The following is a 1,052,760-nucleotide window of genomic DNA, read 5'->3' as shown; positions in this document are numbered from 1 at the left end:
AGTTTCTAACCTCCAGCAACTCGACTTGTCCGGACTTGTCCGACCTGCCCAGCTCCTTTTCCACCTATCCACTCCACCCTCTCTTCCCTGACCTATCACCTTCATCTCCTCCCCCACTGACCTATTGTCCTCTATGCTACTCTCTCCCCACCCCCACCCTCCTCTAGCTTATCTCTCCATGCTTCAGGCTCTCTGCCTTTATTCCTGATGAAGGGCTTTTGCCCGAAACGTCGATTTTGCCTGTCCTCGGATGCTGCCTGAATTGCTGTGCTCTTCCAGCACCACTAATCCAGAAGGTGGTGAAGATGGCTTTCAGTGTGCTTGCTTACATCAGTCAGAGCAGTGAGTATAGGAATTGGGAAGTCTTGTTGTAGCTGGACAAGACGTTGGAAAGGCCACATCTGGACAACTGCTTGCAGTTCTAGTCACCCTACTATAGAAAGGATACAGGTACTATTAAATTAGAAAGAGTGCAGAAAAGATTTACTAGGATGCTACCTGAAATGGAAGGATTGAATTATAAGGAGAGATTGGATAGGCTAGGACTTTTTGCCTGGAGCATAGGAGTCTGACTGGTGACCTTAGAGAGACCTATTAGATCATGAGAGCCATAGAGAAGGTAGATAGCCAACAACTCTCATGGTAGGGGAGTCTAAAACTAGAGGGCATAGGCTTAAGGTAAGAAGGAAGAGATACAAAAGAGTCCAGAGAAGCAATGTTTTCATACAGAGAGTGGTGAATGTCTGGAACAGGCTGCCAGAAGTAGTGGTGAAGATGAGTGCAATTTTGTCATTTAAGAAACATTTGGACGGATACATGGATGGAATACGTATGGAGGAATATGGTCCTCATGCAGGCAAACGGGACAAGATTAAGTGTGAAAACTGGGTGGCATGGAAAAGTTGGGCCCATTCTGTGAACCTCTATGACTCTGTAACCTTGTTTGGCAGGTGAATGTAGGATGGACCTTCCGTTAAACTGCAATGCACCAGAAATAAAGTGGACATCCAACCACTTTCTCTGTGTTTTTTAAAGTAATGAATGCCTGATATTGAAACCATTACTAATGCAGTGAAATTAATATTTATTGATTTGTAAGATTTTAGACAGAAGTGAAAAACACAAATAATGTAATGTTACAATATTTACATTGCATATTCTTTAAACGGCAGAGGAACAGGTAGGTCATTACCCTAGCAGGGCCTTGCTGCTATGTGTGAAACACACAAACTTCCTTCAACATGTCTTCCTTTAAACATATCAACATATCTTTCTACTCATACAGTCATACGGTGCAAAAGGGCTCTTGCGGGGCAGCGGTATTGTTCCACCTTTGGGTTAGACAGCCTGGATTGTACAGGCAGTCATTACGTGTCTAAATTGGTTGATTTAAAATATCTACAGTCATCACAGCACTGAAGAAAATCAAAGACCCAGTTAGTCCACGTCAACTGTCTTCAGACCAATTGAGTCAGTTTCATTCCCCTGCCGTATCCTACAGCCTTGCAAATTTATATTTCAGTTTAATTTTTAAATACATTTCTTTCATCCTCAAAATCCAATTTGGCCAGTTACTGCCCCATCAGTCTACTTTTCATCATCAGTGAAGTGATGGGAGGTGTCATCAACAATGCTTTTGAGCAGCATCTCACTGATGCCCAGTTAGGGTTCCACAAGGGCTGCTCAGCTCCTGACCTCATTTACAGTCTTGATTCAAATAGAGCAAAAGAGTTGAATTCCAGAAATGAGGTGTGAATGACAGCCCTTGACATTGAGGCCACACTGGAGTCATACCAGGTACAGAGGAAGATGAATATGGTTGTTGGAGGTCAGTCATCTCAGCTCCAGGATATCTTTGCAGGAGTTCCTCAGGGTAGTGTCCTAGATCTCAATTAATGCTTTATCAATGACCTTCCCTAATGTCAGGGATGACTGCATAATATGCAGCACCATTTGTGCCTCCTCAGAAACTGAAGTAGTCCATGTCCAAATGCAGGAGACCTGAAGAATTTTCAGACTTGGGCTGATAAATGGCAACTAACATGTGCACCACACAAATGCCAGGTAATGACCATTTTCAATAAGAGAATCTAACAATCTAACCACCGCCCCTTGACATTCAATGGCATTACCATCACTGAATCCTCCACTGCCATCATCCAGAGGACTACCTTTGACCAGAAACTGAACTGGACTCATCATATAAACACAGGTCAGAGACTAGAAATGCTGCAGCAAATAACTCAGGGCTTCACTCTCCAGATCCTGCCTATCATCTACACGGCACAGGTCAGGAGTGTGATGGAATACTCCACACTTTCTTGGATGAATCCAGCTCCAACAAGACTCAAGAAGTTTGACACCATCCACAAAGCACTCACTTGATTGGCATCACATCCAAAAACATCCACTCCCTTCACATACAATACTCGGTAGCAGCAGTGTATCTCATCTACAAAATGCGTTGCAAGGTCCCCTCAAAGCCACTCACCATCCTAACTCAGAAATATATCACCATTCCTTCTCTGTTGCTGGGTCAATATCCTGGTTTTCCCTCCCTAACAGCATCATGGGTCTACCTACAGCATATGAACATCACTAGTTCAAGAAGGTAGCTCAATGCTACCTCCTCAAGAAGAATCTGGGACAGACAACAAATGCTGGCCCAATGTCCTATAAGTGAATAAAAAAATTAACAAGATTTCCTTTAACTGCATCTATGTCATTTTTCCTCAATAACTCTTGGTTGAAAGACCATAAGATATGGGAGCAGAAGTAGGCCATTCAGCCCATTGCGTATGCTCTGCCATTCAAAAAGATCATGGCTGATCCAATAATCATCAACTCCACTTTCCTGGTTTTTGCTCATAACCCTTGATTCCAGTACTGATGAAAATCTTTTTCTCTCTGAACCTTAAATACACTTGACCCAATCTCAACAGCCCTCTGTTAGAAGGAATTCCACAGATTCAGACCTCTTAGAAAAGAAATTCCACCTCATTTCTTCTTAAATGTGCTCTGTATATAATCTGATGCAATGTATTCTGAGATTAATTCCAAATAATCTCATATTCTGACTTGATGTCCTTTGCTACTGGACTGTTCTATAAGAGAAATAACCTTTCTGCATCTTTGCATATAATTTTGGATCCTCTACTTATTAATGTTACTGTCCATTACATAAACATAACTGACTGATTGAACACACTGTTCTTAATAAGCGTCACTGGACCCGAAACATTGATTGTGATTTCTCCCCGCAGATGCTGCCAGACCTCATAGAGTCATACAGCACGGAAGCAGACTCTTCGGTACTTGTCCGTGCCAACCCAGATATCCTAAGCTGATCTCGGACCCATTTGCCAGCACTTGGCCCATGTCCCTCTAAACCCTTTCTATTCATATACCCATTTAGATGCTTTTTAAATGTTGTACTTGACTCCACTACCTCCTCTGGCAGCTAGTTCCATACGCACACCACCCTCTGTGTGAAAAAGTTGCCCCTTAGGTCTGTTTTAAATCTTTCTGCCCTCACCTTAAACCTATGCCCTCTAGTTTTTAACTCCCCTACCCCAGGGAAAGGACCATGGTTATTCACCCTATGTGTGCCCCCTCATGATTTTATAAAACTTTATAAGGTTGCCCCTCAATCTCCGATGCTCCAGCAGAAAAAAACCAAGCTGCTCTTCCAATAGCTCACACCCTCCAATCTCAGTTACATCCTTTTTTATCTTTTCCAAACTCTTTCAAGTTTAACAACATCTTTCTGAAAGTGTTTTAAAAAATTCTCAAGGTCAGGTTCGTAGGAGAGTAGTCTGACACAGAACAAACGACCAAGAGGCGAGTCTGCTAGAATATGGGCATTTTATTCCCCGCAGCGTCGCCACAACCAGGTCTCATACAACGGGTCTGGCTTATACTCACTCTACATGTTACCGGAACTGGGAGCCGTCAGTTCTCGTAGAGCGGTTGCCAACAACCCACGCTCGGCGGTTAAACGTAACCCCGGAGCAGACTCACCGAACTGGAGACTTTTCCAGCTGATATACTCTTTTCCAGATATAAACATTCATGTGAACAGCAGAGCAAGGCTAAAAAACACATTCCATTCTGGTTACATACAGATAAGAAGATTCACACGGGGAGGTGTGTAATAAGATTCACACGGGACTAAGCAACACCTCCATTCCGGTTAGATTCACACATGTATTGGGACATAATTTTTAACCGTTTCACCACATTCCACTGCTTGGAATTTTACACCACAGAAAGCAAGCACCCAACTCCTGTACTCAGTGCACTGACCAATAAAGGCAAACTTGCCAAACACCTTCTTCATCACCTTGTCTATCTGTGACTCATTTTCAAGGAACTATGCACCTGCATCCCTCGATCTCTTTATTCGGTAACATTGCCCCAGGGTGCTACCATTAACTGTATAAATCCTGACCTGGTTTGCCTTAGCAAAATGCAACACCTCACATTTAGCTAAATTAAACTCCATCTGCCACTCCTTGGTCCATCTGGTCACGGTCCTGTTGTACTCTGAGATAACCTTCTTCACTGTCCACCACACCACCAATTTTGATGTAATCTGCAAAATTGCTAACCATTCCTCCTATATTCACATCCAATTCATTTATATGAATGATGAGAAACAGTGGACCCAGCACCAATCTATGCGGCACACCGCTTGTCACAGGTGTGCCGCACAGTTAAGTCCAGACCGGCTGAGTTTCTCCAGCAATTTCTATTTATGTGACTGAACACACTACACTGACTCCACTGAACATGAGGCAGGTGCCTTCATGCCGTTTTGTCATATTTCATGATGTCATGTAACCGACTTAAAGTTGCACCGCCTGTCTCAACTGAAATCTCAGACAAAGCACAACAAACCATTGTTGTGTGCTAAATGACTTTCCCCAAATCAAACAGTAATGGTTTCAATGGTCTCCTTTGTTTAGAACCAGCTGCAGTAAACAACTTGTCTGCAAACTCCTTGTGTTGGTTTGGCCGGAATATCTTTTTTAATTCATTTACTCATATAATGAAAGGAAGTTATTCCAGGAGGTGATGAGTTTACTTTTCAGTAATGACCATTTTATAATCTGGGATAAATCCTTTTTAGATTAGATTCCCTACAGTGTGGAAACAGGCCCTTCGGCCCAACTAGCCCACACTGACCCTCCAAAGAGTAACCCACCCAGACCCATTCCCCCTAACTAATGCACTTAACTCTATGGGCAATTTAGCATGGCCAATTCACCTAAACTGCACATCTTTTGGACTGTGGGAGGAAACTGCAGCACCCGGAGGAAACCCACGCTGAAACAGGGAGAACGTGCAAACTCCACACAGTCACCAGACGCTGGAATCATACCCGGGTCCCTGGCGTTGTGAGGCAGCAGTGCTAACCACTGAGCCACCGTCCCACCCCCTTGGAAAACAAAATGTTACAGAATTTGTATTTTTTAAATTGGAATCTTTCTCCTCCTTTATTCTGGACACCACACAGTATCGAGAATGTGAACCTAATGGTATTATCAAATAGGTAAAAACTTCACAATCATCATAGAGACAATTAAATGTTCTGATGGATAGAGCGCAGGAAAGTGAAGCTAAATGTGTCGGGTAGCTTGCTGCAGCTCCACTTACTTTTTGTTAGTGTTATAATTTCAAAATATGCAAATTGACTTTAGGAATTACCAAAATCATTGAAATGTACTAAAAATCTTGCCTTCCCTTATTCTTTTTATCAAAAAACAAAGATAAAGAAAATTACTGGATTCAAAGGAAGAGAAATAATATGAGATAACTGAATCATAATCATAGTCATATGGCTATTCTAAAATAAAAGCAAATTACTGCGGATGCTGGAATCTGAAACCAAAAGAGAAAATGCTGGAAAATCTCAGCAGGTCTGGCAGCATCTGTAAGGAGAGAAAAGAGGTGAGGTTTCGAGTCTAACTGACCCTTTGTCAAAGCTCTTTGTGGGCTTTGACAAAGGGTCAGTTAGACTCGAAACGCCAGCTCTTTTCTCTCCTTACAGATGCTGCCAGACCTGCTGAGATTTTCCAGCATTTTCTCTTTTGGCTATTCTAAAAGGCAAGGTGAAACCTTGCTCAGCTGTAATAATTCCGACATAAAATTCATGGATCATTATCTTACTCCTTCCCAGATCTTACGGAACAAAAGTCATTTAAAATATTGCAAATGTACATCAACTGTTGCCCACATTTTAAAATGCTATGCTCATTCACATTGTCAAATGTTCTTTATGTAATTTACATTGCTCAATGAACAAATACCCTGTTTATTGGTTAGCCAAAAATAGATTTCAATGGTTGAAAAAATATTTATAGCAAAAGAATTTGACTTTGCTTTGTTCCAGTCATGTGATTGCATACTTTAATGGTATTGTTGTCAGGGTTGCTGAGGTCAGACTTGTTTAATGTTAGATTCCAAAACCAATGACTGACCAAGATATTTTGCATCACAGTGATTATAATATATTTTCATTTTTGTTGAACATTTCCCTTAATATTTACTTTTATTTACATTTAACTATTATTCTCCCATGATTTTTCATTTCATTTCATATTTTTACCTTCTATTCCACGGCTAGATGATCATTTCATTTGTTTCTACCCTTCCCATTGGATGATTATACTATATTTTTGCAAGATCCACTGCTTGTGTTACCAGTCAGCAATGGTGTCAGGAGACTTGTAGAATTGCAGCTGCCCTTATTTAAACAGGGAGCAGGTGGTATGTGGCTGATATGTGGCAGAAATGGCAAAGAAACAAGCAATCATGGGATCTCTACAGTGTAGAAGCAGGCCACTTCGCCCATCAAGTCCACACTGACCCTCTGAAGAGCATCCGAACCAAATCCATCCCCTAGCCTATCCTTGTAACCCTGAATTTCCCTTATCGAATCCACCTAGCCCATCTGGACACAGTGGACAATTTAGTATGGCCAATCCACCAAATCTGCACATCTTTGGACTGTGGGAGGAAACCAGAGCAACCGGAGCAAACCCACACAACCATAGGGAGAATATGCAAACTCCACACACTCAGCCACTTGAGGTTGGAATTGAACCTGAGTGCCTGGCACTGTGAGGCAGCAATGCTAACCACTGAGTGACCATGTTGCTCCCTATGTGACGAAAATATCTACTGGATGTGAAGTATTTACTTCTGAGAGCTGAACATCAAAGGTCTCACTGACAAGCAGGTATGTAAGTAACTGGCTTACCTTCTGAGGCTTCATGAATATGATTCACATGGAGGATGTCAGGTTTACTGGAAAGGGCAAAATCTGAGTGGAGTAATGCTTAACAATGATTGGAATTTCTATACTAAGTGATCATTTAATATTATGGTGGGGGGGGGGTGGTGGGGTCAGGGAAGTAGGGAAAAATGTCAGATTTCTGTAATGACTTCTCAGTTTGACTACAATTTGAGGATACTATCTATTCAGAGGTGCATGTTTCTGCTATGGCTGAAAAGGTCAATTCTCAATTCAACTATCTTTTAACACACAGGACAGGATTCCCAAAATGCAATGAGATACAGGGTACAGAACTTGTTTCCTTTCCTTCTCTGCTGCTGCTCTGCCTCAACATTAAAATGTTTGATGAAGCTTAATGGATATGTTGTCACCATTTTGAATATTTGATAGCAAACTCTTCCCAGGTATTAATATTACAGCTGCTGGATTTCATGGAGAGTTTCAGACTGTCTTTGAAAACTTTTCATTGTCCTACCCTAGAACAATGGCCATTTCACAACTGAGAAAATGATCTGGCAGTAGAAACAACTTTTGGCCATGTGGACAGAATACAGTCTAGTGTACTTATTTTGCAGGAATTTTCTCTGAACGATGTGGAGCTTGCTCCTTCAAGGACACTAGCATTTGTTCAATAGTATTTTCAATGAATTTGCAGAATGTGTCTGAGGAAATGCTAATGAAATTTCGTTACATCTGTCACAATGCTGATCTGGAACAAGGTTACTTTGCCCTTGAGTTTTTTTCTCTGAGAGACGGTAATTGGCCAGGTCCCATTATGTCTGAAGTTTGATTGGCTCATTGAGGCATTGTTGTTTACCCTAACAGATAGTGCTTCAGGCCAAAAGCTTGAAAGGCCTTTTGAGAAACAGGTATAGTTAAGGGGGCGTGGCCAGCTCTCTCGCTGTGCAGTTCAATTCAGTTCGGGAGTGAGTTGAGTAAGAGTCACAGGGGAAACTGGAAGCCTTCTCTTTGTCCTTCTGCCCTTATGCCCTTATGATTTCGAACTATAAGTTGCCTGTGCCATTATTTACAGTTTGTGCGAAGGGATGTGTGTATTTTTGGAACAGCATCATTAAGTCGGGTTTGGATAGGATAAGTTATCCAGTATTCAGTTTTCTGTTCTTTGTGTTTCATTCTGTAATTTTGTCAATAAAATTTGTTTGTTTAAAACTTGACAGTCGACCCAATTTAATTTAATCTGAGACTATCCACTATACACTTAGCTAAACAAATAGCAAAATTACGTTCTGGGCTACCTGCTTAAAAATGTTTTGAGGGACCTGGCCTAGTCCAAAACACATCTCTTACGTGATATTGATGTACAGTCCAGCTAGGTCTCACGGTCATACGTGAGTGTGGTGATGGCAACTGCTTTGCACACAAGGTGGGCGGCACGGTGGCACAGTGGTTAGCACTGCTGCCTCACAGCGCCAGAGACCCGGGTTCAATTCCCGACTCAGGCGACTGACTGTGTGGAGTTTGCACGTTCTCCCCGTGTCTGCGTGGGTTTCCTCCGGGTGCTCCGGTTTCCTCCCACAGTCCAAAGATGTGCAGGGTCAGGTGAATTGGCCACGCTAAATTGCCCATAGTGTTAGGTTAAAGGGGTAAATGTAGGGGTATGGGTGGGTTGCACTTCGGCGGGTCAGTGTGGACTTATTGGGCCGAAGGGCCTGTTTCCACCCTGTAAGTAATGTAATCTAATCTAAATGTAAAGGTCTTTTGTTTGCAGAAGGCTGAGATGGCACAGCTGAACTGGTGTTGGATCCTCTTTCAGATGGTGGCTTTTTGAGAGACTTGGCTGCTAAGCAGCATTCAGTCTAACTTCCTTACTGATTGCATGGTCATCTAAGGCTCATGCTTGGCAGTGACATCCAGAACCAAAGTCAGCTCAGAGAGAATATTGCTGCCAAGGTATAATGGTCAACATTTTCCTGAACTTCTCCTATATAGTCATACAAAGCAGGATGAGGTGTCGATGGACTCTGGCTTCAAGCTCTGGGAGTGCAGAGCTTGAATCAGGTGTCCCTCCTTTTGGGTCTTCCAAATCTTCCCTCTTTGGATGTGCATGGGAATAAATTGTTTAATATTCTTTCATTCTGTGCAAGAAAGTACATTCTAATGAGCTGAGAGTTGGAGAATTCCCCGGGACTCTGGAGCTGGTGTAGGTTAGTCATGGAACAGCTTCCACCACCCCCCCCCCACCCACCCCGGACTTCCTTACATGTACAGTGCACCAGAAAATGGAATTGTTTTACAGAACATGACGGTCCTTTATGAATTATATTGATTCAGAACTTATCGGCTCTGCTCTTCAGGGCCTTTGTGTAGCCGTGAGAGTTGTGTCTGTCAGTCTGAGGGTCCCTGGGTGGGGTGGGGTGGGGGTGGGGGGGAATGAATCCTGAACAAATACTATTGCTCCCAGTGGTGAGGAGCTTCGGTGAGATTGCGCTGAGTGTAGTGTTTGATTGAATATAATTTTAGTTACCTTGCTAGAACTTGGTTTAATTTTATTTTGTTTGTTTATTTATTTTTCTTACTTTTCCTTGGTTATTTATTGAATTGTAGTTTTTGTAGGGGTTTTTTCTTTTTTTTTTACTTTTTTCATGTTTCAGTTGTTTGTGGAGTACAGTAGTAATTTGTTTCCTATTATTGTTATATTATAAAGTTGTCACACTATTTTGTACTGGTTTTGTAATTTTGTTAAAAACTTAAAATCTTTTTTTCAAGAAATATATTTATTTAAAAAATCATGTGTGGTAATGGTCTTTCCTATAATTTATAGAAGAAAAAATATGAGTTTTATTTATATTGATTTTTTGCAAGAGCACTGGGTACATAGAATATAGAACATAGACCATTACAGCGCAGTAAGGCCTTTCAGCCCTCAATGTTGCGTTGACCTGTGAAACCAATCTAAAGCCCATCTAACATACACTATTCCATTATCATTCATATGTTTATCCAATGACCATTTAAATGCCCTTAAAGTTAGCGAGTCTACTACTGTTGGAGGCAGGGCGTTCTATGCCTTTACTATTCTCTGAGTAAAGAACCTATCTCTGACATCTGACCTGTATCTATCATCCTTCAATTTAAAGCTATGTCCCCTCATGCTAACCTTCTTAACAAGTCTGTCAACCTGGGTGGCAACTTTCAGGGATCTATGTACACGGACACCGAGATCTCTCTGGTCGTCCACACTGCCAAGATTCTTATCATTAGCCCAGTACTCTGTATTCCTGTTCCTCCTTCCAAAGTGAATCACCTCACACTTTTCTGCATTAACTCTTTTTGCCATCTCTCAGCCCAGCCCTGCAGTTTATCTCTGTCCCTCTGTAACCTTCGGCAGTATCCACAACGCCACCGACTTTAATGTCATGCGCAAATTTACTAACTCACCTTCTATGCCCTCATTCAGGTCATTTATAAAAATGACAAAAAACAGTGGTACCCCACTAGAAACTGAATGTCAGGATGAACACCTTCTCAAAAAACTCAATAAGGTTTGTGAGGCACAACTTACCCTTCACAAAGCTGTGTTGACTATCCCTAATCAAATTGTTCCTTTCTAGATGATTATAAATCCTATTTCTTATAATCCTTTCCAACACTTTACCCACAACCATAGTAAGGTTCACTGGATTACCAGGGTTATCTCCAGTCCCTTCTTGAACAAGGGGACCAACATTCGCTATCCTCCAGTCTTCTGGCACAATTCCTGGACACAATGACGACATAATGATCAAAGCTAAAGTTTCTGCAATCACCTCCCTGGCTTCCCAGAGAATCCTAGGATAAATCCCATCCATCCCAGAAGACTTATTTATTTTCACCCTTTCCAGAACTGCTAACACCTCCTCCTTATGAACCTCAATCCTGTCTAGTCTAACAGCCTGTATCTCCGTATTCTCTTTGACAACATTGTATTTTTCCTGTGTGAATACTGAGAAAAGATATTCATTTATCGCCTCGCCTATCTCCTTGGACTCCACGCACAACATCTCACTACTGTCATTGACTGGCCCTAATCTTATTCTGGTTATTTTTTTATTCCTGACAACTCTCAAGTGCCCTAATTGAACCTTCAAGTCTCATGTTTACATAAGCTTCCATCTTCCTCTTGACAAGAGATTCAACTTCTTTTGTAAACTATAGTTCCCTCGCTCAACCACTTCCTCCCTGCCTGGCAGTTACATTTTTAGCAAGGTCACACAGTAGCTGTTCCTAACAGCTCCACATTTCTATTGTGCCCATCCCCTGCAGTTTCCTTCCCCATCCTATGCATCCTAAATCTTGCCTAATCGCATCATAATTGCCTTTCCCCCAGCTATAACTCTTGCCCTGCAGTATATACCTGTCACAAAGAGATTTACAATATTTTGAAATCATCACTTTTGTAATGTAGGCTTTGCAGCAACCAATTTGCACACAGCAAGCTCCTAAATCACAATGTAAAAATGACAAGATCATCTATTTCCTTTGTGATGTTGATTGAGGGATATAAATAACGATGAAGACACCAGTGGTAGAGTAAGGTTAAAAGACTAAATGGGAATATCTCTCTGGACATTAATGTAATATTAAAGAGTTAAACTGCATTATCTTTGGGTGGTGACGACAGTCAGGCAAGAATCACCCACACCCTAATCAGACAGTCAATTGCTACTATTCCCCTTGCTCTAGTCAAGTTAAACTATCGTTCAATATCTTCCATTCAGAAATGCTTTCTGGCCAGAAGTATGTTGCACCTACATTGTCTTGGGGAATCACTGCATCAGGAAATTGTCTGCATAACAATTCCTGAGGATTAGGGCTTTAGCATTTACATCCTCTCTGAGGATGATCTCATTCTGCCATGGAGTAACATGTGATGGTGAGTAACTGGCGCTTGTCTTGAGTGGCATGTGACTGTGGGGGAGTGGCCAGAGTATGTGTAAGCATGACCAAATGACCTGTATAAAGGGGATGAGTTTTCTTTGTTCAGTGCTTCTTTTGACTCGACCTCTCACACCTGCAAAGGGGGGGGGGGGTCAAAGGGAGTCACTGAGCTTGTACAAGCTTTAATAAACTTTAATTATTTGCAGAAGTTGGTGTGTGTAATTGCATCCCATGTGCAAACCCTCAGGAAAAAGAACCTAACAATAGCTTTTCTGCTCTTTTCACATACTGCTTTGAGATCTTTTGAATCCATTAGTGAAAACCAAACAGGGCTTCATTTGACAGGCCATCCTAAAGACAACACTTCCCAGTGCAACACTTGCTCAGCGCTGTATGGAAGTGTCAGCCTTGACATTTATGTTGAAGTCTTGGAGTGGCACTTGGACCCAGAGTTGTGTGACTCTAAGACAAGAGTGCAATCTGAGTCATGGCTGGTATCGATCCATAAAGTTTTCAATCAATTTGGCTTGACTAACATGTTTCTTCTTGTCATTGATATTGTTCAATATTGTATTATTTGTTATTTATTATTTGTTCATGGAATGTAGATTCTGACAGCCCAACCAATCCCTAATGGTGACGGTGAGCTGCCTTCATGAACTGATGAAGCCCTTGAAGTGCACAAAGACAGACAGGGCTTCCCTTAAAGGCTGGAGGCAATTCCAGGGTTTGACCCAGTGACAGCGAAGGAATGATGATATGGTTTGCAAGGTGAGATAGCATGACAACATGGTGTTCCCATGTATCTTGCCTTCATCGATGTAAGAGGTTGCAGGTTTAGAAAGGGGTTGTGGGTGAAATTATGGTGAGTTACTGCAGTGAACATTCTAAATAGTACACTTTGCTGCCACTGTGCAATGGCACCGAAGGAAGTCAATGTTGAAGATGGTTGATGGGCTCCCAATCAAGTGGGTATCAAACTTCAAGCATTGTTGGAGCTGATTCCAGCCAAGCGAGTGGAGAGTATCGAGCCTATTTCTAATTTGTGCCTTGTTGGTGGACTGACTTAGCGGAGCCAAGTAGTAAGTTATTAGCTGCAGGATTCCTAGCCTCTGATCTACTGCTGTGTGGCCACAGTATTTATGTAGCAGTTCCAGTTCAGTTACTGGTCAATGATAACCCCAAGAACGTTGATAATTGGGGATTTTTCAAGTGTAATACTATTCAATGTCAGGGAACAAGGGTTAAATTCTCACTTACTGGAGATGGTCCTTGCCTGGCACATGTGTAGCAAGGAGAAAGTGAGGACTGCAGATGCTGGAGATCAGAGCTGAAAATGTGTTGCTGGAAAAGCGCAGCAGGTCAGGCAGCATCCAAGGAGCAGGAGAATCGACGTTTCAGGCATGAGCCCTTCTTCAGGAATACTCAAACATTCTTCCTGAAGAAGGGGTCATGCCCGAAACGTCGATTCTCCTGCTCCTTGGATGCTGCCTGACCTGCTGCGCTTTTCCAGCAACACATTTTCAGCACATGTGTAGCAAGAATGATATTTGCTACTTCTCAGTCCAAGTCTTAAAGTTGTCTAGGTCTTACTGCATATGGTTAGAAATCACGCAACACCAGGTTATGGTGCAACAGGTTTATTTGGAAGCACTAGCTTTCGGAGTGCTCCGAAAGCTCGTGCTTCCAAATAAACCTGTTGGACTATAACATGGTGTTGTGTGATTTTTAACTTGACCACCCCCGTTCCTCCACATCATTACTGCATACGGACACAGGCTTTCTCTGGAGATGCACTAATTCTGACCATTGAACTAATTTCTTCACCATCAAAGTTGAACTATACTCACTAACAACAATAATTGTCCAAATTTATCGGTTAGGAGAAACGGTAGCTCTCTGAAGATGTCACCATCAAAAAGCACATTGAGATATTGGCCTTTACAGGGATTCACCAAAAAAACATGTTGCTTTCAAATTACTTTCCTAGATGACACGTACTACTCTCAGAACAATGTGGTGATCGAACAATCTATTCTAAAAACCTTTGAAAACAAATCACAAATCTTAAAATAAAATAGAAGAAACTGAAAACATCCTTGTAGGAAGTAGACAAATTGACTTTTTGGCTATGCCCTTTTAAGAGAAGTGGAACATTGAAACATCTTAGGATCAGAGCATAAAAGGAAAACACACACACAGACACCCTCAGGAGCACAAGAGAATAGAGGTGAATTGTTCCATGCTGTGCTTCAAAGAAAACAGGAGTTGGCAGGGTGTGGATTATATTAACAATATTTTATGCAGGGGGTGTTTGCATGTGAAATGAATTTCCTGAGGAAGTAGCCCTCAACGTTTGAAAGACATGAATCGGAAAGGTCTGGAAGGATATGTGCCAGGAGCAAGTAAGCAGGACGAGTTGAGTTTGGAATTATGTTTGGCAAAGTATGACAGAATGTCTGGATAACTCTATGAGGTTGAATATTTGACTGACTGTGTGCAGGTTGATGTATGAACTTTGGCTTGATAAGATTCAAGAGCAGATTTTGGTTTGTAGGAATGAAGAGAGAAAGCGTAGCTTGCAAAATTGGCATGAGGGTAATAAAACTGCAGTCATCTGAAAATTATAGACAAGAATGTTCCTAGTAGTCTGTTTAGTTTTGGTACAGAGGCAGCTGAGGTGAAAAAGGTTAAATTACAGTTAAGTCTGTAGAACAAGATAAAAATCAAATTTTGCAATTATGAGTTTGATGAAAGATGACATCAAATATTAGTCTTGAAACAAATTTATCTCAACAAGGGACAGAGAACAATCAGTAAGTTAGAGGCCACTAATCTGCTTGCCATATGGATGCCCATTGTAGCATTCTTCTATTAAACTGAAGTCCCACCTCTGTTCAAGTGGACACAAAAGATCCCATGGCACTGTTTGAAGAAGAGCAGTGGAGTTATCCCTGGTGGTCTGGCCAATATCTGTCCCTGAGTCAATACTGCAAAATAAAAATGTTTGAAAACAATAAATGCTGGCGATCACAGCGGGTCAGGCAGCATCCCCGGAGAGTGGGCAAGCTGACTTAGATTTGTAAATGTTGATGGAGTATGGATGAGAGTCAATGATTCTCACACAGCTAAAGCAAAGCAGATGCACCAAAAAGTCAGATCAGTGCCAATGATTTTCTGGGCTATTTTATCTCGAGTTTATTAATTGTTATGAGGTTCCAGCATTTACTCTTTTTTTTTATTTGAGCAATCCAACATTTGGATATTTCTTTTTATTTTCTATTTGCTATTTCTGCTGTGTAACCAGATGTCAAATAAAATTGTTAATTGATGACAAACTCCACAATTTGTCAAAGTTTTCATCTTGTACTCTTCAGCAGAATTCATAAGAATACCAATTCCAACTGTCCTGATGAGTGCAAGGCAAAAAGATTTCACAAAATGTGTCTTTCAGCAAAACTTACATCAGTCCTATCAAATACTAAACAAAAAAGCCAAAGAACTGCAGCTGCTACAAGTTGGAAAGAAAACAAATTGCTGGAAAAGACCTACTGGTCCCCAGTAGAAGCCATTTGTTCTCCCAGACTGACCTTTACCCAATCCTTTCCCAACTGTTTTCTCTATCTCTGGGCTCCATCTCCACCTATCATTTACTGCTCCATCCACCCCACGTTTAGCATTGAAACCAATCTTTTCCTTGTGACAATCAGTTCTGAGGAATGTTCACCTCACCTGAAATATTAACTCTGCTTTCTCTCCAGAGATGTTGCCGGACCTGCTGAGTTTTTACAGCAATTTCTATTTCTGATCTGTCAAATGACTGCTTTCTTGTGAATATAAGAATATTGCTTAGAATTTTCTTGTAACAATTCTGGATATAGGTTCTTCGACATTTTAGGGATATTATGTCGTCATCTAGTCACATGATGTACTGAGTTGTTGACATATGTGATACAAATACACAGCATAGCCTTAAGCTTGGGCAAGCTTAAACAAAGTTGCAGTCACAGACTGTAAAGGTTTCACAATTCATTCCAGATTGTCAGTGTGTAGAGACAGCAGTCACATCTGGGTATACACTGAGTGCTGGCACAGCAAGCTTGCAATTTCAGCTGCCATCCACACAAACGTATTTCAGTATTATAGTATTATATAAACTGTTGGAGGGAGAGCAACCACAGCTCCAAAAGCCACTCACCCATCCCCTTACACCCTTTCTCCCCCGTTTCTTTTTATCCACTCACTAAAACCCCTCAACCCTTCCTCATCCTTACTCTACTACTCTTCACCTTCTTCTCCTCTCTGCCCACCTCCTCTTCCCCAACCCCTCCCAACTCTCCCTGCCATTCAGTACCCTCCTCACTCACTCCTCCCTATCCTTCTCAGCACCTCTCCCTCTCTTGCCTCTCTCACATTCCCTACACCCCTCCATGCCTTCTCTAGCCTCCCTTCCCCCGCTACTGACCTTCCCCTCCCAGTCTCCCATCACTCCTGTTCTCTCTCTTCTCTCCCTTCCCTTCCCCATTCACTCGTCAGTCCCTTCCCATCTCCAACCACCTGTCGTATTTCACCGCGCTCCCTCAATCCATCCTTCCTCCCTCCTTGCCCTCTTCCCCATCATCCTGCTGAACTATCCTGCCCTCTCCCCATGCATTCCACACTCTGCCCCAATCCCTGTTGTCTTTTCCTCCCCATGCCTTCCTCTCCTCTTGATTAAACTTCCTTCCCATTCCCTATTCCCACAAATTCCTCACATCGCTCTGACTCCTTTCTTGTCCTCCCTGTTGCTGCTGTTTCCTCTTTATAAACCCTCCTCCTCTTTGCCTCTCTATCCCCTGTACCCCTCTCCCATTCACCTAAACGTACGTCCCCAATCTATCTCCACCCTCTTCCGTGCACCTCCCCACCTCTAATGATCTCCCCATTCTCTAACTCCCTGCCCATCCCCACTTTCTATAGTATCTCTAACAACTCCTTCCCTTCCCCATCCAATTCTCTATACCCACAACCTTCACATTTTTCTCTGTAGCCCAGTTCTCTATCGTTCCTTCCCTATCTCCCCTTCCTTGTCCACAATTTCTCTATCACCATTTTCCACTTTCTCTATTCCCATCTTACTCCATCGATTATTCACCCTCCCTTCTTTTTCCCCTCCCCCACCCCTTCGCTCTCACCCTTGCCCTACCTCCACTTCTGTCCCCATCTTTCCCCTTCTCTACAACCATTTAGCGCATCCCCCTTTTCTGTCTTCATCTATTCCTCTTCTCTATACCCCCTTATCCCATTTCCCCTTTCTCTGACCTTATCTTTTCCCCATTCTCTAGTCCCAATTTCCCTTGTTTCTCTATTCCCCCTTCCCAATTTCCTCCATTTCTCTATTCCCCCTTGTCCCCCCATATCTCTAATTTCCCTTCCCAATTACCCCCATATCTATATTCCCACTTCTCAGCTTTCCCCTTCCTAATTTCCCTGTTCTCAATTACTCCCTTTCCAATATCCCCCATTTCTCTATTCCGCCTTCCCAATTTCACCTTTCCCCCATCCCAATTTCCCCTATTTCTCTATTGTCACTTCCCAATGTCCTCCGTTTCTTGATTCCCCCTTCTCAATATCCCTCATTTATCTTCTCCCTTCCCAATTTCTCCTGATTCTCTTTTCCCCTTCCCAATTACCCATTTCTCTATTCCCTTTCCCAATTTTTCTGTTTCCCTAGTCAATTCTCCCTTCCCAATTTTTCCTGTTTCTCTACTCCCCCCTTTCCAATTTCATCTTTCCCATCCCAATTTATCTCATTCCAATTCCCCCATTTCTCTATACCCCCTTCCCAATTCCCCCATTTCTATTTCCGCTTTCCAATTTCCATTTCTCTACTCCTCCTTCCCAATTTCCCCTTTCGCACTTCCCAATTAACTACATTACTGTATTGAATTTCCCCATTTCTCTATTTCCCCTTCCCATTTCTCTGTTCCCCCTTCCCTATTTCCCCCTTTTCTCTACTCCCCTTCCCAATTTCCCATTTCTCTATTCCCCATCCCAATTTCCCCATTTCTCTATTCCCCCTTTTCATTTTCCCATTTCTCTACTCCCCCTTCCCAATGTCCCCTTTCCCACTTCCCAGTTAACCCCATTGCTCTATTGCCACTTCCCATTTCTTTATTCCCCTTCCCAATTTCCAGTTTCTGTTCTCCCTTCTCAATTTCCCTTGTTCTCTATTCCCGCTTCCCAATTTCTCCATTTCTTTTTGCCTCCTTCCTAATTTTCCCCATTTCTCTATTTCCCCATTCCAATTTCCCCCATTTCTCAATAAGACCATTTCTCTACTCCCCGTCCCAATTTCCCCATTTTTCAATTCCCCCATCCTAATTTCCCCAATTTCTCAATTTTCCCTCCCAAATTCCATTGTTTCTGTATTCCCCCTTTTGAATTTCCCATTTCTCTATTCCCTCATCCCAATACCCATTTCTCTATTCCCCCTCTCAAATTCCTTTGTTTCTGTTTTCCCCCTTCCAAATTTCCCCCATTTCTCGATTTCCATCCCCAATTTCCCCCTTTCTCTATACCCCAATTCCCCCTTCGCAATTTCCCTTATTTCTCTATTCCCCCTGCCTAATTTCCCTCATTTCTCTATTCCCCCTGCCTAATTTCCCTCATTTCTCTATTCCCCCTGCCCAATTTCCCCCATTTATCTATTCCCTGACCAAATTTCCCACTTTTCTCTATCCCCCCTGCCCAATTCCCCCCTTTTCTCTATCCCCCCTGCCCAATTCCCCCCTTTTCTCTATCCCCCCCAATGCTAACCTTTGGCCTTCTATAGCCCATCCCCTCTCCATCCTGCAATCCTTTCTCCGTATCACAGCCCACCCTGATGACACCCATCCCCTGTCCATGATACCAACACACCCCTCAGGGCATTTGAGGGGAAGATGAAGGGCATCAGAGGGGTTGGGAGCATCTGAGAGTAGGGGTAACATGCTGGATACAGAATCCTCACAGGTATGGGGCATCAGAGTGAAGGTGGATGGGGATCGGAGTGAAGGTGGATGAGGCATCAGATTCCTCCCTCCCCCCCAATGTGACGCCTACTTTATGACACAAACCACTTTGCAGATCCATATGACCACATTCCGTGACACTCTCTTCTCTCTGTGACTCCCTCCCCTCTCTTTGGTCATTCCCCTCTATGTGGCCCTCCTTGTCTATCTGATTCCCCTCTTCTTTGTGACCACCCCCACCCCCTCCCCATCTGTGTGGCTCTCCTTTCCTTTTGTGACTCTCCATCTCCTTGTGAGTCCTCTTTGAGCCTCCCCTCACCACGTGACTTCTGTATATCTCTCTCTCTCTCTCTCTCTCTCATCCCCCACGACCACTCCATCCATTTGAAAACCCCTCATATTACTGTTGTGTGAGCTTCATCCCCATCACGTTGCACTCTCTACCTGATCGTCCCTCTCTGTATAGCCCCCCGCTCAGGGAACTCTCTCCCTCCCATTTGAACTTCCCTCTGTGATCTTCCCCCCATCTATAACTCCCCCTTCTATGTCCCTCCCCATCTCTCTCTCTCTCCCTATATATATATATATGTGAACCCTCTCGATATATAACTCCATATTCTCTCTATCACCCCATCCCTCTTTCAGCGCGCGAGCGAGCTAGACCCCGCCCCATTGTGCTCCCTGTGGGCCCTCCTTTTGTGACGCACCTCTCCCTTTGTGGGTGTCCCGGCTGTTGACCTTAGTTCCCGGAAACGGTTTTGACGGAAATCGGTGATGTCACAGTGGTCGTTGCGGACCTGGTGACGACGTTAGTGGGGGGTGTGTGTGTGTGAAAAAAGTGCGAGATCGGGCCCGTCTGCCGGGCCTTGACGGCACAGAGAGCGAGAGCGAGGCCCCGGTAAGTGACCGACCGACCGAGTGAGTGAGTGAGTGAAGGCGGTCTGTACCCGGTGTTGATCGACAGCGGAGTTACCGCTCGACCCGATCCGCTCTCGGTTGGACCGGCCTCCGTCCTCTTTTTCCGGGGAGAGGACGGCCAAGGCCATGACCTGCTGGTTGATGGAGGGGGAGGGGATGGTTGGAAGGTGTTATTGAGACTGAGGAGCTCTCCTTGTAATTTCTCTCCTGTCTCTTCCCTCCCCCCCCCCCTCCCCCGTATTTGGGTAATCGGCGACTCGAGGTCAAAGGGGTCAAATATTTTCGATCTTTTGTGAAACGTCTGTTACGGATCTTCCTGAATGTGAAGTAAAATGTTATCGTTTTGCTGCTTACTTCCTCGAAGGAGAAGAGTGAATGTCAGATAACGAAGGTTTGTTGACAGTGACTTCCTGGTGTTGTAGATTGTGTCTGGAGAGCACTGTGTACACTTCCATGATCATAGGTTTGTCCACCAACACAAACAAAAAGAGGAATTGCTGGAAAAGCTCATCAGATCAGGTGGAGAAAAATCAGGGTTGACATTCGTTAATGTTCTGAGAAGTACAACATAAAACAAGAAGCAAGTATCGCGACTGGTGAAGAAAAACCAATTACGAAGGGTGTACGAATGCAAGGAAAGATTGAACAGTTTTTAAATCTTCCAGGTTAAATGAAATAAACTTCACATACCCTTGAGAAATTTAGTTTAGCTGTCCCCTTTATGTTTAAAAGAAAGGTAATGTGGAATTTTATTTCAAATACTTGAAGAGAAAATGAGGTCTGCAGACGCTGGAGATCAGAGATGGAAATGTGTTGCTGGAGAAGCGCAGCAGGTCAGGCAGCATCCAGGGAACAGGAGAATCGACGTTTCGGGCATTAGCCCTTCTTCAGGAATGAGGAAAGTTTGTCCAGCAGGCTAAGATAAAAGATAGGGAGGAGGGACTTGGGGGAGGGGCGTCGGAAATGTGATAGGTGGAAAAAGGTCAAGGTGAGGGTGATAGGACAGATTGGGGTGGGGGCGGAGAGGTCGGGAAGAAGATTGCAGGTTAGGGAGGCGGTGCTGAATTTGATTGATTTGACTGAGACAGGCTGGGGGGAGGGGAAATGAGGAGACTGGTGAAATCCGAGCTCATCCCTTGTGGTTGGAGGGTTCCTAGCCGGAAGATGAGGCGTTCTTCCTCCAACCGTCGTTTCGCTTTGGTCTGACGATGGAGGAGTCCAAAGACCTGCATATCCTTGGTGGAGTGGGAGGGGGAATTGAAATGTTGAGCTACAGGGTGGTTGGGTTGGTTGGTCCGGGTGTCCCAGAGGTGTTCTCTGAAACGCTCCGCAAGTAGGCGGCCTGTCTCCCCAATATAGAGGAGGCCACATCGGGTACAGAGGATGCACAGAGGATGTACCTCCACACATATCATCTATTGCATCCTCTGTACCCGATGTGGCCTCCTCTATATTGGGGAGACAGGCCGCCTACTTGCGGAGCGTTTCAGAGAACACCTCTGGGACACCCGGACCAACCAACCCAACCACCCTGTAGCTCAACATTTCAATTCCCCCTCCCACTCCACCAAGGATATGCAGGTCTTTGGACTCCTCCATCGTCAGATCACAGCGAAACGACGGTTGGAGGAAGAACGCCTCATCTTCCGGCTAGGAACCCTCCAACCACAAGGGATGAGCTCGGATTTCACCAGTCTCCTCATTTCCCCTCCCCCCAGCCTGTCTCAGTCAAATCCATCAAATTCAGCACCGCCTCCCTAACCTGCAATCTTCTTCCCGACCTCTCCGCCCCCACCCCAATCTGTCCTATCACCCTCACCTTGACCTTTTTCCACCTATCACATTTCCGACGCCCCTCCCCCAAGTCCCTCCTCCCTATCTTTTATCTTAGCCTGCTGGACAAACTTTCCTCATTCCTGAAGAAGGGCTAATGCCCGAAACGTCGATTCTCCTGTTCCCTAGATGCTGCCTGACCTGCTGCGCTTCTCCAGCAACACATTTCCATTTCAAATACTTGAGTAAGACAAAGTAGGAGGCATGTTGATTAATTAAAGAACAGGTATTTTGACATTTCCTCTCAAGTATGTTAGATTAGATTAGATTCCTTACAGTGTGGAAACAGGCCCTTTGGCCCAACAAGTCCACTCCGAAGAGTAACCCATCCAGACCCATTTCCCTCTGACTAATACCCCTAACACAATGGGCAATTTAGCATGGCCAATTCACCTAACCTGCACATCTTTGCACTGTGGGAGGAAACCGGACCACCCGGAGGAAACCCACGCAGACACTGGGAGAATGTGTAAACTCCACGCAGACAGTCACTGAGGCTGGAATCAAACCTGGAACCCTGGTGCTGTGAGGCAGCAGTGCTAACCACTGAGCCAATGAGCTGCCAGAGGAAGTGGTCAAAGCTGGTACAATTGCAACATCTAAAATACATTTGGACAAGTACATGGATAGGAAAGGTTTAGAGGGATATGAGCCAAACACAGGCAAATGGGACTAGTTCAGTTTAGGAAAAGTGATTGGCATGGACAAGGTGAACCGAAGGGCCTGTTTCAGTGCTGTATACCTCTCTGACTCTATAAAAGGACTCATTGTTCTGCTCCAGTTGCTTGTCTGTTGGGCAGTCACAAGTACTGGCTATGGTGTTTATTGTTGTGGTTGCAGAAGCAAGAACCCCTGTTTACAGTAGCTGCCAGTCGTGCTTATTGGTGGGTATTTTTAGTTCAAAAATTTTCTTATGGGGGCACACTAAAATAAGACTAAATTCACTTTGTAATGAATTAATTAGTACAAGTGTGAAACAAAATGACTAAAGATTTTTGGAGTAATGTGATTCAATTTATCTATTGGTTTGTCTTTCTTGGCATGATACAATGTGGATACAGCTTTTTCTGCATCAAAATAGATGCTTTTTCTTCACATTTCAAATATTTGCCGATCTAAGTTTTCAAGATAACTATAATAATAGCTTCCATCATCCTTTTAGCATCTAGCCCCTGTCAAAGTTTTACATATTTCAATGAGATCACCTTTTATTTTAACCTTGAGAGTATAGGCCCATTTTCAGCAGTCTCTCTTCCTAGAACAGCCCTCATCCAGGCAGCAATCCAGTGAACCTTTGTACGTTTGCTAGGTCAAGTATACCTATACATGGTGAGAATATGCAAGTGTTGTTGAATACATGTGTCTCTTACTTGCTACAAGACTTTTTAACACGTGTAATCCTTGCAGTATTGGCTCATGTAACCTCTACTTTCCTAATTGCTTGATTTACCTGTGTGTTAGTTTTTGTAGGTTGTTTAAATGTGTACAAGTATCCTGGGTGCCATCCTTTATTCATCTCTCACTGGTGATCTGGGAGATCTGGGAGTGCAGATCCATTGTACCCGGAAGGTTGCTGCACAGGTGGATAGAGTGGTCAAGAAGGCATATAGTATGCTTGCCTTCATTGGACGGGGTATTGAGTATAAGAGCTAGCAAGTCATGTTAAAATTGTACACGATATTGGTTCGGCTGCATTTAGAATACTGTGTACAATTCTGGTCGCCACATTACCAAAAGGGTGTGGACGCTTTGGAGAGAGTGCAGAGAAGTTTTATGAGGATGTTGCCTGGTATGGAAGGTACTGGCTATGAAGAAAGGTTGAGTAGGTTTGGTTTATTTTCATTCGGAAAAAGGAGATTGAGTGGGGTCCTGATTGAGGTTTACAAAATCATGAAGGGAATAGACAGGGTGGATACAAACTTTTTCCCAGGGTGAAGGATTCAATAACGAGAGGTCACGCTTTCAAGGTGAGAGATGGAAAGTTTAAGGGGGAATACACGCGGCAAGTACTTCACACAGAGGGTGGTGGGCATTTGTAACACGTTGCCAGCAGAGGTGGTAGAGGCAGGCATGGTAGTTTAATTTAAGATGCGTCTGGATAAATGCATGAGTAGGTGGGGAGTAGAGGGATACAGATGCTTAGGAATTGACTGACAGGTTTACATTTTGGAAGGCCGAAGGGCCTGTTCCTGGGCTGTAAAATTTCTTTGTTCTTCTTTGTTTAAATCTCCTTTTGTATCCTTTCAAAATGATTTGGCATCTTTTCTGAAGTGTGGTGCCTAGAATAAATTGGTGTGATCCTAACTACAGCATTACAAACATTTTAATATGGCTTTCAAAAGAGAATGTGCTGAAAAAACTCAGAATTACTTTTCGAGTTATGTGATTTCATTTGACCTGAAACAATAGCTTTGTTTTTCTCTCTCCAAAGATGCTAGTGGACCTGAGTTTTTCTAAATTTGTTTTTTGATTCAGATTTTCAGCATCTGCGATATTATGCTTTTGTTTGAAATAACGCTTTGCTTTTGTACTCTGCTTCAGTTTGTAGATCCAATTATGCCGTATGCTTTTCTCATAGCCTTTGTAGCTCGTCATGTTGTGTGCATGCACTTTCATGCCCCTTTGTTCCAGTGCCCCCTTAAAAATTGGATTATTTACTACTTATTCTTTCTACCAAAATACATCATCTTGTGCTTCTGTGTTCACCTGCTTGTGTCTGTCCAATGTACCAACTTAAGTCCTTTGTTGCCACGCTACTCGGTACTGGCTACGTTTGAGTTTTATGTTACCTGTAGTCACAGAAATTATAGTCTGTGGGTTCAGGCCAGGATGTAAATTTGTAACAAGAAGATTGGTCCCAGTACTAATTGATGGAGGATCATCCCTGAATACTTCCATCCTGTCTTAGAAACAACATTTTGTACTCTGTCTTCTAACCATTTTCATTATCCATGAAAACACTTTTCCTTAAATCCTATGGGCTTCAATTGTGCAATCAAATACTTTCTCAAATACCTTTTGAAAGTCCAAATAGGCACCAACCCATTCTATTATCTACAAAACAACACCACACAGCCTGAAGAAATATTGCCAATATCTGTCCTTGACTGATGGCTTTCTTTTATTCTCTTGTATTTTTCAAAGTGTCCATTAATTCTAATCAAGATTATTCTCTGTACAAGTGTGCCGGGTAATTTTAAGATGCTCTACCCAGAATTAATCTTCCTCCAGGTTTAATCCCCTTTTTTATTTGAATAGTTATAATCCTATGGTCTCACTTGATGAAAAGATATTTGGAAGATTGGACAAAATCTCCAGAATATGCACCATCAAACTTTCAGCAACCTAGGATACTTTCATCTCGACCAAATGACTTTTCTACTTTGAGCGTGGCCAATGTTTGGCATACCACTGTTACTAATTTTTATCCTATCCAGTTATGTAGTACCTCCCTTATTGTGATAACAGCAGGAGTCTTTTCCGTTGAGTCACATGCAAAGTTTACATTTGAAATTCAGACTTGTGGACTATGCTTATTATTTTCCAATTTCCCTTGCCTTTCCTTTGACTATTTTGTTTATTTGTTCATAAAATACTTTCAGGTTTTGTGTTGTGTTGTTTAGTCTCTCCTTTAAAAAAATTTAGAGCACTCTGACCAGAATATTATGAAAGAATTTGCCCAGGTGCCCCACAATGCCAAAACAGTCAAATCGATATAAATACAAGACGGTACCAATGCAAAACAGTTGCAACTTTATTAGGAACAAAGTTACAATAACCTTTAATGCTAGCATTATTATGTCGAATCCCATTTGGCCCCTTAAGATTACAGTACTTCCCAAGTCTCTTGCAGATTCACGCAGTCGCTCTATCTCTGTTTCTGGATCTGCAAAGTTGCTTTCCTCCTCTCTCCCTCTGGACAATCACCTGTCTCTGTCCCTTGCCATGCTGAACTCTTCAGAAGCCGTCAGATAATTCAAGCCCTATTCCAAGAGAGGTCAACAGGTCAACTCTGTTTTTATACCCTTATCTAGAATCTTGTATAGTTCTGGCCAAACAGGGCGATAGACGTAATAGTTTGAAACCAAATCAGTCATTTGGATGGCATTCTACTGATAGTTTCTTTGTGTAGCAGGACCTGCTGCCTTTCTGTCTGGGCCCTCCTTTGTTTAGTATACAGTAGTCTCCCTGTATCCACGAGGATACGTTCCAGGACCTACCGCGGAAGGCCAAACTCTGGATAGAAGCTCACCCATTCTTTTAAATGGGAAATGTACCTTCCAAAACAGTCTCCTGGTTCTGGAACATTCCCTTTATGTTCGGGCCACAGGAAACCGCGGGTAACTAACTGCAGAAAATGATTCAGCGGATACAGGGGACGCCCTGTGTAAGTTGTTGGGGGTATGTCTGTCCAGGATAACTGTTGCCTTTACATTATGCTAGTAACACTAGCACCTGGCTGCTGTGTTTGTACTGGTCTGGTGTATGAGTTTTGTGATTCCAGAATTTTACTTGGCCAATATACACAGCATCTCTTGCTGTTATGGCAAAGTTAGCAATCTGTGTTTAGATGACAATGTTGCGATTTGGTCTTGAGAGCATGGATGGCATTCTGTTGTGATTGGGTGATGTTTTGCTCCACCTTGTGGGTGTGGCTGAATCTGGCATTTACATATTACTTGACGGTTTGAGCATACATGTTAAGCCGAGCGCAGCAGCCCTCCCGTGGGTTCCAAGTCGACCCTTTTGGTCTCTCCTTTGTGGATCACTGTTCACACTTCAGGTGACTGTACTGCACAACTCTCGCTTTCTTGCTCTCTGTCTCTCACACACACATGCACTCTTACATACTCACACGCAGTTACAAATCACACAACACCAACAGGTTTAATTGGAAGCACTAGCTTTCAGAGCGCCGCTCCTTCATCAGGTGGTTTGCACTTTAGTAATAGAACCAGTCTGACTCAAGATTTGGACGCAGACTGACTTTAATGTCACACCTTTTAATACATTATCTGAGCTGAAATGGCACATTTTTTAAGAAAACGAGAATGTGACTTAAAAGGAGTTCTGGGATTTACACATTAACGAACCAAATCTAAAACCATTCTAAAAGATGAAAGACTTAATTGAAATTTGTTGAATATATTTCAGCCGTATTAGACTATAATCTTTTGCTATAAATTTTGTCTTATGGTCCTGCTCCACAACCATGTGATGAAGAAGCAGCGCGTCGAAACCTAATGCTTCCGAATAAATCTGTTGGGCTATAACCTGGTGTTGTGTGATTTTAAACTTTGTCCACCCCAGTCCAACACTGGCTCCTCCAAATCAAGAATCAGAAGAATCATCTCAGCAATCTTGTGAACAGGAACCACTGAATTGTCTTCCTAATTTTTTCCCTCCATTTTATTTCTTCTGTCTGTGAATGTACAGAGGACCCTCGATTTTCCGGTAATATTGCAAAGTCCTGATGCTTCAATAAACAATGTTGTCCGGCATTTGGTTAACTGACTGAAATGCCTCCCGTGCGTGTCTAGGTTCCTCTGTAATGGGGAGTTTATAAGGGGATGAGAATTTTAATTAGAATATTTCTATTTGACAGTTTGTAATTGTGTACTGGAGCTTGAGCTTACTTGGAATAAGTAGTCATTCTTGTTAGGCACAGAAACCAAGCCTCTGCTTTTTGACAACCTGGGTCTAAATTGGGCAATTCTGTGATTTCTCAAAAAATCTTTAACCTTTTGTTATGACTTCTGGAATAACAGGGCTTGATTTCCAATGCATTATCCTACTCAGGCGTGACATTTATGAAAAGATGGCTATTCCAATCCCTTTGACAGGTTGAGGAGAAAGTGAGGTCTGCAGATGCTGGAGATCAAAGTTGAAACTTTATTGCTGGAACAGCACAGCAGGTCAGGCAGCATCCAGGGAACAGGAGATTCGACGTTTCGGGCAAGGGCCTGTGCCCGAAACGTCGAATCTCCTGTTCCCTGGATGCTGCCTGACCTGCTGTGCTGTTCCAGCAATAAAGTTTCAACTTTGACAGGTTGACTCATGTGTATATCTGGATTGAATTTCAGGCCTTGTAAAACATTAACATTGCACGTGGAAATTGTGCATGTAATTTGGAATCCTGTAGTATGTATGCACTAGATCAACTTGGCAGGCCTCCAAAAATTAATTGTCTTCAATGGCCGTTGGTTTTGTGGTGGAATGGGCTCCCTCCTGTGCTGAAATTCACTTGTGAAATGGAACGATTTTCTGTTCATGTTTATAATTGTAGCTGTCTATGTCAATATGTTGTAATATCCCTCAAATGGAAATTCTATATGATTGTCTTTATCTTCCAATGACACATGTAATCTCCATGGCATAAAGGCTCTATTTTATGCACGCCCTTAAGTGGATATTCACATTTACTCCAATAAAAGTGCAGTAGGTTGTATGTTGGCCATAATGTGTTATTTTTGGCTTGTGATAAAACAATGTCACAGGAAACCAATGAATCATTGTGTGGGTGTTTCAAATATTGGGTCTGTTTTTGATATTTTCTTAGAGAAAGTGGTGCTGGTCACTTCCATGAACATCTCAAGTTTACTGCCCCGAATCGACTTATGTTAGTGTAAGAGCTGAAAATGTGTTGCTGGAAAAGCATAGCAGGTCAGGCAGCATCCAAGGAGAATCGACATTTCGGGCATAAGTCCTTCTTCAGGCTCATGCCCGAAACGTCGATTCTCTTGCTCCTTGGATGCTGCCTGACCTGCTGCGCTTTTCCAGCAACACATTTTCAGCTCTGATCTCCAGCATCTGCAGTCTTCACTTTGTCCTTATGTTAATGTAATACAAGGTATAATAATACCCAGTTGTGACCTGAATTGGATGTTGCATCTTATGCATTTGCTGTTTTGTTTTCACAGATGCACTGAGAGGTAACTTTGTGGGATTGACCTGATAGAAATAGTAAAAAGCTTTTTAAAATAAATAAGTAATAGATTAACAGTCCAAGTGAGAACAATGTTCTTCTTTCAAAATTAGTCCTCTGCAGAAAGGAATCTAAATAAAAAGCCAGATACCGGACTCTGATCAATTTATTGCCTTTTCTCAACATTGCAAAATCTGACAATTTGCATTTAGTTTTCATTTCCAGATAAAGGATGACAGATTTGTGTTCTTTCTCTACTTTTGTCTTTATCCCGTGTCAATAGGAGTCTCCTTGTTAATTGCTTCTCCACTCAGAGAATTCTTTCCAAAAAATATATTTTTAACAAAGACCTGCTGGACTCAATAAAATTATTCCACTTTGATGACCTATTGGCCCACATGACAAAAGAAATCAAAATTGTTTAGTGGTATCAAAAATAGCATCTTTGACTCATCAATACACAATGTACCCCCCCCCCCCCCCCCCCCCCCCCCCCCGCTTCAGCAGTTTATTTTTAAGTCTGTGCAAAAAACACATTGGAAATTAATTAACAACCAAATTCCTTATAAAAAGAAAATAAAACAATCATGAAGGATGACAGTCGATATATGTTGTTGGTGTTCGATTCTGATGACCATAGAAACTAAATAATTACAATATTAACCTGAATTGTGCTTCTAGTAATATGTTGCTGTGTATTATAGAAGTTCTACCGCAGTAATATTATGAGTGAAAAAAAAATGCTTGCACCTTGGATGAATGGAACATAGTATATGACTCTCAGGTAATGGTCAGGCTTGTGTTTAAAAGGTTGACCATCTGCTTTTTTTCCCAAAAATAATTCATTTCTCAAAAGCCTCATGTACAGATTGACCCTTGACTTTTTAGCTTAAAAAAAACTCTTCCTACTTAGTAACCACTTACTGTTGAATTCAAGCTCACCATGCTGTAAACCTGCTTGGTGGAATAATAGAAAAACAGTCCATTGAAGGCAGCTGTTTGTGTATGCGTTAATAGGTGATGTCATGGCTCTGGTGCACATTGTATAGCTACCAATTCCACTGTTTACTCTGGCAATGTGGTATCAAGAAAGAACAGCAGAGGCAGCTCAGTTTTGAATTGAAGAGCCTGAAGAGATCTCTGGTATCAGAGAAAAATTTTAGAGATTGGCAGAATTTCTATGCATAGCAAACAGTGGCTGTAGTTGGGGGACAAAATGGCTGTAAGTAATTACAATTTGAAGTCAGAGTTGTAAGTCACAAGAATGGACACACGTTTCTGAATTTCTCAGAAATTCACACGTTCTAGACGTTTTTGAATTTCTCAGAATCTTCACATTGCAACAAGCAATGTGAAGATTGCAGATTTCAGAGCCATCCAGGATAACGTACCAGGTTTGTGCAGAGAAACAATTCTGTATTGTGTCACAGACTCTCCGAGCACAACTTCTTGCATTTTAGCAGTTTATAATCAAATCTCAACGAAATAATGGCAACATATTACCCTATATTGAGAATGTAGGTGAGGATTTCATGAATTTTGATGTCAATCAAAGTGGCAAACTAAACCATGTTAAGTGAAGACAAATAGTCATTAAAAAGAGTAGAACGACTTGTGCTGTCCGGGGGGGGGGGGGGGGGGTGCAAAACTTAAGCTAATGGTGATATGGGTAAATCATATCAAAGGAGCAACTTTCAGTGATATTTTGGTATGGGTCTGGCAGAAACCATCTTTGAAATGACAGTTGTGATCTCGAGGCAATGGGAGAGGATGGATTTCAACATTTGCAAAAATGTTAATGGTGAATAAGTCAATTCCACTTTTTGACTAAATCTTTAGTCATAGAAACTGCTACTTTTAGATAAACATATGGTGTAATTACCTTACATAGGTCTTTTCAGTCATTCCATTACAGCATTTATGCTTCACTTGAATCTCCACCCACCTTGCCTAACTCCTATCAGCGCAACCCTCTTTTCCTTTTCCCTTGTGCTTATCTAGACTGTGCACTTCAACTACTCTTTATGGAAATGAATTCAATCAAGTTTTATTTCTTTGGGTCTACTTAATCTCTTCCCACATGCGGAAGAATTCTGTTTACTTCACCAAAACTTTGCACAGTTGACAGGCTCATCTTTAGTCACCACTCACCAATGCCCAGTCTCTTTTTCAAGAGCAAAGACCTAACAGGCTATTTCTATTCTGGGATCCTTGTAAAAATCCTTTCTGCACCCTCTCCAGTGCCTTGATTTTATATTGTGACCAAAATTATAATTGTACTCCATGTATGGTCGAACCTTGTTTAAGTTTAGCAATCATACTTTTAATTCTGTCCTTGTCCATAAGAACACTAGCCTTTTGTTTGCTTTAATATGGCTTGTTAATCTGTGTAGCTTTTCTTCATTAATTTGTACATTCAGTGTTTCATTAACATTCACTAGTTACCTGATGATGGAGCAGCGCTCTGAAAGCTAGTGCTTCCAAATAAACCTGTTGGACTATAACCTGGTGTTGTGATTTTTAACTTTGTTTTAGGAAGTGCAAAGTACTTGGTGTACTGCAAAGTTTTCTCTTTGAATTGTTCAGTTCCCTTGTGCTGGCAATCTGTCAAACATGGAACAGCACAAACAGTAAACAAAAATTGAATTGCACTATGTCACGCATCAACAGTTCAGTCGAGATGAGTTATTTACATCTGACTCAAAGCATTTTTTAATTAATTACAAGCAAATTGGAATCTAGTTCTATTTCCCATCTTCCCACCCCTGCCAATACATAGACAAGCATCTATATAGGTTTGCGCACTCTCATTTAACGTGGTCAGTTTCATAAGTACTGGATATTTTGAGTGTCTCACTTGAGTAACCATTATTAGTAAAGGTTCTTCATATGCAGAGCTTCTCATAACAAAGCCTCCTCTTATTATAAAGTAACATCGGCACATGCACCAGATGTCAAGATCAACATTTTCTCTGCCTAACCAGATTCTGATGGCCATGTGTGGTGCCTATTAGTTTACTCAGCACAGGCCAGGAGTTGAATGACACCACTTCCATATCATAGTCTAAAACAGCTGAGCAAACATTTAATGAAGAGTCAACATGTTACTGTCCATTGTGAAGTAATGTTGCAATTATTACCATTTATTTAAGTCACACTTCTATTTTATTAACAAAATTTTATTTGCAGGATCTAAAATTATTCTTGCATCTCAGCAGTGTTCATTTTACAGACTTATCACTTTGATCTCTCAGTTAGCCACCTAGTCATATTTTCATCTGAATTTCTGTTCAGTATCTGAACTCTTCCCTGCATATGTGAGGTACCTTGGATATATTGTGTTTGAAATTCTGTGTAACTGTATTACATGCTATTTAAACTAGTTACAGAGGGCAGTCAAGCAACTTGACAATCTCTTTAATTTTACAGAAATTGTGCTGAAGAATGGATGTAATTCAGACACCACTGCCAACAAGCAGCACGATGCAAACATCTAATTTTGCTCATGTCATTTTTCAAAACGTGGCAAAAAGTTATCTCCCTCATGCTCCACTTGAGTGTCATTACATATTGACTCCATACATTAAGCCGCACCAAAAGGACTGGGTTGGCATCTTTAAGGTAACTTTTTTGGAATGCATGTGACCTTTGTACTTTTTGAGATGTTACATTTATCATTTTAAAGTAAACATCGTGACTTATTATTTCTTAAAAAATTGTCAGAACTCTTGCTGAATTGGTTCATCTGTATATTTGTTAAATATAAGTAGTTGGTATCCTGTGACTCTATACACAGAGTCTAAACAAAGCATAAATTTAAGGGTGAGGATAATTAATGGGGATATTTTAAAGAGATGGAGTAGAAAATGAGAGTGATGGTGGGGACAGGAAAATGTAGATTCTGGATTGAGTAGATAGTTCCAAAAGGAAAGATGAAATTCCTTCCTCTCTTTCAGGGCAATAGACAATAGATGCAGGAGTAGACTATTTCGCCCTTCGAGCCAGCACTATCTGTGGCTGTCCTGTGCTCATCTCCCTCTCCTTCCTAACTCTGTGGCTTTCCTCCTCTTTCCTTCCTTTTCATTTGTGGCTGGGTGAAATTTAGTTCTGAAGTTTACTTAAGTTGGCGAGTGAGGGATACGGATATAAAAGAGAAGCTTATTGGGGAAGAAAGAATGAAAGGCCTTTTATCTTGGGGTAAGTGCGGCATTCTTCTCAATTTGCGAACAATAGTGGAGTATCTTTTGGACAGGAATTAGCAGAGTTTTGTCTAAATATCAGAGAGTTTTCCATTTAGCAGGAGATCGCCCCCAGTTGCTGCTTAAACCCAGTTCAAGGTTCCTCTTGGTTGGGTTGAGTTTGCTGGTCTGCAGAGCTGTACTCTCTGAAATAGGTTGCTTTAATTGAGTGGAAAGAATCCTCAACACAAACTTTATACACAGTTAAACAGATGTATTATACCAATGAAATGTAAACATGGATCTGTTTCTGTTTTACTTCTCAAAAATGACATGCAAGAAGCTGACTGATGCATCATATTTTTATATTTGCCCATCTTTGATCTAGTTTAATCATTGTTGTCGCATTTCCACTGTCCACATGTTCCCAGTTATTTGCATGTTGGATTGAGTGGGTGTGATTCTTGTCCATTTAGATCAAAATTTATATGTGGCAAAAGATGAATGATTTAGCGATGGAATGGTGCATGCAATTTAGAATTATCAAAAGTCATGGACTTGTTTTTAATGTCTGATTGGAGAGGACAACAACTTTTCATTTAATGGATGGCATTATCCCAACATAGTCACAAAATGTGGCACTCATATTTTCTCTTTCAGGACCTTTAGAATATTACAGCCATTAATTTCCTTAGAATATCTAATAATGCAACACACGTTAATGTAGTTTTTGAATTATTGTTGAAGGTATTAAAGGTTTGAAATGTAAATTAATATTTTTGGAGGAATAGGAGTGGTCTAATTGTTTTTGCCTTCATATTTGAGCACACTTTATTCCAGGTAAATCAACTATGTTTGAGTCAGGGGTTATTGTTTGCTTTATTGGAGAACATGACACAGCACTTTTGAACATGTTCTATTAGCTAGGACTCTATGTTGGTTAAAAATTGTGTATTTCATAACTTAGTATTTTTCAAATATTTTTAAAAACAGTACAGACATAAAGATTATAAAGTTTGGAACATTAACAGGAGAAACCAAATGTACAGAAGGAACTGTTTGACTCATTATGCGCACAGTTTTTAAAATGGGTCATAATAAATGGAACCAATTTCAATAACTGTGTAAACATGGTTAGAAAACAGAATGATGATGAATTAGATGCTAAGTTGGTAAATGGGATTGAACTTTTCAATCTGACTCTTTGGAACAGTGGCCTTCAGTGGAGAAATAATTAATGGTCAACACCAAGGGAGTAAACTTGGAGAGAATATTCTGGCTCCTCTTGTATTAATGTCAAATGGGGAAGACCAAAGGTGATTTTCGGTTTATCAAATATGCATTCGTGCAACTGCAGTGGAAGAAGTCATTTTGTACAGTTGTTGTTTTGGGGGAAAAGACTAATTTTTATCTCTCATCGAGATCTAGTAGTCTATATAATGAATTTAACAAATGATTGTTTGAGCTATATGTTTTGTTTGTCACTACAGCTATGTGATGCTTTAAATAGACCTAAAAGTTTGGCACTGGAAAAGCACATAAGGTCAGGCAGCATCCAAGCAGCAGGAGAGTCGACATTTCGGGCATAAACCCTTCATCAGGAATGTGGGGTGGGGCGGGGCAGGGGGAAGGGGATAGCTAGGAAGGCAATGGGTGGATATAGGTGGGAGGTGATAGTGACAAGGTGGAGAGGTTAGGTGGGAAGATGTTCAAGAGGATGGTGCTAATTTGGGGAGGTTGGATCTGGGATAAGGTGGAGGGAGGGGCGATAAGGAAACTGGTGAAATTGACATTGATGCTGTGTGATTAAAGGACCCCTTGGCAGAAGATGAGATGTTCTTCCTCAAGGCGTCCAAATCATAGCACCTCCAACCACGCAACATCAATGTCGATTTCACCAGTTTCCTCATCTCCCTTCCTCCACCTTATCCCAGATCCAATCCTCCAACTCGGCACCACCTCCTTGAACTTCACCAACCTGTCCATCTTCCTTCCAACCTATCCGTTCCATCCTCTGCTCAGAACTATCATCACCACCACAGCCCCACCTGCATCCACCTATCTCCCTCCTAGATACTTTTCCCCTCAGCCGCCTTGCCCCACCCCCTACATTCCTGATGAAGGGTTTATGTCCAAAACGTCGACTCTCCTGCTCCTCGGATGCTGGCTGACCTGCTGTGCTTTCCTGTGCCAGCATCTGCAGTCCTCACTTTCTGCACTTCATTTTATAGGTTAGTTCATGCCTACTAATTAATGTTTTGTTGTTTTGCAATCTGATTGATCTGTAAAATTGAAACGAACCAGTTGATCTTGAAGGAATGCCCTGTGCCAAATACCTATTTCTTTGTTCTTTCTCCAATTGTACTTAGAATGAGGAATTGAAGAGAGAACAATAATGTTGGTTAAGGAGGTCATAAGATAATATAGTAGATGCCACGTTCTTTTTCTTTTAGTTATGCTTCTTCCAGACAAGTTTTATTGTGTGATTTTATTTTCAATTAGAGCCTACGTTGCCAAAAAAGAATCTAAAATTCTGCAGCGAGTTCCTGGCCTTCAGCTCCACTTGCCATTTCTTAGCAAGGTCCTGACCTAATCATCTTTTACTTTCTTTGCTCTGTCTAATTATATCTTGATTTGCCCTCTTGGAATGAGATCTGGCCCTGAGCAGCTGAGTGCCGTGACTGTTTTCTCTGGAAAGTTTTTTTTAGAAAATAAAGCTTTGCATGTTCTCAGTCCTTTTTTCCTAATTTTCTTTTTTTAAAGATCCTTGCACATACTGAAATATATTTCCACCATTGCTAGTCAGGATTCTTGATTTGTGATACTTAGCAGTGATTGTTGGGAGTCATTTCAACTTGGGGAGGTGGATGTTAGTATAATGAAGCCATCATATTTCAGTACCTAAGGCCATTTCCCCTAACAGCAATGAAATGTAGGAATTCTGCCATGTTTTTGCGTTCTGATATACTTGTATTGCAGCAATGTAATGTAGAGATTGATAATAAGTTTAACTAATTGCCATTACAATGAATATTTGGTTCTGGATAATTTATATTTGTTGGCACACTGGATCAGAAAGATTTGTAGCCATTCTGAATACTTTTCTAGATTAACTCCCCAGTGTTGTAATGGAAGAGTACTGGTTTGCAGATTTTGTCATACTTAAGATGCTATTCATATACTTAGCTGCACATTAAGCTTAAAACACAAGTTGCAGGAAAGTAGGGTTAGCAATCTGGAATAATTAGACAAAGTAGTTCACCACCTTTGCAACTGATAGTTTCAGATTGGTGATCTACTACTTTATAAATGCATGTATGGAGGAAATTTGAACTCACTCAAAACAAATTAAAAATTGAGTCAAAGGATGACCATGAAACCATTCTTGTTGCTACAAAAACCCATCTGGTTCACTTCATGTCCTTTAGAGGAGATGACTATCTTCCTTGCCTGTTCTGACCTGTGTGTGACTCCAGACCCACAACAATGTTAGCTCTTAATTGCCCTCTTAGGCAGTTATGGATGGCAATAAGTGCTGACATGGCCAGTGATGCGCATTCTGTGAAAGAATAAAAAAAAAACAAATGGATATGTGAGGCTTAGGCTTCTTTCTTTCTTATTTGAATTGGTTTAGGTTGTATTGCCACATATACTGAGGTACAAGAGTACAATGAGAAGTGTACAATGTCACAATACACGATGCCATCTGAAGTACAAAATATTAGTTACAGAAATAAATAATTTTAAAAATTCAGCAACTTTAAGAAATTAATTTAAAATGTTAAACATGACGATCCTTTCTTGAGCCATGGACCTGCAGATGCTCCAAGCTGGGCTTCCTCAATGACTCTGTGGAAGTGGGTACTGCAGATGCCGGAGATTAGACTCAAGATTAGAGTGGTTCTGGAAAAGCACAGCAGGTCCGGCCTTCCTGATGAAGGGCTTTTGCCCGAAATGCCGATCTTCCTACTCCTCAGATGCTGCCTGACCTGCTGTACTTTTCCAGCACCACTCTAATCTTCCTCAATGACTTGTTCTCCCCTGTGCTGGGCATGCTTTCACCTGGGTTGGGTTAAGACCTGTCAGGCTTTACCACTGCTCGTAAGGCTTGAGTCCCAATACCATCTGAGTGCAAGAGGTCAGTAAGGAAAATAGAAGATAGCAGGAAAGAAAAGAAAAGCATTAGGAATGGGCATGCACAGGCTCAGGAGCTCTACTCTGTGGCATCTTGCTCTTGGTCCTGTAATTTTATAGGAAGTAGTGGGCAGTAGTTTCATTAACTCCTTGTTGTATTGAAGAATGGTGCAGGACGCATTAAAATGACCAACTAGAATATAGTATTTTACTATTTTATTGATTTGAAGTGTTGTTTCAAGGGTTTAATGGAGTCTGTTACGTTTATAGTTGGAGTGAGAAAGGAGGTTCCTTCTTGAAATCTAATCTTCTCCACTTATTAGATGGAATGACTCCTTCTAACAAGAAGTCAATGTTACACAAGTTGTGACATTTTAGATCTGTTATGAACCTGGGGAATATGAGCTTGTCCTTTTCAAGAAAGATCATACAGACTTGAATATGAGCGAATTGTTAAGCAAATAGAAGTTTAAGTTCTGAAAATTTCCTATTTTCAGGAACATGAAGAGGAAAACAGCAGTAAGAATAGAATTTTAGCAGATTTTGGTTTCAAAGAAATTTTTAAGACTTCAATTATGATCATGCAGACCACGCTTCACAAACAAGTTTTTGATTTATGAAACAAATTGACACAATTAAATGAACTTGGACTTGAGTTGAAATTAGTTCTCCATTTAATTAATAAATGTTTGAAGTTCAATATTTTGCAAAAAATGATTTCACTTACGAAAATCAGTCCAAAATGGTTTTATGTAGGGTGGAGGAGTTCAAAACGAGAGGGCATAGGTTTAAGGTGAGAGGGGAAAGATTTAAAAAGTGTCTGAGGGGTAACATTTTCACACAGACTGGTGACTGTGTGGAATGAGCTGCCAATGGAAATGGTGGAGGCAGGTACAATTACAACATTTTTAAAAGGCATCTGGGTGGGTATATAAATAGGAAGAGTTCAGAGACATATCGGCCAAATGTTGGCAAATGCGACTAGCTCAAGTCGGGATGCCTGGTCAGCATGGACACGTTGGACTGAAGGGTCTGTTTCCATGCTGTGACTCAGTGACTCAATGTTCCATTGTTTTTGCAAAATGCATAATTGTCTAGCTAAACATTAAGTTTATCCAAATTATTAATGAACTACAAATACAATGGTAAACTGTATCAAAAATATTTATCTTGTTTTACTATTCAAGTCTGTATTTGGTGTGAAGCTGATCAAACAGAGCCATTCATGTTCGACTATTGTCAGATAATAAACTGGAAAGATATGAGTAGTTCTTTGCAACTGAAATTCGAATGAAACATACAGGCCAATAACAAACATTGGACGTTCACTTCAAGTCCATTTGTTTGTCGCACAATCTTAGAAATAATTGATATGTGAAGGATAATTTTGTATGAATAATTCCTTGTATTTGGGCTGGCAATGTTGCCTCATGTCAGATGAGGAGATGGAAACATCAAGTTCTGTAAATTAATCGAGTAATCAACAGTATTATGAAGACTTCATTTAAAATAGTGCTTTCTGAATTTTCTTCTCCACACTGGAAATGTTTTACCAAAAAGCAAACCCCTTGAAAGAGAAATTTTTAATGAGGATAATTATTGCAAATAATATATTATTCTATTGCGTTGTACTTGGGAGGAAAACCTGTTCAGTCTCTTGGGAGGTCAAAAGACCCCATCTATTGATTTGCACCATCTTAAAATTTTTCAAAAACTTTTGAGATGAATCCTCAAAATGCAGCAACTTTTTTTGGAAGCAATAACTGACTCAGTTATTAGGTCATAGGGACTCTGTGGAATATACAAATGAATAGAGTACTTCAAAGCCTGATACGAAGCAGGAGTAGGAGTAGAAGACTGAAACAGTGATGTACTGAAAGCAAGCTGAGAAGCTGCGTTCTGTCTGAATGTGATGTGCTCAGTTCTGTAAATGTGCCTTCTCTCAGAGGAAACCATCTGCAACCAAGATCTTTTAAAATGTGGAAATTTGCTCTGTACAACTACATACAAGAGAACAGTAGAGTTAAGGTCTCAAAATGTTCAGACCAGTCAAGGAACAGCTAACTACTTAACTTGCATGGACTGTAAAATCTGTGTAAGCCTATTACTTTACTCTGTCAACTGACCTTGTTTGTGCATGGGCGCAGATGATGTGTGTGATCAAAGGAATGATGTCACAGCAAAAACACTTTCAGTAAAATTATCTTGTTTTGTGTTCAGCCTAATGAAACCTGTCTATGTAACATTTTCATAGCCTCAAAACATAAATAGTGACATGCTTACAGTCTTGGTAAAACACATTCCACTCTGAATTCTAAAGCATAAGCCTTTCAAGTTGAATGGGAGAATTGGCAAGTCAGTTGCTTCCTCTGCACTTGACAATGACATTTGGGAAAGTGATGTCAAGAGTTTGTGAACATGTACCGCAGAGAGAAATTAAGTATGCTGAGACTTGTAACAGTAGCTTTATTATGGGGAAATAATGGTTTGTAGACGTTGGCCAAAAGGACTGCGAATGTTCAATGGGATGAGTAATATCCTAGAAATGGAATGAGTAACATCCTGCAAAGACATATACATCCTTTACAAATTACACTTGCATCACGTGTTATATTATATTGGAAAATTGGTATCCTATCTAAATATGTCAGTGTTGCATCATCATGATTGTTTGAACTAAGTTATTTAATTTTTAAATGTTGCCTTTAATTTTTTCTCACAGTAACAGAAGTTTCTAATGCTGTACTGAAGAATATTAACAAAACTATTTGTTTTTTAATTTTATTTCTTTGTGCAGTTTTCACTTAATGCATTTCTTTTGCATGTTTTAATACCTTTATTTTGTTGAATTCTTTAACCTTTGGCTTCATGTTTTTGCCCAGTCCTGCTACTTTACTAGTGAAAGGTAGATTCTATAGTTTGAGCATAGGGAGTTGCACAGACAAATTAGGATGGATTTAAATGAATCAAGGTGTCTTTGGATGTAATCTATTTGTGTTTAAAATTTCCTGATTTTTTTTTTGCGCTGTTTCAGTCAAATCCGTCCACCTTTATACAGATATTATACCATTAATGAGTCTAAAACTCTGTCAGTATAAATTTGCTCATTTTACTGTGATCTAATTCAAACCTGTCTTTCCACCCTGGGAATATGCTCTATACTTGTGTATTTCTCATTACTAAAGCCATCATTGATGACTGTACCTGCATACTTAAGGCTTTGAGATTCTCCTCCTGAATCTTTAAGCCTCTTTGTTTCCCTTAAAACTCAGCTCCTGAACCAAGCTCTGGTCCTCTCTTCTAATTAGTTTCTAGTTTGTTTTGGCCTATGAAGTGCTTCAGAATGGCTTTTAGATTGTGCTGTGTGTGGGGGCAGGGACTGCTTTAATGTTTGAAGATACACAAAGGACATCGAACTGTGTAACCATCAACAAGCATTCCGACATAATTATGTGGGAATTAAGTGGGAATCTGCAATGTTAGAAAATTCCACAAAAAACAGTTAATACTGGTTTATGATCTAGCTTGGATAAAATAGTTGTCTGCATCAGGAATCAACTATTGTAAAGGTACTAGAAAACTGTTATAAATTTCAAGAATTTTGAGCAAATAAGATTTAAAACTTATTGTTACGTTTAATTCTTTTTTTCATCAGCATCACATTTGTGAGGAATAATGCAATGTCTTTGATTTACCAGAATGTATGTTTTGGTCAAAATCGGTTAAGAATGGTAGATTAGCAGTCACAAAGTTTGAACCCATGATTTGGGAAATGAGTCAAGGCTGTGGTCTGAGGTTTGAAAAAATGAGGAAACTCAGCAGATCTGGTCGTAGCCATAGAGAGAAAAACTGAGTTGATGTTTTTGAATCCAGTGACCAACTGCCAGATGTGCGGAGTTTACCCAGTATTGTTTTGACTTCAGATTTTCAGCATCTGCAATTATTTTCTTTATTTTTGTGGCTGATACTGACTGTTCCTACATTGTTTGACCAGCCACTTGTGGCTGTTGCTTCGTGAGATTTGGCAGTAGTTTCCAAGTTTAGTGCTGATTTATAGCATTATAATCTAGAAAAGAGTTGAAAGCTATAATAGTGATATGTTTTTCAATAATTAAATAGTGTCCTGCTTCTGAAGACGTGTGAAATCTGTAGCGCCATCTTGTGACAGTTTGTGTAGGTTATACGACTCAGGAATTGTTTCCCATATTAGTTTTAATTGTACTGGAGTGATTAGCATGAACGTAAAGATTGCTGTCCAAATGACCATTGCGCATGCACCCAGTGATACCAGTTACTGGCAAAAGATTTCCCCAAATCAAAGTTGATCAACAGATTTTGACCAAAACGTACAAACCAAAGGTATAGCATTATTCCTCACGAATGTGATGCTGATTAAAAAAAGGAATTAAATGTAACAGGAAGTTTTAAAATCTTTTTTGCTCAAAATTCTTGAAATCTGTAAGTCTTCTAGTAGCTTTAAAATTAATCTGTACATAAATGACTGTCACTGGGTTCGTGTGCAATAATTTTTCACAGTGCGTGCAAGGATTACTCTACTGAGGCCAAAGTTCCACGAGAGGGGACAAAGACTAGGAGAGATGGCGAAGGTTGAAGGGGCCGCAAGATCAGGATGTAGTGCTGGCCATTCAGCTGGGAGGCAGCTCATGGTGAACGACAGAGAGATAGCAGTTCTGGGCTGAATTTGGATTGGTAGGATGGGTGGACTTACAGTGCCTCTGATTTCCCCTTGCTTCTTTGAATGCCCAAGATCATCCTTGAGCACTGCCATCTAGAATTTCTGTTCCTGTGTGCTCCTTGAACCACCTACTGACTTTATATGTGGAAGTACACTACTGAATGAACTGTTTGTGGCTTAGAATCATTTGATATGCCACAGTTCTAAATGTTTGTAAAATTCGAAGATTAGGTTTGGCACAAGATGCAAATGACAAACTTGTGTTCCATCTTTTTGTTTCAGTGCAGCAGCAACTTTTAGACTGTGTTGTGTCCTATGGTTGTATGTCAGCAAATTGTCCTGCTAAATATATGAACGTTGTTAAATTAGGAGCTTGTTTGTGCCCAAGATTTCTACTTTCATCAAGCTCATAGAGTCAAACCACAAAGATACAGGCCCTTTTTGTCCCAACCAGTCCATGCTGGCCATAATTCTAAACTAAAATATTGCCTGTGTTTGGCCGATATCCCAACAAACATTTTTTCTTCATGTACTTGTTCAAATATATTTTAAATGATGTAACTTTACCCACTCCCACCACTTCTTTTTGGATGTTCATTCCATACACAAGCTACTCTGCATAAGAAAATCTGCCCCCATGTCTTGTTTTTTAATTTTTCTCCTTCTACCTTAAAAATTTGCCCCCAAATCTTGAAATCCTCCACCTTAAGGAAAAGGAATCTGCCATTCACCTAACCTATGCCCCTCATTATTTTATAAACTTCTATTAGGTGACCTCTCAACCTCCTCACTCCAGTGAAAAAAGGTCCCAACCTATCCAGTCTGTCTTTATAACTCAAATCCTCCATTCTTGGCAATATCCTGGTAAATCTCTTCTGAATCCTCTCCAGCTTAATAATATCTTTCCTATAACAGGGCGATTAGAACTGGACACAGTACTCCAAAAGAGTCCTACCAGCATTTTGTGCAACCTCAACATAACTTCCTAACTCCTGTACTCAGAGGTCTCAGCAATGAAAGCAAGCACGCTGAATTTTTGTTTTAAAGACCCTATCTATTTGTGATGTAAACTTTGAAGAATTATGTACCTGAACCCCTAAATATCTCTGTTCTACAACACTACCCAAGGGTTAGTTGCATAACTTCTGTCCTTGTTTGTTTTACCAAAACGCAACACCTCGCATTTATCCAAACAAAACTCCATCTGCCATTTTTCAACCCATTGACTTAACTGATCAAGATATCATTGTAATCGTGGATAATCTTCTTTACTGTTCATTGTACCACCAATATTGGTATCATCCATGAATTTATTAACCATGCCTCCTATAATATCATTGAAATCAGTGATATAAATGACAGACAAAAGTGGACCCAGCACAGATCCCTGTGGAACAGGCTGGTTATAAATCTCCAGTCCAAAAAAACAACCCTCTACCATCACTCTGTATACTGCGTTAAGCCAATTTTGTATCCAATTGGCAAGCTTATCCTGATTCCCATGTGATCTAACTTTACTAAATAGTTTACCACGTCGAATCTTGTCAAAGGCTTTACTAAGTCCAAGTAAATAATGTCTACCACTCTACCCTCATCAATCTTCTTGGTTAGTTCCTCAAAAAATTCAAATCAAGTTTGTGAGACAAAATCTCCCCCATACAAAACCACACTGATTATTCCAAATTATTCCTTCCCTCTCCAATGCATACAAATCCTCTCTTTCAGAATCACTTCCAGCAACTCACCTACCACTAAAGTCAGATTCAGGTCTATAGTTCTGTTTTCCTTAGTTCTGTTCTTAAGTAAAGACTCATCATTAGCCTTTCTGTCATCTGGCACTTCACCCATAGTTACAGATGATACAGATATTTCTGCAAGAGAAATAGCCTCCCTAACTTCTCACAACATCCTGGGATACAGTAGATCAGTATCCATCTTTGACCTCCAGCAGTTCCTCTTCTGTAATGTGAGCTGTTTTCAAAACATCAATATTTATTTCCTTGCATTGTCCAGCCTCCATTTTTTCCTCACAATAAAAATGGATGTGAAATATTCATTTAATATCTCTTCCACCTCCTGAGGTTCAACACAAAGATGACCTCTTTGATCTTTAAAGTGCCCTAGTCTCTCTAGTTGCGCTCTCATACTTGTAGAATCTCTTTGGATTATCCTTAAGTTTATTTACCAAGGCTATCTCATATCCTGTCTTTACCTTCCTAATCTCGTACTTATCAATGCCCCTACACACCTTTTATGCTGTTCATGAAATTTATTTGAATGCATTTGTCTGCTTGTATATCTAATAAATGATTCTTTTTATTGCTGACTAGAATCTCACTATCTTTCTTCATCCAAAGTTAAAAATCACACAACACCAAGTTAAAGTCCAACAAGTTTAATTGGAAGCACAGTAGCTTTCGGAGTGTCGCTCCTTCAGGTGATTGTGGAGGACAATCACCTGATGAAGGGGCGGTGCTCCGAAAACTAGTGTGCTTCCAATTAAACCTGTTGGACTATAACCTGGTGTTGTGTAATTTTTAACTTTGTACACCCCAGTCCAACACCGGCACCTCCAAATCATTTCTTCATCCATTGTTCTCTAATCCTACCAGCCTTACTTTTCACTCTAACAGGAAGATAATGACTCTGAACTCTTGTTATCACACTTTTGAAAGCCTCCCATTTATCACATGTCCCTTTATTTGTGAATAGTCCACAAATTTTGAAAGTTCTTGTCGAATGCTGTTAAAATTTGCCTTACTCTAATTAAAAACTTAAATTTTTATAGAAGGCTTGTCCTTTTCCATAACTATTTTAAAACAAATAGAATTATGATCACCAGACCATGATGACTATTGAACCTTTTACTATCTTCTGTTCTACTACTTTTTTCTGCCTCCTCTTAAGAAACATCTATGCAAAATGTTAATTGAGAATTTTAAAATATCTCAATCTCATATCACCTTCCTAATAGGACCAACTTGGCTGCAAACCCTGGTTACTAATTATATGTTGGTAGAAGATTTTTGTCTTCTGTTTTACATTAATTGTCATTCTATTAGCATATTCTCTTTGCCAGTCTTACTCTCCTCTTCTCTTTCCCTCTCAAATTACTATATTTGGGCTGATTCCGACTTGGAGAATTAAACGGATATGCGCAAAGTTCCGTTGTCATCATTTGAAGAGATCTGGGCTTCGATAGCCTTAGCTTTTGCCATTATTGGGATTTGTTCAAATAATGTTTTTACATTTTCAAAAGCTTAAATTGTGTTGCAGTGAAACATTTCCATTCTTTGAGGTGACCAGTGTAGTTTTGAAAATTAGGCCAAGTTCATGGTGTTTTGGCGTCCTTTTAATCGGTTGATCTATCAACCATTCCTTTACAATATAGGTAGTGCTCCTATATTGTGATGGTTGTGTTCTTGTGCAACCCTGCATTATAGAAAAATCACACTTTAGAAACATGCTTAAAGTGTTGTGGATGTAACCGTTTTACAGCCAACATATTTTAAGAGATCGTGCTTTAGAAACAGTGTCCCTAATTAGTCAATTGCGTTACAGCAACTTCGTGTTAACGAAACGCACATTATAGCAGAATGACCTGTAGTAATAATACCATGCAGCCATAGCACCTAATATTCATTTGCTCATTTAGTGCAGACTGGAAATCAATATTCTGGTCAGTTTCGCTACAATTAACAAATTAGTTGAGTAATGTGATGTTTATTTTATTTACTAGCATTCACTCAAATTATTTAGATTAAAGAATGGATGTTGCTTTTTTGGGAACCAGACTTTGAATTCAAATCATCAATGAATTTAAACGTGTTTCTATTTTTGAGCTGACTTTAAGTTTTTTAAGTGAAATGAATTTTAATCATTAAAACCTGAAGTTCCCACACATTAAAAGTGCATCAGTGTAACATAGAAGTTTGTGTTGTGGAGCTGGATGCTTTGTGGAATGTTAATGCAGAAATGAGAGAGAGAGCCTGAACTCCCTGATATCAACATTGTTGACTAAAATACACTTGCTTCAAGATGAAATCACCACATTAAGTGGGATTGTTGCTTTTCCAAAAAAATGAGCCATTTGAGTCTTTAATGAGAAACTTTCAGGACACATCTAAAACAAAGGTCATAAAGAATTCTGGATACCAGGGAAGTTAAATTTGTTGGGGAAAGGTTGGAAGGGAGGGTTAAGTGGATAGATGGGAAACACCTATAGATCAAACAACCCCATCGCCCTGTGGCTGAACACTTCAAATTCCCCTCCCACTCCGCCAAGGACGTGCAATGCCTGGGCCTCTTCCACTGCCAAATCCAAGCCACCCGACACCTGGAGGAAGAAAGCTTCATCTTCCACCTTGAGACCCTCCAACCACATGGCATTAACGTCCATTTTCACCAGTTTCCTCATCTCCCCAACTCTCACCTCATCCCAGATCGAACCCTCCAGCCCTGCACTGCCCTCTTGAACTGTCCTACCTGTCCATCTCCCTTCCTGTCTATCTACTCTACCCTCCCATCTGATCTACTACCATCACCTTCCACCTGTATCTACCTATTACCGCCCCAATCCCCAGCCCACCCGCATCCTCCTATTTATCTCTCAGCCCCCTTCCTCCTCTCACATTCCTGATGAAGGGCTTGTGTCCGAAACATCAACTCTCCTGCTTCTCAGATGCTGCCTGATCTGCTGTGCTTTTTGAGCACTACACTTTGACTCCCATAAACACACCCTTGACAAAGGCAAATAGAGTTGAGGCCACAATCACATCATCGCCATGATCGTATTAATGAAAAGCAGGAGAATTCAGTGTCCTGCTCCAAGTTTGTGTTCGTATGTAGATGTTTCATGTGGTGTCATCCACCATTCTTCTTTTCAGTAAATACTGAAAACTAGAAATAACGTGTAGGTTTAATGTAAAAAAAACTGCATAATTACTTAAAAATTAAACTGAAGTGACCTTTATCGTTTAATCTTAGAAATGAATTCTGGCACTTGTTTTAAAATAATATTATAAATCAATTCAAGTATTACAAATGTTTTGTTCTCAGTATTATACTTTTCAGTCGCAGTAAGCTATGTGAAAACCTTACTTTCTGTCATGCCTGTTAGAATTGCATTGCTTAAGTCAGTTTGTACGATAGCAATGGAGAAACGTCTCTTCAACTTTGTATGGAATCACATGGAATGTATAGCACAGAAATAGACCATTTGCCACAAAGATTAAATGATAGTTTTAGGCTTCCTTGGAGCTTCCTCATCCGACTCTTTAGTATAACTCTCTTTTCAGTCATGTAGATTTTTCTGGCTTCTTCTAAAATTAGTGCTTCTCAAACTGTTTCCCAATGTTGACCTAATTTTAACGCATCAAAATTAATGTGACTCTGAACTGCAACAAAAAACAGCAGCACTGAAGCAGTATAGTAATAATAACCAGTACATCATTATCAGATTTTGCATATTTGTTTGTTTAAATGTAGTAGACTTTCATTTCTATGACAACCTGTGATTTAAAGGAAAGCGTTGCCTTTTTTGGTACTCATCTGTCCATCGCTTTGCCCAGAAAATAGTGGATATTATTGACATTCATATTTTGGATTCAACATTATTGATCTGTAATAGCATCAGACCCAGATTCCCTGAAGACCATCTTGGCATTATTGATTTTAATGTAAGATGAGCCAAATACATTTCTAATTTTGTTGTGAGGATTTCAGTCTTTCATTCCCAAACCCTGTTTATCCCCTACATGTATGCTTATACGATAATCAGTACGTTTGCCTTACCTACCTCACATTAACAGGTCAGTGGCGACCAGCAGGGAGGCATGGAAGCTGTGTGGCCCAAGCCTATGTACAGCTGTGCAAGATATGTTTTTAAGTGATTGAAAGAAAGAAAAACAACATCTGGAAATGAGCAGAATAGATCTGGGATCAGGCATCAACTGGTACTCAGGGTTATGGGGGTTGAAAGCTTTAGTATGTTCCCAAATTTGTGTCTCTGACCCATTGGGATATCAGTTCTAAACTTTGTAAACAGCTGCCTGAGATGCATCTGTACTATTTGCTGCAATTTTGATTATGTAAGCAAGTTTCACATTCTCAAACTTTAGGTTAAAGAAGTTTCAACCCAATTTCCTATTTGATTTCTTGATAACTGCCATATATTGATGTGTAATTTTTGACCTTCCCAGATGGAACCTTTGCCGACCACATTTTGAAAATGTTTCTGTGGTTCGCTCAACCCCAGGCTGACAGTAAGCATAAAGATATTGCTTTTGGGCTTTTAAGACAGGAGGCCTGGATTCAAGTTCCAACTGCTCCGGAGATTAGAAAATACCTAAAGCATTGTGGCTCCCCATGAAGAATACCACATAAAACTCTTAAATACCTGTGGTGTTAGTCAAGTGTCATTCTAGTTTTTAACATCAGATGCATTTGTTTTCTTTTTCCTTGAGAGCAAGGACTCATAATTTGAAAATTAGATCTGTGGGACCAGCAATCGGAGACATTTGCAAAATACAGTTATCAAACTTACATATTTGTTTTGCAGTATGCAAATGAAATTATAACTTGCTGTGGTCAACGTTATTGACTGCATTTTAACAGCACTGTGTATCAGAGGTCAGAGTTTCCAAAAGTTGCAATTTGCCTTGTTATACCAAAAATAGAAATTAAGTCTGAGTACTGAAAAATATGAAGTCCAAGAATTAAGAAAAATTTAGGACAATATACAGTGAAGTATTTTAGTATTAATTTCAAGAATATTAACATTTGAATAAATTGTACAACAATATCCAAAACTATATACCCAACAGTTATTGAATTTTTTTTTCTGCAAAAGGAAATCTTAAAAATGGGAAAAAAAGCTACAAAGATAACTCTTAGGACATGTAAATGCATTGAGAAAATTTTGCATACAGATTTGTATGTGTACTACTGAGAGAAGTATGTGCATGAATTGTGCACATCAACAGTTTTAATTTCTGAAGTGCACATAGTCAAAATGTAACTACTTATAGATGCTGACAAGCTTGTTTTTGCATCATATTTGATTTCAGTTACAGTGGTCATTTTTTTCCCCCTCCATTTGATATATTTACAGTGAGATATCAATTGAAAGTGTGTAAATTAAATAGAAGCAATTCCTTCACTGCTATTTTTCTGCATAATCTTTTTAACAAGGAAGCGAGTGGAGGATTGGTTAGTGATTTGGTGCAGCAGTTAAAATTCCATCTGCAATTATGGGTTCAGTTCCTGGGAGAGTTTTAACAAGCAATCATTTTTGACAGGCTTGTCTCAGTACTTAAGGTCCAACAATGTTAACGTGACATCTGTCCTTTAATAGGAGTTCTATTTTTGTAATTCTCAAAGATGCTGGATTAGCAAGTTGTCATCACCTCATACTTCTCAAGTCCAGTATATATGTACATTGTTAATGTGCCAAGCTGGATGCAGCTGTGAGGTTCAGTGTAATTCGAATAGATTTTAAATGACCCTATAAAAGAAAGTGCCCATCACCTGGCAGCTGTAACTTTACAACCCACTCTGTCACCTACATCAAGAAATTACTGTCTGAGATCTGAGCTGTTACTTAAATCATTTTTAGTAGCAATTTTTGCAATAATTTTTCTTTCAAATTGAATGGGCAATGACAAAAGTTCAAAGTAAACAAGTTATTTATTATCACAAATGTATGTTTTTAAAGTGTTATGCAATTTTCCTTTGAGCAATTATCATTATTAGTTTATTATTGACCAACATATATATTTTGCAAAAAAATGTTCTTAAAGCAAATATACTGTTGGGTTGCTCACAGACCAGAACAATATATTTAAACAGATTCTAATTTTCTTCTACTTTTGTTTGAGCAACCACATAATGGCCTCTTGTTGATTCTGCTAATTATTCTGAGATAAAGAATTTCATTGTAATAAACCTGTGCACTAAATAACATTCATTGGTCAAATAAATCCTGTAATGTATGCAGTCATAGCCTTCAATAAAGTATCTTATAAGTTAAGCAGCAATAAAATAACTAAACCCCAGACCAGAAATACATAACTTGTTTTTGTTTACTTTGAATGCTAAAGTAGCATTAGCTTTTATTTTATTTTTGAGATTAGATTACATTCCCTACAGTATGGAAACAGGCCATTTGGCCCAACAAGTTCACACTGACCCTCCGAAGAGGAACCGCCCCAGACCCATTTCCCTCTGACGACTGCATCTAGCACTATGGGCAATTTAGCATGGCCAATTCACCGAACCTGCACATCTTTGGATGATGGGAGGAAATTGGAGCATCCGGAGGAAACCCATGCAGACACTCGGAAAATGTGCAAACTCCATACACAGTCGCCCGAGGTGGGAATTGAACCTCGGCCCCGGTGCTGTGAGGCTGCAGTGCTAACCACTGAGCCACCGTGCCGCCCCTGTCTTAAATTTCACTTTCTTTTATTTTCTTCTTTGAATTGTTTAGTAGCCTTTTGAGATGGAAATTTGTAGTCTTTTTGAAGCGTTCTTAGCCACGTGATAATATTCCAGAAGAAGGGCTTATGCCCGAAACGTCGATTCTCCTGTTCCCTGGATGCTGCCTGACCTGCTGCGCTGTTCCAGCAACACATTTTCAGCACATGATAATAACCATTCAATAACCAAAGATGTTAAAACTCACTGAGGAAAATGCATGCAAATTTTGCTGTATATTTCTATTTCATTAGTAAGCATGTTAAAAGGATAAAGTAGCTTACGTGTTGTGAATTACTTACAAGTCCAATCTGGCACTCTTTATAATAATTACCTGCATTTGGATTTCCAATAAGGCCCACAGGCTCTTCCTCACACTTTGGAAAATGTTGTTGATCCTACAAGGGGATGAGGAGACTCTTGTGGCACAGTGAGATGACCAGTTTCAAGTTCCACCTGCTCCAATGGTGTGCAGTAATATCTGTGAACAAAGTTAAAAATCACACAGGTTATAGTCCAACAGGTTTAATTGGAAGCACTAGCTTTCGGAGCGCTGCTCCTTCATCAGGTGGTTGTGGAGTACACAATTGTAAGACAGAATTTATTGCAAAAGTGTACAGTGTAATGTAACTGAAATTAAACATTGAAAAATACCTTGATTGTTTGTTAAGTCTCTCATCTGTCAGAATTACCATGTTAGTTTCACTTCTTTCATATGTAAATCACAAAACTTTTGTTTAAAAAGTTGCATTCTCAAGTGAACTTTAACAATTGGTGCCAGCCCAGATAATGTATTGGGTATTAGCACCTCTGTGTGCTGCTGTCTGTGCCATAATGTTTAGACTGATTGATTCTAATCTAAAAAATGAATTAACAGAATCTTACATGGATTCATGCAGTTTTTGAGCAAAGTACAATGTAACTTCGCAAGTACAAATTCACCCTACAAATGTATATGTGTGCATGTGGGTGTTAGTGGGGTTGCGAGTGTCTGTGAGAGAGAGTGTAAAGGGGTCTAAGTCTGTGTGTGTGTGTGTCTGCCTGCTGCCTGTCCTGAAGTCCACCTTGGAGGATGGTCATCCGAAGGTCCGAGGTCGAATGACCGGACTGCTGAAGTGTTCCCCAACTAGGAGGGAACACTCCTGTCTGTTGATTGTTGTGCAGTGCCCATTCATCCATTGCCGTAGCCTCTGCTCGGTTTCCCCAATGTACCATGCCTCAGGGCATCCTTGCCTGCAGCGTATGAGATAGACAACAGTGGCTGAGTTGCATGAGTACCTGCCATGTACATGGTGGAGGATGAAGGAGCGGCGCTCCGAAAGCTAGTGCTTCCAGTTAAACCTGTTGGACTATAACCTGGTGTTGTGTGATTTTTAACTTTGTACACCCCAGTCCAACACCGGCACCTCTGAACAGGTTGATTAGAAAATATACAGAAAGGGATGAGAAGATCCCCTAATTATGTTTGTGACATGAACATGCAGATATCTGTGATTCTAAATAGGACATTGGAGAATTAATTTCAGCACCTGAAGAAAATGGCTAAACAGGAACCTATTGTTCCTGTTTAGCCATTTTCTCAACTCCAAATGCAGTTTTATGGTTCAGATCCCAAATATGAATTTTGCTTTTCATTGCTATTAAAAGGGTATAAATTAGCATGGTCAGGTATAAAGTTCTGCTTTTCAGAACAAAAATATGCAATATAAATATTCTATTAACAATGCTGAAATAGCTAATTTGGTTGAAAGAGATTTTAAGTATCTTTATATCAGTTGCAAAGACAGCTTACCACCACTAATTAGCCAGATGTACCTTTGCAATGAAGTGCTGCTTGAAATGTATGGTGCTTAATTATGCACTACTTGTTGCTGATCATTGACGTCCTGGTATCCATTGAAGATTTGAGGGTTATACAGAGTAGAGTAATGAGGATGCTCATTCATATTAAAGGGAGTTAAGAAGGAAGAAAAAGCAGAAGTTTAGGATTTTCATCCAATGAAAGGTAGTGTTTGAGAAGGTGTATTAGCATTAGGCAACTCCCAGCAAGAATTAAAAACCTTATCCCTGGAAGAATGGGTTTTATAATCAATTTTTAAAAAAAAAATTGTTCTTTTACACTTTGAGAACGAATTTCATGAAATAATGAAACAAGGCATTGAGGTCAACCAGTCCATGCTTGTATTTATCCTTTATTTGAACATCCTTGCACTCATCCTCATCTTTCTTTATCCACACAATCCTCCGAACCATTCTCCCACATGGTTTTTCTGGCCTCCATAAAATGAGAGTATGTTATTGACCCCAACTACTCCTTATTCCAATTGTGAATCTAGATGATACAGCACTGGGTAGACTGGTGGATACACAGATCCTATGGTCTTATCTCAGTATAGCTTATGTGTGATAGGACTGCATCTCATGCCATAGCGCACATTTTGGAAATTTGGAATAAATAGCATATAATATTCATTTTGCCTTAATATGAACAATTCTTGATAATTACTGCTGCTTGTTCTGTTTGATCTCTTTTTACATTGAATTTATCATGAAGATTTTCTTAATATGTCTGATTTTGGATATATGTCACTAAGGTATTCTTTGGAATCAGTACTTAAGTTGGCAAAAGTACCTGAAGTTAAAATATATGAACATAGATATTGAGAATGGTTCATGTATTTTCTCCTGTTTAGGTTGGTTGGAGCACTGCTCGTGATTACTACACATTTCTGTGGTCTCAAGTCCCAGAAAACTATGCAGAAGGAATTTCATTTAATCGTGTCATTGTTTTCCAAGGTAAGCAAACTTGAACACATTTGGAAGAATTCACTGTTTTTTAAACATTTGCTTGTCTTGCATGCATTTTTACTGTGGCTGGAAAATACTGGAAATGCAGGACTCAGGTAGCAGCTATGGAGATGAATCTCCGTCATATAGGTTACCAGTGCAATCTTGGATATTTCTGTCATTAATGGTTGGTTTTTGTGTAAGTTAATTAATATGCATTGATTAGTTAAATTGTTTTGTGAACATCTGCAATGATTTTCTTTTGATTTGAACCTTAATAAAATTAACAACTAAGATGAAGATTTTATGAAATTGTGAATTGGAGCATAAGTTGAGAAATATTTATTTTTAAAAAATGTTTCTTGTAACAGGTTATTATCTTCCAAATGATGATGGTGAATTTTATCAGTTTTGCTATGTCACCAACAAGGGAGAAATCCGAGGAGCAAGTACACCTTTTCAGTTCCGTGTGCCATCTCCCACAGATGATTTGCTGACCATGGAAGATGACACAAACTCTGACATGCTAGTGGTAACAACAAAAACAAGTTTTCTTGAGGTAGGATTCCTTGAATGTTAGTTTAATTCAAATGTTCAAAATAGGTGCAGTAGTAACCTAGTGTACAGGATGCATCTAGATCTTGTTGTCCAACAGAGATTTTATCATATACAAATAATTTGTAACAATTATAATTTTTAAAAGTATTCATAGTGCACTTCTGGTCCAAGTTCAAATCTTTTGACTCTTTTGATTGGAAAGAATAATTCCAATACCAAGTGAAACAAATTAAAAAGACTTCACCAATTCTGTAATCCCATTTTTCTAATATAATTGTACATTTTGAACTCAGTTGTATTAACTCTGTCTTGATTGTTTACATAGTAAACCCATAAGCATTTGTAGCTTCCAAAATGGCCGCTTAATTTCAATTCAGTGCTTCATAATTTTACACCAGTTATAAAGCATATCTACTCATTAGCCAGGGGCTGCTCATTTGTTAAATTGTGCCTTCAGTGGCCTGTTTGCTAAAGTAAAATCTTGTATTCTGCAGAAATCTTTTGGCTCAATGTTAACTGTATTTCTCTCCTGATAGACACTGTCCAAAGTGTTGAGTTACTTCAGCACTTGTTTTTACTGTACTGTCTAATGATCTTTGATGGAAGGCAGTTAAATTGTTAGAGTCAAAAAGTGTGGCGCTCTAAAAGCACAACAGGTCAGGCAGCATCTGAGGAGTAGGAGAGTTGAGGTTTCGCGCCCGAAACATAAACTCTGCTGCTCCTCGGATGCTGCCTAACCTGCTGTTCTTTTCCAGTGCCACACTTTTTGACTCTGATCTCCAGCATCTGCAGTCCTTACTTTCTCCCAGTTAGATTGTTACAGTTGACGCCAACATTTCTGCGTTTAGGATTCCTTCTTCAGAATATCTATCCTTGCTGAAATGCATATGAATGGGTGACAAAAGGCATAAAAAATGAGCTGGAGTTGAACAACAACCTGATACCTGATCTCAGCTCCACCTTTCTCATACTATTCCCATATCACTTAGTATCAATCATGGTCTTCAATATGTTCTGCAAACGAATGTTCACAGCTTTGAGGTAGATCTGATTAATCTGAAACATTCCTGTGTCTGAAGCATGCAGGAAGAATGGATACTTGTGTCTCTGTAACAAAATTATAGAAAGTAAATTGGTCTTTATGAAAGGTGAAGCATTAGCTCTGTTTGTCTCTCCTTGACGAATAAAACATTTGCTGAGTGCCTTCTTCCTGGGGTAATGGTTGGTGAGGAAGTTTCTTCCACGTGCACTCAACCTTTCGGCCCATCGGTAGGGTTACATTCAAACTCCTGGTGTTATTACTGTAAAGTGAGCCCACAGTGGCTCAGCTTTATTTTCCCAATTGCTTTTAGTGAGTTCAACAGTGGCAGCTTTAGATGTCATGTAGTACAATGGTTTTTGCCCAGAGTGCCACAACAAGGTGAGATTTTTGCTGTGAGGATAGGAGCAGGTCCTGCTGTCTGATTGGTGAACAGTATTGTCACTCACTGGATGGGGGAATAGCACAATATGCAGTGTCTGATTGGTGAACAGCACTGTCACGCGCTGTGCAGGACTATCACCTTTGGCTTTTGCCCCCATATTGGGCTTAGCCAGTCAGATTATGCACCACTACCAAAGTAGAGCCAAGAATATGGTGAGTGCAGGAGCTGCAGAGCGCCCCACTAGCCTTTTGTCAGTATTGAGTCAGATTGAGGGAGTTTGACACACCACCTCACGAGTTCTGCAAGATGAAGGGTGGCTGTTGCCCCCCCCCCCAGTGACCGGGCATCCTCTTGGTGACTGGGCCTCATGGCACCCTTTACAGGATGGATGCATATTGTGAGACATGGCTAAATGGAGTAAGGAAGCTACACGTGGGACTCATTGATCACTCCATTCCTACTGTGGCACTGTTAGTGTGATGTTTACAAGCAATCAATTCAGCTGAAAAAAGTGTGCAGTATGGAATTGTTTGTCTCATTGAAGTGTGTTTTGATACTGAAAAGGTTGGGAACCGGTGATGTATGCAGGAGAGAAAAATCTTTTCTTAAGCCAGTTGACCCTGTGGGATCAATTTAGGCAGCATTTATTGCCTGTTCCTAATTTTACTTGAAACTGCAGTCCATGTGACGAAGGTATGTTCTCAGTGCTGTTAAGGAGGGACTTCCAGGACTATGAACCAGCAACAGTGAAATAATTTCAAGTCAGGATGGTGTGTGGCTTAGAGGGACACATTCAAGTTGCGGTCCCATAGGACTCCTACTACTGCCAGTCTTGGGTACTAGTTGTCAGTTTGAAAGGTGTTGTCTAAGGAGCCTTGGTGAGTAGTTACAGTACAGCTTGTTAATGACGCACACTGCTGCCATTGTGTGTGGATGGTGTAGGGAATGCATGTTGTAGATGGTGATCAAATGAAATGCTTTGTCTTGGGTATGTTCAAACTTCTTGAATATTGTTGCAGCTGCACTCATGCAGTCAGATGGACAGTGAGCATACTATCCTATATCTTACATGTGGTGAACAATTTTTGAGGAGTCATTTAGTGAATTACTCACAGGAGATTTCCCAGCCATTTGACCTGCACTTGCACTTACTTTATTTATATGACTTGTTCAGTTTCAGTTCAATGGTTAGATTAGATTACTTACAGTGTGGAAGTAGGCTCTTTGGCCCAACAAGTCCACGCGGACCCTCCGAAGAGCAACCCATTCCCATACATTTACCCCTTCACCTAACACTATGGGCAATTTAGCATGGCCAATTCACCTAACCTGCACATTTTTGGACTGTGGGAGGAAACCGGAGCACCCGGAGGAAACCCACTCAGACACGGGGAGAACGTGCAAACTCTACACATACAGTTGGCTGAGGCGGGAATTGAACCCGGGTCTGTGGCGCTGTGAGGCAGCAGTGCTAACCACTGTGCCACCCTAGGGTTATCCCCATGGTCGTGATGGTGGGGGATTCAGAAATGGTAATGGTATTGAATGTCCAGGAGCTGATTGTTGATTTTTTTTTTCTTGATGGAGATGGTTTTGCCTGCCATTTGTATGATGTGACTGTTAGTTTCGACTTGTTATCCCAAGCCTGCATGTTGTCCAGGTCTTGCTGCATTTGAACAGAGACTGCTTGAGTATCTGGTGACTTGCAAATGTGTTGAACTTTGCACAGTCATCAGCGAACATTCCTACCTCTGACCTAATGAAGTTAGATGGATGGAATTTCAGGGATGAAACTTTATTGCTGGAACAGCACAGCAGGTCAGGCAGCATTCAGGGAACAGGAGATTGGACGTTTCGGGCACAGGCCCTTCTTCATTCCTGAAGAAGGGCCTGTGCCCGAAACGTCGAATCTCCTGTTCCCTGGATGCTGCCTGACCTGCTGTGCTGTTCCAGCAATAAAGTTTCAACTTTGATCTCCAGCATCCGCAGACCTCACTTTCTCCTGGAATTTCAGGGAAGCAACTGAAAATGCTTATGCCCAAGACACTACCCTGAGGAACTCCTGTTATGATGTCCTGGAACTGAGATTATTTGACTTCCAATAAGCACAGCCATCTTCCTTGGTGCTGGGTGTAGTCAAATGCAAACTTTGTGTCAAGGGTTGTGTTAGTTGCATTTCCCCTCTTTTAGACCAAGGGTGTATGAGGTCAAGAGCTCAGTGGGCCTGGTTATTGAGTGTTACTGTGCAGGGTTTTGCTGAGTAACTGCCAGTTAGCACTGTTGACAACTCGATCCATCACAGGCTAGATTGGCTATAACTGATAGGGCAGTAATTGGCCAGTTTGGATTACTGTTGCTTTTTGTATATGGAGCATAGATGGGCAATTGTCCACATTGCTGGATGGATGCCAGTATTGTTATTGCTGTCCTGGAACAGCTTGTTGAGGGGCATAACAAGTCCTGCAGCAGGTCTTTAGTTATATTGCCAGAATGAACCCATATCAGGACCCTTAGCTGTTATAGCATCTCGTTCCTTCAGTCATTTTTTGTTGTCAGGTTGATTGAAATGGCTGCAGGCTGGCACCTAAGGTGCAATGCAGTCTCAGTAAGATGCTGAAATTGATCATCAACCCAGTGCTTGTTGCTGAAGATTCTTGCAAATGCTGCATTTTTGTGTCGTTGAGGCTGAGTATATCTTCTTTCAGTTATTTGTTTAGTTGTCCGCACCATTCAAGACTGGATTTCACAGGCCTGCAGATCTTGGATCTGATCACTTGTTTGTGGGGTTACTTGACTCTGTCAATCACATGCTGCTTCTGCTGTTCAGTATACTAATAAACCTATGATGTGGCTTTGGCTGGTGCAGCTCCTGCACTCTCATGAAACTAGGTTTGGCCCCTAATTTGATGGTATGGTGGAGTAGGAGATTGTCATGAAGTTACTGATTGGTTGATTGTAATTGAGTACAATTCTGCTGCTATGATTGGCTCATCATAACTCAGGAGTGTCTGGCTTTTACTTGTACTGGACCTGCTCAAAATCCATCCCATTCAGCACATTGTTTGTGTCAAACAAGACAGAAGAGTGTTTCCTCAGTGTGAAAACAAGACTTGGTTTCCACAAGAATTGTGTGGTGGTGTATCCCACCGATAAAATATTAGGTTTGGATCTACCTGTGGAAACGAGATTAGGAAAGATAAATTCAAGTCAACACCTGCCACAGATCCAGTCCTGAAACCGTATCCTTTAGACCTCAGCAAGCTTGGTCAACATGGTTGCTGCTGAGTAAATCTTGAAGATAGACATTAAAGTCTCTCACTCAGACTACGTTCTGTATCCTTGCATCTTCCAAATGCTGTTCGGTGTGGAGAATTACTGATTTATCAACTGGATATAAGTGCTAGGATTCATGGGAACTGGAACTAATGTTGAGTTATCTCAAGACAACGCATTCCCAAATATATAGGTGCACCTACCTCTCAGTAGTTTATCCGACCAGTCACTGGATCAGTGGTGCTGGAAGAGCACAGCAATTCAGGCAGCATCCGACGAGCAGCAAAATCGACGTTTTGGGCAAAAGCTCTTCATCAGGAATACATGCACATCCTGTCCCTCAGGATTCCCTCCAACAACTTGCCCACCACTGAGGTCAAGCTCACTGGTCTATAGTTCCCTGGCTTGTCTTTACTGCCCTTCTTCAACAATGGTACCACGTTTGCCAACCTTCAGTCTTCCGGCACCTCATCTGTGACTATCAATGATACAAATATCTCAGCAAGAGGCCCACCAATCACTTCTCTAGCTTCCCACAGAGTTCTCGGGTACACCTCATCAGGTCCCGGGGATTTATCCACCTTTAACCGTTTCAAGACATCCAGCACTTCCTCCTCTGTAATGTGGACATTTTGCAAGATGTCACCATCTATTTCCCTACAGTCTATATCTTCCACATCCTTTTCACATTAAATACTGATGCAAAATACTCGTTTCGTATGTCCCCCATTTTCTGTGGCTCCACACAAAGGCCGCCTTTCTAATCTTTGAGGGATTCTATTCTCTCCCTAGTTACTCTTTTGTCCTTAATATATTTGTAAAAACCCTTTGGATTCTCCTTAATTCTATTTGCCAAAGCTATCTCATTTCCCCTTTTTGTCCTCCTGATTTCCCTCTGAAGTATACTCCTACTTCCTTTATACTCTTCTAAGGATTCACACGACCTATCCTGTCTATACCTGACATATGCTTCCTTCTTTTTCTTAACCAAACCCTCAATTTCTTTAGTCATCCAGCAATCCCTATATCTACCAGCCTTCCCTTTCACCCTGACAGGAATATACTTTCTCTGGATTCTTGTTATCTCATTTCTGAAGGCATTATCATTTTCCAGCCATCCCTTTACCTGTGAACATCTGCCTCCAATCAGCTTTTGAAAGTTCTTGCCTAATACTGTCAAAATTGGCCTTTCTCCAATTTAGAGCTTCAACTTTTAGATCTGGTCTATCCTTTTCCATCATGATTTTAAAACGAATAGAATTATGGTCGCTGGCCCTGAAGTGCTCCCCCACTGACACCTCAGTCACCTGCCCTGCCTTATTTCCCAAGAGGAGGTCAAGATTTGCACCTTCTCTAGTAAGTACATCCACATTCTGAACCAGAACATTTTCTTGTATGCACTTAAGAAATTCCTCTCCATCTAAACCTTTAACACTTTGGCAGTCTCATTCGGTGTTTGGAAAGTTAAAATCCCCTACCATAACTACCCTATTATTCTGACAGATAGCTGAGATCTCCTTAAGTTTGTTTCTCAATTTCCCTCTGACTATTAGGAGGTCTTTAATACAATCCCAATAAGGTGATCATCCCTTTCTTATTTCTCAGTTCCACACAAATAACTTCCCTGAATGTATTTCTGGGAATATCCTCCCTCAGCACAGCTGTAATGCTATCCCTTATCAAAAGTGCTACTCCCCCTCCTCTCTTGCCTCCCTTTCTATCCTTCCTGCAGCATTTGTATCCTGGAATTCCTATAGCTCAAATCCTCCAACCCTGGCCACATCCTTGTAAATCTTTTCTGAATCCTTTCAAGTTTCACAACATCTTTCTGATAGGAAGGAGACCAGAATTGCACGCATTCTTCCAACAGTGGTCTAACCAATGTCCTGTACAGCCGCAACATGACCTCCCAACTCCTGTACTCAATACTCTGACCAATAAAGGAAAGCATACCAAATGCCTTCTTCACTATCCTATCGACCTGTGACTCCACTTTCAAGGAGCTATGAACTTGCACTCCAAGGTCTCTTTGTTCAGCAACACTCCCTAGGACCTTACCATGAAGTGTATAAGTCCTGCTAAGATTTGCTTTCCCAAAATGCAGCACCTCACATTTATCGGAATTAAACTCCATCTGCCACTTCTCAGCCCTTTGGCCCATCTGGTCCAGGTCCTGCTGTAACCTGAGGTAACCCTCTTCGCTGTCCACTACACCTCCAATTTTGGTGTCATCTGCAAACTTACTAACTGTACCTCTTATGCTCGCATCCAAATCATTTCTGTAAATGACAAAAAGTAGAGGACCCAGCACCGCGCCTTGTGGCACTCCACTGGTCACAGGCCTCCAGTGTGAAAAACAACCCTCCACCATCACCCTCTGTCTTCTAACTTTGAGCCAGTTCTGTATCCAAATGGCTAGTTCTCCCTGTATTCCATACTGAAAGATCTCTGCATCCTCCTCACAATTCATCCTCCCACCAACTTGGTATCACGTGCAAATTTTGAGATGTTACACTTTGTTCTCTCATTCCAATCATTAATATGTAATGTGAATAGCTGGGGTCCCAGCACCTATCCCTGAGGCACCCTGCCAATTTGAAAAGGACCCATTTATTCCTACGCTTTTTATATCATCTGAATACGCTTTCCATGTGCTTAAATCTCATCATGTGGCACTTTGTCAAACTTTGTCAAACTTTTCTGAAAATCCAAATGTACCACTCTACTAGTTATATCATCAGATAATTCCAACAGTTTTGTCAAGCATAAACAAGGCTGCAAAATGCTATTTTACTAAAGTGGTGTTGAGATGCAAACTATATAAATATTACTGGCAATTTTCATAACATAAGAGTAGAACAAAGAAGAGTAGGAGTATTGAGCCAGCTCATTCATTTAACATGCTCGTGGCTGGTCTTCAACTTCAATTCCACTTGTCTGCACACTTCTCACATCCTTAATCGATCAAGACATCAAAAATCTGCCAATCTAAATCTCAAGTATTTTCAATGATCCAACATCCACAACCCACTGAGGTTGACAATTCTGAAGATTTTGAGTTTTATAAAGTAATATTTCCTTCAGCAGATGCCTGTCACAATTCAGCTCTAACCCACTAAATCCAATTTTAAGCAAATTAATTTGGTCATAGAGTCATACAGCACTAAAACAGTCCATTCAGTCCAACTCGTTGACTGTTCTTTGGTTTCCCGTTAGCATAACTTAGTTTTAAAATTTTCATTTAATGTCCGGCCAGTGACATTTCATAAATGCTGTATAGTGTTTTTCGGTGTATGACTTTTTGAAGTATGAAACCTGATGCCAACTTGGCAAAGGGTCTCAAGCTACTGTTATATTCACTGCAAGGCTTTGCAGGCTAAAGAAAATCTGTGTTTTATTATTCCAAGTACACGGCTCAAGTTCAGTTTTGTCTGTTTTCCAACTATCCCAAAATGTTGTGGTCTGGGTCTGATAAATGTAGCTGTAGGTTAATTAACCTCCATGGTTTTAACTTTTCTCTTGGCCCTATAATACCTAATATGAATGAGGTATTTCTCCCTTAAAGCTGTAAAAGGGATACACTTTGAGAAGGTGTCACAGAAAAGTCAAATATTCTCTGCTCCCAAACCTGTTTTGGTAGTGTGCATAAAGATTATCCACAGATCTTGGTAAGATTTTGAACAGACATTACATGGGCCATTGGCTACATCTGGAGGTTGTTCTAATGTTTCATTACACAAAAACCTTTTAAGTCTGTGCTCAGTTTTTCACATGTCAGTTATTCTTAGAAGCAATGTGGCCAAATCTCTCAAATGAATTCTGTATGCCAAACTAACATAATTTACTTTTGGTCATCAGAGTTAATTTGAGAGGGACCCATTCAGAATACACAAATGGCAAAACCATGTTGGTACAGTATCTCTGGATAGCTTCTCTCTGTACATTTTTATCCAACTTAATTTTATGCCATGGTTTTTGGAACTAAAACATAAATTAGGTAGAATACATGTTAGTTTTTAAACTTGTAATTGACTAAGTAATGCTCTGTTTGGGCTTGTTTTAGAATCAGCCCAGTTAGATGAAAGCCAGAAATGATTACAGTAACAGTTGACAGCAGATTTGGAGGTTGATTGAATCTGCATGCGCCATATTATTATTATTATTCTGGGAAACTACATGTAGAGATAAAAATGTGGTAGCAAAATAGTTCACAAATAGTTCCTGAAGTTAACCAAGGAATGTTAAAGCTATAGCCATTTGACTTTTCGTCTTTGTTGTTAAGTTTGAATTTTTGTTTTAACTTTTTTTAGTATTGGAATTAGCTTGTGGATTCAGTATGATAAGTTGGATATCTAATTTACATTTTCAGCAAAAGATTGAACTGCTACTGAAGGAAAAGGATGAGTTGTTGAAAACTAAATCCGAACTTGAAGAGGAAGTACTCCAGTTAGGTGAGCGAGTGGAAAAGATTGAAAAAGAAATGCATCATGAGAAAGAAGTCTGTGACCAAATTAAAAAGGATTACAAGGTAAGCATTTCAAAGATTTTAGAGTTCTAATACAGGTTGTTCTACTAACGAGTGTTTCGTTAATGTGAATTCACTGTCATGTGACTGATGAATTGGGGATACTGTTTCTAAGGCATGATTTTTCCATAATGTGGGGTTGCGCAAGAACATAACGATTGCATTATAGAAGGACTGCCTGTAAATTTATTTCATGCACTTAGAAGATGAAGGAAAATTTGAGCTTAATTTTCTGTTTGGAGTACTATTTCTGTTTTGTTTAGGAAAAACACAGTAATTCTTGTGAATACTCATAAAAAGGTTTCTAATGCTTTTACTGCTTCTGATCTGAACAACTTTTGAAATGGAAACAAAAAATGCTGGTAATCACAGCAGGTTAGGCAGCATCCACAGAGAGAGATAGCTAATGTTTCGAGTGTGGGTGACTCTTCACCAGAGTGCGCTGAAGAGTAATCTAGAAAGTTAGATTGCTCTTTCTCGATGGATACTGCCTGACCCATAGATTTCCTGCATTTTTTTTGTTTTCGGTACAGATTCCTGCAATAATTTGCTCCAATTTTGGTCAAGTCCCTTATAGAGAATGTCTTAGCTGTTATTGAGTCTTTTACACTGGTGTAGAAGACAACATGGGTTTGTCCAATTCCAGAAAGTTATTCATATGCTGAGTTGAGAGTAAATTGCAGATTCCACTTTGTTTCTGGGCTGTTCAGAACTAGATTGACTGATGGATCAGTCTTGAATTTTAGTATCTCCTTTGCTGTGAGCAAAGTTGCTCTGAAATGTCATACAGTCATAGAATCAAACAGAACAGAAACAGACCCTTTGTCCAGTCTGCGCTGAACATAATCCCAAACTAACCGAGTCCCACCTACATGCTGATGGCCCATATCCCTCCAAACTTTTCCTATTCATGTATCCATCCAAATGTCTTGTAAAGGTTGTAATTGTACCATATCTACCACTTCCTCAAAAAAGTTCATTCCACATGAAAATGGCCCTCCGTGTAAAAAACAAATTTACCCCATGTCTTTTTTAAAATCTCTCTCCACGCACCTTTTCCCAAGTATGGTGAATTTCAAGACTCTGAGGCATATTTTTAAGGTAATTACCATTAACTCTATCCATACACTTCATTATAAATGTCTATCAGTCAACTTTCAACTTTGTATGCTCCAGTGAAAGAAGTCGCAGCCTCTACAGCCTTCTTTAAAACTTAAGCCTTCCATACCCGACCAAAGTACTCTCCTATATCTACCATGCCTTAGGCAAAGACATTAAGTGCTTTTGTAATTAATAAATCTTAACTGAGGCAGTATTTATCACTGCACCGCCATCACTAAAACAGATTATCTGGTCATCATCATATTAAACACTACAAGGTCCAACAAATAATAAAGTGACTCGTTCACTTCCTGCATTTACAATGGTGCTGAATTTCAGTAAAGTCCTTGATTAACTATAAAACTCATTGGGACATACTGGAAAAAAAGGTCAGTTTTTTTTGCTTTTCTTTTTAATCAAACGAATATGTGGAATAGATAGCACTTGGGCCAACTAAGACTTAATATTCTTGAGTTCTCAATAGATATTTTTCAGTTGATTTGCAAGATTTTTTGCAACACTTCTAAATTTAAGCCCCCAAAACTCATGGCTAACTTAATGGCTTTGTGAATAATACAAGTTGCTAGATAATTGGCTGGCTGCCTTTAAAACCAAATCAGACTTTTTAAAATTTGAAGCAATTTTGTAGGTAGTCTTTGACTTGAAGAGCATCTATTCTTTTTACAAGCTATTTAATTTAAAAATCACAGCAAAATTGTATTAGAAATTCATTGGAGTAGTTTTCTACTGGCTTTGATGTTTGAGTATTTGAACATTTCCAACAGTACAGACTTTAATAGTTAAAATATCTTTTCTAGCAGAAATAGTAGACATTATGTTGTGCAAAATGAGTTTTCATGAATAAAGTCTTAAGTATACCCTCTTATATCGCATTCAGATCACTAAATATAAAAGGAGCTATGAGCATATGAGCTTTTCCTTTTTTTTAATGGATAATTAGCCAAGTTATGGATTAGTGGTGCTGGAAGAGCACAGCAGGTCAGGCAGCATCCAAGGAGCAGTAAAATCGACGTTTCGGGCAAAAGTCCTTCATCAGGAATAAAGGCAGAGAGCCTGAAGGGTGGAGAGATAGGCTGGAGGAGGGTGGGGGTGGGGAGAAAGTAGCATAGAGTACAATAGGTGAGTGGGGAAGGGGAGGAAGGTGATAGGTCAAGGAGGAGGGTGGAGTGGATAGGTAGAAAAGAAGATAGGAAGGTAGGACAAGTCATGGGGACAGTGCTGAGCTGGAAGTTTTGAACTAGGGTGAGGTGGGGGAAGGGGAAATGAAGAAACTGGTGAAGTTCACATTGATGCCCTGGAGTTGAAGTGTTCTGAGGCCGAAGATGAGACATTCTTCCTCCAGGCGTCCGGTGGTGAGGGAGCGGCGAAGGAGGCCCAGGACCTCCATGTCCTCGGCAGAGTGGGAGGGCGAGTTGAAATGTTGGGCCACAGGGCGGTGTGGTTGATTGGTTGGGGGGTCCCGGAGGTGTTCCCTAAAGCGCTCTGCTAGGAACCCGCATCGGGAGAAACGGATACAATAAATGATATTAGGTAAAACTTTGGATGTGGAAGGCTTCTTTAGGGTCTTGGATGGTGGTGTGGGCACAGGTTTTGCAATTCCTGCGGTGGCAGGGGAAGGTGCCAGGATGGGAGGATGGGTTGTAGGGGGGCGTGGACCTAACCAGATAGTCACGGAGGGAACTGTCTTTGCGGAAAGCGGAAAAGGGTGGGGAGGGAAATATATCCCTGGTGGTGGGGTCTTTTTGGAGGTGACGGAAATGTCGGCAGATGATTTGGTTTATGCGGAGGTTTGTAGGGTGGAAGGTGAGCACCAGGGGCATTCTGTCCTCGTTACGGTTGGAGGGGTGGGGTCTGAGGGCGGAGGTGCGGGATGTGGACGAGATGCGCGGGATGTGGACGAGATGCGCTGGAGGGCATCTTTAACCACGTGAAAAGGGAAATTGCGATCTCTAAAGAAGGAGGCCATCTGGTGTGTTCTGTGGTGGAACTGGTCCTCCTGGGAGCAGATACGGCGGAGGCGGAGGAATTGGGAATACGGGATGGCATTTTTGCAAGAGGTAGGGTGGGAAGAGGTGTAATCCAGGGAGCTGTGGGAGTTGGTGGGTTTGTAAAAAATGTCAGTGTCAAGTCGGTCGTCACTGATGGAGATGGAGAGGTCCAGGAAGGGGAGGGAGGTGTCAGAGATGGTCCAGGCAAATTTAAGGTCAGGGTGGAATGTGTTGGTGAAGTTGATGAATTGCTCAACATCCTCGCGGGAGCATGAGGTGGCGCCAATGCAGTCATTAGTGTAGTGGAGGAAGAAGTGGGGAGTAGTGCCGGTGTAATTACTGAAGATCAACTGTTCTACGTAGCCAACAAAGAGACAGGCATAGCTGGGGCCCATACATGTGCCTATGGCTACCCCTTTGGTCTAGAGGAAGTGGGAGGATTCGAAGGAGAAATTGTTAAGGGTGAGGAACAGTTCGGCCAAACGAATGAGTGTGTCGGTGGAAGAGTACTGTTGGGAATGTCGGGAGAGGAAAAAACGGAGGGCTTGGAGGTCCTGGTCATGGCGAGTGGAGGTGTAGAGGGTTGAATATCCATGTTGAAGATGAGGCTTTGGGGGCCGAGGAAATGGAAGTCTTGGAGGAGGTGGATGGCGTGGGTGGTGTCTCGAACGTATGTGGGGAGTTCCGGGACTAAGGGGGGATAGGACAGTGTCGAGGTAGGTAGAAATGAGTTCAGTGGGGCAGGAGCATGCTGAGACAATGGGTCGGCCAGAGTGGTCAGGCTTGTGGATCTTGGGAAGGAGTGCAGGGTTCCCAGACTGAGGTTGGAAGGTGTGGGTGGGAGATCTCCTGAGGTGATGAGGTTCTGTATGGTCTGGGAGATGATGGTTTGGTGATGGGGGGTGGGGTCATGGTCGAGGGGGTGGTAGGAAGAGGTGTCCTCGAGTTGGCATTTGGCTTCAGCGACGTAGAGGTCAGTGTGCCAGACTACCATTGTGCCCCCTTTATCTGCTGGCTTGATGGTGAGGTCAGGATTAGAGTAGAGGGATTGGAGGGCTGCGCATTGTGAGGGTGAGAGGTTGGAGTGGGGGAGGGAGGTAGACAGGTTGAGGAGATTAATGTCCTGGCGGCAGTTGGAAATGAAGAGGTCGAGGGCAGGTAATAGGCCAGCGCGGGGTGTCCAGGTGGATGCAGTGTGTTGGAGGTGGGCAAAGGGGTCCTCGGAAGGTGGGCGGGAGTCCTAATTGTGAAAGTAAGCTCGGAGGCGGAGGCGGCGGAAGAAGTGTTCGATGTCATGGCGTGTATTAAATTCATTGATGCGTGGACAGAGGGGGATGTAGGTGAGTCCTTTGCTGAGGACTCAGTGAGGGGGAGGTCAGGAGGGATGGTGAAAACTTGGCAGGGCTGGGAGCTGGGATCTGGTGTGGGTGTGGAGCCGGTATGTCGTGTTCTGGTAATAGTAAAATTTGTGTTTAGCACAGCAGTCTATTCTTGACTTTCGATTGCAGTTTCAATGTACTTCAAATTAGGCAACACCAACTGTGATCTTAGTATGTTAAAAGTAAAGATGCGGCTCTGAGCATAACAGCAGTACTGTACTTTGGCAGTGATTTTTGATGGAGGTATGAAGTTGTATTTATTTTTATAATTCTTAAATCTACAGAACTCCATCTGTTGATAAGAAGAAGGGTAAAGATTAAAGGAGGAAGAGAGGGACAGTTGGCACTACATGTGGAAAGAATTATTTTTAAGGAAAGGTTATTGACTTCATACCTATCGAGTGTTTGATTTTGAGTCTTCTGCCTTGAAAGTTGTTCCAGAGGGCTTGTGTGGTGCGATGGTAGTATACTTATTGTTACGAAACTGGGTAAACCCCTCTGCTAATTTAAACCCGACACTGAGAGAAGCTGACCTCATGCCGTTATCTGTTAAATGTTGAGAGGTGAAGAACTATCCTAGATTTCACTATTTAAAATAAAAATTAACAGTTTTATTCTTTCAGTCCAACAGAGAACATTACAACTCCTTTCTCTTAAACCTATCTTCTACCTCCCTCTCTACAATGTAAATAAAATTAAGATTTATTACAAAAAAAATCATATTTCAATACCAGTCAGCTTTGTCAACTTTCCTTTGTAGATTTTCCTCTGGATTTCCTTAGTTGTCTCTTCTTCTGTCTTCTGCACAACTTTTCTTATGGACAGGTACCTTTCAGAGAGGTATTTGGCTAGCAGTCTATACTTGTTGGTGCTGGCAGTTTTCCCCCTAACTGTTCAAAAATGTCCGGTTTTATATCCCAAAACAGCGGATCATTTCATTGGTTTAATGTCATCAAAACACTAAATTCAAATTTGATTGGATTTTGGTATCTGGGGCATAATTTAAACTGGCTAAATTTGAATTTATTTTTGTTCCATGGCAATGCAACTCCAGGTATTTGTTCCAACTAAGTGTTACATTTTTACCTTGTTCAGCACACTCTGTACTTTCAGTCAGTCCTTCTTAGTCCACACCTGCACTTCATAACATTATCTGAGTCAGGAGGCCTGGGTTCAAGTCCCAGTTATTCCATTGGTGTGTACAGGTGGTCCCTGCAAATGTTCATACACATAAATGACCAGTTTCTAATTTTGGGGATTTTGTGGTACAGTGATAACGTTCCTACCTCTGAGCCATGAGTCCCATCTGTTCCAGAGGTATGTAATAAGATGTCTGAACAAGTTGATTTAAAAATACTAAAGAAAAGCTGAGTTTTAAATACCATTGGTGATGGGGAAAAAAAACATATTAAGTGTGTGTCAGAGCTGCGAGAAGAGGGGGTGGGGGAGAGGAAAAAAAGAAAGTTGGCCCTTTAAGGGCTTTCGTAGTGCAGTGGTAATTTTCCTTACGAATGAACCACGACATCCACGTTCAGGTCTCGCCTGCTTCAGATGTGTATAACAATATTTCTGAACAGGTTTATGAGAGAATGGCTACAAGTTGTTCCAAAAACCCTAGATATATCCCAAAATCAGAAACTTTCAACAGAATTTGCCCATTACATTTTTTAGTGTACTTTTCCCCAATCGGTCCTTCATATTGGTGATTTGTGCCTGTGCAGGTGCAGGTTTTGCTTGTCCACCCCTGTTGTGCCTCCTTATGTATGTCCTCAGTCTCATCACAAACTTCTCTTATCTGTTAATGATGCACCCAGTAGGTTTTTAAAGCAATTGCCTTAATGAAAGTTTTAAAGAACAAAGAGTGATTTACAAGTATTGAAGTGAAATGGAAAAGTGAAAAAGCGGAATGCAATATTTAAATGGGAAAAGAAAAGCAAAATGTTTTAAGAGTTATACAAACAGAATATCTCCAGTCTTTTGTTATTTTATCATTTGATAAGTTTAGGTGGTTAGCTTATACATAAGATTTCAAAATTGCAAGTCATAGAGTAATAGAAATGTACAGCATGGAAGCAGACTCTTTGTTCCAACTTGTCCACGCCGACCAGATCCTAAATTAATCTGGTCTCATTTGCCAGCACTTGGCCCATATCCATCTAAACCCTTCCTATTCATATACACATCCCAGATGCCTTTTAAATGCTGTAGTTGTAGCAGCATCCACCACTTCCTCTGGCAACTCATTTCATACACCTACCACCCTTTGCATATAATAAGCTGCCCCTTCGGTCCCTTTTAAATCTTTCCCCTCTCACCCTAAGCCTATGCCCTCTGGTTCTGGACTCCCAACTCCCACCCCAGGAAAAAGACCTTATCTATTTACTCTATCCAGGCCCCTCATGATTTTATAAATCTCTATATGGTCACCCCTCAGCCTCTGACACTCCTGGGAAAACAGCCCCAGCCTCTTCAGCCTCTTTCTCGAGCTCAAACCCTCCAAACCTGGCAACATCCTTGTAAATCTTTTCTGAAGCCTTTCAAGTTTCACAGCATCCTTCCTATAGGAGGGATACCAGAATTGCGCACAATACTCCCAAAGTGGCCTAACCAATGTCCGGTACAGTCGCAATATGACCTCCCAACTCAATGCTCTGACCAATAATGGAATGCATACCAAATGTCACCTTCACTATTCTATCTACTTGCAATTCCACCTTCAAGGTCTCTTTGTTTAGCAACACTCCCCAGGAACGGCACGGCACGGTGGGACAGTGGTTAGCACTGCTGCCTCGCAGCGTCAGAGGCCCCGGTTCAATTCCCACCTCAGGTGACTGACTGTGTGGAGTTTGCACGTTCTCCCTGTGCCTGCATGGGTTTCCTCCAGGTTCTCCGGTTTCCTCCCACAGTCCAAAATAATGTGCAGGTTAGGCGAGTTGGCCATGCTAATTTGTCCGTAGTGTTAGGTTAAAGGGTAAATGTAGGGGAATGGGTCTGGGTGGGTTGCGCTTCGGCGGGTCGGTGTGGACTTGTTGGGCCGAAGGGCCTGTTTCCACACTGTAAGTAATCTAAGAAATCTAATCTAAGGAATTTGCCATTAAATTTGAGTCCTGCTCTGATATGCCTTTCTAAAATGAAGTACCTCACATTTATCTAAATTTAAATCCGTCTGCCACTCCTCAGCCCATTGGCCCATCCGATCAAGATCTTGTTGTACTCTGAGGTAACCTCCTTTGCTTTCCACTACATCTCCAGTTTTGGTGTCATCTGCAAACTTAAAGTCCTTTGTTTGAGTATCTTCCCACATAAGAATTGTAGAAAATTCTCTCAAACAAGGGTCAGGTCACTGTCTGGAGCTTATTACGTTTTCTTCTGAATAATGGTAGAAAATCAAACTGAAATAATAAAAGGAGAGAGCTCTATGAATTTCCTTATCAATTATGAAGTAGTCCAGGTGAGTGCAGTAGCTAAGGCTGAAGTGTTTGCAGCCATCTTCAACCTGAAGTGGTGAATGTATAATTCTTTGCAGCTTTTTACTTTTTGTGCCAGAGTTGGTCTCCTGGTTTGATTGTAATGGAGTAAGGGATATTCTAGACATGGAGAATGTACATTTTGTTGAAATACCATTATGCTAATGCTGCTGCCCTTAGTGGTCTGTTAGACCTATCTGAATTCAGCACATTTGGTGTATGGTGTTAAGTGCCACACAATATCACACAGTGCCCTCACTGAAGGTAAAGAACCAATTCTACAGGACTGTGTGATGGTTATTTCTGCTAGCACTGTCATGAAACAATGTATAAATGATTGATTGGTGAGGATGGGGTCAAGTTTCTTTGCCCTTTTTGACTTGATGATGTAATACTTCATGGGGTCCAACGTTAATACAGAGGACACCTTGGGCAACTCCTAACCGTGTACTCTTGTGCTGTCATCCCCCAGTGGATCAGTCCTGCTGATTGAGCAGGGTGGTAATGTGAGCATACAATCAGAAGAACCATGAACAGGCATAGGTCATGCAGCCATCTAGCTTGTCCTACCTCTCAACAGGATCATTTGAGCATGGCCTCAAATCCCCATTCCTGCAACCCCCCTCTCCATATCTTGCCTATTTGGTAATCAAAGCTTCTTTTGCATACTAGTTTACTGCATACCCTCAGTTAGAATCATACCCATGGATCATCAATTTCCTCTTCCTTGACTAGCGAGTGGTGAAAGAGTCTGTGACATTGGCTGAAATAGGTGTGACTTGAGTCAGTACAGTTGATGCTTGATTTGTGAGATAGCTTTCCCAATTTTTGCACAAAGTGCAAAGTATTGCAACAGTTAAATTCAAGTAAGTATAAATATTTGCTGTGAAAAGTTCAAATCTGCTGCCTGTGGTGAAGTGGTGGTGTCCCTACCTGGGGCCAAGACATCCAGGTTCAAGTCCTACATGCTGTGCAAATGTTAGAATGTGTCCAAACAGGTTTATTACAAAAATTTAAGTTCAAATTCTAATTTGTTGCCTTGCTTAATCTCCTTGTTAATTGTTTTTTTTTGTTCACATTACATAACTAGGATCTCTTCCAGAATTCGGAAGCCTTAAAAATCGAGAAAGAAGACATTGAGAAAAGGTTTAAGGAAGCTGTCGCAAAAATTACGCAACTTGAAGAAGATATCGTAACTGCTAACCAGAAAGCCATTGTAAAGGAAACTGAATTAGACAGGTACGAAAACTTTTACGTGCTGTGGAGTTAGCTTCCTGTCTGAATTTGTAACTATAGGAAAATTTTATGATTTGTCATGGGTGTTTAGTGATTAGCCCTCCATAGAGAATGAACATGCCCCCATAAGTTAGTCATCAATATTATATCCTCTTCCTATACACCCCTGTCACCACCAAATTGATGTTATTTTTCCTTCTCCCTTTTTCTTAGCCCCAAGCTATTGTAAATGGATATTTTTTATACACAAGATATATTTTCCTGTAATTGCTGGAATAAGGTGAGGTGAGAGTGATCACCTTCGATATGAAGCTAGTGTTTGATGGAGTGTGGCATCAGAGTCTGAGCAAAATTCAATTCAGTAGGAGTTGCGGGGAAGCTGCTGTGCTGGCTGGTACCATAGCTAGGACAAGGCAAGATGGGTTCTGGTTAGGGTTAGAATCCAATCATCTAAAGCTCAAACGTTGTTGCAGGATATCTTCTGAGCAGGTCCACCCATTTTCTCTAGCTTCCTCAATGACCTTTGCTCCAGCGTAATGCTAGAATTTTGTTGTGAGTAACTTTCATTGTCATTCCATAAAGCCTAATTACCAAGTACACGTCAAGAGTGTAACACTGTTCACTTGCTGGCTGCAAGCTGTCCCATCTAGTCTCATAAAGCTCAATAGTACCTGTTTGTGGCTCAGAGATTGGTATGTGAAAAATAGTATTTCTTTATTTTTGGGGCCCTGGCACCAGCACTGTGAAAGCTATGAGCTATACTGTTGGATTGGTCTTGAACTGAACACTGCTGCAACAAGATTTTTTTTACCTGAAGCAGTAGAGAGCACTTCAAATTAAGTTGCAAGGATCAGGGTTCAGGTGAGAGTAGACAAGTTAAAGGAGAAAGTGAGGTCTGCAGATGCTGGAGATCAGAGCTGAAAATGTGTTGCTGGAAAAGCGCAGCAGGTCAGGCAGCATCCAGGGAACAGAAGAATCGACGTTTCGGATATTCCTGAAGAAGGGCTTATGCCCGAAACGTCGATTCTCCTGTTCCCTGGATGCTGCCTGACCTGCTGCGCTTTTCCAGCAACACATCGACAAGTTAAAGGGCAATCGCCCAAGAAGAGAGCAACGTAGTGAACAAGTTAGTGATGATCAGCATATTGCTGGGAGATGCAGAATGTGCAGACTTACAAATGTGCTCCTAGGTAACATGCTCAAGAGGCTGAAGGGCCAACTCTTGTTCCTATTTCTTCTGGTCTTATACGGCTAGAGATTTCAAGAAGTAACAAATAAAGGCTCTGAATGCAATATATAGCATTTGTAAGAAATGAGAGGAATAATGGCTCAGATCAAAATATGTACGATCCAATAGCAGTTACAGATACATGGTGCAAGATAACAAAGGCTGGGATGTGAATATTCAACCATATGTGGCACTTGTTTTGAAGATCAAAATCTTCATTCAATTTGGGTAGGAATAAAACAAATCGCTCTGTTTAAAAAGTGGGAGTGATTTATTGGCCTCTTAACTGTATCTACACTGTAGGACCGCCTTCTCCAGGGCAATTAAAATGGACAATATGTTGTTGTCTTAAAAGCATTGCCGGCCTCCCAAATTAATAAAAAAAATTCCATTAGCAACGCTAATTTCTTTGCTATTTTGGACACCGAATCTTACAGCAGAGGTGAGTTTAAACAGAAAGGAATCAAAATCTCTGTTGTGCTGGGATCAGGTGGGAGGGGAAATGGAAAATAAATAATGGACAAAGAAATAACAGAAGTCCCATGAAATATCAACAAAAAATGTTTGAAAGTTAATTCCAGTTCATTCCTTGAAAGGTCATTTGTTGAAACACAACACATGTATAGTCATAAGCACAGAAACAGACCCTTCGGTCTGACTAGTCCAAGCCATAATCTCAAACTAAACTAGTCCCATCTGCCTACTCATGGCCCACATCTCTCCAGGCATTTCTTATTCAAGTACTTACCTAAATATCATTTAATCATTGTAACTGTACCCACATCCACCACTTCCTCGGAAGCTCATTCCACACATGAACCATTCTGTGTTTGAAAGAAAAAGTGTCCCTCGTGTTTTTTTAATCTTCTCCTCTTTCTCCTGCTCTTGAGTCTTGAAATTCCCCCCCCCGCCCCCCCAGGAAAATACACCTGCCATTTAGCTTATCTATTCCTCTCAATATTTTATAAACCTCTGTAAGGTCACCTGTCAACCTCCTCTGCTCCAGTGAAAAAAGTTTCAGCTTATCCAACCTCTCCTTGTAACTTAAACTCTCCATTCCTGGCAAAACCCAAGTAAGCCTCTTCCAAATTCTCTCAAGCTTAATAATATCCTTTCTAGTACTTCAGAAGATGCCTCCCCAATATCTTGTACATCCTCAACATAACACCACAACTCTTCTACTCCAAGGTTTGAGTGTTGAAGGCAAGCATGCTGAATGCCTTCTAACCACCCTATCTATATGTGGTGCAAACTTAAAAGAATTAGTTACGTGAACCCGTACGTCTCTATGATCTACAACGCTACCCAAAGCTTTACTTTTAATTGTAGAAGTCCTGTCATTATTTGTTTTTACCAAAATGCAATACCTCTCATTTTCCAAATTCAATTCCATCTGCCATTCTTCAGCCCAATTGATCAAGATCTCTTTATAACCTTAGATAACTTTCTTCATTGTCCACTATACCACCAATCTTGGTGTCATCCGTGAACTTACTAACCATGTCTTCTATACTCCAATTGAAATCATTGATATAAATGCCTAGCAAAAGTGAACCCAGTACTGATCCCTGTGGAACAGACTGGTCACAGGCCTCCAGTCCAAAAAAACAACCCTGCACCATCACTCTTTATGTCCTGCTATAAAGCCAATTTTGTATCCAACTCGCAAGCTCACCCTGAATCCCATGTGATCTCACTTTACTAATTCGTCTACCATGTGGAACCTTGTCAAAGGCTTTACTAAAGTCTAAGTAAACAATGTCTACCACTCTGCCCTCATCAGTCTTCTTTGTTACTTCCTCAAAAATCCCAGTCAAGTTTCTGAGAGACATTGTTTCCTCTCTGAAAGCCGTGCTGACTGTTCCTATTGTCCTTCCCTCTCCAAATGCATATAAATCCCATCTTTAAGAATCCCTTATAATAAATTGTCCACCACCAAAGTTAGACTCTCAGGTCTATCGTTCCCAGGCTTCTTACATCACTCCTTAAACAAAGGCAGAAACCCAAATCTGTTCAAAGGTTAATTGTATTGAGTTGAAATCATTTAATGTGAGAGTTTCATGATTACATAAATATCTGAAGTGTGTTCATTCTTTTATTGAAATGCCAGTTGCAGAAACATTTTAAAGGGTTTTTATGATCAGCTCAGGTAAGGAACTTAATCATGATCAATTTGTCCGAAATATAAATTCTACAAAACAGCAGTCAGTTGACTCATTATAATTCAAGCCAATCTCATTGTTTGTTTGTATAATTTTGAGTAATTCGATACTTGCATTTTGATTTTTATTGAATTTTGAGATAAATAACAAACAGATGCTTTTGTTTCCTAATAAATGCTTAAATGGAAAGAGAAGTCTAGCCTAAGCTTCCATTCAGAGTTCAATTATTTTCATCTTAAAGAACTTCTCTAAAGTGTTAGTTAAGTTGTACTACATGGTATTGTTTGTAAAATCTATTTTAGACTAAGTAAAAGTTATACTTTTACCTCCATAGTTAAGAGATATGTTATCTTAGTGACTTACTGTCCTACAAAAATAGCCAAATAACTGACATATAGGCTATAATGTTGCAGTGGGCCTGGCAGCTTCTTGAACTGTAAAAGTATTTGGACAAAAATGGAGACAACTCATCATTTTACTACTTCAGCTCCTTATGCAGAAATTACCTTGATAACTATTTAAAAATGGAGGCTGAAATGATGATGTATAATGTATTGGAAGTTTCCAATAAAACATGCCAGACCTTTCTTGCATTTTGAAATCAAGTTCTCACTTCAATTTATTAAAAATTCTATCACAAGTTAATTTCTTAACAGACTTCCAGTTTTCAAACGTTCAGTTTTTTTTAATTTCAGGTTGAAATGTTATATTTTGCTCCAGCCTGAATTTGTTTTATGTGAGAATGTTGAAGATGTATATTGCAGCACTGCATGAGGACAAACTTTAATTTGTGGCATTAAAATAGTTTTATTAATAGTACTTCTTTTTGGTCATTGTTACATTCTGATGTCAGTTATACTTCCTTGAGATTTATGTTGTGACATAGCTAAAGATGTGTCATTGCTTCCCCAGCATAAAACACAAACTGAGGAGACTCATTGTTGACAAAGAACAACTTGAATTGCAGTTGAAGAACGAAAAGGATGAGAAAGAGCTTTACAAGGTAATAGGTTAAAAATCACACAACATCAGGTTAACAAGTTTATTTGGAATTACAAGCTTTTGGAGTGCTGCTCCTTCATCAAGTAATTAGTGAGGCAGGATCATAGGGCACATAATTTATACTAAAAGATCAACGTGTCATACAACTGATGCAAAGTATTGAATAAACCTAAACTGCTGATAAGTCTTGAAACCTACAACCCCATTCCAAGTGATTAGAGTGTTTTTTAACTTCGTCTGACACAGTCCAACACTGGCACCTCCATATCAAGGCAATAGGTGAAATAGCGTTTGGTTCCTTAGGTTAACTTTTGGTTTTAAAAAAAAAAGCCTACTCCTTGTTTACACTGTATAAAATCAAGAAACTTGTATCATGATCCCAGCCTTTTGGTCATCTGAACTCTAAACTCTTCATGTGGTCCAGCATCAGATCATCTCATTCAATTTTGAAATGCCATTTTATTCTTTCACTTCCAAATAATTACCAAACCATACAAATAATTAACATTTTAGTTGTTTCTTTTGTGCCCATAAGATAAATGTGCTGATCTTGTATTGCAGTAGCTTTTGAGCGGGTTATTTGTTCAAATTCCATGTAGATCTTGATCATTGTTTTTTTGAATCTGTTTAGGTTTGAAATAATCTTAGAAGCACTTTTGGTCTTGTGCATAATGCTCCTTTATATGTTTAAGTTAGATTTTACTAAAAAAAACATTCATCTACTAGGCATTTGATTTCTATTTGACATTGAACAAAATAATTAACTTGCATAAGTAATTTCATTTACTTGCAGGTCCATGCAAAGAATACAGAAATTGAAAACACAAAGCTAGTTATGGAGATGCAATCTGTTAAAAGTCTCGATGCCACTAAAGAAAACATGCTGGCACACTTCAAGGAAGAAGTGGCAAGACTACAGCAATGCTTGTCAGAAAAAGAGAAATTGCAAAAGGAGCTGTTGGTTAATGCTTCTAACATGGTAAGAATGCTGATTCAAGAAAAAAATCTTCTAAAATATCATGAGTTCCTCACAAAGCTACTTGAGTGGCTCAACCATCAAAAGATGAATACGTGTCTGTACACCCCGCTGACAAAGTGAAGAGGAGAGATGGAACAGATGATCAGAGTGCCCCCAGCAAAAGACAAATGAAGTGGAATATCAGTGCATAATAGATGTTGATTTCTGGTGTGAGTAATCAGCAATAGGTTTGCTTAGAGCAAACCATGTAAACAAAACATAGGGGTAGGGGAGGGGGGTTTAATAAAATGGGAAATAGTGATTGTGCCCTTAAGTTTTTAAATTTAATGTTGAGTCCTAAAGGCTGTTAAGTGCTAAAGTCGAAAATGAGATACCATCTTTTGAGCTTCTGTGAGCTTTGTTGGAGCACTGAAGTACACCTAAGGCAGAAATATTAACATGACATCAAGATGGTGTATTTGAAATGGCTAATATTTCTATAAAATATCTCTCATTATAATGACTCCACCAGCCTTTTGTTACCTGACCCTATTTTTGGAATTCCCTTCCTAACCCCTCCATCTCATTTTACCTCTTTCAGGATGCTCCTTAAAACCTAATTCTTTTGGCCATCTTCCCTATTATCTTATGTGATACATTGCCATAAAATGATTATGACTGGTGTTTTCTGACAAAAGTGCATAGTTTTAGTTCTGACTGCCCAGTGTGTGACAGTAGTGAGCAACTATTGCTGAATGTTAGTTCTACATGATGTTTGAAGTTTAGTATATTTGGTGTACTTAAAATCAGAACTATTTTTATCATAACAAAAGCAAAAGGTTGAAGATGGTGGAGATCCAAAAAAATAAAAATGTGCTGGAGAATCTCTGCAGGTGTTGCACCATCTGAACAAAGAAACAGAGTTAATGCTTTGAGTCAAATATGACTACTTTTTGGAACTATTTTTAACTTTCCTGATTATTAGTGACAGAAGAGACATACATATAACAAATATCAAACGAGCAACACTTTGGACTGTGTGAGATAAGGGATGCTTATTGGTCAGCAAGTAGATTCTGGTTAAAGTGTTGCCATGGTGAATGCATTTGGGCAGTAGTTTTCAATTTTTTAAAGCATTGGATTACTTTTTGAATTTAATTGCTAATCAGGATTGATCCCACAGAAATTCTCGAATAAACACTTCACTTTTTGTGTTATAGAAAGATAAAACTAAGTGTTTAATTTTTCATTTTGTCTTCTACTCACTAAGTCTCATTATGATGACTATGATTGCACATTATCTGCCAGTGCCCTGAAGTTTGTGTTGCAGTTTGTGTGTGCAGGTTGTGTAGAATCCATTCAATGGTTATCTGAGAAGTGGGTGCGATACTTGAACTTGATTAACTGTTGCTCTGTCCCGGTGGTATGTGGAGCGTATGAATTGACCCACACTATGAGCCTGCCTCATGATCTTACATCGGTTGTTGGTGCAACACTTACTAAATTGGAAATTGTTCAGCTTCACTAGTTAGTTGAGGACGTCTTATTGATATTATCCATCAAGTCTCAAGATCAATATTTTTTGCCAAGGACTGATCTTGAGGTATATGTTTGAATTTCAGGGATTACTCATTAGTTTCAGTGTTTTTATTTTCACTCTGAATAGATGATGCCATTACTTAGTAGCAGTAATATCTTCTGACATTCAGAAACAGAAGAACTTTGCTTTGCAGCCCCATTCTGTTTTGTAGAGCTTCATTCCCATGGGCAGGACCCCCTCACCCCAAGGTTGCTCACTATTCATTTTGAACTTACCAGCAACAAGCACAGGAGAGAAATAGACATTGAGTGGTAGAGCTGCTTTCATTTCCTCCTATTTTATTGATGAGGGTAACTTTCCTCTCTTCGCACCTGTGAGTGGATTTTTGAGGTTGATTTAACAATTTTGGAAATCAATGTGAGCTCTGATCATTTGCCTCTGAGATTTCCATTTCTACTGGTAGTGTGATGTGCAAAATGAGGGAAAAAAAACAATAGAATGATGGGATAAATTTACTTATTTAACCAAGAAACTGATTTTGAGAGCAAATAGATAGGAAGGGTGGAAACAGCTGGCAAATAAGGAACGTTTGCCTTGTCACCAGGTCTGATGGAGTATGCTGGAGGGCCAATGATGAATGACCGTATAACAAGGGAGACTTTTGAATGGAATAGGGAGGAATTGGTGCAGTTGTTGGAGTGAGAGTGGCTTTTAAAATTGGAATAGATAATACTAATGCAATGTCACAGGTGGTGTGTTTGGGGCTGGTGTGGAAGTGAAAAGCTCAAAGTGCACGTAAGATCTTTAACTGAAGGTAACCAGAAACGTACTGAACTCAAATGTAACAAGAAAGATATTGTAAGTTAAAATAGTGGGTTGACCTTTCTTGTTACCTTACTATTAACTTAGTTAACTGAAAATAAATGTCTTCCTTGTAGGTAGACTGTTTATTGGCTGTGTTGTACACCATTTTTAGAACCTCATGTTTAAAACTAATTTTGAATAGTAATTGTGATTTGCCTCTCTGTTTTTGCATCTGTATTTCTCAGATCATCCAACTTTTCAAAAGTCCTAAGGATCAAGTGTCTTGTAAACTCCTTCAGCATTATTGCATATGTGCGCTGCTGGCTGATCCTTTTCTTCTCACTTGCCGTGACGGTTTTAAATATTTGGTTTGTTCTGATGACAAAAATAGTAGCTATAAAATGTTCACTAATTGTTAATTTTTGTGATTTTCAGGATGAAGTGTCTGTTCTTCGTGAACATTTACGCAGAGCTGAGGAGCATGTACAAGCGAGCGATCAGAAAGTGGCGTTGATTGCTCAGGAGCTTGCTGATGCTTCCAATATACGTGACAAGACAATGGGTGATCTACACAATGCACGAATAAAAATTGATTTGCTTAAAGATGAGCTTGCTGATACTGAGAAGAAATATAAGGCAGAGATCCAAATGCTAAAAGCTGCATTATCAAAAAAAGAAAAGGTATGTTTTATGGCACTTACAACTTTCTTCTCTTCTGCTTTGGATATTAACGTTGTTGCATGCGTGAAATTTTCTCTTTTCCAACTACCCTGTTTATTAATTAAGCTCATTGTCTACCAAATTAAGTCTGATTTTGCTGTTGCCAGTGTTTTGCCACACTCAACAGCTCTGTGCTAGTTATCTTTCTTTCTGTGACAATTCAGTTGCTCGAGAGCAAGTATAAGACTTAATGATCCAAAGAGTGGGCTTTCAGCAGGAAAAGCTACACATGTGGTTTAAGCGATGCACCTGTGTTGGGCGTTGAGGAGCATAATGCCTTTGCCCTGATAAATTAAAAATTTAAGTGCATGTCTCTGAGAATGTTGGGTCCCAGATCAAGGAGGTGCAGCAGGTCCCAATAACCAAGGCTTGTGTTCAAGGGGTGCCATTGTGCTCGGATTGAGATTTCTGCCCAGGCAGTGGTGTGTGTAGAATTGGCTTCATAGCTCCCCTTCCTTTTCCAGATTTTCTGCCATTCTTTGATTCCAGTTTATCTTGGACAGATGCATTCACATTACAATGAAGTTCATTTTCCTCCATTCTATTCCTGTTAGTTTAGACTGCTCCTCGTTCTTGAATACTTCAAACCTATATGGGATGATACAATAATAACTTCTCACTACCAGTTCATCGAAAGATATCTGATCCACTTCATTCCTGAAAACCAGATCTAGCAATGCTGTTTTCTTCATTGGTCTGGAAATAGGTTGATCAAGCAGATTCTCTTGAAACCAGTTGAGGGGTTCATACCCTTTCTCTCCCCTTGACATTATTATTATCTAACTTTATAATACCAAGAAATCCAATTCAAAATAAATTCTTTGTGACTTACAAGTGGTATAAAAACATAGAACTTCTCACCACAGACTGGGGGTTGAAGTAAGTAGTATGTATGAATATATTTTAAGAGAAATTAGAGAAACAAATGAGAGTATAAGGAATAGATAGTTATGATAGTGAATCTTGATGGAAAAAGACTTGCATGAAGGCTGAAAAGAACCGAGCTGGTTTGTCTATTTCTGTTTCACATCTTTTGCAATATTAAGAAAGTTGAAGCCTTAATCATCACTACTGCAAAGCTTTTGCACGTTTCATCCAAATTTGCTCCAGTTCTTCTTAATGCACTCAATAGTGTAATGACACCTCTGTTGTTTATCTCTAATGAAATAGGGTTCAGTCTTTGCTTATGGTAGATGGTGGAATTTGAATTCAACAAAAATCTGGAAATAAGAATCTAATGATGACTCTTGTCTGGTCAACATGTGATTCCAGACCTGCAGCCATGTGGTTGACTCTTAATTGCACTTTGGGTAATTAGGCAATAAATGCTGGCCTGTAATGCCCACATGAGTACCTTGCATAGGCCGATAAGCAGCTGATTCATCCCAGCAATCTACTTTAGTCAACTGAGTTCTTATTATATTTATTTATTTGTTTAATTTAGATCAGTTTGATTTAAATTGGCTTTTTGTTTTGAAGGAATTGGTTCTCAGAATATATTTTATTGTTGGATATATCCTGAGTTGTATTTGCTGATATGCATCACATGCCTTATTTAATATTCTTTAGAACATGACTATCCCTCGTACCTTGTATTGGCGATCCCACAACTTCTACAATCAAAACTTTTTTTTATTGTTCCTGAACGTTTGAGTTGAAGACCTGTCTAAAAACTGTTCTATTCAACAGTTGCATTTCACCTCTTGTCTCATCTAACATTTTAATATAAAAATGTTTTCTTCAGCTGTGGTTGATCACAAAATTTGAAAATTAATGTCCTTTGAGTCTTTCGCTTCAATCTCATTGCTCCATCTAATCATATTCCATGTCATGTATTTACAATATCCTTTTATTTCCCCTGTCTGACTATGAATGATTGGTGCTCAGCAAAGGGAAATTTGGCCAATTGGATAGAAAACTGGCTAACTGGTCGAAGTCAGAGAGTGGTGGTAGGTGGTAAATATTCAGCCTGGAGCCCAGTTACAAGTGGAGTTCCGCATGGATCAGTTCTGGGTCCTCTGCTGTTTGTAATTTTTATTAATGACTTGGATGAGGGAGTCGAAGAGTGGGTCAGTAAATTTGTAGATGATACGAAGATTGGTGGAGTTGTGGATAGTGAGGAGGGCTGTTGTTGGCTGCAAAGGGACTTAGATATGATGCAGAGCTGGGCTGAGGAGTGGCAGATGGAGTTCAACCCTGCCAAGTGTGAGGTTGTCCATTTTGGAAAGACAAATAAGAATGCGGAATACAGGGTTAACGGTAGGGTTCTTAGTGAGGTGGAGGAACAGAGGGATCTTGGGGTCTATGTTCATAGATCATTGAAAGTTGCCACTCAGGTGGATAGAGCTTGTAAGAAGGCCTATGGTGTATTAGCAGAGGGATTGAATTCAAGAGTCGTGAAGTGATGTTGCAACTGTACAGGACTTTGGTTAGGCCACATTTGGAGTACTGTGTGCAGTTCTGGTCGCCTCACTTTAGGAAAGATGTGGAAGCTTTGGAGAGGGCGCAGAGAAGATTTACCAGGATGTTGCCTGGAATGGAGAATAGGTCGTACGAGGATAGGTTGAGAGTGCTAGGCCTTTGCTCGTTGGAATGGCGAAGGATGAGGGGTGACTTGATAGAGGTTTATAAGATGATCAGAGGAATAGATAGAGTAGACAGTCAGAAACTTTTTCCCCGGGTGCAACAGAGTGTTACAAGGGGACATAAATTTAAGGTGAAGGGTGGAAGGTATAGGGGAGATGTCAGGGGTGGGTTCTTTACCCAGAGAGTGGTGGGGGCATGGAATGCGCTGCCTGCGGGGAGTGGTAGAGTCAGAATCTTTGGTGACCTTTAAGCGGCAATTGGATAGGTACATGGATGGGTGCTTAAGCTAGGACAAATGTTCGGCACAACATCATGGGCCAAAGGGCCTGTTCTGTGCTGTATTGTTCTATGTTCTATGTCCCCTTGAGCTCCAAACTTGATTAATTTTGAGCTGGCACTGTGCTGAGCTCCTCATCTATCATCATCTCCTTTTGTGACCAGTTCTTTGCTTAGCAGTTCTTCCTTGCCCTTTAACCTGTTGCCAGTATGCCAGTCTCTACCTGGACCATGTGTCCTCCCTTCATGTTCCACTCTTACTTGGGTTCTGTCCTTCATCTATATTTCTAGTACATTGATGACTGCCATTCTCATCCTGAACTTGAACTTTTTTCCAATTCTTGTCCTTCTGGCACCTTCTCTGCACTTCCTTTCCTTTTACTGACTTCAGTCTCTATTCCAGGAGATAAACTATCAATGAATATTTGCTGTAATCCATGAACTTCATACTTACCTTAGCTTCATTTTCTCACATCACACTCTGTGTGAGAATTCCATTCTGTTATTCAACTTTCTCTGTTAGAATGATGCTAATGGTGTATGTATTCCTTTTTGCCAAAATAAGGTGCAATTCTCCCACGTAATTGTCAGGGTCGTGAAAACCATCCATTCCATTTCCCACACTTCAACTTTAACCTATCTGCTTCTTTACCATGTCCATAAGGCTCCCCTTCCACCTCACCAGTCTCTACTCAACAGATCATCCTCTGCCATTTTTGTCACTTCCAGTGTTAATGCTGCCACCGAGCACATCTTCCTTCTTCCTTTTCAGAATTCCAAAGTAAGCTTCCCGTTGCAATGATCAACTCATTGAATGTCCCTAGCACCTATTCTCCATCCTATAATTCAATTTTTCATTCAAATGGAAATGATGTAATCGTGTCTTTTTACCTGCGTTCTTCTCACTATTCAAAACCCTTCTACATGATGCAGTGGCTTGTGACTTTTCATATACTATATTTGCAAGTGATGTGTTGTCTCCTGTGCACCGAGGAGACCAGACATAAATTGGGTGATTGCTTTGCATTCTCCTGAGCTTCTGGTTGCCTGTCTTCTTTATTTCCCACACTCTCTTCATGTTCACTTTTACTTCTGAATTTCTTATCTTTGCTTTGGATAATAATAGATATATCTTATGTTTCTTTACTGATCTCATTACTACTCTATTCTGTCCTGGAGTGCCAACTTTTTTATATCATTTAATCACTCCCATCTTCACCCTATAACTGATCTTCCCTGTCATTCATTTTCCACTGTCTTCCTTGTTCCTTGCCTAAAACCCAATGTATTTTTAATTTTTTCCATATCTAAGGAGAAATTGCTTAACTAATCTTGTCCTTAATCTATAAGGCATAAGTAACGAGTGTTATGCAATATTGTTCACTTGACTGGCCAAGTACAGCTCCAGCAACATTCAATACAACTATCAAAGATAAATAGTCTACTTGATTGGCATCACATTCACCACCTTCAACATTCATTCGTTCTGCCACCAATGTAGCATGCCTTTAGTGTGCAGCTGTAACTCACCAAAGCACCATCAACAGCACTTTTCAAATCCATGAACTCCTCCACCTAGAACAGCAAGAGCAGCAGATGCATTGGAACACCAGTGACCGCAAGTTCCTTCCCAAGACACACACCATCCTGACTTGGAATTCTATATCGTTCCTTCTGTGTTGCTGGATCAAATTCTGGACTTCCCTTCCATGCTGTAGTATACTCACTCTCCATAACGGTTGTTGTTCAAGAAGGCATCTCACCAGCATCCTTTCCAAAGGCAGTTATAGAGAATACAGGCAATAATGGGAAGATGCGCAATAATGCTGGCCTATTCAGTGATGGTTACAGACAACAGTCATTGAGCTGAAGCATTCACACTTTTATTCACCATTGTTTTCTGATCCACTGAATATTTTCAACCTTTTTTTGTTTTTATTTCAGGTTTTCAGTAGCAATGGTAGGTTGTTTTTGTGTATGTTATTATAACTTCCCAGGAGTACCAATGAGAACTGGATGTAGTGATCCTTGCTTATAGTTCCAGGTGTTCATTTCCAATCTTCTGAAATAAAAGTAATTCAAAGTTAGAGACATAAATCTAGATGTAAATTAAGTTGTTTTACTTCTTCATAAAAAGTCAGTGTAGAGTATAATTGCCTGTTCAGAGTTTCTGAAAATGAATAGCAGATATCCTGTTGTCTCAAATGTGGCTAAAATTGGTGATCTCACACAAATCCCAATTTCCCACTGTCCTAGTAGCTCCAATGTGATTGTTACATCAGTCGATGACTTCCTTTGAAATAGTTTGAAACTAAACATAGCTTAATATAATATATGTATATATGTTGCCGTTCTTTCTATCGAAACGGGAAGCCAACTCCCAAATTAGAGCAATGCTGAATGCAAATTAATTGCAAAGTTAATTCAAACGTTGTGTTTAAATTCAAAGAGGTACCTTTATGAAGTTGTTGAAGACAAAAATAAAATGCAGATACACCTTAGCTGCAAAATAATATATGATAATGTCATACTGTAAACTTACCATTTGGCAAATTGATGCTAGGGTTCTTCAGTGGCTGACAATACAGTGGAACAAGAGCTGCATAAGGAAGTCGAAGATTTAAAGCTAAGGTTGCAAATGGCTGCAGAACATTATAAAGAAAAATACAAGGACTGCCAAAAACTGCAAAAGCAAGTTCTTAAACTGACAGAACAGTTGGTGAGTACAGTATTTATTTTAGACTACTGGGTAATGTAATAACTTGAAATGATTGAAATTTTTTTTGTTCTTTCATGAACGTTTTATCTAATTTTTTTGATTTCTTCGTTCTGTATCTGAAGTATTAATTAAATATTGGGAGGTTCAGGAATTGCAGTTTTGTTGTAGAAGTGTTAGATCAGTGTAATATAAAGTATCATTATGTTGTGACTAGTGTTTGAGGAGTATGCAGTCTTTATCTAGTCCCATATGTCCACTGTTCACAGCACAAATTTAAATGGTTTAGCAGTTACTGTAATGACCAGTTATGTACTTAATCTCTATTAGTTTCAAAATAAAAACAAACTGAAACTCTTGGCTGCTATGAATCCAGGCAAGTTAGCTAAGGCCATGTGACTTTCAATAAACTGGTGCAACAGACTAAATGTCTATTCCAGCTAAAGTTTTTAAAAAAACTGTCCAAAGTAATATTAGTGACTTCTTTAAAAGCAGACCATCTGTCTTCCAGTCTTCCAAGGGAATGCTGTTCCCACAATTCAAGTAGTGGTGTTCAGAATCGAACACTATCCTGATTCCTGTGAGAATTTCCCATGATAGGAAAAGAGTCATAGAGATGTACAGCATGGAAACAGTACCTTCAGTCCAACCCATCCATGCCGACCAGATATCCCAACCTAATCTAGTCCCACCTGCCAGCACCCGGCCCATATCCATCCAAACCCTTCCTATTCATATACCTATCCAAATGCCTCTTAAATGTTGTATTTGTACCAGCCTCCACCACTTCCTCTGGCAGCTCATTCCATACACGTACCACCCTCTGCGTGAAAAAGTTGCCCCTTAGGTCTCTTTTATATCTTTCCCTTCTCACCCTAAACCTATGCCCTCTAGTTCTGGACTCCCCGACCCCAGGGAAAAGACTTTGCCTATTTACCCTATCCATGCCACTCATAATTTTGCAAACCTCTATACGGTCACCTTCAGCCTCCGACGTTCCAGGGAAAACAGCCCCAGCCTGTTCAGCCACTCCCTGCAGCTCAAATCCTCCAACCCTGGCAACATCTTTGTAAATCTTTTCGGAACCCTTTCAAGTTTCACAACATCTTTCTGATAGGAAGGAGACCAGAATTGCACGCAGTGTTCCAACAGTGGCCTAACCAATGTCCTGTACAGCCGCAACATGACCTCCCAACTCCTGTACTCGATACTCTGACCAATAAAGGAAAACATACCAAACGCCGCCTTTACTATCCTATCTACCTGTGACTCCACTTTCAAGGAGCTATGAACCTGCACTTCAAGGTCTCTTTGTTCAGCAACACTCCCTAGGACCTTACCATTAAGTGTGTATAAGTCCTGCTAAGATTTGCTTTCCCAAAATGCCGCACTTCATTTTATTTGAATTAAACTCCATCTGCCACTTCTCAGCCCATTGGCCCATCTGGTCAAGCTCCTGTTGTAATCTGAGGTAACCCCCTTCGCTGTCCAATACACCTCCAATTTTGGTGTCATCTGCAAATGTACTAACTGTACCTCTTATGCTCACATCCAAATAATTTATGTAAATACCAAAAAGTAGAGGGCGCAGCACCGATCCTTGTGGCATTTCACTGGTCACAGGCCTCCAGTCTGAAAAACACCCTCCACCAGCACCTTTGAGCCAGTTCTGTATCCAAATGGCTAGTTCTCCCTGTATTCCGTGAGATCTAACGTTGCTAATCAGTCTCCCATGGGGAACCTTGTCGAGCGCCTTACTGAAGAGATGGACAACCTTTGAGAGCTCATGGAAAGCTCATGTTTTTCATGGAGCAACGAGTTATTGTGGAAGGTATAAGAGAGCCTTGCTCGTATGTGGCGATGCTCATGTTATTATTTAAAGTTGTCCAGCAGAATGAAACCAACAATAAAATCACACAGTTCCAGCAGCATGAGGAGAAATTAGATTTTTGCAAACGCTGAAGGCCTGCGATTATTGGGGAGATTGAAAACGTAATGGCGATAATAATCAGTTTTCACATGTTGCTGAAGTATGGAATTGTGTTGAACTCTGCCTTGTATTTTTTTGTACAGGGGCAGCACGGTGGCTCAGTGGTTAGCACTGCTGCCTCACAGCACCAGGGACCCAGGTTCGATTCTAGCCTCGGGCAACTGTCTGTATGGAGTTTGCACATTCTCCCTGTGTCTGCATGGGTTTCCTCCAGGTGCTACGGTTTCCTCCCACCGTCCAAAGATGTGCAGGTCACGTGATTTGACCATGCTAAATTGCCCATAGTGTTAGGTGCATTAGTCAGAGGGAAATGGGTCTGGGTGGGTTACTCTTCGAAGGGTTCGATGTGGACTTGGTGGGCCGAAGGGCCTGTTTCCACACTGTAGAGAATCTAATCTAATCCAATCATTAATTCTCAAGGAAGAATCAGGACACTTTGCAGGTTTTTGGAATTGTAAAGTGCTGTTACATCACATGGTTACTTAGCCTCTCTGCATTTAATCTTTGCTTTTGTAACACATTTAGATATTATTTTTTCCAAGGAAAGTTATAGAGAAACCTAATGATACATCATCACATTAATAGGAAGAGAAGAAAAATGAAACATTCCTGAAGAAGCAGAAACTAGCTGATAATGGGACAAACACTGAATCACCTCCAGTGTCAGCAGCTGACTTTATTCAAGATTCCTCTTCAGGTACTGGGCTTTGTTCAGACTCCAGCTTTATAGATAAGCCAGCACTGTATAATTTCTTAAAGTATTATTTTGTTTTATATTTTGTACACTTGTATGCTTTTCACAGCTTTTAGTCTGAATTGAAATATACATTGGTTTGCAGTGAATAAGTACACAGGCAGGCCAAGTAATGATTTAGTGATTGTTAAGCAAGTATTTCTCCAACTGCTTGTACTGCAGGTGTATCTTCATTTATTCATAAGTAGAAATTGCTCTTCTCAATTTTAATTTCATCTACTACTATGGAACACATTTTTGAAGTGTTTTTATACCCAAGGAAAATGATCTGTAAAACAACTCCATCATTAGCAACAGAGATTTACAAACCATTTTTGTGTTGAAACAATTCTAATACTCATTATTTCCCAGCTGATACTTGATGTTATTCCAGGTCCTACCAGTTTGTCATTGATAATGTATTGCTGACAGTCGTGAGATTAATGTGATAGACACACAACAGTCATGTAATTTCACCTGGCAAGTGAAATTGTTCCTATACGGTAACATCTTATTTTGTGAAGTAGATAAGCATTGGAAGGGAGTATAATTGCAGGGCTTCGGAAAATTGGTGAAAGAATGCAAATCCATTAGTAGATGTAGGTACAGCTAAAATACATACCTCTAACATTTCCATTCACAAAATACACATTTTCAGGAAAAAAAGTATATTTCACGAGAAAATACTTTTTTTTTGGCTGTTGAATTAACTGCATGTTTTACCTACCAGCTTGGAGCCCAAATTTGAGCATGTCCAATTGTTCCAGTATCGACTGTCATCAAATCAACAAAATGGCTCTTAAAAGATTAAATTGCTTGTCTGGGAAAATAAAAAGTTAAAACTTGATTAATTTTTATTTATGGGTCTTTTAATTACTAGTGATAAAGTCTACTTCTTGCTCCTGTCTCTCCAGCCATGCCAACTCCATTCGACCATACATTTGATCTCCTGGTGCAGACGCAAATAAGTAAAATGAATAAAGAAATAATGGAAAAAAATGAGAAGTACAAAAAGTGCAAGCAGATGTTGGCCGTAAGTAAACCAATCACTGAGACTTGTAATACCTTATCACATCCAGGTTGAATGGAATGAAAAGATTGCTGAGTCATAAATGATATTCTAAAGAATATGGTTGGAACTCAGTGAGAAAAATATCTTGTTTGCTGTGTTTTCTAGATTATGTATTATATTCATGGTACTTTGTTTGATAAGGACGCGTGGTCACAATCTAATTGTTAAATATTAAACAATCTCTGGTAATTCAGAGTTTGTTTGGTCAGGACATTTTCTTCACTTGGAATATGTTAATTAGTTTAAGGTTCTAATTTAGCATGCAGTATTTTTAGATTGCTTCGCATCTATAAAAGCCTGAAGGATGTCAACACAGATGCTCCATTTTTAATACATTGCTAACATGTTATCCATAGTTCATGCTAAGACAGAAAATGTTTCCTTCATTAAAACAGAAATATGATAAAAATATAGTTTCTCATTCTCACTGTGACAGTATTGGCATTTACTGTCCATTCCTAGTTGCTCTTGTTTTGATCCTTTTTTTGCTGCTATAGTGCTGAAAGTGAAAATGTTTCAATATCTCTTTGATCTAAGGTTTTCCAGAATTTTGTCATCCGAATAAGGAATAGCAATACATATCTAGGTCAAAAGAAAGATCTATGTTTTCACATTAAACACCGCAAATGAGAGCCAAACCATTTTCTGATGTTTGAAATCCTAGCCTCTCACCTTTATCCATGTCGCCAAATTTAAAGTGTCTGGAAACGTGAATAGGCTGAATTCAGGTTTCTTGATTCCCAAGGTCAGGTTGGAATGTGTTGGTGAAGTTGATGAATTGCTCAACCTCCTTGCGAGAGCACGAGGTGGCGCCAATGCAGTCATCAGTGTAGCGGAGGAAGAGGTGGGGAGTGGTGCCGGTGTAATTACGGAAGATCGACTGTTCTCCGTAGCCAACGAAGAGACAGGGATAGCTGGGGCCCATATGTGTGCCCATGGCTATCCCTTTGATCTGGAGGAAGTGGGAGGGTTCGAAGGAGAAATTGTTAAGGGTGAGGACCAATTTGGCCAAACGAATGAGTGAGTCGGTGGAAGGGTACTGTTTGGGGACATTGGGAGAGGAAAAAAAGGAGGGCTTGGAGGCCCTGGTCATGGCGGATGGAGTTGTAGAGGGATTGGATATCCATGGTGAAGATGAGGCGTTGGGGGCCGAGGACAAGGAAGTCTTGGAGGAGGTGGAGGGCATGGGTGGTGTCTCGAATGTATGTGGGGAGTTTCTGGACTAGGGTGGATAGGAAAGTGTCGAGCTAGGTAGAAATGATTTCAGTGGGGCAGGAGCATGCTGAGACAATGGGTCGGTCAGGGTGGTCAGACTTGTGGATCTTGGGAAGGAGGTAGAACTGGGCAGTGCGGGGTATCCTGGACTATGAGGTTGGAAGCTGTGGGTGGGAGATCTCCTGAGGTGATAAGGTTCTGTATGGTCTGGGAGATGATGGTTTGGTGATGGGGAGTGGGGTCATGGTCGAGGGGGCGGTAGGAAGAGGTGTCCTCGAGTTGGTGTTTGGCTTCAGCGGTGTAGAGGTCAGTGCGCCAGACTACCACTGCGCCCCCTTTATCTGCTGGCTTGATGGTGAGGTCAGGATTGCAGCAGAGGGATTGGAGGGCTGCGTGTTGTGAGGGTGAGAGGTTGGAGTGAGGGAGGGAGGTAGACAGGTTGAGGCAGTTAATGTCCCAGCGGCAGTTGGAAATGAAGAGGTCGAGGGCAGGTAATAGGCCAGCGCGGGGTGTCCAGGTGGATGCAGTGTGTTGGTGGTGGGCGAAGGGGTCCTCGGAAAGTGGCCGGGAGTCCTGATTGAGAAAGTAAGCTCGGAGGCGGACGCGGTGGAAGAAGTGTTCGACATCACGGCGTGTATTAAATTCATTGATGCGTGGATGGAGGGGGATGAAGGTGAGTCCTTTACTGAGGACTGATCGTTCGTCCTCAGTGAGGGGGAGGTCTGGAGGGATGGCGAAAACTCGGCAGGGCTGGGGGCTGGAAGCTGGGATCTGGTGTGGGTGTGGAGCTGGAAGTGGGGCGGAGCTGGTAACTGGAGTGGGTGTGTTGGTGGGGGGGAATGGGGGTGGAGTCATGAACAGGGGTGGTGTTCCCCTCGGGGTTTTGGGGGCCGGGAATGGTGACAGTGGGATCTGTGGGGGTGTGTGTCAGCAGAATGCAGATGAGTGACGTTGGTGGAGGCGGAAGTGGTGGCAGATACGGCAGTAGGGGTGGCAGAGTCAGTGAGCATGTGACATCAGGGAAGATGCGAGGTGCGGAAGTGATGGCACGTGTGATGCATGAGGAATTGTGAGGGGTGCAAGTGGCTGTGGGAGTGGCCATGATGGGGGCGGAAGTGACATCGTCAATCAACGTTGGGGTGGCAGCTGCATGGCTAATGGCGTCCAAGCAGTTCCAGAGGCCGTGGAACTGTTCTGGAATGTTTGAGGAGCGCTGGTTATGGAGGTGGGTAGATAAAAGTTTATTGTACTTACAGTTTTTGAAGTTTGAGATGGAGTTGAAATACTGTTTGTTGAGAGTATGAATTCTCCTGAGGATGTAGTACAGAGTGGGTCCTTTGCAATTCTGAGAGAGTGTGGCCCTCAGCTGAGGCAGGGATGACTGTAGAGACGTTAGGTCCCGGCGCATTGCTGCGAGCGTGGATCTTGAAGGAGAACCGTTACTGGTGTTTTTGAATCTGTAGTCTGTACTGTTTGTCCTGTTCGGGTCCGAACGCTGCCGGTTTAAAGGTGGTCCGGAATCCGTGTGGGATGAGTTGGTTACGGAGGCAGGCACTGAGGAAGCAAATGTGGCTGTGGTAGTCAGTTTGTTTCAGGACATGGTTGAAGAGCTTCATGGCAGAGGAAATGACCTGGGAGTTGCAGTGGGAGAGGGACTCCCTGAGATTCTTGTCGAGAGAGGAGGAAAACTTTTTCAAGGCAGGCATCCTTGCAAGAGGATTCGCAGTAGGGTTAAAATCAACTAGGTAAAAACAATGACTGCAGATGCTGGAAACCAAATTCTGGATCAATGGTGCTGGAAGAGCACAGCAGTTCAGGCAGCATCCAAGGAGCAGTAAAATCGACGTTTCGGGCAAAAGCCCTTCATCAGGAATAAAGGCAGAGAGCCTGAAGGGTGAAGAGATGAGCTAGAGGAGGGTGGGAGTGGGGAGAAAGTAGCATAGAGTACAATAGGTGAGTGGGGGAGGGGAGGAAGGTGATAGGTCAGGGAGGAGGGTGGAGTGGATAGGTGGAAAAGAAGATAGGCAGGTAGCATGGGGACAGTGCTGAGCTGGAAGTTTTGAACTAGGGTGAGGTGGGGGAAAGGGAAATGAGGAAACTGTTGAAGTCCACATTGATGCCCTGGAGTTGAAGTGTTCCGAGGCGGAAGATGAGGCGTTCTTCCTCCAGGTGTCTGGTGCCAAACGCCAACTCGAGGGCACCTCTTCCTACCACCCCCACCCCCCATCACCAAACCATCATCTCCCAGACCATACAGAACCTCATCACCTCAGGAGACGTCCCACCCACAGCTTCCAACCTCATAGTCTGGGAACCCCGCACTGCCCGGTTCTACCTCCTTCGAAGATCCACAAGCATGACCACCCTGGCCGACCCATTGTCTCAGCATGCTCCTGCCCCACTGAACTCATTTCTACCTAGCTCCTATTCCCCCTAGTCCAGGAACTCCCCACATACGTTCGAGACACCACCCATGCCATCCACCTCCTCCAAGACTTCTGTTTCCCCACCCCCAACGCCTCATCTTCACCATGGATATCCAATCCCTCTACAACTCCATCCGCCATGACCAGGGCATCCAAGCCATCCGTTTTTTTCCTCTCCCAAAGTCCCCAACAGTACCCTTCCACCGACACTCTCATTCGTTTGACCGAACTGGTCCTCACCCTTAACAATTTCTCCTTCGAATCCTCCCACTTCCTCCAGACCAAAGGGGTAGCCATGGGCACAAATATGGGCCCCAGCTATGCCTGTCTCTTTGGCTACGGAGAACAGTTGTTCTTCCGTAATTACACCGGCACCACTCCCCACCTCTTCCTCCGCTACATTGATGACTGCATTGGCACCACCTCGTGCTCCCACGAGGAGGTTGAGTAATTCATCAACTTCACCAACACATTCCACCCTGACCTTAAATTTGCCTGGACCATCTCTGACACCTCCCTCCCCTTCCTGGACCTCTCCATCTCCATTAATGATGACCGACTTGACACTGACATTTTTTACAAACCCACCGACTCCCACAGCTACCTGGATTACACCTCTTCCCACCCTACCTCGTTCAAAAATGCCATCCCGTATTCCCAATTCCTCCGCCTCCGCCGTATCTGCTCCCGGGAGGACCAGTTCCACCACAGAACACACCAGATGGCTGCCGCCTTTAGAGATAGCAATTTCCTTTCCCACGTGGTTAAAGATGCCCTCCAACGCATCTCGTCCACATCCCGCACCTCTGCCCTCAGACCCCACCCCTCCAACCGTAACAAGGACAGAACGCCCCTGGTGCTCACCTTCCACCTTACCAACCTTCACATTAACCAAATCATCCGCCGACATTTCTGCCACCTCCAAACAGACCCCACCACCAGGGATGTATTTACTTCCCCACCCTTTTCCGCCTTCCGCAAAGACCGTTCCCTCCGTGACTACCTGGTCAGGTCCACGCCCCCGTACAATCCACCCTCCCATCCTGGCACCTTCCCCTGCCACCGCAGGAATTGCAAAACCTGTGCCCACACCTCCTCCCTCACCTCTATCCAAGGCCCTAAAGGAGCCTTCCACATCCATTAAAGTTTTACCTGCACATCCACCAATATCATTTATTGTATCCGTTGCTCCCGATGCGGTCTCCTTCACATTGGGGAGACTGGACGCCTCCTAGCAGAGCGCTTTGGGGAACATCTCCGGGACCCCCCCACCAATCAACCACACCGCCCCGTGGCTCAACATTTCAACTCCCCCTCACACTCTGCCGAGGACATGGAGGTCCTGGGCCTCCTTCACCGCCACTCCCTCACCACCAGACGCCTGGAGGAAGAAGGCCTCATCTTCCACCTCGGAACACCTCAACCCCAGGGCATCAATGTGGACTTTAACAGTTTCCTCATTTCCCCTTCCCCCACCTCACCCTAGTTCCAAACTTCCAGCTCAGCACTGTCCCCATGACTTGTCCTACCTGCCTATCTTCTTTTCCACCTATCCACTCCACCCTTCTCCCTGACCTATCACCTTCATCCCCTCCCCCACTGACCTATTGTACTCTATGCTATTTTCTCCCCACCCCCACCCTCCTCTAGCTTATCTCTCCACCCTTCAGGCTCTCTGCCTTTATTCCTGACGAAGGGCTTTTGCCCGAAACGTCGATTTTACTGCTCCTTGGATGCTGCCTGAACTGCTGTGCTCTTCCAGCACACTAATCCAGAATCTGGTTTCCAGCATCTGCAGCCATTGTTTTTACCTCCACATTATTGTTCACTTTGAGGCATAGGGCCAACCTAATTGTTACAATCCCTAACCTTATTCAAAGTGCTGTGTAATCTTTTGCCTGTGATGACTTCAGAAAGCAATCTTCGTGGGACATTGCAACATTGTGATCTTCTAGTAGCAATCAAATTAACAACAATTAATAAATCAGTAATAAGCGATCTTTTAGGACACAAAACTCTTAATGGTAGTCTCAAAGTCAGTTTGAGGGAAAGCGTCTCTGGTTGGACACCATTGTCCTTGACTTATCAAGGAAGGGTTGTCTAAAGTGGACTGGAAAAATTGACCAAGGGGAAATTTAGTGAATGAGTAGTGGCAGATATTAAAACGGATATTTGATTGTGTGCAGAAGAAAAAGATTCCCGTCAGTGAGTTGGATGAACCACCTTTTGTCAGTAGCCTGTCAAGAAAGAAGATAGGTTCAAACAATGGACAAAATTTGGGAAATGAAGTTTAATGTTGGAAGGTCTGGAGTCATGTGCTTTGGAAAGAATCAAAAAGCAGACTATGATTTATTGGGAGAGTGACTCAAAAAATGAAGCATGGAGGGGTCTGGGTATTCTTGTACATGAAATACTAAAAGTGAACTTACACATGTAGCAAGTAGTTATGGCAAATTGAAGTTTTGCCTTTAGTGCTTGAGGTTTGGAGTCTAAAAATAGAGAGGTCTTATTTCACCCAAGAGGTGTGAGTAGGGTACTATGTACAGTTTGGTATTCCTATTTAAGAAAGGATAAACTGGCATTGAAGGCAGTTCAAAAGAGATTCAGGCTGACTTCTAGGGTGAAGGGCTTGGCTTTATCAAAAACAATGAAACAGGTGAGGCTATTATTCATTCCAGTTTAGAAGAATGAAGGGTGATCTGATTGAAGTGTACTAGATTCAGATGGGCTTGTCAGGGTAGATATTGAGAAGATTTTTCCACTAGTGGGGTATTTTTAATAAGGGCTGAAAGTTTTGGAATGAAGGGATACTCATTTAAAACTGAAATGTGAAGGAAATTCTTTACCCCAAAGAGTTGTGGAGCTTGGTAGATTATTAAAATTTTGGAGCTGAGGGCTGTGAAGGGCTGACATAAAAGAGGAGTTCATACCTAGGGCAGATCAGCCATGATATTTCAAATGGACAGGCGGCTTAAGGAGTGGATTCATCTTTCTTATTGCCTGTGTTTTCATTTAAATTTTTTATGGCCTATCATTGATTTTGCGCATTGAAGACTTTTTGTCCATTGGGCAGTACTACGATCTACCATCTACCATGCCTACAAAAAACACCTGCATTTGGTTAGGTTAAAATCTTCAAAAACAAAGGTGTCCCATTGGTTTTCCCAAACCATGCCTGATTCCTAGCTCTCCAATTGATGTTTGGTGCCCAAGTCTGACCCATCTGTCACTTAGTTACCACCTTGCAATCACTATCCCTTTTTAAATGTAGGAATTAACCTTACATTAACCTTACTTATTAACCTTTTAACCTTAAAATATTATTTTAAGGTTAATAAGTAAGCAACAGTTCTATGAACGGTAACAACTGAGACAATGTAGAGTTCAGGGTGGGGTCTCCTTTATTAAGAAACAATTGCAGATTCCACTTTGTTCAACTGAAATGTTGCTAGCAAATTAAACTTTCAAAGCACAATACCTTTAGGTAACTGGAATTGATATTGCAGTGAGTTAGGATGCCATAGTTTCATTTTTTTTCTGTGGCTCATCCATTCTACTGTCTGAATGGGTATTTCACAAAACTAATTTAGACAGTCTCAAGCCCTGTTTCTAATGATCTCAGCTTAAAATTGCACATTGAACAGGCATTCCCAATTTCATTCCGAGATGTTTTAGGAATAACTGCTGTGGAGGAGGATGGCAGCAGAGATTATTGCAAGGGCAAGTTCCATGTCAAAGATCGCCTCTGATAGACTGAAAAGCTTAGCTCTAACATTGGATATTCTTTGAGTAACGGTTCAGATTTTTCGTAGAATGCAGAATAATCTTGTATCAACTTTGAGACAGCCTTCTCTTATCATTTCATAGGGCTAATATTTAGGAACAACTCCAATCAATTGCAAAATACCGACAGAAAAGAGTACTGTAACAAGTTGTACAGCCTATTGTGGGTGATTTTTAAATTACAGTATTTTCAAAAGTATGCATTTTCAGTCATGGTAGTCAACACTGTTGTGGTCTATGGTTTGTGTATGGCTCTTTGAAATAGTTATGCTTCTGATTTTAATTGAAATTGCAGCAAATTGGCATAAGTTTTGCCTTTTTTTTCATATATTGGCAAGTGTTAACAAACTTGAACTTGGGCAAGTGGAGTTTTGGATGGAGGGAACATTAATTTCTCACTTTATTTCCTAAATTTCTCCTGGTTTCTTTCCATTTCTGAAGATGTGTGCTTTTACTTGCTATGATTCAATGTGACTCATCATTTTTTCTCAATCCTCTTCCAAATAATTACCGTGAATCAGGTTACTAAGTGTCAAATTGCTGTTAAGTATTGACCAAATATTAAAAGGCCCATTTCTGTATTAAGCTAATAATTATTGATCGCTTGTAGCAGGGATCATTATATAACAGTCGAACGTTACAAGTCTGCTTAACTATCAATCCCTCCCCTGTCCCACATTTCTAAAATTCCCTCTGTGCTGTTGTGCTGTAACCACCTGGAGGTACATATAGATCAGGGACAATAAGATGAATTCGATGCACTTATCCTTAAGTCTTCTGTTATGAAAAATGTCCAGAAGGTTATGTCCCAGTAAATACTGTTTATAATGTGGTAGATACTGTTGTGCAATTTCAGCAAAGGGTTTAGATGATTAACTGGTATAACTTTTTGCAAAAACTTGCAAAGCTCTCAAAGCTTAACTTCAAGGACTTCCCTGATCTTCAACCAAAATTTACAATGGATGATTGAGAGAATCCTCAAGGGTAGAAATCAGTGGGTTTTTTTAATTCTCCACATTCATATCTAGAAATGTTTTGGTTCAGATAACTGATCTGTAAGACTTCCAGATCTTTGATTTTAATTGTCAAATCTAAAGAGGTGTATCAGTGTGGTTGATGTAAATTGCTAAATGAGATATGATTGCCAGTGGTAATCTTGTAAATACTTATTCCATTATGGTCATGATATGTAATTTTGGGATTTGGATGACATAGCAAATCTTTGAATGAAAACTTGGTGTTGAAGCAATAGAGCTTTATGTATGGATTGAAAGACATGGGCAGGGACATGACAAAGAGTATTCTTACTATATTCTCTATGCCTTATGTGATTGTATCCATTAAAAGTGAATGTTGATGCAGTCAGCTTAAATTTAATGTTGGAGAAAGTGAGGACTGCAGATGTTGGAGATTAGTATTGAGTGTGTGATGCTGGAAAAGCACAGCAGGTCAGGCAGCATCAGAGGAGCGGGAATATCGATGTTTCGGCAAAAGCCCTTCATCAGGAACATCAATTCTCCTGCTCCTCGGATGCTGCCTTACTTGCTGTGCTTTTCCAGCACCACACTATCGACTTAGGTTTAATGTTAACTGGTTGAATGGGATCCCGAGTTCTCTGATTGGATGGCTGTGGAGAGGCACCTGGCCGAAGTTGTTAATGTTTTTAGATGAGAAAAATAACTACCTTTTTAGGGGTCAAGCAGTATTATAGGATGTTTTGTTGTTAGCAGTTAAAGCAACTGCTCAGTTACATAGATTTTAGAGATCGATTCTCTGTTAAGGGCATTTCTGTCCTTTTCCCTGAGATGAGAGAAAATCTTCTGTGTTGGAATAATAGAATTGTGTAAATGTATTATAAATTGTTTATGACAGTTCGTGCATCCTGAAATAACTTTTTTTAACCAAAGCTACAAATGGGAAATGGAAAGAACTTTGTCTGATGTACTTCCTTTTGACAATATTTTTTGCCTGTTGTCTTTTATCAGGAAGAGAATGAAAGAAGTCAGGCTTTTGCTGAAGAACTGGCTTACATCCAGCAAAAATTAAAGCAGCAGTTAAAAATAAACAGTGACCTAAAACAAGAAGCTGCAGAGGACATTCAGTATAAGGTAAAAACCATTCAACAGCATTCAAAACAGAAAAAATAATGGGTCAGTATTGAAGATCTAAATTGTGCACAATTTGAGTTGATTGTGACAAGATTTTGCTTTGAAGGCGGAAAAGAGAAAAGTAACATTTATTAATATTAGTCACCACTTGATTTTGAAACTCAACAGCAGCATATAATTTACACACATCTATATTTGGAATTCTAAATCACTCTATTCTATGGTGTTTTGGTGTAACTTTTATTGAAACCTCCTATTGAGGTGATCAAGAACATTTCTTCTTAAATTCTTTTGTATCTGTCATACTAGCACCCAGCATAACACTGATGTAGAACAAAGTGATTACTCTTTGTTCATACAATAAATAGTTCTAAGTTAGCTGAATACATTTATTGCTTTCTTTTGCATAGGTTTGCTGGTTTTCCTTCTGTTTTCTATCTAAGTTTACATTATAAAACTATTAAATTGAATTATTTATGATATGATGCCTATAAGATTGATATATGAATATTCCTAATATGTATTGTAAAGTCATGTCCCTTTGAACTTCAAATAATACTCTGTAGTTCATACTAAGATTTTGACTTTTTTAAAATTGGTTTGTGTTTAGAGAGAAAATTTAATGCTCTACAACTGATGTGAAGTACAGTTGGTTACAGATTTGTGACTGCAGTTTAGAGATATTCTAATAATGAAATCTTCACTGATGTCAATATATACATCTGAAGTATATTAGCTTAAATGTAGATTTTTCAAAGTGTTTCGATACCAATGCATTAAGTAATCCAAATATCCTGGTGGAGTGCAACCTGTTTGATACATTTGAATGAAAATTAAGTTAAATCAGGATGGAAAATGGATTTTATGAAAAAGGAAAGACACTTTATATGTTTAGTGTGAAGTACAAGTTATAGTACAGTAGTGATTTTAAATTTTGAAATGACAACCCAATAATTGTCATACTTTTTAAAGAATTATCAGTTTCTATTCCTTTCAGTATTGAGCAACTAATCTGCAAGTTAAGTTCAATGCCCTTCAATTCTCACTGACCCAACACTTCCTGGCAACATAATACAAATTGGCACATGCTGTTATTGGTTGTCTTCAACCCAGAATCTTGTAGCAAGAGATAATCTTGAGTCTGAGTCATTGCAAATTGCTGAATAACTCGTGATGCTACATTATTTCCCTAGGGTGAGCGATTTCAAGACTTGGGGGCATATATTTAAGCTGAGAGAAGAAAGATTTTAAAAAAGATATGAGGTGGAAATTTTTTTAGCAGAGTTGTTCGAGTGTGGAATGAACTTCCAGAGGAAGTGGTGCAAATGGGTACAGTTACAGTGTTTAAAAGGCATTTAGAAAGTACATGAATGAGAAATGTTTGAAGGAGTATGGGCCAGGCACAGACAGGTTGGGACTCGTTTAGTTTGGGATCATGATCAACATGGACTATCGGACTGAAGAGAAATCAAAGTTTCTGTGCTGTATGACTTTGACTCCATTTTAGCCACGTCATGGATTTAAGGAATAGCTAGATTTGCCCCATCATTACAAATGAATTCAATAAAAGTCTGGAATTAAGAGTCTAATGATAACCATGAATCCATTACCAGTTGTTAGGAAAACCCACCTGGGTCACTTACGTCCTTTAGGGAAGGATGCCGCTGTCCTTACCTAATATGGCCAACATGTGACTCTAGAAGCATAGCAATGGAGTTGACTCTAAACAGGCCTCTGAGCAATTAGGGGTGGGCAATAATGGCTGGTGATTCCCTTATCTTGTGAATGAGCAATTTAAAAAAAATTGTCAAGAGCATGATGAGACTGCCATTTTAACATAAGTTAAATGAGTGGGCAAACATGTGGTGGCTGGAATATATAAGGTGAAAATTGAGTCATCCATTTTATCAAGAAGATTGCCAAAGCAGTACATTATTCAAGTGTAGAGATATTGCCAGACTCTGTGGTACAGAGGGATTAGATTGTATGGGTACGCAAATGAGGAAAACTAACCACATAGGAACATCTAATGGCTATTGTGGAAAATGGTATGTTGGTTTTTAATGCAAGAGGATTAAGAGTGTAAGAAATAGAAGTGTTGCAACAGCAGTATACAGACTTAGTGAGACCGCATCTGGAGTACTATGTACAGTTTTGGCTTCCTGTATCAAAGAAGGTGAATCATTTAATTATAATCAGTTCAGAGAAGATTCACTTGACTGGTTCTTGGGCTGAAGGATTTAGTGAGGAAAGGTTGAGCACTTTGGGTCTGTGTCCAAGAGAGTTTGGAAGAATGAGAGGGGCTCTTAATGAATTATACAAAATCTTGAGGGGGCTTGCCAGAATGGATTCTGAGAAACTTTTCCCCTTTGTGGGATAAGGAGTGGAGAAAAAGAGACCTGAGCTTAAAACTGGTCATCCATTTAACACTGAGATGAGAAACTTGCTTGAGAAGCCAAATGGCCCACTTTTTTTCTATCAAGGGATATCGTGTAAATTACCACAAGCTACCTTTAATTCAGTTACTTATCAAGCAATCTCACATTTCAATCAAATACTGAAACAATTATTTAAATTTTATTGCATGTAGCAACCAAAACAAGATCCCTCAAGTAAGCAAGTTAAGCCTCAACTTAGCTAGTACCTGACTAATGGCAGAATGTTTTTCACAATTGCGTAGAAGGAATTTGACTTTAAGGGCCGTTTCATTTCTATGGTTGGGATAGAAATCTCATGTGAGAGATTAAAACAAAGAATTAGGAAAAAGCTGGGCAGAGATTTGGGAGATGGCAGCACATTCACAATGAAGAGGGAAGAGATGCAAGTGATAAGACAGCAATTTCCAAGGGGTAAGGGGGTCAGTTTATACATTTGAGTGAGAGTGGGGACACCTCCTGATGAAGAGAAACTATTATATGGGGCCAGGAGTGGAACTTGGATGGTTAACAGTTTAAATGGGAATAAGTGTCGAGAGTAAACAGGTGATCAGTCTCATGGGCAAAATGAATTGGGAAAACATGGCAGGAGTGGAGAGAAAAATCTAGAGAAAGAAGTGAGTCCAGGCTACTACGATGGAGAACTTTATAGGAAGCTTGGTTGAAATGAAAGGAGACGTTCCCAAAGGAGGTGAGGGAGGGCTTTTAGGGGGGAGAGGTAGGTATTTTTGGCAGTTGCCTATGTGGTACGTAACATTTAGAAATGTTACAATTAAATTATTTTTGTAAGTGTGCTGCTGCTTTCATTTTTTAAAAATTTAAACCTAAACTGATTGAATCTGAAATAACTCCTTGTACAGCACATGACAAATTCTGAATAATTTTAACTCTCCATTCACTTTCTGTATTCACTTAAATGAAGGAATTATGGTAGACTATAAATATAATTTCTACTCATTTTTTGGCAAACTAAGATATTATCAGGCTGATGTAACAATTCACCTGATTTCAGGGTGTGGGGAAAATGTTTGAAAGTATTTAAAATTTCCTTAATTGAATATTATGTAATGTGGACATAATTGAGAGATGTTTTACTTGCTTTAATTCCATTAAAATTCAATAAAACATATAGCAGGATGCATTGACTCTTTCCATTAACTATGAGCATACGCAGTGTGCAGACTAGTTTTAAAAATGAGGAAATAGTTGTACTAAACCAAAAGTTTATAGCTGGTTGTTTCCTCTTCTAGAGGGTAATTAGTTTAACATATTACATTGGATTAGGGATGAAAAGAATAAAACATTGAAAAAGGTTAGTTATTTGAAAAAAGTACATTCAAAGATGAATATCGACGAATTTGTGAACCTCTGTTAGTGGTTTGGCAATTAGACAGTTATCTTCAAGAAAATGCACAGAGTTCAAGGAGGAATGGAAGAATGTGATGCATTGTACTAAAATTGCGGCTGGAGATAAATGTGTTTCATGGTACGTGCTTGAAAATTTATATATCAACAAAATTGAATATCTAGTTCATAGCAAACAATTCACAATTAAAATCACACTATTATCTGCTTTTGTATGCAGAAATATATTTCAGTTTGGTTTTAAAAGGACTTAGATTACTTGGAAAGCATAATGTCATCTGCAGAGGGCCCTTTTCTTTAATGTGTAACAGGAAATGAAGTGGAGCTCAGAATCAGACAGGAATGTATCCCTGAGCAATCTTCCTCCATCAAATTTGCCACGCAGTCTGTAATATACATTCTCTATTTTCCTTCAGCAAACTCCGTGGAATGAGGTTATTATGGCAGGTTGAGGGGCAGCTTGTCTCTGAAAAATTGCAAATTTTAAAAGCTTCATATCACTGCCCAGTTCTTGAAACCTTCCAAAGTCCTTCACAGATGAAGTGGTATCACTGTTCTCAAAGATACTTTTGCAAAGCAAGTTCACCCAGTTAGATTTGGAAAATGTTAGAGGTACTAAGTATTTCTGGCATATCTGTGGAATTAGTTAACTTTTTAAGTTCATGATCTTTGCAATCAAACAATTGACAAATCAAAGTGTTTTCTCTCTCTACAGATGCTGCCTGATCTGTTCAGTACTTTTGGCTTTTTCTGTCTGTATCTTAAATCTTTGGTATCATGTTGTCTTTTCTAAATGATCATCTGATCTGTTCTGGTGATGGTTGAAGAATGAATTTTGGTCAGGGAGAACCCTTGACCTAAATTGTTGTTGGATTAGCAATGACTTACAGATGGTTAGTTAATGGTAGTTGAATGTCAGACCTACATAAAGCATTGCTGCATTGGGAATGTGATGTAGCGAATAGGATATGTACTGCCTAATAAAAACAATTCAAGAACTTACAAATATTAAGCCTCACCATAGACGTGTGGACCAAAGGAAGGAAAGTTGCATAGAAGGCGAAAGACTGGGGAACAGAATTCCGGATGGAATACAAAAGAGGAGATTTGAGAAGTAGAATGAATTAAATGGAGTTGTTTGTAAGTCAGAACAAGGAATTTGAAGTTAATATGTTGAAGGAATGAGAGCCTGCTTGATAACTGCAACATTTGCTTATATAATGTCTCTTTCATAATAAAACTCCCAGTGTCCCTCACAGGAGCATTAAGAACAAAATATGGCACCAGGCATCAAAGGGAATATTAAATCAGATAACCAGAGCTTGGTTAAGGAGATCAGTTTTAAGGAATGTCCTAAAGAAGGAAATTGATGTTTAGTGTCACTATGGATTTTGTCTTGAGCGGTAGTTTTTTAAAGTTTATGGTGAGTAGGTGATGTGAGACCAGGAAGGAAAACATGCAGAGTAGTTAATGCAAACATGCCTTAAAGATTTTATCAGTGGAGAAGCTGTTTGTGGATAATGTTATAGTGCTGATGGACAGGGCATAAAATTTGAGGCTGAACTCTGGGTTCAACAGAATATTTAAAACTATAAAGGACCTGGATTTACTCTGAGCTTTGAACAAATGGCTCCAACCATTAATGGACTTGCATTTGCTTGTAGACTTTCTCTGGGATTTTTCATGGTAAGTTCTGTCAGCCAACCATCCAAAAGGGGTTTGATGTGATTTTGGACTAGGTAACAGTTTTGGACACACGAGTAGTCAGATCTAGATGCAACCAAAGCATGAATGAGGATTTCAATAACAGAAGAACTGAAACAGAGGCAAATTTGAGCTATGCTACGATGACGGAAATAAACAATCTTTTAGTTTTGTTTTGTTTTATGATCTGATATGATATCAAAATTGCTAACAGCCTGATTCAGTCTCAGACAGTTGCCAGGTAGGGATATGGAAGAAATAGCAAGGTGGATAATCCGAAGTATAGTTTACGGAATATTTCTGTTCATTTGATAGTGGATGTCAGCTGAGCAGAATGATCATTAGGCATCTTTCTGCCACATTACGTAATCCCAGTTCAGGCCACAAGTTTGAAATGATAGACAAGTAGTGTCAAGTAGATTCCACAAAACTCGGATCTTTTACTAACTTTAAAAGTAAAAGTTCTAAACCAGATTCTGCTGTTAACCTAAATTATAGCTTGAGGAAAACCTACTGGAGACATCTGATGTGCACCAAATTTCCAAGCTTGTACTCATTCTCTGTCATATGCGTGTCTCATCACCTCCAGTTTGTGCTTCACTTGTGGTAAAATCAGCTGCACTACAATACCTGCCAGTAAGATTATCATATAAAATATTACTGAGATGAATTAGCTTCATGTTCTTTGATTTGCTTCAGTTCTTTATTTAAGAATGGAAATTTAAGTGTACATTTCTCCAGTTTTAGCTTTCTTAATGTTTTATTTGGTACTAAAATATTGTCTACCTTAGGATGTTCATGTTTATATTAACTCCAGTACATTAAAGTGTCTGGTGTAGTCTGTTGCAAAACTGGTCCCACTGACCACTCCTGCAGCTTTTGGGAGAGCTGAGCATTTTAGAAAGCAGTTTCCACATTTAATTGTGCGTGTGTGGTCCCTCGAAGTTTCTGTAAGATTTGCACTTAGTCTCATTCTTATTTTTGTAGTAAAATCTGATGTGATATATTTTGGTTGTGTCTGTGATATTGCATGGAAATAGAATCAAGTCATGAAAGAGTGCACAATGTCCTGACTCCAGCGAAAGCACTCCCATTGTCTATGCTCCCTGTAAAATTTTCTCCAATTGTTATTTTAAGTACTTAACACAATCGCTTTACAGTACTTTTAAAGGAGTATTGAGGTGGAACACAAATTCCATCAGTTTTGTTTTGCACTTTTTTTGGCAGGTTCTCCTTTTGGAAAAGGAGCAGGAAGTAAAGGAACTTAAAGCAAAATTGGCAATTGTTGACAAGGAGAAGGAAATCCTGGAAGAGCTGAATAAGGCAAGTGACTCAAATAGTTTTCTTGTATGATTTCTGAGAAATGAGTCCTTTAGTAAAATTGTATTGGGCAATTCTCAAAATCAGGACATATTTTTACTTTCCTATATTCCCTTTGTCTCCACCCTCCCCATCCCACCCTACACTGAAAAATTTGGGTCATCTTGGAAAAATGTTGGTGTATTTATTAGTATACATATCATCTGAACTGCTGAAGAATCTTTTATGATTTTATCATGCGTATTGTGGAACCATGTTGTATGTAATGATGTAAATTATAAATATATTTTGTAAAAGTGAACATTTTGCTTGCACGTGAGTTCAGATATTGAATTTTAGTCATGTAATAAATCTAAACAGGAAGTAAGTGGATAGCCTCGTTTTGAATTGATATTTCTCATAGGGTTTGTCTAAATGGTTTTGAAGTTTGTAGCTTCGTATTACAAATTACTCTTTAGTTTAACTCGAGACATAAAAATTATCCTATAGCTAACTGCTTTCCCTCTCTTAGGAATTTTCAAGGGAGGTATGTAAGCATGAAGAAGAAGAGCAAAGTTCACCAAGTTCAAAGCCTCCGGATACACCAATATTACAATATCCAAATCCATATTCTTCAGATCCTTCTGTTGTACCTGTGAAACAACCTGGATTGAAGTTTGGAAACCCTTATGCAGAGTCTGGTAGAGGTTGGTGCTAGTTGGGAGCAGCCCCTCGACATATTACTTTAGTTTAATAGTAATCTAGAATGAATTTATTTTTAAAATTGTACTTGGTACTTTTTCCTACTAAACTAACATTTGCTGTAATTGTCAGCAAATTAGTTCTCTTTGTCTTGATGTATTTGATTTCAGATGGGACAGATGGAGCACTTTATCCTGATGATATCCGTAGAGTGCCTATTGGGGTTCCTGCTTGGGGATTGGACAGTACAGTGGTCTGCAGTCAACCTTCTCGCAACTTTGGTAGACCAGATGGACTTGAAGATCCCAATGAGCTTATTAATGCAAGTGTTAATTGATTTTCATTTGATCTTAATAGAGATTTTGATCAGTTTGCTGTAACAGAAATTGTTTTGGCGTATCATTAATTTTGGACCTGGTGCAGCAACAAAATTACCTAATGCCAGTCATGAGGATTTGCTTTGTTGATTGATCTTTACATATAAGAATATAAATAAATGTAGTAGTGAAGTGTCATTAATACCACTCATACATCATGCATCTCATAACTCACCATAATTAATTTGTCTCATTCATGCTCAGTGTCATGGTGTTACATTGGCTAAAAACAAAGTTTTGTCTTGTTAATTATTTAGTTAAAAATGGTTGAGGCAGTGTCATGGGTTAACTTTTCCGCAGAAATACTTAATTCTTTATTATGCTGTAAAAAACTAAGAAACAAATTCATCAAAGATAATTTGCATTTATATATGGTATATACACTGGAGTATTCCACACTTAGAATTTCCGCCATTACCTTAAAATTCAAGGTGCTTAATTTGATAGTCCCAGAAAATAAACAAAGGTAGCAAATAGGAGGAGAAAGTGAGGACTGCAGATGCTGGAGATCAGAGCTGAAAATGTGTTGCTGGAAAAGCGCAGCAGGTCAGGCAGCATCCAAGGAGCAGGAGAATCGACGTTTCGGGCATGAGCCCTTCTTCAGGAATGAGGAAAGTGTGTCCAGCAGGCTAAGATAAAAGGTAGGGAGGAGGGACTTGGGGAGGGGCGTTGGAAATGCGATAGGTGGAAGATCGTCAAGGTGAGGGTGATAGGCCGGGGTGGGGGTGGGGGCGGAGAGGTCAGGAAGAAGATTGCAGGTTAGGAAGGCAGTGCTGAGTTCGAGGGATTTGACTGAGACAAGGTGGGGGGAGGGGAAATGAGGAAACTGGAGAAATCTGAGTTCATCCTTGTGGTTGGAGGGTTCCTAGGCGGAAAATGAGGCGTTCTTCCTACAACCATCGTGTTGCTATGGTCTGGCGATGGAGGAGTCCAAGGACCTGCATGTCCTTGGTGGAGTGGGAGGGGGAGTTGAAGTGTTGAGCCACGGTGTGGTTGGGTTGGTTGGTGCGGGTGTCCCAGAAGTGTTCTCTGAAACGTTTCGCAAGTAGGTGGCCTGTCTCCCCAATATAGAGGAGGCCACATCGGGTGCAGCGGATGCAATAAATGATGTGTGTGGAGGTGCAGGTGAATTTGTGGCGGATATGGAAGGATCCCTTGGGGCCTTGGAGGGAAGTAAGGGGGGAGGTGTGGGCGCAAGTTTTGCATTTCTTGCGGTTGCAGGGGAAGGTGCCGGGAGTAGAGGTTGGGATGTGGACCTGGCGACTGAGTCACTGAGGGAGTGGTCTTTTCGGAACGCTAATAGGAGAGGGGAGGGAAATATATCCCTGGTGGTGGGGTCCGTTTGGAGGTGGCGGAACTGACGGATGATACGCTGTATATGGAAGTTAGTGGGGTGGTAGGTGAGGGTTCTGTCCTGGTGGCGGTTGGAGGGGCGGGGTTCAAGGATGGAGGAGCAGGAAGTGGAGGAGATGCGGTGGAGGGCATCGTCGATCACATCTGGGGGGAAATTGCGGTCTTTGAAGAAGGAGGCCATCTGGGTTGTACGGTATTGGAATTGGTCCTCCTGGGAGCAAATGCGGTGGAGACGAAGGAATTGGGAATATGGGATGGCGTTTTTACAGGGGGCAGGGTGGGAGGAGGTGTAGTCTAGGTAGCTGTGGGAGTCGGTCGGTTTATAGTAAATGTCCATGTTGATTCGGTCACTTGAGATAGAAATGGAAAGGTCTAGGAAGGGGAGGGAGGAGTCTGAGACGATCCAGGTAAATTTGAGGTCGGGGTGGAAGGTGTTGGTAAAGTGGATGAACTGTTCAACCTCCTCGTGGGAGATAGTAAATGTCCATGTTGATTCGGTCAGCAAGGTATCAATGGGAGGGAAGGTTTTGTAACAATCTGTATCACAAGTGACAAAGTGTTTGACAAAGTAATAGAATGAAAGGTTGAAGGGCTTATGCCCGAAACATCGATTCTCCTCCTTGTAGGATGCACCTGACCCGTGCTTTTCCAGCACCACAGTCTCTACTCTGTTCTCCAGCATATGCAGTCCTCACTTTCTCCTGCTACAAGTCATGTGTTTGGATTTACAAGAAGGCATTTAGTAAAGTGCCACATTTTAAAAATAAGGATGTTGCACAAGATGAGATCTGTAGTGATTGTAATGAAGTCTAGCATTTGGGCATTATAGTATGAGTTCAATGATTGGGGCTGTTAACTTGGTCCAGTCAGAGTGCCCTGGCTGACAAATAAATAGGAGTGTCAAAGATTTTGTTCACTCAGAGCTGACTCTGAGGAAGCTGGACGAGTGTCACATACTGTGCACATATAAATAAAGGGTGATTTGGTGACGGGAAACTGGCCACTCTCCTGGTAGGAGAAAGTGAGGACTGCAGATGCTGGGGATCAGAGCTTAAAAATGTGTTGCTGGAAAAGCGCAGCAGGTCAGGCAGCATCAAAGGAGAAGGAGAATTGACGTTTCGGGCATAAGCCCTTCTTCAGGAATGAGGAGGGTGTGCCAAGCAGGCTAAGATTAAAGGTAGTGAGGAGGGACTTGGGGGAGGGGTGTTGGGAATGCGATAGGTGGAAGGAGGTTAAGGTGAGGGTGATAGGCCGGAGAGAGGGTGGGGGTGGAGAGGTTGAGAAGAAGATTGCAGGTCAAGAAGGCGGTGCTGAGTCTGAGGGATGGGACTGAGGAAAGGTGGGGGGAAGGGGAATGAGGAAGCTGGAGAAATCTGCATTCACCCCTTGTGGTTGAAGGGTTCCTAAGCGGAAGATGAGTAGCTCTTCCTCCAGACGTCGTGTTGCCATGGTCTGGCGATGGAGGAGGCCAAGGACCTGCACGTCCTTGGCGGAGTGGGAGGGGGAGTTAAAGTGTTCAGCCACGGGGCGGTTGGATTGGTTGGTGCGGGTGTCCCAGAGGTGTTCACTGTACTGGTATCCAATATAATTGTCATCAGTTCTATCATTTTTGAACATGGTTCTCCTATTAGTAACTAGAACTTCGTTTCCTCCAAAAAAAACATCAATGCAAGTATTTTGCAATGGCAACTTAAGTTAGTGCCCTGGACAAATTCAAATGATTTGCAGAGTTCTATTGTTTGGAATTCTGCTATTCTGTTCACAGTGAGTACAGTGGTATCACGACCTGTTTCTCATTTAGTCTAGTTTGCTGCATTTAATTGCTATTAACCTTTGTAGGAGTTGAGCAGTGTTCAGACAGGCATGATTTCAAACCTAGGGTTCAGCATCTTAGGAAAGGAAAATGATTTTCACCTACCTGACTTTTAACCTCTCCTGTCTATTACTGCGTATAATTAGAGAAACTGTCACAACTTTCACACCACATTGAAAGATTAGAAATGTGCACTTTGTGATGTTACCTACCTTGGTGTTCATTCTGCATTTCTAATATGGCCATCCCTGGTGCATGTATTGCACATGACAAGCTCTTTTAGTCATCTGCTGCAGTTTAATTAGCACCATATTCATGCTGATCTGAGTATCTTTGATCCTCTTTGCCCTTCTGCAAACCCATGAGAAAGAGTTCTTGTGTCTTGTGCTCATTTGCTGACATAACTCAGCTTTTGTAATGAGACAGAGGGACTCTAATGTGTTCCAATAAGCAGATTGTCTGTGGGTCACCAGTAAAGATAATGGGATGTACGTCATGGACTTTACAGAATTTCAAGGGCTATGGAAAGCATGAAGCCACTTAGTGATTAAGGAATAATAATAAAAAAATTGTTTTCTTTGCTTTAAAAGATAATTTCGATGTAATTTAATCAGACTGTGCACCTAAAAATCAATCATCCTAATTATTTAATTTGTATTGGATTCAATAGATCAGACAACCAGCAGAATAATTTGTATTAGTTATGCATGCATCAACTGGATTCCCCTCATCTTAGAAGTGCATTTTTGCCAGATTGAAATTGTAACTCCAGTCCATAAAATGTTTTAATTTGCTTTACATGTCTTTGTTAAATTCTATATTCTCAGATATGATGGTTTATTGATTGCCAGTTTCTCTTTTATGTAATGTAGTTCGAAAAAGAGAGGCTGCTTTTTATTGTAACTAATTTCCACAGTAAGAACCATAAATGTGGCATATTTTCCTAATTTGAGAGACTGTTTTTTTGCTTAAGGTGCATTTGTATGGGATGACAAATAACCCCTAACCCTTTGAAGTTTAAAATGCGGAACTCCATATTGTGTATTATTTTCCGTAAAGATTTAAGAGTATAGTTTTGCAGATGAGAAGCATCAATTACATGGATAGGTTGGTGAAACTAGAATCTTATATTTAGAGAAGAGAAGTTTGGAAATAAATTTGCTAAAGGTGCCCAAAATCTGGGGCATCTAGCCAGTCAATGAGAAACATTTTCCTATGGTAGAATCAGAGGGTTCGGTTTTAAGGTGATTAACAAAAGAACAAGAATTAACATTTTTCGCATTGAGTGTTTAACATCTGGAATACACGGCTGAGATTGAGGTGTGGTAGTTAATTGGTGCTTTCAAAAAGAAATGGGATAATTACCTGATGAGGAGAAGAAAAGTCAAGGCTGTGTGTAACAGCGGGGGAATTGGGCTTGCTGGGTCCTGCATGAAGAGTAGGCATGGTCACAGAGGGCCAAACAGCCTCTTCCTGTGCTGTAGCTACTTCTGTCACTCTGCAACTGCGGGTGAGGTTTTAGAAAATAAGTCATGACTTTTAGCAGGGTCAGAAAATAAAATGTATATAAGCAGCTAATATTCAATTTACCTAAAAAGCACATACTAAGTACTATGAGTAAGGAAAAAACTCCCCTCTTCAAGTTTGCTTTTACTTGAAGGACTTTGCCCTTGGTGTGTACATGACAACTCTGATTTGGTAGCTGTGATGTTTTTTACATTGTCATTTTTTTCCCTATTATTCCATTAATGTTCCCATCAAAGCTACTTATGTGACATTCCTGAAGAAGGGCCTGTGCCCGAAACGTCGAATCTCCTGTTCCCTGGATGCTGCCTGACCTGCTGTGCTGTTCCAGCAATAAAGTTTCAACTTTGATCTCCAGCATCTGCAGACCTCACTTTCTCCCTGACCTTGTTCATGACCAAGTTTCAAAGGGTTATTGTATCCTAAATACAATATCTAGTATCTAGTAGACATCAGGTTTATTTAATAGTGATAAATGCATAGAAAGATAGAAATTCTGATTGTATGTATGGCTTTTTGTGGGAGACAGATCCACACTTCTATCAACTTTTTTTGTTTCCTACCTTCTTTTCTGAATGGTGTGGCTCAGATATTTAAGGGTATATTTGCTCGTCCTGGATATCTCGCTCGCGCTCTCTTGCTCTCTCTCTCTCTCAATATCCAGACAGCCACTCCACAGCAACATGTATTCCTTCAGGGCATGTAAGTTTCCATGGCACTATTTCAAAGAAGGGAAGAGAAATCTGCTGTACTGGTGATACTGTTCCAAAAAGAATCTGATTATGTCCCCTGTAATTAACTCTGAGATCTTAATTACTTTTTCCGCATTGGACTGACTATACTTTGCCTTGTTGGCTGAGGTCGTGAAAGTAACTATAAATGCAAACCTTTCTTGTATAAAATGGATGAGTGAGCATTCAGACACCATCTGAATGGTGAAATGCAAGAATCTTGAGCTGCAGACATCATTGTGATTAAGTAAAAAATAAAAATCACATTGGAATTTATTAAAATGAGTGAGAATTTAACATTAAGAACATATAATTTTACAAATTAAAACTGATGAATTTACATTCGTGTTATCTGAAAATGTGTGCTCCTCCAAAATGTTTTTCACTGAAATGCTGTAAACATTTCTAATCAAATATCCCAAGCCAAATATTTATTCATACCGATTTTTTTAAACGGTGGGTGGATTGTTAGTAATTTGATGGGACGTATGAACTTAATGTAATTAACTCCTGATTATTAGTAATTTGTGATGATAATTATTAAATATATAGGCTTTCTACAAGAAGAGGAAATGCCAAGCTTTTCATTGGCTTTTGTTTTTGTAACAGTTGGGCCCCAGAGAACAGCCCATTAGCCCAATCAGCAAGATAAGACATGAGGATTTAAAAGGGTTTCACAACCATTAGAAATTATTATTTCCACAGCAGGTGCGATCATCTCGGAGCCCACAGCTCCCAAACCTTGTGTCACATCTCACACTTTGGGAAGTCCTAGTTAGCTATTTCCATATATCGAACTAGTTTTATTTTTAGATTAGATTAGATTACATTACAGTGTGGAAACAGGCCCTTCAGCCCAACAAGTCCACACCGACCCGCCGAAGCGCAACCCACCCACACCCCTACATTTACCCCTTACCTAACACTACGGGCAATTTAGCATGGCCAATTCACCTGACCTGCACATCTTTGGACTGTGGGAGGAAACCGGAACACCCGGAGGAAACCCACGCAGACACAGGGAGAACGTGCAAACTCCACACTGTCAGTTGCCTGAGGCGGGAATTGAACCCGGGTCTCCGGCGCTGTGAGGCAGCAGTGCTAACCACTGTGCCACCGTGCCATTCCCATTTTATTAATTTTTTTTTCCAGCATGCTAAATAAATGAGGACAAGCTGTGAATTGCTTTAGGTACAGTTGTGGAAGACTCATGAGTGAGTGGTGACATTTAACGTTTAGTTTTTTTATATACTGCAAGTCTGGGTCTCAGGATTCTATCTTGCTCATACTCATTCCATATTGCTGGTTTGGCATTCCAGTTCTCCTATTCAGGATAAAAATTGTGCATGTGCAGTGTTCAACACCCAGATACTAAAATGTAAAGTGTGTGGATGACAGCAGAATCATTCTTCATTAACATTTACATTAAAGTTTTAAAAATATGCAGGTGAAACCCTAACTCTTTTTAATCCGGTAACTCAAAATTATTTTACAGCAACACTGAAGTTGCAGTGGGAATTTACTCCTGAGGGTTGAGATGGAGATTTTCTTGTTGCATTGTATTTTTTGCTCTTTGCAATACTTGTCTGTTTAAGGGCTGCATATGATCCATATATATGAGTTTCTCAGATGATGCTTTTTCAAATTGCAAGCAGATTTGGACACATCCTCCAGTGAGGCAGAATCGCCCTGACTGTTGATGGGAGCTGTGAGGCTGACTCTGCTGTCCATCAGCATTGTGATCCTCATCAGTGCCTGCTGCAGCTATTTATGTGCTGTTAGTGTTCATGAAATGAGAGCACTACTGACAGAACTGATGAGAGGAGCAGCCCAACTGGGCAATTTAGCTGATATGTCTGACTGCGCTGTGACATGTGTGACACGCTTGACTAGCATTACTGGGATATACAGATCACTCCGAGCTGACCGCTGGCAAGTGTAGTGCAGGGCTGAACAGTTTTTTTTCTTGTGAAGATCATGATTGACAGACTTTTCAGAATTGAAATTGACAGCTTTTCTGTTTTCTAGGTCTTTTTTATCCCATTTGAAATGTTGTTTTATTCTTATTCAGTTGTTTTGTTATGGGTTTTGGGCTCTAGTCATGTGCTGTGTGTTTCATAGACATTAATTTTTTTGTGGAGCATTGAAGCCATTGATCTGGATTAAATAGCCATTGAATCTTTTGGCTGTCAGTTTATTCATTTGAATTTTTGTTTCTTTAAATAAAATTCTCCAGTGATAAACATGAGCTTAAGGTGATTAAGGATTTGTGTGTCTGAATTCTAACCAAGATAATTATGTATTTGTACACTGCTGATTTTGGTGCATGTGCTTTATGGTAGCTTTGGGCCAATTCGGTAATCTGCTGCTGAGTACGTAGTGAATGATGGCAAAAGCAAGTTTCTCCTGTAACCTCCACATGAGGGTCAAAATGTACAAAAATAATGACTAAATTACATTCCATATCAACCCGTCAAAATCACTTGTGTCAGAAAAAAGATTTGTTTCTTGCTTTTTTCCTTTTTGATTAGTACTACTTTTTATAAAATGTCCTAAATTCCAGTTCTTAATTTAGATATCGCTATCACAGAAACATATATGTGGCTGCAGTACAGAGAATTGCTTCATAATTTTCTAAATGTGAGAAGTGGTAGAGAAATTAAGTAATTTTCTACTTCTACATTCCCAATCATGTAGTTAGCCACATTAAGTTTGGTAAAATATACTGATGCCATTAAATGTCTCAAACTTAACATAGAAGTAAAACAGTCTTAAAGGAAATTGTATTTCTGTAGTGTTTTTCACAGCCATTGGCTGTCCTAAACTGTCATAGTGAATTAAGTATTTTGTAGGTATAGTCGCTGTTATAAAGCAGGAAACCAGGCAGCCAGCTTTGAATTCTGAAGAAGGGTCACTTGAGCAAAACATTAACTCTGATTTCTCTCCACACATGCTGCCAGACCTGCTGAGCTTTTTGAGGAATTTCTGTTTTTGTTTCTGATTTATAGCATCCTCAGTTCTTTCAGTTTTTATTTAACCAGCTTTGTACACAAGGTTCAACAAATGGCAATGCAGGTACAGCCAGGCAGATGACTGATGACAAAGTGATGGATAAATGTTGGCATAAACTTCATGGACATCTCCCCATTTGTTTTTCTCGCTATGTTTAGATTAGATTAGATTACATTACAGTGTGGAAACAGGCCCTTCGGCCCAACAAGTCCACACTGATCCGCCGAAGCGCAACCCACCCATACCCCTACACTTACCCCTTACCTAACACTACGGGCAATTTAGCACGGCCAATTCACCTGACCTGCACATCTTTGGACTGTGGGAGGAAACTGGAGCACCCGGAGGAAACCCACGCAAACACGGGGAGAACGTGCAAACTCCACACAGACAGTCGCCTAAGGCGGGAAATGAACCTGGGTCTCTGGCGCTGTGAGGCAGTAGTGCTAGCCACTGTGCCACCGTGCCGCCCATGTCGCTGTCATGGGATCTTTTATGACAGCGAGATGGTACCTCATCCAGAAGACTTCCAGTAGTACAACATTGTCTCAGTATTCAACTTGAATTATGGGTTAAGTTTCTGGAGTGAAATGTGAACTTGCAAACTTCTAACATCATTACCACTGAACCAGCGCTGACAACTTTAATGCTATCTAATATACTAAAGCAAACAGAAATAATTTTAGTTTTAAAACAATGATGCTTGAGATTGGTGTATAATCACTGGACGCTTTAGCCAGGAATTTTCTGAATTCTTTAGGATTCTGATGTCTCAACTCAATGGATGCCCTGAGTGCTCTATGCCAGGACCCAAGTTGGCAGAGCTATTTTCCTGGAAAGAGGCTCCTATTTGGCTATGTCTGCATTCAGTGCCCAGTTATGAATTTACATAATAACAGTAGGCTCTGAAGTCTGGAAGGCCAATCAGAGGCCAAATAGTATTGAAAGATTTTCAGCTCCACTATCAGCATTTGAATTATATGAGGAGCCACATGACCATGGGCCACAAATAGTGGGCATGAAGGCTAAAAGGGCAGGTGACAGTCGACAGGAGGTACCTTTCATAGTAATGACCAGTCTGCCTATAACAGTTCATTATCTACTTTGTGGCAATCATATATTTCATTTCTCCATCTAGTAGCCGTTGCTAATTATGTTCAGGCAGCCTTAACTTGTGCAGGTGTCACAAAATAGGGTGGAAATGTGAATCGCAAGGAAGAGGTAAAGAGGATTCAAGAGGATTTGAGCAGGTTGAGTGAATAAGCGCATAGTTAATGGAATGTAATGTAAAATTAAGTGCAGTTATCTATTTTGGAAAGAAGAGTCAAGATGCAGCGTATTTCTTGCCTGGTGTTAAATTGAGAAATGTTGATGCCCAAATGGACTTTGCTTGGCAGTCCTGTGTGTCATCTCTCAGTAATTTGCATACAGGGACACCAGTTAAAAAGGCAGATAGTATGTCAACCTTTATCAAAAGAAATTTGTGTAGAATCTTGGCGTGACTGCACACGTGCAGCTGCAAAGCTGAGGGAATGATGCAAGGCCTCATGGAGTAGTGTAGTTTTTATAACAATGTGATAGTTTTGTGATGATTATTAATGAGACTAGCCTTTTAACTTCAATTATTTAATAAATCTGAAATAAAACTCCCCAGGTTGCTATCATGGTCTTGAACTAGTAATCCCTTGACATTTGTCTGAACGTCTGGACTACGAATTTGAATTCTTGTTCCAGGAATGTCAAGCTAAATGCCATGCCTGTTGGACTGTTACACAACTGGACTTAGTGTGATGCAGCCCAGGTTTTTAAAATAAGTGTTTACAGAAGTTACGGATGTGCTAGTTGTAATCTTGCAAAACTCCTTTGTTCCAAAAAAGTGCCAGATGATTGGAAAATGCCCTTATTTAGCAAAAGGAAGGAGACGAGAAAAATGTCACTGCAGGCCAGCCAGCTGAACATCAGTTATTGGGAAAATGTTAGAATCTATTATGAAGGATGTAATAGGGCATTTGAATTATGTAAAATAATCAAGCAGAGTTAGCATGGCTTCAAAAAGGGGGTGTTGTGCCTGAGGTAGTTATTAGAATGTTTTGAGGAGATAACAAGCAGTTTAGATAAAAGAGAGGCAGTGCATGTAATATATTTGTATTTCCAGAAGTAATTTGAAGAGTTACCACACATTAGTAGACTACCGAAGGTAAGAATCCATGTGTTTGGAGTTAGTATAGTGGTATGTAAAGATGATCGCCAAACAGTTATGATAAGGGGGGCATTTTCAGGATGGCAACCAGTAATTTTTGGAGTGCCACAGGGATCAGTGCTGGGGCACAATATTTACAAAGATATATGAATGCTTGAATGATGAGAGCATTGCCAAGTTTGTGGATGACAAAAAAAAAGTGAGGAGGCAAGTAGTCAGGATAACACACAAAATCTGCAGAGGGATATAGGTGGTTTAAATGAGTGTCAAAACACTTCACAGATAGATTTTGACATGGGAAATTGTGAAGTTATGCACTTTGCCAGGAAGAATAGAGGATCTAAATATTAACAATGGAGAAAGACTGCAAACATCTACAGCATAATGATTTTGGAGTCCGTGTGCATAAATCTCAAAAGCTAGCATTCAGGTTCAGCAGCTAATAAGAAAGGCAAATGTTATTTTGGCCTACAAACAATGGAATATGAAAGTAGGGGCATATTGTAAAACTATACAAGGTACTATCACATCTGGAATAGTGTGAACAGTTTTGGTCCCAATAGCTCAGAAAAAATACGTTGTCATTGTGAGTCTTCTCTGGATTGCCTCCAATGTTGATTCCTAATGTGGAGGGATTTTCTAATAGGAAGAGGTTGAGCACTTTAGGCTTTTATTCCTTGAGAGGTGACCTTACTGAAACATAAAAGATGTTTAGGAGGCTTGACAAGGTAAATGCTGAGAGATTGTTTCCACTTGGGGGAGAATCTAGGACGAGAGGGTATATAATCTCAGAATAAGTAGTCACCAGTTAGGGCAGTACAGATTTAAAAATCACAACATCAGGTTATAGTACAACCAGTTTATTTGGAAGCACTAGCTTTCGGAGTGCTGCTCCTTCATAACAAAAGTTATAACAAAAGTTTACAGTGTGATGTAACTGAAATTATATATGGAAAAAGACTTGGATTGTTTGCTAAGTCTCTCATCTTTTAGAATGACCATATTGGTTTTGGTTCTTTCATATGTAAACCCCAGAACTATTTTTTTAAAGTTACATTCTCAAGTGAACTTTAACAATAGATGTCATGTCTGCTCAGATAATGCATTGAAGGTGTGAGGTGCCCTGTGTGAGGCTGTCTGTGCCACAGTGTTCAGACTGATTCTAATCTAAAAAAAGGGATTTACAGAATCTTACATAGATTCATACAGTTTTTGAGCAAAATAAAATGTAATTCTGCAGGTACAAATTCACCCCACAAAGTTGTGGGTACATGTGTAGGGTTGTGGTATGAGTATCTGTGAGTGTGTATATGAAGGTATATAAGTCCTTGAGAGGTGTGTGTGTGGGTGTGTGTTTATGAGAGAGGGTCTGTATGTATGTATGGGTCTGTAGGAGTGTGTGTGAGAGTGTATAGTGCAGTGGGGTCACATGTAGTGACATGAACCCAAGGTCCCAGTTGAGGCTATCCCCATGGGTACTGAACATGGCAGTCAACCTCTGCTCAGCCACTTTGCGTTGTTGCCTATCTCGAAATCCACCTTGGATGATGGTCACCCGAAGGTACAAGGTTGAATGTCCCAGACCGTTGAAGTGTTCTCAGATTGGGAGGGAACACTCCTGTCTGTCTGTCTGTTGTTCAGTGTCCATTCATCTGTTGCTGTAGCTTCTGCTCGGTCTTGCCAACGTACCATGCCTCAGGATATCCTTGCCTGCAATGTATGAGACAGACAATGTTGGCCGAGTCGCATGAGTATCTGCCGCGTACACTGTGAGGGCAGTGATGTGGAGGAATTACTTCTCTGATGTTAGTGAATTTGCAGAGTTTTTTTAACCACAGAGGGTAGGTCAATAGCTGTATTCAAGGCTGAGAAATTAGTGTGGTAATAGACGGTTATGTGGATAAGGCAGTAAAATAGAATTGAATATTATCGAATCAGTCATAATATTCAATGATCAATGATAATTGAATGGCAGATCAGACTTGATGGACTGAATGATCTCCTTCTGTTCCTACTTTTTATGGTTATTTAACATCCACACTGACAGTGATTTCAAACTTGGAAGAATGTGTGTAAGGACTGTTGGTGTGCTGTTTATCTCCTAATAAATATTTAATTGTTATGCGGGTTATTAAATTTTGAGTCATGTTACATTTGTAAGAGTAACTAACTAAGCATCAACTCTAATTTTTGAGTAACTTGTAGAATTCTTTGCCAACACCGAATGTTGTGTAAAAATTGTGAAATGGGCCTCAAGTAATAAACTACTTGTAAAATTCATTTACTTTGGAAATGTTATACGAACCCTGTAGATATTTGCAGGTTTTAACAAAACAAGTATATTACAAACATGGGCAGATCATGATGCTTTATTCAGGTTTAATGGCTTCAGTTGTTACTAAAGACTTTTGAGATTCTTGTATTGCTGTTAATGCTTACTTCTCTGAATATACCTGTTACAGTATCAACAGGCTTTAGTGACATCAACAGGCTACTCATGTTTTTTCTCATGGGTTGTTTCTTCACTCTCACTTGAGGCAAAATAAAGAGCATCTCATGTTAGCCAGTTTGAACAAAATATTTTCGATTAATCCTTCATTTTATAAACTTGTTGATATTGGAAAAAACATCCCTTCAACAACCTTTTTCCCTTCAACAAATTTAACTGCTCTTGTGACATTGCTGTTTTGTTTAAAAAAAAGGTTATGCTATCCAGTTTCTGCCCTTCTGAGATCATAGGACTTCACAACACCATTAGCGTGAGGTATATGTGGTAGTTCCTCCAAACAAGAATGACTCTTGCCCATGGCAAGAACTCAGGCATGGACTCTTTTCATATGTGGAGGCAATTGCACTGCAGCCGAAGGCTAAAGCATAGTTTTGACTGATTTTGGAAATTCTCCAGCTCCTACAGCTTGCCACAGTTGTATTGGAGGGATTTAGAGACGAATATCAGCCTGTTCTGTCATGTTCTGACTCCCTTTCCATGACTGTCAAGTCCTGTTGTGGGACCTGAACCTGGTGTTACTGGTCCAGAGGGAGGGATGTAACAAACCGCAAGACCAGAGTAAGATGTAATTCTTCATGGGAAATAATTTCAAATTAACATTTTAAAAATCTCTATCTAGATTTTTTAAAAATCCTTGCTCCAAAATTTAACCCTTGCTCAAAAAATGTTTGCATTGGAAGAGATTATTTTCAAACACCTTCAGAAATATGATCTAAAATCCTTCAGAAATATGATCTAAATGTGACATCCTGGAGTTCCAATTCTGTTTAATTGCAGTTAGGTATAATTAGGAGTTTACTGTGCCACATTATTTCAGTTCTAGAATGTGGGTTTACACAATTAATGTAACAGTGTGGAAAGGAAACTCACTCTGAAAGCAGTGTAAGATATTTCTGATAGAGACAAACCTGTTTTGAAACAGATAATTTGTAATTGATACTTATGCAGACCAAGGCAAAGCATTAGGAATTAAAGTTTTGATATATTAGTGTGACACTTGAGACTTTGTTTGGCAGTACTTCTATGTTAGATCTGGAGTGTGTCACTGCAATGTAGGGGTGCTGTTTTTGACTGGCCTTTTTTATAATTGCTATGTGATCACTTGCAAATAAAGTTCTTGAAATTATTGTCATTTCCTTGTTTAAGTGCTTAACATCTTCTTATTGACAGGATGAAGGAGAAGGTGGCTCACTGACAGGTATTTCTGATCCTCCAGGATTCCGGCTACAAGAACGAGGTGCTCACTTCTGCTTTAATTCAAGGCAAGTTGATTTCTTAGATTCTCAAGAATGTATTTTTCATGTAACTTTTTCCGTGTTTTTAAAAAAAAAATCATTAACATGCTTTGTTTTAAATTTTGTAGCCTTGACCTCCACAAGAAGTGCCCACTGTGTGATGTGGTATTTCCACCTAACTATGATCAGAGCAAATTTGAAGAGCATGTTGAAAGTCATTGGAAGGTGTGTCCCATGTGCAATGAACAATTTCCCCCAGACTGTGACCAGCGTGTATTTGAAAAACATGTCATGACACATTTTTCTGAAAACGTTCAGAGCTTTGATTAAATTACAAAGCCTATTGAAGTTCCTTGATCTGTAACTAAAATTAGTTGCATTGAATTTTAAAAATTTAGTTAGTACACTAGATATTGCTATTACTGAATGGCACCTTTAATACTGGCTGAACAAGTAGTTTTGCTTTATTCAAAACCATCTTTAATCTCATGCATACACCGCAGTGCATAAAAGTTATGTAAAAGCATGACTAATAGTGCAAGTACTGAAATGAATAGTTGCGGTAGAAAACAACCAAGTATATCTAATTTGAACACTATTTGCAAAGTTATCACTCTGCCATGGATGATTATCTTAAAATTGATTGTAGTTTTACTTTAGAACATTAGGCAAAAGCACATTTCGGACATATAATCTATTATGGATCCTAAACTGTATAATGCTTCAGCCTTCAAACTGTGACTATATACAAATATTTGAATTTGTTTTAACAAGTTTGAGTACATATGATATCCTGACTTTTGAGTTTCATTCTGATGCTGTTAAAAAAAAGTGTGCGCTTCTGGACAACAGTACCTGAATATATATCCTGTAAAATGTTCCACTTCCATTAAGCTGTTAGAAAATATCCTTCATTGTGAATTTGATATTTAATGTCCCTTTTCTGGTATACATTTTCTGAATAATTTCGCTATTATGTTAGATCTGAACGTTTATTTAAGTTTTGTTTGTCACTGGTGATTGTGTATCCAGCTTTATAAAGCAGTGGGACCTCTGTTTATAATAAAGATGAGTTCAGCTGTTGACAAATGTCTAATGTTAGTTTTTAGTAATCCTAAATATTAGAATGAAATTATTATTGTGGTTAAAATATGTTTGTCCCAACTCTGGCATGCAGGCTAATTCCTTTATAGCAGTTAACAACAGGTTACTGTTTCGCTAGTATTGCGATCTGATGTATTATGACGAGATGGAGTTTCTGACAGATGTATTTCTACATCTCTCTCCAAGGCAACTTTCTGAGGCTAAAGCAGATTGTCCATAGTCTCGGTGTTGTATCTGACCCTAATATTCATGCCACTGTTAAGACAACCTATTTCTATCTCTGTAACATTGTTCAATTCTACCCACCTGAGCTTACCTACTGAAATCTTCATCAATGACTTAGCTTTATGCTTGACACTCTTCAAGTTGGCCTCTCTCGGTGCCACCTCATGCTCCCACGAGGAGGTTAAACAGTTCATCAACTTCATAAAAACCTTCCACCCTGACCTTAAGTTCACCTGGACCATCTCAGACACCTCCCTTCCTGGACCTGTCTGTCTCCATTTCCAGTGACCAACTCAACATGGACATCAACTGACATCAACCTCAAACCTACCGACTCTCACAGCTACACAGACTACACCTCCTCCCAACCCCATCTTCCCCCCAGTAAAAATGCTATCCCTCACTCCCAATTCCTTGGCCTCTGCTGTATATGCTCCCAGGTGAATCAGTTCCACTCCAGGACATCCCAGGTGGCCTCCTATTTCAAAGGCTGCAATTTCCTCTCTCACATGACCAACAATGCCTTCCTGGGCATCTCTTCCACTTCCCGCATCTCCACCCTCGAACCCACCCCTCCAACCATAATAAGGATAGAATCCCTGGTCCTCAATTACACCCCACTAATCTCCAGCTACAGCACATTATCCTGCACCATTTCCACGACCTACAATCAGACCCCACCATCAGAGATATATTTCCCTCCCACCCCTATAGCATTCCGCAGAGACCTTTACCTCCACGATTCCCTTGTTAGGTCTACCTCCACCCCGCTCCCTCCATTTCCCCCATCACCTACCCTCGCCGCTGCAAGAGGTGTAAAACCTGTGCCCACACCCCCTCACTTCCATCCAAGGTCCCAAAGGATCCTTTTGCCACCCGGCAGGGATTTTCCTGCTCATCCAAACACCTCATCTGCTGTGTCCATTGCTCTTGGTGTGATCTTTTCTACATTGGGGAGACAGGGCGCCAACTCGCGGAACGTTTCAGAGAACACCTCTGGGGGACACACACCAACCAACCCCACCACCCAGTGGCTGCGAACTCCAACTCCCTCTCCCACTCCGCCAAGGACATGCAAGAGCTGGGCCTTCTCCACTGCCAAATCCAAGCCATCTGACGTTTGGAGGAAGAACGCCTCATCACCCTCCAACCACATGGCATCAACATCGATGTCACCAGCTCCCCACTCCGCGTCTTCCCCTTCCAATTCGGCCCCACCCTCTTGCCCTATTGAACTGTCCTACCTATCCATCTTCCTTCCTGCCTATCCATTCCACTCTGACCTATCACCATCACCCCTGGCAGCACCTACCTACTGCCTTCCCAGCTACCTTCCCCTCCAGCCCCACCCTCCTATTTATCTCTCAGCCCACTACCTCCACGCCCGCATTCCTGATGAAGGGCTTATTCCCGAAACATCGATTCTCCTGCTGCTTGGATGCTGCCTGGCCAGCTCTGATCTACAGCACCTCACTTTCTCCTCCACCCATGTAGTACCCCCTCTGTAAATTTGAGGTCATCCGAAACTCTGCTGACTTACCTGCAGTGGTTCCTAGTTAAGCAGCATCTTTGTTTTCAGATTCTCATCCTTGTTTGCCATTCCATCTCTGTCCTTATTCCCTTTCTCTGCTCCCCAACCGTTCAATTTCTCATCTCGTGGGCATATCCTCTATTTTAATTGGCCCACCAGTGGTGACTGTGTAATCAGCTGCCTGCCTAAGCTCCAGTGTTCCTCACAAACATCTCCAAATTGATATGACTGTTTAAACTGTACCTCCCTTTGAGCATAATTTTGGCCATCTGTCCTCGTATCTCCTTATGTGGCTCTGTCGTATTTTAAATATGTCAGCAGTTTATCAAAGCTCCTCTGAAATCCTTGCGATATTTCATGATATTGTTTAAAATGAAATGTTGCGGTGGTATTTAAAAATCTGAATTTAACTTGCCCCCATTACTGGGGCTGTTGCGTGAAAAGTCCCAAGACATTGAAAATGTAGATATCTGACTGTTAAGTCACTCAAAAGCAAACCATTTTTCCTCCTGATAATCCCTTAGAATTTAATGAACACCACAATCCACTTGGAAACAATTGCTTTTATTCTACATTATACTGATTCATTTATAAACTTATACACTCCTCAACAATATTTAAATGCAATAGGAAACTGTTAATGCCATTTTGATCTCATGTTGATAAATATCCTTGAGTGATTTTAAAAATACGGCTCTAGTAGAGGGTTATTGAAATCTACGGCATCTTGCAACCAGCCACAAGTTAGCATTTGGCATCAGGTGGTAGAAGAAATTAATTCATGGAAGTCAGTAGTGAATATGAAGCCTACTTTAATTGATATAAATTAAATAAACCAATAACACAAAAGTATAAATTTTAGTACACTGTGAAATTGGACTATAAAACACTTGGCAATAAACAAGATATGGAGTGGATCGGCTGATGTAAATTTGATGCATAAAAGTAGCAGGTTACGCACTGAAACTAAAAGCTGGAATATACACAGTACTACATTTGTCAATGAACGGAGAAAACCAAAAATTCAATTTTCTTTGAAATTGCCAGCATAGATAATGATAATCCTTTTTATTTTAAGCAATCTGGAAAAAGTGCAAGCCAGGCGAAAACAGAGTAAGAGGGTGCTGCCACACCAACCCAATCCCTCGACTAGCTTCTTCCCCAAGTGTTACAGAGCCTGCAGTAGCTGCATCAGTTTGTACAGCTACCTGTGGACTCGCCCTGAGAATAGAAGAGAGTCACCCTCATTTGTGAGGGACTGCCAATGAAAATTTTAAGCATTAAAATAGTAACTTCTGAAAATATTTGTACAGGGCACAATTCAAAACTCGTTTCTAGTTTTGAATGAGACATCAAGGCCATGCTGAGTAGAGAGCATTTATTTAACGTGAATCTAAAAATAAAAATCTCTGATTTAGGAGAGACTTGAGATCCCGGGAATGCAACTAATTAAAAGTCACAACTCAAATCCCCTTTGATAAAAGTTGCTGTTTCATACAGAGGTGTTGATTTACTGCATGTCTTGAAAAGACAGCTACACAGTTCCTAGGAAGGACAGATATCAATGGGTACATAAGGTAGGTGGAATATTAAATACTCTAGTTTCAGACTCCAGGCCTTCCTTTGATTGCCTGAAGTTGCTGGAGGGGAATTTTCTAAATTTTTCCCTACGTCGTCCATCCACCTTTTCCTTTCCCATAGGGAAGATACTGTTTAATGGTTATGGGATGGGATGGGGAAGACCAAGAGTGCACATTGCTTACATATGTGGCTAGTGGCCATAACCTTTGATTCCTTTACTGATTTTTAAAAAAAATCCAGTCTATTTAAGCCTGGAATATACTTAATGACCCACACTCAACAGCTCTCTTTGACGATTATCTCTTCAAGCCTCACATTGTCAGTAATTTGTTTTCTTTTTAAACCAATAGAATACAGGTGCACATTCTGAAGTTTTGAAATCAAAAGGCTATCATCTGTTAAACCTAATTTGTGTTTTAAAAATAAAGACGTGGAAAGTGTCCTGGGGGCAGGGGCAAGGTTCTGTATCTGCTTTGCTCCTGAGATACAGATGTGGTAGCATTGATTGAAGTATTGTGGCATCTGTCTGTAACAGGAATGAGAATGTTTACATGTGTAAATGAGGCCCCAGCACTTGCTTCACCTCTTGGGAATTAATAGCACATAATGGAGTACATGTGTGAAGGCCAATTTCATCGAAGTGATGTGGCGCACACAGAAGCTATATACTCTCTGTACAACTTTTAAAATCCAGTTATGATGAAAGACAGTTTGCAACTCTCTTGCTTAATGTATGTTCTTGAGTTAATAGAATATACACAATAGGAAATTAAAAGCAGCCCAGTCTCTTTCTCTCTCATATATATGTGGAAAAATCTAGGTGACCTCTTATTCAAAAGATAACTTGGACAAAAACTGATATTTCAAAAAAAATGTAATATGTTTGTTATAGATGAAAAGACGAGGCTTCTGAATCTCGCTTTAATACTGATGAGTCCTGGGAAAAATATACGTCTAAATTTTGACTAAAGATTCTGCAGTTTACACTGTCATTCCCCCGATATTATGACTGCAAATAAGACTGCTCAATTTGTTACAATTTGGGTAGAAAACTGTTTTGTTCAGCATAGCCGAAGACTGAGACCACAGATGTTTAAAGGAATAAAGCTACTACATATGTATACGTGCACAATATATGCTCCAACATTCAGGATTAACGAGCTAACCATTAAACTGCAGTCTAAAGACTGTATTTTAAATGGTTGATTAAAACTCTATGTTCTTTTGCATAGAACTTTAATTTTTCACTTTCCTTGTGGGGGGGAAAAGCATCCTTAGGAACACCAACAAAACCTCTCACTGACGCATACAGACTGAGGCTGGAAGCACTGGAAGAGGAGTGCTCACCAATTCAAATCGGAACTGTACAACGGGGAAGAAAATGGCTTTGAGTGCACGTGGGTGGAGTAAGTCATTCAACCTGCTGCAACCACTGATCGTAGCACTTCTAGGGGTAAAATGTAATGACAGAAATGGGAGAAATGCATAACACCAGCTATTCCTGGAGCATGTGGGAGAAAAGTGGTAAGGTTTTGATGGGTTTCAGAGCGAATGAATGGAAGACAATTTTGCATGCAATACTCTTAGTGGCAGAGCATTAGCATTGTGAGGAGATGAGTGCATTGTCGGAGATAATGTGAGAAATCAGAGGTTATTGCCTTTCCTGCGGCAGTGCTGGCTATTCCTCTGTAGGCTTGAGACAGCATTAACCGGTGACCTCCAACTAGGATAACAAGGCATGCCGTCTTCTGCTCTGGCCCAGATTGGAGAAACACAGTGCCTTCTTCCCCATCTCCAGCATGTTCCTTGACTGAACGTGGCAGCTTTGAAATGCCAGTCTTTGGGTGCACAGTGACCTGTCAACAGATGCCAATCTCTTGGCAGATATCTGCTGAGTGGTGAGTTGCTGTGGGAACACAGTGAGCCATAGAGTTATACAGCGTGGAAACAGACCATTCAGTCCAACTTGTCCAAGCTGACTGGATATCCCAAACTTATTTAGTCCCATTTAACTAAACTCTATCTGTCACTCCCTAACCTGTCTGATCAAGGTACTATTGTACTCAGAGATAACCTTCTTCACTGTCCAAAACATCACTAATTTACTACACTAATCTGCAAATTTACTGACCACACCTCCCATGTCCATATCCAAATCATTTATATAAATGATAAAAAACAGTGGACCTAGCACTAATCACAATGGCTCAGTGGTTAGCACTGCTGCCTGACAGTGCCAACGACCTGGGTTTGATTCCAGCCTCTGGCAACTGTCTGTTTGGAGTTTCCTTCCACAATCCAAAGACGTGCACGTAAAGTGAATTGGCTATGCTAAATTGCCCATAGTGTTCAGGGATGTTTAGGTTAGGTGCATTAGTCAGGGGTAAATGTAGAGTAATAGAGTAGGGGAATGGGTCTGAATAGGTTACTCTTTAGTGTGTCGGTGTAGTTCTTGGGCCAAATGGCTTGTTTCCACACTGTAGGGACTCTATGATAATCCTTGTGGTACACAACTGGTCACAAGCCTCCAGTCTGAAAAGTAACCTTCACTGTCCTTTTATATCTTCAAGTCAATTTTGTATCCAATTGGCTAAATCCCATGGATATTACGTAACCTAACCCTGCTAACCAGTCTACCATATGAAACCTTGTCAAATGCCTTGCTGACGTGCATTTGGACAATGTCTACCACTTTTGCTTTCAATCTTGGTCAATTCTTCAAACAACCTCAATCAAGATAGTGAGACATGATTTCCCCCACACGAAACTATTGGTTATATGTATCTTGTAGCATATCGCTCTGCAAGCTTGGGATAGGGTGAGAACACAGGCCTCCACAGCCTAATCAGTCCTTGCCTTTCCAAATGCATGCAAATCCTGTCCCTCATAATCCACTCCAACAACTTAACCATCACTGGCAACAGGCTCATCAGTCTACCTTTTCCTTACCACCTTTCTTAAATAGTAGCATTACATTAGCCAAGCTTCTGGCACCTCACCTGTGGCTATCAATGATAAAATATCTCAGCAAGTGGTCTGCAATCACTTCCCTAGCTTCCTACAAAGTTCTGGGATACACCTGATCAGGTCCTGGGGATTTATCCAGACAGCCACATCATAAAAAAAGCCATAAGGGTGCGGGAAGTAATTAATGTGAATTTGGAAAGTCATAGCTGACGTGGTGAGAAAAATCTACAAGGCCTCATAGTGGAAAACCTTCCAAATGACGCGCAATTCAGACCTACCCAAAAAATGTATTTCAGCCCTAAGTTCAAACTTTAGACATAATGATTAATGTTGGTTCATTAGCTCAATTGATGTCCAGAGTGTGATACAGAATAATACCAACAGGATGTCTTTATCCTTTTAATGGCTGTGGAGACCTGTGATCTCACCCTTCCCCCGGCTTACAGAGCAATGTGCTTTAAGATACATGTACCTAATTACCCCGTCTCTCTCTATAATGGAGAGAGATGCTTGTGCTCCTTTGTGGACAGTGGCTAAATACAATCATTAAGAGAATGTAGATATCAAATTCCAAGATCATCACAGAATTGTTACAGTATAACTAGATGCCATTTAGCCATATGCTTGAACCAGTTTTATTACCTCGTGCCCATCTCCTGCTTTTCTACCATACAAATAATCACCGATATCATCTTGTATGCTTCAATTTAATTGCATTTCCAGGCACAGCAATATATATATATTCTAACAACATGCTGTGAGAATTTTTTCTCACACATCATCCTTCTTTCATTTACACATCATTAAATCTATGCATTTTCATTCTTTTTTGTACGGGGCACATAAGTAATTATAAACAAATTTGTGTCCACCAAGCTTCTCATGATCGACTATTCATTCACTTGTTCTGGATCTAATTATATATATTTATAAATAAAAAAAAATCCAGAATAAGACAACAGCAAAACAATATTCTGTACAAAAGAAAAACCACAATTTTTCATCGTACTCATTCCATTAGACATGGTAGGAAATAAATAAGCAGTTCTAAACAAAACATGGTATTTGCTGGGGAAAATCAATGTTTCTATCTTTCAATGTGGATGTTGCTAACTTTTGCTCCACAATTCCTCTGTTTAGAAATTGGAAATCATTGTCTTTATTTTGTGAACAAAAAAGCACTGGTGCAAAAAGTGCCTGGCAGCCACTCCCAACAGTCATTGGGTCCTTTAGATATTTAAGTGAGGAACCCAAGACGTGTTTAAGTTTCCACCAACACAATTTTGATTGTGATGAATAAGCAGCCTTGGAACATCCTTGCTCTGGATTCATAAGCTGCCTGTGCTAAGTAGCAACCACCAGCTAAAGGTAGTTTTACTAAATGTTTTCACCTTTCTCTTTGAGCCAGAGGCTTAGGAATGCACTCCTGGTTGCACACTCTGCAGGATCAGCTGTCAGCACCTCCAGGATTTGCTTCACAACATACAAGCTACCGGGTACAAAATATTGGTTCATTAAATGAAAGCCTAAGGATCAGTTGTGAGCGAGTCTTGTGTCTCCTGCTTTGAGCACAATGTCTCTGCAGAGCCAAGACCCTGCGGGGACACCCTCCATTCCTTCTAATTTCCACCAGGGCTCTGATCTCCAGTCTCTCTCTATTTCCTTCTTGTAGCCTGATGCCAAGGGTGACCAATTCTTATGAAATAATATAGGAAGCACACTGACCAGCTTTTGGGGATGGGAGTGTTCAGAATGCATAATTCACCATTAGTTAGCAGGTATGTTCCCAAAAAATGGCATATGGAGATTCCTAGGTTCAACCTTGCAATTATGCAAGATATATAACAGTCAAAATAAGGGACTATACCTGAAAATGTAAGACAGTTGGTCACCATGCTGTCGACCTGTTCAACAGCCTGTGACCTAGAAAATGTTAGCTGTGTTCTGACTTAAAATTCAGCTGGAAATAAACTAAATCTGTTTCTGTAAGTTTCCTGGCTTCACAAAGGGTCTCTCCTTTCCCTTAAGTTTAAATCCAGCCCTCTTCTTGATAATTGGCCAAGATAAATTTATTTCCCATTTAATTTGTCATCCTGGCTTTATTTTCATACACAAAGCTTGCATCTGTTTCTGGCCAATGCTTCTAAATTCTGAGGTATCGTATGTTTGCTTTATTACCTTTGGTCTCTAACTCTACATTATATCATTTTTGAGATTTAATATTTTGCTATTGGGTTGATAACCACTGGTGCACATTCAGTACAGCAATTTTGTGACTTGGGGTCAAAACATTTCGAGAATGCCTTAAGGCATTTCATGGCATTAAAAGGTGCCATATAAATACAAATCATTGTTCTTGTCTACTTTAATCCAAACTACACTTATATCATTACATTTTCCCTTGTTACCTATTGATTTTTAAATCTATATGTTTAAAACATTATTTCTCAGCTTCCTACTCTTTTTGTGATGGTGTTTATTGAATTTTTGTACTTCTTCAAATTGTAAATATTATTTGGATTTTCCTACCAGAATGCCACACCTAAATCCAGAAAGTACAACAATGATCCAGACATAGAACAGTTATTACATTGAAGAAACTATTTTCCCATTGTGTTGAGACATAAACTACAGGAAAAATAAGGAATAAACATTCTGATCTGGCATAGTATTCAACTCTAATGAGTGTCTAAGGCCATCTTGAGATTCACACTGATCAATATTTCTGGAACTCCTATCAAGGAAGCTTAAAAACAATCCTAAGAAACTTTTAAACATTTGATGGGATGGCATGGTGGACTCAGTGGTTAACACTGTTGCCTCTCAGCACCAGGGACCTAGGTGATTCCAGCCTCGGGTGACTGTGGAGTTTGCACATTCTCCCAGTGTCTGCGTGGGTTTCTTCCGGATGCTCCAGTTTCCTTCCACAGTCCAAAGATGTGCAGGTGAATTGGCCATGCTAAATCGCCCATAGTGTTCAGGATGTGTAGGTTAGGTGCATTAGTCATGGGAAATGTAGGGGAATGGGCCTGGGTGGGATACTCTTTGGAGGGGTGGTATGGGCCCGTTGAGTCTAATGGCCTGTTTCCACACTGTCGGGATTAAAAAGTGTTAAAAGTTCACTGTTAAAAAGTGAACTCACCTTTTAATTCTAGTGAGGTTCTGTATACATGGCTAGCATAAATTCATGTTTCCATTTTACTTGATCAGATTCAGAATTGTCAATATCATTCCATCTTAAAGCACATAATAGTGTCAAACTTGTAGCATGATAATACTCTTTTCACTTCATTGGTATCACTTTAATGTAGATTTGCTAGTCTATTCTGCTTAAGGTCATGTGCAAATCCATTACAATTTGTCCCTTTCATTTTCATGATTCACCTACCCATTCTGTTGTTCTTCATTGAGGCTATGAATATTAAAGTTTCCCGGTTTACAACATTTCATACTCCATGTATTTCCAAATCATTATTAATTTTTTTACTTGCAGGAGTTTATGATTTTCTTCTGCTCAGATCCTATACACTGTTTGTAGTAACATGTCATTGCCATTCTGTGAAGTTTTACAGTCAATGTATCTCATTTTAAACAGCTCTAGTACCTTTCTGATTTGAATGTTGGTTTATCTATTGAGAGAACTAATCAAGACATTTGATTACAATAATCGAAAAATACTGCAATTTTAAAATGAAAGCTGAAAGGTGAACTTGCTTTGAGTTTCAAAATAGGAAAACTACACCCATTATTAAAGTAAGGGAGATTATTTGAATGAGATAAGAGTGTGTATTGGTTAATACTTGTTTGTAGGATTATTTACTTTACCTGTAATTCCTTTTCTATACATTTTATAAGGAAATTTGCTTGTTTTTAACTGAAAGTCTGTACCGTGAAAGAGCAACATTGGACCTACATTGTAGGAGATAAATGGTATGATTGTCCAAATTCATTTTGATGAAAGTTTGAGGGGAAGATTTGTTCTGAACGGTAACAAAAACCTGCAATAATAAATTGACAGCTTGTTTTACATTCTGATCCTTAATTTCAATGGAAAACAAAAGGAGATGGAGTATAAAATAGATTGCCAATTCACCATCATCTTATTCAAGTTAATGCTCTACATCTGTAATGATATGGGTTTATTTTGCCAAAACTAGTCATTTGCTTCAGTTTCGGTTCTATTTGGTATAAAATTAATCAAAACCACAGAATTGGAACCGGGTATGAAATGTGAATCTAAATTCAAAACAATGCAGATTAGGACAATTTGAATTTAGATGACACAGAATACTCAAGGTGTTTTAAACAGAATACTCCTACACTTACGAAAACTGTTGAAAAAATGTGAAGGTTTGGCTTGGAGATTTGAAACCAGTTCTAAATTCAAAGTCCAATGCCCTGACTGCCCAATTCAGGACTTTAAGGAGGTTCTTAAGAAACTGATATAAGCAAAGCTTTTGTTCACTTCAACAATTTAAGTTCAATTCAATACAAGCTAATAGGATCAAAACAAGTCTCTCATGGGTCCTGGATAAGAGTCTTAATCATTTTTCTGGGGAGTTGGGCTGACTGTATAAAACAGGTCATAACTGGCATTCTCACACAAGTTGGGCTAAAGTGATTGAGAAATGAAGTAAATGCTGTACTGTGCTCCTGACTGAGAATAAAAGACATTACTGGGCAGAGTAGAGGTAGCTTCACATTGCATCTGGCTATAAAATAGCTGATGTGCAACCTGTTGCAATGGTAAACATTCAGTGTTCTGAAGGGTCACTTAACTTGAAACATGAACTCTGATTTCCCTCCACAGATGCTACCTGACCTGCTGAGCTGTTCCTGTAATTTGTTTTTTTTGTGAAATAATTCCAAATGTCTTTTCCAATATTACTCATAATGAATTGCTAGGTTTGTTGAGGTTCAATAGCTGTGCCCAGATAGCTTGGCTGAGAGCTGGTTCTTAAAAAGCGATACATTTCTTCCACATTTTGAGTCCACTTGCAGAGCGGAAAGGAGCCTTCTCAAAATATCTGCATACTTTCTTTTCCTTGGCAGAATTAGCAAACTGTAAGTGCAGGTGCTAACAATATATTCTGGCAAACTGGAACTATAACCCTTAGTTACACATCTCTGAAAGTAGAAGATAGCCATCGAGTCGGAGGTGTTTTTATTTATTTATTTATTTGTTACTTCTTACATTTGAAAGCAGCTTTCTGTGTGATTTATCAGGGTACCTTCCGATTTCACCCCTCAACATTACTTCTAATAAAGTAACATTTCCTCCCCCACCCCCCCATCCCGCATAGAACATATGAAAAATATAATTTAGAGCGCACTTTACAAAGACTTGACGATACAATTTGATATACACAACAAAGTAACCCCATCCATATATGTTTTGTAATACTGCCACAAGGTAGAAGCAAATACTTGTAAAATGTAATTATAGTAGTTATTTATCAAGAATTTACATGCATTGATGACAAGTTTTTGAGTGTTTTGACTTATCCAAAATGCTGTTTCCATTCTCATTAAATGGAGCAGTACCAAGAAGGGCAAACTATTATGATCTCCTGCCAATCGGCCATCAAGACTGGAAATGGCCAAATTTATGCTTACTCAACAAGTAAAGTATTTTACCATCTGTATGGCAAACATTGTTCACATGCAGCACAGTGTTACCACTTAATTACAAATGGAATGCAGTGAGTTTCAGTAACAAGGCATTGACGAGCTTATTAATACAAGAGAAATTCACAAAAATACATTAACCATGAGTAGGAGGTTTAACATAAAAGAAAATTCCATAACCACCTCCTTAAGATGCTTTGTCCTTGCAACCATAGGCACATGCAAGTACAGTGGTTGCAGGTATTGGCAACACACAAACATTTAAATCTACTTGCAACAGGTAACTACAAAGTGCTCAGAAACTTCATCAATTATGATGAAGAAGTTCAGTTCCACATAACAGAACATATTCAAAGTGGTATATATCAAGAAAATTATTCATTTTAATATCATAACAAATTACCAAGAAAGCAAATATCTTCCTGAAAGGGAAAATTAAAAAAAAAGTTATATAAAATTCTATTAAAAAAGTAATGTGCAAATCACCTGCACATTTCCCTCTGGTATAATAACAATTTTAATAACGTTTTGTAAATTTGTAGCTTTACATGCTGCAGATACATCAACATATTTAACATACTGCTGTATCTTTGCTGTACGAAACACTTACAAATTTAGACCATGCTGACATTTGCAATGTTTGTTCATATGAAGTAAAAGTTACCATTGGCGTCTGTACCACATTCTCAGTGAGTTACAGAAACAGGAGGTTAATTTTAACTCTTGCCTGTGTTGTGAAACTGATGACAGTAGCTCAGTGGCATGTCCCTTCGATTTTCATTTCCTTTGCGGTCAATGGTAAAAATACCTTGAGATGAACCAAGAGCAGAAAACAGACATCACCAGTTCACACTCACAGCAGAAGTTAACATTACCTCCAGTGCATCTTCCATATAATCAGAAGAATTTTACATTTCACATAGTCCCCTTTGGTCAGCCAGCTTTTGGATTATAAAACTAGTCAATAAAATTATAAGTTAAAAAAAAGTTGAAGATACAACAGCTTTAAAATAAGTCAATGTATTCACCACACATAAACATACTGAAATGTGAACATTGGCAGTATGCAAATTTGAGGAAATATTTTCAAATATCTATACTTTTAGCACCTTATGTAATAACAATGGATTATAGGTATTATGAGCAGTTGTACACATGTACAAAGGCATGTACACTACAGTCCAGAGATACATTATTCTAAGAGACAGAATTTTAAGCACACACTTAAAAAAGGCAGAAATTACTAGTGTTGAATAGGTTGCTGAAGTTATCCTACATGCAGGATTTTTCAGTTAGCAATTGCTGGTGATGCTTGGGATTGTTGGTATAGTCCAACCAGCACATATACTTACATATTCATATAGACACATGTACAGGTATTTTATTTCCTTTACTGTTGCATTTTTCTGATGATCTCAGCAGACACTGGTGGGTGGAAATTGATGGTATGATGCCTCAGACCCTGTGCAGTCTTGTAGCTCTTCCCACAACGACATTTAAATGGTTTGCGGACACGTATCTGAGTCCGATGACCATTTTTTGCATGGTATTTTATGCCATTCACATTCTGTTGAGGAAACAAAAAGCAGAATTAAGTTGCAATGTAATTTGAAAATGCTCAAGTACAATTAAGGTTGAGTAAACAAATAGTTTAAATTTTGGTTCACCCATGGACAAGATATTCCTGTATTATCTTAAATTAAAATGCTTTTGTTGACCTATTTAATGGCTGTACATTTGAGCCTGCCATCGTTGAAACAATGCTTTTACCCCCAAGATTCTCCATTGGCCCCTCTTATCCTATTGTCATATTACACTCATCCCTCAGTCACCCTGCTAGCAAGCAGTCTGTGTGGATTTAACACCCACCATTGGCTGTCCAAAGTCTGCTTGTAGAGAGCCATTAATACAGGATACCAGAAATACCCGGAGAAACAGAACAGGGAATTCAGAATATATGTCTTTACGCAAAGAGCAGTGAGGATATAGAATGCAAGAAGAGTTACAGGTAGCGGTCAAGACAGATAGTACAGATATTATACACAGAAATCTACACTTCTTTAAAGGAAGTGGAATCAGGATTATGCTAACTGAGGTAGATAGAAAAGGATGGGAGATTGACAATGAAGTACAAACACTGGCATTAACTGGGGGGACCAAATGGCCTATTTCTGTCCAGTACGCCCTACCAAAATACCTAATTTTTCAAACAAGCAAAAATTATTCTAGTAATTTTGAACTTGGGACATTTATGGATCTATGAAAACAAGCTGTATGGCAAACAAATTGTATTTATGGGGTTGAGCACTCAAATTGGTCCTTATCCACAAGGACTATTAAAATACATCCATCCTCCAAGACCTTATGGACAAAAGAACTTCCTTGGAATTTTACTGCTGGTAGCCTGAGATCATGCAGGCCAATATTGGGCCTGAGCTTTCCCTATATCCTTTCATGAGATCTGAGCATCACCGATAAACAAACAAACCCCTCCTTAATTTCCATTGAATTGAGTGTCTTGCTCAGCAGAGGGCAGTCAAGAGCCAACGACATCACTGTGGATCTGAAGTCACCTGTAAACTGGGTAAGAATGGCAGGGTTTCTTTTCTAAAGGACATTAGTGAACCAGATGGCCTTTACAACAATTGATGATAATTTTATGGTCACCATTACTGACACTAGCGTTCAATTCCAATGAACATAGAATTCCACCATTTTCCACTTGTCCAGCGAAATTTCATTATGTCATTACCTTCCTTACATAAATTACAGCCTGCCTGTATCTTAAATCAGGTTAGAGACAAAAATAAAACTGCAGATGCTGGAATCCAAAGTAGACAGACAGGACGCTGGAGGAACAGGCAAGCATCAGGAGGTGGAGAAGTCGACGTTTCAGGTGTAACCCCCTCTTCGGGGCCAAGCAAATATAAAATGGAAGGGCACATAGACCCTCACCATTTTAGTCGTTATTCCAGCTGGATTAAAGCTGGGTGAGCTGAAGAGGTTAGAAGATTGGCAATGGGAATGGCTAAATATTGGACTTTAAGTGTGAAGCTGCAATTTCTTTCAATGACTACTGATGAATTGTCTTGTTTTTCTATTTCTTTATAGAAGATTGAAGAGTGATGTGATCGAGATGTGCTAAGAGCTTTGATATGGTAAATGCAGATAAACTATCTTCTCTGGTGATGGAGATCACGAATAAGGGGACACAGTATTGTAATTGAATCTGGATGAAATCAAGAAATATTTTTATACACAAACTGTGTTAGAAATCTGGACTCATCTTCCCAAAACATCATGGATACTGGGACAATTCAAGCTTTCAAGACTGAGATGGATAGGGTTATTGTTAGGTGATAATATCATTGAAAATGGAGCAAAAACAGATAAATGGAATTCAAGGACAGATCAGTCATGGTCTAATTAAATGGTGGAACAGACTCAAGAAGTTCAATGGCATAGCATTGTTTTTATATTTCCTTTTGCTCTTCTGAAACCTTGTCACACTGGTTTTCTCAATTTAAGATAGCCAACATTAGACCAGAATGTACTAAACAGCAGCAGTTATATGTTCGCATATTCATGATTTTGAACTTCTCATGTCGACAGTACTTATGGTAACTTGTGACACAAGAAGCTGATAGCCTGCACATAAACTGAGTGAGCAGAGTCAGCAATTGTGTGTCTTTCTTTGTGAACCTACAGTGCATGGATGAGGAAGGAACTGTAAACTGCAGGGTGTGAATTTGATGGCAAATCAGAAGGTGGAGAAAGAAATAAAATGTGGGAAAGAAAGATTATTAAGAGTGAGAGAAAAAAGAAACATGAAAAATAAACAAAACCTTACATTTCCAGAACATCCAATGGCTAAACCAGATAGGGTGAGACTCTATACAGTTAATATTCAGTACTATGGAGATTGCCTGGTAATCACTAACATTTGTTCTTCTGTTAACTGACTTAAATGAATAAGATTTGCTGATTGGCTCAGTTTAGTTTGGGAAGTGGCTATTTGCGCACAAAGTATGAATAGTTCAGAAAGTTATTTACATGTAACACTGTAGTGAATAAAATACTTCAAATTAAATTTATATTCAACGTTGAAACATTGTTTACTTACAGGTGCTTCAATATCCAACTGTGCTATAAAAATCAAAATCAAATACTTTATCCAAGTACAGCATATGTGACATCCCTTTAAAATGTGCATTCTTAAAAAGATTTTGAGGCGATCTGAACCATCACTATTTTACCATGGCTACTTAACACTTTCTTTCTATAAGTAAATGATGAAATGGCTGTTTCCTATACAAGGGACTTCCGCCATAAATACTAGATATCAACATAAAATATTAAAAATAAAATATATGTTGTTGCTGAAACAAAATTAGGAGGAGCATTAGTCACTCTAATGCTAGAAGAAATGAATAATCTCACAAAGATTGTCAAAAGTCAGTGAAAACATTTTAACGTAACACCTCCAATTTACCAGACATTGACCAGTTTGATGTGCAGTCCACCGTCACTCACTTACCAGCAATCAATGCCAGCCAGGACTCTCACCTGACACAGAGGTGACCTTCATCACCCACCTTCTAATGATGCTGGACTCAAAGCCATCTCCCACTGCTTCCACATACTCCAGCTATTCAGCTTTGTCAGCCACATCACCCAAACACAATGCACTGAATTACACATCCTACTTTCCCATTTTCAGGGCAAAGATATTTGCAGAAGAAGGGAGCAAAGCTGAAACAGTTACAAATGCTCCATATCATGGAACCAGCCATGATAGAGCCTAGAACATTCTATGTCACTGAGAGATTCAGGATGATGTTATATCATTGCTTTATGCCATTTCTCAAAATCTACATAGTTCAAAGAAATGTACAGTATGGAAAGAGACCCTTCGGTCTAATTCATCTATGCCAAACAGATATCCCAACCCAATCTAGTCCCACGTACCAGCACCCGGCCCATATCCCTCCAAACCCTTCCTGTTCATATATCTATCCAAATGCCTTTTAAATGTTGTATTTGTACCAGCCTCCACCACATCCTCTGGCAGCTTATTCCATACACGTACCACCCTCTGAGTGAAAAAGTTGCCCCTTAGGTCTCTTTTATATCTTTATATCTTTCCCCGCTCACCCTAAACCTATGCCCTCAAGTTCTGGACACCCCCACCCCAGGGAAAAGACTTTGTCTACTTATCCTATCCATGCTCCTCATAATTTTATAAACCCTCAGCCTCCGACACTCCAAGGAAAACAGCCCCAGCCTGTTCAATCTCTCCCTATAGCTCAAATCTTCCAACCCTAGCAACATCCTTGTAAATCTTTTCTGAACCCTTTCAAGTTTCACAACAACTTTCCGATAGGAGACCAGAATTGCACGCAATATTCCAACAGTGGCCTAACCAATGTCCTGTACAGCTGCAACATGACCTCCCAACTCCTCTCCCTAGAGCTCAAACCCTCCAACCCTGGCAACATCATCCACATTCTGTTATTTGATATCAGATATAAAATGTGGGTGGTATGACACTTAACTCCCCTTCTTCACCCCATTCTTTCCTTGTGATGATATATTCCTTTCAGATACCCAAGAAGTTGGAATGTCATGTTGCGGCTGTACAGGACATTGGTGAGGCCACTTTTAGAATATTGAGTACAATTCTGGTTTGTCCTTCTATAGGTAGGATGTTGTTATATTTGAGAGAATGCAAAAAACATTAACAAGGGTGTTGCTGGGACTGGAGGATTTGAGCTATAGGGAGAGGCTGAATAGACTGGAGCCTTTTTTCCTGGAGCGTTGGAAGCTGAGAGGTGACCTTATAGAAGTTTACAAAATCAAGAGGGGCATGGGTAGGGTGTATATTCAAGGTCTACAGGGATGGTGCAGGAGGGAGGGATTCCGGTTTTTGGATAACTGGGGTTCTTTCTGGGGACGGTGGGACCTCTATAAACAGGATGGTCTACACCTGAACCTGAGGGGCACAAGTATCCTTGGGGGGAGGTTTGCTAGTGCTCTTGGGGGGGGTTTAAACTAACTCTGCAGGGGCATGGGAACCCAGATCGTAGCTTCAGGGTGCAGGGCCTGGAGTGTAGGGAGGTTAGGAACATGGCATCAATTTCCAAGGAGGGTGTCTGTAAACAGGAAAGTGGCTTGAAGTGTATATACTTCAATGCAAGAAGTATACGAAATAAGGTAGGTGAACTTGCAGCGTGGGTTGGTACCTGGGACTTCGATGTTGTGGCTATTACGGAGACATGGCTAGAACAGGGACAGGATTGGCTGTTGCAGGTTCCAGGATTTAAATGTTTTAGTAGGGCCAGAGGTGGGGGTAAAAGAGGGGGAGGTGTGGCATTGCTTGTCAAAGATAGTATTACAGTGGTGGAAAGGACGATGGATGAGGACTTGCCATCTGAGGTAGTTTGGGCTGAGGTTAGGAATAGGAAAGGTGAGGTCACCCTGTTAGGAGTCTTTTACAGGCCTCCTAATAGTCCTAGAATCATTGAAGAAAGGATAGGGAAGGTGATTCAGGAGATGAGTGACAGTAATAGGGTGGTTGTTATGGGGGACTTTAACTTTCCTGATATTGATTGGGAAAGCTATAGCTCAAGTTCGTTAGATGGGTCAGTGTTTGTTCAATGTGTGCAGGAGAGTTTCCTGACACAATATGTAGACAGGCCAACAAGAGGTGAGGCCATACTGGATTTGGTTCTGGGTAACGAACCAGGCCAGGTGTTAGAATTAGAGGTAGGTGAGCACTTTGGGGATAGTGACCATAATTCGGTGATTTTTACTCTCGTGATGGAGAGGGATAAGTGTGTACTACAGGGCAAGAGTTATAGCTGGGGTCAGGGAAATTATGATGCGGTGAGGCATGACTTAGGATGTGTGGCTTGGAAAAGTAGACTCCAAGGCAAGAGTGTACATGATATGTGGAGCTTGTTCAAGGAGCAACTATTGAGTGTCCTTGATAATTATGTACCTGTCAGGCAGGGAGGAAAGGGTCGTGCGAGGGAGCCGTGGTTTAATAAGGAATTGGAACCCCTTGTTAAATGGAAGAGGGCGGCCTATCTCAAGATGAGGCGTGAAGGTTCAATTGGGGCGATTGAGAGTTATAGGGTAGCCAGGAAGGACCTGAAGAGAGAGCTAAGAGCAGCAAGGAGGGGACATGAAAGGTCCTTAGTCGGTAGGATTAGGGAAAACCCTAAGGCTTTCTATAGGTATGTTAGGAATAAAAGAATGACTAGGGTAGGAATAGGTCCAGTCAAGGATAGTAGTGGGAAGTTGCGTGTGGAGGCGGAAGAGATTGGGGAGACACTGAATGAATACTTTTCTTCAGTATTTACTCAGGAACAGGGCATTGTCGTCAATGTGAATACTGAGTCACAAATAAGTAGAATGGATGGCTTTGAGGTATGTAGAGAAGAGGTGTTGGAAATCCTGGAAAAGGTGAAAATAGATAAGTCCCCTGGGCCTGATGGCATTTATCCTAGGATTCTCTGGGAAGCAAGGGAGGAGATTGCAGAGCCATTGGCCTTGATTTTTATGTCCTCTTTGTCTACTGGAGTAGTGCCAGAAGACTGGAGGATAGCAAATGTGGTTCCCTTGTTCAAAAAGGGGAGTAGGGATAACCCTAGTAACTATAGGCTGGTGAGTCTCACTTCTGTTGTGGGCAAAGTCTTAGAGAGAATTGTAAGGGATAGGATTTATGCACATCTGGATAGGAATAATGTGATCAAGGATAGTCAGCATGGTTTTGTGAAGGGCAGGTCGTGCCTCACAAACCTTATTGAATTCTTTGAAAAGGTGACGAAGGAGGTTGATGAGGGGAAAGCGGTAGATGTGGTATATATGGATTTTAGTAAGGCGTTTGATAAGGTTCCCCATGGTAGGCTACAGCAGAAAATACGGAGATATGGCATTGAGGGTGAGTTGGAGGTTTGGATTAGGAATTGGCTGGATGGAAGAAGACAGAGGGTAGTAGTTGATGGCAAAGTTTCTTCATGGAGTGCCGTCACTAGCGGTGTTCCGCAAGGATCTGTTTTGGGACCATTGCTGTTTGTCATTTTTATAAATGACCTGGAAGAGGGGTTAGAAGGTTGGGTGAGCAAGTTTGCGGATGATACGAAAGTCGGAGGAGTTGTTGACAGTGAGGAAGGATGTGGCAGGTTACAGCAGGATATAGAGAAGCTGCAGAGCTGGGCAGAAAGGTGGCAAATGGAATTCAATGTAGCTAAGTGTGAGGTGATTCACTTTGGGAAGAATAACAAAAAGATGGGGTACTGGGCTAATGGTCGGATACTTGGTAGTGTGGATGAGCAGAGGGATCTTGGTGTCCATGTACACAGATCTCTGAAAGTTGCCACCCAGGTAAATAGTGCGGTGAGGAAGGCATATGGCGTACTGGCTTTTATTGGTAGAGGAATTGAGTTCCGGAGTCCTGAGGTCATGATGCAGTTGTATAAGACTCTGGTGCGGCCGCATCTGGAATATTGTGTGCAGTTTTGGTCGCCATACTATAGGAAGGATGTGGAGGCACTGGAACGGGTGCAGAGAAGGTTTACCAGGATGTTGCCTGGTATGGAAGGAAGATCGTATGAGGAAAGACTGAGACACTTGGGGCTGTTTTCATTAGAGAAAAGAAGGTTTAGGGGTGACTTGATTGAGGTGTACAAGATGATTAGGGGGTTAGATAGGGTTGACAGTGTGGACCTTTTCCCGCGTATGGAGTCGGGTATTACAAGGGGGCATAGCTTTAAATTAAGGGGGGGTAGATATAGGACTGAAGTTAGGGGTAGGTTCTTCACTCAGCGAGTTGTAAGTTCATGGAATGCCCTGCCAGTAGCAGTGGTGGACTCTCCCTCTTTATGGGCATTTAAGCGGGCATTGGATAGGTATATGGAGGATAGTGGGTTAGTATAGGTTAAGTGGGCTTGGATCGGCGCAACATCGAGGGCCAAAGGGCCTGTACTGCGCTGTATTCTTCTATGTTCTATGTTCTATGTCTTTCGCCCAGGGTGGGAATTCCAAAACTAGAGGGCATTGGTTTAAGGGGAGCGGGGAAGTATTTAAAAGGGACCTGCAGGCTAAACTTTTCACATAGAGGGTGGTGCATGTAAGGAACAAGCTGCCAGAGAAAGTGGTGGAGATGGGTACAATTGCAACATTTAAAAGGCATTGGATAGCTATATGGATAGGAAGGGTTTAGAGGGATATGGGCCAAAAGCTGACAAATGGGTCTAGGTCAGATTGGGCTGTCTGGTCAGCATGGACGAGATGAACTGAAAGGTCTGTTTCCATGCTGTATCACTCTATAGCTGTCACTTGATTAAACATGGCAGCCCCAGAAAGAAGAGAGAGGAGCATCAGAGCTCCGACATTCTCAGCTACCAGCCAAATAATGGCAGTGTGTGTGCTTTATAGATGAGCATATCGTCAGGATCGATATATTGCAAGGACTGTGTCTTATTATTTTGTGCTTTCTGTAAAAACTGTGGACTGAAATGAGAAAGAGTTATTTTCAAACCAGTTTTTGAAAGGGTGGTTGTATGTGTTGAAAGCAAGTAACCTAACATCGATTGCAGGCATATTGTATTCCATTATTTAAACAAGCAGTAATTGAAGATTGAGTTACGGATGATTTGGAGCGGAGGGTGTGCATACTTTTTATAAATGAACCAGCTACTTTGGGTCTCTTACCAACCAGTGCAAGTAGCCAGAGAAAAACTAGGATGCTACGTGCTGGTCAGCAGAACAGTCAGGAGGACCATTTCTGCAATACAAGTGGGGATCAAAAATAACTGAACTATCTTTCCTGTTTTTCCCCTGTGCTCAATAATTGTGCGCATATGGGCGTGCGTGTGATGGGGAGATTTTAAGGAGATGAGAGTAACTGGTAGCATTATATGCTGACAGCTTATAAGTGCCCACTTGTAGCTATAGGCTAAATACTTGCAATAAATAGTAATTCTTGTTCAGTAAAAAAACCTGATCTGCACTTTTTATCAATCTGTGTCTGAAGGTCAGATAAATTGTTAAATTTGCGCACTTTGTAAGATTTTTAACTTTTGTGATAACTCTGGGAGTAGCAGGGTTCATTTGCAGCTTGGAGAGAACTTGCAAGTGGTGGTGTTCCCATGTATCTATTACTGTTGTCCTTCAAGATGCAAAAGTGGTCCTGTGTTTGGAAGGTGCTGTTTGAGCAGCCTTGATGTTCTAGATGGTGCACACTGCTGCTTATAAGCATTGGGAGTGGATGCTTGTGCATATGGTGCCAATCATGCATACTACTTTGCCATGGATGGTGTCAAGCTTCTTGAGTGCTGTTGGAGCTACACTCATTAAGGCAAATGGGGAATATTTCATTACAATCCTGACAATGTGCCATGTAGATGGTAGACAGACTCTGGGGAGTCAGAAGGAGAGTTACTCACCGCAGAATTCCTGCCTTCTGATCTTTTCTTGTAGCCATTTATTTATATGGCCAGTCCAGTTCAGTTTCTGGTCAATGGTGACCTCGAGGATGTTAATAGTGGGGATTCAATAATGTAATGTCACTGAATGACAGGGGTGATTGTTAGAATCTCTCGTGTTAGAGATGGACATTGCCTGGTATTTGTGTGACATGAATGTTATTTGCCCCTTTTCAGCTCAAGCCTGAATATTGTCCAGGTCTCGCTGCGCTTGGACATGGACTCTGTCAGCATCTGAGGAACTGCGAATGGTGCTGAACATTATACAATCATCAGTGAACATTTCCACTTCTGACAGCAGCTGAAAATGGTTGGGCACTGGACGTAACCTGAGGAACTCATGGGGCTCTTGTGGCATGGTGGTAGTGTCCCTACCTCTGCACCAGGAGGTCCGGGTTCAAATCCCACCCAGTCCTGAGACATGCAATAACATCTCTGAACAGGTTGATTAGAAAATATCTACCCTGAGGAACTCCTGCACTGAAGTCTTGGAGCTGACTTCCAATAACCATAACCATATTCCTTTGTGCCAGGAATGACTCCAACCAACAGACTCTTCCCTGATTCCCAGTAAGGGCATAACATGGATGAGAGATATAAAAATTTTTACCCAAAGGGAAGTCAGCTCCTCTTTCTTAAAAATCAGCAGCAAAGCCAATTATTATTCTAAGGGTGCAGAGATTACTCAAACTCTTTTGAGGAACGATTTAATTTTCCCTCCAGTGAGTTCACTGAAAGCCAAAGTGTTGGTGAATGGGATTGATATCTCCCAGTTCAATTATATAAGGTTTAATTGGAGTGTGACATTTATTGGAAACCATGGAAGTCGGGAGGGTTACAAAATTACTTGTAGGTGGAGTTTATTTAGAAAGTCATTTATTGGAAACCATGGAAGTCCGGAGGGTTACAAAATTATTTGTAGGTGGAGTTTATTTAAAGTCATAGCTTTGTCTACAATCACTGAAAATCCAATTGAAACTAAAGAGACAGAACAGTCGCAGTCTGGATATATTCCATTTGTTTAGCCATTTCTGTGGACGCTACATACAAAGTCCATCACAAGAGGTGACAGTAATAACGCAAGCAGATTTTACTGTGGCTGATACTCATTTTGAGAGTAAGAACAGCTCAAAAGAGATATTTGGCATGTCTTCATTATACTTGAGGATCAGGAAGGTGATCCAGAGTAAAGTAAATTAGCACAGACAGCTCCCAATGAAGTTTAGTCTGAAGGAGTTCCAGAGTGTTGGAACCTTCCAACATCTTATGGAGATATTGCAAGCAGAATGTGAAGTTCCTATGGTAGGGCATACAGGACTTCGGAAAACAAAGACAACAATTTTACATAGCCAAAATTTCATAAAGATGTAGTGTAGTTGTGAAGAAATGTCATACATGTCAAGGTGGTAAGAAAATCTCAGCACATAATCAGAGCACCTTTGATACTCATAATTGGAAAGCCAAACTATATCCTCATAATTGTGGACATGGCAATCTACTTCCGAGAAACTATTTCCTGAAGGGCATTCACAGCTAGGGTAGTGGTGGAAAAGTTAATTTGTATTTTACTTTTTATGAACTACCAATGGAAATGCAGGATTTTAACTTTATATCTAAATGCAAACTGTAATGTTTAACTTTTATTTCTTTATTTTCTATTTGTACCTAAGGTTTTATACCTAGGTACCTTTGTACTTAAGATGGTGCTGGGAATGGTGACATGGTACACTTTCCACTGTACTTAAGTACTTCTGAACGTGAGAACGTGTAACAATAAAATCTAATGCTAAAGTTTTCCAAGAAATCAAGAAATCTAGATCTTTTACATAGTGCTGCTGGGGTGCCTTGTGTTGCAGCTGAGGGTGAATAAGACAAGTGGACATAATAAATCAAGGCTGTGAAATGTACATCAGGTCAGTCAGAATGGCTAATTAATGCTATAATCAGAATTCACTTTATGGATTTGGCGCATGCACAGCATTTCCAGACCTGTGTCATTCTGCCAGGCAAGGACTTGTGTTCATTGGTCAGTGCCAGAGCACTGGCACCATTCTTTCCATTTAGTTTTGTAATATTTTGTAAATGCACAAATAATCCCTGAACAAAAAAACTATAGTCTTCACTTTTTAAGAGAATATTTGTAAACTGAAATTTAAATGTACGTTTTAAACCTTTCCACTATGTTTCCAAACACTGTTAAAGACTCTTCTTTATTCTGTTCAGCAGTTTGCAATCCAACAATCAGTTTAATTCTTTTTTGCTAATCTAATGACAGAGGTGGAGAATGCTTATTCTTTGTCTGTATCATTATCCTTATCCCCAACATCAAGTCTACAAGTCATTCATCTCAGACTGCTCACATATAAATAGTGTGCCAGACATCAGTAAGACAGTCCTCCTGAATTTCAGATGAGGACAAAGATTCCAGAAGCAGACCATGTATTATTTAGTTCTAAAACAAGCTGTCAAACAAAGCAAACAAGATAGAATTTAGCAAATTGCAGAATTTTTACTTGTTACAGACACCACTGTACTGAATGCTTCAATTGCCTCCAGGGAAATTATCGTTGTGTGTTTTTAGCTATGGATTGTTTGCTTCCTGCAGAATTATTTAAAATATTTGCATTTTTCAGTGTGTTTTCAGCCACAACCCACACTGTACAATCAGACCAGGATATAATGACCATCACCTGGGTTTCTCAAAAGCTGCAAGAACTAAAAAGTACTTAGATTAAAGAAAGCTTTGTTTCAGTTGTTAAATTTGAGAATTATTCTATCCAAGTGATTACAGTACTATATAATTATGTACCATAGAAAACAATTCACTTGATACTTTTGTGTTTTACACAATGATGTTTCTGTATTCACATTTACCATCCTGGCCAAGGGAGAGAGCGGGGGGGGGGGGGGGGGGGGGGGGGAGGAGAGATACAGAGACAGAGAAAGAAAGAGAATACTGAATTAGCATTTTTAGAGGAATAAAATATTGAATTTCAATCTGTGTTTTTGCTGCCTTGGCTTGACTGTTTTACTACAATGTAGTAAGCTAACATAATGGGCTGTGTGAATTCTTAGAACGCAGAGGGAGGGGAGTGAATCCTCAAGAGGTCAAAACCAGGAAAAGACCGTTGAGGCAGCAAGGAAGGTTCACAGCGCTGGAGGAATTGCAGAGATGGAGAGGTATGGCAATGAAGAGAGTGTAAGATGAGCATGAGAATTTTAAAATTCAGGCACTTCAACTAATGTTAAATCAGTAAGGACACGAGGAGATAGGCAACTGGAAATTGTGTAGAATAGAAGGGAGTTCTATTGCAGAGTTTTGAATAAGTTGAAGTTCATACTTGGGGCCTGTCAGAGGAATGTGAGAATTGTTCAGTTTCAACTTAACACAGCCACCAATAAGAGTTTCAGTGGCAGCTAAGCTGTAATGGGGTCAGAGGTAGACAAGTTAGGAATTAGACAGTTTGTGCAACATGCCAGATTTAAGTTTGGAAGTTCATAACAAAATAGAGCGTGTAGATTGTGAAAACAATTTGGTATAGTTCCCAAAAAAACAAATTTATTAAATTAAAGTTACAAAGTGGGATAAATTCCTCAAGGGGGTCTCCTGATTAGCTACCTCATGTGCACATACGGATTTTCAGGGGATCTCTGTGAAAAAGAACATTTGAAATGCTGGACTCTGTCTAACTGCATCGGTTCTGCAGTTAACTCTATGGCCGCAGACAAAGTCACTGGCAAAAAGTGGTGAAACTGAATTCTTCATGTCTCTAAATTGGGCTTCACTATGGTTTATTTCCAACGTTATTGGAAGTTTACATCTTCAGATGACAATGTAACAGACAGCCAGTCTTGCCTGCTGGCAGTGTAAGTTGGAAATACTGGAGATTTTCTTTGTGGCTATAATTTCCAAGTAGTTTATAGTGCCATGCCATGGCTAATGGTGTGCAGTTTCAGATGAGGATTAGATGTGTGGGTTTTGAGGGGATCCAAGATGGCAACGTCCTGTTAGGATCGTGTTTGCTGGGCTCTGCGCTGCAACACTGACCCGACAGAGCCAGAACCCATCCTAAACACTTTACTGAGAGTAAAAACACAGTAAAGGAGCTAGAAACCTGAAAAAAAATCTATTTAGCTTTGCTCTTGCAGCTGGAGAATGCCAAAGAAAGGAGGAAGCTCGCCTGGGGTCAGGGCCATGGTCCAGCCCTCGGAAGAAGCGGGCTTGCTTACTCACTAGACTCTGATTGAGGAGCTGGCCAGATCTCACGAGGTCCGGGGGAAGGAGATCCAGGAAATAATTGAGGAGAAGCTGGCTCTTGCTATGCTGCAAGACTTGGGAAAAAGGACCTATGAGCTCGAGCACTGGGCTGTTAGGGTAGAGGCAGATACTGACTCCTCCAAGAGCTGGATTGAAGCCCTGGAGAAACAGATCCATGGTAGACTATCTCAAAAACAGGGGCAGAAGAATGAACTATTAAATACACTGGGAAATAATCAGAAATAGTGATATTGCCAAATGTACATGACACCACCGTGTACAGGTGTGCTGCGGGGGTCAGGAAAAGATCAATCCTGGTATGGCATTTATCTGGGTTTGAAAAGAGCGTGATGTCCCTGCCAGTAGGGTGAAGGGGTATATAAACATCTACAAACCCCAATTTAGCACATGAATCCCTTAATTGTTTAGATCGCAAAGAAGATCGCAAAGATTGCCTTTAGGCAATCTGTCTATTGTAGGGTCTGTGAGACAATTGAAATCCCCTCCTACTATGATATATTGAGATTAGATTTGATTAGATTCCTCACAGTGTGGACACAGGCCCTTTGGCCCAACAAGTCCACACCGACCCGCCGAAAAGCAACCCACCCAGACCCATTCTCCTACATTTACCCCTTCACCTAACACTACGGGCAATTTAGCATGGCCAATTCACCTAACCTGCACATTTTTGGACTGTGGGAGGAAACCGGAGCACCCGGAGGAAACCCACGCAGACACGGGGAGAATGTGCAAACTCCACACAGACAGTTGCCCGAGGCGGGAATTGAACCCGGGTCTCTGGTGCTGTGAGACAGCAGTGAATTAGATTACTTACATTGTGGAAACAGGCCCTTCGGCCCAACAAGTCCACACCGACCCGCCAAAGTGCAACCCACCCAGACCCATTAACAAGATTAACCAGTCTAGAAAGTGCGTCTGACAAGAATTTAAGGGGGTGGGCTGGGGGACAGGAAACACGTAAGATCCCATATTCTTCCCCATGTATCAAAGCTTTTTTAGATATTAATTCCGGCTTGGCCAGTAGCTGATCCATTCTTTGGGAAACAGCTAATGCCATTGCTAGGTGGTTGGTTATTTCCTATTCAGCCAGTAAGAAGTGACGGATGGGTGAGCAACAATCCATGTTCGAGACGCGTCTGAAAGTAGCTGAAAAGACATACTTTGACAGGCCCTGCTGGTTAAACTGCAGAGGATCACGGTGCTTCAGTCTACGCTGAACTCCATGCTGACACGGACAGCCAAGGGGGAGCTTACATTTGCAGGTTAAAGGCTGTTTGAGCATGGGGACAAGCCGGGCAAGTACCTAGCATATCTTGCTAGGAAAGGAGTACCCCCCCCCCCCAAGTCTTTACCTCGGTCAGAGAGGACACTGGAAATTTGACCTATGATTCTAAAAGCATTAATGCAGCATTCTAGAAATTTTACTCTGAATTATACCAATCTGAAAGCTGAGAGAGTGGGCGGGTTAGGATGGAGTCTTTTTTTTAAGAATTTGGACCTTCTGGGAATGACCCCTGATCGAGAGTCTCTCCTCAATGTCCCAATGTCAGAGGAAGAGGTGCAGGAGGCTGAGAGGTCGCTCCAGAATGGGAAGGTGCCTGGTCCTGACGGTCTCCCCAGTGAGTTCTATAAGGAATTTATAAGTATATTGTCAGGGCCGATGCTTAGTATGTTTAATGACTCACATAGATGTGGCCTCCTCCCACCATTTCTAAGTGAGGCGAACATCTCTCTCATTCTTAAACAAGGGAAGGTCCCACAGGACTGTGCTTTCTCTAGGCCCATTTCACTCCTGAATGTTGACTTCAAAATTCTATCCAAGACTCTGGCATTAAGAATACAAACTGTACTGCCCTCCATCATTAAGGTTACCAGACAGGTTGCAGGTCAACGGATAATGTCAGGAGATTACTTAACATGATTCAAGTATGTTCACAGCAATTGGTACAGGTATTGGTGATCTCCTTCGATGCGGAAAGGCATTTAACAGAGTCGAGTGGCCGTATCTTTTTCATACTTTGAAGTGGTTTGGTCTGGGAGAGACCTTCATCAGGTGGGTGGAGGTTTTGTACAGTGATCCTCTTGCCACAGTCCTCAACAATGGTATATGGTCAAACAATTTTAGTATTTGTTGGGACAGTCGACAGGGCTGTCCCTTGTCACCATTGCTTTTCACGTTGGTGATCAACTGCTGGTGGAGGCAATACACAGGGATCCCAATATAAATGGTCCAGAAGTGGGGATGAAATTACATAAGATCGTACTGTATACGGATGACGTTTTTGTTAACTTATCAAACCCAACAGTCTCAGTGCCACACCTGATACAATGCATCAATTTATTTGGTGGCTTCTCGGGATAAAAGATCAATTTTACGAATTCCCATGGATGGTCTCCCTAGAGTGCCTGATCTTGAGGGCGAATCTCGGTTCTCTTTTAGATAGTCACAAGAGGGCTTTCTCTACTTGGGTATATTTATTACTCCTGTTTTTGATTGGCTATTTAAAGCCAATTTTGGTCATTTATTCGACAGAATCAAACAGGACCTTCATAGATGGGAGGCGCTTCCAATCTCTTGGTGAGGTCGGATAGCCCTCATTGAAATGAACATTCTGCCCAGCTTGTTGTATCCTATGCAAATTCTTCCTCTGCTTTTTACAAAGCAAATATTTAGAAGACTGAACGACTGGTTCAGTTCTTTTATCTGGTATTGCAAGCGGCCCCTAATTAAATTGACTAATTGCAGTTACTTTACAGATTGGGAGGAGTGGGCCTCCCAAATATCAAAAACTATCAGTTAAGCTCGTTGCTATCTTACTTGAATGAATGGCCGCGGGGGGACCCTCACTCACTTTGGCTGGACATCGAAGCATCTCAGGCAAGATGCCCCCTTATTGGCCTGCTGTTCTTAGACAAAATGAAAACAATATTGTCAAGGCGTGGAGGGCAATGCGTCAGGGTGAGGACAATATTTTCAAAACGTCATTTTTGACACCTGTAGTTGGTATGTTCAGCTTTCAGCCAGGGATGGTGGACTCTAGGTTTAAACTGTGGGAAGCTAGGGGCATGTCTTGCCTGGGCAATTTATTCGAAATGGACATACTGATGTCTCTTGACCTGTTGGCTCGGAAATATGATTTGCCCAGTAGGGGCCACTTTCATTTCTTTCAAATTAGAAACTTCACACAAAAAAAGAGACTACGCTTCTAACTCATCCTTATAGGCCCGACATGGAGAAGAGGGTGTTGACTGCTGAGGGTACATTATCTGCTAGCAACACTTGTCATCTACTGGGAGGGGGTCCCTTGGAGGAGACTGCATGGCTCTGTAAGGTACGGGAGAGGGAGTTGGACTTTGCGATCTCTTCTGAAATATGGGAGGATATCTGGGAAATGCAAGAATGATCTCAATTTGAAACAGGATCCACGCCTTGCAATTGAAGATTCTCCACAGGTCCACATTTAAAGTGGGAGCATCTCCAATGTGTCCTAAATGTAAAGTGAGCATGGGCATGCTCACTCATTGCCTTTTGTCTTGTCACATGGACTGCGGGTATACCAGAGAACTATGGTAGGTGAAATAGAGGCAGCCTAGGGGACAGAGGGAGAGATAGATCTGGCATCTCTTCTTCTTGGCTTTGTTAATTCACGTTCATTAGATGCACACAAAAAAAGGCTTTTCAGTATCCTCACTTTTTGTGCCAGAAAGAACATTCTATTAGGGTGAGTCAAGATTAGAGAGGTGCTGGAAAAGTACAGCAGGTCAAGTAGCATTCAGAGGAGCAGGAAAATCGACTTTTTAGGCAAAAGTCCTTCATCAGGAATCATAAGGTGGCTGTCAGAAAATCCCCTGGGGCTGGCGGGCTGGTGTAAGCTAGTCATGGAGCACATCCCCTTGGACTTTCTTATGAGTATGGTGCACCATGAAACTGAGATTTGCTATAAGACATGGCGGCCCTTTTTAGACTAACTATGTAAAGATTTGCCTGCCATACTAATAAGAGCCTTTATGTAGCCATGGCAATTCCATGTAATGAGTCTCGTATCCAGAGGGAAGGAACTATGAACATACAAATATGTATAAACTTATGCACTCGATGATCGAGGGCTATTGCTTTGTTTTGCTGAGCTGTGTATTGGTTATTATCATTATTAGGATTTTCCTTTTTTAGCTTAGTTATTAATTATTATTTATGTAATTAGTGGGTTTATTTTTAATATTGGTTTGAATTGTTTGGTTTTGTACTTGTAATATTCAAAAGATTTTCTTAAAACTATTAATAAAAAGATGTGTGGGTTTATTGTGAATATGCAAATATTGCTGAGTTCAGCAGCTTTGCTATTTGTTTCACACAAATAGCCCTCTGCTTTCCTGTGATTTTCTTTTAAAGAACATTTTTTGGTTACCCATTAAACTCGTCGCAGAATGTTAACATTTGTCAATACAAGTATAAATATTCTCTGCAACATCATGATAAATATTACTGACCACCAAATGAATTATAGAGTCAGAGATGTACAGCATGGAAACAGACCCTTCGGTCCAACCCATCCATGCCGACCAGATATCCCAACCCAATCTAGTTCCAGCTGCCAGCACCCGGCCCATATCCCTCCAAACCCTTCTTATTCATATACCCATCCAAATGCTTCTTAGATGTTGCAAATGTACCAGCCTCCACCACTTCCTCTGGCAGCTCATTCCATACACATACCACCCTCTGCGTGAAAAGGCTGCCCCGTAGGTCTCTTTTATATCTTTCCCCACTCACCCTAAACCTATGCCCTCTAGTTCTGGACTCCCCGACCCCAGGGAAAAGACTTTGTTTATTTATCCTATCCATGCCCCTCATAATTTTGTAAACCTTTATAAGGTCACCCCTCAGCCTCCGATGCTCCAGGGAAAACAGCCCCAGCCTGTTCAGCCTCTCCCTGTAGCTCAGATCCTCCAACCCTGGCAACATCCTTGTAAGTCTTTTCTGAACCCTTTCAAGTTTCACAAAATCTTTCCAATAGGAAGGAGACCAGAATTGCACACAATATTCCAACAGTGGCCTAACCAATGTCCTGTACAGCTGCAACATGACCTCCCAACTCCTGTACTCAATACTCTAACCAATAAAGGAAAGCATACCAAACGCCTTCTTCACTATCCTATCTACCTGCGACTCCACTTTCAAGGAGCTATGAACCTGCACTCCAAGGTCTCTTTGCTCAGCAACACTTTCTAGGACCTTACCATTAAGTGTATAAGTCCTGCTAAGATTTGCTTTCCCAAAACGTAGCACCTCGCATTTATCTGAATTAAACTCCATCTGCCACTTCTCAGCCCAATGGCCCATCTGGTCCAGATCCTGTTGTAATCTGAGGTAATCCTCTTCGCTGTCCACTACACCTCCAATTTTGGTGTCATCTGCTAACTTACTAACTGTACCTCTTATGCTCGCATCCAAATCATTTATGTAAATGACAAAAAGTAGAGGGCGCAGCACCGATCCTTGTGGCATTCCACTGGTCACTGGCCTCCAGTCTGAAAAACAACCCTCTACCATCACCCTCTGTCTTCTACCTTTGAGCCAGTTCTGTATCCAAATGGCTAGTTCTCCCTGTATTCCATGAGATCTAACCTTGCTAATCAGTCTCCCATGGGGAACCTTGTCGAACGCCTTACTGAAGTCCATATAGAGATGTTATGTGAAGCCCTGCTTACAGCAATATTTGGCCCAATATTAAAATCAAGCATGGTACAAAGGAATTTTAATTTTGTTTCCTGCTGATTCGGGGAGAGGGAGCTGATACGTTGACATATCATTGCATGACCAGTGGATTGACAGAAGATTCCCTATCTAAAAGTGGAAGAGAAGAGATAAGATTTTGGTGTCAAAGAAGAGCAGGCTTTATTAATAGGATGTGCTCAGATATTCTTCGGTGGTATTGCTATTTGTAAGAGTAAATTTTGGGCAGTACAGAGAAATTCTTGAATATAACTGTAGCATATGGGACAAGGTGAGAAGTCACACGACACCAGGACTATAACCTGGAGTCACGTGACGAAGGAGCAGCACTCTGAAAGCCGATGATTTCAAATAAACCTATTGGACTATAACCTGGTCTCGTGTGACTTCTCACCTTGTCCATGCCAGTCCAACACCGACACCTCCACATCGTAGCATATGGGAGACAATGGTGACAGGAACCCAAGAGGACATCTACCGCAGATGGTGAAGTTGTTACAGAGCTAGGTAGAAAATTATACAAATGGCGTGACACACTTCTGATGAGCTCTGCACTCATTGTTAGCCTTTTGAGAACAAAGTGTGCAACTGTTCTGGAAAACTGAGGCCGCATCCAATGCCTGAAGTGGTGAGTCTAATTACTTATTTTGAGAAATGCGCTCTATGATACATTATGTACTTTATTTTTTACAACAACCCAAAGGCACCATGAAATGCAAATTCAGGTTAAAAATGCAAGATATTTAACCTTAATGTTGTTGTAGTAATTTATCCTGGTTAAGTAGACCTCTAATGGCCTAAAAATTATAGAACCTAAAACATTTACTTGTGACATGATACTTTACTATTATATTACTGAAAATCAATGCTCATTTAACAGACTATCTCTATTTATAATCATTCAACCTACCTTATATCTCTTTTTACATCCAGGAACAGGACAGGCAAAAGGTTTCTCTTCTCCTCCATTCATGCACATCGAGCTCAGAATAGCTTCTGAACTAATTGCACTTTCTGTGGTCCAAGACTCATCACTGTCTGATTCTTCGTAGTCTACTTCTTCTTCATCATATTCACTACCTGACAGGAGAAAGAGACAGGGAGACATATTTAAAAACAAAGAAGAAAACCAGACATTTCATTTTTAAAAAATTTGATTTCACCAGATCATGAAACATATCGATCTCAAAAATCTGTAGTCTTTCAAATGATTTGAGTTTGTCAGCAGTCAGTTAGAATAGGAATCAGTTACATTAGTTCCTGATATTGTACTGAAGACTCCAGACAGATTTAGTGAGATAAAACAATGATGTAAGGAGAACAAGGGAAGCAAACTTTGCATGTTGGAATTTTTATATGTCAGGCCTCTTTGCTGTAACAGCCAACCCAAAACCATATATTAGACTTGGAACGGAGATATCTTTAGGGACAAAGAAACTTGAAAAACAATAGGTCTGGAAAAGACTCTACCGTCCATTCAAAAATAGGTGCTCCTCAATCAAATAGCTATATAATTCTCTTGTAAATTTACTCAGCCTCTCATCACACAATTCTGTCATCAGAACAGATTTGGTCAACTTTGAAAATCTTTTATTGAAGTGCGGACTAAAACTGAAGAAGCCAAATGGCTCTTGGCTTCTAATGTGTATAAGGTTGTTGAATTGCTCACTGAGCTGGGAAGTTTGCTTCGTCACTATACTAGGTAACATCATCAGTGCGCCTCCGGTGAGGCGTTGGTGTTCTGTCCTGCTTGTTAATTATGTGTCCTGGTTTGCTGAGGTGAGTGGCATCATTTCCGGTTTTATTTCTTAGTGGTTGGTCTACAGGCTCTAATTCTACATGATCTGGGTTGAGTGCTAGGCCTCCAAGAATCCCTGTGCATGTCTCTCTTTGGCTTGTCCTAAGATGGATACATGGTCACAGTCGAATTGGTATCCTCCTTTGTTCGTGTGTATGTACACAAGTGATAGTTGATCATGTCTCTAGGTGGCTAGTTCACGCTCGTACACCTGATGGCTAGTTTTCTTCTGGGGTTTGCCCTATACAATGTTTCTGCAGTCTTTACATTTGTTTTGTTAGTTGTGGGTATGGGATCCTTTATACTCTTCAGTATCTGTCGTAGTGTGGTTGCTGGTTTGTAGGCTACCATGATACCTAAGGATCAGAGCAGTCTGGTGGTCATTTCCAATATGCCCTTGATGTATGGCAGGGTGACCAGCGTATCTGGATGCGTTGTCTTCCTGTTGTGTAGGTACCAGCAGACTATGCTTTTTGGGTAACCACCTTTCATCCCACCTCAGCAAATCAAGAGACATAAATACCAAGCGGGACAGAACACCAGCGCTTCACCGGAGGCACACTGATGATGTTACCTTGCATGATGACGAAATGTCTGCAAACAAATTTACCAGCTCAGCGAGCATATCAACAACCTCATCCACAACCTGAGCTACAAATTTTCGTAAGAACTCCTGATGTGTGTGCTCTTGTATTAAGTGCTGCCCTTGTTATTCTATAAAATGAAGGTTGGGGACTTAGAGGCTGTTGTTGAAGAAATTTTTACAAGTTCTTCGTGTGTATTTAGCATGCTACTGTGCATCAGTGGTAGAGTGAACGTTTAATGTGGTGGAGGGGTATTAATCAAGCAGCTTGCTTTGTCCTGGATGCGCTACCATTCGATCATGGCTTACTTATTTTGCAACCCCACTCACTGCCTTCTCCCCATAACCCTTATCCCCTAACTTATCAAGAAACTATCTATTTCTGTCTTAAATACACTCGATGAGGTAGCCTCCATAGCCCTCTGCACCAATGGGTTTCATAGGTTACCTCTGTGGATTCTTTCTGGCTGAAGAAATCTCTCCTCATCTCAATTCTAAAGAGTCGTCACTTCACTCTGAGGCTGTGCCCTCCGGTAATAGTCTCTCTTAATAGTGGAGATATCTTCTCCACGTCTACTCTATCCAGGCCTCTCACTTTTTTGTAAGTTTCAATCAGATCCCTCATCATCCCCTAAACGCCATTGAGTACAGACCAATAGTCCTCAACCACTCCTCCTACGACAAGGCTTTCATCCCCAGGATCATTCTTGTAAACCTCCACTGGACCCCCTCCATTACCAGCACATCCTTCCTTAGATAACAAGGTGCAAAACTGCTCCCAATATTATAAATACCATAGCCTTATACGTCTGCAGTACATTTCTGCTCTTGCATTGTAGCCATCTTGAAGTGAATGTTAACTTGACTTCCAAACTACCAACTGAACTTGACGTTAACCTGAAGAGAATCCTGAACTAGGGCACCAAGTCCTTTGTGCTTCAGATTTCCAAAGCCTTTCCCTGTTTAGAAAATAGTCTATGCCTTTAATGTTTGCACCAAAGTGCATAACTTCATGTTTTCCCATGTCTGCCACTTTTTTTGCCCACTCTCCTAGCCTGTCCAAATCCTTCTGCAGCCTCCCCGCTTCCTCAATGCTATCTGTCCCTCCACCTATCTTTGTGGCATCCACAAACTTAGCAACAATGCCAAGCTCCTTCAGCCAGATCTTTAATGTAAACATGAATAGTTGTGGCCTGAACACTGATCCATGCGGAACTCCACTTGTCACCAGCTTTCATCCTAAACAAGACTTATTTATCACTACTGTCTGTCTTCTGCCAGTCAACCAATCTTCTATTCTGGCTAGTACCTTGCCCCTAACACCATGGGCTCTTATTTAGTAACCTCCTGTATGCTGCCTTGTCAATGGCCTTCTGGAAATCAAACTGATCATGACCATTGGCTTTCTTTGTCTAACTTGCTTGTTACCTCCTCAAAGACTTCTAACAGATTTTCAGGCATGACCTTCCTTTGATGATGCTATGCTGACTCTCCCTATTTTACTATGCACTTCCAAGTATTCCATTACCTCATCCTTAATAATGGACTCTAAATTCTTACCAACAACCATTGGCTGTTAGGTGGAGTGGCCATGCTAAATTGCCCATAGTGTTCAGGGATGTGCAGACTAGGTGAATTAGCCATGGAAAATGTAGAGTTACACGGATAGGATAGGATGGTGAGTCTTTGGAGGGTCGGTGTGGTCTCAATGGTCTGAATAGCCTGCCTCCACACTGTAGGGATTCTGGGATTCTAACTGAGGCCAGGCTAACCAGCCTATAGTTTCCTGTCTTCTGCCTCTCTGCTTTCTTAAACAGGTGTGTTACATTAGCCAATTTCCAGTCCTCTGGTACCCTCCCTGACTGCAGTGATTCCTGAAAGATCGCCACCAATATCTCTACAATTTCCTCATCTGTTTCCCTTAGAATTCTGGGGTGTAGTCCATCTGGTCCAGGGGATTTATTCACCTTCAGTCCTTTCAACTTCCCCAACACTTTTCTCCTTCGTGATGACCACTATATTCATTTTTGCCCCTGACAGTAAGTTCTGGTATATTGCAGCTATCTACCACCACGAAAACTAATGCAAAGAACCTATGCTTCACATTTCTTTGTTCCTGCTTCTCCGGCTTCATTTTCCAGCATTCCAATGTCCACTCGCCTCTCTCCTACCTTATAGATATCTGAAAAAAATCTTGCAATCTTCTTTTATATTGCTAGCTAGCTTACTGTCATATTTCATCTTCTCCACTCTTACTGCTTTTTTAGTTATCCCCTGCTGGTTTTTAAAGGCTTCCCAATCCTCCAACTTCCCACTCATTTTCATCACATAGTCTGCTCTCTTCTTTGTTTTTTTTTTGCTATTCCTGACTTCCCTCGTCAGTTATGATTGCCTCATCTGCCCCTTTTGTGTGTTCCTCCTTTCTTGGAATGAATTTCTGCTGTGCCTCCCGAATTACCCCCAGAATCTCCTGCCATTGTTGCCCCACCATCTTTTCTGCTGGGCTCCCCTTCCAATCAACTTTGGCCAGCTCCTCCGTCATGTATTTGGAGTTTAATTTAATTGCAATACCAGTGCATCTGATTCAATCTTCTCCCTCTTAAATTGCAGGGTGAATTCTATCATATTATAGTCATTACCCTCCAGGCGTTCCATCACCTTAAGCTCTCTAATCAAGTCTGCCTCATTGCACATCACCAAATCCAGAATTGCCTGTTCCCAAGTGGGCTCTGGAATAAGCTGCTCAAAAAACCATCTTGTAGACATTTCACAAATATGTTTTCTTGAGATCCGCTGCCAACCTTATTTTCCCAGTCCACCTGTCCCCACGATTATTGTAATAGTGCCTTTATTGTATGTCTTTTCTATCTAGTAATTATTTTTCTTCCCCATGACCTGACTACTACTAGGAGGCCCTAACACACCTCCTATCTAGCTCATTTGTCTTTTGCAGTTCCTGCTGGAATTTATACTCTTCCCAGACTTCTTCATTTAAGCCCATCAACATAGTGGGCGGTACGGTGGCACAGTGGTTAGCACTGCTGCCTACATTTACCCCTTACCTAACACTACGGACAATTTAGCATAGCCAATTCACCTAACCTGCACATCTTTGGACTGTGGGAGGAAACCCCGGGAGCACCCGGAGGAAACCCACGCAGACACAGGGAGAATGCGCAAACTCCACACAGTCAGTCGCCTGAGGCGGGAATTGAACCCAGGTCTCTGGCGCTGTGAGGCAGCAGTGCTAACCACTGTGCCACCGTGCCGCCCACAAACTAACATTTTTTTTAAAAAACTGTTTTTCAGTGGCTCTGAAAAAGCAGTAAAGCTTAGTTAGGTACTGCAAGGCATTGGTGCCCTTTGCTCTTCCTGCTACTAGCTGCACGAAATTCAGAAAATCACTCTCCGCGAATACGGTTTATTTTTATTCCATTAAAAGTATACTGTTGGTCAGTGAATGGATATTAAATGACTTGCAAGTAAAGTTATAACATGTTCACCTTTGTAAAAAAAAATTATTCATGGGATGTGGACATCACTCACTGGCTGGCCAGCATTCAATGCCCATCCCTCGCTGGCCTTGACCTGAATGGCTTGCTAAGCCACTTCAGAGCCCAATTGAGAGTCAACCACATGGCTCTGGATCTGGAGTCACATGTAGGCCAGACCAGGTAAGGATGGCAGATTTCCTTCCCCGAAGTGATTAGTGAACCAGATAGGTTTTCCCAATAATTGGCAACGGTTTCATGGTCATCAGTGGCTGGTTAGTTTCAGATTTTTAAAACTGAATTCAAATTCCACATCTGCTGTGGTGGGATTCGCATCCCAGTCCCCAGAACATTAATGGAGTTTCTGGATTAATAGTATATCACTAGGCCAAAGACTCCCCCACTTTACATATAATTTCCTGTAGTGTTTTTTTTAAATTTGCATTTTTAAAATATTTAATATAGACTCGGACTAAATATGGACAAATAGTCCATATAATAAGCTACAAGTAGTTTAGGCAATTTTAAATTTGCTATTTTAATTTTCCTATTTAATGATTTATTAAACTATAAACTCTTTCAGTGCTCAAATATAGTTTAGTCCAAATATTAAAAATCATGCTCCAAGAATGATTCCAGCTCTAAAAAGTTGTGGTAAGAGCTATATTATTTCAATTCACTTGATCACTTGTTAGAGTTACAAGCTCATATGCATGAGCTGTTTGGTTTGGCAAACCAGAGAAGGATAAAGCTATATTATTCAGTATTTTGACTAACAAGCTATTACTGTTCAACAGTTGCATAATGTGGGCATTATAAATGACAGTTAGCTGGACTATTGGGAGAAGTGAGTCTTATTACTATGATTTGCATGTCCTGTTCCAGCCATATGAGACATCTGTCAAAAACAAACTTCTTGATGAGCACCAGAGTTGTTCCAAAGCTGCCCAGGCGCTCTACGGTAACAACATGCTGCCAAAGATCAACAACAATATTTTTTCAATGCTACTGTTACAATAATGTTCAAAACCAACTATCAGCTCTACAGGTCCACTCATATCTTATAAAGCTGTAATTTTCAGACCTTGTCTACTAGCTTACTAAGTGTGTTGTCTGACATGGTGCTTGAGGCACCTACACTAGCTGAGATCCCATTTTCACTCTACACTGAATTGGCTAACTAAATATTTATTTCAACTGTCCCCAATATTGCCTCAAGAAAGGATGCAAATTTCTGATTAATAGTTCCTACTGAACTGTATACAAGCTTAATGTTGACTGTGAGTGTACACTTAGGTTAAAAATAGCAGAACAGGTCTCACTGGCAGTACCTCGTGTTACGGTTGCACAGGTCACAAACAATGCCATGTAATGAAGAGTTCCATTCATAAGATTCACTGCTGGACACATGCAGCAGTAAATAGGAGAAAGAATATCTGTACAGATAGCATTAGTTCAGCTGAGTTCTATCCTTGCTAGACATTTATGTTTGTGCACTCCTATCAGACATTATTGGCAAAGAAGCAAGCTTAGGAATTGTAGACAGCTTTCTCTTCTGAACCTATTGTGCTTAAAACATCACCTAGCCAAGCCAGAAAATTTCTGACGCAGCAATCGGATGATATTCTTTAGGAAAATTTGGTCGTTGTTAGAAAAATTAGAAGTACCAATATCATTCAACAATAAATCACAGTCATATACACTCACCGGTGTATTAAATTTCACAAAATGAGCATTGCATTAGTTAAAATAAATATAAAAAAATCATATAAGTCAATATTGCGGGTCTCAATTTCAAAGTAGGTTTGGCAATCTGACAGCCAGATGAATTCTGATTTCTGACCTTAAACCATGTTATTCCACAATTCTACTTGTAAATGTAAATGGGCTGATTGGGCAGGAGCTGACCTTGGTATGCAACTAAAGGCACTGACTGCCCACCTGGCACCAAACATAAAGGCAGAGGCAACCATATTGGGGATCATTATTATCTTGGTGAGGAGAGAAGGCAGCTTGTTAAAGGACCAGTTAGATCAAGACATACAGAGTGGTCACAGATGCCAAGTATGCTGATATTTCTTTTTTTTAAAAAAAAGTCAAAGTTTCGAGCTATGAACTGTGAGCTGAGATCAGAAGGTGACTTTTGGACTTTGAGCAGCAGCTTGTTTAAAACAGTAAGGAGAGAACAAACATTCATTTGCTGAGTCCAGGCCTGGAACTTAATTGCAAATAGTTTCTTGATGAAAGTGCTCTACAGGCACTTCAACTCTTGAGAAGTTTTATGTTCAAACTAATGGCAGAAGTTGACAGTTAACTGGGATCTCATAGGAAGATAATCGGTCTAATGAAGAGAGGCCAGAGTTTGAACTGGTGTTTGAACATTTTTTTTAAAGTCAGAATAATTGTACCTGCAAGAGTTACAGGATGGAGCTCTGATTGCTCCCTGGCTGTCCTCTCATTATCAACCTAAAGTTCAGAGAACAGATCTCAGTTATAAGAATTAAATGGAAATTACTCAGGGCCTACTAGACATTATCTGCACATATTACTGTTGTCTGAAACCAAGCAAGATGTAATCCAATTTTATGGATTGTGGAGTCTACATAAGTGAATTGGCCAGTTATATCTCATTTGTTTTCCCTTTTGACTTATCCCATAACTGTGATTGTTTATCTGTGTATCTTTGAGAGAGTGTGGGGGGCTAAAATTGAACAGGACTAGGTTTAAACCACAGACATTAGTTAGATTACTTTGTTGTTTAACTTGTTGTTTAATGGGCGGCACGGTGGCACAGTGGTTAGCACTGCTGCCTCACAGCGCCAGAGACCCGGGTTCAATTCCCGACTCAGGCGACTGACTGTCTGGAGTTTGCACGTTCTCCCCGTGTCTGCGTGGGTTTCCTCCGGGTGCTCCGGTTTCCTCCCACAGTCACAAAGATGTGCGGGTTAGGTGAATTGGCCATGCTAAAATTGCCCGTAGTGTTACGTTAAAAGGGGTAAATGTATGGGCGCTTCGGCGGGTCGGTGTGGACTTGTTGGGCCGAAGGGCCTGTTTCCACACTGTAATGTAATCTAATCTAATGTAATCTAATCTAAACTTTGCTCTGCTAAAGACACTGCATTGTTCATAAATTGTTGAACCTTTTGTTTAAGCTACAAACCTGGTGTCCAGTATTGATCATTCACAAAATCTGCAACTAGTTATTCAATAAATCTGGTCAAGAACCATTGGGGTCAATTTTGAGGATTATTAAGTATTTGAATTTTACTGTATTCTGACACAGGGATAGAAAGGCTGATTGATTTGGCTGTCTATACCTACGTAATAACAGTACAAAAAAAAACAGTTTGGATGCTTTTGTGCCAATCCCAAGACTTGTGCATTTTTGTGCAGCGCTGTGTTCAGCTTTGTCCACAAAATGACCCACAAAATCCCAGTTTACTCAAGGTAGGCCCCTCAACAAAGTTCCTCAAGCAACTCAAGGGCTTGTTAATTGTTGGAGACCATACCTTCTCACTGCCAATCCTTTGAAAATCTCCAACTCTCCTTCCCTTTGCCAGATCCAGCATCACCCTCCAGGAACACAAATTGTGCCCAAACCCATTTGTCATTTATATAAATGATTTGGGTGTGTACATAGAAAGTATAGTTAGTAAGTTTGCAGATGACACTAAAATTGGAGGTGTAGTGGACAGCGACGGTTACCTCAGACCATAACAAGATCTTGATCAAATGGGCCAGTGGGCCAAAGAGGGGCAAATGGAGTTTAATTTAAATAAGTGTGAAATGCTGCATTTTGGAAAGGCAAATCAAGGCAGGACTTATACACTTAATGGTAAGGTCTTGAGGGGTGTTGCTGAACAGAGATCTTGGAATGCAGATTCATACTTCCTTGAAAGTGAAGTTGCAGGTAGAAGGGTCAGTGAAGGTGGTGTTTGGTATGCTTGCCTTTATTGGTCAGTGCTTTTAGTATAGGAGGTGGGCAGTCATGATACGGCTGTACAGAACATTGGTTTGGCCACTTTTGGAGTATTATGTGCAATCCTGGTCTCTCTCCTATTAAAAGGAAACATGTTATGAAAAACTTGAGGGTTCAGAAAAGATTTACAAGGATGTTGCCAGGGTTAGAGGGTTTGAGCTAGAGGGAGAGCCTGGAGAGGCTGGGGCTTTTTTCCCTAGAATGTCGGAGGCTGGGGTTGGGGGGCTTACAGATGTCATTCAGCATTAGTTGGTATATCCAAGACTACGAAGGTAGAAAAAAAATGGAAGGAATAAAAAATTGAACACACAAGTCACACACAAATATTTCCCTCTTCTTTCATCACAAATGAAGGAAGTGTTTCAGTAAACACATACATTATCTAATTATAATGTAAAAATATTATCTTCCATTTTTCAAAATACTTCATGATTATTTCATTATTATTTTGTCCCCTTCATCACCTTCTCTTCATCTTTGGTTCAAGTAAATATTTGTGCCTATTGGTATCAATACTGGGAATATTTAATGATTTTGCTTCCAGTATTAGCACTTGCATGCTCAGGTAAAATACAGCAAAAAACTTCTAAATCTGTTCAAGAATATGCCCAGCACTAGAAAAGCCCTTTCCAGTGTTTCCAATTTTCAACAAAATACCTGTCAAGCCACTAATAGAGAGGGTTAAAGTGCAAAGAGACTTTTCTTCTATCTGTATTTCAACGATGAGTAGAAGTCACAGCTTCATCTCTCAACATTAGAGTAAGTCCATTCAGATTGAGCACAAACAGTTTTTCTGCATTAGATATAAGTAAGAGCCTATTCAAGGCAGTTCCTACAAAACAGATCAGGGTTGAATCTCATACCATCTGTCTGGGCCGGTTTTATATTCATTTCCCATTCGCGACACCAAAAATACTTGGAGATATAAGATTCTTTTGGGAAAAAGATGATTCAAATCTGTTCTATGTTGAAGCTACAATACATTGAAAGTTCAATGTTGGTAAACAAAGATGTTCCCCATCTGCTTAAACTGTGTCATGTAAGATGGACTGTTCATCACAGGTGGCAATTTATAACGAAGACATCAATCCCATGACAGTTATATAGAACAAGTCATTACAAGAGTCATTATCATTAACGGTTGCATACATCCAATGCAAACACATGGGAAGCACATTTGCAATTTAAAATCATTTTGTTAATTTTAAAAATGAACAGTTAAAAACCATTTTTCAGACAGCTTATGAACTGAGGATGTTGGGATATAGAAGAGGGAAAAGCAAAAGGAGTAAATATATCCCATAACATCAATCAATAGCATTTATCTTTCCTGTCTCCCTCATGAATTTAAAAGAAAGTTGTCCTTGGAACAGCAAGATAGCATTATTACTCACTCCTACTTTCTCAGAGGGTATTCAGCATTAACCACAATCAAGACTAGGGTTACATGAGACTGAACTGGCTCAGATGAAGTCATACTGGTTTCAAAACATTAACTCTGCTTCCCTCTCCACACATGCTGCCAGACCTGCTGAGTTGATGGGAAGGGTGAGGGCAGTAACAAATTAAAAATACTATACATGAATGCACGAAGCATTAGAAATAAGATGGATGAGCTTGAGGCTCTTTTGGAAATTGGCAGATACGATATTGTGGGGATAACTGAGATGTGGCTTCAAGTGGACAGGGCCTGGGAAATGAATATTCAAGGACAGACTGACGGGCAGAAGGGGTGGGGTGGCCATGTTGGTAAGGGATGATATTCAGTCCCTTGCGCAGGGGGACCTAGAATCAGGGGATGTAGAATCAGTGTGGATAGAGCTGAGAAATTCTAAGGGTAAAAAGATCCGCTTGGGAGTTATCTACAGCCCCCAAACAGTAGTCTGGATGTTGGATGTAAGTTGAATCAGGAGCTGAAATTGGCCTGTCGCAAAGATGCTACTACAGTTGTTATGGGAGATTTCAATATGTAGGTAGACTAGGAGAATCAGGATGGAATTGGACCTCAAGAAAGAGACATTGTGGAGTGCCTCTGAGATGGATTCTTAGAACAACTGGTGCTGGGAGCCTACCAGGGAGAAGGCAATTCTGGATCTGGTATTGTGCAATGAACTAGAATTGATCAGCGACCTCGAAGTGAAGGAGCCATTGGGAGGTAGTGACCATAATACAATAAGCTTCAATCTGCAATTTGAGAGGGAGAGAGTACAATCAGAAGTGACAATATTTCTGTTGAATAAAGGGAACTATGAGGGAGGAGCTGGCCAAAGTACAATGGCGCAATACCTTAGCAGGGATGACAGTGGAGGAACAGTAGCAGATATTTCTGTGTATAATGCAGAAGATGCAGGATCAGTTCATTCCAAAAAGGAAGAAAGATCCTAGGAGGAGGCATGGGTGGCCGTAGCTGACGAGGGAAGTTAAGAAACATATAAAGTTAAAAGAGAAAAAGTATAATATAGCAAAGATAAGTGGGAAAACGGAGGACTGGGAGGCTTTTAAAGAACACTCTAAGAGTATTGTGGGTCTACCTGCAGCACATGGACTGCAGTGGTTCGAGAAGGTAGCTCACCACCATCTTTGCAAGGGAACAAACGATGTGCAATAAATGCTGGCCAACCAGTGATGCCATGTCCCTCGAGTGAAAAAAAATCCTAACTCTGAAAGCAGATTTTGAAATCATAGGTCAAGATCAAGGTGTTTAAGTCCGAACCAACTTTTATAATAGACTTATCTCCAAAAATGGAGACAGTGAGGACTGCAGATGCTGGAGATCAGAGTCAAGAGTGTAGTGCTGGAAAAGTATAGAAGGTCAGGCAGCATCTGAGGAGCAGGAGAATTAACGTTTCGGGCATAAGCCCTTCATCAGGTATTTAAGTTAAGAGACAGATAGGTTCTTTATTACTAAGTGGATCAAATATTACAGGGAAAAGGCAGAAGCAGGAATTGAGAAATATATCAGCCATATAGGAATGGCAGTGTAGACCCCCTATATAATCTTACAGCCTTTCTGTGTCAATTTCCTAGTTTTCCTTTCTTCCAGGCTTTTGCCAAAGGGCCAGGAAAATTCAAGCCAGGGCCTCTGTTTAAAACATTTACTCTGGCTGTAAATCCCAATTTCATAACTCCCTGTGTAAAGGTTTTCCTGCTTTTATTTTACTTTAAACTTTATTTCATGCTCTCATCCTATCAATCTAATATTTGTCAATTGCAGAATTAAACAAAAAATAAGTTATTTGAATATTTTCTGATGTGGCAACAAACAGAAAGAATTAAAGGCATGTCTGCAAGGTGTATAAAAATGACCATGGTAATTGTTCACACACACAGCAATGGTACTTGAACTGGATTTGTTTTCTGTAAGATGGCAGCATGTCCTATTTATGTTGATACTGAACAATACATGGGAACACGATTAAATACTGTTTTTTTTTATTCCTTGCTATCTGTGCAGCATTAAGAAGCATGTGCATTCCATTGGGCAAGAGGGGATTTGAAGCTCAGAAACTAAGCGTTCAAGAAGTTAAATCATTCACAGCTTTGAAATCGAACATTCACAAAAAGAAAGTGCAGTTTACCAGGCTTTTGGTGAGATTTATAGATATCGAACAATATAAACATATGTATGAGATTCAGCCCCAGGCATGAGTGCAGCAAAAATATTAGAAGGACTAGTTTAAAGCATTTACTTAAATAATAGTCAGTTGGCGATGTCACTAGGTACTACCTCCCACTGATATTTCTTGCTTTGGGGCAACAAGGAAACATCATCAAATATTTAACATATGAGCTGACAACCACAGCAGGTTTTCAGCTAGCTCCTTATGATTGAAATCAAAAGGTGTAAAAATGGCTTTCATTAATGGATCATAAGCACCCTTAACTGATTTTAGATGAAAAGCATTCTAGTGTGATGCCAAAGCCACTACAAAAGCTGCTCAATTCACTTTTAACATGGATGGGAGCTGTTTCTTTCAGTTAATCAGAATGTTTTCTCTCTTTGTTTCTGTATGCTCCAAACTTCTAGCTTCAGGTTCCATCTGTACCAATATTTGGGGTGTAAAGCAATCCGCCTACGTATTTTACCTGTAAAGTGGTGCAAGGTGAGTTTGGTTGTTTAAAATCGGAGATACCTAACAACAGCTTGTGTTACATCTCAATTTTATTCACTGACATTAAGGAAAATAAGCAGACAGAGGCAAGGAAGGTTTCTGATTTGCTATCAGCTTTGCTTCCAAGACATGCTCCTCACTATTACACAAGAACAATAGTGCAGAAGTGAGGTCACTTTGCAGGGAAAATTATAAGTGGACTTAAGGGGAGATACTAAATGAATATTTTGCATCAGTATTTACTGTGGAAAAGGATATGGAAGATGTAGACTGTAGGGAAATAGATGGTGACATCTTGCAAAATGTCCAGATTACAGAGGAGGAAGGAAGTGCTGGATGTCTTGAAACGGTTAAAGGTGGATAAATCCCCAGGATCTGATCAGGTGTACCCTGAGATATTTGTATCATCGATAATCACAGATGAAGTGCTGGAAGACTGGAGGTTGGCAAACGTGGTGCCACTGTTTAAGAAGGGTGGTAAGGACAAGCCAGGGAACTATAGACCAGTGAGCCTGACCTCGGTGGTGGGCAAGTTGTTGGAGGGAATCCTGAGGGATAGGATGTACATGTATTTGGAAAGGCAAGGACTGATTCGGGATAGTCAACATAGCTTTGTGCGTGGGAAATCATGTCTCACAAACTTGACTTGAGTTTTTTGATGAAGTAACAAAGAAGATTGATGAGGGCAGAGCAGAAGATGTGATCTATATGGACTTCAGTAAGGTGTTCGACAAGGTTCACCATGGGAGACTGATTAGCAAGGTTAGATCTCATGGAATACAGGGAGAACCAGTTAGTTGGATACAGAACTGGCTCAAAGGTAGAAGACAGAGGATGGTGGTGGAGGGTTGTTTTTCAGACTGGAGGCCTGTGACCAGTGGAGTGCCACAAGGATTGGTGCTGGGCCCTCTACTTTTTGTCATTTACATAAATGATTTGGATGCAAGCATAAGAGGTACAGTTAGTAAGTTAGCAGATGACACCAAAATTGGAGGTGTATTGAACAGCGAAGAGGGTTACCTCAGATTACAACAGGATCTGAACCAGATGGGCCAATGAGCTGAGAAGTGGCAGATGGAGTTTAATTCAGATAAATGCAAGGTGCTGCATTTTGGGAAAGCAAATCTTAGCAGGACTTATACACTTAATGGTAAGATCCTAGGGAGTGTTGCTGAACAAAAGGATCTTGGAGTGCAGGTTCATAGTTCCTTGAAAGTGGAGTCGCAGGTAGATAGGATAGTGAAGGCGGCGTTTGGTATGCTTTCCTTTACTGGTCAGAGTATTGAATGCAGGAGTTGGGAGGTCATGTTGCGGCTGTACAGGACATTGGTTAGGCCACTGTTGGAATATTGTGTGCAATTCTGGTCTCCTTCCTATCGGAAAGATGTTGTGAAACTTGAAAGGGTTCAGAAAAGATTTACAAGGATGTTGACTGGGTTGGAGGATCTGAGCTACAGGGAGAGGCTGAATAGGCTGGGGATGTTTACCCTGGAGCATCGGAGGCTGAGGGGTGATCTTATAGAGGTTTACAAAAGTATGAGGGGCATGGATAGGATAAATAGGCAAAGTCTTTTCCCTGGGGTCGGGGAGTCCAGAACTAGAGGGCATATGTTTAGGGTGAGAGGGAAAAGATATAAAAGAGACCTAAGGGGCAACATTTTCATGCAGAGGGTGGTATGTGTATGGAATGAGCTGCCAGAGAAAGTAGTGGAGACTGGTACAATTGCGACATTTAAGAGGCATTTGGATGGGTATATGAATGGGAAGGGTTTGGAGGGATATGGGCCGGGTGCTGGCAGGTGGGACTAGATTGGGTTGGGATATCTGGTCGGCATGGACGGGTTGGACCGAAGGGTCTGTTTCCATGCTGTACATCTCTATGACTCTAACTTGCTTCAAGGCAATGCAACTATTACCATCAGGGTACATTTATTTCAATTCTCCTTCCAGCTTCAAATGAACACTGAATTAAAAATCTGTTTAACAAAATGAAGAGGTTTTCCATTTCCTCCATTGTTGCCTCATCAAATTGAAATGGACAAATTAAAACGCATGGTGCAGAGTAAGGCTGGCTCAGCTTGAAACTTTGATTCATTATATGCCAGAGGAAGAGAGAACACATTTGTGGAGTCAGCAGAAAACCCAGTGTTCGAGCTGAAACAATGGTGTTGGAGGTGGGGAGGGGGCAACAAAAAAAAAAAGAGACAGAAAAAAAATAAAAGGAGAGGAGGAGGAAGCAATAGGTAACCCTGAATTTGATAGGTAGCAGGACCAGGGAATGCATTTTGTCTTTCGCAGCCAATTAACTGATTGGTACTGGGCTGCCATCCTGATTAAGAATGGTATTCCACCCCCTCATGAAATGCTGGCCCTCCCAGAGCACCACTGCTAGCAGTGGCCATTCCTGTTTCTATGATTGGCTTTGCAACTAAATAATGTCTGGGTTGCTGAGGCAAGAAAGACAGGCCTAACAGAGGTCAGGGTTACTGAACACAGTTTGTATTGTTGACATAGTGGTAGCCACTGCCACATGGAGACCCCTCTGTGGACAAACAGAGCCCAAAACATAAACTAACGGGGAAGGGGAAAGGTGCTGGGGATGGGGCGAAGGAAGGGACGATGGAAGCGCTAGGGAAGGGGCAAGGGAGAAGGCCATTCAGCCATCAAGTCCATACCGACCCTCCAAAGAATATGCCATCCAGACCCACCCTCGCCCTGTAACCCTACATTTCCCATGGCTAACCCACCTAAGCCTATACATCCATGAACTGTACGGGCAATTTAGCACGGCCAATTCACCTATCCTGCACATCTTTGGACTGTGGGAGGAAACTTGAGCACCTGGAGGAAACCCATGCCGACACAAGGAGAACGTGCAAACTCCATATAAACAGTCACCCCAAGCTGAAATTGAACCTAGGTCCTGGTGCTTTGAGGCAGCAATGCTAACTATAAAGCCACAGTGCTGCCCTTTCTGTGTTTTACTGGACCGTCTCTCCAGACAGTGGCAGGTCCTCCAAATGTGGGCAAAATGCTCATCAAGGTGGGAAGAGGCTCTTACTTGACATCTAAAGTGGCTCAACTGGGCTCCAAGTAAGCAGTCTTGACTTCTCCCCTTCCTAAGCAGAGGGCTAGTACGGATAGATTGGGCAGACTACCTAACACCTTTCGAATTTGTGATTTTGCCAGCCTCCCCATATTAGCTGATCACCAAAAGGATAACAAAAATTATGTTCACTGCTCTAGATATACACAGTTGTGAAAAATACCAGTTATTACATTTTGTTGGTTTGAATGACTGAGATCTAAAAAGGTGAAATCAAAGTAAATAAGTGCTCATGGGCTCATCAGAGCTTTCTAAAATTTAAACTGTACAAACCTCAAGTGTTCTTCAGCATCCAAAAGTCTAGCACATCACAAGACAGGTTCAAGAGCCTTATTACTTTTGCTGATATGCAGTTAGATACACATTGCAAAAACTTTACAACAAAATCAGCATGGTGACAAATCCTGATTTTCAAGTCCTTGTTAAACAGAACTTTAAAAAAAGCATCCAAAAGTGATTTTATTCTCAGAAAATAACATAGCCAAGAATGGAACTTAGAATAGAAAAGAAAACAGAACTAACCTGTGACAGCTTATGTTCTTAGCAATTTACAAGATTCAGTTAAAGACAATACTCATGAATCAGCACACCAATTTTTAATCATCAAAGTTTTACCAATTACTTTGCACAGTAAAGGGTGGGTGATTTTTAACGTGGGTCTGAAACAAGTGTAAAATTGGTGCCTGCCAAAGACCACAGTTGGGAAAAACAAATTTATTAGATTAGATTAGATTAGATTAGATTAGATTAGATTACAGTGCGGAAACAGGCCCTTTGGCCCAACAAGTCCACACCGACCCGCCGAAGCGAAACCCACCCATACCCCTACATTTACCCCTTACCTAACACTACAGGCAATTTAGCGTGGCCAATTCACCTGACCCTGCACATCTTTGGATGATGGGAGGAAACCGGAGCACCCGGAGGAAACCCATGCAGACACGGGGAGAACGTGCAAACTCCACACAGACAGTCACCTGAGGCGGGAATTGAACCCGGGTCTCTGACGCCATTGACAAATGTAGGCCTTTTTTTCGAGTTTGCCAGTGAGCTGAGGCCACAGTTTTCCAGCTGTGAAAATTTGCCAGCTTCCAAACTCTATCAGATCTTAGATGACAACAGGAGGCTCCATGGGACCACAACCACAGCTAAACATACTTCAGCAAAGCAGTTTCCTCTCCAGCCCTATGAACTGACCCACCTAGATTTTACTGAGATCCACACTGCTACAAAGTACAATGAGGCCACCTCCTGGAATACTGCCAAGCTAGTCCAACCATTGTGAACTAGTCCAAATGTGTTTTCAGAACCCTCATTTGCCCTTTTTTTGAACCAGTTGGCATTATCACCTCCAGATATTCTCATGTGCCTATTTGCATCTGCAACTCACCATTATTTGCCACTCATTATTTGTATGAATTTACAAACATGCACTGTAAACCTCAATTAGACATTCCTTATTTGCCCCTTTTTAATGTCACATTCTGGTTCCCAACTTCTCCTGCTCAATTAGTCAAAAACCACTGCCAAAGCACTATACTGCCCCACAAGTACATTGGTTCTGACTCTTGCACAGGAATTGTTAACATGTACCAATACCTAAGCTTAAGCCTTTCCTCACAACAGGAACTCTATCTCAACTGTACTTTGCTGGCTGAAAATTGCTTAGACGTGCCCTGAGACTATGCAAGGTACTACATTAATGTACAATTTCTCTTTACAAGGGATTTTAGAACTCTGATTTTTACATATTTAAATAGTCTGTTTAGGGCAGAGATTGTTCAAGGAATGTGGGTATTTATGGCTAGGTCAACATTTATTGCCCATCCCTAATAAACGTCAGAAGGTGGTAGTGAGTTCCTTTCTTGAACCACTTTAGTCCATGTGGTTTAAGTGTATGCACAGTGCAGTTAGGGAATTCCAGGATTTTTGATCCAGTGAGAGAAGGAATGTTGATACAGTTCCAGGTCAGAATGGTGTGTGGCTTGGAGGGGAACTTGCAGATAGTAGTATTCCTAGGTAGTGGACAGCATGGGTTTGGAAGGTATGCCAGAAAACTTGATAGGTGTCCAAGGTTCCATCAAATTTTCCTTTATCCTTTTTACAGGTTTCCCTCTTTTCCCCCTAAAACTCTTGTTTTAAGCACCCTACTTTTTGTATCTTCTTGAAAGTAGTAACCTGTTGTAACCCAATTTCATGTATGTAGACTATTTTATGTTTTTAGCACCATTCAATGTGTTTCCATTGAATACCATCAGCCAATTATATGCCATGTTGACCTCTAAACTCCTTCCAGAGTTTCATCTAAGCAATAATCAAAGCACTCAATTTTGCATCACTCACAAAAGTAGAATCTTGCTCATAAATATCTCTAATTAAATTAATGAACATCAGAAATGCAAGGTTGTCTGTCACTGAAACCACATTAAGTCTCCACTGTCTACCCATTAAGCGTAAAGCATATTATGAAAGTGCATATGTGGGACTACCATCTCCCAGGTAATATAGTCATGAATAAGTTTTGATTAGTCATACTGTAATGGTAATACTATACATTATTTAATCAAAGAATATCATTAAATTTAGATTTTGATTACTATTGGTTACATATTTATGACCTGTAGTGAGTATAAATAAGTGAACGACTGGATAATTTAGATGTGGAGCTTGCTTAGCCTCATAAAAGTATGTTTTGTCACAGAACAGCTGCAAAAACACTGCATAAAATTATAAACATCCACATAAAACCAAAGACAGAATAAACCACAAACTCCGGAAATGTGAAATAACATTGAAAATGTAGGAATCACGATATTCGTTAATCACTATCTGAAATAAAGGTTAATACTTTGGACATAATTCTTCATCAGAACATAAATTTGAACTTGACTCGCTCATTCAGCTACTGATCAATATTCCCTCCCTGCCCCGCCCTATCTGTATTTTCTATTATGTTTCATAAAAATACTTACACAGGAAAATAGAAACACAATACATATTTACTACTAACGACAACATCATTAACAAACAGTTTTTTTGGTTTACTATTATGCACAAGTACTTTGCTTTGTTATAGGAAAAATGTAAAATGACATATAACCACAGTTCAAAAAGGAATCAATTGTGTTAAATGTTTTAAGGAATTTCAAAATGAAAAGGTGCATTACAAATGTAAGAACTATTTGTATTTTTATTATAAGTATTCTAACTGAAAGTGTCACACACAGCATGGTGTATAATTATCTCTGGAAGCAAACATGATCACAATTTACTCATGACAGTTACATGCTAATTATCTAGCCATATTAACAACCAAAACATACTGCATAACTATACCTAATCAACTATACCTAACTCCAGTTTCTCTTCAAAATCAACAAGGATCAACTTGTGCAGTTTTCCTAAAATTCACTGGCACCAGTATTTGTAAAACAAAATGAATGTCAGCACAGGAGAAAAAGACAAAACAAACACAACACTCTCTAGGAAAAACAGGTAGCTGTGCCATCAAAAAATGAATCACAAAATCAATGTTTCAGGTATTATATTAAGGTTAAATCTTTTCCAAACACTTCAACACAACACAAACATGTGTCAAGGCAAAAGCTTTTCATGATATCATTACCTGGGGAGCTATCAGAAGTCTGGATCACTACAAAAAGGAATGATTTTCGCCCTACATATTGTATTTCAACGTGAAGTTTGAGAATGTAATTTTAATTGGGCTGAGACCCTGTGCCTTTAGATATCCAAATATCCCCAAAGAGTATTTGAGGCATGGTAGATTTTATGCCCTTAATAGGACAAAATGAGGATGTAGAGAGGTATGAACGTTGTAAACTATATAACAACACACTTTAAGTAATCCACATGTGTCTCGTATTAACTCTTTATTCTCTATTCTCCATTTTAATCTCCCTCACTGGAGTTTACACATTTGAAATCTATTTCTGTGAATGATTTCTTCTTGAAAAGAAAGATTTTGTTCAGTGTCAGTCGGGATTAGGAAAAATAGATCGGATGTTGGGGGGGATGTAAACAAGGTGAGCAGGCCTAGGCAATATACTACAGCTTTCTGTTACAGTTGATGTGATCTCAACTATGCTATCAGGAAGGCTATTATTAGGGAGGCTATTAGAGAAAATTAAAATTAATTCTACTAATGAGATCTCTTAACATCAAGAAAATGACAGGTTTTAGACCTGATACACCTATGACAAAATTCACAGTGAATAAGTTAATTGTTTTTAAGAGGCAGCAAAAATGTTTGTTGAATAGAATTTATTTGAAGGATTACACTTATTCTGTTTCTGTGGGAAGATGTGGTACCATTGTATACCAAGACTCCACCACAATTCTAAATTAGGCCTAGCAATCCAAACTTGAGGTGTTTTGGGCACAATCTGCCACAATCTGCTATCATGTACTTGGCACATTCCTGTCGCTAGGAGAAAGTGAGGACTGTAGATGTTGGAGATCAGAGTCAAGAGTGTGGCGCTGGAAAATCACAGCATCTGAGGAGCAGGAGAGTCAACATTTCAAGCATAAGCTCTTCCTGTTGCTGCCTCAATTGATTTGGTGGAGAATAAATGGTGTACAGTTCTGGACATACCTCAGAATAACCACAAAGTGATGAGGCTGTCATTACATCCCAGATAGAGACTATTTGTTCCATTAAGTCAATGCTGGTTCTCTCCAGAGAAATCAAGTTAGCGTCATTCCCCAACTCTATCTCCACGGCCATAAAGGTGTATTTGTCTCAAATACCTTACAATTTTCCTTTGAAATCATTGGTCACCTTTGCTTCCACCATCCTCATAGGCACAGAGGGTCCAGGTCATTACAACTCACTGTTCCAATCCTTCTTCCACACATCCCCAGTATCCCCTGCTCAAAATCTTAAATCAGCATCCGCTATTCCTTAAAGCATTAGTTATGCCTTGTCTACCTTATTTAATGCTGTCATAAACTTTCATGCATCCAGCAAATCTCCCATCAACCTCCTCTGCTTCAAGGAGAACAATCCCAGGTTCTCTAAACTCACCTGGTAGCTAAATTACTTCATTCCTGTTAAATCTCATTTGCACCCATACAAATACCTTCAAAATCCTTCATAAAATCTGATGACCAACACTGGATGAAATACATGAGTTGTGACCTAACCAGAACGGTATCAATGTACAGTTTCACTTCCCTGTTTTAGCACATTCGAAGCTGAACTTCCCACATGCTTTGCTGAATGCTCTCAATATGTCCTCCTACCTTAAAAGATTTATGCACATGCATTTCCCAGGCTAAATTTGTCTCTGTTCAATTTTCACAACTGTGCCATTCAGTTATCTTGTCTCTCCTATTCCTTCTGTCCAACTGCATCATCCCAGATGTCTTGGTGTTGAATTCAGTCTGCTATCTCTGCACATTCAGCTCACCTATGCTCTACTATAGTCAATTGACATCCTTACTATTTGCCACATACAATGTTGATCTAAGTGGCAAATTATGATATTTCACTTTGTAGTCAATTTTCCAAATATTAAAAAGTAATTTAGCACAGACTCTTGAGGAACACCACTGTTTCCTAACATCCTTCAGTCTGAAACATGTCTATTTACAACAACTTGCTGTTTTTTGTCATGCCAATTATTTTTCAAGCTGACAGTATCCACCCCACCCACTAATCTCAAATTTGTTAACTAGTCCTTTATGTGGTAATGCCTTTTAAATTCTGATAATACTTATTCAGCACTAGTCCATAAAGAAAGCATCACTCCCCATTACAGAGATACGACTGATGATGGTGACCTTTATAGAGGTTTACAAAATCATGAGGGGCATGGATAGGATAAATAGACAAAGTCTTTTCCCTGAGGTTGGGGAGTCCAGAACTTGAGGGCATAGGTTTAGGATGAGGGGGGAAAGATATAAAAGAGACCTAAGGGGCAATTTTTTCACGCAGCGGATGGTACGTGTATGGAATGAGCTGCCAGTGGAAGTGGTGGAGAATAGGACAAGTGCAACATTTAAAAGGCATTTGGATGGGTATATGAATAGGAAGGGTTTGGATATGGGCCAGGTGCTGGCAGGCAGGACTAGACTGGGTTGGAATATCTGGTCGGCGTGGATGGGTTGGACCGAAGCACCTGTTTCCGTGCTTACATCTCTATGACTCTATATACAGCCTGAGGAGCGCCAGTTTACAAGCATGGGGCAAGGAAAGGTCGCAGGTCTCCACGAACACCACAACGGTTACCCAGATTAAGCCCATACCATTGGCATCATTCTGCATCATGCTCTAACCAACTGAGCTAAACAATCTAGACATTCACTGCATTCCTTTCATCAAACTTTTCTGGTAATTGTCAAAAACCTCAATTGGATTAGTCAAACATAAATTGCCCTTTAGAAATTGATGCTGGGTCTCCTTACTTCCTGTAACTCAAACCTCTCCACGTGCCTGTTATTTTTATTCTCTCTGATATTTGTTTATAAAATCCTACCCACCACTGACATGCCTGTCTCTGGGCCATAAGATCTGGAATCAAGTCTAATCGGCCCCAGATATGAGTTATAACATGTCTGACAAGGTTGATTAAACATAATTGTAATTACTAGGATGTAAAAGCATTCCTTTCTCAAAAGAAAAGCGTTGCCACATTTGCCATTTCACAATATTTCTATTACATGTCCTATAACTGGGGAGAGTTTGAAGATTATGGCAAGCTCATCTGCTTTCTCTCTCCCTGGCTTCCCCTAGTAACCTGGGATGCAAGATATCTGGATCAGGTGAAATAACATTTCTCTTCCCAGTATAGCCTGCCTATTAATTTTCACTCAACCCAGTACCTCTGCCAACTCCAAATTTTCAGTTGTTGTGTCAGCATCCTTTTCCTAAGTAAATATCAATACAAGGTATTCATTAAGTGCTCTAAGTATCCTAGCTTTGCCCTGAACCTTAAAACACATTTCATCTTCTTTGTTGCAGTTGTTTACTATTTACAGGGTCAGTTTAAATATTTTTGGGTTCCCTTTTATGTTAACTGCCACTCTGTTCTCAAATTTTCTCATTACCAGTCTTCTTTCACTTCCCTTCTCAACTTATTATATTTGGTCTGGCTCTTTTTTGAAGAACTCGCCTGATATGCATTATAATCTTTTTTTCATTTCATCATATTCTCTACCTCCTTCATTAGCAGTGCCACAACTAGCAGATAACAGAAATGCTCAGAAAATTTACAAAATTCAATCTGACCAATTACCATCCCATTAGTCTATCCTCAGTCACCAACAAGTGATAGAAGGTGCTGTAGACAGTGCTATTAAGTGGCAGTAAAATAACCTGTTAAATAATGCTCATCAGTTTGGACTCCATGAGGCCATTTGGTTATAGATTTTAATACAGCCTTAATCCTAACATGAACAGAAATGCTGAATTTCAGAGATAAGAGTGATTACTTCCCTTGGCATCAAGGCAACACTTGAGTATTAAGGTGACCATTTAAAATTGAAATTGCAGAGAATCAGGAACAAAACTTTCAACCGTTGGAGTCTTACTCAACACCAAGCTTTATGTTTGTCAAAGCCTCAATTCAGAATACCACTCAAATGGCATGGAGCGCCAAGGTGGTTCTGTGGTTAGCACTGCTGCCTCACAGCGTCAGGGTTCCAGGATTTATTCCGGCCTCGGGCGACTGTCTGTGTGGAGTTTGCACATTCTGCTGCGTCTGGGTGGGTTTCCTCCGGGTACTATGGTTTCCTCCCACAGTCCAAAGATGTGCAGGTTAGGTGAATTGGCCATGCTAAATTGCTCATAGTGTCCAGGGATGTGCAGGTTAGGTGCATTAGTCAGGACTAAATATATAGGGTAGGGGAATGGGTCTGGGTGGGTTACTCTTCGGAGGGTCAATGTAGACTTATTGGGCCGAAGGGCCTGTTTCCAAACTGTAGGGATTCTAATTCCTCAGATCAATGTCTGAGGGACAACTACCTTCACTTGTTTCATCAATAGCCCCTCCTCTATCATACAATCAGAAGTACATGGTTGATTGCAGTGTTCAGTACTATTCACTAATTCTTAGATAATGAAGCTGTCTGACCTTAAATTCAGCAAGACTGGACAACATTCAGTTTGGGCTGACAAGTGGGAACCATCAATTGTGCCTCTCCTGAATAAGAGATATGGGGATATGATGGGAATATGGTATTGAAGGAGATGATCAGCTATGATATAAAATGGCAGGGGCTGATTGGCCTACTTTTATGCATTGGGTCAAAAATCTAGAACTCCATTTTTAATAACATTCAGGTGTAACTGTACAGGATGGAGCACTGCAATCCAAGAAAGTGGCTCACTGTTTTATCCATCCCACAGAACAATAAAAACAGAGGGACATAGATATTAAATATCAATTCTGCCCAGATGCTTGATCTATTGTGAAACAAAATATTAAAGCAGTGCTTCAAGGCACCATATGCAAGGCTGATTCAACTAAACATTTTATTTTGATTAGTTTCTAGCTGGGGCAAATATTTTAGCTCTCACTCAATTCATGTGTTCTTACCTCCTCTATTGGTCACAACTGACTCCAAACAAAGATGTATGCTCCTTTTTCTTAAAACTTCAAGAAGTGATATTGTATCAGAGCTCCCTAATAAATGGCTCCTGCTCAAATAAATCAACTTTATCACACCCATAACTGGTCTGCGTAATCACTAAAAATGCCCAATTTATCTTCTGTGTCTAAAGCAAGCTGATTTCCACAACTATTTGAATACAATCTCCATTTTCTGATCTACCAACCAATAAATTTACATCTCAAATGGTTAAATTATCTCTATGCAGCAAAATGTAAAGTCACCATAGTCCTACCAGGCCGTAGGGGCTCTCTCTCATTAGAGACTACTGGTGATGGTTTGATCTGAGGGTCACTACACCTCAGTCAAGGAGAGAGGTTGAAAAGAGGAGGCCTTCACAGTAACTTCAGTCAGTGTGGGAACTGAACCCATGCTGTTGCTCTCAGTCTGCATTGCAAACCAGCTGTCCAGTTAACTGAGCTAACTAACCCATTTTAACATACCCTATACCATTGCGTTGCAGAGTGAAGCATCCTAACATTTGACATATTTAGTCTTTCTGAATCTATGGTGATGACTACTTACAGGATTATTATCTAGATAGGCTTCAGATTTACTTCCAACAACCAATTCTATTAATTTGTATGGGATCAAAGAATTTGTAATTACCTGCATCTGTTCTGATGTCTTTTTATGAAAACAGGGACCATGGCCACCTGTTACTATCCTACTAAGGGACGAGGACATAATTTTGACTTGTGTAACAATGTAATCTTGCTAATACTGAACCATTATCAACCACAACAATAATCAGGAGTAATGTAAAATCAAAAAGTCATGTTTACCCCAGGCTGTCATGTTTAGTTTTTAACTCATTCACAAGACGTGGTCATCACTGAATAGACCAGCATTTACTGCCCATCCCTAATCAGCCAGAGTGTGATTCAGAGTGAATCACACTGCTGTAGGTCTGGTGTCACATGGATGCCAGACCAGATGAGTGAGGATAGTAGATTTCCTTCACTGAAGGACATTAACGAGCCAGATGGGTTTTTTTCCTTCCTGATAATCAACAATGATTTCTTAATTCCAGATATTCTGCACTGAATTCAAACTTCTCTATATGTTTGATGAGTTTCTGGATTAATATTCTAGTGATAATATGAGTAGACCTAAGCCTCCCCATTAGATTTATCAGATTTTTTTTCTTTATTTTAACACATTTTGGCTGTCTGAGGTGGAAAATAATGCACAGTTAATATAATTCATACCTTGCAATTTCTCAAGGTGTTTTACTTTTGAGAACCTGAAATTGGGATAATCACAGGTTGGTTATGGTGATTGAGTTTATAGACATAAATGTACATGGTATTTTTAGAACGTGACAGTACAACTTATATGAAATGTTTGCAGCCATTAAATAATAACAATCCTTTTAAGTGTAATTCATAGAAGATGTTCACAGTTGTTGATGAGCATGTGTTGCTCATTCTGTGGCTGTGAATGCGGCAGTGTATGATTGAGGATTGGGAACTCTCCCATCAGTGCAGCTAGTGCTCCTGCTGATATTTATTCAGCTATGTACAAAAAAATAATAAAATTGCAAAGGTTGGAGAAACTCCACTAACTCTTTCGCTCCATTATATATTTCACAGGAACATACTGGTTATGTTAAAAGGCAGGAAAAGAGGTAGTATGTTTTTGAGCCTCTCTCTAACTCAGGCAGAAGAAAAGGTGATAGTAATACACATTTACCATTATCTGGGTTGATTCAGCAAGCAGACTTTAAACAAAGCTGCCTGTTGGCAAAAATCTCAGAAACCTAGTCCTAATGGATATGACGCAGAATGGAATTAAGACAGAAAACACTTGAAATACTCAGCAAGTCAGGCAGCACCTATGGATAGAGAAACAGAGTTAAAATTTCAACTCAACTTTTCAATAAAAACTAGAAAAATTCAAAAATACAGTAGCTGATAAGGTGGTGAAATTGGAAATGGTGGTGAAATGTGAAAGGGTGAGAAATAAAACAAAAATGCAGAAAAGTTAGGGTAAAAGATGGGAGGCATTAAATGATTTGGGCATGAAAGACACGTGCAAGGTACTCAGTTCTGACCTCTTGATCACATGCATAAATCCATTTTTAGGTCCTTCACTGGTTTCTTTGCAACCATTTTACTATTTATCTGCCTATTGAAGACTTTTGAATTCTGTTTTATGTTAACTGTCAGTCCCCTCTCAATCATTCTCTTTGTTCCTTTTGTTTGTTTTTCCACTTATCTTCGAAACATAGAGTCAAGAGATATACAGCACGGAACAGACCCTTCGGTCCAACTTGTCCATGCCGACCAGATATCCTAACCCAATCTAGTCCCATTTGCCAGCACTTGGTCCATATCTTTCTCAACCCTTCCTATTCATATACCCTTCCAGATGCCTTTTAAACACTGTAATTGTACCAACCTCCACCACTTCCTCTGGCAGCTCATTCCATACACATACCACCCTCTGTGTGAAAAAGTTGCCCCTGAGGTCCCATTTGAATCTTTCTCCTCTCACCCTAAACCTATGCCCTCTAGTTCTGGACTCCCATACTAGAGGGAGTATAGATTTATCCTATCCATGCCCCTCATAATTTTATAAACTTCAATAAGGTCACTCCTTAGCCTCTGATGCTCCAGGGAAAACTGCCCCAATCTTTTCAGCCTCCCCTCGACAGCTCAAACCCTCCAACCTTGTAAATCCTCGACAACATCCTTGTAAATCTTTTCTGAACCCTTTCAAGTTTCACAACATTCTTCCAATAGGAAGGAGACCAGAACTGCATGCAATATTCAAAAAGTCGCTTAACCAATGTCCTGTACAGCCGCAACATGTCCTCCCAACTCCTGTACTCAATACTCTGACCAATAGAGGAAAGCATAACAATCACCTTCTTTACTATCCTTTCTATCTGCGACTCTACTTGCAAGGAACTATGAACCTGCACTCCAAAGTCTTTGTTTAGCAACACGCTCTAGGACCTTACCATTAAGTGTATAAGTCCTGCTCTGATTTGCCCTTCCAAAATGGACCATCTCGTATTTATCTAAATTAAACTCCATCAGGCATACCTCAGCCCACTGTCCCATCTGGTCAAGATACTGTTGTAATCTGAGGTAACTTTCTTCGCTGTCCATTACACCTCCAATTTTGGTGTCATCTGCAAACTTACCAACTATACCTCCTATGGTCACATCCAAATCATTTATATAAATGACGAAAAGTAGTGGACCTAGCATCGATCCTTGTGGCACTCCATTGGTCACAGGTCTCCAGTCTGAAAAGCGACCTTCTACGACCACCCTCCATCTTCTACCTTCGAGCTGGTTCTGTATCCAAATAGCTAGTCTCCCTATACTCTATGAGATCTAACCTTGCTAACCAGTCTCCCATGAGGAACCTTGTCGAACACCTTATTGAAGTCCATATAGATCATGTCTACCCTCATCAAACATCTATGTTAATTCTTCAAAAAACTTAATCAAGTTCATGAGACATGATTTCCCATGCACACATCCATGCTGACTATCTCTAATCAGTCCTTGCCTTTACAAAGACATGTACATCCTGCCCCTTGGGATTCCCTCCAACAACATGTCCATCACTGATATCAGGCTCACTGGTCTTATAGTTCTCTGGCTTTTCCTTACCACCTTTCTTAAATAGTGGCACCATGTTAGCCAACCTCTCGTCTTCCGGCACCTCACCTGTGACTAGCATGATACAAATTGCAAGGGGCCCAGGAATCACTTCCCTAGCTTCCCATAGAGTTCTAGGGTACACCTGATCAGGTCTTGGGGATTTATCCACTTTTATGCATTTCAAGACATCCAGCACCTCCTCCTCTGTAATATGGACATTTTTCAAGATGTCACCATCTATTTCCCCATATTCTACATCTTCCATGTCTTTCTCCACAGTAAACGCTGATGCAAAGTACTCATTTAGAATCTCCCCTATCTCCTGCGGTCCCACACATAGGCTGCCTTGCTGATCTATGAGGGGTCCTATTGTCTCCCCAGGGACCCTTTTGTCCAGAATGTATTTATAAAATCCCTTTGGATTCTCCTTAACTCTATTTGCCAAAACTATTTCCATGTCCTCTTTTTGCCCTCCTAATTTTCCTAAGTATACTCCTACTGCCTTTTTACTCTTCTAAGGATTCACTTGATCTCTCCTGCCTATACCTGTCAAATGCTTCCTTCTTTTTCTTAACCAAACCCTCAATTTCTCTAGTCATCCAGCATTCCCTATACCTACCAACCTTTCCTTTCACCTGAACAGGAATATACTGCCATTGGACTCTCACTATCTCATTTCTGAAGGTTTCCCATTTTCCAGCTGTTCCTTTACCTGCGAACATCTGCCTCCAATCAGCTTTTGAAAGTTCTTGCATAATACCATCAAAATTGGCCTTTCTCCAATTTAGAACTTCAGCGTTTAGATCTGGTCTATCTTTTTCCATCATTATTTTAAAACTAATGGTCGCTCCCCCACTGACACCTCAGTCACCTGCCCTGCCTTATTTCTCAAGAGTAGGTAAAGTTTTGCACCTTCCCTAGTCAGTACATCCACATATAGAATCAGAAAACTTTCTTGTACACACTTAACAAATTCCTCTCCATCGAAACCCTTAACACTTATGGCAACCCCGTTTGGAAAATTAAGATCCATGACCAGATTCTTACAGATAACTGAGATCTCCTTACAAATTTGTTTCTCAATTTCCCTCTGACTATTAGGGAGTTTATAATACAATCCCAATAAGGTGATAATTCCTTTCTTATTTCGCTATGCTATCCCAGTCCCATGCTCCTCACCATGCCCTGAGTTCATCTGCTCTCCCTGTTAGGCCCCTTGCATTGAAATAAATGCAGTTTAATTTACCAGTCCTATTTTGTTCTCTGCTTTGTTCCTTCCTGCTCTGACTGCTTGACTCTCTCTCTTTCTCAACTGTACCAGTCTCCGATTGATCTCTTTCATCACTATCTCCCCGGATCCCACCTTACCAGTTTAAATCCTCCTGAGCAGATCTAGCAAATCTCACTGCCAGTATATCAGTCCCCTTCCAATTCCAGTGCAATTCATCTTTCTTGTACAGGTCACTTCTACCCCAGAAGAAATTCCAATGATCCAAAAATGTGAATCCTTCCCCCATACACCAGCTCCTCAGCCATGCATTCATCTGCCCTACACTCACTAGCTCGTAGCACCGGGAGTAATCCAGATATTACTACCTTCAAGGACCTCCTTTTTAAATTCCTGCCTAACTTTCTATATTCTCCCTTCAGAATCTCATCCTTTTCCCTTCCTATGTCGTTGGTTCTAATGTGTACAATGACCTCCTGCCGGTCCCTTTCCCCTTTGAGAACATTCTGCACCCTCTCTGAGAGGTACTTAATTTTGGCACCAGGAAGGCAACACACCATTCTGAGGTTTTGCTGCTAGCTGCAGAAACGTCTGTCTGTTTCTCGGATTAGACAGTCCCCTAAAATAATGAATCACTTGGAACCCGACGTACCCCTCACTGCATTAGAGCCTGTCTCGATACCAGAAACTTGGCTGTTCGTGTTACCTTCCCCCGAGAGTCCATCACCCCCTATATTTTCCATAACAGCATACTTGTTTGAAATGGGGATAACCACAGATGACTCCTGCACAGCCTGCCTACACCTCTTACCTTTCCTGACTGTATCTGCGACTTTTCTCCCTTCTGATAACTGCCATCTATCACACACCCCAGCTCATGTAAATCCCTTATTGTCTCCAACTGTTGCTTCAAATGATCCATGCAATCCTCTAGGATTCACAACCAAACACACTTAACGCAGACATAATCATCAGTAACATGGAAACGCTCCCTAGCTTCCTATATCCAAGGAAGAGGATATCATTTTACTAAAGGCCATCTTTGCTCCTTCACAGTCTAAAGACTCAGAAAATAGCGCCATCTTTTTGCCCTATAAAACAGTGTTCCAAGTTAACTTAATATTTATGGTTTATATTTTTAAAATTTAATCGAAACAGATTTCAATAAAACATATAATGAAGAAAGAGCCCATTCTATTCAGTATTGCAGACCTACAGCAAGGCTATACGTTCAAAACCAAGCACTTATGTTCCTGCACTGAGAGCTCTCCCACACAGGTTCCTCCAAGGCCAGCTGTGAATGAATCCTGTATTGGACTTTGGTTCTCAACAGTGTGTTATCCACCTGACATCTGTCAAATACACCCTCTTTTCTGTTTTACCTTACATGCTTTTTGTTGTTGTCCATGGAGCTCTGGATTTGTTTGTCTGTCCAGCTCATGGGAATATATTTTGGCTGTTTTGTAAAGCAGCTCAGTTTGCACGACCAATCTTTGATTCCAATTTCTCTAGGCTAAATCTGCCCTTACCCCAATGATGATGACCCTTCCCAGACACAAATAATTTTATTCTGAATCACTCCTTGCCCTTTTCTATCGCTAACTTAAACTTCAGGATTCTATGATCATTGTACTCCAAAATATTCAGTACTGACAAAATAACCTTGATCCACCTCAACCCCAGAGCCTGGTCCAGCAATACTTCCTGCCTCATTGGACTGGAAACATAACTTGGGTGGAAAATCTTCTTGAACACACTATAAAAATTTTTTCCCCTTTCTGCTCTTCATATTATAGATATCACAGTTAACAATAGGACAATCAATGACCCAATTAAAATTATTCCATTATTCTGTGCTCTTCTGTAACGTCCTTAAAAATTTATTTCTTCACATATTTCCTACTAGTTGATGGTCTGTAGCAAAGGTGCACCTTGTAAAACTATTAATCCCTAATAGATTTGCTGCATGTCTAGTTTCTTACACTGTTGGAGGAATTTTGATGACGATAAATACTCATAAATGTAATGGTACCTCTCAGATTCCTAGTTATTATTAATTCCTATTATTTCTTGATGCAATTTCAAAATATAAATAAAAAATGTATCTTCCCATTTTTCTAAAGTCCAATTAGTTACCAAATTTTATTGAGGAGGGTGGGAACCCATTATTGCCTCATACAGTACAAATAAATGCATTTCACTGGTTAAGCAATAACCTTTGTGAAGTCACAACGTACTGTAAGTGTCAATTTGTACTACAGCCAAATATGGAGATGACACAAAAATAGTTAGGAAGGCAAATAGTTTAGATGACACAAGTCCTCGAAAAGAGGGATATATACTATCAGATTAAATTAGTGGGCAAAAACTTGGTAGTTGACATAATGTTAGAAAATGTGAGGTGGTATTTTAACAAGAAGAACAGAAGAGCTAAATATTATTCAAATGAAGAGAGACTGCAGAAGGATACAGAACAAAGGGATTTGGGAGACCTAGACCATGAATTACAAAGAGCGAGTATTCAAGTTCATTGGGTAACAGGGAAGGCAAATGGAATGTTCGTCTTTATTTCAAAGGGAATGGAATATAAAAGTAATGAGGTTTTCCTAAACCAAATAAAGCACTAATCAGACCACAACTGGAATACTGTGTACAGTTTTGGGTCCCTTATCTTATGAAGGATGTACTGACATTTATAGTCAGTCCAGAGAAGGTTCACTGGGCTGAAACCAGGTTTGGAGATACTGACTTATGAGGAGAGGTTGAATATTTGAAAGCATACTCACTAGAATAAAGAAGACAACCTTATTGAACTGTACAAGACTCTTAGAGGTCTTGACTGGGTAGATGTGTAATGGTTGTTTCCTTTTGGGGAGAGTCAAGGACCAGAAAGCTTAATTTCAGAATAAGGAGTTGTATACTTAAGACAGAGGTGAGAAAGAATTTTTTCTTCCACAGGATTGAGAATCTGTGGAATTCTTTACCACAGAGGGCTGTTGACACTGGGTCATTAAGTACATTCAAGGTCGAGACAGACGTATTTTTAATCAGTAAGGGGAATCAGGGGTTATGGGAAAAAGGCAGGAAAATGGAAAGTTGAGGATTATCAGATTAACCATGTTCACATTGAATGGCACAGCAGAACTCAATGGGTTGAATGGCCTACTTCTGCTTTTAAGTCTTATAGTCTTGTTATTTATTCTTAGTAAGAAAAATTACAGCTTTCAATTGAGGATACTTTCTGTAGTGATTGTAGCAAGGTCAGCCAGGAGGACCTCACAGAATATGAGTTCCCTGATTGATGGGATACTGGCCTCTGTGGAGTTATTTCACTTTTATCATGCTCAATAAGAGTCTTATTAAAAAAAATTTTAGTTTCCTGACATGATGCTGGCATGTCTGCTGCAAAGCCTTGGTTCAAAGACTTTGGCAAATAACTTGCAGAAGGCTTCTAACAGGATTCCTAAAATAAAAGTCCTTCCTGTTTTAATCTGAGTGTAAAATTTTCATGGCTAATGGGGTGAAGTACTGCCAAGATTTATGAATTAAACTTGTGTCATATTCTGAGTACATGTCAGACTTGTAACAGTGCAATTGCTTTGTATACCACAGCATTATCAGTCATGTACAAGAAAAACAGGAGGGGAAAACAGTAGCTCTAATGTAACATAATTCTGCAGTTTGAGCTTTTTTTTCAGAATATCAAAAAGTCACTGTAATTATGAAATGATTAACCATCTTTCGGATCAACTATCCCCTCCGCTTGAATGTTTATTTAACCCTCTTTATATTAGTATTATTAAAGTAAATGTTTCTCTGTGGCACAGTGGAGAAAGGTCGCTTGCTGCTGCTCAGAATCACATCAACACCATTTTTCCTGCTACATTTGTCATGTATCATTAGCAGTAGCTTAAAGCCTCATGTTAAGTTGTGATATTACTAAATTCTGAAGTGCAGACGTCATTAACCAATCCGGGACAGAAGGTGGCAAAAAAAAATTTACTGGTTCTACTTTCAGTTAGACCTGTACCTGAATACTTAGTGTGTGCTTTGTCGGCACCAAATAAACGCTGCTTTTCAAACAGGATGGGACAGTACCTTTTGGAACTAGTTAATCAAAAGATTATTACAGATGGCAATGACCAATGAGATGTATCCATTTTAATGCCCATCTATCATGATATCCAATTGCTTTAAGATGTTTGCAGATTTTTCCTTTAGTTTGGACATCTGCAGTGGATCACTCATTTTTTTTGATATCAGCCCTTGTCTTCCTTTTAATGTTTATAGGGGAGGTGACGGCCTACTGGTCTTATTATTGGGCTATTAATCCAGAAATCTAGGTAACATTCTGAGCATCTGAGTTTGAATCCTGCCTTGGAAAACTAAATCTGGAATTAAGAGTGACCATAAATCCATTGTTAATTGTCAAAAATACCATCTAGCTCACTAATATTCTTTATGGAAGGAAACTGCCATCCTTACCTAGCCTACGTGTGACTCCAGACCCATAAGCAATGTGACTGACTCTTAACTGCCCGCTGGGTAATTAGGGATGGGCAATAAATGCTGGCCTAGCCAGTGATGCCCTCAACCAGTGAATGAATAAAACAACTATTTTCAAAATGTACCTTTCTAATTGCAGTTAATCTAAAATAATGTTTTCTTTATCCTTGATACTCTAAAATATGCCTCTGTCTCGTTAAACCAGTCTTCCTTCATAACTCAGACCTCTAATATTAGAAATCTAGTTTCTCTGTCCTGTTACCAGTACTTGAACACCTTAGTGTTTCTTAGTTTCCTGAACCCCTAGTGAGTGTTCAAGATACAATTTGTTCTTGCTTTGACTTGCATTCTAATATTTAGGCTTTAGAATTCAACACTTTTTAACTTTGCTGATTGATGCGTTGGACTGACTGGATATACTTCGTGTCAAGACTTCAGGTTCATCCTTAGTTAGTTCAACACCATGCAGTCTATTTTTGCTTCCTATGTAGAGCATTTCATACTTTGTTTGAAATTCCATGTTCTACTTCCTTGGGTATTTTGTCCAAGTTGTTCTGTGATAGTTAAGCTGCTTCCTCGGATTCTACTGGTCCTCCTAGCTTATAAATCATGTACAAATTTTACTAATTTGCATTGTAATCAGCCAGTTTGTTATTCATTCATAACTGACTCTAAATCCCCACTACCTTAAGGTTAATAAATAGGCTTTCACGTAGTATTTTATTAGATATCATTTTGGAAGTCAAGATACACCAACGTACTCACAGGGCTTGCAGGAGTCAAAAAGTCAAGAGGGCTAGTCAAGTAGGGCCTTCTCCTTTTGAATCCATGCTGAATAATTTTAATTGAAATTTTAATACAAATTTACTTCTGATGATTATTGCACATTGTATTCATTAAGACAGATGGGTGGTGCGTTGGCTCAGTGGTTAGCACTGCTGCCTCACAGTGCCAAAGGCCAGGCTTGAATTCAGCCTCGGGTGACAGTCTGTACAGAGTTTGCTCGTTCTCCCCATGTCTGCTTGGGTTTGTGATGAATGCTCTGGCTTCTTTCCACAATCCAAGGATGTGCAAGTTAGGTGGATTGGCCATGCTAGACTGCCCCGCAGTGTCCAGGGATATGTAGACTAGGTGGATTAGCTGTGGCAAATGTGGGGTTACGGGAATAGGGTAGGGAGCTGGGTCTGGGTAGGATGCTGTTCAGGGGAAACAGTTTGCACCCAAATGGACTGAATGTCTCTTTCTACACTGTAGGAATTGTGTGTGCAATAATCTGAATTGTTTTATCACTCTTTTGGCCACTGGCTTATTTCCAAATTACCGATTACCATTCAAAATTCTATAACTCTCTGAACAAAACTTAGTCCCATGCAAGTTTCTTCCTCAATCAAGCATTTTGCTTGATTCCTTTGCTTTTGCAAGCTATTCCATCCTCAACTCCTCTTAACCCTCTAACGTTCTTGAAGGTGTTGTCACTTTCCAAAGCAGAGCCCATCTTTCTTAGAATTCTCTTCAAGCAGACTTTCACTTCTGCCACAGTACAGCAATGCCTTTTATCAATGTTACAAATAACATCCTGTGGAATTGTGACAATAGTTAAATACTCCTCCTCCTCCTCACCATCTCGAACAATTTGCTGCCTTTCAACATGGTTGACTTCTCTTCCATTGGCTTGGGTGGGACCACCCTTGCCTGTTTTTTATTTATCCAGTAATTATCAAAGAATCAGCGCAATGGTTTTAGTTACAGTTCATGAACAATTACCACTAGACACGACCCACCACCACCCTCCCACCATCATCTGAAAACATTCAGTTTTTGCATGTACACTGATGCCCAGTAACTTTGCATCACCTCCTCTCTCTCGACCCCTCCACTGTCTATAAATTGTCGGTTAGCATGTCCAATGTTCAGTATTAGGTGTGCAAAACTTTCCTCCAACTAAATATTGGGAAGACTGATGTCAATGGTTTTGGTCTGTCCCCTGGACACAGACATCATTCCTCCCTTTGAAGCTGAAACAGGCTGTTTACAATCTGGATTCCAACATGAGCTTCTGATAATGCAACCCATGTCAGGATTACTACTGTTGCATGCGCTGTCTAACCTTTCAGGCTCTCCACCTTGCTTTCCTCTTAGAAAATGTTCTTAACATCAATCTCCTTGACCAAGCTTTTGGCTTCATGCTGTAATAGTGCCTTACACAGTTATTGCCTTCTTTTGCACTATGCTTCGGAGACAAACCTTGGGACATTTTGTGGTTTTAAGTATGCCATGCACATGCAAATTCTTGTTGTTCAGTGGTTACTGTACATCACAGATGCTATAACTTCAATTTCTTCAGTCGTTAATAATACTAAGCAATGCTTCTTGAGGCTTTCTTCAAATGCTGGGTCAAGAAGTAATTGTGCAGTAAACTGATCAACAGAGTTTTCTAATTTTTATTACACTGAATGAAATTTTCCATTAAATACTTTTATCAGGCACCTTTACAGGGTAAATATTCTTAATCAAGTGTTAAGCATGAAATAAACTTTTCAATTTTGATCCCAGAAACAATTATTTCATTAAAGATCTATACCATCACCTTCTCAAGGACAATTGAGAATGGGTAATAAATGCCAGCCTAGCTAGTTATGCCAACATCCCACGAATGGATATTTTAAAACAAAACTTTGAATTTCAGCATCCCTCTAGCGTTAGTCTGAATCTTTTAGCTTTAGAGATACTGTATCTAATCAGAGCAGTTTATATCAAAGGGTTCTATCTGTCACAGGATCAACCTCATACCCCTTCATTTGCCCCCTCTCATGCTCTCCAGGGTCAAGTCGACTAATTATTCAAGGAAATCTAAAGGCAGCAATCATTGCTGTTTTCCATTTGACAACAAAATTGTGCAACAGAATTTCCAGGTCCCTAAAGGTGTGACTTTTCTTCTGTACACTGCATTCTTAATTCATAACTTTCTTTAAAATGCATTATCAGTAGACTCATTTTGCAACTTTTCTCTCTTTATACTTAGCTCCCTCATTCGTAAAACTTCTACAGCGAACATACTTCAAATTCCATTTTAGCTACACTTAATTTTGCTGTATTCCTTTCTCTTAGTATTTGTCCAGTCGTCCCTTGTCAATTTTAATGTTTTAAATCCCATGTGTTTTCTTTAGAGTTTGGTTCTATTTTGTTCACCCTTCTAAAATTTAATTCGGCTCAGATAATTTACTGAGTCAAGTTAAATTTAATTTCCTTTGTCACCTACCTGCTCTAAGCAATGTTTCATTTTAGCTCCTTTTCACCACACTCCCTTATCTTAATGATTTAAGTGCTTACTCTTTAAATGAAATGTAGTTAACCTTAAATTTGAAAAAATCTGTCTTCTCCTCGCCCAAACATTGAGCCAGAGAATTCAGTTATAATTCCATGTTTACTGGGAATGCTCTGATACTTTGCACAAATAATTAATTGAAAATTACAAGGCTCTCCAACTGTGAAACACCATCATTCACATATGTGTACATCTAGCAGGGGATCGTGAAGTAGCAATCGCAAGTGGGACTTGACCTGATTATCCTTCCTCCTCAGTTCAGAAGTAGCTGGTCAATTGTAGATAGATTAACACAAGACTGAGAAAAGCTACATTTGCAGATTTACACAAAGACTTCCTTATAGCCTTTACTTAAAGGTTTATTTTTCTTTGGTACCTGTGGGAGTAATGCTCCGGAATGATGACGATGGAGTAACAGGTGGGGTGACCGGTGGTGTAAGGCTGCCGCTGTTGTGACGTTGTGGTGTAGAAATACTTCCCCGAGGAATGGTACTCGCAATTGATAAAGATAGTTTCGGCTGAATCTTTTTCTTGAGGGATTCTTGTTCCCGGCGAGCAGCATCAGTCATAAATCTGCAAAAAAAAAAAATACAGGTAATCTGTGGCTTCATACCAGAGCATAACAATTTGGTAGAATACCTGCCATGTACGGAATGTTTTTAGGGCTCAGTAAGGAATATAATAAAGGAGAGGTATCCAAAATGCAAATCTTATACTAATGTAGTAGCATTTAATGGTTTTCAAAAGTAAATGATCAGCAAGAGGGATAGTACATAACTCTAATGCAATATACTGTGAGAAAAACAAAGACTGCAGATGCTGGAAACCAGATTCTGGATTAGAGTGGTGCTGGAAAAGCACAGCAGTTCAGGCAGCATCCGAAGAGCAGGAAAATCGATGTTTCGGGCAAAAGCCCTTCATCAGGAATATAGGCAGAGTGACTGAAGGGTGCAGAGATAAATGAGAGTAGGGTGGGGGTGGGGAGAAAGTAGCATAGAGTACAATATGTGAATGGGGATGGGGATGAAGATGATAGGTCGGGGAGTAGGGTAGCAAAGTGTACAATGGGTGGATGGGGGTGGGATGAAGGTGATAGGTCAGAGAGGAGGGTGGAGTGGATAGATGGAAAGGAAGATAGGCAGGTAGGACAAGTCATGGGGACAGTGCTGAGCTGGAAGTTTGGAACTAAGTCCACATTGATGCCCTGGGGTTGAAGTGTTCCGAGGTGGAAGATGAGGCGTTCTTCCTCCAGGTGTCGGGTGGTGAGGGAGCGGCGGAGAAGGAGGCCCAGGACCTCCATGTCCTCGGCTGAGTGGGAGGGGGAGTTGAAATGTTGGGTCACAGGGCGGTGTGGTTGATTGGTGCGGGTGTCCCAGAGATGTTCCCTAAAGCACTCTGCTAGGATGCGTCCAGTCTCCCCAGTGTAGAGGAGACCACATCGGGAGCAACGGATACAATAAGTGATATTGGTGGATGTGCAGGTAAAACTTTGATGAATGTGGAAGGCTCCTTTAGGGCCTTGGATGGAGGTGAGGGAGGTGGTTTGGGCGCAGGTTTTACAGTTCCTGCGGTGGCAGGGGAAGGTGCCAGGACGGGAGGGTGGGTTGTTGGGGGGGGCGTGGACCTGACCAGGTAGTCACGGAGGGAATGGTCTTTGTGGAAGGCGGAAAGGGGTGGGGAGGAAAATATATCCCTGGTGGTGGGGTCCGTTTGGTGGTGGCGGAAATGTCGGAGGATGATTTGGTTTATGAGAAGGTTGATAGGGTGGACGGTGAGCACCAGCGGAGTTCTGTCCTGTTGTTACAGTTGGAGGGATGGGGTCTGAGGACGGAAGTGCGGGATGTGGATGAGATGCGTTGGAGGGCATCTTTAACCACATGGAAAGGGAAATTGCGGTCTCTAAAGAAGGAGGCCATCTGATGTGTTCTGTGGTGGAACTGGTCCTCCCTGGAGCAGGTCCGGCGGAGGCGGAGGAATTGGGAATACGGGATAGCATTTTTGCAGGAGGTAGGGTGGGAAGAGGTATAATCCAGGTAGCTGTGGGAGTCGGTGGGTTTGTAAAAAATGCCGGTGTCAAGTCGGTCATCATTAATGGAGATGGAGAGGTCAGAGGTGGTCCAGGTAAATTTAAGGTCAGGGTGGAACGTGTTGGTGAAGTTGATGAATTGCTCAACCTCCTCGCCGGAACACGAGGTGGCGCCAATGCAGTCACCCCCATTCACTCTATGCTACTTTCTCCTTACCCCCACCCTCCTCTCATTTATCTCTCCATCCTTCACGCACTCTGCCTGTACTCCTGATGAAGAGCTTTTGCCCGAAACGTCGATTTTCCTGCTCCTTGGCTGCTGCCTGAACTGCTGTGCTTTTCCAGCACCATTCTAATCCAGAATATACTGTGGGATTTAAGCTACTGAATAAACCGCATCTGTAAGTGCTATATTTACTTCCAGCTTGAATAATGTAGCATTCACATCTTTTGAGTCAGAAGGATCTTGTTCCAATCTTACTCCAGAAGTCGAGCACATGATTCTGATTAGCACAGTGCACTACAGTTAGGGATATGTTGGCAGAGGATCACCTTTTGGATGAGAGAATATACGAAGTGTTTATCAGCCTACATATGCGGCATTAATAAATGGCATGGTATTTTTTGTAGAAAAGAAACTTGCTGCTACACTTGTCTACAAAACAATACCTAAAAGTAATTAGTTTGCTGTGAAGTACTATGGGACATCTTGAGTACATGAGAGAGCTGCTGTACAACAGGAACTTCTTACTATAATGATTTGTTCCAGACTAAATGCCAGGTTAGTTATGTTAATTTTTGCCTTTTGCTGAAAAGGCCCAATTTTCCTCAAGCATATTATATATCTCATTATTTGGTCCTAAATTTAAAAGTAAAACAAATTATCCATCAACTATTGAAGTATAATTACATATACTTTTAGAACTTGTTTGCTAAACCACTTTTCAGGGACCGACTCAGGATCATTGGTCAAGCACCAAAACAAGTTGTCTCAATAGATAAACTTGCACAAGAAGTTCTACTCTTTGAATAGAAAGCAGTAATTTCTCAGGTCAGCCCTGTGCCAGATAATTGAGATGGAAATAAATTCAATTTAATATTTTACTTCCTAAGAGGGGGAACTGTTTGTGGCTAGAGAACAAATAGTTATTACACAGTAAGTTTGCAATCTTAACCAGGAAGGCTGCCATTCCACACTGGAAATGCCCAAGTTCACATCCAATATTGGAACTTGGAATAATGGAATTCATGTTAAGTGCTGGCAGGCCTGTCAAACATCTATAAAATAAATTTACATTTTACACTGGCAAACATACAGAAACATTACCACCTCTTGCCATCTGGCAGCTTATTAGTCAGCAATATCCTATTAATTATCCTTCCAACCTCTCTAAATAGTAGATGCCTACATTTAGTACCAATGCTTATTGTCACTGTGTAAGTCAAATTTAGTTTGCAGTACTCAGATTTTTTATTGGCATTTTGGGAAACACATTCCATCGTGCTTTTTATTTCTTCCATGATAAGGAAAAGCCAGTGGTTTACTCTTGTTGACTGGCAATGCATTGTGTCATATTGCAAGTGCAGACTATGATTGGCTAGTTTGCTTTGTCAATTTTAGAAAGTAACAACAGTGGGTTGTTCAATCACCTACGCAGAGATTTGGCCCACAACATTATTCGGATGCAGGATAAAACACATAAAACAGTGAAAATTGTCAATTAACTATGAAAAATAAAAAAAATTTAAAGGGTGGGTTTAATGGGTAGAATAGTAACCCAGCCCATTGAAACCACTAGAATAGATAATATTGCTGTCTTAAATAATTTTAAATTCTGAATGTTAGCAAATATGTATCCAGCGAAATTCTACAGACAGTTTTCAGGAATCAGCAAGATAGCACCTATCTATAAATTCAGGTCCTAATAATATAATCTGATCTCCCTAATTTTTGTTCTTTCCAAACCAGATTTCCAGATGGAGCACCAGAAAATATAAACGCTTTAGTGGGGTAATACGTGGACTTCCTTCTTACAGTCTGTACTTAATTCTTACTTTTATTTACTGGCAACTGCCATAATGGAGCATTCAATACTTTTGCTGAATGCGCACAATTGCAAGCCATCAAAGATACAGAGATGAGGCTGGAAGGCAGTCTGAAATTGAGGATGAGACGCTAAGTTCATTTGCTGGGACAGAGCAAGATGCTGGCATTTAAAGAGTACACAATGAAGCAGGTATCAGAGTTCTCCAAGTTCATACCTATGTCTTTCAATACTAATGATTAAATCAGTAATTCTTTGTGGCTTAGTAACCAGAACTACACATAGTACCTAGGTATAGCCTGACCAGGACACTACACATTTTCAGCATGACTTCCTCTAATTTGTATTCTCCTCTTCTAAAGAGGATGAAAAGGAACAGGGTTAAAAAAAAACTGAAATTACATCACACTCATTTAATTAGAGCGAATTTATTCCTGTCTCAACCCAGTATACAAATGACAGTTGAGGCCACTTGTGGCACCACAGTAGTGTCCCTATCTCTGGCCCAGGAGGCCAAGGTTCAAGTCTCAACTGCTCCAGAAAGCACTCTAGTGGCTCAAAAGCAGTGCCCTTATCTCGGAGTTTGAAAGCCTGGATTCAACTGCAACCATCTCCAAAGGTGAGACATTACAGATTGATTAAAAATACCTACAAATGCCAGCTGCAGAGGTATGCTACCTAGTGAAGAGCTATTGTGAAGCAAAAGTTCTAAAATAAGGCCCTTCAACAAAATACTCTTTTAAAAAAAATTAACTCAGTGTTGCAAATATGCTTATTTGCATGATCACCATTAATTTTATTGAAACCCAATTACATAATTTCTTGTAATAAAACTACATAGCAACTACTTGCATAAATTTCAAAGCTTCTTTTGAATGAATAATCAAAAAGTTTGAAATTGAAACAATTGACATTTGAGTCACAAAAGGGCTTCAATTACTAACTACTTGATGGTGAACTAGCAAAATGCTAGGATTTTGAGCAGTTTTGCTATGTTATCTTTATGAACAGCTAAAGTCTTCCTTGTAAACCCAAACATTAGGAAAGTGGCATGGTATGACAAAGCAAAATACATATTAAGTTAAATTTTGATGGTGCAGAGATCCAGCTAAAGTGGCATAATTTGCTGGTCTAGTAGAAATGAAGTTGAAACCCTGCTAGGATGGAAATGGTTTAGCATCTGACTGCATAAGAATGCAAAAGCCTCTAAGGCAACGCGCAGCAGGAGTTTCCTTCCTCTGTGTTTGATCATTTCATAAGCACAGTTATTGCAAAATAATAGGGTTTTCATTAAGTAGAAAAAAAGTTGTTAATAAAGGATAGTCACAACTGAGGTAGCAATACAAACATGAAAATAAATAAATGTTAATAAACAGTATTCTTACTTAATAACTAAAGAGGGCAAATGATGAAAAGTATAGTGCATTCTGGGAAAATGTTCCTTCAGCAAATAGTATATAACAAAAGTAATGCAATTCAGTTAAAAGAAAGTCAAGTTAAGAAAGCTATTTTGAAAAATCTGAACTTCAAAACACAGAATTTGCTTTGTGTAATTACTTAATTTTGTCAGCAGCATGGTAACACTAACTGACATTTTAAAAACACTGTTAAAAATTCCATTTTAATTAGATATGCCACCATTTTCAGGTAAGATGCTAAAACGGCCAAAAAAAACTGATAATTGTTATTCTCTTGAAAAGAACGTGAATTAAATGTCCTTTATTCAACAAGTAAGACCCTGACAGAAAAGCATATTTTCTTACCCTGTAAATTGTGGACTCTTGCTGCTAAGTAAGCTTGCTGTAAACTATTAAAATAATGAATCCAGACTGGAAAGCCCCCAAAGAATGGCCGCCCACATTTCAATCTGTTTGCCAGATTTGAGAGAGGGAAAGCTTATGTAAACTTGATTCCCCCACCCCCAAGTTCATCCAGGGACTGGACTTGCAGCATATTGAAAAACATGGTACAAGGGAGCCTCCCAGAGGCCAATAGCTAGAGCTGCGCACAACCCCATGTATGGGAACAAAATCAGACATTGAGATCACTCATATAAACGTTGATCCTTTTTCTATTGTGATGTAAAGGGAAAAATATTTAAATATTTATCTATTGTAAACCAAACATTTATATTAGTTGTCTTTATCAACTTTACAAGAAAACACTGAAGAAAAAAAATCATTATGGTGAAATACTTTGATTCCATGACCTGAATAGCAAACAATGCTTTGAGGGAAACTCACAAGAGCTCAAAGTCCAGGCTGAGATTACAGAATTATCCCTTACAATACTCAATCAATTCTACTGGGTGGCCAACAACTATCATTATTACTTCATTGTTTACATTGATCGGTATCTCAGTGGACTACAAACTGACCCTTTTAACCAATTAGCAATATGTTGATACAAGACTTCAGTGCAAGGTTTGATTGTTATTGCAATTTGCATGTTACCTCTGAAACCACTGTCTTTTTGACTGTTCGTTTCTACTTTCCAAATGCACAAAGAATAAAGCATTTGTACATTGACATTAATTGCTTTTAACATAAGGTTTTGCATTGTGTAACCTGAGTTTATAGAGATATTCAAGCAGAGAATATCATGGCAATTAGTCAGGAATTGAAATTGAATTGCTGAGAATCCTGAGACATTTCATATATACTACACAATTAACTACTGCCAGATGCTGCTCTCACCATACTATGGAGTCAACCCAAGACATTAATTTCAGCAAGAGCAATTTGTTTTTTGTTGAATGATTATAAGAATTTGATGTCTCATAATATTTTAGTACAGCGCATAGTTAAGCACTGTAAAGAAAACAAATTCTATGTAAAAGAAAGAACCTCCAGCTTTCCAATTTTTTTAAACAAAAAAAAAGGCCAAATTGTTCCTCAGCCTCCAAGATGATCAAGACAGTCACTAGAAACAGCAATGTTTAAAGTAATGGCAGGAAGATGGAAATAGAGCAGGAGAATTAGATTATTGTAGGTAGCTCTTGAAGACATAAGTCGACTGATTTTACAGGGCAAATTTTCTGTTTCTGTACTAGAACACACAATGATTGAATGAGCAGAAGGATCATTTTAATGTTGGTGACAATTCTTCCCCTAATATTTCTGTTGCTTTCTTCTTCCCACTGCAACGTTTTGTTGAGATTGGACAAGGAGTGTGCAGCAGAGGCTATAGAAGGGAAAAACATAGTGCTTTAACTTTATACTGATGAATTTCTTTCTGTATCATCCTCTTTAATAAATGGCAGAATCTATGCCTTCTGCCACCAGGGGTGGGTAGAGTGCTGTCTTCCTGCCTTCACACCAATTTAGTCCCACATGTAAAGTGGGAAGAGGAGGGTCATGGGCACCCACACCTCTACCCTTTCTGCTGACTCCCCTACATCATGAATGTAGCTGAAACAATACAAACCTGAGCGTTTGGTAAGTAAGGAGTTCGCTTTAGACAGGAAAGAAATGCTCCATTCTTTTCCTAACTTTGTCAGCCTACAGCCTAGGGTACTCAACATTGAGTTTTCCAATTTAGAATAACCTTCCCACCCATTCCCTGACTCCCTTTCCAGCCCCACTGCCTCTCTTCCATTCCTCCAACCGATCCTCCTTCCAGCTATCAACTGGATTCATTCCTCCTATTGACCCACCAGGTTGTACATACCACCTGTATTCACCTATCACTACCTCATCATTCTGCCCCTCTCCGGACCCATAACCCTTCCCCAGCTTGTCTTTATCTGCAGCTCCCTCAACACACACCTCCAATCCGGAGAAGGGTTGTACCTGACATGTTGACTTCTCCACCTCCTGATGCTGCCCTGGCTTGCTGTGCTTGTCTCCTTTGGATTCCAGCATCTACAGCTTTTTTTTGTCTCTAGCCAGGATAGACGTACCTGAAAAATTACACTTTTGAAAGCTAGTGCTTCCAAATAGACTTGTTGGACTATAAGCTGGTGTTGTATGATTTTTAACTTTTGCAGAATGGTGAATAGCAAGACGTTGTGGTCCATATTAGTATCAACAGTGAGTTCCTGAGGAGTTAGGAAGGAAATAAAAAAAACCTCAAGAGCACTAATCCCGGGAAAGCAAAGCACCAAATAATTTTAGAATATGAAGTAATGTAAAAAAGACAAAGTTAAGGGCACTCTGCAGGAAGACACAACATTCACAATGAGGTGGTTGATGTAAAGCAAAATAAAGGTGGAGGGATTGACCTGATATTTTTTTCTTCACTTGTAAGACATGTGCATTGCTGGCTGGCCAGCATTTATTGCCCAGTTCTAGTTGCCCTTGAGAAGGTGCAAGTGAGCTGCCTGGTAACAGCCTTGTTTAAGAAGGGAGGGAGGGAGATAGAAGACAGAAAATTAAAGGCTGGTTAGCCTGACCTCAGTCGTTGGCAAGATTCATTATTAGGTATGAGACTGCGGAGTAATTTGAAGTGCATGGTGAAATAGCCTTAATCAGCATGGCAATGTCAAGGGGTGGTTGTGCCTGACAAATCTGTTAGAATTATTTGAGGAGGTAATGAGCAAGTTAGACAAAGGAGAGTCAGTGGACATAATCTATTTGAATTTCCAGAAGGCCTTTGACAAAGTGACATACAGGAGGTTGCTAAGTAAGAGCCCGTGGTGTTAGGAGCACAGGAACTCACATGAGTACAGGACTGGCTGACTGGCGGATGGCAGAGATTAGGGATAGAGAGGTCTTTTTCAGGCTGGCAGCCAGTGACTAGTGGAGTTCCACAGAGGTTAGTTTTGCAATCATAAGTTTTTTTTTGTGTATTAATGATCTGGACAAAGGAACTAAATGCACTGTAGCTCTGTTTGCAGAGGATACAAAGATAGATGGAGGGGACATGTTCTGTTATGGAGGCAGGGAAGCTGCAGAAGAACTTGGATAGGCTAGGTAAGTGGGCAAAGATGTGGCAGATGAAATATAATTCGGGGAGGTTTGAGGTTATGCATTTTGGTTAGAAGAATAAAGGCATAGACTATTTTCTAAATGGGGAAAAGCTTCGGAAATCTAAAGCACAAAAGGACTTAGAAATCCTAGTTCAGAATTCTCTTAACATTAACATGCAGGTTCAATTTGTACTTAGGAATATGAATGCAATGTTGGCATTCATTTCAAGAGATGTATGGTTCAAGCTATAGAACACCCTGGTCAGACTGTATTTGAATATTAGCAGCAGTTTTGGGTCTCTTATCTAAGGATATATGTGAACTTGGAGGGAGTCAAGAATGGGTTTACAAAAATTATCCCAGAAATGAAGGGCCCTCATTTGAAAAATGGTGGCGGACTCTGGTTCTGTATTCAATGGAGTTTAGAAAGAAGAGGAGGATCTCACTGAAATTTACAGAATTGTGAGAGACCTGGATAAAGTGGACTTGGAGAAAATGTTTCCACTAGTAGGAGAGACTAAGACCCGACGGCACAGCCTCAAGGATGGCCCTTTAGAACTTAGATGGGGAGCAATTCCTTCAGCCAGACAGTGGTTAATCTGTGGAAGTCATTGCTGCAGAAGTCTGTGGATGCCAAATCATTGAGTGCATTTAAGACAGAGATAGATAGGTTCTTGATTGGTAAAGGGATCAAGGGTTAGGGGGAGAAGGCAGGAGAATGGGGTTGGGAAACATATCAGCCAATGATCGAATGGCAAAGCAGACTCAATGGGCTGATTCGGTCTATTTCTGCCCAGATACCTTATAGTTCTATTCTTGAACCACTGTAGTCCATGTGCTGCAGTTAGACCCACAGTTCCCTTAGGGAGGGAATTCTAGGATTTTCTAGGTTAGGCCACATTTGGAGTACTGTGTGCAGTTCTGGTCGCCTCACTTTAGAAAAGATGTGGAAGCTTTGGAGAGGGTGCAGAGAAAATTTACCAGGATGTTGCCTGGAATGGAGAATAGGTCGTACGAGGACAGGTTGAGTGCTAGGCCTTTTCTCATTGGAACGGCGAAGGATGAGGGGTGACTTGATAGAGGTTTATAAGATGATCAGAGGAATAGATAGTCAGAAACTTTCTCCCCGGGTATAAGAGAGTGTTACAAGGGGACATAAATTTAAGGTGAAGGGTGAAAGGTATAGGGGGGATGTCAGGGGTAGGTTCTTTACCCAGAGAGTGGTGGGGGCATGGAATGCGCTGCCTGTGGGAGTGGCAGTGTCAGAATCATTGGCGACCTTTAAGCGGCAATTGGATAGGTACATGGATGGGTGCTTAAGCTAGGACAAATGTTCGGCACAACATCGTGGGCCGAAGGGCCTGTTCTGTGCTGTATTGTTCTATGTTCTATGTTCATCCGACAACAGAGAAGGAATAGCGATATATTCCCAAGACAGGATAGTGAGCAGCTTGGAAAGGACCTTGCAGTTGATGGCATTCCCATATATCTGCTACCCTTGTCCTTCTAGATGGAAGTGATCGTGAGCATGGAAGGTGCTGCTTAAGGATCTGCACTGAATTTCTGCAGTGCATCTTGCAGACAGTACGTACTGCTGCTGAGTGTTAGTGACGGAGGGAGTGGATGCTTCTGGATGTGCGGGTAAACAAGTAGATTGCTTTGTCCTAGATGGTATCAAGCTTCTTGAGTATTGTTGGAACTGTATTCATCCAGGCAAGTGGGGTGCATCCCATCACACTCCTGACTTGTACCTTGTAGTCACAGGCTTTGGGGAGTCAGAAAATGAATTACTTGCTGCAATTAGCCTAGCCCCATACCTGCTAACGTAACGATTGTATTTATGTAAAAGGTCCAGTTGAGTTTTTGGTCAATGCGAATGACCAGGATAGTGAGGACTCAGTGATGGTAATACTACTGAATTTCAAGTGGGCGGGGAGTGGTTAGATACTCGCTTATTGGAGATGGTCATTGCCTGGCATTTGTGTGGTGCAAATGTTACTTGTCAGCCCAGCCCAAGCCTGGATATTGTCCAGAGCTTGTTGCATTTGATCATGGACTGCTTCGGTATCTGAGAAGACATCAATGATACTAAACATTGTGCAATCATCAGTGACCATCCCTACTTTTCATCTTATGGAGGGAAGGTCATTGATGAAGCAGCATGATCTTCCCTCCAGCATAAGGGAACTGTCATTACATGAACATTGTGCCTGATGACCAAGAATGAGAATTGAATAATCCCAAATATTCAACATTTAGAAAGGGCAGGCAAAAGGAAGAGGAGATGCTGTTAAGCTGACATTAGGGGATGTGATCAGAACATTAGTAAAAGGAGGATCTCAAATCAGAAGAACAAAATGTGCAAACATTTTGGATGAAACAAAGAAACAGCAAACATAAGGAGGAACTTATTATTGACTACCAAACTTTCGTGGTAGTGCAGGGAATGAGATTAATCAGGACTAAGGAAGCATGTGGCATATATAGTACAGTAAGTATAGGTGAGATAAAATTAGTGTATAGACTGGGTGAACCTAAGGAACACGTGCTGTGGAAGATGAGTTTCTGAAATGCAAACAGCATGGTTTTCTGTTACAATATGTTGAAGAACAAGAACTGGCTATTCTAGATCTAATATTATCTAGTATTACACAATGAAAAAGGGCTAGTTAATAATCTTGTTTTAGAAGTACCTTTAGGAATGAGTGACATGTAGAATTTTACATTATGCCTGAAAATGAGGTAGATTAATTTGAAATCAAGTTGTTAAATTTGAAATTATGAAGCAATGAGGGACAAATGGCTAAAGTAGATTGGAAAATCGTGAATGGATGATCTTGATAGAATCATGCATTCATCAAGGCATAAAAAATCCAAAAAGGTCAGTCAACTACATGGTGGAGTGTTAAAAGTGAAAGCTTTGGGGATGGCGTTTGCATTTGTGGTCACCTTCCAAAAGTCTGCAGGTTCTGGAATGGTCCCTGCAGATTGGAATGCAGAAAATGCCATCCCACTATTTAAGGGAGGGAGAAACTACAAACCTGTTAGGTTGTAGCACTTTGGTGTAAAGCTGTTATACATGACAAATCCACACTCGCAAAAGACTGATTTAATTGGGACAATCACCACAAACTTGTGAATGGGAAATCATGTTTGACAAACTTTTTTTTTGGAGGATGCTTCTAACAGAATTAATAAAGAGAAATCAGTGGACCAAATATATATTTGGATTTTCAGACGATTTTTGGTAAAGTCGCCCACAGGAGGTTAGTTAGCAAAATGAATAAAGTATATGAGACTAGAGATAATTTACTGTCATGGCTTAAGTATCGGCTAACAGGCAGGAAACAGAGTCTGAATAAACAAGTCATTCTTGCATTGGCAGGTGTAACTAATGTGATATCACATGTATCAGTACTTATGCCCCAGCTCTCACAATATACATCAATAGATTGGACATGAGGACCACATTTGAAAATGATACAAAGCTAGCTGAGAACGTACTGTGAAGAACATGCAAAGCAAGTGCAAGAGGATTTGGACTGGCTTTGTGAATGGGCAACAACATGGCAAAATGAATATATTTTGAAAAAAAAGAGATTTTCCACTTTGGTTGAAAGGACAGGTGTGCAGAGTATTTCTTCAATGGTGAGAGATTAAAAGTGCAGAGGTTTAAAGTGACCTGGATGTCCTCATCAATAAATGACTTGACGGCTAACACCCAGGTGCAGCGAGCAATTAGGAAGATTAGTTTTTAGTACAAAAGAAATTGAGTATAGTAGTAGCAAAATCTTGCTCCAATTGTACAGGACCATGGCTACACTGCACATGGAGTACTGTAAGATTAGATAACCAAAACTGCTTAAGTATATTATCACCCATAGTGCAGTGGAACAAAGGTTTGCCTGCTTTGTTCTTGGGATACCTGAAGATAGATATGGGAAACTGGGCTTATGTTTTCTAGTGTTTTAAAGAATTAGAGGCAATCTTATTGAAATAGACAGGATATATACAGGGTAGATGCTTCCTCTGGGATTCTAGAACCAGGAGACGTACTTTCAAAATAAAAGGAAAGGCACTTAGGACTAAGATGAGTAAAACTTTTGTTTTACTTAAGAGTTATGAATCTTTGGAAAATCTCTACCATTGGGCTATGGAAGCTCAGTCACTAAGCACGTTTAAAGTAGAGGTTGACGGAATTGTGAATACCAATAACAAAATGGAATATGGGGATAATGTGGGAAAAAGGCATTGAAGTGAATGCTTAAAATGATTATACTGAATGGGTGTGATGGTCTGAACAGCCCCTACACCTGTTCTGACATTCTTTCCTCCCCTTCACTTTACCCACACTCTACAAAACCTTCCTGCCATCATTTACTTGTGGCCTGAGTCCTGGGCGTCAACTGGTTGACATTCTGACAAGCAGCAGCAGCTCCCTGGTGGCACAACTGTTCAAAAGAGCTACTGACCTCTGATGAGCAAATAACTTCAACCCCACAGCCTTGGTACTGGGGAAATGCATGTCATCAGGTGGTTGTGATGAAGGAGCAGCACTCCGAAAGCTAGTGCTTCCAAATAAACCTGTTGGACTAGAACTTGCTGTTGTGTGATTTTTAACTTCGTACATACATGAACAGGGGTCCCATCAGTTCTGAAGCTGGCAGGCAAGACCAACATCACGGGAACAAGGCCTTGCCCCAAGTGAAAGCAGGTAATTCCCTTGGATCCTCCAGACCTTTTCTCTTAAAATGGTTAATAGCACTACTAGTACAAACGTTCATAACTCATATGTTCATAAATTGGGGACCACCAGCATCTACTAGTGATTGGAATGACTCAGTTAATTGCATTTCCATTCCTGTGGGAACAATGTAGCTCTCAAATCAAATGATAGAACAGCTCTAATCGAAGACTCATCACACAGAAGACTGCAGCCACGAACTTACATCCTAACATTTGACGATATTAACAAATTACATCACCTTAGGTGATTTTACTCATTAGGAGTTCCAGCAGAATGAAGATGTTGGGTGAGAGAAGAGGGGAATGGAGTACAGAGTTATGGAACTGGAATAACTAGAAGAAAGGTACTGATTACAGAAAATGGGCTCAAAAGGCCAAATTAAGTTCCCGTGGAACCAATGTGGGCCAAGAGAAACAGACATGAGCCACAAGGTATCCTTCATCAACCTCCTCCCCTCAACCCCATTCCTTATCTTGGTTCTCCCTTGTATGCAAACGTTTTCAAAATCTCTGTCCAAGACTAATTCTATGCAGCAGACTCTCTCTTGGATTCACAATCTGATTTTGCTCCCAAATCATGATAACATCACTCAATCTTGGCCATATTTTGACAAGACTGATGGATAATTAACCTGAAGTGTGGGAGGTAAAATCACTCATCCTAAACTTCCCAGACTGTGGGCATGTTCTGGCTTGGCAGGAGGGAAACCAGACAAATTGTTCCTATAAAAAAATTGTCCATTATAGTAACATCTGCATCTGCCATCAAAAGGCCAACCTCAAGCATTAGGACTCTCTTAAACTGTTAGTTAGTTTTCAAACTCTTGCAGGTTACACTGCACTAAAATGTGCTTTCTGACTCCATGTTAACACTGATGACCCATCAGTTTTGGTGTGCCAGTTGTAACCCTTGATGAAGAGCTTGTGCTCGAAACATCAATTCTTCTGCTCCTCAGGTGCTGCCTGACCTGCTGTGCTTTTCCAGCGCTGTACTCTTTGACTCTGATCTCCAGTATTGGCAGTCCTCACTTTCTCTCTGCACCCAAAATCAGCTGAGGAGATTTGAGAAATTATTCAATAATTAACTTTGAGGCTGATGGGAAGAGTTCAGATGCTGAGGAAAACATGGCAAGTCACTCTGTTTAGGATTCAGATGTAAAGATGAAGGCGCCTCCTTCAAAAAGGTCATCTGGTACCCCACACCTTCCACCTCCACTGCCCCAGAAGGTCTGCCCTCCACACAACCGCTACATTTCATCAAGAGTCCCAGCTCAGTGTCTTCAGACTTCATCTTTCTTTCCTGCTCCGAGTCCTGACCACTGCTGCCATTACTAGGATAACCGAGCTACTGACTAATCAAATTGGTTGGCAACTCTCAAAGGGAAGTCTTCCACTCAACTGATGAGCAAAGTCCTGCCTCCAGCGAAGTTACACCCCTCCATGTGTTACATTACTGCAGGCTGACATGATTGATGCGGATAGGCTTCACACCAACATTTTGGGCATTTGGCAGGAAACCCTTCCATCAGAAATATCTTGCTCAAGGTTTAGATCAGATGAATGGTGAAACACCACTCTTCTGGTCAATTAAAAGGGACAATCATTTAAACCGTGTAAATAACAGAGTGAAAAGGACAGATTAGAATTTTTTGCTGTGCCACAGGTTACTTTAGCATGAAATAAATTGCCAGAGCAAATGGTTGAGGCAGAGATCATTGCATCTTTTATGGGAAAGTGAACTGATATTGGAAGCAAAGGAACGATTTTTAGTTTTATTTAACCTTCAAATGAAGTACAAGCATCTAACCCCAGTAAATTCAATGTCGCTGCTCTATCACAGTACCTCAACTTAAGATGCTGAAGTTTCATTTTAACATAAGTTTTATAACATGCCACACTTTTCTTTTTAAATGTAATTTGCTGAAAAGAAGAAACCGCTAGTGTATCATACTGCCAACAGAAATGACCTGAATATACAGACGGTTATAAACTTCAATAGATAGTATACAGCTGAAACTTATATTTATGGCAGATCATTAGTAATTTACGTGCAACATTGCAATCATTAAGTTGTAATGTTCAAGGCAATCGCATGAAATAATCATTATTTGTAAAAAAAAAGTCTCACAAAACAAACATTATTTAGGCAAAAATTAAATGAAGAACCATTCCTGGGGGCAATCTTAAGTTAATTTAATTTCCATGGTTCCCTACTGTAATATAAAATTATTTCATGTTCCACTTTGCAAATTGTTAAGCTATTTTCCACTTGGGAACTATAGTTACGTATATAAAACACACCATGTAAACACACCAAAGCAACCAAGACAGTCAACTGATGAATTGCTGTCCGGACTTTGTCAATTTAAGTGAATACTCATGATTCTACAAGCCATTTTTCATGCTGCACTGTGTGGAAATTCTTTAATCTCTGCTCTGTAATTTTTTTCTAATAGCACAACTGAGGACAATAACTCAATTTTTAAATACATTCCCTAAAACAGCTTATTTGGACACTTGCCATGTATTCAACATCTCAAAAACAGACAATAACTGAAGATTTCATTGACAATGATTTTGCTCTATTTTGATAACATGTATGATTCAGAGGAAAGAACAAGAGTAAAGCAAACTCTTCTGCCCTAGCAAATCATGCACATTAAAACAAAAGTTCAGAATCATAAATTGTTAAACAAATCATTATCACAACTTAGCTAAGTTGTATATCCCTAATAATTATCAAGAGAAAGTTACATCAAAAAGGAGGCTGCATACATTTCCACAGTCACAGATTTTCTTGACTAATTAAAAGTAATCCTTCAACTCTTAAATACAGATAAATGTATTAAATCATTGCAAAGTTATCGGAGAGTGCCAATCTTTGCAACATTACCCAGCATTAGCATTCCACCCTTTAAGAATTCCTCGTGCATCACATCCTTACTCCTGTCCTCTTTAGACTGCTGGGCTATTAGCTGTACTAAGTCAAAGGGCGGCATGGTGGCTCAGTGTTTAGCACTGCTGCCTCACAGCGCCAGGGACCCAGGTTTGACTGCAGCCTCGGGCGACTGCCTGTGTGGAGTTTGCACATTTACCCAGTGGTGCATGGGTTTCCTCCCACAGTCCAAAGATGTGCAGACCGTGCTAAATTGCCCATAGTGTTAGCTGCATTAGTCAAAGGGAAATGGGTCTGGGTGAGTACTCTTCGGGGGGTCGGTGTGGACTTGTTGGGCCGGTTTCCACATTATAGGGAATCTAAGCTAATCTAAATAGTCTATAAAGTTTCCTGCATTAAAACCCACCACTCTGACCAATCCTCCCAATATCTCCTTTGTTTTGGCTTTATGTCAAGACCAACTTTTCGCATTAAAAGGTGTGTGAAACACAATATTCTTGTTGCAGAATCTTGTTTGTTAATACTGTACATAACCTGTGCATGAGTGCTGCTAACAGAAGAGGGCTTGAAATCTCACTTTAATAAGCACAAAGACTTTTTACTGTATTTGGACAAAAATGCATCTTATCTTGATATCAGCATTCTCTCCTTCCTCAGCTCCTTTCAGCAATGCAATTTCATAATTCCCACTGTTCTATGAAGTCCATGCAGTCATATCTCACACGTGCACAGAGACATCTTCAGGCCTAACACACCCAGAACTAGTACTGATGCCACCACCAACATTTGATGGTGGTTATCAGAGATAGTAGACCCAGTCAAGTGTTATCTCTGGCTTGGGGGAAACTTGCAGTCAATTAGCCACACGACTGGCTGAGCTCAAGTGACTCAGTATAGGAGAAAGCAAAGGTATTTCTACATCTAATGAGCTACAGGTTCTTGCAATCACAGCAAGGACAATTTGCCTTTTTGTGATGTCTTTAATGTAGCAGATTATCACAAGGTGCTCTCTGCAGGAGAGTTAACAAACAAAATGTGACACCAAGCTACATAATATTTGGACAGATAAGCCAAATTTCAGGTAAGAGATATGTAGGATAATTTTAAAGTAGGACAAGGGGAGAGAGAATCAGAGAGATTTTGTGAGAAGTTTCCAGAACTCAGAGCCAAAACATCTAAAGGCATATGCACCAATAGTTTTTTTTAACTTGTTCATGGGATATGGGTGTTGCTGGCTAGGCCACCGTTTGTTGCCCATCTAGTTTTGCTCTGTAGAAGATAGTGGTGAGCTGCCCTTTTTGAACTGCTGAAGGCTACTTGGTTCAGGAAAATCCAAAGTGTTATTAGGAAAGGAGATCCCGGATTTTGACCTGGTGACAATTAATGAATAGTGGTGTAGTTGCAAATCTAGATAGTGCATGTTTGAAAGGGAATTTGCAGGTGATGGAGTTCCCATGTATGCTGCCTTTGGCCTTTTCGGTGTAGAGGTCACGTGTCTACAAGCTGCTGTAGAAGGAGTCTTGTGAATTGTTGCATGTATCTTGTAGATGGTACACATTTACCAGTGTGGGGCCAAGGAAGTTGGAAATATGTGAGGCATGAATTAAAGGTGACAGGAGAGCACAGGAGGACCTCTGTTCTTGTAAAGCAATCTCCCACAACTGTAGAATTTGATGCATTTTGGCCTTAGCCACTTTCTGTGGCAGAGAATTCCACAGGCTCACCACTCTCTGGGGGGAAAAGAAATTCTCACCTCAGTTCTAAATGGCTTGCCTGTATTTTAAGACTGTTACTTTTGATTATGGGCACCTTGGTGGTCAGGAATATCCTTCCCATATTTTACCTTGTCTAGTCTCATTAGAATTTTATTAGAATTCCCCCTCAGTCTTCTAAATTTCAGTGAAAATCTCATATTGATCTAGTTTCACCATCCCAGGAATTAGGAGAAAGTGACAACTGTAGATGCTGGATATCGCAGTTGAAAAGTGAGGTGCTGGAAAAGCACATCAGGTCAGGCACCATCTGAGCAGGAGGATCCACGTTTCGGGCATAAGCTGTTCATCAGGAATGTGTGATGGGGTCTGAGAGATAAATAGTAAGGTGGGGGTGGGGGAAAGGTAGCTGGGAAGGCTATAGGTAGGGCGTGATAGTGATTTATCAGAGGTGAGGGTGGAGTGGATAGGTGGGAAGGAAGGTGGACAGGTAGGACAGTGCTGAGGTGGATCTGGAATGAGATATCAGGTTGGGGAGATAAGGAAACTGGTGAAGTAAACATTGATGTCGTGTGATTGAATTAGTCTGGTAAACTTTGTTGCGCTCCCTCCATAGCCAGAACATCTTTCCTCAGATAAGGAGATCAAAATTGCACACTGTACTCCAGGTGTGGTCTCACCAAGACCCTGGACAATTACAGCAAGGCATCTCTGCTCCTGTACTCGAATCCTCTCATTATGAAGGCCCATATGCCATTTGCCTTCCTAACCATCCGCTGAACCTGCAATGCTTACAGTCAGCAACAATGACACCCAGGTTTCTTTGCATCTCCCTCTTCTCCAATTTATCACCATTATTCTTGCATTATACACCATGTTTAAGTGGACTCACTCAATTTATCAAAATTACACTAAAGCATCTCTGCATCTTTCTCACAGTTCATCTTCCCAGTTTTGTGTTGTTTGCAAACTTGGAGAAATTATATTAACAATTTAGATGAGGCAACTAAATGTATGTTAGGGTCTAAACATTAATGCCTGCTGTAACCCAGTGGTCAATGGCTGTCAATCAGAAAATAACCCATTTATTCCTACTGTTTCCCTTTTTCAGCCCATTCTTGATCCATGTCAGTACACTACCACAAATGAATGCACTTTAACTTTACATACGAAGACATTATCAAATACCTTCTGAAAGTCCAAGTAAACTACAATCATTGGTTCTCCTTTAGGAATACTACCAGATTAATCTTTGAAAGCTTTGAATGACTTCCCTTTTGTCAACCTGTGCTGACTCTGTCCACTCCTGTCCCTGATAGCCAATGCTCTGCTATTAATAATTTAATATTGGACTCTAACATTTGCACTACTACTGATGGCAGGCTAACTGATCTATAATTCCTCATTTTCATCCTATCACCTTTCTTAAATAGCGGGGTTACACGAGCTACCCTTCAATCCATAAGAACTGTTCCAGAGTCTGCAGAATCTTGAAGGATGACCATCAATGCATCCGCTATTTCTGGGGCAACTCCCTAAAGTACACTGAGATGTAGATTATTAGGCCCTGGGGATTTGTTAGCATTTAATCCATCAATTTCACAAACACCATTTCGCCAACACCATTTCCCTACGAATACTGACTTTCTTCACTTCTTCCCTCTCAATATACGTGTTCCCAACATATATTAGGCATCATATCTGCTCCCCTTTGTAAAGACAGAACCAAAATATATATTTAATTGGTTTGCCATCTCTTCATTCCCCTTTATGATTGTACTGGTTTCTGATTGTAAAGAGGAGAAAGTGAGGACTGCAGATGCTGGAGATCAGAGCTGAAAATGTGTTGCTGGAAAAGCGCAGCAGGTCAGGCAGCATCCAAGGAGCAGGAGAATCGACGTTTCGGGCATGAGCCCTTCTTCAGGAATGAGGAAAGTGTGTCCAGCAGGCTAAGATAAAAGGTAGGGAGGAGGGACTTGGGGGAGGGGCGTTGGAAATGCAATAGGTGGAAGGAGGTTAAGGTGAGGGTGATAGGCCCAAGTGGGATGGGGGGCTGAGAGGTCAGGAAGAAGATTGCAGGTTAGGAAGGTGGTGCTGAGTTCGAGGGTTGGGACTAAGACAAGGTGGGGGGAGGGGAAATGAGGAAACTGGAGAAATCTGAGTTCATCCCTTGTGGTTGGAGGGTTCCTAGGCAGAAGATGAGGCGCTCTTCCTCCAGCCGTCGTGTCGCTATGGTCTGGCGATGGAGGAGTCCAAGGACCTGCATGTCCTTGGTGGAGTGGGAGGGGAAGTTGAAGTGTTGAGCCACAGGGTGGTTGGGTTGGTTGGTGCGGGTGTCCCAGAGGTGTTCTTTGAAACGTTCCGCAAGTAGGCCACCTGTCACCCCAATATAGAGGAGGCCACATCGGGTGCAGCGGATGCAGTAACCACACACATCATTTACTGCATCCGCTGCTTCCTGACCTCTCAGCCCCCACCCCCACTCCGGCCTATCACCCTCACCTTAACCTCCTTCCATCTATCACATTTTCAACGCCCCTCCCCCAAGTCCCTCCTCCCTACCTTTTATCTTAGCCTGCTGGACACACTTTCCTCATTCCTGAAGAAGGGCTCATGCCCGAAACGCGATTCTCCTGCTCCTTGGATGCTGCCTGACCTGCTGCGCTTTTCCAGCAACACATTTTCAACTCTGATTGTAAAGAATCAATATTAATCTTCATTCATCTTTTTCTCTTCATACACCTACAGAAATTTTTAGTTTGTTTGTTCCCTGCAAGCCTACTCTTATTCTTGACTATTCCCCTCTTAATCAACCCCTTTGTCCTTCTTTGTTGAATTCTAAACTGCTCCCAATCCTCAGGTTTGCTGCTTTATTGGGCCAATTTGTGTGCCCCTTCCTTGGATCTAATACTATTCCTAACTTCCCTTAACCATGGTCAGACCACCTCTCTCATTTTATTTTTATGCTAGACAGAAATGAACAATTGTCATACTATTTAGATGTCTGCCATTGCCAATCCAATGTCATCCCTATAAGTAATACTCTCCAATTTATCAAAAGAAACTCATGCCTCGTACAATCATGGTGTTCTGTATTTAGATTCACGATCCTAGTCTCAGAATCAACTGTAGACCTCTACTTTCGACCATCCAACAAACTCCTTACTGACATCCAACATCCTTTCTTTATACATTTTATGTTGTACACATTTCTCTACTGGTGCCATTACTCTCACCAAGTCTCATTCGGCCAAGGTGCCTATGCTAAATGACTTACACTGGCTTTTGGTCTAAGATCAACGATTTTAAAATTCTCATTCGTTTTCAACACGCTGCATGGCTGCGCCTCCTCCCTGTCATCTTCATTGTCCCGCCACCCTCTAAGATATCTGTGCTCATCCAATTCTGGCCTTTTGAGCATCCTCAATTTTAACTGCTCCACTATTGGTTGTTATACCATCAGCTGCCTTGGCTGTAGCTCTGGAATCCCCATTCCAAAACCTCTGCTCCCTTTAGGATGTTTCTTGAAATCCAACTCTTTGAAAAATGGCCATTTTTGCTGATAGTGCCTGATGTGTTCAACCTCTAATTTTGCTTAGTAAGGTTCCTGTGACATGCCTTTGAGACACTGGATTACATTAAAAGAGCTGCATAAATATAACCTGATGTTGCTGTGTAACAATTGCTTTTTAATCTTTGATTTTTATCTATGTTGACTCTACCTGTATCTCTTTTTGAAAAAAATAAATCAATACAGTTTACAGATGGAATCCCTCCTTCTCCAATTTTGCTGTCCCTCCTAAGAACCTTATAACCTGGTAGGTTTATTTTCCACCCTTGTTCTGTTTGCTCAGTCAAAACGTGTGGTACTGGAAAAGCACAGCCAGTCAGGCAACATCCGCAGAGTAGGAGTGTGGATGTGCGAGCACAAGTTCTTCATCAGGAATGAGAGATAAATGGGAGGGGATGGGGCTGGGGCGAAGGTAGATAGGAATGAAGGTGGATGAAGGTGGGGGATGATGGTGACAGATCACAGCGGACGGTGGAGTGGATAAGTGGGAAGGAAGATGGACAGGAAGGACAGTTCAAGGGGGCTGTGCCAAGTTGGAGGGTTGGATCTTGGGTAAGGTGGGGGGAGGGGAGAGGAGGAAACTAGTGAAAGCAACACTGATTCCTGACAAGTTTCTGTTATGGCAATTTAACATTTGAATCTCATGACAAATCTTCATCTAATTTCTTCAGTTCAATACCCCTCACCGAATATTGCAAACCATATTATTTGCTTTCCTTATACTTAAAGCTAGTCCTTTGATTTTTTTTTCAAGCAAATAATTAGTTCCTTTATTTCAGATTTCGTCCTGTTGAAAACTAGTTGATTTAGCTTTTCTCCAGTATACCTGATATTCCTTTACATTTTTTATGCTAAATTTTGCTGGATTACCATTTCCTCCATCTACTTCTCTCTCCTCCACTTGGTTTTTTTTTTATTCTTGGCTTTCTTCCTTATTAGTTTAAATGACTGCTCAATTCCATAATTACCAGACTGCCAACTTTTTAGCTCATTTCTCATTCAGCTGTAGCCTATTTCCTAAACGCTTTTTTAGGATTTCAGACGTCTCCATTCCTATACTGTTATTCCCACTTGGACCATGATGACTGGATACTCTCTCGCTTCTTCCATAATTGTTTCCAGTCTTTCCAAGCGATGCTTGCTCTCGCCTCAGGAACGCAACAAAACATCTGGGGCACACAGTCTGTACTGCAAATGTTAGTGTCTACGTCTCTAAACATTGAGTCTTTTATTCCTACAGGGGTCCTAACTAAAATGCCAGTTTCCTCCACCTTGACATGAGTCATCTCTTGATTTTGCCATCCATGTAATTTATTTGTTGGCTTTGCCTAGAAACCTCATCTTCCACGTTACAAAGAGTGTAGCCAAACTTATTGGAGAGGGCAGGTTATTCTCGGTCTTTCGAATCCGGTCTGTTCAACCTCACTTACCTAGATGTCTGAATGGACATCTTGCCTTACTTGTCAATTGCCATCTTCTACGTCCTTATGGAGTGAAAACCTCAAACTGGTTTCCTTCCAAATAATTCAAATCATTATCAAATCTACCTGATGTTCTAAGATCTTAAAGTCATAATTCATTTTAGTTCAAAACACTAACCTTAAGCTGTTAAACTGAAGGCAGAAAAATTTGTCAGCTCACAAGACTATATGGGAACTTGTTGGAAAAGGGGCCCAACTAACTCTGCCACTATCTGAAATAACTAGCCCATATTTTTCGAATTGGGTGGTTTTAGCATCAACCCAGTGTTAAACGTAAAGCCTTACCTAATTTATATTTTAAAAAAACTAATAATTTCTCTTTTCTCTCTGCTTCAGATACCCACTTTTGCCAAATTCCCATGTTAGAATGATTATTTTCACTCCATTATTCCACTATCCATGATTAATGATTAAACTTTGCAATAAATAAATGCCAGAATAGGGTTGGAACTAAAAGGACCTCAAAACTTTGAAATGTTCAAACATGTTTCTGACTTGGAGTGTTATTGGTGTCTCACTGCTTCTTGGTTCTTAAATATCCTTGGTGCCTCAATTTCTGCCTTTTATGACAATGTTAAATTTGAATTCGAGTGAAGATTAGTGACTCTCACTGTGGCTGGACACCTCGTAGCAAACACCAAAATGATAACTGAATGAGTCTTAAAATAAATGTGCTAATCTATTCCCAAATTTAAATGAACACACTGTCATCTATTCTCAACGTGACTAAAATCCATTTTTTTAAAACAAAATTTGCCCCCCAATAGTAGTAGTAACTTAGCTTTACTTTACCAGGTGTAAAGAGTTTAAACTTTGTGCAAATATAAAACAGTGCCCAAAAGGTCCACAAACATGGACTTTGATCACACTACAGCAAAGCAACACAGCATGGTTTTTCAAGTCCTCGAAGATAATCCAAGTTCTTACATTTTTCTACAGTAGCTGTTTTACAGCCAATGTCTTTCCACATCGGGGGAGCTGTCACATACAGACACATACATATACCACAGCTGTCCTGCTGTGTTTGGCAAGCTTGGCAGACTGTGGTACACAATAGAGCAGGGTTTGAAGTGGGGAAAAAAGTCTCCAATGGACATTCTTGTAACAGCAGAAGGAAACTGAAAGCTGATCCAAAAAACCTCACACTGTGAGTTGGCACATGGAAGATATAATTTCAAAGTCTCAGATATGCAAAAAAAAACGGTTATATGACCAGCTTTTGTATTGTGAGCTGATGTTACATAACTTATGTAGTTCATGTGTAGTTAATGGACTGTTGACATTTAAGCTTTCTGTCATTACAGAACCTTAATATCCAGGTTAAAACCACAGAAATGATCAATTATTCACATTTTGCCCACTGCCTTTAAAAATACAGGTAAAATATGAGACATTATGCAAAATAACTTAAAAATATGAAAATAAAAATGGACTAATGATAATTCAAAAACATGTTTTTTCATTCCTTTCTAAACCTACACATTTCTGCCAAATAGAAGTGTTTCCACATTAAAGTAGTTTGATTATAATGCAAACCAAATGCGTATCTTTAACTGGGTCAGAGACAAATTGGTTAGATTAAATTAAATGTGCTGTAGTTTACTAATGCTAACAAATTAGGCCTCACTCAATATGCAAAATTTCTATTCATAAACGTAAGGTCGGCTAATTACTCTGAAGGACCTGGATCTGTCAGCAGTGTTGTGCTAATTCAGCGCCTCAAAAAACAGAATACATTTCTTCTAATCAATTAGGAGCCAGGGAAAAATTATTTTGCCAATGTTTGGAACACAAATTGCAGTAAGCTTTCCTGTAATACATTTGTATTTTTCAGCTTTGGACTTGATGTTTGCCAAAATAATACAAAATTAGCATTGTAAATATCAAAAATCAGACCTCTGATAACTATTCCTTGGCCTAATTTCTATTCAGTCTGTGTTTAATCTCTATTCATTATTAACAAGCATTTATAATGTGACCCTGACAGCTTGCTACTGCTGTGATAAATTATCTGACTCAAGTCCGATTAAAAAATGCAACCTTGAGTGCTAATTATCTCAACAGACCTTCTTAATGACAGGATTCCTTGTCAATTATCGCATCACAGCATGGGTGTCATTTGTAAAGAATATGCAAACCTACCACAGAGACAAGATTCCCATGATAAGATTCACATAATACCCTCTTACCCACCATATGTAAAGCTGAGGGTTACAATATCTTCTGCAATGTTTTATTAGTGAGCTGGCAAAATTATAAAGCTAACCACAGCAAAATCACCAAAGTACAGTTATGCAGAACACTTTCAGTCACTTTGATATCAACACAACAGTTATCAAAATAGAGTAAATATAAAACTACAAATGTAAAATTAAAGCTCGTGCGATTGAAGGTTGTGTACTGAAATGGATTGAAAACTGGTTGGCAGACAGAAATCAAAGAATGGGAATAAATATGTCTTTTTCCAAGTGGGTACCTCAGGGATCAGTACTTGGACCCCAAACATTCACAATCTATATTCAGGATTTAGGTGAGGAGATTATATATTGTATATTAAAGTTTGCTGAAGGCAGGTTAAGCTTCAGGAAGCTTAAGGATGCAGAGAAGCTTCAGTGTGATTTGGACAACTTAAATAAGTAGGTAAATGCATGGCAGGTGCTGGATAATATGGTTAAATATGAGGTTATTCATTGCGGTAGCAAAGACAGGAAGGCAGATTATCATCTGAATGGCAATAGCTTGGAAAAGGTGCAATGAGACCTGGATGTCCTTGTACACCAGTCAATGAGTTCAAGCATGCAGTGAAGACAACAAATAGTATGCTGGCTTTCATAGCAAGGAAGCAGGGTTGCCTTGCTGCAACCATGCAGGGCTTTAGTAATACCGCACCCAACGTACTGTGTGCAGTTTTGGTTTCCTTATCTGAGAAGGACGTTCTGGGAATGCAAAGAAGGTCTACCAGGCTGGTTCCTGGGATAGTGGAATTGATGTAGCAGGAGGGACTAGATCAGTTATGATGGTGGGGTGGGGGGAGAGGATGCGAGGACAAAGAGAAGACCTCACAAAACCTATAACATTCTGACAGGTTCACATATACATGCTGAAGGATGTACTCAATGAGAAGGGGGTCCAGAACCAGGGATCATCCAGAGTAAGCTAAGCATCTGGAATTTCTGCCAAAGGAAAGGGAGGCCAAAATGTTTCAGATTTTCAAGAAAGATATAGATATACTTCTTATGACTAAAGGGATCAAAGTATCAGTAGGAAGTTAGAACAGATTACTGAAGTGAATGATCAGCCATGGCCTACACTGCTTCTATACTCAATGTATCTATCAGTGTTTCATTTTTACCTGATAAACTACAGTAAGATTCTAAATATGTCACCCTTTCAAATTATGAAGAGCATCTTTTTTGATCTACTCACACTGAGGGGTTAATTGGCAACATCACACTCTAATAAGGAAGATAATCACAGTTTTCAGTTTTATTTCTAGGCACACTGAGTCACTCATAAAAGCTGGGTAGGCAAAAGTGAAAAACGGTAGCAGGAGGCTATAGCCAATTGCCTAAATAAATTAAAGCTTTACATGAAAGGAAATAAATTGATCCTAATGTTATTTGAGTGAGGGGACGACTTAGGTAAGGGGACGAATGCTTGGCAAAGCAGTGTCAGGTGACATCTGTAGGTGTGAACATGGTGAACAAAGCCAGGCCCACAGTTTGTGCAATCAAAACAGATCAAGCAGTTTCTCAATAATCAGATGAAGCTTCACTAGCCAGAAAGCAATGGAATCAAACCTAATGTTCTGGCAAAGTTGCCCATTTGCAATGCTGTGATCAATCATGTGAGATTGTGACAAAATACCAATGATGAATTCCAATTTTGAAGAAAGGTCATAGAGTCATACAGCATAGCAACAGGCCCTTCCGCCCACCATATCTATTCATCATGATTTGAAATTACATGAAGAATTTACTTCACTTTGTTTTAGTGACCTTCTTCTGCTTTATCTTTCCAAATGCATGTTCATTCAAAAGTTATTCTTATCCCTTTGGAATTATCTCTCCAGTTTCCTTTATCATGTCACTTCCCTCCACTTTTTCCAAAACCTCTTCAAACTCTCTTCTTTGATCATACTTTTGGGTTCTCACCCTGGACTCTGCTCTGTCTCCTTTCCCATACTGGGTGTCCACATTCATATGCTAGAGTACTTTACTTAAGCACCTAAATAAAAACTGAAAGGAAAGTTCAGCATTGAATTTGAAGGGGTCTAACCTTTTAACTATTCTGGCATTCATAAACTGCTACAGTTCTGCTCTTGTAACTTGTCACATTGTGTGTTAAACGGGGACATGAGATAGCTTCGGCAAATAGAATTAAGGAAAATCCAAAGGGTTTTTACAAATATATTAAGGACAAAAGGGTAACTAGGGAGAGAATAAGGCCCCTCAAAGATCAGCAAGGCAGCCTCTGTGTGGAGCCACAGAAAATGGGGGAGATACTAAATGAATATTTTGCATCAGTACTTACTGTGGAAAAGGATATGGAAGATATAGACTGTAGGGAAATAGATGGCAAAATCTTGCAAAATGTCCAGATTACAGAGGAGGAAGTGCTGGATGTCTTCAAACGGTTAAAAGTGGATAAATCCCCAGGACCTGATGAGGTGTACCCAAGAACTCTGTGGGAAGCTAGAGAAGTGATTGCTGGACCTCTTGCTGAGATATTTGTATCATCAATAGTCACAGGTGAGGTGCCGGAAGACTGGAGGTTGGCAAACGTGGTGCCACTGTTTAAGAAGGGCAGTAAAGACAAGCCAGGAACTATAGACCAGTGAGCCTGACCTCGGTGGTGGGCAAGTTGTTGGAGGGAATCCTGAGGGTCAGGATGTACATGTATTTGGAAAGGCAAGGACTGATGCGGGATAGTCAACATGGCTTTGTGCGTGGGAAATCAAATCTCACAAACTTGATTGAGTTTTTGACGGTAACAAAGAAGATTGATGAGGGCAGAGCAGTAGATGTGATCTATATCAGTAAGACATTCGACAAGGTTCCCCATGGGAGACTGATTAGTAAGGTTAGATCTCATGGAATACAGGGAGAACTAGCCATTTGGATACAGAACTGGCTCGAAGGTAGAAGACAGAGGGTTGTTTTTCAGACTGGAGGCCTGTAACCAGTGGAGTGCCACACGGATCGGTGCTGGGCCCTCTACTTTTGTCATTTACATAAATGATTTGGATGCGAGCATAAGAGGTACAGTTAGTAAGTTTGCAGATGACACCAAAATTGGAGGTGTAGTGGACAGTGAAGAAGGTTACCTCAGATTACAGTAGGATCTGGACCAGATGGGCCAATGAGCTGAGAAGTGGCAGATGGAGTTTAATTCAGATAAATGTGAGGTGCTGCATTTTGGGAAAGCAAATCTTAGCAGGACTTATACACTTAATGGTAAAGTTCTAGGGAGTGTTGCTGAACAAAGAGACCTTGGAGTGCAGGTTCATAGCTCTTTGAAAGTGGAGTTGCAGGTAGATAGGATAGTGAAGAAGGCGTTTGGTATGCTTTCCCTTATTGGTCAGAGTATTGAGTACAGGAGTTGGGAGGTCATGTTGCGGCTATACAGGACATTGGTTAGGCCACTGTTGGAATATTGCGTGCAATTCTGGTCTCCTGCCTACCGGAAAGATGTTGTGAAACTTGAAAGGGTTCAGAAAAGATTTACAAGGATGTTGCCAGGGTTGGAGTATCTGAGCTACAGGGAGAGGCTGAACAGGCTGGGGCTGTTTTCCCTAGAGCGTCGGAGGCTGCGGGGAGACCTTATAGAGGTTTGCAAAATTGAGGGGCATGGATAGGATAAATAGACAAAGTCTTTTCCTGGGGTCAGGAAGTCCATAACTAGAGGGCATAGGTTTAGGGTGAGAGGGGAAAGATATAAAAGAGACCCAAGGGGCAACGTTTTCATGCAGAGGGTGGTACGTGTATGGAATGAGCTGCCAGAGGATGTGGTGGAGGCAGGTACAATTGCAATATTTAAGAGGCATTTGGATGGGTATATGAATAGGAAGGGTTTGGAGGGATATGGGCTGGGTGCTGGCAGGTGGGACTAGATTAGGCTGTGATATCTGGTCGGCATGGACGGGTTGGACCGAAGGGTCTGTTTCCATGCTATACATCTCTATGACTCTACAACAGCGGTTGGCATGGAGCCAAAAAAAGGAGAAAATCTTACTTGGACCAACTTTCTTGACTGCTTTCAAGAAATGTCAAACCGAAGTGATCGCTATGATATGAAGTACCTTGATAAAATGCAAATAAATGGCTGTTAATTAAATTCAAAGCTGTGGGGCTTCATAATAAAACCTAGTTAAGAAACTATTTGAAGGGTAAGAAACAAGTGCTTGTTAAGAAGTCAGGTCAGAATAAAGTTGGGGGTTGGGATAGGGACGAAGAGGTTGGGTGGATGTGCTTACTGAGCTGCCTGAGGACTTGGCTTGCTAATCTTTATCATTTACATAACTATAAATGAGAAAGTCAATGCAAAGTGAACGTGTTTAAATATTAAACTAGTATAGTGATGCAATTGCAAGAGGGAGGACAGAGACTACAGAATAGGACAAAATATTTAAGTGGTCAGAACATTAACATTTAAAATGAGCAAATACAAAATACAACACAGACACAAAAATACATAGGTAGATAGTGATGAATGAATGGAGTTGGAATAGTAAGAATGAAGGTTACAGTGATCTAGATCGTAAACTCAATAATAAACATTTCTAACCCATGACAAAAAATAATCAACACAGTGAACAGAATGTGATGCCTAAAGCCAAGGCAATAACCTGTAAACCAGAGAATGAGATGGTTAAGTTGTACTGTCCTTTGGTCAGATTTCAGTTTAAATGCTGCATCAGTTCTTGTCATTAAGTGACAAAAGCAATAAAGGAAGTACACCGAAGAGTAACAAAGCCATTTCTTAATGTGAAAGCCTGAATCACGAATAGAAAATAGAAATGTGGACCATTTACCTTAGAGCAAAGGTGCCTGAGAAATGATTTGTAGATTTATATCAGTTTTTTTTCCATGTATTTATTGAAAAACAATTTTTACATAAAGAAAAAATTTTATAAAAGTACAAAAATACAGAAAAATAGAAATAATACCACATTATTATATTACAGTAATGTTATCAATAAAGTACCTACTACTCTGCAGGATACAATCATCTTATATTTACTTAGCTGAACCCAAATTAAAATAAACTCGAATTAAATCCATCCAGGGAAGTTATTTGGGTAGAACTGAGAAATAAGAAGGGATGATCACCTTATTGGGATCATATTATAGACCCCTAACAGTCAGCGGGAAAGTGAGAAACAAATTAGATTAGATTAGATTAGATTAGATTACTTACAGTGTGGAAACAGGCCCTTCGGCCCAACAAGTCCACACCGCCCCGCCGAAGCGCAACCCACTCATACCCCAACCCCTACATTTACCCCTAACCTAACACTACGGGCAATTTAGCATAGCCAATTCACCTGACCTGCACATCTTTTGGATTGTGGGAGGAAACCGGAGCACCCGGAGGAAACCCACGCAGACACGGGGAGAACGTGCAAAATTTGGAAGGAGCTTTCAGTCATCTGTAAGAATAATAGGGTGGTTATAATAGGGGATTTTAATTTTCCAAACATAGACTGGGACTGCTATAGTGTGAAGGGTTTAGATGGAGAGGAATTTGTGAAATGTGTACAAGAACATTTTCTGATTCAGTATGTGGATGTACCTACTAGAGAAAGTACAAAGCTTGACCTATTTTTGGGAAATAAGGCAGGGCAGGTGACTGAGGTGTCAGTGGGGGAGCACTCTCGGGCCAGCGACCATAATTATATTCTTTTTAAAATAGTGATGGAAAAGGATTGATCAGGCTGAAGTTCTAAATTGGAGAAAAGCCAATTTTGACGGTATTAGGCAAGAACTTTCAAAAGCTGATTGGGGACAGATGTTTGCAGGTAATGGGGTGGCTGGAAAATGGGAAGCCTTCAGAAATGAGATAACAAGAGTCCAGAGACAGTATATTCCTGTCAGGGTAAAATGAAAGGTTCGCTAACTAAAGAAATTGAGTGTTTGGTTAAGAAAAAGGAGGAAGCATATGTTAGGTATAGACAGGATAGATCGAGTGAATCCTTAGAAGAGTATAAAGGCAGTAGGAGTATACTTAAGAGGGAAATCAAGAGGACAAAAAGGGGACATGAGATAGCTTTGGCAAGGAGAGTTAAGGAGAATCCAAAGGGTTTTTACAAATACATTAAGTACAAAAGGGTAACCAGGGAGAGAATATGGCCTCTCAAGGATCAGCAAGGCAGCCTTTGTATGGAGCCGCAGGAAATGGGGGAGATACTAAACGAGTATTTTGCATCAGTATTTACTGTGGAAAAGGACATGGAAGATACAGAACGTAGGGAAATAGATGGTGACATTTTGAAAAATGTCCATATCACAGAGGAGGAAGTGCTGAATGTCTTGAAATGCACAGAAGTGGATAAATCCCCAGGACCTGATCAGGTGTATCCTAGAACTCTGTGGGGAGCTAGGGAAATGATTGTTAGGCCTCTTACTGAGATATTTGTATCATCGATAGTCACAGGTGAGGTGCCGGAAGACTGGAGGTTGGCTAATGTGGTGCCAATGTTTAAGAAAGGTGGTAAGGCCAAGCCAGGGAACTATAGACCAGTGAGCCTGATGTCAGTGGTGGGCAGGTTGTTGGAGGGAATCCTGAGGGTCAGGATTTACATGTATTTGGAAAGGCAAGGACCGATTAGGAATAGTGAACACGACTTTGTGCATGAGAAATCATGTCTCACAAACTTGATCGAGTTTTCTGAAGTAGCAAAGAGGATTGAGGAGGTTAGAGTGGTAGATGTGATTTATATGGACTTCAGCAAGGCATTTGACAAGGTTCCCCATGGGATATTGGTTAGCAAAGTTAGGTCTCATGGAATACAGAGAGAACTCACCATTTGGCTCAAAAGGTAGAAGACAGAGGGTGGTGGTGGAGGGTTGTTTTTCAGATTGGACGCCTGTGACCAGTGGAATGACACAAAAATCACTGCTGGGTCCATTACATTTTATCATTTATATAAATGATTTGGATGTGAGCATAAGAGGTATAGTTAGTAAGTTTGCAGAAGACATCAAAATTGGATGTGTAGTGGACAGTGAAGAAGGTTACCTTGGATTATAACCGGATCTTGATCAGTTGAGCCAATGGGCTGAGGAATGGCAGATGGAGTTAAATTTAGATAAACCCGAGGTGCTGCATTATGGGAAAGCAAATCTTAGCAGGACTTATACACTTAATGGTAAGGTCCAAGGGAGTGTGGCTGAACAAACAGACCCTGGAGTGCAGGTTCATAGCTCTTTGAAAGTAGAGTGGCAGGTAAATAGGGTAGTGAAGGCGGCATTGGGCATGCTTTCCTTTATTGGTCAGAGTATTGAGTATAGGAGTTGGGAGGTCATGTTGCAGATGCACAGGACATTGGTTCGGCCACTTTTGAAATATTGCAAACAATTCTGGTCTCCTTCCTGTTGTGAAACTTGAAAGGGTTCAGAAAGGATTTAAAAGGATATTGCCAGGGTTGGAGGATTTGAGCTACAAAGAGAGGTTGAATAGGCTAGGGCTGTTTTCTCTGGAGCATTGGAGGCTGAGGGGTGACCTTATACAAGTTTATAAAACCATGAGGGCATGGATAGGATAAATAGACAAGGTCTTTTCCCTGGGGTGGGGGCAGTCCAGAATTAGAGGGCATAGGTTTAGGGTGAGAGGGGAAAGATATAAAAGAGACCTAAGGGGCAGCTTTTTCACGCAGAGGATGGTACATGTGTGCAATGAGCTGTCAGAGGATGTGGTCGAGGCTTGTACAATTGCAACATTTAAAAGGCCTCTGGATGGGTATATGAATAGGAAGGGCTTGGAAGGATATGGGCTGGGTGCTGGAAGGTAGGACTCCATTGGTTTGGGATATCTGGTTGGCATGGATGAGTTGGACCGAAGGGTCTGTTTCCGTGCTGTACATCTCTATGACTCTAAATGACAGAACTAAATTAAATTACATTACATTGCACTACACTACTCCACCCCCCGCACCTCCACTGAAGCTCCCATCCACAGGAGCAACAGTTATTATACCCTTATTTACTAGGCCTCCTCCTCCCGGGGTCTCTGGACCACCATATACAGCCCTCACAGCTATATAAAGGCTCTAATCAGTACCACCAATAGGTCCATGCTTATGTAATTTACAAGGGGCTGCCATGTCTTATAAAATTGCTCTGTTCCATGGTGCACCATACTCGTCAGATAATCTTGGGGGATGCGCTCCAGCCCAAGTCTGCGCCACCCTGCAAGACCCAGAGGTTTTCTGATATCCAGTTCATTAGCATGTTCTTCCTCGCATAGTGTGTAAGAATGTTAAATAAGCTCTTCCCATGCTCAACCAGAGGGGGCAGATTCGGCAGTCCCAAAAGAAGGGATACTGGATCCATCTTAACTTCAATTCCCAGGATCTTCTCCAGCTCATTCACTATGGCAGCCCAATATCTGCAAATCTTGCAGCAGGACCAAAAGAAATGTGTAAGGGTGCCGATGCTAGTTTTACATTTGAGACATCCTGGAAACGACCCTTTCTTAAACTTTGCTAGCCTCTCTGGTGCCATATAGGCCATGTGAAGGATCTTCAATTGCATAGCTTGTGCTTTATTGCACACTGAGAGTTTCTTTACATTCTCCCATATATTCTCCCATGTTTCCGATGAAATTTCTTCCCCAAGTCTTCATTCCAGATTCCATGGAGTCTCTCCACATCCCCCAAAGCGCTCCTTCTCTACAAATGGTATGTGGTACTAAGCAAGAGTGCTCCCCCACATCGAAACACTCTTCTCTCTATACCCGACTTGTAGAACTGAGCCAAGAGCATGGTTTTCTTCTGTATATAATCCCTAACCTGAAAGTATTGTAAAAGATCCCTAATAGGAAGCCCCTATTTCTGACTTAATTGATTGAAAGACATTAAGACCTCTCCCTCGAATAAATCTCCCAAACAGGAGATTCACTTACCCTCTCATGCTCTAAAGCCAGAGTCCATTGACCCCGGCCTAAATCCTGGGGGTCCCACTACTGGGGTGAATGGCAAAGTATTAAGTAAATTGCTCTCACCCTGCCACATTATCCTCCATGCTTTCACTGTATTTAAGATAATGGGGCTCTCAGTGCTCAGCCACGGATCGCATCTTGTCCGTGAACAGTAAAGGGGACACCCTCACCTGTGAGGCCTCAACATCAATCCATATCGACCTCCAGTCCTTATGCACCCAGTCACTCACATGTGACAGCATGGTGCCTGCTGGGTATCTCTTCAGATCTAGGAGATCCAACCTCCCCATATCCTGCGGAAACTGCAGCTTGGTGAATTTAATTAGGGGGCACTTACGGCGCCAAATAAAGGATCGAAGCCAACCAATTAACCTCTGCAGCATCTGTCAGGGTAACAACGACGGAAGCATCCTCATCGGATATAATAGCCGAAGGAGAACATTTTAATCAGGGCTATATGGCCTAGCCACGATGTTGGTAGCTCCTCCCACCGCTGTAAGTCCTTCTTTATCCTTTCAAACAATTGTACAAAGTTAGCTCGGTAGAGCTGACAGAAGGTTGGGGTAATAGAAACTCCCAGATAGAGAAAACCTTTCTGCAACCACTGAAAAGGAAACTGCATTCTATCCTCCAGCCCCCAATCCTTCCACGGGCATGACTTCCGACTTTGTAAAATTTATCCTGTTTCCTGAGAAACTGTCATATAACTTAACTTTTAACATTAGCCATGGTACAGGCTTTTTCTGGATTAGCCAGAAACAGAAGGACATTACCTGCATAAAGAGTAATTTTGTACACCCCAATTCCCACCTTTGGTGCCACTATTTCAGGGTCGTTCCGGATGGTCTGACCGACAGCTCAATTACCAAGGTAAATGGCAGCAGCGAGAGAGGATATCCCTCTCGGCTGCCTCTCCCCATGTTAAAATTGGCTGATTTGACACCATTCGTGATAACTGCCACCTTGGTGTCTCTATATAACACCACCACCCACCTAGCGAAGGCGCCCCCCAGACCAAAGTGATTTATAACAAAGAGATATGACCATTCCACCCGTTCAAGCATCTTTTCTGCATCCAGGGAAACCACCAAGCCCAGAATCAATCTCTGCTGACACACTTGCACTACGTTCAATATCCTCCTGATACTGTTGGAGGAGCTGCGTCCTTGTTAAAATCCATCTGGTCCTCTTTTATAATAATGGGCAGTACCTTCTCTGACCTCAGACCTTTGATAAAATTTTGAAATCTACATTCAACAACAAGTTATGTCTATACGACGCTCAACCCTCGGGGTCTTTCTTTAAAATAAGGGAGATATTGGCCTCCCGAAGGAAGGGCAGAAGGCAATCTTGGCTATACGACGGATTATACAGCTCCAGAAGTGGTTCAGCTAACGTGTATAAACTCCTTGTAAAACTCACTTGGGAACCCCTCTTGACTGGGTGCCCTGCCACCTTGGAGCTGCCTTGCCAACTCTTGCATGAACAAATTTTAGACCAAACCAATATCATGCCTATAAGGCCAGAAACCAAGAAAGGGAAAAGCACAAAGAAAAAGAAGATAAAAAAAATTATGCCATTGTCCACAACATCTTTTCCTCTTTCATCCTTGGTCCAAGTCAAAGTTTTCAGAAAGAAGACAAATTCTTTTGCTTTTTCCACTGAGTTGAAGTTATAAACAGATCCCCCATTATTAGAATATAGTACTGCCAGGTACCACAGAGAATATTGAATATTTAAGTCTTTTAATTTTTTTCTTATCAAAAGCCTTTTTCTTCTTAATAATAGTCCCAGAAAAGTCTTGAAAAACATTACTCTCAAACTTTATATATCAAAGCCTGTGGATCTCTTCCCAGTCTTCTGGATGCTTCTATTATAAACTGCTTTCTTTACAGTGCTGGAGTTGCACTAGGAATGGACGGGGCAGTGATCCGACCCGGAATTGCGCATCGTGATCCGGTGGGCCCGCTCCATGCTCACCCTGCCCAACTCTATCTCCAGCCCCAGCAGCTCCAGGAGCCACTTCTCCAGGAACTCAGCCAGATCCTCGCTTTCCTCACGCTCCGGAAAACCCACTACACACGCAATTTTTTCTCTAACCTTAATTTTCGAGGACATCAACCTGATCCAGCAAAGCCCGAACCTGGCCTTCCAAAGTTCAGATCCGCCCCTCTGAGTCCTCCACCACGGTCTCTGACGCCGCAGTCCTTTGCTCGACTGCTTCCGCGTGTCGATCCAATGACTGAATCCCCTGCTCATGCTTTTCCAGCATGGCAAAATCGGTTCCAGCGCTTTTCGATTTTTTTCCCAGAATTTTGCCAACTCTGATCATAGATGCTGCTGCTCCATTGAGCTCAGAAGCACCAACATGGGAGTCAAAGCAGCGGCTGTGGGTGTGCCTGACACAGTAGGGGAGTGCCCTGCTTGCTGCGCTCCTCTTGCTCCTTTTCTCTCATTTGTCTGCATCTCGACTCCAGAACCTTCAAATCTAAATTTAAACGGTTCTAGGTATTCTTCCTGCTTTACACCAACAATTATTCTTCGGGGTAGCAGCCCAACATGACTGGGGTATGGCACAGAGTCCAATACAGCAGACTTTTCAGACTGCCGCCATCTTGAATCTCCTTTACCAGATTCTTAAAAGGTACAGAAAATATTCACCCAGAAGATTATTTTAAAACAAATTGCTGAAGCAGCACTAGAGAACTCAAGTTTCAATTACTAAACAGTAAATGTCAGACTGATACCAGACTTCTTCCACACAGAATGATCAAAATGAGAATAGGCTTCTAAAGTATTGGATGCAAAAGTCTGTAATATATTAAGAAACTATTGGATGTATATAAAAATACAAGAAATACAGTCACTGTGGCTCATGAAACCGCTCAGCCATTCAATATGATCACAGGTGATCTTTAGCTTCAACATCACTTTCTCATTCATTACCCATTTCCCTTAACTCCCTGAAATAACAAGAATCTGTAAATCTCAGCCTCAAATATATTCAATGATGGAACATTCACAATTCTCTGGATAGAGAATTCCAAAGATTCACATGCCGTTGTTATCTTTTTACCCTTAATGTACTTGTAAAATAACGTCGGAATTTCAAAGGAAGGAGTAGCTCCCATTAAGGACCACAGTGCGTGGAGCCAGACAACATAGTAAGGGTCCTAAATGAATACTTTGTATCAATTTTCACTAGTACAAAGCACCATGTGGGTATAGAAATCATGGAGAAACTGGTATACTTCAACAAATCAGCATGGAAAGTGAGGAGGTCCTGTGTGGTATGGGAGCCTGAAAAATATATCAACATCCAAAGCCAGGTAAATTGTATCCCAGGTTGCTCAGTGAGTCAAAACAGGAAATAGCAGGGCTGTTTTCATTTCTCTCTGGCCACAGGAGAGGTGTCACAAGACTAGAAGACAGCCAATGAATGCTGTACCATTATTCAAGTTGGGAGAAAGGGATAAACCAGGAAACTACAGCCCAGGCAGTCTAACCTCAGTGGAGGGGAGACTATTGGAAGCAATTCTGAGGGACAAAATTAATCTGCAGTTGGAGAGACAGGGATTAATCTAGAACAGCCAGCATGGTTTTGTTAAGGGAGACCATGGCTGATCAACTTGATGATACACTTAGGTTACTAGATGTGTGAATAAGGGCAATGTATTCAAAATAGTCTACCTGGACTTCAGCAGACTTTTGATAAGGTCCCACATGGGAGACTAATAGCAAAGATAAGAGCCCATTGGATTCAAAATCGGTTTGAACGGGCTTCACTCAGCTAAGGTCCCTCCGAACTCCGTGCTCTCAGATCCAACCCTATCTTTGTAATCAAGCCTGCCAACAAAGGTGGTGCTTTTGATACCTGCTGTACTGACCTCCACACTGTGGAGGCTGAGCATAGCTCTCATATGCCCCCTCCTATCTCCCCGGACCATCACGCCACCATCAGATGTCAGGCTACCATGTCCACAATGGTCATAATCTCATTGTATGTGGAGATCTCATCCATGCCCAGCAACATCTCCAAGCCCATAGTCCCCAACACCGTCCAGCCTGCTTCTACCTTCTTCCCAAAATCCATAAACAAGACAGTCCGAGTTTACCCCTGCCCCATGGAAATCACCTCTTCCTACCTAGACTCTATTTTTTTCTCCCCTTATCCAGCCCAATTTCATATATATCCACAATTCTTCTAACACAATATGCCATTTTCAAAACTTCCAGTTGGCTGGCATCAGCCACCTCATCATCATCATCATCATGGATATGTAATCCCTTTACACATTCATCTCCCATCAGGATAGTCTTAGGGTTGTCCGCTTCTTCCTGAACTGCCCTCATCCACCACCAGCCTCCTCTGCCTAGCTGAGCTCACTCTCACTTTGAAAACTTCTCCTTTAATCCCTCTCACTTGCTTCAGATGAATGTGAGTGTATGTGTGTGTGTGTGAGAGAGAGAGTGTGAGTGAAAGACGTAGGAGGTAGCCCTAACTTGTCCATTCAAAAGGCTCAATAGGTCCAAGAGTGGGTATGCCACCTACTGCCTCCTCAACTACTGGAAAATCCAGCAGAGGTGGGCAGGCAGAGGTCTGTAAAATTCTACCAATGATGGAAAAAAGCAAGTAATATGACTGAAGTACAAAAAGAACACCAAAACTGATCAAAAACTGAACCACTTCCAAAACGTTGATAGAAGCTGCAAAATATTGACAATTTTATACAACTGACTGTACTAAAGGTTTTCACCAGGGTTTAGACTAGTAGCTTAAGATGCAAACATATCCAATATTTGTTTTGTTTTATCAAACAGGATATTAAATGATGCATGCAAAACTTTAAAAGGGCAAAATGCAGATGATGAGGGACAAAAAGTCACTGCACTATTCTAGGAAATTGTAGGCACCCATCCTTTGGGAATTTTGAAATTTAAAGTTTTAAAAAACATGTTGCGTTCTGGTTAATCATAAGCACCTCTATACTTTCTAAATTAAGTGGAAAAAAGGTTCATTTGGATTTTCAATGGTATCAAAACTCATCTCAACAGTCACTTTGAAACATTTAATCAAAAACTCAACTTCAATTCAGAAATACTGACTGAGTTTCATTCCTGAGTCAATCACAAAATCTTGCAGCTTGCCACATCTGCATCGGGGTGATGCGGGATGAACTCGGGGTCCATTGATCCTGCAGATGCAGATTAAGGGTGGCCAAAGAGGCTGCTACGTCTGGGACTTTCTCTTTTTATTATTGTCGAGCATATATTATATACCATTGAAGCATATAAAAATTCAAACATGTTCTTATATTAAATATTCCACATATTACATCTAGCTTTCACCTCTTCCACAAAGTCCCCATGTCCCAATGCCAATTCATGCTTCTTATCCACTCCCAATGTAATAGCATCCATACCAACCCATGCCTTCAGTCAAACTAAGTCCCCTTTTAGACCTCATGGCAATTTAATGCCCTCATATGCATACTTTGTCCTTACAGCCACCATGGGAAGACCTCATTACTTCATCTAACCATGACCAAATGTCTAACTTTTTATTACAGTTAAGAAAAAAATGCCATTTATTAAAGCCACTGAAATGCATAATTCCTCTTAAAAGCAGACTTCTAGTCATAACCCCAAGTTAGCTAATCCTTTAATAAATTCTTTGAGCTGTCAATCAAACTTTGAATTTAGGAGTATACTGCTCAGATAATTTTAGGTTGTACAAAACAGCTAAGAATTAATTATGAAATAATATTAAATCTTAAAATAGTGTCATCAAACATCTTGTAATTACTATAACAGACTTATTTTTTCAACACCCATTGGCACAATAAGTTGACTTGTTAAAGTTTAACAGGCTGCAGATCTGTAGTACAATTTGCATTTCTTTAAAGCTCTCATTTTTTTTTAAATTTTAAGGAAAACTGGATTTAAATAACTTCAGTTTGACTAGTTCCACAAAAATTATCCTACTTTACTCTAAAAATCCATTGCCCTCTTGAATCCTGAATTAAGGATGCAAACACAAGTGTGTAACACCATACTGTGGTGGCAAGTTGGAAACCAAGCTTCGCTGTTCCTGGCGTTGATACAAGAGTTAGAGATTTTACAGAATTGCAAAATAGCCCAATTTACCTATACTTTAAACCAGGGTTGACAGAAAACATGGACCACATTTCTGTACTTCTGTTACGAATAAATAGATTCCAGGTACAGCTAATCAATTATGAACTGCCAATGTATTACTCTACTGGTTGTACCTCTAATCCCTTCATAAAACTCTCCCTACACACATACAGACACAAATGAAAAATCATTGTTATGGGCAGAGAGAAGCACTGGGAAGGCAGTTCAATGGTCCCTGTCCACACAGTTTGTTGAGATGATCCTTTTGGCTTGTCAGGACCTGCTGATCCCCAATCCTTCTCCATGTATACTCACTGGCTTTCATGAGGCACAGAGCTACAGGTTAACACTTACAAAGTATTTCAAGTGCAAAATCTTGCACTTCGGAAAAAATACAGGGATGGACTACTTTCTAAACGGTGAGAAAATTCATAAAGCCAAAGTACAAAGGGATCTGCGAGTGCCAGTCCAGGATTCTCTAAAAGTTAACTTGCAGATTGAGTAATGTTGTTATTTATCTCAAGAGGGTTGGAATGTAAAAGCAGCGATGTGTTGCTGAGACTTTATAAATCTCTGGTTAGGCCCCATTTAGAATACAGAATCCAGCTTTAGGCCCCACACCTCAGGAAGAACATACTGGCACTGGTGCGTGTCCAGCCAAGATTCACACGGATGATCCCTGGAATGGTAGGCCTAACATACGATGAATGGCTGAGGATCCTGGGATTGTATTCATTAGAGTTTAGAAGATTGAGGGGAGATCTAATAGAAACTTACAAGATAATGCATGGCTTAGAAAAAGTGGACGCTGGGAATTTGTCTCTGTCAGGCAGGGATACTAGGACCTGCGGGCACAGCCTTAGAATTAGAGGGGGTCAATTTAAAATGGAAATGAGGAGACATTTGTTCAGCCAGAGTGTGGTGGGCCTGCGGAATTCATTGCCATGTAGCACAGTGGAGGCCGGGAAGTCTTAATCTCGCAAGGAATGAAGGGATATGGGGAGAATGCGTTGAAATGCCCATCAGTCATGATTAAATAGTGGAATGGACTCGATGGGCTGAATGGTCTTACTTCCACTCCTATGTCTTATGGTCTTAACTTTGTCTAACCACTTTGTTGCTTCCTCAAAACGTTCAATCAGGTTAGTGAAACTGATGTGCCTTAATAATCATTTACCTATTCTTGATTAATCTGATTAGTCTGTACCTTTCTAAATAGCAATTATTTGAATCTAAATGCCCATCTCCTAGGTTAGACTGACTGACTTATAACCAGAAAGAGGTGGATCGAGAATTGGCTGATATTTAGGAAATAATAATGTGACAAAGCTGCTCCTTTAACAAGGTTATGCAGTCCTTGGCACTTTTTTTCCAAAGAGAGGTCGTACATGACACAGACTCTGAAAAGTCTGGGGTCAAAGGATTTTCGGGACAATTTGATAAAAACTAACAGATACTGCCTCAGGCAGAAGCTTTCAAGTTTTTAAAAAAACACTTGTAGAATGAAAGGGTATTGGCGAGTTCTCCCAGCTCAGCTTTACCCTGGTTTGTTTTTTTTTAAAGCAGTAGTGTGATTAAAAAAAAAGCTGCTGGACCCAAAGAAGCAAGTCCAGGGGTGTTACCTTTTGTGTCAAGGGATATTGAGAGATTGCTGCAAGTATTTGGAACAGCATCATTACGTTGAGATGATCTGTTAGGTTTTTAGGGAGGTCACGTTATTCGGTATTCTGTTTTCTGTTGTTTATGTTTCATTCAGTAATCTTGTAAATAAACTCTGTTTTGTTTAAAACTAAGTGGTTTGACCAGCTGATTCTCTCCTGGAATATCTACTTTACACCTGCTTAAAAAACTAGCAAAGTTAGGTCTGGGTTACCTTCTTGAAATGTTTTGAGGGGTTTGGCCTGGTCCATAACAGTAACTAGAATACAGCATTCTTTTTCAGGGTAGCAATCTGTAACTAGCGGGTTTCAGAGAGATCAGTGCTGGGACCTCAGCTGTTTACAATTTATATTGATGACTTGGTTCAAGGAAACATATGTACAGTAGCCAAATTTACAGAAGATAAAGATTTATGGAAAGACAAGTTGCGAAGGGAATACAGACAATTTGCAGAGCTACTGATAGGTTAAATAAGTGGACAAAAAGTTGGCAAATGGACTGTGATGTGGGAAACTGGGACGTTCTTCGTTTTGGAACGGAGAACAAAATATTATCTAAATGGAGAAAACTGTAGGAAGCTGATACTTGTCCACAAAACACAGAAAGCTAGCACAAAGATGCAGCAACTAATCACGAAGGCTAATGGAATGTTGGATATTGTTTGAAGGAGATTGGAATATAAAAGTAGGGAAGTCTTATCGCAACTGTACAAGTGGTGTTGAGACCAAATTTGAAGTACTGTGAGCAGTTTTAGCCCCCTTAAAGAAAGGCATTGCTTCATTCAAGGTAGTTCAGAGAGGATTCCCTCAGATGATCCCCAGTATGGAGGTACTGTCTTAGAATCAAAGATTAAATGGGTTGGCACTCCACTCACTAGAGTTTAGAAGAACGAGAGGTGATCTCACTGAAAGATGTGGATTCTTAAAGGGCTTGGCAGGATAAATGCTGAAATTATGTTTGATCACTAGGGGAATCAAGAGTTATGGGAAAATGGCAGGAAATTAGATATGAGGAATGTTGGATCAGCCGCAATCCTATTGAATGGTATGGAAGGTTCGAGGGGCTGAATGGCCCACCCCTGTTCCTATTCCTTACAGTCTTATGGCCTACATGGAAAGTGATAGTCAGAGCCTTCACTTTTCCTCTTTAGCTTCTCTTAACAGTCTAGGATACATTTTATTATGGTCTAAGATAATTATACTTAAAGCTGTGGAACTCTTTCTTATTTGTCTATCACTGTGTTTAAGGAGAAAGTGAGGTCTGCAGATGCTGGAGATCAAAGTTGAAACTTTATTGCTGGAACAGCACAGCAGGTCAGGCAGCATCCAGGGAACAGGAGATTCGACGTTTCGGGCACAGGCCCTTCTTCAGGAAGCTCCTATCACTGTGTTTATCCCATCCTGTATTTCAAGCTCCTATGTCTTAATGACAATATTGGCAATTTCCACTCTTTAATGAAGACCTCAATGTAAATTATTAATCAAAAACATTTTCATTCCTTTTTACCGCACCACCCTCCCCCTCCCCCTCCCCCCAACCAAAAAACTTGAGGTGATTTAGAAGTCTACAGCTTGTGTCTTTCCTTGGATCAAATCTGATTCATGTATTATCCATGATGACCAAGATTGAAACAACATTTCAGTTTCAAAATTTTCATTCGTGTTTTCAAATTCTTACAAGGCTTCTTTCTCCCTCCTCTATAACCTCCTCCAGCCCCATTATACCCATGCACCTCTAATTCTGACCTCCTCTAACTGTCTACTCTGGAAATCCTTCCCTCAATGTCTCCAACTCTCTTTCCTCTTTTAAACAGCTCTTTAAAACTTACTACTTTGATCAGGTTTTTGGTAGTATCTCCCCCTGGGCTCAGTATCACATTTTGCTATATAACAGTCTTCTGAAATGCCTTGGGGTATCAGATTATGGTCAAGACTCTATATAAATAGAAGTTGCATTTGTTGCCACTGCCGCTACAGTAGGAACCATTCTCCAAATGTGTAACAGATGCATCATGCAAAGCAAACATTCCCAAACTGTGGGTTGTGACCCCTAGTGGGGTCATGGAACAAGCAATTGGGATCATGAGCTCTGAGGTAGCCATGATGACAATGGAGTGAAGACTCAGGTTTGACTGTCCTGGGATTGGCAGCAAGGCCCCTTTAAACTGAAACGTTTTTTTCAGTAGATGTAGCCTAATCTAATGCATTCTGGGCCATTTGAGCCTTCAAAATGATTGACATTGTAGTTTTGTGCCTTCAACCCTGTTCTTTGAACCTCTAACTAACCAACTCAACAACTCCTATTCTGTGGTTACACCGAATGTTAAACATTACCTGTTTTGGCCTCATCTTTAATGTACTGCTATAGTGTTAGAGCCCCCTGGGTCACCAAAAATGTCTATTATGAGTGAAGAACAACCTACAAAGATGAATTACATTTGCACATCACCCTAAGTGTTTAGGCGACTCTAAATTGTTACACAACAAATTATTTGTTACAATATAGGCAAATTAAACTTGGTAAAAACCTATGATTTACAAGCAATACTTATGAAATGACATTCTGGAAAGGCATGAAGTTACTCATATTGAGTGGTCAGCCATTAGACATCCCACTCCATTTTTCATTCCATTCAGCATGTTTGTGTGCAGTGGGCTTTTGTTTAGTTTATAAAAAAAGAGGAGAAAGTGAGGACTGCAGATGCTGGAGATCAGAGCTGAAAATGTGTTGCTGGAAAAGTGCAGCAGGTCAGGCAGCATCCAAGGAGCAGGAGAATCGACGTTTCGGGCATGAGCCCTTCTTCGGGAAGCCCTTCTTCCTGAAGAAGGGCTCATGCCCGAAACATCGATTCTCCTGCTCCTTGGATGCTGCCTGACCTGCTGCGCTTTTCCAGCAACACATTTTCAGTTTATAAAAGAAGAGGCAATTGTTATTTATAGCTTATAAAAGAAATCCATACTATAAGAGGAATGGAAAATGCATTTTTACTTGCGCACTCAGTGATGAACTTAATGTGAAGAGAAACAAGATGAGGTTGTCACAAGCAGTTGATTCACCACTGTCAGTTTTGCACTGCTGCCAAAATTTGATTTTCACCATCAATGGCTTTAACATTTGAAACTAGACAGTGTAGTGCTTAAAAACCTGCAGATGTTTTCTGCATTCATCCAGATATTTAAAGATGATTTTTTAAAAAATGTAAATAACTTTTATTCAGTTCATACTAACATTTGTAATATTTCCAACTAAATAAAGCTTTCTATCAAATATTAAAAATAAACAAACTTTCTGAGAAGCAGCCAGATGATGTGGCAAGAGGCAATACACAGCCTAAACCTACCCTACAACATTTTTATAAAAGGAGCACAGGTACATAAACCACCCAAGCAGACAGGTTCATCATTGCATTTTAACATTGCAGCTGTATTATGAACTGTTTCAGCCTGGTTTATAAACGTATTTTCACCAACACGAATAACAGTGAGCTTTCAGAAGCGTATAAGTGGCATCTAGTGGTAGAAATGCAGTACTGCATAAAAATGCCAACCTCTCTATCACAAGTATATTTTATTTACTTATTGTTACTTCCGCTTCTTAAAAACATGGTTCCACATATTCATGAGGATTAAGTAAGTAATCTGATGCAGAGAATGAAAAGTAGCTAGATAAAAATTAAATCAAAGAAATATATAATAATAGGTTATTCCACTGCAAGCCTTGAAAAATATTAAAATTCAATATCGACGGTGTCAATACAACATATTATTTCTAAAATAGACTTCTTTTTGAATTACACAAACTACAACGAGTGTTGGCTCTGTTTTCTGAGATTCTATCACTTTATAACTGCAATTGCTTATTTCTTTCAGTTATTTTGTTATAATATAGCAACGAATACCATTGTTGTGCGCGTCAACCCCACAAAGTACACCTTTGTATTAAAATGCATCCAGAGATTTCTGTGAACAATTACATTCATGAAGGCTAAGATCCAATAATGCCCTCCCAATCCTTCTCCCAAAAATCTTCAATTAATCACAAGAACTCTGACAATATAAATTGGAAGAATTTACTTCAACTCAGAAGAGGATCAACACTCCAAGAATAAGGTTTGAAGGCAATGTCAAAAGAACCAGAGGGAAGATGAGTTTTTTTTTAAAAAACAGTTTTTAATGATCTGAAATACTTGAATTGAGGTGGGAGTAGACTAAATATGCATTTAATAAGAAAAGATTTGCAGGTTATGGGAGGAAAGAAGATAGTGGAGGAGTTAATAAGCTGTTCATGATGGATGAAATAGATTCCTTCTCTGTTACTGTAGTCTTTGGGCTGAATCTGAATTCTCTAAAGCAGTGATGGGGTTATGTCCAAGGTTAAAGTACAGAATTCCAGAACTACAACAACACTTACCTAAAACCACCCAACATCTAGCTTTAATGAAAATGGGACATGGTGCCACCAACCGACTCAAATGCAGGTAACTGGTTCGTCATTAAACATTATAATGAGGCAGTGACTTCATTTTAATAATCATTCTATTTTTAAATAATGGGTTTTTCCCACCCTCGAGAAGCTCAGCAACTGAAAGGAGGCAAGAGGAATTTAATCCATTAGAAAACATAGCATGTGGATTAGCAGAACCAAGCCCAATATATTACCCAAAAAATGGTAGCAGGGCCCCTATAATACCTGCAATCTCTTCACTACTCCTCTAACCACCCTCCTCCCCATCCAATGTAATTGGAAACATAACTTGCATTTTGCATCCTGCGTCTGGACCCCAACTCAAATACAGATGCTCCATCCCCCATGATGCAACACCCCTACAATAACATCTGGACTCGTAATCCACGATCTAACTTCCCAATTTCTGCGCCTCATACATGTGCCTGCTCTCATACATGTGCCTGCACTCAGCCATTTGAAACAGGTCTCCTACATGAGAAACCTCCAATCTGTCAAATCAGGTTTCCAGAGTGAGAGAATCCCAATTAAAGAAGCCCTGCAGTTAAAATCAGTTGTAACACATTCAGGAAGCCTGCTCTTCAGGGTTTCCTGATCTCGTAGCAACTGCTCCTCAAACTCCTGACACACAACTTACCTCTAGGCTAACATCTGCGTCCATGATTCCAACTTGTGAAATTGCTGTGTTGTGTAAAATACATACTTTTGGATTGTGTATCGTAAGTTTTTAGGTGAGTCATGAAATGAATCACACAGCAGTGTATTTTTTAATTTAACCAATGCCGAACATTAATCAATAACATTTGCACCCCATCTCCAAGTTCAGAAATAGCACGAAGCCATCTTCAACTAACCGCCATCAATAAAAATCCAGTTTTCTGGAGCTTGATGTGGAGACAGTTCACAGTAGATTGCCAAACATGCAAGACTTTGCTGTTTGCATAACTACTTGCTTGAATGTCTAATGTAAATTTTTTACATATCCATTCTTTCTTACCTTATACTTTTCCTAACTATTCACATGGCAATACACAGCAATACCCAATACCCAACTGTGTCAACAGAACACATGCTGATTCTTTCAAGTCAAAACAGCTAGGAGGCAAACAACCACAGTGTGTCAAATCAATTTCAAACGATTGCACAAGGACAACAAAATTTGGATCACTCCAGTTATCTTGATTCTTTCATCTGGGTATAGCCTTCTTCCAGATGGTCCAGCTGAAATTGTAAACTCTATATGGTTGGAGGAATGTCAGGGTCACTACAGCATTGTTAATGCAATCTGCAAGTGTACTGTCCTGCTTTCATCCTTTATGTCTCTGATTATTCTAGCAGAAAATGCATGACTGAACCAATCAAATTTGGTCACAGGGTATGGGCATGTGAATATGGCCAGACCAGCATTTATTGTCTAATCATAAACACCCTGGAGAAGGTAGGTATGAGATATCTTTGTGAATCGCTGCAGTTTGTCTGATGAAAATAATTACTCAGTCCTGTTAGTGAAGGAATTACAGGATTTTGGCCAGGCGATGATGAAGGGACTGACCAAGCCAAGGGTGTGTGTGCTTTGAGGAGAAACCATTTAGTGGTCCAATCTGTCTGCTGCCCTTGTCCTTCTAGTGATAGAGGTTGAGAGTTTGGAAAGTCCTATTCATTAAGCCTTGTCAAGTTATTGCAGTGAGTTCTGTTGATAGCAGTACACACTTAAGGAACTGGTGATGGCGGGAGTGAATGTTTAAGGTGATAGATGGGGTGTCAATCAGGTGACAAGCTTTTTGAATGTTAATGAACCTGTACTCACCTAGACATGTACATAACACTCCATCACACTCCTAATGTGCGCCTTCTGATCTTGGAAAGGATTTGTGAAATAAGGAAATGAGTTGCTCACTACTTCTGATTCAAAGTTACAATATGTGACTGGTCCATGTAAGTTTCTGATCAATGGTTGACCTCAGGATGTTGGTGACATGATATTCAGTGATGATGATGACATCGAATGCCCATACTCTCTCTCGCTGGAGTGAACATTTGTATTGTGAGTGTTCCTTGCCAGTTATCAGACCAAGCCAGACTATTGTCCAGACTCTGTAGCAAGCAGACATAGAGTGCTTCATTGTTTGAGGAGTTTCAAATAGAACTGAATTCAGTGTCAACTGAACTGAATGTCACAATCAACTGACCTTAAGATGGAGGCAAGGTCATTGATGAAGCAGTCTAAAATAGTTGGGCCTAGAAATCCTATTGTGATGTCTTAGGAATGAGATGATCCAATAAACAGAATAATCTTCCTTTCGTGTTAGGTATGACTCCAGTCAATGAAGATTTTCCCTAGAATTATCATCAACTTCAATTTTACTTGGATTCCTTGAAACCACACTTCATAATTTGTAGCTTTAAATATTTATAACAGTCACGCTCACTTCTCCTAGGAAATTCAGCTCTTTGATCCATGTTAAAACAAAGGCTATAATGAGCTCTCGAGCTGAGTGGTACCAGCTGAAGTCAAACTGAGTATCAGTGAGATTACTGGTGAATAAGAGGCACTTGATGTTGACAGTCATTTTGATAATTAATGATATCAAGTTAGAGATAAATGTGTATACTGGCAGAACTTTCTTTTCCCTCTTCAAAACTGAAAAGGGTTTTCTTTATGTTCGCTCAATAGGAAATCAAAGCTCATTTTAACATTTTATTTGATAGATAATACTCCAAGCAACACAATAATCTTTTAGCACCATTAGTGTACATGCTTAAATCCTAACAATGAAGCTCAAATCCTGTATATTCTGATTCACCACAGAAGCAAATATGAAATGTCAATTGGGGGATCCCAAAGTCCAATTTTAAGCTTTGTAATATTCATTACATATCAATAATTTACCAGTCATTCTCTGAAAATGTTCCTATATGTTAAGAAGACTTCTACTATTTACATATTGACTTTAGCCTTGTCTTTTGAAAGTACCTGAGCAATTGAGCTGATAGATGAAAATTGCAGGAATGCAAGCATTCCCATAAAGAAGTGTATGAAATTCAAAACTTTTTTGCAAATACTGGAACTATGAATATTTCAATTGTTGATTCTTGAATTCTTCAAAAGGCAAATACTCAGGAATAATTTGAATACTATCCCAAAATAAATCCATGTTGAACTTTGTAAATAAATTAGCAATAATGTTTATTTCCTGAAAATAAGAAGAATTTCTTGAGGAATTTTCCAGCTTCTGGTGTTCCTTGTGAGAGATTTGAGGCATGTTTGTCCACTTGTAGCAAACTAGTGGGATGCAGTTGAGTTTGAGTGACTAGGGCAGTACACTGACTCTAAACTGCATTATCCGGCAGCCTGGCCAGCCTTTGGGACACACTGCTAACTGAGAATTGCAGGATATTGACTTTTATTAAATTATTGATTCATAGTATGTGGACAACAAGGTTGTTATGGGACAGAGGAGCAATGACCCAGGTTAATATCCCAAAAGGCTTAACAGAGCACACTTGTTACTCTCTGCCCCATGCCACCATCCGACCTAAGCCAGAGAAACCACAAGCTAATTCTGCACAGTCAGTCCAAAATTAATGTCATAGCACCAGATTTACATTTTCAATCAGCTAAACAACTTCTTCAGGCAACCATGATAGCAGGAACAGGTGGTAGGTTCTCTTATTCTATTTTCAGCCTCTGCACTACATTGCTCTATGACATTCACACCACACAAATGTTAGGCAATGATTATCTCTAATAAGAAACAATCTTACTCTGTAGTAATTTTATAATTTTGTAAAAAAATTCAAAATCTTTTTCTCAATAAAAATATTTACAAAAAATAAAGACCATCTAACCAGCACCCCATGACACTCAATGGTGTTATCATCACTGAATCCCCTACATCAACATCCAAGGGGTTACCATTGAATACAAACTTGCCATATAAATACAGAGTGGCTACAAGAGCAGGTCAAAGGCTAGGAATTTGAAGCAAGTAACTCACCTCCTGACACCCCAAAGCCTATCCACCATTGACAGGGCAAAAATCAGAATTGTGATGGAATACTCCCCACTTGTCTGGATGAGTGCAGCTTCATCAACCCTCAAGAAGCTTGACACCATCCAGGACAAAGCAACTTGCTTGACAAGCATCAGATACACAAGCATCAATTTCCTCCACCACTAACACTCAGTAGTAGCAGTGCGTACTATCTACAAAATGCACTCCAGAAATTCACCAAAGATCCTCAGCACCTTCTAACCCATGACCACTTCCATCTAAAAACGCAGCAGATACCTGAGAACACCACCACCCACAAGTTCCCCTCCAAACCACTCACCATCCCGACTTAGAAATATATCTCTGTTCTTTCACGGTTGCTGGTCAAAATCCTGGAATTCCCTCCCTAAGGGCATTGTGGTTCTGCTACAGTACATGGACTGCAGTAGTTCAAGGAGGCAGCCAACCACCTCAAGGACAACTAGGGATGGACACTAAGTGCTGGCCAGTCAGTGGTGTCCACATCCCATGAGTGAATAAAGAGAAACTCATACCCACACCTCTTAAGAAATTTGCTAAGTGGATTTTCATTGACTATCTATTCAATTCTTCCTCCTTCTGCATCTTCTCCTCCACCCAACCGTCAAACTGCAAATCCATTATTTAGTCAGAAAACCATCATTGTGCAGTTTTAACTCTGATGAAAGAGTGCTATCTGAGTGCGAGTTAAGTTCTGGAAACTTGCAAGTGCATTAGACAGCAGACACTAAAACAGTGCTTCCATGTTTAACTTTACTGCATTAGGCTGCACGCGTGCAACTAAGAGGGTTGCCAATTTCATGAGGTTTTAATGGTCTGCATGACTTCTGTGATATGGCACCTACAATAGGTACACCTCGCACTAATGATGTCTTATCCTCTTGTAAAACATCCTGCAAGGCACTTGAAACCCTTGTGGGAGATTAATAGCATGGATTAGAATTGTCACGTAGGAATATTTTAGGTGATCACCATACACATGATCATATTTCACTGGAAATCACAGCAGTTCAGGCAGCATCCATGAAGAGAAAGCAAGCTAACGTTTTGAGTCTAGGTGACTCTTCCTCACCAGTACAGATTCCAGCCTCTGTAGTAATTTGTTTCTACATCATATTTCACTCGTTGCTCTGACAAAGAGTGTTGAACGCCACGTAGCTTTTTCATATTCAATTCTGTCACCAGGAAGCTCAGAGGTCTCTATCTCCCTATATCCCTCAACCAGTCATGGTAATACTCCGCTGACTGTCAGTATCTCCTCCACTGCAGCTTTCAGTTTCAATACAGTTGAAGGATCACCTGTAGTTCTGATCTTCTATGCTGTCTTCTGCAAGAGTGGAAAAGAAATCTAAAAGTGAGAATAATGAAGAGTTGAACAGATGTACAGAGAAAGTTTGTTGACGGCTTCTGAGGAAGGGGTTGACAGTTCATAAGAATGAGGGTAAGTGTCAGTGGTGGATGGACAGATGGGGATGTGAATGAGTACTCAATCAAAAGTTGCTTTGTTTGTTTATAGGATGTGGGTGTTGGTGGCTAAACCAGTATTTATGCTCACCTCTAATTATATGTAGAGCACTTAAGTGTCAACTACATTGTTGTGGGTCACATGCAGGGCGAACCAGGTAAGTGTGGAAGATATCCTTCACTAAAGGACATTAGTGAGCCAGATGGATTTTTATGACAATTTATGGTCTACATTAGCTAACATTTTACTCCATATTTTTACTGAATTCAAAATTCACCATGTACAATGGAAAGGATTAAAGCCCATGTCCCCAGAACATTAGCTTGAGGTTCTGGATCACTCGGCCAGTAACATTACAACTATTTCATTATCTCCCACTAATCTAAGGTAAACTAGATGATACAAAAGGCTTTAGAAGGCCAATAATGGTCAAATACATTTGGCGTGATATGCACATCATGAAAACTTGATTATGCTACTATACTCACCTTACTTACTGGTCAGGCAGCATCCAAGGAACAGGAGCCTCAAGGTTTTGAGCATAAGCTCTTCATCAGAAGCTCATTCTTCTCGACTCTCTTGCTCCTCGGATGCTGCCTGACCAGCTGCGCTTTTCCAGCACCACACTTTTTGGATCTCCAACATCTGCAGTGCTCACTTTATCCTACCAAATGCCTAGTGCTGACTTACAACTATGTCTTCTCTGTTTCACCTGAAGTCTTAGTACTTCTGTCAGCAGTGAAACATATCATTTCATGCCCCTTACACGACATTAAAACCAAGTGCAGCCTTTTCATATTTAGTCAATTTCTTCACTTGTGCTCACTTGTAGCTTCTTTTTAAGAATGACAAAATTGCCCCATGGAGGTTGATGTCATGAACCCTCACTCCAATTCGCTATACAACAAGGAAGTGATCTGTAATGCAGTCGCTTAAAACGTCACTGTCAGATATGCAGCACTTATTTACTACCACTGTTTTTCTAAGGTGTCGCAGTTCCACCGCCACCACCACCCCCACCCTCACACTAACAACCCTCAGAAACTGTGCGGTTAAATCTGCAGATTTGTTTTCTTCAAACAAGAGCACCTTGTCCAGATCTTTCAACTATTTCTTGTAATGCTTTCAAGAAACTTGTCACTCAATATTTTTAATATTCAACTATTATAACTTTCCAGTACAGTTTACATCAGCGCAACATTTTAGATTAGATCAGTTACAGTGTGGAAACAGGCCTTTCGGCCCAACAAGTCCACACCGACCCGTCGAAGCGCAACCCACCCAGACCCATTCCCCAACATTTACCCCTTCGCCTAACACTACGGGTAATTTAGCATGGCCAATTCACCTAACCTGCACATTTTTGGACTGTGGGAGGAAACCGGAGCACGCGGAGGAAACCCACGCAGACACGGAGAATGTGCAAACTCCACACAATCGCCTGAGGCGGGAATTTAACCCGGATCTCTGGCGCTGTGAGGCAGCAGTGCTAACCATTTAACAACACAATAAATAGTTTTCGATTTTTCTCAATCATTACAGAGTAATTGACTATCAAACATGAAATTATCTTCTTTCAATAGTTTAAAACGGGAGTGGTTTAATTATTTCCAGAGAGTAATTTTTTAAATTACACTATACTCTTCTTATCTGAATTACCATTTCTTGTGGAATTGACTTTGGTTTGAAATATTTGTGGTTTATGTTTTGATATTAAGCTATATGTTCTTGCTTGCAGTTTCATTCTCTTATTGTACTTTGATTTATGTTGCATTTCTGTAGCACTATTGTGTTTAGGATACATATTTTACATATGGTCTTTTCAACACAGTCTCGATGGAAAACAGCTTCAGTAGCTAATTGGTTTTATTTTGCTTAACATTTGTTTTCACATATATCAAATATATCTTCATAAAACTCTAATTTACAGTCAAAATTTGCGGTGATGGCTTACTTTTTAACCAAAGGAAGTCTATTCAATTGGAATCAAAGTAACATACTCCACAAATATTTATTTGAAATGGTGTCTTCATAGCAGTAAAATAATTAATTTTTGTACTGATTTTTTTTATGAACAGAAAGTTCAGATTAGGTTATTTTGAACCTCAGCAGCAGGGTTTAGTTGCAGCTATAAAACAATCTCCAAGGAACGCTATAAAATACTGTACAGAAGGCTTGTAAAAACACAGCGCACTGGCAGATCATATTAGAAAATTCATGAAAAAGCTGTAGTCCAATTTTAATGTTGCAGCAAAAAGTATATATTTATATAGCACCTTTAACATAATGAAACACTACAAGATGTTTTACATCAACATTCTAAAACAATGTTACGAAGCCACAAAACTGAAATTGAAACTGAAATTTCAATTGAAACCAAAAGCTTAGCCGCAGAGGTAGATTTCAATAGGTGCCGAAAAGCAGCAAAGCAAGGTAGAGAGGCAAGTTAGAGATGCAAGAAGGGAATTTCAGAGTTTGTGACTTAGACAACTGAAGACCTGGTCATCAACAGTATACCCGTTAAGATTGGGACGGCTCAAGAGACCAGAAGTACAGCAGCACAGATACCTCGGAAAGTATGGAGCTGAAGAAGGTAACAGAGATAAGGAGAAGCAATGCCATGGAAGGATTTGAACAAAAATCATTTTAAAATCAAGATGCTGATTTATCACCAAGCTGAGAGATGATGGGGAAATGGACTTGATTTGAGTAATGACAAGCACAGCAGGGATTTGGTTGCCCTCTAGTTCACAGGGGACAGAATCTGAGTGACTGGCTGTAATAATCAAAAGGTAATGAAGGCATGAATGAAGGTTTCAGTAACAGGACAACTGAGATAGGGATGAAGGACAGCAGTGTTATGGAGTTGGAGATAGAAGGAGTTCACACAAATATAAGGTTAGAAACTTACCTCAGGAACAAATGTGAAACAAATGTTGTGAACAAACTAATCTCAACTGTTACCAGGACAAGGTGATGGAGTTGGTAGCAAGACTAAACCAGAGTTTGGAAACTGGATTGAAAACAATGCTGGATAAGCAGTCTGATGATTTAATTACTGTGGAGGAATCAAAAACTAAAATCTTAATCATTAACATGCTTTGGATGATGCAGTAATGGGTCAGCATTTAGATGACAAATAGGAGGTTCACAATGTGGAGCAGAAAGATATCCATTGCCAGTTACTCTCTGGCCATGAACTGAATGAACCCAGCTGATTAGGATATGACTTATCCAATATTACAGAGTGAAACCTGGCTTGATAATTTTCCTTTTCTTTTTATTTACTGTCAAGGTCAGTCACTGAACATATTCACAAGAGACCGCCAATATACTTTTAAATGTGGGACATAAATATTTATTACACAAGAGAAAAAAAAACTATATTACACCATAAGAATTAACGAAGTAATCGCATAGAAATAAAAGATTCATCATTTATATCTCAACAATACCCCTATAGGCACTCAAAGTTGAGTGAAATGTTACCCCTACTTCCATTCTAAAGTTTCTTGCTCAGCTGACATGGCTGTAATCCATCTCCTTTTAACAAATTTCTATGTATTCACTTCATGCTATTTTCTTCAGTTAATATCCTTACCGGAGACTTTTAAAATGAGCTATTAACGCAGCTCACCAGGAGGGTTTAAGATGGGATTCCCTAAACTCATGCTTTCAACAGTCTGGTAGGAGGTCTACCTCTCTGACATTTTCACAGTCTTCTACTTCTGGAGCTTTCTTCTAAGCAGTTCAGGACGTCTCCCCAGCTCTGACTGCTATGGAGACTCCTAATAACAGATTCTCTGTAGAAAAGGGTATTGAAAGACAACAGAAAATAGGCAGGAAGACTCTCAAACATGGCTTTTCCTGATCTCTTTATCGCAGCAATGTGAAAATCATGAACCTTGCAAGAAGGTTGAAATGCTGATTAGGTATTCTTAACCCCAAACCTCTTTCATCTTAGAAGTAAATGGGCAGTTTATAGTGCAATTATTTACAGCCCAATATTTACAACAGCATTCTGAGACTTTTGGAGACTCAAGAGGCATTGTCTCCAACCATGAACACAAGCTGGGCCTCCCTTTGACCTTGAACTGCCCTTGGTCTGTAGTCAAGTATATTTCAGAACAAATCAAATGACTCTCTTCATTTTGCCTTAAATTGTAAAGAGAGACCTGAAACAATCTTATAAACTTTATAATTGTAACAATCTCTGGTCTTAAAGGGGCACACAGACTTTCATCACTATAGTATAGCAATCACTCCTCCAACAGCCTAATAAGATTACTAAGGGTCAGCCTCAAGAAAATGTCCGTACTGCAATAGATCGTAAGTCTGTCGTTTGTCAGGATGACAGCATTCGTGCTTCCACCAACGTAATTCTGTCAGGTTCCGCATGCTCTCAGCAAATTAAAATTAAGTTACCATCCTTGCTGTAATGGTGTAATCCAAAATTAGGCCCTCATGGCCCAAAGATGCTCAAAGTCATCTTTGACAGTAAATTCAGTAGCCGTCCACCAGCCATTGTGCAATCACTAGATGGAAAAATGGACAGGCAAAAACATCCAAAATCAAGATTGTAAGGGATGCAGAAACATGAATAGTTCAGTTTTGTATTAGGTATGTTTTTGAATGAAGTTGTTATGAAAAAGACTTTCCGATGGTAGCTTTAATTGAAGGATTTGGCCAAGCGGACGTTGTGATTGGATGTAGTAGATGGTTTAAAAGGAGGAATATTGTGGAGCAACGGTGGGAATGGGATTATGTCCTCAGGGAGCCAGAGTCCCAGAAGATGCTCACTAACATCTTATCTAGAGCAAGGAGGGTCTGGATGTCTCATCTTTATGTTCCTCAGGTGGTTTCCATTTGACTAATGACAAAGGCTACAAGGCTGTGGAGGGCACAACAGACCACCAAGAATTTGGAGGCATGCTCCAAATGAACATTGTTGGGTTCCCCTGCCCACAGCAAACTTGGCAATGGTATTATTGCTTCACAATGTAGATGTCCTACTCCACGATATTCCTTGTGCAACATGGCTCTCATTATTTACAGATTGTCCTTGCATTGGTGGCTGGTGAAGAGAATCAGAGGCCTTGCATCCAGCCTCTAGCTCTTTGTGATTGCACAAAGATGGTGGAAACAGCAGATTGCCTCAGGATGAAAGTGTGTGACCAAGGCATTTAATGACATAACGTTCTGGCCAAGATTCCAGACCAATTACATACTAACGTACTGGAACCTTGTGTGGCTCTCCAAAGAGCCACATGCATGCAGTCAACAGCATCCTGCACAGTTGGGATTCCTGCCACTTATAAAAAGCCACATACCTCCTGCTTTTGTCTGGTTAGAGACAATTTGATGAAGGTCCCTTCCCTGAATGTGAGGTGGCATCAGTCACCTCACATTCATGGCAACAGATGACAAATTTGGAAATCCTGGCAACGCTGGCTTTTCCTGCAGAAGCTCATAGTGATGATTACTTTGCTAGCGAATGTCAGCAACCTTCTCACCTCGCTGTAAGATTCTGGGGGCTCCGTTGAAGCAGATAGCACAGTTCTGTGACTACCAAATTGCTGAATTACATGCACTACAGGCATTGCTCCTGGCTAACGTGCAGCAGAGAATATCACCCTCCTCCAACTCCCGCTACGCACAGCTTTGTCTCTCTGCAACCTCGACTTCACTTCTCTGTCATCTTGCAGACTTACGAGGAACAGCAACCACAGGTCATGAAACTGTTGAGTTCTCTTTCAGAATATAGTGACACTTCCAAAACCAGAAGCCATCAAAGCTCCTTCAAGAATACACCATAATACCTGCACAAGCTTGCAACAGAAGTAGACCTGCAACAAAATATCATGAAAACATCAAATAGTTCACATCTCACAAACGCCCTTACTTTAGAGCAAGGAATGCCAGAAGCTAACGTGATTAATTCAGACTTTTGGAATTCTGTTTGATTGCCTTTTGGGATTAATGTGTACTTATATACAATAAAAGAAATTGGCTGGGATGGAAGTCATGATAACAAAAAAATAACAAGAAATATATTTGCAGAAAAAGTCTATTGCAGCCTCGTCTTTAAGACTATTTTTTTAATTTATGGAATATTATACTAATATAAAAATGAGATTTTGAGTCCTGCTACTTGAAACAAGCAGAGAATCTTAACCATCAGTTATTTGATTTTATGGACAAGTTAAATATATCAGTTCTATAGGTAATCATACATGCCAAAGTTTATACTACTGACATTCAAAATTCCTATTTGGGTGTAACACCATAAAAAGATGCCATAAAAAGTTTATTTATTTGGATGTTAAGAAATCAAATCCATATTCACATATGGTGACTGACTAAAGTAGACACATTAATCAAGTTCTGCTCTGGTAGAAAGCTTAAATGGAAAAGATCAGCTTTACTATGTTTTAGAAGTCATTGATCTTTTGTTGTTTGCAAGCAACTATGTCCAGAAACATTTTGGTACTTTTAAAATTATTTCAACTATGCAAATACTTCTTCAGAATTACCTTAAGAGATGCCACATGCTAACATTATGCTGAATCACGCAATTTAATCGTTAAGGATTCCAAGTGAATGGTAGTCTCAGACCTCCCCTTTTTCTGCAGGAGAGGTCTGTTTCGACAGAGGCCCATAAGACAAAGGTTTTTCACATGCAATATGGAGCAATGTGGACTAACCCAATCAGTAAGAATGCACATTTGACAGAAAAGGCAAGGCATAAAACCATAGAAGCATAATATTCAAGGCATTATTTGCCGCAGGCAGGGTAATTCAGTCGCAAGATTATCCTGTGTAATATGAGCATATGACAATCATTATCTAAAATTTAGCTTTAAAAATATGGTTTTCAATTGCTCACAGGTTCCAGTTTTCAAAGTACGCTTAGAGAGAGCTTCTGAATTGTAACTCTACAAGTGATAAAACTCAGTTACAACCCTCCTTTGTCAAGTTTGTAAAGAAAAGTTCATGGCATCATTCAAACTGATTTATTTTTTCCTTTTAACTGGCTCTCCCATAAATAATCTGAAAAATAAAGCTTCAAAATAATTTTCTTTTAATTATTGAAAAAGATAGATCTATTATTTCAAAAAAGTCTAAGTGTATTATTTTACTTTACAATGATACTACTTATACAGAAATTAATAAACGTTAAGTTCATCTGAACAGACAGATTAAAGGGTAGTCAGTATAAAACAATAACCATGTAAAAAGGATAACTGCCTGATTTAAGTGTTCCAGCTTTGTGCACACATGATGGAAACATATTAGCTTTGATTCCATTTGATTGTAGGTGTTTTTAGGGTGACACCTAATGTGTGTGTAGAAGTGTGCGTCAATTATTTTGAAATAAACTTTGTTCCTAATTTGTGCCTGTTGTCTTGTGCCATTTTAAATACTGTGGTATTTTGGAAATGAATGTTTCCCTTGTGCGCTGTGGCTTTAAGTTTAATTGGAGAGGTAATGATGCATCACCACATCCGTCCCCTGGCTAAAATCTTTTGCTAGTGTTCTGACCAAACTATCTGTGATAGTTTCCCACAGTTTACAGCTATCCTCCTCACACTTCACTATCCTCATCAGTTTATTTTTAAATCTTTGTTGCTGACTGGTCTTCTTATGCACCATTCCTATTTCTCCAAAACCTATCTTCTTTATCCCTTTGTAATGAGTATCAACTATGGTTTCAGGTTTCACCTTAGTTCCCCATCAGCTCTACCTATGGAATCCTTCATGCATATTCGCAGTGATCTTGATCTTTCCATCTTCTGTGGCTGACCGACTCCCAAAGTCTTCACAATACCATCTACAACTCTCATATCCTTCACCATCCATATCTCCTTATCCTCTTTCAATTCCATTTCCTTCAGTGTTTAACTATGAGAATAACTCACGTACACTACATTGTCCAACTTGCATTTTCCTACCTTATGTCTTCAATTGTTTTGTTCAACTATTCATTTTCACTTCTACTTTTCATGCTTATATCTTTTCTATCGTCTTTAGTTGCCCAGTACAATCCCATCCATTTTTCAAAACAGTAGCATGCAATTCCCTTTACTAAGACAAAGGTGTTTTGCGTCTTAAGGATGACAATGACATTGTCAATTCTGCAAAGAATATGTTCACCTACTCTTCAACCATAAATTCACAGCAGAAACTTAGAGTTTCTGGTCCATCAGTATTCCATGGGAGAAACCATTGGTGAACTTTCAGTGTTAAGATCCCAGTTGTTATTGTGACAACTGGACAAGTCAGATTGCAGACTGAAATCTGGCTTGATCATATTTTGTTTTTTTTAAAGAACGTACCTTATGTTTCAGCGGTCTTTCACTGAAACAAAAGTGCGTAATGCTGCAGGTTTGATGTCAACAATAAAACACAAGTTTATTATACATAAGAAATTAAGATAAAATAGAACAAGGCAAGCTATTTACGTAAGACAACTAGAAAGATTCAGAATACATGGCAGAACAAATCCCATCTATCGAAACGCTATTAAGTTACAGTTTTTAAATTAATACCACAAAGAGTACCTTTCTCTATCACATCTATAGGTTTGGCTTTGCTGTTTCTTTCAATTTCCAGTCTTGAGACACTGGAAATAAGGCAAAGGCAGGTTTACTTGAGGGATGAAAGAGGGCATTGGATGATTTTGTATACAAATAGTATGCAAGTATACATAGTCAAAAATCTGCAGCCTGGCACTAGGAAATGATGCTTGTTTGATGAGCCAGTGCAGTATGATGGGCCACATAGCTACCTCCTGTGCCTTAACAATCCTTTGTTTCTGAGAGCTTGATAGCCTCTTTTTGATGATTCACACAATTGAGCTTAGACAATCTTAGCTTCAAATAACCCCTTTAGAGTTCCAACCAAAAGCTTCTGGTCTGGAATTTTTCAAATGAAAACCCTTAACACTAAAAGTAACCTATTTTGCAATTGTTCTCAACTAACTCCTTTCTCATGGGTAAACTAACCCTACATATGCACCCAGCCAAGACTTCTGCAAAATGACACCAGAGCTTTCCCAATCTATCGATTTCTCCTAACAAGAAAAAAAAAATCTTGGTTCTTCTAAACCAGAGTCAGAGATTTAGGCCTTCAAGAATAGCCTGTAATACCGCAGTCAAACACGAGCAATACAGGTAACACCAGAAACTCTTCAATCTATTCATCAAACTGACCAAAACATTTGACTCACTAAATTGCAGCGTTCTGTGGTCCAAAGATTTGAATGTCAAACAGACTCCAACATTGTTCTACTACTGCTTCACATTATATGATCCCAAACAGCTACAGTAAGAAATCAGAAACAGTCTTTCAAAATCTGACTGGTGCAAACCAAGACTGTGTGGCATCTACCGGACAGTGGGCTGTTCACATCAGCTTGATCAACATCTTTCTGGGGTGAGTGTTAAATACTGCAAAATAGCCTTGTAACCTTGGTAGTGGCTATAACAAAATTAAAGTGTCCATTACAACTGCATGTGCATTCCAGCTTGCAAATTACTGCAGTGCTGCTGTACACTCAGTATCTGATGTAGAAACCAATCTCAACCTCCTCAAATCTTCACGCGAGAACTTGGCCTAGCTTTGAATATTGCCAAAGCAAAATTCATATCAACCAGTTTCCAGCCAGTCAAACATTTACCAGTGAGACCTGGATTGTACATCATCAACACATAAGACAGGTTGAGAAATTTATTCAGGAATGCCTCTGCTACATTCTCCACATTCAATATGAAGATTGTTGAACTAGTGCTAGGATGCTTCATGTAATGAGCTCCACAAGTCTTCAGGCAAAAACTTTGCAAAATCAACTTCAATGGATGAAACTGTGTATAGGTGGTCAAAGAGCATCTATTCCAAAAGATTTTGTTTCTTGAAATCTCTAACAGTCAGCATTCCAGAAGAAAAAGTTCAAAGATACTCTTGAAGCTCCTCTTAAGCAAGGTAGTGTTGACATTAATGACCGAAAAGAACTTGCTGTCAACCATTCAAAATGATCACTGCTTTATTATGGTGAGGCAGAGTGGTGACAGAGAAAGAAAAAAAAAAAGGCAACTAAATCTTGTATTCAGGCTTCTACTACTTGGTCAGACATGCTGTCTCGTGGGCTCAAGGGTCTATGAATCAAGAATGTCATTTGATGACCCATGGAAATAACTCTAATGACTCATGATCCTGAGTAGATGCCACCCTCAATCAGTTCTTAACAAGAATCATTTTGGACTCAGAACATTATGGAGGAGGAAGTGAGGACTGCAGATGCTGGAGTACCAGAGTTGAAAAATGTGGTGCTGGCAAAACACAGCAGACCAGGCAGCATCCGAGGAGCAGGAGAATCGACATTTCAGGCATAAGCCCTTCCTGAAGAAGGGCTTATGCCTGAAACGTCGATTCTCCTGCTCCTCGCATGCTGCCTGGCCTGCTGTGTTTTTCCAGCACCACATTTTTCATTTCAGAACATTATCTCTATCTATCTCTCTCCACCCATGCAGCCAGGCCTGCTGAGTTTCTCCAGAATTTACTGTTTATTCCAGATTTTCAGCACAGCAGTATTTTGCTTTTATCCTTGAATCAATGGATAACCACCGCCATCATTGACCTTCTGCCATCAAAATCATTCACTCTTGTGCATTACTTGATGGGAAAGATAATATCGGAATCCTTTTCTCTATTACCATTTCATTAATTCCCCTTTCATTAGGTTTATATTAAATGTCTTTGACAAGATCAATATCATTCATTCCGCTACCCCCTGCCCTTTTTCCCCAAGTTTCCCCAGTCTTTATATTCCAACTAAGTGCTCAGCTCTCCCTAGTTGCTACCATGTCAACCTCAACCCTGTCCATAACCATCATGTTGATGACAACCAAGTTCCTCAAACCTACTTCCACTGAAGCGCTGACTATTTAACCTCTTTGCCTGGTCCCCCTGCTCATGAACATTGGAAATTACCTCCCTCTTATCTGGTACTGCTTCCTTTCCTTTCAAATCTATTGCCATCCCTACAATTCTGCTGTCCTTAGTACTACAGTCCCGGCTTCAATTATTCTCTGCAATCCAATGAAATCAAACTTTTAGGTATTTTTAACCTCTGTGCTTCTCTCAAGCAACATATTTTAATCTTCAAAGCCAGATCCTAACACCTCCCTTCAGTACTGCAGTGGTCCAAACGAATGTTGAGAATGATGTGCTCTTTGACTGCAGTTATGACATGGTATTTCTTCTTGACCTCTCTACACCTTTCAATGATTAAGTAAATTATTTTCTTACCGTCCTTTAACTGCTCATCCCAGTGAATTGGTCCTCACTTGGGTCAATTCTTACCTAACCAATCATCACTGAAAAATCTCTAACAATAAATTCTCTCCCAATCCTCACAATGTAGTCTCTGGACTTGGTTCCAAGATCTAATCTTGGTTGTTCCTATCTTCCTTCACGTGTTTCCCTCAGGTGACAGTCTGGGCTAAATACAGCCCTGTATTCCTTTCTCTGGCAATCACCTGAGGCTGAACCAGACTGCTTGGTGTCATGCCCAATACAGAGATGAGAATCGACCAGCTACCCAATCCATTAACAAGATAACTATTTTCATTTCCATTATACTGCGCAAAACTGCACCTGCCTCGGCTCATCCGTTCCTGAAATAGTCATTTATGCCTTTGTTTTTTTCTAGACCTCAATATTTTAACGCTCCCTGGCTATTCTCCAACCCTCCAAAACTTGGAGGTTGTCCAGTACTGTGGCCTGACTTGCTGAAGCCCCATTCATCCAGCTGCAATGTTTAAATCCTCTTATTTTCAAATTCCTTCATCGCCTTACTGTAACATTAAACCTAGCTCTATAATCTCCCGTAGCTCTATAACCTCTAAGATATCTACGTTCCTCCAATGTTGGTCTTCTGAGAATCCATGATTTTAATCTCTCCAACATCTGTGACCTTGTCTTCAACTGCTAAAGTTGTTTGCTTCATATTCCCTCTACACCTTTTTCCTCCTTCAAGACGATCCTTAAAAATTATTTCTTTGGTAAAGCAATTGGTCATCTACTCCAATATATAATAGTGTCAAATTTTATTTGATAACTCTTCTGTAAAGCTGCTTGAAATGCCTCATAATGCTAATGGAGCTACATAAACATATGTTGTTGTTGTACTTCATCCTAGAATTGTGTTGCGTTTCCAGCTTCAAAAAACTTCTCCACACCAAAGACCATCAATGGGAAGACAGAACGTACAAACTTCTGATTGAAAAAACAAAACTGAAATTTTTATCTGCAAGATTACTGGAGGCATTAACATTTATAATTCTGAGGGCTCTTTAAATGAATTAACGACTGCATTTAAATTGAATGGATTAATGTGTAAAGAGTATTCATGTTTTTAAACTGAACAGTGCAGCTCATTAAACGGAAATATTGCTAAGAAGAATTTTATCCCACAAGTGGAGTAAATTCCAAGATATGACAGATTATTTATGAGTGGCTGAATGAGAGAATGGATGAGATTAGACCCCTTTAGAATTCCACAATGTATGCTATTCATGTTTTTGAATTAAGGAATATTATAGGATATGCATGAATTATCATGTGTTACATAGTAAATACAGTGCATCATGTTATTTGGCCCAGAGCAACGAACAGTCAGATTTTTCGACCTATTACTAGCTTTATTATTCAGTACTTGTCTAGGTTGCCTGATCATTTCCAACATGGGGCAAATAAATTGACTATTTAATCTCACTGCTGCTCCTGTATGAAGACTGTTGAACAATGCTAGGGATTTTCATGGAGTAAGCTCCACAAGTATTCAGGTGAAAGAGAAAATTCAGATATATAGGGAAAGAGAAAAGGCAAACAGACACACACAGGGAAATAAGAGCATAAGTTCTGAGAAAGAGAGATACAGATTTTCAGGCAGACAAGGGCAGAGAGATTCAGGAACTAAGAGAAAGAAGGCTCATTAATAAACACAACCCCTTGTGCTCTTGCCTGTGTGCATACGAGCTGCGAACAAGACTTCATGCATCACCTGCAAAATTCAAATCTCTCCTAAAATTGGCTGCTAATTGGCTAGGTCGGTAACTGTAATTTCCCTGAAGACCCCTCTGGAAAAAAATTGCAAAGAAGAGGAAAAACATCAAATAACCATCATGATGTTTATTTCTCAAAATTTCATAAAATCATAGAGATGTACAGCACAGAAACAGACCCTTCGTCCAACTCATCCATGCCAACCAGATATGCTAACCTAATCTAGTCCCATTTTCCAGCACCTGGCCCAAATCCCTCTTAAACCCTTCCTATTCATTTACCCATCCAGATGCCTTTTAAATGCTGTAATTTACCAGCCTCCACCACTTCCTCTGGCAGCTCATTCCATACACACACCACCCTGTGTGTGAAAACATTGCCACTTATATCCCTTTTATATCTTCCCCCTCTCACCCTAAACCTATGCCCTCCAGTTCTAGACTCCCCAACCTCAGGGAAAAGACTTTGTCTATTTATCCTATCCAGACCCCTCATGATTTTATAGAACCCTATAAGGTCACCCCTCAGACTCAGACTCTCCAGGAAAACAGCCCCAGCATATATTCAGCTCAAATCCTCCAACCCTGGTAACATCCTTGTAAATCTTTTCTGAACCCTTTCAAGTTTCACAACATCTTTCCGATAGGAAGGAGACTAGAACTGCATGCAATATTCCAAAAGTGGCTTAACTAATGTCCTGTACAGCCGCAACATGACCTCCCAACTCCTGTACTCAATACTCTGACCAATAAAGGAAAGCATACCAAACGCCTTCTTCACTATCGTATCTACCTGCAACTCTACTTTCAAGGAACTATGAACCTGAACTCCAAGGTCTCTTTGTTCAGCAACACTCCACAGGACCTTATCATTAAGTGTGTAAGTCCTGCTCTGATTTGCTTTTCCAAAATGCAGCACCTCACATTTATCTAAATTAAACTCCATTGCCACTCCTCAGCCCATTGGCCCATCTGATCATATGGAAATTGTAGTCTTCGGAGGTACAAATATCACTAAGTCTCAACTGGTGCAACTAAAGAGGGGTCCACAAGGTAACACATTACTCTCCTATCATCCTACATCAACATTTTTACATTCATATGACTTCTCACTAGGTCATTTTCTGCCTGCAGCCATATTTGAATGACGCTTGACACTCATTGGATCATCCATCATCTGCCCTCAGGATTAACAATCCTGCACAACAATATAAACCTGTCATTATTCTACCTCTCTTCAGTTCTGAAAAACAATCACATTGGACTCAAAAACATTAACCATTCCTGTCTCCATAGATGCTGCCCAGCCTCTTGAGTTTCTACAACACTTTTCATTTTTAAAAAATTTCTGGCATCCCTTGTATTTAGATATTATTTTCCCGCCAACAGAACTATTGGCTGTCTGCCTGGCATGCTTCAAATGCCAGTCAGCAATAAAGTCATCCCTTTACATCTCGTCTCTCCAATCACTGCATTTTTGATACAAAGTATTTGTCATATAACCTAACTCTCTAGTATTGAGAATGTGTACAGGGTATAAACTGGTAGGGATAGAGTTAAGTTCTGAGTTTTGTGAAACAAGAGGTTCAGCTGAGCATGACTCAAATCAGATAAGAACTTACAGTTAACAATGGGGTGCTGGAGGCAAGGGTAATGGGTTAACAAGGTGTAAAAGCATACATTATGTAGAGCCATTCAACAAGATGAGGTAGCATTCAGTTTGAGAGGTCAGTTTAACGAGGTGAAAAGTATTCATAATGTGAAGTCAGTTATTCATTAAGTAACTGCAGATGGTTTAATCTTTACTATTGACACTCGCTGATTGTAACGGTCACCCGATTAATATGTATGTCGCTTTATCTGGATGCTCCTCCTTACAAAATGACTATATAGTTCATTGAGAAACTGCTATTCCAGAGAAGACCGTGAACTTATGTCTCTGTGCACATGTGTGATCGTTCTCTCTCCCACCAGGGCCTGGAATAAAGATGAAGGAGGTGAAAGTACACTATGTCTCTGAGCGTCTTGCTTCATCTGGGGCAGGGGGCAGCGACAGTATAAACTGATTAAAAAAACCAGAGTAACTTCAGGAATTGAATGTTCGTGTCACCGTTAATTTGGACTCTTAGTTTATATCTGCAACAGTAAAAGATTAAAAGGGTCCCGATGCTGAATTTACAACTGTATGGATTCTCAACTGGATAGGTCATTGCCCTTCTTTGAGAGGGCATTACAATTTGGTACCAACCATATTCAACATCAAAATTAAACATGCTACCTATTCATCATAACTAACAACTCTGTCATAAAGATCACAACTACCCTTTGAAACTCTTCACAAAGAAATCAAAGAGCAATCTTTTAAATTAACTGCATGGTGTAAGATTTTTAAACAAGCAAACCACAGCCATTTCACAATTATATACCTTAAGTGCGCATCTTCCAAGCATAAAAGACTTCATGCTGTCACAAACCGTGCTTCCAGCAGCGATAAAGACCTTGTCTCGCATAATCAAAGACAACATATGTAGCATACAAAAATGCTGCACATATTTGCTGATTCAACAGACTCAACAGTATTAGACATGTGCGCTAGCACTTTTGGTTTTCATTAGTCTTTCTTCTATTCATTTAAACAACAATCTCAAACATAAACTGACATTCTGGCCCAACTATACAATTGCAATTAATACGAAATTCCTGAAACCTTCCAACCTGGTGAGTTGTTGTTTACTGAGGTATCGAACTTAAAAAATCTAATTTCTCAATACTAGTGAACAAGGCCAGAGGAAAGGAGAAAAGAAAACTCATTGGTACATTTTCAGCACGTTTATTAACGTAACAGCAAGTTACATTTTTGGGAGTGTGTTTAGATTACACCAGCTAACCTCGAACATGGTTTCTTCCACCTCTGCCCCAGATGTAATTGAAAAAAAGAGCACAAGTGTTCTTTTTCATAAACTGATGACAGGCTTTACCGAGAAAAGATGAACATCTTATGCTGGCCATAATATAACTTTAAAAATCTGTACGTTATTCCATTGCTGGAAGTAATGTATTTTTATTTATATCCATGTTAATTTTTTTTGCAGTAATACAAGTGGCAGAAAGTTTGAGGAACATGAGAAACCTGATCCAAAAAGCATTAATCTGTACTTGGAGAAATTTAACATCAGAGAATCTCAATATTAAATTGTATCTATCAATTACTTATTTTTAATGTAAAATCAACCACTGTGCTAGATTATATAGAAGCTTCACATAAAGTTAAATAGTGATGACTACTAGCCAAAGAGAAATTAAGCTGTATTTCATGAAGATAGCAGCAAAGATCCTAGTCACTATTTAATCATCACAGTCCTAAGTACTAATATACAATTTAAAACATATCATTGTTGCTGTGTGACTAAAATGTATAAGCAGCGCCAACTGGTTATGATAATATAAATTGATCAAATTACAAGGAATGTGGGAAGAGGACGATCTAGAGGCTCACGTACACAATATAAAGTTAAAAATCACACAACACCAAGCTACAGGCCAATAGGTTTAATTGGAAGCACTAGCTTTCGGAGCGCCGTTCCTTCATCAGGTTGACAACCACCTGATAACCTGGTGTTGCGTGATTTTTAAACTTTGTACACCCGAATCCAACACCGGCATCTCCAAATCATTCACACAATACAGTGAAGGTAGCAGGACAACCTGATCACGTTATTAAAAGGTTTAAGACTATTTTCCAATACGATACCATTTTAACACTTGAAAATTAATATGACCCCAGTCATCAATGAAAACAACAATAAAGCAGCATTATGACATCTAGTATATTATTAAAGTCTGTACATTACAGAATAACATGGCACAGTATGCATACTGCTAAAATGCAGGTTTTGGCTCACTGTTTACTGATGCTTCATTTTGAATCCTTGCTCTTGATAGTTTTGCTGCTGGGTGTGCCATAATTCAACATATATATATATGCTAAAAACTCCTCTTTTCCAAATAACTGAACATAGTGACTTGTTCTACAATCCACTTTGACCAAACATCCCACGAGCAGCACATCATCAACCAAAAGGAGATACCTTTAAAAGATGTAATCTAAAAGGTCTCCAGAACCTCCATACAATTCTCCAAACAACTCAAAAGCAATCAATTTCCCATTCAATAATTCAATTTATCCAAATTAGCTTCCTAATCCTGTCAGCTGAAACATATCCCTTTATAGCTAACACTGAATAAACTATATGAAATCAACACTTAACAGTGCTACTAATTAATCTAAGATCAGAGATACAGTTTATAATTCATAGATCAGAAATCAGACTGGCACCCTTTAATTAAAACTCTGCGTTATTACTGGGCAGCAGGGATCACTACTTGCATGAGATTGCTTAAGAAACTAACTGGTTCAATGGCTCTTCAAAGAGCTGCAGTTTCATTTAGTACTGAAGTTGGGTTTTAGGCACCTTCCCCCCTACCATACAATAGGCCAGCTGGATGTCTTTGGGGATGATTCATTTAGTGCTGTATGGATGTTGCATAGGTCGGTGTCCTCCAAGAACATAATCAGGCTTTTTGGAAGCACAGATCTGTTCTGAAAGCCTGAAATAGCTCTTGCATCAGGTATTGGAAGAGCAGTTTGCACACGAGCTAATCAATTGGTTCTGGTAGTGGAGATCCTCCTCATCGTCACTGCCCCAAAACTTTAATTATAAAGCTTACTTCTTCCATCCACGCCTGGTATGCCCTTACAAGCCACTCTCTCAGGGACCATGCTGAGCAGTAATTAGATGAAGCCAGGCAAGTTTAAACTGAGCTCTGACAATGAAACAAAATATTTGGAATAGCTTTCTGGAACTGGTCGATTTTTAAGTCTTGGTCAATTTCAAAATGCCAATTTCAATGCTGAATAAAAATAGTTAAAACAAAATAAATTTCTCTTTTATTCTGCATATTAGCATGATCAATTATTAGAAATATTTGTGGCTTCATTTGATGTCACTGCAACCCCAATCAAGGTTGTAATATAGTTTGGGAACTGTTGCTGCATGGTATCGTGGGCTTTATAAATAGAGACAGTATACAAAAACAAGAAGTTATAGTAATGTCACCAGTTATGCTTCAGCTGGAGTATTTTATCAACTTCTAGCCACAACACCTCAGGAAGGATGAGGTGAAGATAATTCAGAAAGAATAGAGAAAATGCAGAAGAGATTCATCCATACGGTACCAAAGATGAAGGTTTTCAGTTTTATGGAGCGGCTAGTGAAGCTGGGATTTCTCTCCTTACAGCAGAAATGGTTAAAGGGAAATTTAACAGCTATTAAAAAGTATCAAGTGTCCCCACAGAGGAGAACTGTTTCCATTGGGAAGATCACCAATAATGGAAATGTGTTGCTGGAAAAGCGCAGCAGGTCAGGCAGCATCTAGGGAACAGGAGAATCGACGTTTCGGGCATTAGTCCTTCTTCAGGAAGAAGGGCTAATGCCCGAAATGTCGATTCTCCTGTTCCCTAGATGCTGCCTGACCTGCTGCGCTTTTCCAGCAACACATTTCCATCTCTGATCTCCAGCATCTGCAGACCTCACTTTCTCCTCAAAGATCACCAATAACTCAAGGGTAGAGTTTGATGATAATCAGCAAAAGTCATGATGATGTGTAAAGAATTAAATACTTATTTGAAAAGAAAATTCCAGGCCACAGGGTAAAGAGCAAGACAAATTGGATAGCTCTTTCAAAGTCCCCCATGTAGGCATAATGGGTCCATTAGCTTATTTTGTGCTGCATGATTCTATAAAAATGTTCATCCAAGTACAATACGATATACTTGAACTTGGTTAAAAGACTGGCTTAGAGGCTTTCACTAAAGCTGACCTTAACTTGTCCCTCAGAGGTACAAAATTACACCACTAGTGTAATTGGCATGGTTAACTATCATATGGGCAATGATGGGCCAAAGCTCATATTAAAGCACTGCAACAACTCACAAAGTCTTAGAAACACTAATGCACATTTTTTGTAGCATGAAAATGTGGCTGGGCAGAGAAGGAAATACTACCAAATGAAGACATTCATTCTTTTGAATCCCAATATCAACATTTACACTTAAATATCAAGATACAAGTATCAATCAGAATACAACGTTATGGTCAATTCTCAGTGTCTATATTCTCAACTACAAATTCATCTGACTGAAGGGCAGATTTAGTTTCTGTAGCTTTTCCTCCTTTTTGTTTAAATCAACCTGAGACGTTATTACACACCTCTGGAGCAGGTAAGAGTAGAACCCAGGTCTCTTAGTCCAGGGGTAGGGACATTACCACTGCGCCATAAGATGGCCTCCATATCAATTTGTATAAACAATGGTTTTGGAATGAAATGTCCTGAAAATACTCAGCAAGTGTAGCAGCATCAGAGGAGAATGAGAGTTACTGTTAACAGTTAAATATGAATCACTTTGCTATTTTGATACCTAAACAAACTGTGCATATAGAAATAGAAAACATTATAACATTTAGTACATTTAGACTTACTGGAGTTCAGTGAATCCTTAACATGAATGCGAGTTGTAGGACAAAAAGGGAGTGCATTACAGAAATTTCACCAGACCATGTAAGTAATGCAACAGCTGTAATTCTTTTAAGCTTTGTACATCTGTTACACACTATAAAGCAGATTTTGTAGCACAGGAACCTACTGGTACACCACAGGTGTCAGGGACAATACTAGCACTTGTGTTCTACTGAAAGCAAGTTATAAATGCATAGTTAATGTAACAAAAACCAAAAGGTTGAGAGTAAATGCTCAAATTGGATAAAATTTGGCAGCAGTATACTTTAGCTATGTTAATTTCACTTTCATTCTTAGTGTACACAGTTGATTTGTTGCAGAGAACACAATTTCAATGTATGTTGGCAACACAAAAATACATTTCAAAAAAGTAAGGTGAACTGTAAAAGCCACAGAAAGACTTAGCTTAGTGGAATGGGCAGCAAGGGGGTAGGTGCAATTTAATAAGTTTGGGGCATATCCTTATGATAGAAAACATTGAACAATGAAACTGCTGCGACAGTGCATCACAGTGAGCACTATATTAGGCAAAAGATACAACACAGGCAAATGATGATTTGCACAAGGGTACCATTTAGTCTTCGAATTGTTTGTTCATAACTGAATACTGAATGTTTTCAAAACAAATTCTTGGTATGCACCATTTACTTGGATTGATACTTGTTTGGCCATGCCTGGTGAAGTGATAGCAAAACCAATGCCACGTTTCAAATTAACTTGAAGATGTAAGCTCCGTGTCTGACAGTAGAAAGGGTTACTGCACAAGGGTGGGACGAGTGACCAAAATGTTCCTTAATGGTTTCTTATTGCAAAGCTCTGGCAGTGGGCACAATTGATAACTCTCAACATTTTCTTGACATTCTGCTTGTCTTCTTCTTTATGTGCTTCCACTGATTCCTCCCCAATTGGTTTTCTGGGTTGCGTATTCAATGAGTGTGCCGTCAAAGTCAACTCAGCTACAGATTCAGGGCCTCATCTCAGGCAACTCGGAAACTATACTGGCAGTGGAACCTCTGTTTCAAAATGGCAATTATTTTCTCAGAGCTCAGTTACAGGCATTACTTTTAGTGTACCATTCCTCAACACCTGTGGTCTGGAATCAACAGATTTTATGAGCTATGCACTGAGTGGTAACATTATGGCTTAGTAAACAGCTTGGCCTAGGTGGTACAGCACGGGGATTCAGCACTGCAAGCTAAAAGCAATTATGAAAACGGTCAGAACATCATATACAAATTTATATGATACAAAAATTGGCATAGGAAAAATTAGAGAAATGTCTAAACATATTGCCTGTCATCACACACCAGCTGAATATTCAGTGAGCAAAAATCCTTCCTTTGAGCGCACTTTCTATGGTCTTTGTTAATGCATTGCTTTGTGGGTGCAGTCAACTGTGCCTTTAAGTGACAGTTGTAAAGAATCATTTTTGGATTTGTCAGTGGATCTCAGAAGAAATAAAATGACAGACTTAAATTGCAATTTGACAGAATGATTACCAACCAGGTGCTAGAAACTAACACAAGTATTTTAGGGCTCTCCTAATTTCTGCTGGGTGCGAGTTAACTGAACTCCCCTCCGTCAACATGTCATCAAATGTAATTCTGGCATGCTTTGAGCCCATCACCCTGTAATGAAAAGTTTGGAAGCCAAATGCCAAATTTGCGACAGAAGAATGGGTGCTCCACACTATATTTGTTCCATACGAGTAACAGTCAAAAATTCATGGAATCATAATGCCTTGGAGCAGACTCTGGGGGCAGACCTTACATTTAATACTTGCCAGGACCAAACATTTAAGATTAGTAACTGGATTTGCCATCCAGTTGGGAGCTAGCAGGCTGATGTCTCAAACTGCACTGAAAGTTCTCCACTCAGAGGCATCCTAGCAACAGTGGCATAATTGTACAATTCACTCAGCAAAATGCAGAAGAGTAGGAAAACAGATCAAAAACATGAGCAAGCTGCTCCCCCAGCCCACGGAGAGATCATTGGAGGTAATACTGGAAACAGTCAGGGCATGCAAAGTTCTCCTTTCTGAGGACAGCAAGAGGAAGTTAGCCAACCTCAGTAAACAGAAATCAATTGAGGTATCAGAAAAAGCAAACAGTTGGAGTGCAGTGCAGAGAACATAGATCCAATGCCATCAATGATCTCCAAAAGGTCTGGTCAGGTGAGTGCCCTGCAACTCTTTGCTGACAGACATCATTCTCTCAACTCCTTGGAAATTTTTCTGCACAGTTGTCATAGAGTCATAGAGATGTACAGCACGGAAACAGACCCTTCGGTCCAACCCGTCCATGCCGACCAGATATCCCAACCCAATCTAGTCCCACCTGCCAGCACCCGACCCATATCCCTCCAAACCCTTCCTATTCATATACACATCCAAATGCCTCTTAAATGTTGCAATTGTATCAGTCTCCACCACATCCTCTGGCAGCTCATTCCAGACACGTACCACCCTCTGCGTGAAAAAGTTGCCCCTTAGGTCTCTTTTATATCTTTCCCCTCTCACCCTAAACCTATGCCCTCTAGTTCTGGACTCCCCAACCATTAATGTCACAGTCATTTCTGCTCAGGCTCTTTCTCATGTATCCACAACAATAGTGAGCTGTAATTGAATATATATGTTCTCTCCATCCCCTTTCAAATATTTTACCCCATCCTTAGAAATATCCTACACCCTCATAGTCCGAACCTTCTGTTATTTCTCATTGCGAGGAAAGAGTTCACAACTGCAGGAAAAGACAGGAGAGTGGGGCCAGCCCTGCATTCATAACTATCTTGACCATGATTGGAGAAGAACCCTTGGAGATTAATTTGGCAGCAGTGGAAGCTGCTGTCAATGGAGAGATGTTAAACTGGAACCTCAATTCAACTTTGTGCGATACTAATGTCTGTCTTTCATCTTCTGCCAGTGATACTGCAGGGCATAACAGAGTCTTCAGATGAGGAATGTAACTCAAAGAATGATTCATGCACACTATACATTAGCACATAAACAGACATCTAGGTGGGATCAGCATCACAGATGGTACATGTTGAAAAGCACTTCATGTAGGAATAGGCATCAGAAGCAGAGACAGCTGAGTAGACTTCCTGGATAGCTAAGCAGGCTTTAAATTTTGTGTAGCTGGACAGAGATGCTGAATAATCTATGACCCACCTAATTTTAAAAAAGGTGCATTTCAATTAGATGCATAGCTCGCTCATTGATACTTCTGACCAGATCAAATGTTTAAAAAAAACTTGGATTTAAATAGCACCTTAGCACAATTTTCAGAAATGTCTCCAAGTGCTTCATATCCTTTGCAATTAATATGATATTTAAGTATTATTTGGTTGGAAATCGCAGTCAATTGAAAAAGAAATCAGGCACTGTGCAAGAAGTTTCTTGCCTCACTACTGTTCATTTTGCACCATCACCAAACGCTATTTTGATCTCCTACTTGTCTTGAAAAATATCAATGTACTTGTTGCATTATGAGGAAATGGATGAAAGATTCACTTTTTCCAACATCCACTCAGAAATAGCATTTCATTTTTTAGCATTCACTCATGGGATGTGGGTGCCACTGGCTACACCAACATTTGTTGATCATTCTTAATTGCACTGGACAAGGTGGGGGTGAGCTGCCTTCTTGAACTGATGCAGTCTTTGGGATGTAGAGATACTCACAGCACTGTTAGGAATTCCAGGATTTTGACCTAGTAACAATGAAATAACGATGGCAGGGTTCATATCAACTTATAAGTTCCTACATTAGATTCAGTGGAGAATAAACAGTCCTTATAACTGTCACATTTCTCCATCAAGCATTTTCTATTACACTTGACTAAAACTTGCCATTTCTGAGGTTGATATATTTATTTTTAATTGGCTCAATTATCCAACATAACTGATGCCAACTTAAAGCAGTTCTCCCAACTTCCAAACTGCATCTATAAAGTAGGGAGCCACTGAAAATAGGGCTTGCTACCAAACACAAACGCTCCCATTCTCCAATCGCTATCATGTCTTCTTGTAATTGTGACTTACCTCCTTGCTTCCTTCCACTATAGCTCCCAACTGTCCAACCAGATGATAGTGGTCTTTGCACTTTTGTGCTCTCCACCTCTCACTTGACCTCACTTGCTACTTCCTTTTATCATCTCTCCTCCCATTCCATGAATTGGTGTGTAATTATGATTTTGTATTTGAATTTAAAACACTTATCAACATAGTAAAAACACAATAAGCACTTGCAAAAACATGTTGCTAGGCACAGTATATTCTTTGTTGTAGGTTGCGTCTGTCTGTAATTAAGGTCTCCTAAGCATTGCTCATAAAAATACAATAGATTGTCTAGATTTTTCTTTGGCAGTAGACCAGTGTCTCAGTAGCAAAGGAAATGTGCTTTCAGTTTTAGTCAGCTGAAGTCTGGGGAAGTACAATTTTAAAAAAGGTCATTATTATAATATCTTGCATGGAAATTTAAACAGAAGAGGGATTGCTTTTGGATATCGACGTAAAATTTCTTGCAACAATTTTCTTTTCTTTTGGTCCTATTTCCAAGTATATTCAAAGTCTAAAGTGTAAAAACACTCACTTATAAGTAAAACCATCTGTTACTGGCTATTTTATGTGCAAGAAGAATAGGATTTATCTAATCAGGCGAAATGGTCTAAATACTTCATTTTCATCAATTACCTGGACCCTTGATAGAAATGCTTAGAATAACCAGCTCCTAAAACTAAAGTGAAATATTTTCAGTTTATAGTGAAGCTCTTCTGTTATTAACTATTACATTACAAAATTACAGATATGCAAAAATAAATATTAACACAAAATTGCTTTCTAATACAATTGTAAACTATAACTTTAAGACTAGAATTAAAACTAAAACTGAATATTCCATAAAATATGTTTTGTTCCATACACATTTCAGAATTATGGTGAGTCAGATAAGCAGAAAATCAGAAAGTGCCTCTGTTCCACTGAGCCAATTTCAGTCAGACTGCGTTGATTTACACTCTCCAATGCAGTGGAAGAGTGCTCCCTCATGTGGCTTTCTTCAGTTGTTGAAACCACTGGATAAAAAACACCATGTTGGAAAATTCAGCACAGGCTGCATGTTCAATTTGCTTTACATTTCAAAAAAAATTGCTAATAAACTTTTCACAACATAAAACTGGTAACTGTGGATAAACTTTGAGAGCAATGAAAGTGAATTACCTTAAACATGAAGTGGAGGTGCTGGTGTTCGAATGGGTGGGCAAAAGTAAAAATCTCACAACACCAGGTTATAGTCCAATGGGTTTATTTGGAATTACTAGCTTTCAGAGCACTGCTCTTTCATCAGGTAACTACTGGGGCAGGATCATAAGGCACAGAATTTATAGCAAAAGATCAGTGTCGTGCAATTAAAACAATATATTGAATAAACCCATGAACCAAAACCTGCAACCCACTCTAAAAGATGAAAGACTTAACAACAATTCTGTGTCTCATGATCCTGCCCCACTAGTTACCAGATGAAGGAGCAGCACTCTGAAAGCTAGTACTCCTAAATAAACCTATTGGACTATAACCCGGTGTTGTGTGATTGTCAACTTAAGCATAAAGAGGAACCGAAACGGTTTTTTGTACGGAAGCTGAAAATTCTAGTGATGTATGGAATTTATTTAAAAGGTAAAATTTAATGCAAATGGGCAGAATTTTGTCAGGTATGCACTCTTCCTGACAATTAAACAAAAGAGTGCCACTCCCGGTCTGCTGATTTTTCTGCATTTCCCAAGTGATTACAATTAAATTCAAAGTGCCCACAGTGTGTAAGGATTCTGCAGCAAGGAATACCTTGGGAAGTCAAAGCATTGTAGGGTTCCAACCTCTGAACTAGGAGGCCTTGGTTCAATTCTCACCTGCTCCAGATGTGTGTAATAATATTGCTGAGCAGATTAATTAGGAAACTATCTACAGTGAGTGATGAAATCCAGTCAGCTGACAATACAGCAGGTACAGGTGGACACACAACAGAGGGGCTCTGCATCACGTCCAAAAATTCTTGCCCAACACCAAGCCATTAACACAAGGCTTCTTGAGAGCACAAAGTTGGCACAACTGTTTGTTCAAGTTTATAATTCATATTACGTTGTGCACCATCTGCACTTCATTATTTGTTGAGACTAGCTCTGTCACAGAGCAAATCATACCCATGCTGGCACGCATTGGCATTTACAGGGTAGTTAGGTATGTTTCTTTATTGTGGAAGAAACAATGATCTGGTTTTGTATCCATTTTTCATTGAATATTTAAGTTAGAATCCAGTCATGGTTGAAGTTTCAGGCTTAGCTGGCCCTCCTCTTGTAAAAACGTGATTGTTCAAGATCACTGCCAGGAGGTGGCAATTGAACTTACGTTAAAAGCACTATAAGGACTTTTCCAGCTAATCTTTTAGGAAATGGAAAATGTTCAGCCTGGAGTCCGGTTACTAGTGGTGTACCACAAGGATCTGTTTTGGGTCCACTGCTGTTTGTCATTTTTATAAATGACTTAGACGCAGGCATAGGTGGATGGATTAGTAAATTTGCAGATGACACTAAAGTCAGTGGAGTAGTGGACAGTTTGGAAGAGTGTTACAGGTTTCAGAGGGACTTGGATAAACTGCAGAATTGGGCTGAGGGGTAGCAAATGGAGTTCAATGCAACTAAATGTGAGGTGATGCACTTTGGGAAGAATAACAGGAAGGCAGAGTACTGGGTCAATGGAAAGATTCTTGGTAGTGTGGATGTGCAGAGGGATCTTGGAGTCCATGTACATCGATCCCTGAAAGTTGCCACCCAGGTTGATAGCGCTGTTAAGGCAGCATATGGTGTGTTAGGTTTCATTGGTAAAGAGACTGAGTTCCGGAGGCGCAATATCTCGCTGCAACTATATAAAACACCAGTGCGGCCACACTTAGAATATTGTGTACAGTTCTGGTCACCATATTTTGGGAAGGATGTGGAAGCATTGGAAAAGGTGCAAAGGAGATTTACCAGAGTGTTGCCTGGTCTGCAGGGAAGCTCTTATGAGGAAAGGCTGAGAGACTTGGGTCTGTTCTAATTGGAAAGAAGGCGGTTAAGAGGGGATTTGATAGAGACATACAAGATGATCAGAGGGTAGACAGTGATGTTTCCTAGGATGACGATGTCAGCTTGTACGAGGGGGCATAACTACAAATTGTGGGGTGATAGATTTAAGACAGATGTCAGAGACAGGTTCTTTACTCAGAGAGTGGTAAGGGTGTGGAATGCCCTACCTGCCAATGTAGTTAACTCAGCCACATTAGGGAGATTTAAACAATCCTTGGATAAGCACATGGATAATGGTGGGATAGTGTAGGGGGACAAGCTGAGAATAGTTCACAGGTTGGCGCAACATCGAGGGCCGAAGGGCCTGTTATGCGCAGTACTGTTCTATGTTCTATGATTAACTCATATTTGGATAGTACTGACCACCTTTTACACCCATTTTTGATTTACCTTGACTGACTGCCCTCACCCACCTTCACATGATGCCAGGGCCTTTGCACTTTTCCCTGTGCTTGACCTCACTCCATACCCTTCCAAACACTGATTCACACTTGCCAGCCCCAAGACTCCATACAAGCCGCTATTGCCCTTATTCACCTGCTCCCCTCTTTTGTGTCCTGATTTTAAAAAGGTTTTATGTCAATGAGTATTCATGGCATCAACATGCATTGCAAGTACCACCTGATACAGGGTGCTGAGAGGCCCAACTGACTTTACCTCTAGCATCTCAACGTGTCCACAGGAAATCTATATTTCACATCTCACCAAATTCAGTTAACTCGCATGCCATATTTACTACTTTTATAAGCATCTTTATACTCCCCACATCCAACCTCTCACAATACATTAATTCTTTAGCATTGTGGTAAATCTATCCAATTCAAGTTTGGGGACATATATATCATTCCACTACTTGGAGATGATTTTCATCTGTAGAATAGGGCGGAAAAAGGTTCTGTACCAGTTTTGGTCTTAGGACATGTTGGATATAAAGTGTCAGTATACCAATGCTACATTACAGAGGCCAAGAACCTTCAGGTGGGATGGCATTTTAAAAAATCATGCACTTCAAAGCCAAATGCACTAATCTTTTTAAAAATCCTTGTTGTATTTTTTTTTTTTGGTTTTCAACTGGCACTTTGCACCAGATGGGATGTTATTAGGATTGTTTAAAGTTAATATGCTCCATGGGAAAGTATACCAGAGATGAAGGCTGAATAGATTAGGCCAGCCTGAAAGCTGATCTGGACTTGCCTGCCAACCCTTTGTCCTCACTTGAATCCGAACATTTATAGAGGGAAGTAATAACAAGAGATAACTTACTTAGGTCAATATTAGTAGAAGCATCTCGATCTAATGATAGCTTTATCATAACAATTTGTAGTGATACCACAGAGAGATATGAATATCTATCTAATTATTACGCTAGCTTCTCGGAGGTCTTCCAAAGACAACCTGTTGTGCTTTATAAAGGTATTGTATGAAAGAAGCCAGACCAGAATTATCAGGCATCAGAGATGGCCATTTGGTTGTACCTATCAAGATGCTATCGGCCAGTAGCTTGGCCTCTGGAGAAAATCCATCTGGGAGCCACTTTGATAACAACCTTTGTGTCGATCAGCTCTTTCCTACGCTACACAGTTACTGGTGTTTACATTGCTGCCAGAGCTTGCAATGTGGCCAGGATAATGGAAAACTTTGGCCTGAAAGTTAACAGTGCCTTCTTGCATGCATGCTGCAGTTCTTGCACATCAATGAAAGTGGAAAACCATGCTCATAAGCTTCTGATGCAGCACCATTTTTCCTTGAGTAACCCATAAAAAAATTGAATGGTGGGCTTATTGTCATTTGTCTGAAGCTACCTGCATCCAGGGATTCTTTCTAACTCCATCCTAGTTTGCCATTTCTTAAGCCAATGAGTTGAGATTCCTTTTTACGCCTTCAATAAACTCTTAACATTTTGGCCTTTCAATTCCCTTGAACATTTTTTCAGAGTTCTACTCCATAAAAAGATGACTTATAAATAAATGGTAATTCCTAACAATGTAGTACGACATTTGAGGTGATTCTATTTAATCAATCATTTCAGCTGCAAAATAAAATCTTGGAGCTGGACACTCTTCAAAAACCATCAATACTGTTAACGTCAACTTTAACATCGGCATGCATGGCTCAGATTCAGTGGTCTATCTTCAGCGAAAAAGTGCAAGCCACTATAGTCCCACAGGCTGCTCTCTCATTTGAGAGACACAAATGGTGATGAGTTTAACCTGAGAATCATGACATCTCAGATAAGGGGAAAGGTGGAGCATTCATGGTGACCTAGCCAGAACAGCAACTGAACATGCATTCATGACATTTGCTGTATGTAATAGCCAACTGAGCTAAGTGATGTTCAATTTCCTTTCATTGAATAGTGCGAGGCAAAGCCTAAGGTAGTCATAAACTGCCAAAGGGCAGGTCGTGTCCATTTCTCCATGCCTCATAACCATGCCTCCATGCCTTCTTCTTCCAGTATTCACGGGAGCCTCCTATTTTGAATTTCAAATGATCTAAGCAATCATCATTCTCTTCTCCTTCTTAGTCTACATCCCTGCTTCAATCACTTCATGAAGCAACGTCTCATTCCTTAAATATTACCAATCCAACTTTATTTTTCCTGAAGATGTTTGCTAAAAATCGTCTCTCCTGTCATCTTAAGAACCTCTCCTCTACTGTCCAGCTAACCCGATCCATCAACCTCCACAACCAGATTTCACAAATTTGTGATCTTTGAAGGTACACATTTTGTCTCAGTACAATAGGACACTGAAAATCCCAGTCTTTTTCATTATTCCCTTAGGATTTTTACTTATTCTTATGTCATACAATGTTTTATGTTTAGGAATGCATGCTTTGCCTTGTTATTCTAGCTCTTATTTCTTCATCATAATAAAAGTCATCTCAGCAAAGTCACCATAGTCTTACCAGGCTGCTCTCTCATGAGTGACAGACAGACAAATACTGGCAGTTTAACCTGAGGGTCACCTTGCCTCAGGTGAGGGGAGGGGTTGGGAATGAGAATCCTTCATGGTAAACTCTGCCAGTGTTGGAATTGAACAGAGTGATGGCATCACTTTGCACCATAAATCAGCCATCTGGCCAACTGAGCTAACCAGTTCCAACATACTCAATTTGTGATACCTGTTCTTGCTGTTAACCACTTACCATTACCTCGACATTATTTGCCTATTTTCATGTCTTTTGCTTTTTCACATTCATTTTTCTTCCCCCAAAGCTTTCACCACTTCATTGGTTATATCTATTCATTTATGTTGATCATCTGTGCTAACTATTAGGGTCCAGTGGTCTGTAAATCACAATACTTTAACCAATTGCCCTCTGACTTTGACATTCTTCATTAAAGAAGACAAGGCCCATTATTTTGTAAATCAGTATTTGTCCAGGCAATATAATAGATTCAAGTGTAAATCATCAATTTCTGCTCCATCGAAAACCTGTAAGAGGAAAGCTTCAGGCAAGATTTTCTTCAGTTGTCATTCATTTTTAGGTGCAAGACTGAGGAAAATACTCCTAGTCTCTTGTCAGCACTAGTGTGCACAATGAAAATGGTGTGGATTGTGGCACAATGCATTTTTCACCCAATGCCAAAATTAGTGTCTAAAGTAACAAAGCCACAATAAAATGTACTTAATGATCATTTAGAAAAGCTAGATGATTTGAAAAGGCAGCACAGGCCTATTAAAAATGTATTCATTCAGCAAACAATATACTTCTGATTTTCTGATGGACAAAGATGATTTTATCTGAGAAATTCTTGCCGAAATGTTCTCAGGCTGAAATTATTAATCACCCATCAACATATCTTACTGTGCTATGAACCAAGCCAAGGGAAAGTTTTCCCCTGATTTCCATCAATTTCAGTTTTACAAGGATTCTTTGATGCCTCAGCCAAATGTAACTTGATCTCAAGAGTAGTCATACTCATCTCACCTTAACTTTAGAATTGAGATCTTTTAGATTAAGGTTGTAATGAGGTCTGAAGACTTGAGGCCTTGCCCAAACTCAGCTCAGTGTTGTTGAACGCATATGGAATCATTCCTAGCACCAAGCAAGATGGTTGTGGCTGTTGGAGATCGTTCATCACTGCAGAAATTCCTCAGAGTAGTGCCCTAGCCCTAACCATCTTCAGTTGCTTCAACAATGCCTTTCCTTGCACTGTAAAGCCAGAAGTGGTGATGTCTATTGATGACATGTTCAGCACATTCACAACTCCTCAGACAATAGCTAGTTTGTAAAATAACTTTTTAAAAAAAGTTGCATTCATCAGTATTACCGGGAAAAGAGCTCAATTTTCTATTAGTGGGTCAATATTACACCACAGATTTATGATTACCAATTTTCTACTCGTGTAAATAAACTTATAACAGACAAAAACATTTTAACAAAAGTGAAGCTGGCAAAACAATTTGTTGAATTTACGATGTTAAAAACTAGCCAAGTATACTGCGCTCCAAAAGTTGGTTTCACAATGCTCTGTACCACCCCGCTACCCCCACCTCCACACTTTCTTTTAGGGATTTTCTACAATAGCCAACAAGACCTCTCATTTATGTATTCATATGAAAAAACCTTCTTACCTGTTAACATAACTAAGAGCTACATATGTTGGCTGTTGCAGTTCCTGTTTCTCTAGCACTCGTGGGTCAGTATCTGCAGGGGAGAAAGTTTAGAACGATTAATATTTGTACATTTTACAGTTTTACACTAACTCAACAACAGACTTTCAAGCACAGAAAAAGCAAATTAGTTCATATGTTGAGATCAGATAAACAATGTCCAGTATTTAAAGAATGCAATTTTACTTCAATTGACACCAACTTACCAGGAAATTGAAATAATAAAAATTTTAAGATGCAATTTTGACAATAGTAAAAGAATTGATCAGTAGAAATATTGGTATTGGGTGTTCCAACAGCATTGTAAACCCACAACTGAGGAACAGACTAAGTTCAAAGATCTAATGCTTAAGGTTTTGGCTTAAATGACAGAAACCAAAGACACACATTGTGTTCAACTCAAACTCACAACAGATGCCATGCTGTACTTAATTTAAAAAGACTGTATTAATGGCAATATCACAGTGTTACTGAGGATCTGGTGCAAGCGCAGCACAGCCTGAGATGACCTCAAGTCCATGGAAAATGGAAGACTCACCCAGAAGTACAATGGAATAATTAAGTCTCAAGTTGCGGTTTTCAATAGGACTGCTGCAGCACAAAAAGCGTGCCACAAAATTTTCAGAAAGCATTGCTGCTTTACTTGAGCACCAGGGCTGCATCTGTGCTTTCAATTCCCTCTGGAGTCTTGGTGTCTATTAGTGAAGGCAGTATCTGCTGACTCTTGGTTCCCCTATCAACTGTGCATGTGGCAAACCTCCAAAGTTAGACATGCATAGATTTCTCATACTGTGCAGGTGTGGACGTATGTCATAAAGTGGACGTTTGGAAGAGATATCTTTGGCTGAATATCTGATGATCTCTGACCATGCTGTGGCTGTATTCTTGCCGCTTGGAACAATATACTTCTGAAAGCTAGCATTTTCAATACCGGTGTACATGGTAAGTAACAGCTGGGATTGTTTGTTGGTGGAGCCGAGATTTGGCGGTGGCCCTCTAATCAATCCCTCCCCAGATCAAAAGGCGCTATGCACAATGGCATGCCCAGTTTCTAACTGAGCAAGTCAACTGCAATTTACTCTACATTGTGCTTTACTCTAATCCTTTGCTCATGAAGAGTTAGGTATAGTTGAGTTGAGCAGATTTTGAAAACGTGTTGAAGATGGTATATTTTTTGTTAGTGGTTTTGAAACATTAATACTTTAATCATTCTTTAGCTTGTTATGTACAGCATGTTGCAAACCTCTCCAATAAGATCACAGTAAATGGAAAGAAATGTAACATTAGCAAGCAATCAATTCAGCTGAAAAAAGTGCTATGGAATTGCTTGTCACACTGATATTGAAAAGTTTGGGAACCACTGGTCTAAAGATAACACAGGGATGAGCTGAGATAGGAATGAAGTCAGACAATACTAGCCATAGAAACAGAGTTACTAATGGCATGGAACATGGGCTGAAAGGCATCTGAGGTCAAATACAATACAAAATTGGAAGCAGCTTTGTTCAAAGCAGTTGAGAGGACTAGGGTTGAATAGGTAACTAAAGAACAGAGTTTGTGGCAAGTAATGAAGCCATAACTTTGGTCTTTCCAAACAAACTGCTGCTCCTCAATAACAGATATTAAACAAGCAGTCTGATAATATAGACACAGTGGAGGGATTGAAAGAACACCAGGTTAAGCCTGGTGTTGTCTTTGTGCATGGAATGTAACATCCTTTTTTATTGAATAATGCCACTCTGGGAAGTATGTAGATGAGAAACTGAATGGGCTCCACATTAGATCCTTGGAGGATACCAATAAAAGCAGTGCAAGAGCAAGAAATGCCATGAGAGGGAGGGAGGGGGTAGGTAGATAAAAGTAGACCAGCTAAGTGCACTTCCACTCAGTTGGATTTTGGAGAGGTATTGAATGAGGATGGAATGCTCAACTGTGTCAAAGACAGCAGATGGATTGAAAAGGATAAGAATTGAGACTTTACCTTTGTCAGTCACAAAACATGTTAATTGTGACACCAATAAGCACTGTTTCAGTATTATGCCCGGGTGGAAACTTTAATGAGTGGGATTCAAACACGGGAAATATGGGTAGGTAACAGCATGTACATGGAATTTGGAAAAGCACGGAACTTGGGGAAGATAGGCAGTAGTTTGCAATGACAGCAGGGTCAAGGACTATTCTTTTAACACGAACAATGATGGAAAACCTGGTGAAGGACAGGGAGACAGTATAGGGTTAGAAAATCTGTAACAATATAAGTTAACATGGGAGCCAAGAAGAGAAGGTGTGTGGAGGAGCAGGGTTAAGGGTTTGATGAACAAGATGGACAAAATTGACTTAATGGCAGGTAACAGAGAATGATGATGGAAGGTTGTTTTTTGGACTGGAGACCCTGTGACCAGCAATGTTCCACAGACATCGGTGCTGGGTCCACTTTTGTGTGTCATTTACATAAATGATTTGGTGAGAAAATAGAAAGCATGGTTAGTAAGCTTGCAGATGACACCAAGATTGACAGGTATTGTGGACATTGAAGGTTATCTAAGATTACAAAGAGATTTTGATCAATTGGATCAAAGGGTTGATGAGTAGCAAGAGGAGTTTAATTTGAATAAATGCAAAGTATTGCATTTTGGTAAAACAAACAAAGACAAGACATCTAGGGGTTCAAGTTTATAATTCTTTGAAGTTTGCATCACACATAGATAAGGTGGTTAAGGCAGCATCTAACATGCTTGCCTTCATTGCTCAGTCCTTTGAGTATAGGACTTGGGACATTATGATAAGATTGTATAGGACATTGGGATGGCCTCTTCTGATGGGTCCAGTTCTGGTCTCCCTATTATGGGAAGGATATTATTAAGCTGGAGAGGATTCAGAAGAGATTTAGAAGGATATTGCTGTGAATGGAGGGTCTAAGTTATAAGGAGAGACTAGATAGGCTGGGACTTTTATCATTAGAGCTTATGAGATTGAGAGGTGACCTTACAGAGGTTTATAAAGTCATGAGGGGCACAGATAAGGTGAATGGCAAGTATCTTTTCCCGAGGGTGAAGGAGTTTAAGACTAGGGGCCATATTTTTAAGGTGAAGGGAGAAAGATAAAAAAAAAGACTTGAGGGTTAATTAGTCCAGATATTGAATTTATCAGAATTTTCCAACATAAATGATCTTTTTAACCCCAGTTTCCTTGCTCTTCCTCCTCACCTCCAATACCAAGTGAAAGGGCTCATGAACTTCTTTGTTATTAAGAAAGAAGCTGTCTATTCATCTACCTCTTCAGCTTCCTTCCCTTAAAGCCCATAAAGTAATATTGCCTTCAAATTTCCTTCTTGCCCAAGCTCTGAAGGTGCATTCTTTTTTCTGGTTTTGTTCTATCTCCCCTCATTCCGTGTGAGTTAAGAGTTAGAGTCACACAGCACAGAAACATACCCTTCTGTCCAACCAATCCATGCTGATCATAATCCCAAACTAAACTAGTTCCACCTGCTGTGCTCGGCCCATACCCCTCCAAACATTTCTTATTCATGTACTTACTAAATGCCTTTTAAATGCTGTAATTGTACCCGCATCAACCACTTCCTCTGGAAGTTCATTCCCCACACAAACTACTGTGCTAAAAAAAATGCCCTCTCATCTGCACTCTCCCACTCCAGGGACCAAGCCTTGTCTATTTATCCTATTCATGTCCCTCATGATTTTATAAACCTCTATAAGGTCACCCCTCAGCCTCCGACATTCCAGAGAAAAACAGCCCTAGCTTATTTAGCCTCTTTTTCGCTCAAATTCTCCAACCCTGGCAACATCCTTGTAAATCTTTTCTGAACACTTTCAGGTTTCACAACATCATTCTGATAGGAAGGAGACAAGAATTGCATGTAATATCCCCAAAGTGGCCTAACCAATGTCCTATACAGCCGCAACATGACATCCTAACTCCTATATTAAGTGCTCTGACCAGTAAAGGAAAGCATACCAAACGCCTTCTTCACTATCCTATCCACCCGTAACTCTACTTTCAATGAACTATGAACCTGCACTCCAAGCTATTTTTGTTCAGCAACAATCCCCAGGACCTTACCATTAAGTGTATAAGTCTTGCACTGATTTGCCTTTCCAAAATGCAGAACCTTATATTTATCTAAATTAAACTCCATCTGCCACTCCTCAGCCCATTGGCCCATCTGATCAAGATCCCGTTGTACTCTAAGGTAACCTTCTTCGCTGTCTACTACACCTCAAATTTTGGTGTCATCTGCAAACCTACTAACTATACCTCATAGGTTCACATCCAAATCATTTATATAAGTGACAAAAAGCAGTGAACCCAGTACCCCTCCTTGTGGCTCACCACACAGTCTGAAATGCAACCCTCCACCACCACTCTCTGTCTTCTGCCTTTGAGCCAGTTCAGTATCCAAATGGCTGATGTGTAATGAGGCAGACATGATTAACAAGCTGAAGGAGGCAATGACCATAATATGATAAAATTTACCCTGCAGTTTGTGAGGGAGAAGCTAGAATCAGATATAATGGTATTAGAAATGAATAAAGGTAACTACAAAGACAAAAGGAAAAGGTTGGCCAGAATTCACTGGAAGGGGAGCCTAGCAGGGAAGATGGTGGAGTAGCAATGGCAGGAGTTTCTGGGGGTAATTCAGGAAATGCATCTGAAGGAAGAAGGCAATTGTTAAGGGGAGGAAGAGGCAAGCATGGCTGACAAGGAAAGTCAGTGACAGCATAAAAGCAAAAGAAAAAGCATTCAAAGTGGTGACGATTAGTGGGAAGTTTCAGGTTGGGATGCCTTTAAAAACCAGCAGAGGATAAGAAAGAAAGCAATAATTGGGAAGATGATGAAATAGGAGGGTAAGCTAGTTAGTAATTATAACAGAAGATTGCAAGAGTTGTTTTAGACATTTGGAAGGTAAGAGAGAGGCAAGAGCGAGCACTGCACTGTTGGAAAATGAGGCTGATGTAATAGTAATGGGGAACAAGAAATGGCGGGGGTAGTGAAGAGGCATTTTGCATCACTCCTTATGCTGGAAGACACCAGAAGCATATCAAAACTTCAAGAAATCAGTGAACAAAAGTGAGTGTAGTATCTATCACTAAGGAGAAGTTGCTAGAAAAGCTGAAAGGTCTTAAGGTGGATAAATCACACAGACCAGATGGACAACACCCTATAGTTCTGAAGGAGAAAGCTAAGGAGATTGTAGAGGTAGGAGCATCTTTTAAGAATGATAGAGTCAGGGAGGGTTCCAGAAGACTCTAAAATGGCTTGTGTAACACCCCTATTTCAGAAGGGAGGGAGGCAGAAGACATGCAATTAAAGGCCGGTTATTGGTAATATTTTAGAATCCATTATTGAGAATGAGATTGCAGAGTACTTGGAAGCGCACAGTAAAACACGGCAGAATTAGCATCCCGGGAGGTCATGCCTGACAAATCTGTTAGAATTCTTTGGGGAGATAATGAGCAAGTTGCACAAAGAAAAGCCAGTGGACAAGATCTGTTTGGATTTCCAGAAGGCCTCTGACAAGGTGTCACACATGAGGCTGCTCAATAAGATTATAGCCCATGATGCTAGAGGCAAAGGAATTCAAACAGGTACAGGATTGACTGGCTGGCAGAAGGCAGAGAGCAGAGGCACAGGGGTAGTTTTCAGGATGACAGCCAGTGCAGTTTCGCAGATGTCAGTGTTGGAACAAGTATTCATGTTATACATTAACAATCTGGATAAAGGAATGGAGGGCATTGTTGCTAACTTTGCAATTATGTTAGGTGGAGGGACAGGTAGTGTTGAGGGCGTGGGGAGGCTGCAGAAGGACTTGGAAGGGCTCGGAGAGCGAGCAAAGAAGTGGCAGATGAAATTCAATCTGGGAAAGTGTGAGGTTATGAAGATAGAGATAGGTTCTTGACTTTTAAGGGGACCAAGGTTTATAGGGAGAAAACTGAATAGGGTTGAGAAACACTATTGAATAGTGGATCAGAATCCATGGGCCAAATTTCATAATTCTACACTTATATCATATGATAAAATTAAAAATAATGGCATCAGAGAACTACTCTGCCTACCCATTTAAGCTCAAATTAATTTAACTTCAGTCCCTCGAAGCGGTCCCCTACATTAGATTTAAATGCAGAATGTATATAAAATGGCTTAGAAAAGTAGATGTGCTCACTTTGGTTTGGAATATGGAGAGTCAAAGTTACCACCGTACATGGCTTTGTACCATCCAAAAGGTTACTGCACGGAACCATACTGCATTATCCATAACACATAAATGCAAAAGAAATTTTAAAACTCCCGCGTGCAACATCGAAACTTTAAAGGAACATTTGTGGGGGTGCAAAGGCGAATGGTGAGTTCTGAGATGCCCCAATATTGAATCTAAAAGCTCATTTTAAAACAGCCAGTTGGATATGCCGGCAAATCTTAACTGAAGATTTCGCTAGTGTTGACATCACAGGGCATGCAATCAAACTTCAGGCATTGGGATGGCAAGGTGCTGGGAAAAGCAAGAGAAAAATGGTCAGGAAAGAACAATCTGGTATGGGGGAGGGGGGTGGAAGGAGCACCCAGATTGTGGGTATTGATGGCCATGAGAGGTGCAGGCAGTGGTACATGTTAATTTAGCAAAGGTAAAACATTGAAGAGGCTGGAAGCCTGAAAAATGAACAGAAACTTCTGGAAACACATGGTGAGGGAAACATTCGAACGTTGAAAACAAAGATGCGAGCCTGTAACAAGTACCACAGATGAATTTAAACATGAATCTGACCATTATAAGTTCTCAACATGCACTCCTTATATCAATGAAACCACATTAACTAATACAGGGAAAATGTGCATGCAGTACCTGCAAAGTATTATGGATGAATCTCAATGCAGTTGATAGTTACCACTAAGGAAATGTAATAAAATTATTATATGTTACCCAATAATACAATGAATAAATGGATGTAGGTTTGCTCGCTGAGCTATAAGGTTCATTTTCAGACGTATCACCACCATACTAGGTAACATCATCAGTAAGCCTCTGGATGGAGCATAAATTTTTCCCTGCCTCAATGTCCAGATGTGAAGAGGGACCAACACCACAGGTAAGAGTGTGTGTGATAGGAATGCAAGGGGACCAACCATTGGTCAGGTTGACGGTGGCGGGTTGAAAGGTGCTGTCAAAGAGCCTTTCTGCTTCTAATTTAACCAGACGAGGCCCCTACACTGTAACACCGTGTTCATTTAAATGCAACTCTCTGGTGATAGGGGGGTCATTGAGAGAAAGGTCGGGTTAACATAACAATTCTCAGAAATTCCACATCAGCATGAACATAATTACTTTTATGATTTCCAGAGCAGAACCAGAGCAATCAATGAGAACATAAAGATTGCTCAAAAAAAGACGTGTTGATAAAAAGAGACTTTTACCTTACAGTCAATAGCACATTTGTTAGAACACCAATGGAAAAGAGGAACGATATTTTACATTGTATTAGAAGAGAGTACTGATTGATTGATAAAAGTTGCATAATTCTCCAATTAGCTTAATGGCTGATCTTGGAGAGTATGTCGATGCTTTTTCCATTTTGAATGGCACAATTTCACATTGATAAAATCCATCCAAGCTTATGAAAAATAATATTTCATTAGGTACATTGGTCAATGGAACTTGCTAATATCCCTTTCAGTTAATATTTGTCATGAGCTTTGCTTGTCCAATCTTCACAATGCCGTCTCCAGTCATGTAAATCACTGCAGTAACAAAGGCCATTCACATTGATTGTGTAATAATCTATGTATAATTGGTGTGATCTATCAGGTTTCGATACATCTAAAATCAGTAAGCATCCAGCCACAGTGACTCAGTTCAATACGCCATTCTCTATAAAGAATTTGATCTCTTCCTTCACTTGAATTAATTTCTTAATGAAAGGTCTGTTACTCACAAATGAAAACAATTCAATTCTTCTAACAAATGTTCCAGTGGGTTGTTGACGAAATGGATTTAATTTTCTAATCCTGCCTTGATGCTCCCCTGTCCCATTGGATGGGAAGATATTCTCCTCTGTCCCATTAGATGGCAGCACAGTGGCTCAGTGGTTAGCACTGCTACCTCACAGCAGCAGGGAGCCAGGCTCACTGAGTCACTGTGGCTGGATGCTTACTGATTTTAGATGTATCGAAACCTGATAGATCACACCAATTATACAATGTAAAATATCGTTCCACCCTCAAGCAACCGAGTTTGAACATTCTCATGTTTGCGTGGGCTTCCTTTGGGTGCTCTGGTTTCATCCCACAGTCCAATGAAATGTAAATTAGGTGAATTACCCATTTGAAACGCAGGGTTACAGGAATAAGGTGGGGACGTCTGGGTGGAATGCTCTTCGGAGGGTCAGTGTGGACTTGCTGGGCTGAATGGCCTGCTTCTAAATGAAGGGATTCTTCTGTGAAGGTAGCTAATGAAAATCGGGTTCATTTTAAAACTGAGCACTTGTAATATTCCAAATTTAGTATTTGCTGTGTAGCATGAGACCTCATTTAAGTTTGATATAACAACAACTAACCTTCCACAAACACAAACAAAAAGAAAATATCGAGCACCCACAGTACCCCATTATCAGTGCAATATTTTGTTCTTAGAACACATGAAAACTAACCTTCAAAAAGGAGGGAGGCAAAGGGACAATGGTCAACCAAAAGCATAAGCAGCTGTCCCATTGATCAGCCAACTGACTGACACAGAGTAAGCTTCCTAGCCCTGCAGATAGGGAATATCAACAATTGCTCAGTGGCAAAGGGCAGTCCTCATCAAGCAGTCCTTGTAGACAGTAGTTCACATTAAGTAGTCCTCACTGTGTGCTCCTCAGACAGTTGTCCTCCTCGGCTACAAGATAGACAAAAAGAAGAGGAGGAAGACCAGGGAGGAGTTCCCTAACAACTTGACAAGAGAGCAGGATGCTGCCTTCACAACTTTAACAAGACAAACATTCCAGCACAATAACCTGTGTTCCTCCTCTCGTATCAGCGAACCATCCCCAACTGTCATAGTTGTATATTTTGCTTTGTCTATTTAATTAATGCATTTCTAATTTACATGCTTAACTATCACAACAAACAATCAGAAAATTGCTACAAATCATCGACTGCCTATATCAGTGTTTTAAAAAAATTCTCAAGGTCAGGTTCGTAGGAGAGTAGTCTGACACAGAACAAACGACCAAGAGGCGAGTCTGCTAGAATATGGGCATTTTATTCCCCGCAGCGTCGCCACAACGGGTCTGGCTTATACTCACTCTACATGTTACCGGAACTGGGAGCCGTCAGTTCTCGTAGAGCGGTTGCCAACAACCCACGCTCGGCGGTTAAACGTAACCCCGGAGCAGACTCACCGAACTGGAGAATTTTCCAGCTGATATACTCTTTTCCAGATATAAACATTCATGTGAACAGCAGAGCAAGGCTAAAAAACACATTCCATTCTGGTTACATACAGATAAGAAGATTCACACGGGGAGGTGTGTAATAAGATTCACACGGGACTAAGCAACACCTCCATTCCGGTTAGATTCACACATGTATTGGGACATAATTTTTAACCGTTTCACCACATTCCACTGCTTGGCCCAATACATGTGTTACATTATGATTCACACATGTATTGGGACATAATTTTACACCACATTCCACTGCTTGGCCCAATACATGTGTTACATTATGCTTAATTCAGTTCAATTCGTTTCAGTTCATTTCAGTTCAGTCAATTCAGTGTAGTTCAATTCAGTTCCGTCCATTTCAATTCAATTTAGCTCAGTTCCATTTTGTTCCGTTCAATTTGATTCACTTCAGTTCCACTCAGTTCAGTTCAGTTCAATCCCATTCAATTCTGTTAACTCCGCTTCAGCTTTTTGGACATGCCCACATCCTCCGCTGTACCCCAGGCAAGGGGTTCTTCGGCAGGACTGGGATCCTCTCTCAAACAAACTGCCACGTACATGCCCACATCCATGCCATCCCGGGACGGTCGGGACCTCCACAGTTTGTTCTTCTGGTTTCTTAGTCTTTTTCCAAAACATTGTTCTGTATCAAAATCTCTCCTCAATTGCGATTGACCCTGCTCGACTACGCCAAATGTTTTAAAAAAATTCTCAAGGTCCGGTTCGTAGGAGAGTAGTCTGACACAGAACAAACGACCAAGAGGCGAGTCTGCTAGAATATGGGCATTTTATTCCCCGCAGCGTCGCCACAACGGGTCTGGCTTATACTCACTCTACATGTTACCGGAACTGGGAGCCGTCAGTTCTCGTAGAGCGGTTGCCAACAACCCACGCTCGGCGGTTAAACGTAACCCCGGAGCAGACTCACCGAACTGGAGAATTTTCCAGCTGATATACTCTTTTCCAGATATAAACATTCATGTGAACAGCAGAGCAAGGCTAAAAAACACATTCCATTCTGGTTACATACAGATAAGAAGATTCACATGGGGAGGTGTGTAATAAGATTCACACGGGACTAAGCAACACCTCCATTCCGGTTAGATTCACACATGTATTGGGACATAATTTTTAACCGTTTCACCACAATCAGGTAACTGAACATGAACACCCCTGGAATCAACACACCATCTGCAACTTCTTTATTCAAAAACACAGGGAAACAAAGCAGGAAACTGCAGGCCAGTTAGCTTAACATCTGCAAATAGGTAAAACATCAGAATCTATTAACAAAAAGTTGTAGGAAGACACTTAGATATGTTCAAGGTCATCAGATGATTTTGCGAAAGGAAAATCTTGCTTAACCAATTTATTTGTTCCTTTAAGAATAACGTGCCTTGGATAAGAGAATCAGTAGATATGTTGTACTTAGATTACCAGATGGTAACAAAGGTTACTGTGGAAAATAAATGCTCAGGGAATAGCTCGGGGAAATGCTCAGAGGATTGACTGCTTAACAGGAAGCAGAGAATAGGCATAAACGGGTCTTTTCAGGTTGATAAGATGTAACGCCATATGAATCGGTGCTGGATCTCAACTGTTTATAATTTATATAAATTACTTGGATGAATGGATGGAATGAGTGGTTGCTAAATTTGCCAATGACACAAATACAGGTCGGAAATTAAGCTGTGAAGAGGACAAAAATAGGCTACAGTCGATAGGGTTATAGGCAAAGACGGCGCAAAGGCAAGAGTGGTGCTGGAAAAGCGCAGCAGGTCAGGTAGCATCAGGGAAGCATGAAAAATCAAAGTTTCAGGCAAAAGCCCTTCATCAGCCCTGACTCTGATCTCCAGCATCTGCAGTACTCACTTTCACAAAGATGGGGCAAATCTAAGTAATATATGAGAAAATGTGAAATTGCCCATTTTGGCACAAAGAATAAAAAGTAATATTGTTTGAGATACAGAGGGATTTAGGTATCCTCATGAATGAATTGTGAGAAGGTAAATATGCAAATATAGTAAGAAATTAGGAAAACTAATGCTGGGTCATCATTTGTGAGGAGAATTGAATAGAAGAGTAAGGAGCTCACACTTCAGTTATAAGGAGAATTCATGAAATCATACCTGAAATACTGTACACAGTGATAATTACCTTATTGAAGGAATTATGTAAATACATTTGAGGCAGCTCAGAGAAGCTTTACTAGAATAGCATTTGGAATGGGAATGTTTTATGAGGAAAGGCTGGATCGTCCAAGCTTATAAAAGGTTATAAAAGTAAGGGGTGACTTGATTGAAACATATAGGATACTGAGGGGTCGTGGCAGGGTAGATGTGGAGAAGGTGTTTCCTCTTGTGTATTCCTCTTAGAATCTAGAATAGGTCAAAATCAGGGTCATCTCTTTACAACAAAAGACTAAGCAAAAGAATCTCAAGAGGGTTGAGAATCTTTGGAACTTGCTTCCTGGAAAGGTGATGAAAGCAGAACCTTGAATTTTGTTTTAAAGCAAAAGTAGATTTCCATGTACATCTGTATGCATTCCCTATAACAGCAGAAGGTATGCTAGTTGTTTGTACATTAAACCTGGGATTAGGTGATTAATTTGATAAATGGCGTTTTGCTGCAGGATGAGAGTTCACAAGCAGCATTCCAATTTAATACACGTTCACAATGCTCCGCCTAGTGGTGGCACTGGTCACAAGGAGCAGCAGAATGGCTTCATTATTTCACAGTTAACTTTACCTCCAGTTCCATTTCACACAATTAAACATACGAATGTTTGTTGTCAGTATCTCTGTACAATTCAAGATTTTGATTCTGGTCTTCACTGCCCGGTGGGCAATGCTTCCAGGCATCACCCCCATATGTAGTCACTTCCTTTTAAGTAAGCAAACAGCGCTTACATTTACATAGTAAAACGTCTTAAGGGTCTTCAGAGGAGTGTTACAAAACAAAATGTGATACCATGCGACATATTATAACTAAAACTCAGATACATTTTAAGAAGTGTGCAAACAGAGAAGGAGGACAGAAGGTGGAAGAGAAGTTCCTAAAAGGAATTCCACAGTTTATAAATCCAGACACAAAACCTTTTCATTTTCAACTATTAACCAGTTGCACTGAGGCAAAATCAAACTCTGCTGGAAACATTTGCTAATTTAACATCTGTACAATGAACAATAATGGCTACATTTCAAGTGTATTGCCTTTTCAGAACTCATCTGCTCTCTATAGACGTTAATTAATCTCCTTTGTATGGTCAACATTTCCAACATCTGCAGCACTACTTCTTTATTCAAAATGAACATAGTCAATTCCACATACCGATGATCAGCCTGGTACTTGGATCCAAACAACTTTTGCTAGAATTTAGAATTGTGGATATAAAGTATGAAATGGAGACATGGCTAACTTTTTTTAAAAACCAAGTTACCCTGTGCACACGTTATTTTAATCCATTACATTGCTTTTATGCAGTGGCCACCAAGATAGTTCCCGATTCTCCACAAATATTCATTTCCTGTCCTATGACCTTTTGCTTTATAATGAAATGTATTTATTAAAAGAGAGGAAACATCATGGGAGATCTATTTGTTGATACTGATATATGCCAAAATACAAATGGACACTCTGCTCTGGGCAACCAATCTGTCAAGAAAGAGTAAAGTTTTTTTAACATTAGAGCTGTTTAACTGTATGCAAGGAACAATGATTCACGCAGAGGATGGAATTCTTCTGGCTCCTGCAAAGTAATATTATGCCTGTACTTGTATGCATTAATTCAAACCGCACGGGTTTAGTCCAGTGTTTACATCTGCTTTCCCTCATCTTTATAAAGACAAATGCATCATATTTCAAATGACTCACACATTGTAAATATTCAGTCTGGGTCACTGGAATGCTGGACAAACCACACTGTATTTAATACCACTGACTACACCAGAAAGAGGAAATGATTGAAGGGCCATTGTTTAAAGCTACAAAATTATGGGAAAATGACAGTCACTCACCTAAAGTTACAGCCTGCATCCATGGTACTACTTGAAATATATTATGATACTGTAAATCTAGGGCCTCCCACTTAGTTTAAAAACAAATATTGCTGCAGAGAGGGACGTTGTTGAAGCAAACATGTATTTCAAAAAGGACTTCTAGCAAATCTGCTTGTCATACATCGTTTGAGATACTGCTCTTTGTTATTTGAAAAGTTATGATTTATGTAAGAGGGTGGCTAATTAAGAACTTACTGCCTGGCACAATCAACAACAATATTGGAATGGTTTATTAAGGTTGGCAGAATCCAGCGATTCAATACTATTTTAGGTTCCCTTGCCAGTTAGGATTCCTCATTATTATAAAACCTTATGAAACCTATTGTTATCACAAATTTAAACCCATTTCAGGTAGTTGGAGTGATACAGAGAAGAAATCAAGACACCAATGAGAATAACAGCAGAAGTTGTAAAATGGTGCATAAACAATACTCTTCAAGTTATATTTTCATTTCTTAAGATCTATAAATAATACAATACAGCTTCTGTATGTTGACACATTTCTGATTGTCAGTGGGTTGACTTAGTAGGCAGAGTGCAGCACAAGTAGGGAAACATAGGAGATATTTTCTAATCAAACCGTTTGGTAATTTTATGACACATCTCAACACCAGGTGGAACCTGGCTCCTGGCTCAGAGCTAGGGAGACTAACACATCACTGCAAGAGCCCTAGAGGGTCACAGGACAGAGGATCTTGCACCTCACTCTATCTTTAAATAAAAAACTGCATTTTAATCAGACGTTTTCATTTCAATACTTATAAAAAAGCTTTTAAATCATGTTAGTGCATTCTGAATGTGTACAGTTCACAAAATGTTCTTGCATACTACCTAACAGATAAAGGATAGAAGTTAATGCTGCCTATTCCTCGAAATTGGAAATGTGTTGCTGGAGAAGCGCAGCAGGTCAGGCAGCATCTAGGGAACAGGAGAATCGACGTTTCGGGCATTAGCCCTTCTTCAGGAATTTCCAAGTTTGCTTATTTTTAGAGAAAAAAACTTGAATGAAACAAGGGAATGAATTCTTAAAGCTTTTCTTTAAGTCAAATATGAGATTTAAGTAATAATTGTGTTTTTGTCTCCTTACACACTGATAAACACTGGGATTCAGCTCCTTTAAGTGCTTTCCTGTGGATCACTATAAAAGGACAAGGTCAAAAAATCAAATGACATCAGGTTATAGTCCAACAAATTGCAAGCTTTCAGAGCTTAGCTCCTTCCTCAGGCGTGGTATGATAGGCCAGTAAAAGACAGTATTTATAAGCAAAAAGTCAACTTTAAAACTAGGGGTGCTTGAATCCCTTTATCAGTTAGGAGATAGACTACTGAATAAAATGCAAAATCCAGATTCCTCTCATGTCTTTGTCCCTAGATAATTAAAAGTTTTATCAATGTACAAGAGATGAAATCTCCGGTTAGACAATGCACTTTAGGTGTGAGGTCCCACTTTGAATCTATATTTTAAGTTGAGGTCAGGTATTTTTTGGACAGAAAAGAATCTTGAATGAAAGGAAGTAGGGATGGTTTATCAAAGATAACCCTGAGGACACAAAAATGACTGCTGACTGGTGAGGGCAGGAGACTACGGGAGACATGTTAGAGGTTTTTGAAGTCTGATGGTTTAAAGAAGAACAAGAGCATAGACATAGACATAGAAGAATACAGCGCAGTACAGGCCCTTCGGCCCTCGATGTTGCGCCGATCCAAGTCCACCTAACCTACACTAGCCCACTATCCTCCATATGCCTATCCAATGCCCGCTTAAATGCCCATAATGAGGGAGAGTCCACCACTGCTACTGGCAGGGCATTCCACGAACTCACGACTCGCTGAGTAAAGAACCTACTCCTAACATCTGTCCTATACCTACCCCCCCCCCCTTAATTTAAAGCTATGCCCCCTTGTAATAGCTGACTCCATACGTGGAAAAAGATTCTCACTGTCGACCCTATCTAAACCCCTAATCATCTTGTATACCTCTATCAAGTCACCCCTAAACCTTCTTTTCTCCAATGAAAACAACCCCAAGTGCCTCAGCCTTTCCTCATACGATCTTTCTACCATACCAGGCAACATCCTGGTAAACCGCCTCTGCACCCGTTCCAGTGCCTCCACATCCTTCCTATAAATTTTTAAAATTCTCCCTCCCCATATAGCTGTCAGACATTGATCTTATCAATACCAGCAGACCTAGACATCCCATTCTATTATTGCAATGCCTTAGATCTCCTTTTCAGTGCTACAAAAGCTGGTCTCAACACTGATGAGTCAGGAAACAATATCCTTTGTAAAATTTCTGACATCATGTGCAATGACATGGAGGATTTACTAATAAATGAAAAATAACAAAGGTCTTTATAGGAGCAAGCAGCTTTCAAGGACGGGGAGAAGGTTAGTTGGAAGCTAAATGTCCATATATTATTTCAGGTACCGCCTAAGAAAATAGAATAAAGAGAAAGACTTTTAAGAAGATGCAGTAATAAAAGTATTGAGTTGGCCAAATGTATATAGTATCTTTGCTCCGGTTTCCTCCCACAGTCCAAAGATGTGCAGGTCAGGTGAATTGGCCATGCTAAATTGCCTGTAGTGTTAGGTGCAGGGGTAAATGTAGGGGAATGGGTCTGGGTGGGTTGCGCTTCGGCGGGTCGGTGTGGACTTGTTGGGCCGAAGGGCCTGTTTCCACACTGTAAGTAATCTAATCTCTAAGTAATCTAATCTAATATCTTCCAGTTAAAATACAACCAAAATATGGCATAAGAACTATGCATGATAAAAAGAAAGGCCAAGTTCCTTCATTAATTTTAAAACTGAGTGGAACTGCTGTGATTTTGCACAGTAAATCTCTCTCACCCATGTCTTTTCAGTCTGGCACATTTCCCCTCTCGATCTCCTCTCTTTTCTAATCAGCCTTTTGCTTCAGCCTCTATCCTCCTCTGCTTCCTTCTCTACCGTTTATTTATTTCTATTTTGGTTACAGATTGTTAGAGATGATGATGAATGGAAGTGGTTTGATGTTACTCACCATATTTTCCAGTGTAAAAGGCTGCTGGCAGCACTCCACTGATTTCTTTCCGTTTTGATAACTCAATTTCTTCTACTTTTCCAACATATGGGAGTTCATAGCAACACTGAATTCTCCTGCTTTCAACTATGACACCATCACTATTCCTAAATTCCTGCTGTGTGTTGAACTACATGTTCAACTGTTATATTCCCTTACCCGTCGGTCTGTTCTTCCATCCCACCTACCTAACCTTCCCATCCATTCCAATTCATCATGATTCCTCAGTTGTGAGGTTATTGATATGTCAACAGATCTCCCACAACATTGCTCATGGCTCGAAGAGTCACACAGTTTTATTCCAAAATGACATAATATTAAAAATATAATCCAATGCAGATATGGTCACTGAATCAACTGTGACTGATATGAAAATTTCTGGTTTTTCTTATACGGTATCTCTTTGTTGCTATCAGACTACTAGTTCGATTCTACAGACTTTTGAACAGTTTCTACGGATTGGAGGGTAGCTAATGTCAAAAAAAGGAAGAGAGAATACAGAGTTATAGACCAGTCAGCCTGATATCGGTTGTGGGGAAAACGATAGATAGCAGTACAAAAGGATTTGAAAGCAGAGCACTTGGGAAACAATGGCACTATCTGAGAGAGTCAGCATGGATTAATGAAAAGAAAATCATGTTTGACAAACCTACTAGAATTTTCCAGGCATGTAACACAGAGTTGATAAGTGGTAGCCAGTGGATGTGGTTTACTTGGACTTGCAAAAGACTTTTGATAAGATCCCCTATAACAGATTAACACACAAAATTAAAACATTTGGGATGGGGGTAGTGTACTGTCATGGACAAAGAACTGGTTGGTAGATAGGAAACAAAGAGGAGGAATAAACAGGTCACCTTTGAAGTGGCAGGCAGTGACTGATCAGCTACCAGGTTTCCCGGTTGCTTGGACCCCAGCAACTCCTAAAATATATTACTGATTCAGATGAGGGAACAAATGTAACACCCCTGACTTTGCCAACAATACAAAGTTAGGTGAACTGTAAGAAGAATGCAGACATGCTTCAAAATGATTTAGGCAAATGAAATGAGTGAGGCAATGCATGGAAAATAAGTATAACATATATAAATGTGAAGTCATCCATTTAGTAACAAAAACAGGAAGGCAGAATATTTGAATAGTGACAGGTTGAGAAAAGGGTAGGTCCAATGAGACCTGGTTGCCCTTGCACATCAGTCACTGAATGAAAGCATGCAGATGCAGCAGGCAATGAGAAGAATGCAAACAGTACGAAGGCCATCATAGCGAGAGGGTACGAATACAGGAGTAGGGATGTCTTGCTGCAATAGTGCAGGGCTTTGGTGAGACCATACCTGGAGCTTCGCGTGCAATTTTGGTTTTCTTATTTGAGGAAAGATGTTCTGGCAATGGTGGGAATGCAATGAAGATTTATCAGACTGATTGCTGGAACGGCAGGAGTGATGTATGAAAAGAGACTGGATGGGTCATTCACTCGAGTTTAGAAGATTGAGGAGGAATCAAACAGAAACCCATAAAATTCTAACAAGACGAGATAAGGTAAATGCAGGAAAGATATCCCCGATGACAGGACAGTCCAGCACAGTTTAAAACATATGAACGAGGGACGTTGAGTCCCTAAGCTACTCTACCAGTTAGTATTATTATAGCTAATCTCATCTCAGCCTCAACTCTACTCTCCTGCCTATTTTCCTTTAACGCATTACTAATTAAAAATCTGTCCATCTCCTCCAAATTTATTGTGTCCTAGAATCCACAGGTAATGGATTCCACAGATTCACGATCCTTTGAGAGAGTTAATTCCCCATCTCTACCTTAAACCTGCCACCCTTTGCCTAAAACTATGACCTTTTGTCCCTGATTGCCACATAAAGGAAACATTCCCTCAATCTCATTTAGCATTTTATATACCTCAATCAAATCTTCCCTCAATCTTCTAAACTCTTGTGATTTTTGGCCTAAACCAGTCAATCTCTGCTCTTAAGACAAACTTTTCATCTTTCAAATTAATCTAGTGAACCTTCTCTGAACTGTCTCCAATGCAATTACATCCTTCCAAAAGTAAAGGCACCAAAACTGTAAGCATGTATTCCAGATGTAGTCTGATCAATGCTTTGTACAGTTGCAACAATACTTCCCTACATTTATATTTCATTCCTTTAACAATAAATGCCAAAATTCCATTTGCCCTCCTTATTACCTACTGTACCTGCATATAGCTTTATGATCCATGCACAAGGACATCCAGACCCCTCTGCACCAAAGCATTTTTAAGGTTCTTTCCATTTACTTAGTAACTCCAGAACTAAAAGTTTAGGGTGAGAAGGGAAAGATATAAAAAAAACCTTAGGGACAACTTTTTCACGCACAGAGTGGTGCATGTGTGGAACAGGCTGCCAGAGGAAGTGGTGGAGGCTGGTACAATTGCAACATTTAAAAGGCACTTGGATGGGTATATGAATAGGAAGGGTTTGGAGGGATATGCGCCAGGTAATGGCAGGTGGGACTAGATTGGGTTGGGATATCTGGTTGGCATGGACGGGTTGTTTCTGTGCTGTACATCTCTATGACTCCAAAACTCTAAAGTTGCCTTTTTACTCTTCTGACCAAAATTGATAACCTCTCACATATCCACATTAAACTCCACCTGCCAACTCCATCAAAGTCAGAAGTCACATAACACCAGATTATTGTCTAACAGGTTTATTTCAAATCACAAGCTTTCGGAGTGCAGCCCTTTTGTCAGGTGAAGTGAGAGAGAGGAGCACACAGACAGAATTTACAGGCAGAGAGATCAACGGATCATACAACTGGTGTGAGTGGACTGTCGAATAATAAGTTAAGCAAGTGACCAAGAGTGTTAGACAGTGTGAGTAACGTAGGTAAAAACAATAACTGCAGATGCTGGAAACCAGATTCTGGAGTAGAGTGGTGCTGGAAAAGCACAGCAGTTCAGGCAGCATCCGAGGAGCAGGAAAATCGACGTTTCGGGCAAAAGCCCTTCGTCAGGAATAGAGGCAGAGCGCCTGCAGGGTGAAGAGATTTTAAAAAAGTGTCAACAGCTGAATAATATATGAAGGGATGACCTTTAATCCAATTAAATGAGACAAAGAGACAATTACAAAAGATTAAAAATATGGCGGCACTGGAGACAAACTAAATGACTGGAATAACATGATAGGTAAAAGTCACATGCCAAAGGCTTAATCAAAGTAATAAGTAACCAAAAACTATACAAACTAATTAAGGTAGAGAGATCATAACAATTTATCAAGGTGATGGTGTCAAAACAGGACAGTAAAGAAAAATTTACAGATACAGAACAGTATGGCGGGGTCACATATCACACGACATGAACCCAAGATCACAGTTGAGACTGTCTTCATTGGTATGGAACTTGGTTATCAGTTTCTGCTCGGTGAGTCTGTGTTGTCTTGTATGTTGAAGTCTGCCTTGGAGGATGCTTACCAGACAATCAGAGGTTGAATGTTCTTGACCGCTGAAGTGCTCCCCAACTGGGAGGGAACATTCCTGTCTGGCAATTGTTGCACGGTGTCCATTCATCCATTGCCATAGCGTCTTGCACGGTCTCGCCAAATACATGGCTTGGGCACCCTTGCCTGTAGTATATGAGATAGACAACATTGGCCGAGTCACATGAGTATCTGTCATGTGGGTGGTGTTCCCACGTGTGATGGTAGTATCCATGTCGATGATCTGACATGTTTTGCAGAGGTTGTGAGTGTTGTTGCCCTGAAGTCTGTGCAGTTCGCTGCGAACAATGGTCTGTTTCAGGTTTGGTGATTGTTTGAAGGGGAGAAATTGAGGTGTAGAGAATGAGCTTGGTGAGATGCTCATTGTCTACAGATAACCTCATGAAGCTGCACTTCTCTAGCTTCCACCCTAAACATGTTAAAGAAGCTATGCCTTACGGACAAGCCCTACGCATAAACAGGATTTGCTCAGATAAGAGGAATGTGATGGACACCTAAAGATTTTGAAGGATACCCTCATAAGAACGGGTTAAAATACTAAACTTATCGATTGCTAGTTCTGATGTGTCACAGTGAAAAACCGCAACAACCTCCTCAGAAGGCAGACATAGGATACAACCAATACACTTCATCATCCAGTACTTCCCCAGAGCAGAGAAACTACATCATGTTCTTCACACATTTCAACATGTCACTGATGATAATGAGCATCTCACCAAGCTCATTCCCTACGCCTCTTCTCACCTTCAAAAAACCGCCAAACCTTAAAACAGACCATCATTTGCAGCCAACCATCCAGAACAACATCGACCACCACACCACACAACCCTGCCATGGCAACCTTTGTACAACGTGTCAGATCATCGACATGGATATTACCATCACACATGGAAACACCACCCACCACGTACGTGGCAGATACTCATGTGACTTGGCCAATGTTGTCTATCTCATAGGCTCGAGGATGCCTCGAGACATGATATATTGGTGAGAACATGCAGACGTTACAATGGATGAATGGACACTGTGCAACAATTGCCAAACAGGAATATTCCCTCCCAGTCAGACAGCCTCCTGAATATCCTTGGGTAAGTCTCCTCCAAGGCAGACTTCAAGATACACAACATCGCAGAATCGCCAAGCAAAAACTGATTGCCAAGTTCATACTCATGACAACGCCTCAACCGTGATCTTGGGTTCATGTCACGCTACATGTAACCCCACCATACTGTTCTGTATCTGTAAAATCTTCTTTTGATACCATCACCTTGATAAATTATTATGATCTCTGTACCTTAATTAGTTTGTACAGTTTTGGATTATTATTTTGGTTAGAATCTCGGCATGTGACTGTTATACCTATCATACATTATTCCAGTCATTTCGTTTGTCTCCAGCCCTACCTTATTTTTTAATTTTTTGTAATTGTCTCTCTGCCTCATTTTTTTCAGATTACAGGCTATGTTATTCAGGTGTTGACACTTTACCACACTGTCCAACACTCCTGGCCACCTGCAGAGACTTATTATTCGACACTCCACTCACACCAGTTGTACGATCTTTTGATCTCTCTGCCGATAACTTCTATGTCTGTGTTCTCCTCTCTCTCACTTCACCGTACGACAGGGCTGCACTCCAAAAGCTTGTGATTTCAAATAAACCTTTTGGACTATAATCTGGTGTCCTGTGACTTCTGACTTTGTCCACCCCAGTCCAACTCCAGTATTTCCACATTATAACCTTTGGCTCATTCACCTAATCTATCCATATTCACTTGTAAATTTCTTATTTCTTTGTTGCAACCTACTTTTGCTAGTATTTCAGTGGGAATGGTTAATGACATGAGAGAAAAGATAGAGTGGACTCCACAGGTCAACCTAAAGATATTAGGTTGACAATATCAATATCTTCATTAGAAGTATTAGCTTTTCCACCAGCTAAAAAATGCATTTGAATAAAGACCAGAATACAAAACAGAAATGCAAATGGAATAAACCAATAAATAACTTAATGAAATAAAATAAATGGGATAAACCAAGTGCAAATTGAGACTAATTCAAGGCTAAACATACGTACAAGGGAAAACAGTGTCTGGTAATGTTACTGGACTGATAATCCAGTCGATGCTCCATAGGCATGTGTTCAAGTCCTATCCCTATCATGGCAGCTAGTAGAATACAATTTAATGAATGAAAACATCTGGAATTGAAAGCAATATCAGAAATGGTGACCATGAAACTACCATAGAGTACAGAAGAACACAGCACAGGAGCAAGTTCTTTGGTCCACCATGTCTGCGTCTACAATGATGCCATTCTAAACTAATCCTATCTGCTAGTACGTGGCCTGTATCCTTCTATTCCTGCCTGTATATGTGTGTTTCTAATTGCCTCTTAAGTGTAGCTGTGGTATCTGCTTCTACCACCTCCTCTCTCAGGACATTGCAGGCACCTAGCACCTTGTTCGTAAAAAAAACAGCCTTGCGCATCTCCTTTGAACCTTCTCCATATCATCTTAAACCTAAGCTCCCCAGCAGCTGACATTGCCACCCAGGGAAAAAGATTCAGACTATCTGACCTATCATGTCTCTCATAATTTCACATACTTCTATCAGGTTGCCCTTAGGCCTCCAATGCTCCAGTGAAAACAATCCAAATTTGTCCAACCTCTCCAATACACTCCGATCCAGGCAACATCCTGGTAAACTTATTTTGCACCGTCTCCAAAGCCTCCACATCCTTCCTCTAGAGTCATACAGCATGGAAACAGACCCCGTTCAGTGCAACCAGTCCACGCCAAACATAATCTCAAACTAAGCAAGTCCTACCTGCCTGCTCCTGGCCCATGCCTCTCCAAACCTTTCCGATTCATGTATCTATAGTGTGGCAACCAAACTCCACATAATACTCCAAATGGGGCCTAACTAAAGTTTTATACAGCTACAGCATGACTTGCCAATATTTATGTGTGATGTCATGGCCAATGAAGGCAAACATGTTATATGGTTTCATTACTATCTTTTCTCCAATGGTGTTGCCACTTTCAGGGAGCTATGAACTTGCATCCCGAGAACCCTCCGTATATAAATGCAAGAGGAAAGCTTACAGTAAATGGCAGAATCCTCAGGAGCATTGAACTTCTCAAGATGCATCACCTCACAATGTCCAGATTAAATTTCATCTGCTGTTTCGCCGTCCAACTTTCCAACTGATCTATATCCTGTTATATCCCTTAACAGCCTTCCTCACTATTCACAACTCCACCAATTTTTGTGTCATTTGCAAACCTACTAACCAGACCCACCTACATTTTCATTCAAATCATTTATGTATATTACAAACAACAGAGCCCCTAGCACTGAGCCTCATGCTACGTCACAGAGCTCCAGTCAGAAAGACATCACTCCATAATTACCCTCTATCTTCTACAACCAAGTGATTCTTGTATCCAACTTATGGATTCACCATGGATCCAATATAACTTAATCTTCTGGACCACCTCACCATGAGGGTCTTTGTCAAAAGCCTCAGTAATATCTAAACAGCCAAAGTTCACTGTCATACCTTCGACCATGTTTGTCAAAAATACAACTAAATTTGTTAAGACAAGAACCTCCCTGCACAAAATTGTGCTGAATATCCCTGAAAAGTCCCTCTTCCAAATGCAAGTAAAGCCTGTCTCTAAGGATCTTCTCCAATCATTTCCCTAGCTCTGATTTCCTTAACACTAGTTCACCGGCATATAATTTCCTGGATAAGACATGCGCCCTTCTTAAATAAAGGAACAACAATGGCTATTCTCCCATCAACTAGAATCTCATTTCAGGCTAAAGAAGATACAAGAATCTCCATCAAGGTGCCCCCGGCAGCAACATCCTCCATTGCCTCCCTCATGCCCTGGGGACTTATATACCTAACGTTTTTCTCCTCCTCCTTAATATCGACATGCCTTAGATTAGAAAATTAACTCTTGGAAAAAAATCCATCCAATTCACTAATAGGCAAGGAAATCTGCCATCCGTATCTGATTGGATCTGGAGTCGCAATCAAGACTCATAGTAAAGTAGTTGATTTTAACTGCCCTTTGAATTGGCCTTTCATGCCATAAAGTTCAAGAGCAATCAAAGATGGACAACAAATGCTGATCCTGTCAGCATTGCTAATATCCCATGAGGAAATAAATAGTAGTGGAAGATCAAATCTTGGTCCACAGAATTTTACAGTACAGAAGGGGGCCATTTGATCCAATGTGTCTGTAATGGTTCACGAAAGAGCTACCCAGCACTATCTCTGTAGTCCTTTAGCTTCATCACTTTTAAATATGTATCCAACTGTATATATCGCAATGATTGTATATTCTTAAATAAGTCCTTGAGGTTTAATACAAAAACACACTCATCTGTTGGAGTCAGTGTGAATTTTGCAAATTTTAGCCTAGGCTGATTTCATCAACTTTTAAGTGAAACATTTTTAGAATTACATCAATACCTATCGGGAAGTCTCTTGACTGACTAATTCTATTCTATTAGAAACTGGTACGTCTTGATGCAAAATCTGACAATTTGAAATTACATTTTCAAGACTGAAGGAGCAAAAACACCCTTTTGCATCTGTAGATTTCGACAAAATAGTTGACCCTAAAAAGTCACCAAAAGCTGTTCTACAGATCCCCAAATACCAGTTAATTAGGACCCGTTTGCATCACTAAACAGCAGGTCTAGCATGCAAGCATCTGGCATCTGTGCTATGCAATCTCCTGAGTTTGCTGGCAGGGCCTCACTGCACACATCAAATATAAATTACCAAGAATTTTCTTTAGTTGAAAAAGATGCTTTAATTTTGTATTAAATTATTCCTTACTGAGCTGTTTGGAACAAACTTCATAGATGGCAGAGGGAGGAATCCAAACTGAAACGCCAATAATGGATAATACTAACATCATGCCATTAAAATCATACATTGATCTCTGAAGAAAATTAAAGCTTAATGCAAAGGAACATTTCTTTGAGAAGAAGGATTAACTAGGTAGATGTTAGCAAGTTTTGAGAAGGTAGATGTATAATTAAAGTCTGAAGTGCCAACAAAGGTAGGTCGAAAACTATACAGAGCAATTTGCTTTTAACGAGAAAGGAAAAGATCAAGGCAAAACTGCTTCAGATGTTGAAATTGTTTCAGAACTCCTTACATGCTGTTAGATAACATATAGCATTATAGTTCTTACTTTAAAAAGGGACAAGTTACCCTCGGCAACAGAACGATAGGTGAATCAAGTTGATTAAGAGTTTCAAGTACAATTATATGATTCAGTCAGTCAATTTCTGCAGTAAAGGAGGCCATTCAGTGATAAGGAGATATAGTTAAAACTTGTCAACTTGCAATTGCGGCTCAAACCCAAGAATGGAAAATTTAATTGGTTGACCATATTCAACAAATCCATGCTTGCAAAACAACAGCACAATCTCAGAAGTCTGACAACAGAAAGAGGCCATTCAGTCCATCATGTCTGCACCAGTTTTTCAAATGAGCGTCATTGCCTCGTACCAATCTCTTGTGCATTGATTTTAACGAAATAATTACCCAAAGCCCTCATGAATGCTTCAGTTGAAAGTGCTTCCACCATCTTCCCAGGCAGTGAATTCTATGCTCTAGCTATTTGATGAGTAAAATGTTTTTTCCTTCACAATTTTTACTGTTTTTAATCCATGCCCTCTCATTATTGTTCCTTTTATGAGCAGAACCAGTTTCTCCATATGCACTCTATCCAGCCTGCTGAAGGCTGCAGAAATCTCTATCAAATCTCCTTTTAGCCTTCTGGTCTCCAAGGGGAAGAAGTCCTAACTTCCATCGTCATAACTGAAGTTTCTCATCAATGCAAATATCCTTGTAAATCATTTCTGCACTCTCCCCAATGCATTCACATCCTTCCTAACACGTGGCACCCAAAACATACACAATCCTGCAGCTGAGGCCTAACAACAAAAAAGTATATTATCTAACATTACATGAGATTGGATATTTTTAGCAAGTGCTGTTAATGTGTGCCAACTTGCAATATGGCTCACGTACATTTGTTAGAAGGAGCATATATTCATAACAGAGGGACCAACAGACAGAAAAATGGGCCATGTCCTGAACATTGCACCTTTTTTAAATTAAATAAAAGTACGATGGAGGGCTGCAATCGTTCCTTGGCGCATGCTTCACGGCAACAGCTCTATTTATCAGAGTCGACATAACAAACAATCAGCACCCTTTACTCATCCAGTATGTGTTTTTGCCAAGTTTGGAATTTGGCATCCTTTCTTCGTCCTAGCGAGTAGAAGACAAGAAACTTGGAGTGTGGGCCTTTCATTTCAGCAATAACAGCTATCATGGGAACTAATGCCAAAGGGAGTGGTAATGGTTGCAGTAAAGAAAACAAAAATTGGCCCGGTGTTAGTGCTAATTGTACAATTATGAACAGCTCTGGCTTAATGCAAAAACATGAAAATAAATTGCAGATTAGCCAAAACACTATCAAAATGAATCATAATCTAAAGTAGAGTCAAGATGGTTGTAAAGTGCCTACCTGAAGGTGAGGTGGTATTCCACCACCACTGCTCTCCCGCACACCCCTTACCACTTTCACTTGCTTAAAACCTATCCCAACTGTGACTTTTCTCAGATATGACAAAAATTACCACAATGTTATTGCAATTATTACTATCACTAGAACTGGTAGTTCATTTAGATACTGTCAAAATGTTATCTGAATAGTTAATAAAACACAGATCTAATATTTACTGTTACTGTTTCTCCTCCGTATAGAAGACATACACAAATAAAACTGCATGTTAAACTAAAATAAAGGCATTTCGATTGAGACTGGAGGTTGGGCGTGCTCACGTTTCATAAACTCAGCAGGTGGATGAGCATCCAACTTGCTCCAAAATTACTGATCAATTCAAGCTTATTTCCTTCTTTAACTCTGGTCAGACTGCCATTCCTGTATGTTGGGTAATCTGGCAGCTTTAATGAATTAAGGATTTGGTAGATTCAGGAGTTAAGTGTCTTTGTATATACCTCCTGGATCCGGTGCCGGCCCCACAATTGAGGGCCTAGGTCCTGCCAAATGACCATCTATTCACCGCCTCTGGTCTCCCTTCTACTACCATCAGGAATACCACAACCTCTTCTGCCATTTACCCCACTCCTGGCCACACCTCTTAACCCTAGAACCACGAGACATGTGACTTTCCAACTCATCAAGGTCTCTAACTCTCCAGGATCAACTGTCTAAATAATTTCCAAGTTCCTCCCGTTCAATCCTCTCTCTCCTCAGAGGAATGGAGGCAGAGGAATTTATAACATGAATAAAGGTGACCGGGCTTTATATCAGAGACTGAATTACATCGTCCATCCACATTGCAATAATTCTCTAACCTTCCTTCAACTGAAGATTACACTTCATCTCAACTTTCCATTTGTCTGGTTGCTCTCAAAGTATTCAAGGTCGGTAGGAGAAATTTCTGTAGCGGGAATTAATAAACTAAATGGCAGAAAATGTTATGTTCAACACTGCAGTGTTCACGTGTCAGTGTGCAGACCAATTTTTAAAATTCAGATCTTGGAATTAATTTGAGCTTTGCACGAAGGGTGATAAATCTGGGTGTTTAAAAGCAGCAAATTACAAAGTTATCTGTTCTGGGGTCTGACTACTCTTAAGATTCTACAAGAAGGATGGGTTATCTTACCTGCACCAAAAATAATAAGTTCACAAAGCCTATTCTCACCAAAATTAAAAGTAACTGAATCTATCCCATTCACTCCACTATTAGCAGATTAATACCAAATCTAACATTTAAAAAATTGTTCTCAGTCCAAGAAATGTCAAGAAATATTGTTCCTGTTCATTTTATTCAGCATAAATTTGTAAATAACCATGTATTATCACCAAGAATTTTCTCAGAGGCTATCCTAACTGCCTGCCAAAACATTGGCTGAAAAATGGAAGAAATGAGACAGAGATGCTCAAAGTTTCCATCAATATTCTGTCAAATATATAGTGGCAAACCTGCGTAAACTCCTAGCATACAATAGTGTCAATGCATGCGACTGGGAAAAAAAAAGTTAAGACGCTTAATTTAACAAAAATGTATTCTGAGGTTATTTGGTTTGATTTACCCTATCAAGATGCCAATAACATTTAAAATATATCATTGCTCAATTAGCACAGACTTGAACGTAAGAGGGTTGATCAGTAAGTTGGTGAGATAATAAACAGTAAGGAGGATAGCGTTAGATTGATGGTCAGATGGGCTGATCAGTGGCAAGTGAAATTCAATCCAGGTAAGTGTGAGGTGATGCACTTGGGGAAGGGCTTATGCCCGAAACATCGATTCTCCTTCTCCTTTGATGCTGCCTGACCTGCTGCGCTTTTCCAGCAACACATTTTTAAGCTCGGATCCCCAGCATCTGCAGTCCTCACTTTCTCCTGGACAAACAAGGCAAGGGAATACATGATGAATGGGTAGGACCCTGAGAAGCACCAAGAATTAAAGGGGACCTTGGTGGCCATGTCCGCTGGTCCTTTAAAGTAGGGTGACAGGTAGATAAAGTGACTAAAAAGGGATATGGATTACTTATTCTTATTAGCCAAGACACAGAGTTTAAGACCAGGGAGGTTTATGCTGGAACTCTGGTTAAACATTGTACTCTAGCTGTGGTCTAACCAGAGTGCAGATCTGGAATTCATATTACAGGAGGGATGTAACAGCACCGGAGAGGGTGCAGAGGGGATTTACCAGGATGGTGCCTGGACTGGAGAGTTTTAGTTTTGAAGAGATTGAATAGACTGGGGTTGTTTTCCTTGGAGTAGAGGAGACTGAAGAGGGTGGGGTGGAGACATGGTTGCGATGAATAAAATTATGAAGGGCATAGGTAGGGAAAAGAGGAACAAACTTTTGTCTTTGATGGAGAATTAATGTCCAAGCTGCATAGTTTTAAGGGAAGGAGCAGTAGGTTTAGAGGGGACATGAGGAACACTTTTTTCACCCAGAGTTTGTTGGGAATCTGGAACTCGCTGTTCATAAGGGTGATAGAGGCAGAAACTCTCATAACATATAAATGGGAATTAGATGTGCACTTGCAATGCCAAGGCTACATACAAGATGATGGGGAGACAACAGCCTACTGGTATCATTGCTAGACTATTAATCCAGAGACCCAAGTGATGTTCTGGTGACCTGGGCTCGAATCCTGTCATGACAAATTGTGGAATTTGAATTCAATAAAATAAACCTAGAAATCTGGAATTAAGCGTCTAATGGAGACCATAAAATCATTGTTGTAGGGAAAAGAGGAACAAACTTTTGTCTTTGATGGAGAATTAATGACCAAGCTGCATAGGTTTAAGGGAAGGAGCATTGTTGTTTGTCAGGAAAAACCCAGCAGATTCACAAATGTCCTTCAGGGTATGAAATCTGCCATGCCTTACCTGGTCTAGCCTACATGTGACTCCAGACCCGCAGCAACATGGTTTAATTTAACAATTAGGGATGTACAATAAATGCTGACCTAACCAGCTCACATCCCATGAATGAATTGTTAAAAAAAGGGCCAAGTGCTGGAAAACTGGATTTGAATAGGGTGGATGTTTTTGACCAGCACAGACTCAATGGGCTGAAGGGCCTTTTTCTGTGCTGTAGACCTCTCGGACTCTAAAGACTCTAACTCAGTGTAGCAGAGCTGACAGCAAATTAATAACATACTGTTTTACTGCCACAAGATGGTTTTCATGCTTTGAACATTTATAGACTGCACAATACCTGACATGTAGATAGTGTGACTCATTTTACATGTAATTTTGCTTCAGTATAAAAGACTACCTTTTAGAGTGGACCCCTCTGAAGATCATTTCACATTTGGTACATGCAAGTTAAAACACAGATTTAATCTGTTAACAATTTGTACCCAGCTCCAACCAATGACATTCTGCAACTATCAAGTACGGTGCACATGAACATGATAAACTCATTCTTTCTTCACATTTACAGGCTACTGTCCAATTGTTCAGATAAATGCCTAGTTTCCATTCTACCTTTACTAGACTACTGGTTTTGATCAGGAATTCGTCATGTGAGAGGAGGCCAAGTACTGGTAAATGAACTAGTGCAGGTTTAGAGTAACTTTCTTTCTGGGGCAGATTTGATTGGCTAATGGGCTTCTTCTGTACTGTACAACTCTATGATTTCATGAGTAAGTTTCAAATGTCAAGAGGAAGAAGCATTAGCCATAGATCAGTTGGTAACCCACTCACCTCACGAGAGAAGGTTGTAAAGTCAATCCCCATTCAAGCAATTAAGTATGAACACTCGAGTGCAGCGCAGGAGGGCTGTGCTGTTCAAAGTGCCACCTTTTGGCTGAAATTTTAAATGACTGGCCCATGCGCCTCTCCGATAGATGTTTCAAAGAGGAGCAGGAGAGTTATTTCCAATTTCCTCGACAATATTCTTCGATCAACATCACAAGTTTATTTAATTATATGGTCATTAACACACTGATGTTTGTGGTAGTTTGCTGTGCACGAATTGGCTGCCACATTTCTTACATTACAACAGTGACTGCTTTTGGCTCAAAGACCTTTGAGACATCTGGTGGTTGTGAAAGGTACTATGTGAATGAAAGGTTCTTTTTCTTTCAATACAAAAATCTATATTCCTAAACAATTATTAGGAATATTTTTTCTCAGTTGAAATAGTTGCTTCAACTGAAATAGCAAATGTGAAAATTTCTAGAGCACATTATTTATCTTAACTGTTAATGCATAATTTTATTTATTTTGGTTCAGCAACCGATTGAGTTTTTTTTAGACAAATAGGTAAACGCTGATCTAGTTTTGCTCATCTAACATCCACAAAACAAAAACATACAGCCTATGTTTCAGAAAACATTCTTAGTAAAAAAAAAAATGCCTGAATGAAATGAATGTTTCATTGATGAATACAGTCCCACGGCACTTTTAAAATTGCTCTAATTGCATTCTTCAAGCCATTTGAAAAATGACGGTTTCCGTTTTCAAGCTCATTATCAAAACACATCAGAGAGTTCTATTATGAGAGGAACACCTGGTCTGAATTTATTTCAACAGCCCAAAGCAAAAAGGGTAGGTGCTTAATGTAGAATTTGATTGGTGACATTTTTATGAAATACCAGCATGCTCTAGTGAAAATGATTCAGCAATCACTAACACAATACCAAAGGAAAAGAATGGACTATCATATTTTAAAACTGCAACATCAATAATAACTTATTTTAAAAATAAATTATTTGGTCACAGTTTGATTCAATATTATGGAATTATTAAACTTTCTTGAACTTTTATGGTACTTATTTGCATTGAACTAGTTATGACAATTTTAAGAAAGAACCCTTTACATTCATGCATTCATACATAACCAAGCACTACATTTCAATGTCTTGTGAGGAAACTTGTAGTAGTTATTTCTTGAGGGACATCACTTATGCCAACTATTTTACTGTTGGTAATAATGATTCTGTTAACAATTAATATTTGCATGCAGCTACTAAATTTAACATTTGAAATCCGTTGACCTAGTTTAAAGGCTGCCAAGCAAGACATTCCAGAGCCAAGAGAGAACTGGAATAAGTAAAATTGGCTGCAGACTGCAGCCACTGCAGTATTATGGTAAGAAATAGCAAACTTTATTGGGCGCTATTCTTGCCTCAAGGGCAAATGTACAAATGGAAAGTCTAGCTTGCCCAAGCTCTCTTTTGAGATATAAAAAATAAACCAACAATCCCTAGCATTGAACAGATGCCTCCCTTTGATAATTTTATAGTACTTAGCAGAAAGCTTTCTTATCAGATAAACACTGAAAATGCCATAGGAGGTCCTGCAACACCAACTTACATTTTATTGAAGTTCCCGTCTTTAGCAAAGAATGGTCAGCTAAATTAACCACAACAACAAATAGCAAAGCTATCAGGCAAAGATGTACCATTTCAAATTGGCATAAACTAAATTATGTAGCCAAAATGGTTTCTGGCCTTGAAATTATAACAATGATAACTTTTCAAACAATCCAAAATGTCATCACCTCAGATTTAACAATATCACACAATTCCCATAATTTTGTTTTACAAGTTAATACCCAATATACATTCATACGTATTGATGGTGATTATTTACCCTCCTAGTTTTGAATGATGGTCGAAATAAATGCAATTAGGAGCACCAGGTGCAGTTGAACTAAGTGGTGGGCACGTCTAAATGTTTTTAAATTTTATTATTTCCGTTCTGATTGAGGAAAACATACCAATTGTTCCAAATTAGTGAGGAAATCGTTTCCACATTTACAGCCACACAGTCAACCAATATAAACATGTCTTCAATGTTAAAAACATTGCGATATCACTTACCTGTGAGGTCTTAACAACAGAAAGCTACCTAAGTTTCACAGAACTTTGAAGTATTTTTTTCTTCTGTTTATGTAATACATGTTGTTCAACAGCTGTTCAGAATCTCAAAGCCAATATTTTCATACACTAGATCACAAGGAAAGATGCAGACTATTTCTCAAATCTACTTCTACAGTACATTTCTAGTAAACACAGGAGGCACTTTATTTGACACAAGTCAAAGTCAAATATTGTCGTATAAGCACAATGTACATTTACTCTTGAGAAATTGTGCCTTTAAACCCTGAAGGGCCAGAATATTTTACGACAGAAAGAATAAAGTGATTGCTTCACAAACAGTTGAGAAAAACTTCACCTTAAGGATGAAGAGCAGAACTTCACATCCACTTTGATTTATTTTCCACAAAATACTCCTATTACGTGTCAACTTTTATTTGTGTACTTAATATAGTTTTCATTGTGATTGGTTTAAATCTACAGCAACAATATGGAATTTTTACGCACAATGTAAACAAGTCTATAAAGTATACTTTGGGTGGTGTTTTAAATGTCCTCATATTGTTTTTCATTATTTTTAAATAATCAATTTTGATTATCGTATCTGTTGAGTGGTAAACTATTTTTAAACAGGAAAACGATCACTTTATCTTTTAACTAATGTTTAAAGCCTTTTCATTACATGACAAAAATTATACTGCAATTAGAAAGGAGCTTTGGAACTGAAACACATATCTCATCTCCCATTTCTGAAATAATAAATTACCAAACTTACCAATTTTGAAAAGTCCAACAGTTCATTTACAGACATAGCATTTACTTTGCTAAATTTAAAATGGATCATATTGCGGAACAAAACACAATCATTTAATTTATAATCACAAGATATTGTTTTGCAATCTGCTGTCTAGTCACTTCGCTGGGATGCTTGTTAATTTCTCTGTGATATTTGTCAGGAAGAAAGCAAGTTAAACGTTACTTTTATCATCACTTTCTTCAATTCATTAATGTACTCAACAAAAACAATCAACTTTACATAGCAAAATCCTATGCAATTAAAAAAGATTTACTGCATTGACATTATAAATTATAATAGGCTTATCAATGCCATAAGCTGCTTTCAAAAGGTTTAAATTCAGTCTTGTTTTGTCACGGTTTTCTTTCATTTTCAGTTTACCAAACGTGCAATGATGTCATAAACAACCTGATTTGGGGTATTTTTTAGAAAATCTAAAATTACACTTCAGACCATACCCATAAGGTAAAGTAATTTAACATAAAATTGAGCAACAATCAGGCAAATATTCTTAAATGCTTCGGTGAGTTGAGAAGAACACCAACTATTATTCCTATTTTAGTAAAGGAAAACGGTGAAGCCTGAAAGTTTTAGAAATTGCTTATTTGAACTTTCAAAAACACCCAGTAGGACAATAATATCCTTTATCATTGCAAATATGGGTTTTGCCTGAAGAGCATTCTGAGCTACATAAATCACCATGATCCCTATTGTGCCTGGATTGTGGCCTGTGGATTGTCTGGGACAAGTTTAACATATGGGTGGCTGCAGGTGTGTCACCGGCGTTAGAAATAATGGGATAATGAATCAAGACTGACATTAAAAAGTTAGTTGGTTTTAACTTATTTCATTTAGCACCTTCAGCTACTAGGATGCTAAAACAAGTCTGATGATATTGCTGCAAAGCATATTTTATAGCAGATGGAACCTTTTGAGAAACGTTTCAAGACTCTTCACAAAGAATAAGCAACTAAAAACTTATGAATTCATGTAGCGGGGAAAACTGATCACATGGTCAAAGAGGCAAAATTTAGAGGAAAAAGATGTTTAGGGAGGCAATGCCAAGTTCAAGGCCTGGAAACCTGAGGTATGGCTGCCGATGGCAAGGCAACAACAACTTTGACTTATATAGCATCCTTAGCATAATAAAATGTCCCAACCTATTACAGAGAAGTATTATAAAACAAAACACGACACCTAACCACAGAAAAAGATACTGCAACAGATGACGAAAAGCTTGATCAATGAGGTAATTTTAAATATACTTTAAAGGAAAAAAATAGAGACGTGAGGGAGTGAACTCCAGAGCTTGAGGCCAATGCAGCTGAATTTACAGAGGGGAAAATAACAAGTGGCGAAATTTAAGACACGGACTGTACAAGAGATCAGTATTAGAGGAGCACAGCTGTTTTGAAAGGCTATGGGAATGGAGGAGATTACAGAGAGAACTAAAACAGGGCCATGGAGGGATTTTGAAACAAGGCTGAGAATTTTAAAATCAAGACATCGGCTCCTGGTCAAACAATGTAAATCAGTGAGAACACTGTGAAAGAGGAATAGGACTTCCTACTAGTTACGACACAATTAAGACAAGACACAGGCAACAAGGTTTGATGCCTCAAATTTACAGAGTGTAATGTGGAAGACCAACACATTGAAATAGTTGAGTTTAGATGTTATGAATGCATAGAAAGGGTTTCAGCAAAGGATGGGCTGGGACAGGAACAAAGTCAAATGGTGCTATGGAAATTAAAACAGGATGTCTTAGAGTTGGTACACATAAGGCTGAATACTTATCTTCGGACCAACTTTACCCAAGGCTGCAAACAGACTGGTTTAGTTGCAGACTTTCGGCAGGGAGAGGATTGAAGATGCTGGTTAGGGAACAGACTTTGGAATAGGGACCAAAAGCAATCGCGTCAGCATTCCCAAAACTTAACTGCACAAAATTTCTATTCGTCCTTTTCCAGGTGTTACCTGGCCTATAACATCAGCAGTGCAGTCTTTCATTCTCAAAATCAGTTAAGGTAGAAGAAGTTATGAGTTGTTAGAAATTAATAAGAAAAGAACTCCAAAAACAGACAGCTTTAAGGCTTCAGAGAGGAAGATATCCTACAAGGCTGTTAAATGCATGTCGTTAAAAGAACACATGCTCAGGAATAAGTGAGTTGAGTTAGCAGTTTGTTTAGGAATCTCAAGAAGAGACATTATCTCAAGGAGATAGTAGTGAGCACATGCAGAGGTTTTCCAGAAATAAACCAGTACAACAAGGAAACAGTGGAAACAGGGTGAACCTTCACTGATGATTAAGTATCTAGATAAAGGTGAAATGCCATTGTCCCAGATGCCTATATATGCATCTATATTAGAGAGAGGCAACTGGTGGTGAGTTGAGGATCACCATGCCTCAAGGTTGAGAAGGCAAAACCTTCACAGCGACCTCAAGCCAGTACAGAAATTGAACCCACACTGTTGGCATCACTCTGCATTGCAAACCAGCCCATGTAGCTAATCTTACAAAGGTTCCAGACAAAAAATTAGGGATGCAAAAAGATAGAATGAATTGTTGATATAAAGGGTTTTGAGCATGCATGTGCCATTTTTCAAATGAGTCAGCAAGCCCACCGAGCTTATGAGGTAAAGAGAGCAGCCAATGGTTCATACTATAGAATAGTGGAAAACTGACAGCAGCAATATGGACAATAGAAGATGAAGTATTGACCAGAAGAATACTGAAACTGTCAAATCTAAAGTGGAAAAGAAATGGAAAAGTAGATTGACTGAGGGAGAGGTGGAAATAGGTAATGTTCCACAGTGGAAGAAGGGAATTGCTGTGACAGAGAGAACTTGATTAGAAGCTTCACTTGGGCCAAGTAGATTGTTGAAGTTACAAACAAACAAACAAACAATTCTGCCATGAGTCAGCGCCTGGAAATAGTACTGGAATTGGTCATGACGATATAGAGCTTCAAACAGAAACCAAAGTTGATAGCAGTTTTCAGAAAGTTGCATTTTATCTCGGATTAGAAGTCAGATCTTCAGGCTGTCAATGAAGAAGTAGGAAAAGATGAGAGAATGTGGTGAGGTTGAGCCAAAGTTTGTCAACATACAATGGAACTTGATTCCACATCTTTGAGTCAGATCACTGAGAGGTAATATACAGTTCAGCAAGAGGAGGGAATTAAGGATAGTACTTAGAGGTTTTTTAGAGTAATGGTGCAAGCTAGAAATGAAGCTTGTACCGGATGTGCTCTGGCTATGTGGATAAATGTGAATGTAACCAAAGAAGAGCTATCTCACTCAGCTAACTGAACAATGTGGAAAAGGGGCTGCGAGGGATTGACATTGCTGTCCAACATGAGCACATAAAGAAGTTGAGAAGAATGGGAAGCAGTGTGCTACAATCACAGGGAATACCATTTGTGGCATTTATCAGGACTGTTTTAATGCTAAATCAGCAAAGGCAATTGTATTAGAGAAATTGAACTTGTGGGAATATTTACAAAGATTTTGGAGATGACAAATTTTCAAGGGTAATAGAATGGAAAGAAAGTTTGAGTTTGGGGTGTCAGTTTACAAGGACAGAGAGCACATAGATGAGTTTTTTTAAAAGGAAAACTTTGATGGCATATTTGAAAGGGAACTTGAATAGCACCTCTGAACTAGCAACTGCATTTGGCATAAGAAAACACATGCTTCAGATATGTCCATGGATACATTAGACACATTCCAAGTCTGAACCCTTTGAATTTAAGCAAGCTAAAATGGAGGCCGTATAGGTTGGAAAAGAGTGCAGGCAAGTTGGGTTCGAGCAGAATGACAGCTTAAAAATATGGTGTTTGAAGGGTCAAAGGTTACCCAGTTATGAAATTGACTTGGAGTGTTTCCTGTAGGGAGGCACAGAACAAAAGAAGGGTTTGAGGAAGTAGCAGGAAATCAGTGACATGGGATATAAGGGAATGATCAGACAAAGTCTCATCTACAGTCACTAAGCTAAGAGTATGGCAGCAGAGAGACCACATAAGATGACATGGTCAATAGGACAGTAATGAATATAGTATGGATAGCGTAGACATTACAGGTCAAGAAGGCAGTGGAAAACCCGAAAAGGGGCAAGATGAGTTGAGGTGCAGAAATAAACCTTTAAAACAGCAAAGACAGTGGGTTAAGAGTGTGTATTAATATTTCATTCAAGGACAATAATGACAGTTTTGAAAGGGAGGGGTACAGCAAAATGAACTAGTTACAGTGTCAGTTAACGTGCAAAGGAAAGTTGAATAGTCATTAGTTTACTAGGAAAGAGCTGATAGGTTAACTTTTGATGGCATTATCCGAATGCTGTAGTTTCTGTTAACTTCCTGTCCACTGACTTCAATAAGACTGAAAATTGGGTATAGCATATAGCAAACCAAACATGGTAAAACTGAAAATTATTATAAATCACAATCTGCAATCATATATTATGTCCTCTATAACTTAGTATACTCTTAATATTGTGCACAGGGCAGAAGCCAGATTGATTGCCATCTCTAATCCCCATACCATTCTGAAATAAACCTCTCATTTTGAAGTAAGTCTTACTAGACACAAATATTAAATATGATCTACTTGAGCTAAGAAGTGATTTATGCTAATTAAATTGCCCAAATATATTTATCAGCGGAGAAAATGGAAAGAACTTGAAATATTTATTCTAGTAAGAGGACTACTCCTTTATAATGATAAATGCCCTTAAGGGTACACACGAATATGTTGTTAAATCAACTGCAGCCCTGAAGCAAATGCCAGCACAATAATTCAAAAAGCTTAATAGGGAGAACTCTTTTTTAAAGAAAATAAAATTTGTATTTTGGTATTTACCTATGCAAACTAACATTGCTTGCAAAATCAATAATAACTAAAAGAAAACAAATTCCCTTCTCAATATTCAGTTTTTGGATATGAAATACTCTTTCATTGAACTATGTCGCCATCTACAGACAAGTTGGAGGGAAATTCACTCAGTAAATCATATGCAATTAACCAAGACAAGGCTGCTGGAAATATAAGATTTCAGCAAATGATTTAAAATACAAAGTGAGAAACTGTGCTGAGTAATGACATTGTTTGGGTGCTATGAATGCCCATGGCATTTCAAAATTGTGTCCAGTCACCCATGTGACGTGAAGTGTATTAGATGCTGTCTTGGCAAAGTAGTTAGCGCAGAGTTACTCTTTGTGACAATTATGCAGAGCAGGCAAATCATAACCACAATTAGTGTACCCTGGCTTTAGCAGAGATTGGCAGCAGTTTAGAACCATAGAACTGACTAAGAAATAGAAAACATATGAATATGAATATAGTGATTCTTATATATGATTCTTTAACTCTGTAAAAAAGAAAAGATTGGCTAGGACAAATGTGGGCCATTACAGTTGTTCGTGTGGGTATTTAAGCAAAGTGCAAGGGAGTGGGGAAATATACTAGTATGAACTCAGAATCCATTAATTGACAGAAGGCAAGGAGTAAGAATGAATGTATTTCCAGGATGGCAGGCTAGTACTCCTGAGATAGCACAAGGATTGTACTAGGTTTACAGATGTTCACAATCTCTACATATAATGTAGATGCAGGACCAATTGTAATATTTACAAATTTGCTCCTGACACAAAGGTGGAGGATGATACAAGGAGGTTTTAGGAGAATTTGACAGGCAACATGATTGGGCTCGAGCATGGCAGCTAGAATATAATGTGAATAAGTTTTTCACCTTGGTGGAAAAAAAAGGCAGAAATATTCTTAAATGGTGTGAGGTGGTGAAGTGCAGATCTTCAAAGTGATCTAAAAGTCCTTGTTTGAGAGTCATTTAACAAGTTAGCATACAGGTGCAGCAAGCAATTAGGGGGACAAATGGTATGTAGGCCTTAACAACAAGGAAAGTTGAGTCCAGGAGTATAAACATCTTGCTGCAGTTGTATAGAGTCTTGGTGAGACAGCACCTGTAGTATTCTGCATAGCTTTAGTCTCTTTATCCAACGAGGCATATAATTGCCATAAAGGGACATAACGGATTCCCAAAGATGAGATTGTTTTTGAGAAGAAACTGAGGTTTGATCTATATTGCCATGTATTCAAAAAAAAGACAGTGACTCCATTGAAACGTATATAAACCATTGAGGGTGCGACAGGGTGGATGCTTCCCCTGGCTAGTCGGTATAAAACCAGGGACATCAATGGTTTACTTCTTATCCAGAGATAAAGACTAAGATAAGGAGGAATTTCATCAAGCAAAGTAGTGGAATCCTGTACCGCAAAGTTCCATCACTGAGCATATTCAAGATATAAACTGATAAGTTTCTGGAGATTAATTACATCAAGGGATGTAGAAATAGGAAAGTGCAGGAATGTGAAAATCAGCCATGATCTAACTGAATGATGGAGAAGGTGATCTACTGTTGCATAATAACCTTAATAACCAAGTTTTTCCTCATCTTACTTCCACATTGTAATAGGTCAGAAGTCAGCTCTATTTAAATGAAATGTGTCAATTCAGATTCAAATCAGTGAAACAGAAAAATTGTCTTTGGACATGATTTGGAGGTGCCACTCTTGAACTGGGATGGACAAAAGTTAAAAATCACACAACACCAGGTTACAGTCCAACAGGTTTATTTAGTGCTTCCAAATAAACCTGTTGGACTATAACCTGGTGTTGTGTGATTTTTAACTTTATTTTTGAATAGTTAATCAACTATTCAGTCTTACAGCTCATTCCACATATCAGTCACACCACTTCCCACTTAATATCTACTCAGTGAATTAATTAATCAATCCCAATCACTACTTGCCATTTACTACAGTGTAATAACCTACTCTGTTCTGATATAACGCAATAGTTCTGTTCCCATGTTGTAAGAAAGTTACATAGTAGTGGGACCATTTGAACCAATGGGACTGGAATTGCAATATAGCCGATACACGTAAGAAAGGTTTGCATTCTACAAATAATGGTCTAAATTCTTCAATTGCATGAGAGCCAATGTGCATTGAAGAAATGCTCGATGTAGCAGAACCGACTATACAGCGACAATCACCTGCAAAAAAAAAGCCATATTGCAAGTTACAAAGTACTACCCAGGCTCAAGTTCCATCTGGTGCAGAGATGCAGAATAAAATTCCTGAACAGGTTGATTAGGAAATACCCGTAATAAGGTGTTTTAGTGGTTATCCACATAACATCTAGAAAGGGCCATTAATAGTTGTTAATTTGTCTCAATAATAACTGCTTTTGCCCCTCCAGAAGACTTGGCTCCCACATAACTGTAAAAAAGCAGCTAACAACCTCTAATGATGCTCTCTACAAATAAAATATTCTCATCAAAACAGTAAAGCATCAGTTACATTTCAGAAAAAAATCTATTTAAAATCTTTTGAAAAGACTCTTCAAGATAAGAAACAGCAAACACATTTTATATTTGTATATTCAGAATATACTTTTATATTTAGTGTACAAACATACTAAAGCATATATACTTAATTTACAGAAAAATAATTCAAGAAAAGCTTAAATACTTGGGTTTAAAAGCTTAGCTTGGAGTGTTTGGTTACAAATCCGCACATTATTCAAAGATAAAGTTTAAGCACTTAGTTTTGAGAATATTCATGAATGATTAAGACGACTTCACAGTTCACAGGACATATCTGGGAAAAATACAGATTTATACAGAAGGAGAAGTTTCTGGATTCACTTGTAGAAAGTGATGTTGGTGAATGATTGAGACATTGTTGTGTTTTAAAATTTTGATAATGTTTTGCTTTGTTTTTTTAAAATTGTTCCCTTTTTGTATAAGTGCAAATGTTTTATCATTCAAGAAAATCTGCAGCCGTGCCTATATTTCAGTGAATGACCACTATTTTAAATAAAAAGGAAATGATCTTTCAAGCCAGATTACATTCTGGGATCTGGCTTGCCCAAGAGTAACATCAACTGAGATCATAACAATGCAGTATATAATCACGATTTTAAAGGAGAGGCAAGGAGGTTGAATTAGATAAGGTGCCCAATGAAGAGAAAGTACTATGATAATGACAGGTCAGAATTGCTAGAAATTTTATGTCCTGTTGCTTCAGATTGTTAATTTCTGTGTATTGGATATGTTCTCTGCAGATCAAGCTACGAGTTTGTAATGAAAGATCAAATTTCTAAATGATAAGGATTGGTTTCCTGTAAGTCAATTATTTTTTAAATATGCTTGATTTTTTATAAATAATTTATAATTAGCATTTCATTACATCATATCAAGTCCATAAGATTGTATGATACAGAATATAAAAGCCACAGATTGCCTGCTGGAATATAAATAATGTGAAATGATCTCGGTTTTTGGAGACTATATTCAACTTCCAGCTTTCCTGTTTCCTCTCAAGCTCCTGGAGTAGCCTACCAGTTTCTTGGTTTATTCACTGCTCCTTCCTCTACACACTGGGACTTCTGTTTGGAAAATGGAACTAGAGCAGTAGCAACCAGTTAAAGCCACATATAGAATGTCCATTGATGATATAACTGTGTAGAGCAAACTTTCAATTGCCTTTGTTGAGGAAGGTAGGAGCAAAGGTCAACTGTGTAACAGGTTGGTTGTTTTGAAACCCAGTCTGAGTAAGCAAAAAAAACTTACTTGAGTTTTCAACAGGGCTATTAAGCACTTAGGTGGTTGCTTTTCTGATCATTTACAAACAGGTGTGTTGTAGTGTTTTTCCACAGTGTATTGCTGGTGTCTGTAGTTGCGAGGTACCAGTTTAGCATGCACGGAAATAGAATCATAGGGGTTTACCACATGGAAATAGACCCATCGCCCCAACTTGTCCATGCCACTCAGTTTTCACAAATAATTTAGTCCCAATTGCCTGCCTTTGGCCCATATCCCTCCAAATCTACCCCATCAATGTACCTGCCCAAATGTTTCTTAAATGACAAAATTGTACTCATCTCCACCACTACCTCTAGCAGCCCATTCCAGACAATCACCACCCACTGTATGAAAACCTGTTGCTCTGGACCCTTTTGTATCTCTCCCCTCTCATCTTAATCTTATGTCCTCTAGTTTTAGAGTTGACAAGAGTTCAATTGCCCCAGTAAACCCATTGCTTCCTAAAAACAATGTCATATCTTGTTGTCAATAACCATTTTCTGTACAGCAGAGCACAGGGAAATGGTATTGTAAATATTTAAAAGGTTGTGTAGAAATGACATGGTGGTACTGAACACTCAGCGTAAGTTTTATTCAGAAGAAATCTTTCTTTCACAGAACTGGTACATCTCAATTTCAGCTCTAACAGGATAGTATCTATTAATGAAGCCCTGGGAAACTGGAACATTGGGGTGGAGAATTGGTTAGCAACATGAAACTGAGAGTAGCCATCGGCAGAGAGGTGGTCATTGCTGGGTTGAAAAGATGTGATGAGTGGGATACTGCAGGGAGAGGTACTGGGGCCTCACTAATCACAATTTATACAATGATTTGGAGGAAGGGACCAAATTGTATGATTGTGTCATCAAACAATTTTGCAAAGAGTGGGCAAGAATTTGGCAGATGGACAATAATGTAAGAAAATATGAATTTGCACATAATGGCAATGTTACTGCTTTGTTGATCTATTTACCCCCAATCAGGTCTCCTTTAAAAAGCTATCAATCTCTGCATTTTCCAAACTAAAAATGAATCATTGATTATTATAAACTAGCAGCAAACTAGTGTCTTCAACATTTACAGTTCTGTTAAACCCCACAATATTACACACATTCTTCCACTAATGTGCCAGGGAGCTTGCTCTCACCTACTCTCTCTTTCACATACTGGATTGGCTCAAGATTTCAGAAACAACTCTGAACTTTTTTTTTAAAAGCCCTTCACAAAACTTACAGAAATGGGAGATGGCACAGGGCAGGATGACACTAGACAGACGAACATACAAGATGGCCGCTAAACCATAAGTTGGCCACTTGACACACAAGATGGCCGCCGGACCACAATACGGAGAGAAACACGCAGACAAACACAGATACTGCCTGGGACCATCAGAATGCCAGCACATGGCATTCACAACCTAGTTGATTGGTTTAAGGGGGATGGGGGACAGAATACACATGAGTAGCGCATACTGCCCGCCAAAATGTCTGGGTCCAGTCAACATCTTTGATGGAAATGCTGACTGTTTGATACAGACTCAATACAAACTGCTAATAGCCCGGGCTGCAGTAATCGTCGTCTCAGGAAGAGCGATTAGCACCCATTACTACAGTAATGGACCTCTGTGCAGACGCTGAAATTGACAATGCCTGTGCTGAAATTGATAAAGACCACACTGAAATTAACAAAGGATGCGCTGGAACTGATAATAACTGCATCAAAATTATCAACTATTCTGCAATGTTTATAACAAACAAACTATGTTACAGAAACAATAACTTCATCACTGACCTATTATATCACAATATGTATAAAAGTATTTTGACATGTGCTCCAGGTGGAGAGAAGAATCGCAGTTGACCACCAAGCTGTTGGTGCCTTTCTCTTCCCGGAGCTCCAATATTTCCTTGTACAATAAACTCTGTGGGAGATTTCAAGACCAGGGACACAGTTTTAAGGTAAGAGGAGTGAGATTTAAAAATGACAGGAGGCAATTTGTTTACACAGAGGGTAGCTTGCATGTGGATTGAACTTCCTGAGGAAGTGGTGGATGTCGGTACAATTTCAACATTTAAAAGACATTTGGAAAGATAGATGAATTGGAAAGGTTTGGGGGTATATGGAGCAGGCAGGTGGGACTAGTTTAGTTTGGGATTATGTTCGATGTGGACTGAAATTGAGGAAGACAGGGCAGGAACGGAGATAAGTTATAAATTACAAGTTTTGGTAAATCCAGAGGTGTTAAAAATATCAGTTTATATAAGTTACAACTGCCCAAGGTCAGTGCCCCATACTTGTTTCTGCTGTGAACTGTGCTTAGTCATTTTTCTTTTTAAAGGCAAACCATAGCTTGTTTCTAGTTCAGCAACTTCAAGACAGAAGCCTGGGGTCCTGGCTTCTTCTGGAGGTCAAACAATAACTGACGTAGAACTCTAGAATTATGTATTTGAGCAATTCATCAGTTCAAATTTGTTACAAAGGGATCTGGGAGTGCTAGTCGAGGATTCTCTAAAGGTAAACATGCAGGTTGAATCCGTGATTAAGAAAGCGAATGCAATGTTGTCATTTATCTCAAGAGAGTTGGAATATAAAAGCAGCGATGTGCTACTGAGCCTTTGTAAAGCTCTGGTTAGAACCCATTTGGAGTACTGTGTCCAGTTTTGGGCCCCACACCTCAGGAGGGACATACTGGCACTGGAGTGTGTCCAGCGGAGATTCACACGGATGATCCCTGGAATGGCAGGTCTAACATACGAGGAACGGCTGAGGATCCTGGGATTGTACTCATTGGAGTTTAGAAGGTTAAGGGGAGATCTAGTAGAAACTTACAAGATAATACATGGCTTGGAAAGGGTGGATGCTAAGAAATTGTTTCCGTTAGGCAAGGAGACTCGGACCCATGGGCACAGCCTTAGAATTAGAGGGGGTAAATTCAGAACAGAAATGCGGAGACATTTCTTCAACCAGAGAGTGGTGGGCCTGTGGAATTCATTGCCGCGGAGTGCAGTGGAGGCCGGGACGCTAAATGTCTTCAAGGCCGAGATTGATAAATTCTTGATGTCACAAGGAATTAAGGGCTATGGGGAGAATGCTGGTAAGTGGAGTTGAAATGCCTCCACACACCCCACCAACCCAACCTCCACTCCCGGCACCTTCCCCTGCAACCGCAAGAAATGCAAAACTTGCGCCCACACCTCCCCCCTTACTACCCTCCAAGGCCCCAAGGGATCCTTCCATATCTGCCACAAATTCACCTGCACCTCCACACACATCATTTACTCCATCCGCTGCACCTGATGTGGCCTCCTCTATATTGGGGAGACAGGCCGCCTACTTGCGGAACGTTTCAGAGAACACCTCTGGGACACCCCGACCAACCAACCCAACCACCCCGTGGCTCAACACTTCAACTCCCCCTCCCACTCCACCAAGGACATGCAGGTCCTTGGACTCCTCCATCGCCAGACCATAGCAACACGACGGCTGGAGGAAGAGCGCCTCATCTTCTGCCTAGGAACCCTCCAATCACAAGGGATGAACGCAGATTTCTCCAGTTTCCTCATTTCCCCTCCCCCCACCTTGTCTCAGTCCCAATCCTCGAACTCAGCACCACCTTCCTAACCTGCAATCTTCTTCATGACCTCTCAGCCCCCACCCCCACTCCGGCCTATCACCCTCACCTTAACCTCCTTCCACCTATCGCAGTTCCAATGCCCCTCCCCCAAGTCCCTCCTCCCTACCTTTTATCTTAGCCTGCTTGGCACACTCTCCTCATTCCTGAAGAAGGGGTCATGCCCGAAACATTGATTCTCTTGCTCCTTGGATGCTGCCTGACCTGCTGCGCTTTTCCAGCAACACATTTTCAGGTTTGATCTCCAGCATCTGCAGTCCTCACTTTCTCCTTCTATCTTACTAGTCCAGTGGTATTACTACTATGCCACCGGCTTCCCCTTTAAAATAAGATCAGGAGACTAGCCTCAGTCGTTTTAAGTCAAGCAAGGTTGTTAATTTTAAAAGAAACAATGTAAACCTGAAAATAAGGAAGAAAATGAGGTTTTCTTTGGGATTTCTCTTCATGTCCTCCACTCATGGCAGGTCTTAAACACAAGAATGAAAGGATGAGAGGTAAGTTGGGTAAGGTAGCTTGGGAAATTACATTTAAAATGTTTATAGCAGATTATCAATGGCAAATATTAAAGAATTAATTCATAATTTGTAAAGTACCTTAAAGGAATAAAAGGCTGTAGAAGAAAAGAAGCCTAGCTGTGGCTAACAAGTTAAAGATAGCTTACAAAGCTGTCAAAAACAGTAGTAAGCCTCAGGAGTGGAAGAATTTTTGATTTTAAACAAGGGATAATCCAAGAAATGCCAAGGAAAGAAAAACGTTATATTCATAGAATCCCTACAGTGTGGAAGCAGGCCATTTGACCCATCGAGTCCACACCAACCCTCCAAAAGAGTATCCCACCCAGACCCGACCCATCCCATCCCTGTAACCCTGCATTCCCCATGCTAACACACCTGGCCCATATATCCCTGTACACTACACAATTTAGCATGGCCAATCCACCTAACCCTTGGACAGTGGGAGGAAACTGGAGCACCCAGAGAAAACCCACGCATACACAGGAAGAAGGTGCAAACTCCACACAGCTCGAGGATGGAATCGAATCCTGATCCCAGGAGTTGAGAGACAGCAGTGGTAACCATCGGGAGTAAACTAGCAAGAGAGTTAAAAAGGATTGTAAAAATTCCCTTACTATTGCAAAAAAAAATATGATTGGAAGTAAATGCAACCTGTAAAGACAGAAACAGGAGAAATAATGAGTACTAAGGAACTGGCAGAGGTATCAAAAAATATTTTGTGTCTTCTGTTGTGAAGACACATGTAATTGACATTTTGGAAATATTAGGCAACAAAGAGATGAATGAGAATCAAACTTAAGTTACTTAGTGTCAGGACAGAAAATAGTATTAATGAAACGAATGGAATTGAAAGTTGACAATTCCTTCAAACTGCTGCCCTTCATTATAAAGTTTTCAAAGACAATTACAGAGATAATGGATGCATCAGTTTTGAGTTTCCAATGTTCTTTAGATTTTAAAATGATGTCTGTGGATTGGAAGGCAGAATTTGTAACATTGCCAATTAAGGAAGCAAAGGGAGATGAAAAGGGAAATTAAAGATCAGTTAGTCTGACAACAATTATCAATCTTTTATAAAATGCATGGAAACTTACATTCACAACACATTTTACAAAAGGAAAATAAGTGACAAATCTGCTCAAGATTTCTGAGGTTGCAACTAGCAAGGTATGGAAGGGGAACACAATGGATGCAGTGCATTTGGACTTTCAAAAAGCATGCAATATGGTGTCAAATGAGGTTGTCACACCAAGTTAGAAATCAAGGTTTGGTGCAATGCCAAGAACAGGTAGGCCACACCAGGTGAGTAAGGCAGACTGCCTTCTCTAAAGGACATTAGTGAACCAGACTTTCTTTTTAACAACAATTGACAATGGTTTTATGGTTACCATTAAACTAGCTTTAATAATTAGCTTATTGAGAATGCAAAATTCAGTGGGAAAGTAATTTACAAGGAGGAAATATCAAGGCTGAGAAAGGATTCAGGCAAGCTAAATGAGTGAGGGGAAAATTGCAGACAGAATATAATGCAAATTTGTCAATTTTGGTAATAGAAAAGTAGAATGCTACCAGAATGTAGAACGTGTGGAAAATGTTGGTATGTCAGCGAGTCATACGAAGTTAACATGTAGGAGCATCAAGCAATCAATCTCATTATAACAAAAAGATCAGAGAAATTTTCTGCAATGATATTGGGTCTTCATGAGATCACATTCTGAGGTACAGTTTTGTTCACCTTACCCAAGGAAAAATGAAAGGATCTGTGGGATGAAAGGATCCTCCTGCAAGGAAAGACTGGAGGAGACTAGGCCTAAGTGTGGGACCTAAAACTCAGAAAAATAGGAGGCAACCTTATTAAAACATGTTTACCCTGCTGGAGAACTTTAAATATGGTCATAAATCATAATAAGTGATCAGCCATTTGGAATGAGATAGGGAAAAATTTGCTGCAGCAGAGAGCAACTGTTGCTCAGTCATGGAGTATATTAGACAGACAGCAATAGATTTTTACATATTAAGATAATTTTGAAATATCAAGATATTGCAGAAATGAGAAATTGAGGTAATGACCAACCAAGTTCCCCGTGAAAGGCACTGCAAGCTCAAAGAATTGAATATTTCTACTCTATGGCTTTACTCCTTTCCCATTTCTTATACAACCTCAATTTCAAACTTCCACCTTTAATATTTAGGTAGCATTCACAAGATACTTTTGCAGTTGCTCATTTTCTAAATTGCTACCTTACATTCACCTTTGATGCACCTATCGCAAGGAAAATTGCTCTCTACAAACCAGTTGTTTCCCTGGCATGATATCTGACTTTGCTTCCTCAATAACATTTAGGCTTGAGTATATAAATAGCACTTAACAAGTACGACGATACAGTACAAAGTGAGGTGAATCACAAAGGATGAATGGATGATGTTCTCAGTTTGTATGCAAGGCAAATCAGTCTTGGATGATTTTCAATCTACAGTTCCTTCCATGTGAATATCTGAAGGACCAAAGCCATCTTCATTGACCACTACCACAAATTTGAACTTATGCCACAGAATTTAAAAACATGGTGTGGTCGCGGAAGGGTTACCGTTAGGCTCCGCCTGCTCCTCACATCCCACCCTACCATTATACGCATCCAAAGGATCACAAGGCACCATTTCCAGCATCTCCAGCAGATGCCACTACTGGACATATATTCCCCATCCTTCCACTCCCTTGTCGGTATTTCATAGGGACTATTCCCTCAGGGACACTCTGGTCTACTCCCAATCCCTTCCCATATTTCCATGGCACTTTCCTATGCATTTGTAGAAGGTGCAACGTCCCTCCTTATTATCAAAGGCCCCAAACACACCTTCCAGGTGAAACAGTATTTCACTCAATCTAGTTTTCTGTAATTGCTACTCGCAATGTCATCTCTTCTATATTAGGAAGGCAAAACGGAGACTGGGTGACCATTTTGCAGAATACCTACATCTGTTAGCAAATTTACCCTGACCTTCTTGTTTTCTGCCACTTCATGTTGCCATGCCAATATTTTTGTGTCATGCCTGCTGCAGTGCTCGAGCAAAGCTCAATGCAAGCTGGAGGAACAATATCTCATTTTCCGGGCAGCCTTCACGCGCTATAGTTCAGTAATTTTAGGTCCTGAGCACTTTCTTCCATGCCCTTTAACGATCTCCACATCCCAGATTCTGTCATAAAATGAATTGGTTTCAGCACAGCCAAACAATATTCATCCACTCTCTATTATAACCTACATATCTTTTCTGCCACAACTTACTATGTACAAGCCCTTTGTCTGCCTGACATTTTTTCTTGCTCCCTTTCACCTTTATCTCCACCAACCTGCTCACTTCTTCCCCACCACCTTTCTAGCTGCTATCAGATTCGAAGAAGAGGGTCACTCAATATGTTAACTCTGCTTCACTCCACAGATGCTGCCAGACCTGCTTAGTTTCTGCAGCAATTTCTGTTTTCATTTGCCTTGATGCTGGGGATGTTGATCTGAGAGAGGATAAAAATATCAGAACACCTACCCTGCCGGTAGATTTGCATGATGTTATGGAGGCATTGCTAGTAAGATTTCTCAAGGGATTTGAGGTGTCTTCTGTACAATGGCCATGTCTCCAACTCATTACATAAAGATTGAAAACACTGCTACCCTGACCATGAGTTTGGTCTCCAGGTTGAGGTCTACACTGAAATGAGGTTCACAAGGTATGAGAACTGATCCACACTGTCCTGTGGCTGGCCATCATTCTCAATAGTCAGGGAGCGGCTGGTAGAGCACCGCTGTCTTCTGCACATTTGACCCAGTGCTTATTCTTTTGAAATGGTCTGTGAACACATGGAAATGCCTGGAGCTTGGCTTCAGACGATATGCAAATGTGAGAGTTAGTTTCATAACACAGCTGGAACTGGTGGCATTTAGATTTTGTGTCTGAGACTTCCAACTACTTTGTTGCATTGGTATAAAGTCAGAGAAAGATAGTTTTGAAGGCTGTTAGGAATATGTTTACATTTAGAGAATTTGCAACTGCTCAGATAGTAACTTTTGGCATTTGTTTTGGACTCGGAAAAACAGCCAGCTTGGAACACAGCTAGTCTCAGTTTGGGGCAGTTCTGCAGTGTTCTTAGCTGAACCAGAAGTATAAAATAGCTACCCCTTAGAAATGGAGAAGATAGCTTAAGAGTTGTTTAATATTAGTTACTTTATTGCAAGGCATTTAGTAAAGGTTTCAGACCAGACATAAAGGATTTTTTGAAGCTGAGCATGTTTAAGCTCAGATAAATGACAAACCAAGGAAGAGGCTATCAAATTCTCATAGTGTCATAGAGATGTACAGCATGGAAACAGACCCTTCGGTCCAACCCGTCCATGCCGACCAGATGTCACAATCCAATCTAGTCCCACCTGCCAGCACCTGGCCCATATCCCTCCAAACCCTTCCTATTCATATACCCATCCAAATGCCTTTTAAATGTTGCAATTGTACCAGCCTCCACCACTTCCTCTGGCAGCTCATTCCATACACGTACCAACCTCTGTGTGAAAAAGTTGCCCCTTAGGTCTCTTTAATATCTTTCCTCTCTCACCCTAAACCTATGCCCTCTAGTTCTGGACTCCCCCAACCCAGGGAAAAGACCTTATCTATTTATCCTTTCTATGCCCCTCATAATTTTGTAAACCTCTACAAGGTCACCTCTCAGCCTCTGATGCGCCAGGGAAAAAAAGCCCCAGCCTGTTCAGCCTCTCCCTATAGCTCAAATCCTCCAACCCTGGCAACATCCTTGTAAATCTTTTCTGAACCCTTTCAAGTTTCACAACATCTTTCCGATAGGAAGGAGACCAGAATTGCACGCAATATTCCAACTGTGGCCTAACCAATGTCCTGTACAACCGCAACATGACCTCCCAACTCCTGTACTCAATACTCTGACCAGTAAAGGAAAGCATACCAAACACCTTCTTCACTATCCTATCTACCTACAACTCCACTTTCAAGGAGCTATGAACCTGCACTCCAAGGTCTCTTTATTCAGCAACACTCCCTAGGACCTTACCATTAAGTGTATAAGTCCTGCTAAGATTTGCTTTCCCAAAAATGCAGCACCTCGCATTTATCTGAATTAAACTCCATCTGCCACTTCTCAACCCATTGGCCCATCTGGTCAAGATCCTGTTGTAATCTGAGGTAACCCTCTTCACTATCCACTACACCTCCAATTTTGATGTCATCTGCAAACTTACTAACTGTACCTCTTATGCTCACATCCAAATCATTTATGTAAATGACTAAAAAATAGAGGACCCAGCACCGATCCTTGTGGCACTCCACTGGTCACAGGCCTCCAGTCTGAAATACAACCCTCCACTACCCTCTGTTTTCTACCTTTAAGCCAGTTCTGTATCCAAATGGCTAGTTCTCCCTGTATGCCGTGAGATCTAACCTTGCTAACCAGTCTCCCATGGGGAACCTTGTCAAACGCCTTACTGAAGTCCATATAGATCACAACTACCACTCTGCCCTCATCAATCCTCTTTGTTACTTTCTCAAAAAATTCAATCAAGTTTGTGAGACATGATTTCCCACGCACAAAACCATGTTGACTATCCCTAATCAGTCCTTGCCTTTCCAAATACATGTACATCCTGTCCCTCAGGATTCCCTCCAACAACTTGCCCACCACTGACGTCAGACTTACTGGTCTATAGTTCCCTGGCTTGTCCTTACCACGTTAGCCAACCTCCAGTCTTCCAGCACCTCACCTGTGACAATCGATGATACAAATATCTCAGCAAGAGGCCCAGCAATCACTTCTCTAGCTTCCCACAGAGTTCTAGGGTACACCTGATCAGGTCCTGGGGATTTATCCACCTTTATGTGTTTCAAGACGTCCAGCACTTCCTCCACTGTAATATGGACATTTTGCAAGGTGTCACCATCTATTTCCCTACATTCTATATCTTCCATATCCTTTTCCACACTAAATACTGATACAAAATACTCGTTTAGTATCTCCCCCATTTTCGACGGCTCCACAGAAAGGCCGCCTTGCTGATCTTTGAAGGGCCCTATTCTCTCCCTACTTACCCTTTTGTCCTTAATGTATCTGTAAAAACCTTTTGGATTCTCCTTAATTCTATTTGCCAAAGCAGGACTTGAAGCCACAACTAAATCAAACACTATGTGGTAAGAGAAAGTCACTTTTTCTGGAGTTTATACTGTAATGAGATGCTGTTGGAGATTTAATGGAATTGTATCTTTACTACAAGTTTTGACACATTTAAATATGTGTTATAGGTAAATTGTTTAATTTAATATTTTGCTTTTGAGTAATAAACTTGTTTTATTATTACAAACAAATCTGCAAAATTGCACACTTACGTCTCAGTGAGAGATCATCTTGCTAAAAGTTAATAATACAAAATATTATCTATTAGTGAAATTTCAGTCTAAGACCTTACTTGCTCAGTAATAACATCAGTTGGGATCATAACTTGAACTAAAGGGGGCCCCATTTTCGCTACTACAAAAGGATCTAACATCATGACTCCAACACTGCAGGTTATGAAATAACCCAACATAAAAACTCACATTAAGGTCTGTACAAATGCCATGATAATAGGTTATTCAAATTCATAAAAAGCAAAAGTCAATGGGAAGTTTTAAAAAAACTGTTCATGCTATTTCAAATCTGTTTGTTGACATTCCTCCAAAGGTCTTTTCAGAATGCTTGGCTGATTTCCAATCATCTCAGATACAATCATCTCAGCACAGGTTTCAAAATTCACAGTTGATTTGACTGAATAAAGAGGCTTATTAAAAGATTAGAAAACTTCAATGTGAGGTATGAATAAATTTTAAGTGTAAAAGATTCAGCATTTGAAGTTTTAAAAATAAGCATTACCTGGATCATCTTGAATGGGATTCTTTACCCTAAGTATGGAAAGTGAAATCTGTATTAGATTTAAAGAAACATTATTTTAAATCATCTCCACATAGATCTTGCCTTGGCCTGGATAATAAAGAAGTTGGTTTGGGACTAAAGAAAGGTGTTTTGAGATATGCATTGGTCTGAGTGTTATAAAGGTGGTGGGTGGGCTGGTAAAGACTAAATAGACTAAAGTTATGAAATAACCGACACAAAGTCCCAGGAAGCTGAGGCTTTCTAAAAACAGTCAGCCTCACCGCACATGGAGTCAGAATCCTACAGCGCGGAAACAGACTCTCAGAAACAAACAATTTGCCCATGCTGACCAACTTTACCCAACTAAACGAGTCCCACTTGCCTACATTTGGCCAATCTCCCTCTAAACCTTTCCTATTCATGCGGCTGTCCAAATAACTTTTAAATGTTGTAACCATACTTGCATCTATCTCTTCCTCTGGCAGTTCATTCCACACACGGACCACTCATTGTGTAAAAAGGTTGCCCTTTTTAATCTTTCTCCTCCCATCTTAAAAGTATGCCCCCTAGTTTTGAAATCCCCCAGCCAAGGGACAAGACCAACTCTTCTACTTCTGTGGGTGGCAGTCCTGAGAATACACTGAATTCTCTATGAGAAAATATAATACAATGTGACTGGGATTCAACAGTCAACAATGGAACAGTAGTTACAAAAAAAAGAAATGACATAGGAGCTGTGAATGAAAACCGAGAAGCTTGGTCCTCATAATAGCAATAATTTGATGCAAAAGGCATGACCAAGAAACAGAATAAAAGTAAGAAAAGTTTGTGGACAGGAAATAACCAGACACAATAATTCCACTAAGATAGTTATTAATCTTTCATGTTACTGCATACATAAGACACACAGTGCTCATATTGCCTGCCTCTGCTGACCGCATGCTTCTTCTTTGCTTTCTATCTCCTTCTAATCTTTTCCTTTCAAAGAAGGAAGAAAACTACAGCACATGAACAGGCCCTTTGGCTCTCCAAGCCTGCACCGATCCAGACCCTCTATCTAAACCTACCACCTCTTTTCTAAGGATCTGTATCCCTCTGCTCCCTGCCCATTCATATATCTGTCTAGATACATCTTAAATGACACTATCGTACCCGCCTCTACCACCTCCATTGGCAACGCGTTCCAGGTACCCACCACCCTCTGCGTAAAGAACTTTCCACACACATTTCCCTTGAACTCTTCTCCTTTCACCTTGAACCCATGACCCCGAGCAATCGAGTCCCCCACTATTGGAAAAAGCTTCTTGCTATCCACCCTATCTATGCCTCTCATGATTTTGTAGACCTCAATCAGGTCCCACCTCAACCTCCGTCTTTCTAATGAAAATAATCCTCATCTCTCTTCATAGCTAACACCCTCTATACCAGGTAACATCTTGGTGAACCCCCTCTGCACCCTCTCCAAAGCATCCACATCCTTTTGCTAACGTAGCGACCAGAAGTGGACGCAGTATTCCAAATGTAGCCAAAGCAAAGTTCTATACAACTGCAACATGACGTGCCAACTCTTGTACTCAATACCCCATCCAATGAAGGAAAGTATGCTGTATGCTTTCTTGACCACTCTATTGACCTGCGTTGCCACCTTCGAGATGCAATGGGCCCGAAAACCCAGATCTCTCTGTACATCAATTTTCCCCTAGGCTTTTCCATTTACTGTATAGTTCGCTCTAGAATTGGATCTTCCAAAATGCATCACCTCGCATTTGCCCGGATTGAACTCCATCTGCCATTTCTCCACCCAACTCTCCAATCTATCTATCTATCATCTGCTGCATTTTCCAACAGTCTGCATCGTTATCTGCTACTCCATCAATCTTAGTGTAATCTGCAAACGTGCTAATCAGACGACCTATACCTTTCTCCAGATCATTTTATGTATATCACAAGCAACAGTGGTCCCAGCACGGATCCCCATAGTTCACCACTGGTCACAGTTCTCCATTTTGAGAAACTCCCTTCCACTACTACTACTCTGTCTCCTGTTGCCCAGCCAGTTCTCTATCCATCTAGCTAGTACACCCTGGGCCCTATGTGACTTTACTTTCTCCATCAACCTACCATGGGGAACCTTGTCAAACTCCTTACCTGTAAATGACATCTACAGACCTTCCGTCATCAATCAACTTTGTCACTTCCTCAAAGATTTCTATTAAGTAGGTAAAACATGACCTTCCATGCACAAAACCATGCTGCCTGTCATTGATAGGAGCATTTTCTTCCAAATGTAAATAGATCTTATCCCTCAGTATTTTCTCTACCACTGACAACAAGCTCACCAGTTTATAATTACCTGGATTATCCTTGCAACCCTCCTTAAACAATGGGACAACATTAGCAATTCTCCAGTTCTCCGGGACCTCACCGGTGTTCAAGAAAGCTGCAAAGATATTCTGTTAGGCCCCAGCTATTTCCTCGCTTGCTTTGCTCATTAACCTGGGGACTTGTCCACCTTAATGCTTTTTAGAAGACCCAACACTTCCTCCCTTCCTTTGCCGACTTGACCTAGAGTAATCAAACATCTATCCCTAACCTCAATATCCGTCATTTCCCTTTTCTCGGTGAATACTGAAGCAAAGTGATCATTAAGAATCTCACCTATTTTTCTGACTCCATACATAACCTTCCCCTTTTGTCCTTGAGTGGAATTACCCTCTAATTACCTTTCTCTAATTACCCTCTTGCGCATTATATGTGAATAAAAGGCTGTGGGATTTTCCTTAAACCTGTTTGCTAAAGACCCCTCTTAGCCTTCTTAATTCCTCGTTTCAGATTGGTCCTACTTTCCCGATATTCTTCCAAAGCTTCATCTGTCTTCAGTCGCCTAGACCAGAGGTGGGGAACCTTTCCATGTTGGAAGGCCGCATTATATTAGTTGTAATCTAGTAAGGCCGCATCCAAGAAACTTCAGTTATATAATCTTCAAAATTCACACTTTTTTCAATTGTGGCAGTCAGTCTGTGAGGATTATTTTGTTGAATTTTCTTGTATTCTCTGGTATTTTAAATACATTCATTTTCAGATTAAAATAAAAATAATAAAATGACAAAAAATATTAATAAAAAATAAAAGATTTGTTCTGCAAAATTTGGATTCATTCAAAAGGCCCCCACAATGGCCTAGAAGGCCGCAGGTTCCCCACCCCTGGCCTAGACCTTATGTATGCTTCCTTTTTCCTCTAAGCTAGTCTCACAATTTCACCTGTCATCCATGGTTCCCTAATCTTGCCATTTCTATTCCTCATTTTCACAGGGACATACCTGTCCTGCACTCTAACCAACTTCTCTTTAAAAGCCTCCTGCATATCAAATGTGGATTTACCCTCCACCACCTGCTCCAAATCCATGTTTCCCAGCTCTTGCTGAATTTTGCTTTCCTCCAATTTAGTACTCTTCCTTAAGGATTGCTCTCGTCTTTGTCCATGATTATTCTAGATCTTACAGAATTGTGATCACTATTCCAAAAGTAATCCCCTATTGAAACTTCAACCTCCTGGCTGGGCTCATTCCCCAACACCAGGTCCAGTATGGCCCCTTCCTATACTGCTCTAAAAGACCCTCCTGGATGGTCCTTACAAATTCTGCTCCCAGTCAATTCCTTTTTCTTCAGCTTTGTTGCCTTTAAAATTATTGTCTCTCTCTCTCTCTCTCCAGGTGGAAGGTAGTGATGCAGTATAATGTAATATTTTGCCAGCATTTGGGGTTTGGATGAGAGAGAATATGGTCTTCGGCGACTTTAACCCTATGCAATCCTCTGCCCACTGCACCCCACCCCCACGCTCACTAGTGCTTACACCCTTACCCTTCCTTGATCCCATCATGTCTCACTTCTCTTTCTAGAAAGATCTTCATTCCCATCCTCTACTTTTGAACTATCCAATCAACCCCCACAACCCTCTTGCTCTACTGTTAAACGCTCAGCCTTAATAGTATGAACTATTCCATTCTCACTCACTCCTCCAAAGACCACATGACCCACAGTCTCTTCATTCTTAAATAATGGACATAACTTACATGTTAGTGATGTGGGTTGTGACAGCGGACCTCAAAGAAGGTAGGCAGACACTTCAGGCAATTTTTTTTTAATGAATCCAAATTTCACCAATTACCTGGGTAGAATCCGAATCCATGTTCCCAGGACGTTAACTTGGGATTCTGGATTACTTGTCCATTACTGTTGACACTACCACTATGCCATCATTTCTTTTAATGAACAATGAGCTGACTCGAAGTGCTGGAAGATGTCCTCTCACAACAATGCACTCAAACTGCTGTCTGACATCTTGGTCTTCACTCAGACATAGTCTTCAAAACTGTAGCGATGTTTACAATCAAACAGTTCAAACATGTTCTGACACACCTCTGGAACTGGTAGGATTGTAACGCAGGCCTTCTATCTTAGGAGAAAAGGACATTACCACTGCACAAGAGTCCTATCCACTTGGGGCAGCCTGATGTGATCACATATGGCCAGCCAACTAATGAGATAGGATGGGTGCACACCTTAATCAAATGATAGGGCAGGCAAACAAATGGAAATTGCAATTTTGATCAATGGCAGCACCAATGCTGCTGCTGTTTTTGACAGTATGCTGGCCTCCCTGTATAAGTTTCAAGATTTTTCATATTATTTTTGTGCCTACAGCGGAGAGGACACACACTATTGATCAGATGCTCAGCTTTTAATTCCTGCAAGAAAGAAGTGAACAGGCAAGTCAGGGAAAACAGAGGCCACAAAAGCATCCTACATCTCTAGTGACTGGTGCCTTGAACAAAGAAAGTGTTGCAAGCAGAAGACAGCAGGGGAATGGATATCTTCCTGCAGATTTTTCTTGTGCTGATCTGGGAACAGCAGTCGACAGTTTTGATCCCAAGGATTGGGAATGGGAATTGGAGACGTCTTCTCCCCCCAACCAATTGAATCAAGGTAGTCTGGATGGAGGTAGCTTTGGAGGTCTTACAACAGGATACTAGATCAGGCGAGGTCAATTACCTCCTCAACAACACCAGAGCCAGTCTGTCAACATGCAACGGGTCTCAATGTTGAGAGAAATAAGCCACATGGTGAAAGAATAGCAGCAACTTCATGAAGAACAGCTGCATTAGTGATTGGCATCTGTTTCTTACTGCCAGTATCACCATATTCGATGAGAGTTGAGATATTAAGAGCAGTTGTGGGATGGTAGGTGGTGAGGGGGCCAGTTGGTAACTTTTTGTGATCTCACTTTCCCCTTCCATTTGTGTGAGAGAAAGGCGATCAATACCATGGAAAGAGGCCTGACCTGAGCACCCTAACAGCCTCTGAAGTGGAGGCATCAGGCCAGATTATCTGGGTGGCTGGGCCATCATTGATGCAGAGAGTCATATTACAGCAAGGCAAAGTAGAGGGTAATATTCACATTTGTAAATATGTAAGCATGCAGTTCAAATTAACTTAGGGGGGGAAATAGGAAGCAAAGCCTGATACCCAATTGTTTGTGTTGTCCCATGCAAACTGACAGATTACTGCCTCAGTTTGGGGTCACAACCTCAAAGATATACAGCAGCAGTAACCATCAGAGATTGTGATATCCAACAGTCAGAGATCCTGGAGGGCACATCTATGCTGTGGCCTAGGTTGAGGCACCTCTGGGATAATGCGACACTGAATCAGAAGATGAATAGAATGGTGCCATGATGTAAACAAGAAATGGTTTATTTCAGAGACACTGTCTGGCAACCATCATGGAGAGCCAGATCTAGCAGGACACTCAGTGGCTGCCAAGTATGGCTGCAGATATGTACAATATCACTTTGGCATGATGGGTAGAAAAGAGGGGTACAGGGTCAATTCTCTCTCCTTGGAGAAAGTGAGGACTGCAGACGCTGGAGAGTCAAAAAGTGTGGTGCTGGAAAAGCACAGCTGGTCAGGCAGCATCCAAGGAGCAGGAGAATCGATGTTTTGAGCATAAGCTTTTCATCAGGAATGTATTGTCCATGCAAGTATCTGATTCCTGATGAAGAGCTTATGCTCGAAACGTCGATTCTCCTGCTCCTCTGCTGTTGCCAGACTGGTTGCGCTTTTCGAGCACCACATCTTTTGACCCACTACTCCCTTCTGAGGACAAAAAGTGCTGCCAGTGTACAACATGAGGGAGGAGGAATCTCAGCCTGCTGCATCTGGAGGCTCCTGTCAAAGCCTTGGGATACACAGACACTCCATTTTCCGCTCACCCTGTGATCTGAATATTTCCAGTGGCAACAGCCGTAGAACACAAAGTGGTGCAAAGGTCCTCGGGTTCCCAGGCATCCACAAGACAATTGCCAAACTGATTGCAGTGTATGGGGTATGGACATCAGGAGCCAGTTTCTATTTCATGGTCACACTTAGTTAAAACACTTGAAAGTGCCACCAGGCTGGTATGTGCATTCAGTTAATGGTTCCTTAATTTTCATTAATTTTCTTTGTGCATTCATTCTTGCACTATTTAATCAGTAATTGATCACACTACAGTTTGCCAGAATTGCTAGTGCAACTTAGCTACTACGTTTCCAACATTCGGTCTTTCCTTCTTTTTTACTATTAGAATCTGAAAGGTTACAGAGGTCAGAACTAATTTACCTATTTGTAAGGTAAAAACAGCACCTGGCCATCTGTGTTTGGGGTACTCAGTGGAGGGCAACTAGTCACTGGACAATGGTACATAATATCTAGGCTGTGGAGGACTCGCTTGATGGTGTATAGTCAACTCAATGACCTGAGCTTTGTTGGACTTGGCTGTGAATTAAATTGCCACGAGCCTCCCTACCACGTATGAGACACGCTGGCTTCTGTTGCAGGCAGCTATTGTTGTTGGTCCTTCTCCATTTTCACCAAGTCAGAATAGAAGTGAGTCTCCCCAGATCTTCTGGCTGCAAGGTCTCAGCTTTCTGTTACACTAAGTTATGAAAAGTGCAGTAGACAACAATTATTCCAATAAACTCTCACTAGATCATGCTTCAGAGCTCTTCCAAAATAGCTCAGGCAACTGAATCCAATCAGTCTACTGCCTGTTTGACCATAGCAGGCACTTTAATGTTCCCTTAGCTTCAGTGGTGAAGCATCCTCCCCTGCATCATTAGCCAGATGGTATGCCCCTCCATCTCCATCTGTCACCAAGAATCCAAGTGAGCTCAAACAATTGTGAAAGCTGGCAGTGCGAGAGCACATATCCATCGTGAGTCCTCTTCAGAAAATGGATGTACACCTGCAGGACATACATCTGGTGACATACCACACAGATAGTTAGGGAGTAGAACCACTTGCTTTACCAAAGTTTTGCAGTGATCTGATGGCTCTTTGATGGTCATGTGTATAATCTCTTACAGGTTGCACACGTAGGAAGCCTGAATTGGCTCAATGCTAAATGACTTTTCAGCCTGACTATCGGGATCAGTTTGGATTTGCATAAACTTTCCACTCCTCTTTTACAGGCATTGCACTTATTTTGCAGGATGCAGCTGTCTGGGATAACCCTTACAGAGCCATGGTGGTTAATTGGAAAAAAGCTTGAAGCATAAAGATTCAGGGCTGTGGTGATTTTCAGAGCATCGAGCACCAGACCATTCCACGCATCACGCAGAGATCAGTGATGGACTCCCTCGAGAGGTATAGTCTTGTCTAATACTTTGGCCCTCAACCCAAACCATCTTCGGGATATTTCCTGTTGCTGTTCCTGATGGTACCCTCATGCAGCTGCTTAGCTGCAGGCTGCACCACTTGCTCGTCCTGTTGTCCTGGTAATGGTGGCTCTGGGACTCCCTTTCTCACACCATTTGAGCATCCAGGGGCATCTATCTTTGGATAACACGCCCTTCACGGATTGCTGCTCTTGGGAACACAGTGTCCCCATCTGTTCTCCATCAGCCTTTCAGAACTAACCTCCCTTTCATGTGTGCAGTTGTCTTCTCCCTCCATTTGAACAATGTCTGCACACTCAAATAAGCAGCTGCAAAATGGATGACCGCTCCTCTACTGTCGTAACATCTTTTAATGGCGAGGAATTTGAAAGCTCATAATCCCTGATCGTCGTTCATTATATTTGGGAAGCAACATTTAAATCCATGATCTCAATTACCTGCCCACAAGAAGAGTATGGCAGCACCACCTCACGGTCTCCCTGCTTCCCATGTAACTGGGCCTCTGATACACAAGAGTTTTGCCCTCAGCATTGTTCCCACCCCAGCAGTCTGAATTAAATTCCACCCAGTATCTCAGAAAAGGTCATATCAATGCCTTACATTGAATTATCTAAAAAAATGTAAAATAATTTGATGGATTCAAAGTGCTTCAAACTGTTGGTTGGGTCATAGAAACCATAGGAGAAAGTGAGGACTACAGAGGACATTTTCAGCTCATAGAAACCACACCCAGTTAAATGATTTGGAGATGCCGGTGTTGAACGGGGATGTACAAAGTTAAAAATCACACAACACCAGGTTATAGCCCAACAGTGCCGCTCCTTCAGGTAGTTGTGGAGGACACTATTATAAGACATAGAATTTATAGCAAAAGTTTACAGTGTGATGTAACTGAAATTATACATTGAAAAATACCTTGATTGTTTGTTGAGTCTCTCATCTATTGGAAAGATCATGATAGTTTCACTTCTTTCATTTGTAAATCACAAAACTTTTTTTAAAGTTACATTCTCAGGTTAACTGTAACAATTGATGTCAGCCAGATAATATGTTGAAGGTGTTAGCCCCCTGTGTTTCCTGTCTGTGCCATAATGTTTAGCCTGATTCTAATCTAAAAAGTGAGTTAACAGAGTCTTACATGGATTCATGCAGTTTTTGAGCAAGTACAATATAACTCTGCAAGTTTAAATTCATCCCACAAACGTATGTGTGTGTCTGTGTGTCTGTCTGGGTTGGGGGGGTTGAGAGTGTGAGAAAGAGAATGTATATATGTGCGTGTAAGTGTGATGGGCAGCACGGTGGCACAGTGGTTAGCACTGATGCCTCACAGTGCCAGAGACCCGGGTTCAATTCACGCCTGTGTGGAGTTTGCACATTCTCCCAGTGTCTGCGTGATGCTCCGGTTTCCTCCCACAGTCCAAAAATGTGCAGGTTAGGTGAATTGGCCATGCTAATTGTTAGGCGTAGTGTTAGGTGAAGGGGCAAATGGGCGGATCGGTGTGGACTTCTTGGGCCGAAGAGCCTGTTTCCAAACTGTAAGTAATCTAATCTAAAAAAAGTGTCTAAGTCTGTGAGAGGATGCATGCGAGTGTGTGTGTTTGTAGGAGTGCATGTGTGTCTGGGGTGGGGGGTTTGTGAGTGTCTGCGAGAGGTGTGTATGTGTGTGAGTGTGTGAGAGAGAGAGAGAGAGAGAGAGAGTGAGTGAGTGTGTGTAAGGTGGTCTAAGTCTGAGAGAGGATACAAGCACGTGTGTGTGTGTGTATATATAATGCAATGGTGGTCACTTGTAGTGTGACATGAACCCAAGGTCTCGGTTGAGGCCCTCCCTATGGGTACGGAACTTAGCTGTCAGCCTCTGCTCAGTCATGTTTCACTGCTGCCTGTCCCGAAGTCCGCCTTGGAAGATGGTCACCCGAAGGTCCGAAGTCGAATGGTGGTGTCCACGGCTGCCAAACCTCAAACAGATCATTGTTCGTAGCAAGCTGCCCAGCCCTCAGGACAACTCCATACAACCCTGTCATGGTAGGCGCTGCAAGACGTGTCGGAGTGCGGACATGGACACCACCATTACGCTTGGGGACACCTCCCATCATGTACGTGGCAGGTACACATGCGACTCAGCCAACGTTGTCTATCATATACGCTGCAGGCAAGGATGCCCTGAGGCATGGTATGTCGGTGAAACCGAGCAGAGGCTACGGCAACGGATGAATGGGCACCACACAAGAATCAACAGACAGGAGGGTTCCCTCCCAGTTGGGGAACACTTCAGCAGTCCGGGACATTCGACCTAGGACCTTTGGGTGACCATCCTCCAAGGCGGACTTCGGGACAGGCAGCAGCGAAAAGTGGCCGAGCAGAGGCTGATAGCTAAGTTCCGTATCCATAGGAAGGGCCTCAACCGGGACCTTGGGTTCATGTCACACTACAGGTGACCACCATTGCACTACACACATACAGACACACACACACACACTCCCGCACATGTATCCTCTCACAGACTTAGATCACTTTACACACACATATACACTCTCTCTCTTAGACACTCACAACCCCCCACCCCAAACAGACAGATAGAGAGAGAGACACACACACAAAAAAACCCCACATGCACACATAGGTTTGTGGGGTGAATTTAAACTTGCAGAGTGACATTGTACTTTGCTCAAAAACTGCATGAATCCATTTAAGACTCTGTTAACTCACTTTTAGAATCAGTCTAACCATTATGGCACAGACAGGGCACACAGGGGGTTAACACCTTCAACATATTATCTGGCTGACACCAATTGTTACAGTTAACCTGAGAATGTAACTTTTAAAAAAAGATTTGTGATTTACAAATGAAAAAAGTGAAACTATCATGATCATTCCAATAGATGAGAGACTCAACAAACAATCAATGTATTTTTAATGTATAATTTCAGTTACATCACACTGTAAACTTTTGCTATAAATTCTATGTCTTATAATAGTGTCCTCCACAACTACCTGAAGGAGCAGCGCTCCGAAAGCTAGTGCTTCCAATTAAATCTGTTGGACTATAACATGGTGCTGTGTGATTTTTAACTTTGTATCCAGTTAAAGGGGGACAGAAAATAGAGGATTGACATCAGGTACAAGGAGTTTTTCTGTGAAGTCAGACTAGAAAAACTAGAGCTCTTTCCATCAGAAGTTTCAAAGATATTCAAAAAGAAACATCGCACAGATCTGTGATTTGGTACCTGAATAAATATATCATTGAATAAACAAGAGGAAATGATATGAGATAGGTTTTCTCACATCAATGTGGCAACATTCTGCAGGGGAATAGACGAAGCAGAATCCACAGCAACCTATAAAAGGTAAGTGGATAAATATTTGCAAAACTTAAGTTCAAAAATATAGAGAGAAAAAGAACTTGCGGAAAAGTTGGCAGTGTTGCAATGTACCAAAATACCCTTTAATATTGTCAAATTCGCCAATTCTACTTTACTACACAATTGCTATACAAATGTTTATTGAGAACTAAAACATAAGAATACCTAGAGCCTTACAAAAATATTTCATTCATGCCAAGACAGAAAGGACAAATGTTTCCAGCCAAACTGATTAAGACATGACACGTTATCATTGCTATTCTACCAGCAGGTGTCACCATTCTCCAAATAACCAAAAATGAGAACCTGAAATCATAAGATCAGATACTTACTGGGTCATTTCTTGAATTACAAAGATGCATTTAAAAGATCAACTGCAATTGTGACAATGGCTTCAGTAGTGTTCACAAATACATAAGGAAAACAATTTATTTAGATCTTTGTTCAAAAAATTAGGGGCAACAGCTATTATTTCCAACAACTACTAGCTTGCAAAAAGTAGCTTTTTATAGAAGATCAAAGAGCATGCTGGGCATAGTCTTTTATTATTTGCAGTTTCTCTTCTGTACGCTCTATAGTGCTCTACGTTCAAGTAGAACCAAGGATTCAATTTATTTGAAATATAGGGCTTTTACTCATACTTTGTATGAAACTTCGGATCATAGAAACAATTACTATTGAGTCCTCAGAGTATGCAGAAACAAAAAAATAGCAATTATCAAGAAATCAGAATATATTCACAGTTGATTTGAATAATAGCACAATCAATGATGCTTGAATATTTCAGATTCAACCTCCAGGACTGGACTGACAGTCTATACAATGAGGGAATATTGCAATTTTGCAAGTACTACCTTTTAGATGGGGTGGTGAAAGCTGTTGAAGTGGACAATAAAAATCACATATGGCTTTTCACACAATAAAAGGGAGGTTCTAAGTGTCAGGGCTAACATGCTTCCTCAATGAAGGAAAACCAAGTTTATCTATTCCTTTACCTTATGTGCTATATTTGGGATCTTACTATGCAAAGTTTGACTGCCATACAATATTTAAATGAAACAATGGCTGCAAGTAGGTCAGCAAACACAGGAATGACTTACTTTGAAATGTGAACCTAGGCAACAATAGACAATAGGTGCAGGAGTAGGCCATTCAGCCCTTCGAGCCTGCACTGCCATTCAATATAATCATGACTGATCATTCCCAATCAGTATCCTGTTCCTGCCTTATCTCCATAATCCTTGATTCCACTATCTTTGAGAGCTCTATCCAACTCGTTCTTAAATGAATCCAAGAGAGTGGGCCTCCACTGCCCTCTGGGGCAGAGCATTCCACACAGCCACCACTCTCTGGGTGAAGAGGTTTCTCCTGAGCTCTGTCCTAAATGGTCTACCCCGTATTTTTAAGCTGTGTCCTCTGGTTTGGCACTCACCCATCAGTGGAAATATGTTTCTTACTGCCAGAGTGTCCAATCCTTTCATAATCTTATACGTCTCAATCAGATCCCCTCTCAATCTTCGAAATTCAAGGGTATACAAGCCCAGTCGCTTCAGTCTTTCAGTGTAAGGTAATCCTGCCATTCCAGGAATTGACCTCGTGAACCTACGCTGCACTCCCTCAATAGCCAGAATGTCTTTTCTCAAATTTGGAGACCAGAACTGCACACAGTACTCCAGGTGTGGTCTCACCAGGGCCCTGTACAGCTGCAGAAGCACCTCTTTGCTTCTATACTCAATCCCTCTTGTTATGAAGGCCAGCATGCTATTAGCCTTCTTCACTACCTGCTGTACCTGCATTCTTACCTTCATTGACTGGTGTACAAGAACACCCAGGTCTCTCTGTACTGCCCCTTTACCTAAATTGATTCCATTGAGGTAGTAGTCTGCCTTCCTGTTCTTGCTACCAAAGTGGATAACCATACATTTATCCACATTAAACTGCATCTGCCCACTCACCTAACTTGTCCAGGTCACCCTGTAATCTCCTAACATCATCATCACTTTTCACCCTGCCACCCAGCTTTGTATCATCAGCAAATTTACTAATGTTATTGCTGATACCATCTTCTATATCATTAACATATATTGTAAAAAGCTGTGGTCCCAGCACGGATCCCTGCGGTACCCCACTGGTCACTGCCTGCCATTCCGAAATGGAGCCGTTTATCACTACCCTTTGTTTCCTATTAGCCAACCAATTTTCAATCCAATCTAGTACTTTGCCCCCAATACCATGCACCCTAATTTTACTCACTAACCTCCCGTGTGGGACTTTATCAAAAGCTTTCTGAAAGTCCAGGTACACTACATCTACTGGATTTCCCTCGTCCAACTTCATAGTTACATCCTCAAAAAATTCAAGCAGATTAGTCAAGCATGATTTCCCCTTCATAAATCCATGCTGACTCTGTCCTATCCTGTTACTACTATCCAGATGTGCAGTAATTTCATCCTTTATAATAGACTCCAGCATCTTTCCCACCACTGAGGTCAGACTAACTGGTCTATAATTACCTGCTTTCTCTCGCCCACCTTTCTTAAAAAGTGGTATAACATTTGCCACCCTCCAATCCTCAGGAACCGACCCCGAATCTATTGAACTCTGGAAAATAATCATCAACGCATCCACGATTTCCATAGCCACCTCCTTCAGTACCCTGGGATGCAGACCATCAGGCCCCGGAGACTTATCAACCTTCAGACCTAACAGCTTCTCCAACACCAAATCCTGGCAAATATAAATTCCCTTAAGTTCAGGTCCTTCAGCCACTGTTACCTCAGGGAGATTGCTTGTGTCTTCCCAAGTGAACACAGATCTGAAGTACCCATTTAATTCCTCTGCCATTTCTTTGTTCCCAGCAATATATTCCCCTCTTTCTGTCTTCAAGGGCCCAATTTTTGTCCTAACCATTTTTTTGCCTTGCACATACCTAAAAAAGCTTTTACTATCCTCCTTAATATTTTTGGCCAGTTTACCTTCGTACCTCATTTTTCCTCTGCGTATTTCCTTCTTAGTAATCCTCTGTTGCTCTTTAAAAGCTTCCCAGTCCTCAGTTTTCCCACTTATCTTAGCTATGTTATACTTTTTCTCTTTTAACTTTATATGTTTCTTTACTTCCCTCGTCAGCCACGGCCGCCCATGCCTCCTCCTGGGATCTTTCTTCCTTTTAGGAATGAACTGATCCTGCAACTTCTGCATTATACACAGAAATATCCGCCATTGTTCCTCCACGGTCATCCCTGCTAAGGTATTGCACCATTGAACTTTGGCCAGCTCCTCCCTCATAGCTCCATAATTCCCTTTATTCAACAGAAGTACTGTCACTTCCGACTGTACCCTCTCCCTCTCAAATTGCAGATTGAAGCTTATTGTATTATGGTCACTACTTCCCAATGGCTCCTTCACTTCGAGGTCTCTGACCAATTCTGGTTCGTTACACAATACCAGATCCAGAATTGCCTTCTCCCTGGTCGGCTCCAGCACCAGCTGCTCTAAGAATCCATCTCTGAGGCACTCCACAAAGTCTCTTTCTTGTGGCCCAATACCATCCTGATTCTCCCAGTCGACCTGCATGTTAAAATCCCCCATAACAACTGTAGTGACATCTTTGCGACAGGCCAATTTCAGCTCCTGATTTAACTTACATCCGACATCCAGACTACTGTTTGGGGGCCTGTAGATGACTCCCAAGAGGGTCTTTTTACCCTTGGTATTTCGAAGCTCTATCCACACTGACTCTATATCTCCTGACTCTAGGTCGCCCGCGCAAGGGACTGAATATCATCCCTTACTAACAAGGCCACCCCACCCCCTCTGCCCGTCAGTCTGTCCTTACGATAACACGTGTATCCTTGAATATTCATTTCCCAGGCCCTGTCCACTTGAAGCCACGTCTCAGTTATCCTCACAATATCGTATCTGCCAATTTCCAAAAGAGCCTCAAGCTCATCCATCTTATGTCTAATGCTTCGTGCATTCATGTATAGTATTTTTAATTTGTTACTGCTCTCACCCTTCCCATCAACCCTTATTTCACTCAACCTTACAGCATGATGCCTTTCCGAGTTTTCTGCCTCATTAATACAGTTGTCTTTCTTGACTTCTCTTGTTCTAACTTTCCCTTCAATTTCCTTTTTAAACATCCAGCTTGTCCCCTCCCCCCCGCTACTTAGTTTAAATCTAGCGGTGTTGCAGTAGAAAACCTGCCTGCCAGAACATTTTGCAGGAAAATTTGGAAGGCTCATGCTTTAGTTTTTTTTAATCTTTGGTACAAAAACACAGATTTCAGCAACTATCAGTTTTACTCTCTCAATATCTTTACGATGTAGAAGAGCATTTCAAAGCCTAGCAGTTTGTGAACCTGAAGCTGAATGTTCACAATGACATCATCTCCTGGAAGTTATATATTCAGGTGCAAATCAGTAGCTGCAATCTGGACTCTTCCCAAGTCTGGACATTTGCATGGCCTATCCCTTCAGGCTTTTCAAATAGAACATGGCCTCTGATGAAATATTTCAAATGCTAATATGTAAATAAGTTTCCCATGATTAAGAATTATGATAACGCCAACAAGAGAGAGTCTAACCATTTCCCCTCGACATTCAATGAGATGAGCCTTACTGAATCTGGTGGAAACTGGAACTAGATCAGCCATGTAAATATGTTCATGATGAGAGCAGGTCAGATGCTGGGAATTATGTCGTGGGAAATCCTTCGAAACAGTATACCACATCAAACTAACTGCAACAGTTCAAAAAGGTAGCTCATTACACTTTTCATGGGCACTTACGAGCCAACAGCAAAAACTTGCCTTGCCAATGACACCTGCATCCCGTGAAAGAATTAAAAAAAGTTAACTAAGTGAGATTTTTAAAATTCTGTTGATTATACCTGTTTGGTTTCTTGGCAGTTTCTGACTGGATTTCAGTCCAACATGCAAATTCTGAATTCTAATCAAACACCCTCGTGGAGCTTGGTGTTGTAAACTGACAATTTGTAGCCTGTTCTGACAACGCCCTCACTTTAGGGAAGTCTTGGGAGGTAAAACTCTTGCTTAGTTCTCCTAACCTATAAAACATTTTTTTTTAACAACTTTAGGCTGTTTCCTAGAGCAACTTCCAGTGTTGTTTACTTAGAACTGATTGTGGCATAAAGACTTGGTCCATGTGCAACATATTACAGAATCTTGGCTGAGAGGTGACTGGCAGCTCAACATTCCTGTTTTTAGATGCAATGGAAAGGGTAGAAAAGGAGGCAAGAAAGGGGGTGAGGGTGTGGTTTCTTGATTAAGGAATACATTATTGCTGTAACTAGGGAAGATATTTCTGAAAAATCTTCCAGTGAAAATATATGGGCAGCAATTACAAATAAGAAAGGAAAGATCACTTTGATGGAATTGCACTATTGCATCCCCCCTGTAGTAAGAGAGTAAGAGAAACAAATATGCAGGGAAATCTAAAATACATACAAGCATAATAAGGTTGTAATAATGATGGCATTTAATTTTCGAACATTGACTGAGACTACCATAGTGTCAAAGGCTTGAACGGTGAAGAATTTGTCAAACGTGTTCAAGAAAATGTTATCAACATGTGGATGCTCCCACAAGAGAAGCAGCAAAATTAGACTTTTGTTTGGGCAATAAGGCAGGGGAGGTGACTGAAGTAAAGGTGGGGGAACACTTTGGGTCTAGTGATCACAATTATATTAGTTTCGAAATGGTTACGGAAAAGGCAAGTCTCCATAAAAGTTAAGGCTTTTACTTGGAGTAAGCAAAATTTTAATATGAGACTAGAACTTTCAAAAGTTGATTGGAGTAGACTGTTCACAGATAAATGGATGTCGCAGTAGTGGGAGGCATTCAAGAGTGTGATAATGAGAGTTCAGAAACATTTTGTTCCTGTTAAAGTGAAGGGTAAGGCTGGTAAGATTAAGGAATGATGGATGAATAAAGATATTGAGGTTCTAGTCAAGAGTAAAAGAGAATCTTATTTTAGATATAGACAACTTGATTCAATCGAATCTCTTAATCTACAGAAGGACTTTAGTGGCATTCTTAAGACAGAAATCAGGAAGGCAAAGAGGGGATATAAAATAGCATTGGCAGATAAAGGTTAAGTATAATCCGAAGAGATTCTACGAATACAATAAGAGCAAGAGGGTAACTAGAGAGGGGGCAGTGTCTCTTAAAGATCAAGGAGATAGCCTTTGCGTTGAACCCCAGAAGATGGAAGAGATACTAAAGGAATATTTTGCGTCAGTTTTTATTGTGGGGAAAGAAATAGCGTCTAGAGAATGCAGAGAAATAACTCAGCGGTTTTAAAAACACTTCACATTACAGAAGAGGAAGTTCAGGAGGTCTTAGAGAATATAAAGGCAGATAAATTGCCATTATCTGATCTGATCTAATGCATCCTAGAATGTTGTGGGAAGTAAGAGGGAAATTATGATACCCCTTGCAGAAATATTTGCATCATCGATGGATGAGGTGCCTGATGGCTGGAGGGTGGCTAATATTGTACATTTGTTGAAGAAAGGTTGTAAGGAGAAGCAGGGGAACCAAAGACCTGAGAGTCTGACTTTGGTTGTGGGTATATTGTTGGGGGCAATTATAAAAGATAGGATTTAGGAACATTTAGAGAAACAAAAATTGATTCGGGATAGTCAGCATTGTTTTGTGCAAGGAAAATCGTGTCTCACAAACTTCACTTGAGTTTTTTGAGGAAGTTACCAAAAAGGCTGATGATAGCAGAGCAGTAGACTTTGTTGATTTGGATTTTAGTAAAGCCATTGACAAGGTTCCACATGGTAGACTAATAGTAAAGTTAGGTCACATGGGATTCAGGGTGAGCTTGTCAATTGAATATATAACTGGCTTAACGGCAGGAGACAGAGAATAATGGTGGAGGAGGGCTTTTTGGAATGGAGGTCTATGACTAGCGGGGTTCCATAGAAATCTGTTCTGGGTCTTCTTTCATTTCTCATCCAAATCATTTATGTAAATGACAATGTTAAAGGCATGTTAGTATGTTTGCAGACAACACCAAAACTGTAAAATAGTGATGGAAAAGGATCGACTGGATCTAACATCTGAAGCTCTAACTTGGAGGAAGGCCAATTTTGACAATATTAGGCAAAAACTTTCAAAAGTTGATTGGGGGCAGAGGTTCGCAAGTAAAGGGACAGTTGGAAAATGGGAAGCCTGCACAAATGAGATGATGAGAGCCCAGCGACAGAAAATGCCTGTTAGGGTGAAAGGCAAGACTGGTAGGTGTAGGGAATGCTGGAAGATTAGAAAAATTGAAGTTTTGGTTAAAAAAAAGGAAGCATATGTCAGGTATAGACAGCAGACATCAAGTGAATCCTTAGAAGATTATAAAGGCAATAGGAGTACACTTAAGAGGGAAATCAGAAGGGAAAAAAGGGACATGAGATAGCTTTGGCAAATAGGGTTATGGAGAATCCAAAGGGATTTTATAAATAGATGAAGGGGAAAGGGAGAGCTGGGGCTGTTTTCCCTGGAGCATCAAAAGTTGAGGGGTGACTTTCTAGAGATTTATAAAATCATGAAGGGCATGGATAGGGTAATCAGACAAGGTCTTTTCCCTGGCCTAGGAAGTCCAGAATGAGAGGGTATAGGTTTAGGTTGAGTGGGGAAAAATTTAAAAGGGACCTAAGGGGCAACCTTTTCACGCAGAGGGTGGTGCGTGTGTGGAATGAGATGCCAAAGTGGTGGAGGATAGTATAACTGCAACATTTAAAAGGCATCTGGATGGGGGGATCCAAGATGGCAGCGACCCAGCAAGTCTGAGTCTCTCGTGTTCCGCCCAAGACTTGGGCAAAGTGGGCCACCCACCCCCACCACACTCACCAAATCATTTAAAATTGCTGTTTAATTTAATTAGTTGCTTAGTATTAAATTTAAACAATCTAATCTTTAGTAAAAATGACCAAAGAGAAGGGAGCCCGCAGCTCTCAGCAAGCAGGGACCCCTCCCTCACCCTCTCCAGCTGCAGCAGAGGCGTCTGCAACCGCCCCAGGGGATTTACCTACGGTGGTGAGCCTCGTGGAAATCATCTCTAAACTGGATGCGAAGATCGACGCTTTTATTGAAGAATTCCGAAGCCGATGGGACTCACTCTCGGCCGCGCTACAAAAGCATGACCGAGACATTAAAGAAATCGAGCGCCGAGTCGGAGGGGCGGAGCTAAAGGCCACGACCTCCGAAACTACAGCACAATGGGCAGTGGATCGAGTCCAGACCTTAGAGAATCACATTGACGACCTCGATAATTGAGGTCATTGAAAAAATATTCGTTTGCTGGGCCTTCTGGAACGGGAAGAAGGAGGCCAGCTTACAGCGTTCCTCGAGCAGTGGCTGCCACAGCTTTTAAATCTGGAGGCTGGATCAGGCCAGGTAAGGGTGGAATGGGCCTACCGGGTCGCAATACGTGGGCCCGGCTCGAACCAGCGCCCCCGCCCGGTCCTGTTCCGGCTGCAGAGCTATAAGAAGAGGCAGATACTCCTAGAAGCCTCTAGAAATCTTGGAAAAGATTCCCAAGCCATGATCTATAAAGGATCCAAGATCATGTTATTTCAGGACTTTTCCCCAGGTCTGGTCCAAAAAAGGAAGGCATTCGATGAGGCAAAGAAGTATTTAAGGGACTTAAATATTCAGTAGTCCTTACGCTACCCAGCGACGCTACGCTTTAACCATGAAGGATCCGTGTAACTTCGGATCGCCGGAAAAGGCTAAGGAATTTTTGGACTCTCTTAGATAAATTGTAAGAGATAATGGATGTTGGTTTGCCTCCCCCCCCCCCCCACTCCGGTTTATATTCCCCCCCCTTTTTTCTTTTTCCTTACCTTACTGTTTAATATTATCTTGGGGGGGTGGGGAGAGGGATTTATTTATTTGTTCTCTATGTAACAACTTTCTCCCCCCCTTGGGGTTTTTTTATTATTCTATGTATGTATGTGTGTGTTGTAATTTTATAGTTATATATGTTTATACATGGTATTAACATTACCAAATATATCCAGGTGTTGGTGCTCACTGTTAACTCTAGCTTTGTATTATATCTGAATTCTCCTCATCCTATTGAGGAGCACCTGGGTCAAGGGTGGGGCATTGGTTGGGAGAGGATACGATGGACCTTTGGAAAGGAAGTGACACCCCCTGGGAACAAGGGGGAAAATCTCATTTAAATACTTTTTTTTATTATTTAGAAATAGTTTTTTTAATATACTGTTATTATACTCAGTATAATACTGAGTGTATTAGAGAGCCTTTATTTTTGTGAATTTTATATGCTCTATGCTCGGGATGTTCTGGATAGGGTTTCCCCTCCCGAGGGGTCTCAGACTTGCCCGGACGATTATGGTTGATCAGTCAGTTAAGTGCTGCACCTGGAATGTCAAGGGGAGTAATTCGCCAGTCAAAAGGAAGAAAATATTATCAAATCTCAATAAAGAAAGAGTTGATATTGCTCTCCTACAGGAGACACACCTGTTAGATAAAGAACACTTGAAATTACGACAGGGTGGATTTGATCAGGCCTTTTTTTCTTCTTTTAGCTCAAAAAGCAGGGGAGTTGTTATTCTTATTCGGAAGAATTTCCCTTTCAAAATCCTAAATCAGATAAAAGACGAATCTGGACGATATATTCTGATTAAAGCCCTTATAAATGGAGAGGAATATGGGATTTTAAATTTGTACTGCCCCCCGGCACACCCCTTTAAATTTATAACGGAAGCCTTCTCAAAATTGATGGCTCTTGGTGCCCATCGTACAATTATAGGGGGAGACTAATTGTATTATGGATCCAGAAATAGATAGGATTCCCAAAAGCATCTCCTAGATCTGGACAATTGGTGGATCTGAACAAAGAATTAGGATTAGTAGATGTATGGAGATGTCTTCATCCACAGGGCAGAGATTTTTCTTTTTACTCCAATCCACATAAATGTCATACCAGAATTGATATGTTTTTCGCCCCCTCGATTTTTTAAAATTCCATATCATCCTGTAAAATAGGTAGTATAGCAATTTCCGACCACGCTGCTGTATTATGGAAATCAAGGCTAGGAACAACGGGACATCCCCTCGGCATTGGCGTATGGACCCCTTCCTAATGAAAGATAGTAAATTTGCAAAGTACTTCTCTCAAGAATATAAAACTTTTTTAGAAATTAATTTAGGTACGGCTAGCAACCCATCAATGATGTGGGAGACCATCAAAGCTTACACGCGAGGTTTGATCATCTCCTACTCAGCGACCCAGAAAAAAATAAAGGGAGAACAACAGCGTCCGCTTGAAGCTCGCTTAAAAGCAGCTGAAACAGCATACGCTGATAGAGCTTCTATCATCAAATTGCAAAGGATTACGGCCCTTAGGACAGCTCTAAACACTACGCTTACCCAAACGGCTAAGAGGGAAATATTATTCGCAAAACAAAGGTTATATGAATTTGGCGATAAACCAGGTAGATTCTTAGCATTTCTTGCAAAGAAAAAAAAAGCCCCTCAAACTATCATGTCTATCAAGGAAAGTATGGGTATTTTGACTCATGATCATAAAAAGGATTAATGCAATCTTTAGAAAATTTTATTCTGATTTATATAAATTGCAGGATTGTGAAGATAGGACTAGGAGGATGCAATCATTTTTAAAAAATTTGACTTTCCGGGCCTAACTCCGGAACAGGTATCGGTCCTAAATGCTCCCCTAACAGTCCAAGAAATACTTGATGCAATCAGGCAACTTCAGAGCGGTAAGGCACCGGGCCCAGATGGTTTTCAAGCTGAATTCTATAAAGAATTTACAGAAATATTGACTGGTCCACTTTTGGAAATGTATAACTATGCATATAGTCAGGGCTGTCTCCCGCCTTCGCTGAAAGAGGCAAATATCTCTCTTATCCTTAAAAAAGGAAAGCATCCAGAAGATTGTGCATCATACAGACCAATATCCTTGCTAAATGTAGATTTTAAAATCCTTTCTAAAACGTTAGCATTGAGACTAGAAAGGATATTGCCACATATCATAAAGGAGGATCAGACGGGGTTTATTAAGGTCCATAGATCATCCAATAATATTAGAAGGGTTTTGAATATGATTCAAGCCTGCCATCAGGGAAAGATATCAGGAGTAGTAGTTTCATTAGACACGGAAAAGGCATTCGATAGGGTTGAATGGTCATATTTGTTTTACACATTGGAAAGGTTTGGCATTGGAAAGGTGTTTACCAAATGGGTCTCAACATTGTATAGTGATCCCAAAGCAGTTGTGGTTACCAATGGATTAGATTCGGATAGCTTTAGTGTGGGTAGGGGCTGCCGTCAGGGATGTCCTCTCTCGCCATTGTTATTTACGTTAATAATTGAACCACTAGCAGAAGCTATATGAGCTGATCCTAATATAACGGCCCCGAGGATTGGTACAGGTAAACATAAAGTTACCCTTTATGCAGATGATGTTCTTCTATTCCTCAGTGATCCTCTGATGTCCGTACCTCGCTTAATCCAAGTTATTAATACATTTAGCGCATTCTCAGACTATAAAATTAATTTCTCAAAATCGGAGGCTATGCCAATGGCCTTGCTATGATACCCCACTTAGTGGACGGATCCCATTTTCCCTTTTGCTGGTCCCTGGAGGGTTTCTTATATTTAGGCATTTTTATTACTCCAGTATTTGGTCAGTTATACATGCTAACTTTGTGCTTTTACTGGAGAGGATAAGGCAGGACCTCCAGCGATGGGGAGACCTTCCAATTTCCTTGCTGAGTAGAATAGCACTAATTAAAATGAATGTCCTGCCCCGTCTCCTATACCCTATGAGAATGCTTCCGGTGATGCTGCCGAGGCTGGCACTACGTAAGTTATATGGCTGGTTGGGTTCCTTTATTTGGAATCATAGACAGCCCCTCATTAAGCTGAAGAAGCTACAGCTGCCACAAGCAAGGGGAGGATTGGACTTCCCAGATTTTAGGAAATATCAGTTAAGTTCCCTATTAAGTTACATAGCTGATTGGGTCTTGTCTGATCCACAATCAATCTGGCTGGACATCGAGGCTTCTCAAGTAAAATGCCCACTTATTAACCTTTTATTTTCAGACAAGAGGAAAATCATTACAGATCACTGTAAAAACCCTATAATGCTAAACACAATTAAAGCTTGGAATATAATGCGGCAAAATGAGGGCAACTGACATAAAACATCCCCTTATGCACCGATAGTGGGAGCATGGGGATTCCAACCGGGGTTTACAGATGCCACTTTTAAACTCTGGAGATCCAGGGGTATCTCATGTCTAGGGGACCTATTTAAAGATGGGGTCTGATGTCTTTTGAACAGCTACATCAGAAATTCGGATTACCTAATGGAGACCTCTATCGATACTTCCAAATTCGAGATTATATACAGAAGACGACTACGTTATTAGATAGTCTTTATAAATCAGATAAAGAATGTAGAGTCCTACGACCAATGGGGGTATTCTCCATCAGTACTAGTTATCATTTACTACATGATGAAGTATCGGGAGATATGGACAATCTGCTTAAAACATGGGATCAGGAATTGGGACTAGAAATCACTATAGAAACGTGGAATGACATTTGGGAAAACGCCAGAAGAATCACCATCTGTAACAGAACTCAGGCTATCCAGCTGAAGATACTTCATAGGGCCCATATAGCACCGGATCGATTGGCAAAATTTAAGACAGGAACATCTCCAATGTGTCCCAAATGTAAAATAGAGGTGGGCACTCTTGTACATTGTCTATGGGCCTGTCATAAGATCTGTAGATACTGGACTAAAGTAGCAAGTACCCTGACAGAAAGTTTCGGAACGGAAATTAAAGTGGACCCTGTATCTCTCCTTTTGGGCTTTTCGAACTTTCCCTCCCTAGATATGCACGGGAAGAGACTATTTTCTATTCTCTCTTTCTGTGCAAGGAAAAATATTTTGGTAAACTGGATGGCTGAGGGGCCCCCCTGGACTTTCAAATTGGCACAGATTAATTATGGAATGTATTCCCCTTGACTTCCTTACAAATATGGTGCACCGAAAGATCGAATTATTTTATAAAATATGGCAGCCCTTCTTGAATTATATGAATACAGATATTTCGGCTATCCTAACAAGGGCTTTTATTTAATTGAGATTACGAACCTGGCTGGTCTGGGGCCCCTTGGGAGAGGAATCCCGCACGAATATGGGTTTTGTTACATTTGATGTTAACACATTCCAACCATGTATCTCACTACCCAATTTCTATGTTATCCATTGTTTTTTGTTCTCTTCCTCTTATTTTAATAATGTAAGAGACTTAAATATACACTCTGGTTAGTTGAGTTTTGTTTTTTTTTTCCTTTCTTGGTATTTTTCTTTTGTTAAATTTTGGTTATTATATACTTAAGATTTAATTGTATATCAATGTTTGTACTTGAGAGTTTTGTTTATTTTTGTAAACTTGTAAAAATGTTAAATTTCTAATAAAAATATCTATTTAAAAAAAAGGCATCTGGATGAGTGCATGAAAGGAAGCGTTTAAAGGAATATGGGCCAAGTGCTGGCAAATGGGATGAGATTAGGTGAGGATATCTGGTCAGTGTGGACAAGTTAGACTGAAGGGTCTGTTTCAGTGCTGTACATCTCTGTAACTCTATGGTGGCACTGTAGACAGTGAAGAAGGTTTTCTTATATTACAAAGAAATCTTGATCAAATGGGTCAAAGGGCTGAAAAATGGCAGATGGGGCTTAATCTGGATAAATGTGAGGTAGTGCCTTTTGGTACAAAAAACAAGATAGGGCTTATACAATTAAACATAAAGCCTTGGATAGTGTTGTCAAACTGAAGGTCCTAGGGGTATAGGTACGTAGATTATAGATTTATAGATACCCTCCATTGTGGAAACTGGTCATTTGGCCCAACAAACCCAGACCGACCCCTCCAAACAGTAACCCACCCAGACCCATTCCCTTACCCAATTACTTTACATTTACCCCTGACTAATGCACTTAAGCTACACATCCCTGAACACTAGGGGCAATTTAGCTTGGACAATTCACTCAACCTGCATGCTCATCTCTGTATTATGGGAGGAAACCCACTCGGGGAGAACGTGCAAACTCCACACAGAAAGTCGCCCCAGGCTGGAAATGAACCCAGGTCCCTGGTGCTGTGAGGCCACTCTAACCATCGATTCTTTAAAGTTTGCATCACATATAGACAGAGTCGAGAGTCTGTTGCGGGGAAAGCACAGCAGGTCAGGCAGCATCCGAGGAGCAAGACAATCGACATTTCAGGCATAAGCCCTTCATCAGGGAGGGCATTTCTGATGAAAGGCCTATACCCGAAACATTGATTCTCCTGCTCCTCAGATGCTGCCTGACCTGCTGTGCTTTCCCAGCAACACACTCTCGATTCTGATCTCCAGCATCTGCAGTCCTCACTTTGTCCATCACATATAGACAAGATGGTTAAAAAGGCATTTGGCACACTTGCCTTTATATCTTAGTCCTTTGAATAAAGGATTTGGGATGTTATGTTGAGGTTGCACAGGACATTAAACCCTGCTGGGTTAATGCGTCCAGTTCTGGTCGCCCAGTCATAGCAAGGATATTATCAACCTGGAGATGGTTCAGAAGAGGTTTACCAGTATGGAACGTTTAAGTGATAAAGAAAGGCTAGATAGGCTGGGACTTTTCTCACTGAAGCAGAGGGGAGAGATTTTAAAAAGACATAAGATGCAAATTGTTTTACACAGATGGGGGCTCAAGTGTAGAATAAACTTCCTGAGGAAGTGGTGGATGCAAGTACACTTACAATGTTTACAAGACAGTTGGATGGATGCATGAAAAGGAAAGGTTTGGAGGGATATGGGCCCAGGAGCAAGTAGGTGAGACTAGTTTAGTTTGAGATTATGTTCGGCATATACTGGTTGAACTGAAGGGTCAGTTTCCATGATGTATAACTCTATCACTATTTGTACTAAAACCTTACATCAGATGTCCAGTTTGAATGCAGAAGATGCCCACTGCATTTATCAGGCTGGAATCTTGAATATCTGAAAGGCATTTAAAATTGAATCTTGAATGTCTAAAAATTACCGAAGACCCATCAACAGCACCTTCCAAATGCATGACCATTTCCATCCAGAAGGACAAGGACAAAAGATACATGGGAACATTGCCACTTACAAATTACTCACCATCCTGGCTTGGGAATATGTTGCTGTTCCTTCACTGTTGCAGGGTCAAAATCTTGAAATTCCTTCCCTAAAGGCACTGTGGGTCTACCTACTACACAAAGATTGCAGCAATTCAAGGTGGCATCTCACCACTACCTAGTCAGGTGCAACTTGGGCCTGGTAATAAATGCTGAGCAAGCAAGCCATGCCTACATTCCATGAGGGAAGAAAAAAATAAGTCTAAAAAGTATTTAGTATGGTAAGGTAAGTAACAATCATACAAAAGTCAGGGATAAATATCTTGATATTAAAAATTACATAATAGGGCACCACAGTGGCTCAGAGTTTAGCACTGCTGCCTCACAGTGCCAGGTAACTGGGTTTGATTCCATCTTCGGGTGACTGGTGTGGATTTTGCACCTTCTTCCAGTGTCTGCGTGGGTTACCTCTCGGTGCGCCAGTTTTCTCCCACAGTCTAAAGATGCGCAGCTTAGGTGGGTTGCCCATGCTAATTTGCCAGTAGTCTCCAGGAATGTGCAGAGATGTGATATTAAATAGTTAACTTGATCTGCTGACCTGCAGGAAATTGCATGTCCTGAGGCTAGGGTGGGATGTCTCTTGACTTACAGATAGATTCTAAGAATATATGTTATTGTCTCCCATTATTCAGAACCATTTACATTCTCATCTCCTACTATTTACATTTTCATCCCCTATTCAGAAATCAATAAGAACACTACAATTGGAATTTGACTACTCCCTATAGTTACAAAGAAAACTGATTTGCAACAGATTTGCCCATTAGGGGATGATTTGCATTACACTGTTTCTGGAGGTGACGCACTCACTGCATTGTCTTGAGTGGCATGTAACTGTGAGGGAGTGACTGGGCATTCTCTTCTGGGCATTACTGACTATCATGTAAAGATTTTGTATAAAGGAAGGACTGTTTCCTTATTTCAGAGAGCTTCCCTGGACATGCTTTGCTACCATGGCGAAGAGTGTATTGTGCTATATTTGCTTAATATTTGGCTGCTTGTTCACAGAAGTTAGCGTGTTACAGTTGCATCAAGTGTGTAAGGATCTCAGGAAAGAAAGAACTTAACATTTGGTGGCAGCGGTGGATTCCAACATACACGGAGTTTCCACGTAGACTAAATAAGTAATCATCTCAGTGCTGGTTGCGTGAGACAGATGGGGCCACGAGGTAAGATCTACCTTGATCTCTCTCTTTAACCTACCATTCAGTCAACCCTTCATCCCCTATGATTCTGTGGTGATATAATCTCTGATGTAACTAACGCACTTGCACGCCGACGAGCTTGCTTTCAGAATCGTAAGTTACTGGGAATCCGGAGTTTAAAATCCCCCAGAAAAGGAAGTTAAAATCCCCTAGGTAAAAGGGGGTTAAAAGTGAGGTTTGAGGCTCCAGAACATAAGAGTGCAAGATAAGGCTCTGGAACATGGAGTGTAAGATAAGCCTGTCTCTATTACCCTGCCTTAGACCAGTTGTTAAGAAGGGAGATCCCCCAGGCGAACGTCAGGACCCCGAAGTGGGTGTGGAGACTACAGACACAAGATTTGAGATGCTGGATCATTAAAAAAGTTAGAAATCAGGAACTTCAAAGAAAAATATCAAAACAAAATTTTGTACTTCTTAAAGTTATCACCTTTATCCCCCACACCTCCCCTTAGAAGTACTTTTAGGATACCATGGCATCACTGGGAAAAGGGGGAGAAAGTGGAGCCGGTCTGCTCGATCCCGACAGTGAAGTGCAAGGGCTGCCGGGGAAGCTTTGTCTGAGTTTTTGTTGTGGCAATCAGAGTTTCTGGTCTGTGGACTCAACTCTACAAGTCCTTCATCTGGGGGAACGGAGGTGGCATGGACTGCAGCACCATGTGGTCCACTGCAAGGGATTTCTCTTTCTATCAGGGTAATTTCATTGAAGGGATGCAAAAAAGAGAAATGCTGAAATTAAGATTGTACTACTACTTGGGTCAAAAAAAAGTTTCAATATAAATTATGCCATACTGAAAGTGTTTTCATATTTAGATATTTTGGTTTGTTAAAATACTGGTTCAGAAAATATCAAAGTAACAGTTTTGCCTTATTTGAATCAGGATCTCAATTCAATGTGTTTTGTGGGCTATGTAATAGGGTAGATTTTGTCTTTACATTAAAATTATACAACATTAGGTCCTTTGTAAAATTATCAAACATATAACCTTAAAACAAATTGACTGAGGACCTTGAGCCCCTGATTTGTGTGAAATTCTACAATGCCTGTTTCAAAAACAATTGTGTCAGTGGTCATGCTTTCGTTAGATGAGAAAGTATTAAAATATCTTTGCTGTTTTTTGTTGATGCAGAGTTCACAAAAAGAGCACATTTTAATTTTGATGCTTTATTAATCTTTTAGAGAATATTAGAACTGGAGGCTGAGCTTTTTCAGTTCTGTTAATTATTGTTAAGACTTCATTGGCCCACTTCATATGGCAAATTCAAAGAATATTGATCTCTAGCAAAGGTGTGCAGTTCCTGGTCTGTAATCACTGTAATTCCAACTGTTTTATTTGGGAAGTTTCATTTGGAGAACATATTTTATATTATTCTGCATTTGCTTCCCACGAATACTTGAGATTTAAATCTGAACTGAAACTGCCTCTTCAATGGCTTAAGTATAGGAAACATTTTGTTGTTTTCCTGCAGTTACAGATTTTTGAAATACTTTTCCTGACAGCTTTCACATTAAATTAATACTTGGCTAAAGGAAAATAATTTTTAAATAATCTGAATGGGATCCCCCCGAGGGTTTGATTTTAGGTCCATTGATTGTTCTTTGTAAATGACTGAATTGTTTAGATTAGATTAGATTACTTACAGTGTGGAAACAGGCCCTTCGGCCCAACAAGTCCACACCAACCCGCCGAAGCGCAACCCACCCATACCCCTACATTTACCCCTTTAACCTAACACTATGGGCAATTTAGCATGGCCAATTCACCTGACCCTTTAGGCAGGCAGACACAATTTAGTGTAGTTAAATGTGTGACTGTCTTCATACTGATAGCCACCTTGGCAAGGAGGGAATGAGAGAGGAAATGCAAAGATACTTTCAGCAGCTAACATCATCTCTAGAGTTTCTCTATTCGCAGGTAAAGCATGCCGTCAGACCACCACCCACCCCTCCCCAACCTGATCCAACAGATTCAATCAACTCCTCAGTCATGAGCACGAAAACTGAAGAAGCCAACAACGACGAAGAGGAGGTCTGTGTGCTTTTCGTCAGTGGCCTTCCTATGGACATTAAACCATGTGAGCTTTACCTTCTCTTTCGATCATTTAAAATATGAAGGTTCACTGATCAAGTTGGCTTTGTTACATTTGATAGCAGAGCAGGAGCAGAAGCAGCAAAGAATGCTGTGTTTACTAACCCGGCTGCTGCAGCTGCTGCACTTCCCATTCAGATGCACTGGTATCCTCCATCTGAAGCATCTCTGCAAGGATGGAAGTCTCATCAGTTTTGTTAAGTATTTAACTGCCCTTATCCAAGATTTCAGATTTGTCTGTGGAGTGGTGTACAAGGACAGACTGGATTTTGTTTTCAGGCTGGACTTTACTGAAGGAGATTTTGAATAACTGGCTCATTTCCACTCAACTTGGAGTGGTCACTAAGGACTGTGGATTTAGAACTTTACTGGTGAACACTTTTTTTCCCCCCCACGTGGGAGGATCCTGAAGATCCTATCTACTGCATGGACTAGTAATTTTTGTCGTTATAATCATTGTATGCTGTGTCTCAATAACTTGTTTAAATACTGGCTGTCAGAGTCCTATGAAAGTTGATAGTGCCACCTAGGTGGTTATCATGGAATGATAAAAGGAAGGAATATGATATTAAAGAGTTAACTTGCTCTGCTGACCTGCAGGAAATTACATGTCCCGAGGCTAGGGTGGAATGCCTCTGACTTACAGATTCTAAGAAATTAGATTATCGTCCCCTAATATTCAGAGCCATTTACACTGTCATCTCCTACTATTTACATTTTCATCCCCTATTCAGAAATCAATAAGAACACTACAGGTGGAATTTGACTACTCCCCCTTAGTTACAAAAGAAAAAGATTTGCAACAGATTTGGCCATTAACGGATGATTTGCATTACTTTGTTTCTGAAAATGACACACTCACTGCATTGTGCCATGAGTGACATGTAACTGAGGGAGTGACTGGGTGTTGCCTTGTGAGCATTACCGACTGTGATATAAAGACTTTGTATACAGGAAGGACTGTCTCTTTAGTTCAGAGCGCTTCCCTGGACATGCTTCGCAATCGTGGAGAAGAGCGTTCAGGGTTTTTCCAAAACTTGTATTGTGCTGTATTTGCTTAATAAAATTTGGTTGCGTGTCCACATAAGTTGGCATGTTGCAGTTGCATCAAGTGTGTAAGGATCTCAGGAAAAAAAATAACTTAACAGATGGATTAGCCATGAGAAATGCAGAGTTCAGGGGATAGGGTAAGGCGGTTGGGTCTGGATGGGATGCTCTTTGGAAGGTCAATATGGATTCACTGGACTGAATGGCCTGCTTCCACTCTGTAGAGATTTTATAATTTCCATCATGAATGTGTGATTTAGATTAGTTTGCTAGGATTTTGCCAGCTAATACTCTGTCAGCAAGAGGTGTTAGTTCTTCTATGGATCTTTTGATTCTATGTTAATTTGGAGACAGCAAGTCTATTCTTCAGTTGTTACTATTCTGGAAGGAAGCGATGTTTATAGCCATACAGGATTGTGTTATCTTCTACATTAAACACAGTGATTCCAGTGAAAATAGATCATGTCTGGTACCATCTTGCCATCAACTAACATAACAGAAATAATTTGCATTTACATCACATCTTCCACAACTTCAGGGCATCCCAAAACACCTTACAAGCAATTAAATACTTTTGAAGGCAGTCAATTACAGTGTAGAAGTACGGCATCCAATTTTCACACAGTGAGGTCAAACAAACAAAATGATAATGAACGGATAACATTTTTTAAGTGAGCTGCTTGAAGGATAAATATTGTCAAAGACACCAATGATTATTTCTAAGAAAAGTATTGAACTTGTGTCCTAAGATATTTTACATTCACCCAAGAAAACAAATCTCGCTTGTTTAAGATTTCAGCTGGAAGTGCACCAGGTCTTTAAAAAAGAAGTCTGGATTTTGTGCTCTAGCTTCAGAATGGGGATTGAATGCACAATGTTCCGACTCAGGAAAGGGCACTACCAACTGAACAAAGGATGACAGTGATGCCACATGACATTTTCACAATTGATAAATTTAGAGTTAGTCATCTGACATTGCCCATTAAAAGGAATATAAATAGGCTCCCTGTCTGTAACTCTTGATGAGAATTTTCTCATTCCTGATGAAGGGCTTATGCTCAAAACTTCAATTCTCCTGCTCTTCGGATGCTGCCTGACTGGCTGTGCTTTTCCAGCACCACATTTCGACTGTATTTCTTTGGTGTTCTGGAACTCAGAGATCCAAGGAGCAGGAGAATCGACGTTTCGGGCATAAGCCCTTCTTCAGGAACCCTGAAGAAGGGCTTATGCCCAAAACGTCGATTCTCCTGCTCCTTGGATGCCACCTGACCTGCTGCGCTTTTCCAGCAACACATTTTTCAGCTCTGATCTCCAGCATCTGCAGTCCTCACTTTCTCCTAACTCATCTAGATCGGTTAGTAGCTCACTAACAGGAGTGGATATCCTTCCACAGCATTGAAACCCATATGATTTGGAATCATTTATTTAGTTATTTAGAAGATCACCATCTGAAATTTCCAAATAAGTGGATTCATGCCAAAAAAGTCGAAGTTTATTCAGTCAAATAAACAATAGTTGAGATCAAAGTATAACTATGTTAGACTGAAAGCCAAAATGATAGCTCTACATTTACAACACACCAGAAATTTAACTGGAAGCAGCACATAACTATGGCAACAAAAGCAGTTCAGAGGCCAGGAATTTGTGACAGATAACCCACCCTTTGATGCTGAAAGTTTGTTCAGTACCTACATAGCACAAGTCGAGAGAGGGAGTGCTGCTTCAACAAGAGTCAAGAAACTTAACAGCATACAGGACAAAGTGACATGATTGATAAGCACCCTTTCCACTACCATAATCGTTCACTTGCCGTGACTGCTTCAACTGTAGCTTCCAAGCCTCCTCAATCAAGTTATTTAAATTTGCAGCCTGGAAACTGTACTCCAATTATTTAAACATACAAAGTTTCTTTTGCTTACAGTCTGTTCAGAAGAGCAGAGTTAAAACTTAAGACAGTGGAAAGTACTGGCGAGTAAATGACCCAGGCGATTTTAGTTGTCTATTTGCTCGACAGGTTTGGCTAAAGGCACCCTTTGAGGTGACCAAGAGTTGGGACCAACTTTCACAAATAAAGCCTCAAAATCTTAATTTTGACGGGAGGATGCCACTGAAGAAACATTTTCTAGGCATTATACGCAAACCAACAATTCTAAGCAAAATAAGCCTTTACAAAATAACTTCTGAATTTATGCCGTACATAAACTCCAACTTTTCAGAATTCACAAGCAATTTTGTTAAAAGACTTTAATACTGTGGAAATAATTCTTTATGATTTTTAGCATTAACAAAAGGAAGAAAGAGTACTGGAATTACATTAGAATTAGTAAGTATCTGATGGTTCAAATTAAAATTCATTTTGAACAGTTAATTCATCAAAGAGATGCATAAATATTTTTCTAGACTTTTTTCTAGATCACCTCAGTTGTTCAAATTACTGTACTAATCACATCACTGTTAAAATCCAGTTACACCTGTCTACACAAGGAATAATGTTTCACAGCAACGTGAATTGGAAAAATCAATGTTCTTAACTCATTTCAGTGACTGCCAGTTCTAAGAGGGTCCAGAGCCTGTACCAGAGTCCCCAGTGACAAATTGCAATTTCAGAATTACTGTGTTAATCTGCTTGAGCCTAACATCTAAAAGGGTTGAAAGTCTGTTACAAGCCTTTATAATTTATTGTCACATCCCTCCCTATTCCACAAAATCCAGATCAAGACAATCAAATAAAATTATGACCATAACAATAATGGTTAGAATATGATTACTGTATGAATATGCGATATATAAGTGTCACAAGTCACTAGTCGTGTAGCATTCTGCATGATTAAAAACAATTATAATACTGCACGCAAAAACAAAATGTAATCTACCATATAGCTTTGACTCCCCAGTCGAATGTTAAGCCCCTAGAAGGCCACAAAGACTATTATCTGGTAAATAAACCCATCCTCATGTGAATCAATCTCTTTTGGTTGTTTATTGAAGGAACTAAGAAGGTTGCAAAATAGTTAGTTTTGTGTCACATTTCTGAAAAGCAGAAACTAAATTAGTTTCAATTATTTTGCTTTCATGACCAATTATGATGTCTGCACCACTGTGGGAAAAAACATGTGCATAGTTTCTCCATATACAGTGGTAATCTCACATGGTATTGGTCACAGCGATCAGGGTTAAAATGGAGGACTGAGAGAGTGAGAAGGACACCTATAGGCATACAGGTATATTGTTAAGAAAACCATTGTAACAGGCCTCTCTAAAAAGATCGTAAATTGCACAGATAAATAACCAGATAAATAAAAATCCAGTGAAAAGCGTAAAAGTAAGTCCACAAGTAGTGAAATTAGAATTTATATTTGACAGCTATGCACATTAGTATTTATAAGTTTTGTCACTGGGTTACAATGTACTCTGCATGCAACTAGCAGACACACGATTAAACTTTTTTTATAGCGAATAATTGTTTCTGCATGGAGTGAAAATAATACACGCATAGAAAGCTTATTCTGTTGTTCTGTTGTGTTCTTGCTATCTCTGTAAACTACTGTCTCAATGAAATATAAAAACAATCAAGTTATTTTTAACAGAACAGAAAATTAAGAAATTTCAATACATTATGTGGAAATATGAATTTCTGAATTTGTAATATTAACAAAGTACATGTGCTGGAATTACATTCAGTAATAAGTAGCTGATGATACAAATCCTAATAAAAAAACTTGCTTAATTTTGTAAAATCCTTGATGATAAATTTTGAACAGTAACATGCTGAGCTTTCAGCAACCTGTGAATCATAAACAGATGTGTACCTGGTCCCGAAGCAGAGACGGTGGCAGCCTGCCAAAGGATTTACAGTTGAAGGATATAAAGGGCCCAGATTAGAGAATGAGTGCCCAACATTTGACTCCTCATCCCATGCAAGGTAAGAATTCTAAATCTCCAAGCCAATGGGCTCCACAACCGAACAAGATCCTTCCATCCCAGCTGTGGAAGCAGAGACTAGAATCATAGAAGCCCTACAGTGTGGAAACAGGCCATTCGGTCCTACAAGTCCACACCGACCCTCCGAAGATTAAACCACCCAGACCCATTCCCCATCCCTATTACTCTACATTTACCCCTAACTAAGGCACTTAACCTACACATCCCTGAAAACAGTGGGGAATTTTAGCATGGCCCATTCACCTAACCTTTCCAAAACATAGTGGGAAGGAGAGGAAGAAGAAAATATATTGTGGGTACTTTGCTAGCACTGGTGACAATCTGAAAAGCTTCAGCTGCTACTAAACAGTCAGGGCCTTATTTTACGTCGCGAGCATGAACATCTTTAAAATACCTCAGCTGGAGCTTTTGCCTGTAAAGCATAAAATACAGCAGCTCTGGTGTAAAACCTCCTGCAATTCATTAGTATTAAAATTAAGAAAATCAGTAAGGCAGACAAAGCAATAAGCAAACTTAAGAGCTAATTTATTAAACATTTTTGAGGTAATATTTATAGAGAAGGCTCAGGACTCATTAAAGGACTGGACTGGGTACTAAATATTCTTAGATAAAAGGAAACAAAAAAAGAGTAAAGATGACAGTATTGATTTAAGGAGCATAAAGCAGTACTGGAGAAAGGATACCCTAGAGGGGTCAAGGTCAGAATCGAGGAAACAGTGGAGGTACCAATATACTACTGTGGGTATTCTGTAGGCCACAAACTAGTTGGAAAGAAATGGAGGAACAAATTAGCAGGTCAACTCCAGACTCGCAAGAACTAAAGAATAATGATAATGGGGGGACTTTAATTATTCCAAAGAGACTGAGATCTTAATAATGTAGTGGATGAGTGTTTCTGCGCTGAAAATGTGTTGCTGGAAAAGCTCAGCAGGTCAGGCAGCATCTAAGGAGCAGGATAATCGACGTTTTGGGCATGAGCCCTTCTTCAGGAATGCAAAATCCTGAAGAAGAGCTCATGCCCGAAACGTCGATTCTCCTGCTCCTTGGATGCTGCCTGACTTGCTGCGCTTTTCCAGCAACACATTTTCAGCTCTCACCTCCAGCATCTGCAGTCCTCACTTTCTCCTCCGATGAGTGTTTCTGGCCCAGTGACCAAGGAGGTATTTTTGAAACTGGTTCTAAGGAATGCAGTGGGAAAGTGTCAGCGGGGGAGCATCTGGGAGACAGTGCTCACAATTTCATACTTTAGGTTGGCTATGGAAAAGGACAAGGAACAATCTGGGTAGAAATCATGAATTGCAAAAGAAGTAATTTTATGTGGTTAAGTATAGACGTGGCTCACATAATTTGAACCAGTTTAGTGAGGAAGGGGAAACTGACAAGAAGTATGACGGTAAATAGAAAGGAAAGCAGGTTTGCATGTGTGCAGCAGTGCTTAACTACATGGCAGACTATGAAAGTAATTAAAAAGGAAGGATAACTCAGGAGATATTATTAATGAAGATGTTAGAATTCATAAAGCGTGCATTTAAAGTAGCATAAAGGCACTTTACCTGAATGTTCATTGCATTCGAAATAAAGTAGATGAGTTAAGCATAAATCATCATGAATGAGTATGATTTAGTAGCCATTACGGAGACTTGGCTGCAGGATGGTCATGACTGGGAGTTAAATATTCAGGGGTATCAGACTATTTGGAAGGATAGACAGGAAGATAAGGGGGGTGGTGTAGCTTTGACGTTTAACAAAGACGTCAGGGTGGTGGTGAGAGATGATATAGGTTCTATGGAGAATAAGTTTAATTCATTTGGGTGGAAATTAGAAATTCTAAGAAGAAAAAGTCACTGATAGGTGTAGTCTATAGGCCACCAAATAATACTATCACATTGGGGTGGGCAATAAGCAAGAAGTAACTAAGGCTGTAAAAATGGTACAGCAATTATCATGGGGAATTTTAATCCAAATGTCAATTGGTCAAACCAGGTTGGTCAAGGTAGCCTTGAAGAGGAATTCATTGAGTGTATCCGCAATAGTTTTCTTGAACAGTATGTAATGGAACCGACGAGGGAGGAAGCTATCCTAGATCTGGTCCTGTGTGATGAGACAGAAATAATTAGTGAGATCATAGTTAGGGATCCTCTTGGAAGGAGCGATCGCAGTATGGTTGAATTTAGAATACAGATGGAAAGTGCAAATAATATCCAATACCAGGGTCCTGTGCTTAAACAAAGGTGACTACAATAGGAGGGAGGAGTTGGCTAAAGTAGACTGGAAGCAAAGACTTTATAGTGGGACAGTTGACAAACAGTGGAGGACATTCAAAGCAATTTTTCAAAGTGTTCAGCACAAGTATATACCAGTGAAAAGGAAGGACTGTAGAAAAGGGGTAATCTGCCATGGGTATCTAAGGAAGTAAGGGAGGCTATCAAGTTAAAAGAGGAGGCATACAAAGTGGCAAAGACCAGCGGGAAACCAGAAGATTGGGAAAACTTCAAAAGGTCAACAGAAAGTCACAAAAAAAATCTATAAAAAGTAAAATAGATTATGAGAGCAAATTAGCTCAGAATATAAAGACAGACAGCAAAGGTTTCTACAAATCTATAAAACAAAAATGTGTGGCTAAAGGATACATTGGTCCTTTGGAGGATGAGAAGCGGGATTTAGTAATGGGAAAAGAGGAACTGGCCAAGGTATTGAACAGGTATTTTGCGTCAGTCTTCATGGTGGAGGACACTAATAACATGCTAGTAATTGACAAGGAGACTACGGTATGCGAAGACTTTGAAACAATCATTATCACGAAAGCAGTTGTGTTGGTCAAGCTAATGGAGCTAAAGGTAGACAAGTCTCCTGACCCTGATGGAATGAATTCCAGGGTTCTAAAATAGATGTGGAGAGAAATAGCAAATGCACCTGAGGCAATTTTCCAAAATTCACTGGACTCTGGGGCAGTTCCAGCAGACTGGAAAACAGCAAATGTGACACCACTGTTTTAAAAATGAGGTAGACAAAAGATAGGGAAATGCAGACCGGTTAGCTTAACTTCTGTAGTGGGAAGTGCTTGAATCTATTATTAATGAAAAAATAGCAAGACACTTCGATAGAAATTGTCCCGTTGGGTAGGTGTAGCATGGATTCATGAAAGGCAGGTCATGCTTAACTAATCTATTGGAATTCTAGGAACACATAACGAGCACAGTGGACAACAAGGACCCGAGGATAACAAGCTGTGGTGTATCTAGATTTCCAAAACCATTCAACAAGGTGCTGACAAAAGGCTGCTGCATAAGAGAGAGATGTTTGGCATTATGGGTAATGTATGAGCATGGATTGACGATTGATTAACTAACAGGAAGCAAAGAGTGAAGGTTAATGAGTCCTTTTCTGGTTGGCGATCAGTGATTAGTAGTGTGCCTCAGGGATCAGTGTTGGGACCACAATTTACATCGATAATTTAGAGTTGAGGACCATGTGTAGTATGTCAAAGTTTGCAGATGACACTAAGATGAGTGGTAGAGCAAAGTTTGCAGAGGACTGTGAGACTTTGCAAAGAGGCATAGACAGTTAAGTGAGTGGGCAAAAGTCTGGCAGATGGAATACAATGTTAATAAATGTGAAGTAATCCCATTTTGGTAGGAATAAAGGTAAAAAGAACTACTATTTGAATGGTAAAAATTGTAGCTGGTGAGGCCATACCTGGAGTACTGCATGCAGTTTTAGTCTCCTTACTTGAGAAAGGATGTACTGGCACTGGAGGGGGTGCAGAGGAGGTTCACTAGGTTGATTCCGGAGTTGAGGGGGTTGGCTTATGAGGAGAGACTGAGTCAACTAGGATTATATTCACTGGAATTTTGAAGAATGTGGGGGGGGGGGGGGGCGGAGGGAGTAGGAGACTTAGAAAAACATATAAAATTATGAAGGGAATAGGTAAGGTAGAAGTAGAGAGGATGTTTCCACTGGCAGGTGAAACTAGGACAAGAGAGTATAGCCTCAAAGTTAGGAGGAACAGATTTAGGACTACATTGAGAAGGAACTTCTTCACCCAAAGGATTGTGAATCTGTGGGATTCCATGCCCAGCAAAGTAGTTGACACTATTTCAGTAAATGTTTTTAAAGCGAAGAAAATTTTTTTGAACAATGAAAGAATTAAGGGTTATGGTGAGAGGACAGGTAAGTATGGAGCTGAGGCCATGAAAAAATCAGCCATGATCTTACTGAATGGCGAAATGGGCTCCAAGGACCAGATGGCCCACTCCAACTCCTAGTTCTTATGTTTAAAGAAGAGATGGTTCAGATACAGTCAAGGTTATTAAGGTGGGCCAACAAAGCCAGGACATTCTGGATGAAGAAAGAGTATAAGTTGAAGCAAAGAATTTGTATAACAGATAATCAGATTGGTAACACAACAAACAACAAAGCTGAATTATAGAAAGGTGAGAGAGGAATGGAGAAAGGAAATACTGGGGGTGTCAAAGGGGGAGAGCATGAGACGTATGAAAGAGAATCCAAAATCCTTCCATAGATTTATAAATAATAAAAAGTTGAGGGGGGTTGACTAGTGATCAAAAGTGTGATGGAAGTAGAGGGCATTACTGAAGTATTAAATTAATAATTTACATCTGTCTTTGCCAAAGAAGAAGATGCTTCTAAAGTCGTAGTGAATGAGGATTTGTTGAAACATTGTATGGGCTAAAATTTGATAAGAAGAGGGTTTAGAAAAGCTGCCTGTACTTAAAGTTGTTCAGTCACCAGCACTAGATGCAAGGGAGGCAAAAATGGAAATACCACAAGTAAATGACTTGGGGTGGTGCAATTGCAAATGGCTCACTCTTTTCAGTAAAGGATGCAAGGTTAAACGTAGCAACTGCAGACCAGCCAGTTTAACCTGGATAGAGGAAAATATTTCAGGAATGATGATCATGACAAAATTAAGTCACTTGGACAAGTGTAGATTAATTAAGGAAATGCACATATTTGATGAAGGCACTTCATGTTTAACGAACTTGATTTTTTTATAAGCTAATAGTGGACTGATTGATAATTTTGTTTACATGGTGAACATAGACTTGTAAAAAGTGTTTAATAAACTGTTGCACAGCAGGCTTGTCATAAAAGTCAAATGTCCACAGATTAACAAGGATGGCAGAAGTATTGATAAAAGTAGAATAAGACAGTTGTTTTTTGGGCATGAGGAAAATATGCAGAGTTCTCCAACAGACTGTACTATGGCCATTGCTGTTATAACTAATGACCTTGCTGAGTTGCTCTTGTAGACAGTTGACATGTACAAATAAAACTAAAAACCACCTCCTGTGCTGTAACCTATGATCTTGCATCTATATTATTGACAGAATCTACATTTCAGCTGAGATTACAGCTAACATTTTTTCTGAATTACGTAATTTAATGCAGCCATTAAATTCACTAATTATTTGATGTATTGATAATTTGTTAACAATTATTTTTCTTAATGGAAAATGCAAAGCTATGAAATAACATTCATGCAATAATAAAAAGGTTATAGCACAAAAGGAGAGAGTTTGGCACATTCTGCCAGTGATGTTTCTTTAGAAGAGTTATCCAGTTAATCTCTAACAGCCTGCTCATTCTGTATAACCCTGAAAACCTTTTGTCTTCAAGTATTTACCCAGTTCCACTTTGAATATTGGCACTGAGTCTACTTCTTCCAGCCAGGCAATTTGTGCATTCCAGATCATCATAACTTGATGCATATATTTGGTGCCTCCACCAACAGTGCCTCCCTAGTCTTAAACAATCAGTGTCAAAATGTTTCCCCTTGTGTTACTTTTGCTTCTTTTGCCAATTATTTTAAATTTGTGCCCTTTTATTCTTTATCTTTCCCTCAATGGAAACAGTTCTTCCCTTTCGGGAGTTGATGGATTAGTGGTATAATTGCTAGAATATTGATCTAGAAACTCTGCTTCCGATGACCGGGGTTTGAATCCCATCACAGTAAATGGTTGAATTTGCATTCAGTAAATATCAGGAATTAAGAATCTAATGATGAAACCATCCCTGATCGTCAGAAAAACCCATCTGGTTTACTAATGTACATCAGGGAAGGATTTTGCCATCCTTCTGTTTTGGCCTGCATGTGACTCCAGATCCACAGCAATGTGGTTGACTCTGGACTACCCACTGAAATGGCCAAGCAAGTCACTCAGTTGTATCAATTGCTATGAAGTCTCAACAAAGAAATGAAATAGAACAGACCAGCTGGCCTTAACCAAGGCAATAAGAATGACTGGCAAGAAGAGTTCGGTTAATGCTGCGAAGTCCTCCTTACTAACACACCTGGGGGCTAGTGCCTGATCTAGTTATACTGACTGAATCATACCTTACAGACAGTGGCTACAAGAGGCTAGGAATCCTGCAGTGACTGACTCCCCATAGCCATTTCATTCACGACAAGTCACAAGTAGAAGTGTGATGGAATACTCCCCATTTGCCAGGATGAGCGTAGCTCCAACACCACAAGAAGCTTGTCACCATTCAGGACAAAGCTCACTTGAGTGCCACCAAATCCACAAACATCCACTCCCTTCACCAGTGATACACAGTGGCAGCAGTGTTTACTGTCTAAAAGATGCATTGCAGAAATTCACCAAAGTCCTTAGGAAGCATCTTCCAAACCCATACCTACATTGATCTAGAGTGACAAAGACAGAAAATACATGGGAATACCAATATCTGCAAGTTCCTCTCCTTGACACTCAACATCCTGATGAGAAATATTTTGCCACTCCTTCACTGAATCTGTGTAAACCCCGGAATTCCTACCTTAAAGGTATTGTGGGCCTACCTACAGCTCGTGGACTACAGTGGTTCAAGAAGGCAGCTCACCACCACTTTCTCAAGGATAACTAGGGATGGGTAATAAATGTGGCCCAGCCAGTAATGTCCCCACATCCCATAAGTGAATAAAACAAAATACTCTGTTGAGACACTTCATGACTTTAAATAACTCCACCAAACCTTCTCCAAGTCTTCTCTTTTCCAAGAAGAAAACAGGTCCAACTTCTCCAATCCATCTACATAATGGAATTTCTTCATTCACAGGACCATCCTTTGAATTTTTGTCTGCACTCTACTGCCTTTGCACCTTTCGTAAAGTATGACACCCGAGTTGGACAGGTTTTCTCAGTTGCGGCCAATACAGTGTTATAGAACATAGAACAGTACAGCACAGTACAGGCCCTTCGGCCCTGAATGTTGTGCCAGCCTTTTATCTTGATCTAAGATCATACTAAGCTACATAGCCTTCATTGTACTATCTTCCATGTGCCTATCCAAGAGTCACTTACATGCCCCTAATGTATCTGACTCTACTACCACTGCTGGCACACACCTACCACACTAAAAATCTACCTCTGATATCTCCCTTAAACCTTCCTCCAATTATCTTAAAATTATGCCTCCCCATGATAAATATTTTCGCTTTGGGAAAAAGTCTCTGGCGATCCACTCTATCTATGCCTCTCATCAGTGTTGTGTATAAGTTTAACATAATATTCTTGAGTTTATATTTTATGCCCCTATTAAAAACTCCTAGGCCACTTTATGCTCTATTAACTTCTCTCTCAACCTGATATGGCATATTCAATGATATCTGCACATTTACACCCAACATCCCTCTGCTGTTTCACCACCTTCGGAATTGTACCAAATGAATCACTTCACAATGCTCTGCATTAAATTTTAACTGTCAATCCACCAACTTTTTTTTGGAGTTGTGCTATTCTCTCCACAGATCACAATGTTTCCAAATTTTGTGTCACCTGCAAAATGTAGTTGTGTTCTGTGCACCAAGAGCCAAGTCATGAATGTAGATCAGGAAGAACAAGGATCCCAAGACTGACCTTGAAAACATAACTTTGCACCTTTCTGTGCTTTGAAAAACATTAACCACTACTTTCTAATTCCTGCTATTTAGTCAATTTTGTAACTGTGTTGCTTCTATCCACTATTCCATGAATTGTAATTTCGCTCATTAGTCTGTTAAGTGGTGCTTTATCGAATGCTTTCTCAAAGCCCAAAGTCACAGCTAAAGTATCCCATCATCAATCTTTTCTGTTCTTCAAAATATTCCTGTATGTTAATAAACGATGATTTCCCCTGCCATTATGAAAGTAAGAACAGAACAAGAAAAATCTACTAATAAAATAAAGGGGAAAATAAACCAATAAAATTGCCCACAAACTTAATATTGAAAACATTTGTCCTGTCCTCAGTTCCTTTAAGCCTGATTTAAGCATTGATTAAATTTGGAAAATAAGGATTATTACAATATGTGGAATCTTATAAGAAATTGAGTGACATATGCTATGACAAGATTTGTGGCTGTCTTCCGTGCAGAGTCCTTATTGAGATTTATAGTATCATCAGGGGCATGGATAGCGTAAATAGACAAGGTCTTTTCCCTGGGGTTGGGGGGAGTCTGGAGCTAGAGGGCATAGGTTTAGGGTGAGAGGGGCAAGGTTTAAAAGGGACCTAAGGGGCGACGTTTTCCACACAAATGAAACAAGCTGCCAGAGGAAGTGGTGGAGGCTGGTACAATTACAACATTTAAAAGGCATTTGGATGGGTTTATGAATAGGAAGGGTTTGGAGGGATATGGGCCAAGTGCTGGCAAATGGGACTAGATTAATTTAGGACATCTGGTCGGCATGGACGAGTTGGACCAAAGAGTCTGTTCCGTGCTGTACACCTCTATGACTCTAGTTGGACAAGTTGTCCAGCAAGGTCAATGATGTCTGGTGCATTTCACTACATCTTTTAGATTTTTTTTAAACACAGGTTTGTTATGCCACATCTTTGGACTTGGAACTCTGGCCTTCTGGTTCAGAGGGAAGAGCTCCACCACTGTGACCCAAGAGCCTTACACCACATCTCATGCTTTTGCTGAATAGTAAAGCTGGTTTCCCATTGACAACTTGCTGCTGCCCAATCAAGGGAGGCTATTGCTTGTTAAAGGCATTATTAACGACCTAACTTGCTGAATTAATATTCAGCTTCCTATTTTACCGAACATGCCAAACAAGCTAGAAGTTTCAATATGGAAATACTAGCGAGAGTATTTGATGACTTTAGCTCGCCACTGGCTGTGAGGTACTTCCATGTTGCTGAACAGCAAACATTATTTCAAGGCTAGTCCATAACCACCAGCTGCATACAACCCTATCCACAAACACTGGCATCTGGCATTTGCCAATCCCTTCCAAACATTATGGCAGCTTGCAGCCTACTTAGTAAACACAGACCTGCATTGAAGATTGCACTAGCAATGAGCATTAAAAGACTAATGCAAGGATACTTTGTGCATTTGGACAGATGCCGCTTAAGGATTGAACCAGGCTGCATCCTTGCTTTCTTAGCACTGAGTCACTTTGCGTCTAACTGCATGCTTATGCTACACTTCCCTTGCCTTTGTGTATCAGTTAACATTGTCACACAACTAGGTAGCTTGATTCACTGGCCCCTGGTGTCCTCAGTCAATACATTTTGCTGTATGGCACTTTGCTATGTCAATCTCAAACCTGCACTGTGCCAGCAGCTTACACCGTGCAAACATTGCATGTGCAGCAAGCAAGCAGCCATGGGTCAAAGCCTTACGAGAGTAGTCCTTACCAAAGTCCAGGGAGACAGATGTCAAAAAGTGTGACACTGGAAAAGCACAGCAGGTCAGGCACCATCGAAGGAGCAAGAGAGGCAAACATCGTACCCAAAACGTCAATTCTCTTGCTCCTCGGATGATCCCTGATCTGCTGTGCCTTTTCAGTGCCGCACTTTTCAACTCTGACTCTCCAGCATCTGCAGTCATCACTTTCTCCATGGAGTCCTCTGTCAGACAGCCAGGAGTCGCAACACAGAAAATCAAGGGCAGCTTTGGATACTAATCCAGTCGGGGTAAGCAGGTATCCATATATTTGCAGTCAAGGATCTAGGTCAGGTCTGTGACTCCATAGCAACCAGGGAGGTAAAGCTAATGTGGTGGGGTAGATGTGCAGCCATCAGCTAGGAGTCTGGGCACTGCTCATCCAGAACTGTCTGAAAATCTGCTCAAGGCTGTGGGCCACGATCAGTCCTTTGGGTCTGTCCACAGAAGCTAAAAGAAATACATTGCAGGGCAGAGTGATAACAGGAAGGAAGGTTCAGCAAAACATTTTTTCAGATCTGGCTGGGAGAAGAGCAGATAAGAGTTAGGAAGTTGGGCAACATTACATGAAAAAAAGGGACATGGTAAATCATAGATAGGAAAAGGGTCAAATAAGGGCAGGGTTCATCTGCGGTGAGGTGTACCCTGGCTTCATGGTGCAGATTCAATTCAACTCTTTTCTCTACAACGTGGAAACAGGTCCCTCGGCCCAACAAGTCCACACCAACCCTCCGAAGAGTAACCCACCCAGACCCGTGACTAATGCACCTAACACTATGGGCAATTTAGAATGGCCAATTCACCTGACCTGCACATCTTTGGACTGTGAGAGGAAACCGGAGCACCTGGAGGAAGCCCACGCAGACACGGGGAGAATGTGCAAACTCCACACAGACGGTCACCCAAGGCTGGAATTGAACCTAGGTCCCTGGTTCTGTGAGGCAGCAGTGCTAACCACTGAGCCATCTATGCAATGTATGGGATACAAATCTATGGGATACAAATCTATGGGTTCTTTAATCTCTGGTGATCTTAATGCATCGGCACCTTGTATTCCCTCCACCTCCCATACTTCACTGACCACCTAATTGACAATAACTTTTGGACACAGAGGCCATCGAAAGAATAGAGATGTTGTCGGGTGTCAGCAAGATCCATGGTCCTCTACACACTTTATCTGTCTTTCTTCAACATCCTCAAGCAGGCTTGCAATGCAGATATTGATCCATGGTACAGTGTATAGACATGATGTTCGGCATCATACTGGTAGAGTTACATTTGGGACTACACAGAGACACAGACAAACAATCAGCTGTAATGTCAGACCAGTGAACTTTATAGAAAAGTTCCATTTGTCACATGGCCCTTTGCAGCCTTGAAACGTAAGAGAGGCACGTTTGTAATTAGAATACATTTCTACCATAGTACCATTTAATTGGCAAAGACTTGTTTGGGTCTGTATCCGATTTCGTCAGTAAGTTTCTGTAAATCCTCTGGATAGGCCTGCCATCCTCATGATCTCCTAATTCTGCCTCTCTTTGCAAGTTCACATAATGCAACAAAAACTGCTTCCTGAAATTACCAAACTGCTGGCTGCAAGTGTTCTTTTGCTTGTGGCTATCTCATCATTACCAGTCTTCTCAAAATTGTACAGATCCATAGCTTTGGCTTGAATCGATGGGAGATTGATAGCAGCATTTTTCTGATTCATATCCTCTAGCCACAAGCTTATATACTCTTTCCATTTCACCATAGCTTTGTCTCTTGGCATATTAGATTAGATTAGATTAGATTAGATTAGATTAGATTAGATTACTTAGTGTGGAAACAGGCCCTTCGGCCCAACAAGTCCACACCGACCCGCCGAAGCGCAACCCACCCATACCCCTACATTTATCCCTTTAACCTAACACTACGGGCAATTTAGCATGGCCAATTCACCTGACCCGCACATTTTTGGATTGTGGGAGGAAACCGGAGCACCCGGAGGAAACCCACGCCGACACTATATGTGCTACTGCTACACTTTTTGAACCACCAAGGGCTACACTTACACAAATTTCTGTCAAGTTAGATTCGATTGAATGAATAGTTGACTTGTTCATCCCTTCGAGACTTTGGAAGCCAACCTTTTGACCTATCAAATTATATACACATTTTCGCTCTGTGAAGAAATTCCTACTCTTTCAGGTTGACCAAGTGTCTTTTTGAATGGACTGTATGCAGTTACGTGCTCCAGCTCTTTGGGGCCAAACTTGCAACATAACGAGAGGACCTCACGAGTGCATGGATCTATGGATAGGAAATCAGATAACAAGGAAAAGGTGTACTTTAAGGGAAGGTAAATTTCAAAATGTGGAGATTATTCAAACTGTGTATCATTTTGTTTCAATAATGGTCAGCCTTGGATTTTGAACACGTGTTTCCCACTAAATGCTTCAGCAAAATATTTTTCTCTAGAATTTAGAAGGATGAGGGGTAACCTGATCGAAATCTTCAAGATATTAACAAGGAAAAAAAAGTGTAGAAAGAAGAGAAACTACTTTTACTGATTAGGGATTCTATAACTAGGGGACATAGCCTAAAAATTAGAGCCAGACTGTTCAGGAGAGATCATAGATCGTCAAAGGAGCCCTACAGCGTGGAAGCAGGCAATTCAGCCTATAAAGTCCACACCAACCTCTGAAGAGCATCCCATCCTATCCCTGTAACCCTGTATTTCCCATGACTAATCCACTTAGTCTGCACATCCTGGACACTAAGGGCAATTTAACATGGCCAATCCACCTAACCTGTACATCTTTGGACTGTGGGAGGAAACTGCAGCACACAGAGGAAACCTAGGTAGACATGGGGAGAACGTGTAAAGTCCACACACAGTCGCCCGAGATTGGAATCGAACCCAGGTCCCTGGTGCTGTGAGGGCAACCAAAAATAACTACCAAGCCACCGCGCTGCCCTGATGTTAAGAAATACTGCACAAAAAATGTAGTAGAGGTTTAGAACTCTTTCGCAAGCAGAAGCTGATGATAGATGTCTCAGGTTACATTTTTGTTAAGCAAAGATACTAAGGGATATGGGCCAAAGGCGGGTCTGTACAGTTAGGCTACAAGTCAGCCATGGTCTTATGGAATGGTGGAACAGGCTCAAAGGGCTGTATGGCCTACGTCTGTTCCAATGTTAATATCCACAAGCTAGAAAAATGTATCTTCCAGCATTGTGAAGTATCTATTCAACTATTTAAAATGAAAATGCTGCCAAGTAAAAAGATAGTGGCTCAGTGAAGCAACTCTGGTGCAATAATCCAATATATAGAAATTGAGTTTCATTAAACTAAGATTGCTGCAATATATGTCCCAAAAAAATGAACGTTGCCCCATTGCTTGGCATAAGATTGGAAGTTTGCTGTAGCTTACAACTGCTTTTAGAATTAATCTTGCTAATCTTTATATCATAATAAAATAGACAATAAGTTATTTAAAAATCCTAATTTCATTTTGCTGTAATCTACAAATCATTGACACTACTTGCACTTAGTATCAATCATTTCACATTAAATTTTCTTTATATACGAAGATCAATGTAAGATTTTATATAAAGGGGCAGCAACCCAGTTCAGAGTTTAAATTACACCACACTGCAAACTTAAAACTCTTCGGATATTAATTACTGTATTTAGTATATAGAGAAACTCATTTCCGAATAATTAACTGGGCGATCAGCATTCAATTAATTCAAATGTTATCGTGAAAGTAGTTTATTATATAGTCACTCTCACCAGAGACTTACAACTTAATACACAATATCTTTTCACCTTATTTTCTAAGGTAGTAGTTACATATTCATCATGGCCCTTAGAATGTGAAGCTTTAAGCACACTTCAAAAAGCGTTAATATTTTTAAATGCACTTCGTTTTAAATAACCTGTTCAGATGTGTTTTGATACACCTTTGGAACAGGTAGAACTTGAACTTGGGGCGTTTGGCTCAAAAAGTAGGGATACTACCTTTATGCCATACAAGGTAGTATATACAAGAAAATAACTCTGATTTGTTACATTATGTCTTCATTATTGCCTTAACCAACCTAATTTCAGGACATGCTTAGAGGAAGACAAAAGTTTGTCGGTGACATTAGCTTGACTTTAAGATGTTTTCTTTTCGATTTTTTTTAGAATCCCTATTATGTGGAAACGGCCACTTGGCCCAACAAGTCCACAGCAACCCTCTGAAGACTAGCCCACCCAGACCAATTTCCCTAGCCTATTATTCTGCATTTATCCCTGACTAATGCACCTAACCTACACATCCCTAAACACTATGGGCATTTCACATGCTCATTTCACCTGGCCTGCACATCTTTGGATTGTGAGAGGATACAGAGTACCTGGAGAAAACCCACGCAGTCATGGGGAGAACATGCAAACTCCACACAAACAGTTGCCAAAGACTAGAATCAAACCTTGGTTCCTGGTGCTGTGAGGCAGCAGTGCTAACCACTGAGCTACCATGTGAGGGGTATTCTGTCACAAGGGACATCATTGTTATTGGTTTCTGTTGTACTGTATCTTTAACGTGCAAAGCATCTTGCAGTAAACTAGTTTTGGAGAACAATGAGGCTTACATCTTATTCCCATTAAGGATGTTTCATGATAAGTTAATTAATTAAGGTAGGGGGTCAATAACTGGGATTTTGAACAAACTGAATAATGGTACTTCTACAACTGAGTATGCTGGAATGGAACAAAATTCTAATTTCCTTGCTAACTGCTGGAAGAATTATATTAGCTATTTATTTAATTTCATAAAACACAGAGATCAAAGAGACATGTGGTTTTATAAACTAAAGGCCTTTACTGCCCACAACAGACAACTGAGTTAAGTGATTCAGATGTAGTGCTCATCGATGAAAATGAACAAGCCAACATTTTGAACTGCTTCAATTTTGCCATGTCAGTATTCAGCATGATACTCATTTCTAGGGAATTAAAACTAGGAGTACAATCTTTTAGTCCGTAGGTTTCTCCTCAACAGTGGCACTCCAGGGGATGCTGTATCAGCAGCAGCCACAGCCTCTCCCATGGTGTTGCCAAAACCTAGTCCTCTTGGCAAGTGGAACTTCTCAAACAGGCTCCTAATCTTGGTCGAAAGCCTGTTGGTGATCAATTAAATGCCTAATTGCCATAAGATCTGTGAATTTACAAACTTGATCCAAAAACTGGAAGGATTCCCCCCCTCCCAAATCTTTGACACAAGTTGGCTTTAGAAAAGGTTCTCATTCATTCAATTTATTCAAAATATTAGATCAACAGATTCTGTACAAGCTAATTTTTTCTATTGTTTAACCAAAGTAGAGCTAAGATTAAAATGCATTTAGAACAGTTAACTTTCAATGAAATTTCAGGATGATGTTCACTCCAATTACTATTACCAACACCATTTATTAGAATTACCTCATTCTAATGTTGTCTGCCATTTAACTAGTAATAAACTCTGCATTTCTTAATACTTTTTAACTCTGCAGTGTTTTAATAGGCCGGTTACCAAAGTGATTGAAAAACTGACAAGCCTGTATACAAAGTTTGCAAGTCACATTTTGGAGAAAATATAATCACTGCAGCACAGATTATGTAAAATTATTGCATTCAGGTCATTGGATATGGGATGTACTAACAAGGCTTGCACCCAACAGAAGCAAATATTAAAAATTCAAACTGCCCACTCACTTAGCCTGTCTATATTCCTTTGCAGAAACCTACTTCTTGACAAACCACTTCCCTATCTGAGAGTAATTGGTAAATTCAGCTACTATTCGTTTGATCTCCTCATCCAAATCACTGATATTAAGTGTTAATAGTTGAGGCCTTAGCACTCTTCCATGTGACACTCCACTAGTTACAGCCTGACAAGCAGAAAGAAATCACATTTATCTCTACTCTCTTCTTCCGGCTATCTAACTTATCCATGCTAATATATTACTTCCTATCCCATATGAAATTAAGACAAGTCTTAAAAAGACAAATCAACTTCAATTGCAAAATCTGGGCAAACCTTTTCATTCTGAAAATAAAGTACACACTAATTTAATACTGTAACGATTAAATGTTCATTTTTCAGTGCTGGAACATTCTTGAATTAAGCAGGCAACATTAGCATGATGTTTCTCCCTGCTCCCACCCTCCCAAAAAAAACATGTTTTTATTCAATTTGTACTGTTGCTGGTTAGGTCATCTGTCGCTTGCTGAAAAGGCAGCCCACAGCTGTTTACCTTCTTAAATGGCATTCTGTGCTTGGTTTTGAGCAGCTGCATATAAGCAGCACAGAGTGACTCATTCTCCAAAACACACTTCCTCTCTCTGCTCAGGGCCTCAACAGCACCAAAAAGCATCATGTATTACCATATCAACACTTATTTCGCCCACTGGCATTAATGTTTGTTTTGCATGAGGCATGAAAAGTTGTGTCACTAAGAAGAAGCAGTATCCTTATGCTTAGTCTGTAGCAGGAGAGTGTTTTATTCCTCCATCAATTGTGATGTTAAGAAAGTGCAGAAAGAAACCTAGAGTGTATGCACACAAGTTTTTGACAGGGACACCACAAGGTGAGAAGATGGTTTAAAAGTTATTTAAGATTCACAGCTTTATAAAGAGAGGCATGGAGGGCAAAATTAGATTGCAATCCCTTTCAGGTGCAATGTTTGATTGGCATTGTTCAAAGTGATACAGGTAGCATGGGAATGTTTTGTTGCCAGCAAAGGGCAGAGATGCATGAGACACCGGCACAATATAAAAGCTAGCGTTCAACTGTTAAAGGCAAGATGAAGTTTTGCTGTAGCAGAGGTTGAAAAGAGAAGAGCTGGAGGAAGCAACATATCTGATTCAGACACGCTCAATGATGTTTAGGCACTTCAGTGGTGGCCTTGGTCAGAGCAAAGAGGTTCTCTTCCATAAGGTGGCAAAAAGGTTCCCAGGAAAGTGCCGAGGAGGCAATGAGATCAGGTGGTTACACTGGTCAATGTCATCAGCCTCAAGGAACTGAATGCCGTGCTGCATAAAGTTTAATGGTCCCACTTGAGCTGTTAAGACACCCTTCCATGGCTTTTCTACCAACTGCACCACTGATTATATCCTTCATTTGCCTTTTTGCTATCCACATCAATCATGACTCAACTTCCACTGTTTCATTTACATTGAAACATGTGGCACTGCTGAAAGTTGCATTCGCTTATCTCACAACTCTAAAACTCTGAGCTATTCAACTACAGCAGGCACATTATCACAACAGCATATCACAACATAAAGTGATCTGTTGCCATTTCTTTTGCAAGACCAGACCCCCATTTAAAAGATAACAGCATCACCCAAACAATAGCTACATGTGTTAAACTGAAGGAGGCAGTGCTGGGAACAACTGAAACGGACATTTCTGAAGCCATGACCAATGGCACCACTGCAGCTATTGGATCATTGTATAGCCCTGTGAAATATCCCTTTCCAAATAACACTTCACCCTCCTCCCTCAATTGATTTTTTTTAAAAATGCACCATAGGTTTAAACTAATTAGAAGCAGGGAAGGTTTGGGAGAGGCAGTTACAAAGTCAGCTTACAAAGCAACAAGATAAGGCAGCATTACAGGGCAGCCATCTGGATCATAATATCCAGAGTGGGTCAGGAAAGGACAGAGTGTACAAATAGAAAAGCAGTAAATGGGGTCAGTGACTGAAAAAATGGTCAAAAGGCAAAATTAAAGGGCTCTTTACTTCAATGCACGCAATATTTGTAACAAAATAAATGAATTATCAGGAGAAATACAGATCATAAGGAGATCAAAGTGAGAAACTAAATACTCATGGATATGTTACTTTTCAAAATTACAGAAAAAAAGGGTGGTGGGGTAGCTTGTTTATATGGAATAGAATAAGTACGACACAGAACAAGTACAACAGATAAGATCAGAAGGTACAGAATCCTTTTGGGTGGAGGCAAAAAATAAAGAGGGGAAGACAACATGAGGTAGGTACCGCAAGTGTCTTAACAGTCGCGACACAGTAGGACAGACTGTAGATCAGGAGATAATGGAAGTATATAAAAAGGACAGTACATTAATCATTGGTGACCTTAGATAACAGATAGTTTTTAAAGAACTATGACATGACTTACAACTACTAGCAAAAATTGAGTCAATGGACACCAGGGTTTATTAAAAAAAATTGCTGCTGGTTGGAGCCATACCTAACACAAAGGAAGAAAGTTATGGTTGCTGAAGGTCAAGTCATCTCAGCTTCAGGACATCTCTGCAAAAGCTCCTTATGGTAGAGTCCTGGGCCCAAAACTCAGCAGCTGCTCCTATGATCTTCCCTCCATCGTAAGTTCAGAAGTAGGGATGTTCATGGATCACTACACAATGGTCGGCACCATTTGTGACTCCTCAGATACTGAAGCAATTCAAGTCAAAATGCCGCAAAACCCAGACAATTTCCTGAATTTTTTCATACAGCGAAGTCAAGAATTCTTGAGGGCAAATAAAGTTTAATTTGTCACGTATATCAAGTGTTCTTGTATATTAGGTAAGTAACACTGAATAGTGTGGACTCTGTTTACTTGAAAAGCAGAAACAAATTCATTAACTGCTGAGACCCATTTGCAGTTACAGATAACTCTATGCAATCTCCTGCTAGCTTGTTTCTAGTCACGTGGTCACATCTTGATCTTTGCCTTATTAGTATGGCAAACCCTTAAAGCAACACAGTTCTTATAACACTAATACAAAAAATCCTTTTGCAACTCCCCCATCCCATCAGAGATAAAATTACATACACTAAGAGTGAAGTACAATAAGATAGCTGGAAAACTACAGAGGAAACTCGATTATCCAAATACCAATTATCCGAAAATCGGATTATCCGAAGGAGATCTTGAGGTCCTGATATAAACATTATATCAAAGACGTGTTTCCAGCAGTGATGCATCTTTTGTTGACAGTGATTCAATAGGCACCGTCTCCAAATGACTGCCCTCCCGCCCTCCCTCTCCCCACACTTTCCCTGGAGGAAAGGCATTTATCGATTTTCCGAATAATCAATTATCCGAACGAAATAGTGCCCACCCATCACGTTCAGATAATCGAGTTTCCACTGTATTTGTCAAGGAACCACACAGATATAACAGATGATCTGGGTGAAAGCGAGTACTCCAGATGCTGGAGGTAAAAGTCGAAAGTGTGGTGCTGAAAAAGCACAGTAGGTCAGGCAGCATCAGAGGAGCAGGAAAATCAACATTTCAGGCAAAAGCCCTTCATCAGGAATGGCAGATGATCTGACAATCCTTCCAGATGTTGTAACAGCAAACCTTCCAGAGAATTAGATGTTACATTTGAATGCCCTCAACTTGTGGATGGTTGGAATCTTACATGGTTATACAGTGTTGATTTTTGTCCAGATGGCTTCCATGTCTTCATTGTCCATTATTTTGTACCTTTTGTGCAAAATTGGAGTACTGCACAGTTCCCAAAGTTGACTTCTGTTTCTTTTCAATACTGCTCTATTCAGGTGTTGTGACTTCATAAGAGTTAGGCTCACTGCACACTTTCAATGCCTCTATCGGTAGGCATGTTCCCTGTGAAGCATATATGTCTCTGCCCTAGTGTCTTATCTGCAGATTAGTATTTCTGCTGGCTTTGTCTTGGGAGTTGGCATGTGTTGCATATCTTGAAAATTTGCTTGGTCGTGATGGATTCCATAACTTGAATTGACAGAGGCAAAAAGGTAACTCTAACTTATATTCATCTAGCACTTCTTGATGTTGAAGACAACCCCTTCATGACGAGTTGCTGCCATTAATGAATGTAAATTTCAGTTGTGCTCTTATTTGATATCACGCATCACCACAACATCATCGGGCAGCATCAGGGTTCCAGGTTCGATTCCAGCCTTGGCCGACTGTCTGTGTGGAGTTTGCAAATTCTCCCCGTGTCTGTGTGAGTTTCCTCCCACAGTCACAAAAACGTGCAGGTCAGGTGAATTGGCTATGCTACATTGCCCATAATGATAGGTGCATTAGTCAGAGGGAAGTGGGTCTCTTCGGAAGGTCAATGTGGACTGGTTGGGCCAAAGGGCCTGTTTCCACACTGTATCTCATCTTATCATCAGCAATACATAATATATCGAAGAGTATTTTCCATAATCCTTATGTTATGCTCTTGTAACAAATGCTGACTGACAAGATTGCCCAAAAGTAGTCTCTGGAAGCAAGATATTCCAAACTTGTGTTCTGAAAGTTGTTACTTTCCACCATTCATTTGCTAAACGGACCAAGCAATAGCCATAACAAAAACAGAATTTGCTGGAGAAACCCAGAAGGTCTGACAGCATTTGTGGAGAGAAAATGGAATTAAATTCAGAACCACTTCTGAAGTTGGGTCATTGAACTCGTAATGGTAATTCTGCTTTCTTTCCACAGATGCCATCAGATCTGCTGAGTTTTTCCAGCAATTTCCAGTTTTGTTTCAGATTTCTAGCATCTACAGTTTTGTTTTATTTGAGCAATATCCACGTTTGCCATCTAGCTTAGAGAAACATTTATCTCGTGATTCCTAAAATTAAATTCTTCTCATGTTGAAATTCTGTGCTGGCATTTCTTGAAAGTAAACATTTGTGTCCCATGGGTCCAAACATAACCCAATTGTGCCACCTTTCTCTAGCACACACAGAACTGCACCAGTCCAAGTGCCGATGTATATGATAGATCATATCATTATGTTCCATATGATAAATCTCCGTGTGTGTGAACACTGAACTTTTCAGGGAGGGGTGATTAAATTGCATCTTTGTTGAAGTACAATATCTTTGAACTCTCATACGATACCAAAACCATTTGGATTAAATCTGTATCTGTCTGGATACAAGTCGTGGAATGACTGCATAAAATTATTCTTGGTCTCTTCATGTGCAATTAGAAGTTGATCATGTGAATGGTCACAATGTTCAGCTCCATAAACTAAAACAATCTGCTACATTTGGTCCACTGGTGTCTAACAGGTAATTTTGCATTAGCTGCATTTAATTGATAAAAGGCGGTCTCAGTTAATTTTGGCATTGTATGTTGGATCACTGACTTGTAATCATGTCCTCCACATATATTTCCTTCAATATTCTAACAGGTAATGTGTTTGCACTAGCTCCCGTGTCAACTTTGACCTCAAGTGCAAGATTGCAATTTTCTTCTGACTAATGTCAAGCATGACAAGAGCTTAGAACTATTTAACTTCATCCAAGCAATTGTCACATTTACAATGCAGAAAACCTATTCCCCTTCTGATTGAATGTTTTTCCACTATGAATCTTTGCCCCTGTCAGGCACAGTACTAACCTAATTTACATACTCATGTGTATGTAGGTCTCTGGTATACTCCCAGTTGTTGCAGCCAGCATGCTGCTCATGGCTTTCGTTTGGTTATATTTGGAGCTTGACTTCTTGCAGAGGCGAGCCTGGTGTTCTTTTGTATTGACATCATTTGCAAGGATCTTAGAACATAGAACAACTTAGTCTGGGTGCAGCAGGCCATGTAACTTGTTTGCTTTGTGCATCCTGGCTACTGTGTCAATACTGGTAACTGCATCTAATACTAGCAGACATTGTTGTTTGCACAACGGCTTCATATTCTCCACCACCTCTAAAGCAAGTTGTAAATGTCATGACTTCTCGTCCATCTCCCCCACCCCCCAAGATGTTTTGTTGGAAAATTTCAACAGGGATTGAATACGCAGTTCGTTCGTCGTTTTGACTAATACGGATGTGATGGGCCGGAGGGCCTTTTTCTGTGTAGATCTGTGACTCTATATAACTAGCGTCATTATTTTCTTGACAACTCAACCTCTCCAAAAGAAGTTATTCCCTTGTACCTGCACCTTTTTTTTATTCAGTCATGAGATGTGGGCATCACTGGCAAGGCCATCATTTATTGCCCAACCCTAATTGCCCAGAGACCAGTTATGAGTCAACTACATTGCTGTAAGTCTAGAATCACACATAAGCCAGAGCAGGCAAGGCAGTTTCTCTCACTAAAGGGCATTAGATTAATTACTTTCTTCAGGCTTATAATGTTAATCCTGACAACAGTTTAGAATTGTTTAACTTTACCCACGTAACTGTCCCATTCACAATGCAGAAAGGCCATTCGCCTTCTGATTGAATGCTTTCTACTGTGAATCTTCACTCTGGTCAATCTTGCTGCTAACCTCAATTCTGCACAGAAACCAGAATTATTGTGGCTGTTTGCCTGTAAGACATCAGCTCTAGATGGTGAATTCTAAAGTTTACTTCTACACAAAGATGATTTTCCTGTATTTTAATTAATGTAGTAGGATCTCTGGTCCTCTTGAAATATGCCAAGGTGTACATTTTGTGCAACCCCTCATTTTCATTAGCTGTCTTTACTCTCACTGCTGGCTTATGTGGTTCAGCACATTTTAACTCATCACACATGTGCCATCAACAGACAGGTGTCAACTAATCCAATAACATCTTCAAAACATCCAGAGGGGACATGGAAAAAGCTAGCAATAAAGTTATTCCACTTCAGACAGGAAACTATTACTGGAGATGGATCAATGTTTCAAGAGTCAGTGATTAGAGCACTCAAACAAATTTTTGTCATGCAATTTCCCAGAAGAAATAGTTTCAGATAGCAGACCTCAATTTGTGATGAGGAATTTAGGAAGTTCACTATAGTGGCAGCAAGAGGCAAGTTCTCCATTTCAGGCTCAGTCTAACAGAAATATTGCAGCCGGTCAAGACTTGAAGTCACTAATGTTCAAATATGCAAGCTGTGAATTAGCATCACTCAGCTACAGATTAGCAATATTAAACAAGGGGCATTTAGCATAAGTATTCATAAGATGACAATTAAAAACAGAAATTCATTATTAAGGTGCGAGCTCAGGCCAAACAACTCAGGATCATAAGAAGAGCAAGGAGATTAAAATAAACACAAGAAAGCAACAAAAGTGGTATATCTAGAGTCACGGGGCAGCAAGGTGGCTCAGTAGTTAGCACTGCTGCCTCTCAGTTTCCTCCCACAATCCAAAGATGTGCGGATCAGGTGAATTGGCCATGCTAAATTGCCCGTAGTTTTAGGTGCATTAGTCAGAGGGGAGTGGGTCTGGGTGGGTTACTCTTCAGAGGGTAGGTGTGGACTGGTTGGGCCAAAGGGCCTGTTTCTACACTGTAGGGAATCTAATCTAAAAGGTTCAAAAACTTTGCTCCAGTTCACCAAGTCTGGATAAGGGGCAGACAAACAGAGGGAACAACTAAGTCTACATTTAGTCCAGATGGCTGAAGGAACATTCAGGAGAAAAGCAAGACATTAGCTTAGTCAACCCGAGAAACAAATACACCATGGGATGTGGGACAGATACACAATACTGTGCAGGATCTCTAGAAACAGTTCAGAACAATCACCCTAACATGGAGATCAAGTAAACAAGATCAGGATGACCAGTAAGATTTCCAAATCTCGATCACAGAATGACCAACACTTTTTAAAAAAAGGACTTTTTAAAATTTTGTTTCAAATGCTCTTTCCTCCTCAAAGGTGTCCCCCTTTGAGGATCTCCCTAATGATCCAGAGCAAGTGACTTTTTTTTGTGAAACAGTCTGACAAGCACCGACAGTGTCACCCACTTTATGCTGGAAACATCTCTGCTTTCTAACATTGCCTCAACCTTTTCTCAGCAACTAAATTGTTCAAATTTATATTATCCCAAAGAGAATTAGACACACAATATTCTAAGGGAAAACTATTTTCAGATTGAGCATTATATAAGATTTCCTTCAGAATATTAAGAGTAAAGCATACCCCTACATCAATGGCTTCTACTAGTGCGAATGTTTCAACTGTTAAAGTATTTTTAACCAACCTTTCTATTTTCTTTGCATCCCAGGCCAACAGGCAACATTTCTTTCTTCTCTTCCACCAAGAGTGAGAGGAAAGAAGTAAAGTATGTAAATGAAACATATTCGTTTATGAATTACAGTGAAGGTATGGTCTTTCTCAGGTACATCTTGCTGAAAGTAGATTGCATGTGGCTTAAAGCAGACCCCGCAATTTTCCGCGGGCACCAAAAAGGGAAAGTAGCCGCTATCTTAATGATACACATCGATGATTCGGTGTAAGGTGATTCTATTGAATTTGAATGATGTATGACAGTTAAAATGAAAAGGAAATTAAATATTGGAAGTCAGACTTCAAAAGTGTTTAAACATATCAGGTTAGATATTAAGCAGAATAAGGCGAAAGTGAGGACTCCAGATGCTGGAGATTACAGTCAAGATTAGAGTGGTGCTAGAAATGCACAGCAGGTCAGGCAGCATCAGAGGAGCAGGAAAATTGACGTTTCGGCCAGATCTTCACAGAAAGACTATTTTGCATCCAGGGAAAATACAGACAAGTTAATAAATTTGATTTAACAGTTAAATTAATTTTGCACTCAGACTAGATTCAATGCCAGTTCTGATATTTTGAAATCAAACACCATGAAACATGATACAGTTGAGGAAACCTTGACAATAAATGTTATAATAAATTCAGAAAAATGCACAAATTTCTGACCTTGGGTAACACACAAGATAAGAAGCTCATTCATCTTACTGATGCTACACATACTACTCTTTTGATTTGCTATTCAAGTATGGCAGGGTTTATCATATTAGTGTTGGGAAAGAAAAATAAATGCTACCCATTACCTGGGATGCCAAGAAAATGAAAGAGTTGGTTAAAGGGATTTTGGCTGCTGAAACATTGGCACTGGTAGAAGTTACTGATACAAGAGTGTACTTTGCCTAATCTTGTGAGCAAAATCCTTTACAAGGCTTGACTTGAAAATAATTTTCCCATTGAATGTTGTATGGAGAACCATTCTGTTTAAGACAGAAAATTCAGAAAAGTGTTGCTGAGAAAAGATTAAAAGCAAAGAGATTTCCAAAACAGAACGGGTTTACACAGCCACCAGGTGCCAGGCTGTTCCACAAAAAAAAAGGCATATGCTCTAAAAATTAATGGAGATGCTCAAAGGGGTACATGTTGTGGTTTGTGGAGTTCCAAGGACAAGAAGAAAAACTTTAAAATTCATTTTTGTTTTGATTGCTTTGTGATTTTTTCTTAACTTTCTCCTAAGTTTACAGAAAGAAGTATAATATAGAAGGTTGACTGTTTGGAACATGAAAAATAATTTTATTTCTGATCAGCTGTATTATTAGGCAAGATATAGAACATAAAATAAATACTTTGTTTAATTCTATTTAGGTTTGTTCAAGGATTGTACGTCTCAAAGTTTTTTTATTTGAGAAGCAAATCTGTTAAATTAGCAAATAGTGATCGGAGTTAATGGTTATTTAATTCACTGCATAGATATTAAAAGAGGAATATAGGGTTCTTGTGGTACAGTGGTCATGTCCCTATCCCTGAGTCAGGAGCTCTGGGTTCAAGACCCAGTTGCTCCAGAGCAGATTGCTGTGTGGAAGGAAGTGTAACACTGAGGATTTAATAAGCATTATCCATTAACAAAGGTATCTCGGTTTCTATCTCACTAATCTATTCATGTCTAAATTGACAAAACTAATGGGACCAAAGACTGACAAGTTACTAGATTTCATAGTCTTCACCTATGGTATTAAAGAGGTGTCTGCAGTGATAGTGAATGTATTGCTTGTAATTGAAAATTCTTCATTCTGGGCAAGTCTTAACCAATTGGTAAACCACCAGTGCAACATCTCTATTCATATACTTTTGGAAAAACAAAAATCTAGCGGAAAAACAAAAATCTAGCGGCATCAACATTGTTTTACGAAATCAAAATTGTGCTGACATATTTTGGCTATTTGAGAATGTAACAAGCATGTTTAGATTAATTAGATTCCCTACAGTATGGAAACAAGCCCTTTGGCCCAACCAGTCCACACCGACCCTCCAAAGAGTAGCCCACCGAGACCCATTCCCCTACCCCTGACTAATGCACCTAACACTATGGGCAATTTAGCATGGCCAATTCACCTGATCCACACATCTTTGGATTATGGGAGGAAACCAGAGCACCTAAAGGAAACCCACGCCAACACGGGGAGAATGTGCAAACTCCACACAGACAGTTGCCAGAGGCGGGAATCGACCATAGGTTCCTGGCGCTGTGAGGCAGCAGTGCTAACCACTGAGCCACCATGCCACCCTAAAGGAGAACCAGTAGATAATGCATATTTGTTGTAACCTTTTAAATGCTTATGGCATTAGGGTAATTTATTAACCTGGAAAAAGGTTCGATTAACCAATGAAAAAAAATTAGAGATTAATGGGTAATTTTCAACTTGGCAAATGGTACCTAGTGGAGTGCCACAGGGATCATTGCTAAGCCTACAACTATTTACAATCTGTTAGTAAGCTTTGAGAAGATTTGTAGTGCAGGTTGAGGTTGTGGATGCAGTTTCCTTGCTGAGCTGGAAGTTTCATTTTCAGACGTTTTGTCACCATACTAGGTAACATCTTCAGTGAGCCTCCGGACGAAGCACTGCTGGTGTTTCCTGCTTTATATTTGCATGTTTGGGTTTCCTTGGGTAACACAAAGAAACCCAAACATATAAAAAGAAAGCAGGAAACACCAGCAGTGCTTTATCCGGAGGCTCACTGAAGATTTACCTAGTATGGTGATGAAACATCTGAAAATGAACCTTGCAGCTCATTTACAATCTATATTAGTGACTGGAATGAGAGATTGCATCAACAGAAAATGTGGATACTATAAAGTCAAACATGAACAGCAAAATAAGTTGCAAGGATGGCAGAATGAGTCTATAAAAGGGACATAGAAAGGTTGACCGAGTGAGCAAATATTTGACAGATGAAGTGCGTTACGGGAAAATGGGAAGTTGTTCACTTTTTCAGAAAAAAATGAATACAATAGTTTTATTTAAATTAGTGCATCCCAAAGCACAGATTACAGCCCCACTGACAGGATATTTCCCCTTATGGGAGAGCCTAGGATAGTTTAAAAACAAAGGATGCCATATTCAAAATGGAGAAGAGGAATTTTTTCTCACCAAAGGTCCTGAGTCTTTGCAATGCTCTTCCCAAGAGAAGCATGAAGGCAGGATCATTAGGTACTTTTAAGGCAGAGGTAAATTGTTTCCTGTGTTAGTCAAGAATCCAAGGGCATCACGCATAGGCAGGGAAATGAAATTGAGGCCATAATCATGTCAGCCATCATCTTGAATAGATAAGCAGGTTTGAGGGTTTGATTAGCTTAATTCTGATGCTACATTATATGTTTCTTTCATAGAGCTCTTACTCCAAAGATGTTACGGAAAATATCCTAAAACTGAGAATATAATGTGTGCAACTCATCACAATCTTCAGAAGGGACTAACATTTGACCAAACTTATTTAATTTTTTTTCAAAGTAAATGAAAAAGGTAAAGCAGTAAATATAATACATATGCATTTTCACAAGACCTTTGGAGGAATTTACTGTATTATAGATTCAAAAATAACATTAGACTATGAGGAATTAGGGCACAAATCTCAGAATACATAGCAGCCATCTCCAAAATAGTGCAGGTCAAAGGTAGTTAGATGGCAAATGGTGGGAAGTGGTGTTCACATGGATCAGCACTGTGACCACTGTCTGCCATATACATAACCACTTTTGGCATGGGAATCATTAATACTAGTTCAAAATTTGCCAACAACACAAATTGTAGAGTATAGTTAATATAGAGGACAAGTCCAGAAAATTTAATAAAGCATTAACATACAGAATCTTAGCAAGTTTTGAGAAGATTTGTAGCTCAGGTTGAGGTTTTGGATTTAGGTTTGCTCGCTGAGCTGGAAGGTACATTTCCAGACATTTCATCGCCCTAACTAGGTAACATCTTCAGTGAGCCTCAGGTGAAGCACTGCTGATAATTCCTGCTTTCTATTTATATGTTTGGGTTTCTTCGGGATGGTATTGTCATTTCCTGTGGTGAAGTCATTTCCTGTTCCTTTTCTCAGGGGGTGGTAGATGGGGTCTAACGCGATGTATTTGTTGATAAGCGTTCTGGTTGAAATGCCATGCTTAAGAATTCTCGTGTGTGTCTTTGTTTGGCTACAGGAAAACAACACATACGGACCAAATATTGAACTACAGAAGCAATCACCCCAACATCCACAAACGAAACTGCATCAGAACATTATTTCAACAAGCCACTAAACACTGCAGCACAGAAGAACTAAGAATGGGTACCCAATGAACACAGTCCACCGATTTCTCAGCAACAAATCCAAACAGACAAAACACGTCCACAAACCCTACCCAATCTCCCCTACAAAGACATCTCGGAAATGACTGCCAGACTACTCAGACCCCTTTGCACCATGGTAGCCCAAAATCCCACCAACATACTGAAACAGCAGCCAATGAACTTGAAAGACCCTAGACAGACAACAAGCAAAACTAATGTAATTTACAAAATACCATGCAAGAACTGTAACAAACACTATATTGGACAAACAGGCAGAAAACTAGCCACCAGAATATATGAACACCAACTTGCCACAAAAGGACATGACCCTCTCTCACTAGTACCCTTACGTATGGATGAGGAAGGACACCACTTCTAACTAGGACAACACCTCCATCCTAGGACAAGCCAAACAAAGATACGCACTAGAATTCCTGGAAGCATGGCATTCCAACCAGAACTCTATCAACAAACACATCGAGTTAGACTCCATCCAGCATCCCCTGAGAAAAGGAGCCGGAAGTGACTTCAACACAGGAAATGACATCACCAACCCAAAGAAATCCAAACGTTTACATAGAAAGCAGGAATTATCAGCAGAGCTTTGCCTGAGGCCCACTGAGGATGTTACCAAGTAGGATGATGAAACATCTGAAAGTGAACCTTCCAGCTCAGCGAGCAAACCTACATCCAAAACATACAAAATGAAAATGTGATTGACACAGTGACTTCAATATAGATAAACGGGACATTTTGATAGGACACATGAAGTCATATAAGTTATACTTAGAATGAAATGCCTAAATGGGATGAGAGAGTAATGAGAGTTGGAGGCTGAGGGGTGACTTTATAGAGGTTTACAAAATTATGAAGGGCATGGATGGGGTAAATAGGCAAAGCCTTTTCCCTGAGGTCAGGGAGTCCAGAACTAGAGGACATAGGTTTAGGGTGAGAGGGGAAAGATATAAAAGAGACCTAAGGGGCAACTTTTTCCACACAGAGAGTGGTACGTGTATGGAATGAGCTGCCAGAGAAAGTGGTGGAGGCTGGTACAATTGCAACATTTTAGAGGCATGTGGATAGGTAAATGAATAGGAAGGGTTTGGAGGGATATGGACCGGGTGCTGGCAGGTGGGACTAGATTGGGTCGGGATATCTGGTCAGCATGGATGAGTTGGACCCAAGGGTTGTTTCCATGCTGTACATCTCTACAACTCTGTGACAGAAACAAAAACCATGAAAAGTAACAATACTGGTTGAAGAAGCCATAAAACATAACACTTGAACTTATTTCCAGAGAAACAGAAATGAAAAATAGAGAAGATATGTTAATCTTTTTCTCAAACTATGATCAGGTCACAGTGGGGCATCCTGTGAATAATTCTGGTCTGCCTATTATAAGAAATATACTGACATACTGGAGAAGTACAAAAAAATTTACTAGAATGATGTCTGAGCTAACAGGTATACCCACCAGGAAAAATTAAATAGTCTAGAGCTCTTTTCTTTTGCAAAACAAAGATTGAGATATGACCAGGTAGAAGTTATTAGAATCATGGAAGGTTTGACAGGGCAGATATAGAAAGAACAGTCCACTTCCTTGGAAGCAGAACTGGGACCAATCTGTGTAAGTCAGTTACTAACAAATCAACTAGAATTTTAAGAGAAAGCTTGAAAAATGCTGGAGAAACTCTAATGTGAAACTTTAACACTTCAAGTTGGATATAATTCTTCTTCAGAATTGAAAGGAGGTGGATAAAGTGTTTTTTAAACTTTTGACAGAGGTTGAGGAGGAGTGAGATAAATACGTGCTGTGGAGGCTAAATGCAAAAGTTATTGCTAATTGTGGTAAAAGAGGAACAGGAATGTAAAATAATTCTAAATTCAAGCAGGAGAGGGAGACAATGGCTCCTCTCTACTGAGAGCAAAGCAAACAAGACCAGGCCTTTGGGGGTGGGCAGAAAGAGTATAAGAAAACATTATGCAGTCAGGCCCTAAAGTTGAGGAACTCTACATAGACTCTTAGGGTACCTACACAGATGCTTGTTCCTCAAGCATCATCAACAGGTGCGAGTGAACATGACCCAGGTGAGAAGGTTTCTTTTCCCCCCCCATAAGTAATCCTCATGGTCAGAAACTCCAAACTTTGCCTGGCTAAATTTTCAAGCCACCTTAGTCCATTCACATTTTATTGTGAATATGGACAACTCCTCTTTTTGGGGGTTGTTGTTTAGAGAAGTTTATATCTTGACTATCAACATTAGCTTAAGCTCCACCCTGCTGGATATATACAACAGCACAAAGATGAAATTATTCTTTTCATGTCAACTTCACTAACACTTTTTTCACTCCAGTTTTGCTAATAGTTTGACCGGCTGGCATGTCAAAATTCATTGAAGTATCAATCATGTTACCAATACAGAGTATCCTGTACCCATTCTTTTCGTGATGCTGGATTGTATACTGCTGAAATACAATAAACCTGCCATCAGATTTTGCTGGGAGTTGCTGTGAAATCTTGGTCTTCTGTCACAGGACAAAATTGTTCATCTTCAATAAACATGGTTTATTGTTGTGGTTCTGTTCACCGAGCTGGGAATGTGTTGCAGACATTTCGTCCCGTCTAGGTGACATCCTCAGTGCTTGGGAGCCTCCTGTGAAGCGCTTCTGTGATGTTTCCTCCGGCATTTATAGTGGTTTGTCTCTGCCGCTTCCGGGTGTCAGTACCAGTTGTCCGCTGCAGTGGCCGGTATATTGGGTCCAGGTCGATGTGTTTGTTGATGGAATTCCCTGGCTAAACAGGAATTCCCTGTTCTCTGTTTGGCCTGTCCTTTAATAGTGTTGTCCCAGTCAAACTCATGTTGCCTGTCATCTGTGTGTGTGGCTACTAAGAATAGCTGGTTGTGTCGTTTCGTGGCTAGTTGGTGTTCATGGATACGGATCGTTAGCTGTCTTCCTGTTTGTCCTATGTAGTGTTTTGTGCAGTCCTTGCATGGGATTTTGTACACTACGATGGTTTTGCTCATGCTGGGTATCGGGTCCTTTGTCCTGGTGAGTTGTTGTCTGAGAGTGGCTGTTGGTTTGTGTGCTATTATGAGTCCTAGTAGTCGTAGTAGTCTAGCTGTCAGTTCAGAAATATTCTTGATGTATGGTAACGTGGCTAGTCCTTTGGGTTGTGGCATGTCCTCATTCTGTTGTCTTTCCCTTAGGCACGGTTGATGAAATTGCGGGGGTATCAGTTTTTGGCGAATACATTGTGGGGGTGTTCTTCTTTCTCTTTTTGCAGTTCTGGTGTGCTGCAGTGTGTTGTGGCCATTTTGAACAGTGTCTTGATGCAACTTCTTTTGTGTGTGTTGGGGTGGTTGCTTTCGTAGTTCAGGACTTGGTCTGTGTGTGGCTTTCCTGTATACCTTTGTGGTGAATTCTCCTTTCGGTGTTCTCTGTACCATCATGTCTAGGAATGGGAGTTGGTTGTCCTTTTCTTCCTCTCTAGTGAATATAATTCCTGTGAGTGTGGCGTTGATGATCCAGTGTGTGTTTTCTATTTCTGTGTTTTTAATGATTACAAAGGTGTCATCCACATATCTGACCTGGAGTGGCAGGACTACCTTACGCTGAAAGATTGGAGCGACTGGGCTTGTACACCCTTGAATCTAGAAGACTGAGAGGGAATCTGATTGAGATGTCTCATAAAACATAGAACATAGAACAATACAGCACAGAACAGGTCCTTCGGCCCACGATGTTGTGCCGAACATTTGTCCTAGCTTAAGCACCCATCCATGTACCTATCCAACTGCCGCTTAAAGGTCACCAAAGATTCTGACTCTACCACTCCCCGCAGGCAGCGCATTCCATGCCCCCACCACTCTCTGGGTAAAGAACCCACCCCTGACATCTCCCCTATACCTTCCACCCTTCACCTTAAATTTATGTCCCCTTGTAACACTCTGTTGTACCCAGGGAAAAAGTTTCTGACTGTCTACTCTATCTATTCCTCTGATCATCTTATAAACCTCTATCAAGTCACCCCTCATCCTTCGCCGTTCCAATGAGAAAAGGCCTAGCACTCTCAACCTATCCTCGTACGACCTATTCTCCATTCCAGGCAACATCCTGGTAAATCTTCTCTGCACCCTCTCCAAAGCTTCCACATCTTTCCTAAAGTGAGGCGACCAGAACTGCACACAGTACTCCAAATGTGGCCTAACCAAAGTCCTGTACAGTTGCAACATCACTTCACGACTCTTGAATTCAATCCCTCTGCTAATGAACGCTAATACACCATAGGCCTTCTTACAAGCTCTATCCACCTGAGTGGCAACTTTCAAAGACCCATGAACATAGACCCCAAGATCCCTCTGTTCCTCCACCTCACTAAGAACCCTACCGTTAACCCTGTATTCCGCATTCTTATTTGTCTTTCCAAAATGGACAACCTCACACTTGGCAGGGTTGAACTCCATCTGCCACTCCTCAGCCCAGCTCTGCATCATATCCAAGTCCCTTTGCAGTCGACAAGAGCCCTCCTCACTATCCACAACTCCACCAATCTTCGTATCATCTGCAAATTTACTGACCCACCCTTCGACTCCCTTATCCAAGTCATTAATAAAAATTACGAACAGCAGAGGACCCAGAACTGATCCCTGCGGAACTCCACTTGTAACTGGGCTCCAGGCTGAATATTTACCATCTACCACCACTCTCTGACTTCGACCGGTTAGCCAGTTTTCTATCCAATTGGCCAAATTTCCCTCTATCCCATGCCTCCTGACTTTCCGCATAAGCCTACCATGGGGAACCTTATCAAATGCCTTACTAAAATCCATGTATACTACATCCACTGCTCTACCCTCATCCACATGCTTGGTCACCTCCTCAAAGAATTCAATCAGACTTGTAAGGCAAGACCTACCCTTCACAAATCCGTGCTGGCTGTCTCTAATCAAGCAGTGCCTTTCCAGATACTCATAAATCCTATCCCTCAGTACCCTTTCCATTACTTTACCTACCACCGAAGTAAGACTAACTGGCCTGTAATTCCCGGGGTTATCCCTATTCCCTTTTTTGAACAGGGGCACAACATTCGCCACTCTCCAGTCCCCTGGTACCACCCCCATTGACAGTGAAGGTGAAAAGATCATTGCCAACGGTACTGCAATTTCCTCTCTTGCTTCCCACATAATCCTAGGATATATCCCATCAGGCCCGGGGGACTTGTCTATCCTCAAGTTGTTCAAAATGTCCAAGACATCTTCCTTCCTAACATGTATCTCCTCTAGCTTACCAGTCCGTTTCACACTCTCCTCTTCAACAATACGGTTCCTCTCATTCATAAATACTGAAGAAAAGTACTCATTCAAGACCTCTCCTATCTCTTCCGACTCAATACACAGTCTCCCACTACTGTCCTTGATTGGACCTAACCTCGTTCTCGTCATTCTCATGTTTCTCATATACGCATAAAATGCCTTTGGGTTATCCTTGATCCTATCCGCCAGAGATTTTTCATGCCCTCTCTTGGCTCTCCTAATCCCTTTCTTCAGGTCCATTCTGGCTATCCTGTATCCCTCCACTGCTCTGTCTGAACCCTGTTTCCTCAACCTTATGTAAGCCTCCTTCTTCCTCTTTACAAGACATTCAACCTCCCTCGTCAACCAAGGTCCCTCACACGACCATTTCTTTCCTGCCTGACCGGTACATACATATCAAGGACACGTCGTATCTGTTCCTTGAAAAAGTTCCACATTTCCACGACATCCTTCCCCGACAGCCTATGCTCCCAGTCTCAGATTATTAAAGGATTGGACACTCTGGAGGCAGGAAACATGTTTCTGCTGATGGATGAGTCCCGAACCAGAGGACACAGCTTAAAAATAAGAGGTAGGCCATTTAGGACAGAGATGAGGAGAAACGTCTTCACACAGAGAGTGGTGTGTGTGTGGAATGCTCTGTCCCAGAAGGCAGTGGAGGCCCATTCTCTGGATTCATTTAAGAAAGAGTTGGATAGAGCTCGCAAGGATAGTGGAATCAAGGGTTATGGAGATATGGCAGGAACAGGATACTGATTGAGGATGTTCAGCCATGATCATAATGAATGGTGGTGCAGGCTCGAAGGGCAGAATGGCCTACTCCTGCACCTATTGTCTATTGACCCAGAGTTTGGGTTGAATTTGCGGTAAGACTGTTTGTTCTAATCTTTGCATTACAGCTTCTGCTATGAGTCCAGAGATGGAGTCCACTATAATGGCTGGAGGGAACAACACAGAAGCGCTTCACAGGAGGCTCCCAAGCACTGAGGATGTCACCTAGACAGGGGACGAAATGTCAGCAACACAAATTCCCAGCTCGGCGAACAGAACCACAACAACAAGCACCCGAGCTACAAATCTTCTCACAAACTTTGAAAAACATGGTTTAGACAATAGGTGCAGCAGTAGGCCATTCTGCGTTTTGAGCCTGCACCACCATTCAATATGATCATGGCTGATCATCCTTAAACAGTATCCTGCTCCTGCCTTATCTCCATAACCCTTGACTCCACTATCCTTGAGAGCTCTATCCAACTCTTTCTTAAATGAATCCAGAGACTGAGCCTCCACTGCCCTCTGGGGCAGAGCATTCCACACAGCCACCACTCTCTGAGTGAAGAAGTTTCTCCTCATCTCTGTGCTAAATGGTCTACCCCATATTTTTAAGCTGTGTCCTCTGGTTCGGCACTCACCCATCAGCGGAAACATGTTTCCTGCCTCCAGAGTGTCCAATCCTTTAATAATCTGAGACATCTCAATCAGATCCCCTCTCAGTCTTCTAAACTCAAGGGTATACAAGACCAGTTGCTCCAGTCTTTCAGCGAAAGGTAGTCCCGCCATCCAGGAATTGACCTCGTGAACCTACACTGCACTCCCTCAATAGCCAGAATGTCTTTCCTCAAATTTGGAGACCAGAACTGCACACAATACTCCAGGTGTGGTCTCACCAGGGCCCTGTACAGCTGCAGAAGAACCTCTTTGCTTCTATACTCAATCCCTCTTGTTATGAAGGCCAGCATGCTATTAGCCTTCTTCACTACCTGCTGTACCTGCATGCTTACCTTCACTGACTGGTGTACAAGAACACCCAGATCTCTTTGTACTGCCCCTTTACCTAAATTGATTCCATGTAGGTAGTAATCTGCCTTCCTGTTCTTGCCACCAAAGTGGATAACCATACATTTATCCACATTAAACTGCATCTGACCACTCGCCTAACCTGTCCAAGTCACCCTGTAATCTCCTAACATCCTCCTGACATTTCACCCTGCCACCCAGCTTAGTATCATCAGCAAATTTGCTAATGTTATTACTAATACCATCTTCTATATCATTAAAAATATTGTAAAAAGCTGCGGTCCCAGCACTGATCCCTGCGGTACCCCACTGGTCACTGTCTGCCATTCCGAAACGGAGCCGTTTATCACTACTCTTTGTTTCCTATCAGCCAACCAACTTTCAATCCAAGTTAGTACTTTGCCCCCAATACCATGTGCCCTAATTTTGCTCACTAACCTCCTATGTGGGACTTTATCAAAAGCTTTCTGAAAGTCCAGGTACACTACGTCTACTGGATCTCCCTTGTCCATCTTCAGAGTTACATCCTCAAAAAATTCTAGAAGATTAGTCAAGCATGATTTCCCCTTCATAAATCCATGCTGACTCTGACCTATCCTGTTACTACTATCCAGATGTGTCGTAATTTCATCCTTTATAATAGACTCCAGCATCTTTCCCACCACTGAGGTCAGACTAACTGGTCTATAATTTCCTGCTTTCTCTATCCCACCTTTCTTTAAAAGAGGTACAACATTAGCCACCCTCCAATCCGCAGGAACTGATCCCGAATCTATCAAACTCTGGAAAATAATCACCACGTGAGCAGGGGTTGTCTTTGAAATTTATAATGCCTAAATTTTCTTGCTTACTTCAGAGTAACGATTGGGACAGATCTTCAAGAAACTGAGTACATTCCAGTGATTTACATTGAGGTGTTTTGCAACTTCAAAAGAAAGATGATAGGCTTGCCTGTTTACACATTTATTCCTAGACATTTGGCTATGATCTAAACAATACTCCCTCCAATCTCTAACATTCTTCTCTCATACCTTGAATTTTCTAATTGCTATACAATTGTTGAGGTTGCAGAGCAGACAAATAAGCTTGAATTGGGCTACGTATCTCCTGCTCCTCGTTTCCAGTTTAGATTGCAGGATTAGCGGGAATGAAGAATATGCCACTGAGGTAGGAACCTTGACATAAAATGCTGAAATAAGTTTTCAGCTCCTGCTGTCTGCTACTTTCAAAGGGATGCCATTCTATGATACTATCAAATAGGTTTGCACAAAGGAAAGTTTGAATTCAGTGGAAAATGAGTGGTAAACGGAAAGAGCTTGGATTGTTTTGGTTAAAAGTCAGGTATCAATTTGTACAAGGCCTGTCAAAAATGACTTGTTTTGGTCAAAGATCAATGGTCAACCATTACACAAGACTGACAATTAATCAAGTATATAGAGTAACAGAGGCAATTAGCAGATGTACATTTAAGGAAACCCTTAATAAACACGAGAGAAAGGAACACAAAGATATGTTAATGATGTCAATGTTACGCAAATTGCAATCATATGGGTAAGAAACCAAGTATCATTGCCCATGTAGCACAGTGGTAAGTCCCTATCTCTGAGCCAGGAGACTGAGGTTCAAGTCCTATCAAGTATGGAAGTGTGTAATAACACCAGGGAACAGGTTGATTAGAAAATATCTTAAAATACATTGGAAAGAGCTATTGTGGCACAATGATGTCAGTGGTCCCAACTCAGGGTCAGAAGTTCAGGGTTCAAGTCCCATTCCCCAGACATAACCTCATCAGTCACATTTGAGGCATGATTAAAAATATCTAAAGAGAGACCGAACCTTCTCATGGGTCTGCTCCCTGGGCCTGGCCAAGGTGGCTAGGAACAGGCACATTTTCTGCTCAGTCCTTGAAGAGGGAGAATGCAACATTTCAGGCCTTCTGTGACTGGTGGGCAATGCAAAAACAGAAGTGCATCAGAGAATCACAGATGTATAGCACGGAAACAGGCCCTTCAGTCCAACTCGTCCATGCTGATCAGATATCCTAACCTAATCTAGTCTCATTCACCAGCACCCAGCCCATATCTCTCTCTCAACCCTTCCTATTCATATACCCATCCAGATGCCTTTTAAATGCTGTAATTGTACCAGTCTCCACCATTTTCTTTGGCAGCTCATTCCATACACGCACCACATAAAAATGTAGCCCCTTAGATCCCTTTTATATCTTTCCCCTCTCACCCTAAACCTATGCCCTCTAGTTCTGGACTCCCTCACCCAAGGGAAAAGACTTTGTCTATTTACCCTATGCATGCCCCTCATATTTTATAAACCTCTAGAAGGTCACCCATCAGCCTCCGACAGTTAAGGGAAAACACCCCAAGCATATTCAGCCTCCACCACAAACCCTCCAACCCTGGCAACATCCTTGTAAATCTTCTCTGAACCCTTCCAAGTTTCACTACATCCTTCTGATAGAAAGGAGACCAGAACTGCATGCAATATTCCAAAAGTGGCCTAACCAATGTCCTGTACAGCCACAACATGACTCCCAACTCCTGTACTCGATACTCTGACCAATAAAGGAAGGCATACCAAACGCCTTCCTCACTATCCTACCTACCTGCGACTCCACTTTCAAGGAGCTATGAACCTGCACTCCAAGGTCTCTGTTCAGCAACACTCTCGAGGACCTTACCATTAAGTGTATAAGTCCTGCTATGATTTGCTTTCCCAAAATGCAGCACCTCACATTTATCTAAAATTAAACTCCATCTGCCACTTCTCAGTCCATTGGCCTATCTGATCAAGATCCTGTTGTAATCTGAGATAACCTTCTTTGTTGCCCACTACACCTCCAATTTTGGTGACATCAGCAAACTTTCTAAATATACCTCTTATGTTCACATCCAAATCATTTATAGAAATGATGAAAAGTAGTGGACCCAGCTCCAATCCTTGTGGCACTCCACTGGTCACCAGTCTGAAAAACATTTGTTAACAGATGGGGAGAATAAAGACAGCCTGGACCTGTTGGGCCAAATGGCTTGTTTCCATATTTGTCATATTATGGCATTTTTGACATGCAATGCAACAAGTAGGGGAATGTAGGGGAATGGGTCTTGGTGCGTTGCGGGTAATAAATGTAGGGGTCTGGGTCTGGGTGGGTTGCTCTTCGGAGGGTCGGTGTGGACTTGTTGGGCCGAAGGGCCTGTTTCCACACTGTAAGTAATCTAAATCTAAAGTCACAAAAAGTGGCAATGTCTAAAATTCAGAAACAGGCCAACTCTTATTTTTATTTAACTGGCAGCAAATATTCAAATCTCATGCTCAGCACTTTGTGTCTTAGCTTTTAAAACATTCTTAAAATCAGTAAGAAAAAGAATTAACATTTAATATCATTTTTCAAAGCACTTTTAAAGTACAACTTGCTTTTAGTAGTTTTTGCATGGCAACTAGTTTTCATTGAACAAAATTCCACAAATAATAATGAGATCAATATCCAGTAAATTTGTTTTGGTGATGTTGGGTTAAGGGAATAAAGTTGGCCAGGATACCAAGAGAACTTGTTACTCCTCTTCAAATGATGCCACAGAAGGGATAATTGGTACTTTCATTGACTGGATGGTGATGTGGTGGAATGATTGCCAGCCTGATACAAAACACACCAATTTTCATCCCACTGAGCTCAGATTCTACATCAAGCAGCTGATCTGCTCTGACAGATAATCTTCCTCAGGGAGATGAAGTCAAATACAACACACACATGAACAGGCAAAGAAAAACTTGGATTAGCATTTAATTTGAAAGGCACTTCCTATCAAAACAGTGTCAGCTCAGACAAATGCTTAAAATTCTAGAGGAGGCTTGAATTTACAGCATTTGATTTCTAGGCAGAAGTGCTAACAGAACCAAGCAAACAATAAATCAATATGCAACAAAATATGCATATAAAATACTTTTATAATAAATAAAAACATTAAGATAATTCAGCAGATCAAGTCCAAATGATACACATTTAAAACGGTTGAGCAACATGACTCAAATTAAAAGTTCTACGATAATGAAAGGTGCAAGAGCCACTTACTTACCTTCCAACCCATCCCAAAGTCAATAGTTGAAACAGTAGTCACAAATGGTCATGGCCTTACGTACATTATTTCCTGACTGCTGATTTCAGTTAGAGAAAAAAAAATGCAGATGCTGGAATCCAACGTAGACAAGCTGCTGCCTGGCTTGCTGTGTTCTTCCAGTTTCCTGCTTGCCTGGTTGGGATTTCAGTGTCAGCAAACTCTCAAAATTAGCACAGTGCACATTGAATTCCTCACATTGGCCCAGTGTTACAATGATGACAATGCTGAATCATACTTTATAGTGGTTGCTCCTATTTCCCTCCGACTCTCCAGAGACACAGTTCTATGCGCTCTGGCAAACTTTCAATATCTCATGTAAGTATACTGAGTCTTCATGTGTGCCCAGGAAAAAATTCATGTTTCAGAATATTTAACTACACAAAACCTAACTACTCAGCCTAATTCTGTCTTCATACAACACCTCCATTTGCATTTTCAAGCAGGAAGAATCACGCAGCAGAACAATGAAACAGGTGATAACATTTCAGGTGAATAGCAGTCGTATTAATACTTACTTCATATTACAGTATATGGAATTATTACTTTGTAATTATCAGTAACAATTTATCTCTTACACCGACTTTACTGTAGTGTCAATTATTGAAAAACAACACAATGGCATCGTTTGTGGGTGAGCCTTTTATAATCTTCTTCAAGCAGAGAAAACTCCTACAGATTTTTGCTTCATTCAGCCACTTGTTCATAAGTATATAAATATATTTACTTCAGTTAAACTATTTAAAATCAAAAACAATAAGTTAACAATGTCAAAAACAACTGCTTCCTGTTCATAATTTGATACTCATGTTCATGTCAAAAACAGGTCAAAATACATACCAAATATACAACAGTGCAACCAAATAACTTTGCAGATTATGACCCAGTCAAGTGCCCTCTGTTATGTACATCCATAGTACAAGTTCAGCTTGACACTGCCTTGTCAAGTAGACAAGTTATGAAACATTTCTGGACATGGAGGAATTTATTTAAAATGACACAGCGAGGTACCTGAAGGCGGAGCAGGGATCTGAAAGTTTGTACTTCTGAATAAACCTGATGGACTATAACCTGGTGTTTTGTGACTTTGTCCACGCCAGTCCAACACTGGCATCTCCACATCATAACCATTACTCAGTCCACTTGAACATTTGATTTTGTAAAGAAGGAATCACATCTCAACCCCAACTGCTCAGTAAGCCAGATACCACTTTCTGCCTTAATCAGTCCCTCTTCCGACTGCCAGTGTTACAGACCAGTATGCACCTGCCCACATACACCCACAACCCAAAATCTACTGAACCCCAGCCACAATGTTCATCAACCACACATGCACACACCACCATCTAACATTCCTCTGCCATGCACCCTCGACCAAACCAACCCACCCTCCTCACTCCCCAAACTCTCCCACTTCCACATACCTCTACTCTCTCATTACTCAAACACACTCTCACCTGGCACACATTTTTTCCCCACTCCCACCTGGCTTACACTGCCACCGCCCCAGCACCACCCCCACCCCCACCGGCCTACACTCTCCATCGCACCATCCCACCCGGCCAACACTCACCCCCCTCCATCGCACCATCCCACCCGGCCAACACTCACCCCCCTCCACCCCCCCCACACCCCGGCCTACACTCTCCCCGCTCCACCCCCACCCCGGCCTACACTCACCCCCCTCCACCCCGCTCCCCCCCACCCCCCGGCCTACACTCTCCCCGCTCCACCCCCCCCCGGCCTACACTCCCCCCACTCCACCCCCCCCCGGCCTACACTCCCCCCACTCCACCCCCCCCCCGGCCTACACTCCCCCCACTCCACCCCCCCCCCGGCCTACACTCCCCCCACTCCACCCCCCCCCCGGCCTACACTCCCCCCACTCCACCCCCCCCCGGCCTACACTCCCCCCACTCCACCCCCCCCGGCCTACACTCCCCCCACTCCACCCCCCCCCGGCCTACACTCCCCCCACTCCACCCCCCCCCGGCCTACACTCCCCCCACTCCACCCCCCCCCCGGCCTACACTCCCCCCACTCCACCCCCCCCCCGGCCTACACTCCCCCACTCCACCCCCCCCGGCCTACACTCCCCCCACTCCACCCCCCCCCGCCTACACTCCCCCCACTCCATCCCCCCCCGCCTACACTCCCCCCACTCCACCCCCCCGCCTACACTCCCCCCACTCCACCCCCCCGCCTACACTCTCCCCACTCCACCCCCCCCGCCTACACTCCCCCCACTCCATCCCCCCCGCCTACACTCCCCCCACTCCATCCCCCCCGCCTACACTCCCCCCACTCCACCCCCCCCGCCTACACTCCCCCCACTCCACCCCCCCCGCCTACACTCCCCCCACTCCACCCCCCCGCCTACACTCCCCCCACTCCACCCCCCCCACTCCACCCTCCCCCGCCTACACTCCCCCCACGCCACCCTCCCCCGCCTACACTCCCCCCACTCCACCCTCCCCCGCCTACATCCCCCCGCCTACACTCTTCTCCCCCCCCCCCCCCCCCCCCCACGGCCTACACTCCCCCACCGCCAGCCTACACTCTCCCCCCCTCCACCCCCCACTCCCTGGCCTACACTCTCCCCCCCCTCCCCGGCCTTCAATCTCCCCCAACCTCCACACCCCTCCCCGGCCTACACTCTGCCCCCCCCTCCCCGGCCTACACTCTGCCCCGCCTCCAACCCCCCTCCCCGGCCCACACTCTGCCCCCCCTCCCCGGCCTACACTCTTCCAACCCACCCTCCACCACCCCTCCCCGGCCTACACTCTTCCAACCCACCCTCCACCACCCCTCCCCGGCCTACACTCTTCCAACCCACCCTCCACCACCCCTCCCCGGCCTACACTCTTCCAACCCACCCTCCACCACCCCTCCCCGGCCTACACTCTTCCAACCCACCCTCCACCACCCCTCCCCGGCCTACACTCCCACCCCCCCCTCACCACCCCTCCCCGGCCTACACTCTCTCCCCCCCCCCCCCCTTCCACCCCCTCTCCCCGGCCTACACTCTCTCCCCCCCGCCCCCTTCCACCCCCTCTCCCCGGCCTACTCTACCCTCCCTGGGCTACTCTCCCCCCCTCCAATCCCCCCCCTCCCCGGCCTACACTCTTCCTCCACCCCCCCTCCCCGGCCTACACTCTTCCCCCCCTCTCCCCGGCCTACACTCTTCCCCCCTCCCCTCCACCCCCCTCTCCCCGGCCTACACTCTTCCCTCCCCCCCCCGCGGCCTACACTCTTCCCCCCCCCCCCCCCCTCCAAACCCCCCTCCCCGGCCTGCACTCTTCCCCCACCACACCCCCCTCCCCGGCCTACACTTCCCTCCCCCCCCCGCAGCCTACACTCTTCCCCCCCCTCCCCCTCCAAAGCCCCCTCCCCGGCCTACACTCTTCCCCCACCCCCACCCACCACACCCCCCTCCCCGGCCTACACTCTGGCCCCCCCCCCCACCACACCCCCCTCCCCGGCCTACACTCTGCCCCCGCCCCCCCCCCACCCCCCCACCACACCCCCCTCCCCGGACTACACTCTGCCGCCCCCCACCCCCCTCCACGGACTACACCCTGCCGCCCCCCCACCCCCCTCCCCGGCCTACACCCCCCCCCCCCCCTCCCCGGCCTACACTCCCCCCCCCCCCCCCCACCCCCCGGCCTACACTCCCCCCCCCCCCCCCCCCCACACCTCCCCCTCCCCGGCCTACACTCACCACCCCCATCCCTCCAGCCTACAATCCCTCCCCCCGCCCCACACTCTCCCACTCTACCCGGCCTACACTTCCCCCCCCTCCCCTCCCCGGCCTATACTCTCCCCCGCCCCACACTCTCCGCCCCCCCCATCCCCACCCGGCCTACACTCTTCCCCCCCCCCCCCTCCAACACTCTTCCCCCCCCCCCCTCCACCCCGCCTACACTCTTCCCCCCCCCCCCCTCCACCCGGCCTACACTCTCTCCCCCCCCCCTCCACCCAGCCTACACTCACCACCCCCCACCCGGCCCACACTCTCCCTCCCCCCCCCACCCGGGCTACACTCTCTTCCCACCCCCACCCGGCCTACACTCTTTCCCCTCCCCCACTTCCCCCCCACCCGGCCTACACTCTTCCCCCCCCACTTCCCCCCCACCCGGCCTACACTCTTCCCCCTCCCCCCACCCGGCCTACACTCTTCCCCCCCACTTCCCCCCCACCCGGCCTACACTCTTCCCCCCCCCCCCACTTCCCCCCCCACCCGGCCTACACTCTTCCCCCCCCCCCCACTTCCCCCCCACCCGGCCTACACTCTTTCCTCCCCCCCCCCCCCGGCCTACACTCTTTCCCCCCCTCCCCCCCCCCCACTTCCCCCCCACCCGGCCTACACTCTTTCCCCCCCCCACCCGGCCTACATTCTTTCTCCCCCCCACCACCCGGCCTACACTCTTCCCCCCCACCCGGCCTACACTCTTTCCCCCCCCACCCGGCCTACACTCTTTCCCCCCCCACCCGGCCTACACTCTTCCCCCCCACCCGGCCTACACTCTTCCTTCCCCCCCCCCCCCCACTTCCCCCCCACCCGGCCTACACTCTTCCTTCCCCCCCCCCCCCCCAACTTCCCCCCCACCCGGCCTACACTCTTCCCCCCCCCCCCCCCCCACCTGGCCTACACTCTCCCCCCTTCTCCCCCCCCCCCCCCCCCGGCCTACACTCTTCCCCCCCCACCCGGCCTACACTCTTCCCCCCCCCCCACTTCCCCCCCCCCCCCCCACTCCCCCACTCCCCCCCACTCCCCCCCACTCCCCCCCCCCCCCCCCCCCCACTCCCCCCCCCCCCCCCCACTCCCCCCCACTCCCCCCCACTCCCCCCCCCCCCCCCCCCACTCCCCCCCCCCCCCCCCCACTTCCCCCCCACCCGGCCTACACTCTTCCCCCCCCCACCCGGCCTACACTCTTCCCCGCCCCCCCCCCCACTTCCCCCCCCATCCGGCCTACACTCTTCACCCCCACCCGGCCTACACTCTTTCCCCCCCCCCCCCCCCCTTCCCCCCCACCCGGCCTACACTCTTCTCCCCCCCCCCCCCCCCCCCCGGCCTACACTCTTTCCCCCCCCACTTCCCCCCCCACCTGGCCTACACTCTCCCCCCTTCCCCCCCCCCCCCCGGCCTACACTCTTCCCCCCCACCCGGCCTACACTCTCCCCCCTCCCCCCACCCGGCCTACACTCTTCTCCCCCCCCCCCCCCCCCGGCCTACACTCTTTCCCCCCCCACTTCCCCCCCCACCTGGCCTACACTCTCCCCCCTTCCCCCCCCCCCCCCCGGCCTACACTCTTCCCCCCCACCCGGCCTACACTCTCCCCCCTCCCCCCACCGGCCTACACTCTTCTCCCCCCCCCCACCCGGCCTACACTCTTCCCCCCCCCCCCCCCCACCCGGCCTACACTCTCCCCCCCACCCCCCCCCCCCGGGCCTACACTCTCCCCCCCGGCCTACACTCTTCCCCCCCCCCCGGCCTACACTCTTTCCCCCCCCCCCCCCCGGCCTACACTCTTCCCCCCCCCCACTTCCCCCCCCACCCGGCCTACACTCTTTCCCCCCCCCCCACCCCCACTTCCCCCCCCCCGGCCTACACTCTTCCCCCCCCCCCCACTTCCCCCCCACCCCACTTCCCCCCCCCTTCCCCCCAACCCACTTCCCCCCCCACCCCCCCTTCCCCCCCACCCCACTCCCCCCCCCACCCCACTCCCCCCCCCACCCCCCCTTCCCCCCCACCCCACTCCCCCCCCCACCCCCCCTTCCCCCCCACCCCACTCCCCCCCCCACCCCCCCTTCCCCCCCACCCCACTCCCCCCCCCACCCCCCCTTCCCCCCCACCCCCCCACCCCACTCCCCCCCCCACCCCCCCTTCCCCCCCCACCCCCCCTTCCCCCCCACCCCACTCCCCCCCCCACCCCCCCTTCCCCCCCACCCCCCCACCCCACTCCCCCCCCCACCCCCCCTTCCCCCCCCACCCCCCCTTCCCCCCCACCCCCCCACCCCACTCCCCCCCCCACCCCCCCTTCCCCCCCACCCCACTCCCCCCCCCACCCCCCCTTCCCCCCCACCCCACTCCCCCCCCCACCCCCCCTTCCCCCCCACCCCCCCACCCCACTCCCCCCCCCACCCCCCCTTCCCCCCCACCCCACTCCCCCCCCACCCCCCCCCCACCCCCCCTTCCCCCCCACCCCACTCCCCCCCCACCCCCCCCCACATCCCCCCCACCCCACTCCCCCCCCACCCCCCCCCACATCCCCCCCACCCGGCCTTCACTCTCCCCCCCCCCACCCGGCCTACACTCTCCCCCCCACTCCCCCCCGGCCTACACTCTCCCCGCTCCACCCCCCACCCGGCCTACACTCTCCCCGCTCCACACCGCCCCCCAACCCGGCCTACGCTCTCCCCGCTCCACACCCCCCCCCCACCCGGCCTACACTCTCCCCCCCACTCCCCCCTCCCCCCCCGCCACCTGGCCTACACTCTCCCCGCTCCACCCCCCACCCGGCCTACACTCTCCCCGGCCTACACTCTCCCCGCTCCACACCCCCCCCCAACCCGGCCTACACTCTCCCCGCTCCACCCCCCAACCCGGCCTACACTCTCCCCGCTCCACCCCCCACCCGGCCTACACTCTCCCCGCTCCACCCCCCACCCGGCCTACACTCTCCCCGCTCCACCCCCCACCCGGCCTACACTCTCCCCGCTCCACCCCCCACCCGGCCTACACTCTCCCCGCTCCACCCCCCACCCGGCCTACACTCTCCCCGCTCCACCCCCCACCCGGCCTACACTCTCCCCGCTCCACCCCCCACCCGGCCTACACTCTCCCCACCCCAACCGGCCTACACTCTCCACAGGATCAGTGGTGCTGGAAGAGCACAGCAATTCAGGCAGCATCCGAGGTCAGGCAAAATCGACGTTTCGGGCAAAAGCTGCCCGAAACGTCGATTTTGCCTGTCCTCGGATGCTGCCTGAATTGCTGTGCTCTTCCAGCACCACTGATCCAGAAGAAGGCTTCCAGCATCTGCTGTCATTGTTTTTACCTACACTCTCCACACCCCACCTTCCCCCCCACCAACCCGGCCGACACACTCCACCCCCCACCCGGCCTACACATTCCCACCCCCCCCCCGGCCTACACATTCCACCATCGACCCCACCCGGCCGACAAACTCCACCCCCCCCCACCCGACACACTCCACACCCCCCCTGCGGCTGACACACTCCACCCCCCCCGGCCGACACACTCCACACCCCCCCCCCCCCCCCCCCCCCCGGCCGACACACTCCACACCCCCCCCCCCGGCCGACACACTCCACACCCCCCCCCCCCCCCTCTCCCCCCACACTCCACACCCCTCCACCCCCACCCGGCCTACACTAATCACATCCCTCCCCAACCCCACCCGGCCTACACTCTCCACCCCCTCCACCCCCACCCGGCCTACACTAACCACATCCCCGCCCCCGCCATCCGGCCTACACTCTCGGCCACCCCACCCCCTGCCACCCAGCCTACACTCTCCACCCCCCCACTCGGCCTACACCCACCCCAACCCAGCCTACAACCTCCCCTGCCCCACCCCAACACCCTTCCATTCGGCCTACACTCTCCACCCCCACCGGGCCTACACACTCCGCCGCCCCACCCCCTGCCACCCGGCCTACACTCTCCGCCGCCCCACCCCCACACCCTCCCCACACACTCCCACCTGGCCTACATTCTCCACCAGCACCCACCTTGCCAACGTTCTCCAACTGCCCTCCACACACTCTCGCTTGCCCTACATTCTCCGTGTCCCACCACCCTGCACACTCCCACCTGACCTACATTTTCAATCCTCCCCTCTCTCCCCACACCCCCCCCATCCCCACCGCACATTCCCACCTAGCCTACATTCTCCACCAGCCCCACCCTGCACACACCCACTTGGACTACATTCTCCATCCTCCCCTCTCTGCGCTGTCCCACTTGACCTACTTCCACTCTCCCACTTCCACACACTCCCACCTGCTCCCCCTCCACCCCCACAACCCCGCACACTCCCACCTGGCCGACATTCTCCATTCCCCCCGCCAACCCTGCACACTCCCACATTCAACCCTTCCCCCCACATACCCACTGGCCCATATTCTCACTCCCCGATTGTCACCTATTCCATACTGACTCCATCTCTCACTGCCCCACATTGACCCCTTCCTCCCAGTCAAAATCCTTGAACTCCTCCCCATTGGGCACTGTGGGTCTACCTACAACATATGAACTGAAATAGCTCACCATCATTTTCTCAAGGGCCAGTAGAGACAGGCAAAAAATGCTGGCCCAGCCTGTGATGTGCACATCCCACAAGTGAATATAAAAAAGTTATCTTATGCATTACCCTCACAATTCGCCGCCATGCCCACCTGTACTCTAGTTTCCCACATCACCTACCCAAACCCTTTTCTCCTGAACCATGCCTTCAACCCCACTTATAGAGTTATAGAGATGTTCAGCATGGAAACAGACCCTTCGGTCCAACCCGTCCACGCCAACCAGATATCCCGACCCAATCTAGTCCCATTTGCCAGCACCCGGCCCATATCCCTCCAAACCCTTCCTATTCATAAACCCATCCAAATGCCTCTTAAATGTTGCAATTGTACCAGCCTCCACCACTTCCTCTAGCAGCTCATTCCATTCACATACCACCCTCTGTGAAAAAGTCGCCCCTTAGGTCTCTTTTATATCTTTTCCCTCTCACCCTAAACCTATGCCCTCTAGTTGTGGACTCGCTGACCCAGGGAAAAGACTTTGCCTATTTACCCTATCCATGCCCCTCATAATTTTGTAAACCTCTATAAGGTCACCCCTCAGCCTCTGATGCTCCAGGACCCAGAAGCTGCTCCCTTCATTCAAATCCACATCCCAAAACCAATTCTGCTGACACCTATGTGTGTTCCTTCTCCTTAAATTCCATTTCTCCAACCCTCCTCATCCATACCATACATTTTGGAAGATCTTTCATACCCTCATCACCCTCTGTCACACTCCACCCCTTTCCACTCTCCTGCTCCTCCTCCTATAACTGTTCTCACACTTCACCCACTTACCCTCACAACCCTGCCCCCATGCCATTCCCCCCAATTCACTCACATCCCTCCCTTACACCCACCCTCCCCCATTCTTACACAAATTAGACGACCCCACTCTCACCCCCTGTCCCCAAACCCTCCCCGTTTGTACAGTCCCCCTGGCCCACCCCCTCCTCTCATCCTCCTGCCCCAAACCTTCCCTATTCATACAATTCCCCTGCCCCATCCAAACCCCTCGTCTGTCACCCCCCACCTCCTCCCAATTCATACAGTCCCCCCCACCCCAACTCCATTCGTAAAGGCTCCCCTGCCCCCTCGTCTCTCACCCCCTGCCCCACCCCATCCCCATTCATACAGGTCCCCTGCCCTATCCCACTCCCCATTTTGTACAGGCCCCCTGCCCCTTCCTCTCTCCCCCATATTAATTCAGTCCCAGTGCCCCACCCACTCTGCTCGCTCACCCCTTCCCATTAGCCCTATGCCCACACCCTCACCCGCCCCGGGGTGTAGCGGCCGCTCGCCACAGGGCCCGGATCCTGCAGCCCGTTGCCATGACAGCAGCGCGGTGACCTCGCCTCGGCCGCAGGCCTCCCGAGTGACACGGCCCGGGGCCCTCGCCCCTCCCCCCCTCCTCCTCCTCTATCTGCGGCCCGAGAGCCGCGGGGCGGGGCTGGGTAGTGGGAGTGGGGGAGGCGAGGGGTCGCGAGCGGCCTGTGGGCGGGGAGCGCTGCATCCGCACCCCCCCCCCGGGGATCCTCGTCAGATAGCCATGCTCCCGGTCGGTTGATTGGGGGGTGGGAGATACATCCCCCTTCCCTCAGGACCCCTGACATGGGGGCCGCCCGGGGGGGGGGGGCTGGACGCCGCAGTGTCCTCCTCCTGCTGCCGCCGCTCCACGCGAGCCGCTGCTGCCAGCGGGACGCTCCCCCCCCCTCCCCATCCGCCTGCCCGCTCAACCCCTGCACCCCTCCCTCCCTCCTCCTCACGGCCTACCGATGTGGTTGTCTTCGATGTGCTCGATGAGCTCCCCCAGGCTGGGGAACTGCAGCCCGCATCCCCCGAAGCGGCAGGTATTGGAGAAGAAGGAGGCGGCGGCGATCCCTGTCATGGTGCTACATGGGTCCAGGCGGCGGGAGGGAGGGAGGGAGGAAGCGGGGCGGGGGCGGGCACACGGAGTGAGGGAGGGGAGGGGAGGAGAGACACACACACACCCACCTCCAGCACCCTGCACAAACCAGACCGCTCACTCCACTTGCGTGCAGCCCTGCACCGGGGTTATCTTGTTACAAAACAAAACATTCTTTTCACCCGCCCCGAATCATTAATTTTACACAGAAGCCATGTGCTAATCTCGTTCGCCGCCTACAAAAGAGAAATTAAAGTTGGCCGAGTCCTCCGGAATTTCCACTTCACCTGAGACTTTTCGGTTTGTTGGCAAAACCCTTCACCACTCTCTGCTCCTCCGTCCCATTTTAAGCAGCGTTTTTTTTTCCCTTTACAGAATTCGCGTGGCAAAGAGATTTGCAACCGTGTTCTATTACATATTCTGTCTCCGAGATGAGCGCGGTCTTGATGAAAAGCAAGGACAAATCCTGCAGTTTCTGTAAGTATGAAGGCTCCATCCCTGAAATGTTGCTGATGCTTTTTTAAACGATCCAGAGGAGAACCAACGAAGGAACTAAAAATGCACCTTTCCACAAAACAAAGTACTAGTTTGTAGGATAAAAATTGGTGTTTCTGATCATTTTGATTTATCCAGTGGATTAATGTCATCAGTTGAAATCATTGAACAACATTGCCCTTTTTAAAAGATATAATTTATCAGGCTTCCTTCAAGTGGTATGATAAGCTGTACCCATGTAGCAATGAAGGCACTGTCACAGCAGCAACATGTTTCTAGATGGAAGGAAATTCCACCAACTTCAACATGCACTTAGTAATCCATTGCAAAGGAATCTTGCACGCATGCACAGTTCCCAGGTAGCTGGCAAGTTGTCGTAAGATGAGCCGTAATGGACTCAAAACATTAACTTTGTTTCTTGCTTCACAGATGCTGCCAAACCTGCTGAGTTTGGCACTTTTTTTTAAAAGGTACAATCGTAGTTAGGCAATTACAGGTATCTTGACAACTGGTCAGTCTTTCGAGATACTCCTGGGTGACAATGAGGTATCCATTGAAAACATGGCTGAGAATGTCAGTGTGGAACCACATCACAGGATCACAACAGATACAATCACAGCCATTTGACATCCAGTACGACTATTGAATAGGCCATTGGCTTGCTTAAAATGTAGTTCTGGTGCCTTGATTGTCTGGGGAAAACTTTTAATACAGCTCTTCAAGCATCTTGGATATAATTATGGTGCAGTGCATTCTAACCAACTACAGAAAAGAGTGGAACTCACAACAGGAAAAGGAGACTAGTAGTAAGTAACATTTGCAGTACAGAAATGCCAGGCAATGATCACCTCCAATAACAGATAATCAAACAACCATTCCTTGACATTCACAGATGTTATCATCATTGGATCTCCCACTATAAACATCTAAGCATTGCCATTGACCAGACATCCAACTGGACTCACCATATAAATATAGTGGCTACAAAAGCAGGTCAGAGGCTAGGAATATTGCAACTAGTAACTGACCCCCTGACTCTCCAAAGCTTGTCCAACATCTCCAAGGCACAAATCAGAAGTGTGTTGGAATACTGCCCACTTGCCTGGATGAGTGTAGATCCAACAGGTTGCCACCATCCAGGGCAAAATTGTCTGCTTGATTGATACCATATCCACACCCTCCATTGCTAACACTCAGTAGCTGCAATGTGTGTTAATCTTCAAGTGGCACTGCGGAAATCCACCAAATATCCTTAGCCAGCGCCTTCCAAACCCACAACTACTTCTATCTAGAAGGATAAGGACATGAAATACATGGGAACACCGCCGCCTGCAAAGTTCCACTCCAAACCACTCACCATCCTTCCAGAATTTCCTCCTGAATAACATTGTGGATCTATCTGCAGCATATGACTGCAGTGGTTCAAGGAGGCAGCTCATCACCACCTTCTGAAGGGCAACCAGGGGCTGGCAATAAATGCTGCCCAATCAAAAATGCCCATGTCTCATCCATGAATAAATGAAAAAAAGACAACTCCTCAGCTTCCCCAGAGGATGTGGATGATTCAAAAGTCCCACTGATTCTCAGTTCATTAACCTGCATGCCAGGGAAATCTGTAACATCTTTTACACTGAAAACGAACCACTTAAGTTCAGGGCTTCTTATATTGAATTCCTGATACTAGAGTCCATGCTCCATCAATTATGTCAGCAATTACAAGCCTACCACAACAGACAGATACCCTTGCTTGAAGAAATCTTAACTCTCTACCCTTTTCAGTTTAAAACTGTGACCTATGATTCAGACTGCTCCACATAATCAATATGTACAATAATGGCGTAATAAGTAGTACTTTTCAGTTAACTAACACAAATGGTTTAATTGCAAAAAAAGTCAACATGACACTTGCACAAAAGAATGGACCCAGATGAAACCCACTGTGGATGCTACACAACATTAAAACTTGCTCTATAGAAAAAGCACGTCAATCCAACCCAGCCAACTGCTACCTTATCAGTCTACTCTGTATCATCAGGAAAATGATGGAAGTTGTCAGCATAGTGCTATCAAGTACACCTGCTCAGCAATAACTTGCTCAGTGACAGTTTGGATCCTGCCAGGACTACTCAGCTCTTGACCTCATTATAGGCCAGTTCAAACATGAACAAAAGAGGTCAATTCCATAGATGTGGTGAGACTGACAACCCTTCACATCAAGGCTGCATTTGACCGACTATGGCCCAGTGGTATTATCACTGTTTTGCCTAAGTTTGGACTGTTAATCCAGAACCCAGACAATGTTCTGGGGATACAGGTTTGAATCCTGCCATGGCAGATGTTGGAATTTGAATTGAATTTTTAAAAATCTGGAATTAAGAATCTACTGATGACCATGAAATCTATCTAGTTCACTAATGCCCTTCAGGGAAGGAAATCTGCCATCCTCACCTGGTCTGGCCTACATGTGACTCCAGACCCACAGCAATGTGGTTGACTCTCAATTGCTCTCTGAAATAGCCTAGCAAGCCACCCAGTTGTACCAATCGCTACAAACGCTCAGAGAAATGGAACCAGATGGATCACCAGGCATCAACCAAGGTACCAGATATGCCAATGGCAGAAACAGCCCTGTCAACCCTGCAAAGTCCACCTCAATAATACATGGGAGCTAGTGCAAAAACTGAGAGAGCTGTCTCACGGACTAGTCATATTCATGCAATCACACCTTACAGAACCACCGTCACCATTGTTGTATATGTCCTGTCGTTGACTCTGGACCCCATGAATTCTCATGGCTTCAGGTTAAACCACGTGCCGTCCTCCCTCAGTTGATGAATGGGTACTTCTCCATGTTGAACAACACTTGGAGGAAACACTGAGGATGGCAAGGGCACAAAATATACTCTGAGTAGGGGATTTCAATGTCCACCAGCAAGACTGGCTCGGCAGCAGTACTACAGATCAAGTTAGTCAGGTCCTAAAGGACATTGATGCTCGACTAGGTCTGTGGCAATGGAGGTAGTGAGGGAACTAACAGTGGGAAAAACTGACTTGACCTCATCCTGCCAGCTGCAGACGCATCTGTCCATGACAGTATCGATAAGAGCAACCACGACACAGTCCTTGAGATGAAGACCTGGATTCACATTGAGAATAACCTTCATTGTCTTGCATGGCACTATCACTGAGCTAAATGGGACAGACTTTGAACAGATCTAGCAACTCAAGACTTGGCATCATGAGATACTATGGGTCATCAACAGCAGCTGAATTGTACTCCAGCAAAATCTGTAACCTCATGGTCCAGCCTATCCCCCACTCAACTATTACCATCAAGCCAGGAATCAACCCTGATGCAAGGAGAGAGTGCAGGCGGGCATGCTAGGAGCAGCACCAGGCATATCTGAAAATGACGTGTCAACCTTGTGAAGCTACCAAACTGCACTACTTGCATGCCAAACCTCTCCAGTGGTGAATGCCCATCTTGACTCCTTCTACATTATTGTGGGCTGTTTCCTCATGTAATGAGAGTGAGGCACATATTATGGAAGATGAAAGTGGGTGACACAGCTGTTACTGTCACTGCAGGTGGAGAGGGAGTCTGAACAATTGAGATAGCAGGGCAGATGGCATGCATGGTTAGTGGTACAATGGGCTGGGGTGAGTAAAAGCAATTGAGGGAAGATGTTACAGACAACACTGAGAGTTGTGCAGCATGAACTTTAGGGGATACAGTAGCAATGATAGAGTGCATGTGAGATATCAGAGAGAAGATGGTGACACAGTGAAGAAGGACATTGATCTTCTTTGTACAGTGCTGGGCATTCCTTCAGATGGCTGATCCTGCTTTCACTTGGGTGGTAACCTTGCAACAGGCTGACATAGTCTGGTTTTGTGTCCTCAACTGGACTTGGGGTGAGAGGGAATTCCTGTGTTGGCACCAAGTCATTCACCAGGGCTGCCATAATCTTGCCTCCCATACAGAGGCAAATGTCAACAAAAGTAGGGCAGGTCCAGAGACAGTGCATGCACAAGGGAACCCAGTAAATTCCAGGATATCTGCTTTTTGGTGAGCATCACGTGATCAGATGGGATGGGAATCAGACATAGGAGATGGCATAGGGACATGGTTAGAGGTGAGTTTTATAAGATATAGCAAGAGAACTCACTAAGCCTTACAATGAGATATGCTACAAAAAAAATTGAACACAACTCAGACTTAGGCAAAAAATATTTAAGATTCAGCCCAGAGTATTTCAAAGTTTAATTTTACAGATATGAGTATACAACTAGCCATGGTTTTGTTTCTAAAAATATTGTCATACACAAGCAAAGATACTCAGGCATCAGAGAGCAATACATCAACCAAAATTATCAACCTTACTCCCAAGATTAGTCTGTAGATTTAGTGGCAATTCTTACTTTCACCAGAGAGTAAAAAGATCAAGGTAAAAAGGCACAGTCAGCATATCATCATCAAGTGGCCAGAGGTTCTCACAAATGTTTCTTCCACTACCTAATCACAGCATTCAAAAACTTTACCTCATATCTATCATTCAACAAAATAACAGTTTTCAATAATTTAAAAATCACACAACACCAGGTTATAGTCCAACAGGTTTAATTGGAAGTACACTAGCTTTCGGAGCGACGCTCCTTCATCAGGTGATTGTACACCCCAGTCCAACACCGGCATCTCCAATTCAATAATTTAAGGTGAATAATGACACCTGAACTCTTATAAGACTATTTTTTTCTACCTCCAGAAATTTATCAGGTCAGCAATAGGAATTTGGCAAGGGAAAATAACTATCGGTGCTGTGCATATTTACCCTACCTCCTCTTTGTCGATAAAATCTTGCATGTTGATCTGGAGCAGATGTTTGAGAGGGGTTTATATTATTTGGGATTGACATGAATTCTCATGTCTGCTACCACGTACAGGAGCATTGCAGGAAGTTGTTTATCAAGTTAGTGCTTTCTCCCATGTTCATAAGTTATTAAATATTCCTTTGGTCCGAGAAGAACTCTAAAGTGAGACTGGCAGCAGTTTGGTTGCTGAAATAAATTCAAATCATATTACAGAATCAGTAAAGGTGACTGAAAGCACTGACACAATCATTGAAAGTCATTCAGCTGCAGATATACGGACAGCTAGCCTCTTCCTCCCAGAGGTTAACATGAGGGCAAGTATTATTTCCCAGTTTAACTTCAGCCATTATTTATTTTTCAAATTTTGGAGGAAATGAGCACTAAGGAGACCAAAAATATACACAATGTTCAATTAAAAGAAGGAACTTGTATTTCTAAAGCATTTTACAGCCTATGAATTACTTTTGAATTGTGGCTATTGTTATGCAAGTAAACACATTTATTTGTACAGTGCAAAGGCAAACAGCAGGGAGATAAATAATTAATTCACCTTTTCTGCTGACGTGGATTGAGGGTAAGGGATTTGAAGAACTGCCCCACTTTTCACGTCCAATTGAGCAGGAAGACAGTTCAGAGTGTCTGTTTAATGGTTTACATAACAGTTTCAATAACGCTGCAAGAAAGCATTAGTCTGGATTATGTCTTCAAATATCACTGTGGGGCTTTCCAACTCTGAGCCACCCTGACACATCTCTCGATGAACTATAGCCAAAAATAAATGAAATTCAAAACAAAGCAATGGAAATTGGGGGATCACTGGTGCTGTTGGGAGAAGATTAACATGAATCTTTGTTATCAAATTAAATGAGATGTTTGTTAGAAGAACAAAGAATTATGTGAAATAATTTCACAGAGGCCAGTATTACCAAGTAACCCTTTATTCACAAGTGAAAACTCATAAACACTGATCCAGCTCTCAGAGCAAACAGGATGTCTAACACTCCTGTTCTTATCTGTCAGCCAGTGCTTCCTGAGGGGATGAGATTAGCAGCCTTAATCAGGGAACTCATGTTCTATGATGTCCACCGAGCTGACCTCATTACAATCACTACATCTCTCTCCCACTGAGTCTTGGAACATAAGCAGGATCTTTTACTTGCAGCCCCTCCTGAGGCATTTTAGACACTGCTGAAAATATGTTGCTGCAAAAGCGCAGCAGGTCAGGCAGCATCCAGGGAACAGGAGAATTTGGATGCTGCCTGACCTGCTGCGCTTTTCCAGCAACACATTTTCAGCTCTGATCTCCAGCATCTGCAGACCTCACTTTCTCCATTGCATCAGGTTCCTCCAACTTTGCATCTGAGATGGGCGGCATGTAACATACAGTAGCTCAGAGCATATTGTGCCCAGAGCATATTTGGAAAAAATTCATTCTCCTCTTCAGGCAGCAAAGGCATTAAGACAGTGACACCCATTATGTCCATTTGAGACTCCAATGTAACTTCAATGCTTGATGGACATGGAGAACCCACGGGTTCTGGAACAGTCAGAAACTGTCGAGGAGCCAGGCACATTTTGATCCTGTATTGTTTGTGAACTTTCAGTTTTTATGTGGTCCATGTGCTGGTTCAGGACCACTGCACCTATCTGAATTTTAAACATCAATGGACCTGACCTCATATCAACCATGGTAAAAACAATGACTGCAGATGCTGGAAACCAGATTCTGGATCAGTGGTGCTGGGAGAGCACAGCAATTCAGGCAGCATCTGACGAGCAGCAAAATCGACGTTTCGGGCAAAAGCCCTTCATCAGGAATAAAGGCAGAGAGCCTGAAGCGTGGAGAGATAAGCTAGAGGAGGGTCGGGGTGGGGAGAAAGTAGCATAGAGTACAATAGGTGAGTGGGGGAGGAGATGAAGGTGATAGGTCAGTGAGGAGAGGGTGGAGTGGATAGGTGGAAAAGGAGCTAGGCAGGTCGGACAAGTCCGGACAGGTCAAGGGGACAGTGCGGGCTGGAAGTTTGAAACTAGAATGAGGTGGGGGAAGGGGAAATGAGGAAGCTGTTGAAATCCACATTGATGCCCTGGGGTTGAAGTGTTCCGAGGCGGAAGATGAGGCGTTCTTCCTCCAGGCGTCTGGTGGTGAAGGAGCGGCGGTGAAGGAGGCCCAGGACCTCCATGTCCTTGGCAGAGTGGGAGGGGGAGTTGAAATGTTGGGCCACGGGGCGGTTTGATTGATTGGTGCGCTCTGCTAGGAGGCGCCCAGTCTCCCCAATGTAGAGGAGACTGCATCGGGAGCAACGGATACAATAAATGATATTAGTGGATGTGCAGGTAAAACTTTGATGGATGTGGAAGGCTCCTTTAGGGCCTTGGATAGAGGTGAGGGAGGAGGTGTGGGCACAGGTTTTACAGTTCCTGCGGTGGCAGGGGAAAGTGCCAGGATGGGAGGGTGGGACGTAGGGGGGCGTGGACCTGACCAGATAGTCACAAAGGGAACGGTCTTTGCGGAAGGCGGAAAGGGGTGGGGTGGGAAATATATCCCTGGTGGTGGGGTCTTTTTGGAGGTGGCAGAAATGTCGGCGGATGACTTGGTTTATGCGGAGGTTTGTAGGGTGGAAGGTGAGCACCGGGGCGTTCTGTCCTTGTTACGGTTGGAGGGGTGGGGTCTGAGGGCGGAGGTGCGGGATGTGGACGAGATGCGTTGGAGGGCATCTTTAACCACGTAGGAAGGGAAATTGCGGTCTCTAAAGAAGGAGGCCATCTGGTGTGTTCTATGGTGGAACTGTCCTCCTGGGAGCAGATATGGCGGAGGCGGAGGAATTGGGAATACGGGATGGTATTTTTGCAAGAGATAGGGTGGGAAGAGGTGTAATCCAGGTAGCTGTGGGAGTCGGTGGGTTTGTAAAAAATGTCAGTGTCAAGTCGGTCGTCACTAATGGAGATGGAGAGGTCCAGGAAGGGGAGGGAGGTGTCAGAGATGGTCCAGGTAAATTTAAGGTCAGGGTGGAATGTGTTGGTGAAGTTGATGAATTGCTCAACCTCCTCGCGGGAGCACGAGGTGGCGCCAATGCAGTCATCAATGTAGCGGAGGAAGAGGTGGGGAGTGGTGCCGGTGTAATTACGGAAGATCAACTGTTCTACGTAGCCAACAAAGAGACAGGCATAGATGGGGCCCATACGTGTGCCCATGGCTACCCCTTTGGTCTGGAGGAAGTGGGAGGATTCAAAGGAGAAATTGTTAAGGGTGAGGACCAGTTCGGCCAAACGAATGAGAGTGTCGGTGGAAGGATACTGTTGGGGACGTCTGGAGAGGAAAAAATGGAGGGCTTGGAGGCCCTGGTCATGGCGGATGGAGGTGTAGAGGGATTGGATATCCATGGTGAAGATGAGGCATTGCGGACCGGGGAAACGGAAGTCTTGGAAGAGGTGGAGGGCGTGGGTGGTGTCTCGAACGTATGTGGGGAGTTCCTGGACTAGGGGGGATAGGACAGTGTCGAGGTAGGTAGAGATGAGTTCAGTGGGGAAGGAGCATGCTGAGACAATGGGTCGGCCAGGGTGGTCAGGCTTGTGGATCTTGGGAAGGAGGTAGAACCGGGCAGTGCGGGGTTCCCGGACTATGAGGTTGGAAGCTGTGGGTGGGAGATCTCCTGAGGTGATGAGGTTCTGTATGGTCTGGGAGATGATGGTTTGGTGATGGTGGGTGGGGTCATGGTCAAGGGGGCAGTAGGAAGAGGTGTCCTCGAGTTGGCGTTTGGCTTCAGCGGTGTAGAGATCAGTGCGCCAGACTCCACTGCGCCCCCTTTATCCACTGGCTTAATGGTGAGGTTGGGATTAGAGCAGAGGGATTGGATGGCTGCGCGTTGTGAGGGTGAGAGGTTGGAGTGGGGGAGGAGGGTCGACAGGTTGAGGCGGTTAATGTCCCGGCGGCAGTTGGAAATGAAGAGGTCGAGGGCAGGTAATAGGCCAGGGCGGGGTATCCAGGTGGATGCAGTGTGTTGGAGGTGGGCGAAGGGGTCCTCGGAAGGTGGGCGGGAGTCCTGATTGTGAAAGTAAGCTCGGAGGCGGAGGTGACGGAAGAAGTGTTCGATGTCATGGCGTGTATTAAATTCATTGATGCGTGGACGGAGGGGGATGAAGGTGAGTCCTTTGCTGAGGACTGATCGTTCGTCCTCAGTGAGTGGGAGGTCTGGAGGGATGGTGAAAACTCGGCAGGGCTGGGAGCTGGGATCTGGTGTGGGTGTGGAGCTGGGAGTGGGGTCAGAGCCAGTACCTGGAGTGGGTGTGATGGTGGGGGGAATGGGGGTGGAGGCATGAGCAGGGGTAGTGTTCCCCTCGGGGTTATGGGGGGTGGGGATAGTGACAGTGGGGGGCGTGTCAGCAGAATGCAGGTGAGTGGCGCTGGTGGGGTTGGAAGTGGTGGCAGACACGGCAGTAGGGGTGGCGGAAGTCACTGAGCGTGTGGCATCGGCGATGATGTGAGGGCCGGAAGTGGCTGTGGGAGTGGCCATGATGGGGGTGGAAGTGACATCATCAATCAGCATGGGGGTGGTAGCTGCATCAGCCACGTGGCTAATGGCGTTTCCGAGGCCAGGGGAATCTTCTGGAATGTTTGAGGAGCACTGGTTATGGAAGTGGGTGGATAAAAGTTTGTTGTACTTACAGTTTTTGATGTTTGAGATGGAATTGAAATACTGTTTGTTGAGAGTATGAATTCTCCTGAGGATGTAGTACAGAGTGGGTCCTTTGCAATTCTGAGAGAGTATCGCCCTCAGCTGAGGCAGGGCAGATTGTAGAGAGGTTAGGTGCTGGTGCATTGCTGCAAGCGTGGAGCGGAGGATCTTGAAGGAGAACTATTGCTGGTGTTTTTGAATCTGTAGTCTGTACTGTTTGTCCTGTTCATGCCTTTTACCCATGCAGGACCATTCCCATAATTCTGAAGAGGGAGATGGCATGGGGCAGGGTGACACTAGGCACAAGGACACACAAGATGGCCGCTGAGCCATCAGTTGGCCAACTCGATACACAGGATGGCTGCCGGATCACACAATATGGAGAGAAACAGCAGAGCAGATACAGATACTGCCTGGGGCCACCAGAACGCCAGCATACTGCACTCACAACTAGTTGATTAGTTTAAGGCGGATGGGAGAGAGAATACACATGAGTAATGAACACTGCCTGCCAAAGTGTCTGGTTCCAGACAACACCTCTTATAGAAATGCTAACAGCTTGATACAGACTCAAAATGGAGTACTAATAGCCAGGGCTGCAGTAATCATCCTTCTCAGGAAGAGCAATTAGCGCCCATTACTACGGCAATGGATTTCTGTGCAGACATTGAAACTGACAATATCTACACTGAAATTGACAATGACAATGCGAAAATTAACAAAGACTGCACTGGAATTGACAAAGACTATCGAAACTATCAACGATTCTGTGATGATCACCATAAACAAACCATGTTACAAAGACAGTAATCTCATCACTGACCTATTGTATCACAAGATGTATAAAAGTATCTTGACATGTGCTGCGGGTTGAGAGAAGACTCGCAGCTGACCGCTGTGCCGTTGGTGTCTTTCTCTCCTCGGAGCTCCGGTATTTCCTTGTGCAATAAACTCTGTCATTAAACCCCGAATCTGACTCTGAGACTGGTGTTTTTCCTCACAACAATTCCTACACCAAACTTCGTCTCCTGAAGTAAACTGTCTTTGTTGCTGAGCAGAGTCTCATGTTTAGCATTGCCATTCCTGACACCATTTTGCCCTCCCCCCAGGTTTGGCAAAATCAGATTTAACCTGGTGCGTAGTCTTCTCTCTATTAGCAATTCTGCTAAAGCTATCTCTAGAGTTGCATGAGGGGTGGTCCTATAACTAAATAGGAGTCGGGACAGTTTACTATCTAATGAAGCTCCAGGCTGTTTCTTTAAGCCTGCCTTCAAAGGTTCAAAAGCCTGCTCTTTCTCTGCCAGATCATTGGGTGATGGATAGTATGGAATGGTCTTTGCATGTCGAATACCATTCGATTTTAGTAAGTACTCAAATTCCCTGCTGCTAAATGATGGCCTGTTATCAGTAATCAAAACTTCCGGGAGTCAGTGTATTGCAAAAATTGCATGCAGTTTTTCTATCATCATTCCCATGTTCGAGGAATGAACTCTCTGCACATCCAACCACTTTGACTGGACATCCATAATGATGAAGAACTTGAGCCCTTGATGCCTCCCCTGCATGTTCGATGTGTAACCAAGTCCAGGGTTTACCTAGCCATTCCCACAAAGGTGGAGGAGCTGCTGATGGTAATTTTTGTTCTTGTTGGTACTCTGCTCACTGGCCGACTGATGCATCTGATCCTGGCACCAGACATAACTTCTCTTCATTTTGGAAACCTCTGGTAGAGTTCAGTCAGTTTCTGGCGGGACAATCACTCTTGCTCCCCATAATACTATGCTGTCCTCAAATGTGATCTGGTCTGTCCAGGTCCAAAAAGGTCTCAATTCTGGTTTTGAAGGACCTTTGGTTTTCCCCATCACCACCGGCTGTTTCAGTTTTGCCAGGACCATATCTTGCTGCATGCAAAGTTTAATATTGTCAGCTGCGTCCGGAAGTGTGTCCAGAAAATTTAAAGCCATTGTAGACTTGTCCAGTGGCAGCACCACAGGTGGTGTATCTGCCAGTGGGAGGTGGCTCAATGCATCTGCACTTATTGCTTGGCCTCTTGGGCAGTAAAAACAATGACTGCAGATGCTGGAAACCCTGACCTATCACCTTCATCTCCTCCCCCACTCACCCATTGCACTCTATGCTACTCTCTCCCCACCCCCACCCTCCCCTAGCTTATCTCTCCACGCTTCAACCTCACTGCCTTTATTCCTGATGAAGGGCTTTTGCCCGAAACGTCGATTTCGCTGCTCGTTGGATGCTGCCTGAACTGCTGTGCTCTTCCAGCACTCTTGGGCAGTGTTCCAACTTGCAATTATACGCACTTACGGTTAGAATAGAATTAGAATCCCTACAGTATGGAAACAGGCCCTTTGGCCCAACAAGACCACACCGACCCTCCGAAGAGTAACCCACCCAGACCCATTCCTCTACCCTATGTTATCCCTGACTAATGCACCTAACACTATGGGCAGTTTGGCACGGCCAGTTCACCCTAACCTGCACATCTTTGGATTGTGGGAGGAAACTGAAGCACCCGGAGGAAACCCAAGCAGACACAGAGAAAATGTGCAAACTCCACACAGATAATCGCCTGAGGTGGGAATCGAACCCGGGTCCCTGGCGCAATGAGGCAGCAGTGCTAACCACTGAGCAACCATGCCGCCCCATTACAATTAGAACGCACCACTGAATTGGGCTGGAAGCAATGGGGAGCACTGCCCTGTCCTCTTCAAGTAGACAGCAGGAGTTTGTGGCCCTTTAGTATGGAGTCATTGAGATGTACTGCAGGGAAACAGACCCTTCGGTCCAACTCGTCCATGCTGACCAGATATTCGAAATTAATCTGGTCCCATTTGCCAGCACTCGGACCATATCTCTCTATACCCTTCTATTCATATATACATCCAGATGCCTTTTAAATGTTGCAATGTATCAACCTCCACCACTTCCTCTGGCAGCTCATCCCATACACGCACCACCCCCTGCATGAAAAGGTTGCCCCATAGTTCCCTTTTAAATCATTCTCCTCTCACCATAAATCTATGTCCTCTAGTTCTGGACTCCCTCACCAAAGGGAAAAGACCTTGTCTATTTTTGGAACTTCCTGATTCCAAATAGTGATGTCTTCTATAGTGCAATGGTCGCGTTCCTGTGCAACCCATGCTATAAAAGAACCGCTCAATATTAATAATACTTAAAGCGTTGGCGATGTAATTGTATTATAACCAACACATTTTCGTGCTTTAGAAATAGTGTCCCCTATTTCTCAGTCACGTTACAGCGAATTCGCATTAAGGAAACACGCGTTATAGCAGAACAACCTGTATGACCGTATATTTCCTTCTCGATCTTACCTGGAGAGCAGGCCAAACATTTTGCAAAAAACATGGTTGAACCTGGAGCAGCAAATCGGAGGCAACTGAAACCAGGAACTTCTCCACTGGGTCCTAAGCAAACTCCCTCCAGGAAAAAAGATCACCCAGTAAATTAACTGTGCCACAGGGTCCTAAGCAGACCCTCTGCCAGGTACATTAAACTGCAACCTACCTGCTCCACAGGGTCCTAGGAAGGATCACTTAACTGGAAGCAGTCACAATCCACTCCACCAGACCACCGGACCACTCAAATGTAAGAAACCTGCAAGTAATCTGGGTAAGCGTGCCGGCCTGCTAGTAAGACTGAGACTATGCAGTTTCAAGACCCTCCTTTGTAGCTTACTCCGAGCAAATGTACGATCTCTCGAGAACAAGATGGATGAACTAAGATCACGGCTCAGCTTCCAGCGTGAACTGTGGGACTGCTGTGTACTCTGCTTCACAGAAACCTGGCTCAACCCATCCATTCCCAACTGCGCACTTCAGGCTGATGGTTTTTCTATCCATTGTATGGACCAAATCGCATCGTCGGGTAAGACAAAGGGTGGAGGGATTTGCTTTTTAATCAACAACTTGTGGTGCACAGACATTGCAACCCTGGGCAGCCACTGCTCCCCAAACCTTGAATTCCCCACCATCAAATGCCACCCTTTCTACCTACCATGGGAATTTACAGCTGCTATACTAACTGCTGTGTACGTACCACCACAAGCAAAGGTTGAGGAAGCTCTGGATGTACTGTACTCCAGCACTAACACCTGGAGACAGAACACCCCGAGGCCCTGTTTATTGTAACTGGCAACTTCAATCAAGCCAATCTAAGGAAGGTGTTGCTCAAGTACCACCAGAACATTAGCTTCCCCACCAGGGGCCCGAACATTTTAGACCACTGCTACACCACTGTGAAAGATGCCTACCACTCCATCCCCAACCCTCATTTCGGGAACTCCGACCACAATGCCATGTTTCTTCTCCCAGCTTACAGGCAAAAGCTCAAGTAGGAGACCTCCTTCTGGATACAGGTCCAATGCTGGTCAGAGGGGGCAGAGGATCAACTCCGGTGCTGTCTGGAATCAGCTGATTGGTCCATGTTCAAACAGTCCACAGGTACCTTGGACGAATACGCCACCACCGACACAGACCTTATCAGCAAGTGTGTGGAGGTCTGAATACAGAGGAAATCAATCCGGGTGTTCCTCAACAGGAAAACCTGGATGTATCAGGACAGAGAATCTGCTAAAAAACAGGCATGAGGCCTTCAGACTAGGAGGCTCACTCAAATATAAGGAATCCAAGTCTGACCTTCATAGAGCCATTAAGACAGCCAAGGACCAATACTGATCCAAACGAGACCCAGACAGACACCTGGCAACTATGGCAGAGACGGTTACATAGAGTGGTGAGTCAGCCCGGACAATCACAAAGGCCAACTTCCCATCTACAGAATCGATCTCCCAGGTCCACTGTCAAAGAAAGCCTGTCAGCATTCTCAAAGATCCATCCCACCCTGGGAATGTTTTTCTACAATCTCTACTATCAGGGAGAAGGTACAGAGCCTGAACACACCCACAGCTGGTTTTGAAACAGTTTCTCCCTACTGTTGTTAGAATACTGAATGGACCCACAAAATCTTAACATTCGCCAGTACCTCTGTTTTTGATTTTGCCGCTGTTTACCTATTATTTACTTATCTATGCTACTTAACTCTGTAATCTGCCTGTATTGCTTGCAAGACAAAGCTTTTCACTGTGCCTCAGTACATGTGATAATAAATATAATTCAATTCACTTCAATTCAATTCTATCTGGGTGCATTTATGCTCTGTATTAGACAAAATCCTGAATGCATTTGCTAATGGGTGTTCTTCTCCATTGGGCCACTTATAAACTAATACATGTACTACCCCAATGCCATACGGAGAGCCATCGCATGTCAACACCAGGTCTCGCTTAGGATCATAGTGTGCCAACACCTTAGAGGATGATAGCTGTTTCTTCACTTCCCTGAAAGCTATGGCTTAAATACACAACCATTTCAAGGCTGACCCTTTAAGAGCTGTTGCAAAGGTGATGGGATGGAGGCCAGATTATATGTGAATTTTCTGCAATACTTCACCAGCCCAAGAAAGACCTAAGCTCCAGTACAAACTTGGGAGGCGGGGCACCTTTGATTGCTCTCACTCAACCCGGTGTAATTTAGTCTTGTCGACATTGTAGCCCAACTAGGTTACTTGGGCTGCCTGGAATACACACTGTTCCCCTCTAAGGATGGTTTGGAGATGCTGTTGTTGGACTGGGGTGTACAAAGTTAAAAATTACACAACACCAGGTTATAGTCCAACAGGAGAAAGTGAGGGCTGCAGATGCTGGAGATCAGAGCTGAAAATGTGCACCACCTTCCTAACCTGCAATCTTGAACTCAGCACTGCCTTCCTAACCTGCAATCATCTTCCTGACCTCTCCGCCCCCACCCCACTCCGGCCTATCACCCTCACCTTGACCTCCCTCCACCTATCGCATTTTCAAAGCCCCTCCCCCAAGTCCCTCCTCCCTACCTTTTATCTTAGCCTGCTGGACACACTTTCCTCATTCTTGAAGAAGGGCTTATGCCCGAAACGTCGATTCTCCTGTTCCTTGGATGCTGCCTGACCTGCTGCGCTTTTCCAGCAACACATTTTCAGCTATAGTCCAACAGATTTAATTGGAAGCACTAGAGTCATAGAGATGTACAGCATGGAAACAAACCCTTCTGTCCAACCCGTCCATGCCGACCAGATATCCCAGTCCAATCTAGTCCCACCTGCCAGCACCCGGCCCATATCCCTCCAAACCCTTCCTATTCATATACCCATCCAACTGCCTCTTAAATGTTGCAATTGCACCAGCCTCCACCACTTCCTCTGGCAGCTCATTCCATACAGAAACCACCCTCTGTGTGGAAACGTTGCCCCTTAAGTCTCTTTTATATCTTTCCCCTCTCACCCTAAACCTATGCCCTCCAGTGCTGGACTCCCCGACCCCAGGGAAAAGACTTTGTCTATTTATCCTATGCATGCCCCTCATAATTTTGTAAACCTCTATAAGGTCACCCCTCAGCCTCCGATGCTCCAGGGAAAACAGCCCCAGCCTGTTCAGCCTCTCCTTATAGCTCAAATCCTCAAACCCTGGCAACATTCTTGTAAATCTTTTCTGAACCCTTTAAAGTTTCACAACGTCTTTCCAATAGGAAGGAGACCAGAATTGCACACAATATTCCAACAGTGGCCTAACCAATGTCCTGTACAGCTGCAACATGACCTCCCAACACCTGTACGGAGCGCCGCTCCTTCATCAGGTGGTTGTGGAGTACTCAATTGTAAGACACAGAATTTATTGCAAAAGTTTACAGTGATGAAACTGAAATTATACATTGAAAAAATACCTTGATTGTTTGTTGAGTCTCTCATCTGTTAGGTGATAGTCACCTGATGAAGGACCGTCGCTCCGAAAGCTAGTGTGCTTCCAATTAAACCTTTGGACTATAACCTGGTGGTGTGTGATTTTTAAATCTGTTAGAATGACCATGTTAGTTTCACTTCTTTCATTTGTAAATCACAAAACTTTTTTTAAAAGTTACATTCTCAGGTTAACTGGAATAATTGGTGTCAGCCCAGATAAGATGTTAAGTTGTTGAAGGTGTTAGCCCCCTGTGTTCCCTGTCTGTGCCATAATGCTTAGACTGAATCTAATCTAAAAAGTGAGCTAACAGAGTCTTACATGGATTCATGCAGTTTTTGAGCAAAGTACAGTGTAACTCTGCAAGTACAAATTCACCCCACAAACATATATGTGTGTGTGCATGTGAGTTTTTTGTGTGTGTATGTGTGGGTGTCTGGGGTGGGGGGGTTGTGAGTATCTGTGAGAGAGAGTGTATTTGTGTGTGTGTGTGTGAGTGTAAAGTGTCTTAAGTCTATGAGAGGATGCATGTGTGAGTGTGGGAGCGTGTGAGAGTGTCTATTAGTATTGGATGACCATTTAACCAGACGTTTATTCTGATTGGTTCTGATTTGAATGTTGCTAAGCAATTTCACTGTTCCAGACCAGATGTAGGTGAGCATTCCTGGGTGTGCAATCCCCTGGATAGTGGCCTATGAGTTCTCTTACTCAATTTAGGTCTTGTGGGACTCCTCTGCTACCTCGAGTCCACATACCAGCAGCAACTACAATGGCTTGCCAACCTGGATCCTGAAGAAAATTTTAATCATTTGGCCAAGGCTTGGCTTTGTTTTGGGGTTTTGCTGTGGGTTGACTAAAGGTCCCTTTGTTCATGATATGGACTGAGTAAGGACATGCAGTTGCTTTCACTCAAGTAGTATTCCCCCAACCTCAGTCAAACTGGCAACGGTGTCCACTTCCATTGGAATACCCTGCAACTCATATGCTACACTTGTCACATTTTCCATTCATAAAGCCAGTTGTAGTGACTGTTTGAAGTCCAGTTGGGCTTTAGATAGTAGGCACTTTTGCATGATTACACCATTAACCCCACATTTCAAAGTGGTCTCTCAGCATCTCATTAAGGGTTAAACCAAAGTAACATGCCTCTGCCAGTTGTCCTAACCTTGTCAGAAATCTTGATAAGGATTCCCCTGGTTTTTGAATTGCCGAGTAAAACCAATAGCATCTCAGAAGTTGAGGATCGTAATATTCCTTAACTAAATCCATCAGGTCCTGACGCCTCAGGGAAAGTTAGAACCGTAAAAACTGAAAAAAGCTGCAGGTCCATGAGCTGTTGGGAGAATTACTCATTGCTTTTCATCTGCCTTGATGTCATTTGCCCTTAAAAAATAATGCATTCTTTCCACATACTGAACCCAGTCTTCGATGGGAGTCAAGCTTACCAAATAATGGCATGATGCCAAGAATGCTCACGAGCATTTGACTGTTGCGAGCAAATTTGAATCATGAATCCTAGAATTCCTACAATGTGAAAACAGGCCATTTGGCCCAACAAGTCCCCATCGACCCTCCGAAGAGTATCCCACCCAGACCCATTCCCCTATGACTCTACATTTCCCATGACTAATGAACCTAGCCTACACATCCCTGAACACTATGGACAATGTAGCATGTCCAATTGACCTAATCAGCACATCTTTGGACTGTGCAAGTAAAACGAAGCACCCACAGGAAACCCACGCAGACACGGGGAGAATATGCAAACTCACATAGACAGTTGCCCGAGGCTAGAATCAAACCTGGGGCAGCAGTGATCCCCGAGAGAAAGGGGGAGGACTCCCACGTAGAGAGCCCTCCATTGGGGTTCCCCATCACCTGGTGGCAACTGGGCACACCAAGACTGTCTGGGCGGTGGCTGAGGGAAAGGAGGTGGACAGTGTGCAGCAGCAGTTGATACAGGGCCCGCTGTTTTATGTCCCTAAAAGGGGTGAAACGAAATCTCCGGGGGCAGCTCAGGTTGAGGGGATCAGGCTCCCGCGGGAAGTACAGGACCTTGGGGCCAACGTGAAATTGCATCTGAGCACACACTCCTGTTCTTTTTTTTAAAATAGAATGCCTGACTTGCCTGTTTATTTTTTTCTTTTTTCCTTTTCCCCAGCACCCATGTTGTGTGTGTGCAGGTGAGGGACACAGTGAAAAACAACAAGTGTGTAAATCTTTACTTATATTCCACCATCAGGAAGGAAGGAAACACCCTTCTCAAAGGGCAATGCTGTATGATCAAACAGTCAAGGGAAGGGCAAGGAATAAATCAAAAGAGTTGCAGGGGGAGATAATATACTCCACCACACTCCTGTTCTTCCTTTTTTTTTATTACCCCCGCACTACTGCCTAACTGTGGTAGTGCTTATATTTTCCCCAACACCCATGTAATGTGTGTGCAGGTGTTGGACATAGTGACAAACAACGTGTGTAAATCTTTATTCAATTTCCACCACCAGGAAAAAGGAAACACCCAAGTGGCCAGTGACAAGCAATGCTGCGTGATCAAACACTGAAGGGGAGGGCAGGGATTAAATCAAATAGAGTTGGAAGGGGAAATAATACACTCCACCATACTCCTTTTTTTATTACCCCCACACTACCGCCTAACTGCAGTAGTGCTTATATTTTCCCCAGCACCCATGTTGTGTGTGTGTGCAGGTGTAAGACACAGTGAAGGACATGAGGTGTACAGATCTTTATTCAATTTCTACCACCAGGAAGAAACACCCAAGTGGCCAGTGACAAGCAATGCTCTTCACATCAAAGGGCAATGCTGTGTGATCAAACAGTGAAGGGGAGGGCAGGGATTAAATCAAAATAGAGTTGGACAGGGAAATAATACACTCCAACACACTCCTGGACGTTTTTTTTAGCTCTCAGAGTGAACACAATCTCTGACCCTCCTGTTTATTTTCTTTTTTTGTGTGTATGCAGGTGTGAGACACAGTGAAAGACACAAAGTATACAAATTTTTATTCAAGGCGGATTTCGAGACAAGCAACAACGCAAAGTGGTCGAGTAGAGGCTGATAGCCAAGTTCGGTATCCGTGGGGATGGCCTCAAGCAGGACCTTGGGTTCATGTCAAACTACAGGTGACCCCACTGCACTATACACTCTCTCACATAAACACACACACACTCCTACATACTCACACACTCACGCAGGCCTTCTCCCATACTCAGGCTCTCTCTCATACGCATACACACACATCCCCCACACTCACACCCACACACGCACCTTCTCACAGGCTTATACCCCATCACACTGACACACATATTTCACCAAGCTTACACACACACATACACACACTCTTTCACATGCACTCACAGCCAGACACACACACATACACTTACATGCATACACTCACTGTCTCTCTTGCACACACACACACACACACACGTAAGTTTATTGGGTGAATTGGTATTTGCAGACCTACATTTTATTTTGCACAAAGACTGCATAAATCCATGTAAGATTCTGTAAGTCCCACTTTAGAGAAATAGACCTAGTTTGACTCAACATTGGGACACAGACAGACTTTAACCGCACATCTTTAATGTATTGTCTGAGCTGAGATGGCACCTATTGTTAGAAATGCTGAAGCTATCTTGAGAATGTAACTTAAAAGGAGTTCTGGGATTTACATATTAAAGAATTGAAACTAGCATATCCTATTCTAAAAGATGAAAGACTTAAACTAAATTTGTTTAATGTATCGTTACAGTTCCATGACCCTATAGTGCTTTTGCTATAAATTCTGTGTCCTGTTCCACAACTACCTGATAAAGAGACTGTGCCTTGAAAGCTAGTGCTTCCAAATAAACCTGTTGGATTATAACCTGATGTTGTGTAATTTTTAACTTTATCCACCCCAATCCAACACCAGCACCTCCAAATCATGTACATTCCTGGATATTATGGGCAATTTAACATGGCCAATCCACCCAACCTGCACATTAGGGGCAGTACAGTGGCTCAGTTTTTAGCACTATTGCCTCACAGCACCAGGGACCCCGGTTCAGTCCCTGGCTCGGGCGACTGTCTGTGTGGAGTTTGCACATTCTCGCCGTGTCTGTGTGGGTTTCCTCTGGGTGCTCCAGTTTCCTCCCATCAATCCAAAGATGTATAGATTAGGTAAATTGTCCATGCTAAATTGTCCATAGTGTTCAGGGAGGTGTAGGTTAGATGTATTAGTCTGGGGTAAATATAGGCGAATGTGTCTGGGTGGGTTGCTCTTCGGAGGTTTGGTGTGACCATGTTGGGCTGAAGGGCCTGTTTCCACGCTGTAGGGATTCTATATCTATGTCTTTTATCTATATCTTTGGACTGTGGGAGGAAACCGGAGCACCTGGAGGAAACCCACACAGACAAGGTGAGAATGTGCAAACTCCACACAGTAACTTGTGTTCCTGGTGCTGTGAGGCAGGATTCCTAATGATTGAGCCACCATGCAATACGTAAAAGAGTCTATGAAAAGATGCCGACAAATAACAATTTGTATTTATATTTTGTTTTTTTTATAATCAGGCACCTCAGAGCATTTTACTGTCAATGAAGTACTGTAGGAAACTCAGCAGCTAATTTGCACACAACGAGCTGTAACACGGAACAATGTGATAATGATCAGATAATCTGTTTACGCGATGTTGATTGAGGGATGGATGTTGGCCAAGGTAGGAAGGATCATTCCCCATTTGTTCTGTGAAATAGAGAAATGGAATCTCTTACTTCAATCTGCACGTAGACAGGGCCTCTGTTTAATGTCTCATCCAAAGGCTATTAAGCATCCCCTTAGTTCTGCACTGAAGAGTCATGAACCAGATGACAATTAGGAAGGTGGTAGCCTAAAATTGAAAATGAGAGCAAATTCGTTTAAGGAAGATGTTTCAGGTAAATGCTTATGAAGTGCAGTTGGAGGTCTAGTGTTATACTGAATGATCCAGATCTGACTGGAGAACCACAGTCTTTGTGGAAATCCGGGAGGGAATCCAGTTTCTGATTGAAATAAAGGTCTGAAGAAGAGTTCTCTCAGACCTGGAACATGTTTCAGACTTGATTTCTCTCTCCACAACCGCTGGCAAACCTGCTCAATTTCTTCTGTATTTTCTGTGCGAGTTTAAAATTTCCAGCATCCGCCATATTTTGCTTGTTTTTAAAAAATAAGTTCCCATTGAAATAGTAGAATTCTAGGAATCATCAATAGGTTATTCAGCACAAGTCAGTGCTTCAAAACTTCTTTGTATTCTTTGCTGCTTTTACAACTTTGAAGTGATGTATACCTTGCTTACATTCATTTCTTAGAACAACATAAATAAAAATAAAATCTTATTAAAAACATTAATAGATATATAACAGAAGGCAAGTATCTTAATGTTATTTGATCATTAGCACAACAAACAACAATGATAATGGAATTCACTGCCACAGAATGCTGTGGAGGTGAGGTCATTCATTATATTTAAGACAGATAGATAGGTTCTTGAGAATCAAGAGGCTCAAGGCTTATGGGGAGAAAGCGAGAGAATGAAGGTTGAGAATTTTATCAGCCATGATTGAATGGCGGAGCAGGCTCAATGGGCTGAATAGCCTGATTTCTGCTCCTTTATCATATGGTCTAACAATGATGATCTCAAGAACAGTGATTGAAATTAGATTACTTATGAACATACATACAATCATATGAAATAGGGCCATTTCACATTATCAATCCTCTCAAGGATCCTTCTTTCTTTCATTGTTATTATAATAACAAAGACCTTCATAAAGACTAACTTTAACCATAAAAAGGTTGGGTAATGTACTGTAAAAGTAAAAAAAACACAGAAGTCTATTAATGTCTATCAACGAATGTAAATTACACCAATTCGGCCTAGTCCCATGCAGGTTTGAAACAATTTGTGAAGAGAAAGTTCTCCACAATACATGATTTTTTTTTGTATTTGAATAACATTGCTAAATATTTCACATTTAGAACAGAACTGTAGTGAAAGTGGATGAATATACTTCCCGCTTCAAAGGAAAACAAATATAGAAGAAAAAATACTTAAATTATTTACTGCATTTATACAATGCACAGTTACTTAACAGGAACTCAGATTGAATACAGTTTGAACAAATATGTTCTAAAGCAAAACATTCTCTGAATGGAACAATTGCATACATATATTTGTACTAAATCTCACAGCTGCCAGTTGCAATTTGATACTTTTGTTACACTGTTTATTGCATGTTAGTTTGTTCCTTTTCTTTTTTATATTCGCTTACTGATAGGGAGTTATTCTCAGCCATCAATCAATGCAACTTTGTAACTAAACATTAGAAAATGTAGCATAGTCCATCAGTTTTTAAAATGTCTTTTTAATCAACCTGTTTCAAGTTACCATCACAAACCTCTAGAGCAAATGGGACTTGAACCCAGTGCTCCTGGTCCGGGGGTAGGGACAATGCCACTGCACCACAAGAGTTTCTTCCACCCAACCTCTTCTTCTATTTGACTATCACTAAGATGGGGGATCCAGACCTTCTAACTGTCATTCATTAGTCCCAGAAATTGTTTGTTATTGTTTATTTAAATGTAACCAATCTTGTTGCAAAATAGAAGCAAACTTCTATGCATGTTAAACATCTGAAATGAAAAGAGGAACTGTTGGAAATAGCAAGACCAGCAGCAATTTGCAGAGCCAAAAACAGACTTAATCTTTCAAGTCGAACACTGTTTCTTCTGATTAGTGCCTGCAGACATTGCCATGTGCCTTTGTAAGGAGGAGACTCCTGGACTGCAACAAGGACACAACCCCCTGGTCCTCACCTTCCACCCCACTAATCACCGCGTACATCGCATCATCCTCTGCCACCTACAAACGGACCCCACCACCAGATATATTTTTCCCTCCCCACCCCTATCAGCGTTCTGGAGAGACCATTCCCTCTGCGACTCCCTTGTCAGATGCACACACCCACCAGGGCACACCCCACTCCTGGCATCTTCCCCTGCCACCACAGGAAGTGCAAAACCTGCGCCCACACCACACCCCTCACCTCTGTCCAAGGCCCCAAAGGGTCCTTCCACATCCAGCAGAAATTTACCTGTACCTTTACCAATGTCACCTACTGTATCCGTTGCACACGATGTGGTTCCCTCTACATCCAGGAGATTGGATGTCTACTTGTTGATTGTTTCAGAGAACATCTCTGGGACACCCACACTAACTAACCCCACTGAACCGTGGACAAACACTTCAATCCCCCCTCCCACTCATAATTGGAGATGTAGTGGACAATGAAGAAGGTTACCTCAGATTACAATAGGATCTTGGTCAGGTGGGCCAATGGGCTGAGAAGTGGCAGATGGAGTTTAATTCAGATAAATGTGAGGTGCTGCATTTTGGGAAAGCAAATCTTAGCAGGACTTAAAACACTTAATGGTAAGGTCCTAGGGAGTGCTGCTGAACAAAGAGACCTTGGAGTGCAGTTCATTGCTCCTTGAAAGTGGAGTTGCAGGTAGATAGGATAGTGAAGAAGGTGTTTGGTATGCTTTTCTTTATTGGTCAGAGTATTGAGTACAGGAGTTGGGAGGTCATGTTGTGGCTGTACAGGACATTGGTTAGGCCACTGTTGGAATATTGTGTGCAATTCTGGTCTCCTTCCTATCGGAAAGATGTTGTGAAACTTGAAAGGGTTCAGAAAAGATTTACAAGGATGTTTCCAGGGTTGGAGGATTTGAGTTATAGGGAGAGGCTGAATAGGCTGGGGCTGTTTTGCCTTGAGCGTCGGAGGCTGAGGGATGACCTTATAGAGGTTTACAAAATTATGAGGGGCATGGATAGGATAAATAGACAAAGTCTTTTCCCTAGGATTGGGGAATCCAGAATTAGAGGGTATAGGTTTAGGATGAGAGAGGAAACATGTAGAGATCTAAGGGGCAACTTTTTCACACAGAGGGTGGTATGTCTATGGAATGAGCTGCCAGAGGAAGTAGTGGAGGCTGGTATAATTGCAACATTTAAAAGGCATTTGGCTGGGTATATGAATAGGAAGGATTTGGAGGGATATGGCTGGGTGCTGGCAGGTGGGACTAGATTGGGTTGTGATATCTGGTCGGCATGGACGGGTTGGACCGAAGGGTCTGTTTCCATGCTGTACATCTCTATGACTCTATGACATGCAGGTCCTGGGCTTCCTCAATCGCCAAACCCTTACCACCCAACACCTAGAGGAAGAACGCCTCATATTCCTCCTTGGGACTGTGCAATCGCCTTGGGATCAATGCGGATTTCACCAGTTTCCTAATTTCCCCTCCGCCTACATTATCCCAGTCCCAAGCCTCCAACTTGGCACTGTCGTCCTGACCTGTCCATCATCTTTCCCATCCATCTGCTCCACCCTCCTCTCTGACCTATCACCTTCTCCATCACCTTCATCTACCTATCACATTCTCAGCTACCATACCCCAAGCCCCACCCCCCTCCCATTTATCTCTCAGCACCCCCTGGCCCACAAGCCGCATTCCTGATGAAGGACTTATTACCAAAACGTCGATTCTCCTGCTCCTCAGATGCTGCCTAACCTGCTGTGCTTTTCCAGCACCACACTCTCTAAATAAAAAAAAGGATTGAAAAGGGTGATCAGATGGGTTTATGAAACTGAAATCATATTTAACTAATTTTCTGAAGTTTTTTGAAGAGATAACAGAATGTTCCCATCCTGATCTATGGCCATGCCCTTTTGGTTATTTATACAAACAACATTAGCTAATTGTCCCATCCTACCAACGTAATTGGCTTTTCTTATGTTTAAAACGTGTTTGTAATTGGGTTATGTTGCTTTGAAACTTAACATAGAATTTAATAGTATTTTGATCACTATTTCTGAGCAGATCTTTTACTATGAGATTACTAATTAAACCTGCCTCATCATTCTATACAAAAAATCCATTCTATACTAAAATAGCTTCTTCCCTAGTTGGTTCTACAACCAATTGCTCCAGAAACCTGCCACAAAACTTTCTGCAAGCTCACCTTCGAGACCATCCTTGCCAATTTGATAGTTTTCCATTTTCATTAGATCTAGGTGTCAGATGCCTGGAAAATTCCAAACGGTACACCCTGTTATTTTGAAAAGATGTAAAGATAAACCCAGCAGCTGCACGCCAGACTTTTATACTAAGGTGATGGGGAACTACTTAGACTAGAAATTCAGAAGAATATTAATAAACACATGGACAAATGCAGATCAATTAAGGAAAGCCATCTTAGATTTCTTAAGATAAAATTCAACTAACTAGCTGGAGATCTTCTGAAGGGGCAAGAGACAGGATTGATGAGGAGAATGCTGTTAATGTTGTAAACACCATGTATATTCATTTTTGTGCTTTTTAAAATTGTGGACTGAAATAGGAAAGAACTGTTTGAAAACCAATGTTTCAATGATTGTTACATATTTTAAAAAGCAAGTAACCTGAAATTTTTGGCCAACTCTTTGAACCAGTAGTAATTGAAGTGAATACAGATGAATTGGAGCCACGACATAGTATCCAGATGAAGCTAGATGGCAATATGAAGTTGATTGGTCCATGGACTAGTGATCAGTTCTTGGTGATAAAAGAGTTAAGGCTGCCAAAAACTGTGTGATTAATTCTCAGGCAACTGAATTGCTTAGGACAAGGAAGAAAATCGGAAGAAATGTTTTGATCTCCATCAGCACGGAAGTTGTCTCTTGGTTCTCTGCAGGCATTGTTGCTAAGTTAGCAGATGACACAAAGATAGGCAGAGGGACAGGTAGTGTTGAGGAAGTGGGGAGGCTGCAGAAGGACTTAGACAGGCTAGGAGAGTGAGCGAAGAAGTTACAGATAGAGTACAATGTGGGAACTTTGGTAGGAAGAATAGAGTCAGACTATTTTCTAAATGGAGAAAGGCTTTGGAAAACTGAAATATAAATGGACTTGAGAGTCCTAGTTCAGGATTCTCTTAAAGTTAACATGCAATTCAGTTAGCAGTTAAGAAGGCAAATGCAATGTCACCATTCCTTTCAAGAGGGCTAGATCATAAGAGCACAGCTTTTCTGCTAAGGCTGTATAAGGCTCTGGTCAGACTGGTCTGGAATATAGTGAGCAATTTTAGGCCCTGTATCTAAGAAAGGATGTGTTGGCATGGAGTGGGTCCAGACGAGGTTGACAAGAATGATCCCAGGGATGAAGGGCTTGTCATATGAGGAGTGGTTGAGGATTCTGGGTTGTATTCAGAGTTTAGAAGGATGGGGGAATCTGATTGAAATGTACAGAATACTGAGAGGCCAGGATAGAATGGATGTTGAGAAGATGTTTCCACTGGTAAGAGAAAAGAGTATCCAAAGCACAGCCTCAGATTGAAAGGACAGCCATTTAGAACTGAAATGAGGAGGAATTTCTTCAGCCAAAGAGTGGTTAATCAGTGGAATCCATTGCCGCAGAGGACTGTGGAGGCCAAGTCATTGATGGAATTTAAGAGAGAGAGATAGGTTCTTAATGAGTAAGGTGATCAAGGGTTATGGGAGAAGGCAGGAGAAGGGAGTGAGAAACATATCAGCCATGAACGAATAGCAGGGCAGACTTGATGGCCACATGGCCTAATTCTGCTCCTATATCTTATGATCTTTGTCAAAACTCACTTTAAACCTAAAGAAAACTAGTTCACTTTTCCTTAGGCAGTTGTAGTCTGTGACTGTTAACTGATAAGTCAGAGATCTTTTATACATGAACCATTCTTGCAAACTGATAGAAGCATCCAAAGAAAGCTGACTGAAAAGCAATATTCTGTCCAGCATAAGAGTCAAAACAGCCTCCCGTTTTCATCTGCCTATTTCATCAGCCTATTTTCATAACCTATTTTTCCCTGACTTTTTGTTTGGTGGTGTGAGTCTGTAAATGGGAGTTTGTAATAGAAATAAAGTTTTAATTAGTGATATTAAATGCAAGCAGTTTATAACTGTTTACCCGAAGCTACAGTCTAAATACTTACAGTAAATAATAAATAATTCTTGCTAAATACAGAAAGCAAGGTCCGTGCTTTCTGTTAACCTGGGTCTGAGAATCAGGTAAATTGGGAATTTTGTGTTCTTATTTTAAAATCTTTAATCTTCGTGATGACTCTGGGAATAGTGAAGCTTGATTTCTGATACACTACCCAGAGAATCATAACAATGCAGTGTGCACAGAATTCCAAAAGACATTTGCTAAAGTGATGCACAACAGATTTGTGAGTATGATTGTAACTCATGGAGCAAAAGGGACAATAGCAACATGAATAAGAAATTGACAGAGTTACGGGAAACAGAGAGGAGTTGTTAATGAATGTTATGAACTGGGGGTGTTTCAGATTGTAGTGGAGTTCCCAGGGTCAATACTAGCTCTTCCTGGTATATGTTATTGGTCTAGGCCATGTGACCTAGGTGACATGAAGTACGGAAGCATTGTGAACAATGGAGGGTCATGTAAAACTGCATACATAAAGACTTAAACTTATTGGAGAAATGTGTAAATACATTATGTTCAATATGGAAAAAATGTGAAGTGATTCATTATGAGAGAACAAAAATGGAGAGAAAATATAAAATAAAGGTAAAGTTCTAAAGGAGCAAAGGGACTGGGTATACATGCAAATGTGAAAATAAGTGTCAGAACAGGCTGAGAAATTAGTTAATTATCATACATTATTCTAGACTTTATTATAAGGGGCACAGAGTACAAGAACAGGGAGGTTATGTTTGAATTTGTTTGGCCTCAGCTAGAAGAATGTGACCTGTTCTGGGCACTGCAATTTCGGATGAATATGAAGGCATCAAATAGTGTGCCCTGAATATCTAATGCTAGGTAGAATGATGGGCCATTTTTCACAAGTGGTATGTCAGTAATTTAGGCTGTCACTGCATATTAAACAGAACTAACTAACCAATTAACATCACCATCATCATCATCATCATCAGTAGTCCCTTGCGGACCAGGTTGACTCTCTTCCACGCTCAGGATGAGTCCATAGGTGGCTCTACAGATCGATACGGTTACCACAGGCTCTTTTACCTTTGGGGGCAGGTGGTGGTCACGGGAAAGGGTAGGTGAGATGTTTGTGTGGTAGCACGGTCCTTTTACTATGTTTGCCTGGTTTCCATTTTTTCCCGATAGCAAGTCTCAAGGTGCTCGAAGCCCTCCCGGATGTTCTTCCTTTACTTTGGATGGTCTTGGGCCAATGATTCCCAGGTGTATGTGGGAATGCCAGACTTCATCAATTAGCACAGCCTTGATCAATCCCATGCAGACCTGAAATACTCCAACACCCCAAATATCATGAATCAATATTGCTTCAGTCATAGAACACTAACTGTTTTTCATATTTCTAGCATTATGTAGGTTTGCTTAATTTAGAAACACAAATATAGCATATTTTATCCAGTGTTTTTCATTATTTATTCGCCTCGTAGTCATGAACACTGCAACCAAGCATTTTTGTCCATATACAGGGACTTTGAGAAATGTAACTTGTACAAAGAAAGTGGTCAGGGTTGAATTAAGCAAATTTTAACATTTAATATTGTGGCATTATTATGGTTTCTAGTTCATAAACAAGGAGCTACTTAGGAAAGTTTGTGTTGTAGGTTATTTATACCTTAGGAACCTAAATGTATTGTTAGAATCTGTTGGAGAGAATGTAATTAAGTGTCTTGTTTTGTCATTCCATATATACGGACGATAAAATGTTGGACCAAATCTCGGGACCATTATATGACAGATGTGCCCCGGAACTCTGTGTAGGCCCTGACATGTGGATCTACCAGGGAATAGTCTGAGAAGATTACATTTCCAATGGACAATTTTCCTACTGCCTGGGATCCTGATAAATACCTCTGACTCTGAGCTTGAGATAGAGACTTGAAGCAGATGTATGAGACTGGCTTGCATTGTTTCCCAGGAATGGTCTAACACCTGAATAAGTCCACAACTAAATCCACACTGACAACATCCTGACCACTTGTCCCTACCTAACTTTTCTCCTTTTATACAGAAAACCGATAAACACTGAACAAATACTTAACTACACCAGCAACCATCCCAACACACACAAAAAAAGCTGTATCAGAACACTATTCCAACAAGCCACCACACACTGCAGCAGACGAACTTCGGAAAACAGAGGAGAACCACCTAAACATCGTATTCAAGAAGAACGGATACTCAAAAAATACAGTCCGCAGATTCCTCAGGAACAAACCACGACAAGCAGACCTAACACAGCCAGAAACCCTAACCACTTTACCATACATCAAAGAAGTCTCAGAAATGATAGCCAGACAACTAAGACCCCTCGGAATCCTAGTAGCACACAAACCCACCAACACTCTCAAATAAAAATTAACAAACTTAAAAGACCCCGTACAACCCATGGACAAACCAACGTCATCTACAAAATTCCATGCAAGAACTGCCACAAACACTACATAGGACAAACAGGAAGAAAGTTAGCCACCAGGATACATGAACACCAGCTAGCCACAAAAAGACACGAGCCTCTCTCCCTCGTAGCCCTACACATGGATGAAAAAAACCCACCATTTTGACTGGAACAACACATTTATCCTGGGAGAAAGTGAGGTCTGCAGATGCTGGAGATCAGAGCTGGAAATGTGTTGCTGGAAAAGCGCAGCAGGTCAGGCAGCATCCAGGGAACAGGAGAATCGACGTTTCGGGCATTCCTGAAGAAGGGCTTATGCCCGAAACGTCGATTCTCCTGTTCCCTGGATGCTGCCTGACCTGCTGCGCTTTTCCAGCAACACATTTCCAACATTTATCCTGGGACAGGCTAAGCAAAGACATGCCAGAGAATTCCTAGAGGCCTTGCACTCCAACCACAACGCCATAAACAAACACATAGATCTAGATACCATCTATCAACCCCTCAGAAAACGAACAGGAAATGACATCACCACAAACCTCAGGAACCCCATCCAGGAGAAAGATATAAATAGAAAGCAGGAGATAACAGCTTCGCTTCACTTAGAGGTCGCCACTGATGATGTTACCTAGCCAGATAATGAAACGTCTGGATATCAAACCTACACCCTAAATATTACTTTCTGCACTGACATTGAACTTTTTCAGAGTTTTCTTTAGCTGGACAATATAGCAGAAATACCAAAGACTATATATGTACATACTTTATTAATTCTTTTAATTTGAAATCCATAAGTGAGATTTTTTAAAAAATTTATTACAAATCTCCCATACTCCATTTCCAAAATTGGATCACGGATCCTGTCTAAAACTAATACTGAATTCTACCACATATTTAATCTGTTAAGATTCTTAAATAAAGTTAAATAAAGACAGTTCTCTATAATCCAATGTTGATCTCAACAATGCATTGCAGAATATCTAGACACCTCGACTGTACATTGACTGCTTTTTGTCTCTATCACCTGAACAGCTAACTTTGTTTAACTTTTTGTGGGCTATTTGGGGCTTACAAGAATGAGTCAAAAAGTGTGGCGCTGGAAAAGCTCAGCAGGTCAGGTAGCATCTGAGGAGCAGAAGAATCGATGTTTTGGGCATAAGCCCTTCATCAGGAATGTCAAGAATGAGTTCACTGACTGACTCTATGTGTTTGAACATTGCATATTGGTTTTAATATCTACATTAAGAAGGCATTGTTAAAATTCCAAGTTCCAAAATTATGCTTGTATTTGCACAGTTCTTCGTCAATAACATCTATCTTGATCACAGTTCACCTTGTCTACAACTTTTTGAGTTGGCATTCAACTAATTTTCAACAGCCATGACTCATTGTGTTTTTATAAATGTATTTTACCATTGTTATTATTTTCGGATAGTTTACATCAGTCATGTGTGCACATAACTGCTGTAATCTTCAAAAGAGAAAGTCACTCCATACAGTTTTTATCATTTCACAAGCATATCTCACATGATTTGTCTTTAAAAGGATGTGGTTATTATGAGTTTTAGTAAATTATTTCATTTATTTCTTTCTGGATGTGTTTACTTCATTATAAAATTTAACCTTAAACTTTCATGTCCTTTGTTCGAATCTGATTTTAACCCTAATAAGTGTAATCAAAACATTATAGCTGCAGTGCCCCACAAATATTTTATGTTTTTGAAGTTTAGCTTTTAAGTGTATTACTTGATATATGATCCATTCAGGAGACTACTTACACTGCTGCAGAATATTCTGAGTTTCTAAGTGCTGTGCTTATTGGCAAATAGACTATTATTCTTAGTTCTTGACTCTATGGTTAACAAAATTAGTATTAGACAGGAAGACTGAATTTCTTTTGAAATCATTTTTTGGGTCAGTTTCCATCACACTCGTAGTCAGTGAGATTCAAATTATTACCATCTTCTCTGTATCTCTTGCCAAAATCCTAAATCTATGTCTCCAAGTCTTTGTACAATCAGCTAATGCTACAGCTTTTGTCTTCTTATCTAAACCTGGTATAATCTTGTACACCTCACACTCATGCACATTCTTTCTCAAGTATACACACTCTTGCATACACTCTAACACATGTTCTCACAGATGTATTCCCTCAGACACTCCCTCTTAAGCGCGCACGCTCTCCCTCTTTATATCTCTCTCAAGAGCACGTGCACATCCACAGCAGACAAGGATGTTCCCTCCCAGTGGGGAAACATTTAGCGGTTAAAGACGTTCAGCCTTGGATCTTTGGGTAGACTCCAAGTCACGCAACAACACAGAATTGCCGCACAGAGGCTGATACCCACGTTCGGTACCCATGAGGATGGCCTCCACTAGGATCTTGGGTTCATGTCACACTACAGGTGACTCGACCACACTATACCCTCTCATATACACACACACATACACAAACTCTCTCACACAGACCCTCTCTCATACATACACACTCTCTCAATGTATTTACTCCCTCACACTCATACTCTCTCACACCCAGGACCATCTCTCATACGGGGTAAAAACAATGACTGCAGATGCTGGAAACCAGAGTCTAAATTAGAGTGGTGCTGGAAAAGCACAGCAGTTCAGGCAGCATCCGAGGAGCAGGAAAATCGATGTTTCGGGTAAAAGCCCTTCATCAGGAATACAGGCAGAGAGCCTGAAGGGTGGAGAGATAAATGAGAGGAGGGTGGGGGTGGGGAGAAAGTAGCATAGAGTAGAATAGGTGAGTGGGGGAGGGGATGAAGGTGATAGGTCAGGGGGAGGGGGAATGGATAGGTGGAAAAGAAGATAGGCAGGTAGGACAAGTCATGGGGACAGTGCTGAGCTGGAAGTTTAGAAATGGGGTGAGGTGGGGGAAGGGGAAATGAGGAAACTGTTGAAGTCCACATTGATGCCCTGGGATTGAAGTGTTCCAAGGCGGAAGATGAGGCGTTCTTCCTCCAGGCGTCTGGTGGTGAGGGAGCGGCAGTGAAGGAGGCCCAGGACCTCCATGTCCTTGGCAGAATGGGAGGGGGAGTTGAAATGTTGGGCCACAGGGCGGTGTAGTTGATTGGTGCGGGTGTTCCAGAGATGTTCCCTAAAGCGCTCTGCTTGGAGGCGTCCAGTCTTCCCAATGTAGAGGAGACCGCATTGGGAGCAACTGATACAATAAATGATATTGCTGGATGTGCAGGTAAAACTTTGATGGATGTGGAAGGCTCCTTTAGAGCCTTGGATGGAGGTGAGGGAGGAGGTGTGGGCACAGGTTTTGCAATTCCTGCGGTGGCAGGGGAGGGAACCAGGAAGGGAGGATGGGTTGTAGGGGGGTGTGGACCTGACCAGGTAGTCACGGAGGGAACGGTCTTTGCGGAAGGCGGAAAGGGATGGGGAGGGAAATATATCCCTGGTGGTGGGGTCCGTTTGGAGGTGGCGGAAATGTCGGCGGATGATTTGGTTTATCTCTCATATACACACACTCACATTCATACTCTCTCACAGGCAGATATTCCTTCACACTCATGCACACTCTCTCAAACACACACACACACTCTCACACACTCCCTCTCAAGCATGCTCACATACACCCCCACACTCTCGCCCTCACATATGCATACTCTGTCCCTCTCCCTCACAGAGAGACACACACATATAAATCTTTGAGATAAATTTGCATTTGCAGATTTGAATTTGCAGATACATTCTATTTTGTTCAAAAAGCACACAACCTGTAGACAGTCAATCAATGTGGCATTTTATAAATTCCTACTAAAACCAGTCTGGCTCTAGGATGAGATACAAACAATCTTGAAACATTTCCTCACATCTAAAATGCATTGTCTGACCTAAGGTGTGACCTTTATTCTGATAAAACCTGAAGTTATCCTGGGGCAGGGATTTACACATTAATCAATTGAAACCTGTATCTCCATTTTAAGTGATTAAAGGCATTCCTGAAGAAGGGCCTGTGCCCGAAACGTCGAATCTCCTGTTCCCTGGATGCTGCCTGACCTGCTGTGCTGTTCCAGCAATAAAGTTTCAACCTTAATAGCCATCTAGGTTTGTTCAATACATTCACATAAGTTGCATGACCTTTTGATCTTTTACTACAAACTCTGTGTCCGATGTAGTCTCTCACTAGCTGTATGAGGAAGGAGCGGGGAAAGTCTCCCATCTTTGGAACTATTCTGGTAAATCTCCTCTGCATCCTTTGAAGAATCCTCACATGCTTGTTAAAGTATGGTGAACAGAGTTGGATGCAATATGCTAATTGTGGCTTAACTATGCAGAGCTTTATGAAGGTTTAGCATAATTTCCCCAATCTGTACTCAATGCTTTTATTTCAGAAGCCCACAATTCTATAGCATTTGTTAATTACTCTCTCAAAATGACCTGTCGCTTTTAAAGATATATGCATGCAAATTTCAACTGGAACAGTCAAACATTTGCAATTAGTAGCTTTCAACCTAATAAATGTAAATTTTTGGAATAGTGCCATTAAGTCTGCTACCTTTCTTTTTCCCTTCTGCTAAATTGCAACACCACAAACTTTCCTGTATTAAATTAATTTGTTACTTGTCTTCTCATTTCTACTTGCCAATCTATACTTGTTGCAGTTGATTGATATTTTTCACTATTTACAAGATCTCCAAGTTTGATGTCATTGACAATGCAAGAGATCGATGAAGTCATTTAAAGTACAGCTCTATCAACTACTTCCTGATCTATTTACATAGCATTACATGCTGCAGGCTCAGGTTCTGGTAGTCCTCCATTGCCATCATCCAACTTTTCCTTGTCTGATTATGCCATTTCACATTTCTATTCCTCTTCTACTTCTGGTACTCGTTATGTTGCAGCAAACAACAATGCACCCCACAATGTCTGGGTCATATTGTAGGGGGCTCCACAGTTTTCGAGGCATTTGAATCTTTGACTCAAACTACCTGAACCATTTGCTTTTACTCTAACAAAGGTAGTATTAGAGAAGAAGACACCAGCATTCACAGAATTAAAAAAAACAATATGTTTTTGCTGGCCTTAGAGATCTCACTATATCTGTGTTGCTTAAACAGATGGAATCAGTAGCTAGCAGTGTTCCCCACAATTAGCCTCTCCCAGCTTCCACAATCAGCTTGCCTGGATCTCAAGAGCCCTTGCAGCTGTAAAGAAAATTAGAGGGAATACTGATAGCTAGGGAAAAGAATCTGAAGTTTGATCAAAGAAAATAGCTTGTCTTTCTAACATTTAATTGGAAGAAATTTCTTGTCATATGAAACGAGTGATCTGATATTGTAGTAACTGTACAGCGAAATGCGCAAGTTCACATTTACCCATTTTATATTCCATCCATCAAATTTTTACCTATTTACCTAAACTGTCCATTTCTGTTTGCAGACTCTCTACCTCTTTCTGACAACTAACTTTCCCAACTACCTTCATCAGTAAGTTTAGCTTATGTCCTTTTGATCCCCTCATCCAAACCATTAATGTAGATTGTAAACTTCCTAGTGAACTTCCTCTGCATTCTCTGTAGTGGTAGTACACCTTTTTCAAGGAATGAGGCCAAAAATGCGTTCACTACTCCAGGCGTGGCCTCACTATACAGTTATACAACTATAAAATAATCTCCCTGCTTTTAAATTAATCCCTTTAACAAGGAAGAACAAAATTCCATTTGCCTTCTTAATTACCTGTTGTACCTGCAGATCAACCTTCTTGATTCATGCATAAGGACACCCAGGTTCCTCTGTGCATCCGCATGCTGCAATTTTCTTACCATTCAAATAATAGTCCCTTTTACTGTTATTCCTACCAAAATGGATTACTTCATATTTATTAATATTATACTCCAAACTGCCAGACCTTTTCCCGGTCACTTAAACTATCTATGTTTCTCTGCAAAGTTTCACAGTCCTCTGCACACTTTGCTCTGCCACTCATCTTAGTGTCATCTGCAAACTTTGACACACTACATGTGGTCCCCAACTCCAAATCATTGATGTAAATTGTGAATAATTGTGGTCCCAACACTGATCCTTGAGGCACACCACTAGTCATGGTTTGAAGAAATGGGACACTTTATTATAACATTGAATTCAGTATAACAATTGTTGGCCAGATTTCCCAGATCTTGGCAGCTGAACGGAGACAGGAACAACTGGCTACACGGGGGTGTTTTCTGAGCACACCCTGTGGGTCAGAGGAACAGGACTGCTCCCCCAGTACCTTAAGTAATTTTTCTGCTGAATGTAGTCTCTCTTTGTTGCCACAAACTGCTGATCCCCAATAGTACTGGCCATCCTGTCAAACACTTAACCCCACTCCCAATTCTATTAAACTATGTTCTGCCAATCTACCCCAACTAACCCCCCAGTCCTATATCCCACAAGTTTCCAGCAGCCCCTTCAATTCCCCCAAAACCTTCCTCCTGATTGGTAGACTCTTCTTCCAACCCCCCTCCTTTAACTGCTAAAAGCCAGGGAACTGCCGGCTTTCCTTCTTTGAAGCTAGTGAAACTTTCAATTTTGCTGACTACCAAATGGAATAAAGATTAAATGAAGAAATGGGAATGAAAACGGTCTTATTAATATTAACATTAGGTGGGGTATGGCAACATTGTGATAATGTAAAGGACTAAGTAATTCAGAGATGTGGGTTCATGCTCCAGTGACATGAGTTCAAATTTCACCATTACAACTGGGAAATTTAAATTCAATTGATCAATAAAACAGAAATAAAGTGCTTGTCTCATTAACAGTCTCATGATTTTAATAAAAGTCAATCTGGTTCACTGACACATTTTCAAAGAGAAAATAGAGTATCCTTCCGCTGAGACTCCAGACCCTTTGGAATGTGGATGATATGTAATTGCCCTCTGAAATGGCCTGGCAATATACTCATGTGTCACACCTCCACAGCATAATCATATGCACCAAAATGACATCATTGAGGCTCCTCCCATCCCTCTCCTCATCCCAGACGCCTCCAATTTTTGAGTATGTCCAGTCAAACCGACAGGACAAACTCACCAGAGCAGAGTGGTAAACAGTTAGGAACTACCGGCCCGAGGAATCCACAACATTGACTTCAGACCCCATGAAGTCTCCTATGGCTTCAGGTCAACCATGGACAAGCAAACGTGCTGCAGATTACCACCAACCACTTTTCTGCTCTCAATTGATGAATCTGTTCTTCTCCTGATAGAACACCCTGGAAGAAGCACTGAGGGTAGGAGAGCACAAAACACAATCTGGGTATGGAAGTTCAATCTCCATTACCAAGGGAGGCTCAGTAACATCATTACTAATTGAGTTGGCCAAGTTCTTAAGGCCACACTTACTACATTGAGTCTATGGCAAGTGCCTTGGAGTCACACAGTCATTCAGCATAGAAACAGACCCATCGGCCTAACTTGTTCATTCCAAACAGACATCGCAATCTAACCTAGTCCCATTTGTCAGCATTTGGCCCTTATCCCCCTAAACTCTTCCAATTCATTTACCCATCCAGATGCCTTTTAAGTGTTACAATAGTACACACACCCACCACTTCCTCTGGCAGCTCGTTCCAATGCACAACCCTCTGCATGAAAAAGTTATCCCTCAGGTCCTTTTTAAATTTTTCCCTTTTCACTTTAAACCCACGTCCTTTAGTTTTGGACTCCCCCACCCTAGGAAAAAGACCTTGGTTATTCACTCTATTCATAATAGAGTGATTTTATAAACCTCTATAAGGTGACACCTCAGCCTCCAACACTCCAGGGAAAAAAGCCCAGCCTATTCGGCCTCTCCCTATAACTTAAACTTTCCAGTCCCTGTAACATCTTGATAAACCTTTTTGGCACCGTCTCAAGTTTAACAACATCTTCCCATAGAAGGGTAGTCAGAATTGCACGCAGTATTCTAATTTCTTGTACAACTGCAACATTACATCCCAACTCCTACACTCAATATTCTGACCAATGAAGGCAAGTGTGCCAAATGCATTCTTCACTACCCTGTCTATCTGCGAAAGCACTTTCTGCAGTTATGCACCTACACACCCCCTACAAAACCCAGGTGTCTTTGTTTGGCACCATTTCTCAGGGCCCTACCATTGACTGTATACGTCCTGCCCTGGGTTGCCTTATCAAAATGCAACACCTCACATTTATCTAAATTAAACGCCATCTGCCGCTCCTTAGCCCATTCGCCCATTTGATCAACTGGCGTGGCACCAACAAAAGAGAAAAAGCTACTTGACCTCCCTTTCACTTGTTTTTATTGCAAAAATATACTTTATTCATAGAAATAAATCTTTGGTGCCTGTACAGGTATTGGGGCTGTTCATATCTATACTCTTTTTATTTACAAAGAACAAATTAAGTCTTTGATGTTTACCATTCTCTATTTGCAGTCAACCTCTTGGCATTTAGTTGAGGCGTCAACAGGGCCCAATTACTGCGGTTTGATGGAGGAGGTACGGGAAGTGGATGAGATGCATCATTGACCACAGTGGAAAGGGAAAATCTGGTGTGTTCTGTGGTGGAACTGGTCCTCCTGGGAGCAGATGCCACGAGGCGGAGGAATTGGGAATAAGGGATAGTGTTTTTACAGGAGGCAGGGTGGGAGGAGGCATAGTCCAGGTAGCTGAGGGAATCAGCGGGTTTGTGGAAGATGGCCGTGTTGAGTTGAATTGACCCACGCTGTTAGCATCATTGCATGGCAAATTAGTGGTGCAGACAACTGAGCTAACCAAACCCCTAATGACATCAGACCATTTGAAACTCAAACCTGGGTCTGGAGGGTACCTCAAAGATGTTCTCACTTACCATCTCTTGTGTACAATTATGTACAATAAATGATTAACATTAATGTTTACTGACAAGAACGCAGACCTAATCTTACTAATGACACAGCAAGGGTTATGGAGCCCTGACAACAATTCAGCTGTAGTACCAAAGATGTGTGCTGTAGAACAAGCCAGTACCAATACACAAGAACCACGTGTATTTTATCTGACAATGTGTAAATCTACCTACATCTTTCTATCCACAAGAAGTAGTCTGAATTCAATCTGGCCAGTTACAGCCACACCAGTCTACTTTCAATCATCTGTAAAATAATGGAAATAATGCTAATATCATCAACACTGTTATCAAGTGGTACCTACATAGCATGTAATGCTCGTATCCAGGATGAATCCCCAATTAAGTATGGCAAACCCCTGGCGATGTTTCCCATTTTTTGTACAGCTGTAGAAGGGATACTCCCAATCATTTTCTTGTAGATACTGTTTTCCCAGACCCAAATTAACTGATGTTTTAAAAGGAGTTGATTTAACCAGGCTTAAGATAATAAAGTGAGTTTAACTAATCTCAAAATGCAAGAAGAAGTAATAATGCAACTTACACATACTCACACAGATTAATAATATGAGGTCACCCAGCAAGTAAAAGTTAAAACAAAAATCATTCTCTGAATTGTTTGTGAAGAGTGGACAGTTGAATGTTGCAGTGAGGTTAGCAATAGGATTGACATTGATAGTTGAGCAGTTGATTTCAACATGCTCAGTTTCACAGGTTGGTTGAGATTCTGTTCTGATTTCTTTCAAACATGAACGGATTCAGCATTTAGGGTGCATGAGAGACATTTTTGTTCTATTTGGCTGCACTCAGTGAGAAAAGTTCCCTCTAACCACAACATAAGATAACTAGAGTGTTTTTGACTGTGATCTTCACAGAATGTCCGAATCCAGGCCAGTACATACAAGAGAACCCGAGTCCCACTGCCCCCCCCGCCCCGCCCCAAACAGGGGTTGTTAGCCCCTCGTTATCTTTGTAGTCTTAAGAGATCACAGTCCAGTCTGTTTTGTCTCACTTCTTCTCCTTCTGAAGAGTTTTTCTTGGTTCCCTTCATATCATTAGGTATGACGATTCATTGGTCAGTTTCTCCAAACTTTCACTTAATCAACAGCTGCAAAGATGTTTGGCTGTAACACTCGTTTTTAAAAAAATAATTTTTGAAATTGCAAGTTTAAAATGTTCACAGTTCTGACCTATGGTCATGACAAGCAATAACTTGCTCATTATTGCTTATTTGGGGTTCTATCAAGAAGGCTATTCAGTTCAGGGCTTATAACCTACTTTCCTGATTCTTCAAAACTTGTCCATCAACTACAAGGCACAAGTCAGGACTTGTGATTGAATGCCTCAATGAGTTTAACTTCAATAACATTCAAAAAGTTTGGCACAGTCCAAGACAAAGCATCTCATTAAATTGGTACCCAACCACTCCCTTAAATATTCGCTCTCTCTTTGATTGGCACACTGTGGTGGCAGTGTTTACCTTCTACAACTTGCCGTGCAGCAACTCACCAAACCTCTTTCAACATCTATATCTTTGGACACCACCACCTAAAACAATGGATTACCATCATCCATAGGTTCCCCTCCAGGTCACTTGCCATCCTGATTTGAGTCAACATTGCTGTTATTTTATTGTTGTTAGGTCAAAGTCCTGGATTTCCCACAATACAGCATTGTGATGTGTCCTTACAGCATAGAGACTGCAGATATCAAAGACATACATCACCACCACCTTCTCTTAGAAATTAAAGATATAGGTCTTGACTTTAACACTTGGGTAGCACTGGAACATGTGGATAGTGACCTGACTGGAATTGCTCTAGAAATAACAGCCTGACTATGTTAACTCCCAGAACTAATTTAAATCCTGTCTGCTGACTATGTACCTGGAATGAGTGATGCCAAAGGGCAATTGAAACAATTTATGCTGCTTGGAAGTACATGTTACATGGCAGGATCAACCTCTGGGGCCATCTTGTAAGTACCTCTCATTTGGGAAAGGTGGAAGAGTCCAGGGCCTTAACTATCCTTAACATCAGTGAAAATAAAACATATCTCTTTGGACTATTTCATGCTCTAATTATCTTTTGTTGCATCAACGGTTTTGTCACTCAGGTTACTACAAGACAAGTTCTAATGACTTAATCATGATCATCCAATATATGTAAACAAGCATAGTTTGGGCACACGTCCTGAATACCTGCTCAGCACAACATGTTGAAATCACAAAATGTGACTTTTCATCAGCTAAGTAATTTCAGAAACATTAACCAACCACCATTTTCTGTTAGGTGAGTAGAATTAAAATTACTACCAAAGCAACAGCAACTTTTTGGATGGCCAGCAAATAAGAGTAGTGAGTCTTTAACTATGTTGGGATATTCAAGGCCTATTAAAACAATCTATGTCAACATGTGTAAAAAACCATATTTGTGTAGAATCATGTAATTATACATCACAAAAGGTGGCCATTCAGCCCATCATGCTTCTGCCAGCTTTTTAAATGATTTACCTGAACATTCCAAATAATTTGCCATTTTCCCACAGCGCTGTAATTCTTTTACACTCACACATTTCTTTCAATTCCTCTTTTGTTATCTAATTGGGTTCTACCACTATTTCAATCATAACAACTATTGCGTAAAATAGATTTTCCCCATTTTGCCTTTGATTCTTTTGGTAATTACCTTAAAAATCTGTGGCCTCTGGTTAACGACTTCCCTTTTTAACCTCCTTCAGCTTCTCTATACAACCAGGCCTTTTACTCCTTCTAGTAACTCCTTGCATCTAATATAATTCCTGAAGTGCAGTGCATAAATTGGACACAATACCCCAAATAGGGCTAAACTAGTTATTCATAAATGTTTAAAATAACCAATTCCTTTTGTACTCTATGTCTACTTATAAAGTCAAGGTTTTTTTAAAATTACCTTCTCAATCTGTCTTAACACCTTCATGATTATGCAGATATTCCCTACAGGCTCTCTTTAGTCCTCTGTACCCTGTAAAATCACAGTATTTAGTTTATATTATTTCTCTTAATTCTTCCTATGAATATGAATTGTTTCATACATATTTATATGAAAATGTCTATTTACTTTTTAAGTCTATAGTTTTAAGGTTGATTCTATTGTCATGGCTGTTAAGTTCTATTTGGGTTTTGTGATATCCATGAATTTGAAAATAGTTCTGTATTCCCAAATTCAGTCATACTATATTGTGACAAATGGCATCAGTACTGTGTACTTCTATCCAGTTTCACGAACTTCAGCATAACTTCTCTTTACTCTGTCTCAGCCAATTTTTGCATCCCTACATAGGGCCAATTAAACTCTAAAACTAAAAAAAAAGTACTATTTTAAATTGTAGCTATAACTTGCTGTAATTCTTCTATACATGAGTAATCTGCTCCCTACTCTCTGTAGACAACATGCTTAGAAGCCTAAACCCCATCCTTCCAAACATCTTGCCCTCTATGTTACGTAAGGTCACCCCTTTACGTATAACGTCATGACGCATGGTACGTTGAGCGTGCTGACGCTGGAGCCCTCGGACTGCAATGATTTAGAAGTTCAGGAATCCCACGTGACGTCACCAGAGGGTGATGTAATGCTTCTCTAAATAGAATGTATTGTAATCTTCTCTCAGTCCAACGTGGTTCCTCACAGACCCGCTTCTTCTATTAGAGTTTCGGTAAGTTATTGAAAAATTACAAAAGGGCACAGGACGACAACCACACTTTGAGCCCTTTTGTGCACTTTCCCAAGTGAGTTGTTTCTATAAAACATTGTAAATTTGCATCTGTTTGCATTTTTCCTCCTTTTTTGCTGATGTTAAATAGTAAACAGTAACTGTATTGGTACGGATACTGGGGGTGTGTTGTGGTTTCTAAACTGTTGATGGTTACTGTTCGCAAGTTAAAAACTAAGAAGAACTGTAAGGTAAGATCAGCCTTTTCATGGAAAAAAAGTGTTTAAATGAAACTTCCTTTTGAGAAATGTTGTAAGGAAAGTCATTAGTATTCTTGCGCTGTTTTTGTCTGGCATCCTGGCTTGTGATATCGTCTCCTTCACAGAACAGGGACGACGATTGTGAATTTTCAGAAATGGTGTGAAAACAAAACTAACTTGTGTGAAAACAGGATGGTAGAAATGAAAACTTTAGTTTTAAATTACTGCTGATCTTCAGTTTGCAATAGTTCGCTGTTAGTTTTTGCTGTCAAGTCACGACAGATAATGGACCTGTTATACAAGGTATCAATGATAGTACTCTTGCTTAGATGTTTCTTAATTGAGTTTGAATACAAACAGTGGACATTTATAAAATATACATGGAGTTTGTAAACGTGTGAAGATTAGCAAAAGACTTTTCCTGACATCCTAAGTTACTTAAGTTTTCCTACATCTATATTACATCATGTAAAACATCTGATTGACTGTGTTCTTTGTTGCTGAAATTCATAGAGCGCTATATATTTAGGTTTGCTCATTTCAAATTGTTACCACTAAGTGTATTTTGTTAATTTATATCAGAACCGGGTTATAGTTGGCCATTACGTCATTCTGGAGCCTATTAAGTATGTTTGATTAACAGTCTGCAATATTGAGGGTTCAGGGGGCCAGATCTGCTGACAAAGCGTTCTGCTTTTAAAGCCCATCTATAAAAACAAAACTAAAGATAAAACGTTGTAATAAACCCAGCATGTGCACCTTTCCAAAGTTATTCTCAGTTTAAACCTTTTTATGTCCGGCATCCTTCAATAGATGCTGTACTTGTTTGTAAAACAATACAGTCAGGCTTGAAACATACTATCTATTATTGGTGAACTGGTTCGTTTAGGGTCATTAATCGAGAGTTTGCAGTACCCATCACCGCCAGAGTTACATTTTTAAGCAACTTTCTGAGGCAAGAAATGGGAAAGTGTGAAATGGTGCCATGCACAAATGAATGGAATAAAACTTCGATTTATGTCGTAATTTTGCTTTATTTTTAATAAAATATGTAATTATTCATTCGTTGTAATGTGAAAAATAAACTAGGATTAAACAAGTCAATTGGGTTTCCAATGGTTTTCCAGGAATTATTGCATTCCTGCCGAGCTGTTCGAGATCACACCTAATAGCAGATCCCTCACTAAACTTGTGAGACAGTGCCTGCGGGTTGCACTTGCAGTGTTAATTATTCGCACCAGTTTCTGAATGCCAAATTGCCGAGGAGTTCCTCAAGAGTGCAGGCATTACTGAGTTCAGGTTGGCCACCTGGCCAAGCTCAGTTTGTTTGGAGAATTTCGCGTGGCGCCTTCGGGGGAAGCTGCCGCCCGACAGTCAGTCAGTCCGTCCGTCCGTCCCTGTGGAAAAAGTGGCAGAAAAAGTTCAACTATTCCCCCAGCCCCGTGCGGCTGGGCCACTTAACTACATGCGGGCGGGACTTACTTCTCCCCTGCCCTGTAAAAGTTGCAAATGAAAGGTTAGGCTGCGTTAGCGAGTCGAAATGTTGCACTGAAAGTGATTGCGGTTCCCCCACCAGGAGAATCATCGCTAGGGACCGCGCGCGCACTGCTGCAGAAAGTCTGAGTGACCGACAAACCCTTCCCCTTCACTAGCCTGTTCTCAAAGCGGCACATAGACCGGGAAGAGTTAACTTTACAATCATTCAGGGTGAACTGACTAAAAATGTTGCACCTTCACTGAGGCGATTTTAAGGCTAAATGATCATTCAAGATCTATGCCCGACGTTGCACACGACTGTCTTCAGAAACGCCGTGCAAACTTTTTGAACAGTGAGTTCAGCAACAAATTGCACCGGCCGCCTCGTATTAATTGAAAAGAAAAACCTTTTCGCAGATTCAGCCTGGCGTGCTAAGAGTTCCAGACAGATGGATAAATACCTAAATCGAAGTTTATAGCGTCTGCACTTACTGAACTGTCGATGAAGTCAGCGCGATCGAGAGAACTGGATGGCGCAGTGTTTACTATACACACACAGGCTACTACTGTATTCAAGTTGGTGTTCTGCCGTACAGACCCCAAGAGAAACAAATTGTTGAGGTCATGGATCAAAAAGTACTGTGAATCTCTCATTGAACAGTGAGCGTAGAATACTAGACGAGTTGGAAAAATAAATGGCAGTAAGGCTACATCTCTCTAACGTTTCGAGGTACAATTCAAGGAAAATAGATGGTTATTTGCAATATGACTCATCCTGAGGTTGTGTGATAAATACATTGCAATATAAGTTCAAATAAATATTCAGTGTTAGAGACACACGATTGATTTACTGTACATACAAACATTAACCTTGAAACTCAGGTTGACTACATTAAATTCTAAGATAGGCAACTAATTTTCTTCCTATAAGTAAAATAAGCGAGTCCTGACATATAAACCTATGTTCGGGGATTCATGGTCACTTGTGGTTTATTATAGCCCTTGAAAGTGAGTGTTCATAAGCGCAGTATGGAGGGATCACAGGAAGCCCTCCTACAGATACAGAAATGAGTTACTGTTCAACTGGATGTTAAAATCTCATAGCTCGACTTGATGTCTTGCCCAATAACAGGTTAACTGGTTTTCGTCTCATCATTGCTGCTTCTGGGTTCAGTGTGTAAATCGTTGCAATTTGCGACACAACACATCAAAAGTAATTCATTGGCTGTGAAACACTTGGCTTGAGATAGTGTGAAGTGCTATATATAAATGTAATCATACTGTTAACTTATGTTGAAAACTTCAATAACTTAGCTAGTGGGGAGATTTGTTGCATATTATTTCTGGTTGAGTACACTAAATAACAATGATTTTTGTATAACATGAACAATTGGATACAATCAAACACATAAGAAGTAATTCCAGCAAAAGTGGATTCAAATAAATTATAGTGTAATCTCTAATAGGTGAAGACCCATATATGAGTGAGTCTGTATTTTTTATGGTGCCTGGCTAATTTGGTAGTTTATAAATTAGAATATTAATCAAAATCTACGATTTAACAATATTCCCTAAGTGGTAGTGTTTGTAGGATTAAATCCTCTAAGAGGAACCTGGTGTGATTTGGTGGTTGATGAGTTAACTTTTTGAACCATAAAGCTCGGATGATGTCCTTTATGTAAGGTGCTCAGGGATGAAGGGAGAATATATTTACAAATTTATTTGAGGGATATTTGTCTCTTCGTTTTTGTTTTCATAGCATAATTTATTTGTAAATTGCAATGGCTTTGAAACTGACAAAACACCTCTGTTAGAATATAAATTCCTGATAGCACTTGTATTTTTAATACCAGTGAAACAGGAACTCCTTTGTTCCCCCTCAAGAAGGTTTCCATACTCCCTCTGCTCTTTGCTCTGTCCCGTCACTGCTCTCAACAGTTTCTGTTTACCTATGCCCCATGCCATGAGAAAAATAAGATCTATCCCTAGGTAGGGCCTATCACCCCTTTCACCTCAACAAGACTTCTTCTGTTTGTTCTCCCATCTCAATCCACTTGGTCATATAAAAATGGATGAAGTTCTCATCTAGCTTACTTACAATAAAGATACAGACCTATTTTAGCCACGTCTGGTCCAAGATTAGAACTCACCTATTCACACAGGCCCAGCTAGGTTTGCAGAGAATAGAAACACAGAGACACAGTCAGGTCATCATTTGAATATGAAATGGAATGAGAAGAAGAGCTTGGAATTGCTGTGAATCAAAAAGTACCAAGTAGATTGGTGGGTGACTTGGAGACGGGTGAAGTGCCAGTCTCATGGATGAATAGGAGTCTAATAGAACTTGCATGTCAGAATTACTGGTCCTGGCTGTGCTTTTTTTGGGGGGAGAGGGAGAAAAGCAAGCAGGACAGTCAGAGCTCACAGTTTGTGATCTGGATTAAGTGTTATTTTAAAACAGACAATTTTGTAGAAATTCAGTGTGTATGGAATGAGCTGCCACAGGAGGTGATGGAGGCAGGTATAATTACAATGTTTAGAACATTGCGGCACAGTACAGGCCCTTTGGCCCTTGATGTTGTGCTGACCTGTGGAATCAATCTGAAGCCTAGCTACCTTACACTATTCCATTTTCATCCATATATTTATCCAATGACCATTCAACTGCCCTTAAAGTTGGTGAGACTACTACAGTTTTTAGATTAGAGTGGTGCTGGAAAAGCACAGCAGGTCAGGTAGCATCCGAGGAGCAGTAAAATTGATGTTTTGGGCAAATGCCCTTCATCCACCCCTACTACTCTGAGTAAAGGAACTACCTCTGACATCTGTCCTATATCTATCACCCCTCAATTTAAAGCTTTGTCCCCTCGTGCTAACCATTACCATCCGAGGAAAAAGGCTCTCACTGTCCACCCTATCTAACCCTCTGATTAAAAGGCATTCTGTATGGGTACATGAATAGGAAGGGTTTGGAGGGATATGGGCCAAATGTTGGCAAATGGAACTAGATTGATTTTGGATATCTGGTTAGCATGGATGAGTTGGACCTTCACCCAAGAACTAAAATTTTCAATTTATTATAATTCTTAGAATGATTTACTGCTATATTGTGTTGTTTCTCCCACCTTGTTCACTAAAAACATGGTATTCTTGAGGATACCAATGTAAAGGGGAAACAACAGTTAATATTTTGTGAGAAGAATGTGCTGATTGTTTGGAAATAGACTCTGTAGGTAGAGATGTTACTGTGAAGAATACATCATACTTGTATTCTTGGGAATATCATCATGAATGCAAGATGAATTCCTTTGACTATATATACAAATTCGGCAATATTCAAGATTTATATTACAAAATTACTATTTGTATAACTGAGATAGTTAACAAAGACCAAATTTGAAACATTAACCACAGAGATTGGTAAGTTAAGAACTGGTAAATCCTCAATTGAGTTTCTCCAAGAGTGTGCTAAACTCAAGGTTGTGCCAGTTTTCACTGCCAATTAAATAGATAATTCTAAAGTGAGTGACAATCATTCAATTGAACAAATGTTCGTGCAAAATGAAATTGAAGAAATTAGTAATAGGGTTACTAGTTTATGCCATGCCTTATACCATACTTGGTCAGAAATGCAAAATTCCTTTCAATTTTATTCCTACAGTTCCAAGCAATGCAAAATCAGCTTTATCTTCTAAGTAGGCTCATTGTACATTGATGATGAAATAGGACACATCAAAGTCATCCTGCAAGTCACTGGTTACCCTGATCAGATCATTCTCACTATTTATCATACAAACTCATGAATGGATAGTAGGTCACCACCTCGGTTCTGAAAAGTGCCTAGACTACCGCTGATTTACCTAGAAGTGTAAATTATCTTAAAAACTTGATCAACAAGTGAAACTAGCTATTGCATGCTATGAATATGCAGTGGCAACACTAGCGGTGCTTGCCACCAACAGCACACTTCAGTCAAACCAAAGAAAATCCTGCTTATCATACAAATGACTAAATGGTATATAAATTTTAGTGCTGATGTGATAATTGGTATGTAGACCATATATCCCAAAGACTGTCGGATCATATCAAACAGCATGACTCTTCTGATGTTTGTAACAGGCACGGAAATGACCCTGCCCAACCAGCTCATGCTTGCAAAACTCAAATCAACATTAGATGAGATTCAGTGATGAGGCAACATTTGCCAGATAATTCTGAAAGGACTTAGAATTAGAGTCATAGAGGTCTGTAACATAGGAAAAAATCCGCTTTGCCTATTGAGTCTGCACTGGTTCGAAACAACCACTTAACCATTCTAAAGTAGACAAACAGGAGGCTGGACAAACCTGGCAAGCCAGGCAGCGTCAATAAAGTGGAGAAGTCAATGTTTTGGGTCGAAACCCTTCAGCAGGACTGGGGAGGGTGAAAAGAGCTCAGAAATAAATGGAGGGAGAGGGGTGGGGGCTGGGCAAAAGGTAGGTGGGATAGCGATAGATGGATGTGGGTAGGGGGTTATTTTGATAGGTCAATGGGAAGAGTGGAGTGGATAGGTGGGAAGGAAGATGGACACCTGAGGTCAGGTCAAAGAGGTGGGGAAAAGAGTAAGGGCTGGACATGGGATGAGGTTAGGTTTGAGGAGATAGTGAAGAAAGAGAGGCCTTGAGCTGGGGAAGGGTTGAGGAGAGGTTGCAGAAACCGACATTTCGGGTTGAGACTTCTCCACCTCCCGTGCTGCCTGACTTGCTGTGTTCTTACAGCCTCCTGATTGTCTACTTTGGATTTCATCATTTGTAGTTTTTTTTAATCACTAACTTAACTATTCTAATCCCATTTTTTGGCTCTTGGCCTATTGCCTATATGCCTTGGCATAGCAAGTGCACATCTAAATTATGCTGAGAACAAACTTAAGATTGGCGTTTGGGCTCACAGTGCGCCACACATGCTCATATTGAAAGGGCCTATACAGAGTCCTGTTCTTGGCATACAGAAAGAATAGGTATACATTTTGTGTCTATTTCAACTGAACAAAATAGACAACAGCGAGTCTCTGGTTCATTCTTTACGGCAGTGGTTTGACCAATCAGAGTCAACCTCCCTGGTTTAAGTTTGAACCAGCTGGGCAAGTAACTGTCAGTCATCATTTAATTGGTGCATTTTCCATAGCAACTCCTTTACCAATGAGACTAGTCAGACTGTCTTCTCATGTAGTATAAAATGTTGTTTTCCCTTTACATTGGTGTTCTTGTAAATGTTCTGATAAGTGTAGAAAGAAAAGCTTTGAAAACATTTGTCTCTTTTCAGGAACTTAAGTCCTGGATTGCCAAATGACTACAGCAAAAATAATATTGTCACTCCTCAAATTTAGTTAGATGAAATTTCAATCAAGAACGATAATAAACTATTTCAATTTCCTTTCCTAGAGACTGTAGTTGAGTAATTGCTCTCTGATAAGACCCATGACAGTGTAGCATAGTAAAAATGAAAATAAATAATACCAGTACACTGAAAAGTGGTGAATACTGTACACAGACAGATTTAGATAAAGAGAAGAATGTTATGGCAAATTTTGTTTGGTTTTGATTCCATTAGAATTAAAAGGTTGCTGCATTAGCTTTTTTTTAAAAAAAATGATAGTATTTTTCTTTAGAAAGGTTCTGTATGCTGCAATTTTCTAACTCAGCATGGGCTTCTACTGAGGATTACGTGTTTGGTATCTTCAAAAGTATTGAATTTTTACATGGCAGTTTTCCTTAACATCTTGTTTTTACCCACTTTGGCCACATTTCTTGGCTGCATTCCTAACTACATTCCAAATCATTTGGTCCCTGGAAAGTTGGAGATTGGACATCCTGTGAAAGATGTGCATTGCCTCAGGAGTACCAGTACACTGACTATTTAGGAATTGCCTGGGAAGTTTGAACTTGTCGTAGGCAATCAGCCTGAATTGTTGTGCAGGAGAAATCAGAAAATTAAAACCAAATCCAACTCATGGTAAATATAAAACTGTCCTCCCAACCCCTCAGCCAACTCCACATTGTATCCCGTGCATTCACACTGACTCCTGGATTACATACTGACCTCGCCCCCACAAATGCTGTAAAAAAAAGGGTGCAAGCTTTCTCTGAAGATGCATTGTGATGCCACCTGTATGATTTCTGAATTGCATTGTTGGAATGAACCCTTCATTGTAAGTCAGGATTCTGACCCAGATCAGAGAATATGGGTGAATGTTTTTCTCTTTAGGAGTTCAATTTTCCCAATACTACAATTAAAAGTATCTGAGTGCAATCTGTTTTCTTCCTCCTAAATGTTTCTGGTTTATTAAATAAATGTTCCCCAGAACATTAAAAAAAAACAGAGCAGGAAAAGGCCATTTGGCCCCTCAAGCCTGTTCCACTATTCAGTGTGCTCATGGCTAATCTGATAGTGCACCTCTGTCCTCTTTCCTGCCTATTCCCTCAACTTGACCATAAAATATTTCAGAAGAATGCTTTAGGTATTTTATATGACAGAGAAAATTGTGAAAACATTTTAAGACTGATGGTTTTAAATTGATGCCTTAAATTTAAAGGTTGTTTATTGTAAAGTAGTAGATCATAACAGTTGACTTTGTGCTCTTTTATATGTGTGTTGAATAGTTCTATGATTTTGGACTATTTTATAAGGCTAATGTTATCTATCAATAAAAGTTTTATACTTTAATAGGTGCAAAATTGCACATTGTCATATTTTTAATTGTTTATCAGTTTACTAAAAAGATTTACGTAAGACTTTTTTTGTAAGTGGGATTTCTCTAGTAGAAGCTTGATACTTGTAAGAAATGCTGAGATGGTCTAAAACTAATAAAATAAAATCCTAATGTAGTTAAATAGTGTAAACAAATCAAATCAATAGAATGGATATTTAGCTGTGTGTAAAACATATATTTGATAAGTTTTCTTATTTTTAAAGAATTTTAGAAAAACTCCAAATTAAAATTTACACACAAAAAATCAAATTTCTAAACCAGCCAGTGGTCGTATCGTCTCTTTATCTTCGTCGGTAGATTGGCTCTCTAGGTCAGTGTTGAGGTTTTCCTCTGTGCAAACTTCTTCTCTGGACAGGTACCTCTCAGAGAGTTCTGACTTGCAGTCTACAGCTGTTGGTCTGGTGGCAGTTCTTCTCCCAACTCAGTGGTGGGCAAGTTGTTGGAGGGAATCCTGTGGGACAGGATGTACATGTATTTGGAAAGGCAAGGCAAGGACTGATTAGGGATGGTCAACATGGCTTTGTGCGTGGAAAATCATGTCTCACAAACTTGATTGAGTTTTTTGAAGAAATAACAAAGAAGATTGATGAGGGCAGAGTAGTAGATGTGTTCTATATGGACTTCAATAAGGCATTCGACAAGGTTCCCCATGGGAGACTGATTAGCAAGGTTAGATCTCATGGAATAAAGGGAGAACTAGCCATTTGGATACAGAACTGGCTCAAAGGTAGAAGACAGAGGGTGGTGGTGGTGGGTTGTTTTTCAGACTGGAGGCCTGTGACCAGTGGAGTGCCACAAGGATCGACGTTGGGTCCTCTATTTTTTGTCATTTACAAATATCATTTGGATGCGAGCAAAAAAAGTACAGTTAGTAAGTTTGCAGATGACACCAAAATTGGAGGTGTAGTGGACAGCGAAGAGGGTTACCTCAGATTACAACAGGATCTGGACCAGATGGGCCAATGGGCTGAGAAGTGGCAGATGGAGTTTAATTTAGATAAATGCGAGGTGCTGCATTTTGGGAAAGCAAATCTTAGTAGGACTTCTACACTTAATGGTAAGGTCCTAGGGAGTGTTGCTGAACAAAGAGACCTTGGAGTGCAGGTTCATAGCTCCTTGAAAGTGGAGTCACAGGTAGATAGGATAGTGAAGAAGGCGTTTGGTATGCTTTCCTTTATTGGTCAGAGTATTGAGTTCAGGAGTTGGGAGGTCATGTTGCGGCTGTACAGGACATTGGTTTGGCCACTGTTGGAATATTGTGTGCAATTCTGGTCTCCTTCCTATCGGAAAGATGTTGTGAAACTTGAAAGGGTTCAGAAAAGATTTACAAGGATGTTGCCAAGGTTGGAGGATTTGAGCTATAGGATGAGGCTGAACAGGCTGGGGCTGTTTTCCCTGGAGCGTCGGAGGCTGAGGGGTGACCGTATAGAGGTTTACAAAATTATGAGGGGCATGCATAGGATAAATAGACAAAGTCTTTTCCCTGGGATCGGGGAGTCCAGAACTAGAGGGCGGGCAACTTTTTCACGCAGAGGGTGATACGTGTATAGAATGAGCTGTCAGAGGATGTTGTGGAGGCTGGTACAATTGCAGCATTTAAGAGGCATCTGGATGGGTATATGAATGAGGGGTTTGGAGGGATATGGGCCGGGTGCTGGCATGTGGGACTAGATTTGGTTGGGATATCTGGTTGGTGTTGACAGGTTGGATCGAAGGGTCTGTTTCCATGCTGTACATCTCTATGACTCTATAGCTGTTGAATTTTCCCCGGTCCTATACCCCCAAAGCATCGGATTGTGTCGTTGACTTTTAAGATTGTCAATTATACTCAATTCAAAGTTGATTGGAATTTGTATTTTTCTGGGTATAATTTAAACTGATTGGTCTAATTTGGATCTGTTTTCTCGTTTCCAGGCAACCAGCTACCCCAGTAGCTGGAATATATGTTACATTGTGTCTTATTGAGAACACTTGGTGCTGTCACTGCTAGCATTTGCTCTCTTAAAGGTACAGTACACCCACATCTTCATAGCATGGCCATGGCAACCATTGTCGATTGTCGGAAAAACCCATCTGCTTCAGTAGTGTCCTTTAGAGAAGAAAACTGCTGTCCTTACCGTGTCTGGCCTACATGTGACTGCAAACCCACAGCAATGTAGATTAGATGCTTAGATTACAGGCACTTCAGCCCAACAAGTCCACACTGATCCGCCGAAGCGCAACCCACCCAGACCCATTCCCCTACACCTACACCTAACACTACGGGCAATTCAGCATGGCCAATTCACCTAACCTGCACATTTTTGGATTGTGGGAGCAAACCGGAGCACCCGGAGGAAACCCGCGCAGACACGGAGAGAATGTGCAAACTCCACACAGAGAGTCACCTGAGGTGGGAATTGAACCTGGGTCTCTGGCGCTGTGAGGCAGCAGTGCTAACCACTGTGCCTCTGGGTAATTAAGAATGGTAATAAATGCTGACCTGGCCAGTGATGCTCACATCCTGTGACTGATTTAAAAAAAAGAATTGGAAGGAAAAATTTGAATGTGTCAGTGTCAATCAGATTCCATTAAAGGAGGAATTACTTTGTGTAGCACTATGTTTAGTCGCATTACAGAGATCTGTGTCAATTCCCCAACGACAAAGCAATATCACGCACCACCAGGTGACTTGCTTCATTAAGCTCATTGAATGATGCTATACTAGCCAACCAGTGAGCCCAGAATGTTGCCCATCTTGGCAAATTGAGGCAAGTCTGCCATGCTATTTCAATGAATTTTTCCCCCATTATGTCTTTAGTGGTTGATTGAACACAAATTTGAGACAGAAACGTTCCAACATCCAAATAAAAGCAAAGATTTCAGATACTGGAAATCTGAAATAAAAATAGGAAATGCTGGAGAAACTAAGCAGGTCTGGCAGTATCTGTGGAGAGAGAAGAATGGGACTCAGAATTGTTAAGTTTCTCTTTCCACGATGTTTCCAGACCTCTGAATTTCTCCCAACACTTTCTGTTTTTATGTTTTATCATCACAGTTTCTTGAGTTAGTTATAGATGTTTTACTTAATGTTGTCTTGACTTGTTTTTTTTATTTATGTTTGGTAGCATAAATACTTAGGATCTGCAAATTCCATTCAACGTCTACTTGTGATGGCTCTCTTCTACTGCACATTGTTTAGTCCTACCTTTGACATTATAAAGTATTGAGCAGCTACAAATCCTCTGATTCTGAGAAATTCTAAGAATGTCTAGGATTTCAATAAAACTTAACCACTGCCCAAAATTCAGCATTCTTCTGGTTAAAATTTGATGGCCTGAAACATGTTTCTCTGTCCTCAGGTGAAGACGTAGCAGTTTCTTTAATGTTTTTAAGATTTCCAGCATCTGCAGTAATACATCACCAGAATTGCAGTATTTTTGTTTCCATTAAATGTTATGTGATTTTTTTTACTTCAGGGAGTGTTGCTGAACAAAGAGACCTTGGAGTGCAGGTTCATAGCTCCTTGAAAGTGGAGTTGCAGGTAGATAGGTTAGTGAAGAAGCGTTTGGTATGCTTTCCTTTATTGGTCAGAGTTTTGAGTACAGGAGTTAGGAGGTCATGTTGCGGCTGTACAGGACATTGGTTAGGCCACTGTTGGAATATTGCGTGCAATTCTGGTCTCCTTCCTATTGGAAAAATGTTGTGAAACTTGAAAGAGTTCAGAAAAGATTTACAAGGATATTGCCAGGGTTGGAGGATTTGAGCTATAAGGAGAGGCTGAATAGGCTGGGGCTGTTTTCCCTGGAGGGTCGGAGGCTGAGGGGTGACCTTATGGAGGTGTACAAAATTATGAGGGGCAGGGACAGGGTAAATCGACAGTCTTTTCCCTGGTGTCGGGGAGTCCAGAACTAGAGGGCGTAAGTTTAGGGTGAGAGGAGAAAGATATAAAAGAGACCTAAGGGCCAACTTTTTCACACAGAGGGTGGTACGTTTATGGAATGAGCTGCCAGAGGAAGTGGTGGAGGCTGGTACAATTGCAATATGGGCTGGGTGCTGGCAGGTGGGACTAGATTGGGTTGGGATATATGGACGTGTTGGACCGAAGGGTGTTTCCATGCTGTACATCTCTATGACTTTAAGTGCCAGTCACAGATATCAAGTTGAGGGAGAAAGAAAGGACTGACGTTTCTTCTCAATATCTTGTAACAGGTTATCACTAATTATAGATTTTCATAATGACTGTGCTATGCATTTTCAAGCAGAACAGTTAACAAACAGATTAAAACATGAAAGTGCTTGACTCTGGAAAAGTAGGGTTAAATGTTCTAATTTTCTTTTATACTGAATTCTGGCTGGAAATCTGACTTACCACAGGAGAAGATGAGCATTGCTATGCATTTTACATTGAACATAGAACATTACAGCGCAGCACAGGCCCTTCAGCCCTCGATATTGCGCCAACTTGGGGAACTATTCTGAAGTCATCTATTCTACGCTATTCCATTTTCATTTATATGTTTATCCAATGTCCATTTAATTGCCCTTAAAATTGGCGAGTCTGCTACTGTTGTAAAGTTAAAAATCTCACAACACCAGGTTATAGTCCAACAGGTTTATTTGGAAGCACTAGCCTTCGGAGCACTGCTCCTTCATCAGGTGACTGTGGAGAATAAGATTGTAAGACGCAGAATTTATAGCAAAAGTTTATAGTGTGATACAGAGGGCCATGATGGTTTCGTAGGAAATGCTTGGTCTCAATTGCTGGTCGTGGGAAAGCTTGAGGGCGAGGGCTTGAGGCTTGAGGGCACGTTAATCCAAAATCAGGAAGAGAATAAACAATGAAGAAGGCAGTAAAAACCAGAATAGATTGCAAGGGAATATTGGAAGTGAAGCAGAGTACAATTATTGAGAAAAAGAACATCAGACTTAAAACATTTCAAAGGAATAGTCATAAGGCACTTCTGTTTCAACAGGAAGGCCATCATTTGCCGATAACATCTGTAACACTGAGAAGTAGATCCCTACTCCAAGCGTACACTGCCCTGCCTTTTACAGTGAAGCTTAAGTAACTTAAATGTTTATACCTCTGGCTCATTTCCAGTAGATTAAAGAAACATTTCAGTCACAGTCAGTTAGTTAACAAAACCCCGGTTCACGTGGAAGCCCATAGTAGCATATTTACCATGTGCCTATGCATGTTACTAAGGAACCTGCAGTTTCAGATTATCATTAACTGCACACAGTCACATACCATTTCCCATTGCCTGTGCATGGTGCAGGAACTGATAACTTCACACCTTGGCCCATCAAACATTGTGTTGCACTAAGGATGGCTGGGCTCTGCAACTTCAGTTTTGCAGATGCAGCTAGAATGATGTTAGCCCAGAAATCTGATGATGAGAAGTGAACATATATTTACAAATTTGAGAACATATTTGGAGGAATATGTCACTGTGCTATATTCCCTCAGAAAATCTTGTTCTCCTATTCCCTTCCATTAACTCAATGCAGTCCCAGGCTCCACTACAGGAATGGAGGGAGTCTGCCCTATAGTGGATCTGTTGGCCTTGAGTTTTGGTCAGGCAGTCCTGGAGATTTATGCATCCAGAGGGCTCAGACATACTGCCCAGAAGGAGAAGCACCCTTCTTGGCTTGAGCTCCCACAGAGCTGAGGATGGCAGGCGGTGTGGAGGTGGATACCTTTGGATAACTCTCGAGTTTCCTGAGAGGAGACTTCATGTGGACTTCAACTGGCACCTCTCTGTCTATTTTATGAGAAAGAACCACATGTTATAAGGTGAAGATACCCTAGCACCATTGGCTAGAACAGTCAAATACAGGTCTGTGCACATATCCAGCAGACTTTGAGACTCCTGGACCTTGTTCTCCAAGACAATCACTAGCCTGTCCATACATTAATCAACAGAGTTCTGTTGCAGGCCTGTGTCCTTTGTGTCAGTTTGCTCAGTATCTTCACAAACCTGCCTGCTGCACCTGTGTCTGCTTGCACACATCAATGTAGTCACAAATTTCCCACACCACTCTCCTGACTGGGCTGAGCAGGTGCTTGGTCTCCAGCAAGCTGATTTGTGGGAAACTTAAGAACGAGCTGCCCAGTTGCTCTCTCTCATTTCAGAAAAGAAAACTCTGTTGTTGAGCTCAGGGTGAAACTTATTTTTTCTTTGAAAAAAATTATTAAAGAGCATCTCAAGATTGTATGTCATGAGCAGGCTACATATGCAAGACTTTGGAGATAACAGATCTTGATTTCTGGTGTGTTCATCCATGCCAGAACATCAGCAGTATCCTAAACTTTATTCTTTTGCCTTCAAGAATAGTTCAATGGCCAAAGTGTTCTTTTTATGGAAAGTGAATCTCCGCAGAGAAATCTATTCTCTCCCTCCCACCCAAAGTGTGTTTTAAGGATATTTAGAGGGATATACATTTACATTTGTACATTTATACTTGTACATTTCTATATTTATAACTGTGTGTTAATCAATTCTTGCATCCTTACTGAATAAGTTTTTGGTTTGATATTAAACCAATAATTTTTTTTAAGAAACCTACTTGATAGATCTTGTTGCTTAAAATCTAATATCGTTGGGTATTTGATTAGTCTTCTCGGTAACTAGAAAACGTATTTTTATTTTATGCTGTGGAGTATTGGGACTAGAGTGATTTTGCTCTCCTCCAGCCTCTTTGGTAATACAGTGAATTAGAAACTAGTTACCTGTAAGGCCTGGGTTCAATTCTTTTCCAGATATAGAAGCAGCTATTTACAAAGTCATTCTTAAATTAGAGGCTTGTTTTATTTGTTGCTGAGTGTGGGCAATGTTGATAAGCAAGCATTTATTATTATGTAGCGCATATCAGGAATTGATGAATTCTGCCTCTGTTTTGACATTGAAATGGTCATTGCCCTAAAGGGAGTCTATAAGCTAGATAAGTGCTTAGATGACAGTATGCAAGATGGTGTGGACAAACCTCTGACTTTGAATGAACTGACAAAAGCATCAGCTCTTTTAAGATGAGTATATCTCATGGAAGTGATGATTTATTGGACAAGTTGTATTTGGACTGGCTCAACATAGATTTGCTGGAGGAGTACAAAAATATGCTGCTGAAACCAGCTAAACCAAGAGAAGGCCTTTGAAATAGACATGCTACCCCACATCAAGTTTTGGAAGGGTATCTGCAATTGCCTTCACCTACTCAACAGAATGCAGTTTCAGTCAATGTGCATATAAGAGTGAAACCTCATCTCCATTGCAGATAAGATTCTGGTTATCTAGTGTTTCCAGTGTTGATGTGTGTGGCAGAGGTGTGGCCAATACCTCACTCCATGCTGTGGCAATAGCCTGAGCCATTTTCAGCTTTGTCTGGGAATTGAAAAATTAACCAAGGATTGAAAAGAGACACAATGTAGAAGAGAATGTACCCAATGCTGCCCTCCTTCTGGTGACTACCTTCATGTTTAGCTGCATCAAGCAGGGGTAATTGTGATATGGTGGTAATATCACTGGGGTGGGATCCAATATCCAACACCAGTGTTCTGTCTGAAGGGTTCGAAACCAGACAACTTATGGAATTTAATTTCAATGAGTAAATCTAGAATTTAAAATTAGTCACAGCAATGGTGACAATGAAACAATTCTTAATTATTGTATCAAAAAAATACATCTGGGATTTTCACTCTTTAAGGACGAAAATCTGTGAGTCCAGACTCTTAAATCGTCTAACAAGTCATTTTGTTCAAGGATAATAAGAGGCAACAAATGGCTTTTATGAAAGCATAAGAACAACAAAAGATGTTATCGACACTTAGCATGCAAACTCCATGCTTAGTTTTTGCATGTCCCTGCAATAGCAAAAAATGAGTCAGGCCATGGTACCACGGAATGTTTTATTTAGGTGGACTTTGTTAAATTATCTATTCCTTGTGGAGAAGTTTATGCAGAAAAAATACCTTTAACCGTATGTTCATTTGACACTAGTCTCTTTTTTTTTCTGCCCTTGAAGTGGCTATGGTGAGGAAGAGATCAACAAAGTGTCTCTACAAAGCAGGTCTGGAAAAGTATAATGGTTTTTGTTAAGGTACATCCTAAGCACGCCTACGACCCATGAATGTTTTCCAGAATATTTCCAGGGACACAGCCTCATAAGCATCATTTGCAGTTAGACTATTCTTTGTTCTGCCAAAATCAGTTTGTCTTCTGGTACAAAATGTTGTCCACAAGTAAATGTTGCAAGCTGGCATAATCCAAGATCCATGACTGCAGTCTGAGAGCTATACTGAAGCTTAAAACAAGAACAAAATTGAGAAGGTCCACTGTAAGGCCTTTCGCCTATGGTTCACCAAGAGACTCAAAATTGTGAAAATTTAGTGGTTGCTATTGTAATGAACATTGTGTTATTTGAATAATTTAATATTAACAGTTTTATTTCCTAAGAAATATTTGCGTTTATGTATTATCATATCTCATTTCACATATTGTAATTTACTTGACTGAGATAGTTTTAGAAATAAACATGAAACCATTTTGTCAAACTAAGATCCCAAACAGTAATGAATGGCTTCCATTTTTATACTTCTTTTTATAACCCATCCTTTGGACATCCCAAAGTGCCTTACTTTCACTGAAATGCTTTGTAAGTCACTGTTGTAAAAATCTATGTGCATATGCAAAGAAAACACATTACCAGCAACCTCACCAGCTGTGGAAAGTGTATTTAGGATGATGATTATTTGTGTGCAGATGTGTCTCAGTTATTTTGAAAAAAGAAATCTGTTGCTAACCTATGCCTATTTTGTGTAATTTAACTGTTATGGTGTCCAGAAAAGTAATGCTTTCCTTGTGTGTTGTGACTATGATCATTGAGGATAATGATTTTTTTTCTAAATCTGCTTTTGCATATGTCCAAAAAATTCTGTACATCAACACATTAAGATAATGTGTAACTACATGATTGCATCAGCTAACAAAGGAGTTAGTGAAAATGAGAAAAAGCTTCAGAAAATCAACAAAAACAGCCCTGAAAATAAAAACATAACCTTTGAGATAAACTCAAGAGGACCCATTGAAGTAAAAATATTTTGAACTTGGAAGCAAACCCACGAGAAAGCCTGCAATGAAATTCAAGGAGCATGGAGGGGTTTGACAAAACTTGGTTCAGAACCTTTTCCAAAGTTTGGAGAACATCCGTTCTATCATGCAAGTCATAATGATTCGCCTTAGCACTCTTTCTGACTCAGTCAGTATGGTTAATGCATCAGTTTCCATTACAGCACAAGCAGAAACCACTAAAAAGTCTGGGTGCTGCAGTGACAGCTCAGACAGGAATCATGCAAAAAGTGCTCAGACCACTGCCATCAAAGCAGGGGACACTAATATTCAAAGGGCCTCGTGGGATGTCTTGGTAGTCCACATAAATAGGATTGCTGAGTAGTTTACCCAATGAAATGGCAAAAGCACCATGGAGCACAAATCTACTGTGCACCGTCAGGTTGATAACAATTCTCTTCCACCATTGGCATTCTGCTGGTAGGAGAAAGTGAGGACTGCAGATGCTGGAGATCAGAGCCGAAAATGTGTTGCTGGAAAAGCGCAGCAGGTCAAGCAGCATCCAAGGAGCAGGAGAATCGATGTTTCGGGCCTAAGCCCTTCTGAGGAAGGGCTGGTATCCTTGTTTTTGCCTGTCAGCCAGTCCAGACTACTGCTCCTGTGCCAAGATGATCCAGTTTGATACCAGGCCTTCTAGGGCTAGAGCTTTGGGAAACTGAGCTGCAAGACCATTCACAATTTCTTCCTCCATTTAGATGGTGTATGACCTGGTTTATTGTATAAATTTGGCTGGGAATGTTAATTCAGTTTTGACTTTAATTTTTTTCATTGTGACCAACTGGATAATGGTCAGTAACCAGTGGGTAGGTATAGTGTGGAATTGTTGGTGCCATTACAATTGGATGAGTTATTCTGACACAATCAGCTAGTGTGGAGACTGTGATCATTGCTTTGCCTTTCAATTCATTATAGCTTTTAGAAAAGACTGTGTCCTCAGATGGTGAGGTTGTGCACCACACAGCAGAAATCCAATCTTGACATTCACTGTGCTTAGTACTGCAGGGCTTGTCCAGAACAGGCCTAACAGTGGAGGATTGTTTAAGTACTCCCAGAGACTGCTCTGCTAGATCTCATGTGCTTTTACGTTATGTGTATGTATTGCATACAGATGCCATTCGTCATATCTGCAGATATTCCTTGATGCTCAGTCAGCATTCTTTGGCTTGTCCTGGTTGTTCATATGCAGATGGCACAGCGAAGTGCATCAGGCTGAAGGCACCATGACTACCTCCAATATCTGGACATTAAATTGCATGATACACTGCATGTTGTAGCATGATCATAATCATGTTGAGAGAGATGAATCCCCTATGGTTCTGATACTTTTCAGCATCACTTGGCTCCTGCAAAGTGATTTATCTGTAGCCGATGCAGCTCTGCATCAAAGGAACATCTTCAAGATTTGGCAAGCCATGTTCTCAGTCCAACTTCTCTCTGGTATGAGAGAATGAAATATATCCTGCTGTTGTTGCATAAGGAATGTAAGCGATCTCCCTTAGGCAACAGTGGAGAGCAAATGGGGAGGTGTTCCAAATGTTGCTTGCTTCAGATAGGAAAGAACCAGATACATAATAATTAATAAATTATTTATAGCTACTGGCAATGTTGTCCTCACCCTTTTGTGAAGCTGCAGTAATGGCTGAAACTAGGTGTATGTCAATGGGATATTTTTAGTTCCAGCACACTGTTATTCCCTGAGGCTCAGGAAGGAGAATAGCTTCTTGAATATCCACGGTGAATGTGGCCTCCTTTCCTTCAACTTCCTCCTCTTCCACCAGCCATCCCACTTTGTCACATCTGATCATCATCCCTGTCACACTATATGCCAAGAAGGAAAATTCTGGAATCCACTTTCTAGGATGGTTGTGATTGCACTGAAGAGGGTGTAGATGAGACTCATCAGGATGCTGCCTGGGCTAGAGAGTTTTAGTTCTGAAGAGAGATTGGACAGACTGAGGTTGTTTCCATTGAATCAGAAGAGACGAAGAGGGGATATTATTGAGATGTGTAAAATTATGAGTTGCGTAGACAGGAAGAAACTTTTCCCATGGTAGGGGAGATCAATAGCCAGGGGACATATATTTAAGGTAAGTGCAGGAGGTTTAGAGAGGATATGAGGAATTTCTTTTCCACCCAGAATGTGTTTGGAATCTGGAACTCACTGCTTGTAAGGATGATAGATGCAGAAACCCTCATAACAGATGTATTTAAATGTGTGCTTACAATATCAAGGTGTACAAGGCTTTGGGCCAAGTGCTGGAAATTGGTGTTAGAATAGTTGGTGGTTGTTTTTGACTGGTGCAGACTCAGTGAGCCTTTTTCTGTGTTTAGATCTCTGATTCTAAACTACTGCACCCATGGGAGCAAGGATTCGCAGGGAATCATTGAAGTCAAACAAAATCAGATGTAACGCCATTTCGTCTTGATCTTGGGGATTTTCAATAACTCTGCAAATCAGAAAATGCTTCTACAATCGCAGTGACAGCTAATAGCAGTCAATCAGGAAATTACCTGAAAGTAATTGATGAATAGTACTAAGTAAGAGGTTCCTGAAAGGGTTCTTGTGGTGCAGTGGTAGTGTCTCCACCTGCTCCAGAGGTGTATGTAGCAACTCTGAACAGATTGATTAAAAAAAAAAGACATTTCTTTGTGGACTTGGAGTACTGAGCTCCATTTATTTCATTCACTTATGGGATGTGGACAACAATGGCATTTATTGCCTTTGAGAAGGTGGTGGTGAACAGCGTTGGAATCCAATCAATGTTGCATATTCCTTTCCAGCACAGATCTCCCTACTTAACAGATGCCCATTGCATGTGAGCTTGTATCTTCTTAAAAATGTCTTCTGACATGGCCTGCACCAGAAATGTACATAAGCACCCTGGATTGTCAGTTTGGACATAAACGTAATCTACATTGTGCTGCAGAAATGAACATTATGCAGCCAAGTTCGGCCATCATATGTGTTTCATTTGGTCCCCCTGTCCCATGATTCATTTGGCACAATTATGCTTGATGATTAATAAGGTTAATTTTTATCTTTCTTTTGGATTAGGAAACATAGCCCAAACCACATGCCTCCCTCCACCACAGTGCAATATTCGAGAGTTTGTGGAGAGTGTTGTAGCAACTATACTTCCTCTGCAGGTGGCGTGATGAAATAGAAATAAAAGAATCAGGTTACCTCACTAATGAAATATATTTTGACATATTAAGCAAAACATAGATGTTGATGTTTAATTGAAAGTTTGTTATTTAATGTAATTAAAATACTTAGAGACACATTGATCCTTGAATTAAAAGTATTCTCCACAAAAGCACGGTAACGGTAAGCTCTGAATTTGTTGTAAGACTACTGACCTTTGTTATTCAACTAACATTCATGTTCTAGGCATCAAATTACCCTGCACTTTGATTTTATTGGAATGAATGTTTCCAAATTTATTTAATTGTTCCTTATGATTTGCACCTTCTAATGCTGAGATGTCTGATTGTCAGTTGATCACAGATGTCTGTTCGGTAAGTTTTATTGAGTGAAATGGATCAATGGTGGGTAAATGGAATTGATTTTCAGATTGATCCTTATCTAATTGAATGGCTGAGTGGGCCTGAGGGGCTGGATGGCCTATTTCTCTTCCTGTATTTGTTCTATACAGGATCAACAGTGACTAAAATTTGTTATAAGCCATGCACACCTGGAGGGATTTGAATGGTATTTCAACTTGCAGGAATTAAGCTCAAACAGACAAAATATTGCTGGCACCACCACTTTCTAAATGTGGGTATTTGTTTTAAAAATGTTGAAAAGTTCTGTTTGAAGAATAATGTTATGAATAATGATACAGAAATAATCCAAATTTTGTGTTCAGCAGGAAAGGAAGTGGACTTGTCTTTCATTGTGCTTACAGCTACTTCCACAATTTTTGTGAACTTTTGAATGGTAAATTACAATAGCAAGCAACATTACTTCCCTTGAAGAATCCTCACCAGGAAGTATAAATTAGACTTCAATTTCAAATGATGTAGGTGTGTTGCAATGGAAAATGAGAACTCCTCAGTGTGCGTGAGTCAAAGAAACAAAGATTATATTCAAGAATTTTCAAGTGAGAAGGTCATAATAATACAAAAACTACAGCACATATTTAATAATTGTTAATTTCATTCTTAACTTTGTCTCAGCCTTCAGACTTGGGTCTGCTCAGTTCCATGATGATTCAACTTTCCTTTCTGGCCTTCAGTTTCTCTTGTCTTGTTGCTCTGTGCAGCAATGAATAATTTGGTTATACAGACTGATATTATTGTAGCTGCTGAATTAATATACCCCCAAAATTTCTTGGTCATTAACATCATCATGTCAGAAAGAAATCAAGTATAACGATATCATTTATGTCAAGATTATTATGCATTTTAATTTTAATTCTACAAATATATATCTCCTCATCAAGAAGGCAAAATTATGAGGAGGAAAAAGATATCATTAAGAGTGAGACATAAACAAAGAGAAAATGGAAACAGGTTGCATGGAGCTGTCCATGTTACCAACGATTTGTGCAAAAGCTTGACAGAAGGGAACGGACCAAAGTTTGTTCTTTCAAAGATGCTCGATTCCCCACAAATCAACCAAATGTAAAATACTGCAGATGTTGGAAATCTGAAATAAATTCAGAGAATGGTGGGAATACTCATTGGGTATGGTCGCATCTCAGGAGAGCAAAACAGAATGAAGGGGAGGTCATTTTATCCCCTCCCCTAAATACTAAAAATTTGAAACCTGAAAGCAAGCCGCCTCAAAGCTACATTTGTTTTCTGTTTAAGCAGAGGTGAGAGTTGAAGTGACCAGTTGGTTCTGGGATTGCATATAGCTCATTTAAAGGAGGCTTCATAACCCAATTTTGTCAAGGTGTTAATTCTTAATTCCCATCAGCTGTGTTTCCCAGGCTTCGTGACATCCAGCAGCTTAGAAGAGAGAAAGAAGGGCTGGATAAGTAATCTAACTGTTTTAACTAATTGTTTTTGAGCTTTGACAATCAGGCTGAACAAGCAACCTTTATAAACTACATCCCAATTCCGTGATATTCACTTCAATCACTGAACATCCGATTCCTCCCCAAATGGGAGTCAGCAGCCACTCCCAGACAATTTGCATCCTCAGTAGTGCTGCTGAGCCCAAGAGCTTCTGTTCTCTGATTGATCATCAGCTCTTGGGAGGAAAAGCTTCATTCCCAGGTCTTGATTCCAGCTGAAGATCAACCGTTTGGCTTGTGATTCAGTGAGCTTTCCCGAGAAAAGGCAGTACAGGTCCCTCCATGTTGCCAGCCAGCAGGTGAAACTCCCAATGCCAAAGCAAGATTCCACTCATGTCATTGCTCTTTGTAACTCGATGATATCTCCCCATATCCATCTCCACAATATTTGCTATAACCCCACTCTTTTCTCCCTCTTTGGTGATCAATAACAAACAATATTCTTAAAGAGATTTTAAAAAGATGTGAGGTGAATTTTTTACTCAGAGGGTGGTTCATGAGAGGAATGAACTTGCTGAGAAAGTGGTTGATGCGGTACAATTACAACCTTTAAAAGACATTTAGGTAGATACATGTGTAAGAAAGATACATGCATTTGGAGGGATATGGGCCAGGACCAGGCAGGTATGAAAAGTTTACTTTGGGATTATATTCAGCTGGACTAGTTGGACCAAAGGGTCTGTTTCCATACTGTATGACTCTATGACAACGCGAGAAGCTGTTTAAAAACTGGACAAATCAATTTTCAACGGAAGTCCAATGCTTGCGCATGTAGGCACCTCACTTTCAGAATTCCAAATACAGTTTGTTCTGATATAATGTGATGGTTCCATTCTTGTGTCATCTCGCATTATCAGCAGTAGCCATGCCATTTAACTAATGGGGCCAGAATTGCGTTATAGCCAATACAGGTAAAGAAAGTTCACGTTCTACAAATAATGGTCTAAATTCTTCAGTCACGTTAAAGCCAGTTTGTGTTGAAGAAACACTCGTTATAAGAACCGATTGTATTACCACCCAATCCAAGACCTATGTACTCATCACTGGGAACCACGTGACCTTATAGCTTCAAAGAACTACTGAACCAAAGAAGGATGTGCTTGTGACTTTCACATGCAACCAGTGGCATTTAGTTCAGCCATACTCTGTGAAATTTGGGCCTGATTTAATAAAGAGTGGCAATCATATGTTGCTCCTCTGCTTCAACTCCTTATGGTTAGAAAGAGCTTTGCATTTCTGATAGGAGATTCTGATCAATGATCCAGCAGAAATATAGAACCTACCTTAAATGCAATTCATAAACATTTACAGCACAGAAAGAGGCTGTGCCTGTCAACAAAGATCTCATTGCACTAATCCCATTTTCCATATTTGGCCCATAGCCCTGGAGGTTATGGCAACGCAAATGAATGTATGAATACTTGAATTTCTGACTCATCCACCCTTTCAGGCAGTGAGTTCCAAACTCCAAACACCCTTTGGGTGAAAATGTTCTTCCTCAACTCTCCTCTGAGTCTTCTCCCTCTATCCTTAAATGTATGCCCCTGGTTATTGAGCCCATCTGCCCACCAGACCACGCCACTGACATCCTTCAGTTTACAGCTATCCTACTTCCTATTTATGACTATTCCAATTTTTGTCTCATCTACAAACTGCTTGATCATACACTTTACATTTAAAAGAAACCAAGAACAGAACAGGTTAGGAACAGGCCGCTTGGCCTACCAAGCCCACACTGACTAATTATGCTTTTCTGAAGTAAAAACCTTTTGCCTCTACGTGATCTGTATCCCCCTATTCCCTGCCTATTCATGTCTCTGTCAAGATGCCTCTTAAACATTGCTATTGTATCTGCTTTTACCAACTCCTCTAACCAGTGTATTCCAGCCTCTGTGTAAAAACACTTGCCTCTAACTTCTTCTTTAAACTTTCCTCCTTTTACCTTAACCTATGTCCCCACTAATTAAAATTACTACCCTAGGAAAGATACTCCAACTATCCATTCTATCTGTCTCATAATTTTACAAACCTTTATCGGATTGCCCCTCAGCCAATGATGTTCAACTGAAAACAAAGTTTTTTCCAATTTCTCCTCCAAACTGGCAACAATTTGGAAAATCATTTCCGAACTCTCTCCAAAACCTCTACATAATAGTGTGGCAACCAGAACTGTACGCAATATTCCAAATGTGGTCTCACGAAAGGTCTGTACAGCTGCAACATGACTGGTCAATTTTTATACTCTGTGCCCCAGCTGATGAAGGCAAACATATCATACACCTCTTGGCCATCTTGACCTCTTGACCATCTTATCAATTTGCATGGTCAGTTCAGGGAACTGTCAACCTGTATGCCTAAATCCCTCTGTATGTTAATGCTACTAAGGGTTCTGCCATTTACTGTATATGTCCCTCCTGCACGAGACCTTCCAATATACATCACCTTACCATTCCAATCTTCCATTTCTCCACCCAAGTCTCTAGCCTATCTGTAACCTCTGGCAATCCTCTTCACTAATCAACTTGCCTTCTAGTTAACATGAATAAATGGCCTAATTATTGTTGTTTAGCATAGATAAAATCAAATAGACTGATCCGAGCTCATTATAGATTCAAACCTCTTCAGCCTTTTCAGTTTTTGCAACCCTTTTTCTGTTCTTCAAAATACAGTGCTTCCATTGGCTAAATTATGGGGAAAAAAAAGTGACTGCTGTACTGAAAACTGTATTACATAACAAATTCTGCAACGAAAATGGAAAACTTCTCAGATTGATAACCATGGAACTGTTAGCAATTATTATAACCCATTGGGCTTTACCTAGTCTGGCGTACATATAACTCCAGACCCACAACTATGTGGTTAACTCTTAACTGTCCTCTGAAATGGCCAAGCAAGCAATTCAGTTGTAGCAGTTAGGATTTGATTTGATTTACTGTAGTTACATGAACCTAAGTACAGTGAAAAGCTTTGTTTTGCGAGCAGTACAGGCTAATGATAGCAAGCAAGGACGTATGGATCATGGGTGCTTAGACAGGGGATGTGCAAAACAAGATCAACATTAACAAGAGCAACAATATTTGAAGTTGGGCAGTCCATTCAGCAGTCTAATAACAACAGGGAAGAAGCTGTTCTTGAATCTGTTGTGTGTGTTCAAGCTCCTGTATCTCCTGCCTGATGGAAGTTGTTGCAAGACAGCATTACTGGGAGTGAGGGGTCTTTGATGATGTTGGTAATCTTGCCGTGGAAACGATAAGTGTAAATGGAGTCCATCAATGGGAGGTTGGCTTTTTTGATGGTCTTGGTTGTGCACACAACTGTCTGTAATTGTGCAACAAATGCTGAGCTTGAAAGATTTTTTAAAAAACTTTGCATTCTGTAATAGGGCTTTGTTTTGCGCTTCAGCTTTTAGGGTATTTCAGGTAGTCAATTCAAATAACTTCGATTTTGTGAATATTTGAACTTCAGCAAACTTTCTCCTCACAGTTCTTGGCCTTTTTGAACCTCAATGTCAAAAAACACTTAACAATTAGGTGCTTTTAATGAAGTATTTATTAAAACACAGTCGCTTATGTAATGCTAGAATGTGTAACTTACATGGAGACAACAGCAAGGAAACAGGCCCTATGGCCAACTTGTCTGTGCCAATCAGGTTCCCTAAACTGAACTAGCCACATTTGCCTGTGTTTGGCCCAAATCCCTCTAAACCTTTCCTATCCATGTACCTTCCAAATGTCTTTCATATGTTATAACTGTACCTGCACTTGCCACTTCCTCTGGCAGTTCACTCCATACATTAACTGCCCTCTGTGTGAAACATTTGCCCTCAGGATCCTTTTAAATCTTTCTCCTCTCACCTTTAAATTATGCCCTCTAATTTTGACCTCTCCAACCCCAGGGAAAAAGACCTTTGCTTTTCACCTTATTTATGCTCCTCACGATTTTATAAACCTCTGTGTGGTCACCTCTTAACCTCCTATGCTTCAGTGAAAAAGAATCCCAGCTAATTCAGTCTCTCCTTATAGATTAAACATAGCACAGTACAGACCCTTCAACCCTTGATGTTGTGCAGACCTTTGACCTTATTCTAAGATCAAATTACATACATTATCCAAGAATCACTTAAATGTTCCTAACATATCTGACTCTACTACCACCACTGGCAGTGCATTCCACGCACTCACCACTCTCAATGTAAAGAACCAACCTCTGACATCTCTCCTAAACTTTCCTCTAACCATCTTAAAATTATGCCCATGTGTGATAGCCATTTTTGCCCTGGGAAGAAGTCTATGACTGTTCACTCTATCTATGCCTCAATAAGTTGAACTTATTTCTTTATTTTTCAACTTTGTACCTCGGTATCTTTTTGGCACCAAGAATAGCAACATTGTACATTTTTCACTGTACTCCTGCATCCCTCCACTTGAGAACATGATTCGGAGATGCCGGTGTTGGACTGGGGTGTACAAAGTTAAAAATCACACAGCACCAGGTTGGAATATAACCTGGTGTTGTGTGATTTTTACTTGAGAACACATCTCAATAAATCCTAATTCCAATTCTAATTCTATCCCCAGCTCCCCCAAACTTTGTATCATCTGCAAACTTACTTACCAGACCAGCTACATTATCTTTCAAATCATTTATATATATTACAGACAACAGGGCTACCAGCAGTGATCCCTGCGGAACATTGCTGGTCACAGTTCTCCAGTCAGTAAAACATCTTCCACCATTGCTCTCTATCTTCTGTGACCAAGCCAGTTCTGTATCTAACTTAACAGCTCACTGTGCATGCCAAACTTCACCTTCTATATCAGCCTACCATGAGGGACCTTGTCAAAGGCCTTGCTAAAAGCCTAAATAATACTCTGTCCTCATAAATATCTTTGTCACTTCCTCAGTTAACGCAATTGCGTTTGTGAGACATGACCTCCCATGCACAAAACCTTCCTGCCAGTTGCTAATAAGTCCATATTTTCCCAAATGTAAATAAATACTGTTTCTAAGAATTATCTCCAATAATTTCTCTACCACTGACATAAGGCTCACTGGCCTGAAATTCCTGGAATTTTTCCTGTTGCCCTTCTTAAGGAACAACATTAGCTTTCATCCAGTCATCTGGGACCTCACCTGTGATTGAAAAGATTATAAGGATTTCCTCCCTTGCCTCCCTCAATGTCATGGGATAGATTCCATCCGGTCCTGGGGACTATCTAATACCTTTCAAAAAACTCAACACCTCTTTTTTTATATATTGACTTGCCCTAGAATATCAACATACCCACCTCTAGACTCACTATCCACCAGGTTCTTCTTTTTTGAATACGATGCAATATATTCACTAAGAACGTCATCCACATCCTCTGGCTCCACACACAAATTTTCTTCGATCCTTGAATGGACCAGCACAGTGGCTCAGCGATTAGCACTGTTGCCTCTTGGGAACAGGAACCCGTGTTCGATTCCAGCCTTGAACTACTGTCCATGTGGAGTTTGCACTTTCTCCCCATGTCTGGGTGCTCTGGTTTCCTCCCACAGTTCAGTGATGTGCAGGATAGGTGGATTGGCCATGCTAAATTGCCCATAATGTCTGGGGATGTGCAAGCTAGATAGATTAGCCATGAGAAATACAGGATTGCAGGGATGAGGTGGATCTGGGTGGAATGCTCTTTGGAGGAGTGGTGTGACTTGAAGGGCAGAATGGCCTACTTCCACACTGTAGGGATTCTATGATGGCACCCTTTCCCTAGCTGCCCTCTTGCTCCTTATATATGTCCAAAATGCCTAGGGATTTTCCTTTTTCTTATTTTTCAAAGTTATTTCATGGTCCCTTTTAACAGTCCCAACTCCTTGTTTAAGTTCTTTCCTGCTTTCGGTATATTCCTCAAAGGGTCTGTCTATCTTTAGTTTCCTAAACTTGGCGTATGCTTCCTTTTTCTTTCTGGCTAAGCTCACAATTGTCATCCAAAGTTCCTGAATCTTTCCATCCTTGTCCTTCACTTTCACAGAAATATCCTCATCCTGAACTTTAATCAATTGGGCTTTAAAAGATTCCCACACAATGTAGATTTATCCCCAGACAGCCACCCCCAATCTACATTCCCTGGTTCTGCTTAATGTTGTGGTAATTAGCCTTCGCCAAGTTTAGTATTTTCACCCAAGGACTGTACTTATCCTTATGTATAAGTAACTTAAAACTTATGGAATTATGATCACTGTTCACAAAATGCTCCCCACTGAAACTTTGATGACCTGACTGGGCTCATTCTTCAATACCAGGTCTAATAAGGCCCCTTCCCTAGTTGGACTATTTGTGTAGTGCTTCAAGAAACCCTCATGGATGCACCTAACAAATATCCAACTATTCAAGCTCACTAAGGGAATCCCAGTCAATAAATAGCACATTAAAATCTCCTACCACAACAACTTTGTTGTTCTCAGACTTAAGTTCAAATCATTAATGTACACACAAACAGCAATGGCCCCAGCAAAAAGTGCTACAGAACTCCCCCGAAAACAGACTTCCAGTCACAGAAATATCCCTTAATCATCACTCTCTGATTCCTGCCTCTTTGCCAATTTTAGCTAAAACATGCCTTTTTTTGATCCCTGTGAATTCGTACTTTCTTGGTCAGTCTGAGGGACCTTATCAATAGACTGGCTAAACTCTTTATAGATCACATGAACACTCCTGGTTAGCTCCTCAGATAAATTCCATTTAATTTGTCAAATGCAAGCTTTTGTTAATAAATCCACGCTGACTATCCCTGATAAAGTTATGTCTCTAGAAGTGTAGATGTATTCAATCCCTCAGAATTCCTTCCAATCACCTCCCCAAAAGCGGGGTGAGACTGGGAAGGGTTGTCACTTGAGACTGGGAGTGAGGAAGTGATGCGTGGAGGTGTGACTGTCAGTTTCAATGACAGGAGAGGGTGGGAGATGTAGTTAGGGGTGTGCATGGTAAGTGAAGTAGTCAATTTGATAGTTTCCCAGGAGTTAGACTTTTTAATTGGGTTAATTTAATTAAGTTTTAGTTGTCTAACTTTTCCTGGACGGCAACTTAATTGCAGCAGAATATTCCAAATTGTCTGACTGAAATGGATGCATTTTGGAATGTTCCAGTTGCAAAGGAATTGCCAATCAGAAACTTGGAGTCTGTGGAGATTTCACAGGGTTCCGACATGCAACTTCTATCTACATTGCAGAATTGACTACTTGATCATTGGAAGATCCAGGTTTTTGTGTCCACTTTGGTGATAGTTGAAGATCGCTCCCTTATGCCATATGGCTGGAAGGTAGGTTGTTTTATAAAGTAAGAATAGCAATTTGATGAGATTGCTGAATTTGCACTTCCATTATAGGACCTTATCTGCTGGGGGTGTACATTGGAAATCAGACAAGACTTTTTATTTATATATGGTAGGGTAAAAGCTAGGAATATACACTTCCAATTCTTCTGTCTACTTCTTTTATACTTAACTTTTCAACTTTGTTCAGAGAAGCCAGTCAGCTAGCATTCTGCACAGGTTAATATCATACCTGATAACCACCACTCAAAACAAATAACACTTATTAAATAAATCATAGAACATTGTTTTATTACTTTTCCTTTAATCTTGAAATTAATGATTAATACCTGAATTTATTAAAATTGATTTGTTCGTCAAAGTGTAAATCAAGAATTGGAAAGTATGCTGTAATTACTTGCATCTTAGATAAATAGCCAATGTCAGTCAATACTTTGCTATCTCTGCAAATCCTGCAGCATTATTTTTCAGTTATATTTGGGATATCTGGTCAGGATGGACAAGTTGGACCAAAGAGTCTGTTTCCACGCTGTACATCTCTATGACTCTATATTTACGTATTTGAAATCATATGAACATTCTCTTGTTGGAATTTATAAAGTTTGTGGGTACTTGAGGACTGTTACCATTACCATTCCTTTGTTTTAAACTGAGACCGCAAGAACTCCAGCAGGTTATGAAAATTATACACTGCAACAGAGCAAAGTAAGAATAAAAATGAAAGAAAAATCTTGTAACACGTTTCTTTATTTTCCAACAGTTGGCAAATAGAATTTTCCATTTCTGGTTGAACAGATGTTGCAAGTACAGTACTGTACATTATATTTAATACTTCAATAGTGTTACATCATGTAATTAATTGTTACAACTTGACACATTCTCTGACTTGTGGACTTGTTCTAAGATTTCACAGATTGTTTTGTCTCTGTAAACTACATGCCATTGAAATGCTGTCACGTGACTGTCAGATCAAATTAGGAGTGTAACAGAGCACTGAGATTTGCTGGCTTTTCCTGATTTCAAAGTTGAAACTTTAGTGTTGATATCCCATGTTTAGAGACCATTTCTCTTTAGACCTTTTGCTAGATCTCTTCAGTCCAATCTAACTCTGTGCTGGCCCAATGAAAAGTTTGACTTAAAACTATCATTTTTATTTAAGCTTTGAATTTTCACCACCTCACAGCAACAGAGTCTAATAAATGCATCTATTAAAACTATGTGTCTGTCTATCTGATATGTACATCTTGCATCTGGCATGAATTCGTAGGAAAGAAATGTTTCCTCCTATGGAAAAACTTGCAAAGATCAAAAGGTGCAGTCTAGCTCAGATATTCCATTGACGAAAGTGTTGGTAGGACAGGCTGAGTGGCTGAAGGATTGCATTGGCTAAATAAAATCTGCAGTTAAAAACAAGAAATTTTCAAGAATATTAATTCAGTAAAAATCCATGAAAAGCTACCAGTAAAAAGCAGCTCTTAGTACACTAGTGACACATTTAATGAAACATTAGTTTCACATTTATCCCACTAAATGACTATGAAGTAAAACTGATAAGAAAGAAGTTATATAACTTTTGCCTCACCCACCTACCCAGCCACTCAATCATCCACTTGCCATTCATTCTGTTACAACCAAGTGAGAATGGGTGAATTGGCTATCTTCTTTTCAAGCTGTCTGGTTGGTTGCAACAAAGATTTAATTACGTTTTTTGCACTTGGCTGTGCCTCACTCACATTAAAATGTAGTTAACTAGTTAACCAAAAACAATATCAGGTGCCAATTACAAGGTTGTCTTTTGTGAAAGATGAACAATTTTATTACTTGTTAACCTTAAGAAAAATGATAAAGGTGCAACATCAAACATACACATAAACACAAGTTAAAAAAGATTCCTGTGTGGTTCAAGAATGTACATAACACAATATGCATTTTAAAGTACTTGTGATATCCCTGAGGCACTCAATTTTAACTTGAAACTGTGATTAGTTAGTAGTGTTCTTGATCAGCAATCACCCTGAAAGTTGCAGATATTATTGAGTTTTCAGTATTTGGATGTTTCTTTAATTTGTGATGGCTTTGTCCTTCCTGAACAAGAGCAGAGAGAAACAGTTTATTTCAATTTTCCTGTTATAAATCCATCTCCTCTGCTATGCTAAAGGAATTGCTTGAAATAAAGCTCATTCATGTCTTCCTGCATCTGAAGTATGTGTTTCCAAGCTGGATTATCACAGACGAGTGTTTCACCTCCAACGTGTGAAACTCCTCGAGATATATACTTAACATTGGAGATGTAAGTTTCTTCATGCTGGCTGATTTCAGTCTCATCTGATAAAAGTGTCAATTTAAGTTCACAAAATTATCTTCATTCCAGATTAGTTTCTTGGATCTTGGCTGAACTTGTGGTCAGGTGATTGCTACAGTCATTTCTAAGATCCTGTCTTTCTTTTTAAAAGCTATTTCAATTCCTAAAAGTTCTAGGTATTAAAATCAGATGGTGGAAATTGAAAATGGGAACAATTGTGACAACGCATTCACCTTACTCATTCATTCACTCATCTATTCACTAACCTACATTGTTTATTTAAAGACTTAAGAACCTCCAAAATTTACCTGAATGTAACAAAAACTGGGCATGTTCTCTCCTTTTTCCAACCCGACTGTGATTGCTGGAGTGCCTATCCTGCTCATTTGAGCTTCAGCTAAGATCGGACACATTGCTGAAAATTGGGAGTTTTGCTGGCTTAGAGAAATCTTTGCAGGCAACAATAATGTTGTCCCTGACTAAGTAGCTTCTTTCATAACAGTCCTACCCTTCCTTCAGAATCTGTTGTGCATCTGGAAGATCAGAGCTTGAGTTGAGAACTAAACAGATATGTGGTGATGCTATTTGGAAGCAAAACATGCTAGAAACTTTGTGTTATGAGTTGGAAGGCATCACATGGGTAAAAGGCAACAATTCAGTAAGTTTATGGGAGTAAAAGCAAGTAATTGTGAGAGATCACGGTAAAAAGCAGTATTGAAAGATCACTGGGATAAAAAAGAACAATTAAGAATTGTGAGAGGTCAGTGTAAATTGTGGTCACGATTGTAAGGGCAATATGTGAGTCAGGAATTCAGAACCTTGTTAAAGACATATTCGTGGAAGCAAAGAAAAGACTAAATGAAACCAGGATATAAACCAAGACTGACAAGGAGAATGAACAGCTGATGAAAATTGAAACATTGTTACGATGAAAAATATATATGAGAGGAAAGAACAGATTGGAAGACAAACATAAAGACAGTATGACAAAATAATTAGGACAAGAAATTCATTTGCCTTAGTTTTTTGCATGTGAGGACCACAATTTGTGAGCTGAACATACCTATTAGAAACAAGATGAAATCTTATGCAACTTGCATTGACTCCATCATACTGCAGACATCTTCTGTTCTCAACAATGGGCTGTGAAGCATTGCAAAGAAACCATTAGCTCTAGATAGCCTTTTTGTAAAAGAGATGTTACAGCATTACAATGAAGGCTGCTGGATAATCATACTTTGGAATGGCATACCAGGTGAAGAAAGGTCAGGTGCAATGCCAATGTTAGGGCAAGGAGGGAGAGGTGCAGTGGCAGCAATTACCAAGGCCGGGTATAAGTGGTAACTTAGTAGTGTTATAATGGGACTAGAAACCCAAAGATCAAGCTAATGTTCAAATGGTGGCTTCAAATCCCACCGAGACAAATGGCAAAATTCAAATTAAGTTAATGAATATAGAATTAATGAAACTGGTTCAAGGGTGATCATATCATCTCTGTTAATTCTTAAAACCCATCTTGTTCATGAATGTCCTTTAGGGAAAGAAATCCATTATCCTTACCTGTTTGAGCACACATGTGGTTCCAGACAACAATATGGCTGACTCTTTTGCATCTGCATAACTTTGCCATAATGAGAACGTAAACCTTTGACACCAGATATATGACAAACAACTGAGGAAAGTGAGAAGTAATGTAAGTGAATGAAGGGAAAAGGGAACCAGTGCATCTATTTTCAGTTTGGCTGTCTGACTCATCTCAGTGTGGCAATAGTGAACAAAACTTTTATTCCTCATGCAGTATCAGTCCTATACCTTACCTTCTCTTTGATATTGACCATCACAGTATCCTCCACAATGCCATAAAAATGCCAATAGAAACAAACAATTTAATCTAACTTGATGTATTCAACAGCACTCCAGTATTCAACAGCATTGTATATCTCTATAGCATTGTTTTAATTTAACAAAATGGCCCAAGGCACTTTACGGGAATATTACAAACCAAACTTTTACATCACTCCACAGGCCATATGAGGCAGTAGGTTAGTTAGTAAATGTGAAGAGAAGGTTAATTCTCCTACCCTGTACAGGTGCTGTCTGACCACTGGAGTTCTTATTCACAGCACTGGCTCTTACATTGCTTTTGAGATATTAGGGCGGTTGGCCAAAAGCTTAATCAAAGGTGTAGTTTTTAACAACCGTTTTAACGGAGGAAAAAACAGAATTGTGGTGAAGAAAGTCCAATGTTTAGGACAAAGGCAACTAAGGGCTTGGCCATCAATTATAGAGCACTGAAAATTAGGAAAGCACAACAGACCAGAATTAGATGTCTGCAGATAGCATTGTGAATTGAGGATGGATGAAAATACTGAAGTAATAAGAGTGTATAAAGATTCCAAAAACAAAGATCTGAACTTTAAAATTGAAATGTTCCTTGCATAGGAGCTAATAATGTAGGAAAACAAGCCATCCATCTCTCTTGCCTATGAGTCGGGCTTTGCTCCCTCCAATTTTGTACCATCTTCCTCTGCAAGAGACAGAGAAGAGTTTGTGATTTTCTTTCGTGAATTGGCTGTCATGGTTGAACAACTGGCAGCATATAAAAGCTGTGAGATGTGGATGTAAACTTTGTTGCTTAGTATGTGAAGGTCAAGTGAAGTTATGAATGTTAGGTATGAGTCATGAATGATTGAGATTTTTGGTAGATTAGTAATCATAGGGTGGTGGGGTTTGGTAATGTAATGAGCAATGTTTCTGTCTAATGGTTCGTGGGTAAGGCTGTGGACTTTGAAAGTTCATTTACTGATTTTTTTTGCCTTTTTGAATTCACTGACTTTCTTGTGGCACTGCATCTGTTAGGCTACATGTCCAGCTTTAATCATGCTGGACATCTGGTCTCATTTACGTCTGAAGATTTGTTTAGAGAATCTCCTAGACGCCTGTCAGTGGTAGACACTTCTTCTAGCTATCTCCTACACTGAGGCCTTGAGAATTGTTTCCATGAAGTTAGAAGCATCTCTCGGTTCCTTATTCAGTCAGGCAATGTTGGCATGGCTGACTAGGCTAGCATTTATTACTCTTCCATAATTGCCCAGAGGTCAGTTAAGAGTCAACTGCTTTGATGTGGATCTTGAGTCAAATGTAGGTCCAAACAGATAGGGATGGCAGATTTCCTTCATTGAAGGACATTAGTGAACAAGGTGGGTTTTTGTAACAATCATTATATGCTTGCTATTAAACATGCTTGCTATTTGTGGCGGCACGGTGGCACAGTGGTTAGCACTGCTGCCTCACAGCGCCAGAGACCCAGGTTCAGTTCCCGCCTCAGGCGACTCTCTGTGTGGAGTTTGCATATTCTCCCCATGTCTGCGTGGGTTTCCTCCGGGTGCTCCGGTTTCCTCCCACAGTCCAAAAATGTGCAGGTTAGGTGAATTGACCATGCTAAATTGCCTGTAGTGTTAGGTGAAGGGGTAAATGTAGGGGAATGGGTCTGGGTGGGTTATGCTTCGGCGGGTCGGTGTGGACTTGTTGGGCCGAAGAGCCTGTTTCCACGCTGTAAGTAATCTAATCTAAACTACCTTTTTTATTGAACTTAAGTTTCCCATCTGCCATTGGGGTATTTGAACTCATATTCCTGGAATTCAGCCTAGAGTTATGAGTTTCTTTTCCAGTGACATTACCATTACTCCACCACTTTCCTTCCATCAGTCAGTTTTGCAGTCTTTTTTCTCTTCCCTAACCATTTCAAGAACTTGTGATTGGATCATTGGCTCCTTAAACTTGCAACCATTCAGTATGATCATGGCCGATCTTCAAATCCTTTTCCATGTGTTCATCATATCCTATGATTCCCCAAGAGGCCAAAGATCTGTCTATCTCAACATCAAAGCAATCACATCACATCTTGAGTAGGGAGTTACAAGGACTTGTAACTGTTTAAGAAATTTTGTTTATCTTATTGCTACATGATTCGCCCTTGTCCTGAGACTGTGCTCTAGATTCCTCACCCTGGGGTACAACCTCTCAGTGCTGCCTTATCAAACCCCTTCAGAAATAAGTATGTTTCATTGAGATCTCATTTTTCTAAACTCCACAGATTAAGTTATGTTTACTTAGATTACTTACAGTGTGGAAACAGGCCCTTCGGCCCAACAAGTCCATACCGACACGTTGAAGCGCAACCCACCCAGACCCATTCCCCTACATTTACCCCTTCACCCAACACTACAGGCAATTTAGCATGGCCAATTCACCTAACTTGCACATTTTTGGATTGTGGGAGGAAACCGGAGCACCCGGAGGAAACCCACGCAGACACTGGGAGAACGTGCAAACTCCACACAGAGAGTCGCGTGAGGCGGGAATTGAACCCAGGTCTCTGGCGCTGTGAGGCAGCAGTGCTAACCACTCTGCCACTTAGCTTCTCATTCCTTGAACCAACTTCAATGTACTGTCTTCATTGCAAGTGTATTGTTATGAAGAGATGCGAGCCAAATATTAGTTTTTTTTTTAAAAGGCTTTTATGGACCCATGTGAATATGCCTTGAATGTTAAAACAAAGGACACTTTGCTAAGGAAAAGGCACTGGATTCAACAATAATGTTGTACCTACAAGGAACAGGGAGCTTGGAAGGAGTCATACATTTTAGAAAAAGGTCACATGGCTCAGTGTATGGCTAAATAAGACTATTGGAACTTTGAGTTCAATCAGAGAGAGAATTTGACTGTTTGAAGAGCCCATTACCTCCTCTCTCTCCTTCTGTGCAACTCCTCTCAGCAAAGTGTATGACCTGAAAATCTAACACTACCTCACTATCTGAAGCAAAGGAAATTCAGCCAACAGTCACAATTCTAGGAAGGGACCTCAGTGGCAGCAGCTTGCAGGTGCAGAATAGTTTTAGAATCAGAATACCATTTGGGACGTCTGGCAACTGATCCTTTTATTAATGGACTTAATTATTACTAACTAAAGTAATTTAATGTTAACATTTTGCAGAGTTTTCATTCTTTTCTTTCTTCTCTGACATGCATGTGTTTATGAATTTTTTTTTAAAGGAATAAACATACGTGTATTTGCATGACCGAAACTGTTCATCAATACGCTAAGCATCTTATTTGAGTAAGTTTGTTTTTGGATCTAACCCAGTTCTTTGTTGTTGACTAAAGAAACCTGGCTGACTCATTCTTACATCTAACTCTGACACAGTCTGAAACCAATATTATGGGCCAGAGCACCATCCTGATTAAATTTAAAACTTGTGACCAGTGAAGGAGTGGCACTAGTAAAGAAAACAGTGCAATGCTCAAACTCGGTCATAGCAATTTTATCTCGCCTTCTGTTACCTACATGCTAACTTACTATGTTCATTGTATATGTACAGATAGATTCCTTTAACACCAACAATTCCAAGATTCACACTTATAAAATATTTTCCAATTCCAGAAACGCATCTATTGCTAGACATAACTTTTTGAGTTTTGCAAGCATGGGTTGTTTGGATATGGTCAGTAATTTGCTTGTTGTGAACAGACAGAAGGATATACTGCTAAGATCTGCTAATCTTTGGGCTGGATGGCCCACATAGCTCGTATCACAATGGCACAGTATTTAAAACAAAATAGGCAAAATTGCATGATAGACAAGAAGTCTTAGTGTAGATTAGAGTGGTGCTGGAAAAGCACAGCAGGTCAGGCAGCATCCGAGGAGCAGGAAAATCGACATTTCGGGCAAAAGCCCTTCATCGTCGATTTTCCTGCTCCTTAGATGCTGCCTGACCTGCTGTGCTTTTCCAGCACCACACTAATCGAGACTCTGGTTTCCAGCATCTGCAGTCCTTGTTTTTACCAAGAAGTCTTGGTGGCTTTGCAGCAGCATCTTGTTTGTAATGAATACCTCTTGCTTTGCTACTATGTAGTAGCAGTTTGCATGATGAAGAAATGATTTGTTTAGTTTCCAAGGTTGCTGATTAAAGCCAATTTTATAGCTCATGGAAGTGTAACAATCCTAACGTGTATATTGAACAGTGAAGGCAGATTTGAGGTAGACACTAGTGGAGAACCTCTTGGCAATTTCTCATTTAAAACATCAAGGAAAGGAAGCTTAATTGACTGGTTCATTTTAAAGGTGAAATTGAGCGCAGCGTGGAACTCATTAAGACATGTAAGAGAATTGTTGCGTGCAGTCGCAGATTCAATTCTTGCAAATAAGTTAACTGTACATCAGAATTATACATGTAGGAGGTCATCTGTCATTCCACTGAAGACACATTTCTCATAGAATCCAACAAAGATGTTTGCGAGAGCTGGGCCAAGCGAGGATCCCATGTCAACCCCATTTGATTTGGCATATGTTATGTTGTTAAAACTAAACTCAACTGTGCAAGTTGCTGAGTCCATAAGTTCAATGATTAATGTTGTCACTATCAGCCCAAGCCAAATCTTGGCTAGGTCTTGCTGCATGTGCATGGAGACTGATTCATTGTCTGAGGAGTCCTGAGTAGCACACTGCAAGATGGTTTAAATTGTGGTCCTATTTCCTTCAAGCCCTTGTTTTCTTTATATTTTTCTGTTTTTCATTTCTATCTTTGTTTCCCTCATTCTTGATTCCTTACTAAGCTTCCCACACCCTGCCATTCTTGTTTAAATGCTCCCAACAGCACTAGAAAATCCCTTTTGAGGGTATTGGTCTCAACCTTGGTGGGATGCAAATTATCCAGTTTGTACTGATCCCATTTTCTCTAGAATCTGTCCCAATGCCTTAAGAATATAAATCCCCCTCCAACACAATACCGTCAGTCGTGCAGTCAACCAATCTATTCTTTTATTCCTTATCTCATTAGCTCTTGGCATCAGGGGTGACCCTGAGATGACTCAGCTATTCATATACTGTCTATAATTTATTTCCTAGCTCCCTATATTCTGCTTGAAAGATCACATCCCTTTTTTTACCATGTCATTGCTACCAACATGGACTGTCACCTCAGGCTGTTCTCCTACCCCTTTCAGAATGTTTTGCAGCTGCTCAGTGACATCCTTGATTGCAGCACCGGAAAGACAAAATACTGTGCTGATATCTCAGCTGCAGTAACTTCTATCTGTTCAACAGAATCCACCATCGCTATTGCCCTTGCACTTTGTTTTCCTAGTGTCTCAGACTTGGCACCCTGTATTCCCTGAGAAAGAGTATCAAAATAGCAGTATCCAAAATGGAAAGTCTGTCAGAGAGAGAGAGATGACTCAGGAAATTCCTGAACTACTTGCCTGTTACTTATATTATATCTATTGGTCACCCGTTCTCTTTTTCCTGTGCATTGTTTACTTGCAGTGTGACCACTGTATGTGCTTTCCACAAAGATTCAGCCATATGGATACTCCAGCCCCTGATCCAGATCCAAAATGTGGATTTTCCCTTGTTGCATCTTGAGGCATTTCTGCACATGTGGTCATCCTGGAAGCTGGAAGTATTCCTGACTTCTGACATCATACAAGAGGAGCATTTCACCTGGTTGAGCTGCCCAGCCTTGTCTTAGAGATAGAATATATATGTGGTGTGATACTGGACTAAAACCAGACTAGGAGATTAGAATAGTGCAGGTTCCAGCTTGCTAGGTGGCAAGGTCACACATAAATTCTGCTGCGGAGGACTCAGGCAAGGCCTATGATGGGCCAGTCCACAATAGAGGTTGATCAGTGAAATGCTTTATGTATCACAAATCCTACCAGAAATACTGTGTTCAATATCCAGGAGCATACAGAAGTCTGACACTATCCGATGGAGGGCTTTGTCCATCCCTTAGACATACATCTTGTCCAATCCAAAAAAGTGGTCAAATGATTTTGGACACTGGTGGCCCAAACCATGATGATGTATTCAATGGCTGATGTCTCAGCTTTTATTGCAACTTCGGCATATTCAACCACTGAGGCAATGGGACCAATTCTAGGATGAGTAATGAAGTGGATGAGACTTCTGTTATGTAATCTCAATGTATTCATACAAGCCAAGACTGCTGTCATCATGCAGGGCTTCACAGTAATCTGTTCTCGAATAGATTGCTAGGATTGCTGAGACATCTATCAATGTTTCAGCAATGTGAGCAGCAATATTTCGGTAGGGTGGAAGTTTGCAGTTTTCTTTCAGGTTGATATGATTTGTTCTTTAACTCCTGCCAGCCAGGACTGTATCAAACATGCCAGCTTGGTGCAGTCCAAAACATGGATGTCTGGGTCCAGAGGTGCTTGACATCACCATCCAAAACCTTCTGCATTCCTCCGCTGAATCTCAGCAGCCTTTCATCAGCTGTGTTGCATTGGGCTACCAATACTTCAGAGCACTAGGCTAGGCAAAAGCACTGCATAAAAGGCATTGAAGGATGTGTAACGGTGATTAGTTTACTTTTATATGCAATATAATATGATTTCATTTATGTTGGTTTCAAATTATTTTCTCTTCACATCGATTCTGCACCTCCTCGGATGCTGCCTGACCTGCTGTGCTTTTCTAGCACCAGACTCGCTACACTGATCTCCAGCATCTGCAGTCCTCACTTTCTTCAAATTATTTTCTGTTTGATTCACTAACAGCATTCTACTTTAGGATCTTTCCAATCTGAAGATGAAGAAAGATTAAAACTTGATGTTCAGATTGCATCCAGTATCCATGCCTTACAAAGCAACTCCCTGAGTGGAGTGAATCACTGAGTCACTGAGCATAAGTGAGGAAGAATAAATTGTGGTTACATTTGAAGATACCAATATTGCATAGTCAACTTGAAAACACCTATTGTTGCTGAGCTCTAGGACTTGACCCTCGCAGAGTCTGCAAGCAAATGATACTTGGCTTTTCAGCATCAATATTTCATAGAGTTATTTAACACTGCCAAACAGACTGGGAAGTCTGTATGTGTCTACAGAACAGTCTACAAATTGCATTTATGCAGTGGTTCATGATTATTTAACCACACCATTGACAATTATTGAGAGTATGGCCATCCTTTTTGAACAAAATCCTCAGCTTAGACTGAGCTTTCGTAATGAACACTCTTTTGGATGTCATAGAGATTGATCTTAAGGGGGCAGGTTGCAAAGGGTGCATCTGTGCAGTTGAGTGTTAGATTTTAGAAATCCTGATCTCCACACTGCTGTGGAGTTTTAACTCCATATCCTTTGTTTTCTTCCCCTGGGATTATCCTACTCTCCCAGCAAGCAACAAGCTGATGTAAGGCTTTACTACAGCAAATCTGAGTAGATTCCAGGGTGTGCCACAGCCCCATGTAGAGCCAGGATCTCCCACTGGAAACATTGGAGAGATTGATCTTTGACTTCCACGTGGATGTGTGTGAAATCACAGCCCCACGCATCCCTAAACCATAGGCTGCCTTTAGAGGTGTGATTGGGGTGAGGGGTTGTTCTTTATTGGGATCTATACAATCCAATAGAATTTCTTTGGGCTCCTGGTGGAAAGCTCTTGTTCTTCTTGAGCCACAGACAATGCTGTAAAGGCCCTTTTCCCTGAAGCAGTTTCTAAGTTCCCTGAGGCCTGAGAACCTGGCTGGCCATGGATAATTTTTAAAAAAAGCTAAATCTAAACCTTCCAGCCTCATTATAATATGTGATGATCACTCTACCATCTTGGAGTAATTTGACTGCACCTGCCTCTGTTAAACCTGGAAATGGGTGGGTTGAAGGTAGGTTCAGATTGGGTTTGGGTTAGTTTTTACACCTTACCAAATACCAGTATATGCATTTTTGGGTCAAACATCCCAATGTATCAACATCATGATCTTTTGAACATGTCCATACAATTGCCTCAGCCTACATAAATGGATTAGTACACACTCAACGGGCTGAAGAGTCTTCTGTACTGTGTAATTCTATGAGATTCTCTGGAAGAGGCATAAAACACCTGAATCGTTGGAAGAAAATGTGAAAAATGTGCCTTTTAGTTTTCCTCTTTTGACAGTGCAGGGTTTGGAAAAAGAAAACATTGAGCCATGTAGCCAATGTGATACTCATAGGTGCTAAGGGACCACAGCCACTTGAAAGTCCTTGGCAAAAACAGTTAGGGAATGCATGGGATAAGGAAAGCAGCTTGCCTCTGTGACAAAGTTAAAAAAAATCATAGACATTTAAATCTCTGGGCAGTAACATTTAACAACTACTAGTCAGACTGACTTCTCTGCCAAAAGGACCTAACATGGATGAATGAATTTACTTGTGGGTGCCCATTTTATATGAACTCTGATGAGCATCAGATACCTTGATTGCATCTTCGGTCCAGCAGTTAAATATTTTTGGGGAGCTTCAAAAGCCTGAGGGAAGCCAAGACACAGTCACTTTCCAGCCTCATGATAGACGCACCAAACCAGAGTAGGTCTTATGCTGTTGTTGCCCACATCTGATCCACCAATGTCAACTACGAGCAAGAAGTCAGTGCCACAGAGTAACAGTGGACAAAGAAGAATAACTAGTAGTGACTAGTGTTATTGTGTTTCAAACTTTTGCTGGTGTTATAGACTATTGTATGCTCGAAACACAGTGGAAATGCCCTGTACTCCCTGTCATTTTCAGACAAAATACACAAAATACCCTTGTGTTGGGCAAAATTCTAATCTGAACTGTATAACTGTCAGCCTCTTGCTATTGTTACAAAAAGTCACTGCTATATATGCCTGGAGCAACTTGGAAGCAATGTCTTAAAAATAATTGTAACCCATCAGCTAACAGTTCAAGTGAAAGAAAGTTTCATAATCTACAATAAATCAGTTTTCCACAGTTGTCTAATAAAATGATTCCAATTCTGGAGTAAATCTTGTAAATGTGTTTCTTCGTCAACCATTTTGCTTGCACCCCATTCTTTGGAGTGGAGTCGTACTTGTTTCTTTGTTAATTCTGACGATTAAGAAAGAGGCTGCCCAACATTTTTAGAGAGGTCAAAATTAATTTTCAACTTAATTTTTCAGTGGTAATGTCACAGTTGAAACCCATGCAAAAAGGATAAAGGGGAATAAAGATGCTTCTGTGTCAGGGTTAAAATAAATTGTGTTTATCACTTCAATATTTAGCTGTTGCATAGTAGTACCTAAGAAAGGGTATGTAAATTTGGAGACAAGATGCTAGTTAACTATGGGATTTATACATAGGCAATGGAGCCTCAAAACATTTTAGAGCACACTGTGTTGTAGCAGTAATTGTTAGGGTGAGATTCTTTTCTTCCAGTGGAGATACAAATCAAACTGTAAATAATTTAACTTTTTTTCGCTGGACAAAGTGATTGCTTCAATATTCCCGATCTCACATCATTTTAATTTGGCTTTTTTGAGGGTTGGAAGGTCTTGGTTCAGAATTCACATGCTCTTTCTAGAAATCATAGAATCCCTACAGTGTGGAAGCAGGCCATTTGGCCCAGTGAGTCCACACTGACCCTCTGAAGAACATTCTACCCAGACACATCCCCTACTCTATCCCTGTAACCCTGCATTTCCCATGGCTAATCCACATATCCTGCATATCCCTGGATACTTTGGGCAATTTAGTCAATCCAGCTTACCTGCACGTCCTTGGACTGAGGGAGGAAACTGGAGCACCCAGAGGAAGCCCACACAGAGGGGGAGAATGTGCAAACTCTACACAGACAGTCACCTGAGGGTGAAATTGAACCTGGTGCTATGAAGCAACAGTGCTAACCACTGAGCCATCGTGCTGCCCCAAAGGGCAAGGTCAGATCCCCGTTGTAAGCCGTAAAGCAAAATTGCACCGCTTCTTGCACACATTTTTTGTGGTCTGGTCTGGGTTTGTACAAGTCCTAAAAAAAACTCGTGACCACTGGGGAAATCTTGCTGAGGAAATCAGAATATTCTGAAAGGTAAGTGGAAAATGTTCTGGTGCTTTCATATTTCACAATTGGATGCTGTCTTGTAATATAGATGTGTTTCAAATGTGGTCATTCATCATAGGGATCTGTCCTACTTAGGTGCTTCCATTAGCCACCAATGTGAAAGTAGCATCATGTATTACAATAGTTTTCCATTGGAGGCAATGCCATAATTCATTTAAAACAGAAGCCTTGTCAGCTTATGCTGTCATGTTTTGCGCTGTGATTTTAATTGACAGACCAATCTGTTTTGGTTTAAAAAACTGCTTTTGAAAATTGAAAAGATAGATCCTTTTGCCTGTTGCTCTCCATTGATTGACTAATACCCTACTTTGAAATGGAAATTGAACACAATTGTGTTCTACCAGTTTCAGGGAATGTAGCTGCAAAGTTTTGTGAAGAAGGCTGTGACCACTATGAATGCTTGGCTGGATTTCTAAAGCTAGTAATGGCTTGAGCCCATCAGATGGTCTATTGATCTGAGAATGGCTGACATTTTTAAAAAGCTGTAATATTATGGTTTAATGTGGTTCTTAATTGTTTACAAATGTAATAGGCACTTCAAATATTGCACTTTTTTTCACACAGGAGAACGTTTTGTCTCTGGTGTCAATGATGTTTGGATGAATTCAGGGTTTTACTAGATTGTTAGAAGTTTAGTTTTTTTCCCCAATGATTTTAAAATAATTCACTTCTCCTTTTTCATAATTTCTGAGGACAGTGTACAGTGAATTACGGGTGAGTGACTATGGGGGGGTACAGGGGTTGGTAACATTTAGGTGTCATGAACAATCTGAGGGGCTGGTATATGGGTTGGGTGTGAAGAGACATAGGTAGCATGGGTGATCTGAGAAGGCGTGAGGCTGAGTGGAGGTGAACTGAGAGGCTAAATAAGTAAACGTTAGGGGGTCTGTGGGAGTTGGGCTGCCTTGTTGGAGAAACAGGGTCAGCCTTCACACCCAGAATACTCACAAAGTCAATGGCTGTTTGAAGAATATATTGCAAGTCCAACGTTTGTGTGGAAAGGCAAAAATCCGAAATTATGTCATACATGGGCACAATGTGCATTTCGAATGGCTTTAAAGGTCAGGGTTTGGGCTTTCCCATGGTCTGAAAATGAAGAGTATTTGTTCAGACTATGAAAATTAAAAATGCAACCATGAAACAGTGATCATCGTTACTTGTATTGAAATTATTGCTTTTTCTTAAAATACTTTCTTTGCCTTCAGCATAATCAAATTAGATTTAATTAGGGATTAAATTGAATGTTGAGCTTGATTGTGAGAAAAAAAAGCATAACTGCATTTATTTATTAAATACAGGTTAGCTTATTCAAATGTTAATGCAGATGCCATTCATTTATTTGCTGTTGTGTATTTGGTTGTCAGATTAATTCAAAGCCAGTTATGAATTTGGAGCAAGACCGGCCATTCGTTTGCAATGCTCCAGGTTGTGCACAGGTGAGTATTGCTGACTGATTAGCTAAGTATTCTTGAAATCATTGTTTTGTTACAACTATCTGGTAAGCAGTAAGTTTCTGCTTAAAATAAGATTGTGATTTTCTCTATTATCTAAGTTTCAGATTAGAAGCATAGAAGTTATAACACAGCAACCATGTAGTTTACTTAAGTCAGTTGTGTCATTACTTGTACAAGTGAAGCTTTCACCTGTAAGTCTATGTTCTAGATTTCTCCAGCTCTGTATGTAGAGTATCTTTTGTTGCTATATAGTACAAAAACAAAATGTTATGAACGCTGGAAATTTGAAATAAAAACAAAGAGCTGGACAATTTCAGCAGGTCTGACAGCACCTGTGGAGAAAATAAAACTTAGACATGATGTCCACTCTGTTCCTCTCTCTACAGATGCTATTAGACTTGTTGACCTTCTCCAGGACTTTATGTTTTTCACTTTTGTTCTTAAATCTGTAACTCTTGCCTTTCCTCAGAACTGCTCCTCTTTGCCACTGCAATTTGGCAGATGTGAAGTGGAAAGCGCGTTCATGTACACAAGTGGAAGTCCTATTTAATACCATTCATGTTATAGTGGCACAACAGAACAAACTCTTTAAGCTTTAAGACTCTGTTCACTCTCTGTTTCTGTAAGTCTCCCCTTGTCTGCTTCTCCTTGTTTAACTTCTTATTTTCTGTTTCTCGTACATTGTCTTTCTGTCTTTATATTGGACAGTCATTCTGTTTGTTAGCATGCAATGCACTTCTAAGCGCACGTAATTGAGGACTGAAGGTGTTCAAATCACAGATAAGTTTAGAAAGTAATATTTATAATTAGAGTTGTAGAGTCTTACAGATGTACAGCATGGAAACAGAAACTTCGGTCCAATTCGACCATGCCGACCAGATATCCTAACCTAATCTAGTCCCATTTGTCAGCACTTGGCCCGTATCCCTCTAAACCCCTCCTATTCACATACCCATCCAGATGCCTTTTAAATGCTGTAATTGTACCAGCCTCCACCACTTCCTCTGGGAACTCATTCTATACACGCTTGACCCTCTGTGTGAAAACGTTGTTTCTTAGGTCCCTTTTATATCTTTCTCCTCTCACCCTAAACCAGACTAGATTTTATAAATCTCTATAAGGTCACCCCCCAGCCTCCGATGTTCCAGCCTCTCCCTATAGCTCAAATCCTTCAACCCTGGCAACATCCTTGTAAATCTTTTCTGAACCCTTTCAAGTTTCAAAATATCCTGGGAAAGAAGGTATTTCTTTTGTGCCAAGAAATTGAATTGTGCATGAATAAGGAAGTGAAACATGATTTGAGTTTGTAGGTTAATTGCAGGCCAATGTCTCAGGCTGTTACTGTGGGAGTAGGCACATTTAAATTGGTGTAGGAGGGCAGCCAGCAGGTGATGTCTACTTGTTAGACTGATCAACTGAAGTATTTGGCTTAGTTTCTGGTAGTATGTGAGGAATATTGCAGTAGTCACCATGGACTTTGCAAATATCAGTCAGAATTACACGCTTCAATAAATACTTATTGATAAAAGCTATGGTAGCTAATTAGTTATATTAATTTCAAATAGACAAATAGAGTCAGAGAGATGTACAGCATGGAAACAGACCCTTTGGTCCAACTCGTCCATGCCGATCAGATATCCCAACCCAATCTAGTCCCACCTGCCAGCACTCGGCTCATATCCTTCCAAACCCTTCCTATTCATATACCCATCCAAATGCCTTTTAAATGTTGCAATTGTACCAGCCTCCACCACATCCCCTGGCAGCTCATTCCATACACGTACCACCCTCTGCGTGAAAAAGTTGCCTCTTAGGTCTCTTTTATATCTTTCTCCTCTCACCCTAACCCTATGCCCTCTAGTTCTGGACTCCCCGACCCCAGGGAAAAGACTTTGCCTATTTACCCTATCCATGCCCCTCATAATGTTGTAAACCTCTACAAGGTCACCCCTCAGCCTCTGACACTCCAGGGAAAAAAGCTCTAGCCTGTTCAGTCTCTCCCTGTAGCTCAGATCCTCCAACGCTGGCAACATCCTTGTAAATCTTTTCTGAACCCTTTCAAGTTTCACAACACCTTTCCGATAGGAAGGAGACCAGAATTGCACGCAGTATTCCACAGTGGCCTAAGCAATGTCCTGTACAGCCGCAACATGACCTCCTAACTCCTGTACTCAATATTCTGACTACCAAAGGAAAGCATACCAAGTGCCTTCTTCACTATCCTATCTACCTGCGACTCCACTTTCAAGGAGCTATGAACCTGCACTCCAAGGTCTCTTTGTTCAGCAATACTCCCGAGGACTTACCATTAAGTGTATAAGTCCTGCTAAGATTTGCTTTCCCAAAATACAGCACCTCGCATTTATCTGAATTAAACTCCATCTGCCATTTCTCAGCCCATTGGCCCATCTGGTCCAGATCCTGTTGTAATCTGAGGTAACCTTCTTCACTGTCCACTACACCTCCAATTTTGGTGTCATCTGCAAACTTACTAACTATATCTCTTATGCTCGCATCCAAATCATTTATGTAAATGACAAAAAGTAGAGGACCCAGCACTGATCTTTGTGGCACTCTACTGGTCACAGGCCTCCAGTCTGAAAACCAATCCTCCACCACCACCCTCTGTCTTCTACCTTTGAGCCAGTTCAGTATCCAAATGGCTAGATTTCCCTGTATTCCATGAGACCTAACCTTGCTAATCAGTCTCCCATGGGAAACCTAGTCGAACGCCTTACTGAAGTCCATATAGGTCACATCTACTGCTCTGCCCTCATCAATCCTCTTTTTTACTTCTTCAAAAAACTCAATCAAGTTTGTGAGACATGATTACCGACACACAAAGCCATGTTGACTCTCCCTAATAAGTCCTTGCCTTTCCAAATACATGTACATCCTATCCCTCAGTATTCCCTCCAACAACTTGCCCACCACTAACTTCAGGCTCACTGGTCTATAGTTCCCTGGCTTGTCCTTACCACCCTTCTTAAACAGTGGCACCACATTAGCCAACCTCTAGTATTCTGGCACTTCACCTGTGACTATCGATGACACAAATATCTCAGCAAGAGGCCCAGCAATCACTACTCTAACTTTCCACAGTGTTTTAGGGTACACCTGATCAGGTACTGGGGATTTATCCATCTTTATGCATTTCAATATCTCCTGCACTTCCTCCTATGTAGTATGGACATTTTGCAAGATGTCACCATCTATTTCCCTACATTCTATATCTTCCATATCCTTTTCCACAGTAAATACTGATGCAACATACTCATTTAATATCTCTCCCATTTTCTGCGGCTCCACACAAAGGCCACCTAGTTGAAATTTGAGGGACCCTATTCTCTCTCTTGTTACCCTTCTTTCCTTTATGTATTTGTAAAAAACTCTTTGGATTCCCCTTAATTTTATTTGCCAAAGCTATTTCATGTCCCCTTTTTGCCCTCCGAATTTCCCTCTTAAGTATACTCCTACTGCCTTTATACTCTTCTAAGGATTCACTCAATCTATCCTATTTATACTTTACAAATGCTTCTTTCTTTTTCTTAACCAACCCCTCAATGTCTTTAGTCATCCAGCATTCCCGATACCTACCAGCCTTTCCTTTCATCCTTACAGGACTACACTTTTCTGGATTCTCGTTATCTCATTTCTGAAGGCTTCCAACTTTCCAGCCGTCCCTTTACCTATGAACATCTGCCCCCAATCAGCTTTCGAAAGTTCTTGCCTAATACCGTCAAATGATTCCAATATTGAAATTATTTTAGAATGAATTATAAAATCAATAAGCATTACGAAAACCCATAAAGGGTATCTCAGGACATGGAAGGTCATGTTGTGGAAATAAGATTAAAGGATAAATATTCCCCAGTGGAGGCCAAAAGCAATGAGTTTTTTCAATTCATGTAAATAAGTGGTCTTTTATGACAGTGGAAGCTTGTAAAATTTTAGTCTAGATCTGAGAGGGGAAACCATTGCAACAGAAAAAGATCTCCGGCTGGTTTGAATAGAGAAGTTCTTCTGTTGTATATAAAATCTCTATGTGGATTCAGGATCTCCAGGTAAAAAAATAAAATTTTGCTTTACATTAGTCCTTGCTGAAAAGTTGTTTTTTCCCATTTAAAGTTGAGTCTATGGGTATAAATGACTGAGATTAAGCAAGTGAATGAATTACCCACTTCACTTACTGATGTCACACAGCTCCCCTTCCACTGCCCATTAAGAATTCCCTCCAGTTTACTATCTTATCCTGTGTGCCCCGATCCATTTATCTTCTGCCTTGTATTTTGTATTCATTTGAACATGATACATCTTACCCCCATGTACATTTACAAATATGTGCTTGTTAAATTATTCAAAAAGAACAACCCATTTAGTTCCACTTCTCATTTAAAAACTTAGTTTTCAAATATTTATTTACCCTTTAAATAAACTCTGACCCATGCCGTAACAACCTTGCAGAACAAGTCTATTCTAATCTCGGTCTTTGTGCTTTTAATGATGTTATTAAAGTCATGCATTCTAAATTCTGATTTACTGACATATGGAAATAGCTAGTAATGAAAGGGAAATTTTGAGTTTGTGTTGAGTCATTTGATGACTAATACATTATTTTTCACACGACTATCAGAAACTAAACCTAGTACTGCAGTAAGTAAGCAGATTTTTAATTGGAATAGGAGGGCAGCTGAAGGGTAAAGTCTAGTTCTTAAAATGATGATTTTTATTATTTATTCATGGGATGTGGGCATGATTCATTGTCCATCTCAAGTTTCCCATGTGTCGGTGGCTGTGTGCTATCTTCTATTTGGTCTATGTAGATTCAGCTGATGATCTCAACCTTGGTCCGATCTTTGACAAAAGAAATGAATTAAAGAGGTGGAGTGAGTGTGACTGCTTTTGACATCAAGGCTGCAATTGACTGAGGATGGCATCAAGGAGCCCTAGCAAAATTATAGTCAACAGGAATTCAGGCAAAACTCTTACTGGTCGGAGTCATACCTGGCACAGGTAGATGGGGAGGAAGATGATTGTAATTGTTGGAGGTCAGTTATCTCAGTTCCAGAACATCTCTGAGGGAATTCCTAAGGGTGGAGTCCTAAACCCATCAGCTGCTTCATTAATGACCTTCCCTCCATCATAAGATTGGCGCAACATCGAGGGGCAAAGGGCCTGTACTGCGTTGTATTCTTCTATGTTCTATGTTCTATAAGGTCAGAAGTGGGGATGTTCACTGATGATTTCACAATATCCAACACAATTCTCCACTCCTCAACTATTGAAACAGTCCATACCTAAATATAGCAAGACTTGGACAATATTCAGGTTTTGACAGACAAGAGGCAAATAGCATTCATGCCACACAATGGCCATCTCCAACAAGAGATAATATAGCCATTACCCTTTGACTTTCAATGGCATTATCACTGATGAATTCCTACTAACAACATCCTGAGGATTACCAGAGACCAGAAATTGAACTAGACTAGCCATGTAAATAATATGACTACAAAAGAAGGTCAGAGGACAGGAATTTTGCAGTGAATAACCCATCTCCTGACCTGTCTACCAAGCTTGTCTACCATCTGAGGCACAAGTAAGTTGTGAGATCGAATACTTATCATTTGTCTGGATGATAGCAGCACTTAAGAGGCTTGACATAATCCAGGACAAAGCAGCCTGTTTGACTGGCACCAGATTCACAAATGTTCACTTCCTCCACCACCAGCTGCTGCTGCTGCTGCTACTATCTACAAGATGCACTATAGAAATTCTCACCAGGGCTCCTCAGACACAGCTTCCTTGACCATTTCCATCTGTAAGGACAAAGGCAGCAGATACATGAGAGCACTGCCACCTACAAGTTCCCATTCAAGGCTGCCACCATCCAGACTTAGAAATGTATAGCCATTCCTTCAGTGTCTTGAACTCACTCCCTATTTATTGTTTTTACCTGTCACGAGCAATATATCTGGCCCAGCAATGCCTTCATCCCATAGATGAATAAAACAAAACCCTAAAGTCTAAACCTCACCCTTTAGCTGCCCTCCTATACCAATTCAAATCTGCCTATTCCTTCAGTAAGAGCCTGAGATATCAGCTTGCAATTATCTTATGAACCTTCCCCATGTTTCAGTTCCCTGTTCACTCATAATTCAATCCATTGCCATAGGCAGAAAAGAAACTCACTCCTTTCCCAGAAATTGAAAACAATAATTTGAGTAGTTATTTGAGATTTGGAACACCTTCAGCTCTCCATTTGGGGGTCATTTCAGAACAGAAATGCGGAGACATTTCTTCAGCCAGAGAGTGGTGGGCCTGTGGAATTCATTGCCACGGAGTGCAGTGGAAGCCGGGACGCTAAATGTCTTCAAGGCCGAGATTGATAGATTCTTGTTGTCTAGAGGAATTAAGGGCTACGGGGAAAACGCTGGTAAGTGGAGCTGAAATGCGCATCAGCCATGATTGAATGGCGGAGTGGACTCGATGGGCCGAATGGCCTTACTTCCACTCCTATGTCTTATGGTCTTATGGTCTTATTTGAGGGGAGAGGAGAAGCGTAATATAATCTTGTTGTTGCACAGGTTGGCTTTCAGCATGGTAGACTGGGCTGTGAAGTAGGAGAATGTACAGATGAGATTTTAATTCATTCAAAGCTATCTACTGAAATAGAGGTAAAATTGATCCTCTTATATCCAAGGCTGAAGATGTCCATGAAGCTGATGGAGTGAGTTGGGAGAAAAGTTATTGGAAGTGGTTGGAAATAGGGATGGGTAAATTGTATGGACACCAAAACTTTGCAGTAGATATATCCTGGAATAAGTGGTGTGATATGTGTCACCTTCAATCATTGCAAACTTGAAGATATTTGATACCCCCCCCACCTGCCCAATACGAGGCAATGGCAGGTAGATGCGTGACTTATGGTACATCTGGGGCATCTACCTTCTAAAGATTCTAGTGCAGCTTACTGGTTTTGTAACAGCAAAGCAAAGGGGTGGTATAGTGTCAGCTACTTCCAAAAATGAACTTTAGCCCAGACTTTTCCTTCAGGATTTAGTTCAGTTGCTGGTACACCTTGTTTCACCAAGTATACAAGTGCCTTTTGTCCTTCTAAGAGAATTAAGAGTCCCTGTTCCTGTTTCCTCTGATCCTGGTGGTCTCATAAGGGGGTTGAAAGTAAACTTTTCCACTTAAAGGCCTGCAGATTCACTGATCTAAAATCAGGACCTGGTACTAAAGTGGGAGGGTGCTAAAATGCAAATGTTTGGGCCAATTCTATTTTGCTGGAAAGTTTTTTTTAATCAGTGCAAGCAAGATAAAGGGTTTATCACAATAATACATTGAAGTAGATAACTAGAGAACCAGGCGATAACATGGGCGCTTTAACCTTAGCCTTCAACTGCTTTGAATGATAATATGGTTATAAATGCATAATGATTGAAATCAATGCAGTCATTGGCAACACATTGTCTACAGAGAAATAGTTTCAGGTTGGGTAGCACCACTCAAGTCAATTAGTTTACCTCACAGCACCAAAGTCCTAGGTTTGATTCCAGCCTCGGGGGACTGTCTGTGTGGAGTTTACACATTCTCCCTGTGTCTGCATGGGTTTCCTCCCATAGTTCAAAGATGCAAAGGTCAGGTGAATTGGCCATGTTAATTGCCCACAATCTTAGGTGCATTAGTCAGAGGGGCATGTGTCTGGGTGGGTTACTCTTTGGAGGTTCGGTGTGGACTTGTTGGGCCAAAGGGCCTGTTTCCACACTGTAGGGAATCTCATCTCATCATGTAGTCAAAGGTGGCACATTGTGAGTTAGAAACTTCAGTTAATGCTATCTGGTAACTTCACACAGTTGAATACGTGTTCATTAGCATGAAAGAACCCCTTCAAAAGCACTATTTACAGGGACCATCAACCATTTGCATGTGATTTCCTGCATAATTCTGTTAGCTGTTGCTATAATTGTAGAAATATTTTTTGATGTAGAGAATTCTTTAAAGGTGCTGAAGTCCACAAGGACAGATATTCCATGGACTGGAGGACTGTCTCCTTATCTCAAGGATTCTGCAAAAATCATTTATTCCCTGATATGGTTGTAGTATGCATTCACTGGGTGCATTAAGCATGATGAGGGGAATGATTGGTGGTGACAATAGCACAGAACATGCTGCCAGAGAGTGAGAAGGAAGAAAGAGAGAAGGGTTCAGATCAGTTGGCCGTCATATGAGCCTTAGGATTTCAGCATATAAATCTCCAATCTGAACCTTAGTGAGGAACAGTGATCGGATGACTGTACTTCAGTAAGGATGCCCTCACTGAAAACTCCCACCTGCTGCAGCCTGAGGGGACAACAGGGAGCAGCATTGCCAGAGGCTGTGAAGGTGATTGTGGCCATCAAATATATGTGTCTGAGCTGAATACGTTTAATTCGTTCCAGAGAGAGGCAGATGGAATGAACATTGCACGTGGCTTTACAAGAATGCAGGCCTCTCCATAGTGTAGAGTGTCACTTTGCCTGTATTACAATGTCGGAGCTGGAAATGTGTTGCTGGAAAAGCGCAGCAGGTCAGGCAGCATCCAGGGAACAGGAGAATCGACTTTTCGGGCATAAGCCCTTCTTCAGGAATCACAATGTCAGCTGTCAGATACATTGGAAACAAAATGGATTCCACTCCCTCAACGTCACATAGGAAAGGAATCAGGCAGATAATCATCAGCTAAGCTGGCAGCAGTCATGATACTTTCATTCTGTGTCTGTCCATTGTGCCATCTGCATTTGAGTCATCTCAATAGACCATAGGGTATCTTATTGTGTAAGTAGGCTATTTGTTGCCAACATGGTTCATAATTCTGGTGCAAAATCAATACATAGATGTGTGACATCTGTACAGTAAAAATCATATTGCCTCAAAGAATGTGCTACAACAGACAATTGCGTGATACAATAGTGTTCTCAATTACATTTTGAAGTGGGCTTCCTATATCCCAGTATAAATTTCAGAAGCAGGCCATCTTTGTTAGGGCATTTATTTGCAACATTTTAACTTTGTAGGTGATAATGTTTAAATTAGTATGAGGCAGGATTTCTGTCCATTTCCAGCAGGAAGGTCTACTTCATAGGATTGACCTGCATCTTTATATCAGACTAAGGTCGGTGGTCATTGCTTATATTGCAGGAGACCTTGGAGTAAAAGGAACGATGGATGACTTCAACTGAGGTAAGTCTGGGAACTCTCCAGCGCTGCTTTGGTAGGCCTCGGTTAAGGTCTGTGTGAAGGGGGCAAGTTAGAAAAGGCTCAGGAGTGATTGAGATAGGCAGAAAAAAACTGTAACAGGGGCCTTCAAGTGGCCAGGAGGACAAGGAAGAAGGCACCCCTCCCCCCACTTTAACTAAACAGCAGTGTGCAGTGTTCAACTTGCCAGATTTGTATGGAGCACAGCTCTGCTGCTTGTTAAGTTGGTGTAGCAGTGAGATGAAACACTTATTTTATATTGATTGCCCTCTTACAGATCTCAATTAGACACCTACCTAATGCCTTTTCCTGTGCTGACAAAATAATGTCAGAGGTGGTTGGGTTTCCACCTGTCTGCTTTCAGCCGATTGTTTCCACTCTGCAGGAATCCTGCAAAACTCGGAAGAGTGGGTTTCAAGTTTCTTGCCGGACACCCACATGTTGAACAGTCTTGAGGGCAGAGCCATTGCCACCAGTTTTAACAATGATAAGCATAGTAGTGGGAGGAAGAAGAGAAAGAAGATTACTCACCTCCGACTGGGTTGTTGATTCTGTCTGGGATTATCACATCTAACTGCAGTATCTGTAAAACAACCCCGACTCTCTATTTACCAGTGGTCCCACTACTTACTATTCTTCTGTTACTGCTGTGAATTTAGTCATAATGCAGTGCATTTTGAGAGAGAACAACAGACTTATGCTCCACTTGGCTGTGATATTGCTTCAGCAATCTTAGTGACCTGTTAGAGGACAGATTGGGCAACAGCCTGCAAGTCCCTTTGAACAATTGATTATATAACCATGATGGCAGCAGTCTGAGCTCGCATGGCAGCCACTTGATCATATATGTTTTCAAATTAAAATTGTGCTATAACTCCAAAACATTGGTGGTTTCTGCTTCTGTTGCTGTGGACTCTGAGATATCTCTTGAGATGCTGCTCCATGGCTATGTCCATAAGACCATAAGAATATAAGAAGTAGGAGTAGAAGCAGACCATCCAACCTAACAAACCTATTCCATTATTCAACAAGTTCAAGGCTGATCTGATTGTGACTTTAACTCCACTTTCATGCCAACTCCATACCCTTGACTCCTGTGGTCACGTGGTCTCACATGGTCCTAAGTATTTTCAATTGATTTCGATTTTCACTGCTCACAGTGGAGCAACTGAACCCTGAAGATCAGCCCAAACCGCTGCCTCCTTGACATAATTTACCTTTGTCTTGGCTGTTCTACGATCCTGGCACGCCAGGGATGTCTTTCCACTAGCAACACAGCTGTGTGCTACTGCTGAGCTCAAGACCTGTGAGCCTTGGGGTCCATGGGGTCTTAATTCCAAAGGAAGCTGATCTCACACCTGGCCTGATTGGCATCTGATTTAACAGGCTTTTGCCAGAAAAGGCAACGTTGCTCTCCCTCCGGCTCTCCAATTTACTGTTGAGACCTCAATGCTGCAAGACCCTACCCATCTTGTCAGCATCTCAATATCAATCTCCCTTAGAAACATATATGTTTCAATAAAACCATTTCTTTTTTCTTCTCTGCTCCAGTGAGTACAATTCCAACCTGCTCAACCTATTTTCCTTTTCCAATTTAACCAACTCTATCTTAATATTCCTGCAATTTCCTTAACTTAGTTTAAAACTTTAATTTCAGACCCATATTTCTCATCTTCAAACTGAATATGAAACTCTAGCATGCTATGATCACTCTTACCAAAAGGATCCTTTACTATAAATCACTAATTAATCCTGTCTCATTAAACGTTAGCACATCTAAAATGACCTGATTGTTGGTTGGTTCCAGAACCAATTGTTCTAAGAGGCTTCCTAAACAAACTCTATTAACATGATTCATCTAATCCACATGAAGATTACTATCTCCCATAATTATTGTAGTATCTTAGTTATTCGTGCTTCAGATGCTGGTTGTGGCTACACCTATGCTGAGATTTAAATGCTGTCCTGCAGTGTAGCTAATGTCAGAGGACCTATAGTCATTTCTCACTGCTGACGTTTTCCTTTTGCTATTTCTTACTTCTACTCAAATCGATTCTATATTTTGATTCTCTGAACCAAGGTAATTGCGCAGTACTTTAACTGTAGTGACTCATCCTTTGTTAGCAAAGTAACCTGCCTCATTTTTCTTTCCTCCTGTTCTTCTGAAATATCAAAATACTCTTGAATATTTAGAGGATAGCCATGGTCATATTTCAATCATGTCTCTTTTAACAGTTATTATAGAATACTCACTGATGTCTAATGGTGCTATCAATTCAACCATTTTTTAAATGGAAGCTACATGCATATGCACAATTCATATAAGAAACTTAAGATCAGTCTTTTTATCATACTTCCCTACTCTAACATTTGTTTGCTGGTGGATTCTTATGTTAATATGCTTTGCTTCTGCCTGAAATACTCTGGTTATCATTACCTGCATTTTGTGCTGATTTTCCTCTTCAACATGCCAAATCTTCCCTCACCTGAATGCTCAACCCTCCCTCATTTTTAAAAGAAAAACAACACAATTCTGAAGACTGGGAACATTTTATAAAACAACAAAGGATTACTAAAAATACATGACAAATTTGAATGTGAAATAAAATAGACAAACAATATAAACCACCAAACATTAAAAGCATTTACAAATATCTAAATATGAATAGGACAGCTCAAATGAGTATTGAGGAATATTGAATGAAAAATTTAAAATCTTTTCTTCAGCCCTAGTTGCACAATTTGCAAGGCCCCAAGTCTGTTAATGGAGTTTGTTATATGTGTATCTTTATCTTCAAGAGACTTTACATTTAAGGAATCCAGGTACAGTAATAAGGCTGCTACTCCAATTATCCTGGCTGGGTGTATAGGCAGAATACATACTCAACTCAGTCACTCTGCTGTAGTGTATTATTTTGTAATTTGTAATGTGTTTAAAATAAACTAAGCTATACAGTTAATCAGTCCCTGAGAAGTGATTGATTCTTAGACCAATATCATTAAAAAGGCATAGTGGCAGCAGTGGACAGTTGTGGCTTTTAACCAACCAACAAGTATCCACAAAAAGACTGAGGAGAAATAGCAAAAACATATATAGCATGTTGTGGTTCTGTTCTCCGAGCTGGGAATTTGTGTTGCAGACATTTCGTCCCCTGTCTAGGTGACATCGTCAGTGCTTGGGAGCCTCCTGTGAAGCGCTTCTGTGATGTTTCCTCTGGTATTTATAGTGGTTTGTCTCTGCCGCTTCCGGTTGTCAGTTCCAGCTGTCCACTGCAGTGGCCGGTATATTGGGTCCAGGTCGATGTGTTTGTTGATAGAATCTGTGGATGAGTGCCATGCCTCTAGGAATTCCCTGGCTGTCTCTGTTTGGCTTGTCCTATAATAGTAGTGTTGTCCCAATCGAACTCATGTTGCTTGTCATCTGCGTGTGTGGCTACTAAGGATAGCTGGTTGTGTCGTTTCATTGGCTAGTTGGTGTTCATGGATACGGATCGTTAGCTGTCTTCCTGTTTGTCCTATGTAGTGTTTTGTGCAGTCCTTGCATGGGACTTTGTATACTATGTTGGTTTTGCTCATGCTGGATATCGGGTCCTTTGTCCTGGTGAGTTGTTGTCTGAGAATGGCTGTTGGTTTGTGTGCTGTTATGAGTCCTAGTGGTCGTAGTAGTCTGGCTGTCAGTTCAGAAATGTTCTTGATGTATGGTAACGTGGCTAATCCTTTGGGTTGTGGCATGTCCTCATTCCGTTGTCTTTCCCTTCGGCATCTGTTGATGAAATTGCGGGGGTATCCGTTTTTGGCGAATACATTGTATCGGTGTTCTTCTTCCTCTTTTTGCAGTTCTGGTGTGCTGCAGTGTGTTGTGGCCCTTTTGAACAGTGTCTTGATGCAACTTCTTTTGTGTGTGTTGGGGTGGTTGCTTTCATAGTTCAGGACTTGGTCTGTGTGTGTGGTTTGCCTGTATACTTTTGTGGTGAATTCTCCGTTTGGTGTTCTCTGTACCATCATGTCTAGGAATGGGAGTCTAGAAAGGACAACCAACAGGAAGACAGCTAACAATCCATATCCATGAACACCAACTAGCCACGAAACGACACGACCAGCTATCCTTAGTAGCCACACACGCAGATGACAAGCAACATGAGTTCAACTGGGACAACACTACTATTATAGGACAAGCCAAATAGAGAACAGCCAGGGAATTCCTAGAGGCATGGCAGTCATTCACAGATTCTATCAACAAACACATTGACCTGGACCCAATATACCGACCACTGCAGTGGACAGCTGGAACTGACAACCGGAAGTGGCAGAGACAAACCCCCACTATAAATGCCGGAGGAAACATCACAGAAGCGCTTCACAGGAGGCTCCCAAGCACTGAGGATGTCACCTAGACAGGGGACGAAACATCTGCAACACAAATTCCCAGCTTGGCGAACAGAACCACAACAACAAGCACCCGAGCTACAAATCTTCTCAAAAACTTTGAATTCATGAAATATCTGCAAAAAGATATGCAGCAGGGCAGCACTATAGAGCAGCGAGTACAACCTCTATGAAATATGCCTTGAAGAAATCAACAAGCTCACAGCTCCACAATGAAATTGAATTCTGGAAGCAGAATTACAGCAATTTTTTTTTCAAGAAGAAAACATTTAAAAGGCAAGACTAGGCATTGTCTGTGTGTTGGTTCACTAGCCAGGAAGGGAATGTCAAGTAACCTTGTCAGAATATCCACAAAATTCCCTTGTTTAAATTGGAACATCAGATACCTCCTAACAGAATTTCGAAAGTTCAGAGCTATGGTTTCTAGACTCTGATGTGTTTAGTGCAGAAAGTCAAGCCATCACATTTGTTTAGCAACTGGGGAAGAAAGTCTATATGGACTTAAATGCATCAAGATAAACAGTTGAAGTGATACAAGGTAGTCGAAAGCTATGGACCAATTCAGAAACAGATTAAATTAGCATAAACATCAACTTATATTCATGTCACTGAGACAGAATCCTTCACATTCCTAAGATCACTTTGTAAGCAGCTACAAAGAAAATGATTTGTGACTTTTCAGATGGGGATCTTGAAAATAGAAATGTTGAGTTGGTGACCACATTCAACTGGCATGATAGCTCAGTGGTTAACACTGCTGCCTCACAGCACCAGGGACCCAGGTTTGATTCCAGCCTTGGGCGACTGTCTGTGTGGAGTTTGCGCATTCTCCCCATGTTTGCGTCAGTTTCCTCCGGGTGCTCAAGTTTCCTTCCACAGTCCAAAGATGTGCAGATTAGGTGAATTGGCCATGCTAAATTGCCCATGGTGTTCAGGGATGTGCATTAGTCAGGGGTAAATGTAGAGTAACAGGGAAATGAGTATGGGTTGGTAGGGATTCTGATTCTGATTCTAATTCTAATACATGGAAGTTTTACAGAAAGGTTTGAGACAAACTGAAGACTTGTCATGTCATACATCTACTGAAGAATAGAAGCAAATATGAAATGATCTGCTTTGGTCAACAAAGCTTTCAGGTTCAAAGTACAAACTCAATGGTTGACACAGTTACTAGAACATCCAAATATAGCAATTCATGTTGTAGGTATAATCTTTTATATTCATCAAGGTAATCCCCTGCTTTCAATTAACTTGTTTTAAGGCATGTGGTATAATTGGCCATTTGTTGAGGCAGTCTGCTAGAATGTAGGTTGATGCAGCGACAAAGAGCTATAGATTGAGCCAAACCAATTATTCACAAGGAGCACCCTTTAAGCATCAAGGCAGACAACCTGCCATCTCACCAGAGGCATATACAGAAAGTAATTGAACCAGAATCTGATGAGATACATGACAAGACCAATGAGTGTTGAACACATCTTTCACACTGTTAACCTATTGAAGTGATTTATTTGTACACCATTATCATTAATCTGATATTTGACCACAATTTACATGGACTGACTCCAAACTCTAGGGAGAGTTAATACCATACTCCAACATGTTGCTTGACCTTGCATGTGGGTTTTCTAGTAGGCCTGTCAGTGCACCAAGCTTTCATGATGCATAGCTATCAGCCTTCTGCTGTAACTTGCCCTTTCTTAGTGCTCACATGAATGTTTTGCATTAGAGCTCATGTCCTGTTGATGCAGGGTGCTTATACCTAGTGTCTCAGCATATGCAGATCTTGCCATTGTAATTCACTAAATTGCAGTGTCAGTGGCCAAGCTTTTGGTTGTGATTCTGAAATTAAGTGATATTTTTCATGCTGATTTTCTTGCTTTTCCACGTGTTGCCTGGCCAAGTGGCATTCCTTGCATACCTGAAGGAAGAATAGTGGAAAGATATACTTGTGATCTGGGAGAATGTAAAAGATGCATTCAGGTGCATCTGTATTGTATAAAACAGTATATATTGTGAGATTAGAGAGAAGTAAAAATAGGGTACCATCATATTCTGATTTCTGTCCCTGTCATTGCCCACAGTTTTATAAATGGGCATTCTCATGTACTTCCTTCTCTATGGTAAGGACATATTGTTACACCTGACCCTTGTTATTCCTGTTGTCTCTATGTGCACCACCTTGTCTTGTAGGAGAGAGGAAGTTGGTGACTGTGGTGGTTGTCATGATTGAATATCTGGGAGTGTGTAAGCTGAGAGATATGAGTGTGAGGCATACAGCAGTGCAAGTTTGGGAAGGTGAGGTGAAGCTATGAAAGTTAAGAGAGATCCATAATTGACAGACATTATTGATGGGTGAATATTTGGATGACATGGATGAAATGTCTGTGAAGCTATTAGTGCAGTTAGTGAAATATGACATTTGAAGAAATATAGCTAACTTGACTACTTGTCTGAGATCACTGGATCACCATTTCCATTAGGCATCCAAGGCAGCATTAGGGAACCTCAGGCTATAGTGTCTCCACTTTGTGACATAATTCACCTTTTTTCAAACTCACGCTTACAACTACAAGTATTTCTAATACCTAAAGAATAAATCTCTCGGGTTGACATTTGCTAATGCAGGTAAATTTTGTGTTGTTGTCTTCTTGCAAACTTGGGCCCCTGTTGAGGCATGGAACTACTCAACTACATGTTTAGTATTTGCTGCAGGTAGCAAACATACAAATTAGTAGGAACTGAATTTGACATGTTGTCAGCATTGAAACAGTGAGAAATGGTTAATTCCTGTATTATGATTCCCCCGGCCCTTTTTTAATGTCTATAAAATGTTGAGGAGAAAGTGAGGTCTGCAGATGCTGGAGATCAGAGATGGAAATGTGTTGCTGGAAAAGCGCAGCAGGTCAGGTAGCATCTAGGGAACAGGAGAATCGACGTTTCAGGCATTAGCCCTTCTTCAGGAATGTTGAGCCCAATGTGCCTCAGTGAGAAATTTTCAATCTGAGTGTTTGAAAGTCACTATTTAATTTCCTGGTCATGGATATCAAGAATCCCCTATGGAGGGAACTGTACTTGATCAGAAGGCTAATAACTGCAAGTATCTGTCAAAAGACTATAAGCTTCAGGCAGCTTTTAGTGCAGTGAGTGACAAGTGTTATTTCATTGTGACTGACTGAAAAATCTCGGTTTTAGTTGCTGACATTCATTTATTCATTTTCACCATAGCCTTAATGGGGTTGTTGACAATGTCTTTCTTTTACTCTGATTTTCTACAATCCTTCTTGGATTGTAGATGACTCAGTTATCCACCCATTCAATATCTTTTCTTCCTCTCGTTTTTGCTATCAATTAGTTGTAACCATGGTCAGACTTTTGGGTTCTTGTTTCCATTGTCTGTACTTGGCTTTTGCATCTTTCTATATCTAACTGCTTAGCAACCCTATTCATTCCTGAGCTTCTATTCTTGATCTAACCCACTCATTAGTCTTACTGTCCATTTGAGGTTGACAACATTACATAGTGCATAGTCTACCTTCTAGACTTGAGAGCAGGTATGGTAGTGGATATTAATTAATTAAGCAGAAAAGAATCCCAAGAGCTATTAGTTGTTACCTTACCAATAATCTTCACAAATTCATATGGGACAATTTGGAATCAATCAATCAAATTGTACACATGTAGAGTTTCCATTATTATTTAAATTACTTCACTCATTGTCTCCCACTCTGGCAGTTCTGAAACTAATACGAACATGGCAGAATAAATTAAGTAGATGGAATTAGTATGCACTCTGCCCATTTTTTTGGCTGTAAATTAATGGCCAGTTCAGCACAGGGATGGTCTGCATTCAATCTACATAAGTGTACAGGTCACTGATAAAGCTATTGGGTTCAAGTTTGAGGCATTCCTAGCAGCCACGTAAATGAATATTAAGAGCCCCACAAAAGAAAATAAAGGATGTAACTGAGGTCCCTTTCTCCTGAAAATTGTTTGGCGATGAGCGAAGAAGGGCTGCTCTGTTTGGGATTTTTCAGTGGTCCCTGGAGTCACCAATGATATACATTTATTTGAAAATAAATCCACATTCGTTGCTATAGAGATATGAGGAGCCAGGCACTCCATGGATTCCATAGCAATTAGAATTGTGCTTCCCCTTCATTGACTGTCTGCATCCCCAATCCCCAGAACTTCCTTTAGGCTCCAACCAGTGAGGCAAGCAGTGTGACACTCCTCTTTACAAAAGGAGCAAGGTGTCCATGGAGCCTTTTGAAGGAGGTTCATCCAAATATTTGTAATGAGGCCTGAGGGCCAATTTTGGGCTGTCACTAAGCCTCCTATCTGGGATGCATACTGTTGACCACTGTTCAGCACTGAAAGCAGGCTATTATCTTTTATCGTCAGCTGTCAAAAAGAGGCAGTAGATTGGAGCCTGCTAGGTTGCTGTTCCAGCTGAAGAGAGTACTTATGGAGTTGTTTGGAAATGACTTTGGAAAAGATAAATTGTGTTGTGGTATGTACAATTCAATTTTACAATAAATTTGACACATTAATACTTACTGAAGACACTGTGTTATATACTGTACTTAGAAAACTTCATTAATCACTGGTAAGTGTCAAGTTGCACATGTTTAAATTATTGAGGTAGCCAAATGTCCACAACATGATTTTTCTTTTCAAATGTATCAGTTTTTGTGTTCAACGCAAATTCATAGTAAGTGGAAACACATTTATAACTGATTGAATTAAAATGAACCACTTTTTTTTTTACAATTAATGTCTGTTAATGTAAACTTTGTTTACCTGACAGAGATTTCCAACAGAGGATCACCTGATGATTCACAGGCATAAGCATGAGATGACTTTGAAGTTTCCAGCAATAAAAACAGATAATATTTTATCAGGTAAGAGCACAATAATCAATAATAACATTTACACAATGGTAAAGCTTTTACAAAATACATCATGTTGTAAAATGCACTTTACTTAATGATACTTTGTGTGGAAAAATATAATAGTAAAAGCCCTTTATATAATTCCAGAAAGTAATTTAGACTGATGTTCAATGGCTACAGGATCATAAATAGGTGCAAATTGGCTGAGACTAACAATGCATGGAATGCATATAAAAGCAGGGGTCTTAATGATTGGCCAAAATTGAGATTAGGGTCTTGTTGAAACAATATGGGTAAACTACCATCCAGAATCTGAAATTTCACACTGATCATTTAAAGCAGGAGTGTCAAATCAAAATTGTGTTCGCATTTACATATAAAGCTGATCCCGACAGGTACCTGGATGACTGCCTGTATCAACAGTTTCTGTATTGTTGGCATTTATTGGAGTAGGCATTAGTCTTTGAAATTGGCTCTTGTTGCATGAATAAAGTAGGTGAAATAAAGCCTAACTGCTACAATAAAATGTTCATGTAAGAATATTTTGTAATATAGATAGTTCTTTTGAGACAAAAATGTTTTTAATAGTTCCAGCTTATCAGAAGAAAGAGTGAGTGGGTTGTTTAAATTCCTTAGATGAGTTTTCAGATAATATCTTACTGTGCTTTAGCCTGCCCTTCTGTGCAGTGAATGAAGCATATGCCCAAACCTATAGAATGATTGAACTCAATTACGTAATACAGAAATGATAAGAAAAGGAGCATAGAAATTGTAGGCTAACAGAATTTGAAAAATAAATTATCTTTTCACATGCAAGTCCAAACACAGTATCTTTTTATTTATCTATATTTTTGATTGTGGACTGAAATTGAAAAAGATTTTTTAATGAAAACAAAGATTGTGGAAAAGATTGCTGCACTTATTAAAAATCAGTTACCTGACATTCAGTCTAAGTGCTGCTTACAATGCTGTTTGTTCAAATTGTTGGGGAGGTTACTACAGATGAGCTGGCGCAAGGTGATGTGTATGAAGGGAGATTTGGCTGCCAATATGTAACTGACTGATCTATGGAATAGTGACTAGTTGTCAATGACAAAGTCTTCTGTTTGCCAACAACTATATGATTGGCTCCCAGGTAGCTGAACAGCTTGCGAGTGTGAATTTTGGTCAGAAACCATCAGACCTCAGAAACAGAAAGAGCTCTCATTTTTGTTGCAGTAAAAGAACACAACCCAAGCCTGAAGAAAGTCAACTTGCTTCCCCTTGCAATTACAGTTCTGTCATTTATATACAGTTAAAACCTTGGTCGTTGTCAGATGTGCTCACTGCTAGAAATGCAGTCTCAAGATAGGACCCTCAAATCCACCAATCTCTAATCCACTTATATTCCATATCTGAGAATTTTGAGCATCTTTTATTTCACTCAGATTTATGTAATTGTCAATAATGTACGGATTTTTATTATTACATATTCCTCAATTTTTTTCCACAAATTTAGTATTGTTTCAATGCAAAATAATGCATTTGCTGTCGTTTCCCTTGAACGTATACCATATCAAACCTCACAATCTTAAATTCATTCAGTCTTTGAACCTTGATGGTATTGTTGCAAGCTCTTTTGAATTCAAAAGAATGTGACAAAAGGTTTGTGGTTTATTTTAATTGCTATGTGAGGAGTTAAGACATAGTTATTCTGTTTCTCTCATGCTCATGTAGCAGCTAATGCTTCCTTTTCAATTACTGCTGTATTTTCTCTATTTCTGATAATGATTATGTAAGTATCAATTACACATATTAGATTGTCTGCATTTTTCAATTCATACCTGTAACAGTGCTGCCCCTAATCCTGTAAAGCATGTGTTTGCCACTATTAGAGTCATTGAGTCATAGGGATGTACAGCACGGAAACAGACCCTTTGGTCCATGCTGACCAGATATCTCAACCCAATCTAGTCCCACCTACCAGCACCCGGCCCATATCCCTCCAAATCCTTCCTATTCATATAGCCATCCCTGTTTGTGTGGGTTTCCTCCGGGTGCTCCGGTTTCCTCCCACAGTCCAAAGATGTGCAGGTCAGGTGTATTGGCCATGCTAAATTGCCCATAGTGTTAGATGCATTAGTCAGAGGGAAATGGGTCTGGGTGGGTTACTTTTTGGAGGGTCAGTGTGGACTTGTTGGGCCAAAGGGCCTGTTTCCAAACTGTAGAAATAGTTGAGTTTTAATCAAATGCCTTTTAAATGTTGCAATTGTACTAGTCTCCACCACTTCCTCTGGCAGCTCATTCCATACACGTACCACCCTCTGTGTGAAATAATTGCCCCTTAGGTCTCTTTTATATCTTTCCCCTCTCACCCTAAATCTATGCCCTCTCGTTCTGGACTCCCCGACCCCAGGGAAAAGACTTTGTCGATTTACCCTATCCATGCCCCTCATAATTTTGTAAACCTCTATAAGGTCACCCCTCAGCCTCTGACGCTCCAGGCAAAACAGCCCCAGCCTGTTCAGCCTCTCCCTACAGCTCAAATCCTCCAACCCTGGCAACATCTTTGTAAATTCTTTCTGAACCCTTTCAAGTTTCACAACATCTTTCCAATAGGACGAGACCAGAATTGCACGCAATATTCCAACAGTGGCCTAACCAATATCCTTTACAGCCGCAACATGACCTCCCAACTCCTGTACTCAATACTCTGCCCAATAAACGAAAGCATACCAAATGCCTTCTTCACTACCCTATCCACTTGCAATTCCACTTTCAAGGAGCTATGAATCTGCATTCCAAAGTCTCTTTGTTCAGCCATACTCCCTAGGACTTACCATTAAGTGTATAAATCCTGCTAAGATTTGCTTTCCCAAAATGCAGCACCTTGCATTTATCCGAATTAAACACCATCCACCACTTCTTAGCCCATTGGCCCATCTCATCAAGATCCCATTGTAATCTGAGATAACCTTCTTCGCTGTCCACTACACCTGCAATTTTGGTGTCATCTGCAAACTTACTAACTGTACATATTATGCTCACATCCAAATCATTTATGTAAATGACAAAAGAATAGAGGACCCAGCACCGATCCTTGTGGCACTCCACTGGTCACAGGCCTCCAGTCTGAAAAACAACTCTCCACCATCACCCTCTGTCTTCTACCTTTGAGCCAGTTCTGTATCCAAATGGCTAGTTCTCCCTGTATTCCGGGAGATCTAACCTTGCTAATCAGTCTCCCATGGGGAACCTTGTCAAACGCCTTATTGAAGTCCATATAGGTCACATCTGCCGCTCTGCCCTCATCAATCCTCTTTGCTACTTCTTCAAAAAAACTCAATCAAGTTTGTGAGACATTATTTCCCACGCACAAAAACCATGTTGGCTATCCCTAATCAGTCCTTGCCTTTCCAAATACATGTACATCCCGTCCCTCAGGATTCCCTCCAACAACTTGCCCACCACCGACGACAAGCTCACCGGTCTATAGTTCCCTGGCTTGTCTTTACCGTCCTTCTTAAACAGTGGCACCACGTTTGCCAACCTCCAGTCTTCCCGCACCTCACCTGTGACTATCGATGATACAAATATCTCAGCAAGAGGCCCAGCAATCACTTCTCTAGCTTCCCGCAGAGTTCTCGGGCACACCTGATCAGGTCCTGGGGATTTATCTACCTTTAACCGTTTCAAGACACCCAGCACTTCCTCCTCTGTAATATGGACATTTTTCAAGGTGTCACCATCTATTTCCTTACATTCTATATCTTCCATATCCTTTTTCACAGTAAATACTGATGCAAAATACTCATTTAGTATCTCCCCCATTTTCTGCGGCTCCACACAAAGACTGCCTTGCTGATCTTTGAGGGGCCTTATTCTCTGCCTAGTTATCCTTTTGTTCTTAATGTATTTGTAAAACCCCTTTGGATTCTCCTTAATTCTATTTGCCAAAGCTATCTCGTGTCCCCTTCTGCCCTCCTGATTTCCCTCTTAAGTATACTCCTACTGCCTTTATACTCCTCTAAGGATTCACTCAATCTATCCTGTCTATGCCAGACATATGCTTCCTTCTTTTTCTTAACAAAACCCTCAATTTCTTTAATCATCCAGCATTTCATATACCTACCAGCCTTTCCTTTCATCCTAACAGGAATATACTTCTCTGGATTCTTGTTATCTCATTTCTGAAGGCTTCCCATTTTCCAAACATTTGCCCCCAATCAACTTATGAAAGTTCTTGCCTAATACTTTCAAAATTGGCTTTTATCCAATTTAGAACTTCAACTTTTAGATCTGGTCTATCCTTTTCCATCATTATTTTAAAAGGAATAGAATTATGATTGCTGGCCCCAAAGTGGTCCACCACTGACACCTGCCCTGCCTTATTTCCCAAGAGTAGGTCAAGTTTTGCACCTTCTCTAGTAGGTACATCCTGAGCAATTCAACAACGTAACATGCAAATATTTCTGATGAGATCAATCATTCTCTCTCTCCCTAATTTTTTCAAATTATTTCTGATGCACTTGTTCCCAACACTTTCTCAGAAATCTGACAATGTTGTTTGAACGATACCTGCTGGTGTTATTCCAAAGTTAATTAGTTAAAAACAACATCATCCAGGTAGTGTTAAGAAAGTTGTGAGAAGCTGGGATTCCTCCTCCTTTACTAGTGGTATTTTTCAAAATTCAGGATTAGTGTCTAATTTAGAGAATGTTGACCTTTTCCCTAATTTTGTTGAGCTCTCATCTTCTGAATCCATTGGATGGAATTCTCTTTTTGCAGCTTTGAATTGATATGAAACCATTTGGCTTTGGAACCAGTATCATACCTTAGCAGAAACTGATTTGATCTTTTACTGATAAACTTTATAACTCTTCCTCTGATATCTAAAGTATATACTGTGACCTTCTACAGGGATCTCTGAACTCTAGTAATTTCCTTCCACGGAGAAATAAAAAATGGTATCTCAATATTTTCTGAGTTTTCTAGTTCATGGTCTTTCTTTTTTCTGTGAAACCTCTTCAAAAAAAAAATTAAGTTTCCTGCTTGTTTCCTCTACTGTGTCATATGACCTGAAAATTCCCTGTCCTTTGGCATCAGCAGCATTACATGAGCTCGACAGGATAATTCCCACACTCATGCCTTCTGCAGAAAGCGGTTGATGCCAAAATAATGAACGTTTTCAAGAAGGAGTTAGATATAGTTCTTGGACCTAAAGGATTCAAAAAGTATGGGAAGAAAATAGGAACAGGCTACTGAAGTGGATGATCAGCCATGATCATATTGAATGGCAGAGCAGGCTCAAGGGGCTGAATGGCCTATTCCTACTATTTCCGATATTTAATTTCTGCCCATCAACAGTTAATCTGGACTCAAATCTTCTGTTACTTTGGTCACACTTCAGCCTGATTTAAGACCTGAAACTCTCTAGAAACCCTCTGGTCGAGGCAGAAATTTTTCTATCACAAACTTTTTGTTGCTTGTTACCATGTATTATTCTACTGTTGTGTTGGCATTGTTTCAATAAGTCTCAAAACCCTCTAGCTATTAAACAGCTTTATTGTAACACATTTATAGTTTTAAGAACATTTGCTGCACACTTTTTTCCATGCCACTTTCTGTTAGACTCTCCAATCACATGAGTGTATATCCCTTTCTCTAAGATGACATTGCAAACTATTACAATTAACTTCTTATGGAATGTAGTTTAACATAGTCCATAAGGAACATCACCAACTCTTATAGAGGCACTATAGAAAACTTATTCTCTGGATGCATCACAGCTTGGTACAACAACTGCTGTGCCCAGGACCATAAGAAACTACAGAGAGAACACAGCCCAATCAATCATGAAAGCTATCCTTCCATCCATTGACTCCATCTACACTTTTTGCTGCCTCAGAAAGGCAGTCAGCATCATCAAAGACCCCTTCCACCCGATAAGCTGAAGATACAAAAGCTTAAACACAAGTTCAAGGACAGATTCTTCCCCACTATTATTAGACTTCTGAATGGACCTCTCAAATTTCAAAACTAATGTTTATCTTAATTTTTTGTGCACCTTCTTTGGAGCTGTAACTTCGTATTCCTTGCTCTGTTCAATCACCCTATGATCTTCGTACGTTATGATCTACATGTACTGCATGCAAAACAAAACTCTTCACTGTACCGAGGTACGTGTGACAATAATAAATCAAATCAAATCAAATTATATTCCATTATAGCACAGCACTTGGGATCATTGGGATACTTTGTGTGATTTGGGGAACCTCATGGACAGGAACTGTTCCAAGCCACTTCAGCTGAAAATGAAGTGAAGTCAGATTCCCAAGTCTGACAGATAGTTGGAGTCACGACGGAGCATCAGGGAAGAAAAGAGCTTCCTAGAGTATATGTTCTGAGAGACTGCCACCACATAGGCCATAAGTGTTCAGGATAACAGTTGGGAAGCCATCCAAAAGGGTAGGATATAAAGGAGTCTTTGAGGTGTGTGCCACCCTCAAACAGGTACTCAGTACTGGAGACTATTAAAGGACTGCAGTCAGTCCATGGTATCAATGAGCATGAAACTGCACAGAAGGGAACAACAAAGCATATAAATGTAATGTTACAGGTGATTTTATAGTTTGGTGTGGACAGGCATTTCTTTAAACATCATGTGTCCTGCATGGTTTTTTCCTTCCATGGTGTCCAGATGAAGAACAGCACCGAGAGGGTGTAGAATATTTTGCAAGGGGAACGGAGTCAGCTCAAAGTTGTGCTACTAATTGGTACTAGTGAGAGAGAAGGCTCATATCGGGATCATAGTTAGATTTCCAGGCGCTAGATAGGAAGCTAATAAGTAGGACCTCAAAGGTAGAGTCACCATAGTCTTACCAGACCACAGGGCTGCCTTCCCATTAGAGAGAGATAACTTGTGGTGTTGAGGGTCACCATGCCTCAGGTGAGGGGACAGATTGAGAAGGTGAGGCCTTCATTGTAACCTCAGCCAATGCGGGAACTGAACCTATGCTGTTTGCATTACTCTATATTACACCCTATCTATCCAACTGAGCTAACCAACACACCTAAAAGTAGTAATCTCTGGATTACTGATAGTGCCACACATAAGAGGATGTTGACCCCCTCCACATGTTTTATGACATGGTGCAGGAGGGAGAACTTGAGACTGTTTGGGCATTGTGACCAGTTCTGTAGCAGATGACATCTATTCAAATGGAACAGGTTGCACATCAATAGATATAGGGACCATTGCCCTTGTAGTGAGGTTTATGAGTGTGGTTGACAAGACTTAAACTAAACCAATAGGAAGTTGGTCACTCGCGTATAGAATTAGAAAAGAAGAATACAATATACTAAGTGAAAGGCAGTACTAGAGATGGTAGCAGTTCCATATTAGATAGGGGCAAATGATGGAGGACTGTGGTGAGTGTAAATACAATTCCAATGCACAAAGTGTTGTGAATAAGACTGGTGAGTAACAAGCTCAGAAAGCTATGTGGAAACATGATGTAACGGCATTAACTAAAACATGGCTACTTCTGAGACATCAAGGTTCAAGTCCTACCTGCTCCAGATGTGAGCCACCATATATCTGAACAGGTTCTTTAAACATATCTGTGAAATGAGAAAGAAGGTGGGGTGGCAGTACTGATTTGAGAACATATTGTGTTATTGGGAAGAGGGGATGGCACTGAGAAGGCAAGGATATAATTCGCTTACTTAGAATTGAGAAGCTGAAAATGTGTTGCTGGAAAAGCGCAGCAGGTCAGGCAGCATCCAAGGAGCAGGAGAATCGACGTTTTGGGCATGAGCCCTTCTTCAGGAATCAGGACCAGTTCAGTCAGTCAAAGGAGGGTGTCAGTGGAAGGGTGCTGGTTGGTACGGCGGGAAAGGAAGAAGCGGAGGGCTTTGAGTCCTTCGTGATGGGAGATGGAGGTGTACAGGGACTGGATGTCCATGGTGAAGATAAGGCGTTGGGGACCGGGGAAGCGAAAATCATGGAGGAGGTGGAGGGCGTGGGTGGTGTCCCGAACGTAGGTGGGGAGTTCTTGGACTAAGGGGGACAGGACCGTGTCGAGGTATGCAGAGATGAGTTCGGTGGGACCAGTTAAGTCAGTCGAAGGAGGGTGTCAGTGGAAGGGTACTGGTTGGTACGGCGGGAAACGGCTCATGCCTGAAATGTCGATTCTCCTGCTCCTTGGATGCTGCCTGACCTGCACTTTTCCAGCAACACATTTTCAGCTCTGATCTCCAGCATCTGCAGTCCTCACTTTCTCCTAGAATTAAGAAGCAACAAGGATATAATTTTCTTACTGGCTATATTCTGTATGTTTCCCAATATGAGGGAGAGAGAGATATCTGCAAATCCTCAGGGAGATCACAGATGTGCAAAATTTGTTAACTGTGATATTGGGGGACTTTAATTATCTAAGTACTGATTAGAATAATGTTAGAATAAACGATAAGAATGGAGATAAATTTTTGAAATGTGTTTTGGACAACCTCCTTAACCAGTATGTTCATGGTCCAGTGGAAATGAGGTATTACTTGATCTGGTGCTGAGAAATAAGGTGGCCATGTGAATGAAATCGTGATTAAGAGTGATCAAATGGGTAAGATCAGTAATTGAGAAAAACAGGGAGCGATATCAAGTTAAAACTTAGATGGGAAAGGGATCATTTCAATGTGACAACTAAGGGGTTTAACCAAGATAAAATAGAACCAAAAAGTAAAGGAAAGAAGTGTAAAGGAGCAATTGGTGGTCTTTTAAGGAAGGATTGTTTCAGGCATAAAGCATGTACATTCCATTGGAGGTGAAAGGTAGGGCAACCAAAAACAGGGCTCCTCAAGTTACAAGGAAGATAAAGATGATATGAAATGGAAAAAGGTGTGCAGTGCATGCCAGATAATTCTTTGAATGACAACCAGGTCAAATACTTAAGGTTGGGACAAGAGATGAAGAGTAAAACAAGACTTGGAAGGAGAAAAATGTGAATAAAATCACAGTTAATGTGAAAGGTAACCTAAAAACTTCTATCAGCATATAAACAGGAAATAGATAAGTAAGACATGCAGTGGGCACTGTTGGGGACAAACAATATCACATGTATATAACTTAAAAGTGCAGGGTAAGGATAGAGTTTTTAATTAATCCTTTGTATAAGTGTTTTACAAAGAGGAGGAATCTGGCAAAATATCTATAAAAACAGAAAGTGTAGAATTAATGGAGAGGGTACAAATTGAGATGGGGAAGGTATTTGAAAGGCTGCTTACTCTTTGGTAAGTCACTTGATTTGAATGGTGGTTTGTAAAAATCGAATCATGCTTGATTAATTCAATTACACTTTTTTTTTGAAGATATAGGGCAAGTTTTTAATTATTCATGGGATGTAGGCTTTGTTGATTGGGCCGGCATTTATTGTCTATCCCTAGTTGTCTTTGAGAAGGTGGTGGTGAACTGCTGCCTTGAACTCTCTCAGTCCATTCAGTTTAGATTCAAAATGGTGTTGGGCATGAAGTTCCAGCATCTTGATCTGGCAACTGTGAAGGAATGGTGATATATTTCCATGTTGGGATGCTGAGTTGTTTAGAGTGGAACTTGTAGGTGGTAGATGTTCCTGTGTATTTGCTGCCTTGCAGTTGTAGATGCAGTGGCCATGGGATGGAAGGTGCTGCCTAAGGAGCCTTGATCAATTCCTGCCATACATCCTGAACTCGGATTTCACCAGTTTCCTCATTTCCCCTCCCCCCACCCTGTCTCAGTCAAATCCATCAAATTCAGCACCGCCTTCCTAACCTGCAATCTTCTTCCCGACCTCTCCGCCCCCACCCCAGTCTGATCTATCACCCTCACCTTGACCTCTTTCCACCTATCACATTTCCGACGCCCCTCCCCCAAGTCCCTCCTCCCTACCTTTTATCTTAGCCTGCTGGACAAAATTTCCTCATTCCTGAAGAAGGGCTTATGCCCGAAACGTTGATTCTCCTGTTCCCTGGATGCTGCCTGACCTGCTGCACCTTTCCAGCAACACATTTCCAATCCTGTAGATAGTACAAATTGCTGCTACTGAACATCGGTGGTGGAGAAATTGAATGTTTGTGGATGTGGTCCCAATCAAATGAGCTGCTTTATCCTGGATGTCAAGCCTTGGGTGTTGTTGGAGGAATTCTATCACACCCCTGACTTGTGCCTTGTAAATGATGGACTGGCACTGAGGAGTCAGGAGATGGGTTATATGCTGCTGGACATCTAGCCTCTGATCTGATGTTATAGCCTTCATATTTCCATGGCTGGTCCAGTTAAATTGCTCTTTAGCATTGATGCCCCAGGATGTTGATAGCAATGCCAATGAATGTCAAGGGGTGTCGTATCCTTTGTTGATTCCTGTCACGGTGAAAGGGAAGACTGGTAGGTATAGGGAATGCTGGATGACTAAAGAAATTAAGGGTTTGGTTAAGAAAAAGAAGGAAGCATATGTCAGGTACAGACAGGATAGATCGAGTGAATCCTTAGAAGAGTATAAAGAAAGTAGGAGTATACTTAAGAGGGAAATCAGGAGGGCAAAATGGGGACATGAGATAGCTTTGGCAAATAGAATTAAGGAGAATTCAAAGGGGTTTTACAAATATATTAAGGACAAAAGGGTAACTAGGGAGAGAATAGGGCCCCTCAAAGATCAGCAAGGCGGCCTTTGTGTGGAGCCACAGAAAATGGGGGAGATACTAAGTGAATATTTTGCGTCAGTATTTACTGTGGAAAAGGATATGGAAGATATAGACTGTAGGGAAATAGATGGTGATATCTTGCAAAATGTCCATATTACAGAGGAGGAAGTGCTAGATGTCTTGAAGCGGTTAAAGGTGGATAAATCCCCAGGACCTGATCAGGTGTACCCGAGAACTCTGCGGGAAGCTAGAGAAGTGATTGCTGGGCCTCTTGCTGAGATATTTGTATCGTCGATAGTCACAGGTGAGGTGCGGGAAGACTGGAGGTTGGCAAACGTGGTGCCACTGTTTATGAAGGGCGGTAAAGACAAGCCAAGGAACTATAGACCGGTGAGCCTGATGTCGGTGGTGGACAAGTTGTTGGAGGGAATCCTGAGGGACAGGATGTACATGTATTTGGAAAAGCAAGGACTGATTAGGGATAGTGAACATGGTTTTTGTGTGTGGGAAATCATGTCTCACAAACTTGATTGAGTTTTTTGAAGAAGTAACAAAGATGATTGATGAGGGCAGAGCAGTAGATGTGATCTATATGGACTTCAGGAAGGCGTTTGACAAGGTTCGAGGAGAAAGTGAGGTCTGCAGATGCTGGAGATCAAAGTTGAAACTTTATTGCTGGAACAGCACAGCAGGTCAGGCAGCATCCAGGGAACAGGAGATTCGACGTTTCGGGCACAGGCCCTTCTTCAGGAATGAGCAGAGAGTGTTTGACAAGGTTCCCCATGGGAGACTGATTAGCAAGGTTAGATCTCCCGGAATACGGGGAGAACTAGCCATTTGGATACAGAACTGGCTCAAAGGTAGAAAACAGAGGGTGGTAGTGGAGGGTTGTTTTTCAGACTGGGGGCCTGTGACCAGTGGAATGTCACAAGGACCGGTGCTGGGCCCTCTAATTTTTGTCATTTACATAAATGATTTGGATGCGAGCATAAGAGATACAGTTAGTAAGTTTGCAGATGACACCAAAATTGGAGGTGTAGTGGACAGTGAAGAGGGTTACCTCAAATTACAACAGGATCTGGACCAGATGGGCCAATGGGCTGAGAAGTGGCAGATGGAGTTTAATTCAGATAAATGCAAGGTGCTATATTTTGGGAAAGCAAATCTTAGCAGGACTTATACATTTAATGGTAAGGTCCTAGGGAGTGTTGCTGAACAAAGAGATCTTGGAGTGCAGGTTCATAGCTCCTTGAAAGTGGAGTCACAGGTAGATAGGATAGTGAAGGCGACGTTTGGTATGCTTTCCTTTACTGGTCAGAGTATTGAGTGCAGGAATTGGGAGGTCATGTTGCGGCTGTACAGGACATTGGTTAGGCCACTGTTGGAATATTGTGTGCAATTCTGGTCTCCTTCCTATCGGAAAGATGTTGTGAAACTTGAAAGGGTTCAGAAAATATTTACAAGGATGTTGCTGGGGTTGGAGGATCTGAGCTACAGGGAAAGGCTGAACAGGCTGGGACTGTTTTCCCTGGAGCGTTGGAGGCTGAGGGATGACCTTATAGAGGTTTACAAAATTATGAGGGGCATGGATAGGATAAATGGACAAAGTCTTTTCCCTGGGGTCGGGGAGTCCAGAACTAGAGGGCATAGGTTTAGGGTGAGAGGGGAAAGATATAAAAGAGACCTAAGGGGCAACGTTTTCACGCAGAGGATGGGAGTTGGTACAATTGCAACATTTAAAAGGCATTTGGATGGGTATATGAATAGGAAGGGTTTGGAGGGATATGGGCCAGGCGCTGGCAAGTGGGACTAGATTGGGTTGGGATATCTGGTCGGCATGGACGGGTTGGACCGAAGGGTCTGTTTCCATGCTGTACATCTCTATGACTCTATGATGGTCATTGCCTCCCAGATGTGGTACAGATGTTGCTTGCTACGTATTTGCCCAAATATGGATATTGTTGAAGTCTTGCTGCATTTGAAGAAGATTGCTTCAGTATCCAAGAGACACGGATGGTGCTGAACATTGCACAATCAGCGACCATCCGCTCTCTGATCTTATGATAAAGGGAAGCTAATTGGTGAAGCAGCTAAAGATACTTGTGCCTATCCTGAGGAACTCCTACAGTAATGTGATGACTGATCTCTAACAACAATAACAGTTTAGTGCCGGGTATTGACTTTGACAAGTGGAGACTTTCCTCTTGATTATCCTTGTTAAAAATCACACAACACCTGGTTTATAGTCCAACAGGTTTATTTGGAAGCACTAGCTTTCGCAGCGCTGATCCTTCATCAAATTAGGTAGCCTAATCCCAGAGTGTGACAATATTACCTTAATGTGACATTAGAAGATATATGATACTGCTTCCTGAACAGAGGCAAGCAAATGCTGAGCTGGGCAGGTTCTGTCCTTAGCATAGTTAACCATACTCGTCACTTGCTTAAACTGTCACCCTCATGTCTCCTTTATGAACACCCTTCCAGTATCGATGAGGTACAGGATAATTATCCCTATTGTAACTCAAGGAAGTCTTTGAAATCTCATAAATATTAATCAAACAACCATTGATGTCTGACTGTTTTGACAATTTAGATATCCATTCAGCCAGCTTCAAAGTTTTCAATGTATTCACCTTAGAACCTTATTTGACATGGCTGTGCAATGGAATCCTAAAATGCATTCTTGAATGAGCTCCCAACTCTCAACAAAACACAGCTTAGCAATAAGTCTTTATGCAGCTTTGAAAGGGGATTCTATCTTCACTTGATGGACAGCTTTATGAGCTTGTAATAATACGATCTTTCTTTGAAGCCTGTTTATTTGTTTTGAGAAAATTAAGAGTTTAAAAAAATTAAAATTTCCTTCAATAGGAATATAAATGGCTGTACTTTCTTGAAATATTAATGAAATTTCCAAAGACTTGTTAGTCTTGTAATAAGGCTTACTGATTCACTGCCCAGTAAAGTTTGAGAATATGTTTCTGACATACCATGAACTGCATAGAGTCATAGAATCACACAGCGTAAAAACAGACCCTTCAGTCCAAATCGTCCACATGACCAGACATCCAAATCTGACTGAGTCCCACTTGTCAACATTTGGCCCATATCCTTCTAAACTCTTCCTATTCATATACACATCCAGATGCCTTTCAAATGTTAAAATTGTACTTGTCTCCACCACTTCCTTTGGCAGCTCGTTCCAGAAATGCACCACCCTTTGCATGATAAAGTTATCCCTCGAGTCCTTTTTTAAATCTTCCACCGTAAACCTATGTCCTCTAATTTTGAGCTGCCCTATCCCACAAAAAAGATCTTGGCTTTTCACCCTTTCCATGTCCCTCATGATTTTATATACCTCGATAAGCTCACCCCTGAGTATCCGATGCTCCAGGGAAAAACACTTCAGCCTCTCCCTCTAAGTTAAACCCTCCGGTCATGGCAACATCCTTGTATATATTTTCTACACCCTCTCATGTTTAATAACAATCTTCCTGTACAAGGATGACCAGAATTGAACACATTATTCTAAAAGTGACCTCACCAATGTCCTGTATAGCCACTTGACATCCCAATTCCTATACTCAATGTTCCGACCAATGAAGGCAAGCATCCCAAACACCTTTTTCACCATTCTATCTATGACTCCACTTTCAAGGAACTATGCGCCTCGGTCTCTTTGTTCAGCAACACTCCCCAGGGCCCCATCATTAACTATGTAAGTCCTGCCCTAGGTTGCCTTATCAAAATGCAACACCTCACGTTTAGCTGAATTAAACTCCATCTGCTACTCCTCAGCCCATTGGCCATCTGATCAAATTTCTGTTATACTCTGAGGTAATCTTCTTTACTGTCCACCACACTACCTATTTGGCTGTCATCTGCAAACCTATTAGCAATACCTCCTATATTCACATTCAAATCATTTGTCTGAATGACAAAAAGCAGTGGATGCAGCACACATCTCCAACATCCCTTGACAACCACCCTCTGTCTCATACCTTCAAGCAAATTTTGTATTCAAATTAGCTGGCTTCCCCTGGATCCCATGTAATCTAACCTTCATAACCAGTCTACTATGTGGAATCTTGATGAGCGCTTTAAGTCCATATAAACAACATCTGCCTTCATCAATCCTTTTTTGTCATCTTTTCAAAAATTCAAATTAGTGAGACATGATTTCCTCCACACAAAGCCATGTTGACTATCCCTAATTAGTCCTTGCCTTTCCAAATGCATGTAAATCCTGTGCCTCCGAATCCCTTCAACAACTTACCACCGCTGAGGTTAAGACTGTATAGTTCGCTGTCTTTTTATTACAGCTTTTCTTAAATACTGGCACCGGTTGGGCAACGTCCAGTCTTCTAGCTCCTCACCCATGCCTATTGATGGTACAAATATCTCAGCAAGGGGCCCAGCCATCTCTTTCCTAGTTTCCCACAAAGTTCTGGGAAACAGCTGATCAGCCCCCAGGGATTTATCGACTTTTATGAATTTTATGACTTTCAGCAACATCTCTTGTATAATATGGACACTTGCCAAGATGTCACTATTTATTTCTGCAAGTTCTCTAACTTCCATATTCTGCTCTACAGTAAATACTAATGTAAAATATTCATTTTGTATTTTACCCATCCCCTATGGTTCCCAAAGATGGCCTTATTGATCTTTAAGGGACACTCAAAGTTTGGGTGAAGATTTGTAGCTCGGGTGCTCGTTGTTGTGGTTCTGTTCGCCGAGCTGGAAATTTTTGTTGCAAACGTTTTGTCCCCTGTCTAGGTGACATCCTCAGTGCTTGGGAGCCTCCTGTGAAGGATAACCAAATCCCATTCCTAGACGTGATGGTACAGAGAACACCGAACGGAGAATTCACCACAAGGGTTTACAGGAAAGCCACACACACAGACCAAGTCCTGAACTATGAAAGCAACCACCCCAACACACACAAACGAAGTTGCATCAGGACACTATTCAAAAGGGCCACAACACACTGCAGCACACCAGAACTGCAAAAAGAGGAAGAGGAACACCTGTACAAGGTATTCGCCAAAAACGGGTATCCACGCAATTTCATCAACAGATGCCTAAGGGAGAGACAACAGAATGAGGACATGCTGCAACCCAAAGGACTAGCCACACTACCATACATCAGGAGCATTTCAGAACTGACAGCCAGACTACTGCGACCACTAGGACTTATAACAGCACAGAAACCAACAGCCACCCTCAGACAACAACTCACCAGAACGAAGGACCCGATACCCAGCATGAGCAAAACTAATGTAGTGTACAAAATCCCATGCAAGGACTGCACAAAACACTATATAGGACAAACAGGAAGACAGCTAACGATCCGCATCCATGAACATCAACTCGCCACGAAACGCCACGACCAGCTATCCTTAGTAGCCACACACGCAGACGACAAGCAACATGAATTCGACTGGGACAACACTACCATTATAGGGCAAGCCAAACAAAGAACAGCCAGGGAATTCCTAGAAGCATGGCACTCATCCACAAACTCCGTCAACAAACACATCGACCTGGACCCAATATACCGGGCACTACAGCGGACAGCTGAAACTGACAACCGGAAGCGGCAGGGACAGGCCACTATAAATGCCGGAGGAAACACCACAGAAGCGCTTCACAGGAGGCTCCCAAGCACTGAGGATGTCACCTAGACAGGGGATGAAACGTTTGCAACAAAAATTTCCAGCTTGGCGAACAGAACCACAACATTAAGGGACACTATTCTCTCTCTCTCTCTCTCTCTCGTTATTCTTTTGTCCATCATGTATTTATAGAATATGTTTGGATTCTCCTTAACTGACTGCCTTAATCCATTGAATTAGTAGGGGCTATAAAGAGTTCACTGCTGCAACGGAGATGACAAGAGCAAGATTGCTGACTGTGGGCTCACTGTCAACCCACTTATCTCATGGTCATAAATATCCCAAAATCGGAATGGGGCTAGAAATGCCAGAACCCGCTCACCTCACTTCTAATACAGACTGAGGAGGAACAGTAACCTGTGCGGATTGAAGCAGAGGTAACAGAGTGACTGTGAGAAACAAAATTGTGCACATCCAATCTTCCATATCAAATTGCAAGATCAATATTTTAGATTTCTGAATGATTCATCAGAATATTTTCAATTCAAAGAGAATGTGTGCAGTGGAAGAGAGAAGAATTTAGGTGTCTATGCATGGTCATTAAAATGCAATACACGTGCAAAAGGTCAATTAAAAGAAACTGGTGGAATACTGGCTACATATGGAATAGAACATTGTAGAAGTTTTGCCTCTGCTGTACAGTGTTGTTACAATAGAGCTAAAAGTAGTCTGCTTATTTCCCCATTCTGACAGCTGAGAACATCTGCAAAGAAGCTCTTCTGGGTTCTGAACATGGGAAGGCTCTGTAGGTACAGATTCAGTCAGCAGGGCTGAATGCAGCATGTGAAGCTTTAATTGAACGAGGGGTGTTGTGGGGGAATGGATTAGAAGTGAGAGCATCTTGAGAAGACTCCCCACTTCCATCTGTTCTTTCTCTAATCTCCCTTTCATGGGACTTGTATTTCTTGCGAGCCAAGAGCTGGGGATGAATTGTTGCACTTTAGCATGTCATTAAATGATCAAGGCAGCGCTCTTTCCAGCCTGCCTGCAAGACAGACAAAAAGTGTGCAGAACATCAGGTGAGCACCAGCACAAATGCTTGAGACACCGTGGCATGCATGGCTCCTCCAAATTCTCTCTGAAGGTGTGCATGGCCTCTGAACATGTTCACAGAACCACACACTGGTGGTTGCAGCTTAATGGATAACCTCCAGGCCTCAGGATGTTTGTGAAACTGAGCAACATTTGGAGTACCCTGCACCCTTTATTGAAAGCTCACTGCTGCTGCATTTATCTTCAGCTTTTACTCCTGTGATATGCACCTCCACCATATGACAACTTAGATATGTGTTTTGGAAGTGGTTGTTGGTGGACGTGACATTGATAGTGTTTCCTCAAAATGCCCACCTTCTGGGGACTTCACTGTCTCTTTCCACTTCTGTTCCTGCATTATATTTGAATGATCAATGTGAAATGAAAGAATTGTATTAGAACTAGCAAGGAGAAAGGATTCACTGTATGCCGACTTTGTTTAGATCTTGGCATTTCAGTTAGTGGTGATGGAAACTCAACCTGGCTGATTGTTATGAGTCAAGTAGTCATGTGATATCTAATTCTGAAACCAGGTAGGTGAGATTCCTTAACTTTCTCATTACCTGCAACTCTGTGCAGCTCAACCCTGCTGTTATTCAACTTTTTTCCTCTGCTGCAGTAATCAGGTTGGCTATGATTGCAGGATTAACCTTGGCAGAAAACTCGAAACAGGATTGCTCCACCCACCCCATTCACCAGATCATCACAGCTTTCCTAGAAAGATGCTGGATGAGTGAGAGTCCAAAGACATGTGGGGTTTCCCATGGATAGGAGGACATTTCCACAAGAGTGGGAGAAAGCAGAGGGTGAGAATTTGTGTGGAGAAGATTAACTAACTGACAGCAGTTGTGAAGGTTAACTGAGAGATGGTTGTGAGATGACAGTAAGATTAGGGTGAGTGTAGCATGCATAAATGAGAAAGTGCTTCAAGTGAAATGAATAAATGATGAGTGTTTGACTCTGGGTATGTTGTACAAATTATTGCTGGGGAATTGACAAATGGGATGCTACTGCTTTTCCAGAATTTGAGGAAAGTGAACCTTTTGTGGTCCTGAGTGGGGAATTTAATGATGGGGGAAGGCGATGCCTTGTTTTTGTTTGCTTTTTGGTTTTCAACTTTCTTACCCACAGGAATTGATCTTGCTCAATTACAAGGAAAGCTGAATTACTCTTAAGTGGTTCAAACCTATTTTAATCTTAAGTTTTAAAATAGCTAACAGATTGGTGGCAATTAATTAAAACTCATTAAGGATAGCAGGACAGTGATATGCCAAGAGTGTAGCATGTGGGAGCTCCTGGATACCTTAGTGACCCAGGGCAAAGGCATCTGCAATAGGTGTTTAACGCTCAAGCAGCTCCAGCTTAGTTTATGAGCTGTAAGGACACACTGCAGCACATCAGGGAGGGGGTATGGAATGTTACATGTATTCTTTGTTCAAGGAGGCTGTCCCACCACTTGAGAAAGGGTCCATTTGATTTGGTCAGTGGTCAGCGACAGGTATGTGTGACTGTGAGTGAGGTAGGTAAGGGGACCCAGAAGGCAGAAGTATCAGCCTCAGTAACTGTCCTAAAGGTTTGCAGGGAGGAAGGGTAAACTGACCAAGGTTCACCAGACTTCTTCCTGGTGTGGTGGGATACACAAAAAAGAGAGATAAGGCCTGTATTCTCTAGAGTTTCAAAGAATGAGAGGAAATCTCATTGCAGCTACAAACTATTTAAAGGGATAGAGAGGATTGATGCAGGTAAAATGCTTACCCTCGATGAAGAGTCTAGAACCAGGGGACACAATTTAAAAATAAAGGGGATGCCATTTAGAACCAAGATGAGGAGAATTCCTTTACTCAGAGGTTTGTGAATCTTTAGAATTCGCCAACCAAGAAGGCTGTGGAAAGTCAACCCTTGAGTATATTTAAAGTATAATTCTGAGATTTCTGATTACCAATGATAAACAGGGCATGCTGTGGGTAAGAGGCATTGAAATATTCAATGAACCATGATTATTGGATTAAATAGAGGAGCAGGATGGATGAGCTGAAAGGGCCTACTCCTAGTTATAAATTGTTTCCTCTTATGGGACATCCTCTCCATCTTTGTCATGTCAGGACCCCTCATATATTTCAATCAAGTCATCCCTTGTATTTCTAAATTCCTGTGAATACAAGCCTAGCCTATTCAGCTTTTCCTCCTAAGACAACCAATCCATTCCAGGTATTAGTCTGACAATCGTTCTCTGAATTGTTTCCAGTGCATTTACATCCTTTTTTTAATGGGTGACTAATAATGTAGGCAGTATTCCAGATGTCATCTCAGCAGCGCCCAGTATAACTGGACCATAACCTTGTTATTTTTGTATTCATTTCCCCCTGTGATAATGGATAGCATTCTATTAGTTTTCCTAATTACTTACTGTATCTTGTATGGTTTATACATGAGGATGCACAGAGTCCTCTGCATCCCAGAGCTCCATTACCATTTAGATAGTATCTCTTTTTTCATTCTTCCTGGCAAAATGGACAATTTCACACTCCCCCAATATAATCCATTTTCCACATTTTTACACACTGACTTAAACAATCTATATCTTTGTAGCCTCCTTTATATCTTCTTCACGATGTACTTTTCTTTGTGTTGTCTGCAATTTTGGCAACAATACCTTCTGTTCATCCATTTAAATTATTTATATACATTGTGAACATTTGAGATAGCAGCACAATCCCTGTGGCGCACCACATGTTTACTCTTGCGAACCTGATAAAGAACCTTTATTTCTCAGTAGAACACCTCCATTCCATCTAGAGGAATGACCCTGACCTCCCAGTTGCGTCCCACTTCAATAAAACATCTTGCTGTCATGCTGACATTCTATCCTGGGGCTGCTGCAGTGTTGCAATGAAGCACAGTGCCAGCTCAAGGAACAACACCTTACTTTCTGCTTGAACACTTTAGTTGTTGTGGTTCTGTTCGCCGAGCTGGAAGTTTTTGTTGCAAATGTTTCGTCCCCTGGCTAGGCGACATCATCAGTGCTTGGGAGCCTCCTGCGAAGCGCTTCTTTGATGTTTCCTCCGGTGTTTATAGTGGTCTGTCCCTGCCGCTTTCAGTTTCAGCTGTCCGCTGTAGTGGTTGGTATATTGGGTCCAGGTCGACGTGTTTGTTGATGGAGTTTGTGGATGAATGCCATGCCTCTAGGAATTCCCTGGCTGTTCTCTGTCTGGCTTGCCCTATGATAGTAGTGTTGTCCCAGTCGAATTCATGTTGCTTGTTGTCTGCGTGTGTGGCTACTAAGGTGTTCCTCTTCTTCTTTTTGCAGTTCTGGTGTACTGCAGTGTGTTGTGGCCCTTTTGAATAGTGTCCTGATGCAGCTTCGTTTGTGTGTGTTGGGGTGGTTACTTTCATAGTTTAGGACTTGGTCTGTGTGTGTTGCTTTCCTGTATACCCTTGTAGTGAATTCTCCGTTCGGTGTTCTCTGTACCATCACGTCTAGGAATGGGAGTTGGCTATCCTTTTCTTCCTCTCTAGTGAATCTGAATCCTGTGAGTGTGGCGTTGATGATCCGGTGTGTTTTTTCTATTTCCGTGTTTTTAATGAAGAAGAGGAACACCTATACAAGGTATTCGCCAAAAACGGATACCCGCGCAACTTCATCAACAGATGCCTAAGAGAAAGACCACGGAACGAGGACATACCACAACCAAAAGGACAAGCCACACTACCATATATCAGGAGCATCTCGGAACTGACAGCCAGACTACTGCGACCCCTAGGACTCAGAACGGCACACAAACCAACAGCCACGCTCAGACAACAACTCACCAGAACGAAGGACCCGATACCCAACATGAGCAAAACTAATGTAGTGTACAAAATCCCATGCAAGGACTGCATAAAACACCATATAGGACAAACAGGAAGACAGCTAACAATCTGCATACATGAACATCAACTAGCCACGAAACGACACGACCAGCTATCCTTAGTAGCCACACACGCAGACAACAAGCAACATGAATTCGACTGGGACAACACTACTATCATAGGGCAAGCCAGACAGAGAACAGCCAGGGAATTCCTAGAGGCATGGCATTCATCCACAAACTCCATCAACAAACACGTCGACCTGGACCCAATATACCAACCACTACAGCGGACAGCTGAAACTGACACCCGGAAGCGGCAGGGACAGACCACTATAAACACTGGAGGAAACATCAAAGAAGCGCTTCGCAGGAGGCTCCCAAGCACTGATGATGTCGCCTAGCTAGGGGACGAAACGTTTGCAACAAAAACTTCCAGCTCGGCGAACAGAACCACAACAACGAGCACCCGAGCTACAAATCTTCGCACAAACTTTGAACACTTTAGTGTTAAGCTCTCAATACTGAATTCAATAGCTTTAGAAATTGACTGCAACATGTCTCTTCTCCATCTTTCTCACATTCTCTCCCTCCCTCCTACTGTCCTGCTTTGTTTTGTATCTTATTAACTTTGCACTTAGAAGAGAGGACCAATTCTCTGCCTTTCACATCTTAATTTAAACCCATTTTACATTTTTAACCTCTACCATTAACAATCCTTTTACAGAGTCATAGAAATGTGTAGCATGGAAACAGACCCTTTGGTCCAACTCATCCATGCCAACCAGATATCCTAACCTAATCTATCCCATTTGCCAGCACTTGGCCCATATTCCTCTAAGCCCTTCCTATTCACGTACCCATCCAGATGCCTTTGAAATGTTGTAATTGTACCAGCCTCCACCATTTCCTGTGGCAGCTCATTCCATACACACACCACCCTCTGCATGGAAAAATTTGGCCTTTAGTTGCCTTTTTAAAATATTCCCCTCTCACCTTAAACCTAAAGTATAGTTAACCTAAGAGGTATAGTTAGTAAGTTTTCAGACGACACCAAAATTGGAGGTGTAGTGGAGAGTGAAGAAGGTTACCTCAGAGTACAATGGGATCTTGATCAGATGGGCCAGTGGGTTGAGGAGTGGCAGATGGAATTTAATTTAAGTAAATGTGAGGTGCTCCATTTTGGAACGGCAAATCAGAGCAGGACTTATAAACTTAATGGTAAGGTCCTGGGGAGTGTTGCTGAACAAAGGGACCTTGGAGTGCAGGTTCATAATTCCTTGAAAGTAAAATTGCAGGTGAATAGGATAGTGAAGAAGGTGTTTGGTATGCTTTCCTTTATTTGTCAGAGTATTGAGTACAGGAGTTGGGAGGTCATGTTGTAGCTGCACAGGATATTGGTTCGGCCACTTTTGGAATATTGCATGCAATTCTGGTCTCCTTCCTATCGGAAAGATGTTGTGAAACTTGAAAGGGTTCAAAAAAGATTTACAAGAATGTTGGTAGGGTTGGAGGATTTGAGTTGTAGGGAGAGGCTGAACAGGCTGGGGTTGTTATCACTGGAGTGCCAGAGGACAAGTGGTGGCCTTACGGAGGTTTATAAAATCATGAGATGCATGGATAGAGTAAATAGACAAGGCCTTTTCCTTGGTGTGGGGGAGTCCATAATTAAAGAGCATCGGTTTAGGGTGAGAGGGGAAAGATATAAAAGGGACCTAAGGGGCAGCATTTTCACGCAGAGGTTGGTACCTGTATGGAATGAGCTGGCTGAGGAAGTGGTGGAGGCTGGTATAATTGCACCACTTAAGAGGCATCTGGATGGGTATATGAATAGGAAGGATTTAGAGGGGTATGGGCCGAGTGCTGGCAAATGGGACGAGATTTGGTTAGGACATCTGGTCGGCATGGATAAGTTGGACTGAAGGGTCTGTTTTGGTGCAGTATATCTCTATGACTTTATAACTATTTGACAGGACCAATATGTGTTGTTGGTAAATAGGAGCCCACAGATGCACTATTGTGATTAAATTTCCAGAAGGTATTGACAAGTCGCCACATTAATTTTTTTATTGTAGATAACAAATGCTCATGGTGTAGGGGTAACATATTTGCATAGTTAGATTTGGCTGGCAGAAATGTGAATACATGTAAATGGGTCCTTGTATGATTGGCAGGATGCAAGAGTGGAGTCCCACAGAGGTCTGTGCCAGGGCTTCAACTTTTTACAATTGAGATCAGTTACTTCGATGAGTAGACCGAAGGTGCAGAGTTAAATCTGTAGACACCATGGAGATAGGTAGGAAAGTAAGTTGTGAAGAAGACATAAGAAGGTTGAAGATGGATTATAGATGATTGACTGAGTTTGCAAAATCTGGCAGATGAAATTTATACATTGTAGGAAGAATGAAAAAAAAATTATTTAAATGGAGAACGGCTGTGGAATTCTAATGTGCAAAGGAATCTAGTGCATGAGTCTCAAAAGGTTATAGTTGGATTTTACGCATTATCAAGACAATGAATGGGATGTTATCCTTTTATTATGTGAGAACTTGTACATAAAAGTTATGCTTTAGTTATACAGTGCATTGGTGAAACAAACTTGACTACCGTGTGCAGTCTTGGTCTTATTTTTAAGAAGGGTGTTGGGACAGTTCAGAGGATGTTGACTAAACTGAAACCTGAAATGAGTGGGTTGTCTTTTAAAGATAGCTTGGACAGGCAGGGCATGTTTCCACTGAAGTTCAGAACAGTGAGGAGTGACTTGATTGAAGTTTCTATGATTCTGAATTGACTTTACTAGGTCGAAAAGGAAGGGATATCACCCCTTGTGATTTCAGTCTAGAACTCATGGAGGAGCTGTTTAAAAATTAGCCCACAAACGTGTGTGTGTGTTTGTGGGGTGGGGTTTGTGAGTATCTGTGAGAGAGAGTGTATATGTGTAAAGTGGTCTAAGCCTGTGAGAGGGTGCATGTGGGAGTGTGTGTGTGTCTGTGTGACAGGGAATTGGATAACATGGCTGTGCTTGGCTGTGATGCTCTCCACTACTGAACCATTGATTAACCATGCTTCTAGACTCATTTATGAACAATGGGATTGAAATGAGCTGATTTGAGGTGTTAGTCATGTCAATTTCTTCACAGTATGAGCTACCACCTGTAAACAAGTAAAGGTGAAAAAAAGAGATACTTATAAAAAGAAAAAATAAATTTGATCTTTTTACACATGTTGGTACCTTCCATTTTTTAGCAATTAGGTTGCAAAGTACCAGTTGTTTGTTAGTAATTTTGTAGGTTTACAGACATTCGTCAAAATAATTTATGTTGCGCACAGAATAAGGTGGTTTTGGTAATTGTTAGGATATTAGAAATACATTTATTTTTGCAAAACAAATCTGTTGATTCAAGTGTCTACCCATTTAAAATTGTATAAATCACAGTAGCTGTGCAGGGCAACAAAGGACACAATGACAACAGTGACAAAATAAAAGCCAAAAGAATTGCAGATGCTGTAAATCAGAAATACAAACAGAAGTTGCTGGAAAAGCTCAGCAGGTCTGGCAGCATCTGTGAAAAGAAATCAGAATTAATATTTTGGGTCCCGTGGCCCTTCCACACCTTGGTTCAAAGATGGTATTACGGCACTTGGCTTTCAAGCAGTGCTTTAAAGTCCCTCTCTTTGTATGTATTAAGTAAGATTTTATCACTAGCTTTTTAGATGTTAAATAACTTTTAGTTTTGATTACAAGTCATTCTTTGAACCAAAGTGCCCACAACTACCAAGTCTGCTTTGCAAAAATAGGACAAGCAATGTTTATTTTTTGTAACAGACAACAGCCTGGATTTTATGGTTATATTGATGGAAAAACTGTCAAGCTTCACCACTGTTAGAACTCTGAAACTGTATTTGCCTTTATAGATGCTTTGTTCATCCACAGAATGTGCTGTCGAAGTCCCTAAAGATAAAAAATTTTAGAACTCATTTGTGTTGATGATGAACTTTCACTTTTGTGCTATTTGTCTATCTGTAAAGACCGTTGAAAATTGGAAGCTTGTCGAATGATGTGTATTTTGTTTTTTAAAGGCGTACTAGGTTCACCATTACTCATGAAAAAATGCTCTGGCACCGAAAAACTAAGTTTATGTTCATGACGTGTTAACTTTCTCCATAATAGCTATCAAATTGAAAATTTGTATAAGCTTGTATGTAGCCCAATTTTGATTATCAAGTATTCCAGTTTAAAAACATTAACAAGTACAGCTTTATGCAGCAGAAGCATCAGAGTCTTCACATCTTTTGAGGGTTCAATGGACAGTACTGTAATCCTTAAATTATTTTGTGACCTTCGGCGAATGACTCTTAAGATAGCACTGTCTGGTTGCAGTTGAATTCACAAGTAACTTGACTTTCAAGGGCTATTTTTGTAAGATTCCTGTGTCCACTTTACATTGTAACTTTCTTTACAAGCCATGTAATATTATAACCACATTTGTGAACAATGATTTTAAAATTCTTTGCATTGTAATTTTTACACATTTCTGCTTCCACTTTAATCCAATGTGTGCATCACAATCTCTATTCTGCTGTTTGCAAACTAATTGAGAAGTGAAGGATAATCTTTGCTTTTCATTTCTTGTTTGTTGTCTGTGAGAAATGTCTGGGTTTAACTGCTTACCCTTCTTGAAGACCTCATTGCTGCTGATGCTGGAGATCAAACTAGGTTCGAAAGGTGAAATTCATACCATAGAAATTTGTTAGATCTTTCTAGCCAGTTTCCTTTTGAGATCAGTGATGAGTGCTGTTACTTCGCTGCAGAGCATTGTTCCTTCTAAGCTGTGCAGGCCACATACAAATTGGCTGCTTTTAAAGGGCTGAAAATGTGTTGCTGGAAAAGCGCAGCAGGTCAGGCAGCATCCAAGGAGCAGGAGAATCGACGTTTCGGGCATGAGCCCTTCTTCAGGAAGGGCCCATGTATGTAAACAAACCACCCAGTCTCAATAAATAAATATTGGAGTCAGATGTTGACCACAGAATACCATTGTAGTTTTAGTGTGCAGTAGTTTTGGCGGCACGGTGGCACAGTGGTTAGCACTGCTGCCTCACAGCGCCAGAGATCCGGGTTCAATTCCCGCCTCCGGCGACTGACTGTGTGGAGTTTGCACGTTCTCCCCGTGTCTGCGTGGGTTTCCTCCGGGTGCTCCGGTTTCCTCCCACAGTCCAAAGATGTGGAGGTCAGGTGAATTGGCCATGCTAAATTGCCCGTAGTGTTAGGTAAGGGGTAAATGTAGGGGTATGGGTGGGTTGCGCTTCGGCGGGTCGGTGTGGACTTGTTGGGCCGAAGGGCCTGTTTCCACACTGTAAGTAATCTAATCTAATCTAATCTAATCTAGATACTGGACTCTTCAGTAAGTGCTTTGCGATCGAGCATTGATAATGAATTGTCATCAGGTGAGCCAATTGCCTAGGATGTAGGTGGCCATGTTGATAATATTCGGAATTTGAACTGTGTTTTCAGCCATTATGTTATGTGAAAATAAGATCTGTTGTGAACCTCTGTGCTGCTTGCGACCTGAATCCTGGCTGGTAATGAATATTTCAGTTGTTCTGGAGTGTATGACTCAATGCAAAGTACTAGAAAGGGCTCAAATCCTTCTTTCTTTTTTGGTCGTAACCGATGAACCTGTAGATTGTGGCACTTCAAGTACTTTTTAAACGCAGTCTTGATTTCTGCCACTATCATTTTTTTTCAGGCAATGAGTTGCACACTCTCTTTCTGGGCGAAAGAAAACTCTCCTCAACTTCCCTCCAATAGTCTTACTCCTTAGATCTCTGTCACCTGCTATTGGCCTCATACTGAGGGCAATAAATACTTGCTATTTACTTTATCTCAGCCACTCATAATCGGCCCTCACATCCTCTGTTTGAAAATAAACAATGAATGAACAAACTTGCATTCACGTTGCACCTTTCATGATCTCAGAGCTTCCCTAAGAGCTTTACAAATAATTGGTTTCTTTTAATGTGTAGTCTCTGTTTGGATGTAACAAATATCTATTTAACACTTCCAGCAGCACCTTCCCTTTAGTATTTCATAATTTCACAAGTGGGTCGATAGCTTAACTAGTAGCTATCATCGGATCTGCAGCAAAACACAAGACAAATGAAAAAGAAAATGCATGACAGGAACAGATGACAACATCACTGGATTTCCACCCTGGTAGGCAAACGTCTAGCCATGCCCATTATTAAGAGTTTGAATAAAAGAAACAGGTCTGTCATTGATTCTTTTTATTCCATAGAATTCTCTCTCTCACACACAGATGCACAGATATCTAAGAGAAACAACATGAGGCCATTTTTAAAAGAATAGCAAGTAATTCACTGGAGTTTCTTTCTAGAGGGATAGAATTGAAAAGCAGGGACTTTGTCAAACATGAATGTACTTGGAATACAGAAAACAAATATGGTCTTCACATTATGAAATGGATGTAGTGACACTGGATAAGGTACAAAAACGAGCTATTCTAATGAAATTAGAACGGGGAGATCCAATTTATCAGGAATATTGATCAGGCTTGGCTCCTTCGTCCAGAAAAGAGAAGACTGAGGGATGAGCTGTCAGAGATTATAAAAGGATTTAATAAGAAAAATAGAGAAATAATGGACTAAAAGTGCATGCAAATTTTATGAAGTGATTGTGGCATGCAGCTTAGTGTGACCTGTGCAGTAGGCTGCCTGTACACTGATCAAGAATTCTAAAAGTGTGTGCTGCTGGCGTGTGTTCCAGCAAACCCAAACTCTCAAAGAAGACTGTCCCACTTAAAACAAAGCCACATTAATTGACTGAGGGCTGCAAAAGATGATGGTTCAAATAAAGTGCAGGTAAGTGGAAGACAAGGCCAAGAGAAGGACTCCAAGACTTTGAGAAATTGCATATGTGGCAATAGTATCGGAGGTGAACTTGAAATGAAAACGTCCTACTGTACTGGGGTGGTCAGGAGGCCCTCACATCAGAATCCCCAAAGAGTATGGGAACAGGTGGTAAGAAAGGCAAATACCTGAAGAATGGCCCTAAGGATCTGAACGTAATTCTGGCAAAATGATTTCTCAAATTGGAAAGATCAATGAATACAACCTAGTTACATCTTTTGATGCAACACTTTTATATTGTGTAATTTACCACATACCCATCACTCAATCTGCAACGTTCAGGAGTCATGCCGAATGCTTAATATTCATAGAACACAGAACATAGAGCAATACAGTGCAGAGCAGGCCCTTTGACCCTCGTTGTTGCGCCAACCTGTGAACTAATCTAAGCCCATCACCCTGCCCTATCCCATCATCATCCATATGCTTATCCAAGGACTGGTTAAATGCCCCTAATGTGGCTGAGTTAACTACATTGGCAGGCAGGGCATTCCACACCCTTACCATTCTGAGTAAAGAACCTGCCTCTGACATCAGTCTTAAATCTATCACCCCTCAACTTGCAGCTATGCCTCCTCGAACAAGTGGATGTCATCATTCCTAGGAAAAAGACACTCACTGTCCACCCTATCTAATCCTCTGGTCATCTTGTATGTCTCTATTAAATCCCTTCTTAGCCTTCTTCTCTCCAATGAGAACAGATCCAAGTCCCTCAGCCTTTCCACATAAGACCTTCACTCCAGACCAGGCAACATCTTGATAAATCTCCTCTGCACCTTTTCCAATGCTTCCACATTCTTCCTGTAATGGGGCAACCAGAACTGCACACAATACTACATGCGAGGCCGCACTAGCGTTTTGTACAGTTGCAGCATGACATCACGGCTCCGGAACTCAATCCCTCTACCAATAAAACCTAACACCCCGTCTGCCTTCTTAACAGCACTATCAACCTGGGTGGCAACTTTCAGGGATCTATGTACATGGACACCAAGATCCCTCTGCACATCCACACTGCCAAGAATCTTTCCATTGACCCCGTATTCTGTCTTCCTGTTATTCTTCCCAAAGTGTATCACCTCATATTTATCTGCATTGTACTCCATTTGCCATCTCTCAGCCAATTCTGCAGTTTATCCAAGCCTCCCTGCAAGATTCTTTCACACTGTCCACTACTCCACAGAGTTTAGTATCATCTGCAAACTTACTAACCCATCCACCATGCCACCATGATAAACAGCAATGGTCCCAAAACAGATCCCAAAACACCTCTAATAACTGGACTCCAGGCTGAATATTTTCCATCAACCACCACTCGTTGTCTTCTTACAGAAAACCAGTTTCTAAACCAAACTGCTAAATTGCCTTCAATCCCGTGCCTCCACATTTTCTCTAATAGCCTACTATGTGAAACCTTATTAAAGGCTTTGCTGAAGTCCATGTACACCACGTCAACTGCCCTACCCTCATCCACATGCTTGGTCACCTTCTCAAAAAACTCAGAAGTTTGTGAGACACGACCTGTCCTTGACGAATCCATGTTGACTATTTCCAATCAAATTGATTATTATAAATCCTATCTCTTACAATCCTTTCCAAAACTTTTACTACAACAGATGTAAGGCTCACTGATCTATAATTACCTGGATTATCTCTACTGCCCTTCTTGAACAAGAGCACAACATTTGTAATCCTCCAGTCCTCTGGCACTAAACCTGTAGACAATGACAACTCAAATATCAAGGCCAAAGGCTCGGCCATCTCCTCCCTAGCTTCCCAGAGAATTATCGGAAAAATCCCATCAGGCCCAAGGGACCTTCTAGAATTGATAACACCTCCTCCTTACTAACCATAATCCTGTCAAGTCTAATAGCTTGTATCTCAGTCTTTTCCTGTCCAATATTCCTGAGTGAAAACTGATGAGAAATATTTGTTTAGCACCTCTCTGATCTGCACAGGGTCCACACACAACTTCCCACTTCTGTCTTTGACTGGCCCTATTCCTACCTTCGTCATCCTTTTATTCCTCACATACCTATAGAAAGCTTTTGGATTCTCCTTTATTCTACCTGCTAAAGACTGCTCATGTCTCCTCCTTGCTCTTCTTAACTCTCTCTTTAAATCCTTCCTAGTTACTCTGTAACTCTCCATCACCCATCTGAACCATCTCGCCTCAACGTCACATAAGCGTCCCTCTTCCACTTAACAAGAGATCACAATTTCTTTAGTAAACCACGGTTCTGTTACCTTATCACTCCTTCCCTACCTGACAGGGACATACCTATCAAAGTCACGCAATATCTGTTTCTTAAACCAGCTCCACATTTCGATTGTCCACATCCCCTGCAGTTTGCTGCCCCATTCTATGCCTCCTAAGTCTTGGCTAATCACATTATAATTGCCCTTCCCCCATCGATAACGCTTGCCCTGTGGCATGTACCTATCTGTTTCCATTGTTAAACTAAATGTAACAGAATTATGGTCACTCTCTCAAATGCTCACCTATCACTAAATCAAACACCTGGCCTGGTTCATTACCAAGTACCATATCCAGTGTGGCCTCCCCTCTTGTCGGCCCTTCGACATACTGTGTCAGGAAACCCTCCTTCGCATATTGGACAAAAACTGGTCCATCCGACGTGCTAGAGTTATATGTTGGAGGAAGTTAAAGTCCCCCATAATGACCACCCTGTTCCTTTCATTCCTGCCCAGAATCGATTTGCTAATCCTGTCTTCCACATCCCTGGAACTTTGAGGAGACCTATAAAAAAATTCCCAGCATTGTGACCACTCCTCTCCTGTTTCTCACCTCAGCCCATACCACCTCAGTAGACAAGTCCTCGTCAAAAGTTCTTTCAGTCACCGTTATACTGTCATTGACTAACAAAGCCACATCTCCCCCTTTTTTACCACCTTCCCTGATCTTAATGAAAGATCTAAACCCTGGAACCAGCAACATCCATTCCTGACCTTGCTCTATCCATGTCTCAGAAATGACCACAACATCGAAGTCCCAGGTACCTATCCCTGCTGCAAGCTTACCTACCATATTCCGGATACTCCTGGCGTTGAAGTAGCCACACTTCAAACCAGCTTGCTCTCTGTCAGCACACTCCTGTGACTGTGAAATCCTGTCCATGTCCTCCTTACTCTCATCCTCCTGTGCACTGGAACTGCGCCACAGGTTCCCATCCCCCTGCCGAGGTAGTTTAAACCCACCGAATAGCACCAACAAATTTCCCACCCAGGATATTAGTACCCCACTGGTTCAGGTGAAGACCATCCTATTTGTAGAGGTCCCACCTTCCCCAGAATGAGCCCCAATTATCCATAAAGCTGAAACCGTCCCTCTCTGCAGCCGAGTGTTCAGCTGATATCTCTCCCTGTTCTCCGCCTTGCTATCACGTGTACCAATCCAGCAATAACAACTGTTTGTTCACGCTCTGAGCTTCCACCCCAGCTCCCTGAAATCCTGTTTTACATCCCTGTCCCTCTTTCTACCTATGTCATTGGTACCTGTGTGGACCACGACTTGGGACTTCCCATCATCCAATTCTAACAAGCACACACATTCTACTGTGATGTCAGATTTGCACCTACCTCCACATATCTCCAGCTATGACAGGCTCATTGCCCATGCTGAGTGCCACATAGACACTGACATTCTTAACATCATTCTTGAAGCTCTAGGTCACCCATAACATGAGGAGAACCAGAGAGCTATTTGGGGGGAGGATGAGAGAGAAGAACTACTAAGTTTGAGGGTGTCACCACAAATACTTAGAAAACATTTCCTTTTGGGGTGGGGCCCTCCCAAAAGTAAAGTCAGGTACAAGCCCGTACTTTTTTTCTTGGCTGGCATGACCTGCAGTTGTTGGTCTGTTAATTGTCTTTAGATGAGACATCTGTTCTCACTGGGGAAAAATCCCATCTCTCAGAGCTGCCAGTCAATCACATGGGTGGCAGTTCTCTGGACCCTGGAGCTTCACTGTGAGTGGTAGACTTGCTGGGACTACAGCAAGTCCCAGACGGAAGTGAGCAGCAGCGGAGCTGGACTTGGAGCAAGACAGAATGACCAGACAAGGGGAGCAAGTTTATGGGTGGTGGCGTTGGCAGGACAGGGGCTGGATACCTTGAGGATGGTGTCTGATTAGCACAGGGGCCCTAAAATCAGGCAGCCCTTGCCTTATCTGGTCCGTAATCTTCCATCAGAACCCCAGTTTCCAATTAACTCGTCTGGAGTCTTTTTTTCCGATTGAGCTCCAACTGATTGCAATACCCTATTGCCCATGTGGGTAAATGATGCTAAATTACTGCCTTTCAAAATGTTGCCAACTATTTACAGTATGAAAACAGGGTACACAGCACAAGGTGTTCTTCTACAGAAATACAGCAATCTTCACTGGACGGACTTGGTGCTACATTCCAAAATGTCTTGATGCAAAGTGTTTAGAATATGGGAATCACTCGTGCAAGGACTAGTTGAGACAATTAACGCAGATACATGCAAGGGTGAAAGAAATAGAAGGATTTGTTTTTAAAATTAGCTGAAGAAGCATAGGAGCAAATTCATGGCTGTGTTTATTCTGTATAAGAACCTCTTGTGCTGTGCACCCAGTCTGGATTATTGGCAACACTTTGTGGATTTCTTTTCCCTAATCAACCTGTTCAGTGATATTATTATACACTTTTGGAGTAGGTGGATCTTTGAACCCATACCTCCTGGTTCAGAAGTAGAGACACTACCACCATGCCACAAGAACCCTTACAAAACACTTTATAATAAATGATTTTGAAAGACAATTTTATTGCATAATCTAACCACCCAGGTAATAGGTTTCAACCAGTTTGAAATCTGAATCAATCTGAAAAAATATCAGAATCGAGAGTATGGTGCTGGAAAATCACAGCAGGTCAGGCAGCATCCGAGGAGCAGGAAAATCGACATTTTGGGAATTCTGATAAAGGCCTTATGCCTGAAACGTTGATTCTCCTGCTCAGATGCTGTCTGACCTGCTGTGCTTTTCCAGCACCACACACTCGACTCTGATCTCCAGCATCTGCAGTCCTCACTTTCTCCTCCCTGAAAAAAATCAGAGTCCAGACAAACCAATCAAACTAGGGTTTTGATGAAAGATCACTGGCCTGAAATATTAGGCTGGATTTTCATTCAGGTTTTATGACTGAAAGTTTGGTTCGAATAGAGGTCCTGTGTTCTCGCTTACTGGCAGCGAGACAATTTCTGAAATCTTCTGGGAGGCCACTTCCGAATTAGTTACCTCTGCATTTACTATCATGGGGTCTGTGTGCCACTGGCCCAGTTCAAGTCCAGCAGCTCTGGACACCTGACTGTTCCTAAGGAAAAGGTGGATGCTGCTGAGGCGGATCAGAGAACGTGAGACCGCATTGCACAGCCGTGAAGAAATAAACAAAATCTAGACCATGATGGAAGGAAAACCCTTCCCTTTGATTGGGACTGATCATGATTAAAGCCTGTTTCTCCACTCATGGGTACTGCCTGGTCTGCTCAGTGATCTCATAATTTTGCTTTTATTTTCTAAGTCAAGGTGATAACTTGGCGCCTTATAGAAAACTAGGTCAAGAAATTAACATTTTAGTTTTCTTAATATTATGACATAATTTGTACATTTTAGAAATATATGTATTCCATTATTTAGATGGATTTATACTTTTAATTGACTTTCCTTACATTCCATACTCCCAATCAAAAGGGAAAACATGCAAAGCTGAGATAAACATTGTTTGAGTTTGCCCTACTCTGAAGTTGGGGTTGTGCCTGCAGCAGGTACCATTTCAGTGATGTTCTTTGAAGTGAAGATATTTCACACATTATTCCTCTGTGTGGTTAAATTAGAGAACTATTCCCTAAACCCTCTCTACTGAGAACCCTTCTTCTTCTCCTTATTCTTCTCCTTAAGTTGCCTTGCTCTGTGTTGCCTTTTTGCATTCTCCCAATAATCTTTTTCCAGGGAATTGTCTACTGGTCCATTCATGTCCAGGAGTAACTACTTCGCAAACAAGGTTTTGAAGTCAGCAATAAAGCCCCTGACTAGCATACTATTCTTTAGTGACTTCAAACAATTGTAAAATGCAAGCAATGTTTGTACAGCAATAATCAGAAGTAATCAACTAACAATGTAAATGTGGTTGCTGAACCTTTTTAAATAGAGCTGGTTGGGTATCTTTTCTGCAGTTGAACAACAATTTGTTATGATGTTGCATTTGTCAGCTGGAGTATTGAGTTCGAAATGGCAGGTTACAAACTGGATGACATCATAACCTGTCTGTTATGTATACTCATGTTTGATGTTCACTGAGCTTATTATTTTGGGTATTGAATATTTTATCAAATTATTCTGAAGATACTCATAAAACCTGAAAGATATGTACTAACAAGTCAAATTTACCATTGTACAACTCTGGCTATGTATATTGGGGCTTGATCGCTAGATGTTACAGAATAAGGAAGTTAGTATCTTTATTTTGGTTAATAGGATTTAGTGCAAATAATTCTAACATGTTATTTTTGTAGACCAGACTCCCACTCCTACTCGATTTCTGAAGAACTGTGAAGAAGTTGGACTCTTTAATGAGCTGGCATGTTCCTTAGAGCAGGAGTTTCGGAAAGCACAGGAGGAGGAAGATAATAAAAGGGTACGTGAGTATATTGTCTTGGTTTCCTACTCTAGAGCAATGGTTTGGAAAGTCTGATTAACTGCACTTTAACTTATGTGTGTGCCAATTAACAATAGCTTGCTTTGGTGTAAAAATGTATTCCTTTTTTTCAGCTGCTCTTTTGTGCTGTGCTAACAGAAGCTGCCATACTAGGAAAACACTAGATAAATGACTATTTGCAAGTCTCGATAAAAGATCCAACTTTAATGTCTAACTCTGTGTTTTCCCTGTGGTACAATTTATTCCAAGCAGATGGATTGAAGGTTTTTCCCTCACTGTATCTGAAAGAATTTGAATAAGAGAAATTTCATAAATTTTGCGCAGAATTCCTGATAACACACAACAGACACAAAGGTACTTCAGTTACACTAATCTGTGTTCAATTCCACAAGTAGCTTCCAATAACATGCGCCTCACCTCACCATTTCAGTGAATCTTGCTGTTTCCTTTTCTCTCTCACACATCTAGTTCTAAGGACTATGCCTTTTCATTTAAACTGTGGATTGAAATGAGAAAAAGCCTTTTTTAAAATCAGTGTTTGGAAGAGTAACTTGATGCCTATTGCAGGTGTTGTGTAAACAGCTGATTGAGCAAGCAGCAATTGAAATTTGAGGTTCAGATGATTTGGAAATGTAAAGGTGTACAGACGTAGCTGAAGTGGACAATAAGAAGTCATTTGTTCTATGTACTAGTGACCAGTTATTGATGACAGACAGACATTTTGTCTTCCAAAGACTCAGTGATTAGTTCTCAGATAATTGAACAGCTTAGAGCTGGGAGCAAGTTACAGAGAGAGAAATGTTCAGTTCCTCCCCAATTTGGGAACAGCCTTTCTGTTCAGTTAAACCTAAAATTAAACCTGAAGAAAACTATTTTATCTGTCCTGAAATAGTTGTTGTAAGCTGGCGCCTTTAAGGTGACAAATCAGAGACCTTTTACAAATGAATAGGACATCTTGTGTCTCCTATCAACCAGTGGAAGCTCCTGACCTAGCCATTAGGAAAGTCCTAAAGGTCAACTCACCAACAGAACTTGGAACAAAAAGCAATGAACTGTCTTTTCAGTTTTTTTTCCCTCTGCTGTAGCCTATTTTTACCTGTTTGTTTGAGGGGATTGGACTTTTAATTAGTGATGTTATATGCTGATGTAATTTTCTACCTGTAATAAGTCTAAATACCTGTAATAAATTATGATTCTTGTTCAGTGCAGAAACCTGGTTTGTGCTTTCTATTGGCATGGGTCTGAAAGGTAATTTGGGGAGCTTTATATATTTTCTAAAGCTTCTGCAACAACTCTCTGAATACTGGGGCTCGATTTTCCAGGGCACTACCTCAGTGAAGTGTAACATAGCTTGCTTATGAAAGCATTTTTATTTGCCTTGTTGCAGCAAGTTTTGCATTCAACCATTCGTGACTAAGGAAATACCTCCTTACTTTGTTACTGGATTTATTGGTGATTATATTGCCACCGTGGGCGGCACGGTGGCACAGTGGTTAGCACTGCTGCCTCACATCGCCAGAGACCTGGGTTCAATTCCCACCTCAGGCGACTGACTGTGTGGAGTTTGCACATTCTCCCCGTGTCTGCGTGGGTTTCCTCCGGGTGCTCTGGTTTCCTCCCACAGTCCAAAGATGTGCAGGTCAGGTGAATTGGCCATGCTAAATTGCCCGTAGTGTTAGGTAAGGGGTAAATGTAGGGGTATGGGTGGGTTGCGCTTCGGTGGGTCGGTGTGGACTTGTTGGGCCGAAGGGCCTGTTTCCATACTGTAATCTAATCTAATCTATACTTTGTACATACGTCTTAGTTTTTGAAACAATCTCCCTGAGTCTACCTTTAAAGAACCCATCAAGTCACCTCCAAGTTTTCTCCCTTTTGAATTGTTCAACCATTCTTGCTGTGCTGTCAGTTATATTACTTTTCTTGTAAATATTTTTTACACTTTAAAAGAACATGGATTCATGAGATAAAAGTGTAGAGACCAGAACAATTCACAATATTCTCAGGACGTCTTAACCATTGTCCAAAATGAGTTTGAATTCAATACTTTTGAACTCAATACCGCCAGAAATAAATCCTCACGGTTTCTCAACAGTTTCAATTGTTTTGCTGATTGTGATGATTCAAGACTGCTAAGCACCACTTAAAGGACAATTAGGGATGGGTCATCAATGCTAACCTAGCCGGTGGTGCCCATATCCTATGAATAAATGAAACACTTTTTATAATTTGTACCCCCACATCCCTAGATTCCTTTGCTGTTCCATGCCATTTAGTTCTTTACACTGTAAGGTATTGCTGATGCCTTTGTTTCCCCTATATTATAACCTTCAATTTATTTACTGATTGATTTGAAACTTTACTGAAAAATCTAAGTGTTTAAATATCATTTTGTATTATGGTGCATTTTTTTCTCTCAAAGATTAGCAATGCAATTTGATATCATTGACAAATTTTGATTTTGGATTACCTGTTTCTAAGTCCAAATAATTATTGCAAATTGTGAATAACAGTAATCCCACTACTGAAATTAATTGCTCTTTATCTGAATGTGTGCAGCATCTAGATGGTGTGGATGTGTGAATGGGCTGAAACAAAGTGGTTTAGATTAGAGATATATTTTCATGATAAATAAATTCAGGAAATAAATATTTCAGACTATACAGTATTTTGAAAAGACAAACAGAATGGCAAAGGAGGTAGTCCTATTAGTAGGTAAGAGATAAGGACTTCAGGGAGGAAAATCATAACGTAGGATCAATATGATGAATTTCATGAATAGCAAGAGTCAGAAAATACTGTGGGGAGAAGTTTATAGCTAACACTGTTCTCCTGGGTGGAGCCTTTATTGAAGTATTCAACCATGTAATAGTTGTGCGAGACTTTAATCTTCATAGAATGGACCAATTAAATTGGCAACAGGGTACACAGGATAAGTGTGGAATGTTTTTATGATTGTTTCTAGGAGTAGTATGTTGTGGAACCAGCTCGGGATAAATCATGTTTAGATCTAGTGTTGTGTAATAAATCAGGGTTAATTACTGTACTCTTAGTAAAACGTCTGCTGGGAACTAGTGATCATAATACAGTTGAATACCATGTTATGTTTCAAAGCCATATACTTCAATCTCAGCCAAGAATCTTAAACTTATGCTTAAATTTTAAAGAATGCCAATTATTTATAGATTTGAGAAGAGAACTAGCTTAGGTTAATTGGGTAAATCGACTAAAATATATGACCATTATTAACCTTTAAGGAAACAATTGAAAATATCAAAAACCCAGTACAAAATTCCATTCCATCTTATAAAGAGGTGAAGGATAGTTTTACCTGAAGGAAGGGGCATATTATTGTTCTGTGCAAAATTATAAGTACTGGGACTGGTTTAGAAAACAGCAAATGGCCACCAAAACTTAAATGGAAAGGGGAAAAAATAGGATGAGAACTAGTCAAGAATATAAAACCATAGTGTCAGAGCCTTTTCCTATTAAATGGAAGTAGCTAAGGTAAATCTTGATCCCTGAGAGCAAGAGGCATGAGGAAATTATGGGAAATGGAGATTTAGCAGATATATTGAACAAACATTTTGCATCTACTTTAACAAAGAAAATATAAGTTGCATACCAGGAAAAAAAGGCAACTTAATGTAGTTTACATATAGTAATATCATTTTTGGAATTTGGATTTCAAAAGAGCTAAATGCATGTTGGTTACTTCTGAGAAGTGTCCTTAAATAAAAAAAATAACGATAGCAGATCCTATTTTTGGAACAATGACATTAATCCAACATTTATCAGAAAGTAGGTGAATGCATTCGCCTGTGGCGTTAATGGAAAGATGTTTTTACGTTGAGTTTATGACAGTAGAGTAAATACTTAAGGTGATTTACTTTGTGTTTAGTTCAGAAAATATCAAGGATTGAGCAAGTTTGTTTAAATTCTGTTCCAAAGATATCATAATTGAGTTCAGGAGCAAGTTTAATTCTCTCCCAGAAAGATTGGTTACCTCAGCAGATGGGTTTAATTTTTAAATTTGCCAATGCAGCAAAGTTTGTGTAGAAATCTTCAGGTTATTAGAAGTGACAAAACTTAGACTGTCAAATTTGTGAAATATTCATGTTAGCAGACGTGGGAAAGAAATCATTGAACTGTCTCCATAGTCTACAGCAACGAAACTGTAATGAGTCAGAGAAGCAGAAACCTAGGATTTGAGATCAGGGTGTAATTTTTTTGGATTTTGAATCTCAAGAACAGTTTTGGGAATTAGGCTGAAACTTTTATTTTCTTGTTTTTCAAGTCTTTCTGACTGTCTTCTGTATTTAGATAGCTTATCTTTTTAAATTTCTTCTTTTGATTAACAAACTTCTGATCTGTTTTTAAAGAAATTCTGCAACCTTGTGTGAGTATATCTGCGATTAACCACCATGTTAAGTAATGAACCAAAGGGGAAAAAAGGTCCATCAAACCAAATTTATGTCTGGGATCTGACATATCCAGTATTAGCATTAACTTGGATCATAAAACTAGGTGCTAAAAGTAAATTAAGGTAATATCAACAGAGGAAAAGTATTAGAGAAATATAAAGGATAAAAATCCAACAAACCCTCAGGACCTAATGGCCTACATGTTAATGTTTTAAAAGAGAGAGCTGCAGAGATAATGAATGCACTGGTGATGATCTTCAAAATTCCTTCGTTTCTGGGAATGGTCACTACCTAACGAATGATGAAGTTCCTCCTCATTTGTGTTGTAATTATGCTGTCCCTGTTATTCTTAGACTGATTTCCTAATTTAGCCAGACTTACAACCAAATCCGAGCTATGGAAAACATTCTTTCTACATCCACCCTTTAAGTGCTTTCAATGAGATCAGTTTTCATTCTCCTACACTTCAGAGAATACCAGCTCTGTTTCCTCAATCTCTCTTCCTAGAACAGTCCTGTTGTTGAAGGAATTAGTTCAGTGAGTCTCTGCAGTATTCCTTCTATGGCAAGTATATACTTCCTTGGGTGAGGGGACCAAACCAGCACACAATACCTCAGGTGTGATCTCATCTAAGTCCTCTATAGTTGAAGCAAAATATCCTTAAATCCACGGAAAGCGACTGGCCCAGATGGAGTGCCCGGCTGTGCACTCAGATACTTGTGGACCAGCTGGTGAGAGTATTCATGAACATCTTTAACCCCTCTTTGCTCCAATCCAAAGTCTTCACCTTTTTCAAGAAGACCACCATCATCCTGATGCCAAAAAAAGTTTATGCAGCATGCCTTGATGACTACCGCCTGGTGGCTCTGACCTCCATAATTATGAAAAGCTTCAAGAAGTTCGTCATGGCTCACATCACCTCCAGCTGACCACATTGTCTTGGTCCTTTGCAATTTGCCTACAGGTACAACAGGTCCATGGCAGATGGCACCTCCCTGGCCCTACACTCATCCCTGGAAGATCTGAATACTTATTGACTGCAGCTCCACTTATAACACTATAATGCCAAGCAAACTCATCTCTAAATTCCGAGACTTAGGTCTTGGCTCTCTCTTCTGTAACTGGATCCTCAACTTCATGACCCATAGACCACAATCAGTAAGAATAGGTGACAACACCTCTTCCATCATGATCCTCAACACTGGTGCCCTGCAAAGCTGCGTACTTAGCCCCCTTGTGTACTCCTTATATACTCATGATTGTGTGGCCAAATTCTGCCCCAATGCCATTTACAAGTTAATTGACGACACCACCGTTGTATGTCGGATCTCAAACAGTAAGAAGATAGAATACAGGAAATTGATTGAGTGTTTAGTGGCATGGTGTAAAGACAAAAATTGTTCCATCAACATCAGCAAAATGAAGCAGCTGGGTATGGACTTCAGGAAGCAGAGTGGAGGGCATGCCCCTGTCTGCAACGGTGATGCTGAGGTGGAGATGTTCAAGAGGGTCAAGTTCCTGGGAGTGATGATCACCAACAGTCTGTTCTGGTCCACCCATTTCAATGCGATAGTCAAGAAAGCACAACACCTCTACTTCCTCAGGAGGCTAAGGAAAGTCAGCATGTCCACAAAGATTCTCACCAATTTTTATAGATGCACCATAGAAAGCATCCTGGATGGATGCATCACAGCGTGGTCTTGCAGCCTTTTTTCCCAGGGCCACAATAAAACACAGAGAGTCATGAACACAGCTCAGTCATAGAGATGTACAGTAACAGACCCTTCGGTCCAACTTGTCCATGCCGACTGGATATCCTAAATTAATCTAGGCTCATTTTCCAGCACTTGGCCCATATTCCTCTAAACCCTTCCTATTCATAAACCCACCCAGTTGCCTTTTAAATGTTGTAATTGTACCAGCCTCCTCCACTTTCTCTGGCAGCTCACTCCATACATACATGAAAAAGATGCCCCTTAGGTCCCTTTCCCCTCTCACCTTTAAACCTATGTCCTCCAGTTCTGGACTCCTACAACCCAGAGAAAAGACACTGTCTATTTACCTTCTCCATGCCCCTCATGATTTTATAAACCTCTGTTTAGTCATCCCTCAGCCTCTGATGCTCCACAGAAAACAGCCCCAGTTGATTGAGCCTCTCCCTATAACTCAAATTCTCTAACCTTGGCAACATCCTTGTAAATCATTTCTGAGCCCTTTCAAGTTTCACAATATGCTTCCTATAGGAGGGAGAGCAGAATTGCATATAATATTCCAAAAGTGGCCTAACCAATGTCCTGTACAGCCACAACACGACCTCCCAACTCCTATACTCAATGCTGTGACCAATAAAGGAAAGCATACTGAACACCTTCTTCACTTTCCTATCTACCTGAGTCCATCATGGAAACAATGCATTGTCTCCATCTATACTTCCCACTGCCTTGGGAAAGCAACCAACATAGCCAAAGACCCCTCCCACCCTGGTTATACTCTCCCTTCCACCCTCTTCCGTCGAGCAGGTGATATAAAAGTTTGCATACATGTACGAACAGATTCAAGAATATCTTCTTCCCTGCTTCTCTCAGACTATTGAATGGACTTCTCCTATGTTAATTTTAATCTCTTTGTCTACACCTTCTCTGCAGCTAAAACACTGCATTCTGCATTCTATTCTGCTATCCTGATGTACTTCGTATGGTATGATCTGCCTATATAGCATACAAAACAATACTTTTCATTGTATCTCAGTACATGTACTGTAGTGATTGTAATGAGGTCAGCCAGGTGGAACTCATAGAATATAAATTCCTTGGTTAGAGCTGTTAATCTGGTCCAATCAGGGATCCCTGGCTGACAGAACAGGAGGGTGAAGGGCACTCCTTGTCACTGGCCACTAGGGTGTTTCCTTTCTTCCTGGTGGTGGAAACCGAATAAAGATTCGTGCACCTTGTGTCTCTCACTGTGTCTCACACCTGGACACACACACTATGGGGGCTGGGGAGAAATTAAGTCCAAAGCACACAGAGACAGAGACCCAATATTCTTTAAAAAAAAAAGAAGGAAAAAAGAGAAAAAAGAAAAAGAACAGGAGGGTCAGATATCCTGTTCACTCTGAGAGAGCTGGCTCTAAGGGAGCTGTATCAGTGTCAAGGACTATGCATGTGCAAATAAAGGGTGACTTGATGATGGGATATCACCCTCTGTGGAGTTATTTCAGTAGCAATGAGAGTGGGATTAATGATGTAACTATACAAAAGCACCCATTAGCTGAAGTCCATCTGGACTTCAAACAAGCACTACAACTGGTATTATCATTGGAAAATGCATCAAGTGGAGCACGAGGTATATTGGGTATTCTGATGGATGCTGACAGTCCGACTGAGCTTGGGCAACGTGAGTAAAGGCAATTGCATAGCTTCACTCAGGACATATCCTGAATAGAGGGATTCTAGGTCAGCCCACAGCAAAACCCCAAAAAAACAACCAAGCCTCAGCCTAATGGTCAAAACGTTCTTCAGGATCTGGGCTGACAAACCGTTGTCATTGCTGCCATTGTGCGGATTCAGGACAGCAAAAGAGTCCCACAAGACTTAATTGGAGTAAGGGAATTTTTAGTCCAGTATCTAGGAGAGTGCACACCCAGGAAGTTCCACCTATATCTGGTTTGGAACAGTGAAATTGCTTAGCAACATGCAAATCAAAACCCATCAAAATAAACGTCTGGTTAAATGGCCACCTGGTTCTAGTGGAGGTCAATACAAGCGTGGCTGTTTCAGTGATTGCAGAACAAGTCTTTAACAAAATTCGCACTAGATTCCAACCTTTAAGTACCTGCAAGACCTCAGCTAGACTGAGAACATATACTAGGGAACCTTTACAGATTAGGAGTACAACTTTGGTTCTGGTCTCTTATGAGAAGCAGCTTGTTCAGTTACCACTGATATAGTACTAAAGGCTTAGGCCCAAGCTTGATGGGATGAAATTGGTTGAGAAAGATTCACCTAGATTGGCTCAACATTTTTCAATTAGAAGATGGCTGCTGGAGTGATGCCCTGATTAAATTCATAGAAGCTTTTGAAGGTCTAGGGACTACCAAAGGGGCCAAGGACACCTTGCATGTTGACCAGGAAGCAATCTCATGATTCTGCAAGATTCGCCCAGTGCCATTTGCCTTACGGGCAAAATTATCGGCAGAAATCAGAAGGCTGGAAAGTGAAGGAATTATCAAACCAGTCAAGTTTGCAGAATGAGCAGCAATGGTCATACCGATTGTGAAGCCCAATGTTTCGGTTTGCCTTTGTGGAGATTTTAAACAAAACATAAACTGTTTGTCACACCTGGATAAATATCCAAACACTCGCATAGAGTATTTATACACAAAACTGGCAGGGGGTGGGGGTGTGTCCTTCATAAAACTGGTCATGCATACTTGCAGTTGTGGTTAGATGAGGATTCTTAGAAGTGTGCTACAATTAATACCCATAAGGTTTGTACCAATACATGAGACTACTATTGAGGTATTATCAGCCTGTGCAATTTTCAGCAGATGATGGAGAACATCTTACAGGGTCTACCTCAGGTCACCATTTATCTATATGATGTACTAATAATAGGGAAGGCCGTTAAGAAGTACCTAGAGAACTTGGACATAGTCCTTAGATGTTTCTCCCAGGTAGGTGTATACCTTAGAAAGTAAAAAAAGTGTGTTCCAGGCACTCCAAATGACCTACAAGGGCTACAGCATTCATAAGACTGGATTAAACCTGTTGGAAGATAAAACGAGTGCAATTAAAGGTATCCTGCCTCCCATGTCTGTACCAGAGCTTAGGCCTTTCCTTGGGGCGGTGAACTATTATGAAAATTCACACATGTAACCTGACCTCCATCCTGGCACTTTTGCATAAACTCCTAAAAAAGGGTCAGCCTTGGAAATGGTTGCGTAGCCAAGCCATAGCTTTCAGGGAAGTGAAGAGACAGCTATCATCCTCCAATGTGTTGACACACTATAATTCCAAGTGAGATCTGATATTGACAGTGATGCGTCTCCATACAGCATTGGGGTAGTATTAACTCATAGGTGATCCAATAGAGAAAAACGCGTGTGCATTCAGGATGTTGGCTAATATAGACAGTAAATATGCCCAGATGGGGAAGGAAGGTTTGGCGGTCATATTTGGAGTCAGGAAGTTCTGCCAATACCTTTACGGATGTAAATTTGTGCTAATAACGGATCACAAACCCCTGCTAGGTCAACCCATAGCCCTAGGCCGAATTCAGCAATGGGTTCTAATATGAAGTGCGTATTAGTACAAGTTGGAATACAATCCAAGATGGCAAGTAGCAAAGTTATATGCATTGAGCCACCTTCCATTGGCAGATACACCATTGGTGGTACTGCCACCAATGTTGAAGAATCCACAATGGTTTTAAATTTTCTGGATCATATTTCTGGTCACAGTTGACAACGTCAGACTGTGGATGCAGAAAAATCTGGTGTTAGCAAAACTGGAACAGCTGGTGGTGATGGGGAAAACCAAAGAGCCTACTATGTGATATCTGCTCGAAGGCCTTTGAAAGTCTAAGTACATTATTACTCTTGTATACTATTTTCATTTCCTCTTAAAAGAATCCATGCTGCCTGTTTTTCAAAGTTCCATGTTCTGTTTCTAGATGCTCTTAATTATTTTTTTAAAGCATAAAATACAGAAACTTTCCTGTTTCTCATGATAAACAGACTGGTCTATAGTGCTTAGGCTGTGGGCGGCACGGTGGCACAGTGGTTAGCACTGCTGCCTCACAGCGCCAGAGACCCGGGTTCAATTCCCGCCTCAGGCGACTGACTGTGTGGAGTTTGCACGTTCTCCCCGTGTCTGCGTGGGTTTCCTCCGGGTGCTCCGGTTTCCTCCCACAGTCCAAAGATGTGCAGGTCAGGTGAATTGGCCATGCTAAATTGCCTGTAGTGTTAGGTAAGGGGTATGGGTGGGTTGCGCTTCGGCGGGGCGGTGTGGACTTGTTGGGCCAAAGGGCCTGTTTCCACACTGTAAGTAATCTAATCTAATCTAATCCTTTTTGCAGATAGGAAAACCATTAATTGCTAGCCCATTCACTCTTCTATAATGCTTCTTTATATCTATATGGGGCTTTTGCCCGAACCGTTGATTCTCCTGCTCCTCTGATGCTGCCTGGCCTGCTGTGCTTTACCAGCACCACTCTAATCTAGACTCTCATTTCCAGCATCTGCAGTCCTCACTTTCTCCTTCTTTATATCTATCCCTAGTATATTTGAGAATGCGTGGCTACATGCTATCCAAACCTAAGCTTTAATCTTATTTATGTTTTGCTAATGTGTTAATTTCTTTTCCTTTCTCTGTTGCAACTGTATTAATACTAGGTTAATTGCAAATGTGGTCACTCTTGGTAGAAAGCAAGGCAGTTAGATGCCATTTTTCTTGTAGAAGTCCTCAGCTATCAAAGTCATAGAGTCATACAGCATGGAAACAGACCCTTTGGTCTAACTGGTTACCTGTTTGTTAGTTTTGGTCAAAAAACATGAAGGTTAAGCGGGGATATCATGGCCAAATTCAAAATCACCAGAGAGAACAAGTACTGATAATTAAGATCCTTTTCTCCTATAATTAATACTTGAGTGAAGTGAGTAAACAGTGTTTGAGCAGATTAGATGCTAGGAATCCTACTGTGAGTAACTCACCTCCTGGCTCGCAAAGCCTCTCCACAATCTACAAAATACAGTTCAGGACTGCGATGGAATACACCACAAGGTATCAGTAGTTGTTAATTATATAGAGTACATAATAAGTAAGTGTTGATCATCATTCAATTAATTTAATTGTTATTTCTCAGAAAACAGTTCATAATAAAGTCACTGTCTCACTAGAGACTTACAAACTTTAAGTTTGACAAATGGAAATGCCAACATTTCAACGTTTATCATAACATCCACAGTTTTTTTAGATTAATTCTTCAATGGACAATATTTTGCTTTAAGCAACTTAATTTCAGGAGGCTTTTACAACAACAAAAAATTTTGTTGATATTAATATCTTAGCTACAAAGTATTTCATTAGAAGCAATTCTGTTATTACGGATACCATTACTAATAGTATCCAAAGCAGTTCAAAATCATTAACTTGGTAATGTGGAATCACGTAATCAATATGAATACTCTTGCTACTGGCACACACATACTGCCAGCAAAAAATTAAAAACAGTATAATACATTGTGTACAAGTAAAAATGTTGAAATTTTGTCTAGGGCTCAAATGAAATTTCACAATTACCAGCATTTTAATTTATTTTGTCTGAATTTTCTATTTCTTTCCTTTTTGCAATACTTTAAAAAAGATTGTGACTAGAAGTGAAAAAAATCATCTTGTGTTGACACCATCTATTTTCTGTAGTGTTAAAACCTAAAACATCTGTGGTAACCCTGTCTGCTAGAATAATAATCAGACATCTTGAGCTGATTAAGGACTTTGATATTTGTTAGTTTCAGTGTGGCTCCAATTCAATATAGTGACAGCACAAAAACTGTTCCAAGTGTAATACTGGTTTTGAAATCTAACTCTCAAATATGAAAGAAAAAAAATATAAAAGCGTTGCAGAAGGAAATACATTTGTGAGAATACTCTGGATTGTTTGCTGCATCCTTTACTGGGAAGCTTCCATTAGATCTGAATCACAAACAACCTTTGAATTTTAACTGCCCTTCACTAGTTTGTGCCATGTTGACCCGGAATATAAGAACTGGTGAACATAGATTTAAAAAAAATATTTTTTCCCAATGTTTCTCTCAGCAGGCTAACTGTAACACAGTATTGCTGCATAACTCAACTGCCTTGTAAGCCAGATAGGGATTGATGCAAGTTTGTTTATTTGCTTATGGGATGTGGGTGTCGCTGGTTGACCAGCATTTATTGCCCATCCCTAGATGCCCTGAACAAAATGGTGGTGAACTGCTGCCTCGAACTGCTTGTTGCAAGTAGATCCACAATTCCAAGGGAGGGAATGTTTCCAAGTCAGGATGGTGAGTGGTTTGGAGGGGAACTTGCAGGAGGTGGTTTTCCCTTGCTCTTCTAGATGGAAGTGGTTGTGAGTTTGCAATGTACCGTCTCAGGGTCCTACAGGGTGCCTTGTCAATAATACACACTTCTGCTACTGAATGACTTCGGATGAATGGAAATAGAGAGGGAAGTTATAGCAAGGAAAAGGCAATCATGCTGTTTTGGAGTATGTTAATGGATAACAATGTCACCAACACATGGTGCCATCTTAGGTACAATCCTTAGTTACAGAATGGAGAGATGAAGAAATAAAAGCATTTTTGACCATAGGTCAGAAAAACAAGAAGCAAACTTTAAAAAGACAAACATCACAGACTCTGTCTCTGCAGCCAACCAGTGCAGGGGGTCTCCAAGTGGTCAGACTGCTGGCTGCCATCACCCTCTGCACTGGGCTGCTGTCATACTCTAGACTGGGCCACAGCTGTCACAAATGAATGCATTGTTTAATTTTTAGGGTTTAATCCCCCTCCTTTGATTTCTTCCTATTTATTGTGGAGGAACGGGGCTAATAATCAAACCATTTGCAACTGTACTGTTTTGGCAGTATTCTAATTTATTTCATTGGCGCACCTAGGTAACTTAGCTCTTGACAAAAAGCATGCTTGCATACTAGGAAATAATGCCATATCAATCTTTTGGTTTTCTAACCTTTTATATAAATGAAAAAACATCACCGGCACAATTTTGTTTGTGAGAGTGACTTTATAGCGTGAATAGAATTATGGAAAATATATCTTTGTTTCCAACAAGATGACATTTACAGTTACTGGCAATACCAAAAAACACTGTTGATAAAAGATAACTTTAAAAGAAACAGAATATTCTGTGCGTACTCAGGAGGATAGTCAGCATCCATGGAAAGAGAACATTTCAGCTTTGAATCTTTCATGGAAGAAATGTTTCAAATGTGGTTTCAAATGTGCTTTTAAATCAACGTACTGAATAGGAAAACTAACAACGGTGTAACTTATGAAGTAACAATTAAGATGTGGTGGTTTCCTGCTAGTGCCACTGTGTTGGTTAATATCTCTACTACATCTTGAAATAGTGGCTACAATCACAAATTTAAAGCACTCCACATTGACAAATGTGTCTGAAGTTTGTGGTACTTTCTCTTGCCAAGGTTTGACAATTGAGTTGCCACTTCAGACATCGTAAGTCTCAACCATTCAGTGTTCTGAAAACTCTGAACAGAGGAGGAGTGACACGGGGTGGGAGGTGGAATTGGAACCAGAGGCACTAATCTCAGGAAGGCATCAATAAGCCACCTTGACCTTTGGTTGGATAAGACACTTAGGAGAGTCAAGAGGGAAGCCATTGATGGCTAATCAGATGAAGGTACTTGCTGCGTGCTGGATTCGCCCTGGATTAATTTCTCATGTCAGAGGGCCAATGCCAGCAAAGATTGCAGATGGATCAGAAGGCCTTCATAGATCTGTGTTCTATGCTGCAGCATTACCTCCAGTTTGTGGAACTCTTATATAATTCAATGCCCATGCCTCACTGCAGCCTCAAACATCTGCACAACTTTGTTCCAGGGTTCCACTGGGGACACGAGCAGCATTTTTCAGGCAGCCATTCATCGTGTTGGAAAGTTTGTCATTGGACTGACAGAGATCCAGGTAGAAAGATTTGTGGGCCAGTGCAGGTTTCCCACAAGTACAGTTCATGATTGCTTGTATCCATGTGGCAATTGGGGCTTCTTGGGACCGTCTTGTGTCATTTACCCCAGACTAATGCACCTAACCTACACACCTGAACACTATGGGCAATTTAGCTTGGCCAATTCACCTTCTACACTCAAATTTCAGGAACTCTCAGAATAATTATTTATCAATGCCCTTTGATAAGCTGCTCCATATTTGCAGCCCCACTGTGGAAATGATAATGTTCCACCTTAACTCATACTCTCTTGCAAATTATTTTGTGGGCATTCACACAGTTAACTGGGAGACATTAACACCAAACACTCTTTATTCACACACGCGATCATATAAAGTGTGATTCCCTATGCCATCCTCATGTAGCCTCATGCTCTTTCTCAAGTGTTTGTAATTGCTAGAAATCTCTGTTCAGGATTCCTTAGTCCTGAGGTGATCTTCCCCATTGATGGTTTCTGGAGATCCTCCTGCCCTTCCTGGGAAATCTGAGGAGAATCTGCAGGGATGCACTGCAAGTCGATGTAATTGCCCTTTGGCTGGTCGGAGCTGTTTGCCAACTCCCTGCTTTATGATCAGAAAAATATATAAAGATCTGGATACGTACCCTGGAGATCTGCTGAATGAGACTCAAGGTTCTGTAGAAGTAGAGCAAATTAAGGTTTGAACTCCATTCAGCACAAGGATTCCTTACTGCCTCTGCAAAACTGATTCTGCTGGTTTATAATCTCTGCAGACAGGTCCAGATGGCACCTGAACCTCTGACCTCATGACTTTATGCTGGTTTCTGCACCCAACATGTAACAGGATTCCTTTCGCATCTTTAACAAGTTAATTAGCCATTACTGTGTAATCAGGTAAGATCACTGTTCCCTCCACTGCTGATTGCTGGAGTTCCCAGCTCTTGATTGGTCAACGGATGGAATTTTCTCATCTGAGTCCTAATACCAGCAGAAAACCCACTGGTAACCAATTAGTCACCTGACTGTGGAAAATTTGTCTGGCTTTCTTGTCTTCATTCACTATCCCTCTTCTAAACCCTCTCTCTTCAGGATTTGGCTTAGAAATGGGAGCATCCTGCCCAACATGTTTTTGCAATGGAGATTATAGACCCAGAGTAATATATCTAGTTCTCAGGAGAGCAGTGCTTAAATAGGTTACACATCTCTTTTAAAAGGAAAGCTTTTAATTTTATCATCTTATGAAACAAGATCTGAAACGAATACTTTTAGGTGAGTAGAATTGGTTGCTGTCCAGGTCACTGCTACCCTAAATGTCTTTTCCTCCAGCTCCTTCCAGGTTGCTGTATGAATTTGCAATCTGTCCTCCCATTAAGCAGGTAATTGATGTATTTATTGCAGAAAACCCTTTTACTTTGGACATCTATAAGAAGCAGGGTAATGCTACAGGATTCACGTAGATTGTATGTTTCTTTGAAAGTCAAAATATCATTGATGACATCCATGCAGCCTTGCGGGTTTCTATCCTTTGACACCACTGGCTCAATAAATTGTCCTTATTACGTCCAAGGTCTATGATCACCAGAAGCAAATGGCCAGATTGGGGGTGGGGGGTGGGAGGGTGGGGGTGGTGGGAGGTGGTGGTGTGGTGGCAGGACGTTTAGTCCCCTATGATCATGGAGGCTTGCATACAATGCTTGCTGCTGGTTGGTGTGCTAATTTGATGCCTCCCCTCCCACTTGGACCACTTGCCCGGTCAGTTTTTAGATCCTTAGAGGTGTCTGCAGTGGGAAGACCGCCTGGAGGAGGACTTCCAGCAGCAGGCCTTCCCTGATTGACTGGCTTCAGCTGGAAATGCAGAATGTCATGTGGAGGGATTCACACTGAACAATGGCGGCCTGACTGAGGAGTCTATTTTTATTTTATAAATTGGAGAGCGGGCAGTTCCACATTCTCACCTGAAAAGGCAATCTGCTGTTGTGATGATGTTGCATTGTAAAAATTCGTTATCCTTCAAATTTTGTCCTTTCTTGATAAAAGAAAGGCAGACTTATTGGGAGCCATTACTATCTTCTCCACAATTACATCATAAATTCTCTAAGGACTCTATGCTAGCGCAAATATGATAAGGCCAAATGTGATAGCTTGACAATAACACTCCAGTATTCCTGACTCTCTGGCGCATGCCACTTTTTTAGGGCCCTACCACTGCGTGACTAGGTACTTATCTGTGCCAGATAATGTGCTGCTTATTCAGTTCAGTTAGTGTGACGCTTGGCAATTTAGAACAGAAACTGTTGGAGTGCACTCTCCAAGTAAGTTCAGTGTGGATGCAACTAAAAAGGCTTCAATGGTAACTTGCAAACAATTTTTGTAGGGCCAGCAGCATTATAGAATGTCCTATCGAAATAATATGGATTTCTATTGTCCTGGGCACTGGTTTGATTTGTCTTCACTTACTCAACCCTTAGTTGATCAATCCATATTAAGATGATAACTCCATAAGAGATATGAGCAGGATTAGGCCATTCAGCACATCGAGTCTGTTCTGCCATTCGATCATGGCTGATATATTTTTCAACCCCATTCTCCTATCTTCTCCCCATACCCTTTGATTCCCCTCACTAATCAAGAACCTATCTATCTCTGGCTTAAATACACTCAATAACCTGGCTTTCACGGTTTTCTATGGCACTGAATTCCAAAGATTCACCACTCTCTGGCTGAAGATTTTTGTTCTTAACTCAGTTGTGAAGGGCCTTGCCTTCTCTCTTAGCCTGTGCCTGTGGGTCCAAGTCTCTTCTACTAGTGGGAACATCATCTTCATATCCACTGTATCGAAGACAGTCAGTATTCTGTAAGTTTCAAAGAGATCCCTCCTCATCCTTCTATGCTTTATCAAGTGCAGATACAGTGGCCTCAACTGCTTCCTATATACAAGCATTTCATTCTTGGAATTATTCTTATAAACCACCTTGGACCCCTCCAGTGCCAACTCACCCTTTTTTAAATATGGGACCCAAAACTGTTCACAAAATTCTCAATGCGGTCTGACTGGAATCTTATCCAAAGATGTGCAGGTCAGGTGAATTGGCCCTGCTAAATTTCCCAAAGTGTTAGGTGCATTAGTCAAGGGTTATTATAGGGTAGGGAAATGGATCCGGGTGGGTTACTCTTCGGAGGGTCGGTGTGGACTTGTTGGGCCGAAGGTCCTGTTTCCATACTGTAGGGAATCTAATCTAACCTTGTACAGCTTCAGAAATACACCCTTATTCTAGTGCTGTCAACATTAATGCTAGCATTGCATTTGCCTTCTCTTTTTTATAGGTATTTTTATTGAAAGAAAAGGAAATTTTTAAACATTTTTTACAAAATTATGAAGTATTACAAGCAAGTATAAACACCAATATAAAATTAAATAGATAAGAAAAAAAAGAAATAAATAATAACCAAAACACATAAAAAGGGAACAACCCAACTAACTACTAATCTATTCAACAAACAACCAAAACATAAAATAGAATATCATACATTACGAGCAAAACATAACTGAATAATTAAATAACTAAGTACATGCTCAAAATGGATTTACATCAAGTCATAATAAAACCCGTATTTATACGGGATTCCTCCTCCCGGGGGCCCCCACACCAGCCAGAACCACTGCCACAGCCCGACAAAAGCCCTGGACAGTATGGCCGAAATATCTGTGTCGATATAGTTCAAAAAGGGCTGCCATATTTTATAGAATAATTCAGTTTTTTGGTGCACTATATTTATGAGGAAGTCAAGGGGAATATATTCCATGATTAACCTGTGCCAATTCGAAAGTCCTGGAGGACCCTCAGCTGCCCAATTCACTAAGATATTTTTCCATGCACAAAAGGAGAGAATGGAAAATAGTTTCCTCCCGTGCATGTCCAGGGAGGGCAAGTCTGAAAAGCCCAGGAGAAGAGATACTGATCCAATCTAATCTCCGTACCTAAGATCTCTGTCAGGGCATGTGCTACTCTGTCCCAGTACCTACAGATCTTGTAACATGTCCATAAACAATCTGTGAGCGTGCCCGCTTCAACTTTGCATTTAGGACACATTGGGGATGGTCCTACCTTAAATTTTGCGAGATGATCAGGTGCTATATGAGCCCTATGGAGTATCTTTAATTAAATAGCTGGAGTTCTATTGCAAATAGAGATGTTTCTGGCATTTTCCCAGATGTCCTTCCATATTTCTAAAGAGATTTCTAACCCCAATTCTTGGTTCCATGTTTTAAACAATCATTCCATGTCTTTCGATACCTCATTATATAATGAGTGATAAAGAGTACTGACCGAGGGTGGACCCATTGGCCATAGCACTCTTCTTTCCCTATCCGATTTGTAGGGACTGTCTAATAATGTGGTATAATCTTGTATTTGGAGATACCGAAAAAGGTCTCCATTAGGCAGTCCAAACTCCTGGTGCAACTGCTCAAAAGACATCATAACTTCCCCATCGAACAGGTCCCCCAAGCAAGAGATACCTCTGGACCTCCAGGTTTTAAATGTAGCATCTGTCAGCCCTGGCTGAAAACCCGATGCTCCCTCTGTAGAATTATAAGGCGAGGTTTTCTGTAGGTTACCCTCATCTTGCTGCATTATCCTCCAGTCTTTAATTGTATTTAATACAATAGGGTGTTTGCAATAATAGCTCTCATCTTATCTAAAAATAAAAGATTGACGAGGGGACATTTTGCTTGGGAGGTCTCAATGTCTAAACAAATTGATTCTGGGTCACAAGAGACCCAATCACCTACATAAGATAAAAAAGAGCTCAACTGATACCTCCTAAAGTCTGGAAAATCCAGTCCTCCCCTTGCCTGTGGAAGCTGCAGCTTTTCTAATTTGATAAGGGGTCATCCATGATTCCAAATAAAGGAACCAAGCCAGCCGTGTAGCTTACGCAATGCCAGTCTCGGCAACGTCAGAGGGAATATTCTCATAGGATATAGGAGACAAGGCAGAATATTCATTTTAACTAGAGCTACTCTGCCTAGCCAGGATATTGGGAGATCTCCCAAGCGTTGTAGGTCCTGCCTTATTTTCTCTAGTAGGTGCACAAAATTGGCTTTATATGGCTGACCAAATACTGGGGTGATAAAAATACCTAAGTACAGAAAACCCTCCAGTGACCACCGAAAGGGAAAGCAAGGTCTGTCCAATAAATTGGATAAACTAGCGAGACCACCCAATGGCATGGCCTCCGGTTTCATAAAATTGATTTTATAGCCTGAGAACCTATTAAATAGATTGATCACTTGAATTAGGCGGGGCACGGATATCCAAGGATTACTTAAGAAAAAGAGGACATCATCTGCATAGAGAGTGATTTTATGTTTATCCGAACCAACCCTCGGAGCCGCTGTGTTAGTGTCAGTACATGTAGCTTCCGCTAGTGGTTCGATTACTAGCGTGAATAATAACAGTGAGAGAGGACATCCCTGACGACAGCCCCAACCAACACTGAAGCTATCTAAGCCTAAACCATTGGTGATCACAGCTGCTTTGGGGTCATTGTATAGTATTGAAACCCATTTAGAAAATACCTCTCCGACACCGAACCTTTCCAGTGTATAAAAAAGATAGGACCATTCTACCCGATCGAATACCTTCTCTGCATCCAAGGAGACAACTATCCCCTTGTTGATAGGCTTGTATCATATTTAAGACCCTTCTAATATTGTTAGTTGATCTACGGCCCTTGATAAATCCCGTCTGGTCCTCTTTTCTGATATATGGTAAGACCCTCTCCAGTCTTAATGTTAACATTTTAGAAAGGATTTTTAAATCCACATTTAGCAAGGATATTGGTCTATATAATGAACAATCTTCTGGGGCCTTTCCTTTTTTAAGAATGAGAGAGATATTTGCTTCTCTCAACGAAGGTGGGAGGCAGCCCTGATTATGTGAGTAATTATACATGTCTATAAGTGGACCAGTCAGTTCCCCTATGAATTCTTTATAAACTTCAACCTGGAATCCGTCTGGTCCAGATGCTTTGCCACTCTGAAGCTGTCTAATTGCATATAGTACTTCCTGGGTTGTCAGGGGAGCATTCAGGATTGACACCTGCTCCGTGGTTAAGTCTGGAAAGGCCAAGTTTTTAAAGAAGGACTCCATCTTCTCAGTTCTATCCTCACAGTCCTGAGATTTATACAGTTCAAAGTAGAACTTCCTAAAGGCTGTATTGATCCTTTTACAATCACAAATCAAAGTACTAGCACTTTCTCTAATGGACATAATAACTTGAGGGGCCTTTTTTTTCCCTAGCAAGATACACTAGGTATCTGCCTGGCTTGTCGCCATGTTCACATAATCTTTGCTTTGCAAATAATATTTCCCTCTTTGCTGTTTGGGTAAGTGCGGTATTCAAGGCTGCCCTAAGGGCTGTGATCTTTCGTAGCTTAGTAATAGAGGGCCTATCAATATACGCTGTCTCAGCTGCTTTCAAGCGACCCTCGAGCAGGTGCAGTTGTTCTCCCTTTTGTCTTTTCTGGGTCACAGAATATGAGATGATCAAACCTCGCGCATAAGCCTTAATGGTCTGCCACATCATCAACGCGTTACTGGCCATACCTGAATTAGTTTCCAAAAAGGTTTTGAATTCCTGAGAAAAATATTTTATAAATTTGCTATCCTTCATTAAAAAGGAATCCATACACCAATGTTGGGGGCCTGTCCCATCGTTCCTAGTCTTTACTTCCATATATACTGCAGCATGATCAGAAATTGCTATATTACTTATTTTGCAGGATAATATGGAATACACAAGGGTCAAGGGAGCAAAGAATATATCAATTCTAGTATGGCAATTGTGTGGGTTAGAGTAGAAAGTAATGTCTTTGCCCTGGGGGTGAAGGCACCTCCACACATTTACTAGTCCTAGCTCCTTATTAAGATCCACCAATTGTCTAGATCTAAGAACTATACCCATAGTATGCTTAGGTATCCTATTTGTCTCTGAGTCCATAATACAATTAAAATCTCCTCCTATAATTGTATGGCGGGGCTCCAAATGCCATCAGCTTAGAGAATGCTTTCATTACAAATCTGAAGGGGTGCGCTGGGGGGGGGGAATAAAGATTCAAAACCCCATACTCCTCTCCATATGTTAGGGCTTTGATCAGTATATACCGCCCAGACTCAGCTTTTATCTGGCTTAAGATTTGGAAAGGAAGATTCTTCCGAATGAGAATGACTACTCCCCTACTTTTGGAACTGAAAGATGAGAAAGAAGCCTGATAGAACCCACCCTGTTGCAACTTTAAGTGCTCTTTGTCAAGTAAATGTGTCTCCTGTAAAAGAGATATGTCAACCCTTTCTTTTTTTGAGATTTGACAATATCTTCTTCCTTTTGATTGGTGAATTACTCCCCTTGACATTCCAGGTGCACCATCTAAGCAAATAGCTAGCCATGATCGCCCAGGCCAGCCTGAGACCCCCCAGGAGGAAGAACCCCACCCAAAACACCTTGAATAAAGACTATAGAAAATTCACAAAAGCAAAAATTCTTTAAGACATTTACACCAACACATTAAAAACTATTCCTGAGTAAAAAAAACAATGCAAAACACATTTAAAAGGAGACTTTCCCCCTTGCTCCCAGGGGGCGTAACTACCTATCAATAACCCCACCATAACCTCTCCTAACTAGTGCCCTACCCTTGGGCCAGGCATTATAGAATGGGATAGACAAATTCGAATGTTCTATGAAACCAAAGTTAAAAGTGAGTGACCCCCCCCCCACCCAACACCAACCCATAGGTGCGTTTAGCAAGCATAATAGAAAATATTAATATATAAAACTACAGAGTTACAATTCTAGCAAGTATCAGATAACTAAGTAAAATGTCAGGAGAAGAAAGCCCCGTTCTAAAAAAAAGGTAGAACAAAACCCCCTTCTCATACAAATCAAATAAGTCACACGGCAGGAAAAAATAACAAATAGAGAGGACCATGGCTGGAGAAAAATCCTGGAATAACAGTATCCTGACACCTTTATGCATCATGGCCTGGGGATCCTTCCCCAGGACTCTGGAGGCTTCCAGGAGCATCTACCTCTCTCTATAAAATTAGAGCTGGAACAGAACCGGGTGGGGGTGCTGGTCCGACCCGGGCCTGCGTACGGCAACCCGGTGGGCCCACTCCACCCGCACCTGGCCTGGTCCCGACTCCAACTTTAACATTTGTGGGAGCCATTGCTCCAGAAAGTCTACAAACTGGCCTCCCTCTTCCCATTCAGGAAGGCCCAGCAACCGAATATTTTTTCGACGACCCTGATTATTGAGGTCGTCAATGTGCTCCTGCAAGGTCCGGACTCGCTGCTCGAGAGCTCGGACCCGGCCCATGGCTGACTCGGCAGCAGTCTCCGAGGTCGCGTCCTTTAGCTCCGCCCCTCCGACACGCTGTTCAAACATCTTGATTTCTCGGTCGTGCTTCTGCAGGTAAGTCCCCCGAAGCGACTGCAGACGTCTCTGCTACAGCGGAAAGGGGTGGGGGAGGGATCCCTGTCTGTTGCAAACTGCAGCAATTTTTGCCCTTAGTCATTTTAATAACAAGACCAAACTGTCCAAGTTTGATGTAAAATGACTATCTCAGCTGGGCAAAAACTATTTTAAATGATTTAAGAGGTGTGGTAAAGGCGGGTGCCCCACTTTGCCCGAGTCTTAGGCAGAGCACAATAGACTCAGACTTGCTGGGTCGCCGCCATCTTAAATCTCCTCTGCATTTGCCTTCTTAACCGCCAACTGAACCTGCGTGTTAACCTTATGAGAATTCTGACCTAGGACACCGCAGTCGATTTATGCTTCAGATTTCTGAATTCTTTCCCCATTTAGAAAATGTACACCTCTTCTTCCTCTCAAAGTACATAATCTCACACCTTCTCACATTGTATTCGATCTGCCACTTCTTTGCCCATTCTTCTAGCCTAGCCAGTCCTTCTGCAGCCTCCCCACTTCCTCAACAGTATCTGTTCCTCTTAGCTGTTTTTGTGTCACCTGAAAACTTAGTATCAATGCCTTCAGTTCCTTCATCCAGATTGTTATAGGTTAAGCTCCTATGAGGTTTGGGACTTGGGTAAGGACAGCATGATGGCTCAGTGGTTAGCATTACTACCTCACAGGACCAGGTACCCAAGTTCGGTTCCAACCTCGGGCAACTGTCTGTGTGGAGTTTATATGTTTTCCCCATGTCTGCATGGTTTCCTCCGCCAGTCTAAAGATGTGCCGGTTAGATGGATTGGCCACGCTAAATTGCCCATAATGTCCAGTGATGTGCAGGCTATGTGTATTAGCCATGGGAAAAACAGGGTTACAGGGCTAGATTGGGGGGGTGATGGTTAGTCTGGGTGGGATGTTCTTCAGAGGGTCGGTGTGGACTTGATGGGCCCAATGTAGGGATTCTATGATTCCTAGGTCCTGCACTGCTGCAAAACTACTTTCTACTTCCTACTGTCTCTATTCATAGTGAGCATCATCAAGGTCTTTGCCTAGCAAGTGACTATTGTCTGACCCTTAGAAGTTTCAGCAAGCTGTATTTGCTCTACTAATCTCACTAATACAGTACAGTTTATTCCATTCTGTCTTTGCAGAGTCTTGATAACATGTCACTGTTGATTTCAGTGTTTTATCATTATGTCACTAACATACTTATTCTCATTATGAGAGACACCTCTTACTACACAATAATGGCAAAAGTTCTCACGCAGTATGGTTTCTTCCCTTCTCCAGTTCCCCCTCCCATGCCAGCACATCCATTCTATATTCTTTACTGCCAGGGCCTCATAGCCTCTGAGTACTCAATATTGCACCAGCTTAATTCTCTCAAATTGTACCAGGGTGCCATATGGGATGGGCTGCTCGTCAGTTTTATGTAAATGAGAACTAAGCGTCAAAACGACTGCAGCATTTTTCTGTCAGAACTGGCACTGGCCTTGTGGAAGTGAAGCCTCGGCCTGCCCAAAATTGAGGGGCAGGATGTTTTGTCCCTGAAGATTATGGAGGCTTGCATATATCACAATGCTTGTGGCTGGTGGGTATGTGAATTGGCACCTTACTTTCCCCTTGTGCCACTTGGAGGTGTCTGGTGTGGGCAAATTGCCTGGAGGGTGCCTTCCAGCACTAGGCCTTACCTGTTTGCCTGGCTTCAGCTGGAGAAGCTGGCGGGATTCACACATTGGTCAGAGTGTAGAATCTATTCTTATTTTGTAAATTGGAGAATGGGCAACTTCACATTCTCACCTGAAAAGGCAATCTGCTGTTTCTTCTGGGGTGGAAAGCCTCCTACTGATCCTGCAGCCTCAAGAGCCTATCCTCCATCTTTGAGGTAGAAAACCCATCCTCTAGCCAATAATAGGCTGTTCAGAGAAAGCCCCAGCAGAGGGAATAATCCCCAGAGAGTGCACGGCTGTCACCTCCATTTGACAATGAATATTAGCTTCCAGACTCAAAAAGCACAATCCTGTCCCTGCACCCGATTGACTCGAATATCATATCCACGAGAAAGTGAATTACTTTGTTTGTTGTTTAAATCTCTTATATCTGTAGGATATTTGTTTATTTTAAACTTATTAGAACATCTGTAAAATTCTCAAGCTTCAAAATCAGGTGTAGTCATTGAAACTACGTTTTTATTAATTTATAATTTCTGAACTATTTTGCCTTTTCTAGGCATCAGTGGGTTTGAGCATTTCCAATCTCAGTGAGATACAGAGCAAAGAGACATCAATTACTGACAGTTCAACACAAGCATCAACTTTATCCCGGACAGTGTCTGCAACCCGATCTGAAAAGGTAAACATGCTGTGGATCAGGTTATCTATTGAAGTATCAAACAGCGAGTTTTAAGTTAATGCTGAACTGAGCATTAAATATCCTGAAGGTTACTGCTGTACTGATTCAGGTGTATCGTATTATTCTCCTCTGAACGTCACTTCAAAGGATCTGTTTCAGTTATTTTAGAAATGTAAAATGAGCTAAAATAGGAACTTGAATAAAGCTTTTAGTTAGCCAACAAATAATTAAAACTCACCTTTACTTTGAAATGATCAAGGTGAGCATAAAATGCTAGAAATCCAGTGCAGGTCGCTTTATGTCTGCTATGACAAAAGCAAGCTATGGTGTGCCTGGTACATGTTACACCAGTTTTCAGAAATGAAGATTGAAAGAGATACTTTTGTGAGGTCAAAAATTGAGCGGAAAAGGGGGGAGAGGAGAGGAAACGAAGGTGGAGGAGAGGATCATGGATTCAGTAGTGCGCTTGAGCTTTTTTCTCATCTTTTTATTTATCAAAAATTTCTAAAGCTTCTATCTTATTCCCTCCTGTTTACTTTCACCTCTGCTTTATTCCTTAATTTTAGTTGTCTTTTTATATCTTTGCATTAGGTCAATGGCAGTGATAAATTATAACACTGAGTGTAGTGTACAACAGGGATTCAAAGTCAACTTTTCCACCCTCACCACAGAACCTCGGCAGTGTTTCTTATTATTCACTCAAGGGATGTGGGCATCTCTGGCTGGTCAGCATTATTGCCCATCTCTAATTGCCTAGGCATAAGTAAAGAGTCAGTCACATTGCTGTGATTGTGAAGTCACATGTAGGCAAAACCAGATGAGGATGGCAGTCTCCTTCCCTGAAGGATGTTAGTGAACCAGATGGGTTTTATTTCCTGACAGTCAACAATGACTCTATGGTCATCATTAATTCCAGCTTCTTTACTGAATTCAAATTCCACTATCTGCCATGCTGTGATTTGAACCCAGATTCATGAGCTGAGTTTCTGGATTAATAGTCTAATGATGATACGATTAAAGCCATTGTCTCTCCGCAAAGTTTAAGAAAAGGTTGATCAAGATATTGTGAAGTATGTGGAATTCCTTAGGTCCTGGACTACTTTGATTACCATGAAGGCCTGTTAAGAACCCTTGAACTACTCAACAGGTGGTAAAGCAGCCTCAATGACAGAACAGCTGGAAGAAGATGTGCCTTTTGGAGTATCTCAAAGGCTGTTCTGTCAGATGAAGGCTGCAACAGAACCAAACACCCCAATTGCTAGTTTCCTTTCCATCAATCAAGGATTTGTTCTGTCAAGATACATGCAGAAGCTGGTGTGCAATGGTTTCTCAATGCTAAAAGATGTCAATCACAGGCATCTTTCTTTTTAAACTAATCCTCCGAGTCACTGGTGACTGGCAAGTGGAGATGGAAGGAGGATTACATTGCCTGAAAGCTCCTATTAATGTTGTGCTACAGAAGCAGCAGTTTAAAAATGGTGGGCTGACACTTAGACAGAACAGTGGTGCCTTTCAGCAGCTGTAACTGTGACTAAGTAGCTCTCTTTGGATCACCTCTGCTCATCTCTATTTTAAAAATCACAAGAGGAGGTTATAGTCCAACAGGTTTATTTGGAAGCACTAGTTTTCGGAGCACTGCTCCTTCATCAGCTACCTGAAGGAGTAGTGCTCTGAAAGCTAGTGCTTCCAAATAAACCTGTTGGACTATAACCCGGTGTTGAGTGATTTTTAACTTCGTCCACCTGAATCCAACACCGGCTCCTCCACATCATCTCTATTTTGAGAAGGGGACCAGAATAGGTGCTCCAAACATAATGTTTCACCACTATCGACTGGATAGTCATGTCCAGAGGGATCACTTTAAGATCATAACAAATAGGAACAGGAATAGACTATTTGGCCCTTTGAGCATGCTCCACCATTCAATAGGATCATGGCTGATCCAACATTCTTCATGTCCATTTTTCTGAATTTCTCAATAACCCTTGATTCCCCTACTTATTAAGAACCTATCTCAGCCTGAAAGATATACAAGGATTCTGCCCTCACAGGTCTCTGTGGCAAAGAGTTCCAAACGACTCTAAGGTCCACTCTGAGATAACAATTTCCTCCTTATCTCAGTCATAAATTAGCACCCCTTTATTCTGAGACTATGCCCTCTGGTCATAGACTCTCATGAGGGAAAAGTTCCTTCAGCATTATTCTGTCAAGCCCTTAAGAATCCTGTATGTTTCAACAAGATCACCTCTGTTTCTTCTAAACTCTAGTGAGTAGTGTTCCAACCTGTTTTAGCCTTTGCTCATAACTCAATTGCTCCATAACAGGGATTATCCAAGTGAACTTTCTCTGAACTGCTTCCACTGGAATGATATCTTTCCTCAAGTAAGGGGAACAAAGCTGTTCAAAGTCCTCTAGGAGTAGTCCTACCAGCATCTTTTACAGTAGCAGTCAGACTTCCCTACACTCATACTCCAAGCCCCTTGCAATAAAGGCCAATATTCCATTTGCCTTCCTAATTACCTCCTGCACCTGTGGTGGAAATGTCCAATTGGAACAAGTAGCGATGTTTTGGACCTAGACCATTAGGACACTCATGGACACATTTGCAAATGGACACACAGAACATCACACTGCACTTGTTGCCAAGGAAATCTGGCAATGTGACTCCAATATCATTGCACTGACAGTGGAGAAGATCCTGTGCTTTTCCAGCACCACACTCTCAACTCTAATCTCTAGCATCTGCAGTCCTCACTTTCAGCTAGTGAAGAAGAGCAACTCAAGGAACACCTCGGTTGGTGTTCTTCCTTCTGGGAAGGAAAATCAGAAGAACTCAGAGCTCATAGAGTTGGATCTGCCATTAAGAATGAACTTGTCAAACAGCTTCATGAGTTATCTCTTAGAAACAATGAGCACCTCATGATTCTTCTCAAACTGACCTGAAACAAGTATGTGTTGGGTACACATACTCCAATCCTAGCCACCAGTGACCAAACCAAGGAAGGTTCTTTGCCAAAGTTGCATCTTTGAGCCTCTTAGGGAAGGTGAGGTTTATTCTTATTGAAGATGTCAATGCTACAGCAGGAAGAGATTCCAATCTCTGGAATAGAACCATAAGCAAGAAAAGAAATGCCAGTGTATTCTTCTGCTTATCAGATGTACAGAACATCAGCACATTGTCATCAAGACCTTTCAGAGTTTTGTCAGAAGAGCAGGTACAAAATGTTATGGCAACACCTATGGTCCAAATACCAAGAGCTGATTGATTACATCATCATCAGAGCTCATAATTACAAAGACACATGCACTACCAGAGCAATGACAGGAGCTCACGCCAATTCGTAAACTTGATTTATTAATTCAATCACTTCCATCAAGCTGTCTCCCAGACAATAGAGACAACACAGATCTATGAAAATTCAATATCAAATCTCTGAAGAAACTACTCAAAAGAGACCAGTAACAGAAATATCTTGGAGCAAAGCTTTCAAACACCAGTCAAGAACAGAAGAGTGCACATAGCTTGGGATGTCTTTAATTCCAAAATCTTTAATGCCCACAAAGAGACACTTGATTTTTTTTGTCAGGAAACATCATGACTAGCTTGATGAAAGTGATTAGAGTATCAATGAACTGCTTTGATTATAAGTACAAGACTTTATTTCTTGGCTTTGTGGAATGGCAAAAACTCAAAAGAAAACAAACTGGCTTACCAACAAACAAAGGCGAGGTACAAAGGAGCACCAAGGCATAAATACCAAGAGGGTGGAAAACACAGCAAAGGACATTCAACATCTTAATATCATAAATGAAATCCAAGTACTTGAGGACCAGCTTAATTGATGCCTAAGGATAAGAGAAGGGAAGTTGTCAAAATCCTTTGGAGGGAGCTCAACTCCATCTCACAACACGCATTTAGAGACAAGCTCGGACCTTGGCCAGCATCTAAGGAGGTGATGAAAATTATCATGAGATGAAGAGTAACAAAGGAGTAGGAGTTAATGGAATGTTTAGTGAAATCTTTAAGCACTAAGAAGAGTGACTAACATCACTGTAACACACAGGCTCCTTACCAGTTTGAGATTAAGTGTCATGAGGTGCTTCAAGAACTCATCCTACTGTTCTAAATTGAAGAGGAAATTCCACCTGGTCCCAAGGATGTGAGTGTCTTCATCACAGGGAACAAATCCAACTGTCAGGATTACAGAGATGTTTCCCTGCTTTCCAGTGCAAGAACAATAATTGTAAGAATCCTTCTGAATCAACTCAACACATTTCTGAAGAATTACCCTCCAATTTTCAAAGTGGGATTAGGCTGACAAGGGCACGGTCAGCATTATTTCCAAAGCTTGCCAAGTATAAGAAAAATGTTACTTTGTTGCTTTGACTCGACAAAGTCTTTCAATCCTGTAAGTCACGTTGCAGTTTGAAAATTTTGTTGAAGTATGGATGTTCCCCAAAATTTGTCACAATCCTTTGCCTACTTCATGGTGATATGCAATAAGTTATCTTGAAAATATTTTTAATAATTATCTTTAACAATGGATCCATCACATACCCCTTTGAGATTAGGACAGGAGTCAAACAAAGTTATATCATTGCCTTACATTTTTATTTGATCTTTGTAGCTTGTCACTCTCAATTTGAATACAGACAAGCTTTCTGCTGGAGTGCATTTTATTTATTGAATGGACAGTAAACCGTTTAACCTCAGACGACTCCAATCAAAAACTAAGACCAAACCATTGAACTCTAACAAGATGCTGTTGCTATAATTGTTGTGTTAGAAATGGATTGTTAGATAGTTATTCATGTATTTACTGAGGTATATGAGAAGAAGGGACTTGCACACAACATTGAGAAAACCATAGTCCTCCATCAGCAAACTGCAAATACACATGCCTCAGCCCAATTAGTTAGAATTCCAGATGGAATACATGGAACATTTGGAATACTTCAAATATCTGGGAAATCCTCTTTAACAGAACATTGCCATTGTCAAAGAAACCCAGCATTGCCTAAGACCACTTCTGCAACTACATTGGCACCATCCCTCACCTCTTTCTATGCTATATTGATGATTGCATCATCAAGGAGCTTGAGCAGTTCATCTACTGTGCCAACACCCCACCGTCAAATTCACCTGGACCATGTCTGACATCTCCCACTCCTTCCTGGACCTGTCCCTCCCCATCTCCGGAAACTGACTCACCACTGACATCCATTTCAAACCCACTGACTCCTGCAACTACCTCACCTACCCGCCTGCAAAAATGCTATCCCATACTCTCAATTTCTCCACCTCCGCCACATCTGCTCCCAGGATGAGGAATTCTACTCCAGGAAATCCCAGATGTCCTCCCACTTTAAGGACCATAGTTTCCTCTCCTCAGTAATTACAGATGCCTTCAACCGCATCTCCTCCATTTCCCACACTTCTGCCCTCAAACCCCCTTCCCCCAACAACAGTAATGAGAGAGTCCCCTTAGTCCTCATGACCCACCCCATCAACCTTTGCATGCATGACTTTTCTGCCAGCTACAATCAGATTCCACCACCAAAGATATTTATTTCCCAACCCCTGTCCACTTTCCGCAGGGACCATTCATTCCTCAACTCTCTTATCAACTCTACACTCCCCACCAACTTCACCACACCCAGTAACTTTTCCTGCAACCGCAAAAGGTGCAACATATGCCCCTACACCTCCCCTCTTGCCTCCGACCAAGGCTCTAAACAATTCTTCCAGATTCAGCAGCGATTCACCTGCATTTCATCCAACCTGATCTATTGTATCTGCTGCTCCCAATGTGGTCTCTTCTATATCGGGGAGACCAAATGTGGACACGGGGACACATTCGTGGAGCATCTGCACTCTGCACGCATCAACCAACCTGACCTTCCAGTTGTTATCCATTTTAATTCCCCGTCCCCTAATGACTTGGCCCCCTCCATGGAGGAACAGCTCCTGATATTTCACTTGGGGAGTTTACAGCCCAATGGCCTCAATATTGACTTCATCAGCTTCAAAATCCCTCTACCCCCAGCCTTATCTCAAGTCCGGCCCTTCCCCTCCTCCTTCCTGACCTGACCTAACCTGTCTATCTTCCTACTCGCCCATTCGCTCCACTCTTCCCACTGACCAATCACAATAATCCCCTACTTGCATCCACTTATCACCACCCACCTCCCCTTCACCAGCCCCATCCCCTTCTCTCTATTTACATCTGGGATCTCCTCCCTCTACCCAGTCCTGACGAAGGGTTCTGCCCCGAAACATTGACTTTCCTGCTCCTCGGATGCTGTTTGACCTGCTGTGTTTTTCCATCTGTACATCTATTGACTTTGGCTTCCAGCATGTGTATTCCTTACTATCTCCATTTCCTAAAACCTGCTGGTGAAGCCATTGGTTACCCGAGGATGTGAATGTTTGAAGATTCCAACATAAAACTGAAACCAAGCTCTTGGTTTACCGTATGATGGTAATATCCACCTTACTGTATGTGGCTGAAGTATGAACATTGGATTGGCCATTCAGTTGAATGTCAGACACCATGTTCTCAAAACAATTTGTCTTCTTCACAGTAAGTCCGGGCAAATGCATCACAGCAAGACAGAAAAACAAAATCAAGGATATGCCAACAGGAAGAAATGCAATATCACCCTGGACTGAACCAGTTGGAGGCAGATTCTGTTGGAAGATTTCCAGCATTTTGAAACTGAAAAATGATACTTTTGAGAGGAAAAGTGCAAGAGTCAAAATGGATAAGACATGACATGAGCTAATAATATGCAATCAGTCAGCCCAAACAAATGCCCAACATGCCATAAACTTTGCAAATTGTGAATCAATCTCATGAGTCACCTTTGAACTTGTGAAATACAATCATTTGTGTGTGTGAATTAGGAACAGGAGTAGGCCACTCAGCCCTTGAGCCTGCTGTAATATTCAATAAGATCATGACTGATCTGATCATGCCACGTTCCCAACAACCATAATAATCCTTCATCCCTTTGCTTATCAAGTCTCTATGAGCCTCTTTCTTTAAAAATATTCAAAGATTTGCTTCCACCACCTTTTGAAGAAGAGGTTCGTGACCCTCTGTGAAGAAAATTCTCTCCATCTTAATCTTAAATGGATGATTCTTTGGTTTTAAGTAGCGACCCCCCAATTCTAGATTGTCCCACAGGAGGAAACATCCTTATTTGATCCAATCAGGTCTTATATGTTTCTATTAAGTCACCCCTTCCTTTTCTAAACTCCAACTGATACAATTCTACCCTGTCCAACCTTTCCTCATAAGAAAACCATCTGATCCAGATATTAGTCCAATAAACTTTCTCTGAACTACTTCCAACACATTTACATCCTTCCTTAAGTAAGGAATAGACCAAAAGAATGCCAATAAACAGTACAACTGAAGCATAACCTCCTGACTTTAGTATTCTATTCCCTTTACCACAATTGATGACATTCCATTCCCTAGATGTAAGTTTGTTCACTGAGCTAGAAGCTTCATTTTCAGACATTTCGTCACCATACTAGGTAACATCATCCGTGAGCCTCCAGTGAAGAACTGGTGTTATGATCCACTTTCTATTTATGTGTTTAGGTTTCCTTCGGTTGGTATTTCGTAATTGTTTGTTGTATCTGCATACTGATCTTGTGCAATTCACACATTACAACACTTGGATCCCTCGGAATCTCTGCTCTTGGCAATCTCTCATTATTTAGATAATATGCATTTTTTATTCCCACTGACAAAATTGACTATTTACCACTTTTCCACATTATACACTTACCTATCTATATCTCTTTATCATATCCTTATGTCATCCTTGCGATTTAGTTTTCTATCTGTCTTTGTGCTATCAGCAAATATAGTAACCATATTTTTGGTCCATGCATCAAAGCACTGATCTTTAGGTATTGTTTTATCTAGGCAATGAGAAAATGGTTACTCTGTTACCTATTAGCTAGCCAATCCATGACAGTAAGTTACCCCCAATACCTTGAGCTTTTATCTTCTCTAATAACCATTTATGTGGTATCTTATCAAATGCTTTCTGAAAAACTAAATACTGTACACCCACCAGTTTCCTTTTATTTACAGCAGAACTTGCCGCCTCAAGGAATTTGATCAAAATACTTAAATACAATTTCCAATTCACAAACCCTAGCTCCCTGATTTAATAATAGCCTCTAACGTCTTCCCTAAGACAGATGCTAAACTAACTATCTTGTGGTTTTCTGATTTCTGTCACTCTCCCTTTTTGAATAAAGGAGTTACATTCATTATTTTCTAATCTAAAGGAACATTCTGTGACTCCAGGAGAATTTAGAAAACGTAAGCCAATGCATTAACTGTCGTACTAGTTATAAAACAAATGCAGAAATTGCTGGAGAAGCTTAGTAGGTTTGGCTGCATCTGTGGAATGAAAGTAGAGTTAACGTTTTGGGTCCATTGACACTTTTATAATTTTTGTTTTGGTTTTGGATTCCCAGCATCCACAGTTCTTTGCATTTTAAAAAAAATTGTAATAGTCACTTCTTTTAAATCCTTGGATGGGTTCCACAGGACCCATCAGCCCTCAGCATTATAAAATTCCCACAGTGCAGAAAGAAGCCATTCAGCCCATCGAGTCTGCACCAAACAGCATTCCACCCAGACACAACTCCTTACACAATCCCCATAACACCTTACCATCCCTGGATACTACAGATTATTTAGCATGGCAAATCCACCTAACTTGCACATCTTTGAACTGAGGGAGGAAACTGGAGAACCTAGAGAAAACCCATGCAGACAGGGAAGAATGTGCAAACTCTGCACAAACAGTCAACCAAGGCTGGAAATGAACCCAAGCCGCTGGTGCTGTGAGGCAGCAGTGCTAACCATAGAGCCACCATGCCCCTTCCCTAGTGATTTTAATTTTCCTAAGTACGTCCTTGCATTTTATTTATTTCCATTGCAATCTAGCCCAAAATGGCTATTAATCTTGTAGGACAAAGCATATGTCAACTCTTGATAAGCCTATTGGTGTGAAGAGGAGTGGTGCTAAATACTCTTGGAAGTTCCTGCTTTTCTTGCCTTCAGAGGGATGTGTCATAGAGATGGCAAAAGACAAATATAACCAACCAGTCAAAAGTAAGGGTTAAGGGACTCAAAACTTTGACTCCACTTTCTCTCTACAGGTGCTGCCAGATCTGCTGAGTTTCTCCAGCTATTTCTGTTTTTGAATCAAAAACAAAAGTATGGCTAATCTGAAGGTCTGATCAGGACAGAACATTAAACACCTGAAGATTAATATTTGAGAAGAAAATATTGCTTTCATCACCCTTCCAATAGGTCCTGCTCATGACTCCTCTTCTGTTTTGAATGCTCTAGATATGGGGCATTGTGGGAAGGCATTCTTACGCTGACCCCTAACCCCTTCTGTTGGGTAGTATTTGATCTATATTGTGGTATCAGACTTTTGTCATTGTCATGCTAATTGATGATCACTTCTCTCCTTTACTGCATGAATTTTGATAGTCAGTCAAGGAAATCCATACATGTTTCAGCACTTACGTTACAACATAGAACAGTACAACACGTTACAAGCCCTTCGGCCCTCTATGTTGTGTTGACCTTTTATACTACTCTAAGATTAAACTAATCTATATGCCCTTCATTTTACTATCATTCATGTGCCGATGCAAGAGTTGCTTAAATGTTCCTAATGTACCTGACTCTACTACCATGACTGGCAGTGCATTTCATGCACCCACCACTCTCTGCAAAGAACCTACCTCTGACATCTCATCTAAACCTTCCTCGAATCACCTTAAAATTATGCCCCCTTGTGATAGCAATTTCTTCGAGGGAAGAAGTCTCTGGCTATCCACTCTATTCATGCCTCCTTATCTTCTACATCTCTATCAAGTCACCTATTATCCTTTGCTGTAATGAGAAAAGCCTAGCACCCTCAACCTTTCTTCATGAGACATGCCCTCCAGTCCCGGCAGCATTCTGGTAAATCTCCTCTGCATCCTTTCTAAAACTTCCACATCCTTCCTATAATGAGGCTGCCAGAACTGAACACAATATTCCAATCGTGGTCTAATCAGGGCTTTATAGAGCTGCAGCATTACCTCGTGGCTCTTAAATCCAATCTCCCTGCTAATGAAAGCCAACACACCTTATGCCTTCTTAACAACCCCATCAAGTTGGGTGGCAACTTTGAGAGATCTATGGACATGGACCCCAAGATCCCTCTGTTCCTCCACACTGCCAATAACCCTGCATTCTGCATTCAAATTCAACCTTCCAAAGTGAATCACTTTACACTTTTTTCCAAGTTGAACTCCATCTGCCACTTCGCAGCCCAGCTCTGCATCCTGTCAATGTCCTGTTGCAATCTATAACAGCCCTCCACACTATCCACAACACCACCAACCTTCGTGTCATTGGCAAACTTACTAAGTCACCCTTCCACTTCCTCATCCAAGTCATTTATAAAAATCAAAAAGAACAGAGGTCCCAGAATAAATCACTGGTCACCGAGCTCCAGGCTGAATACATTACATCTACTACCACCCTCTGTCTTCTATTGGCCAGCCAATTCTATATCCAGATAGCCAAACTTCCCTGGATCCCGGGCTACCTCATTTCTGAATGAGCCTACCATGGGGAACCTTATACAACGCCTTGTTAAGATTCATTTATACACATCCACTGCACTACTTTCATTTATGTATTTTGTCACACCCTCAAAGACTTCAATAAGGCTTGTGAAGCATGACCTGTCCCTCACAAAACCACACTGACTATCTCTAATCAAACGGTGCTATTCTAAATAATCATAAATCCTGTCTGTCAGAATCCTCTCCAATAATTTGCCCCCCACCAGCATAAGACTGACAGGTTTGTAATTCCTAGGGTTATTCCTATTCCCTTTCTTGAACAAGGGAATAACATTTGCCACCGTCCAATCATCTGGTATTACTCCGGGGACAGTGAGGATGCAAAGATCATCATTAAAGGCCAGCGATCTTTTCCCTCGCTTCCTGTAGGGTATATCCCATTTGACCCAGGGGACTTATCTATCCTTTTTTCAAAATTTCCAGGACTTCCTCCTTCATGTCAACCTGTTAAGCATATCTTGTTTCACGCTGTCCTCACAAACAAAAAGGTCCCTCTCAGTAGTGTATACTGAAGCAAAGTATTCATTATGGAACTCCCTTACCTTCTCCGACTCCAGGCAAAAGTTCCCTCCACTATCCCTGATAAGCCCTACCCTCACTCTGGTCATCCTCTTGTTCCTCATCTAAATGTAGAAAGCCTTGGGGTTTTCCTTAATCCTTCACTCCAAGACTCTTGCCCCCTTCTAGCTCTCCTAATGCCATTCTTCAGTTTCTTCCTGGCTACCTTGTAACCCTGTAGCCCTAACTGATCCTTGCTTCCTCAACCTTAAGTAAGCTTCCTCCTTCCTCTTGACTAGATGTTCCACAATCTCTTTAATCCAAGGTTCCTTCACCTTAGCATCCCTTCCTTGCCTCAGTGGGACAAACCTATCCAGCACTCGCAGCAAGTGCTCCCTAAACAACCTCGACATTTCTGTTGTTCATTTCCCTGAGAACATCTATTTCCAGTTTATGCTCCACAGTTCCTGCCTAATAACATTGTAATTCCCCCTCCCCCAATTAAATACTTTCCCATACTGTCTGCTCCTATCCCTCACCATGACTATAGTAAACATCAGGGAGTTCTGATCACTATCAACAAAATACTCACCCACCAACAGATCTGACACCTGGCCTGTTCGTTGCCGAGACCAAAATCCAATATGGCCTTTCCTCTAGTCGGCCTATCTACTTATTAAGTTAGGAATCCTTCCTGTACACACCTGACCAAATCTGTTCAATCCAAACTCGGAGGTGGTTTGATCCTGCAACACCAGCAGCTTTCCCACCACATCATATGGCATGTGAATACTGAATTTCTGTAGGATTTCCCTAATTATTCCTTGTAACAGCAGCAGGAGGCCGGCAGGAACCTTTGGGAAAAAAGCAACACTTGCTGCCATAGCACATCACTGATTGATAGTTCAAAGAAATTTATCTGTGAACAGTTAAATGTCAATTCATATGGCTCATATTAAATGTTCTCAGTCATCGTATCAATCGGAAAATGTAAAGGATGGATACAAGCCTACAGAAATGTGATGAAAACTGAAAACCTTGCCACCTTTGGTAGCTATGTTTTTGGTTTTGCCATTCAATTACGCAACGTTATTAATCAAGATCAGGAGCCAGTTACCTGCTTTCTAATACCTTTACTGCTTCTCAGTACCTGTGAAAAATAGAAGAACCAAAAAAAAAATTTAAAATGCTTTCCTTTAAAGGCTATTAATTTTCTAATGGTTTGGAATTTTGGAAAAATATATATTATGTTAATCTTATTTGTAATTTAAATTTCTATATTAAAGTTTACGTTATCTATTTTATTCTATTTATAAAAGACCTTATCAGTGCATGGGTCAGTGCAAGGGCCTATGTCAGGATCAGCATCTCATCTGCTTGCCACCACTAGGATGCCAAACCATGACAGTGGAGTAGTAATCCAGCAAGCCTTGCCTTCGCCAACATCCAGCTCAGTCATCACACAAGCACCTTCTACCAACAGGCAAATAGGGTAAGTGATTAGTTCAGATATTGCTATCCAACTTACCACTTTCATTCATAAATAAAAGAGAATATGACACTGATATAATGGGAAATAAATTCAATGTTACTCTCTCAATGTCTGTTTGGCATTGCCTCTATACAAATAAAAGTGGTCAATCTTCTTCTGACCTTCAGTGTTACAGTATTGCCAGCAGTGTACATTTGTGTTATTTCTTGTGGTGGTTTTGGGGCTTCATTAACACAGAAGTGTGCTATTCATAGAATTTACAAAGGACAAGGATCAGTGATAGTTCAAATATGAAATTCGACTTCTAATAAAAATGACATGGGTACCTGTAGGACTACAGTTTTTGCTAGGAAGCTAAACTAAGTCGATCTGAAATCGTTAAAACGTACATCCATGACACATTCAACTGTCAGTGAGGCACACGTATTACTGGGAAGCAACTTTCAGAATCTTAGAAGTGAATCCATAATTTTACATTAAACCTGTTCAGCTCAGATCATTTCTGATGCATTGGGAGCAATTAGATGGGCAGAGTACATTGCAATTGTGCCACTGGACTAATTGTTCCAGCGATTGGAGAATTCCTCAGTGGAAGTGAACTGGAAGAATATGTAAAGGAAGAGGGCAAGCATGCAGTGGTAAGTGGGGTAGATGGTATTGGGCAGCAGATAGTGGACATGATAGTAGTTCTGAGTTAAAACAAAGATTTCTATATCGTATCCCAAAAAATGTAATTAAACTCTTCACCCACCAATTCTTGGAAATTTTAGCTGGTCTTATAAATAGAAGAGGATACCAATTTAATAATTTTAATAGAACTTATATGCACCCCCTCCACCTCCAATTGTAGGGGACATTAACTCTAAAACCTGAACTGTAATATCCACCATTGTTTTTGCACAATTCCGTTTACATTTAATCAAGTCTAATAAGCAATGTAAAGATTAAAATATCAATGTCTTATTCATTCTTCTCTGAAAGGACCATTTTTATTCCTATTACCCTTCTTCTATCTCTTCCATGTATTAGTTTTTAAAACTTTTCTCCAGAATTATATAAACTTATTGTGAGGTTTCTATGACTATCTTTGATGTACATTAAGTAGATTCATTAGCAGAGGTCATTCATTCATGGAACTTACAAGGGCAGATTATGTTCAGCTGACTGTCTTGGGCAGGAGCAGAAACTTCCCTTTCCTGGTGGCACATTAAAGTGTAGAGTTGAAATCAGTGACGTGTTTGTGTCATGTTGGGCCTCGTGTCATCCTGCGATGAGTTCCCATTCTGTATTATGTTTGCATGCCATGAACATGCATTAGTGAAGAAGTTTTTTTCCTTACGTCCCACCTTCAAGCTATGTCAGCGACACATAAGAATCACATAGTATCAAGATTACATTCAGTGAAGGTCAGTGCAGTATTTGGCTTTGTGCAGTGTGTCTAAGGTCAGCCTTTTCCTTGTTGGTCTCTGAAGCTCAAGGCAGGAGAATGTCAGCATGCATGAAGGATCAGGACCAAGGGTAAACCAGGGAAGGGTGTGGAGTGGGCTTGGGGTATGTAGGAGCAGAAGAGTGATTGAAAGGAGCAAAAAAGGCTAAATCCAGTGCTTGGAGGAGTGCATTATGGTATCCTGGATTTGGTGAGGGTAGGTGGGAACAGTTATCAAGGTAAGGAACTGAGGTGTCTAAAGGCATGGTTTTTATATTGTCCAATTGTGGACCCATCATAGGTAGTTGTCTGGCAAAGTCCTTTAATGACTTTGAATTTACCTACATTTTGATTACCCTTGCTGAGCGTGATCTTTGACCTTGCCCTTTTATAATGCACAGAAGCTGAGCTTGCAAGTTAAGCCATGTTGTACACATTAGCAAATGCAACACTGGAGAATAGCATGAACAGTCAATTTTGAATTAGCATAAAAATAGATCATTATTTTTTCCGCAATAAAGAAATGTCCCTAACTCCCCTGTAACCACATGCCAACCAGAAGGCATGACTGTATGTTTAACTCTCTGACTAAGATAGTCTCAACAAATAATGATGCTGCACACATGTATAAACTGGTATAATGTGAAATAGTTTTTTTAGATTCCCGACAGTGTGAAAACAGGCACTTCAGTCCAACCAGTCCACACCGACCCACCAAAGACCCATTTCCCTCTGACTAATGCACCTAACACTATGGGAAATTTAACATGGCCAATTCACCTGACCTGCACATCTTTGGACTGTGGGAGGAAACAGGAGCACCCGGAGGAAACCCACTTAGACTCGGGGAGAATGTGCAAACTCCACACAGCAATCGCCCAAGGCTGGAATTGAGGCCCTAGTTACCAGTGAAATTTAAATGTGAATAACATCCATGCCTGTTGTGTTCTGAATAATTCTTATGTTAATGGTAATGTAGTTGGGCAGGAAAATTGTATCTGTGGAGCAGAGACTTCCTATTGGTCCATGAACCATTTTTTTATATATAACATAGTCAGAGTGTACTTGCTACATTGTCAGCTGATTTCATGTTTCACTACTGAAAATCTTCCCAAAATGTGTGATCACTGATGCTGCTTGCGCATGGTGCTAGCACTTTAACTTCTAATTATGTGGAAACCAGTAAAAAGCAATAGGGTAGAAACAGCATCTAATTCCCTCATTATCAGAAATAGTGTACCATGGTTAAAATTCCACCCATATCCTCTGTGCCAGTCACTAAGTGAAGACACATGAAGCAGATACAATCTTATAAAAACTTGACCAAGTAATTAAATTGAAACTGATCACAACATCAAAGAAAGAGTACACTTTACAATACTATTATGTACCGAGAACATTTGGAGGGGGGGGGGGGGGTTGGGTGGTGGTTACAAGCAGCGTCTAACAGGTCAGAGTCAGGTCAAATGGGTTTGTTTGCCGAGTCTGCAAGCAACTATTCACTACAATCAGATTTCTTTCCACTGAAGTTCTCAACAGTAGTTCAAGAGACTCATTACCTAATTTTACTGCCACTCTTATTTAGTCTGTAATGAAAACTTTAACAATACTTTTTCCAAGTCAATAGAAAATAAAAACTGTGACTGTGAAAAATTGTAAACTGATTTGCTTGAACAACTTTCACCCCTTGAATTAGAATGGATTTTGGCAGTGAAATGATTATTAGTTTTGTTGTATTTTTACAATATAAACTCTGCACAGGGTTATATTTATTTTTGATATGAGAGCCAGACGCCTTGTTAGCATTTCTCTATCTGTAGCATATATCTATTTGTATAATACTCAAACAAAGTCATGCAGGCCCATTTCAAGTTAGTGAACTCTGGCTTTCTAGTCTCGAACCCTGATGATTCACTTTTTATTTGCATTCACATTTTTTTTGTTTAGCTGTTTGAAATTCTCCATCCTGGTATCTCTTTGTCTTCCTTGCCACTGCTACAGTTTATAGATTTTTAAAAATCACACATTTCTGGAGCAGGTGGGACTCAAACCTGGGCCTCTGGGTTCAAAGGTAGGGACACTATCACAATAACATGAGAGTTGATTTTTTTTGGATTATTCATATTTATAATCAATCTGTTCAAGATGTGTTATGGCACAACTTTGCAGCATATGGGACTTGAAGCCGGTTCATTTAAGACTAAAATTGGGCCCTTGAAGACAGAAACAGGGGAATATATTATGGGGAACAAAGAAATGGCAGAAGAATTGAATTGGTACTTCAGATCTGTGTTCACTGGGGAAGACACAAGCAATCTCCCTGAGGTAACAGTGGCTGAAGGACCTGAACTGAAGGGAATTTATATTTGTCAGGAATTGGTGTTGGAGAGACTGTTAGGTCTGAAGGTTGATAAGTCCCCGGGGCCTGATGGTCTACATCCCAGGGTACTGAAGGAGGTGGCTTGAGAAATCGTGGATGCATTGGTAATTATTTTCCAGAGTACGATAGATTCTGGATCAGTTCCTGCGGATTGGAGGGTGGCTAATGTTGTACCACTTTTTAAGAATGGTGAGAGAGAAAGCAGGAAATTATAGACCAGTTAGTCTGACCTCAGTGGTGGGAAAGATGCTGGACTCTATTATAAAGGATGAAATTATGGCACATCTGGATAGTAGTAACAGGATAGGTCAGAGTCAGCATGGATTTATGAAGGGAAAATCATGCTTGACTAATCTTCTGGAATTTTTTGAGGATGTAACTCTGAAGATGGATGAGGGCGATCCAGTAGATGTAGTGTACCTGGACTTTCAGAAAGCTTTTGATAAAGTCCCACATAGGAGGTTAGTGAGCAAATTTAGGGCGCATGGTATTGGGGGGTAAAGTGCTAACTTGGATTGAAAGTTGGTTGGCTGATAGGAAACAAAGAGTAGTGATAAACGGCTCCATTTTGGAATGGCAGGCAGTGACCAGTTGGGTACTGCAAATATCAGTACTGGGACCGCAGCTTTTTACAATATATGTTAATGATATAGAAGATGGTATTAGTAATAACATTAGCAAATTTGCTGATGATACAAAGCTGGGTGGCAGGGTGAAATGTGATGAAGATGTTAGGAGATTGCAGGGTGACCTGGACAAGTCAGGTGAGTGGTCAGATGCAAGGCAGATGCAGTTTAATGTGGATAAATGTATGGTTATCCACTTTGGTGGCAAGAACAGGAAGGCAGATTACTACCTAAATGGAATCAATTTAGGTAAAGGGGCACTATAGAGAGATCTGGGTGTTCTTGTACACCAGTCAATGAAGGTAAGCATGCAGGTACAGCAGGTAGTGAAGAAGGCTAATAGCATCCTGGCCTTCATAACAAGAGGGATTGAGTATAGAAGCAAAGAGATTCTTCTGCAGCTGTACAGGGCCCTGGTGAGACCACACCTGGAGTACTGTGTGCAGTTCTGATCTCCAAATTTGAGGCAAGATATTCTGGCTATTGAGGGAGTGCAGTGTAGGTTCACGAGGTCAATTCCTGGAATGGCGGGATTACCTTACACTGAAAGACTGGAGCGACTGGGCTTGTATACCCTTGAGTTTAGAAGACTGAGAGGGAATCTGATTGAGACATATAAGATTATTAAAAGATTGGACACTCTGGAGGCAGGAAACATGTTTCCGCTGATGGGTGAGTGCCAAACCAGAGAACACAGCTTAAAAATACGGAGTAGACCATTTACGACAGAGATGAGGAGAAACTTCTTCACCTAGAGAGTGGTGGCTGTGTGGAATGCTCTGCCCCAGAGGGCAATGGAGGCCCAGTCTCTGGATTCATTTAAGAAAGAGTTGGATAGAGCTCTCAAGGATTGTGGAATCAAGGGTTATGGAGATAAGGCAGGAACAGGATATTGATTAAGGATGATCAGCCATGATCATATTGAATGGTGGTGCAGATTCGAAGGGCAGAATGGCCTACTCCTGCACCTATTGTCTATTGTCTATTCATCTGGCAGTGTGGATGGCACAAAGATATTTTCTAACCAATTAATTCTGAAATCTTATTATTTACTCCAGAGGAGGCAGGACTTGAACCTGGTCTTCTGGCTCAAAGTAGGGATACTAACAGTATAGCAAAAAGAGCCCCTGTTGGTGTCTGCTGTGGCTAATTTAGGAGGCCAATGTCTTCTGAATTGCATGTTTTCAGATTCATAGCATCTCTCCAGATCTTGAGCAAAACAAATTGGTGCTGATGTTCTAGTGCAGTTCTGAGAGAGTTTTACACTATGAGGCATTAAACATGATGTCACCTACCTGCCTGGATGGAAATAAAGTATCTCAGGGCAGTATTTCAAAAGAGAGCCAGGAGAGTCATCCCTGGTTAATATTTATCATTGACCAATATCAAAAAGAACAGATTATATGGTCATTTTCATATTGCTGTTTGTGGAAGTTTGTTATGCACAAAACAGCTACCGTGCTTTCTACGTTGCAATAGCGTTTACACTTTGAACAGTACTTTATTGACTAAAGTACTTTGTAAAACACTAAATTGTATAAAAGCAAGTATATTTTTATATCCTAAGTCCATCAGTCAAGGAGCACACTGGAAAAAGATGACTGTACCAGAAGGAAGGATTTATATTTGTATCGTGCCTTTAAAGTATAAAACATTCTAAGGCTCTTGTAAATGTCATTTCTGTTATAATGCATTAGTTCTGTTCTTGTGCGTAAGGTTGCGTAATAGCTGCACCGTTTAAACTAATGCGGCCGGAATCACACTAAAACCAATACATGCTTTAAAAGTTTGCGCTTTAGAACCAGTGTTCCCATTCATCAGTTGTGTTATAGAGAATTTGCATTAACAAAACATGCGTTACAGAAGAACGACCTGTGTATTCACGTTGCTATGACCTCAAAATTCTAACAGATGAACTGAAAGACATACACAATAAGACAACTTGGAAATGGAGATCTAATATGTAATTCCTCGGACAAAAGCTTCAGAAATGACATTGAAAGAATTGGCAGGAAATGTTATAAGAATTTAAATCTGCTAACTGACTTTACAGTAAAATGAGTAATTCATAACACCATTTCAAACAAATACACAATACTGGCATGTTTGTTCAAAAACTGGAAGTATAACAAATAGTGGGAAAAATTATTTGTATGTCCTTTTTTAATTTCAGAAATATACTTTATTCGTAAATAAACTTAGTCACAAATGCAGTTTGGTTCTTTACAGTAGCATGTCAAGGAAGCAAACATTGGAGTTTGACTTCATCCAACAAACCAAAGACCTCTCTTACACATATAAGACTGTATTTACTTACATTTGAGGTACCAGCAGGGGTCTGATAACCGAACAATTAACTTCAACATGATAACCTCAGAAAATGGTCTTTCCCCACTGCACCTTCGCTGCAGCTGCCCCAAGCTTTAGTGCATCCCTTAGCATGTAGTCCTGGACCTTGGAATGTCTGCAACACTCAGTTGAGGTCAACTCTTGGTTCTGGAAGACCAACAATTTCCAGCAGACCAAATAGTGTCTTTCGCCAAGTTGGTGGTCAAGAAAGATAAACCCATCAAATACACTTCCTGCCTGCTTTACTAACCAAATAAACTTTAATGTGTCTGCTACCTTAGGCAGCCAAACCAGGCAAGGCTTCCAAAAAAGTTTGCATTCTGAACTATAGGCATATAAGAGTTTCATGATTGTAGGTCAACTCAAAAATTTTAACTTTGTATTGTCATGTAGCCACATATGTCCTTGGCCATCATGTCTGGGCATTGTTTCCTCCAATGCAAACTGCCATCCACTTTGACACCAAATCCTTGGAAATTATTTTAATGTTAAAATCATACATCGTCACAGGAACAATACTCCTGTGGTCCACAAGGCATCTCTCAATGAGGGGTAATGATTCTGAGGAAATGGGCTGCTTTGTGGTTCCTGTAACCTTTTAAAAAGGGAGGAGAATGTTTGCACTTTAAGGGTAGAAAGGAAATTCTTTGGAAGGAGAGAAGTGTAGAGGAAAAGTTGTTGCTACCATAGTTACATCATAGTTATTATATCGATGGGACGGCACGGTGGCTTAGTGGTTAGCACTGCTGCCTCAAAGTGCCAGGCATGCCTCCTGCCTCAGGCGACTGTGTGTGGAGTTTGCATATTCTCCCCGTGTCTGTGTGTGTTTCCTCTGGGTGCTCCGGTTTCCTCCCATAATTCAAAGATGGGCAGGCTAGCTGAATTGGCCATGCTAATTTTCCCGTCGTGTTCAGGGACATATAGGGTAGGTGCACTACTCAGGTAAAATGTAGAGTAATAGGGTAGGGGAATTGGTTTGGGTGAGAAACTCTTCGGAGTGTCAGTGTGGACTTGTCGGGCTGAAGGGCCTGGTTCCACATTGTGAGAATTCTATGATTCTTACTGATATTGAACAAAATGCATTTAACTATGAATAATGTGTTTGGATATTGGTTAAAGACACTGCTGATGTTTGCAAGACTGAAAGGCATCTAAGAAACCTAAATTTTATGGTAAAGCATCAGTAGAAATTATGGTGTCCATGGGTAGAATCTTACTATCTCCTACCATGGTAGGGGAGACAGCTATCAGGTTCCCCAAGTAGTGGTGAGGGCTTGCGCTCCAGACCTAATTGCAATCTGTTCCAGTATAGCTATGGCACTGGCATCTACTTATCAATATGGAAAATTGCCTATATTTGTTCTGTCCACAAAAGGTGGGAGACATCTAACCCAGCCAATTGCTGCCATGTCAGTCAGCTCTCAGAGTGATGGAAGGAGCCAACAACAACGTTATCAAATTGAACACTTACAACAATAACCTCATTTGCATTTAGTTTGGGTTCTGCCAGTGCTACTCAGCTCCTATCCTGATTATACCCTTGGTCCAAACATGGGCAAGTGAACTGAACTCAAGGGATGAAGTGGGATTGGACAGCCTTTGACATCAAGGCAGCATTTAACTGAATGAGATGTCAAGGAGTCTTAGGAAAACTAGAGTCAATGGGAATCAATGGGATAACTCTCATAACGCACAAAGGAAGATGGCTATGGTTATTGGAAGTCAGTCATCTCAGCATTAGAACATCACTGCAAGTGTTCCTCAGTGTAGTGTCCTAGGCTTAAGTATATTCAGCTGCACTATTAATGACCTTCCCTTGATAATGAGGACAGAAAGTGGAAGGTTCACAGTTCAGTACCATTATCAACTTGTCAGAAACTGAAGCAGTTTATTTCACATACTGCAAGACCTGGACAACACTCAGCCATAGGCTGAAAAGTGACACAGAACATTCATTCCATATGTGTCAGGCAGCAACTGTCACAAACAGAAGATAGTCTAAGCATCTCCCCTTGACATTCAATAATGTTACCATCCCTGAATCTCCTACTGTCAACATTCTGGAGTTTACCATTGACCAGAAAATGTTCTGCAGTTGCCAAATAAATAGTGGCTAAAAGAATAAATTAGAAACGAGGAATTCTGCTGTGAGTAACTGACATCTTGATTCACCAATACTTGACCACCAGCAAGACACAAGGTAGGCGTGTGATGGAATACTCCACATTTGCCTCAATGAGTGTAGCTCCAGTAACACTTAAGAAACAGGATGAAACAGCCTGTTTGATTAAGCACCCCTCTCCCAACTTCAAAATTCAATCTTTCAACCACTGATGTTCAGTAGCAGTAATGTGTACCATTTGCAAGACACACTATGACAACTCACCAGAGCTTCTTCAACAACACCTTCCAAATCTGTGACCTCTACCATCGAGAAGATAAGGGCAATAATGAATAGGAAAACCATCAATTGCAGGTTCCCATCACATTCCAATCTGATTTGGAACTATAATACCATCAGTGTCATTAGGTTAGAGTCTTGGAAATCTCTCCCTAACAGTATTGTAGATGTACTTACAACACATGGACGAGAGCAATTCAAAAAGGCAGCTCACCATCACCTTCTGAAGGGCAGTTAAGGATGGGACACACATGCTGCCTAGCCAGCAACATCACACCATGCAAAAATTAAAGAAAATATATCTAATTGAATCTAGCCCAAAACAACCTTAAAATATTTAACAATATTAAACCAAATTCAAAGGACATTCTTATTAATATGCATTAATATGCTATTTAAAATGAAATTAATAAAAAGCCACTATTCTTTTACAAAAGAAATAGCATTTTTTATTTGCTCATCAAATGTGAGTGTCGCTGGCTGGATAGCTGTCATTGCTATCCCATTTGTACAGTCGGCAGTTAACAGCCAAGCACATCACCGTGTGTCGACAGTCATATAGAACAGACTTGATAATGTTGACAGATTTCTTTCTCTAAAGGACATGAATGAATCAGATGGGCTTTTACAATAATCAATAGTGGTTATATGGTCACCATAGATTAGCTTTCCAGTCTAGGCTTTTTCATTGAATTCTAGTTTCACCATTTGCTGTGGTGGGATTCCAACTGCTGTCCCCAAAACATTAGCTTGGATTTTCAATTACTCTGCTTGCAACATTAACATTATACGATCACTCCCTCAATGAGTGGATTCGTTTATGAAAATATATCTGATTTATACCAAAAATAAACAATTTATGCAAAAGGAATAACTCATCATTAATGTAGAAATATTCCCAAAACATGGCAAAAAAAGTCAGTCTAAGTTTTAAAATTCTTCTAATAATTGAAAGCTCCATGTTCTTTTCTATTTCTTAGATTTTATACTTGCACTATAAATGCACGTTGTTAGAATTGGTCAGTTTTGCAATGTGCAAATGCTTAAAAAGCTTGCACCAAATTCTTCACCCTAATATGTTAAGGGACAAAATGAGACATTTAGGATAAGTTAATATTTACATAAGAATAGGAGGGAGAAAAAGTGATGTCAATGCTTAAAGCTTGTACGCATGAATTTATGGAAAGCAGGGTTACAGTTATGGCCACTCAAAGAGACAGTGGGGACCATATTCCCACCAATCAGAGAAGCTTCACAGCCATTTAACATTCTGCGGAGTATTAAGTGGTAGGAGACCGGACTTCACTCCTAATGATGGTAGATAGCCTGCCTCAGAAAGTCAACCTCTAGTTGGCATATCTGTGGTAGTAGTAGCTAAAACTATAAGCAGACGTCAGATTCTTTATGTCTCAGAGTCTGGGAACAGTTAGAGCTAGAGGTCTCACAGCAGGAAGGAGAGATGAGCCGAAGTCCGTAGGAGTGGAGTGGGAGAGATTGGTATCTTGATGATTACTCTAGGATTGAGGGGCTATCTGCAAAGCTCAGGTCTCAGGTTCAGTGACTGCTGTGGAACCTTGAGGCAGCTCCACCCCTCTTTCCTGCCAAGGCATGAACAGGGAAAGCTGCATTTCATCCTTTGCCCATAAAGTCTTTCAATAGCTTCATACCTGAAGCCAAGTCCATGTAGTCTACTCCACCATTCAATTACTATGTTTAAGGAAGGGTCAACAGACCCGAAACGTTAACTCTGATTTATCTTCACAGATTCTGCCAGACATGCTGAGCTTTTCCAGCAGATTCTGATTTTGATTCAATTACAATGATTGGTCGGATAATCTTCAACTCTACTTTCCTGTCTTAACCTACAATCCTTGAACTCCCCCATTCCATTGATTGAAAAAGCCGTCTATCTCAGTCTTGAATGCATTTAACAACTAACCTTGACAACCTTCTGCAGTAAAGAGTTCCATGGATTGCTATACGGAGAGGTTGAATAGACTAGGGCTGTTTTCCCTGGAGCGTCGGAGGCTGAGGGGTGACCTTATAGAGGTTTACAAAATTATGAGGGGCATGGATAGGATAAAGAGACAAAGTCTTTTCCCTGGAGTCGGGGAGTCCAGAAACATGCAATTTGATACTCCCCTTAATGTCCTTGGTTAGACAGTCTACATTACATTAATGAAGCCTTGGCCTAGTGGTATTATTGCTGGACTGTTAATCCTGACACCTAGGGACTCTGGTTCAAAACCTGCTGTGGCAAATGTGGAATTTGAATTCAGTTAAAAAAAAATTTTGGAATTAAGAGTCTAATGATGACCATGAAACAGTTGCAATTGTCAGGAAAACACCATCTGCCTCTCTATTGTCCTTTAGGGAAGGCAATCTGCCATTCTTATTTCATCTGGCCTATAGGTGACTCCAGACCCACAGCAATGTGATTGACTCTTAATTGCCCTCTGGGAACTAAATGCTGACCTAGCCAGTGATGCTCTCATCCTGTAAATAATTTTTTAAAAAACCTGCTATGCTACTTTGTGGCCAGTTAAAATGCAGTATATCCCCTCCAACTCTGCTGGCTTTTTGCAATATTCATCGTATCATAGAATCCCTACAGTGTGGAAACAGACCATTTGACCCCAAAGGTCCACACAGACCCTCCAAAGAGTATCCCACCCAAGATCCATTCCCCTACCCCAATTACTCTGCATTTATCCCTGACTAATGCAGCTAGCCTACACATCTCTGAACACTCTGGGCAATTTACCTTGGCCTATTCACCAAACATGCACATCTTTGGATTGTGGGAGGAAACCGGAGCACCCGGAGGAAACCCACACAGACACAGGGAGAATATGCAAACTCCACACAGACAGTCGCTTGAGGCTGGAATTGAACCTGGGTTCCTGGTGCTATGAGGCAGTAGTGATATTGCTATTAACCTGCACTTTGAGCCAACATTTGACGTTCTATTGTAATATGTTGATCAGCTCCAGTAACCTCATCAGAGCTTGACTGCAAAACCATGTCAAACCTGTGATTAGACGAAGGCCACAAAGGCAAAATTCTTTTAATTGTTGTAGAGGCTCCTCCAGCACCCACAAAGGAACCTCAGGTCTCTCTTTCCACAGGCATTCCACCCCCTCAGACTGTTTAGCATCTCCTCTCAAGCAGGTATCTTGGTCCTGAGCTATTTCCTTTGGGTCTGTGACTATATCTTTTTGATCCCCAAATCTTGCTCCCACCATCACTTGATAGTGGTTCCCTGCAGGTTTGGCGTCTGACAGCAAATGTACAGATGAAGGTACCAGGCAACATCCTTGTGCCCTCCATTATAATCACCTACTGTGTGAAGTGCTTTGACATATTTTTACACGTATCTGATGAAATATAAGTATCTGATAGGGTAAATATAATGATTATCATTATTAAGGCTGCATGCTTAATGTACTTTAGACAAACAAAGAATCTATTGTGAATTAAATTGATAATTGGCCAACTGGATCCTACTATGGCCAATTATTGAACTTTGTTTCATATTTATTGTTTTATATTAACATTGGCTTCAGTTTTCATTCTGGTATGCCAGAAAATACATTACTTAATAAAAGCTAACATTTATTGAAAGTAAATTTATTTTCTAGAACATGATGCATGGTTAGAATGTTCAAAGTAACTTACTAAACAAAGAAGGATTAATTGGTTCGTAACAAATCTCCTGTTGTAGCCGACAATTAGATAAAATGTTAACTTTGGAATGAAATTAGACGAAAAAACATGAGAATGTTGTGTGGCACTATTAACGTACTTGAATGGGATAGCTTTTGAACAGAATTAGCAACTCAACATTGGATATTCATGAGGCACTGTAGCAATGGTGTTGTATTGAACAATAAAATATAACCTCCCAGCCTGACATGCCAACTGTCACCACCATGGGATCAATCTTGGTTTAATGAAGAGTGCGGGAGGGCATGCTAGGAGCAGAATCAAGCAAACCTTAAAAAAAAATGTCTCAGCTCGGTGAAACAACAACAGAGGACAACTTGCATACCAAGCAAAGTAAGAAGCATGTGCTAGTGTTGAGTGATCCCTTAACCAACGACACAGATCTAATTTCTGCAGGCCTGCCAAATTCAGTTGTGAATGGTGGTGCGCAATTAAACAACTCACTGGAGGAGTTGGCTCCATAAGTACCCACATCCTCAATGGAGCCCAGAACATCAGTACAAAGGATAAGGTTGAAGCACTTATAACAATATTCAACCTGTTGTTGATCCTTACAATTTCCTCCTGAAGTCTGCAGCACAGACACTAGTCCTCAACCAATTCAATTAATTCCAAGTGATATTAGGAAATGGCTGGTGGCATTTGATGCTGCAAAGGCTATGGGTCCTGACAACAGTTCATAATGGAACTGAAGATGTGCTTCAGAACTTGTCATAACCCTAACCAAGCTGTTCCATTATAGCTAGAATACTGGCATCTACATGGGTATGTGGAAAGTTGCCCAGTTTGTCATAACCACAAAAAGCAAGATCCTGGGGATTACCATTGACCAGAAATAAAACTGAGCCAGCGATATAAATACTGTGACTACAAGATCTGGTTAGGCCCTGACTCCCCAAATACTGTTCAGCATTTACAAGGCAACCAGGTGGTGTGCGATAAAATAGTCCTCACTTGCCTGGGTGAGTGCAGGTCCAGCGACATTCAAGAAGCCTCATACCGTCAAGCAGCTGACTTGTTTGGCATCTCACACCTTTAATATTCACTCCTTTCACTTTTTACACATATTGTACCAAGTATAAGATAGTTTGTGACAACTCACCAAGGCCCATTTGAGAGCACCATCCAAACCCATGACTTCCACCACCTCGAAATACAAGGGCAGCTGATGCACAGGAACTCACCGTCCTGCTAGTTCTCTTCCAAACCACTCATAATCCTGACTTGGAACTATATTGCTCTGTCTTCAATGTTAGTGAGTCAAAATCCTGGAGCCTGGAACTCTCTCCCTTCATGGACCACTGAGGTTCAAGAAGCTCACCACCACCTTGCTGGGGCAAATAGGAGTGGGCAATGAATGCTGGTCCAGCCAGTGACACTCACATCCCATGAATGAATAAACTGTTTAATTGCAGGTTCTAAAAGTTATGTATGGCCTGAAATTATACTTATTCCTCTCTCTCTGTTCACAATTGACTTCTGTCTCCTGTGACTAGCCCAAAGCTTGTTGTATGACCATAAGTCCAAAACACGAATTAATAAGCTGTAAGATGAGAGAATGTTATTTACTCCATCTCACTTCTTCAATGGAGTAACATCTCAACATGCTCCTCCTGAAGTGTTAAATTCCTTATTTGATTAATCCACTACTACTCTACTCAGGACTCCTTGATGAATCAATCACTCTGTATAAAGATGACTGTGAAAACTGATCCTACTATGCAATTAATTGAGAAGACATGTTGTTGCTTGTCCTGTTCAGGTAGATCACAGATCTCCTGTTGAGGGTGAAACGCTGAGAAGATCTTTAAATACTGAAAATTGTTGCTAAAAAGTCCAAGAAAGATCTCTGGGCATCTGTAAGCATAATGGAGTACCAGTGAATGTAAATCTGTGTCGTTAAATTTCTACCCTTTATCCAAGTATCTCGTATGTGTATTTTACATAATGCTTAGATCATCTGGCATCCTTTCTTCTTAGGTCTCGCTTTGGTAATTTTTTTTCACACATTGTTGCATTTTCTTTCTTTCTGCAATATTTATAGGAATAGGGATTCCTCTTTATAGGACCATAGTTTGTTATGGAAGGCAATGGTATCTACTAAAAATTAGACTTGCTCTTACACTTTTAGTTTTTTTATTCTTTTGCATTGCATGTTGTTGAATGTGTGAGTTGATAATGTCACAGTGAAAAAAGCTGTGTTTCTGGAAACAGAGTGAACTTGGCAAGTAACGGTGTATATCTTTAGCCAATCAGATTGGAAGTTTGTAACATTAATTATGAAAGAACTTGGACAAAAGTTTTCATTTGAATCAGTGAATTCAATGGCAAATGAAATATGATAAGACACATGAAGATAGGGGAAAAAGTGACTGGATGAAGAGAGTGCAAAAGAGACAAGAGATGAAAGATTGTAAGACAATATTTAGAGATCATGTTGAACTAAATAATTTTGATTTGTGGATTTGCCTTCATATACAGGAGGCTATCTCTGCTTTAATTGATTTTAAAAGGAGACCAAGGGAGAAAAATGCTCCAATAAAGAGGAAAAGTTAATAAATAACACAACTATTGTAATGCAAGACAAAGAGAGAAAAAAAGAGTCCATAAACTAAGCTCAATAAATCCTGACAACAGAACTTTCGAAAGACAAACAACAGTTCTTCAGGTAGTTGTGCAACTTTAAATACACACAACGATGATCCTGCGGCAGCAACATGTCACTTTGAAATTAACAGAGCCGTATGGGTGCATCTGCAACTACATACATTAGGCAGTATATATTCTAGAACCTAATGTTTCTTGTTTCTCCAGCACAGGCCTTCGAAAGTTTTTGATTGTGCATTTAAAACACATACTGGAAACGAGAAAACTACTCTTGATTTTCTCCCCATTTGTGACTGGTGCAAAGATTAGAATTCTAGCCTCTTCGTAGGTGAACAGATTCGTCATCAACAAACTTGCGTAATATTATCAAAATGCAATTTAAAACCTTTGAAGAAAATGCATCTACTAGACCACAATTACAGCAAGACAGAATCAAATGAATTCAGCTTTGTACATCAAGCAATATACTATGCCTCTGGCTTTTGTTTCTGATGAAGGACTGCTTCATGATTAACATTTAATGGAATAGAGAGCTCATAAATGACATTGCCAGCCCTTATAAAAGCTGCACTAGTAAATTGTTTGTGATAACATTTGTCTTTTCAGATCAATGAAGTATTATGTTACTCTAATCTTTGGGTCAGACTACTTTGTGTTCCTCCTGCTTAAAACTAAAATAAACTGGAGTACAATAATAATGTTAGAAGTAACAATAAAGAAATAAAGGACAGAGAAGGGTTCTAGTTTGAATATAAAATTCTTTATTCAGATTATAGTAGATAATGACTATGTTCAGTAAAACAAGATCATTCCCAGTGACCACTTATGATTTGAGAAAAAGAGTACTGTGCAAATTTATATCCTGAATTGTATTGAAAATTGTAAGAATATCCTGTAAAAATCCATTTTGCATCTGAAATAAACACATTGGACTTGAAATTGCACTGTTCTACCTCTATCTCCTCCTGCTGTAAGTTTAGCAGGACAATGGCGGAAGCCATGAAAAAACAATGCCAACAGCCAATCGTGACATTTCGCTAAGATTTCTTCCAGTTTCACCAAAATTAGAATGGCAAATGTGTGGTAGCTCTCGCACCAATTCAGTTTGAGGGACAGTATCTAATGTGAGAATTTGTGATATTGTTATCTCTCTTGTTTTCCGTCCAGATTGGTCTGCATTCTTCTTACTGTGTGGGTACCAGTTTGGGTAAGAAATTCAAAGGATTAGCTGCACAGATAACTTTTCAATAATCATAACCATAAAGAACTTCATCCTTAAATTGGTCAAGTAAGGTAATTTTTCAAAATATAGGAAGATTCTGACAGTCCGTTCAGTGTGAGAAACTATTAAAAGTATTTACTTGGAGGGTTTAGGATTTTAAATCTCACTGACACAGCAAAGATTAGGATGCCCATGGCAATGTGAAACAGTAGTGGCCAGTCAGCAGGAGGTTTAATGTTCCAATAGCAGGGAACAGTCTCTGGCAATCATGAAAGTTAAGACAGGCTATCTACGAGGCCTTACAATTAAAGGAGGTATAAACAAGTTGAGAGTGAGAAACTTTTTGTGGTTTTCGAATTACTAATAAGAAAATAAAATTTAGGATTAGTACTAAATTTGTATTTAAATGTTTATGATTCTACACTCTTGAATATGTAAAACCTAGGGCATTCCACTTTTCTAGAAACATAGGTTATAGGAATAGGCCATTCAACCCTTTGAACTTGCTCTGCCATTCAATTTGATTATACCTGATCATCCAACTCGATACCCTGTTCCCATTTTCTCCCTTTATCTTTTGATCCCTTTAACACTAAAAATGTACCTATCTCCTCCTTGTTTTGGTCCGAGCTGTTTTCTGTGGCAGAGAATTCCACAGGCTCACTCCTCTCTGGGTGAAGAAATTTCTCCTTATCTTTGTCCTAAATGAGCTACCTCTCATCTTTAAACTGTGACCCTTGTTTGTTGCAAATGCTCAATATACAGACCATTTTTCCTCAGATAAGGATTCCAAAACTACACACAATATTCCAGGTGTGATCATACCAATGCCCTGAACAGTTGCAGGAAGACGTCTCTGCTCCTGTATTCAAATCCTCTCACCATGAAGGCCAACAAACCATTTGCCTTCTTCACTGTCTCCTGAACCTGCGTGTTTACTTTTAGTTACAGATATACAAGAACATCCAGGTCTTGTTATATCTTCCCCCTTTCCCGATCTGTTGCCATTCAGAAAATATCATGCTTGCCTGTTTTTGCTAACAAAGTGGATAACCTCACATTTATCCACATTATACTGCATCTCCCAACTTATCCAAATCACACTGAAGTTTCTCTGCATCCTTCTCACAGCATACCCCCTCCCACTCAGCTTTATGTCTGAAAACTTGGAGATATGACATGTAGTTTCCTAGTTGAAGGTATTATATATATTGTGAATAGCTGGGGTCCTAACAGTTATCCCTGCTGTATCCCACTAGTCACTGCCTGCCACTCAGAACCCACCCACCCTCCCCATTTATTCCTACTCCTTTTTTCCTATCTGCCAACCAGTTCTCAATCTATTTCAGCACGTAGCCTTCAAACCCATGGTTTAAATTTGCATGCGAATTTCTTATGTGGGACCTTATCTGAATGCCTTCTGAATATCCAACTAAACCACGTTATTGCCCCCTCCTTAACTGTTCTATTAGTTAAATCTTCAAAAAAACTCAGCAGTTTTGTCAATCATGACTTCCCCTTCATAAGTATATGCTGACTCTGTCCTATCTTGTGACTATCTTCTAAATGCTCAGCTGTTACATCTTTTATCAGTATTTTTCCCACTACTAATATCAAGAAACCTAGTTTTCATCATATTGCCAAATTTGCAGTGGGTTTGCAACCTTTGCAAAGGAGAGAAGTCATCATTAAAGGGGAGAGGCATTTTTTTGTACAAAAGTTATATTTTTCGGAGCACAGAGTCACAATCAATCAGCCTACAGTGACCTACAGTGGTGAGCACTAAGCAAATCAACAGCAAGTAGAGGCAACAAAAAACAAAGTTGCTCTAAAAGCTCAACCGGCCTGGCAGCATCTGTGGAGAGGAATTAGCGTTAACATTTCAGCTCCAGTGTCCCCTCCTCAGAATGTCTGATTTCTCTCTTGGGTTGGGATATCTGGTCGGCGTGGACAGGTTGGACAGAACGGTCTGTTTCCATGCTGTACATCTCTATGACTCCATGACTGTGACTCTCCACAGATGCTGCCAGACTTGAGCTTTTCCAACAATTTCTGTTTTTCTTTTTGATTTACAGCATCTGCAGTTCTTTCAGTTTTATTTTACCAAGTAGGGGCATCCTCTATTTCACCAGTGCACCTTCTCTGTCTGTGCTCGACTTGTGCTCTTTCCTTGCTATGCTGTCCCTATTCTACAGTCCCTGTGCTCCTGCTTTCTTTATGCCTTGCTAAATTTGCTCCTGCAAGCCAATACTCCATATTGAGAACGAAAGACACCAATGCCGCTAAATAAATATGTGATTTCCTAAAAGCTTGATTAAAGTTCTTGTCACATGCAGCACTTCCATATTATGAGTAATGTAAAACATTAAGTATTAGTTGTGCAGTCATGCTGGAGCTCCCAACATGGCTTTGACAGTAACGATGGTAAATATGATGTATAACATCAGTCCATTATCATGATCTACTTTGAGGTTGCATTCCCCTGTTTTGGGCAAATATATATTGTGCGCACCATAATTCTTGATGGAAAAGTCAGAAAGCAACATGATACAAGGACACTTCCTTTAATTTCCCAACTGGCTTGCTTCACTTCTGTCTACATGCACTGTCCACAACAAGTGAAACCATGTGGGCTGCTTTTAGCCTACTCAAGATGTCCTTAGTTTCTTCAGCACCTGATCGAGGGACATGATATCGGGAACTGGGATCACACTTCAAGTCAAGCCCTAACCCTGCCTTGTGCATTAGTGTGCAAACATCCTGCACAAAGATTTGAATAAAAAGGAACACTATGATAACTATATGACAATGAGTTTTATTTTAAAAAGTGACTGAACCAAGAATTTCAGTTCTCTGGAGCCATGTAATTGAAGCTCACAGTAGAGTCCTACACCTGCAGGTTTATCAAATTGATAGGTATAACAGCTGAGCAATTGCGATTCATTCCACCGAAGATATAGCCTTCTGTAACCACATCAAGCAATGATAGAATGACAGAATTCCCGATGAAGGGCTTTTGCCCGAAATGTTGATTCTCCTACTCCTTGGATGCTGCCTGACCTGCTGTGCTTTTCCAGCACCACACTCTCGACTCTAATCTCCAGCATTTGCAGTCTTTCGCCAAGGAAGGTGAAGGGGTTTAGGCATGCCAGCACCTACCCAGTTTAAATGACCTTTCCACCAGAGTTCAAAATAATCTGTTTTCAGTAGTTCTTTTCAAGATTTTCTGAGGGATTTTTGATTCCGGGAGCTACTTTTTAATTTAGTAACTCTTTCATTAGTTGAGTTACACACCTACAATACAATAAATCCTTTATGTTGACATATGGGGTATTTGGTTACTCACAGAAGATGAATTCAGCAATATTCTCAATAAATATCAATTCTCCCCTAAATTCATGGCAAGAATAGCTTTTAATTTCCTATAATCCACAGTATATGGTGGCAGGAGCTGGGAATGTAGATTGGGGGCAACTGTTTGAAGGGAAATCCACATTCGATATGTGGGAGGCTTTTAAAGAGAGGTTGAATAGAGTTCAGGAGAGATGTGTTCTTGTAAAAATGTGGGATAGAAGGGGCAAGATTAGGGAACCATGGATGACAGGTGAAATTGTGAGACTAGCTAAGAGGAAAATGGATGCATACATAAGGTCTAGGTGACTGAAGACAGGTGAAGCTTTGGAAGAATATCAGGAATGTAGCACCAATCTGAAACAAGGAATTAAGAGGGCTAAAAGAGTTCATGAGCTTTCCTTAGAGAGCAGGGTTAAGGAAAACCCCAAAGCTATTTATTTATATATAAGGAGTGAGAGGGTTGGCCCACTCAAGGACAAAGGAGGAAAGACACGTGTGGAGTCAGAGAAAATGGGTGAGATTCTTAATGAATACTTTGCATCAGTATTCACCGAAGAGGGAAACGTGGCAAATGTTGAGGTTAGGGATAGATTCTTTGATGACTCTAGATCAAGTCAGCATAAGGAGAGAGGAAGTTTTGAGTATTCTAAAAGGCATTAAGGTGGACAAGTCCCCAGAACCAGATGGGATCTATCCCAGGTTACTGAGGGAAGCCGAGAGAGGAAATAGCTAGGGCTTTAATAGCTATCTTTGCAGCATCCTTGAAAACAAGGTAAGTCCCAGGGCACTGGACAATTGCTAATGTTGGCCCCCTGTTTAAGAATGGTACCTGGGATAATCCATGTAATTACAGACCTGTGAGCCTGACAAAAGTGGCAGGGAAGCTACTGGAGAAGGTACTAAGGGCTAGGATATATACCCATTTGGAAGAAAATGGTGATAGGCATCATGGTTTTGTGTAGGGAAGGTCATGTCTTACAAACCTAATAGAATTCTTTGAAGAGGTGACAAAGTTAATTGATTTCTCAGAGTGGAGGACTCAATTACTAGGGGGCACGAGTTCAAAGTGAGAGGGGAAAAGTTTAGGGGAGATACATGTGGAAAGTTCTTCACGCAGAGCCTGGAATGTGTAATTTAAGATGTGTCCAGACAGATACATGAATGGGCAGGGAGCAAGGGGATACAGATCCTTAGAAAATAGGCAGCAGGTTTAGATGGAGGATCTGGATTAGCGCACGCTTGGAGGGCTGAAGGGCCTGTTCCTATGCTGTAATGTTCTTTGTTCTTTGTATATAAATTGACACAAGACAACAGGCATAGATGATACCTGATGAAGAGCTCATGCTCGAAATGTTGGCTTCCCTGCTCCTCGGATGCTGCCTGACCTGCTGTGCTTTTCCAGCACCACACGTTTTGACTCTGATCTCCTGCAGCTGCAGTCCTCATTTTCTCCTAACAAGCATAGATGAGCAATAAAGGATTTCTTTTTCAAAATAATAGGCTCATACTACATTAAAAAGCTCATTATGTTGCAGGGAATTCATTCACTCGAGAACTTTTAATGCTGTAAGAATATCTAATTGTGGTAACACGTGATTATTTATAGTTATGTTTCTAAGTGGCAATCAGTGTAATTTGTTTTTTATTTTGTAAGTTTGTGTTCTGAGAGCTTTGTGTACCAGGAAAGAGAAACAGTGGATACTAATATAGGATTTTAAACTCATTCATTTTAACCTTTGTAAATTTGTAGCATTTGTACTCTACAGATGAGTATCTGATTAGCTATCATACTCAATCTCAAACAAATTTCAATTTTTGTCTTCTTTGAAGTTAACATTGTTAACATGATCTTAGCTTACATATTGTGTGGCAGTGCTTCACACCATTATTTGGCAGATATGCCTTTAGCTGTGGACAATTGTGATTAAGGGTAACAAACTAAAAACTAATGAGTAATATCTTACAGAGAAAGTCAGAAGAAAGCACTTGACCTCATACTTTCAGACAGTCCTCATGTTCGTCAGTCGTAGAGATTTGTTTTTATAATCCCATACCTTACTGTTCTGTTTGCATTTGTTTTAAGCATATAATCCTTTATATAATTAATTTAAATTGTTTCAAATATTTTATAACACAGATATTCAAGAGATTTTAAAACAGGAAGTTCTTTATGCTAGCAGCGGTATTAGTCAAGTCATAGACAGACACTGAGCCAAGCACCTGCCTTTAGACAGAACCTGTAAAATTCATGGAGATGAGTAATAATGTTGTGAATAAGGTCAGTTATATCCTATACATGAATTATTTTGCCAAATTAATTCATCAATAGTTGGAAAATATAATGTTTAGAGTTGATGACTACTACAAACGCTATTCCCTGGCTTCATTATAACAACTGAGTTAATATAAATCGATAAATCAAGTAAAGCTAGAGCTACATATTTTCAGCAGTTTTATGTCATGATTTATTATTTTCCTTATTGTTGATGTTACCATTTGCATATGTGGGGAACTAATGAGTTTTTTGAGTGATGCTGCAGAGACATGTTGATTGCCAGTGGATAGACAGCACCACATGCCACTATCTACATGACTTCCATTGTGTTCCTCGAAGATGTAATGACGCAAGCTGTTACTACTCTCAGCAAATTGTTTTAAATTTACTTAGTCCACTAGAAGTGGCAAAACACTAATGAATTTCTCCCCAATAATGTTTTGAATCTCACATAATTTCTGCCTATCTTTCACAAAACTGTGCGCGATCAATCAATAATGTAATTTAACTCGTGGAACCTTGACAATCACTCATGCTAAAGTACCCATAAATATGTTTCATTTCTAAGCAAAATGTGTAACTCATGAACGTTTTGGGGTTGGTTATCAATCAGCAAGGTGAGAAATTGTCATTCTTAAAGCTTCGATCAATGACAACAAATGTGATGACGATATATCCACAAATGATCATATGTAATTTACTAGGCTAGTGAAGATAAGTGCTCAAACATTTCTTTCTAGGCAGAGATATACCGTATACTGTACACTCGAGGCGTTCTCCCCGTGTCTGCGTGGGTTTCCTCCGGGTGCTCCGGTTTCCTCCCACAGTCCAAAGGTGTGCAGGGTCAGGTGAATTGGCGAAGCTAAATTGCCCGTATTGTTCGGTAAGGGGTAAATGTAGGGGTATGGGTGGGTTTCGCTTCGGCGGGTCGGTGTGGACTTGTTGGACCGAAGGGCCTGTTTCCACACTGTAATGTAATCTAATCTAATCTAATCTAAGTCAATCTCATGTAAAGGTCTACCCCCTATTTTTGGCCAAATAACCTGAAATTTTCCATACATCTTGTGTAAAAGTCGACCCTAGTTCTTCACTGATAACAGATCAACATTTATGAGTCAGTGCGCCAGCCGTCATGTCCCTCTCTAGCTCTCCAGTCTGTCAGTTGTTCTGCTCTTCTCCCTGTCTTCCAGTCCGCTGGCTGTTGTGTTCTGCTTCAGGTTTTCAGAATTACCATAATTTGTTCTTTTTTTTATTCATTGAGAGATCAGTTGGGCTTCTGCTAATGATATGATATGAATTTTGATGGGCATGAATTTCAGCCCCTCAAAAGTAGTATCCATGTAATAGTCGGCCCTGCAAATTTAATCTTAAAAACTACTAAAATCAATTTGACTATTACTTGAGTATATACGGTTGTGACCCTTCTTCTACATATACTTTCTCCTGTTTTTGTGTCAAATTTGAAAGATACTTTCTCACTGCATTGTGTCCCTTTTAACAAATTTGATTTAGCTGACATATTTGTATGAACTTGAATTGCTCTGCAATTTTTAATCCAAGTACAATGTATGGTTATTACAATTTCTGTTCACTTTTAACTATATTTTCTTTGGCTGTGGAGCACAACCTCATTTTCACTCTTTCTCCTGGCTACTCAGCTTGTGGACCCATGTTAATTCTCTCACAAGCAGAAAGGTTGGGTTAAGTTCCTGACACCTTGTGGAACAGCCCATGGAATAAGTCTGCCATGACACACTGCTTCAGATTGTTCATTCATCAAGAAATGAATTCCTTGCCTTTTGCTATGGTCCCTGTTGTTGCTAATACTGGACTCATCAAATCGCAGAGTGAAACATATGAACCAGGAGCAGGAGTTGGCCATTCTGCATTTCGAGCCCGCTTTATGATTTTATACGATCACAGCTGCTCTGATTGTCTCAACATTTCCTTCTACCTCTGATAACCTTACACCCCCCCACCCATGCTTACTAAGAATCTATCCACCGCTGCCTTGAAAACATTCAAAACTCTGCTTCTATTGACTTCTCTGGACGAAAGTTCCAATATCTCTTGACCCACTTTGAGAAACGTTTTGCCTCATCTCTATTTTAAAAGGGTGACCCATAATTTTTAAACAGCAACCCGTAGTTCTAGATTCTCCCATAAGAGGAAACATTCTTTCCACATTTGCCCTGTCAAGGCCCCTCAAGATCTCACATGTTTCAATCAAGTCACCTAAACTACAGCAGATAAAAGCCTAGTCTGTTCAACCTGTCCTTATAAGATATTAGTTGGGTACACTTTCTCTGAACAGCGTCCACAACATTTATATCCTTCCTTAAGCAGTGAACAATACAGTACACAGTACTCCAAGTGTGATCTCACCAGTCCCCTGTATACTGAAACATAACCTACCTAATTTTGTATTTAATTCCCCTCATGATAAATTATAATATTTTATGAGCTTTTACCAAACCTGCTTGATACACCATAAATTTTGTGTTTGCACACAAAAGAAAAACTTAACTATTTAATACTAAAAAGTAATTTGAATCTATCTTATTACAAATATCAGAAATAAAATTTCTACTCATTTGCCAACAAACTTATAGATAAGGTCATTCTAAAAGATCAGAGACTTAACAAACAATCCAAAACTTTTTCAATATAAAATTTCAGTTACATCACACTGTAAACGTTTGCTATAAATTCTGTGTCTTACAATAGTATACTCCACAACCACCTGATGAAGGAGCAGTGCTCGAAAGCTAGTGCTTCCAAATAAACCTGTTGGATAATAACCTGGTGTTGTGTGATTTTTAACTTCAACGAAGGGTCATTCTGTTTCCACTTTAAAGTTCCTTGTTCAGTGTGCATGGCTATAAAATGTTTCTTTTTAGCAAACTTCTGCATTCACTCAATGCTGTTTCTTTAGTTCATGTCTCTTCCTGAGACCCTTAAACAAACTATTAACACAACTCAATTATTTCTTAACATGGATTCTTTTGACTCTTCTTCCATCGCCTTCTGTTTCTGGAGCGCTCTACTTACTGATGTTATACCACTCAGCATTTTCTTTTTTCTGCCCTGATTCTTCAGGAGATTGTCAATCTTCACTACTAATATTCCAGGACTTTTTCACTCTGAACATTTCTCTATCTAAAAGAAACCTTCATGTTGCTTGACCTTCTGAACTATATGCCTTTCTAGAGGAGCAGATTTCTATGTTTGCCTCCCTGTGTCATAGGACGTTTGGTTACAAGGTGACTGATTTTTTTCCTCTATTCCACCTTGAGAGTCATAGAGAGGTACAGCATGGAACCAGAGTCTTCGGTCCAACCCGTCCATGCCAGATATCCCAACTCAATCTAGTCCCACTTGCCAGCACCCGGCCCATATCCCTCCAAACCCTTCCTATTTATATATCCATCCAAATGCCTTTTAAATGTTGCAGTTGTACCAGCCTCCACCACTTCCTCTGGCAGTTCATTCCATACACGTACCACCCTCTGTGTGAAAACGTTGCCCCTTAGGTCGCTTTTATATCTTTCCCCTCTCACCCTAAACCTATGCCCTCTAGTTCTGGACTCCCCCACCCCAGGGAAAAGACTTTGTCTATTTATCCTATCCATGAACTTCATAATTTTATAAACCTCTATAAGATCACCCCTCAGCCTCCAACGCTCCAGGGAAAACAGGCCTAGCCTGTTCAGCCTCTCCCTCTAGCTCAAATCCTCCAACCCTGGCAACATCCTTGTAAATCTTTTCTGAACCCTTTCAAGTTTTACAACATCTTTCTGATAGGAGGGAGACCAGAATTGCACACAATATTCCAACATTGGCCTCACCAATGTCCTGTACAGCTGCAACATGACATTCCCAACTCCTGTACTTAATACTCTGACCAATAAAAGAAAGCATACCAAACGCCTTCTTCATTATCCTATCTACCTGCGACTCTATTTTCAAGGAACTATGAACATGCACTCCAAGGTCTCTTTGTTCAGCAACACTCCCCAGGACCTTACCATTAAGTGTATAAATCCTGCTAAGATTTGTTTTCCCAAAATGCAGCACCTCACATTTATCTGAATTAAACTCCATCTGCCACTTCTCGGCCCATTGGCTCATCTGATCAAGATCCTGTTGTAATCTGAGGTAACCTTCTTTGCTGTCCACTACACCTCCAATTTTGGTGTCATCTGCAAACTTACTAGCTATACCTCTTATGCTCGCATCCAAAACATTTATATAAATGACGAAAGGTAGAGGACCCAGCACCGATCCTTGTGGCACTCCACTAGTCACAGGCCTCCAGTCTGAAAAACAACCCTCCACCACCAACCTGTGTCTTCTACCTTTGAGCCAGTTCTGTATCCAAATGGCTAGTTCTCCCTGTATTTCGTGAGATCTAACCTTGCTAACCAGTCTCCCATGGGGAACCCTGTCGAACGCCTTACTGAAGTCCATATAGAACATCTACTGCTCTGCCCTCATCAATCTTCTTTGTTACTTCTTCAAAAAACTCAATCATGCTTGTGAGACATGACTTCCCACGCACAAAGCCATGTTGACTATCCCTAATCAGTCCTTACCTTTCCAAATACATGTTCATCCTGTCCCTCAGGATTCCCTCCAACAACCTGCCCACTACCGACGTCACGCTCACTGGTCTATAGTTCCCTGGCTTGTCCCTACTACCCTGCTTAAACAGTGGCACCACGTTTGCCAACCTCCAGTCTTCCGGCACCTCACCTGTGACTATTGATGATACAAATATCTGAGGAAGAGGCCCAGCAATCACTTCTCTAACTTCTCACAGAGTTCTGGGTACACCTAATCAGGTCCCTGGGGATTTATCCACCTTTATGCATTTCAAGACATCCAGCACTTCCTCCTCTGTAATATGCACATTTTGCAAGATGTCACCATCTATTTCCCTACATTCTGTATTTTCCATATCCTTTTCCCCAATAAATACTGATGCAAAATACTCATTTAGTATTCCCCTATTTTGTGCGGCTCCACACAAAAGCCGCCTTGCTGATCTTTGAGGGACCCTATTCTTTCCCTGTTACCCTTTTGTCCTTAATGTATTTGTAAAAACCCTTTGGATTCTCCTTAATTCTATTTGCCAAAGCTATTTCATGTCCCCTTTTTGTCCTCCTGATTTCCCTCTTAAGTATACTCCCACTGCCTTTATACTCTTCTAAGGATTCACTCGATCTATCCAGTCTATACCTTACATATGCTTCCTTTTTCTTAACCAAACCCTTAATTTCTTTAGTCATCCAGCATTCGCTACACCTACCAGCCTTTCCTTTCATCCTAACAGGAATATACTTTCTCTGAATTCTTGTTATCTCATTTCTGAAGGCTTCCCATTTTCCAGCTGTCCCTTTACCTGCGAACATCTGCCCCCAATCAGCTTTTGAAAGTTCTTGCCTCATACTGTCAAAATTGGCCTTTCTCCAATTTAGAACTTCAACTTTTAGATCTGGTCTATCCTTTTCCATCACTATTTTAAATCTAATAGAATTATGGTCGCTGGCCCCTCAGACACCTCGGTCACCTGCCCTGCCTTATTTCCCAAGAGTAGGTCAGGTTTTGCACTTTCTCTAGTAGGTGCATCCACATACTGAATCAGAAAGTTTTCTTGTACTCACTTAACAAGTTCCTCTCCATCTAAACCCTTAACATTATGGCAGTCCCAGTCTATGTTTGGAAAGTTAAAATCCCCTACGATAACCACTCTATTATTCTTATAGATAGCGGAGATCTCCTTACAAGTTTGTTTCTCAATTTCCCTCTGACTATTTGGGGGTCTATAATACAATCCCAATAAGGTGATCATCCCTTTCTTATTTCTCAGTTCCACCCAAATAACTTCCCTGGATATATTTCCAGGAATATCCTCCCTCAGCACAGTTGTAATGTTATCCCTTATCAAAAACACCACTCCCCCTCCTCTCTTGCCTCCCTTTCTATCATTCCTGTAGCATTTGTATCCTGGAACATTAAGCTGCCAGTCCTGCCCATCCCTGAGCCATGTATCTGTAATTGCTATGATATCCCAGTCCCATGTTCCGAACCATGCCATGAGTTCATCTGCCTTCCCTGTTAAACTCCTTGCATTGAAATAAATGCAGTTTAATTTATCAGTCCTACCTTGTCCCTGCCTGCCCTGACTGACTGTCTTCTGTTCTCAATGTACCAGTCTCAGATTGATCTCTTTCCTCACTATCTCCCTGGGTCCCATCCCTGCACCTTACTAGTTTAAATCTCCCTGCCCGTACATTAGTCTCTTTCCAATTTAGGTGCAATCCGTCCTTCTAGTACAGGTCACTTCTACCCCAAAAGAGATTCCAATGATCCAAAAATGTGAATCCTTCTCCCATACACCAGCTCCTCAGCCATGCATTCATCTGCTCTATCCTCCTATTCCTCCCTTCACTAGCTCATAGCACTGGGAGTAATCCAGATATTACTACTCTCGAGAACCTCCTTTTTAAATTCCTGCCTAACTCTCTCTAATCTCCGTTCAGAATCTCAACCTCTTCCCTTCCCATGTCGTTGGTTCCAATGTGGACAATGACCTCTTGCTGGCCCCTCTCCCCCTTCAGAACATTCTGCATCCTCTCTGAGACATCCTTGATCCTGGCAGCAGGGAAGCAACACACCATTCTGATTTTTTGCTATCTGGCTGTACCTCGGACTAGAGAGTCCCCTAACACAATCGATTGTTTGGAACCCGATGTACCTCTCATTACATTAGAGCCAATCTCAATACCAGAAACTTGGCTGTTCATGCTACATTCCCCTGAGAATCCATCACCCCCTACATTTTCCAAAACAGCGTACTTGTTTGAAATGGGGATAGCCACAGAAGACTCCTGCACTAGCTGCCTACCTCTCTTACCTTTCCTGGAGCTAACCCATCTTTGTGACTGTATCTGAGACTTTACCCCCCTCGTATAACTGCCATCCATCACATACTGTTGCTGTTGCAAATTCCTCATTACTTTTAACTGTCTCTCCAACCGATCCATTCGATCTGATAAGATTAGCAACCAACAGCATTTATTACAAATATAATCCACAGTAACCCTTAAACTCTCTTTAAACTCCCACATCTGACAAGAAGCGCCTATCACTGTACTAAAGGCCATTTTTGTTTCCAAATGCTGAGCTGTTCACCTCTTGAATTTATTAAAAACTCATTTAAATACACAAACTATTTTCCAGTCAATCCATGACTAATCACAGAGCTCAAACATGAACGTAAAACTGTCTCCCCTTCTTAACACATACTGTTGAAATAAAAGTCAATCTTTAACCTATAAATGGCTCTATCCATTATAGAACCAAATTTCTGAATTATAATTATTGTGTATCATGAACCCTCATCATAAAGTAAACATAAAAATTATTTTTATAATGCTAGATGGAGCAAGCATTCTACGTCTGGATTCACTATATAAATTTCTCCAATCTCCCTGTATGCACTTTCTGAATTCATGGTAATCCTGAGACCCACTTCCAATTTTCTCAATCCCATTGACATTAAACTGCTGAGCACCCATCTTCCCCTCCTGGTATTTATATTTGCTGATATTGTTCATGGTTCCCTGATATCAGGTGTTGTCTCTCTCACCCTGTCCTTTCAATCTGCTCTCATCTCTTCTCGCCTCAAAAACCAAACTGTGACCTCACAGTCCTTGAAACATTGGTCTCTTTCCTTTCCAAAGTCCTTGAATATGTTGTTGCCTCACCAATTCATTCTCATCCTTCCTGGAACTCCATTTTTGAATGCGGCAAATCTGTTTCCCATGTCTGCTACAGAACCAAAGCAATTTTTTTTTCAAAGTCACAAAAACATCCTTTGTGACTGTGGCAAAGATGAACTTTCCCTCCTGTCCTTCTCATTCTGTCTGCAGCCTTTGGCATGGTTACCACACTCTCCTTCTCCTACATCTCTCCACTTTCGTCTAGCTGGGTAACACTTTACCCACCTGGTTTCATTCTTATCCTTCGAATCATAACCAGAGAATCATTTGCAATTGTCTCTCTTCTTGCCCCTGCACTTTTACTTGTGGTATTTCCCAGGGACTTATCCTTGGCTTCCTCCTATTTTGCATCACATGTTGCCCCTCAGTGACATCATCCAAAGGCGCATTTAAAGCTTTACATGTACACTGATGACACCCAGCTCTACCTCACCACCATCTCTCTCAATTTCCCCGCTGTTGCTAAGACATCAGACTCATATCCAACATCTAGCAATGGATGAGCGAAAATTTCCTCCAAGTAATTACTGGGAAAACTAATGTCACTGTTTCTTATCCTCACACCAGCTCCATTCACTTTCGACCAACTCCATCCCTCTTCCTGTCAACTTTTGGAGATACACCAGACTGTTCAGAAACTTAATACAAAAGCAAGTTACTATTGATGCTGGAAATCTTAAATAAAAGCAAAAAACTGCTGGAAGGATTTTAGATATAAAGTCATAGCATTGTACAGCACGGAAACAGACCCTTTGGACCAACTCATCCATGCCGACCAGATATTCTAAATTAACCTGGACCCATTTGCCAGCATTTGGCTCATATCCCTCTAAACCCTCCCTATTCATGTACCTGAACAGATGCCATTTAAATGTTGTAATGGTACCAACCTCCACCACTTCCTCTCACAGCTCATTCCATACATGCACCACCCTCTACATGAAAGAGTTTTCCTTTAGGTAACTTTTATATCTTTCCCCTCTCACCTTAAACCTATGCCCTCCAGTTTTGAACTCCCTCACCCTGGGAAAAAAAAGACCTTGGCTATTCGCTCTATCCATGCCCCTCATGATTTTATAAACTTCTCTAAGGTTACCACTCAGCCTCGGATGCTCAAGGGAAAATGCCCCATACAGCTCTTTATAGCTCAAATCCTTTAATCTTTGCAACATCCTTCTAAACATTGTGTCCAGCCTTTCAAGTTTAGCAACATCTTTCCTATAACAGGGAGACTAGAATTGAACACAGTCTTCCAAAAGTGGCCTGTGTTAATTTTTATTCACTACAGGGACATGGGCACCACTGGCTGGCCAGCATTTATTGCCTGTCCCTAATTGCCCTTTAGTAGATGGCAATGAGCTGTCTTCTTGAATCTCTGCAGTCCATGTGGTGCAAGTAATCCCACAATGCTGTCAGGGACAGAATTGCAAAATTTTGACCCAGCAACATAGTGATGTATTTCCAAGTCAGGACGGTGATTGGCTTGGAGGGGAACTTGCAGGTTGTGGTATTCCGATGCATCCACTGCCTTTACCCTTCTGAGTGGAATTGGTCATAGGTTTGGAAGCTGTGAAGGATCTTTGGTGGATTTCTGCAGTGCATCCTGCAGCTAGTACTCACCACTGCTACTGAGCATCAGTGGGGGGAGTGGATGGTTGTAGTTGTGGTGCCAATCAAGTGGGCTGCTTTGTCCTGGATGGTGTCACATTTCTGAAAAGGAATCATGTTCAACTCAAAACAAAATAACTCTTTCTCATCAAAGGCACTGCACCAGCCACTGAGTAGTTTTGAGTACTTTTGTCTCTGTTCACAACCTTTGTCTTATCTGATCTGGAGATGAGTTTATAATCTGATATTCTTGCCATCATTAAGACATCTTACTTTCACCTCTATATTACTCAACATCCCCCCTGTCATTTCATGCCTTTGCTACCTTTAGATTTGGCTATTCCAGTGCATTTTGGTTGATGTCCCTCTGTAAATTTTAGATCATCTAAAACATGTATTATGCTAAAATAAAGTCTGAGTAGGCTTGAGCTGTCAATTTTTTCTTAACTCTCAACAAATCCCAATTCCCTCTTGCTTGCTGATCTACACTGGCATTTGGTCTAGTAACATCTTGATCTTAATATTCTATTCCTTGATTTCAACTTCTTCCATGATCTCACCCCTCTCTATTTCTGTCATCTCTTCCAGCTCCACAGACCTCTGGGAGACCTGTGCTGCTCTTCTCCTCATTGAAACTTACAGAATACTGAGAGGCCTGGATAGAATAGCTGTGAAGAAGATGTTTGTAGGCAGTCAATCAAAAAGTTCCAAAGACTCAACGTAATATTATGTTGAGGGGTGGCACGGTGGCTCAGTGGTTAGCACTGCTGCCTCACAGCATCAGGGTCCCAGGTTCAATTCCAGCCTTGGGTGATTGTGTGGCGTTTGCAATTCTGCCTGTGTCTGTGTGGGTTTCCTCCGGGTGCTCTGGTTTCCTTCACAGTCCAAAGACCTGCAGGTTAGGTAAATTAGCCATGCTAAATTGCCCATAGTATTAGGTGCATTAGTCAGAGGGAAATGGGTCTGGGTGGGTTACTCTTAGGAGGGTTGGTGTGGACTGGTTGGGCCGAAGGGCCTGTTGCCACACTGTAGGGAATCTAATCTAATTATGATGTTTAAAAATCACACAACACCAGATTAAAGTCCAACAGGTTTATTTGGAAGCACTAGCTTTTGGAGCGCTGCTGTTTTATCAGGTGATTGTGGAGAAAAGATTGTAAGACACAGAATTTATAGCAAAAGTTTACAGTGTGATGTAACTGAAATTATATATCGAAAAAGACCTGGATTGTTTGTTAAATCTCTCATCTTTTAGAATGACTATGTTGGTTTCAGTTCTTTAGTGTGTAAATCTCAAAACCTTTTTTAAAAGTTACATTCTCAAGTGCACGTTAGCAATTGGTGTCATGTCGGCCCAGATAAGGTGTTGAAGATTTTAACTCCCTGTGAGACTGTCTGTACCACAATGGTCAGACTGATTCTAATCTAAAAAAATGGATTTACAGAATCTTACATGGATTCATGCAGTAAAATGTAATTGGCGAGACCAAAAGAGGCTGCAGCAAGGGATGAATGGACAATCAACAGACAGGAGTGTTCCCTGCCAGTCAGAGAACACTTTAGCGGTCCGGGACATTTGACCTCAGACCTTTGGGTGTCCGTCCTCCAGGGTGGACTTTAGGACAGGCAACAACGAAAAGTGGCCAAGCAGTGTTGATAGCCAAGTTCGGTACCCATGGGGATGGCCTCAACCGGGACCTTGGGTTCATGTTACACTGCAGGTGACCCCATTGCATTATACACACACACACACACACACAAACAGAAGGACACACATACAGACAGACACACATACACTCCCACACACACACTCACAGATTTAAACCCCTTTACACTCACACCACCTTCTCACAGACACTCATAATGCCCCCCCCACACACACCCACATGCACAAATACACATCTAAGTTTGTGGGGTGGATTTGTACTTGCAGAATTACATTTTACTTTGCTCAAAAACTGCATGAATCCATGTAAGATTCTGTATATTTGTTTTTTAGATTAGAATCAGTCTGACTATTGTGGCACAGACAGCCTCACAGGAGTTAACACCATGACACCAATTGTTAAAGTGCACTTGAGAATGTAACTTTTAAAAAAATATGAAAGAACATAAATCATATGAAAGAACTGAAACCAACATGATCATTCTAAAAGATGAGAGACATAACAAACAATCAATATATATTTTCATTTACATCACACTGTAAACTTTTGCTATAAATTCTGAATCTTACAAACTTTTCTCCACAATCACCTGATAAAACAGCAGCGCTCCAAAAGCTAGTGCTTCCAAATAAATCTGTTGGACTATGATCTGGTGTTGTGTGATTTTTAACTTTGTACACACCAGTCCAGCACTGGCATCTCCGAATCATAATATTATGAAGTCATATCTGCATAAAGAGCAAACCAATCAGGCGACATGTTTAAAGACGCTGAAGGGTTCAAGCTAAAGGAGCCTACTTGTGTAAGAGCCATTGCTGCAGTGCTATGATCTGTAGGCTGACTTCTAGAATTAAGAAATGAAATAGTGTCTACTTGGGGTTCTGCTGGTGTACACTTGTTCGTACATTTAAAGAGAGACTTTGAAGACTGTATGTGGGACTCTGGCAGGCAAGACTGGAAAGGGCTAAGTGGTCTATATTATCAGGATTGTTTCCATATAAACCGCTGTGGTTGCAGGAAGGATGTACAGGCCGGACATGTTTAAAATGAAAAACCTGGATCATCTGTACTTCCTGTTGTATGACCCTGGAATTTTCTGTGGGACTGTGAGACAAAAGCACAGCAGTATCAGTATATTCATGAAGGGCTGGTGCTGGTCAAACAGAGGATGGCTGATTTCATTTAGTCTCTGTTTTGTGCTGAAAAAGCAGGACTAGTTCTATGAGCAGGTCCTCTATCAAATCATTATCAATAGTGGTACTTCATTCTGCCCACTCTGTCATCAAAGAACAAGTGGAATTCTAAGATTACATCTGCATTTGGTCACTTTCATGTCTGTCTCTCCTGTAGCTGTCCCAAATAAGGAATGTAAGTTAAACCTACCTGCTGTCGTTGGAATGGAACATTCTCAAAAAAGGTTAGGTCACATTCATCTTTTGGTGCTGAATAAAGACATTTCAGGGCAAGACAAGCTTCTCCATTCATTGGAGAATACTGCTGATTAAAAATGACATACAGGATTTCCCAAAACTCACATCCATTACAATGAGTGTGGTATGCAGCTGCCCTTTGGCATCCATTGAAATATATCCTATGATTCTTGTCAGACTTCAGAGGATTGAAGGAAGTCTGAATGGAAGGAATGGGCACACTGACACATATCTAATTTAACTGAGTTCCTTGCCGTGAATGAAAATATCTGAGTACCAGAATCATCTTGAAGTTCTGCAAAAGTTTCCCCAAAACAAATGACCTTCATCAACATCTACATTCTGAACAGGAAGGGGTTTATATGATTCATTCTTGCTGTTTGTCCCATTGTTGGGACTTTTCAGCTGTTCCTGCAGATAATTGTGAAATTACCCTTTTGACTGCAGGTATGAACCCTCCTTTTTGTTCCAGTGTCACATAATGCATTAATAGCTGGGCAACTTTTCTCCAATGTGATATTTCCTTCTCCATTATGGCAACTGTGTCTTCCTCCTGATGACTTAGTTAACAAACTGGACAGATTCACTGTTTTACTGTTTCTTCCTCTATTCTGGGTCAGACAGGAATTGCATCATCAATGTTATGGATGGCTTATCAAAGCATGTTAAACTTGGCCTTGATCAGGTTGCATGAAACATCAACACCATCTTATCATTAGGGAGCCTCATGGTCTATAGGTTTGAGTAGAGGTAGAGAATGATCCATCTCTAATGGTGTATATGTGTTCTGCAATTGAGCAAACTTGGAAGTTAATCTGTTTGTGTCTGACTACCCTGTTTCCACCAACCTTTGTTTGCTGTCTTCTGGACCTGGACCTGGACCTGGACCTGGACTGGGAGGCTTCTAGTTGCTATTGCACTGCAGACCTTGAGCTGTGCCCTGACTGATCAATTGGATGACTTGCAGGTTTCACCAAACAAAGAGTCCCACCACTGCTGTTGCCATGCTATGAGATCATTTTGACATTGTACAGCAAGAGGTCAGTTGCTCCTTATACTGATGAGCAGAAACCTTTTTTTATTAATGATATACACCTAGTTAAGCAGGAGTAAGCATTCCTAAAACCATGTGGCTTGGTCCTAGTTCCAAGTGTGTCAAGACATCACCAGGTGTTTTTGATTACATAGGCTAATCATTAGCATAACTGGACTTAACCATTTACTCTACACCTCCGAACACACAGGCTTCACAGTCTCTGACTATGCCATCGTTTCTTTTTGAGAATTTCCTGTAAGGTGATATTTAACAAATCACCCACGTTGATTTCCTTCTGCCATGTTCTTGTCCAATCACCAAACCTGTCTATACTCACTTTGCAACTCCTCACTGCTTATTTTCCCAGCCAGCTTTGTTTTGATAGCAATGTGGGTAGGTTACACTCAGTCACATCATCAGTTGTTCATATAAAGTGTATGTCGTTTTTCTTAAATGCTGATTTTTGTGGCACCCCATTAGATGCAGACTGTCAACCCAAAGATGCCCCTTTTATTCCTACTGTCTGTTTTCTGGCCATTACCCAATCATCAATCCATGCTGCTGTTATTACAATGAAAACAATTAATCCTCATTTAAAAAAAAAAATTGTGTGGAACCATATTGAATATTTTGAAAGTTGAAGAGTGTGGCACTAGAAAAGCACAGCCAGTCAGGCAGCATCTGAGGGGCCGGAGTGTCAACGTTTCGAGCAAAGGCTCTTGATTTCTGATGAAGAGCTTATGCTTAAAACATCGACTCTTCTGCTTCTTGGATCCTGCCTGACTGGTTGTGCTTTTCTAGCACCACACTCTTCAACTCTGATCTCCAGCATCTGCAGTCCTCACTTACTCCTACCTGAATATTTTGAAATTCAAATATTATGTATCCGCTGGTTCCCCATTATCAATGAGTCAAGATTAGTGTGGTGCTGGAAAGGCACAGCAGGTCAGGCAGTATCACAGGAGAAGGAAAATCAACGTTTTGGGCAGGAGCCCTTCATCAGGAATTTCCTGCTCCTCGGATGCTGCCTGACCTGCTGTGCATTTCCAGCACCACTCTAATCTCCTGCATTTGCAGCCCTCACTTTCACCCTATTATCTATCCTACTTGTTATATCCTCAAAACACTCTTAATAGGTTTGTTTGTTTCATAAATCCAGGTTGACTCTGGGTAATGAGAACATTTTTGAAGTTATCACACAGTAGATTTGAGCATTTGCCAACTAATTAGTTCATTGCTTGATCTTCTTTTTGAAGAAATGAAAGCCTGATCTGTGTAACCTATCTCATGATCTTATTCCTTTAGCACCAATATCATTCTGGTGAACTGGAGTATACTGCAGCCACTTCAAGGCCTATTTGTCCTTCCTGATGTGTGCTACTAATTACTACTTGCAGGATTCCAGATGGGTTCTAACCAGATTTCTGCACTGCTGAAGTATGATTTCCACCTCTTTGTATTCTATCCACTAAAGATAGAGGCCAACATTCCATTAAGCTTTTTCATTTTTTTGGACGTGTCTACTAGTTTTTGAGATTTCTGTGCTTGGACTGCCAATTTGCTCTGTTCATCCACATTTACTAGCTTTAAAGCATTTGAAGAATAGTGTGATCTATCATTTCCATGTTCAAAGTAGATGATTTCACATTTTCATACTATAAACAATATCTCCCACAGTTTTTCTCACTCACTTCACATAGGATCTCTACAGGGACCCCTACAGTGTGGAAATGGGCCATTCGGCCCTACAAGTCCACAACGACCCTTCGAAGAGTAACCCACCCAGACCCATTCCCCTACCCTATTGCTCTACATTTTACCCCCTAACTAATGCACCTAACCTACACATCCCTGAACACTATGGGCAATTTTAGCATGGCCAATTCACCTAACCTGCACACCTTTGGATTGCATCCGAGAAGAAGGAAATAAATGTAAAAATGGTCGATGGCAGAAATAATGTAATGAAATAAATCTATAAAATTTGTCATTCTGACCCTTGTAAAATGGGCTTTGAGGTGAAGTTGCTGGATATTTATTTGAAAGTGGAAGTAGAGGCAGAGCAAATGGATGAACTGGCTGATGTAGATACAAATGTTGATGTTGTAGCAGTAGATCGAAAAAAATTTGATTTCCTCATCTTTTTGCTTTTAAATCTTGTAAGTGCTTTGTAAGGAGCTCTTACAAAATCACTCTGCAAATGACAATACATTTTTCCTTAGTAGTATCATAGCCTGGTGCCTTTTATTCCCCATTTCTTCAGCTGATCTTATGAAATCTGTCAATGTCTTGGGTATAAATTTAGCCTACTTATCTCTCCCTTCTCCTCTTTTACATTCATGTGATTTACATCAGTACAACATTAGTAAAGAGTTCGCTGATGAGACAAAAGTGACTTCGCTTCCTCAGCTATGGCCGGGTCTTAAATTCCTTCCTCTCCAACGGATTTTGCAAACTTTGCTACTTCACCGGGAACCCTGAGAAATCATTCAGGCCTTGGGCTGATTTTTATTTTGTCAACCAGCATTTATTCTTAATTCTCTAAACTCATCTCAAGAGTCCTTAATTATTTTCATGATGGAAGGATGTTGATTTCCTTATGGCAATTATGGACAGTGGTTGAAGGATTTGTCTTCATGTGGTTGCAAATGTGGCTGAAGCATCTATGGCTGTAGTCTGCTTTGAAGGTCACAAAAGCCTCTTGGTCTTTTTGCTTGTTAAGTGAAGTTGTATTGGGCTAAGAACAAAGTTTCAACATCTGGATGATCAGCTGCCCAGAGAGGATGCATTATCAAAAGTAAATAGGACCTTGACAGACAAATTCTCTTTCTGCTCAAGTAACTTGTGACCTCGTACAGAAAGTAATTTTCAAACCAGTAAACAAATGCTGCAGCTGCTGTAACACAAGCTAGAAATAGCACTGCCTTTTTCCTTTATTTTCCCAATCGGTACAATCAAATGACCTTACCTCTAATTAGGCAATTATCTGTCATCTTCTCGGTAGTGTTGTCAGGAGGACCTGGCTATTTTGGACTCTCCTGCTCCTTGGTTGCTGCCTGACCAGCACCACACTCTCGATTCTGATCTCCAGCATCAGCAGTCCTCACTTTCTCAACATTAAATAACTTCTGTTTCTTTCAAGCGTAGATCTTTCCTATGCACAAAATTTAATCTGGTGTATAACGAACATAAATATTAATGTTACCTTTTTTATTTTATCTTCATATTTAGCCTAATATGCTTAATTATAGATTTATGAGCACTGTATTTCCTGGCCAAAATGACAGTAATTGCCCTGTCTTGCAGTCTATCTAATATTTACCTACCCTTTTCAGCAAGCACTTTTTTTATGGTCGTTTACTACTTGGTTCAAATGCACTCATTTTTAGAAATATGATGATGATGCCTTACTGATATCCATGCTAATCCATGATACCAATCAACAAACATACAGTAACGTAAGTCTTTACAACAATGTGGGCCCACATGCAACATGGCAGGTGGCACATGCAGAGTGCACATTTTCTACGCTCTGAAATACAGATTCTGTATGTCATCATTATATCTGTATTTTATCTTCTTTCCAGATGATTTTTCATATTTTGACATTTACCTGCAAGCTTTCAACTTTATTTTGTTCCTGTAGATCATGGATACTGTACATTAATATTGGACCTGCTGTGGATGAAATGGTCAACAGAATGCTTGAATAAGCAAATTTGTAAATAGTGTGGACTTTACTGTATGTGGCTGTCTATTCTTTTAAATAAATCATCCATAAAGAGAGTAAAAAGTTGATACCCAAGCTTATATTCCTGGGAATATAAGAGCATGAGTTATATCTTGCAAATTTAAGTATTTTCTCATTGTCACTACGTTTTTCCCTCTAATCTCCTTGGCAAACCTTTTCCAAGCCAATATTTCAAAAGATTTTGTAAGAGGAGAGGTTGATATCAGTTTTTAAAAAAGAGCAATTTGGAAAGGGAGTTGGAGACATCATCAGTCTTTTTTTTGGAGATTCCTGAAGACTAAAACACAGAGGTGTTTGGAATGTTTTCAAGGCACGATGATATAATGGTCAATATAAAATAAAAATAGATGATGCTGGTCTGGTGACATTTTGGAGAGAAATGCAGAATTATCTTTTCAAGTTTGTCACCTTTCATCTATTTCCTGCATTATTTTTAACTTCAGATTTCCAGCATCCAAAGTATTTTGCTTTTGTGTGTTGAACCTAATAGATTGTCATCTGATGATGGAGCAGAAGAATTGGAGGATAAACAACAGTTTTGAGTCTGGGGACTAGAGGGTCTGTCTTGACTGATTATATGCGAGATGACTTGTGCCAAAGAATTGTGGATTAACTCTAGGTTCTGCAGGGTGGATTTCACATGAAGCTAACATCAGTCCTTAGATTGGAAAATCAGTAAGAAAACAGGATGTGTGGTAAGTGCTCACCAATCATATGCAGAGGTAAAAGTTCAGAGGTTGGTTTTGTTTTTGAGGTTTTTAAAATGCTTAATTTGGATCCTGAATCATACTGCTCAAACGAGCTCAATTAAAAGAAAATGTTACTTCGGAACAGTTACCAACTGAGACTAAGAGTCGTCATTTTTATGTAACTAAGGAAAATACAATTGTGAGTACAATGAACTTGAATAGAACAATTCCTTCATGGAGTTGCATGCTCCCAGTCTAAACTAAATTAAGCAGAATAAAGAATGACCGAAGTTTTCCCTTATACAGCTAAAATGTGTTCTCAACATTGTCAAGTCGTTTTAGTCAGTATAGTAAAACAGCTGTGAGCAATAGTGAGTTTTGAGAAGATCTGTAGCTCAGGTTGAGGTTTTGGATGTAGGTTTGCTCGCTGAGCTTGAAGATTCACTTCCAGACATTTCGTCACTTTACTAGGTAACATCTTCAGTGGTCCTCAGGCAAAACACTGCTGAAAATTCCTGTTTTCTATTTATATGTTTGGGTTTCTTTGGATTTGTGATGTCATTTCCTGTGGTGATGTCACTTCCTGTTCCTTTTCTCAGGAGGTGGTAGATGGGGTATAACTCGATGTGTTTGTTGATAGAGTTCCGGTTGGAATGCCATGCTTCTCGGAATTCTCGTGTGTGTCTTTGTTTGGCTTGTCCTAGGATGGATGTGTTGTCCCAGTCTTAATTTTATAAGTTTTTATGAGCTCCCCCCTCCAGTGAATATATACCTAACTGACCCAGTTGCTTTTCATGTTTAGTCCTGCCATCCTAGAAATCCTAGTGATGGTGGAGGGTTGTTTTTCAGACTGGTGGCCAGTTACCAGCGGTATTCTCAGGGATTGGTCCTGGGTCCACTTTTGTTTATCGTTTATATAAACAAATTAGATGAGAACATAGAAGGCATGATGAGTAGGTTAGTTGGTGACACCAAGATTGGTGGTACCGTCGACAGTGAAGAAGGTTATCTAAGATTACAAAGAGATCTTGATCGATTGGGTCAATGGACGTTGGTGAGGCCTCTTCTGAATACTGTGTTCAATTGCTATCTCCTTGTTTATAAGAAGCATATTATCAAGCTGGAGAGAGTTCAGAAGAGATTTACGAGGATGTTGTCAGGAATGGAGAGTTTAAATTATAAGTTCAGGCTGGATAGGCTAGGAATTATTTCACTGGAGTGTAAGATGTTGAGAGGTGACCTTATAGAAGTTTACAAACTAACGAGATGAATGGCAGGTGTATTTTCCTTAAGATGGGAGATTTCAAGACTAGGGATCATATTTTTAATGTGAGCAGGGAAAGATTTAAAAAAGACATGAGAGGCAATATTTTGTACACAGAGAATTGTTTGTGTGTGGAATGAACTTTCAGGGGAAGTGGTAATGTGGGTACAGTCACAATGTTTAAAAGACACTGAGATAAGAGTACATGAATAAGAAATGTTTAGAGGGTATGGGAGTCAAGCGCAGACAGATTGGACTAGTTTAGTTTTGATTATGGTCAGTATGGACTGGTTGGACCAAAGGGTCGGTTTCCGTGCTATATGAGTCTATGAAGCTATGACTCTAAATCAGTCTCGTAAACCTTCATTGCACTCCCTTCACAGCTAAAACATCCTTCCTCAGATAAAGAGACCAGAACTGCACACACTTCTGCAGATGTGGGCTTACCAAAGCCCTGTACAATTGCAACAAGACATCCCTGGTTCACATCCTCTTGCTATGAAGGTCAGCATTCCAATTGCATTCTTCACTATCCATTGCATCTGCATGCTTACTTTCAGAGACTGTTATACAATGACACCCAGGTCTCATGGCCCCTATCCCTTTCCCAGTCTGTCGCCATTCAGATAATTCCCTCCTGCTTTTGCTACCCAAATGGACAATCTCAAATTCATCCATATTATATTCCATTTGCCCTGCATTGGCCCAATCACTCAACGTGCCTAAATCACACTGAAGCATCTCTGCATCCTTCTCACAGCTCACCTTCCCAACCAGCTTTGTGTTATCTGCAAATGTGGAGATATTACATTTTATCCCCTCATCTAAATCATTAAAATATATTGTGAATAGTTGGGGTCCAAGCACTGAACCTTTTGGTACTCCAATAGTCGCTGTTTGCCACTGAGAAAAAGACCCATTTATTCTCACTCTGTTTCCTGTCTTCCAATCAGTTCTCTATCCATGTTAGTACACTACTCTCAATCCCCTGCGCTTTAATTTTACATGCTAATCTTTTAAGTGGGACCTTATCATAATCCTTCTTAATGTCCGAATAAATCACCACTGGCTCTCTTATCAACTCTACTAGTATTTCCCTTCCATAAGTCCATGCTGACTGTGACAGAATTCCTGACAGTGTCTGATTCTATCACTGTTTTCCAAGTGCTCTGCTATTAAAGCTTTTAACATTTTCCCCACTACCAATGTCAAACAAGTGGAATTACATGAGCTCCAATCCACAGGAACTGTTCCAGTGTCTACAGAGTCTTGAAAGATCAATGCATCCAGTGTTTCTAGGGCCACTTCCTTAACTGCGCTAGGAAGATGATGATCCAGCTCTGGGGATTTATCACCCTTTAATCCCGATAATTTCCCCAATATCATTTCTGTACCAGTGCTGATTGTCTTCGGCTTCTCCCTCATACTAGACCCTCTGTTCCCCAACATTTTCAGGGTGTTGTTTGTGTCCTCTGTTGTGAGAACAAAACCAAAATATGTATTTCATTGGTTAGCCATATTCTCCATTGTAATTTGCCCCATTTTGATTGTAGGAGACCTACATTTATCTTCATTAATCATTTGCTCTTCATGTACAATGAAAGCTTTTAAAATCAGTTCGTATATACTCCACCAGCTTACTGTTATATTTTATTTTCCTCCTTTTAATTAATTTCTTGGTCTTCCTTTGCTAAATTCTAAGCTATTCTGAATCCTCAAGATTGCTGCTCTTTCTGGACAATTTGCATGCCCCGTCCTTGGATCTAATTCTATCTTGAATTTCCTTTTGGTCGGACTACCCAATCTTCCTTTTTTGTTTTTGTGGCCAGGAATGAAAAATTGTTGCAGTTCATTCATGCTTTTTTAAAAACGTTTGCCATTGCCTATCAGGTGTCATTCCTTTTAGCAATTCTCAATTTATCACAGCCAATGCATGCCTCGCACTATCATAGTTTCCTGTGCTTAGATTCAGGACCTCAGTCTTTGAATCATCTACTTCACTCTCCATCTTAAATGAAGAATTCTACCGTATTACCTTAGAGAACATCTGGCATAAAAACTTCGTCCACTTTGGTTTCATTGCTAGTCACTGATAACATAAGCATACACAGTTCTTCTGTCCACATTGATGATTTTAAAATAGTCATTTTATAATGCTCATTGAGTCAGACAGAAGATAGGGTGGAATCTTACTGGAGTCTCTGCAATGTAACTATGGCGAGGTGTGGGGCAGAATGAGGTGACAACTAAAGTCCATCTCAATGTTGAGATCATCTCACTGCATCGCTTATGCTTACCACTTATGGGATGGTGAGATTCATACCGTGCAATGACAAAATGACAATTCAAGTTGATTAACCTTTGTTAAACATTTTGTTAACCCCCCAACTTGTCTCATTATTCAGCCTCCCACCTTGCCTAACTTACCAAACAAGCAAGACGTTGGAAAAACTCAACAACGAAATCTGATTCAGCTTGTCACTAGGTCCTAATGATCGCCATGTTGAAAACTGAGCACCAATATATCAGAGCTGACGACAGGGGCACCAACCACAGCCACTCCATGTCCACGGACATAGGCATCTAACATGTGCCACCTTCCAACAACCTCTTGGCCCATCTCTGATCCACTTGTAGAATGCTTCTGCACTTCAGTGCTGCACCAGCAACAATCATTGTTTCAAAATGTACTCTGGGTGAAGTTTTTAATGTTCACCACCAAGAGTGGCTTGACAGCAACACCACTGATTGAACTGGGCAGGTCCTAAAGAGCATCACTGCTAGACTGGGTCTGCAGCAGGTGCTGAGGGAACTAACAAGAGGGAAAAACATACTTGACCTCATCCTTACAAATCTGCTGATTGCAGATGTATCTTTCCATGACAGTTGGTAAGAGTGACCACCACACAGTCCTTGTTGAGACAAAGTCCTGCCTTCACATTGAGAATAACCTCCACATAGATCTAGCAACTCAAGTCTGGGCATCCTTGAGGTGCTATGGGCCGAAAGCACCAGCAGAATTGTACTCCAGCACAATCTGCAACCTCATTACCTGGCATATTCTTCACTCAACCATTACCATCACCAAAGGGATCAACCCTGGTTCAGTGGAGACTGCAGGAGGGCATGCAAGAGCAGCACAGGCATGCCTGAAAATGAGGTGTTAATGAGAACTACTTGCATGTCAAACAGCATAAGAGGCAAGTGATAGACAGAGCTAAGTGATCCCACAATCAACTGGTCAGATCTGCAATCCTGCTACCTCCAGTTGTGAATGTTAGTGGACAATTAAACAGCTCACTGAAGGAGGAGGCTCCACAAATATCCCCATTCTCAATGATGGAAGAGTCCAACACGTCAGAGCAAAGATAAGGCTGAAGCATTTGCAACTAGACAGTGTCTTTTCCCAGGGTGGGGAGTCCAGAACTAGAGGGCATAGGTTTAGGGAGAGAGGGGAAAGGTTTAAAAGGACCTAAGAGGCAACCTTTTCATGCAGACAGTGGTGCGTGTATGGAATGAGCTGCCAGAGGATGTGATGGAAGCTGGTACAATTAAAACATTTAAAAAGGCATCTGGATGGGTATATGAATAGGAAAGTTTTAGAGGGATATGGTCCAAGTACTGGCAAATGGGACTAGTTAATTTCAGATATCTGCTCGGCTTGGACAGGTTGGATTGAAGGGTATGTTTCTGTGCTGTATATATCTATGACTCCATGATGCTATGAGGACAACATTCAAAATGTTTTGCCTGGGAGTAAATGCTCAGTAAAGTATGGAAGTGACAGTTAGATCCTTAGTTTCTTCTCTGTTTCATGATATTTTTCTCAGCCAGTTTCCTCCTTTTACCTTTGAAGGTCTTGTTCCTGAGCTGAGTGTGTGTGTCATGGACACAGAACCCTCTTGAATTTCACCCAGTTGGTCAAGCATGTGAACATGCTCATAAATGCTGAAGCATTAGCTTCTTGGAAAGAGGCACCAAGTTATCTTCCTGTCCTCACAAGACATCAACATGCATCAGCTGAGAATTGGTATGTTAATACAACTAACAGAATTTACATGGCTCATTAAAGCTCACTTAGCTACTGGGTGAGATTGCTGCTGAGTTTTTGCCTGAATAGTTCTCTAACAGCTGAGCCAAACCCTTATTGATGAATTCAATTAAAATGACTGCTTAAAAATAGAATGCAATGCAGTTTTGAAAATAGAAATAGTTTGTGAATAATTTAATATGTTGCAGATGGACTGGTGTTACTGAATACAATCCAAACATCATTTTATAAAAAAAAGATTTCAAATGTGCTGAGTTGAAAGGAGTTAAAATGAATAGGAAGATTGGCAGAAATGTCTCTTTCATTGATTGAATTATTGAAGAGAAAACACAGTTACTAACTAAATACTGGGATTATTCTACTATTAATTAATAGCATCTCCAGTGGTTACAAATGCTGCGAATTAGTTAAATCAAGGAAGGTTGAAGCAAACAGATTGTTTCAATTAAAAAAAAATACAAACTGAGAAATCAGCTAAAACCAACAGAAACTTGATGAGAACATCAGAAATGTAATTATTTGTATCACAAGATTTTTGTTCTGAATAAAAATTGAAACTGTTAAGAAACGTCTGTTTGTAATTAAGTAATATCACTCATTTTCATTTATTTCAAACGTGAATTCAAAAATATCCATGACAATCAATTTGACTTCTTTATCAAAACATTTTTAAACAATTTGTACCTGCTAGAGTAGAGTTCTTTTCAGTTTCAAACAAAAACCTAAACAAAGATGTGAAAGTGCTTAAATAAGGTGTATGTTGTAAGAATTTTAACCTATGTATAGGAGGCAAATTACATTTAGCAAACACATAAAAAGAAATCTGCCTGCAGTAAACAATATTTTAGTGCCAATGTTACCATTTTAGGCTTGGTTGGTTTGAAGGAGGTAGGATTATAACATATACCTATGCACAGAAGCACCTGCTGAATTTTTCTTTTATTCATTCATGGAATAAAGGCTTTACTGTCTATAACCTTAATATAAAATCTAATACCTGCCTATATACAATGTATTATATAATATGTACAGAATTAGAATCTACAGTATCTGTGATTCTGGGGTCAGCAAATGCTGTTAAAGTTCTAAGAAGCCTATGTCACATGCTCTCTCACTTCTGGTACAAGTCATGCTGGGTGTTGTATTGATGAGGACAATAAGTGTTCACCAGAAGTATGCAGAGTGGGCAGATCAGGATATCAATCAACATGCAATACAGATTCAATGTCAGAAGTGACATTTTGGAACACAGTGTTCCAGTTAATATCCTCACTTAATCACACAGTTGAACAAGCATTTGGCAGCAGTAAGGACCTCACAACAACACTATTTATAAGGATCATCAACTACTTTCAGGTCAGTTGTTTAATGACTTCTACTAACTGTTGCTACTGTTGTGCACGTGTTTAATGCCTTCTATAGTTCTTCAAATTGTTAAAGTGCATAAGGAGTGGTGTGGGATATTTTGAAGGATTTTATTCGACATGTGTGCAGTAGTAAATGTTTCTCTTAGAATGCAGCATGATTGGAAAAATGTTTAGAGGTGACAGAACAGGGCCAACTGAGGGGTAGGAGAAGAAGCCCTTGACGGTGTTCAGTAATTCAGAACTGGAGTGAAGAATAGTATGTCACAACCGCAAAGTCAGAGTGGGACTGGAGTAGCACTGCTACGGATTTTGAAGGCGAACTTGACCATGAATCTTTATGGTTTGGATTACTGTTAGATTGTAGCTAGAAATGCCTGCAACATGTCATAGTTTGCTGTCCCCTGTCATATAAAGGAAGTCACTGAAGATTTCTACTCTAATAATCTGAGTATCTTCATTCTCTCTTTTTAGAAAGCAGTGAGTAGAATTTCAGGGGGATTTCATTGGTCAACAATATTATTATATGCATCATCGTTCATATCAACTCAAGCCTAAACTGGAACTGAATGGGATTCCACTCCTTCAGTGTCCAGCAGGCATATGATCCCAGACAGCTAATGATGCAGCTTTATGCTTGATATCCTGGCACCAATAATGTTGCCTTCTTTCTATGGGAGTCCATTGTGCCACTAGTATTTGAGTCACCATTTCTTTAGGTTGGCTTATGGGTAACAAAGTCTCTCTGCTGGCAGCATAACTTATGATTCTATTGTAAAACTGAGAATCTTGGTAGCATGAGTACAATAAAAATCAAAATGCTATATGAAATCTGATAGCAGGCCAATGGTCTGCTCTGCGATACTGTTTCTGCTGCCTAACCCACTTCGTAAGAGTTCTGCATTACTCAGCAAAACAGGTGTCAAAATCCATAGTGGTCTGCTACACAGTTTCACCTTCATGAGGGCAGAGTCTTTGGCACCAGCAATATGATAAGCAGCTGAGGAATCAGAGAGGGAGGAGGGAAAGAAATAGAAAAGACAACATTGACTGCTCTTTAATGGCCAATGTGTCCATCAAATCTGTTCCGACTCACCAACACTCCCATTCTTTATCTTCCCTCTGTTACTCACCATAATATGGTTATCTTGATCACAATGCAAAAATAAAAACCATCACAAAAATAAACATTTCAAACAACATTTTTAAATTAAAGCATGCCGAATTGAATAAAAATGTGAATGCATTCTCTTCATCTCCTTCTTTTCAATGCCTTTGCCAGTCCTAATGTTCCCATGTTCTGAACAAGCATCACTGGATTCAATGTTAACACTGTTTTCTCTGCACAGATGCTACCAGACCTCCTATGTTTCTCCAGCAATTTCTGTTGTTTGTTTAGTTCATCTACTGAGATGGTTTTGATGCTTCTGGTCAAAATCATTATATACTGTGCAAGATAACTGTGGTTGCCATTAACACAATCTTAGGCATAATGAGTTTCAGTAACCCAACCCTTTGTTCAGAATGTTATTTTGCCACACGTCCTATTTATATGCCTATAGAAGACTTCAAATTCCTTTCTATGTTAGCTGCAAACTTTTCTCATAATCCCTCTTTGTGTATTTGTTCCTTTTTTAGCTTCACCTTGGAAGTTTTGCTGTTTTGTTTGTTTCCCATTTGTATTGTTATTTGTCATGACATTTTTTCTGCCCCTTCTTATTCTTTTGACATGCATGGGGCACTTAATTTATTTGACTTACCTTTTACTCCTTGTGTCCCTGCCAATAATTAAGCTAAACCTTATGGCATTATGATCAGTGTCTTAAATGTTCCAGCACTGACACTTGATCCACTTTTCCCACCTCATTTCCTGGAATTAGACCAAGAAATACATTGTTTCTAATTGACCTGGAGCCAATCTGATGCAGAAAACTCTCCCGATTACGTATAGAAACTCAACCTCACGCTGCTTTACATGCCAAGCTTTATTAGGGTAATTAAATTCTTATAAATACTCTATAGTTTTTTTGGACCTTTCTCTAATCTCTTCAGAAATATGTTCCTCTCTATCTTTCCCACTAGGTGTCCTGCAGATTACACCCAGACGTACACTCAGCTATTGTTTCTTAGCTGTAATTAAATAGATTCTGCCCTTGACCCTTCCATGACATTCTCTCTCTCCAGCAGTGCAATAATCTCCTTGATCAATACTGATAGCATTCCTCCTTTATGTCCTATCTTGTCTCACCTTGCTTTGTATCCAGGTGTATTTAATATCCAGTCCAATATTTCTTTTGAGCTAGGTCTTCGTTATTACCACAATGTTACATTCGCACTTGGTGCTGCAGTTCACCGATGTTATTGACCACATTCTGTGCATTTAAATATATATGCACATTAAACCTAATTTAGGCCTTAATGCGTTCTATCTTACTCAGAACCCTGACAATACATTATTATTTCTTACAATTATATTATGTGTCTCCTGATTTTTTTTTGTACACCTTGTCGATAGATGATAGAACTCTGGTGGATTGAAGCATTGCTGAGGCTGACGCAGAGTTGATGGGATGTGACTTAAGAGAATACATTCACTGACATTGTGAGGTAATTGAACTACAGAGCAGTTGACTGTCTGATTGGCTGGCAGCTGTTGAAAATGGGACTTTCCTCTTCAGATGAGGGCAAATTATTTTGCCCTTAGTCAGTTAATGCCCCAGCAAACACAAAGTGGCTGAAGGGCAACTGGTACCAGTGGGGATGCATTCCCTGCTGACCCTTCAGGTTGGGTGGGAGGGGTGTGGGGGAAGGGTGTGACCTCTAAACCGGATTCATTATTTCAGCTTTCTCTACATCTGAATGGCTCTCATAACGATTTTCACTGCTTGTTCCAGCCTCAGTGCACCTCCTCCTTTAGGTATTGTAGACTGGTTTATGTGACGCTAACCTCTCACGGTTTCAGATCCTCCAGCTGAGGCACGCAGCCACTTTACAGCAGAATTAGCACTGGCTGCTGCACACTGCAGTCATGTTACTTTTAAGAAAGCATGAAGGCACATGCTGTCTGCATTGGAAACAACTGACTCAGATTAATCCTGCATCGTGATTCCCTGCATCTGTGTTCTCAAATTTGGCCACCAATCTGTTGTTTGGCATGATCAGATCAGTATGCCAGGAGCTCATGTGATTTTTATATTTGTGTTAACTTCTCTTTAACATTGGGAGTTATTTTTAGTGCAGGTTTAGGTGAGAGTATAGGTTAAACAGCATGGGTCACTCCTTTTATCACCATGCCCACCAATGTCCAGAGTTTGGAGCGACAGAGAAAGGAGTACTCACGACCAAACATTGGGGGAACCTACTCGAATACGCAAATCCTGAACACTACAGTCTCCTTATTGACAACAAAAAAAGTGTGTCACTGATTTTGTGCAGCTGAGAAAAGCATGAATGTTCCTTCAGCACAAAAATCAATTATCTCTTAATGTTTGCTTAGTCTTCCTACTTCCCCTTAAGGCCATACTTAGGCTAAGAACTGTGGAGAAGCTGCAGAGTTTAATTTGCACCCTTACTCCAGGCGAAGGGGAAACTGCACGTCAGCACTCGTTGGTTGATGGATGCCCACCTGAAGTAACTTATTGTCAGGAGGTCTGAGCCATGAAAATTGGAAATCTCACTGACAGCAGACAACGGGCCACCCACTGAGATCATTCCACTTACTGACAACCTGACGTGCAAAGAAATCAGAAAATGTATACAACAGAATTTGTTTCATTTTAAGCATTTCCTCAAATAAGTGAATTTGACCAAGTTGGAATAAAATTCCAAAGCAACAAGCAATAAACTTCAAATGTTTAAATTGTCAAAGTCATGACGTTGCAGACCTATTAATATTTTAAATACATCATCATTACAGTAATAGCAACACAGTTGTGAAGCTGTGATTATGGGTTGATTTTTACATGTCTCCTACCGGCAGGAATGAATCCATGACCCTCCCAAATCTCTCGTGAAGAGGATTTCCCTCTGTCCTATTGAGCTTACTACCCTCCACCCCTAAATTTTGGCTTACAGCAATCTGCCTGAGGGAACCACCATTCAGAAGTGTCCTGTGGTCTCTGACTTGCCTCAGCTGCGGCACCATTCCTGTGGTTAAGTAGCCAAGCCAGTTGCACTATTGGCAAGATTGGATTTATGGCCTGATCTGAGGTCCTACAGCCCACAGTATATTCAGTCCTATGTTATAGGATATTTTGCCACATACATTTGTGAATCAGTTATATGATGAATCTGATTTCTCCATGCCAACAATTTAAAGTATTACGTGGTGCTTTTCAGAGCTACATTTGTAAATTTAAGTACATTCCTTCATGCAAGTGTGCCGAATTAAAAATGTTTCCAAAATAATCCAGCTCAAATTAAAAGTGATGAAGAATTGAATGCAAGTTGCTCGCTTTCCGTCTCAACCAGGTTTAATAGGGGAGAAATTAAAAATGGTGGCTGTGCTCAATTTAATTTCAAGGCAACAATAGCATTTCTGTACAGAAGTAAACAACTGATAACAAGATTGCAACAGCCTGTTTACATGGTGAACAATGATCTAATTTGAAAGAGTTTGATTACTACTTAGAAAAACTGCTAGTATAACCTATCTGATGAAACTGATGATTTAGATAGGTTAGAAAATAATAAGTAAGTGCATTTAATTATCTGACATGCCTATTCAAAGACCAAACCAGCCCACTTTTGTGCAATGTCAGCAAATTATTCTTCACATGTGGCCAAAAATCTAATTTTAAATTTCAGGTTATTTGGTAGTGAGTTAGAACTAAGTTAACCATTGCTGTTCAGCTAAGTAGATTTTCTACATCATAATATGAAATACAGTAAACATTTTTAAAGTGGTTTATTAAGCTTGTTTGGCACTAAACACTGACTTTTAAATAGTAATTTAAGGTAGCATTCTGGAAACTAATCTGCAGTATAGCAATTTCTCTGCAATTTTGAAATATAGTTACTTCTTGTGTTGCAGCAGGCAGATTCAATCTTTGTTAGTCATCCTCCACTCAATATAAGTTAAAACAACAATAAATCCAGGCTTGTTTCAAAGGAAATGTTTGCAATTGACAAATAGTCAAGGACACGTGTTTTTTCAAAGGCAATTTTGGTCGTGTCAGCCTGTTCAGGTGGAATGGTTTAGGATTTCAGATGACTTACACTTAATGAGATAATTGAAATGCAACTAGAGGTTTCTGAACATTATTCTTTCAAATCAAATCTCCTAAGTTTATGCTAGAAAAGTAATGGGATAAGAAACAGGATTCAGACTCTCAGACACTCACCCAGTCTTGCTCAGAAATAGCATCGGGGCTGTGTTAGAATATCATATGTTGATTTGCATTGGAATTTTCCTTTTACTCCGTTTCCCAGAGTAAGGGCTCATGTTTAAAACACTTAAGGAACATCAGGAATCACTGAAAATTTTGAGGGAGTGCTTGTAAAATTATAAGTACACTTGTTAACTTTTAAATGGGAAGCAGGGAATCACACCAGCCTGTGGAATGGGTATAAAAAGCTATCTGTCTAGCTGTCACACCATGAAAACTAGTCAACCTGGAGCTGACAGCTAGCATTTAGATAAGTTATGGAGCAGGTGTGCTCTGAAGGCTTCTCAAATGACTCCCAGTATGGTTGAAGCCCAGATTTGTTTTGATGCCCAGAGAAGCATTCCTTCCTGTTCATGCCAACTCCACAAAGATAAATTGTGTGTTGACCTTTCAGGATCTGTGCTTCTGATCCAAGATGTTTTCTTGATCAGAATATCTATGGCTGATCTATCAGCTAATAGCCTGTTAAAAGTTTCTTGGCCCCCTACCTGAGTGAGTGAGGTTCTGCATGCATTGACACAGAAGTATGCCTCAAATATCTTGGAGTTAAAAAACTGAGAAGCATTTTTGCTGCTTATACCCCCACACCATGACTGTTTGATGATTGAGACTGAATAATAACATTTGTAACACAAAAATCATGTGAATAACTGCATTTATTTTTGTGACTGAAATAGTTTGGACTGTTCATACTTGTAATAAATAAAGTATCATCCCAACATTAGTTACCATTAAAAAATACCTGAAAATGTCTACAAGATTGAAATCAAATTTTTGGGGATGGCTATTATATCTCTAAGAAATGTCATAATGTGTTTACAATTAGTCTGGAATTAAGATTTTTTTTTAAGCCTATATAAAAAGGGGAAATTTTAGCTGTACACTCACTGGTAGTGAAAAGTCTTGCAAACTACCATGACATATCAGAAAACTATGGGACATACTACTGGCAATTTTCCTGTGTTAGCAGCAGGCAAGGTTCTTCATGCCAGAGAATAATACGAAAATTACCTTCTATAAGTTAGGTATTCACAGTTTCACAATGGAATGTGATGATTAATTACTCTTTGCAAACAAACAACTTAGACCTGATTAAATCACTGTTGTTGCTGATATGGTGCTTTTCTGTGAAAATTGAGCTTTGCAGTAATCACAAAATCAAGTGTTTTTCTTGTTGCATCTGACATAATCCATTCTGTTGCTTGCCTGTAGTACAAGGTTCTTCCCAGTAGTGGCACTGGAGTGCTTGATGTTCCAATCACCTACATTATAGCAGAACATGATTTACGTTATACAATGATCTTCATTAATGTTTATTCCCTGTAGAGACTCAATTGTACGCGAGCTGTTAAGTACCTAGGGATGAGCTGTATTAGTCTCATTTTAAATACCTTTAGGCAGCTCTTGAATGTTGTGTTATAAATTGTGTGTACTCTGGCATAGCCCCATAATAATTATGAATATTGGCTTAGAGTTAGAATTAGCTTGGTCTGACATCAGCCCCCAACCCAGGTTGCAGATTTGCCAAATCCAGGCAGAGTTTGTTATACTCCAGGAATCTCTAAGAGACAGACAATATTTATTAGAAAGGCTAAAAGTTATCATTGTCCAAAATTTATTTGGAAAACCTCCAAACATTCTTCAGTTGGAGCTTTAAATGTTTTTTTCCCCCCCTTCTTTGTTAACTTTAAAAATGCTACAGCTCAGCCTGTTAATTACTGTTTCACAAAGCTTTCTGCTAAATTAACTTAATGGGGCAGCACGGTAGCTCAGTAGTTAGCATTGCACCTGCCTCACAGCACCAGGGACTCGGGTTCGATTCCAGTCTCAGGCGACTGTGTGGAGTTTGCATATTTTCCCCGTGTCTGCGTGGGTTTCCTCCCATAATACAAAGATGTGCAGGTTAGATGAATTGGCCATACTAAATTGCCCATTGAGCTCAGGGACGTGTAGGTTCAGTGTATTAGTCAGGGGTAAATATAGGATAATGAGGTAGGGAAATGGGTCTGGGTGGGTTACTCCGAGGGTTGTTGTGGACTTGTTGGGCCGAAGGGCCAGTTTCAACACACTATTTTATAGACTGTGCATAATGTCTCTCAGTTCCCTCTGCATGAGATTTAGTATTAATTGTAAAATACTACCTTTTGTATAAATTCATTGTTATTGCCATATGACTTCTTTGCTAATGATTGGTTTGGCAAAATAAAACAACTGGCTAACATGCACAAATGTTATTTGATCTCCAATTAGTTTGAAAAGTCTGTGTGGCAAGGTGGTGGCATAATGTTATTCAAATCTGAGGTACCTACACACCTCTTTGGTACATAAACAGTAATCAAAATCTAAAATGATGTAACCAAATATGTTTTTTATTGAACTCAGCAATAAGTGCTTATCTGTTTTTGAATATTTAACATTTTAAACAGCCCAATTCTGCTTTACTCCTAAATTCAATCATTTCTTTGTTTTAATAATAGATAAATGCATTAAATTAGTTACTCCATTCTACTAGGTTGAGAAAATCCAAAGTTTTACTAGGAATTCCAAATGGCTACTGTAGGGAGACATAGAATGTATAAAAGGATAACCAAACAAGTGGGTTGTATGTTAATCTGCCAAGGTTTAATTTGGAGTCTGTATTTGGATCATTAGTGAGGTTTGGCTGAATGTTAGAGTAGTAACCAGAACTTCTATGTCATTGATTTTGATTTGAAAGGTATTGCCGATATTAGCTAGACGTGGAATATCTGCTTATAGAGGAATATTCAAAGTCAAGGATCAATTTGGTGAAATACTAAAGGGACATGGGTGCACTCCATTGTAGACCAAGGCTTTTAGAAGGAAGTAGGATAAATTTGGGACATGTGGGAAGTGAATATTTCATCTCCATATGCTAATCATTTTCCTGTTCCTTTGAGCATATATTAGATGCGAGGAGATTAAGAGTTAAAATCATTACACCATTGTAATTTAGCTGTTCCTTCTCCAGTAGCTTGAACCCAGCCATACATTTAAATGCTTCATGTAATCTATTTGTATTTTGTGATAACAGTTTTATGCCTTAATTCAGACAATTTATGTTAAGAAGAGGACTGTAAGGGTACCATTAGCTTAAGACTTCACATGATATATTACTGTTAGCACTAAAAACCACAGAAATCAATCTGTATTGAAGTTACAGTAAGGAATACCCAGGGGCTACATAAAAATCCTAGTCAAAAAAGGGTTGGGATCTGCAGTTTTTTTTATTGTCAGCAATGTTGGTTATAAACTTGACATATAATAAACAGCAACTTTCCTTAAGTGCTGAAAATAATAATTTTGATTCATTGTTGGAAGCCTGTTATATCTTTGCAAACATTCCTTTTGTAACATTGAAATATATAAATATATGTGCACAAACTGTCAAATATCATTACATATAAATGACTATGTGCAAATTTGTCGTACTTAGCTTTTAACCTTCTGAAACATTGAAAATACACAGCAATATAGAATTTACATTGTGTACAAGCTAAATAATTACAGAATCATTATTAAACATTAGTAACAATAGATTTAGAATTAAAAGACTAGTAAGCAGTGTTTTAATTACAAGGACAAAAATACATTTTAATACAATCAGGAATAGGAGGGTTCCGTGTTGGATCTCATTCTGAGTGACAAAGTAGGACAAATAAACCATTGAGAGATATGGGAACTTAAAATTGTGGAATTTTCACAGAGCATCATGTGACTGATATAAGGGATGAAAGTTTTTACTTATGGAGTAGGGGAACAGAGTTGAGGAACTAGGGCTTTTTTTTATTGCAACATGGATGTTAAAGGTGATCCAGTACAGGGCTTCAGTATTAAGAAAGGGTTTTGAGAGCACAGATATTGAAAAACTTTCCACATTTACCAGATAAATAACAAGCAAACAAATACTCTGGAATATCATTAGAAGGAAAAAGAAGTAAACTTGGATCTTTTTCACCTGCACATTGATTATTTTTAAATGTAAAGGATTAGTTTGCTTTACCCGAAGGAGTCGAGCAAGAATTCCAGCTGACAATGATGCCGATCTAATTTCCTTTCACATGGCTGATTAAGTTTGTCAGACTAATGCTGAGTAGGATTCCCCCCTCTGAAAGGCCAGAAGGAAAATGTTTAAAGCAAATAGTGACTTCCCAAAATTAGAAGTATTTCTGATTGTACGTTCCAGATATTCATATTGTTAATGAAGGGAAAGTTGACCATATTAGGTTCTGACCCTCCAATTAATGAAACTGTGGGTCTTCTCCAAATAGGGGTTATTGTTACTTTCTTCTAGCAGTAACCGAGGTTGACAGGAACAACAATGGAAGCAAGGAAGATCTAATGTATTCTCAGACTTTCAGAAGTTGATTGGGGACAGATGTTCGCAGGTAAAGAGCAGGCTGGAAAATGGGAAGCCTTCAGACATGAGATAACAAGAGTCCAGAGACAGTATATTCCTGTTAAGGTGAAAGGCAAGGCTTCTGTTTGGTGCAGGGAAAGCTGGACGGTGAGAGAAATTGAGGTTTTGGTTAAAAAACAAAAAAGCATATGTCAGGTATAAACAGCAGAAATCGAGTGAGTCCTTAGAATACAAAAGCAGTAGGAGTATACTTAAGAGGGAAATCAGGAAGGCAAAAAGGGGACATGAGATAGCATTGGCAAATAGGGTTGAGGAAAATCCAAAGGGATTCTTTAAAGGACAAAAGGGTAATTAAGGAGAGAATAGGACCCATCAAAGATCAGCAAGGCAGCCTATAAGTGGAACCGTAGCAGATGGAGGAGATACTAAACGAGTATTTTGCAAAGTGTTTACAGTGGAGAAGGACATGGAAGATATAAAATGTGGGGAAATAGAAGGTAACATCTTGAAAAATATCCATAGGTGATGCGGTCTTAAAATGCATAAAGTTAGATAAAACTCCAGGACCTAATCAGGTGTACCCTAGAACTCTGTGGGAAGCTTGGAAAGTGATTCCTGGGCCCCTTGCTGAGATATTTGATCATCTGTAGCCACAGATGAGGTGTCGGAAGACGTGGTGCCACTTTTAAGAAAAGTGGCAAGGAATAGCCAGGGAACTGTAAGCTGACATTGGTGATGGGCAAGTTGTTGGAGGGAATCCTGAGGAACAGGATTTACATGTATTTCGAAAGGTAAGGACTGATTAGGGATAGTCAACATGGCTTTGTGGGTGGGAAATCATGTCTCTCAAACTTGATTGAGTTTTTTGAAGTAGTAACAAAGAGGATTGATGTGGGCAGAGTGTGGACGTAATCTAGATGGACTTTAGTAAGGCGTTTGACAAGGTTTGTTGTGGTAGACTGGTTAGCAAGGTTAGATCTCGGAGTACAGGGAGACCTAGGTATTTGGATACAGAACTGACTTGAAGGTGGAAGACAAGGTGGTGGTGGAGGGTTGCCTTCCAGACTTGAGGCCTATGACCAGTGGTGTGCCACAAGGATCGGTGCTGGATCCACTGCTTTTCATCATTTATATAAAAATGTGAATTTAAGAGGTACCGTTAGTAAGTTTGCAGATGACACCAAAATTGGACGTGTAGTGGACAGCGAAGAGGGTTACCACAGATTACAACAGGATCATGATCAGATGGGCCATTGGGCTAAAGAGTGGCAGATAGAATTTAATTTAGGTAAATATGAGGTGCTACATTTTGGAAAGCCAAATAAGAGCATGACTTATACACTTATTGGTAAGGTCCTGGGGAGTGTTGCTGAACAAAGAGACCTTCGAGTGCAGGTTCATAGCTCCTTGAAAGTAGAATTGCAGATAAATAGGATAGTGAAGGCGGCATTTGGTATGCTTTCCTTTATTGGTCAGAGCATGGAGTATAGGAATTAGGAGGTCATGTTGTGGCTGTACAGGATATTGGTTAGGCCACTTCTGGAATATTGTGTGCAGTTCTGGTCTCCCTCTTTTCAGAATGATGTCGTGAAACTTGAAATGGTTGAGTAAAGATTTACAAGGATGTTGCAAGGGTTGGAAGATTTGAGCTACAGGAAGAGGCTGAATAGGCTGGGGCTGTTTTCCCTGGAGTGTCAGAGGCTGAAGGTGACCTTATAGATGTTTATAAAATCATGAGGGGCACGGATAGAGTAAATATTTTCCCTGGGATGGGCGAGTCCAGAACTAGAGGCATAGGTTTAGGGTGAGAGGGGAAAGATTTAAAGATTTAAAAGGGACCTATGGGGCAACTTTGTCATGCAGATGGAGGTACATGTATGGAATGAGTTGCCAGAGGAAGTGATGGAAGCTGGTACAATTACAACATTTAAAAGACCTGTGTTGGTTTATGAAAATGAAGGGTTTAGAGGGATATGGGCCAAGAGCTGGCAAAGGGACTAGATTAGGATATCTGGTTGAAATGAATGAGTTGAACCAAAAGGTCTGTTTCTGTGCTGTACATCTCTATATGTCTTCACCTTATTACTAACATTATGTGATGATGTGCTCTGGATTCAACTTGCCTATTTCCCTGCAACACGATACTCTGGGTTCTTGAACAGCTCTGTTGGAGGTAAATTGACCAGTTACTAAACAGTGGTAGGACTCATGAAATATTCACCAAGCTGTTCAATATTTGAGGAAAAGAAAGATCACAAAAGAAGAGAGACATGAGCAACCAGCTGTGGTTCCCCGAATATCTGAATTACCCAATTCATCTGGAGGAAGTGACCGTGCAGATGACGGGTCTACAAACCAGAAAATCAATTGAAAAGAGTCGTAAAGGTGGCCACCCTGCATCTTTGAACTACTATCTATTGTTGCTACTTAGTTCTCCCTCTGCAAACGTGTCTTATTCTGAGACATTTGTTTGAACATTTAACAGGCAAACAATGTCAAACCCTAGCATTGAACGTGGAACTATATTGCATAGAAGGAGACCATTCAGTGTTTGCACTTGTGCTTTAGTAAAAATATCCAAATCATCCCATTCTCTTGCTCTATCTTCCCAGTCTGTTAAATTATTTTTCCTTCAAGTATTATCCAATTCCCTTTTGGAAGTTACCAGTACTTATTTCCATCAGACTTCAAGATAGCATATTCCTGACCATAACAGTTTGTGTCCATCTTTCTCTGATTTAGCTTCTGCCAGATGCCTCAAATCTATGGTTACTGATACTTATATGTTGCTTATTCCTATTATATTAGGAGAAAATGAGGACTGCAAATGCTGGAGATCAGAGCTGAAAATGTGTTGCTGGAAAAGCACAGCAGGTCAGGCAGCATCCAAGGAGCAGGAGAATCGACGTTTTGGGCATGAGCCCTTCTTCAGGAACGTCGATTCTCCTGCTCCTTGGATGCTGCCTGACCTGCTGTGCTTTTCCAGCAACACATTTTCAGCTTATTCCTATTATATTGTCTTGTACCTATTGTGTTACTGTGAGTATTGCATTGCTTTCTTAATCCCTGGTTTGGACGGACACACGCACGCACACACACAAACTCTGCAAGGTGCTTCCATGTAATTTTCCCAATTGGTATTTTTTCTTGTGTGGAGTGCTATATCAGTGCAATTTGTTATTAGTGGAGAGAAGACAATAGTAAGATGTGTCAATATGAATGTAAGATATTAAGGGATAGGATGGTAAAAGCAGTATAGAATGCAAAAATTATAGTACCAATATGAAAAATAAAATGAGGTGGGGTGGGGGAGTGGAACAGTGGGGAAGTGATGAAAAGGACACAGGATTCTCAGAATCACCTGATTAAAGTTTGTTTTTTTTCATCTGATGTAGTGAAAGGGAGGCTTACACTTGGATGCCTCTCCCAGCATCCAATGTGTCACACTACAGATTTTCTGTCAGTAGTACTGGCAAATACCTTCATAGGTGCCTTGTCCATGTCAGTGAGAAGTCTACAGGAACTTGATTTTTCGCTCATTGAGAATATGTTGTATGACTTGATCATATAGCCTCCACCAGTTATTAAAAGCCTGAAGAAAGCAGCAAAGCTGACAGAGAGCAGCAGTCATTAGATAATTCCCAAGAGGGTCACAGAGTGGATTTAACTTGAAGATAATTAAAAGCACAGGTATCTGAAATGCTGCAGTTGTTGAAATTGATTTTCTTGAGGCACAAAAGTACTTGATGTTTCAATCCATAATGACGAAATCAGGCAAAACAATTATTTTAATGGGTAACAGTAGTAATTCTGACTTTGATTCCAACATTTAGCTCAAAAAGCTGTTTCAAAATGCAAATCTAAATTGATAGTCTTTAGGTGTGAATCTATGGACGTTTGCTGCAAAGCAATAAATGGAGATTGGCATGGTTAGCTAACCATAGCATCTGAAAAAAAAAGGGGAGTAAATATAGATACCCATTGTAGTATGCAATTATGTCTGCTTGTCACAGCATTGTTCAAGGGATATGGGAAGGTGATCAGCAAGCAGTGTTGTGTCAGTGAACCCTTGGTTTCCGACTCCACAGGAGTTTGGAATGCTGGTGATACGGTTTTCATCAAAATGTAAGAAAAAGAAAAGGAGATACGAATACAGAAATCCTCACGAATGTCCAAACACCTCACAAGCAATGAGCAGCCACTGGAAAATCCCGTTCTCCAAGCCCCAGGTATTTTAATACATTGGAAGATCTGAAGTACCCACTTATGTATGGAGGACTTGGAAATTCTACCTTGCAATTCTCTGCTAAAATGATGTAACTTGTGGTGATTGAAAGATAAGTTACATTGACGAGAGAAAAGCTGACTAATTTCTTTAGTGATATTTTGGACGTAGGCTTTTTTTGCTGAAGGTTTGGATGTTCTACTACAGGATGTGTCAAAGGGGGATGCCACTGTTTGAGGCAGAAGCTAACTGACTAATAAAAGTTGATGCTGCATGCAACTGAATAAATGCAACTGCCTAGGCTCCTTGTACCTGGCTGTAACAATTGTAGAAATTGTTGTTTGAAGAGGGAAAAGGTGATATTTCCTCAGTTTTAAGTACTTCTTGAGAAGTCTACCTCAAAAGTCAACATACACCTGCTCTCTCATTACAGAGAGGCGACTGGTGATGGGTTTAACTTGAGGGTCATCATATCTGGGGTGAGGTTGAGAAAATAAGCATTCACGGATGCAGAACCCGATCATGCATTGACCTGGAAAGTTCTGATGACGATGGGAATGGAATCAACAAAGACTCAGCTTCCCTCCGATTGAAAGCTTTGTTCTGTTGATGTTCTCATTGTATTAGGAATGTTTTCCAGCATTTGTTACAATCGACAAGAGTCTGACCTATGGATATTTGTGTGTTAATTCCAATGTCTCCAAAAACAGCCAGCTTATCTCTAGCAATGTCTTCTCTTTCTGCACTCTCATCGTTGAGAGAGTTTAAGACATCTCACCTTTTTCCTTCTCTCCACTGACTGCAATTGGTCACCCGTTAGTATGTTGCTGACATCTGATTCTACCTTTCCCACATGTATCAACATCATATCAACTTCTTACTATCTGCTTTTCTGACATTAAATTACCAATGAGTTGTAATTTACTCCAGTTGCTCATTCCTGAAGGTTGAAACTATTATTGAAACTACTGATACAAACTCTAGCTACTGCCTTGAGTACTCTCCAACCACTCACTCATGCTGAATTAGATCATATAATGCTAGTTTTCTTCAATCCAGCTCTGAACGTCCAACACTGCATCTATAAATCACCAAAACTTGTTATTTCCACTCTGAAGCTTATCCTATCTCTGTTCCTATTTCAGCCCTTTTGGCACTGAAACCATCAGCTACATTTCTGTCACTGATAGAAACAACTTCTCTTATACCTCCTTGCTTGACTCCCATATTGTCTAGATTAGATTCGATTACTTACAGTGTGGAAACAGGCCCTTTGACCCAACAAGTCCACACCGACCTGCCGAAGCGCACCCACCCAGACCCATTCCCCTACATTTACCCCCCTACCTAACACTACAGGCAATTTAACATGGCCAATTCACCTAACCTGCACATTTTCGGACTGTGGGAGGAAACCGGAGCACCCGGAGGAAATCCACGCAGACACAGGGAGAGTGTGCAAACTCCACACAGTCAGTCGCCTAAGGGGGGAATTGAACCCGGGTCTCTGGCGCTGTGAGGCAGCAGTGCTAACCACTGTGCCACCGTGCCATCTACTTGCCAATCGTTTCCATAGTACTTGTCTAAAGTGCCTCCCAATACTTTAGTGGGTTAAATTTGAATCCTAGGCTTCATTTCAAATATCTGTACAACCATGTTTCTTCGTTTTCGTGAACTCTTTTGACCTTACAGTATTTTGGCGCCAGACTTCTCATCACTCAGATGTTGGCCAGGTAGCTACGTCTTCATCTGCAGGAATCCTATTCTCTGATCATTTACCGTCAAACAGCTCTAAATTTCCTCTTTGTTCAGCCTATAGAAATCTGCTAAGAAAACATGTTTAGACTAAGTCTTGCATATGCATCCAATGCTTATTTCAAACAAACAATCTGGGACGGCCAGATTGCCAGTTTAAACATTTTCAAACAATATTGGACACCACTAAGGGGAGGCAAAGTTTGACCCCAACACTGACTTTTCATCCAAAAAAAGGTAGAACTTATTTCAATTCCTCCACCACAGCATGCAACAATGACATTACAGGATTATGATAAATACATTGCAAAAATAACACCATCTTCATTATGCAATCAACTTTTTTAAAATAATGAACTAATAAATCCTTCAAGCTACAATGCCAAAGGATGCCATCTCATTCAATTCCACTGCAATTTGTTCCTTGTTACAGCAATATTTTGTCAGGAAGTAACCATGTTTTACTACATGGAAACCCAAACGTGCTTTCAAGCTATTTTCTTCTGTGGTTATACTCGGCAACTCATCCCTTGCACTGGGAAGGAAGTGTAAAACGGAACTGTTTGATGCATTTTTCTGATACTGATTTCAGTGAGCAAATGTAGTCATCCTGGTAAATATAGCTTTCAAGCTGAATTCATTTTGATAGAAATGTGACAAGCTGATTTGCTCAAGTATGGTGCCTCATTCTATCCTTCATTTTTCTAGTACTAATAATAAATTAGGACTATATTTCCACTGATTCACTATCAGTAATTGTCTTGGATTAATCTCCTAAAGTTTCTTTTATACAGAATCCTTTGTCTTTCTCATGATAGCACTCAAGCATGAACTATAAAGCTGCAATACTTTATAGGTTTTATGGGGCACTGCTTGCAAGAGAAACTGTTTGCCAAATCTTTTGTTTTGATGTAGGAGCACAATAACTTACATGAAATCACTGAATGGAAAATTTTGGACAATGCAGCCATGATTACCTGAAACACAATGATGTGGGTGGGATATCTTGTGCCAATGTGTACTTGGAAAATATTCAATTTGATAACATTAATTATGCAGATTTAGATCATGATATCAGTTTCTCATGGTAATTGTGGTGAAAGTGACCCTGCTCTGGTTTGGCCTAGCTCTGAAATTTGACAATGGAAAGAGATGTTTTGAAAAGCATTTGTTGATGTTTTTCAATGGTGCATAATACTTTGAAGCACCCCACAATTAGTATATTTCACTGAAGTCTAATTTTCAATAACTACAGTCATGTAATATTTGTTTCTGAGTTTGATACAAAAGATTACCTTACCTTGAATGCCCAGATTTACATTTTAAAAATATTGCTGTAATGGAAGAACACAAAATATCTTTAAAATCATACACAATATATGCATTTTAATAACCAAACAGTAAAAACCTAAGATTAGCACTTTAAATAGGCTTTCAGCAAAATTAAAACTCAAATTATATATTTAAACCATCTTTTCATTTCACTTCAAATAAAAAGCAAAAGGCAAGTGTGCATGTTCTCATATTTTAGTATCTTGGTATTTATGCCTATAAATGGTCAGCCATTTATAGGCATAACATTTGGGTTAAAAAAAACTGCTTAATAAAAAGGGAAACATCATAATATTGAAAGAAGAACTCAGTTTTCTCCAGCCTGATTGATCTCAGTGCATTTAATGTGATCAGCTCGAATGACACATTGCCCTTAGAAAATAAGAGCAACCTTTAGGAAAAGGTGTAGCAGCTGGGCATCTGGAAATGTGGTTTTCCCAGAAATGCTGCTGGACTTAAATAAGGACTTTGATTAAGTTGTTGACTCTATTTTGTGGTGATAATGGGTTAAAGTTGGGTGCAGGGGGGTTGGTGGTGATAGAGATGGCAGGGGGGTGGAAGATGTGTGTTGGACATTCAGTGTAACCAGCACAGGGAGAGAGTAGCAAGGGGATTGCAGTAAATAGATCGGCAGTCTATGGTCACAGGGAGAGGGATGAGAAATTGGGAGCATTAGGTGGATTGTGGGGGAGGGAAATGGGGTTGCAGGGAGTAAGAATTCCTGACCATCCTAGCTCACGTGTATGGTGGAAAGGCATTAGGCTGGTCAGTCTTACCTTTTCACTGCCAAGTTCCCTGAGTGCTGGGAAATCTGGCTCACAGGTGTTAAATTTGAAGCCTCATTAGGATATTTAATTGAAGGGTGAGCATCTGGAAAGCAGGTTAATTGGCCACTTCTCAACCCATTTCTATTAAAACCAGAAGCTGGTTTGTAAGGGACAGGATACAAATCAGCTTCTGATTAATGTATTTTAGACCCAACACAAGGCTAAAAATTCCCCCAATCTGGATGAAATGGCTTCAGTGTCATACATTCTTCCAAGTTAAATAGAAATGTTTCCCAGAATATAATTTGAACTGCATTTGTATTTGCTAAGCCATCAATTTTAAACCTGCCTTTCTATCCCACTTAACTTCATTAACGCAGACTTGTTACGACTGAACTGGGAATAACACACTGTTATTCATGCCACAGGGTTCCACAAACCATCACAAAATGTATATAATCTGTAAAATCCCAATGAGACTATCAAGACAACCAATTTTTCTGACTGATTCCTATTCAGGACAAAAACAATTCACATCAAGGTTTGTCAATTATTGAAAATAACTATTTATTGTAACACTTTTAAGAAGTCAGAGAAAATAAGAAATTTGTATTCTACTATTATATATCTTAAACTATACCTCTTCAAAAATCCCAAATGCTTACAATTAAGACAGCCAAAAGACAGATGGTTCAACACAGATAACATGAAAATGATTATAGACAAAGTAAACAAAATTCTAAAGTCCAAATTTCAAGGGAGAATTAAATTGTCTGATACAGTTCCTCATGTCTTTTAGCACTGATGACATTCTTCTGTCTCTAAAGTGATGATCATTCTTTACTTTGATTGTTGATCTGTCGGACCTTGATATTTTCTTATTGGAATTTTTACTTTGAAGCTTTTATGGTTTTTCAACCTTTTTTCCTTCCATGGAGGGAATGATAGATGCTTTCAGATTGCAGGCTCTGGAAGTTTCTTCTGCCCTTGGTCCTATAGCTTTATAACAACTGTTGCTCAGCCAATCAGAGGGCAGTTGTCATGCAGAATGTCCCAAACTCAAAGACTCTTGATGCCACCTACCCTCAAACTATCTCCTTCAACTGCTGTGAAAAGCAATATTTTCTGGCACAGTTAAACATATGTCGCACTTGATTTTTCTAAGTTTCAAAACTCTCCTCGTATCTCAGCCGTACAGCAACCCAACTTCCATTTCAGTTTATAGTCTCTTCAAAATATGTGGTCTCTCACAAACCTTAAAAACCTATTTCGTTGACCAAGAATTTTCTCACCAGACTTGATACCACCTATGTGGCCCTGTGTCATACTGCATTTTGTACTGAAGCTGTGAAGTGCCCTGAAACATTTTATGTTACAGTTATATAAATATAACTTGTTGTAATAACATTCCTATTCTGGTCTTATCTAATTTCTGATTGGCACTGCTGCCTCACAGTGCTAGAGACTTAAGTTCAACCCAGCCATGGGCAACTGTCTGTGTGGAGTTTTTATGTTCTCACCGTGTCTGTGCAGACTTCCCGTGGGTCCTCTGGTTTCCTGCCACAGTCCAGAGATGTTCCTGTTGGGAGGATTGGCCATGCTGGGAGTGTCCAGAGATGTGCAGGCTAGATGGACTAGCCATTAGAAATGCAGGGTTACAGGGACAGGATAATGGATGGGTCTGAATGGGATGCTCTTTGGAGGGTCAGCGTTAACTCGATGGGCCAAGTGGCTTGCTTCCACACTGTAGGAATTCTATAATTCTATGATTCTATGTTGCCACTTGATTTTAATGGCACCTAACCATCCCTGATGAGATCACAGTTTGGACACTCTCATGCACAAGCTTCAGGACTGCTGCAGTTCAAGAATTAAGCTTAGAAACACCTCCTCAAGGGGAACTAGAGATAGAGTCAAAGAGATGTAAAGCATGGAAACAGACCCTTCGGTCTAACTTGATCAGATATCCTAACCTAATCTAGTTTCATTTGCCAGCACTTGGCCCATATCCCACTAAATCCTTCCTATTCATATCCCCATCCAGATGCCTTTTAAATGTTGCTATCGTACCAGCCTCCACCAATTCCTCCGGTTGCTCATTCCTTAGACACACTACCTTCTGCGTGAAAAAGTTGCCCCTTAGTTCCTCTTATATCTTTCACCAATCCTTTCCATGCCCCTCATGGTTTTATAAACCTATATAAGGTCACCCCTCAGCCTCTGACGCTCCAGGGAAAACAGCCCAGGCTTATTCACCCTCTCCCTATAGCTCAAACCCTCCAACCCTGGCAACATTCTTGTAAATATTTCCTGAACCCTTTCAAGTTTAACAACATCCTTCCAATATGAATGGATAGTCAATATATGCTGGCTTTACCCCACATCCCAAGAATGTTTCTTTTCTTTCCTGCCACTCATGTGTTTAGCCCCTGTTCTTCTTGCAAGTCTACCCTTTCCCTCTGCTTCCTTGAGCAAATCTCGTAATTTTCCTTCATTTTGGTCTTCAAAGTATCAGCTCTCGAAATGAAATGTATTTATTTCCCGCTGCATCAATGCACAAGCACCATGTTTGTATCCTGAAGCCACAAGAAAAAATCCTGAAAGTAATTCAGGCTGCCCACTAACTCCTTCAAGAAGGTGGATATACCCAGAGCCCACATCCCACCTTCTCCCAGCTGATTCCACTGAAATTTCCATTAATTTTAGTAGAATATTAGTGTACAAGAAAAATGAAAAAGCTATTTTCTCAGAAATATTTCTTTAAAATGTTGTCAATTAAATCTGTGAGGATTTTATCATGTAATTCCATCGTACACAAAATGCATTGAAATGGCTATAAAACTACGGCTTTAAACTAGGGTTTCAAAACCATATCTCATATTTCACAGTGTTTCAACTTAAGAATTAGAAAGTGGACATCAATCTATCCCTTGATACAGAAAGGCCATAGAAGTAATTTTTATGTTAGTTTCGTTTCACGTTAATTGGTGTCACATGACTTCAAGAGCCTCTGATTTAGGGCCAGTAGTTAACATCAAATTTTTCTTTGGCAGACAGAATCGATCAAATCATGACTACATTGTGTTACTCTGATGAAAGATATAAGATACAAAACACAAAGAACATTTTGATACTGTGTTAATAAACCAGAATTTGGAATTGATGAGGGGGCATAAGGGGCACACAGCGATAGTCTTTCTTCCTGGGACCGACAAGGAATTAAAGAAAAATTCCCCTTTATTAGGTTTCTGCCCCTCTGGCTCAAAGGAAAATTCTACTGACAATATTGGTGAAGGAGACCAGCAGGAGGTGACTGGGGGAGGAGGCAGACATTTATTCCAGCTGCTGATGTCAGCTTTGAAGGCAGGATTATTGGGATCCTGTCAGAAATTCTACTAGTAACTCAATTTCTTAAAACAGCAATTTTCTAGTTGAATACCATGTCTGTCACTGGGGGAGCATTAGATGGGAGTTTGGACTACCTTAACTCTTGGCCGCATTGGCCTTACTCTCCACCTTAATGGAGTGGTAAAATGCAGTTCTGCAATCCTGCTCCAAGGCAGGGGAGGAGATAGCTCTGTAGCATGCTAATGAATTTTAGTAGAACATTAGTGTACAAGAAAAATGAAAAAGCTATTTTTTGATAAATATTTCTTTAAAAAATTGTCAATTAAATCTGTGAGGATTTTATCATGTAATTCCATACAATAGGATATATATAATATATAGAATCTCCTTAAATTTTAAGGAGATCCTATTGTATGGAATTATCCTAAAATTTAAATGAACTAATGGCAAGATCACATGGGCAAGCCAAATAGTTGTGCAGAAATCACTGCATTTTCACCAATGCAGAGTGTCATAGTCTGCATTTTTAGCATTACCTACTCTATTAATGGAAAGTATATCAGGACTTCTAAGAATAGCCAATGAACAAAACATGGTACTTCGTATTGAGAAAGGTTTTCCTCCATTATCATGCAGTAGGGAATTTTCACAGGAACTTCACAAATGCAATCAAAGATCACATTCTGCTATTCACAAAAAAAAATAATCAGCCGATGAGATATCCATTGAACTCAACTTTAACCACATGCTATTGAGAGTGTGTTGCTGGAAAAGCACAGCAGGTCAGGCAGCATCCGAGGATCAGGAAAATCGATGTTTTGGGCCGGAGCCTTTCATCAGGAATGGGGCCTCATTCTTGAGGAAGGGCTCTGGCCCAAAATGTCAATTTTTCTGCTCCTCCAATGCTACCTGACCTGCTGTGCTTTTCCAGCAACACACTCTCAATTTGATCTCCAGCATCTGCAGACCTCACTGTCTCCTAGTTGATTTTAACCACATGCTGCCCATTACTATACTGGTTCTGAATAATTGGAGCAGTTCCAGACTAGACAATGAATCTCTACAACAGCTCACCTCAAGCAGGCAGCATTACCATGATATCTACATGTTGTATTTCAGTGATGGTATTGGCACTGCAAAATGATTTTAATTCTATAAAATTGGATATCTCACAAACTTGAAACATACAAGTAATAATTGAACATTAGTGGGTCACAGGTTCAGCAATGCTACATAAAAGAAGCACAGAGCTTCATTACATAGGATTATTGGATCTTCAGTCTAATCTACTTAGGTGTTGGGTTTTGCTGGTGGTTTTCAAAATCACGACACACTTGGCCTTTTCGCCAATGGCTCTCTCGTTTCTGGCTGAAAGGATATCATCAGCATCACTCAGTCTGCAATACACAGCTGTTCTGAGCAGGTCGCCAGTTCCCTGTTTGCCTTTAAAGTCAGCTGGAGAGAGAGCTTGGTGATTTGCAACAATGACTAACCGCACCCTTGTGCAGAGTATTATTGATTGCACACATGTTGCCTTCAGAGCAACAGATCAGCAGCTAACAGCATTCATCAATAGAAAAGCTTAGTTCTCCAGCAATGTCCAGCTAGTGCCTGATCATAGAAACATAATCATACAGGTCTTGTTCATGTGCAGACACATAATGTTGAGTAACAAAGATATCACTGTCAGGATTATAATTAGCCTCTCCAACTCCATGCCTTCCTCTACTCTGACTATTAAACTCCAGTCTCAGGACTCCTTGTCTTATTTGCCACTCTTTTTTTTCTCCTCAAACTTCAACTTTGGCTTCCCTCCTGATTGCCAAGGACCACCTCAAAGATTCTCTAACCTCTGACCACCTCTAACTGGATTTTCAATTCAGCTTCTGGCAGTGATGATCAATGAAAGAGATAATAAAGTTCTAATCTTAATTATAACAGGATCTTTGTGCTTCCAGTCTTGATGTATTGTTTACCCATACAGTGCTCCCTTCCAACTTCCCTGTCTCCTCAGGAATATCAAAACAAATCTTCTTTGGTCTTGATCTAATTGAAACTGTTTAAGATTCTGGTTGAAGGTTTGCTGATTTTTAGCCCCAATGCATCTGTTCTGCCTCACAGTCTTGGAATATTTAATTCTGACTATCCATGGCCCATTTCTCATTTTTCGGATTCATTTCTTCTCGAAGTTCAGGTAGCAGGTGTCAATGACTGAACTGTGAATCCAAAAAAATTAGAGAATCTCAACTGATTGTAACTGCTGAATGACTTTTAAAATACAGGTCGTTCTGTTATAATGTGCATTTCATCAACGCGAATTCATTGTACCGCGACTGACGAGTTGGAGATGCTGTTTGTACAGTGCGAACTTAGTGCGATTACAGCCAACACTTTAAGCGCTGTTTCTAAAGCATGATTTTTCGATAATGTGGGATTGCACAAGAATGCAACCATCATGTTATAGAAGAACTACTGTACTTTTTGAAGACTAGAAATTGTCACTACACTTTATTACTTGCTCACTATAGTTTGCATTTAAACCAGCTCCATCTTTGAATGTATGGAAAAGTTGCTCAATGTGAAATGGTAATCAATATATTTCGATGTACGTGATTTTTGGCTGGTGTGTGGAAAGAATCTGTGTGGGTAACCTAATACCTATGTGCTTTGAAGCCATATCACACATTTGTAACTTTCTTATCCTTTGAGGTTATGCACTTCATTATTCCCAAAAAACTCAACGACAGAAATGCCAGTTTAGAATGACATAGATTTTAGGTCAGAGAACTGGGGCGTTGAAAGTACAGCTGCAATGTATAATAATAAACACTTAAATCATGTGAATAGTTTTTTTTTAAGGCTTGTAGATTCATATCAGAATTTTTCAATGCCAAAATTGTACCTTATTATCTATACTTCATTTGATTTTGTTGTTTAATGAAATGGCTTCATTTGATGCAATTAAAGGAAATCTCAACATTATGATAGTGATAATATTTAAATGATTACATTAATTTCCAACTTTGAAGGTAAACTGAGCTCAATTTCACTTCATAATGAATCTGTTGAAGCTGGCAAGCCTTGTACTGGGTTTGTATGTGAAACCACTGCAATAGTTTTTGGTATAAATTTACCATTGTCAGTTAGAAAATAGAACTAAAAGATTGATGGTGGTACTTGTGCCCTTCAGGTCAGAAAAATATTACCCAGATAAGTGCTATAATAGTAACGAGACCAGAAAACAAAAGAAAATCACTTTCCTGATGCAGAGGATAGGCTAATGAGCTACTCATATTCAAAGTAATTAAGCATGAATAGAGTTTTATTTTATCCGCGAGAATACTATGCTAAAAGGAACTAGGTGCAAGAAAATCAATATCACAGAGATAGATTTTCATCCTCATCACCTGGGTCCTAATCTGATAAAATGAATTTCCCGAGCCATCTGGTTTTCATTTTGGCCTGACAGTACGTGTTACTTTTTGAAAAAAATAGCCTTCTTCAGACTTTTCTGACACCATTTCATCTCACCACTGTCCTGGCTTATCAAAAAATGCAATGTGATGCCTTGTTCAGTTCACTAAGTTAAGATTGAAGTTAAGTCCCAGTTACATCATTGGGATCCAATATGTATCTGTAAAGTCAAATGCTATACCTTTGAGTAAGTATGCGTGATTCAGATCGGGGTATCTCAAGGTAATCTGAATTATTGTAATGGCTCCTTTGACCAGTTTCCAGGAAAGGGGAGGTAAAACTGACTCCCAAGGTTAAATGTTTTCTTTTGATTAAAGGTCTATCATGATCAAGCTGAAAGTCATTCTACTCAGCAGCCAAAGATATATTTCAGGTGGGGATTATTGGTTAATATTCTGTCTAACTTTTCAAAAAAAAGTTCTCTTTATTAGTATATGAAGCTTACAGTATAGAAAAATGTGTCATACTGTGAACTCAACAGAAGATCCCAAATTAGTTGTCAATGTAATTCTGGGCACACTCAGGATTATCCAGCAAATGTTGCCTTATTGCAGAATCGCATCTAACCCAGTCACTGCACACTGAGGTCAATGAGCCACAACCCTCACATACATCATATCCACTCCAGGGCTCCCAATTTCCACATCTACTACTAACCCTTCCTACTCTCTGCTCTTCCTTCTTATTTACTGGGGGCACCTCACCATCTCTGCTGTTTACTAAATTCTCTTGTATCCACTTCCATCACACTCGGTCTCTCCCTTTGTCTCATTGCAGGAAAGAATAGCCCATAACCTGGTGGTAGATATCAAAATCCACAGTCCTTATAGAGAGAAGGTAATGGAGCTGCTGGAGGAAGACTGGGACTGTGACTGGGGGAAGTAGACAGCAATGGGCAATCAACCTACTAAGCTCAATTGTGCTATTCTTCTATCCAACTTCAACCAGAGCTAACTCATTTGTATTTCGAATAAGCTTTTACACATCTTCCTCAACTAATTCTTTCCCTTTTCCAATTAATTCCCTGTCCTCTTATATAGGGAGTAGCTGGATATGTGCAAGGCAGGAGGGGACATGGGATCTCACTCCAAGTGCCATTTTTTTAATGAGACAGGATGATGCCAGAAAGCACCCACGGCAGGAGGAGTGAGATATAGGTGTCCCAGTAGCTTCTTCTCAGATGCCCTGCCTCTCTACCTTCCTTCACCAAAGGCTGCAGCAGTTCAAATGGAGGAGGGTAATGGATGTAAGTTTGCTCGCTGAGCTGGAAGGTTCATTTTCAGATGTTTCGTCACCATGCTAGGTAACATTATCAGTGAGCTCCGGTGTCCTGCTTTCTATTTATGTGTCTTCATTTCTTAGGGTGGGTGATATTATTTCTGGTTCTTTTTTTCAGAGGATGGTAGATGGGGTCCAAATTGAAGTCTTCATTGATTTGGGGGGGGGGGGGGGGGGGTTAAGCGTGTATTTGGGCAGGAGACTCATAGCAGTCCTAGACCCAGTGGCATAAGGGGATGAATGCCCAAGCCTTCCAAGATAACAGGGCCAAACACAGCAATAGAAACAGAAGCTGCGGGAAAAACTCAGCAGGTCTGGCAGCATCTGTAGAAAGAAAACAGAGTTGAAGCTTCAGGGCCAGTGACCCTTCTTCAGAACTGATTGGGGCTCAAAAGAGTTTGGTACCTGTGCTAAAGAAGGGGTGGGGGGTTGGGAAAAGAGTAAACAATAGGTGGAGATGGAGCCGTTTGTGGTAGCAGCCCATGTGATGACAAGGCCTGGTGTGTGGGTTTGGGGACATGGGAGAAGGTCCACAAGCCCTGAAGTTATTGAACTCAATATTGAGTCCAGAAGGCTTCAGGATTCCCAAACAGAAAATTAAGTGTTGTTCTTCCAGCTTGCACTAAGCTTAGCTGGAGCAAAGTAGCAGACCTGAGACAGAGGCTTTGGCCAGGGGACACGATGGTGTATTGAAATGGCAGGCAACCAGAAGCTGCAGACATTGGGCCTGCACCTAGATTTATTGTGAGACAAAGGAAGAAGAAGACTTTACTGGGGTTACATAGGAAGTACAGAGGCTACATTGTTGTAAAGCTGCCATCTCTTCTATCAATATATTTTTTCTTGCACTGTAGTATCTTTCACTATATTATTTTCCTATAGGACCTGGTTAAATCACACCCATGTGAGTGATAAGGAACCTCTTTTGTACCAAGGGTGTAAGAAGTTATAATCCCATACATTGTTCATCTCTCAAAAACAACCTATTGTTCAAAGTTTGTGAGAAGATTTGTAGCTGGGGTGCTCGTTGTTGTGGTTCTGTTCGCCGAGCTGGGAACTCAGCTCGGCGAACGGAACCACAACAACAACCTATTGTTTGACAGCAGATATTTTAGTCTTGAATCACAACTTCAAGGGCTGCAATCAAGGCGTTGCTCATTAACATGGACAATGCAGAGTGTAGAGGCAATATCTGTAAAATGTGTTAAGACCTGGCAGCTCCCACCATTCAATACCTACATCCACCTTGTGAGTGAGAATACAGAATGAATGACGAGTCCATACCTCTCTATGAAAGGCTAATTCCATGTATCAGCATTTCAGGGGAGGCACTGCCTGTCAAGCGATGTACAATGGGCAGCTCATGTCTACTGACCCTCATAAAGCACAAGTTTATTGAGCAAAGCTACACAAAGCACTGCCTCCGACAGATTAAATACTGTCATCAAGGATGCTCAAGCATATCAATAATGTGGAGGAGCTGGTGTTGGACTGGGGTGGACAAAGTTAAAAATTACACAACACCAGGTTATAGTCCAACAGGTTTAATTGGAAGCAGTAGGTTTTGGAGGACTGCTCCTTCGTCAGGTAGTTGTAGAGCATAAGACCATAAGACAGAGAATTTGTAGAAAATTTTAAATGCTTTGCTCTGAAAGCTAGTGCTTCCAAATAAACCTGTTGGACTATAACCTGGTGATGTGTGACTTTTAACTTCAAGCATATCAAGGCATTTACAAATTACCTTGCAAGAACTATAAAAAACACTACATTGGACAAACAGGCAGAAAATTAGCCACCAGGATACATGAGCATCAATTAGCCACAAAACGACATGACCCTCTCTCACTAGTATCCTTACATGCAGATAAGGAAGGGCACCACTTTGACTGGAACAACACCTCCATCCTAGGACAAGCCAAACAGAGGACATGCACAAGAATTCCTAGAAGCATGGCATTCCAATTGGAACTCTATCAACAAACACATTGACTTGGACCCCATTTACCATCCCCTGAGAAAAAGAACAGAACATGACCTCACCACAGGAAAGGACCTCACCACAGGAAATGACATCACAGATCCAAAGAAACCCAAACATATAAATAGGAAGCAAGAAACATCAGTAGTGCTTCGTCCGTAGGCTCATTGAAGATGTTACCTAGTATAGTGATGAAACATCTGAAAATGAATCTTCCAGCTCAGTGAACAAACCTACATCCAGAACGTTAACTCTGTTTCTCTCTCCACAGATGCTGTCAGACCTGCTTAGTTTCTCCAGTGTTCTCCATGTATGTGCCTGTTCCAACTCAAAAAAAATGTGACAGACATTTTCTGGTAAATATCAGAGTCAACTTAACTTGTTTAAAATTTAAAAAAATCCTGGCTCTTAACAAGGTAAGCCTTGCAGCATCACACAAGGCCATCAGAGAAAATATCATCGGGGGCATTGTATGTTGCAAAAGAGAAGAACAGTCCATACTAGATTATAGATAGTGATGGTAAAGCAGTAATTTTACAATGCAGCAGTCAGACTGTTAGGATGCATTCCTCGAGGTTGATTGGCACTGACTTTCTATTCACAGAATTGGAACAAGTAATAGAAAGTGATGAGGCACAATGTACTTCACATACACATATGTTGGATAATTGTGAAGAGCAAATTATGGCAGATGAAGAGATGAGTGAGAATGGAAAAATTGATACCGATGCATAAGACAAGTCTGATTATCCCCATGAACAACTATCACAAGTCAGGACTAAAATAACATAGATACCAGAAGGGGCCAGTGAATGGAGGAACGCCATAATTATTCGAGTAGCAGGGAAAGCCACCATTAAATACAAACAATGGCTGAATATGTAAGATCAGAAAACACAATACAGGTCATTGTTTGACAAAAACATTATCATCATTTTTTGCAGTCCCTTGCAGACGAAGATGACTCTCTTCCACTCACGAGGTGAGTCCATGGCTGCAGAGATCGATATGTCTTCTGTGGGCTCTGTTACACTTGGGCAGAAGGTGTTTGCGGGAAGGGGTGGGTGGGGTGTTGGTGTGGCAGCACGCTCCTTACACTGTTTTTGCTTGGCTTCTGCTTTTTCCCAAATGCAAGTTTGGAGGCTTGACATTTTCCCAATGTACCGCCTCCACTTTGGATGGTCTTCGGCCAGTGATTTCCTGGTGTCTGTAGGAATGCTGCACTTCGCAGGTGAGGCCTTGAGGGTATCACTGAAATACTTCCTCTGTCCAGCTGGGGGAAAATCAAGGCCAGTGGAACAAGCTAAGAATACCTTGAGAAGTACAAGACCATATGATTGAGAAGTATTGATAGCTACAAATAAATTAGCAGATTAATTGAAAAAGCGTGTCAAGCCAAAAAAAAAGTTGGAAAGCCGGAAAGAGCATGGTCCGTAATGAGGTGCTAGGTAGGGGACAGCCAGCCTCATCAATCAGGTTGATAAGCACAGAAACCGTGCTTCCTGATCATAATCAGAAGGTCGAAGCCAGAAATAATAGCTCGAGGTTTTGAACAGAAACTGGTGATCACAATATTAGAGTTGATTCTCATGCAGCAGGAATATTAAGCCTGAAGACTTTCCTACCTCTTTTAGCAATACATTCCTGGAAATGTAAATCAATATATATTTCTAAAGAGAGAAATTCCAAAGGAAGTCTTTTTGAAACCACCTAAAGAAGTTGGCAAACAGATGGGAAACTGAAAATTGGACAAGTTTGTAGAAGGGATTGAATAATGCGTCACAAATGTGGTATCTCAGTTAAATATATCCTATTGCAAGTGAATTTTTTTTATTATAGGTAGACTTATTTTTGTATTCAGTCATAAGATCTGGCCATTGCTGGCTGGGCCATCATTTATTGCCCATCCTTAGTTGCCCTTGTTAAGGTGCCGGTGAGCTGCTCTCTTGAACTGCTGCAGTCCATTTGATGTAAGTAGACCCAAAATGCCATTTCCAAGTGAGGATATTGAGTTTTTTGAAGAAGTAACAAAGAGAATTGATGAGGGCAGAGCGGTAGATGTGGACTTCAGTAAGGCGTTCAACAAGGTTCCCCATGCTTGTCTCTTTGTTGGCTACGTAGAACAGTCCATCTTCCGTAATTACACCGGCACCACTCCCCACCTCTTCCTCCGCTACATTGATGACTGCATTGGCGCCACCTCGTGCTCCCGCAAGGAGGTTGAGCAATTCATCAACTTCACCAACACATTTCACCCTGACCTTAAATTTACCTGGACCATCTCTGACACCTCCCTCCCCTTCCTGGACCTCTCCATCTCCATTAATGACGACCGACTTGACACCGACATTTTTACAAACCCACTGACTCCCACAGCTACCTGGATTACACCTCTTCCCACCCTACCTCCTGCAAAAATACCATCCCGTATTCCCAATTCCTCCGCCTCTGCCATATCTGCTCCCAGGAGGACCAGTTCCACCACAGAACACACCAGATAGCCTCCTTCTTTAGAGACCGCAATTTCCCTTCCCACGTGGTTAAAGATGCCCTCCAATGCATCTCGTCCACATCCCACACCCCCCGTCCTCAGACCCCACCTCTCCAACCGTAACAAGGACAGAACACCCCTGGTGCTCACCTTGCACCCTACCAACCTTCACATAAACCGAATCATCCGCCGACATTTCCGCCACCTCCAAACAGACCCCACCACCAGGGATAGATTTCCCTCCCCACCCCTTTCCGCCTTCCGCAAAGACTGTTCCCTCCGTGACTACCTGGTCAGGTCCACGCCCCCCTACAACCCAGGTGTGGGCGCAGGTGTTGCAGGAATTGCAACACCTGCGCCCACACCTCCTCCTTCACCTCCATCCAAGGCCCTAAAGGAGCCTTCCATATCCATGAAAGTTTTACCTACACATCCACCAATATCATTTATTGTATCCGTTGCTCTCGATGCGGTCTCCTCTACATTGGGGAGACTGGACGTCTCCTAGCAGAGCGCTTTAGCGAACATCTCTGGGACACCCGCACCAATCAACCACACCACCCAGTGGCCCAACATTTCAACTCCCCCTCCCACTCTGCCGAGGACATGGAGGTCCTGGGCCTCCTTCACCGCTGCTGCCTCACCACCCGACGCCTGGAGGAAGAACGCCTCATCCTCCGCCTCGGAACACTTCAACCCCAGGGCGTCAATGTGGACTTCAACAATTTCCTCATTTCCCCTTCCCCCACCTCACCCCAGTTCCAAACTTCCAGCTCAGCACTGTCCCCATGACTTGTTCTATCTGCCTATCTTCTTTTCCACCTATCCACTCCACCCTCCTCCCTGACCTATCATCTTCATCCCCTCCCTCACTCACCTATTGTACTCTATGCTACTTTCTCCCCACCCCCACCCTCCTCTCATTTATCTCTCCACCCTTCAGGCTCTCTGCCCGTATTCCTGATGAAGGGCTTTTGCCCGAAACGTCGATTTTACTGCTCCTCGGATGCTGCCTGAACTGCTGTGCTTTTCCTGCACCACTAATCCAGAATCTGGTTTCCAGCATCTGCAGTCATTGTTTTTACCCTGTCTCTGGATGTGATGACAATCAATGAATTGCTTTGTCCTGGATTGTGTCAAACTTCTTGAGCATTGTCAGGGCTGCATTTATCCATGCAAGTGAGGAGCATTCCTTCAAATTTCTGATTTGTGCTTAGAGATGGTGGATAAGCTTTGGGGAGTCAGGAGGTGAGTTAATCGCTGCAGTATTTCTAGATTCTGACCTGCTCTGGTAAGTATATGAGGGTATATGGTATATGGCAAGTCCAGTTCAGTTTCTGGGGTCACTAGAAACTGTCAGGTTGTTGATAGTAAGGGATTCCATGATGATGATATCCATAAGACCATAAAATATAGAAGCAGAATTAGGCAATTTGGTCCATCAAGTCTGCTCCACTATTTGATCATGGCTGATATGTTTCTTAACTGTATTCTTCAGCCTTTTTTCTGTCATTGAATGTCAAAGAGCAGTGGTTAGATTCTATCTTATTGGAGGTGATGGATTGCTGAGCCTTTATGTTAGGTGAATGTTACTTGCCACTTTTCTGCTTGACCTAGGTGTAGTCTGTGCCTTGCTGCAATTTGGACATAGACAGTGTATAAGGAGTTGTAAATGATGCGGAATGTTATGCAATCATTGGTGAACTTCCCCACTTCTGACCTAATGATGGAGGGAAGGTCATTGATGAAGCAGCTGAGGGGCAGTGGCTCAGAGGTTAACCCTGCTGCCTCACAGTGCCAGAGACGTGGGTTCGATTCCAGCCTCGGGTGACTGTGTGAAGTAAGTATGTTTTCCCCATGTCTGCTTGAGTTTCTGCCAAGTGCTCCGGTTTCCTCCCATACGTCAGAGGTGTGCAGGTTAAGTGGATTAGCCGTGGTGAACGTGGATTTAAGGGTATAGGGTGGGATCTGGGTGGGATGCTTTTCAGAGGTTTGGTGCAAATAAGATATGCTAAATGGCCTCTTTCTGCACTGAACCATTGAATCCGTACAGGGTGGAAGCAGGCCATTTGACCCATTGAGTCCACCTGGAACCTGTGAAGAACATCCCACTGAGACCCACACTATTCTTGTAACCCTGCATTCCCCTCAGCTAATCTACTTAGCCAGCACATTCCTGGACACCATGGGCAACTGCGTATGACCAATCCACCTGACCTGAACATCTTTGGACTGTGGGAGGAAACTAGAGCACCCGAAGGAAACCCACGCAGACACGCGAAGAATGTGCAAATTCCACACAGACACTTATTAACAGTGCTAACAACCAGCAAAGTAAAGGCAAAGTCACTGTAATTCTAGAGGGCCACAGGGCTGCTTTCTCATTGGAGAGAGATCGCTGGTGGTGAGTTTAACATGAGTCATAGAGTCATAGAGATGTACAGCAAGGAAACAGACCCTTAGGTCCAACTCATCCATGCCAACCAGATATTCCAACCCAATCTAGTCCCACCTGCCAACACCCGGCCCATATTCCTCCAAACCCTTCCTATTCATATACCCATCCAAATGCCTTTTAAATGTTGCAATTGTACCAGCATCCACCACTTCCTCTGGCAGCTTATTCCATACACGTACCACTCTCTGCGTGAAAAAGTTACCCCTTAGGTCTCTTTTATATCTTTCCCCTCTCACCCTAAACCTATGCCCTCTAGTTCTGGACTCCCCGACCCCAGGGAAAAGACTTTGTCTATTTATCCTGTCCCTGCCCCTCATGATTTTGTAAACCTCTATAAAGTCACCGCTCAACCTCCGACGCTCCAGGGAAAAAAGCACCAACCTGTTCAGCCTCTCCCTGTAGCTCAAATCCTCCAACCTTGGCAATATCCTTGTAAGTCTTTTCTGAACCCTTTCAAGTTTCACAACATCTTTCCGATAGGAAGGAGACCAGAATTGCACACAATATTCCAACAGTGGCCCAACCAATATCCTGTACAACTGCAACATGACCTCCCAACTCCTGTACTCAATATACTGACCAATAAAAGAAAGCATACCAAATGCCTTCTTCACTATCCTATCTACCTGTGACTCCACTTTCAAGGAGCTATGAACCTGCACTCCAAGATCTCTTTGTTCAGCAACACTCCTTAGGACCTTACCATTATGTGTATAAGTCCTGCTGACATTTGCTTTCCCAAAATGTAGCATCTCGCATTTATCTGAATTAAACTCCATCTGCCACTTCTGGTCAAGATCCTGTTGTAATCTGAGGTAACCCTCTTCACTGTCCACTACACCTCCAATTTTGGTGTCATCTGCAAACTTACTAACTGTACCTCTTATGCTCACATCCAAATCATTTATGTAAATGACAAAAAGTAGAGGACCCAGCTCCAATCCTTGTGGCATTCTACTGGTCACATGCTTCCAATCTGAAAAACAACCCTCCACCATCACCCTCTGTCTTCTACCTTTGAGCCAGTTCTGTATCCAAGTGGCTAGTTCTCCTTGTATTCCATGAGATCGAACCTTGCTAACCAGTCTCCCATGGGGAACCTTGTCGAACACCTTACTGAAGTCCATATAGGTCACATCTACCGCTCTGCCCTCATCAATCCTCTTTGTTACTTCTTCAAAAAACTCAATCAAGTTTGTGAGACATGATTTCCCATGCACAAAGCCATGTTGACTTTCCCTAATCAGATGAGCGTCACACCATTTCAGGCAAGGTTGAAAAGGTGGTGCCTTCATGCTGTTAATCACAGCACAGATGGTTGGGCCTACCTTGAAGAACTCAAGCAAGCATGAGATCTGAGCTGACTGACTTCCTGCATGCCAGGTATGACTCGAATCAGCAGAAAGTTGTTCAATGACTCAAGATTTATTAGACTCCTTGATGCCACATTCAGTCAAGTGTGTCCTTGATGTCAAGAGCAGTCACTCTCAGCTCACCTCTAGAATTCAGCCCTTTCCTCCATGTTTCAACAGAGGCAGTAATGAGGTCAGGAGCTGAGTGGAACCCAAATTGGGCATCACTGAGCAGCTTATTGCTGAGCAGAACGGCTTGATTTGGGATGCAGAGTAAAGCCAACTGCACATGTTCATACCATGAATATTTTCATGTACAGGACATACTTGGGCAATATTCCACATTGTTGTGTTGATGTCAGTGTTGTAACTGTATTGGAACAGCTTGGCTAGGGGAGCAGCAAGTTCTGGAACACAAGTCTTCAGTACTATTGTCGGAATGTTTTCAGGGCCAATAACCTTTTCAGTACCTTGTGCCTCTAACCTTTTCTTGAATCATGTGCTGTGAGTTGAATTGACTGAAGACTGGCATCTGTGATTCTGGGATCTCTGAAGGTGACAGAGATAGATCATCAACCTTGTACCTCTGACTGAAGATAATTGGAAATGCTTCAGTCTTATCATTTGCATTGATGTGCCGGGCTCCCCCATCATTGAGGATGGGCAACTTTGAAGGGCTTTTGCCCGAAACGTCGATTTTGCCTGTCCTCGGATGCTGCCTGAATTGCTGTGCTCTTCCAGCACCACTGATCTAGAATCTGGTTTCCAGCATCTGCAGTCATTGTTTTTACAACTTTGGAAACTCAGTCTATTGTGAGTTGTTTAATTGTTCTCAATCATTCATAACTCAATGTGGCAGGATTGCAGTGATTAGAGTTTTCCATTGGTTGTGAATTATCTTAGCCCTGTCCATCTCCTTCTGCTTATGCCATTTGGCACATTATTCTGTAGGTTCACTGGGTGAATACCTCATTTTTTTAGGTATGATTGGGCTGCTCTGGGCTGCCCTCCTGCATTCTCCAGGGTTAATCCCCTTAATTGTTTATAATGGTCAAGTGAGGGATATGCTCAGCCATGAGGTTGCAGATTTTGTTGGAGTAAGTGTGGCTGCTACAGATGGCCCACTGCAGCCTATTGATGCCAGATTTTGAGTTGCTAGATCTGTTCAAAGCCTATCTGATTTAGCATAGCAGTAGGATCACACAATATGATTGAAGTTATTCTTAATGTAAAGGTAGCACTTCATCTCCAGTGGTCATTCTTACTGATACTGTCATGGACAGATACATGTGTGATAGGCAGCTTGGTGAGAATAAGGTCTAGTATATTTTTCCCTTGGTTCCCTAACTATCTGCCACAGTCTCAGTTTCGCAGCTATGTCCTTTAGGACGTGACCACTTCAGGCACTAGTAGTGCTGCCGAGCCACTCATGGTGGTGGACGTTGAAATCCTCACCTCAAGTACATTCGGCATTTTTGCCACCCTCGGTGCTTCCTCCAAGTGATGTTGTCATGGAGAAGCACTGATTCATCAGCTGAGAGAACCTGGTGCATGGTAATCAGCAGGAGATTTCCTTGCCCATATTTGACCTGATACAATGAAATTTCATATTGTCTGGAGTCAATGTTGAGGATGACCAGAACAGTTCCCTCCCAACTGTATACCAACTCTGCTGGACGACAGGATATATCCAGGGATGGTGATGTCTGGGCCATTGTCTGTATGTTTTGAGCCATATTTAGCAGTATCACCAGTAGAAATGAGCAATATCCACTGGAATATGTAAGTAATAGTCCATAGTTATAATAGTCCAACGTTTCCCAGCTCAACAAGACTGCTGTAGATTGGTTCTACTGCTGCTTGTTCTTTGGAATAAGAGCATTCTGCAGCAATGTCTTCTCTTTGGATTACTTCTGAAGCCCCCCAAGGATCTATCATCAGCCTCCTCCTTCCTTTGCTAAATTCTGTTAGTTGACAGCATCATTCAGATGTATTGGTCTGTTTTGATATTTTGCTGATGATACACCTCTCCCCCCACTTGTTTCAGCACGTGTATGTTAGCAGGATGTCCTTCATGAGCTGCGTTTGCTTTCTGCTAAACGTTAGGAACTGCAGAACCGGAGTAGGCATTTCATTCTTTCAGATTGTTCTGCCGGGTTAACAGGTTACCACCAATCTTCACCTCAACTCCATTTATCTCCCACTGTTCTACATTCATTGATATCCTTACCTAACAAATACCACCTTTTCCACAATTCCTGATTTACAGCACCTTGTGTGTCAAAAGGTACGACTCCTCAACAGGCTAGCTCTAACTTTCTGATTTGCTTCCTGGTTTTTAGATCTCCCCCACCACAGAAAACAGCCTTTCTGCAGCTACCTTATTGAATCCATTTATCATTTTATATTTCTTAATTAGTTCACTCCTGAATTTCTAAATTAAGGGAACAAAAGCTAAGTTATTTGGCGTTTCATCATAATTTAACCCTTTAAACACCAGTATAGTTCTAGTGAAAGTGCTATATAGTCTCTATCACAAAGACTGCCTACTACTATCTCTGTAATATTGTCTGCTATTACCTTGCCTCAGTCCATCCACTGCAACAGTCACTTTCAGCTCCAGTCTGAGTTCTGCCTGACCTGTTATTTTCCATCCTCACACTTACATCTCACAGTTCAAATCCTCATCAATCTCTTCAAATCCCTTTTTGGCCTCATTTCTTCATAAACCCTGAGTCCCACAACTTTGCATTCCTTACTGTGGCCTCTTCAGGACTCGACATTCATTTTTCCCACAACTGACAGTTTTGCTTTCCATAGTCTGGGCTTTCCACTCTCGAATTGTCTCCCTAAATGCTTCCTTCTGTCACTGCTCTTTCTTTAAACTTCTCCTTGAAAGTCATCAATATGATCAAACTTTTAGTCACTCATCTTAATGTCTTACTTTGGCTTAATGTTGATTTTTATTTTATGCTTTTGAGTGTTAAGATGCTTTTTCTACGTTTACCAGTATTATGTAGGTGAAAATTGAAATTGTTGATCTTTATACTTTGATTCCTTGTGTTTTCTTAAAATAATGTTTAGTCCAATGGACATTTTGGACCTACTCTGAGCCTCTGAGATCTAATTCTTTTCACTTTTTTCCTTCCAGGGATCAAGGAACTTAAATGTATTAATCAAGAAAACTCCAGTTTTCTTACATTTTTAGTTCTGTTTCCTAATTAACAAGCTGCATTTGTTATGTAGAGCTGAAAACTGTGCTTTAATTGAGAGAGGGCAATTCTATATGATAATTTTCTTTGACAGTTAGATGGCACCTGGAAACTATTGCGCTGCATGTGTCAACATTAGAGCTTATCCTTTGGGATGGAGGTTAAACATCTTTAGTGCCTAGACCTGACATTGTAATTAGCCTGCCAAAACTGTCAGAAAATTCAATGGAGTTTATTAACATGGGGGAATAGCTAAATAAATGAGTCATATTTCAGTTTCTTTTGTAAATTTGAGGGGCGTACAGATCACATTTAATTTGGAATAATACTAAAGGGACAAAAACGTCACTGAGCCCAAAAACAACACGGCAACATTAAAGTTTAACTTTTGAGAGCTTCCATGATCCTTTCGGTTGAGGAGAGGGTGGAAAATGATGACAAATTTCAGTTCAGGAAATCTTTTAAGTATCAAAAAATGTGCTGCAGATGAGTTGGGAAATCAGGTGGAAAACCCATGTTGGCACTTAGGGAGGTGTAACATCGGTGGGTGATGGTCTCACTGAAAAAAGAGACCAGAAATTTATTTACCTTGGGACTATGCTGTACATTGTGTAGTGGGATGAATCAGTTGTTGCATGGAGCATTATTCTGCACTGACAGGAAGTCAGTATTTAAAGAGATACTGGTGATTTTCCATAACTGAATACTGAAACTACTACTTTGTATGATATTTTTAGCACTGATCATTGTGTCAGCTTTTTTTTGCATGTCTATTTTTGAACAAATTGTCCAACCCTTTAGGTTGAGATTTTTTCCATTGCTCCAATTAAAATCTACAATTTTGACATTCCAATAAATTCTCATTTTTCGCTGCAGAAGGAGAAATCATGAGTGGTTATGTCACTTTCTCCACAAGACAACCTGCAACAAGAAGAGTGGGTTCTGCATTCATTTCTGCACCAAGTACTTTATTGGAATCCACGTCATCATTGATGGTGTATATCTAGCCCAACACCCATTCTCTCACTGTGAAGCTTGTGGCATTAGCACGCATGTTTATGATTACTCCTAGAAAAGTTGTAAAGCCCCAATTATAATCAGGTCCACAATAACATGTTTATTTTAGCTTCAAAATAAGAGCATAGGAGTAGGACATTGACCTGTTGTGCCTGCTCTGCCACTCAAAACAGATTGTAGCTGATCATCTACCTCAACACCATTTCTCCATGCAATCCCCAGGTCCTTAGTGTTCAAAGGTTGATTAATTTTTATTTTGAACATGGTCCATGATTGAGATTCCACAGATTCATCACCCTCTGAGTGACAAAATTCTTCCTCAACTCCATCTCAAATGGTGTTCCCCTTAGTCTGAGTGTGAAACCTTGTTCTAAGTTCACCAGTCAGGGGGAACGTCTTATTGGCATCTGCCCTGCCAAGTGCCATTAGAATTTTGTAAGTTTCTTTGAGATAACCTGTTATTCTTGGAAATTCCAGTCTCATCAAACTCTCCTCAAAACAATCCCACTATCCCAGGGATTAGTCTGTTGAATTTCTATTGCACTCTCTCTGTGGTATCTTTCTTTAGATAAGGAGAGCAAAACTCTGCACAACATTTGATTTAAGTTTTAAAGTATAGAAAGGTTATAAGAAATGTTAGAATTAGATTTGCTGCAGGGAGCTTGCAAAGAGTCACATGGTTTCGGCTCTATCTTGGAATACTCCAGGCCTCATCTCACCAATATTCTATATAGTTGCAGTAAGACATCGTTACTCATGTACTTAAATTTGGTTGCAATGGAGGCAAATGTACAATTTTCCTGCCTAATTGCTTGCTGCATCTGTGTGCTAACTTTAGTGGGTCTGTGGACGATCATTGCAGGCTCGATGGGCCAAATGACCTCTTTCAGCCAGTGCAGAAATTCGATGATTGCACATCAGCACAGAGGTGTTTGGTCCCAGGGTTGTAACTGGTAAGCATGAGAGGCATCTTGAAGCAGCAGGCCAGATGCTTTACAGTTAATAGAGTACTTTGGAAGTGTAATGTGAGAATTAATCTTCCTTGCAAATTGGTATTTGCATATAGAATTATAGATCCCACAATGACTGTTACTTTTCCCATGAAGCTTTATGTAAGGCGGTAGAAAAGTTATAAAGTGGAGGCAGCTATGGTAGAAGAAACACCAGGCCACAGTTCACAGAATTTTATTTTGTATTCCAGGTTGACAATCTTCTGAATTAGAAATTAACCTCTGAAATACTTAACCAGCCTGGCAGCATTTGTGGAGTTGAACAAAGTTAACATTTCAGGCTGGTGACCTTTCCTTAGAACTGAAGAAAGACAGAAATGTAAGATGTTTTAATGTTCGACAAGGTTCCCCATGGGAGACTGATTAGCAAGGTTAGATCTCATGGAATACAGGGAGAACTAGCCATTTGGATACAGAACTGGCTCAAAGGTAGAAGACAGAGGGTGGTGGTGGAGAGTTGTTTTTCAGATTGGAGGCCTGTGACTAGTGGAGTGCCACAAGGATTGGTGCTGGGCCCTCTACTTTTTGTCATTTACATAAGTGATTTGGATGTGAGCATAAGAGGTACGGTTAGTAAGTTTGCAGATGACACCAAAATTGGAGGTGTAGTGGACAGCGAAGAGGGTTACCTCAGATTACAACAGGATCTGAACCAGATGGGCCAATGGGCTGAGAAGTGGCAGATGGAGTTTAATTCATATAAATGCGAGGTGCTGCATTTTGGGAAAGCAAATCTTAGCAGGACTTATACACTTAATGGTAAGGTCCTAGGGAGTGTTGCTGAACAAAGAGACCTTGGAGTGCAGATTCATAGCTCCTTGAAAGTGGAGTCGTAGGTAGATAGGATAGTGAAGAAGGCGTTTAGTATGCTTTCTTTTATTGGTCAGAGTATTGAGTACAGGAGTTGGGAGCTCATGTTGCGTCTGTACAGGACATTGGTTAGGCCACTGTTGGAATATTGTGTGCAATTCTGGTCTCCTTCCTATCGGAAAGATGTTGTGAAACTTGAAAGGGTTCAGAAAAGACTTACAAGGATATTGCCAAGGTTGGAGGATTTGAGCTATAGGGAGAGGTTGAACAGGCTGGGGCTTTTTTCCCTGGAGCGTTGGAGGCTGAGGGGTGACCATATAGAGGTTTACAAAATTATGAGGGGCATGGATAGGATAAATAGACAAAGTCTTTTCCCTGGGGTCGGGGAGTCCAGAACTAGGGGGAATAGGTTTAGGGTGAGATGGGAAAGATATAAAAGAGACCTAAGGGGCAAAATTTTCACACAGAGGGTGGTACGTATATGGAATGAGCTGCCAGAGGATGTGGTGGAGGCTGGTACAATTGCAACATTTAAGAGGCATTTGGATGGGTATATGAATAGGAAGGGCTTGGAGGGATATGGGCCGGGTGCTGGCAGGTGGGACTAGATTGGGTTGGGATATCTGGTCGGCCTGGACACGTTGGACCGAAGGGTCTGTTTTCATGCTATACATCTCTGTGACTCTGTGACTCTATGACAGTAGAATGGGTAAAAGCAAGAAGGGGGCTTTGTTCCAGTGTGCTTGTGAGAGTCATGCCATCTATTGGGGATGCAGCCATCATGGTTGAATAGCAAGCAGTATGTGTAGCCTGTGAAATGTGGCGGTGAATCTTGCTGTAGTGCTTAAAGTTTCTGACGTTCTGAGGAATGATCCAAATGTTAATTCTGGTTCCTATTTACAGAGATCATTGATAGGTGAGTAATGATTGATGTTAGTAATGTGCCGGTAGTATATTGAATTTGAAGCTATACAAGTGGTTCTCTCATTTTCCCTCATTTTGCCCCATTGATGTGTTCCTGAGTTCAGAATCACTTTTAGAATGACTGACTTCCAGCACATGCTGCCATCACAATGCATTCCAGGTGAAAAAGTACAGGCTGCCTTTAAGAGGTCCAAGCTAACTTTAACTCGTGCTGTTATCTCATGATGTTGTACCTGCAGCAAGTCAGCAGCACACTTTGTTCATTTTGCATGCTATAATCACTTAAATTACTGGGCACCATGAAGTTTGCATAGAATTAATTAGAAACAATGGGAATGGGGTAATCCCCAACATGATTCCTGGGCTCATTTTTGGACCCTGTCCATTTCTACTGCTATGATATTCAGTTCAGATTGCAAGGGTATCCTATTGCCTTGCCCTTGGGATATGCTATTATAGAAATAAATTCAAAGTGTTACAAGCATGTTCCTGAATACAAAGTGCTTTGGACAGCTTTTTGTAGTGAAGATTCTGCTTTACATGAGGGAATATCAGAGGTCTCCTACTTTCACTTCAATTGCTGGGTGAAATCCCCAATACAAAACAAGTTTGAAGTCTACATCCCATGGAGGCAGGGTGGTTAAGATGGCATATAGCACATGCCTCCATTGCTCAGACATTTGAGTATAGGATTTGGGACTTTATGTTCACGGATGTTGATCAGGCCTCTTCTGGAATACTGTGTCCAGTTCTGGTCCAGTTCTGGATATTATTAAGCTGGGGAGGGTTCAAAAAAGATTTACCAGGATGTTGTTTAGAATGGAGGGTTTGAGTTATAAGGACAGGCTGGACAGGCTGGGTCTTCTTTCATTGGAACGTAGGAGGTTAAGGGGTGACCTTATAGTGATTTATAAAGTCATAAGGGGTATGGATAAGGTGAATGGCAGGTGTCTTTCCCTAGGGTTGGGGATTTCAAGACTAGGGGGCATATTTTTAAGATGAAAGGAGAAAGATTTAAAAAAGACATGAGGGGCAACCTTTTTTTTACTCAGCATGGTTCGTGTGTGGAATGAACTTCCACAGGAAGTGGTAGATTTGGGTACATTTAGTGTTTAAAAGATAATTTAATAAGTACATGAATAAGAAACATTTGGAGGGATAGGGGCCAAACACAGGCAGGTGGGACTAGTTTAGTCCTGGCTATATGGTTGGACCCAAGGGTCTGTTTCTATGCTGTATGACTCTATGACGATGACTCTATAACTCTCAAACTCCAGTTCACCATCTCATTTATATCTTGTACAATGTATTGTAATTTATTATACCTTTCCCTATCTCTCCTATTTTAAAAAATATCTCTCCTTTACAACCTTCATGCCTTAAAGTTAGCTTTTAGCAATCCATCATTTGCTTCTACTCCTACAAAATAATATTGCAATCACTGGCATTAATTAGTTAATCAGACTTTAAATTTTCATCAGGCTCATAATTAAAATACTACATTATTATTTACTCACTATTAGTTTGTTCCTCTTGTGGTAAACTAGTGTTCAGTGGCTGAGAAATTCAAGCATCATAACTTATGGGTATGGGGCTGCGGTTTGTGACATGTTTACACCTGTTCAGATCAGGATGAGTAAGTCACAAAATTTGTCTTCCTACCTCATCTGAATGATTTCTGTGCAGGAATCTGGGTCCCAAATGCTAGATTTCTCTTTGCAACACTGCCAATGACTGGAAATTTTAATTGTCAATTGTAAGGAAAACTGTGCTTGTTTCATGTCGTCTCTTAAAGGGCTAAATGTGGGAAAAAGGTTCCTGCAGTGGAAATGCTTGAAAAATGAGCACTTAGACATGCAGAAGGATCCAGACTAATGGAAGCAGAGTTGGAGATATTAGTGCTATAAGTTGGCAGAAGGAGAGATGATTTGGTTTAGCAGGAAGCCATATGATTTGCATGAACCACACTCAGGAAGCAATGGGAGCAGGTTGGTGTGAAGATCAATTCCTGCAGATTGCACCCAGGGAAGAAAAAAGGATCTAATGATCTCTCGCAGATGGTCAACATCAGTGAACATCTTCAGATATCGTCTCCTTCCTATCACTATACCAGCCTCTAACATGCTCAATGCATCAAACCCACCAAACTCACAACTTCGGACTTACACTCTGGACTCACACCAAACATTCAGGTGACCCCTACGCAATTGCCAATGCTCCCTGCCTCTTTCCCACCCCTCTAAAACACTGATCAGAAATACATACAGCAGTACAATGTGGCAGACTCATCTCTCAAAAACAACACTACGCAATCACAGACTTTCTGCCCTATCTCTTGAAAGGCAACGCAAAGGATCAGAGTGGAACTGGAAAGGAACAAAGATATCTGTATCTCAAGAAGAGACAACTCTCAGCCTCATGGTGTTGACCGCTATAGGGCACATGGTATCCAGGGTTATTAAGAATGTTAATGTGAATGACTCATTCCTTCCTCTGACCCCCTTGAATTCTCAATCCACTGTTACCCTGCTGCCTATCATGATAAGCAAGTTGATAATATGAATGTGCACCTTTTACTTTTGAACACAACATGCCTACCCTTACTTCAATCTTTCTTTTCCCACTTCCTTTTAGACACTCAAGAACTGTGTTCTGTCCAGATGTTAGTCCAAAGAGGATGAGGCAGAGAAAGAGAAAACTACAGTGCTGCACTGACAAATAGGCCCTGTTCCTTGATCAGACATTTGCAGTTACCTGCTCATGTAATGCAGCTGCACATTAGTTTGGAGATTAGTTTGGAACTGGGCGCAGGCTTTGCTGAGTTACCCAGACACATGAAACCTGCAGCCAGGCTAAGGGGTTAGATACAGAGTCAAAATGCTGCAGAAACTGCAAATCTGAAATAAAAAAACAGAAAATACTCAGCATTTCTGACAGTGCCTGCAGACAGCTAAACAGATCTAGAATCCCTTCAGTGTGAAAGCAGGCTATTTGGCTATCAAGTCCACACTGACATGCCAAAGAGCATCCCACTCAGACCCACCCCCTAGCCTATCCCTGCAATGCTGCATTTCCTATGGCTAACCCATCTAGCCTGCACATTATGGACAATTTAACATGGCCAATCCATCTAGCCTGCACATTATGGACAATTTAACATGGCCAATCCATCTAGCCTGCACATTATGGACAATTTAACATGGCCAATCCATCTAGCCTGCACATTATGGACAATTTAACATGGCCAATCCATCTAGCTTGCACACCTTTGGGCTAAGGGAGGAAACTGAAGCAAACCCACGCATACATGGGGAGAATGTGCAAACTCCATACAGACAGTGCTCCAAGGGTGGAATTGAACCTGGGTACTTGGCATTGTGAGGCAGCAGTGCTAACCACTGAGCCGCCATAACATCCACACTATTGGTTAGGATTTTATGTGAAGGTTGTAGTCTTGTGCAGCTCAGAGGGTACTCCTGGGTATTCTCGGACACTTTTGATTGGAACGGTTCAACGGACTTTACTTATCCTCAGCCAGGGTTTCTGGCCCTTTACGTAACGTAACTGTAGGGGGGCCATCTTATTCTCTGATGTGTTTTTCTGAGAATGGACAACGCAACCATTTTTCTATTTTGGTATCCTGGCTCCACTTTCATGCAACTGTGCTGTCCAGTGCTGTCATCAGGTGTTTAGGTGCATAACAGGAGACACAGCTATATGTGCCACATCCCAATGATGGATGATGTAGATTGCACAGGCAGCAGCTTGTGACACTACCTGCTCCTGACAAAAGAGGCAAGAAATAGTGCAACATGATTGAATTTCTTGCTTTAACCTGTTTCTGTGACTTCACCTTCTGCTGCAGTATACACTCTTTTGACAGTGACTGTTTTAAGAAATAATTGGACTCTGCTGTCTTGCAGATAGGACTTCACAAAAGTCCTTTATCCTCTAAGATTCAGCTGCTACGTTTTCTGCTCAAAACGATCTATCTGTGGTGTAAATGTATTGTGACCTGAGTTCAAATAGAGTTCTACAGTATGAAGACAGGCCCTTCGGCCCAAGCTGGTCTATGCCGACCAAAATGTCCATCCACGCCAACCCCATTTCTCTGCACTTTGCCCATATCTTTCTAATCCTTTCCTATCCTTGTATATGTCCAAATGCGTTTCAAATGTTGATAATGTACCTGCCTCAACTATTTCTGCTGGCAGCTCACTCCATATGCATACCACTCCCTGTGTAAAAATGTTGCCCCTCAGGTTCCATTTATTCTTTCCCCTCTAATCTAAAATTAATGTCCTCAATACCCCAACCCTGGGAAAAAGATTGAGTGCATTCATCCTATCTATGCTTCTCATGATCTTATACACCTCTATAAGTTCCCCCCGCCCCCCCCCAGTCTCCTACGCTCTAAAGAAAAAAGTCCTAGCTTGTCCAACCTCTCTCTATAACTCGGACCATTGAGTCCAGGCAACATCCTTGTAAATTTCTTCTGCACGCTTTCCAGTATAATAACATTCTTCCTATAACAAGGGGACCAAAACTGAACACAATACTCCACATGCAGTCTCACCAACGTACTGTACAACTGCAACATAACTTTCCAACTTCTGTACTCAGTGCCCTGATTAATGAAGATCACTGTGCCAAAAGCCTTCATCATTGCCCTTTCTACCTGTGACTCCACTTTCAGAGAACTGTGAACCTGAACTCCAATGTCCCTCTGTTCCACTGCACTCCTTCAGGCCCTACCATTCACCATGAAACTCTGACCTTAATTTGACATTCCAAAATGCAAGACCTCACACCTATCTACAGAGTATATTAAACTCCACTTGCCATTTCTCAGCCCATTTCCCCAGCTGATCAAGGCCCTGCTGCAGTTACTGATAATCTTCCTCATTGTCCATGATATTGCCTATTTTAGTGTCATCAGCAAACTTACTAATCATGTCTTGTACATTCTCATCGAAATCATTGATATCGATAACAAACCGTAATGAGCCCAGCACAGACTCCTGAGGCACTTCACTAGTTACAGGCCTCCAGTCTAACACGCATCCTTCCACTATTACCCTCTCCTTCCTACCATCAAGCCAATTTTGTATCCAGGCAAAAGTGAGGACTGCAGCTGCTGGAAACCAGAGTTTAGATAAGAGTGGTGCTGGAAAAGCACAGCAGGTCAGGCAGCATCCGAGGAGCAGGAAAATCGACGTTTCGGGCAAAAGCCCTTCATCAAGAATGGAGGCAGGGAGACTCCAGGGTGGAGAGATAGATGGGGGGGGGGGGGGGGGGGGTGACACCTAGACATGCAGAAGGATCCAGACTAATGGAAGCAGAGTTGGAGATATTAGTGCTGTAAGTTGGCAGACAGAGAGATGATTTGATTTAGCAGGAAGCCAGATGATTTTCAAGAACCACACTCAGGAATGCAGCAACCAATTTATCGACAACAAACTCCCACAAACAGAAGTGTGGCCAGATAAACTTTTGCTTATAAAATCGATCAAGTGATAAACATTAACCAGGTCATCATGGTCACTTCCCTACTCTTCTTCAAAATGGTGCTATAGATGTTTAATTTCCACCAGAGAGGGGAGACTTGACCGCAGTGTAATGTCTCATTCAAAAGGCTGCACTCCCTCAGAACTACACTGGAGTGTCAGCTTGGTTTACATGCTCCAGTTTCACAGTGAGACTTGAACCACAACATTCTAACACAGATGAGAATGCCGGCAAGTGAAGCTTTGCCAATAAATTGGTTTTACACTCCTTTGGACTGTCGCCAACATCCTATTCCACTGAAGTTCGTCAAATAAAAACTGGGTGCAATTTTTTTATATTCTATTCAAAAGCCCTGGGTAGAACCTCCTTTTATTGCACTCTCCTGTCTTCTTAACTTCTCACTTCACTGCCAGATGTCTTTTACAGATCTTGCTGTTCACTTTTTTAAAAGTATGACTGTCAGGTTTAGTCAAAACCGACAGCCTCCCACCAAGAACACAATCCATCAATGCAACCCAGTAATGATCCTGCTGAGGTTGACTGAATAGAAGTGTTGTAGTAGCAATTAGGAGGAATGAATGATTGATAGAATATCAAATTATCTATCAGTGTCTCCAGCAAATTTGTTTGATCACCACAGGCTAGATTCTCCAAGGGGAGGAAAATACCAGGTCATGAGGTTATAGTTTACAATTCTGCTGCAGCTGATGGCTTCATGAATATCCAGTTTTGAGCTGACAGAACACTCAGTAAGAGACCATGAGAGGTGGGTTAGAGGTGACATTTTCAGCTTTTTGTTTTAGTCTGTGCTCTTCATTTTTAAATCAAACATTCTGGTTTGATTGCTTCTGATCTATGCTCCTCAATATGCCTTTCCATTAATAAACTTATAAACCACCTGACATATTGATTTGGAAATTCACTAAACAATAGAGTTAGGGGCTACCAATTAACTTTGGCTTACCATGAATGATTATCTGATCCCAGATCCCTGAAATGTCTACCCATTCCTTACAATTGCCATATTTAATGAATTTCTGTGACTGTTCATTATATAGTTTTGAAGTCACCATTTTATCTGATGCCAGGTTTAATCCTTGGTTGCTCTGAGTTAATGCAACCTCAACGATGAGAAATCTACATGTTCAAAAACAACGTACTGCAGATGTAGGCAAATCAAACTTGAAATTATTCATCTCTCCACTGATGCCACTGAATTTGCTGAGTATTTCCAACATTTTAAATTTTAGTTATTTTACTTTGTTTCACTGTCCCTAAACAAGAAAGGACAAATTAGGCCAGTCATTATTTGTTGACTCTGCCCCCTCCACCAACCCCATTGGAAACTGTGGTCAAGAAATTTAACATTGATGTTGAGGCATAACACAAGTGCTGAAGTGTTCAAAATGGCAGCTGTCCTGTGTGCTTTTCTCAACATTAGAGAGTATGCATGCCTCTTATATTAATAAAACTCCAACTGACATTCACTCCTTGAAACAAACATTAGAGTATTTGCATATACAAATAGGAGGCACACAACCTATTAGATGATCTGTTTGCAGAACTTGTTTGACTCCTGATACTGTACATAGACAAATCTTTGTAGCTTTGGTTCGGTCTTATATTTTAGTATCCTGTAATGTATGTTCTTATATTTACAAGTTAGAGATTTTCCACGAACTTTCTATTTGCTGTTTATTTTTATTTGTTCCTATGTTTAAAAAACTATAAAATGATGTGTTCAAAATTAATTTTTGTTGTTAAAATGGGGAAAATAATTTTAAAAAGTTCAAACAAAGCTAGCAGTAAAAAATAAATTGATCAAATTAATGAATTAATAGTACAGGAATTATTGTGGTGTGTTATGGTCATGATTTAAGTTTTCAACTATTTGGCAATTACTAGAGAATATTCAGAAATAGAAACATAGGCTAGAGATAAGGAAAGGGAAAAAGAACCAATTGGTTCAGAATATATAACCCTTTTGATCTAGTGGAAAAATTTAAAAGTCATAATCAAGATTTCAAAAAGAAAATGGTACAGACTAAAATGATTCTCTAAAGAGAGAAGATAAGCCTTAAGCTGGTACTGTATATGACAAGACCTATGTTCTTAAGTCCTTAAAAAGGTACATTTCAAATATTTTTCATTTACTGTATTGTAAAGTAGATGTGGATTTAATATCCATCACGATGTCAGAATCATCAAACCAATGAGGGTCTACCTATCTTGTAGGCGAAAGTGAGGACTGCAGATGCTGGAGATTAGAGTCGAGAGTGTGGTGCTGGAAAAGCACAGTAGGTCAGGCAGCATCCAAGGAGCAGGAGAGTCGATGTTTCATGCAAAAGCCCTTCATCAGGATTGGGGCTCTGTCTTGTGACCTTTTTTAATTTCTCATGCTTTCTCTAAATCTCCACATAACTAATCAAAAACAGTACATACAGTACAAACAGACTGCATTAAACTTTTATCTGCTGTTTAAAAATGACTTTTAACTCTTTATGCTTCCATTGTATGGTTTAGTTTATTAAAATAATTGGAATCCAGTTCCAATTACTTTGTTATTAACTGGCAGGTTGTATATAGTTATAGTTCTTCCTGTTTCTCTTGTGCCAACTCTTCCTTCAAAGGTTTTTACAGTTCCATTTCTTTTACTGTTTGTAATTGTGACTCAAAAGGCTTATCTTCCCTCTGTAGAGAATCATTTTGGTCTGTGCAATTTCCTTTTAGAAACCTTGATTGTGATTTTAAATTTCTCCACTAGTGCAAAGAGGGTGATATATTCTGAACCATTTGTTTTTTTTTTCATTTCCTTGTCTCCAATCTTTATTTCTATTTCCGAATATTCTCTGATAATTGCCAATTAATTTAACATTTCGTGCAATAGCAGACCATAATAATTCCTGTAATATTAACTCATTAATTTGGTAAATTTATTTCCCAATTGTTAGCTTTGTTTGACATTTTACTTTATTCTAATACATCATTTTCTCTGTTTTAGCTGCAAAATTTAATTTTAACCATGCTATTTTACATTTTATAAAAAATAGGAATAAAGAAAAAACAGAAAAAAATTGCAAATATAAAGTATATAGAAAACCTTTAATTTGTAACATATAAGAACTTATATTGCAGGAAACTAAAGCATAAAATTGAACCAAAGCTACAAAGATGTGGCTATTTCCAGGAGTCAAATGTAGAGTGTTGCATTCCAACTTTGCTCTTTTATGTATCCTCATAATTTATCTATCTTTTCCCCTGGCTTGTACTGTGGTTAGCACTGCTGCCTCGCAGCGCCAGAGACCCGGGTTCAATTCCCGCCTCAGGCGACTGACTGTGTGGAGTTTGCACATTCTCCCCGTGTCTGCGTGGGTTTCCTCCGGGTGCTCCGGTTTCCTCCCACAGTCCAAAGATGTGCAGGTCAGGTGAATTGGCCATGCTAAATTGCCCGTAGTGTTAGGTAAGGGGTAAATGTAGAGGTACGGGTGGGTTGCGCTTCGGCGGGGCGGTGTGGACTTGTTGGGCCGAAGGGCCTGTTTCCACACTGTAAGTAATCTAATCTAATCTAATCTAATCTAATCTAATCTTGTACAAGTCTTTATCAAAGAAACATAGAAAATGGGAACAGCGCGATGCCATTTGGGCCTTCTCCAGAACTCAATATTTTTGTGGCTGATAATCCAACTGTATAACCTGTTCCTGCCTTTCCCCTACACACTTTGATCCCTATAGTCCCAAATGCTATAGCCAATTCCGCCTTGAATTCATTCAATATTTTAGCATCAGTTACTTTCTGTGGTAGTAAATTCCGCAAGCTCACCATTATCTGGGTGCTGAAATTTCTCGTTATTTTAGGTACAAAGTGCTTTATCCCATATTCTTAGACTGGCTCTGGATTCCTTCACAATTGGGACATTCTTCCTGCGTCTACCCTGTTCGAATTTTATAGATTTCTTTGTGATCCCCCCCCCTTCTGAATTCCAGTGAATATAATCCTAATCAAGTTTTATATAAACTTTGTATTTGTAATTTATTTTTGCCTTTCTTTATCCCTATTTTTAAATGTAACATGGCATGTTTTAAATTAAATTTTGTAATTAAAACCGACAAAAAAATTTATTAGAATAAAGAAAATTTTCAAGCAAAGCTAGCCATACAATTTTAATCAAGAAGATCCAGATTCCCTACACATCTGCTATCACAGGCAAAAGCAGAATTTGTTGATAAAGCAAAGCATGGAATTTACCTTGCATGAGTCTGTTATAATTGAGTTATCCATCAATGCAATAAGTTATGAGAAGTTTCAAGTATGAATAAATTCAATAGGCTGTTTACCATCAAAGTCTGCCTGTGACCTCTGTGAAGACCACCACTAATTCTCAATGTTTCAAGTTTTCAATCTTATAGACTTAATATAAGTGCCATTTCTTACTTGCTGTCCATCTAATAATGGATCTATCCACATTTCTGGCTTTAGTAATTGCTGCCTCAGAGGAGGGGCTGACACTGGAGAAAGGGCATATGGTCTATGTGAATTTTTGTCCTATAAATTAAATTCTGATGCATGCAATGCAGTCTGTTGTCAGTGTTCCTGTTAGAAACACACCTCTCTGGTGCATTTATTACAATAATTGTACAACTGGATTGGTGGCACATTTTCAAATTTGTGAATCTTGCTAGCAATTTCTCCGCTAGTCTATAGTGACATATATTTGTGAACAAGCAGTTTAGCAATTAGTGCTGTAAAACATTGGTTTGTGCTTGGTTTTGACCATATAAGGTCCTGACCTGGAAGTCTCAGAGAAGAAAAACTTGCAGGCAAGATGGTTCATATTTGATGAAGAACGTTAAAGAGCAGGTTAAGTTGGCAGATTGTTACACTAAATTATCAAGGAATTATATGTATCATTAGGCCAGTGAGGAACCAGACACATCAGTAATACAGGAATAGCAAGATAATTGCTTTTCTGCTGTTAAGTTACGAAAAAGTTAGCTGTTAGATCACTGCAAATAATAGACTGAAGAAGCAAGCACATTAGAAAAAATTTGGAAGATGTATTTTTAATGGATGCTGGCTAAAGTTGTGTGCAACCATTTGGCAAAATGACACTGCTGAGATGCAAATGACATTAATGGAAAAACTACATTTGGAATTATACCTATCGCAATCATCGGTTTTGGACTGAAATTCTGATTGTTTATTGATGTAGTCATTACAATTTCAGCTCTTTCTTACATTATACCAAATTCTATTCAGCATTAATTCTTATTATTAATAATTCAAACTTGGTAGGGTACTCTCTTCAAAGGAGAAACTCAAATGCAATTTAACACTATTGAAAAATATGTTAACTGGTTATTATATATTTGGATCGGAACTTTTTATTCCACTTGTTTTCTCGATTATGTATCTTGCCTATTTTGTGGAAAGGCAAGCAATAGTTCCCTCAAGAATCTCAGATTTTGGCCAGGTTTCCTAGTTAATGGCACATTGTATACACCAACTGTATTGTCTCTTTCATTTACTGTCCTTTGTCATCAAAGATCATAGAATTATGATGAAGTTTTGTTTCATAGTTAATTTATTTTAGCAGTTTCTCATTTATAAATTTTAATAATGAAATTTACTTGGAACGTGTCAATCTTTTATTGGACACTAGCTCTCAGTAGAAAATTGTACTGAACTCTAAAATGTGGTCTTAATATTGACAAGTCTATTTTAACCTTTTCAATGAAAGCTAATTGCTGAATTTCTAAATTTCATTTCAGATCACTTAGAGTTTCATAACTGCTCAATTAAGTCAATGGGGATATAATGCAGGTTTGAATTTAAAATTTGATCATTATGGCTAAGTGAAACAATATGTTTCCTTTTTCAACAAATGATTCAAATCTAACGATAATAACTTTACTCATCTGAGATTTATCTTTTTAAAAGTATCTTTAACTACTGATAATGAGATTTGCCTAATGTTGAATTTAACATTCCATAGTCGGTATATTATAGACAAATCAAACAAACAAAATGAAGGCTTGTTGATTTTCACTGTGCAGAATGTGTGCACTGTTGGTGCATATGACCTGTAACAATGTGACCTTACAAAAGTACACTGAACCTTGCAAGGTTCAATGGAGCATGTAATAAGTAACACCCGCGACATATTTTTCCTGCAGCACCCACTCAGAACTTTGAATTTGTATTAAAACCTTAGACATATTAGATGGGTGCACTCAGTTCTCCCACTCAGCCGAAATGTGAAAAAGTGTTGAATATCTTTTAATGAAAAGCTTTAATTAGTAAATTTTGAGCTTTGTAGATATCATCTAAACAAATTCAAATTGAAAGGCCTAATCTTGCTCAATATAAATGCAATTACATTGATAACTATGCAAAATAACATTGAATTAACAATTGATTACAAATATAAATAAGGCAATATAGATAATGATTTAAAATGGTTGCAAAATATCATACAGTCAGCTAGAAATTTCACTTGAAGACTCAAAGATTTGTTTTTCTTTTGGAAATTGAAATAATGAATATTGATATTTATTGGAATAGTTAATCTAACATCCCTGCCAACCATATTTAACCTTCTGGCTAAGGAATACTGGAATTCTTGATTGATGCATTTGAGTGATTTAAACTAACAAATTTCTGCATGAGACATGACTATTTAAGTCATTCATTTTTTTCGTAAGAATATGCAGCAATTTAAGATTAGAATATCTATGTGATTAAGGAAAAGAGAATAAAAATGACAAGTAAACAAGGTGGGCAATGCAAGTATGATTATTGGCTGATATAGAAAGTAAATATAGACACAGACTGTTGAATCAAATAGGCTTTTCACATGACATAACGTTTACCTGTTTCTGTGCATTGTAGTATTTTAAAGTTGGAGTACTGAACCAATTAAATATTCATTGTAAGAAGAAATTAATTTTGGAACACATTTATACCAATTTTATATAACTTTGTCTTATCCTTACTATGAATCATGGGTACTTAAATTGTAAATCCTTAGAAAATAACTTCAATTTGTGAGTTGATTTCCACTGCCTGTTACAGTTAAAGAAATTGGATAGGCTTGGGTTGTATGACCTTTGGAGCAGAGGGGACGCCTGATTGAGGTGTATAGGATTATGAGGGGTCAGACAGGATGGATAAAAAGCAACTGCTCCCCTTAGTTGAAGGGTCAATCACGAGGGGCAGAAGTTTAAGGTGAAGGGCAGGATGTTTAGAGGGGATTTGAGGAAAGGATTTTTCACTCACAGAGTGGTGGAAGGGTATTGCTTGGGAGGGCAGTATAGGAGGGAAACCTCACTCCGTTTTAAAAAAAAGTATTGAATAACCCCTTGAAATGTCATAGCATTCAAGGCTATGGAGTAAGTGTAAATAGGTTGGGAGACTCCATGGATTGAAGGGCCTCTTCTGTACTCTATGACTCTATGGAAAGTCTTAGTCAAAGGACTGGCTGCATTGTTCTTGCAGTGTGATCATATTTCTCAAAAATCACCATCTAAGCCTTTCTGTAACTTTTGTTTGCTATAGGCAGAATAGCAACACCTCAAAGCATTTATGTCATTGATACAGTATGTCGTGTGAAAAATGAAGCGGTAGCATAAAAGTAACAAACGTATGATGATACAATATAAGTCATCTAAAAATGAACCTGTATTCTTCCGAAAAATGCTTCAATCTTGGATTAATCTTAATACTTGTGGTTGAAAGGCAACTTGTTTGGGTGTTAATGAGCAATTCCATTCTTAATAATTGATTTAGTTTTGGCTAAAATGTTTGGCAGGTGTTAACAGATCTGCTGCTGTACAAACATAACAACAGGGCTTAGGAGCAGGAATAGGTCCTTAGAACTTTCTCACCCATTCAATAAGATCATGGCTGACCTGTTTGTAGTCTCACCTCCACATTCCTGTCTGATTCCCATAACCCTCAACTCCCTTGTCTATCAAAATCTACCGAACTCAGCTTTGAATAAATTCCCTTTACCCAGCCTCCACTGCCTTCTGGGGAAGAGAATTTCACAGACAAATGACCTACGGCAGGAGAAAAAAATCTCTTTGTCTCAAGCTTAAGACATCTTATTCCTGGACTATGTCCCCTTTTCCAGTCGGCCTCAGAAGAGGAAGCATCTTTGGATGTAAGTTTGCTCGCTGAGCTGGAAGGATCGTTTTCAGACTTTTCATCACCATACTAAGTAACATAATCAGTGAACCTCCGGTGAAGCACTCGTGTTATGACCCACTAGGAATCATCTTTCTAGTATTCACCCTATCACGTTCCCTCAGGATTTAAAATGTTTTATATGTTGAAGGAACATTTCAATGAATCATACACAAAATAATGGCTTGAAGATAAATCAGCAAGTTCTCTATGGTCCTGTCAGATCTACCATTTTATGAGGCAAATTTCACCAGTTCACTTTCCACTTGTGAAGCCTGACAAACACATCAATCATAGAGTCATAGAGATGTACAGCACAGAAACAGACCCTTCGGTCCAACCCGTCCATGCTGACCAGATATACCAACCCAATCTAGTCCCATCTGTCAGCACTTGGCCAGCACTTGGCCCAAACCCTTCCTATTCTTAAACCATCCAAATGCCTTTCAAACGTTGCAATTGTACTAGCCTCCACCACTTCCTCTGGCAGCTCATTCCATACATGTACCACCCTCTGCGTGAGAAAGTTGTCCCTTAGGTCTCCTTTATATCTTTCCCCTCTCACCCTAAACCTATGCCCTCTAGTTCTGGATTCCCCAACCCCAGGGAAAAGACTTTGTCTATTTATCCTAACCATGCCCCTCATAATTTTGTAAACCTCTATAAGGTCACCCCTCAGCCTCCGACGCTCCAGGGAAAAAAGCCCTCTCCCTATAGCTCAAATCCTCCAACCCTGGCAACATCCTTGTAAATCTTTTCTGAACTCTTTCAAATTTCACAACATCTTTCTGATAGGAAGGAGACCAGAATTGCACGCAGTGTTCCAACGGTTGCCTAACCAATGTCCTGTACAGCTGCAACGATGAACAAAAGTAGACCATTCAGCCCCTCAAGCCCATTCTGTCATTCAGTATGATCACGACTGATCTGTTTGCATTTCAATTCTACATTCCCATCCATGCCCAACAAAATTTAATTACCCAGCCAAACACCTCTAAGTCAAAAATATTCCATTAAACATGGAGGTTGTTTGGTTTCTGCCTTGCGTTTGCAGCTGTTCCTGGGCTTGCTGATGCAATTGTTCCTCCTCAATTTCCATGCACCTTTGCTGTGCAGTAGCCACACTGCTGATAAGCCCTACTATGGCTGGATCCATTGATTATGGTTCCAGTGGACCTATGTGGGGAATGTCAGGAACAAAACAGCTCCTCAGTGATGTGAGCAGTCAGCATTCACATCATGCACAAATTACAATTCACAGTGGTTCTCAATACAGTGGGGCATGGAGGACTCTGACAAGAGAGCCTTGCAATGCCTCTAAATGGACACGGACACAGTCGACCTTATTCCAATGATTGCAACAAAAGCCATGTCATGCAAACGTAATAGGAGATTGTAAGTGCAGTCAGATTGCTGAAACCCTGCCACCGCACTTGCTCATGACCCAAGGAAAGCAGCAGTGAAATAAGAGCATGTTGTCAAACACTTATAGTTCAAAGTGAGAGAAATGCAGCTGAGCACCTTGTGCAGTTGATAAGGCCTTGGAATATCCTTGTGAGTTGTGGTCAAAGGTGCCACTTTAAAGTTGGCTGATGAATTTGTAATGACCACTGAGACGGTCAAGATTCCTTTAGGCCTAGATTTGTATTCAATTGGTTACTGCCTGTATTTCACATGTAGAATTCTAAGATTACAAATGTCTTTAATCTGTACTGATTAATGTGCCTGATTAATGCAGTTGCCCCCTGAAAGGCCTCACATAATTCCCAATTAAAGTCTGCTCCCTTAGACAGAAAAAAAATACTTATTGTCCCCACTCTGGTCTGGTGACAACCATTTTTCATTTACATAGTGATTGTGCAATTTCAATGAGGATGGTAGGCAATGTAGGTAGCACTTCACAAAATGAGTAACAGTCAACCTAGGTGAACTCCTCAAACCTCCATGTTTCTTTCTGTCTTGCATTCCCTGTTGGCCCCATCAGTTTTGAGCATTGCCACCCAACTTTCGTATTTGGCTCTTCGTTCCCCACTTTATCCCCTGAGCTCCAGACCTATATCTTAGTTATACCAATTATCACTATGCACGCACTCCCCCCCCACCCCCCCCCATCCAGGTGACCATTGATGATTCCTGAAGAAGGGCTTATGCCCGAAACGTCGATTCTCCTGCTCCTTGGATGCTGCCTGACCTGCTGCGCTTTTCCACCAACACATTTTTCAGACCATTGATGATGCACTCATCTGCAGTAACCCATAAATTCCAATGCTGTCTCATCCCCCATGCATGTTGGATTGTTCCTCACTATAATTGTCCCCTTTAAGTCCCAGCATACAATTCCAATCCCCACAATTGATTTCCCCAATTTGCCCAAAACAGCAGAGGCTCTTGATAACCCCCCCTCTTCCCTTTCAGTGAACAGATGCCCACAAGTACTTGTGGCCCCACCCACTGACTGACATGGTAGGACAGTCTCAACTGATGAATAACCAGATTCCTGACTGATCACTGTATATCGCCCAAACTGACTTGTCACTAATCCTTGAGTGCTTTCACTGGACCTACAGGACTGACCATGACCTTACCCGTGGAGTGAAATAATATAGAATCCATGACATGACAGCTAAGTCATGGCTATTTGGTTGAAACACGTTCAGCGTGTTAGCTTCATAAGCTTCTGAGACATGTTGTAGCTGTGACATTGATGTAGCACAATGCTGTACAATACATCTACCCCCTTGACTGATCACTGCTGGCAAGTGTGTCATGTCGCATGGTATTGGGTCTCAGCTAAAAGGCAAGGCAAGATAGAAGTATAATGAGCCTGTAAGTTCTAAATTAGGTGGCAAGGCAACACAAATATGCTGCAGGATCCAAGTAGGCACCAAATGAGTGAGAATCAAGAGTGCAAGCCAAGAGCCCAGAGCAGCTTATTCCAGTGCAAGAGATGCGTGTCTGTCCACGGATATCAAGTGGACTGGCACCAGCATCGTAGGGGCTGATGAGCTTCAAAGTGCAACATTGAAGCAGCGAATTTTAAAGTAAGTGAGTCCAGGATGTGTCGTGGTGATGTATTGAGGTTGATGCATGTCTAATGCCAATCTCCAACCTTAGGAAAGGTAAGTGGCGGACAGTTGCTGTCCATGGAGCATGCCATGAGATTTTGAGGGCTACTGTCCAAGATAATTAATAAAAGCAAATTACTGCGGATGATGGAATCTGAAACCAAAGCTCAGCTTTGACAAAGAGTCAGCTAGACTTGAAACGTCAGCTCTTTTCTCTCCTTATAGATGCTGCCAGACCTGCTGAGATTTTCCAGCATTTTCTCTTTTGGTGTCCAAGATAATTGTTTGGACAGGCTGTCAGCAAGCTGAAGCTACCAGGAAACCACTCAGACTTTGCTGTTGGTAATTGTACCATCAAGTTTCTCTCCACAACCTCAGAAAATAGCACTCACATATAACTAAGGTGAGAGTAGTAACTATGCATCCAAATAGGCATTGCGATCAATATTGAGCTTCTCATTTAGCCGATAAAAGTTTTGGTGGAAAATTGGGTTTTGTTCCCTTAATGTTAAGAATTTCATTTCCCCACTCTCACCTAACTCTCCCAACTCTCTTGCCATTGCCCAGTTCATTTGGGGCTCAGAAAGTTCCACCCGATATGTAATGACTTTTAGATTAGATTAGATTACTTACAGTGTGGAAACAGGCCCTTTGGCCCAACAAGTCCACACCGCCCCGCCGAAGCGCAACCCACCCATATCCCTATATTTACCCCTTACCTAATACTACGGGCAATTTAGCATGGCCAATTCACCTGACCTGCACATCTTTGGACTGTGGGAGGAAACCGGAGCACCCGGAGGAAACCCACGCAGACACAGGGAGAATGTGCAAACTCCACACAGTCAGTCGCCTGAGGCGGGAATTGAACCCGGGTCTCTGGCGCTGTGAAGCAGCAGTGCTAACCACTGTGCCACCGTGCTGACCAAACTTGATGTTTGATATCTTGACTGTCAGTCCTAGCATAGTATTTAAAGGATCTAAGGTACTACACAGCAACAATTACAGCTGGCATAACTTTATTGAAAGACAATTATAGATAAAGATATGACAGAAAATCACAATCACGTGTATACCTGCATTCCGCATCTTTAATACACATACATTTTCAAAACAACTTAAAAGGTTCTCATAAGTTATTCGAAATTGCCAAGCTTTTGTATAAAACATTACCTTTAGGCCCAAAAAATGTTTCAAAAGGAAAAGAATATCAAATTAAATTTATAATCCAAACAAAAGGATAGCATCCAATGGGGCAAAGATGTAAAATTCAAATTAATATGCCAGGGTGGATTTAAGAACCTGACTTCCCCTTCAACCTTTCTACTAAGTAGAACAGACAATCTAAGTTAGCATTTGAATTGTCAGTAAAGAAACCATAGGAACTTAATCACAAATATACCTTAGCAGTGAATGACAGCAGGTCTCAATATTATAAAAGTAAAACTTACCTGATATAAAGCATTGAGAATTCAATCCCTAATTTCTCGCTAAAGTATTAATAGATTCTTCTGACTGGTCATTCAGAATTGATTGCTTTCATAAATCCACATTAGTTTCTATTAGTAACAAACATTTAATCTCGATTTCGATTTGTGTGTTCACTGAAGTTGAGATTAGCTGTGGTTTTACTTTGACCAAATCACCAATGTTGTAATAGAAAATCAATCAGTGATACAATACAAATATTGACATTTGAAGCTTTACTCAAAGACCAATAAATAAGAAATAAGATTTTTGTGCACTTACAGTGCATGTTAGATCCTTTTGACTAAACTAGGAAACTCACAAATCCACATGGAAATGAAAGATTCTTTACTTCAACTTAGACACTTTTTGACACATCTTGTTAAAGTCTTTGAAATTCATAAGTTCAGACATGGTTGGCACTTCGCCAAAATTCTTCATTCAAAACTTTTGAGACAGGCTGAGACATTTAAGAAAAGCCTTTAAAAAAGGTGTTAATACAGGGTGTCAAAATTTCATGACTAAATTTAATCAAGACAGTTATTAAATGTAGGATTATTTTGTTTTGTTCAAAATTCTATTTTTGGACATTAGCCATTTCAATTTCCAAAAAAAAAACTTCATTCAAATGCTTTTATTGATTCAATAATTCACAATTCCACTTTTTATGTATCAGTAGATTATTCTGACTGGTCATTCAGATTCGATTGCTTTCATAAATCTTCATTAATTTCTATTCATAGTAAACATTTAATCTCGTTCCTGATTTGTATGCCCACTGAAATTGTGATTTGTTATGGTTTTACTTTGAGCAAATCAACAATGTCACAATAGAAAATCAATCCATTGTAAGTGTTGATACTATATAAATATTGACATTTGAAGCTTTACGCAAATACTCGTAAGAAATAAAATTTGTGTGTGCTCACAGCGGATGTTAGATTCAGCATTTAATACAGGTATTATTCAGTCAAGATTAAATGTTGCCTAAAGAAGCAATGATATTTAGACTTGTTCATGTTAATTTATTTAAGTGTTGTTTTAAAGTGGTGAATTATATAGTAAAAAGTGAGGACTGCAGATGCTGGAGATCAGACTCGAGACTGTGGTGCTGGAAAAGCACAGCAGGTCAGGCAGCATCTGAGGAACAGGAGCATCGACATTTCAGGCACAAGCCCTTCATCAGGGCATTCCTGATGAAGGGCTTATGCCCGAAACATCGATTCTCCTGCTCCTCGGATGCTGCTTGACCTGCTGTACTTTTCCAGCACCACACTCTTGACTCTGAATTCTATTATATGTCTATAATACTCTTTTAAAATTAAATTGCAGAACTTAGGGCAATTTGGAAAGTAGAATTAGATTTGGCTATATTTCTGAAGTTACTCTACAGTAGGAGCAAAGGATAGAGAGATGTATGATGCATGATCACAAAAGAGACCTTGGAGTGCAGGTTCATAGCTCCTTGAAAGTGGAGTCGCAGGTAGATAGGATAGTGAAGAAGGTGTTTAGTATGCTTTCCTTTACTGATCAGAGTATTGAGTACAGGAGTTGGGTGGTCATGTTGCGTCTGTACAGGACATTGGTTGGGCCACTGTTGGAATATTGCGTGCAGTTCTGGTCTCCTTCCTATTGGAAAGATGTTGTGAAACTTGAAAGGGTTCCGAAAAGATTTACAAGTATGTTGCCAGGGTTGGAGGATTTGAGCTATAGGGAGAGGCTGAACAGGCTGGTGCTTTTGTCCCTGGAGCGTCGGAGGCTGAGGGGTGACCTTATAGAGGTTTACAAAATTATGAGGGGCATGGATAGGATAAATAGACAAAGTCTTTTCCCTGGGGTCGGGAGTCCAAACTAGAGGGCATAGGTTTAGGGTGAGAGGGGAAAGATATAAAAGAGACCTAAGGGGCAACTTTTTCATGCAGAGGGTGGTACGTGTATGGAATGAGCTGCCAGAGGATGTGGTGGAAACTGGTACAATTGCAACATTTAAGAGGCATTTGGATGGGTATATGAATAGGAAGGGTTTGGAGGGATATGGGCCGGGTGCTGGCAGGTGGCACTAGATTGGGTTGGGATATCTGGTTGGCATGGACGAGTTGGACCGAAGGGTCTGTTTCCATGCGGTACATCTCTATGACTCTATAACTGGCAGGAGACTTTACATGGCCAGCTTCCATAGTGTGACTTAAGAATTTACAGAATAGCAAAATTGTGACGTAAGGAACTGAAGATTAGTGGCTGCCCACCAATTCTGTATTTGCACTAAGTATCAGGAACCCCCCAAAAAATCTCAGTGAACTGACCAACCCATTATCATGTGGATTTAACTATTGAGCTACAGCAGGCACAAACAAGAACTGAAATTGACTTCATTTTTTAATTTGCCATAATTTTTTTCTTTTGAGCCATGACTATGTCCCCAGTTTTGAAACTCAGAATATGTTGCTATGGATTCATCCACTGGAGGAAATTATGATAAACATGAATTGGCCATATACAGTATTTGCTCTTGTGGTGCAGTAGTAATGTCCCTGCCCCTGGACTAGGAGGCTTGTGTTCAAGTCCCACCAGCTCTAGTGATGTATACTTACATCTCTGAACAAGTTGATTAGTCCATAAAAACAAGAAGAAATTAAATTTTAACATTTATAGTGTAAATTTTTTTTAAAGAATATATGATGCCTCATATAAATTCAAAAAATTCTTCAGGTCAAAGAAAAGGGATTTGGGAGTATAAAAACATAAATCAATAATAAGTTGTGACATAGTCCAATGAGGATCTAATACAAGGAAACCTGGTATAGAATTCAAAAGGAGGGGAACTATGCTAAAGTTGTATTGAAGGTAAACAAGCAGGAGGCTGGAAGAACACAACAAGCCAGGCAGCATCACAAAGTGGAGAAGTGAACCCTTCTTCAGGTCTGGGGATGGGGGTGAGGGGAGCGTTTTGGATTGGGAGAGGGGTGAAGCGGTGAGGTAGTGTTAGGTGAACATAAGTAGAGGGTACAGCCTGGTTGGTCAATGGGAAGAATGAATCCAGTTGTTGGCTGGAAGGAAGGGTCAGTAAATGGAATAGAAAGGGAGGAGGAGGGGCTGGAAAGAGTGTCAGGGGATGGGAAGAGAGATTACTTGAAATTGGAGAACACAATGTTGAGTCCTCTGGGCTGTAGGCTGCCCAGGCGGAAGATGAAGTGTTGTTCCTTCAATTTGCAGTCTGATTCACTAGGGTAATGGAGGAAGCCAAGGATGGTCATGTCGGACTGGGAATGGGAATGGGAAGGGGAATTGAAATGGGTAGTGACTGGGAGGTCAGGGTGGCTCTTGCAGGCCCAGCTGAGATGCTCAGCGAAACGTACCCTTAGTTTATGTTTGGTCACCTCAATGTAGAGAAAATTACATCGCGTGCACCAGTTACAGTAAACTAGTTTGGAGGAGAGGCAGGTAAACATCTGTCTCACCTGGAAAGACTGTTTGGGGCCCCTGGCTGGAGGTCAGCGGGGTGGTGTGCCGGCAGACTTTGCATCTTTTATGGTTGTAGAGGAAGGCACCCAGGAATTCAGGAGTGATGAAGAAAGTAGTCCTTGAGGAAGGCAGAGAGGGGTTGGGAGGGAAAGATGTTTTTTGTGGTGGGGTCTATTGGAGTTGGCGGAGGTGTTTAAGGATGATGCGTTGGATGCAGAGACTGGTGGGGTGGAAGGTGAGGAAAACGGGGACCCTGTCATTATTATGTTTGGAGTGGAGGTTTTAGAGCAGTGGAATGGGGAGTGGTGGAGGGCTGTCTGGATGACGGGGGGAGGGGGAAGCATATTGTTCAATATAGGTTGATATCTAGGATGCATGGGAGTGGAATGTCTCCTCGTCTGGACAGATGTGACAGAGATGGAGGAATTGGGAAAACAGAATGGAGTTTTTGCAAGACCCTGAGTGGGAGGAGGTGTAGTCCAGGTGGTTATGGGAGTCTGTGGATTTATAAGAAATGTCCATCTGTAGACTGTTGCTGGAGATGGAAACAAAGAGGTCAAGAAAGGGGAGGGAGGTGTCTGAGATAGACCATGTGAATTTAAGGGCGGGGTGGAAGTTGTTGGCAAAGTTGATGAACTGTTCCAGTTCAGCCTGGGTGCAGGATGCAGCACCGACACAGTCATCAATCTGTGTTGAGCAACAGTGCCTGTGTAGGTACTAAAAAGGAACTGTTCAATGTAACCGACAAATAGGCAGGCATAGCTCTGGCCCATGCTAGTGCCCATGGCTACCCCCTGGATTTGGAGGAAATGGGAAGAGTTGAAGGAAAAGTTATTGAGGGTGAGGACTAGTTCACGAGGTGGAGGAGAGTATTGGTGGAAGGGGACTGAATGGTCTGTTGGAGAGGAAGAAGCAGAGGGCCTGAAGGCTGTCCTGAATGTCCTGAGTTCAAGTAGTTGTTAGAAAAGCAGTGAGGAGGGAGAAGGGAACAGAGGATTGTGCTGACAGAAGAGGAAGGATAGGACCCTAGGGCCAAGTGGAATATAAATACCAGCATGGACTAATTGGTCCAAATGGCCTGTTACTGCACACTAAGTCCCATATATTATAACCTTTAAGGGTGTTACTTGTTTATATTTCTGGTCTCTGTGTTCCTTCAAGTCATTCAGCACTTTCTCTTTATGAGCAGCAAATTCTTGTTTTTGTGGATGTGTCATGGATCTAAGTTATGTGATTCCTTCCTCAAACTTTCCACCTCTCCTCTTAAAAATTCCCTTTAAAACCTGGTCTTTGACGAAGTTATCTAAATGGGCAGAATTGTCTGCTGTCACTGGTGACGACCTTGGAGATGGAAAGGGCATTTAATTAGGTCTAATTCTGTCAACACTGCTGACCTCACCAGAATTATGTTCTTTTTGGGAACGCCAAGGTAAGTCTTCCTGCCCCACTGCCAGTTGTTTCAAGTCACGTCAAACTGTGTGGATTACATATTGCCTTTATTTGAGGTGGGGTTATCCCACCACTGCCCTTGCTTCTGATTCCTATACCCCCCATCCACTGTGTCCAACAGTTCATATGCACCCCCCCCCCCCCCCCAACCACCACCACCACATTACTTACTTGTGGCCTGGTTTCTCCAAAACTCGACGAACTCTAGAGAGATGTTCTTCATCAGTCGTGGTCTCCTCCATGGTGCTGCCAAGTTGCCGGCCTCTGATGTGGCAGCTCTTGCTGGGTGGGCCTCACAAACCCAGGGTGTCCATTCCTCAGGAAGGCCTGCTGGTGGCCTCACCACTGCCTGATTGGTGTGTGTTTTGTCAGTCTTTCCTGAAAAGAGGCCTCTTGCTGGCTCTCCAGCCTGTAGGCGAGACACCCAACACCACAACAAGAATCTGCCCATGGTTTCCTTCTTTCACTTTCATGCCAATTTATGTCTGATTGCATGACTGTGAAGTGCCTTGGAACATTTTACTACATTGCAGGCACTATATAAATCAAGTCATTGCTTTCCTTCACAAAATACATTACCTCACGTTATTCTATATTAAATTGCAACTGCCAATTTCACTCACCAGATTATCCTCCTGTGATCCTTTACAGTCATCAGAGTTTTGTATAACTTCCATCGTTATGTCTTTGACAAATTTACTGTAATGTTCACTACATCCCACCTACCTCACTTGCGTTTCAGATATAGGTTTTCTTGCTATCCAGGATCTAGTGGTCAATCAATTCTGGTGATGAATGACAAGGCTGGTCTTATTCCAGATGCACTCAAATGTATATTATCAGATTTAAGGATGTCAAGGTGGAAACTTTGCTGGATAAGTGGTAGGAATGAGAGGGTTGAATGATTGGGAAATCTGGGGTCTGAATATCAAATAAGCCTTGAAAGAAAGAGAGTTGGATTAGGGTAAGATTGAGAAAGGCCTGAAAGTTTACTGAGATTCAGGATACCATTTATAGATGGCTGACAAAGAAGTTGATGAAATAGCCAAAGATAGTTTATGTGTGATCACAATTGTGGAAACTGTTTTGTTCTTCCATAGGATGTTGGTGTTTCTTGCTCACAGGCGATCCCATATTACCTAATTGTAGTCAAGAAGGTGATGATGATCTGCCTTCCTTAACCACTGTAGCTCATCTGGAGCAGGTATACCCACAACACTGTTCCAAGGAAGTTCCCAGATTTTTATACATTGACTGTGAAGGAATGATGATATTGTTCCCAGTCAGGATGGTTTGGAGGGAAACTCCCATATGTTTGCTGTCCTTGTCCCACTAGATAGTAGAGGTTGTGGATTTGGAAGATGCTGTCGTAGTAGTATTGGTGAATTGTCGTAGTGCATGTTGTAGATGGTACACACTGCTGTCACTGTGATTGGTAGTGGATGGAGTGGATAAAGTGGGCTGCTGTGTCCTTGATGGCATCAAATATCTTGAATGCATTTTGAGATGCTGTCCAATTTCCTGGAGGGATGAATTTTCATCACATTACTGACTTGAGCTTTATGGATAGTGACCAGGATTTGGAGAGTCAGGAGATGAATTATTCACTGCAGAATTACTGATGTATGACCAGTTCTTGTAGCCACAGTATTTATTTGACTAATTGAGTTGATTTCTGGTCAATGGATACAGTATGGACACAAACTGTTTCAATATCTGACAGGTTGTGAATGTGATAAACATTGTTCCATCATCATGAAACATTCCCACTTCTGAAAGTATGATGGAGGGAAGATTACTGATGAAACAGCAAAATGTTTGGGCTAAGTCACTACGCTGAGTAATTTCCTGGGGCTGAGATGATTGGCTTTCAACAACCATAACCATCTTCCTTCTGACTAGATATGACTCCACCCAGTGGAAGATTTCACCCTAATTTCTATTGACTTCATTTTGCCAGTGGAGAAGTTGCATGGGATAGAGAGTTTGTAAGAGTGGCTGTGGATGTGAGTAGGTATTATTATTGAAAGGTAAGATTATTGATGTGAGGAAGCTATAGACATCAGAGAGGAAAAGGATTGGAGAATTTAGATTTAGGTTCAAATTGCCAAGGAAGCATTGTTCAGTATAGATTTTTTTGGGAAGAATGAAGGAAGGAGATGTTTGCCAAACACTCTAAGGTTTGTGAGGGAAGCATTTGATTTTTGACTGATATAGGATGATTTAACAGGGTGAATTATTTATTACATGATAGGGTGAAAGTGCCTGAAAGGTTAGAGAAGAAACCGAAATAGAATTAGACAATAAAAATGTAATTTGGCTGCAGCAGATAAAGCAGCCTCCAGTTAGGCTTTGAAGATGGCAATATGTAAACTGGGCCCTCATTTTGCCCAAATGTTAATAGACTTCACCATGAAATATTGAATAATGTAAGATACTTATTTGCTAGTAGGATAATACAATTTTTCACAACTTTTTAAAATCATTTTTAAAGAATTAGATGTAAAGAGTAGAAAATGGAAAGTTGTATTGCTGATCTGAAGCTTCCCTAGGTTTGAGACTGGGTGGAGAGGCAGCGTTGTGAAATGGTATGGTCATCTCCTTTCTAAGCATTTATTGTGCCTATCAAGGTGTCGAATTAGCAGTATTGTTGTGCAATTTTTCCCTAAAATTCTCCTATTTAACAAAAACTAATTTATGGATATATTTACATTTACAACGAGAAGATGTATAAGGCTTGTAAGAAAACTTAGGAGTGTAATGTTTACATTCGATGTCAATGTTAAAGCATTTGTATGAAACCTCTCTGACCATTTACTTTAACAGAGATAATAACCCATTTATTTTAAACAGTATGACATCTTAGAGGGATGACATACGAATATATTAAGCATTTAATTGTTAATATTGATAATCTGATAACAATACGTTTCAGAAAATTATTTTATAATATTCATTGCACAGGTAATTATTTTTTAAAAGGGTAAACCACTTTTGAAAAAGCTGTATGTTTGACAGTAGGTGAAAACAAATTGCCTACTTAGTTTTAAAAACTGAAAATTGTTGGATCATATTTGTTAGGAAACACCACTACAATTGCTGCTTTCTTTTCATTGATGGTGATGAAGTAATCTTTTTTGCAATAATCCTTTTCAATAATTATGTTATGAATTCTATGGCATAACATCTAGCTTTGATTCATAACAAACTCGATACAACTAAACTTGCTATATTCTACTTAACCTCAAACTGGCTGTAAAAGCTTGTCATGATTTATTTTATCGGAATTTTCTTGGAGTGAAATAGACGTACTGTGCACATTACATTTCTTTTCACTCTATCTTGATTCTGATTAAAACCAATAAATCACTTACACTACTCAAAGTGTTTATTCTGAACTTTAAACAGCTGCTGCTTCTTTGAGGCAGCACTGTTTCTCTGTCTGTTTATCCCGTTTCCAATGGTAATAGCACCACCAAGTCTCTGTATGTCTGGAACTTGGCCTGGGGTTGTTTTGGTTACATTAAGTTTACTTTGGGCTTGCCAGATATAGTGGTGACTTCATAGTGCTGAGCTGGGGAGAGTGGCCAGTGCATTACATCATTGTCTGGCATGGAATCAGATGGGAAGGATATGACTCACACGGGCTAGTTAAGCCTTGGCTCTTATCCTTCATGTACACTGTGCTCTCATGTTCTGTACATCAGCAGGGAATTCAAGCTCAGTGATGTCCATGAGGTTTGTTATCAATTTTCAACTTTAATTTACTAGTTATTGAGCAGCTTTTTAAATCTTTACACGTATTATCTTTTGAATCGTTTCATTTGGTGTAAGAAGTTTGCCTTGGCTCTCTCAGTGTATCCAGTTGATTGTTTTGTTTTGCTGTATTATTCTACTAAGTTCGTACTAGAGATATGCCTGCATGTGGATTGATACGAGTTCGGTGAGCAATCCTATATACAATGATGTAATGCATAAGCGCCTAGTTAGCTCAGCAAGCTGAGAGTAAAGGGCAAGGGAAATATTCACCTGGTCTCTAGAGGATTAGCCTGACACTTGTCTGTGGCTAACAGACTTGTCTGTGACTACTGACTTACCTTAGAGAGTCAGACTTTGAAGGTCTTTAACCATAAGGTGTTAATGTACTTATTGAGGTGTTAGGCAACCTTGTTTGTAACAAAAGACCTTGCAAAATGTACTGTATGAAAAAAATGTAAACTGACCATCTGTTTTGTCATACAGAGTCTTAAAATACTTCAAGTTTTTGTCTCACATGTGGGACTAATTCGGTTCAAGTACACACAGAAATTGAAAGGCTTGTTCTGAAGCAGATCTACCCAAAAAAAAGATATAGTTATAAAAAGTCTAGCTGTACAGTTTTTGCAACTTAGTGCTGACATAAATACACCTAACACAGACGCAATGGAAGTGAAGCTTACTGTCGGAAAAACTTGTTGATTCCAGGTGACTGGGAGCAATTCTGCACTAATTTAATTTGAAAACCGCCAAGATAAAGATCTGAGCCACCTCACTTAAGAACATTCATAGCCCAACAAGAACCATAATTGTATTTAAGCTATGCTCAGGCGTTATAAAACAAAGAAGCTTTTCAGGGCAGCTTTCCATAGCAAAGCACTTTTAACTCCTTTCTTTATTTTTGTTATTTTTTTCTGACACTGGTTTCAGTTTTGCTTTGCTGATTGTTTTTAATATTGTTAGAAAACAGTCACTATAAAAAATGCCATAAAGTTGATTTGCTATCATTTTCATTTTTAAAACGCTATTGGAACTATGCAGAAGATATTCCTTTTACAGACATATCCAATGCTTACCACTGGATTAGATACAATGTACAAAATGTGTAAAGTCATCGATAAAATCACAAGAAGGAAATTAAAACTTAATTCCAAATTAAAAAGGAAAGGATATTTAATAAAACAGCTTAAAGTGTTCTGTTGCAGCTTTCAAGTAAAACACAAATAAACAGTTATTTTGCAAGATTTCCAACTTTCAGTATTTTTTGTGATTAATTTTTGAGATAAATTTTGAAATTGTATCAGTTCTATTCTAAAGTTAAGAAACAGACAGAAGATTTGTTGGTTCACCTGTACTGATGACACGCTCTTAGTGAGCCCAAGTAAGCGGGATGACACTAACATTTCTCCCCCATACCATCCCCACACCCCTGTTTCCATCAACAATACAAATTTTCTCTGTGGGAAGAAATACACGTCCTCCAAAGGAACTTATTCAGATGTATGGTATAAATTGCCTTGCAATGAATCTTAAGAAGTGAACCTGTCCCCTTTTACGATCTGGTGCAGAACTTTAGTGCGCTAACCCAGTTTATTACCACCTTTCTCACTTTATTTTAACATCCCAGACGATAGCTCAAATGGTGTATGTGGCTTCCAGAATTCATGTCATTTACAATTTATTTAAAATGTAGTAGTTGAAAGAATAAAACATTTGATCACTAATAAAATCTAGCCTTGTGTGTTTTAATAGGGAGTAAATGCAAATGATGGATAGGAATACTTAAAAATACTGTTTTTATTTTGACAAGGGCAGAGGTGACATTTCAGTATTTAAGGTACTCGAGGTTTTACAAGTTATCGATTGTCAGCCAGTGATATATCTGGACTGGATCTGTAGCATGCTTTAATTGAATCATTATTATGTGTACTGTTCGGCTGTTATTTACTTGCTATGTTTTAACATAGACCACACTTAACAGGATTTACCCTATAAAGCTACAAAATAACATTTGTTAAGGACAATGAAAGGAAAATGCAGATGAACATCAGGAATTCGAGCAACATCAGGACCACAACTAGTCTCCCGCAATTTTACAATAAAACTGATATTACATACTGCAATATTGCAATGATTCTTTATCCCCCTTTATCGTAATCAAAGATACAGAATCAAAAGCATAACAACAGCCCATTTATTTTAACTCTTCTATGCAAATATTTATACTTCAGATGAGCTACCTCCCATTCTAATTTCATCTTCCAAACCTACTACAGATTCTTCTATTCTTTTCTTCATTATGTGTCCATCAAGCCTTCCTTTATTTAAAACAATGCTACCTGCTTGTATTTTTTGAGGTGGACAGAAGTGTATTTCTTTCTTCTGTCCTGAAATTTTTGACTTCTAGCTGGTTTGACCTCACCCAAATAGCCATTTCTCTCAGGTAAAATTACAAATGAGGGGGTGATGGGGGGCATCATTGAAGATTCAAATTCTGCCTTCACCAGAGGTCCTCAGATGTGCACTCACAATAAGGGTCATGCAGGAATGTTGACTCTGCCAATCCGATCTTCTCTAACTCAGCCTTTTTGCAGCAAATTTGAATTTTTTAACTTGCATTCCTCCTGCTTTGATTAGATAATTTAGGAGGTAGAAAGAATCAAACTTGAAACCTACCTGCTTGGTGCAGTCAATTGCAAAACAAACAAATGATGAAAGCATTGAGGGAACATCTTTCCTAGTTCTGTTGGTTATTTGCCCTAAGAATAGGGGTGATTGACAAGGATGTGGCTAAACTAAATCAAAACTGATTGTTTCACCCCACCCCCCCAGTGGTACAGGCAATAGTATATTCACTGTATATTCACTTCTGGGTGGCTGAAATCAAATTGATTAGAATTCAGAAATTATAAAGGAGGGCATGTTACCTTTGTGGCTCTCGTGCTTGGGTGGCACGGTAACTCAGTGGTTAGCACCTCACAGCGCCAGGGACCTGGGTTCAATTCCCACCTTGGGGTCTGTGTGGAGTTTGCACATTCTTCCCATGTCTGCATGGGCTTCCTCTCACAATCCAAAGATGTGCTGGGCAGGTGAATTGGCCATGCTAAATTGACCATAGTGTTAAGTACATTAGTCAGGGGTAAATGTAAGGGAATGGGTCTGGGTGGGTTGCTCTTCAGAGGGTCGGTGTGGAGTTGTTGGGCTAAGGGGCCTGCTTCCATACTGTAGGGAATCTTATGCCTATCATAGCAGTAGATTAGTGCATAGACCATGGTCACAATTGGGCAAAAGGAAACTGCTAATTATGTGAGATAAAATACATCAGAAAAATCTTCTTCAATCCAAGAATAAAATTTTAACTTTGGTTTATTCAATACTGTATCTTTTTAGGTATTTAGCATCAACCTAATATTAGGAGGTTTCGTGCAAATCAAACAATTGAGAACAACTTAAAGTTGGGTTGGCAGAGAATACATTATCTATTTAATTGCATTTTTCATTTAATCATCTACCAAACTTTAACTAAATTCATTAGCCAATTAAATCCAGCTGTTTTACAACTGATTGACTGACTGAATTTAATTTGTCTGAGCTTCAGGGCCCAAAAAAAATCTGAATCAATTGGAACTGGAATTACTTGGCTATGTAGTTTCCACATATAACTAGATCAAATTTGTTAAACCTTTGACATTGCTCAAATTGTGTGGAACCAATACAGACTTTCTTTTGAATTGTCAAATGTATTTTAGTATTGCTGCAATATTGTAAAACAAAGATTCTTCACATTACCTTACACACACCTAAACTGACTGAGTTGCTCTAATCACCTGGAATAAGAAATTTGCCTGAGGGGAGATTGTTGTTTCTGTAAAAGAAGTTCAGTCTTCCTTTTCTCATGAATCACTTGATTGCACTGCATGTCTGCACACGACAGACACTGTTGGTTCTTTGTTTTAAGGCTCGTTGTGAGGTAGAACCATTTTATGGGCGTCTCAAGAAAAAAAGATTTGCTTTTGAGTTAAGAGATACCACCTCACTATTTCTGTAAAAAAATACAGGTAGGGAAACCCAGTTAAGATGAAAAACTATCTTAAGTTGTGAGACCATGGTTACACTTAATAAATAGATACATGTACATATATAATTGTAAGGCTATAGTTGGTAACAAAATTACTGTACATAATTAAAAATAATACATAGTTTTTTATTTATTTGGAGAATTGCAACAACTTGAATTGGTTTAACAGAAAAGGCAGGGAGGAGATTGCCGAGCCTTTGGCTTTGATCTTTATGTCGTCATTGTCTACAGGAATAGTACCAGAAGACTGGAGGATAGCAAATGTTGTCCCCTTTTTCAAGAAGGGGAGTAGAGACAACCCTGGTAATTATAGTCCAGTGAGCCTTACTTCGGTTGTGGTTAAAGTGTTGGAACAGGTTATATAAGAGATAGAATTTATAATCATCTCGATAAGATTAAGTTGATTGGGGATAGTCAGCACGGTTTTGTGAAGGACAGGTAGTCCCTTACAAATTTTATTGAGTTCTTTGAGAAGATGACCAAACAGGTGGATGAGGGTAAAACCGTTGATGTGGTGTATATGGATTTCAGTAGACGTTTGATAAGGTTGCCCATGGTAGGCTACTGCACAAAATACAGAGGCATGGGATTGAGGGTAACTTAGGTGTTTCAATCAGAAATTGGCTAGCTGAAAGAAAACAGAGGGTGGTGGTTGATGAGAAATGTTCCTCCTGGAGTTCAGTTACTCGTGGTGTACTGCAAGGATCTGTTTTGGGTCCACTGTTGTTTGTCATTTTTATAAATGACCTGGATGAGGGTGTAGAAGGATGGGTTAGTAAATTTGCGGACAACACTAAGATTGCTACAGTTGTGGATAGCGCCAAAGGATGTTGTAGGTTACAGAAGGACATAGATAAGCTGCATAGCTGGGCTAAGAGGTGGCAACTGGAGTTTAATGCAGAGACATGTGAGGTGATTCACTTTGGAAGGAGTAACAGGAATGTAGAGTACTGGACGAATGCTAAGATTCTTGGTAGTGTAGATGAGCAGGAAGATCTCGGTGTTCATGTACATAGATCCCTCGAAGTTGCCACCCAGGTTGATAGGGCTGTTAAGAAGGCATACAGTGTGTTATCTTTTATTAGTAGAGGGATCAAGTTTCGGAACCATGAGTTCATGCTGCAGCTGTACAAAACTCTGGTGTGGCCACAGTTGGAATATTACGTACAGTTCTGGTCACTGCATTATAGGAAGGATGTTGAAGCTTTGGAAAGGGTTCAGAGGAGATTTACTAGAATGTTGCCTGGTATGGAGGGAAGGTCTTATGAGGAAAGGTTGAGGGACTTGAGGCTGTTTTCGGTCAAGCGAAGAAGGTTGAGAGGTGATTTAATTCAGACATCTAATATAATCAGAGGGTTAGATTGGGTGGACCTTTTTCCTCGGATGGTGATGGCTCACACTAGGGGACATAGCTTCAAATTGAGGGGTGATAGATATAGGACAGGTGGCAGAGGTAGTTTCTTTATTCAGAGAGTAGTACAGGCATGGAATGCACTGCCTGTAACAGTTGTAGACTCACCAACTTTAAGGGCATTTTCGTCATCATTTGATAGGCATATGGACAAGAATGGAATATTGTAGGTTAGATGGGCTTCAGATTGGTTTCACAGGTTGGCGCAACATCAAGGGCCGAAGGGCCTGAACTGCACTATAATTTAGATTAGATTAGATTACTTACAGTGTGGAAACAGGCCATTTGGCCCAACAAGTCCACACCGACCCTCCAAAGAGTAGCCCACCCAGACCCATTACCCAACCCTATCTTTATCCCTGACTACTACACCTAACACTATGGGCAATTTAGCATGACCAACTCACCTGGCCTGTGGACTGTGGGAGGAAACCGGAGCACCCGGAGGAAACTCGCGCAGACATGGGGAGAATGTGCAAACTCCACACAGACAGTCACCCAAGGAGGGAATCGAACCCGGGTCCCTGGCACTGTGAGGCAGCAGTGCTAACCACTGAGCCACTGTGCCACCCCTATGTTCTATGTTAGATAACCTGCAGAAGGGACTATGCCTATTATTTCTTAGAATGAGGCTAAATGGTGTAAATTACCAGACTAGTTTGACATTCAGTACTGGATAAGCAGAAATTACATTCAATCAAGTATTGGGAAGACTGAATCAGTCATCTTCAATCCTTACTCAAAATTCCATTGCTGAAATCATCTTCTTGGCAACTGTTGAGGTTAAGCCAGCCCAGTCACAACCCAACTCTAAGATAAGCTTCCAAGCTCATATTTGCATGATTATTAAGACCACCTGTGTAGCATCACCCAAAATCACCTCTGACTCAACTCACCCTTTTCCATGCTTTTTTGACTTTGAGACTTGTTCCAAAGTATTGTTGGCTAGTTTCCCACATTATACCCTCTGTTTATCTTTATTAAATACAGTTGCTGTGAGGATTTAAATTGAAAATGAATGTATCACAATGCAAGTAGTAATGGGTGAAAGATGGGTTTGTGGGTCAGGCAGATAGTCATTGTTTTACATTCTCACCTGAGCCTCACTGAAATCAGAATTATATCCTGACAAGACGCTCAGGCAGGGAGCCTGGTCAGAGATCTGGAATCCATTGACCTTGTCTGGGGTTTTGCATTGGCCGTTTAACCAAATACCATTTTAGCTTCTTGCTATAATAAAACAAAGAACTGTGGCTGCTGGAAACCTGAAACAAAAACAGCCATTGCAGGAGAAACTCAGCAGGTCTGGTAGCTTCTGTGGAGAGCTCACACTTAGCTAACAGCTAACTGAGTACGAAAGCTTGAGAGATTGGATGAGGAAAACCACAGCCTGATAGTAGTCATGAGGGACTTCAACTTTCCAAATATTGACTGGGAACACTATAGTACGAGTACTATAGATGGGTCCGTTTTTGTCCAGTGTGTGCAGGAGGGTTTCCTGACACAGTATGTAGACAGGCCAACAAGGGGCGAAGCCACATTAGATTTGGTACTGGGTAATGAGCCCGGCCAGGTGTTAGACTTGGAAGTAGGTGAGCACTTTGATGATAGCGATCACAATTCTGTTATGTTTACTTTAGTGATAGAAAGGGATAGGTGTATACCACTGGGCAAGAGTTACAGCTGGGGGAAAGGCAACTATGATGCGATTAGGCAAGATTTAGGAAGCATAGGATGGAGAAGGAAACTGCAGGGGATAGGCACATTAAAAATGTGGAGCTTATTCAAGGAAAAGCTACTGTGTGTCCCAGATAAGTATGTACCTGTCAGGCAGGGAGGAAGGTGTAGAGCGTGGGAGCCGTGGTTTACGAAGGAAGTGGAATCTCTGGTCAAGAGGAAGAAGAAGGCTTATGTTAGGATGAGATGTGAAGGCTCAGTTAGGGTGCTTGAGGGTTACAAGGTAGCCAGAAAAGACCTAAAGAGAGAGCTCAGAAGAGCCAGGAGGAGACATGAGAAGTTGTTGGCGGAAAGGATCAGGGTAAACCCTAAGGCTTTCTATAGGTATTTAAGGAATAAAAGAATGACGAGAGTAAGATTAGGGCCAATCAAGGATAGTAGTGGGAAGTTGTGTGTGGAGTCAGAGGAGATAGGGGAAGCACTAAGTGAATACTTTTCAACAGTATTCACCCTAGAAAACGACAATGTTGTCGAAGAGATTACTGAGATAGAGGCTACTAGACTAGGTGTGATTGAGGTTCACAAGGAGGAAGTATTAGAAATCCTGCAGAGTGTGAAAATAGAGAAGTCCTCTGGGCCGGATGGGATTTATCCTAGGATCCTCTGGGAAGCCAGGGAGGAGATTGCCGAGCCTTTGGCATTAATCTTTAAATCATCATTGTCTACAGGAATAGTGCCAGAAGACTGGAGGATAGCAAATGTGGTTCCCATGTTCAAGAAGGGGAGTAGAGACAACCCTGGTAATTATAGACCTGTGAGCCTTACTTCAGTTGTTGGTAAAGTGTTGGAAAAGGTTATAGCAGATAGGATTTATAATAATCTAGAAAAGAATAATTTGATTAGGGATAGTCAGCACGGTTTTGTGAAGGGTAGGTCATGCCTCACAAACCTTATTGAGTTCTTTGAGAAGGTGACCAAACAGGTAGATGAGAGTAAACTGGTTGATGTGGTGTATATGGATTTCAGCAAGGCATTCGATAAGGTTCCCCACAGTAGGCTGTTGTACAAAATGCAGAGGAATGGGATTGTGGGAGATATAGCAGTTTGGATCAGTAGTTAGCTTGCTGAAAGAAGACAGAGGTAGGTGGTTAATGGGAAATGTTCATCCTGGAGTCCAGCTACCAGTGGTGTACCGCAAGGGTCAGTGTTGGGTCCTACTGCTGTCATCATTTTTATAAACGACCTGGATAAGGGTGTAGAAGGGTGAGTTAGTAAATTTGCAGACGACACTAAGGTCGGTGGAGTTGTGGATAGTGACGAAGGATGTAGTAGGTTACAGAGAGACATAGATAAGCTGCAGAGCTGGGCTGAGAGGTGGCAAATGGAGTTTAATGCGACAAGTGTGAGGTGATTCACTTTGGTCGGAGTAACCAGAATGCAAAGTACTGGGCTAATGGTAAGATTCTTGGTAGTGTAGATGAGCAGAGAGATCTCGGTGTCCAGGTACACAGGTCCTTGAAAGTTGCCACCCAGGTTGACAGGGTTGTTAGGAAGGCATACAGTGTTTTAGCTTTTATTAATAGAGGGATCGAGTTCCAGAGCCATGAGGTTATGCTACAGCTGTACAAAACTCTAGTGCAGCTGCACTTGGAGTATTGTGTACAGTTCTGGTCACCGCATTATAAGAAGGATGTGGAAGCTTTGGAAAGGGTGCAGAGGAGATTTACTAGGATGTTGCCTGGTATGGAGGGAAGGTCTTATGAGGAAAGTCTGAGGGACTTTAAGCTGTTTTTGTTAGAGAGAAGAAGGTTGAGAGGTGACTTAATAGAGACATATAAGATAATGAGAGGGTTAGATAGGGTGGACAGGGGAGAGCCTTTTTCCAAGTATGGTGACGGCGAGCACGAGGGGGCATAGCTTTAAATTGAGGGATGATAGATATAGGACAGATGTCAGAGGTAGTTTCTTTACTCAGGGAGTAGTAAGGGCATGGAATTCACCAACTTGAAGTACATTTAAGTCATAATTGGACAAGCATATGGACGTACATGGAATGATGTAGGTTAGATGGGCTTCAGATTGGTATGACAGGTCGGCGCAACATCGAGGCAGGCAGTTGTGTACTGTAATGTTCTATGTTAAGACGAGAAAGCCGATTGCACCTTCCAGCAACTGATTGGTTTATGAAGGGCTTTCTGTCAATATTGGGACTGAGGACCGTGAAGTCTTGGTTTCCAAGAGCTGTCAGCCAGTCAAAGGTCTGCAGAGCCAAGCAACGCAGTGGATGGGGTGTGATTGCTGCTCGCGCAATGCCACCCCCCCCTTACCCATCCTGCAGCTGGACTCCCAGGATGGAGGATTGCTCATTGGACAGGTAGCAATTGTTTTGGGCAGGGTGTTCTCTGAGGTTGGAAATTCCAGTGGGAAGGAGGTAAGGAGATCAAAGGACAGAGCATTCACACTCAGTATCCTTTTCCCACCCTGTCATATATCCATTACTATGACCTGCATTAACCTGCTCAGGATTGAGGGAGCTCCCCACCAACTGCCTGCCTGCACTCATCAACCAGAATCTTTATTATCCTGCCTCGAGCTGAAATAAGTGCAATCCTAGGTAGGAATTGTCCCTGAAGTGGTCATGCGTTCACTGTTAAAGGCTTCAATAGGAAGCAGGGGTGTGGGTAAAGTGGATCTTAGCACTTGTCTGCCAGAAAGTTAAAAATTACACAACACCAGGTTATAGTCCAACAGGTTTATTTGAAAGTACAAGCTTTTGAAGGCTTGTACTTTTAAGTAAACCTGTCGGACTATCATCTGGTGTTGTGTGATTTTAAACTTGAGATCCATTCTCTTGCACCGTCCTACCTGTCCATCTTCCTTTCCGTCTATCCATTCCACCCTCCCCTCCGACCTATCACCATCACCCTCAACCTGCATCTACCTATTGCCTTCCCAGCTACCTTCCCACACGCCCAGCCCCACCCTCCTATTTATCTTACACCCCCACCCCGTTCACATTCCTGATGAAGGGTCTATGTCCGAAACGTCAACTCTCCTGCTCCTCGCATGCTGCCTGACCTGCTGTGCTTTTCCAGTGCCACACTTTTCAATGGAAATTAATTCAGCCAAAGGCAAGAAGTTGCCAGGATTTTAACCCACCAGCAGTACTGTGGTCCAGAGATGCCCTGCAAGGTTCCCGACATTTTCCCCGGATGTTGCAGATACGGGAAATTGTCACCCTGCTTTGTGGACAGGGACTTGGAGAGATTTTTGGACAAGGTGGTGCAGAGACAGGACGTTTTCTTCCCCTGGGTCAAACAGCGGTTCATCACTATTCCAGCCAATTAAGTTCCCTTTCTGCCATTGAGGCATATTTCCTCTGGGACCGCAAGATCCCACCCTGTGGGGCTTTCACTATACAGGATGGTGGTGTGACCAATCCTGGAACAGTACATATTGGCCAAGACTTCTTATTTAAGGCAGGATATATTTTCAATTTTAGGAACTGAAAGAGCTCACTCGGTTGATCTGTGGGCTGAAGGAGTTGTCTTGGGAAGGGTTGTGCAGGATGGGCCTATAATTTGTGGCGTTTAGATGAATAAGAGGTGACCTTATTGAAATATGCAAAATTCTGAGAGAGTTTGAAGGAGTAGGTACTGAGAAGATATTGTCTCTCATCAGGGAATCTAGAAGAAGGAGGCATAGCTTCACAAGAAGGGGTCTTCAGTCTAAGATGGAACTACAGAGGAATTTTTTTTCTCTTAGAAGTTGTTAGTCTTTGGAAATCTCTACCCCAGAGAGTAATGGCGACTAACTCATTGAGCATATTCAAGATATTGATTTACAAGGAAGGTCATGGAGTCAGGGAGGAAAATGGAGTTAAGGCCCTCAACTGGTCAAGGGTCCAATCAGCTTCCTCATGCTCCCATTTCTTACCTTACCATGTGCTTATGTTCTTACCTTGTTGAGCTCTGGCAAGTTCCAGACAGCTCGAGAAAGCCAGAGAATGCTGTTAAGGCCAGAATGCTGGGTTAAATCTCTCTTCATTTAACTAAGGAGGTAAATGTTGAAATATTGAAATAATTTACCTGCCAGCTCCAAGTCAGTTTCCCTTTAAAGGTTTGATCCCAGAAGGAGGTGAAGTCATGTCCGGTTTCTAATGCAATGTCACCTTTTTTTGGGCTTTAAAGATTTCCTTTCCTGCATCCAAGGATGTGCCACCGCGCAGCACATTACCTTCCCACCATCCCCCCCCCATCCGACTCCCCCGCTGCCACACCCAATCCCCCTTGATGTCACTTAAAATTTGGCATTAGTGTTTGTAAATTTGCCTTTTCACAGGGGTTAATCCAGTTCATCCTGACAATTTTCTGCCACAATATATTGATGTTCAATGAGCCAGGGTACTGAACTCGTCCGAAAAAGATAGCACATGTGTATGCTTGGTAGGTGCCGCTGTCATTAAAGGTCAAGTTCTCTGACTGGAAACCCTCACATCACAGGGTGGAAATTTATGATGGGTAAGAACACATCCGGAGCAGCAAGGTTATAAATAAACTTGCTGTCTTCCTTGTACTTCATTCAACTCAGATCAAGTACCATGCGCGGATCACCATTTTACCCGATGTATTACATTGGCTACTAGCCCAGCAACATCGTATTTCAAAGGCAGGAATGATTATAAATTGATTCCAATAGGAATGCAAGTCAATGATTAGAGAGGTACCAGATGAAAGGAAATTGGGGCAGGGCCAGATAAGTGTCACAGAGTTTTAGGTAGGAATTTTATGAAATCATGGAGACTTTAGAAATGATGGGGCAGTATCCCGGTCCAGAATCCTGTTGCCATTTCTGAGACATTTTATTTCTGCCTGTACCAGAAAGGGAGCAAGGTGTGAATCACAAACAGGCAAAACCCAAATGCTGCAAGGATATGTTAGATTAGGGCTGAGTTCAGACAGACCCAATTTTGGCTTTAGAACAGAGCCTTAACCCACAATTTGGAGTTATGCAGTTTAGATTCGTCATAAGTACTCTTGAAGGTCTGTGGAATCATCAAATTACTTAAAATGTGATCATTTAAAAATGAAAAGGCCTAATTGTGTCATTGAAGGTATAAAAATCCAAGATGTGAAGCTAGTTAAATTCCCAGCTGCTCAAAAAAAATCAGAAAACCTACCTGTGTCAGTGAAAGTTGGACAACATCTGCCCTAGCAATTACATTAGCTGTTTGTTGACATTATGCTAACCACTATCATCACGCCATTGTTAATGATCGGCTGTTCTCCACAAGCTAGAATCATCAGAGTAGAGTGGTGTTTCCAAGTAAACAGTTTGGCTGACAGTTCAAAAACATTGCACTGACTCTTTTTTTTGCTAAGTCTGAATTGTGTCAAATGATTTGGAGGAATTTTCACCAAAGACCTAGTCCATTTTCTTGCTGTATCTTATCAACCATATCTAGTGATCTGTAACCTGCCCTTATGATGTCCTGCAGGTCCAATTCTAGCCTCATCTTATTGTCCACAGTTCCCAGAACAACTCACTCCTCGGCAGATATTCTGCAAAGATTAGAGTGGTGCTGGAAAAGCACAGCAGGTGAAGCAGCATCTGAGGAGCAGGAAAATCAACGTTTCGGGCAAAAGGCCATCATCCTGATGAAGGGCTTTTGCCCGTAACGTTGATTTTCCTGCTCCTCAGATCCTGCCTGACCTGCTGTGCTTTTCCAGCACCACTCTAATCTTGACTCTAATCTTCAGCATCTGCAGTACCCACTCCTGCCTGGATATTCTGCAAATCATCAGCATCCCTTGTGCCTGCACCATCTTTAAAAGCCTGTCTGGAGCGGCACAGCACAGTTACTGACATTTTCCCGTTGCATAGCTGCTAGAGGAAATCATTGCATTTATTTGTGGCTAGGGACCTGTAGATATGTTTGGACAAGGTGGTGCAGGGGCAGGACCAGCAGTGAAGGCCTCGATTCTGGACCATGTCAGCATGGTCTGATCTTGCCACTCAGGCGAAAGCAGTCTCAGCCATCTGGAGAAATGCCCACCACTTTGGGAAGAAGGTCAATGACCACTTCCATTCTGCCAGTAAATGCCACCATCTTCTCACGAATGCCTCACACTTAACTCTTTCTCTGATCTTGTACTCACCTCCTACCAGGGCTCATGCCCTATTGCTGCAGCATCTTCCCTTACTCACTCTCACACAGCCCTGACAACACTAACCCTGCATGTCCTTTGTTTTGCTTATCCACTTATAGAGTCATAGAGATGTACAAAACGGAAACAGACCCTTCGGTCCAACTCGTCCATGCCAACCAGATATCCCAAACCAATCTAGTCCCATTTGCCGGCACTTGGCCCATATCGCTCTAAACCCTTCCGATTCATATACCCATCCAGATGCCTTTTAAATGTTGCAATCGTACCAGCCTCCCCCACTTCCTCTGGCAGCTCATTCCATGCACGCACCACTCTCTGCGTGAAAAAGTTGCCCCTTACGTACCTTTTATATCTTTCCCCTCTCACCCTAAACCTCTAGTTCTGGAGTCCCCAACCCACGGAAAAGACTTTGTCTATTTATCCTATCCATGGACCTTATGATTTTATAAACCTCTATAAGGTCACCCCTCAGCCTCTGGCGCTGCAGGGAAAACAGCGCTAGCCTATTTAACCTCTCCTTGCAGCTCAAATCCTCCAACCCTGGCAACATGTTGATAAATCTTCTCTGAACCCTTTCAAGTCTCAGTGCATCCTTCCGGTAGGAAGGAGACCCGAATTGCATGCAATATTCTAAAAGTGGCCTAACCAATTTCCTACACATCTGCAACGTGACCTCCCAACTCCGATACTCAATGCTTTGACATAAAGGAAAGCATGCCAAATGCCTTCTTCACTACTCTATCCATCTGTGACTCTACTTTCAAGGAGCTATGAACCTGCACTCCTAGGTCTCTTTGTTTAGCAACACTCCCTAGGACCTTACCATTAAGTGTATAAGTCCTGCTAACATTTGCTTTCCCAAAATGCATCACCTCACCTTTATCTAAATTAAATTTCATCTGCCACTCCTCAGCCCATTGGCCCATCTGATCGAGATCCCATTGTAATCTGAGGTAACCTTCTTCACTGTCCACAACACCTGCAATTTTGGTGTCATCTGCAAACTTACTAACTGTACCTCTTATGCTCCCATCCAAATCATTTATATAAATGACAAAACTAGTGGACCCAGACCGATCCTTGTGGCACTCTACTGGTCACAGGTCTCCAGTATGAAAAACAACTCTCCACCACCACCCTCTGTCTTCTACCTTTTAGCCAGTTCAGTATCCAAATGGCTAGTTCTCCATGTATTCCATGAGATCTAACCTTGCTACCCAGTCTCTCATGGGAAACCTTGTCGAAAGCCTTACTGAAGTCCATACAGATCATGTCTACCCCTCTGTCCTTATCGATCCTCTTTGTTACTTCTTCAAAAAACTCAGTCAAGTTCGTCAGACATGATTTCCCACGTACAAAGCCATGTTGACTATCCCTAATCAGTCCTTGCTAAATATGTGTAAATCCTGTCCCTCAGGATTTCCTCCAACAACTTATTCACCACTGATCTATAGTTCCATGGCTTGTCCTTACCACCCTTCTTAAACAGTGGCACCACGTTAACCAACCTCCAGCCTTCTGGCACCTCACTGTGGCTATCAATGATACAAATATCTCAGCATGAGGCCCAGCAATCACTTCCCTAGCTTCCCACAGAGTTCTAGGGAATACCTGATCAGGTCCTGGGGATTTATTCACTTTTATGCATTTCAAGACATCCAGCACCACCTCCTCTGTACTATGGACATTTTTCAAGATGTCACCATCTAGCTTCCTGCATCTATATCTTCCATGTCCTTTTCTACAGTAAATACTGATGCAAAATACTCGTTTAGTATCTCCCCCATCTCCTGCAGCTCCACACGAAGAACTCACTCAGAACATCTTTCTACATGCACAAAACGTAATAGCCGTGCTACACACAAGAGTGAAGAAAGACTGCATGACTTTCAGCTTCTCAACCTTTATATTGAGGGCATCAACCTGAACACACCAATGTAGCTAACTGACATTAGAGACTGCCCTTGTCTTATTGTGCTGGGATCCTCTGGACAAAGGCTACCCCCTTAACTTAACTGAGGCCTGTTTACAACCATGACAAGCTTCCTGTTTTAGTGTCTGCATTAAACATCAAGTCAAGACAGCAGTAGTGTATCTCTGGCTGAGGGAACAAATGCAAACAAGCAAAGCATGGCATTGCTGTGAATATCCAGTAGGCACAAAATGAGTGAGTGTTACAACAGCAAGTGAAGAACCCAGAAATACAGCCTGGTCCAGTCTATAAGTTGGGTGCATGTCCCTCAGTGCACAGTGTCCTTGCTGCAGCATTACAGTTACTGGTGTAGCTCAAGGTGTTAAAGGGCGTAAACAAATCAGGGATGTGCCGAGAGTGTTCTTAGAGGCTGGGATATGTCAAATGACAATTTCTGTAAATGTGCTATATATGTGGCTGATACCCATTAGACATTGGTGGCCAATATGGAAACCCTTCAGAGCAAGTGGTGAGCTGGTATTCGTGAACTACCCACTCTGATTTTCACATTGTGTTTTAACTATGTCTATCTTGTTTGGCATACATACAATAGTGCGAGATACTTCTGACAGTGAGTTCATCCTCACTGGAATTCTTTTCCAATTCTGTCACAAATCTCTCTATTGCTCGTGTTGCTCAGACCCCAATAAGATTTCACCTATGATTATAGGATTAGCTGTCTTTGTCGAGCTCGAGATCAAACTTTAATTACCTATCCATCTGAGTAGGTTAAGCCTGTAACCTATCATCTGTGATATGAAATATTGGTATTAGCTTTTGTTATTATCATTTCACTACTTTCAATCAATCTGCTCAGCTATGTTTCTTTAACTATTAATAATCATTTGATATATGCTGTGATGAGTTTCTGTAATAAGCACAGATTGATACTTTTCAGGTTTCAAATGGACATTCACAATTGGGAGATTGTTTAACTTGTAAAGCTTGTAATAGATATTTCAGTTCTTTTTTTAAATTTAATCTCAAGAAGGCCCTTGAAATCTGCCTAAAGTGTATTTTGGGTGGGTTGACATGTAAATTCAAAGGATTATAGGTGAGGATGTATGGATTGGCTTGAGTTAGCATGGGGTCAAAGAAATGGAGCTGAAAATATGTTGCTGAAAAAGCGCAGCAGGTCAGGCAGCATCCAAGGAACAGGAGAATCGATGTTTCGGGCATAAACCCTTCTTCAGGAATGAGGAAAGTGTGTCCAGCAGGCTAAGATAAAAGGTAGGGAGGAGGGACTTGGGGGAGGGGTGTTGGAAATGCGATAGGTGGAAGGAGGTCAAGGTGAGGGTGATAGGCCGGAGTGGGGTGGGGGCGGAGAGGTCAGGAAGAAGATTGCAGGTTAGGAAGGTGGTGCTGAGTTCGAGGGATTTGACTGAGACAAGGTGGGGGGAGGGGAAATGAGGAAACTGGAGAAATCTGAGTTCATCCCTTGTGGTTGGAGGGTTCCTAGGAGGAAGATGAGGCGCTCTTCCTCCAACCGTCTGTTGCTATGGTCTGGCGATGGAGGAGTCCAAGGACCTGCATGTCCTTGGTGGAGTGGGAGGGGGAGTTGAAGTGTTGAGCCACGGTGTGGTTGGGTTGGTTGGTCGGGGTGTCCCAGAGGTGTTCTCTGAAACGTTCTGCAAGTAGGCGGTCAATATAGAGGAGGCCACATCGGGTGCAGCGGATGCAATAGATGATGTGTGTGGAGGTGCAGGGAATTTGTGGCAGATATGGAAGTATCCCTTGGGGCCTTGGAGGGAAGTAAGGGGGGAGGTGTGGGTGCAAGTTTTGCATTTCTTGCGGTTGCAGGGGAAGGTGCCGGGAGTGAAGGTTGGGTTGGTGGGGGGTGTGGACCTGACGAGGGAGTCACGGAGGGAGTGGTCTTTTCGGAACGCTGATAGGGGAAGGGAGGGAAATATATCCCTGGTGGTGGGGTCCGTTTGGAGGTGGCGGAAATGATGGCGGATGATACGCTGTACATGGAGGTTGGTGGGGTGGTAGGTGAGGACCAGTGAGGTTCTGTCCTGGTGGCGGTTGGAGGGGCGGGGCTCAAGGGCGGAGGAGCGGGAAGTGGAAGAGATGCGGTGGAGGGCATCGTCGACCACGTCTGGGGGGAGTTTGCGGTCCTTGAAGAAGGAGGCCATCTGGGTTGTACGGTTTTGGAACTGGTCCTCCTGGGAGCAGATGCGGCGGAGACGAAGGAATTGGGAATATGGGATGGCGTTTTTACAGGGGGCAGGGTGAGAGGAGGTGTAGTCTAGGTAGCTGTGGGAGTCGGTCGGTTTATAGTAAATGGCTGTGGGTGTCGGTCGGTTTATTCTGTGCAGAGGAGATGACCTGGGGTCAAAGAAATGGAGGCATGAGTTGGGATGGATGGAACTTGAGAAGTGGATAGCGGGGTGGTTGATGAGGTGGGGGGGGGGTTGAGAGGTGAGGGCTGCTGTGCCTGAATCAGGACTCTAAAGCAGCCTATCTTGGCATTCAGCAGCCGTGTGGCTGTCTCCTATTTACATTTGTGGATGGCAGGACTGACTCCATCTCATGCCTGCTCCTTTGGAGTTGAAATCATGCCATTCAGAGCACTTCTTCATCGGTGGGTGCTCGGAACCAGATTTCCCAGCTCTCATGATCTATTTGGGAGTAGAAATCTGGGCCATGAACAAGTTAGGTTTACAGAATGAAAACCAAAATCGCTGAAGAAACTCAGCAGGAGTAGCAACATCTGTGGAGAGAAAATGGAGTTAATGTTTCAGGTTCAGTGGGCTTTATAGAGCCTGATCTTTCAATAAGGATGTAATTGTAGTAATTGTAAGTGGCAAAGCCATGGTAACATTTCAATATTGTTTAATGCAGTATTGATTAACTGCCTTCGAAACATATCTCTGCTTTCCTCTAATATATCTCATAAAGGAATGTTTTCCGGTAATAAATGTTGTCTTTTAATCTGTGTTTATTGTAGTTGCCCATTATAGGATATATGAAATTGATTATTAATAGTAAATGAAACATAACTGAGTAGATTGATTGAAAGCTGTAAAGTGATATAACGCAAGATAATATCAATATTCTGCACCACATGATACGACATTGGTTCAGCCTACTCGGATGTACACTTTAGATCAGAAGGTAGCTATCTAATGAAACTGGGATCGAAACAATCCTTGGCATCATTTATTAATGTTTTGGTGAGCTGTCTCACTATGTCATCTTGAGATGTTTAAAAAAAAGTTAATCTGTGTATAGATTTATGAGCAATAAGAACAGTGATTAAAACCACATTGTTGGTTTAATGATAATTAGTGGAACTTCACCTGTCCTGTAATGCCCAAGATGTACTTGATTGTAACATCAATATCAAATGTGGATAATACATTCCAATCCTAGCTCTTTGCACAGTTCCTATAAAAGCTACAGAATGACCAATATTAAAGAACCCAATGCTAGGGAGCTTTATATTGTATCCCACATTCAGAGAACAATGCTTGACATCCATGAACCTTTACTTAAATCCCAAAATAGATTGCAGTTTTGAATCGATTCCCTAATATTTGTTATTTTTACGTAATTTTGGGTGGCTTCAAATGTCTGTGTGCATGAGGATATATATTCTGACTTGCAGGAACATTTATCAACTTACACTTCATTTAATTTATTTTACGTTCAATAAAATTCAAAACGTTGTGATATAATTATAGAATCTTATGTCCTTATAAAGCATTGTCCTAGCTCCAAACTCCCTTTCCTTTCTGAAGTTCTTGATAATGTTATGGCCCATCAAATGTCTGCCAATCTTTCTTGTTTGAAAGATGTTTGCATCTCTGAGTTTCCACCCCTATCACAGTACTGAATTATCAAAATCATAAGTTACTTGTGGTTCTGACCAAGGCAAACTATTTTTCCTTATCTTGTCCTGTCACCAATCTTTGACACAGTTGAACTTCCAGTGCCTTCCGCATTCCCTTCCAGTGCCTTCCTTCAGCTATCTGGCTGGATGGGGCTGCTGTCACATGGGTCCATTAATTTCTCTCCAGTCATAGCCAGAGAATCATTTGCAATGGTTCTCTTTCTGTTCCTTTACCATTACCTCGAGAGAAAAGAACAAGAAACTACAAACCTCCATGGACTCAATGATCTTCCAATTCTGGCCTCTTGCTGAACCTAGATTTTAATTTCCCTGCTAATGACAGCTGTGCCTTCTGAACTCCAGGACTGTAATTCTCTCTCTATATGCCTACTTACCTCTCTCCACATTCATTAAGCTCCATAAAATCTACCAACCACACATCCTAGCTTCTTACTTGGCTTATGGCCAAATTTTGTTCATGAGGTACTTATCATGAAATACCTTAAATTTTACATTAATGATGCTAAATAAATGCAAGTTATTATTTTTATGATTCCATGAATTACTGAAAGTTTGTCAAACTGAAGTTTATTAAGATATAATGCATAATTGATTATAAAGAATTTTAGTCCAGCATATATTTCATGGTTTTAATATTTTTTAAATGCTGGTGATCATGATTCATAAGATTGCATTATCTTTAAATGAAGACATGTTTTGTATTGCTATAATTCATTTTTTCTGAAAAACATGCTGTCTGAGAGGGTTGATAGCTTGGTGAAATTCCATCATCAGAGTAACATCTGAATCTTTTTTTGCCAGATGTTTCCTGAAGTCTTTAATTTCTTTTATGTTCCAAATTGGTTCCTGGTTATTATAAAAGAATCATAAGTAAATTTGTTTTGCATCAGGTTAAAAGATCCAGTAGTTTTGTATGCCAATTAAATAAAGGACACTTATTGGGTAACTCAAATGAGGGGTAGAGATTTAATGGAGCCCAAAAGAGTGTGGCATGCAAGGTGATTAATTAGGCAAGAATATTGGATTAACAACTGTAGTTTGTGACACAGAGATATGGTCAATAGTGCACTTGGGCATGTTAAGCAATATGTTGGCCTATGGCAGGCTCATCTGTGTAATACATTTGTAGACCGTCAATATCAATTAACTTGAAACAGAATTTAAGAAATGCATACCTTCGTATATAAAATCAGCAGCACATCAGAATATTCTGGCATCCAGTTGATAATTGTATAAAGAAGGCATGCAACACTACTTTGTTGTAGTGCATAAGCTTATTGAGGTGCAGGAGAACAAACTCCTGCATGGAGGCACAGGACCAGGACAGGTGAGTCTCAGGTGCGAGGGATTGTGAAGGCATGGCGTGGAAAAGAGATTTAAGGAATACAGAGGATAGTGTCAGGGACATGGAGGAGTGACATGGAAATGTTCTGGTGTGCATGGTGTGATTAGAGGAGGGACATATTGGTGGTGGGAAGCACCTGTCATGATTAAAAAATTAAGGAGCCTAAGAGATGGTGCCATTATAACCAAATATGTGGCCAACTTCACTTGTTGGCTGGCAGACTCTTTACAAGAGTTTGAATTCATCAACATCATTTCAATTACTCCACTGAAAGTACTCATGGATAACATCCATTGCAGTACATAGAAGGAAGGGCCAACTGAGCCTGGAAGTTCAGGCATGTCCAGCAGAGTGATTACAACACTGAACTCAAAAATTAAATAAAGAATGAACAAAAACACAATAAACTTCTTTTAAGTAAAGGAAATGTCCCTAACTCACCTGTAATCCTATCAATTCATGCCAGACACAAAGTGTTCCAGTATATTGAGCTCTCTGACGAAGTTAGTCTCAACAAATAACAGTGATGTACACATGAATAAAATGAAACCAATGGAATGTGAAATCTTTACAAGTGAAATTTAATTTTGAAAAGCACCCATGCCACATTTATCCTCTCTATTCTTGTTACTGATTATGTAGTTAAGCAGGAGACTTGTGGCTGAGATTCAGAGCTGCCCTGTTCGACTAGAAGGCTCTTATACAGCCAACCTGTATTTGCTGTATTGTTGTTTAATGGCGGGTTTCACCACAGAAAAGCTTTGTTAGACATTGAATTGTATGTACTTCATGTGTATACCACTCATACTTTAATTATAATCATGTAGGAAATGGCAAAAAGACACAAAGTGGAAGTGGTGTACAGCTCAGGAATGGCACACTGTTGACAAAATTCCACCATAACTTCTTTTCCAAAATTTGGAGATGCCGGTGTTGGACTGGGGTGTACAAAGTTAAAAATCACACAACACCAGGTTATAGTCCAACAGGTTTATTTGGTAGCACGAGCTTTCGGTTGTCAACCACCTGATGAAGGAGCAGCACTCCGGAAGTTAGTGCTTCCAAATAAACCTGTTGGACTATAACCTGGTGTTGTGAAATTTTTAACATTTTTCCAGAAGTTCGGTTTCTGGTATTGTTTGCAATACCAAGGTTTTGTAGCAACCATATGTACTTTGAACAGCAGATCAGAACTTAAGCAACTTCATTATTTCTTTTCCGTGTTATTCAGGAAGTTTTAAGTATCTAAGTCATTCTAGTGTCAGCCATGACTGAATTGGTTGTATTCTTGCTGTTGAGTCTGGAGATTTTTGTTTCAAGTTCAACTGCAGGACTCAAGCTCAACAATCTAGGCCTACACTTCAGATCAGTGTGGAAGGTATATGTAGTGATTAGAATGAGGTCAGCCAGGTGGCCGTCATAGAATATGAGTTACCTGATTAGAGCCGTTATAGAGTCAGAATCACATAGCATGGAAACAGACCATTCAGTCAACCAGTGCATGCTGACCACAATCCCAAACTAAACTAGTCCTATTTACTGTGAACTGTTAACCTGTTCGAATCAGGGAGTCCTGGGTGACAGATGTAAACAGGAGTGTCAAGGGTTCTGCTCACTTTAGAAGCCACCCGTGAGCTAGCTGGGTCGGTGTCATGTACTATGCATGAGTAAATAAAGGGTGACATGGTGATGGGATACCAGACATTATGCAGTTATTTCAGTCAGTGTGCTACACAGCACATAGTATTTCAGATGAGACATTAAAGTATGCCCCATTGTGCTATGTAAATGCAAGGATCTTTGAGATCACCAGCAAATCTGTCATATAAATGGGGTTGTAACATTATTTAACATAAATTAAATCTCTGAAGAGGTGTCAAAAAGCTTTTATGACAGGAAGAGTTCAAATGGCCTATTTTGAGATGCTGTGATTTTATGGTGCTGTGCCATGACCATTACAGAATCTCAATAAATGCATTTGTGAGCATAACAAAGCTTAAAAGTGATACAATAGCTTTTGACAAGATAAGAATGACTCACATCAAAATGGTCACGTTAATATTTTACATGAGCTGGCCTGCGGGAAGATAATCTCTTTTGTTTGTACGTGCAGATGGAGATTCAAATCCAAGATTCAGATCTGAAGTTTCATATTTATAAAACCTAAATCAAATTCAATGTTTGAATTTAGGTTTAGATTTGGTTTCCAATCAGTTTGTGTAAGCTGATAGCCCTGAAGCTGTACTTATGTGAGCGCCATCAAAATCTGATTAGATCTAAATTGAGTAAGTTCAGAATCAAAAACCATTCACATCTCTTTCTTACTCAGTGCTTATATATGGGGACCAGTTTTATGCATACACTATTAAATTGATGAAAGTTACACAAGAGAAAATCTCCAGTAAGGCAGACAACATGTTTTAATAGACTTGTAAAGAGCTCTAGTTCTTCTGTTACAACATAGGTTACATGACAAAGATTTCATTAAGACTAGCAGTTGTAAAAAAAAAGTTGAAACCACTGTCAGTATTCTACATAATTAAAAAGATAGTATCAGTTTCTGTCAATCTGCCTCGGTTGCAGAAGACAAACACAAGAATGAATGTAGCAATACTATTCATGGAGCAGGCACAATTTCACTCAATTCAAAGTTACCTTAATACTCTGGTGATCAGAAAGATTTGACATCTTCAAAACTATAGATCTAGATTTAATGCAGCCTGTCATAGCCAGAACCATGCCAACCATTTCCATTTAATCATGGGACAGGCCCTACATCAGTCTTTTGGCAGTGGGAAAGTCTCCCCACGATTAAGTCAGAAGGGCCAATGAGTGATTCCCAGCTTGTAGCTAAAATTCTCTCAATCCTCAAGCTTCTACTCTGCTTGATAAAGTTATAAGCCTTTTTTTTATATCTAATACAATGCTTTGCCATTTTATTTGAATATGGTTGGATCTCTTTTACGTTGAAGTTTTATTTGAATGTTGAGAATCGTGAGACATTTCAGTAAATGCTCATGAGTAATCATTCACTGTTATCCCTGTTAAGCTAATTTTCCCAAACTACCTCAGCCAACCCACCACTCATCATCCCATGATCAAAGATATTGGCCAAAAATAGGAACAGGGTTATAATCAGCCATGATCATATTGAATGGTGGATCATGCTCAGACAGCTAAATGGCCTACTCAGTTCCTATTTTCTACATTTCAGTGTTTCATACAAACAAAAGTGATTTTACATGTCATTCTCAAAGTTAATGTGAAATTCTATAACATTATGATCACTCTTTCTCAGAGGATCCCTCAGTAATTAACTTAATCTCCTCATATAAACATCACCGTCTACCTTCAGCCTCTTACCTATTCTATGCTGTAGAACTAAATATCCTAAACCCACCAACAGGTCCCTTGTCTACAGCTGAAGCAAAAACTTCAATAACACATTTTATATTACACTGTCACTCACCCAAATGCACCAGATCTGAATCTGGTGCATGTGTACAGAAGGGTCATTAAAGATCCAATGATTTTAGAAAGAACAGTTGTTTCCCCCCCACTTACAAAATAGCAAGTGATGTTATCTTTGATCCAGAAAATGTGATCAATTCACAGGAGTTGGCATGCTTGTGATTACTCCAATTAGAAAGATATTTTGGGTTTATTGGAGACTTATACAATTTTATTCTCAGGCTCACAGTCCTTAGTGCTTAACATGACAGTGATCTGGGGTTCCCAGTTTCTGGCTTCAAATCATGAGTCTGATAGTTTTCATTTGCTTTCGGAGCAAAAGGGGCTTACTTCTCAAAATGGACTAGGATTCTCAGAGGCCATTCAGCTAGTATATTCCACTAGTATCCTAATGAACTCTGTCAAAAAAAACATCACCAGGAAAAACTAAATATATGAGTTAGTTAACACCCTTCAAGGAGGGAAGAGGAAGCAGGGAGAGTAGGAAAATGCATCTTTTGTGTGTGTAGAATTATTTAATGTGGAACCAACCTGTACTAACTGATGTTTGAGACAGAGCTATGCCACAATCCTCTTTTCAATTCCTCGAAATGAACAGGAGTGATTTAGACAGCATCAGTATTATGCAAAAGTCAAGAGGCCATGACAAGTTAGAAGCACAAACTTATAAAACTAACTGAAAACTTTGTTGTGGGGGTGATGGTGCACCCCAAACCCAGCGCCCAACAATTTTCCTTTATATACTGTGTCCATGGGCCTGCTTGATTAACAGTTGTAGTGTTCGAACCATTAGTGAGTCTTAATGAGAAGAGATACTTGTCTTAACGAGGTTAGTATTTTATATCATTTAGTTATAGATACAAGTTGCAATGACATAATTATCAAAGCTATCAGAGTCAGGGATCTCCAAGCTAAACTTCTCATTTCCCACTCAAGACTGAATGACGTCACCAGGCTAGATGGAGTGTAATGTAATCTCCTACATTAACCCTTTTAAAATCACAAACAATGGTAAATAAAATTGATGCCTGAGATGTACAAAAGGTTGGTGAAGTTGAGGGTGCAAAGCATGAGTAGTACCATGATATAATAAAGGGAATAATTGTCCATTAGGGAAAAACAAAAAATTCTCAAAGGAATGGGTGATCCTCTTGTGTGATCCTGTGCTTAGGGTAATCATCAGCCTTTTTCAACTATGACTCAGAATATTGTGTTGCCTTTGTGGTCTCAGGGTAAAGTATATTACAAAGCATGCAAGAAAAATAATTGAAAGCTAGGTATAACAGCTAAAAGTAATGGTTTGCCTGAATACTAACTTTTTCAAAATAGTCTAATCAATGTTGAACAAAAGTAGTTTGGTGAATTAAGAACTATTAATGCCAATCTTTAAGCATAGTTATTTCATGACCAAATGATATTGTCTGAAGTTTAAAAGAATGAGCAGTGATCTTATTGAAAAATATAATAGCTGAAGGATATTGACATGGCCTGAGGCCCCCCTTGGCTGCAGCTTTGTGAAATAGGGACACAATGTCAGGATCAGGACCAATAATTTCGATTGAACTGAAGAGAAATTTCTTCATTCATTCTCAATCTTTGGCAATCTTGACTCCAGTATATCAAAGGGGGTCATCATATTTAAGGCTGAGATGGCCATTCCTTGAAGTAATCAAAGATATGGAAAAGGGACAGGAAAGTGGAGTTGAAGCCAAAGATCAGTCTTGATTGTGGTGAATGGCAGAGAAGATTTTACTGGTCCCATGAACTACTATTTGTTCATTTCCATTTGTTCTTATATCCTTATCATGCACTCGTTAAGGGAAAGCAGATAAGACACAGCGTAATGTAACAAAATATAAAAATTAAGAATTTAAATTTCCAGATTTTGGGCTCTAGTTACATAGAATTACATTGAATATATGAACCAAACCTGATCATTTGGCCCAGCTCATCATTTTTGGTGTTCATAAATTCAGAGTATTCTTCTCCAGCTTAATTTACAGCTTTTCAGAATCTCTTCCTATTTCCTTTTCTCTAATGGCCGTGTCCAATTTCATCTTGAAAGTATCAAAACTATTTGCCTCAATCACTTCCTGAAACAATGAGTTTTACATTGTAACCATTCTCTGAGGAAAGAAAATTTCTGTACGTTGTTGATTAGTGACACATTCATTCCATATTTATCCTGTTCAACCTATTCATAAGTTAAAGACCTCTAACTGGTTACCTGTAAGACATCTACATCCTCATGAAGAAAAGTCCCATCCATTACAGTTTTTCCAGGTAGCTACATACTCTTATTATAGTATTTCAGTGTCATTTTAATGGAATGGACAACAGAACAATGCTCAGTATACTTAACTGAATTTTGACTGCAATAAATTAAATATAACTTAGTTAATAAGTTAAATAGAAATAAGTTAAACATAACTGCATTACGTAAAACATCAAGAAGCCCTAGCAAAATTGGAGCCACTGTGAATCAGGGCCAAATCTTTGTGCTGGTTGGAGTCATATCTAGCCAAAGGAAAATGGTTGTGATTGTCGAAAATTATTCATCTCTTTTCTAGGACATTTTTGCAGGAGTTGCTCAGCATTGATATTTTTAATCATCCTGTTATGACACACCTCTAGAGCAGATGGTACTTGAACCTGGGTTTCCTGACCCAGAGGTAGTTCCTCAGAGTAGCATGCTAAGCCCAACTGTCCTCAGCTGCTTCATCAATGACCTTTATCCACCATAAAAGCAGAAATGAGGATGCTCGCTGATGGTGGCAGTGTTCAGAACCAGTCATAACTCCTCAGACACTAAAGAAGTCCATGTCCAAATACAAGAAGGTATGGATAACATCCAGGCTTGGACTGATAAGTGGCATGCATTACAAGTGTCAGGCAATGATTGTATCCAACAAGAGAGAATCTAACCATCTCCCCGTGATGTTTACCACCACTGCCACCACTCAATCCCCTAGTATCAAAATCCTGGGTGTTACCATTGACTGGAAACTGGATTGGAATAGCTATATAAATAATGTGGTTACACAGACAAGTCAGAGGCCAGGTATTCTGCAGTGAAAAATTCACCTCCTGTTCAGTCTTCCACCCTCCAACCCAACCCCTGCCAGTGCCTGTCCACCATGTACAAGGCATAAGTCAAGCGTGTGATGGAATATTCTCCACTTGCTGGATCCAATAATACTCAAGAAGCCCAGCAGCATCCAGGGATAAATCCTGTTTGATTGACACCCCATCAGCCATGTTTACCATTCACTCCCTTCACCATTAATAACATTGGAAACAGAGTGTACCATCTGCCAGATGCGTTGCGACAATACATGAAGACTGCTCCTAGAATACTTCCAAGCCCATGAACCCTTTATCACATAGAAAGACAAGGGCAGTAGATTCATAGGGACAACAACACCTGAAAGTTGCCTAATAATTTGCTACAATTCAGCCTTATTCTTTCATTCACTGTCATTTGGGTCAAAATTCTGGAGGTCCCTAACTGCACTGTGGATGTCCTAACTTCCCAAAAACTTAAGTGGTTCAAGAAGGCAGCTCACTACCAACTTCTCAAGAGCAATTAGGAATGATCAAAAAATGTTGGCCTTGTCAGTGACATAAGGGTCTGTTTCCGTGCTGTATGACTCAATGACCCCACATTACATGAAGGAATAGTTGTAAGAAAATGGATGTCATAACTTGATTGTTCAATGTCTTCAGAGGTTTATGTTGAAGTTATGATGGCATTAGGGAAGTGTTCACATGAAATTTCATACCTTATGTTGAGAGCTAGAGGGGATGATAAACACCGTTGGACACATTGAATAAGCAAATTAATGTATTTACATAAAGTCAGTAAATGTGGCAACAGTAGGGTTTTTTTAACTTGTAAACAAAAGAGGAACAGTGAATCTGGTGGAAACAGAGGCAGTGCAAAGGAATACAGAGAACATAAGATCAGAGAATAAGACTATAAGATGTAGGATCAGGCATATGTAACTTAGCTCATTAAGTCAGCCCTGCCATTCAGTGAGATCATTGGATGATCTGATAATCCTCAACCCACTTTCCTGCCTTTTCTTCATAACTCTTGATTTCCTTAAAACCATGTCTATCTCAGCCTTGAATATATTCAATGACACAGAAGGATCTACAGCCTTCTGTGGTAAAAATATTCACAGACTGACTACCATCTCGGAGTTTTAAAAAAAAGTCCTTCTCATCTCTTTCTTATGGGAGACCCATTATTCTAAGATTCAGCCCTCTGGTCCTGAATCCTCCTGAATGGAAAAGCACCTCTCAGCATCTGCCCTGTCAAGTTCCTAAGAATCATAATTGTTTCAATCAGGCCACCTTGCATTCTTCTAAACTCCAATGAGTACAAGTTACTCAACTTGTCCTCGAAAGAAAATCTGTCCATACCCAAGATCAACACAGTGAACCTTCTCTGAACTTCTCTAATACCTGTATATCTTTTTTTGGAGAAGGGGACAACACTTCACAGTATCATAGGTATGGTGTAATTAACAAGACATCCCTATTTTTATACTCCATTCCATATGAGGTAATGACTCCATTTGCCTTCCTACAACCTGCTAAAATTGTATTCTTGCTTCCTTGTGAGTCATGCCCAAAGACACCCAAATCCCTTTGTTTTGTAGTTTTTTGCAGTCTTTATCAATGATGCTCAGCTCCTGTATTGTTCCAGCCAAAGTGCATAACCTCACGATTTCTCACAATTATATCCCATCAGTTGAGTTTATTTTTCCCAATTGCTTAATCTGTCTATATCCTTTTGCGGACATTTTGTTCACCCTCATTACTTCCCTTCCACCTATTTTTGTGTTATTTTGGCTGTGGTACATTCACTCCCCACATCTAAGTCATTAATATATATTGTAAATAATTGTGGCCCCAGTACTGATCTTTGTGCCATTCCACTAGTTAAAGATTGCCGTCCTGAAAATGCACCCTTTATGCCAACTCTCTGATTCTATTAATTAACCAGTCCTCTGTCTATGCTAATTGACTACCCCAATACCATGGGTTCTTATCTTTTTGAATTTTCCTTACGTATGGTACCTTATTCAACATGTTTTGGAAGACTCACTATCTGTCATGATGAAATTTGTACCACATACCGGAACATCTGTCTGGGGTTCTGCATGACTAGTGTTGTGACACTGCCACTAGGCTACCACAACCCTGTAAACAACATCCTTTAATATCCATGGGTGCAAATCATCAGCTCCAGGACATATTGCCATTTCACGCTATTAGTTTCCCAAATTCTTTTCCTCTAGTGATTTCCATAGTATTTATTTCCTCCCACACTTTTGCCCTTGATTATTCAGTACATTTGGAATGTTGTTTGTGTTTTCTACAGTGAAGATTGATGCAAAGTATTTATTCAACTCCATTGCCATTTCCTGGTTTCCCATTATTATTTGCTCAGACTCATTGTCTCAGGAGCCTATGTTTACTTTGACCTCCCTCTTCCTTTTTATGTATTTGAAGAAGCTTTTGCTGTTGATCTTAATATTGCTTACTAGTTTAAACTCAAAATGTATTTTCTTCCTTTTGTTTGGTACTCTTTGTTAATTTTTAAAATGTTCTCAAACCTGTGATATGCCATTAATCTTTGGCACATCATTTTTTTGTCATCTTTTAATGTGATGTTATCCTGTGAGGACACAACAGAAATGGAAGAAAGGAAAAGTGCCCATTCTAGGCTCTTTTCCTGAAACTTGTTGTTACTACCCCATTAGCTAGTCCTAGCCATCTCTGGTAGTGGCTATCAAAGTGCAAGAGTGGGGAAAAGGCAGAGTATTCGGCTGTGCCTTCTTATCACTTTGACATGGTAATTAAGGAACCATTGACCGAGGCAAGGGAAGGTACAAGGAACGTAGCAGTAAGCATGTTTTTTTTGGCTATGCCATTGAACTTCAGGAGACATTACTAAGGAAAATCAAACTGCTAAGAAGGTGTAAGTGCTTTTAAATAGATTTGGCAGCTGTGATGAGTAAAGACATAGCAGTATGGCAAAATAGGTACTTTTCTCAGGAGGTGTACAGGAGGAATACCATAGCTGGCAATTATGGGAACCGTACAAGCTCCAGTGTAAATTGAAAAATTATGATGGATGAAATAGTGGGATCAGAGCCAATAAATATTACAATCCAGACTGTTTCCACTAGAGGATCATAAAAAAAAAAATCATGAGTTAAGTAGCATGACTTCCTGGGAAGTTTTCATATCTTGGAATTAATATTGGAGAATTTAAATGACCAAATGCTACATAATTATTCAAAAAAAAGCAGAACAGATAGGGCACTAATTACAACAGTCATGAGTCACTGGGATAGCACTCAGGAAATCAAGTCTCATTATTCCTGGAGTCATCATAAAAGTTAAAGATTTTAAATTAAATACACAGTATTCCCCACTTTTAGCTGATTTCCAGATCCAGCTTGATAGAAAACACATTCTAGATTTCTCTCTAGCTACAGGTAAGCAGTTATAAATTGTTGGTGTATAGCACTACAGTTTAAAACTCCCCTTTACACGCAGACAGACAGAGAAACAGACAGGAAAAAATAGATTGTGGACAGTGGTAACTGGAAATGTAGTTCAGCAGTTTCTATCCATGGACTGCTAAGACAATCCTTAAGATTCTTATGCTGGTAAGAATGCTGCTTTTCAGTCATCCTTCTTCAGATGCTTCCTCTGATATGCAAGAGACACAGGTGGCTGGTTTGCTTAAAGCAGGCCTCTGACTATCAGTTAGAAACCACAACTTACTAAAAGAAACTAGAACTGATTTGCTTCAGGTTTAAAGTGGGTTTGACTGCAATGAACAGAGAGAGCTCCCAGGCTGATAGGAATCAAATCGCTTCTGGCTCTATCTTGTTTGCAGCCCAAGATGTTCAATTATCAATCATTTGGTTGTTGGCAGACAAATGGTCTCTGTCATCAATAACTGGTCACTAGTCCATAGACAAATGAACTTCCTGTTGCCACCCAGCAGCATCTATATACAACCCCTTCACTGCAAATCTTTTAAAATCTAAACTTCAATTACTGCTTGATCAAATAGCAATTCATACAATGTTTCCTATAAGTGTCAGATTATTTGCTTTTCACAATGTGCAACAATCCTTTAAAATATTTGTTTTTATTTCATTTCAGCTCACAATTTAAAAAAGCATAAAAAGTAAAAAGACAGTCTTTAAACAACTGAGTGACTTTAACAGTAGTTTCAGAAAATCTGTTAAAGCTAGATTTTCATGGTGCTGTGGAGACTATGGGGACCTTTAAAAGTGGCTAGTGGGGCTCAAATTCAGAAACCCTGACCCCATTTTCAACAAGTCTCATGTCACTGGAAGAGGCAAGAGGGCAGAGTATGAACTGCATGTAAGGGAAACCTCTGCTCAGCTGGACCATGTAAGCTTAACAGGATTGACAGCTTCAAGAGGTTGGGAATAGCTGTCTCTAATGTGTGATAATGAATATCGATTTTTGTTTGTATAATTATTTGAGTTCTTGAAGGAATTTAAATGCGCTGAGTGGGCTTTAATGAATTTCTTTTCATAAACAAATTTGCCCACTGTGGAAATTGAACATGTTGGCATGGAGGGCATAATATTAAAGGGCAGTGGGTGGGGAGCATACATTGGCACTAAATTGGCAGAGGAGTTATAAGGAGCCATAGCGTGTGGCATGGGTTATTGTGGGAAGAGCCATTTTCTTACGGTAAAGGGACTGACTTGGTCTGGAATAGGCATGGCAGTGAGTGGTTGGTTGGAGGGGATGTGAGGGGTGAGGGTATAATATTGAACAAAAAAAAAGATGAAATCCCAGAAAACTGAGGTGTATCTTTTAATCAGCCACCTCAGCACTCCACACACTCATGGCCAGCTCTGAACTGTTTCTGGGGTCAGGGCCCAACTCCTGAACCCACTTGCCCTAATATAAGGTTTAAATAGCTTGAGCCTACATTTGTGGTATGGAGCCTAACTTGACCAAAGTGCAAATCAGAGAATTGACCCCAGGGAATTATGATTATAAAACTGCGAAGGTGCAAATTAATTGTAATTCTGCACCTGATTCTCCAGTCTTTACTCCAATTGACCAACACTCTGCACCAGGCTAGAGCTTCTTTAACTTTTTCCATTGTACTCAGTTTGTGTCCTGCATGTGGGAAGGACATATTTCACTTGGAAATGGTCTGGCAACGATTCCTAATGCTACCTGTAAGAAGGTGCAAAGCCAACATAAGATACTCAAGAAATTTGGTGTGTATTTTCTGAACGTGAGGAAGTGAAGTGATGACCTGAATGAGATGTTTAACATAACAAGGGCAAATAACAGTAACATAGAAAGAGAAAGACTTCTGTTTATTTTTAGCTAACATAAATTACTTGAACTGGAAGTCAAGCCAGTTTCATTCTTGATGAAGGGCTTATACCCGAAACGTCGATTCTCCTGCTCCTTGGATGCTGCCTAACCTGCTGTGCTTTTCCAGCACCACACTCTCAACTCAAGCAAATAAAAAGTTAATCAAAGAAATCCTTCTTTCCATAAATAATTTTGAAAATGTGGTGGAATAGCTGTTTAAGACAGGTTATCTGAGAAATAAAGGTATTAATGATATGGAACATTGGACAGAAAATTGGAATTTAAAATGCTATAGCAAACAACATAATGGATCAGACTTGTTGAATTTCTTCTGTTCCTATAACTTGCATAATCCACACTTAATTTAAAACACCTCACTGAGGAAGTGCACTGGAAACCAAGCCCAGCTATTGCTGGAATTGTCACAAAAATTAAAAAGTTTTCTTGAAATGTACAAATCCCTAATTTACCTGCCAGATAGACTTAAGTAAACAGAAAACACAGACCACATTTCTGTACTTAACAAAAATAACTATTTATTGCAAGTAAACAAGCAAAAACTGTGGACGAATAACTCTACTAGTACCCTTTCCTAAATGGGCCACCAAAAAAAATTAGTGTTGTGGGTAGAGGGGATGTTTTTCAAAGGCTCTAGCCCACAAGGCTTTCTGAGATGATCCGTTTACATGCCAGGATCTTCTGTTCTTCATTCTGTTTTCTCCAGAATCTTTTCACTTCTTTGCAGTATTTTTGTTACTGCGAAGTATTTTTGTTACTGGTTAAATACCACAGCTTAAAGCAACTTGTGAGGGAAAATAAATTGGCTTTCTTCAGGTTGTAGGTATTGCACTGGAGAGAAAGACACACTATCTGCACTTTCAGCAGTCCAAAAGCATTTGCCTGCATCATACACATGGACAAGCTGTTCAGGTACGCGGGAACAAACCAGATTGTTTCTCAGGCTGATGGCGTTTGTCATCCTCAAGTGATCACAATCCCACAAACCAATCAACAATCTGTTGCTGGCCAAATCTCACTCTGTGCACACACACCCTCGTGCCAGCCCATCTACAAACAGCCTCCTGCACTACATAAGCAAGTAATATAAATGCAACTTACAGTGATGAACTTTAAAGGAAGAACAACCCAGTTCTTTGTCCCCGGTTTTAAATAGCCCCTTTTCCATTTCAATCCACAATCAAAAATACAGAAAAATAAAAAGATACTGTTTGTACAATTGTACAGACAGTTCAAGGAAAAATAAATCTAATCTTAATAATTTCAGAAATTTTGAATCTTCTTTTCTGTTTCCTTCTGCTTCATCAATAGCTTTGGGTATGCTGGCAACATGGACTAATATCTGAACTCGACCAAGATATGCAAAGTAACACCCACAATTTCAATCTGGTCATATCCTGTTTCCAGAATCAACACTTGCTTGATAGGACCTCCATGTTGGGCATCAAGCACTAACATCTCAGGGCATTCTCCATGGACACCAGTCACAGATGCAGATATTCATTTCTAATCTGTGGTACCCTCTTAGAACCTTCAATGGCTCATCTTTGATCTACTTACTGGATGCTTCTCACTTCACTACTGCACTCAGACTTCATTGTAATGCTGCAGCAAGGGCACTGTATACTAGTGAACAAACACCCAACTCATGGTCTGGACCAGGCTGCATTTCCAGGCTGTACACTCACTGGTACAGTGTTCACTCATTCTCACATTACTTGGGTTGCTGGACAATTACGGGTGTGATTACTGGTAGTACGCTCAAAGTAGCCTGTGCAGAAAGAAGCTGTATCATTTGCTGCCACTCCTCCTCTTCCTCACACACCACCTGTCATTAGATTACATTACATTACAGTGTGGAAACAGGCCCTTCGGCCCAACAAGTCCACACCGACCCGCCGAAGCGCAAACCACCCATACCCCTACATTTACCCCTTACCTAACACTACGGGCAATTTAGCATGGCCGATTCACCTGACCTGCACATTTTTGGATTGTGGGAGGAAACCGGAGCACCCGGAGGAAACCCACGCAGCCACTGAGAGAACGTACAAACTCCACACAGTCAGTCGCCTGAGGGGGGAATTGAACCCGGGTCTCCGGCGCTGTGAGGCAGCAGTGCTAACCACTGTGCCACCGTGCCGTAATGTCTGTAACAAATGGCTGTTCCAATAATGGTTGGTACTGCCACCTCCATGGGAATTAAAACATGCACTGGATCCCTCTGGTTAGCTCCTGTTACCTCTTGCTATGCATTTATCTCTGCAAAGACAGGGAAGAGTGTCAGGTCGTGTTGTTTAGATAGTTAACCCTTGCAATTCAATAACTGGCAATATTTATCTCACAGATCCAAGTGTGAGGCTGGCAGCATTGCTGATTGTACGAGGGTGAAGTGCCTTCTCGTTATATTCCAAAAGAAAATCCTGGTTTCTGTGACATAAGAAATCTCTCTTACTTTGCACTCCTCCCCAAAACCTCCAGCGCAGTGCATGAAAGCCTTAAAGTTAAAAATCGCACAATGTCAGGTTGTAATCCAACTGGTTTATTTGGAAGTATTAGCTTTCAGAGCGCTGCTCCTTCATCAGCAACCTGATCACCACTCTAATCCTGATTTTTAACTTTGGTCCACCCTAGTCTTACACCGGCACCTCTACATCATGAAAGCCTTAAAGCGTGTGCTCTCCACTGTGGTCCCACGTTTTACTTTTTCCCATGCCCCAGACTTGTGTTCTGCATGGCTCTTATCACATGGTCCAGCCAAATTGAATTTTCACTTTAAGAGATGCAAGTAGACTTTAAGCAGTGTGCATATTGTAAGGTGGGCCAAAACTCCACGTCAGATACCCTGGACCAAAACCCTCTGAATTTAGGACATGACTTTGTCCTACACGCTCTCACACACACACTCACACTCACCCACACACACGCACTCACACACACCCCCATACACCCACACACACACACACCCACACACACGCACTCACACATACCCCCATACACCCACACACACACACCCACAAAAACGCCCCCTATACACACACACATTTGAACTAAGATTCACTGAGCTCTCTGGCTGAGACAGACTAGGCAATCATGCAAGCCTAGGGGCAGCTGTCTGGAGCAGGGTTTTAACTCGTAAAGCTGAAGGAAGACCTCTTTAAATGTCTCAGCTAAAGACAATGAACAACAGCCAGCACACCAAACAACTGACACATTCTGGAGCCTATAAAAATGCAAAACGATTCAACTTTTAATCAGCTTACTGGGACACAGATCCTGAACATTCCACACCATTGCACTACATGCAAACCTACTTGCCTTCGAATGTGAAGGCCGTCACACTACCAGTAAAACCTTAACCTCATCCATCCAAGAGAAATACTGGACATTCAAAACTATCGGAAACCTATTCACTTTAACTGAAGAACCATTCACACCTTGTCCAGTAATCAGGCAGTTCATTCAGCCCAGAGACAAAGAACAACAGCTCAGTAATCAAATCCAGATTTGAGAGGAGATAATGTTGCTCACAGTCTGTACAATTGCCAGCCCTGATCTGGGGGAGAGGGAGAGCCTTTTCCAACCTCAAGCTCCTTCAAAAACAGCTTCCCCACAGGCCCCAGCCCCAACAAGCAGCTTTGGAACTAAGAACCTCAGAGGCCAAACTGAGAAGCTGAACCGGGAAGACAAGCCAAGAGCATCATCGCAACAAAGGACATCCGCGAGGGTAAGAGGTCAACCAAGCTCTATCCGAACAAGAGCTTCCTGAAACAGGCTTGTCCCAAACCAAGAGAAATGATGGCAACTGGGTGCACTTTAAACTGTGTTTTCCCCAGTGATGAGCTGAAACTTCCGAGATTCCAATGTTTTCAACCTAGCTAGCAGGGATGGGAAGGAGTGCAGGGAACCCAAGGGTAGGAAGCCTGAAGAAAGTGTCTGTGATTAAAACTGCTGCTTAGCTTTGAATAGTGTTTTAACCTCTGTTTAATTAATCCACTTACTGTTTTCTGCATAATTGTGTCAGTTTAACTGCTTTATCGCAATTGCCTTTTTATTTCTTGTATTTTACTTACTTTTTTTGTAGTTAAGTAAGCACGGAGATTCTTTTGCCCTGAAATACCTGTCTACTGTCTTCTTCATTTCACATCCCCTTAATAAGTATAGTGTCAGAACCAGGGATCTGGGGGTGATTCGAACCACCTAAAAATCAGCAAATTATTGATTGCAAACCAGAAACTCTAGAATTTGTTTTAATCAACCTGTTCAGATGTGTTATGGCACACCTCTGGAACAGGTGGAACTTGAACTCGAGCCTTCTGGCTAAAAAGGTTGGGACAATACAACTGTGCCACAAAGGCCCTTCACTTTACACTGTGTAGGCTGGCTTTATTTGGTCCCAAGAGCGTGGTGCTGGAAAAGCACAGTTGGTCAGGCAGCATCCAAGGAGCAGAAAATTTGACGTTTCGGGGAAAAGCCCTGCTTTATTTGCTGACAGGAAGTTCCAATTTTGAGCCCATTACTGATGTGGGTGACAGCCGGCTTGGTACTAGGTGCATACAGGAATCATGCTAAACAGTAAGCAGCACAAAAGGGGTGTGCTGCTTGCATTTCATTCTCTGGGATCAGACTCATTATCATTGCATTCCTGGACCTGATCTCAGGGACTGTCTAATTTATTTCCCAATGGTAATCTTTCAAATATATTCAGCAGAACAGGAAACTAAAATCCAAGCACGAGTGTTGCATTAAAAAATACAGATTAGGAAACAAAGGGGTGTGATATCAACTTCTCCACTCATGGAGAGTGGGATACTCACCTGACCTGTGTAGTCCTGAGTACAATCTCTACATTGAACGCCAGCAGCTCTGTTTTTACATTGAGACTCTGAGTAAATGAAACTGAGAATTAAAAGGTGCAGCTGTTACCAAACAGTCAGGGCTGAGGATTTTGTGAGCCTAAGGAATGTGGCAAGTCTCAGTAGCAATTTCTGTAGCTGGATCTTTGGCAGTGATTTTGTTTTTTTGTTGGCACTTTGCTGACACAGACATGGACTTACTTCTTGTTCCTTTTGAGGTAGTGATATGGTTCCATCAATTCTCTTCCCCCTCCCCCTGTCCCCTGTTAGTGCTTAGAGTATGCCATTCTCTGTGGGTATACTATTGGAAGACATTGTCATGAAGGAGGAGTGCAAAAACACAAGTTGCAGCAAAATAGGCCAAATGTAAGGATTTCAGGCTTGTACCATTTTATTCCCCTCTCTCACTTCCAATGTCAGATAAGCTTTGTCCTGGAACCAGGACAGTAAGGATGATTTCTAATTAATGTAAAATGTCATATTGTATCTGTAATTTTCGAAAGAAAGAATACAGTTTTTAGAATTTGTGTCAATGTTAAAAAAAGCAGTTGTAATTTTCTGGGATAATAAGGAAAACTTTAATCTGAGGATCCTTGACTTGGAAGCATTAGCAGGAAGGAAATTTAGAAAAAATCTGTGTGGCTGGCAGACACAAAGGAGAGCTACAAAAAAAGGATTTGGAGGATGAGGGTGATTGGTGCACAGATGCAGACATGAAGACAAAGTGGTCAGAGATAGAAAGAGGAACACAGAAAGGGTTTGTGGGAAGAAAGAGGAGGTGGTCAGTTTTTCCGCTTGGTGAAAAAGGCATAGAAATACATGAAAGTACATTGCAAACTGGCTAAAAAAGATCTAAAACCTGGAAAGGTGCAAGAATAACTGATAGACTGTCAGGTGTTGGCTGAGTTCCTGAAGTGGACAAGCGTGAACCAGCTTATTGTATGGTTGATAGGAAAAGAACTCAAGAAAACTATACCATCAATCTGTCAATAACTACAGAGAGAGGCTTAGCAGAAGTAGCTGTGAAGCCTGGAGGTGAATACTGTTGTTGGATAGGATTCCTGTTCTATCCTCATGTACAAAGAACAGTAAGTTGTGGACCTGTCCAACACATAGCGCCACATATCACTGAGAGGTTTAATGTGTTTGCTTACAGTTGTATAAGACGTTTCTCTATTAAATTGACAATATCAAACAAAATTTCCATTTTTATTTGAATTATCACTTACCTGTAATTTGTGTTAGCTCTGATTCATGCTACACACTTTAAAAAGTGGAATTGTGTAAGTAATTCTTTATTCAGAGGGCATGGCATCATTCAATTAATTTGCTTCTTAAAATGTTGCTTGCTAGTATAGAACTTAAGCATTGCTGAAAGGAGGGACAGATTGTTCAAGCCTTTCAGCTCACACTCATGAGGACATATACAAGAATACCAAATGTCAAATTATTAAGGTAATTTATATTACAGGAGGAGTACTGTTGTTTGACAAGTCATCTCTGATTTGCTAAGGCTTTGCCACAGACAAAATAATGGGGAACTATAGGCTCCTGAGGTTTCTAGTAATTTAAAAGAGGTGCAAGACTTGAACATGTTCCCATTGTTGACAAAGAAGGGTCCCTGCATATGAATGTATGTCACACAAGTAAGTATAAATGAGCCAAAACCAGAAATTGCTGGAAAAACTCAGCAGGTCTGGCAGCTTCTGCGGACAGAAAGCAGAGTTAATGACCCTTGTTCAAAATTAGTAGTGTCTGGGAAAAAGTGATATATGTCCTGAAGGCAGAGAGTGGGTGGGATAAAGGCTTTATTTTATTATAAATGAGCCATATTATAAGCATGACCAATTATCTTATATTGGTTTTGGTGCATGCTCAGTATTTTTCAGCGACTGGTGCCCAATTGTGGAATCATTCAAAAAAAATTCTACATATCACATAATTGAGAAATGCTGTATATGAATTTCTGTGTGGGTCCAATGCGAGGTACAGAAGAGCATGTTCCTTTGTTTGCTCTTAATTGGTTAAGTAACGACTATTATATTTACCAGCTTTCATTTACAAAACTCAAAACAAAGTAACACATTTGTTGTGAGTTCTGCTTATGTGATGTGTTTGGTATGCATTTTGCATCTTCTCTATGTGGATGTATATAAAATAGTCAAAGTCTCTGACATTTAGTTCTTTCTCATTATTAACACCCCTTGGTGAGCAAAACTTACTAAGTGTACTCTTCCTTTCTTTTCCTTTTGGAAGCTTTTACTATATTTATACATATCTTGCTAATTTTCTCTTAAATTCTAATCCTTCCTTTGTTATGTGGAGGCCACAGTCAGTTCTGGAAGTCAGCTCAGTGACAGTCAAGAGAGATTATTAAAGGCCACCCCTATTGTGGGCAAGTTGGGAAGTTAATTATGGGCATTGGAGGCAGAAAGCTGGGGTGCGGAGGGGACAATAATAGTGTAGGAAGGAAACTCATCATAGAGTGTGGGGGAGATAAGAGGGCATGGAAGGAAATGGGATATTGAGGGAAGGAATGTCACTGATGGTCAACCACCACTATGGCCTCAACATGGGGCAGTGCAGCATGATAACTAAAGTGTCAAACCAGAATTCAGGGGTAATGCTGAGAGCTGAAGACTGAAGTAAAAATTGGGTATGGGAACATGTGGAGGCTGAGTACTGATGGGCTGGTCATGGATAGCCAAGAGGAAAGGAGCCTGGAGTTATGGCAGGGGAGGCTCTTTGCTTGCCAGGCTAACCCTGAGATTCACTGCGTCATGTGTGATCTGTTTTGCCTTCCATACTCATGCAAGTCGTATATGTGCAGTGGAAACAAAAATCTCTCCCTGCGATCTAAAAGAGTTGGCTGTGACCTGATCTGCAAGCAGGCAGAGAATTCTATAGGAAAACCATCAGAATTTCCACAGCAACATCTCTAGAAGAAAAATGGCCATCTCAGCTACATCTTAAAATATTGTCTCGGTTGAGAACCAAATGCATACAAATAACTGCTGGACCATCAAACCAGTCATGAATTGTAAACCTTTTATTTCACACGACTTAATTTTTGACCAAATTTACTTCCTTACTTCTTTTACCCTGTTGAATTTACATTAGGTTGTGATTGTATGTGTTGTGTCTCAGGATTTGTATTAAACATTTAATGTATGGCTCAGGTCAGTTTCAGAGCAATCTGCTTGCTTTCTTACTTAGTTAGGAATTCAAGAAAAACATGCTGGCTAATTCTTTACAACCAACACGTAAAAAGTTAAATATATGCATTAGATCGGCAAGTCCATCTTTCAATGTTTTGAAAAAAGCTTGTTGTAATCAAATGAGTCAGGGAAAAATGTGTAAGCCATTCCATCCCTCCTCATCTACTGTAACAATGGGAAGGACAAATGGAAGTTGGAGGATTAAAAGATCAAGCAATAAACATGAAACTGTAATAAAGGAAAATAAGTAACTTTTTAAAATAAAAATAGTCATTGTTGTAACTTTTTGTTATTAAATGCAAATAAAGAATGATGTGGCTAAGGGCATCTCTCCAGTTTTTGTTCTTAGCTGAAAAATTGACATTGAGGTTCAGTTGCATTGGAAGTTGCCATTCTGTGATTCTGTTATCCATCATTCAAAAGAGATTTCCAATCAAAAACATGATCATCTCCTATCAGCCTGGATCATATCTGTTGGTTTTAACAATACCAGTAATTTTCTTAACTTTTGCCTTTATGCAAACCTGATCACATGCCAATAAACTGTTAATGCTTTTAAGTATTATTTTCAATTACTTAGATGGAAAAGAGCATTAAAAGTTATTTTGTTTGTGCTGTGAAAAACATCTTGTTAAAGTTATCTAAAATGTGTTTGAATAAAAACCTAAAAATAACCCAGTATGAATCTACCTGGTACATTCCAGGAATGACCGACAGTCACCTGGCAGCCAGTTTGGAGTCACGAGCAGTCTAAAAACAAGTTTTCCAAATTTAAGAAGAATCTAAATCTGAAAATTGAGCTCTGTGTTTTGTTCTTTGTTAGTATTAGAATTTGCAATTTTAATAGCATTGGGTGTGGATGAAATTGGTTTTGGTTTTGGCTGCAGTTGAATAGCATGCTGATGTTCATTGTCAAGGCTTATAGATTTAAGATGATCGCTTGGGTGAGGTATTGGCAGGAGAATGGCATGGATAGAATCAGATTATTTTGATATATTGTATCACTTCAGGAGGTCACCATCTCCAAGACAGTGCGAGTGAACATTAACAAGAGTAATGGGATGAGATCAGTGTTAAACAAACGCAGCAGTAGAGGTGCAAGGATATGGTGTGCGTGTACGAGACAAAGACAAACGGGTATTTGTCAAGAATTAATCAACTAAAGGGCTCACTTTCCTTGATTTAGCACAACATTTAGCTTCAAATTATTTAGTTTTATAAACGGAAAACAAAAGTGCTTGCTGAGTTCCCTTTGGTGTGTTGAAAAGCTCATGTTTCACTGTGATATGTACCTTTCATCATGTGATGAATAAACAATATGATTTTTCATAGTTTTAATTAGATGTATCAATTATATACGGGATATATTTCAGTTTAGAGTATTATTATAAAGCCAACAAACATGAGAAGGAATTTTGATTGCATCCATCAAGAAATGAGGCAAAGCAGGAGTTAAAATAGAAATAGTATTCTTACTACTCAATGTCCATCTATGGTAATATTAAGACTACAGGAAAATACTGTTGATGCTGGAAAACTTAAAAAAAACAGAATATATAGGAACTGCAGATCTGGAAGCATTTGTGGAGAGAAAAGTGAGTATACAATTAAGGTTGATGACCCAGTTTGACGAAAAGCCATTGATGTTTAATTAGCATATTTAAATAGGGCCACAATGGTGCACTTTGAAGGATGATTTAAATTAATTGCCATTCTCAGTGTTTCCCAGGTGTCATGAAGCCCACTGGTGGAAATGAAATCATGCTGCAAATTTCTATGAAGCCTTCCTCAGCAGTTTCAATGGAAAAGCAAAGGGACTGCTCTGCCTGGCTCATGATGGGAGCTTTCAGCATCCTTCTGGCTACATCAGTGTCATCCCCATCCCCCATCCTCCCCCCAATATTAACACTAATCCTCTACTGAAGCAACAGTGTCTCTTCCTCCGATGAATTCATTCTCCACCCTCCTGAGGTCACTAACCATCCCACAGCCTCTTCCCAATTGCCAATCTTCCTCGCTGTCAGTTGCGAAGGAGTGCCCCCAAAGACCCGAGGTGTGAACACATGCTGCTGTGTTTACCTCTGAGCTGATTGCCAGGCTGTCTGACTGGCAGGCTACCAGGCAGAAAATGGAACAAAAATATCAACAAAACACTCAGGACCCATTACACCTCCAATGTCAAAAAGCTGGTGTGCGGTATGTGCAGTTCGTCAGATACACATGCCACATATTTCAATCTTTAATCTAATATTTAATCCAATAATTTCCCACCATCATGGAGGGGTTAATATTATGCCATTGTGTTTTTGTTAAGATGCTTTGTGTGTTTTACTTGTCATTCTGTTCTATAAAATTATTTCTGAAGTCCTTCACCTCTTTTTGTTCCCTCAGGCCTGTCCCAGGGTCTCTATCTTCATTACTGCATCTCCACAACAGACAAAGGCAGCCCATGCCAGGCTCCATGCCTGGCAACCTCCCCAATTCCACAATGCCAGTATCTTCTGCAGTATTGATGCCTGTAAGTTTTTGTGATTCTTGTGACTTTAACATTGGGTTTTCCATCTTCTGACTATTTAAATGAAAATTCAAGTAAGTCTAACATTGCACATAACCACCTTATTACAAGTTTGACTTTGACATGGAGATGTTGGCGTTTAGTTCAGATAAATGTGAGGTGCTATATTTTGGGAAAGCAAATCTTAGCACGACTTATACACTTAATGTTAAGGTCCTAGGGAGTGTTGCTGAACAAAGACCTTGAAGTGCAGGTGCACAGCTCCTTGAAAGTGGAGTCGCAGGTAGATAAGATAGTGAAGAAGGCGTTTGGTATGCTTTCCTTTATTGATCAGAGTACTGAGTACAGGGGTTGGGAGGTCATGTTGTGGCTGTACAGGACGTTGGTTAGGCCATTATTGGGATATTGCATGCAATTCTGGTCTCCTTCCTATCGGAAAGATGTTGTGAAATGTGAAAGGGCTCAGAAAAGATTTACAAGGATGTTGCCAGGCTTGGAGGATTTGAACTATAGGGAGAGGCTGAACAGGCTGGGCTGTTTTCCTTGGAGCGTCAGCGGCTGAGGGATGACCTTATAGAGGTTTGTAAAATCATGAGGGGCATGGATAGGATAAATAGATAAAGTATCTTCCCTGGGGTCGGGGAGTCCAAAACAAGAGGGCACAGGTTTAAGGTGAGCGGGGAAAGATATCAAAGGGACCGAAGGGACAATTTTTTCATGCAGTGGGTGGTACGTGAATGGAATGAGCTGCCAGAGGATGTGGTGGAGACTGGTACAATTGCAACATTTAAGAGGCATCTGGATGGGTATATGAATAGGAAGGTTTGGAGGGATTTGGGCCAGGTGCTGGCAGGTGGGGCTAGATTGGGTTGGGATATCTGGTCGGCATGGACAGGTTGGACAGAAGGATCTGTTTCCATGCTGTCTATCTCTATGACTCTATGTTCTTATTTTAGTGGCAGCAGTTGTTCCTCATGTGGTGTGAGCAAATTAGCTTGCTGAGCGTTGGTTTTCATTTCCTCACACAATACTTTGTCTGACTGGGTTACAATAATATCTCTCTTATGTTTGGAATGAGATTTTTTTTGCATTAGTGCTGCATCAATCTCTCTGAAAGTAGACTGAGCAAAGGTGAGACAAAATGTGATTCAAATCATTAATCTGCTTTATTCACAGATTCACAACAAGTCACAGATTTGTTTAGTTCAGCAGATACAGGAAATCTGAAATAGAAACAGAAAGTGTTATTGAAACTCAGCTGGTCTAGCAGCATCTGTGGAGGGAATAACCAAATTAATGTTTTGAGTCCAATGTGAGTTTTCTTTGGAACTAAATTCTACATATCCTGTCCTGCATTTCAATTTTATTAGTGCATGATTAGTTCACCCAACAGAGTTTAAATGAGATCTGGTTATAAAGTTGCCTCCTGCTCAATGAAAGTGGTTACATTAAAATTGTCTTCATAGTCTTTTATGTATTATTAAATCTCTTAATTTGAATAATGTATAATATTTAAAATGCATTTCTAAAGCAGATGTTGGACAAGGGAGATGATTTACAAAATTACTTAATTGTCTAAAATGAATTAATTATTTTCATTTTTATGGACTGGTTTTTCTTAAAGCATGTGTTTGAACATTCTGTGGAAATTCTCTGAGCTCCTTTTGTAACTTAGGTGAATGATTTATGAAATCCTTGAAAAACTAGCTTAAAATTTTATCTGGTCTTAAATGTTTTACAATTATGAAGTTTATATTGGTATAATACTAAGATTATTGTAATATAGGTAGGGAATGTAGCATTAAATTTCTGGTAACTTCAGTAGTCTGTGGTAAATCCGATGATATGATTGTTAGAGATCAAGGTGTGTATATTTGAACAAAGTTATGGTCCAACAGGTATATTTGAAAGTACAAACTTTGGGAGCGCTACATATTTAGAGTCAATTACAGTCATCTCTAACTTTACAATGTGTAGACTCTGAGGCTGAGTGTTGTTCCTGGGTGGGGAGGGCAGTGTCATGACAATTCCTGGCTCTGCAAATGGGACCTGGAGACAGTGGCTCAGAAGTTCAGAATTTTGTTTCAGGGTGAGGAGCTTCTATGTTTTGTGTAGTACATAGAAGCCTGGAGCAAGAGTAGGTCATTCAGACCTTAGATCCTAATTTTCCATTCAATGAGATCTAATTATAACCTCAAGTCCACATTTGTGACTACCCCAATAATTTTTCACCCCTTTGCTTTACAAGATTTCACCTACCTCTGCCTTATAAATATTCAAAGTCTATTCTTTCATCAACTTTTCAGGAAGAGGGTTCTAAAGACTCATGAGTCTCTATGAGAAAATAACTTTACCTCACTTCTGTTTTAAATGGGTGGCCCATGATTTTTAAACAGTGTCCCTTAGTTCTGAATTTTCCCATCAGAGGAGTAGGCAACCCTGGAAAATGATCAGATGCTGCTGGGCATGGAGGAAAGCCAATCAAAAGACTGTCCTCAACGTACTGAGAGTTAGTCAAAGATATGAAAATAAAATGAAAACCAACATCAGTCCTTGCCCTTCAGACCCCCTTATTTGTCCCATACACTTCTGATGTGCTATCAATGCCAAATCATGTAATATTTACAATCCCCACCCCATCCACCACACGACTATCCCCCACCCCATAAGTATAATGTATAATGAATGGGTGCAAAAACATTTAAGAAGCTTAACACCATTCAAGACAAGGGGCGTGGATAGGATAAATAAAGTTCTTTTTCCCTGGGGTGGGGAAGTTCAGAACTAGACGGCATAGGTTTAGGATGAGAGGCGAAAGATATAAAAGGGACCTAAGGGGTGACTTTTTCATGCAGATGGTAGTGTGTGTATGGAATGAGCTGCCAGAGGAAGTGGTGGAGGCTGATACAATTGCAACATTGAAAAGGCATCTTGATGGGTAAATGAATATGAAGGGCTTAGAAGGATAAGGACCAAGTGCTGGCAAATGGGACTAGATTAGGTTAGGATATCTGGTCGGCATGGATGAATTGGACCGAAGGATCTGTTTCCGTGATGTACTTCTCCATGGCTCTATGATTGACACCTCATAAATCATCTTCAACATTGACTTCCTTTATCTCCTTTGCAATGTAACAGCAGTTTATACCATCTTCAACATGCACTTCAGTAACTCATCAAACCCCCTGCTGCAACACCGTATGTATCTGCGACCTTGACTATTTAGAAGGACAAGTACAACACCATTTGCAAGTTCCCCTCCAAGTCACAAACTCCCTAACTTGGAACTTGAAATTTGCTCTTCCTTCTCTGTCACTTGCTCAAAATTCTAGAACCCCTTTCCTAGTCTCACTGTGGTGTCCCGGTACCTTATGGTTGCAGTGGATCAAAACATAACCTCACCACTACCTTCTCCAGAACAATTAGTAATGTGCAATAAATGCTTGTCTAACCAATCACATTTACATCCTGAGAGTGAATATCAAAGAAAAACTCTGTAGCCAGCTAAGGTTTCTAGGATATTCATCTCAGCCAGTCGAGAAGAAGAATTGGCTTAACTGTCAGGGTGGTGAATTTAAGGAACTCTCCAAAGATTGAGATGGTCACTTAGAAATGGTAACTAAGAGGCACTAATTGGCAGAACAGGGATTGGGCAAATCACTGGTAACTGAAGGACTATAATTCTATGGAGAGTGAGATGGGTGATAATTTTACAAAAGATATTCACTTTCTCCAGCTTAAAGTATAATTGACTACAAAATGAAAATAGTGTTTCGTCAAAAGTGCATTCATAGCCAAGAGTCAAGAGTACCTCTATTTGTCATTTCTACCATATACAACTGATACAGTAAAAACAAGACAGCGTTCCTCCAGGACCAATGTGCTTCTTGGATAGCACGATCATACACAGGGCGGCATTATGTGCATATGTTGTTGCAGTACAGGTTTGAAAATGTGAAATTTTGCGATGTCACTCTTTCAGCTAATTACTGAAAGCTTGAATCTCTTTTAAATGTTATGTATCTTATGTGGATCATAACAAATATAAAATACACAGAGACTTTTTTTAAAGAAACGAATAACTACAAATGTTAGATTCTAAATAAACACAATGCTTTGGAAATGCACAGTAGGTCAATCATTAATTTGAAATAATAAATATAAGCATTTACATTTTAGAAGATTTATCTTTATCACAAATTTTAAAAATGCTTTCAAGTAGTTTAATAGCTGAAAGTTTGGAAGGTTGAAATATCTTGGGAAAATTTCCTGACCTTGCATGTTTAAAGGGCAGCCTCTCTTACTGAGGTGCACTTCAGCGGTTTGGGTGTGAAATATTTATAGTTTCTGTATCCATTTCAATAGAAATTATTGCATAGAGAATTGTGCAAAGCACATGCTGAAATTTTTTGCCTGCTTAATGCAGGTATTTCTTCATTGCTTCTTTTTATTTCGCAGTACAGGATGCCTCTACTCTCAAAAATGCCGTTAGAGGCAACTGCAACAGTTTAAGCATCTGTTGTGAATTATTTCGGTGGTACTAAAAACCTCCTCTGGTGGGAATTCAGGAAAAAGTTAGATTATTTCTGGCATTCAATATTGATCTTTGCATTTGAATGTGATTTCTGGAGACCTGTCCTCACAAATTTCATCTTAATTATTTTTTTTACCACACTTAGCCTGCGGGCATTTTCTCTTACCATAAAGTTCTTGGTAACATTTCCCCAAATTTGGACTAATTACTGATGCATGATATTTATGCATAAAGAGTAATTTTTGATTTTCAAATGGAAGAGCAGTGTTGAACATCTTTTTCAATAAGTCCTTCATAGAATACAGTTCATCTGCTGAATCTCTTAAGCACTTCAAAGAAGCAAACTTTAAATCAGTGGCAATAGTTCAATGATACAAAAGGGTATACCTTGCTCAGAGGAGAGATGGAATTGAGTTTTATAGTTTGAGTACTTAGCTGCTAAAGATTTTGTAACCAATAAGAAGCCAATCTGAAGGCAGAGGCTTAGGATGATGTTTTCAGAGAGTTTACAATAATGTTTGGAGTAAAAATTAATGATAGAAAATTGGCAACCCATGATGTCAAAGGAAAAGAAGTCAAGCAATGTCTAAATGGGCTGCCAGCTTGTATTGCCTGTTGTTCTAGCATCAAAGGTCAACCTCATCCTCTGACATGTGTACAGAACCTAGACAGGTGCCAGATTCAAACCTTGGCCAATGCTCAGTTTCTTCGACTAAGCTGCAAGTGGCGATAGAGACACTTCAACTGGTTTCAGTAATTTTAGAGTAGAAAGGCAAAAAGTGGCTAGCATTCTTGACACTGATTATTAATCTGTGACCCTCTACTATAATGGAGTGTACATGTGAAGACTTTGGGTATGGAAAAAAAACATAGCTTCTTTACCAAGACTCATTGTTAAGAATTTCTTTGGGACAAAGTCTTGAAGTTCTTGTCTTTATAAATGAGCTCCTGTAAGATGTCAATGGCTCAATGCAAGATTTGAAAGTAATAAAAAAAATTCATATGATAGCTATACTTAAAAGGGAGTTGTTAAAGTGTGCCAGATATGTCGGGGATGAATCCTTATTTTAATCTTTAATTATACCTATCCCTATGCTAACAACTAGCTAGATTATTAGAAACTCTAACTGTATTAAAGCCACCTCCTCCTCTTCTTAGCAGAGCACCATTTGGATAGCAATTTTCATGGAGTCAGTCATGTTATTTACATAACTCAAACCAAGGAATTTTTCTCTGGAATTTAGTGTGGAGGCAACATTGGACTCTAGTTTTGAGCAATTCTAGATTTTCAATTTTGACTTTTTCTGCCATTGAAATGTGCAATTTTTCAACCAACTTATTAACGTGTATTTTAGAGTTAATTTTCTGTCCAAATGATGATTGAGTCAACCACAAGTCGCTATTATTTTCATAAAACCATCTAAGTTAAGTGAGAGTTGTGCACAGTTCTGTCAATGTTTAGAGAATGAGACAGAGATATGAGAAAATCAAAAGAATATTAGAACATATAGCAAGAGTAATGGAGAATAGGTTTATGCTTAGGCTTCATTATGCATGGAAACAGCCAATACCTAGAATAATCTGACACTGCAATTTGACAATGAACTGGAGAATTACATGTTTGAAAAAATGTAAGAACCGTAGAACTATATATGGGAAAATATTTAACCAAAGTAAGTCTGTTATACTGCAGATTTTTCCTATTGTAGTCCTAGGGTAGAAACAGATATAAAAGCAGATTAGTTATTGCACCAGAATTACTGACTAAGACATTTAGTTATCATTTAAGTTCATGATCAGTGAAGTCATGTCTTCGCAATCCTTTAATAACATCTCACTCTCATTAGTCACCAATAACAACATTCATTTCTGTATTAACTTTCGTATAAAAATTCCCATGCAGCTTCATGCAGGCATAATAAGAAAAATATATATGCTGAGCAGCTTGATCAAAGATGTATTTTATAGAATGTCTTAAAAGAAGTAGAGGCTGAGAGGTTAGGAAGAGAATTCTCGTGTGTGGGCCTTGGGTTTGGGTGAAAGTGAAATGGGGAGGTGTGACTTGAGGTTTGAAGAAATTTTCAAAAATGGTGAGACATAAAGAAATCCAAAAATGAGAGTGTGCAGTTTAAATCCGGAGGACCAGGAGTTAATATAACCAAGTGAGTACAGAGGAAAATATGCAATCACTCAGAGTGTAATTCATGACTTTGGTTGAAGACTGCTGCTCTGGAGGAGAGTTGACACCTAATTGAAAACATTCAAACAGTAAGCTGCAGAAAAATAGCTTTGGATCTGGAAGACCATGAGTTGTTCCAGAAACTTGGAATGCGAAACCAGGTTAGAGGTTAAGGGGAGGTTGTTTAGGGAAGAGATTGATGTTGTTGGTTTTGAAAGAGATAGAAATAATCTTGTCAAAGGAAACCATGTACAATGTCAGAGAGCAGAGATTCAGGAAAGGGAAGTCTATGGCCATCAATTTATTTGAAATAGGAAGCCAGGGTGAGGGGTCATCATGGATCAAAGGCAGCATGGGGCGAGATGGGAGAGAACCTACAGAGAGATACAGGTTGAGGGTTAAAGCAGGGTGAAGTTTGGTGAGTAGTTTGATTTAGTGCATAAAAGGAAAATAAAAGAAACAGCTGAATAGATTATTTCAATTTTGATGTCACAGAATGTCATTAGCTCATGCTTGTGAATGGAGCTTGGAGAGGCAGGGGAGAGGTAATTTAAGATGCTTTTGCATTGGAGAAATGACATGAAGATTAACTTTCTCTGGATTTTGAAGAATTTCCCACCATCCAGCCTCCAGCAAGGACACAGCAGTTATTGCAGAAATCGTTTCAGAACCAATACTTCAAATTATCTAAGTTTTATGCAATAAAGTATATTGTTATCAAAGAAAGTCCCTCTTCTTCATGGTGGTGTATCCTCTCCCACTAATCACTGAACAGGCTCAAAGCAAAGGCAAAAGGAGAATTGGTGGCAGTGAACCACCTCAAACAACATTTAACAAGTACCACATAGCAGTAGAGGTGGCAAATTCCAAAAGGTACCAGGAGTGGTCGTCTGAGAAAATGCCAAGTAGTTGCAATGGTGTGGATCTGTCCCCACCATGATGAGAAGCATCCAGAAGAAAATAAATTATGTTAAGCAAATGAGTTTACCACAATCGAACATAACTGCTTCAAGAAAACAAAGACAGTCAGTCAGCAACTTGAACAAGATTACTGGTGGACAGAGACAGCAGCAGTTGGGGAAACAGCAAAGTGGTGAACTTTGCACTCCAAAGGCAAAATCATCATTCAGAAGCTGGTAAAGAGTGCTGGGGGCAGATGTGTAGGCCAGAAAAACAGAGAAAAACCAATGAACTTAGAAAAGGAGGATCTGTCAGGAGGAACAGACACTCTATGAGGTAACATTAGAGATCTCTCAGGAAAGATGGGAAATAAAATGTCCATTTTACCCAGGACAAAATGGGAAAACTCCATCATGGCTGTAGAAGCCAATAAATTGTAGAAAAAAAGGGGATCCATCAGTTTGATCATTGAAAAGATGGGGAAATCCTGACAAAGGTGGGAAAAAATCCAGTAAGCAATACAAAAATACAGTGTTAGAAGGAAACAGATTTTAAAAGCTTTAACACTGTAATACTAGATAAGAGAGGTAATCATATTTAAACTTTATTGAAAAATTCAATACTGTGTTCTGGAAATAGAGTTAAAAAGATGACCAACAAAGGAACATTCCTTTGGTGCTAGGACTAGCAAACTCTGCAGTCATTCAATTTAAATCAGCATTGGGTGAGTTCAAGGATACAGGTTTAAGGAACAGCAAATTCAAAGCAATATTGAAATTATACGGATTTAAAATAGTTTTATAACAGTAAGGTTAATCAGCACATTGAGAAGAAATAGACAAAGGCATAATGCTTCCTAGCATATTTAATGTTACAGAAGCTCCGTACAGCACACAAAGTTGGTCTCATGGAGATGTCAGTTCTTAAGATGACCTCAAAGGTAAATGCTAAGACTGAACTTGAGCAAGTTAATACCCTATTGCAATCAGTTGATATTTTTATTAACAGACAGAACAACAGAGTACAGACAATTTTGAAGATATTCTAAAAACTTATTGTTCATTTTACCTGAATTTCACTCATTCTATGTCACAAACAGTCTATATGTTAAGACAAGGAGTTTTTCTCTTGATTATGGATGCAGCAGATGTGTCTGCACTGGCTCCCTAAGGTCCGAGTAATTATGCTTGAGTGAATCTAAGTCCACTTATTGCAACCATGCAATAAACTTTCTTGTTGTCTAAGAGCAGTGTGTTTTCTGTAGACACTCCACCATGATATATCTTCTGCCACTAGTCATTGGATGGCCCTAAGCTGACATAGAAGGATGGGAGGCTGCAAACTACCTCAAAAACACCTCAAATACAGCATACTGGTAGAAGTGGCAAATGTCACAAGGTACTAGGACTGGTCATCTGGGAAAGTACCACAGAGAGAATGATTAATTTGTCCAGTACTTATACATATTCCCATTGGTCAGACTTTGTCCAGCTGTAGATCAACATGACAGCATTTTTTTCTGTAACAGAAAATCTAAAACATGCACATTGCACATTCATTAACAGCAAACTTCCTTTCCTACAGAAGCATGCAATGTGGTCTACTAAAGGTGCTTCCATAGGAAGTGTTTTCTAAGCATAAAAAAACTGGTTTCCTAGAAAGGTACATATAACTGGCAGCTGGCCAGTTTCTCATGATTAATCTGTAACTGAGGATAACCAGTGATGTAATAATTCCAGTGTAATACTTAATGCAATCTGTTTATAGTAATTATATCATTAGTTGAAAAATAGCTTCAAGTGTCACTTAACAGTGGAAATTTTCTGACGGCAGATTATGACTGACAGGACAATTTGAGATAGCAGAGATAGCTAAATTGGTAGCAAGTGCATCTACCTGGCTCAAAACTGAACTTGACATTTATTTTTCATTATATCCCTATTCATTATCTTTCTCTATTTTTAAGAAGGGTCATCACTAATTTTGCATTTCATGTTCAAATTATGGATGTAAAACTTAGTGATATTGTGCTGAGTATTCAGCCTTAAATTAGCTGCATGACCATCCATAATACCAGGCATTTGAGCCAGTGCAGCACCTGTTATATTGGTTTAGGTATCAAAAAAGAAATCCAGGATCCATTCCTATAACAGGGATTAATCTTTCTGAATATGCATATAGTGGGAACCACTCTTGAATGAAACATTGTTTGCTAATGGATCAGCTATTTCTCAGGATGCGCAGATTTGCGTGCATGTGGAAGGGATCACTGCAGTTTTGAAATGTATTTACTTGAATGTAGATCAGATACAGCGTAACTCCTTCTGGCTCCAAACTAAAAGCATAGACTGCTGCAGCCACCGCTTGCTGACCCAGCTGCCCATTCCATCAATGCTTTTCTCCCTCTCTTAGTCTTCTCTCCTTCCAGATTACAAACATAGCTCTCCCAGTATCCTACCTCTCTCCCAGTGGTTTATAGTTTATCTGCAGTCCTGACCACCCATTCTCACACAATTGCCCCTTTCCCTCACAAATGTTAATCCATATCCCCTCTTTACTGAGTGTTTTCTCCTTTCTGACCATTTATCATCACTCCTGGTCAGCACCTCCATCCAAATTTACCCTTTATCTCCCAATTGCTCAACTCCCCCCTCACAGTTCCTCTCCTCTCTAACAATTTGCTGGTAATGTTGGGACAATTTCCTGAGAAGTGATATTGTTGAGTAGCTTTAACTTAGTAACTTCTTTCAACCTTCTTTTCACATCTGCTTCCAATGTGCATAGTGTAGTCAATATTTCCTGTCAAGGAAGCTACAGTGCCATCTCTAAGTGAGAGTTTCCTGAAGTGCAAACAGACTCCATCACAATAAAGATGGATGTTAGGTTTTACATATTAGTAAGGAAAACGAGATCGTATTTCACTTGGAAAATAAGAATCTAAAAGGGTAAAAGAGCAAAGGGATCTGGGAGTTTAAATACACAAATCACTAAAAGTTGAGGTATAGTTCAATGAGGCCATAACAAAAGCAAATCTAGCACAAAAGTTTATTTCTAAAGGGATATAATTGAAACATAAAGAAGTTATGCTAAACTTGCATTGAACTTTGGTTTGACTGCCTGTGGAATACTATGTTCAATATTGATACCCACACTATAATAGGGAGCACTAGAGAGAGTGCAAAGACAATTTACAAGTATGATACCAGAAATGCAGTCGTATGCACCTTGAGAGGATCGATTGTCTGGGTTTGTTATTGAAAAGCGATTTGGCTGAGGAATGGCCGACTTGAGGCATTTAAACCGATGAAAGCTTTTTTATAGATCATTGTGAACAAAATCTTGTCTTTTTTTAGACTAAACGTGGAGGTGAACATACAAATGGGAGGTACTTCTGTTCTGGTGCATGCCAGGTTTCTCCATGCAATACAGTCTTCTCAACTCATTGCATATCCATGTGTGAGAAAAACATCAAATTTTATGGGCAGATGGCCAGGATGATCTGGCCCCCATTTGAAACATCTGGACTCCAGTTTCTGGACAATATATTTAAAAGGCTTCTGGATAGCAATATTTTCTCTGTAGTCGCAGTCCTCAACCTTTGCCCATCAATCCTGCCCATCCCTGGAAATGTTGGAGGCCCAGAAAAAAGAAGCATAATTATTCAGTGATGCCCCGAGGTTCTCCTGAAGGCTATCCAGGAGCATAGGAAGTGTTTTTCCTGAGGATGAGTTTGCGATTCCTGCATCAAAGTGCATGGTTGCATCAATAGACTAGATGCTGGTTGTTGTGGAGAGCCAGGTCCAGAAGAACAATCAGTTAATGGAGAACATTACACCTTTGCTTGAACCATGGGTGCATTCGTTCCATAGTTAGACAAGTGGTGACTGAGTGACCTTGACCTCTTTCCAGGTACCCTACCCAAAATGACTGCATACTTAGAGAGAGAGCAACAACAAGGCACTCAGAGATTGTCATCTCAGGACACTCCAAAAGTGCCCTGCTTCACCAAATCACCTCTGTCAAGAACACCTCCATCAGGTCAGGCTGAGGAGCTTGCACCTAGGTTCCTAGGCAGAAGATGAGGCGCTCTTCCTCCAACCGTCGTGTTGCTATGGTCTGGCGATGGAGGAGTCCAAGGACCTGCATGTCCTTGGTGGAGTGGGAGGGGGAGTTGAAGTGTTGAGCCACGGGGTGGTTGGGTTGGTTGGTCCGGGTGTCCCAGAGGTGTTCTCTGAAACGTTCCGCAAGTAGGCGACCTGTCTCCCCAATATAGAGGAGGCCACATCGGGTGCAGCGGATGCAATAGATGATGTGTGTGGAGGTGCAGGTGAATTTGTGGTGGATATGGAAGTATCCCTTGAGGCCTTGGAGGGAAGTAAGGGGGGAGGTGTGGGCGCAAGTTTTGCATTTCTTGCAGTTGCAGGGGAAGGTGCCGGGAGTGGAGGTTGGGTTGGTGGGGGGTGTGGACCTGACGAGGGAGTCACGGAGGGAGTGGAACCCTCCAACCACAAGGGATGAACTCAGATTTCTCCAGTTTCCTCATTTCCCCTCCCCCCACCTTGTCTCAGTCAAATCCCTCAAACTCAGCACCGCCTTCCTAACCTGCAATCTTCTTCCTGACCTCTCCGCCCCTACCCCACTCCGGCCTCTCACCCTCACCTTGACCTCCTTCCACCTATCGCATTTCCAATGCCCCTCCCCCAAGTCCCTCCTCCCTACCTTTTATCTTAGCCTGCTAGACACACTTTCCTCATTCCTGAAGAAGGGCTTATGCCCGAAACGTCGATTGTCCTGTTCCTTGGATGCTGCCTGACCTGCTGCGCTTTTCCAGCAACACATTTTCAGCTCTTGTCTCACCGGCGTCCTAGCTACCTCCGCATTCTCATCATCAACATTGGTTCCCTCTGGTCTAAGGAGACAGATGACTGATACATCTTCCCCTCTTCTAAGTTCTCATCTGTTTTTGAGCTGTGTTGTGCAGGGTGCAACAGACAGTCTCTATTCCTGAGACTATATCCTGAGAGAACTAGAGCGCTCTTGCTGAGTGGTCAAGGCATGACTTCAGAAAACCAATTATCTGTTCATCGCTGGCCAACTTCATGCATGGGTAGCATTGTGGTGCTGTTTGGCAAAATGTTTTAACTGAAGTCATAGCCATGTTTTCTGCTGGTACCCCTTGTCACCCACGAGCTGCTTTTAGAGATGATTTGAATGGGAGTGAGCACTTGTGGAAACCAGGAGTTGTGAAGAATGTAACTATCGTAGCAGCTCCCTGAATAGCAGGTGTACACCCACAGGAATTGTTGCTTGTGGTTAAAAAGAAGCTGGACATTGTGGCAACAAAAATCCATCCTACTTGGGAATATGGCTGGAGGATGTCAGGGAGCTGTGAGCACAACATGCATGGAGTCAATGATACCTCATACCTGAGAGAAGCGAGCATTGGCTGCAAATCCTCCAGCTCAGGTCCTTTGACGTCTGGGTCCGTGGTGAATGGGGCAATCAATGTGGGTTACTATCCACACAAACTCCACTGAATTAATCTCTAAAGTTGAACATGTCATCAGGAAAGCAACATTCATCTTCTGCCTGATTGGGTCACCCTGTCCACCCATGTTTCCTACTTTTGCAGGACTCAAATTTCCCTTTGTATGGTTGTAATGCCTGGAGTCCTTGATGGGAGCATTGCAGCTTTTGGCTGAGCAAGTCTCAAGATTTCTGGAGGTATGCAGCATGAAGTATATGGCAGAAACTTCAGTAGGCAGCATTGGGAGTATTGCCTACTGGCTGGAAAACTGGTGAGAGACATGCAGCACCCCTTTTTTGGAAGACCTGTGAACCACAAGCCAATCAGGAAGAGTTATGTCTGCCAGCAGGTTTTCCCCAGAATCAATACCACAGGCCAAAGTGCCATCTGGCCAGAGCTGCAGGTCAGTCAGTGGGTTTGAGGTTCTAGGGAAAGGTGGCAGAGAGATTGGAAGCAAGGATAGGGGATATCTTCTCACACTTAGCCACATCCATGTTCTGCATCCATTCTGTCCCCTAAAGTATGTGCAGTGTCAGTATCTGCACTGGTGGCTGCAAATCTAATCAAGCTACAGTGTGTACTCATCCTCACTCACTCCTTTGTCTTTTAAATTTCCTGGCCAGATCACAGTTCCCATGTAGTCGAGGAACGTAACAGAGTTGTGATGTTGGGGGTGAATAAAGTAATAGATACCCATTTCCACCATCCTTAGCTTATAAGTCACAAGAGTTACTGTGAGATGAAAGGAAAATAGCGTGTGAGAAGTACCCTTATGTAGGATGAGGATGTACAATGAGGATACTGTCATTGTAAGTTGTTGTCTGGTTCCTCCTTAAACAAATTAGACAACTCTGACCAGAATGTTATGAATTAATTTGCCCAGATGCCCCACAATACTGAAGCGGTCAAATCAATAGGAACACAAACCAGTACCAATGCAAAGCTAACCCAACTTTATGAGGAAACAAATTACAATAATCTTTAATACTAAACTTACTATCTCTAATCCTATTTGGCCCCTTAAGCTTACAATAATTCCTGAGCCTTTTGTAGATTTGCACAGTCGCTCTCTCTCTGACTCTGTTTCTGGGTCTGTGGATTCGTTTTGTCAAATATCCTATTTTCTTTCTGCATTTTCTATGTAACTCTTTGTAAGTTGTTGCTCTGCCTGGATGATCAGCTGGTCATAGAGTCATAGAGATGTACAACGCGGAAACAGACCCTTCGAATCAACTCGTCCATGCCGACCAGATATACTAACCCGATCTAGTCTCATTTGCCAGCACTTGGCCTATATCCCTCTAAACCCTTCCTATTCATGTACCCATCCAGATGCCTTTTAAATGCTGTAATTGTACCAGCCTTCACCACTTCCTCTGGCAGCTCATTCCATACATGCACTACCCTCTGCATGAAAATGTTGCCCCTTAGGTGTCTTTTATATCTTTCCCCTCTCATCCTAAACCTATGCCCTCTAACTCCTCCGCCCCAGCGAGAAGACCTTGTCTATTTACCCTAATGATTATATAAACCTCTATAAGATCACACCTCAGCCTCTGACACTCCAATGAAAACAGCCCCAGCCTATTCAGCCTCTCCCTGTAGCTCAAAACCTCCAACCCTGGCAATATCCTCATAAATCTTTTCTGAACCCTTTCAAGTTTCATTACATCCTTCAGATAGGAAGGAGACCAGAATTGCATGCAGTATTCCAAATTAACTAATGTCCTATACTCAATGGTCTGACCAATAAAGGAAAGCATACCAAACCCCTTCTTCACTATCCTATCTGCCTTCGACTCCACTTTCAAGGAGCTATCAACCTGCACTCCAAGGTCTATTTGTTCAGCAACACTCCCTTAAACTAAGTGTACAAATCTTTGAGGAGAAAGTGAGGTCTGCAGATGCTGGAGATCAGAGATGGAAATGTGTTGCTGGAAAAGCGCAGCAGGTCAAGCAGCATCTAGGGAACAGGAGAATCGACGTTTCGGGCATTAGCCCTTCTTCAGGAATTGCTCATTCCTGAAGAAGGGCTAATGCCCGAAACGTCGATTCTCCTGTTCCCTAGATGCTGCCTGACCTGCTGCGCTTTTCCAGCAACACATTTCCATAAGTGTACAAATCCTCAGGATTCCCTCCAACAACTTGCCCCCCCCCTGGCGTTTACTTACCACCTTTCTCAAATAGTGCACCAACCTCCATCTTCCAGCACCTCACCTGTGGCTATCGCGATACAAATATCTCAGCAAGAGGCCCAGCAATCACTTCCCACTGAGTTCTATGGTACACCTGATCAGGTCCTGGGGATTTATCCACTTTTATGCGTTTCAAGATATCCAGCACCTCCTCCTTTGTGATATGGGCATTTTTCAAGATGTCACCATTTATTTCCCCACATTCTATATCTTTCATATCCTTCTCCACAGTAAACACTGGTGCAAAATACTCGTTTAGTATCTCCCCCATCTCTTGCAGCTCCACACATAGGCTGCTTTGCTGATCTTTGAGGGGCCCTATTCTCTCCCTTTTGTCCTTTTGCTTCTTGCCATGCTGATCCCTCAGAAGGCTTCCAGAAGAGTGAAAAGAGATTGGTCTGCAGGTGAACCCTGCTTTTATACCTTTCTGGATGGTTAAGACACACTTAATAGTTTGAAAAGTTGTCAGTCATTTGGATGGCTTGCGACTATTTGTTTCTTTGTGTAGCAGGACCAGCTGTTTTTTTGTCGAGGTCTTCCTTTGTTTGGTGGATGAATTGTTGGGGATATGGCTGCCCAGGTTAACTTGCCTTTTACATTATCGTATTATCATTAGCACCTGGGTGCTGAATTTGCACTGTGTCTGGTGTCTGAGTTTTGTGACGTCAGTCCCTTGTTGTTTGGCCAAGTTAGCAATCTAGCTATGTTTTCACAGCCAGGAGGTTGCTATGAAATGGAGCAGACCTTTGGTCTGCCATTGCCTTTAATTGACAATTCCAATAATGACCAGTGTTATCGTCTTCTTGGGGCAAGAATATGCAGGTGAGCCTAACCCCTCTGGCTCATTCCTGCTGCCCCTGGTTATGCACCTGCAAAAAAGAGAGAAGTATGTCACTGAATATTGTGCAATATGTTTGAATGGTGCCATGATTGGTAAGATTTCAGAGCATGCAAGATTTCGGAGTGATAAATGCTGGCCAACCAAAGAGACCCACATCCCACAAATGAATTAAAAGAGGGTGAATTTGAATCAAATAAATGTTAGACATGAGACCTGATGGATGTTGGTATGTAAATAATGAAGATGTGGTGATTTGAGCAGTGTTGAGGCTTGAGGTAAAATAGGTGGGATGTAATATTTTACTTTGCATTCACTAACTTTGACTATACATTGTATCTCAAGCACCCTCAGGACTTTGCAACTTGGCATCACCCCTTCTGACCATCTGCTGACACATAGACCTGAAGAGCCTCCTGGACACCTGTAAATACAGGATGTTTCTCTTCCTTTCCACCTCTCTATGAAGACCTGTAGTGTAGGGAAACGTGTGCATCTGCTGTTTCTTGTGTTCAGTCATCCTTCATTTCTTTCGCAAGCTCAGATTCAGCTCACAAAGCCGTTATTTGCTTCCACAATACATCTCTAATGAGATGCAGACAAAAAGGCGGTAGCAGGCTTTAGATTGTACATGACCTGGGGCCCACCGCTGATGTATGCAGTCAATCATTGACATTGGATGCATGGGGAAGTCATGAAAATGAGCAGGAGGCGCAAAGGTATTCAGCTGATTGCATTACATCAAACAGATGCCAGATAAATTTGCTTTGAAATCTCCCCGCCATTTTCGGGTTATCCAATTTATCCCTTTGTGTTCTCACTTCTGTAAAAGGGGAAACAAAACTAGAGGTCATCCACATGAGATAGACACCAAACAATCAAATAGGAAATTCAGAAGAAATTTCGACACTCAGACTGGTGAGTGTGTGGAACTCCCCAGTGTGGGAATTGTTGAGATGAATGGGATAGAGGTATTTAAGGGGAAGTTAGAAAAGTAAGAAAGAAGTTGAATGTGAACTAAAAGTTAAATAAAGAAGAATCGGAGGAGCATAAACGGCTGCATTGATTGGTTATGTGAAATATAATGGAGAAGGAAGTTGAATGTTAGCTAATAGTTAAATAAAGAGGGAATTGGAGGAGCATAAATAGCTGCATTGATTTTATGTGAAATTACCAATTTTTCTTCTTCATATTCCATGTAATTCTTTCTCGCCAATCATCAAATAGGAATCCATTGTCCCTTGATTCCATTGCTTGTAATGCACTGGCTTTTGACAGCCAATGTCTTTCTAATTAGTCCTCTGAACAAGATGATCCAAAAATGTACATACTCACTTTAGCTGAGGTATCCACTTCCCATTCAATTAACTGAGAACCAATAATCCCTCTGAATTGTAGTTGTTTGAAGTCAGATGTTTCAATGTACAGTGTCTTAAATGTTTTTGGCATGGCTGTACAGGCACTGTATTTAATACTGAGGAGAGCCTGCATTGTACATTCCGGGCTGTCGCGCACAGCATACTTGTGCTGATTAGTGTGAAATCGCACTTGCATTGAACTTCATTCTTTACCTGGATCTCGAAAAACACGAAACAGCCCTGAGGCTATAGATAGTTTGTCTCCAATGAAGGAGAGCTCTTCCTTTGTTGAGCTAAAGCAAGTAACTCAAATTCAAATTGAAAATTGGTTGGCTGACAGGAAACAAAGAGTAGTGATAAATGGCTCCCTTTCGGAATGGCAGGCGGTGACCAGTGGGGTACCGCAGTAATCAGTGTTGGGACCACAGCTTTTTACAATATATATTAATGATATAGAAGATGGTATTAATAGTAACATTAGCAAATTTGCTGATGATACAAAGCTGGGTGGCAGGGTGAAATGTGAGGAGGATGTTAGGAGATTACAGGTGACCTGGACAGGTTAGGTGAGTGGACAGATGCATGGCAGATGCAGTTTAATGTGGTAATGTGGATAAATGTATGGTTATCCACTTTGGTGGCAAGAACAGGAAGGCAGATTACTTCATAACAAGAGGGATTGAGTATAGAAGTAAAAAGGTTCTTCTGCAGCTGTACAGGGCCCTGGTGAGACCGCACCTGGAATATTGTGTGCAGTTCTGGTCTCCAAATTTGAGGAAAGACATTCTGGCTATTGAGGGAGTGCAGCGTAGGTTCACGAGGTCAATTCCTGGAATGGCAGGACTATCTTATGTTGAAAGATTGGAGCGACTGGGCTTGTATACCTTTGAGTTTAGAAGACTGAGAGGGGATATGATTGAGACATATAAGATTATTAAAGGATTGGACACTCTGGGGGCAGGAAGCATGTTTCTGCTGATGGGTGAATCCCGAACCAGAGGACACAGTTTAAAAATAAGGGGTAGGCCATTTAGGACAGAGATGAGGAGAAACTTCTTCACCCAGAGAGTGGTGGGTGTGTGGAATGCTCTGCCCCAGAAGGCAGTCTCTGGGTTTGTTTAAGAAAGAGTTGGATAGAGCTCTCAGGGATAGTGGAATCAAGGGTTATGGAGATAAGGCAGGAACAGGATACTGATTGAGGATGATCAGCCATGATCATAATGAATGGTGGTGCTGGCTCGAAGGGCAGAATGGCCTACTTCTGCACCTATTGTCTATTGTATTGTCTATTGTTTAAATGCTTGCTTTGATAAAGAGTCTGATTTTAACTTGGCTAACCTGGCAGACATGGTGTGAAAGCAAATTTAAAGTAACCGTTGTGAACTTTCTGTTTGGAAATTATTGTGTAGCCAAGCATTTATTTTGAACCAGGTAACATGCGCATCTGAAGTCTGAGGATATATTTCTGATGGACACCTGGACATAAAATAAACTGCTTACTCTGTCCAATGTACTTGGCCAGTATATTAAGCTGTTCATTATTGTAGTGACCAGCAGCATGGACAGGGGGCACACATTATTATCCAACATAAAGGACTCAGAGTTTGAGAGGGTCCTCTGTGCTCAAGTCAGTGCTAAGGCTACTGTGGTCCAGGTGGTGGACATGATCTCTGTCTTTGTCCCTGACCCTGCTCAAGGGTCAATGAGCTATGGGAGGAAACTGCCAAGGTACTTGTATGGCCCAGATAATCAGGTCTAGCAGTTAAAATAGGCCTGGAGTCCAGCTGAGAAAATGAGTCCATTTTTTGGTGATGCTCCCCTGACCACTACCTTGAATTAAAACTCATCAAGATATTTTGTAATGGTAGTCAGAATATTAACGATTCTGCTACTCAATCAAATATAATATGTCTTCTGTTTGGTCACACCAGCACTAAAAGGAGAGACAAAACGTAAACTCAGGGCACGCTTCACCCAGCTTCTCACCTAGTTCCATAGGGGCTGACCTGACCTCCCAGTCACCGCCCATTTTAATTCCCGTTCCCACTCCCTTTCTGACATGGCCATCATTGGCCTGCCCCATTGCCACAGCGAATCAGACCGTAATTGGAGGAACAACACCTTATCTTCCGCCTGGGCAGCCTACAGCCTGGAGGACTCAACATTGAGTTCTCCAATTTCAAATAACCTCCCTTCCCATCACTCCCCTCCCTTTCCAGCCCTTCCATCTCCCTTCCATTCCTCTGATCGACCTTTCCTTCCAGCTACCAACCAGATCCTTCCAGCTACCAACCGGATTTGTTAATCCCATCGACCAACCAGGTCGTACCATCCTATCCCTGTGTTCACCTATCCCTGCCTCATCACCCCCATCTGCTTCTCCCATCCCCCCACCCACCTTTATCTGCAGCTCTCCTTATCCCCACCCCAGTCCTGAAGAAGGGTTACACCCAAAATGTTGACTTCTCCACCTCCTGATGGTGCCTGGCTTGCTGTGTTCTCCCAGTCTCCTGTTTGTCAACCTTGTAGCATGGCGTATTTACACTTGCTGTAGCTACAGTTATGCATACATTGAGACTTATTCTCTGCAAACAAACAAAATATGTGCCTTTAGCCTTTTTACACAGGACTCAGCTAATCAGAGTTGACCTGCTAATGAACTTTGTCCTGTCGTGTAAATTGTCATAATACTCTGAAATTTAGTATTGTTTTGTCCTGAGGAGTACAAGATGAAAAGGCTTCTATAACTTGACTCCGTTTTCAACAATATTTGGGTTCTTCCCTACGAAATGACCAATCATAAAGCTCTTCATCAAGATTGATGAAATCTTCTATTTGTATCGATCCTTTGTACTAAGCAAGCTAGCAATCTATGACTGGTGACGTAAGTGGAACAGACGGTTCCAAAACTTGCTGCGTAAAACTTTGAACACATTGCTAGGTTTCAATAGCTAATTAGAATAATTTGGAATCACTGAAGGGAGTTCAGCATTTCAGTGAAAGGTAGTGACTAATGATGTGTAACTGAGGGACAGAGAGTAAGAGAGAGAGAGGCAGAGGCAAACTCTGTGCCGGGGTGCAGCCGTTAACTGTCTGCTGCTGGGATGGCTGCTGAACTACATAGATTCTACATAAGGGATTCTGAATGGCGTCAAGAGCAGTTGGGTGCCGTGTTCTATTAGAAATTAAGAACTTACAGGAATTAATAGGCAGCTAAGTTTTGGGAGTTAGGACTCAAAAATCTTGCAGAGCTGAGAAAAAGGAAAGGTCACTGTTCTGTGTTGGAGGGAGCCATGAAGACCTTTGAATAAGCCTGAGACCATTGACGTTTCAGTGCAGCTGAGAGAGTGGTTACTGAAATGTTTACTAACAGCTTTTGTTTGATGCAACTGAGCATGAAATATCTAGTAGCAGGACTGGCTCAGTGAAGGTGACTGTTTGTGAAGGGACGGAGATATGTTAGTAAATAAGTACTGGAGAGCAGTTTCTGAAGAGCAATGGGAGCATAGACCCAGGAAAGGGGGGTGATTGTCCAGAATGGGATTACTTGGTAAGGCAGTCCTTGACAAATTGTTTCTTAAGAGGGAGTTTCAAGACCTGACTGGCAAAAGTTAAAAATTGTGATCTCTTGTGACATTTCAGTAAACTTGATGATGCGCTATGTTAATAACATCTTGGGGAATTGTTGAGATAGTCATTGGATTTGTCTTGATTGTATTGCGATTAGATGTGTGCTGTGTGGTATTCCATCACAGTCTATTACCTGTTTGAACTATATGTTAATCCTGGGTATTAGAAGTAAATTGATCATGTGTTTTAGATTGTATTATTGCTCTGATGTTGTGTAATAATGCTTATAGTTGTTTGCACAAACTGTGGAATCTTGTGGCTTTAATCTCTTGGAAAGTGCCTAATTCTCTTCCTTTTGCCTACTTTAAGAAAATAAGTTGCTGTTCCTTAGCCAACATGTTTTGGTGATCTGGACCAGGATTGTAACATAAGCAATAAAGAAGAATCATAGAATCTGTACAGTGTGACAACAGGCCATTTTGCCCAACAAGTCTACACCGACCATCCAAAACGTATTCCACCTAGATCCATTCCCCTACCCTACTACTCTACATTTCCCATGACTAATTCACCTAACCTACGCAACCTTGAACACTACGGGCAATTTAGCATGGCCAATTCACATCTAACCTGCACATCTTTGGACTGTGGGAGGAAACCACAGCACCCGGAGGAAACCCACGCAGACACAGAGAGAATGTGCAAACTCCACACAGACAGTCGCCCGAGGCTGGAATCTAACCCGGGTCCCTGGTGCTGTGAAGCAGCAGTGCTAACCACTGAGCCACCATACCTGGGTAGAATCACTACCCTAGTTAGCATTCAAAGACATAATGCCAGCTTTGGCAGGGGCAAAAGTTTTCAGCAAGCTTGATGCCAAAATTAGTTACTGAGGCATGGCAAGACATCTTCATTGTTGACAAATTCCTGAATCTAATTTTTGGTCTTAAAGTGTGTCAGGATGCATTCTAGCAGAAATCAGGCAAAGCATACACGGCATGTGAAGAAGCAGTCAAAGAAGGAGCATGACTACCAGCAACTTGAAGCCATGCAGAGAATCACGAAAACTGGGATCAAGCTAAACAAAGACAAAAGTATTATGAAATGGACAGAAATGCCAGTTATTCAGAATGGTGTACACACCTGATGAAGTTAAGCTGAGTTCTGAAAAAGTTACAGCTCTCTGAGATGAGAGCTCCAAAAAGCAAGAAAGAGTGAGAGAAGCTTCCTTGGCTTGATCCAGTCCATGGGTTGTTTCATCCCTCATATAACAGAACTCAATAGAAAAATAAGAACCAACGAGAGTCCAAAGATGTGCAAATTAGGTGGATTGGCCATGCTAAATTGACCACAGTATCTAGGGATGCGTAGGCTGAGTGGATTAATCATGGTAAATATGGTTGTGGGGATACGGTGAGGGGGCTGGATCTGTTGGGATGCTCTTCAGAGGGTAAATGCAAACTTAATGGGCTGAATGGCCTCTTTCTGCACTGTTGGGAATCTATGATGCTACAAGAGATGATTTTGAGTACCAGACAAGTTTGTCACACTACATCAGAAATGAACTTGTCACTCTACAAGCAGATGCACTTACGAAAAGACTGGGAGCAACTTCTTAAAAAATGGAAAGCATTTCCATCCAGAGTCCTTCCACTAGCTGAGACCAGATATGCTGACACACAAAGTGAGCTTTTGGCAGTTTTGTTTGGATTTGAGAGTGTTCATACCTTTTGAGAGTGTTCATACCTTTGTCCATGGGAGGAACTTGCCAGGGGAGAGTACCATCACCTATAAGAACACAGCTACAAGAAAAATCTGTGAAAAACACCTGCAAGACTTCAGAAGCTAATCTTGAGGCCTCAGAGTTGAGAATTCAATCTAAAATGCAACATGAAAGAGAAATTACATTAGCAGATGCCATGCCTCAGTTTTCCTGCCATGATAAATATGAGTTAAAAGATCTGGGTGTAAAGTTAGAAAGATATAAATCTAAAAGATAGATGTAAAGATCTAGGTATAAAGCTAATGAATGGAACACCTCTGAAACTGAGCCATGTTAAAGGAAGATAAAAAGTTATAGAAAATCTCTCATCAGATGATCCAGGAAAGGCCTGATAATGTACAGTAAGCATAACCAAAAAAACTAAGCAGAATTGGTCAATCAAATCTGGTACTTTATAAGAAGATGGTCAGATCCACAATCACTATACCCAAAACAATCCAGAGAGAGTTTTCCCAGTGTATACAGTATATAGGGACATAAAGGCTGCATCAAAGTGGAAACGTGTGAGCTCACAGCCAGATCAACTATTTGACATCTCCAACAACAATGGAATCTACATGCATTGACTTCCAGAAGTACAGTACTACACTAGAATAAGAAATGATAACAAAGTGTTATTGAAGGCATGATGTACTGTGGGAGCCAGCTAAATACCCAATCACATTTAAGGGATCTCGTATACAACAAATCAAGATAATAAAACAGCAATGATCCTTCAGTTTTTATATCATTTTGCACAAGCTAAATTGATATTGGAACAAACACATTAAGATGGAAGCTAAAATATAATAAGGGAATTTAATGTATTTTGTTTTAGCACAATAGAGAAATTTTAACTTGCAACAAACATCAAATTAAATTTGCAGGACCAGTGCATTAGTTCAGCAGAAATTTTGAAATTAATGTACCATTGAAAACTCATTTACACCTCATTCAACAAGTCATAACTTAGGGGTTACAGTGTGGAACATAGGAACAGGAGTAGGCCATTTGGCCCCTTGAGCCTAATCCATCATTCACTAAGATCCTGACTGTTCTGTGGCCTGACTTCATATACCTGCCTTTGATCCATGTCCGTTAATAGCTTTGCTTAACAACAATTTATCAATCTCATGTTTAAAATTAAAAACTGATCCTGCATCCACCATCCTTTTTATGTAGAAATGCTGAATGATCTGAACCTAATTCTCAGACTATGCTCCTTACTTGTAGAATCCCCAACCAGTAGAAATACTTCTCTCTTTATCTACCCTGTCTTTCCTGTTGTTAGCTTGAAGACTTCAATCAGATCACCCCTTAACCTTTTAAATTACAGAGAAAACATGCCTAATTTGTGTAATCTGTCCTCATAACTTAATCCCTGAAATCCAGGTGTCGTTCTTGTAAACCTAAGTTGTACTATCTCCAGGTCAATATATCCTTCCTGAGGTGTGGTGCCCAAATCTGCTCAAAATACTCCAGGTGCAGTCTAACCAGGGTTTTGTGTAACTCACTGCCTGCTGTACCTGCATGCTTGCTTTCTTGTACATCAGTCAATGAAAGCAAGCATGCAGGTACAGCAGGCAGTGAAGAAAGCTAATAGCATGCTGGCCTTCATAACAAGAGGAATTGAGTATAGAAGCAAAGAGGTCCTTCTGCAGCTGTACAGGGTCCTGGTGAGACCACACCTGGAATATTGTGTGCAGTTCTGGTCTCCAACTTTGAGGAAAGACATTCTGGCTATTGAGGGAGTGCAGCGTAGGTTCACCAGGTCAATTCCTGGAATGGCAGGACTATTTTACGCTGAAAGATTGGAGCGACTGGGCTTGTATACCCTTGAATTTAGAAGGCTGAGAGGGGATCTGATTGAGACATATAAGATTATTAAAGGATTGGACACTCTGGAGGCAGGAAGCATGTTTCTGCTGATGGGTGAATCCCGAACCAGAGGACACAGTTTAAAAATAAGGGGTAGGCCATTTAGGACAGAGATGAGGAGAAACTTCTTCACCCAGAGAGTGGTGGGTGTGTGGAATGCTCTGCCCCAGAAGGCTGTGGAGGCCAAGTCTCTGGATACTTTCAAGAAAGAGTTGGATAGAGCTCTTAAGAATAGTGGAATCAAGGGTTATGGGGATAAGACAGGAACAGGATACTGATTGAGGATGATCAGCCATGATCATAATGAATGGTGGTGCTGGCTCGAAGGGCAGAATGGCCTACTCCTGCACCTATTGTCTATTGTCTATAACATCTGCATCTTTGTACTACAGTTCTCTAAACATAAAGACCAACATTCCATTAGCTTTCTTGTTTATTTTCTGCACCTGCTCATGACATTTTAAAGGTGTATGCACCTGAAGCCCCCAAGTCTCTTTGGACATCCACTGTATTTAATTTTGTAAAATCTAGGAAGTACCCTGATCTATCATTTTTAGGTCCAAAATAGATAGCCTCAAACGTGCCTATATCACACTGTATCTGCCTCAATTTTACCCATTTACTTTGTTTAGTAATATCCCTTTGTAATTTTATGCTATCGCCTTACACTGTATATTATGCCATCTAAATTTGTGTCATCAGCAAATTTGGATATGTGATTTTCTATGCCATTGTCCAAGTCATTAATAAATAATTTGAGTGACTGAGACCCTAACACTGAGATACCACTGGTCACATCCTGCAAATTTGGGTTCCTAATCATTATGTCTACTTTCTGTTGCCTGCCACCAAACCAATTTGCAAGCCATGCTAATCATTTGCCTTCATTTCCATGGGCTTCTTCGTTAGTTAACAGTCTCTTATGTGGGACTTTATCAATTGACTTCTGGAAGCTATATAAATAACATCCATTGACATTCCTCTGTCCACTATCTTTGTCACCTCTTCAAACAATTCAATGAGGTTTGTCAGGCACGATCTATGAATCATGAATCCATGCTGCCTCTTACTGATCAACTGAAAGTTTTCAAGGTTTTCAATTACCTCTATCTTTGATTGTATACTCCAACAATTTCCCCACCATAGATCTTCGGCTAAGTAGTTTGCATTTCTCTGGTTTTCCTCTTTCATCCTTAAAGTGGAATGAAATGTGCAATTATCCAATCCAGAGGGAGAACTCCTTTATCTAGGGAACTCTAAAAATTATAGTTAGAGAATCTACAAAGTGCTCCCCTACTTCCTTTAACACACTCTGATGGAAACCATCAGATCCCAGGGATGGGTCACTCTCTAATTCCATTAGTTTCTTCATTACCGATGTTCTACTTACTTTAATCTTATTCTATTCCTGATCCTGATCCACTATTAATTTCCTTGGGACTTCTGGCAGGCTATTCTCCTCCTTCACTGAAAATACTGAGGCAAAGTAATTACTCAATGTGTTTGTCATTTCCCCAAGTTCATTGGCATCCCCACTTTCAGATTTTACTGGGCCAGTATTGATCCTGATCACCAGCTTTCCCTTAATGTAACAATAGAACTTCTTCTTATTGATGTTGAAGAGACCTTGGAGTGCAGGTTCATAGCTCTTTGAAAGTGGAGTTGCAGGTAGATAGGATAGTGAAGAAGGCATTTGGTATGCTTTCCTTTATTGGGGAGAGTATTGAGTACAGGAGTTGGGAGGTCATGTTGCGGCTGTGCAGGTCATTGGTTAGGCCACTGTTGGAATATTGCATGCAATTCTGGTCTCCTTCCTGTTGGAAAAATGTTGTGAAACTTGAAAGGGTTCAGAAAAGATTTACAAGGATGTTGCCAGGGTTGGAGGATTTGAGCTATAAGGACAGACTGAATAGGCTAGGGCTGTTTTCTCTGGAGCGTCGGAGGCTGAGGGGTGACATTATAGAGGTTTACATAATTATGAGGGGCATGGATAGGGTAAATTGACAAATTCTTTTCCCTGGGGTCAGGGAGTCCAGAACTAGAGGGCATAGGATTAGGGTGAGAGGGGAAAGATATAAAAGAGACCTACGGGGCAACTTTCTCACACAGAGGGTGGTACGTGTATGGAATGAGCTGCCAGAAGAAGTGGTGGAGGCTGGTACAGTTGCAACTTTTAAGAGGCATTTGGATGGGTATATGAATAGGAAGGGTCTGGAGGGATATGGGCTGGGTGCTGGCCGGTGGGACTAGATTGGGTTGGGATATCTGGTCGGTATGGACGGGTTGGACCGAAGGGTCTGTTTCCATGCTGTACATCTCTATGATTCGATGTGCCTTGCAAGTTTATTTTCATAATCCCCTCTAATAGTTCTTATAAGCTGCTTTGTGGCCCTTTGCTGGTGTTTGTATCTTCCCCATTCAGCAGGATCTGTTTCATGATTTTTGTAAGCCATTTCTTTTAATTGTATGCTGACCCCTATCTTTTTAATTCTCCTTGTTTTTTTTTTCTGTAAAGTGCAGCTTTACCCTCTTAGAGGTATGAATTGGTTTTGTATTGTGTTTTTTTTTAAACATGCTCCACTGTTCTTCAATTATTTTATCCGTTAGCAGATTTTCCCACTTTACTGTGGACAGACTGTCTCATTTTGTGAAGGGTGCCCATGTGTAAATCTTAAATTCGATTAGTTGATTCATGCTTTTCACTTTAAAATGTTGTGTTGAATTCGATCATGTTATGATCACCATTTGATAAATGTTCATGCATAATTAGGTTATTAATTAAATCTGGCTTATTACTCATTACTAAATCCAATATTACTTGTCCCCTTGTTGCATCCAGGACTTATTACTAGAGGAAACTATCCTGGACACACTCCAAAAATTCACTATCGTTCTGAGAGTCTGTGTCTTCCAATCTATGCTGAAGTTAAAATCCCCATTAATACTACTGTGGCTTTGCTACACATGAGCCCAATTTCTGAGTTTATACAATATAACACCAGAGCTGCTACGAGAGGTCCATAAACAGCACCTATTACAGTTTTAGATTCTCCACTATTCTTCAGTTCCACCTACTGAATACTTTCTCCTCATTATATCCTCCTTCACCCTTGAAGTAAATAGCATGGGATAAGTAGGATAAGATTGAAACTCATGTCAATTCAAGAAATTCTTAAGGTTTCTATCTGCAGGGACTTCAGTACATCTGATAGAGGAACAAGGCATCAACTGACAGCAATTTGTGAATTTGCAATTTTGGCTGCCCATGTGCACTGCAGTCCAGAGGGTGTTGTCAGTTTTATGGTTCAAAAGAGATTCATGTTGATGATGAAGATGTAATTGATTCCAGGATTCTGGCATCATTAAGAGAAAAGAGACCAGCCTAGAGTAATCAGATGAAGAGAGAGACCTTAGAAACCACACAAAAGAGCTGTATTTGATATCCTAAGATTGGTTGTAAGATGAATGCTCATCAGTGTTCACCACAGTGTTAGATTCATCTGGTAAATTTGATGCCACCATCTTCTTTCTTGGTCAGGTTCCACCGAGTCTTCTTGATCTAATGTGGGAGAGGAATACCATGTGGTAGTGTAACAAGATGTAGTTTATTGCATGATGGCACGAATTACAAGTTACATTGTAATTTATTGTATATTACAAGATAATAGCTATTGCTCCTGAGACTATGAGGGAGATATTGATGTTATGACATGTTCCTTTGAGATCTAAAGTTCCCCCACCTCGGTCATGTGACATTATATTAGCCAGTGCCTCATGGACTTCTCAGCATTAATTCTTTCAGACCCTCACCCTTGTACAACACCACCCTCAAAATTTTTATTCATATTATAAATGTTATACAGTTTTGTATATTTACATTTACATTACCCTCTACACCCTCTCCCCCAAGTCTTTTACATAAATAAATTCAGGCTGTCTCAGGGTTTAAGCATTTCTCCCAGAGTGCTTTCCTTTCCGAATGAAGGATGAGTAGGTCTGTGAGTTCAAGTTTGTTGATTTTGATTCTGTTCTAGATAGTGTGAGGTCCGTAAGTCCTTGATATTATGACGTTCCTTGTAGTGTTAATCCCAATCAAATTCAGACAAATGATTGATCTGAAATGGAATGAGGTTTCTGTGGTTTCTTTGCACAACCCCTTCAGCTGAGCAAACAATCTGATTCTCTCTTGATCTGCAGCTCCTTGGATGACTGTAACTTTCCTGTTAAAGTCCCATGTTCATACCTATTGCTGTTGGCCCAAATATGTCAATCATCTTGCACAGTGATGTCTATTATATTGTATGTCCTACTACCCCTGGTATCTTATTTGCATCTTGCTAATCTTGTGGGTATAATTGTGGGGTCAACCTCTTTGGTAAGAGGTAAGATAACCACACTGTTGTGGAGCAGATTAGTAATTTAGCAATGCTGCATAAAAGTAAGCATTTTTCTTCAAATAATATCTAAACTGTCTAGATCATGTGCTTGTCTTCCCTATTTGATTGTGGGCACCTTGACAACGTTGTGACGCATTCAAATCCAGAATTGAATGCAAATTGGCTGAAGCACACATTAACAAACAGTAGTCTGTTGTCCAGCATGGCCACATCAAGGATTCTGTGCTTTGCAAATATTTCAGGCCAAACCACAACAACTGCATCCTTGCTTGGACAAAGGGTCAGTTAGACTCGAAACGTCAGCTCTTTTCTCTCCTTACAGATGCTGCCAGACTTGCTGAGATTTTCCAGCATTTTCTCTTTTGGTAACAACTGCATCCTTGGTGGCGGCATTAGTTTTTCATCCGTATGCACCATGCAAAACAGTTCAGCATGGTGGCTCAGTGATTAGCACTGCTGCCTCACAGTTCCAGGTTCGATTCCAGCCTTGGACGACTATCTGTGTGGAGTTTGCACATTCTCCCTGCGTCTGCATGGGTTTCCTCCGGGTGCTCCGGTTTCCTCCCACAGTCCAAAGATGTGCAGGTCAGGTGAATTGGCCATGCTAAATTGCCCATAGTGTTGGGTGCATTAGTCAGACGGAAATGGGTCTGGGTGGGTTACTCTTCGGAGGGTCGGTATGGACTGGTTAGGCCGAAGGGCCTGTTTACACACTGTAGGGAATATAGACAAAATGACTTTCCATCAAAAATACATTGTTTTGTTTTCTATATCAAGTGTAAAGTTAGTGAGATTTCCATGTACATAAACGCATTCTTGCCAAAAAGCTAGTAATGGGGATCACCTATCTCTCTTGGAATACCTCTGGTTTTTCTTCTATTTCCTTCTATTGTATGTTGTTATACCTCATAAGCTTCTTTGTGCGAATAGCCATTTGTTTTCTTGATGCTGTGTGATTATGTTTTACTTTTGCTCATTGTCTAAAAGTGGCTTATGGTCATACAGATAAAGGATTATTTTTAATAGCTCTTTTCCACGAAGTTTCCTTGCTTCACAGCAGTAACACTGACCTAATACACCACAGTAATACTATCGTGAGTCTGATCTACTCTCTGAAGTGGCTTCTTATGTGTCTGGTTAGGACTTTTGTGGTTTAACTGAACAGATTCTACTGTTCTCCTATCATAAGATCAATCCCCTCTCAGGATTGACTTATGTTGCTTCCCAACTTTTTTTTCACTCACCATCTGAATGGTTTTCTCTAGAGTCAAATCTTTTTTTTTAACTGTAATTATCTTCACAAGGACTCAAGCAATTTCAGCAAAAATCCTATCTCTCAAGATTCTGACTTGAAAGCTCCACAGTCACATTTTTCCACTAATTTATGGAGATCATTGATGAAATGATCTACAAATTCCCTGAATACGGAACTCTTAAATCAGGCATTTGTTTTTTTTTATTTCTTCTGGGGTAAAAGTAATTGTCAAAGGCTTGTAGAACTTTGTTAGAAGTGTTTGCTGCTTCTTTTACAACTTGGCAAGCTGTAATATAATATGTTATAGTTCCAATCAAATACAAAACATATTTACTTGTCCATTTTCTGATTTGGTATCTGTTTTGGAAGAAATTCTGTGCCTCAAGAATTATGTTCTCCAAAATGTTTAACATTCAGTTCTATCTGTCCCATCTCGGAGTTAAACTTTCCTGGCAATACCATTTCTGCTGATCTGTCTTCCTAATATGATAATTAAATTTCCTTGCTTTGTAGACGTTTGATTCTGCAGTATATTAATGCTGCTACTGTGTGCTGCTGTATGGAAGCCTTTCTTCTGTTTGTGTGATCAAAATGGAAAATTCCTGCCACTTATGAGTGCAATGGAGGATTCTTGCTTGTGCAAGTAAAACGAATGATTCTCACTATTTTGTAGCTTCTCTTGATTAATCCCGCTAATTGCAGCTATAATATGATTCATGTTCTCTTAGTAGCTTTACGAAATGAATTCCACTCTTTCAGTTCCGTAAGACAAATACTGTTTTATTTTAATAGGCTCTCACTGTGTGGAAACAGGCAATTTGGCCCAACAAGTCCACACCAACCTTCCAAACAGCATCCCCCCCAGACCAATCCTCATATTTCTCATGGCTAATGCACTACATAACCCAATGAGTTATTTAGCATGGCCCATCCAGACAACCAGAACATCTTTAGACTGTGGGCGGAAACCAGGGCACCCGGCAAAAATGTACCGCAGGCTAGGGGACAACATCAAATCTCCACCTGAGGTTAGAATTGAACCCAGGTCCCTGGCACTATGAGGCAATAATGCTAACCACTGTGCCACCCTAGATGATTTCCACTGTCTGGGGTGCTACTAACGTTTCACGGGTTTTTTTTCTGGATGATTTCCACTATCTGCGGTTGGAACACATTCCTTCTGCCTTTACTGCAGTTTAAAAAATTGATCTCAAATTTTCTGTGGCATCAACAGGGTCTCTTAACTTTCTTCTGCTACTAAACTTGGCCTATTTAGGCTTCTACTTCACTCTTTACTACTTTGAATTGGCTTTCTGACATGCCTAGGTTTTGAGAACTTGTTTTAAATTGTTTCTTTGGCCTTTGATTTCCCTCATTATAACCATGCTGTGTGATCCTGTTCCCTATCCCTGCTCGCTCTGAGCTATTTGTACTTTGTTTACTTCTAAGGTGTCCCAGCCTGTAATTTGCACCTTTTTAATAAGCTTTCATATTCCCACTAGGGATTTAAACTTAGTTCACAGAGACTGTGGCTAAGTATCAACTCAGGACTACTCCTACAGATCATCAGTAACTGAACTAACCTATAACCATCTCCAAGAAGTTGCTGGCTCTCATTGCTGCTGCGTGTCTCTTACCAGGTCTGAAACACTTTTTTAACATCAGCTGTAGATTCTACCTTGTAGAATCTTGCCACAATGTTCTATTCTCTACAGCTGTCAAATATTCAATAGAATTGGCCTAAAGCCCAAGACAAGTATGGTGACAGCTAAGGAAATAAACTCCAGAGCCTGGATCTCAAGTAAAAATGGAATGCAAAGTGCACAGCTGAAAAGCAAAGATTTGAAAGTCAGAACAGAACAGGACCTTGGAAGACTTTGAAGATGCAGCTGAGGAAAAAAAAGGTAATTTACCAAGACAATAGAAAACCGAAAAAAAAGGGAAAGAAGAAGACTCTGGAGACTGGGAAAATACCTTAAAAGTCTTTGATTGTAGGGCTACAGAGCAGGAAGATTCTGAAGTGCAAGAATAAATGTTGCCAGGGTTGGAGGGTTTGAATTACAGAGAGAGGCTGAATAGGCTGGGGCTGTTTTCCCAGGAGCATCGGAGGCTGAGGGGTGACTCTATAGAGGTTTATAAAATCATGAGAGGTATGGATAGGATAAATAGACAAGGTCTGTGTTGGGGGAGGCCTGAACTAGAGGGCATAGGTTAAGGGTGAGAGGGGAAAGATTTAAAAGGGACCTAAGGGGCAGCTTTTTCATGCAGAAAGTGGTGCATGTGTGGAATGAGCTGCCAGAGGAAGTGGTGGAGGCTGGTACAATTTCAACATTTAAGAGGCATCTGGATGGGTATATGAATAAGAAGGATTTAGAGGGATATGGGCCAAATGCAACAAATGGGACTAGGTTAGGTTAGGATATCTGGTCAGCATGAACGAGTTGGACTGAAGGGTCTGGTTTCATTCTATACGTCTCTATGAGTCTGAATCTAAAAGGAATCACAGAAGACTGAATCTCATCCATGAGCTGGAGAGTAAAATCTCAGATCGGGACATTTCAATGGTAAGAAGGAAGAACACAAGTAAGTCAGGCACAATAGTTTCCAGGATGACAAATGCAGTAGAGATCTTGCCATGACCTGAAGAATTTGATAATGTAGAAACACTTTAAGAAAACCAGAAGTGGGAGCTCAGGAAACAGTCCTTTCAGTGCTAAAGAATAGCTTCAGGCTGACACATGCAGTAACAGCACAATCAAGGCAGCACATTTATAACAATCTGTATGTGCAATTGTTGATTCTGTTAAAGAGATTGGACATAGACATTTCAGGTCAACACAGATCATAAGCCTTTGGTAGTATGACTAGGATCAAAAGAAATCTCAAAAATGCCTCTACATAGTCACAGATTCAGATTTTGGAATAGCCTGTAATCCAGGCAAGAGTCGAGAGTGAGGTGCTGGAAAAGAACAGCAGGTCAAGCAGTATCCAAGGAGCAGGAGAATCGATGTTTTGGGCATAAGCCCTTCATCAGCTCTTCCTGATGAAGGGCTTATGCCCGAAACATCGATTCCTCTGCTCTTCAGATGCTACCTGACCTGCTGTGCCTTTCCAGCACCACACTCTCGACTCTGATCTCCAGTATTTGCACTCCTCCCTGTAATCCAGGCAAGACACAACTAATGACAGTTACACTCTCAAGAACAATAGTGGATTGTTCTCTTATTCTTGTAGAAGTAGAGTCTTATTCTCTGGCTGTAACCAACAATTCACTGGCAACTGAGGGAGAACCCAGACAAATTTGTGCAACCAGAAACCTGACAATGAGTGCACACATACAACTCAAGGGTGGTTGAAATATCATTCGACAGACCAAGTGCTGAAAAGTTACCACATGCAGAAACAACACTTGACAATAGTTTAAGATATATTGGTGTACCACTATAAAGCTGTTGCACCAAAGTCAATATGACCAGAAATCTTACACAAATTTCACAGGAGACATCTAGGTATCATTGAAATGAAGAGCAATAATACAATAGTAAATGTGGGTAACTGGGCATCTCAAAAGACATACAGGATTACATTTTGTCATGCCAGACTTTTGTCATGAGGCTACAGAGCCAACGATTTTATCAAGATTTCTGGAAAGTATATGTGAAAGGATAGTGATGGATATGTTTGATTTTGGAGGGAAGATTTATTTAGTCTCAGTCAATTATTATTGAAGATGAATTTAAATATCCAGACACAGCAAACTCAGTGGTCAGAGCTCTGGAAAGTACCTTTGTGATGCACAGGTACTGAAAGAATTGATAGTGGACAATGGACCTCAATTTGTGAGGAGGCAGGCATCAGCCAGGTGGCAAGTTCTCCACTCTATTCTCAGTTGAATGGCAAGGTGGAAAGAATGGTCAAAACTGTAAGCTCTCTGCTACACAAGAATCCAGACTGAGAATTAATTCAGCTCAGTTACAGAAGAACACAATTAATAATGTTAAAAATCATTATTAGGCAACTAGTTACATGATGAAGGAGCAGTGCTCCGAAAGCTCATACTTCCAAATAAACCTGTTGGACTATGACCTGGTGTTGTGTGATTTTTAACTTTGTACACCCCAGTCCAAACCGGCACCTCTACATCATAAATAATAATGGGTGCTCACCATAGAATTATTAATGGCATTAGAACCCCCTCTGATATTTCATTATTTTTATTCTTTTATCAGTTTTTAATTGTGAGCTGGAAATGACTTATGGGCTTTGGGACAGTTTATGCTAAAAAGAAAAGACAAAACAGGCTTGTTTGTTTGTGAGGCTAAGTCTGGAGGCTCATAACAGACTGAGCCTTGATTTAAACGTTTCTAAAAGATACAGTGAGACCAGGAAGAGCATGGTGTTTAAATGGAAAGCTGAAATTGCCAAATACCTGGGAATTGCCAAATTGCCAAATTGCCAGTACCTAGGAATTGGTTCTAGCAAGCCTGAAAAAGACCCTATGTTCAAGCAGATGTCAATTGAATGGTAATTGAGGCCTTGGAAGATGTCGATAGGTTTATCAAGGCAGAATCAGAATGAAAGTTACTTTTTTGTAACAGTGTTTTCAGAGGCAATGGTTCTGGTCTGCTGCTGAGACAGCATGAAGATTTGAAAGCTTTCTCCCTAACCTGATACATTCGCTTCCAGAAGCCCAAAGGGTAGAAAGCTGCATTTGAGGTATTGCTGCCTTTGCCTGGCTGAACTGAGAAGGTGATCCTGGTCAATATTTCAGAAAAACAGCCAATGAGTCCACAGTTATGCCTGTAAACAATGCAACCTGAAAGCCATTTAAGTAATCTGACCAGATTTGTTTCTTTCGCTTTCATTTATCTTTTAACTGTGTTTGTTTGTCTGTCTGTGCTTTAAACCCAAATGTTTTAGGTTTAAAGCACAGTCATTAATCAGCTTATCATGTTATTTAATTTCCTTTCTGCTGAAGTTATTGTTTATTTAATAAATTATTAAATATATTGTTTAAGGTACAAAACTAGTGTCTGGAAATTAATTATTCACAAAATCTGGGATTGCTTACTTAAAAGTCTGGTTAGGAACCATTGAAGTGACCATTTTGTGTGTAGTTGTATTGTATACCACTGTAGTTTTATTGTGTTGTGATTACAGTGACAGAAAGGCTGATTTGGTTCAGCTTTCTGTCTGTGCTATTACAATGGGAAGATTAAAAACAGTTTTACAGATTTAGACCACAACTTCACGCCAAACATATCTTCAAATGCCACATGAAAATGAAACAACTGGAGAAAATCCACAACAAAAAGCAGCAGGTATAGTGTATCTCCAGTGACAGCACAAATACTCTGATAGCCTGAACGCCAGGACAGAAAGTCAGGTTGAGGAACAGAAAGTCAGAAGCCATGGTCATTAGACAAACTAATCAACTGAGATTTCATATTGTCAAAATGCCTGAACAGTCACTGGTCTTAGTTGAGCTAAGAAGTGAGACTGAGTATGATTATCACAGGATGTGGATATGAATCCCTGTTACTTCATCATATGTTGTACAGAATGGTACGGTGGCATAGTAGCTCAATGGTGAGCACTGCCAACCTGGGTTTGACTCCAGCCTCGGGCGACTGGCTGTGTGGAGTTTGCACGTTCTTCCAGGTACTCTGGTTTCCTCCCACAATCCAAAGATGTCAGGTGAGGTGAATTGGCTTAGCTAAATTGCCCATAGTGTTCAGGGATGCGTAGGTTATGTGCATTAGTCAGGGGTAAATGTAGAGTAATGGGGTATGGGTTTGGGTGGGATACTCTTTGGAGGGTCGGTATGGACTTGTTGTGCTGAAGGGCCTGTTTCCATACTTTTGGGATTTTAATTCTAATTCCTAATGTGGTCCAAACTCATTATCTTAGTTCTGAACGCAAGCAAACCAGATTGAAATATCCAGACTGGATTCCACATCATCTCAACCTGTGAAATTTAGACATTGTAGGGGCAGTGAGGTTGTTATAATGGTGATAACAGTGATAATGCAAATAACAATGTGAAAATGACTTTAATGAGTACAAAGACTGTAAGTAAGTAAAAGTAAACTACTAAAATTGTGTAGACAAGATAGAGAGAAACTTGCGAAGAGATGTGGTATTATGAAATTAATTTCAGTGATGGTGATATATCTGATTAGATGACTCTGACATCAGTTAGGGAGCAGACACTAGTATAGAGTGAGCATGTAAGGAGTGAGTTCTTAGATACTACTCTGGAGAGCTGTGTTTAATAACCTACCATGCACAGATAACAAGAAAAGAATATCGCAGTGCATCAACAGTTGCAGACTGAAGAGATAAGAAACAAGCAGCCTTAAACAGCATATGGGCAAAATCCCACAGCCAAGGATATTTCATAGTAGTATCTCAATACACAGATAGCACATAATGAATAATAAAGGTTTAAAATAAAAGATAAAGCACGTTTCATCATTAGTACTTACTACTAAAGCAGACCTTTGGGATTGGAATTGGAAGATTTAAATACAATTGCACAACTATTAAAATGCCCGGAACTGTCCCGAAGCCATATTTGAACCTGAAATAAAGCACTCTAACAACTTCTACAGAAGGCTCAGTGCTAACAGATGGCATTATTCCTCTGGTGATTCCAACAATTAGTATTAATTCTCAAATACATTGTGCAAGGGCTTACTGCTATTAACAGATGTGAAGGATTCACAGAGGATGTTTCCATCACTATACAGTTTCCTGCCTTAGTTTCAGGATGACTGAGAGGAGAAGTTTTTCTTTTTTATAAAAGAGAGTTTGTTCCCAAATTCAGAGGCTTCTGACCTGAAACTTTGATTTACTTGCTTTATAAAAGAGGATGGCTAGGATAATTCTGCTTAAATTGTGAGCGAGGTCACTTTGGGTAATGCACCTTATGCCTTGGTTAAAATATGATTAATTGATGCAAAGACTTGGGATCTAATCATGTTATTAAAGGACATTCTGTCTACTGAAACATTGTCTCAAGTATTGTTTTGCTTGCTGCTCTGCTTAACGTGCAAGCATTTTTGATCAGTTGAAATGATTACTTTCAACAGAATATTGAAGGTTCATAAACTCTTTTCTTTCAAAAATTGTAATTGGGAGGTAATTTTATTAAGACATACAAGATTCCAAAGGGGCTTAATTGATAGACACCGATTAATGCTTTCCTCTGGCCAGAGAATCTAGAGCGTGGGGGCACAGTTTCAGGATAAAGGACTGATTATTTAAGGCTACGATGAGGAGACATTTCCTTCCTGGAATTCTTCACTCTGTCCCAGAAGGACATGGATACACCATTGTTGAGAATACTTAAGTCCAAGATAGGCAGATTTTTGGTTTCTCAGAGAAGAAAGGATGAAGACAGCAGGCAGGAAATGGAATTAAGGGGAAAGATCACTTTTGATCATACTAAATGTGGAGAAGATTTGAGGGTCTGCATTGTCTATTCCTGCTGCTAATTCTTATGTGATTAAAATTGTTATTTTTATGACTTTTTTTGTACTGATTTTCTGATTTCCTTTCCTTGTCCATTGGATGTTGGTTTCCTAAGATTTTGGTTGAGGGATTGCCTCCTTGCAGTGTGCAGTCAGGCAATAGACCAAAGTGATGACCTGCTTGCACTAAATATCAGAAGAAGTCAAATATCTTTTCAGGTTATGTTAACAAGTTTATTAGATCCCAAGATTAATGGTGGATCTTCTTTCTTTTTGGTTCCTTCTCGTATGTATTTTCTTCAAGTGTGGGATTGATTGAGCTTTGAAAAGTTCATTTTATCCCCTCACTTTTAAAAATGTTATACTGACATTTTTGCCAATTGCTTCTATATTATGGTCATTAAGAGAGATACTTTGTAAAAAAACAAGATGACTTGGCACCAGGGAAAATCCCATATTGCTGTTTTTGCATTAAGTGCCAATCAGCCACTTAACGGGGCAGCAGCAGGCCACCTCATGCATCAAAGACCACAGGGCATAAGTCTGTTTGGCTGAGAGCTGCCTGCCAATCAGAGGCCAGCAATTCTATGTTGATTAGTGCCATCAGGGAAATGGTGGCTGCTGCCAGCACTTACACTTCTCTGAGGGCTTGGTTCACCATGAACACAGCTGCAGGTGAGTGATAGCAGGAGGCATCTCAGGTAAGGGTTTGCAGCAAGGTCAAGGGGCTGGCTGTCAGTGGGCCCTTCCTTCCTGATGCTGTTTCCCTTGATCATGGAGAATCCTCTCCGCACTGGATGATTACTACCAAATGGCGGGATGAGGCCCTTAAGTAGCCATTAATTGCCCATTTAATGCCCAAGTTGGGATGGAGCAGGAGGTCCATCCAGGAGATCAGTGCATTGGTGTGAAGGCAGCAGAGACCAAGCCTGCCACCCGCCCTTATTAAATGGCCTTCCATGACCAGACTTGCTGTGGGAGAGTCGTTAATTTCTATGTATGAATCATTCATTCATTTTGAAATTCCATTCTGTAAATAGTGATGAATAATACAGATCAATGCATTAATTAAGTGAATGTGTGGTATCCCAGGAGATGGTAACTTAATCTCAGTATTTTCTATCATTGTATCAACTGAAATTAGATAACACAAACAGACAATAACATAAATAAATATGTAAATGCCTTTTGTTAAAGAACCGGAGAAATTTAGCAAATTATGCAACTCTGAAAGGAACTGGTTTTTCAATCATTGTCACTCGTTGAGCATCTTGGTGGAGAAAGTGTAAATATTTAGTTGTTACTAAGTTAGCCTGTTTTTTAAACAATGTCAAATAAACACAGCCGAGAATATACCTGTCAAAATATAATTGTATGTATCTCAATTGTTAACCTGTAAAATGACACCCTTTTAAAACCAGGTCTAAAATATACATTTTTTTTCTCTCTATTTCAAAGATGGACAGACAATTATCCATGAGCTCTAATATCATGGGAATGCCAGGCCCTTCTCTAAATAATCAGTGCACTCCTCCTCAAGTCCAACAAATGCATTCAGAAGCCAAAATGGTAAGAAAAGCAAAACATTCTTTGTCTGCATGAGTGTGCATGGGGGTGGAAGGGTGTGGAATTATCTGTAATTTCCATGAACCTCATGGTTTTAAATACATTCCAACTGCCTGTAAAGTTAATGTATTACACAGTTTCTGGATTTTTTTTAAGAAGTTTAAATCACAAATAGAGTATATGTTGCTAGTGGTTCTCGAACAGCTTGTTTATTATGGCCCCTGGAGCTCATTGAGTAATTTTTGTCTTGATAGTAATGGTGAAACTTTAGATGTGTTGTAATAGTATTGTTCAGCTCTCAGGAATGTTATAATGAATCAGAATTATCCATAATGGGTGTTGCTTTATACTATTCTACATGAGCTTGTTTAGTATGGTTGCTTAATATCTGACTTGATAATAATGAGTGATTTCTGAATTTGCTGCTTAAGGAATATGGATAAGATATTAGATAACTTACTTATTAAATCATCCAAACAGCTTCCAGTTCTTTGATTTAACTTGGGCTGAGTGACGTTTTCAGATTTTTGGCTTTTATACTTAAGCTTTCCATAGTACTTAAAAATTGATTGTGATTTCAGCAAATTTTATTTGATTTATGGTCTAAGCTGAATTCCAAGTATTGATTGATTCCTTGCTACTGCACATCCTTGTTAGTGTTACACACAAAAAGTGAAAGAATATAACCATATGAATATGTTATTCAATTACAAAACAATGTTTGGAAGACTGAAGTATTTATGTATCTTTATGTATGCTACAGCTCAATGCAGTACATACTTTTACAAGGTGTAGATGTTCTTAATTACATGTAGCTGATGGCATTTCCACAGTAGCTTATTACTACAGACCTGTTTTTGATGCTTGTAGGTAACAGTTAATTTGTTTGAGCCCTGAAATTTACAGGGACAGAACTGGAGAAAGCTTTTATTCAGGAGAAATTTGCAATACCGTACAGGAATTTATCAATTTTTAACCTGCCCCCTGGCAGTGTACAGTCACATTGACAAGTTAGCCAGGTGGGAAGGCCACACTCAGAAAGTTTGCATTTGATCAGGTTAAGTTAGATGGGAGGAAGGATCAAAAGAGATTGTGGAGTAGCAGGTGTGTTTGTGTGTGTTTGTTTCTGTGCATTGAGGGAGTGGGGAGGGTAGACTGGGAAGAGAGATCGGATGAGATTGTGAGATACAAGTTGAAAAGTGGCAGCAGTCAGGATTGATCAGGCATAGCTTCTGGATTGGAGACTGTAATAGGAAGCTAGGCACAACAGGAAATTTACTTAAGGGGCTAGGCAGACACTCTTGCTCCTCCTAACTCACCAGGATTCTCTGAAAAAGCACTTAACTGCTTGATCCACTGGCCTGATTTCCTAAGCCTTGGGAAACCCAGCTCACAACAACTTAATTTAAATCAAGTTCCTAACTGTACTGCCCGAGCTGATTTACATATAAAAATGAGATATCCAGCTTCTCAAGAACAGAACACCAGCTTGTGACAATACAGATGCGTGCACATGTAGCAGTTTCAATCAGATAAACTAATGTTATATTTGAAAGTTGCGTTGTGCCTCTCAGAGCCATTAATTTTTAAAACTCCCTCCCCTCCCCCAAATGTCTTTGATCTCCTTATGAACATAATGGAGCAGATTTTAACTATTGGACAGTTAGTGCAATTGGTATATCATCCATGTTTTGAAGCCTGGGCCTCACTTAGTAGAAGTGCAGTGTCGAGGCATGGAATGGGAATCTTGGTACAACTCACTGCAAATAATCCAACAGTCTGTTGGTTGCCTTGCTGGTTCTGGTGGGGGTGTGATCATGCAAGGCCGAGGGCAGCGGATCTCCAGATTATTGTTATGTGGCTTGAAGGCGCACTCTTGCTTTTAATTTTAAAGTAATCTTTCTGAGGCCTCTGCAATCTGCAAATCTGGCCAAATCACGAAAGCTGTTCCCTCTGTGCAATTGAGCCTGAAAGTAGCAACCAGAGTCCTATGTATGTGATGTAGGCCCTGACTCACATATTAAAAGAGTCTACTACCTAAAACAGCAGCACTTTTCAGGATGGCAGCAACAGCATTGTTATGGTTAGTAGATAATAAATGCTTCACAGCTATTTTAATGCTGCTTCTGTAGTACATTTTGAAATCACCAGTAATGAATCCACAGTTGCAACTGATACTCTCCAGGATATCTCAGCACCCTGTGGTCGAATCCATCGTTGGGCCACCATCAATAAAAGAGCTACAAAAACAATCAAGTGGATGAAAAACAACAAAACGTGTAGCCCTGATGTATCCCAACTGAAGTCTTTAAAGATTTTGGATCTTTGTTCACTTTGAGGCTCCACACACTTTGCCTGTGAATTGCGATGGAGAAAGAGTTATCTGCAACCCACCTGATTTGAGGAATGTAACAGTTAGTAACTGTCTTCGATTAGGAAGAGAAATCATATTGTGCAAACTATCAGACTATGCCCCTATTGTCTGTAGCAGGGAAACTCCTGACACACTATCATCCACTTCCTATGGCTGAGGAAGTCCTTCTAGAAACACAGTACACTTCAGACTTTGCAGAGGATCCTCTCACAATCCAAGAATGCGAGCAGAAACTCTTCATGGCATTCATCAACCCGACCAAACATTTCATTCAGTAATTTGCAAAGCTCTTTGGACTGGTCTCCAGAGATTTGGAAACTTCATCACAATCCTGCAAATTCTTCCAAAGGATACGACTGCAAGTGCCTTGAGTGGAAGATATTAAACAAATGCCTTCAAAGTCAATGCAAGGGTTGAGCAGGTCTATATGAGAGCTGCAACACTATTTCCAAGTGGCCATTTACTTCAAAGATCAAATGGCCCTTGATGTGAATATTAAATACTACTTAGATGGAAAACTCTTTACTCTCAGTTGCCTTTATGCCAAGATTATACACACCACCATAGATGTACGTGACCGGCAGCACATGGATGACTGTAATGTCATTGCCCACTTTGCACCAGATTTGTAAGTCATTCTCAATCTCTTCAATTCAAATACTTCCTTTGTTGGTCAGAGTATTGAGTACAGGAGTTGGGAGGTCAAGTTGCGGCTGTACAGGATATTGCTCAGGCCACTTTTGGAATATTGTGTGCAATTCTGGTCTCCTTCCTATTGGAAGGATGCGTTAAAAGGGTTCATAAATTCAACCCTGACTGACTTTGGGAATATTAGACAAATGAGCGACTTCCGCATCCAGGCATTAAGTGTATTTCCACTTACCTGCTGGATCCACTTTACCTGATTCACCGGTCTTTTGATTTCTCCACACAAACCTTTCAGCTTGCCACTTCTCACCCCTCCTGTTTAACTGTTCTGACCTCTGCTCTGCTCTGGTTCCTTGTTTGACACCTTCCCTGACCTCAGACCTCCCTTCAGATATGCACCATTATCTACCTTTGAACTTGGCCTCTGATTGTACCTCTGGCTCCAATCTTTCCTTCCTATGATACAACTCCCATTTCCCTCCAGCCTTTTTGACCCTTAGCTCAACCCCCCCATTTCTTCACTTTGCCCCAAGCTATGGTCTGCTCAACAACCAGCTAGCCCCTCAGTCTAGCCTGGTGTGACTGTGAAATAGGGTTAAAATGGTAACTGCATATTTTAGAACTTAACCCATGCTTCTAAGTTTCCCGATCACAAATTTTCACCCCTACCATTCTGTCTTAGCCTCTGAAAGAATGTCAAGATCATTGTCTGAGGAACAAATAAGATATGTTTCAGTGATGCAAAATGTTTTACATAAATATCATCTTGCATTTGAAATGATAGGGACACAGTTGCCGCAGTTGCCATGTGATCCTATGAATTTCTGGAGTAATTTCTGTATTATTCATTGATGTCGGGGCTGACCAAGATGTGGGAAGTCCCTGCACTGGAAGTTTTGTTTCCCTTGTTCATTCAAAGTATGATGTGAGACTGGAGACTGATACACCAAGTAGTGGGGTGAGATTGGAAGAATTTTTTTTTAAGGTTGGCTTGGGTTCCCTATACCAGAGTACGATGAACTGAAGGGAGGATTTAGGTAACTCCGCAATGTCTGGCAGGCATGGAGGTCAGATGTACCTTAGATGCCTTCCAGTGGCTTCACAATCTGTGATGGGGCAAATGTTAAAGTACATTGTGAATTTTGGGCTTAGGCAACACGCTTGTCTCATAATCTTTGGGAGAATATTCCTTTTTTTGTAAAGTAAACACAAAAATTGTGCAAAGCTCAATAAATAATAATACATTGTGTTTTGAATTATCAAGTAAGCATTAAAATATCAAATTTAATTTCGACTTTACTTTCCTTGTCTGCTCAACATTGAAGCAGTTGTTTTCATTTTTAAATGATAGTTTGCGATAATCATCTTAGATGGGGAGGGGTTTCCTACGAGGTGAAACCCCCCATATTTCCTCTCTGTCATGTCCCAACTCAACCTTGTCCACCAATATACCAGACAAAACCTTGGACTGCATCCAGGCTCCAACCATCAGTGTCTGTTTCTAAGGAATTGTTGCAATTCCCGTGCAGCCAGCATTTGTGTTGGTGCATCAGGATAGGACAGCAGCCAGTGTTTCATGAACTGGCAACTTTTAGAAAGGCTGGACCTTCTCTTTGAAATGGCGGCATGTCAATTGGCTAAGAGTGGAAAAATGCTCTTATGACTTTTCCCTCTGTGGGCATGGAGAGGCACCAGAAATGGAAAAGGATAAAATTTTTAAAAAATGGAAATGTCACTAATATTGAAATCATTGTACAGGAAGCAAAGCAAATGGAATTAAGCACGAGAAGTATGTCAAAAATATTTTGAACATTTGCAACATCAGTGTTCATAGGAAGAAAGACTGCATTTCTGTGAAATTTTTGTGTGGGGGGGGTGTTCTCGGAGGTTGTTTGGCTGTTAAATGTTAGTTAATCATGACAAACATAGCTTAGGTTTTTCAATAACCTTCAATGCTATGATAATGGATAATCAGTCCTCATTCTTGCTGTTTCAATGATTTCTGATTAGATTCCACTGCAACAGCACAGCAAGTGGAGGAGCAGGGCACTGCTGACAACAGCTTCCAGATTTCTGCTGTTATCTGTGCAAATGCAAACACTAGGAGTTGTTGTCAGTTTCACCCTGTAACAACAGTCTATGTTGCTGCCTAACTGCTAGTTTAGCAAAATCTGAGCTGTGGTTCTTTTTTCAGAATAATATAGGTAGAAGATTTTTTTCAAAAAGTTTGTTTTGAAAGCACAAAAAGGAACTACCTGCAGAAATGTCATTATATGTTGTTTTTTAATGTAACACCTTAGTCAAAATAGGTAATTAATATTTTGCAACTTCATGCCTCCAAATCACATTGCATCTGCTTGCATTCTAATAAACTGAGGTATAGGACTCAAACTTATAGTTACCTCATTAAAGGTAATGAGACTGCCCTCAACATCACAGTAATACAGCATTGCCACAACTAAGTTTCCTATAAATTTGCCTTTGCAAAATTTCTCAGAGCTTAACTTGTTTTGAAAAAAGTCATTTGCAAGGTAGATGTTTATTGGATTTTTAATATCGGCCAAAATGGCACCAGCACATGTGCAGGAATGGCCCATGATGTCAACTGGCCTCAACTGGTTGCGGGAAATGCTGCTGATGTCACCAGGCTGGGGATGAGGGGACTGGAAGTGAGGTGGAGGAGGAGACTGGGGCTGATGAAGGAGAGATTCCCCTCTCCGGCATTGTTGGAGAAGAAGAACCATTATTCCTTCAACACCATCGTGCCACATGGCTCTCTCCAGCTGCCATGCTGCTAGGGCAGAGGCCCTTTCTAGATCCAAGAGGCTGTTCTCAGGAGCCAGACTGCATGTTTCACCCACATCTGCTACTCCACCTCTCAGTTACTTTTGAAGAAGAAGTGATGGATATGCGTAAAGAACCATGATTCGAATGCTCCTGTCAGAGATTCTTGTGTATGTATCACTTACAGGGCTTTGGTGTGCCTGCACAGTAAATTTTTGTCATGTGGGTAGTGCACAGTTATAGCGTTTATGCACACTTCCATCATTTACATCAACTCTCTCTTGTGTATGTGTTCTCCTTACAGCACCTGGAGGTGATGTTCAAATGATTCACAGCCTTTCACTTAGGGAATATAGGACTGAGGAACAGGAATAGACCATTTGGCCTCAGAGCCTCCCACCAAGTCAGCCTTTACTATCATGTGGAGAGTCATAGAGTGACACAGCATGGGAACAAACCCTTCAGTCCAACTACTCCATGCCAACCATGCATCTAAACTAACTAGTCCCACCTGCCTACATTTAACCCATATCCCTCCAAACCTTTCCCATTCATGTAATAACCCAGAGGTTTTCTAAATGTTGTAACATTGCATTCACCATTTCCTCTGGGCGTTGACTGCACACACTAATCTGTTTCTTTTGTAAAATAGTTGTCCCTCGTGTTCTTTTTAAATCTTTTTCCTCTCACCGTAAAAGTATGCTCCCTAGTTTTGAACTCCCCCACCATAGAGAAAAGACCCTTGCTGTTCCAGCATTCCCAGAGCCACCTCTTAGAATGAACAGAACCTCTTACACTCAAGTTTCTTTTTCTAAATTCAATTTTCCACCACCAGGAAGAAAGGAAACACCCGAGTGGCCAGTGACAAGCAGTGCCCTTCACATCAAAGGGTAATGCTGTGTGATCAAACAGTGAAGGGGAGGGCAGGGACTAAATCAAAATAGAGTTGGAGGGGGAAATAATGCACTCCTCTCCCTGCGGCGCCCACCTCTCCCTGAACAACTCCAGGGTGTTGGTGGACACCGTGTGCTCCTTCTCCAAGGACACCCGGGCCCTAACGTAACCGCGGAAGAGGGGCAGGCAGTCGGCCCTAACGACCCCCTCCAAGGCCCGCTGCCTCGACCTGTTAATGGCCAGTTTGGCCAGGCCCAGGAGCAGACCCACGAGGAGGTCTTCAGACCTGCCCTCCTTCCTCTGTACCGGGTGCCCAAAGATCAGGAGCGTGGGACTGAAGTGCAACCAAAAGCAGAGGAGGAGGTTTTTCAGGAAATCAAAAAGGGAGTGCAAACGCCCACACCCAATATACACGTGGTCCACGGACTCCACAGCGCCACAGAACAAGCAGTTGGACTGGGAGTCCGTGAACCACCGCAATCTGCGGTTGCAAAGGACCACTGCGTGCAGCACCCTCTGCCCCAGATCCCTGAGAGAAAGGGGGAGGACTCCCGCGTAGAGAGCCCTCCACTGGGGATCCCCACCGCCCGGTGGCAAATGGGCACGCCAAGGCATGTCCGGACGGTGGATGAGGGAGAAGAGGTGGATGGTGTGCAGCAGCAGTCTGTACAGGGCTCTTCTTTTTATTTCCCTAAACGAAACAAAATTAAAATTTCGGAGGCGGCTCAGGTTGTGGGGCACAGGCTCCCGCGGGAAGTACGGGACCTTGGGGCCAATGTGAAATTCCGTCCGGGCTTGGGTGAGCACGGACGGGATCCCACCGCACACCTGAGCGTCCTCCAACTGGTGCACTACGTCGGGTCCAAGCACCGCCGTTTTAAGGCGTCGGATGGCGGTGGCCACGTACTGGACGTCTACCGCTGCCCTGCCTGCTACGTCCTGCGGCAGCGTGCAGCCCAGGCCCCCAGCACCCAGCACGTCCCCGACCCTGGTCACCCTCGCCGCCGCGGCCCTCCCCTCCGACAGCCACTCGAACCGGCAAGTACGGAGGTGCGGATTCCTGAGCAACGGCTCCCTGACGACAGCCGCTACTCCAGCCGGAGGGTAGGCGCGACGCGATTCGACCATGTTCCAGACAGTGATCAGGTCCTGGTAAAAGACAGGCAGCATCTTGAGGGCGACCTCCAAACCGTCACGGTCGACGAACAGGAGCTGCGTGTCGTAGTTGAGGTTACGCACCTGGCAGAAAAAATACGTCGCCAGGGCACACCACCCAGGAGGAGGCTCGACGTAAAGGTATCGCCGCAAGGTCTGAAGGCGGAACGTCGCGACCTGGGGGCGGACGCACACCAGCGACTGACCACCCTCCTCAATAGGGAGACTCAGAACCTGCGCGGCGACCCAGTGCATCTTTTTGTCCCAGAAGAAATCGACCAACGTTCTCTGGATGTCAGCGACAAAGCCAGGAGGAGGGGCCAAAGTGACCAGCCGGTACCACAGCATGGCGGCCATACACTCGAGTTTATATCTTTTAGCCTGGGCTCCCTGATTGGACCAGATTAACAGCCCCAATCATGGAATTCATATTCTATGACATCCACTTGGCTGACCTTGTCACAAGTTCAAAGGTTTGGTGCTGGAAAAGCACAGCAGGTGAGGCAACATCGAAGGGGCAGGAGAATCGACATTTCAGGCATAAGCCCTTCGTCTGGAGTGACCTTGTTGCAATCTCTACAACTACTTCCTGATTTCTCCATAACATCTGAGATCCATTGTTTATCAAAAGTCTATTGAACTCATCCTTGAGTAAATTCAGTGACCCACCACTATTTCTTTCTGTGGAAGAGAATTCAATAGAGTAACAACCCATCTGAGAAAAAAAGAAATTCTTTATCACCATCTTAAAATGAATCCTTATTATTCTTAAATTATGTCTGCTAGTCCTTACCACTCTCTCAAGAAGAAGCATCTTTTCAGTATCCACTCTGACAGGTCCCCTCTTGTACATTTCAGCTGTCAGTTTTCTAACCTCCAATGGGTAATGGTCCAATCTGTTCCACTTTTCTTCATGAGACATGTTCCTCAGCCCAGGAATGAATTAAGTGAACCTTTTCTGAACTGCTTTTCATATAATTGTATCTTCTTCCAGATAATTAGAGACCAAAACTGTTCACTATGGTCCAGAAGTGTTTATTAATTTAAACAACATCTGAACAGATGTTCTGAACCAAAATCCACATCAACTGGTGAAATGCTGATTTGACTTTGTTGTGGAATAAAGCTACGTCCTGGTTGAGGATTTGGCTTCTCAATGACCAATCTCTTTGATCCGTGGCACTGTAAGTGAGATAAATTATCAAGCTCACAATGCAGTACAATTGTCTTTTCACTGCTGCTCATAACGTATGTTCCAAGCTGACAGCCTACCTACAAAAACATTCCGGCTCCTTCCTAGGAAAGTACACATCTGTCATTATATTTTAATCAATCTGTTTGGATGTGCTACAACTCACATCTGTGGTCACTTCATCCTGAGGTGGGACTCAAACTTTCTGACCTAAAGGTAAGGCATTACCGTTCTGCTGCAAGACTTCACTTTTCTGCTAGTTATAAGTGAACTCTAATACCAATTGACAGCAGAAGGATTTTGTTTGCATCATGCTGATACAAACTATATCTACACCAGCCAAGTAAACAAACTATAAGCGCTGCAATGAGGATTACTACCAAATTAACAACTAGGAACCTGTTTACTCCAGGCCCCCTCCATTACCAAATCCCTGTCTGCAATCAATTATACTCTTTAGGGAGCTCATCGTCCCAGCATCTGTACATGGAGAACACATGTCTGCAAGCTAAGAATATTTAAATATATTGAAAATAAACCTCCGTCTCATTATAGTCATCAGATTTCAGCTAGTATATACAAGTGGTGCACCCAAGCTAATTCTGCCTGCCTGTGGGAATCCATGTAACTACAGTATGGAATTTCCTGACTACAGATGCCCAGGATTAACTAACTGCATAATTTGGTAATAATGTTCACTGTGCTAACCGGGAATTGAAATGCAAGTACTAGTGCGTTTGTTTTTGCTGTATTTATCTGTTGTAAAAATTCTAAAGCACGGTTTATGTTCTGAATTGCAAAGTACTTGTGGCAATGAGTACTTTTCAGTTCTCCCACCGATGACCTTTACTAAGATTAAATATGGTACAAAACTTGTCAGGAGCAGTACTTATAAAATTATATTAACTTATTATGTTCTATATCCTGTGAATTCATTTCTAGTGTGGGGATCTTCTGCATCCCAAAATAAATAAATTTTATTTAAGTCTTCATTTTGCAAATTCGCAGTAGGAGAAAAAAACGAGTTTCTTATTAACTGGTTCCGATTATATGGTTTTCATTTTTACACTTGGATTAAGATGGGCTTCCACCCATCTTAAGTAATATGCTGAGTTTACCATCTGGAGCGCAGTTTACAATGAAAAATATGCCAATCACGGTTTGTTTTAAGTGTATACGTCAGAAAAGTGATGTATCAACTGTTTAGGTAGCTAATTCACTGTGCAGTATCTGCTATGGTGATATTCTCATCTTCACTGACTGGCATTGTTACTTTTCATGGAATGAGGATGCTACTGAGCAAGCAGGATTTATTGTCTATTCCTAATTTCCTTAAGAAGGTTGTGGTGAGCTTTCTTAATGAATTACTGCAGTTTATGGTTGCAGGGACACTCACAATGTTGTTTGGAAGGGAGTGCTAGTATTTTGACCTAATGACACTGAAGGAATGGCAATACATTTCGTAGTGTAGAAAGTGTATGGCTTGGAGAAGAACTTGCAGGTGACAGTATTCTCATGCAGCCCTTGTTGTACCAGGCAGGAGAGGTTACAGCTTTGTAGTGTGCTACTGAAGAAACTTGATTCCACATCTCAAAGATGACACACACTGCAACCAAATAAAAGGAACACATGATGTCCACAGTCCCCCCTCAACTTTCAGAGGGAGATTGATGGTGGCTGGTGTGTACTATTTCCCCTACAATTCCATTTGGATTTAGTCCCCTCCCTTCCTTCATCCTCTTTTTGCTTTTTGTTTTTGTTTTAAAATTTTCCTTTGTGCTAGGTGTAACTTCAATTAATAGAATTTCCCCTGATTCCCCTAACTCTTACTACGTTTGGTTATAATGAGACCACAAGCTGATTGGCCACCATGAACCCAAATGGAGAATCAGTGACCAGGTTATTCTTTTGCAAGTGCTCGATAGCACTGTAGAGGATCTCTTCCATATCTTTGCCAATGATCATGAGTAGACTGATAGGGGTAGTAACTGACTCGGTTGAATTTGTCTTTTCATGACATACCTGGGTAATTTCCCACATTGTGATGTAGTTACTGGTGAGGTAGTTGTATTTGAACAGTTTGTCTGAGGAAACTCAACACTTTTGGCAGCGAGAAATGAGAGTTAACACTTTGAGTCCTGTGACCTTTCTTAAGAATTGACAGTAGCTCGGAAAAGGTGGTGTTTATGCTGATGACAGGGGTTGGGAGGAAGGACAGGAGTGAGCAGATGTGCACAGCCATCCTATTTTCAGCCTTTCTTCTTCTCTTGCTCACTATCAACCATCCCTATATATGCCAAACTTTGTTTTGCTCTCTTTGGGCTCCATCTCCACCTATCTGCTCACTCCATCTCTGTTTCCTATATCCTCTGCCATCAGCTTAAATACAACCTTTTCCGAGCTGCTATCAGTTCTGAAGAAGGATCACTGGACTTGAGACCTTAATTCTGCTTTCTCACCACAGAGGGGATCCTGAGGGATATGATTTACACGTATTTAGAAAGGCAAGGACTGATTAGGGATAGTCAGTATGGCTTTATGTGTGGGAAATCATTTCTCACTAATTTGATTGAGTTTTTTGAAGAAGAAACAAAGAGAATTGTTGAGGACAGAGTGGTAGACGTGATCTACACGGAACTTCAGGAAGGCTTTCAACACGGTTCCTCATGGAAGACTGATTAGCAAGGTTAGATCTCATGGAATACAGGGAGAACTAGCCATTGGATACAGAACTGGCTCAAAGGTAGAAGACAGAGGGTGGTGGTGAAGAGTTGCTTTTCAGACTGGAGGCCTGTGACCAGTGGAGTGCCACAAGGATCGGTGCTGGGTCCGCTACTTTTCATCATTTATGTAAATAATTTGGATGTGAGCATAAGAGGTATAGTTAGTAGGTTTGCAGATGACACCAAATTTGGAGGTGTATTGGACAGCGATGAAGGTTACCTCAGATTACAACAGGATCTTGATCAGATGGGCCAATGGGCTGGGACGTGGCAGATGGAGTTTAATTTGGATAAATGAGAGGTGCTGCATTTTGGAAAAGCAAATCAGAGGAAGACTTATACACTTAATGGTAAGGTCCTGGGGAGTGTTGCTGAACAAAGGTTCCTTGGAGTGCAGGTTCATTATTGCTTGAAAGTAGAATCACAAACAGATAGGATAGTGAAGAAGACGATTAGTATGCTTTTCCTTTTGGTCAGAGCACTGAGTACAGGAGTTGGGAGGTCATGTAGCAGATGTATAGGACATTGGTTAGGCCACTTTTGGAATATTGCTTGCAATTTTAGTCTCCTTCCTATAGGAGGGATATTGTGAAACTTGAAAGGGTTCAGGTAAGATTTACAAGAATGTTGCCAGGGTTGGAAGATTTGAGCTATAGGGAGAGGCTGAATAGGTTGGGACTGTTTTCCCTGGAGCATCAGAGGCTGAGGGGTGACTTTATAGAGGTTTATAAAATCATGAGGGGCATTGATAGGATAAATAGACAAGGTCTTGTCTCTGGGGTGGACGAGTTCAGAACTAGAGGGCATAGGTTTAGGGTGAGAGGGGAAAAATATAAAAGGGACGAAGGGGCAACTTTTTCACACAGTGGTGGAGTGTCCGAGGAAGTGGTGGAGGCTGGTACAATTACAGCATTTAAAAGGCATCTGGATGGGTATATGAATAGGAAGGGTTTAGAGGGATATGGGCCAAGTGCTGGCAAATGGGACTAGATTGGGTTGGGATATTTGATCGGCATGGACGAGTTGAACCGAAGGGTCTCTTTCTATGCTGTACATCTCTATGACTCTATGCTTCCAGACCTGCTGAGTTTCTCCATTAACTTCTGTTTTTGTTTCAGATTTCCAGTATCTGCAGTTTTTTTGTTTTATATTAGCTTGGGTCGGGGCATGGCTAGTCCTGGAGCAGATTAGTATTAGAAATATTGCTGGATATTGTCAAGGCTCATAGCCTTTGCAGCATAAAGTGCCATCAGCCATTTCTTGATATTATACAGACTGCATCAAATTGGTTGAAAACTGGCATCTATGATTCTGAGTTGAGGAATGAAGATGGATCATTCATTTGGCACTTTTGACTGGTAATGGTTTTAAATACTTCAGGAGAAAGTGAGGTCTGCAGATGCTGGAGATCAGAGCTGGAAATGTGTTGCTGGAAAAGCGCAGCAGGTCAGGCAGCATTCAGGGAACAGGAGAATCGACGTTTTGGGCATAAGCCTGAAGAAGGGCTTATGCCCGAAACGTCGATTCTCCTGTTCCCTGGATACTGCCTGACCTGATGCGCTTTTCCAGCAACACATTTCCAGCTTTTAAATACTTCAGTCTTGTCGATGTGCCGGGCTTCCTATCTCACCGATGGGGATATTTGTGGAGCATCCACTTCCCATTAGTTGTTTAATTGAATGACTGAATGTTGCAGTACTACAGAGCTTAGATCAGGTCCTTTTTTTTGTGGAATCGCTTAGTTCTGTCTATTACATGCTGCTTCCATTGTTTGCCATGCATGTAGTCCTATGTTGTATTCAGGTTGCTACCTCATTTTCAGGTATTCCTGGTTCTGCCTCTTGCATGCCCTTCAATAGTCAAGAACCTTCCAGCTTGATGGCAATAGTAGACTGGGGGATTCGTCAGGTCTGGAGGTTACATATTGTACTGAATACAAATCCTTCACTACTAATGACCCGCAGCACCTTATGGATGCCCTTTTCTGAGTTGTTAGATCTGCTTGGTCTATCCCATTTAGCATGATGTCGTGCCACACAATATGGCAGAGGATATCCACAGTGTGAAGATGGAAGTTGATCCCCACAAAAACTGTGCAGTAGTCACTCCTATTGATACAGTCATGGACAGATGCATCTGTGACAGGTAAGTTGTTGAGGACAAGGTCAAGTAGATTTTTTTCCCTCTTGCTGGTTCTCTCACCACTTGCTGCAGACCCAGTCTAGCAGCTATGTCCTACAGAAATCAGCCAGCTCACTCACATGTGGTGCTACCCAGCCACTCTTGGTGTTGGACATTGAAGTCAAGACAAGATTAAGCTGCCAAAACAGATGCAAATCCTGTCCAGGATCGAGCTGCCATGAAAGCAGTTCATTTCAGTACTACGAACATTTGATTCCTTAACAGCAGCCTGCTGTATGATGCTGGCTATTAGGTCTCATTTAGGCCAAACACTGAAACAGGAGCAATAAAGACAAATTTGGGCACTCAAAGAAAGGAGTACCATAGTAATTGACTTGCATGATGGGCAAAATGCCCCCTTCTGCAATAACACTGCTGTGATTTAAAATTGAGATGAAGAGGAATTTCTTCATTCAGAGGTTGGTGAATATTTGGGATTCTCTACCAGAGAGGGCTGTAAATATCAATCATTGACCAAGTTCAAGACAGAAATCAATACATTTGTGGCAAATAATAACATCATGGGATAAGCACATTGCATGGGAAAATGATGTTGAGACAGAAGATCAGATCAGTCATTATCTAATTGAATGACTGAGCAGGCTCAGTATGCTGAATGCTCTGTTCCTGTTCCTGTTCCAAACACACTGCCCTTACAAATCTCTATTTCTGCGATCAAGTTGTCACCTCCCAAATCATGTTTGAATTTCACCAATCAAGTTTCCATCCCTCCCATAGCATTAAAACAAATTGTGATCAGTTACTCTGACCATGGTACACCATCCTTACTTTCAATTTTGACTTCTTTTCTGCCTTCTACATAATGGTGCTCATCAATTACCTCCAATGCCTCTACTTGTATTTTCCAGTTCAAAAAGCTTTGAAGGTAATTGAAACTTTTCTAACTGCAACTCTGGTGGAGATCAGTGAACTCAATTCTACTGAAGGTTGAACCTGGAAGATTCATGGTCTATTCGCCTCAACTTGTGCAATGGCCTTTCTTGTTGAGTTCAGTAGAGCTCAGCTGTTATAAAGTGGCCCAGAGGACATTTGCTGAAAATGTGTTGCTGGAAAAGCGCAGCAGGTCAGGCAACATCCAAGGAACAGGAGAATCGACGTTTCGGGCATAAGCCCTTCTTCAGGACATTATGAAGAAGGCTTATGAAGAAGGCTTCTTCAGGCTTATGCCCAAAACGTCAATTCTCCTTCTCCTTGGATGCTCCCTGACCTGCTGCGCTTTTCCAGCAACACATTTTCAGCTCTGATCTCCAGCATCTGCAGCCCTCACTTTCTCCCAGAGGACATTTGTATAATATGTGTTGTAAAACGTAATACTATCAATAATCATGTATTGTTCTCAGTGTTATTCCAGGAACCTGTTCAAATCTTAAGAGTTTCAGATGAACAGCACAGAAGGAGGCTATTGAACAATTGAGGGTGTTCTAGTTCACTTATAACATAATTCAGTTAACCCCACACACCTGCTTTTGCCCTGTATCCTTGTAATTTTTTTCAGTTTAGCATGTTTATCCAGTTACCTTTTGGAATGTTGCTGGTGAATCTTTATCCCTAACCCAATTGATCAGCCCACTTCAAATTTGATCTAATTGTTGCAGAAAACAGATCTTCTTTATGTTGTTTCAGTTTCTTCTGCCAATCACATTAAATTTGTGCCCTCTGGTGATCAAACCTTCATCCATCGGAAACAGCTTCTCCTTATTTACTCCTTCTAAACCCTAAATGATTTTGAACACTTCTATCAAATCTTCTCAGCCTTCTCAATATCTGAACTGGAATGATAAGATTTTGAAATTATGTTTGACCCCCTGGTAATGGCTGTTTCATACTTGAGGAGTTTTGACAGAAAGCCCCTGCAGACATTTTTTTTTTATGAATCACTTTCTCCTCAAATGATGAGCATGAGAAAATGTGCCAATTTCAAATGCTTGTAGATAAAATGACTGTAAATCTACAATCTTTTCTCTTCCTAAAAAATAGATTTTAAAATTACCTCTGATAGGAGAGAATGAAAAATGAACCCATCATTTTGGAATAATTAATATCTTTATATCTGCTGACTATTAATTATAAGTAACAGCTTCAACAGTGTTAAGCAGCACTATTTGCATTATTCTCTGTTGCCTTTGTGTTTCACTCGGAACTCTGGCAGCTGGAAGGGAGAAACTAATTTGAAGATTTTGTTGCAAGGCCCAGCGTAAAGAATTTTGTACTGCATTGAAAATTACCAAGTTGGAATATATACATGAAGAACATCCACAGCTCTTGATTTGTTCTTGTTTCATTCCTGGAAACAAAATAAATTATTGCATGCTGGTTGTGTGTGCATCCTTCATGTCTATTTAACCATTTCCATTCCATAGAGTTTGACATATTTATTAAAATAACTGAACTCATAAGGTAGTATTTGCACGTTTATCTGTACTAATGATTGATATCAATTGCAGTTTTTCATGTCTTTCTGATTCTGCTATGAAATTATTAGACTTCATTAAAGCTAATATCCAGACCAAATGTCTACCATTTTATGTTAGTTCTTCAATTCAAAACTGGTAGACCAGGTAGTTGTCTGTAGCTTTGGACCCTAGTTTTTTTTTGTTCATTCGAGGAATGTTGGTTTCACTGACTGGGCCACTATATATTGCCCATGCCAAGATGCCCTTGAGAAGGTGGTGGTGAGCTGCCTTCTTGAATCACTGCAGTCCATTTGCTATAGGTAGGCCATAATGCTGTTAGGGAGAGAATTCCCAGTACTTTGATACAGCAATACTGAGAAAACAACAATATATTTTCATGTTAGCGGCTTGGGGTGGACCTTGCAGGTTGTTGTGTTCTTAAGCATCTCCAGCTCTCCTTCTGAGTCATAGTGGTCATGTGTTTAGAAGGTGCTGTCTGAGAAATCTTGGAGAATTTCTGCAGTGCGTTTTGTAGATGATGCACACTGCTGCTGCTGAGAGTCTCAACGATTGAGGGAGTGAATGTTCATAGATACATTACCAGTCAAGTGAACTACTTTGTCCTCAAAGGTGTCAAATCTCTTGAGTATTGCTGCAGCTGCATCAAGTAAAGTGGGGAATATTCCATCGCATTCTTGATTTGTGCCTTGTAGATGGTGAACAGGTTTTGGGGAGTCGCGGGAGAGCTACTATAAAATTTCTAGCTTATTATTTAACAAATGGTATGTACCACATCCTGTGAACTTAGTGAATAATATGCAAACTAGTTGTTTCTTTGGTAATTTGGTGTTACAAGCATTGCAAACAAGATAGAAATAAAAGTCTGTTCCAGTTTTTAATAGTTTGGACGTGCCGGTGTTGGACTGGGGTGGACAAAGTTAAAAGTCACACAGCACCAGGTTATAGTCGAGAGTGTGGTGCTGGAAAAGCACAGCAGGTCAGGCAGCATCCGAAGAGCAGGAAAATTGATGTTTCAGGCATAAGCCCTTCATCATGAATGTAGTTGTGGCCCCTTGATGAAGGAGCAGCGCTTCGAAAGCTAGTGCTTCCAAATAAACCTGTTGGACTATAACCTGGTGTTGTGTGATTTTCAAGTTTTTAATGGAGTCTTTAATTTGACTACAAAGCTTAATGTATGCACAATCTGTATGGGAAGGTTTTAACCTTATTACCTATGATAGTGTCCTAGGCAATAAATGACAGTGCTTATACTTTGTAAGTGTTAAAATATGTTCTTTAATCTTCACCAGGATTCAGTGTCTGTGTCACCTACCATTCATACCGTTTATTTCCATGGAAATCAGCAGGGTCACCATAGTTCTTCATTTTCCACCTCTTGGAATTAAGCCAAAAATATGTTTTTATTAAGTGACATTCCAAGATTACAGTGTGATTAGTTACAATTATGTGAAAGTATTAGAATGTTTGTTTTCTTTCTTTTTCAAAATAGTTTTAATAACAATCAGATCTTCAATGAAACGCATGTTTTATGTTACAGTGTTTACCCTAAACATATTAGGGTAATTCAAATTCAATATTTGATCATCTAATTTCTTTTTTGAAACTACTAGCATAATTAAAATACAGTTAGACCATAAGACATAGCAGAAGTTCGGCCATTCAGCCCATTGACTCTGCTCTGCCATTCAATCGTGGCCAATAAGATTCTCAACCCCATTCTCCCACTTTCTTCCTGTAACCCTTGATCTCCTTGATACTCAAGAACCTATCTATCTCAGTCTTAAATATATTGAATGACCTGGCCTCCACAGGCTTCTGTCCCAATGAATTCCATAGGTTCACCACTCTCGGCCTGAAGAAGTTTCTCCTTATCTCCTTTCTAAGGCTATGCTCTTGGGTCCTGGTCTCTCCTACCAATGGAAACATCTTCCCACTATCTGTTCTGTCCTGGCCATTCAGTATTCTGTACATTTCAATTAGATACTCCCTCATCCTTCTAAACACCATCGAGTATAAACCCAGAGTTCTTAAATGTTCCTCATATGTTAAGCTTTTCATTCCTAGGACCATTCTCATAAACCTCCTCTGGACATGCTCCAGGGCCAGTACATCCTTCCTGAGATATGGGGCTCAAAACTGCACACAATACTCCAAATGTGGTCTGACCAGAGCCTCAGAAGTACATTCCGGCTTTTAAATTCGAGTCCTCTCAAATTAAATGCCATCATTTCATTTGCCTTCCTAACTATTGACTCAACCTGCAAGTATATCTTGAAAGAATCCTGGACTAGAACGCCCAAGTCTCTTTGCACTTTAGACTTCTAAATTTTCTCCCCATTCAGAAAATAGTCCATGCCTCTATTTCTACCAAAGTGCATGATCTCACACTTTCTCACATTGTACTCTATCTGCCACTTCCTTGCCCATTCTCCTAATCTGTCCATATCCTTGTCTCCCCGCCTCCTCAATGCTACTTGTCCTTCCACCTATCTTTGTATCATCTGCAAACTGAACCAGAATGCCCTCAGTTCCTTAATCTAGATCATTAATGTACGAAGGGAAAGTTGTGGTTCCAACACTGAGCCTTCTGGAACACCATTTGTCACCAGCTGCCATCCTTTTATCCTGCCTTTATGCTTTCTGCCAGACTGTGAAGCATGTCCATGCTAGCACCTTGCCTCTGACACCATGGCCCCTTATCTTATTCAGTAGCCTCTTGTCCAGCACCTTGTCAAAGGCCTTCTTGAAGTCCAGGTAGATAATATCCATTGGCCATGCTTGGTCTAACCTGCTGGTTACTTTCTCAAACAATTCTAGCAGATTTGTCAGACATGATGTCCCCTTAATGGAACCATGTTGACTTTGCCCTATTTTACTGTACACTTTCAAGTATTCAGAAATGTCATCTTTCACAATAGATTCCAGGATCTTACCCACAACCAAGGTTAGGCTATTTAGTCTGTAATTTTCAGTCTTTTGCCTTACTCCCTTTTTAAACAGGGATGTCACATTAGCGATTTTCCAGTCCTTTGGGACCCTCCCTGATTCTAGTGATTCCTGAAAGATCACCACTAACGCCTCCACTATCACTTCAGCTATTTCCCTTAGAACTCTGGGGTGTAGTCCATCTGATACAGGTGATCTCTCTAACTTCAGGCCATTCAGTTTTTCTAGCACATTCTCCTAGGTGATGACCACCATACTCAACTCTGCCCCCTCACTCTCATGAACTTTTGTGACATTCTTGGTGTGGACGTGCAAATTACTGTGCCTCTTTGTACTTTACAAGTCTAAATTCAGAATAAGGAAGATTTAAGCATTGTTAAAAACTGCTTTGAATTTAACCACTAGGTTTAATATTATGATGAGGAGGTGCTAGGGTTGTACTGGAGTGGACAAAGTTTAAAAATCACACAACATCAGGCTATAGTCCAATGTGTTTATAAACCGTTAATATAACTTTAATATTATGAGCCAGTAATGCAGATTGTGAGCGTGTTACAGTGGGTGGTGTTTAGGATTTATCTGCGATGTCCCCAAACATGGGTGAGAAGGAACTTTGCAGGTGGCTGGAAATGACACACCATGTACTCCTTCAGCAGACAACTTTAATTTAAGTGATAGGGCATGAAAACAGACCCTTCAGTCTAACTCATCCATGCCGATCAGATACAGACCCTTCGGTCCAACTAGTTCATGCTGACCCAGGTATCCTAAATTAATCTAGCCCCATTTACCAGCATTTGGTCCACATCCTTCTAAACCTTTCCTATGTATGCCAGATGCCAGTTGGAAAGCATTGTGGGAATTATGCCAGGATTCATAGCAAACAGGTCTAATTTATACCAAAAACAAAATCCATTTACTCAGCAGAGTCTATTTAAACAGCACGAAATAGCAACCAGTCTGCATTGGGGCAATGTAGAGTCTCTTAAAATGAAGTGTATGAACTACATCAAGCAGGGCTCGTGACCAAATCTGCATTAAGGGGAAATTTTAACAGATATGAAAGGGTGGGTTGGGAATGGATGAGTAGTTAAATTTGGTAAACTCTATCATGACTGTGAGCCAGTTTCAATGCACTCTCTAAAGGATTTCACTGAAATGTCTTTCCATATAAACAATTTGTTCACTGGAGTTGATACGATCATTAAACTGAGTGGCCAATGAAGATATAACTTAAGGTTATAACTGGATACGAATAGAGTCATACAGCATGGAAACGGACCCTTCAGTTCAACTCGTCTGCTCCAACCAGACAATCCGATGTGACCTTGTCCCATTTGCCTGTGTTTGGCCCATATCCCCCCTAAATCCTTCCTATTCTAATATCCATGATGTGAAGATGCTGGTGTTGGACTGGGGTTGGCAAAGTTAAAAAATTACACAACACCAGGTTATAGTCCAGCAGATTTATTTGAAAGTACAAACTTTCAGAGCAGTGCTCCTTTGTCAGGTGTTGTGTTGTGTTATTCTTATATCAATCCAGATGCCTTTTAGGTGTTGTAATTTTACCTGTCTCTAACACTTTGTCTGGCAGCTCTTTTCATACGTGCACCACCCTCTGCGTGAAAAAGTTGCCCCTCAGGTCTTTTTTAAATCTTTCCATTCTCACCTTAATTTGATGCTCTCTAGTTTTGGATTCCCTTACTCTGGAAAAAGGACCTTATCTATTTAGCCTATCCATGCCCCTAATGATTTTATAAATGTCGATAAAGGTCCAACCCTCAACCTCGGGTGGTATGGGAAAAATGCTCAAGCCTATTCGGCCTCTACCTATAACTCAAACGACGGTCTTTTCAGAGGATTTTAACGTACCTTTGGATACAACTTCCAGTATTGATGAAAAAGAAGTAGGTCGTAGATGGTTTTTGTGTGGATGCATTAACTTCAAATAAGTGGAATGCAGTGGAGGCTGGCTCATGACAGCTGCTTTGAATATTTCTGAAAAAACAGAGATGCTGTCAAAGATAACCAATCAGATAATTTCTTGCTGTGTATTACACAAACATATGAATGGGCCTTATGCTCTCACCTTCAGTTCTGAAAAACTAGTCGGCCTGAAAGTGCCCTGGAAGGATAAGGTGTCTCAGAAAATTGGAGCAATGGTTGAAGTTAGCTGTTTCACATTGCTGTTATGCAACAGCAAAAAAGGATATTCTGCCAATTATAACAATGAATACTGTGTTATTTGAGTTTCAATGCCCTTGTAATGCTAGGTGTGTACGCCATATTTCCCAATAATTGGTGGATTGCATCAAAATGGATGATCCTTCAGTTGTTTACAGAGTTTAGACAGTATTCAACCAGTCCGTTCTTGCAAAACACAGAGCATTTTGTCCAAGGTTAGATCTAATTCAATGAATGGACAGCATTTACTGAACAATCTTAATTTGCTAAGAATTATTTCTAACAACCAAGTTAAGATTATCAGGCAAACTTGCAATGTGACTCATTTACCTGTAGGAGAAGCTACACATAATCATATCCAGGATCCTGTCCTCTATAAGCAGAAAGTAAATGTCGAGGCATTACACTATTTTTTAATTAAACAAGAGCACGAGGAACAACAGGTCCCAGGTGCCATCCCATGGCAATCTGATATGACTTGCCATTTTTGAATTTAGATTAGATTACTTACAGTGTGGAAACAGATCCTTCGGCTCAACAAGACCACACTGACCCACTGAAGAGCAATCCACCCAGACCCATTCCCCTACATTTACCGGGCGGCACGGTGGCACACTGGTTAGCACTGCTGCCTCACAGCGCCAGAGACCCGGGTTCAATTCCCGCCTCAGGCGACTGACTGTGTGGAGTTTGCACATTCTCCCCGTGTCTGCATGGGTTTCCTCCGGGTGCTCCGGTTTCCTCCCACAGTCCAAAGATGTGCAGGTCAGGTAAATTGGCCATGCTAAATTGCCCGTAGTGTTAGGTAAGGGGTAAATGTAGGGGTATGGGTGGGTTACGCTTCGGCGGGTCGGTGTGGACTTGTTGGGCTGAAGGGCCTGTTTCCACACTGTAATGTAATGTAAAAAAGATGTAATCTACCTCTTCACATAACACTATGGGCAATTTAGCATGGCCAATTTGCCTAACCTACACATTTTTGGACCGTGGGAGGAAACCGGAGCACCCGGAGGAAACCCACGCAGACACAGGGAGAGTGTGCAAACTCCACACAGGCAGTTGCCTGAGGTGGGAATTGAACCTGGGTCTCTGGCACTATGAGGCAGCAGTGCTAACCACTGTGCCATCATGCCACCTGGGAGATACCTGTCCCAGGGTACATTCTGCATGTACCATGGTAGAAACCATTCAGAGTATACTTGCCAATAAATCAGCATGCTTATCTTCAGCTGTTCCTTTGAAGTTTGTTATTATTGCACCTGTCCTGATGAATGCAGGATGAAAACCTTCAATAGTCTGGCTCTTTTTTCAGCAGTATTTAAGATCCATAATGCAAAACAATTATTAACATAAACTTTTGTCAATCACTGTGTGAAAACCCACAACGAATTACAATTTGTTCAAATTATACCTTTGACCACTTTGGTGCATTCTGAACTGGTATACTGGTTTCAGTAGTGGCAGGCTGTTTGGATCCTTAACATGACTGTTGGGCTGCCTTCATTTTGTTTGCCTGCTGGGTTTCAGAAACCCTTAGAGAGTCATCAAAGGTTACTTCACCAACACCGAGAGCAAGAGTATTTAGGGCTGAGATAGATCATTGATCAGTAATCAACGGTTATGGGGAATACGCAGGAAATTGGATGTAAGGAGTGTTGGATCAGCTATGATCTATTGAATGGTGAAACCTATATTGGGGAAGCAATGGCCTAGTGGTACTTCCCTGCTATCAGTGTCTGCTCATGGTCACTTGTAGATTATGAATAAGCAAGTGCCAACCGAACTAAATGTCTAACTAAAGCCCCAAAATACAAGATGTGTGCCTGTTCATGGCTATATGTCCTGCCCTGGTTCGCCCTCCAAAGGAGTGAGCTGCTTTGAAGAACTGTGCTGATTAGACTTGCTGTACATGTAATGCCCCGAAAGACAAATCAAAGCAGTACTTATTAGTTAGGGAAAAATAGTAATCATCATACTCGATCTTCTGATATTTCAGGCATTGAACTGAAATGTATGTAAGAGGAATTTATAAATCTGTAACCAACTGTTTGCAAGCTCCTCGAATCTCTATTACAAATCAAGAGGGACACAGATGTGGCACTTAGCTCTCGGGCCTGCGTTCTATGGCTGGACCGGCTTGTGTTGATCCACCTCCAATTCATTCTCTCTCCTTTACATTTTATGCTCTCTTTTACTACAAAAAGTGACAAGTAGATCGAGTGAGTTAGTTAACATGAGGTATCCATTCAATGCATGCTGTGTAATCTGTGAGGCTATCTGTGAGATAGATTGCATAAGGATTGTGAAATAACTCCACAGAGGCTTGTATCCCATCACCAAGACACCTTTTATCGACACTGATCCAGCTCCCCCAGAGCCAGCTCTCAGAGTTCACAGAACCTCTGACACTGCTGTTTTATCTATCAGCCAGGACTCTCTGATTGGACCAGATTAACAGCCCCAATCAGGGAACTCATATTCTATGAGGTCCACGTGGATGACCTCATTACAATCACTGGAGATTGCAGTGAATGGTAACTGTGGATAGATAGCTGAGAAAGCGATGAAGCACATAGAAAGTGAATGCCAAATGAATTCTTGTTAGGTACTGCTCATCTGTGGGCAGATATCATGCATTAAGATATCATACATTTCTCTTCAGGAAGCTGACATTTGGGGCAAAATCTATATTTACCCTGTCTACCCATAGTCAGGGAAGAAAAAATGGCACCTCTTTTACCTGACCGTCTCATCAATGTCTCAGATATTTTTGGACTATCAACTAAATTCCATCTTGTTTGAACTACTTGATTTCAGGCCTGGGCTCTCATTGGGGCTTGTAAAACACCCAAAGTTGTGAAAAAAACAATAAGAATCAGTATAGTTAGTAAGTTTGCAAATGACACCAAAATTGGAGGTGTAGTGGTCAGCAAAGATTACAGTGGGATCTTGATCAGATAAGGGGAAAGTGAGGACTGCAGATGCTGGAGATCAGAGCTGAAAATGTGTTGCTGGAAAGGCGCAGCAGGTCAGGCAGCATCCAGGGAACAGGAGAATCGACGTTTTGGGTCCTGAAGAAGGGCTCATGCCCGAAACGTCGATTCTCCTGCTCCTTGGATGCTGCCTGACCTGCTGCGCCTTTCCAGCAACACATTTTCAGCTCTTGATCAGATAAGCCAATGAGCTGAGGAGTGGCAGATGGAGTTTAATTTAGATAAATGCGAGGTGCTGCATTTTGGTAAAGCAAATGTTAGCAGGACTTTTACACAGAATGGAAAGGTCCTAGGGAGTGTTGCTGAACAAAGAGACCTCGGAGAGCAGTTTCATAGCTCTGTGAAAGTAGACATTGCAGGTAGATAGGATAGTGAAGAAGGTGTTTGGTATGCTTTTCTTTATTGGTCACAGTATTGAGTGCAGGAGTTGGGAGGTCATGTTGCGGCTGTACAGGACATTGATTAGGCCACTTTTGGAATATTACACACAATTCTGGTCTCCTTATCGGAAAGATATTGTGAAACTTGAAAGGGTTCAGAAATGATTTACAAGGGATTGCTAGGCTTGGAGGATTTGAGCTAAAGGGGGAGTTTGAATAAGCTAGGACTGGTTTCCCTGCAGCGTCAGAGGCTGGGGGGTGACCTTATAAAATCATGAGGGGCATGGTTAGAATAGATAGACAAAGTCTTTTCCCTGGGGTGGTGGAGACCAGAACTAGAGGGCATAGGTTTAGGGTGAGAGGGGAAAGATATAAAAGAGATCTAAGGGGCAACGTTTTCACACAGTGGGTGGTACGTTTGTGGAATGAGCTGCCAGAGGAAGTGGTGGAGGCTGGTACAATTGCAACATTTATAAGGGATCTGGATGGGTGTATGAATAGGAGGGGTTTGGAGGGAATATGGGCTGGGTGCTGGCAGGTGGGACTAGATTGGATTGGGATATCTGGTCGGTGTGGACAATTTGGACCGAAGGGTCTTATTCCATGCTGTACATCTCTACAACTCAATGACTCTACTTGATTCTGATTTGATTGCTGTGGGAGTATAGCACTGTTACTCCCTGTGAAAATAATTGGCAAATGAAATGATCAAGTATTTTTGGAAGATGACGGACGTGGAACATTTTCCACTTACATTTGAAATCCCAGTTATAAAATGCACTGGGGTGCAGTCTATTTTCTTTTATAGCCACTTTGTAAAGAAAATCCATGTCATTCTCAAATACATCATGGATACAAAAAATGCAATAGTGGGATAACATAATTGAAATTATGATTTTATTCATTTAGTGCATCAACATTTCACAATATATAACTGAGAAGAATGAGTAATGTAATTGTTGATTGGAGAGCATATATTTGGCAAAATAAATATGATGTAACAATCATTCTTGGCATTATTTCTTGAGTAAATGAAGCTTTCTTCAATGCCTACTATATCCATTGCCAGTATTGTTGACATGAGAGAGAATAGTTTAACCAATTAAATTGATAGTAACCAGAATTAAAGTCCTGTAGGTAACTGTGTAATCCTTGTCTAGTGTAACATAAATATCCCATGCACAATACATACTGCAATTGGTTATTGAGAACAATTATCCATTATAGGTATAGAATAGGATTGTGTTTTGTTCATGCCATGTGTCTTTGACTCAAACCAGATGCCTTTTTTTCATCTTTTGTGACCCTTTAGCTTTGGTTCTTGATGAAATAAAGTTCAATTGAAGTATGTTTCTCATCCTCTGAGACCAAACCTAAAAATAATATGGATTTATTTAAAAATTCACTTCTTAAAAACATTGGAGAAGAAGTAGTTTTCACAGACCTTATAAAAAGTATTGATGGGGACTTTTTATTAGAAACCTGAAGAACTTGGTCTTGCTAAAAAGCCAAATTTGAATAATTCTTTCAGGCCTTGAAGCTATAATTTCTGGCTAAATGGTCAACTTCTTTGTAGCTTACAGTGAAGAATATTAACATTGAAATTAATTTTTAAAATACTGAAAGTGTATTTGATGTGTTAGTCTTAACGCAATCACAGTAATTTTAGCAAATCAACTGAAAGACTTAAAACAAATAAGTAAATTTCTCAGTGAAATTTTCATAAGTTGATTGGCCCTACAACAGAATGTCAGGCTCTATTACAAAACATTATGCATTTATAAAGATCCTGTAATGAACTAAAATGTCCCAAGGTATTTTAACAGGAGCATTATCAAACAAAATATGACATTGTGTGGCATAAAGAAATATTAGGACATCTGATCAAAAGCTTGATCACAGATGTAGGTTTTAAAGGGCACCTTGAAGGATAAAATTGAACAAGATGTCAGACAGCTTCAGGGAGGTAATATCAGAATTTACACAGAACTGAAACATGGCCAGTTATGGTGGACCATTTAAAATTAGGATGTTATGGAAGCCAGAGTTATAAGAGCACAGATAAATTGGTGACAAGGAAGCATAATTGAGGATGTGGTTGGTGAAATCAATAACTGCAGAGCTTCATTGTGAATAAAGGAAAGAAGGCTAGATAGTTGGGACTTTGCAAGTGCAATTTTAAAAGAATTGGGAAAGGGTTTCCTTTTCTCATGGGCAGACACATACAAAGGTTGGGTTCTGGAAGGGAGATATGAATGGAGTGGAATGTAAGGAAATGATTAGCTATTACCTTATCTGTGATTATACAATGGATATTGTGAAGTCATGTAAAAGGGCAAGGTCAAGGCTGGTCATGATCATAGAATGGGGAATTGGCATGGAGGGTAAGACTGGATGGAGTGATTAAGGCAGGAATCTCAGGAGAGAGAGGAAGAGAACATAATAAATTGAGATAGACTTTGAAATCATGGAGGCTGAGAAGTCATCTGGTACAGATACTGAAATAGGAGATCAGATAACATAGCTTGATACAAAATAGATATTGTACTTGGGAGTAGAGAATGATGATTTTATTAAGAGATGTGGGGTGAAACATTTAAGATGCTCAATAGAGGAGAAAATGCTGAAACAATGAGGAACCAGCTCAAGGTGAGACTTGGTGAGATGTCACCCAACCACACTGAATGTCTGCATGATGCAACTATTAGAAGTTATAAGCAGGAAGAGAGGCTTCATTTATTAGGAAGGTCTCATTATCCTTCAGCCTAGCTTTCATTATAGCTGTAATGTTGATGCAATCATCCACATCATGGATGGTACTGGCTTTGTTCACAGGTGAAAGGATAATCTGAAAGGAAATGTGAAGGAAGGTGGTTATCAATGATCTACTGACTTAATCTCAGGGTTGGCACCGGGATCAGTAAATTGGATGCAGTGGTGATTATCAAAATTAGCCTCCAGTGGATGCATTCGATAGAAAGATCAATGGAAAACTGGGATAGGTAATTTGTGGTTGCTCTTTGTCAGAAAGTAGTGATAAGTGCCTTGATGAACTCTTCAGTGGATTCCAAGAGACAGACACATAGAAAAGCTGCAGGCGTATAAAAGACAGTGTTGAACTTGGATCAGCAGCAGGAAAGGCCAGGGTAAAGATTTGAGTGAGACAGAGCATGCAAGAGGGGAGAGATGAGAGGAGGCTTGACGACAGGACAAAGGGACAAAGAGAAATGACATAGAATTGTTTGTTGGAGGTGGTGGAGGTGGGAGGAGGGTAGGTGAATGTAAATAGAAGTGAAAATCATTCATTCCTACACTTCTTTTCTGTCCTTTAGGCAATTTTGTATCTCTACTGCCATTGTCCTTTTAATCCCAAGGATTTTAATTTTGCTAACAAGTCCATTACTTGGTCCATATCAAATGCCTTTTGCAAATCCATATCAACAACATCAATCATATTATCCTCAATTTACTGCATCAAAGAACCCAATCAAATTAGTCAAACACAAATTGTCTTTAATAAATATGCTGATTGTCATTGATTAGGCGACTATTCCAAATTCCAGATAGCTTTGTCCAAGATTATTCTTTTTTAAAGTTTAGCCACCTTCAAAGACAGGCTGCCTGGCTTGTGGTTGCCAAGTTCATCATCCCTAACCCCTTTTTAAAAAAAGTGTTGTAATATTTCCAACTCTTCAGTCATCTGGTACCACAGCTGGATTTAAGAAACATTAGAAAAGTGTGACCATAACCTGGTCATTTTTACGCCTAATGCTCTCAATAACAAAGGAATTATCCAATCTAACCTATGAGACCTTTCTAATTTGAACCCTGACAATTTTAAAATTTCAATTACCAATCTTTTTCAATTTTAATCATATTGAGCGTCACTACTACTTTCTGCTACACTAGCGGAACCCTCTTCTCTCATGAGACACATGCAAAGGACTCATTTTTCCATGTTGAGCAACATTTGGAAGAAGTACCGAGGTGGCAAGGGCACAGAATGTACCAAGGTTGAGTTAATAACCACCACCAAGAATGGCTTATGAACTCCACTATTGACTGAGTTGTTTGAATCCTAAAGGACAGATCTGCTACATTCACTCTGTTGCAGATGGGGAGGGAAGAACCTATTTGATCTCATCTTCCTCAGTCTCCCTTTTGCAGGTGCATCTGTCTATGAAAGCACTGTGACACCTTCATACTAATGAGACTCCTAATTGACTCCTATGGCACTAATGCACTGCTAAATGGGATAGACTTTGAACGGATCTGAATGGTTATTTTGATTGAATTGTACAGCATATCCAATCAGAGCTGAAAATCACTTAAGAGACAGTCCTTTGATAAATAAATGTCAGCAACGCTGCCCTAGTGAAGAGCTTGAATGGCATATAGAGGAAGCCAAGCAACTAATACAGCAGGAAATAGACGTCCAGTCATCAAACGAGTAAAAAAAAAGTTGAAAAATCTGACAGTTACTAGAACAGGTTACGAAGGAGGAAATATACTGGACTAACAGAAGGCTAAAACATTGAGAGAATTTGAAGGATCCAAGGTGTAAAATCAGAAACTCGAATTGAGCTGGAAGCTCATATATGACAAAACAATAAATGCCAAGTGGGTTTGAACCACGCAATAGCTCAAAAATGAGATCAGCTAGTAGCCGATCATGAATAAAACCTAACTTATTACATGCAAATTCTGAAACTGTAGTCAAGGAAAGAAAACTTAACATCACCTCCAGACAAAGGCACTGTCATGAGACTTTGGGCGGCACGGTGGTACAGTGGTTAGCACTGCTGCCTCACAGCGCCAGAGACAGCAGTTCAATTCCCGACTCAGGCGACTGACTGTGTGGAGTTTGCACATTCTCCCCGTGTCTGCGTGGGTTTCTTCCGTGTGCTCCGGTTTCCTCCCACAATCCAAAGATGTGCAGGTTAGGTGAATTAGCCATGCTAAATTGCCCGTAGTGTTAGGTAAGGGGTAAATGTATGGGTGGTTGCGCTTCGGCGGGTCGGTGTGGACTTGTTGGGCCGAAGGGCCTGTTTCCACACTGTAAAGTAATCTAATCTAAGATCTGGACCTACCAGTGAATTACCTGTAAGTTATGGGGACTCATACACTCACTTGCTATTGTAAATAGTTAAAGTTTCTTCTGGAAAAGAGGGTTTGTTTGAATATGAAAAGCTTGCCTTTGAGGATATCATGGGCTGTGCATATACAATGTTTGCGACAGTTTGCTCGGTTTACAAGCTGCGCACATAGAAATCCGTTGGTTGTTGTAACTTCAGCTGCATAACTTGAAATGTGCTTTACAAACCCATGGAGTTAAGTAATCCCCAGAAGATATTGACTCTTAGATCATTGTCATTAACATCGTTCACTCGCACTTTGTGTAAGATCTGCCCCCATTAGTCTCTAAAGCATGAACAGTTCCACTATGTAAGTTTTTATGTGTAAGTATCAGATAAAGGGACAATGCCTCTTCTTTAGAGACATGGTGCACCTCTCTCTTTCTTCAATTCGTGGACATTTAAAATCAAAATTTCCAATGGGAGAGTTCAGATGATGGAACTGGGTAGGATGTAAAGCAAATGATCCATTTTATACTGCATGTCATCCACCCAGATAAGCATGAGATGAAAATTGAGAAAAGGTATATGGCAGTAACATGCTGGCATCTTGAGTGCATCGAGTGGCATGGAATGCTTGGACTCTCTCACAGCCAGCTGCGTGATCCACAGCATTGTTTCCTCTGTTGGACTCATAGGCAGAAGGAGTGCTTGACTCTTTCTGCATCTATACTATCTTGAATTTTGTGCCATTTCATTCTGCAAGAGAGAGGGCAAAGCGTTAGTGAGTGTATGGCAGTGTGTTTGGTGATATACCTGCCAAGACTGAATACGTGGTGGTGGTGTATAGATGCAGCAAGAGGTGGGTGTGGACCTGGCATCACTGGCAGATGTTTGTGGGGTGAGTATAGTGTATGAATATCAAGTATGAGTCCTGATGCAAAGAGTGCTGCTGATAGCAATATGATGCAATGAGCAATGTGAGGAGTTAGTAGTGTGATAAGTGGGAGATATCATGTGAAGATGTATTCGCTGACCTGAACCACCTACATGAGGACATTAAACTTCTTTCAATGTTGTTGCCAAGTCCGAAGTTTGAGACGAAGGGTATTGACCTGTCCCATTCACTTACAAGTGCATAGAGTCATAGAGATGTACCGCACGGAAACAGACCCTTCAGTCCAATCTATCCATGCCGACCAGATATCCCAAATCAATCTAGTCCCACCTGCCAGCACCCAGCCCATATCGTTACAAACCTTTCCTATTCATATACCCATCCAAATGACTTTTAAATGTTGCAATTGTACCAGCCTCCACCACATCCTCTGGCAGCTCATTCCATACACATACCACCCTCTGTGTGAAAAGGTTGCCCCTTAGGTCTCTTTTATAACTTTCCCCTCTCACCCTAAACCTATGCCCTCTAGTTCTGGACTCCCCCACCCAAGGGAAAATACTTTGTCTATTTATCCTATCTATGCCCCTCATAATTTTGTAAACCTCTATAAGGTCACCCCTCAGCCTCTAATGCTCCAGGGAAAACAGCCTCAGCCTGTTGAGTCTCTTCCTATAGCTCAAATCCTCCAACCCTGGCAACATCCTTGTAAACTTTTTCTGAACCCTTTCAAGTTTCACACCTTTCCAATAGGAAGGAAACCAGAATTGCACGCAATATTCCAACAGTGGCCTAAACAATGACCTGCACAGCCACAACATGACCTCCCAACTCCTGTACTCAGTACTCTGACTAATAAAGGAAAGCATACCAAATGCCTTCTTCACTATCCTTTCTACCTGCGGCTCCACTTTCAAGGAGCTATGACCCTGCACTCCAAGGTCTCTTTGTTCAGCAACACTCCCCAGGACCTTACCATTAAGTGTATAAGTTCTGCTTTCCCAAAATGCAGCACCTCACAATTATTTGAATTAAACTCCATCTGCTACATCTCAGCCCAATAGACCATCTGATCAAGATCCTGTTGTAATCTGAGGTACCCTTCTTTGCTGTCTACTACACCTTCAATTTTGGTGTCATCTGCAAACTTACTAACTATACCTCTTATGCTCACATCCAAATCATTTATATAAATGATCTTGAAGGTCTCATGGAAATGTCATGATCCTTTTTCTGTTTGACATCATGACTAAGGCTTTGATATGGTTTCTGGTAACCATGATATCCACCACCATTCTGCTGATCCACTTCTATTTATTCAATTTCTCACTATAACAGAAAGCACTAGCCTACTTTAATTTAGTGTAGCTTCCCTTTTAAGAGGGACATATCACAGCTGGAAGTTTAACTGGAGTATATGTTAACCTTGACCACTGTTGAGTCCAGTGTTTTGTGAATGCAACTAATATGTAGCCTGGTCTTACTGGTTGCATGCAGAAATAATTGAAATAAGCAGCCAACATGAAGTCTACTGATTGATTCTCATACTCTCTCTTTGTCCTTCATGTACCCTTTAGTTTAGATCTTCTCTGAACTTGCTGTATTTGACTTGATTATCTGCAGTATTAGAACCTAGAATTTGTCATTAGCCTTCTTTTATTGTCTAATGTCTGTATTTATTGTCATCCTTAAAAATGTGTTGCTGGAAAAGCGCAGCAGGTCAGGCAGCATCAAAGGAACAGGAGAATCGATGTTTTGGGCATAAGCCCTTCTTCAGGAATGAGGAGGGGCTAAGATAAAAGGTAGAGAGGAGGGACTTTGGGGAGGGGCGCTGGGAATACGATAGGTGGAAGGAGGTTAAGGTGAGGGTGATAGGCCGGAGAGGGGGTGGGGGCGGAGAGGTCGGGAAAAAGATTGCAGGTCAAGAAGGCGGTGCTGAGTCTGAGGGTTGGGACTGAGGTAAGGTGGGGGGAGGGGAAATGAGGAAGCTGGAGAAATCTGCATTCATCCCTTGTGGTTGGAGGGTTCCTAGGCAGAAGATGAGGCGCTCTTCCTCCAGGCATCGTGTTGCCATGGTCTAGCGATGGAGGAGGCCAAGGACCTGCATGTCCTTGGCGGAGTGGGAGGGGGAGTTAAAGTGTTCAGCCACGGGGCGATCAGGTTGGTCGTTGCGGGTGTCCCAGAGGTGTTCTCTGAAAACGTTCCTTTATTGTCATCCTGCCAACTTTCTCTTCCATTCCACCTGTGGCCAATTTTTATCCTTCAATCAAATTCTGTTTGCTGTTTGCAGAACTTGTTGCTGCACAATTTGGCAACCATTCCGTACATTACAACAGTACTACACTTCAGAAGTACTTAGTTTATGTTAAAATTCATGATATTTCAGAAGTTGTAAAAGGAATGTTAAACAATTTTGGCATGCAGATGATGCACACTCATGAGCCAGTGGTGCAGTGCTCATCTTATGATTAAAGATGGAAAAAAAAATCACAATATTGTGCTCTTTATTCTACTTTTCTCTGAAAGTAAAGATCCCAAACCTTTGCGAGTTTAGCTATCACCGTTAACTTATTTCCTTGTGACTGGACTCTTATGACTGGTTATGAGCCTGACTCTACTCAGAAGGTGTATAAATTGTTCTCATGCAGCAGCATCAGCCCCAATCCTACCAAACGTTCCAAGATTTATGAGATGTCAAATTAACTTTAGGCATCAGAAACACCACAAATTAAGACATGGTCCATTGTGGACTGTTGGGAAAATATGTGTCTCTGTAGTGTATTAAGGCAGCCTTTTGGGGCAGATACCTTACCAATTATTTTTGTTTCAGCAAACAAGGTTTAGAAAAGAACAACCAGCAGGTTTGCTGAGAGTCCCAGATTTGCAGTGTAGAACTGCGGCTGAGAGCACAACAGGAATGAGCTCGTGGCATCCCTGTGGAACCACGTTAGACCATGCGGGTCAATTGATCAATGTATGTATGAGAATGAACATCTAGAAAGAAAGAAGGAGCATGCATTTATATTGAGTTTTTCCTGACCCACCCAGACCCATTTCCCTCTGACCAATGCACCTCACGCTACAGGCAATTTAGCATGGCCAATTTAGCTGACCTGCACATTTTTGGACTGTGAGACAAAACCAGAGCACCCGGAGGAAACCCACGCAGACACGGGGAGAATGTGCAAACTCCACACAGATAGTCACCTGAGGCTGGAATTGAACCTGGGGACCCTGGTGCTGTGAGGTAGCAGTGCTAACCACTGAGCCACTGTGCTGCCCACAAAGGATTTTTTTAAAAGAAAAGAATATATAAAATGGAGCATTCAATCCTTGAGGCACAGCAATAAAGGATGGAGAAAAATAGACTTACCATGTTCTACAAAACATGGAATGGACTGTGGGGAATTGACAGAAAGAAGTAACTGGTGTCCTCAGGCACTGACAAAACATGAGGTGACCATCCACACAAACTACAAGTACTATATGTTGACAAGACAATGAGTCAACAATCTTTCTCTGAGAACAATTCCACAATGGAACAATCTGCCATAGTCACAGCTCCACCAAATCTTCCAAGGCCATCTTTAGAAACTGAAGAGATAGTGAAACATTTTGCCTACATCTACTCTGTGAACTCCCTTCATAGTTTTAAAAATTACCCTCAGGCTTGTCTTTTCTGGAAAAATAGTCTCAGCCTGTTCATAAATTTCTGATCAGACAAATTCTGGTACCCCAGTAAATATTTTCTGCACCTTCTACAATACCTCCATATGCTTTAGTGTGAAAGTCTTAATTTTAAGAGGAAAGGTCAGATGTTTTGAGACGGACATCATTATATTTTATAATGGTGATTTTATTGTCAAAGCTTAAAACATTTAAGTGCGTAAGTGATAGTTAACATTTACATAATGCCTCATTTGTCGGTCACCTGTCAAGCTGTGACTTCACTCTACCCTCCTTTTTGTGTGATTCCTCGTTTTAAGCCTACAACTTAAACTACTAATTTAACTTTGACCCTAACTATAAACAGGAGAAAGTGAGGACTGCAGATGCTGGAGATCAGAGCTTAAAAATGTGTTGCTGGAAAAGCGCAGCAGGTCAGGCAGCATCCAAGGAGCAGGAGAATCGACGTTTCTTCAGGAAGAAGGGCTTATGCCCGAAATGTTGATTCTCCTGCTCCTTGGATGCTGCCTGACCTGCTGCACTTTTCCAGCAACACATTTTTAAGCCCTAACTATAAACAGCCATTTTGCCTTTGAACAGCTGAGCAACACGCTTATCTCATCTCCTGAATCATAAGAACTGTAGCTCTATTCTGTGGATAAAAAAACACACTGGTTGTTTGACCATTGCGTAGCCTAAATTCAAGTTTCCTATCAAAGGAACATGAAAGGAAATTAAGACCATCCAAGATGATTAATGCAGCCATGTCATATGAATACATGCATCAGTTTTCACTTTTATGATGATGATGCCCAGCTTTAACTCACCAGCACTTTCAACTCTTCCATTGTATCTAAAATATCAGACAGTTTATTCATTACCCCGTACTGGTGACCAAAGATTTCCTCCAATTAAATGTTTGGAGGACCAAACAAGTTTGTCTTGGCTTCCAGCAGAAAATGCTGTTCCCTAGCTGCCTACCTACTTCTTCTGGGCAATGCTCTGAGACTGAACCAGACTGTCAACAATCTTGACATCATATTTGGCCCTGAAATGAGTTTCTGACCACTTGGACATGCCATCACATCTCCATGTAGTTCTGTCTCTGTAGCATCAGCTGTTACTGCCTCAGCTCATCTGCTGCTGAAACTCTCATGTCTTTGCTACCTTCAAACGTGACTATCCAAAAGACTCCTATCTGCTCTCCACACTCTTCTATCTGTCCTCTGTAAATTTGATGTTATCCATAACTCTGATGCCCATGGCATTCTGATCAAGTCATGTTCACCTATCACACCTAGCTAACCTACATTGGTTTTCTTTGTATTAAAATCCCTCCTTGCCCTTGTCCCTCCCTAGTTCTGTAATCTCCTCCAGCCCCTCAACTTTCTGAGAAACCTGTGGGCCTCTAATTCTGGTCTCTTGAGCATTTCCAATTTCAGTTGCTCCACAATTGGCGTCATTGCCTTATCTTAACTAGCTTTTAAGCTCTGGATTTTCCTCTATAAATTTCTCCATCTTTAGACCTCTCTTTCCTCCTTCAGAAGATCTTTATAACATGTCTTTGACCAAGTTTGATCTAATTTTCTCTTCTTGACTTGGTATCAAATTTTGCTTCATAACATTCCTATGAAGCACCCTGGAACATTTTACTTATGTTAAAGGTTGAATATAAAAAAAGTAGTTGTTGTTTGTAGATGGGTTGATAATATGAAAAATGATCACTAATGCCAATCTCTATGAATGAGTTAATCCTTGAAGATTATGAGGAATTGCTATTTAGAGCTTGTACAGTGGTAACATCCATCATCAATCAGAAAATCCTGGTTTCTGTCATGTACTGCAATGATTCTGAAAGATTTAATTTTGAGCTGCAGTGACTTCCACCCAAGCTGATGTTGCCACATATCCATTGGATAGATAAGTGCACAAAGTCCTGATAGAGACAGATAAACCTATTGAATAACTCATGCAATAACCTACACCTTGTTATTGCAGGATAAATACTCTTATAATTGTTTATCCTCTGCCACTGAAATACAGACCCTTCAGCTCAGGTAGATTTAATGGGGACAGTATGGAGAGGGCTTTACTCTGTATCTAATTCCATGCTGTGCCTGTCTTGGGAGTGTTTGATGGGGATAGTGTCAAGAGAGCTTTACTTTTATTTTAAAGGTGTGGGAAGAAGAATTGCCATTAGTGAATTACACCAGGCACAAACCACCAGTGGTTGATATCTAGATTATACAACAGTTTCAAGCCCCATTCCGGGATTTGAGTCAATCCAGTATGAGGGAGCTTTGCACAACTGGAGGTCTAATTGTATGAATGGAACTTCAGACCATCATACTGTCTGTCTGCTTATTGGAACTTAGAGTTGCTGTGTAAATACAGGGATTTTTTTCTGATAGCCTGGCCAACACCACCAAAGATAGTCTAACTGGTCAATCACTACATTACTATTAGTGCGATCTCTGTAAAATAAACAAATGGCTGGCACGTTCAATTATGTAAAAGAGACATCTCTTCAGTATAGCTCACAGTATATGGAGCACTTTGGGTGTTTTATAATATGTGGTGAAGCACCATATAAATGCAAATTTTACAATAAATGTTTGCCAGCATCGTGCGGTAGATTTATTAAAATTGTTTGAAACCTCTTAAACCTTAATGAGACAAAGGAATGAATTTGATTAAACTATTTGTTCTGAGTCACTCTTGGCACTATGTAAGTGTCACTGACTGATAGCAGCTCAGAAAGATCAAGTTTCAAAAAATGAGTTAAATAGAAGAGATGGTAATGTTAACAGTATGTGAAGTCTTATCTGATTAATGTGATGATGTACAGTTGTTAAGCGTGTAGTGACGGAATCTGGCCACAGAATTGATTCTGAAGTGCCTGTATTTTCTGAAGTGCTGTGTTGATTTGGATGCAAAATTACACCACATGTACATATTTTCAGTTCAACTTGTGTGAATGCAGTGTGTTCAGCGTGTTTGTATGGAAGTTAGGAGCATGCTCCAGATATATGCTGAGTAGACATATTATGTTATGTAGATTTCACTTCCCAATCCCACTTTCAACCTCAATTTTCCAAATAGCGTCTTTCCTTGAACACATGCAGCTGAACATATATTCACCAGAATGACCCTCCCCACCAACGCTATCTAAAGGGATCAGCTTAGTTGCTCATTGATATTTCTATCCTTGCTGTGTTCGTAGAAGCACAATTAGTTTTCTCCTACTGTTGGTGACATGCACAGGGAGTGGAGTTGCACATGATAAAGGCCTTTGTTCTGACTGGATTCTGTTCAGACCACTCGTTCCCAGTCGTGGGAGCTGAAGTTACCATCTCAATTGTCCGACAGTTGATTAAACAGAGGCAACGCAGAGGAGACAAAAATGCTTAAAAGCAGGGAAGGAAGGAGGAAAAGGCATCTCAGCAACTGATGCCCAACCATCCAGAATGTTTGGGAAAAGTTCTCTTACCTTAGCCCTAGTAATGAGCAGTTTGAGTAACATCTGTATTTTACAAAGGAGCTGTCCATTGCAATTTGCCTCAGTTTTGCGAGCAGCCTCAGGACAGGGTGGGTATAGTGCAACCAGTGACTTTGAAGATTACTATTGCTATGAACCTCTTCAGGCTAGCATCTATCCTAGGTTGAACAGGCATATCATTTTTGTCATCCATTGCTGTGCAAGGGAGATATGTATTGTTTCTGAATGCTGAGAGGGGAGTACAAGTAGTCAATGCAGCATGCACAAAACTTTGCCAGGATAGCACACTTCCACATGGTACTGGATGCCATTGGCTACATACATTTCAATTTGTATGTGCTGCATCTTAATAAGCGATGTATTGAAACCATAAAAGGGATCCACTTCCTTATTGCGCATTTGGTGTACAATCACTATATTGTCAGATGCTCAGTACATCATGTGGCTTATCCTGGCAGCCATCATGACACCTTTGTTCTGTTGTCCATCTCCTGGACTGCATCTACTGGGGCCATCATAACAACCGAGAAGGTTGCTGGTGAGAAACACAGTCTTCTGCTGGCCACTTGGTTTATGACTTTGGTTGCACAAGCAAATATAGTTAGCATGGTGCTAAAGCAATAATTTTTGTGTTTAGGTTGCTGGGGAGGAACCCATCAGTATTCTCCAGAACAGGAGTCATTATTCGGCATTACTTGCTACTTCTTAAAAAATATCATCCTGATGACAAAAGCCTATGCCACCGGGTCAATGATGGACAGTTGAGGAAAAGGAAGTGAAAGCATGTTAAAGAGGAATAGTAGAAATAAAGGAGGTAACCAACACATTCACGGTCTAGTTAGGCTGTTTATGATCAATGGCAAACCTGTGAGCAGAGATCCAATGCCCCATTCAACACAATTCCACATCTTATTTTCATTCTTTTGCATCACAGAGACTGTTTGACTACAATGCTGATCCTTTCTACAGCCACTTCCAGCATGTGCAGCAAGCAGAATGCACCTTACTTTTATGAGGTGTAGGTTTGTTTTAAGTATCACTGAATTCATGCTAAATGCTCACATTTTGTACCACCTATTCGGACGTGCAGTAATTCAAATTAATGGTGTGTCTGTACACTGCGGTCAATTGCAGTGAGCAGGCAGCGCAAAGTTAGTGTGCTTCCTGTATTGCAATGAACAAGAACGGGTCAGTCACGCATCACAAGCCCTATGCCATTTTCAGGCTTCATCCAAATTTCCACCCCTCTGTCTCTCTTTCTCTATCTCTGCTCTTAGTACTTTAATCTGTGTAATAATTCCCACATTAATCTTTTACTATGTTGTTGCATTAAGCCTCACTCCAATTCCTTGAAATAATTATCTCTGGACAAGGTGAAATCCACTGTTGAAAATTGATAATCCATCTCCTAGTAATATGATTCTATATCTCTAGTTATGTTGTGAATTATGTAGAACATAGAACATTATGGCGCAGTACAGGCCTTTTGGCCCTCGATGTTCCAATGACTTGTGAAACCAATCTGAAGTCCATCTAACCTACACTATTCCATTCTTGTCCGTATGCCTATCCAATGACCATTTAAATGCCCTTAAAGTTGGCGAGTCTATTACTGTTGTATGCCAGGCGTTCCATGCCCCTACTACTCTGAGTAAAAAAACTACCTCTGACATCTGACCTATATCTATCACCCCTCATCTTAAAGCTATGACCCCTCGTGCTAGCCATCACCATCCGAGGAAAAGGACTCTAACCTACCTAACCCTCTGGTTATCTTATATGTCTCGATTAAGTCACCTCTCAACTTTCTTCTCTCTAAAGAAAACAGCCTCAAGTCCCTCAGCCTTTCCTTGTAAGACCTTCCCTCCACACAGGCAACATCCTAGTAAATCTCCTCTGAACCCTTTCTAAAGCTTCCACATTTTTCCTACAATGCGGTGACCAGAACTGTGTGCAATACTCCAAATGTGGCCACACCAGAGTTTTGTACAGTTGCAGCATGATCTCATGGTTCCAAAACTTAATCCCTCCACCAATAAAAGTTAACACACCGTATGCCTTCTCAATAACACTATCAACTTGGGTGGCAACTTTCAAGGACCCATGTATTAGAGTTTGAACTCCATTTTAATTTGCAAACACTAAAACAGGGATGTGGGATAGAATTTGTTCAATTTAAATGCAGCAGGCTTTTAACATTTTTACATTGTTAGTTTCAACATTCAAGGTTTGCGTAAAGATTTGTAGCTTGGGTGCTGGTTGCTGTAGTTATGGCTATGTTCGACAAGCTGGGAAGTTGATTTGCCAGTGTTCCGTCCCCTGTCTAGGTGAAATCTTCAGTGCTTTGGGCTCTCCTGTGAAACACTGCTGTACTGTCTCTTCTGGAATTTATTTCATGCCGTTCCTGCTGCTTCTGGTTGCCAGTTCTGGTTGTTCCGGTAATGGTTGGTATATTGGGTGTAGGTCTATGTGCTTGTTGATAGAATCCGTGGATGAGTGCCATGATTCTAGAAATTCTATGGCTGTCCTCTGTTTAGCTTGTTCTATGCTCGTTGTGTTGTTCCAGTAGAATTTATGGTTCTGGTCATTTAAGAGTATGGCTACTAGGGACAGCTGGTCGTGCAATTCGTGGCTAGTTGGTGTTCATGGATGTGGATTGCTAGTTGTCTGCCTGTTTGTCCTATGCAGTGTTTTGTGCAGTCTTTGCATGAAATCTTGTAAATTACAATTGTCTTGTACATAATAGCAGAGGGCCTTTTGTTCTGGTGAGTTGTTGTCTGAGTGTGGCTGTCATGAATCCCAGTGGGCAGAGAGGTCTGGCTGTCAGTTCCGAGACTTTCTTTATAAAAGGTAGAGTGATTAGTGTGTTGCGTCATGGTATGTCCTCATCGTGTTGTTTGTCTGTTAGGCATCTGTGGATGAAGTTGCGGGGATATCCGTTCTTGGTGAAGACCATCTCAAAAAGGTTTTGAAAGTTTTATAATCTCCCAAATCCATTATTATCCTTTGCGATTGTGAATTGGTCCATTTTTCAGCCATGTCCTTTACATTTTCTCTGCAGTCACCATTTTCCTTCAAGACATCTCCTTCGCTGATCAGCTTAATTAAATTCCCCAGCTTGATTCCAGTGTGAGTAAACAGATGATAGCCACAGCATCTGCAGCAATGGTTTCTTCTTGCCAATGTACCATTACCTCTAGAATTCCCCAAACTTTATTCCTTGGACCCATTCACTTCTTTCTCATCATGCTGCTCTTTGGCAACATCCCAAATGTCATGGGAGCCAAATTCTAATACAAGTTTAAAATTCAAGACATTTATTTGGAAAAGAAATTTAAACCTCCAGTTGCTAACAAGAAGTAGAATGTATTTGAGGAAAAAATATCCAGTTATAAAAAATATAACTATGAATAAATGCAAATGTTCACTGTTTCAGTTTGTAAGACCAAACTATGGCCCAGATCTTTGTCACCATGGAGAGCATATCTGCTCTAGTGAAAATGCTGGAAGAACATGGGAATTCCAAGACCTTCTCTTGAATCAGGCACATCCCATTTTCATGGGGGCAAGATTGGAAGTTTCACAAAATTATGCTTCCTGGAGAAAGCAGGCCATTTAAATGGTCAGCTGCCTCAGGTGAGTCCCTGGAATATGGAATGGTAATATTAGACCAGGTAAGAGCAGGCTTGTTTTCAATGCATTTCCTTGGGTTAGCCAGGGAACCCATTTAGTCCTGGAATACCTTTTAGGAAGCACAAAAGGTGCTGAGAATGACAGCAGATTAGGCAATGTTTGTGGAGAGAAAGCACGCTAATGTTTCAAGTCTAGATGACTCTTCATCAGATCTGAAGTGAAGTGCAGGGGTGGCAGCTTTTATGCAATAGTCAGGAGGGCGGGGGGGGTAGGGGTGTGGTAGGGGTAGGAGTGCAGGAGAAGAAAGGGTGTTGATAGTTCAGATTAAGTGATCAGAATGTGAGAATGGCAGAACAATGGTGTTTCTAAATACCAGACTGGAGAGAACAGACTGTCCCACTGGGGTGGGGAGGAGAGGATATGGTGACAGAGAATGTTACAAGCAAAGCTAAAACAAACGGAAGGAATGGGTTCACAGTCTGAAGCCTAGAAGTTTGTAAAGTGCCTAGTTTGATGGTGAGATGCTGCTGCTCCATTTTTCTCTGTGTCTCGTTGGAGCATTGCAGCATGCCGAGGACAGACAAGTGGGCATGTGAGCAGGATACTGTGTTAAAATGTGCAGCCACAGGAAGGTTGGAGTCATGCTTGCACACGGATTGGAGGTGTTCTGCAAAGTGGTCACCCAGTCTGCATTTGGTTTCTCTGACCCACTGTGATCTCCAGCATTTGTTGTTTTCAGCACAGATTCCAGCATCGGCAGTAATTTGCTCCTATTGTTTGGGGAGGTAGGCAGACTTTTGGTGAAAGGTAAAGCACCATTTGGGATAGTGAACAGTAGGTGGGCTTGTGAGTAATAATTGCATAAACTTGTCTTTTTTGGTTTGATTTTGAGATGTGTGCATCTCTAGGCCAGCTCTTGGAGCCACAGTATTCTGCTCAATAAATATCTAGAATATTTGATAGTAGGGGATTCTGCAATGGTAATGCCACTGGACATCAAGGGACATGGTTTTGTGCCTGTTGCAGATGGTCATTGCCTGGCACTTGTAGTTGAATGTGACTTCTCATTTAACAGCTTAAAACTGGATATTACCCCACTCTTGGTGCATAAGGATATAGGCTGCTTCATTATCTGGGGAGTGTGGTGCTGAACACATTGTTTCACTGAGGGGAAAAAGCAATTGGTTAAAATATTAATTGTGTCCAATTACATTAATTAAACTATGAACAAATAATCTGGTAAAGATTTAGATTAAATTACAGTGTGGAAACAGGCCCTTCGGCCCAACGTCCACACCGACCCGCAACCCACCCAGACCTATTCCCCCAACACTACGGGCAATTTACCTTGGCCAATTCACCTAACCTGCACATGTTTGGATTGTGGGAGGAAACCGGAGCAAACCCACACAGACACGGAGAGAATGTGCAAACTCTACACAGAGAGTCGCCTGAGGCGGGAATTGACTGCAGGTCTCTGGCGCTGTGAGGCTGCAGTGCTAACCACTGTGCCACCGTAAACTAATAGCACAGGCCCAGGCAAATCTGTTTATGCTTGGGCAATGTTAAACTGCAGATTTATTTTGCCAACTTAGATTTGCTGAGATTAAAAGCAAACACCCAGTAAGAAAGCCTCAGCCTGTAATAAAGTCTGTTTGATCGCTTTCTTACACTGTCAGAATAACAAAACACACACTTAATTTCTGTCATTTTGCCATGTCCCATCAAGTTTTCCTTCTGGCATCATTAGTATCTTAACACTACCCTGTGGAACTGTTAGAAGTAATTTTATGATATTGTGCTGGTGGAAAGGAGAATGATGAATTAGAATTGAAAAAGATCATTGCTACATGTCCCATGAGTTTAGTTGTTAAGGAACACTAAAACAGATGAAAAGATTTGATTCCCTACAACATGGAAACAGGCCCTCTAACCCAACAAGTCCACACCAACACTCAATAGAGTAACCCACCCAGACTCATTTCCCTCTGACTAATGCACCTAGCACAATGGGCAATTTATCATGGCCAATTCACCTGTACATCTTTGGACTATGGGAGGAAACCCACGCAGACATTGGGAGAATGTGCAAACTCCACACAGACAGTTGCCCAAGTCAGGAATTGAACCTGGATCCCTGGTGCTGTGAGGCAGCAGGGCTAGCCACTGAACCACCGTACCAGTGACAAATGAGTGAGATTTATTATCATAAACCTGCATCTGCAAAACAAAAAAAACCTTGTATGTTGCCATTTCTCACCCTCCGGAATTCATAAACAACAAATTACTTTTGAAGAGATCTCACTGGCAAATGCAGCAATCAGTTTTCACAGGACAAAGTCACATTAACTGTGAATGCGATGAATAACCAGTTAATCTGCTTTTTGTATTGTTGGATGAGGGATAATTGTTGACTTGGCTGCCAGAAGGTTCAGAGTCGAGAGTTTGTTGCTGGAAAAGCACAGACGGTCTGGCAGCATCTGAGGAGCAGGAGAATTGTGTTTCGGGCAAGAGCCCTTCATCAGGACTGAGGCTTGTGAGCCAAGTAGGTGGAGAGATAAATGAGAGGGAGTGGGGCTGGGGGAAAGGTAGCTGAGAGTGCGAGAGGTAGACGGATGTGGGGGGTAATGTTGATAGGTCGGAAAGGAGGGTGGAGCAGATAGGTGGGAAGGAAGATGGACAGGTAGGACAGGTCATGAGGGTGGGGCCGAGTTGGAAGGTTGGAACTGGGATAAGGTGGGGCCTTAGATCCATTATGGAAAGGAGGAATTAGTCACAGCATTCTACCCTGATCATGAGCTTGTAATGGTTGGTTCCACAGAACTTACAACATCATGATCAGCAGTGGGCACCATTCCTTAAATACCACACAGTACAAAGACTCAACATTGAGTTTTCCATTCCAAATAACCTCCCTTCCCATCACTCAACTCCCTTCTCAGCCCATCCCCTCTCCCATTCCTCTCATTGACCCTTCCTTCTGGTCACTAACCGGATTCATTCCTCCCAACCAGGTCGTACCCTCTACCTGTGTTCACCTATCCCCACCTCACCACCCAGCCCCCCCACCCCCACCACCTCCTTTATCTGCAGCTTCCCCTCACACCCACCCCCAGACCTGAAGAAGGGTTACACCTGAAACATTGACTTCTCCATCTCCTGATGCTGCCTGGCTTTCTGTGTTCTTCCAGCGTCCTGCTTGTCAACCTTGGATTCCAGCATCTGCATTTTTTTTGTCTCTAGTAAATCAAAGTGCAACAGCATTACTATTTGTGGAATTGAAAATCTTCCATAAAAAGAAATTTAAACAACATTTATTTATTGCAGGATTTAAAGCCAGAAATGTAACAGCATTTAGATACAGTAGCCTTTGCAGAGCAGCTATGAGGTAAGAAGAATAAATAATCATATTAAGAGGATATGGCAGAATAAATAATCCTATCTCAAAGATTACATACCAAAGATACCCAAATGGAACACAAGGTTGAACATCTTAGGTAAAACAGTTTTTAAGTTCCAAAATTCCTTCAAACTTAAAAACTAAATAACAAGCTGAATAAGTAAATACACTATTGCACTCTACAGGACCTACAGTTGATGACATTCTTATTTGCTTAGACATAAAAGTATGAACCGATCCTCTTGAAGATGTTCTTCAACATTTTAATGATTACTTCAATTTGAGAACAAATACAATTCTTAAATGATCAAATTTAGCAGGAATGTTTAACATCCATGAAAATCTTTGGATGTTTCTGACAATGGAGTTTTGAAAACAGAATTCATCAGGATTCATAATTGATTAATCTTTGTCAAATATATTACAATTCAAAGAAGGCTTGACTTTGGAGAAAGCCTTTCAAATTTTGCTGTCAGTAGAAAGCAAGATGATTTGCAAATAAATTCTGAGAGCAGAAGGAACAATATTATCACAAAGGATAAACAAAATTGATTCACTTTACTGGCACAAATACTGTAAAGGCTCGCATGACAAGCCAGCACTTCGAGCGAACCTCTTCCTGTGCTGCGTTCTGTGTTCTACGATCTAGTTCAGTGATTCTCAACAGTTTTTTGGCCAGGGCCCCCCAGGAGCTCTTGTCAGGCTCCAGGGCCCCCTTTCAAACAGGAATACAACACGAACAGATAGAAAGAAAATCATTTATTATTGAACACCAAGCAAACTTGAACATTCCGACATATTGGACAAAACTTAAAAAAAGACTGTATGAAATTAAACATCTTTCAGGCCTAATTTGATCCTTGAGCTTGGTGCTTTTCTGTAAGTTTCATGATATCAGGCTCCAAAATTGACAATGACAGTTGGAGGTCACTTCTTGTTGCGATATCAATTCTGTTCCAGGATTTTGTCAAGGAAACTACCTTGCAGAATCCGCTCTCAACCAAATATTTTTAGGGGAATGCAATAAAAAATATTTCGGCTTTCTCCCACAATGTTGTAAATTTAATCAGCAGATCATTCTTGATCCAAAAATCTTTTTGAAACTGACTGACCTGATGACCTGCAGTTATATCATTCTGAAGATCAATCAAAGTCTATTGAATTTCTGCCTCAACTTGGCTGGGTTGTAGTTCAAACAGACTCTATTGTGTATAGAAGGATAGGAGGGAAACTATTGACTCCAATGAAGGTTGTTGCTTGGGTATTTCATCAGTTCAGTTACCAAGGCACCCATAAACCCTTGGAGCTCCCCTTCTCACAGTTTTCAGTCTGTGGCCCGCTTCAAATGTGCTAGGGCCCCTAAAGGGAGTCATATGGCCCCCGTTGAGAATGGCTGACCTAGCAGGAGGTACTAAGTCTGTGTCATCACTGTCGAACAAAAATGCTGCACAGGCACAAGCAGTTTTCAGATATGACAAGGGAATGCTACATCTGTAGTACTGTATGTCTCTTCCAAAGCATATGCAGCAAAAGGATGTGGTTCCAGAACAGCAAAACACCAAATGCTTACTCATGCAAAGATGTTAATGCAAAAGCACCACCATGATTAGATAAGATACTTGAGGCATTCTGGGGAGAAATTGTGATTCAACCAGCTAAAATTTGACAGAACTTGTTTATGTCAAGGGACATCTCATTAATTTTAAGCTTGATACATGTTGAGCATCACTGTCTTATGTGATCAAATACCATGGCTGAAGAAACAGATGTTATAGTATACAGAAATGAAACTACGTGTCCCTGATGGCTTACCTCTCTGTAATAAAACATAAGAGAATTGAGAATGTAATTGCAATTCACAATCAATACTTTTCACTTTTGAGCCTGTATGAATATTTTGACCTCAAGAGAGCAAATGGTCCAGGAACAAGCTATTGTTGACTAACTGGTCAAGGGGCAACCGGCAGAAGATTTCAGTGAGTTGTTTGGATCCATGGCATAACACAAAAAGAAAGATTATTTGTGTTGGCATAAAGGAGATATTTAACATAGCCAAGAACCAATGGCCAACAATGGCCACCAAGAGAATCTCAAGCAAATTTAACGAGAAGAAAAGAGCGCCCACTAATGCACCTTACCATTTGGCAGTATTTTGTTGCAGGAAGGCCAAGCAAGAAGTTCAGCAAATTGGTCGAGAATACACTCTTTGAGCACTGACAGAATTTCAAAATCATTGATGACTCAATAGCGTATGCCTGAAGGCTAGCTAATCTGGTTTACCTTTGGGACAATGTCTTAGCAAGGATACACCAAAGACATTTAGGATTGCCAGGTGTACAGCCAAGGCTCAGTCAATGGTGTGGTGGCAAGCGATCTCAAAACTCATTGAAAATTCTGCAAGTATACAACATTGTCAGTTCTAGACAACACTCCTACCATTATTTAAGACATGTCAAGAGACTAAAGTCAGCAAATTTTCCAGAAGAAGCAAACGCTGAATGAAAAATACTATCCACTTGAGTAATGTGGTCCATGCTCACTACTGGTAGCCAAATAGGTGTTAAGACCCAATATAGAAGGGAAGATTGGTAACAGCATACTTCTCCAACCATTAACTGATAGTATTTGCTTTCATAACACCAACTACCAAAATGTAAGCACCTATAAGAATAACACACCTCAAATGAAAGGTGATAAATACCTCAATGTTACACCTAAATGACATTCTGGATCAAATGTTCTTGTTCTCAAATAGGGCTTGTAACTACTAGGTCAAAAGCAAGAATGCTATCAACTGTGTTAAGCTGACTCTAAATAGAAATTTCTTAATATCTCACTTTCTGTGGCTAAGACTCCTTTATTGCAGCACAACTCTCATAAAATCACCTACAAAAGTTTCAGTTGGTGTTAAACTGATTGTACTATGAATGGTAAAATTGTAGCCATTCAGCTCATTCATAGCATGTAGTTTTTAAATGATTTAAATTACATAAATTTCATTATGAATACCTTGTTTTTTTTTAAATCAAGCTAAATATTCAGAAAATGCATGCATTTATTTTGTTAGTTTATTCAAAACAATTGCGAAGCCAGTTTGGGATTTTGCTTCCTTGGTCTGCATGAGATACAGACTTGAATATTCATTTTAGATGCTAGTACTGTGTTACTAGAAGCCAACAGAAATACAATCTCAGGCACAATGGTGAAAGGAATTTGCAGCAGGGAAGCCAGCTTTGGAGTAGGTGACAGAAATTCTTCCTCTGGCTGATCTCAAAGAAAGCGTGAGTATTTCCCCTATTATTATGTCTCCATTACATAGATTGTTTAAAGGGTTTCGAGGCTGTAAAACATAAAATACTATGGAAGGCAGAGGATCAATTTACAGAAAATGCAATAAAGGACAATAGGTGAAGAGGATTTTGAAGGAGGTAAAAGTGGACACTGTTCAAGAAGGAATGCTATGCTGCCACCAGCAGGTGGTTCAAGAGACTGGTGTAATGCGAAACCATAAATGACACAGAAGAGCAAAAAGGATTTGTGAGAGGAATAGGTCCAAAAGGTAAGTAAGGAACTGTTAAGGAGCAGAAGAGGAATACTGTTTGCAGCAAGTGGGAACCACAGAGGGTGAAAATAAAAGGATGCCCAGGTGGAAGCAGTGAGAAGCTGTTCGGCAATACTGATGGAAATGGGAGGTGAAGAAGATGGCCTTGGGAGGAATGGATAAGTAACAGCAAATTAAGGTAAGAAACAAAGTGGACAGGCATACTTAGTGAAGTCAGTGGTGAGATTTTAACTTGCTCAAAACTCTTATCCATCCATCAAGAGTTGAAATCAAGCCCCTTTGTTTTATATAACACTTTTATAGGATTTGGGCATCATTGACTATCCCAGCATTTATTACCCATCCCTAATTTCCCTGCAGAAGCTACCAGTGATCTACCTTGAATCATAACAGTCCTTGAGATTTATTGTCACTCACAGTTTTTCTAAGAAAGCAGTCTCAGTATTGGCACCTGCATGGGTTGGAAACTGCATATTTTAATACACACAACGCCTGTTACTTGCAGAGAGAAAGAACACGTTCATGCATTGCACCTGTTCCAACTGAACAAAAGAAGCAACATTCTCTGATTCATTCCTCAGGGCATTGACTTTACCAATCAGAATCAACCTGCCTGCTTTCAATCTTAACAAAATGCGGAGCAGTTAATGTCAGTCATAATCTAGCCAGTGTATTCTCAATGCCAATGTCCCTTACAATCACAGTCCACTTGCCAAACAATTAGCATATTCTTCTAATACAGTGTAAACATTTTGTTACCCTTTACATAGGTCTTCTTGCGAGTGACCTGATGAAGACAAATCAAAAAGCTTCAACAAAATGTGTTCATTTTCACCAAAGCCTCGTTCACTGACTATAGAAGTATACAGTGATGTTATACATTTGACAAGTTAGACTAATTAAAAGAATGCTTGATCATTGTGCTGGGACTATATGGCTATGAACAGTTTTAAATCGGAAAACCTCTTGTGCTTATTGTAAGAAATTGTAGAAAAAGACTTTGTAGAGAAAAGGTCTGTCATCAGCACTAAACACATATTCCTTTCTGTTTAGTTTTGAACAGTTGGCAAATCCTTTTCACATGCTAAAGTTTAAACTTCACTATAGGGCATTTGGAAGAGGAATTGAAACACTGGAAACTTCAGGAGAATTACAGATTGATTGACAGGTATAAAGTTATAACAAACAACCTTTTGTTTTATTCCAGACCTGGGTGTCACCAATGTAGAATATTGCCCTTTCAAAATTGGTTTCAGGCAGTCGTATAAATTGCCCTATTTCATGTAACTACACTTTAGCCAGTGACCTTTCAAATATCAACCCAAGGGTGTAATAATGTTGTCCCTGTACTACTGTTGGGTCTGATGACGAGTAATTAATTACTTGAGACCACAGGGAGAATCAGCTGTGGTAACAGCTCTCATTGGCAGTACACAGATAAATAGTTCATGAGGTAGTTAGGATTTTAGTGCATATTTAATGATCCTTTGTAATAAAACCTCATGTTAGCATGCTGCGTCCAAAATAATTCTCATAGATTGCTCCACCGTTAAGAACAGTTTCAGAGATCACAACCTTCTGAGGTTTTAAAAGTAATTAAACAGTAAAGCAATTCTGTGATATTATGGAGAAATAATAAATTGAAAATGTGGTTTCATTTAAAAAAATGGTTTTGACAATTATTTGGGTGAAGGAAAGGGGTGGAGCTGATTATTGTAGTGCAATGTATTAGGTCAAGTCCACCACGGGGACCCAGGTTTGAGTACAATTCGAACCATGCATGATGAGTTCATGAGTCCTGATAGAATTTAAAGTGGATTGGATTCACAGCAACATTCCAGTCGTGATGATGATGGATTCCTGAAAATGACCCCGTGGGGTTCAGCCGAGTGATTATCCACATGTGTTTTTAAAACCCTGCTAAAGCCTGGCTGTATCTGTGGATTTACCAAGCTAAGTTAAAAAAAATTATTGATATAATTCTCTTCATAACCTCAGGATGTCTCAAAGTGTTTCACAGCCAATTAAGTCTTTTGAATCATAGTTACTGCTGTAATATAAAACAACACGGCAGCCCAACTTGCACACAGCAACATACCAGAAAGAGCATTGAATAAAATAACCATTTTATGTGTTGATTGGAGGGGTCAATGTTGACCCGGACAGTATAAAAAATACTCTGCACTTCTTTAAGTGATGAAATAATTTCACTGAAGGGAGCCACTGAAGATCAGTTTAGCATCTCATCCAACAAAAATTGCAAAATCAGAAATGGGTGGAAAACTTCAGCAGGACCGGGAGCATGTGGGGGACAAGGGGGGTGGGGGGAAGCAGACTTAATGTTCTGGGTCCAGTGACCCTTCTGAATTTTTACAGCAACTTCTGATTTTATTTCTGATTTCCAGCATTCACAGTACTTTTTTTGTGTTTAGTGCAAAAGACAGTGGCAACTCTCCTTCAGTGCCAATGGAGTGCCAGCCCAAGTTATCTGCTAAAATCTCAAGAGTAGGACCTGAACCCACAAATTTCTGATTTGGTACTTAAAGTGATACCTTATATTTAATCATAATTTCCACTATTGGAAATATCCATCAATATCCATCAATAATATCCATTTGCCATTTCTCAGTATATCTAAATAACTAGTGGAAATTGTCCTGATGGTTATCAATCTCCTTTCTAATCATTACACACACAAAGTGTTTGCGTTACCAGCAAACTTTACTGATATAGAGATTCTGATCCATTCTATTCACATATTTAAATATAAAAAGTCTCAGAACTGATCCCTTTGGAACCCCACTTTGTTACATTTTCTCCAGGTAAGCATTTCCATTTACCCTTGATCTTCTCTATGCAAATCAGTTTTCAATCCATCCAGACAGTTTTTCAATTATTTCAAGAGTTCAAGAACTAGGGGCACTATTTGGAGATTAGGAGTTGCCCTTTTAGAACAGAGAAGAGAAGCTCTTTTTTTTCTCAGAGGATTGTGTGGCTTTGGCCTCTCCGCCTCAGAAGGCAATGAAGGCGGGGTCTTTGAAAGGTTTTGAGGCAGACGGAGATACATTCTTGTTAGGTAAGGGAATCATATGTTGTGGTTCTGTTCGCCGAGCTGGAAGTTTTTGTTGCAAACGTTTCGTCCCCTGGCTAGGCGACATCATCAGTGCTTGGGAGCCTCCTGCGAAGCGCTTCTTTGATGTTTCCTCCGGTGTTTATAGTGGTCTGTCCCTGCCGCTTCCGGTTGTCAGTTTCAGCTGTCCGCTGTAGTGGTTGGTATATTGGGTCCAGGTCGATGTGTTTGTTGATGGAGTTTGTGGATGAATGTCATGCCTCTAGGAATTCCCTGGCTGTTTTCTGTCTGGCTTGCCCTATGATAGTAGTGTTGTCCCAGTCGAATTCATGTTGCTTGTTGTCTGCGTGTGTGGCTACTAAGGATAGCTGGTCGTGTCGTTTCGTGGCTAGTTGATGTTCATGTATGCGGATTGTTAGCTGTCTTCCTGTTTGTCCTATATAGTGTTTAGTGCAGTCCTTGTATGGTATTTTGTACACTACATTCGTCTTGCTCATGTTGGGTATCGGGTCCTTCGCTCTGGTGAGTTGTTGTCTGAGCATGGCTGTTGGTTTGTGTGCCGTTATGAGTCCTAGGGGTCGCAGTAGTCTGGCAGTTAGTTCCGAGATGCTCCTGATGTATGGTAGTGTGGCTAGTCCTTTTGGTTGTGGTATGTCCTCGTTCCGTGGTCTTTCTCTTAGGCATCTGCTGGGAAGCGGCAGGGACAGACCACTATAAACACCGGAGGAAACATCAAAGAAGCGCTTCGCAGGAGGCTCCCAAGCACTGATGATGTCGTCTAGCCAGGGGACGAAACGTTTGCAACAAAAACTTCCAGCTCGGCGAACAGAACCACAACAACGAGCACCCGAGCTACAAATCTTCGCACAAACTTTGAAGGGAATCATATGTTATCGGGGATGAGAGGAATGTGAAATTCAAAACACAAACAGATTTGCCATGATCTTGAATGGGGGAGCAGGGTTGAAGGGCTGAATGGCCTAATGCTTCTCATTCATATGTTCAGACTCGAATAGCTTCATTTGCTAGTTCACTTATTTTGTTAAGACATTTTCATAATTTTGTTTGGTACAGCCTAAAATCACTAAGACTATGTTACTGCTTCCTCAGTATTCTCTGAATGCTTATTTATAGCATTCTGTAGATGCCCTTGGGCAGTTTCCCATGATGAATCCTCAGCTAATGGTTCTGTAATTTATAGGTTGTGTCTCATTCATTTTTGAAGATTGGAATTGCATTTACTATCTTCATTTCTTGGGCATTCTCCAGGAGCAGAGGAATGCTTAGAAAATTTCTAACTGAACAACGCTCATTTTCTCCTTGTTGAGAATGGTAAGATCTATCCCATCTGTTCCAGATAACAGCTATAAACTATTCGAGCTTTGATCCTAAACTTTATGGCATTATCTATATCTCTCAATTAGTTGACTGCCTTACAGTTCATTCCTTTGTTTTCATTATTCATCAGGCACAATCTAGACTTAAGTTTATTCTTCATAGGCTATATTATCAGGATTATAACTTTGGCGACTAGTGTAATTTTGCTTTCTGTACAAATAATGACGTGTTATATGAGAAACCTTAGCATTTTAAGTCTAAGTCAATAAACTCCTGTGACATCACTCATTAATCATAAGAATGAAAATGCCAGATAGTTTCTGCTAGTTTTTGCTTTTTATAACAATACAATGAAAAGGATGCTTGAAATTAACAGTGTGATTTTTGGTAACGTATCAATTAATGCATAAAATAAAGCATTAGTATATGTTCGTACATTTTAAGGAAAGTAACCTATATATGTTATATATATAAATTAATAGCAATAGGATTTGATTACTAGTTCCATCAAAATCGATCAAATCTAACTTTTTGCTGCAATTTTTATAATGCTGGTCAGGGTCATTCTTCCATACACTTCCTTGGTACTTGTTTTGGTAAGAATGTAAATATCCTGTTATTTCGAAGATGAATGAGGTCTATGTGTGTATAGTAACTTGTACACACTGGGATGTAGTCAGTAAATTCTTACAGATGTGCATTAGTTGTAGTTTATTTCATTTCATTTTTCTGAATCAGAATGGTAGAGCTCGCTCATTAATCTGGCAAAAAATGAAGCTTTTGTAAGCAAGTTTTTCCACAACATCTGTCTGAATAGAGGCATTGTCAGAGGGTGAGGTCACTGGAGAAGGAAGGTGAGGTAACTGCACACAGCTGAATCTACAGAGTGCAGGCCGGGACTTATTAATACAACTAGCTAGTGTTTCTTTAACGGTGCAAGACAGTCTCACCACTGACATCCACAGAAAATATAATTCAGGTAGAACAACCTCAACATGAAAATGTGTCTTAAATTTGCAAACTAAACATTAGTTCAATGTGATGTAGAGTTGGAAAATTTGAAAATGATTCTCATAAGAGTAATGTCATTGTACTGTTTAGTTAATTAAAGCCATCATGAAAACATTGTCGAATAATGAAAATTGAAATCTGTTGAATCATTGTTGACTAATTGATGTTGCATTCCTCACTACCCCCAATAGTTTTCTGGGTTCTCTCCCAAACTGATGGTGCAGGAGATTTTAGATGTAAGACAATGTCAAAGATAATATTTCAGTGAATCTATTCGTACTCAATCTAACAATGCAGGTGCTAGTTATTTTAAGACTTTTTTAAACTTAAAATAAGAAGGCAGAAAGTGTAAAACAGTACTTTTATAATAATTGAGCTAGAACTTGGTAGAATATGACTAATTTTTATATTTCAGTTGGATTGCTATGTTTATTGCTGCTGTAGTTAGTCTTTTGTTTATGAGTTTTGCATAATTTGCAGAACTTGTTGAATTCTTAAGATCTGCATTGAGTTAACACTGCTTTACATAGTGCAAGTGTTACAATGCAGTGCTTTATGAAAGAGAATATTTGGAAATCCCCAAACTTATTACTTTTATCTGTTCTGAGGCTGGGTTTTCTCTTTGTGCCTATTGTGTAATTGTCTAAAACTCATGGAAACTAACAGGCTTGTGCAACATAAATAGAGTCATACAGATGTACAGCACGGAAACAGACCTTTGGTCCAACTCGTCCATGCTGACCAGATATCCTAACCTAGTCTAGGTCCATTTGTCAGCACTTGGCCCATATCCCTCTAAACATTTTCTTTTCATATAACCATCCAAATGCGTTTTAAATGCTGTAATTGTACCAGCCTCCACCACTTCCTCCGGCAGTTCATTCCATTAACATATCATTCTCTGTGTGAAAACGTTACCCCTTAGGTCCCTTTTATATCTTTCCCCTCTAGTTCTGGACACCCCCACCACAGGTAAAACACCTTGCCTGTTTATCCTATCCGTGCCCTTCATGATTTTATAAACCTCTGTAAGGTCACCCCTCAGCCTTCGACACTCCAGGGAAAATGGCCCCAATCTTCTTCAGCCTCTCCCTATAGCTCAAATCCTCCAACGCTGGCAATATCCTTGTAAATCTTTTCAGAACCCTTTCAAGTTTCTCAACATCACTCCGATAGGAAGGAGACCAGAATTGCACGCAATATTCCAAAAGTGGCCTTACCAATGTCCTGTACAGTCGCAACATGACATCCCAATTCCCAACTCAATGCTCTGACAAATAAAGGAAAGCATGCCAAATGCCTTCTTCACTATCCTATCTCCCTCCGACTCTACTGCACTCCAAAGTCTCCTTGTTCAGCAACACTCCCCAGGACCTTACCATTAAGTGTCTAAGTCCTGCTCTGATTTGCTTTTCCAAAATGCAGCACCTCACGTTCATTTAAATTAAACTCCTCAGCCCATTGACCCATTTGATCAAGATCCCGTTGTCATCTGAGGCAATCTTATTCGCTGTCCACTGCACCTCTAATTTTGGTGTCACCTGCAAACTTACTAACTCCTATGTTCACATCCAAATCATTTATATGAATGACGAAAAGTAGTGGACCCAGCACCGATCCTTGTGGCACACCACTGGTCACAGGTCTCCAGTGTGAAAAACAATCCTTCACCACCACCCTCTGTCTTCGACCATCGAGCCAGTTCTGTATCCAAATGGCTAGTTCTCCCTGTATTCTATGAGATCTAACCTTGCTAATCAGTCTCCCATGAGGAACCTTGTCGATCACCTTACTGAAGTCCATGTAGATCACGTCCACTGCTCTGCCCTCATCAATCCTCTTTATTACTTCTTCAAAAAACTCAATCAAGTTTGTGAGACATGATTTCCCACGCACAAAGCCATGTTGACTATCCCTAATCAGTCCTTGCCTTTCCACATACATGTACATCCTGTCCCCCAGGATTCCCTCCAACAACTTGCCCACCACTGATGTCATGTTGCTTTGTGTGGCAGAAATGTTTGTTAATGGTCTTTTAGTTTTAATTGTACACAATGCGATGTCCTGTGTTTGGATCAGTAATCCTATGTTTGCTTAGCAATTCTACTATATTCAGCAGTCATGATGTTGCTGTTTATATGACATTTACATGTCTGTTTACACATTACAAACAATCTGTGTTTAATATTACTTATCCAAAATATTTTTTAAAACTGTAGAATCCACCTTTAGTGGATATTCAATGCAAATATATTTATTTTTCCTAGGCTGAGTCAATTTTTGAATTAATTTGCATTTATTACTCCCATTATTATTTTGAAATAGTCCTACAGGTTGACTTTTTTCTCAAGTTATTCTGTCAATTTGTACTGAGTTCATGATCAGTAAAATTAGAATCAGAAGGTCCAATGGGGCATTTATCCTGTTTTGGTATAAAATTACTTTGAAAACGATCCGCTTGGATGTAAGGTGACTCAAATTTAATCTAACACATGAATCCTTCAAAGCAGCAGACACATGGTTTCCAGTTCCCTGCCTACTTGATTATTTTGAAAGAAAAGGGCAAAAATACAATAATTTAAAATAATCGTCGCATTGCTGCCTAAAATCTGCAGGAGAGAAACTGAACTTCTTTACATCTTTTTGGCATCACAAGTGCACTTTGAGCTTCAAAATGGTACATATGGGACCATGTGAACAATTCTGGTGAGAATCTCACTGGATGCTGTATTTGTGCCAGTAGTAGTATATGCACAGTAATGTCCATTGAAAGTTTACAGAGCTGGCATATCAAGAAATCATTGTGTGCAGCATTGATTTGACAATTCGTGTCATTTTGAAACTCAGTGTTGTGGGAAAGATGCCCTTTCATTAATATTTAAAGCAATTTATAGGAAACAGTAGCACAGTGGTGGTGTCTCTGGACTCATTATCCCCTTGATGTCCAATGCCATTATCATCACTAAATCCCTCATCATCCACATCCTAGGCCTTACCATTGTTATGATAGAAGTTGATGGTAATACTGGACAGGTCAGCTCCAAGAGTGTGATCTCGTTTGATAGGCCTTATGTTTTATTTTTGCTATTTGTCAAGCATGATGATCAGTCACTGAACATATTCACAAGAGGTTACCAATCTACTTTTAACAATAGAACATCAATGTCTTTTGCTGACAAATAAAATAAAAATATTTTACAGTACACAAAAGCTGGTTGAAATGGTCTTTCCAATATCAGAAATAAAGATTCAAACGTTTTACCCTCAACAGCAACCTTACAGATATTCCAAACCTTAGTGAAAGATCTGACTCTACTTTAAAATACCTTGTTCGGTTGGAATGGCTGGAGCTGGTTTCTGGAATTTTCTTCTTACTGAATTGTAAGCATCTTCGGAGCAAATGCATGGGTTTTCCATACCCTCAGCAGCTCTCTGCTTCTAGAGTATTCTTTGAAGCACTCAGAACTTTTATTCCCATCCTTGACATTTTGGAGAGAGCTAAACCAACAGCAACATTTTGCTCTGAGAAAAGATAATAGTTTTATGAAACATGGAGCCACGGCCATTTCCCTCGAACAGTGCCTCAGCAATCCTAAGAATCTGTTGGAAGACATAATGTTGAATTACTGTGAAATTGTGTAAACCTCTTTGTGCACTGTAATTTACAACTACAATGGCAGGACTCTGAGCTTGCATGCCCAAAAGTTCACTATGAGCTTCCAATTCAGGTATGGGTGGCTTTGACTTATGTTGCAATGGAAAATGCAGGATCAACATTAGATGCTAGACCCTGGTTTGGTCCACCAATAGATCACATTGTAAAGAATGGAATCTAAACTCTGTGTTGAATTGATATTGATCTCCTCCATGTTCCTTAACATTGTGTGCTTTTTGGCAGGCTTTGTGGTACATATCCATCATCAGTGCTTGCATACGATTTGCCCTCTGCTGAGCAGGCACCTACATTAGCCTTGCCCTCTGCATTGGCTACCAGCTAGTAGGAGCCCGATGAAGAACTTATCCTTGAAACATCAACTCTCCTGCTCCTCGGATGCTGCCAGAACGGCTGTGCTTTTCCAGCACCACACTTTTAGACTCTGATCTCCAGCACCTGCAGTCCTCACTTTCTCCTACCAATTAATAGGGGCCAATGTCTCATCATTTTTGCACCTGATCTCGATGTAATCCTACAAATTGAGCATAGTGTTAGTATCTGAGCTGTGGCTGAAAATGTGAAATCTAGTAATGGCACATCTTCGTCTCAGTGTCCTCTGGCTGTTCCTCCACTGCCTAGGTAGGTTGCACATCTAGAGTAGCTGTAAGGAAAAAGGTACATGAATAACGTTTTAGTGGATAAATTGTGTTATCTTAAGCAATTGGCAGCTTTTAAATCATCAAAGATTGGGTGATGACTGGGAGCTGGGATGTGAGAATGTGGGGTAAATGTGCCAAGATCAGCATCATCAATGTTTTCAGCCTTGCTGTCTGACCACAGCCTCCACAAAACTGTGATAATGGTGAACACTAACTTCTCCATCAGGACACAAAGGCATGTCTATTCCCCACTGTTTACCTCTGGCTGCCTTTGCTTTCATGCCACTTTGCCCTGTGTGCCCGAGAGAGAGAGAGAGGGGGTTGGGGGATGTTGTTCAGTGAATGCTAAGCAATCTGTTTGTGTGATGTGACTGACGTGGTTGAATAATCGGCAGCATGTGCAACCTGCAAGATGAGGGTGTGAAGCTTTACTGTTCTCTAAATCACTCACTTTCTGTGTGATTGTCAGAACTTGTTGTACCTTTAGTGCACCACAGCTTGAAGAAGTGAAGGTTGTCTTGAATAATGCAAGCTCTTTGTCAAGTGATATTATCCCCTGTTGATATGTCAAACCAATAAATAGTGCAGTTAATCTAGAGAATTGATGCAGAAATTATTGAAATGAGCAGGAAGCATGAGGTTGGCTTGCTGCATGTATGGCAATCGGTGGATAAGTTAATCGTGCACCTAAAACTGTAGGGATTCTAATAATTCTAAATCCATTTTCAGGGATATCAAATATACATTCCCATTTCACCAAGTCACTTATTTTAACAATTCTGGAACTTTCATTTGTTAATTAAAGTTGACATAGAAGCTGAGCAGAGATAAGCTCATTGTAATAATCTTGAAATCAGAAAGATTATACGAGAAAAATGAATAGGTGAGACAAGGTCTATAAGTTTCAGATATGATCAGACCATAGACTTTTCAGTTCACATGGGCTTGAAATGAAAATGCAGTCCTCTAACTTCACCCATGACATTCATAATTAGATTTTAGCATCATGGGAAACATTTATATTACATTAAAATTTGTCCTCATGTTTGATAATTGGAAATATGCACATATGTTGCATGAAAGAATCAAATTGTGTAGTATTTCAACATCTTGCGATTTCAATTTTGCAGTGCTATTTTTCAAGCTGTACAATTAGTAAACTATAGAAGTTGAGACTTCCTGATTCAGACAATACAGGTAAGATTGGCTTTTGTTTACCCATCACAATGAGTTGTTTGCTAGACGACCACAGAAGACAAATATATTGTTTTGGGATTGGAATTAGATAAAGGCAGCATGGGGAAGGAGATTTTGCACAACAATTTAATAGTATCAGTATTATTTATTTTTTGCTGAGTAGCGTTTTTGTTCAAATACTAAATATTCTATGATCTTGTTCTCAAATGGATTACAAGTACAGAAGAATTATTATAAGAGAACTACTACACTACACTACTTTGTAAAACAGGATTGAAAATGATAATTATTGAATTAATTAGAAGTGAAAAGAAATAGTTACGTTTATTGTGAGCTGGGCCTACAATTTAATGTTACAACAGTATATTGACATATAAGTGAATGCCTTTGATGTTATAAATTCAGGAAATGGCAGACATTGTCTTAGTGGAGTTGATATTCGTCAGCCCCTAATTCTGATGTGAAAGTGATATGAGTTTATCATGTAAAGTAAAGAATGATTTCCAGTTATAATACTGTACTCACAGTATTGTGGTTAATGTGCCAACTCAGACTTTAAGGTCTGGGTGTTATTTTTTCCTTTTGGCTTTCTTTTATTTCTACTGTTTTTTTTTAATTCTGATTTTGTAACCAAGATGGTACTGGGGAATGGCGACTTTGTAAACTTTTCACTGTATTCTCTTATTCCTATACTTGAGCAGATGTTAAAACAAAATGTCCTGACATTATCACAAGTTTTTTTCACATTTAGTTTGGTTAACTTAATTGGCTGGATAGCTGAGTTGCAACACAGAGCAATGCCAAGAGTGTGGGTTCAATTCCTATACCAGCTGAGGTTACCATGAAGGTCCCTCCTTCTCAACCTCAGTCCTCAGCTGTGGCATGGTGACCTCAGGTTAAGCCATCACCTGCTATCCCTGTCTAATAAGAGAGCAGCCTTCTTGTCTTCTAGGACTATAGTGACTTTACTTTTACTTTCTCTGCTCGAAGGGGAGATTGAAGCTGACAGAGATGGGGGATAGGTGTTGTGTGTTGTCGGGATTAGTGGGTTGGTGGTCTCAGGGGTGTGGTTGGGGCAGATAAAAAAGGAGAAAGTGATGGTGATGCAGAGTCAGCAGCTTGAGGTTTGGGAGAGAGGCAGACAAGTGTCCAAATGGAGCTGAAGAATAGTGTATAGGAAAAAGGAGAACTTGGGAGTGGTGGAAATGAATTAGATTTTTGAAGGAAGTGAAGGAAAAATTGTGGACTAGGAGTTGGTGGGATTTGAACTTCAATAGTAGGAGGGAAAGAGAGTGGAGAAAAAAAAAGCAGCCAATAAAGAAATGAATGATACTTTGCCCTGGACAAATAATGAAAGATTATTTCGATGGTGGTCAAAATCATCGAGATGGATAAAGTTACAGGAAGAGCCAAGAAAAATCATTTTAACACTGAGAGCTATCAGTCATGGAGTGTTTCATCTCAAATTTCTTAGGAGAAAAACATTACATCATCATTTAAAAATAGTCGGAACCATGGATAATATTCCGGGTCTCTATTTTATGTGAACTGGCAATTATCAGGTGCAGGAACCATGGCTCATATTCCCTCATTCTATCCCACATCCCACATCAACAGGTAAGGATCAGGGTTACATACGAACAAATAGCAGAAGTATGCCATTCTGCCCCTCAGGTCTGCACTGCTGCTCAATCAGATGATGGTTGATCTAATTGTAATCTTGTGGTGCAGTGCGTAGTATCCCTACTTTTGAGCCAGGAGGCCCAGGTTTAAGAACCACCTGTTCCAGAGGTGTCTAGTAATTAGAAGATAGTTTGGTTTTAAATCTACATTCCCATCTACCCTTCAAGTAAATTTATCTATCTTTGCTTTAAAAATAGTTGACAACCACCTGATGAAGAGGCTGAGCCAATAAACCTGTTGGACTATAACCCGGTGTTGTGTAATTTTTAACTTTGTACACCCCAGTCCAACACCGGCATCTCCAAATCTTAAAAATATTCAAGACTCTGCTTCCATCATCTTTTCAACAACATTCAATCATCTGAGTTGAAATATTTTCTGTTTTCTGATCGAGGACCATTGATTTTTAAACAGTGACCCTTTGTTCTAGATTCCCCCATATGGCTGGGACTTGTTTCACTGGAGTGTAGGAGGTTGAGGGGTGACCTTATTGAGGTTTATAAAATAATGAGGGCTATAGATAAAGTGAATGGCAGGTGTCTTTTACGTAGGGTGGGGGGGGGGGTTTCAAAGCTAAGGCACATATTTTTAAGGTTGGAGGAGAAAGATTTTTTTTAAACTTCAGGGACAGTTTCTTTACACAGAGATTGGCTTGTGTGTGGAATGAACTTCCAGAGGATGTGGTGGCTACAGATACAGTTACAAGATTTAAAAGACATTTAGAAATGTTTGGAGGGATATGGGCCAAGTGCAGGCAGGTGGGAGTAGTTTAGTTTTGCATTATAGATGGCATGGACTGGTTGAACTGCAGGGGAAACATCCTTCATGCATCAAACCTGACACGCACTCTCAGGATCTTATATGTTTCAATCTCCAATGGCATCTCACTTTTCTAAACTCCAGCAGATAGAAGCGTCACCTGTTAGACCTTCCATCATTAGCCAAACTTCTCATTCCAGATATTAGTCTGGTAAACATCAGAATTGTCTCCAATATATGAACATCTTCCTTAAGTAATATGAAGAATACTTCAGCTGTGGTTTCATCAGTGCCTTGTGTAACTGAATCGTAACCTTCCTACATTGGTATTCAGTTCCTCTCACAATAAATAATAACATTCTATTCTATTAGTACCCACTTACTAACCTGTTCTGATTCATACACAAGGACATCCAGATTCCTCTGCATCTTAGAGCTCTGCAATTCCTCACCATTTAGATAATATTCACATTTTCCAATGTGATGTTCCATTGCCACATCTTTGCCCACTCACCAAACCTATTCATACATTCTTGTACTCTCGCTCTGTCCTCTTCATAATTGTATTTTCCAAATGTATTTCTGTTGTCAGCAAATTTTTGAACCGTACATTCCACCCCTTCATCTAAGTAATTTATATAAATTGTAACAGTTGAAATCTCAGCACCAAATGTTTGTAACATGCCACTTAATACACAATGCAAATCTGAAAAGGTCTATTTTTGTCTACTTCCTGTTTCCTGTCAGCTAGTCATAGAGTCACAGAGTCATAAAGCCATACGGAAACAGACCCTTCAGTTCAACCAGTCCATGCCACCTATAATGCAAAACTAAACTACTCCCACCTGCCTGCACTTGGCCCATATCCCTCCAAACATTTCTAAATGTCTTTTAAATCTTGTAACTGTATCTGTAGCCACCACATCCTCTGGAAGTTCATTCCACACACAAGCCAATCTCTGTGTAAAGAAATTGTCCCTGAAGTTTTAAAGAAATCTTTCTCCTCCAACCTTAAAAATATGTCCCTTAGCCTTGAAACCCCCACCCTAGGTAAAAGACACCTGCCATTCACTTTATCTATAGCCCTCATTATTTTATAAACCTCAATAAGGTCACCCCTCAACCTCCTACGTTCCAATGAAACAAGTCCCATCCCATCCAGCCTCTCCTTATATCTCAAACCCTCCATTCCCAGCAACATCCTAGTAAATCTCTTCTGAACCCTCTCCAGCTTAATAATATCCTTCCTACAGCAGGGAGACTAGAACTGGACACAGTACTCCAGTAAAAGCCTCAACAAAACCCTCTACAACCTCAACATAATGTCCCAACTTCGATACTCAAAGGTCTGAGCAATGAAGGCAAGCATGCTAACCACCTTCTTAGTCATCTTATTTATATGTAACTTCGAAGAATTATGTACCTGAGCCCCTAGGTCTCTCTGTTCTACAACACTGCCCAGGACCCTACTTTTTAATTTGTATAAGTCTGCTTTTTATTATCCAAAATAAACTCCATTTGCTACTTTTCATTCCATTCACCCAAGTGATCAAGACCTGTTTGTACTCTTAGATAACCTTCTTCACTGTCCATGCCAATTTGTTACCTGTAACACCTGTGCTTCTATTTTCCATAATAACATCTGTGGCACTTTATCTGTTGACTCTGTGTGATTAATATGAATTTATACAAATGCCCTGCTATAACTTCATTGTTAATAACTTCGACCACTTCTCCTCTGACAGATATTAAACTGACTGGCCTGTAGTTTTCTAATTTCAGTCTTCCTTGTTGAATAAAGAAGTTACATTTACTATCTTCCCATCCAATGGGACTATCCAGATCAAGGGACTTTTGGAAACTTAAAACAAATGCGCTAACTATCTTATTAGCCAGTTTTTTTAAGACCCTAGGATGAATTTCATCAGGTCCCAGCACTTGGCAGCTTGCAGCTCCAACAGTTTACTCAGTACCACTTCTCTAGTGATCGTGATTTTGCTGAGTTCTTCCCACCTTCCCATTTCCTTAATTGTTGCTGCTTCCAGGATGCTGCTTCCATCTCTATTATGAAGGCTATGGGCTTAGCTTCCTTCCAAGATTTTCTGGGAACTTCAGAAATTGATGATTATTCACCCAGAATGAGCAAGCTGGGAGAAAAAAATAGAGCTCTTGTTTCACATAAACAGTTTGCACTAATGTTTGGTTCAAGTGTACTTTCTTTGTCTACTGTATGGGTGGTCTAACCTGACAGATGTCAGGACAAAACTACAAGCAATGTTCCTAACGTCTCCAAAGTCTCAATGCCCTTTGCTAACTCTGGATAAATGTCATGTGGTCAGATGTCATGTCGTCAATTCTCCATGAATACCTCCCAACCAGAGATGATAACCTTAATTTTATTGGAGATGGAACAACTGATTTGGCTGGGAACTCCCAACATTAGCAACATATTAGAGAACTCAGAATGAATTAAAACACCTTTTTATTAATATGTTGTTTGGAACAATGCATAATGGGGTAACGCGTAAGATAGGTTGTATTGAAAGGCATCTGGGGTTTTGGAATCAGTACTCCTTTCTTGACACTACAATGTTTGCCTCATACACTTGCCAAAATACTAATATGAACAAATGTGTGGATATTTTTTCCATGAATGCATCTGCATAAGCAACGGAACAAATATTCTAAGTAAATCATTTGGAAATACAAACCTGCTCTTATCCTTGAGTACTCTGCCCAAAGCCAGCTCCAGCTCACAGTGTCACCATCTGCACCACCGAGGGCAAGTTGGCCCATGCTGTTGGCACCAAATTGTTCCACACCAACCATACAGTCGACTGAGTCAATCATCCCACAAGGAGCCTACGTTGCCATGATAACTTACACATTTCCGTGAGAGAGATGCAGTAGTTTTTGCTGAGGTTTGTCACAAGCAGCTCAGTGACATAGGACTCCGCATTATATGGGCTATTCCCTAGGACACACACTGAAACAAGCATCAACTATACCTGGAGGATTGTCAATCCCTGCCCAAACCCTGTTGGTCTTCCAGTGCAAAATATTAAGCTTGACTGAGTGGTGCAGACTGGCGCATTGCAAGGTCCAGGACAAGTGACGAGGGGTGCACTAAAGCTCGGGTCATCTGCTGCCACAACCTAATGTCTTTCTGCCAAAATGTAATGGGGGTCTGTTAAGTTTGAGATCCCCATGTTGCCTTAATGGGAATTTAAGTAGTTTCTTTTCGTGATTAGAAAATGCCTTATTGTTTGAACTGGATTGAAGCACTAATGAGGATGTCCAAATTCCACTGTATTTTCTGCAAAGTATGGACAACTGTTTTGGATCCTTTGTACTTACTTATAGATAGTTTATGAATAAAGTATATTTCCGCATAGGAAAATGGTAGAAACTCTTTTTTTGCATGACACTGTTGGTATATATAGAAAGGATATACTAGTTAATATTCAACCAGTTTGGCCATGTTCCTTGGTTAAGTCCTGAATTGGGACTTAACCTGGAACATCAGGCTTGGAGGTGGGTGTGCTGCACACTGTGCCACAAGGCTTGTTATATTAGTCTGTTATTTTCCCTCCAAATAGTATCTGCTGTTGACCTACTTCTAAATAAGTATGTTGTGAAGCAATTCACTGAAGTATTGAATTACATTGTATGATGTGTATACTTGAGCAATCAAGGACACGTTCAATGTCTTCCTGAAAAGTCTGTGGTAATTTTGGGACAGCAAGTAAAAGACAACTCCTATTATGTGGAAAATGTAAATGCTTTTACAGACATATATCAGCTTTGCTTGGCCACAAGTGATTAGTGACATAATAAAAAATAGGATACATTTATCAAGTAAAAGTAAACTGTTATCCACAAAGAGGCAAAAGGACAGCTCACCATATATATGTGGGATGACTTAAATAGCTCTATATTCAGGAAATTTAGCAAGGGATGCTTACTTTTTCAAATGTATTTCCCATGGCATCATCTAGTGGTCAGATGTGTTATTACCCACTATTTATCGCTAGTTGACTAATGCACAGAAATTAATCTTGCTATACAACAGGAAAATAAATGTAAGTGCTCTGTCCATAATATTGTATGAGCCAAATTGAAATATTCTTTCTTTTAGTAATGGATACAACCCCAACTCAGGATTTTTAGTTGAATGGCATAATTTGTTTTTGTATTCAGAATACAACAAATTTCAATTGTAAGTGTAATATCTTAGAATATATGCAGACTTTAGAATTTAAAGGAACTAATTGCATTAGTTTCATAATTAACAGTGGATAATAACAGGAACATAATAATGGAACAATGCTGTTAATCCTTCGTTATCTGTTAACACAGGAATAAATACAAAGATGAATAAAATCACACAAAATATTAGCTGACAGGAGAGTTTATCTTTTGATGAATGTCTGCTTTCATAATACTGTTAAAAGCATTCTGGTGATGTAATTAATGTCAAGTGTGTAAATCAAACTAAATATAGAATTAAGAAGCCTAAAGTAATTTTATTATTTTCTGTATTAAAATACTAATTTAAATTGATTAAGGTTTAATTCATTTTTCAGTTTGAATTCTTGTCTTCAATTAAATTGCTACATGTTCTGCATCCTTTTTCTTGACAGCAATTGTAATTCGTAGATGACTGGAAAATTATTTTTGAAGTATTGTACCGAAGGTACTATTTTGCAAAGTGTATTCATGCCTGAAACTGTCATGCGAGAAAACTTGAATTCCTTAAGCAGGATTTTCATTCTCTTCAGTGTGCATACATATCTAAGTTTAAGAAAGGGCCTCTCGGAAGAAGTTAAGGGCAATAGTTTCATCATGCATTCAGCTAACATATCCAACTGCAGCTATAATAAAGACAGGCTTGGTATGTATTGCAACTGCTTATGAGCACAAAGTAAGGAATATGCTAAAACTGCTCTTGGAACTTTTGAAAATGTAGAATAGAGCTGGTCAATGATTTGAGAATCCTTTGGAGAAAATGCCAGGCCCGTTACATTCATGATTTCGGAAGTTTGTTTTGGCTCAACAAAAGTTGCTGCCAATTGCAAGGGGATGGCCCAGAATTCAGTTTTTGAGAAGGATGGACTACCTCAAGAGAAAAAACACACTCTGGCAGCTAGCCCAGAATCTTTAGAACAGGCCCAAAGCTCTAGTTTAAACTGGTCTCAGGCCTGTGTGTTAGGATGCACACTGTTGATACAGTACCAACTGTGGCCCAATAATGGGGCCCAGGCTAATTTTCATCTAATTAAATTTTGTGCCATGAATCAAAAGTCACTTGCCTTACTTTCAGCATGACGTATTACAACAAGATGTGACACGTTTTAAGAAAACATACATATTTTGATTGTGTAATGAGAAAAAGAAAGACTTGAATTAAGTAGTGACCTGCGGAGGGAATTGGGGATGGGTGGGTGAGGAGGAACCAGTGGGTGGCCTTCCAGCCGTCTCTTTCTGAAATGTTATGGTAGTGGTGGAGAGACATCCACAGTTTACCCTCGGACCTATTGAAGCCTTTATGTGATTGATGAATGGTCGCTTAATTTCCTCTTTCGTGCTGTTGCTTTGGTGGAGTGAGGCCCGCAACATCCGGAAAGCCCAGTAGGATTGAATGTGCAAGCTGGTGTTGGGCAAGGGATCCATTCTTTGTGGGTCCCTGGGACCTTTTGGATTGAAGCAGGAATGAGAAATGTCCAAATTTCACTGTATTTCCTGCAAAGTCTGGACTGAATGGTTTTGAACCACCCATTCAATTCTGCTGTTATATCTAAGCCATGGTGAGCCTACACCCCTCTCAACCCCCCACCCCTCACCATTCACTGAGATCCCCTTGTCCTGGACGTAGCTGGGCTCTTTGGCATGGTGAGACTGCCTGTGATCCAAGCAATTGTTGCCATTCCCTGTCCAATTAGCCAGCATTCCACAACCACCTGATGAAGGAGCAGCGCTCCGAAAGCTAGTGCTTCCAATTATACCTGTTGGACTATAACCTGGTGTTGTGTGATTTTTTAACAATTAGCCAGCAGCTCTCTAAGGCATGACATCTTCCCTTAAAGCAATTAATACTGCTGTCAACATTAAACTGCTGCAAGGGAGCTAAAAGGTCCACGTGTGAGCACCTGTGGTATTGTTGTGGGGAAATAGGTTTGTCTATGGTGCCCCATAAAATCCAATATGGTGCCTTTCTGAGCCACACATTTCTGAAATCACTGAACTGCCAATGGGGCACCTTTGAAGTGTAGTCACTGTTAACATATAGTAAATGCAGCAGTCAATTTGTAGAGAAAGCTCTCACAAGCAACAAGCGGACAAATGATCCTTAATAAATTTTAATAATGACACTCGAGGGGGAAATATTGGTCAAGGTGCTGAAGAGAACATTCCAGCTCCTCTTCATAAGGTAGTGGTGGTATTTCTTTGCGGCCCCACACAAGAGTGAAGATGGATTACAAAACCAGAAATTGCTGGAAAAACTGCAGAATTGCAGGTCTGGCGGCATGTGTAGAGGGAAAGTAGACATAACATTTTGGATTCAGTGACCCTTCTTCAGAACTGGGTGAAGATGGGTTCTTGGTCCTAATATCTTATCCAAAAGGTGACAAAAAATGTGAGATTATCCACTTTGGGTAGGAGAAACAAATGTGCATTGTATTTCTTAAATGATAAGAGGTTGGAAAATATAGATGTACAAAGGGAGATAGGTGTCTTTGCTGATAAGTCACTGAAGGCTAATATGCAGCTATAAGAAGTCTGCTGGAATGTTAGGAGAAAGTGAGGACTGCAGATAATGGAGAGTTAGAGTCGAAAAGTGTGGTACTGGAAAAGCACAGCAGCATCTGAGGAACAGGAGAGTCAATGTTTCAGGGCATAAGTCCTTCATCAGGAATGTGAGCCTTTATACAAGAGGATTTGCTTCCAGGATGAGTGAAATTTTGCTTCAAAAATGTAGGAGCTTGGTTAGACTGCCTCTGGAGTATTGTGCGCAGTTTTAGGCCCCATATCTCAGGAAGGATGTATTGGCCCTAGAGCGAGTTCAGAGGAGATTCACAAGAAAGGTGCCAGGAATGAAAAGTTTAATGTATGAGGAAGGTTTGAGGATTCTTCAACTATACTTGATGTAATTAGAAGAATGATGGGGGATCTAACTGAAACTTACAGAATACTGAATGGCCTGGACAGAGTGGATGTTGGTAAGATATTTCCATTGATAGGAGAGACTAGGACCCAAGGGCAAAGCCTTAGAGTAAAGGCAAGAATAGAACGGAGATAAGGAGAAAATTCTTCAGCCAGATAGTGGTGAATCTATGGAATTCACTGCCACAGAAGGCTGTGGAGACCAGGTCATTGAGTATATTTAAGAAGGAGATAGATAGGTTTTTGATTGTCAAGCGGATGAAGGGTTATGGGGAGAAAGTGGGAGAATGGGGTTAAGAAACCTATAAGCCATGTTTGAATGAATGGTGGAGTAGACTCGATGGGCTGAGTAGCCTAATTTCTGCTCTTATGTTTTATGGTCTTATGGTCTAAAAGACATTATTGCATAGAGGAAGTACAATAAAGGCTCATCAGATTTGTTCCTGGAATGTTAGGAATGCCTATGAAGAGAGATTGTGAAAAATGGGACTATTTTCTCTCGACTTTGGAACAGTAAGAGGTAATCTCAGAGATATTTTCCCTGGTTGAGGGTTCCGGATCAGGAGGTGCAGTTTAAAATAAGGAGTTGGGGGGGTGACACTAGTTCTGAGATGAGGAGAACTTTTTTTTTAAGATCTGTGAGAGGTGTGAGCCTTTGGAATTCTCTACCACAGTGAGCTGTAGAAGCTGAGCCTTGAGTATATTAAAGGTAAGGATTGTTAGATTTCTGATTATCAATGGAATTCAGGGTAATGGGGACAGAATGGGTAAAAGACGTTTAAGCGTTTGTTCATATTGAACGGAAGGACAGGCTGAATGGGTTGAAAAGCCCACTTCTGATCCTATGTTCCTATGCATGTGGTACAGAAAGAGGAAGGGGAATAGTAAAGGGACAAAATGATGCGCTGGCATAGATTAATGATTTGCTTTCCTTTCCATCCATTTGTTTTAGCTTCTAATCATGTTATAATATTTACAAATGTTCAAATCAAGTTTAATAGTGCTTCTTTCATCTAGAATTCATTTACAATGCTGTCCTCTAGTCATCAAGGAAGTTGGATACTTCTGAATTCATGTTTTATGAGAAATGAATTTTGAAAGCAGTTGGAACAGAACTACGATTTCAGAGTTCAACAGCTTCTTGTCAACAATATAAGTCTTCAGAAATTGATAAAAGTAGTAATTACTGGGTGTTTACACTGGTTAAAGACACAAATGAATTGGATAGGTTCAGGCAAATAACAGTATTTCTCTCCTAATTGTCTCAAAATGGCAGGGAAGATTTGCTGCAAAATAAGCATGTTTCTCAATTCAGTGATTACCTTATAAATGAATGACGGAATTGTAGGATGGAGAGTTATATTAATGTTGGGCTGTTTATCTCAACAATGTTTCATTTTGAGCTTTCAAATGCAAAGAAACACAAACAAATGCTGAATATAATAATCCAGAATGACAATAGATGGAAACACGAGGCCTTTATCTATTTATCAAAATCTAAAATTAAATTTGTGAATTTCAACTTGATTAATTGTGGCACAAGCATTTTTCTTTTAATTTTACAATAAGTTTGCTTCTTAAATCAAAAAACAATAAAATTACTGTTCCTGCATGAAAAATTCAAGTCTGAATTTTAAAAATCTCTGTTCGACCATTGACTTTTTTCCCCTCCACCTCTCAAAGGATTGACTCCTGCCTGGGATGTGCTTTCACGGGATGCTCTGCTGTTTCTCCTTGTTCAAATAGGCAATCTTTGCCTGAGCTTGAAGATAGCATCACAACTATACTTGACTGGGAAGGACATTATTGTTGAATCCAAACTGATCCAGATGAACTACCACTTACATCACTTGACTTTGTCTCTGCCTCAGCTCATGTCTTGTTGAAATCCTGGTGCCTGCCTTTATTGCTTCTAGACTTGATTATTCCAAACCACTCCTGTTGATCTCCCTTTTTAAGCATGAAGTCATTCAAAGCTCTTTTGCCCAGACCTTAAATCTCACCAAGACTCCTGTAACCAGCAATCCTATGTTCACTGACTTGCATTATCTGCTGGTTAAGGAATGGTTTGCTTCTAATCCCTCCATAACTTTAACCCTCTGTAACCGTGTAACCTCTTCCAGCACCACAACCTTTCAGCATATCTTATTCTGATCTTCTGTCTATCCCCAATTTTAATTGCTACACTCGGGTAACCATATTTTGAGCTGCCAAAGCCCTAAATTCTGAAATTCCATTCCTCTCTAACTTTCTTTTGACTCCAAAATGCTCCTTAAAACCTAGTTTTATCTGCTGTAATATTTATTCAGATAGCTCATCCTATTTTATAATTCTCCTATAAATATACTGACATATTTTATTATGTTCAAAGGTGCGATATTATGTTGCAGGTGCTGTTCTTGCTGTTCTGACTGTTCACAAACATGCACTTTACAGCAAAAAATGACTATATGATTGGGATTGGAAATATTGGACAGGGCCAACACTGACAGAGCCATTGTGGGGCTGTTTAAATTGATTTCTGGTTGGTGGCTTTTCTCATGAGGTAATATCATGAGCAAGCAGCAATTCGCCTAGAATTAACAAGCTTAATTGCATATGAAAGTGAAGAGCATTATTTTATGTTAATATTCTGATTATGCAGTAAAACGGTGGCCTTGTCAGTGATGTCTAGAACCCTTGAATGAAGAAATAACATTTTTAAATTAATGCAAAGCTTTGAAATACACTGAAATTCAGATGAGTTGAATCACAGAGGACTGCTTACAAATTCATGCTAAACTGAGCTTAGGGAAAGCTATGTAACCCATTTTGCCTTACAGATGTGCTCTACATAAAATAAAATCTCAAATGCAAGCACATTAAAGTATTTAAAATTTGTTCACACTTTACAATGCACTGACTTTGTACAGTAAAAGGGACTGGAAAATGATGGGTGTTTGATCCAGAAAAACCAAGTAATTTGTTTATGTTTAACATGACGTTTTCAGATGACATATTGTCAATGCAGTCAAACATGTTTTCTGTGTTCTCATGCTGTAGCTAAGTCCCAGGGCAATTCTGCAGGCTTTGCAGTGAAGCATGCAAGTGAGCAGGCAGCTATTTACCAGATTCTTCAGAATCACCCACCCCTTGGTTAAAGAATGTTTTGCAACTACAATTGACTCACCTATCAGCTTCATTGTGCAGGACATTGTCTTGACTAACCTGGTGTAATTTTCCATGATGGTCTCTGTTGGGCTATTCATGCCAGTAATCAAAAAGGGATTTGTTTTTGGATTGACTAGTTCACCCTGCTCCTGCTTATTTTCAGCATCTTGTGCAAAGATAATACATGTGACAGATCAGCCACTTTGGGTAACGGATTTTCAGATTCCTAATTACTGCTTAATCCATTCTGAATGTAGGTTTGCTTGCTGAGCTGGAAGGTTCATTTTCAGACATTTCATCACCCTACTAGGTAACATCTTCAGTGGGCCACCGGGCGAAGCACTGCTGATGTTTCCTGCTTTCTATATATGTGATTGGGTTTCTTTGGGTTGGTGATGTCATTTCCTGTAGCGATGTCATTTCCAGTTCTTTTTCTCAGGGGGTGGTAGATGGGGTCTAACTCGATGTGTTTGTTATAGAGTTCTGGTTGGAATGCCATGCTTCTAGGAATTCTCATGCATGTCTCTGTTTGGCTTGTTCGAGGATGGATGTGTTGTCCCAGTCGAAGTGGTGTCCTTCCTTATCTGTATGTAAGGATACTAGTGAGAGAGGGTCATGTCATTTTGTGGCTAGTTGATGTTCACGTATCCTGGTGGCTAGTTTTCTGCCTGTTTGTCCAATGTAGTGTTTGTTATAGTTCTTGCATAATGTTTTGGAAATGCCATTAGTTTTGCTTGTTGTCTGTATAGGGTCTTTCAAGTTCATTGGCTGCTGTTTTAGTGTGTTTGTGGGCTACCATGATGCCAAGGGGTCTGAGTAGCCTGGCAGTCATTTCCAAAATGTCTTTGATGTAGGGGAGAGTGCTTAGGATTTCTGGACGTGTTTTGTCTGTTTGTTTGAGTTTGTTGCTGAGAAATCAGTGGACTGTGTTCATTGGGTACCCATTCTTTTTGAATATTAATGTCATTTACTTTGACTAATTGAACTTGCCTATCACCAGAAACCACAGCTTTTCGGTGAAGAGCATAGCAGTAATATGTTCCTTGTTTCACTTTTAACTATTAAGTATGTTTTTTTTTGTTTAAACATTAAAGTGCAATCTGGTGAAAGACACTAAAACAGTCTGATTTCATCTGCAAGAAAAATGTGTTTTAGTGCAAACTCATTCAGCACAGCCACCCAACTATTTTGTAACCAGTCATTTGGCACTGATACCATAAATGCTACACCTTCACCCCTTACCACCCTGAAGATTTGTCTTGAATTGGTCCAGCCATTCATCACAGCATGTGAACCCCTGTGGCCCAGCTTCTCCGACAGAATGATTCCCCTTTCTTGTAGGATTTGACAGGAAATGGGAATGTTCTTTGCTCAAGCCTTGGATCTTGTCAACAGAGATTGGTTAGTGTTGGAATAGGCAACCATTCTCATCCTTTTCCTTGCTGGAGAGGATACCCGCTTATCGCACTATTTATTGCTGTTCACCTTGTCCTTCAGAATGGTTGATAAACTTGGTGGTGAAATCTTTCATTGTTAGTGATGTCCACCTTTTATTTTGTACCACAGCGTTCCACTTGCTGAATCAACTTCACTTTCTCTTTGATTGAAGATATTTTCTTTAACTTTCTCACAAGCTTAGCCAAAATTGCAAAATTTGGCCATCCTTTCATTGTGAGATCGTGATGTTAAATTATGTCATACCTAGATCTCCATGATACCACTCTTTAGCATGGCTCAATTCTGTTGCGATTGGTTGATGGAATAGTATGATTATTTTGCACGGGCTTGGCTAATCCAAAATTGCCAGTTTGGAATGAGAAACTGCATATTAATAAACTGAGCAACAAGGGTGACAGCAAGCGATAAGCCATGCAAGTAGGCCTCTCGCTGCTCATTAGTGAGAACCTTGTCTTGTTGTCCATTGTTGGAAAAAGGTTCTTTTTGATCTTGCTATTGGGATGGTCCCAACTAAAGATCTCACCTGATTTTCCGTAACTTCTCGCACTATTCTACATTGTTCGGGACTGGGGATGCTTTTGCCCCAGAAAGACTCAATGTTCTGCTGTCTATGCCTTCACACCTCTGCAACTGAGATGGCTGCAAGAGGTGTGAGTTAATTGAGGTTTTTAACTTGCATTCCTGTTTGTCTGTTACTAGTTTAGATATTCAATGACCAACCCTTTAATGGCATAATTCACTGAGCAATGGGGAAAGACCTAAAATTGCATCATCAGCCGCATAATAGGCCACATCGTGGTTTGGCTTTTGTCCAGTTTATTAGTTGCCGGATGCTTAATGATTTGTAACCTGGAGCCAGAAGCCAGGAATTTTAGAATTCCCTGGTTTATGGAGCTTAATAACTGTTGCATAAACATAAAAATATTTTATTTCATAACAAGTATAATCAGTAACTTAGGTGGATTAATAAAAAGGATTGTTGCTTCTAAATTAGGAAATGGCTAGAATGATATCACTTAACTCCCCAGTTAATTTGGTGAATGGGGCAATTAACGATAGTGAGCACAGGAGCAGGAGTGGAACATTTAGTTCCTCAAGCCTATTCAATGAGATATATGTAACTCTTCTTCTTACGATTGGGGATTAAGACCACCCATCAAAACATTTTTGGAACTTTAGAGAATATTTTGGAATCACCATGCTCAACTCCATGGTGTGGTAGGCATGTATTTGCATAACTGAGCTTCTGTGCAGCCGAGTTGCAAGTTGTAGTTCTTCCACATGGAGATCCCAAATGAAGACTTCAAAATGAGGCAGAAAATGACCGAATGAGAGTTAGCATCTGCCTGTCTAATGAACCTTCAGGCAGTTGGCTCAAATATCACATGACTAAAGGCCTGGCTAGTCACCCTCCTCGATACAGATGGTATGTTACACAAGCAGACCTCAAAGAAAAGTGAAATAAATTATTTGTGATGTCCTGCAATGTATAAAGCTGCTTTTATTGAACTAGAAATGCTCCACTGTACTGAAAATGTTTCGGCATGCAACTGTTTATTCACTCCAATGCTATTGGAAATTTTCCTCTTTGGAAAATAAACTACTTCTTCCAATTTTTTGTGGTGGTTTCCATCTTCTTTTCCAGAATCAGCAAAATCAGATCTATTCCTTTTCATTGATTTGTTTTAGGATTACAAACATTGCATAAGTGAAAGGATACAGAACAGGGGGTATGAACAGTAGAATTAAAAACTTCAGTGGAGGTTGCACAAAAACCCAGATAGCATTCCCTGTAACTAGGGGCATGAAGTTTTTGAGCAGTCTGAAAGTCAGACAGGGATAGTTTGAATATTTATGAGCCTTGCTGTATTATTTAGTGCACTGCAGGTGCTTCTTTCTATAAATCCTACCAAGGCACTGCCACAGACGAGTGTCAGTGCACCTGCCTGACAGAGTGAAATTAATAACATTTACAGTCTCTGGTAAACCAAATTATAGCCTCAGGGGAGTTAAGTATCACCTCACCTAAAGAAGCAAAGCAGCAAAGGATCTGATAGGAGTAATTAATGCATTGAATTTGAAAGTTAATGCTGATAATTAGCCTCAGGTGGAGTGTAGTAGAAGCACAGCAGATGGCACGTCCATGCTCAAGAGATTTTTTTCAGTGAAAATCTCAACCAGGGAAAGCAACTAGCGTGATTTATTGTGGCAATTTCAGGTCTAGTTGCATAAGCCTACTTAATATCTACATTTTACTTGGAGTAAAAATACATCACAAACTAGTTTTTGCAACAAATTTAGACAATATCTTCCTTGATAATAAAAAACTACCTATAACCATTTTGTATTAGTATTTTTAATTCATTTCATTTTTTTAGATTAGCGCATTTTTTTCAAAACTTTTTTTTAAGGAAGTAAGATTGAATTCTCAGATAACTACAATCATAATCTAAGACAGTCCTTATTCATTTCAGTTACATGACCTATTCTTACTCACTGAAATTTTCAGGGCACCAAGTAATTTTATGTTCATTATCATATTTAAAGATCCATACTGTAACCTTGAATATAACGGCAAATACTTGCTCTTTTATCTGGATAAGAATTTGAGATTAACAGATTTTTAAACTCTTTTACTGTAAGTGGAATATACCTTTTACGTCACAATTCATTTTCTTCTTATTCCCATCAAAAATTCTGCTAGCTGCCTACAGCTGTAAGGGTTTAGCCAGGTGTCCAAAATTAACAATATATTTATCAAATAATAATTAGAAAATGAATATACAAGAAACACTTACCTCAGAAATGGAGGCATTGCATTAATAATATAATAGTTCTCTATGCAATATTTAATAAGTTTGCATTAGTTCATTCATCATGAAGATATTAGACTTTCTCCACAAAACACACATTACCCACTGTATAAAGGTTGCATAGGTATGTCCCAGGGGCCAGAATGTCAAATGGGAGAGAAGTGGTAAGAATTCACATTTAAAGATTTCACACAGGGACAAATATAGGAATGCACAGCCTCAAGATGATTGAAATCAGTAACATCAGTGAATTTAATTGAAGAAACATTTGGCAAGAAGATAAGTTAAAGGTATATGCACTGATATGAGTTCAGATCCTGTTAATTCTTAAGTTGGTAATGTATAAAATGCAGGATTTGTATCAAACTGTTCCTTTTATGATTACAATCTAAAATAGGATTAAGGATTACAAACTGTGTACTCATGCATTTGTGCCTTTATGATAAACTCTATATAGCAGCTAAAAAGTGGCAGAGTGGAGCAAGGCAATGGTTAGATCTGATTGCCATAGCAGGAAGAGGACTAAATTGGGAACAGAGGAGCGATACTAAATCCCAGCTCAGAGTTGGAAATTTAAGACTGCTGGCATACTTGCACTGAACAACAAACTGGGATTCGCACACACTTCAGACTGAACAAGGGGACTGCATATGGGTGGTGGCGACCCTAACGAGTGAAGTAGAGACAGTGCTCCAAAGCTAAAATGTTTGATGTAGTGATTTATGATCCCCCGTAGTAATTCTTGATTTTGTACATTTTCTTTTGATGTAATGAAAGCATTTGCTAGTATTTATCGATTTGAGTATCAAATCTACACTTGTGTTATTAAAGCTAAAATATAAAAGGAAGCTTTGAATATTATTATTTATAACTGACATGCTTTCAGAGTTGTTTTTGATTATTTTTAATTAATGTTTTAGTAAAATTATATATGTTCATTAAATAGAATTATGTTCCATCAGGCACATTCCAAAAGCTTAGTCATTTAGATTTCTTGGATTCAATTTATTTTTAATTATTTTTTTCTCTATTACACAGAAACTCGATGGACCAAATAGCCCATTTCTATTCTGTAACGTTCTACTAAATTATAACAATTATGGATTAGTTAACAACATGCTGGTAGAATCAGTCATCAGCACTGTATAAACACCATTAAAAACAACTTGCTGTAGGCAATAAGTAATAAATGTGGAAAATGTATTTTGGTGTTATAATTCTGTATGTATGTATTGTTAGATACTGTCTATCTCCCTCTCTCAGCCCTCAAATACCATCACAACTACCACCTCCATCAACACAATACCAGAAGTAAAGCAACTGTATAAGCATGCAGTAAAAGCTGTGTAGCCATTACCTGGGTATCTGATTCTCTGGTTTTTCTTTAACCTTTCCTTCTGACATTATTGCCAAGTTCAGGAGAGTTTAATGTTGAGAAATGAAGTAATGTACCTGCATTCCTCCAGTACGTGACACAGGAGCTTGTATATGGGCATGCTCACATAGATCATGTTACAATTTTGAATTTTTGCATGGGATCGTTCCCTGGAATCAGTGTCACTGTCTACTCTAATAAATTATCTCTTTACTCTTGTGCAACAACGTTTGCCTTTACTTGACCAATATCAAGGTAAATCTATCCAGACCTGAGTGAGAAGGAGAGCCTTTGTCACTTATGAATACCATAATCATCCTATCATTGCGAGCTGCTAGAAACCATCCCATATCAGACTTCAGCTGAGGCTAAAAAGCACTTGGCTCATTTATTAAATAATGGAGAGGTCAATACATGAACAGTAGTTGAATGTTTCTATTGAGATTATGACACCTGATGCAGGGATGGCATTGAGCGATGTTATGGAATTAGAAGTAAATGATCTTTAGTAAATTGAGCATGGTTGGAAGCTCATCTTGGTCAAATATCATGCAGTAGTAGCAAATTATATGGTTTAACCTGAGGCAAAGACAAGGGAGAGGGATAGTCTTAGTGGACAGGAACAGAAAACCTGGCGTCAATAGTCCCAAGAGTTATAGGTGGAAGACTCTGTTCCTATAATGGGGAGAAAGTGAGGTCTGCAGATGCTGGAGATCAGAGCTGGAAATGTTTTGCTGGAAAAGCGCAGCAGGTCAGGCAGCATCCAGGGAACAGGAGAAACGCTCCGCAAGTATTGAAACGCTCCTCTATATTGGGGAGACAGGCCGGCTACTTGCGGAGCGTTTCAGAGAACACCTCTGGGACACCCGGACCAACCAACCCAACCACCCTGTAGCTCAACATTTCAATTCCCCCTCCCACTCCACCAAGGATATGCAGGTCTTTGGACTCCTCCATCGTCAGACCACAACAAAACGACGTTTGGAGGAAGAACGCCTCATCTTCCGCCTAGGAACCCTCCAAACACGGGATGAACTCGGATTTCACCAGTTTCCTCATTTCCCCTCCCCCCACCCTGTCTCAGTCAAATCCATCGAATTCAGCACCGCCTTCCTAACCTGCAATCTTCTTCCCGACCTCTCCGCCCCCACCCCAGTCTGACCTATCACCCTCACCTTGACCTCTTTCCACCTATCACATTTCCGACGCCTCTCCCCCAAGTCCCTCCTCCCTACCTTTTATCTTGGCCTGCTGGACAAACTTTCCTCATTCCTGAAGAAGGGCTTATGCCCGAAACGTCGATTCTCCTGTTCCCTGGATGCTGCCTGACCTGCTGCGCTTTTCCAGCAACACATTTCCAGCTCTGTTCCTATAATGCTGAATGTTGAACAAATTTAATGATTAACTTTTCTGTAGATGTCTACTACTGTGGAAACATTGGTCCCTTATGTCTCCTGCTTCCAAAACGATTATTATCTACACATACTTCTGCCCAAGTTGTTATAATAAATATGGCAACATAGACAATATCTTATTGGGCAAAATCGTATTGAGATTCTGGAGATTGGAGTCGAGGGTGTGGTGCTGGAAAAGCACAGCAGGTCAGGCAGCATCTGAGGAACAGGAGAGTCAACATTTTGGGCAAAAGCCCTTCATCAGGAATATCTTATTGGGTACCAATCCAGATCTGTGAGTTCAAATTCCATCACGACAGTTTGAGAATTTGAATAAGTATTTGTGACATAATTGAAGTATTGATGCATATTCCAATTAGCTTTTTGATATTCTTTAGGGATGGGAAGCTGCCAGCTAACTGGGATGCACCTGTATCTGACACCAGTCCCCTACCAATGCAATTGCCTAATTATCAGTTTCAAACATTTTGAAAGCTATCTCTGATACATCTCAATTCAGGGACAATGCAGTTACTTATCCTTTTATAGCGATTTCTTAACAATATATGGAGTGAATGAGTTGGCTAAAACTAACTTCTATAATGATGGAGACCTCAGGAGGAAGCAGAGATGGGACATTCAGTCAACACGATGACCACAAAGACTTCAGCCTTCTATTTTGTACCTGTGCAGGACTCTGCCATTTTTGAAGATTCATAGCTGGGTGTGACAGGACTGCAGAGTTTTAATCTATTCCATTGGCTATGGGATCTTTTAGTTCTGTATAAAACATGCTGCTTCTACTATTTCATATGTTATTCAGTTGCGTGTTACAACATTACCAGGTTTACACCTCAGCTTTCTTTGTACCTGTTACAGCTCTTAGCATGTTGTTCCACACTCCTCATCAGAGCAAGATTGGTCCCCTGGTTTATTGGTAGTGGTTTAGTGGGTTAATAAGTTACAGGTTATGCAGGAATACAACTCTGCTGCTGCTGATGGCCCACACAATCTCATGGATCCCAGCTCTGAGCTGCTGGATCTTATCTGAACCAATTCCATGTGGTTTGCCACACAATATCATGAAGGAACTCCTCAATGTGAAGATAGAACTTCATCACCACAAGGACTATGCCTTGGTCACACTGACCAATGTTGGCCTACCAGATAGAGCTGTGATTTGCACTTTGATCTACAGAGCTCCCTTTCTCTCTTTGAGGATTCCATTACTGATATCTTCCAGTGGCTCCACCAGGCAGATCTAACAATTTAAAGGCAACAATTGGACATTTTATTCTGAGTATGGGTTCCCACTTGCAGTTCTGGTTTAGTCATTTCAGATTCTGGACACCAGTGATTCCTAATGGCCTTTATGCTCATTATTATGATAATAATAATTATTATGGTAGATATACAACTGCCCTTCCTCAGTCTTCCAGGCTAACTTAGCTGGCAATTTTCTTTCAGCCTTCCTAGCTGACTCTGCGTGAGTCTCTGAGAAAATGTACAAATAAATGTCACACAACTGTATAGCTCTTTGCACCCAGTCCCCCAGGAGCATTGCATCTGGGATGTCCCAGAGACAGATTTAAATGAATTACCTATTAACTTTAAAGCTGTGTTTGTGGGACTCACATGAACATTTGGGAACAGGGTGAGTGCAGATGCTGGAAGGCAGAGTCAATATATGTGGAGCTGGAAGTGCACAGCAGGTCAGACAACATCCAAGGGGCAGGAAAATCAACGTTTTGGGGTGAAACCCTTCGTCAGGACAGGAGAAGGGTGAGCTCAGAAGTAAAAGAGGGAGGGGTGTGGGACTGGGGGAAGGATAGATGGAATGGTGATAGGTGGATGCAAGTAGGAGGCTATTGTGATTGATCAGTGGGAAGGATGGAGTGGATAGGTGAGTAGAAAGATGGACAGTTTAGAACAGGCCAGGGAGGTGAGAAGGAGGGGTGGGGCTAGATACAGGGTGAGGCTGGGGGAGCAAGGACTTTGAAGCTGGTGAGACCATTGGGCTGTAAGCTTCACGGTGAAATATCAGGTGTTGTTCGTCCAATTTCTGTTTGGCCTCACTCTGACAGTGGAGGAGGCCAAGGATGGACATGTTGCCAGGGGAGTGGGAGGGGGAATTAAAGTGGATGGAAACCGGAAGGTCAGGATGATTAGCATGTGCAGAGTGCAGATGCTCCGTAAACCGGTCCCTGAGTCTGTGTTTGGTCTCCCCAGTATAGAGGGGACCACATCGGGAGCAACGGATACAATAGCTGAGGTTAGATAACGTACAGGTGAAAACTTTATATGAATACATTATACCTTTAATGGAGATAGTGGCCCTGTTAATGGACTTACTGGCTTCTTCAAGAAGTCCCATGTTTACAAGTTGCTTTTACCTTCTTTGATCTGAGAACTTACATGAATTTTATCTGGAAGAGTCCCAGCAGATTGGAAAATAGTTAATGTAACATCAATATTCAAAAAGAAGAGTGACATCAAGCAAGAAACTATGAGCTGATGAGCCTAACATTGATCACAGGGAAATCACTAGAATCCATAATTAAGGAAGGTACAGCAGGATGCTTCAAAAATCATAATATTACCAGGCAGAGTCCACATGGTTTTGTGGAAGGGAAGTGGTGTTTCACCAATTTATTTGTGTTTTCAGGAAGTACCAAGGTAGAAATTATAAAACTTGTAAAAGGGGTATACTTGGACTTCCAAAAGACATGTCATAAGGAGCCACCTCAAAGGTTGTTACAAAAAATAACATATAAACCTGGAATAAAGAATTAGTTAGACAACAAGAAACAAAGAATAGGGACAAATGATTATTCGACAGGTTGGCAAGTAGTGGAGTGGTACAGGTATCAGTACTAAGGCCTCTAGTATTTAAAATATGTATCAATGGCTTAAATGAAGGGACCAAATGTATGGTAGCTGAGTTTGCTGGGGAAACCAAAATAGGTAGAAATGTAAGTTGCTAAGAAAAGGTTCAGAGACTGGAAAAAGGAATGTAAACAAGTTAAGTGAGTGGGATGAGATTGACAGATGGATTTTTAAAATATTTGGCCATCTTTCTGGCTAGGCCAGCATTTATTGTCTATCCCTAATTGACAGAGGGTAGTTAAGAATCAAATGCATTACAGCGGGACTGGAGTCACACATAGACCAGATCGAACATGGCAAAGTTGTCCTTCCCTAAAGGACATTAGCAAATCAGATGTGTTTATACAACAATAGATAGTAGTTTTCTGTTAGTTCATCCAAAATTTTATTGAATTCAAATTGCACTATCTGTCATGTAAGATTCGAACCCATGTGGCTAGAACATTAGTCTGGAGCTGTGGATTACTTGTTCAGTGACACTACCACTGCACCATCACCTCCCAAAATATGCACTTGTCCTCCTAGGCAGGAAGAATAGAAAAGCAGCATATTAAATGGAGGGGAAGTTGCAAACATTGATGGTCCTGGTACATTAATCACAAATAGTTAGTGTGCAGATACAGCAAGTTATAGCAAATTATACACAACGGACTGCAGTGGTTCAGGAAGGCACCTCAGCACTACCTTCTCAAGGGCAACTATGGACAAGCAATGAGTGCTGGCCAGCTAATGATGCCCACATCCTATGAGTAAATAAATTAAGAAAACATTGATCAGGAGATAATTGGAATGTTAGTACTTATTGTAAGGAGAATGGAATCTTAAAGCAGGGAGGTTTTACTGCAGCTGTGCAGCGTCTTGGTGAGACCACACCTGAAGAACTGTGTATAATTTTGGTTGCTTTATTTTTAAAAAGTTAAAATGGTATTGGAAGCAGTTCAGAAATGTTCTATCAATTCATTGCTTAGATGAAGGGTTCGTCTTATGAAGAAAGGCTGAACAATTTAGGCTTGCACTTATTATAATAAAGAAGAATGAGAGATGATCTGATTGAACCATATGAGATGCTGTGGGGACCTGACAGAATGGATACCTGGAGGATGTTTCCTCTTTCCTAGCACAAAGGAAGTTGGTTTGGTTGTTGGAGGTCAGTCATCTCAACTCCAAGACACTCGAGGAGTTACTCAGGGGACAGTTCCATTTCAAATCATCTTCAGCTGCTTCATCAATGACATTTCCTCATCATAAAGTCAGAAACAAGGCTATTTGCTGATGATTGCATGATGTTCACCACCATTCCTGACTCCTCAGATACTGAGGCAGTCCATATCCAAATGCAGCAAGACGTGGACAATATCCAGACTTGGGCTGACAAATGCAAATAGTATACACACCACACAAGTACCTGGCAATGATCATCTCCAAATAAAACGAATCTAAGTATCACCCTTGACATTTAATGTCAAAACTATCGCTGAATTCCCCCATCAACACCTTAGTGGTTATTGAATAGAAACAGAACTGGACTAACCATATAAATACTGTGGTTGCAAGTGCAGGTCAGAGGTTCAGAATCATGTTGCATGTAACCTACCTCCTGACTCCTCAAAGCCTGTCAACAACTTGCAAGGCACAAGTCAGGAGTGTGATGGAATACCTCCCATTTGCCTGGATGAGTGCAGCTCCAACAACATTCAAGAGGCTTGACACCATCCAGGACAAAGCAGCCCGCTTGATTGGCACCACATCTGCAAACATTCACTCCCTCACTGCACACACTCTAGCAGCAGTGTGTACTATCCACAAGGTGCACAGCAACAATTCACCAAGACTCCTTAGATAACATCCTCCAAATCATAATCACCATCATGTAGAAAACAGGACAGCAAATCCATGGAAACACCACCAGCTGCAAGTTCCCCTCTAAGCCATTCACCATTCTGATTTGGAAATATATCACTGTCCATTGGGTCAAAATCCAGGAACTCCCTCCATACGGCATTAAGGATAAACCTACACCAATTGGAATGCAGCAGTACAAGAAGACAGCTCATCACTACTTTCTCAAGGGCAACTAGGGATAGGCAATAAATTCCAGGCTAGCCAACAAGACCCATATCCCATGATTCAGTAAAAGAAAGCTAGAATCATGGGCAAGTTTAAGAATAAGAGTTATGTCTTTTCGGATGATGATGAGGAGAAACCTTTTCTTCTCTCTCAGAAGGTCATTAGTATATGAAGTTGTCCTGCCTCAAAAAAACAATGAAGACTGGTTCATGAATTTGTTCAAGGCAGGGTTAGATAGATTTTTGATAGACAAGGGAGTCAAGAGTTATGATTGAGGCACACAGAAAAGTGGAATTAAGGCCACTATCAAATGCCAGGATCTTGTTGAATGACAGAGCCAATTTAAAGGCTGAATAGCCTACTCCTGTTCTTAGGTCCTATGTGAATCCTTTGACCTTTATATATCCTCCTATGAATAATTAAAACCTTCCTATTTTGTGCTCTAACTTCAAAGGCTTTTCTAAGATGTCTTGAGGTATAGAAGCTCCTCCAAATAAATCCAAAGTAGCCATGTTAATCCTATGTATGGATTCTTTAACTACCTCTCTGGTAACATAATAAAAACTTTCTTTGAGCTGTAATTACCAGAGCTCCATTTGAGTTGCAGTTAACTGCAGGGCTTTTTCCCAGTTTCCCAAACCAGATGCTCTTACTATATTATATTTTTTAAAAATTTAATCACAACCTACAAATTTTACTCCTAAAATGAATCATGAAATAATCAGACATTCTCACACCAAAACAAAATCTGAAGGGGCTTGACAGGATAGATAGTGCTGGTAACTCTAAACCACTTTTAGGATAAGAGGCTGATTATTTCTTATTTCAAAAGATGCTGAATTTTGGAGTTTTCTCCTTTAGAGGATTATAAATGCTCTATTGTTGAAAATACTTAAGGCTGAGATAGACAGACATTTGGACTCTCAGGATATCAAAGATTCATAGGAAGTGAGCAGGAAAGTGGAGTTGAGGTAAAAAATCTGCCATGATCATATTGAATGGCAAAGCCAGCTTGAGAGTTGGTATTGTTTCCTCCTGTTTCTGTTTCTTATTTCATTCTGAATGCAGGTTAAGTCTGGCTCTATGTTTTTACGGACTCTGCCGGATCAGTTGGCAGCAGTCCTTCTGAGCAAAACTTTGTAATCAAGATCAAGGTCTCACACCCAGAGTACATTCTGTGGCCTTACGGTACAAAGCCAGCTAAGACCTATAGTTTCTGCAGCCTTCAGAAATAGCGAGCAGTGGCCAATTGACAAAGGAAAAACTCACGAAATAGTCCATCACAACAATGGTTATTTTTTTCTCAAAATTAGGGACAAAGTAAAAAGTCAATGTGGGGCAACAGCAATACGCCATTGACATACGTAAACAGGCTTTTTTGCTGAACATGTGCTTGAATTATGGAGGCAGACCAGGAGAGTCCCTGAGGAAATTCACCCCCATTCATCACACATATTTTCAGCTTTGAAGAACTAAACCTTGAGGAAAGCTTAATATATTAGAATTTATTTTTAGGTCATTACAATTCTATTCAAAAGTCAAAGCTGATCTTTAAATATAAATAACTAGCTATGTCAGTGTTTTCTGGTCACACCTGATAAAGGTGTCAAGTGCATGCAGTTTTCCCTAACCCAACCCATAATTTGACTGTGGTCTTTGCAGTTTTCATGTAAGTCATCAGAGCACAGCAGCAGACAGACTGGAACTAGCAGGGCTTGGCCTGTAACTGGAGAACGTAGCCTTTGCTGATAAACAAGTTGTATGATTCAATTAATAAACAGCTTTGACTGGAGCCAGCTGGCATACTATCAGAATGTGCAATAAATTATCACCCACTGCTATAGCATCGCAAGTGAAAAAATGAAGTGTCTACTCCTTTTTCTGGAGACATTCCAACTAACCAGCCATGAGACAGTCTTATTTGCCATTTTGATAATGTATTATTAAGTTTCTAGACTGTAGTGATCATATAGTTCCAAGACATTCTGTAGGGAAAGTCTGCTTGGCTGCTGAAGCGTGTACTATCCTGATTGTGTCAGTAAATTGTACATATTGACATGTTACTTGTTGAGCAGTTTTATTATAGCCTGACCTGATAACATAAGGGCTGTAGTTATTGCTTACTGTTATCATGAATTTATATGCTCATGCCAGTTTGTGTCTTGGAGACTATTGTTGAAATGAATATATATTACCTGAGTGTTCAGCTATCATTTTTTCCTGACATTAATATCAATACTAAGCTAAATATGCATGTTCAGATATCCGTAAAAGCTAAATTTATGTGCAGCTAGAATTTTAACTCGTTAAGTACTTGTTTAAAAACTACACAAGGCATTTACACAATGCCTTTAATATTCTACAGTTTTTAAACCAACATCAGATTGAAAACAGAATTCTTAAGGAGAGATGACAAAGTATGTGGTCAAAGAGCTGGGTTTCAGAGGTAGATAGAGAAGCAGATGGATTTAGGGAGGAATTCCAGAGTGTGTGATTTAAGCTGGAGAAGGTAATAAGTATGGAAGAGATTAGAGTTTAATGGTAAGGAAGGCTGTGAACGGTCTAAGTTTTAAGACATATTGATCAATGTTGGTAGGAATGGTGGATATTTGGGACTAGGAGCAGGATACACTATGAGTAACAGGATTTTGAGTAAGCTATATTTTATAGAATGGGAGATAGGATACCAGCCAAGAAACCATTGAAAGGTCAAATCTAGAGGTGAATAAGACATGGACCAGATTCTCAAGTGAAGGAGGACTGGCATAGGTGAGGCAGAAACAGTTTGTATAATGGAGGTGAAAGATAATTGTGTAATGGTGAGGATATAGAGTTGGAAGTCCAACATAGGATTGAAAATTATACTTCAACAGAATTGAGGGAAGGAGACAGTTGTATCAGATGATGGTTCTGAAGGGGTAACTGATCAAGTTTTATTGGCTCCAACCATGCTACTGATGTCACATATCATGTATGTATGAAGAATAGGAATTCTCCTCTATATTTTGGAGGGAGCATGTGTATCTGTACCAGCTTCCTAAGGTTCTAGTAATTATGTCTGACCAAATATTGTTATATTTACAATAACCCCTCTTGTATCTAAGAACAACAGCTCTTCTGTAGATACTGTGCTATAATATATATTGTACCACTAATCACTAGTAAAACCCAAGACAAAGAAAGATTGGTGGCAGTGAAATGGTATTGTCAGGATGGGAGGGTTGGAGCTATAGGGAGAGGCTGAATAGGCTGGAGCTATTTTCCCTGGAGCATCAGAGGCTGACCTTATGGTGGTTTGTAAAATCATGAGAGGCATGGGTAAGGTGAATAGGCAAAGTCTTTTCCCCAGGGTAGGGGAGTCCAAAACTGGAGGACATAGGTTTAAGGTGAGAGGGGAATAATTTAAAAGGTACATAAGGGGCAACGTTTTCACGCAGAAGGTGGTGCATGTATGGAATGAGCTGACAGAGGAAGTGGTGGAGATTGGTACAATTACAACATTTATAACATCTGGATATATATATGAATAGGTGGCAAATGTGACTAGATTAATTTATGATATCTGGTTGGCTATAACTATCTCAAACAACCCCTACTGGTTACCAAATACTGATGGAAGTGGCAAATATTGCAAAGTAACAGGAGTGATTGGGGAAGTACCACAGTAGTCATTGACAGGCTACAAAATTTGTGACAGGGACTGAAGCCAATAGCTTTAGTTTCTCAATTTTACCTGAAAGCAATTGTATCTTATCCACGACTAGATATTGGAAAAGTTATCTGATAGCAGAGAGGCAGTAGAGTGGTTCAGAGAAGTGATGGACAGAATGAAAGAATTTGTATGTGTTCATGGGATAAACCCATGACTGCAAATTATGTCACCAAAGGCAGCATGTAGATTTTAAGAGGAAAGTCCAAGAATTGTTGAAAGATTGTAAAGTAGACAGTTCAAAGGATGAAAAAGAAGCCATTGTTGGAGGTAGTGTAACTACATTCAGATAGATTTGAGTCCGTTGAGATCTGCATTAAGCAAAGGTAGTCTCACTAAGCCTGAGAATGAAGGAGAGACATTGGAGCATGAAGTGCTCAAAGGTGTTGGAAGTTGCAGAGAAGTTGAGGAGAGTGAGGAGTTGTGTAGCATGGTCACAGTCTCAGTTTGTGATTGTTTACACTTCCAGTATTGTGGTAGTGGTAGAGGCTTCATTAGAGAGTTTCAACAAGTAATTATAGGGGAAGTGAACATCAATTTGGAAGATGATTCAAAGACATTCAAAGACTTTGGAGAGGAAAAGGAGGTTAGAAGTGGGCTGATTTGTAAGGGCAGGTAGATTAATGTGGGTTTTTGATAATGCTTATGAAAGTTAAGGGGATGATCACTTGAAGAGGGAAGTAGGTGACTACAAGAGTTCTTGATTACACATATGTTTACTCCAATGAAACAGTCGGTTGCTATTAGGAGAGGGTATTGTTAAAAGTACTATTCACTAAAATGTTTTGCAATAGTCTTAGGAAAAAAGTATTTTGTAATCAATCTGTTTGGACATGTTATGACAAATATTGCCTCTAATTTTATTTTCTGTGCGTGGTTCTTTGAGGTCCATTTACTGCATTGACTTCTAAAATGAATCAATGCGTCAGCATGCCACTTGGTCTGCACAGAACCTCAGAGGAACCTTAGAGTGGCTGCACAGCTTGAGGGAGCTGTGCCAGCGGGCATTTTATTTGGCAATGAGCTGCTTAACAAGTCTCTAGGTTGCTTTTATAACTCTGCTTTGAACTCCTTTACCAAAGGGGCACTTTGCTGAAATTGTAGGCTAAACCAGCATTGCAGCTTAAGACACCATCCAGGCTACTACAGAGGCTCTTAAGTACTTTATGAAAATTCCCTTTTTATGATTATTTCTGCTTTCTGATTTTTGAGGATATTTATTGTCCAATTCTTTCCTAGTTCTTTTTAGTTACCCCAAACCAAGAGGTTATGAGAATCAGAATTTGCCTACTACCCCCAATAGGGCCTTTACACATATATATAAATTGGCTGCCTTCCAACCACTACTCCAGCGGCCCAGGTGTGAGGAGCCCATATTTATTGCTGCTGTGAAATTGGTCTAATCACTGCTTGAGTGCGAAAGCTTAGAAGTCCATAGAAATCATAAACTATTAATCTCATAGTAAAATGTCTACTGAAGATTAATAATAATACAGTTGAAATTCACTTTATCTTTGAAAGAAACCTACTTCAGTCATAAACAAGGGCTTTAAACCTAACCAAAACCAATTACATCGGTGTGAGGGTTTCTCATTTAGCACCTTTGGGCAAGTTCATTTTAGAAATTAGCAATTAGAATCAGTAAAGTATGGGCTAAGAGGCTTGTCTTATTAGCACTGAATACATTTAGAATTAAATACAAAGTGCAAAGAGTGGTGTGTTTGGGAGAAGAGGGTTTGTTTCATGTGCCACTGATACCAGTCATCAAAGAATAAGGAGCTGTCTGTTGGAATAGGCTTTATTTAAATTAGGTTGGACCAATGCCCTGGCAATTAATACAATTTAGTCATGCATAGGAGTTAAAACTAATAGAATGGGGATGGCTCGGTATTTTAGAAGTTGGGAAATTTAGAAATCCACGAAGAAAGTTTGAGGAAATAGAATGGTGTGTCAGTGTAAGTAAAGAAAAGAAAAGAGGATAGTGGGCAATAATAGTGTATTTAGTGAATAAAGTTCACACAAAGAATAATAATAAAAAATGAAATTCAAGATTATTTATCTGAGTGCATCAAATAACCACAAAAAGGTAAGTGAATTTGACACAAATAGAGATAAATGACTTAGCTTTAATCACCATTAAATATGTCATGTTAAAGATAACCAGGGTTACAATATGAATACTTCAGGATAGACAACATTTTGAAAAGGCAGAATACAGAGTTTATGGGACAGCCATTGTAGTAAAGGATTACACAGTGAGAATGGATCTTGGCTCAGAATGGTCAGAAAAGCAGTAGTTCATAGATCACCAAACTATAGTTACGCCACTGGACAGAATATGAAACAGAAAATTATTGGAGCTTGTAACAAAACCAATTTAAAATTGTGGATAACTTCAATCTTTGTATAGAGTAGGCAAGTCAAATTTGCAAAGATTGAGTAAAAAAGCAGTTTATAAAATGTTTTTATGAAGTTTCCTGAAACCAATGAGCAATGGTGTTGTTTTAGACATAGTATTGTGTAATTAGGAAGGTTTCATTAGGAAGGGTCAAAAAGGGTGGTGCTGGAAAAGCACAGTGGGTCAGGCAGCATCAGACGAGCAGGAGAGTCAACATTTTGGGCATAAGCCCTTCATCAGGAATGTGAAGGGGGATGAGAGATAAATAGAGGGATGAGGATGGGGGCACATGCATGTCTTGGGCCTCCTCCACTGCCAAATCAAAGCCATCCACCAACTGGAGGAAGAACACCTGATCTTCTGCCTTGGGACCCTTCAACTACACACCATCAACATTGACTTCACTAGTTTCCAAATCTCCCCTCCTCCCATCTTATCCCATATCCAACCCTCCAATTCGGCACCACCCTCTTGACCTGTCCATCTTCCTTCCCACCTATCTACTCCACCAACAATTACCCCCCACGTGCATTCACCTGTCTCCTCCCATCTACCTTCGTCCCCAGCCCAACCCTCACCGTCCTACTTTTCTCTCATCCTACTTCTCCCTCCACATTCCTGATGAAGGGCTTCTGCCCAAAACTTCAATTCTCTTGCTCCTTGGATGCTGCCTGACCTACTGTGCTTTTCCAGTGCCACCCTTTTTGACTTTCTCGCATCTGCAGTCCTCACTTTCTCCTCGGCTTAATTAGGAACTTCATCATAAAATATCATACTAGAATTTGGTGATAATCCATGTTAACTTTGAAAGCAACATATCAGAGCCACAAGAGCCACAAACAAAAATCTTAAATTGAATAATCCAATTATGTAGGGGAGAGGTGGCTCAATTTGATTGTTCATGAATAAAAGAAAAAGGTATGGTGATAAATAAATATTCAACAAATGTCAAAATATTCAACAAAATGAATTGGAAAACAAAAACTCCGCAAAAAAAAGATCTATCCATGGTTTACTGAGTGGGCTAAGGGTAGTATTGGATTAAAGGAAGAGGCGTATTTATGTTGTAAAGAATAGTAATAAGTCTGAGGATTAGGAGTTTTTGGAAACCAGCAAAGAGTCACCAAAAAAATTCATGAACAGAGAGGAAAAAAGGATATGGGAGGAAACTAGTCAAGAATAGAGGGGAAAAAAAGAATTGCGATATGTATATAAAAAGGTGAGTAGCTAAAATAAACATTGAGTCGTTAGAGACGGGCTTTTTTATGATGGATGAGAGGATGGCGGAACCATTGAATAATTTCAATACTTAGTATCTATCTTCACAGTTAAAATCACAAGTTATGTACCAGAAATATAAGGTAAGGTGGAGGCTAATAAGAATGAGGAAACAAAGTTAAAATATGGTAAAACTGCAGTCCCTTATAGTCTATACCTAAGATTTGAAAAGAGACAACTGTAGTGGTGTGGGCAGATTTTAACACTCTCCTTCATGACATTTGGAGGCATGTGCATTTAACAGCAGGAGAATGGTGGATTGGGACTCTACTGCTTTGTAATCTATGCCGCAATTATGTCTCAGGTGGGAAAGTTCATGGATGCCTTCCTGCCCTACCCCCAATTGAGATCCATACCCAGGCACCTAATGCCCACCTAAAGTTCTTGTTTGCCAACCATGGATATTCAACCAGTGGTGGATGGAAGCAAATTATACAGACAGCTTAAAAAAAACAAACACTGTCAGGGTGGGCTCCCAGGAGGAGAGTGACTTTTTTTCTCAAAAGCACTTAGTGTCTGATCATGGGATCTGGCATCATCTCATGAATGGGAGTGGGGAGGGGAGATCACTTCCAGCAAGGCCTAAACATGCATAAACCCGAGGATAAAGTGATGACCGCAGATGCTGGAGATCAGAGTCGAAGAGTGTGGTGCTGGAAAAGCACAGCCGGTCAGGCAGCATCTGAAGAACAGGAGAGTCGTCGTTTCGGGCATAAGACCTCCATCAGGAAGGTGGGGCAGGAGATGCTGAGAACTACACCTTGTCTCTTCTACTGATGCCCCAGTCACCTTCCTCCATAACCTCACCCCGCAGTGCCATTACCACCATCAATTCATCAGTGCTAAGGATCCATTGACAAAATGTGGATTGCACCAGTTTCCTCATTCCCCCTCCCCTCAACTTATCCCAGTCCCAACACCCCAGCTCAGCACCCCCCTTTTGACCGGTCCTACCTGTCCATCTTCCTTTCCACCTACCTGCTCCACCCTCCCCTCTGACCTATCACTTTCACCCCCACCTTCATCTACCTATCATATTCCCAGCTACCTTTTCCCCAGCCCCAATACCGCCCCCCTCCCATTTATCTCTCAGGCCGCCAGCCTACAAGTCTCATTTCTGATGAAGGGCTTATGTCCGAATTGTCCACTCTCCTGCTCCTTGGATGTTGCCTGACCAGATGTGCTTTCCAGCACCACACTGTTTGACTCTGATCTCCAGCATCTGTAGTCCTCACTTTCTCCTCGGGTTTATGCATGTTCAGGCCTTGCTGAAAGTGATCTACGCAGGGCTATCATTGTCTCTTCAGCTGGTGGGTGACACCAACATTGCATATATTAAGTAGTGCTCAGTGCCACAAGGCTCAGTGATAGAACATCAGCAATTTACAATGTCTATTAATGCTTTAAACCAAGAATAATATTTCTAAGTTGCAATGCCAAGTGGAAATACAAGTTGTGAGGACAAGTCAGCCACGTAGATAGGTGAAGAGAGTGTGCAGCAAAGAGTATAAATGGAAAAGAGTGGGGTTATTATGATTATAAGAAAAGCAGAATATAGTTTCTAAAATATATGATACATGTAAATATTGATGTTCTGAGTGATTTGGTGCACACATACAAAGAACGCAGAAGTTGGATAGAATAAGCAATTAGGAAAGTAAATGGAATATTGGCGTGTATTAGAAGATAATTAGAATACAAGAATAAGGGAGACGTAATGCAACTGTACAGGGCTTTAGTGAAACCATGCCTGCAATGTTATGTCCATATGTGCAGTTTCTGTCTCCATATTTAAATAAGGATATTTTTGCAGTATAACAAAGATTCACTAAATTGGTCTTGGGGATAAGAGTGTTGTCCTATGAAAAAATGACGCAAATTATCCAGTGTTTAGAAGTATGAGAGTTTTTCTCATTTGAATTTATCAGAAGGAACTTGACAGTGTAGACACTTGGAAGGTTTGTTCACTGGTTGGGGAATCTAGAACACGGCCACAATCTAAGGATAAGAAGTGAATCATGTAGGATGCGAACAATACAGGTAGGGCTAGTAAGTTTGCAGATTATACAAGATTGGTGGTGTAGTGGATAGCAAAGAAGGCTATCTCAGAGTACAATGGGACGTTGATCAGATGGCCGATGGGCAAGGAGTGGCAGATGGATGGTTTTAATTTAGATAAATGTGAGCTTTTACATTTTGATAAGGCAAACCAGGGCAGGACTTCCACAGTTAATGATAGAGCCCTGGGGAGTGTTGCCGAACAGAGAGACCAAGGGATGCAGGTGCATAGAAAGTGGAGTCACAGGTATACAGGGTGGTGAAGATGGCATTTGGCATGTCTGCCTTTGTTGGCCAGTGCATTGAGTGTAGAAGTTTGGACGCCATGCTGCAGCTGTACAGGATATTGTTGAGGCCACTTTTAGAATACTATGTTCAATTCTGATCTTCCTGCAATAGGAAAGATGTTCTTAAATTTGAAAGGGCTCAGAAAATATTTACAAGGCTGTTGGCGGGATTAGTGGGTTTGAGCTATAGGGAGGGGCTGAATAGGCTGTGATTGTTTTCCCTGAAGCGTCGGAGGCTGAGGAGTAACCACGAGGGGCAAGGTTAGGTTGAATGGCCAAGGCCTTTTTCCCAGGGTAGGGAACTAGAGGGCATAGGTTTTCTTTAACGCAGAGAATGGTGCGTGTATGGAATGAGCAGCCAGAGGAGGTGGTGGAGGTGGGTACAATTACAACATTTAAAAGACATCTGGATGAATAGGAAGGTGTTAGAAGGATATGGGCCAAACGCTGGCAAATGGGAGTAGATCAGTTTAGGATATCTGGTCAGCGTGGACAAGCTGGACTGGAGGTACTGTTTTGTGCTGTATAATGCTATGAATCTATGACTTATGACTGAAATGAAGAAAGGGTTATTAACCTCTGGAATTCCTAAACCCACAGAATTACACGTCCATCATCTTTGAAAAGAGACAGATTTTTGACATTTCAGGGAATAAAAGGATTTAGAAAACAAGCACAAAAGCAGAGTTGAAGCCATATTCCAGAACATTTCGGCAGGAATTCCCCAGGGTAGTGTCCTCGGTCTAACCATCATCAGCTGCTTCATTCTTGACCTACCCTCCATCATTAGTTCAGAAATGGGGATGTTTGCTGATGATTGCTCAATGTTCAACAGCAGGGACCCCTTAGGTACTGGAGCAGTCCATGTCCAGATGAGTAAGAGATGGACAACATCCAAGTTTCAGCTGATAAGTGGTAAGTGATGTTCACACCACACAAGTTCCAGTCAAAGACATCTCCAACAAGAGAGAATTTAACGAATGCATCTTGACATTCCAATACATTACCATCTCAGAATCACCCATTATCAACATCCTGGGGGGTGGGGGGGGGGGGGGGGTCATTTTGTCCTGAGACTGAATTGGACTAGCCATATAAGTACTGTAGCTACAAGAGCTGCAAAGAGAATGGAAATTCTGCAGCAAGTAATTCACTTCTTGACTCACCAAAGCCCACCTACATCAAAGTACAAATCAGGAATGGAATACTCCCCACTTGCCTGCATAAGTGCAGTTTTAACAGTGCTTAAGGGGTTTAACATTATTCATGGTAAGTAGTCCACTTGATAGATACCACATTTACTCACTCCACCATTGATGATCCATTGTACTAGACTGTACTATCTATAAGACACACTTCTGAAATTCACCAGGGCTCCTTAAGCAGCACCTTCCAAATCCAGGATCATTACCATTGAGCAGGACAAGTGCAGCAGGTACAGGGGAACACCACCACCTGCAGGTTCCCTTCCAAGCCATTCACTATCTTGATTTAGAATTATATTGATGTTCTTTCAGTGTCACTGGGTCAAAATCCTAGAGCATGCTCCCGAATGGTATTATGGGTTTATCTACACCAAATGGAACGTAGCAGTTCACCATTATCTGATCAAGAGCTACTAGAGATGGCCAATAAATGTTGAGCCAGCCACAGTGCCCATTTCCAACAGATGAACTTTAAAAAAGGCTTCATGTTCATTCTTTGAAATGAGTCCTGAGTTTTCACTGAGGAAATCCTCCTTCCATAACTAGAAGACACTGACCTTACATACCTGAAATCTTTGAACCTCTTGTGGGGTGTCTGATTCCCCCATATCCAAGGCCTCTTGCTCAGGAGTGTCATAGCTCCCCTTCCCAGTTCTCCAATGTCCATCCACCTGACCGTCAATTCTTCAGTTCAGGCTGAGATAGTCCTGTAGTGATCAATGGTTTGATCAATCTGTGTTTGATTATGCTTTAATGGATAAGGCATTGGCTTCTGAAACTAGTGATTGTGGGTTCAAGTCCTGTCTCAGGTGAAGTGAATTTTTCCCTGAAACATTTCTCTGATCAATGTAACTGAGTTGGATTCCTTAAGCCTGTGGGTGGAGTTAGAACATTAATTAAACTTAGAAGCTTCTCAAGAAGATTTGAACTTGAGATTCTGTATATATAGAACATCATGTAGGTTCTGAGATTTTTTAATGTAATATAAATAAATCTGTTGATGAAAATCAACCAGAGTGGTCTTTGCATTGTTCTGAGATAGATCAAACCTCTAAGATATACAACAAACCAGTGAATATATAAACTTTTTCACCCCAGGATCAGAATCTTTCTGGAACCAAATGGAAAACCAACATCCAGCTAAACTACCTGAGTGAAAGCCACAACTGTGATTAGGCCAGAGACTTCTTATTCAGCAACGTCTTTGTCTAACAGCTTCTCAAGTCCTCCTCACCTGACCTCAGGACAGGCACATGACCTCTGAGTTTCCCATGTAACATTGACCCCTCTGATTTCTCCCCTTCAACTCCCCCTCCAAAAAAACAAAATCCTGGAGGGTTGAATTTAAGATCACCCACTGCTCCCACTGGATGTTAGTGATTGAATGTGTGTGCACTTTCCTTTAAAGAATGCCATGTCATGGAAAAAGACGGAATGCTGCTTCCTAAACAATGCAATATCAATTTTAGGATGGACAATTCTTTTAAACAAATTTCAAAGGGATTGAAATGTAATATTTGAACAAATGGCATTCTCTCACAGTTATTGCACATCCTTCCTGTCTGTTACTTCCTGGTCCATCCTACACATTGCGCAATTCAGTTAATTCAATTGGACACAATTTCTGAATGAGGAATCTGAGTGTGTGGTAATGGTATGTAAACGTTTCAGAACAATGGTCAATTAATATAATGAAAAGGCAAATAAGACTTCTATCTGATTTCCTCTCAGCTTGACTTGAGCTGTGGAGGAGAATAATGTTAAAATAACAGAGTGAAAAGTTGTTAAATTAGCACAAACAGCTACACTTGAAACTCTGTTGCTGTGAATGAGTCAGCAGTTTGTTATGCCTACACATATAGCAGTTATTGTTCAGTTCACTCTTCCCTCAGAATCACAAGGTTCCAGGTTCTTACCCCATGCCAAGTTTGAGCATAATAAAGGACCAAAGCAGTCACTTCAGTGCAGTATCAAGAGAGAGCAGCACTGTTTGGTGGCTGTCTTTCAGATGAAATTTCCCATCTATCTTCTCAATGGAATAGGTCCCATGTCACTGTTTTGAAGAAGATAAGGAAGTTAGTTCTAGTGTCCTTGAGCAATATTATAAATAACAAATTATTTAGTCACTATCACAATATTGTTTATGGAATTTTGTTGTACAGAAATTGGATGACATTACCCACATTACAAAAGTGTCTGCACTTCTGAAAGTACATCATTGGCTACAAAGTGTCTTGAGACATCTGGTGGCTGTGAAAAGAGAGACATAAATGCATGTATTTTTTAATATGTCCCAACCCTTCTTTGCATTATAGCTAAATACAACAATAAAACAAACCTCGAGTTCTAGCTCCTCATCAGTAAAGCTTCTTGATGTTTGGCGACGCCAGGCAATCAGTTACCGTTGATGGAAATACTTGCTCACTCTATGTCTGGTTGTGGAGATAAACTTTCCACAGAGCGAGGGAAAACAAAATAAAAATATCAAGTGTCTAATTCTAAGCAATCATGATTTGCTCCTAAAATAGTTGCTACTTCAAAGGAAATAGAAAGGTGAGTTTATATATTTACATCTTGTTGGATAGTTTATAAAATGCCTTTTTCCGGACAATGGAAAATAATGTTAGAGTTTGTTCAAAGAATCACCCAATTGTTTTCTCATGAGATTCCTAAGACAACACCAATTTATTTCCCATTTTCTACACTGATGCTCCATTAACTAACATTTGTAAGAGGCACAGAAGTACCTGGAAATATTTACCCTTATTTGAATTTTGCGCCTCACAGAAAATGGTGCAAACACAGGAAAGAAAATTGCTGTGGAAAATCTGAAATTCCTTCTGAATCCGTAAAGTTTCTGATGCAGAATTGTAGTCAGATTTTTTGTAATCAACATTACAAAAATCATTTTTTGCACCTGAAATTATCAAAACATAAAAAGATTTTCTCTCAGGCTCTGTATCCTGACACACTTCTCAAGCTTTCAAAAGATCAGCTTCATCTGTAATCAGAGCTAGTATATTCTGTATGGTCCAGAAGGTGAAGAAAACATATATTCTGAAAGCTTAACTCACTGTGTTAGAAACTTTATTTATGCTTTACTGACAATATTTTTTCTTGTACATTTTAATATAATTTGGCACTCACAGGGGTAAAAAGTGATGAAGTATTGTGATGGCATGATGCAGGATGTGTATAAACACTTAATATTTTGCAGCAGTACATATACTTCAAAAGTGAACAATACAAATTACTACCTACCCATATGCAATTCGGGTGCACACCCACATGTACTGCAACTATTGTGTGAAATATGTTCAATTCTGACCTCATAAGCATCATTCAATGGTTCTGCGATGCCTGCTTCCAGTCTGGGTTATTCAAGGTTGAAGTTTTGACATTCACAGTATTTTTATGAAATATAGTTAGGTCCTCTGGGTATAAGGAGATTAGCCTTCTGGTTGAACCTGTCTCATTGTGACTGCAGACCTTCATGCAGTGCGTTGAGTCTCCCAGTTATTGATTAAACTCAATCCCAGATCAGTGGAGGTGAAGGACTTGCAGTAAGACTAGTGTCTGTTAGATGTGTTAGACAGCAGTATAATCACTTAGCAATATTTTCAAACAAAGAGGATTGATCACCTTCTGTAAAATGATATTGTACTGTTTTACATTTTATTCAGGACTTATTTAGTGGGTACTTTGCATTCAACTTTATAAAATAAATTCTGTTAAATTCCTTCTATTTCCAAACCATGCATAATATTCTGTTTATCATTTCCATCCTTTGCCTGTAGAGATAAAACTCTGAGTAGATTCTTAACAATTCTAAAAGATGGATAGATGCCATTTCTTAACCTCCTTAGAAAGGATTTTGATTTAGATTGTAGAAAATTGAAAAGCAATAATCTAACATGCAATTTAACTTTCTATCACTTTCTTTTTGTGAGCTGATGCAAAGCCATCGGACAATTTTAAGATAATTACTGGTAATTGGAAGTGACAAATAATGTCAATAAAACAAATTGTCACTTTTTACTTGTGATCTCCTTAATTCTATGAAAAGTATTTAGTCAGTCTCCTTATTTTAGGCATGTTTTGAAGGATAGAATGTAAAAATGACAAAAGGCATCAATTTGCAAATTGTAATTATCAATTCAAACACAATAAAGATATTAAGCTGGATGCTTAATATTGGTGATTGGGAGCAGTGTTTGTAAAGCTTTTGACTTCATGGTTAAAAAGTTTATGACATAAATAAACTGGTCTGGATTGGATAACGTCATGGAGCTTCATGATTTAACCAATGATATGAGGATAAATTCACAAATTTCACTATCCCATGTCACGCATTTGGAATTCAGGCTCATGGTTAGGGGGTCCTGCTTGATTTACAATCCATTAATTTTATTCTGCAGAAAATTTCTAGGAATAGGTTGTTTTCTTTCCCAAGCTCTATAATGCAATCTCAATATCCCTGGAACAAAGTGTGAACATTTAAATGCGATATAGAGTGAGGAACATGCAAAGATTACTCTTTAAGTGGAAGGCTGGTGCTGATGTAAAATTGTTTGCAGGCACACCTTCAAATCAATTCTTTTACAGTTATCCTTCAGAAACAGCTAAAAAATGTCATACTTGCTCTGGGCATTATGCTTGACCTCCAAGATTAGCTACTAGACAAAATTACAGATACAAAAATATTTACATTTATTTATATAAATATTTTTATAAATGGTTTGTTCTTCAAATTTTATTTATTGGAGAATGTATTACATTTTTATCATTATTTCATATGATTCCCTTTTTAAAAAAAAAGCTTTATATTTGGAGCAAATGGGAAGTGATTGTGTACTTTGGTATTCCTTTATGAAAGGTAAAATTGTGCTTGGTCAGGCATGTGTTCACCTGGGCTTGACTGTGCTGATTGTAGACTGACATAATGAATGTTCCACTTTTGTTAACAATGTTGGCTGAGCAAACTGAGCTGAATTTCAACTTTAATGAGCAATGAAATTGACCAAGAACATGTTGTTCAGTCTCAGCATGAAGGATCAAGCATTTCAGCAGAAATTAATGAGACACCAGAGTCTGATCAGTGATGGCTTGGGTGATACTGCTCCAGGTCAGTTAGCATTATGCTTGTACTATGAGCCAGGGCATCTGGTTGACTTTTACACTGGGGCCTGACGAATGGAATGCTTGCAAAATCATGTTAATATTTTGAAATGTCTTAACTGAAGAGCAGCTGCATGCTAGACTTCTCAACATGTTCTATAAATTTATTGTTTAATAAAATGACTGACTGGTTTGTAGCATTCCACTTCAAAATGCACTGAGAAGTCCTGGGCATGTTTTGTCCCTGGAACTAACTGCTAAACATTTAATTACAGTACATGTGCCTGCACCTTCAGTGATCCTGCGATAACATTTTTAGAGGTAACTGTCGTGGAACATTAAAACAGCAGCAGGAATGTACCATATTTAAGGTTGTGCTGAATTTTCAGTCTCCCTGCATAGCAGAAGCAGAATGGTAGCAACCTGAATATGAAATGCAAGAACTTACTACCAATAAAGGCAAAAGGTGAAGGAAGAGAGAGACAGAAAATGAAAAGCAGAAAAGCAAAGAGGAAAACAATGCACCAAATATGTACCAGTTATAAAACAAAATTACATTGAAGGTACATGAACTAGCAGATAATAATAAAAATCACTTTGCTGATGTTACAGTGGTTATGGTAATTTTGTTGGGTGTCTCTGAGTAGGCATCCAACCAGCTAATTGGAAATATTTAAAATGGAATTCTATGATCTCAATATACCAGCGTTGTTACACTTTAGACTGTGTTCTATTATCTTACCTACAATTGATTCCTAATTGAGTTGTATCATCACTTTCAAATCCAGATGCAACCTCTGCCTTCTTTTAGTCCTATGCAGTCTGTCATTATTTAATCAATCCCCAAGATGATAGCTAATGCTACACAATTTTCCATTGTTGCCTCTGGCACATCGTTTGAGCTAGGTTTTAAATGTTAATACTTCATTCAGTAAACTGCAATGCTGATTTCATTATTCTGTAGGACACAGTGTCTACTTCGGTATTTGGATAAAACAATGCAGTTATGTTATCTCCAGTGAATACTTGTAAAAAAATACTTAAACTATTTTATCATATTAAGTTTGCCTGCTACTTTTATAACAATAACTGCTCTCATCACCTTCAATTTTTGAACCTGAATTCATTTTTAGAATTTCCTTTGCTTTTCTAATTGACGTTTTATCCCAGACAGCAAATTTCTATACCCCTCCCATTATTCTTTCTTCTAATATCCATCACATTTTATGCCTTTTTTTAACTTATTATTCATTGTGAATAAGCATTTTGGTGAATTCTTGTATATTGTAGTTTTTTTTGTAAAGATGTTTATCTTACGTAGTCAGTATATTGTTTTGACTACAATCAGTTTTGTCAAATGGAATGTCTTTTATTATTATCTGCTAGTTCATGTACCTTCAATGTAATTTTGTTTTATAACTGGTACATATTTGGTGCATTGTTTTCCTCTTTGCTTTTCTGCTTTTCATTTTCTGTCTCTCTCTTCCTTCACCTTTTGCCTTTATTGGACCATTTGGATATCAGCTTCAAGTTCCTTTGTCTACCATAGACAAATTCAGTGTGGTATCAGCAAGGATGGTTTGAAGTTTTGTTGAAAGTGTGTAATATGCAAGATCAACTTGCTCAATACTTATACAATCTTTTTCATACACTTCAGTTGAAAACAAAATCAGAGGATTGTGATATTACCATTTAAACCAACTCTAAATTTAGCATTGCTTCCAGTGATATATATTTGCTTAAAAAAATCTTTTATTTAAATCAATATTCTGTCTTTCTATGACTTGGTTTATCTCCTTTGACTTTGCATTACACCTTCACAATTCTTTTTTAATTTGTTCAAGAGATGTGGCATCATTGACTAGGCCAGCATTTATGACCCAGAGGGAAGTTAAGAGTCAACCACATTGCTGTGGATCTGGAATCACATGCAGACCAGAGTAGATAAGGACGTCACATTTCCTTCCCAAAAGGACAGTAGTAAACCAGTGGGCATTTACGGCAATGATCACAATTAGCCTAGCTTTTTATTCAAGATTTTATTCTAACATTAAAATTTCACCATCTGGTAGGATTTGATCCTGCATCCACGGAATATTAGTCTGGGGTTCTGCATTACTGGTCTACTGATATTACCATTACATCACCGACCTTCCATTGTAGCATTGATTGCACATCAGGCTTGAAATATCTTGCTCTAAGAACCTGGAGCAATCCAAAAGAAAATAAATGTACCATTTTCCTGGCAGTAACTACAGCACACAAAGCCTTTGAACAAACTTTGCAGTTTTCCTGATAGTTGTGGATGTATCCTGAATTCTTGCCCTGATATTTGTGAATGCTTTATTTAGCATATATTGCTCCTAGCTTCTTACAGAAGTATATCATTATACAGAAAATGTGGTGACTTATATCTTCAATACAATATTGACTCCAATGAGGAATCTACTGGATGAGTGATTCAGTGGTGGTTGACAAACTGATTGCAATGTCATTAATTTGGAAACATTTGGGGTAGCAATTAGAATGAACTTGCCCAACTTTCAGATTCATATGGATTAATGTTAGTAGTATATCACTGCTTAGTCTCAAATACCTTTTTATAAAAATATGAAATATGAAATACTTACTATTAATAAAGTACTAGAGACAGTAACTAATTTGAGCATGCATTTTTTTTTGCAAATTTGAAATGCCCTAATTTAGTTTTATTTATGCAGCTCCACAATTAGTGTTGGTACAGTACTCACATAGTTAGTAAGTGTAGTGAATTTCTGGTTGAATTACCCTAGATATATGCCATGTTATTTGTTCCTCACAGCTGGAGCGCAATCCTCAAGAGGCCTAATTCCAGCTGTGTATTCAAGTTGTTTTCCTGAGGGAGAGGGATGGAAACAAAGTAATCTTCTTTGTTTCAACTTGAGATTACTTTCTGTTCAGTCTTCACATTACTTCTTCAGTATAGCTATGTTCTATTAGAGTCACGAATGATTCCATTAGATTGGAAAATAGTGAATGTATCTCCTTTATTCAAAAGGGCGATAGACAGAAAGCAGGAAATTACAGGCCAGTTAGTTTGATATAAGTCAAAGGAAAGATGTTACATGCTATTAATAAAGGCTTCATTGCAATGTACGAGGAAAAAAGCCATGATAATCAGACAAAGTCAACATGGTTCTATGAAAGGGAAAACAATTTTAACCAACTTATTGGAGGCCTTTGAAGAGGTAACATTTGTTGATAAACCCTAACTTGTGGATGTACTGTACTTAGGTTTCTAGTAGACATTTGAAAAAGTGCCACATCAAAGGTTATTTAAGAAAATAACAGCTCTAGGTGAAGTGAGGAGGGGTGGTCGGTGAGTGGGAACACTTGGTATGGGTAGTAGATTCGCTAACAGGAAATACAGAATAAATATAAATGTTTATGTAATTTCTGGTTGGCATGACTTAATGAATGATGTGCCATAGGACTCAGTGCTGGAGCCTCAAATTTTTATAAATTATATAAATGACCTAGATTGAAGCTATGGTTGATAAATTTGCTGATGACACAAAGATAGCAAAAGTAAATGGTGAAGAGGACATTAGGCTATGAAGGGAAATAGATAGGTAAAGTGTTTGAGCAAAGATCTGCTAAATAGAATATAATGTGCAAAATTATGACGCCGATTTTGGTAGGAAGAGTAAAATAAACATTCAACGGTGAGAAATTGTAGAGCTTTCACATTCAGAGGGATTTGGGTGTTTGAGAGCATGAATTGCAAAATATTAATATGCAATGCTTCAAGTAATAAGAAAAGCTCATAAAATATTATAATTCACTGTGAGGTGAATTAAATACAAGAGTAGAGAGGCTCAGAATCATTTATATAAGGCACTGGTGAAACTATACCTGGAGTACTGTATGTCGTATTAGTCTCCTTATTTCAAGGTGTAAATACATTGAAAGCAGTTCAAAGAAAATTTGCTACACTAACACGTAGAATGACCGCTTGTCTTATGATGTCATGTTCAACGAGCTAGACTAGTGTCTGTTGGTGTTTAGAAGAGTAAGAAGTGTCTTGATTTAAACATACCAAATCTTGGAGGTTTTTTGACAGGGTGGAGATGGAAAGGATATTTCCTCTTATGGGAGAATGTGGAACTAGGGGTCACCGTTTACAAATAAGGGATTGTCCTTTTAGGACAGAGATGAGGATAACTTTTTTTTTCTCACAGAGGGTATTCAGCCTTTGGAACTCTCTTCCTCAATAGGCTGTGAAAAGCTATCTTTGAATATTTTTAAGGCGGGGTGGATAGATTTGTGATAAACAAGTGGATGAAAGGTGATTGGGGCAGGCAGAAATGTGGAGTAATCAGATCAGTCATGATCTTATTGAATGGTGGACAAAGGGCTCCTGGTCCCAAATGTTCTACTCCAGCTCCTAAATCGAATGTCTGTCCATAAACAACGTCCCAAATGCTAAAAGATGCAAGTTCTTTTCCTTCATCAGCACAAAACAATATGAACACATTTGGATGGTTAATTTTTACATTTTAAAGAAGGTAATATGAATATATTTTGAAAAGTTGTAATTTTAGTTTGTTCAGAGAACAAAATAATTGGTGCAGTGACTTTATAAAGAAAATAGTTTGGCTCAGAAACTGTAAAAGTAAAAGGAAATTGAAAGGGAACTTAAAAAAAACGCAAATGCCAGCCAATGAAATACAAAACATTAATCTTATATGATTATACACTTTTTAATACTAGCATGAATTCTGTCATTCGGTTTGACATCTGGGGTTTTTGGATACAAGGGAGAGAATGTGTATAATATCTTCAAAATGGCAAAATTGAAGAGCAATGAGGTTTTAATTAGCATTCCTTGCTTTGTTTTCTTTGCAGAGGCTTAAAGCAGCTCTGAGTCAGCACCCTACGGCTTTGTCAAATGGAAATATGAACATGATGGGTCAAGTAATGGAGATGATGACATCCAGGCAGGAGCAGGCACCTCAGCCACACCATCACATGCACTCACATCAGCATCAGCCGCCTCCTCATCATCCTTTCACACATCAACAGCCACCACACCCACATCAGCATCATTCTCACCATCACCAGCAAAACCACCCCCATTCTCATCCACACCTACACACACACCCACCACAACATCAGACCCCACCGCTCCACCCTCTAACCACCGGAACACAAAGTCAGGTAAATCATCTAAGGATATGTATAGAGTGGATTACAGGTTTATGACAATACTACTCAGTGGCTAGAAAATGATAAAGAAACAAAATGATTATACTGTCTATTTTCTATCATTGATGTCAATAAAATAACAATGTAAATCATCTTTGCAACTAAAAGGCAAAAACGGCATGTATTTTGTAGTAAAATTCACCAATGCCTTCATGTATGGAGACATGGAGTCAAGGCTTATAGGTCAGAATATTCTACTCTAGCTCCTAATTCAAATGTCTGTCTGTAAATAATGTCAGACCTCTGTTAGCTGGTAACCAAAATGAACCAAACAGCAGGAACACAAAAATGTAAAAATATGTGGGTTTTTTTCTTTCATCAACACAATATGAGCACATTTGGATGGTTCCTTTCTACATTTTATTGCTCAAGAAGGCAACATAAATACATTTGAAAGGCTGCATTTCTGTGTTCAGAGAACAAAATTATTGGTGTAGTGACTTTAAAAAGAAACTGGTTTGGCTCAGGATCTTTAACAGCAAAAGAAAATTGAAAACTGACTTTTTAAAAATAATTGCATAAATGCCAGCCAATGAAATGCAAAACATTAATCTTATATTGCAGTATGCTTACTCGCTTTTTAGTACTGACCTCTGTCATTTACTTTGCCATCTGGGGTTTCCATCTGGGATATCGGATGGAGAATGTATATAATGGAGCACTACAAATTGATCTCAAGGCAACACGGGCCTGATTGGACAAGTTAATTTTAAATTGCATGCCTCGCCAGGTGTTTATTTTGCAAGGTGGGTTGATGGAACAAGCAGCAGTGGGTTGGAGAGATGATCCACTGGACTGTAGAATCAGGCAGAGTAATCCTGTTTATTACAGCTCACAAAAAGCAATAAAAGTTCTTTGCTTGAGCTGGTGGCTGCTGCAGTCTTGGAGATTCCTGAACAGTACTACCCTGACACATCTCCAGCTGACCACCAGTGATGAACTTTACATTGGGATTCTCTGCCTGGTTTAAAGCCCTTTATTAATATTTTCTAGGACGTGTCATCTACTTTAGACAGCTATCTGGGACATGGAAATAAGGACAGCCATTCAACCCCTTAAGTCTGCTCAACCATCCAGTTTGACCATAGCTGATTTGAACTTGAACTATCCACTTTGGTTCTATTGGCATCAATAACTTTGTATAAACAAAACTATTTAATACTGTTAAGAAATTTTAAAATAAGCACACTTTACCTACTTTTTGAGGGACAGATTTCCAGATTCACTCCATACTGTGTGTAAAGCAGTGCTTTCTTGCATTGCACTTGAATGAGATCACTCGAATTTTAAGGTTGTGCCCCATTGTTCTGAGTTCCTCCACTGGCGGAGATAATTTCGCTCTCATCTACCAAGTCAAATCCTTTAATCATCTCAGTTAGATCTTCCTCTTCACCTTGTATACTCAGGTGAAGCACAAGGCTTATCTGTGCAACCAGTCCTCATAATTTACCTTTTTAGCCATAGCTCCACTGCTGACCTGACAGCTTTACATCAATTTTTCACCCAGCCAACATATGACAAAGCATTATATGTTCTATCCTTTATGAAACTGGAGACAATATCACCAATGAGTTTTTTTTTTATGGTCTGGCACTGACAAAGGCAGATGCAGATAAAGTTTTCTATTGGGAACTGTTCCTGACAATGTAGAGTTTTGAAATTTAAGGATAGATTTGTTGAAACAACACAAAGAATTGTGAATCAGCGATAGAGCAGAAAAACTATCTGTTTAATTCTCTGATTTAGATTCCTATTTAGTATTACCTTAATCACGTTATCCTTATGTACAACCAAACACTGAGAAGGTTAATTGTTTAAATATTGATAGATATTCCTGTTTTAGAAATATGTTTCCTGACTAAATAATTTTTATATTTTAATGTCCCCAATAAAAATCATTACAACCATTTTCTACCCATCAATATTATAAAATACAATTTTAGTGATGATAATGGCAGAAAACCATCCAATCACAACTTATGGTAAATCCTGCTGTTTTTACACATCTGAAGCATCTAAATTAACATATAATCAGTAGATCTGGTGAAAATGTATTTTATCCAAGTATGGCATGAGCAAAAGAGAATTTAAAAATGGATTAATGATTTGTTTTTTAAGTCTGCATATCAACCATTTCTTCTGACACAGCTCGACTCCAGTTGCAAGCCTGCTACTCTGAATATGGAAAGAGTTGATATGTACCAGGATTGAATCTAGGTTTGAAGGAAATAAAATGATTCATACATTTCTCACCTTTCACTACTCATACTTATTAGTTTCAATGGATGGAAAAGAGTTGACATTCTATGTCTGCAAACCTCTTTCTTTACTCCTTAGACAAACACAGACATTGGGCATGATTTTTGTTGGAGTTATACTAACTCTCTGGCATAGCTCCAGCAGACAGGGTAGGAAATGAGTCTGGGAGTAGCTCTACTGGATCTCCACCAAGTGAAGGCTCTTCCAGCAGATGTGATGGGCATGGAGAAAGTATCCACCCTCATGTGAACAGATATATTCAAACCAGATGCAAATTACATGCAATGTTCCTTTGAAAATGGGGGCGAATATTCCAATATTAAAGGGATATCTTTAAAAAAGACATTTATTGGTAGTTGCTAGTTGGCTTCTGATGTCTTCCTCCCCCATCCATGCTGAGATTCTGGGAAGGAGTGGAAGGGGATGTAACGGTGTGGGCAGTTGTACTAACAGTACATTGAAATTATTGCAGATTTTAAAGTGGGAAATGGTTGGACTTAGAATTTCTGAATGTTTCCTGTGGGTAGGACGGTGTGTGGAAGAGGTACAGAATGTGCCTACCGTCTTCTGGAAAGTAGCCTGTGTGTGAACATGGCCAGCTTTGGGATGCAGATGCACATTGCTGGAATGTTTCCAGCACTGCAGAAACAGGAGTTGGGTATGCAGATATTTGGAAAAAGGAGTCCTGGGGCTAGTTCGCCAACATGTTCCCATCTCTGTACAGCAAGGGCGATTCTCTAGCAGCAGCAGGAAGTCGATCCAAGTAATTAAACATAAAAATAGCCCTTATTTCAACATTTTCCATACATCCATGCAATGTCTGGAGCTCATCATTTCAGTGCAGGCAAAATCACAGCAAGAAGGGATTGTTCCCCAACTCTGATAGGCATACAAGTCAACAAAGGACCAAAATGACAATGTTTAAGGCAATGCTAAAATAAATTTTATAAACTAATTAGAGATAAATTGGGAGGAAGAATTACAAATGTAAATGTTGCAGAGAGAAAACTAAAGGAATTCACTTGGCTGAATACAGAGCCTACAGGAATATGACAAGGATGATCAATTGAGAACCTGTAAAAACTATAACTGGAGATATAAAACATTATAGTAAGTTTGTATTTTAGTAGTAAAACACTAAGAAGGTAAATAAAGCAGAATCTGAGGATGAGCACTGTATAATTAGTGTAATAAATGATTCCTTTCCTAGGAAGAGATAATGAGCACCATGCTGTTCCTCAAGAGCAACAGTCCTAGTAGAATCAACTTCAGCATAAATCAGTTGGAAGCCCAAGACAGACTGAAGAGTTCAAAACAAATGATCCTCCATAAATAGGTTCTTTCTCTCGTAGTAATGAGACAGCCCAGGGAACAACTATATGAAGCATTGGTGGTAATTTTTGAGGGAATCAATCATTACTGTATAGGCTGAAAATGTCCCTTTAAATAGAGGGTGCACAACCATGCTACCAATGTAGTCACCCTCCTGCCACCCCTAATTGGATGGTTAACATGACCACAGTGGGCCAGATCTTCAACCTCACTGTTGGTAGTGGGAGTCAGAAAACTTTCCATCTTCAAATGCCTGCCTCGGAGTAGCACTAACACTGGTATCACAATCGTCAGGGTCAGGGTCAGGTGTCAGCTGTAGTCGGCCCAGCGGACCCTGGAAAACGTTTTGACAGACACAGAGACCTGCCTAGTGTGGAGACAGGCTGCTTAAAAGGCCTGCCTTACAGCTATGTGACCCCACCCAATCTGTAACAAACAGGCAGCCCTGCAGCCTCAGCCTTCACATCCCCCCCTCCCATCTCCACACACACTCACACTCTCTATGTCCCGAAGCCAAGATATGCCCCTCCTCTCACCTCCTCCACCCTCCCCCCCCCAGCCCCAAATCATAGCCCCTGATGCCCCATATGTTAAGGTGTAGCATTTCCATGTTATTCACCCACGATGCATTGTAGCAAAGAGGTGAATGTTATAGTGGCAGTTGAATGTGTAAACAATAGCTTTTAAGAAAAAGGGAAACATTCTTAACTTTCCATTACATTAAAAGAGAGTCCACTCATTATATGACAAAGGAAGTATCAGTCATCCGGACCTCTGAATGTTTCAGTGCCTAAAACTTCAAGACATTTGAAACCATTTAACCTTGTCTCAACAAACATTATGAAATTGAAATAGTGAAATCAGACAATTAGGCTGCAAATCAACCAAACAAGGGCTCAGTTGTTTTAGCACTCTAATGGTTGTCTAGGCTCTCTGCCAACCCTTATCATGTATTCTTGGTTGGGGGGGAAGGTGGCGTGCTGCGATGTGAAGATTGCCAGGAGGTGCTTATTTTGGCACTGGGGTTTGAGGGGCCATGGGAATTTTTTTTGGGGGTGAGCATGTCTTGACATAAAAGTATGGTGAGGACCTTTTCCTTTCAAAAGGTTCCCTCATGCAGACAATGTTTTACAACATCTCTGAGGTACCATGAACTATAACTCTTTGAAAAGCTGGTCCAAATCCAAGAAAATTGTAGAGCAATAGGCTCTGCCTATCTCCAAAATGGAGCAGGCCAGGTCAGTTGTTCTGGATGTGTGCGTGGGACCTAAATGATTCTGCATCCTTAAAAAACACTCCTGAAATTCAGAAAACTCTGAAATGGTGTAAGAAAACCTAGAATTGAGTCCCAGCTGTCACTTTTAAAGGGCTCCACAGTCAAAGCAACTTAACAAAAATCCAGTTCAGCAAAAATTCAGATAGGTATGTCAATCGACCACTTCCCATAATATCATGGTGGAGGGCACATTGCCAACGTGAACAACATTGGGACCTACAAAATTAAGTTCTGCAATATTTTCCACATATGGTGGAGAATGGCTTTTCCATAGATGGGGCCTTTTCTGTTCTGTTGTATATTGTAGAAAAAGGATTAACATGGGATTGAAATTCTCAGGTGTGAGATTGTAATCACATTCATGGAATTCCTGCCTCATGTAGGGCAATTGATAGGTCTGGTTAGTTGGAACTTATTTGACTTATGCTTTGTGTTGAACCTTTTTTTAAAATACAAAGCCAAGTATGTTTTATATTTGATACTTCCTTGCAGGTCTCACCTGGAGCACAGCAGATGCAGTCTCCACAGTCAGGGCACCCAACTCCAACTAGTGGAGGCCGCAGGAGAAGGGTTGTAGATGAAGATCCTGATGAAAGGCGGAGGAAGTTTCTGGAAAGAAATCGCGCAGCAGCAACACGCTGCAGACAGAAGAGAAAAGTGTGGGTGTTGTCACTGGAAAAAAAAGCAGAGGAACTCACACAAACCAATATGCAACTTCAGGTACAATACTTTCTTACAAATCATAGTAGCATTCTTCCTGAAAAAATCTTTTCATATTGTTTGAATTGCAACATTTAATGTAACTTTCAAAAAAAACTTTTGACATATATATGATTATTCCTAATTGGTTTCAAAGCCACCTTACCACCATTATGAAAATATTCAGTGTGAACATTGCATAACATGGCACTTGTTTTATATATTTTATAAACATTTTATGTTAGGTTTCCCATTTCTTCCTCAATCCCTAAATAAATTAACAAACTGCACATAAGTGTTAAAATTTTACTGTGCAATATTACAAACAATCTGAATCGTATGAAATTGCTCTCCCTCCTTTCTTTTATGAAAATATCACCTCATTCCAAATGATAAATAAACATCTTTGTGAAAGTAATGAACATAAGATCAAAACACATTTATTAACAATTTGACACAGTTTTGGCTAAAAAGATGGTGAGGACATTATTTATTCCTTATTTACTTTTAGCAAACTTATTCTCTTTCTGACAAAGTCACAAGTGACATTAGGAAAATAGGCAATATATAAATGTTGGTTCATATCTGACTTGTAATGTTGTTTTGTTTATTAACTGGGGTGGTACGGTGGCTCAGTGGTTAGCACTGCTGCCTCACAGCACCAGGGACCTGGGTTTGATTCCAGCCTTGGGTGACTGTCTGTGTGGAGTTTGCACATTCTCCCCGTGTCTATGTGGGTTTCCTCCGGGTGCTCTGGTTTCCTCCCACAGTCCAAGGGTGTGCAGGTTAGGTGAATTGACCATTCTAAATTGCCCATAGTGTTAGGTACATTAGTCAGAGGGAAATGGGTCTGGGTGGGTTACTCTTCGGAGGGTCTGTGTGGACTTGTTGGGCCAAAGGACCTGTTTCTACACTGTAGGGAATCTAGTCTAACTAAATGAATTTATGTAAATGTGTACTCTGACTTGAGTAATTTCTTACCGCTTCAATAAAAGTTTACAACAGGCTTTTTATTGCTTGATCTTGAAATTCAGGGGTTCAGATAAAAGAGAGCATTTGGTTTTAGTTTGTCAGCGTATGTGTGGTAGGTACTGTTGATGGACTCCAGCAGCAGGATGGTGTAATCGGTAAATGACCAGCTCATTGAAAGATTTAAATGCTAGTTCAATCATATGTTGACCTGAATTAACATGAGGTCATTTTTAGCACTCAAATGGGCAAATTTGAGCCAGATAGAAGTTAAAAGTTATAATTCTGAATCAAAACCCCTCCCTGCACCTTCACAATATCAGCAATGGCTGGAAAGCAACCAATTTGCTGTAAGAAGACATATCATGCATTAAAACTTTAAAGGGATTATAGTCTTTTTTTTTAAAAAAGCATTTTTATAGTCATTGAATCCCTACGCTGTGGGAATGGGCCATTTTAGCCCAACAAGTCCACACCGACAGCTTCTCTGAAGAATAACCCATGACCCATTTCCCTCTGACTAATGTACCTAACACTATGGGCAATTTAGAATAGCCAATTCACCTAACCTGTACATCTTTGGACGGTAGGAGGATACCCACACAGACATGGGGAGTACATGCAAAATCCACACAGACGGTCACCCAAGGCTGGATTCAAACCTGGGTCCCTGGCACTGTGAGGCAGCAGTGCTAACCACTGAGCCACCATGCCATCTTGCTGACTAGGTCTCCCTTCAAAAACCTGATAGTTCAGGGAAGAGAGAGTTGAATTTATTAGGCAAGTGCTGAACAATAGTGCCTTTGGGCCAGAAGGAGCAGGAGGGTTTCCACCAGCTTAACCAGTGAAGCCCGCATTATCTGTTTCTGCTATTCCACCTCACAACCTCTATCTTTCCCTATTTCCATCCCTATCCAAGCTCTGCTGCTTCTTTCTGCTGAAAGACAGCCAGACAATTATGCTGGCAGTCAGTTTGAAACATTTTAAAAGGAAGCAGTTAAAGCTGAAGGGTGTTACATGCCTCTGGGTTTCTTGTCGAAAACTTCTTCTCAGTCTCCATCCATGCTTCTTGTAAACATTAGGGTCAAAAAGTCAGGAAGGTCAGTTTTAACTGACAAGTATACCATGGTCGAGAGTGTGGTGCTGGAAAATCACAGCAGGTCAGGCAGCATCCGAGGAGCAGGAGAATCGACGTTTTGGGCAAAAGCCCTTCATCAGTATTTTTGATGCAGCATCTGCAGTCCTCACGTTCAACAAAGGATACTGTGGTGTTGGCTCTAAAATAGCTGTGCTGCACTTGTCACCTTGTTTCTATTGTGATGTTTGCTGCTATTAGATTACCAAAGGCCTTCTGCTGATGACATGGCTGAGTCAGGTGAGCACCTCATTATTACACCTAACATGATGCCTCGTGATGTGCATCTAAAACAATTTTGAGTCAAAATTGAAGATAACATGTGCTGATCATACTCTGTTATAGCAGGTAGTAAAGCTGAAATGGTAGAAAAGTTTGAAAATGTTAAGTACAAAATCACAACTGCTGGCATCCTAGGCTATCCCTTCATGCTCAGTCCCTCATCTGTAGACCTACCTATCTGCCTCTGCACTTTTGCTAGTCAGAAGCTAGAGATCATCAATTTTTTGGGGGGGGCCTGCAATTTACAATGGGCATTGATATGAGGTCAGATTCTCAGACTAGTTCAGGATTCCAGAAATCTCTCCCCAACATTATTATGCAAGACTCCTTCTTTAATATTAATCTAGTTTTTTCACAAATGCCAGTTGTCTCAAAATGTTTTACAGCCAAAATTAAGTATCCTTGATGTGTAGTCGTGTTGTAATGCAGGACATGTCACAGCCAGTAAGTACACAGCAAACTCCCACATCAGTGTGATAATGACCAAATAATCTATTCATGGAATGTTGATTTAGGGATAAGTATTGGCCAGGGAACTGGAGATAATTCCACTAGTGCCATCGTATCTTGGACACCTATCAGACCAGGAAAGTGGGACTTGTAACATCTTATCCAAAAGACAGCCCCATTGCTCTGCTGCATTGGAGTGCTGCCTTGACTATTATATTCCAGTCCTGGATTGGGTATGGACACAGAATACTGTAACTCAAAGACTAAAATGCTACCCACTGAGCAGCAGCTTATACAATTAATGTAAACCATCATTGTACAAGTGCTTCTGCCTGCATTCAATATCTTTGTAAGTAACATAGAGTCATAGAGATGTATAGCATGGAAACAGACCCTTCAGTCCAACCTGTCCATGCCAACCAGATATCTCAACCCAATCTAGTCCCACAGTGACTAAAGATTTGAAATTTTCGGTTGATTTTGGTTATTCCAGATCAGAAAAATAACCTTTTAATACATTTTATCATCTCTTATTTCTGCAATCAATTGTCAACAGAAGTTTCACCTAGCCGAGGCATCCGAACTATTATTTTCCTTCTAGTTTTCTCCAGCAAAGTGTTTTTAGATGTTCAGTTGTTGTGAAAAACACTATAAAAATGCAAGTGTTTATCTTATTTTCTTAATTCTAGGCAGAGGAATATTTCATTTCAAGCAGTTTCAAGCCTGTGTGTTCAGACCTATGAGTAACTGGTTTGTGACTGCCAAAATCTATTGCACACAACAGTTTAGCAGAATGGGGATAATGCCATGGTATTGACAGGATGACAGTATCAGATGAGGCACTGTTTTGCTTTCAGGAAATGTGGAAGAATAGGTTTCCCTCATGTCTTTATGAACATAACGACAGAATCTGATTGATAATTTCCACATTGATAAATGGATAAATTATTGATTCTTGATAAAATTGATGTAAGTTGGGTTTGATTTTGAGACATTTTGCATTTTTCTTCCTACGCAACTGAAATCCAATTGGGTGGGGGTAAAATTACCATCAATAATCCAACAATTTCAGAAGGAACTTAACACATGCCTTTGGAGTGAAAAGCTTCAAATTATTCACATGTTTGTCAAATGTATCCACAGAATGAGGTCTCCCTCTTGAAGAATGAGGTGACACAGCTGAAGCAATTGTTGTTGACGCATAAAGATTGTCCAATCACAACAATGCAAGAGGAGACACAAAACTACCTGAGTAAGTAAAACTCAACTCATCCAAGAAAACCTTGAAGAAAATTTTCAACTTGAAACTGGCGCTTAATATCTGAATGGCTGATGTACCAATTTTCCCATTAAAATTGACAAGCTGCAACATTAGTCCAGGCCCCTGCGGTAAATTGAAAATTATCCCAACTGGGTTTAAATGGTGTGTCTTTGAGTATTTCAATAATAGAATAATAAAGTATTTATAAATAATGTGATTGTGTATTTTATGTAGAGATTCTAAAATGCATGGGCAGAAATCAGTTCACATAAAAAATCTGCAATAAAATTAGTAATATCTAAAAGCTTGGGCAATTATTCCTAAATTTGCAATCCAACATGTAAGTCTATAGAGCTGCACCTGAAAATTATTTTGGATAAGGTTTGTAATATTTGAAAAATTTGCATCTGAACACAAAATCTAATTAAAAATTCACATTTCTTATTTAGGAATCCACATGTTGTCAGAGTTTCAAGAACTATTTGACTATTTCAGTTGAGGCGTTACAGGTCTTCTGCTTCCTCTTGCCTTAAGCTGTTTTGAGGCCCCATTTTGTGGATCTTTATGCACTGTCCTCAAATTTCCATCTGATGTCACTTCACAAACGTCAAGCAGAAGCCATTCCTTCTAAGAGCTGACATAAATCTTGTGCTGGAAATTCTAATAATCCAAAAATACTAGTTAATAATATATATTAAATTTCAACAATTTTGGACATTGGTCTGGGTGGACACTATAATTATGGTGGGTTTCAGGTTCTATAGATCTCAACCTGTGCTTAATGACCCTGCCCAAAGTTGAGAAACAGCCCCTTTCCCAAACATGTACAGGTAAGGGTCACTATAATGAGATTTGATGCTCTCCACAATATCAATGGGTCATATTTTAGTCTGAGTGGGAATGAATAAGCGGGACAAAGTTTTATGGCTTACAAAGCGGGACTGTTCATAAAATGCATTTACATAAAAAAAACTGTGGACGCTAGAGATCTGAAACCAACAAAGATTGCTGGAGAAATTCAGCAGCCTGTCAGCATCTGTGAACAGAGACAAACAGAGTTACTGGTTCAGGTCACATTGGAGTTTGAGTCACGTTAGAGGTCTGAGTTACCTTGCTGAGTTTCTCAAGCATTTTGTGTTTCTATTTCAATAACAGTGGGATGTGTTTCTTGCCAACACTTCAGGTGATGGAGTGGTAAATCTTTGCACCCCGCTGTTATCTGAACAATCCCTGCTTCACTCTAGTAGTGGTTAAAAGGTATCAGATAGCATGTACTTTTTCTAGCAGGCCACATAATTTATATCTCTCCCTGAAATACCTCGACAATCTAACAAGATCAGAACAGACCTATAAAACATCAATACATCCAGCCCCGCACAAAGTTCAGAACATCTGCCATACAAGTATCCCCTCAACCCAGCCAAATTCCAGGAATTATCCCAAACCCCAAATATTGCAATTCCCAATATTAGATTAGATTAGATTACTTACAGTGTGGAAACAGGCCCTTCGGCCCAACAAGTCCACACCGACCCGCCGAAGCGTAACCCACCCAGACCCATTCTCCTAACACTACGGGCAATTTAGCATGGCCAATTCACCTAACCTGCACATTTTTGGATTGTGGGAGGAAACTGGAGCACCCGGAGGAAACCCACGCAGACACGGGGAGAATGTGTAAACTCCACACAGAGAGTCGCCTGAGGCAGGAATTGAACCCGGGTCTCTGGCGCTGTGAGGCAGCAGTGCTAACCACTGTGCCACCGTGCTGCCCACAACTCCCACAGCTACTTGGATTACACCTCCTCCCACCATAACCCCCATTAAAACGCAATCCCTTACTCCCAATTCCTCCGCCTCCTCCGTATCTGCTCCCAGAAGGAGCAATTCCACTCCAGCTTATCCCAGATGGTCTCCTGTTTCAAGGTCTGCAATTTCCATTCCCGCATGGTCAACAATACTCTCCAGTGCATCTCCTCCACTTCCCACATCTCTGCACTTGAACCCCACCCCTCCAACCATAACAAGGATAGAATCCCCCCAGACCTCACCTTCCACCCCACTAATTTCCAGGTATTGCACATTATCCTCCACCATTTCCACCACCTACAGTCAGACCCCATCACCAGAGATATATTTTCCTCCCCATCCCATCTGCATTCTGCAGAGACCACTCCCTCCGTGACTCCCTCGTTCGGTCACGCCCCCACCAACCCATCCTCCACATCTCCCCCCTCACCTCCATCCAAGGCCATGCAGGATCTTTTCACATCCGGCAGAGATTTTCCTGCACATCCACCCACCTTATCTATTGTGTCCATTGCTTTCGATGTGGTCTCCTCAGGGAGACAGAACGTCAACTCAGAGCATTTCAAGGAGAATTTTTGGGACACACGCTTCCAACAACCCCACTGCCCTGTGGCTGACCACTTCAACTCCCCCTCCCACTCCCGTATGTGTCCTGGGCCTCCTTCATTGCCAAATCTAAGCAATCTGACACCTGGAAGAGTAACACTTCATCTTCCGCCTTAGGACCTTCCAACCACACAGCCTCAACATCGACTTCATTAGTTTCCTTATCTCCCCTCCCCTCACTTCATCTCGGATCCAACCCTCCAACTCAACACTGCCTTTCTCACCAATCCTACCTGTCCATCTTCCCTTTCTTATCTATCTACTCCACCCTCCCCACCGACCTATCAGAATTACCCCCCACCTGCATCCACCTATCGCCTTCCCAGCTACCTTCCCCCAGCCCCACCCCCATCCCCCTATTTATCTCTCAGCTCCCTCCACATTCCTGATGCCTGAAAAATCGACCCTCCTGCTCCTCGGATGCTGCCTGTCCTGTTGTGCTTTTCCAGCACCACACTTTTTGACTCATTATATTATTTGTCAAGGTCAGCAAATGCATCTTCAAATCCCATGTCCTACACACTGCACCACTAGCCTCTCACCTTGCTCAATGCACCAAACTCACTCACCTATCAGCAAATTTATCAATCATAATTTATACCTAACTTTCGTAGGTTCAGCCACTTAGTAATGCTGGAAGTCTCTGACCCAATTTCTGCAACCTACCCACACTGCTAGTTATTCACCATGACAGCCAAGTACATTGCACCACACCAACTGACACACTTCCACCTGTCTTGCGGGGAAACTGACATATACCCAGAAGCAGCAGCCCTTAACCAATCAGGACACAATAGCTACATGTCCTTGCACTCATAAAGGAGAAAATGTCTACCATGTCTAGAGCAACCATGACTGTAGCTATGGTCAGGGGAGGTTGAAACCATCAAAAATCATGATAAACGTCAACCTAAACTTCTTTCTCATACCCAACTTACCTTCTCATCACACATTCTTTTCTGATTTACAAGCCACAGGCATGGTATCCCAAGAAATTTTCCTTTCCTTTCTCTCCTTCCCATTCCTTCTCCTCCTTCTTCTCTCTCATCTTTCTCCACCTCCTCCTCCCTGCTCTCGTTTCCCACCTTGCTGTGCTCATGGTAACTCCACTTATGTACTTTTCTTCTTTCAGACATCTTAGTACTGCAATCTTGCCATGACACTGGAGTAAGAGAAAGAGGCACAGAAAGACCCTGACTAAAAAAACTATCATTCGCTGTCACCCTGAAAGACCAACTGAAAATTTACATTGATACCACAACTATCTGATAACATAAAGGGAATGTACCATCTGTAGTTTCGTCACCAGATGATGGCTAATGGGCAATAAGAACATTTAAAGATAGGATTTGCTAATGGCATCCACTGGCAGGACTGTGGTCAGTGTTCATGAAACTGGAGAAGTCAAACACCAGTTTGGCAAAGGGCTTTGTTTAATGTTTGGAGTCCATCCTTTCCAGTATGAAAGTAGAGCCTGTTCCATGAGAACCTTTCCTGATGGATGGACGATCTGTCAGCTTCCAGTGCAGCACAAGCGGAAAGCATCCAGCGTCTGTGTCTTTCAGTGGTAATTCAGTCTGCTTTCACACCAGCTCAGCTTGAAGTCATTTAGGTTCCATTTACATCACCTACTATAGATATCAGAGTTCAAATGTCTGGAAGCAAGTGGTCTAAACAGAATTCTTGAAGTCAGGCCCTAATCTTTTAGAACTTGCCACTCTACCACTGGTGGACTTTAGCGAATTTAAATAGTATTACAAATCACCATAGACTTCTACAAATTCAGTGATAGCTGATGGAGATCAGTCAGCAGCCAGCCTGAAGGTAAATCCCTTTGGATAGCACTGGTGAGGATCCTTGTTGTTGCAGATTGCATATTTAGCTGTGTGTGATTAAAAGTGTTCAGCACCAAATGGCAGAGTTGACATTAACTCAGCTGGCACATTTCATCCCTGCTTACGCAGGACACAAGATGCCTTGTGGGGGTGTCACAGTAATCTAAAATTCAACCAACCCCAAAGTCATTACAGTGATTGCTAAGAGACTGCTCTGGGCAGTGGTTGTGGCACTGTGCAGCATGAACAGTTCTCTCTCAGGATGACCACGTTCATCCTCTCATCACTCTCACTTTGCCAGTGCCCTTGCTATCGCCTGTGCTCCTGCCATCTCCTTCAGCTTTCTACCAGCTATGTTGCAGCCACAGGATTAGTGCTGTGTATTAAAAACAAAGGCACATGGAAGACAAACAATAAATAAATAAATGGAAGAGCTGGTTAAACTTTTGAATGAAATCTAGGATCAATTGTTCTCTTAGTTTGGAATGTCTCTATTGTGGCGGTTCTTCTGTCTTGCAGTCAAGTGGATGCTGTAATGTTCAATGAGAAATGGAAGCTAAGATGTGGGATTGTCAGTGAATGAGGTACTGCAGTCAGGCAAGTAATTTGTGGAGAGCCCAGCCAGAAAAGGAATGCTCTGGTTTCCTCGTCCCTTCCCCACTTTTCTTGTTCAACATGCCACTGTCTGCCCAATGAAAAAAAAATCAAGCCTTCATGAGGCCAAGGTTGTTTTGTTTACAGATGACCGCAACAAATCTTGACAGCCCTTTCTGCCAAGTATGGCTCCTCTGGAGGATTCCAGACAGAGGAAAAACATTACGTCAATCCACTGGATTATTCAATCACATTCAGTCAATGACAGTGTGTTTTTCGTGATCAACAGATTGCCCTTATCGCCCAGTAGCCACCCTCTGGTTGTTGTTATGGCTGATGTGGCGGATAATCGCGCAAGTTGCTGAAGAATAAAGGCATCCTGAGTTCTGCTGGAAAGCTAAGCATTGACCTGTATACAGTATTCTGAATCTGACACCAGATGATTGAGGGAGTGGAATCTCTTCTGGTTACAGTACATCTCAAAATTGACATGAAGTGTCTGCAAAATGACATGTTCGCGGTCAGTGGCACCTTACACAATGGGGAAGCCTGCAGTAAAGTTGTGCATTCCATCTGTGTCTCTCTAGGAAGAGGGAATGAAATGCATTCAGCTCTCTTTGTGTACAGGGCCTTTGTGACTTCTCTTATGTAACAGTAGATGGCAAACTGGGAGATGTGGATATCTCCTAATCCTGCCTAAAAGGAGCCCAATGCTTAAAAGATGAAGCCCATTGATAATGGCATCCCTTATCCTGCCCTAAAGCTATAGTGGAAGATCTCTGAATACTTCCTTAATAAACGTCTGAGACCTTGTTCCTTGCTAAAGTTGAGGTAGGAGTTTGCAGGATGGCTTCATGACGATCCTTGAATGAATGGGCCTCCTGATGATATCTCTTTTCCCCTAATTCTCCTTTGTCTTTGAGACTGTTCTCCCCAGTGTTACTTATGTCCATTCTCTCTCTCATACTGTGGGCCAAGGAAGGATGCAAACTACTACGCCATTGTCTGGAAGCAAGTGGTCGAAACAAAATTCTTGACATCAGGCCCCAATCCTTTAGAAGCTGCCACTCCTGGTGGACATCAGCAACTTTAAATAGTATTACAAACCACCGTAGACTTGTGCAAATCCAGAGATAGCCAATGGAGACCAGTCAGCAGCCAACCTGAAGGTCGATTTTTTCAGATAGCACTGATGAGGATCCTTCTTGTTGCAAATCGCATATTTAGCTGTGTGTAATAAAGACTTTTCAGCTCCAAATGGCAAAGTTGACATTAACTCAGCTAGGTCATTTCATCCTCGTTTATGCAGGACACAAGATGACATCTCTGGTATTGCTCATAGGAAGATGACCTGAGGAGAGACAAATAACTGTCTACTTAAGGGCATCAAGCAGCTCCTGCTGTTAATAACCAAATGGTGCACATGGATATTCCATGTGGCCATCATGACGAGTAAACCCTGGCGATGTTAGGGGATCCTGTGGGGGAGAAGTTTTCGTGCGAAGACACTCAATGCCAGATCAAAGGATCTTGCTGAGGGAAGTGGGAGTGCCCACTGAAAGTGCCCCCTGCCCTTCTGCCAACTTTCTTCCATAACCCCCTCCCTTGCACTGATTACCCTGTGACAGCTTTTCCACTGGCATCCACCTTTTCCTGAATCATTTCTCGATCCGAGACCTCAGGTGAAGCCAAGTATCAGAAGAAGACCCCAGCTCTGCTGAGGACACGAGGGTTGCCTACTCCTCATCGGCAGGTGCTGTCAACAAGCAGTACCTTTGCCTCAGGCCTACCACTGGCCAATATGTGCCTGAGAGGCAGAGAATGCAGTGAGGTTTATCAAGACTTAAGCTTATAGGGATAACTCAGGCTCTACAGCCAGTGGGGGAGACCCCTGTCATCTCTGCAAGATTCTCCCATTTATTTCTCAACCAAAGTCTCCCTTAAAAACAAGAGAGCTATCCAATCAGATGTTTGAAGCCACAATGAACAGCATGTTGAAGAGCCTTTGAAAAGACATGGTAGGTTCAATCATTTGGATAAAGAATCATGTCAAAAATGGTAGCCTACTCCTCTTTTAACTTTTCATCAGCGTGCTGTATATTTACAGTGTTTCATTGCAACTTTCTTGTACATATTCGGCATTTCTTTCTCTTCTATCAGGACATTTGAAGTAATGGCCGTTTTAAATTCAATAGGAAACTTTACTTTCAGCTCAGCAAAGCATTTTGCAAAAGGAACGTTATAGTAAAAGAATACACATGTTGAATATGGTTTAGCATGCTCTACGTTGTGTCAATCACTCTTCAAGCTGACCAGTTTGAAGCATGCTGTTGGGAAAGAGAAGTCTTTGAAAACCCCTTCAAACCATGAACTTGACCAGCATTAATTCTGAATGTTTTTCTTTCCCCCAGGTCCTGAGAACAGCCAACCAGGAAGTCCCATTCCTGCTTGCTCGCAACAGCAAGTCATCCAGCACAATTCAATTAGCACTTCGACTGCTGTCAATGAGGTTGTAGGGAGTTCCACTCTCACCCAGCTCACCAAGCAGAGAACAGACCTGAACCCTCTGCTCTAAATACTGTCTTCCATCAGGAATGTGCTGGCAGAAAAAATAAAATCTTTCACTCCGTTCAGGACTTTCGGAACATCAACATAACCTTGGAAATAGATATAATTTTGAAAAAAAAGAAGACAAATTGCTTTTCATTTTAATAGTTATCAAAATGCTCATTTTTTTTACTTTAGTTATGAAAAAAGGGAAATATGCAATTAACATGCTAATAGCTTGGGAATGCTTTGATGCTTTTCTCATAACTTGCTGGTACCAATTTGAAGGTTCTGCTAAAACAAAAATCTTGAACTTTTTGAATTTTATTACAATATATTTGTATATAGTCTTCATCTATTATCACCGGCAAGATCTAGGGATCTAACATGATCTGCAGGTTAGCAACTACATTGAGGCACCAAACAGTATGGCCATCACTAAAGGGAAGCTTCCAAAGTATACTATAGTCATATCCCATAATGCAGCCTCTATTTCTTAAAATTGTTTATTTGCACTGAAAAATCAAACATTATAAATTGAGATTAAAGATGAGTTAATATGATCAGCACAACATGTTGAAATTTACATGATTTCAATATTGAGAAACAAGATATCATTTGAACTCCCTTCTCAATATGAGCCATTATGATGAATATACTGTCGGTTGTAATTTTCATCTTATTCTATTTTCCAGACATAATTCCTCCACTATATATGGGTTTTTGGTTATCTAGCACCATCTTTTAAGATTCACTGTAAGAATGATCTCATAAGCATCACCGCATGGTGTTTAGATACATCTTGTTAACTCAAAGTCATGACATTAGGTTCATAGGTCATACATGCAGGCTACAACTGTAGTGATTATACAATCACTAGTTTGTCTGAGCAAAATCTGTTTCCTGAATCTTTCTGATATGTATTTTGGTAAGAGAATGCGGACAGATAGACCCAGTTATGTCATGTATCCGTTTTTTCTTCAAACTGAAAACTATGTACAAAGCCAATTAGTTACGATTTTTCTTAAACCATCCCTATTTATTTGAAGCAACAAGAAACAATCTAAAATAGTTGTCTTGAAAGTATTAATGCCTTTTGAGATTAAAGTCCAGTAATTAAGAATTAAGCATTTCGGTATTACTCAGAAACAATAGTGAGAAGAGACATTTTTCAACAATTTAAAGGGTTCATTGAATGGATGATCAATTGCACCTTTAATTCAACCTTTATTTATTAATGAAAGCAACAGCTCACTAATGTTAAATTTGCCTTGACTGCCTCAGTAATAATAAGCTCTGTCTCACGAAGGCTGGACCCACTTTCTATCACCTAACCTGGAGCAACATTGTAAGTGATTTAAAGCCTATTTTAGAAACTCTTTAGATGTGGACCAATTATGGCACAACACTGAAAGAATGGTAGTAGATTCTGCAGTCGTGGACTCACGGCAAGGAACAACACTTACAGGCAGTGCAATTGAGAAAATTATGGGTCTACACCCTTACTTTAACTTAATGCCTCCTCTTGTTAGGAGTGCACAATCAATTTTAATCCAGAGTGAGCAGGCACCTAGGAGGGATTTATTGTGATTGGCCAAAAGTATTACACTCCACCAAGAACATTTTATATCGCATGCCTCATTTAAATTAAGTCTTCCACGTTTTGCTGAGCTCAATAGGCACCTGATCTCCCACCAAACCTGGCAGAGTGACAGCTGGGTACAGGAGGGAGCAGAACATGAAATGGTACCTCTCCACTTTAACTTCTCTGCTACTCCATGACCATAAAACAGAACAAGTTAAATTTCCCCAAGGAAATTGTTGTACCTTCTCCCTGTGACATTTTGATGAGTGCACTCTGCCTCTGGAGGATGGACATGAGCCCTTCAGCCTTTTTCTGTTGACCTTATTTTTTTAAAAAAAATCCATCTCCATATTTGGTGAAAATTATCTCTCTGCCAAGAAGTGAAAAATCAAGTCTGGAAAGTTAAAATCTAGGCACCAATTTGTATTCATGACTTTTCAGCTATCTTACAGCAAATACTCAAGTATAAATAGTGTGTTTTCGTAAGATTATAGTGAAATGTCCACTTCTTGGCATTTGAATTAACATTGCAAACCAGAGACTCATATGAGTCCGCAATGCAAATTTCCACCCATCCCCTACAGGGAAGAAAAAACTTCACACATGCACTGAACTCGTAACTTAATACCCATCTGTCACATGGAGTGAATTAGGCTTAGCCCAAATGCAAACCCTTTGGGACTGGATTCCATCGAAATGATCCTGGTCCAAACATAATGCAACCTCTTAGGGGAGGGGTAAGGTTTTGCTACAAACTTCATTTTAATATATTACTGAGAAATTTTAAAGCTCTGAAGCACTGGAAAGTAACAACCCAAAAACACTATGTGTTGTAATCTTTCTCTAAGACCTTTCTTATTTTTAAAAAGCTGATGCTGTTAAATATATTTTGCAGACGATCATACTGGCAATTGATCCTTCCAATCAGAGATTCAATTCACCCTTAACAGTTTAAAATTAGATTTCTTCTCTGTGGAGAACAGGCATTTTTACACTGAAGTGAATGATACACTGGGCGTACGACAATATAACCATGTGTTAGCTCAATTCACTATCCAAAGGAGAAAAGAATATCATATTTTCATTTTTGAATTATTGACATGACTCTCTCTGACTCTCTGTGAATATCTGTGACACTCTGACTCTGTGACTGACTCTCTGTGATTCTCTGTGACTCTCTCTGACTGTCGGTGACTCCCTTTGACACTCTGACTCTCTGCGAATATCTGTGACACTCTGACTCTGTGACTGACTCTCTGTGATTCTCTGTGACTCCCTTTGACACTCTGACTCTCTGTGACTTCCTGTGATTCTCTGACTCTCTTTTGCTCTCTCTGACACTCAATGACTCTCTGTGACTCTGCGTGACTCTCTAACTCTCCTTGACACTCTGTGACTGTGACTCTGTAACTCTCTGTGACTCTGTGTGACTCTCTAACTCTCCTTGACACTCTGTGACTCTGTGACTCTCTGTGACTCTGCGTGACTCTCTAACTCTCCTTGACACTCTGTGACTGTGACTCTGTGACTCTCTGTGACTCTGCGTGACTCTCTAACTCTCCTTGACACTCTGTGACTGTGACTCTGTGACTCTCTGTGACTCTGCGTGACTCTCTAACTCTCCTTGACACTCTGTGACTGTGACTCTCTGTGACTCTGCGTGACTCTCTAACTCTCCTTGACACTCTGTGACTGTGACTCTGTAACTCTCTGTGACTCTGCGTGACTCTCTAACTCTCCTTGACACTCTGTGACTGTGACTCTGTAACTCTCTGTGACTCTGCGTGACTCTCTAACTCTCCTTGACACTCTGTGACTGTGACTCTGTAACTCTCTGTGACTCTGCGTGACTCTCTAACTCTCCTTGACACTCTGTGACTGTGACTCTGTGACTCTCTGTGACTCTGCGTGACTCTGTAACTCTCCTTGACACTCTGTGACTGTGACTCTGTGACTCTGCGTGACTCTGACTTGTTTACAAACTTACTTAAGTGTAACTTACAAATGAAAAGACTGTATTAGCAAGCAAAAAACAGAGACAGGACAAGATGTTAATGATTAACTAATGAAGGGCTGGCAGAGACAAATGGGGACATCAACACCATCTTCGAAATGCCATAAAAAAGTTACAGTTCTTTCATAGTGGAGCAAAGTCCAAAATATTAACCCCAGATTGTTTAAGACTATGTTTTAAAAGGGAGAATCAAATGTCAAAAATGCTTATAATAGAGTTCCATATCACTTGTGACCCTAGAGGCTGTGTTTGGTCTTTAGCTACAAATGTAAGTCTGAGCTATTTAACACAAGGCTGCTTTGCACTCTGAGCAGATTATCATTTCAGTAAAATGCTTGGAATGAGAAAAAGTAATCTGTCCTGTCAAGTCTTTTCCTCCCATGGACCATAAACAATCCACTTTGACAAGGACTGTGCGCATTAAATGATCGAGGAAAATATTAAATGAAACTTCTCCCTGCTGCAGTTCACTTAAAACTAAATAATGGCCAGAAATTGGCCTGGGCCTTATTTCACGTAATATATGCCTGAATTGTGAGGCCTGAAGATCAATGGGATTTGGTTCTTGGGTCTCATCACAACTCTGGTTGTGACTTCATTGGCAGTTTTCCTAAGGGCAAGTATAAATGCTTCATCAGCAGCAACCTTTAGGTAATTTCCCAATGCCTGCATCATTCATCGCAAATTAGTTGTTTGTTGGGGTTTTTCAACAGATGTTAGACCCCTTTACAATTTTAAATTTCTCAGTGTCTGTTCTTAGGTATTTGACCTTCATGTCCATAAAAATGGACCCACAAATTTGGGATTGCATACCAATATCTACCCAAATATATCTAGGCCCAAGGGAATGAAAGACAGACGTGTTAGTGTGATGAAATTAATAGGGATTTTTGGTGAATGTATCAATGAAGATCAGCACAACTTTTATGACTAAATATCAATCAAGAGCTATAACTTGTCTTCTGAAGTTGTACAAACAAGTCTTTCCATGTTTGCAGGCAATCTCAGGCCAAACTATTTAAGAGAACCAAGCCCATCTCTATTCTGTATAACACAAGGTCATTGAGAATATTTTGCAGTTGACGTGAGCTGTGTTCCTCTTCAGAAATGACAGCCTCAAATAAGTGTTGAATTCAAGGTTATAGAGTAGTCTATAACTAAAAACTATTATTGTTGTTGTGAAAGAAATGGCAACACAACTATACAAAAGGAAAGGAGCTAAGTATTTTACATTGAAAACACTTACGAGGTACAGGCCATTCCCTTTAATATAATGAACAAAATTGATTTTGTTCATTATATTAAAGGGAATGGCCTGTACCTCGTAAGTGTTTTCAATGTAAAATACATTGAATAGTCAAAAATTGTTACAATAATATAACCAACTAGAATTTCAGAAGACAACTTCAAAGTTCAAATCTACTAGTATTAAATTTGAATGGTTTTAAATTTAACTTTTGCCAGTGAATTAATTTTGCTATCAGCAACATCTTGTCCTCATTAAATATCAAAGCTGCATTAATTGGATTTTACCTCAAGTATGATTGATTTTTTGCATCGCATTACCTTCATAAAACAAATCATTATTCATGTGGCATATTGGACTATAACAAAGTTTGTTTACTTCCTTGTACAAATACTGCCTGAAGGGGTTGTGTCCAGGTTTCAAACAGTCTGTCAACCTAGAAAGAATTCAAAGGGAAAATTTCTTTATGTCCACAGCAGCTTTTTACTGAGTTGAACTTTTCCCCTGACATTTTCTTTGTGCTATTACTTTTAATAGTTAAGCATGTTTAAAAATGTTCTTGTTATCTTCTTCAGTCTTGATTATCTGTCATCCATCATTCTAAGTGCCACATTTGACAATTGTTCTTCTGAATTTGTAACTGATTTTAATCTAATTGAAGAGAAGACATGCATTATTGATGTTTAATATTATTGGACAAAACGGTTTGATAATAAGCTAAGACAATGAGCATACTGTGCTCAACTTTAACATGATTTGTATTTGTGCACTTTTTTAAGTTTCTTGTATAATAATGAATGATGGACCTGTAACTCAAATCTCACCCTTCAAGAATCTACAACTGATACACTGGGATTCAACCTACCTGATTTTGGTTGCACTAATGTACCCAAACTAAATTGCACAGTATTCAGCAAACTGAGTCCACCTCATTGCACATCTCCATTTCAGAACCATTGTTTACACTGCTTCATATTTAAATTCCTGTCATATTAATCTTTTACAGTGCATTATTGCAACTACACAAATTAACCCTGAACATATTCCTTTATTTGTAAAACATAGTTTATAGAATAATTGTTTCCCTACAATTATGGGTATAATTCTTAAAAGAAAAAAATGGAACAGGGATCAGAGGGAATTTGTGCATTTTTGTTGTAGACAAAAACTTTGTTGAAGGCTACATTTCTGAAAGCAAATACAACCACAGACCATGATAAACTCGAAAAGTATGGACAAGAATATATTGGATTCTAATAAAACGGAGTCAGGATCAAGAACAAATTTTAATTCTTCCAATGCAACAATTGCTTTAGTTATAAATATGATTGCATAACAATTTAGTGCAGCAAGGAATAAATCAATTTCTTAGTTACTTAGTTTCAGTATAATTTCATTTTAAACCACCAAACCACATTCTACTTTGTAGCGCAGATGTTGGCTAACAAAACACTTTCTGTGGAATCATATTTCACCTATTTCAGTACAAAGTCTAAAAATGTAGTGTGCATCAAATATTATTCAGTCATAATGTTATCATCCCATTGCAAATACACGGCGTTCCTAATCTGCAAATATATCTAAGATGTTCGTATGACATCAGTACAAATTGGGAGTCTTAGCATCTTTGTAATTTTTTGATAAGCTATCGATTTATGTAAAACAAAAGAGAGAATGCAAATTGTGAAGTCTCATTCACTATGAGGGACCAAATAAAATTTAGTCAAGGTAGTCACAGTTTATGATGATATTGTAATGAGGTGCTATCTGAATGTGTACAGTAGTTAACATTCCACAGAAATTTCATTAAAAATTTTGAGCTTTAAGTTTTTTTAACTGTAATTTGTTGATAAAACTATTATTTGATCCTCTTGCTAACATTTTGAAGCAAGATTATCCATTTTCTTCTCAAATAATTTTTGACTAACATGCAACATCAGCCATAAAATGGGTCAGTTTTGATCCAAGAGATGTTTTGCTCGAAGTGCAATGTCAAAAATCTAATCACGTATTTTGGAATTCATCAAGTTTTTGTATTCTTAAATAAGAGTTGTCTAATAAATTCCCTTGTTGTAGAAAACATTTAATTGAAAGCACTATGAGCACAATTATGTTAGATATATATGTTTAGAAATAGAAAAGATGTTCTCTTTTTGTGTTGAACAATCGTAATCAGCTTTCCATAATATTTCCTTGGAATGGTTATTACTAGAAAGCTTGATGAAAATGTATCAGTGTGGAAAAGTGATATATTTTCTTTGCCTATGGAAGATTAGAAGCATTATTAGAGGCATGCGGGCACTTTAGGGAACATAGAGGTTTCATGACACAAGCTCTATTTTGGAGACACTTTCCTGAATCATACCTATAAGTTCCTCAATCCTGCCATCAAGGTAGTTAAACAATTGCCACCATTGTTTTAAAAAATGCAACTATTTGGTTGTAAGTAGTAAGAGAACAGTGCAATTTTAAAATGTTCTTGTTTATTTAAGTGGTGTTCCACCTTTATCAAAAAGCACTGTCAGAGGTGGACCACCCCACTCCAGCAGCTCAGCTAATTGGAATCAATGATGTGTAATAGCACTGTGCTTCCAAAAGGAAATCCATCAAAACCTGTTTTTTTTCTGAAGTCACATCACTGCACCTGAATACACTTTAAAAATCACAGAATTAAATAGGGCCATGTGTTTGGAGTCAAATTTGTGAAATAATAGCTTAATCTCTGAGCACATCAGCTAATCATGGAGACAGTTTACCCTTTTAACCCATCTGGGATACATTTTCAAATAATAAATGTGGATCCACATGCTATTGAAGCTGCTTCCACTTTGTTCAAATGTCCCATACTGTTTGTTCAACAATTCAATTCAACTGCTTCAAACTATTCAAAACAACATTGTGACAAAATACATTCTGTCTATGCCAGCAAATTGCATTCTGTCTCTTTAAGCTTTGGTACTCATTGGTATCACAGTGTGGACAACATTCATCTTGTTTTCTTCTGAAGATGTTTGTTAGCCACTTTCCTTGGTACAAGGAATAAATATTTGGTACATACTTGTAAATACTTGTTTTACAGCACTTATTTTTTTGTTATTATATTTTGAGCTTATGCTACATGAGCATATTCATCATTGCAAGTAATGACTATTAAATCTGTTGAGCTTTGTTAAAATTTAACATTTGAATATTGCTGACTAACGAGACATGTTGCTAAAGCTTCTCATATTGCATGAATCAAGACAACCAAATGAATGCCAAATTTCAAACAATCACAATGTACATTGCAGTAGAAAAGGGTGCTAATTTGACATGTTAGGTCTGATTGACCCAGGCTTTGCCTTGGTGAGAGCAGTGATAAGCAATAGGCATTCCACCACCAAATTGCACAAATAAGGCTCAAGGCTTGAATATATTTCTCTTGTTTGCACTTATCAGCTACTATATATGAATATATGTTGCTTCTACCAAGCATAAATGAGCCAGAAATTAAATTCATCGTTAATGTAGCTCTTAGTATGCTCTGGATTGTCCAGCCAGTGTATCTGAATTGCAAATTCACAGCTAACAGTTCATGTTTTGTTTTGGGTTTTGGAAAAACTGAGCAAGTTAAATACACTTTGAATTCTGTCTATTATGAACAACCGAAGAAATATTGCAATGGCCATGCAAGTGTTTTTTTTCCACCAATAGGGTGCTGTCATTTTCTAGAAAGACATTTTGCCTACCTCATGATTGAGCAACAGCATGTATGAATTTGAAGTACCAGTGTGATGCTTGGTACTTGGGCCGTATGTCCCATTGATCAGCTGAGCAAATGAAACAGCAAGTTCCTTTGTACTGAGTGCACACAACTAACCTGTGCTTGCAAACTCTAAAACAAAATGTTTATTGTGAGATGAGATTCTGTGATTGGGCAGCACTTGCAGAATAATTCCGTGTGTTACTGTTAGATGTGTACAAGATTGAAAGCATCAGCAACCTGCCTCTCTTTTCAGCAATATTCAAGTTCTGTACTACCATGTGACAATTTTACATTTCTTTCTCATCCGATTATTAAAGATGTGCATTTGTAAAAATGTTAAATATCACTGCAATATAATTAATAAAGCACCCTGGCAATGCAGATAATACAACAAATAGCTACTTCAGAATGTTTCTTTGCACCTAACAGCTGATACAATTACTACTGTGTTCCTACTTATTTCAATCACACCTTCATTCCACAGCCCCAAACCCCAAGTGATGTAAAGCACTTTCTTTTTTTTCTCTAGCTCAGCATCTTATCAAATCAATGGCTTCTTATAGTTCATAGGGCAATGTAATCATGGTAAAGTTCATTTTTTTATTATTAATATTTCCATCATTAGGTTCAAACTGGAGGTCTTATTTATAGACCCTCCTGAGTGTTGGTTAACTTATAATTTTACACATTGTTTGCCACAAGAATTTTAGTAAATTAAATGGTGGCTGAATATGTAAGCTAGAAACATAGAAATATGAGAATGGGAAAAGGCCATTCAGCTCTTCAAGCCTGCACCATGATTCAATACAGTCATGGCTGATCATGCAATCTTCGTATCCCATTCCTGCCCTCTCTCCATACCCCTTGATCCCTTTAGCTACAGTGGCCATGTCCGGCTCCTTCTTGAATATATCAAATGAACTGGCCCCAACAGCTTCCTGTGGGAGCGAATTCTTCAGGTTCACAACTCTCCGAGTGAAGAATCTCTTCTGCACCTCAGTCCTAAAAGGCTTAACACTTATTCTTGGACTGTGACCCCTAGTTCTGGACTTCCCCAAGATTGGGAACATTCTTCCAGCATCTAGCCTGTACAGTCCCATCAGAATTTTATATGTTTTTATGAGATTCCCCCCCTCATTCTTCTAAATTCCAGCGAGTACAAGTCCACTCAATCCAGTCTTACCTCATATGTCAGTGAAAGTGGAGAATTAAACCTCTGTCTTGTCCTGGTCAACCTTCACGTCACTTAGACATTTGATCAAGGAGCTAGCTAGCAATGTGCCAGACAAATATTACTCATTCAGATGTCTACAAGTTAGGTAATTTCTTGGCTGAGATTTATACATGTTGAAATAGCCCACATAATATAAATGCTCCCTGTTGTGCAATACTGTTAATTATTTAACAATATTTCATTTTCTTATACATTAGCAATGCCTCAATACAAAATTTCATTAAATCACAACTTCCTTGAATAGGTACAAATAATCATGCTTCAAAATTTCAGACTTGTCTTCAATATTTAAAAGCACAGTTTTCCCAAAATGGTGTCAATTTTGATTGACTTAAATTTTTTGAAGGAAGTGCATAAAAAGGTGATGACATGCATATGAAACAGCATGGAGAAAGGGAAGGTTCCAATAGATTACATCATGAAGGGTGTTTTAAATCTATAAATGGAAAGCTGGGGAAAAGCCATGGGAGGCAATGATCCATGAAATAGCAAGGTCACAAAATGAATAGAAGAATAATTAAGGCAATTATGGATAAATATCTTCATAAAAGAAATGGATAAATAATCAGCTGAGAATCAAATTGATTATTATTATAACAGGCTGAAATTATGAAGTATTCCAAGAGATATGACAGAGTAGATTATTTGATCATGCATTTCAGCCGTTGGTAAAAGTCCTGAGCAAAAAAAATTGGAAGGGACTCAGAATGGATGGAATCTAGGATCATGAGTTGTATTCAAGCTTCCAATTGCTTAGACGCAAACGCTTATGAATTAGGGTGACCAGTCAGAAAATCTAATGTGCATCTTGGTTAGAATTCAGTTGTGGAGGGGACCTTTCCATGGTTCTGTGGTGAAATGTGGAATGGCTTAAATTTGCTTGTTTTCTTTGTGGTTTTAGGGAGTATGCTTCCCAAAAATCAGCTCAGGAAAGTTGTGTCTGCTTTATCATCTCCCTAAATTCTAAAGATTTATTCCAATGAGATTTATAATTAATGTTGAGATACCTTACTGTGTGACATTGGATAAACCCTGGAACATCAAACAGAAATAACAACAAGAAGCTTTACTTTTGTAATACCTTTAATAAAGTGCCCCATGACTTCACAGGAACATTGCCAGAAAAGATTTGGCAACAAACAACACAAGGAGAATTATAAAAGGTGACCAAAATCTTGGTCAAAGAGATATGCTGTAGGAAAGGACAAAAGAGGTATTTTTGGCACAGAATGCAAGAAATCTCTGTCAATTTTAAGTAAATATTCCTAGTAACAATTATCTATTTCACTTCCAGTTTAAATGATCACTCTTTAGACCATTATAGGTCATTTGTAATGATTTAAGATCATTATTTCAAATTTAAAAATACATAGCAAGTGTTGCTAAGTTCCAAGTTTTCCACACTAAACCAAAAGCACGGTGACTGAGCTGGAATATGGGTAACAGAAATGAGCTCAACCTTGTGGAAGCTGGCAGTCAAACAGGACGGTGCTAGAATAGTCAAGTCTAGAAGTAACAATAAGGGACATGAAGATTTTAAGCTGAAATCAGTATAGGACTACCTCACCTCACGCTATCACAATGTTCATACTGCACTGTGGGTCTGATCTGAGGGACTGTGGTTTATTTGCAATTGCTTATTTTCTGCTTGATGATTAAATCTGCTATTTATTACGAAGTCTTTATGGAGGCTAGCTTAACTTTGCTAAAAACAGCTGGTTTACAATTAGAAACAGAGGCAACAAAATTCAAACAAGTATTGTTGACAATGGAGTAAATCAAACAAATGCTAGCACAGTTTTAAGAAGATTATTATAAACATGCCTCAAATACAACAATAAAAACCATAGAGCAATGAAAACTTAAGAAAGTAATAATCATCTAATATTGCAACTATGTTTAATTTGTAAGTCAACATTTAATTTACCTGAACTGTTAAAATACTTGTAAGGATGAGAAATGTCTACTATCCATGGGAAGCTAATTCGGTGAATTGGCACCAGGAAAAGACAAAAATTGAATTGCCTTAAGCAAGTATTGAAGTTAGATCTGGTTTCATGATTAATAACAGATGAACTAACATGAGACGATTTGTAAGGTAATCAGGTACAGAGATGGTGACAATGCTTGATGTTTGAACCCAGTTACATTAACTGCTTCGCCAACCTTCCCTTCAAATAATGACCATTTGCAAATATCTCAATTTGAATTTCATGTTCTATTATATTAGGGGAGTACATATTGAAATATAGAGTGGAGTTCCTTGCAAATGTGAAGGATTCCCCCAGCCTTTGACTGTCACTTTACTAGGCACCCTATTTTGATCTGTTTTATTTGCATCACATACATTGTGACATTTGTGCCCAATTAAAATTAAGGACCCTAGAAAAATATGGTAGGGAGAAGGCGAAATCATGCAGTGACACAGCCTAGTTGCTGAGGTCCTAGAACTCCTAAAATTAGTATCACCATAGCCATTAAAAAAAACACTCCAAACCTGAGAAGTGAGTATGAGCAGTGGTGATTAGGTCATTTACACCCCTGACTATAAAAACTGATTCAACAATTTTCCCTATAACTGGATGTGAATTTTGCACCAATGTGAAATGGTTATGACCGAAAGTCAATGGCATGGTCTTATTGGCAGAAATCTGCATAACATCACAGAGAACAAATCAAAGAGAGTTCTTCCAGTTAAAGGTGACTTTTGTTGTGATGACAATCAAGTGTCTTACTACCTAAAAATCTCCCCATGACCACATACCACCCTAATTCAGAAGATTTACCAGCTGTGTGCACTTCCAATTCTGATCTCATGTACATGCTTAATTCCATTCACTCCCCCATTGGCAATCATGGATGGTATCTTACAGGGATCTGAGCACCATGTACTATTCACCACAGAATCACATGAGAGGTCTGATAAGGCCTATCTTGATGTCAGGAGCACCTTACGTGATATTTTCTGCTTTTGACCCACTGTGTGATGAGTTTCTCACTAGGCAGTGGCAAGTTATCAATAACAGGGATTTTTGCTTGTTAAATGCCTTGTTAATGAGATAAGTCACCTCATTCACTAAATCCATCAAACAAGGTTGACATCAAGAAACACTGGCATGGAAGACAGGGTAGGCACCTGGCGACTTCAGTTTACTGCTTATCCAAAAGACCTCTGTGTTGGACACTGGGCACCAATGTCTGAGGGTATGTTCCATGGGCACCAGCCTACACCTACAAACATTGGCATCCAACATGTACCAGTCTCTAAGTACCCTTTGACGTATGCCAGACCTGCTCCTTAACGTTGCATCTTAGGCTGTACCAGCAGCTATCGTTGTAATGCTGCAGCCAGGAACACTGCACACTCAGGGACACACACCCAGCTCATAGGCTGGACCAAAGTAGACAGGCAGGAGGCTGGAAGAAGACAGCAAGCCAGGCAGCATCAGGGGGTGGAGAAGTCCAACATTTCGGGAGTAACTGTCCTTGGGTCCTGATGAAGGCTTACACCTGAAATGTCAACTTCTGCACCTCCTGATGCTGCCTAGCTTGCTGTCTTCTTCCAGCCTCCTGCCTGTCTACTTTTGAGTCCAGCATCTGCAGTTTTTTTTATCTCTAACCATAGGCTGGACCAGGCTCCATCTCTACGTTCTCACTTGCTGTGATGCAGTTCATTCACTCTGAACTTAGATGGATGCTCACATTATCTTTGCTTTTGTGTGCAATGACCCCCAGCAGTACAGCTTGGATTACTGCTGCCTTGCCATGCTGTTCAGTGCAGACACAAAGAACAGAAACTTGTCATGCTTGTCAGCAATGTAGCCTCAAAAGGACTGTTTTTTTTGCGAGAGGACTGTGCGCGCCATCAGCTTCCAAAAGTGGACACCAATCTGCTCATTCACCAATTGGCATGTGCACAACCTCCCAGCATCTGTGCCACCTTACAGGGCACTTTGATTGTCAGCAGTCCTTAGTGTTATGAAGTCAAAAGAGTATCTGGTCACTTTAGGATAGAAAGTGTTTTCAGAATTTAAAGTACAGCCACAGCTGCCAGTATACAATAGCAAAGAGTAGGGTTGGCCAAAATAGATACATGTGACAATGGCCTGTGAAATGGATACCTGAGTTTTGATTGCTGTTTTGACAACAATTAAATGTAGACAATTAATTTGAATTATGCCTGGGAAAATAAAACCCAATTGAGTTTGAATTTATTGTATTGACAGCATTGAACCAATGAGAGGGAATGATGAAGAGCATTTTGAAGATTGGTCAGAGTAACTGCCATAGAGCCAGAGAGCAAATACCATCTGAAGAAATAAACATCTTGCCCTCAAAGAAATCTCAGAAGGCATTATCTATCCAGAGGAACTAGGAGAGAATGAAGACTACAGATACTGGAGATCAGAGTCAAGAGTGTGGTGCTGGAAAAGCACAGCAGGTCAGGCAGCATCCAAGGAGCAGGAGAATCGACGTTTCGAACATAAGCCCTTCATAAGTGGGCCGGGGGACTGAGAGATAAATGGGTGGGGAGATAGTAGGGCTGGGAGGGAGGAAGCTGAGAATGCAATAGGTAGATGAAGGTGGGGGTGGAGGTGATAGGTTGAAAAGGAGGATGGAGCAGATAGGTGGGAAGGAAGATGGACAGGTCAAGAGGGCGGTGCCAAGTTGGAGGCTTGGGACTGGGATAAGGTGGGGGGAGGAGAAATGAGGAAACTGGTGAAATCCACATTGATTCCTATGCAATTGCAGGATCCCAAGGCGGAAAATGAGGCGTTCTTCCTCCAGGTGTCGGGTGGTTAGGGTTTGGCGATGGAGGAGGCCCAGAACCTGCATGTCCTTGGTAGAGGGGGAGGGGGAGTTGAGGTGTTCAGCCACGGGGCAGTGGGGTTTGTGGGTGCAGGTGTCCTAGAGATGTTCTCTGAAATGATCTGCAAGTTGGCGTCCTGTCTCCACGATGTAGAGGAAACCACATCAGGTGCAACAGGTACAGTTGATGACATGTGTGGAAGTACAGGTAACTTTCTGTCAGATGTGGAAGGATCCTTTAGGCCTTGGTCGGAGATGTGAGGGGAGGTGTGGGCGCAGGTTTTGCAATTCCTGTGGTGGCAGGGGAAGGTGCCGGGAGTGGGGTACGGGCTGCTGGGGGCCATGGATCTGAGCAGGGAGACGTGGAGGGAATAGTCTCTCCAAAACACAGATGGGTTGGGGAGGGAAGAATACCCCTAGTGGTGGTCTGTTTGTAGGTGGCGGAAGTGGCGGAGGATGATATGTATACTAAGGTTGGTGGGGTGGAAGGTGATGACCGCGGGGGGCGTGGCGGGGGGGGGGGGGGGTCTGTCCTTGTAGCATGGGTTCAAGCGTGGAGGTGCAGGAAGTAGAGGAGATGCATTGCAAAGCATTGTCAACCATGTGGGAGGAGAAATTGTGGTCTTTGAAGAAGGAGGCTGTTTGGGATGTTACAAGGTATGCAGAGATGAGTTCGGTGGGCCTGCCTCCTGTAAAAATGCCATCCTTTATTCCCAATTCCTCCACTCCACTGTATCTGCTTCCAGGAGTACCAATTTCACCATTGAATATCCCAGAAGGCCTCCTTCTTCAAAGACCGCAAATTCCCCTCCCACATGGACGATGGTGCTCCCCAGTGCATCTCTTCCACTTCCCGCACCTCTGCCTTTGAACCCCAACGCTCAATCGCAACAAGGACAGAACACTCCCAGTCCTCACCTTCCACCCCACCAACCTCTGGCGACATTGCATCATCCTCCGTCACTTCCTTCCCCATACAAACAGACCCCACCACAGGGATATATTTCCCTCCCCACCCCTATCTGTGTTTCAGAGAGACCATTCCCTCCGCGACTCCCTCATCAGATCCACGCCCACCCCCACCAGCCGACAACCCACTCCCGGCACCTTCCCTTGCCAACAGAAGAAGTGTAAACCTGCGCCCCTCATCACTGTCCAAGGCCCTAAAGGATCCTTCCACATTCAACAGAAATCTACCTGTACCTCCGCCAATGTCATCTACTGTATCCATTGCACCCAATGTGGTCTCCCTATATCTACTTGTAGATCGTTTCAGAGAACATCTCTGGGACACCCACACCAAACAACCCTACCATCCCTTGGCCAAACACTTCAACTCCACTTCCCACTCCACCAAGGACATGCAGATCCTGGGCTTCCTCCATCGCCAAACCCTAACCACCCAAGACCTAGAGGAAGAACACCTCATCTTCCGCCTTGGGACCCTGCAACTGCATGGGAATCAATGTGGATTTCACCAGTTTCCTCATTTTCTCTGCCCCCACCTTATCCCAGTCCCAAGCCTCCACTTGGCACTGCCCTCTTGATCTGTCCATCACCCTTTCCATCTATCCGCTCCACCCTCCTCTCCAACTTATCACCTTCCCCCCTCACCATCATCTACCTATCACATTCCCAGTTACCTTACCCCAGCCCCATCTCCTCCCATTTATCTCTCAGCCTCCCAGCTCACAAGCCTCATTCCTGATGAAGGGCTCGCATCTGAAACATTGATTCTCCTGCTCCTCAGATGCTGCCTGATATGCTGTGCTTTTCCAGCAGCACACTATCTATCAAAAGGTACCTTTTCCTGTAAAAGCAGTTAAAAAGTAAAAAGATGACCCAAGGAGAAGACAGCAGAATCAAAAGACCGGGAGAAAGACAGCATAAGAGACTGTGTGGACTTGAGATTAATTTAATGTAATGTTTAATAATTGTGCTGTTGGAGCAGCATTTTGATTGAGTTGATGTCAGACAGTAATTAGTTAAGAAAATGAGGTTTCAGGTTTGTTAATAGTTTCTGTTTAGTGTTCACTGTTAGAGTTAGGGGAATAAATTGTTTTTTTCTTTAAACAGTGGAAATTAGGAGTTCTCTTTCACTCACCCTCCCTTTTAGCAAAGTTAAAAATCACACAATACCAGGTTATAGTCCAACAAATTTAATTGGAAGCACTAGCTTTCAGAGTGCTGTTCCTTCATCAGGTGGCTGGAAGCTCATGCTTCCAATTAAACCTTTTGGACTATAACCTGGTGTTGTGTGATTTTTAACTTTGTCCACCCCAGTCCAACACCAGCATCTCCATGTCATGATGACCCTTTTAGCAGATTATGAGGCAAGACAAGCTTTTCTGGGCGTTTGGTTATAATTAGCAGAGATGGGGTTCAACCTCCACATCATAAGAGTTAGTCAACTCAAGGGAGAAACCTTAGCTCAGAGGGTCCTGACACAATAGGTCAGCCTGCAATACAAGCCCAGGGCTTTCATATGGTCAGTCAGCTGCTTGGGGTGACCTGAGTCAGAATGGTCTCCACAAAAGAGATGAGGAGCTGACCTTTGGGCACTCCACCACCCTCATGACTGTTTCTGCCTTAGCATAGCCTGTTTTCCTTCTGGATTGACAGAGGGGCAGAATTAAGAGAGAGGAATGTGGGAGGCTCAGCTGTTATTGTTGGAGTAGGTAGGGAGGCATCCCAAGTGAATATGTAGGCATCATTGAGGACACGCCGAGTTAGAGCTGGAGGGGTAGCATGGGTGAAAGTGAGTGAGAGAAGATGTTGCAGGCAATAGTGAGAGTGATGGAGCATGAGCCTTGGTGGGAGGTGGGTAAAACAGCAGACATAGAGTGAGTGTGAGATATCGGAGATAGGAGGATGACATTTTGAGTAGAGAGGGATATTGACCTTCTTCATACAGTCCTGGACGTTCCTGCAGATGGCTCACTGCTTTGAACTGGATGGAAACCTTAGACCAGGCTGGCATGATCTGATGTCATGGCTTCCCACTGCTGGTCCTGGGGAGCCCTGTGCCAGCACCACCCCAACCAGCAGGACCTCCAAGTTCCTGTCCACACAACATCTGCCATGTCTGGGCCAAATGGCAGGAATCAGGCAGAGCAGCTCTGATTATAGTACTTGTCCAGGCACACAATAGTCTTCTCAAGATGGGTTGGGCAGAAGAGGTGCCAGTGTCGAGAGTGTGGTGCAGGAAAAGCACAGCAGGTCAGGCAGCATCTAAGGAGCAGGAGAATCAGGCATAAGCTCTTCATCAGGAATGAGACTCTCCAGCATCTGCAATTCTCACGTTCTCCCAGAGGAGATGCCAGTTAATTCTGAAATGTCCAGCACTGGCACATTTTCCTGGGAACAGCACCCAGTAAGCTGGGAGTAGAAGCAGAGGTGAGACCAGCCTTCGAGGCTTGCTTGGTTGCTGGGGAGGTGAGTTCAGTAAGATCCAGCAAGAAAGCTCTCTGGATGTCACAGCCAAACAAGCTTGAAAATTTCAAAGCAGCCTGCATTGAGCCAAAACCTTGCAAGATTTAGCCTCATGGTTTCAGCTGCCCAGTCGCTAAACTCTCAAATTTCCTTTTCCCAAACCTTCCCTCTTTTTGTTTAAGATTTTTGTAAAGCCAATGCTTTAACCAAGGTTTTCGTGATCTGTCCCAATATCATCTTAAGTGACCCTGTATGAAAATATGTTGATAAAGCACCTGTGAAGTTGCTTCGGGCATTTTGCTATAGTAATTGCGCTACAGAAATGCAAGTTGTTGCTGTAATTTTATTGGGGTCTATTTTGAACATACTTTACTTATAATTGGGGTTGTTGCTTATTTGAGGCATAGAGAATATGATGAGAAAGGTTATATCTGGATTGTCTTTGATTTCACAGATATTTAAAAAAACTACCTTTAGCAAAGTTAGGATTAATACCCAGTGAAATAGTCTTTGAATCACAATGGTTTTCCAAAATAGCTGAAGATGTTGAAGTACTATGAAGAATTATTGCCGAATGCAGTGTGCAATTTAAAATGATCCAGATTGAATCATTGTCATTGTAAAATCTATTTTTGAGGACTATTTGAAAGATGGTTTCCCATACAAATGTTTGACTCTGATACAACTCGCTAGTTTAAACAAAGGAAATGAGAGTGAATGAAGTTAATATTAAGCTACAGAAACAGATAGAATTGTGTCAGATGAGATGCTTTTTTTTAAATCACCAATTCACCTCCAATAAACCCACATATGGGAGTAATGGAGATGAGTCGAGCAGTGGGTAATCATCTCACTCCCAGAAGGAGCTTGTTAATTTAAATTAAGTTTAAATTTAAGTCGGGCTTGCCAGTTGTGGACGGCACGGTGGCACAGTGGTTAGCACTGCTGCCTCACAGCGCCTGAGACCCGGGTTCAATTCCCGCCTCAGGCGACTGATTGTGTGGAGTTTGCACATTCTCCCCGTGTTTGCGTGGGTTTCCTCCGGGTGCTCCGGTTTCCTCCCACAGTCCAAAGATGTGCAGGTCAGGTGAATTGGCCATGCTAAATTGCCCGTAGTGTTAGGTAAGGGGTAAATGTAGGGGTATGGGTGGGTTGCGCTTCGGCGGGTCGGTGTGGACATGTTGGGCCGAAGGGCCTGTTTCCACACTGTAATGTAATCTAATCTAATCATCAGAAAATACAAAAACTCAAGGGATTAAGGGAAAACTTCAGGAAGAAAGTAAGTACCTTTACAATGCTGGCTATATCCCATCAAAAGTAGGAGTATTTGCCCTCACAGTTCCCCAGCTAACTTACTTCTCTTGATAGAGAGGCATTGGTCATAGAGTCATAGAGATGTACAGCATGGAAACAAACCCTTCAGTCCAACCCATCCATACCAACCAGATATCCCAACTTAATCTAGTCCCATCTTCCAGCACCCGGCCCATATCCCACTAAACCCTTCCTATTCATATACCCATCCAGATGTCCTTTAAATGTTGCAATTGTACCAGCCTCCACCACTTTCTCTGGCAGCTCATTCCATACACATACCCACCCTCTGTATGAAAACGTTGTCGCTTAGGTCTCTTTTATATCTTTCCCCTCTAACCCTAAACCTATGCCCTCTCGTTTTGGGCTTCCCCATCCCAGGGAAAATGCTTTGTCTAATTCATCCGATCCATGCCCCTCATGATTTTACAAACCTCTACAAGGTCACCCCTCAACTTCCAATGCTCCAGGGAACTGTGGTACTGTCACTAGGTTAGTAATCTAGAGCGAAAGCTAATTTGCTGGGTACGTGGGTTTAAATCCCTTTGCAGCTGGAGGAATTTGCATTCAGTTAATTTTAAAAACCCTGAAATTGAAAGTTAACTTCAGGAATGTTAAACATGAAGCTATAATTGATTGCCATTTAAAAAAAAACTCATCTAGTTCAATAATATCCTTTCAGGAAAGGAAAATCTACTGGTTTTTTTGTGATCTGCATGTGACTTCAGACCCACAGCCACATTTATTCAGGCTGAGCAACAAATACTGGCTATACCTTGCTATAAATCCCATGAACAAATGAAAAACCTGTGCTTTGAAATACTGTTCCTCACAAAGACCTTCTGATAATGGATTAGGTGTGGCTAGCTCCTGCAGGATCTTGATTTAAAAATGATTTCATGGGCCCCCTGCAAGCTTCCCACGTGGGGCTGCTAACTGGCTTGGAAAGCTATAGCTCCCAGTCTGAGTAGGGATATTGTTAAAATAAAATCCCTTCCAAAACTCCATGCATCATTTAGAAAAACCAATCGATATCCCGAACAGATGGTAGAAGGGATTTTACAATGCAATGCCAGTGATATGACACCAGATATTTTCTGCTCGTCTATTTTATAAGCATTACTCACCTTCTTCTTGTATTTATTTTATTTAAGGTGTTTGGTGCATTTGTAAGAAAATTAAAATTTGTTCCGTGTTGAAGTGTTTCTAATATGTTATGTTCTGAATGACAAATTTCTGGCCAGGATTCCAGAGTCATAATTCAGTCTGGGAGATGTTCATAAACTGCTCAAGATTCATTCTTCCAATTTATGATGTCATGAAAGACATTTAATTGAACGGAGCTTTTTAAATCCCTACTGACTATCTGCCTTTCTGTTCATACCCTGAGTGTTTTCTGGAAACTGACTGCTGAAAACTATGGAATAACATTGAACACAGATTATCTGTTCAAAGATTCTGTGTGGATTTCTATGAAAATCCTTTTTCTTCTGAGCAGCATCAACATTTGAAGTTGAAATCAAATAATTTAAAAAATAATCACTTATAAAAACAGCATTGATGTGAGTCTCCTTTCTTAAACAGAATAAATTTAATCTGTGCCACATCATAACAAAGCAACTGTATTGTTCATTTCTGGCTGAGTTAGTTATGATTATTTTATTTATATATTAAACAATAAATCAGTGTCCTGCATATTATTTTAGAAATCACAGGAATTTAAATAACTTAATTGGAAGTACAAAGAATCAATAAAAGTTGAGACTGCATTTCACTGGAGGCAACGTGTACAATAGTTCAAGCTGTTAATGCTGGGACATGTTTTTAAAAATTCATGCCTAGGGTGTGGACATTAATCATAAAATCGCCACAGTGTGGAAGCAGCCATCCAGTCCACACTGAACCATTGAAGAGCATCTCACCTGAGCCCTGTAACCCAGCATTTCTCATGGCTACTCCACCTAGCCTGCACATCTTTGGACTGCGGGAGGATGCCAGAGCATACAGAAGAAATCGCACAGTCACTGGGCGAATGTGCAAACTCCAATAGACAGTTGCCAGAGGCAACCGAATTGAACCTGGGTCCCTAGCGCTGTGAAGCAGCGGTGCTAACCATTGAGATACCGTGCCACAAACAATGCAACAGCGATAACAAGCTCAATATTTTTTTTTTTAGATTAGATTAGATTAGATTAGATTAGATTACTTACAGTGTGGAAACAGGCCCTTCGGCCCAACAAGTCCACACCGACCCGCCGAAGCGTAACCCACCCATTCCCGTACATTTACCCCTTTACCTAACACTACGGGCAATTTAGCATGGCCAATTCACCTGACCTGCACATCTTTGGACTGTGGGAGGAAACCAGAGCACCCAGAGGAAACCCACGCAGACACGGGGAGAATGTGCAAACTCCACACAGTCAGTCGCCTGAGTCGGGAATTGCACCCGGGTCTCTGGCACTGTGAGGCGGCAGTGCTAACCACTGTGCCACCGTGCCGCCCACTATATTTCTTACGCCTAATTACTCCAGCGACGTTTGTAGTGAGCTGTCTGCTTGAACTGCTGCACTCCTTGTAGTGTAGGTACAACCACAAAGCTTTCTTGAGTTGATTCCAAGATTTTGATTAAGTGAAGATGAGGAAGATGATGAAACGTAGAGGGGAGCATGCAGTTGTTAGCATTCTGTCTTTGTTCTTCTAGGTGGTGAATGCTTCATTTGTCTCTTAAGCACAAACATAAAAGCCATTCATCAAAATTTGGTGAGGCAATAATGTAGTCTTTTTGTTACTCAAAGCTAAGACTTATCTATATATATATATTTTTGGATGTTAGCTGTGTAGCTAAGAATACATGTCTGACTCCTACCATCAGCTGCTGTAATACAGAGTGTACATCATGGGGCGAATGCATCATCCATTGTGATTGACACAGTCAAGATATCTCTTCATGAAGGTACATCCACTTCATCTCACAACAGAGATCGCTGGTTTGGAAGGTGCTGTTGAAGAAGCCTTGATGAGTGCTGGAGTCCATGTGTGAAGAGAATGGTTATTTGAGACAGCTATTTCCACAGTCCGAATCGGAGCCTTTGTTCTTGTGGTAACCAGTTAAAAAAACAAAGTGGCTCATGGAAATCTTAGTTGGAAAGAGAAAACTTGTCATTTAGTAAAGTGTAGAAGGGAAAGTCTGATTCCATCGTAATCAAAGGCTTTTTAACTAACTGTCAGTACATATCATACATGAAGTTATCTGAAATTATAAGTGCAACTAACTAACAAACAAACATTAAGGAATTTAGTTGAATTCTTTCAGACAAATGGCTGTAAGTAGGAGAGAGAAGCCCCCACTCCAACAATGGGGAAGGATTGAAGGACACATAATGAAAAATCCATGCATGGCATATAACAAAGAGTATATAAACAGAACCTCATGAAATAACACCAGAAAACCGATAGCATTGGAAGAGGACATTTGCAAAACATTAATTTGTTATTATGACCTCAGGAAAATAGTCGCAGCTTCACGAGCTACCAAATAGCACCCACTCAGTATGATGCAGCTGGCAAATGTCTGGGGAGGGGCAGAACAGTCAGAGGGGAGGTGCAAAGTGCTCCTTGTCAATATTGCATTATAACACAAATTGTATAAATATCCTGCACTTTCTTGGGAGACAAGGAGTGTGTTGAGTCTGAAACCGGTGGTGTCTTTCAGGCTGCCTGGTAAGGAGCTCCAAATAAAGATTGATTTGTGCTGTTGAACACTGGACTCAGACTCCTTTTTAAAATCTTTCTCCAACAATGAGTTACAGCAGTACACCTTGTAGATGGTGCACACTGATGCTACTGTGTGTTGGCGGTGGAGGGAGTGAATCTTTAAGCTGATGGATGGTTTACCAGTCAAGTGGGCAGATTTGTCCTGGACGTGATTCTTGAATGCTATTGGAACTACATTTATCTAGATATTAGAAGGTTCTCTCGCACACTTCTGATTTTGCCTTGTTGATGGTGGAAACAACTTTAAGGAATAGTGAGATGAGTTACTTTGCACAGAATTTCAAGACTTTGAGATGGTGAAAGGTCAGATACTCAAACTTTAACTCTATTGGTCTTCTGACAGATTCTGCCTTACTTGCTGAGCATTTCTGGCATTTTTTTGTAGTTACATGCTGAGTACTATTTAATTTCTGGTCAAAGGTGATCCCCTGTATATTAATAGTTGAGAATTGAATGTAAGTGGAAGGTGGTTAGGCTCTTTCTTGTTAGAGATGGTCAGTGTATGAAACTTGTTTAAATCCTGCTGCTGACAAGCACAGACTAATCTAGTAACTAAAGAATTCCAAATGGAGCTGTCCACTACCCAATCTTCTGTGGGCATCTCTACTTCTGACTGTATGAGGGAGGGAAAGTCTTTGTTGAAGCAGCTGAAGATAGTTGTGCCTGGACACTATCTTGAGGAACTCCTGCACAACGTCCTCGAACTGAGATAACGGATGTCCAATAATGACAGTCAACTTCCTTTGCACCAAGTATGGCTCCAATTAGTGGGCAGGTTTCTCCTTGCTTTCCATTGACTTCAGTTATGTCCAAGCTTATTGATGCTGCACTAGGTCATGTGCCTTCTTCATTAGTCATAGTGTTATAGTGTCATACAGCACGGAATCAGACCCTTCGGTCCAACTAGTCCATGCCAACCATGTATCCAAACTAAACTAGTCCCACCTGCCAGTATTTGGTCCATATCTCTCCATACCTTTCCCATTCATGAACTTATCCAAATGTGTTGTAAATGTACCTGCATCCACCACTTTCTCTGTTGGTCCATTCCACACACAAACCACTCTATGTGTAAAGAAGTTGTCCCTCATGCCCTTTTTAAACCTTACTCTCACCTTAAAAATATGCCCCTAGTTTTGAACTCCCCCACCATTGTCATTCACCTTATCTATGCACCCCATGATTTTATAAACTTCAATGCAGTCGCTTCTCTCACTTCACATCTTGAGTCCAACTGTTTTGTCCATAAGACCATAAGACATAGGAATGGAAGTAAGGCCATTCGGCCCATCAAGTCCACTCCACCATTTAATCATGGCCGATGGTCATTTCAACTCCACTTACCCGCACTCTCCCCACAGCCCTTAATTCCTTGCGAGATCAAGAATTTATCGATCTCTGCTGTGAAGACATTTAATGTCTCGGCCTCCACTGTGCTCTGTGGCAATGAATTCCACAGGTCCATCACTCTCTGGCTGAAGAAATGTATCGTCATTTCTGTTCTAAATTGACCCCCTCTAATTCTAAGGCTGTACCCATGGCTCCTAGTCTCCCCGTCTAACGGAAACAACTTCCCAACATCCACCCTTTCTAAGCCATGTATTATCTTGTAAATTTCTATGCGATCTCCCCTCAACCATCTAAACTCTAATGAATACAGTCCCAGGATCCTCAGCCGTTCATCATATGTTAGGCCTACCATTCCAGGAATCATCTGTGTGAATCTCCACTGGACATGCTCCAGTGCCAGTATGTCCTTCCTGAGGTGTGGGGCCCAAACTTGGACACAGTATTCTAAATGGGGCCTAACTAGAGTTAATAATCTGTTCAAAAATTGTGCTAATGATCGAGAGTAAACTGATGGGATCAAAATTGGCCAGGGTAGATTTGTCTTGCCTTTTATTGACAGGGGACAACTGGACAACTTTCTATGTTACCAGGTAGATGCCATTGTTGTAGCTGTACTGGAACATCTTGGCTGGAAGTACAGCTAGTTCTGGATCAAAAGCCTTTAGAACAACACTAGGATGTTTTCAAGAGCCCACAGTCTTTGCTGAATCCAATGCATTCTGCCAATCCTTGATATCATGTGATGGAAATAAACTTTGCTGAGAATTTGCATCTATGTTGCTAGGGACCTCTAGAGAAGACCTGATAAAATGTTAGTTCCTTACTACCTCTGATGGCTCTGTATTACAGTGACACAGAGCAACCTGGGAAGAGTTGGAAGTGTTGGCAGTAAGATATGATTGGGTGAGTATGGCTGCATCAGACTAGTCGTTGAGAGTTACAGAGTCGTAGAGATATACTACATGAAAACAGACCCTTCTGTCCAATTCATCCATGCCAACCAAATATCCTATATAAGTCTATTCCCTTTGCTAGCATTTGGCCAATATCCCTCTAAACTCTTCCTGTTCATATACCCATGCAAGTGCCTTTTAAATGCTGTAATTGTACTAACCTCCACCACTTCCTCTGGCAGCTCATTCCATCACGCACCACCCTCTGTGTGGAAAATGTTGCCCCCCCTTTCAGATCTTTCCCCTATCACCTTAAACCTCTGCCACCCAGGGAAAAGACCTTGCTTATTTACCCTACAATGCCCCTCTTGATTTTATAGACCACTGTAAGGTCACCCCTCAGCCTCCAATGTTCCAGGGAAAATAGCCCCAGTGTATTCATACTCTCCCTATAGCTCAAACTCTCCAACCCTGACAAGATCTTCGTAAATCTGTCTCCCAGTTCCAACAGGGGTTTTCCGCTGTGAGGTACAGCAGGTTTGTCAATACTGACTGAGCTTAATGTGCCTTTGTCATGCCTGCTGCCTAGGTGGTCTTTCTGATTTCATTCTGACTGGATTTTTAATCAGCATTTGATGCAACTGATTGACTTGCTGGTCTCTTTCAGAGGACAGTCAAAAGCTGATATGAAATCCTGCATCAACTGAATGATTTTCCCAGAAGTTGCCTTTTTCAATCCCAGTTTATCCAAAGCTGACAAGCCATTTATATTGTGACAATAACCAGATTGTTGTCATGATAGTCATGGATTATAAGTAGTTACATCAACTCTTAAAACTTCTCGTGTTAACCACAATCTTCATACAAAGATTGGAGGAAAATGCTTCTAACAATTTTGATGTATATTTGGATTATTAGAAAGACAGGAGCTCTTTTGACAACCTAAAATATTGTGAGCTCTAGAATTTAGAGTTACTCATCAGCATCTTTTAAATAGCCCAATTTTCACATGTCCTAAGCAAGAGTTGTTTTTGGAGATAAAAACTTTTGCATAAAGATAAAACAGTTTTATAAATGTTTATGTAACAAATTACAAACGTGACATCATTCTGGTGCCTGATGTGTCATGAGGAGCACTCATGTGCCAACATTTGTTTCGAGGTGGAAGATCTGCTGTCATCTCCTAAATAAATTTACACTTAAGTGTTTTACAAAAGCTTACAAAGCTTTTATTTAAACAGTTTTTAATCCAGTCTAGACAACTCAACAAAAAGTATATTGTCCTCCTCTCCAGCACAAGATTTTTCCTTCTTTATTCATAACCCTCATGAGAAGGTGTAGCCACTTGTCTTCCATCAGCCAGGAGTCTGCTGAATGGGAGGCACCATCTTGAAATCATCAGAGGTACTGTATAAATGCAAATTTTTATTTTATTGTGATTTGTGGTATCATTACTTCTCATATCTTTGTTCATTCTGTTACGAAGAAAGGAACAAAGAGTTGTGTTGCAGTCTGGTCAGCTGTCAGAAGCTATAAGTGAATATGTGTTATTATTAGACGATCAATTAGAATCTGCTGAGCAATGCACTGACATGATTTGAGTAAAACTAATAATAATTACTTTTGGGATTTGAATGGAAGAGATGCCATTGTTTCTCTGCAGTTGTATATTTGCCACAAGTTCAGTGTTTGCTCCTTCCAAGCTCTTGCAGTCTCTTATGGTGAGACTTCAGTGAGGAGCCATTTGGGGTTGCCTGAGATGAATGTCGGTTGGGACTGGTCTCTCTATAGATGGTATTTTAACTGCTCTGATTTCAGGTCACATGGAGTGTTGGGGTAGATTTTCAATTCATCAATCGGTATATTGGGCTCAGTGGTTAGCATTGCTGCCTCACAGCGCCAGGAACCCAGGTTCGATTTCTACCTCGGGCAACTGTCTATGTGGAGTTTGCACATTCTCCCTGTGTCTGTGTGGGTTTCTTTTGTGTGCTCCGGTTTCCTCCCACAGTCCAGAGATGCGCAGGTTGGGTGGGCTGGCAATGCTAAATGTCTCCAAAGTGTTCAGGGATGTGCAGCCTAAGTGGGTTAGGCCTGGAAAATGCAGGTTTCAGGGATGGGGGAGTCTAAGTGGGTTAGGCCTGGGAAATGCAGGTTTCAGGGATGGGGGAGTCTAAGTGGGATGCTCTTCAGGAGGGACAGTGTGTCGATTAATGGGTCGAATGGCCTGCTTCTGTGCTATAAGGAGTCCATTATATTACTGACATTATAATTGATCATTATGGAAACCAGCTGAGTTTTCTACAGGACAGCATGGTGAAGCTGATCAGAAATACAAGATTGATATCAGGCAGCAAGTTGAAAATTTACCACCCTCCCCAGTTTCTTTAAATACTGAAACACATGACACTCGATAATAATAATGTGCAGTCAGTGAGGAGATGGTTGAGGTTTTGTGTCATCTCATTCCTGTTCTAAGTTGAGTGGCTGTGTCATTGTCTAATTATATGTATCCTTTCCTTTCGTACAGTAAACTGCCAGCACATGGTAGCTAAAAGGATTCTTCTTTGTTCTAATTCCTCATCTATAAAAGCCATTTTTCATGTCAGACATGTGAAGAGGATTAGGGACGGTGGAAGCTGGTTTGGTGGGAAGAGGCAGCATTAGAAATGCAAACATGACTTTTATTTCCCTGCAACTGTAAAGACAGTGATTCCAGATATCACCTTACCTTATATTTAAGTCTACGTTTAATAATAACTATCCTGTCTTTCTCTGTTCTCATCCCTGATACCCTTTCTTTAGCCTAATCTGGGGTTTGACTTATAGGCTTCACAGCTCATTGACATTATTGTAGTTGTAATTGTCGAAATGTTGCTTGGTAAATCTAAATTGAAAAATTGCATTAGTTTTAAAGAATGTTTGCATGTAGCTATATGGTGAAACTTTGAAAATATTGTTTCTACTTAAGAAGTTTGCAAAGAGTTTATTCATACAGCTCCTGCTTATGAAAACATTGAATAAAGTAGGGTGACAGAGTTATCAGACATATTCTGGAAAAATAGTTTTCTTGTGTAAGCACTTGATATTCAGCCAGTGACCCCCAGAGGCTGTCTGCAGCAATATCCATTGTAGTCATTGCAACTCATTTAATGACACATGCAGTACAGATACCAAGATTAAATCCTGTAGGTAGAGTTTTTCTCAGTTATACATTCGGGCAGAAAGAACAGAAGCGAGCAAACTGTAGATAGACTTTGTAATTCCTTACATGTTGCACTGTATCTGTACAAATTAATATGGTGAATGGTAAAACTCAGTCATGTCCTGAACTAAGCAATTGTAATTTATGTATTTAAAAAGACCTTGGATTGAATACCCAGATCCCAGTTATTGCTGCCTGATATCAGTTTACCCCGAATAAGAAATAGAAAATGCTAGAAATATATAGCAGATGCACGAGCATCTGGAAAAAAAATGAACTGATAGATTTTTAACAGATTCTATGATATCTATCCAAATATTAAACCATCTTTTCTATTTTCAGGTATTGTTAGAAAATTGATGTATTTCCAGCATTCTGTTTTCATTTCAGATTTCCATGATTTTCAGTTTATTTTGTTTTAGCCATAAAAGGTTCGATTGTAATTTTGACACTCCTTTTCCTGATAGAACAACACAGTGAAACAGTGCAATGAAAAGATTATTTGGGCACAGGTCCACTGCAAAACGTCGCACAATCTTTGAATTCTGTTGCTAATCACTACCCAGAATTCTAATGAGTATTTAAGAGGTGGAATCTCTGCCTCAAACCAAGTTTGGACATTTCTGCCAAGTTGCTGAAGCAAAATTTGTCAGTCGGACAGTTAATTGAATGCCCTGGATTTTCCATTGTCAGTTGATTTGTATAATCATTCATAGCTGTTTTGATCTTGTGCGTGAAGCTGCTTAACGTGGGATGAAAGACACCTATCCTACAGATCGAATTTAAAAGGATGTGGATACTTTGATTAATGGCCAGGTAGGAGAGCAACTGTTGGTTCAGATTTACAAAACAGCGAATTAAATATCTTTAACTTTTTCCAAAGTTTGATGATGAGGAAGAAAAAGAATTAAGGCAAAATAGAGTGAAAAGAAATCTAATATGGAGTTATCAAGCAGAAACTGTGGGCAAGTTACACAGCCATATGGTGTCATTCAGTGCTTCGTGAAGACTGGCAAAATGGAGGTGTACAAAATTGCTTTGTTTGTTTCATCAATACACACTTTCCAAGGCAACAGCAGTGCAGCATATCTAAAAGATGTTGATAGCCCAGCTCCAAACGGTAGATCAGATCAGCATGACTTAGCGCTCTAATCTTTGGCTTCAGGGCAATGATTTGAGGCCTGCATTGCCAATTTTAAAATTTTTAAATGATGCAATGGGGTCTGCGATATAGGGCAAGGTGGGACAAGCCAGGTCATTTTTCTTCAGAGTGGAGGAGACTGAGGGGGATCTTACAAAAAATGTATAAGATCATGAGAGGCATAGGGTGAATGCACTCAGTCTTTTTCCCAGAGTTGGGGAATCAGGGACTAGAAGGCATCAGTTTAAGGTGAGAGGGGAAAGAATATAAAGGAATCTGAGGGGTAACCTTTTTATACAGAGGGTGGTAAGCATATGGAATGAGCTGCCAGTGGAAGTGGTTGAGGTGGGTACATTAACAACATTTAAAAGGCATTTGAACAAATACATGGATAGGAAAGGTTTAGAAGGATATGGGCCAAGTGCAGGGAAATGGGGTTACAGTGGATGGACGTTTTGGTCACCTTGGACTGGTTTAGGTCAAAGGGTCTGTCTCCGTGCTGTCAGAGTCTATGACCCATCTCACTCCTCCTACCATAACATGGCTAAGCACTGAATTGCTCTCTGTTGAATGCTGATTTCTTCTGTATACCACAAGGACTTTCTAATGAAAACACAGGCTTCCTACAAGAGTGGAAATGTCCAGAATTTTCCCATACAACCTTGGAATTGGCAGTACTGCAGGAAGAAGTTTAATGATCTTATACTGTTGCTCAAGGAAAGTGCACTCCACATCTCACATCCACCGCACCAGCCAACTCTCATGCTCAACGCACAATGTCATACCTAGAGGCACACTCTGAAACTCAAGAATCTAAAGAGTCAAACCAATATCTCCATTGTGCCCCATCACCCCATCCTATCAGGCCAGCCACATACTCCCCTACACACCTCTGCAAAACTACAGCTATTCAGCGACATCAGTTGGCACACTGTCATCAGGCAGGGAGAAACCCTACAAGACTGGTGAAAGGACCAGTGGGCCTGTATCCCCTCCATGCTCTTGAGGAGATGGTCTACCCAACCATCAGCACCAGAGCCATGGGCATCCTGATGAGTCCCCAGACACAAGTGGGCTACAGCAAAGCCAGGGAGATAGTGTAGGCCATGTGCATATCCCTGCAGGCTATGATCACAGACAAGGGATTCAGAATGGATTTGGATAAGGGCCTCTTTGGGATGGGCAAGGGACAAAAGTTGGTTAATATTCACTCTCTGAGGTGCTTAGTGCATTGGTTGGCCTGTTAGGAGAATCTCTAATCACTGGATAGGTGCATGAAAAGTCCAGATCAATCATGACCAAGGACATGACACTGAGCTTAAAATTCAACCTTTCCATCTTGGAAGGGATGGGCTTCTCCATGGCAACACTAATGGACTGATCTATGTGGTTGTTGCTGTCCACTTCAGTTGAACACAAACAGAGGTCTCCTGATGTATCATGCACTGCAATGGTTGCTCAGGCTGATGCCATGAGATCCCTAGCAGCTGGTATGTGTGCTTAGACCACTGCTATCCAGGCACACTGAGATGTCATTGAATATGGATATGTCTGGCCCAAAGGAGCACACAGGTTCTAAAAGCAGCTCAGCAATCTGTGCATGAACAGGTTGGTAACACCATAGAGCATGACCCTTCTGTTTCCTCTCAGATCCAGATCACTCACTCCCATCAGGATCATTCTGTCATTGCACGTGCAGTTGTTGCTTAGCTAGCCCAGCCCCAGACTGCTGCCAGTCTGACACTGGGCCCTCAAGCCCAAGAGGTCCTCCAGGTTATCCTGTAGGCCCATCTCCTGTCACATCGGTGAGAGCCAGCAGCTTTTCATCAGCCATGCTGCAGCCATTCAAGGAGAACAGTGTCGGAGTATTAGATGAGGTAAGGAAATTCGATGAGGAATGTCTATGTGTTGCAGCCAAATTTGTGGATGACAAGAAAATAAGTGGGAAGACAAGTGGTGAGGATAACACAGAGACTGCAGAGGGATGAAGACGGGTTACGTGTGTGGGCAAAATCTTGACAGATGGAATATAATGTTGGAAAATGTAACATTATGCATTTTGGCAGGAAGAATAGAGGAGCTGAATATTATTTAAATCAAGAAGTGCTGCAGAAAGCCACAGAATCAAGGAATTTGGAAACTCTCAAGTGAACATCACAAAAAGCTAGCATTCAAGATCAGCAGGTAATAGAGAAAGAAAACTGAATACCTTGAGGCACTGCTGCAGGCCCTCACAACGCGCTGCCCTCCACTCTCTCTGCTCCAATCCCGACCTCAGGTGCAGTGGTAGTCTGGCACACTGACCTCTATACCGCTGAAGCCAGACGCCAATTTGAGAACACCTCCTCCTACCGCCCCCTCGACCATGACACCACCCCCCATCACCAAACCATCATCTCCCAGACCGTACAGAACCTCATCACCTCAGGAGATCTCCCACACACAGCTTCCAGCCTCATAGTCCGGGAACCCTCTCACCGCCCGATTCTACCTACTTCCCAAGGTCCACAAGCCTGACTACCCTGGCCGACCCAATGTCTCAGCATGTTCCTGCCCCACTGAACTTATCTCTACCTACCTTGACACTGTCCCATCCCTCCTAGTCCAGGAACTTGCCACATACGTTCGAGATACCACCCATGCCCTCCACCTCCTCCAAGACCTCTGTTTCCCCAGCCCCCAACACCTCATCTTCACCATAGATTTCCAATCCCTCTACACCTCCATCCGCCATGACCAGGGTCTCCAAACCCTCCATTTCTTCCTCTCCCGACGTCCCCAACAGTACCCTTCCACTGACACTCTCATTTGTTTGGCCGAACTGGTCCTCACCTTTAACAATTTCTCTTTCGAATCCTCCCACTTCCTCCAGACCAAAAGGGTAGCCATGGGCACCCGTATGGGCCCCAGCTATGCCTGTCTCTTTGTTGGCTACGTAGAACAGTCCATCTTCCGTAATTACACTGGCACCACTCCCCACCTCTTCCTCTGCTACATTGATGACTGCATTGGCGCCACCTCATGCTCCCGCGAGGAGGTTGAGCAATTCATCAACTTCGCCAACACATTCCACCCTGACCTTAAATTTACCTGGGAGAAAGTGAGGACTGCAGATGCTGGAGATCAGAACTGAAAAATGTGTTGCTGGAAAAGCGCAGCAGGTCAGGTAGCATCCAAGGAGCAGGAGAATCAACGTTTCGGGCATAAGCTTTTCCAGCAACACATTTTTCAACTTAAATTTACCTGGACCATTTCTGACACCTCCCTCCCCTTTCTGGACCTCTCCATCTCCATTAATGATGACCGACTTGACACCGACATTTTTTACAAACCCACCGACTCCCACAGCTACCTGGATTATACCTCTTCCCACCCTACCTCCTGCAAAAATGCCATCCCATATTCCCAATTCCTCCACCTCCACCTCCACCGTATCTGCTCCCAGGAGGACCAGTTCCACCATAGAACACACCAGATGGCCTCCTTCTTTAGAGACCGCAATTTCCCTTTCCACGTGGTTAAAGATGCCCTCCAACGCATCTTGTCCACATCCCGCACCTCCGCCCTCAGACCCCATCCCTCCAACTGTAACAAGGACAGAACCCCCCTGGTGCTCACCTTCCACCCTACCAACCTTCGCATAAACCAAATCATCCGCCGACAGTTCCACCACCTCCAAACGGACCCCACCACCAGGGATATATTTCCCTCCCCACTCCTTACCACCTTCCACAAAGACCATTCCTCCGTGACTACCTGGTCAGGTCCACGCCGCCCAACAACCCACCCTCCCATCCTGGCATCTTCCCCTGCCACCGCAGGAATTGAAAACCTGTACCCACACCTCCTCCCTCACCTCCATCCAAGGCTCTAAAGGAGCCTTCCACATTCATCAAAGTTTTACCTGCACATCCACCAATATCATTTATTGTATCCCTTGCTCCCGATGCGGTCTCCTCTACATTGGGGAGACTGGAAGCCTCCTAGCAGAGCACTTTAGGGAACATCTCTGGGACACCAGCACCAATCAACCATACCACCCTGTGGCCCAACATTTCAACTCCCCCTCCCACTCTGCCAAGGACATGGAGGTCCTGGGCCTCCTTCACCACTACTTCCTCACCACCCGACGCCTGGAGGAAGAACGCCTCATCTTCCGCCTCGGAACACTTCAGCCCCAGGGCATCAATGTGGACTTCAACAGTTTCCTCATTTCCCCTTCCCCCACCTCACCCCAGTTCCTATCTTCCAGCTCAGCACTGTCCCCATGACTTGTCCTACTTGCCTATCTTCTTTTCCACCTATCCACTGCACCCTCCTCTCTGACCTATCACCTTCATCCCCTCCCCCATTCACCCATTGTACTCTTTGCTACCTTCCCCCAACCTCCTCCCTGACCTATCACCTTCATCCCCACCCCCACTCACCTATTGTACTCTATGCTACTTTCTCCCCACCTCCACACTCCTCTCATTTGTCTCTCCACCCTGCAGGCACTCTGCCTGTATTCCTGATGAAGGGCTTTTGCCCGAAACGTCGATTTTCCTGCTCCTCGGATGCTGCCTGAACTGCTGTGCTTTTCCAGCACCACTCTAATCCAGAATCTGGAAGCTGAAGCGACTGACCTCCAATGACCACAACTATCTTTATTAGTGCCAGGTAATACTCCAACCAGAGAAAGATTTCCCTCTGATTCCAAGTGACTCCTGATTGGCTCGAGCCCGTTTATGCCATAGTGACTCAAATGCAGATTTGATGCTAAGTGTAGTCAATCTCACTTCCCCTCAGATTGGTTCAGATTGTCCTCACAGCTCAATAACACCAAGAATTTCTGGAAGTGAGGTACATTAGCAAGGCACTGGTGGTCTGGTTTTATGTATTGAATTGTATCTCTGTAGAAGTCAATCTCTTTGAATGAGGTAACAAAATGTTTAAAAGCTGTATAATAATTTAGTTCAGAAATTCTTCTCAGGGTTCCAGAGAAAAAGATACCAAGTTCCATAGGAAAAAGATACCAAGTCTTTCGAACAGTAGTGACAGTTTTAGTCACAATGTTAATAAAGAATTAAGCTGATTATCTTAATATGTTTGTTTGAAGAGACATAAAAGGGAAGTACATTGGTTAGTCCTCAAAAAAGGTCATGAGGTCATGATGTGTGACTCAGTCACACCCGTTGATTGAATTGTGCACCATATCATGGCCTTGAGCTGGATGCTCATTACCATGCGTTTTCAATCCCCCAGCCTGCTGGACACCGTTTAATGACTGCACGCTTCAGTAGGCGTCCACCTGCTTCAGAAAAAGGCAAATTGTGGCTACAGCAAGTTCTGACAGTCATTCCAGGTGATGTCAAGTTACCTGAGTTCTGTTGGAGCGACAATCATACATGCAACAGGAGGGTGTTCAATCACTCTCTAAATTGTGTCTTGCAGATGGTAGACAGGCTTCAAGGCATTAAGAGGTGCGTTACTCTGAATTCCTAGCCTCTGTCCTGCTTTTGTAGGCATTGTATTTATACGGCTGGTTCCAGTTCAGTTTCTGGTCAATAGTAACTACCAGAATGTTGATAGTGAGTGGTTCAGTGATGGTAATGCTATTGATTGTTGAGAGATGATGGTTGGGTTTTACATTAGCCAGAGATGATCATTTCCTGACATTCGTGAATTAAAAGTGTTACTTGCTACTTGAGTGTTGTACAGGTCTTGTTGCATTTGAACATGGATTGCTTCAGTATCTGAGGATTTATGAATGGTGCTTGACATTGTCCAAACATCCCCACCCCTGGTCCTAAGATGTAGAGAATACTATTGATGAAGGAGCTGAGATGGTCATTATCTGGCATTTATGTGGTGTAAATATTTTCAAATAACCTTTTTAGTGGTATAGATTGGTATTAATTTTACAGAAAGGAAAATTCCAGTTCCACTTTTCTTTTCATCATGATGCAATGCATCTTACAAATACTGAGACATTTAATCTGCCAGTTTCTCCTCTTACAAACATAACAACGGTAGGCAGACATTGTAATTCAATCTCTGTGAACCATATTAGGGCACTTCTGAACCAGCAAGTAAGCGCTGCTTCTCTCTTTTTGCAGTTCCCTTTCTTTCCATTGATGTCAATTTATTGTGTTCTCTGGTGCTACTTTCAGTTCTAATGGCCATTCTTTCTCTGCAGAGATGCCCACTCTGGAAATGGAAGTTGGAAAGGCTCCTCTCTCCAATTAGTGGGTTCACCACATTGGAATCTCAATGATCAATCCAGTGTGAAACTCTATTGAATCAGAACCAGAATATTTCTCCAACCAGTTTCAGTTTGGAGTAACCTTAGAGGTTAATTTCTTGTTGCCCTTTTCTTTTCGCCCAGCCAGTATTTGCATGTGAAAAACAATGTGTCAGTTTGTGATGTTGCTATGGAGTTCTTTTCTCATTTGTTTTTCCAACTCCACCCAATGAGTTGTGGCACACAGTACAGACGGTGCTGTGGGAATGAGTGGGTGCTTTCAGCTGAAACTCCACCAGCTGCAGTAGGCTTTCATGCAGTTTGTTGTTTCAAGAAAGTGGTGAATATCTGTGAATCAATTCACTAACATCCCCCCAACAATCCCCTCCGCTCACTCCCACCATGACCTGTTACGTTTGTATTGCGAAATATCTTACCCATTGTTCGACAATCAAAACAACTTCAACCACTCTGTGACTAACTCAGGAATAACGGAATAAGGCTCCATCCTCCTGGATAGGGGTCTGACTTTCATGTGTGTAAGGGACAGGGGGTGGGGTAGGTGGAATGTGCAGAGGAGTAGCTGGATTCAAACACAGCAGTGTGCCTGAATAATGATCGAAGGGCTGTATTTCATGGAACTTTGGGGGGGGGGGGGGCCTGCACATTAGAAGGAAAGTTGATCCTTAGTTCAACACTGGGCAGCCCATAAATCACATGCTTTACATTCTAGCTCGCCAACTACTACCCAGTTTTTAATGTCAATGGAATCAGATTGAAGCTCTTAATTGCCAATTAATTGGATAGTAAAGGGCCTCAATAGGCCTAAGGGTGGGCAGTTTAATGGGTGAATTACCTGCACACCTCATGTTATGGAGAATAATTGGAAAGGAACTGGACTGGGCTTCTAATATATTTTCCATGCAGCCCATCCACCCCAAAGTGCAGGAGTGTGGGGCATAAACTTCAGTGCCAGGGGTGTGTCTGAAGGAAACTGAAGAAAAGCCAATAAGTTAAAGGAGCAAGATGCTCAAATTACATCTTTCAGTTTGATGTAATACCTCATCCTAGTCTCCTCGTCCAGTCTAGTCATGCATACCCTATCATTAATCAGTATTACCTCCCCAGGTTTGAAGGCGGTCTTTTGATTTGCAGTCTCTGCTTTGGAGGGTCAACCTGCATGAGGGGGTTGGAATCAGAGGTAACATTTATCCTTATTCAGAAAAACATTTTGTGTGTGTGTGTGTGTGCGCGCGCGAATGGTGTTCATGTGGGTTAATAACCTTTTCTCTGAAGCAACCCATGGCATTATTCAGCTGTTGGGCAGGTGGTAGCTGCAGTCTGTTATTCAGGCTTTCTGATTTTTATAGCGGCAGTATTTTTGACAAGAAATACAACATGCCTGTGTATGACTCATTGTTTGGAGATAAATATATACGTGTTGTATTTAAGTGGGCTTGTAATTCAAGTCTTTGATCTCATAAACTCCGCTGATGGCATGTCCCAAGGTTGCCAGCTGTGGATATTGATTTTTTTAAAAATTAAATACAACAAAGATAATGACGCCGGTAGTAAGTCAAAAATGAAACATATAGCAATAACGTATGAAATAGGGGGTACAGTAAATAAACTTTTATTAAGAACCTTATGACATCCAATCCAATGTAATTAAAAGGAAAACTGTCCCGAATATTGAATGGATATATATTAAATCTAAAGTGAATCTCATCATTAGGATCCCATAAAAATCAGTTTCAAAAAATTATGATAAATATTAATTTCTTCTTTTGTTCAGTTCAGATGTTAATTTTCATTTTTTTTAACTGTGTGCTGTTGACATTGTATTGGTATTGCTTGGAAAGTATTAGTGAGTCTTACTAAAGGAGCTGAACAGGCATCAGCAAACACCAGTCAGGAATGATTCAGTATTATCCATATATGTTCATTTAATTCCAATACGCTGACAGAAACAGTTAACCCTTCGAAACCCATGTTAGTATCATATGCACTTTTTAAAATGTGAAACTACTCTTGAAACCAATTGTAATCGACAAAAAAACGATTGTAGTTACTAGATTTTGAAATGGTGCAACTTCCTTTTAAAATTTTCAGAATCACATTTTATTTTCTGTCAAGCAATCAGGGTGGAGCAAGAAAACAGGGGTGAGTCAAGTAGGGACCACTCCCTGACACATACATACTGATTGGGAAGGTTCCATGGTGGTGACTATCAGGGAAATTACTTAGTGGAGGTACACAGCCAACTGAAATCATTAAGATGCAAGTTCTCATGTCTGATTGCATTGTTGGCATCCAAAGAGTGGTCCACTGCCTATGGCAGAAGTTGGTGGCTTTATAGATGTAGTATTACTGCATCAGTCCAGGAGACCATTGGAATTTGATGCCCCATTTTCCTGAAATATTGTTCAGGGGCTTTCCCCTCCAATTGGAGAATTCCCACAGTCTTCTCCACTCTTTAATTATTACTTTTAAGTCTCCATTTTGATTCGCCCTTGCATTCTCTGAGCTGCCTCAGCAATGCTTCCTTGACTTAGAAGGCAGATTCCGAGATGACTCCTGTGTCGGTTCCACTCCGGGGACTGTTCAGGATTTGGTTCCAATGTCAAAGTCATCTACAAAATTTAGCCCCTTATGTCTTTGGGAGCTAGCATATGTGTCTAAGTCTTTTTTTCATGATTACATTTAGATGAAAGGAAATCCTTTCCCATTTTTCAACACTGAAATGATTCAGTGCTACCACAGGGTACCTTGAACATCTTCAGTAAGGTATAGAATCACACATTCAGAAAAAGACTATTTGGTTCTTTATGTTTGCACAATAACCTTGAAAGAACTATCCAATTAATTCCAAATGCGAGCTCTGTCCCCATAGCCCTGCAAAATGTTCCTTTCCTGTCTGTTAATTCCTTAATTCCCTTTTAAAAGAAAACTGTTGAATACATTTCCATCATCCTTTCAACAGTGACTTTCAGAATATGCTGATCTGAACTGATTGAGAAACGAATAATAATTTATTGAGTACTTAAATTATTAGACAACTCAGTTTCATGTAAAACAAAAGATGCAAATGATTAACAATGTTTTTCAAAGTTTCGTACTTGGGTTGTATGGTGCTGCTGCCCATTATTGTCCCAAGTCTGATGCATTTGAGCAATTTACTGGAAATATTAGAGGACAGGTAAGAGTTCACAGTGCTGTTGTGGGACTGAAGTCACATGAAGATCAACCAACAGAGTTTCTTTCTGCAAAGGAACCTGTGGATTTCTAATAACCATCTGACAGCTCATAGTCCCTTTTATTTGTTTACGAGTTTGTATATTCACATTCTTTTTTGCATTGAATTCAAATTCTCAAACTGCTATGGTGGGTTTGCATTGGTAATCCAGTAATATAAACCCTATACTAACATACTCTTATCATGACCCTTCATATTCAATATTTCTTGGAGGACTTAAGTTCTGAGGGACTGCAGGCAAACTGGTTCATTTAAATATTTGGGAGATACTAGGAAGGGCTCCTTTACAAGAAGACGTTGAAAGGTCAGTGTGGACTTTGGAGATATCTTCTTAACAAAGCTTCCTAGAAATTACATCACTGGTGACAATTACTGATGGAGGTTCATTTAGATTAAGGTCCAATTTCAAGCCTGAATTTTTTCGGGAAGTTATGAGTAGTATCACCCTCAGATGCAAGACACTTTAGAACATTACAATCAAAACAATGATCAGGGCACACTGATACGAATACACACATGATTAGGTCAAAAGACTAGAATTTCTTTTGATTCCCTCATGTTATTCACTTCATGAGTCTCCTGCTTGTAATCTATTTGAATTAGTTTATGGTCATGTGTTCAGTAGATTTCTGAACTCATCAAAGGAAAGTTTTTAGTCTTGAAGAATGAGTCTTCAATATTAGGCCATGCATCTGTGTTCCCAGAGCAGCTCAGAGCAATCTAGCATGTAGTTAACCTCAGAGCAATACAATCAATCACAGAACAATAAGCTAATGAGTGTGACTAGATTCCTAACGTTTAAATGAGGGAATGAGGTCTTAGAATTACTGCCTTTACAAGGTGAACCACTGAAAGCACAGTGTAAGAGTCCATATTAGATGGTAAAAATGAATGGTAAATCAAATGATCCAACTGACACCTTAGCTCACCAGAAAAAGAATCTGTTATACCCCATCAATGCATTGAAGCAATACCACCATCGTGGAAACCAGTCTTAACATGTTAGGTGATAAAATGGGGAAAATGAAAGGGGTATTGAGGATGAGACAGAAGGAAGCCATGACAATTTTGCTATTGGATCACTTGCTATCCGGTTAGCCTAACATTAAAATGTTAATAAGGTTTGACACCATGTTTTCATACTTAAAGACCAAATAACAAAACAGGGTTACTCACTAAATTTAAAGAAATCTATAAGGACAAAATAATGTGTCCAACCTTAGTGAACACAGTGTGGATATGCGAGAATCCTCTCCCCGAAAATAACATCCTTATTACTTAAGTCCAAAGTAACTGGCCCAAAAATCTGAAAATTGAAACCCAAAACACATTAGAAACTCCCTAACTGAACCCAGTCAAAGCAGATGGAATTCCCCACTAATGTTAGCTTGATGGTTCAACTGGACTTTGCATTGTTACTAAAAGGTCAATATAGTGACAAAGTAACAAACCTACCCAATTGTTTGTTTGGAAACTTTATGCATGGAGTCAGCAGGTCTCTCACGAAAGTAGATTTGTTATAGGTATGATGCTTTAACATGCAGAACTGAAGACATATCAGCCTTTGTCACGTTGACGGGGGTGATCTTTTCCAAATGCCAAATGATGCCAATCGGACGATCACGTGCCACAACAAGAGGCTTTGTTTAGGAAATTACAATTTAGTGAAAAACCATACCAAACGTTGTGAGTAACTTGCCTAAGGCAAAGAGAGGCAAGTGTGGCCAGAATAGTTAAAGTACAAATATTAGTGTTCCTTGATGCTAGAGCTGAATGAAAGTAATGCGATTTTTTGGAAAGTGTGTTTTCTCTTGCAGGTTTGTACCAAATTTCAGCAATGTGCCGACTCCAATGACAAATTTGCTTCAAAATGTATGCAAGGCAGTATGGCCAAGCATGTTTTGAAAGGATTAGAGTAGCTTAATCAATTAAGCAGTACTGGTTATCCCACATTTCACTACGTCCATCAAGGTATCATTGGATACTAATGATTTAGGTGCAGATCATTTGAAAGGATACAGCTTGGTCATTGAGAACTCAATAGGGTACTTTTCTGAAAAGTGAATCCAACACCAAAAAAGCAACTCTGTGCTGGAAAGAGAAACTCTGTGATTGCTACTGGCTGCAGAGAACAGTCGGTATAAAATGATCATAACCTTTTAGGCTTTGTGGAATAATTCAAAAGTAAAAATATCAGATTATTTCAATGCTGTTTGCTATTACAGCCTCATCTTTTGTAACATGAACAATGAATTCAGCAATGTTTTGTTAAGAATGCAACCTTTTATGATTTATGTAACTGCTAACGATGTATCAGAGATCACTGTACAGGTTTAAAGAGCAAATAAGACTGTGTTTTCATATTTTTCTACTTTTTTTTGTTTTGTCTACAATTTAAAGTGAAACACAATAAATGGCATTACATTTTCCAAGAATTATATTACAAAGATGCTTCATATTCAATATTTCTTGGTCGAGTTAACTTTTGAAGTATTACAGAAAAGATGATTTATTGCAAGCTTTTGAAGATACCTGGACTAGTTTCTTAAAAAGAGGCCATTATTCACACAAGAAAAGTTTTAACAAGACTTCCTGGAAATCACAGGCAGAATCTGATATCGGCCTGAATGCTTGGGCTCTGGCAAGATTAGGGGCAGAACTGTAATAGAAGTCTGACAAAGTCTAACTTGACATAGGTCACAAATTGCTGTAACTTTTATGCATCTGCCAAATGACATGGCGAATTACTCAGTATGCACCAATGACCTGCTAATTAAGGGGGATTACAGCTTGTTAACTGCCTTATTAACTCCAGAACTCACCTAATTAATATTCAGCTTCTTATCATACCCAAGGTGCCAAGCAGGCTTGACATTGAGAATTCTCAACATGGAAGTCAGAGCAGGTACCAGAGTGAATACAGCTCACCGCTTGCTCCATGTTGGGCACCTGGCACCAGTATTTCTGACACCTGCCACACTCATCCCACATTCACATCCACAGGTGGAGAGATGTCCCAAAAAGGTGAGTAGGCAGAACAGAGGGCGAGAGGTGTTGACGGTTGGGTAATGGTGAGCGCAGTGGAGTATGAGTCTTGGTGGTAAATGAGTGCAATAGTAGAGGTAGTGAGTGTAAGAAATCTGAGAGAAGATATGGCAGTTATGCTGTGAACTGGAGAGGAGCATTAATCTTCCTATTGTGCGGGAATTCCTCCAGGTGGCTGAGATTGCTTGGCTGAAAATGTGTTGCTGGAAAAGCGCAGCAGGTCAGGCAGCATCCAAGGAACAGGAGAATCGACGTTTCGGGCATAAGCCCTTCTTCAGGAATGAGGAAAGTGTGTCCAGCAGGCTAAGATAAAAGGTAGGGAGGAGGGACTTGGGGGAGGGGCTTTGGAAATGCGATAGGTGGGGGAAGGTCAAGGTGAGGGTGATAGGCCGGAGTGGGGTGGGGGCGGAGAGGTCAGGAAGATGATTGCAGGTTAGGAAGGTGGTGCTGAGTTCGAAGGATTTGACTGAGACAAGGTGGGGGGAGGGGAAATGAGGAAACTGGAGAAGTCTGAGTTCATCCCTTGTGGTTGGAGGGTTCCCAGGCAGAAGATGAGGCGCTCTTCCTCCAACCGTTGTGTTGCCATGGTCTGGCGATGGAGGAGTCCAAGGACCTGCATGTCCTTGGTGGAGTGGGAGGGTGAGTTAAAGTGTTGGGCTACGGGGTGGTTGGATTGGTTGGTCCGGGTGTCCCAGAGGTCTGAAACATTCCACAAGTAGGCGGCCTGTCTCCCCAATATAGAGGAGGCCACATCGGGTGCAGTGGATGCAATAGATGATGTGTGTGGAGGTGCAGGTGAATTTGTGGTGGATATGGAAGTGTCCCTTGGGGCCTTGGAGGGAAGTAAGGGGGGAGGTGTGGGCGCAAGTTTTGCATTTCTTGCGGTTGCAGGGGAAGGTGCCGGGAGTGGAGGTTGGATTGGTGGGGGGTGTGGACCTGACAAGGGAGTCACGGAGGGAGTGGTCTTTTCGGAATGCTGATAGGGGAGGGGAGGGAAATATATCACTGATGGTGGGGTCCGTTTGGAGGTGGCGGAAATGACGGCGGATGATACGCTGTACATGGAGGTTGGTGGGGTGGTAGGTGAGGACCAGTGGGGTTCTGTCCTGGTGGCGGTTGGAGGGGCGGGACTCAAGGGCGGAGGAGTGGGAAGTGGAAGAGATGCGGTGGAGGGCATCGTCGACTACGTCTGGAGGGAAATTGCGGTCCTTGAAGAAGGAGGCCATCTGGGTTGTACGGTTTTGGAACTGGTCCTCCTGGGAGCAGATGCGGCGGAGACAAAGGAATTGGGAATATGGGATGGCGTTTTTACAGGGGGCAGGGTGGGAGGAGGTGTAGTCTAGGCAGCTGTGGGAGTCGGTCGGTTTATAGTAGATGTCCGTGTCGATTCGGTCACCCAAGATAGAAATGGAAAGGTCTAGGAAGGGGAGGGAGGAGTCTGAGACGGTCCAGGTGAATTTGAGGTCGGGGTGGAAGGTATTGGTAAAGTGGATGAACTGTTCAACCTCCTCGTTGGAGCACGAGGCAGCGCCGATACAGTCATCGATGTAGCAGAGGAAAAGGTGGGGGATGGTGCCAGTGTAGCTGCGGAAGATGGACTGTTCCACATATCCTACGAAGAGGCAGGCATAGCTGGGGCCCATGCGGGTGCCCATGGCTACTCCTTTGGTTTGGAGGAAGTGGGAGTTTTCAGGGTGAGGACCAGTTCAGTCAGTCGAAGTTTTCAGGGTGAGGACCAGTTCAGTCAGTCGAAGTTTTCAGGGTGAGGACCAGTTCAGTCAGTCGAAGTTTCAGGGTGAGGTCCAGGGTGAGATTGCTTGGCCCCTGGTGATGATCTCGGACTAGGCTGGCATGACCTCCAGGTCCTTGACTGCAAAGTAACATGCCAAATTTCCTTTCTCCACCATGTCCAGGGTAAATGTCAGGAACCATGCACAGGTGTGTGTGTGTGTGTGTGTGTCTGTGTGTGTGTGTGTGTGTGTTGCAGGTGCAAGTGTACAAGTGTGTATTTTGTGTGTGGTCTCTGTGCACATGTGCGTGCAGCTGTGTCTGAGTGTGACCTATGTTTGCAGTCTGTGTGCGGTGTGTGTCTTCAGATTAGATTAGATTCCATTCCATTCCCTACAGTGTGGAAACAGGCCCGTCAGCCCAACCAGTCCACACCGACCCTCCGATGAGTAACCCACCCAGACCCATTTCCCTCTGACTCATGCACCTAACACTATGGGGCAATTTAGCATGGCCTATTCACTTGACCTGCACATCTTTGGACCGTGGAAGGAAACCGGAGCACCCGGAGAAAACCCACGCAGACACGGGGAGAATGTGCAAACTCCACACAGACAGTAGCCCAAGGCTGGAATCGAACCTGGGTCCCTGGTGCTGTGAGGCAGCAGTGTGTGTGTGTGTATGTGCCTGAGTATGGTGTGTGTCTGTCTGTGTATATGCATGTGTGTGTGTGTGTCTTCTCCTGTCCCACAGTGCTGGGTGTATTACATGGTTAATGAGAACATGTAGAATAGTTTAAATGAGGCATTAACCTTCACCTCTGCATGATGGACCTAACTGTTCCTCTACTGTTTTATATGAACCACTGAACACCCTGTATGGGTGAATTATTGTAAATCTTTATTGTTTTTACAAAGGAGACCTGTGGCAATGTGTTTCATTTCTTTCGATGCAGCAGATCCAAAAAATATATATAATATTTACTAATTTTTCTGTTAGAATGTAATGCATAAAATTCTCACAAGGATGTTCCAAATTAATTTTTGTACCAACTTTTAATGTGAGTTACATCTTATGCCTTTTATTCGCCTGCCTCCCAATGTGAGGTTAGTTTGATTTCATCCCATTTTCTACTTCACATTTATCGTCTTTACATATTTTTCCTGTATATTCACTGTCGACAATATGAGGCATATTTTACAAAACTCCACAAGCAAATTTGTTAAACTTGTTCTTGTGAGAGCCCACTGTGGTAACGAGCAAACAGAGACCAATCTCTGTCAGGGTTGAATGTGCACTTTTTAATTATAATGACTGTAGTTAAAGCAAGGCACATCCAGGTGTTTCTTTTGGCAAGCTACACTGGCACCTAGTGTCAGCCTTTACAATTTGCTGTGTATTTCCAAGCAATCACTTTCATTGGAAAATCTACAGTCATGCATTAATTTACTCTAAGTAGATTTTTAAAAAAAATTTATATTGTCATCAGCAGAACCGTGACTCATAGGTCAGTTTCATTTATATGTTTCAGTTATATTTGAATTGTATCATTTTCACTTGACACTAGCCGCAGGCTCCACCACTACCAGAGACATTCAGACAATTGACCCCATTATGGGTGTTCAGTCTTTGACTTTTTTGATATGCTAATGGTTGCTGGCAGATATTTCTCCTGTCCAGACAAGCTGTTAATTGGTAATGGGGCACTTTGATAGAAACCCCAGTTTAGCCATGAATTTGTCACAATGAAGTGCAGCCATACTAATTGACCGGGAACATGATTGACGGCTCTCCTATTGCTGTTTTAGTTCAGAAGCTGGGAGACTGGTATCTGGGAACCAGCACCACGTGTTTACACTGACAATTCCTGTAATGTGACGGAAATCTCGTGAACCCACTCTTTCTATGAATTCATTTTGAACAGCCCAGGCTGGTTAGGTACAGAGTGATGACTCAACTGACATGAGGTGTTGAGGGAGCGCTTGATTTTATTTCTGCTTTATTGTTAGTATTGCACATTCTACGGTCACTGACAGTCGAATCCTTTCACTAACAACCTCTTAGTTTACATTTCTTCAAATGTTGTGGAAGTATAAGCTAAACTCTTTTGATCTGCTTTAAGCCTAACTCTTTGGTGAGATACGAACTGGCCATCAAAGAAGGAGAAAAACATTTTGCGACTTCTGGAATCTACTGGCTGACAGAAGGTGAGATTTCATGCAGCCTGATTGCATTCATTGCCCACAGCACACAACACACCAAGCTGCCAGGAACATCAATTGGCTGCAGTGATTATAACATGACAGTAAATCAGAAGTCTTTAGAGTAGAGGAAGAAACGAGTGGTCAGAAAGTTCACCAATGGAAAGGACATGAGGAAATGGGGTGTGGTCATCGCCATTAGGAGATCCCACTAACTACAGGTAGGCCCAGCCAGTATCACAGAGGATTAAAAATAGACCATAACTCTTTAGAAGTATCAAACATTAGAGGACACTGAGGATTAACAGGATTTTATTTTAAGTGAGGGGAGGGGTGGAGGAGAGAATATTGCTCCCCCACAACAGGCTTTCAACTTAGCTGATTTCACAGACACACAGATACCATGGTCACAGGCAAGAAAACCTATTTTAAATGGATAAGGCAGACGTATCTATTCTTTCAGGCGCAACACCATGTTGAGAACAGAGAATAGAAAGAACATAGAACAATACAGCGCAGAACAGGCCCTTCGGCCCTCGATGTTGCGTCGACCTGTGAACTATTCTCAGTTCGTCCCCCTACACTATCCCAAAATCATCCATGTGCTTATCCAAGGATTTAAATCTCTCTAATGTGGCTGAGTTGACTACATTAGCAGGTAGGACATTCCACGCCCTTACCACTCTCTGCACAAAGAACCTGCCTCTGACATCTGCCTTAAATCTATCACCCCTCGATTTGTAGTTATGCCCCCTTGTACACGCTGACGTCATCATCCTAGGAAAAAGACTTTCAAAGTCTACCTTATCTTATCCTCTGATCATCTTGTAGGTCTCCATCAAATCCCCTCTTAGTCTTCTTCTTGCCAATGAGAACAGGTTCAAGTCACTCAGCCTTTCCTCATAAGACCTTCCCTCCAGACCAGGCAACATCCTGGTAAATCTCCTCTGCACCTTTTCCAATGCTTCCACATCCTTCCCGAAATATGCGGATCAGAACTGTACAAGTGTGGCCGCACCAGCGTTTTGTATAGTTGCAGCATGATAGGTAAAAAATTATTCTAAGGCCATATTCCATTCAACATTGGAGCACAGAAGGTGTTAACATTAGAGTGAGAAAATAGAACCATGCTATACTGTGCTAAATTGGAAGAAAGATCATGGAAACATTGTTCGTCAAACATAATCATTACACTTCTTTCTTAAGTGGAGATGCTTGTGTAGCTCTGCATATTCTTTATTTAGTAAGCACAGGAAGCACTGCAGTTGACTCAGTGTACTGAGAATCACCATGACAGAAACTCCAGCCCTAGGACTAGCAAAACGTAATGCAGATCCTACATTTCTCTCAAAAGGAAAGCTATAAACAGTTGGGGGTTGCTTGCTGGGTGCCCCAAAGATGTAGGTGATCAGCTATGAGAGGGCAGGGCATTCAAGACCTAAGTTTGTTCTTTCAGGACAGAAAGGAACACAAGACTCACGCTGTTCATTTAGTGAAAGTAAATATTGTACCCTTGCTATAATCTTGGATGTGAATGCCACTGTTTGTGAAATCTTTGCTATAACTTTTGAGTAAAGTCATTCCTCTTTTCAGCAAAGGTTACAAAGATGTAAGGTAGTCTCAGAAAAAGATGTTACGCCTTTGAAACAAACCATGAAGTGCTCATTCAGCAACTGCAAACTGTTAATGGAAAACTATCTTTGGGAAGGGATATGTTTAAGTCCAAACTAGATCATACCTATAGTCAACATTCAGGAATTGTTAATGCGCTGACATGGTAGCTGGAAACAGTAATTGAGTCTGATCAAGCTACGGAAATATTCAAAAGACTTTTCAGTAAAGTAGTGAAGGTCCTAACTGTCGAGCTGCTAGAGATGTGGGGTACTTGGAGAAGCTTTTGGTTCAGCATCAATAGAAACTTGATCAAAATTAAATAAGCATTGGGATATTCCATTTCGAAAGAGGCTGCTAACTTAAAACTCAAGCTATTAGCAGTCATACAACACTATAAAGTAAGTGTTCTCATCCAATTGATACAACAAAGAAATAGCTGGATGGACAATAAATCCCCTTTTACAGAAATATTCACAGAGCTCCAGCATCACTGTGAACCATTAGATGAGGAAAACCTTTTGCTACAATCAATGCACCAGGATGACAACGACAGTCACTCTGTCTGCCGAGCAGAGTCACAGTAAAGCAAGTGTGGCCCTAACACTAATATATATAGAAAGTGCATTCCTTACTGTCATGTGGGGATGTTCTTCTTCCCTTATGATTTGGTGGCTCTTTGCTCTTCTTTTCATTCATCCATTTATCTCTGCCACCACAGAGACAGGATGTCAGTTGATCATCTTCCTCTTTCAGAGGTTGTAATAGTTCAGATGCTGGAGGGTGACCTCTTCAATCACTTTTTCCTTGATTAGTTCCGAGGTTGCTCAGAGAGAAGATGAGTTGTAGTGCAAAACAGCGAATCCAGTGATCACATTCCAGGACAATGGCAAGGGAGTCCATACATTCTGTGCATACATGTAAAGTGCTATGTTACAGTGATGTTAACTCCCATGAAACTAGAAGCTGCTTTCATGCAGTTCCAGAAAATGCCCTCTCTCACTATTCATCGTACATAGTTACGTCCAATAAAGGCTATTACTGTTAACTCACCTGAGTCTAGACTTGTTGTCTTTCAATTCCCAGCACAATGGGACGTGCACAACACAATCTTGTGGGTAAGGTTAAAAATCACACAACACCAGGTTATAGTCCAACGGGTTTATTTGGAAGCACTAGCTTTCGGAGCGCTTCTCCTTCATCAGGTGGTATCTCCAAATTGTGGGTAAGAGACAAGCAGAATGAACCATTGATGTGGTGAAATCTGTGCTGTCTTTTTATATTCATTTTGGAAGGTTGAATGTCAGAACATTTTGATTAGCTGCGCTTCATAATTTTGTAAACATTGCTTGATTCTTTCAAATGCTGATTTTTTTCTTTCACTTTCTTTTCCTACTGCGATTATAATTATTCACCTCCCTTTTCAGGGTGTATTTTCTGAGATACACAACAGCACCTTTTGAATATTTGCCTTGTTTAGAAATTTGCCTTGGCCTCAGAGATAGAGGATGGACAGTAATTAGGCTAGGAACAGAAACAAGTACATCAGCATCAGAGGAGAGCACGACAGACTTGAACCAACTCAAGAAATTGGGTGCACAATTTCCTGGATGTGTCTTTGTCTTCATCACTTCACCTTCAACAAGAAAGTAGTCAGAGAATGTAGCCTTCTGCAAAAGTGGGAACTCACCAAGCCTCTTCTCAACAGCCATGGCTTCCCATTTTGGGAAAATTTAAAGCTGCCCTGAACATTTATCTCTGCTATAAATAGCATATAACACATTGGACAGTATGCATTGCACACTGATGATTAGAGTTGTTTACCAGGGCAAATGAGTTCATGAAATTTTTTAACTACATAAATCATCAATAAAGGAGCGTCCTTCATTTATTTAGAAAAGCTAGTTTCCCAACAGTAAGGACTTCACTAATGGAATGCAAGTGGATAAAGCGACTCCATTCAACAATACTCTTATGACAGGAGCCTGATTTTCTGCCCCCATTGACTTCAATGGATGGAATATCAGATCCTGTAAGCCTGTGACATCCTGATTGGTGCTCACTCCTGAATAAACACTTTAATGAAAAATGGTGGGGTGAGCAGGAGTAATAGTTCCTTCCCCCTCAATTTACAGTTTTTCACCCTTCACTTTGTGTTGTGCCACGTAAGTCAGATTGTGAATGTAGAGTCAAAAAGTGTGGTGCTGGAAGTGCAGAGCCGGTCAGGCAGCATCCGAGGAGCAAGAGAGTTGACGTTTTGAGCATAAGCCCTTCTCTCCATCACCTGCCTTCCTCACTTTCTCCTGATTGTGAATGTAGTATACTGCACCAGACCACATTAATGTATAAGAGTGAAACAAATTGCAGTCAAGGGACCTTTCTAATAAATGAAAATGAAGATGTTTAAAAAGATATTTGCCTCAGTACAAATTTATTTTGTATGCTTTGGTACCTTCAGTTATATGGAAGAATAAAGCCCAGAGATGTTTTGAATGTTTTTAGAAGGTAGTGACAGGTATCTCAAAACACCTTAGGTCAGAGAAGTACTTTTAGTATATTAGATTAGATTAGATTACTTACAGTGTGGAAACAGGCCCTTCGGCCCAACAAGTCCACACCGACCCGCCGAAGCGCAACCCACCCATACCCCTACATTTACCCCTTTAACCTAACACTACGGGCAATTTAGCATGGCCAATTCACCTGACCCGCACGTCTTTGTAACTGTGGGAGGAAACCAGAGCACCCGGAGGAAACCCACGCAGACACGGGGGGAATGTGAAACTCCACACAGTCAGTCGCCTGAGTCGGGAATTAAACCCGGGTCTCTGGCGCTGTGAGGCAGCAGTGCTAACCACTGTGCCACCGTGCCGCCCACATGAATATGGGCACAGCCATCTCCTACCAATGTGACAATGACCAGATTATCCATTTTTGTGATGTTAACGAAAGACTAAATATTGGCTAGGACAGCACAGCGAAGCCCCTTTTTTTGGAAATGTACCATCTTTTACGTTGACCCAAATAGGAAGATAGGCATCGAAAATGGAGTAGTCCTTCATACTGTGCTGAAGTGTCAGCCTTGATTTTTGTACCTGAGTCAGACTTGAACCTAAAATCTTGTAATTCTGAGGGAAGAGTGCTACCAATTGAACCCAGCTGCCACTAAACTTGCTCTTTCTGGTTATATTGTAAAGGATGCCATTGATGTATCTGAGGTAATATATTACCAAACAAACATTTGGCCTTCCATAAAACAGGGAGAGTGTGACAGTCTAGTGATATTGTTGCTCGACTATTAATCCAGAAACTCAGTGACAGCCTAGTGATATTGTTGCTCGACTATTAATCCAGAAACTCAGCGAATGTTCTGGAGCCCTGGTTTCAAATCCCACTATGGAAGATAGTGGAATTTGTGCAGGTTATTGCTGAACATGTGATGCTTGATAGCACTGTTGAATACACATTCCATCATTTTATTGAGGATTGAGAATAGATTGATGCAGTGCCAATTGGTCAGGTTGGATTTGTCCTGCTTTTTATGTACAGGACCTACCTTGGCAAATCTCCACATTTCCGGGTAAATACCAGTGTTGTAACTGTACTGGCCGAGCAGCAAGTTCTGGAGCACAAGTCTTCAGTACTATTGCTGGAATGTTGCCAGGGCCCATAGCCTTTGCAGTCACCAGTGTTTCCAACTTTTTCTTGATATCATGTGGAGTGAATCAACTTGGCTGAAGACTGTTATCTGTGTAGTTGGGGACTACTGGTGGAAGCTGAGATGGATCATCCACTTGGCATTTTTGGCTGGAGATGCTGCGAATGCTTCAACCTTGTCTTTTGCACCGATGTAAGGATGGACATTTATGTAAACAACTGTGCGGGAAGTGGAGGAATTGCAAAACCTGCGCCCACACCTCCCCCCTCACCTCTCTCCAAGGCCCCAAAGGATCCTTCCACATCCAACAGAAATTTACCTGTACTTCCACCAATGTCATCTACTGTATCCGTTGTACCCGATGTGGTCCCTTCTACATCGGGGAGACTGGAAGCCAACTTGCGGACTGTTTCAGAGAACATCTCTGGGACACCCACACCAACCAACTGCACCGTCCTGTGGCTGAACATTTTAACTCCCCCTCCCACGCCAAGGACATGCTGGTCCTGGGCCTCGTCCATCAACAAACCCAAACCATCCTATACCTGGAGGAAGAATGCCTCATCTTCTGCCTTGGGACTCTGTAACCACATGTATTAATGTGGATTTCACCAGTTTCTTCAGTTTCCCTCCCCCCATCTTATCCCAGTCCCAAGCCTCCAACTCAGCACTGCCCTTTTGACCTGTCCATCTTCCTTCCCATCTATCCGCTCCACCATCCTCGCTGACTTATCACCTCCTCCCCCACCATCATCTACCTATCACATTCTCAGCTAGCTTTCCTCCAGCCCCACCCCCTTGCATTTATCTCTCAGTCTCCCAGCTCACAAGCCTCAGTCCTGATGAAGGGCTTATGCCCAAAATGCTGATTCTCCTGCTCCTTGGATGCTGTCTGACCTGCTGTGCTTTTCCAGTACCACACTCTCAACATAGGAAGATGATCAGAGTTGTTGGAGGTCAGGCATCTCAGGTCCAGTTCTTCAGGGCAGTGTCCTAGGCCCAACCATCTTCAGCTGCTTCATCAATGATCTTTCCTCCATCATAAGGTCAGAAATGGGGATGCTCACCAATGATTGCGCAATGTTCAACACCATATCCAACTCCTCAGATGCTGAAGCAGTCCATGTTCATATGCAACAAGATCTGGACAATATCCAGGCTTGGACTGATAAGTGGCAAATAACATTTGCGCCACATAAATGCCAGGCAATGACCATCACCAATAAGCGACAATGTAACTGCTGCTCCTTGACATTCAGTAGTGTTACAATTACCATTCAACGGTGTTGCTATCCCCACTACCAACATCCTGAGGGTTATCATTGATCCAAAACTCAACTGTACTTGTCATATAAGTTCAGTGGCTACAAGAGCAGGTCGGGGCTAGGAATACTACAGCGAGTAACTCACCTCATAGTCCTGTTTACCATCTACAAGCATAAGTCAAGAGTGTGAGGGAATATTCCTCACTTATCTGGATGTGTGCAGTTCCAACAACATTCAAGAAGCTTGACACCATCCAGGACAAAGCAGCCCACTTGATTGGCACCACATCCACAAACATCCACTCTCTCCACCGCCAATGCTCAATCGCAGCAGTATGTATGACCTACAAGATGCACTGCAGAAATTCATCAAGAAACTTAGACGGCATCTTTACAAAGCCATGACCCTTTCCATCAAGAAGGACAAGGATAGCAGTTGCAATGGAATGCCAATATCTGCAAGATCCTTTCTAAACCACTCACCATTCTGACTTGGAAGTATATCACATTCCTTCACTATCACTATGTCAAAATCCTGGAATTTCCTAACTTAGAACATGGTGGGTTTCCTGACCGCACGTGGTCTGCAGCTCACCACCACCTTCTCAAGGCAACTAGAGATGAGCAATAATGTTGGCCAGTCAATGACGTTCCCTGTCCCATGAATGAAGAAAACAAAATTACTGAATGATGAGGCATATCATTACTGAATGACAAATAACATTGCTGACTATATCTTTTTTATGCTACCAAACTGTGCTCTTTCCCAAGCCATCAATATCATCTTTGTTTCTCTGTCTCACAGATGTTTACAAGATAACCTCTATCTCTCAGATATTGGCAGTTAGTGTTTACATTCTCAAATGATCCACAAAAACAGCCAGAATGATTAACAACTTCATGTTGGCTTCAAAATTTATCTTGCATTGTTTGTTTTGAAAAAGTAAATGTATATTATCACAAGGGGGAATGCAGTCATACTGTTTTTCTCTTTCAGCTTAATATCCCTGCTGAACATTGCACAGCACAAATACCACAGTGTATATTTATTTTTTCTTCATAACTTTCTCACATGTGTACACGTGCACAATTTTTGATATTTCTCCTTTCTGCTTTTGTTGAAATGAATTTGTAAAACAGCTAAGGAAAACTGCTAGATACAATAGAAAAATATTTCAAGGGGTCAGCTGACTGTGTTACTCTATTGTTGGTTTTGACCTATCTTGTGAAATTTGATACTGTGCACAAGCATGAACTGTCCTATCAACATTTAGCCAGCAGAATAACATCTCTAGATAGCAAGATGAATTTCAAACCAAGCCATTGGAAAAGGCAATGATTTCAAGTAACGATTTAAATGAAAATACTTAACACAAAAGCCAAAGGAACAATTCAATGTATAAATCTGTACTTTGTATTGTGGAATGTTAAACACTGCACACTTTTTGCTCGAGAACCAGGATGGAAATTTCAAATACTGTGAATGAAGTAATGATGTTGTTTTTTCCCAGAAAGTATTTTGATTTAATTAATGATTTTGGAGGGTGGGGAGTGGGAAGATAACAGCCACCACCCTGCAAGTCTGGATTACATGAAACTTTCTTGACACTCTCTCAGAGTACAAGCGTAACTTCACTGGAAGAACAGCAGAAACAAATTCTCATCATAAATGCCAGAAATGGAACAACTCAAAGAAGGTTTGGGGTCTAACTGTGATATCAAATGCAAGATGTAACTTCGAAATTATCATTGAAAGTCTTAACAGCTTTCCTTCTAATGGTTACAACAGTGTGGATATTTAAATATTGGATTGTCCCCTGGAGAAGTTGACAGATGACTTTTGAATTCTCGACATTTAATATTGTAATATGCAATCATTTATTAGAAAGGACGTAATTGATCATTCTAGTTCATTAAGGGAAAGTACAACTTAGCATCAGTTATATAGAAAAGGCCTCTCAATGAAATAGTGCTGCTGTTCAAGAGCAATGTATGACTGTTAAAGAAGAGATCCATGAAAAATACACTACAGCAGTCCTTTACTGGTTCTTGCACATTAATTTCAATCTCAATGAGCCACCCAAAACATTCAGAGAACTCAGCTGCATTTTACTTGTCATGTGTCTCAGAATATTGTACAGTCTTCTCTGATTTTTTGCAATTTTGTAGTAAATGTGAGGAAGAAATAAATTTCAAAATATGGTTGATTCCCCGTAAGTCATCTCTAGTAACAACAGGTTGCTAATAATACGGCACAGTGCAATCTGCATTGTTAATTCAGTCTGCATGAAAGATTTCCTGAACAAAGTTCAAGTCAGTGCCAATTTTGGTTTGTAGACTAATGTCACCATCATGGAGTTTAATTTCTTTTGTATGTTATTTTATCACATCGATTAGTGTCCTTGTATTAAATTCCAGTCACTGCTACTTTTAACACAACTACCAGCCTATTTAAATAAGCACAGATGATATTAAAACTTACAATCCCAGCAAAAATTCAAGGGATTTCTCTTTTTTTCCAAAAAGGACAATGGTTGCAGTGGGGTTAATGGTAGCTTTACTTTAAGAAAAGCTACCGAGTGTGTGCGTACAGAACTATACAATAGGCCATTAGATCACATTGAACCAGGACCCAAGCTTGTAGAGCTTTAGAGGTGTCTTCTCTTACCATTGCTTACCAGTACTTGAGTTCAACAAAGCATGTTCATCCTCATTCCCCTCAGTGCACACATGACCTTACTACATAGTGACAATGGTGAGCACCTCAACAGACTGAAGGCAAGTGGCAAGGAGTTCCTGAAGTGAAGACTAGTAGCAGTGCTGTGTTAATCTGAAGGACAAGACCAGCTCATGTTCTGACCACTGACGTGGGGGAAATCCTGAACAGCAGGCCAGGGACAGGTGGGAGAAAGAATTCAAGGCTCACCTAGACATGACAGCACAGTGTGAGAAATTTCACCCAATACTGACAAGTGTGAGAACAGCAAGAAACATGGCTAGTTGCAAACACTCAGCCTGCCACAGTGCACAATAAATTCCTGAAGATCAGACACCTTCGGAGAAATTGGCAAAGAAAGAGCATTCAGAAAATCCACCAGCAGAAGGTGTGAAAGAAACAAGGTGCATGAAAGGACCTCAACAGTGTGCATTCGGCCCACACAGTATTGCGGGGGATAGTAGGCACAAAGCAAAAGACCATTTCAGAGCTGGATTAACAGTTCAGAAAATTACAAACATACAACAGTGCTCTGTCAATGTGTCGGATTGAGAGGATGTTGAGAAGCAGAATCAATTCCTCTTGGGGGAATAAAATAGGAGCTATCAGCTCCCCTGATTACACAGACTCAATTCTGGGTTGCAGATATTATGGTTAATAGCAAGAAAACTAATTTTAAATTTGATGTCAGGCAGATATAGCTCCTGTTTCAGAAGTAGCTCCACAGCTGATGCCAAAAGATTCTCCAATGGTCTCTATTCAGCACTGGGGCTCAGACGGTATTATTAATATTCTCTTCCATACGAGGCAGTGAATTAACCAATCACTCATTATTGATTTAGTGTAACCAGTGACCCTGAACCATCTTCTAATCTTGGATTCAAGCAGCATTGCTTGTGAAATCTCTGCTGTGTCTTCTGAGTGGGACCTTGGCAAAACTTCTGTCAAAGCATTTGAAGGTAAAGGTACAACATTGTAAGAGAAATGCAAAAAGTAAATACCTGCAATCTTAAAATGGCCAAAGAAGGGTTTATAGCAATTCAGTCACAAATGAACACAAGCAAGGCTTCAAAACGTCCTATGGCTAGAAAAGTGACCACAGCATCTGAGAAGTCTCAGGTCATAGACTTAGAAAGAGACTTTCAACCATGCCTGAAGGAATTCTCACAGTTCCAACACAGAATCATGGACATAAAAGCTTCAGGTGGGATGCATAATTTAGTAGCAAAATTCACCTTTAGAATGATGTGTAAGGAGATCAACATAAACTTGACATAAGCAGAGAAAAGTTTCCCAATACAGAAAGAGCCCACCAAGGGGTTGTCCAGCAGTTAGAAGAAGCTTATGAAAAGCCAACATGATCATGCCAATATTGACTTTTCAGAAGCTATTAATCTGCATAACCTAGAGGACCCTGGGGCTGCTCTGTCATTACAGAGAGGCAACTAGTGGTGAATTTAACATGAGGCTCACCACAACTCTGGTAAGGAGTAAGGTCAAGAAATTCATGGTAAACTCGGCCAGAATAGGAGTTAAACCCTTGCTGTTGCGTCACCTACATTAAAAACCAGCCATCCAGCCAAGTGAACTAATTGACATCACTGTCCAAGGGTCTGTTATGTGGATGAGACATTAAGCTAAGGCCCAACCTGTCTCTCAGGATTGGTGTAAAAGTTCTCCTGATGTTATCAAAGAGGAGCACATCTGGTGTCCTCGTAAATTTATCCCTCAACCAATGCCTCCAAAACAGATGATTCAGTTATTTACCTGACTGAGGCTTGTGGGAGTTATGAGTGTTCAATATACAATCATTACCACAGCGATGTGAAAAAATGTGTGAGAATTTTAAAAAAATATATTGAAGCATCAGAGAATCAGTGCAGAAAATATTTACAAAGTGCTTTCCAGAGTTGAAATGATGCAATAATCTCAATAAGATTGAGCTGGTTAGACCTCTTGTTATTAATGGAAAGGGCAGAACTGATACAAGTCTTTAAAAATAAGAAACTATTCATTAAGATTAATAAGAGAAACTGTCTGATTGGAGGTACATTTTCAGTTGATCAGACAATCCTTAAAGAAATAAGAGAGGAAAATGGAGGAACTATGGAGCAAACGTTCCAGAAATCTTTGCACACAGAAGAAGCACATGGGGATCAGAAAGGGACAGTGTAAGGGCTGTGTTTCTTTATATTTTGTATTTTATATAAAACCGTGGACTGAAATGAGGAACAAATGTTTTAAAATCAATGTATTAAAAGGTCTCTACCATTTTGAAAGAAATAACCGTACACCCATTGCAGACAACTGGTTAAAGAAGCTGTAATTGAAGATTGAGTTGCATACGATTTGGAGCTAAGGGAGTGATCAGAAGCAACTCTTGTCGACAACAAGAGGTTGACTGGTCTATGGACTATTGACCAGATATAAATGCCTGTCAAGGTAACTGACCAACTTGAATCGGAAACAAATTACAGAAAGAGAGAAAGCTGTGAGGTTGGTGGGGGGGGGGGGGGGGAGGGGGGTGGGTAAGCGGTGGAAGAGAGAAATATTCAGTTCTTTCTCAACTCAGGAGCAGTTTTGCCCTTGTTGCAGTCAAAACACATTGCAAGCCTGTGGAAAACCAATTCACCTTTCCTCCAATTGTTGCTGTAAGCTGTGACTTTTTAACTGATAAGTCAGCAACTTCTTTTTATAAGGGAACCAGCCACCTTACCAACGAATGGAAAAAACTGGAAAAAGACATCGAAACAACATGCTTGCCGGCAGAAGTCATAATGATCATCACAACAGCATCAATTAACTTACAAAAATTTGTACTTTCCAGACCCAGGTTTTAGTTTGTCTCTCAGCAGGTAGTCCTGTATCTTGGAACATGCTGCTCTGCAATACTTATTCTGTAATTGTGACTTGAACTGGAAGACCAGCAACTTTTGGAGCGAGCAAAGAACATCTCTCACCGAGTAGATGGTCCTTCAGGGTCAGCTGATGTTTGTATTGCTGTGCACCTCTGGGAATATCACATAGAATGTAGGCTCATATGATATGAAGTTGATCAGGACAACTCTTGGTGAAAGACCATGCGTCTTTCTCTATACTTGTTCTGCAAAAACAGAAGTCATGGACAACAATTTCATACTGACCACAGTCTCCTTGAGGGCAATGCGTGGAGGTGATGAGATCTGGGCAGGGAAGAAGGATCTGACAGAGAGTCGCCAACTTGTGCCTTTGCAAAGAAATTCTGGAAAAAGTTGCAAATGTTTTTTGTTGAGGTTAATCCCAACCAGCTGTGTAACACAGGACTCTGTGCTCCATAGGCTGTTCCCAAGGAGACACACCGAGAGAAACATCTACTGAGTCAGAAGGATGATCAAGTTAGCGAAAGACATTCTTTAGCCAGCCAAAAACTTGCTAACCTTTCAGTGCAAGAATTGTCCTCGTCCAAGTTTTGCAGGCTATCACATTCCAGGATCCAGGTATCCATTCTGAGGGACACATGAAAACTTAAGGCAGGTGACACAGAGGCACAATGGGGAACAGTCACTACCTAAGGACTTTCAGCCAAAGTACACCAAGGGGATGGAAACTGTCTAACTCCTTTGGCTGAATACCTTCTAAAGAATACATATTATGAATAAAAATAATTGAAAATGTATTGAGGTACCGCTGATTGGAACATCGAGTAAAGAGAAAAGAAAATTATTTACACTTTCAGTAATCTTTAGTTTGAAGTGTTTGCTCTCAATTTGTATAACTGATATGGAAATTAAAGTTTATGGATTAAGTCTATTGCAATTGTATTGAGTGAAATGTGCTGTATGAGGACAAGTTGAATATTATTACAAATTCTATAAGATTTGAATTGAAATATCTTTGAATTCCTGGTTTACAAATTTTAAGAATAAAGAATAAATATCATACATTACAGGAATATAAATTTTGCATTTATATTAATTAAATGAAAACGTGGAATACTATGATACTGATTGTATAATTTCATTGTTATAAATTTCTCACACAGTATATACACCAGGAGAAATGCACGTTATAAGGTGTAATAAGGCTCATGTTATGTAGTACTATGTATTCTTGCAGTAGTTATTCAATGATGTTATGCAAAATTTACACAATTAATGATCATTGGGATAGAGTGGTCCAGACTGAATTACATTTATTGATGTTATATACTGGTTCACCATTCAGGAAAAATAATTTAAATGTACAAATCTGTAAAGCTGTCGCATAAACACAAGAAGGAATGTAATATAAAGTTCTGTAAATACACAGAAACCAAATGTATACTAGTATACATGGATGAATATTAGTAAATGTAAATCTTTCATTCCCCATTGCTGAAGCTTAATTATTTATTTATGTGGTTGTATGTATACATTACTTAGTATTTTTCCATTGCCCCAAACTTTGTCACTTTAAGTGACTGCCTAGTTAGTGTAATAGTTTCATCAGCCCTGAGGCTTCTTCTGTGTTAAAGCCATTTTTTAATTTGATTACTGGTCCCTGCACTTGGTAAGGGAACCTGATTAGTGCAGCTCTTACACTTAAAGCATGTCGTGTGCCAATGATATTATTTGCAATATTTTCCTATGTTTCCCAAACTGCCTGTGCTGACTCCAGTGCTACAGCAGCATTGAATAAAGACTCTTTGTAGCAGCGAAAAATTCACAAACTGAGAAAAAACACATTTGGCAATTGGCAATTTGAAAGAAGGCTCCCTGCAGCCTCTTCCCATTCTGGATAGCACTTTGAATTATGGCGCTGTATCTACCCAATCTGTTACTTTAATTACTGTATGGCTTGATTTGATCATTTATTTTTAGGCAATAGCAATGTTTCTTTTGAGGAAATGTGCAGTTGTTGCTACTGCCTTCACTAATCCCTACCATTCAGCTGTTGCCAGCATGAAGCCTTTTTTTCCAGTGGCATAGATCAATTTCCAGACTTTCAGTTTCAAGTTTGTGGCATGTTCATGTGTAATAAAATGCTATGGGCACAAGGTGGCAGACTTCTATTTACATATTGATCAAATTTTACCTGAAGCTGTAAATGATCTTCCTCATTTTCGGAACGCAACAAAACTATCAACAGTGTTATGTGATACCTGGTAAACATGCTCTCCTCCTGTAACTTGGGTATATTCAGTCATGAGTGTCAACCTGGTAGAAAAGAGCAGCTCGTGTCTATTTGTCCTAAATTGAGAAAGAACTGTTTGTGCAATGAGACTAGTGGGGAGTAGTTTGCTAATCTGTGTGGAGACAAATGTGATGGCATGTTAAGGCAAAGGCTTCTGCAAATGAGGCACGTTAGAAATGTTGGCAAATAATACAATGAATAGACATATCAGAATACTTTGGTCAAGTTACATTGTCATGTAGTTGTGTGTGAATATGTAAAGAAATATATTTGGACAGTTAGAAACATAAATTAGATAGAAAAGAGAGTTTTTAAAATGGCATAAGGGGAGCAAATCAACAGAGGCCTTTGTGAGCAAAGTGCAAGGGGGAACATAATTAGGAGAGCAAAGTGGGAGCAAGAGAAACACTAGCAGGTAAGATTAGAGAGAATCCCAAGATATTCTATACGTATATCAGGGTGAAGAGGATAACCAGGGAAAGAGCATGGCCCATAACAGACCAAGAAAGCAATCTGCGCATGGAGGCCAGAGGACACTGATAGGGTGTTAAACAAGTACTTCCCCCCCCGTCTTCACTTTAGAGAAGGAGGATATCGTTTAAATGGACTTCAACAAAGCCTTTGCTGAAAATGTGTTGCTGAAAAAGCGCAGCAGGTCAGGCAGCATCCAAGGAACAGGAGAATCAATGTTTCGGGCATAAGCCCTTCTTCAGGAATGAGGAAAGTGTGTCCAGCAGGCTAAGATAAAAGGTAGGGAGGAGGGACTTGGGGGAGGGGCCTCGGAAATGCGATAGGTGGAAGGAAATCAAGGTGAGGGTGATAGGCCGGAGTGGGGTGGGGGCGGAGAGGTCAGGAAGAAGATTGCAGGTTAGGAAGGCGGTGCTGAGTTCGAGGGATTTGACTGAGACAAGGTGGGGGGAGGGGAAATGAGGAAACTGGAGAAATCTAAGTTCATCCCTTGTGGTTGGAGGGTTCCTAGGCAGAAGATGAGGTACTCTTCCTCCAACCGTCGTGTTGCTATGGTCTGGCGATGGAGGAGTCCAAGGACCTGCATATCCTTGGTGGAGTAGGAGGGTGAGTTAAAGTGTTGGGCTACGGGGTGGTTGGGTTGGTTGGTCCGGGTGTCCCAGAGGTGTTCTCTGAAATGTTCCGCAAGTAGGCGGCCTGTCTCCCCAATATAGAGGAGGCCACATTGGGTGCAGCAGATGCAATAGATGATGTGTGTGGAGGTGCAGGTGAATTTGTGGCGGATATGGAAGTGTCCCTTGGGGCCTTGGAGGGAAGTAAGGGGGGAGGTGTGGGCGCAAGTTTTGCATTTCTTGCGGTTGCAGGGGAAGGTGCTGGGCATGGAGGTTGGGTTGGTGGGGGGTGTGGACCTGACGAGGGAGTCACGGAGGGAGTGGTCTTTTCGGAACGTTGATAGGGGAAGGGAGGGAAATATATCCCTGGTGGTGTGGTCCGTTTGGAGGTGGCGGAAAAGACGGCGGATGATACGTTGTACATGGAGGTTGGTGGGGTGATAGGTGAGGACCAGTGGGGTTCTGTTCTGGTGGCGGGTGGAGGGGCGGGGCTCAAGGGAGGAGGAGCGGGAAGTGGAAGAGATGCGGTGGAGGGCATCGTCGACTACGTCTGGCGGGAAATTGCGGTCCTTGAAGAAGGAGGCCATCTGGGTTGTACGGTTTGGGAACTGGTCCTCCTGCTCCTCCTGGTCCACCCCACCAACCTCCATGTACAACGTATCATCCACCGTCATTTCCGCCACCTCCAAACGGACCCCACCACCAGGGATATATTTCCCTCCCCTCCCCTATCACCGTTCCGAAAAGACCACTCCCTCCCTGACTCCCTCGTCAGGTCCACACCCCACACCAACCCAACCTCCACTCCCGGCACCTTCCCCTGCAACCGCAAGAAATGCAAAACCTGCGCCCACACCTTCCCCCTTACTTCCCTCCAAGGTCCCAAGGGACACTTCCATATCCACCACAAATTCACCTCCACCTCCACAACAGCATCAATTAACTTACAAAAATTTGTACTTGTGGAACGTTTCAGAGAACACCTCTGGGACACCTGGGCCAACAAACCCAACCACCCCGTAGCCCAACACTTTAACTCCCCCTCCCACTCCACCAAGGACATGCAGGTCCTTGGACTCCTCCATCGCCAGACCATGGCAACATGACGGTTGGAGGAAGAGCGCCTCATCTTTTGCCTGGGAACCCTCCAACCACAAGGGATGAACTTAGATTTCTCCAGTTTCCTCATTTCCCCTTCCCCCACTTTGTCTCAGTCAAATCCCTCGAACTCAGCACCGCCTTCCTAACCTGCAATCATCTTCCTGACCTCTCCGCCCCCACCCCACTCCGGCCTATTACCCTCACCTTGACCTCCCTGCACCTATCGCATTTCCGAGGCCCCTCCCCCCAGTCCCTCCTCCCTACCTTTTATCTTAGCCTGCTGGACACACTTTCCTCATTCCTGAAGAAGGGCTTATGCCCGAAACGTCGATTCTCCTGTTCCTTGGATGCTGCCTGACCTGCTGCGCTTTTCCAGCAACACATTTTCAGCTCTGATCTCCAGTATCTGCAGTCCTCACTTTCTCCTTCAACAAAGCCTTTGACAAGATTGCACATGGGAGATTGATAAAAGCCAAAACACATGGGATTCAGAGAAGCTTGGCAAGTTGAATCCAAAACAGGTTTCATGACAGGAGACAGAAGGCAGTGATAGAAGGCTCTGTATGCGACTGGAGACTGGTGTCCAGTGAGGCATACAACAGGAATCTGTGCGTGTGTGTTGGGCAGGGAAATGCATGGAATGGTGGTGATTAGTTTGTTGAGGATCACACAAAGATTGGCCAGTAGTTGACAGTAAGGAAGAGGTCTTAGGTTAAAGGAGGATCTGGATAGAGTGGTCCGATGGGCAAATCAGTGGCAGATGGAATCTAACATTGGTACGTGTGAGGTGATGCTCTGTGGAAGGCCTAACAAGAAAAGGGAGTACTCAATGAATAATAGGACTATAGGAAGCTCAGAGGAGCAAAGGAATCTTGGGGTCCACAGACCCTTGGACACAGCCAGACAGGCTAATGCTATAGGTAAAAAGATTTACAGGACACTTGTCATTAATATCGTGATATAGATTATAAGAGCAGAGAGGTTATGTTGGAGCTATACAAAACTTTGGTTAGATCACAGCTAGAGTATTGTGTGCAGTTCTGATCACCACACTATGAGGAGGATGTGATTGTGCTGAATGGAGTGAAAAGGAGATTCATCAGGATGTTCCCTGGGATGGAGCAGTTTAGCTGTGAAGAGAGGCTGGATAAGCTTGGGCTACTTTCTTTAGAACATAGAAGGCTGAGAGGGGACCTGATTGCATTTCAATCATGAAGGGCATAGACAGGGTGGATAGGAAGTAGCTGTTACCCCTTAGTTGGAGGGTGAATAACAAAAGGGCATAATTTTAAGGTGAAGTGCCCGAGATTTAGAGGGGAATTTAAGAAAAAAACATATTTCACTCAGAGGGTGCTAGGAATCTAGAATGCATTCTGGGAGGGTAGTTGAGGTGGTAAAACTCACAACTTTACCTAGATATACTTGGATTAGAACTTGAAATGTCATAACATGCAAGGCTATGAGCCAAGTGCTGAACGATGGGACCAGTGTAAATTTAGAGTAGTCTTTGTCAGTACAGACTTACTAAAGCCAATGAGTACCCATTTTGACTTCCATGTTGGAAATTCCCAGTGTCTTGTTTGTTTGCAGCTGATATTAGGATAGACATCTGCATGTAAATGAGGCAGCAAAATATGCAGTTGATATGGCCATTAATGAGCAATAATCCCATAAACAGTATTTCACTGTTGCCTAGTGAGAATCTCTCATCAAATCCCAGAACCTCCTTAACAGCTGTAGTAAGTTCTTCCCGGTGTTGAGATAAATCTTGCTGCATTTTGTATGTAATTTTCCCACATTTCTCACCATAGACCATGTTGTTCAGGCCCCTATATGATTCCATCCTAAGAGTCTGATTTCCAGTGGCAGGGCTTTGGGTAAAATGGAAAAATGGAAGAGCCTGGATGTTTGAGAGGGGTGCTTACAGAGGTACTCAAGATTCTTAAGAATATGGAAAAAATAAATCCAATATATCACTTTGAAGTCAATTGCAATATTTAAAGGTAAGATCACCATAGTCTTACCAGACCATTGGCTGCTCTGTCAATGGAGAGAGACAACTGGTGGTGCTTTAACCTGAGGGTCACCATGCCTCAGGCGTGGGGAGAGGTTGAGAAGAAGAGTCCTTCATTATAACCTCAGCCCAGTGTAGGACTCAAACCATGATGTTGATGTCACTCTGCATCAAAAACCAGCCGTCCAGCCAAAGGAACTGGGCAAAAGGAAAGAGATTCAAATTAACATCAGCAGATTTGAAACTGAAATATAAATCTACCGTGAATCAGGTGACTGGTTCCTTATTCACTAGCTTCAGAATGGTGGGCAAATAGGGTTCAGGTCAGTTGTAAGACAACACTTACATCAAGATGTAAGGGAGGTCATGCCTGACAAACCTGTTGGAATTTTTTGAAGAGGTAACAAGTAGGTTAGACCAGGGAAACCCAGTGGATGTGGTCTATCTAGACTTTCAAAAGGCCTTTGATAAGGTGCCACACGGGAGGCTGCTGAGCAAGGTGAGGGCCCATGGTGTTCGAGGTGAGCTGCTGGGATGGATTGAGGATTGGCTGTCTAACAGAAGGCAGAGAGTTGGGATAAAAGGTTCTTTTTCAGAATGGCAGCCGGTGACGAGCGGTGTCCCGCAGGGTTCGGTGCTGGGGCCACAGCTGTTCGCATTATATATTAACGATTTGGATGAGGGAACCGGGGGCATTCTCGCGAAGTTTGCCGATGATACGAAGTTAGGTGGACAGGCAGGTAGTACTGAGGAAGTGGGGAGGCTGCAGAAGGATCTTGACAGGTTGGGAGAGTGGTCCAGGAAATGGCTGATGGAATTTAACGTGAGCAAGTGCGAGGTCTTGCACTTTGGCAAAAAGAATAAAAGCATAGACTACTTTCTAAATGGTGAGAAAATTAATAAAGCCAAAGCACAAAGGGATCTGGGAGTGCTAGTCCAGGATTCTCTAAAGGTAAACATGCAGGTTGAGTCCGTGATTAAGAAAGCGAATGCAATGTTGTCTCTTATCTCAAGAGGGTTGGAATATAAAAGCAGAGCTGTACTACTAAGACTTTATAAAGCTCTGGTTAGGCCCCATTTGGAGTACTGTGTCCAGTTTTGGTCCCCACACCTCAGGAAGGACATACTGGCACTGGAACGTGTCCAGCGGAGATTCACACGGATGATCCCTGGAATGACAGGTCTAACATATGAGGAACGGCTGAGGATACTGGGATTGTATTTGTTGGAGTTTAGAAGATTAAGGGGAGACTTAATAGAGACGTACAAAATAATACATGGCTTGGAAAAGGTGGATGCTAGGAAATTGTTTCAGTTAAACGAGGAGACTAGGACCCGTGGACACAGCCTTAGAATTAGAGGGGGTCATTTCAGAACAGAAATGCGGAGGCATTTCTTCAGCCAGAGAGTGGTGGGCCTGTGGAATTCATTGCCACGGAGTGCAGTGGAAGCCGGGACGCTAAATGTCTTCAAGGCCGAGATTGATAGATTCTTGTTGTCTCGAGGAATTAAGGGCTACGGGGAGAACGCTGGTAAGTGGAGCTGAAATGCGCATCAGCCATGATTGAATGGCGGAGTGGACTTGATGGGCCGAATGGCCTTACTTCCACTCCTATGTCTTATGGTCTTATGGTCTAAGATGCTTTCTGCAGATTTACAGCCCCTGAAGGTCAGCATGCAGGTCAAATAATTGTGGAGTTTCATCATAGTCAAGGTTAATCCCATCAGCTGAAAGGTGGCTTTTCCAGCAGAGGTCACTGTATTGCAATCAGAAACATTAACCTGAATGAAGTTTGTCTAACCCAAGATTGTTCAGCTTGATTTCTACTGGCAATCTTACTGAGTATAGCTAACACCCCACAGACTGAGAAACAGCAGATCCTGTTGGTCTATTTAATTCCGTCCCACATTAGAAAGTTCATTTACCAACTAAGTTACTCTACAGGTTTGTAACTCTAACTTTTAACAAGCTGGATTTTTTACATTAGAAAGTTATCCATCAGTGAATTGTAAAGTGAACTAGAGGGAAAGATGGGAGAATTAAATCTGAAGTCTGCTGTCCAGCTGCACCTTTCTTGTAAGAAACATTTAATTTTGTTTAGTAAAAACTCTTTCATAAATTTAAAAAAGTCTTTACTTCCAGATGGATGAAAAATCAAGCTGCTTAACATTAATTCAATAACCTTGTGAAACACAAAACTGAAGATAAACTTGACAAGATGAAAATCTACAAAATATTATATAAGCAAAGCAAGAAGACGGTAATTAGAAGATTAATAAATAATTGAAACCAAAACCAGATTATTTTAAAATTGAAACCAGTTTCGTGACCTATCCAGTATCGAATTAGGAATATGTTGCTGTATCTTAATGATCTTTTAGATGTGCTTTATCTCGAAGTGCTGTGTTTCCCCAACAGTAAAAATGACCAATAGAAAAATCTGCCAGATGTACTTTACCTGAAATTGGTTAAGTGTCATTTTTGTCAGGTTTCATAGAGGCTTTCTGTCTGTGAGACCGAATGATGGTCAAGATGGCAGTGGAGTAGGATGCTCCAACCCAAGCTCCTCAACTCTTTCTGTTATTTCACTTTTCCTTCTCTTTTTTCCCCCTTTTTCCCCTTTTTAGGTGTCTTCCCCTCTTGGTGTCCACCTCCCCTCATGGCAGGTCTCAGCCTAGTGTCTCAGCGGGTCTCAGCCTGGTCTCTCAGCGGCTCGTGGTGGTTCTCAGTCTGGTCTCTCAGCAGCTCATAGCTGGTCCCAGCCTGGTCTCCCGGTGGGTTTTAGCCTGGTCTCTTGGTGGTATGTTAGCCTGGTCTCTTGGTGGCATGTCACCTGATCTCTCGGTGATATGTCAGCTAGTCTCTTGGTGGCTCATAGTTTGTAAGTGGACCCTGCTCAGACATGTTCCTGAGGCACCTGGGGAAATCGGAGAGGCAGCAGTGATGGGATCTGCAGTGGTAGCATCAAGAACAGACACCTGAGGTCTCCCCAAACAGCGAGATAAGCAGAGGGTTCATCAAAGATTGTTGAACATTTAACCTATTCCTTTATTTTCCTAGTTTAAACTATGAAAGACTTTGATATAAAATATTACATAGTTCTTTATTTTTCTACTATTCTATGAAGTAATGCTTAACTTTTTTAACTCTCATTTCTCCTACTATGTATCTAAGTTTGTTTTGTAGCCAGGTACCTAAACTGTTGCCATGTGTGACAGTAAAATCTAAAATCTAAAAATCTAGTGTGTTTTTTTTCTTGCAAATGCCCAAGCTCACCTCATTAACTATGTACAATACTGTTTTCAAGTCCCATTCACCTAATGCTACTTGATTCTCTCTCGCTGTATGTAGAAGAACTCACCCATTGCCAGGATATCCCAAGATCCTTGGTACTGGTAGCAGCTTTGAGCCCCAGGCATGCCCCCAGTCATTTGTTGGCAGTCCAGAGTTGGCCTTTACTGTGCACATAGTGGGACAACATCTAAAAATCAACGCTTCTCAGGGTACAGAAATGGCAGAGCCCATTCACTTCCTGGCATAGATGACTGCACATTCCTTCACCTATTACTGTTTAAGCAGTAAGCTATGCAGCTTGCATGTTCTTAGCCACATTCCACTTTACATCCATCTCTAAGTCACTGATGCTCCTACTTCAAAGCCTACTTAAGCCCAATGTTCAATGTGGGACCATCACATTCAGGAAAGCCTTCAAAAACCAGTCACTTTTACTCACCAGCAACAAAAACAGAAAACAAACAGAAGCTGCATTTGCCTCTTGGGACAGAAATTAACTGCTTGCCTTTTCAGCAGCAACAATTCTACAACCAAAGAATGATTATTGCTCTCAGCTCTCATTGATCCTGATGAAGGGCTTTTGCCCGAAATGTCGATTTCGAAGCTCCTTGGATGCTGCCTGAACTGCTGTGCTCTTGCAGCACCACTAATCCAGAATCTCATTGATTGGAACCAAGTGTCATTTAAATCCTCTCTGGCTTGTTACACTTGTTACTGCTACATTCTATCATGCACAAGGTGACGTTCCTCCTGTTCAATCTCCTCATTCTCCGCCTTGGAAGATTGCTTCCTCTTTCTCAGTTTGTCATCATCCCTTACATCCTCCCCTTGCTTGCTGCAATTGCACAGAGCATGCATGCGGGGGATATATGGCAAATATGTCACAAGGCCGCCACAGTCTGATCCGAGCAGTGGAATCTTATCTGCTGGAGGCTTGTGATCTGTTCTACCTTGTCCCTGCTCAAAGAATGGGCTGCATCATATTTACGCTTGGCCTTAGGCAGGAATGTGTGGTGGAGTCAACAGCCATGGTCATGGAGGGTAACCCTTGTCTCCAGTAACCATCCTAATAAGGCACCTGGTCTCTCAAATGCAGTAGGATCATGCGCAGTCTCAAGGATATAGGCAACATGGCAACTCCTGGTGTAGACTTTGAAGAAGTTATACTGATGATGATAGATGACCTGTATATTGCTGGAGTGGAACCTTTTTCTATTGATGAACTCTCTTGCATTAAGTCTAAGTGCCACTTGTGTGCAATGTATCGGGCCCTGCACTTGAGAGTAGCCAGTTATGTTGGTGAAGCTAGTGCCTGGGCTGCAGCACTGATGTCACCATGGGGAAATGAGTTGAAACGGGGTGATCTGGAACAAATGGCATTAGTTACAGCCTTGATATATCTGTGCGTGGACAATTGAGAGATCTCACTCACCTCCCCAGTGGATCCTTCAAAGGAGCCATTTACATAAAACTTATTGCAGCGGTCACCATGATAGCCACCCACTCCTTGTGTTTGTGGGTCCTACTCCAGCAGTTGGCATAAGTCCCGCGGCCTTTGCCGATCCCCACTGTGCCTTCCACATCCGGAGAAAATGCAATCAAGATCCAAAGACCCTCTCGTAGCTCCTTTTTTCAGGCACTCTTCAGCTATGACCTCTTCACTGTGGAGTCTGTTTGGCAGCTTCGGATGTTGCCGCTGGCCTTGGCTTCGCTGACCACTCTGTTCTTCCTCTATTTCTCGGCAATTTTATTGCATCACAGCAACAATAATGATAGCCCCTGCTGTGCCTGGATTTATCAGTTACACTTACAATGGACCTATGTAAGGAGTATTGGAAACAGAACAGGTCCTTAGCAATTTGAACAGTCACATCATGTACAAATGACAGCTTAGCATACTCCTCCATGCAGTCGTACATTGACCATTCCAATAAAGATGGCTTCTACATGGTACTTTGACAGTGCAGCTTACTCTAATGAATGCAGCACGAGTCATGATGCAAAGAGACAATAGGAGATTAAAAATACTTTGTGAGTGTTGAGACCTTGGTTCCCAGCCCGAAGTGGCTGTCTGCATGCTCCCAAGCCCCTGGACAATGAACGGTTTGTCTGCATTAGAATCTTCTGAAAGACTGTAAACTCTGCACCACACCTCCCAACCTTAACTTGACTATGGACTACTCCCCTTCGATTTTGAGACAGAGAAACTTGGTTGATGTACATGCAATGTGTTAGCTATGCAGGCTCCTGCTATAGGTGTGAGATTGACACAGCGTGGCATTGTGGGCCAAATAGCCACCCTTTTGACTGCTGAAAAGCATGATCATAAATCATGAAGTAGGAGCAGAAGTAGGCCATTCAGCCCATCAAGTTTGTTACTATTCAATGAGATCATGGCTGATGTGATAAGCCTCAATTCCACTTTCCTGCCTTTTCCCCTTGGTTTCCTTACTAATTAAAAATCAGTCTCTCTTAGTGTTTAAGATGGTTAATAACTCAACCTCGACAGCCCCCTCTGATGAAAAATTCCAGATTGACCACCCTCAGAGGGAAAAAAGTTCCTCTTCCTAAATGTTCGACTCCTCATGATGAGATTACGCCCTCTTGTCTGAGACTTTCTCTGCAACCACCCTGTCAAGCCCACTAATAATCTTATGTTTTTCAATAATGTTTCCTCTCACCTAAATTCCAATAATTACATGCAAAACTTACTTATCCTCTCATTATAAGAAAATACTATCGTAGCTTGGATCAACCTAGTGAACCTATGATGCCCAGTATATCATTCCTTAGTCAAGGGGACCATTACTATCCATAGTATTCCAGCTATAATCTAACCAGTGCCTTGTATAGTTTTAAAAATCACATAACACCAAGTTATGTCCAACAGGTTTATTTGGAAGTACTAGTTTTTGGAGCACTGCTTCTTCATCAGGTAGCTAGCTCCGAAAGCTAGTACTTCCAAATAGACCTGTTGGACTATAACCTGGTGTTGTGTGATTTTTAATTTTGCCCACCCCAGTCCAATACCAGCACCTCCTCATAAATGGCTTATATAGTTTTAGCAAGGCATCCCTACCATATATTTGATGCTAGCATTTTGTGAATCAGGCACTGGAACACTCAAATGTTTAAATATTATAATTTCTGTTAGCATTTAACCACTAACATTTTCCTCACTTGCACCTCTCCCATAAAGTCACGTTTGGATACTCTTCTCAGTTCATGTTGGGGAGGAAAGGGACATTGACTACTCACTTGCTGCATGTGGGGAGGTGAAACCTTTTCACAGGAAAAGTCTCCTCGTGGGCTGTGGAAGATTGGTGCATGTGGAATTGCAGCTCTCTGGGCTTTCAGCATTGTCTCATTCATTTCTGGCTAAGTTACCACAGCGTCCTCCTGAGGACCAGTGTATGGAAGCCACCCATTGAGTTGTCCTTTAAATAAATCAAAGCATTTATGTTTTCTCAAGCAACTCCACTTGATGTATTTCATGTTGCATTGCTTGCTCAAATGCGTTAAGCCAACACAAATTCTAATGGATCTGTTTTTGGTTTAGGGAATGCCACCATAGCTGAGCTCCATGTAGTCAGCTGCAGGACCTATGAAATAACACCCTTACTGAGCATCCATCTTAGTTTCTCCTTCTATGGGAATTTATTAGATGTGAACACACAAATCGGATTGTAATCGGCTTTGAATGTCCCTGGACCTGTAAAGAGGTGGAGAAATTTTGTCTAAACTCAGTTGCAGGTACCTAGTTAACAACACCATCGACATTAAAGGTGAGATTCAGTACTGGTTCTTCAGCTGGACAGCAAGCATACATAGTCATCCAGAAACATTAGTATTTCCCCAATTTCCAGTCTTTGTGTTGTAATGCTGGCTGAAGCTGGCCTTTAATCATGATGAGGCTTGATCTTCCTGAACTAAGTAGTTGGATAGTTGAAGATTGGAGGATAACCTCTCTCTCAGCCATGTGATACTGTTCGACAAACCAATGACTGCAGCCCCCACGTATAATACAACGTATGTGTGAAGTGGTTGTTGAAAGCAGTATTTGCGCTTCAGTATTGATTGCCCTGGTCCATAACATGTCAAAAAGCCTGAACGTGCTGCGAAAGTAGGTTTTTAAAATTGTGCTGCTTGTTCATTTCTAACACATGTAATGCATGAAGTGTGCCATTACTGCAACTAGAGATTTCTGGAGCTTTCTTCCACCTGTAGTGCTTTCTCATGCCATTTAGAGTGTCTTGTAAAATGGCAGTTGCTTCTTTTTAGTGCATTCGCCTATTTCATCTGCAGTGTACTTTCAGTTCTGCATCTGCTATAGCTCTGCCACTCTTTGCTTGTCTGGGCCCTAACATTATCTGTAAAGGCTGTACATGGGTTACAACAGAATGCAAAGCCAGCCTGTTTCCCAGTCATGATGTTTGATCTGGGAATTAGGTTAATTTTGCAGACTTTTCCTGTATTGTCATTTTCAGCTCTCCATGGTTCAGCATTTAGAATGTGACTGAGTTTTGGATTTGTCTAATTTCAGATTTCTTTACTGAGATTCAAATTTCACCATCTGCCCTGGATTTGAACCCAGAACCCAGGACAACAGCCGGGGGTTCTGGTCTATGAGTCAAATGACATTACCACTAAACTATCGGTGTTAATAACTCAATGCTAAGAGAATGTTAATGAGCTGGAGCAAAAAGACTTGCAGGTAAGTTTAAGCTTTTGTTTGCCATTTATATAAACAATTTGGATCAGAATAGGAAGCACAGTTATTAAGTTTTTTGAATGACACCAAAATTGGTGGTACAGTTGACAATGAAGAACTTTATCTAAGATTATGAGCAGATAAGTGGCAACCTTTTTACACCGTGAGTGGTTAATTTGTAGAATGAATTGCCACAGGAAGTGATGGGTGCAGGTACAGTTACAACGTTTAAAAGACATTTGGATAAGCAAGTGAATAGGAAAGGCTTGGAGGTATACGGATCAACTGAAGACAAGTGGGACTAGTTTAGTTTGGGAAGATGGTCGGCATGGAGTAGCTGGACCATAATATGACTCTATAATGACAAGTCCCATTATGCTAATGAGTGGAGTGCACCATCAGTGATGCCTGTTGACTTGAGACTCACTTTGAACTTGGGCTAATTTGTAAGATTCCCAGAAAGCTCTATCTTATCCACATATGAATACAACGTAAATTGCTCACAAAGAGTTTTTGCTCATCATTATGAGGACAGATTTACCACTCCCGACAATTTCAACATGAGTAACACTCTGATGAATTGGAAAACTGACATCATGAAATTCCGTTCACCAGCACAACAACCAAAAGGGATCCAGAAAACTGCAACACTTACACATTTATCTGTTTTCTGGAACAGACATTTCAGCAGCTAGATTCCTCAGGCAGTCAAAATAGGAACATGGAACATTTGGAAAGGAACTGGGTCTTACAGCTCTTTAGTACACGTTACCTTTCAATTAAGTGATGCAAGATGTGTGATTTATAAATGTTGGAATTATTTTTAGATCTTGTAATTTAAAATCATGGTTTATGGGTGCCAATTGCTTTTGTGAATGTTTTTTTGAATAAAAGATGCTAGGTCTGATTTCTAGAACTATGATCTAATCCAGTACGTTTCCAAGAGTATAGAATGCCTGGAGTGTTAATGGATTTTTAAAAATATTTTATATGCTTACAGGTGGAGTAAGCATTGAAGGTTATTAGCATATTTACAGTTTACAATAATCAATCATTCATTTTGGCTTAGCATACCCGGAGAGTGATATTTTTTATGGCAGTTCAGATGTGACCTGACAGGATTCAGAAGCAAGTGTTCCCTCTCCGAGAAAGCAATATTTTTCCAGAACAATTAAGGGAATAGGTTACCTCAGGCTAAATATTTAGTTTGTGCCACTTTTAGTCTACAATCGTCTTGTTTGAAATCCGCAAGTTATTAGAAGTGGAGAAATTCTAAGCCCTCAACATTCTGAGCATTCATGTAAGAAGACTCAACAGTTCACTGGTCACAAACTGGGGTGAATTGGTGAAGTTACACATAAACTCGTGTCAGTTCTCTGCATTTGAATTGCCGTAAAGTCATGGTGCTGGGGAATAAGTTGAAACATTGCTTTGCTCAGTGTTTTAAGAATTTTTAAAAACTGTGTTCTGTATCTAGACAGCTTTTTTGTGTTTTCAATAAACTTCTAATCTGTTGTTAAATAAACTCTGCAGCCTTGTGACTACGTTACAGGAATGACCACAACATCAACTAAAATAAAACAAAATGTATGGTCTTGGTTGATTTGCACTTTAACTCCACTTACTTGTATTTGTTCCAAATTCCTTGATGTCCTGACCTGACAAAATCTAAAAATTAATCAAAAGCTGTTCCAAATGTTTGAACTTGAGGTAGCATAGGTTTCCTCCTTTGCATTATCCTCTTCTGAAACTCCATAGATAAAAGATTCAAAGACTTTAAGAATTTCCGATACACTTTCAGTTTTGGACCTGGTCAGTTACATCACTTCAGGGAAAACTCAAAGTGAGGTGGTCAATGTAGAAAGCGAATATGCCAAGAGGTTTTGGAATAGCTATTGTCAATGAAAGTATTCCAGAAGTATGGGACATTTCTTTTGCTTCCTTCCTTTAGACTGTGATCTGCACCTACTTTGAGATGAGGTGAACCAGGTCTACTGACTGGGGAGCCTGATCCACTAAAACTGTGTGAGAGGATTATATTGCTCATTCCTGTATTAAAGCTGGCAAGTAAGCTACTGGTGGCCTACCCCATGATTGGCGAACATTGTTAGAACAGGAAAGAGAATGGGATCCCAGTATCAGATTCTACCTGCCATTTTAAAAAAAACTCCCAAGTCATGCCAACTTGGTGAAAATTCAGGTCCTGGAATTAAAGTGCAGGCAATTCTGAATATAGGAATGAGTGGATGCAAAGGGGATGTTGAGAGAATGCAAAGCAACAGCCAGTTGGTTGAGAGGGAGAGGAAAAGCTCATAAGATTCCTACAGTGTGGAAGCAGGCCAATCAGCCCACCAAGTCTACATTGACCCTACAAGGAGTATCCCTCCCAGGCTCACCCCATCCCTGCATATCCGATGGTTAATCCATCTAGCCTGCACATTATGGGCAATTCAGCATGGCCAATTCACCTAAACTGCACATCTTTGGACTGTGGGAGAAAACCCACGCAGAGACAGGGTTAAAGTGCAAACTCCACATCGTTGCCCAAGACTGGCATTAAACCCATATCCCTGGTGCTGTGAGGCAGCAGTGCTAACCACTGAGCCACTGTGCCACCCAGATAATGCTTTTAAATAAATTGGCAAAACTATGGCCTAGGAAGGTGCATGACTTCTCCCAAAGTCTCAGAATAGACACAACCCTGTACAGATTCTTTTGATCTATTTCTAATTGTTCTCTGTCTCCATCCTTATCTCTGTCTCTATCTTTATTTTTATCTGTCTCTGCAAAACAGTTCAAATGTAATTAAAACAGATGTCAGTAGAAGAAAAGAGTAAAGATGCAACAAGGGGCACTGTATAGGAGGTAAGAGATAGATTATGTGACAAAATGAACTGTACTCTCAAAAGTAGATTGAATTTGAAAGTATCATCTATTTTTGCTCTTCATTTGTACAGAATGAATAACATATGATTGTTTTCATTCCTTTTAATTAAATTAAGAGAAATTCAGATTATCAATATGTTCTGAAGCAACTAAATTAAACTACAGCATGTAAATATTGTACTAGATCTTGTTCATCTCTTTTAGGATATTCAAACACTACCATATCTTCCCATCGCAATATTTTACAACCTAACAAGCTTGAAGTTTTTATTAGCTTGATACCAAGAATGAGAGACTTTTAGACTGGATAATTTGGGATTGTTACAGCAGAGAAAGGGCAGATTTGACAAGAGTGTTCAAACTTATGCACAGCTTTGACAGAAAGATTAAGAGGAAATGGAAATATTGGTTTGCAAGTGACAAAGTTGATTTGTGCAGTGAGTTATCATAATCTGGAATTTGCTTCCTGAACGGGTAATGTGAACACTTTCAGAGAACTGAAAATGTACTTGAAAAGTTCAGATATGCAGACTGGCCATGGGTAAAGAGCATGAAACAGAGACTAGTTATTATCTCTTTCTTATGAAATTATGAATAATGGGCTAAATGGCCTCCCTGTGTGCTGTACTATTTAAATTGTTCATATTTATATTAATGCAGAAAAGTTACTTCACAGATTCAGGTTGTTTAGAGCTAAGATGTCTGAGGGGGGAACCTGACTGATTATGTGCATAATTCTATATAGTGTATAGTATGAGGGGATGGCCATGATGGATAGAAAGCAGTTGTTCCCCTTACTTCAAGGGTGAATGAAGAGAGTGTATAATTTTAAGGTGAAGGGCAGTAGGTTTAGAGAGGATATGAGGAGAAAAATCTTTTGTTAGAGGGTGGTCAGAATCTGGAATGCAGTGCCTGAGAAGGCAGTGGAGGTAGGAAACCTCACAAGCTTTAAAAAGTATGAGACAAGCACTTGAAATGTTATAACATTGAAGGGAATGGGCTAAGTTTTTGAAAGTGGGATTAATGTAGATAGGTTGGCACAGACTTGATGGGCCTAAGGATCTCTTCTGTTCTATATGACTCTTTGTATAGGAGTATAACAATTTTAAAAATGGCAAAGTGCCAAAGAACAAGATATTGGGATGGATGACCAAAGATTAGTTAAAGGTGATTTAGGGAGGATTTTAAAGATGGGAGACAGATAAAGAGACAGAGACAGATTTCCAGAGTTTAGTGCATATAGTACCCTTGAGTGATATGTTGTCTACCTCTTCCATCCCTATGAACAATTGAGTCGCAGTTATTTAAGCAGCTCCCTTTTCTTGTATAATTACAATTGGTTGAGGTACTGGAGCTCACTGAATTTGTTTTCAATACTATATCCATTCGTTTCACTGCACGGAAACAATGGAGCCAATTGCTCTCTATCTGGTGCTCCACTTGACTTGAACCTGGGATGAAGGGCTTACCTTATAAAGCAAGATGGAACAGTTTGAGCTTTTGCCCAGTGGAATTTAGAGCAGTGAGTGGGTGACCTTATTGAAACATACAAAATCCTGGGGGACTGACAGGGTTGACTCTGACAGGATATTTCCCTTTGGAGGAGAGACTGGATTCAGGGACACTGTTTCAGAGTGAGGTCTCACTTTTAAGATGGGCATGGGAGAATGTTTTTTACCCGAGGGGTTGTCAGTTTGTGGAATTCTCTTCCCCAGAAAACAGTGAAGGCTGGTCATTAAATTTATTTAAGATTGCGCTAGATAGATCTGTGATAGACAAGGGAGTCAAGGAGTGTGGGGAGACAGATTGGAAAGTGGGGCTGAGACCACAACCAGAGCAGCCTTGAACTTATTGAAGAATGAGTAATTTTAGAGGGCTTGAATGATCTACTTTTGCTGCAAAATCTTATGTTCCTTTGTTATGATAAAATTTGTGGGACATGACTTTGTTGTACCAGCTATCTAAAAGCACAGGCTAAGCTTGTATTGAATACAATTTGTCTGTTAATTCATATTTAATTTTGATGATTTTGATTGTAGCAATAAAATGTTTAAAAAGTGAAATCTCATCCATTGACATTTTTTAGTGTCTACCACATTTGGGAGAATATTTCACATTATTGGATCATAGCAATAAAGCAGAAAATATTTTATAAACGTTTACAGTATTTGTGGTTGAGTGTCTCTTTACATTTGTCTGGAAATTTTCATTGGATTAAATTAGATTCCCTACAGTGTGGAAACAGGCCCTTCAGCCCAACCAGTCCACACCGACCCTCCGAAGAGTAACCCACCCAGACCCATTTTCCTCTGATTAATGCACCTAACACTATGGCTAATTCATCTGACCTGCACATTAGATTAGATTACTTACAGTGTGGAAACAGGCCCTTCGGCCCAACAAGTCCACACCGACCCGCCGATGCGTAACCCACCCATTCCCCTACATTTACCCCTTTACCTAACACTATGGGCAATTTAGCATGGCCAATTCACCTGACCTGCACATCTTTGGACTGTGGGAGGAAACCGGAGCACCCCCGGAGGAAACCCACGCAGACACGGGGAGAAGGTGCAAACTCCACCTTCTGATGTTAACCAAGCATAGCTTGTTTAAAGGTTGAAATACTAACCAGCACAAAAATGGAAATTAAATGGTCCCTGTGTGAAATAAACATTAATGAATACCCCATTCATTTCAAGACAGAGCACTGGAAGTCAAGCTCCTGATGCCATCGATTTTCCTGCTCCTCGGATGCTGCCTGACCTGCTGTTCTTTTCCAGCACCACACTCTTAACACTGGAAGTCAAGGTCAACATAAATATTAGAATGAACAAGCTTGTAGCATCAAGACTGCAGCATTTCTTTAGTCTCACTCCACCTGTTTGTAACCATGATGTCACGTTTGGTCACAAAGGGAGCTTCCAGCTTTCTGTCTGAGCTATATATGTCCACCTCCTGAACAATGCTCCATCTTGCACTGCCCTGCCCATCCAATGTTGAATTTCTCAGTCATACCTTCATCGCCTCGAATCCAGTGTCCTGCCTGAAATGTTGACTGTCCTGCTCCTCAGATACTGCCTGACCTGCTCTGCTTTTTCCAGCACCACACTCTATCTACGCTGACTCTCCAGCATCTGCAATCCTCACTATCTCCAGTGTACTCCTGACTGGTCTCCTACATTTTAGCTTCTGTAATCTTTAAGTCATCTGAAACTCTGCAGCTCATGTCTTCACTCAGTGTCCCATTCCCCTACCACCTCTATCCAACATCTTGATTTCAAACATCTCCCTGGCCTTGTTGCTCCCTCTCTCTGTAATTCTTGCTGAGCTCAGAGCCCTCTGAGACATCTGTGCTCTTCTAATTCTAGAGTCATGAGATATTTTAATTGTCCTACTGTTGGTGTCTGTTTCGGCCCCAAGCTATGGAATTCCTTCCTTAGACTCCTTCGTCTCTCTATGTTAGTTTGCTCTTTCAAAATGATTCTTGAAACACAGCTTTTACCTAATGTCTCCACGTGTAGCTCAATTTCATGGTTTGTTGAACAATGCTCTTGCAAAGCTCCTTGGAATGCTTCAATACAGTTAAGGCACCATAGAAATACAAGTTGTTGTTGTTAAGAGGTGATGCATCAAGATAGAAATCAAGCCCCGCTGTTTATGTGCAAATAGGGAGAGTGCAAGTAAGGCTAAAAATGAGCAAAGAACCCAATTAGGCATGGAGGCTTTGCCAACTTTAACAGCAGGACCTCATTATCACTTTTGTTCCATATCCTGCCCAGCAACCAACCAATCTGACGTCCTGGCCAGCAGCCAGGCATGTAAACCAATGGGAGGAAACTGCAGCCAGGGACCCTTGGGATAATGGAGAGCAGTAACCTGACGAGGGAGATGTTCTGCATTTAGGCCTTGGTGAAAGCAGGGGAGTTGTTAGAGATTGCCGCAATTGTGGAATGCAGAGATGAACAGTTGGTGCTTGAGTAGAATGGGGATATGTTGAAAACTGAAAGAGAATATTCAGCCTGAAAGGGACAGTCAATCATCATGGCAGTGGTGAGAGAGAAGCAAGCACTATCAGCAAAGTGTAAGCAGAAGGTTTCCTTGAGGGGCTCATATATTTGGCCCACAAGTACTAATGGAAAAGTCACTTAACTTGTACAGACAGCAGCTTCTGCTCCTCCTCGAATGCCAGGCTTCCTAACCCTTCGAAATTCATACAACATCTGTAAAATTAAATTGAGTGTCCCAGTTGAGAATAAAGTTCCCAGCCTCTCCACAGTGGAACAATATGCCTCAATACTTATTGCCATAAAAATGCCAATGAGTCTATGTGTGACTGTTTGGGAATACGTTTCTCTTTTATTCATTTTTAACTCTTGTTGCATTTCTCCTGTCCATTTTTGTGAGGAGGTGGTTAACGTTGAGACAATTATATATAATATATATATAATTACCAAATCTATAGTAATTTGATCTGCTTTCAGTTATTCTTGAATAAATATTAATTCTCAATGATTACTTTTTGCATTTAAATGCAATCTGAAAATTAAAATACCTTGACAGATTCAAACAGTGCCCAATACTATGTCCATTGCAAGTGAGACGATGAGGTACCAGAGAATTCAATAAAGCCATTGAGCTTAAGACAGTAAAATAATAAACAGATGAACAATGAAACAAATGTGCAAGGAACTGCAGCTGATACTGTGCAGCTGCAGGATGTGTAAAATAAATGGCTTCATCTTGTTGTGGTAGAGGATTTCCTTACAGAGGAAGAAATGTGCCAAGAATCTAAACAAATAGCCTGTAGATTGTATTGATTTGGTTTGGATTGTGCTGGAGTGTATTACCAAACAATGTGAGAGCAGAGTATAAGGTTACACTGAGCTCCCAGTGAAAACAGCAGCACTGGATACCTTCACCACAAGCTACACCTTAGCAGAGTGATATAATGGAATAAACTAAATAATACTAAATTTGACTAACTGTACTGAATATAATTCAAGAAATATTCCTGTCTATTAACTTCTTTATGGTCATTACGGGCAGTCATATTATATGCGAGGAGGTCAGTTTTTTTTTTGCCATTGCAAACTTCTTGATGTGATGTGACCCCTTTGGAAAATGAGACAATTATAATTCAAGAGTTTTTTTTGCACTAGTTTCTCCCAAGCAGTCATTGTGACTACTGGTGTTTCATAAATGCTTTCATTTTACGGACACTGTTAACTGAGTCGGCCATGCAGGGGCTTCTATGTCTCACTTTCACTCATGCTTGCTCAGTTTATGAATGATAAAGTTCGGATTGTTGCTAAGCAACACAAAGCAATTTGAAATCAGGCTGTCCCCGAGTTGCAAATGGCCTCCATCTTGGAGTCCACTTGCCAGCCCATTTATATGCAAGTCAGAACAAAATGCAAAAGAGCTGTTCTTATGTACAGGAAATATTCTCATGTTAGGTCTTTAAAATCACACCTTGTATGAGATTGCATTTCAAAATATGAGCATTCGTAAGTCAGATGTCCATAAATTAAGGACATCTGTATTGCAAGTTTTAAAGAGCCTTTATGAGTTTGGAAGCTTGTCATACCAGACATGGCTGATTGCTACGTATTAACTGTGAATAAAATGCTATTTGTCATTTACTTCCTGCCCTGGCTGTGAAGCATTGATTGAAATACCTCCACGGAGGCTGGTATCCTGTCACAAAGTCACCCTTTATTTACACATGGAAAATCCTTGATATTGTTCCAGCTCCCTTGGAGCCAGCTCTCAGAGTGAACAGAACCTCTGACACTCCTGTTTAGCCAGGGCTCCCTGATTGGACCAAACTAACAGCCCCAATCTGAGGTCCGCCTGGCTGACCTCATTATAATCGCGATATCCCTCTCCCTCTGAGTCCGAGGAGATAAGCTGCTTCTTTTCTTTTTATAACTCTTCCTGGGCAGTTTAGCACTGGGTCAGGTTGCTCCAACTCTGCCTCTAATACAAGCTGCATGTAACGCACAGTCGCTCGCCTCTTGTGCCCAGAGTGTCTCACAAGAAATTAATTCTCCTCTTCAGGCAATAAAGGCATCGAGGTGGTGCTGTCCACCGTGTCCATCTCTGTCTCCAAGATATCCTCATCGCTTGATGAAGGGGGAGAACAGTCAGAAAGGCTGTTGAGAAGTCAGGCACATTTTGCTCCTCCACCGTTTGCGAGATTGCAGCTTGCATATAGCCCATATGCTTGTTCAGGACCATCGCGCCTATCTGAACTTTATACGTCACTGAATCTGACCTTGTGTTGACCCTGACTCTTTCCCATGCAGAGCCATTTCTGTGGTTCCTTTGCCAAATGTCGTCCCCTGAAATAAACGGTCTCTCTCGCTTAGTGGAGTGTTGTGTCCGGCATTGGCATTCCTGATGCCATTTCACTCCCCCTCCCCAGTACAGGAAAATCTGATTTAACCTGGTGCTGAGTCTTCTCCCCATTAGCGACTCTGCTGGAGCTATTTCTGTAATTGCAAGTGGTGTGTTCCTATAATGAAATAGGAACCAAGACAGTTTGGTTTCTAGTGAAGCTGTGGGCTGGTCCTTTAAGCCTGCCTTCAAAGTTTGGACTGCTTTTTCTGCCAGATCATTGGTTGATGGATGGTATGGAGCTATCCTTATTTGTCAAATGCCATTCAACTTTAGGAAATTCTCAAATTCCCTGCCAGTGAATGATGGCCTATTTTCTGTGACTAATGTTTCTGGAAGTCCGTGTGTTGTAAAAGATGTGCTGTTTTTCTACCGTCCTCCCTGGGCTTGACAAATGAACTCTATGCATGTCCAGCCACTTAGTGTGGCCGTCCACAAAGCCTTTGACACACGTTGAGCCCCTGACAGGACCTGAAGTGTCGATGTGTAACCGAGTCCAGAATTGGCCCAGCCATTCTCACGAATATGGCAGAGCTGCTGGCAGTAATGTTTGTCCATGTTGGCAGTCTAGCCACTGCCCCACCAAATGCACCTATGCCTGCATCCAATTATGGCCATCAGACATAACTTTGCGCCAACATCTTCATCTTGGAAGCAAACCCCTGGATGACCCTGGTGAAGTTCACCAGTATCTGGCAGTGACCCTTTCTTGGGACAATCACTCTTTCTCCCCATAAAGATATGTCATCCTCTACTGGTCTTTCCGGGTCCCAAAAGATTTCAATTATTGTGACATCTCTTTGGTTTCCCCCACCACCACCAGCTGTTTCAGTTTTGCCAGAACCAGATCTTTCCAAAGTCTAATATTGTCAGCTGTGACTGGAAGCATGCCCAGAAAAAGTATACAAATACCTATTCTAATCTGTTGTAGGCATGTGACCTCTACCATGATAAAAATTATTTGTAGGCAGACATCTTGAGTTTCATTTCACTGAAGTCCTCAGGTTGAACATGCTGTACACTTGAAGTATGGTGTCAGAAGAGGCAATGAAGTGAGTGTCCAGAGCGGAAATGAAAACAATCGCAGAGCTGCGAACTTCCGCTGGAAAAGATGAAAAAAAAGCAAGAACCACAGTGAAAACACAGCTTAATTGCTGCTTTTACTCTACCAGCTCCTGTCCAAATTATTAAATTGAGGCTAAACTGGAAGTTCTCCCAAAAACAATGGCAGAATTATGTAATAGGACCAGATTTGTTGAGAAACTAGAAGAAATGGAAGTCAATAAGTTTTTTTATTCACTGTTGGGGAGACCATTTCAAAATATATTTCACCCTAAAACTGTCTGATGGGTAGAAAAAACATGGCTGAAATTTTAAAAACTTGAAGACACGCTTTGAGCTTCAACTGAATGTTGCTTATGAATGATATGAATTAATACTAGGGAATAAGGTGAAAAAGGGTCTATTGATCAATACATAACCTCATTAACTCACCTTGCGAAAGCTGTGAAGGCATGTCCAACATGGGAAAAACCATTGTTCTCACTGTAATGAGCCAAATAATTTGCACCCAACTTTCTGGAAAAAATGAAGCTCAACAAGAAAGTGCAGATAGCTGCTGGAGACACATTAGCTAAAGATTCTGATAAATCACTATGCACTAGAGAACAGTTTGGTTCAGGCAAGAGTGAGACAAGATTTGTGACTGTTAGAATGAGGACTGCAGAAGGAGAACATCAGGTTAATATAAAATGAAATATCATGGAATCATGCAACATCATGATCTTCACAGACTTCACAAAAATGAAGACCTCAAAGTACTGTTAATGCTGTGTGGTGACTCATGTCAAGAGGACAGATTACTCTTTGATCTTAATGCAACAAAACTCATGAGGATCTGGAGTTCAAAAGCATAACCTGCAAGCAAATGCTACTCATCTCAACTGCAGCAAACTTGGGATGGTAGCCTTTGCGTATCAAAAGAACTGTGTATTGTGTCACACCTCATTAAATATGGACCATGGACACACATACTACATGAATAGAAAGGTGTGTTCTCAGCCTTAGAACGTTTTCCAGGAGAATATCGCCTCAAAGTAGATAATAATGCAAGATCAAGAGCTAGGTGATTATTCAATGTCTGTAAATTTAACACCAAGCAGCCTATTTCTGTTCAGGGAACCCAATGCAGCTTTTGCTTGACTTATGTTTGCTTTTGATGTTTGTAAATATAAGTGAATTTTCTGATGTGACCGAAGGCTTTCCTCTCTGTGATGGTTCCACATCAACTGAAGTTAAGATGCTAATTGCAATGGACATTGAGGAAGAGTAGTGGTGACTTGGAGAACATAGAAAGATGGAATTTGGCTCAGCACAGATAAACCAAGTGGCCTAGTGCTTAAACCATGAAAGGGGGAGCAATAGAGCAGCTGGTCTGGGATAGGCCGGGTAGCTTGTGCAAAGAAATGCCACAGATGCCATTTGACCCATCAGGACTGAGCCAACACTTCAAAGAGCATCCCACCCTCCCTATCCCTGTAACCCCATACTAACCATGACTAACCCATTTAGCCTGCACAACCCTGGACTTGACAGGTTAATTTAGCATGGTCAAGTCACCTAGCCTACATATCTTTGGACAGTGGGAGGACCATCCGGGGGAAACCCATTCCGACACAGGGAGAACATGCAAACACCACATAGGCAGTCACCCAAAGCTGGAATCAAACCAGCAGTGAGGCAGCAAGTGCTAACCACTGTGCCACTGTGTTGTCCTAGCCCTGTGTTAGTTGTGTTATTTCCATACTGTGAGAAACATTGGTTTGTGGCTGATATGCCACTATGCTGATGGTGAAAGGCAACGCTGAATTACCAATACTCACCCGGATGCATGACTGGGTTTCAATATAGCATCAGCACCAAGCATATCCTCCCCAGGATATCCTGACAGTGGGAGGTGCTTCCAGCTATGGCAAGTGGGAGAATTGGGTTACAATCAGATGAGAGAAGAGCCATTGGGAATGATAAGTAGTTAATGAGATGAATATGGGACAATAGCACAAGAAAACTCCCTAACGCTTGTCTCCATGACGGGCCTTTGCCTGATCTGGTGCTCCTTCCACAGTTCTACAGCAGTGGCTACTGGATATCCTGATGGGCAGCTCTTAGAGTTAGAGAATCATAGAGATATACAGCACGAAAACAGACCTTTGGTCCAACTCAAACATGCCGACCAGATATCCTAAACTCATCAAGTCCCATTTGCCAGTACTTGGGCCATATTCCTCGAGACTTCCTTTTCATATACCCATCCAGATGTGTTTTAAATGCCATAATTTTACCAGCCTCCACCACTCCTCTGGCAGCTTATTCCATACACGGACTACCCTCTGTGAAGAAGTTGCCCTTTAGGTCCCTTTTAAGTCTTTCCCCTCTCACCTTGAACCTATGCCGTCTAGTTCTGGACTCCCCCACTCAGGGAAAAGACCATGTCTATTTACCCTATCCATGCCACTTATGATTTTAAAAACTTCTAGAAGGTCACCTCTCAGCCTCCCACGCTCCAGGGAAAACAGGCCCAGCCTATTCAGCCTCTCCCTATAGCTCAAATCCTCCAACCTTGGCAACATCCTTGTAAATCTTTTCTGAATCCTTTCAAGTTTCATATCCTTGAAAGTGCAACTAGCGTTGGAAGAAGCCTTGAGCAGCTGTGATTCTGGCACACTGGGCTTCAGACTGTGCCACCTCACATCTGTAGGAGCACCCTGGGCTGTCGGGCTAGTTGGCAGTCACCTGGGAGGTCACTGATGGAGACTTTAGGAGACCAAATGCCATCATCCTGAGATGGGATCAGAGGTTCAAGCACTATAGAACCATTACAATTCCTCCTGGAGCACCACTTCAGCAAACCCAACAACATGCAGGAAGTACAGATTTCCCGATTGCTGTGAGACACTCCAATACACTTACAGAACTTGTACCAGAAGTCAGGATGAAGGCTGTATGGCTGTGCAATGGTAACTAGCTGGGCATAGATTGATCTCATGATTTCATCTTCACTGAACCACTGGGAGGTTTCTATCTGTACTGCGATGGAAAGTTAGACAACTGCCATTACAGACTACATTAGGATTTGGTCTGCAGTATTGTTACCGAGCCACAAATTGCACTTAATGCCATTTAAAATAAAGGCCAAGAAACTCTTCTAACAATCTATCTCTCACTCATCTGAACTTCAGTGAAAAAAGCCAAGCTTGTCCAACTGACCCTACCATTCCAGGTATCGATCCAGTAAAACTCCTCTGAGCCAAATGGGGTTTGGTTAGCCTAGTTGGCTGGATGGCTGGTTGATGATACTGAGAAACAAAATAGTAGAGGTTCAATTCACTGGCTAAGGTACTCACCTCCTCAACTTTGCCCTCACATGACATGCAATGGTTCTCAAGTTAAACTCACCATCCATTGCCTCTAACTTGTAGGAGGGACAATAGCAACTTTATTCTAGCAAGCTTTCTCTTCGTCTTGATTAAAATTTTAGTTATTCTCCGCCATTCTTTATATTTCCACCATTCAATCAGAACTACCACTGATCTTTGTGCAGTTATATAATTTGTTTTTTGAATTATGTGGTTTTCAAGTACACTGGCTCTAGCTCAGTTCAGGTATGTACCGTTCCAATGGTACAGCTCCCACTTTCACCAGGTTTGGTGCCAGTGGCTGGAATCTGGGACGAGGGGGCATAATCTCAGAGTAAGGGGTCCGCCAATCAGGACAGAAATGGGGAGGAATTTCTTCTCTGAGAAAGTAGGGAATCTGTGGAATACTTTATTGCAGAGGGTTTTTGAGACTGGGTTGTCAAGGAAAAGTCAGGAATAGCTGCTTTCTCTTGCTTCATTTGACCCGAGCCACCGGCACCAATCCTGGTGAAAGTGAAGTGTTATACCATTGGGACAGTTCATGTCTGAACCATGACTGAGCTGGTGTTCTTGGAAACCACATAATTAGGGAATTAGGGAAGTTGGATTTCAAACTAAATAGTTGAGGCAAGGGATAAAATGTGGAAAGATGTATATCCAAGAGGAAAATAGCAATATGGGAAAAGAGAGTCAGAGAACAAACACCTATTCATTACAAAATAAATAAATAGAAAGTATATGTTGAAGTAAAGATGACCTGATAGCAATTATGGAACCATAGTTACAGATTGATAAGGTTTGGGCCCTGAATATTGACACACAAGATGAATAGGAATCTAGGTAAAGATGAAGGGGTAGCATTATTAATCAACATTGACATCTGTGCAAAAGTTAGAGATAACCTTAGTTCAGGATATCAGGATGTAAATTGGTGATGAAAAATATGAAGGGAAATAAGTCACTAGCCAGAGGGATCCAGAGACCCCCCCACCTAACAATAGCCAACTCGTTGGATGAAGTTTCCAAGGAAAAATATTGGATGCTTGTGATAGAAGGGTGGCAATAATCATGGATGCCTTTCATCTATGTATAAACTGGGAATATCACATTGTCAGTTGTAGCTTGAATGAGGAATTCATAAAATTGTTTTGAAATAGTTTCTTACAGCAGCATGTTCTGGAACTGACCAGAGAGCAGACTCTATTAGACTTGGTATTGTGTAATGAGGCAGGATTAAATAATGGCCTTAGAGTAAAGGTAGACCATGTTAGCAACATTCATGATATGATTGAATTTTACATCCAGTTTGAAAGGGAGAAGATTGGGTCGAAGACTATTGTTTTAAATATTTGAATTGAATTTATTGTCATGTTTACCGAGGCACAGTGAAAAGCTTTGTCTTGCGAGAAATACAGGCAGATCACAGAGTTAAGTAGCATAGATAGTAAATAATAGGTAAAACAGCTGCAAAAACAAAAACACAGGGACAGGCGAATGCTAAGAGTTTGTGAGTCTATTCAGTATTTGAACAACAGTAGGGTAGAAACTGTTTTCAAACCGGCTGGTACATGTGTTCAGGCTCTGTACCTTCTCCCCGATGGTAGAGGTTGTAGAAAAGCATTGCCGGAGTGGGATGGATCTTTGAGAATACAGGCAGCCTTTCCTTGACAGCGGGCCTGGTAGATGGATTCTATAGATGGGAGGTTGGCCTTTGTGATTGTCCGAGGCAAGTTCACTTCTCTCTGTAACCGTCTCCGAACTAATTAAAGGCCACTATGTGGATTCGAATGCTGAATCAACTGAAGTGAACTGGCACATTAGGCTTGGGTTGATCAATAGACACACTGGCAAACATTTATGGGGATATTGTGGAATACTCAGAATAAATATATTCCTAATATAAACAACATTCTAAAGGGAGAACCCACCATATGTGGTTAACTACAGAAGTAAGGAAAGCATCAAACTTCAAGCCATGTAGTATGCAATACTTACCTTCCTGCAAGCAGATATTTAATACTGATAATAATCGCTATAGTTAAGGAAAAGGGACATACCAGGCAGACCTTGAAACATCATGTCAGTTGAGAACCAAAAATCTGCAAAATTCTAAACTGGACAGACTACCGTCCATGCACTCAGAACTGACCTTTCTTCCATATATAAATATTTGGTAAAATTTACCTTGTTCTACTTTCAGTCTGTAATTGTCACATAGTCCTGTCAGCTCATGGTGCTGCATGGATGCTGCTCTGATGAAGGCTACTGCCACCATTCTCTTTAAGTCCAGGAAACTATAAAGGCTGCTTGATCTAGTGCAGTAAAACAAAACCACTTCCTGGATGACCTCAAAGAGTTCCTTGTAGTTAACAAGGTATAGTTTATAGTATGTTGGTAAGTTGTCATGAGTTAAATCAATATTAAAGGTAGTATGATATTTGTGGCTCAGTGGTAATGACCCTACCTCTGAACTAAGAGACTTACATTCAAGTCCCACCTTCTTCAGATGTGTGCAATAATATCTCTGAACAGGTAGATTAGAGCAACATTGAAGAGGGCTGTTGTGGTGCAGTGGTATGACTCTATGCCTGAGCCAGGAGGTCCAAGGCTCAAGAGGTGTGTAATAGTGCCTCTGAACAGCTTACAGAATCACTGAGGAGCAGCAGACTTTTGAAGTCTCGAGCCGTTTGGCCCGAAGTCCAAATGACATCCATATGAAATCCTAGTACTCTTCTGTATTAACTGTTTTCGACCAATATACAACAAATGCATGTGTGGATTTTATGTGCTTATGACTTACATTAACCATTTGATGTTTGTTTTCTTCAGGCCTGCTTTGGAACAAATAACTTGATCACTCGCTTTAATTATCGTTTCCATTGATTTTTCTTTATATTATCTCTCCCTGTCATTCCCCCAAAACAGGTTTCATTCTTTAATAGTTACAAAAATGTGATGCAAAATAGTATTTGTTAATGAATGAAGAAAGTTTCCCATTATTTATTTTCACTCCTGGGCCTTTCACATTTGGTGTTTTTCACTCCTTTCCTTCGTTCAACTTTTCTTCAGATATTTGAAGAGGAGAAGCAAAAGCACAGGTACACACCAGGGATTTCAGTCACAGAAAAGATACGGTGCAGTTAAAACAAATCATCACTTGGAGATTCATTGTGAATAATTATGTGTAGGTCAAGCATCCCAAACACATCCCACCTGACAAATATCATTTCAGAAAAAGGCATCAACAATTCACTATGACAAACAGACCATTAACAACATGAATTACATAATACATGCAGAAGCAAAAATAAACAGAACTGAAGGTATAAAAGAGAAACTGAAAGAAATCAGTAGCACAGTTGCAGACAAACATTAATGTAAGAATCATCATTTATCCAGGCCTAGACAGCAAAGCCATGGAGGTATTTAATCACAAGGATGAGAATTGAAAATCTCAGGCCTTGAACCAAGAGCCAATGTAAGTGCTTGAGTGACAAGTGAATGGGACTTGGTGAGAGATTAGGATTGAATAGCAGAGTTTTGGATGATCTGATGTTTATGAAGTATCAAAGATGGGAAACCAACCAAACGTTGAAATATCTGATTCCAAAGGTGACAAAAGCAGGACTGGGGGGTTGCAGAGGTAGGTGACATGACTGCACTGGGTGATTCCACAGAGTGGGCTGCGAATTGCCAATTCAGGTAAAAATCTCCTTTTTTCAGTTTTACAGGTTTTCCAAAAACAAAAAAAAAGTAGGAAACCTTTAATCTTAAACAAGATCAAAGATTACTCTTTGTAAATCAGAGTAGAGCCAAAGTGACTGAAAATTAATAAATAAATGATGACAGGAAGAGATAGAGAGTACAAATCTAAGAGCAGACCCAACACATAAGGCTAGCGATCACAAGGGTAATAAAAGGATAAAGCTAAAGGCATTACATCTGTCTGCATGCAGCATTCAAGAGAAAACAGATGAGCAGATACTGCAAATAAAAATAAATAAGTACAATCTGACAGCCATTACACATATATAGCTGCAGGATAGTGTGGATTGAGATCAGAATTTTGAGTGGGGGAGAACATTTAGGGAAAAAAAACAGAAAGATAAGAAAAGGTGAAGGGATTAATTTGTTAATTGATGATAGCATAAGAACAATAGAGACGGATTGTCTAGGACCAGGAAATTAGGATGTAGAAACTGCTTGAAAAGAGATGAGAAATGATAAGAGGGAGAGGTCATAGAAACATAGAAAATGGGGGCAGGATTATGCCATTCGGCCCTCTGAACTGGCTTTTCCATTTAATATGATCAAACTCAGTGCCATGTTTCTGCTTTCTCCCCATACCCTTTGATCACTTTAACCCTAAAATTATATCTAACTCCTTCTTGAAAATGTTTAACACTTTGACCTCATCTCTTTTTGTGGCAAAGAATGCCACAGGCTCACTACAATCTGTGTGAAGTCATTTTTCCCCATCTCAGTCCTAAATATCCTTAAATGCCATATCCTTAAACTGTGACCCTGGTTCTGGATTTCCTCATCATCAGAAATATCCTTGCTGCATTTAATATGACTAGTCCTGTTAGAATTTTATAGCTTTCTATGATATTCCCCATATCATTCTTCTGAGCTCCGATGAATATAGCCCAAACTGATCCAGTCTCTCTTCAAATATTTGTCCTGCCATCCCAGAAGTCAGTCTGGTAAAACTTCATTGAACTCCCTCCAAAGCCAGAACATCCTTCCTCAGATAAGGAGACCAAAACTGCACGCAATACTCCTGGTGTGGTCTCTGCCAGCCCTGTAAAATTGAAGGAAGATATCCCTTCTTCTGTACCCAAATCCTTCTGCTATGAAGACCAACATACCATTGCTTTCTTCACCACCTGCTGAACCTGTATGCTTACTCTCAGCAACTGGTGTACAATGACACCCAGGTCATATTGCACTTCCTCATTTTCCAACCTATTGCCATTTAGATAATAATCCACCTTCCTGTTTTTGTTATCAAAGTGGATATTCACAATATACTTCATCTGCCTTGCATTTACCCCCTCATGCAACCTGCCCAAATCACACTGAAGCATTTCTACATCCTCCTCAGAGTGCACCCTCCCATCCAGTTTTGTGTCATCTGCAAATTTGGAGTTATTATTTATGGGAATGATGTATAAGACCCTAAGCAAAAACACATGCTATGGTGGAATACAGAGGTAGAAATAATGGGAGCTTATCAGAATGGTGTCATCATGGTTATTTAAATCCACATACAGACTGCTAAAATAAGATAGACAAAAGTAGCCTAGGTGAGGAATCATAGAACGTTTTTGGAATAATTTCCTAAATTCTGGATAAAAACAGATAGTGAAAGTTTATAAAAATACTTTAAAAAGAACGCTTTACCACATTGGTCCTATGGAAGATGTATTTGGAGAATTAATATTGGAAAATAAGGAGATGACAGATGGGTGGCACAGTGGTTAGCACTGCTGCCTCACAGCGCCTGAGACCCGGGTTCAATTCCTGCCTCAGGCGACTGACTGTGTGGAGTTTGCACGTTCTCCCCGTGTCTGCGTGGGTTTCCTCCGGGTGCTCCGGTTTCCTCCCACAGTCCAAAAGATGTGCAGTGTCAGGTGAATTGGCCATGTTAAATTGCCCGTAGTGTTAGGTAAGGGGTAAATGTAGGGGTATGGGTGGGTTTCGCTTCGGCGGGTCGGTGTGGACTTGTTGGGCCGAAGGGCCTGTTTCCACACTGTAATGTAATCTAATCTAATCTAAATTGATCCAATATTTTGCATTGGTCTTCACTACAGAAGATGTAAGTAACATCCCAAAAATAGCTGGAAATCAGGAAATGGAAGGAATGGAGGAATTCCGAAAAATTACAGTCTTCAGGGAATGGTTCTGAGCAAATTCTTGGAGTTGTGGATTGACAAATCCTCAGGTCCTGATGCCTTCATCCTAGATCTTAAAAGAAATAACAAGAAAGATAATTGCAATGTTGGTCCTAATTTTCAAAACTCCTTGAATTTGGAGGAATCTCCATTTGTTTGGAAAATAATCAGTGTAATGCCTTTATCTAAAAATGGGAGAGACAGAAAGCAGGAAAGAATGAGTTGCCATAGAGGAAATGTTGAAAGCTCTGGTTAATTATATTGTAGCAGGACATAAGAAAAAGTAAAATTAATCAGGTAGAGTGAACATGATTTTGTGAAAGAGAAATGATGGTTAACCAATTTATTGAAGTTCTTTGAGGATGTAACATGGGCTGCAGATAAAGGGCATCCAGTGGGAGTACACTTAGATTTCTATTTGATAAGGTGCCGCATCAACTGTTATTGTGGAAAATAAAGGTTCACAGTGTAGTGGGTAACATATTGACATGGATAGATGATTGACATGTTAACAGGAAACAGACACTAGGTGTGAATGGGTCCTTTTCAAGTGGCCAAGAGAAAACAAGTATTGTGGCGTTGGGATCATTTCTGGGGCCTTAGATAAATGTACCAAAAGTATTGTTGTTAAATGCTTCTCCTTGAAAATGCTACAACGACTTTTGTTTCAACCACTCCCTCTAAGAAGCATTTATTACTAAAAATAAATAAATAAACACCTCCCAATCTCTTATCTTAGCTCGATCTCTTAGTGACAACTGTGAATTAATGATTCCTTTTCACGTATCCCACAATCAGATCAATACTCTTTCTCTGTTCACTTCATTATTAAAAAAAAATTAAGCATGGATCTTTTAAAACTTCCCACATATAAAACCTACTTCTTTGTACTTTACAGGTTGTACTCCTGTAAACGTTATTTGGCTGTAACACGATTTGTGAATTCAGGATTGTTTTTTAAATAAAGCGAACTCCCGTTTACTGTTACGCGATTCCATCCCTTATATTACTAGTTGGTTGTGATTTATTTTGCTGGCGCATCTTTAAGATTACTTACAGTGTGGAAACAGGCCCTTCGGCCCAACAAGTCCACCCAGACCCATTCCCTTGCACCTAACATGACAGGCAATTTAGCATGGCCAATTCACTGAACCTGCACATTTTTGGAGTGTGGGAGGAAACAGGAGCAAACTGACATGGAGATTGTGCAAACTCCACACAGTCAGTCGCCTGAGGTGAGAATTGAACCCAGGTCTCTGGCACTGTGAAGCAGCAGTGCTAACCATTGTACCACTGTGCCGCCCAGCAAGTTGCTGTTTCTGTTTATTTGCTTCTATCTGCAACTAAGGTAGGGGGAATGAACACTGGAATATTTTGCTTGAATGCTTACTGGGATCATGCATGGAATTGGGGTGCTGGGGACCTAGGAGCTGAGAGAGAGAGAGAGAGGGAGAAAGAGATAAGGGGCAAAAGAAGGCGCAGCAATGTCCAGCGAGTGTTGGAGAGTAAGCAAGGTCTTATGTTAAGCAGAGGCTCAGTTGCTGGCTATCTGAGTCAACACACAACAAATTTACATCAGAGGGTGTATATGTGTGGAAGGGGGAAGATGTGAATCTAAGGGGCACTGGTGATCCTCATCTCTCCCCACCCATCCATCCCCAAGTTATACCTGATCCAAGTTCACCCAGTCTCTGTTTGAAAGGGATGGGGACATTGGGGGTGTGGGGATCTGAAACTTGAGACCTATCAAAACCTCCAGCCGTTCAGAGCATCCAAGCCCTTTAGTCAACCCCTCAAAAAAAATGGATTTTACTCATGTCAAAAAAAACTTCTGGAATTTTCACAAAGTTCAATGGCAGAGAGCCAGATCCTGGATAAACTCCACTCCACAAGGAGCCAGGAAGTTGATAGAATCCTTACAGTGTGGAAACAGGTCCTTCAGCCCAACAAGTCCACACCGACCTGCCAAAGAGTAACCCACCCAGACCCATTCCTCTATGTTTACCCCTGACTAATGCACCTAACTTACACATCCCTGAACACTATGGGCAATTTAGCATGGATAGCCAATTCACCTAATCTGCACATCTTTGGACTGTGGGAGGAAATCAGAGCATCTGGAAGAAGCCTGCACAGACAGTCACCCAAAGCTGGAATCAAACTCAGTCCCTGGTGCTGTGAGGCAGCAGTGCATACCACTAAGCCACTGCGCCACCCCGGAATACAACAATACATTGGAAAATTTCCCTTGTAACAACATGGCATTTCTGTAACTGACCAGAAATGGACAGGTTCACTAAACTGGAGTCCCTAACCCTGTTTTTCCCATAGGTCCCATTACTTCTATTGCACTATTTTCTATAATATGACTTCGCACGGGAACGCAACAACAGTGTTACAGGAGAACTGCATGCATTTGTCTCATCTATGTTATGTCCTGCCTTTCCCAATTTATCGTCATCTGAAATCTATTTTTGCACACATTTCAACATCATTCCATTGAATAAGCATACTCTCAGAACACACTTGTATCAAACAGCTATGGGTAAGTCAGAGTGTCCCAAACTAGTCTCTTTTTTTCCTAAAAGCTGTTCCTTGGCTCGAGGAGACTCTGTCCTTAATTTTCTTTGCAGAGGGTACATAGAACATAGAACATAGAACAATACAGCACAGAACAGGCCCTTCAGCCCTCAATGTTGCGCCGACCTGTGAACTAATCTAAGCCCACACCTCTACACGATCCCATCATCATCCATGTGCTTATCCAAGGACTGTTTAAATCTCCCTAATGTGGCTGAGTTAACTACACTGGCAGGCAGGGCATTCCATGCCCTTATCACTGTCTGAGTAAAGAACCTGCCTCTGACATCTGTCTTAAATCTATGACGCCTCAATTTGGAGCTATGCCCCCTTGTATAAGCTGATGTCATCATCCTTCTTCACTATCCACTACATCTCCAATTTTGGTGTCATCCGCAAACCCACCAACTAGACCTCTCCCGCTCACATCCAAATCAGTCATATAAATGATGCAAAGTAGTGAACCCAGCACCAACCCCCGCAGCACTCCACTGGTCACAGGCCCCCAGTCCAAAAAACAACCCTCCACCATCACCCTCCGCCCCCCACCCCCGAGCCAGCTCCACACCCAAATAGCTAGCTCCCCCTGCACTCCGCGAAACCCAACCCCGCCAACCAGTCTCCCATGGGGAATCCCATCAAAAGCCCCACCGAAGTCCATATAGACCACATCCACTGCTCTGCCCTCATCAATCCTCCCCGTCACCTCTTTCACTGTCTACCCTATCTAACCCTCTAGGCATCTTGCGCGTCTCTATCAAATCCCCTCTTAGCCTTCTTCTCTCCAATGAGAACAGACCCAAGTCTCTCAGCCTTTCCTCATGAGACGTTCCCTCCAGGCCAGGCAACATCCTGGTAAATCTCCTCTGCACCTTTTCCAATGCTTCCACATATAATCCTCACAGTTTTCTTCTGCAAGCACATTATGGCTTCCCCAACACAGGGTCAGTGACTTTCGCATTTTTGCAGTTTTCAAAGACTACTTCTGACTCCTCACTCCCAATCACGGCTGCTTACTAATTCCTAGAATATATTCCTGAATTTGTTCTTCCAGATCAATGCCATCAAACTGCTCAACTTCTTTCTTGCAGTAGTTAAAAATCAGCAATCCGAACATGCAGTTTTCCCTTGTCAGTGTCTTTTTTCCTCCAATTGAGGATGTTATTCCAAGTTATTGTCATTTTGTCAGCTATGAAGCATTTCCCACCCTTTCACAGCGGAAGGCAGTCAGCTAGGCGGAGCGCCCCATTCCCATTGCCAAAGCCCACCTGTCCACCTAACTTGTCTGCATTCACAAGACAATAACACAGAGGACCCATCGCATTCTCCTTGGAGCCAAATATGCCTCTCTTGATGGTGCCACAAAGTTGATGGCTTTCTGATTGGGCTGGCAGTTTTCAGAGTCAGGCTGCCATCCTTAATTGGATGCTTGGCCTGACAACAATTAACTAAGAGGCCAACACAAGGAAAATAGGCACCATGGTCCATCTGCAGCTCAAAGTCAAACTCATGGCGCAAGAGGTACATTACCTGTGCACTTGAGAAATATAAGGGATTCTGGGTAATCTAAGATGGAGGACGGGAAAAATTTCTGGCTGTAAGAGCTGTTCCTTTTTTTGAGGTATTTTAGGTGTTGGAGGTGATTTCCTCGAATTCCAGGAGCAGCAATTACTATTTTATATGCTGTTGCATTGTTTTGGAACTTTGGAAAAAAAAAGTCAAAACAACAGCAATTTAAAAGGGAGAAGAGCAGACAAAGGAAACACATGGTGAGGACAGTGCAAGAGAGAGAGAGAGAGAGAAAACCTGCACAGTTACCGCCTTTGCTGTTTGAATTCGTGTATCGTTGGACATCGGAGTGCATCTGGGAAAATTAACAAACAGTGAAATCCACAACTAATCTTGGAGGAACTGTTGGGCGAAGTTCACAGCACAGAATCAGATAAGTTAATTGTTGTTGAAAAAACAGATGAGACTTCAGGCCAAAGTGGTCATGTTTTAGAAGTGACCTGTATAAAGAAAGGGGAGTGGTCAGCTCTCTAGCTGAGTTGAGCAGTTTAGTTCAGTCCTGAGCTGGCGAGGGATTCAACAGTGAGCTGTGTGGACACACTCTCTCTCTCTTTTCTGCCCTTCAACCTCAATCTGTAAGTATGTGTTCCATTTATACTGGTTTTTAAAGGGAGTTTGCTTAGCAGGACTGTTGTGTATATTTGGAGCAACATAATTAAGTCTAGTTTGGATAGACTGAGTTGTGCAGGGATTCTTTATTCTGTTCTTTGTGTTTCATTGTGTAATTTTGTGAATAAATTTTTTAAAATCCAGTAATCGACCAGCTAACTTACTCCGGGTAATGTTTACTGTACACTTACTGAAACAAAGTGCAAAGTTGTGGCCTGCTTAAGAATGTTTTGAGTGGTCTGATCTAGTCCATAACAAGACGAATGACACTTGACTGACCACTTTGCACTGCCTTAGATACCAGAAAAGAAAATGTCAACCACACGAGACCTTTCCTCTTAATATCTGTAAGCTTGTGACAAAATGGGAAGGACTGTCCACACACTAATCAAAACATAACTCAGCTTATTGGACTAACTAGTGTCCTATTTCATCCGTTGTGACTTTTGTTCCTCTCATACTGTTTGTATCCCAGTGTGTGTTTGAAGAATTGAAGTCCACAACTATTATTGCTCTACTGTAGAGTCATAGAGTCATAGAGTCATAGAGATGCACAGCATGGAAACAGACCCTTCGGTCCAACCCGTCCATGCCAACCAGATATCCCAACCCAATCTAGTCCCACCTGCCAGCACCCGGCCCATATCCCTCCAAACCCTTCCTATTCATATATCCATCCAAATGCCTCTTAAATGTTGCAATTGTACCAGCCTCCACCACATCCTCTGGCAGCTCATTCCATACATGTACCACCCTCTGCGTGAAAAAGTTGCCCCTTAGGTCTCTTTTATATCCTTCCCCTCTTACACTAAACCTATGCCCTCTAGTTCTGGACTCCCCGACCCCAGGGAAAAGACTTTGTCCATTTATCCTATCCATGCCCCTCATAATTTTGTAAACCTCTATATGGTCATCCCTCAGCCTCCGACACTCCAGGGAAAACAGCCCCAGCCTGTTCAGCCTCTCCGTGTAGCTCAGATCCTCCAACCCTGGCAACATCCTTGTAAATCTTTTCTAAACCCTTTCAGGTTTCACAACATCTTTCCACTAGGAAGGAGACCAGAATTGCACGCAATATTCCAACAGTGGCCTAACCAATGTCCTGTACAGCTGCAACATGACCTCCCAACTCCTGTACTCAATACTCTGACCAAGAAAGGAACGCTTTCTTTATTATCCTATCAACCTGCTACTCCACTTTCAAGGAGCTATGAACCTGCACTCCAAGGTCTCTTTATTCAGCAACACTCCCTAGGACCTTACCATTAAGTGTATAAATCCTGCTAAGATTTGCTTTCCCAAAATGCAGCACCTCGCATTTATCTGAATTAAACTCCATCTGCCACTTCTCAGCCCATTGGCCCATCTGGCCCAGATCCTGTTGTATTCTGAGGTAACCCTCTTCACTGTCCACTACACCTCCAATTTTGGTGTCATCTGCAAACTTACTAACTGTACCTCTTATGCTCGCATCCAAATCATTTATGTGAATGACAAAAAGTAGAGGACCCAGCACCGATCCTTGTGGCACTCCACTGGTCACAGGCCTCCAGTCTGAAAAACAACCCTACACCATTACCCTCTGTCTTCTACCTTTGAGGCAGTTCTGTATCCAAATGGCTAGTTCTCCCTGTGTTCCATGAGATCGAACCTTGCTAATCAGACTCCCATGGGGAACCTTGTCGAATGCCTTACTAAAGTCCATATAGATCACGTCTACTGCTCTGCCCTCATCAATCCTCTTTGTTACTTCTTCAAAATTCAATCAAGTTTGTGAGACATGATTTCCCACGCACAAAGCCATGTTGACTATCCTTAATCAGTCCTTGTAAGGTCAGTGGACCTGAAATATTAACTCTCTTTCTCTCCACAAATGCTGTCAGACCTGCTGAGATTTTCCCAGCAATTTCTGATTTTGTTACATGTCATATCTCCACAGTTGCAGATAACATAATGCTGGGAGAGATGTTATGCTGTGAGGAGAATGCTGAAAAGATGCAGTGTGATTTGGACAACTTAAGTAAGTGGGCAAACACATGATGTAGTATAGTATGGATAAATGCGAGGATTATAGTAGCACTTTAGTAGCAAAATCAGGCATGCTGACTATTATCTGAATGGGGTAAATTGGGAAAGGAGGAGGTGCAAAGAGACCTTGGTGTCCTTGCACACCAGTCGCTGAAAGTAAACATGCAGCTGCAGCAGGAGAATTGGCCTGCACAGTGAGAGGATTTGAGTGCAGGAGCAGGGATGTCCTGCTGCAACTGTATTGGGTGTTGGTAAGGCCATGCCTGGAGTATTGCATGCAGTTTTAGTCTCCTTTTCTGAGGGAGGATGTTCTGGGAGTGCAATGAAAGTTTACCAGATTGATTTCTGGGATCCCAGGACTGATGTACTGGGAGAGAGTGGATTGGATAGGACTAAATTCAGAGTCGAGAATGCGGTGCTGGAAAAGCGCAGCAGGTCAGGCAGCATCCAAGAAGCAGGAGAATCAACTTTTCAGGCATCAGGAATGAGGCTTGTGGGCCGGAGTCTGAGAATGTGGTAGGTAGATGAAGGTGGGGTGAAGGGGATAGGTCGGAGAGGAGGGTGGAGCGGATAGATGGGAAAGAAGATGGACAGGTCAAGAGGGCGGTGCCGAGTCGGAGGCTTGGGACTGGGATAATGTGGGGGGAGGGGAAATAAGGAAACTGGTGAAATCCACATTTATCTCGTGTGGTTGCAGGGTCCCAAGACGGAAGATGAGGCATTCTTCCTCCAGGCTTCAGGTGGTTAGGGTTTGGCGATGAAGATGGCCCAGGACCTGCATGTCCTTGGTGGAGTGGGAGGGGGAGTTGAAATGTTCAGCCATGGGGGGGGTGGGATTGTTTGGTGTGGGTGTCCCTGAGATGTTCTCTGAAACAATCCACTAGATGGTGTCCTGTCTCCCTGATGTAGAGGAGACCACATCGGGTGCAATGGATACAGTAGGTTACATTGGCGGAGGTACGGATAAATTTCTGTCAGATGTGGAAGGACTATATTCACTAGAGTTTCTAAGAATGAAGGAGGATTTCATTGAAACCTATAAAATTCCAACAGGATTTAACAGGTGTAGATGCAGGAAAGATGATCTCAATGACTAGGAGTTCAGAACCAAGGATTAAAGTCTAAAAAGAGGCCAAGCCTTTCAGACAGAGGTGAGGAGAAATTTCTTCATCCTGAGAGTGATACGTCTGTGGAATTCTCTGCCACAGGATACTGTTGAGGTCAAAATTTTGAAAACTTTCAAGAAAAATACACATGCAGTTCTTAGTAGTTTAGGGGTTAAAGGATATGGAGAGAAAGTGGGAACAGAGTACTGAAACAGAAACAGAAATGCTGAAAAAGCTCAGCATAGCATTGCAGATGCTGAAGATCTAAAATGAAAACTGAAATTACTGGAAAAGCTCAGCAGGTCTGGCAGCATCTGTGGAGAGAAATCAGAGTTAATATTTTGGGTTGAGTGACCCTTCCTCAGAACAGGGGACTGAGTTGGATGATCAGCAATGATTATATTGAATGGCACAGCAGACTCAAAGGGCTGAATAGCCTACTCCTTTTCCAATATTCTGTGTTTCTATGTTTTAGATAACAGGCACAAATCTGTTCACAGTATTCCAGGCAGGTCATCACTCGTGCCTTGTATAGTTTTAGCAAGACCTCCTGTTGTGGAACATTTTAAACCAATACTCAACATAGAGCAATTTGCTCAAATGTCAAGCAGCTTATGTTCTAAAGAGGTGTCGCTGGATTAATTATGTTTTCTCTCCACAGATGCTGCCAGACCTTCTGAGGTTCTCCTGTAATTTCAGTTTTCATTTTAGATCTTCAGCATCTGCAGTGCTGTGCTATATCGTAAGCAGCCTGTATAGTTCACTGGTGGGAGACATCATAAACCAGGAGAATTTTGAATTGAATTGAATTAATTGTCACGTGTACCGAGGCACAGTGAAAAGCTTTGTCTTGCGAGCAACACAGGCAGATCACAGAGTTAAGTAGCATAGATAAGTAAATAATAGGTAAACAGTGGCAAAAGCAAAAACACAGGTACAGGCGAGTGTTAAGAGTTTGTCAGTCCATTCAGTATTCAATTTTTCAATGATTGAGGGTTTCAAGCAATTTCAAACTATTCTGTAATCACAGTGCAGTGCTATATTAATGTAATTAACAAAAGACAATTGAGGACATTGCAACAACAAGATAGGATACGCACTATCAGGGCATCTAGTTATGAAATGGAAGAAATCATTGTCCCAGTCAATAGTCCCAGAAAACATCAATTCACCCCTATCATAGAAGGGGCTAATAACTTTTACGAAAAGATCATCTTGGGATCCAGGGTTACCTCACCTTGTTTTCATTTGTAGAAATAGCATTGTTGATAGTTTGCCAATGGCAGGATCAAAGTCGGTGCTAAGCAGTGATCCTTCAGCAAGATGTCCTGAGGAGCCATGTTAGTGATATTGTTTACTCAAAACAACCAGACGTCTGCAAATTGACTTTACTGTTTTGCACTTTTATAGCTTTGCTACTGAGATTTAGTTTATATGCATAAAGACCCACTTCATACCCTTATTTTATACCCATCATCTGCAGAAACATAGGCAATTATTCCATTTGCCTTTTTGAACTTTGATGCAAGCTTTTTGTGTCTCTCCACTCAAATCCCTCTCTGTTACAGTGCTTTCTGCACTCTTTTTCCAATTAAATAATATTCAGCTCTTCTTTAACCTGCCAAAGTATATAACTTGACATTTTCCCACATTACATTCTGTGTGCCAAGCTTTTGCCCACTCACTTAACAGGCAAACATCCATCTGCAGATGCTTTGCATGACCTTTACAGAAAACAAAAGAGGGCTATGGTTTAAAGCTTCCTCATCTAAATTATTGTTATCTATTGTGAACAGCTGAGGTCTAAGCTTTGATCCCCGTAGTATCCAACTTGTCACTGCCTGCCTCTTGGTAAAAGACTGTTCTATTACTATTTTTCATTTTCTGTCTGTCAACCAGTACTCAATCCATTTCAGTTCATGGCCTCCAATCCCATGCCTTGAATTCTGCATTCTGAAAATCTGAGCAAACCTCATCCACTAGCTTCCCCTTACCCACTCTATTTATTACATTATCAAAACACTCCAGGTGATGTGTTAAGCCCTGTGCAAATCCAAACAATGATTGCTTCACAGTCATCAGTAAATATTTGATTCCACCACAAACACCAGTGGGATTTGAACCTAGGTTACCAGAACATTTCATGGGTCTCAGACTTATTGGTGCAGCAACAATATCACTACATCATTATTTACCTTTTGATTCATATTACATGTCATAAAAATAACAAAGATATACTGGCAATGGAGGCAATTCAGAAAAGGTACACGAGGCTGAATCCAGGTATGGAGGGTCCACCTTGTCAGAGGTTGAGTAGGTTGGCCTTGTACTCATTGGTTTATCAAAGACTGAGAGCAGACCTTTTTGAAACGTATTCTTGAGAGATTGACAGGGGAGATGCCATCTGGGCAAGTTGGGATGAGCAATAAATGCGGGCTTAACTAGTGCTGTCTGTCCAATATGACATCCAATGAGCAATCTTAGAAAAAGAGACATTTTTTCATCAGCAAGAGAATAAAGGCATATGGGAAGAAGACAGGAGTTGAGGATTATCAGATCAACCATGATTTCATTGAATGTCACAGCACACTTCTGCTCCTTTGTCTTATGGTCTTATGGGCATTTGGTCTTGAAAGCACAAGATGTAAGAGATATCATGTTAATATGAATGTATGCATGTAGCTAAATTTGCTGATGTTACCAACATAGGTCACAAAATAAGTTGTGAAGAGGAGATAGAGAGTCTGTTAAGCGATCTAGATGGATTGAATGAGTTGCCAAACATTTTGTCCAATAGAATATAATATGGGAAACCATTACATTTTCCACTCTGGCAGAAACTCTACAACTTCCATCACCTAGAAAGACAAGTGCAGCAGAAGAATGGGAACATCACCATCTTCAAGTTCCCTCACACCATTCTGACTGGCACCTATATCATTGTTCCTTCACTGTCGCAGAATCCATAACCCTGGACTTCTCCTCCCAGTGGAACCATGGGTGCATCTTCACTAGAGGTACTGCAGCTGTTTGAGAAGTTGACTTCGTTCTCACTGTCTCAAGGATTATGGGGATGAATGACAAATACTGGCATTACCAGTGGCTCCCATACCAATGAAATAATAAGAAAAGTGTAAAAGGTGCTGAAGCTCATTGAGGTTTTGCTTTCAAACCCGGGCTTTTACTTTGATAATGCATCAATATTAACGTTTGGCTGTCTCGTCTGTAGTTACATAGTTTGTTCTTTGGTATCCATTGTAAAGGTGACTAACTCACTGCCCAAACTGCTTATCTCACACAGTCTCTGATTAGAGGAGGCTCAATTACGCCTGGACTTGGTATAGTATCAAATCATTCCACTACATGCATATTGGCCAAAGTTACAGAAAGGGGTGCACAAGCAGACATTTATGGAAAATTTCATTACTTTAATGAAAACTAGTGCTGTTAGATATGTGATTTTCTTGAGAACTGAATTCAATCATATATTCCATATTGCAGGATAAAAGGGCTGCCAGTGATACATCAATGTATATAAATCTGACACATATCAATGACCTAGAGTTTGGTGTGTAGTTTCAAAACTTCTAAGTATTGTGATCTCAAATAAGTTGATTGAAGGGTTTTTGGAATGGACATACAAGTGGAAAATGAATTTTAATGCAGAGAAGTATAGCATGCTACATTTGAAAGACAATATAAAATAAAGGGGATAATGTTATGGACTAGGCCAGACCACTCAAAACATTCTTAAGCAGGTAGCCCACACCATAACTTTGCAATTTGTTTTGGTAAGTGTACAGTGAAAATTACCCAGAGTAAGTTAGCGAGGTTGATTGCCAGGTTTTAAAACAGACAAAAATTTATTCACAAAATTACACAACGAAACACAAAGAACAGAATAAAGAATCCCTACAGAACTCAGTCTATCTAAACTAGACTTAAGGGTGCTGTTCCAAATATACACACCGGTCCCAATAAGCAAACTCCCTTCAAAACCAGTATAAATGGAACACATGCTTACAGGTTGAAGTTAAAGGGCAGAAAGAGAAAGATGGTTTTCACACAGCTCCCTGTTGAACTCCTCATCAGTTCAAGACTGAGCTAAACTGCTCAGCTAGTGAGCTGACCACTCCCCTTTCATTATACAAGTCACTTCTAAAACATGACCACTTTGGCCTGAAGTCTCATCTGTTTACATATAAACAAAAGGCCTCTCAAAATCCTTTGCTTCTCTGTACCAAACCAGACTGATTGGAGCCCGGCCTGGGCCTCTGAAAAAAATCAAGAACAGAATATCCTTAAGCCAAGGAACAGCTTTTAGAAAAGAAAGGATTAGCTTTATGACAATAATTCTAAAGGGAGTGCAGGAGCACAAGTGCATACATTGCATCAATTGAGCTCTTCAATGGGGAATTTTACTATTAACAGAAAAGGAAGAATTTGCAGGAGTGTGAGTAGAAGGCAGGAGAGTTGACACTTGGTAAATTGTTCCTTAAAAGAGCCTTCACCAACACAACAGGGAGAATGGCCTCTTCTCATGCTGCAACCATTCTATGATCCTTTGTATAAATTCAGTACAAGAACAATGGAAAATGCTTTGATAAAATTGATATCAATAGGATTGCTGAACATAGAAGAAACTGAAATTCAAATGTTTTATAGTGATCATTTTTGCAGAAAAACGAGACAAAGCCATTCATGAAAAAGTCATTTTAATAACTGTACAGACAGATTGCCCGGGGCAAAATTCATGGCACAATGCTCCTTTCATTGGAATAATTTATGTGTTCAAAACAAAATGAAATGTTTTAACAAAAATGTTTTAAAACAGTTGGTACATACATTCTACTAATATTCTACACAATATTACTGAAAAAAGCATAAAACTCAAGTCAAGCAAAATTGAAATTTCTGAATTTGAAGTAATTTCTGCTATCCAGTAGCATTGCAATTTCACACAAACCTATAAAATTATCACTTTGGTTGTTACTTCAGATAGCATATTTAAGAGGTAAATTTAGCAGTTGCCTCAAAGAATTATGTCTCATGACAGGTTTATTAATTATGTCGTAAATCTCAATCCAAGTTCGTTTAAAGGTATTTTGTTTACAAAGGTTGTTCAGCTAGAAATCTGTTGTCACAAATTAACTTTATATTCCTCTGGAACTACATGCAAATACAATTGGCTTTGATCAACGTTTTTCTCAAAGTGTGTTTAAACCATGGTAGTTCTGTAACATCTAGTAAATATACAATGAAATACATTTGCACATTCACCATTGAAAAAACATATTTCTGGAAGTTCATGTTACTGTTTTAAATATCTTCAAAAAACATGAATACATATTTAATATGCTCAAACTTTTGAAACAAATTATTAAATTATTCTTCTTTAATTAAAAAAAGGCACAAACATTCAGAATTGCATCTAGATAGTTAAATGTACCCTCTATATAAGTAATATTTGAATGCGAACATATTTCTTTTTCTGTCAAAAGAGTTATTAAATTTGTTTAAAAATAAATGCATTATCTTCCAGTTGAATTGCAGAAGAATATTTGTTAGTATACTGGCTAGTCTGCTGACAATTGAGTATAGGAAAATGGTGATCTGGGAAAGAAAACGTGGTCCTATATTTATAATGGTCAGAACATCAGGACTAAAAACTGACAACCCCTCTTCCCTCACAGCTCAATTTGTACCATCCTACAACAGTATAGAAGAGGCAAAACCCTCCACATATGAAGTTCAGTGACAATAATGGGACAACAAAAAAATAAACAAATGCCTCTCTTACTCCTACATATGATCAAAATTAGACACGAGGTCACACTGACTTACAAAATAATTTCAGTGATAAGAACATCAGTGAGAGTTATAAGCATAAAGAGTGCTGCTGACTCACTCACCTAATAGCTCCTAGAATATTAGCAACATTCCTATTTTGGTAGATTGGTACCTGCTTCTCGTACTCCCACTTCCCCCCCACCCCACTCCACCTCGGGGATATGCAACTGTGACGTTGGGAACAAGTGCTTTTCCTAACTATGGTTATGCTCCACATAATTAGTCAATGGTCTCTTTTACTCTGGTTACGACGCTATTATACACTTCTTTTTAGTTTCCAGGAATGTTCTGCTATACTGATCGGCTAACAGACCCATCTTCAGTGAGGGTTGTTGCTGATGATACATTGCAAATGTAACACAATATTTCAATGGTCTGTGTGACTATTCCTCAAGACGGTAAGAGGAAATAAACCACCACATTGTTGGATTTGTTGTAAAAGATGCATGTGATAAACTATTGTCCCCCTGCAGACAGTAGGCATCAAACAAAACACAGTCTGTCTGGTAAGATGAAAGCTAATTATAAGGGAAAGACAGAATCTCTGACACAAGAAACCACCATACCAAGGAGTAATACAGATTTCTTTCACAATATGGAAAAACATCAAGATTAAAAAGAAATATGTGAATGTACTTTTGAACATGTTAAATTCACTGCATGACTTAAGCATTCATGCCTTCCCTGACATTTATACTGAAAGTTGTTCTTTCATATTTCAACAACTCAGTTAAACCTTTGAGGATTAATGGCTCAGTGAAGTTATCCAGTGAATAGATAAAACAGATTAGAAATAATAAAAATGTTTATGTCCTGGCCTGCGCTGAGTTAGTTCAGATGGAGTGGCAGAAGTCTCTGTTACATCTCTTAGTGATTTTGAGTTAGAGAAGGGGAATTTATTGAAAATTCTACTTCTTGTTGCTATGCAGTAACTGCTCTTCATGCCTGGAGCAACTTGACCAAAAGACTTTCACATATTTCTGGCAGTTACTGCTAAAGCTTCTTGTAATTGCCTCAAACCTGTCCATGCTTGTATCCTTGTTTGATTAACACTAGGGACTGACTGAGGAACATAATTGCAAATATAACTTGAGTTTTAAGATTTACCCATACACTGACTACACTGACTACACTGACTAATGGGCGGCATGGTGGCACAGTGGTTAGCACTGCTGCCTCACAGCCCCAGAGACTCGGGTTCAATTCCCGCCTCAGGCGACTGACTGTGTGGAGTTTGCACATTCTCCCCGTGTCTGCGTGGGTTTCCTCCGGTTTCCTCCCACAGTCCAAAAATGTGCAGGTTAGGCAAATTGGCCACGCTAAAATTGCCTGTAGTGTTAGTGCAGGGGTAAATGTAGGGGAATGGGTCTGGGTGGGTGCGCTTCAGCAGGTCGGTGTGGACTTGTTGGGCCGAAGGGCCTGTTTCCACACTGTAAGTAGTCTAATCTAAAAAGGATTATTTAAGCAGCTTAAAAATGTTCAGGTTTGACCTCATTTTGTCCATGAGAACCACTTCCTGTATCTTTGATCCTATTTCCACTAAACTGCAGATTCCCCAACTTCCCTTCCCAGTCCCCACGTTAGCTGACAATGAAAGTTGTTTTCTCTGTACAGGTGTTGTCCCTCTCTCTTTTAAGTCTACTGTTACCAATCATCTCCACAAAAAAAAACCCTTGACCCCACAATCCTTGAAAATTATTGTTTCATCTCTCGACTCCCTTTCCTCCACAATCAGCTTGAGTATATTTCTGCCTTCCAAATGCATTCTTGTATTTAGTCATAGAGTCATAGAGATGTACAGCATGGAAACAGACCCTTCGGTCCAACCCGTCCATGCCGACCAGATATCCCAACCTGCCAGCACCTGGCTCATATCTCTCCAAACCCTTCCTATTCATATACCCATCCAAATGCCTCTTAAATGTTGCAATTGTACCAGCCTCCACCACATCCTCTGGCAGCTCATTCCATACACGTACCACCCTCTGCGTGAAAAAGTTGCCCCTTAAGTCTCTTTTATATCTTTCCCCTCTCACTCTAAACCTATGCCCTCTAGTTCTGGACTCCCCGACCCTAGGGAAAAGACTTTGTCTATTTACTCTATCCATGCCCCTCACAATTTTGTAAACCTCTATAAGGTCACCCCTCAGCCTCTGACGCTTCAGGGAAAACAGCCCCAGCCTGTTCAGCCTCTCCGTGTAGCTCAGATCCTCCAACCCTGGCAACATCCTTGTAAACCTTTTCTGAACCCTTTCTTGCAACTCTGTGAATCATTTCAATTAGGTTCCACTCCAGTCACAGTGACAATACTCCAATTATCAAAATCACAAATGTTGTTCGACATAACATGACCAAAGTAAACTTTCCATCCTTCATAGTCTGTCTGCCCCTCCAATTCCTCTCCACCTTTGTTTTAATTTTATAAACCCACCCCCAATCTTCCAGTCACCTAATTACAGTATATACTCATCTAAAAGTCAATTTTTTGGGACTATTTTTTCTGATTAAATTTATGGGGTCGACTATTATATGGATACTACTTCTGAGGGACTGAAATTCATGGTACTGTCCAAAATACCAACTCATTAGCAGAAGCTCAATTGATCTCTAAACAAATAAAGAAGAAAAACACGATAATTAACAGAAAAGGACAGTGCCAAAGGGAAACTGAGCTCAGCTGAGCTGCACAGAAAGGGAGGTTGTCACCTGACTCTGACCTAAAGCGTCTTAAATTGTTGCATCAACCTGGTGTGAATTGTACATCAAAATACATGATAGCACCAAAAAAAATCATTTCCTCTTCGTAACATTTATGAAAAAGATAATACCTTGTCTCACAAATTTTTCCTTGAGTACATACGATAAATAAATAATTCATGATGTCCTCTGGGGAAGTGTAACAGTAACGAAAAAGCAAAATTTAGTGAGGGAACTGAACCAAAACAATATTCAATGGGGATATCATGCACACTCCAGACCCTGCAGTGCCCACCTCTTTGAAAGCTCTGAGCTTATTGGTGGGCACCACAGCTCGCTCTTCAAGGACACCCAGACACAAATGTTGCTGTGGAACAGTGGAACAGAGACAGGTAGTCTGAATATATGAGCCCCTCCACGGCCCACTCCCTGGACCTGTTGATGACTATTTTAGTCAGGCCCAAGCCCACAAGGTGATCCTCCAATCTGCCTGCCTCCCTTGACATTGAATATCCTAAAGATCAGGAAAGTGGAGTGAAATGAATGATAATACATTGATCAAAAATATACCTGGGAGTGCAATCTCTCCCTGTCAACCACCTTAACATAAGATTGCATGGAATTGCATGGGATCAATACCCTGCACCCCAGATTCCCAATGGAAAGCAGGAGGACTCCTGCGTAAAGATCCCTCCACCCGTCTTCACTGTTAGATATTTTCTATATTAAACTGTTCAGAGTTGCTATGACACACCTCTGGAGTAGATGGGACTTGAATACACGTCTTCTGGTTTAGAGATTGGGACACTACCACGCCATAGGTACCCTCCATCCCTCTCCACATGTTATTTACCTTTTCTGATATCCGGCCGTGTTATCAGACGAAACCAGCTTATCTCCCACCACCAAATCACCCTTGGTACTTATCATCCTTCAACCACTACATCACCCACTGATTAATCTCACTGATTAATTTACATGCGAAGCCCATTAAGGGCAATTCAATGACACCAAAGTGAGAGAGAGAGAGAGGGAGAGAGGGAGGGTATTAAATTAAAATGAAGTTGGAGGGGACGTCCTCTTTACTGATGTTTTTTTTTCCTATTTGTTACATCTGGAAGTGCTTTTGCACACAACTAAATACTTTCTTTTTCCCCAAACCAGTGATATTTTTTCACCTATTAAGCACCACCATTAAATCACTGCATTAAATAAAAATGGAGTTGGAAGGTATAGAGAGAAGAAAGGGGATTCAATCAAATTAGAGTGGAGGGGGCTGTGTCTGGGTGCGATGCTCTTTTGGAGGGTCAGTACAGCCCCAATGGGCTGATTGACTTCTTTCTGCACTGTAGGGATTCTAAGATTCTAAGCAGACTTTCTTTACTGTGTTTTTAATTCAGACAACTGAAAGAGTTTTGTTCCCATCACCAAATCACTGGGGTTTTCTTTTCAGCTATTAACCACCAACAGACCATCAAAGGTGAGGGAGATGCAGGGAGAAGGGGAGGAAACTATATCAAAATCAAATTGGAGGGGGAGATAAAGCACTTTATCCCCCGTGCCTGCCCACCTCTATGTCTGAAGGCATCGAGAGTATTGGTGGACACCTGTCTGAGGACACCTGAGCATGAATGTAGGTGCGGGAGAGGGGCAGGCAGTCAGCAGAAATGACCCCCTCTACCCCCACTGTCTGGACATGTTCATGGCCAACTTGGCCAGGCCCAGGACAGATCCATGTGAAGGTCCTCTGACTTGCCCACACCCCTCAGCACCAGGTGCCCAGAGATCAGGAGCTCCAAACTGAATCACAACCCACAGCGCAACAAAAGATTTTTCAAACAACCCCAGAAAAGGGCTGAACTGTCCACGATGAAAAGCTACACGACCCACAGATTCCACAACACCTCAAAATAAATAGTTGGACTGGGAGTCTGTGAAACACTGCAATCTGCGGTTATATGGGACTGCCGCATGCCATACCTTCCACTCTGAGTTGCTGATGGGAAATGGGAGGACTCCTGCGTAAACAGCCTTCCACTGGGGATCCCTGTCGCATGGTGGCAAATAATCACACCAAGGTGTGCCCAGGCGGCAGATGAAGGAATCAAAGTGGTTAGTGTGCAGTGGAAGCCTGCACAAAACGCACCTCCACGCCAGACAGAATGAAACAGAGATGGAAATGTGTTGCTGGAAAAGCGCAGCAGGTCAGGCAGCATCTAGGGAACAGGAGAATCGACGTTTCGGGCATTAGCCCTTCTTCAGGAATGACACCAAAGATCCATGTGATTCCTGAAGAAGGGCTAATGCCCGAAACGTCGATTCTCCTGTTCCCTAGATGCTGCCTGACCTGCTGCGCTTTTCCAGCAACACATTTCCATCTCTGATCTCCAGCATCTGCAGACCTCACTTTCTCCAGAATGAAACAGAGGGCATTCCCAAAGGGTGGCTCAGGATCCTGATGTGAAACTTCGCCTGAGCACGGGTACAAGCAGATGGGATTCCACTCCACCACTGAGTATCCTCCAACTGGTGCATGACAACAGTTCCGGGCACCACTCTTTTCGGTGACAGATGGCATTGGCCATGAGCTGTACCTCCACTGCTGCCACGTTTGTCAATTCCTGTGGTAACATCCAGCCCAGACCTCTGCCACCTAGCATGTCCCCCACTCTGGTCACCCCCACAGCCCTCCCCTCTGCTAGCCACTCAAACCCACGACAGCAGATACCTGAGCAGTGGCTCTCTGATGATAGCCGTTACGCCTGACAGCGGGAAGGCCTGGTGCAAATCGACCATGTTTCAGTCATTGATCAGGTCCTGGTAAAAGACAGGCAGCATCCTCAGGGAGATCTGAGGACCCTCACAGTCTATGAACAGGATCTGCATGTCGTAATGAGGCAACATGGAAGAAATAGGAGGAGAAAGTGAGGACTGCAGATGCTGGAGATCAGAGCTGAAAATGTGTTGCTGGAAAAGCGCAGCAGGTCAGGCAGCATCCAAGGAACAGGAGACAATGTGAATCGGGGGAAAACTCTCTATTGCCTGGAACGATATCAGATACAAAAGATGATTACAGGTATTGTGGGTCAACAGGACATCTCTGCCTGACCTCCTCAGTCCTGATTGCAAGAATCTTCAGCTGCTTCATCAATGGCCGTCCCTCCATCATAAGGTCAGAAGTGGGGATGTTCACTGATGATTGCACTATGTTCAGCACCACTCATGATTCCTCAGATATTCAAACAGTCATGTCCAAATACAGCACGACTGGAATAATACCTATTAAGCTGACAAATGGCAAGTAACATTGTACTGCAGAAGTGCCCGGCAGTGTTTATCTCCAACAACAGACTCTAACCATTGGCCCTTGACATCCAATAGCATTACCATCACTGACAGTTTGGCCATTTGGTTTCCACTGACCATAAATTAAACTGGATTAGTCATATAAATACATTGGCTACAAGAAGAGGTCAGAGGCTAGGAATCATGCAGTGAGCAACATACCTCTTGACTCCCCAAAGCCTGTCCATCATCTACAAGACACAAATCAGGAGTACGAAGAAATACTCCCCACATGCCTGGATGAGTGCAGCTTCAACAACATTCAAGGAGTTTGACACCATCCAGGAATAAAGCAGCTCTCTTGATTGGCACCACATCCACAAACATTCACTCCCTCCACCACTGACACTGAGTAGCAGCAATATGTACCATCCACAAGCTATATGTAGAAATTTACCAAAGGTCTTTAGGTTGCAACTTCCAAACCCATAATCATTGCTATTTAGAAGGACAAAGGTATCAGTTACACAAGAACACCTCCGCCTGCATACTTCCTTCCAAGTCACTCACATCTTGACTTTGAAATATATAGCCGTCTCGTCAGTGTCACTGGAACTCCCTTCCAAATGCCTTTGTAGGTGAACCTGCTGTGGTTCAAGGAGGCAGTTCACCTTCTCAAGGGCAACTAAAGGTCAGCATTAAATGCTGGCCCAACCAATGAGACATTTGCATCTCACTAATGAATTTTTTACAAAAACAAAGAATGTGTTTATACGTCATCTTCAATGTAGAATAATGTAACAAAGTGTTGCACAGAGACATACTCAAACACTCAACAAAATGAGTACTGAGTCAAACAAAGCTTAAAATATTAGAAGAGCTGATCAAGATCTCGTTCAAAGAGATTGAGTTTAAAAAGGGCCGAAAAGATTAGCAGGAGGTGGAAACTTTTAATGAGACGTTAACGAAATGTTTAAAGAGTGTGGGGCCTAGGCAGCTGAAAGACCGATCGCCAATGGTGGGTGAAGAAATTGGAGGATTGGACAAGAGACCTGAGTCCGAAGAGCATTTTGTTTTTGGGGGAGGGTTGAAGTAGTGATAGGGGCAGAGGAGGGGGCATTGTAAAGAAGCGTAAGGCCTTGAAGTGATCTTAGCATAAGGATAAGGATTTGTTTGTGAATGCAAATGTCTATTAAGAGAGTTCTCAGATTTCTAACTGTTTCAAATGTTAAACTGCAGTTAACTTTACTGAAATTATCCCAACACCAAAAAAAGTCTGTTTTAAATATCTGATGCACTTGTTAGTAGCAAATTTGCTTCAATCAAATAATTAAAATGCAGACAGCAATACTTATTATTTAGGCAAAAGTGAGGACCGCAGATGCTGAAAACCAGAGTTTGGATCAGAGTGGTGCTGGAAAAGCACAGCAGGTTTCCATCGGCAGCATCCGATGAGCAGGAAAATCGATGTTTCGGGCAAAAGCCCTTCATCAGGAATGGGCCTGTTTCTGATGAAGGGCTTTTGCCCAAAACTTCGATTTTCCTGCTCCTCGGATGCTGCCTGACCTGTTGTGCTTTTTCAGCACTACTCTGATCTAAACCAACATATTTATTATTTGATGATCTTTGCCAGTTCCTTAATGAAAATAATCTTTAACTGGACTGGAGTGAAATTAATTTGGCTGAAGCTACTGAATCAATTACCAAGTATGTGGTCCAACACATAGTTTATTGATCTTAGATACATTCATGATGACCTGTGCTGGTGCATTTTTGACTCTTGGAGATGGTGGGCTTGGAGTAGGAAGGGCTTTTGCTTGGGTGGGATGATGCAGCACCAAAACCTGCGGCCTTCTCATTTCCAGCAGTGTTAAGTCTTGAGCAGGAAGGCACATAGCTAACCTACCAGACCTGATGGCATTTGAGATACTAAAGTAGCCAATTAAGGACAACTTAAGTGCCTCTATCTACTACAGCTGGAATTAAGCCAACTGCAGACGGCTCAGTTGTCCAGGCAGTGGGCCTAACAGGTCATGCTGTATGGGACTGCTTGTCATCGCAATGGAGCTGCAAAATTGGTTACTCAAAGGTAATCTGTGCTTAAATAAAGTACTAAGCAATGAGGCAGGGGTTGTCTGCTGGGAACTAGGACCCCAGCCCTTACTTCCAAACCCAACATCCCCTCTCCTTGTGACCCGCAACCTGAGAAAGTTTGCAAAATGGTTAATAGTAGCAGAAACTGGTTTTATTCAGGAAATATTGGGTAATGTGAATTTAGTAATTTTTCCGTGAAAAACATGTTGCATCTAAGTTGATAATACTGCTAAGAAGAAATGCAATCCTTGGACTTTATAAACAGAGACCTAGCGTTCAGAAGCAAGGAAGATATGTTTCACTAAAATTAGAAAATTATTATCATCCCTACAGTGTGGAAACAGGCCATTTGGCCCAACAAGTCTACACTTTGAAGAGTAACCCACCCAGACCCTTTCCCCAACTCTACTATTTTACATTTACCCCTGACTAATTCACCTAACCTACACACCTCTGAACACTATGGGCAATTTAGCATGACCAATTCACCTAACCTGCATATCTTTGGATTGTGGGAAGAAACCAGAGGACCCAGAGGAAACCAACGCCGACACATGGAGAACATGCAAACTCCACACAGACAGTCGCCTGAGGCTGGAAATCAAACCCAGGTCCCTGGCGCTGTGAGGCAACAGTGCTAACCACTGAGCCACTGTCCACCCTGTAAAATTATCAGACCTGGAAGCATCCGTGGAGAGAGAAACAGAGTTAATAAATCAGCTTGATGAGCTTCATGTGATGAAAAGCCATTAATCTAAAATATGAACTTTGGTTTTCTGTCCCTATGGATATTCCCAGACCTCTTGAGTATTTCCAGCATTTTCTGGTTTTATTCTGGATTTTCCAACATCAGAAAAAAAAAGTTTGCTGCCCATAAATGCTTAATGGTTCAAAATATCGTACAACCATTACAAGCACTTTAAATTCTTAGGGGCAATTTAGTAGAAACATTCCAAATAATGAAAGGTTTGATAGAGAAAATTAAGAAAGTTTCTAATGGCAAGAGTGTCAGAAACCACAGGGCACAGTTTCAAGGTGAGTTGTAGAAGAACTAGGGAGAAGTTTTTTCACACAAATTGTTATTATCTGGAATACAGAAAAAAGTGCCGAAAGTAAAATCAATGGTAACTTCCAGCTAATTCTTTCGCTCTTTCAAAGAGCACTGACATAATGTACCAAATGGGAAACTTCAGTGCTGTAGGATTCTTTCTGTTGCTAAAATGGAACTATTGAAGTTATCCTGTATCTGTGAGAGAATAAAATCTATTTTCTGTAACTAGACAGAATCTGAAGCCGAACAGTTAAGTTGCTACTTTGTAAAAGAAATTTACAGAGATGATTGTAAATGCTTCATTCCACATCAAAGAAAAACAGCACAGAACATTTTTTTGTCATACTTGAAATATGACAGATGTTTGGAAAACAGTTATGTGGACGGATACATAGTTAAATTGATATATAAACATTCTGTGGAATTTGCAATATATTTGTTTAAAGTACATCAGAATTGCAAATTTATGTGTTGACATAATGCACATTAAATTTCCTTGGGATAAAAGCCCAAATTATTCAGAAACATTTCAGGTAAGGTTTTGAAGTTGGATCAACATTGAAGAGATGGCGCACTTTGTAACATCAAATTATTTTACTACTTTGTATCTAGCCAAACTCGAAAAAAAAGTGCGAAAATATGCATTATAAAAATGGCCACCATTTATTGTACACAGCAGAGATATTTCTCTAAAATGATCAATTTTTCTAAGTTGCTTTAAAGTACCATTAATATTCCATTGTATTCTCTCCACTCCAATAATCTATTATTTTAAATCGCCAGTTGTGTGGAAATTTGTTAAGCAGATCAAAATATTCTCTCAAGGTCATTGCATCATTTAGTACCATATTGTGGAAGTGGAAGCATGGACAGTGTGTAACATCTGGATAAGTAAAATCATTTTTATCTTTTTATTTAATGGTTATTGATGTTTTATTTTTCAAGCCACTATTTATATCTCGAGTTTTGTTCTGGTTCACATGCCTGTGCTGAGACATTCTCATGTCATTCCATAATCCAGAAAATTCCAACATCCAGAACTGATTGGCCTCAGGTATTCTGGACTGGTGAGGTTACAGTATATCATAAAAGTAATCTTTGGCAAAATGCAATGAAAAAGGAGTTAGGCACACAGTTTTAGTTTAATGTACTAGTTTTGACACAAAGCAACTCGAAGTGTGGTAATACTACTCCAAAAATGTCAGACTGGATAGGGGCAGCACTCTTTCCTCAGATAATGAATGTTCGTGTCTTTCAGGCCCATTCCAGAGACTTGGGCCTATACATTTTGGCTGATGCTTCAGTGCAGCAATGAGAGATCCATATATTGTCTGAGATGTTACTTCTCAGATGAGAACATAAGCTGAGATCATGTTTGCCCTCTTAAGTGGATGGAAAAGATCTCGACACCATGAAGAAGGAGTTCTCCTGTGTCCTGGCCAACACTTGTCCCAAAATCAGAATCATAATAAAACCGATTTTCTGGCTATTTATTCCGTGTTTGTGCATAAATTGGCTCTGATATCTTTCATTGGCTGTGAAATGCTTTGGGATATCTGAACGGCATTTTATCAATGTTGACACTTTCTCAAATCAAAATTATAGTCACTGCTGCTGCTACTTTATTGCTATTTGACTATAAACACAAGGCACAATAAGAAACTCCTGGTCAATCAGAGTGATCTTGTTATCGCATTAACCCAGTAACAGGGCACTAGATCATTTCCTTTCTGTTATAACATCCACATGCAAACGTGACTACCAGCATTAATCAGCATACCGTTGTCCAAGGTCTTCGCTCCTTAAATTGATGTCCATGAGCCGATCTGACTGGAAATCCATCAGATCAGCCTCATTCAGTTGATACATGACTGATCGCGATCTGTTAGACTGGAAACCTCCACAGTCGCCTGCTGAAACCCCCGAGCCCATGGAGCGCAGCGGGCGGCGTGTGGAGTACATCCGTCTCACGTTGACTGGAGCCCGTTTCCTTCGCAGTTTCCTCAGCACTCTGGACATCCAGATTGTGAGGCCTAGGAATACCAGGAAAGCATTGGCAGCTGACAGAATCAAAATAAAGTGCTGCACATCCAGGGCACCTTTTTTCAGGGGCAAGGTTAGGACCCCCAGGCAGTGATCGCGGGAGGCCACTTGGCAGACGTGGTCAGAGATGACACTTTCCAGGCACACAATGTAAGGAGTGTCTGCCTGCAGCTCTCTCAGAGTGACCCATTCCAATCTATCCTTGACATAGATGAAGCGATGGAATGTCACTGATTGGCCAAACCTGTCAAAGAGCACCCGAAAATGTATAGCATTTCTGAAACCGGGATGTGCTACCTTCCATCTGATCGTGGCGGTGGATGAGGTAACCCCATCCACTGTTAGGTTGGTAATGTAGAGCTTATTAAACTCACATGGATCTGTTATCAATGGTTTCTGCACTAACTTGTCCTTAGACTTTAGCAAATAATAACGCTCTGACTTGGATGAAACCAGGACTGTAGTGTAAGGAGTGAAGACTTCTAAGGTCTCCCGTGTCACAGTCTGGGATTGTGGAGCTTCTGCAGCATTTCCCAAGCTCGGGCTGGTTGTAACTGTTCTGGTTGGTTTCGGCAGGAGAATGATGTGCTTACTTTTAGGCAATAGGTGGGACACCATTGTAGGCAAAGAAGGTGCTTTCTGCCGGCTGACAATTTCTTGTTGGTGCATGGTGCTTTCAGTCTGTGTTTTGCCTGGCTGCAGGAAACGCTCCTGGTCTGACTGCACATCGACGTGCGCTGGGGACAGTACAATGCCATCTGGAGCGCCTTGAGAATGGTTCGCCAAAGGCTGGGCCTTCTGAGAGTGACACAGGTCAGCTCTGCCTGCTGCCTGCATCTCCGCATCAGTCAGGTAATCGAGGTACCTCCCATTCAACGCAGGGGGGTCATTGCACTGAACGAAGATGGTGAGCAACCTTCCTTGGCCATGCACCAAGCTCATCCACTGCTTCAGGCCTTTGAGGTGGCAGTTGCACGTCCAGTTATTATCCCCCAGGTCGAGGCTGTAAAGGGAGTTGCTAAACACAAACACATCCCCGGGCAGGTATGTCAGGTGATTGCTGGTCAGTTTTAACACCTTCAGAGCCGCCAGCTCTTTAAACGCCTGCGGGTGCACGCTGCTGATGTGGTTCTGGCTGAGATCCAACTCTTCCAGCTTTTGCAAAGGGTCCAGCAGTTTGTCTGGGATTTCTCTCAGTAGGTTACCATTGATGAGCAGCTCCTTTAACCCGCTCAGGCCTTCGAAGGCTCTGCTGGCGAGGTGAAAGATTTTGTTCTGGCTGAGACTCAGCCTGGCCAGTGTCTGCTGCATTTGGAACACTCGGTTGCCGATAGATTGGATATTATTCTCGGACAGGATTAAAGTGGTCAATGACCTGAGGTGGGCGAACAGGACCCTGCTGTGTAAGGAAGTCTGGTTATTCTTGGCTAGGTTTAAAAAAAGCAACTTCCTCAAGTTTATAAAAGTATTTGCACTGATGGTGTGGATCTGGTTGGACTCCAACTGCAGGTAAAGGAGGTTCCCCAGATGTTTGAAAACTGCATCTTGCAAAACCTCCAGAGAATTGCCGTCAAGTCTTAACCTCATTAAATTATGGAGATGTGAAAAGACAGCAGGATGCAGCTTCTTCAGATTGTTGTTGTTCATATTCAAAAGCCTCAGTCTGCGGAGGTAATGGAAAGCACTGGCGGGGATGGCCGAGATGATGTTGTTGCCCAAGTACAGCTCCTCCAGCCGGGCAAGTTTCTCGAAGGCTTTGGGGTGAATGTGCTCGATCTTGTTGTACTGTAAATCCAGCCGGAGCAGCCCGGTGAACCGCGGGAAGTCCGAGTCGGAGATGTTGCCGATGAAGTTGCCCCCTAAGCTGTAAGTCAGGACGTCGGCAGCATTGTGCTGGGTTTCCGGGACCGTGCAGAGACCTCGGTTGGTGCACAGCAGCTTCTGCAGCTGGCACTCACATTGCGAAGGGCAGAACGATTCGGCAGAGCAGATCAAACAAAGAAATAGCAGCCAGACCATCCACAAACTTTCCATCCCCAATGGTCAGCTGCCTTGGCTCTGTTTTTTTTTGTACTATCCTTTGCATTCCATCTTCCTTTGCAAGGGGGCAGATTTTAAACGCTTTGATTGAGACAAGAGACCGAGCGATGGCGAGACGTCGTCCATCTATCCGTTACTACATGCACGCACTTAGTTAGTTAACTTCTTTTGCAGACTGCATTTCGAAATACAATTAAATCCACCCCCTCCCCCTTCCCTGGTGGTGGAGAGAAATCCTCTTCAGCACTGCACACAAAGCAGAGCCCCTGAACCGTCAGGTCTCGCAATCCTACCCAAGACGCAAACTTTGGACAGTGGCAGATTTCGAAAATGCACTACTAACCTATGCCAAGAATACAGCCGGAAATTTGTACTTTCCTGCATTTCCCTCAGGAGACTTCGGCCAAAATGCAGATGTGTTTATGCAAAGGCTGAGGAGGCAGTGGGAGGGGTATAATATCCAGAGACATTGTCCAGGACACTTTCACTGCCAGTGGCTTCAGGGAAACAGCAAACGCACAACCGTCTTTCCCTCAGAGCAAACCAGTGAATGTTATTCTGCGGAAACCGAGTTGAGCGGTGAAAGCCATTGTTCCATCTGCTCAATTGTTACGGGTTTGAATGGAACTCCATCCCTGAGTCTGATTCGGAAACCTGAGAGTTTATTTCCTTGATTTTGTTTGACAGTTACTACCTCCCTTCCATAACATTGTTGTTGGCTCTTCAGAAACAGATGTAATTCTCCAGCTAAAGGCGTGGAATAGGGTGATTGGGAGAACGTTGAATTGTTGTACAATTTGCAACACCCGGATGAGTACAGTTTGCGATTAAAATTTCGGTGCTCTTAGATGTTAATGTCAGGTTACATATTGCAAAGCGCTGGCCGAAACTGACGCCATGAAAAGAAAAGACTGATGGTTAAGTCGTTAAGCTGCAAGTTAAGAAAAGGACTCGAGAGAACCTTCCAGACATTGCTTGGCCAAGTAGCAGAGCAAACTGCTGTCCTGAAATGAGGAATTTCTGGACCTACCAGGTTTTGACAATTCCCCTGGAAATTCCAGCCAAATGTCACTGATTTCTTTATTCATATGTGACTGATTTCATCATTTAGGCTGCAATAAAAAAACGTAATACTTTTAATAGTTTCAGATTATTAAAATGATTCTGTATAAGTTAGTGAATTCGTTTGCATCTGTGCCTGATTTCATTGTTTGGTGAATCTTGGCAAGTAGCAGTTAATCATATCTCATTCAGTGATGCGCTGCTGTCCTATTGTGAACAGTTTGGCATAGGCACTGATTTCATTTGGACTGAGATATTTGGGATATTCCAAATCTGAATGTACGTTATCATTTGACAAACCCCCAAATGTAAATGGTAGAATCCAATCTGACCTTTAATATGGGCTGTTTATCAAGTAGGGCTCATTTCCTTTGACACAATTTTATTGATTACAGATTGCACATTGGAATTTCAGAAACATGCCTCCTTGAGTATGTTCAGAATGTAATATTCCTCCATCTAGTGTATCAACAACTTACTTAGATTAATTTGAAATTTAAACTATCTTGGGGGTACTTCTAATGTGTGATTTAAAGGTGCATGAATTTTGTGATGTCAGTGTCTTGTATAGAGTCAATTAGATATACTCAGTATAAGAACTCAGTGACTTTGCACCCTTGCCAAGATCACAAGGAGAAACTGAAACTGAAGTGGCCAAAAGATTTGCATTGCCTCTAGCGCACATTAAGGACAAAGAGTTTATAGAGTCTGAATTTGTAAGAACTTGTCTATTTACTGGGGGTTAATAGCTGCAAACAGAATATTGAAACGATGCTGGGATTGAGCTGTCGAGCAAGAATCCCAGACAGCATTTATTTTTTAAAGGCAAAGTTCACGAAGATTAAAAAAAAAATTACTTGAGTCTTCAATGTAGTTGCCAACCAATGGTTAAACTTGAATTCATTTGACGTGGACAAACTCTCTGATGAAAGGTTCCAGCTGAAAGTTGTTGCTGTACAATTTGGATCCACAGTTCCCATTTTAGGATACCTATTATCCAGTCAAATCCAACTGATTATACATTCAGTGGCAGGAAGCACCAGCCACCAACGCTATTTAAAGGTATCACTGACTTTCAGCTTGGTTGCTGATTGTAACTCTGGCTGCTGCTGCAATTGTATAGTTGTTGGTGTTTCAATAATTCTTTAAAGCTGCTAATCTTTATTGCAGGTGGTGTGGCAGATGTTGCAGCACAAACTGGCTCTCAGTCATGGATACACTAGTAGCCGTTCCCCTTAAAATACAACATGACTGTAACGGTGAACAGAGAGCCCCCCCACCCCTCCCCAGCACAGAATGCCATTGGAGTAAAGAGGCAAAGGAGGGGGAGAGAGATTCTTAACAGGATGGTACAGCTGCCAGAGTGCTTAGGGTACAATTCCTTTACTTGAAACCCAGAGAGGAACAATGTCTAAAATACAGGCTCTTCATTAAGGACTGTCTAATTGAAATCTGCTACCTGCAGCAGGTGCAACAGCTACCTCAGAGTAGAGTGGGAAGGATACGTCTTGTGGCTGTAAGAGTGACTGCGACTATCAACTGTTATATATCTGGCTTGGTTGCAGGTAGTTTGCCATCCAACATTATATAGAGCCATAGAGCTGTACAGCATGAAAACAGACCCTTCGGTCCAACTCGTCCATACCAACCAGATATCCCAACCCAATCTAGTCCCACCTGCCAGCACTTGGCCCATATCTCTCCAAACCCTTCCTGTTCATATACCTCAAAAAACAGTGGTGGAGGCTAATACAATTGCAACATTTAAAAGGCATTTGGATGGGTATATGAATAGGAAGGGTTTGGAGGGATATGGGCCGGGTGCTGGCAGGTGGGACTAGATTGGGTTGGGATATCTGGTCGGCGTGGATGGGTTGGACCGAAGGGTCTGCTTCCATGCCGTACATCTCTATGACTCTATGACACTTCTTATGGCAGCTCATTCCATACACGTACCACTTTTTGCATGAAAATGTTGCCTCTTAGGTCTCTTTTATATCTTTCCACTCTCAGTCTAAACCTATGCCCAGTTCTGGACTCCCCCACCCCAGGGGGATCTATTTATTCTATCTATACCCCTCATGATTTTATAAACCTCTATAAGGTCACCCCTCAGCCTCCGACACTCCAGGGAAAACAGCCCCAGCCTATTCAACCTCTCCCTATAGCTCAAATCCTCCAACCTTGGCAACACCCTTGTAAATCTTTTCTGAACCCTTTCAAGTTTTGCAACATCCAATAGGAAGGAGAGCAGATTTGCATGCAATATTCCAAAAGTGGCCTAATCAATGTCCTGTACAGCTGCAACATGACCTCCCAACTCCTGTACTCAATACTCTGATCAATAAAAGAAAGCATACCAAATACCTTCTTCACTATCCTATCTACCTGCGACTTTCAAGGAGCTATGAACTTGCACTCCAACATCTCTTTGTTTAGCAATACTCCCCAGGACCTTACCATTAAGTATAAGTCCTGCTAAGATTTGCTTTCCTAAAGTATAGCGCCTCACATGCATCTACATTAAACTGCATTTGCCAATTCTCAGCCCATTGGCCCATCTGATCAAGATCCCATTGCAATCTGAGGTAACCTTCTTCGCTGTCCACTACACCCCCAATTTTGGTGTAATTTGCAAACTTACTAACTGTACCTCTTATGCTCACATTCAAATCATTTATATAAATGACGAAAAGTAGTGGACCCAGCACTGATCCTTGCGGCAGTCTGAAAAACAACCCTCCACCACCACCCTCTGTCTTCTACCTTTGAACTCTGTATCCAAATGGCTAGTTCTCCCAGTATTCCATGAGATCTAACCTTACCAATCAGTCTCCCATGGGGAACCTTGTTGAACACCTTACTGAAGTCCATATAGATTACGTCCACTGCTTTGCCCTCATCAATCCTCTTTGTTATTTTTTCAAAAAACTCAGTCAAGTTTATGAGACATGATTTCCCACGCACAAAGCCATGTTGACTATCCCTAATCAGTTCTTGCCTTTCCAAATACATGTACATCCTGTCCCTCATACAGGAATCTGTCCCTCAAAATGCACAATGGACATGATCTTTATAGTGAGACAAATTCCAGAAAAGTGAAGAGAGCAGCTGCTATCTCAAAACATGGTCTTCTTCAATCTCACAAATGCCTCTGACTCTCAATCAGGAGGGATTATGGAGGACCCTCTTTAAATTTGGTTCTTTGCAGAAAGTCATCACTATCCTCTGCCTGCAACACCGTGCAAGCTTGGATCCTCACCAATAGATGCACCATGAACCCAAGAGGTGTGCAAAATAGGGTCAGGCAATGGTTGTCCCCATCCTAATCACTGGAATACTTCGCCTACATCTATGAAATTTCCTGCTGCTGTGGAGCTAGTCGACAGGACAAATAGCAAACAGTCAACCTGAGTCATCTCAGGTCCAGAAACAAGACCACTCCGTCTGTAGTATGCAGATGATGCCTGTCCAAGCACATACTCAGAGGCCAAATTATCATCAATGCATTCACAAAGACATATGAGAGAATGGGCCTCGTGCTAAAGGTCTAGAAGGCAAAGTTCCTCTCCCAGCCTGCTCCCACAACACTGACACCCAACTATCAAGACCTACAATGAGCCATTGAGCAGCGGCAGACATCAACGATGAAATTCCATTTGGCCCCCAGTGTGCCAGCATTTGGCCATCTAAGCAATAGAGTGCTTTATGAGCAAAGCCTCAAATTTGTGACCAGGGTCCTGGCCTACAGGGCAGCAGTGTCACCTAGCCTCCTGTATGTATCGAAGACAATGACAATGTACAGCAAACACTTGGAGAAATTACACTAGCAATGACTCTGCAAAAACCCCGCAAATTCACTAGCACAATGGATTCTTCAAAATCAGTGTTCTCTCTCAGGACAACGTCAGGGCATTAGTTACTGTCAATCAGCTGCACTGGGGGAGCTACACGGTCCACATGCCTGAAGCAAGATCCCCAAAATGAGCTCTCTATTTAGTCATGGAAGGCCGTTAGCAGGAAGGGAGAAGAAATGCTTTAAGGGTTGTCCTCATAGCACCCCTGAAAAATGTAGCATCTCCATTGACTCATGGATTTCTTTAGCTCAACACTACCCAAATGGAAAAGAAGCAGCTGCCAACCATTTCGCATCTTCAACAGACCAAGGTGCAATAAGCATGAACAGTGGAATGAGAATGTGAAAACCCTGAGCATCCTATCCTCCCCACCTCAGTAAGTACCACTACTGTGGAAGAGATTGTGGATCCATTTGTAGGCTATTTGTTCACCTCAGGACCCACAACTCCGGAATGGAAGATAGTCCTTCCTTACCTAGAGTCTGCTTAAGTGAAGGACATACAGGAGATTACTGACCCCCTTTACTCAAAGAGAACTAACCATGTTTCATTCTCTGACCAGACTGCAGCAGGTGGAGTGAGCTCATGGTTTTATGGGATTGCCAGCTTTCATCATTGCTATTTACTTATTGTTACACTTTCGTGAGATAGCACTTCTTGGGTATCTGAAAGGAGAATGGTGAAAGTGTAAAGGGTTCTGAGGCAGACAGTAGGGAAAGTAAGAGATCTACGCTTCAAATACATCTTGTAAATCAGAAGAAATTGGAGATGGAAGGGTGGAAGGAAACTGTGAGGAGAATTTACCTTATGAGGTGGCTCCATCATCTCCTATGGTTTTTGCTTTATCTCTAGTCATGATCTCAGTGATCAAAAGAAGCTCCTTGGATGCTGCCTGAACTGCTGTGCTCTTCCAGCACCTCTAATCCAGAATCTGGTTTCCAGCATCTGCAGTCATTGTTTTTACCTAATTATCCTTGCATCTACTTTGGGGGAAAAGGGCATTAAATTTCATCCCTGTCTCTCCACAACCTTTATAAGAGTTGTTTTCTGCCATCATAGTGTAACAACTCATAAAAGAACAATTTTAAAGCAACAGAGTTTTTGTGGTGCAGTGGTGCTGTCTGTACCCCCGATCCAGGATGCCCTGGTTCAACTCCTACAAGCTCCTAAGGTTCCGAACATCTCTGAACAGGTTGCATAGAAAATATCTACAGCTACAGAACTTGAACTTAAATTGTCAGAAGCTTATCAATGCACAGAATTTCATTTTTAACAGTATGGACTTTGAAAGGCAAAGCAAGCCAAATAACTAGTTTGTTTTCAACAATTACCTCATAGAAACGAATGCGCAGAAGGCATTTTAAAATGAGCCGGGCCATAAAGAACTTAAATGGCTACTATTGCAGAGAGAGGTAACAGATAACATCAAAGCAACAATTCACACATGTCCCAGAATTCTTACAACTCAGTATGAGATCACTCGGCCCATTGTGTCAGCACTGGCCCTCTAAAGTGCTTTCCAGAATCTAACTGCTCGATCTGTGAGATAGGTACTCCTCATGTTGCTGTTACTTCTGTTACTAATGACTTTAGATCAGTGACCGCTCAGTTTTGATCCTTTTCACGAGTGGGAACATTTTCTCTCTATTTACTCCATCCAGACCTTCCATTATAAGACTTCAATAAGATATCTTCCCATGCTGCTGGCTTCCAAGGAATAGCCCAAAATGAAATCGACTTACGAAAATGAAAACTAAACTTGACCAAAGTGACTAAGGTGAAGAAAAAAAACATTTGAAGTGAAGAGGTATTCATCTGGGGATGAGGACACAACATGGAAACTGGTGATTATGAACATATGAAATACTAGGATGTGCCTTTCAACAGCAGAATCATGATGCTAAGCACAACATTGAAAGAACAGAAATCAACGATTGTATAGATCACAACTAGAAACTGCAATGAATTCAGAATGCATACAGTTAAGTCAAAACGGAAATCAAGGAACTAACATTTTAATGGTGGAAGAAACTCCAAACACAAAGAATTTCAGACAATGGTGGAAATTATGCACCAAAAAGTAAAGCTGTTTTTAAGACTGAAATATTCCCAAGTGTTGAATAGGGAACAGTGTGGTTACTGATAAAATGGTAACACTGTTTGTGGGATAGTAATGCTCTGCATTACAGCTATTCATTAGACAGCACAATGTGATGGAGCAGAGATAAAGACTAGACGTTGAAAATAGCCAACCAGCAGCTGCAGTGTTTTAACTGGAAACAGGTGAGAGAAGAAGGTTATTGAAAGGTCAGCACAGAACTAATCTGAAATTATGTGGATTTCTTTTCCAGGATAGAAAACTATGTATTCATTGTAGAATGAAATGGAAACATACAGCTAGTCTCCTTGCACAGAAAGGATCAAGCCACTCCAAGGGAGTGGTAGTATTATCAACAAAACAGGCCTAGAAAAGTTTGCCCCTTGTTAAGGGGAGATTTACTACATCAGCATCCTCAAGCCAGGAATATTACCCCTCTGGTTTCAAGATCAGATGTTTTTCTGCTGAGGCCAAGTGTCTCTGACCTCACATGGAGCATGGGCTGGATATTAGTTTGCTTCAATGCAAAGTGATCAAAAAATTTAATAGAAATATCAAGAGTTCACTAATCCATAAGGAAAGGGTACATTTTATGCAACAATTTGTTGAAAGATCAATAGAAGATGACTTAATTTGTTAAAAGAGTTGATGGTGTTCAAAACCTTGAAAAGATTGACTGGAACAAGCCTAATACTTCTAAAGAACAAATCATCTAATCGCCCTCCCCCTCAATTGCCTTTGTACTCAGACCATAGAGGGAACAGCATTTTATAGTTACTAGTGACTATGAACATCAGTCAGTTCTCAGCTATCTGACCTGGGGGTACCATGTAGAATAAGCTCTCAGAGTTTCTGTAGTCTCAATGGTCTCCCAGGGATGCAAAGTAAAGCTCCAATAGAATTAATTCTCACAAGAGTTAATTGGATCGATAAGATTAGCCAAAATATATTTCTGAATAGTTGTCAACTTTTATCTGGATAATGCGTGTTTAATGTAAGTCCTGGTTCTATCTCATAATGTCCCAGATAGCTTGAATTATGATGTAAAATAAAGTTTAGTAAGTAACAAGTCCATTAGAAACTGTGCTACTGGTAAACAAGGAACATAATACATTCAGGAATGTAAATGGTGCACTTATAGCCATTTTCAATATGAAACAACTGAGACATAAGGGTTCAAAACTGGTAATTATGAACATATCAAATGGTGGCTAAAGCATACATTCTAATCAGAAAGGGATATAGACAAGTCAAAGGAAGAAAAAATGAGTTTCCAGTAATGTATATCTCGCAATTCAAAAGTCTTTGTAATTGGTGTTCATTTTCACCTTAACTCTAGATTCCACATTGATGCTGATGTCACCCAATTCAGTGTCACCATCACTTCTTTTGACCCCTCAACCAAATTCCCTTGTGGTATTTTTCTTGGCTGTGAACAGCCCTTTTAAGATTGCATGGAATGAGTTGCCAGAGGAAGTGGTGGAGGCTGGTACAATTGCAACATTTAAAAGGCATTTGGATGGGTGTATGAATAGGAAGGGTTTGGAGGGATATGGGCCTGGTGCTGGCAGATGGGACTGATTAGGTTGGGATATCTGGTCAGCATGGACTGGTTGGACCGAAAGGTCTCTTTCCATGCTGTACATCTCTATGACTCTGTGACTCTATGCTCCTTGGCCACACATTTAAAAGAAATGTTGGTTGTTGCCTATTCAGTACATTCTGCGTTGCCACACAGTCTGCACAGAATATTGCCCTCCATTGCCTATGATTTATCACTTTGTTTTCCTGACATCCAGAGTCAGATGAGAAGAAATTTGCTCCAACTAAGTATTGAGAAGACTGAAATCATTGTCTTCAGTCTACTGTACAAAGTCTTTTGACATTGACTCCATTGATTCCTTTCCACAGCCAATTTCTGAGGTTGGACTAAACCATTCGTGACCTTAACATTGAAGTTGACCCCAAAATTGATCTCATATCTTCTCCACTACTTAAAGGGTATACTTCAATTTGTGTAGTATTGCCACACAGCTGCAACTCACTTGTTGATGAAACACTCATCCATACCTTTGATAATTCTGAACGTGACCCTTCCAATGCTCTCCTGGCCAATCTTGCACCTTGTTGAATATTGAGCTTGTCTAGGACTCTGATGTTTCCGTCCTAACTCTCATCAAGTCCAATTGACCAAAGACCACTGTGCTTGCTGACCTACATTGGCTTCCAGTCCAGTAGCAGCTTAATTTTAAAATTCACATTCTTGGCTTTTCTTCTCCCTATGTCTGCAAACAGCCTTTGAGATCTCTGCTTGTTTTCCAATTTTGATTTCTTGCATGGTCTTGATTTTCAAAGGGGGATGTGATGGCCTAGTGATATTCTCGCTAGACTATTAATCCAGAGACCTAGGCAATGTTCTAGGATCCCACGTTTGAATCTAATCATGGCCGATGGTGAAGTTTGAATTCAATAAAGATCTAGAATTAGGAGTCTAATAATGACCATGAAACTATTGTCAGGAAAAAAAAACCCATCTGGTTCTCTAATGTCCTTTAGGGAAGGAAACTGCCATTCTCACTTACATGTGACTCCAGACCCACAGAAATGTGGTTGGCGTTTAACTGCCCTCTGGGAAATTAGAGATGGGCAATAAATGCTGGCCTAGCCAGTGATGCTCATATTTGTGAATTGAATTTTTAAAAAGTTTCAGGCTTTCAGTATTGGCCTCCACACACCTCCTCCCCCACCTCTACCACCCCCCTGGCCCTGCCCCAACCCCAGACTCTCTAACTCAATCTTCCTTAAAGCTGTGCCCTAAAAGCTATATCTGACCAATATTTTGTTCACCTGTATTACCACTTGTAGCTGGTTGTGTTTTCTTTACACACCTGTGAAGCATCTTGGCATTAAAAAAAACATTCTAAATGCAACTTGTTGCTTGATCTGGTAATCTGATGAAAGCCTTTGAAGTTCATTTGGTGTGTAACTACTAGAGCTATTTCAGGCACAAAACTAGGTCAGCCTTATAACAGAAAGAGGGATAAGAAGTATCTTAAGAAGTGAAATAGTGTGTAATTCAGACACGTAGATACAAAATTCAGAAAACATCCAGGACAGGGTAACTACACAACAAAATTATAGGAAAGGCTACTGTCATAAAATTTGGTTTCAGCTATATATGCTACCTTCCAGTATAAGCCAAGCTGGATAGCATTTTGGATAAGGCATTAGTGTGGACATCGGGCATATGTCAGAAATATGTAGGGTAGGCAGACTGTAACATCAGTCAGCTTGCAGTATTGATTTCATTCTAATGCAGGTTAGAGTTGCTCAAGGTCTCCAAAGAATAATTCGTCTACATCAATTTCAGTGAAAAACATTTTAGATACAGATTACAGTCAGACCTTCAGCCTTAGCAGAGTGACAGTGCCCATTAGACTCCAACCAGTGTTGAGCAGGGAGTATGCCTAGTATCTTGCAATTCACCATGCAGTTAAGTAAAGAAAATGCTGTTGCATTCAAAGTGAAGGGAGTACATTTCATTTTGTCTCTTAGGCGAGAAACAGGTACTTGCTAGAACAGCGATCTTCCCCAAGGTCCAGGAGACAATTCATTGCATACAGTGCTCCGCTGCTGCCATAGGCAAATTCTGGAGGAGCCTTGGAGTACTGTATTGAGCATGGGTCACAATTTGTCAAGGTCTGCTCCATCCTGTACACTCTATCATGACGGCACAGTCCTTGTCACCAGGGATATGGAGAGCGGCTGAAGAGAGGAGAAAATGGCAACCAATCCATCCCATTTTTGGCTAGGTTGTCTGGGATTGCCTCATCCAACTGCGATATCAGTAACCACAATCCTATTTTCCCATACATCATCAGTCCCATTCATTCCAAGGAAGCAGGAATAATAACCGATAAGTGGATAGAGCTTTCTAACAATATATTGACCAAAACAGACAACTAAACTAAACTCTCAATGAGTCAAATCCCAGGGGAACTGTATTAAATGTTAAGATTCAGCAGCTAATTATGATATCTGCAGATATATGCCACGTGAATGTCTATCTATGTAACCCAAAATGCATACATATGTGGTAGATTTGAATGATCATTTTGAGCGTTTGCTGCAGTAGATTAATCCTCTCCTTAATGCAGTGCTTTAAGTGTTTGAAAAGAGTAAAAAGCTCTTTATTCCATTTATTTGGAGATGCTGATTGTTTCAGATAACTGTTTGTTATGCTTTTGTAAAAAAAGATCAGCCTTGGGTCACAGCTGAAAGGCTCTGTGCATTTCTCGCCCCGTGACAGGGATGCAGCTCACATTTATTGGCCTGGATAAAGGCTGGAACTTAGCATCGAAGGAACTCTGTAACTTTATTCCGCGTGCTGGTTTTGGAGATGTCTGATCCAGTCCATCATGTTGACAATGCAATCAAGTGGGTTTTTGGTGTTTTCACGCTGCAATTCAAAACCCTGAAGCATGTCTAAGCCCTTTGACTAGGAAACAACAGGCATGAACGCAGGAATTCACCAGAATCTTCAGGGCTTCAGGTTTCAAGCCTGAAACATAGAAAAATAGACAATAGTTGCAGGTATAGGCCATTTGACGCTTCAAGCCTGTACTGCTATTCAATCTGATCATGGCTGATCATCCAACTCAGTATCCCATTCTTGCTTTCTCCCCATACTCTTTGAAAAGCAGACTGCATCTATGATAGCTTCATCTGTCACATTTGTCTTGCATTGTACAGCCTCTGTCACTGTCACATAAACTTCCATGGTTGTCCCTGCGCTAATCACCATACGGGCCTCCTGCAGACAAATGAAAAGTGCCTTAATGAATTGGTTGTGTCTTTTACTCATCATCTTGTACAATGTTTGGAGTCAACCAATCTGTCTGGACCCAATGCAGTGAAAGTAATTTGACTCATTAGCTTTCTTGCAGAAAGTGAGGACTGCAGATGCTGGAGATCAGAGCTGAAAAATGTGTTGCTGGAAAAGCGCAGCAGGTCAGGCAGCATCAAGGAACAGGAGAATCGACGTTTCGGGTATAAGCCCTTCTTCAGGAACGAGGAGAGTGTGCCAAGCAGGCTGAGATAAAAGGTAGGGAGGAGGGACTTGGGGGAGGGGGGTTGGGAATGCGATAGGTGGAGGGAGGTCAAGGTGAGGGTGATAGGCTGGAGAGGGGGTGAAGGCGGAGAGGTCAGGAAGAAGATTGCAGGTCAAGAAGGCCGTGCTGAGTCCGAAGGTTGGGACTGAGATAAGGTGGGGGGAGGGGAAATGAGGAAGTTGGAGAAATCTGCATTCATCCCTTGTAGTTGGACGGTTCCTAGGTGGAAGATGAGGCGCTCTTCCTCCAGGCCAGACTATGGCAACATGATGCCTGGAGGAAGAGCGCCTCATCTTCCACCTAGGAACCCTCCAACCACAAGGGATGAATGCAGATTTCTCCAAATTTCTCATTTCCCCTCCCCCCACCTTATCTCAGTCCCAACCCTCAGACTCAGCACCGCCTTCTTGACCTGCAATCTTCTTCCCGACCTCTCCGCCCCCACCCCCTCTCTGGCCTATCACCCTCAGCTTAACCTCCTTCCACCTATCGCAATCCCAATGCCCCTCCCCCAAGTCCCTCCTCCCTACCTTTTATCTTAGCCTGCTTGGCACACCCTCCTCATTTCTGAAGAAGGGCTTATGCCCGAAATGTCGATTCTCCTGTTTCTTTGATGCTGCCTGACCTGCTACGTTTTTCCAGCAACACATTTTTCAGCTCATTGGCTTTCTTCACCATTTTCCATGCCCTTTTCACCATCAGCCTGGTCTCTAGCATCCTTAACTTCACGGGCTGATAAGAAGCCATGTTTCTTATCAATGGCCTTAGAATCATTGAATCCCTACAGTGTGGAAACAGGCCCTTCGGCCCAACAAGTCCACACTGACCGTCCAAAGAGTATTCTCACCCAAATCCATTCCCATACCCTATTACTCTACCTAACATACACATCCCTGAACACTATAGACAAGTTAGCACGGCCAATTCACTTAACCGGCACATCTTTGGACCGTGGGGGTGAACCAGAGCATCCTGAGGAAACTCACGCAGACACTGGGAGAATGTGCAAACTCCACACAAACAGTTGTCCGAGGCTGGAATCGAACCCAGGTCCCTGGCGCTGTGAGGCAGCCGTGCTAACCACTGAGCCACCGCGCCGCCCCAGCTGAACTGAGAAATCTGCTGCCATTGGTAATGGGTTTTCTGATTCCTAATTTCTCCCTGATAGTTGGAGCTTGGCCATAGTCTTGGGAGGTTTCATGCTGTTCAGGTAAGTAAAGTCAGGGTGCACAGGTCAGGTATCTATCTTGGTTGGACTTCCCTTTTCTTTTGCTGTTACCACATCTCAATTTTCATGATCCACGGCTCAGTAATGTTCGAGGTCAGTTTTGTGTATTTGTTTGCTTTGATCTATGTGGGTAGCATCTTGACTCGTGCAAAAATACTGTTCCTTCTTGGGTATCCTTAGCCCAGGAAGTGGCAACATTTCAGTACCACTCATGTTGGAAGACACCATAGAAGTGGCACTTTTGTTGCGCTGTTTTCCAACATTACGGGTGTCTAAGCATTTAATATTGCTGTTGCAATTGCTGGGCCCTCACCACACACTGAGTGGAAGGCAATTCAATGCCTCATCTTGAATCAGTCCAGCCATCCATCCATGCAGGTGATTTCTATCTGCCCCAGCTTCTTATTCAGGACAACTCTCCTATCCTGCAGGATTGGACAGGAGGTGGGAATGTCATTGGTTTGGGTTTCCTAGAAACATGTTAACAGAGTTTCTTCAACTTTACGATGAGTAGCCGTTCTCATCCTCTTCCTTGCTGGAGCCAATGCTCATGTTGAACAGTCCCAAGATGTTCTTGGTTTTCAGAATGGAGATAATTTGCTTGTGAAACCTTCCACTCTTTGGTTGATGTCTGCTTTCCACGTCACGACACATTTTCCAGTTGATCTGCCAACGTCACCATCTTCCCAGCCAAAAGTACTTGTACTTTTCTCACAAGCTTTGTCATTCCAATGTGCTTTGTGTGTTGCATTTCAGAGAGATTGCACTGTGAAATGATGGCCTGTCCAGTGTTTCAAATGTGAGCGCACTGATATTGACAGAGATATTGATCAGAGATACTGACAGTCTGGTACCTGGCTCTGAGTGAGGCAATACTGAAGTCAAAGACTGTGCTTGTGTAAATAAAGAGTGACTTAGTGAGGGGATAGTGGCCATTGTGGAGTTATTTCAGTCACACCACCCACTGGTGGAAGAGGCTGACCTGTTTGCGATGTGGGAGCCCCTTCGTTTGCACAGGATTTCAGCATTAATTTTCTTGCTGGCACCAACAAAACTTTGGCTAAAAGCAGATCAATCTCTGCAGATTTTCGACTTGATCATGGACATTATTATAGGACTTTTGATATTCTGTCAGTGAAACTGGTTGATAACTTTAACACAAGCTGAATTTATCCAAGTAGGTGACTCAGCAAGATTTCACTGTGAACTAATTGATTAGAATTATTCAAAGTTAATGGATGGAAACAGAGGAATGAATGAAAGGAAAATAGGACAACAAAATTAACAACCTGGAACAACACCAACTCAGATGCTTAAAAGCATTATATTGGTGTTTAAAGTTGGGGAAGGGAATGTTCATGATACTAAGCATTTGTACTCTTCACAAATAGAGTGAAACCCAATGCGTAACAAATGCTCAGACAATACCAGTACTCCAGTTCAGACCAATAGGCCTGCTGAATTGAAAGATACTCATATGTCAATATGTATATAAGTTTTATTAACATAAAACAATGATAAAATAATTGATGTACATGATATTGATTCAATGGATTTGTTCAAATAAAATATTAGTTTAATCTTAACTATATCACCCAGGTAAAAGTTGATGCCTCACAGATATTACAAACTCCGTTAGGAAATTTTGTTTTGAAAGGGAAAAAATGAAGTAAGCTTTAACACTGAGTGTGTTGCGGGCTGTTGGAATTTGGTAGAAAGAGGATTAGATATGGCACTGACATCACATTACATGAGATTCAGAAATCATAGAAATGATTCCAGACTGGTTCCCATTCGGATACAGACAGTCAAGAATATCACCGAGTGACATCGGAACATTCTAGGCAAATGTTGCCTTGTTCAGCTAGGATATTTAATGACAAAGGTGTTTCTAAAGTGGCCAGCCTGCCAATAATCTGCCTGTTTTGAGTTGTCTCCCACTTTACAGTGAGGTGGTGGAGGTAGTGGGTAGCAAACCCATCCTTGAGCAATGGAGGCCCATGCCAGGTTTTTCTCAACAAACTGGTACCAAGCAAGACGGTGGGGTACTTGTTTTGGGGTCATATGCTAGAGGAAATCCCCTCATAAGGCCATATTCTTCCTTGTAATATTCATCTCACCAATCTCTCAAAACAGGCCCAGTACTCAATCCAATGGTGCATGCAGACCAGTGGGTTTTAGTGCTAGTGCCCAGGCTGGATGAATGGGGAAAGGCATCGAGCTGTAAAACCACCATCATATCCAAAAACATCATCAAGGCTGATCAACCAACATAATGGTGACCCTATGTAACATGGGAAAAGTCAGAAGAGGAAGAGTGTAACAAGGAGGATACATTTGGTGAAGGCTACATAGATTATAGCAAAGCTTTTGGCAAGGTCTCTGTGCCTGACCAGATTTGGGATCCAAGGGAAAGTGGCAAGCTGGAACCAAAATTGACTCAATGACCAAAGCAAAGGGGCTCCATGAAGTAGGTCTGTGATGGAATGATGTATCTTGCCTCTTAAATTTACCCAATATTTGATTATATTTTTGTAATATTTGATTCTGCAGTTGCTCGCATATCTTTATATATCATTATTTACATATATGGGTTCTCTACCATCTATCACAAACCTATCTTCACTGAAGTTCATACAACTCCATGTGCTATTACTACTGTTCCTGATGCTCTATGACTGGCCTTAGTAAATAGGCCCCGAGCCATTTGCTCACTATGCAAGCTTGATGCTGAAACAGGGTGCATCAAAGTGATTCTGCAAGATAATGGTGACCCTTGTTAGATCATTTCTTGCTGTTTATTGAGCAAATTCATGGACTGGTCTAATGCCACCATCGTCAATCTTGGAAAGTTCCTAGTCTACCTCAGAGTACCCGCTAAGGTATAATAGAGAAGAAGAAAGCTAAAGGTTGTTGGAAGAGGGCTTTCGCCTGAAACGTTGATTCTCCTGCTCCTGGGATGCTGCCTGACCTGCTGTGCTTTTCCAGCACCACACTCTCAATCCTAATCTCCAGCATCTGCAGTCCTCACTTTCACCTGGAAGATATTAATGGCTTGGTCAAGCGGGCAGAAAAGGAATTTGGTCTGGAAAAGTGTGAACTTGCCATTTGAAATGACAAACAAGATCGGGGATATATCATGAGTGAAGGATTCTGAGAAATGTAGAGCAAAGAGGGTCATTGAGTGCATGTTCACAGAACCCTGAGGGTAAGGACAAGGAGATCAGATGGTTAAGGAGACATACAAGAAACTGTTATTAATTGAGGCAGAGAATACAAGAAAAGGGAGGTTATGCTAAAAATGTATAAAACTGTAGGGCGGAGCTACAACACAGCATACACTTTTAGTTATTGCATTACAGGATCGATGCAATTACACTGGAGGGAATATAGAGGAGGCTTATAAAGATGTTACCGGGGGAAAGAATTTTAGCTTTGAGGGAAGATTGGATAGGCTGGGGTTCCTTTCACTGGGATATAGCAGCAAGTACAATTTATCTAAGGTGGATCAAGTTACAAGGGGGCTGAATAGATTGGACACGAAGATCAGATCTGTAAAGAGATCAGAGTTATAAGCAGAGGCATAGATTATAGGATGCAGTTATGGGCAACTTCACCAGTACGCTGTAGTATCTAGTCTGCAAATGCAAAATGTGAGAGAGCTGAACCTGATTACTACAATAGAAACACTATTGTGTTTGCACCTCCTGGGCTATAAACCAAACACAGGCCCATATCATCTCATCTGCCTTTGCTTTGTTTTGAAAGTTTTTATTCTGGTATTTTCACAGTCCCCCTCAATGATGTGAATTTGCCACAGTTCTCGATTCCTAAAATGTTAACTGATACGATATTTTTGATAAACAGTAAATCTTTGCAGGGTAACTGCCGAGCTTTGGATTATTACAGAACAGAATAAGGACAGTTTGAGGAATCGACCCAGTTCCCTGTTCTCAGCGAGGGTCATTCAGCTCTGTCTGAAGATTAACTGGAATGGTTAATGCTGTGCACAGGGATTGATTCACACAGAAAAATGCAACTGCGCCTGAACAGAGCAAATACAGTGACCACTTCTGTGTTGGGAACAAACACTGTACACTGTAGATTTTAAGTGCTAAAAGTATTAGATAGAGATTGCAGAATGACTTTTTCACTAAAAGGTCTCCTTCCTGAAAGAGAATGCCATCACATTTTAAAAAGAAATTTGCATATGCACTTGAAAAGAGACCAAAGGGGCAATGTTTTCATGCAGAGGCTAGTGTGGGTATGGAATGAGCTGCCACAGGAAGTGGTGGAGACTGGTACAATTTCAACATTTAAAAGGCATCTGGATGGGGACATGAATAGGAAGGGTTTGGAGGGATTTGGGCTGGGTAATGGCAGGTGGGACTAGATTGGGTTGGGATATCTGGTCGGCATGGATAAGTTGGACCGAAGGGTCTGTTTCCGTGTTGTACATCTCTATGACTCTAAGACTTGAATTTCTAGAACCCACAGGGTTACACATCAAGAACAGGAAGCTGTTGTTGGAGTAGTTATCTCCTTTTCAGCTAGGATGGACTAACTGACCTCCTTCTATGCTATAACTCTTTCTACGTTTCTATGTATTGACAAGATTTGGATTAGATGGTCAGTGTTTTTCACTAGTCTATAGGAGAGCAGCATTCCTGCTGAATCACAGTTTATTGATCAGATTGCACTCTCGTTTAAAACGTGGCTATGAATCCCGTGAGCCTCAATAAAATGTTGCTTTACTTACAGGTAAACATGCTTTCCAATGATGAAGTAAACCGGAGCCAGGTTTGTTTACAGGTCAGAAACCAATTAAAGTTCTGATTTCGCGGGGCTGACGCCCCCATTTGTTATGGGATATTTATGGCATCTTCATAAGCACTTCATGCACTGAGCCAAGCCTCCCTACCTTGTGGTGCAGCAGGAAGCCCTTTAATGGTAGATACCATTCCCCTCTGACTCCACTTAAGAATTCCTGCTACTTTCTGCTCCTCCTGCAATGAGCTCCTTCTTTAAGGGTTGCACTGTCATCAAGGTTCACCTCTCTCTAGGGAAATGTTATGGAGAATCCACAAGATCATCTCAGTGATCGAGAGCCCTTCAGGGGAGTATTGCAAGGAGCCTTTCACCTGTGAACACATTGGAAGTGCATCGTCACAACTCTGATTGCCTGGTCAATGCTGGTCTTGCTGAGCAACTCTGAATGTATTATCTTTGTACTTCTGTCTGGTGTTCATGTTGAGGAATGGAAGAATGGGTGGTCATGTCTTGAGGAGATAACTTTTGACAGGTAGAATCTATTCAAATACTTTGGAGGGACTAAGGAAGCTGGAGTGAAGATCTGAGGAAGCTTAGCCAGGCAATGAATGAAGCAGCTCTGATGGCTGCCAGGAAAGTGAGTGCACCATGAAAGAAGCTCTGGTTGCAGTCCCTCACAAGCTGTATTTGAGGGCATCAAAGCCATTTATGTTGATAACTTTCACTGGTAATCGCTTAATGGCCACAAATGAAAATGGTGATACACTGTACATAGCAGGATCCAGCAACAGCAGTGAAATCCTACAAGGACAAATCTGTGGCAAATATATTGGATAGCTCTGGCAAAAACGTCATCAGTGACTTGTGAAATGCTTTGACATTCAACTATTTTCAAGATGTCGTAGTTGATCTTTAGAAACGGCCAAAATGAATTTTTGATGGTTACACGGTGATTAGTGCTGCAAGATGCAATGTCTTTGCAGATGAGGGCAGAGATGTTTATGAGCATCTGTATGGAGAGACACAGGCTTGTTCAAGGATCAGCCATCTCCAAGAAGCTCACACTTCAAAGATCGATCTGTCTAGAGTGTCTGTCTCCCATTGCCTTCTTGCCCCTTTTGTTCCTCCTGTGCACACCTTACTCTCGTCTCTTTTTTAAAAATCATATAATTGGGGTAATGTCAGCTTTAATGCCAGGCAGACCCAAATCACCCACACGTTTTATATGCCACCCAACTTTCTTGACTTCATGTCAACTGAATTTGAGCAGGATATAAAACTGGCAATCAGGTAGCTATTGCTCACCTTTCTTCAAGATAAAAATAGCCCCATCAATTTTCTTGAAAACCAGGCAAGCATAAGATACTCATTATTACCCTGCGTTACAGGTCATTGGTTAGCTTATGTTGACTG

At 41.0% G+C, this 1,052,760-nt stretch overlaps 4 protein-coding genes across 10 annotated transcripts; 2 read left to right on the top strand and 2 right to left on the bottom strand.

Annotated features, from left to right (window-relative positions):
* Nucleotides 1-19,915: 19,915 nt before the first annotated feature.
* Nucleotides 19,916-122,755, top strand: LOC122549686 (tax1-binding protein 1). Of its 2 annotated transcripts, none has more exons than XM_043689537.2 (18): nucleotides 19,916-20,068; nucleotides 32,276-32,467; nucleotides 53,023-53,125; nucleotides 53,488-53,675; nucleotides 62,741-62,899; nucleotides 71,943-72,091; nucleotides 76,391-76,481; nucleotides 77,274-77,459; nucleotides 80,218-80,463; nucleotides 85,928-86,083; nucleotides 88,656-88,767; nucleotides 89,718-89,836; nucleotides 99,285-99,407; nucleotides 106,139-106,234; nucleotides 106,743-106,917; nucleotides 107,083-107,234; nucleotides 121,602-121,693; nucleotides 121,795-122,755. In XM_043689537.2, exons 2-18 carry the CDS (start codon nucleotides 32,291-32,293, stop codon nucleotides 121,994-121,996), a joined length of 2,526 nt encoding a protein of 841 aa, XP_043545472.2. In that variant the 5' UTR covers nucleotides 19,916-20,068; nucleotides 32,276-32,290; the 3' UTR covers nucleotides 121,997-122,755. The 2 variants fall into 2 exon arrangements, with proteins under 2 accessions (XP_043545472.2, XP_043545473.2); XM_043689538.2 differs by lacking the exon at nucleotides 19,916-20,068 and adding an exon at nucleotides 20,353-20,479.
* An 11,478-nt stretch (nucleotides 122,756-134,233) lies between these two features.
* Nucleotides 134,234-414,275, bottom strand: jazf1b (JAZF zinc finger 1b). Of its 2 annotated transcripts, none has more exons than XM_043689536.2 (5): nucleotides 414,127-414,275; nucleotides 277,233-277,305; nucleotides 193,967-194,163; nucleotides 156,119-156,288; nucleotides 134,234-136,269 (listed from the first exon to the last, which is right to left on the bottom strand). In XM_043689536.2, exons 1-5 carry the CDS (start codon nucleotides 414,239-414,241, stop codon nucleotides 136,093-136,095), a joined length of 732 nt encoding a protein of 243 aa, XP_043545471.1. In that variant the 5' UTR covers nucleotides 414,242-414,275; the 3' UTR covers nucleotides 134,234-136,092. The 2 variants fall into 2 exon arrangements, with proteins under 2 accessions (XP_043545471.1, XP_087843084.1); XM_087986958.1 differs by lacking the exon at nucleotides 414,127-414,275 and adding an exon at nucleotides 405,052-405,222.
* Nucleotides 414,092-922,852, top strand: creb5b (cAMP responsive element binding protein 5b). 5 transcript variants are annotated; one of them, XM_087986955.1, is made up of 14 exons: nucleotides 414,092-414,203; nucleotides 414,635-414,736; nucleotides 434,087-434,245; nucleotides 502,615-502,686; nucleotides 521,141-521,234; nucleotides 555,923-556,044; nucleotides 580,894-581,016; nucleotides 593,521-593,693; nucleotides 751,661-751,787; nucleotides 791,111-791,221; nucleotides 896,460-896,771; nucleotides 902,179-902,406; nucleotides 906,365-906,473; nucleotides 913,738-922,852. In XM_087986955.1, exons 4-14 carry the CDS (start codon nucleotides 502,633-502,635, stop codon nucleotides 913,899-913,901), a joined length of 1,617 nt encoding a protein of 538 aa, XP_087843081.1. In that variant the 5' UTR covers nucleotides 414,092-414,203; nucleotides 414,635-414,736; nucleotides 434,087-434,245; nucleotides 502,615-502,632; the 3' UTR covers nucleotides 913,902-922,852. The 5 variants fall into 5 exon arrangements, with proteins under 5 accessions (XP_087843081.1, XP_043545461.2, XP_043545464.2 ...); XM_043689526.2 differs by lacking the exons at nucleotides 414,092-414,203; nucleotides 414,635-414,736; nucleotides 434,087-434,245 and adding an exon at nucleotides 457,101-457,130; XM_043689527.2 differs by lacking the exons at nucleotides 414,092-414,203; nucleotides 414,635-414,736; nucleotides 434,087-434,245 and adding an exon at nucleotides 457,170-457,203.
* Nucleotides 922,853-1,029,383: 106,531 nt separating this feature from the next.
* tril (TLR4 interactor with leucine-rich repeats) lies at nucleotides 1,029,384-1,034,350 on the bottom strand. The gene has a single exon (XM_043689525.2). The coding sequence runs from the start codon at nucleotides 1,033,213-1,033,215 to the stop codon at nucleotides 1,030,906-1,030,908; it is 2,310 nt and encodes a 769-aa protein (XP_043545460.2). The 5' UTR covers nucleotides 1,033,216-1,034,350; the 3' UTR covers nucleotides 1,029,384-1,030,905.
* Between the last annotated feature and the right edge of the window lie 18,410 nt (nucleotides 1,034,351-1,052,760).

Source organism: Chiloscyllium plagiosum, unplaced genomic scaffold (assembly GCF_037043375.1).
Source record: "Chiloscyllium plagiosum isolate Xiang-an unplaced genomic scaffold, Cpla_swu_hap1 HiC_scaffold_5, whole genome shotgun sequence".
NCBI lineage: Eukaryota > Metazoa > Chordata > Chondrichthyes > Orectolobiformes > Hemiscylliidae > Chiloscyllium > Chiloscyllium plagiosum.
Note: the sequence above shows the minus strand (reverse complement) of the source record. Positions and strands in the feature narration are given on the sequence as shown.

Coding starts and splice junctions, on each gene's coding strand:
- tril (XM_043689525.2), bottom strand. CDS start 1,033,215: ATGGAAAGTTTGTGGATGGTCTGGCTGCTATTTCTTTGTTTGATCTGC.
- jazf1b (XM_043689536.2), bottom strand. CDS start 414,241: ATGACAGGGATCGCCGCCGCCTCCTTCTTCTCCAATACCTGCCGCTTC. Junction 156,289..193,966: donor CCGGAGCATTACTCCCACAG/GTACCAAAGAAA, acceptor TTCTCCTGTCAG/GTAGTGAATATGATGAAGAA. Junction 136,270..156,118: donor GATGTAAAAAGAGATATAAG/GTAGGTTGAATG, acceptor TTTCCTCAACAG/AATGTGAATGGCATAAAATA.
- creb5b (XM_087986955.1), top strand. CDS start 502,633: ATGAATTTGGAGCAAGACCGGCCATTCGTTTGCAATGCTCCAGGTTGT. Junction 791,222..896,459: donor TGCATTCAGAAGCCAAAATG/GTAAGAAAAGCA, acceptor TTTTCTTTGCAG/AGGCTTAAAGCAGCTCTGAG. Junction 906,474..913,737: donor GGAGACACAAAACTACCTGA/GTAAGTAAAACT, acceptor TCTTTCCCCCAG/GTCCTGAGAACAGCCAACCA.
- LOC122549686 (XM_043689537.2), top strand. CDS start 32,291: ATGGATGTAATTCAGACACCACTGCCAACAAGCAGCACGATGCAAACA. Junction 77,460..80,217: donor TGGTTAATGCTTCTAACATG/GTAAGAATGCTG, acceptor TGTGATTTTCAG/GATGAAGTGTCTGTTCTTCG. Junction 99,408..106,138: donor CAGAGGACATTCAGTATAAG/GTAAAAACCATT, acceptor TTTTTTTGGCAG/GTTCTCCTTTTGGAAAAGGA.